Source organism: Diabrotica virgifera, chromosome 8 (assembly GCF_917563875.1).
Source record: "Diabrotica virgifera virgifera chromosome 8, PGI_DIABVI_V3a".
Classification (NCBI taxonomy): Eukaryota; Metazoa; Arthropoda; class Insecta; order Coleoptera; family Chrysomelidae; genus Diabrotica; species Diabrotica virgifera.
Window position 1 is genome coordinate 2813376 of NC_065450.1, and position 1153433 is coordinate 3966808.

At 32.5% G+C, this 1153433-nt stretch overlaps 21 protein-coding genes and 10 long non-coding RNA genes across 57 annotated transcripts; 14 read left to right on the forward strand and 17 right to left on the reverse strand.

The window, feature by feature from the left end:
• Positions 1-14934: 14934 nt before the first annotated feature.
• Positions 14935-17798, forward strand: LOC126889716 (uncharacterized). Its single transcript, XR_007700142.1, has 3 exons — positions 14935-15050; positions 15204-15503; positions 15826-17798. It is a non-coding gene; the product is annotated as an uncharacterized LOC126889716 (long non-coding RNA).
• Positions 17799-26034: 8236 nt separating this feature from the next.
• LOC126889397 (uncharacterized) lies at positions 26035-26562 on the forward strand. The gene has a single exon (XM_050657657.1). It carries the CDS (start codon positions 26035-26037, stop codon positions 26560-26562), a length of 528 nt encoding a protein of 175 aa, XP_050513614.1.
• Positions 26563-32528: 5966 nt separating this feature from the next.
• LOC126889727 (uncharacterized) lies at positions 32529-36792 on the reverse strand. The gene is made up of 3 exons (XR_007700146.1): positions 36299-36792; positions 36046-36240; positions 32529-32709 (listed from the first exon to the last, which is right to left on the reverse strand). It is a non-coding gene; the product is annotated as an uncharacterized LOC126889727 (long non-coding RNA).
• A 206-nt stretch (positions 36793-36998) lies between these two features.
• Positions 36999-41294, forward strand: LOC126889728 (uncharacterized). Its single transcript, XR_007700147.1, has 2 exons — positions 36999-40493; positions 41061-41294. It is a non-coding gene; the product is annotated as an uncharacterized LOC126889728 (long non-coding RNA).
• A 71397-nt stretch (positions 41295-112691) lies between these two features.
• Positions 112692-116107, reverse strand: LOC126889717 (uncharacterized). The gene is made up of 2 exons (XM_050658250.1): positions 115774-116107; positions 112692-115279 (listed from the first exon to the last, which is right to left on the reverse strand). The coding sequence occupies exons 1-2, from the start codon at positions 115781-115783 to the stop codon at positions 112794-112796; spliced, it is 2496 nt and encodes an 831-aa protein (XP_050514207.1). The 5' UTR covers positions 115784-116107; the 3' UTR covers positions 112692-112793.
• Positions 116108-116178: 71 nt separating this feature from the next.
• Positions 116179-748656, forward strand: LOC126889719 (uncharacterized). Of its 18 annotated transcripts, none has more exons than XM_050658254.1 (6): positions 682373-685569; positions 685657-686058; positions 696204-698090; positions 698178-698579; positions 699290-699461; positions 727723-733467. In XM_050658254.1, exon 6 carries the CDS (start codon positions 730542-730544, stop codon positions 731925-731927), a length of 1386 nt encoding a protein of 461 aa, XP_050514211.1. In that variant the 5' UTR covers positions 682373-685569; positions 685657-686058; positions 696204-698090; positions 698178-698579; positions 699290-699461; positions 727723-730541; the 3' UTR covers positions 731928-733467. The 18 variants fall into 18 exon arrangements, 15 of the variants coding, with proteins under 15 accessions (XP_050514223.1, XP_050514217.1, XP_050514214.1 ...); XM_050658256.1 differs by lacking the exon at positions 685657-686058 and adding an exon at positions 691598-691999 and having other exon boundaries at positions 682374-685569; XR_007700145.1 differs by lacking the exons at positions 682373-685569; positions 685657-686058; positions 699290-699461; positions 727723-733467 and adding exons at positions 691235-691510; positions 691598-691999; positions 705231-705402; positions 748259-748656.
• On the reverse strand, positions 285350-313601 carry LOC126889399 (uncharacterized). Its single transcript, XM_050657658.1, has 3 exons — positions 310745-313601; positions 286219-286710; positions 285350-285411 (listed from the first exon to the last, which is right to left on the reverse strand). Exons 1-3 carry the CDS (start codon positions 313599-313601, stop codon positions 285350-285352), a joined length of 3411 nt encoding a protein of 1136 aa, XP_050513615.1.
• Positions 324739-325974, reverse strand: LOC126889729 (uncharacterized). Its single transcript, XR_007700148.1, has 2 exons — positions 325240-325974; positions 324739-325183 (listed from the first exon to the last, which is right to left on the reverse strand). It is a non-coding gene; the product is annotated as an uncharacterized LOC126889729 (long non-coding RNA).
• On the reverse strand, positions 346927-348226 carry LOC126889732 (uncharacterized). Its single transcript, XR_007700151.1, has 2 exons — positions 347776-348226; positions 346927-347573 (listed from the first exon to the last, which is right to left on the reverse strand). It is a non-coding gene; the product is annotated as an uncharacterized LOC126889732 (long non-coding RNA).
• Positions 349830-352682, reverse strand: LOC126889725 (uncharacterized). The gene is made up of 2 exons (XM_050658281.1): positions 352305-352682; positions 349830-351892 (listed from the first exon to the last, which is right to left on the reverse strand). Exons 1-2 carry the CDS (start codon positions 352463-352465, stop codon positions 351682-351684), a joined length of 372 nt encoding a protein of 123 aa, XP_050514238.1. The 5' UTR covers positions 352466-352682; the 3' UTR covers positions 349830-351681.
• Positions 352732-358032, forward strand: LOC126889718 (uncharacterized). The gene is made up of 3 exons (XM_050658251.1): positions 352732-353257; positions 353319-353460; positions 355254-358032. Exons 1-3 carry the CDS (start codon positions 353062-353064, stop codon positions 356371-356373), a joined length of 1458 nt encoding a protein of 485 aa, XP_050514208.1. The 5' UTR covers positions 352732-353061; the 3' UTR covers positions 356374-358032.
• Positions 359812-362854, reverse strand: LOC126889721 (uncharacterized). Its single transcript, XM_050658268.1, has 4 exons — positions 362672-362854; positions 362299-362616; positions 362050-362231; positions 359812-360005 (listed from the first exon to the last, which is right to left on the reverse strand). The coding sequence occupies exons 2-4, from the start codon at positions 362613-362615 to the stop codon at positions 359857-359859; spliced, it is 648 nt and encodes a 215-aa protein (XP_050514225.1). The 5' UTR covers position 362616; positions 362672-362854; the 3' UTR covers positions 359812-359856.
• LOC126889401 (uncharacterized) lies at positions 371590-378295 on the forward strand. Its single transcript, XM_050657659.1, has 2 exons — positions 371590-374390; positions 378085-378295. The coding sequence occupies exons 1-2, from the start codon at positions 371590-371592 to the stop codon at positions 378293-378295; spliced, it is 3012 nt and encodes a 1003-aa protein (XP_050513616.1).
• On the reverse strand, positions 386556-387734 carry LOC126889731 (uncharacterized). The gene is made up of 2 exons (XR_007700150.1): positions 387538-387734; positions 386556-387335 (listed from the first exon to the last, which is right to left on the reverse strand). It is a non-coding gene; the product is annotated as an uncharacterized LOC126889731 (long non-coding RNA).
• LOC126889726 (uncharacterized) lies at positions 389587-392441 on the reverse strand. Its single transcript, XM_050658282.1, has 2 exons — positions 392062-392441; positions 389587-391649 (listed from the first exon to the last, which is right to left on the reverse strand). The coding sequence occupies exons 1-2, from the start codon at positions 392220-392222 to the stop codon at positions 391439-391441; spliced, it is 372 nt and encodes a 123-aa protein (XP_050514239.1). The 5' UTR covers positions 392223-392441; the 3' UTR covers positions 389587-391438.
• LOC126889402 (uncharacterized) lies at positions 424117-425379 on the reverse strand. Its single transcript, XM_050657660.1, has one exon. The coding sequence runs from the start codon at positions 425377-425379 to the stop codon at positions 424117-424119; it is 1263 nt and encodes a 420-aa protein (XP_050513617.1).
• On the forward strand, positions 428154-430118 carry LOC126889403 (uncharacterized). Its single transcript, XM_050657661.1, has 2 exons — positions 428154-429161; positions 429240-430118. Exons 1-2 carry the CDS (start codon positions 428154-428156, stop codon positions 430116-430118), a joined length of 1887 nt encoding a protein of 628 aa, XP_050513618.1.
• LOC126889720 (uncharacterized) lies at positions 435864-437268 on the forward strand. The gene has a single exon (XM_050658267.1). The coding sequence runs from the start codon at positions 435864-435866 to the stop codon at positions 436641-436643; it is 780 nt and encodes a 259-aa protein (XP_050514224.1). The 3' UTR covers positions 436644-437268.
• Positions 438268-439530, forward strand: LOC126889405 (uncharacterized). The gene has a single exon (XM_050657663.1). The coding sequence runs from the start codon at positions 438268-438270 to the stop codon at positions 439528-439530; it is 1263 nt and encodes a 420-aa protein (XP_050513620.1).
• Positions 461653-465857, reverse strand: LOC126889406 (zinc finger protein 816-like). The gene is made up of 5 exons (XM_050657664.1): positions 465707-465857; positions 464645-464815; positions 464175-464291; positions 463652-463822; positions 461653-461957 (listed from the first exon to the last, which is right to left on the reverse strand). Exons 1-5 carry the CDS (start codon positions 465855-465857, stop codon positions 461653-461655), a joined length of 915 nt encoding a protein of 304 aa, XP_050513621.1.
• Positions 483953-538535, reverse strand: LOC126889722 (fez family zinc finger protein 2-like). Of its 8 annotated transcripts, none has more exons than XM_050658273.1 (2): positions 496403-496585; positions 483953-484456 (listed from the first exon to the last, which is right to left on the reverse strand). In XM_050658273.1, exons 1-2 carry the CDS (start codon positions 496443-496445, stop codon positions 483984-483986), a joined length of 516 nt encoding a protein of 171 aa, XP_050514230.1. In that variant the 5' UTR covers positions 496446-496585; the 3' UTR covers positions 483953-483983. The 8 variants fall into 8 exon arrangements, with proteins under 8 accessions (XP_050514230.1, XP_050514229.1, XP_050514227.1 ...); XM_050658272.1 differs by lacking the exon at positions 496403-496585 and adding an exon at positions 486308-486492; XM_050658270.1 differs by lacking the exons at positions 483953-484456; positions 496403-496585 and adding exons at positions 494070-494573; positions 538351-538530.
• LOC126889723 (uncharacterized zinc finger protein CG2678-like) lies at positions 556130-568622 on the reverse strand. 2 transcript variants are annotated; one of them, XM_050658278.1, is made up of 2 exons: positions 568452-568622; positions 556130-556633 (listed from the first exon to the last, which is right to left on the reverse strand). In XM_050658278.1, exons 1-2 carry the CDS (start codon positions 568492-568494, stop codon positions 556161-556163), a joined length of 516 nt encoding a protein of 171 aa, XP_050514235.1. In that variant the 5' UTR covers positions 568495-568622; the 3' UTR covers positions 556130-556160. The 2 variants fall into 2 exon arrangements, with proteins under 2 accessions (XP_050514235.1, XP_050514234.1); XM_050658277.1 differs by lacking the exon at positions 568452-568622 and adding an exon at positions 558151-558334.
• LOC126889407 (uncharacterized) lies at positions 571716-585120 on the reverse strand. Its single transcript, XM_050657665.1, has 7 exons — positions 584880-585120; positions 581973-582272; positions 580966-581136; positions 578141-578518; positions 575400-575777; positions 571898-572289; positions 571716-571829 (listed from the first exon to the last, which is right to left on the reverse strand). Exons 1-7 carry the CDS (start codon positions 585118-585120, stop codon positions 571716-571718), a joined length of 1974 nt encoding a protein of 657 aa, XP_050513622.1.
• On the reverse strand, positions 586232-598741 carry LOC126889724 (uncharacterized zinc finger protein CG2678-like). 2 transcript variants are annotated; one of them, XM_050658280.1, is made up of 2 exons: positions 598557-598741; positions 586232-586735 (listed from the first exon to the last, which is right to left on the reverse strand). In XM_050658280.1, exons 1-2 carry the CDS (start codon positions 598597-598599, stop codon positions 586263-586265), a joined length of 516 nt encoding a protein of 171 aa, XP_050514237.1. In that variant the 5' UTR covers positions 598600-598741; the 3' UTR covers positions 586232-586262. The 2 variants fall into 2 exon arrangements, with proteins under 2 accessions (XP_050514237.1, XP_050514236.1); XM_050658279.1 differs by lacking the exon at positions 598557-598741 and adding an exon at positions 588253-588438.
• A 68837-nt stretch (positions 748657-817493) lies between the features above and the next one.
• On the forward strand, positions 817494-818186 carry LOC126889408 (uncharacterized). Its single transcript, XM_050657666.1, has one exon. It carries the CDS (start codon positions 817494-817496, stop codon positions 818184-818186), a length of 693 nt encoding a protein of 230 aa, XP_050513623.1.
• A 60033-nt stretch (positions 818187-878219) lies between these two features.
• Positions 878220-879647, forward strand: LOC126889733 (uncharacterized). Its single transcript, XR_007700152.1, has 2 exons — positions 878220-878685; positions 878837-879647. It is a non-coding gene; the product is annotated as an uncharacterized LOC126889733 (long non-coding RNA).
• A 14719-nt stretch (positions 879648-894366) lies between these two features.
• LOC126889730 (uncharacterized) lies at positions 894367-900853 on the forward strand. Its single transcript, XR_007700149.1, has 2 exons — positions 894367-899759; positions 899817-900853. It is a non-coding gene; the product is annotated as an uncharacterized LOC126889730 (long non-coding RNA).
• A 33887-nt stretch (positions 900854-934740) lies between these two features.
• Positions 934741-936303, reverse strand: LOC126889516 (uncharacterized). Its single transcript, XR_007700060.1, has 2 exons — positions 935806-936303; positions 934741-935745 (listed from the first exon to the last, which is right to left on the reverse strand). It is a non-coding gene; the product is annotated as an uncharacterized LOC126889516 (long non-coding RNA).
• Positions 936304-940366: 4063 nt separating this feature from the next.
• LOC126889879 (uncharacterized) lies at positions 940367-942089 on the forward strand. The gene is made up of 2 exons (XR_007700203.1): positions 940367-940997; positions 941055-942089. It is a non-coding gene; the product is annotated as an uncharacterized LOC126889879 (long non-coding RNA).
• Positions 942090-945985: 3896 nt separating this feature from the next.
• Positions 945986-1029552, forward strand: LOC126890436 (ras-related protein Rab-1A). Its single transcript, XM_050659368.1, has 7 exons — positions 945986-946214; positions 976832-976904; positions 992134-992181; positions 998858-998905; positions 1007802-1008029; positions 1017861-1018077; positions 1025896-1029552. The coding sequence occupies exons 1-6, from the start codon at positions 946201-946203 to the stop codon at positions 1018056-1018058; spliced, it is 609 nt and encodes a 202-aa protein (XP_050515325.1). The 5' UTR covers positions 945986-946200; the 3' UTR covers positions 1018059-1018077; positions 1025896-1029552.
• Positions 954394-957757, reverse strand: LOC126890437 (uncharacterized). The gene is made up of 2 exons (XM_050659369.1): positions 957528-957757; positions 954394-957234 (listed from the first exon to the last, which is right to left on the reverse strand). Exons 1-2 carry the CDS (start codon positions 957694-957696, stop codon positions 956834-956836), a joined length of 570 nt encoding a protein of 189 aa, XP_050515326.1. The 5' UTR covers positions 957697-957757; the 3' UTR covers positions 954394-956833.
• Positions 1029553-1153433: the final 123881 nt, after the last annotated feature.

Sequence of the window (1153433 nt, forward strand, 5' to 3'; positions counted from 1 at the left end):
TTCTGTCATGTGTCACATAATATTAATATATCTACGTCATACACGTCTTTGGTTTGTATTAATTGGTATATGCCAATAACGTATGACGTAGATACATTCCTGTCCAAGAAAACCTGGACACCTTAAAAATAGGTCATTTTTGATGACTCGAATCTCATAAACCTGTTGTCCGATTTTAGTGATTTTTTTAATAGATATGTTATAGCCTTATTCTCTAAGAATATGGATATAGTAATAGTGTTGCTGAACAAGTAAATGTCATTGTATACCGGGTGTAACAATAATACTGTGTTTTTTCCTGAAAGTTTGTAACACCCTATGGAATATTCTAGCATTTAAGAAATATTGAAATTAAAACTCAATTGTAGCCTTAGCCTTTCTTAACATTCTGCTTTTTGACTCACTCACTTATGTTGGATAATAAAAAAGTTAGTTACTTTGACAAGTAGCCACGTTCTTCATCAATATAGGGTGTTTCTAAATAAGTGCGACAAACTTAAAGGGGTAATTCTGCATGAAAAAATAATGACCGTTTAATTTATAAACATATGTCTGCAAATGCTTCGTTTCCGAGATACCGGATGTTCAATTTTTTCTTACACACTGACGATTTATTTATTGCTCTAAAACCGGTTGAGATATGCAAATGAAATTTGGTGGGTTTTAAGAGGCAGTCATTGCGCATTGTTTGGCTACAATTATGTATTTTATATTCACCATTGGCGTGCATACGGGTCATATTACCCGGTCATATTACCTGTATGCACGCCAATTGCGAATATAAAATTTTTAGTTGTATGTCAAAAAATGTGAAATAACTACCTCTTAAAACGTACCAAATTTCATTTGCACATCTCAACCGGTTTTAGAGCAGTAAATAAATCATTTGTTTGTAAGAAAAAATTCAACATCCGTATCTCGGAAACGACTCATTTGCGGATATATGTTTATATAAAGCAAACTATTTTTTCATGCAGAATTAACCCTTAAAGTTTGTCGCCCTTATTTAGAAACACCCTGTATTGATGAAGAACATGGCTAGTTGTCAAAGTACCTAACTTTTTTATTATCTAACATAAGTGAATGAGTCAAAAAGCAGAATGTTAGAAAAGTTAAGGCTACAATTGAGTTTTCATTTCAATATTTTTTAAATGCTGAATATTCCACAGGGTGTTACGAACTTTCAGGAAAAAACACAGTATTATTGTTACACCCGGTATACAATGACATTTACATGTTCAGCAACACTATTACTACATCATATTAGAGAATAAGGCTATAATATATTAAAAAAATCACTAAAATCGGACAACAGGTTTATGAGATTCGAGACATCAAAAATGACCCATTTTTAAGGTGTCCAGGTTTTTTTTCGCCAGGAGTGTATACTAATATTATGCGACACATGACAGTAGCTCGAAACAAATGACTGAATGAAAAGCCCTATGGATTGTCATGTGGATTGCATTGATAAGAATTGAAAATCATGGTGCAACGTATGTGACACTTAAATCGGCCCTATCTATAAGCTGAGCTGGGTTAAGCTGGAGCTTAAGATTTTTTGGTGCAACCCGGCATTAATATTTTTATTTTTCAGTACCGTAGCCTATTACTAGTACAGTTCATATTATTTTGCTTGTTCTTTTACTTATAATGTCTTTTCAATTCGTTTTTTTTAGTTTTTTGTTGTAGGTCTGGATCCCGCGTATGAAAAAAAGTTAATTAATAGCAAGCTGAAAATTTTTTAATAGTTTAAGGGTGTCTATATTCGTATAAACTTTGATATATGGGAACACTGGAACAGGGGCAGTTTTAATTGTTGAACAGGTTAAAAATTTGGAACGGTCAGACCACGAAAACGGCACTACTTTTGTCCGACAAAGTCTAACTCTTAGAACAGAGATTAAACTCTCATGCAAAAATCAGACTGCTATTTACCACCTGTCATAATTCCTGTCATTAGACATATTCTACATGTTCCACTCATTAAAACGTCCATTTGGTGATAAATTGCAGTCGGATTTTTGCATGAGAGTTTAATCTCTGTTCGGAGAGTTTAAGTCTGTTCTGTCGGACAAAATACATGTGCCGTTTTCGTGGTCTGACCGTTCCAAATTTTTAAACTGTTCCACAATTAAAACTTCCCCTGTTCCAGTATTCCCATATATCGAAGTTTGTCCAACTAGACACCCTTAAACTATTAACAAATTTTCAGCTTGCTATTAATCAACTTTTTTTCATACGCGGGATCCAGACTCCAGACCTATTGTCATCTGTACTTTTCCCTCCGAATGAAACAAATGGTATTTAATTTTAGCAATTAACTACAATAATAATTATTTATAATATCATTTTTATCAATATTAAACTGATGTTTGCTAACATTTTGAATTATACAGGGTGTCCCGAAAAGATTAGTCATAAATTATACCACCGATTCTGGGGTCAAAAATAGGTTGATTGAACCTCACTTACCTATATACAATAGTGCACACAAAAAAAGTTATAGCCCTTCGAAGTTACAAAATGAAAATCGATTTTTTTTCATATATCGAAAACTCTTAGAGATTTTTTATTGAAAATGGACATGTGGTATTCTTATGGCAGCAGCATCTTAAATAAAAATTAAAGTGAAATTTGTGCACCCCATAAAAATTTTATGGGGGTTTTGTTCCCTTAAACCCCCCCAAACTTTTGTGTACGTTCCAATTAAATTATTATTGTGGCACCATTAGTGAAACACATTGTTTTTAAAGCTTTTTTGCCTCCTAGTACTTTTTCGATGAGCCACTGTTTATCGAGATATTTTGAATATTTGTCGAATCCACCACATATTTGTATATGGTTAAGTATGATTATAAGACCTGTTAATAATCTGAAAACTTATTTATAATTTACATTTTTAGGTATATTTTGAAAAAGAAGCCACATCTCGATAAAAGTTAACTTACCAAAAAAAGACAAAGAGGCAAAAAAGTTTCAAAAACACTGTGTTTAACTAATGGTACCAAAATAATAGTTTAATTGGAACGTACACAAACATTTGGGGGGTTTAAAGGAACAAAACCCCCATAAAATTTTTATGTAAATATATTAAAAAATAAGCCGCATCTCGATAAAAACTGGCTTATCGAAAAAATACTAGGAGGCAAAAAAGTTTTAAAAACGTGATTAACTAATGGTACCACAATATTGAATTAATTGGAACGTACACAAAAGTTTGGGGGGGTTTAAGGGAACAAAACCCCCATAAAATTGTTATGGGTTGGACAAATTTCACTATAATTTTGTTTTAAGATATCCCTGCCATAAGAATGATATATGTCCATTTTCAATAAAAAATCTCTAATAGTTTTCGATATATTGAAAAAAATCGATTTTCATTTTGTAACTTCAAAGGGCTGTAACTTTTTTTATGAGCACATTTGTACTAAGGCAAGTTACGTTCAATTGAACTATTTTTGACCCCAGAATGTGTGGTATAATTTATGACCAATCTTTTCGGGACACCATGTATATTTTGTATCTTCTTAAGGTGCCTTCTCCATTACTGAAGGTTGGCATAACTACAGCAAATTGTTCTCTATCTTGAGCGATCCTTAGTATCTAATGTGTGTCCATGCCTGTCAAGTATCTCACGTTCTTCAGCCAGGAGCATTTTCTTCTTCCCGAACCTCTTCTTCATTCCACTTTCCCTTCCATTACGAGTCGTAAAAAGTTGTACCTTTCTCCTATGTAAAGTATTTCCTAGATAACTCATTTTTCTGTTTTTTACAATAATTAGGAATTCTCTCTCAGTCTCCATTCTTCTCAGCACCTCGTTGTTGGTCACGTGATCTGTCCAAGAGATCTTCAGCATCCTTCGAAAAACCAACATCTCAAAGGCTTCTATAAATATTAAATTATTTCTATAAATTTTCTTTTTCGAAATTTCTATAAATATGTGTGTGTGTTTAGATTTATGACCTTGGTTTGAACCAATTGGCCAGCTCAAATTTTTTTTTTTTTTTATTTTCATAGACACAATTTCCTAATTTTAACTGATATACATTATATTTTAATAATCACAAACATATATTACATACATTACATTAAAAATACATACTAATAAAACACTATTACTAAATACTTATACTAAACCACTAATTGATATTAATTTTTTTTTCTTTTTTTTTTTTCTTTCGCGCTAAGACCTAAACCCGATTCATCCTCGCGGAGGTTTAGGCCTTCTTTGTGATTTTTTTGTTTTTTTTTGTTTTTTTTTTTTTTTTTTTGTTTTTTTTTTTTGTTTTTTTTTATTTTGTTTTTTTTTATTGTTTTTTAATTTATTTTTTTTTATTATTTTTTTTTCTTTTTTTTTATATATATTTTTTTTTAATTTTTTATATATATATATTTTTTTTTAAATATCAATTTTCATATTTTTTAAGTGGTTATAAACAATTTTATACAAATTTATATTTCGTGTACATAAAATGGAATTTAAATTGGTGGGGAGAGTAACTCCTACTGTTTGTAGATTCTTATATAACTGTTGATTCAGCATCTGGAAGTTTGCGCAATCGAAAATCACATGCTCTAAAGTACCCAACTCCCCGCATGTGCAGTTTTGAGAAGTGGCCAACCCTAGTTTATTTTTGTGAACTGGATATAAACCATGTTTGTTCCTTGCTCTATTTAAGGTTTTAATGAAGTGCCGATTTGTAATGTCGTTAAACCACGGTTTTCTATAAATTTTTGGTTGGATATCATGAAATCGTACACCTTTAAGAGATATATCATATTCCAGTTGCCATTGCTCCATTTGTTTTTTCTTAAACCATTGTCGTAGATCAGTGACTGGCATTAATGGTTCTTCTATCGTTTCCCCTGTTGTAGTAGCATCCTTGGCAAGTCTATCCACTATTTCATTTCCGTTAATTCCATAATGAGCCTTAATCCAAACCAAAGAAATTTGTTTACCTGTATTCGTAAGTAGCTGGATTGTTTCTAAAAATTTTATAATTACTACTGATGAAGTGCTTGATAATTTAGTTTGTACTATTGTGTCTACCGAACTTTTGCTATCTGTTAATATAACAAACTTATTCTTGTGATGGATATTAATATACCTCAAAGCTTGAAGAATTGCGATGAGCTCAGCAGTATAACTAGACATTTGATTTGAAAGTTTAAATTTTTTGGATAGATTTTCATTTGAATGGTAAAAGGCGCATCCAGTTGACTCAGCGAATTTGGATCCATCTGTATAAATACAATCGGACTCCGGCCATCTTTTCAGAATTGTTTTCTCAACAAACGTATTTATGTTAAATTGATTAACGTGTGGTTCAATATTAAGATAATAATAAGGAATTTGTAGTTCTAATAGGTTATAATCACAATTATAAAAGGGAAGGATGTCATTTCTGTAAACCTCGCTATTAAATTGGATTAATAGCTGATAACTGCTTATTACTTTGGGATGAATTTTACGTCGCCAGAAGGGACTATCTATTTTTGAATTGAGGTTTTGTATTTTCTCAGATCTTTTCTGTGCTAGGAGTTTTTCTATAAATATAGAAATTGTTAGAGCTGTTTTGGGGTTTTAGCCAAATTTGGAAACCAAGATTATTTAATTAGTAAATAGGTACATTTCAACCTATTTATGTCCGTATTCAAATAGAACATTAGAGGCACTTCTATTCATTTATGTTGTACTTTGTATTACGAATTTTGAAAAAGTTAAATAAACTAAACGTTTTAATTATTATTATTAAGTCTTTATGCTTTAATCACATAATCGTGAAGTTATCTGGGGCCGCTCGGGGTCATTTGGCCTAGGGCCGTAAGTACCCTAAATCCGGCACTGAATAAACGGCATGCTATTTTAATGTCAAAATCACAGTTGAACTGAATTACTACAAAACTATTTGGATTGTTTCCTTTTCTTTTACGTTTTTGTTTAAAATATCTGTGCAAATATTGCCAATTTGTCATTATTTTTCTTGTATTAATATCCCTGCATCATTTTCAAGCATGACAAATCAGTATATGACCAGTTTCCTGGTCAAATGATTTTATTTCTTTTTTAATTACTTCAGTAGTATGTAAATCATAAATGTATTAACTAAAACATGTTTTAAACTAATTAAGTAGGTTGCCTAATTAGTAGAAATTTCGACAGGAAAATAAATTTATGATTTTAAACTTTCTTTTAAAATCTGCATAAATTAATTGTAAATCATTTGATAAAAGATAAACAGTTATTTTATATAAAATAAAAATTACATAGTTATTTAAAGTTGAAAATATTTAATTATGTACCACCTATTTCGCGACACCTATCGCAAAAAAGCTACAACATAGGAGGCTGGTTGACAGATAAAAAAATTGGACTATCTGGCAAAAGAATGAAGAAGAACAATTTATAATATTAATTATTACGGAAATTTAAGAAAAATTGCTTGTCCAATTTAACGACACCTATCACATAAAAGCTAAAACAAAGTGGTCGCACTACAACTTCAACCAACTCATCGAATACGATTTCCCATACACCAATATAGGGCTTTTCATCGATTGTCATTTGTTTCGAGCTTCTGTCATGTGTCACATAATATTAATATATCTACGCCATACGTCTTTGGTTTGTATCAATTGGTTATATCAATAACGTATGACGTAGATATATTATTATTATGTGACACATGACAGAAGCTCGAAACAAACGACTGTGAATGAAAAGCCCTATAGTATACGCACCTACTCGTAGACTACCTTATTTATATACACACACATAATATGTATTTGAGTTGATGTGTATATGAATATGGTCGTATACGAGTAGGTGCATATATTTGGTGTATGGGAAATCGTATTCGATGAATAGGGCTTTTCATTCACAGTCATTTGTTTCGAGCTTCTGTCATGTGACACTTAAGATTAATAGGGAGTTTTTGTACACACAAACTCGTAAACGTAACGCATCTTTTTGACATATACGCTTGCGCATTAATGGTTGAACTCCCGTATCGCGATACGTATTACCTAAGGTTACGGGCTGGTACGTTAGGTTCATACGCATCCCTATCGAGCCGAAAGTCACCGAATGCACACGAGGATCTTGCCCGATTACCTACCAAATGAACATGTCATCAGCGTACTACCCGTTTATAAACATTTTAAGGTTATATTGGTTATTGGTTTACTCTATTTGAGTAAAATTATTCTGTGTTTGTAATTGGAAATTGGAACTTCATAATAGATTTAAAATTTTATTGTTTTTAAGTTGTCTATTAATAAAGCAAAACAAACAAATCTTGTATTAATTTAAGAAATACAGTGATCACCACAATTAATAACTAGATAAACAAATGACCTAGTTTCAGTAAAATTTTCAAATAAATATTACCACACTAGTTACATTATACCTACTGGAATTCTAATGTAGGTATACAATAATTTACAACTAAAAAGTAGGTATAAACAAAAATAAAAAAAATTTAACCTAAGGAAAAATAATATTTTTATATTTAAATAGAAGCAATTAAAACCATACAATTTCATCATTCATTTATCTTTTTTTACATTTGTATATTAATTGTATATTGTGTGAACATTGTTTTATTTTTTTGAATGTCAACGGAATTTAAAAATGACTTTACGATTTGCTTTACGTTACGTTAAGGCAGTTACAAAAACTACCTATTTTAACATTCATCCTCTACGACACGTTAGTTGCTTTACGTACACGGAGATGCGTACGTTACGTAGCAACAAAAACTCCCTAATATATCTACGTCGTACGTTATTGGTATTACCAATCCAATTAGGGAGTTTTTGTTGCTACGTAACGTACGCATCTCCGTATACGTAAAGCAACTAACGTGTCGTAGAGGATGAATGTTAAAATAGGTAGTTTTTGTAACTCCCTTAACGTAACGTAAAGCAAATCGTAAAGTCATTTTTAAATTCCGTTGACATTAAAAAAATAAAACAATGTTCACACAATATACAATTAATATACAAATGTAAAAAAAGATAAATGAATGATGAAATTGTATGGTTTTAATTGGTTCTATTTAAATATAAATATATTATTTTTCCTTAGGTTAAATTTTTTTTATTTTTGTTTATATTCTTGTTCTCATGATCATTTTTCAGTGCGTCACAGTTTTTCGATTTCTCTCTAATGCATTAAGTTAGATGAGACAGAAAAAGCGGTAGCTCCGTGATTAAACACAAAAATAATGCAGCATTACAATGGTTATATACATAAGATGCCTATTCCTAACCTACGTTTGATTCGTTGATATTTAGAATGCGCGTTTTTTCTAGCCAATCAAATACACGTATTACGAACATTTGACGAAAACTTCGTCCATTTTGGCCATTTTTTAGAAGTGTCAAAGAGTCAAGTGACGGTTATTATTCAGGTCAGTATTTTGTGTACCTGTCATTTTGAAATTTCGAATTCGACTTCACTTGTGTTTCACGACGTCTTTGTGCATTATTTTGTGTTTTGGTTTAGAATTTAGTTCGTTAAAAGTTAGTCATTGACGTGAGGAGACTAGAGACATTCGAGATGTACCGAAGAGTGCTAAATATCTCATGAGTAGATAGAATAGCCAACGTTGAGGTAATGAGACTTACGCATAAGGAACGAGAACTAACAAATAAGAAGAAAACTGAGATATATGGGACATGTGATGAGAGATGTATATCTAATACTCCAGGTCATTATGCAAGAAAAAGATCCATAGTAAGGAGACATAACTCATGGCTGAAGGACCTTAGGAACTGGTTTGGATGTAATAACAATGAATTATTTAGAGCCGCTGTTTCAGAAATAAAGATCTCTCTGATGATTGCTAACTTTTGAAGCGGAGACAGCACCTAGAGAAGAAGATAAAAACACAGTTTATGGATAGTTTTGTGTCATTTTTTAATGTTTCCATATTTATAAATTTAATTAACAATATTGTTTACTTTTTAATTATATTCCCCTTTATAAAAAATACCTACATATTAACATATTGTGTAAAAATCAAATCTACTAAATTACTAATTCCACAAGCTTTTCACCTATGGCTAAGTACGATTGTGGCATCTGTCAGATTCGTCAATAATTATATGAAATAAGTCTCGACACAGCCAATACAGTATATGACGTCATAATTAATGACGCACTGAAAAATGATCATGAGAAAAAGAGTACCTACTTTTTAGTTGTAAATTATTGTACCTACATCAGAATTCCAGTATAATGTAAATAGTTTGGTAATATTTATTTGAAAATTTTACTGAAACTAGGTCATTTGTTTATCTAGTTATTAATTGTGGTGATCACTGTATTTCTTAAATTAATACAAGATCTGTTTGTTTTGCTTTATTAATAGACAACTTAAAAACAATAAAATTTTAAATATATTATGAAGTTCCAATTTCCAATTACAAACAGAATAATTTTACTCAAATAGACTAAACCAATATAACCTTAAAATGTTGATAATCGCTGATGAAATGTTCATTTGGTAGGTAATCGGGCAAGATCCTCGTGTGCATTCGGTGACTTTCGTCTCGATAGGGATGCGTTCTCACGTACGTATCAGAACGTTACTTTAGGTAATACGCATCGAGATAGGGGAGTTCAACCATTAATGCGCAAGCGTACATGTCAAAAAGATGCGTTACGTTTACGTATTTGTGTGCACAAAAACTCCCTATATTGATACAAACCGAAGACGTATGACGTAGATATATTAATATTATGTGACACATGACAGAAGCTCGAAACAAATGACAATCGATGAAAAGCCCTATTGTGTGAAGTTGTATTACGACCACTGTGTTTTAGCTCTCGTGCGATAGGTGTCGCTAAACTGGAGAATCAATTTTTCTCAAATTTTTTATTTATTAAAAATAACTGATAATCTTTTATAAAATTACTTTAAACTTGCTTTAATATTTTAAAACAAAACATTAATTAATATCATAAATTGTTCTTCTTCATTCTATTGCTAGATAGTCCAAGTTTTTTGAAGTTATTCTTCTTTAGGCGCGATTGAGAGTAAAATTTCATAAATCTGCGCGCATGCGCACACAGACAGTATGGCGTTTAGTTGCTAATCTTTCAATATAGGTATGTATGTATATATCAGAGCAAATAAGTCATTAAAAGAATATATTAGTGTTTTTAGTAAATGTATTATTTATTATAATTTTTGGATTTGTCTTTCTCTGCAGTAAGATAATAAAATATTATGTAGGTATAACCGTTGATTGAGGTATTGGTGGTGGTATAACCACCAATACCTCAATCAACGGTATAAGATTTTTATAATATGTCTGTTTGCCACGGTATTGTTAATTATATCTGAAACTTACGTGTCACTTAAAAGAAGCTCCGTGGCGTAGTTGGTAGAGCGGTGGGTCAGAGAACGGAAGGTAGCGGGTTCCAATCCTGGACGATTCATATATTTTTTATTTTTGGTTGTTTTAATAAAAAATTTTTGAAAGTGGTAGATAAGGAAGTTTTAGTTTAATATTTAAATGAAATACAAATAACCTGTTAAGTATATTTACTTCTTGAAATCGTATAATAGGGCTTTTCATCAATTGTCATTTGTTTCGAGCTTCTGTCATGTGTCACATAATATTAATATATCTACGCCATACGTCTTTGGTTTGTATCATTGTTATATACCAATAACGTATGACGTAGATATATTAATTATTATGTGACACATGACAGAAGCTCGAAACAAATGACTGTGAATGAAAAGCCCTATTCGCGATTGAAACGGAATATAGAGGACAGGTCGAATGCAAGAAAATGGCCGATATAAATGGTATAAACGTATAAACAAACATTCAATTCAGGAACAGAACAATACCGATTTGATTTAAAATATTTTAATGTATTCATAATGCTAAAATTTACTAAAAATTTCTGAATAGTGACCAAATTCCATTCAAATCAACAATTTTTTGGTTTGTTTATACCACTTATAGTAGTTTAAATTTATTCCATCAGAGGTCATATACTTTGTTTTTCATCGCGAATAGAAGAATAACTTCTTACGTGCGGCCTGCGGCTCTACGGCACCGAACAACGTGCCTTTCTCTAAAGGCCGCGTCTCACCATCAAATAATTTGATCAAACAGTTTGAGGAAACGAAAGTACGTCAAAGTGACGTCACAATTGCAGTTTTTTTGAAATTCTAAAAATCTGTGCTCTCACTATCAGTCTAGTTTGATCAAATTTTTTGTATTGAGTTGTCTAACTTGTTTGTACTTTATTTAAAATTAAAATTTTTCATTATTATCCACAATGAACACTCAGCATGTGACGTCACTAACTGTCACTTTCAGTTTGCTCAAACCAGTTTGATCAAATTATTTGATGGTGGGACGCGGTCTTTATGTTCCAAATACCTAATAAAACAATTTGACGTAAAATTACATTGAACGGTTGCAGCCGTTGTGTCCCATTAGACATAATATATTTGCCGGGTGGGACGGTGACGGTTCCTACCGTCATAGTTTTTTTAGTAAAGTCACTTAATTTTAAGCAGTTAAGTCATTTCTAAAAATTTGAGTTCAAAATATTCCATAGTATAATAGATAATCAAGTGCGTTGGTTTGGTCGAAAAAACGTTAGCTGGTGTCCGTCAACGTGTTAAAAATACACAATAATTATTATTCGTATGGGCATTTTGGTATTGCAATTTTTCCATTTAACTGTTTTAAATTTAATGAAACAACATATAAACTAATAAATAATTTATTAACAAATTATCCACCATAATATCTTAATTACTTAACGCTGCCAAAAAGACCAAAAGACATACGATGTATTGAAAACTTGTACTGGTATCAGAGAGCACAATTAAAAATAGATTTTTGAAGTTATACTTCTTTACCGGCGATAGAGTGTGATTTTTTATATGTTAAAACCTATCAGCCCGGCGCATGCGCATTATAACTTTGTTCTGATTGGATGTTCAAATGACATGTCAAAAATTATCCGATATGGCAGTTGCTGTGGTTTGGAGGTAAAGGTAAAAGTAAACAAATGTATAATATATTAGTTTTATTGTTGTGAGGACAGAAACAAAAAAGTTTATAATATTGTAGTGACTTTTAAATAGTTTTTACAAGCAACAGGTACGTAATAATTGTTAATGTATAATGGGTATAAACCTACCTATTTGATCTGCCAAAATACATAGTATGTAATAATTTTATTTATATAATTTGATTACCATCAAAATTTCTATCAATATTCACCTAATATATTGTTTTTTTACTCTATGTTTTGTTGTATTTTTTCAATTATAAATCATTTCAATTCAAAATTAAAATAATTTGATCAATTTTCAAAATATCAAAATATCACAAGTTTAATCCGTTTAGTTAGTCGATCTTCGTAAATAATGACACATAGTGTCCGTGGCTAAGCGGAGAAGGCGAATGAATTCCAATACCAACCGCTCTTATCAGCGCTGGTTCGAGTCCCAATAGAAACTTTCTTTTTTGTTTTTTTTTTTAATACATTTTATGATTGTAAGTATATTTATTATATAATTGTATTTTCAGAAAATACGTATTTAGTTAAAAAAAATTTCGACAATTAATGTTCAGACATCATTTGTGGCTTGTTTAATGTGTTTGTGTGTGTTTTATTCTTTTATTATTTTAATTTTTGGACTGTTCTAATAAAAATGTTTGAGAAGTAGTAAGTATAAATTAGTTTAATATTTAAACAAAATATAAATAAAAAGTATATTAATTTCGTTTAAATCATATAATAGAAGTATAACTTCTTACGTGAGTACAAAGTACACACACATTCTTTTTTTAATTAAAATTATATGTTAAATAAGTTTAAAATAAATAAATTTTATTTGCTACACTTATTTGAAAAATCAACACCGGTGCTACAACATCTATTTAAGCAAAGCCGGATCTGACCACTTGGATCGATAAAATGGCGCAAGGTCACAGAATCTGTCTGACAGCTAAACAATGAAATTTATTTATAGTATTTTTACTACAAAAGCGATATTACGTAGGTCAAAATTTTTGACGTAAGAGAACTGTCAAAACATTAGAATGTGACTTTTCTTATTGCCATGTTTATAATAAGTGCGAGCCGTGCAAGTTCGGCAAAGCGACCCCTATTTCTACGCTAAAATTCGCACTTTTAATTATATTGGCCAATTGTATTAGTCCTGGTTACTGGATAATTGTTAAGGCCATAGTCAAAAAAAAATAATAAGAAGAAAAAATAAGATTCAGGTTATGTTATGAAAACGTCAACAATTGTATGTAGTAAATAAAATTATATTAAAATGCAGTACTGCAAGCAAAATAAAATTAATTAAATTTACCTTTATATAATAATTGCATATCATATCAATATTGTGGAGCAATATATAATTTTTCTGCTTCATTGACAGAAGGTATGAAATATACGTCAATTTGACAATTTCAATTGACAATATGAATTATTTAAGATAGTTGCAATATTTCTCCGCGACTCACGCAAGGTCGTTTCTCGTTTCCCCTTCCAAGTACTTGCACACCGCGAATAAGTGCGTTCGCGGGAGCCTGTCGGCGACAAATTAGCAGCAAAACGCATGCGCACTTTAAAATGATATAAATAATATCGTTAATAGATAAATATACAAGGTATATTTACCTAGTATAATTTAATAATTAGTTATTAATATTAATTAAAAGTAAATATACCTTGTATATTTATCTGTTAACGGTATTATTTATATTAAGTCAGGTTAGAAATTGTCGGCGACAATTTGTCAACTGTACCCGCGAACGCACCTATTGAAGTGCACGTGAGTGCACCTTCGTCGGGTTGTTCGGTGACATTCGACATTCGGTGTCACCATAATCCCAATTCAAAATCACCAAACTTCTTGTAGAAAACTGGAGAAATACCAAAGTAATGCATATTTTTTGGTAAATAATGCCTATTAAATTCGAAGGAAACCAACTTAACAATTGCAAAATATAAGAAAACAATAATAAATAACTCATTTACGCCCGGTTTCATAATCAACTTAAAGTGAACATTAACTAAAGTCCACTTTAACGTTGACATTTACCCATATGAATTGCATTGACAAGGGTACCAACCTAAAACTTAATGTCCACTTTAACTGATTATGAAACCGGGCGTTAACATTTTTAACAACTGAAAACTGAAATTTTTATAAGGTTATGTGGTTATGTTTTATGTTTGGTTTGGGGTTTGGAATATACAAGTCTACTCACTGTTGCCAAATGAGAGAGAGAATTGAGAGAGTTACTTGTGACCTTGTGATTAATTGTTTGAATATATTCAATCAATAATTAGAAAATATTATTTTTCAAATTTTATAAAGTGTGTACATAAAGGATTTTACCATTTATGAATTTAATTTTCAGCTTTCTGAAAAAAAAAAATCGATAATAATAATTATTTTATTATAGTTTTGGAATGTATTCTTTATCGGAATATTTTAAATCTTGCAACAGCCTACATTTTCCTCCTAGTCTACGGGAGAGATTAAGGGCCGGTACTTTATGTCTCCGTTAACAGCCGGTTAGTTAACCGAGGTTTAATCGGGACAGAAATATATGCAAAACATAGACATAAACGCAATTATACTTATTATTATATTCATAAATAATTATAATAATAATTATAATTGCTTTTATTACAACGCAAGAGGCCCTATGGGGTACTTTTCTGTCCCGATTAAACCCCGGTTAGCTAACCGAGGTTTAACCGGGACATAAAGTACCGGCCCTAGATGTCCAGCAAACGACGGCACTGTTGCCAGATTCCTTTTAGCGGGAATTTTAAAATTTGGTTTTCAATTTGACAGTTCTGTTTTCTCAACTCAAAAATCTTAACCTTACTTTTACGAGTGGTTAGGATTATAATGTATTTTATTTACATATAAATATTGAAACAAATAATATTGTACTGTTTCATAATTTAAAACTCATTATGTTACAGTCTTTTCCAGTTGATAAAATTGCAAATCAAAAACTTTTAGGTAGGTAGCTGTAACTTCCACATTATTATTTATTTTTTAAGTATTAAGGTTGATGTTGAGTATTTGGTAATACTATAGATAATAGAGTAGATACAAAGTAAGCAATAAGTAGTATAACTGCCCATGTAATCACCTGTTATGTTGTTTTTGTAGATTTTACTGTGTGGATGGCACAGGAAGAAAACAAGAGTACTTACAAGAACATGAAACATCTTATTATGAATGTATGCGATCCTCAAAAAATTATTCTACAAAACAAGATCGAGAAAGAGCTTTAAAATCTAATCTAAAGGATCCTGCAAAATGTTTATTTCCTGTACTAGTCGAAGAATAATAGTATCTAAAAATATTGAAACTGATTGTTGTGGAGTAACATATTTTAAAACACATTATGACATGAGGATGATATAGAGTACTTACATATACCAAAACCAGAAGAGTTTTTTCAAAAATGTAAGTAAAATATTAAATATTTACACATATACAATATGTTGTTCTGAAGCTATTTCCTTGTGGCATTTTTACAATTAATTAATATATTTTGTATTTTGACAACAGCACCCGATTTGGGCATCGAAACGTTAATAAAATAATTTTTTTCAATTTAATTGTGGCTTATTTCCGATCTAAATAGTTAATATACAATATGTTTTAAAACAAAATTGTTACCACTAAACCACTTTTTAAATACTAATCATGAATATTTACAGTTTACAATCTTAAACTATCATAGTGTTTTTGATTCTCCTAATATACCTATATTTTACTTTTTTAGTGCACTTCAGACTGTTCAGGATAGCATAGGAAGTGAATTAAAAATAATTGATTTACTTACAAGAAAAGATATCACAAACATTAAACACCCTTGTGGCATTGATTTGAAAGATGGATATAGGTACAAACATGACGCAACCAGTGTTCATTTTTGGGTCGAATACTTACAGACTACGTCATGTCCAATATTATTTTACAAACAACAGGGCATACTAATGGATATTCATCCTGAATTTAACATTTATGATTTTTGTCTTATTTTCATGAATGCTGTGCCAAAATGAAATGTTAATTAAGTTTGGTAAATCTTTTATCGCAATAGATGGAACTCATGAACTCATTTCTTATGACTTTGAACTTACGACAGTATTAGTAAAAAATGAATTTAGGAATGGATTTCGTAATGCTTTCTTATTTTCAAATAGAAAAGATACCTACTTTTATTTACCAAGTTTTTTTTTAAATATATGTGTGTGATGGTGTTATATGTACAGTTGAGTGTTTTCATATCAGACATAACTGACACCTTTTACAATGCCTGCTCAAATGTAACGGGTTCTGTTCCTAATAGACTGTTTTAAGTGCCTGGCATAGGGCATGTCAAGTAAATCTTAATAAAATATCTGATTCTGAAAAAAATCTTATGTATAGAGATATATTAATGATGTTTTAGAGAGTATCAATAGCTTTTTGGGTAGAATTCTAAGTGATGCAGGTACATACAATTTTAGTAAGTATTTCCAGTAGAACTACTGCAATAACATCCAACAATGTATTGTTATAGGAAAGGTTGTGGAATTAATACCAATATCATAAAATGTCCATAAAATTTTGGACAAAGGAGTATCCATCAGTTGTTATCAGTTAAGCTTAAAACTTGGCACACATGGAGAGCTATACTATAATATATTATATTATATCTCATATCGTTATATATATCATAATATATATTATAGTTCCGTGTATGCAGGCTCACTCATTACTACAGTGAGCAATATGAGATATAACAATAATATATTATAGTATAGCTCTCTGTGCATGACCAGATTAACACATTCAGTGACCATCTTGAACAAACGCCACTTGGCTGGTACCACATATTTAAATCATTTATTTAGTTACACAGTACTACTGACACAACTTATGCGTCATCAGTAACTTTGGTAAAACCTTCGTGACGCTACCCATACGTCATGGTCACCGAAAATTTTAAAGCTTGTTGCCGAAGGGGGGCTATACTAAAATATATATTATATTTCGTATATTACCTTATGTATCCATAATAATTATATTTATATTATGGAGCCTGAAGACCAAAACAAACATTTTCAATTGGGTGGTTAATGTGTTACATATGTAATGTCATGATTTATGTATTTTTAGCACTAACACATTTGTAGGTAGCAAATCATATTTGTTAATATTATCTAATTTTAATTGTTTATTTTGAAATAAATCTTTTAATCAAAAAAGTGTTGTTTAGTTGTGTACACCCAGCAAATATCCTGATGTAATGCAGACGCCAATTGAATATGATGCCATAAAGATGTCTTTCTATGGTTAAAATTTCACAGCCTAAAGATGTCATTTATATAACTTCCTAGGACGTCACAAAATGCCCGCAATAAGAAAATAGAATTAATAACTCGCCTCGCTCCCAGGTAAAGTAAAGGTGCTGCGCCACTAAGAATGTTTTTTTTTCAATTTTTTTTTATTTTGTGGCTTTAGCGCTTAGCTATTTAGCCAGATACATGATGAGAATTAATATTAAAACTAATACAAATTAATACTAGTACATATTTTATTAACATTCTGAAAATTATATCCACTTAATACTAAAATAAAAAAGTGTCCATCTATACTATCCAACACATTTTCACTTTTGAAATCGTAAATCTCTATTGCCATTAAAAAATAATTTGTACTGTAAACAAGTACATAATATAAGTATATTTCTTGAGCTTCATTTTTTTTTCAAAAGACTGCACCACGAGTTTTAAATTATTATGACACACTACATAATATTTGATTCAATATTTACATGTAAATAAAAAATAAAATAATCCTAATCACTTGTAAAAGTAAGGTTATGGTTATATTAATATTTGAGAATAGAGAACTCTCTTCCAGCTTCCAACAGAACCAAAGTGGCATTAGGCTAATTTTAAAATTCCCGCTAAAGGGAAAAAAAGTAAATCTGGCAACAGTGCCGTCGTTTGCTGGACATTAAGGCCCGTATTTATAGTCGAGTCTCAAGACAGCGTCGATGCTCAAGATCGACCTTGAACCAAATTTCTGTTTTATAAAACGATCTCGAGACACGACGCTGTCTTGGGAAGTGTAAAATGACAGCCGAATCTCAAGTCATCGATCGACCTTCCTCAAGACCGCGATTCTAACCTAACTTTGTTTGTTATTGTTTGAATTTTGAATATTTTTAATTCAGTTCCAACATATATTTTTTGTTTTTCTAATTACAATAAAAATGTATGAAGAAGTAAAAGCATTTTTAGAGTTTATTGATAATATTGGAGAAGAAAATCGCCCGGGAAGTATACAAAAGCGATATATTCAAGATAAAAATATAATCTAAAATACAATGGAGTATTACAATATTGAAGTTCATCAGCGAATTAGCACATTAACTTAAACAACAAAGGTTTTATGCTACTTATAGGAATATAACCAGTTTTTATGAGGAAGCCCACTTTCCAAAAATGTACAGGTACTGTAAAGACATACAATATATGTTATTCGGGCTCTTATTATGTAAATGAATTTGTAGGTACTAGAAGAGAAATTACTGTTCAACTGAGAATTATGTATATTACTGTTCAACAACAAGTTTATCAAGTCATTCAATATTTGATCTAAGAGCATTAAGAGTGAAATGGAAAGAAGTGAAATTCCAGGATTATTAATAGGAATAGATGACAGTAGTGGGTATGCATGCAGACACTATCTACTTACCCCAGTATTACAGCCAGGTATTTATTGATAATTGCTAAATAAATAGTAGGTTATTTAATAGACATAAATATCTTTTTAGGTAATGATCAAGAAAATAAGATATTTTTACCATAGTACTCATGTGAGAACAAGAAATGTAGAAAAGCTATTTGGAACCTGGAAAAGAGAGTTTCCTTGTCTTCAACAAGGTCTACAAACCAAATTATATACATGTCTTGCAATAATATATGCTACAGCAGTACCTTACAATCTAGGTAAATAATGATCTGGTGGTAAATAGACATGTTAATGATGTGGAACAATCTCTAAATTTTTGGTGACATTTTTTTCAACAATATTTTGCATGAGAATACATTATTGAATACCTACTCTTATTGTGTTTGATTTTTTTGTCTATTATTTCTCAAAATGTTATCATGATCATTGTTCGACAACCCTTTTTGTTCGAGTTTTGGTCTCTTGAGGAATACAGCTCCATTCCAATCTATTTCAGGATTTGTTCTTGCAATTTTTTATTTTTAAAATATCAATGTCTTATTCTATTTGTTCCTTATATCTAATCTATAGTCTTTCTCTCGTTATATGTCCAGCTGACATTTGTGTGTTTATTTTGGAAAGTATTTCATATGCTTCCATCCTTCCTCTTAGACAGTGGTCCTATTTTGATGAAAGTATATGGATCGTGGTATGCCCTGTATAGTTCAAAATTTTATCTCCTCTGGTCTTCATATTTTAGATGCTATTTAGCCTGATTCTAGTGCTTTATCGTTGTTTCCAGTGCTTTATCAATTTATCATCATTTATTTTACCTACCTGTCTACTGCTACTCTACTATTGTACTTTCACCATATATTTTTGGAATATAAATATATAGTAACCTGTCTTTCTCTTGTTCAACTGGAATTTGTTTATTTATTCTGAGAATACATTATTGAATCTGTATTATGTTAGATATATTTTTTATTTTATTTCTTAATATGTTTTTTGTATATTTTATTTTAAAATAAATGAGTATGAGTTTCCCTCTTCTTAAATAAGTATTTATTTGACAAACCTTTCCTTACCAAATATAAAATTAATTACACATCTGGACCTCGGAGGTAAACTACACTATGTCATTTCGAGCAACTGTGTTTAGCATGTGTTTGCAACAAAGTTTAGAGCACTTAGGATGTTAATAAAAATCTGATATATCCCATAATTAGTTGAAAGACAATATGACTATATTTTAATGATAATATATAACCAATGTGTATAATCCAACTAATAAAAAAACACCATGTCGACATAGTGTAGATTACCTCCGAGGTCCAGGTGTGTAAACAGCAATACTGTGATGAGCACTCTAATAACCAGCAAAATAGCGCGAAACATGGAAAACATATGTTGTGAAATAAAAAGAGATGTAAAATTATCTATAGGAACCTATAAATTTACATTACATAGTTTGTCACCTTTAGATGTGTGGCAGGAGTATGACAACTGTCACAGAGGTCTAAAGGTGGGAAATTATGTAATGTAATGTAAATTTATAGGTTCCTATTGATAATTGTACACCTCTACTAGTTTCATCTCCTTTTATTTCACAACATACTATATGTTTCCATCTTTTATGTCATTTTGCCAGTTAATAGCACGCTCATCACTGTATACCATTATTTATGCAGATGACATAGTCCTCTTAACAAGAAAAAAAGCTGAAGTTGTTTAGAAACTTGAGAGTTGAAGCAAGAAAATTGCATGTCTATAAATGAAACAAAAATAAAATATTAAGTGTATTGAAATGTGTGGAGAGATGAAACAGAATAAATTTTTCACACTAAAAACAGGAACAAAGGCATACAAAATTGAAAATATCAACAAATTCAAGTATTTAGGAGTGGCAATAATTGATAAATGGGAAGAAGAAAAATAAATAGAAAAGATACTACTAAGAGTAAGCTAGTAAGCAGATCGATGGTATATGATTGAAGTCAAAAATGTATGTAGGACAACTATAATGCAAAAATGTATTATGAAGCAGTTATTTCAAGTGGCATTGTATGCTTGTGGCACTTGAAACAATGGGTGCGTTCGGACGACCATAGTGGCTGGCTGTAAGCAGAAATCGGCCGAGTGGTTGTATTCAGCCGTGATAGGGAAAGCTTAGTAAATCTCTCAGCGGCTGACTTCCAGCAGTGACGTCTGACAGCTACTGCTGGCTCAGCTGTCCGAACGCACCCAATGAATAAGAAAGATGAAATGAAAATAGACATAGTACTGGTAGGGGCTGGCGGTTCTGAGTTAGGACTGGCAAAAAATAATAGATATGGAAAGTCAGGTGGCTAGGTCAACATTACTTGAATGTAAGAGCGACATGTAAGAGATTATTTTTGGAGGAAAAAAAAAGAGAAAGACCATGAAAAGAGTTGTTCGAAGCAGTAAGGAGATTTGGATGATATAGAAGTGTAGAATTGGAGGAGGAGCGTTAATGTCCAGTAGAAATGGATAGGCTATATTTACTTTTCTGCTGTTATTTGGGTAAGATTGTTAATATTTTATATCAATATTGTTGTTGCTTGATAAAATTTCTTCTAATAATTTAATTTTATCTAACTCATTCAGACATATATTTATACATTTTAGAGTAGATGTCTTTAAAACAATATCACCAATAGTTATGAGTTGCAGTCCTGGGATGATTTTATTAAAATATAGTTAATTCGATTACATAAAATCAACAACTCAATAATATCCATCACAAAAAATTTATAGCATGTGATCTGTCTTTAAGAATTTAAACATTAAATAAATTTAATTTCAAACTTAAATTGAGGCTTATTCCCATGAAAATAGTAATTGCATTTTATCCAAGTACCACCTGTCATGGTTTCTTCTTTGTTGTTAGTCAGATGAAGAATATAAACATAGAAGAAAGCTTACACCATTAATAAAAAGGCAGGTAATACTAGGAAGTACCAGAGTTTTATTTGCTTTGCTTTCTCTCATAAGAAATAAATGATATCTCCCAGTGGTTTCTCTTAGAACTTTGAATATTTCATTAAACCCCATTACTCCCAACCAAGAATAAAGTAATATCACAGTATTCTGTTATACTGGGGTAATATCAAAGAATATATTTATACTTTCCTTTAATATGCAATCCTTTACCACAAAGAAAAGAAATCCTTTATCTCATAATGGAAACAAATTATGAGAGGTCATTAACCTTTGAAAAAATAGCATGTAAGATTTAGAAAAAATAAAAATGTAAACTTTCAATCAATAAAATAAATTTTATTTAACTGAAAACATTTTAATAATCTATTTTCAAAAAAACAAATTAAATATAAAAAATAAAAACATTGCAGATATTTCACTTGACGATTGACAGTTTTTAGTTGGTGTTCTATGTCAAAATTGCTTAAAATCCATAATTTTCCAGCCTCGAGATCAATCTTGGCCGAGATTAGCCGAAGACTCGTTTATAAAACAGAACGTGGTCTTGAGCTCGACGTTGCCGTAAGATCGTCTTGGCTGAGACCAATCTCGAGATCAGTCTTGAGTACCGACTATAAATACGGGGCTTAATCTCTCCCCTAGTCTACTGCGTAGCAGCCAGGAGTTTCTGCTAGCGCAGGAACCGCATAAAAACTAGAGTGAACGCCTAATAGGCCTATTCGCGCTTCATGCCCTGAACGTATCCTGAACGTACCCAGAGGGAGATCGCATGCGCATTAGGTTTTCGCAGTGTGCGTCTTGGAAGACGCGGATAAACACAGTATAGGTAATAGGTATTTAGTCCATTCCGAAGTTGTAGTTTTGTTTTGACATTTCCCTTCTGACTTAACCTATATGTGTATCATAAAATCTCATAAAATAATATAATATATACAGGCATATTATGCCTTTTTTGCCTTTAAAGTTACTTGTGAATTGTTTTATTTATTTACTGAATATAGAGAGACTTTTAAACTGTCCAAGGTTGTTCTAGCTTTGTTTTTTTAAAACTTGTGATGTTTGTTATAATGATAATAGGAGTCTTATTTAAATTGGTGCATTAAAAGGGATTTTGTAGATGGTCATTTGTTTGACCATCTACAAAGTATAAAAACCCTGATAGAGAAAGTACTGGAATACAATAAACCCCTAGTTCTAGTTTTTATCGATTTTCATAAAGCCTTTGATACAGTTGAACTTAGTAAAATATTACAGGCGCTTAAAGAATGCAGGCTAGATTATAGGTATACAAAATTATTACACAAAATATACTTACAGGCAACAACCACTGTCAAATTACATACTAACAGTAATCGCATAAAAATAGAACGGGGGGTTAGACAAGGAGACCCAATGTCACCTAAACTTTTTAATACGGTCTTAGAACATGCTTTCAAGAGTTTGGATTGGATGACAAAGGGAATAAAAATAGATGGAGAATACCTAAACAACTTACGTTTCGCCGATGATATAGTCATAGTAGCTGAGGATCTAGGTATGGCAAGAGAGATGGTACAAGAACTCGTTGTAGCTACAGAAAATGTTGGTTTAAATATAAACATCTCAAAAACAAAAATAATGACAAATTTGGTACCCAACCAGAACATCAGTATTGGTGGGAAGGAAATAGAACTCGTAGATAGATATAAATACCTGGGACATGAAATTACGATTGGCAGGGATAACCAGACTCATGAGCTGAAGAGAAGAATCGGTCTTGGGTGGGCAGCATTTGGAAAACTGAGAGAAACTTTTAAAAGTGAGTTACCCACATGTCTAAAGAGAAAGGTATTCGATCAGTGCGTCCTCCCAGTCTTGACGTACGGATCAGAAACACTTACCTTAACTAAAGCCTCGGCTACCAAACTAAGAGTCACGCAGAGAATGGAGCGGTCAATGTTAGGAATAACTCTGCGAGACAAAATCAGAAACGAAGAAATCAGGAGAAGAACAAAGGTGACTGACGTCATCGAGAGGATAGCCAGGTTGAAGTGGAGATGGGCAGGACACGTAGCCAGAATGACAGATGGGCGATGGACGAAGAGGTTATTGGAATGGAGGCCAAGAGAAGCGTCGGTCGACAGCCTACAAGATGGACTGACGACTTAAGAAAGGTAAATAAAAACTGGATGAGGGCAGCGCAGGATAGATGGGGTTGGAAACGAGGGGAGGAGGCCTATGTTCAGCAGTGGACTTTTGAGGCTGGATGATGATGATTAAAAGGGATTTATTATATTATTAGCAGTAATTCCAAATGCGAATATTAGAGCAGGGCATTTAGCACAAAATAAATCGATTTTTAAATACAGCACCTAGAGATTTGCAACTTTTTGTATTGTGTTTAGGATGGTGTCAGAAAAAAGGTATACTATAGAAAAATGGGTGGAAATAACCCCCGGTGCTCAAAAATCCTCCACACTCCAGAAGACAACATGCCTTAGCAGTGATCTTGGGCACCAGGTAGTGCATCCAGAAGGTGACGTGACCATAGACACGTTTCTAGACACGAAAAGTTTAAAGTCTCTAGGTGCTGTATTTAAAAGTCGATTTATTCCTATGTTTTTAGTGCTAATGGTCTATATGTTTCAACACTATATCATGCCCAAAACAAGCCATAATAATGTGTTTTGAAATATGTCATAGAAACCTCATTTGTGACATTATTTACTTTTAATATTATATGACTACTGCATATGCATCCAATTTTCTGTAATTCTTGACGTTTTCGTAATCGAATTTTATCTGCACATTCTTTTGGCACCATCCCTAATTCCTCTAATTTAATCTAATAGTCTTTTAATAGTCTGTTTAATGGATTAAAATTATTTGATATGTAATTTAGTATGTTTACAAATTATAAAAAAAAGGGTGCCTGATATAATTTTGTTTTGACTATAATTAATGAATAATTAAAAAATTACTTTTTTTATATATTAAATAGTTATTTATGTATCAAGGGCATTAAATATATGTTTATACCCTAAGGGCGACAAGCTTATAAATTACATAATTATGCACGTGGTGAATATAAAATTTTGTGTCATAGCGGTTCATTGCATCAGTTAAAGTTTTAATTTTATAATATAATAAATTAGAAGAAATACTGTATCGCAGCAGGTATTTAGTACCGTTGCTAGAAAAGTGATGTTGGTTAGCAATTTGGTATTAACATAAACAAAGTTTTTCTATGTGAAATTGTCAAAAAAGTCAGAATGCAAGAGAAATTCGATAATTCTGAAAAAAACCAATAAAGCGACTGAGAATCTATTACCAAATAAACGTATCTATGACAAGGAATACGCTAAATTTCAACCATGGATGACAGAAAATAATACTGAATGCGTAAATGAGACTGTACTACTGGCATACACTGTACAGGACGACCAAGAAAAACATTGAACAATAGCATAAGCAAGATTCTCAAAGAAAGAGGGAAGACATAGAGTGAGCTGAAGGAACTAGCTAGAGACAGAAAAGAGTGGTGTACATTTGTAGAAAAAAATTTAAGAGAGCTTGTACACCTCGACACCTTCGGGTATAAGAGGTTTTCGATTATGTATGTATGTATGCATGTTAATTATAGTCAGAACAAAATTATATCGGGCACCCCTTGTTTTTTATAATTGTTACCATACTAAATTACATATCCAATAATTTTAATCCATTATTAAACAGATCGGTGCAGATCGACATTATATTGGATCCTCTACTATAAATAAAAGATCCAAAGTACCAACAATACTGTCAGTAGTCTTAAAATATATTTATTAAAACATACCAACTGTAGAAAAATAATATAACTTATCAAATCTGTTTATTTAAAAAATACAGTTACTATTTATAATTATTATCAATATGATTTATACATAATCATTTGATTCTAATTTCACACTATCACTTTGGACGGTTATAGTATTTCTGGCATTTTTCGAATTTCACTTTTATCCAATTGCGGTTGCAACTCCAATAGAGAGTCATGTAACAGTTTTGTAACTTGATTTGTGGACGTCCGTGAGAGCGGTTGCAACTCCACTGGAGATTCCTGTGGCAGTTCTGTACTGGAAACTGTGTCGGAGAAATCCTAAAAAAATATTTTTGTTAGATTCCAAAGCCACAAGAATAATGGAAACATATAGCAAAGGAATTTGAAGCAAGATTGAACTTTCCCCATTGCTTCGGTGCCATTGACGGCAAATATGTGCAGAGTATTCCACCAAATGGGCAAGGTTCCTATTTTTATAACTATAAAGGATTTCATAGTATGGTTTTGATGGCAGTTGTAAATGCTAATTATGAGTTCATAATATACGAATTTGGTGTGAATGGGAGAATTTGTGATGGAGGTGTTATAGAGCAAACAATATTTTACAACAAATTAAAAGAAAATACATTACAAATTCCAGTCTTTGATCGCCTCAGTGGTTCAGATAAAATGCTTAGTGATGTGTTTATTGGTGTTGAAGCTTTTGCCTTAGCGCCACATTTCTTAAAACCGTTTAATCAAAGAGAATTAACAAATGAACGCAAAATATTCAATTACCGCCTGTCAAGGACAAGGCGAGTTGTAGAAAATGCCTTTGGTATTTTAGCTAACAGATTTCCAATTTTCCATACCACTATTAATTTAAATCTAAAAACTGTATATATCATTGTCATGACATATTGTGTACTCCATAACTTTTTGAGAAGTAAATATGCTTCAACCTATACTCCCATTGGAAGCTTAGACGATGACAATAGGAATGGTTTAAGAACAGAAGATTCTAATCTCATTGATATGCAGAGATAACATTATACAGAGAGCACGAAAAGGTTGGAATAAATTCATTTTCTCGATAATGGACGATTTTGGAAAAAAATCCCGAAACAGGTAAATTTTTATTTTTAAATTACGACTTTTTGGCATATATATCATACTAATGACGTCACCCATCTGGGCGTGGTGACGTCATCGATGATTTTTTTAAATAGGAATAGGGGTCGTGTGATAGCTCATTTGAAAGGTAATTTAATTCTCTATTCAGTAATATAAACATTTACGTAATTATTTATACAGGGTGTCCAAAAAAATGTTTTTTAATTAAATTTATTGACATTAAAAGAAGAATGCATGTGATTTATTTAGTCCAAAATACATTTTACTGCTCTCAGAAAACAGAAAAAAATGTTTATTTGAAAAATAATCATTGCTTTTCGCTTAAATTAAATGTTCAAACTGTCAAGAGAAAGGTGGGTGGCGGCTTTAATATTGAATTTAAGCAAAAAACAATATTTATTTATCAAATAAACATTATTTCCTGTTTTCTGATAGCAGTAAAATGTATTTTGAGTTAAATAAATTACACACATTCTTATTTTTATTCTTCTTTTATGTCAATAGATTTAATTAAAAATTTTTTTTTGGACACTCTGTATAAATAATTATGTTAATTTTTGTATTACTGAATAGAGAATTGAATTATCTTTTAAATGAGATATCACACGACCCCTATTCTTATTTAAAAAAATTATAGATGACGTCATCACGCCCAGATGAGTGAAGTCACTAGTATGATACATATGCCAAAAAGTCGCAATTTAAAAATAAAAATTGACTCGTTTCGGAATTTTTTTCAAAAATCGTCGGTTTTCGAGAAAATGAATTTATTCCAACCTTTACGTGCTCACTGTATAAGTATTTCCAGAGACGCCAAGCAAACTAAGGATAAACTTTTTTTATGGTATTTCAATAATGAAGGTAGTGTACCATGACAAAATAGCCATGGTGTAATTCATAATATAGTTTAATTATAGAATTTAATTCAAGTTCTAAATATTGTGAACGTAGATATAGTTTAATAAAGAAATTTTTTTAAATTAATCATGGTTTTTAATTGATAGAAACTTACAAAATACCTTTTCAGGTAGATATGATTATTCCACAAACGCAAATATGCAACAAATATGTGTGTCAAGTGTCAACAATAGAAATAGCAGGAAATTTCTTAGACAGTTAGAAATTCGATTAGCATCTTTTATTTCAACAAAAATTTGGCATCCATGCCCAAAATTCTGCTTAAATTTTTGTAGAGAATAGAAAGACTTCCGGAGTGGAAATTGAAACACCAACCAGTAGTAAATTAAGAAATGCAATTTTCTTTACACCTACAATAGTGGCTCAATCCCATATGAACATAATACTACATTAAATATGCCACAAGAAAACAGTGTCAGAACTTTGCAGAAATACATAAGTTGATTAATTATTATATTCTATTATTATAAGTATATAAATTTTTTTTGGCAGTAGTACCCCAATATTGGAAAATTAAATACTAAAATGGTAAAAGAAATTTATATGATTTAAAAGAATTCTATTTTAGAATGAACTAAAAATATAAAAATAAAATATTGCCTCTTTTAATTTTTCAATCATTAAAGTGTATGCTTCATTCTCTACTTTTCACCTTCCATAATGCATGCCAGCTCAAAAATTTGTACAACTCTTCAATTAAGAATAGCAATGCTTCTATATCACTCATTTCGACTGTCCACCTTGAAAACTTTTGCTGGACTGAACTTCTGACCACACTTCAAGTAAAACTTGGAGGCTTACATGTGATACCGTCTTGCTGCTCTTATGCTCTTACCTGCGCAAATGAGTCTCTGCAGACATGGTCTCAGGCAAAACGTAGTGTGTAGCCAGTGTATTATACTACAGACCTCAAGGCTCTGAGGATAGTCAGCATAATTTAGATTGCTCAGATTTCTGCATTATCATTATGAATGATATATGTACAACGTTATGCTGTCATGACATTTGCAAAAAAAATTGTTTGTATTGATGGTACCTATGGAACTAATCCATATAATTTTGAGTTAACCACTTTGATGGTTAGCGATGACTTTGGTGAAGGCGTTGCTGTGACATACATGATTTCGAATAGAATGAATACTACAATTTCTAAAATATTTTTTGACTGTATTAAAACCGCACTAGGTACCTAATAATATCACTACAGATATGTTTATGAGAGAGATAATGGCAACTTTGTATAACGGATGGACAACAGTGATGGGGCCTGTGTCTAATCGATTATTTTGTTCCTTGCACATTGATTGTGCCTGGAAAACTAATCTAGCAAAAATTTCTGTAGTTGAAAAAAGAATGGAAGTATGTATATAAGTGCTTGAAATTTATACAAAGTACTTTAGAAGTTAACAACTTTTAAAAAGATTTGTTGAATTTTCCAACTGGAGAATGATTCTGGTACTGTTAAATTTTATGAGTACCTGAGTAAAAATTATAGTTCGAATACTAAGTCTGGGTTCTACTGTTATAGAAAGGAATTACTAATAAATACAAATATGTACTTGGAGAGTATGCACAGTATTATTAAGTATGCATATCTAGAAGGAAAAAGGTGAAACAACTAGATAAAAGCATGCATAATTTGATACACTACACTCGAGATAAACAAGTGGAAAGACTAATTCAGATAACAAAAGGTTTGTTGTAATGTAAATATGTTTTGATTTAATTTTGTCAACATTTTTGTGGCTTTCAGGAAAAAGGACTGATTGATTGACTGCCATTAATTGTAGCCACAAATTATAAATTTGATACTGAAAGTGTGGAAGGAAATGATGAATTTAAAAAATGGATAATTAAAAATAAAACAAACTCAAAAATATGTACTGTTACAGAGAAACTGTTAATGTACTTGCCTTGATTACTACTACTACTCATGTACTTGCCTTGATTATTTTATTAAATTAAATTCAATCAAATCTTTAATTCAATCAAATATTTGCCAGCACATTCACTACCTTTGTATTACATGAGTCACACTAAATAATTAAGTTCCAAGCAGTGATATTTGGGAAGAACTGGAGTCTTCAGCACCTACGCACAAATCAAAAACCCAGGGATAGATAGAAATTACATAAGATACTATCTGCTCAGCACTGTAAGTAATTGCATTAGGTCAAAAATGCAACAGTGAAGATATTTTAATGACAGCCATTAATCAAATTAAAGCTGTGAAAGCCAACAAATTTCAGGTTGATCCAAATATGAGACTTGAGAAAATTCAGAAAGGGTGAAACAGGTGTCATTTTCTACCAAGAAAAAGACAGTGTCTACGTCTGGTAAACTATTAAGGAAGCCCAATATCGCAGAGTCCTCCAATTTGAATGAAGTATCCTCTAAATGGTATGTATTTGCATAATGCCTGTACCTATGTGTTGTGAGTACACAATTAAGTAATCAGCAAACTGCATGCCCATTTCTTGTTTAAGTTCACCATTATCTATAAATAGTTTTTCTCAGATTTTAAAACAACAAAACTAGAACAACTTGCAACAGAACAACTCCTCTATATTCAATAATTCAATGAAACAAGAATCAATTCAATTTCAATATACAACTCCTTGTATACAACCAAACAACAAAACACAAAACATAGGTTAGGTTAAATAAAACGGAAATGTCAAAACAAACTACAACTTCGGAATGGACTAAATACCTATTAACTGTGTTTAACCCATAGAGGTATATATTAACATAGAGGGAGTCTACCTTCCGCGCTTCCTGACGACAAGATCTCATGGACTGGTTTGCACAAGAATCTACAGGTCGAGCAAGTCTCGTAAATTTCACGATTGCGAGCCACGCTTCACGCAACCGTGTTTGCGTACTTGTGTTTCGAGTTGCGTGGTCGTGCGGAGTTATATTTACCAATTCGCGCAATCGTACTTGAGACGCTGTGTCGTCAGGTGAGGTGTTTGAAAATTTGTGTAACTTGATTGCTTGATTCTGTGGTGTGAAGGTGGTTAAACTTTTGTTTTATTTTTTTTTGTTTTGTTTGTTTTTGTTGTTGCGAATATATCGCAGAAAGTTTTTAGATGAAGTAATTGTATGATGAAGATAACACAGAAAATACAAGAGGGCAGCATACTTTGCAAAACAACTGCTACAATTTGAAATCAACAATTTGTTAAGTTGTTGTCTTGCAGGTAAAAAAAGTGACTTTTTAAAAAAATTATATCTTGGAAACTAAAAATTATTTTTATTTATAATTGAAACATGTAAAAGTATAGTACTCTCAAAAAAATTTCAGCCAAAAATATTCATTTTTGTAGAGTGGACTGCAATTTTTCGACAACAGCCCTTTTTTGCGGTGAGCAGCATAACAAGTCCAGTCTCATCTGAAATCAAAGTTTCTTGTAGTTTATACCTCTGGCTAGTGAATGAACAAAGGATTTTTTATTAGATGAGGTCATTTTTGTTTTATAAAAAAAACTACTTTAAAAATGAGAAAAATTGGGGTCAAAAATGTGTTTAAACTTATGTAAAATCTTCAAATTTCATTTTTTTTAATTCCTTCGTTCATATTCTAGCCAGAGGTATAAACTACAAGAAACTTTTTGATTTCAGATGAGACTGGACTTAGTTATGCTGCCAACGCAAAAAAACTTAAACTCTACAAAAATGAATATTTTTGGCTGAAACTTTTTTTGAGACTACCTTAAGTACTATACTTTTACATGTTCCAATTATAAATAAAAATAAATTTTAGTTTTCGAGATATAATTTTTTTAAAAAGTCACTTTTTTTACCCACAAGACCTATGTAACCCCTTAAAAAAATGTTTGGAAGAATATGTTTGATGGCCAAGATGCATACATATATTTAGAAGGAAAGTTCCTGATTTCTGTAGTATAATACATAATACTGAAGAGGAAGTAGCTCTAAGCGCCGGACTCCACTTGCGATTTGTAGTTGTGAAGATTGAACACATTCTTTCAAATAGAAGTCAATCCATGATTATTTAGTCACAAATGGATTGACTTGTATTTGAAACAATGTGTTCAATCTTCCTGATTACAAATCGCAAGTGGAGTGCGGCGGTAATAACACCAAAATATTCCATATAGGTCCATAGAAGGTACACAGACATTGAAAAATTCCTGGAATATCCCCGAAAACATGTTCCCTGAACATCCCAGGAAAATCCTGTGTCAGCATTTTAAACATTACCTGAATGTTTTATTGGAACATTCCATGAATGTCCACGAATGTTCTCTGGACATTCAAAATATATTTTGTAGACATTCCCTGGATATACCAGAAATACAGTGATGAGCGCTGTAATAACCGGCAAAATAGCACAAAAGATGTATTAAGTAGTGAGATAAAAAGACATGAAACTAGTCGAGCTGGGTAGCGATATTAACTTATACATTTAGATTGTATTGATTGTGTACCACCTTCAGACGTATCAGACGAGTTTGGAAACTACCACTGTCACAGTGACAGTTTTAGTTGACATACTCCTCCGATATGTGTAAAGGTGGGATCAATATAACGTAAATTTAAAGGTTAATTTCGCTAAATTTCCCAGCTCAACTAGTTTCATTTCTTTTTATCTCACAACTAAATATGTTGCCCATATTTTGCCGGTTATTAGGGCACTCATCACTGTACATTTTTGCTGATGTGACAATACCTCCTATCTGTTTTTTCATGAGTTTTGTATGAGAGATGGAAAAACATGTTTTAAGGTCACCTCCTGTGTTCATATGTAAGTTTTGACTTGTTTTGTAGTTCATAGATAGTTTAATTTACTACAAAACAAGTCAAAAAATATATGAAAACAGGAGGTGACCCTAAGACAAGTTTTTAGTCTCTCTTACAAAACTCATGAAAAAACAGATAGGATGTATTATTACATCACTGACGATATGTGGCCATACCAAATAATACATCCTTGATAAATATAAACATTTTTATTGAACAAAATCTTTTCATACATTTTTTAATGCAATTTACTGATATTCCTAAATATTTCAAAAAAATGTGTCACATTTGCTTTGTAAACCTTTCTTTTGCCTTTCGTAGCCACATATTCCGTTTCCTTCCTGGTTTTTTGTAGACCACTTCTCTCAGCTGATTCTAAAAAAAATAAAATAAATGGTAATTTTTCTATCCTTTACAATTAACAATCAGAAGAAATATTATTTACAGATAATGATATGCATAATAATAATAGGTTTGTTCTAGCATCAGTTTGAAACCATTAGCGAATAGTGGACCAGCGCGAGTAGAGGGGATCGCACTGGTGACTGCATTATGTTCTTTTACTGACCAACTGTTTGCTGATGGTTTTTGACTAGTTTGACTGTTTGCTAGAACAAACCTAATAATAATGAATATTTTGTATTTTGACAATGACATCTGATGTGGAAGTCAAAACATTAATAAAATTATTTTTTCAAGTTAACTTTCACATGCGCGTCTTAAAATTGTACTTTTAATACTTATATCATAAATAACTATTAAAACTATCTTAAGAGGAAACAGTATCGATCAACAGGTAGCGAAAATGTGTTCCAAGATTGCGGCTGTAATTTTGAATATTTTTTCAAGATATTTGGCACACATATTCGTAATATAATAAAGAATGGCGGTACAGAGCCCAATTTGAAAAATATATTAATATGTGGAAATTACTCTGTAATTAAATACAATATAAAAAAACGAGCTTGTACCGCCATTAAGAAGAACAAAAAAATACACTTTTTTCAAATACAACTTTTTTATCCGATTTTGTGTTATTTTGGAACTACTAAAATTTTTTATTTCATTAGCAGTTCCAAAATTACACAAAATCTAGGCATCGGATAAAAAAGTTTATTTGAAGAAAGTGTATTTTTTTGTTCTTCTTAATGGCGGTACAGGCTCGTTTTTTAAATATTGTATAATTACAGAGTAATTTCCACATATTAATATATTTTTCAAATTGGGCTCTGTACCGCCATTCTTTATTATTTTACGAATACGTGTGCCAAATGCCTCGAAAAAATATTCAAAATTACAGTGACAATCTTGGAACACGTTTTGACTACCTGTTTATCGCTACTGTATTACCTTAAAACATTGTAATTTGCTAAACCAGTATATTTTACTCTACTACTACTCTACTAGCTACCTCATTTTTCACTGTTTCTAAAGACTTGTTTACATGGGTAGAGTTTTGAGGAGAGTAGAGTAGTGGTAGTACTCTACCAAAAATGGCTTGATACCATTCACATGAGGAGAGTACAAGTATAGTACAGGGTGATCAGTTAAGGGTAGCGAGCGGCCATATCTCATAAGATATTGGTCGTATAGATTTGAGAAAGAAAAATCATGATAAAAGTCGCCAAGAGAAATTACTGGAAATTATTTTCGAGTTTGTCAAACGTCCGCTAGAGGGCATAACAACCAACACAAAGTAGAAAAATGGAATTTTTATAGAATTTTGTCTAATGAAAGTTTATCGATGATATCATTTTCATATTTACAGACCATTTCCCTACATTTTTTGTCTAAAACGTTTTGTTCTATCTATCAAAATAAAGCGGTGGGGGAAGTTCAATTGTTTTTTTAAACAAACCAAGATTTCTTCCGTTTCTTTTGACCGATTTTAGCAAACTTAGGCTCATATGAAAGAGCATAATTTGCACTACAAAACGCTTATTTGGTTTTGAATTTTTACGTTTGCTGTCGCCGCTAGATGGCGTTAACTGAAATGGTAGCAAATTTTTGAGTTTTTAAAAAAAAAACAAATGTAATGGTATATTAATTTTTATATATTTTAAAAGAGGATAAATTTCTCTATAATTTAATGAAAAGAATTTATTATCTACCTTTTTTTGAACCGTTGATATTGACCAAAATATAATTTTATTACATTAAAAAATGGCACGCCACTGTTTTTTATCAAAATAAAAATCAGTTTTGTAATCTCTTATTAGTTGCTAACAAAAAGAACCTCTTGACTTTTTTCGTTAGACAAACGGTTTTAGATTGAAAAAAAAGTAAATTAGTAATGTTTCGAGATATGGGCGCCCCATGTAAACATATCTTATTTTCTCAATCCAAAACCGTTTGTCTAACGAAAAAAAGTCAAGAGGTTCTTTTTGTTAGCAACTAATAAGAGATTACAAAACTGATTTTTATTTTGATAAAAAACAGTGGCGTGCCATTTTTTAATGTAATAAAATTATATTTTGGTCAATATCAACGGTTCAAAAAAAGGTAGATAATAAATTCTTTTCATTAAATTATAGAGAAACTTATCCTCTTTTAAAATATATAAAAATTAATATACCATTACATTTGTTTTTTTTTAAAACTCAAAAATTTGCTACCATTTCAGTTAACGCCATCTAGCTGCGACAGCAAACGTAAAAAATTCAAAACCAAATAAGCGTTTTGTAGTGCAAATTATGCTCTTTCATATGAGCCTAAGTTTGCTAAAATCGGTCAAAAGAAACGGAAGAAACCTTGGTTTGTTTAAAAAAACAATTGAACTTCCCCCACCGCTTTATTTTGATAGATAGAACAAAACGTTTTAGACAAAAAATGTAGGGAAATGGTCTGTAAATATGAAAATAATATCATCGATAAACTTTCATTAGACAAAATTCTATAAAAATTCCATTTTTCTACTTTGTGTTGGTTGTTATGCCCTCTAGCGGACGAAACTATGCCTCAAACTCGAAAATAATTTCCAGCAATTTCTCTTGGCGACTTTTATCATGATTTTTTTTTCTCAAATCTATACGACCAATATCTTATGAGATATGGATGCTCGCTACCCTTAACTGATCACCCTGTACTGATGCTAGTATAGTGAAACCGATTTTTGTATTTTTAAACACTCTTGATTATAAGTGCACCTTAAATTCTTAATTTTTTGCTTAAGCTCGTTTACTCCAAAGCCCCCTTTGCCATTCTTTCTACGATTTCATCCTCCGCAGCTTGCTGCAAACTTTTATTTCTGTAGTATACACTACCTAAATTCCATAAACACTGGTATTCGCCGTATTATAGCTCTACAAGTTTTAAAGTTTCATCTTCGGTGAACTTCATTTTCACTATTTACACAAAACACAATTCCAGCCAGAATGACAGCGCCCCCATGTACTCTCCTACCTACTCTATTCTGCCATAATTGAGCGTGTTCCATGGGTAGAGTGTGCAGCCGAGTAGACATTTTGGCAGTAGTGGTGGTCATAGAGTAGTTACTTTGCCATAGGTTGCTAGTCACTCTACTTTAACTCCAACTATACACTCTACCAGCTATTCTACTGTGCTGAGCATTTTTACAGGTAGAGTTACTCTACTCTATCAAGTACTTGCATCATTACTCTACCTGTGTAAACAAGCCTTAAATCTACTGAATGAAAATCTACTTAATCTTAATCTACTCTTAATGAAAAATGTCTAAAATCATTTACCCACCTAGTATTATTGTAGAATTTAAGACAGTCCAGTGCCTTATAAATAATTTCAATATGAATATTTTTCACTTTAATTCTCCTTTGATACCACTCCATTTTAGATTTTGGGGAACTTATTTCATTATGTTTATAGACCATATTTATTGAAGGAACCCAATCTGGAGATTGTTATTATCGATTAAGTCGGCTGATTTTCCTATAAGATTAAAATGTTAACATCTTCAAAAATCGTTACTGTTGTAATTGTAACTTACCAGATATAAAATGATTACAGCAGACAGGACAGGAAAATTTTCATTTCGCTAGTAAAACCTGTACATTGTATTGCATTTAACCATTGTTGTCTCTCAGATACCTTATTTAGTTCAGTTTAAAAGTGAACTTTATCTTGACTTTATCACAATTACTTTGCATTTCACACTTCAAAACACAACACAACACCAATGAAGCATATTATCTTTCTAAATTAATACTTCCAGAGAAAATGTTAAATTAATCTTTGTACAACACAAAATTACAAAGAAATACAACTAAAATTATCTAAAACTCATTAAGAACAGATAGAATAAGATTTATCTTTTACACCCAGTAGCCATATTGATTTAATTTTGAAAACGATTATATTTAAATTTGGTAAATATAACGCCGCACGACCACGCAACTCGAAACACAAGTACGCAAACACGGTTGCGTGAAGCGTGGCTCGCAATCGTGAAATTTACGAGACTTGCTCGACCTGTAGATTCTTGTCTGGTTTGCTGCATCTCTTTCTAACACATTGTATCGAAAACTTATGATGACATTCAGTGTGAATATAGGCACAGAAGAGGAGGACAACTGTAGCAGCTTTACTATGCGTAAGAGTGAAACAGCACTAATCCAAATAAAAAAGATGGTGTCGTCACTTCGCTCTGAATGACACTCTCTCTATGCTTATATAACTCTATGGTTTAACCGTGTCTCGTCTTGGAAGAGTGTTGCCATCGTATACGCTAAAAGCTGATTGGCTCCGCCATCTTTTGCTCAGATTTCCGGATTCATTTGGAAGGGGTAAACAGATGATCAGTTGTTTATTTTGGTTTTTATTTTTCGTTTACTCTGGTTTAACCTCACTTAACTAGATAGATCGAGAAATATTAAATTACTATTACTATTATTCAGGTTGAAAAATGCCTTCCTCTAAGGTAAAAGGTTGCGAAGTCGATTGGGGGGAAAAATAATGTGAAAATGAATTCTTTCCCAAAAGAATCTGAACGACGGAAAGTGTGGATTAAAAATATAGGGTTAAAACAAGATCCAAACAAATATGCTGTTGTTTGTGAAGTAAGTTCTTCAAGTAAAATTAATTGAGTATTTGCATTTGATGCATTCTCTTTATAATATTTATATCATTAAAAAATATTGTATTCAATTTTTGAATGTTTAGGAACACTACTTCTGACATGTGGAAAAAAGTTAGACAAGATGGCAGCAGAAAATTAAAATGCAATGCTGTACCAACAATATTTAGAGAAGAAAGCGAAAGTATTTAATTATTTATATTGGTTTTTTGTTTATTCACCAATTTAACACCTATAGATATTTGTATAACAAGAGAGCGAAGTGCACCTTTTCCTCCCAAGAATAAAGTTTACTAGTTTACTACAGTAATCATTCAAGGGAGGAAAAGGCACTTCTCCCATGTTATACATTTTTCCACCTCCCTCAAATAAGTCATTTTTTCATTTTTTAAATATTTATATAACTGTCGATTGAATACATGAATCATAATTGAATACAGGAATTTGTGTATTCAATCAACAATAGAAGTAACAAAATTTATTAGAGAACTAAAACTAACAATTAAGTACAGTATAACTATCAAATTATTAATGAGAAATTTTTAAATCAAAATAACAATTTACTGTTTTTACCATTTTGCAACATCTATAAATAAAATTTAAAATGTATGGATACTTACCTAATAGAAAATATAGTAATAGTATAGGGTGTCAATAAGTTATTTCATCTATGCTATGACATAGTATGACGTCAACATCACTTTTACTTTTACTCCCTAGGGATTAAAAGTACTTTGTTTCCCTAGGGAGAAAAAAATATGACTGCTCCCTACAATGAGGCCAGGAAATGTATACTTTGGATAGAGGTAGGTGGGAAAATCTGTTTTATTCAGTTATTGTGATTTGTTTCTTACAGACAATCGGTTTGTTCTAGCACGAGTTTCAAACGGTCTGAAACCATTAGCGAATAGTGGACCAGCGCGAGTAGAGGGGATAGCACTCGTAACTGTATTATGTTCTCTCACTGACCAACTGTTTGCTGACTAGTTCGACTGTTTGCTAGAACAAACCTATTATTCAAACAAAATGTCCTCTACGTCAGACTGATCAGAATTTTAAAAATGTGTCATATCAATCAAATCAAAAAATTTCAAAAATTGTTCCTGTAACCATTTTTAGTGAAAATAATAACAGTACTTATATTGGATCAGAGAGCCACCCAATTCATTGTTAAAGTATGATAAACTAAAAGTTAAACAATTAGGCATGCACTTCATATTATATTTGATGAAATATAACCCACTGGTACTCGTACAAACTTGACGGCAAGCAAATTCAACAAATTTTTCCTCATTTATTAGTTTTTCACTACCGTTAAGTTTGGAAACAAGCGCTGTTGCCAAATAAAAACATATACAGTCGGAAAAATGAAAGAATACCCATGAACGATCACATCAATCACATATTTTGTATTTGCTGTTTTTTTTTTCATAAATAATAAATGAGAGAGATAGATTATTAATAATCTGAATATGTGATTGATGTGATCGTTCATGGGTATTCTTTCATTTTTTCGACGGTATGTATTTACCACAGCAACTACAGGTGACACTGTTTCTCTTTGTCTTTAAGAGTGTGAAACAAAGATAACTACAGTGGGAAAAATAAAGAATACCCATGAACGATCACATCGATCACTTATTTTGTTTCCTATCTTTTTCTATAACAAACGTTTATTATTTATAGAAAAAGACAACAAACATAAATTAAGTGATTGATGTGATCGTTCATGGGTATTCTTTCATTTTTCCAACTGTATCTGTAATATACGCTGTTAATTAAAAAATCGTGAGAGCCAGTAGTGACAAGTCTGTAAACCTTCACTGGAAATTTGACATAAATGTCAAAGTGAATAATTTAAAATTGAAATTAAAAACATTAATCAGAAAAAATATTAGTTGGTCAAAGCTGTGGTATATATTTTTATCTTAAGTATACTTACGGTTTAAATACTGAATTAAGTTTTTTTAAAATTTTGTAATATCTAATTATAATTAGATATAAATCATCTAAGTGCCATCTACACGATAATTGTGAATGTATCTGAAGTAAGAAATTAATATTTCATTAAGAGAACGTTAAAACAGTTAGCAAAATTTTTAAAAAATCGATTACAATTTAATTACTTTTTTGCGTTGTAAATATTAAGCGATAAAATTAAATAATAAATTTAAAAATTACTGGTGAAAGTTGAATTAGTAATCCGCTAGGAGCGACACCAGCGAAGCTCAGAGCGTATAAGTGGGTGTGTTTGGACGACCATAGCGGCTGACTGTCAGCAGAAATCGGCTGAGTGGTTGTATCCAGCTGTGATAGGGAAAGCTTAGTAAATCTCTCAGCGGCTGACTTCCAGCGGTGACGTCTGACAGCTACTGCTGGCTCAGCTGTCCAGCCGCTGTGGTCATCCGAACGCACCCAGTGTCAGTCATGTTTTCCTATAGTATAGAAGGCTTAGATAGAAGGTTATGCAAGATTTTTGTTTGTTTATTTTTTCTTCTTCTTTTGTGGCCTTTGGAAGCTGTGCCCATTTAGCCAGCGACATTTCTTAAAATGAATGCCTAACTAAACCTACCATACAAGAAAACCTAAACGACCAATCAAGGATACGGAAGGGAAAGTAAAGTTATTTAAAAAATAAACTGTTGTTAAAATATAAACTAAATAAATAAAATATAAATTGAAAACAATAATTTGACATTATAAATGTAACCTCCAATATTATGACAGACGTCAGTTACTATGACATCATATATTATACTCGTCACTAATTCTAGCCAATGAAATGCTTGCTGTAATAGGAATGGCATATCAAAAAAATCTGACTATTCTCTATATATTTTTTCAAATTTAGAATATGGCAACAAGGGGAAAGTTATGTGCATTCCTCATTGTTTGACTTTTCCTATATCTTTAGTATCAGGTCATCGTACAATACAAATACTTCCTGCAATGATTGGAAGTAATGCAGAACAAGAATTGAATTTGGAATCGCCGAGAAAAAGGATTGGTGTACAAAATAAGAAAGTATATAAAGGACAACAAACATCTTCCATAAGCGATCAAAATTGTATAACTGAAATTCAGGAAATAGATTCTGCTCCACCTTTAGGTATAAAAAATATTTTGACATTTTTTTTTATTTAATACACAATTTAATTTACCATCTGATCATGAAGCTATAAGTAAATGGTGTGAATGTTGAACACATGAGGGAGAAGCTGCCATGTGGCAACTCTCCTGTATAATATATTTTATATTAGTTCACATAAATAGTTAATTTATTAAGTCTGTTGGCCATGCTTTCTTCAGTCACCTTTCAAATCCAGGAGGGGTATTTAGCAGTCTTGATTCGTTACTTGGATGATCCGTTGTCCATCAAGGAAGTTTCTTGTGATTATTCTAATTTCTTCCTCTACCAAGGATGTGGCAGAGTCATCTTGTATAGGGTTTTGTTCAAGTGTAAACACTTTTTTGCGCCAGTCCAGAGCTGTCTGCCAGCGCTGTCTTGAATAGAAAGGTGGTCTATTTTTCATGCCACTGGCATTCCAGTGAGACTGGCACCAGTTTCTGGATACATGTAAATGTTACTTTATTTTATGTAAATATTATTTTCATTCTAGAATCAAAGGGAGACTCTTTTAACAGGTAAATGACGCTATCATTCTTTTTGTTCTAGAAAAACTGTAAATAGTATTTAAGGCAACGATTGTGAATGAGTGAGAAGTGTAATAAAGCCACGACGAGTACTGTATTAGAGCGTACGATTTGGAGGTATTTTTGATTAGATAAATTTTGTAAAGTACAATATAAATTAGATTTGATAATGTGTAGTATTTCCTAATAAATTAAATACTATTAAGTGTTTATTGTTCTTGTAAGTTAGTGTGGTAAATAAATAATATGAAGTAAGTCTGTGTATTTAAATTAATATAAGTGTTCTTATTTAAAAATAAATAAAGTCAATTCAAAATAAATATTAATGCCTAAAAATCAAATTAGTAAAGTCGCTCACATGTCACTAGCAAAGAAACTTGTCAGCTTTTTGTTTCCGGTTGATTTGGACAGGTTAAGAATTTAAAGTGGTAACACTACATGTTAAATCAATCATTTTAAATTGTTTACAGTTTTACTTACAGCAGGAGATGTAACATACTTTTGTTTACCAGTATGCAAAAATTAAAAAATCTTTCATAGATATTGATTCACCACTCAAGAACTAACAAATTGTGAAGAGCACAAATATGCCTGTACTTCGTTATCTGTCCAGGGCCGATATCAATTGATTGTCACAATATTGTATAGGTATAGAATAATTCATTTTATTACAATTAACAGTTTTTAGGTTTCCATACTTCTAAAGGAAAAACTGACCCTTATAGGCTCGCTATATACTTATACTATGGCCAAAAAGCGGTAGTGAGAATAGAAGACATAACATCAGAAGAAATAGAAATGAAAAAAAAGGTGTTCGACAAGGGTGTATACTTTCACCAATATTATTTAATATATAGGTACTCGGAAGACATATTAAGTAAGACAATGGATGAAATAAACATAGGCATTAGAATTAATGGCATGATCATAAATAACCTGAGATACGCTGATGATACAGTTCTTTTAGCCGAATCACATGAAAACCTACAGATACTGCTTACTTAATAAAGTGACCGCAGTAAGTGGAGAATATGGACTATCACTTAACATAAGCTTTATTCCAGCAATGTTCCATTAATTTTATCTGTCTCTTCCACATTAACCAAGAAGAGGTGTTGAAATTTCTGATACATTTCCAGTGGATACATTACCAGCTATTCGTGATGAATAATGAGTAATACAGACTTAAAAATTCATACAGACTTAGCAGTCATTACTTAGCTTTTGATTAAAATTGACAAATCAAAACGCACAAGTGGTCTATTACTTTTCTGTCCAAAAAACGTTTATATGTTTTTTGTCATTTTGAATTAAACACCTATAAGTTCGTTTATGCTTTATGTTTCTAGCTTGATTCTATTTTTGAAGTTATTAGGTGCGATTGGGAAAAATGTGAGTTTTTTATAAAACTAACAGTATGCACTATTGTGCACACAGACAATATAAAGTTAGTTGCTAAATCTTTCAAGTTACGTATCGGTGGAAATAAAGTGTGAACAAAATATATTGGTGTTTTTAGTAAATATATGTTTTATAATTTTTTAATTTGTGCTATTCTTTTAATGAAATTTTTTGGAAAGTAGTAAGTATTAAAATTTAATTTAATATTTAAATAAATTACAAATAAACTGTTTGTTTTGAATCTATTTATTTCCTTGAAATAGTTGAAATCATATATACAGTAGACGCTCTCTTAACCGACCATGACGGGAGCTGCCTATAGGTCAGATAATCAAAAAGTTGTTTAAACCGAAAATCTTTAAAACCACCCTCAGAAAGACATTACATATGTAACTCTATTAAAAATATATATATTTTATGATCTATAAACAGAAAAGTAGTATGTACATATAATAGTCCGTCCGCTATAACTTTTCCCATGGGTCATGATTCATTTTTAAACAAATTAAGTCAAAATATAAAGTGAAACGAATGTCGATGTGTATATACATATGTAATTAACAATATCACTCACAAGACAAATTATGAAACTTGTATGACCTCTAATCTAAAAATAGTATCATCCAAACAGGTGTAGGGTGGGTCGGTTAAGAGGGCGTCTACTGTAAGTATAACTTACATACATAAAAGTACACACACTATTTTTTAATCCATGTTTAAACACTGGTTATGTCACTAGTATTAAAAGAGGCACCTAAACACATTTTGCAAATTATCACAAAAACTAATCTTGTAAGTAACAGACCAGTTTAGCTCCAGCATCCTCATCTGATCTTCACCCTTTTCTAGCAACAGTTTATGCCTGGGAGAATCCACGTGCAGAATAACTGATAAATGCTTATACTTTTCATTAACAATAACCATACTAACTCCTTCCACGCTATGTATTCTGCTTTACTATTTTGACCAGCTTCTTATCTTCCACACATCCTAACCTAAATGACTTAAACTCATACTCTCACCTTTTCTATAGAATTATCACAATACCGTTTTAGCTTTTTAAGAAGCAAATGATATTTTTACACAATCAGTGTGAAACCAATTATTGCAAGCTCCACTGCAGCCCATCCATAATGAGACCAGAATTTTGTTTACAATGATTTGGTTCAGATTCATTTAGTTTCTGTTATGAATTAACGTCTTTTTTCTCCGAATCAATATTGCACTATCTATAGGCACTTCAGACTTTCTCAAAACAAGCAGTTCTAATAAAAGAACATAACATTAATTTAATCAAAATATAATTTTGCATTTTTTCATTTTTTGCACTGTTTCTATATAACCTCAATCTTCTTTTTACAACTGACAGTTATGTAAAATTTATATTTTTGTGTGCGACTAGGGCAACCAGTGATCACTGAGGGCGGCCATATTTTGCTCTGGTTTCCGGGCTTGGCTACACTCTCTTCGGAGGGAAATATTCGACCTTATTGAACTACCAATTTTGTAATGCGCAGGCGTTCTTCCTCTAGGTCCTATTATTGAAATAGCAAAAAAACTGTGGCAGCACTGTATCGGCCGCACCCACCTCAAAACCAAAAGCCGAAAAGCCGGTATCTGTAGTCAGCGATGCCAACCCTACCGATTTTTCGGTAGATTTACCGATTTAGACAGCAATCTACCGATTTACCGATTTTCAACCTCATTTACCGATTTTTATTTTTTATTATTATACTACTTGTACTACTTCAATTTTTGTTTGTGTTCCTATAAAAAATATGTATGTTACATGCCGTATATGCTACATTTTTAACAACAAATTCAGCAATCTTACCTCGGAAAATCCCCTACCCACATCACGAATACACGTCCGTAAAATTAGCTGTGAGGGAAAGTACATAATACTATAATACCTACATACTTATTGCTATATGGGAATACCCTATTTATGTAGAGCAAAACCATTTAATTGGTCTTGGTCTTGGAAAAAATATAGTTATCTTTCGGTTTTATTCAAGCGGAGTGAAAATTAAATAAAATAAATCGAATCGGATCGAATCGAATGGGATCAAATCGAAACGAATTGAATCTAATCGAATATAATCGCATCGATAAGAAGTAAATATTTGCTTCTGTCGACACTCCGCAAGTGCCGTGTCCTTTTTTTCATAATTATTTTACTTTTTCTAACATAATTTTAACTGTTCTGTATCTTTTTTGTTAAACAAATTACATTTTTTTAAATATGCCGCCTTTTTTTTGAATTTTCCGATTTTTACCGATTTTTTTTGTATCAACCTACCGATTTCAGAAATTTTAGGTTGGCAACGCTGTCTGTAGTTGTTTAGTTGAATAATTAATGTGAAAACTAATAGGAAAGTACATAAATTCAATCAAATACTAATACTAGCTTAGTCAATAAGTGTATAGTGTGTGTGTTCACAAATGTTTCTGATGAAAGTAGTAGTAGTAGTAATACACTAATTCAAAATGGCACCATACCTCCAATAAAGGATAGTTCTTTACGAGATACAAAAACAGATATCACAGTTGAAAAAAGAGATACTAATAGTCCACAAGATAATGATGTCGATGTACTAGTAAGTTATTTTTAATTATTCATTGCCGCTTTATCCATTTTTCTTTTTCTTCTTTTTTCTCTTTATACCTAAGCAATTCTGCTTGTTCATTGGCGGATTGATACGTCTATGGAAGATGGTCACTCCGTCACTCCATCTTTTGCACAGTTGACTTGTACTTCTTCCACTGATTGGTGATTTATTTCTTGCTATTTTTTTTTATTTTATTTTATTTATTGACGGGATTACCCCATTAAAAGTTATACAGTTAACAATAATAAGTTTACGAGCTAAAAATGTACTAATAATACTTTAACAACATTATAATTAGATAACAAATATTAGAATAAGAATAGGTAGGTACTTGTAACCTTAGAACTAACAAAAAAATTAAATAAATACTCTATTTAAATTATTTTTAAACATATTCAGAGATGTATCAAAAATTTCAATGTGTTTGTCATTTATAAGTTTACAGTAACGATCTATAGGTGAATTTTGGCCATAACTTGTGCGATGTGTATCAAGTTGTGCGATGTGTTTTTCTAGTGTATTAAGTTTTAAACTGTTTTCTATTAATGAATAATCGTGATCTACAATAGTTTCACCTAATTTAAATGCACAGAACCTCAAAAATTTGTGTTGAATTTTTTCAACAGTCATACCGTTGATTGATAAATACGGAAAGATACGAAAGCCTATGCATTATTTTGTTGTCTTTAAAACCTGCCCATATAGTGGCACGCCTAGCTTAAATTTGTTGGAACTAGCCTTAGAGGGAAGTGTAAAATTCTCCCTACTCAAGGAACTACCAAGAACACGCGGTTATTTTACGTGGCCCGTATTCAAAATTTTAACGCAGCAGTCCCTATCATATTAATCTGTAATAATTTTTTTGAAGATATTCTTCTTTAGCGGCGAATCGATTGAGGGTAAAATTTGATTGATCCGCGCGCATGTGCACACCGACAGTATGGTATTAGTCGTTATACGGGCTCTGATTGGGTGTTGAAATTTTGAAATGATCTGTCAATAATTGTTCAATATGGAGGTTATCGGTAAACAAAAATATTGTATAATATTAGTTTTTATTGATGTGTGGACAGAAAATCAAAGGGTACCCCCCGTTAAGATAGGCAAAATGCTCACTCCCAGAATTCAATTTTATTAATTTTTTTACGTTCTATGCAACTAAAAAATGAGATAACGCAGATTTTTAGCTCGCCACCCCCCTTACCCCTCCCCCACAGCCAAAAACGTAGATTTTTAGATTTAATTTTTTTTTAGTTGGGTTTCAATTGATTTAAAAATTTCAAAAAATTCACAAGTGTAGCTGAGGCTTTTACAAAACATGTCCATTTTTTATGAACCCATAGGTCGAGTGTACATAACTTCAAATTTTTTTTTTTAACTTTTTTAAAACCTATAACTTTTTTTGGAGGGGGCTGCAGGTCCAATTTTTTTTTGCATTTTATGTATTTTATCAAAAGCCATCTCTCTGATTTTTTTCAGATTTTTCCGTCAGGTGCGCCATCTTGAAAAATCAAGAAAACTGTTTTTTTAGGGGGTTTTTGGGGATTTTCTCCATTTTATAGACTGCAACATAGATCAACTCGAGGTTTTGTTAATAGATTATGTATAATTTAAAATAACTAAATATATTAGGATATTCAAAAATTGGGCGAAACACTTTTAAACCCCCCAAAAACCATGCTTTTTTAAAGTTTTGTTAAGAATTTTTGCGGGTATAATTATATTTTTTGAGATCGATGGAGCCTGAATATTTTTTTTTTTATTTTTTTAAATTATATGTGATTAAAAAATAGGACTAATCACATTTTTAGCCCACCACCCCCTTCCTCTGCCCCACAAAAACGTCAATTTTTCTATTTTTTTTTTATTTAGTTAAGTTGCAATTAATTTAAAAATTTTATGAGGCTTTTACAAAACATATCTATTTTTTATAGACCCTTAGGTCGAGTGTACAATACATATTACATCAAAATTCCTTTTTCATTTTTTTAAAACGCATTTTTGACTTCCAATCGATATTTTTTTAAAACGTCTAATGAATTTACATCTCTCTCGCGGACGGCCGGTTCAATACGTGCTAGCGTTCATTTTTAATTGTTAAAAATATTAGTAATAAAATAATGACAAAAATTTCTTCAGGCTCCTGTGGGGGGGACTTTAAACTTTGAGTTGGTCACTTTATGACTTTCATAATAATAATTTTTAATCGAGTTATTAAGTCTTGAAAATAGCCATTTTCGCGTTTTTCAAATTATAAATTGCATGTAACTCGACAACAGTCAATTTTATAGAAAAATCAAAACAGACCTTTTTTGCTCAGGTTGATCCAGAGAATCTAAATCAAATTTGTCCTAAGTGAAAAAATTGATTTTTTGAATTCCTTTAAAAAATTGTTTAACAATTTTCCGACCACGGTACTGCCTGTCACCATGTAGATTTGTTATAAGGACCTGTTTTTGAATAAGTTTGTGGAAAAAAATGAATCGAAATAATTTACCTAATGGGGACAAGCATACAGCATGGACTATTTGCAATATGAGCCAAACGAAGATGGTTCTGAAAATATTAAACGATAGATACTGTTGTAGATGCGAGTTGCGCAAACGGCAACATAACCGTAGGCTGTTGTTTGCATGAAGCTGCCATAATATAATATTTATCGCATGGAAGATATTTTACAAAAATCATCAAGCCAGCAGAATATCTTACAAAACTCTTTGACAATACAGATGTTATACCTGTAATAGATGAAGACAGCGATGAAGACTTTAGAACTGAAGTGTAATACCAACGAATATACTCTCCGAATACTCTACGAGTATATACGGAGCTATATATTCTTTGGTTATACTTTCCTTATTCTTTTATGGTGTTTTACGTGGCAGTAAGCGTGAATCAAAATGACATTATAATAGGCAGAGCAGAGATATAGGTTATGTAGATGGTACAAGCCACAAGCACATGTTTGATGAAGAATTAGAATATGCATAATGGAAGGTAATATTAGGGTCCCTACTAAATACAAACTAACAAAGAACAAAATGTTTTGATTCACAAAACGACAAGAAGTAGGATATATTAAAATAATGTATTTTTCTTAAATTGATTATTCTGTTTTATTTTTGTTTTTGTATCCTACCCAAAAGATATCACAATGACATCTTTACTTTATATAAAAATATTGCAAAAATTTGAAATTATTTTGTTAAATATAGTTTACTTGAGGACAAACTGAGCAACAGATATACTGAGAAAAACAATTAAAACGAAAAAATGATGCTTTATTGGGCAGTTTGAGAGGGAGGAGGGCTAAAATTGGGCTAAGGCTTATTTTTAAACACATCAAACGTAAAAAAATGAAAAAATATTCAGGCTATATTGATCTCAAAAAATATTAGGCCTGGATCCCGCGTACCAAAAAAAGTTTATTAATAGCAAGCTGAAAATATCTGAATAGTTTAACAGTGACTAGTTGGACAAACTTTGATGTAGGTATGGAAACAGGGGAAGTTTTAATTGTGAAACGTAATTTTAATTGGGGAACGTGCCATCGTGACAAGTTGATGATTGTGAAAACAGGTTAGGTATTTTTAAGTTTATTCAATAGCAAATTTATTTATTTATTTTTTTATTTATTATTTTTATTTATTATTAGACGGGAAACCCCCATTACAAAAAAAAATAGTACATTTTTGATTAAAGGCTATATCAAAACTAATCTAAATAGCATCCTATTAAAAAAAGCTTAAAAGATACATATAGGTACAAATATATCACATACAGAATGAACAAAAAGTTATTTAAATAATAAATCCATTAGGTACATAAGTTATCACTAATAAACTGGCACATATGTAATAGCAATATAACATTAACATATTTCCAAAAGAGTTCTCTTAAATGACTGAAAAGAGTTATTAAACACATCCAATCTATCTTCTCTATTCATAAACTCTAGGGATCGATTCATGAATGAGTGTCTACCATAATTAGTTGCATGAAAGCCAATAAAAAATAAGTTATTTTGTCGAAGCATTCTCTGTGGAACAGCAAATTTGATTTGTGAAAGAATTTCTGAACATGATATATTTCCATTCAATAGTTTGAAAACAAAGCAAATATCAAACATGGTTCTTCTCTTCTCTAATGTATCCAGTTTAAGATACCTTAAAATATGAGAATAGTTGTGGTCAGGAATCATATTCAGATTGAACATATAATTATAATATCGTAGGAATTTATGTTGCACACTCTCCAGTAACGACTTATAGACATTATACTGAGGAGACCAGATAATTGACCCATATTCAAGCTGTGATCTGACCAACCCAACATATACTGTCTTCACTGCCTCCAAAGATAACCCTTTACAATTTCTTAGTGTAAAACCTAACATCCTGTTCGCTTTTACTGCTAGTTTATCTATATGATCACTAAAATTCAGTTTGGAGTCAAATAGTATACCCAAGTCTTTAGCTACCTCATTTATTTTAAGATTTTGCCCATTTATAGAATAGAATGATGGTATTCTATTTTTTTTCCTATGAAATGAAATCTGAAAGCATTTATCAATATTAAGGTCTAAGAGATTATGTTCACACCACTGAGAAAGACTATCCAAATCTTTTTGTAGTAAACTAATGTCAAGATCATTACGTATAGTTAAAAATAATTTGAGATCATCAGCAAACATGAGAAAGTCACAATACTTCAAGACCTTTTTGAGGTCATTAACCAACAGGTTAAATAACAAAGGAGAGCAGTGTCCCCCCTGAGGAACCCCTGAACATACCTCAATCACTCTAGATATAAAGTTACCGATTTTAACTACTAGCCTTCTATCGCACAAAAAACTACGCAACCATTCCACCAATCTATCAGAGAAACCTATATTTCTCAGCTTCTCAACCAATAACAAGTGATTGACCTTATCAAATGCCTTGGAGAAGTCAGTATACACAGCATCAACTTGATACCCCCTCTCCAAGGCATCCAACAACCTACCATGGTATAGAAGCAAGTTGGTCATTGTGGAATGACCTCCTCTAAAACCATGCTGTTCATCAATAATGATGTGTTTGCAATGCCAGTTCAAATAATTATACATGAGACTATCAAATAATTTTGGGATAGATGATTGTATGGATACACTACGATAGTTTTTTACATCATTTCTGGAGCCTGTTTTAAATATAGGCGAGATATAACTTTCTTTCCAGATATGGGGAAAAATTCCAGTAGATAGAGACAAATTAAACAGTTTACACAATGGCTGAGATAATGAATATTTGCACTGTTTTAAAACAAGATTTGGAATGCCATCAGCCCCAATCATTAGCTTATTAGGAAGAGTCCCTAACTTTTCGAAAACCTCAGATACACATATCACAGGACAATCTATGTTAATTTGGCTATAAAATTTTTCAGGAGACATTGCCTTTGCATTTGAGAAGACTGTAGAAAAGTGATTAGCAAATAAGTCAACAATTTGTTGACCATTGGTAGCAACTGAATTATTTAGAACCATGTTTTTCGGAATATTACTTGATGTTCTCCTACCACTAATGAATTTCCAAAAATTCTTTGGATTACTAATCAAATCCCTATTTACAGATGTCAGATAATTTTTGTGACACTCTTGACTCAATCGTTTACATTGTGCTCTCAACATACTAAATTCATGATAGTGCCTTTCACTATAAGACAGCTTATATTTTTTATGTTTACTCTTTTTTAGTGATATCATTTCTCTTAATTCCCTAGAGAAGAAAGAGGGATAGCTGGATGTTCTAAATTTTTTCTGTGGAATAAAACATTGAATACCAAAAGTTAAGATATTATAAAAATCTGACACAACAGTGTCAATATCATTATGTATAAATATATTGTCCCAGTTTACTGAAAATAAGTAATCATTTAGACCCTCATAATTGCCATTCTTAAAATCAAAATAAAATTCCTCTATTTTAAGTGAATCCAACATTTCATTTTTCCCTATTTTAAAATTACAGGTGTAAGAGGTATGGTGAATAGAGTCACAAAAAAGTGGATCTAAAGACTTACAACATTCCATTGAATTATCATTGGTAAAAAGAAGATCCAGAAATACATTTCTGCTATTTGGTGTATTAATCATTTGGAACATATTATAAAAACCATATGTTTGTGCTAGATAAAGAGCTGGAGAACCTGAAGAACAGTTTACTTTAACACCATTATTAGAATTTGACCACTGTACACTAGGCAGATTAAAATCACCCACTATGTAAAACTTGGTATCAGGATATGTAGCACAGATTTCTTCAACAGCCAGACAGTGGTCACTGTATTGATCCTCAGTTGATCCAGGTGGTATATATACACCGCCCACCACAAAACTTGTTCCAAAATATTTACATAATATAAACAACTGTTCGATGTGGCTTTCAGTTTTCTTAATAATTGAAGCTTGGATGTAACTTTTAACCAATACCAATATGCCGCCACCTCTGGTTTTTGATGTAACTTGCATGTTCCTGTCAGCACGAAAAACATTATAGCTACTAGCTCCACCAAGCTCCTCAGATAAGATGTCCTCGCTTAACCAGCTTTCTGTAATAACAAGGATATCATAACTTGAGCAACTCAGCATTAAATCCAACTCAGCTAATTTAGTGCGAAGTCCACCAACGTTTTGATAATACATTAGTAATGGGGTATTAGCTAGTTTTTTCTTTTATTATTCGAGCCATTATCTGAGCGGTTATCCCTTTTGACTACTTTCGGACACCCATTGATGTAACGAATTATATAACAACTATCGTCAACTCCATTGTTTTTATCATTAAGTTCAGTTAATGCTTTTTTAAATTGGTCTCTCTGTAGGGTAGTCTTATCTGAAGTGATTTTATAACCAGATTCCACCAATTTTTTCTTAGCTTTCAACGCTCTTTTCACAAAAAGTTGATCAGTACAGACAATTTTTAATGGCCTGCAGGATCCCGTCTTTTTTGCACCCAATCTAAGAACCTTTTCAACTTTGTCACGCCCATCTTCACCAATACTCATAATATCAAACACCTCTTGAACCACTTTCCTGTCATCCTCAATCCTTCCTGAGAGATCATCCTTATTTGACTCCGTTGCATTATAAATTATTAAATTTCTGGATCTAATTGTTCTTTCATGCACCTCGTTGATCACTTGTTCCGGATCCAATTCTGAAGAAACATGTTGACATTTTTTATTCTTAACCGCCTCCAGCTCCATTTTCATGACTTCCATTTCAGCTTTTAGCTCTCTAACTTGTTTCAAAATAGCTGGAGCATTCTTAAATGCTTCCCTACATGGCTTACAAAAAAACATCATAGATCTTTTTTGAATGACAACCGCCCTTAATTCAGATGCATTAAGCCCTGTACATGGCTCAGTTGGGTGCATTAGTACATGGCAGCTATCACAACACACAGATTTATTGCCCTCAGAAATAATTTCTTCACATGAATTGCAGGAATTAACCATGTTTTATCTGATCTAACCTCACTTTGTAATAAGTTCAAAAATAATTAGAAGTTTCCGGGAATTATATAACCTCAATACTTGTGGTAATACAAAATAGAAAACACTATGTAATTCAGACTTTTTAACTCAATTTTTTAACCGAAAAAAGTATTAAAACTTAAGAGCTAAAATTTTGTAAACATGTGGATTGACATAACCTTGATTAAAAAATTATATAAAATATCCCTAAAAACTCAGTTATTTCATATTATACCTACATTACCTATAAAAAACCTTGAATTAATCTATTTTGAAGTCTATATCATGGAGAAAATCCCTAAAAACCACGGAACAAACCAGTTTTGCGGATTTTTGAAGATGGCGCACCTTACGGAAAAAATCTGAAAAATGTCAGAAATATAGTTTTTAATAAAATATACAAAACACAAAAAAATAGACATAAATCCATCACCAAAAAAATATACGTATTAAAAAACAAAAAAAAAGAGGTTATAATATGTACTTACACTCAACCTTCGGGTCCATAAAAATATATGTTCTGTAAATATATGTTTTGTTCAAATTGGCTCTGGTTCTAATAAAACCGTTATAGGATGTGTATATATTCCACCAAGATCATCTCCGGAAAAATACCAACTTTTCAGTGACAATATTGACAGCCTCTCTGAAAAGTACCAATGCCCAATGCTCTTACTTGGAGATTTTAACTTGCCGAAGGCCTCATGGACATTTGACCAGTTCTGTTCTCATGCCATCTACTCTCCAGATACTTTGCACCAGGATGCCGAATCAATTGAGGTAATGTCAAACTTATGTGCTTTTCACAATTTGTACCAACTTAACAATGTTCCCAACCATTTGGGCAAAACCCAAACTGGTTTTTGGTTCGAATGCCCTTTCAGTAGTTGTGACTTTGGCAGATGATGCTCTGGTCCCCGAGGATAGTTACCATCCACCCCTGAATATAACATTAAGAATATCAGATAGTCGTACTAATTTAGTTAATGCAACCAAGGATGAATATTATTATGACTTCAAGTTAGCAGACTTTAATTTGTTAAATAGCTATCTTGGAGAGGTTAATTGGGACATGATATTATTAAAACATTCTATCAATGACATGCTTAATATTTTTTATGATGTTCTTTACACAGTTATACACATGGTAGTACCACAAAAGAAAGTGTCTCGAGGATACTTTCCAAGATGGTTCTCTCAAGAATTAAAAAATGTTATTATTTTAAAAAAGCAAGCACACAAAGCATTTAAAGAATCTGGGAGTAGGTATGATTATATTACTTTTTCAAGATTAAGATCACAATGTAAAGTCCTATCTAAAACTTGTTACAATGAATTTGTGTCCAGCTCGGAAAATGCTATTTTCAATGAGAGTAATGTGAAAAAATTCTGGTCCTATGTCAACTCACAACGAAAATCTAATTATTTACCATCTGAAATGTTTTACAACGAGGTGAGTTGCCAACTGGGGCCTAATCTTCCAGATCTATTTGCAGATTATTTTAAAACTGTTTACTCAACAAAAGTTTGTCAGGCGGTTGAATCTTTATCTTTTAATGATATCAGCATAAATGATCTTCAAATCAGTATTTCAACAATTTATGAAGAGATTTGTAATCTAAATACCAACAAGAGTCCAGGGCCAGATGGAATACCCCCCATTATTCTAAAATCATGTAGTTTCGTACTTTCTCGTCCTCTCTATATGATATTTAACTCTTCTTTAAAGTCTGGTTATTTTCCTGAGTTTTGGAAGACTAGCTTCTTGACCCCCATATACAAATCAGGAAATAAAGCTGATGTGTGCAATTATAGGCCAGTTTGCAATTTAAATGTAATTCCAAAACTATTTGAAAAAATAGTAACAAAATATCTTACATCAGTGTTATCATCAACAATAATACCCCAGCAGTATGGATTTCTAAATGGAAGGTCTACTGAGCTTAATTTACTAGTTTACAGTGAGTTTCTGTCAGGTGTCTTGGATGGTGGTGGTGAGGTACACAGTATATACACTGACTTTTCTAAGGCATTTGACAGGGTAAATCATACAATTTTATTGGATAAGCTGAGGACAGCAGGTTTGGGTGGTAGTTTGTTGAGCTGGATCGGCAGCTATTTGTCTGATAGATCTCAAATAGTAAAGGTCAAAGGCTTTAAATCTAAGGAGATAAAAGTACCTTCTGGTGTGCCTCAAGGGTCTCATTTGGGACCCTTGTTATTTAACTTCTTTATAAATGACATCCAGAGTTGCTTTCAATATTCCGAATTTCTATGTTTTGCTGATGACCTAAAATGCTTCAAAACTGTCTCTTCTACCACTGATTGTATCAACTTGCAGTCAGATTTGTCCAGACTTGTGGACTGGTGTGAAAGAAATTGCATGGATTTAAACCCAAAAAAATGCCTCACTGTGTATTTCTCTAAAAGGTGTATCCCCTTGGCTTTTCCCTATGAAATTTGTAACACAATCTTGATCAATATGTCAGCTACTAAGGATCTTGGAGTCTTATTTGACAATGCAGATTTCATATCGCAGAGATTGTTTCTAGAGCCCTTAAAATGGTTGGCTTTGTCAAGAGATCTACAAGAGATTTCACAAATCTCTCGGCAATCCGCCTATTGTATTGTTCATTGGTCAGACCCCTATTGGAGTATGCTTCTTCAGTCTGGAATCCCCTCTATACATGCCATGTACACAAATTAGAACAAGTGCAAAGAAGATTTTTCGGTATTTGGCCTTTAAGGCTGGTGTGGATCCCCCTGACAACTACCATTACAACTATGATTCACTTCACACGAGATTTTCTCTCCCTCCTCTCCAGATTGGCAGGCAATGTAGGGACTTACAGAATTTATACAAAGTTTTTAATGGTATTGCTGATTGCCCAGATCTACTGCACTGTATTGGTTTGGCAGTGCCGTCAAGGAATACTAGATTTCACCTCATGTTTCAACAACCTTTATGTAGAACTAATGTAAAGTTTAATAGTTTTAGTTCAAGGTCTGTAAGGACAGCCAATAACTTATCTCCGAACATTGATTTCAGTATAAGTTGAAGTCGCTTTGTGTGCTTTATTAAGGATTTAACGCTTGGGGAAGAACACTAATTTATAAATTTATAAGTATATTTATGGGTAGCTAGGTGATTTAGTGTTAAGTGTCCAAATAATATTTGTCAATTTATTACCTGTGATAATGTTACCATTTTGTGATTGTAATTAAGTATATTTACATATTTTTATAATTTATTTTGAGGTTTAATGTATATTTTAGCTCTTAAATTATTCTGTAATAATGGGTAAGGCCCGTAAATAAATAAATAAATAAATAAATAAAAGCCTCAGCTGTGCGTGTGAATTTTTTGTAATTTATAATTTAATAATTATTAACTATTCTAAATGGGAAATAAGCCACAATTTAACTAAAAAAAATGACCATTTAGAATAGTTAATTACAAAAATGCCACAAAGAAATAGCTTAAGAATAACATTCATAATTTAATTGCAAACCAACTTAAAAAAAAATCGAAAAATTTATATTTTTGGCTGTGGAGGAGGGGAATAGGGGTAGTGGGCTAAAATTGTGGCGAGTCCTAATTTTTTAAAATCATATAGAACGTAAAAAAAATAAAAAAATATTCAGGCTGTATTGACCACAAAAAATATAATTAGACCCGCAAAAATCCTTACAAAACTTTAAAAAAACATGGTTTTTGGGGGCTTTAAAAGTGTTTTGCCCAATTTTTGAATATCCTAATATACTCAGTTATTTTAAATTATACATAATCTATTAACAAAACCTTGAGTTGATCTATGCTGCAGTCTATAAAATGGAGAAAATCCCCAAAAACCCCCTGAAAAAACAGTTTTCTTGATTTTTCAAGATGGCGCAACTGACGGAAAAATCTGAAAAAAATCAGAGAGATAGCTTTTGATAAAATACACAAAATGCAAAAAAAAAATTGAACCTGCAGCCCCCTCCAAAAAAAAGTTATAGGTTTTAAAAAAGTTAAAAAAAAAATTGAGGTTATGTACACTTGACCTATGGGTCCATAAAAAATGGACGTGCTTTGTAAAAGCCTCAGCTACACTTGTGAATTTTTTGAAATTTTTAAATCAATTGAAACCCAACTAAAAAAAATTAAATCTAAAAATCTACGTTTTTGGCTGTGGGGGGAGGGGTAAGGGGGGTGGCGAGCTAAAAATCCGCGTTATCTCATTTTTTAGTTGCATAGAACGTAAAAAAATTAATAAAATTGAATTCTGGGAGTGAGGGCATTTTGCCTATCTTAACGGGGGGTACCCTTTATAATTATAGTGACTTTTTAAATAGTTCTGAAAAGCCGCAGGTACGTAATACTAAATGTTTCAGTTGGAAATACCTAATAGTTTCAATACCTATCTATTTGGAAAATGTAAACAAAATAATGTAGTTACCTATTAGTAGGCAATGCTTTAATTTACATAATCTCATTACGAACAAACTTTCTACAAATCTTCATCTCATATATCGTTTTCTTACTCTATATTTTGTTTTATTTTATTTCGACAAAAATCAAACTAATAATTTTATTAAATTCATATAAATTTATGGTGTAAACGTTTAGTTTGTGTATATTCCCACATGACGTATACGAGAGTTTGGTGCAGTTTGAAATGGCGTCAACTTTCGTACGGCGCGGTAGACGTGAAGTGGGTTCAAGCCCCAAGCAAGTTATTATTTTTTTATAGATTTTATGATTGTAAGTATATTATTATATAATTTTTGAAGATATTCTTCTTTTTTGAAAGTGGTAGATAAGAAAGTTAGTTTGATTTTTAAATAAAATAAGTACAAATAACCGTTTAAGTATATTTACTTCGTTTAAATTACCTATTATATAATAGAAGAATAACTTTTTACGTGCGTACAAAGTACACACACATTCTTTTTTTTGTTTTTGTTTCTGCAAAAATGTTGAAAATATAAATTGACTTTAGAGTTTTTTTCACTAATTTTGACCTCACAAGTAAATACTTTTCAAGTTATTTGCGAGTGAATATATTCATTTCTCAAAAAATAGTACGTTTTTAGACGGATTTTCGCAAATAATTTATAAAGGAAGTATTTCACAAAAAAAAAGATTCATAGCAAAAATACAGCTTATCAAAAAGTGAAAAAAATGTTTTATATAAATATGACATAATATGAAGTCGTAGACCCAGTAAAAGCAGAGTTGTAGCTAATAAAAAGTAGGTTTAAAAGTAGCTAATAAAAAATTAAGAAATTTTCGGGAAAAACTCATCATAACTTTAAGTTTAAAAACAGTTTTATTTTTTTTGAGTTTCTAGTATCAGAAGTAAACAAGTTGCGCACAAAATAAAGTTAATCCGTTTTTTTTGCAAAACAATCTAAAAATCACCTAATTAGCATCTCAAATGAAATTAATCAGTAGCACTTCATAAGTTACTTTACGTATGTATGCTTATATAGAGTATCTGTAAGTTTCATCGGGTCAAAGTGCTTATTTTTGAAAGGCTGTAGTTAAAAGGGCTTCAATGAGTCACTAATCACGAGTATATGCAAATTCAGAACAGTCATATCTTAACCAATTTTTGTATTACAGAAAAACAAAATATTCAGAAAAGTAAAACCTTTACACTTTGGGATATTTCGTATCACTGATAATTAGAAAGTTATTTAAAAAAGGCATTTTTTTTTCAAAATAAAAAAATACTGTATAAAACTAAATTTACGATGAAACTTACAGATCATATTATGTACAATACATAAGTAAAGTCACTTGAGAAGCGGTAAAAATAATTTGATTTTATTCGTCTTGAGGGGCCAAACGAAAAACACAAACAACTTTTTTTTAAATCGGGTTCTGTTGTGATTTATAGCAAATTTATAGCATCTCTTTCGAAATAAAAATTTTATGCAAGTTCCCTTTTAGAGGGTAATTGCAACTATATTTTTATTGAATATTTTTTATTATTCAAATACCTTACTAATTGGTAATAAAATTTGTTTTGGTAATAAATTAAAACACTTGTATTATAAAATATTTATATTTAAGGTGCATTTATTTTACATTTTCATAGTATTAAAATTATTATCATTACTTATCTACATATAATTACAGTTACATCTTCTGAATTTGAATTAATTTTTAGTGCACTTTGATAAATATGTAAATCGAATTATACTTCTATAAATCATCCAATTAACCTACAAAGATCAATAAAAGTACAGAATACTACAAAACAAAATAAAAATTGATAAAAGTAACAAAATGAACGAGGTAAACACACATTTAAAAACAAATTTGTTTTCGTTTTTTTATTGTGGTAAATGTAAATAAATGGATCTATTTTCGAAAGTTGACAATCGGACTGTCAAGTGTCAAAAAATCGAAAATCTGTGACTCGTGATTGGTCCAAATTCTCCCATAACACAAGTCCTGGAGAAACTGAAATCTCGCATGTAGAACACGTTAGAAGACATGTTCAATGTGCCTGCCAACATGGCGGATACGACGGATGGGGGTGGGGGTGCGCGAATATGTCAGCGCACATGTCGCGATTATATTTTGAATTGCGCTACTAGTTTTTTGTAATTTTCTCAGTAACTATTGATTACCGAATAAATATTTTTCTATTTTCGTTTCTACCAAACGATTCTCTATCGTTTTGTCAATGAGTTTTTGTTTAGAAGTGAATATTTCTATTAATGTCGGCTAGATATACGGTCAATATTTAATTAATTTTTAATTAATTAAGTTGTAATTACCGAAAATGAATTTAGGCTACCGATGAGTACCGTACGATTACCGAATGTTTAAAATTGGCAGTATTTCATTTTATTAATTTATGTCGGCTAAGTAAACGTTGATCGCTGAGCCGGAGTTGAACTTCGATTGTACAACCGGGCCTAAATAGCCAACTACTCGTAGACACACTGTAGTAATAGGCCATGATAAAGAAGAAGAGGCGTGACTTGGCACAATGAAGTTAGATATAGGTTAGAAGGTTAGAACATAGACAAGTGACAGTGTTCGTCGTTGTTTTTTCAGTTTTTTGTTTTGAGTCATAGTAAACATGCCCGCTAACTCTAATAAAAAACATGTAATCGTATTTATTCTCCTTCCATTTAGTCAGAGGCGCTGATGTCGGCATTGTGATTGGTGGAACATGACTTTTGACAAATCCTGCGCTATCTGTAATCTGTGTTCGTGTTCATTCGTTCGTTCGTTGTCGTTCACTTATTTTATATGGTCGGTTATGTGATGTGTTTGGTGTTTGTGTTTGTGTCACCATAAAAAGCTGATATTCAGTCGTGTTTTTTGATATTTTTGTTATTTCATATACGAGTAACTTTTTAAAGGTAAGTCTTTCTGATTGTAGGTACTGTTTATCCAACAGTTTTAAAATACACATTTTATTTCGCGTTTTGTTGTTAGGTCTAATGGCCGGTCAGCTGTTGTGTGCAGGCGGTTGAAAAATTCAACAAGTAAACATATATTTAATCGAAATTAAATACTCATATTTATATGTAAAATGTCACATTATTGTATAAATAAATAATTAAGAAACAAAAGTTGTTTGGGTTTTACCTTTATTGTCCACTTGAATAAAATAATATTAAATATTGGAAGTACCGTATAGAAGCTATGGTGTGCCTAGCGTGGAGGCCAGATAACGCTACCCTTCCTATCCAATCAACAGCAAGAACGTTTAAAATTTCACACCTATCATGTCGAAGCTACAGACCACTTATGTGGAGGCCAGATTTGTACTATCCTTCCAATTAACCAGGTGCTGAAATACGTGACATATTTTTTGAAGGGTAAGATCGCATTCTACCAAATCACACAACACTTTTTTCTATGATAGTAAAAGGTCAGAACTGTCCTGTACTGTGGTTTTGAGTTTTGATTGTGTAGAATGGTAGAATGCTAGAATGTTAAATTAGTTTGAGATAATCTAAAACACCCCTAAGAAAAAGTTAATTTTTAGTTACAGTTTGTAAAAGTGAAGTACCTTAGTATTGTTTTTTGTAGTTATTGTAGAAAAATTATTATAATTTATCTTTATTAATGTAAGAAAAATTTTCGAGTATGTTTGCTAATGTGTTATTTCTTATTCAGCCGGGTCCAGATTACATAACAAAACATGTTAATAACAAAGTTATACAACAAATTTGTTCTACAACTTTGTTATAATATAGCAAAGCATCCAGACTATATAACAAAGAACAAAACAACAAAATGCACATAACTTTTGCAGCATTTTAGCTGGATAGCTGGTAGGTTAGGCAGTATAAAAAAATAAAAATTGGTGACACTGCTATCTGAGCTGTTCAATATTTACAAAATGTAAATTTGGTTAGTAATGAGTCCTGTGGCTCAGCATCTTGCTTGGGAGAGAGACCTCTTTCGGTAAAATAGTGTGCCTCATTTTTATCTTTTAAAAATAAAAACATATTAAACAAAAGCCACTTTGTTTTATAATGAGCATCGGCTTCATCGCCACTTTTCCCTTTCTTCAATTCTAATTCTCGCTGAAATTGCCCAATCAGCATAATATGCATTTTTTTTAACTTCAGTTTTACCTGTTTTCACTTCTGCGGCTATTTCAGTCCATGCGTCGTGTTTTTTATTTCGGTTTTTAAAGTCCATAAATGTAGGGCCCCATAATACTCGTTGCTCATGAAATGGCTCAATTAAATGAGTAGTCAGTTCTCTTGATCATTCCATTGCGTAAAGAACTCCACGTGAATACAGCAATGAAAAATTACAAAAATCACTCAAGTATGAACAAGGTAATATGACCCCAATGGTTGCTGCTCATGAACTATGCCAGCCAGAGAAGAGAGAAATGTTTCAATAATGATGGCACAAAAAACGGCCACCCCACAAAATGGGTCTTTTTTGATGTCTTGGAATTTCCTAAACCTGTGGTCCGATTTAAGTGATTTTTTAATACATTGCCTTATTCTTTAACAAAATCGCTGTAATAATATTCTTGCTGGACAGGTAAACTATCATTATATACCGGGTGTACCAATCAAACTGTGTTTTATTCTCAAAGTTCACCACACCGTATGGAATATTCTAGCATTTTCAAAATACTGAAATTAAAACTCAACTATAGCCTCAGACATTCTGTTTTTTTATTCATTCGCATATGTTGGATAATAAAAAAGTTAGGTACTTTAACAACTAGCCATGCTCTTCATTAATACAGGGTGTTTCTAAATAAGTGCGACAAACTTTAAGGGGTAAATCTGCATGAAAAAATAATGGCTGTTTGCTTTATAAACACTTGTCCGCAAATGCTTCGTTTCCGAGATACTGGATGTTGAATTTTTTTCTTACAAACTGACGATTTATTTATTTCTCTAAAACCGGTTGAGATATGAAAATGAAATTTGGTAGGTTTTAAGAGACAGTTATTGCCCATTTTTGATATGCAATTAAGAATTTTATATTCTCCATTGGCGTGCATGCGGGTAATATTACCCGTCATATTATCACGCCAATGGAGAATATAAAATTCTTGATTGCATGTCAAAAAATGCGTAATAACTACCTCTTAAAACATATTAAATTTCATTTTCATATCTCAATCGGTTTTAGAGAAATAAATAAATCGTCAGTTTGTAAGAAAACAATAGGGATGTTCACAAAAAATTAAAAAGTCATTTCAAACATGTAAAACGATTAAGAAACACCCTAGGAATAATTGTCCAAAATTTCAATAAAATTGAAAAAGCCTTTCTATAAAAAATCTTTATTAGAAATCTAGCATTATTTTAAATTTCAAGAACGCTTCTCTATTGGCCTGACGTCACTAGTTGCATACCCCAAGCGCGCGCCATTCTCATAGTGTTACTGTTTACCTGTTTGACGTTTCAGGTCATTTTATTTTGTTCTCTTCTTGTTTTATCAGGGTTAAAGTGGAGTTTTATAGTGAATTTGTTTAGTTTAAAGTGGATAGACTGTTTGTAAGGACATATTTTGGGTTTTACAAAAATAAACAAATAAAATGGAAGAAGGTTTTCAGAAAGCCGATTCGTATAAACTACCGACTGTAGTGTAGATGTAACAATGGTGTATGATTTATTGCATCTTGTAAAAAAATAAATCTACCACAGCTTTACTGAGTGTATATTCCATAATATAATTTTCCATGTCTTCTTTAAGCTAAAAAAATAAATGCTTAATACTCCACAAAAAAAAAAAATAGAGAAAGTTGTATGCATGCATTGTACGCTTGCATATTGTATACATACATTAGCTGGTTATTACTTTACCTTGGTTAGGTGTATTAAAAATATTTTTATTCTTCTTCATGTGCCTTGTCCGTTGTGGACGTTGGCTATCATCATGGCAATTTTAATTTCATTTGAGGCGTTTCTGAATAACTCGATCGATTTTTGTCCAAATCATTGGCGTAAGTTTTTAAGTCATGAGTGTCTTTTCTTCCGGGTCCGCGTTTGCTCTCTATTTTACCTTGCGTTATCAGTTGGAGTATACGATATTTATCATGCCTCATGATATGACCGAAATATTTAAGATTTCGTTTCTTAATTGTAAAAGAGATTTCTTTTTGTTTTCCCATTCGACGCAATACCTGTACGTTGGTGTGGGTCGCCCAGGATATTTTGAGGATACGTGGGTACACCCACATCTCGAATGCCTCTAGCTTTTTCATTAATGTTTCCATTATTGTCCAGGCCTCTGCGCCATATAGCAAGACCGGAAATAATAACATTTTAGCAGCCGCATTTTTAGTGGGAGAGATATTATGTCGCAATGGGTGAAAATATTTCTCATGCATGTTGTTAAATGTTGCTATGTCTATGTCCTTTTCAACTCTAGATCTTATTTCGGTTGTTTCGTATTTCGAGTTGACAACTGTTCCAAGGTAAAAAATATTTTTGAACTTGGGTATTATACATTTTCATTTCAACCAATCTTTTCACTAAATTATTAATGATTTTAATATAATATAAAGTCATACCTACATCCACAATCCACATGTAGTTATTTCAAGGTTTACTTTTACTGTATGTATTATTAAAATCCCGTTTTTAGGAATATCCCAGTTTAAGGAATACAAATTTGAGGTCCCGAAACTTTTTCATTTACTCTTTAAGGGGGTAGGTGCAAAATCTTGGTCCAATGCTATTTAAATTCATTCATTTTTATCGAATCCTGAGAAAACTAATAAGTATTTTTGAAAAACGTAAATGCAGAAAGAACAATTACATTATTACCAAGGGCCGAAAGTCTCTGGAAAACTTCTATAATGTTTATTTTATTAAGTTAGTTCTTTAAGTTAGTTCTAGCTGCAACAAACCATTTCTTTTTCTGTTTTAAATTGGCTGAAACGGTAATAAAAATCTTGTCAGAACTGTTTTTTGATGTATTTACACACCCAGGAACAAAACACCACTTATTTGGCTTTATTTTTAATAATTAAATACGTAAAAAACTGCGCACATTCAAATACACTTCGTAAATAAGTATACAAAACTAGTCGTCGATCAAAGACGTTTCGACTGCTGACGTCACAGACCGTAGCCTCGCTGCAGGGTACCGTTTTTCTAGCCTCCAAGAAAATCAACATTATGAACTCATTTATCTTAAAAAATATACATTTTTAAACAGTTTTATGATTGTTACGTTTTTATATACCTTGTAATCTATTGAATTTAACTATATTTAAAAATTAGTGAACATCCCTATTCAACATCCAGTATCTCGGAAACGAAGCATTTGATATGTGTTTATAAAGCAACCGGCCATTATTTTTTCATGCAGATTTACCCCTTAAAGTTTGTCGTTCTTATTTAGAAAAACCCTGTATTTGTGAAGAACATGGCTAGTTGTTAAAGTACCTAACTTTTTTATTATCCAACATAAGTGAATGAATCAAAAAACAGAATGTTAAGAAAATCTGAGGCTATAGTTGAGTTTTAATTTCAGTATTTTATAAATGCTAGAATATTCCATAGGGTGTGGTGAACTTTGAGAATAAAACACAGTTTGATTGGTACACCCGGTACATAATGATAGTTTACCTGTCCAGCAAGAATATTACTACAGCGATTTTGTTAAAGAATAAGGCTATAACATATTAAAAAATTCACTTAAATCGAACAACAGGTTTAGGAAATTCAAGACATTAAAAATGACCAATTTTTTGGGGTGGCCGCTCTTTTTGCCGGTCAGTGTACAACACTGTGTTTTAAAACATTTTTATTTAAAATTCTGTAACAAGTAATGAAAATTTGTTATTTTTAACATGTTTTGTTACATAGTACGGACCCGGCTTTAGCTAAATGGTTATTTGAAAAAATTTTTATATGTATTTGCAAATGTAAGCGGCCCTGATATGGTTTAGAACCAGATTACATCACAGTTGTCAACAAATTGTGTTGGCGAATCGCCTCGTAGCAAAGCCATTAAAAAGACAGAGAAGAACTTTGATTTTAAAACCATTTGCCCTCTTTTGCGCTTTTTGTGTCCATTATTTACACTGTTATTTTGCTATTTACTTTTTAAAACTTACTTTTTTGATGTTTCGAAACTATTTTGTAAATGTAACTTATGTAATGTGATAATCCGCCTCGTTCTGGCTCTTCCTCATCGTCTGGAACTTATTAGTTTTCTGGTTATAACTAGTTTAGGCATTCAGTTTGCTACTATTCTGTTTATATGCCCCAATCATCTGATCCTTTGCAATTTAATGTGCCTGCTGATGGTAGGATCTTTGTACAAAGCCATTCATTAGTTGGTTCTTCTCTCCTACCCCTTTTCTGTCTTCCTTTCTCTGAATAAGCATCTCAATATTTTCCTCTCCCATTTTTCCAAAGTATCCTCTTCCTTCTTATTTAATGCCCCAGTCTCGTAGGCATACATCACATCTAGAAACATATTTTAAATTTATTTGTGCCTTTAAATTACCTAATTCTATTCCCACTCCATTTTGCTATTCCCATTTCTCTATTCCTTGTTTAATTACACACCTATACCCAGGTATATACACACCAAGACCGGTACTAGCAGTAATCAAAGTTAGAGGGGGCTCAGCAAAATATCGAAAAAATAAAAATATGCGATATTTTTAAATGTTTTATTGGTGTTTATTGTTAAATATAATACATTTAATAATAAATCATTTGAAAATATCACATATTTGTATTTTTTTAATATTTTGCTGAGCCCCCTCTAACTTTGATTACTGCTAGTACCGGTCTTGGCATACTTTGAATGCGGTTAAATTTTTTTTACTTCAATTTGTCATTGTGGTTTCAACGATATATTAGTTCTTTAATCAAAACAATTTCGTTAGTGACCTTTTCATTGGAAATTTCGATATCAGTTTTAAATGTTAATGTTTTTTCTCAAATCTAGTGCACTTCTTTTATTGTTTTTTTTTTTATTTTAGATTCTGAACAACAATAGCCAACAACCTGAGTGTAACCTTTGTGACGCTCAGTTTTAAAGTAATATGGTCAAGGTGTTCACAAACGTTGACATGCTGAAACTATCCAAAATGATGCAATGTTAGGTGTTTTAAGGAATTTGGTGCAAACTATATATACAGAAAATAGTAAACTACTAATACACATGCGTATGAATACAGGTGAGAAACATTTTAAATGCTAAGTATGTGCAAAACAGTTTGTAGTTAAAGGAACTTTAACACGAAATATTATACTTATTGATTCTTAAGAGAAAAATTGTAAATATGACGTTTGTTCCCATCAATTTAAACAAAAATTTAAAAAAACATTGTCGTACACATACTGAAAGAGAATCTTCAACTTGACAGACTGACATTTTATTTTGATGATAATAATTACATATAACCTACCGTCTACCACACATGTGACAGAATACAAAAAAAATCATTTTAAACTTAACTATTCTGCCCTCCTAAGCCAAAATGACGTAACTCATTTTGCCATATTTACGTAAAAGGCTTTTTAATAGGGTGTTTGTGTTTATACCGGTTCCATGACATCTCGTAACGCGACAGTTCGTAACCGGACAGTTGGTAACGGACAATTCGTAACAGCGACAGTTCGTAACGGCGACAGTTCGTAACGGACAATTCGTAACGTCCAAACTGAATTCTTCTGTTTATTGTTGTTAACGTGGAAACTACTGTTATTACAGTTATAAATGTAATTATGGTTATTAATTTAACGAATCAGTATCAGGATAAACATTTTTAAGGCATTTCATATTTCGTGTTTAAGAATATAATAAAAGTATTTAAACCAAGTATTAAAATATTACAAGCCATCCCTCTTATCAACTATAACCGTTGATTGAATGGCCCAAAGCTATTACCAATCACAAGGTTTATTATAATAACAGGTAATTATAATCTTTTCTTTACAAAATGTTTATTTAAAGAGTTTGGAATGTCTAAAGACCAAAGACGGTTGTCAGATTAAAGATTTCAGGAATTAAGTACTTCATTATACCTTTGTCTAGGCTTACGCAAATTTAAGGAACAATAAGAGGAGTAAACTTTTAAGAATATTGTTAAAAGTTTGTATGTATTTAAATATTTGTTTGTGTTTAAAGACTTTTAATATACACTAAAACACAAAATATAAAATGTGTTAAACATGTTTATCCCCGTACCGATTAGTTAAATTGATAAACATAATTTCAATTATAACTGTAATAACAGTTAGTTTCCACGTTAACGAAAATAAACAGAATAATTCAATTTGGACGTTACGAATTTGTATAGTTACGAACTGTCGCCGTTACGAACTGTCGCTGTTACGAATTGTCCGTTAAAAACTGTCCGGTTATGAACTGTCGCGTTACGAGGTGTCTGGTCACGGTTTATACCAATACGCATCAAATTTAGTAAGCGAAACAGACGTATCTCGAATGAAACCGCTTCAACAACGCGAGATATGTCTGTTTCGCTTAGTTAATTTGATGCGTGTTGGTATAAACACCCTATTAAAACCTTTTACGCAAATATGGCAAAATGAGTTACGTCATTTTGGCTTAGGAGGGCAGTATTGTCTACATTTAAATCGGTATCACTATCATCGCTATCGTTTAAATCTATAACTACCCTATTTAGAATGTTTTGGAACTGTAAGTATTTGTCTTCTAGTTTTTTGACATGCTCTATGACAGGGGTCACCAATTAGTTTTCCTGAGGGTCCGTTTCGAAAACCTATGACACTTCTGGGGTCCGGATTTATGCTGCCTGTGTCTGACTGTTCTGATTCGGTTTCTTTGTGGATTCTTGTCAAAAAAATATCCCCTATAAACAAATCAGTAGGGTGCCGGGCGAAATTTTTGGACAGAAATTGTTTAACGACGTTCTACACCTTCGGCAAAGAATTAAGGATTTGCATGAAATTTTAGTATGTTACAGTTTACTTCAAAAAGCCAAGACTTGATTTTTTAAAAATTGTTTTACTGTGCCGTTTAATTACTATTAAGGGTCAAAGTTAAGTTTTAACATGGACTCTTATGGGAATTCTTAAAAAGTTAATAACTTTTGACCCAAATTTACGATTTTTAATTATTTGTTCTTAAGTTAAAGATTTTTTTGTAAAGAATAACATATTAAAAAATGAGGATTGTTTACCGTACCATTTATTTTTAATTTATTTATTATAATTAATTCCGTAATTTCCGTAATTTATTTTTATAAAGTATTCAATACTGAAACATATGATTTGAGTATTCTGCTATAAATGCATTGCTACCAACTTTCGCTTGCATATAAGTTTCCCCCCTTTCCTCTGAGAGGCATACCCGGCAACGAAGGTGTAGAACGTCGTTAATATCTTTTTTAACAAATTCAAAACATAACCTTTTTTCCCGCGAAAATATGTTTTTAGCATTTTTGGGTCATCTTAAATAAAAAAAGATCTGTCATTTTATTAAAACTTTCCGTTTTCGAGTTTTCAAGCATCGCAAATGCATATTTTCGCATTTTTCAGATTTTAAACCGCTTATAACTCAAAAACTATCAACTTTTCAGAAATATGACAAGAGACTTCTATTGTTTATAATTACCCAAGAAACATAAAAATACATTTTTCAAGGCAAAAAAGTAATTTTGAACTTGCTTAAAAAATTGTTTCACCTGGCACCCTTCTGATTTGTTTAAAGGAGACATTTTTGAACAGGAATCCGCAAAGAAATCGAGTCAGAAACATTTTTCATACGAAAGTGGTCTCACATATGGACTAATATCGAAAGGAAAACTAATAATCTGACCTAACCTAACCTAACTTTTCCTGATACAATAAATAAAATATAAATCCATTGTGTATTGTTTGGTTGTTATTATCAGTATATTTTAAAAACAGCAGTATTGTAAATTGTTACTGAGAATATTTTAAAAATTAGGAATTTATATTTTGAATGCTAATGAAGTTGTGACACATCTTCAATTTTGTAGAAAGGAAACTCAGGAATTTAAAATAAATAATCATAGTACAACATGCTAATTAACATGTTATCTTTTCTACATTAGTTTCAATGCAAGGTGTTTGTTGAAAATTTATTAAATCCGAAAATTATTTTAGTTAAATGCACATCTGAAAAGTAGGTACTCCTACTTAACATATAGTAGAGAGGAAATGAATATAAAAAATGTACATGATTATTTCATTCATATGAGATTCTGACCAATAGAAAGCTACAGAAATAAAAAATAAAGTGATAATTTTTGATAATATCCCGTCGTCAAGTATATTATGTCAGATGCCTCTCGTTGCTACGAAAAAATACATTAAGTGACATTAATGACAATTAATGTTTTTTTTATTTATTTTACAAAATAGTCGCATTAACCTCCAAGGTTATTAGCGACATATACAGGGTGTTTGGTAAATAATGGGCCATATCTTAACCTCAGGTTCCTGAGGTTAAAATAGGCCGATTTAATCACTGCAGGAGTGAAGCTGTTTTTACTTTCACGGTGCCAGTAGATAGGTAACGCATAAATCGTTTAATTTTCAATATTTTTTTATTATTATTTTTTAATTATTTTAACTTCCAATCGTATAGTAAGAGTTTTGATCACGTGTTTAATTCTGTCCAATCAGATTATTATACTGGCAATACTCTACTGTAGAAAATTACCGCGATTATTTCATTCATAGGAGATTCTGACCAATAGAAAGCTACAGAAATCTAAATTAAATTGATTATTTTTTAATGATTTTAACTTCCAATCGTATATAAGATACGATGACACACATTGATACAGTTGTCATACTTCTCTGATACGTCTAATGGTAGGAAACTATGTTATTTTAGACGATTATAACGATCATTTCCATCTCCACTAGTTTCATCTCTTTTTGTTTTGCAATGTATTATGTTTTCCATCTTTTGAGCTATTTTGCCGGTTATTAGCGGGCTCATTACTGTATATAACCTTTCTAGTATCCATTTCCATAGTATTTGTTGTCATCATTTTATTCAGTCCAGTTCCGAGGCATCCTGACGATTCCATAACAAAATATTTTTCCGTGGTTGGGTTGTTAGCCCAACGCACAACCCTCCTCCTTTCTCATCTATTTAAGTATCTGGCAACCTCAAAAATACTAATTTGAATATGAGTTTTTAATTTTTTAAGCCTCGACAATGCGTAATGGGACCAGGCAATGACTGAATTGTTTTAGGGGGGCATTATTTATCGTTTAACTATTCTGTTTGATGTTTGTTAATTGTAATTTTATTCTTAATTTGTATTAGTTGTATAATGATAATTTTTCTTTGTCTTTGGGCATAATAGGAGCTTACTCCTCTGCTCTTATTTGTTTTATAATAATAATAATAATAATATTGCACAGTGCATTGATATATTATGAACTAAACATTTTAGGTGATGTTCCGATAAGTCGATCATCAAGATCGACGCTTCTTACAACATTGACCTGACTGCAGTAACCTTGCGACGGATTCTGGAACTACCGGTTTTAGAAGAGATCAATCTTATAGGCTGTGATAATATTTTGAAATACTTTTCTGAATTCTACAAAGAAGTTACAGAGAGTTGTAGGCGGAAGTGCATTAAACTGACTGTAGACTGTAGGAATAATTTTTTTATTTATTTTTATTACTAAGAATTTTTTATTTATTTTTTAATCATTATTATTATATTATTTTTGTCCTGTGGGAGTTTTTTGTCAGTTCTTCTATGAGGCGCGGCCCCCTGCGCCTTTTTCTTATTTTTGTTATTATTATTTTATCTCGAACAAAAAGTTAAAAATAATTTTTGTATTTATTTTTATTATTGAGAACATTTTTTAATTGTTATATTTTGTTATATGTTAATTTGTTTTATGTTTGTATTTGTCATATGTTTTTTAATTGTTATATGTTAATTTTTAATTTTTATACATAAAAAAAGTTTGATAAAAAGCGTAATTTTTTTCTGTTCCATATCTCTTCACAAGACGTTTGTTAACAAAATAAAATATGGATGGTAATATTAACAAAAAAGTAAGAATAGAATTCTGAAGATATGAAAAATAATGCAAAATTTAGAAGTAGATGTACCTAAGACAACAAAAAGAGTAACTAAAACAAATTAAGTAACACAGGTTATTTTACGGAATCAATGGAATTCTTATATAGAAAAATAAGAGAGATAAGATCGAGAAAGAGAAGATTGATAATGAAATGATATTAGAAAACTACCACATGGGGGTTGGAAATTTTTTATTATATTTTGACCGCAAAAGTTGGTAAAAACGTTCATTCTAAGCAAAAAATGTTTTATACATTTTTTTGATAAAATTAATAGTTTTCGATTTATTCGCTATCGAAAGTGTTAGTATTATATCGAAAAAATCAATGTTTTTAATTATTAGTTTTCTGCTAATAACTCCAAAAGTCTTGGTTTTATGAAAACAACCTTACTTAACAAAAAAGTACTATTTGAAAAAATAAACAAAACCGTGTTTCTTAATTTTCATTAAGACGAACAGTTATCGAGATATGCTTTATTATATGTTAGCTCTCCTTTGTCAAATGCTACATATTGTAGTTTCAAAGTCAAAAGACGGGAAAAATATGCATTTTTCGAGAATAACTTGTTAAAACTAATTTAAAGAAATTAAAAATATCTATCTCTAGAAATAAAAAAGAAGTCTCTAGCTCAAAAATTAAGTGACTTATAATAAAAAGAATGTCAGTCCCTATTTTTTTCAGCGCAAAAGTGGTCGGAAGCAACCCCGTAATCACCACCCTAATTAAAATTAGTCATTGACCTTATTTGTTCTTCTTTATTTATATATTATTAATAGGTTCGAGAAGTTTGACCGACATAGAATGATTCGTTTTAAAAAAAATGAAGTTAACAGCGATTAACGAATTTTTGTAGTTTGGAAAAAATGGCCTTTTCTTCCGAATAGAAAGATTAGCATCAGGGATGTGAAAAAATGTTAAAATATTAAATTGTAGCTAATTTAATTCCCAAGAATTTGATATAAAAAAATTTTTTCTATGACAAAAATTAAGTGAGCTATTGACAATTAAAACTTGTAATAGCAAGCAAAAACCACCTTTACCAACCCTTTCAAAGTCACCTCTTTTTGTGACTAAGGATTTTAATAAGATTTCATATTAATAGGCTTGTAGATCTTATAAAAACCTACAAAATTCTTTTATACCAAACTTTCTAAGATACAAAATAAAAAAGTTAGTTAAAAAATCAATATATATTTTTGAGAAAAAAAAAAGGAGAAATCCAATTGTAAGCATAATAATGTAAGTTAGCGGTGTTTTTAGTCATTGGCCTTATTCATTCTTCTTGATTTATGCATTATTAATAGATTCTAGAAGTTTGACTGGCTTAACATGATTAGTTTTTAAAAAACTGAAGTTAAAAGCGGATAAAGAATTTTTGTAGTTTTGTAAAAAATGCAATTTTCTTCAGAATAGATAGATTAGCATCAAAGATAAGAAAAATTGTTTAGATATGAAAGTGTAGGTTACTTAATTCTTAAGAAGTTGGCGTGAACAATTTTTTTCTACGACAAAAATTGAGTGAATAGTAAATGAGTATACTATAGAAGAACATTGATTTTTTCCATATAAAACTAACACTTTCGATAGCGAATAAATCGAAAACTATTAATTTTATCAAAAAAATATATACAGCATTTTTTGCTTAGAATAAATGTTTTTATCAACTTCTGCTGTCAAAATATAATAAAAAATTTCCAGCCCCGAGATGGGATGGCAACCACCCCCATAATAAAAGCGCCTTTCGGCATCATATAGATTTTGATCATTGGACCATCCACTACTTATCCTCAAATTTTCAAGCAAATCGATCCATTCTGTAAAAATTGCGGGGTGAAAAGCTTCGGTTCATGGACTATTAATTATTAATATATTTATACAAAATAAAAGTAATTGATAATAATCTTTGTGATATTTGCAATGAAACGGCGGACTTGGATCATATATTTTTTAATTGTAAGAAGTACACACATCAGTCGGACATTCTTATGAAAAATTTAAGAAGTTTAAACGTTTACGGTCCCTATAATGTTATCTATCTTTTGGCACTGAGTGATAAACGTATTTTTGATTTTATTTTGTTTTTCCTATATAACTGTAAAATTAAGTTATAGAATGACTAGATTAGGCTTGTAACCTTAAATGTCTTTCCTTTTGATTGCCTACATGCCTGCCTTACCGTGTGGGGTGGGTATATAGGTAATCAATAATTATTAAGAAAAAAGAAAAACCCTTGAATGAGAAAAGTGTGACCCTTGTCCTTATCCCAAAATTTTTATTAGGATTAATTTAGCAAAATTCACTTTGAATATAAAATATTTATTATATCTATTCTTAACAAAAAGGTCGGTCAGACTTAGATAACCTTAAATTAGATTAATAATTAGATAGTTTAGATAAGATATATTATGTTTATGTATGTACTATTTACTTTGTTTCTGGCCGCATGGTCTAATCCTAAAGCCAATAAAAAAAACCCTGTAGGTACTTATCCGTTTACAATGAAAATACTTTATTGTATAAACAACAGAAAATCATCGATACGTTTGAACGGTTTGGCCACTAACAAGAGCGGACTTGTGCAGTTTCATATGATTTTCAACATTAATGGACTTCATTTTCACAATTTTAGCAAAATCGAGTAAACTACACATACCGGCAAAATTAGTCGAACACCTTAAAAATGGGACATGTTTGATGTCTCCAATTTTCTAAACCAGAGTTCCGATTTGAGTGATTCTTTTAGTATGTTTATGTATGCCTTATTACTTCAGAATATCGATGTAATAATATTATTGCTAGACAGATAAATATCATTTTATACCGGGTGTACCAATCATACTGTGTTTTTTTCTTAAAGTTTGGAACACCCTGTGGAATATTCTAGCATATGTAAAATATTGAAATTAAAACTCGATTGTACAGTTAGGCTTTCTTAATATTATCCTTTTCGATTCATTTAATTATGTGGGACAATAAAAAAAATTATGTGCATTAGCAACTATCCATGTTTTTCGTCAATAAATCCTCATAGTAGGGGAGGAAAGTATGCTAAATTTGCAGTTATTCGAGCGTTATGGGGACCTATTGGATTGTGAAGAGTATGTGCTAAAACCAGAAAAAGGTTAAGTTAAGTTTTCCAAATAGTGGGGCACTTTTCATTTTTTAATTTAATTTTCAATTTGAAACAATCATTTTTTTTTCGATTATAGCGCGATCTATCCATAATTCGAAAAAATTTGTCAAATAAAAGTTGCTTATTTTTACGTAAAGAATCCAAATCTGCAATAAAAATTGGGGCTCCTATTTAAGATTTTAAATTAAATCCCCACCCCCACCTGCGTGGGGGCTCGTGTTTGGTGCCATTCGATAGATTTTTCAAAAATACTGAATACATGTATTTTGCAGTTTTTTGATCTGATGTTCATTTTTCGTCGATGTTGTACATAAAATTTGTAAAAAAACAGGCAAAAATAAATACTAAATATTACATACTTGATTCAAATGCACGTGCGCTCAGCGTTTGACATTAAAACCCCCCTCGAAGCTAGTTCAGCTGAAATCCACGGGAGGTCGTCATTGTGACATCGGTTAGTAATTTATTTATTTAATACATCTATTCAATTACTTTAGGCTTGTTTATTAAACTAAGCAGAGAATGATGGTAGGGGAGCCCAAGCGGGGATTTTTGCAGTTACTCAAGCGCGTCAGATTATCACATGGGGAGAAACCTTGTACCCTGTAAATGTACCTATACCATATATTGCTTCTTAACACCGGGGTATTCATTAAGGGGGGACCGAAAAAAATCTATTCTTAAAAAAACTCGAAATCGTCAGATTAAGATAAGGTAAATTAAGTACATGCAAAATAGCGTATATTTGAAAAATCTGACGATTGAAGCGGGGCGTAAGAAAATGGGTGAGTCACAAAGTTTCACAAAAAAAAAGCGAATATTTCGCGAAATAAACGCCAAATTGAAAAACTAAGAAATACGTGTTCAATATTTTTCAAAAATTTATCGAATAATACTAAACACGTCACTCCACGGAGAGGGGTGGGGGGTAAATTAAAAATTTGAAATACGATATTTCGCGAAATGAACATCAGATCGTAAAACTGCAAAATACACGTATTCAATATTTTTCAAAAATCTATCGAATGGCACCAAACACGACCCCCACGGAGGTGGGGTGGGGGGTTACTTTAAAATCTTAATAGGAGTCCCCAATTTTTATTGCAGATTTGGATTCTTGACGTAAAAATAAGCCACTTTTATTCGCAAGATTTTTTCCAATTATGGATAGATGGCGCTATAATCGGAAAAAACGATTGGTGGAAATGGATAATTAAATTAAAAAATGAAAAGTCCCCCACTTTATGGAAAACTTATCTTAACCTTTTTTGGGTTTAGCACCCACTCTTCGCAATCCAATAGGTCCCCATAATGCTCGAGTAACTGCAAATTTAGCATACTTTCCTCTCCTACCATGAGGATTTATTGATGAAAAACATGGCTAGTTGTTAAAGCCTATAACATTTTTATTTTCCAACATAAGCAAATAAATCACAAAAGAAAATGTTAAGAAAGCCTAAGACTATAATTGAGTTTTATTTTCAATATTTTATATATACTAGAATATTTCACAGGATGTTCCGAACTTTAAGAAAAAAACACAGTATGATTGTTACATCCAGTATAAAATGACATTTACCTGTCTAGCAACAATATTATAACACCGATATTCTTAAATAATAAGGCTATAACATACTAAAAGATTCACTCAAATCGGACAACAGGTTTAGGAAATTCGAGACATCAAACAGGTCCCATTTTTAAGGTGTTCGGCTAATTTTGCCGGTGTGTGTATATTAGCAAAAAACAGAGCCGTACATAGCTCTTGGATAATGCTAACAGTAACAGATGCCATCAAAAGTCTATTATTGAATATTTTGGACTTATGCATTTTTCATATTAGGCCCACGATATACAGAGACAAGTTTAATTTATCTTCATAAATATAGTGAAAAGGCAAGAGAGTATTTTAATAATTATGGTAGATAACTTAAAAAATAATAAAACTCATAAATTTTCTATGAGTAAAGATCTACAATAGTTCATTTATAATCTACATTTTATATTCAATAGGTATTTTTATTTTTTGTGTGGATCAATAAATAAATAATATAAACATAAATAAAAACTTATTGTATTAGCTGTTTACATAAATTGTATTTATAATTTATGTAAACAGCTGTTTTATTGTCTTCAAAGCTGGTTGTTATTATTTCTCACACATTGTTCCTCTGATTTATATCTCTAATCATTCTTCTTCTTCACGTGCCTTGTCCGTTGCGGACGTTGGATATCATCATAGCAATTTTAGTTTTGTTTGCGGCGTTTCTGAATAACTCGATCGATGTTAATCCAAACCAAAGCCATGAGTGTCTTCTTCTTCCGGGTCCGCGTTTGCTTTCTATTTTACCCTATATTATCAGTTGGGAGTATATGATATTTATAGTAGCATACCTATACCATTTTGTATTAAAATTAGGTATTATTGTACTTGATTGTCAACATCTTTATCGAAACTAGAAAAATATGTGTCCATACTTCTTTATTTAAAATTAGGAAAGAAACAGTATAATCGGAAAAAACAGAAGAGATTATGTTCGTATCTTGAGTGGTTAAACATCCTAGCCGGATTTACCACTAAGCCGCGGGGTTTTGTAAAAAAAAAACTTTTGATAAAAAAATTTTACTAGTTGAATTGAAATCAGTAAACAATTTTTCAAATAACAGAATAGCTATTCTACTACACACCATCCATCCAATGGCACTACAGCCCAAATCGAGCCTTGGCCTCCTTCAACAAGCTTCTCCAATCATTTCGATTTACCGCTGTTCTTTTCCATGAACGCGTATGTTGATTATAAGAGACTTATTAGGCCCAGTATCCCACGTAATACTTTTCTTTCAAACACATCTAAGTGCACGTTCAGAGTGGACGAGCAAAGAGCAAAAAGTGCACGTTCAGAGTGGACGAGCAAGCAAAAAGTGCACGTTCAGAGTGGACGAGCAAAGAAGCAAAGAAGTGCTAATAGCGGGTAGTTACTCTAGACGAGAGTTTAGTTCTTTTCCACTCGGCAGTATGGATAGGAGCGGTAGGATATTTGCTCTTTACTCTCACAGTAGTCCATGTAGTGAGACCGCTCCCGTCTGAAAAAATTTCCGATTCGGTCTCTTTGTGGATTCCTATTTAAAAATATTTTAAAATTTCCTTTAAACAAATCTGAAGGGTGCCGGGCGGAATTTTTGGGCAGAAATTGTTTAAACAATTTTTTTTAAACAAATACAAAAGATCACGTTTTTTGCTCTGGAACATATATTTTTAAGTTTTGTGGGTCATTCTAAACAACAAAGGCATCTTGTAAATGTTCTCAAAAATTGATAGTTTTCGAGTTATAGGCAATTTAAAATCTGAAAAATGCGAAAATACGCATTTTCGAGGCCTAAAAACTCATTTAAATTAGTATTTTTGAGGTTGCCAGATACTTAAACTAAAGTTTAAACATTGAGCTTCAAGACTCTGAAGAGTGATCGCGTCTAACCTTAATTTATACCGTTGTTTTTTAATTGTTAAATATGCGTGTTTATCCGATTTTTTTGCCGGTGCGGCGCGCTCTATTTCAAAAATCTCCTATTTTCCCCCGAAAATTATTTTTTCTAGATTTTTTGGGATTTTCTAAATAAAATAAGTTTCTTGACATTTTTCTCAAAAGTTAACAGTTTTAAAGTTATAAGCTATTTAAAATCCAAAAATGAGTTTTTTATTAACTTATAACTTTAAAACTATTAACTTTTGAGAAAAATGCCAAGAAACTTATTTTATTTAGAATGTCCCAAAAAATCTAGAAAAAATAATTTTCGGAGGAAATAGGAGATTTTTGAAATAGAGCGCGCCGCACCGGCAAAAAAATCGGATAAACACGCATATTTAACAATTAAAAAACAACAGTATAAATTAAGGTTAGACGCGATCACTCTTCAGAATCGAAGCTGAATGTTTAATCATCAATTTAAGTATCTGGCAACCTCAAAAATACTAATTGAAATATGAATTTTTAAGCCTTGAAAATGCGTATTTTCGCATTTTTCAGATTTTAAATCGCCTATAACTCGAACACTATTAATTTTTGGGAAAAATTACAAGACACCTTTTTTGTTTAGAATAACCCAAAAAACCTAAAAATATATGTTCCGGAGCAAAAAAACTTGATCTTTTGTATTTGTTTAAAAATAGTTATTTATGAAACAGTTCGTGAAGTATGCTTTTTGCGAACGCACGCGATATTTAGAGCACGAGCGACAGCGGATCGAGTGCTATACATCGCGTAAGTTCGCAAAAAGTACTTCACGCACAGTTTCATACAATATTTTATCTACTCTACCATAAACAAATAAAAAAACTGTAACTCTTCGTCACTGGAATTCATTTTTATTCTACAATTTTTAGAACTTTGACATTTAAAAATTCTAACTTCTTTCAAACCACAAAACTGTAAAAACTTTTGTCGTAATTTATTGCTCATTATGTCATCACCATGACAACGCCATAGTTAAGGATATTTGATTATATGAAAGTGTGTTAAAAACAGTGCGAAAAAGTAAGTCCCATTTAAAATACATTGTTACTTCACGCTCACTTTAAACACTTCACGCACTAGCTGTTATTTAGAATGACAGTTTTCACAAACTAAAAACTTACACATAATATAACATAGAGTAGATAAAATTGTTTAAACAATTTCTGCCCAAAAATTCCACCCGGTGCTCTTCAGATTTGTTTAAAGGGGACATTTTTGAATAGGAATTGACAAAGAAACCGAATCAAAAAATTTTTCAGACGGGAGCGGTCTCACAACATGAACCAAAGAGTGCGAGCGGAGTTCGCCGCTTTGCTCTTTGCTAGCACTCTGTGTACCTCCATTTCCCAGTATGAGTTTGATTTCTCCGCTTTGCTCTTTGCTCGTCCACTCTGAACGCGGCCTAATGCATTGGCAGATTTCTGTGTCATCACCCATGTTTCGCAGCCATTCTACTACACACGTGGTACGGTTCATGTACGGTAATATGTCGCCGTGTTGTGTAATTATATCCGAAACTTACATGTCAGTTCGTACGGCCTCGCTGGAGTAGTGGGAAATGCGTTAGCACTGAGATTGGAATGACGCGTTTCAATTCCTGGGCGATTCATATTTTTTTTATTTTTGGTTGTTTTAATCAAAAAATTTTTGAAAGTGGTAGATAAGAAAGTTAGTTTGATTTTTAAATAAAATACAAATAACCTTTTAAGTATATTTACTACGTTTAAATTACCTATTATATAATAGAAGAATATCTTCTTACGTGCGTACAAAGTACACACACACATTCTTTTTTAATAAAACAGATGTTAACAATTGTTTTTCTGCTAAAAAGGAATTTTAATTTTGGCTCTATCATATAAGGATTTAATGATTCCCTTTTTAACGTTGATGTTGTGATTTGATTTGTAATTGAGATATCTGTTGGTGTGTGTTGGTTTTCTATACACTTGAGTCTCATATCCAGTATCCTTCTTTGAGACTAAAACATCTCCCATTCTTATTGTGTGGTATCTCCGCAAACAGTTTCATACCTGAGATTTTCGGTCTCGCTGCAGTTAGGTCTCTGTGGATCTGATGTCTTGTTTTGCTGTTGTGATGCCCTCGATATTTATGCTCGCTACCGTCAGTGTTGGCTCTGAGAAGAACCGTTGTGGCTTGATGTTTGCCATCTGATTTGGTTTGGTTTGGTCCGGTGTTGGAAGTATTTGCCAGACGTTTCCAGAGGACGCCCTCAAGTTCGTAGAACTTTCGGAATCTTGGACCGCATTTGTTGCTACCTGTTGATCGCTACTGTATCACCTTAAGGCAAAAGTTGGTAGCAATGAGAGAATGCATGATAATAATTTATTAATTTCGGGAACAGTTTGTTGAGATGATTGAAAGGTAAGTTGTGCAAAATTGAGAGTTTTATAAAAAAATTGTATTAGTTACACATTTTAACCCCCTCTGTGGCGCAGTGGTAAGAGCCCCTACCTTTGAAACGAAAGGTCGGGAGTTCGAATCCTACCAGGGGCAGAAATTTTTCATTTACATATTATAAACTAATAAATGAAAAATAGTTTCTGTCCTTGTGGGATCGGTACTCACCGGAGGGACCGCAGACGTTCGGAAACAATTAGCGTCTCTTTGCAGAGACAATGACGTCGACTTTGCAAAGTAACAAGACACTTACTCAACACACACACTACACATTACTCACCTGACTTAGTGATAAGTTATACAATTACGTGGCTAAAGGTTCTAGTTCTAAACCAAAGCCAGAATCAGAGAAAAAAAAAGTTACACATTTTTAAATCATTTTTAAACAAAATTCATGTAAGTCTCACTTTCAGCCCACACCGTACTTATGCCCATACATTGTGTTTCTTTTTATTATAACTCTAAGATAGCTTAATTATTCTTCTTTCATGTTCAATTTATAAAATTTTATTTGATCGATCAGTTAAAGAATTACATTCAAATAACTCAACCGTGCACTTCGCCGTACGCTAGTTTACAGTGCGCCAAAGTTTGTGAGAAGGGTGACTTTAGCGTTATAAATAAAAAATTATAGAAGATACAGACTTAATTTTAGAAAGGTTTTTTAGATAGACTTTATAGAGGTTCTTTTAAGACTATATAAGGTTTTTTTTTGTAAAATTTTCTGAATTTTTTAACCCTTAACTTGGCGGTGTGTACTCCAGGATACGTTGTTTATTAAAATTAATTTCTCTATATATACGTAAAGTTGCCGCGAGATTTTAAACGCACCCTCTCCATAAAGTATTCGCCTAACCAATAAATTAATTTGAATGTCATACACAGAGATTTCCTCGTATCCCGAAATAACCAAAGTACGTGCCTCCTAGCGGCGGGATACGGGCAACAATACATTGGCTTATAGGGCAGTCCTTACAGTAGGGATCCTGGCCTATACAGAAAAATGCAGGCGGGTGTGGGGTAATACTGCACTTTGGTTGCATTGGTGGTGTATTGGCTAAACGTGCAGGGCAGGGTATGGTGCTGATAGAAAAGGCATTCAGGCATTAAATATCCAAACAAAATCTTTTCAGGCCATAATAATGAAAAGACCTTCTCCAAACGCAATAAAAACTTATACTGAAATGATGGCATCTCCTGAGGTAAAATGTTCCGGAAGTAAAATGAGCCACCATTCGGATCTCCGGGTGAGGACTATCTCAGGGGGAACACCATTGCAGGTTAGAAAAATCAGGATAGGGTCGTGGAATCTTGGTAGTCTTACAGGTAAGAGTCTGGAGTTAGTGGATGCGCTCAAACGAAGAAGAGTTCAAATTGCTTGTATTCAAGAAACTAGGTGGAAAGGACAAAGGGCGAAAGAACTAGGTGATGGATATAAATTGTGGTATGTAGGGAGTAGTAACACTAGAAATGGAGTTGGTATAATTGCTGATAGTGAAATGAAAGATGACGTAGTAGAAGTTGTAAGAACGAGTGATAGAATGATGTCAGTGAAATTTGTAATTGATAAAGAGATATTGAATGTTGTGTGTGTGTATGCTCCTCAAACAGGTCTGGGTGAGAATGAAAGAAGAGCTTTCTACGACCAATTAGGAGACGTACTGAGTGATATTCCAGCAGAGGAGAAAGTTATAATAGGAGGTGATTTCAATGCACATGTGGGCCAAGCCAAGATAGGATATGAAACAATACATGGGGGATTAGGCTTTGGAACTAGAAATGAAGCTGGAGATGACATGCTAGAATTAGCAACAGCATTGGATATGGCGATTGTTAACACATTCTTTAAAAAGAGAGAAACTCAACTTATTACCTACAAAAGTGGACATCAATCCCAAATAGACTACTTCATGATAAGGAAAGAAGACATACGTGAATGCAAGGACTGCAAGGTAATAGTTAGTGAGACAGTAAGCCAACAACATAAGCTGCTTGTTCTGGACATCGAAGTAAAAAGCGAAACTAAACAAAAATATCGGAGAGGACCACAAAAAATCAAGTGGTGGCTGCTGAAAGATGAGAAAGAAGGTCTATTCAAGAGAAGAATCGTAGAAAAAATATGTTGGAACATGAACGGAAGCCCTAATACAATTTGGAGAAAAATGGCCAGTAGTATTAGAGAGACTGCTAATGAAATACTTGGGAAAACGTCTGGAAAAAAGTTTGAGGATAAAGAGACTTGGTGGTGGTCAAACGAAGTACAAGGAAAAATAAAAGAGAAGAGAAAATTATATAAAAAGTGGCAAGAAACTAGATCCGCCACAGATCTTCAAAACTATATGGTGGCGAAAAAGGAAGCGAAAGTAGCAGTAGCAAAAGTCAAAGCAGAAGCGTATTCAAACCTATACGATCAACTTGATACCAGGGAAGGCGAAACAAAGATATATAAAATCGCCAAACAGAGAGCAAAGAAAGCGAAAGATTTTAATCAGATTAGATGTATCCGAGATGAAAATAATAAAATACTAGTTCACGAAAGGGATGTCAAAAAGAGATGGAGAAAGTACTTCGACAGCTTATTAAATGAAGAATTTGACAGACAGCCTGTAGAGTCAACGGAGACAGTAGCAGCAATGGCCACCAAAATAACCAACGAGGAAGTGGCTCAAGCGCTTCAAAAAATAAAGAAAGGAAAAGCGGTAGGACCAGATGATATTCCTGGTGTGGTATTATAATATCACCCTGTACAAAATATGTTTAAAACTCATTCAAAGTCATTAATCCATGTAGTATCTGTTCTTGTATCAATAACCGCAAGTAACATTGAATTGTCATGTTTTGTTATTATTTAAATGTGTATATAAACATTAACTCGGTGGAGAAAGATTATTGTACTGAGTATTTAATTAATGTAAGGTAGGTCGCTACTGATATATGTAAACAGATTGTTATGGTTAGTCATTGATGGAGTTGAGTGTAAATAATATAATGTATTTGAACTAAGAAGAGAGTTTTAATTAATTACGACCTAGAAGGCATAACAACACACCTATTTAATACATGGCTGATCCTGCAGACTAGAGGAGGTCTTCTGAAAGGAGCAGAGATGGTGGCGCCAGCGTGGAAACGGAGACGGCGAAGATGGACCAGGACGAAGATGCAGAGAACCCAGGGAACAAAGACAAAGTGATAAAATGTAAGTAAGAATGTCTATCTTTATTAAAAATGCTTCCCTCGTTTTTATATTTTTATTGAAAATTGAATATTTATCTTTGCTGATTTTTGAATAATTTATGAAGTATCGATTTTTTTTTAAGAATATCTATAAATTTTGAAATATGAAGTGATTTTTGAATTGAATATTTTTATAGAAGTTTATTATATATGCTATTCTTGAATTTTTATTGAATTTTGAATCTTTATTGAATTTATTTGAAAAATCTCTATCCGATTTCGATTTTTAGTACGGTTATTTTTGAATATTTTATGGAATATCGAATTTTTTCCAAAAATTTCTATCGAAGTTTGAGATATAAACTTATTTTGAATATTTTTATCTAACTTTTGCATATGCTATTTTTTTATTGAATTTTTGTCGAATATGTATACTATTATTGAATTTTTATTAGCCAGTTGTTTTTATTATTGATATTTATTGATTCTATAGATACATTTTAATCGATTTTGTGTTAAATTTTGTATGATATGAACCTGAATTAATATTTTTTGAGTGATAAATGATATTTTTTTAATGAATAATGATTAGTGATGACATACGTTGATAAACATTGCTATAAGCAAGAGATTTATTTTTAACGAACCGACCTGATGCGTCGAGATAAGGAATTTGGAGAAGAACTATATAGATAAGAAGAAGAACTAACAATAGTATTAGCTAAATATTATGAGACAACTTGAGACAATAAGAAACCCACTGCTCTTGTCCAATTGGGAAGGTACTAAGTGATTTATAGAAGCTTGAAAGCTTATTAGAGACCCACTCTGTGTTTTGAGAGTACCTATTTTATTCATGATTATTCGTGAATAAACAACGGCCTCAAAGCAAGGGATCGAGGTTGTGATATTTTTAGAAGAATTTGAACCGCATAAAATACCTATTTCGTGTTTTGAGTTAACTATACCACCTCTATGGTGCGTACAGATCAGGGCGAAAATTCGGGTTAATATTGGCGGAGAACTAAGACATCCGAGTGAAACCTCTTTTATTAAGGTAAAATGAAGGTATCGGAGCTAGTATATGAAGTGATGATTATGATGTTATATGAAATGATATATGAGATATATGATATATGATTGTTATATGAAAGATGTATATGAAGATGAATTATGTACACTGTAGAAGTGTTATTATGTGGATAAAATGAAGAAATATAGTTGTAGTACCAGACAAGAAGAAGAAGAAGAGAAAAAAGATAATTTTTTTAATAAAATATGTGGGAAAAATGAAAGAAGAAACATAAAAATGCCAAAATAAACAAGCAAAATTAAGAAGATACTAAGCAAATAAGTAGCTAATCATTGAATTTTTGTCTAAGAATTAAAGTTGTAATTTTTTTTCTAACGTAACGTAAATTATAAATAACTTATTTTTAAATGTAGATAATGAATTCAGGTTAAATTTTCGCGGAAAATGGAAGTGTTTGAATTAAGGATAGACAATATCTTAAATAGTGTTAGTAGATAGTAAGCAAAGGGACACAGAAAGTGAAATTTTTAGACATTCAGAAACATAGATTAAATCTTTATTATAGGTACAAGAGAGTTATTAGAAGTTTTTTTAGAGACACATATTAAAAGTTTTAGAGAGATTACATTTTTATTATAGGTACAATATTTTAAAGTTAGTAAGGCGTATATAAATAAATCAAAATAAGACTGAAATAATAAGATGAAATAGTAAAGTAACGTTAAATTCTTTTTTTATATACCATTTAATAGAAGTTTAGGTAATATTTAGCTTAGCTTAGGAAGTATTAAAGTCGAGATTTTATTACAAGTAGATTAGTTACGGCCTATAGGCACTAAAAGACTATTTAAAAGTAAGGATCAATTTCATTCACTTTGGACACTGTTTTGATGAAGTGAATTAGTGAACGAAAAAAAAAAGGACGAAAAGACACGACGTGAAAGTACGTGAACTAGTAATAGGTTATAAAATACCAGTTTAGTATAGGGAAAATATGAACTTTTGTGTAAAATAGGAAAAAGAATATACATGTTTAGGGAAAAATTGATTGATCTGAAATGTACCATGTTACAGTTAGTTAGCATAGTTAGGAAATTTAATTTTTCAAAATAGTATTAGGTAACCATAAACATTTTTGTAAAAGGGAAAGAGGAGCATCACATTTTAAAAATATGTAATTTTAACAAAACGGGGAGGTGTGGTATTATAATATCACCCTGTACAAAATATGTTTAAAACTCATTCAAAGTCATTAATCCATGTAGTATCTGTTCTTGTATCAATAACCGCAAGTAACATTGAAATGTCATGTTTTGTTATTATTTAAATGTGTATATAAACATTAACTCGGTGGAGAAAGATTATTGTACTGAGTATTTAATTAATGTAAGGTAGGTCGCTACTGATATATGTAAACAGATTGTTATGGTTAGTCATTGATGGAGTTGAGTGTAAATAATATAATGTATTTGAACTAAGAAGAGAGTTTTAATTAATTACGACCTAGAAGGCATAACAACACACCTATTTAATACACTGGGGAAGTATGGAGAGCATTGGGAGAGACAGGAACAAGGTGGCTAGCAGGTCTATTTAATAGAATTATGGAAATCGGACAAATGCCAGACGAATGGAGAAGCAGTATACTGGTACCTGTTTACAAAAACAAGGGAGATATTGTAACAAAAAATGTGGGGTACTTCTGTTTGAGTAACCGTTGGGAGAAATATCTAAACTCCAACAGAAGTAGGCAAAGAAGGGGAAGCAAATGTATTGGAATGAAGGGGCTTCTACGTTGGGAAGCAAATGTAACAAATACTACCTTAGCGTACAAGTAGTACTTGTAGGGGAATGTGAGATGAAAGAGTCAGATGGTAAACTATTGACAGAAACAGAAGTAGATGGATGAAACTGAACGTAGTTAAGCTAGCAGGGTATAGAAGAGAATGAGCCCCTTGATACTCAAGGATAGTTCGGCCAATTTTCGCGCCGTCAAAGACAGTAAATCTACAGAATATAGATGATGGATATAAAGGGAATATCAAGATGAACAAAGACTAGGAAATATAGAAAAATATCAATAAATCGTGGGCGCCAGTAGAGCGTAGACTATGGCTCTACCAGGTATCCTATACTGCTGCACTCGTACTAGTTAGTTGCTATGACAATAAAATTAGTAAACCTAGAAACATATGACAACCACTAGGTAATAAAAGAAATATTATACAACCCAATCAATAGTGTATTTAGCTTTTACTTATATGTACAAAAAATTCGTATATGTACCAACAAGGTATACCCTAAAATTAATAAAAAATATTTTACTAATAAAGTATGTACAATCTACAGTCTACAGCAGAGGTTCTCAATCTGTGGTACATGTACCACTGGTGGTACATATCATTATTGGCGGTGGTACACAAAACACAGAAAAAATTAAAATAGTAGTACTTAGTAAGTATTCATAATACAATTTAAAAGTATAGGTGGTACCAAAAATAATAAAAATAACTGTAGGTGGTACATCAGTCAAAAAGGTTGAGAATCGCTGGTCTACAGAGTAGTTTAAACAAAAGAGGAACAAAGTCCACCCCTAAAAATTGGTTTGAAATGTCAAATCCAATTTATGGTACAAAAATGAACCAACACACTACTCGAGGTAAAACTCTAACTTCATGTGCGGTTACAATAATAAAAAAAAACAAGTTAAATGGTCAATTACCCTGAGGGGGACAAAAGCCAAGGTTCATTAATTATAATATATAAAAAAAAATTACCAAATTTTCTCCGGATAGTTGAGCTCAATTACCTTTACACGTGAGAAAAGAAACAAAAGAAATTAATTTATTAGAAAAATGCAAATTTGAAGCCTTGAAGAGGAGGTATTATTTATTATTAAAAATTGAAAATATTTAAATTATTTCTTTTGTTTTTGTTTGAAAAAATTATGAATAACTTAGTGGAGTATAATGTAAACTTATTTAATTTTATATTTTTAATAGATATTGAATGTTCCAATTATTTAGAAAAAATTAATGTTCTTGAAAATAATAATAAAAAAAATACTTAATCACTGTCCAACACCAACTAACGTAAAGTCTTTTCCAAAGTTCCAAACAAAATAATGATAGTCCAAAAACCAACTCAAAAGACGATTCCAGCTCCTAGGCTACCCCGTGACTGCGCTAAAGTTTTTTTTTATTTCATCCCTGATGTTAGTGGGATGAATATTCCAGTGGTTCCAAGTGGCTAAAAGATACAAACCCATTGTTAATTTGGGTAATCAATCTTATGGAATTAGGAAATAAGTTGGAAGTTAAACTTCCAATAAAAACTGGTCAGGATCCATTAAAAGAAGTGTTGTTTTTTTTTTCTGTACCAAAAACATAGGTTCCACTTGACCTTGAATAACTTTATGGAATTTTATATAGAAACATGTGGATTTAGAGCTAGGAATGATATTAAAAATTGTATCTATAGATAGTTAGTCGAAATATATAATAAAGACAAGAAGAAATGAAAAGAATTTATGGAAATTATAAATTTTCCGGTCATCAATATGGCTTCCTATATGGATGAAGTAATAATACAACTTACCCGATAGCAATCATCCCAAATTTTTACCAAATTAATACTTTTCTTCTTCAACAAAACAAAACTTTCTCCTCCTTCAACTTAATTACGATAGCTTCCGTATAAAAAAATAACTAAAAGGTGATTCCTTTTTTTGTTCAAAAAGCCACCGACCACTTGGAACTTATTTATTTGGAGGTTCAGCTAACAGTGAAACCTTTTAAAATTTTGACAGTTCTTCTTGATACTTGCGACAGCGGCTACTCGTGGAACTAATGTCCAGTGTTGGCGGTGTTGCAAGATGGAAAAGTAGCATTTTATAAATATTAAATTATTGATTTTTAATTAAAATATTTTCATTAAGTAACGTTCCGTTACATTCCCCTCCAACTTGATGAAAAAAAAATTTTAGGTACAAAAAATTTTTTTTTTCTAAACTTAATATATCACTAACCATAGTGGTCTATTTCTTCATTACACATTGATTAACAAGATTAAGACAATTTTATCAAGAAAAAGTATGGACTTCTTCAGATTCCATAAGATGACTCAAAGTCATATTAAATGTCTGTATAAACCATTAGTGAAGAAACCAAAACATTGACTCGATTATAGTAATAAATTTATAGTGACAAATAAGTGTCGAATTGGGCACTAGGTCCAAAATTGAAATATCCATGGACATCAAATTTATGATGGCATATCCAAGGACGAACAACCAGGCAAAATGTGATCCAATTCGCACAATAAGGAACTAGTAGCTATACTAAAATAAAATCATAGTAATGATTGACTAAAGGAAATGAAGAATTGAACACTTAATCCAAAATTGAACTCACAATGGACACCAGATTTATAACAGCATATCCAGAGAAGAGCAACCAGGAAGATTTTTGGAACAATTCTCACTAATACCAAATAATACTAATATAACAAGGAAATAATTAACACAAAATAAGAGCAATCGGACGCTATCCAAAATCGGACTAACAATGGACACCAGATTCATAAAAGCATATCCAGAGAAGAACGATCAGGAAGATTTATGGACCAATTCTCATTAACACTATATAAAATAAATAACTTAGGTCTACCTAAACCTTATACCAAACTAATCTATTGGATATAGATATAGAATTTATGGTTTCGAACAAAAGGACAGCCATAGATCGATTCCATCCTTATATCGAGTTACCATAGCATCCATGAACCAAATCTAATAAACAAAAAAAAAATGAACAAAGTGTGAGGTAATGTATGTCACACTTATCCATACTAACCAACAGAGATGTAATCAATTAAACCGATAATAAGATAAATACCTAAAGTATATCAACTAAAGGAATTCGGTGACTAAATAAAATTGATTCGTGCTGGTATTCGCTAGTTATAGCATGTTGCTACAGCAGATGTATGCCAATAACCAGACACAATAATAAGTAAAAATAAAGTGGTGAACTAATATTCTGTTCTGTGATACCACTATCTGGGTAACAGAAAAATGTCGAGAACAAGCAAACAATTTTAAATAAAACTGTAGATTTATGATATGTTCTCACATATGTAGGATTATCTAGGAAATATACCTGAATCTAAACAACAACTTTTGCCTAAGGAAAGAAGTAACAATATAATGACAATAACAACTCATCTGTCTAAATACCCTAAATATGGAATCAAATGAACTTGCTAGGTATAGGGATAGTCAAAGCACAAACTCTATGAATAAGAGACATAATATAAACTAAATAAACTTCCCTATCAACCTGTAACAAGGTAACTGGAATAATTAGATAATTACACTAAAAATGGTTGTCATTATCCAACAAAAAAGGATCAATCATTTCATGATTGAACTTGGTTATGACGAATAAACATCTGTGTACTCTGCCATGAAAGACATAGATTACGAAATTTAATCGAACAGCACTGGCCACGTACCGAACAACAACTTCGAACCCACGTATTCACTAAATCCTAGTACACACAGACTAATTCTTAGAGTAAATAATATGGAAGACACAAGAATCCATACCTAAATCTAAATTACAACTAATTCCAGGTTCATACTGTATATTAATAAGGGTATAAATTATTGTGAAGTATTTAGGACATCCGTGACAACATAGATAAGGTAAACCAATAGCAAATTAAACTGTAACATCTTTCCAATATGGCAAATCCAATAACAGGATATAAAACAAATAGCAGATAATCAAATATCAAAAGGTAACACACAAGTCAAGATATAGTAGTGTACAACGTAGTCCCCTTTCAGATAAATATGAGTAGTTGTATGAGTCTACACTGCCAGATATATTATATAAACATATAAATCATCCTTCCTATCAAAAGTAGTGGATGTATATCAAAAAGAACAAAAAGAAATAAGTCTGAGTCCCTATTTATTTTATATTGCTGATGACAGGACTAGTACCTAGTAAGCTTATTAACTGATAGTAATTAAAATGCACAATTTATATTACAAAAAAATGATGAACTCACACATATGGTACTACATATCCAATAATTACCTAATAAATTGAAGTCTCCAAAAACTGCCAAAAGATAAAAATTAATCCATGTAACTAAAACCTATCTGGTGACAAAACAACATTAGATTAAAATAACAAACCGCAGTAAAAAACCGAGCTAAAGACAACAGAGGAAGATATTAGCTTAAACAACTCTGTTTAGCTAATTTTCATCTGAAGAGGAAGAACCAACCTCGTCCATGGTATTATCAGGCAGTAAATCCTTTATGTGAAACTGACCAATTCGTTTGTTCGTCGAATTGTCCTTTAATTCATACACTAAGGGAGATAATACCCTCACGACCGTGCACGGGATATATTTCTGACAAAACTTTGCAGAAATGGCATCACCCTTACTGGATTTTACAAAATTACGCTTTAAGACCCAATCACCAACAAAGAATCGCAAATCTCGTTTCCTTAAATTATACTGACTCTGATTCCTGAGGTAAGAAGTTTTTAACCTTTTCCTAATGTCAGCAAAAATGGGGGGTAACTGTTGGAGATCTTCCAGACGATGGAGATTCTCCGAAATCTGAGGAAGAGTAGTACGATTCTCAGAAATTAATCCGAAATAGTCACCAGACAATGGAACATTTCTTCCAAAATTAAGATAGGCTGGAGAACATTGGGTGACTTCATGAACAGAAGTACGAATGGCCTGAGCGACTGAATGAATATATTGATCCCAAGCTCTATGATCCATATAAGTATAAGACCTTAGTGCAGTTACGATACTGCGATTAACACGCTCAGTATGGTTTGCCTGCGGATGGTAGGCAGCATTATAAAAAATCTTTTGGACCTTGTATTTACTCAAGAGATCTTTAAAAGCTTTGGACACAAATTGTGGTCCATTATCACATGATACTATTTGAGGAACCCCAAATAGTAAGAAAACTTGTTCTTCTAAATATTTTAAAATGGCTGGAGTTGTGGCCTGACGAAGAGGAAAAACTAAGGGAAACTTAGTGAAATAATCCACAACTACCAAACAACATGTATTACCCTTATAGCTACGTGGATATGGTCCAATAAGATCTAATGATATCATTTGCCAAGGAAAATTAATGTTCCTGAAGGAACCCATGAGTCCAGCTTGAGGTAGGTTACTTGGCTTGCAGGTTGCACAAACTCTACATCTAGAGATGTATTTCTTGACCGAATTGCGCAGACCAGGCCAGTAATATAACTCAGCTATTTTACAAAAAGTTTTATAAAACCCGAAGTGACCTGATGTCACATCATCATGAAAATTTCTCAAGACTTCTTCCCTATTAGCTGTTGGAACTACTATTTTCCAGTCAGACATATTCGACAGTGACTCTATAGGACTGATAACATGTTTATATAGGACATTATTCTCTACTTTGAAATCAGGGTACTGACCAGGTTCTTGGGTAACTTTCTCCAACATATTCTGATACCATGTATCCGGAACTAAGGTGGATATGTCAAGAAGGTTGACATCAAACGTTCGAGACAATGCATCAGCTACTACAACACCATTAGCCTTGCGATGTACGATATTATAGTCAAACGCTGATAACTTACAAATCCAACGAGATAATCGTTGGGATGGATTACGCATAGAATGCAACCACAACAACGAACTATGATCAGTTATAAGTGTGCACTTACGACCTTCCAAATAATAACGGAATGCCTCCAAGCCATGAATGATGGCAAGCAGTTCACGTTCAGTAGTGGAGTAATTTTTCTGAGCCTTGTTCAGCTTCTTGCTTGTGTAAGCTATGGGGTGTTCTGAACCGTCTTTCATCTGAAAGAGTACACCACCTGAAGCTGTATTCGAACAATCAGTCATGAGGTAAAAATGTTCCTTGAAATCAGGAGAGGTCATGACTGGAGCACTGGTAAGGGCTTCTTTAATGCGATGGAAAGCATCATCAGCCTCAGGAGTCCAGGTAATAGTCTGGCCCTTTTTCCTATTCTTAAGAAGGTCAGTAAGAGGTGACAACAAAGTAGAGTAAGAAGGCACAAACCGGCGATAGTATCCACACATTCCCAAGATCCTACGTAACTGGGTGGTGGTTTTAGGTATGGGGAAGTCTTTAATAGCAGATACTTTATCCGGATTTGTCCTCAGACCTTGACTATCAACAACGTATCCTAGGAATTTTAAATTAGGACGACAAAAATTACATTTATCTAAATTCACCGTAAGATTAGCCTCTTTAAGGCGTGAAAATAGCTTGCCTAATATTTCAATATGTAAATCAAAATCAGGAGTAACAACTAAAATATCATCTAGATAATAGAAGACATATGGCTCAAGTTGTGGACCGATAACCAAGTCCATTAAACGACACATTGTCTGGGGAGCAGAAACAAGACCGAAAGGCATGGTAACAAATTGAAATAGCCCTTTCCCACTGACAGCAAAAGCGGTATACTTCTTACTCTCTTCACTCAAAGGAATTTGTAAGAAGGCCTTAGATAGATCAATGGAAGAGATGTATTTAGCATTCTGAAGTTTGCTTAAGATAACATCTATTCTGGGGATAGGATAAGCGTCCCTATTAGCAGTGATACTATTTAATTTCCGACCATCGAAACAAACTCTAAAGGATCCATCCTTCTTTTTTATGAGCCAAAGCGGACTGCAATAACAAGACTTGGACGGTTCGATAATATTTAAGGAGAGCATCGAATCAACCTCCTTTTCTAGATCTGCCTGCCATGCTTGAGGTATGGGATACTGATATTGTCGAAAAGGGGTTGAAGTATTCACTTCAATAGTATGAGACATTAGATGAGTACGGCCTAATTTATCGTTAGAAGAAATCGATGAAAATTTAGAAATGATATTCTCTAGTTGTTTTTGTTCCCTGACAGACAAACTAGAAAACTCACGAATAGCACTGAGGGTTGACAAATTGAATGATGATATAGAAACGGAAAAGTCAGAACAGTTCAATGTGCTGTTAAATGTATTTAAGAAATCCATGCCAAGAATTATGGAGTTTCGAACAGAAGGTATGATATAAAATGTAATTGTTTTCCGAATATTAGCAACTAAGATGTCTGTCTCAAATTTACCTGTAATTGACTGAACTGTACCATCTGCAGTAGACACTTGCAAAGAAGAAATAGGCATAATAGTAATATCAGTATTTTCTAGTAACTTTAATGAATAAGAACCTATTAAAGAAATATTTGAGCCACTATCTAATAGAGCTAAGCATGATTGTCCTAATATCTCAATTTCAAGATACGGTCGGTTATCATTGTGTTTTCTGACTAATAAAGAATTTATATCAAAACCTAAAGCATCTGCTTGGTTATCAAAATTATGGGGTAACAACACAGACATATTATCATTACTAACAAAACTAGAAACGGGTATAGACAAGGGAACTACTTCACTACTACACTTACCATTATGTTCAACACTATCAACTAAAGGAGTATTTATGGATGACCATCTATGATCACTTGAACCATGTGGACTTAATATATCACAATTAGAGCTTACTGTTTTGATTGATTTTGATCTGTGGTGCGTGCTGATCTTTTTGATGACACCCCTTTCCCTTTCCGACTGGGAGATGGGTTTGTGTTGCTTGACGTGCTTGGACTTGCAGATTCTGTTGATGCTGGGGTTTGGTTCCCTGATAGGGAAGTGGAAGGAGAAACGCTCAGGGGACGGACCTCCAACGTTCCGTTTCCCGAACATTTGAAACAGTTCCGTTTGAGGGTATTTTCTCGACCACAACCGTGGCAGAAAATACGATTTTGAGGGATCTCACACCCAAAAAACGTGTGACCCGGAAGATGACAATTCCAGCAGACAACAGAATTCAATGCCGAAACATTCCGTTCAGGACCCTTATTTTGCCATGAACGGGGCCTAAAAGAACTTGGCTGAGAGGAAGAAATAGGTGATTGTCGAGATGAGGAAGAAGGTGGAGAAGACCAAGATAACGTTTCCTCCAAACGTTTGCACTTTTCAGTGAGGTCTGTGATACTTTGAATGTCCATCAAAGCTAATTGCTTATGGTAAGAAGGTAACAGACATTTGAGAATGATTTTAATTTTGGCAGAGTCTGTTAGAGAAGTCTCAAGTCGACTACACATGCCCAAAATTGTGTTAATAAACATAGTCACAGGTTCATTTGGTTTCTGTTTATGGTTCTTTATTTCGTCTAAGAGGTCATCTTGAAAAGAATAAGGGAGAAAATCAGATTTTAATTTCTGAGCTAACTCAGACCAAGTGGAAAAACTATTACGATTATTCATATACCAAGTAAATGCAGGACCTGTAAATAATTCAGCAGAAGCTGCAAAAAGATCATCCTCACTCACACCTCTTGAAATACGGAGACACTCCACCCTTTCCAAAAATGTAATTACTTGATCGTAGTGACCTTGACCAGAAAATGAAATTCCCCACTTATGTATATGAATAGGTTTGGGGTGTAACAAAGGGTTAGCGGCTTGAACAGAAGAAATAGGAGTGGAGGTGGCTACAGGACTTACTCGAGAATCAAGTTCGCCTTCTAACCCGAGAATCCTAACAGACATAGAGCGCTTGTAAGTTTGTTGTTCCTCATCAGCACAAGTTAGTAAATGAACACGACCAGAGATATGGGCAAGACGTGAGATGTACCTAGAATACATGCTATCATGTACAGTCCCTCTAAACTCAGATATCTTTTTAGCAAGATCCTCAATTGTCTCGTTTATCCCTTGTTGTTGTTCAGGAAAAGGAATAGCTGCAGCAGAAATTTGTCGGAAACTTCTATTCCCTTGTTCTTGTTGAAGAGCACCTCGCAATAGTTTACGTTTCGCCTCGACCTTGGCAGATTCTTCAACTTCGACCTCCCTTATCCTCAACTCATAATCCACTTCTTTCACTAAGAGGTGATCTGCTTTAAAAGCACACATGATGAGAGGAAAAACAAACAATGAAACAATCAAAATCAAAAATGTGACCAGCAAAGTATATTTAAGTTTGTAAGGGTATCTATGAAGAAAATATTAGCAACACACCAACAGAATCAACAAATCTCACCAATAATTATAATCAGGTTATCAATATAAATGTGAGTAATGAAAATAATTTTCAGTTATGTTCAAAAATAGCTCTGAAAAAAAATATGTACCTATATATTTGGTCAACAATTAGTTGATCCTAAAAATATACCAATATTGTCTGAATGTATTCAAATGTATAGAATAATATATGTTTTAGTTATTTATTGTTAGGTTAAATATATATTATATAAACTCCTAATAAATTATAAACTCCAATATAGACTGCCAGCTGTACAACTATAAGCAAAAAATAGGGTATTTAAATATTTATCTAACAATACAGCAATATAAGAGTACCTGAAAAATAGTAATAACAAAATTAGGGATAAAATAAATCAACAACAAGATGTGAGGGAATACCAACAGAAAATAATACAGAAACTTAGATAAAAGAGAAAATATGACCTAAAGAAAATACTGTCTTTGACCTAAGATGGCACCACGTTGGGATACGTCACTGTAACAAAAAATGTGGGGTACTTCTGTTTGAGTAACCGTTGGGAGAAATATCTAAACTCCAACAGAAGTAGGCAAAGAAGGGGAAGCAAATGTATTGGAATGAAGGGGCTTCTACGTTGGGAAGCAAATGTAACAAATACTACCTTAGCGTACAAGTAGTACTTGTAGGGGAATGTGAGATGAAAGAGTCAGATGGTAAACTATTGACAGAAACAGAAGTAGATGGATGAAACTGAACGTAGTTAAGCTAGCAGGGTATAGAAGAGAATGAGCCCTTGATACTCAAGGATAGTTCGGCCAATTTTCGCGCCGTCAAAGACAGTAAATCTACAGAATATAGATGATGGATATAAAGGGAATATCAAGATGAACAAAGACTAGGAAATATAGAAAAATAACAATAAATCGTGGGCGCCAGTAGAGCGTAGACTATGGCTCTACCAGGTATCCTATACTGCTGCACTCGTACTAGTTAGTTGCTATGACAATAAAATTAGTAAACCTAGAAACATATGACAACCACTAGGTAATAAAAGAAATATTATACAACCCAATCAATAGTGTATTTAGCTTTTACTTATATGTACAAAAAATTCGTATATGTACCAACAAGGTATACCCTAAAATTAATAAAAAATATTTTACTAATAAAATATGTACAATCTACAGAGTAGTTTAAACAAAAGAGGAACAAAGTCCACCCCTAAAAATTGGTTTGAAATGTCAAATCCAATTTATGGTACAAAAATGAACCAACACACTACTCGAGGTAAAACTCTAACTTCATGTGCGGTTACAATAATAAAAAAAAACAAGTTAAATGGTCAATTACCCTGAGGGGGACAAAAGCCAAGGTTCATTAATTATAATATATAAAAAAAAATTACCAAATTTTCTCCGGATAGTTGAGCTCAATTACCTTTACACGTGAGAAAAGAAACAAAAGAAATTAATTTATTAGAAAAATGCAAATTTGAAGCCTTGAAGAGGAGGTATTATTTATTATTAAAAATTGAAAATATTTAAATTATTTCTTTTGTTTTTGTTTGAAAAAATTATGAATAACTTAGTGGAGTATAATGTAAACTTATTTAATTTTATATTTTTAATAGATATTGAATGTTCCAATTATTTAGAAAAAATTAATGTTCTTGAAAATAATAATAAAAAAAAATACTTAATCACTGTCCAACACCAACTAACGTAAAGTCTTTTCCAAAGTTCCAAACAAAATAATGATAGTCCAAAAACCAACTCAAAAGACGATTCCAGCTCCTAGGCTACCCCGTGACTGCGCTAAAGTTTTTTTTTATTTCATCCCTGATGTTAGTGGGATGAATATTCCAGTGGTTCCAAGTGGCTATGGGCCGGTTGTTCGAACGCTAATCAACAATGATCACTATCAAATATTTAATTACTGTCACAACTGTCAATGTCAACTTTGGTTGGGTTGCTGAAATCATAATTGATTATAATTATGAGGTTGGTTAATCAATTAACATAACAATTATTAACATAATTGATTAACTAATTTCATAGTTGTAATCAATAATTATGTTTTCAACAACCCAATCAAAGTTGACATTGACAGTTGTGACAGTAATTAAATATTTGATAATGATCATTTTTGATTAGCGTTCGAACAACCGGCCCTAAAAGATACAAACCCATTGTTAATTTGGGTAATCAATCTTATGGAATTAGGAAATAAGTTGGAAGTTAAACTTCCAATAAAAACTGGTCAGGATCCATTAAAAGAAGTGTTGTTTTTTTTTCTGTACCAAAAACATAGGTTCCACTTGACCTTGAATAACTTTATGGAATTTTATATAGAAACATGTGGATTTAGAGCTAGGAATGATATTAAAAATTGTATCTATAGATAGTTAGTCGAAATATATAATAAAGACAAGAAGAAATGAAAAGAATTTATGGAAATTATAAATTTTCCGGTCATCAATATGGCTTCCTATATGGATGAAGTAATAATACAACTTACCCGATAGCAATCATCCCAAATTTTTACCAAATTAATACTTTTCTTCTTCAACAAAACAAAACTTTCTCCTCCTTCAACTTAATTACGATAGCTTCCGTATAAAAAAATAACTAAAAGGTGATTCCTTTTTTTGTTCAAAAAGCCACCGACCACTTGGAACTTATTTATTTGGAGGTTCAGCCAAAAGAAGCGAAAGCACCTGTCGGCTCCTTTGATATTCAGGGGGGAGAAATATCGGTCGGAGAATGGTAGGGATACTACTTCACACTACACTAAGAAAAGTAATGAGGAATTCGTTCAAAACCGTAGGAAATTTGAGTTACACTGAGAAACAAAGTATTAATTAAAACTATAGTGTTTTTAAGTTGATCTATTTAATATGAATTGTATTTTTTTCTGTAAAATTTAATCTAACCCATATATCAATTTTGTACTGATGAGTAAAAAGGTCTTAAATAAAAAATATCGATTTTGACTAAGTTTTGTATCAAGGCGCAAAATGTCGCCTGTCAAAACTTTCAATGTGTTTTAAATGTATTTATTTTTTTTCGAATCCTCAGAAAACCAATAAATATTTTTGAAAAAATTTAATCAAAGATTACATTATTACTGATGGCCGAAAGTCCCTGAAAACTTCTGTTTTTATCAGTTACAGGGGTGAAAATAAAAGAGAAAATTTATTGTGATTTTTAATTGCAAATACAGTAGGAATAATGAAAGATTACTCTTGAATCAACATATAAAACACGTTGTATTTTCCTGTAACCGTGCCACAAAAAAATTGGCCAGAGCAAGAACATGTAATAATTATATAAACTACTGTTCTTTTAATAATGGTACTGGTTCATTACTTTCTGGAACATAGAAAATATTTGTTTAATAAGATCGCTCATGGGTAATCTTTCTAATTTCCGAATGTATTTTATTCAAAAGGAACTTTTTATTTATTCTAAGGGACTTTCGGCCCTCGGTAATAACGTGATCTTTCATTTTGCGTTTAAATTTTTAAAAAATCCTTAGAGTTTTCTCATGATTCGAAAAAATAATACATTTAAAATTTTGACAGGCGACATTTTGCGTATTTCCCCTTAAAAAAGCGATTTTTAGTGCTTAGTTGAATTTATAATAGTTTCAAAATAAACATGAAAATTTCTATCGAGCATTATTTTTTATCGATTTATGTAACGTACTAAAAATTTTAACTAAGCATCCATCGCGTTATATCAGTTTTTTAGAGTACAAAACTTAGTCAAAATCGATATTTTTGACCAAGGCTTTTTTACTTTTCAGTACAGAATTATACTTTCGGAATTTCTATCAACTTTCTCCTAGTTTGATGACTTTTCTGTTTCCTTTTGAGGAATTTCTTTGAATGTGAATATCTATTGACCTCCAATACCACGATATTTTCACTGCACGAGAAAACTCCAAATTTCCCGTTTAACCTGCATTCGCTCTAATTGTTACCCCCTCATACATGTCTTGCACCACTCTCACATATTCAGCCTGCACTCCTTTCCTACTTATAGGGCAGTCAATGAGAGCAAGAACAGGTTATTACCTCCGAATTCTATCCTACTGCATGGATTTTAATGAAATTTTAGGAATAGCCTGAAAATATCTCCTTATTCAAAGTATACCCTATGCCGATGTGTTTTTGTCTTTCCCACCGGGGACGGTTCCCACCCCTTTTTGGGGGTGGAAAATTTTTTGGTTAAATAACTACGGAAGTTGCTAGAAAACCCAATTCTAAGCAAAAACTGATCTAGAATTTTTTTTCGAAAACTCAATACTTTTTGAGTTATTCGTGGTTGAAAATTGGCCATTTTCATTGAAATACAACACCTTTTTGAACGGTTTTTTGCGAATACCTTAAAAACAGTGCGTCTAACTAAAAAAATTATATAAAACATTTTTGTAGCTCGTAAAATAACAAAGAAATTCGTTCCTTCTTCAATCTTCTAGTTATAACACAAAAAGAGATATGGTAGGTAAAATGAGTTTGTTTTTTTGGTGCATGCTCAAAGCAGTGTATTCAACTTGAAATAACAGAGAAACGGTCGATTTTATGTATATAATGCTACCAACACCTTTTATTGTGCTTGAAAAGTTCTTTGAAATAAGCAATATTAAATGTCGATTACATTCAAACTAAGCGAGATATGCTGCAAAAAATTGAAGACTAACGAATTGTAAGAAAAAAATTGAGAAGTATATTTAACCCCTCACCCACAAGAATTTAATTGCATCGTTTTCCTTCTACAATACATTTTACTACAGTGTCATTTTTATGTTCAAAAAGTTGAGCGGGTTTAAAATGAATGGTTTTTGAAAAAAAAAATAATATCAAAGTATAGAGCGCATATTTAAATTTTCTTAAAAATCTTCTTTTTCTCCATATAACTTAAAAATGATAAGAGATACTTTTATAAAAAATAAAATCAAAATGTTTATCTAGAAGAAACCTTCATTTTTGTATGGCATCTCTTATCATTTTCGAGTTACATGGAGAAAAAGGAAGATTTTTAAGAAAATTTAAAAATGCGCTCAATAATTTGATCTTATTTGTTTCAAAAACCATTCATTTTAAACCCGCCCAACTTTTTGAACAAAAACACTATAGTTAAATGTATTGTAGAAGGAAAACGATGCATTTAAATTCTTGTGGATGAGGGGTTAAATAAACTTCTCATTTTTTTCTTAAGATACGTTAGTCATCAAATTTTTTACAGTTTAACTAGCATAGTTTGAATGTAATCGACATTTAATATTGCTTATTTTAAAGGTCTTTTCAAGCACAATAAAAGTTATTGGAAGCATTATACACCTAAAATCGACCGTTTCTCTGTTATTTCAAGTTAAATACACTGATTTGAGCATGCACCAAGAAAACAAGTTTTTTTCACTTACCATATCTCTTTTTGTGTTATAACTAGAAGATTCATAAAGGAAAGAATCTCTTTGTTATTTTATGAGCTACAAAAATGTTTTATATAATTTTTTTTAGTTAGATGCATAGTTTTTATGGTATTCGCAAAAGACCGTTTGAAAAGGTGTTATGTTTCAATGAAAATGGTCAATTTTCAACCAGGAATAACTCAAAAAGTATTGAGTTTTCGAAAAAAAAATTATAGAAAATTTTTTGCATAAATTCAAAATGACTTAGTTCTAGCCCCTACACTTTCGTGTAGGTTTTGTTAGAACTCATCATAAATGTACAATAATGAAAACATATTATTTTGAATTGGGTGCTATAAAAAATAAGACAAATGGTCTGAACAAAATATAGCAAATGTTTACTGGAAATGACTACAATTGCAAACGAAATGAAACACTAAATAGTTTAATATGTTTTTATTCTTTATTAAATATCTGAGAAATCAAAGGAGGGGACGTCCTTATTGGTAAAATGGCGAAGGTAAAACCCCTCTAAACCTCGCCGAAGACGTAGTACATCCAGATAAAAATACAACTCTGATATAAATGTCTATAAATAACATTACTTAACATGACTTTAAAATTCAGACCTAACCTAAGTATGCATACATATTACTAATATTGCTAATCAAGTAAACTCTATAATAATGTTAAATTAACTAACGTTCTTGTAAAGCCTATACAACTATAATAAAAATTCAATACAGATACAGAAGACAAAATACTTGTGAGCTAAAAAAATGTTCAAATTTAATGATTACTCAATTTCTTTCTTTATTTGAAAATACTTCTGCTTTTCCATTTTTCGCTTCTTTGTAATTTTCTGAAATTTTTCCATAATTCCTTGAAACTCACTCGTAAATTTGATAAAATCTTGGTCGTCTAATTCGTCCACCTTTTCTACCTTCCCTCTGACAAACTCATTACTTTCCTCCTCATGCCTTGATTTGATAATTGAAGTTTCTCCAAACACCTTGCAGCATCATCTAAAACAGAATTAGTACCCACATGCTACTCATACATTCTTACCAAGTGCACATGCTTACACAAGGTATTCCTCACCAAATATTCATCACAACTGCACTGGTAACGGAGAATACAAATTTTACAAACTCTACAAAACAATGTCTAACACTCACTTTCACATACTTGTCTTAAACCTACATTATATAATTCATTCGGATCCACAAAGGATTTTACCTGAAACTGCCCATATACCTTCACATTCTTCTTAATCAGTTCTTCCATTTTGTATTTCATCGATTCTTACCGTTGCAAGAGTTGAAGAACTCCTTTATAGGATAATGCTACTCATTTAGCTACGTTAAATGGACCACATTTAAGCTGAAACATAAAACCAGAAAAGGGAAAATTTTAGATACAATATGTAAAAAACAAAACGGCACAAAACAAGAATTGGAAGGAACGGTTTAAAAAAATGTGTGAAAAATTTCTTAATAAATTGTAAAATCTCAAGCACCGTTGCAGAAAAAAGTAACAAAGTCCAGAAGATATTCAAAGGAATACAAACAATTCGCTCTCACATTATACTTTTTTGAAACCAAAGTTTAAAACTTTTGGAAAAAAATTATTTATTTTCCATCTAAACGTTGTTTGAAAAAAAAATGACTAGAACAATTATTATTTGTAAACCTGGATTAATCCAGACCTCTGTATTTAATGCTATCCAGTTAAAAGGTAAGACTATGTCAGAATAATTGGATAAAAATTGTGTTATATGCATTGATAAAGCTGCGCTTAAGTCAAATCTTTATTTTCATTAGGGTCATGATGAAACTGTAAAAACTGTGTGAAAATGATTCCAAGACATAGGGAAAGAAAAAAAATAAATGAATGAAAGTAAAGATGATTCAGATTTGATTACAGAACAGATTACAAAACAGAACAGAACAAATTTGATTCAGAAAAAAATAAGTCTTTAGTTGCATAAAACGTTGCCATTATTATGGCAAGAGGATTGTTTCAGAATTGAAAACAGCCAATTGCTTATTTTTTTAAATACAATCTTTGACGCCAACAACTTCACCAAATTATCAGAATCTGGGTTACATGTTGAAGGTCTTCTAACTGATTGATGATCAAATTTTATAAAGCTTTCCAGACCATTAAATGTCAATGCTCAAGCTTATTTACTTTTTTTGATACTCCACATTTACAAAAAGCAACTAGAAATATGAAAATAATAATAAATAAATGATAATATGAAAAAATACATCAATTTGATAAATTATTTAATATATTCAATTTCACCAACGTATGTCACCCAAATGAACATGAGTAAAACAAAAATAAAAAAACAAAAATCAGGACAAATACAAATGACAGAATAAATACAAATATATATAATGTAAATATTGAGGTTGTTGACGAATATATTTATATACCTGGGTCAAAAAATAATCAAAGCTAATAAAGAGTATCAGACAATTATTGAAGTACAAAGAAGAATCAGATTGGAGTGGGCAGCGTTTGGAAGGTTAAGATGGATACTAAAAAGCACAAAGATACAAGAGTACCTAAAAACCCGTGTAGGTATTTGACCAGTGCATCCTTCCTGTTCTGATGTATGGCCCCAGTATGGCTCAGAAACATGGACACTAACAAAATAGAAACTCGGAGAAAAATGGAAAGATCCATCTTGGGAATAAAACTGCAAGACAGAAAGTCAAACAAATGGAAAGAAAACAAAAGTAAAAAATGTAACTGAACATTTAACAGGGTTAAAGTGGAGATTTGCGGGCCACAATGCGAGACAGGAAGATAAAATATGGAATGCTGAAATACAAAACTTGAGACCGTGGACAGGAAAAAAGAGGAAGACCTCAGATGCGATGGAAGGACGATATTGAAAAAACTATAGGAACTCACTGGGAAAGCACAGCCATGGACAGACAGATATGGAAAGCTTTGGGGAAGGTCTATGTCCAAAGTTGGATAGAAATGGGCTAAAGAAGAAGAAGATACCCAAATGAATTTAAAAATGTTTTTAAAGGTTTGGACTACCACCTCAATTACATCAGCCAGATGTAGGTATTTTTGGGCAACTTGAAAATATGTAAAGAAAACATCGATATAACATCAAGATCTAAATTTTTGGATGGTGACAATAAAAGGTCTAAAAGTTCTTGGGCAGAGACCGGAAAGGGCAGGATTTATCAACTTAAAAGTGAGACGAATAAACTACGACCGTTTAGAAAATTTTTTCGGAAATTTAAGAAGCAGGAAACTCTGTAAACCTTACCGCAATTCAATGTGATGGAGCATTCAGCAAATTACTTTGTCTTAATTATTTACACCTGGAACATATGAATTGTGCAGATGACTTAGGGATTATATTAACCGGCTTAAATAATATCAAACATAATACTTTCCTACCTATAAATGTTACAAAAAATATAAATATCGCTATATCCAGATGCCAACTACAGGTACAGAAAGTGCCTTTATTTATTTATAGGAATATTTTATCAAAAAAGCTTTACAAATGCATGAGATGCAAGCGGCTGAAATTAAGAATGACAGTAATTTATTTACTAGACTGAAAGCATACAGTACCAAAAAAAAGTTGTTTTGCCAAATTCGTTGGCCTAGCAGCAAGAATGAGTAAATGAGGTATTCCTAAAAATTGTTTTAAAAATTTGAATCTTAAAGCAATATTAATACGTGCATAATAAAGAATTTGTAAATGAGTTATTCCTAAAAATTGTTTCAAAAAATTAAATCTTGATATAATTAATTCTCTTCCCTCTTAATTTAATTACTATTTTATTTGTGTATATTGAGTATATTATATGTTACTGAATATAATAAATAATATTAAAAAACCAACTATAGATAGACATACTAGATTTATTGTAGTATTGAACAAAGCTTGATATAAAAACTACAATAATATTAAATATTTAAACATGTGATAATATTTTTAATTTTCTATCTCCCCCCTTTTTTTTACTTTTTTTTTACTTTTTAAATCAGCGTTAAAATATTTTAAAGAATAAAATAATCTTACACGAATAAATAATTTTAATATATAAGTATATGGAAATGAATCACACGGATGTTTAAAAGGAACTTCTTTCATTACCCTAAAGTATGAGTGTGATATTCCACCTTTAGTTAATATATCTTCATATGAAGCACTAAAAATTATTTCTAACTTATAAATGTATTGGATAAAGTCCTTACTTGGAGTTCTCAGTCCCCCATAATCACATTTATCAGTACTGTATGCTTTAAAATGTGTCAATAATAAACTACTATCTAGTTCGTCAATTTCCCTTGAATATTTATTACATATATGACAAACATGAATATTGAGAGCCTTTTTAATTAAATAACCACATACATACTGAAAAGCATTTTGGGTTGTTAGATTTTCTGTTTTATAATCACAATCTGGAAGTGAAATAGCCTTCATTGGCGAATATTGTTGACTATTAGAAACTTTTTTTACATTTAAATCCATTAAACGTTTATCTAAATCATCTTTGCAATTCATTTTGTTAGAATTCATAAAATTTTGACAAAACAATTTTTTAAATGCCCTCTGAAATTGTATGGCAGTTGGATTGATGGAATTTCCGCCTTGTTGCCTTATACTTCCAAAATAATTTTCCACACAGTCTTGGTTAAGTCTTCTTGTTTTTAAATATTTAAAACCGCTAGATGATAAGTTATCCCAAAGTTTTTTAACACCATTAATTGTTACAATCCAACTATTTTTTGATCTAGAACGACATGTTACATCTTTTCCTGTTTTATCTAATATTTTCAGGTTATGTAGAAAATCTATCATGGAATTTAGGAAATTGATCTGAAATTCAGTTCCCTCAAATACATTTTTATATTTGTTAGGATTATTCGTATCAGTAGAATTTAAAATATCAAACAAATTATTAAATTTTTCAATAATCTCTACTGTTCCTGATGCCTCTAATGAAAGAATACCAAGAGCAATATATGTATTCATAGAACTTGCAACAGTGTTACTTAAAATTTGTGATGCTAGTTTTACTCGCATTTTCTCAAAAGATGTGGGGTATATATAATATGAGAGTATGTTAATTTTGGTGCGCACTTATAAAATTTTTTTTTATCGTCATGATAAAATGTTTCTATAAAGGACCAAGAAGTTTTTTTGTTATTAAAATGAAAGACATTATTAATTAAGTTATTTCTAGTGGCTTTACGTAAATGACATGGGTCAAATAAATAAACAATTTTTTGTCCATTGACATCAAATTCTGGGTTAGATGGAGAAATCCCAAGTAATTTACTCAATTTTATAAAATTCGATCCCATATCAGTAACAAGACAATTCACATATAAACCTGATTGAAATAGTTTAGAAATACATTCTTTTATAATAGGAAGAAGGTGATTTGCTTCAAAGGTAGTATTCACAAAGAAATATGCTAGTTGCTGTTTCCAATTTGAATACAAACCTCGAACCATTATCACAAGTACATTTTGTGCAACTATTGATTCCTTTTTCCCAGTTCCTATATCATATAAACCAACTATTTCATCACGACCTGCATCAAAAAATAAATTACTTTTAATTGACATTTCATCAATACAAATACTACAGTGCTTGTCCTGATCCAACATTGTGTTCACTTTTAATTTTAGGGCATCAAATATTTGTTCATTATTTAAACCAGGTTTACAGACCAAATTTTCAGTAATTTTTTGAAGACTTCGTTTTGAGGGCAAATACAATATTTTTTCCATAAAAGCATATGCTCTAGGACCCAAAAAATATAGTGTTAATGCAAATTGTTTATATTCATCAGAATACCTCCTACTTTTTGGAGGTTTACTTTTTAATAATGCTTGAGCTTTTACTATTTGTGCTAAAGGCTTGTTTAATAGTTTGTCACACATTTGATTAAATTTATTTAAATAAATGTTATCATTTTCCTTCTTCTTCTTGGATGATTTGCATTTCCTAATATTTTTTTGTAAAGTTTTTATTTTTATTCGTAATTTTACTTTCCTTGGTGAGCTACTAGATAATTTGGGGGGAGTTTGAGTTGAAACTGTGTGTGCTGGAGTATGGGGTCTGGTAGATACTTCGGTATTGACATCAACATCTGAAATAATAAAGTATATTTAATAACCAAATAAAGCTTGTCACACACAGGGTATGCATATATATAATATACTACATATATTATAGATTTATTCTCGCAGCATCCCCTGAATGTATCCTGAACTTACCCACGATATGTTCGGGAATGTTGCACGAATACATATATAATATAGTTTAGCTCCCCGTGCATGACAGGCTTAACACACACATTCAAAGCAGATATAGGTGTTCCATTTTATCTTTGCACAAATGTCATGATTCGTTTGCACATAAGTTAAACCAAAACATTAAGTGAAATGTATGTAGATATGTAATATCATTGATATGTACTGTCAATATAATAATTAAAGGGTTAGGTGTAACAACTGGTCAAAGACTACTTTTGTCGAAATTAAGTTTATGACATTGCTTGCCTTCAAAAATACCTTCGCACAGTTTGGAGCATAAAATGTACATGTAGTGTGTAAGAAATTCAATGTTAAACAACATGAACGGTTATTGACAAAATGAATGAACAAATGCACTGATATAAATGTCACTAAAAATGATAAACGTCAAAATTCATAGTAAACAAGGTATCAAAGACAAGGTATGCCATATTGTTTATCTTTGTTTAACTTATTGTGGTTTCTATGGACAAGCAGTTTAATTTTGCTACACTATTATAGTTTCTGTGAGTAAAATGGTGACCTAGTATAATAAGTAATTAGTGAATAATTTCATGCATGTGCAAAGATATAATTGAAGAACTATATGTTAAAGATACTATTGTTTGTTTTTTAACGAAGAGGAGTGAATCAAATTTACCACCCCGTAATGCTTGTTTCTAATTGGTCCAACCGCAGGCGACTTTACTCCACTGTTATTAAATTTTGACACTAATGACATTTATGAAATTTTGTTACTTATGTCATTTTATAGGTTAATTAAATATATCAGCGATTTTTTGTGTTTTCTGCATTATGCCTTTAATTTTTAGATTTTTAGTCTACTTTTATATAAAAACAGTTGTTTTTAGAACTCTTTAGCGATGTGTTAGTATAACATATTATGTATGGATTATCATCGAAAGCCGATATGATCAACGAAAAAAAAAAAGATGAAATTGGTGACTTTCCAGTAACTTTCTTGGGTGTGAATCTGTCTTTTTAGTTTACTCCTCTTGGTTAAAAAATCAACTATAGTAGAAGGAAACTAATATATCTTTAAAAGCATAGGAAGAACACGCATCTCCTGGCTGAGGAACCTTAGAGAATGGTTTAACTGTAGTTACAACTGTTCAGAGCAGCAGTCAACAAAGTGACCACAGCCATTATGATATCCAACCTCCGATAGGAGATGAAACTTTAAGAAGAATATGTTAAGGCTTATTAGTGATTTGTTGAACACGTAATAGAGTTGTAGGAGCAATAAATAAAATTACCTGTTACCACAGATTCTTCCATCAAAGTATCAGGTATACTGTGCATACTATGACTGGCATCAGTTTTTTTGGCAACTGGCTGCATAATATCTATTTCAGTTTTATCTAAAACCACAACATATGTATTACTCAATATGTAACCATAAGATACGTTCTTATAAAATACAAGTTGCAAAATGGTGTCTAAAGGTTGATAAAAGATTATTAAATTTCAAAATTCTAGATCCTGTTTATGTTATGATGAAAAACAACAAACAACTTATACAGTGATGAGCGTGCTAATAACCGGCAGAATAACGCAAAAGATGGAAAACATAATATGTACATTGCGAAGTAAATAGAGGTGAAATTAGTATGGGTGGAAATTATCAGTATAAACTTATAAATTAACATTACATTACATAGTTTCCCACCTTTAGTAGTCTGTGAGGGGAGTATTTTATAAAATTCTCCTGTCATAGTAACAGTAGTCATATTCCTTCTATATTTCTAAAGCTGGGAAACTATGTAATGTAATGTTAATTTATACATTTATATTGATAATTTCCACCTCTCTTTACTTCACAATGTATTATGTTTTCCATCTCTTGCATTATTCTGCAGGTTATTAGATCACTTCACTGTACATATGTATAAGCAGTACATATACAAGCAGATACAGTCAGAAAAATGAAAGAATACCCATGAACGAACATATAAAACACACTGTATTTTACTGTCACCGTGTCACAAAGAAAATTGTCCAGTGAAAGTACATGTAACAATAATTATTACAAGTACTTGCGCTGGTCAATTTTTTTTGACACAGTGACAGGAAAATACAGCGTGTTTTATATGACTGTTTATGGGTATTTTTTCATTTTTTCTACTGTACTTATTTTTATATGACTTTTATGAGGCACTGTAATTATTGTGAATAAATAAGCTGTACCTACCTTCAATCTGTGTTTCAAGTCTTATGATTTTTCTTAAGGGTTCATCTGCAGATTGTACATCTTGGTTGTATGGGAATATCGTAGGATGAGCTTGTATAAATAAATTTTTTCTTACGTTTCCCCCCTTCGATATAAAATGTGGTTGAAAGTGTTTCTCACACATTCTATAATTTTTGTGCAATTCATTGACATCCTTTGAAAGTAAATCTTCCCTAATTGCAGCTTTTAGCCATAATTCAGCTCTATAAAAAAATGTATTGAATTAAAATATTAATGTTCAGATAACTTTTGTAGCGCGTTTTAATATCAAATTTGATTTGTTTACCTGCTACGATCTCGTGGTATTGAAAAAAGACTTATTTGTTCCCCAGATCTAGTCTGGCATCCACGAACCACACAAGAAATTCCACCTTTGCGTGCAGCCATCACAATTATAGTTTATTTTAATAATTTTTAATATTAATATACTTTTTTCAACAATTATAAAATATTATGAAAACGCCAAACACGAAAATTTACACAAACAAATTGTCACTTGTCACAAACACATGTACAGCCGGTTCCTAAAAAAACTGATACGACTCTTAGTAAGATTTGATCATGTTGAGCAGTGTATTTGATTGATCTGACATTATATTTATTATGACATACAAATAATAAAATAAACAAACAACTGATTACATATTATGTTAATTCATAAATTGTACTAATTATTAAGGTCTAAATGTTTATATTATTTTAAACATATCTAAACTTTTATATTAGAATCTAACTATCTAAATGATAGTTTTTACATCAAATAGATCATATAATTATTGTAAACGTGGATTATACAACAAAACAAATTAATATTCAATTCAGCCCTGTAACTTATTAAAATAAATATTATAGAAGTTTTCAGGGACTTTCAGCCCTCGGTAATAATGTAGTCTTTCATTCTGAGTTTAAATTTTTCAAAAATATCTATTAGTTTTCTCAGGATTCGAAGAAAATGAATACAATTAAAATACATTGAGAATTTTGACATGAGTCACAATTTTGCATTAACTCAATGTAAAATTCTAAACTGTTAAATTCCAGCTTCCCTAATTATTTGACATCAAAAGACATTAGAAACTATTTGTAGAGGATTGAAATCTGTATTGAAAACAACTGTTAAAATTGGTCTACGTAATTAAACATATTCCAAAATTTTGTAAAAATGTAATACATTTCAGTTTTCAGCCCAAACTTAGGCCACACACAATGCAATAATGTTCACATTTTTGAACTGTCAATATTTTTATTTTATCATCTATTGTTTAAAAAAAACCCAGTTGATAAGATACTCTCAGTTGCGGAGAAAGTATTAATAATAAAGTCTAATAACCGTGGAACAGAATAAGCTATCTGACAAATTTTAAGATTTGGCAGTGACATTGACAGTATGTAAATATTAAGTATTTATCCTTCAAAATACACTGCTCAATTTTCTACAAAATACGCTTCAAGAGTCGTATCAGTTTTTTTTGGAACCAGGTGTACATATAGTATTTTTACTACAAAAACGTTATTACGTAGGTCAAAATTTTTGACGTAAGAGAACTGTCAAAACATTAGAATGTGACTTTTCATTATTGCCATGTTTATAATAATCATGGCAATAATGAAAAGTCACATTCTAATGTTTTGACAGTTCTCTTACGTCAAAAATTTTGACCTACGTAATAACGTTTTTGTAGTAAAAATACTATAGATAAACAGCCGTTACGCCTTGAATGCGAGCAACGATCAAACATCAAACATGGCGCATGGTCATGCGCAAAGAAATTTGGAGCCCGAAATATTCCACGCTTTCGCTTCTTATTGGATGGAGTATTCTTTGGTCTGGCACATAGGTCTGGCAACCCTGACCCTGGTTGGTAGTGTAGTTCTAGCGTTCTAGTTCTATAGTTGTTGTGTAGTATTTTCTGTGTAGTTTGTGATTTTTCCTATTGTGCATTTGTATATTTTATTTATTTATTTATATATATATATATTTACGATCAGTAAGAACATTTTACATAAATTCAATAAGCATATAGATTCGTGTAAAAAATGCCAAAGCTATCCAAAAAAAATCAAAAAAAAGTAGGCGTTCAACAAGACTCGTTACCGAGAAATGACAGAACTACTGACTGTACCTCAAATTCACATTCACATTCTGGTAATGGTGAAACTACTTATCATAGCGCAAATTCAAATTCTGTTGCTCTTGAAAGTAGTTCATCAAATGCCCAAATTCAAATTAGCACCATACCTCCAATAAATGATAATTCTTCGCCAAACAGCTCCTTTGATCAAACTGCACCTACAAGTTCAAGTTTACCTGAGGGAAGAGTACACTCCGAAAGAATTAATTTTCGTCCTAGAAGAGCCAGTTTGGTAACACTGAGACGTGAAAAAGTTACAGCTTTGAGGAAGACACATAAAAATATGAGAAAAAATAAAGCTGTAACAAGTTTTAAATCTTTTGCTCAAGCCGAAATTCAACATGTATCTCTTCCCAGCCAGGAGAATTTGAAATCTCGAGGATCAATTGTGAATTTGGTCACTAAAAGAAAAAACACAAATGAAGAATGTTCATCCCATGGCTCCGTTACAGAATCAGATATGGGTAACCAAGAAAAAAATAAAGAATTATCTATACAAATATTGGAAAACAAAGGTCTTGAGCATAATCAGATTGATTTGAATTTACGAATTAATTTGAAAAATTCACAAATACAATCAAAAGACGAAGACGATATTGAAAAATATGTTTCTTATTTAACAAAAAAAATTCAAGGAGCATTAAGAAATATATTAAAAACAAGGTTACATATGAAAGATGCAAACACAAATAGTATAGATTAAAATGAGTCTCTAGATATAATAGAAAGTTCTATTGATGAACCTGTTGCAAAATGTACAAAAACAAATCGTCACCTGAATGCAGAACTAGCTTAACTCACATTTAAGATATTTTACAGGAGAGCGATTTTAATGTTTCAATGTGTCATAATTTAAACAGTATTTGGTTAAATGGTGAAATTATCTCAGTATAGTATATTAGGAACCTTTTAAATGTGTTATTAGGAATGAGACGGATTAATGATAATTTTTTTATAAAAAGTGTGACTTAGGATACTACTGACTTATAAATTCTACTGCAGAACTATTGTAAGTGCGATGTTTGGTACATAAGCTACTTCTGCATTAATACATTTCAAGCTTAGAATAAATTTAAGATTAACATAGGATACAAATAAAAACAAAATCGGTAAAATTTAAAACTTTTTAATTTTTATTAAAGATTTACAACTCAAAATCAAAATACCAAAGAATACTATGAAATGGTCAAATTATTAAACTAACATATTAAATTAATCTTCGTCAGTTTCCTGTTCGGGAATGTTACTAGCTTGAAGATTAGTGAAAAAGTTATGGTATTCCGTAGGTATAACCTTGTTTTCACACAAAAATAATAAGTCTTTATATTTCGCGGCAGGAATTGGAACTGGTGAGCTTCTTAACATTCTAAGTTGATAGGTCTCTAATGAGTCTAACTTTTGGTGGCTCCTTTTCAATTCCAGAGTATTAATTTTTATAAAATCTTCTTCAAAACTATATTTAACGTTAAGTTGGTTTGGGCATTTTGGGTCAACCATAATAACTTTCAAATTATTAAATATGACTTTGCAACCAAGTTCAGTTTTATCCCAATTTTTTGTAGTTTTGGCTAACAGGTCCTTTAAATCGTAAAAGTCCGCCTGAGCCATTTCTTTAATTTTATAAGGTCGCACTTTACACGCAGTCCTTGCTAATGTGTACCACTGCTGTGGACTAAATATAGGGATTTTTTTTGCAGCTCTTTCGATAACCCCATGTACGGAGTCGCACTCATTTTGTGTATGTCCCTTTTCTAGAAAACTGTGAGTAATTTTAACACCATATTTGGCGGCACAATACATGTACAGACAATATATAAATCGATTGCGATTTTGTCCAGTGCAGTTGTCACTATAGAAACTGAATTCCTTAATTCCATTTCGTACCATTTCGTCAATGAAACTTAATATGCAACTACCGATTTCACAAGCACCCCTACATGCTAGCGATTCTGGCCACATGTAGCAGTATCCCTGTTTGTTAGCAGCATCGTACACAGTCAGATTGTAACATGCAAGCTTACGTCTATAGTAGAGGAGAGATACTTCAGCTTTAGGACATAACAATGTTTTTTGTAAGTCGTATATAGCCATGCAAAACGAATTATCAGTTTTAGCCCTCTCTTTATCTAGTTCTTTATTTGCTCTAGATAAGTCCTTGTTTTTAAGATGAGCTTCCATTGCAGAACGAAGTTCTTCCTTTTCTGACGGAGAAGAATTAGACAATTTGTTGCAAAAATCGCACTGGTCTTTTTTGGGAATGAAAAAACCCAAATTAAATTCATTGTTAAATACCTCTCTATATATAGCATAAGAAGCTATGGTATTTATATTGTTATCACTGCAATATGTTTTATATAAACGGTACATTTTGCTGATATTGAGGTCAGGTGGCAAATATTTTTTAGTGCTATTTTTTCTGCAATAATGGCTTTCAATCAAAGCAAATGACTTAATATGATGTCGTACTGAATCCTTAAAATGTTTTGGCAATCGAGAATTACATTGTACTTTACCTCGTAAATCTGCTTGTGGCGATATTGAATTTGAATGATGAGTTTTTTTAACTACTGTTTTGACGATTTGATGACTTATTCCCAGGGTATTTAAGAAAAATGTTTGACATACCTTGATTGTGTTGACTGGACAATTCTCTTGTGGAAAAGTATAAAAATACGACAGCTTTCTACGACTTTCACAAGTATCACCTTCTGGAAGCTCAACTGCATCCTTCTTTTTTCTGGGGTGTTTTGTAGGCTTCACAGTTAAGTTCCGCAAAACAAATTCTCTCTGATAATTAATATCTCCCAATTTCCAAAAATCTTGAAAAATCTGGACGCGATGTTTTTCCTGAAATTTCGTTTGACATTTAAGTCTGCATGTTGTGGGACATGGCGGTTTCATAATCCTTTCTGAAACCTGTTTAGACTTCCAATTTACATAGGCCTTGCCGGAGTTTCGTAATTTCTTTATTCTATTTCTCCTCCAATTATCTGGGTTTCTTTTTCGCTTACGAGACTTGGTGATATCTGGTATTTTTTCCTCAGACACTAGGGCATCCTGCTGGTCTAAATCAAAATCATTTGGATTAAAATCAACATCTGAGCTTCCATCTGTAGCATATGGGTCACTATTTTCATCAGTTTGATGTGAGATGGTCGGTAAAAGCTTACCGGTAGATGTGGATGGACGCGTAATATCATCTTGGTGCTGAAGGACCTGCTCTTGAAGGACACGTGTTGCAAAATTTACAACGCTAGGTGTAGGATTATGGGAATCTTTAGCTTCATCACGTTGCTGCAACCGTGGTTGTTCGATGGATGTTTGAAGATCTATGACGTTATCTAGAGGTGAACAATAACCCAAACAATTATTCGGAGATTGGCGATACTGCTCTGCTTCAGGTACTAGTAGGCTTATGGAGGTAGGTATTGGTAAGTCGTAATATTGATTATAATGTTGGGAAAACTGCTGTTCTATCGGTGTCTCGAGCTGGCAATACTGTTGTTCTTGGTGTACGGGAGAGTGTAGACATCTTAATTCACCTAGATCTCCGTAGTACTGCTGGTTAGTATACAATGTGGAAGGGCTTTCTACCGTAGCTATAGATATGGGACTACCTGCCGTATCATTACTTGATTCTCCAGAATTCTCATGTTGTGTTGGATTCATAGACATGGCCATTTTTACCATTAACGCACCTGCAACAAATTTACAATGAGCTTACAGTCAGCATAACAAGAACATATTAATTGCAGACATTTAAAATTAATTGATACAAATTAAAATACTCAGAAACCAGGACGTACGTTAAACCTTATTTCACTTGTTCAAATTTACAATTTTTGTCCCAATAATAATGTATCCCCAAACTGCCGTCTGTAGCAACGCATTGTTCAATATAAAGAATTATATATTATTTAATAACGAAATATGTATGTGTGGTTAGTAATTCTGCGATATTTTCTCAAATATATCATAAAATATTGTGAAATTCAACACGTGCCTAATAGTTATATACAATTTATAGCACGTGGCAGAATAAAAACACAGCCCTTTAATGCGTACCTACTTTCTACCAAAAGCATCTTAAAAACAAGATTCACAGTTTTATTAATTCACTTATTAGATAAAAATTAGATTCACTTAATAGATAAAAAACTACTAATAAAGCATATTTATTATTAAAACTTACCTCGTTTCATTATTGTTGTTAAAATTCACACTCACTGCAACTCTATTTGGCAAAAGAACAAACGTGAATATCCAACAAGACGATGGAAATGACTAACCGATAGCCGTTGAATTATCCTATGTAAATAGAAGATAACAAAAATAATGTTGGCGCGCATTGTTATTGAAAATGCAGAACAATCCTAACTGTATTTGTATTTACTTAGGATTATTCTGCATTGATAAAATAATGATTTGCTAGTTAGGATTATGATGTTCTATATAGAATTTCTATTAGTAAATTTAAAGTTATGAACTTAAGATTGTTCTGCATGAAAATATACGATATGTATTACCTTTATAAGGAATAAACGAAAAAAAAATTTTTTTTGAGTTAGGATAGTTCTGCATTCAAGTGACGAAATAATGAAGATAGACATCCCTCCCCCGATATAATCGATAGTTCATATGATGATGCTGATGACTTTAAAGTTTTCACACATTTAAAGAGGTCAAATAGAAAACATGAAGAATTATGCGGGTTTACTAGTAAGTTATTTTTAATTATTCATTGCTGCTTTATCCATTTTCTTTTTCTTCTTTTTTCTCTTTATACCTAAGCAATTCTGCTTGTTCATTAGCAGATTGATACGTCTATGGAAGATGGTCACTCCATCTTTTGCACAGTTGACTTGTACTTCTTCCACTGATTGGTGATTTATTTCTTGCTATTTTTTTTATTTTATTTTATTTATTGACGGGATTACCCCATTAAAAGTTATACAATTAACAATAATAAGTTTATGAGCTAAAAATGTACTAATAATACTTTAACAACATTATAATTAGATAACAAATATTAGAATAAGAATAGGTAGGTACTTGTAACCTTAGAACTAACAAAAAAATTAAATAAATACTCTATTTAAATTATTTTTAAACATATTCAGAGATATATCAAAAATTTCAATGTGTTTGTCATTTATAAGTTTACAGTAACGATCTATAGGTGAATTTTGGCCATAACTTGTGCGATGGAAAGGAATATAAAATGTTATAAAATCACCTCTTCGATTTCTAGTTTGTATATCAACATTAATACACTGTAATAGATCACAGCAATCTAAATTTCCATTTATTAAATTATACAAAAATACTAATCCTACTTGATTACATCTATTTTCTAGTGTATTAAGTTTTAAACTGTTTTCTATTAATGAATAATCGTGATCTACAATAGTTTCACCTAATTTAAATGCACAGAACCTCAAAAATTTGTGTTCAATTTTTTCAACAGTCATACCGTTGATTGATAAATACAGAAAGATACGAAAGCCTATGCATTATTTTGTTGTCTTTAAAACCTGCCCGTATAGTGGCACGTCTAGCTTAAATTTGTTGGAGCTAGCCTTAGAGGGAAGTGTAAAATTCTCCCTACTCAAGGAACTACCAAGAACACGCGGTTATTTTACGTAGCCAGTATTCAAAATTTTAACGCAGCAGTCCCTATCATATTAATTTGTAATAATTTTTTTGAAGATATTCTTCTTTAGCGGCGAATCGATTGAGGGTAAAATTTGATTGATCCCCGCGCATGTGCACACCGACAGTATGGTATTAGTCGTTATACAGGCTCTGATTGGGTGTTGAAATTTTGAAATGATCTGTCAATAATTGTTCAATATGGAGGTTATCGGTAAACAAAAATATTGTATAATATTAGTTTTTATTGATGTGTGGACAGAAATAAAATCAAATTTATAATTATAGTGACTTTTTAAATAGTTCTGAAAAGCCGCAGGTACGTAATTCTAAATGTTTCAGTTGGAAATACCTAATAGTTTCAATACCTATCTATTTGGAAAATGTAAACAAAATAATGTAGTTAGGTACCTATTAGTAGGCAATGCTTTAATTTACATAATCTGATTACGAACAAACTTTCTACAAATCTTTATCTCATATATCGTTTTCTTACTCTATATTTTGTTGTATTTTATTTCGACAAAAATCAAACTAATAATTTTATTAAATTCATATAAATTTATGGTGTAAACGTTTAGTTTGTGTATATTCCCACATGACGTATACGAGAGTTTGATGCAGTTTGAAATGGCGTCAACTTTCGTACGGCGCGGTAGACATGAAGTGGGTTCAAGCCCCAAGCAAGTTATTATTTTTTTATTTTTTTTTTATAGATTTTATTTATTATATAATTTTTGAAGATATTATTCTTCTTTTTTGAAAGTGGTAGATAAGAAAGTTAGTTTGATTTTTAAATAAAATAAGTACAAATAACCTTTTAAGTATATTTACTTCGTTTAAATTACCTATTATATAATAGAAGAATATCTTCTTACGTGCGTACAAAGTACACACACATTCTTTTTTTTGTTTTTGTTTCTGCAAAAATGTTGAAAATATAAATTGACTATAGAGTTTTTTTCACTAATTTTGACTTCACAAGTAAATACTTTTCAAGTTATTTGCGAGTGAATATATTCATTTCTCAAAAAATAGTACGTTTTAGACGGATTTTCGCAAATAACTTAAAAAGGAAGTATTTCACCAAAAAAAGATTCATAGCAAAAATAGAAAAAGTGAAAAAAATGTTTTATACAAATATGACATATGAAGTCATAGACCGAGTAAAAACAGAGTTGTAGCTAATGAAAAGTAGGTTCTTATTATTTATCAAATTGAAAATTGAATATTTCTACATAAAATAACCAAAAAATTAAGAAATTTTCGGGGAAAACTCATCATAACTTTTTAAAAAGTTTAAAAAGTTTTATTTTTTTTTTTTGAGTTTCTAGTATCAGAAGTAAACAAGTTGCGCACAAAATAAAGTTAATCCGTTTTTTTTGCAAAAAAAATCTAAAAATCACCTAATTAGCATCTCAAATGAAATTAATCAGTAGTGCTTCATAAGTTACTTTACGTATGTATGCTTATATAGAGTATCTGTAAGTTTCATCGGTTCAAAGTGCTTATTTTTGAAAGGCTGTAGTTAAAAGGGCTTCAATGAGTCACTAATCACGAGTATATGCAAATTCGGAACAGTCATATCTTAACCAATTTTTGTATTACAGAAAAACAAAATATTCAGAAAAGTAAAACCTTTACACTTTGGGATATTTCGTATCACTGATAATTAGAAAGTTATTTTAAAAAAGGCATTTTTCTTTTTCAAAATAAAAAAATACTGTAAAACTAAATTTACGATGAAACTTACAGATCATATTATAAACAATACATAAGTAAAGTCACTTGAGAAGCGGTAACAATAATTTCATTTTATTTGTCTTAAGGGGCCAAACGGAAAACACAAACAACTTTTTTTCTTTTTAAATCGGGTTCTGTTGTGATTTATAGCAAATTTATAAATAAAATAAAAATAAAAAATCTCTTTCGAAATAAAAATTTTATGCAAGTTCCCTTTTAGAGGGTGATTGCAACTATATTTTTATTGAATACTTTTTTCGATAAAATACTTACTTATTGTGTTATTTGCATAAAACCATCTAAAAACGTGTTTTTTTTTGTTAAAAAATGATTATATTCACTCGCAAATAACTCTAAAAGTATTAGATTAGTGAAAAAACTCAATAGAACAAAACTTGCTACAATTATAGTTCAGAGAAATAAGTAAAAAAAATATCATGTTGGTGACACAACCCCCTCCAGACCGAAACCAAAATTTTTGAGTAGTATGGACATCTATATTAATAACCTATATGTTTCCTGCAGCCGATTTTGATGATATACATAGTTATAAACAAATGAAGATCAAAAAACGGTAAATTTTCGCTTTTTTCGTATATAACCAAAAAGTTAAGCATTTTAAACAAATTTGAGAGTGAGAAACTCATAAATCGTATAAAAAACTTCAATATGGCGTCCGCTGAATATGTCTATCCTTATTGGTTGCTTAGAAAATTGCAAAATAATTCATAAATTTTGAGTTTTTATAAATATTCATAAGTTATGTAAAAATTAACTTAGAACCTTCTTATTACATGGAATGCTGGGACTTCTGTCGCTTAAATTATACACTATAGTTCATAACAATTGGTCAAATAGTTTAAAAGTTATTTAATTTGTTTATCCCAAATTAATTTTTTTTGCAACACTGTAAGTCAGAAAATGATGAAACTACAGTAATAGTTTGGATAGTTTATGAAAGAAGATGATTTATGCTAATAATTTAATTTAAAAAAAATGACAAAAAATAATTCTAAGTATCGCAAAATTATTTTGCAAGAACATGTCGATTTTTTGCTTATAAACAATTAGAATAACTTTTTAACCATTACCCGTAGAAAAATTATTTTTTCATATTTAGAATGACTGAATTTTTATACAAATTAAAAAAAAAGAAAAAATTGTCCTAGGACAATTAGGGATGAAGTTGCCCCCTCCCCTTTTTTAAGTCACAGCAGCTTTCTTTATAACAATTACGAAATCAGATCAGTCACATTTGAAAGAACATACTTCAGAGCTTTAATGTACCAGATATAAAAAATATATACTTACAAACAAATCTTACACAAAGCTTCAAAATGTGAGCCTTAAAATCGGCCGGTTTTGAAACTTGGGAGATGGATGAGAAGGGGGAAGGAACTATTAGCTGTATCTCTTGTTCTCGCGTATGGATTTCGACGTTTCTTTTTTAATTTGTATGTACTTTTTGCGTACAGTACGAGTATGCATTATTTAAATAAATTAATTGTTATATACACCATCAAATTTGTTTAAACAATTTTTTTTTAAATTTTTTTTATATTTTAAGTAATTTTAATCACAAAACATGAATATTTATGAATAATATAATAATACATAGTTTTTTATTAAACTTAGTAATAATTTAAAGGATGAAAAAACAAATTATCCCATTCAATTGTTTCTAAAAATAGTATTGGTCTATGAAAATCAGAAAATCTCAAATGAGATTTTGGTACACTATTTTTTGGTAAACATGCTATTAGATGAATGAAAAACTGAAGTTACAGAACCACCAAACAAGAGATAAACGTAATTGATTGGGGTTGGAAATTAAGCTTAAACCGTTAGTATCAATCCGATCAACAGATCTTCTTTATACACGGGCGCCCATATAAAAATTTTCAGGGGGGCAGACGTGAAGATGTTGCACATTATATTTTGTATACTTTGGATAACCATATATAGTTAATAGCACCCGAAAAGCTAGGGGGCCACGCCCCCCCCCCCTGCCCATGGCATATCTTTATACCAGATATTTTATTAAAATAAACTATCTGCTCTTGCAAAACTGGTTGCACCGAGTACTTGTTAGTACAGAGATATAAATAGTTTATGGACTTCGATAACCAAAACCTCTATCTTTCTCTATTATCTATTTTGGAGTTTCTTTTTTTAATCTGTATGTACTCTTTGCGTACGTTACGGATATGTTTTTTGTTAATAAAGTGGTTATTTAAATATCTATGTAAATTGTGTAAACAATTTTTGGAAATTCTTTTACGATATTTTTAGGATGACTTTGTTGGCAATCATAGGATTGGATCATATGCACTTGACTTTACAATAACTTGTAATAAATAGGTAACTGATAATTGTTACGTTTTTCATAAAAATACAAGTATTCCTAAATAAATCTCCTTTAATTTTATTTTAATAGTCTTGTTATAATACCAAAATGTATGAAATATCTTAATTTTTGCTTTTTTGCAATCTTAAAATTATAACTTTCAATCTTGTAAGATACAATTATTACAATGTTGTAGAAAATTTCTGAAAATAATTTTGTTCTTTTTATCCCCTCTCTAATTTTGTTACATTTCATTTTTCGTTTTCTAGTAGCATGTTTATCAAGAAATAAAACTTAGTTTATTTGAGATTTTTTATTTTCAATTCAATATTATAAGCCAATGTTAGATTTAGGAATAATTGAATAGGATTAGTATATAATAATTACGGGGCGTAACAAAAATACAGGTCATAAATTTAATCGCATATTCTGGGACCAAAAATACTTCGATTGAACCTAACTTACCTTAGTATAAATATGCACATAAAAAAAGTTACAGCCCTTTGAAGTTACAAAATGAAAATCGATTTTGTCCAATATATCGAAAATTCCGCGAGATTTTTTATTGAAAATAGACATGTGGTATTTTTATGGCAGGAGCATCGCACAAAAAAATTATAGTAAAATTTTGACACCCCATAAAAATTTTATGGGGTGTCTTTTTGTGTACGTTCAAACTTTTGTGTACGTTTCAATTAAATTATTTTTGTGGTACAATTAGTTAAACACAATGTTTTTAAAACTTTTTTGCCTCTCAGTACTTTTTCGAAAAGTCAGTTTTTATTGAGATATTTTGAATATTAGTCAAATCCACCACATATTTGTAAATATGGTTAAGTACGATTATGGAAACTTGGTAATCGTATGAAAATTTATTTATAATTTACATTTTTAGGCATATTTTGAACCATATTAAAAAAGAAGCCACATCTTGATAAAAGGTGCCTTATCGAAAAAATACTAAGAGACAAAAAAGTTTTAGAAACATTGTGTTTAACTAATGGCACCGCAATAATAGTTTAATTGGAACGTACACAAACATTTGGGGGGTGTAAAGTAATAAAACCCCCATAAAATTTTTATGTAAACATATTAAAAAAGAAGCCGCAACTCGATAAAAACTGCCTTATCGAAAAAATACTAAGAAGCAAAAAAGTTTTAAAACAGTGAGTTTAAGTAATGGTACCACAATAATAATTTAATTGGAACGTACACAAAAGTTTGGGGGGTTTAAGGGAACAAAACCCTCATAAAATTTTTATGGGATGCACAAATTTCACTATAGTTTTTCTTTAAGATCTTCCTGTCATAAGAATGATACATGTCCATTTTCAATAAAAAAATCTCTAATAGTTTTCGATATATTGGAAAAAATCGATTTTCACTTTGTAACTTCAAAGGGCTATAACTTTATTATGTGCACATTTGTATTAAGGTAAGTTAGGTCCAATCGATCTATTTTTGGTCCCAGAATATGTGATTTAATTTATGGCCTGTATTTTTGTTACTCCATGTATAACTAATATGTACATTTTACAATAAAAGTTACATCAAATATTATTTAAAAAATTGAAAAAAAAATTGTTTAAACAAATTTGATGGTGTATATAACAATTAATTTATTTAAATAACGTCTATTCGTAATGTACGTAAAAAGTACATACAAATTAAAAAAAGAAACAACGAAATAAATAATCGAGAACCAGAGATACAGTTAACAGCTCCTTCCCCCCTCTCATCGCTATCCCAAGTTTCAACGCCGGCCGATATTAAGGGCCACATTTTTAAACTTTGTGGACGATTTTCTTGAAATAAAATCTTTTGTATACTTGGTAAGTTAAAACTTTGAAGTATGATCTTTCAAATGCGGCTAATTTTATTTCTTAGTTGTTATAAACAAAGCTGCTGTGAATTAAAAAAAGAAGGGTGCTAACTTCGTCCCTAATTGTGCTAGGACAATTGTTTTTCTTTATAAATGTGTATAAAAATTCAGTCTTTCTAAATATGGAAAAATTATTTTTCTAGAGGTAACGGTTAAAAAGTTATTCTAATTGTTTATAAGCAAAAAATCGACATGTTCTTGCAAAATAATTTTACACTATTTAAAATTATTTTTTGTCATTTTTTTAAATCAAGTTAATAGCATAAATCTTCTTCTTTCATTAACTGTCAGAAGTATTACTATAACCTCATCTTTTTCTGACTTATAGTGTCGCAGAAAACATTAATTTGGGATAAACAAATTAAATAACTTTTAAACTATTTGACCAATTGCTTTGAAATTTAGAATGTAATTTAAGCACCAGAAGTCTCAGCAATCTGTGAAATAAGAAAGTTCTAGCTTAATTTTTACATAAGTTATGAACATTTATAAAATCTCAAAATTTATGATTTATTTTGCAATTTTCTAAGCAACAAATAAGGATATAGATATGCAGCGAACGCCATATTGAAGTTTTTTATATGATTTATTAGTTTCTTACTCTCAAATTCGTTTAAAATGCTTCACTTTTTAGTAATAGACGAAAAAAGCGAAAATTTAGCGTTTTTTGATCTTCATTTGTTTATAACTATGTATATCATCAAAATCGGCTGCAGGAAACATATAGGTTATTAATATAGATGTCCATACTACTCAAAAAATTTGGTTTCGGCATGGAGGGGGATGTGTCACGAGAAAAATCTTATTTCTCTGGACTATTAATCAGTTTATCCACTTGATAGATACTAGATAGTATTAGACATTGATATTATAGCTACCTAGCCTTATAGAAAGTGGATTTAGAAAGTCCACATCTACATTAGACAACCTAGTGGATATTGAATCTGTAATTCATGGGTCATTTGGATGTGATAAAGTATGTTTGGCTAATGGCTATCTTTTATTATATTTTATAACGCGTGCCATTTGGGGATTAGATATAAAAATTCTATTAAGTTGGTCAATTCCAGGAAATATAAAATTTATTAGTAATTTCCTATATAGACGAAACTTATTCGAATAGATAACGTTCTTTTAGACTCAAAAATCCAATTTAACGACATTCCTCGATGGTCTACTCGTTGCACTTTTCCTTATTGCCATCAATGACATCGCTAAATCACTTAACCCACTAGTCATTTAGAAATTAGAGAATTGGTCAAACACTACTGGCCTAGAATTTTCTCCCACTAAAACGAAAACAATAATCTTCAGTAAAACTCCAAAGAAGCACATTATACTACCAAAAATCTACCTAAAGAATTTCTTCTTCTACTTTTTCTTTTATATAGGCAGTACTGCCTGTTTTTTTTTTCAACGGTGCCTTTCATTCTGTACCTAAATTGTCATTCCATCTTTTCCTTGGGTGTCCTATACTTCTTTGGCCTAACGGTGACTTGTCCCTGGCTATCCTTACTAGATTCAGACATCCTGCTTATGTGTTGATTCCACTCTTCTTTTCTATTCTTTATCCAGGTATTTATATTGTCTACCCCACATATGCATCTGATTTCCTCACTTCTTACCCTGTCCCGTAGTCCTTTTAAAGCAATACTTTTTAAGATCTTCATTTTGTTGGTCTCCAGACGTCTTTGTATTTTGCTTGCATCTGGTCTTGTTTCGGCAGTGTAAGTCATAACTGGTCTAATAACTTCAGTCAAATGACTTAATATATTCGGTCCTTTGTTTCCACTCTAAGGTGTTTGTTTTTCCAAATTGTGTCGTTTAGGCATCCGGCCGTTTTACTGGCTTTAATTAATAGTCATTACCTCTTCTTCGATATTATTGTCGGCTGATAGATTAATTCCCAGGTATTTACTTTTATTGTCTAAGTCTAATTTGCATCTTATTGGTTCTTTGGATATTACTAAGCTTTTTGTTTTTGGGCTGATATTTTCATATCTATTTCTTTTGCTTTAATGTTGAATTCGTGCAGTAATCTTTGTAGGTCGTCTTCGCACTCTGCTACTAACACGGTGTCAACAGCGTAACAGAGTATTTTTATCTCTTTATCACCCATTTTTTACCCTCTTTTTTTCTTCGCTTGTTTTATTATTGCATCCAGCATTATGTTAAACAGTAGAGGGCTTAGTGAATCTCCTTGCTTGATTCCTGTGTTTGCTTTTATATGGGTTCTGTTATTATTCCATTGACTTTTATTTCTATTTTATTTCGTACATAAATTTTTTCTATCAGTTTTATAATATCCAGTGGTAAATTTTTGTCATATAGTAGGTGTAGCACATCTTTTAATTGTATTTTATCAAACGCTTTCTCTAGGTATATAAAACAGAAAAACTCTCGCTTGTTATATTCTAATTATTTCTCCGCTATTTGTCTTATCACAAAAACTGCATCGTTATGATCTTCCACTTCTAAATCCTTGTTGTTCAACCGATATATTTTTATGCACGCCATTATTTTCTTCATCAGTATTTTTGTTGTGAGTTTCAGTATAGTGCTCCGTAAATTTATCCCTCTATAATTACTGGGGTCTGTCCTATCACTTTTCTTAAGTAACGCTATCATCTGAGTGGTACTCCATTCTTCTGGAATTCTTCCTGTATTTATTATTTTACTTATCAGGATATTCAGTTCTTTGTGAAGTCTCTCTCCTCCGTATTTTAAAATTTCATTAGCTATTCCATCTTTCCCTGGTGCTTTTCGATTTTTCATCTGTTTTAAGCCGTTACTTATATTTTATCTTCCTCTTTAATTTGTGTTTGCTCATCCGATTCTAATCCTGGTTTTCCAGTTCTTCATGATTAGCTGTTTGATACAGTTTTCTAGGTAAGTTGTCCATGTATTTGTATCAATATGTTTTACTTCTATCAATTCCTTCATCTATGCTGTTTGACCTCTTATTATTTTTCACATTTTCTTTTGCATCCCGTATAAGTCATGCTCCATCTCTTTTGAAAATGCTTACCAATGTTCTGTTTTCTTCCTTCTTACTATTGAGTTTAACTCATTCCAAACTCTTTTATATTCTTCATATGTTTGTCTCGTTCTTTTGCATTTGTATTCTAGCTAGATTTTCTTTTTTTCTTGGCATTTTATTTTTATTTCTTCACAGATCCATGGGGTGTTCTCCTTTTCTTTCGTATATGTTTACTTATCTTACGTTCTCCAAGTGCGTCCGTTGCTGTTTGATATTGTCTCTAATCTTCCTCCAACTTTCTTCTATGTCTTCATCTGGTGTTATGTAGTTTTCGTTCAGTACTTTTTGCAGTCTTCTCTGGTATAGATCTCGTGTTGGCAAGTCTTGTAGCTGTTCTACCTTTATTCTTGTCTCACATTCAATAGGGTATTTTTTTCTGTTTTTTTGTAGATGTATTCTGATTTTTCCAAGTACTAGGTTGTGATCACTTCCGATATTAGCTGCACTTAAGCATCTTATGTCTAGTACTTGAGAATGATGGATGTTGCTGTTTGTCAATATATAATCAATATCGGATCTGTGTGAGCTTGTATTTTTGAATGTATATTTTTGTTGATCTTTGTGTCTGAAGAATGTATTGTTTATTCGAAATTCGTTCTGAGAGCAAAAGTTATTAAGTAGTTCCTAAAGAGTTTACAATAAATTATTCAGAATTGATTAACTTCTTGGGAATAAAACTGGATAATCGTCTATCTTGGTAAGACAATATACACTCACTCCGACTGTCAGCTCAAACGGGCTCAACTTAATGAAAAATATCTCTCATAAACAATGGGATGTCGACTGCCAAACTCTTATGACTGTTCACTGAAATTTGGGTTTCAACCTGAGATACAATACGCTAAAGTGTTACGTTTGACTTGTTCTCTTGTATGGAATGAAAGCATGGATAATAAAGGCCAGTTCCACTAACAAACTTGAAGTCTTTGAAATCAGGTGCCTGCACCGAATGCTTAAAATATCATGGACATACTTAGGGACATATTGCGAGGAGAACAATATACTTGTCGGCAACTGGAACTCGAAGGAAACATAGAGGGTAAGAGAGGTCTAGAAAAAGATGTTATGGCTGGGTAATATTCGCCAAATGATATTAATGAAATTATTCTTAATAGAATGATGTAATCGTGACTATCTAATATCTCACCTGAAAATACAATACACTGTGGACTCCTACGCAGAAATACACGGCACCTTTAAGAAGTAAATTTAATAACAAATAATTCAATAATTATACTATTTTCCCCCTAACTCTGAAAATATCGACCGCATGGAAAAACTTGGAAGAAATTGTAGGAAATCGCGATTGCAACAATTTAGGAGTCCTTGCCATTTTTCTCTCGAAGAGTTTAAAGTGGCCGAGCGGGTTACTAAGTAAATTTCATTTAAGTAAATACGGTTTCAATATCTCCAAACAAAATATACAATCATCAGAAGAGACTGTATTTAACGAAAATAACTACCTAATTTTTTATTGAGATTATGAGGCAAATAAGAAATGTACAATATCTAAATCGAAGATCGGTGTCGAAGCGAAGATCGGTGGAATATGCGCATTTTATCAATGAAATTCGATATTTTTAAGATATTCCAGAAGCGGCTATAGATAAAATGTTTTAACGACCTATTCATCATTCATAATTACTCAACATATATTAGTACAGTTAAAATAATTAAGACGACAACCGGACAACATTGATTTAATGAGTAAAATTTAGTTTTTTTTACTTTAATGACAAAAAAAGCAAGCCCATTAGCAGAGCCCAATTAAAAATTATTTTGCGCATCATATTTGAAACATTACTTGGTTGAAAAATCTCATTTTTGTTGGCAAAAAAATATATTAATTTGTTTGGACTAAATTACAGTTGTGCTTATCTTAAAAAGGATATGTTACTATCAACATTCACACAGTGTTGCCAAACTGAATTTTGTTATTTTGGGTGTAAATTTTTTCCACGGATCTCCGAGGGTACTATACAATATCTAAATTCACCCAGTGAGTATTTTTCTCGTTAAATAAATTTTTTATTAAATTATATTATTATGTATATATATATCCTTTAAATAACAGCTGACTTTTTAGATGAAAATGGGGTTGAAGTTTATTGGGTATCCAGCTGAATAAAACCAAGTGGTACTCTGTTTAATTTTATTCTTTTATTCAGCTGGATACCCAATAAACTTCAACCCCATTTTATATATATATATATATATATATATATATATATATATATATATATATATATATTTCATGTTATTAAAATTCAAACGGAGTTTATTTGTAAGTATACCGTATTTTATTAATTTTTACCATATTCTCTGGCTAACCCGGATTTTCGATAACCCGGATCGGCCGCAGTCCCGATTAATCCGAGTTATCGAGGTTCCACTGTACATGTTTATATCGTCGTTAGGTCCCCTCCACATATTAATCCAGCAGGCTCAGACCGTCACTAGATTTTATGTACACCATATAATATGTATGTATAAAGTCCTCACGTAAATATTTTATAAACCAGCGGCTTCAACTAGCCCAATGCGTATGGCATTATTTACGTTGGTTTGCGGATGTTCAACGGTTGCATCGGAAGGCAATAAACTTAGTTTATTTGAGATTTTTTTATTTTCAATTCAATGTTATATAAGCCAATGTTAGATTTGGGAATAATTGAATAGGATTAGTATAATAATTACAGGGTGTAACAAAAATACAGGTCATAAAGTTAATCGCATATTCTGGGACCAAAAATACCTTACCTCTACCTTAGTATAAATATGCACATAAAAAAGTTACAGCCCTTTGAAGTTACAAAATGAAAATCGATTTTGTCCAATATATCGAAAATTCCTAGAGATTTTTTATTGAGAATAGACATAATCTATCTATTCTGAAGAAAATTGCATTTTTTTTACAAAACTACAAAAATTCTTTATTCGCTTTTAACTTCAGTTTTTTAAAAACTAATGATTTTAAGCAGTCAAACTTCTAGAATCTATTAATAATGCATAAATCAAGAAGAATGAATAAGGCCAATGACTAAAAACACCGCTAACTTACATTATTATGCTTACAATTGGATTTCTCCTTTTTTTTTTCTCAAAAATATATATTGATTTTTTAACTGTAACTTTTTTATTTTGTAAGAAAGTTTGGTATAAAAGAATTTTGTAGGTTTTTATAAGATCTACAAGCCTATTAATATGAAATCTTATTAAAATCCTTAGTCACAAAAAGAGGTGACTTTGAAAGGGTTGGTAAAGGTGGTTTTTGCTTGCTATTACAAGTTTTATTTGTCAATAGCTCACTTAATTTTTGTCATAGAAAAAATTTTTTTGTATCAAATTCTTGGGAATTAAATTAGCTACAATTTAATATTTTAACATTTTTTCACATCTCTGATGCTAATCTTTCTATTCGGAAGAAAAGGCCATTTTTTCCAAACTACAAAAATTCGTTAATCGCTGTTAACTTCATTTTTTTTAAAACGAATCATTCTATGTCGGTCAAACTTCTCGAACCTATTAATAATATATAAATAAAGAAGAACAAATAAGGTCAATGACTAATTTTAATTAGGGTGGTGATTACGGGGTTGCTTCCGACCACTTTTGCGCTGAAAAAAATAGGGACTGACATTCTTTTTATTATAAGTCACTTAATTTTTGAGCTAGAGACTTCCTTTTTATTTCTAGAGATAGATATTTTTAATTTCTTTAAATTAGTTTTAACAAGTTATTCTCGAAAAATGCATATTTTTCCCGTCTTTTGACTTTGAAACTACAATATTTAGCATTTGACAAAGGAGAGCTAACATATAATAAAGCATATCTCGCATGGGCTCCCGCAGGATTTTTTTTCAGGGGGGGCAAAATAAAAAACTGTTGTATGTAATACTTATATTTTTAAAACGTTAAGAAAACAAAATATTGCAACTTCTTTTAGGAACAAATAACAAAACCACGAAAGCAACTCTTAAAAAATACAAAACAAAATATTATAATAAATGTTATTAATGCTAAAAGGTAATAAAAGTAATACCTAAAAGTAATACAAAATAGCATGCAATTTTATTCTTAACTAAAAACCAGTCTTCTGTTATTTTGACAAAATTCGTCTAGTATTTTAGTGGAAAAATTGGAAATATTTAATAGACGATTTCGATGGATACTCAACAATGCTAGCCCAACAAGTCTATCTTGTCCCATTGTAGCTCTTATCCACGTTTTAATCCTGCGTAAGGTGCTAAAACTCCGTTCAATTGTGCAGGTAGTACACGGCAAAGTAAGTAGAAGAATGCAGCTATCTTTGATAGCAGGAAAAAATTTACAGTGCTGAATAAGATCTTCAATGGTTATGTTCTCAGCTATTTGAGATTGAGATAAATACTCTCTCCAAATATTTAATTCGCTTTCCAAATTCTCAATGTTGTATAGATTTCCTACCTTAATTGCGAAAGATTTAACATCTAAAGATTTTATATTTTTTGGTAAAATATTAAACAAAGAGAAGGCGACTTCATGTTCTTTAGAAAATCTTGTTTTTAAGGCAAGAATCAGATGATCTAAATATGGTATAAATATAGATTTTCTAAAATAATCTTCTGCTGAATCAGATTCATAGTTAGATCTATGAATTTGTCGACCGCAAATTCGTGGTTTTCCCACTTCTATGTTGAGGGTCTCACAGATAGATAATGCATAGGAAAAAATGTCTGCAAAATTTGAATCAACCTCTGAGCGCTGTTTTTCACAAGTCCTGGTAATTAAATTTATGTGGTGATGAACATCTACAAAATTAATTGAAATACTTATTCTTATTCTTTTTGGAATCGGTAACTTCCTCGAGGGCGGTTGTTTTTCTTTTAAAGAATGTTCGAATGTCCATTTTTTTCTAAAGAATAAACCAGCAAAACTATAGTCATGCAGTTTAAGGAAAATGTTAATAAATCAAATTACCTGATAAGGATTGTGTTTGTATTAAATGATAGAAACCGGAAACCGCCCGTAAGGCTAACACGATAATAATAAAATAAAATACACTGCGAATCTCAACGCAAAGAAAATAAACAACGGCTGTGAACTCTGAGCGGCTTGACGAAAACAGGTAGAATGGTGGTGCGTGGCCGGATTATCTATCACCATCACCACCACCACCATGTCGATACATCAGTATCAGAGGGCACCAACTCAAAAAACATAGTTGTTCACAAATCAACTTCAACTTATTTTTTTTTGAGCAAATATTTTTAATCTGTTGTAAATGGTCCATTTGTTTTTCAAATAGAACACAATTTTTTAATTAGATGTTTATTTTATGGTTCTTTTAGATGATAATTTTTTACTAATTTTTTTTAAAGAATTCAGATTTTTTTTTGAGTTGGTGCACTATGAAACTATCGACACATGATTTTTTAACAGTTAGTGCATTTTGTATAGGGTATTTGTATGGAAATCAAATAAAATTATTTAAGTATTTTTTTTCTTATAAAATCACTATAGTTTCCTTGTTATGAAAAAATATAATAAAATCAAAATAATTCTGAATTGTCACTTCTTCAGCAGTGGCAGCTGTGGCAGAAGTTGGTAAGTTCTGGAAAACCTGGAGGTTTATTGGAGAGGATGGTTCTTCATAAGCCACGCTCGTTCTGATTTATCGAATATTTATGACATTATAATTTTCGTCAAAATAAGACTTCTTTTACATTATTTTGTGTGGCTGGTTTTTCTTAACTCTTAGAATTAGTATTTCGCTATATTTTATTTTGTCTCCGGCTTCATTTATATTAAAATTTTCACAATTTTTTGTAAATTTTTACTTTATACACTTCGGCAATTTCTTCTCTAGCGTACCAGGCCGTCCAGTTTTCTTTTTCTATTTTTCTTCTTCTTTTTGTATAGACATGGACATGAATATGTCTGTTTTTTCAATGTGCCTCTAGTAAGTTGTCGTTTTCCATCGTTTTCGTGGTCTTCCCACTGATCGTCTTCCTATTTGGGAACCGTCTCTCGCTGTCCTGACTACTATATTTGTTATCATTCTGCTTATGTGGTCATTCCATTCTATTCTTCTGTTTCTTACCCAGTTATTAATGTTATCCACCTTGCATCTCCGTCGTATATCTGTACTTCTAGCTCTGTCCTATAGAGTCTTATCATCGATTTTTCGAAGGGTTTTCATCTCCGCTATTTCGAGCAATCCTTTTGTCCTCTCTGTGTTGGGTCATGTTTCTGCCGCGTATGTCAGTATTGCTCTGATGACTGTTTTGCAAATTCTGCCTTTCATTTCTTCTCCGATATTTTTATTGGAAGTTTTCTTAACCAGGCTAATAATTATCGGTACCATTTGCGATAAAATATAGAGCTGGTTTCCTTTTAGGTATATTTTTTTCTTTTTCTACGAGGGCATGCATCGCATCACCCACATTTTGAGTATGTCCAACTACTAAGAATTTGTGGGTTATGCTTTTTATTGCTTTGACTAATGCTGACAAAACTATGCTAAGTTTTCACAGCAATATAAAACAAGCAAGCAATGAGTTTGTTTTTGTTTTGGACCAGGCAAGGATCGCAGTAAAATATGTGCTCATATTGACGTCCCATGGTTTTTTAGATACTGTCAAAGACACGTACTTATTTCATTAACGCTTGCGATACGTTCGTGCCACAAAAAACTATAGCAATGTTTGTGAGAAATATCAAATATAGTGAAGTTGTAACATGATAGGCGTATCATTTAAAAATAAAATCACCTGGATCTGCATTTCGTAGTTATAATACAACTTGCAGATGAAAGCAACAAACTACAGTACTGTCATCTTCCTTTGAATCGTTGATATCCAACTCCTTCTCTAACCAAATCTGATTTTTTCTCTGATACGTGCATTATACTTAAGTTGTTGTAATACTTTTTACAACACTGGGCTTTTTTGCCTGAAAAAAGGCAATATTAAATTCCCTGTTGAAAATCTTGGTGTAATAATGGAGTTTTACGGGAATTTTCAGTTCTCCTCTACATTTTCTTGGTAAAGTCTGTACATGGTGGCTAAGTTTAGAGATTTGTTTTTCCTTGCTCCGCAATATATAATGAGAGTCAATTACTGGAAAAGATTTGATGTGGGGCCTCACGAATTCTTTTTCATCATCTAGCACCCTTGGTCGCCCAGCATTTTTACTTTATCGCACTATATACGTAGCATAGTATAATAAATAAAGTTATAGGATCGTGCAAAAAAAATTTTTTCAGATTTCATTTTTTTTGACGTTTTGAGTCCCCCTGAGTCTAAAAAGCAAATAAAAAAAACATGTCGGAAGTATGTACGTACGTACGTACGTACGTATGTACGTACGTATGTCGCCACCGCCCAGCAAAAACTACTGGACCGATTTTGATGAAATTCGGTATGAGTAAGTTTAAGAGAATTTTGTCGAGAAACTAAGCTTTTAGAAAAAACCTCTCAAAGTGGGGCCGAAATAGGGGTGTTATTTAGGGCCCATTTTTGCAAATTTTGACTGAAATGAATGAAATTCAACTCAAAGTAAGCTCATCGATAGATAAATAAAACCGACCGAGTGGGCCGACCGCCCACCCGACATATTTCCCTATCTATCTAAAAACTTGTTTAAGATAAGTTTAATTTGAAAAAGTCGTTATATAGCCTAAAGATGGGGCTATAAGAAGGATGTTATCGTTTTTCAGAAAAAGTTACGGGATGCCTATATTTAAGGGGTCAAATTTTGACATAAATTTGAACTAGATTTTCTCAAAAATGGCTCCAAGGAATTTTTTTATTTTTTGATATATTTTTGATATCCTATCAGTAAATTGAATGACATTAGTCATATATCTTAACTCCCCATAGGAGGGGAGTTATGAATTTTTTATAAAAAAATATTCGAGTGCCCGTAACTTCCTTCTTAATAGAAACTAAAATTTGAAATTTTGCAGACATATATGGTACTTTATTATCTATTATCACAATAAATTTTACCAAAAATATGGCTTCCGGTTGAACCGGAAATGAATAAAAAATCTTAATTTTTTTAGATACGCCCTGTATATTTTAACTTATTTTGAAAGAATGCAAAATTACCTTTCCAATGACATAAAATTCATTGCTGTAGCTCAAAAACTCGAAAAGTTACGGTAAATAGAAATTTTGCTATAATCTTATGTGTGTCCTCTCTCACGCGTTCATAGTAGAGCATTATTGTAGGGCAGTCAATGAGGGTATTTGGCTCCGAATTCCATCCTACTACATTGATGTACTTGATATTTTCACAGTAAGTAGGGAATAGCTCAAGAAACAAAATCTACCCTATATACTATGGCGCTTTTATCTTGGGGCGGTTCCCACTTCTTCAAGGGGGTGGAAAATTTGTTGGTCAAAATAAGCACGGAAGTGGCTAAAGAACCTATTTCTAAGCAAAAACTGGTCTATACTTTTTTTTGAGAACTCAATACTTTTTGAGTTATGCGTAGTTGAAAATTGGCCAAAATACCTTAAAAACTATGCATCGAACTAAAAACACTATATAAAACATTTTTTAGGTTATAAATAATAAAGAGATTCGTTCCTTCGTAAATGTTCTATTTATAATACAAAAAGAGATAAGGTAGGTGAAAATAGTTTTTTTTTGGTGCATGATCAAATTGGTGTATTCAACTTGAAATAACAGAGGAACGGTAGGTTTTAGGTGTATAATGCTACCAACACCTTTTGTAGTGTTTGAAAAGGCCTTTAAAACGAGCACCGTTAAATGTCGGTTACTTACAAACTAAGCGAGATATGGTGCAAAAAATATATGACTAATGTACTTTAAGGAAAAATGAAAAGTATATACATTTAACTCCCCATCCACCATAATTTAAATGCATTGTTTTCCTTCTACAATACCTTTTAATATATATAGTGTTATTTCTACTTTCAAAAAGTTGAACGGGTTTAAAATGAATGGTTTTTGTAAAAAATGTGATCAAATTATAGAATGAATTTTTAAATTTTCTTAAAAATCTTCCTTTTTCTCCATGTAATTCGAAAATAAAAATATTTCACCCCTGAGAAGTGGTGGGAACTTCCCCCATAATAAAAGCGCCATAGTATATAGGATAGACTTTGAATTAGGAGATTGGGCTACTCCCAAAATTTCATTAAAATCCATGCAGTAGAATAGAATTTGGAGATAAAGTCGCGTTTACACGATGGCAATTGGCGAGACAATTGTCAGAAGACAACTGACTGGCATGAAATTATTGTCTTCGTGTAAACACTTCAGGCCAATTGCCTTGCCAACTGCCCTCACAATTGGCCCAAAATTCCCAGTGAGCCCCCACCACTCGAAATCTCAATTGTCGCGACAATTGGCGCCGTGTGAACGATGGAGGCCAGTAGTGCTGTCTTGTTTTTTGCCAGTTCCCTCTAGATGACGAGCAGTCGGCCATGTTTTAGCTGTCTACTGCCGTGGCAATAGTTGGCCCCGTGTAAACATCTTCTCTTTCAACTGGACTGGCCTCCGACAATCCGCAACCACGTGATGACAATTGTCCAATGACAATTGTCTCGCCAATTGCCATCGTGTAAACGCGATTTAATATCTTGTTCTTAATCTCGCGCATTGACTGGCGTAATCGAAATAGAATGAAATGCAAATATTGTAAACTATTAATTTCTCAGAAAAATGAACTAATTTGAAATGAAAGTATGACTACAATATTCTATTGATTTATGCAATAATCTACACATCTATAGTGTGTCCCCGAAATATGGCATCGAACATTTTCTCAAATGCAGGAATTAATGATGCGTAGAACCATAAAATACTTTTAAGTAGGTGTTTCTAAAATATCAAAATAACGAGTAACTTTGTTATTTTTATAGAATGCCAGTATCTAGTACGATAACGATAATAGATCGGTACGATAAAGTTCTCGGGCGGCCCTTCCGTCCAGCGTTTTTTTCCTCCTCGATTGTCATTCTGTGCAAACCCTAGATCTGTTTTTTCTTTAAATTGCTGTGCATGCTTTTTCATTAGTATCCTATTCGAAATGTTTAAAGTGTTCATAAAGAAAACTTAACATACTCTAATTTTTTCATTTCTCATCTCAAACTAATAAGCTATATTTTCGGTTCTATGACACCCTTCTTTTTTATATTGATATTTTGGCTTAACAGGCATTACATTGTTAACTGTAAAATCTCGCTGCCTATTTAAATCACCAAGACCCCAGTAGGTATTTAACAGTTCTTCTCTTTCTGTATCACTAAATTTTTCATTTCAATCAAACATTTAATTTAGCAACGGTCAGTGCAAGCAGCTTTCACAGATCTTTTTGAGTTAGTAGCTGACAACAGTTCTACCGATCAAGTTTCATTATGCACTAACTCAAAGTGATGCGGTATGAAACTACGCCATTGTAAAAAAATATTCGATTCTGCATGTAGACAAGTCAAAATTTTTACAATGGGGTTGGAATTTTAAGATGGTGTAATTTGAAACTGATAAATAAACATATTTTAACCATTTCCTAATATTTATCTCAATATTGAAAAATTTTGAGTTGGTGCAGTCTGATACTGATGTATCGATGTGATTGTGCTTGTGCTACGACGTTGCCGGTTGCATTCAAAAGGCGCGTAGGTTCGTAGGTATTCGACGTATTATATTTAATATCTTAGACCATGGTCTAAGTTTAATATAATATTATCTCCATAATTTTGTTTTTGGTTTATATACTTGTATAATATACCTTTTATGTCAACGTAAAGGTATTAACTTTTTAGGTTTGAGTACAGAAAAATATACAAAATAGTAAAATCTCAGGGGGGGCCACGGCCCCCCCTGGCCCCTCTCTGCGGGCGCCCATGGTAAAGGGTATTAACATTGATATGACCCAAGATAGAATTGTGTGGAGAAATGCAATTAGGGAAGCCGACCCCGCATAGGGATAAGGCAAAGAGAATGATGACACAGAGATTTCCACCAATGAGAGAGCGTTTTATGTAAGCGTGCTAAAAATGGCTTCCAAAGAAGGTGTTAGTTTGTGTGTCATTCGGAAAGTAAATTCATTTTTTAAATGTTTTCAGTTATTATATGAATTCGTAAACTATAATTCTAGATAATTAGGCCTGCAACAAACAATCGTATAAAATAATATTCAGGATTTGTTTATAAACAAACAGATAGGATCACTTTGAAAAGTAGTATCTCTGAAAATACATTGCCAGGTTAGCGGCAATTTAGATAGTATCCTTGAATATACATTGGCAGGTACTGATGAAAATTGAATGAGTATCTTTTTGGATACATCACCCGGTATACGGACAAATACTAACTGTTTCTTATTAGCTACTTTGCTAATTAGAGGATTAACAGAAAAGTGATAAAAACATTTGGTATATTATGTTTGTAATGATTTATCGTATATCTACTCCAAAAGCTTGTATGTATGTCCCATCTTGTACGTATGAATCATATATGTATGTCCCGTCAATATTTCTTGAAAGTATTAGTATAAAAAATGTTACAGTATGTTTTCATATTATCGAATTCTATTTTTTACGTATTAGGTATATACAGTGCGTTTATAAAGTAACGCATAAATTCATTAGATATTATCTAAATAAACATAGAAATTCCCGAAACAGATCGATTTTTATTTTTAAATTACGATTTTTTGGCATAATACTAGTGACATCATCCATCTGGGCGTGATGACATTATCGATGACACCGAAAAAGAAGATTCGTATTCACGTCATATATTCATAGAATATACCTGGAGAAGATGTCAGAAAAAATCTGTTCGGACACTTTCCAATTTTTACAACCAAAGGACGATGCCGAAACTGTTGCAAAGGACAAACAGCAATGAGTTGTACAAAATGTAGGGCGAGATTATGTTTGACGGAATCCCGTAATTGTTTTTAAGATTTTCGTAATAACTAAATTTTGTAATTTTTTATACATATAATTACTTTCTACTTTTATTTTTTGAGTGTTCCAAGTTTTATTTGAAGTTTTGAATTTAAGTTTTAAAAATAAATGTTTGATCATCATTGTAGTTTATTTATAATTTATAAATGTACATGATTATATATTAATTGATTCAATACTATGTGTATGGTTGAAACCCCTACACAAAAAGCCATGTATTCATAATTGAAGTAACACAAAATTCCACAAAATAAAATGACAACATTAAACAAATCTACAAATGTTTCGCTAAAAGTCTTGAAAATTCTAAAGACTTTTAGCGGAACAATTTATTGTAGATTTGTTTATTGTTTTCATTATATTTTGTGGAATTTTGATAATTTTGTTTTAATTCAATGACCCAATAATATTTAATATATTTTAACTACAAATATTTATCAAAAATGAATAACCATTTTCAATTTCGTTGCAAAACGAAAATACAGCCGAACCATATTCCAGTCCAATCAGAGAGTGCCGCAAGCACCTCTACCGGTTTCGAAACTTATTAGTCTCTCATCAGGAGGCACATATGCTGCTCTCCCTGATCCAACCAAAACAAACCCCAGCGTGCAGTCCCGAATTGCAACGAACGAAATGGCATAGATGCCCTAGCGGCAACTGCTAGCAAAAGACTAAGTTTTCACTCTAATGGCATATAACATATCCCACCAGAATGAAAACAATGGGAACCTTCTCTGGTTACACCTCCGAGGCTTCTACATCCGTATGGCTTGCAAATTGTAGAAGCCTCGGAGGTGTAACCAGAGAAGGTTCCCATTGTTTTCATTCTGGTGGGATATGTTATATGCCATTAGAGTGAAAACTTAGTCTTTTGCTAGCAGTTGCCGCTAGGGCATCTATGCCATTTCGTTCGTTGCAATTCGGGACTGCACGCTGGGGTTTGTTTTGGTTGGATCAGGGAGAGCAGCATATGTGCCTCCTGATGAGAGACTAATAAGTTTCGAAACCGGTAGAGGTGCTTGCGGCACTCTCTGATTGGACTGGAATATGGTTCGGCTGTATTTTCGTTTTGCAACGAAATTGAAAATGGTTATTCATTTTTGATTTACATTTACTCTGTGTGGAGTATGAAGGGAACCAGTCTCGTTGGAACTTTACCGCGCTGAGCAGATGTGACGTGAGTTGTAAATTGTAGAATTCCCTCATCTTCCTTAGTCTCAGCATCCGTATGGCTTGCAAATTGTAGAAGCCTCGGAGGTGTAACCAGAGAAGGTTCCCATTGTTTTCATTCTGGTGGGATATGTTATATGCCATTAGAGTGAAAACTTAGTCTTTTACAAATATTTATCTTGGCAATGTATCTTTCTAGATACGGAGGTATTTTTTTAATAACCTGGCAATGTATATCTATTGGGCATCAGTACTTGTTTTATAGTGTTCCTGGCAATGTGTCTTGCGAGGTACATTGTAATGTACGGTACGCCTAGTAGTGTATCTTATGGGATACAATGTCAATAAAATGTCAAAAAATTTAAAATAGAAAAAAAAACTGTAATTGACTCTGATAATGGAGCCCTCTAAAAATGACATCCAGTAAGCAAAAACATTTTTCTTACAGCGCACATAGGTTGATTTTAAATAATTAGCCGGCCAAAAGTCAAATTTCAAAAGTGACGTTAAAAATTCAAGACACGTCCTAGAGACACCTGATGGTTTGTCTTAACAAAAACTTGCTATCCCCACTCCAGAACTATTCACCGCGCACGTGTGCACGTGCGAATGCGCGCGCATGTAGCTGTTAGTGAATTTTTGTTCTCTTAGCTTAGTAGTCAACTTTTTAAAAATTGTGACATTTTGCAATATTCACCTTATTTTTCAAAGTGATTGTGATGGAATCGAATAATTTAGGTAAGAATGAATATTTCTTGAAATATTTTTAGAAAGTTTACTGTTATTTTATATTATTTTTAGAGAGTCAAAAACAAGCCATTTTATAGTGACATTTTTGTTTAATTTTTGTGTTTATAAGACATTTAGTTATATTATCGCCTCCGATCGAGCAATACTATTTATTTTATAGAATACTGCATATATTTGACTAATTAATGGCATACAGTTTAGCTGCGGATAGCTGCGGATGCCAGAAATACAGGAGTTTTAATTTTGCTATATATGATGACGTCACAAAAATAAAAGTACCTACATACTTGTTTTAAATATAATATTTGCGATTTTTTTTTGTTTTAACTACATTTGGTGACTGCTCTGGCCTAAAAATAGTACTCCGTAAATATCTCTGAGACCAAATGGAGCTAAAAGATTTTTCTAATCTAGAAGACAAACTAAATTATTTGGAAATTAACTTATTGAACTGTTATATCTGATAATTTAAACAATTTAAAACAAAGATTTCGAGATTTTAAAACGGCGATGATAGAGAAATGGTTAAAGACTCACGAAAAGATGCGGTATTTCTACAAGCAAATAAAGATCGGTTAAATGGAACATTTAAAACTTGTAAAAAACAAATAAATGGAACCAAGTCGGCTTCCTAAATTATTTGAGGACTCCAGTGAAAGGATGAAAAGAAGAAAAACAGAAGAAATACGTTATTTGCTTGATGGTGAAGCTATCGTTCATGAAGCACAGACATTAGAGACTCGTGAAAAAAGGAATGCAAAAGAGATCCCAGCTAGTGCAAGGAAATACATAGTTGCGTACAGGAAATTAAACTTCTTTTAACTTCTGACCAGCTATTAACAATTTTAAGAAGCAAGAAACGTGTACATAAAAGGATCAAACCACTGTCATTTTGTTCTGAAATGATTAAAATGCTTTTACCTACTGGGTGACCCCAAATACCTACTGATCCGATATGTCAGATACCGACTGAGGTATAAGTAAAAACCTGCATATTTTGTATTAATATTCAATTTTGATTTTTTCCGTGAAAAATACAAGTCAATTTTTAAAAAACAATATTTTTCTTTGATTTGTACCAGTTTTAGTAGAAATATGCTGTAAAATAATTTTGGCCGCGTAAATCCATTAAATCGACGTATGTGCAGCGGTTATAGGCGCGCTAAGTTAAGGGTTAATGGCCAAGTCAGTTTTTTTCAAAAATCTATATTTTCGGAGGTATTTAAAAAAACATCTATTTTCGCAGTTCATTTGTTTAATAAAAAATGAAGCACCCACTTCTCGAGTAGAACTTTTTGATATGTTGTTTATTAAACATTTCTTAATAAAATTACAAAAAGTTCTATCTTGTTTGATTTTTTCCGAAATGAAAATCTATATGCACTCCCCTACAACAAAATTAATTATTTCTCGTTCTACCAGATGTCGGTTTTGTAGACACTACGTCTGTATACGCTGTGTCTAGGTACACGCTAACGTGTACGCAAATAAAAAAGTTAGGTACACGCTTAAACGTCATCAAGTCAATGACGTCATTATTTAGCGTGCCCTTATGACTGGGTTTTTTGGTACACGCTAATTTGAGCCGCGTGTATGCTGTGGTATTAAGTATCTGTAATATCGCGAGTGTCAGAGTGTGGTTAGAATTTGCCTAATCGCATTATGTTTACACTTTAATATTGATTTGTAAAGAGTTTTTTTTTATTAACTATGGAGTGTGGACAACAGTATGAAAAAGAAAAGGGACAAAAATTCGAGATTAAGGGTAGCAGAAGTAATAAGATAAAATATACGGGGCGATTGATTAGTGTGATAAAGCTCAGTAGATCCGCTCTAGTAATAGATAACAATAAAGGTTAATAACAAAAATTGTATAAAACTTTGAGCTTCATATTACAAAATTAGTTAGAATGTTACAGGGCGTTCGATAACATAGTGGCAGACCAAACTTATGTTTTTTAAATGGAACACCCTATATTTTATTTTACGTTCGAAATCTTCTTAACTTCCATATCACAAAAATATAAAGGTTTATTATGTTATACAGGGTATTTACAAAGTTATAACCAATTTTCTATGAAAATCGTAACAAGTCCAACTCCCTGTATAAATAAAAATAAACACCACAGCAAAACTAAACACCAATATAAACTGGTATAATTAACTTAGGTATAAAAATTATTTCAACAGTATTTTGTATATATATCATGTTAACTAATATTGATTTTGCTAACCTGAATATATACTTTTATATACCTACCTACCTACACATTGTTTTATTACAATTAAGTTTGAAACATCTGAATAGTTTTGCTTTCCTTCCCCTTCCCTTAATAAAAATAGTTATAATAATAATAATAATAATAATAATGTTTATTAATTTCACAGTACAAGAATTAAATACATACATTTTAACTTTATATTCTACGTTTTACATTATTACATTCTACATTTTAACTTTACATGTTAATCCTGGAAAATAAAGAAACATTTACTCACTACCCGTTAAAACCTATTGGTCGAACACGGGGATAGTGTGTGACAATGTTTAGTTATTGAATATAGTATGTGTATACTAAATGCCAAGGTACAAACATTCTATTATCTTACATGTATTTATTTATTTTCTTTTATTTTTTTATATTATAAATAAAGGAACTGGGTAAATTTAACAAACCACTGTATTGCAAACATTCTTTTTTTTATCATTTTTTTTTATTTTTTTTAAATTTCATTCACTTGTTAAGTCAATCAAATAACTTATGTACAATATTACGATCAAGGTTCAATACATACTTTTTGAATATAGATTTTACCATACTTAATGAATTAAGAGTATTAAAATATATCTTGTATATGTTCGGCAAGTGATTAAATACTTTTGGAGCAAGATACATGGCAGATCTCTGTCCTATTGATTTTTTAATATTTCCCAATTGTACGTGTTGGTTGGTTTTAGTGCGAGTCTCATAGTGATGAGGTAATATATGCAGGATATGTTTATGGTTGTATGTGTATAATACCAGGGAATACATATAAACTTGCCTTGTATCCATTACGTTAGTATCACAGAATAATAAATGAGACGGGTATGTCATTTTTTTGTTAATTATTATTTTCAATATTTTTTTTGTAAGATGTCGACTTTCTTTAAATAAGTTTTTTGTACACCGCCCCACCCAAGTATTCCATATCTAATTCTAGATTCAACTAGTGCATAATATAATATTTTTAAATATTTTACATCTATTTTAGATTTGAGAAATTTGAACTTTGGAACCAAGGCTCTCAAACACTTTGTTATTTGATCTATGTGGGCATCCCACCTTAAATGAGAGTCGATTTTTACTCCAAGATATTTTATATTGTTACTTGATTTTATAATTATATTTCCTTTCGTGTTTTTAATTGTTATAGCACTATAAGAAGGTAGTGATACTTTGTAACTGCAAAACGGAACAAAAAAGGTTTTTTCATAATTAATTGTTAAACCTTTATAATTAAACCATTTTATTAGTTTGTGCATATCTACATTAATTTTATCCCTTAAATGTTCCCAATTGTCTGCGCTATATAAAATTGCAGTGTCATCGGCAAAACTGATTATCTTTCCCTCAGTATTAAGGTTATATAAATCGTTGACATGGATATTGAATAATAGTGGCCCTAATACTGTACCTTGAGGCACCCCGCATCTTACGTGAAGTTTTTTACTATTGATATTATTTATCCTAACAATTTGTTGTCTATTGTCCAAGTAAGATTTCAGTAGATTATAAGCAGTGCCGCGTATTCCACTATTTTCTAGTGCCTCTAGTAGTTTTGGATGGCTTACAGTATCGAAAGCTTTTGCGAGATCTAGAAACACACAAGCAGTAGGTTGGCTATTGTCAATTCGATTATATATTTCATTGGTGAGTTCTATAATTGCGTCGTTTGTTGAAAAACCTTCACGGAATCCAAACTGAGAAGACGATAATATGTTGTGCTTGCCAAGAAAAGATGTTAATCTGATTTTAAGACATTTTTCAAAGATTTTTGTTAAAGTAGTAATTAATGAAATTGGTCTGTAGTTTGACAAACTTAGTTTATCTCCTTTCTTGTGTATAGGAATTACTACCGTTTCTTTAAATTTGTCTGGGCATTCACCAGTTTTAAATATTAAATTTATTAGATCCATCAACGGTTTGGTGATTTGTTTATCTATAGTTCTTATTGTTTCTGTTCTAATGTTGTCAATACCGGGTGATTTGTTCGTTTTAAGTGTTTTAATAATTCCCTCAATTTCGCTTTCCGAGACCGGTCTTAAATACATAGAATGCATCACGTTGTTATATTTAGGGAGATACGATGTCGGTGGTATTATTTTTTTAGCATAAGATTCTCCAATTTCTGTAAAATAACGAGCAAAAGAATTAGAGATAGCTCCACCATCTGTTACAGTAGTTCCTTCTTGTGTAATTATTTTTGTAATATTTTTTTCAGTTTCTTTACCTGTCAAAGTTTTAACAATATTCCACAAGTTTTTGGAAACATTCTTGTTTTTTTCAATTTCATTTCTAAAGTAATTTTTCTTAGCATTTTTTATTAATATATTCAGGTGTTTTCTAAAATTTAAATACTCATTTTTTTTTGTTAACGTTGTCAAGATCTTTGACATGTTTACGATACAAAAGATTTTTTGTGTTTATGGATTTAACCAGTCCTGCAGTTATCCAACTTTGACGCTTCATTTCCCGTCTTTTGTGTTTTTTTATATAACTGTTTTTTTCTATAAGTTTATTTAGAATTTCACATAATAGATTGCATTTAATATTAACATTTTTAGAGGCATTATATTCGCACCAATCATAACTTTCTAAGTCTTTTTTTAGTTCTTTGTGATTGATTACGTATTGTTCTCTGACTAGTTTTTTATAACTATTTTTTAGGTTAAGTGGTAAACAAATAACAGTCGCTTTATCATCAGTAACGTAAGTTTCCACTACTGCTGACTTAGATTGTCCATGAATTCCCTGTGCTTTTAAAAAAATATGATCAATGCAACTTTTAGATTTTCCTTGTATTCTTGTATATTTGTTGACCATAGATTCAAATTGGTATTCATACATCAAGTTAAGATATTCGTAAGCATGTTCGTTATTTGTATCCTTAATATTAATATTAATGTCCCCGAGTAGTATATGATTCGTTACCCGTTCTTGTTTTTACTTTATCGTACTATATACCTAGTATAGTATAATAGATATTACTTTATCGTACTATATACGTAGTATAGTATAATAGATAAAGTTATAGGATCGTGCAAAAAATTTTTTTTCAGATTTCACTTTTTTTCGACGTTTTGAGTCCCCCTGAGTCTAAAAAGCAAATAAAAAAAACATGTCGGAAGTATGTACGTACGTACGTACGTACGTACGTACGTACGTATGTACGTACGTATGTCGCCACCGCCCAGCAAAAACTACTGGACCGATTTTGATGAAATTCGGTATGAGTAAGTTTAAGAGAATTTTGTCGAGAAACTAAGCTTTTAAAAAAAATCTCTCAAAGGCGGGCCGAAATAGGGGGGTTATTTAGGGCCCATTTTTGCAAATTTTGACAGAAATAAATGAAATTCAACTCAAAGTAAGCTCATCGATAGGTAAATACAAGTACGGAATTTGACATTTCCAAATTCAAAATGGCGGCCAACATGGCCGACCGCCCCCCCGACACATTTCCCTATCTATCTAAAAAGTTTTTGAAGATAAGTTTAATTTGAAAAAGTCGTTATATAGCCTAAAGATGGGGCTATAAGAAAGATGTTATCGTTTTTCAGAAAAAGTTACGGGTTGCCTATATTTAAGGGGTCAAATTTTGACATAAATTTGAACTAGATTTTCTCAAAAATGGCTCCAAGGAATTTTTTTATTTTTTTGATATATTTTTGACATCCTATCAGTAAATTGAATGACATTAGTCATATATCTTAACTCCCCATAGGAGGGGAGTTATGAATTTTTTATAAAAAAATATTCGAGTGCCCGTAACTTCCTTCTTAATAGAAACTAAAATTTGAAATTTTGCAGACATATGTGGTATTTTATTATCTATTATCACAATAAATTTTACCAAAAACATGGCTTCCGGTTGAACCGGAAATGAATAAAAAATCTTAATTTTTTTGATACGCCCTGTATATTTTAACACAGTTTGAAAGAATGCAAAATTACCTTTCCAATGACATAAAATTTATTGCTGTAGCTCAAAAACTCGAAAAGTTACGGTAAATAGAAATTTTGCTATAATCTTATGTGTGTCCTCTCTCACGCGTTCATAGCAGAGCATTATTGTAGAGCAGTCAATGAGGGTATTTGGCTCCGAATTCCATCCTACTACATTGATGTACTTGATATTTTCACAGTAAGTAGGGAATAGCTCAAGAAACAAAATCTACCCTATATACTATGGCGCTTTTATCTTGGGGCGGTTCCCACTTCTTCAAGGGGGTGGAAAATTTGTTGGTCAAAATAAGCACGGAAGTGGCTGAAGAACCTATTTCTAAGCAAAAAACTGGTCTATACTTTTTTTTGAGAACTCAATACTTTTTGAGTTATGCGTAGTTGAAAATTGGCCATTTTCATTGAAAAATGACACCTTTTCGGACGGATTTTTTGTGAATACCTTAAAAACTATGCATCGAACTAAAAACTCTATATAAAACATTTTTTAGATTTTAAATAATAAAGAGATTCGTTCCTTCGCAAATGTTCTATTTATAATACAAAAAGAGATATGGTAGGTGAAAATAGTTTGTTTTTTGGTGCATGCTCAAATTGGTGTATTCAACTTGAAATAACAGAGGAACGGTAGGTTTTAGGTGTATAATGCTACCAACACCTTTTGTAGTGTTTGAAAAGGCCTTTAAAACGAGCACCGTTAAATGTCGGTTACTTACAAACTAAGCGAGATATGGTGCAAAAAATATAATGACTAATGTACTTTAAGGAAAAATGAAAAGTATATACATTTAACTCCCCATCCACCATAATTTAAATGCATTGTTTTTCTTCTCAATACCTTTTAATATAGTGTTATTTCTACTTTCAAAAAGTTAAACGGGTTTAAAATGAATGGTTTTTTTTAAAAAATGTGATCAAATTATAGAATGAATTTTTAAATTTTCTTAAAAATCTTCCTTTTTCTCCATGTAATTCGAAAATAAAAATATTTCACCCCTGAGAAGTGGTGGGAACTTCCCCCATGATAAAAGCGCCATAGTATATAGGAGATTGGGCTACTCCCAAAATTTCATTAAAATCCATGCAGTAGGATAGAATTTGGAGATAATATCTTGTTCTTAATCTCGCGCATTGACTGGCGTAATCGAAATAGAATGAAATGCAAATATTGTAAACTATTAATTTCTCAGAAAAATGAACTAATTTGAAATGAAAGTATGACTATAATCTATTGATTTATGCAATAATCTACACATCTATAGTGTGTCCCCGAAATATGGCATCGAACATTTTCTCAAATGCAGGAATTAATGATGCGTAGAACCATAAAATACTTTTAAGTACAGTAGGTGTTTCTAAAATATCAAAATAACGAGTAACTTTGTTATTTTTATAGAATGCCAATATCTAGTACCATAACGATAATAGATCGGCACGATAAAGTTCTCGGGCGGCCCTTCCGTCCAGCGTTTTGTTGTTCTAAATATTGTTTTAAGTATTGAAGGAATTCTTCCACATCACCAGACGGTGAACGATAAAGACAAGTAACTAGGATTTTGTTATTATTTTCTAATTGAATAAGTAATTCGATTGCTTGAGAATGCCCAATCATTACCTTTTTATGCGAAAATGTAATGGTTTTCTTTATATATACTGCCACCCCGTCATTCCTATTGAAGTTTGAATCACTATACAAGAATATGTATTCATTATTATCGTAATATTGTACATCACATAGTTTAAAAGTTTCAGTTAGTACTATCAAATCAAAGTCTGAATTTAGTTGACTTAACACTGTGCTAAACTCATCAATATTTTTTGTTATGCTTCTAATATTTTGGTGAATAATTTTTAAGTTATTTTGATTATTTTCCGGTTTGATAAATTCACTCAGTTGCACTATTTCATTTATTTCGTGAGTATCAAAAAGCTCAAAATCTACATCTCTTATAAATTGATCCATTATAATGGATTACCAACTATTAAATATAATATAAGATAATAATATATAAAAAAAAATATTAAAATTAACAATATATAATCTATAGATACGATATTTAAAAAGTATATTTAAACAACGATAACAAAGGGCAAACCTGTTTTACAAATTACAATGTTATTACTAGCAGTAAGTACCTATATGTAATTATTTCCTGGACTGAGAAGAAGTTGAATTGTTTCGTATTCTTTGATCTTGAAGACGAGTATAAGGCTTAGTTATGTTTTTCGAAGTAGTTGGTGTCCCTTTTATGCCAGCCTTACCTTCTGGTTTAGAAATTTCTTTCCAAGTAGTTGTTTGTAATGGGTGTGTGAGCTCCACACCGTCGGTTGTTTCTGGTAATGGGGATGGCGGAGCACTGTTTGAACGTCTCTCGTTGTTTTCTTCCTCCTCTTCCGTTAAATCTTTTACTGTATAGGCTTTATTATTTATATACAGTCTACTGTTTTTTATATAGCAGTTTTCTTTATTTTGTTGTTTAGCCAAAAATAAGTGTTTTCTTAACGTTTTTGATTCCAATTGCTGTGTCTTAGTTAAAACTGGTGAGATGGAAACCTCTTTTCCTTTTAGTTTATAACAGTTTTGTAAGATTTCGCTCTTCATCCAGTAGTGTAGAAATTCTATTTTTAATGGTTTTTAATGGACTATTAGGTTTGTTTCCTAAGGTATAGTAATCTTTTATAGCTTTGTTCCAGCAGAATTTTGAACTGATTCAGAATCGTACTATCAGAATCGTATATCTACCGGTTGGAGTTCGATTTCCACTAATGAAAATATATGTGCACAGATCTCTTCCACTGTAAGTTTTTTTTTTAGTTATTTGTAGTCCAAAAACTAGAATACTATTTTTATTGTTATCTCGTTTTATCTGTTCTATTTCTTGTTTTAATTTCTGATTTTCTTGTTCAAGTTTGCTATTTCTCTTTTTTAGATCTGCTATCTCCATAAGTAATCTCGCTTCAGATGCTTCTATAGCATTCTTTATCTCTTTAGCATTCTTTAGTTTATAACAGTTTTGTAAGATTTCGCTCTTCATCCAGTAGTGTAGAAATTCTATTTTTAATGGTTTTTAATGGACTATTAGGTTTGTTTCCTAAGGTATAGTAATCTTTTATAGCTTTGTTCCAGCAGAATTTTGAACTGATTCAGAATCGTACTTTTCAGAATCGTATATCTACCGGTTGGAGTTCGATTTCCACTAATGAAAATATATGTGCACAGATCTCTTCCACTGTAAGTTTTTTTTTTAGTTATTTGTAGTCCAAAAACTAGAATACTATTTTTATTGTTATCTCGTTTTATCTGTTCTATTTCTTGTTTTAATTTCTGATTTTCTTGTTCAAGTTTGCTATTTCTCTTTTTTAGATCTGCTATCTCCATAAGTAATCTCGCTTCAGATGCTTCTATAGCATTCTTTATCTCTGTTCTGTTTATTTTTATCTCATTTAGTATATCTTGTACCGTTGCACTTTCTCCCATTATAATATTATTTATTTTATTAAATGTTTTTAGTGTATGGTCACCTTTATTGAAATTATTAGTAGTTAATGTTTTGGTTATAAAAATCGTTGTTTACTTTGTACAAGGTTATTGTGCTACTTACTGTTTTAATTATTAAACAATCAATGTTAAAATTTTTATATTTTTTAGAATTTCTGGATTTGTTTAATGCACATTTAATATATCTGCGATGATTTATTAAACTCAATCTCTTCAATGTAGTTATTAGTATCGCATTCAAAGATTCTTTAAATTAAAAGTAGCTTGTACATACCTCGTTTCAATATTTTTGGGAGAGAGCACTGTCACACATACTCGCTGTTCAACGGTCGAACACACTATGAAGTTTCTATCAAACAAACACTGAGGGCCGGTTGTTCGAACGCTAATCAACAATGATCATTATCAAATAATTAATTACTGTCAATGTCAATTGTTAAAACATAATTAATTACAATTCTGAGACTATAATCAATTAATATAACAATAATTATTAACATAATTAATAATAAATCTCATAATTGTAATTAATTATGTTTTCAGCGACCCAAACAAAGTTGACATTGACAGTTTTGGTGACAGTAATTAAATATTTAATAATGATCATTGTTGATTAGCGTTCGAACAACCGGCCCTAAACATATCAAAATAGTGTGTACCAAAATATAAAGTCACTGCACACGCTAAATAATGACGTCACTGGCTTGATGAAGTTTAATTCGCGTGTACCTAACTTTTTTATTTGCGTACACGTTAGCGTGTACTTAGACACAGCGGTCTGTATAAGGTGGCAAAACTACATTATGTAATCGTGCTTTTTTACTCCATTTTTTATCTGCCCAAATTTGTACAGTTCCGATATTTCTGCTTTTACCTACAAAGGTTGCACAGTGTTCCTAACGCTATAATCGGTTTTAAAATTTTTATTTTTTCTATTGATGTACGAAATTTCGTCGTTTTAAATTTTGTAAATTATTTGTATTTGTTAAATTGTTATTGATTTTGTGTCCTGGTATTTATTATTAATTTGTCGACATGATGGCCAGAACCAAAAAAGTGTCCAAAGGACGTTCTAGTCCTACGCAAGGATTGATGACCGGTAGTTCGGCCGTTAGGGCTAAAAAGAGAATGCAAAAACCTAGGATTAAGAGAGTCTCGTTGTAACGATCCGTTAACTTCTAATTATCTTTATAGTTATTTCATTTTTACTTTTAATAACGTTTTTATCGAATTATACTTAAAAACAATATCTAATTAATATATTATTTATTATATGTATATCTTTTCCAAATATTTCAATATTGGGAACTTTAACGTCCTAAGTTGGTAGTCCCCTGGCGGTGAAACTAAGAAATAATTTGACGTCTGGCTTTTGGCTAGCGGAAAAGGATTATTGGAACGCCATGCCCTTTTTTTTATTTCTCTATGGCCATGCCACGCCACAGCATAGTGTTTCGCTTCTTGTTGGGTACTGAGTAGTGGTAGTGTAGTTCTATAGTTGTTGAGTAGTAATTGTAGTATTTTCTGTGTATATTTTAATAATTAATGTGAATAGTAAGAACGTACATAAATTCAATAAGTGTGTAGATTCGTGTAAAATATTTAAAAAATGCCAAAGCTATCGAAAAAAAAAATAAAAAAAAAAGTAGAAATTCAAGAAGACTCGTTACAGAGAAATGACAGAACTACTGACTATACCTCAAATTCAAATTTTGTTTCTGTAAGTAGTTCATCTAATGCAAAAATGCAAAATACCTACAAGCTCAAGTATACCTCGGAGAAGAGTACACTCCGAAGATTTTAATTTTCGTCCTAGAAGAACCAGTTTGGTAACACTGAGACGTGAGAAAGTTACAGCTTTGAGGAAGACACATAAAAATATGAGAAAAAATAAAGCTGTAACAAGTTTTAAATCTTTTGCTCAATCCGAAATTCAACATGTATCTCTTCCCAGCCAGGAGAATTTGAAATCTCGACGATCAATTGTGAATTTGGTCACTAAAAGAAAAAACACAAATGAAGAATGTTCATCCCATGGCTCCGTTATGGAATCGGATATGGGTAACCAAGAAAAAAATAAAGAATTATCTATACAAATATTGGAAAACAAAGGTCTTGCAAAGAAATTGCCAAATTTAAGTGTTCAGGCTTCTAATGATGTCATGAAAGATGCAAACACAAATAGTGAAGATGAAAATCCGTCCCCAGATATAATAGATAGTTCCTATGATGATCCTGATGACTTTGATGTTTAAAACATGTTTAAAACGTTTGAAGAGGTCTATGCCAAAGAAGACCGATTATGTCGATTTACTAGTAAGTTATTTTTAATTATTCATTGCCGCTTTATCCATTTTATTTTTCTTCTTTTTTCTCTTTATACCTAAGCAATTCTGCTTGTTCATTGGCGGATTGATACGTCTATGGAAGATGGTCACTCCATCTTTTGCACAGTTGACTTGTACTTCTTCCACTGATTGGTGATTTATTTCTTGATATTTTTTTTATTTTATTTTATTTATTGACGGGATTACCCCATTAAAAGTTATACAATTAACAATAATAAGTTTACGAGCTAAAAATGTACTAATAATACTTTAACAACATTATAATTAGATAACAAATATTAGAATAAGAATAGGTAGGTACTTGTAACATTAGAACTAACAAAAAAATTAAATAAATACTCTATTTAAATTACAGTAGAACCCCGCAAATCTGAACCCCGCAAATCCGAACCAACGGAAAGTGAAAAATTTTTTAAAAATTCAAAATAAAAATTTAAAAACATGTTTATTATATGTACAGAGAACCAGAAAATTTAACAATGTAAAATTAATAGGAATTTGGACATGTGAAATTTATTAAAAATAAATACACGTAGTACATACTTATAAAAACTTAAACACAATCAATAAAGGAATGTGCATAATACACATTTCCCATGGTATAATATGAAGGAAAACATTGAAAAAGATAAGAAACATGAGAAACATAGTGTAATCAATATCCAGATTACAAATTAAATGAATCATTTACATAACGGAATTCCCATGTCCCGTGACTAAACAAAACTACTGCCGTTAGCGATTTAATATTTCAATGATCTAAATATTTTTCAGCTTTAGAATATTGGAGGCATAAACGTGCGGATAAAGTTTCATAAAGGGATCGGTGGCAGTTCAAATCTTTTAAAAATCATCTTCGTTAGCTTCTTAGGCTAACTTTCGGATAATCCGAACTTTTCAGAATCCGAACAGGCTGTCCCCCCAATTAGTTCGGATTTGCGGGGTTCTACTGTATTTTTAAACATATTCAGCGATATATCATAAATTTCAATGTGTTTGTCATTTATAAGATTACAGTAACGATCTATAGGTGAATTTTATTTTATTTTTTTTTATTTTTATTTTTTTTTTATTTTTATTATTAGACGGGAAACCCCCATTACAAAAAAAAATAGTACATTTTTGATTAAAGGCTATATCAAAACTAATCTAAATAGCATCCTATTAAAAAAAGCTTAAAAGATACATATAGGTACAAATATATCACATACAGAATGAACAAAAAGTTATTTAAATAATAAATCCATTAGGTACATAAGTTATCACTAATAAACTGGCACATATGTAATAGCAATATAACATTAACATATTTCCAAAAGAGTTCTCTTAAATGACTGAAAAGAGTTATTAAACACATCCAATCTATCTTCTCTATTCATAAACTCTAGGGATCGATTCATGAATGAGTGTCTACCATAATTTGTTGCATGAAAGCCAATAAAAAATAAGTTATTTTGTCGAAGCATTCTCTGTGGAACAGCAAATTTGATTTGTGAAAGAATTTCTGAACATGATATATTTCCATTCAATAGTTTGAAAACAAAGCAAATATCAAACATGGTTCTTCTCTTCTCTAATGTATCCAGATTAAGATACCTTAAAATATGAGAATAGTTGTGGTCAGGAATCATATTCAGATTGAACATATAATTATAATATCGTAGGAATTTATGTTGCACACTCTCCAGTAACGACTTATAGACATTATACTGAGGAGACCAGATAATTGACCCATATTCAAGCTGTGATCTGACCAACCCAACATATACTGTCTTCACTGCCTCCAAAGATAACCCTTTACAATTTCTTAGTGTAAAACCTAACATCCTGTTCGCTTTTACTGCTAGTTTATCTATATGATCACTAAAATTCAGTTTGGAGTCAAATAGTATACCCAAGTCTTTAGCTACCTCATTTATTTTAAGATTTTGCCCATTTATAGAATAGAATGATGGTATTCTATTTTTTTTCCTATGAAATGAAATCTGAAAGCATTTATCAATATTAAGGTCTAAGAGATTATGTTCACACCACTGAGAAAGACTATCCAAATCTTTTTGTAGTAAACTAATGTCAAGATCATTACGTATAGTTAAAAATAATTTGAGATCATCAGCAAACATGAGAAAGTCACAATACTTCAAGACCTTTTTGAGGTCATTAACAAACAGGTTAAATAACAAAGGAGAGCAGTGTCCCCCCTGAGGAACCCCTGAACATACCTCAATCACTCTAGATATAAAGTTACCGATTTTAACTACTAGCCTTCTATCGCACAAAAAACTACGCAACCATTCCACCAATCTATCAGAGAAACCTATATTTCTCAGCTTCTCAACCAATAACAAGTGATTGACCTTATCAAATGCCTTGGAGAAGTCAGTATACACAGCATCAACTTGATACCCCCTCTCCAAGGCATCCAACAACCTACCATGGTATAGAAGCAAGTTGGTCATTGTGGAATGACCTCCTCTAAAACCATGCTGTTCATCAATAATGATGTGTTTGCAATGCCAGTTCAAATAACTATACATGAGACTATCAAATAATTTTGGGATAGATGATTGTATGGATACACTACGATAGTTTTTTACATCATTTCTGGAGCCTGTTTTAAATATAGGCGAGATATAACTTTCTTTCCAGATATGGGGAAAAATTCCAGTAGATAGAGACAAATTAAACAGTTTACACAATGGCTGAGATAATGAATATTTGCACTGTTTTAAAACAAGATTTGGAATGCCATCAGCCCCAATCATTAGCTTATTAGGAAGAGTCCCTAACTTTTCGAAAACCTCAGATACACATATCACAGGACAATCTATGTTAATTTGGCTATAAAATTTTTCAGGAGACATTGCCTTTGCATTTGAGAAGACTGTAGAAAAGTGATTAGCAAATAAGTCAACAATTTGTTGACCATTGGTAGCAACTGAATTATTTAGAACCATGTTTTTCGGAATATTACTTGATGTTCTCCTACCACTAATGAATTTCCAAAAATTCTTTGGATTACTAATCAAATCCCTATTTACAGATGTCAGATAATTTTTGTGACACTCTTGACTCAATCGTTTACATTGTGCTCTCAACATACTAAATTCATGATAGTCCCTTTCACTATAAGACAGCTTATATTTTTTATGTTTACTCTTTTTTAGTGATATCAATTCTCTTAATTCCCTAGAGAAGAAAGAGGGATAGCTGGATGTTCTAAATTTTTTCTGTGGAATAAAACATTGAATACCAAAAGTTAAGATATTATAAAAATCTGACACAACAGTGTCAATATCATTATGTATAAATATATTGTCCCAGTTTACTGAAAATAAGTAATCATTTAGACCCTCATAATTGCCATTCTTAAAATCAAAATAAAATTCCTCTATTTTAAGTGAATCCAACATTTCATTTTTCCCTATTTTAAAATTACAGGTGTAAGAGGTATGGTGAATAGAGTCACAAAAAAGTGGATCTAAAGACTTACAACATTCCATTGAATTATCATTGGTAAAAAGAAGATCCAGAAATACATTTCTGCTATTTGGTGTATTAATCATTTGGAACATATTATAAAAACCATATGTTTGTGCTAGATAAAGAGCTGGAGAACCTGAAGAACAGTTTACTTTAACACCATTATTAGAATTTGACCACTGTACACTAGGCAGATTAAAATCACCCACTATGTAAAACTTGGTATCAGGATATGTAGCACAGATTTCTTCAGCAGCCAGACAGTGGTCACTGTATTGATCCTCAGTTGATCCAGGTGGTATATATACACCGCCCACCACAAAACTTGTTCCAAAATATTTACATAATATAAACAACTGTTCGATGTGGCTTTCAGTTTTCTTAATAATTGAAGCTTGGATGTAACTTTTAACCAATACCAATATGCCGCCACCTCTGGTTTTTGATGTAACTTGCATGTTCCTGTCAGCACGAAAAACATTATAGCTACTAGCTCCACCAAGCTCCTCAGATAAGATGTCCTCGCTTAACCAGCTTTCTGTAATAACAAGGATATCATAACTTGAGCAACTCAGCATTAAATCCAACTCAGCTAATTTAGTGCGAAGTCCACCAACGTTTTGATAATACATTAGTAATGGGGTATTAGCTAGTTTTTTCTTTTAATCTGTGGCCATAACTTGTGCGATGGAAAGGAATATAAAATGTTATAAAATCACCTCTTCGATTTCTAGTTTGTATATCAACATTAATACACTGTAATAGATCACAGCAATCTAAATTTCCATTTATTAAATTATACAAAAATACTAATCCTACTTGATTACATCTATTTTCAATATTTATTTATTTATTTATAGGGGCAAGCCCAATTCGGTAATACATTAATAAGATATTGATAATTACAGTGTTGAATATAAGAATAAAATGAGAGAGTACAAAATATTTAAAAAGACATGACAAAGTAAAATAATTACAAAACATTAATTACTAACAAATAACAGGATTATGACATTGCTAAATATTTAATTTGGTTAAAAGGTTCTTAAAAACATCAACAGAGTTACCTACCAAAAAGTAAAAGGTCACCTAGGGAGTTAGCAAGTCTTAGTGTTCTAGGAACAAAAGTAAAATATGAGTACAGTAGAGCGTCGATAATCCGAACTAATTGGTACAGGGGTAGTTTTCTCGCTTTCTCTAGGTATATAAAACAGAAAAACTCTCACTTGTTATATTCTAATTATTTCTCTGCTATTTGTCTTATCACAAAAACTGCATCGTTATGATCTTCCACTTCTAAATCCTTGTTGTTCAACCGATATGTTTTTATGCACGCCATTATTTTCTTCATCAGTATTTTTGTTGTGAGTTTCAGTGTAGTGCTCCGTAAATTTATCCCTCTATAATTACTGGGGTCTGTCCTATCACTTTTCTTAAATAACGCTATCATCTGAGTGGTACTCCATTCTTCTGGAATTCTTCCTGTATTTATTATTTTACTTATCAGGATATTCAGTTCTTTGTGAAGTCTCTCTCCTCCGTATTTTAAAAGTTCATTAGCTATTCCATCTTTCCCTGGTGCTTTTCGATTTTTCATCTGTTTTAAGCTGTTACTTATAATTTTATCTTCCTCTTTAATTTGTGTTTGCTCATCCGATTTTGTTTTCAAGTGGAATGTTTTCCTGGCGGTGCCTTTTGGTATGTTATACCTGGGTTAAGCAGAAAGCTTGAATTGAGTCGAAATTCATTTCGCTTATTCCCCGTTAGAGGGCGTTCTATCCATACTGCGATATAAATTATTTTAATTTATATCGACAATCTACGGTCGGAATGGTAAAAATCTGTCTTCCTTAGAGCCTCCTTGACAACAGGTAGACCTAGAAATAGTGCTATCGGGGGATGGAGGAAGACAGATTTTAATCAAAACGAAACCGTAGATTTTCTTATTTTGTTAATGCCATACTCTGCATAGAGTACAAAGACTCGTTTCATATGGGCTCTCTGAACCGCAAAGTGGAATGTTTTCCTGGCGGTGCCTTTTGGTATGTTATACCTGGGTTAAGCAGAAAGCTTGAATTGAGTCGAAATTCATTTCGCTTATTCCCCGTTAGAGGGCGTTCTATCCATACTGCGATATAAATTATTTTAATTTATATCGACAATCTACGGTCGGAATGGTAAAAATCTGTCTTCCTTAGAGCCTCCTTGACAAAAGGTAGACCTAGAAATAGTGCTATCGGGGGATGGAGGAAGACAGATTTTAATCAAAACGAAACCGTAGATTTTCTTATTTTGTTAATGCCATACTCTGCATAGAGTACAAAGACTCGTTTCATATGGGCTCTCTGAACCGCAAAGTGGAATGTTTTCCTGGCGGTGCCTTTTGGTATGTTATACCTGGGTTAAGCAGAAAGCTTGAATTGAGTCGAAATTCATTTCGCTTATTCCCCGTTAGAGGGCGTTCTATCCATACTGCGATATAAATTATTTTAATTTATATCGACAATCTACGGTCGGAATGGTAAAAATCTGTCTTCCTTAGAGCCTCCTTGACAAAAGGTAGACCTAGAAATAGTGCTATCGGGGGATGGAGGAAGACAGATTTTAATCAAAACGAAACCGTAGATTTTCTTATTTTGTTAATGCCATACTCTGCATAGAGTACAAAGACTCGTTTCATATGGGCTCTCTGAACCGCAAAGTGGAATGTTTTCCTGGCGAATGTTTTCCTGGCGGTGCCTTTTGGTATGTTATACCTGGGTTAAGCAGAAAGCTTGAATTGAGTCGAAATTCATTTCACAATATTTATTGTTTAAATTTACATGTAAATAAAATAATAATAATAATCCTAATCACTTGTAGAAGTAAGGTTAAGATTTTTGACTTCAGAAAACAGAACTGTCAAATTTAAAACCAAACTGCTATAAAATTTTAAAATTCCCGCTAAAAGGAATCTGGCAACATTGCCGTCGTTTGCTGGACATTTAAGTATCGTTCGCGGTAACGATCCCGTACTTGTCCAGGATTACTTCGCATGCGCACTTTAAAAATCGCATGCGCACTTTAAAAAAGAGAACGCTCTTTTTTAAAGTGCGCATGCGAAGTAGTCCTGGACAAGTACGGGATCGTTACCGCGAACGATACTATTATCTCTCCCAGATAACGCTACTCTTCCTATCCAATCAACAGCAAGAACGTTTAAAATTTCACACCTATCATGTCGAAGCTACAGACCACTTATGTGGAGGCCAGATTTGTACTATCCTTCCAATTAACCAGGTGCTGAAATACGTGACATATTTTTTGAAGGCTAAGATCGCATTCTACCAAATCACACAACACTTTTTTCTATGATAGTAAAAGGTCAGAACTGTCCTGTACTGTGGTTTTGAGTTTTGATTGTGTAGAATGGTAGAATGCTAGGATGTTAAATTAGTTTGAGATAATCTAAAACATCCCTAAGAAAAAGTTAATTTTTAGTTACAGTTCGTAAAAGTGAAGTACCATAGTATTGTTTTTTGTAGTTATTGTAGAAAAATTATAATTTATCTTTATTAATGTAAGAAAAATTTTCGAGTATGTTTGCTAATGTGTTAATTCTTATTAAGCCGGGTCCAGATTACATAACAAAACATGTTAATAACATGTACAACAAATTTGTTCTACAACTTTGTTATAATATAGCAAAGCATCCAGACTATATAACAAAGAACAAAACAACAAAATGCACATAACTTTTGCAGCATTTTAGCTGGATAGCTGGTAGGTTAGGCAGTATAAAAAAATAAAAACTGGTGAAACTGCTATCTGGGCTGTTAATATTTACAAAATGTAAATTTGGTTAGTAATGAGTCCTGTGTCTGTGGCTCAGCATCTTGCTTGGGAGAGAGACCTCTTTCGGTAGAATAGTGTGCCTCATTTTTATCTTTTAAAAATAAAAACATATTAAACAAAAGCCACTTTGTTTTATAATGAGCAATGAGCGTCGGCTTCATCGCCACTTTTCCCTTTCTTCCCTTACAAAAATCACTCAAGTATGAACAAGGCAATATGACCCCAATGGTTGCTGCTCGTGAACTATGCCAGCCAGAGAAGAGAGAAATGTTTCAATAATGATGGCACAAAAAACGGCCACCCCACAAAATGGGTCTTTTTTGATGTCTTGGAATTTCCTAAACCTGTGGTCCGATTTAAGTGATTTTTTAATACATTGCCTTATTCTTTAACAAAATCGCTGTAATAATATTCTTGCTGGACGGGTAAACTATCATTATATACCGGGTGTACCAATCAATATTGGTATCAATCAAAATACTGAAATTAAAACTCAACTATAGCCTCGGACATTCTGTTTTTTGATTCATTCGCATATGTTGGATAATAAAAAAGTTAGGTACTTTAACAACTGGCCATGCTCTTCATTAATACAGGGTGTTTCTAAATAAGTGCGACAAACTTTAAGGGGTAAATCTGCATGAAAAAATAATGGCCATTTGCTTTATAAACACATGTCTGCAAATGCTTCGTTTCCGAGATACTGGATGTTGAATTTTTTTCTTACAAATTGACGATTTATTTATTTCTCTAAAACCGGTTGAGATATGAAAATGAAATTTTATAGGTTTTAAGAGACAGTTATTGCCCATTTTTGATATGCAATTAAGAATTTTATATTCTCCATTGGCGTGCATGCGGGTAATATTACTCGTCATATTATCACTCCAATGGAGAATATAAAATTCTTGATTGCATGTCAAAAAATGCGTAATAACTACCTCTTAAAACATATTAAATTTCATTTTCATATCTCAATCGGTTTTAGAGAAATAAATAAATCGTCAGTTTGTAAGAAAAAAATTCAACATCCAGTATCTCGGAAACGAAGCATTTGATATGTGGTTATAAAGCAACCGGCCATTATTTTTTCATGCAGATTTACCCCTTAAAGTTTGTCGTTCTTATTTAGAAAAACCCTGTATTTGTGAAGAACATGGCTAGTTGTTAAAGTACCTAACTTTTTTATTATCCAACATAAGTGAATGAATCAAAAAACAGAATGTTAAGAAAATCTAAGGCTATAGTTGAGTTTTAATTTCAGTATTTTATAAATGCTAGAATATTCCATAGGGTGTGGTGAACTTTGAGAATAAAACACAGTTTGATTGGTACACCCGGTACATAATGATAGTTTACCTGTCCAGCAAGAATATTACTACAGCGATTTTGTTAAAGAATAAGGCTATAACATATTAAAAAATTCACTTAAATCGAACAACAGGTTTAGGAAATTCAAGACATTAAAAATGACCAATTTTTTGGGGTGGCCGCTCTTTTTGCCGGTCAGTGTACAACACTGTGTTTTAAAACATTTTTATTTAAAATTCTGTAACAAGTAATGAAAATTTGTTATTTTTAACATGTTTTGTTACATAGTACGGACCCGGCTTTAGCTAAATGGTTATTTGAAAAAATTTTTATATGTATTTGCAAATGTAAGCGGCCCTGATATGGTTTAGAACCAGATTACATCACAGTTGTCAACAAATTGTGTTGGCGAATCGCCTCGTAGCAAAGCCATTAAAAAGACAGAGAAGAACTTTGATTTTAAAACCATTTGCCCTCTTTTGCGCTTTTTGTGTCCATTATTTACACTGTTATTTTGCTATTTACTTTTTAAAACTTACTTTTTTGATGTTTCGAAACTATTTTGTAAATGTAACTTATGTAATGTGATAATCCACCTCGTTCTGGCTCTTCCTCATCGTCTGGAACTTGTTAGTTTTCTGGTTATAACTAGTTTAGGCATTCAGTTTGCTACTATTCTGTTTATATGCCCCAATCATCTGATCCTTTGCAATTTAATGTGCCTGCTGATGGTAGGATCTTTGTACAAAGCCATTCATTAGTTGGTTCTTCTCTCCTACCCCTTTTCTGTCTTCCTTTCTCTGAATAAGCATCTCAATATTTTCCTCTCCCATTTTTCCAAAGTATCCTCTTCCTTCTTATTTAATGCCCCAGTCTCGTAGGCATACATCACATCTAGAAACATATTTTAAATTTATTTGTGCCTTTAAATTACCTAATTCTATTCCCACTCCATTTTGCTATTCCCATTTCTCTATTCCTTGTTTAATTACACACCTATACCCAGGTATATACACACCAAGACCGGTACTAGCAGTAATCAAAGTTAGAGGGGGCTCAGCAAAATATCAAAAAAATAAAAATATGCGATATTTTTAAATGTTTTATTGGTGTTTATTGTTAAATATAATACATTTAATAATAAATCATTTGAAAATATCACATATTTGTATTTTTTTAATATTTTGCTGAGCCCCCTCTAACTTTGATTACTGCTAGTACCGGTCTTGGCATACTTTGAATGCGGTTAAATTTTTTTTACTTCAATTTGTCATTGTGGTTTCAACGATATATTAGTTCTTTAATCAAAACAATTTCGTTAGTGACCTTTTCATTGGAAATTTCGATATCAGTTTTAAATGTTAATGTTTTTTCTCAAATCTAGTGCACTTCTTTTATTGTTTTTTTTTATTTTAGATTCTGAACAACAATAGCCAACAACCTGAGTGTAACCTTTGTGACGCTCAGTTTTAAAGTAATATGGTCAAGGTGTTCACAAACGTTGACATGCTGAAACTATCCAAAATGATGCAATGTTAGGTGTTTTAAGGAATTTGGTGCAAACTATATATACAGAAAATAGTAAACTACTAATACACATGCGTATGAATACAGGTGAGAAACATTTTAAATGCTAAGTATGTGCAAAACAGTTTGTAGTTAAAGGAACTTTAACACGAAATATTATACTTATTGATTCTTAAGAGAAAAATTGTAAATATGACGTTTGTTCCCATCAATTTAAACAAAAATTTAAAAAAACATTGTCGTACACATACTGAAAGAGAATCTTCAACTTGACAGACTGACATTTTATTTTGATGATAATAATTACATATAACCTACCGTCTACCACACATGTGACAAAATACAAAAAAAAATAATTTTAAACTTAACTATTCTGCCCTCCTAAGCCAAAATGACGTAACTCATTTTGCCATATTTACGTAAAAGGCTTTTTAATAGGGTGTTTGTGTTTATACCGGTTCCATGACATCTCGTAACGCGACAGTTCGTAACCGGACAGTTGGTAACGGACAATTCGTAACAGCGACAGTTCGTAACGGCGACAGTTCGTAACTATACAAATTCGTAACGTCCAAACTGAATTCTTCTGTTTATTGTTGTTAACGTGGAAACTACTGTTATTACAGTTATAAATGTAATTATGGTTATTAATTTAACGAATCAGTATCAGGATAAACATTTTTAAGGCATTTCATATTTCGTGTTTAAGAATATAATAAAAGTATTTAAACCAAGTATTAAAATATTACAAGCCATCCCTCTTATCAACTATAACCGTTGATTGAATGGCCCAAAGCTATTACCAATCACAAGGTTTATTATAATAACAGGTAATTATAATCTTTTCTTTACAAAATGTTTATTTAAAGAGTTTGGAATGTCTAAAGACCAAAGACGGTTGTCAGATTAAAGATTTCAGGAATTAAGTACTTCATTATACCTTTGTCTAGGCTTACGCAAATTTAAGGAACAATAAGAGGAGTAAACTTTTAAGAATATTGTTGAAAGTTTGTATGTATTTAAATATTTGTTTGTGTTTAAAGACTTTTAATATACACTAAAACACAAAATATAAAATGTGTTAAACATGTTTATCCCCGTACCGATTAGTTAAATTGATAAACATAATTTCAATTATAACTGTAATAACAGTTAGTTTCCACGTTAACGAAAATAAACAGAATAATTCAATTTGGACGTTACGAATTTGTATAGTTACGAACTGTCGCCGTTACGAACTGTCGCTGTTACGAATTGTCCGCTAAAAACTGTCCGGTTACGAACTGTCGCGTTACGAGGTGTCTGGTCACGGTTTATACCAATACGCATCAAATTTAGTAAGCGAAACAGACGTATCTCGAATGAAACCGCTTCAATAACGCGAGATATGTCTGTTTCGCTTAGTTAATTTGATGCGTGTTGGTATAAACACCCTATTAAAACCTTTTACGCAAATATGGCAAAATGAGTTACGTCATTTTGGCTTAGGAGGGCAGTATTGTCTACATTTAAATCGGTATCACTATCATCGCTATCGTTTAAATCTATAACTACCCTATTTAGAATGTTTTGGAACTGTAAGTATTTGTCTTCTAGTTTTTTGACATGCTCTATGACAGGGGTCACCAATTAGTTTTCCTGAGGGTCCGTTTCGAAAACCTATGACACTTCTGGGGTCCGGATTTATGCTGCCTGTGTCTGACTGTTCTGATTCGGTTTCTTTGTGGATTCTTGTCAAAAAAATATCCCCTATAAACAAATCAGAAGGGTGCCGGGCGAAATTTTTGGACAGAAATTGTTTAACGACGTTCTACACCTTCGGCAAAGAATTAAGGATTTGCATGAAATTTTAGTATGTTACAGTTTACTTCAAAAAGCCAAGACTTGATTTTTTAAAAATTGTTTTACTGTGCCGTTTAATTACTATTAAGGGTCAAAGTTAAGTTTTAACATGGACTCTTATGGGAATTCTTAAAAAGTTAATAACTTTTGACCCAAATTTACGATTTTTAATTATTTGTTCTTAAGTTAAAGATTTTTTTGTAAAGAATAACATATTAAAAAATGAGGATTGTTTACCGTACCATTTATTTTTAATTTATTTATTATAATTAATTCCGTAATTTATTTTTATAAAGTATTCAATACTGAAACATATGATTTGAGTATTCTGCTATAAATGCATTGTTACCAACTTTCGCTTGCATATAAGTTTCCCCCCTTTCCTCTGAGAGGCATACCCGGCAACGAAGGTGTAGAACGTCGTTAATATCTTTTTTAACAAATTCAAAACATAACCTTTTTTTCCCGCGAAAATATGTTTTTAGCATTTTTGGGTCATCTTAAATAAAAAAAGATCTGTCATTTTATTAAAACTTTCCGTTTTCGAGTTTTCAAGCATCGCAAATGCATATTTTCGCATTTTTCAGATTTTAAACCGCTTATAACTCAAAAACTATCAACTTTTCAGAAATATGACAAGAGACTTCTATTGTTTATAATTACCCAAGAAACATAAAAATACATTTTTCAAGGCAAAAAAGTAATTTTGAACTTGCTTAAAAAATTGTTTCACCTGGCACCCTTCTGATTTGTTTAAAGGAGACATTTTTGAACAGGAATCCGCAAAGAAATCGAGTCAGAAACATTTTTCATACGAAAGTGGTCTCACACATGGACTAATATCGAAAGGAAAACTAATAATCTGACCTAACCTAACCTAACTTTTCCTGATACAATAAATAAAATATAAATCCATTGTGTATTGTTTGGTTGTTATTATCAGTATATTTTAAAAACAGCAGTATTGTAAATTGTTACTGAGAATATTTTAAAAATTAGGAATTTATATTTTGAATGCTAATGAAGTTGTGACACATATTCAATTTTGTAGAAAGGAAACTCAGGAATTTAAAATAAATAATCATAGTACAACATGCTAATTAACATGTTATCTTTTCTACATTAGTTTCAATGCAAGGTGTTTGTTGAAAATTTATTAAATCCGAAAATTATTTTAGTTAAATGCACATCTGAAAAGTAGGTACTCCTACTTAACATATAGTAGAGAGGAAATGAATATAAAAAATGTACATGATTATTTCATTCATATGAGATTCTGACCAATAGAAAGCTACAGAAATAAAAATAAAGTGATAATTTTTGATAATATCCCGTCGTCAAGTATATTATGTCAGATGCCTTTCGTTGCTACGAAAAAATACATTAAGTGACATTAATGACAATTAATGTTTTTTTTATTTATTTTACAAAATAGTCGCATTAACCTCCAAGGTTATTAGCGACATATACAGGGTGTTTGGTAAATAATGGGCCATATCTTAACCTCAGGTTCCTGAGGTTAAAATAGGCCGATTTAATCACTGCAGGAGTGAAGCTGTTTTTACTTTCACGGTGCCAGTAGATAGGTAACGCATAAATCGTTTAATTTTCAATATTTTTTTATTATTATTTTTTAATTATTTTAACTTCCAATCGTATAGTAAGAGTTTTGATCACGTGTTTAATTCTGTCCAATCAGATTATTATTATACTGGCAATACTCTACTGTAGAAAATTACCGCGATTATTTCATTCATAGGAGATTCTGACCAATAGAAAGCTACAGAAATCTAAATTAAATTGATTATTTTTTAATGATTTTAACTTCCAATCGTATATAAGATACGATGACACACATTGATACAGTTGTCATACTTCTCTGATACGTCTAATGGTAGGAAACTATGTTATTTTAGACTATTATAACGATCATTTCCATCTCCACTAGTTTCATCTCTTTTTGTTTTGCAATGTATTATGTTTTCCATCTTTTGAGCTATTTTGCCGGTTATTAGCGGGCTCATTACTGTATATAACCTTTCTAGTATCCATTTCCATAGTATTTGTTGTCATCATTTTATTCAGTCCAGTTCCGAGGCATCTTGACGATTCCATAACAAAATATTTTTCCGTGGTTGGGTTGTTAGCCCAACGCACAACCCTCCTCCTTTCTCATCTATTTAAGTATCTGGCAACCTCAAAAATACTAATTTGAATATGAGTTTTTAATTTTTTAAGCCTCGACAATGCGTAATGGGACCAGGCAATGACTGAATTGTTTTAGGTGGGCATTATTTATCGTTTAACTATTCTGTTTGATGTTTGTTAATTGTAATTTTATTCTTAATTTGTATTAGTTGTATAATGATAATTTTTCTTTGTCTTTGGGCATAATAGGAGCTTACTCCTCTGCTCTTATTTGTTTTATAATAATAATAATAATAATATTGCACAGTGCATTGATATATTATGAACTAAACATTTTAGGTGATGTTCCGATAAGTCGATCATCAAGATCGACGCTTCTTACAACATTGACCTGACTGCAGTAACTTTGCAACGGATTCTGGAACTACCGGTTTTAGAAGAGATCAATCTTATAGGCTGTGATAATATTTTGAAATACTTTTCTGAATTCTACAAAGAAGTTACAGAGAGTTGTAGGCGGAAGTGCATTAAACTGACTGTAGACTGTAGGAATAATTTTTTATTTATTTTTATTACTAAGAATTTTTTATTTATTTTTTAATCATTATTATTATATTATTTTTGTCCTGTGGGAGTTTTTTGTCAGTTCTTCTATGAGGCGCGGCCCCCTGCGCCTTTTTCTTATTTTTGTTATTATTATTTTATCTCGAACAAAAAGTTAAAAATAATTTTTGTATTTATTTTTATTATTGAGAACATTTTTTAATTGTTATATTTTGTTATATGTTAATTTGTTTTATGTTTGTATTTGTCATATTAGTCCTGTCGCCAGGGGGGGTACAACGGCCTCGTTAATTCAGATGGACTTACTCAAGTTTTTTTTATGTATTTTGACCCGTAGAACACGAATTTTTTGGGTAACAGTTGATCCGGATGTCGATAAGATTGTTATAGACCAAGAACTTGAGGAATCAAATAACAGCGATTTTTGGCAAAACAAAACAATATTTTGTATTTTTTGGGCCATTTTAAGTAAAAAATATTTCTACAAGTTTTTTCGTAGGATGCACAGTTTTCGAGATAAACGCGGTTGAACTTTAAAAAAATCGAAAAATTGCAATTTTTGAACCCGAATAACTTTTGATTAAAAAATAAAATAGCAAGTCTGCTTACCGCATTTGAAAGTTTAAGTCAAATTATATCGGTTTTGATTATTTGCATTGGTAAAAATTTATTTTTTTATTGTTTAACAAAGCTATAAACACGTAGGGTTTCCCGTGCTTTTACATGCGTTTTAACGCATGTAACGTAGAAATAGTCTTGATTGCACTAGTACCTATTCTACCTACTCGTTCGATTTTAAATGAGAAATCATAGAAACATCACTCACGCACTAGTTGTTTGTAGCTTTGTTTAACAATAACACAATAAATTTTTAGCAATGCAAATAATCAAAACCGACATAATTTGACTTGAACTTTCAAAGGCGCTAAGCAGAATTGCTATTTTATTTTTTAATCAAAAGTTATTCGGGTTTAAAAATTGCAGTTTTTCGATTTTTTGAAAGTTCAACCGCGTTTATCTCGAAAACTGTGCATCCTACTAAAAAACTTGTAGAAATATTTTTTGCTTAAAATGACCCAAAAAATACAAAATATTGTTTTGTTTTGCCAAAAATCGCTGTTATTTGATTCCTCAAGTTCTTGGTCTATAACAATCTTATCGACATCCGGATCAACTGTTACCCAAAAAATTCGTGTTCTACGGGTCAAAATACATAAAAAAAACTTGGGTAAGTCCATCTGAATTAAGGAGGCCGTTGTACCCCCCCTGGCGACAGGACTATATGTTTTTTAATTGTTATATGTTAATTTTTAATTTTTATACATAAAAAAAGTTTGATAAAAAGCGTAATTTTTTTCTGTTCCATATCTCTTCACAAGACGTTTGTTAACAAAATAAAATATGGATGGTAATATTAACAAAAAAGTAAGAATAGAATTCTGAAGATATGAAAAATAATGCAAAATTTAGAAGTAGATGTACCTAAGACAACAAAAAGAGTAACTAAAACAAATTAAGTAACACAGGTTATTTTACGGAATCCATGGAATTCTTATATAGAAAAATAAGAGAGATAAGATCGAGAAAGAGAAGATTGATAATGAAATGATATTAGAAAACTACCACATGGGGGTTGGAAATTTTTTATTATATTTTGACCGCAAAAGTTGGTAAAAACGTTCATTCTAAGCAAAAAATGTTTTATACATTTTTTTGATAAAATTAATAGTTTTCGATTTATTCGCTATCGAAAGTGTTAGTATTATATCGAAAAAATCAATGTTTTTAATTATTAGTTTTCTGCTAATATGTAACTCCAAAAGTCTTGGTTTTATGAAAACAACCTTACTTAACAAAAAAGTACTATTTGAAAAAATAATATTTGTTTCTTAATTTTCATTAAGACGAACAGTTATCGAGATATGCTTTATTATATGTTAGCTCTCCTTTGTCAAATGCTACATATTGTAGTTTCAAAGTCAAAAGACGGGAAAAATATGCATTTTTCGAGAATAACTTGTTAAAACTAATTTAAAGAAATTAAAAATATCTATCTCTAGAAATAAAAAGGAAGTCTCTAGCTCAAAAATTAAGTGACTTATAATAAAAAGAATGTCAGTCCCTATTTTTTTCAGCGCAAAAGTGGTCGGAAGCAACCCCGTAATCACCACCCTAATTAAAATTAGTCATTGACCTTATTTGTTCTTCTTTATTTATATATTATTAATAGGTTCGAGAAGTTTGACCGACATAAAATGATTCGTTTAAAAAAAAAATGAAGTTAACAGCGATTAACGAATTTCTGTAGTTTGGAAAAAATGGCCTTTTCTTCCGAATAGAAAGATTAGCATCAGAGATGTGAAAAAATGTTAAAATATTAAATTGTAGGTAATTTAATTCCCAAGAATTTGATACAAAAAAATTTTTTCTATGACAAAAATTAAGTGAGCTATTGACAAATAAAACTTGTAATAGCAAGCAAAAACCACCTTTACCAACCCTTTCAAAGTCACCTCTTTTTGTGACTAAGGATTTTAATAAGATTTCATATTAATAGGCTTGTAGATCTTATAAAAACCTACAAAATTCTTTTATACCAAACTTTCTTACAAAATAAAAAAGTTACAGTTAAAAAATCAATATATATTTTTGAGAAAAAAAAAAGGAGAAATCCAATTGTAAGCATAATAATGTAAGTTAGCGGTGTTTTTAGTCATTGGCCTTATTCATTCTTCTTGATTTATGCATTATTAATAGATTCTAGAAGTTTGACTGCTTAAAATGATTAGTTTTTAAAAAACTGAAGTTAAAAGCGAATAAAGAATTTTTGTAGTTTTGTAAAAAAAATGCAATTTTCTTCAGAATAGATAGATTAGCATCAAAGATAAGAAAAATTGTTTAAATATGAAAGTGTAGGTTAAGAACTTGGCGTGAACAATTTTTTTCTACGACAAAAATTGAGTGAATAGTAAATGAGTATACTATAGAAGAACATTGATTTTTTCCATATAAAACTAACACTTTCGATAGCGAATAAATCGAAAACTATTAATTTTATCAAAAAAATATATACAGCATTTTTTGCTTAGAATAAATGTTTTTATCAACTTTTGCTGTCAAAATATAATAAAAAATTTCCAGCCCCGAGATGGGATGGCAACCACCCCCATAATAAAAGCGCCTTTCGGCATCATATAGATTTTGATCATTGGACCATCCACTACTTATCCTCAAATTTTCAAGCAAATCGACCCATTCTGTAAAAATTGCGGGGTGAAAAGCTTCGGTTCCTGGACTATTAATTATTAATATATTTATACAAAATAAAAGTAATTGATAATAATCTTTGTGATATTTGCAATGAAACGGCGGACTTGGATCATATATTTTTAATTGTAAGAAGTACACACATCAGTCGGACATTCTTACGAAAAATTTAAGAAGTTTAAACGTTTACGGTCCCTATAATGTTATGTATCTTTTGGCACTGAGTGATTAACGTATTTTTGATTTTATTTTGTTTTTCCTATATAACTGTAAAATTAAGTTATATAATGACTAGATTAGGCTTGTAACCTTAAATGTCTTTACTTTTAATTGCCTACATGCCTGCCTTACCGTGTGGGGTGGGTATATAGGTAATCAATAATTATTAAGAAAAAAGAAAAACCCTTGAATGAGAAAAGTGTGACCCTTGTCCTTATCCCAAAATTTTTATTAGGATTAATTTAGCAAAATTCACTTTGAATATAAAATATTTATTATATCTATTCTTAACAAAAAGGTCGGTCAGACTTAGATAACCTTAAATTAGATTAATAATTAGATAGTTTAGATAAGATATATTATGTTTATGTATGTACTATTTACTTTGTTTCTGGCCGCATGGTCTAATCCTAAAGCCAATAAAAAAAACCCTGTAGGTACTTATCCGTTTACAATGAAAATACTTTATTGTATAAACAACAGAAAATCATCGATACGTTTGAACGGTTTGGCCACTAACAAGAGCGGACTTGTGCAGATTTCATATGATTTTCAACATTAATGGACTTCATTTTCACAATTTTAGCAAAATCGAGTAAACTACACACACCGGCAAAATTAGCCGAACACCTTAACAATGGGACATGTTTGATGTCTCGAATTTTCTAAACCAGTGTTCCGATTTGAGTGATTCTTTTAGTATGTTTATGTATGCCTTATTACTTCAGAATATCGATGTGATAATATTATTGCTAGACAGATAAATATCATTTTATACCGGGTGTACCAATCATACTGTGTTTTTTTCTTAAAGTTTGGAACACCCTGTGGAATATTCTAGCATATGTAAAATATTGAAATTAAAACTCGATTGTACAGTTAGGCTTTCTTAATATTATCCTTTTCGATTCATTTAATTATGTGGGACAATAAAAAAAATTATGTGCATTAGCAACTATCCATGTTTTTCGTCAATAAATCCTCATAGTAGGGGAGGAAAGTATGCTAAATTTGCAGTTATTCGAGCGTTATGGGGACCTATTGGATTGTGAAGAGTATGTGCTAAAACCAGAAAAAGGTACATAAAATTTGTAAAAAAACAGGCAAAAATAAATACTAAATATTACATACTTGATTCAAATGCACGTGCGCTCAGCGTTTGACATTAAAACCCCCCTCGAAGCTAGGTCAGCTGAAATCCACGGGAGGTCGTCATTGTGACATCGCTTTAATATATATCGCATAATACATCTATTGAATTACTTTAGGCTTGTTTATTAAACTAAGCAGATAATGATGGTAGGGGAGCCCAAGCGGGGATTTTTGCAGTTACTCGAGCGCGTCAGATTATCACATGGGGAGAAACCTTGTACCCTGTAAATGTACCTATACCATATATTGGTTCTTAACACCGGGGAATTCATTAAGGGGGGACCGAAAAAAATCTATTCTTAAAAAAACTCGAAATCGTTGATTAAGATAAGGTAAATTAAGTACATGCAAAATAGCGTATATTTGAAAAATCTGACGATTGGAGCGGGGCGTAAGAAAATGGATGAGTCACAACACAAAGTTTCACAAAAAAAAGCGAATATTTCGCGAAATAAACGCCAGATTGAAAAACTAAGAAATACGTGTTCAATATTTTTCAAAAATTTATCGAATAATACTAAACACGTCACTCCACGGAGAGGGGTGGGGGGTAAATTAAAAATTTGAAATACGATATTTCGCGAAATGAACATCAGATCGTAAAACTGCAAAATACACGTATTCAATATTTTTCAAAAATCTATCGAATGGCACCAAACACGACCCCCACGGAGGTGGGGTGGGGGGTTACTTTAAAATCTTAATAGGAGTCCCCAATTTTTATTGCAGATTTGGATTCTTGACGTAAAAATAAGCAACTTTTATTCGCAAGATTTTTTCCAATTATGGATAGATGGCGCTATAATCGGAAAAAACGATTGGTGGAAATGGATAATTAAATTAAAAAATGAAAAGTCCCCCACTTTATGGAAAACTTATCTTAACCTTTTTTGGGTTTAGCACCCACTCTTCGCAATCCAATAGGTCCCCATAATGCTCGAGTAACTGCAAATTTAGCATACTTTGCTCTCCTACCATGAGGATTTATTGATGAAAAACATGGCTAGTTGTTAAAGCCTATAACATTTTTAATTTCCAACATAAGCAAATAAATCAGAAAAGAAAATGTTAAGAAAGCCTAAGACTATAATTGAGTTTTATTTTCAATATTTTATATATACTAGAATATTTCACAGGATGTTCCGAACTTTAAGAAAAAAACACAGTATGATTGTTACATCCGGTATAAAATGACATTTACCTGTCTAGCAACAATATTATAACACCGATATTCTTAAATAATAAGGCTATAACATACTAAAAGATTCACTCAGATCGGACAACAGGTTTAGGAAATTCGAGACATCAAACAGGTCCCATTTTTAAGGTGTTCGGCTAATTTTGCCGGTGTGTGTATATTAGCAAAAAACAGAGCCGTACATAGCTCTTGGATAATGCTAACAGTAACAGATGCCATCAAAAGTCTATTATTGAATATTTTGGACTTATGCATTTTTCATATTAGGCCCACGATATACAGAGACAAGTTTAATTTATCTTCATAAATATAGTGAAAACGCAAGAGAGTATTTTAATAATTATGGTAGATAACTTGAAAAATAATAAAACTCATAAATTTTCTATGAGTAAAGATCTACAATAGTTCATTTATAATCTACATTTTATATTCAGTAGGTATTTTTATTTTTTGTGTGGATCAATAAATAAATAATATAAACATAAATAAAAACTTATTGTATTAGCTGTTTACATAAATTGTATTTATAATTTATGTAAACAGCTGTTTTATTGTCTTCAAAGCTGGTTGTTATTATTTCTCACACATTGTTCCTCTGATTTATATCTCTAATCATTCTTCTTCTTCACGTGCCTTGTCCGTTGCGGACGTTGGATATCATCATAGCAACTTTAGTTTTGTTTGCGGCGTTTCTGAATAACTCGATCGATGTTAATCCAAACCAAAGCCATGAGTGTCTTCTTCTTCCGGGTCCGCGTTTGCTTTCTATTTTACCCTATATTATCAGTTGGAGTATATGATATTTATAGTAGCATACCTATACCATTTTGTATTAAAATTAGGTATTATTGTACTTGATTGTCAACATCTTTATCGAAACTAGAAAAATATGTGTCCATACTTCTTTATTTAAAATTAGGAAAGAAACAGTATAATCGGAAAAAAACAGAAGAGATTATGTTCGTATCTTGAGTGGTTAAACATCCTAGCCGGATTTACCACTAGGCCGCGGGGTTTTGTAAAAAAAAAACTTTTGGTAAAAAAATTTTACTAGTTGAATTGAAATCAGTAAACAATTTTTCAAATAACAGAATAGCTATTCTACTACACACCATCCATCCAATGGCACTACAGCCCAAATCGAGCCTTGGCCTCCTTCAACAAGCTTCTCCAATCATTTCGATTTACCGCTGTTCTTTTCCATGAACGCGTATGTTGATTATAAGAGACTTATTAGGCCCAGTATCCCACGTAATACTTTTCTTTCAAACACATCTAAGTGCACGTTCAGAGTGGACGAGCAAAGAGCAAAAAGTGCACGTTCAGAGTGGACGAGCAAAGAAGCAAAGAAGTGCTAATAGCGGGTAGTTACTCTAGACGAGAGTTTAGTTCTTTTCCACTCGGCAGTATGGATAGGAGCGGTAGGATATTTGCTCTTTACTCTCACAGTAGTCCATGTAGTGAGACCGCTCCCGTCTGAAAAAAATTCCGATTCGGTCTCTTTGTGGATTCCTATTTAAAAATATTTTAAAATTTCCTTTAAACAAATCTGAAGGGTGCCGGGCGGAATTTTTGGGCAGAAATTGTTTAAACAATTTTTTTTAAACAAATACAAAAGATCACGTTTTTTGCTCTGGAACATATATTTTTAAGTTTTGTGGGTCATTCTAAACAACAAAGGCATCTTGTAAATGTTCTCAAAAATTGATAGTTTTCGAGTTATAGGCAATTTAAAATCTGAAAAATGCGAAAATACGCATTTTCGAGGCCTAAAAACTCATTTAAATTAGTATTTTTGAGGTTGCCAGATACTTAAACTAAAGTTTAAACATTGAGCTTCAAGACTCTGAAGAGTGATCGCGTCTAACCTTAATTTATACCGTTGTTTTTTAATTGTTAAATATGCGTGTTTATCCGATTTTTTTGCCGGTGCGGCGCGTTCTATTTCAAAAATCACCTATTTTCCTCCGAAAATTATTTTTTCTAGATTTTTTGGGATTTTCTAAATAAAATAAGTTTCTAGACATTTTTCTCAAAAGTTAACAGTTTTAAAGTTATAAGCGATTTAAAATCCAAAAATGAGTTTTTTATTAACTTTTGAGAAAAATGTCAAGAAACTTATTTTATTTAGAATGTCCCAAAAAATCTAGAAAAAATAATTTTCGGAGGAAATAGGAGATTTTTGAAATAGAGCGCGCCGCACCGGCAAAAAAATCGGATAAACACGCATATTTAACAATTAAAAAACAACAGTATAAATTAAGGTTAGACGCGATCACTCTTCAGAATCGAAGCTGAATGTTTAATCATCAATTTAAGTATCTGGCAACCTCAAAAATACTAATTGAAATATGAATTTTTAAGCCTCGAAAATGCGTATTTTCGCATTTTTCAGATTTTAAATCGCCTATAACTCGAACACTATTAATTTTTGGGAAAAATTACAAGACACCTTTTTTGTTTAGAATAACCCAAAAAACCTAAAAATATATAAAAAACTCTAACAAGAAGTAAAACCACTTCTATGTAAATTGGTATATTTATTAAAACTTAAAAATCCCAATGGATTGAATAAAAATGTCCAATTCAGAACGTTTTCAGACCTATCGGTCCATCATCAGTGAATGTGCATACTTGCTAAATAGCCCCAGAACCAAACAATGGTTGAATTTAAAATTCAATTTACATTATTTAAAAATAATATTAAACAGGCTAAACGCCGATGTTACAGGATATTGCCTATGGGAACATGGTGAAACCCTACCAAAACCTCAATCAACCATCTTAGGCCAACTTTGACTATAAAGTGAACTTAATAGAATATAAACTTTATAGTCAAAGTTGGCCTAAGATGGTTGATTGAGGTTTTGGTAGGGTTTCACCATGTTCCCATAGGCAATATCCTGTAACATCGGCGTTTAGCCTGTTTAATATTATTTTTAAATAATGTAAATTGAATTTTAAATTCAACCATTGTTTGGTTCTGGGGCTATTTAGCAAGTATGCACATTCACTGATGATGGACCGATAGGTCTGAAAACGTTCTGAATTGGACATTTTTATTCAATCCATTGGGATTTTTAAGTTTTAATAAATATACCAATTTACATAGAAGTGGTTTTACTTCTTGTTAGAGTTTTTTAACTATATGGTATACAGCCAACCTAGGGAACCTCCCTTTTAGTCTAAAAATATATGTTCCGGAGCAAAAAAACGTGATCTTTTGTATTTGTTTAAAAATAGTTATTTATGAAACAGTTCGTGAAGTATGCTTTTTGCGAACGCACGCGATATTTAGAGCACGAGCGACAGCGGAGCGAGTGCTATACATCGCGTAAGTTCGGAAAAAGTACTTCACGCACAGTTTCATACAATATTGTATCTACTCTACCATAAACAAATAAAAAAACTGTAACTCTTCGTCACTGGAATTCATTTCTATTCTACAATTTTTAGAACTTTGACATTTAAAAATTCTAACTTCTTTCAAACCACAAAACTGTAAAAACTTTTGTCGTAATTTATTGCTCATTATGTCATCACCATGACAACGCCATAGTTAAGGATATTTGATTATATGAAAGTGTGTTAAAAACAGTGCGAAAAAGTAAAGTCGACTTTACACTACATGATTTATCATGTGATTTGTCATATGATTTTTCCCATGACGAGCCGCATGACAATGCTTATGACAAAACGAGCCGTATAAACAATGCAAAATCATATGACAAATCACACAGTGTAAACATGTAAATTTCACTCCATGATCAAATCATATGACAAATCACATGATAAATCATGTAATGTAAAGTCGACTTAAGTCCCATTTAAAATACATTGTTACTTCCCGCTCACTTTAAACACTTCACGCACTGTTATTTAGAATGACAGTTTTCACAAACTAAAAACTTACACATAATATAACATAGAGTAGATAAAATTGTTTAAACAATTTCTGCCCAAAAATTCCACCCGGTGCTCTTCAGATTTGTTTAAAGGGGACATTTTTGAATAGGAATTGACAAAGAAACCGAATCAAAAATTTTTTCAGACGGGAGCGGTCTCACAACATGGACCAAAGAGTGCGAGCGGAGTTCGCCGCTTTGCTCTTTGTTAGCACTCTGTGTACCTCCATTTCCCAGTATGAGTTTGATTTCTCCGCTTTGCTCTTTGCTCTTTGCTCGTCCACTCTGAACGCGGCCTAATGCATTGGCAGATTTCTGTGTCACCACCCATGTTTCGCACCCATTCTACTACACACGTGGTACGGTATACGCTCTGAGCTTCGCTGGTGGCGCTCCTAGCGGATTACTAATTCAACTTTCACCGGTAATTTTTTAATTTATTATTTAATTGTTATCGCTTAACATTTACAACGCAAAAAATTAATTAAATCGTAATCGATTATTTTAAGATTTTGCTAATCAATTTGACGTTCTATTGATAAAATATGAATTTCTTACTTCGGATACTTTCACAATTATCGTGTAGATGGCGCTAAGATTTTTAGATTAAATTATAATTACATATTACGGAACATTAAAAAAACTTAAATTCGGTATTTAAAACGTAAGTATATTTAAGATAAAAATATATACCACAGCTTTGACCAACTAATATTTTTTATAATTAATGTTTTTAATTTTAATTTTAAATTAATCACTTTGACATTTATGTCAAATTTCCGGTAATCGTTTACAGACTTGCCACTACTGGCGCTCGCGAATTTGTAAATATCCCCTCTACGTAGGTTTTGGGATATGCATCCCGAGTATTGAATATAATTTCTCCTCAAGACTTCCTGGAGCTCTAAGCATAAGCAAAGCAGAAAGTATAGCAATACATCAAGCGGTGGAAGTCGCAACTACAAAACATCTAAAGAAAGCTATAATATTTTCTGATTCGCTCAATGCAATAACCAATATTAAAACATGTAACATATCTGCTTCAGCAGATATAAGGGCCCTAAAAACAAAGAAACTTATATCTTCAGCCAATGAGAATGGTACCAAAATTCTCCTTTCCTGGATACCTGGACACTCTAATATATTTGGTAACACCCAGGCTGACATACTGGCAAAAATAGGAAGAGACCTGAATGTACCCATGGAAGTACAACTGAATTCCCAGGATGCCCTATCAGTCATCAGAGGAAAAATTACAAAAGAGTACCAAGAAAAATGGAAATCTTTAGTCCAGAAGAAGACTTCGCAATACAAAACAATTCAAGACTTCTTTCCTACAAAACCTTGGTATTCAAATTTTCCATATAGAAATAGAAGACACACTACTACCATCATTAGAATGCGCACAGGCCAAAGATAATCCTTTTTGTGAATGTGGTCGTCTCGAGGATCTAAACCACATCTTTTTTGAATGCCCGATTAATGTGATTCCTAATTTTGATATATACACAAAATTTATTTCCATCAACTTCAAAACACCGCTCTCTATATACAATATTTTAAGTTCCTTAACGGAAGAATCAGTCAATGTAATTATGCGTTTTCTTGCAATTAACCAAATAAGCTTATAAACTGCAATGCGTTTTCTAGCAATTAACAAAATAAGCTTACAAATTGCAAGGCTCAACTGTTTATATGTATCCGTGTTATATTATGTTCTTATTTGTCATTTAATTTATGTTTTAATTTTTAATCATACTTAACCTGACCCAATTAATCGCATTTAATTATAATCATCACACCTCATCAAAAGCTTCCTTACAATAACATTCAGCGATTTTGGTATGGCTTAGAGCCAGACTACGTCAAGATCGCTTATAAATCGTGCTGGTAATCGCCTTGCAGCGAAACCAAAAACAAAAAAGAAGAAGAAGAAGAAGATCCCCTCTACGTACGTTTAATTCCAAACAACTTTTCATAATAGCAATTTTCAATATTGTGAAAAATAAAGCTACTTTACTCTTGAGTGAAATTCAAACTTTTTGACATACCTCGTATAATATTCAAAAAATTTGATATTTGATGGTTAAATCTTAGGTTTTGGACCATGCAGAGCTTTTTATAAAGAATAACTTTTTTTCGTAAAATTAATAATAAAAAAGTTTTCCGTATGGATACAACTTACAGGGACATACTGTATAACATGTAGCAGTCCGTACTTTTTTACTTACATAAAGATCATAAGCTACAAAATTCATCATAATCGCTAACACAACATAATTCTTCTTCAATAATTCCATCAGGACTACCAAGGAGTCTCGAATCTGTTAGCCATAAATTAAGACTATAATTTTGTCTTAGGTGCTCCATGGGCCTATGCATATTTTCTATGGATTCTGCCCAATGAATGGTTTTTATATACCTAATCAACATTGTATTCACCTGCAAAGAAAAAAAATCTTTTGAGGTTTATGTACAACAATTATCAAAATCTCATTGAAAAACAGAAGCAGAATAATAATTCGACCCCTGCATAGAATGACGTTGTAACTAACATTTTTGGCGATTTTTATTTACAGTGTTCTTCTGGTACAACTTTTTATGCTCTATCTGCCAATATTATCAGTGTGGTTATTGTTTTAAATTGAGTTAGGTGAGCTAACTAAATGACCATCAACGATTATAATCCAAGTATAAAAGTTTCCTGTTGTCCTGTAGTTTAGTTGAATTATAATCGTTGATGGTCATTTAGTTAGCTCACCTAACTCAATTTATAACAGTTATAACTGCATTTATAAGAAAAAATCCGAATGGTGTAATACCATAAATGTAAAAAATATTTGACTTATTTGTAGAACAACACAGTAACTGCAGTTGTTACAATTTTATTCGCCACGTAACTGTTGTTACAACTTTATTCGCTACTAAGTTCTGATAATTTTGTGCAGGTAGGTACTACATAATATGTGTCAGATAAGATCATCGTAAGTGCCCTTACAAGATTATTCTATGCACTTTATATTTATATCAAAAGCTGTAACTGCCATAATGCAAAAACCTATCCTCTTATTCTGAAAGAGTTTAACATTTATATAATTACTTCTTACACTGAAAAAATGTTACATGCAATTAACAAAATCAAAGAAATTGCTATCTTTTTTTCTGAAGAATATCATAAATGCTGGTTACCAAGGGTATTCATTGCAGGGGTCGAATTATCAGAACAACTTCTAGGATTTTTATTCTTGTTTCTCATTTACTAAGTACTTACTGTAATACACATATTTTAACTCACCTACAACAAGGCTTTTTAACAAACTATGTGGAGACCTGTTTCCTTTGCATATGAGACGATTTGTCCAAAAGTACTTGCTGTTAGATTTAACTTTTTTTCAAGATACCACTTTTAATGTGTAACCTGTCTATTAGTGGCTTCAGCGATGTCCCGTATTATTCGTCATCCATTTGATGCTATCCTATTAATCCTATCAGTAGACACCAAAAATCTCCATGGAATTTAATATTTCTTCAGTCACTGGGAAGTTATGACCTATCACAATCACAGCTTTTATTCTTCATATTGGCTAATATTTCCCCCCTAATGCCCATTAAGTAAATCAGAGTCAAATATCATCAATTTTTTACATGTTTCTTTAGTATAAACGTGTAGACTGTTCTGGTTCTACAGTGCGTCCATAAAGTAACGCATAAATTCATTATTTCGTAAACCGGCGACTTTAAAGAAAAATACCGAAATAGGTCGATTTTTATTTTTAATTTCCGATTTTTTGGCATATACATCATACTAGTGACGTCGTCCATCTGGGCGTGATGACGTAATAGTTGATTTTTTTTAAATGAGAATAGGGGTCATGTGATAGCTCATTTGAACGGGTATTCAATTCTCTATTCCCTAATATAAACATTAACATAAGTATTTATACAAGGTGTTCAAAAACACATTTTTTTAATTAAAATAATTGAAACAAAAAGAAGAATGTATGTAATTTATCTAATTCAAAATACGTTTTAATGTTGACAGAAAACAGGAAAAAAATTTATTTGACAAATAAATATTGTTTTTTGCTTAAATTCAATGTTAAAGCTGCCACCCACCTGCCTCTTGCCAGTTTGAACATTTCGTTCAAGCGAAAATCAATGTTTATTTGTCAAATAATTTTTTTCTGTTTACTGACAGTAGCAAAACGCATTTTGAATTAAATAAATTACATACATTCTTCTTTTTGTCTCGATTATTTTAATTAAAAAATATTTTTTTGACCACCCTGTATAAATAATTATATTAATGTTTACATTAGTGAATAGAGAATTGAATACCCTTTCAAATGAGCTATCACATGACCCCTATTCTCATTTAAAAAAATCATCGATTACGTCATCAGGCCCAGATGGATGACGTCACTACTATGATATATATGGCAAAAAATGAGAAATTAAAAATAAAAATCGACCTGTTTTGGGAGTTTTCTTTAAAGTCGCCGGTTTACGAAATAATGAATTTATGCGTTACTTTATGGACGCACTGTATATATTATATTAGAATGAATATTATGTATAAATAAACACTAAAAATAAAAATTTATTTGTTTTCCAAGCTAGGCTGTCATCTGTCAATAATAGGTAATTCTGCAAATTTATAAGTGGTCTAGTCCGATTAAGGAATTAAGCTTAAAAACGAATAATTTCACCAGAGTATGTGAAATGTCAAGTATATGAGTTGGGGCTCTCGATGAAGTGACTGTATACGAGTTGGAGCGTATATAACATGCGCGTGACGTTTGACAAGTTCAAGGTTTTAGGTGAATTGGACGGCGCCCACGAGCTCTCCAACATGCTGTCAAAATTTCAAAATTAAATCAATATGGCTACTGGGAGTAAAAGATAAATGTTATTCTCTCTGTTCTTAATGTGTTTTAGATAATTTTAGTTGTATTTCTTTGTAATTTTGTGTTGTACAAAGATTAATTTAAAATTTTCTCTGGAAGTATTAATTTAGAAAGATAATATGCTTCATTGGTGTTGTGTTTTGAAGTGTGAAATGCAAAGTAATTCTGATAAGTCAAGATAAAGTTCACTTTTAAACTGAACTAAATACGGTATCAGCTGAGAGACAACAATGGTTAAATGCAATACAATGTAAGGTTTTACTAGCGAAATGAAAATTCTCCTGTCCTGTCTGCTGTAATCATTTTATATCTGGTAAGTTACAATTACAACAGTAACGATTTTTGAAGATGTTAACATTTTAATCTTATAGGAAAACCAGCCGACTTAATCGATAATAACAATCCAGATTGCGTTCCTTCAATAAATATGGGCTATAAACACAATGAAATAAGTTCCCCAAAATCTAAAATGAAGTGGTATCAAAGGAGAATTAAAAGAAAAAATATTCATATTGAAATTATTTATAAGGCACTGGACTGTCTTAAATTCTACAAATACTAGGTGGGTAAATGATTTTAGACATTTTTCATTAATGGTTGTAGGTTACTGTTAGATTTATTTCTAGATTTAAGACTTGTTTACACAGGTAGAGTAATGATGCAAGTACTTGATAGAGTAGAGTAACTCTACATGTAAAAATGCTCAGCACAGTAGAATAGCTAGTAGAGTGTATAGTAGGAGTTAAAGTAGAGTGACTAGCAACATATGGCAAAGTAACAACTACTCTATGACCACCACCACTGCCAAAATGTCTACTCGGCTGCGCACTCTACCCATGGAACACACTCAATTATGGCAGAGTAGAGTAGGTAGGAGAGTACATGGGGGCGCTGTCATTCTGGCTGGAATTGTGTTTTGTGTAAATAGTGAAAATGAAGTTCACCAAAGATGAAACTTTAAAACTTGTAGAGCTATAATACGGCGAATACCAGTGTTTATGGAATTTAGGTAGTGTATACTACAGAAATAAAAGTATGCAGCAAGCTGCGGAGGATGAAATCGTCGAAAGAATGGCAAAGGGGGCTTTGGAGTAAACGAGCTCAAGCAAAAAATTAAGAATTTAAGGTGCACTTATAATCAAGAGTGTTTAAAAATACAAAAATCGGCTTCACTATACTAGCATCAGTACTATACTTGTACTCTCCTCATGTGAATGGTATCAAGCCATTTTTGGTAGAGTACTACTGCTATTCTACTCTCCTCAAAACTCTACCCATGTAAACAAGTCTTTAGAAACAGTGGAAAATGAGGTAGCTAGTAGAGTAGTAGTAGAGTAAAATATACTGGTTTAGCAAATTACAATGTTTTAAGGTGATACAGTAGCGATCAACAGGTAGCCAAAACGCGTTCCAAGATTGCCACTGTAATTTTGAATATTTTTTCGAGATATTTGGCACACGTATTCGTAATATAATAAAGAATGGCGGTACAGAGCCCAATTTGAAAAATATATTAATATGTGGAAATTACTCTGTAATTAAACAATATTTAAAAAACGAGCCTGTACCGCCATTAAGAAAAACAAAAAAATACACTTTCTTCAAATAAACTTTTTTATCCTATGCCTAGATTTTGTGTCATTTTGGAACTACTAATGAAATAAAAAATTTTAGTATTACGAATACGTGTGCCAAATATCTCGAAAAAATATTCAAAATTACAACCGCAATCTTAGAACACGTTTTCGCTACCTGTTGATCAATACTGTTTCCTCTTAAGATAGTTTTAATAGTTATTTATGATATAAGTATTAAAAGTACAATTTTAACCCTTAAGCTCCTAGCGTTACATATATGTAACGCAAAAACCGCTAAAATCTTAAGCCTTAAATTCGGGAAGAGATCCTAATTTTAACTAGATGATGATGCAAGACTTTCAAGGGACACCTGTTTACTAGTTTTCAGAAGTTGGTTCGAGGATTTGATCTAACCTTTTTATTTACTTGAGTGTTTTATGTGACGGTGTTTATTATTTATGATAAAAATGGATCTCAAGTTTGAGTAAGTTTATTTTTACTATTCTTTTGTTATTATATTTTGTTTAAAGTGTTTTCAATTGAGAATAAATTAATATCTTTTCTTATTGATAATATAAGTTTTTAGAAATTTTATCCTGGTTTTGTAAAAAATTCCTTTAATTTTTGGTGTTACATATATGTAACGCTAGGAACATATGGGAGCAAAAATCGGAACTTTTGGAATTGTAACGTATTGTTTGTTCCAGAAAAGGGTTTTGTCTTCAAGAGGCGCTGGAGATAATTGATGCCGTTGAAACTTTAGATGTTGATGCTATATATAGGTACTGAAACCCTAGAATTGAATGTGCTTACAGACGAGGAGTTTGGCGATGAGGAAGATAATGATTTTAACAGGCTGTCCGAGAGAATTCTAAGAGCACCTGTTGAACTTGTTTTACGAAAAATTGAAAGAGATTTTGAAAGATATGATGATATTGACGAGGCTCAGCCTTCCAGATCATCAGCAAAAGCTAAAATACTAGTGAAAGGAAAGTTGAAGTTGATCTTATGGACCAGAATGTAGCTAGATACCAAGTAGGAATTTGCTGTAAAAATGATGGTGGTGTCTATTTACATTGATGCTGGACATAACTATGGACATAATGGTCTATTTACATTGATGCTGGACATAATAGATCCTATGCCACAACTAGAATTTCGAATATATCTAGTAACATCGTATCTTACGAAATATGGTACCTAACCAGAAGATGCAGACAGGCCATCTTTGTCCAAAGTAGTCGTAGATATAAGTAAGATATGATAAGATTGATCATCTCCTGACCTACATTCCTGATAAGAAAAGGAGACGTTTTGCAGATGAATGCTGTAGTTCATATGTGCGTACCACGGGTTGCAAGTGCAATGTGGGAGTGTGCATCAAGTACAACATAGATTTTAATCTACAATAACTTAATTATGATTTTTCTTTTATCTAGTTTTGTATTTGTTTGTTATTTTGTTTATAATCGAAAATCTTTTAAATATGTTTGCTCCTATATCGTCCTAGCGTTACATATATGTCATGGCAATTTTCTAAAAAATCAAAAATAATTAAGAAAAAAAATGTATGTATTTTGTTTGAAAACCTTCTCCTGAATACATAAAAATCACAAAAAAATAAAATTTTCTAAATAAATTAATTCAGGATATTAAGGGTTAAGACACGCATGGTGAAAGTTAACTTGAAAAAATAATTTTATTAATGTTTTGACTTCCACATCAGATGTCATTGTCAAAATACAAAATATTCATTATTATTAGGTTTGTTCTAGCAAACAGTCAAACTAGTCAAAAACCGTCAGCAAACAGTTGGTCAGTGAGAGAACATAATACAGTCACCAGTGCTATCCCCTCTACTCACGCTGGTCCACTATTCGCTGATGGTTTCAAACTGTTTGAAACTGATGCTAGAACAAACCTATTATTATTATGCATATCATTATCTGTAACTAATATTTCTTCTGATTGTTAATTGTAAAGGATAGAAAAATTACCATTTTAATTTTTTTTTAGAATCAGCTGAGAGAAGTGGTGTACAAAAAAACTAGGAAGGGAATGGAATATGAGGCTACGAAAGGCAAAAGAAATGATTACAAAGCAAATATGACACATTTTTTTAAAAATATGTAGGAATATCAGTAAACTACATTAAAAATGTATGAAAAGATTTTGTGCAATAAAAATGTTTATATTTATCAAGGCTGTATTATTTGGTATGGCCACATATTGTCAGTGATGTAATAATACACCCTAACTGTTTTTTCACGATTTTTGTAAGAGAGACTAAAAACTTGTCTTAGGGTCACCTCCTGTTTTCATATGATATTTTTTGACTTGTTTTGTAGTACAAAACAAGTCAAAACTTACATATGAACACAGGAGGTGACCTTAAAACATGTTTTTCCATCTCTCCTACAAAACTCATGAAAAACAGATAGGATGTATTGTCACACCAGCAAGGATATACAGTGATGAGCGCCCTAATAACCGGCAAAATAGCGCAAAAGATGGGCAACATATTTAATTGTGAGATAAAAAGAAATGAAACTAGTCGAGCTGGGAAATTTAGCTAAATTAACCTTTAAATTTACGTTATATTGATTGTTTCCCACCTTTACACATATCAGAGGAGTATGTCAACTAAAACTGTGACAGTGGTAGTTTCCAAACTCATCTGATACATCTGAAGGTGGGACACAATCAATATAATCTAAAGGTATAAGTTAATATCGCTAAATTTCCCAGCTCGACTATTTTCATGTCTTTTTATCTCACTACTTAATACATCTTTTGTGCTATTTTGCCGGTTATTAGAGCGCTCATCACTGTATTTCTGGTATATCCAGGGAATGTCTAAAAATATATTTTGAATGTCCAAAGAACATTCGTGGACATTCATGGAATGTTCTAATAAGACATTCAGGTAATGTTTAAAATGCTGACACAGGATTTTCCTGGGATGTTCAGGGAACGTGTTTTTGGGGATATTCCAGGAATTTTTCAATGTCTGTGTACCTTCTATGGACATATATGGAATATTTTGGTGTTATTAGCGCCTCACTCCACTTGCGATTTGTAATCAGGAAGATTGAACACATTGTTTCAAATACAAGTCAATCCATTTGTGACTAAATAATCATGGATTGACTTCTATTTGAAAGAATGTGTTCAATCTTCACGACTACAAATCGCAAGTGGAGTCCGGCGCTTAGGGCTACTTCCTCTTCGATTATGTATTATACTACAGAAATCAGGAACTTTCCTTCTAAATATATGAGGTGTGACAATTAAGTAATAAGACTGATTCCATGAAAATCGTATATTTCAAAATTATTCTATAACTCTGCCATCCCCTTCAAAGTAGTCGCCTTGGGCAGCTATACAACGATTCCAGCGCGTTTTCCACGCTTCGTAACATTTCTGGAACGCTTCGAAAATGGGATGTCCGCGAGTACCCTCGTCACGGCCACGGCCGCTTGGATGTCCGTAATCGACTCAAAATGGGTTCCTTTGACCACCGATTTTGTTCTAGGGAACAGAAAATAGTCACAAGGTGACATATCGGGCGAATAAGGCGGCTGTTGCAACACGGCGATCCCTTTAGAGGCCAATTACTGGGACACGCTGAGGGCGGTGTGGCACGGCGCGTTGTCATGATGGAGGATCCAGTTGTGAGCAATGTCTGGGCGCACCCTGTTGACTCGTTTTCACAATCTTTCGCGTACTTGGCGATAGTAATCTTGATTAACGGCTGTTAAACGCCGATCTTTATGGATTAGGGCCCGCACACGTTGCGCATTTGCATCAGTCCGCACCTCGATTGGTCTCCCGCTCCGCCCCTCGTCTTCCACACTTTCACGCCCCTCCTGAAACTTTATGCCATCGAAATACCTGGGCACGACTAAGAGCACTATCACCATGCACTTTTACAATTTTAGCGTACGTTTCCGAAGCTGTTTCGCCCAATTTGGCGCAAAATTTTATCGCGACGCGTTGCTCTAGATTTCGTTTCTCCATTTTCGTGACGAGCACCACTAACACTTGTCTACTCAACACGAAACCGCAGGCGAACTAAACAAGCTCGAGCGATGGTCAATATATCAATCGAAAGGGCAAAGGATGCCGGGGAAGGGGATAGGAATTTGAACGTAGGTTTGCCACAAGCACGGCAATAAAATCAGTCTCATTACTTAATTGTCATACCTCGTATGTATGCATCTTGGCCATCAAACAAATTCTTCCAAACATTTTTTTAAGGGGTTACATAGGTCTTGTGGGTAAAAAAAGTGACTTTTTAAAAAAATTATATCTCGAAAACTAAAATTTATTTTTATTTATAATTGGAACATGTAAAAGTATAGTACTTAATAGTAGTAGTTGGTAGTAGTCTCAAAAAAAGTTTCATCCAAAAATATTCATTTTTGTAGAGTTTAAGTTTTTTTTGCGGTGGGCAGTATAACTAAGTCCAGTCTCATCTGAAATCAAAAAGTTTCTTGTAGTTTATACCTCTGGCTAGTAAATGAACGAAGGAATTAAAAAAATGAAATTTGAAGATTTTACATAAGTTTAAACACATTTTTGACCCCAATTTTTCTCATTTTTAAAGTAGTTTTTTTTTATAAAATAAAAATGACCTCATCTAATAAAAAATCCTTCGTTCATTCACTAGCCAGGGGTATAAACTACAAGAAACTATGATTTCAGATGAGACTGGACTTGTTATGCTGCTCACCGCAAAAAACGGCTGTTGTCGAAAAATTGTAGTCAACTCTACAAAAATGAATATTTTTGGCTGAAATTTTTTTGAGAATACTATACTTTTACATGTTCCAATTATAAATAAAAATAATTTTTAGTTTCCAAGATATAATTTTTTTAAAAAGTCACTTTTTTACCCGCAAGACCTATGTAACCCCTTAATAATTGCCTTTCCATGCTGTAGCAAACTTAACAAATTGTTGATTTCAAATTGTAACAGTTAAGTTTTACAAAGTATGCTGCCCTCTTGTATCTTCTGCGTTATCTTCATCATACTTCATCTAAAAACTTTCTGCGATATATATTCGTTTTGTTGCTAAAATTATTTCCTGATCCATGGGTTGAATAAGCGATGTTGTATTTTTTGGCAAAAAGATACAACTAAAGTTGCCATGTTTTGATCATAGAATATTTTCAGAGGGATGAGCAGGAGCGTTGTCTAATCAAAAAACATTTCACCTCTTCCGGCAGATTCTCAGTTTCTTCTCTTGAAATTTTTTCACTGCAGGTACGGTCGGAAAAAGATTGACGTGACCGTTCATGGGTATTCTTTCATTTTTCCGACTGTACAAATTCTTTAAAAGGTCAATTTTTTAAGATATCTGGGGTGAACCACTATGATGAAATTATTTATTTTTATAGCTCCACAATTATATACAAATCCTACCTCAAAATATTTGTAAGAATTTAAATTCTTGAATGCCTTCATTTGTTGACCTGTGTAAAAACTATTACTAAGCTCTAAATACAAAAAAAACTAGGTATGTCCATGTAAGTAACTATGTCCAAGTTGTTACCCTTGAAAAACTTTTTCTACTGTAGGTTAACTCGTACCCCTTGAGGGAAAATGGATCTATACAGGGTGAGGCAGATAAAGGGCCTATTAGAAATATCTCGAGAACTAAAGGTAAGAAAATCATGAAAATTGTTATACAGGGGATTTGAGGTATGAACTATTTAATGAAAATATTTTGGTCTCTGCTACTTCCGGTTATACCGGAAGTTGATTGTAACTTCGTTTTTTTTAATGGGACACCCTATATATTTTTACATTTTTGGATTCTCCTCGATTTCTTCTTTCTTTAAATATAAGGTTTTGTAATATTATACAGGGTAGGTTAAAAGATAATTACGTTTTCTTATTAATTTCGTAGCAATATTCACACCCTGTAGTCTTGTAATAGTTTGACATAATAAATTCTATTTATGTTCAAATGATTTTTAATATAGTCTTCTATTGTTAACAATTATTAGTATAGCTAAATTTTTCGTTTTTGTATACAGGGTTGGTCGAAACACAATGAGTATTTTCTGAGTTTTCTTAAATAGAACACCCTGTATTTTAGTATTGTAATGAAATGTTGTTTTATGGTACATTTTAATTACTTAAGCACTCCCTATACCTAACTGCTTTAATTTGTGAGTTGTTGGTGATTCAAGCAAAACATTAATTGCAACACAAAATATGTGAAATTGTATTAGGTTGGCCGTGAAAATATTCAATCACAAATAATTTTTTGGAAGTAAATACATATTAATCTAGACTGATACTTAAAATTGCCAATAATGGTTGAACTGTCAAAATACCATCGAAGTTAAGATTGTTGGTGCGATTAACAATTAAGCACAAATTAAAGCAGTTAGGTATAGGGAATGCTTAAGAAATAAAAAAGTACCATATAATATCATTTCATTACGATACTAAAATATAGGGTGTTCCATTTAAGAAAACTCAGAAAATACTCATTCCGAGTTTAGACCCACCCTGTATACTAAAATTAAAAATTTAGCTATACTAATAATTGCTAACAAAAGTAGACTATATTGAAAATCATTTGAATATAAATAGAGTTTATTATGTCAAACTACTACAATCCTACAGGGTGTGAATATTGCTACGAAATTAATAAGAAAACGTAATTATCTTTTAACCTACCCTGTATAATGTTACAAAACATTATATTTTAAGAAAGAAGAAATCGAGGAGAATCCAAAAATGTCAAAATATACAGGGTGTCCCATTTAAAAAAAACGAAGTTATAAGCAACTTCCGGTATAACCGGAAGTACCAAGTTGATGAAAATATTTTCATTAAAGAGATCAGTCTTCAAAACCCCATTATTCGAATTTTCATAATTCAGTTACCTTTAGTTCTCGAGATATTTCTAATAGGCCCTTTATCTGCCTCACCCTATATACCAACAGCTTTTGAAAATATTTACTTATGTTTATTTATTCACTGCTTACAACTAAATACAGTCGTTAAAGTACTTCTACAGCTAGAAGCTATACGAAGTCAACAGCAAAATGTTCGGAAAATACAACTATAAAAAACTATTATACAACGATTAAACTATTATATAAAAACAATTATATAAACCACTATTTTATAACAACAATAACTATTTTATAAAAAAAACTATTAAACGTAAAAAACTCAAGAAACTCAATGCGGTACAAATATAAATAATTTCAATGTTTGCCTCCCAGCTTTCAATTAGTGTCATAAACGTCAAAGTCTTGAAATGGCCTATTTTACAAAACGTTTTGACAAGAGTAGCAAAAGATTAACTGCTACAAACTTGAATGTGACTTGCAACATACAAATCTCTACAGGAGTATGCATTGAGTCTGAGAGACAACTTTGATTCCTATGAAAAAAGAGTCGTCTAAAAATGAAACCTATATTCTTTAAATAAAAAAACGCCCGAAAAGAAAAGCTCTCCCTGGCTAAGACAAAGAAGATAAATCCACTTAACCCCACTTTAATGGCAAAGAAAACTTAAAAGATTTAATGTTGTAATTGACACGCTTTATTCAGAATTGAATGAAAGGTCCGAAATTTATTTCAGTCTTAATGAAGAATTTGGATTTAAAACAACTTATCAATTTCTACGTTTAAAATTTTTCTATTTTGACTAAAAAGTTTCGAATCGACATAGATGGCGACTTTGGAGAAGAGTGTGTACAGTTCAAAGGCTTTGTTGAAGGTATATTTGATGAAGAAATATCTGAAAATCATTCAAGAAAAAAATATAAAAAAAATTTTTTAGGAAACGCTTTACTTTAGTTACCAGTGACTAAAATTAAAAATATTATAAAAAAATCAACTAAAAAGCAAGAAATAAAAAAAATTCCAACACATTCGTTAAAGAAAAGCGTGGGGCGAAAACCGTTTATTCGATGAAGATTTAAGTACCTGGGAACGTGGCTTTTTGAAGACTGGGCATCGGACAGGGAAGTAAAAGGTCGCATCAAGAAGGTACTGACCTGTTCAGAGTTCGATCTTCAACTGAGACTAAGGTTTACTAAGTGCTACGTATGGTCGGTGCTGCTATATGGCGTAGAGCGCTGGACATTCAAAACGAGGGATATAAACAGATTAGAAGCTTTCGAAATGTGGCTTTATCGCCATATATCCTAAAGATACCATGGACAGCAAAAGTCACAAATGTAGATGTCCTTAAAAGAATCAACCAAGAACGCCAACTTTTCGAATCAAGAAAAGGAAAACTGTATCAAGGTCGCACCATGCGAAATGAAAAATACCAGTTAAAAATTTAAGACAAGACAGCAATGGGACGCAAGAAAATGTCCTGGCTCCGTAACATAAGGCAATGGACAGGGCATAATTAACGACAATCAATCTCTGATACATTTTGTAAGAAACAGAGAGTTAATGAAGAATGCGATCGCTAACATCTAATTGTGGATTTGCATCTGAAGAAGATTTATTTCCCACTGATGTAGAGTCCAAGTTTTACTTCCATATTTAACAATTGGGCGAGTAATTAGCTGTATAGTCTTAATTTAGATTGTTTTGTTAGCAGCTTAGATCTTAATAATGATGATAGGAAGTATAATGATCTATTCCACGCAGCTATCCTTGCTAAGACCTCTTTTTATAATGTGATTGTCATCTGTGATTACCGTTCCTAGATATTTAAACTCTTTTACTACTTCGAAGTTGTGGTCATCAATAGTTATGTTCTGCCTACCTCTTGATCTTAGATTTTTGGTCACTAGCATGTATTTCGTGTTCTCTTCATTTGTTCGAAGGCCCAGACTACCTGTTTCTTCCTCGAGTTGTGAAAACACCTCTCTCACGTCTCTTGTAGAATGATCGACTGCACCTATATCATCAACAGAGGCCAACAAAATAAACAAAAATGTTGTTGCTAAGTAAAAAAATTCTTCTCATAATTTATTTAATCTGACTCAGTTATATTGGTAATTCAGATGTATATTATACATTTTAAAGTAGAAGAATTTAAAATGACATCGTCAATATTTATGAGTTGCGTTCCTGGGACGACTTTACTAAAAGATAGTTCATTCGATTACATGAAATCAATCCCAACTCAAGAATACCCGTCACAAAAATATCATAGCATGTGATCTGTCTTTAAAAAGACAACCAAATACAACGATGACAGTAAAATTCTCGCGTTAGAGATTCCATAGTAAATTACGAGGGAAAACCAGGAAAAAACCTCGTGATGCTATCCCGACAACGTAAGTATTTGGTCTTACATTTAATTTACTTTCAAAAAACTGATACCAAATTCTGACTTTAATATGTTTGTACTAACTTGAGCAGAGTATGGGTCACCTTGGCGTGGGAAAATTTCGTATCTCAATAGCACTCCAAGCCCCGCCCACCACAAAGCCACGCCCATCGACCAAAGCCACGCCCACCGACCAAGCCCGACACGAAGCCACGCCCACCACAAAGCCACGCCCACCGACCAAGCCCACCACAAAGCCAAGCCCACCGACCAATGGAAACAAAGCCACGCCCACCTACCAAAGGAAACAAAGCCACCGACCAATGAGAACTTAGTCCCGCCCCTCGACCAATGAGAACTTAGTCCCGCCCAGCAAGGACCAATGAGATGAGCACTTACCGAACAATGAGAACGTCACAAAGGTCTCATCTAGCCTGTCTCTTCTTCTTATAACACGGATGTAGTCAGAAAGCCAAATAAGACACTTATCCATCGGTCTACCCGATCCATGTAGCACCTATCTGCCATCTGCGCTGTTATTGGTTCGTTTATTACATGTAAGACATTAGCAAAAGAGCAGCAATCACAAAGACATTAGCAAAAGAGCATTGTAGCATGTCTCCGACCTGACTGATTATATATTGTTGGAAAGCGGAAGGAATATGTTAACATGAAAAACAAACGCAAAGACATTGCCAAAACGACACTATATCTTATCTTCGTGTCTATTGGTCCAATTCGTGTGAATATGGTCTCGTTGGGGAAAAAGAGGGGACAGTGAATATGTTACCATAAAAACAAAGATGTCAGCAATGCCAAAACAGCACTATATCTTCGTTGCTATTGATTTTAGCGCAACAGACATCGAAGGGAAGAAGAAACATGGCAACACTGCCAAAACGGTGATATATTAGTCCTATCACAGTTCTTCATCTTATCATGCCACCGGTCGGCTGCAACATGTAACTATGTCCAAACCATCTAGAAGAGCTATACCATTCTTACAGTACGACCATCAAACATCCTCGATCTCCCTCCAATCATACATTCCTACAATGAACATATACCATTCTTACGCTGTGGCCAAACCAGCAAACATCTCATGTACAAGTCTTTTCAGAAAAACGCGTATTATTTTTATGTAATTGACTGAATAGTTGCATACAATATTTTATCTACGGCAAGCCGGGTAATATTATTGTTTTTTACAGTTTGATATTAAAGATCTGCGATAAGAATATATGAGGGCCATAGACGGTTCTTTAATAGCCATCAGACAACAATTTCCCCTGATCATGTTTATAAAACATACGGAATGCACTGTATATACTAACCCAAGCTGACAACATACTTTGCAGATATGGATTACGATCAGCTTATAGGTTTATGTACAATTCCCTTCGTAAAGGTACATAGGCGTGCATCCGTGCGGGTTAAAAGTCGACCGTCCTTTTTATACTCCAAAAGGAGGACCATATTTAAAGGTATTATGTATCAGATATATTGAGAAAAAAATTATATACACTTAGAGTATACCTAGGTAGAAAAAAACTTTTGTTAATGTATAAAGACATATCTAACAGTATTGTCGTAAAGAAAAAGCATGTCGTAAAGGTCTTCACGTTAAAGCTAACATAGCTCCAAATTGCGTGCTGATTTTTTTCAAGGATAATCTGAAACAAAGGTTACTCGTGTTGATTTCCAAGGCACCCATGAGGTACAACACATACCTCGTTGGTGTTTTATCGTGGACACCATCCCCTAGAGGCCTACAACCACCAAATTTCCTCAGAGGAATCAAATGTGATGTTGATTCAATATATATTTGTGATAGCATAGAACAAGCGATTGTTGCCCCACCTTCTAGTAAGTAACGAGCAAAGCTGTAATGATGTTACAAAATCACAAAGTGGTTCATAGCCGAAAACTGTTTATTGTATTTTAAAAATACCGGAAATGGTTCAGCAGGTATCTTTTTATTAACATTATTTATAGTACATTTTTATAACGAATATCTTTTAGTGACCTTAACTGAACATCTTTTTAAACTAACTAAATCTATGTGGTTCAGCAGACATCTTTTTATGATCTGAATGCCATCTTTTATAATGAGCGGCTACACGAGCAACGGTTCTAGAGTTAACCAGAACGGCTCATTAATTTGCCAGTGGGCTATATCAGATATCTTTTAATGGTCTTAACTGAACATCTTTTAACGATTTTTTAATCATGTAGGACAAACGACAACTCACTACAGCTTTTTAGTAACCCACTTTTCAGTGTGACAGACGATCGGTTGTATCGCAGAGGAAAAAGCATCCACTGTTGACAAAACAAAAAGTAATCTATTAATATATAACTTACTAATTAAAAATGTTGATTGTGAGTGTTAAAAAGGTATAGTGTTAAAAAATAAAAAAGCTGAGTCTGGGCTATAGTTTAAATTTTAAGTTTTTTATAACCATAAGGTACGGATGTAAAATCTTCAAAAAATTTTCTTTTTGCTGAGTTTGGTCTATATTTTTTTTCAAGGGTTTTTGTGATAACACAATGATCCTGTGTCCTTTGTATTTGTTTAGTCACCACAGAAACAGGGTCAGACTTCATAAGTACCATCTTCTTAATGGTATCGAAATTAACTAATTTAGATGCCTCATAATTTAGACAAATACCTTTAACCTTACAACAAATTTTTTCTTCACCGTTAGGCAAAGTGTATTTATATGCGTAATTTTTAGGCCCTCCAGAAACAAACTCTGAAATATACCCCCCACCCAACTCATCAGTTAAGTCACCTATACACTCGCCTATTGGGAGATTAGGTAAGCCAGCCTTGGAAAGGTAAATACACGAATCTGTGTCGTAATATTTTGCCCGAGACCCAATAATCTCTAGATAAGAGTACAATTTGAGACGAGCCAGAGCCGTTACGTATGATGCCAGAACAACATTAACTGTTGACGACATTGAGTACGCCTCCTCCACATACTCCCACGTAACAACCAGTGTGTCCTCATTTACAGGGATCACCGTATTAACATGAATGGATGGATTAATCAACATAGCAAAAAATTCTCCAGACTTGTTTATTATGGATGTTTTAGGGAGGTTCTCTCGCTGAGCGAACTTACCCCAGAAAGAATTGAGCATAAGCTTAGCCAACGACCTCAGACCAGGGTTCTCCGTTATGTCGGAAAACTCCAGCCTGACATCCTCCCTCTGAAGAAACTCCTCGATGTACCGGCTCTTTTCCTCATCCGATACACATCCTCGCGGCCACCCTGAAGCTTGTTGTTTCACTTTGATAAATTTGTTCATCATATCGGAAAAAAGACCTTTCTGAGATTTCGATAACTGTAAAGTATCATAGGACCATATCTCATAGGTCTCAATTATTTTATAACCCTTTGATAAAGCTTTCACTACCTCCTCAATCACCCAAGTACCTGTTAGAGCCCGTTCATCATTCGAATGCTCACACTCTTCTTCCGCAAAGTCCTCTCCACACTTTCGGCATAAAACGAACATACATTTACTGTTCATCTTGGTAGGAAGAACAGGATGATAGAGGTTTGTAGGAGGAAGCACTTTACACTTTATTAATCCAGATAACTCAGTAATGTCTACAGCATTGCATTCCTGTCCAATATATATTTTCTTTGGATGTCCGATTGGGAACTTTCCGTACTTGCATACCCACGGATAAAGCGAACAAACATCAACGTATTTAATTTTTTCACCATCTTTACACTTGTAATACTCTACAGTATTGCCTGTACGCCCACCATATAAAGTATCTCTAGGATTCAAAGGTAAACTAGCCATAAGAGGATGCCCCTCGGTATACGACTTTATCTCGGCCGTCAGCATTTTACGGAATTGACATTCCCATATTTCAACCACCTCATATCCTATTGATCTGAGATGCTTAACTTTAGCAATTGTTTTATCATGACGATTTTCCATACAATCTGAAGGATCGTCATGAAGGGGTGCAGTTCTATCTGTAGGGTAACAAGTAGGACAACCGTGATAATAACAACCTTGGAATTCAAAGACGGTCTTTTCGTAAAGACCGTCCACCCTACAATTTCCAATAAGAGCTTCAAGTCCCCTGGCGGCATGCTGAATTTTAATACAGCGTTGCTTCTCTTCCCACAATAACCACTGCAAAGCGATTTTAGAGTGATTATCTTTAAAACGATAGCCACCTTTTGGAATAAGGCCTATTGGAATAAGGCCTATAGTGTCAGGCTGTAAGAAATTACGCCTGAATACCTTGTTGCAAGTCGATGCAACAGTTGTTGCCTCGAAAAACGGACAGACATTTGAAGTATCCATCAACTGTTTTCTGAAAGTGAGACAAGCCTTAGTCAAAATCTCAACATCACTAATACAATATTCAACAATTTCCTTTTGAAAATCAAAAACGTATCCCTCATCTACTCTTTCAGCGTGCCACGCGATCAGCTTGTCACGTGCATCATCTTTTAAATTATCGGGATCGTAAAATTTTAGATCAGGCATAGGTCCAACATAAGATTGATTTTCCTCTCTGTTAAACAGATGTGGAAAATATCCCTTTTTCAACTCTGTCAACCCAAAAGCTTTAGGTAGAGCAGACAGCGCCATTGGAAAGTAATTAAGACTATCGAGAAAACGAACGTTACCAACAGCCATTGACACTAGTTTCGTACCACGCATAATGAGATCAGGGGTTAAATCAGTCTTTGTTAAAATATAATTTAAAATAAATTGATGGTCGAAGCCTCCTCCATTGTGAGCTAACACGACAACATTCTTGAATTTTTTTCTAATTTGCAAAATATGATTCATAAAAAGACTTATTACGTCAAGACCCCTCAAAATCTTTTGGCGAAATCCACAAGATTGACAGAAAACTAATTTCATCTCAGGGAGACATTTGTAACAACGTTGATTAAATACACAGAGATTTGGTTCTTGAAGAAGCGAACCATCAGCCAATATCTTTTCCTGACTAGTTTCCAAATCATAAAATATAAATAGAAAATCTTTTGACGGTGGCCTACCAGAATCGGGCTGTATGTAACAAAGATGATCTGACGGACAATTTTTCTTACAAGTTTTACAGAAGACCTCACCACAGACATGACTTTTGGTGTAGATCTTGTAACAGGTCTTACACCTTTTGATTTTATCGCATACCGAACCAACATGAGCATTGAAACATGCCTTACCGTAGAAGTTTCGACCACATTGATCGCAGGGTATTTTCACGCAATCTTTGGAACAAGCTGGTGAACGACGACAAGCAAAACATGTACCACCACATCTGTGGTCGTTTTTGTTGTTAAACGGCTGGTGGCACTCCTCACAATAATAAATACAACAAAAAGCAGCTGTCAAAGAAGTGATCACGTTAAAGTGTCCTTCATGATACAAAAGATTTAACGCTGGACCATTAGTGTTACCACAGAACATAACGTCACGACCCTTGCTACCATAACTATACACCACAATTTTGTAATCTGTGAGGTGTCCCTGAAACTGTTGTAGCTCGGGTATTCCTGCCCCTCCGACAGGAATTGTTACGTTAGAGGCTTCAATCAGTTGATGGGCTCTTTGTCCTTGTTTTTTTCCAATATCTTGACGTACCTGCTTCCATTCTACATCCTTGTCTACGTGGGCTTTAGCTACAACCAAAGCTCGAGGAAGGCAAAGGTTATCATTGTTTTTGATTACAACAATACCTTTCCTACGGGCACACTCTTCGGTGAAAGAGTTATAGTTGTAACCACGACCTTTACCTGTAGGCAAACGCACCGTCGTAATACCAAGACAAAATGTTTCAGTATTGAGGCCTGCAGAATTTGACTGATAAATGGAACTAATCTTATTCCATATATCATCAACGGTCACTTCACAGGCAGGCTTGAACCTCATCCAACCCTGACCTCTGGCAAAGTCTTTCGAGCAAAAAGTGAAACCGACCTGATCGGTTGGTTCCAAACCTTCTGTTCCCTTAAGCACAATCCCCTCGATGGCCTTTTTTACCCATCCCACAGGTTCCTCACTCTGCGGCACATCCCTGATTTTAAATTCCAGAGTTCGTCCCTGGAGGCCAAATTTACGAATTTTCTTAAATGTATCTTTAGTGACTAAGAATTTGTTCATGTTTTCGTTATTAAAGGATGAAAAATTATTTAAAAAAAATACTGACCAAATCAAACAACACTAAGTAATAAAATAATAATAAATATTCAAAACCTAGAATGCAAAAATTTAGAACCCAAACTCGAAAATATGTATACAATTTTCAAAAATTAAAAATTTTCAAAGTTTACCACTCACCAGAGCACACATCTGAACACTAGGAATATCTGAAACAGAATGAAGAACATACCTTAATGCTGTCGCTCTAAGTCATCCTGGGGGTCTTCCAGGATGGTTGAGAGCTGTTTCTCTGACCCTGTCTTGGATCGGGTGTCGTAGCCCTTCTTTTCCTCGGACATCGTGAACGTAGGCTCTCACAGGAAGATGAGACACAATAGGTTATCCACACAGCCTTGTAAACGTACAAAGCGGGCTCCCAGACCTATATCTCCTTATATAGGAGAACCTACGATGTACAAGTATCGAGAAGGAAGAGAAACAAATATATAAATACACTATCTTGCACTCTGAAATGACAAGATAGTATAATAGACCTCCCTAAGTAGAGAAGATATATATATAGATTTGCACAAAAAAAGGAATAAACTTAAAAGGCAAGAAAGTATATATATATATAGATTTGCATACAAAGAAAAGATAAGTATATATAGATGTGCACTGATTTTACAAAGTCAATAAAATGTATATATAGATTTGCATACAAAGGAAAGTAAAGTCAGTAAAAGATATATATATAGATTTGCATACAAAGGTAAAGAAAGAAATATATGGATTTGCCTTTTCACTAAGTCAATAAGGTATATATATAGATTTGGGCAAATGCATAAAATCGCACCACAATCAAAGTCTTATAGCGCGTTGTCACCACAGTCAAGGTAAAGTAAATTCAACAGGGTGGTGATAAGAGATATTAGTTCATATATAAATTTATATGGGCATAAGATACATACACATTAGCATAGGCGGTGAGTGAGTATGACATGTGTCAGTATACATATAAATATGGATACCAACCTCAACCACGCGCAACAGTATATGATATGTATATAGATATAGGTAAGTTAAATATATATATATATAAACCTGAAAGTTAATGTGTTAGTATTAGTTATGGTTAAGTCCTGTGAAAGATGCAAAGGTTAAACAAAACAAGAATATTTAAAGATTAGTTATGTATAACGCCAGGTTAGTATGTATATTTATACGTAGCACACAAGCAAGCAAAAATAATGCATATATATATTAATACCTAGGAAAGAAGTAAAAGTTAGTTATTAATCTGAAAGTAAATGCAGAAATAATAATAATAGGTGCAAACAGGCAAGTATCAATGGTTAATAAGTATATAACACTAAGTTAGTACCTAAGGAACAAATATTAGTATAGTTATATGGTTATAATTCCCTGTAACAAAGGAACACACAAATGGAATATTAAATATTCAGAAATAATGTTGGCAAAGACCAACAGCAACAATTTAGCTTTAATAAAAGCTTATGTGTCTTCTTACACTCGGAAATACCGATAAGGTATATCTAAATATCTGAAAAAGAAAGCAGAAAGTCGGGTAGACGAAAGAAACAAAGATTTCCAAAGGTAAAGATACCAAAAGGTCTCTAGGTCTCTCTATGGTCGGTGAGAATCTGCTGACGAAGCAAGATTTCGCGTCGTTTTTATCCTATTCGACCGTAGCGTCGGTTTCGCAACGAGCCAATCATTCCTTGTGCGCTCGGCTCGGGGTGGAGCCTAAACAAGAGCGAAGCGTGATTGGCGCGTTGCTAGGATGAAAAATTCCCGTTTCACGATATCCCCCCCGCTTTGGAGACCTTTTGGTGATTTATTTATTCAAAACTTTTTGTTTTACAATTTAGTAAATATAGAAAAAAAAAGTTAGTACATTTATATGTTTCAAAATGTAAGTGTAGTATCTCGTCTTGACTGCATGTTGGGAACTAAGAACCTTTATTGGCCAGTCAAGACGGATATACAACCAAAGAAAATTTTGATTTTTATTGCGTTTTTCGGTGATGCTGGATTCATAACCCAATGTTCGATTTTCAGATCCACAAATATCTTATGCAGCGGCGACGTCTTCGTCGTTGGCTGCTGGCGGTTGTTGTGGTTCCTCGTCTCTTGGGGGTGGTGCTGGGCGAATGTCGTCCACATGTACTAATGGGTCGAAGCGTTCGCCTCTTTGGATTTCGTAAGTATGTTCTCCTGCGGCTCTGATGATCGAATGCGGTCCGGTCCAGGTCTCGCCGAAGTTATGAAAAATTCCCGTTTCACGATATCCCCCCCGCTTTGGAGACCTTTTGGTGATTTATTTATTCAAAACTTTTTGTTTTACAATTTAGTAAATATAGAAAAAAAAAGTTAGTACATTTATATGTTTCAAAATGTAAGTGTAGTATCTCGTCTTGACTGCATGTTGGGAACTAAGAACCTTTATTGGCCAGTCAAGACGGATATACAACCAAAGAAAATTTTGATTTTTATTGCGTTTTTCGGTGATGCTGGATTCATAACCCAATGTTCGATTTTCAGATCCACAAATATCTTATGCAGCGGCGACGTCTTCGTCGTTGGCTGCTGGCGGTTGTTGTGGTTCCTCGTCTCTTGGGGGTGGTGCTGGGCGAATGTCGTCCACATGTACTAATGGGTCGAAGCGTTCGCCTCTTTGGATTTCGTAAGTATGTTCTCCTGCGGCTCTGATGATCGAATGCGGTCCGGTCCAGGTCTCGCCGAAGTTCCCTCTGATGTGGTTTCTGACGAGTACTTGTTGGCCTGGAACGAATGCTGGGGGATGCCGTGCCTCTGGGTTGTCAGGAAAGAGATTTCTCGCATAGACAGTCTTCCTTTGGACTGCTCGTTGGACCCTCTGTTCTCTCGCCTCTCTTTGCCTGATTTCGAACCCAGATTCTTCGGACCGCCGTGGTTTGTAGCCCAGGAGAAGTTCTGCGGGTGTCTGCCCTGTCGAGTTGTTTGCTCTGGTTCTCAGCGTGAATATGATGTCTCCGACGTAGGTGTCCCATCGTGGATCCTCTGGCGACGTCACTCTGGCTCTGAGTCCCTTTTTGAGTTCTTGAACTCTTCGCTCGACAGGGTTTGCCCTCTGGTGATGGATGGGGCTCTTCTCGTGCTCGATGTTGTGTTTATGAAGAAATCTCTCCCACATATCGGCTCGGAATTGGATGGCGTTGTCGGTGATTATCGTATTTGGATGGCCCCATCGGTTACATATTTCGTCCCTCAGGAAGTCGATGCAGTCTCGACTCTTGGCTGCTGTGGTGCATCTATATTCCACCCATCCGCTGAGGCACTCTGTTGCTAATAGTATATATCTATTTTTCGTGCCTCTGGCTAGTGGATATGGACCTAGGATGTCGAACGACACTCGTTCCCATGGGTTCGTCGGCGGTCTTGATACTATTGGAGCTGCTGGCTGTTGTCGTGCAGATTTTGTCTTGGCACAGGTCAGACAGGACTTCACATATTTGACGACATCTTTTGTGAGAGTTGGCCAGTAGTAGAGGTCTCTTATGGCTCTAGCGGTTTCTTCTTGTCCCGGATGGTTAGCTTCCGCACTGTTATGGTATTCTTGCAGAACCTCTGCGCGGAAGCAACCAGGGACGTAGAGACGATGGCTACCGTTGCTGATGTAGTAGGTGGCGTTGTCTTCCACTCTGAATTCTTCTATTAGGCCTCTCTCGATGTCGTTCTGTGGTTCTCGTTCTGTGATTCTTCCCAGCAGCTCGATGAATCTCTGCATGCCGACGTGGGTCTGGTGACTTCTTCTTATCCTCGTTTGCAGAGGCATGTCGTTCAAATCGTCCAATATTGGGTGATCTGCACCAGGTTCGTCGTCATCCAGCAGACACAGTAAGGGGAAGTTGTCATCCTCTTCGGATGGTAGCTGTGGCCATGCAAGTCGTTCGACTTCTGCATCGGCGTCGTGGACTTCTTCGACTTCTTCCGTCTTAGGGTTACGAGACAAGTGGTCAGGCAGCTCGTTCTCTCGGCCAGGGATGTGTACCACATCGAAGTTGAATTCTTGTAGAAGGAGAGCCCATCTGGACAGCTTGGCTTTGTCAGACTTGTATCTGTCTAACCATAACAGGGCTCGGCTGTCCGTGTAGAGTGTAAACTTCTGGTCTTGCAGATAATGTTTGAACTTCTTGAGGGCCCAGATAACTGCAAGACACTCCTTCTCGTTGATGTGGTACTTCCTCTCTGCTGACTTCAGTTTGGTCGAGATGTAGGCCACTATTTGCCTGCTGTCGGTCTCCCCTTGAAATAGGACAGCACCCATACCAATGTCCGACGCATCCGTCTGAAGCTTGAAGGGTAGGCTGGCGTCTGGTCGTTTCAGCTCTAGTCTTCCTGAGATGGCGTTCTTAACTGAGTTGAACGCTGTCTCGGCTTCCTCATTCCATTTGAACCTCCTCTTTCCCGCTGTCAGGTCAGTCAGTGGAGTGATCATTTCAGCGAAGTTCGGAATGAAGTCGCGGAGCCAGTTTGCGGTTCCTATGAACCCTCTCAGTTGCTTCAGAGTTCTCGGGGTCGAGAAACCTTGGATTTTTTCTCGATGTCGGTCCATTGGTTGGGTGTTGACGGAAGTAATCTTATGGCCCAGATATTCCAGCTCTCCAGCGGCGAAACGGCACTTCTTAAGGGACACCCATAGGCCGTGTGTCCTCAGCCTCTCCAGAACAAGGTGAAGGTGTCTCTGATGGTCTTCCCAACTGTTGGAATAGATGATTATATCGTCCATGTACACCTTCACGAATTCGTCTACGTAACCAGCGAAGACGGTGGTAACTAGCTTCTGGAAGGCGGCAGGACCATTTTTCAACCCAAAGGGCATCACCGTGAACTCGTATTGTGAACCGTCTGGCAGGCTAAAGGCAGTTTTTGGTTTGGATTCTTCGTCCAACGGTATCTGCCAGAATCCACTCTTAAGATCAAGGATGGAGAAGATCTTAGATGTGCCAAGCTCCTTGATGCTGTCGTGGATCGGCGGTAGGTTCGAGACTTCATCTACGGTGATGCCATTTATTTTGCGGTAATCCACGCAAAACCTGGGGGTGCCATCCTTCTTGGTGACTATCACCACTGGGCTGTTGTATGGGCTCTTTGAGGGTCTTATAACCCCGGCAGAGAGCATGTCCTGGACCTCTTGGAACATGATGCGTTTCTTCTCTGGGGGGTATTTGAAGGGCCTCACATTTATAGGCCGGTCATCGGTCAACTCTATGTGCATTGATGTGGCTCTAGTAGTCGGTTGACGGACTTTGTCGTCGAAGACGTCTCTGTATTCTTCGACTGTGTGCTTAATCACATCGTAAGCAAAATCTGGGGCCTGGTCTGTCTTTAGCTGGACTTCATCTGATGTTGGCATTCTCGGTGGAGCTTCCCAAAATATGGTACTGCGGCTTTTGGTCCCTGCGTGCAGACATCTCCTGGGGATGTCTACTAGGACCTCTTCGGATTTCAGCCACGGCATACCTAGTACCATATCGTAGTTGAGATGTTCCATCACCTGACATCGAAGTGTGCTTGTAAAGTTGTCCGCGAAGCGGACCTGGACCTCGGCAGTTCCCAAACTCTTCGACGTGCGGCCATCGCACGCTAACCGGACTATGGTGGGTTTGTTCTGCATCTTCTTCGTCTCAATCAGGCCTCTACTGATGAAGTTGCTGGAAGCGCCAGTATCTATCAAGGCCTTGATTCTAACTGAGTTGATTTCGACTGAAATCATCGGAAGTTGATGCTTAACGTGTTTCGTCACCATAGGGTTGAGTTGGGGCTCCACTGGGGTCCTTAGTGGTCGCCCCCTTCGGCGTTTCCCTGGTTCTGGGTTGGAGTTTGGTTGTTGCCCCTCTGGCGTGAGGCTGACCTGTTAGCGTGACCATTGCCACGTTTACGCCAGTCATCTAGCGTCTCGGTCTTCACAGGTGCCTGGGAAGCACTGTTTCCCTCGCTCTGTTGCGGTTGACTACGATTATCTCGCTGTCTCCGTTGGCTTGAAGAAGACTGTTCTTGGCGTTTGCTTGACGACTGAATTTTGCTGGTGTCAGTCTCTAGTTCGTCTGCTGCCCTGCGTAGGTCTTCTTCGGTTCTAGGAGCGTTCACCCTCATGTGTAGCCTTAGTTCAGGGCGTAGTAGGTCTATGATGACTCTGCATCGTCGATCTTCTGGCGTATCGGGAGCGACTCTGTTAAACAGAGCCATTTTGTCGGATATCAACTGGCTCGCTGACTCGTTGTATCCTTGGTGGCGTCCGTACAACTTGGATAGGAGTTTTGTTATCTTTGACGGATGGCTGAAGTGGTCCACCAGCCTCGTAAAGAACGTCTGGTGGTCCAGTTTGGCTGTAGTGTGGTGTTCGGCCCAATCGGCCGCCTCTCCAGAAAGCCCATTCTCTATCATGTAGGCCGTCCAGTACCTCTCTTCGATACCTAAACCCATTAGGTATTCTATGGCCGTGCAGTGGAACTCTTCGGGGCTTTCGTATTCGCTACCCGCGAATCGTGTTAACGCTGGCCTCCATCTGGGTTGTTGTGGTGGCGGTACAGCTGGTTCGCTGACTTTCGTGGCTTGGTGGATAGCTAATGTCTTGATAGCATCCATCATATCTGCCAATTTGTCCTCCAGGCTGTTGAGTTTGGCAGTCAGCCTCGCTGACTGTCCAGGGTCGTTGATGGTCAACTTCGTTGACGATTCAGGGTTCTCAGTCCCCGTAAGTTGGGCGCCATGTCGCTCTAAGTCATCCTGGGGGTCTTCCAGGATGGTTGAGAGCTGTTTCTCTGACCCTGTCTTGGATCGGGTGTCGTAGCCCTTCTTTTCCTCGGACATCGTGAACGTAGGCTCTCACAGGAAGATGAGACACAATAGGTTATCCACACAGCCTTGTAAACGTACAAAGCGGGCTCCCAGACCTATATCTCCTTATATAGGAGAACCTACGATGTACAAGTATCGAGAAGGAAGAGAAACAAATATATAAATACACTATCTTGCACTCTGAAATGACAAGATAGTATAATAGACCTCCCTAAGTAGAGAAGATATATATATAGATTTGCACAAAAAAAGGAATAAACTTAAAAGGCAAGAAAGTATATATATATATATAGATTTGCATACAAAGAAAAGATAAGTATATATAGATGTGCACTGATTTTACAAAGTCAATAAAATGTATATATAGATTTGCATACAAAGGAAAGTAAAGTCAGTAAAAGATATATATATAGATTTGCATACAAAGGTAAAGAAAGAAATATATGGATTTGCCTTTTCACTAAGTCAATAAGGTATATATATAGATTTGGGCAAATGCATAAAATCGCACCACAATCAAAGTCTTATAGCGCGTTGTCACCACAGTCAAGGTAAAGTAAATTCAACAGGGTGGTGATAAGAGATATTAGTTCATATATAAATTTATATGGGCATAAGATACATACACATTAGCATAGGCGGTGAGTGAGTATGACATGTGTCAGTATACATATAAATATGGATACCAACCTCAACCACGCGCAACAGTATATGATATGTATATAGATATAGGTAAGTTAAATATATATATATATAAACCTGAAAGTTAATGTGTTAGTATTAGTTATGGTTAAGTCCTGTGAAAGATGCAAAGGTTAAACAAAACAAGAATATTTAAAGATTAGTTATGTATAACGCCAGGTTAGTATGTATATTTATACGTAGCACACAAGCAAGCAAAAATAATGCATATATATATTAATACCTAGGAAAGAAGTAAAAGTTAGTTATTAATCTGAAAGTAAATGCAGAAATAATAATAATAGGTGCAAACAGGCAAGTATCAATGGTTAATAAGTATATAACACTAAGTTAGTACCTAAGGAACAAATATTAGTATAGTTATATGGTTATAATTCCCTGTAACAAAGGAACACACAAATGGAATATTAAATATTCAGAAATAATGTTGGCAAAGACCAACAGCAACAATTTAGCTTTAATAAAAGCTTATGTGTCTTCTTACACTCGGAAATACCGATAAGGTATATCTAAATATCTGAAAAAGAAAGCAGAAAGTCGGGTAGACGAAAGAAACAAAGATTTCCAAAGGTAAAGATACCAAAAGGTCTCTAGGTCTCTCTATGGTCGGTGAGAATCTGCTGACGAAGCAAGATTTCGCGTCGTTTTTATCCTATTCGACCGTAGCGTCGGTTTCGCAACGAGCCAATCATTCCTTGTGCGCTCGGCTCGGGGTGGAGCCTAAACAAGAGCGAAGCGTGATTGGCGCGTTGCTAGGATGAAAAATTCCCGTTTCACGATAATGCCGGGTATTAAATATATGTTAGTCGGCCGGAAAACTGAACGGTATGATATTACACTCAAAAGGCCCCTGAAGTGTGTGAATTTGTGCTTGTTCTTCCATAAGAATCAATGTAAAAGTGCTACATTTAACACATTTATTGAACTTGGTTACATTTTTCCCTACTTATGCTACGAGAGATACATGAAAGTATCAGTACTACCAACATAATACCGATACAGCAAGTACTATAAACACTGTCTACCAACTTATATTAAATTGTATATGGAAACACTTAAAAATCTTGATTATTCCCCACCACTTTCATTACTAACTGCAGTACCTCAGAATTACAGAGGGGGGTACCTCAGACGTACAGAAGTCATCAGAGACATGCTAACATATAACTACACAGGGTACCTGAAACATTCAGATGCCATCAGAGACAAGCTAACAAAGGCTAGCACAGGGTAGCAGACGTCATCAGAGACACGCTAACAGATGACTACACAGGGTACCTGAGACATTGAGATGCCATCAGAGACACGCTAACATATAACTACACAGGGTACCTGAAACATTCAGAAGCCATCAGAGACGCGCTAACAGAGGCTAGCACAGGGTAACAGACGCTATCAGAGACACTTAGCACAGGGTAGCAGACGTCATCAGAGACACGCTAACAGAGGGTAACAGAAGGTAGCAGAGACATACAGACGTCATCAGAGACGTGCTAACAGAGGGTAACAGAAGGTAGCAGAGACATACAGACGTCATCAGAGACGCGCTAACAGAGGGTAACAGAAGGTAGCAGAACATACAGACGTCATCAGAGACGCGCTAACAGAAGGCATAAACGACCACAGAGGGGTATCAGAGACATACAGAAGTCATCACAGACACGCTTATAGAAGGCACAGACGACCACAGAGACGTACAGACATCATCAGAGACACGCTAACAGAAGACACATATGACTACACAGGGTACCTGAAACATTCAGATGCCATCAGAGACACGCTAACAGATGACTACACAGGGTACCTGAGACATTCAGATGCCATCAGAGACACGCTAACATATAACTACTCAGGGTACCTAAGACCTCATCAGAGACACGCTAACAGAAGGTTACAGAGGTATAAATACAAGCAGTTACAAATCGAGAAGTCATTTGTTAACATGTCTTCAAATAGAGCGGTTCAAGTAAACAAACTTGCGGCAATAGTGAGAGAAAAGTACAAAGCTCTTAGAAGAATGCAAGCAGATGAAAAAGAACTTCTACAGTCAACGTTTAAACCAATAACTACTCCTCTTAAAGAAATAACCAATTATATGAATAAAAATGTTCCTAAACCAGATCTCAACGAAGATGACTCACAAACTAATCAACCATCACAGACCAGTGACGACGAACCTCTACATATACAAACATCGTACAACCCTTATTTAGAAACATATACGCAAGATTTAGGGAATACTGACCAGATCTTTGGCCCCACGTTTAACTGGGAGACGGGTGAATGGGAGTTTGGAAATCACACCATTCAGTTCGGTAAAGATAGCATTAAAATGGATTCACACATTTTTAAAGCTACACCCGGCCTGTACGAACTGATTTTCTCGAAGGAACCTACACAATATACTCTAGCCGATCAAAAAATTTACAAAACTCTTCTAGACGAATCCGGAGTGCATAAAGATGACCGTGGACGTCTACGTCACCAATCTCGCACAACAAAATACGAAAAAATTATTAAGCCAATGTATCTAGGAAAAAGAAGAACACAGGTCTTACATGGCACCGCAAAAAATGTCGAACCCGACGCAGAAAATACATCAGACATACAACAACAGGATAAAAGAAGACATATATCACAGAAGGAACAAGATGCAAAGAACATGCAGATACAAGGTTCAAAGATACGTCACCAATCTCACACAACAAAATATGAAAAAAATATTAAGCCAATGTATCTAGGAAAAAGAAGAAGAAGAACACAGGTCTTACATGGCACCGCAAAAAATGTCGAACCCGACGCAAAAAATACATCAGACATACAACAACAGTGTAAAAGAAGATATATATCATAGAAGGGACAAGATGCAAAGGACATGCAGATAAAAGGTTCAAAGATAAACCGTGATGATGTTCCCTCCAGACCTCTTGAAACACGGGATCGTGATATAGCAAATAAGCAGGTACTTAACGAACTGCAAGAAATATGGTTTCAGTATAACAAATATGGTGATCCGAACATGCTTGTGAAAGGGCTTAAAATTCTTTCAAAAGCCGATGCTTTAACCGGAAAAGAAGCAGCTGAAATTATAGAAGAACTGAAGTACCTAGATATTATTGACTAATAACAGACACATACTTCAAGAAAACAAGAAATTTTAGAACAACCAAGAAAAACTTCAGAATTTAAGTTCATCTTAATAACAGATAACATATCCGACCTTCAAGAATGAATATACTTAAGTTCTGTGTTTTATACGTATTAATTTTTAACAAATAAAATATTATAGATTTTATTTAGCGTACCTTTTATTATATACATACCAGTTCATCGATTGCACACGTCACTACCTTTAAAAGGAGCGATGACATCACCTATCCTAACTGGCTTTAACAGCCTAAACTATAAAAAAAATATTAGAAGTCACAGGTGTTCATAGAGGATATTTGAGACATCAAGCATTCCCGGATAAATTTAATAAGATCATAAAACCTTTGTTTAAAAATAACTCAAACATGCGTCGAAGCCCCTGTGAAAATGTTCGGAAAACTAAGAAAAAACATAGTAAGAGTGATGAACGCTCTGACCGACAATTTAAACAGCGCACAAGCATAGATTACAAGACATCATCGTTTAACCATTATGCCGTTGGACCTATGGATAAAAATGTTAAAATAAATCGACTAGGGCATTTAGTTTTTAATTAAAAACTGTAATAATGTACTAGTATAAAATAAAAATAATAAAATGACTCATATTGTTTCTTATTTACTAACCCAATGCAGTACAAAGATTGTCAATATATTTTTAAAAATAAAAATAAGTTGGGTCGTACATAAAATAGAAAATGCAACACGATTATTATCACACTGTTAAAAAAAAATAAATGACAGCTACGCTTGATCGTATGTTGCTGAAAAGCAAAAGTACGGTAGAATGCGGCATAAAAAGATACTGAAATAAATCATAAAATTGTTCAGAAATATACGGACAGGTGTTGCATCATACATGCCTGAAAAAAAAACATGAAATAAAACATATTTATAAATCAAATTAGAAAATAAGAACTAAACGGTAAAATACTATTATCCTAATGCAGATAACAAGAAAAATGTGCTAAAAGAAGACGGAGTACCGCGCTAAATGTATCATAAAAAGTTACTATTCTTGAGTGTCCGGGAGTCGCGGAGTACCGCGCTAAATGTATCATAAAAAGTTACTATTCTTGAGTGTCCGGGAGTCGGCATACCACCGATTCGGGACCACATGGCGATTTTGGTGGCCCCCGTATCGGCATACCGATTCTGGCTCATGATGAGCTGGAATCCGCCTACCGCTTCTGGCTCATGATGAGCTGGAATCCGCCTACCGCTTCTGGCTCATGATGAGCTGGAATCCGCCTACCGCTTCTGGCTCATGATGAGCTGGAATCCGCCTACCGCTTCTGGCTCATGATGAGCTGGAATCTGGTGCATGAAAGTGACCACGTATCGGCATACCGATTCTGCGCCACATGGCGATTCTGGTGCATGAAAGTGGTCACGTATCGGCATACCGATTCTGGGCCATATGCGGATTCTAGACCATGAAAGTATTAGAACTAAATAGTAAAATATGATTATCTTAATGTAAAAACCTACCTCATTTATTTATGTAATAAGGAAATATTAAAAGATGAAAAAAGTACAGTAGAAATGAGTCATAAACAGCTATTATTTTAGGGATAAAACGTAAAATCAGTTAAAAATATTAGCGACAGATACATCCTATGATATATAAAAACAAGTAATAAAATTACTTATAAGAAATCACATTGAATATAAGAATAAAATCACCTATAGTACACACATTTTATTTTAAGAGAAGTATATATATATATATATATATATATATATATACAAGAATCATAAATACCTAGAAGACCTGCAAACAAGTTGGGAAGAGAGAGAATTAAAACCAGTATTACCCATAGATAAAAAGAAACATATGTATATCAGAAATATTTAACAAAATAGCAAACCAATAAATTCATAAAAAACCATATGTAAAATGAACAACAAAATCGCTTACCTTAATTGAATATTTTTCCAATGAACACTGCAACTATACTTTAGAAACTGTCAGATGTCGACTATGGTATATGCTCGTCTGTTTCAGCATTTATAGGCGAAATTCACGCAGCATGAACGTGATCAAATGTTTGAATGTGTTTTTACAAAAACAAGACCTTGTGGTTTTAAAAATATACGATAACATTTACACAAATAACAGTTGTGGGTATATATTATCAACCAACTCCATCCGGCCTTTTAGCATTGTGGCTTGTTATATCTTTAACGGATTTCTGCTGTTGCAAAAATAACGTCTACATTCTTTCTTATCAACCATACGCATCCGGCATGTTAACAAACAACTTAAAATATTTTTGTAAATATTTCAAATTATTCGATTTTTCGTAATTTTGTACAAATATTTGTATCTTTGGAACGGATAATCAGAAATCAATGTATGACCCATCAAATTAAAGGATTTTGAATGACGAATTACGTTGTGATGTCTGTTTTAACACAATGTTCTGTATAAGGCCTTTTTTGGTACCATATAAGTACATTTTGTGTCAATATAGTACATTGAGAATTTGTAGTTTTTTGTTGTTTTCAGCCATAAATAATGACCGTAACACACTTGGTCAGTGATTTTCTTAATATGTATGAAAAGACCTTTCTAATGATATATTGCACGGAGCACTTGGTGCAAAATTGAGCTACTTAGGATTTGCTAGAGATCGAACTGCGATAAGAGATTTTTCTATGCTAATGGCCTTGTTTTAACGTCAATAACAATAAATAAGCATTTAAAGTTCAACCAAGTTATCCCTTAGGCCGTTATGGCAATGCACCATGTATCTTTGGAACGGATAATCAGAAATCACTGTGTGACCCATCAAATTAAAGGATTTTGAATGATGAATTACGTTGTGATATCTGTTTTAACACCATGTCATGTATAACGCCTTTTTGACACATTATCGTTTATTATTAGCATTGTATGGTGAATCTCATCGTATGACACCTCAAATTACAGGATTTTGAACGACAAATTACGTTGTGATGTCGGTTTTAACAACATGTCACATATAACGCCTTTTTGACCCTCTATCTTATATTATTCGCATTATATGTCAAATCTTATCATGTAGCACCTCAAATTACAGGATTTAGAATGTCAAATTACGTTATGATGTTTGTTTTAACAACATGTCACGTATAACGCCTTTTTGGCGTTATATCTTATATTATTTGCCTGATATGTTGAATCTTATCATGTAGCACCTCAAATTACAGGATTTTGAATGTCAAATTACGTTATGATGTTTGTTTTAACAACATGTCACGTATAACGCCTTTTTGGCGTTATATCTTATATTATTTGCCTGATATGTTGAATCTTATCATGTAGCACCTCATATTACAGGATTTAGAATGTCAAATTACGTTATGATGTTTGTTTTAACAACATGTCACGTATAACGCCTTTTTGGCGTTATATCTTATATTATTTGCCTGATATGTTGAATCTTATCATGTAGCACCTCAAATTACAGGATTTAGAATGTCAAATTACGTTATAATGTTTGTTTTAACAACATGTCACGTATAACGCCTTTTTGGCGTTATATCTTATATTATTTGCCTGATATGTTGAATCTTATCATGTAGCACCTCAAATTACAGGATTTTGAATGACAAATTACGTTATGATGTCTGTTTTAACAACATGTTATGTATAAGGTCTCTTTGGCACTCTATCATATGCTTTATGTGATTATTTATAAATTGATTCTTATATTATGGATCAGTGTATTGTTGTATGCAAACAAGAATGGATGTGTTTTTACTATGTGTGCTACTGCTGCGTTGCATGGCAACAGCAGATACCTTTTCCTTTTTAAGGTTTTTTTAACCGCATAAGTGAGTGGATAAATGAAAAAAGTTTTATTTTTATCATTTCTTTATCTCTTCATTCATTTTATTATACCCCATATTTCTATTGGGCGATATCAAATAGGATTAATAACCATGACAGTTTCATGCATCTTTATGTATTGTCATTGTAAGCTACACCATCTATTATTTACAAGTACATTAAACGTGTAAGAAATAAGACAAGATATATTTTATATAAATTTATTATGGATATCTAAACATTACATTATAATTCATTAAGCCGTGATTAATACATTTGCTTTTTAAAAAAAGCCGTTCAGATTCTTCGTTGGAGCAGAACGCAGTGAATTCATTATTTTTCTTTATGTGATGTATAAGTTTGCATGCATATCCTCTTCTCCGATGATTAGGTAAAGTGTATACGTATTCTAATACTCTTGGTACATCATGTTGTCCAAGTGGATCAAAGTCACGTTTCGATAAGAGTACAAATGATGCTGGTACTCCGCTGACATAAAGGATGTAGCAGGTAACTTTTGTGTTTGTCATCCATTGATCAATAAGTATATCATCTACATTTAACTGCTTAATTTTTCTGACTGCGTTCGGACCTCTGAACAACTCAATTTTTTCCATCTTGCTTCATCGAATGATTGAATGATACTGATTTTTGCTTTATTCATTCTATCATGTATCTGTGAATTTTGAAGGAGTGGGGGAACGTCATAGTATTCTATCGTGTATCTGTGAATTTTCCATGAGTGGGGGAACGTCATAGTATTCTACACCGAAGGTTTATATATCATATAAACGTTGTATACATTATTATGTTCCGTTTACGGAAGTATTAGAGCTAATAATAAACATAAAAACTAGATGGCAAATGTAGTCTCCTATATATTGAATAGACGATTATTTAACTATAAAAGTAAAATACCAACCTACATAATATTACCCTCCTTGCCGTAGATAAAATACAGTATGCGAATCGCAATACCATTTTTTTTGTTTGGTGATTTTCATGATACTACCCAACTTTCCGTAGAAAAGACTTGTACGTGAGATGTTTGCTGGTTTGGCCACAGCGTAAGAATGGTATATGTTCATTGTAGGAATGTATGATTGGAGGGAGATCGAGGATGTTTGATGGTCGTACTGTAAGAATGGTATAGCTCTTCTAGATGGTTTGGACATAGTTACATGTTGCAGCCGACCGGTGGCATGATAAGATGAAGAACTGTGATAGGACTAATATATCACCGTTTTGGCAGTGTTGCCATGTTTCTTCTTCCCTTCGATGTCTGTTGCGCTAAAATCAATAGCAACGAAGATATAGTGCTGTTTTGGCATTGCTGACATCTTTGTTTTTATGGTAACATATTCACTGTCCCCTCTTTTTCCCCAACGAGACCATATTCACACGAATTGGACCAATAGACACGAAGATAAGATATAGTGTCGTTTTGGCAATGTCTTTGCGTTTGTTTTTCATGTTAACATATTCCTTCCGCTTTCCAACAATATATAATCAGTCAGGTCGGAGACATGCTACAATGCTCTTTTGCTAATGTCTTTGTGATTGCTGCTCTTTTGCTAATGTCTTACATGTAATAAACGAACCAATAACAGCGCAGATGGCAGATAGGTGCTACATGGATCGGGTAGACCGATGGATAAGTGTCTTATTTGGCTTTCTGACTACATCCGTGTTATAAGAAGAAGAGACAGGCTAGATGAGACCTTTGTGACGTTCTCATTGTTCGGTAAGTGCTCATCTCATTGGTCCTTGCTGGGCGGGACTAAGTTCTCATTGGTCGAGGGGCGGGACTAAGTTCTCATTGGTCGGTGGCTTTGTTTCCTTTGGTAGGTGGGCGTGGCTTTGTTTCCATTGGTCGGTGGGCTTGGCTTTGTGGTGGGCTTGGTCGGTGGGCGTGGCTTTGTGGTGGGCGTGGCTTCGTGTCGGGCTTGGTCGGTGGGCGTGGCTTTGGTCGATGGGCGTGGCTTTGTGGTGGGCGGGGCTTGGAGTGCTATTGAGATACGAAATTTTCCCACGCCAAGGTGACCCATACTCTGCTAACTTGATATGTTATTGACTTACTAATCGTGGTTTTTTCTTTCTATTGACTTCCTCTTTCAGTATGGTTAACCACATCCTACTGCATTCTACCGAGGAATTTGCGACACAATTGGTTTCATTTAGCATAATTAGAGCCGCTTCTTTGATTTTTCTCTTTTTACTATCTGGTTCTTTCAGGACTATACTTGAATCTCTCCATTGAACTCTATGTTCATTATCCCATGCGTGTTGACATATTTGAGATCTATGGAATTCTCTATTTTTAATATAAGACTGATGTTCACTTATTCTAACGTTTAATGGTCTTGATGTTTCACCGAAATAAAATTGTTCGCATTCACAAGGTATTTTATAAATGCAATTATTTGTTCTTTCTTGTTCATTGTTAGGTTTAGTTTTAGATAGAATAGATCTCAATGTGTTTGTTGTTTTGAATGTTGTTGAAATGTTGAATTTATTTCCTATTGTTTTAAGTTTCTCGGATAGTCCTTTTATATATGGTATTGATATTTTCCTTGTATTATTTCTTGTCAATGTTGTAGGATCCCGTTCTAAGTTGTTCTGTTCCATTCGATCCAATCTTGACAATTCCTTATTTATAAACGATAAAGGATAATCATTTTTGAAGATATTCTTCTCTAGCGGCGAATCGATTGAGGGTGAAATTGTACATAGATCTGCGCGCCTGCGCACACTGACAGTATGTAGTTCTGACAGTATGTAGTTCATTGCTAATCTTTCAAGATAGGTATGTATTGTTATATTTCTATTTGATATGAAAATTAAATTTTGATAATTATAAACAGGATTCAATTTAATATAAAATATTTTCAATTTTCTCAACCACGGGCATATAAATTTAAAACAACCTGTATACAACAAATTGTTATATTTAATTTTAAGAAGTGATTAGACGGAACTCGGGACAGTGCGCTTAAAATAAACAAAGTGAATGGCTACCATTATCGTTTTTCGCGGAAGGTCGATCATTAGCCTATGCTAAATAAAACTCAGTGAAATAGATGATAGTTCATTATCGTTTTTCGCGGAAGGTTTCGATCATTAGCCTATGCTAAATAAGACTCATTTGAAAGAGAGAATAGGTCATTAAAATTTGTAAATAGTTAGAAAGTATTTTAGAATGGGAATTAAATATTTTCTTTTGAAATCCATTAAGCATATTTAGAAAGATTAAAAATTGGTTTTGAGGAATATTACGAATGAGAGTTGGTGGTGGAAGATTGATTTGTGAATCTGGAAGGGATATTTAGAAAGTAGGGGAATGGATGACAAAGGGAGAGCAGAATGTTTTGAGCTGTCGAGAAGTGAAGTCGAGTAGTAGACGGTAGTGTACGGAGAGTGAGAAAGCCGGTAGTTCCGTGAGTGTGGAGTATCTATCGTGGAACGAGAAGTAGGCCAGGTCGAGAGTAAAAGAACCTCCTTGAGCCAAGAGTGTTCCGGTAGCTGATAGCAGTTTCGAAAAAGGTAGAACACAGCATCACGACCGAAGCAGGAACGAGAGCTATTCGAGCTAGTTTTTCAAAGGAGTACATTACTGGAAGCCAGGACGAGGTTTGATCGCAGCCAAGGATAGCAGGAACGGGTTTTGTGTGAGGACATTTTCAGTTCACCAGGAAAAGGTCAGTCTCATTTGTTTGGACATGAATGTATGGGTTTTTCGTATTAAATTCCACATAAAAAATTGAATAACATAATCAATAATATCAGAAAAGCTTCATCAAACTTAAATAGAGTTGTTCATAATAACTCCTAATAGTTAAATGTTAATAAAAACTTTCAATTGATTTACAAAAGGAAATAAGATTCCCATTTGTAAATGTTATGTTTAAGAATAATAAGAAATAGCAAATATTAAGCATTGATTGCCTTTTAAATAAAATAAAAAATATTTTGATTATAATTGTAACCCATATGTGTATTTTTTTTACTCTTTTCTTTTCTATCCCGATTAGGAACCATTAAGAAATACTAGAAGCCACGAAAGTAAGTAATTAATTTATAATTCGCCCTGAGATTGAAAACATATTGATATGTGATCTGGTTAATTAATTAGATTAGTATTAATACATTGATTAAATTAAGTGACATATAAGAATATTATCTCATATCAATAATCAAGAACACATCAGTATGTATTTGTAACCGTGCAAATAAGTCATTAAAAGAATATATTAGTGTTTTTAGGAAATGTATTATTTATTATAATTCTTGTGTTTTTGGATTTGTGTTTCTCTGTAGTAAAATAATAAGATATTATGTAAGCATAACATTTTTACACTATAATATGTCGCCGTGTTGTGTAATTATATCCGAAACTTACATGTCAGTTCGTACGGCCTCACTGGAGTAGTGGGAAATGCGTTAGCACTGAGATTGGAATGACGTGGTTTCAATTCCTGGGCGATTCATATTTTTTTTTATTTTTGGTTGTTTTAATAAAAAATTTTTGAAAGTGGTAGATAAGAAAGTTAGTTTGATTTTTAAATAAAATACAAATAACCTTTTAAGTATATTTACTACGTTTAAATTACCTATTATATAATAGAAGAATATCTTCTTACGTGCGTACAAAGTACACACACATTCTTTTTTAATAAAACAGATGTTAACAATTGTTTTTCTGCTAAAAAGGAATTTTAATTTTGGCTCTATCATATAAGGATTTAATGATTCCCTTTTTAACGTTGATGTTGTGATTTGATTTGTAATTGAGATATCTGTTGGTGTGTGTTGGTTTTCTATACACTTGAGTCTCATATCCAGTATCCTTCTTTGAGACTAAAACATCTCCCATTCTTATTGTGTGGTATCTCCGCAAACAGTTTCATACCTGAGATTTTCGGTCTCGCTGCAGTTAGGTCTCTGTGGATCTGATGTCTTGTTTTGCTGTTGTGATGCCCTCGATATTTATGCTCGCTACCGTCAGTGTTGGCTCTGAGAAGAACCGTTGTGGCTTGATGTTTGCCATCTGATTTGGTTTGGTTTGGTCCGGTGTTGGAAGGATTTGACAGACGTTTCCAGAGGACGCCCTCAAGTTCGTAGAACTTTCGGAATCTTGGACCGCATTTGTTGCTACCTGTTGATCGCTACTGTATCACCTTAAGGCAAAAGTTGGTAGCAATGAGAGAATGCATGATAATAATTTATTAATTTCGGGAACAGTTTGTTGAGATGATTGAAAGGTAAGTTGTGCAAAATTGAGAGTTTTATAAAAAAATTGTATTAGTTACACATTTTAACCCCCTCTGTGGCGCAGTGGTAAGAGCCCCTACCTTTGAAACGAAAGGTCGGGAGTTCGAATCCTACCAGGGGCAGAAATTTTTCATTTACATATTATAAACTAATAAATGAAAAATAGTTTCTGTCCTTGTGGGATCGGTACTCACCGGAGGGACCGCAGACGTTCGGAAACAATTAGCGTCTCTTTGCAAAGACAATGACGTCGACTTTGCAAAGTAACAAGACACTTACTCAACACACACACTACACATTACTCACCTGACTTAGTGATAAGTTATACAATTACGTGGCTAAAGGTTCTAGTTCTAAACCAAAGCCAGAATCAGAGAAAAAAAAAGTTACACATTTTTAAATCATTTTTAAACAAAATTCATGTAAGTCTCACTTTCAGCCCACACCGTACTTATGCCCATACATTGTGTTTCTTTTTATTATAACTCTAAGATAGCTTAATTATTCTTCTTTCATGTTCAATTTATAAAATTTTATTTGATCGATCAGTTAAAGAATTACATTCAAATAACTCAACCGTGCACTTCGCCGTACGCTAGTTTACAGTGCGCCAAAGTTTGTGAGAAGGGTGACTTTAGCGTTATAAATAAAAAATTATAGAAGATACAGATTTAATTTTAGAAAGGTTTTTTAGATAGACTTTATAGAGGTTCTTTTAAGACTTTATATAAGGTTTTTTTTTGTAAAATTTTCTGAATTTTTTAACCCTTAACTTGGCGGTGTGTACTCCAGGATACGTTGTTTATTAAAATTAATTTCTCTATATATACGTAAAGTTGCCGCGAGATTTTAAACGCACGCTCTCCATAAAGTATTCGCCTAACCAATAAATTAATTTGAATGTCATACACAGAGATTTCCTCGTATCCCGAAATAACCAAAGTACGTGCCTCCTAGCGGCGGGATACGGGCAACAATACATTGGCTTATAGGGCAGTCCTTACAGTAGGGATCCTGGCCTATTCAGAAAAATGCAGGCGAGTGTGGGGTAATACTGCACTTTGGTTGCATTGGTGGTATATTGGCTAAACGTGCAGGGCAGGGTATGGTGCTGATAGAAAAGGCATTCAGGCATCAAATATCCAAACAAAATCTTTTCAGGCCATAATAATGAAAAGACCTTCTCCAAACGCAATAAAAACTTATACTGAAATGATGGCATCTCCTGAGGTAAAATGTTCCGGAAGTAAAATGAGCCACCATTCGGATCTCCGGGTGAGGACTATCTCAGGGGGAACACCATTGCAGGTTAGAAAAATCAGGATAGGGTCGTGGAATCTTGGTAGCCTTACAGGTAAGAGTCTGGAGTTAGTGGATGCGCTCAAACGAAGAAGAGTTCAAATTGCTTGTATTCAAGAAACTAGGTGGAAAGGACAAAGGGCGAAAGAACTAGGTGATGGATATAAATTGTGGTATGTAGGGAGTAGTAACAATAGAAATGGAGTTGGTATAATTGCTGATAGTGAAATGAAAGATGACGTAGTAGAAGTTGTCAGAACGAGTGATAGAATGATGTCAGTGAAATTTGTAATTGATAAAGAGGTATTGAATGTTGTGTGTGTGTATGCTCCTCAAACAGGTCTGGGTGAGAATGAAAGAAGAGCTTTCTACGACCAATTAGGAGACGTACTGAGTGATATTCCAGCAGAGGAGAAAGTTATAATAGGAGGTGATTTCAATGCACATGTGGGCCAAGCCAAGATAGGATATGAAACAATACATGGGGGATTAGGCTTTGGAACTAGAAATGAAGCTGGAGATGACATGCTAGAATTAGCAACAGCATTGGATATGGCGATTGTTAACACATTCTTTAAAAAGAGAGAAACTCAACTTATTACCTACAAAAGTGGACATCAATCTCAAATAGACTACTTCATGATAAGGAAAGAAGACATACGTGAATGCAAGGACTGCAAGGTAATAGTTAGTGAGACAGTAAGCCAACAACATAAGCTGCTTGTTCTGGACATCGAAGTAAAAAGCGAAACTAAACAAAAATATCGGAGAGGACCACAAAAAATCAAGTGGTGGCTGCTGAAAGATGAGAAAGAAGGTTTATTCAAGAGAAGAATCGTAGAAAAAATATGTTGGAACATGAACGGAAGCCCTAATACAATTTGGAGAAAATGGCCAGTAGTATTAGAGAGACTGCTATTGAAATACTTGGAAAAACGTCTGGAAAAAAGTTTGAGGATAAAGAGACTTGGTGGTGGTCAAACGAAGTACAAGGAAAAATAAAAGAGAAGAGAAAATTATATAAAAAGTGGCAAGAAACTAGATCCGACACAGATCTTCAAAACTATATGGTGGCGAAAAAGGAAGCGAAAGTAGCAGTAGCAAAAGCCAAAGCAGAAGCGTATTCAAACCTATACGATCAACTTGATACCACGGAAGGCGAAACGAAGATATATAAAATCGCCAAACAGAGAGCAAGGAAAGCGAAAGATTTTAATCAGATTAGATGTATCCGAGATGAAAATAATAAAATACTAGTTCACGAAAGGGTTGTCAAAAAGAGATGGAGAAAGTACTTCGACAGCTTATTAAATGAAGAATTTGACAGACAGCCTGTAGAGTCAACGGAGACAGTAGCAGCAATGGCCACCAAAATAACCAACGAGGAAGTGGCTCAAGCGCTTCAAAAAATAAAGAAAGGAAAAGCGGTAGGACCAGATGATATTCCTGGGGAAGTATGGAGAGCATTGGGAGAGACAGGAACAAGGTGGCTAGCAGGTCTATTTAATAGAATTATGGAAATCGGACAAATGCCAGACGAATGGAGAAGCAGTATACTGGTACCTGTTTACAAAAACAAGGGAGATATACAACAATGTACAAACTACAGGGCTATAAAACTGCTTAGCCACACCATGAAAATATGGGAAAGAGTAATTGACAGACGGATACGTGAAGAGACCGAAATATCCGAGAATCAATTTGGCTTTATGCAGGGTAGATCAACAACAGATGCAATTTTCATTATAAGGCAGTTGATGGAAAAATAAAGGAGTAAAGAAACAAACGCTCATATGGTATTCATTGATCTTGAGAAAGCATATGATATAGAGTTCCTCGAGAGATTCTGTGGTGGGCACTCAATAAGAAAGGAGTCCCTGGTGAATATGTAAAGATTGTGAGGGATATGTATGAGGGAGTAACGACTAGATCTGCTGGTATATCAAGAATACAAAAAATCAGAAATACAAGAATATTGGAGATAATGGATGTAAAGCATACAATAATGGACGATATAAAAACAAAGCAACTAAGATGGTTTGGCCACGTACAACGTATGGAAGAAGACAGATTACCCAAGCAAGTGCTACGATGGGCACCAAAAGGACGGCGGAAGAGAGGAAGACCTAGGAAAAGCTGGATAGAAGGAATCCATAGGGAAATCGGAGAAAGAGGCTTGAACGAAGACATGTGCTACGATCGAGAGCAATGGCGATTGGGAATCGGAAGACGTCGTAGAACGTTATGAACCGATTATATATATATATATATATATATATATATAATAACAGGTATATAATATTTGCTGAACAGTTAGGAAACAAGGTTGAACTATTGGGGTAGCAGCAATCTCAAAGAAAACTCTTTATAATAGTTCCAAGCTTTCGAAAATGTTTATTTTCATCATCAGGGAAACTACAATCATAAATAGACAGTATTTAACAAATAGGCTAACTGAAATCAATAATAATTGTTATCTTTGTGTTACCAAAAATCCAGAACATTTCCCTGATGATGAAAATAAACATTTTCGAAAGCTTGGAACTATTATAAAGAGTTTTCTTTGAGATTGCTGCTACCCCAATAGTTCAACCTTGTTATATATATATATATATATATATATATATATAAAATTTTTTCTTAAATTTTGGTATTGTATCTTTGACGAAATGTTTTTTAGTCACGTAATGATCTTGAAAAAGGCAAGGATATTCCTGTCGAAACGTCGATTAAATGATATGACATAACATCATAGCCATCTCTTTTTCTTTGTGAACCTAAGCCCAAGAAACCCAAATTAAAATATATATATATATATATATATATATATATATATATATATATATATATATATATATATATATATATATATATATATATATATATATTGATGTGATCTTGATTATTGATATGAGATAATATTCTTATATGTCACTTAATTTAATCAATGTATTAATACTAATCCAATTAATTAACCAGATCACATATCAATATGTTTTCAATCTCAGGGCGAATTATAAATTAATTACTTACTTTCGTGGCTTCTAGTATTTCCTAATGGTTCCTAATCGGGATAGAAAAGAAAAGAGTAAAAATAATACACATATGGGTTACAATTATAATCAAAAAATATTTTTTTATTTTATTTAAAAGGCAATCAATGCTTAATATTTGCTATTTCTTATTATTCTTAAACATAACATTTGAAAATGGGAACCTTATTTCCTTTTGTAAATCAATTGAAAGTTTTTATTAACATTTAACTATTAGGAGTTATTATTAACAACTCTATTTAAGTTTGATGAAGCTTTTCTGATATTATTGATTATGTTATTCAATTTTTTATGTGGAATTTAATACGAAAAACCCATACATTCATATCCAAACAAATGAGACTGACCTTTTCCTGGTGAAACTGAAAATGTCCTCACACAAAACCCGTTCCTGCTATCCTTGGCTGCGATCAAACCTCGTCCTGGCTTCCAGTAATGTACTCCTTTGAAAAACTAGCTCGAATAGCTCTCGTCCCTGTTCGGTCGTGATGCTGTGTTCTACCTTTTTCGAAACTGCTATCAGCTACCGGAACACTCTTGGCTCAAGGAGGTTCTTTTACTCTCAGCCTGGCCTACTTCTCGTTCCACGATAGATACTCCACACTCACGGAACTACCGGCTTTCTCACTCTCCGTACACTACCGTCTACTACTCGACTTCACTTCTCGACAGCTCAAAACATTCTGATCTCACTTTGTCATTTATTCTCCTACTTTCTAAATATCCCTTCCAGATTCACAAATCAATCTTCCACCACCAACTCTCATTCGTAATATTCCTCAAAACCAATTTTTAATCTTTCTAAATATGCTTAATGGATTTCAAAAGAAAATATTTAATTCCCATTCTAACTTACTTTCTATTATTTACAAATTCTAATGACCTATTCTCTCTTTCAAATGAGTCTTATTCATCATAGGCTAATGATCGAAACCTTCCGCGAAAAACGATAATGAACTATCATCTATTTCACTGAGTTTTATTTAGCATAGGCTAATGATCGACCTTCCGCGAAACGATAATGGTAGCCATTCACTTTGTTTATTTTAAGCGCACTGTCCCGAGTTCCGTCTAGTCACTTCTTAAAATTAAATATAACAATTTGTTGTATACAGGGTGTTCTAAATTTATATGCCCGTGGTTGAGAAAATTGAAAATATTTTATATTAAATTGAATTTTGTTTATAATTATCAAAAATTTAATTTTCCTATCAAATAGAAATATAACAAATCCCCGCCTTGTATTCGATAAAATTTATCTGCATTTTTAAGTAAATTTTCTCGAGGCAAAACCAACTCCCTGTATATTTCCTTACTTTAATCTACGTCTTATACCCCTTCTTCTTGTATTACTCTCATTAGTCCCACCTGTAGAGTAATTGTTTCCTTATTTTCAGTGTCCTCATCCTGTGTTAGAGTGTCGGCTATTATGTTGTCTTTCCCTTTTTCCCATATTGATCTTCTGTCTTTTTCCTCAGATTTTTCACATACTTTTACCGTGTATTCTGCATCCTCGTTTTCATATGCCTCCTCTTCAAATGCCACTGTTTCGATCATATCTTTTCCGCTTTCATTTTTTTGCTTTATTTCTTCTCCTGAGCTCGTCTCTTCTTTTGAGGAATCCCAGGTTTCCTTTGTTTCTGATACTCTCAAATTTCCTTCTTCTGGGCTCAACTCTTCTTTTGAGGAGCCACAGGTTTCATTTTCTTTTGTCTTTTTCTGACTTTTTCTCCCTTTTCTTCTTTGTCCTTGCTTCGTTGCCAAATTCATTTCCACTGTTTGTTCTTTACCTGATTCGTCCGTATTTTGTTTCTCCTGTTCCTTGTCCTGTTCTTCTTCTTTTTCTTCTGTTAGATTCGTCGTATTATTTTTAAAATCTATCACTACATGTTTTTCTGCCAATTCGTCAACTCCTACTATCATGTCATGTGACATGTTTGGCATTATTACACATTGTAGTGCATACATCTTCTTACCCAGTCGTACCATTACTCGTATGCCTTCATTTATAGTTGCTAATGTCCGTTTGTTTGCGCCCACTAAATTTACCCTAGGTATTTTGTAAATTAAATTTGTTAAGTTAACTTCTTCTATTAATTTTCTGTTGACCAATGTTATTTCAGATCCAGTGTCTATCATAATTTTAATTGGTTTCTCGTTGATAAATCCATCCACAAATTTTAAATTAACTCCATTTTTCTTTTCGTTGTTTCTTGCCAATTTAATAAACTCCTTGGGGTTACAAAAAATTCCTGTTTGATTTTTGGTTTTTAGTGAGCGCCGTCGTGAAAAAACGCCGGTTGCTCATCGTTGTTTATATTTTCGTCATAATGTCTCTCTCCGTCATATTCATCTGTCTGGGTATTATTTACTTCTCTTCTATTTTCTCTTGGTCTGTCGGATCTGTTTCGGTTTTCTCGATATCCCTGTTCATTTTGTCTACCATTATTTCTGTTTTCTTGATTTGAGCGTGTGGTGTTTCTATTCTGGTATTCTCGATTTCTGTCCTCATTCCATTGCCTATTTCTTTGTTCATAATTTCCTCTTCCGTTGTCTCTATTTTCGTTTTCCCTTCTGGGATTAAAATCTCGTCTTGTATCGTCCCTCCTATTTTCATTTCTATCTCTGTACTCCTGTGTTTCTCGGGGCCTGTAATCTTCTCGCGACCTTCTTGATTTTCTTTCTCTTAAACGCAATTCTCTTATTTGTAGGAATTGGCATAAACTATCTATGTCTTTGTAGTTTTGCAATGTGATATGGTCTTCCAGCGTTTCTTCGAAATGTCTTGCAATCAGTTCGACTAATTGTTCCGATGAGTAATTATATTGTAAATGTTTTGCGTTATAGTAAATTTGTAATGCATATGTCCTTTCTGATATACCCATCCTATCATTGTATTTCCCATTTTGCAATTCCTTGTTAATTTCCAATTGTTGGACTTTTCCCCAGAAATAATTCAAAAATTTTTGTTCAAATTCTTGCCAACTGTCAAATTCTTCTTCTTTGCAATCGAACCATAGGCTTGCTTCATTTTTGAGATGGTTTCTGATAGTTTCTTTTGCTGTATCGAAATTTCCGATGTGTTGTATTTTCTTTTTCAGGCTATTTATGAACGGCACTGGGTGTAATCTTCTTACATCCCCGCCAAACCTTATCTTCACGTCATCTGTGCTATGTATAACCATTTCTCTTCTTTCTCCGACATTTTGTTGAGTATTGATTTGCGCAATCTTTCTTTCCACTTCTTCTATGTCTGCTTGAATAGCGTTTTGCAACTTGTTTTCCAAACTTTCCATTTCTTTTTTCTGGCAATTCGTTATCTCCTTTATTTTATTTTGAATTTTCATTTCTTGTTCTTTCATCTCGTTTTTCATTGTTGTCAAACATCCTTTTACTTCCTTTTCATACTTTCCTATGCGTTCCTCCATTTTCTTGTTGTTCTCTTCTATTGCTTGTTTTGTTTCCTTCTGATTTTCTTGCATTATTCTTTTTGTTTCATCTATTGCTTGTTTTGTTTCTCTTTGATTGTCATCTATTTTCTTTGATGTTTCTTCCTGATTTTTATCCATTGTTCGTTTTGCTTCATCCATTTTTTTTGACTGGAGTTGCATAAGTTGTAATATCTTATCTATTCCTGATAATTCTTGCTGTTCTGATGCCATGATTGTCGTGTCTAAAATCTCTTCTTGGTCTGAATGTTCTTTTTGTTTTTTGTTGTCTTTGCTTTGGCTTCTTGTCACAGACATTTGTTTTCAAAAAGTACTATCCCCGCCAAATATGAAATTTTACTAGTATGTTACCAAAACGACTTTTTCTCACCCAAATATTATAAATTGTCAATAAATATATCAAATGTAAATATCGTAAAAATAAAATATTAAATCAGTTATGTAAAATTTGTACCTAAAGAGATCTAAAATTTTATGTTGTCAAATGTAAGTATCTCACTTTTTACCACAGGCATATAAATTTTCAAATACCGGCTTTACTCTTTCTATCCTTCAAATTTGCCACTAGAAATACTTTACAATGCTTTCCACGTTGGACGACAGTTGATGTGATCTTGATTATTGATATGAGATAATATTCTTATATGTCACTTAATTTAATCAATGTATTAATACTAATCCAATTAATTAACCAGATCACATATCAATATGTTTTCAATCTCAGGGCGAATTATAAATTAATTACTTACTTTCGTGGCTTCTAGTATTTCCTAATGGTTCCTAATCGGGATAGAAAAGAAAAGAGTAAAAATAATACACATATGGGTTACAATTATAATCAAAAAATATTTTTTTATTTTATTTAAAAGGCAATCAATGCTTAATATTTGCTATTTCTTATTATTCTTAAACATAACATTTGAAAATGGGAACCTTATTTCCTTTTGTAAATCAATTGAAAGTTTTTATTAACATTTAACTATTAGGAGTTATTATTAACAACTCTATTTAAGTTTGATGAAGCTTTTCTGATATTATTGATTATGTTATTCAATTTTTTATGTGGAATTTAATACGAAAAACCCATACATTCATATCCAAACAAATGAGACTGACCTTTTCCTGGTGAAACTGAAAATGTCCTCACACAAAACCCGTTCCTGCTATCCTTGGCTGCGATCAAACCTCGTCCTGGCTTCCAGTAATGTACTCCTTTGAAAAACTAGCTCGAATAGCTCTCGTCCCTGTTCGGTCGTGATGCTGTGTTCTACCTTTTTCGAAACTGCTATCAGCTACCGGAACACTCTTGGCTCAAGGAGGTTCTTTTACTCTCAGCCTGGCCTACTTCTCGTTCCACGATAGATACTCCACACTCACGGAACTACCGGCTTTCTCACTCTCCGTACACTACCGTCTACTACTCGACTTCACTTCTCGACAGCTCAAAACATTCTGATCTCACTTTGTCATTTATTCTCCTACTTTCTAAATATCCCTTCCAGATTCACAAATCAATCTTCCACCACCAACTCTCATTCGTAATATTCCTCAAAACCAATTTTTAATCTTTCTAAATATGCTTAATGGATTTCAAAAGAAAATATTTAATTCCCATTCTAACTTACTTTCTATTATTTACAAATTCTAATGACCTATTCTCTCTTTCAAATGAGTCTTATTCATCATAGGCTAATGATCGAAACCTTCCGCGAAAAACGATAATGAACTATCATCTATTTCACTGAGTTTTATTTAGCATAGGCTAATGATCGACCTTCCGCGAAACGATAATGGTAGCCATTCACTTTGTTTATTTTAAGCGCACTGTCCCGAGTTCCGTCTAGTCACTTCTTAAAATTAAATATAACAATTTGTTGTATACAAGGTGTTCTAAATTTATATGCCCGTGGTTGAGAAAATTGAAAATATTTTATATTAAATTGAATTTTGTTTATAATTATCAAAAATTTAATTTTCCTATCAAATAGAAATATAACAAAATATATATATATATATATATATATGCTTTCTGTTGTTTCCGGGTTTGACTCCGCGTTGAATAATTTTGGTTTTGAGAAAAACCATTATTTTGACGACGTTTCGGCAAGATCTCACTTGCCATTGTCAAGTCAGGTAGTTCCGCTTCTCGCTGCTGCTTGAAGTAAACTGAATTTTTACTCACGATACCGTCGCTTATGTAGTTGATCCTGATGCTGCTTGCCCTGCGCGAACTCTGGCTCTTGTTATTGGTCCGGTGTAGGTTGCAGTCGTCGGCGGGATGTTACGCGTGGATGTTGCGGCCTGATTTATTTTGGTCTTTTTCTTCAATACCGTTTTCCAAGTTGTAGGAAGCCGTTGCGCATCATCTCTTTGGTTTAAGCCGTTGGGATTTCTTTCAATTTCTATCGATTCTCTGATTTCCCGTTTTCTTTTTACTTCGATGTTAGCTAACATCGTTGTTTGGTTCAGGTTTATTGTGTGTCCTGTATTTGCGACATGTTGAGCCAGGGATGACGTGGTTTCTCCCCTTTCGATAGCATTTCGGTGTTCTTCTCGTCTTACCTGGATTCTTCGGTTGGTCTGTCCAATGTACGACTTTCCACAATCCCCACACGGAATCTCGTATACACCTTGGCTTTCTAACGATATTTTGGTCTTTGGTGTTGGTTTAAATAGTTGAGATCTTTCTGTCCGTATTAAATATCGTTTCTATGTTGTGTTTTCTCAGCACTCTCCCTATTCTCTCCGTCGTACCCTTCACATATGGCAGAATGGTTTTGCCGATCGGCTTATTGTCTTCTGTAGGGTCCTTATCTCTTCTTCGAGCATTTTGAGCTTTTTCGATGTTGTATGCTGAGAAGCCGTTTTTTCTTAACGCTGTTTTCACGTTATGCATTTCTTCTTTTTGATGTTCTTGGTCTGTCAGTCTTTCGGATCTTGTAATCAAGGTTTTGATGACTGAATGCAATTGTGCAGGATGGTGGTGTGAAGCAGCATTTAGATATCTATCGGTATGTGTCGGTTTCCGATACACTGTATGGCCTATGTGTCCGTCTTGTTTCTTTATTATTAACACATCTAAGAATGGAATTTGTTCGTTTTCTTCCAGTTCCATGGTAAACTGAATTTTATGGTGGATATTGTTGATGTGTTCTAAAAAAGCCTTTAGTTTTTCTTCTCCGTGGGTCCAGATAATAAAAGTGTCATCCACGTATCTAAGCCACAGTTTGGGTTTGTATTCAGCTGTTTCTATTGCCCGCTGTTCTATTTCCTTCATAAACAAGTTCGCTATTACTGGTGACAGTGGAGAACCCATCGGTGCTCCCTCAATTTGTTTATATCTTTGTTCCTTATAGATGAAATAAGTGTTATTTAAACAGTGTTTGGTTAGGTTTAGTGTATCCGGTGATATTGGATACTTTTTGCTTATGATGTCCAGTGATTCATCTATAGGAACATTCGTGAAAAGTGAGACAACATCGAAGCTGACTAGCAAATGTCCCGGCTCAAGAGTCACACCTTTTATACGCTCGATGAAGTGGCTCGCGTTCTTGACGTAAGAATCCGCTTCTTCCGCGTATGGTTGCAGCTGTTGGGCCAGAAATTTCGCCAGCGGTTGTTATTATCCCATATATTATCCCATCCAATTATCTGGACCCACGGAGAAGAAAAACTAAAGGCTTTTTTAGAACACATCAACAATATCCACCATAAAATTCAGTTTACCATGGAACTGGAAGAAAACGAACAAATTCCATTCTTAGATGTGTTAATAATAAAGAAACAAGACGGACACATAGGCCATACAGTGTATCGGAAACCGACACATACCGATAGATATCTAAATGCTGCTTCACACCACCATCCTGCACAATTGCATTCAGTCATCAAAACCTTGATTACAAGATCCGAAAGACTGACAGACCAAGAACATCAAAATGAAGAAATGCATAACGTGAAAACAGCGTTAAGAAAAAACGGCTTCTCAGCATACAACATCGAAAAAGCTCAAAATGCTCGAAGAAGAGATAAGGACCCTACAGAAGACAATAAGCCTATCGGCAAAACCATTCTGCCATATGTGAAGGGTACGACAGAGAGAATAGGGAGAGTGCTGAGAAAACACAACATAGAAACGATATTTAATACGGACAGAAAGATCTCAACTATTTTACCAACACCAAAGACCAAAATATCGTTAGAAAGCCAAGGTGTATACGAGATTCCGTATGGGGATTGTGGAAAGTCGTACATTGGACAGACCAACCGAAAAATCCAGGTAAGACGAGAAGAACACCGAAATGCTATCGAAAGGGGAGAAACCACGTCATCCCTGGCTCAACATGTCGCAAATACAGGACACACAATAAACCTGAACCAAACAACGATGTTAGCTAACATCGAAGTAAAAAGAAAACGGGAAATCAGAGAATCGATAGAAATTGAAAGAAATCCCAACGGCTTAAACCAAAGAGATGATGCGCAACGGCTTCCTACAACTTGGAAAACGGTATTGAAGAAAAAGACCAAAATAAATCAGGCCGCAACATCCACGCGTAACATCCCGCCGACGACTGCAACCTACACCGGACCAATAACAAGAGCCAGAGTTCGCGCAGGGCAAGCAGCATCAGGATCAACTACATATGCGACGGTATCGTGAGTAAAAATTCAGTTTACTTCAAGCAGCAGCGAGAAGCGGAACTACCTGACTTGACAATGGCAAGTGAGATCTTGCCGAAACGTCGTCAAAATAATGGTTTTTCTCAAAACCAAAATTGTTCAACGCGGAGTCAAACCCGGAAAATAACAGAAAGCACATATAGCTCCCGCGGAAACTTCAAGTGTAACATATATATATATATATATATATATATATAAAAGGTAGTCCAAGTTTTTTGACTATAATAGTTTGGAAAAAATATATAAATACTTTTTTCTTTTTGGGTGTGGTAGTCAAAATAAAATAGGGCTGTGCTAAGGCGTACTATTTATTCTATTCCAAGCTTTCGGAGGCAATTTCCTCCTTTTTCAAGGTTCTACAAAGAAATTACTTGCTAAGTACTCAAAAAGAAATACAAAGTTTTAACTTACCAAGAATGCTAGATTAAGCAAAAAACCGACATACGTTGAAAACGAACTTATTAAATAAAACATTTAAAGTAGTTAAACAGTTAAAAAACACTGATTTTATAATTAAAAAATATGAAAACGACATGATGCATGTCGTCTTAAGTCTGGATCAAACCATTTCACGAACAGAAAGAGAGTCAAAAAGCGAGATTTACTGTTTAAATAAGTAGAAAGTTATGAAAAAACTTTTAAAAAGTATTAACTATGATAGGCAGTTGTAACGGATTGCAAATACTACCAACTGTAATACCAACTTAATTTGAGCGGGAAATTTGAAAAAAGTTTTTATTATTCATCAAAAAGAAAACAGTATTTAGTAAATATGTTAAGAAAAAATATACTGAATTAATAATCAACTTGATCAAATAAATAAGAAAATTAAAAGAGATTACTAAGATGCAGAATCAGACTAGTCGAAAGTCAATATATAGTTATAAATTTTACTAAGATTCTGGATCTCAGATCTCTTATTAAGATTGTTGTCATCACTCTTGCTGATATGTACCATCTCCAGGAACGTTCTTTTGAATTTATTACTTTCTCTGGCTAATATTTTAGCATTGTTGAAATCGATCTTATGGTCTAGATTGATTGTATGCTCTGCCAAAGCACACGTAGGTTTATTTAATCTACAGTCGCTTTTATGTGAGATTATTCGACTAGACAAGTTTCTTCCGGTTTCACCTATATATGATGCTGGACATTCAGTACATTCAATGCGGTAAACCACATCTTTGCATTCTAATGTAGTTAAAGGTTGTTTGATTTTACTGTATAACTGACGTATAGTTTTGATGTTTTTGTTAGCTATTTTGATGTTTTTAAATTCTTTGAAAATTTTACTAAGTTCAATAGTATAAACTGGTTAGTTTTGATGTAGTATCTTTGTTCACTAACTTACCTTTACACACAATTTTAGTTAGTATCGAGAAACACTGGGGTGACATATCATTGCACACGACTCTGAATCTAGTTAATCTCAAAAAACTCATTACTTTTGTTTTTGATTCTAATATTTTCATTTTTAACGACAGTTACTATAAACAAGTTTTTGGTACTCCAATGGGGTCCACCATCTCACCAATATTATGTAATTATGTCTTGGACGATTTGATTGAAGATTGTCTTCATCAAATTAATGTTGAAATACCATTCATAAAGAGATACATGGATGATTTGATCTTGGCACTACCTACAGACCTAATACAACCTACGTTAAATGTTTTCAACCAACAGAACCCGCATTTGCAGTTCACGTGCGAGGAAGAGGCGGAGAGATCCTTGCCCTTCCTTGACATGAGGTTGCACAGATGTGAAGGTAATGTGGTGAAAACACAATGGTATAGAAAACCAATATGTAGCAACAGATTCATAAGCTACCATTCGTACCATCCTCCTAGGATGAAAACTAATTTAGTCTTAGCAATGAAAGAACGTGTCAGAAGGTTGTCTCATCCTGACTATCTCCAACATGATTTAAACATTCTACGCAATATTTTTGTGGAAAACTCATATCCTCCAAGACTGATTAATAAATTGATTTGCAATGTTCCCTTTGTCAATAGGAACATTCTCACTGCTAGTACCATGTCACAACCAGGGCCTTTAGCTCAGAGTAACTCGGCGCAGACTAGTGTGTACTTTTATGCCCTTCCTTACATTCCGAAACTAACTATTGAACTTAGTAAAATTTTCAAGGAATTTAAAAACATCAAAATAGCTAACAAAAACATCAAAACTATACGTCAGTTATACAGTAAAATCAAACAACCTTTAACTACATTAGAATGCACAGATGTGGTTTACCGCATTGAATGTACTGAATGTCCAGCATCATATATAGGTGAAACCGGAAGAAACTTGTCTAGTCGAATAATCTCACATAAAAGCGACTGTCTACCTTTAATCTATTAAATAAACCTACGTGTGCTTTGGCAGAGCATACAATCAATCTAGACCATAAGATCGATTTCAACAATGCTAAAATATTAGCCAGAGAAAGTAATAAATTCAAAAGAACGTTCCTGGAGATGGTACATATCAGCAAGAGTGATGACAACAATCTTAATAAGAGATCTGAGATCCAGAATCTTAGTAAAATTTATAACTATATATTGACTTTCGACTAGTCTGATTCTGCATCTTAGTAATCTCTTTTAATTTTCTTATTTATTTGATCAAGTTGATTATTAATTCAGTATATTTTTTCTTAACATATTTACTAAATACTGTTTTCTTTTTGATGAATAATAAAAACTTTTTTCAAATTTCCCGCTCAAATTAAGTTGGTATTACAGTTGGTAGTATTTGCAATCCGTTACAACTGCCTATCATAGTTAATACTTTTTAAAAGTTTTTTCATAACTTTCTACTTATTTAAACAGTAAATCTCGCTTTTTGACTCTCTTTCTGTTCGTGAAATGGTTTGATCCAGACTTAAGACGACATGCATCATGTCGTTTTCATATTTTTTAATTATAAAATCAGTGTTTTTTAACTGTTTAACTACTTTAAATGTTTTATTTAATAAGTTCGTTTTCAACGTATGTCGGTTTTTTGCTTAATCTAGCATTCTTGGTAAGTTAAAACTTTGTATTTCTTTTTGAGTACTTAGCAAGTAATTTCTTTGTAGAACCTTGAAAAAGGAGGAAATTGCCTCCGAAAGCTTGGAATAAAATAAATAGTACGCCTTAGCACAGCCCTATTTTATTTTGACTACCACACCCAAAAAGAAAAAAAAGTATTTATATATATATATATATATATATATATATATATATATATATATATATATATATATGTTACACTTGAAGTTTCCGCGGGAGCTATATGTGCTTTCTGTTGTTTTCCGGGTTTGACTCCGCGTTGAATAATTTTGGTTTTGAGAAAAACCATTATTTTGACGACGTTTCGGCAAGATCTCACTTGCCATTGTCAAGTCAGGTAGTTCCGCCTCTCAGTAAACTGATCAGTGAAGTAAACTGATCAGTTTACTTCAAGCAGCAGCGAGAAGCGGAACTACCTGACTGGACAATGGCAAGTGAGATCTTGCCGAAACGTCGTCAAAATAATGGTTTTTCTCAAAACCAAAATTATTCAACGCGGAGTCAAACCCGGAAAACAACAGAAAGCATATATATATATATATATATATATATATATATATATATATATATATATATATATATATATATATATATAATTGTTAATATGTAATGACTGTTGGAATGTAATAAAAATTTTATTGGGGAATGCAGTCAATAAATATTTGGGCTATTCAGTGAAACACTTTGAACTTATTAGTCGAGCTTTCGAAAATTTTATTTTCTTTATCAAGACTATCTACAAATAAAAATGTTTAAATTTAGATAAAACTCAAAATAAAACTTAACTTACTGCTCGTGGTTACAAATTAATAATTATACAACTTATATAAAAACATGAAAATTTCTTAAAAGTAATATGTAAACGTAAAAATTTTGATAGTATGTCAATTCGACATCACTCAAAAAAATGTCGTTGGATTACTATAATAATTCGATAGGTTGGGAAATAATTACATATATATATATATATATATATATATATATATATATATATATATATATATATGAAAAACAAAAAAACAAAACATGTAAATCTTTGAAACACACTCAGTGATCAAAAGATCTAAGTTATTGGTTTACCGACCAAATGGTGGATGTGTGAATTGTTCGTAAGGGGATTTTTCCACATTCTCTAGTTCATTTGTTTGATATATATATATATATATATATATATATATATATATATATATATATATATATATATATATATATATATATTGATGCACGTTAAGTTGTGACTTCCGGTATACAGAAGAGGCTGTCCGACTTCCACCTTTTCTACTAGGAATTATTTTTTAAAAATTGTGTATTTGGTAAAAGGGGGGCTTATAAAATGGGTCTACCTATTGAGGGGAAAGGATTTACCAAAATAAATTTTGTATATATATACGTATATACCGAAGCGTACAGCATACGTTATGGCTTCCATATATAGGGTAGTTCAAGGCGCGTTGTCACTTCCAGCGGTGTTGTCATATTTTGGAAGTCACAACGACTCGTCTGCTAGATTTACCTCCTATTTTGAGCGTAATGTGTGATCTTTTGAAACTTTTACTGTGAATACAGTTGTCTGTGTTTTAAAGTTGTGTATTTAAATTAAAATATTGATATTCTTTTGATTATACAGGTTTACAAAAAAATACATTTCGGACTATTTGACGAAACCATATGACTAGGGGGGTTTTTGGGGTCGCTGGTTACGAATCCGGGGTTCGCTAACCTCTATCACGTCAGGTAAAGGTTATTTCAAGGACAAACCAAGATAAATCGACAGTCGCTCTGAAAAAGTATATTAGGAGGGTTTTGGGATCGCTTATAACGAATCCAGGATCCACTGACCTCTATCACGTCTAGCTGAAGGTCATTTCGAGGTCAAATCAAGATAAATCAACACAATCGCTGTGAAAAAGTATATTAGGGTGTTTTTGGGGTCCCTGATCACAAAACTGGGGCCCGTTGAGCTCAACCACGTCAGGTAAAGGCCATTTAAGGTCAAATCAATTTTGTTAACTCCTCCTGATTTGAACTTGAAATGACCTTTACATGACGTAGTAGAGCTCAACGGACCGCAGTTTTCATGATCAGCGACCGCAAAACTCCCTATACTTTCAAAACAATTGTGTCAATTTATGTTGATTTGACCTTAAAATGACGTTGAACTAGACGAGATAGAGGTCAGCGGACTCCGGATTCATCTTCAGCGACCCCAAGAACCCCCTAATATACTTTTTCAGAGCGACTGTCGATTTATCTTGATTTGACCTTGAAATGACCTTTACCTGACGCGATAGAGGTGAGCAGACCCCGGATTTGTGATCAGCCACTCCAAAAACCCCCTTGTCATATGGTTTCGTCAAATTGTCCGAAATTTAGTTTTTTTTGTAAACCTGTGTTATTTATGATAATATGATTGATATTTATTTTACAAAAATACTAATATATTATTATTGCTGTAAAATGGATTTATTGGAATTAATTAAAAAAGTGTTAATAGTAAGTCATTTATTTACGAAAATTATATCAAAAATGTTAATAAATAAATTTGAACTTATAGAAAATTTTAATATTTTAGATTTTATTACAGGCACCGTCCTTTTAATTTTTGATGTACCAATAATAATATGTAATAAAAAATTAAATGGCTAAACCCTCCAGGTGGGGATTACCCGCTAAAAAGCTATCTAGATCCATCTTTTTCGAGCAGATTTTTCCCAATCTGCTACTCGATACTATTGACTATGCTTCTCCATTTCTTTCTATCCTCTTTTGTTTTTCTGCTAGTCTCTAATTCCTGCCCTATATAAATCTTCCTTTAATTCCTGTAACCATTTATTCTAGTTCCTCCGCGTCTCCTTCTAACTCCTGGTCTCCATTGTAAAATTGAGTTTATAGTTGTTGCGCTACCTGCTCTCCATATATGCCCCAACAATCCAACTCTGTGCCCAAATCAGAAAATCTGGAATAATATCTACCCGGGTCGAAACATTTTTTTTTTAATATATGAAAATAGTTATTTATGAAACGGAGTGAGTGCTATACATCGCGTAAGTTCGCAAAAAGTACTTCACGCACAATTTCATACAATATTTTATCTACGATAAACAAATAAAAATACTGTAACTCTTCGTCACTGGAATTCATTTCTATTCTACAATTCTTAGAACTGTGACATATAAAAATTCTAATTTCTTTCAAACCACAAAACTGTCAAATTTTTTTTTGTAATTTATTGCTCATTATGTCATCACCTCTCTTGTGCTCTGCACAAGAGATCTAAGGTTAGAGCTAAGAATAAGGTTGGCTAGGTGCTACGTTTTCTCGGGTATATAGAAGAATTCTAAAAATATCATGGACAGAACACGTCACAAACAAAGAGGTTCTGAGAAAGGTGAATAAAGAAATGGAAGTCTTAAATACAATTAAAACCAGAAAATTGGAATATCTCGGACATATTACACGTGGAGAGAGATACAACTTGCTCCAACTCATTATGCAGGGAAAGATTCAAGGAAAAAGAAGCATAGGGAGACGCAGAATATCGTGGTTGCGCAACCTGAGAGAATGGTACGGATGTACATCAAACGAACTTTTCAGAGCAGCCGTCTCCAAGGTCCGAATAGCTATGATGATTGCCGACCTCCTTCGCGGAGATGGCACTTGAAGAAAAAGAAGATGTCATCACCATGAAACGCGAAAGTTAAGAAAGAATATTTAATTATATGAAAGTGTGTCAAAAACAGTGAGAAAAAGTAAATCCCATTTAAAATACATTGTTACTTCATGCTTACTTTAAAGCACTGCTATCTATAATGACAGTTTTCACAAACTAAAAATTTATCAATTATAATATGACATAGAGTAGATAAAAGTCATTTATTAATTATTAATTGATTATAGTCAGAAGAAAATTAGATCATGCACCCCTTGTTTTTTATAATTGTTAACATACTAAATTACATATCCAATAATTATTGTTATCCATTAAATAGATCGATGCAGATCGGCCTTATATCGGATCCTCTTCTATTAGTCCGTTCGCTGACGGTAAAATATTGCAAAACCCATAAATTTTAAAAAACCACTTAAGATTGACATGAAATTTGGCATACACATAGGTAACATATCAAAGAAGAAAATTGATATTGTGCCGATGTTTTCTTTTGCCAAGCAGACATTCCGTTAACATTTTTAGTCACAACATAATATCAATGTTAAAGTATTATTAGAGCAACGCGTTATGGTGTCACATTTCTTTTAATGACCGACACACAAAATATTTTAATGACGGATCCCACACTAGAACCAGATTTTTATTACCTACTGCTGATAAGGTAAAGAGTTATTAAATATCACTCGTTGTCATCTCTGTGTTAATTTGAAATAATAAAATATAAATATTGTAGTTTTGTATTCTAAAATATTTGGAAAAAATATCTATGTATTTTTTTTTTCATTTAGGTACACATCATTTTAAGGGATTGTCCGGAAGAGTACAGGCTCAATATATCGGCAAATTAATTTTGTTTTAAATACCGTCCGTATAGAGGAGGTGCTCGTTGGGGATAGGCGCAAAATCTTAGTCCAGTGCTAATTAAATGCATTAATTTTTTTCGAATTCTGAGAAAACTAATAAGTATTTTTGAAAAATTTAAACGCAGAATGGAAGCTTACATTATTACCGAGGGCAGAAAGTCCCTGAAAACTTATATAATGTTTATTTTAATAACTTATATACCTAATATATGTTTATTTTAATAAAGATAATGGGATGAAAAAACAAGAGAAAAGTTAGTGTGATTTTTAATTTCGAATATTTCATTCAAAAGAAACTTTTTTTTATTCTAAGGGACTTTCGGTCCCCCGTAATAATGTTATCTTTCATTCTGGGTGTATGTTTTAAAAAATATTTATTAGTTTTCTCAGGATTCGAAAAAAATAAATGTATTAAAATAGCATTGGACAGAGATTTTGCGCCTACCCCCTTAAGAGAGAGTTTACTGCATTTTATATTATTACTAGAATTTATTACTTTAAACTTTTTATCGCTCTTGATTCATTTTATCGTGTATTTAATTCCATTCAATTGTAATTGTACATTCAATTTTTTTGTAATTTTTACACGTTTTATTACTTTCGAAATAACAATAACTATAAAATCGATTTTTCAGCCTACTTGGGTCAAAAAAATACACAATTTTCGGAAATTTCGTTAAATGAGAACATTTACCTACATTTCTTGTATTTAAGCTTTTAATAAGATTTTTAAAAATAATTTAGATTATTTAATAGATACATTCACCGGCACGAAAAACGGGCACCCCAAAAAATGGGTCATTTTTGATGGCTCGTATCTCCTAAACCTATTCTCCGATTTAAGTATTTCTTTAATATGTTATAGCCTTATTCTTTAACTATATCGCTGTAATAATATTGTTTCTAGACAGGTAAATTATCATTGTATACTGGGCGTACCAATCAAACTGTTTTTTTTTTTCAATTTTCACAACACTCTGTGGAATATTCTAGCCTTTATACAATATTGAAATTAAAACCCAACTATAGCCCCAGGTTTTCTTAATGTTCTGTTTGTTATTCATTCGCTTATGTTGGATAATAAAAAAGTTAGGGACTTTAACAATTAAACATGTTCTTTATCAATACATGGTGTTTCTAAATAAGTGCGACAAACTTTAAGGGGTAATTCTGCATGAAAAAATAATGATCGTTTACTTGATAAAGCTATGTCCGCAAATGCTTGCAAATATAAAATTATTTTGCCACACGATCATTATTTTTTCATGCAGAAATTACCCCTTAAAATTTGTCGCACTTATATTTAGAAACACCTGTATCGATAAAGAACATGGCTAGTTGTTAAAGTCCTTAACTTTTTTATTATCCAACGTAAGCGAATGAATAAAAAAACAGAATGTTAATAAAACCTGGAGCTATAGTTAGGCTTTAATTTAAATATTTTATAAAGGCTAGAATATTCCACAGGGTGTTGTGAAAATTGAGAAAAAAACCCAGTTTGATTGGTACACCCGGTATACAATGAAAATTTACCTGTCTATCAACAATGTTATCATAGCTATATTGTTAAATAATAAGGCTGTAACATATTAAAAACATTACTTAAATCGGACCAAAGGTTTGGGAGATACGAGACATCAAAAATTACCCATTTTTTTAGGGTGCCCGTTTTTCGTGCCGGTGAGTGTAGATTAAATTAGAAGTTCATTGTAAAAAAGGAAGTAAACAAAAACACGAGAAAAATGAATTTATATAAGTAAATAGGTAAGTAAATATTATAGATTGAAATAAGTACAGAAAATATATAATTATAGAGATATATAATCACTTATTGTACTTAGTAAAGCAGATCTGCTTTACTAAGTACTTTAAAAGTAAAACTTTAAAAGTAAAGCAGATCTGCTATTATTCATGTTTAAAAACAAAAGGCACACAAAACACTAAGTACGATTAGGACCGCGAATCTACAACAGATAAATGTCTGGAAACCGTTACACAGGGTTGCCAAAAAACGGAAGTCACACCGAGCGGTGTGGTATACGGAAGACGCTACGCGTTGTGTACATAACCTGTATAGTAGCACGGGAGGGACACTAGCGCTGGTGATATACCGTCGAACTAAAATCTGATCTTATGAGTATGTTAGATACGATATGACTTCCAGCGAAATTTTTAATATAAGCCTTCTGATACCATCTAGTAGCCAAATTCGTAAAAATATAGGCAAAACGTTGTGACTTCCGAAATCGGAAGTCATAACGGTATATATGAAGTAACAACGTATTACGAGAATCTACTTTGGAAGTCACATGGATACATGTATCAATATATATATATATATATATATATATATATATATATATATATATATATATATATATATATATATATACACTGTGTCCGTAAAGTATGGAACAAATTCTTTTTTAGCTAAACAGAGCATTTTAAGAAATAATCCTGAAACACGTCGATTTTTGATTTTAATTTACCGTATTTTAAAATAATATTCTAATATACAGGGTGAATTACTTTCGAGTAATGACGTCACTGGCATTTTTTTTAAATGGAACACCCCCATTTTGTCTCAATTTTCGGATTACTCTAGCTGAGCTGATTCCAAAAATGTATCACATGTTGATTCAAATTGGTACAGGGTGGACAAAAATAGAATAGTTTTGTGTGTGCTCATAATATTAAATTTTAATTAATTTTTGATATTAAATTAAAATATTAAATTAAACAATATCAAAAATTAATTAAAATCAAAAATTAATTAAAATATCAAAAATACAATAAGTATTTTTGATAATATTGTTAATTTAACTAACGCGTTACTTTATGAACACACACAAAACTATTGTATTTTTGTCCACCCTGTACCAATTTGAATCAACATGTGATACATTTTTTTAATCAGCTCAGCTAGAGCAATCCGAAAATTGAGACAAAATGGGTGTGTTCCATTAAAAAAAATGACGGTGACGTCATTACTCGAAAGTAATTCACCCTGTATATTAGAATATTATTTTAAAATGCGATAAATTAAAATCAAAAATCGACGTGTTTCAGGATTATTTCTTAAAATGCTCTGTTTAGCTAAAAAAGAATTTGTTCCATACTTTACGGACACAGTGTATATGTATATATATATATATATATATATATATATACAGAGGTTGGATCGGTCAATTTAGTTGGCAATTAAATAAAGAAGTCAACTACTTCATTGATATATTGAAAACGTTTCGCTTTACAATTTCGAAAGCTTCATCAGTTCACTACAAATAATGAAGTCTATAAGTATAAATAACCTTAACAAAAGTGATATAATACTTACAAAGCAATTTGTAGTATGTTTAAGATGTTAAAACAAAAATTCTACAGATACTACTCATTCTATAACAACAGCTTAACGATACACTACGGAAAAATACACCATGTATTAATGTTCATTGGCTAGTTATTTAATTCGGTGATTTGAATCTCACTGAAGCCTTCATTTGTAGTTGATCACCGTTAGACGAATTAGCGGCAAATGAGATGTTATTTTTCCCTATGCCAAATCCACCCACTAGCCGACGACACGCATGTTTGTAAGATTTATGGCTCAAGCCCTTGAGTAAGAGGTAGAATATTGACTTAACTTATACAGGGGTGTTGGAGAATTTTTTTTTTGTTCGAAGGGTAGGATAATGTGGCAGAATTATTTGAAGCTTTAAATCTCGGAATATGGGTTGTGTTGATTTGTTTGTTATGTAAGATGGGATTTATTATGGCAGAATTATTTGATCTTTGCATCTCAGAATATGGGTTATGTGGGTTACAAAAAAAATTTCCGGTGGGCCTGGAAATAGATATGAAAAACCGACTACTTAGCAATATCGGAAGAAGACGTCAATGATTTGGCAATAGATAAGTAGGAATAAAAGGAACGGAATTTTAATTTGGGTTTTGTAATGTCGAAAAACGGAACAGCAGGGGCAGACATAAAAATGAAAAATATATTGGGACAACAGATCTTGCATCAGACAACTCTATAATGATCTGGAATAAGAACATCAAGGGAAAGAACCAAGAAAAATGTGATGTACCTAATAATTGTATGGCATATGCCTCCGAAATTTCGGTCATAAACAAATCATATATATATATATATATATATATATATATATATATATATATATATATATATATATATATATATATATATATATATATATATATATGTGAGTTAGTTAGAAGCAACCTACCTTGCTCGTTTCGGTACGAAACCGATCTGTGCCTCTACTTTGAGGCCACGAGATGTCACCTGGTATTTATTGAAAAATACCTACGGCGTCAAACAAGCAGGAAATAATCGCAACTTTCTACTTTTTAAAAAGTATGAAAATAATATGTAAAATATTATACGGGAAATAAATATTCTACCTTCGTCTGTGCTGCCATCTTGGGAACGTTTTCGCTGTCTACAGCTCATCAGCCAAGCTCTCAGAACAGACGAAGATGTAGAATATTTCCTCCGTATACCCGAGGCCGTAAGACAGCCATGCAGTCCTTATGGGACTAGCGCAATCTGAGTTAGTTAGAAGCAACCTACCTTGCTCGTTTCGGTACGAAACCGATCTGTGCCTCTACTTTGAGGCCACGAGATGTCACCTGGTAATTATTGAAAAATACCTACGGCGTCAAACAAGCAGGAAATAATCGCAACTTTCTACTTTTTAAAAAGTATGAAAATAATATGTAAAATTTTACACTTTCTACTTTTTAAAAAGTATGAAAATAATATGTAAAATTTTACATATTATTTTCATACTTTTTAAAAAGTAGAAAGTTGCGATTATTTCCTGCTTGTTTGACGCCGTAGGTATTTTTCAATAAATACCAGGTGACATCTCGTGGCCACAAAGTAGAGGCACAGATCGGTTTCGTACCGAAACGAGCAAGGTAGGTTGCTTCTAACTAACTCAGATTGCGCTAGTCCCATAAGGACTGCATGGCTGTCTTACGGCCTCGGGTATACGGAGGAAATATTCTACATCTTCGTCTGTTCTGAGAGCTTGGCTGATGAGCTGTAGACAGCGAAAACGTTCCCAAGATGGCAGCACAGACGAAGGTAGAATATTTATTTCCCGTATAATATTTTACATATATATATATATATATATAATATATATATATATATATATATATATATATATATATATATATATATATATATATATATATATATATATATATATATATATATATATATATATGTTCGGAAAGGCTTCCGCGGTTAATACAATGAAACTTAAAGCTAAAATCAATATCAATAAAAGAATTAATATTAAAAATAAACTCACCAGGCTTCCGGGTTGAACCGCGTCGTTGATTTCTAGGCCGAGCTTTCGACGTCCTCTCTGACGTCATCTTCAGGGCTTCCGGGGTCTCAGTCTCCTGAGGCTCCAGACACTACACTCACTACTCACTGCACTACTGTTGTTGTTGACGCTGGGGCGGGTATTTATACCGTGGACTGGCGTGACTGACGTGGCTGTCGATGACGTGGCGGAGTGGGAATTAGAATTGATTCTGGAATCAATTCTACAGACAAATAAATGGTGCCCCAATGGGCTCACCACTCTCTCCAGTAATTGCTAATATCTTTATGGAAGATTTCGAGACCCGAGCACTATCCACATCTACGCTCACACCCACATGTTGGCTACGATATGTTGACGATACATTCGTCATTTGGCCCCACGGCAGGGATGCTTTAGTGTCTTTTCAGACCCATCTGAATGGTATACATCCCAGTATCCAGTTCACGATGGAGATGGAGACTGACTCATCCTTACCGTTTCTCGACGTTCTTATTAAGAAGAACCAATCCCAAGGTTTTCATCACTCTGTTTATCGAAAACCCACCCATACCAACCGCTACTTGCACGGCAACTCTCATCATCCACCTTCTCAAATTAATTCAGTCATTAATACTCTTGTCTCCAGATCAATACGCCTTTCCGATGATGCAAGTAGATCTACTGAACTCTCTTCTTTAAAAGAAGCCCTCATCCAAAACGGTTACCACGAAAATCACATCGATAGGAGCATCCATAAACTTCAATCTCCAGCTCAATCCAAACCCAATGAGTCTGATTCTGATCATACGAAAGCTTTTCTTCCATATATCAGAGGTGTTACTGACAAAATCGACAGAATTCTTAAACCACGAGGAATAAAAACAATATTTACCCCCCAACAAAAACTTTCATCTCTTGTCCGATCCGTAAAAGACAACATTCCAAATGAACAACACGGAGTTTATGAAATTCCTTGTGCAGACTGCCCCCGATCTTACATAGGACAAACCAATCGTAGAATCCAAAATAGGATTTATGAACATTCCATATCTGTTCGCAATTCAGATTCAGTTTCAGCCCTAGGCCAACACCATCTTCATACAGGTCACAAAATTGACTTTAAACACTCCAGAACCATAGCCCCCATTCGCTTCTATAAACAAAGGATTATCCGAGAAGCTATAGAAATCGAAAACCGGCCAAATTGTCTCAATAAAAGAGATGATGGCATCCGTTTACCTTCGACTTGGAGACCCCTCCTAAAGAAAACATCGTCTGCTCCAATTCCCGCCGTCAAAAATCTTCGTGCCAATCCAAATCCCGCTCCGAATAGTCTTCGCGCTAATTCCCACTCCGCCACGTCATCGACAGCCACGTCAGTCACGCCAGTCCACGGTATAAATACCCGCCCCAGCGTCAACAACAACAGTAGTGCAGTGAGTAGTGAGTGTAGTGTCTGGAGCCTCAGGAGACTGAGACCCCGGAAGCCCTGAAGATGACGTCAGAGAGGACGTCGAAAGCTCGGCCTAGAAATCAACGACGCGGTTCAACCCGGAAGCCTGGTGAGTTTATTTTTAATATTAATTCTTTTATTGATATTGATTTTAGCTTTAAGTTTCATATATATATATATATATATATATATATATATATATATATATATATATATATATATATATATATATTGTTATATTTCTATTTGATATGAAAAATAAATTTTGATAATTATAAACAAAGTTCAATTTAATATAAAATATTTTCAATTTTCTCAACCACGGGCATATAAATTTAGAACAACCTGTATACAACAAATTGTTATATTTAATTTTAAGAAGTGATTAGAATAAGCGTACGAAACTCGGGCCAATGCGATTAGAATAAACAAAGTGACTGGTGCGTACCATTATCGTTTTTTCGCGGAAGGTTCGCTCATTAGCCTATGCTAAATAAAACTCAGTGAAAGAGATAATAGGTCATTAAATTTTGTAAAGAGTAGAAAGTAATTTTAGAATGGGAATTAAATATTTTCTTTTGAAATCCATTAAGCATATTTAGAAAGATTAAAAATTGGTTTTGAGGAATACTGCGAATGAGAGTTGGTGGTGGAAGATTGATTTGTGAATCTGGAAGGGATATTTAGAAAGTAGGTGGATGAATGAAAAAGTGAGATCAGAATGTTTTGAGCTGTCGAGAAGTGAAGTCGAGTAGTAGACGGTAGTGTACGGAGAGTGAGAAAGCCGGTGTAGTTCCGTGAGTGTGGAGTATCTATCGTGGAACGAGAGGCAGGCCAGGTCGAGAGTAAAAGAACCTCCTTGAGCCAAGAGTGTCCCGGTAGCTGATAGCAGTTTCGAAAAAGGTAGAACACAGCATCACGACAGAAGCAGGAACGAGAGCTATTCGAGCTAGTTTTTCAAAGGAGAACATTACTGGAAGCCAGGACGAGGTTTGATCGCAGCCAAGGATAGCAGGAAACGGGTCTTGTGTGAGGACATTCTCAGTTCACCAGGAAAAGGTCAGTCTCATTTGTTTGGACATGAATGTATGGGTTTTTCGTATTAAATTCCACATAAAAAATTGAATAACATAATCAATAATATCAGAAAAGCTTCATCAAACTTAAATAGAGTTGTTGCTAATAACTCCTAATAGTTAAATGTTAATAAAAACTTTCAATTGAAAACCAAAAGGAAATAAGATTCCCATTTGTAAATGTTATGTTTAAGAATAATAAGAAATAGCAAATATTAAGCATTGATTGCCTTTTAAATAAAATAAAAAATATTTTGATTATAATTGTAACCCATATGTGTGTATTGTTTTACTTTTTTCTTTTCTATCCCGATTAGGAACCATTAAGAAATATTTAGAAGCCACGAAAGTAAGTAATTAATTTATAATTCGCCCTGAGATTGAAAACATATTGATATGTGATCTGGTTAATTAATTAGATTAGTATTAATACATTGATTAAATTAAGTGACATGTAAGAATATTATCTCATATCAATAATCAAGATCACATCAACTGTCGTCCAACGTGGAAAGCATTGAAAAGTATTTCTGGTGGCAAATTTGAAGGATAGAAAGAGTAAAGCCGGTATTTGAAAATTTATATGCCTGTGGTAAAAAGTGAGATACTTACATTTGATAACATAAAATTTTAGATCTCTTTAGGTACAAATTTTACATAACTGATTTAATATTTTATTTTACGATATTTACATTTGATATATTTATTGACAATTTATAATATTTGGGTGAGAAAAAGTCGTCTTGGTAACATACTAGTAAAATTTCACATTTGGCGGGATAGTACTTCTTGAAAACAAATGTCTGTGACAAGAAGCCAAAGCAAAGACAACAAAAAACAAAAAGAACATTCAGATCAAGAGGAGAATTCAGACCAAGAAGATATTTTAAACACAACAATCATGGAAACAGGAAAAAAAGAATTGTCAGAATTAGAAAAGATATTACAACTTATGCAACTCCAGTCACAAAAAATGGATGAAGCAAAAAGGACAATGGATAAAAATCAGGAAGAAACATCAAAGAAAATGGATGAAACACAACAAAAATTGGATCAAAAAATGGATGAAACACAGAAAAAAATGGATGAAGCAAAAAGGACAATGGATGACAATCAAAGAGAAACGAAACAAGCCATGGAAGAAACATCAAAGAAAATGGATAAAGTGGATCAAAAAATGGATGAAACACAACAAAAAATGGATGAAACACAACAAAAAATGAAACAAGCAATAGAAGAGAACAACAAGAAAATGGAGGAACGCATAGAAAAGTATGAAGTGAAAATTAAAGATCACATGCAAGAACAAGAAATGAGAATGAAGGACCACATGAAAGAACAAGAAATGAAAATTCAAAATAAAATGAAGGAGTTAACTAATTGCCAGAAAAAAGAAATGGAAAGTATGGAAAACAAGTTTGAAAACGCAATTCAAGCAATCAGAGAAGAAATGGAAAGAAATATTGCGGAAATCAATATTCAACAAAATGTAGGAGAAAGAAGAGAAATGATTATACATAGCACAGATGACGTGAAGATAAGGTTTGGCGGGGATGTAAGAAGATTACACCCAGTGCCGTTCATAAATAGCCTGAAAAAGAAAATACAGCACATCGGAAATTTCGAAACAGCAAAAGAAACTATCAGAAACCATCTAAAATATGAAGCAAGCCTATGGTTCGATTGCAAAGAAGAAGAATTTGACAGTTGGCAACAATTTGAACAAAAATTTTTGAATTATTTCTGGGGAAAAGGCCAACAATTGGAAATTAACAAGGAATTGCAAAATGGGAAATACAATGATAGGATGGGTATATCAGCAAGGACATATGCATTACAAATTTACTATAACGCAAAACATTTACAATATAATTACTCATCGGAACAATTAGTCGAACTGATTGCAAGACATTTCGAAGAAACGCTGGAAGACCATATCACATTGCAAAACTACAAAGACATAGATAGTTTATGCCAATTCCTACAAATAAGAGAATTACGTTTAAGAGAAACAAAATCAAGAAGGTCGCGAGAAGATTACAGGCCCCGAGAAATACAGGATTACAGAGATAGAAATCAAAATAGGAGGGACTATACAAGACGAGATTTTAATCCCAGAAGGGAAAACGAAAATAGAGACAACGGAAGAGGAAATTATGAACAAAGAAATAGGAAATGGAATGAGGACAGAAATCGAGAATACCAGAATAGAAACACCACACGCGCAAATCAAGAAAACAGAAATAATGGTAGACAAAATGAACAGGGATATCGAGAAAACCGAAACAGATCCGACAGACCAAGAGAAAATAGAAGAGAGGTAAATAATACCCAGACAGAAGAATATGACGGAGAGAGACATTATGACGAAAATATAAACAACGATGAACAACCGGCGTTTTTTCACGACGGCGCTCACTAAAAACAAAAAATCAAACAGGAATCTTTTGTCAACCCAAGGAGTTTATTAAATTGGCAGGAAACAACGAAAAGAAAAATGGAGTTAATTTAAAATTTGTGGATGGATTTATCAACGAGAAACCAATTAAAATTATGATAGACACTGGATCTGAAATAACATTGGTCAACAGAAAACTAATAGAAGAAGTTAACTTAACAAATTTAATTTACAAAATACCTAGGGTAAATTTAGTGGGCGCAAACAAACGGACATTGGCAACTATAAATGAAGGCATACGAGTAATGGTACGACTGGGTAAGAAGATGTATGCACTACAATGTGTAATAATGCCAAACATGTCACATGACATGATAGTAGGAGTTGACGAATTGGCAGAAAAACATGTAGTGATAGATTTGAAAAATAATACGATGAATCTAACAGAAGAAAAAGAAGAAGAACAGGAAAAGGAACAGGAGAAACAAAATATGGACGAATCAGGTAAAGAACAAACAGTGGAAATGAATTTGGCAACGAAGCAAGGACAAAGAAGAAAAGGGAGAATAAGTCAGAAAAAGATAAAAGAAAATGAAACCTGTGGCTCCTCAAAAGAAGAGTTGAGCCCAGAAGAAGAAAAATTGAGAGTATCAAAAGCAAAAGAAAACTGGGATTCCTCAAAAGAAGAGATGAGCTCAGGAGAAGAAGAAATAAAGCTAACAAATGAAAGCGAAAAAGATATGATCGAAACAGTGGCATTTGAAGAGGAGGCATATGAAAACGAGGATTCAGAATGCACGGTAAAGGTATGTGAAGAATCTGAGGAAAAAAACAGAAAATTGATATGGGAAAAAGGGAAAGACAACATAATAGCCGACACTCTAACACAGGATGAGGACACTGAAAATAAGGAAACAATTACTCTACAGGTGGGACTAATTAGAGTAATACAAGAAGAAGGGGTATAAAACGTAGATTAAAGTAAGGAAATATACAGGAAGTTGGTTTTGCCTCGAGAAAATTTATTTAAAAATGCAGATAAATTTTATCGAATACAAGGCGGGGATTTGTTATATTTCTATTTGATATGAAAAATAAATTTTGATAATTATAAACAAAGTTCAATTTAATATAAAATATTTTCAATTTTCTCAACCACGGGCATATAAATTTAGAACAACCTGTATACAACAAATTGTTATATTTAATTTTAAGAAGTGATTAGAATAAGCGTACGAAACTCGGGACAATGCGATTAGAATAAACAAAGTGACTGGTGCGTACCATTATCGTTTTTTCGCGGAAGGTTCGCTCATTAGCCTATGCTAAATAAAACTCAGTGAAAGAGATAATAGGTCATTAAATTTTGTAAAGAGTAGAAAGTAATTTTAGAATGGGAATTAAATATTTTCTTTTGAAATCCATTAAGCATATTTAGAAAGATTAAAAATTGGTTTTGAGGAATACTGCGAATGAGAGTTGGTGGTGGAAGATTGATTTGTGAATCTGGAAGGGATATTTAGAAAGTAGGTGGATGAATGAAAAAGTGAGATCAGAATGTTTTGAGCTGTCGAGAAGTGAAGTCGAGTAGTAGACGGTAGTGTACGGAGAGTGAGAAAGCCGGTGTAGTTCCGTGAGTGTGGAGTATCTATCGTGGAACGAGAGGCAGGCCAGGTCGAGAGTAAAAGAACCTCCTTGAGCCAAGAGTGTCCCGGTAGCTGATAGCAGTTTCGAAAAAGGTAGAACACAGCATCACGACAGAAGCAGGAACGAGAGCTATTCGAGCTAGTTTTTCAAAGGAGAACATTACTGGAAGCCAGGACGAGGTTTGATCGCAGCCAAGGATAGCAGGAAACGGGTCTTGTGTGAGGACATTCTCAGTTCACCAGGAAAAGGTCAGTCTCATTTGTTTGGACATGAATGTATGGGTTTTTCGTATTAAATTCCACATAAAAAATTGAATAACATAATCAATAATATCAGAAAAGCTTCATCAAACTTAAATAGAGTTGTTGCTAATAACTCCTAATAGTTAAATGTTAATAAAAACTTTCAATTGAAAACCAAAAGGAAATAAGATTCCCATTTGTAAATGTTATGTTTAAGAATAATAAGAAATAGCAAATATTAAGCATTGATTGCCTTTTAAATAAAATAAAAAATATTTTGATTATAATTGTAACCCATATGTGTGTATTGTTTTACTTTTTTCTTTTCTATCCCGATTAGGAACCATTAAGAAATATTTAGAAGCCACGAAAGTAAGTAAGTAATTTATAATTCGCCCTGAGATTGAAAACATATTGATATGTGATCTGGTTAATTAATTAGATTAGTATTAATACATTGATTAAATTAAGTGACATATAAGAATATTATCTCATATCAATAATCAAGATCACATCAATATATATATATATATATATATATATATATATATATATATATATATATATATATATATATATATATATATAAATTTGTTAATTTTTGGGGAATTCAGTCAATATTTGGCGGGCTAATTAGTAAAACACTTTGAACTGTTGTCGAGCTTTCGAAAAATTTATTTTCTTTTTCAAGACAATCTAAAAATGAAGATATATAAATTTAGATAACATTAAAAAAAAAGAACTTACTGCTCGTGGTTACAAAATCATTGTACAACTTAAAAACATGAAGAAATTCTTAAAAAATATAAAAGTAAACGTAATAATTTTGAAATATGTCAAAACTAAATCACTCAAAAAAGATGTCGTTTGACTACTCTATTAATTCAAAAGGATGGGAAAGAAATTAACGAATAAAAAACAATGTATAAAAACGATAAAATTGTTACTTTATTACCTATTAATTTTTTATTATATATTTCTAATTTTATTTAATATGACAAAATGTTATTGTAGATGATACATATGTATATATATATATATATATATATATATATTTTTTTTTTTTTTTTTTTTGCAAAAAAAGCATTGGCAAAGTTTTTGCCGAAGCCCTGCATGCAGGCAACTTTTAATACAGCTCAAAAGATTGTGGAAAACTTCTCTTTTCGAGTCGTGTTTCTACTTCTTGGTCATCAGAGTAGATGGCACTTTTGTAGCTCGGCACCTGAGGTGCGAAATATTAAGACACATCATTGAACCGTCGGTGTACCAATTCGTACCTAGCCGAATACTGACGAGCGAGGCATCGCGAAACTAGTCTATTCTATTGGTACCCATTGATATACGGAGGATTTAACGATGTGATCTTACACCATTTATTTGGTATGTAAAATCTAGCATTGGCAAAGTTTTTGCCGAAGCCCTGCATGCAGGCAACCATATATATATATATATATATATATATATATATATATATATATATAGATATATATATATATATATATATATATATATATATATATATATATATATATATATATATATATATATATATAGTAACGACTAGTGTTAGGACAGGTGTGGGAGAGACTGATAAATTTCATGTGAAAGTAGGATTGCACCAAGGCTCTGTGCTTAGTCCGTATTTATTCTCATTAGTTTTGGACCAGATAACAGCGAAACTACAGGGTAACATTCCACGGTGCTTAATGTATGCTGATGATGTCGTGTTAGTAGGAAATAGTGAAAGAGACTTAGAACAAAAACTGGAACAGTGGAGACAAGCTCTGGAGGAAAAAGGTTTAAAACTTAGTAGGACAAAAACAGAGTATTTGGAATGTTCATTTAAAGATGGAGCTACTACAAATAAAATGGTATCTTTAGATGGTGAAATGATTGTGAAAAGCAATAGTTTTAAGTACCTAGGATCGGTATTACAGAGTAATGGAGAAATAGATGGAGATGCATGCAGTAGAATTAGGGCTGGATGGATGAAGTGGAAAGAAGCGAGTGGTGTGTTGTGTGACAGAAAAATTCCAATGAAGCTGAAGGGAAAATTCTATAAAACAGCCATAAGACCGGCTATGATGTACGGAACTGAATGTTGGGCAGTGAAAAAGAAAGAGGAACAACGAATGCATGTGGCGGAAATGAGAATGCTTAGATGGATGAGTAGAGTGACAAAGAAGGATAAAATTAGAAATGAGTATATTAGGGGAAGTCTAGGAGTGGCACCAATTGATGCCAAAATGAGAGAGCATAGGTTAAGATGGTTTGGTCATGTTCAACGTCGAGACGTTAATCACCCCATACGAAGAATAGCTGAAGTGCAGGTTCCTGGAAGGTGTAGGAGAGGAAGACCAAAGAAGACCTGGGGGAGGCGATAAGGCAGGACATGTTGGTAAAGGGTATTAACATTGATATGACCCAAGATAGAATTGTGTGGAGAAATGCAATTAGGGAAGCCGACCCCGCATAGGGATAAGGCAAAGAGAATGATGACACAGAGATTTCCACCAATGAGAGAGCGTTTTATGTAAGCGTGCTAAAAATGGCTTCCAAAGAAGGTGTTAGTTTGTGTCATTCGGAAAGTAAATTCATTTTTTAAATGTTTTCAGTTATTATGTGAATTCGTAAACTATAATTTTAGATAATTAGGCCTGCAACAAACAATCGTATAAAATAATATTCAGGATTTGTTTATAAACAAACAGATAGGATCACTTTGAAAAGTAGTATCTCTGAAAATACATTGCCAGGTTAGCGGCAATTTAGATAGTATCCTTGAATATACATTGGCAGGTACTGATGAAAATTGAATGAGTATCTTTTTGGATACATCACCCGGTATACGGACAAATACTAACTGTTTCTTATTAGCTACTTTGCTAATTAGAGGATTAACAGAAAAGTGATAAAAACATTTGGTATATTATGTTTGTAATGATTTATCGTATATCTACTCCAAAAGCTTGTATGTATGTCCCAGCTTGTACGTATGAATCATATATGTATGTCCCGTCAATATTTCTTGAAAGTATTAGTATAAAAAAATGTTACAGTATGTTTTCATATTATCGAATTATATTTTTTACGTATTAGGTATATACAGTGCGTTTATAAAGTAACGCATAAATTCATTAAATATTATCTAAATAAACATAGAAATTCCCGAAACAGATCGATTTTTATTTTTAAATTACGATTTTTTGGCATAATACTAGTGACATCATCCATCTGGGCGTGATGACATTATCGATGACACCGAAAAAGAAGATTCGTATTCACGTCATATATTCGTAGAATATACCTGGAGAAGATGTTAGAAAAAATCTGTTCGGACACTTTCCAATTTTTACAACCAAAGGACGATGCCGAAACTGTTGCAAAGGACAAACAGCAATGAGTTGTACAAAATGTAGGGCGAGATTATGTTTGACGGAATCCCGTAATTGTTTTTAAGATTTTCGTAATAACTAAATTTTGTAATTTTTTATACATATAATTACTTTCTACTTTTATTTTTTGAGTGTTCCAAGTTTTATTTGAAGTTTTGAATTTAAGTTTTAAAAATAAATGTTTGATCATCATTGTAGTTTATTTATAATTTATAAATGTACATGATTATATATTAATTGATTCAATACTATGTGTATGGTTGAAACCCCTACACAAAAAGCCATCTATTCATAATTGAAGTAACACAAAATTCCACAAAATAAAATGACAACATTAAAAAAATCTACAAATGTTTCGCTAAAAGTCTTGAAAATTCTAAAGACTTTTAGCGGAACAATTTATTGTAGATTTGTTTATTGTTTTCATTATATTTTGTGGAATTTTGATAATTTTGTTTTAATTCAATGACCCAATAATATTTAATATATTGGTCCAAACTACAAATATTTATCTTGGCAATGTATCTTTCTAGATACGGAGGTATTTTTTTAATAACCTGGAAATGTATATCTATTGGGCATCAGTACTTGTTTTATAGTGTTCCTCGCAATGTGTCTTGCGAGGTACATTGTAATGTACGGTACGCCTAGTAGTGTATCTTATGGGATACAATGTCAATAAAATGTCAAAAAATTTAAAATAGAAAAAAAACTGTAATTGACTCTGATAATGGAGCCCTCTAAAAATGACATCCAGTAAGCAAAAACATTTTTCTTACAGCGCACATAGGTTGATTTTAAATAATTAGCCGGCCAAAAGTCAAATTTCAAAAGTGACGTTAAAAATTCAAGACACGTCCTAGAGACACCTGATGGTTTGTCTTAACAAAAACTTGCTATCCCCACTCCAGAACTATTCACCGCGCACGTGTGCACGTGCGAATGAGCGCGCATGTAGCTGTTAGTGAATTTTTGTTCTCTTAGCTTAGTAGTCAACTTTTTAAAAATTGTGACATTTTGCAATATTCAACTTATATTTCAAAGTGATTGTGATGGAATCGAATAATTTAGGTAAGAATGAATATTTCTTGAAATATTTTTAGAAAGTTTACTGTTAGTTTATATTATTTTTAGAGAGTCAAAAACAAGCCATTTTATAGTGGCATTTTTGTTTAATTTTTGTGTTTATAAGACATTTAGTTATATTATCGCCTCCGATCGAGCAATACTATTTATTTTATAGCATACTGCATATATTTGACTAATTAATGGCATAAAGTTTAGCTGCGGATAGCTGCGGATGCCAGAAATACAGGGGTTTTAATTTTGCTATATATGATGACGTCACAAAAATAAAAGTACCTACATACTTGTTTTAAATATAATAATTGCGATTTTTTTTTGTTTTAACTACATTTGGTGACTGCTCTGGCCTAAAAATAGTACTCCGTAAATATCTCTGAGACCAAATGGAGCTAAAAGATTTTCCTAATCTAGAAGACAAACTAAATTATTTGGAAATTAACTTATTGAACTGTTATATCTGATAATTTAAACAGTTTAAAACAAAGATTTCGAGATTTTAAAACGGCGATGATAGAGAAATGGTTAAAGACTCACGAAAAGATGCGGTATTTCTACAAGCAAATAAAGATTGGTTAAATGGAACATTTAAAACTTGTAAAAAACAAATAAATGGAACCAAGTCGGCTTCCTAAATTATTTGAGGACTCCAGTGAAAGGATGAAAAGAAGAAAAACAGAAGAAATACGTTCTTTGCTTGATGGTGAAGCTATCGTTCATGAAGCACAGACATTAGAGACTCGTGAAAAAAGGAATGCAAAAGAGATCACAGCTAGTGCAAGGAAATGCATAGTTGCGTACAGGAAATTAAACTTCTTTTAACTTCTGACCAGCTATTAACAATTTTAAGAAGCAAGAAACGTGTACATAAAAGGATCAAACCGCACTGTCATTTTGTTCTGAAATGATTAAAATGCTTTTACCTACTGGGTGACCCCAAATACTGATCCGATATGTCAGATACCGACTGAGGTATAAGTAAAAACCTGCATATTTTGTATTAATATTCAATTTTGATTTTTTCCGTGAAAAATACAAGTCAATTTTTAAAAAACAATATTTTTCTTTGATTTGTATCAGTTTTAGTAGAAATATGCTGTAAAATAATTTTGGCCGCTTAAATCCATTAAATCGACGTATGTGCAGCGGTTATAGGCGCGCTAAGTTAAGGGTTAATGCCAAGTCAGTTTTTTTCAAAAATCTATATTTTCGGAGGTATTTAAAAAAACATCTATTTTCGCAGTTCATTTGTTTAATAAAAAATGAAGCACCCACTTCTCGAGTAGAACTTTTTGATATGTTGTTTATTAAACATTTCTTAATAAAATTACAAAAAGTTCTATCTTGTTTGATTTTTTCCGAAATGAAAATCTATATGCACTCCCCTACAACAAAATTAATTATTTCTCGTTCTACCAGATGTCGGTTTTGTAGACACTACGTCTGTATAAGGTGGCAAAACTACATTATGGAATCGTGCTTTTTTACTCCATTTTTTATCTGCCCAAATTTTTACAGTTCCGATATTTCTGCTTTTACCTACAAAGGTTGCACAGTGTTCCTAACGCTATAATCGGTTTTAAAATTTTTATTTTTTCTATTGATGTGCGAAATTTCGTCGTTTTAAATTTTGTAAATTATTTGTATTTGTTAAATTGTTATTGATTTTGTGTCCTGGTATTTATTATTAATTTGTCGACATGATGGCCAGAACCAAAAAAGTGTCCAAAGGACGTTCTAGTCCTACGCAAGGATTGATGACCGGTAGTTCGGCCGTTAGGGCTAAAAAGAGAATGCAAAAACCTAGGATTAAGAGATAATTATCTTTATAGTTATTTCATTTTTACTTTTAATAACGTTTTTATCGAATTATACTTAAAAACAATATCTAATTAATATATTATTTATTATATATGTATATCTTTTCCAAATATTTCAATATTGGGAACTTTAACGTCGTAAAGTTGGTAGTCCCCTGGCGGTGAAACTAAGAAATAATTTGACGTCTGGCTTTTGGCTAGCGGAAAAGGATTATTGGAACGCCATCTTTTTTTTTATTTCTCTATGGCCATGCCACGTGCCACGCCACAGCATAGTGTTTCGCTTCTTGTTGGGTACTTACTGACTGAGTAGTGGTAGTGTAGTTCTCGTAGTTCTATAGTTGTTGAGTAGTAATTGTAGTATTTTCTGTGTATATTTTAATAATGAATGTGAATAGTAAGAACGTACATAAATTCAATAAGTGTGTAGATTCGTGTAAAATAAATAAAAAATGCCAAAGCTATCGAAAAAAAAGTAGAAATTCAAGAAGACTCGTTACAGAGAAATGGCTTTTGGTGAAACTACTTATTATAGTGTAAATTCAAATTTTGTTTTTGTTGAAACTAGTTCATCTAATGCAAAATACCTACAAGCTCAAGTATACCTCGGAGAAGAGTACACTCCGAATCTCCGAAGATATTAATTTTCACTTGCGGCTAGAGAGAACCAAATACTTTGCTTCGGAGCTTCTAGACAATTGACAGTTCTCTGGATTTGGCGGGCAATTTGAAAAGCATATATGTATATATTTATATATTGTATACTTATACATATCATTGAGTTTAAGACACTATGAAAAACCTCACTTCGCTTAGTTGATTATCTATATAAATGAAATTCAAAGTATACTTATTAACCTAATTATATAGTATTGGCAATATTTTAAATAAAAAAAAATCGTTATGTATAATATACATACTTATAGCCAGGGAGGTAGTGTCAAATTTGACCGGAGCATTTTAGCATGGCTGGTTTCTTATTATTTAGGTAGGTGTTCCAAAGCTTATTAACAAATGATGTGTCAGCTGGCCCAAAACCGGGGATTTTAGTCAAGAAAAGATGAAACATGAAAGTTGATGGACCAACGCTACAGCTTAAATGTCAAATATTTATATACGTTACTCAGAACATTCAATAGACTTGCTTACTTGGCTCCTACGTTTCACTCAGGAGATCGGGGTTCAAATCCTGGCGCGGAAAATGTTTTTTGTTTTTTAAATTGACATTTTATTTTGAAAAATATTTATTTTTATAATACCACGTTTTTTTTTGCATTTTTGGTCATAATATTATGATTGATCTTAATAAGCAAATTTGTTGTACATGAACCCCTGAAGGTTCCTGAGTTGGTAAGACCAACAATCTAAGTGAAAAGGGAGATATTATTTGTTATTTTTTTTGGACAAACTGTTTTTTCTTAATTTTATATGTTGTAGAACCGAAAGATACAACCCTAAATTTTCACTTTTCTATCACCAACCCCCATGTTTTAATAGCAATCTAAATATTTCCCTATTCTCTATAATATATAAAAATGAATGTTTGTCTGTACCTATGTCCCTTATAGAATCGTAAACTATGCATTTGGTAGAAAAAAGTATGGGTACGCAATATTTTTTAGTATTTTTTGGCTTTCTGGTAATTTTAGGTATTAAACATATATTTAGTTTTAAGGCGGTACGAATCTTGCCGGGTCAGCTAGTTAATAATAAAAAAGTATTAATTCTTTTAACTCTATTAATTTTTATTAAGTACATATATATTATTAAGTATTAACTCCTTCCTGGGTTCATGTAAGTACAAAAACTTTGCTTGAGGTCATCCAGGTCATGACATACAGACAAAAATTCATTTTTATATGTTATAGAGAACAGGAAAATAATTAGATTGCTATTAAAAAAATGGGGGTTGGTGATAGAAAAGTGAAAAATTATTGTTGTATGTATCTTTTGGTTTTACATCACATAAAATTATGCAAAAAACAGTTTGTCTAAAAAGATAAAAAAATGTCGGGAGGGGGGTGGGGATGCCAACCCCCTTTTTCACTTAGATTGGTCGTACTAACTCAGAAAGCTTCAGGGGTTCATGTACAACAATTTTGCTTATTAAGGTCAATCATAATATTTATGATCAAATGTATATATGCTATTTCATAAGTTCTATGCATAATTCTATAAAAGACATACAGATTTTTTTATATTGTCTCGTATAAATAATAAAAACGTGGTATTATAAAAATAAATATTTTTCAAAATAAAATGTCAATTTAAAAAACAAAAAGAATTTTCCGCGCCAGGATTTGAACCCCGATCTCCTGAGTGAAAGGTAGGTGCCAAGTAATCAAGTCCATTAAATGTTCTGAGTAACGTATATAAATACTTGACATTTAAGCTGTAGCGTTGGTCCATCAACTTTCATGTTTCACCTTTTCTTGACTAAAATCCCCGGTTTTGGGCCAGCTGACACATCATTTGTTAATAAGCTTTGGAACACCTACCTAAATAATAAGAAACCAGCCATGCTAAAATGTTCCGGTCAAATTTGACACTACCTCCCTGGCTATTATAATTAATAGGATACCGATACCTATGTTATAGATTATATAGATTATAGGTTATAGTTATTGGGAACTTGCCATGTTACACCAATATTTTGAATTTCTCTAATAGAAAGTTTGTTTAAACATTAATTGTCCCTTTTAGGTTTTTTCTTATTAACTGAAAATAATCACTTTTGTTTAAGACAATTTTTATTTCTTTATTATTATTTTATTTTTTTTGTATCTTGTGGAATATTTCTATTTTCACTTGGTAGTAGGTGGTAATAATACAACTTTAATTCTAATGTGGAAATTATAACTTTCCTATGGTTAATTATTTTACAGAGAAATTAAAAATACTGGTTTAAAATTGTTGTAAAATTCAAAATATACTTATTAACCTAATTATACAGTACATATTAGCGTTTAACCATAGGAAAGTTATAAATTACAGTCAAATAATTAATCATATAAAAGTTATATCAGTTATATCGTTGATTGAAATACAATCAACGGTTATATTATTACCACATCAAAAAACAGTAGGTACCTACTACCAAAGAAAAACATAAATATTTCACATAATAAAAATATTCTTAAACTCTTAAACAAAAATTTTTGTTTTCAATTAATAAGAAAAAACATCAAAGGAAAATTATTTAGGGTTTAAACAAACCATCTATTAGAGAAATTCAAAATACGGGTGTAAAATTTCTAAGTCCCCAATAACTAACTGTAACTGTCAATTGTCTAGAAGCTCCGAAGCCAAAGTATTTGGTTTTCGCTAGCCGCAAGTTTAATTTTCGTCCTAGAAGAACCAGTTTGGTAACACTGAGACGTGAGAAAGTTACAGCTTTGAGGAAGACACATAAAAATATGAGAAAAAATAAAGCTGTAACAAGTTTTAAATCTTTTGCTCAATCCGAAATTCAACATGTACCTATCTCTTCCCAGACAGGAGAATTTGAAATCTCGACTATCAATTGTGAATTTGGTCACTAAAAGAAAAAACACAAATGAAGAATGTTCATCCCATGGCTCCGTTACGGAATCAGATATGGGTAACCAAGAAAAAAATAAAGAATTATCTATACAAATATTGAAAAACAAAGGTCTTGTGCATAACCAGATCGATTTGAATTTACGAATTAATTTGAGAAATTCACCCCAGATATAATAGAAAGTTCCTATGATGATCCTGATATTATGAAAGATGCAAACACAAATAGTGAAGATGAAAATCCGTCCCCAGATATAATAGATAGTTCGTATGATGATCCTGATTACTTTGACGTTTTCAAACACTTGAAGAGGTCTATGCCAAAACATGCCAAAGAAGACCGATTATGTCGATGTACTAGTAAGTTATTTTTAATTATTCATTGCCGCTTTATCCATTTTATTTTTCTTCTTTTCTCTCTTTATACCTAAGCAATTCTGCTTGTTCATTGGCGGATTGATACGTCTATGGAAGATGGTCACTCCATCTTTTGCACAGTTGACTTGTACTTCTTCCACTGATTGGTGATTTATTTCTTGCTATTTTTTTTATTTTATTTTATTTATTGACGGGATTACCCCATTAAAAGTTATACAATTAACAATAATAAGTTTACGAGCTAAAAATGTACTAATAATACTTTAACAACATTATAATTAGATAACAAATATTAGAATAAGAATAGGTAGGTACTTGTAACCTTAGAACTAACAAAAAAATTAAATAAATACTCTATTTAAATTATTTTTAAACATATTCAGCGATATATCATAAATTTCAATGTGTTTGTCATTTATAAGTTTACAGTAACGATCTATAGGTGAATTTTGGCCATAACTTGTGCAATGGAAAGGAATATAAAATTTTATAAAATCACCTCTTCGATTTCTAGTTTGTATATCAACATTAATACACTGTAATAGATCACAGCAATCTAAATTTCCATTTATTAAATTATACAAAAATACTAATCCTACTTGATTACATCTATTTTCAATATTTCTTTATTTATTTATAGGGGCAAGCCCAATTCGGTAATACATTAATAAGATATTGATAATTACAGTGTTGAATATATAAGAATAAAATGAGAGAGTACAAAACATTTAAAAAGACATGACAAAGTAAAATAATTACAAAACATTAATTACTAACAAATAACAAGATTATGACATTGCTAAATATTTAATTTGGTTAAATGGTTCTTAAAAACATCAACAGAGTTACCTACCAAAAAGTAAAAGGTCACCTAGGGAGTTAGCAAGTCTTAGTGTTCTAGGAACAAAAGTAAAATATGAGTACAGTAGAGCGTCGATAATCCGAACTAATTGGTACAGGGGTAGTTTTCTCGCTTTCTCTAGGTATATAAAACAGAAAAACTCTCACTTGTTATATTCTAATTATTTCTCTGCTATTTGTCTTATCACAAAAACTGCATCGTTATGATCTTCCACTTCTAAATCCTTGTTGTTCAACCGATATATTTTTATGCACGCCATTATTTTCTTCATCAGTATTTTTGTTGTGAGTTTCAGTGTAGTGCTCCGTAAATTTATCCCTCTATAATTACTGGGGTCTGTCCTATCACTTTTCTTAAATACCGCTATCATCTGAGTGGTACTCCATTCTTCTGGAATTCTTCCTGTATTTATTATTTTACTTATCAGGATATTCAGTTCTTTGTGAAGTCTCTCTCCTCCGTATTTTAAAAGTTCATTAGCTATTCCATCTTTCCCTGGTGCTTTTCGATTTTTCATCTGTTTTAAGCTGTTACTTATATTTTATCTTCCTCTTTAATTTGTGTTTGCTCATCCGATTTTGTTTTCAAGTGGAATGTTTTCCTGGCGGTGCCTTTTGGTATGTTATACCTGGGTTAAGCAGAAAGCTTGAATTGAGTCGAAATTCATTTCGCTTATTCCCCATTAGAGGGCGTTCTATCCATACTGCGATATAAATTATTTTAATTTATATCGACAATCTACGGTCGGAATGGTAAAAATCTGTCTTCCTTAGAGCCTCCTTGACAACAGGTAGACCTAGAAATAGTGCTATCGGGGGATGGAGGAAGACAGATTTTAATCAAAACGAAACCGTAGATTTTCTTATTTTGTTAATGCCATACTCTGCATAGAGTACAAAGACTCGTTTCATATGGGCTCTCTGAACCGCAAAGTGGAATGTTTTCCTGGCGGTGCCTTTTGGTATGTTATACCTGGGTTAAGCAGAAAGCTTGAATTGAGTCGAAATTCATTTCACAATATTTATTGTTTAAATTTACATGTAAATAAAATAATAATAATAATAATCCTAATCACTTGTAAAAGTAAGGTTAAGATTTTTGACTTCAGAAAACAAAACTGTCAAATTTAAAACCAAACTGCTATAAAATTTTAAAATTCCCGCTAAAAGGAATCTGGCAACATTGCCGTCGTTTGCTGGACATTTAAGTATCGTTCGCGGTAACGATCCCGTACTTGTCCAGGATTACTTCGCATGCGCACTTTAAAAATCGCATGCGCACTTTAAAAAAGAGAACGCTCTTTTTTAAAGTGCGCATGCGAAGTAGTCCTGGACAAGTACGGGATCGTTACCGCGAACGATACTATTATCTCTCCCAGATAACGCTACTCTTCCTATCCAATCAACAGCAAGAACGTTTAAAATTTCACACCTATCATGTCGAAGCTACAGACCACTTATGTGGAGGCCAGATTTGTACTATCCTTCCAATTAACCAGGTGCTGAAATACGTGACATATTTTTTGAAGGCTAAGATCGCATTCTACCAAATCACACAACACTTTTTTCTATGATAGTAAAAGGTCAGAACTGTCCTGTACTGTGGTTTTGAGTTTTGATTGTGTAGAATGGTAGAATGCTAGAATGTTAAATTAGTTTGAGATAATCTAAAACATCCCTAAGAAAAAGTTAATTTTTAGTTACAGTTCGTAAAAGTGAAGTACCTTAGTATTGTTTTTTGTAGTTATTGTAGAAAAATTATAATTTATCTTTATTAATGTAAGAAAAATTTTCGAGTATGTTTGCTAATGTGTTATTTCTTATTAAGCCGGGTCCAGATTACATAACAAAACATGTTAATAACATGTACAACAAATTTGTTCTACAACTTTGTTATAATATAGCAAAGCATCCAGACTATATAACAAAGAACAAAACAACAAAATGCACATAACTTTTGCAGCATTTTAGCTGGATAGCTGGTAGGTTAGGCAGTATAAAAAAATAAAAACTGGTGAAACTGCTATCTGGGCTGTTAATATTTACAAAATGTAAATTTGGTTAGTAATGAGTCCTGTGTCTGTGGCTCAGCATCTTGCTTGGGAGAGAGACCTCTTTCGGTAGAATAGTGTGCCTCATTTTTATCTTTTAAAAATAAAAACATATTAAACAAAAGCCACTTTGTTTTATAATGAGCAATGAGCGTCGGCTTCATCGCCACTTTTCCCTTTCTTCAATTCTAATTCTCGCTGAAATTGCCCAATCAGCATAATATGCATTTTTTTCAACTTCAGTTTTACCTGTTTTCACTTCTGCGGCTATTTCAGTCCATGCGTCGTGTTTTTTATTTCGGTTTTTAAAGTCCATAAATGTAGGGCCCCATAATACTCGTTGCTCATGAAATGGCTCAATTAAATGAGTAGTCAGTTCTCTTGATCATTCCATTGCGTAAAGAACTCCACGTGAATACAGCAATGAAAAATTACAAAAATCACTCAAGTATGAACAAGGCAATATGACCCCAATGGTTGCTGCTCGTGAACTATGCCAGCCAGAGAAGAGAGAAATGTTTCAATAATGATGGCACAAAAAACGGCCACCCCACAAAATGGGTCTTTTTTGATGTCTTGGAATTTCCTAAACCTGTGGTCCGATTTAAGTGATTTTTTAATACATTGCCTTATTCTTTAACAAAATCGCTGTAATAATATTCTTGCTGGACAGGTAAACTATCATTATATACCGGGTGTACCAATCAAACTGTGTTTTATTCTCAAAGTTCACCACACCCTATGGAATATTCTAGCATTTATAAAATACTGAAATTAAAACTCAACTATAGCCTCAGACATTCTGTTTTTTGATTCATTCGCATATGTTGGATAATAAAAAAGTTAGGTACTTTAACAACTGGCCATGCTCTTCATTAATACAGGGTGTTTCTAAATAAGTGCGACAAACTTTAAGGGGTAAATCTGCATGAAAAAATAATGGCCATTTGCTTTATAAACACATGTCCGCAAATGCTTCGTTTCCGAGATACTGGATGTTGAATTTTTTTCTTACAAACTGACGATTTATTTATTTCTCTAAAACCGGTTGAGATATGAAAATGAAATTTGGTAGGTTTTAAGAGACAGTTATTGCCCATTTTTGATATGCAATTAAGAATTTTATATTCTCCATTGGCGTGCATGCGGGTGATATTACCCGTCATATTATCACGCCAATGGAGAATATAAAATTCTTGATTGCATGTCAAAAAATGCATAATAACTACCTCTTAAAACATATTAAATTTCATTTTCATATCTCAATCGGCTTTAGAGAAATAAATAAATCGTCAGTTTGTAAGAAAAAAATTCAACATCCAGTATCTCGGAAACGAAGCATTTGATATGTGTTTATAAAGCAAACGGCCATTATTTTTTCATGCAGATTTACCCCTTAAAGTTTGTCGCACTTATTTAGAAACACCCTGTATTGGTGAAGAACATGGCTAGTTGTTAAAGTACCTAACTTTTTTATTATCCAACATAAGCAAATGAATCAAAAAACAGAATGTTAAGAAAATCTGAGGCTATAGTTGAGTTTTAATTTCAGTATTTTATAAATGCTAGAATATTCCATAGGGTGTGGTGAACTTTGAGAATAAAACACAGTTTGATTGGTACACCCGGTACATAATGATAGTTTACCTGTCCAGCAAGAATATTACTACAGCGATTTTGTTAAAGAATAAGGCTATAACATATTAAAAAATTCACTTAAATCGAACAACAGGTTTAGGAAATTCAAGACATTAAAAATGACCAATTTTTGTACAACACTGTGTTTTAAAACATTTTTATTTAAAATTCTGTAACTAGTAATGAAAATTTGTTATTTTTAACATGTTTTGTTACATAGTACGGACCCGGCTTTAGCTAAATGGTTATTTGAAAAAATTTTTATATGTATTTGCAAATGTAAGCAGCCCTGATATGGTTTAGAACCAGATTACATCACAGTTGTCAACAAATTGTGTTGGCGAATCGCCTCGTAGCAAAGCCATTAAAAAAACAGAGAAGAACTTTGATTTTAAAACCATTTGCCCTCTTTTGCGCTTTTTGTGTCCATTATTTACACTGTTATTTTGCTATTTACTTTTTAAAACTTACTTTTTTGATGTTTCGAAACTATTTTGTAAATGTAACTTATGTAATGTGATAATCCACCTCGTTCTGGCTCTTCCTCATCGTCTGGAACTTATTAGTTTTCTGGTTATAACTAGTTTAGGCATTCAGTTTGCTACTATTCTGTTTATATGCCCCAATCATCTGATCCTTTGCAATTTAATGTTCCTGCTGATGGTAGGATCTTTGTACAAAGCCATTCATTAGTTGGTTCTTCTCTCCTACCCCTTTTCTGTCTTCCTTTCTCTGAATAAGCATCTCAATATTTTCCTCTCCCATTTTTCCAAAGTATCCTCTTCCTTCTTATTTAATGCCCCAGTCTCGTAGGCATACATCACATCTAGAAACATATTTTAAATTTATTTGTGCCTTTAAATTACCTAATTCTATTCCCACTCCATTTTGTTATTCCCATTTCTCTATTCCTTGTTTAATTACACACCTATACCCATGTATATACACACCAAGACTGGTAATAGCAGTAATCAAAGTTAGAGGGGGCTCAGCAAAATATCGAAAAAATAAAAATATGCGATATTTTTAAATGTTTTATTGGTGTTTATTGTTAAATATAATACATTTAATAATAAATCATTTGAAAATATCACATATTTGTATTTTTTTAATATTTTGCTGAGCCCCCTCTAACTTTGATTACTGCTAGTACCGGTCTTGGCATACTTTGAATGCGGTTAAATTTTTTTTACTTCAATTTGTCATTGTGGTTTCAACGATATATTAGTTCTTTAATCAAAACAATTTCGTTAGTGACCTTTTCATTGGAAATTTCGATATCAGTTTTAAATGTTAATGTTTTTTCTCAAATCTAGTGCACTTCTTTTATTGTTTTTTTTTATTTTAGATTCTGAACAACAATAACCAACAACCTGAGTGTAACCTTTGTGACGCTCAGTTTTAAAGTAATATGGTCAACGTGTTCACAAACGTTGACATGCTGAAACTATCCAAAATGATGCAATGTTAGGTGTCTTAAGGAATTTGGTGCAAACTATATATACAGAAAATAGTAAACTACTAATACACATGCGTATGAATACAGGTGAGAAACCTTTTAAATGCTAAGTATGTGCAAAACAGTTTGTAGTTAAAGGAACTTTAACACGAAATATTATACTTATTGATTCTTAAGAGAAAAATTGTAAATATGACGTTTGTTCCCATCAATTTAAACAAAAATTTAAAAAAACATTGTCGTACACATACTGAAAGAGAATCTTCAACTTGACAGACTGACATTTTATTTTGATGATAATAATTACATATAACCTACCGTCTACCACACATGTGAAAAAATACAAAAAAAAATAATTTTAAACTTAACTATTCTGCCCTCCTAAGCCAAAATGACGTAACTCATTTTGCCATATTTACGTAAAAGGCTTTTTAATAGGGTGTTTGTGTTTATACCGGTTCCATGACATCTCGTAACGCGACAGTTCGTAACCAGACAGTTGGTAACGGACAATTCGTAACAGCGACAGTTCGTAACTATACAAATTCGTAACGGACAATTCGTAATGTCCAAATTGAATTCTTCTGTTTATTGTTGTTATTTTTTATTTTATTTTTATTTTATTTTATTAATCATACGGGAAAACCCCATTAAAAGTGTAATTATAAAGTCAATAATAATAATAACTAGCATCAACACAAAAAAGTAGTACACATAAGAAGATACAATGCAACAATACAAGCAATCACAATATACCTAAAATATAAGATGTAACAAATATATCTAACATACAATACTAAATTTAACATGGCGTATTAACAATAATGAAACAGGCATTTTTGCAATAATGAACATCATAAAGCCAGAGATCTCTTCAGTTGATCCAATGAAATATTGAAAACATCGACATTACTAGCATTCAATAATCCCATATACCTATCGACTGGGCTATGAAAACCATAGGACGTTCTGTGGTAAGAGACATTGAATGTTTTATGATAGCGAAGGGCTCGATTGGGAACATTAAAATCAATTTGGCGCAAGAGACTTGGACAATCAATTTGTGCGTTAATCAACTTATGCAGAAAGACCGCGCCAGAGATGTCACGACGTAATCTGAGAGGAAGTAGAGAGAGATGGGACTCTACAGTTGAGTAATCATGGTTAACTATAGTTAGATAAGATTTGAATGCGCAGTAACGTAAAAATTTATGTTGGATCCTCTCGACCGTATCGATATGGTTTTGATAGTAAGGGGACCAAACTACCGAACAGTACTCCAACAAGGATCTAACAATTGAGCAATAAACCAATCTCGTTGCTACCACAGAAAAACATTTACAATTTCTCATAACAAAACCTAGAAGCTTAGATGCCTTTACAGAAATAGAATTAATGTGTTCTATAAAAGAAAGTTTTTCATCCATAATGACACCTAAGTCTTTAATGGAAGAAACGCGATTGAGTTGTTGGTTACATATAGTATAACTCGTTTCAACCCTCCCAACCTTATGTGTAAAACTTATGAAAGAGCACTTATTGGTATTTAAATTAAGTCTATTTTGAACACACCAGGCATGTAAACAGTCTAAATCCTCCTGTAGCAAATCTTGGTCTCTAATTGTTTCTATAACTCTCCAGAATTTTAAATCATCAGCAAACATTAGACACTTACTATTACGAAAGCTGTCAGTTATATCATTAACAAAGATGTTAAAAAGGAGAGGTGAAGTATGACCACCCTGAGGAACTCCAGAACTTACTTTTATTTCATCGGAGAGATGACTACCAATCTTCACCCTTTGACTGCGACCCGTTAAGTAATTTTTTATCCACTCCACAAATCCAGCATGAAAACCAAACAAGACCAACTTACACAAAAGAACTTGATGATCCACACGATCAAAGGCCTTAGAGAAATCTGTGTATATTGCATCGATTTGCTTACCATCCTCGATCTGAGTTAGAAGGTCAGACTGATAGCATACCAAATTTGTCGCAGTGGACTTATTTTTGCAAAAACCATGTTGTGACTCAGATAGTAAATTTCGACAAGACCAAGAAAGCTGCTTAGCTACAAGGCAGTCAAACAGCTTAGGAATAGCAGATTGGATGCAGATACCACGGTAGTTTTCAACATTATCCTTCAGACCACTCTTAAATACAGGTACAATATAACTTTCCTTCCAGGCTATCGGAAACGTCGAAGTTTCCAACGATTTATTAAATAATAAAAATAATGGTACAACAATCGTACAAACACACTTTTTCAGCAGGAAATTTGGAACGCCATCAGGACCAGTAGTGAGCTTATTGGGAATCGAGCTAATACAATTAAAAATATCAGAAACAGAAATAGGATGTGTATGAATACTTACATTAGAGTTTTTAATTTCGGAAATTGTAGGCAATTGAGAGTGATTGTTGTTAGGTATGTACACTGTCTGAAAGAAATTCATAAACAACTTGGCTATATCAAGACCATTACAAGCTGTATGTTCCTGGTAAAATAAGGAATTAGGTAAATGATGACCTGACCTTTTGTCATTAACATACTTCCAAAAGGATTTAGGATTATTAATTAGGTCTGACTCAATCCCTCTAATATAGTTGTTAAAACATATTTCAGATAAACGTTTACATTCAGCTCGAAGACGTGAAAACTTCATATACTCAGTGTCAGAATGATTTTTAAGATAAAGAAGGTGCGCATACCTTTTTTCCCTTGTTAATTTTCTTAGCTCTGAGGAGAACCATTTAGGAAATGTAGATGTTCTATATTTTTTCAGAGGAATAAAGAGAGAAATCCCTGTTAAAAGGATATCATAGAAGAGACTCGTTGCATCATCAACCTTATTATCCAAACACCCATCCCAATTAATGAATGAAAGAAAGTTATTCAGTTCAAAATAATTACCGTTCCTAAAATCATAAAAAAAATCTTCATAAATCAATTTTGTAGTGTTAGTGTCATTTAAGTTGAGAGCTATGGAACATTCATACCCTACATGGTGTAAACTTGGATCAACAAGTGGATCTCCCGCCTTGATGATATTCAGTTCCCTAACGTTAGAAAAAACTAAATCTAAAAATACATTACGATTGTTAGGGACATTGTTATTTTGGAAGAATTTCAAATAACCAAAAGCTTGTGCTACATCCACAGCAGGATCTCCACCAGGACAATTCACCAACACACCATACTCATCATTATCCCATGCTGCATTAGGCAAGTTGTAATCACCAAATACGAACATACTATAAGATGAGTACTGCAAAACTAAGCTCTCAGCTGTTTGACAATGCCTAGAGTAAATTTCACGTGGAGACCCTGGGGGAATGTAAACGCCACCGATCACAAACTCTGTGTTATCGCACTGACATAATATGTATAATTGTTCAACACGAACTTCATCAACCGAAATACGCTTAGACTGAATTCTGTTATTAATAAAGATTATTACTCCACCACCACTCTGCTTTGCACTAGTCATTTGATTGCGATCACACCTGTAGATACTGAAACCCTTACAATTCACCTCACCATCAGCAATGCTAGCATCCAGATTGCTTTCGACCATAATAACAATGTCATAGGAACAGCATGAAATATTTTTAATAACATCTAACATTTTGCAACGTAGGCCACCAACATTTTGATAGTAGACCATTAATGGGAGAGAAGCTAGTTTTTTGGTTTAACTTCCAACACTACAGGAACCCCATTTCTATACCTAATAACTAAGTTTTCTTCACCCGCAGATTTTCTTTCTTCTAAATTCTTTTTGGCAGCCATATATGCATCTTGTTGCATCTTTGTGAGATCATTAGCTATTCTTATATTAGAGTTCCGCAGCTTATTTCCAGATTTCAAAGCAGTTTTCACTATATCAGGACTATTACATATTACCTTCAGTGGTCTCCCTTTTGCACTATTCTCCAACCTTTTACCAACACGTATTACTTTATTTACCGATTCCATATTGATCTCCAACTTAGTAAATAACTTATTGATTTCTGACTTATCATGTAGTATACGGTTATTAAGATTCTGAGAATCAGATTCTGGCACGTTGAATACCATCAGATTTTGTGACCTTATAATTCTTTGATTTGACTCATACAAAATAGTTTCAGTGGAAATGGCTGTCGGCGTTTTCTCCAACTTTTGCACCTTTTCTTTTAATGATCTAATTTCATCCTCCAAAGCAGTTATCTTCCTAACCATGATAGGTACACTCTTGAATGCAGAACGACACTGTTCACAGAAATGCATGAGTAATCTTTTTTGCAGGGTCACTGCTCTGGCTTCTGTTGCTGTTAATCCAGAGCAACTCTCTTGAAGATGTGTACGTACACGACAACTATCACAAGCTATGGATTGTTTCTCGTCATCACCAAGCTCCGAGGAGCACACATTACAAGATCCATTCATATTCATTAAATTTAACTAAACCAATAAAAATATTCAAATCTTATTAATAATTGTCGGCAAACTAATGTAGGCACGCCACTGGTAGAAAGTATAAACTGGACTGACCTTGAATTTAATTAAATTCCCTGGTAATTGCTTTTGAGCAAAAAAACACAAACAATAAAACCAATAATGCACTATTATCACCAATATCTTGATATGGAAATATTTATTTTCAACAAAACAACTACCAACAGTAAAAGTAAATTTTTCTTGATGGACAGATATACTTTTCAACAATTAATTCAAAATTTAAACCACTAAATTTACCAAAACTTGAAGCACACACATTATTGCTATCTTCTTGTTAGTTTTAACATGAAACGTTGTTAACGTGGAAACTACTGTTATTACAGTTATAAATGTAATTATGGTTATTAATTTAACGAATCAGTATCAGGATAAACATTTTTAAGGCATTTCAAATTTCGTGCTTAAGAATATAATAAAAGTATTTAAACCAAGTATTAAAGTATTACAAGCCATCCCTCTTATCAACTATAACCGTTGATTGAATGGCCCAAAGCTATTACCAATCACAAGGTTTATTATAATAACAGGTAATTATAATCTTTTCTTTACAAAATGTTTATTTAAAGAGTTTGGAATGTCTAAAGACCAAAGACGGTTGTCAGTTTAAAGATTTCAGGAATTAAGTACTTCATTATACCTTTGTCTAGGCTTACGCAAATTTAAGGAACAATAAGAGGAGTAAACTTTTAAGAATATTGTTAAAAGTTTGTATGTATTTAAATATTTGTTTGTGTTTAAAGACTTTTAATATACACTGAAACACAAAATATAAAATGTGTTAAACATGTTTATCCCCGTACTGATTAGTTAAATTGATAAACATAATTTCAATTATAACTGTAATAACAGTTAGTTTCCACGTTAACAAAAATAAACAGTTACGAATTGTCCGTTACGAATTTGTCTAGTTACGAACTGTCGCCGTTACGAACTGTCGCTGTTACGAATTGTCCGTTACCAACTGTCCGGTTACGAACTGTCGCGTTACGAGGTGTCTGGTCACAGTTTATACCAATACGCATCAAATTTAGTAAGCGAAACAGACGTATCTCGAATGAAACCGCTTCAACAACGCGAGATATGTCTGTTTCGCTTAGTAAATTTGATGCGTGTTGGTATACACACCCTATTAAAACCTTTTACGCAAATATGGCAAAATGAGTTACGTCATTTTGGCTTAGGAGGGCAGTATTGTCTACATTTAAATCGGTATCACTATCATCGCTATCGTTTAAATCTATAACTACCCTATTTAGAATGTTTTGGAACTGTAAGTATTTGTCTTCTAGTTTTTTGACATGCTCTATTACAGGGGTCACCAATTAGTTTTCCTGAGGGTCCGTTTCGAAAACCTATGACACTTCTGGGGTTCGGATTTATGCTGCCTGTGTCTGACTGTTCTGATTCGGTTTCTTTGTGGATTCTTGTCAAAAAAATATCCCCTATAAACAAATCAGAAGGGTGCCGGGCGAAATTTTTGGACAGAAATGGTTTAACGACGTTCTACACCTTCGGCAAAGAATTAAGGATTTGCATGAGATTTTAGTATGTTACAGTTTACTTCAAAAAGCCAAGACTTGATTTTTTAAAAATTGTTTTACTGTGCCGTTTAATTACTATTAAGGGTCAAAGTTAAGTTTTAACATGGACTCTTATGGGAATTCTTAAAAAGTTAATAACTTTTGACCCAAATTTACGATTTTTAATTATTTGTTCTTAAATTAAGGATTTTTTTGTAAGGAATAACATATTAAAAAATGAGGATTGTTTACCGTACCATTTATTTTTAATTTATTTATTATAATTAATTCCGTAATTTCCGTAATTTATTTTTATAAAGTATTCAATACTGAAACATATGATTTGAGTATTCTGCTATAAATGCATTGCTACCAACTTTCGCTTGCATATAAGTTTCCCCCCTTTCCTCTGAGAGGCATACCCGGCAACGAAGGTGTAGAACGTCGTTAATATCTTTTTTAACAAATTCAAAACATAACCTTTTTTCCCGCGAAAATATGTTTTTAGCATTTTTGGGTCATCTTAAATAAAAAAAGATCTGTCATTTTATTAAAACTTTCAGTTTTCGAGTTTTCAAGCATCGCAAATGCATATTTTCGCATTTTTCAGATTTTAAACCGCTTATAACTCAAAAACTATCAACTTTTCAGAAATATGACAAGAGACTTCTATTGTTTATAATTACCCAAGAAACATAAAAATACATTTTTCGAGGCAAAAAAGTAATTTTGAACTTGCTTAAAAAATTGTTTCACCTGGCACCCTTCTGATTTGTTTAAAGGAGACATTTTTGAACAGGAATCCGCAAAGAAATCGAGTCAGAAACATTTTTCATACAAAAGTGGTCTCAAGGCTGTATGACACTATACATTTTCTTGTATCATTTCTAATATCGTTTCTGATATGTCAAAAAAATGCATAGTGTCATACACAGATACAAGAAACGATATCAGAAACGATACAAGAATTTGTGTCAGGCACAGATTATTGTACAAGAACTGCGCCAATTTCTGCGCAAAGGGCAAAAACGTAAAACCTGCTGGTAAAACATCTAAAATGTCATAATTACTTACTCATAATGGCGGCTGAAATGAAAATGGGATAATGTATTGATGAATTTATTTGTTTTTTTGTAGGTATTATTTATAAATCTTTTATTGATACTTAATATACCGGTTGGTATGGACTACTGTTCTACTAATAACCATATATTTAGCTTCTAGTAAAGTTCAAACTATAAATTTAGGTTTCATGATGCATAATTTTTTAATAGACGAAAATACAATAGTTCCTAATTTGGATCAAACTGAAGACAATTCTAATGCAAATATTTTAGCACAAATATCAAAACAAAACAAAAACACAAATAATCAACCTCAGTCAACTTAAAATTCTGGTTAACATTAAAATGTTAATTATATAAAAGTTTATAAATTTTATAAAATATTTAAAATCAGCTGTGTCTGTAGATGCAGTACTACCATAACGTGACACAGGGTGACAAACAAAATTTCGACCAATCACGTGCCGAATTTCATACAATTTTCGATACAAGAACTTGCATAGTGTCATACAGGGCACAAATGTACGTACAAGAAATGATACAAGAAAATGTATACAAGAAACGATATCAGAAACGATATTAGAAATGATACAAGAAAATGCATAGTGTCATACAGCCATCACACATGGACTAATATCGAAAGGAAAACTAATAATCTGACCTAACCTAACCTAACTTTTCCTGATACAATAAATAAAATATAAATCCATTGTGTATTGTTTGGTTGTTATTATCAGTATATTTTAAAAACAGCAGTATTGTAAATTGTTACTGAGAATATTTTAAAAATTAGGAATTTATATTTTGAATGCTAATGAAGTTGTGACACATCTTCAATTTTGTAGAAAGGAAACTCAGGAATTTAAAATAAATAATCATAGTACAACATGCTAATTAACATGTTATCTTTTCTACATTAGTTTCAATGCAAGGTGTTTGTTGCAAATTTATTAAATCCGAAAATTATTTTAATTAAATGCACATCTGAAAAGTAGGTACTCCTACTTAACATATAGTAGAGAGGAAATGAATATAAAAAGAATGTGTGTGTACTTTGTACGCACGTAAGAAGTTATACTTCTACTACATAATATAATACTACATAATATAATATAATATATAAAAATTTTTGGTATTGTCTTAAAAATCACATAATATTATTATGTGATTTTTAAGACAATACCAAAAATTTTTAAAAATAAAAGAATAAAACGCACACAAACACATTGAAAAATGCCACAAAGAAAAAATGATTTCTGAACAATAATAATTGTTGGCAAAAATTTTAAATACGCATTTTCTGAAAAAAAAAATTATATAATAAATATACTTACAATCATAAAATGCATAAAAAATAAAAAAAATAAAAACTTGCATCGGGAATCGAACCCGTGAATTTCGGGGCGCTTTGATTCGTAATCGAAGCCTAGACTCACTCGTCCAATTCCACATTATTTGTCATGTGGAAAAATAGGGTAACTGAACGTTTTACTGTTTGACAGTTGTTTTGAATATAATTAAATTATGTAGTTTAAATTTTGTGGAAGAAAATATTAAAATATAACAAAACAGTAAGAAAACAATATATTAGATGAAGATTGGTAGAACTTTTGTTAGTAATCAAATTAAGTATGTAAATCAAAGCATTACATACCTACTACAGTGTGACCCATTTAGATTTTAAACACCTCTATAATATTTGAAGTTGTTAACCGATTTTAACCAATTTTTTTTTAATGTCATGTAATAAAAGGTCTATTGCGGGACAAAATATGAAATATTTAGTTAAATTTTCAGGGCATTCTACGATACTTTTTCTTCGTCGAAAATGGAGAATTTGTATTAGCGATTTTTCTATTAAAAAATTTTCTACGCCACTGGATTTAGAGTGGCTTCAAATAGCTATGACAAAAATTTCATTAAAATATATTTATTAATAACTAAGTTATGACAACTTAAAATTTTAAAACTCACTAAGCTACGAGTCAAAAAAGAACACCCTGTATCAACAGATAACCATAAAACTAATTATTTTTCAAATAATTTTAATAATAAACCACTACTAGACAAAAAAATGTTTAAAATAAATTTAAAATGAAATTTTTGTCATAACTATTTGAAGCCACTCTAAATCCACTGGCGTAGAAATTTTTTTAATAAAAAAATCGGTAATACAAATTCTCCATTTTCGACGAAGAAAAAGTATCTTGTTAATTATTAATATTAATAGATAAATAAATCTACTCCAAAAAATCATAATTTAAAAATAAAAATCGGACCTAATTTGGGATTTCTCTCTAAAATCCCCATTCTTGAGAAAATAAATGTACATATTTCAACCTTTCCTTATCCAAAATAGTCCAAAATCCAAAAATATAGGTATATGAAAACTATTTAAAAAGGCATTATAACTATTAACTAACTTTTGTTTGTTGTTTCTTTTCACACAAATTTTAAAACGCAACAACCATAAATAATCTAACTACAGCTGTACCACAGCCGCCATATTGAATAATTTTTGACATGTCATTTGAACATCCAATCAGAACAAATTTATAATGCGCATGCGCCGGGATCATAGGTTTTAACATATGAAAATTCACCCTCATATCGCCGGTAAAGAAGTATAACTTCAAAAATGTACATGATTATTTCATTCATACGAGATTCTGACCAATAGAAAGCTACAGAAATAAAAAATAAAGTGATAATTTTTGATAATATCCCGTCGTCAAGTATATTATGTCAGATGCCTTTCGTTGCTACGAAAAAATACATTAAGTGACATTAATGACAATTAATGTTTTTTTTATTTATTTTACAAAATAGTCGCATTAACCTCCAAGGTTATTAGCGACATATACAGGGTGTTTGGTAAATAATGGGCCATATCTTAACCTCAGGTTCCTGAGGTTAAAATAGGCCGATTTAATCACTGCAGGAGTGAAGCTGTTTTTACTTTCACGGTGCCAGTAGATAGGTAACGCATATATCGTTTAATTTTCAATATTTTTTTATTATTTTTTAATTATTTTAACTTCCAATCGTATAGTAAGAGTTTTGATCACGTGTTTAATTCTGTCCAATCAGATTATTATTATACTGGCAATACTCTACTGTAGAAAATTACCGCGATTATTTCATTCATAGGAGATTCTGACCAATAGAAAGCTACAGAAATCTAAATTAAATTGATTATTTTTTAATGATTTTAACTTCCAATCGTATATAAGATACGATGACACACATTGATACAGTTGTCATACTTCTCTGATACGTCTAATGGTAGGAAACTATGTTATTTTAGACGATTATAACGATCATTTCCATCTCCACTAGTTTCATCTCTTTTTGTTTTGCAATGTATTATGTTTTCCATCTTTTGAGCTATTTTGCCGGTTATTAGCGGGCTCATTACTGTATATAACCTTTTTAGTATCCATTTCCATAGTATTTGTTGTCATCATTTTATTCAGTCCAGTTCCGAGGCATCTTGACGATTCCATAACAAAATATTTTTCCGTGGTTGGGTTGTTAGCCCAACGCACAACCCTCCTCCTTTCTCATTTATTTAAGTATCTGGCAACCTCAAAAATACTAATTTGAATATGAGTTTTTAATTTTTTAAGCCTCGACAATGCGTAATGGGACCAGGCAATGACTGAATTGTTTTAGGGGGGCATTATTTATCGTTTAACTATTCTGTTTGATGTTTGTTAATTGTAATTTTATTCTTAATTTGTATTAGTTGTATAATGATAATTTTTCTGTGTCTTTGGGCATAATAGGAGCTTACTCCTCTGCTCTTATTTGTTTTATAATAATAATAATAATATTGCACAGTGCATTGATATATTATGAACTAAACATTTTAGGTGATGTTCCGATAAGTCGATCATCAAGATCGACGCTTCTTACAACATTGACCTGACTGCAGTAACTTTGCGACGGATTCTGGAACTACCGGTTTTAGAAGAGATCAATCTTATAGGCTGTGATAATATTTTGAAATACTTTTCTGAATTCTACAAAGAAGTTACAGAGAGTTGTAGGCGGAAGTGCATTAAACTGACTGTAGACTTTAAGATTTATTACAGTGAAGTTGATAGTTTAATCGAAAATTTTAAGAAGTTGCATACCGAACCAGTGAATGATAAAGGAGAAAGATTGTTAATCATACACACGAAGGAGTGGGAAAAGTGATATTTTAGGAATAATTTTTTATTTATTTTTATTACTAAGAATTTTTTATTTATTTTTTAATCATTATTATTATATTATTTTTGTCCTGTGGGAGTTTTTTGTCAGTTCTTCTATCAGGCGCAGCCCCCTGCGCCTTTTTCTTATTTTTGTTATTATTATTTTATCTCAAACAAAAAGTTAAAAATAATTTTTGTATTTATTTTTATTATTGAGAACATTTTTTAATTGTTATATTTTGTTATATGTTAATTTGTTTTATGTTTGTATTTGTCATATGTTTTTTAATTGTTATATGTTAATTTTTAATTTTTATACATAAAAAAAGTTTGATAAAAAGCGTATTTTTTTCTGTTCCATATCTCTTCACAAGACGTTTGTTAACAAAATAAAATATGGATGGTAATATTAACAAAAAAGTAAGAATAGAATTCTGAAGATATGAAAAATAATGCAAAATTTAGAAGTAGATGTACCTAAGACAACAAAAAGAGTAACTAAAACAAATTAAGTAACACAGGTTATTTTACGGAATCCATGGAATTCTTATATAGAAAAATAAGAGAGATAAGATCGAGAAAGAGAAGATTGATAATGAAATGATACTAGAAAACTACCACATGGGGGTTGGAAATTTTTTATTATATTTTGACCGCAAAAGTTGGTAAAAACGTTCATTCTAAGCAAAAAATGTTTTATACATTTTTTTGATAAAATTAATAGTTTTCGATTTATTCGCTATCGAAAGTGTTAGAATTATATCGAAAAAATCAATGTTTTTAATTATTAGTTTTCTGCTAATAACTCCAAAAGTCTTGGTTTTATGAAAACAACCTTACTTAACAAAAAAGTACTATTTGAAAAAATAAACAAAACCTTGTTTCTTAATTTTCATTAAGACGAACAGTTATCGAGATATGCTTTATTATATGTTAGCTCTCCTTTGTCAAATGCTAAATATTGTAGTTTCAAAGTCAAAAGACGGGAAAAATATGCATTTTTCGAGAATAACTTGTTAAAACTAATTTAAAGAAATTAAAAACATCTATCTCTAGAAATAAAAAAGAAGTCTAGCTCAAATATTAAGTGACCTATAATAAAAAGAATGTCAGTCCCTATTTTTTTCAACGCAAAAGTGGTAGGAAGCAACCCCGTAATCACCACCCTAATTAAAATTAGTCATTGACCTTATTTGTTCTTCTTTATTTATATATTATTAATAGGTTCGAGAAGTTTGACCGACATAAAATGATTCGTTTAAAAAAAAAATGAAGTTAACAGCGATTAACGAATTTTTGTAGTTTGGAAAAAATGGCCTTTTCTTCCGAATAGAAAGATTAGCATCAGAGATGTGAAAAAATGTTTAATATTAAATTGTAGCTAATTTAATTCCCAAGAATTTGATATAAAAAAATATTTTCTATGACAAAAATTAAGTGAGCTATTGAATTAAAACTTGTAATAGCAAGCAAAAACCACCTTTACCAACCCTTTCAAAGTCACCTCTTTTTGTGACTAAGGATTTTAATAAGATTTCATATTAATAGGCTTGTAGATATTATAAAAACCTACAAAATTCTTTTATACCAAACTTTCTAAGATACAAAATAAAAAAGTTACAGGTAAAAAATCAATATATATTTTTGAGAAAAAAAAAGGAGAAATCCAATTGAATGCATAATAATGTAAGTTAGCGGTGTTTTTAGTCATTGGCCTTATTCGTTCTTCTTGATTTATGCATTATTAATAGATTCTAGAAATTTGACTGGCTTAAAATGATTAGTTTTTAAAAAACTGAAGTTAAAGGCGAATAAAGAATTTTTGTAGTTTTGTAAAAAAATGCAATTTTCTTCAGAATAGATAGATTAGCATCAAAGATAAGAAAAATTGTTTAAATATGAAAGTGTAGGTTACTTAATTCTTAAGAACTTGGCGTGAACAATTTCTTTCTACGACAAAAATTGAGTGAATAGTAAATGAGTATACTATAGAAGAACATTGATTTTTTCCATATAAAACTAACACTTTCGATAGCGAATAAATCGAAAACTATTAATTTTATCAAAAAAATATATACAGCATTTTTTGCTTAGAATAAATGTTTTTATCAACTTTTGCTGTCAAAATATAATAAAAAATTTCCAGCCCCGAGATGGGATGGCAACCACCCCCATAATAAAAGCGCCTTTCGGCATCATATAGATTTTGATCATTGGACCATCCACTACTTATCCTCAAATTTTCAAGCAAATCGACCCATTCTGTAAAAATTGCGGGGTGAAAAGCTTCGGTTCCTGGACTATTAATTATTAATATATTTATACAAAATAAAAGTAATTGATAATAATCTTTGTGATATTTGCAATGAAACGGCGGACTTGGATCATATATTTTTAATTGTAAGAAGTACACACATCAGTCGGACATTCTTACGAAAAATTTAAGAAGTTTAAACGTTTACGGTCCCTATAATGTTATGTATCTTTTGGCACTGAGTGATTAACGTATTTTTGATTTTATTTTGTTTTTCCTATATAACTGTAAAATTAAGTTATATAATGACTAGATTAGGCTTGTAACCTTAAATGTCTTTCCTTTTGATTGCCTACATGCCTGCCTTACCGTGTGGGGTGGGTATAGGGGAAGGTGGTCTATAGTGGGACACTTTTGAACATTTCAGTCTTTCGGTTGCATCTCTTATTTTTATAAGGGTTTGAGTATATAAAATCACTGCTTTGAATATCCTCGATTATGTGTCAATTGGAATTTTAGATAAAGTTAATAGAAAGGACTGCATAATCATTGTCCCAGTATGAACCATTTGTCCCAGTATGGACCAATATTGGTTCATAGTGGGACTCCTATTGGTTTATATGGGGACACATATGGTTCATACTGGGACCATATAGTTGAAGCAGGAGATAAGTAGGTGTTGATGGGGAATCAATATTAAAAATATTAAGAAATTTATTTATATAAAAATTAAGATTACAGAAAGCATTTAAAACATTTTAAATGGAGAAAAATCAAACTGGAACTGTAGCTGATTTGCTGAACGTTCCGCTGAACCTATTGCGCTAGGTTTTGGTATAACCCTAACAATACTATCTTGTTCTATTGTGTCTATATCTTCTTTCTCGGGATAAGTAAATGTATTACCCAATGTTTTACGAAGGAACTAAATCACATATTCACCGTTAATAATATCTTCAACACATCCAGTATAATGACGAACAGTTTTTTTGGTAGGGTATTTCACAATAACAAAATCGCCAATATGAATATCTGGCTCTAAATCATTGTCCTCATCGTCACAAAGTGTGTTTAATTCCATGTCGTCGTCTGTTTCGGACTCTTCAGAGCTTGATTGGCGTTTGTACCTTTTGTTAGGTAATAAATCTACACTACATATGTTCTTATTTTTTTTAGTTTCTATTTTTTGTAATGCTCCAAACACTTGTTTTGTGACTTTCTGTTTCTTGTTTTCTTTTAACTGTTTCTTTTCTTGTCTTTGTCTATACTCTTCTTCTATTTTATCTTTTATAGGAGTGTCTGTAAGTACTAGTGATTGCCCCTTCTTTCTTTTGGTGGTATTTTTTCTAGGAGGTGCTTTTGGATGAGGCCTAATGACTTCAGGTGTTATTAATATTGATGCTCTAGAATGAGAAGGTCCAGCTACTGGAGGTAAATCAGAAGGTTCAAAATTGGCAGTATTAATTTCATTTGAATCAACTGATATCTTTTCTACGGGAACAATATGAACCTCAGTGGATGACTGGGGTGGAGTGTTTGCTTCGGTTGTTGTAGTATTTTGAGGTTCTGGATTTGGTAAAGCTGCAACTCCAGACGGTCGGTCTGTGACATAAGACATCATGAAATCTTGGTCTGTAAAAATGTTGGAATTCAGCGGACAAATTCCAGTTTTCTGGAAACCTTTTAAGATATTGGTTGGGGTAAAGGCTAAAGGAAATGCTTTACCAACAATTTCACTTATGTTATAAATTGTTAAAGGTGTACCCGGGTGATTAATCATCCATTCATCAGATGCTCTATTGTAGTATGACTTGAAGGGCCCATGGCAGGAAACATCCAAAGGCTGCAGCCGATGACTGCAGTGTGGTGGTATGGTCAATAATACTATGCCATTATCTTTTGCTTTCTTTAAAACATCAACTGCATAATGGCTTTCATGATTGTCCAATATAATTAATATCTTTTTAGCAGGAGAGCAGTTAGTATGTTTGATAATGTGATCCAAACATTCTGAAAATGTGTTCGCAGTCATCCAACCTGAAGGAAATGCGGAACCACCAGAACCAGGAGGAGCGTGTTGTAACATTTTTGGGATAAATTTTTTTCTTGGGAAAACCATAAATGGTGGAATAAAAGTACCATTTGCAGATATTACAGAACACATTGTTACTAAAAATACCTCGTTCTCCCGAACCCAGATAGCACGGCACGTCCCGAGGACGTCTGTTTCAGGTCCCACTTAAGTCCGAATGTCCGGGGACCTCAATCGGACGTCCCCAGGAATTAGAAATCCGGACGTTCCCAGGAAGTCCGTTTACGGACATCGCCAGGACGTCTGTTTCAGGTCCCACTTAGTCAGAATGTACTGGAACCTTAATCGGCAGTCCCCAGGAATTACAAATACAGACGTTCCCAGGAAGTACGATTACAGAGGTCCATAGGAATTACGAATCCAGACCAATTCAGGAAAAATGTCAGTTTACGAGCTGAATGGCTCCGTATCGTGTATAGAAAAATTGACCCAACCTTTTTTCTGGTTTTATTTAAAATGCCATAACGTTTTTAGGACTTCATTTAATTTTTTAATAATCCAGAAATTAATTAATTACATACCTCTCATCAATATTTTAGTTATTTTAATTTGTTTCGGTTGGATGGTTGCAGTGAATGCCTGTCAACGATCAACGAGGTGTTGGCGGTGGCGTGGGTGTTTGTGTTTTGTTATTGTGTTTCTTGTTTCTTCATTTCTTCTGTACTTCTGTTTGATTTCATAATTTCATCATTTGCTTTGATCACTTGATGGTATCAACTTGGCGATAATTAAATTGGATATTAATTATTATTAGCGTGAATTCTTGGTAAGTTTTTAAGTTATTTTTATACTTGGTTTTCTTTGCAAGATACTTACTGTTTTATCTGCTAGCTGAGCATATTTTTATTTCTATAGGTCTTGTTAGTTTTGTATGTTTTGGTTGAGCAAAATTTTATTTTTAAGTTTTCTTCCTTTTGTATGTTTTGGCCGTAATTAGATATTCATATCCTTGGAATCATTAGTGTGAATTCTTGGTAACTTTCTAAGGTTATTTTTATACTCCCTTTTTATTCGCAAGATATTTAATTTTTTATAGTTTTGTACATATAGCAATGTAAGTACAAGTACAATGCAAAAGAATTACATGCAGGCAAAAAGAAAGAACAATGCTACTTCTTTCTACTTCTTTACGTCTGAATAAAAGAAGTAGACCTGTTCCAGTCGTTAATTGTACGGAGAACGAAGACATCATTGTTGAGAGCCATGAAATATCCAATGTTTCTGAGAAACCGTCCAACAATGAGCTTCAGAATGTTCATTCAACTGACCAGCAGAGAACTGAAGATTCTGTAAAACCTAAAGATTTTTAGTGGATTGGGCTTTGCGTCACAAAATAACTCGTACAGCCATTAATGATTTATTGAAATACTTCACAAATTACTTTCCAGAACTTCCTACTGATGCAAGAACATTATTAAAAACGTGTAGAGAAATACAAAGAAAAACTGTCCCACCTGGAGAATATCATCACTTTAGTGTAAAGTCTTGTTTAGAAACGTTATACATTCAGAATATTAATTTATTGAAAGACAAAAATATTTTTAAACTTGTTATTAATATTGATGGTTTACCTTTAGCAAAAAGTAGTGGTAGTCAGGTGTACCCTATTCTGTGTAAGTTGAAAGGAACAACATTTGTAGAAATGATTGGTATTTATCATGGCTATGAGAAGCCAGCCTGCAGAGGCTAATATTTTTTTAGACATCTTTGTATCAAGCCTTATTTACCTTATAAATTATAAAACGGTATTGAAATAGATGGTCGAACATTTTCTATAAAAATTAATTCTATTGTTTGTGATGTACCAGCAAAAGTTTTTATTACATACACAAAGGGTCATTCTGGTGATGCTTCATGTAGCAAATGTATAATTATTGTGTACGTAAATTGTGTATGAAAATTATTAATTTTCAATTGGTATCTATTATAGGTAAAAGACATCAAAATTTGGCAGATCAAGCATATAATTTTATCAAAAGAGTAATGTCAACTATATTGGCAGACAGTCTTATTATTGAGTATAGTTGGCTGGGTCGAAAAGGAAAACGTAGCCTTGAGAGTACGATGGTGGGAAAGCTGTTTGCATGTGAGTATTATATCACAATAACTACCACTTAAAAAGATATTTTAAAAATATGTGCTTAGATGAACTCACATATTTAATTCATATTATAATCAAACACAACGCAACAATATTTGATTGTGCTTTTGTTTTTCAATAACTGTTAATTCTAATTTATAAAATTTATTTACAAATAGGAAACCTCTTATTTTCAGCAATATAATACTAGTATTTTCAGCAATATGTAGATTGGATAGCGTAGCAGGACGAACGGTTGGCCGCACATCACTTTGCCTTGATGAATGTGAGTTAAATCCCCAGCCCGTTGAAAGGAAAACAAAAAGGCTAACACGTCAGTTTAAAATTCATAAGGCTGATCAGCCTATGTGATGGAGCAGTACGACAAGTGATAAGGGCATGTGGCTCAGTGATACTCCCTCATAGATCCCTACCGGAAGGATATATAATCATATATTTTCAGCAATATAATATAGTAAACACTGACTAAAAATGTAATAAAACTGTAATGTAACAAGACAATCGATAGCCAGTAGTTATTTTGTATAAAAATTAATTATTTTAAATATATTTCTTATAGTGTTTATTTTTCAATTTTAGCTGCAGCTGACAAAAGTGGTATTTCGCCAAACAAAAAAACGGAGGAAGCGATTAGAAGTTATATGAAAAGGGGAAAGGAGAGGCTGACTGCGAAAGAAAATAAAAATATGAATTAACATGAATATTATTTATGAAATTTTAATAAAAATTTGTTTAAAATATATTTGTTTTTTTTTTCATTTTAAATGCAGATTTCATCTTTAAAAGTTTCAAGTAAATTCAGTATAAAACAATTTAATATTTCCTTTTTGACATTCTTTAAGAGCTTAGGCGCAAAATTTTGTGCCAATGCTTTTTAGATACATTCATTTTTTTTAATCCTGAAAAAGGATTTTTGTAAAATTTAAAAACTGAATGAAACATTACATTATTACTGAGGGCCGAAAGTTCCTGAAAACTTCTATAATGTTTATTTTAACAAGTTACAGGGGTAATAAACAGAAAATTTAGTGTGATTTTTAATATCAAATATCTCATTCAAAAGAAACTTTGTTTATTTTAAGGGACTTTCGGCCCTCGGTAATAATGTAATCTTTCATTCTGTGTTTAAATGTTTCAAAAATATTTATTAGTTTTATCAGGATTCGAAAAAAATGAATGCATTTAAAAAACATTGGTGCAAAATTTTGCGCTTACGCTGAAATTTTATAAAAACTTTCGGTAGGCAGTCCCAAGGAGGGTTTAGTCGGCCGTTCCAAGGAGGGTTTGGTTGGACGTCCCAAGGAGGTTTTGGTCAGACGTCCCTAGGAAGTCTTGCTCAGATGTCCTAAGGAGGGTTTGGTCGGATGTCCTGAGTACGGATGATTTTGTAACATCAGACGTCCTCGGTACGTCCCGCGGATGTCCCAGGACCTGAAACGTATGTCCTCTGGACGTACGAATGTCCTAGCGGTACGTCCCGGGTAAGTCCCAGGGATGTACTTGTGCTGTTTGGGAAGTGATTTTTCCGACTTGTTTGCAACCACTTTGCGCTAATATCTTTGGAGGCTTGTGAACAGTCGTAACTCCGGTCTCGTCTAAATTATAAATGTCACTTGCACAAAATTTATACTTTTGAAGCACACTCGTTAGATTTTTAAAAAACTCACTAACATTGTGTTTGTTAAAGCTTGTCGCACGAGACAAACTGGTAGCTTCCGGTGTGCGTAACTTCAACCGCGAATTACGATGTCGGAAATTTTTCATCCATCCAGTCCCAACAGCACCATTTAAATTCCAAGAGTCTGGTATAACGATTGAATTTGTGATGGCAAAAGAATAAGCCAAAATTCTAGTCTCTCTTTCAGTTAAACCGTAGCACATATAAGAGGCATCAAGTAAATATTGTGCCAACATAGCTTCTTGTGCTTCAGTAAATACGGATTTATACCCATGTTTTTGTGTAAAATCATACTTCTCTGTTTCATCACCTGAGAGAGCCTTATATTTTGAAACATGACGCTGCAAAGCCGATTTTGATATAGAGTTTATTGCTGCTGCTTCTCTTAAGGTTTTCTGACCGCTGATTACTTGTAGGACAGCTTTCTTTATCTGGTTTGCTCTTTCCAAGTGAAGTATCGCACTATCTTCATAATGATCTTGTAGCTTTCCCCTCGCCCACTTAGGCATTGTTAAAAAATCTGTAACAAAATTAAACAAGATATAAAAATTATCATCTTTAATTGTTTTTTATTCAATTTGGCAACATTGATATGTTTTAAATATACAAAAGTTAAAAATATTTAATTAGAAACCTACTTTTAAATAAAAATCATCAGAAAAATTAAAACTTACACTATTTACATGCGTCCCAGTATAGACCACTTTTTTAGATGTCCCAGTATGCACCACATAGGTATTTCCCAGTATGAACCATTCCACGAAAAATAAATTCTAACTGATTACTTAAAATTGGCAACACGAAAACAAATATTTACTAGCCGATCTACTCTCTCATATCATAACCTCAAAACATACTAAGTATGGTTTTAAAATATTAACTAATAAAAAAGTTATAAACGAAATTATTCGACTCTAAATGTAGAAATGACATATATTTACTTACCTTTTTATTGAAAATATTAAATATTTCTCTTATTATCGACCGGAAATCGCAAATTAATCACAAAACACAACGTGTCTGAACATATGACTCAACACAAGTGATTTGAGGTGTTCGACGCAATTTACAAGGTTGCCAGGTCATTTGTCCCACTATGAACCATGTCCCAGCATAGACCACTCTCCCCTATAGGTAATCAATAATTATTAAGAAAAAAGAAAAACCCTTGAATGAGAAAAGTGTGACCCTTGTCCTTATCCCAAAATTTTTATTAGGATTAATTTAGCAAAATTCACTTTGAATATAAAATATTTATTATATCTATTCTTAACAAAAAGGTCGGTCAGACTTAGATAACCTTAAATTAGATTAATAATTAGATAGTTTAGCTAAGATATATTATGTTTATGTATGTACTATTTACTTTGTTTCTGGCCGCATTATCTAATCCTAAAGCCAATAAAAAAAACCCTGTAGGTACTTATCCGTTTACAATGAAAATACTTTATTGTATACACAACAGAAAATCATCGATACGTTTGAACGGTTTGGCCACTAACAAGAGCGGACTTGTGCAGATTTCATATGATTTTCAACATTAATGGACTTATGCGAATTTCATTTTCACAATTTTAGCAAAATCGAGTAAACTATATTAGCAAAAAACAGAGCCGTACACAGCTCTTGGATAATGCTAACAGTAACAGATGCCATCAAAAGTCTATTATTGAATATTTTGGACTTATGCATTTTTCATATTAGGCCCACGATATACAGAGACAAGTTTAATTTATCTTCATAAATATAGTGAAAAGGCAAGAGAGTATTTTAATAATTATGGTAGATAACTTGAAAAATAATAAAGCTCATAAATTTTCTATGAGTAAAGATCTACAATAGTTCATTTATAATCTACATTTTATATTCAGTAGGTATTTTTATTTTTTGTGTGGATCAATAAATAAATAATATAAACATAAATAAAAAAACAAATATAAATAAAAACTTATTGTATACCCTATCCCACGAACATACGCCTGTTTTGGAGTACTTCGACAATGAATATTTTACTGTGCAAAATAAGAAGAACGAAAGTAAATTGCAAATTACATTGTTGTTTATTGGAATAATTATTAGAGCCATTTACTTTCGTACTTCTTATGTTGCACAGTAAAATATTCGTTGTCGAAGTAATCCAAGTCAGGCATATGTTCGTGGAATGGCCCATATTAGCTGTTTACATAAACTGTATTTATAATTTATGTAAACAGCTGTTTTATTGTTTTCAAAGCTGGTTGTTATTATTTCTCACACATGTTCCTCTTATTTATATCTCTAATCACTGTTCTTCTTCTTCATGTGCCTGGTCCGTTGCGGACGTTGGCTATCATCATAGCAATTTTAGTTTTGTTTGCGGCGTTTCTGAATAACTCGATCGATGTCAATCCAAACCAAAGCCATGAGTGTCTTCTTCTTCCGGGTCCGCGTTTGCTTTCTATTTTACCCTATATTATCAGTTGGAGTATATGATATTTATAGTAGCATACCTATACCATTTTGTATTAAAATTAGGTATTATTGTACTTGATTGTCAACATCTTTATCTAAACTAGAAAAATATGTGTCCATACTTCTTTATTTAAAATTAGAAAAGAAACAGTATAATCGGAAAAAACAGAAGAGATTATGTTCGTATCTTGAGTGGTTAAACATCCTAGCCGGATTTACCACTAGGCCGCGGGGTTTTGTAAAAAAAAACTTTTGGTAAAAAAATTTTACTAGTTGAATTGAAATCAGTAAACAATTTTTGAAATAACAGAATGGCTATTCTACTATACACCATCCATCCAATGGCACTACAGCCCAAATCGAGCCTTGGCCTCCTTCAACAAGCTTCTCCAATCATTTCGATTTACCGCTGTTCTTTTCCATGAACGCGTATGTTGATTATAAGAGACTTATTAGGCCCAGTATCCCACGTAATACTTTTCTTTCAAACACATCTAATGCATTGGCAGATTTCTGTGTCACCACCCATATTTCGCAGCCATTCTACTACACACGTGGTACGGTATTTTACAACGTTTTGACAAGACTAGCAAAAGATTAACTGCTACAAACTTGAATGTGACTTGCAACATACAAATCTCTACAGGAGTATGCATTGAGTCTGAGAGACAACTTTGATTCCTATGAAAAAAGAGTCGTCTAAAAATGAAACCTATATTCTTTAAATAAAAAAACGCCCGAAAAGAAAAGCTCTCCCTGGCTAAGACAAAGAAGATAAATCCACTTAACCCCACTTTAATGGCAAAGAAAACTTAAAAGATTTAATGTTGTAATTGACACGCTTTATTCAGAATTGAATGAAAGGTCCAAAGTTTATTTCAGTCTTAATGAAGAATTTGAATTTAAAACAACTTATCATCAATTTCTACGTTTAAAATTTTTCCATTTTGACTAAAAAGTTTCGAATCGACATAGATGGCGACTTTGGAGAAGAGTGTGTACAGTTCAAAGGCTTTGTTGAAGGTATATTTGATGAAGAAAGAGAACCTCATGACAACAAGATTACCAAGCCTCCGAGAAATACACTTTTGGAGTACATATCTGAAAATCATTTAAGAAAAAAGTAAAAAATAAAAAAATATAAAAAAAAATTTTTTAGGAAACGCTTTTCTTTAGTTACGAGTGACTAAAATTAAAAATATTATAAAAAAATCAACTAAAAAGCAAGAAATAAAAAAAAATTAAAGACACTCGTGGGAATGCCGACAGAAGTGAAAACTTCTTATAGTATATAAATAACGAGCTCAATGCTTTTACCCCATCCTAAAAGAAGTGCTATACCTATATCATATACGATATACGCGATGCGTATGCCCTATGCTATTTATGTATACATACACATAATTTATATATATGTACAAAATTTATTTCAGCGAAGTGATGACGGTCGCAAATTCAATACTTTTTGCCCATCCAAGAAGTGCACAACGTCCCTAAAAAATTTTTCAATTCAAAAATTTTTTTCGTCGAAGCGATAACGGTCGCTAATTTACTACTTTTCCCCATCCAAAAAGTGCACAACGTCCCTCAAGAAGTTTTCACATAAAATATTTATTTCGTCGAAGCGATGATGGTCGCTAATTTAATACTTTTTTACATTAACAAAGTGCATAACGTCCCTAAATAAGTGTCACTTCAAAAATGTATTTCGTCGAAGCGATGACGGTCGCTAATTTAATAATTTTTCCCCATCCAAAAAGTGCACAACGTCCCTCAAGAAGTTTTCACTTCAAAAATTTATTTCGTCGAAGCGATAAAGGTCGCTAATTTATATTTTTCCTCATCCAAAAAGTGCACAACGTCCCTCAAGAAGTTTTCACTTCAAAAATTGATTTCATCGAAGCGATGACGGTCGCTAATTTAATGCTTTTTCTATCGGAAAAGTGCACAACGTCCCTAAAGAAGTTTCACTTCAAATATTTATTTCGTCGAAGCGATGACAGTCCATAATTCAATACTCTTCCCAGATCCAAAAAGTGCACAACGTCCCTCAAGAAGTTTTCACTTCACGAATTTATTTCATCGAAGTGATTACGGTCGATAATTTAATACTTTTTTCCATCCAAAAAGAGCACAACGTTACTAAAGAAGTTTTTACTTCAAATGTTTATTTCGTCGAAGCGATGACGGTCGCTTATTTATTACTTTCTTCCCACCCAAATTTAATAATTTTTCCCCATCCAAAAAGTGCACAACGTCCCTAAAGAAGTTTTCACTTCAAAAATTTATTTCGCCGAAGCGATGACGGTCGCTAATTTAATAATTTTTCCCCATCCAAAAAGTGCACAACGACCCTCAAGAAGTTTCCACTTCAAAAATTTATTTCTTCGAAGCGATGACGGTCGCAATGACGATCGCCAATTTAATACTTTTTCCCATCCAAAAAGTGCACAACGTCCCTAAAGAAGTTTTCACTTCAATACATATACGTACAAAATTTATTTCGCCGAAGAGATGACGGTCGCGAAATAAATCCTTTTTCCCTCTCGAAAAATAGGTTTTACATTTATTTTAAATTTAAATATTTCTATACAATTTATGTATAGATACACATAATATAGATACGTACAAAATTTATTTCGTCGAAGAGATGACGGTCGCGAAATAAATCTTTTTTCCCCATCCTAAAATAGGTTTTACATTTTTTTTAAATTTAAATACTTCTATACAATTTATATATACATACAAATAATATATATAGCATAAGCGATGACGGTCGCAATGACGGTCGCGAATTCAATGCTTTTTCCCCTATCCAAAAATCGCACAACGTCCCTAAAGAAGTTTTCACTTCAAAAATTCAAACACATTCGTTAAAAAAAGCGTGGGGCGAAAACCGTTTATTCGATGAAGATGCGCCCCACGCTTTTCTTTAACGAATGTGTTTGAATTTTTTTTATTTCTTGCTTTTTAGTTGATTTTTTTATATTTTTAATTTTAGTCACTCGTAACTAAAGAAAAGCGTTTCCTAAAAAAAGTTTTTTACAATGAAGAAACTTGAAAGTTTTAGAGATTGTAGCTAGTTATATGAACTATACATAATTTCACTTTTTACGTTAATTGTTTACATTATGCTTCATAAATAAACAATAGAGATTAAATTTTTTTGCCGATTCCGACTAATTTTCATGTTTGTTAATCATGTTATTATATTTTATACATATATTTTAATAAACATGATATATTTTAATGTTTGAAAACTGTTAGACTAAAAAGTAAAAAATAAAAAAATATAAAAACCGTTTATTCGATGAAGATGCGCCCCACGCTTTTCTTTAACGAATGTGTTTGAATTTTTTTATTTCTTGCTTTTTAGTTGATTTTTTTATAATATTTTTAATTTTAGTCACTCGTAACTAAAGAAAAGCGTTTCCTAAAAATTTTTTTTTATATTTTTTTATTTTTTACTTTTTAGTCTAACAGTTTTCAAACATTAAAATATATCATGTTTATTAAAATATATGTATAAAATATAATAACATGATTAACAAACATGAAAATTAGTCGGAATCGGCAAAAAAATTTAATCTCTATTGTTTATTTATGAAGCATAATGTAAACAATTAACGTAAAAAGTGAAATTATGTATAGTTCATATAACTAGCTACAATCTCTAAAACTTTCAAGTTTCTTCATTGTAAAAAACTAGGGAATTTAAGCATTTTCCATTAAAATCGTGTTTTTTTATTTAAACAATTAATAAACATAAAATTTTTTTATTGACTACTCGTGTATTGTTCCTGCGAATGCATATGTCTGCTAATTTTCATTCATTTTCATTGAAGAAAAGGCAGTCAAATTAACGTCTAAATATTTGACACAAAGGATTGAACTAAAAGAAAAGTGCTTAATAATAAATTACATACATTCTTCTTTTTTGTCAAATAATTTAATTAAAAAATTATTTTTGGACACCCTGTACAAATAATTATATAAATTTTTATATTACTGAATAAAGAATTGAATGACCGTTCAAATGGGCTATCGCATGTCCCCTATTCTCATTTAAAAAAATCATCGATTACGTCATCGCGCCCAGATGGATGACGTCACTAGTATGACATATATGCCAAAATATCGTAATTTAAAGTCGCCTTTTTACGAAATAACGAATTTATTCCTTTCATTTGCATCGTACTGTATAAACAAATATATGAGTGTTCAAAATTTAAAACTTTATTGTTTATTTATGACGCATAACGTAAACAATTAACGTAAAAAGTGAAATTATGTATAGGTTAATACATTAGCTACAATCATTAGCTACAATCCGTAAAAGCTTCAAGTTTCTGCATTGTAAAAAACAAGTGAATTTAGGCCTTTTTCCATTAAAATCGTTTTTTTTATTTAAACAATTAATAAACATAAACAAACATTTTTTGTTGTCTATTCGTGTATTGTTCCCGTGAATGCATATGTCTGCAAATTTTCATTCATTTGCATGGAAGAAAAGGTAGTCAAATTAACATCCAAAGATTTGACGCAATCTATTGAACTAAATAAAAGCGTTTAAAAAAAGAAGAATGTGTGTAACTTATTAAATTTAAATTAAAATACCTTTTACTGCTGTCAGAAACCAGACAAAAATGTTTATATCACAAATAATCATTGCTTTTCGCGTAAATTAAATGTTAAAATTTCCAAGAGGTAGGTGGCTGGCGGAAGCTGACTTGAATATTTAATTTAATCGAAAAGCAATGTTTATTTCTAAAATACACATTTTTTTCTGTTTACGGGCAACTCTAAAATGTATTCTGAGTTAAATAAATTACATACATTCTTCTTTTTTGTCAAATAATTTAATTAATAAATTGTTTTTGGACACCCTGTACAAATAATTATATAAATTTTTATATTACTGAATAAAGAATTGAATGACCGTTCAAATGGGCTATCGCATGTCCCCTATTCTCATTTAAAAAATCATCGATTACGTCATCGCGCCCAGATGGATGACGTCACTAGTATGACATATAATATGCCAAAATATCGTAATTTAAAGTCGCCTTTTTACGAAATAACGAATGTATTCCTTTCATTTGCATCGTACTGTATAAACAAATATATGAGTGTTCAAAATTTAAAACTTTATTGTTTATTTATGACGCATAACGTAAACAATTAACGTAAAAAGTGAAATTATGTATAGGTTATATCATGAGCTACAATCCGTAAAAGCTTCAAGTTTCTGCATTGTAAAAAACAAGTGAATTTAGGCCTTTTTCCATTAAAATCGTTTTTTTTATTTAAACAATTAATAAACATAAACAAAAATTTTTTGTTGTCTATTCGTGTATTGTTCCCGCGAATGCATATGTCTGCAAATTTTCATTCATTTGCATGGAAGAAAAGGTAGTCAAATTAACATCCAAAGATTTGACGCAATCTATTGAACTAAATAAAAGCGTTTAAAAAAAGAAGAATGTGTGTAACTTATTAAATTTAAATTAAAATACATTTTACTGCTGTCAGAAACCAGACAAAAATGTTTATATCACAAATAATCATTGCTTTTCGCGTAAATTAAATGTTAAAATTTCCAAGAGGTAGGTGGCTGGCGGAAGCTAGCTTGAATATTTAATTTAATAGAAAAGCAATGTTTATTTCTGAAATACACATTTTTTTCTGTTTACTGGCAACTGTTAAATGTATTCTGAGTTAAATAAATTACATACATTCTTCTTTTTTGTCAAATAATTTAATTAAAAAATTGTTTTTGGACACCCTGTACAAATAATTATATAAAATTTTATATTACTGAATAAAGAATTGAATGACCTTTCAAATGAGCTATCGCATGTCCCCTATTCTCATTTAAAAAAATCATCGATTACGTCATCGCGCCCAGAAGGATGACGTCACTAGTATGACATATATGCCAAAATATCGTAATTTAAAAATAAAATCGACCTCTTTCGGGATTTTTCCTTAACCCTGGATTGCTACACTTATTTTCTAAACTCAATCTGCTACATCGAGGTACAGTGGTACCCCAAATAAAATCGACCTAAAATATTTATATATGTATGTTTTAAGAACTTATGACAAAAACAATCTTAAGATAACATGCTAAGAATTTATTTTGTATACAAAAATATTTTATTATATTATTATTCACAAGTTTATTTTCATATTTTCTACACCTACTACTGCAAATTGGTGTAACTTACAAACAAGGTTAGGGTACAAGTGTACCCCAGGTAGCATTCCAGGGTTCAAGTCGCCTTTTTACGAAATAACGAATTTATTCCTTTCACTTGCATCGTACTGTATAAACAAATATATGAGTGTTCAAAATTTAAAACTTTATTGTTTATTTATGACGCATAACGTAAACAATTAACGTAAAAAGTGAAATTATGTATAGGTTATATCATTAGCTACCATCCGTAAAAGTTTCAAGTTTCTACATTGTAAAAAACAAGAGAATTTAGGCCTTTTTCCATTAAAATCGTTTTTTTTTATTTAAACAATTAATAAACATAAACAAAAATTTTTTGTCTATTCGTGTATTGTCACCGCGAATGCATATGTCTGCAAATTTTCATTCATTTGCATGGAAGAAAAGGTAGTCAAATTAACATCCAAAGATTTGACGCAATCTATTGAACTAAATAAAAGCGTTTAAAAACAGTTAAGAACGTTATTTCCGAATATGGACACGGCTTTGCGCCTTCTACTAGGCATGATATTTAATGCATCTGGAGAAAGATCATTCAGCGTGTTGAAAAGAATCAAAAACTACTTGAGTAACTCGACTTCTAACGAAGATTCTAGATTGTCTAGTTCGGCCAGTTTTGTTTCAAATGCTGAGCTTTTTCAAGGCTTAGACTTTAAAAATTTTATTAAAGATTTTGCAGCGAAAATAACTAGAAAAGTGAGTTTTTAGAGTTTAGATATGATATTTATCGCCAACCGTCACTAAAGTCATTCATTATTGTACTCATTTGCGGCAGTAAAGTCACACTTTATTGCACTAAAAGAAGAATTTTACTTTACCTGCCGCGATTAATCAAATTAACTGAGATTGAATGTAAGCGAGATTCGAGAAAACACAACTGTCAAATTTTAAACCAACTGGCATTAGATATTTTAAAATTCCCACTAAAAGAAAATAAGTAAATCTGGCAACAGTGCGGTTGAGTGCTTGATAGGGCTTTTCATTCACAGTCATTTGTTTCGAGCTTCTGTCATGTGTCACATAATATTAGAGAGTTATCAAGTAACCCTAGGAGAATACGGTAACGCTATTTTACTGTATACTTTACATGTTATTTATAACGTTACCGTATTCTCATAGAGTTACTTGATAACTCTCTATTAATATAGCTACGACATACGTTATTGGTATTTACAATGATATAGGTAAACCAAAGACGTATGACGTAGATATATTAATATTATGTGACACATGACAGAAGCTCGAAACAAATGACAATCGATGAAAAGCCCTATTGGAGCGTCATAAAGTTAGCGAAACGGTTTTTTCAAAGTCTTTATTTTGACTTCTACCATAGCTCAAATAATTGCACCTCGTTTGCGGATAATTGCACCATTCAAAATTTCATTTGCGGAGTTTCCGTTTTCGAGATATATGCAAATCAAAAGTGGAGATTTCGGCGCAGCGCTAAAAATAAATGTCGATTTTCAGGGTATAAAATGCCGTAGTCTCTAAATAACCATATCACCTAATTGCACCTCGTTTGCGGATTATGAATAAACTGGTTTTAATTGAAAATTGTGAAAATTGAAAATGTTATAAAGGAAAAACTATTTTAATGTTGGTTGCCTATACTGTAGGGGCAAAGGAATGTCAGAATAATTTTCACTTTTGGTAAACCTAAACTGTAAGGCTAAAAGTAGTATGTACCATAGTCAAAATAACTCCTCCTGACTTTGAAAGGCAATCCCCAGGGCCTATTTTACCACTAGGCCCGTGAGGCCCCTGCCTCGGGCCCGCATTTTAACGGGGCCCGAAAAGATCACTAAAAGAATATTTCTATTGAAAAAAAAAAGAATGTGTGTGTACTTTGTACGCACGTAAGAAGATACTTCTATTATATGATTTAACCGAAATTAATATACTTTTTATTTATATTTTGTTTAAATATTAAACTAATTTATACTTACTACTTCTCAAACATTTTTATTAGAACAGTGCCAAAAATTAAAATAATAAAAGAATAAAACACACACAAACACATTAAACAAGCCACAAATGATTTCTGAACATTAATTGTCGAAAATTTTTTTAACTAAATACGTATTTTCTGAAAATAAAATTATATAATAAATATACTTACAATCATAAAATGTATAAAAAACAAGCTGAAAATGCGAGCATTGTCATAACGAAAACTTTGTATATTTACGTATTTTAATTCATAATATGGAAAATTTCTATTATGAAAAGTAGTTTAGAATTAATAATTATGTTTTAATGTGCCATTATATCATTCTAATTTAAATGTTATGAACTATAAAGGTAGTTTACTCTTGATCGAAATTCATATTTTTTATATACCTCGTATAAAATTAATAAAATTTTATACAAGGTGTCCCAAAAGTAGTGGAACGGTCGAATATTTCGCGAAATAAACATTGGATCGAAAAACTGAAAAATACTTGTTCAATCATTTTCAAAAATCTATCCAATGACAACAAACACCAACCTCCACTACACCCCCTGGAGGTGAGGTGGGGGGTAACTTTAAAATCTCAAATGGAAACCCCTAGATTTTCTTGCAGATTTGGATTCGTTACGTAAAAGTAAGCAAATTTTATTATTCAAGACATTTTTTCGAACTGTGGATAGATAGCGCTATAATTGGGAAAAACGATTTATCCTGATACCATGGGTAAATTATAGAAACAGTCTAATATCTCGAGAAATACACTTCCAAATAAGAAATAAAACAAATTTTTTTAATACTTTTCGAATAACACTAAACATGACCCTCCAACCCACCCCTTGGAAGTGGGGTGGGGGTTAACTTTAAAATATTAAATAGCTCAAAAACAAGCTGAAAATGCGAGCATTGTCATAACGAAAACTTTGTTGTTTAATTCATAATATGGAAAATTTCTATTATGAAAAGTAGTTTAGAATTAATAATTATGTTTTAATGTGCCATTATATCATTCTAATTTAAATGATATCCCCCACTTTTTATTACAGATTCGGATTTGTCATGAAAAACTAATGGTTGCTATTTAAGATTTTAAAGTTACCCCCCACCCCACCTCCAGGGGGTGTGTTGGAGGGTCATGTTTAGTGTTTATCGATAGGTTTTCGAAAAATATTAAAAACCTGTTTTTTGGTTTCTTATTTGGAAGTGTATTTCTCGAGATATTAGACTGTTTCTATAATTTACCCATGGTATCAGGATAAATCGTTTTTCCCAATTATAGCGCCATCTATCCACAGTTCGAAAAAATGTCTTGGATAAAAGTTGCTTACTTTTACGTAACGAATCCAAATCTGCAAGAAAAACTAGGGGTTTCCATTTAAAATTTTAAAGTTACCCCCCACCCCACCTCCAGGGGGTATAGTGGGAGTTGGTGTTTGGTGTCATTGGATAGATTTTTGAAAATGATTGAAACACATATTTTTCAGTTTTTCCATCCGATGTTTAGTTCGCGAAATATTCGACCGTTCCACTACTTTTGGGACAGCCTATTGACCCTAATATGATGGTTGCATCATAAATCTTAGAACATGAAGAGCTTTTTATGAAGAATAACTTTTATTTGTCAAATTAAAAATAAAAGAGTTATAAATAAAAATGTTCTTGGTATCCATAATTTGAGAAAAATCTTCAAATATTTTTTTCCATTAGAAGGATGTATGTACACAGACACAATACTGACTAGTGATTTTAGTCAATAATTGTGCCAATACGACAAAAAAATAATTTCTAAATAGTTAATAATTATTACTAAATAATTAGTAATTTTGCCAATTTCGGCAAAATTATCAAAAAACAAAAAAAATTACCTTCTACAATCACTAGCCAGTTGTGTCGAGTTTAGCGAACGACTAGAAATGGAACAGTCTCATAAAGGGGAGGCCGTATTTATACTCAGGGCTGCTTTATCCATTAGGAAATATAGGCAGCTGCCTAGGGCGGCAAATTGTGAGAGGGCGGCACAGGGGTTTGAAATTTTGATTGGGGGGGGGGGGGGCAAGCATTATATAATATACAATACATTATATTAAATGATGTAATGATGAAAACTGAAAGTATTTTTTGTAAATTTCAGTCATTTTCAGTTTCAGGGGAGGGGGCAACTGCCTCCCTTAACCCTATCAAATGACGTCCCTGGGGCGGCAAAAATACTGTACAAAAAATATTTGTATTTAAAAATTAAAATCGAATAACAAATATGTACAATATGTATATTCATCATTCATCCATCAATGAAATAGAAGTGGGCGTTCGTTTCTAAATAAAAGAAATTGCATTCATATCAAAAATAAAACAAACATAGCATTCTGTTATCTTAAACCTAACAATATTCATCCAAAAAAACGGAAGTCATAAATTTAGTGATTATTGGGCCGCCAGAAGCTCCGCAAAGACGGTGAATTGACTGATCACATCAATATTGCACATATTGCAGAAACTAAAGATTACCAGTAGGAAATCGAGTTAGAGTTGAGATTTTCAAACTGAATTATTACAAGGAGATAATATTCATGTCGTCGCACTGATATAATACTCCAGGCAGGGAAATAAGCAAGAAATAGACCATGTTCGGGACAATGAAATTAATATCAAGGTAGCTGACTACTTTTTAGTTATTGTGGACTTGACCTATAGGATGAAAACCATCATGTTTCTTGCCTAGAGTTCGTGTTTTTTAATTATTAACAATTTGGTGCAATAAACGCGATTTTTTCCATTTTTTGCACTCAATTAAAAAGCTAAATAGTTGACATAAAATTACAAAATTTATTTTTTTAGAACATTGAAAACCTTCAAAATGACGATTTTTGAAAGTCAAAAAGTTAATTTGTAGCTTCGTAAACTGCAAAATAACTGAGAATCGTTATTTATTAATAAGTTTTCCTAAAACTAACTTAGAACTGTAGTGTTTCGCTTTACTCAAAGTTGGGTATTGGGGTACATAACAAACTCCCAAAATTTGAGACCGATCCATTATAATTAGTTTAAAAGTTAGGTATTCTATTTGTTTATCTCAGAGGCCTTTGTTTTGCAATAACAAATGACAGAAAATAATGAAGATAGGACAATTCTGCGTATGCCAAATGAAAGTAGAAAAGTGATCCTATCAAAATGTATTAAGAAAAGATAATAAATTATCTAATATATTAAAAAATACTAGTTTATAAACATTTACAATAACTTTAAAAATTTTGTCCGTAGAAAACATCTTCTTACATAGGTATTCGGAAAGATGATATTTTACTCGAATTTTTAAAAATGTAGTTCAAATGATGATTAGTCATAGTAAGTGAAGGGGGAGCTTCTGCGTTGATTGCACTAAATTGTTAATAATTAAAAAACGAACGCGAACTCTAGGCAGGAAACATGTACGTTTTCATCCTATAGGTCAACAATTAAAATAGTTGTCAGCTACCTGGCGGGAGCCGAAAAATGCACGAGTTCAAAAACTAAAAAAGCAACTTAAAACTACTACCATTTTCTATATCTTGGGATCTACTCAATGAATTTTGATATTTCTTCTTTTAATTTGTATGTACTTTTGTGTAAATTACAAATATGCAATTTGTCTAGACATTTAATAATTAATAAACAGTCTAATTTTTTAAATAATTTTTGAAAAAATAATATTTTCTCAAAAATCCATTTTTGTAATGATACTATCATTATTAATCATAGAAAAAGTTAAGGTATATTTTAATGAATAAATTATGTTCAATAAATTATTATTTAATAAAAATAATTTATTTATTAAAATATATAGTATTTTTACTACAAAAACTTTATTACGTAGATCAAAATTTTTGACGTAAGAGAACTGTCAAAACATTAGAATGTGACTTTTCATTATTGCTATGTTTATTATAAACACGGCAATAATGAAAAGTCACATTCTAATGTTTTGACAGTTCTCTTACGTCAAAAATTTTGACCTACGTAATAACGTTTTTGTAGTAAAAATACTATACTTTAACTTTTTCTATGATCATTAATAGTATGATAGAATTGATTCAAAAAATGACATAACCCAGACATCCAAAGTGAAAGTTATCCTCGAACACCAAATTGTTCTATATCGTCCATATAATGTTCAGAAAAAAGGTACACTTTTTGAGCGTCGGGTTTGGTGGGGAGAGGGGGGAGAAGGAGAAGTCGGTAAATTCGTAGTTTTTTACGTTTTTCGTCAATATTTCTAAAACTATGGGGTTTAGCATGAACAACATTTTATACAAAAATGTTCTACAATAAATTTGAAATAAAAAATGTCCTATACATAATCCTTCTAAAATGAACCATTCCAAAGTTACGGAGGTAGTATAGTATAATTGGTCCAAAAAAGGCCTAACCTAGTCATCCAAAGTAAAAGTTTTCCTCCAACACCAAATTGTTCTATATGATCCACATATTGTTCAGTAAAAAGTTACACCATTTTGAGCGTCTGGTTTGGGGGGGAGATGGGGGAGAAGTCGGTAAATTAGTTATTTCTTTACGTTTTTCGTCAATATTTCTAAAACTATGTTTAAGCGTAAACAATGTTATATACAAAAACGTTCTACATATAATTTAAAACAAAAGTGGTCCTATCCTTAATTGTTATAAAATCAACGGTTCCAGAGTTACGGAGGGTGAAATGTGGAGGTTTTCGATACTTTTTATATTTTTTGAGCAATTGAAGATGATTTTGGGTGGTGAGGTTGACGTTTAATTCTTCAAGGGATTATCACTAACATACCATCGGCCACTGAAATAGCAAATCCTGTTAAAGAAAATTTATTTCAATCAGTTAAAATATTATAAATTGCTCAAAAAATATAAAAAGTATCGAAAACTTCCACTTTTCACCCTCCGTAACTGTGGAATCGTTGATTTTATAACAATTATGTATAGGACCTTTTTTGTTTTAAATTTAATGTAGAACATTTTTGTATAGAACATTAAAGCATATTTTTAGAAATATTGACGAAAAACATAAAAAAACTACTAATTTACCGATTTCTCCTCTATTTACCCTCCAAACGGGACGCCCAAAATGGTGTAACTTTTTACTGAATAATATCTGGACCATATAGAATATAGAACAATTTGGTGTTGGAGGAAAACTTTTACTTTTAATGTCTGGGTTAGGCCTTTTTTGGACCAATTATACTATACTACCTCCGTAACTTTGGAGCCGTTCATTTTAGACGGGTTATGCAGAGGACCTTTTTTGTTTCAAATTTAATGTAGAACATTTTTGTATAGAAGGTTGTTCATGCTAAACCGCATAGTTTTAGAAATATTGACGAAAAACTTAAAAAACTACGAATTTACCGATTTCTCCCCCTCTTCCCCCCAAACCCGACGCTCAAAATGGTGTGACTTTTTTCTGAACATTATGTAGACCATATTATAGAACAATTTGGTGCTGGAGGATAACTTTCACTTTGGATGTCTGGGTTTGGATCTAGTTATACCATATTGAATGCCTAATTTTTTCATACTTTATATTTTCGAGTGTGCTGAAAACGAAAATGAAGTTTATTTTGAATTTTATGTGGGGGAACATTGTCAAAATCACAATTTTAACCTAAAAATAAAAAAAAAATCACGTTTTTTGCGTTTACCTCGGTACAACTCTGTTCCGTTTTAATATTTTTTTCTGAAATTTTTACAGTATATTTCTTACCTTTCTTAAGAGAATGGTACTTCAAGCTTTCAGCCTTATTCTAATAAAAGTTATGAATTTTTTAAAGTGAAAGGTGCAGATATCTGAATTGCAAAGTTCAATCGCAAATATGATTAAGAAAATAGGTATTTGGAAAAAAATAATTTTTTCAAGAAATGTTTAAACAAAGTAGACCCTTTATTAATTAATACATTTATAATAAAATTGCATATATGTAATGTATGTAGAAATTACATACAAATTAAATTGTTAATAATTAAAAAAACGGACGTGAACTCTAGACAGGACACGGGTAGGTTTTCTTCCTATAGGTCTACAATAATTAAAAAAGTAGTCAGCTACCTGAATATTTCAGTTGTTATGAAAATGATGTAACAGTGTGAAATAGCTTCAGTGAAATAACAGTTAAAAAATAACGGCTACTGCTATCGCAACACATTCCTATCTTATACTAGTGCAAATTGCAAATTATACATATGTAATCATAATTTTTCATTTTTATGTAAAACATTCTGTGTTTATTTTCACTGGTCAAAAGTGAATTCATACCATACTGTGATCAGTGTGATTTTTGTTCTTCTCACTTGTGTAAAATATTATTTTTTATAAATTCTATGTACCTCATTTTAATACATTTCCAAACAATAAATTCCTTATTTAAGGGACCGTTCAAGTATTACGTAACGCAGGTTTGGAGGGGGGTCAAAAATCTTCAAAAATTGCGTTACGTAGGGGGGAGGGGGTCAAAAATCTTCAAAAATCGTGTTACATAATACTTGAACGCTCCCTAAATAAAAAATTCTGCTTGCATTTTTTTTTTCGCAAAAATGGTACATGTTTGAAGGGCGGCTACTAGAGAATTGCCTAGGGCGGCAATTGACCTAAACGCGGCCCTGTTTATACTGGTCTAAACCTTTTTAAAACTGTTAATAAATTATTGCTTTTAAAATATTTATACTCAAATTGTATTTTTGAACATCTTATTTATTTTATATAATAATTAAATTCACTATCAAATGTCATTGATGTTTTATTAATACTTAATTTAAAATTTAGTTTGACATTCACGAAGTGTCAAACTCAAATGTAAATAACCTATGCTTGGATGCTTGGCAAATCGAGATTTTTTTACCCCCTCCGTGGCTCAGTGGTAAGAGCGCCTGCCTTTGGATCGAAAAAATCCGAAAGGTTGTGGGTTCGAATCTCACCAGGGTCAGAAATTTTTCATTAATTATAAATTAATAAATGAATATAGTTTCTGTCCTTGTGGGATCGGTACTCACCGGAGGGACCGCAGACGTTCGGATACAATTAGCGTCTCTTTGCAAAGACAATGACGTCGACTTTGCAAAGTAACAAGACACTTACTCAACCACACACTACACATGACACAAGGTACCTAACTGTTCAAAATTACCGTACCTACCATGCCAATGGCCATTAGTTGTCGAGGCATTAGCTAAATAAAAAAAAAATCGAGATTTAAAAAAAGTAACCTACTTCCTAATCAACCATTTGAGCTGACATTTAGTGCGTCGGTAGGAGATAACCGGATTGTGACGTCACATTTTAGACTTTGAGGTCGATTATCTCGAAGACGGTTAGAGATATCGAAATGCCGTTTTTAGATTTGGATTCAGAAGGCAAAACTACATAAGAATCCATCGATGCACCTGCTTTAAGTATTGCAGGAGCCGCAACGCAATAACACACAGACTTTTGCAAATTTATAAACGAAAAGTTTTCGTTGAAAACAAAAAAGGAAATTTCTATTGGGACTCGAACCAGCACTGATAAGTGCGGTTGGCATTGGGGTTCATTTGCCTTCAAGATTCACCACGGACACTATGTGTCATTATTTACGAAGATCGGGATTAAACCTGTGATATTTTGATATTTTGAAAATACTTGATATTTTGAAATGATTATCAAATTATTTTAATTTTGAATTGAAATGATTTAGAATTGAAAAAATACAACAAAACATAGAGTAAGAAAACAATATATTAGGTGAATATTGATAGAGATTTTGATGGTAATCAAATTATATACATACCTAAAAGTATTACGACTATGTATTTTGGTAGGTTCAAATAGGTAGGTTTATACCCATGATACATTAACAATTATTACGTACCTGTTGCTTTTAAAAACTATTTAAAAGTCACTACAATATTATAAACTTTTTCGTTTCTGTCCTCACAACAATAAAACTAATATATTATACATTTTTTTACCTTTACCTCCAAACCACAGCTGTCCTACAGCTGCCATATTGGATAATTTTTGACATGTCATTTGAACATCCAATCATAACAAAGTTATAATGCGCATGCGCTCGGAACATAGGTTTTAACATATAAAAATTCACCCTCATCGCGCGTAAAGAAGTATAACTTCAAAACGAAATAAATTTTCAAAATTATTTCATTTTACGAACAGGAAATGATAAATAATAAATGATAACAAATTAGGTTAAAGTTATATTCATAAAACATAAAACCGTTTTTAAATAAATGCATAAATCATAAAACTGCAATAAAAGTAGGTAGATTGCCTTGTCGGTATCAAACACAATACAAATAAACACAATTTAGACACCACTCCGAAGTCCGAAGCAGTAACAAGAGGAGAAGAGGTAGGATTAGCAAGAGGTATAGGCACTAAGCAGCATTTTCAATCCAGCTGGATTTTTGCAAGATTGGCCTGAATCCAGCTGGATCCAGCAATATGTGGAATTAAAATAAAAACACGATTTTAATGTTTTTTTGTCTGTATGCTAAATTTCTAAACAACAGAAACATTAATTATTTAATTACTAAGGAAGTAAAAATCTTCTCTTGTAGGTAGATGGTATATGTACAGAGTGTCCCGAAAATATTGGTCATAAATTATACCACAGATTCTGGGGTCAAAAATAAGTTGATTGAACCTCACTTACTTATATACAATAGTGTACACAAAAAAAGTTACAGCCCTTTGAAGTTACAAAATGAAAATCGGTTTTTTTTCATATATCGAAAACTCAGAGATTTTTGATTGTAAATGGACATGTGACATTTTTATGGCAGCAACATCTTAAAAAAAATTTAAGTAAAATTTGTGCACCCCATAAAAATTTTATGGGGGTTTTGTAGCCCCCCCCCCCAAACTTTTGTGTACGTTCCAATTAAATTATTATTGTGGCACCATTAGTTAAACACATTATTTTTAAAACTTTTTTGCCTCTTAGTATTTTTACAATAAGCCAGTGTTTATCGAGATATTTTGAATATTTGTCGAATCCACCACATATTTGTATACGGTTAAGTACGATTTGTAGAGACCTGTTAATAATGTGAACATTTAGTTATAATTTACATTTTTAGGTATATTTTGAAAAAGAAGCAACATCTCGATAAAAGGTGACTTATGAAAAAAAGACTAAGAGGCAAAAGTTTTAAAAACACTGTGTTTAACTAATGGTACCACAAGAATAGTTTAATTGGAACGTACACAAACATTTGGGGGTTTAAAGGAACAAAATCCCCATAAAATTTTTACGTAAATATATTGAAAAAGAAGCCGCATCTCAATAAAAACTGGCTTATCGAAAAAATACTAAGAGGCAAAAAAGTTTTAAAAACGTTGTGATTAACTAATGGTACCACAATAATGAATTACTTGGAACGTACACAAAAGTTTGGGGGGGGGGGTTTAAAGGAACAAAATCCCCATAAATTTTTTATGGGGTGGAGAAATTTCACTATAATTTTGTTTTAAGATGTTCCTGCCATAAGAATGATACATGTCCATTTTCAATAAAAAATCTCTATACTTTTCGATATATTGAAAAAAATCGATTTTCATTTTGTAACTTCAAAGGGCTGTAACTTTTTTTATGAGCACATTTGTACTAAGGTAAGTTAGGTTCAATCGAACTATTTTTGACCCCAGAATGTGTGGTATAATTTATGACCAATCTTTTCGGGACACCCTGTATAATATATAATTTATTAAAATTTTCTAAAAAAGATAAAAGTTGGACTTAAAGTGGGTACATCACTAGTACAAAACAAACGTTTTCGGACTAATCAGTCCATCATCAGGTTAAAAACCTAAAATAAGTAAACCACTGTATAAAAAGGCAAAGTTGAAATTTTAAGTCCAACTTAAGGTCTTTTTAGATCTTTTTTAGAAAATTTTAATAAATTATATATTATATACCTACAAGAGAAGATTTTTACTTCCTTTGTGATTTTTTATTATGGTATACAGCCAATGATAGGAATTATTTCCTTTTTATTTTAATTAATTATTTAGTTTTTTGAAAGTGATACCTTAAAAACATAGGCCTTACCTACTAGTCCAGTCGGCAGGTTGTGGAAAAGGGGCGTCACGACGAAAAATTCCGAAGTTAATGAAATTTTAGGATGTTGTTTGTACATGTTTACTGATGTCAAATCCAAGTTTTCGACCTCGAGGAGGTTGTGGAAAATTTTTGACGGCCGAAAAACTTCGAAATTTTCAGACTTGTTTCAGTTTGTCGCTCTTAACTCTAAAACGGTCAATCCTACGTGAAAAGCTATCATATAGTAATTTAAAGACGGCACAATTTCCCGTCGATCAAAAAAAAGTCCGGAATCGGTCCAATAGATAAACTTTTACGGGCGATCAAAAAATGACAATTTTTTCTAATTTTGTTAAAATCTGGCATAACCTCATTTTCAAAGTGCTGTAGCTTTACAGCATCACTCCCAATTGCCTACCCCCTCCCTAAAAGTTGTAGAGCATCAACAAGAGAGTTCAAAAACCACAAAAATTTTAAAATTGGCCTAATTTTTGAAATTTTAGAACTTGTTTTTTTAAAATTGGCGTTTCTCGAAAATAGCTCCCATCTGGTTTTATGCTCTTTCCTGGGGCTTATTCAACCCTATAACTAGTGATGAGCGAGACTGGTCTTGGTCTTGCGGTCTTGGTCTTGGTCTTGCAGCCAGACCAAGACCAAGACCAAGACCGCCTTTTGGTTGCAAGACCAAGACCAAGACCAAGCTTGCAAGAACAAGACCAAGACCAAGACCGAACCTTGCAAGACTGCGCAAGACCAAGACCAACCTGCAAGACTCTTGCACTTTTTTGAGAAAAATTGGTTTTTTATTATTTACTTAACTTTATTTTTTTAGTTCAATAATATATACTGACATTGTAATAAACCTTAAACAATATCGAATTTTTAAAATACATAATATTTTGGTTATATTTTTAAGTCGTTTTGATTAAGTCAAACGGTTTGCATTTTCTCAACCTTCAAAGTGTCCAGAAGGCAAGTTTTCAAACGGTGACAGTTCAAGGACAATTGAAATTACTTGTAAGACAAAAAAATTTAATTATATATAGGGTATGTATGTGTTCCACCGTTGCTAAAGTCTACCCGTTATTAGCCGGCCGGAGAAGTTCGGAAGAAATAATACGATATTTCCTTCACCTGAGCTTTATTTTAAGAACTTTACTTTACTTATACAAAAAATACAACAACTGGAAAACGTGAACAACAAACATTTCTGTCTTGAAAAAAGAGATTGACTTTTGAGGTTATGATAGTCTTCTTCTTTTTTACATAATGCTTCACAGGTGATCCGCGGCGTGAAATCAATCCGAATTTGATTTTCTAACATTCTCCCACCTGAGAAACGGATCAACCATGAAACATTTCTCATTAAAACTAGAAAATAAATTTACAAATTACAAGTAACGAGCTGGCTTCTTAGTAACACGTCCACTACGCGTAACTTTCGCATCGGATACTCTGCTTTTAGATATCACTCCCGAACGCGTTTCATCTTGATGAACTTCAAATTGCTGAGACTGGTTGTCATCTAAGTTCTCAACATCAGGAAAATCTATGGAATCACCCTCACGTTCCAAGAGAAACAGTCGCTGCACTGGTCGTAGAAGTTCACCTCGCGACGTTTTGACTCTTACTAAACGTGTACTTCCATCTTTACCGGGTAAAAGTTCCATGACCCTTCCAATAGGCCACTCAATACGCTTAGCATTGTCGTTTTCTACTAAAACAATATCTCCCATCTTTACGCTCAAATTTATTCCTTTGTGATACCTAAATTTTAGTTGACCAAGATATTCTAGTCTAAACCTTGCACGTAATTGTTCGCGTAGACGTTGTGTGTTTCGAGCACTACGCGAGAGTGAAGTATTGTCTATCAAATCACAGTCTGGCATTTCACATCCCGCTAAGTCACGCAGAAACATGGCCGGAGACATAGCTATCAAATCGTTCGGGTCATTAGAAATGTAAGTTATTGGTCGAGAATTCACCACTGCCTCACAATCGCAAATTAATGTTAAAAGTTCTTCATAGTGAAGACTTGAGTGTCCCAATACTCGACGTAATAAGTTCTTTACTATACCAATAAGTCTTTCAAAAAACCCGCCCCACCACGACGCACTAGGGGGATTAAACTTCCATTTTATACGTTGCGTTGATGAATCCCGCGCGATTAAGTCCCAGTCTATATTAGCGAATGCATTTTCCGCACCGCGGAAATTCGTACCATTATCACTATAAAGTATTTTAGGCCGGCCCCGTCTAGCAACGAACCGACGTAGAACTTGCAAAAAGGCCATTGTAGAGAGCGACAAAGTAAGCTCCATATGCACCGCTCGATAAACTGCACATGTGAACAAGCATATCCACGCTTTTTCACCACTTTTGAGGTATAGTGGACCGGCAAAGTCAACACCTGTGATTTCGAAGGGGACAGCATCTCTTACTCTATCCTCTGGCAACGGAGGTGTTTGTACAACGTAGGGCTTAGAATCAATCCTTTTACAAATTGAACATTTTTTAATAACAGACTTAACAGTGCGTCGGCCACCTAGCAACCAATAATTTTCACGCAGCTGGGCTAATAAACTTTGGGTTCCTATATGACATAAACTTCTATGCTTATCCATAATGAGAGCATGAACAGCGCTATGCTTGGCAGGTAAGACAACTGGAAATCTATAATCTAAGGTATCTTCTCTATTGGCTATTCTTGATTTCAGACGTATTACCCCCCTTTTGTCATAAAATGGATTAAGACATTTTATCTTCTCATCGTTCAACCCTTTAAAACTTTCTTGTTGAATTATCTTGAAAATAAACTCTTCGCCTTTGCTCAATTCTTCTACAGTTAATTCACCTTTCATTTTTTGATCTGAATGCTTTAAATTGTAAGCTAGTCTGAAAATATATGCTATCATACGAATAGTTTTGGTAAATTTACTAAAGTAAGATAAGTGCCAAAAATCAACGGGATTTTCATTAACAAGGGTTGTTACCACTTTCTTCTTATATTCTTTAGCAATTTCTTCTTCATTTACCTCCAAAACTTGAGTCGGCCAATTTTCTTTGGGTTGGTATAACCATCTAGGTCCCTCCCACCATTTTGACTCAAAAAGTGTTTTAGGATCACAACCACGAGATGGTAGATCTGCCGGATTCAGCACACCTGGAAGATGGTGCCACTGATCTGTAGAACTTAATTCTCTTATTTCACGAACCCTATTCCAAACAAATGGACCCCACTCATCTTGCCTTTGAATCCAGGAAATGACAGTTGAAGAATCACTCCAAAAATATTTCTCATAACAATCTCCACTGAAGTTTTCTTCTACCTGACTATAAAGCCTAGCTGCAATAGTTGCACCCATTAACTCTAGACGTGGAATGGTTAGCTTTCTTAACGGCGCAACTCTGGACTTCGCAGCTAGCAGGTGTACTGAAACCTTGTCGCCTCTTTTAATTCTACAAAAAACCACAGCTGCATATGCAAGCTGACTAGCATCACAAAAGGTATGAATGCTAGTTTCTTCTGAAGCAGTTCCAAATGATATCCAACGAGGAATCTCAATGTTAAAGAGGTATGGTAACTCAGCAACCCAATGTTTAAACCTATCCGAGACTTCATCACTAACAGGATCATCCCAGGGTGTTTGTTTCTCCCATAACTGCTGTAACAACAATTTAGGTATCAAAGTGGTTGGAGCAGTAAAACCTATGGGATCAAATATTTTTTGTGCCATGGAAAGAAGTTTTCTTTTTGTCACAATGGAAAGATCTGGTTCCAAAGAATCGCTGTTAATTTTCAAAATGTCTCCTTTGGTGAACCACTTAAGACCCAGAACCATTACATAAAAATTATCACTGTCGGAGTTTCCAGAAAACTCCCACCCTCGTAAATCAAACTGCGCATCAGACATTGCAGAAACCGCTTCCCTAATAAAAGTGTTTAAACTCTCTCGGTTGGTCATGCTACAAATGCAATTATCTACGTAGAAGCTTTTGGCTAAACGCTCAATGGTTTCCTGTGAATATTTAGCATTAGGTAAAGAACAATTTTCGAGGCATTTCGACAGGTGGTAATCAATGGTAGCCCCAAGTAAGAACGGACTACAATTCACACCAAAGACTACTCTCTTGTGTCTTAATACAATTTCTTCACCGTTATCATTGAGCCATAAAAACTTTAAAAATTCGCTATCATTTTTATTGACACTTATTTGCAAAAAGGCCTTCTTAATATCAGAGACAACTCCAATTTCAAATTTACGAAATTTAAGAAGCAAAAGTGGAATACTTTCAATCAGATTTGGTCCCTTTTCAAGGCACTGATTAAGTGAAGGTTTATTTTTCTCTCTAGCTGAGGCGTCAAACACTGGCCTAACAGCGGTCGTAGATCCCTCCTTTAACACAGGTCGATGGGGTAAAAAATGTCCAGTGGTGGAGTCACTATTTGTTTTTTCTATTATTTTCAAATTTTCCCATTCCTGAAATACTTCATTATAACGAGAAAAGAGATTATCTCTTTTGAGCTTGGACACGACCGAATGTAAACGACGTTTTGCCACATTAAAATTAGCTGGTAATGACGGATGCCCTTCCAGCCAAGGAAGTCCAACCTCGTATCTGCCTTCTTGGTTTATGATTACAGTTTGTAAAAATAACTCCTTCGCTGCCAATGCCAATTGATCCTTGGACTTCTTCTCACTAGGCTCCTGAATCCCCAAAACATCCAACTCCCACAGTTCAGTAATGGATGGATTAACAAATAAACTTAAACAAGTCATATTAGCTTGTGACCCTGGGCTTGTATTTGCAGATTTCCCCATTATTGTCCATCCAAAGTATGTTTCAACAGCTACAAGTCCACTAGGTAATATATGACGCCTCCCTGTATAAAAAATATCAGCAACATTTAACCCCAATAAAAGTTCAATCGGACCACTACCTTCCGTATCAGATAATTCAATATTTAAAGACTTTAATTCCTGAGCCCATGGACCATAAATAGCTGAAGGTATTTCGTTGCAAATATACGACTGATCTAAAACTTCCATATTATAAGTGTAGTCTCCATGACTTGCTAAAACATCATAACAAAAGTGTGTACTATTTGATTCAGTACCTCCAAAAAGACAATGAACGATTTTTTCCCTTCGTTTGGCTTCCAAACCCAAAGCTACAGACTTCAAAAGATACGACCTCTGTGAACCACTGTCAATTAAGGCTCTCACAACACAAGTACCATTAGGACCCTTTAGATTAACTCGAACAGTTTGCATAAAAACATGAGTGTGAGTAAAATTACTTAAAGTTTGGTCCTTTGGAGTATTATCAACATTTTGTTTATCTGTCAGATCAGGAAATTTTCTGGTAGAAAGGTTAGGACACATAAGTGGAACATGGGATTTGCTGCATAAAATACATCTTAAACGTGTGCGACATTTCCTCGCCTGATGACCCCCCTTCAAACAAAAGAAACATGCCTTATGTTTAGACAAACAATTTTTCTTTTCTTCTAGATTCATTTTCTGTGCCTTAAAACAAGAAGTGCTCTCATGTGCTCCATCACAAAACAAACATTTGACAACATCTGTACTATTTAACAAACCAGCAGCAGTGTAAAATAAAGGTTCCCTCTTGACATTGCGTTTACGAACATGTTCGCTATCAGATTTTAAATTTAAGTTACTAAAATTCTGTGCTAAACCAAAACCATCGCTAGCTAAAGATATTTTTTGTTCATTTTCTACCTCAGATCTCAAAAAACTCATAAGGTTGACTAGTTTCAATTCCAAAGTTGTGTCTTTATTCATATTAGAATTCAAAGAAAGATTTGATCCTAAATTACGATCAGCCGAGCTTGCTGTATTGCAAAAACTAGATCTCTGCCAAATTCTCAAAATATCCTGTGGCAAACAGGATTCAATCAATGGATACAATATTGCGGCATATTTATCCGAGGTTATCCCTAAAGTATCTAAAGCTCTCAACTGTGTTTCAATGCTGTCATATAACAGAGATAATTCTAACTTTTGAGTAGCCATAGAGTTTTCTAAAACTAACTTAAGTAACTCTCTAACATAAATTTCTATCTGAAGATCCTCCCTGCCAAACCTAGCCTGCATGCACTCTATAATCTTTTGATAATTATCAGCTACCATAGGAAAACTTGTAACAAGTTGTCGAGCCCTACTGCCTTCAACAGTTGCTTGTATCAAATATTCTATTTTATCACATTTATCTATGAACGAATCATCATGAATCTTTTTGAACTGTGACCAAAAAGGTAGCCATCCCTTTATATTTCCATCATAACGCTTAAACTGAATAGAGGGCAACTTAAATCTACGCTTACCTTTTAATTCTTCTTCTGAACTTACTGAGTTACCAGAGTCATCAACCACTTTCACTTCATTACGAGCATTTACCAGCCTTTTAAATAACATGTGCAACTCTGTAAACCTCATTTTGTATCCATCGCAGTCTTCCATCTCAGCAAGAAGGTTCTCTTCAGTGGCTTCAACCAACATTTCACTATAAATCTCATTGTCTGCTACCTGTAGTTTAGTATACTTCAATTCAAAACACGTCCAATCTGTTTCAATTGCATCAAAATCGGGCTCACTTCTTTTAAACAAAGAGTACAAACGATTGCCTGCCTTTGTAAAACTTGTTCTCAGCACTTTTCTATGCTTCTTTTTTGCTTCAATCTCAGCCATTTTAAATCTTTAATTTGTTGCCCCTTGGCTGACTGTATTTCTCTCGACTTCACTAAACTGTTTTTTTTCTCGTAAATCAATAATTATGTACGTAAAATACCAACAAAAGTTCCAACAAACTCACGTGTCCTCTGTCATACGGTCGCCAAAAATGTTCCACCGTTGCTAAAGTCTACCCGTTATTAGCCGGCCGGAGAAGTTCGGAAGAAATAATACGATATTTCCTTCACCTGAGCTTTATTTTAAGAACTTTACTTTACCTATACAAAAAATACAACAACTGAAAACGTGAACAACAAACATTTCTGTCTTGAAAAAAAGAGATTGACTTTTGAGGTTATGATAGTCTTCTTCTTTTTTACATAATGCTTCACAGGTGATCCGCGGCGTGAAATCAATCCGAATTTGATTTTCTAACAGTATGTATACACCGTTCTTAGGCGTCAACGCCCTTCGGTAGGGATCTATGGAGGAGTATCACCAAGCCGGAAGCCCTTACCCTTCCCGTACCGCTCCTCCATAGGCCGATCAGACGCCAGTTTATTCCAGACCAAGCCGTAGACTCTATTGAGTTTTATACTACGGCGTTGGCCTTTTATAAATTTCATGACCTAGCTGAGGCTCGAACCAGCGACCGCAAATCGCAAATCCACTAAACTTGTCGATCGACTGAGCCCCAGCTAACTGGACCGTCAAGACCGAAAAAATGCAATTAAAACTGCTTTTATGTACCTACCAGTAGTTTTCGCTTTTTTGTCTAATAAAAATACTGACACTTATTTCAATTCTTTTCGCATAATGGAGGAAAAATGTAGGTCGTTAAATTTAAAATTAATACAAAAAATATCATAATAGATTTTGAAAAGGGATTCACAATGCTGTGAAAGCATTGTGCCCTGAATAAAAAATAACTGGTTGTCGATTGTAATGTGTCAAGCTTTATATCGCAAAATCCAAAGCTTAGGTTCAGTTTCTGAATATAATGACAAAAATTCCGATACTGGGAAATTTTTAAAATTATGTTTTGGATTAATTTTTTACAATCAACGAAAGTTGGAAGTTGAATTATTTGTGAAAATCCCGGATGACAAACGCGTAAAGAATTTTACTGATCTCATAGTTGAAAACTATTTGGAAGAATGTAGGTTTTCCCCAGAAAGGGCCAGTAGTACAAATAGTATGTGCCTCACTTGAAATGCATGCGAATCATTTCAGTATGTTTTAAATTCTAGTTTTTACTACCCACATCCGAATATTTTTAACTTTTTAAATGTCATAATGGGTATTCAATCCAAAAATATGTGATAATAAAAAGTGCGAATATCTCGTGCTACGAGAGCAATGTAGTTTAAATAAAATTAAAGAACTGCAAGATAACAAATTACAGAATTAAGCGTTTATAACTCCCCATTAGGCTTAGTTATTATGTTATAGTATTAGGTCTATAAATAGGTATGGTAAATATGTACGTATTTATTAAAAAAAAGTATGTTTTAGTTAGTTTATAAAAAAAGTTAATTATATTAAATAGAGTAAAAAAATATATGATTTTTGTGTTCTCTTAAAAAAAAATTAATTTCTTATGTTCTTAAATTTGACCCTCGTAGGATAAATACTACAGTGTTCGAGTGAAAGGAGCAGATCATTATCTGTGAAAACTATAAACTGTTAATTAGTCCAGTCGGCAAGTACTTTTAGCGACGAAAAATTCCGAAGTTAATGAAATTTTAGGGTGTTGTTTGTACATGTTTAGTGATGTCAAATCCAAGTTTTCGACCTCGAGGAGGTTGTGGAAAATTTTTGGCAGCCGAAAAACCTCGAAATTTTCGGACTTGTTTCAGTTTGTTGCTCATAACTCTAAAACGGTCAATCCTACGTGAATTGAAAAGTCCGGAATCGGTCCAATAGATAAACTTTTACGGGCGATCAAAAAATGACAATTTTTTCTAATTTTGTTAAAATCTGGCATATCAACGATGATCTGCATATGAAACACTCCTCTCTCGTAGGTGTTGACGAAGTTGAGGCCATGTTTTCTTCACTACACTACTAACAACTATATACTACTGTACACACACTACTATAATATACTATAATAATAACTATATAGTAACGAACGTTTTGGAAGGATATCATGTAAAAGTAGAAAACTTCGCACGATAAATACGACCCGATACTTTGGGAGGCTTCTACACAACTGGCTAAATATTTATATTTGTTTTTACTTCTGAAGGGACGAGGTCGAAAGGGAGGAGGGAAAAGGAAGGGTGAAGGGAGAAAGAAGGGAGGATTGACCCAACCAAATCATACTTTTGACGTATTTCCCGTTAGCTTTTATTGCTTTCACCTTAAAACTATTCAGTAAAAGGTCATTTGCCTACTGAAAGGATTAACCTATTGTTGCATAGAAAACAGTTTCAACTTATACCTGTAAAAGATAAGTGAACTTTTAGTCAGGGAATTCCTTTAAAATGTGTTCAATTTTTATAAACAATAGCCATTGATTCAAGTGTTTTTATTTTCTGGCAAATAAAATGAAAATTTCCAATCAAATTAGTTTTTTTTTCACATATACATTTTGGATATTTTTCCTCTTATTCAAAACAACACTAACTTTTACAACTATTTTATTTTAATTTTATTTTGCTTTTCGTCATAACATCAGTCAGATTTTAGTAGTATTTATTAAATAATATTGACAACCGTTATAAAATATACATGAATTTATTAAATAAATGCAATAAAAGTAAGGAGTTTGAAGTTTTAAATTAACTTGCAAATATGAATCGGGTTTTAGGGTCCTGCACTGAATGTGTTAACTCTGCGGTATAATATTTACGTGTATTTATATTTGTATATATTATCAATTCTATCAATAAACCGCAAAATGTAGGTGCAACCTTATTTTTTTAATCACTTTGTGTATCAAATACAAATTCAACTTAAATGTTTCATTAAGAATTGAAGAAAAAGTATTTAAGAAATTTTCAGCCTTCTTTCAGCTTTAAAGGCGCATTTTTCGCTCAAAGCAAGATATGTTGCATATTCATAACCTTCTATCTTTTACCGTAAGTTTGATAGAATAAAAGATTTTACATTAGGGAACCAGTTCAAAAAACATATTAAAAATTGGAACAACGGGATTATTTCTTAGTTGACCCATTTTTTTACGCTATTTGCACTGGCCTATACCTACAGATATTTTCTACTAAAGGATAATAAATCCTGACCGATGAAATATCCTGATAATATGGATACGGTAGATTTAAATACATATATCTTCAATAATCCTACATACATAGGTAAATCCTTATTACGTCCCTAGGTCGATACGGAATGGTATCAGAGACGATTGTGGGTTATAGGGTTGAATAAGCCCCAGGAAAGAGCATAAAACCAGGTGGGAGCTACTTTCGAGAAACGCCAATTTAAAAAAAAACAGGTTCTAAAATTTCAAAAATTAGGCCAATTTTAAAATTTTTGTGGTTTTTGAACTCTCTTGTTGATGCTCTACAACTTTTAGGGAGGGGGGTAGGCAATTGGGAGTGATGCTGTAAAGCTACAGCACTTTGAAAATGAGGTTATGCCAGATTTTAACAAAATTAGAAAAAATTGTCATTTTTTGATCGCCCGTAAAAGTTTATCTATTGGACCGATTCCGGACTTTTTTTTTGATCGACGGGAAATTGTGCCGTCTTTAAATTACTATATGATAGCTTTTCACGTAGGATTGACCGTTTTAGAGTTAAGAGCGACAAACTGAAACAAGTCTGAAAATTTCGAGGTTTTTCGGCCGTCAAAAATTTTCCACAACCTCCTCGAGGTCGAAAACTTGGATTTGACATCAGTAAACATGTACAAACAACATCCTAAAATTTCATTAACTTCGGAATTTTTCGTCGTGACGCCCCTTTTCCACAACCTGCCGACTGGACTAAATCCCTTTTCGTAAAATCCGTGAATTGAAGGTCTCCGACCATTGTGACACCTAAGCTCTTTTTCTTTAACATTTTATTAAAATACAGGGGCCATAAACAATAATCCAGACTCAAGACGTGGTCTGAAGGTAGGCGGCAGGTATCGACAGAATGCAAAACACAAGACATGACACAACCGAAGGCCGGCAATTGCAACATTGTTTAAAGGGTTGTAAATGCAGATTTTCCCTACTGATAAACATTACCGTTATAACAATATACTTTAATCTCTTGCATTTCTTAGACCCATTTACCCACAACAGTCTATATATAGCTTAGTTTTGAGCTTTTAAGAAGTAGTCGCAAATACGAGTAAACTCAAAAGTGAAAAAAGATGAGTGATCGGGAATTATCGCCATATATTAGTGATAGCGAAAGTTATGTTCAAAGTGAAAGTTCTGAAACCGAAACAGATGTTGCTCAGGATGTACCGTCCACTTCAAAAAGGGTGAAAAAGAAGCAGCTGCAATTTCGACAAACCATTGATTATAGTATTGGAGGGTATACTATACTCCAATACTATAATCAATGGTACTACCCAAAAATGACATTTAAAAAACCGTAGGTATATGTAGAAACAGAAATAAAATTATTCCTATGACAGTTCAACAGTTTCCAGTATAATAGATTTTCCGCCATATTTGTTTCTAATTGGAACTTAAAAGCTAAAAATAATAAAAATTTTTTGAGTTGATACTGGATTCTTCGGAAAATGATTTTTTTTAATTTTTCTATTTTCAGTTATTCTCTATTATGAACAGTTTCCGAAACATCGAGCTTTGTCACACTATACAGCCACTAGGGTGGGTCGAAAAACAATAATGTTTTATTTTTTAATCGCTATACCGCGGAAAACTTGCCTTTGGGGTATATAAGTATAATGCAAAGTAAAATAAAGTTATATATTGAACACCCAGCTAGCGCATCACACTTAAAATTTAGTTTTTTTCAAAAATCAAGACATTTTTCAATTATTTCTACAATCTTTAGCCAATAATATTTGAACGTGCTATAGTGAAAACTGTTTAGTTAATAGTTTAAAAAATAGGAAATACATTTGAAACAGACAATATCTTTTCATTTGCGGTAGCGCAAAATACTCAAAAATTGTTAAAATTCACATATTAGCACTTTAAAAGAAGGTGTGGTCTAGTACTAGTATGTTGTGTTGGGTGTTATTAGCACAATCCCTTTTTTGTTCTTTTACCTTACACTCCATTTAATTGGAATAGAATTATTATAGTGTGTTTAAAGTTATAATGGATATAAATAAAACAACTTATAACTTTAATAACATGTTTAATTGAAACAAAAGAGAAACCAAATTATAGCCAAACAATGTCAACAAATTAAATAAAATGTTGACTTTAGAAAGAGTCTTTTATTCAATATTTCTGAGTGGGTACGTTGAAGCTGCGATTGCTGTCAAACTTTGGAATCGAAGCTCTGGATGCTACGGCAGATCTTATGAAACCATCTCACTACTTAGCACCGACGAATTTTTTAGATGATTGAGTCACTAACTTGACGCAGCGTTCCACGGCTTGAGTATGACATGGAAATTTTCCAAAGTTCCAATCCTCGGGTGTTTCACCAGCGTGATTTTAGCCCAAACTTCATCATCAGAGACTCTCCTTAACAGTGATGGTGGTGTAATTTCAGTGGTGTTCCAATCAAATAATTCAGTAGAGTCAGTCGCATGAAAGGTGATTTTTGGAGGTCGAAAAACCCTAAGTGTTTCTGTTTCTGTAGCTAACATCCTTGCTTTGATTATTGTTTGGAATCCTAATTCTCTTATGTGTTTCCTTTCATCCACTGTCATCCTCAGTAGCAAATTTTCTGAGTGGGAGAAAATGCATTTCTTTAGATTACAGGATCAACTGCTTTAATCAAATTCTCGGTAGAAATCTGGTTGATTTGATAGTCTCAAAAACGTGTTCAGGTCCATCTATTATGTATTTACTGTACAGTCGGAAAAATGAAAGAATACCCATCAACGATCACATCCATCACTTATTTTCTATCTGCTGTCTTTTTCTATAACAAACGTTTGTTATATTTCTAGAAAAAGACAGCAAATACAAAATAAGTGATTGATGGGATTGTTCATGGGTATTCTTTCATTTTTTAGATTGTACTTACCATACAGGCATGTATGATTTAAAAATGAAGGATACTAATAATTTGTGTTCAACTGAAGACGTTTACACACTTACATACAGTCTCAAAACTCTGTTAGCTGTAGTCAACCATCGAGAGTGGGAAAGTGGACCTGGTTCTCGAAGAGATTGCAGTTGCCTGACTTTATCGCACAACTTATGTCTAGAAGATACTATTCATCTTTACTCAAAAGATTGCGATTAACTAGTCCTCCTAGTGGTTAGGAACGAGATGGTTTCATAAGATCTGCCGTAGCATCCAAAGCTTCGATGCCAAGGTTTGACAGCAAGCGCAGATTCAACGTACCCACTCAGAAATAATGAGTAAAAGACTCTTCCTAAAGTCAAAATTTCATTTAATTTGTTGACATTGTTTGGCTACAATTTGGTTTCTTTTTTGTTTCAATTAAACATGTTATTAAAATTATAAGTTGTTTTATTTATATCCTTTATAACTTTAAACACACTATAATAATTCTATTATAATTAAATGGGGTGTAAAATAAAAGAACAAAAAATGGATTGTGCTATTAACAACCAACATAACATACTAGACCACACCTTTTTTTAAGGTGCTAATATGTGAATTTTAAAATTTTTTGGGTATTTTGCGCCACCGCAAATTAAAAGATATTGTCTGTTTCAAATTTATTTCCTATTTTTTAAACTATTAACTAAACAGTTTTCACTATAGCACGTTCAAATATTATTGGCTAAAGATTGTAAGAATAATTGAAAAATGTCTTGATTTCTGAAAAAAAAAACTAAATTTTAAGTGTGATGCGCTAGCTGGGGGTTCAATATATAACTTTATTTTACTTTGCATTTTACTTATATACCCCAAAGGCAAGTTTTCCGCGGTATAGCGATTACAAAATGAAACATTATTGTTTTTCGACCCACCCTAACAGCCACCCTGTATATGCAGAATGTTTACTAAGTATGTGTACAAACTTTATAGGTTTTTTTTTAATGGCATGGACTTATGTCATTCAGCCAGTCACAACATGAGTATTAGCGTCATGTGTCATGTGTAGTGTATATGTTGAGTAAGTGTCTTATTACTTTGCAAAGTCGACGTCATTGTCTTTGCAAAGAGACGCTAATTGTATCCGAACGTCTGCGGTCCCTCCGGTGAGTACCGATCACACAAGGATAGAAACTATCTTCATCCACTAATTTATAATAAATGAAAAAATTCCTGACCCTGGTGAGATTCGAACTCACCACCATTCGGACTTTCCATCCAAATGTAGGCGCTCTTACCACTGCGCCACAGAGGGGTTACTTTATGGGTTAAACGTTCGTATGAATTGAAAATAATTTTTTTATAATTTTTTTTTAATGAGAAATCAGTGTTCACGTTCGATACATCATTTCAAAAGGAATTTTACATCTGGTTAAAATTGAAGGTTTTTTTTTAATTTTTTGTCCACATAAAAAACACAGTTTTGCTTTTGCCTTGTAAATAAATTTTTTTGCCAAATAAAATAAAATGTAACTAATAACTTTTTCTTTTTTTTTTCTTTTATATCATATGCTATTGAATGTATAAAAAGCAGGTTGTGTCTCAATTCAACTTAAAATTGAAATTTGAAAATAAACCTTTATATTTGAAACATACTTTTTAATGAAATAATTAGGTCATTAGGTGAATGTATAATGTTAAAATTGGTATCCGTTTGAAACTACATTCTACATTCTGTTAAAATTTTAAAGCAAAAAATATAGTTTCATTCTTCACATCTTTATTTATTTCAATGTACATTTTATTCGAAATTGTTTGGTTCAAATTATTACTACCAAAAAAGCAAGACCAGCAAGACTCTTGCAGCAAGACCAAGACCAAGAACAAGACCGGCTAGTGCAAGACCAAGACCAAGACTGCCTTTTAGCTGCAAGACCAAGGCCAAGACCAAGCTTGCAAGAACAAGACCAAGACCAAGACTAGCCTGGTCTTGGTCTTGTTCTTGTTTTGCTCATCACTACCTATAACCCACAATCGTCTCTGATACCATTCCGTATCGACCTAGGGACGTAATAAGGATTTACCTATGTATGTAGGATTATTGAAGATATATGTATTTAAATCTACCGTATCCATATTATCAGGATATTTCATCGGTCAGGATTTATTATCCTTTAGTAGAAAATATCTGTAGGTATAGGCCAGTGCAAATAGCGTAAAAAAATGGGTCAACTAAGAAATAATCCCGTTGTTCCAATTTTTAATATGTTTTTTGAACTGGTTCCCTAATGTAAAATCTTTTATTCTATCAAACTTACGGTAAAAGATAGAAGGTTATGAATATGCAACATATCTTGCTTTGAGCGAAAAATGCGCCTCTAAAGCTGAAAGAAGGCTGAAAATTTCTTAAATACTTTTTCTTCAATTCTTAGGCCCGGTCTTTTCACCTCCGAATAAATATTCTCTTATCTGGCAGTTAGCTATCTGGAGGATAAATATTTATTCGCCAGATAAAATGTACCCGTCTTTTCACGTCAATTTATGTTCCAGTTAGTTATCCGGTAGATAAGCTTAAAAGTAAGTTTGGATTCCGAACACACCTGACTTTTATGTTTATTGGTTGCGTTCATCAAACAGAGAGCTTGGAATCGGATTGGAAGCTCTTTTACTAGTGAACGGTGCGCTGAATTAATCGGATTGGAAGCGCTCGCCATTTTATTCAGCCTTAAATTTGTTATTGTGCTGTGATCGGTGGCTGTGATAGCTGAATCCCGCCAACTTTAAAATTAAGTTCAAAGTAAAATGGACAATTTAATTAAAATTGAATATAAATACAATAATTATTGTATGTAATTTATTGTAAATATTTGTAGTTGTTATTTTAGTATTATTAATATGTATCCTATATATAGTTATTATCTAAATTAAGTTAGAAATATTTGTGTTTTTTTATTTATATAGTTACTAGAAATATTAACACAATATCTGTATAGTAGGTACCTACCTCATTTATTTTCCAACAATCCAGTTTTTGATTGATTCACAAATCTTATAAAAATTGGTATTGATTGCATACCAACTATTTGTAATTAATATTTACCTACAATAAAATTAAATTTAATATAGGTAGGTAGGTACCTATACAATAATACTCAATATTAGTTATTTTCAATATTTATAATTTTTTATTCTTCTTCACCCACCGTTATATTATTAATTTCTTTATTTAGCATACCTACTCAATATTGCATTTATCCAGAACATTATTGCCTTCTATATTATAAAATTGTGTCAAACACAATGTTCGTTAATCGAATATTTTCTGTATCAAATTTTAATCCTCTAAATTTGCATTTTATTAGTTCAAACCTTTCTACAGCTGACCGAATCTTTAATTTATTATCAAAATTTTCTTGTTTTTGTAGTAAACGTTTATTATTCTGGTAAGATTTAATTAAGTTAATGAGGAGTATCTAGATATGCCGAATTTTGAATGAGATTTATATTCGCTGGTAAAATGGAATCTGCTCGAGTTAAATAGTTAATAGGCCTGGATCCTGCATACCAAAAGAAAGTTTATTAATAGCAAGCTAAAAATTTGTTATTAGCTTAATGGTGTCTAGTAGGACATACTTTGATGTTTTAATTTAAAACAAACACTGGAACGGGAAGTTTTAATTGTTGAACAGGTTACAGGTTTCGAACGTCAGACTACAAAAACGTCTCATGTATTGTGTCGGACAGAACTTCCAATTGATTTGCTACTCTTTCATTAGCATGCAAAATCAGACTGCTATTTACCACCAATATAATTCCTATCCTCTGACATGTTCTATGTGTCGGAATTATTAAAATGCCCAACATAGAGAGAGACATACTTTATTGATACAACGTACCAAAAGGCCATCAACCGAAGTCTTTCAGCCAACTGCCCAACATATTTTTTGGACAAAAATTTTTTCATATATTATATACAAAGTTTGCTATTGAATAAACTTAAAAACAACCTGCTAGTTTTCACAATCATAAACTTGTCAGGATGGCACGTTCCACAATTAAGGCTTCCCCTGTTCCAGTGTTTCTATACATCAAAGTGTGTCCAACTAGACACCGTTAAGCTATTAACAAATTTTCAGCTTGCTATTAATCAACTTTTTTTTGGTATGCGGGATCCAGGCCTAGGTACAAAATTTTTAAAAGTAGATGTTTTAAAAAAAATTTAATTATACAGTTTAAACAGCTTTTTCAAAACTATTTACAATCATATTATTTGTTGTCATTTCATGGAATTAGGCTTACCTACTCCAAATTTAATATAAGTACTATGAAAAAAGAACTAGAGGGAGAGAGAACTCTATTTTTTAATAAGATTCTTTGATCACAACCAACTAACTCTTGAGATAAACTGGGAATGCAGTAGACATCCCTTTATGATGCTCATTCAGAAGCACATTTCCAAGCAATCTTACATTACAAAGTTGTTGCTGGCATCCTATAAAGGGAAAAAAATAATTATTTTGCATGGCTACGTTATCTTGAAGCTGTATTCGATAAAAAATTCTTAAACGAGAAAGCTCACTTTAATACTTATCCAGGCAAGACATTTTACTTCCATATAAAAAACATGGCGTTTCGGGCCTATTGAGCCCCACTTGCTCGGATAAGGGTTAAAACAGTAAAAGAAAACGGAGCAGCATAAGGTACTGTTGGTTGGGAGCACTCTGAAGACCACCATGTGTTCGTTGTTCTCTGATAATACCATCAATACAGATAGAATTATTTCTATGAGTATGGCTATGTCAAACGAAATAAGGATTGAGAGACCTTTTAGATGCTCTCAGTGAAACAAATGCAATTTTAGAGCCACAACCAAATACTAGGAACGCTAAGGAAGAAATTCCTCTTATTAAAAAAAGAATGGAGGGACAATTCTTGTTAACAAATTCTGCTTAACAATGGAGCAGGAAGATATATGAAAGGTTGTGTTACAATACATTTAGTTTTTATCTAAGCATGAAAATAAATATTATGAACACATTTGTACTACATTTATTTTCAAACAAACCAGTTTTTTATTGATTCACAAAAAATTTTTATTGATTACGATTTACAATTAACCCATTCGCAGATACGACTATATATGCATGTACTTACAAAGGGAAATTACTGTCTGCATATGAAGATGTGTCCACAAATGTGTTAATACAATATTTACAATAAAATTATATTATAGAATATTTACAATAAAATTAAACTCAATATACACATTGATATTCAAGATTAGTTATTTCCAATTTTTTGTAATTCTATATTATTTGGGTGAAAATCTTATGTCCAGAGCTCTTTGGCAAACCAAACGTATCCCCAGCAACAAATTCTCTGGTTTACTTAGCATCCAAATCATAAACATTAATTTTTTTCCAATAGAATTATTCTGTTTTCAAATTGGTGGATATGACCAATACAATTAAATAGTTCCTGGAAATATAACAATATAATATACATGATGTTATTAATTTGTTATACAATTTTACCTGGAAAGTAGTTCTGGACATACGAAAATGTTCTCTAAATTGGATATTGAATTATGGTTTATATATATTTAATTTCATCTCATCCTTCTGGAATAATTTGAGGTAGGTACATCTGCTAAATGTATAACGGCATTTGCTAATTTCGTCCCCAAACAAAAATTCTTCAAGAATATCCATTTTAGTTTAGACACAGTTTCAGTTTTATTTAAAAACAAAACTGTCTAGGTTATAAATTATATAAACAAAGAATAAAAACATAAACAAATGGAACACAGAACACTCTCAATCGAATGTCAAACGTCAGTCGTTCACTAGTAAAAAAACTGTCAGCGTTTCAGCGCAAATTAATCGGATTGCACTCGGATTATTCTGGTGAACGCGACCATAATTTCAGCTTTAACTTAACCTAACATAATTAGATTCAAAGATGATTTTATCGATTTTATTTCCATTTTGGAAGAAGGAATGAAGGAAATGTAAGTAAATCAAAGAATTACAACTTAAAAAAATAAGTATACAAAGTCATAAGGTTTAGAAATACATTTCCATATTTTAATCAGACAACAATATTGTTTTATGAAAGAAAACATTGATTATGCTGAAATAGTTTACTGGAGAGCTTGAACAAGAGGTAAATCCATTTTAAATTAGAGGAAAACTGTTGATTTGTATGTAAAATAGAAGACAAAGACAAGTTTAAATAAAGACAAGCTAGCTAATGAAACAGATGCAGTGGTAATTTTGTTTACATAATTATATATGTACATATTATATGATTATTAATATTAGGTTGTTCTAGCAAACAGTCAAACTAGTCAGAAACCGTCAGCAATTAGTTGCTCAGTGAGAGAACATAATACAGTCACCAGTGCTATCCCCTATCTACTCGCGCTGGTCGACTATTCGCTGATGGTTTCAAACCGTTTGAAACTGATGCTAGAACAAACCTAATAACTGTTCAATGATGTAAAAATTTGTTAATGTGGGGAAAACTTTTATTTAAATTCAATACTATATTTCTGTAGTGGTATGGCAAAACTTGATGCTACGTCTGATTTTAGCCATAATGAGATTATTTGCTTGATGTGCTATTTAGTAACATTTCTTCAAGTTGGTATAGTTTGGTATGTGTATGATGAAGGTAAAACCCCCTTTGTCCCACATGTCCCCTTTTATTTTACAGTAGAACCCTAATTATCTGTGCTATGATTTTCTATTACTCAAGTTGCATTTTTGAGGTTTTATCAACATAGCGTCATTGTAAATCACTTAACGGAAACTCTATATGACGAAAGAGAGACTCATAATGAAAGATTTATTTTTTCTGTTATCTTTTTATGGTAGGTACATAATATTATAATATGTATGTGTGTACGTACTTATTATACATAAGAAATACATGTTCGGATTATCAGTGCCACCTTCGGTCCCGAGGAGCACGGATAATCTGGATTCTACTGTATTAGGTAGGCCAGAACTTGATATATTACTTGATTTCTTATGTTGATTACTTTTCGTTTTTGGGTTGACAAAACATGATTTAAACTTTCAAAATGCCCTCCTGAAAAATTAGGCTAGATGGACATATCAATCATTGTCAAAACGCTACAGATTTATAATCCATCCAACTGGTATATTGAATAGTAAACTAGGGATAAACCAACTATGTATATCAAAACACAATATTTTAAAGATTGGATAATTTACATGGTAAATTGAAGAATCCCAATAACAAGAATAAAACCTAATTTTAATATTTGTTAGTAGATATCTTTCACTTTTCTAAATAAAAAAAATTGGTTACAGATATGACAAACACCTAGAAGATGGAATCCTGTGTTCTCAAAGAAAAATCTAGTTCCAGAAATAAGCTACCAATAATAAACTAGAGAATGTATTACAAGAAAGAACAACGCTAATACTCAACATAGCTCAATTGCTTCAGATAGAAAAAGAGGAGGAAAGGGTAGAACACAAGCGTGCCAGAGAAAATTAAAGGGCAGAAGAGACACAAAAATTCATTGATTTATTAAATTTAATAATTAAATTATACAAAGGACAATTAAATAAAGAATAAAAAATTATACATGTATATATTAATGATCCTTATATTTCCCCATAAAGCTTGTTACTGACCAGGAGGTATACTATAATAGATATATTACATCTCATATTGCTCACTATAATAATGAGTGAGCCTGCATAAACGGAACCATAATATACATTAGGTATAGTTCCGTGTATGCAGCCTCACTCATTACTATAGTGAGTGATATGAGATATATTTTAGTATAGTTCCCCGTGCGTGACAAGCTTAACACAAAAATTTTTATAAGGTTATCAAACATCATAACTTCAGTAAATTCAATAATTTAGCTTATTCCTGGTCTATACTTAGCAATTCATTTTCAAAATTGTCTTCATTTTCATCTCTCTCTATGTTATAAATATATTGCTTCAGTGTAGGACAACTGAATCAATGTAATCGTTTTGTTTTCTGCTATATACAAAAAGGGATGTATTTGCGGACTCATTAAAAAAGTAACAACCCATTGCTATGATCTGAATTTAAACAGCAATAATACAGAATTACTTATATTTGGCACAAAAAAATATTAGTAAGAAGGTAGCTATTTAAAACATATCCGGGGAGTATTACGAAATTCTCAGAATATAAAATCAGTCTTCCTATATTCTATTTTTTTAGAATTTCATGATACACCCAGTATGTTTTGGATACTTAACAGCAGCTTTTTTTTCAAGGTAGGTATCATCTACTGTTTCTGAGAACCATGTGCATACATAATTCTAGTTACTACCTACATATATCAATACCTTTCATTTTGGAATCGTAAAATATTTGGCAATTCAAAGAAATGATGGGATAAGAAACTATTCTATTTTTATTTTTTACAACTTGTTTTCCTTTGTAAATGCATATAGTTGGGTAGGTATACAATAATACATACCTATTATAATTTTTTCAAATTATAACCCATCTTTAATTTAATATCTAATAACTCTGCTTAAAAAATTACAGTAGGTAGGTATGTATAAAAACAAAATAACATAAAATTTGTGATTGGGAATTTTTAGAAAGAACAAAATTTTACTTTTGCAATAAATTCAATCAGACCCTCAAGATTTTAGGTTATGTTTTTAGTTTCCTGGTAATCAGAAACCATGAAATATACGAAAATCAAAGTTTATCTGCCAGATAACTTCTTATTCGGTACTTTATTCGGCAGTTAAATATTTGATATTTAACGTCAATTTATCTGCCGGATAACTTTATTCCAGAGTGAAAAGACGCTACTTTTTTTATCTGTCAGATAAACTTCCCGTTAACTATTTATCCGGAGGTGAAAAGACCGGGCCTTAAACTCTTAAACAAAAATTTTTGTTTTCAATTAATAAGAAAAAACCTCAAAGGAAAATTTAGGGTTTAAACAAACCATCTATTAGAGAAATTCAAAATACGGGTGTAAAATTTCTAAGTCCCCTGTAGTAATTAGAGATTACCAGATTGTTACTAAAGAACTTTATTGAATAAGCATTGTTATAAACATTGTTATTGTTCTACATCGAACATCAATCATGCCCCCTCCCGTCCAAGGGCGATGCCATGCCCAGTGACAGCTGACAACCGTCCATAGACACTGTTGCCAGATGTCATCTTAACATTACAACATCTCCCTTTTTCCAAAAATATAGAAACTTATAAAACTAAAAATATAATACTTAATTTAAGTGCAATAGTCCTTCAGATAGGCAGGTTTTCTAATAGTTCGTCCAAACTTATTTGTAGGAGGAGATCCTGTTTCATTATTGCTAGGTTGAACAGTCTTAGTAATATTATTGTGAATGTTACTAACAGGCAAACTTGGCCTGGGTATACCTTCTAAAAGAGGAACATCACACTTAGGATTAACTACAACATCATTGTGCGATTTTCTTAACTGAAAAGTGTTTCTTCTCAAAAACCGACCATCAGACTTTTGTATTACATAAGACCTAGGAACCTGACAAGGTTGAACAATTTTGGCAGGCGACCACAACTTAGATCTACCGTCTTGAACTAAGACATTGTTGCCTGTTTCAAATTTTTTTCTAGAAATTGCAGTCTGATCATAACTTAGTTTAGAATTAGCTTTAGACGCTAGTATTTGCTTACTGACATTTGTACAAAGTTTAGGCTTTAGAAGCTTTGTGTTACATGGTAATTTATCGCGCAACACACGTGACATTAGCATTTGGGAAGGTGAATAATTCATACCCGTGATAGGTGTGTTACGATAAGCGAGTAAAGCCAAGTTTACATCTTCATTATTTTCAGCACATTTCTTCATCAGTCTCTTGGCTATACCCACTCCCTTTTCCGCTAACCCATTGGATTTAGGATACATTGGACTTGATGTTATTATATTTATCCCCCACTCCTTAGCAAATACCTTAAGCCTATAACTACTAAATGGCATATTGTCAGATATCATAACAGATGGTATTCCGAACAGTGAAAAAATTTCTTTTAAAACACTAATTACACTTTCTGAAGTTTTGTTTAGTAATTCCTTTATTTCTAGCCATCTGCTATAATAATCTACTAGGACTAAATAGTCTTTATTGCCAAATTGAAATAAATCAACCCCTACTTTATTGAAGGGCAGGTCTGGGACTTGATGGGGTATTAAAGGTTCCTTTGAATTTGATATGTTAAATTTTTCACAAATGGAACAACTTTGTACCACCTTAACAATATCATTACTCATGCCCGGCCAATATAGTACAGATCGTGCTCTATTTTTAGATTTGTTAATGCCATAATGGCCAGTGTGTATGATGTCTAGCATTTCCCTTCTTAAGCTTTTTGGGACTATTACTTTTAAACCTAAATAAAGAATACCATGTTGGACCGTAATGTTATCTCTTAGTTTATATAGGTTTTTAAGTTCATGACTCTCTATATTTGTATTATTTTTAGGAAAACCAACACTGTACCAGTCTAGAAATGTTTTAAGATTTTTGTCCTTGGCTGTTTCTAACTTTATTTGAGCTAAGCGATTATCACTAATGTGTGAGTCAACACTCATACAGTGGACTACTTCTAACAAGGTTTTATCTTCACAAGCTGTGTTTTTTAAAAAATTTCTTGAGAGAAAATCTGCCATAAACATTTTTGGCCCCGGAACATATTCAAAAGTCAAGTCATATTTTAATAATTTTAATAGCATTCTTTGCAACCTAGAACTTACCTTATTTATGTCCTTTTTTGCAATCGAAATTAGGGGCTTGTGATCAGTTTGTATAGTTACTTTATAACCATAAATGAATTGATGGTATTTTTCAACACCAGAACAAACTGCATACAACTCCTTTTCAATAGGAGCCCATCTTACCTGAGCATCTGTAAGACTTTTAGAATAAAAAGATACTGGTTGCCCCTCTTGTAAGAGGCAAGCACCCACCCCTTCTTTAGAACTGTCCGTTTGTAAAATTATGGGCTGGTCCTTGTTAAATATTTTTAAAGTAGGCGCTTTACTTAATTTATTTTTTAATTCTAGAAAAGCTTTGTCTTGCTTGTTACCCCAATTCCACATATTTTCTTTTTTAATAAGCTCTCGAAGAGGAGCTGTACTTTCAGTAAAATGTGGTATGAATTTGCTTAAATAATTGCACATTCCCAGAAAAGATTGCAAAGTTTTTATATTTTTGGGTGTTTCTAATTTTAATATACTTTCTACATGATCAGGATCACATTTAATCCCAAATTCAGAAATTATGACTCCTAAAAATTTTACTTGGTTTACCCTGTATTGCAATTTATTTTTATTAAATTTAACATTATGCTTTTTAGCTCTATCAATGACATTTTTAAAAATTATGTCATGTTCCTGTATACTATTTGCTGCAATTATTAGGTCATCAAAATAAATTTCAATCCCATTTATGTCCCCAAAAATATTAAAGTTCAAATTCTGCATTACCTCAGGGGCTGATGACAACCCGAAAGGCATTCGTAAATATCTGTAAACACCATGAGGTGTACTAAAGCAACACATTTTACTGCTATCTTCATCTAACACTACTTGAAGAAACCCATCCTTCATGTCCAGGACTGAAAAGTATTTTTTTCCTGCCAATCTACTAAAAATTTCCTCCGCAGAGGGTATTAAACACCTCTCCCTTATGATGCCCTGATTTAGATACTGTGGATCAAGGCATAACCTTAAACTACCATTAGGTTTCTCCACAATAACTAAATTATGGCACCACTCAATAGGTCCCTGCACTTTTTGTATAATGCTCTCCTTTTCTAATTTGTCAAGAGCCTTTTTTAATTTAGGTTTTATAGACTCGGGAATTCTTCTCTGAGGCTTAACTACTGGCTCTGTTCCTTCTTTTAACTTTATACTATAGCTACCTATGTTACCTAGTCCCTCAAATACTACTTTATCTTTAACAAAAAGGTTTTCTAGCTTTTCTTTGCTTGTGAATATGGTATCTACCTTTTTTATCAAGTTTAAACTAACACAATCCCTTAGGCCCAAAATAGGTACAGCGTTGTTTTGTTGAACTATAATGAATTTAATTTCTGTTTTCTTATCTTTAACATTACAGTCCAAAACTGCTGTCCCAAGAGGTCTTATTTTGTTGCCATCATACACTACTAGAACAGTATCAGTATCTACTAAAGTGGTTTTACTTTCATCAATTTTTAAAAAATATTTATGTGGCAAAATAGAAACCTCACTGCCGGTATCTAGCTTAAAAGGTATGTCAACATCATGCACACTTACCATCTCTATCCAGCATTTATCTTCATGTTTTTCTACAGAATCTACTTCTATACAGTCAATTTGTAAGTAGTCACCTATATCACTACCACTATCACTTTCCACTTCCCGAAGTTCATGCACTTTCCTCTGACTAAATTTGCAGACATTAGCAAAATGATTTTGCTTTTTGCACACAACACATATCTTCCCATAAGCTGGGCATTCTCTGGGCTTATGCATCCTGCCACAAAATTGACATTTCTTCTGTACTGCTACTGCTTGACTTTTATTTCTTAACTTGTTTTCTCTCCTGAAGTCCTTCTTCATTACTGCATCTATTGCTTTCTCATTATTAAGTGCTTTTAACTGTTTCTTACTCATTTCTGCAGCCCTGCAATATTCTACTGCTGTTTTTAAATCCAAATTTGGTGTTCTTAATAGTCTTTCTTGCAGCTCATTATTTTTAATTCCAATTACAATCTTGTCCTTCAACAGGCTGTTTTCAAGAGTACCAAAATTGCACGGCTTTACCAAAATTTTAATATCCGTGAGAAAATGTTCAAAGTCTTCATTATCACCTTGTAGCCTGTTGAAGAACTTGTATCTGTCATAAGTTTCATTTTTAACAGGAGCGCAGTGATTCTCAAAGGCTTGAATTACTTCTTTATATATTTTTTTCTTATCATCCTCTAGTTCGAAAGTTTCAAATACAACCTGCGCCTCCTCTCCCGCTATGTTTAAAAATATAGCTATTTTTGTCTCGTCATCTTTCTTTTCGTATCCCGATGCCTTCATGTAATACTTGAAACTATTATGGAACTGTTCAAAGTTTTTTGCTATGTCCTCATCGAATTTTAGGTTATTTGGTGGTTTAAAAGAAGCCATAATACCTTACTTATTTTCACTACTACTAGTTAGTTGCTAAAAATGTTCTTGTTCTTTTATTTTTCACGTGGCCTTTTTTCTTTAAAGCTTAACCTCAAAGTGGTTTTTATTTTTCTTTCCTGTGTTCACAAAAACACTATTCTTTCCTCTTTATGTTTCTGATGTTTTTCACCTGACACCATGTAGTAATTAGAGATTACCAGATTGTTAATAAAGAACTTTATTGAATAAGCATTGTTATAAACATTGTTATTGTTCTACATCGAACATCAATCATGCCCCCTCCCGTCCAAGGGCGATGCCATGCCCAGTGACAGCTGACAACCGTCCATAGACACTGTTGCCAGATGTCATCTTAACATTACAACAACTAACTGTAACTGTCAATTGTCTAGAAGCTCCGAAGCCAAAGTATTTGGTTTTCGCTAGCCGCAAGTTTAGTTTTCGCTTTCGCTTCGTTATCATAGCGGCATACGATAATATACGAGTTTAAACGACGTATGAATAAATAATTACGGCAACATTGCAAATATACGTGGGGAGAGATTAACGCCCGGTTTCATAATCAGTTAAAGTGGACTTTAAGTTTTAAGTTGGTACCCTTGTCAATGCAATTCATATGGGTAAATGTCAAGGTTAAAGTGAACTTTAGTTAATGTTCACTTTAAGTTGATTATGAAACCGGGCGTAAGCCCCGTATTCATAGTCGGTACTCAAGTATGAGTCGATGCTTAAGGTCGACCTTGAAAAAATTTGTGTACAAATTTGTATAAGAATTTGTTCAAGGTCGACCTTAAGCATCGACTCAGACTTGAGTACCGACTATGAATACGGGCCTAGGCTCGTATTCATAGTCGGTACTCAAGTCAGCGTCGATGCTTAAGGTCGACCTTGAACAAATTTGTGTTTCATAAACCGTACTCAACGTGAAATGCGGTCTTGAGGAGCCAAAAAATGACACTAATGACAGCTAAATCTCAAGTCGTCGATGGACCTACCTTAAGTACGGGTTTCTAACCTAACTTTGCTTGTTTATGTTTGAATCTTGATTGAATATTAATTTTTTCCAATTCAGTTCGACTTCCAATCCATATTTTTCGTTTTTCTAATTACAATAAAAAATGTATGAAGAAATTGAAGAATTTTTAGAGTTTATTGATTGTGTTGAAGAAGAAAATCCCCCGGAAAGTATACAAATTCGTGATAAAATTATATCTAAAATCCAATGGAGTTTTAATATTGAATTTCATCAGAGCATTAACTTAACAACAAAGATTGTATGCTACTTAGAGGAATATAACTAGTTTTTACGAGGTTGCCCATTTTCCTAATGTACAGGTTCTCCAAGGGAGATTATGTATTTTGTTTTCCAAGAATACAGTTATCAAGTTATGACATCTTAATAGTTGATCCAAGTGCATTAGCAGATCGAAGAGCTAAACTGGAAAGTAATTCTGTGTCTTTCTCTTGTTCTACACTCAACTGGAATTTGTTTATTTATTCTGTGAATATATTATTGAATCCTTGTATTATGTTATACATTCTTTTTAGTTTATTTCTCAATATGTATTTTTATATTTTATTTTAAAATAAATGAGTATGAGTTTCCCTCCTTTTAAATAAATGTTTATTTGACAAACCTTTTCTGACCAATTATAAAGTTAATTATGCATGTAAACAGCAATATGCAATATACTATTTATGCAGATGACATTGTCTTAATAAGAAAAAACTGAAGTTGGTTAGGAACTTGAGTGAAGCAAGAAAAATGCATGTCTATAAACAAAACCAGAACAAAATATTATATTGAAATGTGTGGAGAGATAAAATAGAATAAATTTGTCACACTAAAAACAGGAACAAACGCATACATAATTCTGGACCTCTGAGGTAAACTACACTATGTCATTTCGAGCAACTGTGTTTGCAACAAAGTTTAGAACACTTAGGATGTTAATAAAGATCTGATATATCCCATAATTGGTTGAAAGTCAATATGACCATATTTTAATGATAATATATTACCAATTTGTATAATCCAACTAATAAAATAAGTGGATTAAAGGAACTTGTTTAAAATAACACCATGTCGACATAGTGTAGTTTACCTCCGAGGTCCAGAATTGAAAATGCCAGTATTTGGCATTTCAATACAAGTATTTGGGAGTGACAATAATTGATAAATATAGAAGAAGGAAGAAGAAATAGAAAAGATACTTCTAAACGGAAGCATGGCTGAGGAATATCAGAGATTGAACTAACCTCAGCGTTGAATAGATATTTCATATTGCAAAAGATAGAGAACCGTTTAAAGAAGTGATTGCCAACCTTCGTTAGAACACAGCACAATAAGAAGAAAAGGAAGCAGAACAATAGTATAAGATTGAAGTCAATCTTATACCATTGTCAAGTATGTAGGGCAGCTATAATTCAAATATGTAGGTATATGAAACAGGCATTTGACCAGTGGCTTCGTATGATTGTAACAATTGGACAATAAATAAGAAAGCTGAAATGAAAGTAAAAAACTAGAAAAGAAAAGTATTGTAAGAAATTTTTAGTGGATTAAGGCACCAGAGTTTTATTTGCTCAGTAAGAAATAAAGGAGATCTCCCAGTGTTTTCTCTATGTACATACTTTGAATAATATTTCATTAGTACCCATTACTCCCCACCAAGAATAAAGTAATATCACAGTATTTTGTTATACTGGGGTAATATTTACAAATATATACTTTTGTGTTGTTATTTGGGTAAGATTGTTAATATTTTATATCAATATTGTTTTTGTTGCTTGGTACAAAATCCTTCTATTAATTTAAGTTTATCTGACTCATTCATATTGACAAAGGACGATTTTATTGAAAGATAGTTTATTCGATTACATAAAATCAAATTTAACTTAAGAATATCCGTCAGAAAAATCATAGCATGTGATTTGTCTTTAAAAATTTAAACATCAAATAAATTTAGTTTCAATCTTAAATTGTGACTTATTCCCACGGAAATTGTAAATAACATTTTATATTAAGTTCCAATGTCATGGTTTGTTCGTTAGTTCTTTGTTTTGTAGTTAAGTCTGATGAAGTATATAAACAGAAGAAAGCTGACACTATTATAGGTTTGTTCTAGCAAACAGTCAAACTAGTCAGAAACTGTCAACAAACAGTTGGTCAGTGAGAAAACATAATACAGTCACCAGTGCTATCCCCTCTACTCGCGCTGGTCCACTATTCGCTGATGGTTTCAAATCGTTTGAAACTGATGCTAGAACAAACCTAATAAAACGGTAGGTACATACTATGAAGCACCCAAGTTTTTCCTTCCTTTCAGTGAGAAATAAAGGGTATCTCCTAGTGTTTTCTCTATGTTCTTTGAATATTTGATTAGTACCCATTACTCCCCAACAAAAATAAAGTAATATCACACTATTTTGTCATTTTTAGTGGGGTAATATCAATATCCACAAATAGCATTCACATTTAGAATTTAAAACAGTTTCATGTTTTCAATATCATATATTTATATCTTGAATACCTACATTAACTCAAAAATAAAAATAGATACATATTATGTATATTTATATTAACATAAGTATAAACGGAACATTATTTACATGTAGGTACCTACATAAAACCATTGTTTTGTACAATAGATCCAAATGTACAATGCAATCATTTATCACAAACACAAATAATAATGAAAACTTGAAAACTGTAAGAGATTACGGATATACCGATTACCAATAATCTCTGAAATAATAGCACATTATTGAATTAGAAAAAATAAAAATGTTATCTTCCCACCCATATAATAAATTTTATTGATCTTGAGCATTTAAATAATTTATTTTTAAAAAACAAATTATGTAAATAAAAATATTGCAAAGATAATTGACTAATTGACAGAATCTGCGTTTTATTTGGTGTCCTATGTCAAATTTAACTAAAATTCCCTAGATTTCAATGCTTGAGCACAACCTTAGCCGAGAAAACCCGAAGTATCGTTTATGAAACAGAACGAAAACTTGAGTACGACGCTGCCGTAAGGTCGACTTGGCTGAGCACGGCCTCAAGTATGGCTTGAGTACCGACTATGAATACGGGGCTAAGCCCCGTATTCATAGTCGGTACTCAAGTACGAGTCGATGCTTAAGGTCGACCTTGAAAAAATTTGTGTACAAATTTGTATAAGAATTTGTTCAAGGTCGACCTTAAGCATCGACTCATACTTGAGTACCGACTATGGCCCGTATTCATAGTCGGTACTCAAGTCAGCGTCGATGCTTAAGGTCGACCTTGAACAAATTTGTGTTTCATAAGCCGTGTTCGTGCTGCATGCCCCGAGTATGCCCAGAGGGAGAACGCCTGCGCATTACGTTTTCGGAGGGCAATATTCGACCTTATTGAACGTCCAATTTTGTAATGCGCAGGCGTTCTCCCTCTGGGCATACTCGGGGCATGCAGCGCGAACACGGCTATAAACCGTACTCAACGTGAAATGCGGTCTTGAGGAGCCAAAAAATGACACTAATGACATCTAAATCTCAAGTCGTCGATGGACCTACCTTAAGTACGCGTTTCTAACCTAACTTTGTTTGTTTATGTTTGAATCTTGATTGAATATTAATTTTTTCCAATTCAGTTCGACTTCCAATCCATATTTTTCGTTTTTCTAATTACAATAAAAAATGTATGAAGAAATTGAAGAATTTTTAGAGTTTATTGATTGTGTTGAAGAAGAAAATCCCCCGGAAAGTATACAAATTCGTGATAAAATTATATCTAAAATCCAATGGAGTTTTAACATTGAATTTCATCAGAGCATTAACTTAACAACAAAGATTGTATGCTACTTAGAGGAATATAACTAGTTTTTACGAGGTTGCCCATTTTCCTAATGTACAGGTTCTCCAAGGGAGATTATGTATTTTGTTTTCCAAGAATACAGTTATCAAGTTATGACATCTTAATAGTTGATCCAAGTGCATTAGCAGATCGAAGAGCTAAACTGGAAAGTAATTCTGTGTCTTTCTCTCGTTCTACACTCAACTGGAATTTGTTTATTTATTCTGTGAATATATTATTGAATCCTTGTATTATGTTAGATACATTCTTTTTAGTTTATTTCTCAATATGTATTTTTATATTTTATTTTAAAATAAATGAGTATGAGTTTCCCTCCTTTTAAATAAATGTTTATTTGACAAACCTTTTCTGACCAATTATAAAGTTAATTATGCATGTAAACAGCAATATGCAATATACTATTTATGCAGATGACATTGTCTTAATAAGAAAAAACTGAAGTTGGTTAGGAACTTGAGTGAAGCAAGAAAAATGCATGTCTATAAACAAAACCAGAACAAAATATTATATTGAAATGTGTGGAGAGATAAAATAGAATAAATTTGTCACACTAAAAACAGGAACAAACGCATACATAATTCTGGACCTCTGAGGTAAACTACACTATGTCATTTCAAGCAACTGTGTTTGCAACAAAGTTTAGAACACTTAGGATGTTAATAAAGATCTGATATATCCCATAATTGGTTGAAAGTCAATATGACCATATTTTAATGATAATATATTACCAATTTGTATAATCCAACTAATAAAATAAGTGTAAAGGAACTTGTTTAAAATAACACCATGTCGACATAGTGTAGTTTACCTCCGAGGTCCAGAATTGAAAATGCCAGTATGTGGCATTTCAATACAAGTATTTGGGAGTGACAATAATTGATAAATATAGAAGAAGGAAGAAGAAATAGAAAAGATACTTCTAAACGGAAGCATGGCTGAGGAATATCAGAGATTGAACTAACCTCAGCGTTGAATAGATATTTCATATTGCAAAAGATAGAGAACCGTTTAAAGAAGTGATTGCCAACCTTCGTTAGAACACAGCACAATAAGAAGAAAAGGAAGCAGAACAATAGTATAAGATTGAAGTCAATCTTATACCATTGTCAAGTATGTAGGGCAGCTATAATTCAAATATGTAGGTATATGAAACAGGCATTTGACCGGTGGCTTCGTATGATTGTAACAATTGGACAATAAATAAGAAAGCTGAAATGAAAGTACACATCTAGAAAAGAAAAGTATTGTAAGAAATTTTTAGTGGATTAAGGCACCAGAGTTTTATTTGCTCAGTAAGAAATAAAGGAGATCTCCCAGTGTTTTCTCTATGTACATACTTTGAATAATATTTCATTAGTACCCATTACTCCCCACCAAGAATAAAGTAATATCACAGTATTTTGTTATACTGGGGTAATATTTATTTACAAATATATACTTTTGTGTTGTTATTTGGGTAAGATTGTTAATATTTTATATCAATATTGTTTTTGTTGATTGGTACAAAATCCTTCTAATAATTTAAGTTTATCTGACTCATTCATATTGACAAAGGACGATTTTATTGAAAGATAGTTTATTCGATTACATAAAATCAAATTTAACTTAAGAATATCTGTCAGAAAAATCATAGCATGTGATTTGTCTTTAAAAATTTAAACATCAAATAAATTTAGTTTCAATCTTAAATTGTGACTTATTCCCACGGAAATTGTAAATAACATTTTATATTAAGTTCCAATGTCATGGTTTGTTCGTTAGTTCTTTGTTTTGTAGTTAAGTCTGATGAAGTATATAAACAGAAGAAAGCTGACACTATTATAGGTTTGTTCTAGCAAACAGTCAAACTAGTCAGAAACTGTCAACAAACAGTTGGTCAGTGAGAAAACATAATACAGTCACCAGTGCTATCCCCTCTACTCGCACTGGTCCACTATTCGCTGATGGTTTCAAATCGTTTGAAACTGATGCTAGAACAAACCTAATAAAACGGTAGGTACATACTATGAAGCACCCAAGTTTTTCCTTCCTTTCAGTGAGAAATAAAGGGTATCTCCTAGTGTTTTCTCTATGTTCTTTGAATATTTGATTAGTACCCATTACTCCCCAACAAAAATAAAGTAATATCACACTATTTTGTCATTTTTAGTGGGGTAATATCAATATCCACAAATAGCATTGACATTTAGAATTTAAAACAGTTTCATGTTTTCAATATCATATATTTATATCTTGAATACCTACATTAACTCAAAAATAAAAATAGATACATATTATGTATATTTATATTAACATAAGTATAAACGGAACATTATTTACATGTAGGTACCTACATAAAACCATTGTTTTGTACAATAGATCCAAATGTACAATGCAATCATTTATCACAAACACAAATAATAATGAAAACTTGAAAACTGTAAGAGATTACGGATATACCGATTACCAATAATCTCTGAAATAATAGCACATTATTGAATTAGAAAAAATAAAAATGTTATCTTCCCACCCATATAATAAATTCTATTGATCTTGAGCATTTAAATAATTTATTTTTAAAAAACAAATTATGTAAATAAAAATATTGCAAAGATAATTGACTAATTGACAGAATCTGCATTTTATTTGGTGTCCTATGTCAAATTTAACTAAAATTCCCTAGATTTCAATGCTTGAGCACAACCTTAGCCGAGAAAACCCGAAGTATCGTTTATGAAACAGAACGAAAACTTGAGTACGACGCTGCCGTAAGGTCGACTTGGCTGAGCACGGCCTCAAGTATGGCTTGAGTACCGACCAGTGTTGCCAGATGAAAATTTTTCGTAACAGTAGAATAGGACACAAAAAAACAGGAGAAAACAGGAGATTTTAATAATTTCAAATAAAACAATAAAATGTAGTTAAATTGAACAAAATAACTATCTTATGACTATTTTTCAAGGCCATTAATTATGTAATTAATTATTTAATTAATTAAGCAGTAATTAATAGAAGTGAAGCAAGACAGTGACTAGTTTCTGACTGATTCGCATGCGCATGCGCAGTTCCGTTTTTAAGCGCTTGAAAACGGAACTGCGCATGCGAATCAGTCAGAAACCAGTGATGGACTGTCTCCATGAACAAAGTTTAAATTCAGGTTTCACAAATGTTTAAACTTATTGTCTGATAACGCTAGATAATCTCTCTAATTTAATACCAACATACCATATTCTAGTGGAAAATATAACAGAAGATTTGAGATTGAAAACAGAAGAACAGGAGAAGAAGTATGAAAACAGTAGATCTCCTGCTAAAACAGGAGATCTGGTAACACTGGTACCGACTATGAATACGGGGCTAAGCCCCGTATTCATAGTCGGTACTCAAGTCTGAGTCGATGCTTAAGGTCGACCTTGAAAAAATTTGTATACAAATTTGTATAAGAATTTGTTCAAGGTCGACCTTAAGCATCGACTCATACTTGAGTACGGACTATGAATACGGGCATAAGAATACGGGCCTTAATATCCAGCACGCAACCGCGCTGTTGCCAGATTTACATCTTTTCTTTTAGCGGGAATTTTAAAATTTCTAATGCGAGTTGGTTTAAATTTTGACAGTTGTTTTCTCGAATCCGAATCTTAACCTTACTTTTGTGATTATTTATTTCCAAATATGTAAATAAATTGAAACAAGTATTGTAGGTACTACAAAATGAAGCTCAAAAAATACACTTGTTTACAGTGCAAATGATTTTTAATGGCAATAGGGATTTAGGGTTTCATTTGCAGGAAAAACATGGGCAACCTACCCAGTTGGTAAAATTGCAATTCAAAAACTCTTTAGGTAAGTATGGGTAACTTCCGCATTATTATTTATTTTTTAAGTATTAAGGTTGATGTTGATATCAAAAAGTTAGATTTCAAAAGTAGTTTTACGTAGGTAGATACTAGATAGAGGCTATTCCACGAACATACGTCTGTTCCAGACCATCGCGACAACGAATATTTTAGTGTGCAACATAAGAAGTACGAAACTAAATTCCAAATTGCATTCTTGTTTATTGGAATAATTTTTAGAGCCATTTACTTTCCTACTTATGTTGCACATTAAAATATTCTTTGTCACGATGGTCTGGAACAGACGTATATTTGTGGAATGGCCCATACAAGTAAGCTATGAGTAGTATAACTTCCCATGTAATCACCTGTTATGTTTTTGTAGATTTTACTGTCTGGATGGCACAGGAAGAGACACAAAATAATATTCAGTACTGCAGTCACAGGAGTACATAGTAGAGATATAAGAAAAAGCTGTTCAACATCACCTGACACCATTTAGTTTTTAGAAAATGAAAAGTCTTTAGGTTGAATGCGATCTGCAGTATCTTGCATTGCTACATAATGAATGTGTTTATATATGGTATTTTTTATTGAATAATCTATACAGGAACAACTAAATGAATGTATAAATATATTGCAGACATTGCATTTAGTTTTTTAGAGCAGCAAGTTTTTTTGTGTTTCAACAAGGTATTCAGTTTTTTTTTTCTTTTAGTATATACACATTATTATCTTGTAAAATAGCAAGCTAATACAGTTCAGTATCTAGACGTTATGGAGCATTTAACAGGTTTACCTTTTTTAAGCTTTATAATCCTTTCGGCAGTTTTATTCCTTAAAAACAATAACAACTGATTTTCAATGGCCATATTATTGGTATTTTAATTCCATAATCCTTTCTATAACAATAGGTGCATTGTTGGAAGATATTACAGTAGTTCTGCTGGAAATACTTACCAAAATTGTATGTATCTGCATCATTTAGAATTTTACCCAAACACCTATTAATACTCTATCTGAATCTAACATGTATTGCAGCTCTTTTAATGTCTTGTATACATATAATTTTTTCAGAATCAGATATTTCATTAAGATTTACTTGCCATGCCCTGTCTATGTACCAGGGACATAACAGTCTATTAGTACACTCATGTATTTTTTCAAAAAAAGTTGATAAATAAAAGTATCTTTTGTATTTGAACATAAGAAAGCAATGGGAAATCCATACTATCATAAGAAATGAGCTCATGAGTTCCATCAATTGCGATAAGCGATTTACCAAACTTAATTAATATTTCTTTTTGCACAGCATTCATGGAAACACATAAGACAAAAATCATTATTGTTAAATTCGGGAGGATTATCAATAATTAGTATGCCCTGTTGTTTGTAAAATAATATTGGACATAACCCAGTCTGTAAGCATTCACTTACCCACAAATCAACACTGGTTGCACATCCATCTTTCAAATCAATGTCATAGGAGTGTTTAATGTTCGTGTTATCTTTTCTTGTAAGTAAATCAACTCTCAATAATATTTAAAAAATGGATTACTGGTAACATTTTTGTTTTAAATTATATTGTGTATATGTAAATATTTTACTTACATTTTTGAATATGCCCATAATGTGTTTTAAAATATGTTACTTGTATGTATTGTAATATTCCTGCACAACAATCAGTTTGAATATTTTTAGATATATTAGTATTTGATTAGTACACAAAATACAGAGATGTTCTCTCTTCTATCTTAAGAGCTGATTTAATCTCTACTTGTAGGTATCTGTAAAGTTTATCATTTTTCCCGTGAACAATTTCAACACTTCCGGTTCCTCAGCGTCTATATCCAAACCTGTTACGATGACGTAATCATATTTCTCTTCTTTCTCTAGGTAATCTAGTCTAGTAATTAATTCTCGAACTGTCTTGTTTGTATTAAATATCTTAATTATGTACTTATTTTTATTTTTATAATGAAAATTAATAAATCAACCATATGCGGCACAAGATACAAATGTTTTCAGAAATATATTTATAAGAATTTAATTACCTCTTTTGTATACGACATATACAGGGTGAGTCATGAGGAACTGTACATACTCCTACCTCGTATAGAGGCCCCTATGGGGAATAACAAATGACCATTAAAAAATGTCTGCTCCCATTGTTTAATAATATACAGGGCGAGTTTCGCATTTTGACAGAAATTTGTATTCGTCATAATTTTTGAACGGTCAGATCGATGTGTCTCTTATTTTGGTCAATCGTTACACTATTGCCACCTAATCAACTGATTTATTCAAACTAGAAAAAAATCAGATCCGGCTTTAAAAAAATTAGTTCGTTTGGGTCTTAGAAAAAATTTCACCCTGTATAAGCTTTTTGAAAACTCTAATACGAATTTTACAAATTACACAAATAGGGAATTAAAATAACATATTTATTTTTTTCCGCACACGATTGCTTAATTTTTTATAAAAAAATCAAATTTGATTATGAATTAAGTTTGGTAAAGTGAACCATAGATTTAACAAAATTAACTTTTATTGCCAAAATTAATTTTTTTGAACAAATATTTAATTTATGTTACCACCAATCAACTGATTTATTCAAACAAGAAAAAAATCAGGCCCGGGTTTAAAAAAAAAAGTTCGTTTTGGTCTTCACCCTTTGGTCAAAAAATTTCACCCTGTATACGCTTTTTGAAAACTCTAATATGATTTTTACAAATTAGACAAATAGGCAATTAAAATGGTATATTTATTTTTTCCCCACACGATTACTTAATTTTTTATAAAAAAAAAATCAAATTTGACTATGAATAATTAAAAGTTTGGTAAAGTGAACCATAGATTAAAAAAAATAACTTTTATTACAAAAATAAATTTTTTTTGAACAAATATTTAATTTATGTTATCACCCAATCAACTGATTTATTCAAACTAAAAAAAAATCAGGCCCGGATTTAAAAAATTAGTTTGTTTGGGTCTTAGAAAAAATTTCACCTTGTATACGTTTTTTGAAAACTCTAATATGAATTTTACAAATAAGACAAATAGGCAATTAAAATGGCTTATTTATTTTTTCCCCACACGATTACTTATTTTTTTATTAAAAAATCAAATTTGACTATGCATAAAAAGTTTGGCAAAGTTTTCGCATAGATTTAAAAAAATTAACTTTTTTTACAAAAATTAATTTACAAAAACAACGTTTTTCTTAAAATTAAAAGTTTTACCATTTTTCTTTTCTATAACACGTCTAGATCTCAAACTTTCCATAACACTTCTTTTGGACTCTATAGTTTAACATAGACGTGATCAAATTGATAAATTTTAAATTTTTCCACCTAATTTTTGCGATTTACAAGTTTGCAACTTTTACAAGAAGACTGAAAGTCTACAACAAATTTCATAGTCTTCACAATGGTAAGAGGTATGTGCTGTAAAAATTTCAGAAAAAAAATATTAAAATGAAACAGAGTTGTAGCGAGTTAAACCGTGAGTTCATTTTTTTTTTTCATTTTTAGGTTAAAATTCCGATTTTGACAAATTTGATTTTTTAATAAAAAATTAAGTAATCGTGTGGGGAAAAAATAAATATGCCATTTTAATTTCCTATTTGTCTTATTTTAAAATTCATATTAGAGTTTTCAAAAAGCGTATACACAGTGTGAAATTTTTTCTAAGACCAAAACGAAAAAATTTTTTAAATCCGGACCTGACTTTTCTCTAGTTTGAATAAATCAGTTGATTGGATGGTAACATAAATTACTTATTTGTGCAAAAAAAATAATTTTTGTAATAAAAGTTATTTTTTTTAAATCTATGGTTCACTTTACCAAACTTTTAATTCATAGTGAAATTTGATTTTTTATAAAAAATTAAGTAATCGTGTGCGGAAAAAAATAAATATGCCATTTTAATTGCCTATTTGTCTAAAATTCATATTAGAGTTTTCAAAAAGCGTATACAGGGTGAAATTTTTTCTAAGACCCAAACGGACTAATTTTTTTAAAGCCGGACCTGATTTTTTTCTAGTTTGAATAAATTAGTTGATTAGGTGGTAATAGTGTAACGATTGGCCAAAATAAGAGACACATCGATCTGACCGTTCAAAAATGATGACAAATACAAATTTCTGTCAAAATGCGAAACTCGCCCTGTATATTATTAAACAATGGGAGCAGACACTTTTTAATGGTCATTTGTTATTCCCCATAGGAGCCTCTATACGAGGTAGGAGTATGTACAGTTCCTCATGACTCACCCTGTATATATCTATAATAAGTAAAAACTATTTTTATAGCTAGGAATTACTTTATTGAACAGTCTTAAACCTGTTCATAAATTTTGTTACTATATTTTTTAACTCCGATTTTAACAATAATAACTTTTTAGTTTAGATTTAGGTCAAAGTGTGTAATGTCATGTTTTTTGTATTTTTGAACCCTAACACATTTGTAGGTAGCAAATAATATTTGTTATTCTTATCTTATTTTAATTATATTCATTTAAGTTTTGATTTAACAAATAAACCTATCAATCAAAAAACTGTTGTTTAGTTGTGTACACCCAAAAACTAGCTTGATGTAATACAGATGAATATGAAGTAAATACATGTCATAAAGACGTCTTTCTATGGTCAAAATTTCATCCTAAAGACGTCATTTATATGTCTTACGTCACAAAATTACCACAATAAAACGTTGTCACTAATTGCTCAATTTAATGTCATTCAAGTTAGATGTGATGTATTGATGGCAAATTGGTCATGAAACCTGACATCATATTTTGGTCATGTTTATGTCGCCTTTCAATTAAGACTAAAAAAACAAGTCACTTCACTCTGTTGGCTGGTCATTTAGAGGATTTGAAATACATGGATTACTGAATTTTAAAGAAAGATGCATTAAATATAATAAAAAAAGACAACTTATGACAATAAAAAATTAACATCAAAATTGTTAGTCTTTGTTCTGCTCATACTTAACATAATCGTCCTATTTGAAGTCCATATACTGTGTAATAAAACTTAAAGCCACTTTGTAGGCGTTTTTGACATTATCATAATCGTCTTTAATAGTAAAATGTATGTGTAACGCAATAGATGTAAAATTATTATTAACACATTTACGGACACGCTTAGCCTGTAGCCACATCTTATGGAGTAAATGACTTAAATGTGTTAAATAATTAAAACAAAAAATTATTTTAATTGCTTTGGCTTTCAATATAAACCAGAATAATACCACCATTAATTTTTAAGTATATTATGTAAGAAAATAGAATTTACCTAATAACTCACCTCGCCCCCAGGTAAAGTAAAGGTGCTACGTCACTGAAATGTTTTTTCATTTTTATTTATTTTGTTGCTTTAGCCAGCAGATACATGATGGAAATTATTCATACAATACATATTAATACTATTAAAACTAATACATATTAATATTCTAAATAATTATATAATTATTTACTACTAAAATGAAGAAAAATGTGTATCTATACCAACGAACTGTCAACACTGATGGAATCGCCATAAAACGAAGTTAATGGCGCCAGGATGAGATAGAAGATAATCAGGTAAAGGAGGGAAGATAATCGGACCGTGCTAGTCAGGTACGTTGTAGTTGTATCAAATTTTACCTGACAATTTTCTGTCTCTCTCATGTCTCTCTAGAAGTGCTAGAACCTCTCTCTTGTATGTTGGCGCCTACCTCGCTTCACTGTTGGAATGGGACGGAGCCATTCCATCAGTGTTGACAGTTCATTGATCTATACTACATTAATTGAGACACCATTTTCACTTTTCTTTTCGCAGGATCCTTGGGATTTTAAAGCTGTGTCTCTATCTTGTTTTGTACAATAATTATTGTTTGAGAATGGCATACATACATAATGAGATGCTTCATGTTTTTGTACTCCTGTGACTGCCGTACTGAATATTATTTTGTTTCTCTTCCTGTGCCATCCACACAGTAAAATCTACAAAAACAACAGATTATTACATGGGAAGTTACACCAGTCTATATTCCTTAGTTATAGGAGGAATTCCTCCTATACTGTGGTTATACTACTTATAGCTTACTTTTATCTAGTATCTACCTACATAAAACTACCTTTGATATCAACATCAACCTTAATAATTAAAAAATAAATAATAATGTGGAAGTTATTCCATACCTACCTAAAGAGTTTTTGAATTGAAATTTTACCAGCTGGGTAGGTTGCCCATGTTTTTCCTGCAAATGAAATCGTAAATCCCTATTGCCATTAATTTGCACTGTAAACAAGTATATCTTTTTGAGCTTAATTTTTGTAAGACTAACATAATTAAGCGTTTTAAATTATAACACAGTACATACAATACTTGTTTCAATTTATTTACATATTTGTAAATAAATAATCACAAAAGTAAGGTTAAGATTCGGATGTCAAATTTTAAACCAATTCGCATTAGAAATTTTAAAATTCCCGCTAAAAGAAAAGATGTAAATCTGGCAACAGCGCGGTTGCGTGCTGGGAGAGATTTAAATGTCCAGCAAACGACGGCACTGTTGCCAGATTTACCTTTTTCCTTTTAGCGGGAATTTTAAAATTAGTCTAATGCCACTTTGGTTTTAAAAGAGAGTTCTGTATTCTTAAATTTATAACCTTACTTTTACAAGTAATTAGGATTATTTTATTTACATGTAAATATTGAAACAAGTATTGTACTGTGTCATAATTTAAAACTCATGTTGCAGTATTTTGAAAAAAAAATGAAGCTCAAAAGAAATATACTTATACAGTACAAATTATTTTTTAATGAGAATGGAAATTTACGATTTCAAAGGTGAAAATGTGTTGGGATGGACACTTTTTTATTTTAGTATTAAGTGGTTACATAATTATTCAGAATATTAATAAAATTACTAGTAATTTGAATTAGTTTTAATATGTATTATAATAGTATTAATTCTCATCATGTATCTGGCTAAATAGCTAAGCGCTAAAGCCGCAAAATAAAAAAAATTGAAAAAAACATTCTTAGCGAGGGCAAGTTAATAAATTCTATTTTCTTATTGCAGTCATTTTGTGACAGCTTAAGAAGTTACATAAATGATGTCTTTAGGCTGTGCAATTGTAACTGTAGAAAGACATCTTTATGACTTGAATTTACATGATATAGGGCTTTTCACTCGGTCATTTGTTTCGAGCTTCTGTCATGTGTTGTCTAATATTAATATATCTATGTCATATGTTAATTGATATTGCCAATGATACAAACCAAAGACGTATGACGTAGATATATTAATATTATGTGACACTTGACCGAAGTTCGAAACAAACGACAATCGATGAAAAGCCCTATTCAATAGGGCATTTCATTCACAGTCATTTGTTTCGAGCTTCTGTCATGTGTCACATAATATTAATATATCTACGTCGTATGTTATTGGTATATACCAATGATACAAACCAAAGACGTATGACGTAGATACATTAATATTATGTGACTCATGACAGAAGCTCGAAACAAATGACAATCGATGAAAAGCCTTATTGGCGTCTGCATATCAGGATCCGGTAATACTATATTATTTATCTATGATCAGGATATTGCTGGGTGTACACAAGTAAACAACACTTTTTTGATTAAAAGGTTTATTTCATTAAATCAAAACTTACATGGATACAATTTAAATAAGATATTTTTTCTATTTAAGGCAATATAATATAAGATATATATTTTAGTATAACTCTCCTACATTAACAAGCTTTAACACATTCAGTGGCCATGACGTATGGGTAGCATCACGAAGGTTTTACGGAAGGTACTGACGACACATAAGTTATGTGAGTAGTACTGTGTAACTAAATAAATGATTTAAGTATGTGGTACCAGACAAGTGGAGCTTGTTCGAGATGGGCATAAAACATGTTAATCTGGTCATGCACAGAGACTTATATACCCTATTCCATGAACATACGCCTGTTTTGGATTACTTCGACAACGAATATTTTACTGTGTAAAATAAGAAGAACGAAAGTAAATTGCAAATTACATTGTTGTTTATTGGAATAATTATTAGCGCCATTTACTTTCGTACTTCTTATTTTGCACAGTAAAATATTCGTTGTCGAAGTTATCCAAAACAGGCGTATGTTCGTGGAATGGCCCATACTATAATATGTTATATCTCATATTGTTCACTATTGTAATGAGTGAGCCTGCATACACGAACTATAATATATTATTATGGTTCTGTGTATGCAGGCTCACTCATTACTACTGTAGTGAACAATATGAGATGTAATATTATGAGATATACCTATTATATATTATGGTATAGCTCTCCATGAGTGCCAAGTTTTAAACTTAACTGATAACAACTAATGGATACCCTTTTATCCAAAATTTTATGAAAATTTTGAATGGTCATATTGGTATTAATTCCACAACCCCTTCCTATAACAATAGACCCATTGTTGGATGTTATGGCAGTAGTTCTACTGGAAATACTTACTAAAATTGTATGTATCTGCATCACTTAGAAGTCTACCCAAAAAGCTATTAATACTCTCTAAACCATCATTAATACATCTTGTATACATAATAGGATTTTTTTCAGAATCAGATGTTTTATTAAGATTTACTTACCATGCCCTATCTATGTGCCAGGCACTTAACAGTCTATTAGGAGCAATACCCATTACATTTGACGAGGCATTGTAAAAGGTGTCGCTTATGCCTGATATGAAAACATTTGACTATACATATAATACCAACACAGACATGTATTTAAAAAAATTGGTAAATTAAAGTAGGTATCTTTTCTATTTGAAAATAAGAAAGCAGTACAAAATCCATTCCCAAATTCATCTTTTACTAATACAGTGGAACCCCGATAAGTCGGCCCCCGATAACCCGGAACTCCGGCTAACCCGGACCGATTTTTATCAGACAAACATTTCAACAATAAAAATGTATTGCTGTTACAAAATCTCGTGAACCTAATTCATTCATTTGGTGACGTCAATATACGAACGAAACGATTGATGAATCCGACATTACTGAAAATATCGGTGCAGATGGGACCCTGTCGCGCAATTCGCAGCAAATAAAATAGTCGTATGTTTTTGGCTTCATTTTATTTCGGTTATACATACGCATTTTCAAGGTTCACGAGGTTTTGTACCAACTCTATGTAATATAATATTTGAGAGATAATGGAACCGGATTGAACTACATATAACATCGTAAAAATGACTCATGGTACACCACATTCATTGTCGAAAACAACATGCACCTGTATTATCCTTTATTTTTTTGAAACTGTCTGTGTTAGCATTGTTTAGAAAAGACTATTAAAATTCTTTTTTTAACAATGTCTTAGTCATCACTTTTATTAAATAACATAACATCAGAGACGGTATTGTGTGTAGTAAATAAAAGTCGTATTATTGTTCGCTTTCGTTTTGTAATCGTTCGTAAATTTATTCAGATTTTGTGTTTGCGTGTCTTTTGTCTATAAGGGCAACAAAACGTAAAAATGTTGTAGTGACAATGGAAAAGAAACTAGAAGCATTAAGTAGAATTGATAAAGGTGAATCTTGCAGCATTATATTATGGTGTCGGTACATCTACAGTATCGGATTGGAAGAAAAATAGAACTAAAATCGAAGAATTTTTTTTTTCAAAATGATAACAAAAGACAGTTTAATCGGTGCAAAGCTAATAAAGCTAAGAATGAGACTTTTGACGACGCTTTGTATGTGTGGTTTTGTGTGGAATGCGAACGTGGTTTACCAGTGTCTGTGTGACAATTATAACGGAGTTTATCTGTAAGCATACCATATTTTATTAATTTTTACCATTTTCTCCGGCTAACCCGGATTTTCAATAACCCGGATCGGCCGCGGTCCCAATTAATCTGAGTTAACGGGGTTCCACTGTACTGTCAATAAGTTCAAAGTCATAGGAATTGAGCCCATGAGTTCCATCGATTGCGATAAAGGATTTATCAAACTTAATTAACATTTCCTTTTGGCACAGTATTAAGGAAAATAAGACAAAAATCATAAATGTTAAATTCAGAATGAATATCCATTAGTATGCCCTGTTGTTTGTAAAATAATATTGGACATGAGTCTGTAAGCATTCAACCCAAAAATAAACACCGGTTGCATCATCATTGTACATATACCCATCTTTCAAATCAATGCCATAAGAGAGTTTAATGTTTGTGATATCTTTTCTTGTAATTAAATCAATTCTTTTTAATTCGCCTCCTATGCTATCCTGAACAGTCTGAAGTTTACTAAAAAAGTAAAATATAGGTATAGGAGAATCAAACACACTAGTTTGAAATTGTAAACTGTTGTAAATATTCATGAGTAATATTTAAAAAGTGGTTTAGTGGTAACATTCTTGTTTTAAATTATATTGTGTATATCGACAGCGGAAAGGCAGGACCTCATAACTGAAAAATTTGTATAAAATGAGTTACTTCGGTTTTCGCTTTAGAATAAGTGTATTAGCACCTATTAAACAGCTTTTAGAGCTGGGAAAGCCTTTTGGAAGCCTTCCGGAAACTTTCCCAGCTGTAATCGCTGTTTAATAGCTGCTGATACACTTATTCTAAAGAGAAAACTGAAGTAACTTATGTTATAAAATTTTTTCAGTTACGAAGTCCTGCCTTTCCACCGTCGATATGCAAATATTTTACTTACATTTTTGAAGAAAGTCTCAAAATAAACGTTGAAGAGATATTTATCTGGTTTTGGTATTTATGTAAGTGCTCTATATCATCCTCATGCCCGTAATGTGTTTTAAAATTGTTTCTGTGCTTTTTAAAATTGTGCTCTTTCTCTATCTTGTTTTGTAAAATCATTTTTGAGGATCACATACATATACATTCATAATAAGATGTTTCATGTTCTTGTACTCTTGTTCTCCATACAGTGCAAATCTAAAAAAAAACAACATAACAGGTGATTAAATGGGCAGTTATACTACTTACAGCTTACTTTGTATCTAATCTGTTATCTAGTATTACTCTATTAGTATCTACCTACATAAAACTATCTTTGAAGTCTAAATTTTTGATATCAACATCAACCTTAATACTTAAAAAATAAATAATAATGTGGAAGTTACACGTACCTACCTAAAAGTTTTTGAATTGCAATTTTATCAACTGGAAAAGACTGTAGCATAATGAGTTTGAAATTATGACAGCACAATATTTATTGTTTCAATTTACATGTAAATAAAATAATAATAATCCTAAACACTTGTAAAAGTTAGGTTAAGATTTTTGACTTGAGAAAACAGAACTGTCAAATTTAAAACCAAACTGCTATTGGCGAGGAACCGCAAAGTGGGCGACGCCTGGTGGCAAATTTCAAAAGCATCAACTCTAGGAAAACATTGAGTTTGCCATTAATTTGTGTACAAATTTGTTGCTGTTTTATATTGTAATTAACAATGACTTCGACTTCAAAAAGTTATTGTAGTGTTCCTCAATGTTCATCCTATTGGAATTCACAAATTTCCTTACATAGGTTTCCGTTGGACGAGAATATGAGAAAACTTTGGCAAGGTGTTTTGCGAATCGACAAACCTATAACCAAGGGCATGACAGTGTGTAGTTTACATTTTACTGAAAACGATTACTTTCCAAGTAAGTGTTGATTAAAATATTATTTATATTTTAATATATTTAGACTTAATTTACTTTTTAGTAACACCTCAAACTAAATTGAAAAGACTGAAGAAAAATGCTGTTCCATCCGCTAAATTGCCCCAAAGGTCTCATGAAGTTATTTGTAGAAAACGTAAGGCTCCAAGGGAAAGAATTGATACAGAATCAAACAGTCCTATCATGTAAGTCAAGTGTAAATAGTACATAACATTAACATAATAAATTATTGATAACATAAACTAACCTCACATTTTGTTAATTTAATGCCTGGTTACACCAACTAATCTTTAGCTTTGCTTTAAGCTCAGCTTACGAAACATACGCGTTGTACCATTGAGTCTTAGAACAATTTTAAGCTTGCCATAATGGATTGTTTAGATAATAATTGAAAATTATGGTACAACGTAAGTGAGAGTTAAAGCGGCCCTATCTAAAAGCTGAGCTGGAGCTTAAGATTTGTTGGTGCAACCAGGCATAAGGTTTGTATTAAACATAGTATTTTTTTTAATAATTTTTAAGTGAGTCCAAAATTAAATAAATAATTAAAATGTAGTAGGTACAATGTATATCTTGCAAAATACACTGTGAGATTATCATGCATCAGATTTATTTGCTGGACTGTGTACATCAAGCACAGTAACATTAATGGCAAGCTTGATTTTTCGTTTTTTTATAAATAAATTGAGCAAACATATCAATGGCTTAATATGATAGCATTGTAAGAATTCCTTACATTAAAATATGATTATCGCAGATTCAAGTATTTGAAATATTGATAATTTCTACTTTATTAAAAAAAGGTAAAATCAAATCAGTAATTAGCATCAAGTTTTAATGAATGCATACAGATGAAACATAAATGAGTTGTCTTTAACACATAAGACATCTTAGTGGTATGGAATTTTGGCACTAATATTTTACCTGTTATTAAAATATCTCATAAGGATAGTATTGGCCCCTTACTGCTAAAACTACAAATGTTCAATTTTAGAGTTTCGAGAAAAATGCATTAACAAGCGAATACATTACATGCATTTAAATATGCAAGACAAATATTAAAACTGGGATAAAATTTTTGCTTTTCTAAAAGCTTTTTGCACTTTCAGTATTTTGCCATAAAATAGATATGGAATATTATACATTCGGATCAACTACTAACTCAAAATGTGATCATTTGCACATTCATGATTATAGCATGAATGGGACGGCATGTACTTTCGATAAGTATTTTCTATTGTTCTCTGATTAACCTTCATCAGACTGGCCGGGGTCTATTTTGTCCCCAAATCACAATTTTTGGCTGTTACTTTATAGATCTTAATTTTTAATCGGCACTCTTCTGTCTATCTGTAGTTTATATATTTTATTGATAAAAAATCATGCATACAAAAACATTTAACAGTTACGATTCGGTTAGAAACATTTAAAAGCGTCATATTGCAGACATATTCCGAGAGCTTGTGGATATTACTGAGCTCAGATAGAACAAAAAAATGCAAGGGAGCGGTGCCATTTGTATTGTAGAGGCAATAACAGAAAAACAAGTAAAATATGCGTAAAGTGTAATAATTTTGTATGCCTACAACCCGCGAAATCAGAGATAGTTTCTGTACATTGTACAAATAGTATGTAGTTGTTATTTAGTCCATTAGTATCACTCAGTAGAATATATTTTGTAGTAATGTGTATAATTTAGTCTAATAAATGTTCAATACTATAAAAATATAGTGTTATTGTTACAGTTTGTTTTTTCATATATATGCATAGTTCACGCATTATCAGAATGGGATCGGTTCAGACCCCAGCCCATCTTTTGTGTAATATTTTGAGGCCCATCCGATGAAGATTAACAATATGTCATTATTGAAGTAAAAGTACCTGTGCCATTACTTGAACGTTTTGAGAGTAAACAAATTGAATAAACACGTAATAAATAAATAATATTGTACTTCTCTAATTGTGCTTTAAATTTTAGATTAAATCAAGATCCTGTGCCTGCCAAGATAAGTGCTGCAAGTCACTATGATCCCGAGCCTGGCTGTAGTACTAGTCACTATGATCCCGAGCCTGGCTGTAGTACTAGTCACTATGATCCCGAGCCTGGCTGTAGTACTAGTCAATATGATCCTGAGTCTGGCTGTAGTGTTACAACTCCACAAAACATATTTAAATCTTACGACAAATCTACACAAACAGCAAGCTGCAAGGAGAAATCGAAATATGATTTGCTACCCTTTATCAATACAGATAAAAAAATGGTTGCTTTCACAGGTGTCAATATAGACACTTTTGAATTAATTTGTATGTGTGTCTTAAACACTGTAAGTGACAATGGTATTGTTGTAAAGAATTTGCAAGTGGAAGTTTTGCTAGTTTTAATGAAATTAAAATTAAATTTATCATTTATATGTATAAGTACTCTCTTAGACATACAACTTAATAATTGTAGAAAAATCTTTTACAGAATGGCACAAGTTCTCTCTTCTGCTTTAGAATGTGCCATATATTGGGCTACAAAAGAAGAAATAGTAGAAAATTTGCCAATTTGCTTTAATAAATTTAAAAATACACGAGTTATCCTTGATTGCACTGAAATACCAGTGCAAAAAAGCAAATCATTGCAATATCGCATTAAGACATATTCACACTATAAAAAGACACATACGATAAAAACCCTAATAGGTATAACTCCATCGGGGTTAATATCCTATTTGAGTCCTTGTTACGGAGGTAGGGCATCCGATAAACGTATATTTTTAAATGAAAAAGTTTTATTAAAATTAGACCCTAATGATGCAGTTATGGTGGACAAGGGATTTTTGATCGAAAAGGAGTGTCAAGAACATTTGGTCAAATTAATAAGACCTCCCTTCTTAAAAAAAAAACAGCAACTGTCTAAACAAGAATCAGTTCAGACAGCTGAAATTGCAAGGGCTAGGGTACATGTTGAACGTGCAATTCAGAGGATAAAGGTATTTAAAATTATGAAAGAACAAATTGGTACTTACCTTTTGCCATATTGTGATGACATTTTAAAAATAATTTGTGCCATTATAAACATCTCTAGCTCTATTTTAAGTAAAAATAAATTTTAATGTCTTTAATGTAATTGACTGTAATGTAATTCTTTTTTCTATGACCGTTCAATAATATCCTCATTATTCACTATTTTTGAATAGATAGTAACACCCATTACTTTACCCATGAGTAATAGTTCATTACTCACCGGCTCAAGTTAGGTTCAAGTGGTGAATGTCACGTTTAATATTAGTCTTATATAAACTGCAAATAAAATTATTTAACTTGTTTATTTATAACAATGATTATTGTAATTTATATCAATAATTAACTTCGAAAAACGTTTAAATAATTGTTAATTATAACACTGGGTCGGTATATTTTTTACTTTTATACCTTGTTTACTATTATGAATTTTGATGTTTATCATTTTCAATGATAGTGTAAAGGGATTTAAATAAGCATCCATAAAATAAGGGTATTTAATCCACTAGTAAATAATAGATCAGTTTAATTTTTAAAGTCTCAAATAACAATATTACAATAACAATCTTAGTCAATGTTTTGATTATACTTAACAGGGGCATTTAATATCTATGTAACTAGGCTGCATACCGAAAAACCGCAAAGTAGACAGAAAGTTGTTGTTAACAATTCACGGTTGTATTAAGTAAATAAGGAATCATAACAAACAAATAGACATTAGTTATACTTACGAAAAGCAGGAGAGAGAATATTGTAAGAGACTTTGGTATTGTTCAGGTGACGCAACTAACATCAGATACCAGCTCAGTACTAGTTACTGTTGTTACTTAGTGAATAAATAAATACATAAACGAGACATTAGCGTATTTGCTGTGTTTATTGGAATTTAAAACTGATATTGTGTCTATTGTATAAAGTTACATATTATATTATTATGTTATAAATAGTTAAATATAAATGTACATTATAACTTTATAAAATATGTCCACCAATAATAGCCATTTCCTATGTATTACAATGACAGTAGGTACAAATTTGTACCTATAATTTTTAGGAAATGAATATAACTTGAATTGACTATTTCTTATATTGTTTACAATACATAATTAAGACAGCATTTTTGTTAACAGTAAGCAACCAATTATCTGTATTGGTAAATAAAGTTTGTGTAAATTATAATTTTAATCTCGATAGTTGATAATTATATTTTAGTAAATAAAATAAAAAAAGGTCGTGGAAAAAGTATAGTATTCTACTTGCATGTAATGGCTATTTCTCACTCTGATTAATTAAGACACTTGCCTACTGCTCGTGTTGCAAACTTCATTAGTGTGAGTAATAGCCATCATTACATGCTCGTTGAATAATATAAGTTAATAATTTTAATGTACCTACTATAATAAATACTGTACCTACGTATTAAAATAGTGTATAGTTTTACATTTAATTTACATGTTATTTTAAAAGAATTGAATGGGTATGATGTAAGCCTAGTATGTTGTAAGCACCACAATGTTTTTGAGAAGTCGAAGAAAAAGTTTTAAAATTGTGATAATGGTGAGTAATACAATTTGTAATTTGTATTTACAAACTGTATGAAACCTTTAAAATGTATAAGTTTAGCATTGTTATAATTTTAAAACTTTTTTTTCTGTTTCTTTAAAACAAGTGATATGGTGCTTACATTATTCGGCGGATCCATTCAAATTTTCAAATGTATACCATGTTTGAAATAAATAATTTTTGACACAGCTCATTTTTTCTTACAAATTACTAATGAAATAGCTACTTACCTTTTACCATGATTGAGATTGAGAACACTTAGTTGTCTCTATTCCTATTTGGCTGTGAGCCCCGGGCATTAAATAATATGATGTCAACACATTGAATACTTGTGACATGTGGATGTACTGCTGAATGTTAAGAATAAGCTGGACCTGCAGAACTACAAAAGAAGATCCACGAGGAAAAAATTCCTATAGTTGGCTGTATACCATTTATTACAAAAAACAAAATCCTTTATAAAAGGTATATTTGTTAAAATCCCTATACAGGGCTACATCTAAGAACAGAACTAGTTTTCAATCGGTTGACCGATAATCATTAGTGTTTGCTCAGAATTCAACATGCTAACCACCAAAGTAAAAAATATTTGGGTAAAAACCCTTTACAAATAATCTGTCATAGGGATTTAGATAATTGATGTGAATTATATGTGAATGTTTAAAATATCCAATGTTTCATGCTCAAGGTACCATTGAGCCCAAATTTGACTTGTTCACATCATGACAAATTTGGACTCAATGGTACCTCGAGCATGAAACATTGGATATTTTAAACATCCATGTTTAAATTCACATCAATTATCTAAATCCCTATGACGGATTATTTGTAAAGAGTTTTTACCCAAATATTTTTTATTTTGGTGGTTAGCATGTTGAATTCTGAGCAGACACTGATGATGATCGGTCAACCGATTGAAAATTATTTCTTTAGCCCTGTATAGGAATTTTAACAAATATACCTTTTATAAAGGATTTTGTTTTTTTTTTACAAAAGAAGAAGTACTGAAAAGAATGAGCACACATCCTTATCTGGTCAATACTATCAAAATTAGAAAGACATCATATCTAGGACACATAATGCTCCATAGGGAATTTGAGCAGCTCCAGATATTAGAAGTCAAGATCAAAGTAAGAGGGGTATGGGAAGAAAGGAAAAATCTTGGCTATGAAACATCACAGATTGGACCCACACAACAGGAAATGACTTAATTGATCAAGCCCACAACAGAGAAAAATTTGCCATGGTGATCGATCGCCAACCTCAATAGAGAAAGCACTTAGGAGGAGGAAAAATATCTAATCCTATTTTAAACAAAAACAACTTTTAATATCAATGATTATGTATTTCCAAGTATTTTACAATTTTTTCAAAATAAACCTCTTTTAAAATTGTTAACATTTTTGTGACAAATTCTTCATCAAACTTTATTGGTAAGGTAAAAAATGATTTGTCATAGGAACAATAAATAAATAAATCACAATCTTTTATTCCTAAAATGCCCATTCCTAATTGTACCTGTGCATAATATTGATGTTTTTTATTTAATTGTAATTGACCATTGATAATTTTTATATAACTTAATTGTCTTACAATACTTAGTACTGATTTTGATTTTCCCAATATGGGGCATTTGATCTCTATTAGACGTGTTACTTTGTTATCTTCGTCTAACAAGGCATCAGGACTGAATCCGACCCATGGTACTTGAGGGTTAACAATGAAGCCTCCCTTTTTTGCTGCACAATCATGGACCTCATTATATAACTTTAAGGCATTCACTTCCTGCTCTGTTCCATACCTTGTATTTGCATTTCCCCTAAATGTGGAATAAAATATGGATTTTACTTTTTGTTCCCAGTTAGGATTACTATTGAAAGCATATGTGTATATCTGGTAGCAAATAGATCCTGTTATTCTACATCTTCTTTCATCTAACCATTTGCTACCACTTTGGCTTAAAGTGGCAAAGTATAATTCTTCGGCCTCTTCAATATTTAATACAACCTTACTTAATAAAAGTTACTATTGCAATCAACATCTTTACCCCTGACTATTGATTGACTGCACATTAAATTGTTTTTTATTATGTCGTAACTGAAAAAGTCATCCTTCCTTTTGCTATTTTTAATTTGATGCAGTGGGGAATTAGATTTGCAATCTAGAAATAAAAAGCGTGTAAATTAGACATCAAATACATTTTTAAAACTTAATGATGTGGACTTTAACGTATCGGATGAGTTTGGCAACTGTCTCTGTGATAGTGACAGTTTTAGTTGACATACTCCTCTGATACGTCTAAAGGTGGGAAACAATAAATAGAATGTAAGTATATAGATCACTAAACCTCACACCTTCACTAGTTTTATTTCTTTTTACCTCACAACTTAGTATGTTTTCCATCTTTTGCGTTATTTTGCCGGTTATTAGCATGCTCCTCACTGTATATACAGTAATGAGTGCCAAAATAAAGCAAAAGATGGAAAACAATACATTGTGAAATAAAATGAGATGAAACTAGTAGAGGTGGAAATTATCAATATAAATGTATAATTTAACATTACAGTAATAACAGATAATAAAATTAAAAATGTATCCATTCATATATTATAACACCCTGTAAATTTAGATAATAAGTAGGCTTAGATATTAACTTAAAATTGTTATTGTAATACCATACAAAAAAAAACAAATAGTCTGGCTAATTGGCTATGGCAAAGCCATTAATAATAAAAAAAACATTACAGTACATAGTTTTCCACCTTTAGATGTCTGTGACAGGAGTATTTTTATAAAATTCTCCTGTCACACTGACAGTTCTCATACTCCTCCAATATGTCTTAAGGTGGAAAACTATGTAATATAATGTTATTTTATATGTTTATTTATATCGACAATTTCTACCTCTACTAGTTTCATCTCTTTTTGCTTCACAATGTTTTCCATCTTTTGATAGAAATTCCAATATTCTTTTAGTCTCAAAAGCCATGCAACCAAAGAAACCATTATAAAACTACCCTGCTACAAAATATACTATGCAAACCCTCCTGATGGGCACCACATGCAAGATCAGCCATTATCAGCAAGTCATCTATTAAACATTTCATCCTACAATCTTGTATTTCCAATAAAATCCAAGGTATTATTATATTACTCTAAATGTTAGTGTGGATTAGATTGTAAATTTGCAATTAAATGAGTGCTATGCTGGAACAACGTTGTTCCAATAGTTTCATATGTGGGTTTTCTATACAACATCATCAAGTGCAAAATAATGTACTGCAGACTGTATATGAACTGCTAACTGCAAAAAGGGGACATCTGCATAAAAGCAAATTTTACAGGAGAAGGTAAAAACTAAATAATTATGTAACCAAATCTCTTAGAAACGGAAAACTTGGTATACATGTTCAATATAGCTTTATACATAATTATGTAAATAAGTTGTAAATAATTTTAATTATAATTGTATATTATTCACATTTTAATGTTGTGTAAAAGTCCCCTTTTTGCAGTTAACTTTAATAAAAATGAAAATTATTAGAAATAATTCAATTAGATCAACACTACTTGCCAGAAAACACCCTTATTTACCATTATCAACACGTAATATAAAGAAAGGAATAGAAAATAGTCCATAGTATTAATTATCAACTTGTTGAACAGTGGGCCATTCTGTTATTTCCCTCCAAAATGAGATATTGCTATCATCGATGAATCTGAGCATTTTTCTAATGTTTTCAACTGTGGATGACATTAATGGGTGAGTTTCAGAGTAAACTCACGTTGTGAAGGCAAAACTATCACTTCTTCGGTTATTTTTCATTATATTTCTCCTGTAAAAGTCCACTTTTTGCAGTTAGAGAAATTTTAGCCGCATTTTCAATATATTTAGAATAGACGCAGAAGTCTCCTTTTTGTTGAAAACAATGTGTTTACGTGTAAAGAACGCAAAAATAACAAAAAGTGATTTTATGAAAATTTGTTGGAAGTCCCCTTTTTGCAGTTAGCAGTTCATATTATGTGTTTTTACTCTATGCATCCTATAGTCTATCATATTACTCTTATAAAGATTCCTTTTTTCAAAATGGTCACTTATAATGTGATAATATGTATAACTTTTTTCAATTTGTGGACAAAATCTGATTTGGCATTCACATTGTTCCCGCATAGCATTGAAATAAATAAAACAAATTTAAACTTACATTCACTCAAAAGCTTAAAGTTCTTTCTACTGGTATCAAGATTGGAGATATTTGGAGAATACTGTTTCTTCCGTACAAAGTCGACCAGTCTCTCCCCTTGATAAGTTTCTTTTATCAGGGGCTTATTAACGCCCCAAGCTTGCTCCAGTTCAGTTGGGCTACAGAATTCTAATTTGCTCTTCCTGTATAAATATATAATAATAATATACAATCAATAATTCAATACCTATGATCAATAATAATATTTACCGATTTATGTAAATTAAAGTTGCCACCACATGTTTACAGCATCCTGATTCACCAGCCTTGCATGAACACTTACAGCTCCATGTTGTTAAATCTTCTTCACACGGAATTTTTATCGATATTTCATGAGGCAGAGTGTTTATGCTGGATGTTTGCACACATAATGCAACCACTTCCAGGGCATCTTGCTTTTTTAGTTTGCAAAATATTATGTGACCAGCATCAAAAACTGCCTCACCCTCAACCAAAGATCTCTGCCGGCCTTGCAACCACATAAATAACTGGGATAAAGTCAATTTTACTTCCCGTGCTTCAGACATACTGCAAAACAACAAACATTTAATCTTATTTTTATTCAGGTTTGTGAATCGCTTACCTTATATAAATTCGAACCACAAACAAATAAACTTTGAAGAACGTACTCCAACTTTCACTTTGGCAAAACACTCGTATAAATTGTTTTAATTTAACGTTTTAGACCTATGAGATCAAATGACAAAATGATTTGTTTTCCTAGATTTATCGTCCATCTTTGAAATGTTGAGCGCCCTCTGCTGGAATTTAATTTTGCGAATAAAATTTTAAAATTCCCGCTAAAAGGAATCTGGCAACATTGCCGTCGTTTGCTGGACATTTAATCTCTCCCTTGCGTGCTGGATATTTAATCTCTCCCATATACGTGCAGGGAGTAAAAAAAAGAAGAATTAAAGAAAGAAGAAGAGTAACTAGCAGTTACATGACGTATTTATATAACCTTATTGCCTTATAATCATAAGTTTGATTGGATTATTTCCTTGAATAACTATATTTTTATTATATTTTAATAAAAATGTTGCCGGTGCAATTTGTTCTATATTATGGAAAACTCGCGAAGAAACCATCTACGGTTAACGCGAGAGGAAAGCGGGTTCCTTCGAGATAGAAGTGACCCATTTGGTTTAACAGATATAAGGTTTATTGATATTTTTCGCTTAAGTAAAGAACTAGTTCGATTCCTTTTTGATGAGCTACAGGAACTTACGGAAGATATGGTGTAAGAGCATCACGAATTCATTATCAACAAAAAACACAGAATTCTTGTGGAATCAACAACAACGAACAATCCGCTTAGCGCTTGCGCTTGTGTACCACGTGAAAATGATCGACCAATCATTATCGAAAGCGAAACGAAACGCAAGCCAAAAGTTAATCGTAATCGGCTTCGTGATCTGCTTCTCCGGTTCTTCCCGAATGAGCTTACAGAATAGCAAACCGTCGGATAACGAACGTAATTGTTTCGCGTTGATCTTATTCGCGGTGTGCAAGTACTTGGAAGGGAAACGAGAAACGACCGTGCGCGAGTCGCGGAGCAATATTGCAACTATCTTAAATAATTCTGAAATTGTCAAATTGACGTATATTTAATACCTTCTGTCATTGAAGGAGAAAAATTATATATTGCTCCACAATATTGATATGATATGCAATTTTATATAAAGGTAAATTTAAATAATTATATTTTGCTTGCAGTACTGCATTTTAATAACTAATTTTATTTACTACATACAATTGTTTACGTTTAGATAGCATAACCTGAATCTTATTTTTTCTTCTTTTTATTTTTTTGGGCTATGGCCTTGACAATTATCCAGTAACCAGGACTAATATAATTGGCCAATATAATTAAAAGTGCGAACAAAGTTGCAGAGCGTAGAAATAGGGGTCGCTCATAGAGGTATATATTAACATAGAGTGAGCCTTCACTCCGCGCGTCCTGACGACAAGATCTCTTCGACTGGTTTGCGCTATCTCTTTCTAGCACATTGTACCGAGAAACTAAGATGACATTAAGGTGTGATAATAGGCACGGAAGAGGAGGCCAACTGTCGCAGATTAATATGCGTAAGAGTGAAACAGCACTAATCCAAAGAAAAAAGATGGTGTCGTCACTTCGCTTTGAATGACACTCTCTCTATGTCAATATATACCTCTATGGGGTCGCTTTGCCGAACTTGAATCGGTCCACAGGTACGATTAATTACAGGGACCCGATCCGTCAACTGTCAGTGTCAGTTAAATTCACACGTGGTATTTGTGACATTTGATAGACGTCAAGTTTTATTTTTGTTTGTAAAAATGGAATACATATTTATATTGCTTGTAGGTTATTATTATTTAATTTCTATAAAATGGTAATGTGTTGGGTACGCGAATGGTTATCATTGATATTGTAAGTACTAAAATATCTAAAATTGTAAATTTAGGGTATAATGACACCATATTTTTAGGAAATCTGCTGAAGGGCGTAAAACTACTCATTTTATGTTCCTGCTATTTTTATAAAGAAGATAAAGAAAATCTTCTCACCATATTTTCAAATAGGACTGGTGAAGATGCTGAAGAAATGCAGTAGTACTATCTTGTCTGTAAAATCCTTGATTTTGTGTAATTTATAAAATTGAAAGCAATATGATATGATTGTGTCTATAAAAAAATATATCACAGGTACAATAATAACGCATTATTGTCTTTTTTGATAACTATAAAATGCAGTTACAACGTTGTTCCAGCATAGTATTCTAGTATAGATTTCCATTTCAGCATATCAAGAACGATCACAATTTAGTGAAAGTGTACATGGAAATAACAACTACTGTATATTGAAATATTGTTTAATATTTAATATGCTAAGTAATATTCAGTTAGAATATTATCATGGATCATGGATGGGTGAAATATCAGTTTTAACAAAAAAAAAAAAAAGAATGTGTTGTATTTTGTACGCAAATAAGAAGTTATACTTCTATTATATGATTTCAATGAAATAAACATATTTTAAACAGTTTATTTGTATTTTATTTAAATATTAAACTAATTTTAATACTTATTTCTTACCAAATTTTTTTATTAAAATACCAAAAATTAAAAAAAAGTAAGGCAAAACAACAACATAAGACGTTCCTAAGCAGTCACCAACATATGTTATCCAAAATATAACAGCGGCCAACATTGCTTGACTATAGTTATGAATTATGACCACCGTGTAAGTCAGTGTGTTATGCCTGTAAAATTGATAAGAAAATGAATTATTTTGACAGATTTTACAAGTAATATTAATATTGTTTTTAATTTTCTTTTCATCATATTTTAATACTTATCATATTCCCGAAGAAGACAAATCCAAAGACCAAAAATTATCAAGAAATATATTTACTAAAAACACTGATATAAATATCTTTTTCACACTTTATTTGTATTGATATATACGTAACTTGAAAGATTTAGCAACTAACTTTATACTGTGCTCGAGTGCATGTACTTCATGCTGTCGTTTTTATAAAAATTCATTCTCAACATTTTCCCCAATCAACCTAAAGAAGTATGTATAACTTTAAATAAGATCAATAAAATTATTCATGACATTGATGCAATTACGTTTAAATTTGTTGCAGACGTACCTGGCTGCAGTAGAGGGACTATTGCAAATATTATGTATACATTGTTAATCGTTATGCATGAAACTTTGTTCATCCAGCTAATAAAAAATATACCATCACAACTTAAAAATAAATTATGTTCACCTATAGTTTAAAGCACTTTTACATATTATTGTGGATTGTACAGAAGTGACATACCAAAAACCAACATTATTGGCACATCAAAAACCAACTTATAGGTTTATAAACACATAAATAGTTTCAAAGGTTTGTTTGCTCCTAATTTTTACATCAGACAAAAATGTCCAGGATGGTGGTATTGTGCATCAAATGAGACCTGGTGATTTAATTCTTGCAGTTAAGGATAGTACCACAGTTTACTAAAGAACAAGTAACTTCTTGTATTGGGGCAGTGACCAGAGGAAGAATTCATGTAGAACAAGCAATCGGAAGAATTAAATGTTTTTCAATTCATGGTAATATTCTAACTTCGCTTTATTTTTCAAGTTTGTGCAGCACTTACAAATTTGCAGTACCTACCCTCTAATAGCAGAGGGGAATTAATGGTAGATGAATGAAATATCCTGGTAGTTATATTAGTGAATAATCACAATACTTTTTTTAATTAGGAGTACCTATATGAATAAAATATCTTTGTAGTTAAATTTGTAAATAATCACAATACATATTTTAAATTTTTTATTAATAAACTACTATATTGTGATTTTTAAAGACATACAAACACATAACAATATCAAAGATTAAAGTACAATAATAACCCTTCGACTACAAAACAAGATCCCCCTTAAATGCACCTTAATTAATTAAAAATTTCAGTTGAAGTGTTGAACCACAGTATTAACACAGAATACATTGGGTGATGTATTCTGTTAAATTTGTTATCCCTTATCTATGATACTGTGGTTTGACCAGGGTTTGACACATTCAAACTCCGTCGCCTCGCACATGCGCAGTTTACGGACATTTGACGGATCGGGTCCCTGTAATTAATCGTACCTCTTGAGTACCGACTATGAATAGGGAGAGACTAAATAAGCGTCAAAGCAGCTTTACATCAAGGCTATGCAAGTCTCATGCTATGCAAGTCCGTCTTGCATGGCATATCTCTTGCCTACCCTGACCTTTTTACATCGGAGCTATTTCTGTGCAATTTTAGATACCACTTTCATTGTTGCCAATAGAAGAAATATATCAAAATATTAACTTTAGATATTTCACTTAAAAACTTCAGTCCATAATTAAATATATTCAAATATAAACCACAAATTATTACATCCAATAAATACCATTTCAACTTACACAATAAGGTTGGGTTTTTTTCTAAACTATAAATTTTGTCATATTGGCAACATGAATTTTGACAGGACTTGCATCAAAATAGCATTAAAAATAGAACATGTTTTAATTTTTCGTCTAGCACAGGAATTGCATGGAAATAGCGCGTGGGCATGCGCAGTAGCGTGATCTGTCTTGCATGGCTCTTGCCTAGCATGAAAATAGCATAATGTAAAACTGTCTTCATAAAGTTAGCGAAACGGTTTTTTCAAAGTCGTTATTTTGACTTCTACCATAGCTCAAAAAATTGCACCTCGTTTGCGGATAATTGCACCATTCAAAATTTCATTTGCGGAGTTTCCGTTTTCGAGATATAAGCAAATCAAAAGTGGAGATTTCGGCGCAGCGCTAAAAATAAATGTCGATTTTCAGCGTATAAAATGCCGTAAAGTCACTAAATAACCATATCAAAAAATTGCACCTCGTTTGCGGAATATGAATAAACTGGTTTTAATTGAAAATTGTGAAAATTGAAAATGTTATAAAGGAAAAACGATTTTAATGTTGGTTGCCTATACTGTAGGGGCAAAGGAATGCCAGAATAATTTTCACTTTTGGTAAACCTAAACTGTAAGGCTAAAAGTAGTATGTACCATAGTCAAAATAACTCCTCCTGACTTAAAGGTAATCCCTCCTTTGAAATTTCATTTGGGGATTTTCCGTTTTCGAGATATAACCAAATAAAAAGTTGAGATTTCGAATAAATTTTCATTTTCTGGGTATAAAAAGCCGTAAAATTGATAAATAACCATATCACCTAATTGCTCCTCGTTTGCGGATTATAAATAAACTGGCTTTAATTGAAAATAATGAAAATTGAAAATTTTATAAAGAAAAACGATATTAACGTCGGTTGTGGTTGCCTACACTGTAGGGGCAATGCAAAGGAATTATTTTTCATAGTAGTGATGTTGATTATAGTTACTTTCGAGGATTCGTTACAAATCGTTACTTTTGTATAAAGTAATCATTTACAGTTACAGTATTCGTTACTTTGGATTACTATGATTACTTTTGTATTTGAGTACCGGTAATCATATCGAGAATCGTATTTCTCAGTAGGTAGATATTTTGTATAGGTATTTCGATATAACAACGACCTTCACCGATCTGTTTAAGGGATAAATCGTTACTTTTGTATAAAGTAATCATTTACAGTATTCGTTACTTTGATTACTATATGATTACTTTTGTTACTTTTGTATTCGAGTAGCGATAATCATATCGAGAATCGTATTTCTCAGTAGGAAGGTATTTTGTATAGGTATTCTGTCACACCCTTAAAACGCTTCATACCGATAACGATATTCCATAACACTCGTAAAATACCGGTCCCGTCCGTTACTCGCTAGGATACGATTGGTATTTTTTTTATAGAAAGTAATCAAGTGTACTGGTTGTAGATACAATAGTCGTTACCCGCTCTGATACGATTGGTACAAAGTAACAAAGTAATCAGAGTAATCAAAGTAACGATTTGCCTCTCTGTATAGTAATCGGTACTTTCGGTATTCGTAAGTAACGAGTACTTTGTAACGAATAGTTACTTTTTCAACATCACTATATACACCATGGCCAGAATCATTTTCACTTTCAACTTAACACATTTAATTTCTCCTGGTTTGAGGATTATGAATAAACCTGGTTTTAACTTAACTAAAAATCCGCTGTGTCTAGGTACACGCTAACGTGTACGCAAATAAAAAGTTGTCTATTCGGTTGACTTACAACGGTTAGGGATTAATAAAGAAACAAACGAATCGGCATGCGGGCTGCGGCAGGTCGATTGTAATATTTTAGGTATACCAGTTAAACGTAGATCTCGGGTGCGTAGAGGGTCAATATCTATTTAATTATTAAATTTTTAGTAATTTTTTGATTAAAATATAATAAACAAGATAACTTAAGGAAAAATAATAAGATGGATAATAAAATACAATGCACCCTTGTTAGAAATACCTTTCTTAGCAAAAACTTAATATGTACTAAATTAGAAGAGACTTCCTTGAATAAAAGAACAATTAGGATTCACCCGCAAGTAATATTTTAAATACGAAAAAATATGTAGATTAGTGCCGATTCGATATGCGGTCTAGAGCAGAGTAGCTAATTCGTTATGTGGTCTATCATCATCATCAGTAGCTCGACAACCCTTTTTGGGTCCTGGCTTATTCTAAGAATTTCCTCCATTCTGTTCTGTTCCTTGCTTTGTTCTTCCAGTGGGTAATCTCAAGTGTTTTCAGATCTTGTTCCATGTATCTAAGTTTGGGTCTTCCCTTTGACCTTCTCCCTACTGGTGTTTGCCTCATTATATGTTTTGGTGTTTCGGTCTCCAACATCCGTTCAACATGGCCTATCCAGCGCAGGCGTCCGATCTTTATGGATGTTATGACGTCAGATTCGTTGTATTCTGCGTATAGTTAAAAATTATATCTTCTGCACCATACGTCATTTTCTTTCACTTCCTTATACAGGGTGTCTGCGTAACTTGGAACCATATGGGAAACTTTTTTAATATCAATTTTACGAAAAAAGTCATTATTTATAAAATGCTCTGCATAGTCTAAAACCTAAGATGCAATCATCAGATATCAAATTTTGTCAACAGTATACGAGGTGTGTCAAAAACTATGAATTTCGCTCAAGAGCAAACTACCTTTATATTTCAAAATATCACAAAATTTTATTATGAAAAGTTATTTGTAATTAAAAACCATATTCAAATATGCAATAACAGCCTTCTACTTGAAAAAAAAATTATGAAATTTTCCTAAATTACCGATTCCGAACATCATTTTTATTTATTAGATATGTAATAACTCTTTTATTAATAATTTTAGGAAAAAAAGTATTCTTCATAAAAATCTGTGCATGGTCTAAACTTCAAGATGCAACCATCAGTTATCCAAGTTTGTTAATTTTATACGAGGTGTGTCAAATAATATGAATTTAGAAATAATTTAGAAATTCTTTCTTTCTTTGACACACCTCGTATAAAATTAACAAACTTGTTACTGATTGTTGCATCTTGAGGTTTAGACCATGCACAGATTTTTATGAAGAATAACTTTTTTCCTAAAATTATTAATAAAAGTGTTATTACATGTCTAATAAATAAAAATGATGTTCGGATTCGGTAATTTAGGAAAATTTCAGAATTTTTTTTTTCAAGTAGAAGGCTGTTATTGCATATTTGAATATAGTTTTTAATTACAAATAACTTTTCATAATAAATTTTTTTGATATTTTGAAATATAAAGGTACTTTGCTCTTGACCGAAATTCATATTTTTTGACATACCTCGTATACTGTTGACAAAATTTGATATCTGATGATTGCATCTTAGGTTTTAGACTGGGCAGAGCACTTTATAAAGAATGACTTTTTTTCGTAAAATTGATATTAAAAAAGTTTCCCATATGGTTTCAAGTTACGCAGACACCCTGTATATGTGTCTGAGGATTTTTCGTTCAAACGTACCTAATAAGTTCTCATCGCTTTTCGACAGTGTCCATGTCTCTGATCCATATATAAGGACCGGTTTTATCAGGGTTTTGTATATTTTGCATTTGGTTTTTCTCGTGATGTTGTTAGATCCTAGATGTTTAATTAGTCCATTATGTGATCTATCACAGAGTAGTTATTTCGATATGCGGCCACCACTAAATAATGTTAATGCATTTAGTAAATTTTGCATCTACTCGTATATACAGTAGGGTGCAAATGAAAGGAATAAATTTGTTATTTCGTAAACCGATGACATTAGGGAAAATCCCGAAAGAGGCCGATTTTTGTTTTTAAATTATATTTTGGCATACATATCATACTAGTGTCGTCATCCATCTGGGTGTGATGACGTAATCGATAATTTTTTTAAATGAGAATAGGGGGAATTTGGTGACATCGGCAGAACAAGTTTATGGCAAGTCCTACATGACATAGGATTCAAATTTAAAAAAGAGGATAACAGAAAAGCGCTTTGTGAAAGATGTTCTTGTCGAGTCATTATAAAATATGGCAGTGTCCGTGTTTAAAAGATATTTCTGCTTTATACATACGGCGAGCCATATGGTTTGTTTTTCGTTGTTTTAAGGTGAAGGGATGATGGGCGTGCTAGCCAGCCCACTTGAGATTGAAACCTATGATAAGAATGTATTGCTGTTTTAAGGAATGTGTAGATATTGGATATTATGTTTTTAAGTCAGTCGAGTTTGTAACATTCTTCGGATAACATCCAAATAAAAACTTTATTTTAAGCTACACTTGCGTATTTTTAATAGGGGTAATTTTCTGTAAACGAAAGTTATTTTCTTTAATTTGATTTCGAACCAGGGATCTTTGCGTGAAGTAACTCGTGGACATCCCTACGTAACATTTTGGCGACCGCGATAAGGACTTGGATATATACGGGTGTGCTTAAAAGTTAGTTTTTTCCGCTTATTTGAGTGTAAACTTTTTTCCGGCGAATAAATTCGTTTGTCGTGAGGCTCGGCCGAAGTTGTTACCCTTGTAAGCGAGAAATATGGCATTGGAATTAGAAACAAAACGCCGAACAGTGCTTCGTACTGCTTTTACGACAGCTGCTAATGTTTTGGACAATTTGTTATCTGAAACGGTGGACACTCGACCCTGGCAACGAATTAGTGTACAGTGGGAACTGTTACAAGTTAAGTACAATGAGCTGTGTGTCGTGGAAAGTGCGGTGTTTGAAGCTATGGTCGAAAAGGCTTCCGAGGCAGAATTAATCAGTGAGATGGAGGCAAAGGATAGATACAGCACACGCTACTATGAACTGAAGTACAAATGCGAAGACAGACCCAGTTTAGTAAGTTCAGAGTCATCAATAAAAGGTAAGCGCAGTTTTAAGTTACCTCCAATCGAATTCAAGAAATATTCTGGGGACTTGATAGATTGGCTTCCATTTTGGTCGCAGTTCAAAGTAGTGCATGATGATCCATCGATTGATTTAAACGACAAAATAGCTTATTTGAGACAAGCCACTGTAGACGGTAGTAAGGCCAGACGTTTAGTGGAGAGTTTTCCTGCAGTAGCCGATAATTACTCAAAAATTATAAAGAGTTTGAAGTCTAGGTTTGGCAGAGAGGATCTCCAGATTGAAGTATATATTAGGGAGCTCTTAAAGTTAATTTTGAGTCGAGTTTCTAGTAGTTCTTGTAATGTTTCTGCACTATATGATATGATAGAGAGTCAACTTCGTTCACTTGAGACCTTAGGCATAACTGCTGACAAATATGCGGCAATATTGTATCCCCTTATTGAGTCATGTTTACCGGAGGATATGATCAGACTATGGCATAGATCTTCACAGTTTTTAAGGCCTTCTGGTTCCGTATCCATGCACAATGTCGAAGAATATGCAGAAGTTTCAACTTTGGAGACAAGATTAAGTGGGCTAATGAGTTTTCTACAAAATGAAGTTCAAAATGAACAAAAAATTAATTTAGCAACGGAAGGTTTTGGTTTATCGACTGAAAATAAATGTAAATCTAATAACCTGGTTGAAAAGAAGAATATAAAATTACCAAAGCAAGGAACTGATCAGCCATCAGCGACCGCGGCTGGGTTGGTAAATTATGAGGTTGACAGGTGTATTTTTTGCGAAGGACAGCATGACAGTATCAATTGTTTTAAAGCACAAAAATTGTCTATGGAACAGAAACGACGAACATTGTCAGAGAAGAAAGCCTGTTTTCGATGTTTGAAGGTGCGACATTCTTCGAAGAACTGTAGAGCACGTTTGAATTGTATTTTGTGTTGTAAATCCCATGTTGTTTTGATGTGTCCTGATTTACCTGTTAACAAAATTGATACATCGACCTCAAGTATCAGCCGCTCGGAAGAAAATAGGACTGAGGATCAGACGCTTGCGAATTTGAATAATACACAGGTTTTTTTACAAACTCTGCGAGTAAACATAAGAAGTGCACATGGTACTAAACAAGTAAGGGCACTTATTGACACTGGATCGCAGAGAACATATATTTTACAGCGTACCGCACAAGAAATGGGTTTTTCTGCTAAAGGAACGGAAAATATCGTACATACGTTATTTGGCGGTAAAAGTACTTCTGAACAACGACATAAATTATACAAGGTAACTGCGAGTGAAGGAGCTTACTCTTGTTCATTTGATGCCTTAGATCAACCAAAAATTTGTGCAGATGTCTCTCCTGTTTATCACGGCCCTTGGGTTGAGGAACTTAGTGACATGAATATTTCGCTCAGCGATGTCGGACATATAGCACCAATTGAGGTTTTGTTAGGAGCTGATGTTGTAGGCAAATTGTATACAGGAAGGAAATATCAGTTACAGTGTGGTCTTGTAGCAGTTGAAACTTTGTTAGGTTGGACTCTTATGGGCAAGGTGCCGGCAGTTGCTTCTAATTTCAGCACATCTATGATGTCGATTGCGTTGTTTGTTGATAGTTCTTCTGTGGCGAAACTCTGGGAGCTTGATATTATTGGGATAACCGATCCTGTAGAAAAATTGACACGAGAGGTGGCGGCCAAGGAGGCTAAGAATTTTTTCTATGAGACTATCCGATGTGACAACGAAGGTAGGTATGAGGTTATGTTACCTTGGTTGAACAAGCATCCTTTAATTTCAGATAATTTAGTTGTCGCTAGAAGAAGGTTAGATACTACTTTAAATAAGTTGAAAAAGTCAAATTTGTTTGAATCGTATAATTTAATATTCAATGAGTGGTTGAACGAGGGTGTGATCGAAATAGTAAATAATCCCGAAGAGAATAATTGTGTGCACTATTTGCCTCACAGGCCCGTTATTAAAAATACTAGCGAAACCACGAAAATTAGGCCAGTCTTTGATGCATCATCTCATGAACAGGGTCGCCCTTCTTTGAACCAGTGTTTAGAGGTAGGGCCTAATCTTATTGAACTTATTCCTTCTGTGTTATTACGGTTCAGACAACAAAAAATAGGTGTTGTGTCGGATATTCGAAAGGCTTTTCTTCAAATTTCTGTACATTCGAAGGACAGAGATTTTTTGAGGTTCCTATGGGTAAACAATGAAGGAAAGGAATTTGTATTTCGACATAGGAGAGTTGTTTTTGGAGTCAACTGTAGTCCATTTCTTCTGGGTGCTACTATAGAATTTCATTTGATAAAGGCGCTGGAGAAGTGTTGTAATGATATGCCGTACTCTAAAAATACAATTGAAAGGCTTATGATTGGGTTCTATGTAGATAATTGTGTGACTAGTGTTACTGATGAGAATGAGTTGAGAAAGTTCGTATCAGAAGCAACTGCCATCATGGAGGAAGCTAAGATGGATTTGAGAGGGTGGGAGTCTTCTGGTAGTACAAAAACAGTTGTCCCTGTTCTTGGTCTTCTCTGGGACTCCTCAAGAGACACACTAAAAATCAATGGTGAAATTTTTCAGGGAGTGGTCGGAAAAGAACCCATAACTAAGAGACTGATGCTTTCTGTAGCTCAGAGTATATTTGACCCTATTGGTTTTACCTGTCCAGTATCTCTGTTCCCTAAACTGTTGCTGCAGAAACTTTGGGAAAAGCGCCTGGGATGGGATGCACCAGTCGAGAATGACATGGCTGAGGAATTTTGTCAATGGGTTACTCATCTTCCTGAACTGTCGAGTATTGAGATTCCACGTTGGATCCAGGCTGGGCCCATTGAAGCTGACCATTGGAGTTTGCACACCTTTTCAGATGCAAGTAAGAAAGCTTATGCAGCCGTAGTGTTTTTGAGAGTTCTTCGGAATGATGGTGTTTCGATTTTTCTTATAGCAGCTAAGAGTCGTGTGGCTCCTTTGAAGAAGATTTCTATACCTAGATTGGAACTGTTGGCAGCCACTATTGGTGCTAGACTTTATCAGTCAGTCAAAAGACAATTTTCTCAGCATGTTGAGTCTTATTTTTGGAGTGATTCCACTACGGTTCTTTCTTGGATTCAACGTAAGGATGACTGGTCTGTTTTTGTTTTTAATAGAGTTCAGGAGATTAGAAATTTAGCCAATGCTGAGTGTTGGAAATATGTGCCTGGTTCTCTCAACCCTGCCGATCTTCCATCAAGAGGCTGTGGTGTTCGGCAATTGTTCGAATCTCGATGGTGGGAGGGCCCGGAATGGTTGTACAGAAACGAAAATTATTGGCCCCAACAAAAAGTAGAGGTTGATGAAGAAGAAGTCGGCACTGAGAAAAAGAAAAAAGCCATTTCGTCACTATTGAATATGACGTCCGACGATTGGCACCTGCGTTACTTTTCTCAGTACACAAAACTGTTAAGAATGATGGCTTGGACGCTACGATTTTGTTACAATACGAGAAATTCAAATGGAAAACTTACAGGCGAATTGGTCGCGGAGGAAATCGACAAAGCCGAAATGTTTGTGTTGAAGTTAGTGCAGAAAGAAGCGTTCGGTTCAGATACGAAACGAATTTCCTCGCTAAACACGTTTGTCGATGAATTTGGACTTATACGTTTAAAAACTCGCGTTACCGAGAGAATTGACACGGAAGATTTTCGTCTGCCTATCTTACTTCCGGGTGAACATTTTATAGTGCGCAAGTTGATTTTGAGCTTACACAAAAACTCTTGTCACGTTGGTACACAGGGACTGCTTAGTTTGCTCCGCGAAAAATATTGGACTTTAGGGGGTAGACGGATTGTGCGGTCCATTTTAAAAGAATGTGGTGTGTGCAAGAGACAAGATGGGAAATCGTTCGAAGTACAAACGCCTTCATTGCCGGCCGATAGAGTTCGAGATGCTGCAGTGTTTGAGATTTCCGGGGTGGACTTAGCTGGGCCTCTTTACTTGAAATCGGGCGAGAAGGCATGGATTTGTTTGTTCACTTGTGCCGTTTATCGCGCAGTTCATCTGGAACTCGTTACCTCCTTGTCAACAAATGCATTTATTCAAGCTTTCCGTCGCTTTGTTGCCAGGCGTGGACGCCCGAGAACGGTTTATAGTGACAATGGAACGAATTTTACGGGACTTGAGAACGCGCTTAAGCAATTGGACTGGAACATGATCGCGGAATATAGTTCTACACAACGTATTAAGTGGCGTTTCAACCCCCCTACAGCTGCATGGTGGGGTGGATTTTGGGAGCGATTAATAGGTATTGTGAAAGGACTTTTGCGAAAAGTTTTGGGTCGAGCGTCTCTCAATTATGAAGACTTATTGACATTGTTGTGTGATTGTGAGAGTATAGTCAACTCGCGGCCATTGACGTATATTTCGGATGATCCTACTGAGTTAGCCGCGTTGACGCCAGGTATGTTTTTACGTGAGCAAGTCAGTTACGAGTTGCCGGATTGTGATTTCCTAGAGCAGAATTCTCTCGCACGCAAAATACGCCGTTTGCAAGAGTTGAGAAGTCATTTGCGAAAAAGATTTCGTGCTGAATATCTGGCTCAACTCAAAGCGGGAACGAAGAAGACGAAAGTGTCTAAAGTGTCTATCGGGGATGTCGTTTTAGTAGGCAACGAAAACATCAAGCGCCTTCAGTGGCCTTTAGGAAAAGTTATTGAACTTTTACCCGGTAGAGATAATCAGGTGCGATTAGTTCGTCTTGCGACGGCACAAGGCCAACTTCTGAGACCGTTGCAAAGGCTTTACCCAGTGGAAGTCGTGGAGGCAGTTACTGCTGGCGAGAATATCCAGGGTATTACCCTACGGGATGCGGCTCCAGAGACAGTGCCTCACGAGAACGGTTGTCAGCTCCAGGCTGAGGAAGAATCAAGTGAAATAAGTGCGGGAGTGACAAAAAGCAGAGCACCCGATTTAAATGAAAGATGTACGCGAAGTGGCCGGGTAGTTAAAACTCCTGTAAGATTCAAGTGACATTTTCTTGACTTGATTTTTTCATGACTCTGTTTGTTTTTGATATATTTTACTTTTCACTTTATTTGATATTTTATTGTAATTTTTCGTGACTCTCTGTATTTTTTGAGAAATTTTGTCAAATTCCCCAAGGTGGGAGAATGTCGAGTCATTATAAAATATGGCAGTGTCCGTGTTTAAAAGATATTTCTGCTTTATACATACGGCGAGCCATATGGTTTGTTTTTCGTTGTTTTAAGGTGAAGGGATGATGGGCGTACTAGCCAGCCCACTTGAGATTGAAACCTATGATAAGAATGTATTGCTGTTTTAAGGAATGTGTAGATATTGGATATTATGTTTTTAAGTCAGTCGAGTTTGTAACATTCTTCGGATAACATCCAAATAAAAACTTTATTTTAAGCTACACTTGCGTATTTTTAATAGGGGTAATTTTCTGTAAACGAAAGTTATTTTCTTTAATTTGATTTCGAACCAGGGATCTTTGCGTGAAGTAACTCGTGGACATCCCTACGTAACAGTTCTGTTGTACACAAGAGAATTGAGTTTCTGAGAAAATATAACAAATTTAAAGAAAAAGAGTAAACTTTTGTATATTTAGACGAAACATGGATATTTTCTAAGGGTGCTACCAAGAGAATATGGTAAGATGACAACATAAAATCGATCAAGCATACTAGTGGAGAAGGGAAGCGACATATAATTCTGCACGCGGGAGGGAAGACAGGATATATAAAAGGTGCTAATTTAATATTTTCGTCTACATAAAAAACAGTGACTATCATGACAATATGAACACGGAAATGTTTGTGAAATAGTTGCGTGAAAAACTTCTTCCCGGATTAAGTAAGCCCAGCGTAATTATTTTATACAATGCGCCTTACCATCCAGAAATACTAAACAAAAGTCCAGCAAATTCGTGGAATGTAGATAAAATTAAAGAATGGCTAACAAATGAACGCATATCTATTCCACAGCTTATATTAAAGTCTGAGTTGTTACGTTTGGCAAAAGAACATGCGAAACCAAAAATCTTTCTGGTGGTTCAAGTTATTGAAAGTTACGGGCATCAAGTTTTACATCTTCCACCACACCACTGCCAGTTTAATCCCATCGAAAATATATGGGGAACAGCAAAACAATATTACGACAACCATATTATGGTCCTAGTGGTTATACTGACGAAGCGGTTTGGGAAACTTGGCGAGAAGCACTTTCAACTGCAACTCCAGAAGTATGGCGGAACTATATATCCAAGTGCGAAAAATTAATTAAGGATTGGTGGATTCGTGAAAATAAAATTAACGAAATAAACCCAATCATAATAACAATTAACGGTGACCCCAGCGATGAAGATGATAGTGTGAACAATAAAGACTAAATCATTTTAGTAAAAAAAAATTGGTACGTATATTGACTTAATAATATTTAGGAGTTTACTTGAATATTTGATGTTTATATGATGCCCTGCTGTAGGATTTCCCGATTCTTTTCAAGCCGTGATCATTTTAGTAAGTGTGATTTGTTTGAAATTGGAACTATTTGTAGATATTGTAGTTACATACATATTATAATATTGTTTTTAATAATTTTTATTTACGGGGAAAATACCCCATTATACATAAAAACTATTAAATATACATAACTAACAAAGAAAACTTATTGACTATAGGCTGCATTGCGGCCGCTTTAATATATCACTTAAATTGATTGTGACTTTATATAAAACCATTTTAGAGATTAAATTAAAACATCAACAATACTGCAACGTTTAGCCTTCTACCTTTTATAAGAAGTTAGAATTTGTTTTATTTTTATTATATGGATATTCATGCAACAATTAAAATTAGGTATACTGATTTTTTGCTACGGGTAATGAACTGTTGTAAAGAATCATGAAATTATATCGTTTAGGCTTGTGAGGCTAAAATTTTAAATTATTTGATTTATATAAGAACATCCCCTCAAATAAAAAATGACTGCGAAAATGTGTAAATAGTCAAACTACAGCTGGCCAGTCAATTCGTTCATTTCTTTCTTAATCCGTGACCGGTGTAAGCCTACCGAATAGACAGTAACTTTTTTATTTGTGTACACGTTAGCGTGTACCTAGACACAGCGGATTTTTAGTTAAGTTAAAACCAGGTTTATTCATAATCCTCAAACCAGGAGAAATTAAATGTGTTAAGTTGAAAGTGAAAATGATTCTGGCCATGGTGTATATAGTGATGTTGAAAAAGTAACTATTCGTTACAAAGTACTCGTTACTTACGAATACCGAAAGTACCGATTACTATACAGAGAGCAAATCGTTACTTTGATTACTCTGATTACTTCGTTACTTTGTACCAATCGTATCAGAGCGGGTAACGACTATTGTATCTACAACCAGTACACTTGATTACTTTCTATAAAAAAAATACCAATCGTATCCTAGCGAGTAACGGACGGGACCGGTATTTTACGAGTGTTATGGAATATCGTTATCGGTATGAAGCGTTTTAAGGGTGTGACAGAATACCTATACAAAATACCTTCCTACTGAGAAATACGATTCTCGATATGATTACCGGTACTCAAATACAAAAGTAATCATAGTAATCCAAAGTAACGAATACTGTAACTGTAAATGATTACTTTATACAAAAGTAACGATTTGTAACGAATCCTCGAAAGTAACTATAATCAACATCACTACTATGAAAAATAATTCCTTTGCATTGCCCCTACAGTGTAGGCAACCACAACCGACGTTAATATCGTTTTTCTTTATAAAATTTTCAATTTTCATTATTTTCAATTAAAGCCAGTTTATTTATAATCCGCAAACGAGGAGCGATTAGGTGATATGGTTGTTTATCAATTTTACGGCTTTTTATACCCAGAAAATGAAAATTTATTCGAAATCTCAACTTTTTATTTGGTTATATCTCGAAAACGGAAAATCCCCAAATGAAATTTCAAAGGAGGGATTACCTTTAAGTCAGGAGGAGTTATTTTGACTATGGTACATACTACTTTTAGCCTTACAGTTTAGGTTTACCAAAAGTGAAAATTATTCTGCATTCCTTTGCCCCTACAGTATAGGCAACCAACATTAAAATCGTTTTTCCTTTATAACATTTTCAATTTTCACAATTTTCAATTAAAACCAGTTTATTTATATTCCGCAAACGAGGTGCAATTTTTTGATATGGTTATTTAGTGACTTTACGGCATTTTATACCCTGAAAATCGACATTTATTTTTAGCGCTGCGCCGAAATCTCCACTTTTGATTTGCTTATATCTCGAAAACGGAAACTCCGCAAATGAAATTTTGAATGGTGCAATTATCCGCAAACGAGGTGCAATTTTTTGAGCTATGGTAGAAGTCAAAATAACGACTTTGAAAAAACCGTTTCGCTAACTTTATGACGCTGATTAAGCATCCAGCACGCAACCGCGCTGTTGCCAGATTTACATCTTTTCTTTTAGCGGGAATTTTAAAATTTCTAATGAGAGTTGGTTTAAAATTTGACAGTTGTTTTCTCGAATCCGAATCTTAACCTTACTTTTGTGATTATTTATTTCCAAATATGTAAATAAATTGAAACAAGTATTGTAGGTACTTACTGTGTTATAATTTAAAACTCTTAATTATGTTAGTCTTTAAAAAAAATGAAGCTCAAAAAATACACTTGTTTACAGTGCAAATGATTTTTTAATGGCAATAGGGATTTAGGATTTCATTTGCAGGAAAAACATGGGCAACCTACCCAGTTGGTAAAATTGCAATTCAAAAACTCTTTAGGTAAGTATGGGTAACTTCCGCATTATTATTTATTTTTTAAGTATTAAGGTTGATGTTGATATGAAAAAGGTAGATTTCAAAAGTAGTTTTACGTAGGTAGATACTAGATAGAGGCTATTCCACGAACATACGTCTGTTCCAGACCATCGCGACAACGAATATTTTAGTGTGCAACATAAGAAGTACGAAACTAAATTGCAAATTGCATTCTTGTTTATTGGAATAATTTTTAGAGCCATTTACTTTCGTACTTATGTTGCACATTAAAATATTCTTTGTCACGATGGTCTGGAACAGACGTATATTTGTGGAATGGCCCATACAAGTAAGCTATGAGTAGTATAACTTCCCATGTAATCACCTGTTATGTTTTTGTAGATTTTACTGTCTGGATGGCACAGGAAGAGACACAAAATAATATTCAGTACTGCAGTCACAGGAGTACATAGTAGAGATATAAGAAAAAAGCTGTTCAACATCACCTCACACCGTTTAGTTTTTAGAAAATGAAAAGTCTTTAGGTTGAATGCGATCTGCAGTATCTTGCATTGCTACATAATGAATGTGTTTATATATGGTATTTTTTATTGAATAATCTATACAGGAACAACTAAATGAATGTATAAATATATTGCAGACATTGCATTTAGTTTTTTAGAGCAGCAAGTTTTTTTGTGTTTTAACAAGGTATTCAGTTTTTTTTTCTTTTAGTATATACACATTATTATCTTGTAAAATAGCAAGCTAATACAGTTCGGTATCTAGACGTTATGGAGCATTTAACAGGTTTACCTTTTTTAAGCTTTATAATCCTTTCGACAGTTTTATTCCTTAAAAACAATAACAACTGATTTTCAATGGCCATATTATTGGTATTTTAATTCCATAATCCTTTCTATAACAATAGGTGCATTGTTGGAAGATATTACAGTAGTTCTGCTGGAAATACTTACCAAAATTGTATGTATCTGCATCATTTAGAATTTTACCCAAACACCTATTAACCCTTAAACGCCCAAGGGTGGGTAAAAAATGTCCACCTAATGCGTATTCCCCTGTAACATATTTATTACGTGTTTAATTTTTTTTTTTTAATTATTTATTGTTAAAAAGACAGCCCATTATCGAATGTTAATTTGGTTCTACCAATATTTTTGAAAATAAAAGCAGCATCTTGAGTTAAATATGGATGGGCATAAAAAGTACACCCTTGGCAAAACTTGTTACTAAAGGTTTCTATATAATTTCTCGTTGGTAGGAAGATAATCCATATAATTATCAATGTATAATTACATAATCTACATAATTATCCGCCAATGAGGAGGCTGAAAGAAAGAATATGGAGAAAATCGACAAATCTGAATTACTGGTATGTTAATTTTGATGTACATTGTAATTTTGTTGTAAAGTTTGTAAATTGTTTATATTAATATTTTAGATGTTGTGTTTATTAAGCATAAGATTCTTAAGTTTAATCCATTTTCAACAACTCTCAATAAATATATTAGCTATTTTCGAGGTGGAAATTTTTTACCCACCCTTGGGCGTACATGGAACCTAAAAAAGGTTGGGCGTTTAAGGGTTAATACTCTATCTGAATCTAACATGTATTGCAGCTCGTTTAATGTCTTGTATACATAGAATTTTTTCAGAATCAGATATTTCATTAAGATTTACTTGCCATGCCCTGTCTATGTACCAGGGACATAACAGTCTATTAGTACACTCATGTATTTTTTCAAAAAAAGTTGATAAATAAAAGTATCTTTTGTATTTGAACATAAGAAAGCAATGGGAAATCCATACTATCATAAGTTCAAAGTCATAAGAAATGAGCTCATGAGTTCCATCAATTGCGATAAGCGATTTACCAACCTTAATTAATATTTCTTTTTGCACAGCATTCATGGAAACACATAAGACAAAAATCATTATTGTTAAATTCGGGAGGATTATCAATAATTAGTATGCCCTGTTGTTTGTAAAATAATATTGGACATAACCCAGTCTGTAAGCATTCACTTACCCACAAATCAACACTGGTTGCACATCCATCTTTCAAATCAATGTCATAGGAGTGTTTAATGTTCGTGTTATCTTTTCTTGTAAGTAAATCAACTCTCAATAATATTTAAAAAATGGATTACTGGTAACATTTTTGTTTTAAATTATATTGTGTATATGTAAATATTTTACTTACATTTTTGAAGATGCCCATAATGTGTTTTAAAATATGTTACTTGTATGTATTGTAATATTCCTGCACAACCATCAGTTTGAATATTTTTAGATATTAGTATTTGATTAGTACACAAAATGCAGAGATGTTCTCTCTTCTATCTTAAGAGCTGATTTAATCTCTACTTGTAGGTATCTGTAAAGTTTATCATTTTTCCCATGAACAATTTCAACACTTCCGGTTCCTCAGCGTCTATATCCAAACCTGTTACGATGACGTAATCATATTTCTCTTCTCTTTCTCTAGGTAATCTAGTCTAGTAATTAATTCTCGAACTGTCTTGTTTGTATTAAATATCTTAATTATGTACTTATTTTATTTTTATAATGAAAATTAATAAATCAACCATATGCGGCACAAGATACAAATGTTTTCGGAAATATATTTATAAGAATTTAATTACCTCTTTTGTATATGACATATACAGGGTGAGTCATGAGGAACTGTACATACTCCTACCTCGTATAGAGGCCCCTATGGGGAATAACAAATGACCATTAAAAAATGTCTGCTCCCATTGTTTAATAATATACAGGGCGAGTTTCGCATTTTGACAGAAATTTGTATTCGTCATAATTTTTGAACGGTCAGATCGATGTGTCTCTTATTTTGGTCAATCGTTACACTATTGCCACCTAATCAACTGATTTATTCAAACTAGAAAAAATCAGGTCCGGCTTTAAAAAAATTAGTTCGTTTAGGTCTTAGAAAAAATTTCACCCTGTATAAGCTTTTTGAAAACTCTAATACGAATTTTACAAATTACACAAATAGGGAATTAAAATAACATATTTATTTTTTTCCGCACACGATTGCTTAATTTTTTATAAAAAAATCAAATTTGATTATGAATTAAAAGTTTGGTAAAGTGAACCATAGATTTAACAAAATTAACTTTTATTACCAAAATTAATTTTTTTGAACAAATATTTAATTCATGTTACCACCAATCAACTGATTTATTCAAACAAGAAAAAAATCAGGCCCGGATTTAAAAAAAAGTTCGTTTTGGTCTTAGAAAAAATTTCACCCTGTATACGCTTTTTGAAAACTCTAATATGATTTTTACAAATTAGACAAATAAGCAATTAAAATGGCATATTTATTTTTTCCCCACACGATTACTTAATTTTTTATAAAAAAAAATCAAATTTGACTATGAATAATTAAAAGTTTGGTAAAGTGAACCATAGATTAAAAAAAATAACTTTTATTACAAAAATGAATTTTTTTTGAACAAATATTTAATTTATGTTATCACCCAATCAACTGATTTATTCAAACTAAAAAAAATCAGGCCCGGATTTAAAAAATTAGTTTGTTTGGGTCTTAGAAAAAATTTCACCTTGTATACGTTTTTTGAAAACTCTAATATGAATTTTACAAATAAGACAAATAGGCAATTAAAATGGCTTATTTATTTTTTCCCCACACGATTACTTATTTTTTTATTAAAAAATCAAATTTGACTATGCATAAAAAGTTTGGCAAAGTTTTTGCATAGATTTAAAAAAATTAACTTTTTTTACAAAAATTAATTTACAAAAACAACGTTTTTCTTAAAATTAAAAGTCTTACCATTTTTTTTTTCTATAACACGTCTAGATCTAAAACTTCCCATAACACTTCTTTTGGACTCTATAGTTTAACATAGACTTGATCAAATTGATAAATTTTAAATTTTTCCACCTAATTTTTGCGATTTACAAGTTTGCAACTTTTACAAGAAGAAGACTGTAGCGAAGTTGAAGAGTTGTAGCGAGTTAAACCGTGAGTTCATTTTTTTTTCATTTTTAGGTTAAAATTCTGATTTTGACAAATTTGATTTTTTAATAAAAAATTAAGTAATCGTGTGGGGAAAAAATAAATATGCCATTTTAATTTCCTATTTGTCTTAATTTAAAATTCATATTAGAGTTTTCAAAAAGCGTATACACAGTGTGAAATTTTTTCTAAGACCAAAACGAACAAATTTTTTAAATCCGGACCTGATTTTTCTCTAGTTTGAATAAATCAGTTGATTGGATGGTAACATAAATTACTTATTTGTGCAAAAAAAATAATTTTTGTAATAAGTTATTTTTTTTTAAATCTATGGTTCACTTTACCAAACTTTTAATTCATAGTGAAATTTGATTTTTTATAAAAAATTAAGTAATCGTGTGCGGAAAAAAATAAATATGCCATTTTAATTGCCTATTTGTCTAATTTGTAAAATTCATATTAGAGTTTTCAAAAAGCGTATACAGGGTGAAATTTTTTCTAAGACCCAAACGAACTAATTTTTTTAAAGCCGGACCTGATTTTTTTCTAGTTTGAATAAATTAGTTGATTAGGTGGTAATAGTGTAACGATTGGCCAAAATAAGAGACACATCGATCTGACCGTTCAAAAATTATGACGAATACAAATTTCTGTCAAAATGCGAAACTCGCCCTGTATATTATTAAACAATGGGAGCAGACACTTTTTAATGGTCATTTGTTATTCCCCATAGGAGCCTCTATACGAGGTAGGAGTATGTACAGTTCCTCATGACTCACCCTGTATATATAATAAGTAAAAACTATTTTTATAGCTAGGAATTACTTTATTGAACAGTCTTAAACCTGTTCATAAATTTTGTTACTATATGTTTTAACTCCGATTTTAACAATAGTAACTTTTTAGTTTAGATTTAGGTCAAAGTGTGTAATGTCATGTTTTATGTATTTTTGAACCCGAACACATTTGTAGGTAGCAAATAATATTTGTTATTCTTATCTTATTTTAATTATATTCATTTAAGTTTTGATTTAACAAATAAACCTATCAATCAAAAAACTGTTGTTTAGTTGTGTACACCCAAAAACTAGCTTGATGTAATACAGATGAATATGAAGTAAATACATGTGATAAAGACGTCTTTCTATGGTCAAAATTTCATCCTAAAGACGTCATTTATATGTCTTACGTCACAAAATTACCACAATAAAACGTTGTCACTAATTGCTCAATTTAATGTCATTCAAGTTAGATGTGATGTATTGATGGCAAATTGGTCATTAAACCTGACATATTTTGGTCATGTTTATGTCGCCTATCAATTAAGACTAAAAAAACAAGTCACTTCACTCTGTTTTCTGGTTATTTAGAGGATTTGAAATACATGGATTACTGAATTTTAAAGAAAGATGCATTAAATATAATAAATAAAGACAACTTATGACAATAAAACATTAACATCAAAATTGTTAGTCTTTGTTCTGCTCATACTTAACATAATCATCCTATTTGAAGTCCATATACTGTGTAATAAAACTTAAAGCCACTTTGTAGGCGTTTTTGACATTATCATAATTGTCTTTAATAGTAAAATGTATGTGTAACGCAATAGATGTAAAATTATTATTATTAACAGATTTACGGACACGCTTAGCCTGTAGCCACATCTTCTTATGGAGTAAATGACTTAAATGTGTTAAATAATTAAAACAAAAAATTATTTTAATTGCTTTGGCTTTCAATATAAACCAGAATAATACCACCATTAATTTTTAAGTATATTATGTAAGAAAATAGAATTTACCTAATAACTCACCTCGCCCCCAGGTAAAGTAAAGGTGCTACGTCACTGAAATGTTTTTTCATTTTTATTTATTTTGTTGCTTTAGCCAGCAGATACATGATGGAAATTATTCATACAATACATATTAATACTATTAAAACTAATACATATTAATATTCTAAATAATTATATACAGTAGAACCCCGTAAATCCGAACCCCGCGAATCCGAACCAACAGAAAGTGAAAAAAATTTAAAAATTCAAGACAAAAACTTAAAAACATGTTTATTATACAGAGTAAAGCCAGAAAATTGGACAATGTAGGTTTACTAGGACTTTGACATTTAAAATTTCTTAAAATAAATATTATACTTTAATATATAGGTTTATAAAGGTTAAACACAAACTTACTTTGGTTCTCTCGTAGTCAACTTGAGTCAAAAAATATTGTCCATACTCTTGCGAGAACGTTTGGCTACTCAAAATCACAATGAAAGCTTTGAACTACTAGTTAAGGCTAACTTTCGGATAATCCGAACTTTTCGGAATCCGAACAGGCTGTCCCCCCAATTAGTTCGGATTTGCGGGGTTCTACTGTAATTATTTACTACTAAAATGAAGAAAAATGTCTATCTATACCACATTAATTGAGACACCATTTTCACTTTTCTTTTCGCAGGATCCTTGGGATTTTAAAGCTGTGTCTCTATCTTGTTTTGTACAATAATTATTGTTTGACAATGGCATACATACATAATGAGATGCTTCATGTTTTTGTACTCCTGTGACTGCAGTACTGAATATTATTTTGTTTCTCTTCCTGTGCCATCCACACAGTAAAATCTACAAAAACAACAGATTATTACATGGGAAGTTACACCAGTCTATATTCCTTAGTTATAGGAGGAATTCCTCCTATACTGTGGTTATACTACTTATAGCTTACTTTTATCTAGTATCTACCTACATAAAACTATCTTTGATTTCAACATCAACCTTAATACTTAAAAAATAAATAATAATGTGGAAGTTATTCCATACCAACCTAAAGAGTTTTTGAATTGAAATTTTACCAAATGGGTAGGTTGCCCATGTTTTTCCTGCAAATGAAATCGTAAATCCCTATTGCCATTAATTTGCACTGTAAACAAGTATATCTTTTTGAGCTTAATTTTTGTAAGCATAATTAAGCGTTTTAAATTATAACACAGTACATACAATACTTGTTTCAATTTATTTACATATTTGTAAATAAATAATCACAAAAGTAAGGTTAAGATTCGGATGTCAAATTTTAAACCAATTCGCATTAGAAATTTTAAAATTCCCTCTAAAAGAAAAGATGTAAATCTGGCAACAGCGCGGTTGCGTGCTGGGAGAGATTTAAATGTCCAGCAAACGACGGCACTGTTGCCAGATTTACCTTTTTCCTTTTAGCGGGAATTTTAAAATTAGTCTAATGCCACTTTGGTTTTAAAAGAGAGTTCTGTATTCTTAAATTTATAACCTTACTTTTACAAGTAATTAGGATTATTTTATTTACATGTAAATATTGAAACAAGTATTGTACTGTGTCATAATTTAAAACTCATGTTGCAGTATTTTGAAAAAAAAATGAAGCTCAAAAGAAATATACTTATACAGTACAAATTATTTTTTAATGAGAATGGAAATTTACGATTTCAAAGGTGAAAATGTGTTGGGATGGACACTTTTTTATTTTAGTATTAAGTGGTTACATAATTATTCAGAATATTAATAAAATTACTAGTAATTTGAATTAGTTTTAATATGTATTATAATAGTATTAATTCTCATCATGTATCTGGCTAAATAGCTAAGCGCTAAAGCCGCAAAATAAAAAAAATTGAAAAAAACATTCTTAGCGAGGGCAAGTTAATAAATTCTATTTTCTTATTGCAGTCATTTTGTGACAGCTTAAGAAGTTACATAAATGATGTCTTTAGGCTGTGCAATTGTAACTGTAGAAAGACATCTTTATGACTTGAATTTACATGATATAGGGCTTTTCACTCGGTCATTTGTTTCGAGCTTCTGTCATGTGTTGTCTAATATTAATATATCTATGTCATATGTTAATTGATATTGCCAATGATACAAACCAAAGACGTATGACGTAGATATATTAATATTATGTGACACTTGACCGAAGTTCGAAACAAACGACAATCGATGAAAAGCCCTATTCAATAGGGCATTTCATTCACAGTCATTTGTTTCGAGCTTCTGTCATGTGTCACATAATATTAATATATCTACGTCGTATGTTATTGGTATATACCAATGATACAAACCAAAGACGTATGACGTAGATACATTAATATTATGTGACTCATGACAGAAGCTCGAAACAAATGACAATCGATGAAAAGCCTTATTGGCGTCTGCATATCAGGATCCGGTAATACTATATTATTTATCTATGATCAGGATATTGCTGGGTGTACACAAGTAAACAACACTTTTTTGATTAAAAGGTTTATTTCATTAAATCAAAACTTACATGGATACAATTTAAATAAGATATTTTTTCTATTTAAGGCAATATAATATAAGATATATATTTTAGTATAACTCTCCTACATTAACAAGCTTTAACACATTCAGTGGCCATGACGTATGGGTAGCATCACGAAGGTTTTACGGAAGGTACTGACGACACATAAGTTATGTGAGTAGTACTGTGTAACTAAATAAATGATTTAAGTATGTGGTACCAGACAAGTGGAGCTTGTTCGAGATGGGCATAAAACATGTTAATCTGGTCATGCACAGAGACTTATATACCCTATTCCATGAACATACGCCTGTTTTGGATTACTTCGACAACGAATATTTTACTGTGTAAAATAAGAAGAACGAAAGTAAATTGCAAATTACATTGTTGTTTATTGGAATAATTATTAGCGCCATTTACTTTCGTACTTCTTATTTTGCACAGTAAAATATTCGTTGTCGAAGTTATCCAAAACAGGCGTATGTTCGTGGAATGGCCCATACTATAATATGTTATATCTCATATTGTTCACTATTGTAATGAGTGAGCCTGCATACACGAACTATAATATATTATTATGGTTCTGTGTATGCAGGCTCACTCATTACTACTGTAGTGAACAATATGAGATGTAATATTATGAGATATACCTATTATATATTATGGTATAGCTCTCCATGAGTGCCAAGTTTTAAACTTAACTGATAACAACTAATGGATACCCTTTTATCCAAAATTTTATGAAAATTTTGAATGGTCATATTGGTATTAATTCCACAACCCCTTCCTATAACAATAGACCCATTGTTGGATGTTATGGCAGTAGTTCTACTGGAAATACTTACTAAAATTGTATGCATCTGCATCACTTAGAAGTCTACCCAAAAAGCTATTAATACTCTCTAAACCATCATTAATACATCTTGTATACATAATAGGATTTTTTTCAGAATCAGATATTTTATTAAGATTTACTTACCATGCCCTATCTATGTGCCAGGCACTTAACAGTCTATTAGGAGCAATACCCATTACATTTGACGAGGCATTGTAAAAGGTGTCGCTTATGCCTGATATGAAAACATTTGACTATACATATAATACCAACACAGACATGTATTTAAAAAAATTGGTAAATTAAAGTAGGTATCTTTTCTATTTGAAAATAAGAAAGCAGTACAAAATCCATTCCCAAATTCATCTTTTACTAATACAGTGGAACCCCGATAAGTCGGCCCCCGATAACCCGGAACTCCGGCTAACCCGGACCGATTTTTATCAGACAAACATTTCAACAATAAAAATGTATTGCTGTTACAAAATCTCGTGAACCTAATTCATTCATTTGGTGACGTCAATATACGAACGAAACGATTGATGAATCCGACATTACTGAAAATATCGGTGCAGATGGGACCCTGTCGCGCAATTCGCAGCAAATAAAATAGTCGTATGTTTTTGGCTTCATTTTATTTCGGTTATACATACGCATTTTCAAGGTTCACGAGGTTTTGTACCAACTCTATGTAATATAATATTTGAGAGATAATGGAACCGGATTGAACTACATATAACATCGTAAAAATGACTCATGGTACACCACATTCATTGTCGAAAACAACATGCACCTGTATTATCCTTTATTTTTTTGAAACTGTCTGTGTTAGCATTGTTTAGAAAAGACTATTAAAATTCTTTTTTTAACAATGTCTTAGTCATCACTTTTATTAAATAACATAACATCAGAGACGGTATTGTGTGTAGTAAATAAAAGTCGTATTATTGTTCGCTTTCGTTTTGTAATCGTTCGTAAATTTATTCAGATTTTGTGTTTGCGTGTCTTTTGTCTATAAGGGCAACAAAACGTAAAAATGTTGTAGTGACAATGGAAAAGAAACTAGAAGCATTAAGTAGAATTGATAAAGGTGAATCTTGCAGCATTATATTATGGTGTCGGTACATCTACAGTATCGGATTGGAAGAAAAATAGAACTAAAATCGAAGAATTTTTTTTTTCAAAATGATAACAAAAGACAGTTTAATCGGTGCAAAGCTAATAAAGCTAAGAATGAGACTTTTGACGACGCTTTGTATGTGTGGTTTTGTGTGGAATGCGAACGTGGTTTACCAGTGTCTGTGTGACAATTATAACGGAGTTTATCTGTAAGCATACCATATTTTATTAATTTTTACCATTTTCTCCGGCTAACCCGGATTTTCAATAACCCGGATCGGCCGCGGTCCCAATTAATCTGAGTTAACGGGGTTCCACTGTACTGTCAATAAGTTCAAAGTCATAGGAATTGAGCCCATGAGTTCCATCGATTGCGATAAAGGATTTATCAAACTTAATTAACATTTCCTTTTGGCACAGTATTAAGGAAAATAAGACAAAAATCATAAATGTTAAATTCAGAATGAATATCCATTAGTATGCCCTGTTGTTTGTAAAATAATATTGGACATGAGTCTGTAAGCATTCAACCCAAAAATAAACACCGGTTGCATCATCATTGTACATATACCCATCTTTCAAATCAATGCCATAAGAGAGTTTAATGTTTGTGATATCTTTTCTTGTAATTAAATCAATTCTTTTTAATTCGCCTCCTATGCTATCCTGAACAGTCTGAAGTTTACTAAAAAAGTAAAATATAGGTATAGGAGAATCAAACACACTAGTTTGAAATTGTAAACTGTTGTAAATATTCATGAGTAATATTTAAAAAGTGGTTTAGTGGTAACATTCTTGTTTTAAATTATATTGTGTATATCGACAGCGGAAAGGCAGGACCTCATAACTGAAAAATTTGTATAAAATGAGTTACTTCGGTTTTCGCTTTAGAATAAGTGTATTAGCACCTATTAAACAGCTTTTAGAGCTGGGAAAGCCTTTTGGAAGCCTTCCGGAAACTTTCCCAGCTGTAATCGCTGTTTAATAGCTGCTGATACACTTATTCTAAAGAGAAAACTGAAGTAACTTATGTTATAAAATTTTTTCAGTTACGAAGTCCTGCCTTTCCACCGTCGATATGCAAATATTTTACTTACATTTTTGAAGAAAGTCTCAAAATAAACGTTGAAGAGATATTTATCTGGTTTTGGTATTTATGTAAGTGCTCTATATCATCCTCATGCCTGTAATGTGTTTTAAAATTGTTTCTGTGCTTTTTAAAATTGTGCTCTTTCTCTATCTTGTTTTGTAAAATCATTTTTGAGGATCACATACATATACATTCATAATAAGATGTTTCATGTTCTTGTACTCTTGTTCTCCATACAGTGCAAATCTAAAAAAAAACAACATAACAGGTGATTAAATGGGCAGTTATACTACTTACAGCTTACTTTGTATCTAATCTGTTATCTAGTATTACTCTATTAGTATCTACCTACATAAAACTATCTTTGAAGTCTAAATTTTTGATATCAACATCAACCTTAATACTTAAAAAATAAATAATAATGTGGAAGTTACACGTACCTACCTAAAAGTTTTTGAATTGCAATTTTATCAACTGGAAAAGACTGTAGCATAATGAGTTTGAAATTATGACAGCACAATATTTATTGTTTCAATTTACATGTAAATAAAATAATAATAATCCTAAACACTTGTAAAAGTTAGGTTAATCTCTCCCCTATGAATACGACGGGGCCTAGTGTCTCACTTCACTCAAACCAAACTCAAGTACGATTGCGCCGTGCCTTTACTTTACAAGCCATGAAGGGAAAAAGGCAACGTCGCAATTGATGACGTCCGTAGTCTGACTTTCGCACTACCGCTTTCGAAACTATGATTTTAAAGTACAAATTCTGGTAAAATTTATAGTATTTTTTGAGTCGAACAAGAAAATATTATTAATTGGAAGTTTGTACAAAATAATATTAAAAGTAATTCCTTGTAAGTAACGTTTATTATACAAAAAAAAAAACCAATAACAAGAATATAAACGGGATTCATTTTTTTCGAATCCTAAGAAAACTAATAAGTATTTTTCAAAAATTTAAACGCAGAGTGAAAGATTACGTTAGGACCAAGGACCCAAAGTTCCTGAAAACTTCTATGTTTATTTTAATAAGTTACAGGGGTGAAAACCTAAGAAAATTTAGTGTGATTTTTAGTTTCAAATATGTCATTAAAAAAAACTTTTTATTCATTCTAAGGGACTTTTGGCCCTCGGTAATAAAGTAATCTTTTATTCTGCGTTTCAATTTTTCAAAAATACTTATTAGTTTTCTCAGAATTCGAAAAAAATGATTACCTTTAAAATACAGGCGTCAAAATTTTTCATTTTGTTCCTTTCCCCTTAAAGTTTGTCGAATTTATTTAGAAACACCCTGAATTGATAAAGAACAAATCTAGTTGTTAAACATAAGCAAATTAATCAAAAAAACAGAATGTTAAGAAAACCGGAGTGTATAGTTGGGTTTTAATTTCAGTATTTTTTAAATGCCCGGTACACCATAAAAATTTAACTGTTTACCAACAATATTATTACAGAGGTATTGTTAAAGAATTAGGCTATAAAATATTATAAAAATCACTTAAATCTGCCAACAGGTTTAGGAAATATGAGACATTAAAAATGACAAAATTTTTAAGTGGACGGATTTCTATATGCACGCAAGTTTATATAAAAATATATTATATTGAACTAAAATCATCTTAATAACATACCTTTTAATGTTCTTTATAATTTGGAGCACGAAATATTGTAAAATGTTTCAGTTTCTCTGTAAATACAGTGAAAATTATTTAAAAACAAATGAGAACTGGCAGAATTAGGGATTCCAATTAACTGTCAGTGGTGGCCGGTGGATGGCTAAACTGACATGGCCATAGACATAGCTAAGGGGGGTGGTCATCGCGTATCTAATGTTTACATTAAATATTGACAAATTTGTAAAGAATATCCTATTTGGTTTTGTTTTTTTGTCAATTGTGTAGCGAAATCTGTGAAATTGTGATAGCAAATTAAATATGAAGTGGTTTAATAATTGGATACGCCTATGGATGACAGTTTTGCCATCCAGCAGCCATATTATATCACGTGATTTGGAATGCCTAATTAATCGGTCTACCAATAGATGTTGCCAAGTTTCAACTTCATGCGAGGGTGCTGCCGCTTATTTGGAACTAGAGAAATTGGGATGAAAATATAAACCAATCATCCGTTAACCTATGTATGAACGTCGTTTGAAAGATTGTCGGATGTATTCATTTAATTAATAATTTATTTGTATTAATTAATTACATCAATAACAATATTAATTATAGAAAAATACGTTATCCCAATTACATCGGCCATTTTCATGCAACTGCACTGCCACCTATAGTCGATTGAGTTCGCGAATACTCGATCGAACTGTAGATTCTTGTCTATAAATACGGGCCACGGGCCTAACATAGACAGTTGAAGTTGAAGCGCTGGATTTGGCTTCATAGTGGAGGAAGGTCTCTTTTTTTTTAAATCAGTTATGGGGAAATAAAGTTCAATGGGAAGTGTAATAATGGTGTCCCAGGGGTTTGCAGAATCCATCCAGCGTGTTCGTGAGGAAAAACAGTAACCAATAAAGGAGATTCCGGTAAGTAAATATATTTTTTTGACATGTAAAGGTTAAGTTGGATATTACCCTATTTTTTCATTTAAAACATTCTTTCTTACTACTTTGGTTTCTCTTAATCATTCCACTATGTACAATATGTGTTCGGAGAAAGTTCTCATAGTCGCAATTTTTGGTTAGTAAAGTTTAAAGTCTGTCCACACCCAATATCTGATAAATTGTGAATAAAAAGAAAATCTAATGCTATGCTCATATCACACTGGAAATATAATTATCCTATAATATTTTATTCTAACTATCATATTCTGTATCCAAATTCTGCTTCAAGGTCAAACTCCTACCTTTTTACATTTGCTAATTGATGTTTTTTATTTCTGTTCATTCTAAAAACCTCTTCTTCATTACTTCTTCTGTTGTTTTTTTTACTCACACATGTTCGATTGGAAATTGAAACGAAGACTGGGAAATGTTTGTTTGAGCCATTTTTTTTAACTCCTTTATTCTGCAATCTATCAGTAATGACAATAAGCGTCTTTGCTGATAAATGATTATGACATGTACAGGATGCTCCATTAAGCACCCTGTTTTATAATGTAGCTATTGCTAACTTTATGGCATTACCTCTAATATTTCTTCTTCTTCTTCTACGGCACTACAGCCCAAATTGAGCCTTGGCCTCCTTTATTTTTTGCCTCCACCCTTGCCTGTCTGTGGCTGCTCTTCTCCATACACAGACTCCTAAAAGGGCTTGTGCGTTGCTGTTTACTGTGTCTTCCCAGCGCTTTCGTGGCTTCCCAACCAGTCTCTTTCCTTGCATTCTAGCATTCAGTGCTCGTTTTGGTAGCCTATCCTCTCCCATTCTTATCACATGTCCGGCCCATTGCAATCTTTGTAATCTAATGAAGTCTGACAGGGGCGATTCCTTATAAAGTTGATAAAGCTCGTTGTTGTATCGACTTCTGAAGATTCCGTTTTCCCTCACAGGTCCTAGTATTCTCCTAAGTACTTTCCTTTTGAATGTGTCGAGTTTGTTTTTGGATGTTTCTTTCAGCACCCAGACTTCACTGCCATAGCATGTTATTGGTCGAATTAAGGTTTTATAGATTCTCATCTTTTTATTTCGGTGGACACTTTTTGACCGAAATATATGGGTACATGTACAGGATGCTCCATTAAGCACCCTGTTTTATAATGTAGCTATTGCTAACTTTATGGCATTACCTCTAATATATACAATATGTTATTATTTACAAAGATATGTATATTACTAATTACTTAAACCTATTTATTAAGTCTCTTGGTTTGAATTTTTTAAATCTTCTTTCTTCATGTTCATGTAAGTCTTCAAACAACCGCTTGGCTAACTCGTTAGGATGTTCAGACACTCTTTCGCGATATGTTGCACTATATTCACTTATCACCTCTTATAATAATAATAATAATAATAATATTTATTTCGAAAATTGTACATAGATATATACAGAGACACATACATATACGCAGAGCGAAATATTCGTCAACATAAAAAAACAAAATTAAAATGATTCAATTATGTTTTGAATTTTTTTGTGTCACTTTTGGGTGATTATTTTTTACAGTACTGCAAAATTCCCCCCACGTAGAAAATCCTTGTGACGGTTAAAATCGAAACGACTTATTCCTACACCACTAGGCCAAAAAGATGGATCATATAAAATATATTTTTTCTTGAGAGGTGCTGTTACGACAAACGCTTTTAATCGATTTTCATCCGATGGTAATTCCTTCACTTGTACTATTTCGTTTTTAAACTCCACGTTATTTTTAATATACTTTTTAATCACCTCTTCAGTTGCGGCCCTTTTTACTCTATTTATGTAGAGCCATACTTTACGCTCCCCTCCTGAGAACTCCAATTCGTTATCATTGAAACTATTCCCCGTACCTATGTTTTTTCTTTGTCGTTTTCTTCTAACCACTGTTTGAAATTCTTCTCTAGTGTCTTCACGTTCTTCTGCGGATGTATCTTCGCTAACATTTTCCTTTTGTTCGCTATTTACCTTTTTTTGAGGTTCTTTCTTACCTTGTTCATGTTTCATTGGTGAAACGTTTGGTTTTCTTATATTTGATTGTACACTTCTTGGAGGCACTTGTCTGATAAAAGTTGGTACACTGCTGATAGGTGTAGTAGCCACTTCCGCGAAAGTTTGTTTACATTTGAGATTAGCATTTTCATGTTCCAATCTCCTAATCCTATCTAACAATAATTCGTTATTTAGGGCTAAAATTTTATTTTTATCCTTTACTTCATCGACCAGTTCCCTTAAATACTTGTTTTCAACTGCTAACACTAATTGTTTATCGTTTTTGTCGTCCGGTTTTTTCACCACTTGACAACATGTTATTTTAGTTTCATCCAAAAACTTGATTTCTGGACACCTTTTTGCGCAACTTTGGTGATAAATCGATAAACAATTTATACACACACATACTGAGCACTTTTTTGTATTACAACATTGCATATTGCCACTATTTTTATTATTTTTATCACCATCTTCCGACACACAATCATCGTCGGACGCCATTTTGCCAATTTTTTGCACTGTTGGAACTGCTAAGTCTCGTTGGATCACATAGTTGGGTACGTAGTATGGAGCATCAATAATCAGCCTTATCGTCTTGTTTTGGAACCTCTGTATTATATTTAGGTTGCTATTAGAAGCTGCTCCCCAGAGCTGGATACCGTAGGTCCAAATGGGCTTTATAATGGCTTTGTAGACCAGTAGTTTGTTTTCTAGAGACAACTTCGAGTTTCTGCCGATAATCCAATATAGACGGCTTAGCTTTAGTCCTAACTGTTGGCGTTTAGTGAAAATATTATTATGTTTGCGCCATGTTAGTCTTTTGTCTAGGTGGATTCCCAAGTATTTTACATCTTCAGCTTGAGGTAAATTGTTGTTGTTAAGTTGTACTGTTGGGCAAGTTTCTTTACGGAGTGTAAATGTTACATGTGTAGATTTTAGTTCATTAGCTTTCATGCGCCATTTCGACAGCCATTTTTGTATCTTGTTAAGGCAGATTTGAAGTTGTCTTGATGCCATCTTTGGGTCTTCGTGTGAAGAAAGAGCAGCTGTATCGTCGGCAAATGTGGCTATTGTAACCATCGGTATAGTAGGAAGATCACTTGTGTACAACAAATACAGGATAGGTCCGAGTACACTGCCCTGTGGTACCCCTGATTTTATGGCGTTCAGAGAAGAGTATTCTTGGTTTTGTCTGACAAGGAAGTGTCCATTGGTTAGGTATGATTTTAGTAACAGGAAGTGGGGATATGGAAGTAGCTTTTTAATTTTGTAGAAGAGTCCAATATGCCAAACTTTATCGAATGCTTGTGACATATCAATAAATGCAGCAGAACAATAACATTTTTGTTGGAAGTCATCGTTAATCTTGTTAACTATTCTATGTACTTGTTCGATAGTGCCATGTTTGTTTCGGAATCCAAATTGGTAGTCTGGAATTAAGTGCATCATTTCTGTTATCGACTTCAGCTTTTTGACGTATATTTTCTCGAAAATTTTAGAGATAGTTGGTAGCAAGCTAATAGGTCGATAAGACGTAACTTCTTCTAATTTTTTGCCTGGTTTAGGGATCATTATTATTTGTGCTACTTTCCAGATCTTTGGGTAGTACCCTAGTTTGAGGACGGCATTGAAGATATATGTTAGTAATTTAAAGCATTTGGGTGTTGATTCCTGAAGCACTTTTCCTGTGATAAGATCATATCCTGGTGCTTTTTTAATGTCAAGTTCATTCATTATTATATTTCTGGTTTCACTTACTAGAATTTTTTTTACAGGCAGGTCCATTTGGAAGGGCGCATTAAGTGTTTCGTCTATTTCTTTATCTTTTGAATGCTGCTCTGGATCGTATGGATGGAATACTTTTTTTAAGTGTTCAGTAAAGACTTCTGATTTTTCTTTGTCATTTCTTGCCCATTTATTTCCGTTTCTAATTGGAGGATTAAACTGTTGAGGTTGTTTAAGCTTTTTTGTAGCCCTCCATAGTGCGTAGTCTGAGGCTTCCGTTGGGGTTAGAGATTCTAAATAATTCTTAATGTTTTCATTTTTACTGTTCGATAATGTCTGTTTTAATTCTGTGGTAGCTCTGTTATATTTTCTTCTATTTTCTAGTGTTCTGTTTTTCATCCATTGTTTTCTCAGTTTTCTCTTAATATTTATTTTCTCTTTAATTGATTGGGGTAGTTCGTTTGCTTCTCCTTCTCGGTATATTATTGGAGTTGCGTTCCATGCAGCTTGTTGAATTTTTGTCGTTAGGTCTTCTGTCGCGACGTCTATATCATTTTCTGTTTTAAGTGGTATATTTAGTGATATTAGGTTATCTAAATTGTTTCTGTATTCATCCCAATTGGTTTTTTTATTATATAATGTAGGGGGCATTTCTTTTTTTAAGATCTTTGAATGTATTGTGATTATTATCGGGGAGTGATCGGAGGACAGGTCATCAGATGTGGTCACCTTGCATTTTTTAATATCTAGGCCTTTGATGGTTGCGAAGTCTAACAAGTCTGGAAGTTTGTTGATGTCTGATGGCCAGTAAGTAGGTTCATTAGTAGATAGGTATTTGAGGTTATTTGCATTCATTGCCTTTAATAGTTCTCGGCCTTTAGTGGTTGTTATACTATACGTGATCCCCAAACGGTATTTTTGGCATTGTAGTCTCCGCCGGCTAGAAATTTATTGCCCAATGTCTTGAAGTATTCTTCGTATTGTTCTTGTTTATTGTTGTGTTTGGGCGGGCAGTAAATTGCAGATATGGTTAGTGGACTGGAGTCATTTGTTATAGTTACGCTCGTGGCTTGTATGTGTTCTTTAGAAAAATTTTCTCTCTCGAAATGTTGAATATTATCCCGTATAATTACTGCGGTTCCTCCATGTGCCTTCTCGCTCGGATGTTTCGTAGTGTACACTTTGTATTTTGGTATACGGAAGTGGTGTTTTTCTGTACAGTGAGCTTCAGATATTAGCAGCATGTCAAGGTTTTCATTATTTATATATGACTTTACTTCATCAATATGTTGTTGAAGGCCATTAGCATTCCAGACCCCTATTTTAAACTTATATTGCGCTGCCATTATGCAATTTTATTAATGACTGTGGTTAGTAGAGCCATTTGGGAAAAATATTAAACCCTACTATGTAGAGTAGACCCTTCGACCACCTGGAAGGAGCTGATTCCAGCCACAGCCAAGTCAATCTGGGAGTAAGTCATTTTGGGGAACAAGTTTTTTGGGGGCATTCCAGTTCCTTTTCGTCCTGCCACCTGCTCCTACGGAGGGCATGAGGGTGCATTATCCTGATGCTCATTTTCGAGGATGCAACAGCAACCTGTTAGGAGTCGTTTGGGTTTGTTTGGGAACAATTAGTGTGGTGATAAGAGTAACTATGGTTCTTCATATTTCAGACATTTATTTGATGCACTATGTTTATTCATTTTTTTTTTCAGATTTAGTTTACCTTTGTTTTTTATATGACATATTTGTATATTAATATTTGGTTCCCAAACTTATTAGATTTTATATATTTAAATTTAAGAGGTAACAGTAGCGATCAACAGGTAGCGAAAACGCGTTCCAAGATTGCAGCTGTAATTTTGAATATTTTTTCGAGATATTTGGCACACGTATTTGTAATATAATAAAGAATGGCGGTACAGAGCCCAATTTGAAAAATATATTAATATGTGGAAATTACTCTGTAATTAAATGCAATATTATCGCCATTAAGAAGAACAAAAAAATACACTTCCTTCAAATAAACTTTTTTATCCGATGCCTAGATTTTGTGTCATTTTGGAACTACTAATGAAATAAAAAATTTTATGCCTAGATTTTGTGTCATTTTGGAACTACTAAAATTTTTTATTTCATTAGTAGTTCCAAAATGACACAAAATCTAGACATCGGATAAAAAAGTTTATTTGAAGAAAGTGTATTTTTTTTGTTCTTCTTAATGGCGGTACAGGCTCGTTTTTTTGAATATTGTATTTAATTACAGAGTAATTTCCACATATTAATATATTTTTCAAATTGGGCTCTGTACCGCTATTCTTTATTATATTACAAATACGTGTACCAAATATCTCGAAAAAATATTCAAGTGATTTTTTTAGTATATTATAGCTTTATTCTTTAACAATATCGCCATAATAATATTGTTGCTAGACAGGTAAATTGTCATTGTATACCGGGTGTAACAATCATACTGTGTTTATTCCTCAAAGTTCGAAACACACCGTGGAATGTTTTAGCATAGATAAAATATTGAAATTAAAACTCGATTGTAGCCTTAGGCTTTCTTAACATTTTCTTTTTTCATTTATTTGTTTATGTTGGATCATAAAAAAGTTAGGCACCTTAATAACTAACCATGTTCTTCATCAATACAGGGTGTTTCTAAATAAGTGCGACAAACCTTTAAGGGGCAATTCTGCATGAAAAAATAATGACAGCTTGCTTTATAAACGTATGACGGCAAATTCTTCGCTTTTGAGATACGGGATGTTGAATTTTTTCTTACAAACTGACGATTTATTTATTGCTCTAAAACCGGTTGAGATATGCAAATGAAATTTGGTAGGTGTTAAGAGGTAGTTATGGCGCATTTTTTGACATACAATTAAGAATTTTGTATTCACCATTGGCGTGCATATGGAATGTATCTAAAATGTTTGTACCCGTATGCACGCCAATGGTGAATATAGTTATTAATTGTATGTCAAAAAATCCACAATAACTGCATTTTAAAACCTACCAAATTTCATTTGCATATCTCTATTGGTATTAGAGCATCGTCAGTTTGTAAGAAAAATTTCAATATCCCGTATCTCGGAAACGAAGCATTTGCGGACATATGTTTATAAAGAAAACTGTCATTATTTTTTCATACAGAATTACCCCTTAAAGTTTGTCGCACTTATTTAGAAACAACCTGTATTTATGAAGAACATGGCTAGTTATTAACGTGCTTAACTTTTTTATTATCCAACATAAACAAATAAATCAAAAACGAAAATGTTAAGAGAGTCTAAGGCTACAATTGAGTTTGAATTTCAATATGTTATCTATGCTAAAACATTGCACAGGGTGTTCCGAACTTTTAGGAATAAACACATTATAATTGTTACACCCGGTATACAATGACAATTTACCGGTCTAGCAACAATATTATTATAGCGATATTGCTAAAGAATAAGGCTATAACATACTAAAAAAATCACTCAAATTGGACAACAGGTTTAGAAAATTCGAGACACCTAACTTGAATAACTCATCGGGTGACCCACTTTTTATGATCGCGAGTGTATATATTCCAATACTCCCACCTTTTGTTAAATTGTTCAACCCATAAACAAACCTTTTAAATAAAAAATATAGCAAATGTCCACTTTATTGCACTCTGATTGTCTATCTCTTACTTGTCCAGTGTCCAAAACGTAGTCAGTGGTGGAATGACGAGTTTCTATATCACCTGCATAATCTGAGTCACTGTATCGATGCATGTTAACTTCATTGTATTTGTAGTAACAATAACTCATGCCATAATTATAGTGGCTGATTACTCCCACCTCATGTGCAATATCAGGTCTTGACACTATGGCTGTTAAGTCAGCACTTAAATCTTCTGGTATACTTACAGGATTTACATTGTGTTGACCAAATCTATCTATTATTTGTTTTGTATACCTTGCTTGACTTAACATTGTACCAGCCTCTAAGTTTATTGTAATTTCTAGTCTGACAAAATAGTTTCCAACCGTCACAGTCACTTCAAAACATTCTTTTATCGAGCACAAAACTGTCTCTATTGCTAAATTTTTCTCAGAAAATAACAAACCATCATCAACGTAAATGATTAAGATCACTTTAATATTGTCTACATGTCCAGTATAATAAACACACTGATTAGCTGATGATTTTTGAAAACCGTAGTTAGCCAAAAACGAGTGGAATTTTCGATTCCAATAGCATAGTGATTGTTTTAAACCGTATGACTTTAACTTGCACATTAGTCCGGGTTCACACTTTAGCTCCTGAGGTGGTGGTGACATAAAAATGTCTTCGTCAAGATGTCCATATAAAAATGCAGTTTGTATATCGAACTGCATGTCTGGCTTTATTAGATTTTATATATTTAAGAAAGAACTAGAGATTTGACTTTTCATAAAAACTGCTTTTTATTTATTCAACAACGGGCATGCTAGGTCTAATATATACTCCTGAAATTATAAATTTACTTCCCATATACTCACAAGATACAAATAAATGTTCCACTGTGTCTTGAGTTACCCTGAGCCTTTGAGAACAAATTGATTTATTCACAAACACAAGAACACCACCACCACTGGCTTTCTGACTTGTGAGACTTGATCTATCCTGTCTATATAAACAAAAGTGTGTGCAGTTTAGTTCACTTTCCAAAATATCCATGTTTAAATTCGTTTCAACCAAAATTATAACATCATACATAGAACTATTCACAGCCAGCTTGAGATCATCTAACTTAGTACGTAATCCGCTAACCTTTTGGTAGTAAATAGCTAATGGGGGAGTGTTTAGTTTTCCTGTACAGTTTGTTTCTTAACACAAACTGATGGTAACCCCTTTATGAACTTGATTTAACTTCCCCGTTTGTTGACCTCTGTGATAATTCTTGCCGTGCAACTTTATAAGCATTTTGCTGCATTTGTGTGGAATCATATGATATCTTATATGGACAGGACTCTGTTTTTAACTTGTGCTTTAAACGCATTGCTTTGTGAACGATATCAGAGTCTTTACAAATAATTTTAAGTGGTCTCATTTTTTTGTCTTTCTTCTGTCCAACTCTTACAATTTTCATTATGAAGTCACTTACATCATTAAAACCCAATTTGTTGAATACTTCTTTCACTTTTTCCATATCATGATTAATTCGATCCTGTAATACTACTGCTGAAGACTCTGGTACATCATATGCCATTAAATTTTTTGACCTGATTGCTCTCTCATTTGCCTCATACAAAATCTGCTCACAGTTTAAGACTGGAGTTGATTTAAGCACTTCTATTTCCCTTTTTAAACTAGCAACCTCTTCCTGAAGCTCCTGCACTCTTTTTATTACCATAGGGGCTGATTTAAAAGCCTCTCGGCAGTCAACACACAAATACATCAAGTTTCTTTTTTGGAGAACTACAGCTCTATTTTCTGAGGTAGTTAAACCTGAACAGGCTTCAGATGAGTGGAAGACAATTCTGCAACAGTCGCAGAATACCTGAGATTGATTACCATCAATCTCATTTTTGCACTTATTACAAACTGGCATTGTTAACCTCACTTTTTAATTTTTTGATATATCTTCAAGAGTTGCACCCATATACAAATTTATTCTGATAAATTGCAAACACTAGATATTACTCACACAATATATGTTTAATAACTATTTAATATTGCATAAATACATGAAAATGCTGCAGATAAAAATGCTAACAACAATCTGTCATCATAACCTCCAATATGTCAACCTTCTCTGAATCCATGTTGGTATTCACCTATTTTTGTTCTCGTTTCTTTTTCTATTCTTTGTCTGATCAAATTAGTTAATATTTTGTACATTGTATTTAATAGCGTGATTCCCCTGTAGTTAGTGCATTTCGTCTTGTCGCCTTTTTTAGGGATTGGTGTTATCAGACCGCAATTCCAGACGTTCGGCATGCGTTCTTCTTCCCATATTCGTTCTATCAGCTTGTGGATTCTGTGGGCTAGTTCCTCTTCCCCTTTCTTGAAGAACTCATTTATAATGTCATCTGGTCCTGCTGCTTTCCTTGTCTTTAATCTGTTTATGGTCGCCAATACTTCGTTGTATGAGGGAGGATCTGATTGTTCTTCATTCCTATTTTCTGTTTTTTCTTCATTTTCTGTATTTCCAGCATCGTCTTTCTTTTTGAACAATTCTCTATAGTGTGTTTCCCATTCCTTTTTTCCAATATTTGCCGGTATCTTTTTCTTATTCTGTGCTTTTATGTGTTTATATAGTCTTGCATTATCGTTACTATTAGCTTCGAGATCCAGCAGTACGTCTTCAATCCATTTCTTCTTTTTAGTTCCGCAACATTTGTCTGATTCTTTCTTCTTCTCTTTATACTGTAGGAGATCTTCTTGTTTCCCTGTGGCCAACCACCTGTGTCTTGCTTTGTCCTTGTCTTTACTAGCTTGCTCGCATTCTTCATCATACCAATATTTTCTTTTATTGTCTTCCATTAGTCCTATCGTCTCCTCTGCTGTTGTTAAAATACTATCTTTTATGTCTTCCCATGTTTCATCTATGTCCAATGGTTTTAGGACTAGTAGTTTTTCTTCCAACTTAGTGCAGCATTTTCTGCTTGCATTATCTGTATTTAGTTTTGACCGATTCCACCTCTTTCTTTTCTTTCTGTCATTTTTGTCTTTAAGAATCTTCAATGTCATGTCGCCTATCACCAAAATGTGATCCGAATCAGTATTGGCTCTCCTGTAGGACCTCACATTCTGTACAATTGTTCTCCATTTTTTTGAGATTAGGATGTGGTCTATTTGGTTTCCGTCTGTTGTTCCAGGTATTAGCCACGTTACTTTGTGCTCTTTTTTGTGCTTGAATTGGGTGCTAGTAATAAAAGTATGGGTTGCTGCTGCTAGATTACATACTCTCCTGCCATTGTTATTCGTATTTTGATGGATCGTTTCTTTTCCTGCGATTTCTCTGTTCGTGTCTTCTTTCCCTATCTTTGCGTTGAAGTCTCCTAACAGGATTAGTATGTCGTTCTTTGGTATTTCTTCGTACAATTCTTCAAGTTTCTCATAGAATTCATTCTTTTCTTCTTCGGGAGCATTCTCTGTAGGGGCATATATATTAACAAATGTTAAATTTGCTTGTTTATTTTCCATTCTTATACATGAAATTCTTCCATCAACCGCTTTAAAGTTAATAATCTTGTCTCTTACGCTATTACTAACTAGAAAGGCGGTTCCATTGTGACCCTGTTTGCTTTCTCCTGCGTAGTACATTGTGTAGTTTCTTCTAGCGATCATCCCTTCTCCTGCCCACCTTATTTCTTGTAGCGCTAGTATTCCCATCTTATATCTTGTCATTTCTTTTGCCAACTCTTCCATTTTGCCTGGTCTTAGAAGTGTTTTGATATTCCACGTTCCTATTCTTATTTTTCTGTTTTTGTTTTTTATTTTGTTTTTTTTTTGTTTTGTTTTTGCGTATTTTCTTACAAAATATTTTCATGTCCGTATTCGTTGCCAACTCCGTTATACTGTCGCCGTCTTTTGTTATTAACATACTCTGGAAATATATATCCAAGCTCATACTTTTCACGAACAAACTTTAACTTCACATCTATGTGTTTTGTTCTTTGGTGGAACTCTGGATTTTTAATCAGTTTTATTGCACTCTGATTGTCTACATATAGAGTGGTAGGCAAACTTACATGTTCTTCAACATCTGATAAAAAGTTTTGAAGCCACACCAACTCTTTTGTTGCTTGTGATGCAGCTACAAACTCAGATTCGGTTGTTGATAAAGATACTGAGGTATGTCTCTTGCTTGTCCAGGTAATAGGACCATTTGCCATCTTAAACACGTAGCCAGTGGTGGAACGACGAGTTTCTTTATCACCTGCATAATCTGCGTCACTGTATCCATGCATGTTAACTTGATTGAATTTGTCATAACAAAAGCCATAATTTATTGTGCCTTTTAAGTACCTGATGATTCTTTTGACAGCATTCCATTGTGGTGCATTGTAATTGTTTGTATAACGGCTGACTACTCCCACCGCATGTGCAATGTCAGGTCTTGACACTACGGCTAAAAACATTAATGACCCTACAGCTTGTCTATATGGCATTTCATTTTCTAACATGCTCTTATTTGACTCATCTGTTAAGTCAGCACTTACATCTTCTGGTGTACTTACAGGATTTGCATTTTGTTGGCCAAATCTATCTATTATCTGTTTTGTATAACTTGATGTCTATTAAGCTAGAATGACCATTTCATAAGGGAGCCATGAGACACACCCCATATTTTTTTGCTATTTTATTGCTAATTTATTACGCAAATTAAAAATTTATTGCTTCATCCCCTTCAGAGAAACAGGTGGCCATTCCAGCTTAATATTAAGCTAGAATGGCCAACATTCATATATCCGGAACGAAAGTAGATAGAGAGTTGCTTCCGGTGGCCTATTTTATTGCTATAACCTTAGAATATAAAATAAATCAGGAAGGAGTACAATGCGAAATGACTACGAGCCAGGAAGGAGGTTGCAAATGGCGATCAGCTGTCAGATTTGCTTTCTATCTCCAGTGACGTACCTTTGAAAGAGGGAAGAAAAGAAATTCTTAACGATTTTATTACATCTTTGATGTTAAACAAACAGCTACAGATCAAGAGAAAATACGTATTAATATAATATTTTGTTGAAAAGTTAGTTAAATAACATTTTATTATACTAATAACTTCAGTTAATTGATTGCATATACAGGAGCTTTACCAGATGGTACGCCTATGCACACAGCTGATCCAATACACAAACACCTTCTACTTCGTTGACAAAAACTTATGAGTCATCCACAGACGTTCAAGATGGCCGGTTCCGCTAGAAATTTAAGGTGTTGTTGATATAGGAAAGAGTCCTTCCTGTTTTTTTATATTCTAAGGCTATAACAGGTGGCCATTCCAGCTTAATATTAAGCTAGAATAGCCAACACTCGTATTTCCGGAACGAAAGTAGATTAGGGTAGCGTCCGGCGGCATATTTTACTGCTTGCTTCAACCCCTTCAGAGAAACAGGTGGCCATTCCAGCTTAATATTAAGCTAGAATAGCCAACACTCATATTTCCGGAACGAAAGTAGATTAGGGTAGCGTCCGGCGGCATATTTTACTGCTAATTAATTGCTGAAAGATTGAGTATACAAGAATGTACAAACTCACCCCCTTCAACCTCTACCGTTATCATCATTCACCGGAATCCACAAAAAGTGAAAATAACCAGTTTAAAGACCTAAAACCAAGTACGTATTTTTTGATTATTAATTGCTACAAACAGGTCTAAGCCAAAAAAGAATGTTTTGCTTCCTCCCCTAACTATCCACAATGGCTACTGCGGTTTTTAATACTTAAGGCTACTTACAATACTCAACACTCCTATTTCAGGAAAGGAAGCAGATAGAGAGTCGCTTCTGGCGGCATATTTAATTTTTAATTAATTACTGAAAGATGGGGTATACCAGAATTTACAAACTCATCCCCTCCAACAACTACCGTTATCATCGTTCCACGGATTTCACAAAGAGTGAAAATAATCAGTTTAAAAACTTAAAACCAAGTGGGTATTTTTTTCTAATTAACTGCTGCAGGCCTACGCCAAAAACCAATTTTTTGCTTCTTCCCCTAACAAGAAACAATGGCTACTGCTGTTTAATTCTTAAGCTACAATACCCATCACTCCTATTTCAGGAACGAAAGCAGATATAGGGTCGTTTCCAGCAGCATATTTTATTGCTAATTAATTTCTGAAATATATGGTATACAATAATTTATCCCACGACGACGATCATCAGCTAGTATTAATGGGTGTTATCGGATACACTGGTGTAGGAGGAACCAGTTTGTCTGATTTTAATGAAAATAGAGGTGGTCACTACATAACCTATACCTATCGAAGAGGAAACACATCTTGGATGGGCTTCGATGATTTACTAGAAAAATCATTTTTCGTTAAAGAAACAAAAATATAGCGCCCAGATTATTAATGTACGTTAAAGATAAAATAAATTAAAATTAAATAAACAACACTTGCTTTAATTTTTTGGTACCTATGCTTAAATTCTTTCGCAGCTTATTATTAGCACGCATAAATGCAAAAATTGTGGTCAACTCTCTTAGTATATTCGTTTTTTAAGGACGTTGCATAATTTATTTTAAATGTACAGATTTTAGAGAATCTGCCAATATTACCATTTAGTAATTAAAAACGATATACAAAATCTGAGCATTGGGTCCCGTGCTACAGATATGTGATAATGGATATCGACAATTTAACATAGACTCTAAAGTATAAAAAACTCTACAAATCAATATTGAACTGTACAGATATCCTTAATGAGCATTTAAGAAAATTATAAATGAAATATGAGTGTTGGGTACTGTGGGTTTATTATAAAACTGCAGTAGCCATTCTTGCTCGTAAGGGGATGAAGCAAAAAATTCATTTTTGGCGTAGACCTGCAGCAATTAATTAGCAAAAATATGCACACTTGATTTAAATCTCTAAACTGGTTCTCTAATCTAATCTAATCTAATCTCTAAAAACTCTAATCTTTCTATTGAGCCATCTGGGTGTCTCTGGACTTTGAACACCCATTTTGAGTCTATAATATTTTTATTGTCAGTCTTAACCATAGTCCATGTTTCATTTTTCAATAGTGAATCAAACTCTTCATTTATGGCAATTTTCCATTTTTCTTTGTCACTACTTGACACTGCTTCTTCATATGTCTGTGGTATATCAACTTCAGTAAAATTTACCTCAAAATCATTTAATCTGGCTGGCAAACGTATATGTCTTTGTGGTCTCAAGTTGATATTATCATCATGTTGTAAAATTTCTGTTTCATTATTAACGTTTATTTGTTCTTCTTCTTGTCTCTCTTCAAGTTCATTTTCTTGTATTTCAAAAATTGTCACATCATCTTCTGCTGCTTCTTGATTACATTGTTTTTCTTTGCACTGTACATTTTCTCATTGAAAAACACATTTCTAGATATCACTATTTTCTGTGTTGTTGGGTTGAATAATCTATAATTTGTGGAGTTTTTGTCATATCCAACAAATATACCTTCTCACTCTTTGCATCCAGTTTCCTTCTTTTCTGGTCAGGAATATGTACCGGGTGTCCCAATAAGAATAGCGCTCGGCCATATCTCAGGAACCGTTTATAGTACAGCTTTGGGAAAAAAAATTATAACAAAAGTTGCCTTGAGAAAAGCCTGGAAATTATTTTCATAATTGTAAGTCCACCGCTAGAGGGCGTAATTGAATATCAAAAATTAAAAAATCGAAATTTTACAAAATTTGCCTAATGAAAGGGCACTGAAAATTCGATTATCGTATTCTTCATAAAATTCTGCGCATATTTTATTTCACAAGTTAAGTCTGTGCAAATAAGAGGTGGGGGTGAGTGGGAACCTTGTTATGAAAAAATCGCTGTAAGTCCGGTTCTGCTTAATCGATTTTTACAAACTTGGTCTTGTTGAAAACAGCTCTTTTTCGTCAATGTAATAGTTATAATTTGGAAACAGCCTATTACGTAATATACCGGCTAGGAGGCGCTATTTATTTTCTTTTTAAAAATCTGGTTTTCTTTGGAAAATATTAAATACAAGTATGTATTTTTTCCCCTGTATTACAAAATTAGACCAAATTAGCAACAGAATACCGAAAACCACATGTCTATACCTTTTTTCTATCTCGAGATATCTTAAGAAACGTGTAAATTTTAAACATAACTGTTGCTGTCATATAAGTGGAAATATGTAGAAGCAAGTAGTGTGCTATGGAAAAAGACAAAAAAACATTTTCCAGATGTCACCGTATACCGTATATAATAAATCAAAACAAAATATGAAAAACTCTACTACTGGGTGACGTCTTTGGGGATATTTCATTGCATATATTCTAGCCGCAACAGTTGCATTTCTTATGCATTTAAAGAATGTGGCTCTCATGTCAAATGCTTCTTAGTTTGTAAGAATCATCTTGAATTTCACTCTGTATAAATTTTATATAAACTTTAATAGAAACAAACCGCAACAAACCATCAATGAACAAATTTTTATGTTTTACTGATTTGACACATAATTTGACACATGATGACTTTTTGAAGTTAATACTTCTAATAGTTCTATTTTTTCCATAGCACACTACTTGTTTCCAGTTTGACTTCCTAACTTAGTTTACCGGTGACAATAACAGTTATGTATTTATCTTAGTTGGGAATAGGATAATTGATATTAAAATATAATGAAATAAAAATTAAAAATTTGTGTAGAAAATCTGACGTTTTTACATTTTCTACGATTCATCGAGAGAAAAGCAAATGCGCGGAGGCAACAATTCATAAAAAATTACATATTAACGTTATTTTTTTGTATTATTTTAAGTATTAAAATTAGTGTAATATTTAAATAAAAATAAAATTAAACTGTTTAAAATATATTTATTTCGTTAAAATCATAATAATAGAAGTATAACTCCTTAATCGCATACAAAGTGCACACACTCTTTTTTTTTGTTATGGTTTATTTTTATATTATATTTTTATTTGTCTTATTGTTGTTTTGATTCATTATATACGGTGACATCTGGACAATGTTCCTTTGTTTTTTTTATATATTTCCACTTATATGAAAGCAACAGTTATGTTTAAAATTTACACGTTTCTTAAGATATCTCGAGGTAGAAAAAAGGTATCGACATGCGGTTTTCTGTATTCTGTTGCTAATTTGGTCTAATTTTGTAATACAGGAAAAAAATACATACTTGTATTTAATATTTTCCAAAGAAAACTAGATTTCTAAAAAAAATAAATAGCGCCTTCTAGCCGGCATATTACGCAATAGGCTGTTTCCAAATTATAACTATTACTTACTTACTTAATCCAGAACTCGTGTACCTTTCGGTGTGAGTTGTTACGGAGTTAGGTTCTCCGTCGTTTTCTTCCACATTTCCTTCCATTTCCTTCTATCCATGGCCAATGCTTTTGTTTCCTCCCATTTGATTCCTCTTTTGTCGGCCGCTTCCCTCACTTCTTCCGTCCACGTCTTTCTTGGTCGTCCTCTCTTCTTTCTTCCCATATCTCTCGCTTCATATATCTGTTTTACTATTTTTTCTTCTCCTCTTCTCAGTATATGTCCGAGCCATCTAAGTTGTCCTTGTTCGATTGTTGTTGTAACTGGGTGTATGTTCAGATTTTGTCTAAAGGTTTAATTTCTAATTTTATCTTTCCTTGTTTTTCCCTCTATTGTTCTCAAAAATCTCATTTCTGTGCTTATTAGTCTATTATTTTGCCTTTTTGTTAATGCCCAAGATTCACAGGCATAGATTAGAGTGGGTTTCACAATCTTTTTTACTATTTCGGTTTTTATATTTTTAGGTATTTCTTTCTTTTTTAAAAAGTTACTCTTAATACTATTGTACAGCTTACCAGTCTTTCCAATTCTTTCATTTATCTCATCTTCTAATTTTCCATTCCGCTTATAATTACCCCCAAATACTTATATCTGTCTACCTGTTCAAGTTGCTTGCCATCTACTTCTATTTTGTGTTTTCCGTTTTGTCTTCCAATTATCATTGTTTTTGATTTTTCTTTGTTTATTTTCATGTTTCTGATTTTTACAAAGCGCGCCACAAAGGTGACACGCACGTGGTCTTCTGTCATTAGCATGAATTTTTCGATGCCTTTTTAATGAATAATGGGTGCTAAGGACTTTATTGCATATATCACAAGTTAAACTGTTGTCAACGAAATCGGCCCTATAGTTATCTTCTGCTGTAGATGTCGTTGGCTGCTGTTCAGCCCTATAGTTATCTTCTGCTCTATTAGCATGGATTTTTCGATGCCTTTTTAATGCATAATGGGTGCTAAGGACTTTATTGCATATATCACAAGTTCTGTTGTCAACGAAATCGGCCCTATAGTTATCTTCTGCTCTAGATGTTGTTGGCTGCTGTTCAGCCCTATAGTTATCTTCTGCTCTAGATGTCGTTGGCTGCTGTTCAGCCCTATAGTGATCTTCTGCTCTATTAGCATGAATTTTTCGATGCCTTTTTAATGCATAATGGGTGCTAAGGACTTTATTGCATATATCACAAGTTAAACTGTTGTCAACGAAATCGGCCCTATAGTTATCTTCTGCTCTAGATGTCGTTGGCTGCTGTTCAGCCCTATAGTTATCTTCTGCTCTATTAGCATGGATTTTTCGATGCCTTTTTAATGCATAATGGGTGCTAAGGACTTTATTGCATATATCACAAGTTCTATTGTCAACGATATCGGCCCTATAGTTATCTTCTGCTCTAGATGTTGTTGGCTGCTGTTCAGCCCTATAGTTATCTTCTGCTCTAGATGTCGTTGGCTGCTGTTCAGCCCTATAGTGATCTTCTGCTCTATTAGCATGAATTTTTCGATGCCTTTTTAATGCATAATGGGTGCTAAGGACTTTATTGCATATATCACAAGTTAAACTGTTGTCAACGAAATCGGCCCTATAGTTATCTTCTGCTCTAGATGTCGTTGGCTGCTGTTCAGCCCTATAGTTATCTTCTGCTCTATTAGCATGGATATTTCGATGCCTTTTTAATGCATAATGGGTGCTAAGGACTTTATTGCATATATCACAAGTTCTGTTGTCAACGAAATCGGCCCTATAGTTATCTTCTGCTCTAGATGTTGTTGGCTACTGTTCAGCCCCATAGTTATCTTCTGCTCTAGATGTCGTTGGCTGCTGTTCAGCCCTATAGTTATCTTCTGCTCTAGATGTTGTTGGCTGCTGTTCAGAATCTAAAATAAAAAAAAACAATAAAAGAAGTGCACTAGATTTGAGAAAAAAACATTAACATTTAAAACTGGGTAAAATTACCTCTTGGTTTTTAAAAATAAATACAATATTAAGAACACCATTTTAATCTGATTGTTTTTTCTTTCTGTTCTGTATGTATCAGAGTTAAAACACACCATCAAAAGATGTCATAGGATAAATATAAAATTTACTATCCTTACCAAATTTTAGAATGTATTTTGTTCATTATTTTCTGTATTTTATGTTTGTGTTAGTATTGTTGAAGGACATAAAGCTTTTTTTAAATAATCTCAACGACTAGTAGCTTGTACTGACGAATTGTGATATTTTATTTTACATATTATTACAGAGTCTTGAAAAAGGAATAAAACAATAATTCCGAAAGCTAGACAAAAAGTCAAAAGAGTGTTTTTCTTTAACATTGGCCATTTCCAGTGTCGGTATGATCAAGAAGCAATAAAATTTTTATTTGAAGCCATCTTCCAACAAAAAATCATATTACCATTGTACGTCGCTTCTCTCCTATATATTTAAGCAGTCGTAACCCAACCATTAGATCAACTTTATGGGAATTTTTCAAACGGACCAAACGGAAAATTTAAACCTCCTCTTCAAACAGTGTTGCGTGAATGCGAAATGTTAGGGCCGTAGTTGTATTTCCCTACTGTCTCTCCTTTCATGTTACTTACCTTTAACCGTTGCCTGTATTGTCTGTTTAAAAAAAAGTCGCTATGACGGGCACCTTAGCGTGAAGCGTGTGTCCATGTTATTCCTTGCTGTACAATCTTCAATAGTGTTTCCACTGGGAATGTTAGGAAATCGAGTGAATGTGCGTAATGGAAACTGACCGGCATAATCTATATATTATTTTACTGTATATATGTGTATATATTATTATGAAATGTAATTTTTTACGTATTAATAAATTGTCTGTCTAAATATGACTTGAACCTAAGGCAAAAAAAAATATTTTAATATCGTCTTCGTCTTTACATTGTATTTGTGAATTTCCCAAATTAATTCTTAAATTCAAAAGACCTTTGTTTTCCAATTGTAGAGATACTTCTTTAATTTGATGGTATGGACATTTTTCATTTGATCGTCGAGATTTCGAATTCTCCTGGCTGGGAAGAGATACATGTTGAATTTCGGATTGAACAAAAGATTCAAAACTTGTTATAGCTTTCTTTTTTCTGGATATATTATTTTTATGGCGTTTCCTAAAAGTTCTACCACGCCAATTAAAATCTTCAGAGTGTACTCTTCTCGCAGCTGTACTTGCTTGTAGGTACAGAAAATTCATTGTTCAGACTGTCGAGATTTCAAATTCTCCTGGCTGGGAAGAGACACAGAATATAAATAAACTGTTGCCACTTGCGTCTCAGTTTTCTTTTTTCTGTTATCATTTCTCTGATTTTTATTTTATTTAATTTACAATAAAATACAAGTTGTTAAAAGTTAAAAAGTTTGTCAGTTATATTTAAAATATACTTACATGGTCCCGGATTATAGATGACTGTGCCGGTGCTCGTATCCATTGAATTGAATGATGTAGCACTACTGGTGCCAGGAGGATTTATTATTATTTCATCAATCACCAGGTTACCTTCACAAGAGATAACAATTAACTGCTGATATTTATTAGACCAACTGTAGCGTCGCCCCTATTAGGTAATTTTTATTCCGATTCGTTTTTTGCACAAACTTACTAAAAAAGAGGTAAAAAGGTCAAAAATCCACAGGGTGCCGCGGTCGAAAAATTCTCTAAACAATTTTTTTTAATTCAAAAAATCAGGTTCTTCAATTCGTACAATTTTCTTAGATTCTTTGGGTCATTATAAATAAAAAAAGGTCAAAATATAAATAAACTGTTTCCACTTGCGTCTCAGTTTTCTTTTTTCTGTTATCATTTCTCTGATTTTTATTTTATTTAATTTACAATAAAATACAAGTTGTTAAAAGTTAAAAAGTTTGTCAGTTATATTTAAAATATACTTACATGGTCCAGAATTGTAAATAACGGTGCCGGTGTTAGAAGTATCCATGGAATTGTCGAAATGCCGTAACGGTGATATAGGGGTCTAGGACATTTCGGCGTCGCCGTTTCGGCGTGGCCATTTCGGCGTGGCCGTTTGGGCGTAGAGCCGTTTCGGCGTAGGCCGTTTCGGCGTCGGCCATTTCGGCGTCAGAGATTTTATTTTAGTTGACTAAATACCTACATTGGAGTCTATTAGTAAGACATTAGATTATACCTACGTTACTTTTTTAGAAATTTAAGAGGCTCTTGATTTATATCTATACCACACTAAAAAAATATATTAATTGTTATTTTTTCCAACTTTTGTAAATGTAAGCTATTTAATTGCACATAATTAATTAAAAAATTAATATATTATATATATTATATATTATACAGTACAATTTTCAAAGGAGGAAGACCTAACCCTTCGGTCCAAACCTAACTTTCGGGTATTATTTTACATCTTCTAAAATTAAAATGTCGAAAATTGTTCTCCTGACTCTACATTTTTTGTTAAAGAAAATTTCAGACTATCATACATTAACAACTATTTTTTTTCTCTCTCACTTTGCCAAAGTATCTGTCGCCGAATCAGCCGGCGCCGAATCGGCGGGCGCCGAATCGGCGGGCGCCGAACCGGCAGGCGCCGAAACGGCCTACGCCGAAACGGCCTACGCCGAAACGGCTCTACGCCCAAACGGCCACGCCGAAATGGCCACGCCGAAACGGCGACGCCGAAACGTCCCATTCCGGGTGATATAGTACTACTTGTGCCAGGCATTGGTGTTGGAGGCGACACCAGAGTAGTACTACTCCCAGGAGCATTTATAATCGTCTCATCAATCACCAGGTTACCTTCACAAGAGATAACAATTAACTGCTGATATTTATTAGACCAACTGTAGCGTCGCCCCCATTAGGTAATTTTTATTCCGATTCGTTTTTTGCACAAACTTACTAAAACAGAGGTAAAAAGGTCAAAAATCCACAAGGTGTCGCGATCGAAGAATTCTCTAAACAATTTTTTTTTAATTCACAAAATCAGTTCTTCCAGTTCGTACAATTTTTTTTAGATTCTTTGGGTCATTATAAATAAAAAAGGTCTCTTGTGATTTTTCTCTGAAATTGATCGTTGTCGAGTTATACGCGACTTAAAATTGGAAAATGAAGCAATAAAATTTTTATTTGAAGCCATCTTCCAACAAAAAATCATATTACCATTGTACGTCGCTTCTCTCCTGTATTTAAGCAGTCGTAACCCAACCATTAGATCAACTTTATGGGAATTTTTCAAACGGACCAAACGGAAAATTTAAACCTCCTCTTCAAACAGTGTTGCGTGAATGCGAAATGTTAGGGCCGTAGTTGTATTTTCCTACTGTCTCTCCTTTCATGTTACTTACCTTTAACCGTTGCCTGTATTGTCTGTTTAAAAAAAAAGTCGCTATGACGGGCACCTTAGCGTGAAGCGTGTGTCCATGTTATTCCTTGCTGTACAATCTTCAATAGTGTTTCCAATGGGAATGTTAGGAAATCCAGTGAATGTGCGTAATGGAAACTGACCGGCATAATCTATATATTATTTTACTGTATATATGTGTATATATTATTATAAAATGTAATTTTTTACGTATTAATAAATTGTCTGTCTAAATATGACTTGAACCTAAGCAAAAAAAAATCTTTTAATATCGTCTTCGTCTTTACATTGTATTTGTGAATTTCCCAAATTAATTCTTAAATTCAAAAGACCTTTGTTTTCCAATTGTAGAGATAATTCTTTAATTTGATGGGATGGACATTTTTCATTTGATCGTCGAGATTTCGAATTCTCCTGGCTGGGAAGAGATACATGTTGAATTTCGGATTGAACAAAAGATTCAAAACTTGTTATAGCTTTCTTTTTTCTGGATATATTATTTTTATGGCGTTTCCTAAAAGTTCTACCACGCCAATTAAAATCTTCAGAGTGTACTCTTCTCGCAGCTGTACTTGCTTGTACAGAAAATTCATTGTTCAGACTGTCGAGATTTCAAATTCTCCTGGCTGGGAAGAGACACAGAATATAAATAAACTGTTGCCACTTGCGTCTCAGTTTTCTTTTTTCTGTTATCATTTCTCTGATTTTTATTTTATTTAATTTATAATAAAATATAAGTTGTTAAAAGTTAAAAAGTTTGTCAGTTATATTTAAAATATACTTACATGGTCCAGCATTGTAGATAATGGTCCCATCCGTGGAATTGTCGGAAATACTCTTATTAGCATTTATAATAGTTTCGTCTATTACCATGTCACCTTCACAAGAGATAACAATTAACTGCTGATATTTATTAGACCAACTGTAGCGTCGCCCCCATTAGGTAATTTTTATTCCAATTCGTTTTTTGCACAAACTTACTAAAAAAGAGGTAAAAAGGTCAAAAATCCACAGGGTGCCGCGGTCGAAAAATTCTCTAAACAATTTTTTTTAATTCAAAAAATCAGGTTCTTTAATTCGTCCGTAGTTGTATTTTCCTACTGTCTCTCCTTTCATGTTACTTACCTTTAACCGTTGCCTGTATTGTCTGTTTAAAAAAAAAGTCGCTATGACGGGCACCTTAGCGTGAAGCGTGTGTCCATGTTATTCCTTGCTGTACAATCTTCAATAGTGTTTCCAATGGGAAGGTTAGGAAATCGAGTGAATGTGCGTAATGGAAACTGACCGGCATAATCTATGTAATATTTTACTGTATATATGTGTATATATTATTATAAAATGTAATTTTTTTTGTATTAATACCCATATCAAACTACTTTCAGAACGTCCAAACCAGACACGCACTCCTCCTGAGGCTTGTCTGGAAGCTACAGGCATATACCTCTTCAAACTTTTGAAAACCTCAAAATAATTTGCATCATCATACGAAGTTTCTATTATATCTGGGGACGAATTTTCATCTTCACTATTTGTGTTTGCATCTTTTATATCAGAATCATCATACGAACTATCTATTATATCTGGGGACGAATTTTCATCTGCACTATTTGTGTTAGCATCTTCCAAATCATTAGAAGCCCGAACACTTAAATTTGACAATTTCTTCTTCAATGATTCTTCAGGTGGTATATACATACTAGAGCTTCCATTATATTGTGGACTATTAGTATTTCTTGATTTTTCAACTGTGATACCTGTTTTTGTAACTGTTTCACACCTTCTTGTTTTTAATATATTTCTTAATGCCGGTTGAATTTTTTTTGTCAAATATGAAACATATTTTTCAAAATCGTCTTCATCTTTCGATTGCATTTGTGAATTTCTCAAATTAATCCGTAAATTCAAATTGATCTGATTATGCTCAAGACCTTTGTTTTCCAATATTTGTATAGATAATTCTTTATTTTTTTCTTGGTTACCCATATCTGATTCTGTAATGGAGCCATGGGATGAACATTCTTCATTTGTTTTTTTTTATCTTTTAGTGACCAAATTCACAATTGATCCTCGAGATTTCAAATTCTCCTGGCTGGGAAGAGATACATGTTGAATTTCGGATTGAGCAAAAGATTTAAAACTTGTTACAGCTTTATTTTTTCTCATATTTTTATGTGTCTTCCTCAAAGCTGTAACTTTTTCACGTCTCAGTGTTACCAAACTGGTTGAATTTTCACCATAACCAGAATTTGAATTTGAGGTATAATCAGTAGTTTCATCATTTCTCTGTAATGAGTCTTCTTGAATTTCTACTTTTTTTTATTTTTTTTGGATAGCTTTGGCATTTTTTACACGAATCGTTTACTTTGCTCGTAAATATATATAAATAAAATAAATAAATAAAATATACAAATGCACAATAAGAAAAATCACAAACTACACAGAAAATACTACACAACAACTATAGAACTAGAACTAGACTACCACTCAGGCACTCAGAGTTCAGAGATATGTAAAGAAAATAGATCAGGCTAGTCAGTACAGTTTTTTTGCTATTGGAATCAGTTAGTTCACTCTAGTTTTTATGCGGTTCCTGCGCTAGCAGAAACTCCTGGCTGCTGCGCAGTAGACTAGGAGGAAAATGTGCGCTGTTGCAAGATTTAAAATATTCCGATAAAGAATACATTCCAAAATTATAATAAAATAATTATTATTATCGATTTTTTTTCAGAAAGCTGAATCCGTAAATTCAAATTGATCTGATTATGCTCAAGACCTTTGTTTTCCAATATTTGTATAGATAATTCTTTATTTTTTTCTTGGTTACCCATATCTGATTCTGTAATGGAGCCATGGGATGAACATTCTTCATTTGTTTTTTTTTATCTTTTAGTGACCAAATTCACAATTGATCGTCGAGATTTCAAATTCTCCTGGCTGGGAAGAGATACATGTTGAATTTCGGATTGAGCAAAAGATTTAAAACTTGTTACAGCTTTATTTTTTCTCATATTTTTATGTGTCTTCCTCAAAGCTGTAACTTTTTCATGTCTCAGTGTTAAAAAACTGGTTCTTCTAGGACGAAAATTAAAATCTTCGGAGTGTACTCTTCTCCGAGGTAAACTTGAGCTTGTAGGTACAATTTGATCACAAGATTTGTTTAGCAAAGAATTATCCTTTATTGGAGGTATGGTGCTAATTTGAATTTGGGCATTAGATGAACTACTTTCAACAGAAACAAAATTTGAATTTGCGCTATAATAAGTAGTTTCACCAAAAGCAGAATTTGAATTTGAGGTATAGTCAGTAGTTCTGCCATTTCTCCCTAACGAGTCTTGTTGAATTTCTACTTTTTTTTGGATAGCTTTGGCATTTTTTAAATATTTTACAGGAATCTATACACTTATTGAATTTATGTACGTTCTTACTATTCAATTTTAATTATTAAAATATACAAATGCACAATAACACAAAAATCACAAACTACAAAGAAAATATACTACACAACAACTATAGAACTACACTACCACTACTATTTTCATGGGATGAACATTTTTCATTTGATCGTCGAGATTTCGAATTCTCCTGGCTGGGAAGAGATACATGTTGAATTTCGGATTGAACAAAAGATTCAAAACTTGTTATAGCTTTCTTTTTTCTGGACATATTATTTTTATGGCGTTTCCTAAAAGTTCTACCACGCCAATTCAAATTTTCAGAGTGTACTCTTCTCGCAGCTGTACTTGCTTGTAGATACAGAAAATTCATTGTTCAGACTGTCGAGATTTCAAGTTCTCCTGGCTGGGAAGAGACACAGACATGTTGAATTTCGGATTGAACAAAAGATTTAACACTTGTTATAGCTTTATTTTTTTTATGACGTGTCCTAAAAGATGCAACTTTTTCATGTCTCAGTAACGCATGCAACGGTGATATATTACTACTTGTGCCAGGCATTGGTGTTGGAGGCGACACCAGAGTAGTACTACTCCCAGGAGCATTTATAATTGTCTCATCAATCACCAGGTTACCTTCCCAAGAGATAACAATTAACTGCTGATATTTATTAGACCAACTGTAGCGTCGCCCCCATTAGGTAATTTTTATTCCGATTCGTTTTTTGCACAAACTTACTAAAAAAGAGGTAAAAAGGTCAAAAATCCACAGGGTGCCGCGATCGAAAAATTCTCTAAACAATTTTTTTTTAATTCAAAAAATCAGTTCTTCCAGTTCGTACAAATTTTTTTAGATTCTTTGAGTCATTATAAATAAAAAAGGTCTCTCGTGATTTTTCTCTGAAATTGATCGTTGTCGAGTTATACGCGACTTAACATTGGAAAAATGAAAAAATGGCCATTTTCCAGTGTCTGTATAATCAAGAAGCAATAAAATTTTTATTTGAAGCCATCTTCCAACAAAAAATCATATTACCATTGTACGTCGCTTCTCTCCTATATTTAAGCAGTCGTAACCCAACCATTAGATCAACTTTATGGGAATTTTTCAAACGGACCAAACGGAAAATTTAAACCTCCTCTTCAAACAGTGTTGCGTGAATGCGAAATGTTAGGGCCGTAGTTGTATTTTCCTACTGTCTCTCCTTTCATGTTACTTACCTTTAACCGTTGCCTGTATTGTCTGTTTAAAAAAAAGTCGCTATGACGGGCACCTTAGCGTGAAGCGTGTGTCCATGTTATTCCTTGCTGTACAATCTTCAATAGTGTTTCCAATGGGAAGGTTAGGAAATCGAGTGAATGTGCGTAATGGAAACTGACCGGCATAATCTATGTAATATTTTACTGTATATATGTGTATATATTATTATAAAATGTAATTTTTTTTTGTATTAATACCCATATCAAACTACTTTCAGAACGTCCAAACCAGACACGCACTCCTCCTGAGGCTTGTCTGGAAGCTACAGGCATATACCTCTTCAAACTTTTGAAAACCTCAAAATAATTTGCATCATCATACGAAGTTTCTATTATATCTGGGGACGAATTTTCATCTTCACTATTTGTGTTTGCATCTTTCATATCAGGATCATCATACGAACTATCTATTATATCTGGGGACGAATTTTCATCTGCACTATTTGTGTTAGCATCTTCCAAATCATTAGAAGCCCGAACACTTAAATTTGACAATTTCTTCTTCAATGATTCTTCAGGTGGTATATACATACTAGAGCTTCCATTATATTGTGGACTATTAGTATTTCTTGATTTTTCAACTGTGATACCTGTTTTTGTAACTGTTTCACACCTTCTTGTTTTTAATATATTTCTAAATGCCGGTTGAATTTTTTTTGTCAAATATGAAACATATTTTTCAAAATCGTCTTCATCTTTCGATTGCATTTGTGAATTTCTCAAATTAATCCGTAAATTCAAATTGATCTGATTATGCTCAAGACCTTTGTTTTCCAATATTTGTATAGATAATTCTTTATTTTTTTCTTGGTTACCCATATCTGATTCTGTAATGGAGCCATGGGATGAACATTCTTCATTTGTTTTTTTTATCTTTTAGTGACCAAATTCACAATTCATATTTTTATGTGTCTTCCTCAAAGCTGTAACTTTTTCACGTCTCAGTGTTACCAAACTGGTTGAATTTTCACCATAACCAGAATTTGAATTTGAGGTATAATCAGTAGTTTCATCATTTCTCTGTAATGAGTCTTCTTGAATTTCTACTTTTTTTTTATTTTTTTTGGATAGCTTTGGCATTTTTTACACGAATCGTTTACTTTGCTCGTAAATATATATAAATAAAATAAATAAATAAAATATACAAATGCACAATAAGAAAAATCACAAACTACACAGAAAATACTACACAACAACTATAGAACTAGAACTAGACTACCACTCAGGCACTCAGAGTAGTAGATGATCTAAACGGGTGTCACTACAGATATAGGGAATTCTGTGTGTTAGAGAGAGAGGTATGTGATGTCACAGCTGATATAGGAAAGTATGTGTGTTAGAGAGAGAAACATGGTATCTCTGCTGCTATTGGTCCGATTTAAACGTACGACGGCTCGTTGGAATGGGCGGGAGATAACGAATACAAAAAAACATGGCGGCATAGTGTCAAAAGGGCGCTTTCCGATGTGACGACGTCCGATGGGGCGCGTTCCGATGTGACGGCGTTCTAGCGCTGATCGATCGGTGCGCGATACCAGATGTGCGATCGGTACCTTAATTTTTCGCGGAACGCGAAGCAGATGCGCGGTCGGTACCTTTTTCGCGGATCTCGTAGATACGAAGCGCGCGGTAATTTTGGAATTTAAATAAAACAACAACATAATGCAATTTTTTTTTATTAAAAGAACTTAAAAGGAACACAGCGGCGCAGCGGTGCGCGATACCAGATGTGCGATCGGTACCTTAATTTTTCGCGGAACGCGAAGCAGATGCGCGGTCGGTACCTTAAGTTTTTCGCGGATCTCGTAGATACGAAGCGCGCGGCTGGTAATTTTGGAATTTAAATAAAATAAAAAAACATAATGCAATTTTTTATTAAAAGAACTAAAAAGGAACACAGCACGTCAACGCGTCACGTAAAAACGTCACATCAAAACGTCACGTAGGCTTGTGAAATGTCACGTGAAAACGTCACGTCAAAGCACGTCACGTAAAACGTCACGTCAAAGCACGTGAAAACGTCACGTCAAAGCACGTCACGTAAAACGTCACGTCAAAGCACGTCACGTAAAACGTCACGTCAAAGCACGTAAAAACGTCACGTCAAAACGTCACGTGGGCTCGTGAAATGTCGCGTAGGCCTTATTGTCATGGTTGAATCATCATGTAATATAAGACTTGATCAATAAATAAGGCGTTTAAATAAAAAACCCATAACTTTAAAAAATATTTATTTTGTACACAGAAAAATTACATTGGCATTATTTTATTGACAAACCAGTCACGCAGGCGATTCACATTTGTTTCTGCACATGAAAATAATCCAGCGGCATGACATGGGGGGTTTGCAGTAAAACCAAGATTTCCAGCAGCACGAGGCGTACCATCGAACTTGCAAACATCAATAATATGAGGAAAAATTCCAAAAACGTGGCGTTTCTTATCCAAATATTCTGCTTTTTGTTTCCCTCGAACGTAGATACAGTCAGCTGTATATAACAACTCGGTTTGCAGTATCTTATTTATTTCAGATAGTTCAACTTCTCCATCAGAGTACCGGATGCCTAGCAGATTCTTCTCCACGTATGATGCGGTCTTCTTATCCACATTACTTAGCGCATTGAATGGTTTCGGAGGCAAAAAGATGTAATGACTTCGTTTATAACCTATTTCAATGGAAAGTTCTTTAGGAACAAACCACCCATCCACAACGAATCCCTGAATATCTACGAATGCTATTCTCATGATGATTGCTCGTGTACTACTGACACCTCATGCATCTAATTTAGACTTTTTACAATTTCGGTGAGAGGGAAGTACTCCATTACACAGTCGTGAATAATAATACAATAGGCCTTGGTATTGTCGGGAAAACCGTTATTCGCTTCAATATCGAGTTTTACGTCAACGGTGGATGCTTTCATGCTTTCTTCTTGTTTCGAACAATCGATAACGAACAATGCACGATTCTTAAAAGCTGAGAAATCGAGTAGAGGTCGTTTTTGTTGGGAATGTATGTAGCTAGGATAAAATTCGGTATAGTTAAAATAGGCTTCATTGTAATCGGTTTTGCTAAAATCCAATTGCATTCTCTCGTTTGGCCAGTATTCTCCATTTAACGATAATCTAATACTTTGGATGTTGACATTGTCAAATAAAGTAGGATCAGCTGTAATCTTGTCGCGTTTGTTGGTTTGAAAGAAAACAATAACATAACGAGGTCTTTCAACTGATGTGCTAGTTTTAACAGCCCAAACTTCACGCCTGGCACCTCTCGTAATAGCAGGTAATTCATGTAATTCCCACTTTCTAAACGGAATAACTATAGGTTGATCTTGTTGAATAGATTTCATGAGTTCCAATTTAATATCATCATTGGGGAATATGTGCTTCACTCTAAGCTCAATATTGGTAATGTTAATCTTAGCGGTTGTAACAGTTGTAGTTTTGTCAGCGTTTTGTTTTTCTGTAATAACTATGCAATCGTTATCATTTCGAGCTCGAACTAGTCTTATTGTTTGACGACCACACGTAATCAATGGATAATCATTAAAAATGTTGAAAACATGCTTAAGAGGCATCTGTATGCTGAATGAATGATCTGCAGCGTTTAGAATTGGATCCTTAGGGTAATTCCATCCAGCCATAACCATATAATTAGAATCTTCTTGCGTATAACATGTCATGGCACGTACAGCACTTACGATGCCAGGATCCCGCACTGTTTCCATCTCCCTTGCGCTTTCGCTGTACGTACACGAATCGAAAAGGAAGGCACCCACATTATTTGCTAGTTTGACGCCACCATTTCCAGTTATTTCGAGTGATCCTTTAATGCATAACAAGGTTTCGCTCATTGCAAAAAACGAGTCAACTTGATTAATGCTAAATTCGACAATATCATTGCAGTTGAATGATTTGATGAATGGTGCATAAGTTCGGTATTCAGCCTTTCGAATCGATTCATCAAATATTGGCTTACGATAAATATCAAATATTGGAGGCATTGTGATGTTGTTTGAACGCGCTCTCTTTCCATACATTGTAGTCATTTTTTCAGTTTAAAACCCAACGTTTGTAAAAACAATTTGTTTGCGGACGTAAGATGTTGCTGCTTAGATGGTTGCACAACTAATGGTGTTCTGTAGGCAGATTGTTTAAGATATTGCTGCTGAGATGGTTGCACAACTAATGGCGTTCTCTGGGTAGATTGTTCTATTACTAATCCCATCTGCTTTTTGATCTAAGTTCCAGCACCAATGTGCTCTCTTCTCCTCTAAAGTTCACAGGTCGTCCTTCTTGATCGACAGCCAACACAGTGATATTGGTAATTTCACGCTGTGGCACAACAGGTAAATACAACAAATTGTGAGGGGTTTCGTCAATTGCGTACCCAGGATTTGATTGTATGACAAATTCGTAGAGCGTGTGAGCAGGTCTGTTACCGTCAAAGGCTCCGGTACTAATGTTGCATTCAAAGCGTATGCTAGATACTTTAATAATCCTAACAGGTAGATCTGAAGAATGTGTCTGTCTAGGATTTAGTATTACGGGAGAAAACCCTAATATTGTACCAAGACTGTCATTTGGTTGAAATGAAATTTTAAATTGACTGAAGATTTCGCACTGCAACGTATTGTGGTTAGGTTTTAGACTAAATATCATGTCAGGTTTAGATGTATTGGCAGCCCCCAATTTCTTTTGTATGTATTCCTCAATATCGATAATTTCATAACATCCATCGGGGAAATCAAAATGTTGCACTCGGTTATTGACATCGTAGTAATAAAACTTGCAATTTTCGATGTTTGGTATACTGTTGTAAGAATGGAAAAATCGAAGAGCTATTTCGTAATCTTTTTTCGGATCTAATACGATCGGTGTGGGAGGTTGAAACGAGAATATGTTATTCGTGCTGTTTACTCTCAACAACTGCGACATGATGACTGATTCAGGTCAAGAGATTAATAGGTTTATATACAGTAAAAAAACAAATTTATTCACATTTTTTTTATTTGTTCTAAAGCAAGTTTACATAAATGACAAGATGCTTGAGAACCGGGTGGGCCATCACAATGAGTCCTCCAATCAGGTCTGTTGTAATGCACGAAGCAGGGAAGTAGTATCTGCAGGTTAAATTCTTGTCGATATTCCCCAGGCAATTTATGCCATATATATAACAATTCTATAGGTTCTACAGTTCGTATAATATAATCTAGCGGTATTAATTTTAGTTCTTCTTCACTGAATCCTTCAAAACGTTTTTTGTGAAACATATGGTCCAGAAGCAGTTCCATGCCTTTAATATGCTCCATTATATAAAAACTTTAGGCATAAATGTCCACAAATGATTTGATTGTAGGTTTGATACTGATGGTTATTATAGAAAATTTTTGTATGTGTACCTAGATATTTAACAAGTTCTTTGGTCGGCTTCAAATTACCAAATGAATCGAAATACTCTACGTCGTTGTTTATCTTTCTATATGCTACCCAATGTGTTCCGCTGTGTGATGATGCATCTAGATTAACTATTGCGCATTCACGTTTTCGAGGACCGTGTCTAGGCAGAGTGTCATTCATGAAAACACCTCGAAAATGTGGGATTTTAAGTGTTTTCGCGTAATGCGCAATCTCTAAGTCGTACAGCGGACGATTGGGTAGCTTTATTGGAAGTTTTTTTTCAGATACAAACCGAATCCGCCTCTTGGTTTCTTACGCAAGTACAGACCTGAGCCGATGTGTTCCATCGCCTTATTATGGCGCATATCCTCTTCCAATTTCTTTTGGGCGTTCTTTGCGTCAACCACAGTCTTCGCCACCCCTGCTGCACCACCGGCTAAAGCCCCCAATGCAGAAAGACCTGCAAATAGGGGTATGAGGGGTAGGAAACCTCCAGATTTTAGTGGCAACACTCGTGGAAGATCAACTGTTTTTCGTCCACCAAGTTTTTTAATTACCGATTTTGCTATTCGTACAGCTGTCAAAGCAGTATCTCTTAACGATGCTCCTCTCTTCATGGACTTTGCAATTTTAGGTACCACATCCCGATTGAAAGAATAACGTCCCTTTCTTCCACGACGACGAGGACATCCCATTCCCAACTTTCTTTTCGTTTTCATTCCACCGGTTACAAGTAAAGCAGCACTTTTTTCGCCAAAGCTAGCGTCCTTAGACTTGAATCGCTCCCAAGCCCTATCTTCCAATTCTTTATCGGCCTTGTGACGTTCTTCGAGAGATGTATGATGCGAATAAGCGATATCGTGTTGTTTACAAGCTGCGTCTAAAGGATTAATTCCCGGATCTCCGCGTGCAGAATAATTGTAAAATGTCTTTTCCTAAATATGATGCTGTTAGTTTTAAAAATTATACTTATAAACAAACAACGCCATTTGTCATATATGCAGATTTTGAGTGCATGTTAGAAAAAGTTACAGACCTCCAAACATCCTGTTGTACTAAAAAATATCAAAAACATATTCCGTATAGTGCTGGATACTATGTAAAATGTAGCTATGATGAAAAGTTGTCTTTTTTTAAGAGTTATAGAGGCATTGACTGCATGGAGTGGTTTGCTAATGAATTACCAAATTTAGCTCAAAGTATTCATTCGAAAATTAAGAAAATTATACCAATGCAGGAAAACCCGAGTACCAGTAAAGCCACAAGGTGTCACATATGCGAAAAATGTTTTTCTCCTACAGATATCATTGTTAAAGACCACGACCATTTTACGGGGGAGTTCAGAAATTTCGCCCACCAAGCCTGTAATTTAAATTTCAAAAAATTGTTTGTCGTCCCAGTTATTTTTCACAATATGAGTGGCTACGACAGTCATTTTATAATTTCAGAGTTAAGCAAAAAAGGAGATATTAGTCTACTTCCAGTCAATAAAGAAAAATACATTTCATTTACACTTAACGATGCTGTTACTAATATAAAATTTCGATTTATTGATTCATTAAGATTTTTAGGAGCCTCTTTAGATGAATTGGTCTCAACATTAAATAAAAATGACTTTAAAATTTGCAAGCGAGAATTTAGCAGGTTAAGTGACGATGAATTTAAATTAATAACTAAAAAAGGGGTATTTTGCTATGATTTTATTGATTCTTGGGAAAAATTAAACATTACCGATTTACCTCCAATAGAGGCATTTTATAATAAGCTAAACGATACGAATCTTACAGATGAGAAGTATGCTCATGCTAAAATAGTTTGGGATACCTTTAACATTGAAAATTTAGGTCAATATTCAGATTTGTACTTAAAAACCGATATTGTGCTTTTAGCAGATGTTTTTGAAACTTTCCGCAAAAAATGTTTTATAACTTATGGGTTAGATCCAGCCTGGTACTACACAATGCCCGGTTATTCTTGGGATTGTATGTTGAAATACGTGGGGTGTAACCTCGAGTTATTGCGTGACGTTGACATGATACTATTTATGGAGAAAGCAATTCGTGGAGGAATTTCAGTATGTAGCGGTAGAATGTCGGAGGCCAATAATAAGTACATGTCTAATTATGACCCCGCACAGCCCTCAAAATACTTAATGTATTTTGATGTCAATAATTTATATGGGTGGGCTATGGGAGAACCCTTACCCTACGGAGGGTTCGAATGGATGGATGCCAAAGACATTGATGTTATGTCTGTACCTGATGACTCTCCCGTAGGGTACATGTTACAAGTTGACTTGGACTATCCTCGCCAATTACATGATCTGCACTCAGATTTTCCATTCGCTGCCGAACACCGCAAAGCTTTGGGTTCAAATCATACTAAACTAATGACAACACTTTATAATAAAAAAGAATATATCGTTCATTATAGAAATTTAAAACAAATGCTGGCTAATGGGTTAGTTTTAAAAAAGATTCATAAAATTTTGAAATTTAAGCAGTCTGCGTGGCTGCGACCCTACATAGAATTAAATACTCGACTTAGAGCTGCAGCTACGAACGATTTTGGAAGAAATTTATACAAATTGGCCAATAATAGTGTATTTGGAAAGACTATGGAGAATATAAGGAAACATAGAATAGTAAAACTAGTCAGATCATGGAATGGGCGATATGGTGCTAAAAATTTAATTTCTAGTGCCAGGTTTCATAGCAGAAAGATATTTAATGAAAATTTAGTAGCTATAGAACTGATTAAATCAGATCTAGTTTTTAATAAACCCTTATACATTGGCATGACTGTTTTAGATATATCAAAATTATGTATGTACCAATTTCATTACGACTATATGCTTCCAAAATTGGGCGCAGATAAATGTAATTTAATGTATATGGATACCGATAGCTTTATTTATGAACTGTACTGTCATGATGCATATGAGGAAGTAATAAAACAAGATCTATCAAAATTTGATACATCCGATTACGCTGTAGATAATATCTATAATATTCCTCGCGTAAATAAAAAAGTTTTAGGAGTAATGAAAGATGAAAATAAAGGAGAAATTATGACAAAATTTGTGGGATTACGATCAAAAATGTATACTTTTAAAGTTCAATCTGGTCGAATCACTAAAAAAGCAAAAGGGACTAAATATAATATAGTAAAAAATGTTATAAAATTCGATGATTATGTAAACTGTTTAAATGATTTTAAGGAACAAACTGCTACTCAACACTCCATTCGGTCATATAGCCATAACGTCTATAGTATAGAACAAACAAAAATTGCGCTAAGTCCTTATGACGATAAAAGATATTTAATTCCAAATAGTTTTAGAACCCTACCATTGGGACATTACAGTATTTTAGAATAGATTTTTTTTTGTAGATGAATGTTCCATCATTGACCGACCTGTCTATCAAAAAAATCTGTGAAACAACAGTATCAGCATCATATTTCATCGAGCAGTCCCCCTTACCGTGGACATTAACAAAAATAATATTAAAAAAATTTCCTTTATATAAATGGGAAACGATGATAAGCAGTGCTAAAAATGATCCTATTCCTTCATATAAAGGAATAGAATTTATTGCTTGCTCTAAACACATACCGTCACATTTAAGAAATGTCGTATTAGGAAAGTCAGATTGGGGGAGTATATTTGAAGATGAACACTCCAGTTATTGTGTATGGGCTAATGGATATTATCTTAAGCAGCATCGCCTAAACGTATGTAAATCATGTTTTTTTGCATTCAAAAATGCTCATGAGACCTTAAATAAATTTTTACTGGTGCGTTACGACCATACTCACGAAGTTTATGATGCTGATGATATCGTTGAATGCGTATATCAGCAACCATATTATTGGTGCAATAGTTGCTTTACTCAAGTTTTATTCGATTTAAAAGATTACGAGTCTTGCGTTAATGCATTACATGAAATGCCTAGAAATAACAGGTTTGATGATTCTGAACCAGAAGTCTGAAGTAGGCAGTAATATTGATTCTTTTTTAAGGAACAAACTGCTACTCAACACTCCATTCGGTCATATAGCCATAACGTCTATAGTATAGAACAAACAAAAATTGCGCTAAGTCCTTATGACGATAAAAGATATTTAATTCCAAATAGTTTTAGAACCCTACCATTGGGACATTACAGTATTTTAGAATAGATTTTTATTGCAGAAGAACGTTGAAATGTCTCACAGATGTGTTACACCAGACCTATGGACTCCCGCTAATCTGCAACAAATAGCAGCCAATAAAATTTATTGGGATGTAGTTGATGCTAATACAAAGACATTTACGCTTCCAAGTGGAGAGCAACATCCTCTCCCTCAAGATGTGATTGGTATTGAACGATGGTACAGCAAGCAAGGATGTACCGCGAATTTTAAGATTCCCAAGCAAATACGATTCAGTTTAAACGTAAATTGTATAAGAGAATTAAAACTACAAATTGTGAAGAACTGTGAAAAAGTGATGTCATGCGGGTGTCGAAGATGCGGGGCTCCCTATGGATTCCCCCCAATTTACAAAAAATAGCGAATACAATCCTAAGTAAATTGTCTAAGAGAATTAAAACTACAAATTGCAAATATTTAAAAATTGATTTTTGAGACGAATTATGTTCATAAGCTACTATCTCTCTTTTGTACTAAACGCATAACAATATCCACTTGCTATCTCTCTCTTTCTTGTATATATATTGTAAAATAGTGTGTAATATATATATTATGGTAAAATAAAAACTCTAAATTGGTATTTTTTTTTTATTTATTCAAATCATTAATTACCCTAATTTTATAAAAATAAATGAACTCCCTAAGAGCATTGTTTGTCATATCATCTGACATTATAGAACAAAAAGCATACAATATTTGCAAGGGGTTTAAACTATCTGCAGCATTTTTACAAAAATCTAAAACATTATAATAATATTCACAAAAGTTCAAATTTTCTAACAACTGCATACGAGGCGATAGCACACTAGTGTTAAGTTCAACAATTTGCTTCACTTCTTCTTCATCCATATAGTACTCCACACCATGCTTCTTAACAATAATGAATTTACAATCATCGTAAACTATCGGGGTAACAGTGCAGTATTCTTCGCATGGAAAAGTTGGGTGCATGAGGTCATCAGTTGATTGGAAAAAATCAATTAGTTGTTGTGTAATGATTGAAATAAAGGAATACCATTCGTATGCGCTGAGTGATATTCTGGTTGGTTTATATTGCTGAGATAAAATCACTGCAGGCGAAAATGATCTTGCAGGGCTTATACCACATTGTACTTCATAGCCCGATAACGTGTATTTTGTTGCAAGCAGGTAGAAAACTTCTGATTTGGCGGCAGCCTCATAATTTTCCAAAGCTCTATCTAATTCTTGATTATAGTCTTCGTTGCTAGGCATATCGATGCTAAATTCACAACCACCTGAGGAATACCCACTATCTTGAGAGCCACCTGAAGAATACCCACTATCTTGAGAGCTCATGTTCACTTGTACTGACATTGATACTGAAGCATGAGTTCTTTTATATTCCCCTACTCCTTGTGGTAAAAACAACCTCTTTGCAAAAAATGTATTGCTACGCGGCGGATTAAAAGATAGATCCTCCTAAACTACGTCATTAACGTTAATCCAGCTGTTATGTTTGCTGTCCATACCGAGCCATTTCACATACATCTTATTGCCTTTTCGTCTAAGTACTTTTTCAACCAAGTAAATGTCAGGGTTTAATGTTTTCTGTAATTCTTCTTCGTAAAACCCCCCGCTAATCGGTATACCGTGCATGTCTTCAAGCAAATACGTTATAGGATTTGTTATCTTAACTTTTACAATTTTAAATAATTCCGTCGTCCAATTGGGCGTGTAGGCCTTTTCAAATAAATGTTTTGTCTTTGAGACACGCACAATGTCACCAATTTTATATTTTCTTGGACCAGCAATTTTTAAATGACTATAACTCTTGTTTAAAATAGCTTTTTCGTTGGATTTGTTGACCTGAGATGGTTTGTATCCCGTTTTACTGTGCCTTGTATTGTTGTATTCCTCGGTAATTACAGGTAGAGCTTCTAACCATTTGTATGATCCATGTAAACTGAAATACTTGTACAACTTTGCTTTTAACGTTCTAATGACTCTTTCACAAATGGCGGCTTTTTTAATCGTGTAGGTGCTGTAATGATTAATTTCGTGTTTTTTCATTAAATTTTGAAATTTTCTGTTATAAAATTCTGTTCCCTGATCGGATTGGAGGTTCTTCGGAAGTCGTCGAGTATGGGCGAGAATATCCGAAAATGCTTGAGTAATTTCCTCGCCAGTCTTGGTCTTTAGAGGGCGTGTCCACACATATTTTGAAAAACAATCAATTACGACTAGTATTAGTTTAAAATTTTTATTTTGGTGTGCGTAAGGACGCATTTCGGCCAAATCCATTTGCCACAAGTCATCGATTCCTTTGATTATTGTTCGTCGACGAGGATAGATTTTTCGTGCTGGTTTATGCAATTCGTTCACCACCTGTTCCTTTTCTGTAGACATTTTCTTATTAACGACCAGCATCTACATCTACAACATGTGTGCGCAATAGATCAATATTACGTACTATATCCTGTAATGTTTGCTCCACTTGTTTTAACCTCTGTTCCATCTTCATATCGTGCATCGTATGGTTTGCAAGTGTTTCTGCAGCTTCTTTTATGCTTTTATCCGCATCCTTTTTTAGTGTATTCACATCATCTTTGATTATTTTTTTCAATTTTTGCTCGAGAAGTGGAACTGTGGTTTTATGAAGCTCTTCTCTTACTTGATTTAGTTCGATCGCTAAATGTGGAACTGTGGTTTTATGAATTTCTTTTTGTACTTCGTTTAGTCCGACGGCTAAATCCTGTATATCATTAGTTTTTTGTTGCAACAACTTATTTATATTGTTCTCCGTATCCTTTTTTAGTGTATTCATAGCATCTGCGATTATTTTTTGTAGCTTTTGCTCGAGCAGTGGAACTTCTTTTCTTACTTCGTTTAGTCCGATTGTTAAATCTTTTATATTAATGGATTTTTGATCTAATATCGCATCATGGGCTTTAATTATTGGAAAGTATACGCTACGCATCTCATTTATTAGATTATCAACGTATTTTTTCGTTGCAGCATCACTATATTCTGATGGGTCCTTAACATTACAAATTTTCACATTTTCGGCATTAATGTTTCCGGCAGGAGTATGTGGAAATGTAACTCGTACTGCCTTTTGGGTGATACTGTTACGAGAGTGATGACCGAATTTGTCGACACTCATAATGGAAATGATGCCATCATTCTCAGTTACTCTATTATATTGGCTTCTTTTAGTTCATTGATGATAGCCACGATTTCGTTGTCGTGAGATGTGTTGCCGGCGTCTTTCGAAGCCACCAAGAGTTTAAGACGATCAACTAACTCATTGACGTCATCCCAATAAATATACTCTAAGGGTGCAGCGTTGTATGTTAAACGAGAGTCATCCAACCCCGTTCCTTTGACCGTAGATGAAGATGCTGACCGAGCTGTTTTCGTTCTGTGGTCGAGTTCTTTTTGTGATCGAGTTGCATGCTTTTTCATTGTTGCATCAGATGGTTTGAATAGAGGTTTAATAATAGAATGATATTTTTCTCCGCTGGAACCTTTAAGGCGTCCTAAGGTATCCAGATGAATCTCTGTGTTAATCAGCAGTGTTTTATACTTTTGTAAATCCTCATCATTATACTGTTCTGGGTTTGGGTTGGCATAAAATAAAAGGTGATATAGGCCTGGCGTACCACTTAACCTACGTTCTTCAAAATCCCGTTCTCGAATTATTACTATGTCTCCATTGTCTTTGTCAAAGTTTATTCGACGTTTTCCCAATATCCAGCCACTAATACTATCGTAAAATGGACCATAGTTTTTATCGATTTTATCGTCTTTTATCAAATATTCTTTTATGTACTTGTGACTTATTGGAGGATAGTGGTCGATATATTCGTCTGTGGCGTCCATCGGAATCTCGTTAGAACCGGAGATTGGCTCTTGAATGTTTTCATCAGGTGCCTCGGGTGCATCAAGAAATACATCCTCATCCTCCTCCTTTTTCACCTCTTCTTTTTTAACATGTCCAAACTTGTTAGTGATAGTATGATGTAACGTTTTTGATGATTGAGCAATATCCTTGAGAGGCTTCGAGATTGGTTTAAAAAGTTTATTTAGTGACTCATCTTGCTCTGTTCTACCTAACTTCAATGCCAAATATTTTTTGCGAATTGATCTAGCCAATTCGGTAACTTTCTTCTTGCGAAGGGCAATGGCGACCGTATCATCTGGCATTTTGCTGGCGACTAAACAAACACCTTACAATTTTATATATTTATCAAATCCTTTGCGATATCGTCCATTGTTGAGAGCAAAATCTTTCATAATTACCACAGTACCATACCTATCTCTCCAACATTCTGAACACATTTTTTTAAATTCATCAAATGACATGTCTGGCGATACGTGTTCATCAAATATATGTTTCAAATTTATCTCGTCTTGCTTGAACAGCACAATCATGTTACAATTGTCTCTTATTAGCTGCTTAGGTATTTTTGAATATGTTTGGCATAAGTAAGCCGCATCGATATCTTTATGTCTGCACATGGAATAATACTCACGAATCTTGTGTTGGCCATCACATGCGACATCGTCAAATAAAAACACAGAGTTTGGTTGAGCTTTGTTGGGATCAATAATTTCTTCATTGTCTTTAAATGGAAAATACCCTACACCTTTGACTTGCGCTAATGCATCTCGCAATAGTTGGTATTTCGGTTGAAAGAGGGATTTTGAATAAACATAGACATTTTTAAACTTGACGCCATTTGGACTAAATAAAAGTGATAGCATGGCGTTAGTTTTTCCACATCCACTTGGACCACAAATAATGGCTCTGAATGAGTTTGGTAATAATTTTCCATGTTTACTGTTGGTTGCTTTCTGTACAATATCTAGATTATCAATTGGTAACGTCTGCTCTTGTTGAATGACTCTCATCGTGTGTTAAACATAGTAAAAATATGAACAATATATTACCAATGTCACCAAATGCATGACCATCAGTCCAATGTTGGTGTTCAAAGGGGAAGGTCTTTTGAACTCTCTAATTAATAAACTTCCAGTTGAGCTTCATATTCCTGGTTATCAGTATTGTGGACCTGGAACAAAACTAAAAAAACGTCTTGCACGCGGAGATCCGGGAATTAATCCTTTAGACGCAGCTTGTAAACAACACGATATCGCTTATTCGCATCATACATCTCTCGAAGAACGTCACAAGGCCGATAAAGAATTGGAAGATAGGGCTTGGGAGCGATTCAAGTCTAAGGACGCTAGCTTTGGCGAAAAAAGTGCTGCTTTACTTGTAACCGGTGGAATGAAAACGAAAAGAAAGTTGGGAATGGGATGTCCTCGTCGTCGTGGAAGAAAGGGACGTTATTCTTTCAATCGGGATGTGGTACCTAAAATTGCAAAGTCCATGAAGAGAGGAGCATCGTTAAGAGATACTGCTTTGACAGCTGTACGAATAGCAAAATCGGTAATTAAAAAACTTGGTGGACGAAAAACAGTTGATCTTCCACGAGTGTTGCCACTAAAATCTGGAGGTTTCCTACCCCTCATACCCCTATTTGCAGGTCTTTCTGCATTGGGGGCTTTAGCCGGTGGTGCAGCAGGGGTGGCGAAGACTGTGGTTGACGCAAAGAACGCCCAAAAGAAATTGGAAGAGGATATGCGCCATAATAAGGCGATGGAACACATCGGCTCAGGTCTGTACTTGCGTAAGAAACCAAGAGGCGGATTCGGTTTGTATCTGAAAAAAAACTTCCAATAAAGCTACCCAATCGTCCGCTGTACGACTTAGAGATTGCGCATTACGCGAAAACACTTAAAATCCCACATTTTCGAGGTGTTTTCATGAATGACACTCTGCCTAGACACGGTCCTCGAAAACGTGAATGCGCAATAGTTAATCTAGATGCATCATCACACAGCGGAACACATTGGGTAGCATATAGAAAGATAAACAACGACGTAGAGTATTTCGATTCATTTGGTAATTTGAAGCCGACCAAAGAACTTGTTAAATATCTAGGTACACATACAAAAATTTTCTATAATAACCATCAGTATCAAACCTACAATCAAATCATTTGTGGACATTTATGTCTAAAGTTTTTATATAATGGAGCATATTAAAGGCATGGAACTGCTTCTGGACCATATGTTTCACAAAAAACGTTTTGAAGGATTCAGTGAAGAAGAACTAAAATTAATACCGCTAGATTATATTATACGAACTGTAGAACCTATAGAATTGTTATATATATGGCATAAATTGCCTGGGGAATATCGACAAGAATTTAACCTGCAGATACTACTTCCCTGCTTCGTGCATTACAACAGACCTGATTGGAGGACTCATTGTGATGGCCCACCCGGTTCTCAAGCATCTTGTCATTTATGTAAACTTGCTTTAGAACAAATAAAAAAAATGTGAATAAATTTGTTTTTTTTACTGTATATAAACCTATTAATCTCTTGACCTGAATCAGTCATCATGTCGCAGTTGTTGAGAGTAAACAGCACGAATAACATATTCTCGTTTCAACCTCCCACACCGATCGTATTAGATCCGAAAAAAGATTACGAAATAGCTCTTCGATTTTTCCATTCTTACAACAGTATACCAAACATCGAAAATTGCAAGTTTTATTACTACGATGTCAATAACCGAGTGCAACATTTTGATTTCCCCGATGGATGTTATGAAATTATCGATATTGAGGAATACATACAAAAGAAATTGGGGGCTGCCAATACATCTAAACCTGACATGATATTTAGTCTAAAACCTAACCACAATACGTTGCAGTGCGAAATCTTCAGTCAATTTAAAATTTCATTTCAACCAAATGACAGTCTTGGTACAATATTAGGGTTTTCTCCCGTAATACTAAATCCTAGACAGACACATTCTTCAGATCTACCTGTTAGGATTATTAAAGTATCTAGCATACGCTTTGAATGCAACATTAGTACCGGAGCCTTTGACGGTAACAGACCTGCTCACACGCTCTACGAATTTGTCATACAATCAAATCCTGGGTACGCAATTGACGAAACCCCTCACAATTTGTTGTATTTACCTGTTGTGCCACAGCGTGAAATTACCAATATCACTGTGTTGGCTGTCGATCAAGAAGGACGACCTGTGAACTTTAGAGGAGAAGAGAGCACATTGGTGCTGGAACTTAGATCAAAAAGCAGATGGGATTAGTAATAGAACAATCTACCCAGAGAACGCCATTAGTTGTGCAACCATCTCAGCAGCAATATCTTAAACAATCTACCTACAGAACACCATTAGTTGTGCAACCATCTAAGCAGCAACATCTTACGTCCGCAAACAAATTGTTTTTACAAACGTTGGGTTTTAAACTGAAAAAATGACTACAATGTATGGAAAGAGAGCGCGTTCAAACAACATCACAATGCCTCCAATATTTGATATTTATCGTAAGCCAATATTTGATGAATCGATTCGAAAGGCTGAATACCGAACTTATGCACCATTCATCAAATCATTCAACTGCAATGATATTGTCGAATTTAGCATTAATCAAGTTGACTCGTTTTTTGCAATGAGCGAAACCTTGTTATGCATTAAAGGATCACTCGAAATAACTGGAAATGGTGGCGTCAAACTAGCAAATAATGTGGGTGCCTTCCTTTTCGATTCGTGTACGTACAGCGAAAGCGCAAGGGAGATGGAAACAGTGCGGGATCCTGGCATCGTAAGTGCTGTACGTGCCATGACATGTTATACGCAAGAAGATTCTAATTATATGGTTATGGCTGGATGGAATTACCCTAAGGATCCAATTCTAAACGCTGCAGATCATTCATTCAGCATACAGATGCCTCTTAAGCATGTTTTCAACATTTTTAATGATTATCCATTGATTACGTGTGGTCGTCAAACAATAAGACTAGTTCGAGCTCGAAATGATAACGATTGCATAGTTATTACAGAAAAACAAAACGCTGACAAAACTACAACTGTTACAACCGCTAAGATTAACATTACCAATATTGAGCTTAGAGTGAAGCACATATTCCCCAATGATGATATTAAATTGGAACTCATGAAATCTATTCAACAAGATCAACCTATAGTTATTCCGTTTAGAAAGTGGGAATTACATGAATTACCTGCTATTACGAGAGGTGCCAGGCGTGAAGTTTGGGCTGTTAAAACTAGCACATCAGTTGAAAGACCTCGTTATGTTATTGTTTTCTTTCAAACCAACAAACGCGACAAGATTACAGCTGATCCTACTTTATTTGACAATGTCAACATCCAAAGTATTAGATTATCGTTAAATGGAGAATACTGGCCAAACGAGAGAATGCAATTGGATTTTAGCAAAACCGATTACAATGAAGCCTATTTTAACTATACCGAATTTTATCCTAGCTACATACATTCCCAACAAAAACGACCTCTACTCGATTTCTCAGCTTTTAAGAATCGTGCATTGTTCGTTATCGATTGTTCGAAACAAGAAGAAAGCATGAAAGCATCCACCGTTGACGTAAAACTCGATATTGAAGCGAATAACGGTTTTCCCGACAATACCAAGGCCTATTGTATTATTATTCACGACTGTGTAATGGAGTACTTCCCTCTCACCGAAATTGTAAAAAGTCTAAATTAGATGCATGAAGTGTCAGTAGTACACGAGCAATCATCATGAGAATAGCATTCGTAGATATTCAGGGATTCGTTGTGGATGGGTGGTTTGTTCCTAAAGAACTTTCCATTGAAATAGGTTATAAACGAAGTCATTACATCTTTTTGCCTCCGAAACCATTCAATGCGCTAAGTAATGTGGATAAGAAGACCGCATCATACGTGGAGAAGAATCTGCTAGGCATCCGGTACTCTGATGGAGAAGTTGAACTATCTGAAATAAATAAGATACTGCAAACCGAGTTGTTATATACAGCTGACTGTATCTACGTTCGAGGGAAACAAAAAGCAGAATATTTGGATAAGAAACGCCACGTTTTTGGAATTTTTCCTCATATTATTGATGTTTGCAAGTTCGATGGTACGCCTCGTGCTGCTGGAAATCTTGGTTTTACTGCAAACCCCCCATGTCATGCCGCTGGATTATTTTCATGTGCAGAAACAAATGTGAATCGCCTGCGTGACTGGTTTGTCAATAAAATAATGCCAATGTAATTTTTCTGTGTACAAAATAAATATTTTTTAAAGTTATGGGTTTTTTATTTAAACGCCTTATTTATTGATCAAGTCTTATATTACATGATGATTCAACCATGACAATAAGGCCTACGCGACATTTCACGAGCCCACGTGACGTTTTGACGTGACGTTTTTACGTGCTTTGACGTGACGTTTTACGTGACGTGCTTTGACGTGACGTTTTACGTGACGTGCTTTGACGTGACGTTTTCACGTGCTTTGACGTGACGTTTTACGTGACGTGCTTTGACGTGACGTTTTCACGTGACATTTCACAAGCCTACGTGACGTTTTGATGTGACGTTTTTACGTGACGCGTTGACGTGCTGTGTTCCTTTTTAGTTCTTTTAATAAAAAATTGCATTATGTTTTTTTATTTTATTTAAATTCCAAAATTACCAGCCGCGCGCTTCGTATCTACGAGATCCGCGAAAAACTTAAGGTACCGACCGCGCATCTGCTTCGCGTTCCGCGAAAAATTAAGGTACCGATCGCACATCTGGTATCGCGCACCGCTGTGTTCCTTTTAAGTTCTTTTAATAAAAAAAATTGCATTATGTTGTTGTTTTATTTAAATTCCAAAATTACCGCGCGCTTCGTATCTACGAGATCCGCGAAAAAGGTACCGACCGCGCATCTGCTTCGCGTTCCGCGAAAAATTAAGGTACCGATCGCACATCTGGTATCGCGCACCGATCGATCAGCGCTAGAACGCCGTCACATCGGAACGCGCCCCATCGGACGTCGTCACATCGGAAAGCGCCCTTTTGACACTATGCCGCCATGTTTTTTTGTATTCGTTATCTCCCGCCCATTCCAACGAGCCGTCGTACGTTTAAATCGGACCAATAGCAGCAGAGATACCATGTTTCTCTCTCTAACACACATACTTTCCTATATCAGCTGTGACATCACATACCTCTCTCTCTAACACACAGAATTCCCTATATCTGTAGTGACACCCGTTTAGATCATCTACTCAGAGTTCAGAGATATGTAAAGAAAATAGATCAGGCTAGTCAGTACAGTTTTTTTGCTATTCGAATCAGTTAGTTCACTCTAGTTTTTATGCGGTTCTTGCGCTAGCAGAAACTCCTGGCTGCTGCGCAGTAGACTAGGAGGAAAATGTGCGCTGTTGCAAGATTTAAAATATTCCGATAAAGAATACATTCCAAAATTATAATAAAATAATTATTATTATCGATTTTTTTTCAGAAAGCTGAATCCGTAAATTCAAATTGATCTGATTATGCTCAAGACCTTTGTTTTCCAATATTTGTATAGATAATTCTTTATTTTTTTCTTGGTTACCCATATCTGATTCTGTAATGGAGCCATGGGATGAACATTCTTCATTTGTTTTTTTTTTATCTTTTAGTGACCAAATTCACAATTGATCGTCGAGATTTCAAATTCTCCTGGCTGGGAAGAGATACATGTTGAATTTCGGATTGAACAAAAGATTCAAAACTTGTTATAGCTTTCTTTTTTCTGGATATATTATTTTTATGGCGTTTCCTAAAAGTTCTACCACGCCAATTAAAATTTTCAGAGTGTACTCTTCTCGCAGCTGTACTTGCTTGTAGATACAGAAAATTCATTGTTCAGACTGTCGAGATTTCAAGTTCTCCTGGCTGGGAAGAGACACAGACATGTTGAATTTCGGATTGAACAAAAGATTTAACACTTGTTATAGCTTTATTTTTTTTATGACGTGTCCTAAAAGATGCAACTTTTTCATGTCTCAGTAACGCATGCAACGGTGATATATTACTACTTGTGCCAGGCATTGGTGTTGGAGGCGACACCAGAGTAGTACTACTCCCAGGAGCATTTATAATCGTCTCATCAATCACCAGGTTACCTTCACAAGAGATAACAATTAACTGCTGATATTTATTAGACCAACTGTAGCGTCGCCCCCATTAGGTAATTTTTATTCCGATTCGTTTTTTGCACAAACTTACTAAAACAGAGGTAAAAAGGTCAAAAATCCACAAGGTGTCGCGATCGAAGAATTCTCTAAACAATTTTTTTTTAATTCACAAAATCAGTTCTTCCAGTTCGTACAATTTTTTTTAGATTCTTTGGGTCATTATAAATAAAAAAGGTCTCTTGTGATTTTTCTCTGAAATTGATCGTTGTCGAGTTATACGCGACTTAAAATTGGAAAATGAAGCAATAAAATTTTTATTTGAAGCCATCTTCCAACAAAAAATCATATTACCATTGTACGTCGCTTCTCTCCTGTATTTAAGCAGTCGTAACCCAACCATTAGATCAACTTTATGGGAATTTTTCAAACGGACCAAACGGAAAATTTAAACCTCCTCTTCAAACAGTGTTGCGTGAATGCGAAATGTTAGGGCCGTAGTTGTATTTTCCTACTGTCTCTCCTTTCATGTTACTTACCTTTAACCGTTGCCTGTATTGTCTGTTTAAAAAAAAAGTCGCTATGACGGGCACCTTAGCGTGAAGCGTGTGTCCATGTTATTCCTTGCTGTACAATCTTCAATAGTGTTTCCAATGGGAATGTTAGGAAATCCAGTGAATGTGCGTAATGGAAACTGACCGGCATAATCTATATATTATTTTACTGTATATATGTGTATATATTATTATAAAATGTAATTTTTTACGTATTAATAAATTGTCTGTCTAAATATGACTTGAACCTAAGCAAAAAAAAATCTTTTAATATCGTCTTCGTCTTTACATTGTATTTGTGAATTTCCCAAATTAATTCTTAAATTCAAAAGACCTTTGTTTTCCAATTGTAGAGATAATTCTTTAATTTGATGGGATGGACATTTTTCATTTGATCGTCGAGATTTCGAATTCTCCTGGCTGGGAAGAGATACATGTTGAATTTCGGATTGAACAAAAGATTCAAAACTTGTTATAGCTTTCTTTTTTCTGGATATATTATTTTTATGGCGTTTCCTAAAAGTTCTACCACGCCAATTAAAATCTTCAGAGTGTACTCTTCTCGCAGCTGTACTTGCTTGTACAGAAAATTCATTGTTCAGACTGTCGAGATTTCAAATTCTCCTGGCTGGGAAGAGACACAGAATATAAATAAACTGTTGCCACTTGCGTCTCAGTTTTCTTTTTTCTGTTATCATTTCTCTGATTTTTATTTTATTTAATTTATAATAAAATATAAGTTGTTAAAAGTTAAAAAGTTTGTCAGTTATATTTAAAATATACTTACATGGTCCAGCATTGTAGATAATGGTCCCATCCGTGGAATTGTCGGAAATACTCTTATTAGCATTTATAATAGTTTCGTCTATTACCATGTCACCTTCACAAGAGATAACAATTAACTGCTGATATTTATTAGACCAACTGTAGCGTCGCCCCCATTAGGTAATTTTTATTCCAATTCGTTTTTTGCACAAACTTACTAAAAAAGAGGTAAAAAGGTCAAAAATCCACAGGGTGCCGCGGTCGAAAAATTCTCTAAACAATTTTTTTTAATTCAAAAAATCAGGTTCTTTAATTCGTACAATTTTTTTAGATTCTTTGGGTCATTATAAATAAAAAAGGTCAAAATATAAAGAAACTGTTGCCACTTGCGTCTCAGTTTTCTTTTTTCTGTTATCATTTCTCTGATTTTTATTTTATTTAATTTACAATAAAATACAAGTTGTTAAAAGTTAAAAAGTTTGTCAGTTATATTTAAAATATACTTACATGGTTCCGGATTATAGATGACTGTGCCGGTGCTCGTATCCATTGAATTGAATGATGTAGCACTACTGGTGCCAGGAGGATTTATTATTGTTTCATCAATCACCAGGTTACCTTCACAAGAGATAACAATTAACTGCTGATATTTATTAGACCAACTGTAGCGTCGCCCCCATTAGGTAATTTTTATTCCGATTCGTTTTTTGCACAAACTTACTAAAAAAGAGGTAAAAAGGTCAAAAATTCACAGGGTGCCGCGATCGAAAAATTCTCTAAACAATTTTTTTTTAATTCAAAAAATCAGTTCTTCCAGTTCGTACAAATTTTTTTAGATTCTTTGGGTCATTATAAATAAAAAAGGTCTCTTGTGATTTTTCTCTGAAATTGATCGTTGTCGAGTTATACGCGACTTAACATTGGAAAAATGAAAAAATGGCCATTTTCCAGTGTCTGTATAATCAAGAAGCAATAAAATTTTTATTTGAAGCCATCTTCCAACAAAAAATCATATTACCATTGTACGTCGCTTCTCTCCTATATTTAAGCAGTCGTAACCCAACCATTAGATCAACTTTATGGGAATTTTTCAAACGGACCAAACGGAAAATTTAAACCTCCTCTTCAAACAGTGTTGCGTGAATGCGAAATGTTAGGGCCGTAGTTGTATTTTCCTACTGTCTCTCCTTTCATGTTACTTACCTTTAACCGTTGCCTGTATTGTCTGTTTAAAAAAAAAGTCGCTATGACGGGCACCTTAGCGTGAAGCGTGTGTCCATGTTATTCCTTGCTGTACAATCTTCAATAGTGTTTCCAATGGGAAGGTTAGGAAATCGAGTGAATGTGCGTAATGGAAACTGACCGGCATAATCTATGTAATATTTTACTGTATATATGTGTATATATTATTATAAAATGTAATTTTTTTTGTATTAATACCCATATCAAACTACTTTCAGAACGTCCAAACCAGACACGCACTCCTCCTGAGGCTTGTCTGGAAGCTACAGGCATATACCTCTTCAAACTTTTGAAAACCTCAAAATAATTTGCATCATCATACGAAGTTTCTATTATATCTGGGGACGAATTTTCATCTTCACTATTTGTGTTTGCATCTTTTATATCAGAATCATCATACGAACTATCTATTATATCTGGGGACGAATTTTCATCTGCACTATTTGTGTTAGCATCTTCCAAATCATTAGAAGCCCGAACACTTAAATTTGACAATTTCTTCTTCAATGATTCTTCAGGTGGTATATACATACTAGAGCTTCCATTATATTGTGGACTATTAGTATTTCTTGATTTTTCAACTGTGATACCTGTTTTTGTAACTGTTTCACACCTTCTTGTTTTTAATATATTTCTTAATGCCGGTTGAATTTTTTTTGTCAAATATGAAACATATTTTTCAAAATCGTCTTCATCTTTCGATTGCATTTGTGAATTTCTCAAATTAATCCGTAAATTCAAATTGATCTGATTATGCTCAAGACCTTTGTTTTCCAATATTTGTATAGATAATTCTTTATTTTTTTCTTGGTTACCCATATCTGATTCTGTAATGGAGCCATGGGATGAACATTCTTCATTTGTTTTTTTTTATCTTTTAGTGACCAAATTCACAATTGATCCTCGAGATTTCAAATTCTCCTGGCTGGGAAGAGATACATGTTGAATTTCGGATTGAGCAAAAGATTTAAAACTTGTTACAGCTTTATTTTTTCTCATATTTTTATGTGTCTTCCTCAAAGCTGTAACTTTTTCACGTCTCAGTGTTACCAAACTGGTTGAATTTTCACCATAACCAGAATTTGAATTTGAGGTATAATCAGTAGTTTCATCATTTCTCTGTAATGAGTCTTCTTGAATTTCTACTTTTTTTTATTTTTTTTGGATAGCTTTGGCATTTTTTACACGAATCGTTTACTTTGCTCGTAAATATATATAAATAAAATAAATAAATAAAATATACAAATGCACAATAAGAAAAATCACAAACTACACAGAAAATACTACACAACAACTATAGAACTAGAACTAGACTACCACTCAGGCACTCAGAGTTCAGAGATATGTAAAGAAAATAGATCAGGCTAGTCAGTACAGTTTTTTTGCTATTGGAATCAGTTAGTTCACTCTAGTTTTTATGCGGTTCCTGCGCTAGCAGAAACTCCTGGCTGCTGCGCAGTAGACTAGGAGGAAAATGTGCGCTGTTGCAAGATTTAAAATATTCCGATAAAGAATACATTCCAAAATTATAATAAAATAATTATTATTATCGATTTTTTTTCAGAAAGCTGAATCCGTAAATTCAAATTGATCTGATTATGCTCAAGACCTTTGTTTTCCAATATTTGTATAGATAATTCTTTATTTTTTTCTTGGTTACCCATATCTGATTCTGTAATGGAGCCATGGGATGAACATTCTTCATTTGTTTTTTTTTATCTTTTAGTGACCAAATTCACAATTGATCGTCGAGATTTCAAATTCTCCTGGCTGGGAAGAGATACATGTTGAATTTCGGATTGAGCAAAAGATTTAAAACTTGTTACAGCTTTATTTTTTCTCATATTTTTATGTGTCTTCCTCAAAGCTGTAACTTTTTCATGTCTCAGTGTTAAAAAACTGGTTCTTCTAGGACGAAAATTAAAATCTTCGGAGTGTACTCTTCTCCGAGGTAAACTTGAGCTTGTAGGTACAATTTGATCACAAGATTTGTTTAGCAAAGAATTATCCTTTATTGGAGGTATGGTGCTAATTTGAATTTGGGCATTAGATGAACTACTTTCAACAGAAACAAAATTTGAATTTGCGCTATAATAAGTAGTTTCACCAAAAGCAGAATTTGAATTTGAGGTATAGTCAGTAGTTCTGCCATTTCTCCCTAACGAGTCTTGTTGAATTTCTACTTTTTTTTGGATAGCTTTGGCATTTTTTAAATATTTTACAGGAATCTATACACTTATTGAATTTATGTACGTTCTTACTATTCAATTTTAATTATTAAAATATACAAATGCACAATAACACAAAAATCACAAACTACAAAGAAAATATACTACACAACAACTATAGAACTACACTACCACTACTATTTTCATGGGATGAACATTTTTCATTTGATCGTCGAGATTTCGAATTCTCCTGGCTGGGAAGAGATACATGTTGAATTTCGGATTGAACAAAAGATTCAAAACTTGTTATAGCTTTCTTTTTTCTGGACATATTATTTTTATGGCGTTTCCTAAAAGTTCTACCACGCCAATTCAAATTTTCAGAGTGTACTCTTCTCGCAGCTGTACTTGCTTGTAGATACAGAAAATTCATTGTTCAGACTGTCGAGATTTCAAGTTCTCCTGGCTGGGAAGAGACACAGACATGTTGAATTTCGGATTGAACAAAAGATTTAACACTTGTTATAGCTTTATTTTTTTTATGACGTGTCCTAAAAGATGCAACTTTTTCATGTCTCAGTAACGCATGCAACGGTGATATATTACTACTTGTGCCAGGCATTGGTGTTGGAGGCGACACCAGAGTAGTACTACTCCCAGGAGCATTTATAATTGTCTCATCAATCACCAGGTTACCTTCCCAAGAGATAACAATTAACTGCTGATATTTATTAGACCAACTGTAGCGTCGCCCCCATTAGGTAATTTTTATTCCGATTCGTTTTTTGCACAAACTTACTAAAAAAGAGGTAAAAAGGTCAAAAATCCACAGGGTGCCGCGATCGAAAAATTCTCTAAACAATTTTTTTTTAATTCAAAAAATCAGTTCTTCCAGTTCGTACAAATTTTTTTAGATTCTTTGAGTCATTATAAATAAAAAAGGTCTCTCGTGATTTTTCTCTGAAATTGATCGTTGTCGAGTTATACGCGACTTAACATTGGAAAAATGAAAAAATGGCCATTTTCCAGTGTCTGTATAATCAAGAAGCAATAAAATTTTTATTTGAAGCCATCTTCCAACAAAAAATCATATTACCATTGTACGTCGCTTCTCTCCTATATTTAAGCAGTCGTAACCCAACCATTAGATCAACTTTATGGGAATTTTTCAAACGGACCAAACGGAAAATTTAAACCTCCTCTTCAAACAGTGTTGCGTGAATGCGAAATGTTAGGGCCGTAGTTGTATTTTCCTACTGTCTCTCCTTTCATGTTACTTACCTTTAACCGTTGCCTGTATTGTCTGTTTAAAAAAAAGTCGCTATGACGGGCACCTTAGCGTGAAGCGTGTGTCCATGTTATTCCTTGCTGTACAATCTTCAATAGTGTTTCCAATGGGAAGGTTAGGAAATCGAGTGAATGTGCGTAATGGAAACTGACCGGCATAATCTATGTAATATTTTACTGTATATATGTGTATATATTATTATAAAATGTAATTTTTTTTTGTATTAATACCCATATCAAACTACTTTCAGAACGTCCAAACCAGACACGCACTCCTCCTGAGGCTTGTCTGGAAGCTACAGGCATATACCTCTTCAAACTTTTGAAAACCTCAAAATAATTTGCATCATCATACGAAGTTTCTATTATATCTGGGGACGAATTTTCATCTTCACTATTTGTGTTTGCATCTTTCATATCAGGATCATCATACGAACTATCTATTATATCTGGGGACGAATTTTCATCTGCACTATTTGTGTTAGCATCTTCCAAATCATTAGAAGCCCGAACACTTAAATTTGACAATTTCTTCTTCAATGATTCTTCAGGTGGTATATACATACTAGAGCTTCCATTATATTGTGGACTATTAGTATTTCTTGATTTTTCAACTGTGATACCTGTTTTTGTAACTGTTTCACACCTTCTTGTTTTTAATATATTTCTAAATGCCGGTTGAATTTTTTTTGTCAAATATGAAACATATTTTTCAAAATCGTCTTCATCTTTCGATTGCATTTGTGAATTTCTCAAATTAATCCGTAAATTCAAATTGATCTGATTATGCTCAAGACCTTTGTTTTCCAATATTTGTATAGATAATTCTTTATTTTTTTCTTGGTTACCCATATCTGATTCTGTAATGGAGCCATGGGATGAACATTCTTCATTTGTTTTTTTTATCTTTTAGTGACCAAATTCACAATTCATATTTTTATGTGTCTTCCTCAAAGCTGTAACTTTTTCACGTCTCAGTGTTACCAAACTGGTTGAATTTTCACCATAACCAGAATTTGAATTTGAGGTATAATCAGTAGTTTCATCATTTCTCTGTAATGAGTCTTCTTGAATTTCTACTTTTTTTTTATTTTTTTTGGATAGCTTTGGCATTTTTTACACGAATCGTTTACTTTGCTCGTAAATATATATAAATAAAATAAATAAATAAAATATACAAATGCACAATAAGAAAAATCACAAACTACACAGAAAATACTACACAACAACTATAGAACTAGAACTAGACTACCACTCAGGCACTCAGAGTTCAGAGATATGTAAAGAAAATAGATCAGGCTAGTCAGTACAGTTTTTTTGCTATTCGAATCAGTTAGTTCACTCTAGTTTTTATGCGGTTCTTGCGCTAGCAGAAACTCCTGGCTGCTGCGCAGTAGACTAGGAGGAAAATGTGCGCTGTTGCAAGATTTAAAATATTCCGATAAAGAATACATTCCAAAATTATAATAAAATAATTATTATTATCGATTTTTTTTCAGAAAGCTGAATCCGTAAATTCAAATTGATCTGATTATGCTCAAGACCTTTGTTTTCCAATATTTGTATAGATAATTCTTTATTTTTTTCTTGGTTACCCATATCTGATTCTGTAATGGAGCCATGGGATGAACATTCTTCATTTGTTTTTTTTTTATCTTTTAGTGACCAAATTCACAATTGATCGTCGAGATTTCAAATTCTCCTGGCTGGGAAGAGATACATGTTGAATTTCGGATTGAACAAAAGATTCAAAACTTGTTATAGCTTTCTTTTTTCTGGATATATTATTTTTATGGCGTTTCCTAAAAGTTCTACCACGCCAATTAAAATTTTCAGAGTGTACTCTTCTCGCAGCTGTACTTGCTTGTAGATACAGAAAATTCATTGTTCAGACTGTCGAGATTTCAAGTTCTCCTGGCTGGGAAGAGACACAGACATGTTGAATTTCGGATTGAACAAAAGATTTAACACTTGTTATAGCTTTATTTTTTTTATGACGTGTCCTAAAAGATGCAACTTTTTCATGTCTCAGTAACGCATGCAACGGTGATATATTACTACTTGTGCCAGGCATTGGTGTTGGAGGCGACACCAGAGTAGTACTACTCCCAGGAGCATTTATAATTGTCTCATCAATCACCAGGTTACCTTCACAAGAGATAACAATTAACTGCTGATATTTATTAGACCAACTGTAGCGTCGCCCCCATTAGGTAATATTTATTCCGATTCGTTTTTTGCACAAACTTACTAAAAAAGAGGTAAAAAGGTCAAAAATCCACAGGGTGCCGCGATCGAAAAATTCTCTCAACAATTTTTTTTTAATTCAAAAAATCAGTTCTTCCAGTTCGTACAAATTTTTTTAGATTCTTCGGGTCATTATAAATAAAAAAGGTCTCTTGTGATTTTTCTCTGAAATTGATCGTTGTCCAGTTATACGCGACTTAACATTGGAAAAATGAAAAAATGGCCATTTTCCAGTGTCTGTATAATCAAGAAGCAATAAAATTTTTATTTGAAGCCATCTTCCAACAAAAAATCATATTACCATTGTACGTCGCTTCTCTCCTATATTTAAGCAGTCGTAACCCAACCATTAGATCAACTTTATGGGAATTTTTCAAACGGACCAAACGGAAAATTTAAACCTCCTCTTCAAACAGTGTTGCGTGAATGCGAAATGTTAGGGCCGTAGTTGTATTTTCCTACTGTCTCTCCTTTCATGTTACTTACCTTTAACCGTTGCCTGTATTGTCTGTTTAAAAAAAAAGTCGCTATGACGGGCACTTTAGCGTGAAGCGTGTGTCCATGTTATTCCTTGCTGTACAATCTTCAATAGTGTTTCCAATGGGAAGGTTAGGAAATCGAGTGAATGTGCGTAATCGAAACTGACCGGCATAATCTATGTAATATTTTACTGTATATATGTGTATATATTATTATAAAATGTAATTTTTTTTTGTATTAATACCCATATCAAACTACTTTCAGAACGTCCAAACCAGACACGCACTCCTCCTGAGGCTTGTCTGGAAGCTACAGGCATATACCTCTTCAAACTTTTGAAAACCTCAAAATAATTTGCATCATCATACGAAGTTTTTATTATATCTGGGGACGAATTTTCATCTTCACTATTTGTGTTTGCATCTTTCATATCAGGATCATCATACGAACTATCTATTATATCTGGGGACGAATTTTCATCTGCACTATTTGTGTTAGCATCTTCCAAATCATTAGAAGCCCGAACACTTAAATTTGACAATTTCTTCTTCAATGATTCTTCAGGTGGTATATACATACTAGAGCTTCCATTATATTGTGGACTATTAGTATTTCTTGATTTTTCAACTGTGATACCTGTTTTTGTAACTGTTTCACACCTTCTTGTTTTTAATATATTTCTTAATGCCGGTTGAATTTTTTTTGTCAAATATGAAACATATTTTTCAAAATCGTCTTCATCTTTCGATTGCATTTGTGAATTTCTCAAAGTAATCCGTAAATTCAAATTGATCTGATTATGCTCAAGACCTTTGTTTTCCAATATTTGTATAGATAATTCTTTATTTTTTTCTTGGTTACCCATATCTGATTCTGTAATGGAGCCATGGGATGAACATTCTTCATTTGTTTTTTTTTTATCTTTTAGTGACCAAATTCACAATTGATCCTCGAGATTTCAAATTCTCCTGGCTGGGAAGAGATACATGTTGAATTTCGGATTGAGCAAAAGATTTAAAACTTGTTACAGCTTTATTTTTTCTCATATTTTTATGTGTCTTCCTCAAAGCTGTAACTTTTTCACGTCTCAGTGTTACCAAACTGGTTGAATTTTCACCATAACCAGAATTTGAATTTGAGGTATAATCAGTAGTTTCATCATTTCTCTGTAATGAGTCTTCTTGAATTTCTACTTTTTTTTAATTTTTTTTGGATAGCTTTGGCATTTTTTACACGAATCGTTTACTTTGCTCGTAAATATATATAAATAAAATAAATAAATAAAATATACAAATGCACAATAAGAAAAATCACAAACTACACAGAAAATACTACACAACAACAACTATAGAACTAGAACTAGACTACCACTCAGGCACTCAGAGTTCAGAGATATGTAAAGAAAATAGATCAGGCTAGTCAGTACAGTTTTTTTGCTATTCGAATCAGTTAGTTCACTATAGTTTTTATGCGGTTCCTGCGCTAGCAGAAACTCCTGGCTGCTGCGCAGTAGACTAGGAGGAAAATGTGCGCTGTTGCAAGATTTAAAATATTCCGATAAAGAATACATTCCAAAATTATAATAAAATAATTATTATTATCGATTTTTTTTCAGAAAGCTGAATCCGTAAATTCAAATTGATCTGATTATGCTCAAGACCTTTGTTTTCCAATATTTGTATAGATAATTCTTTATTTTTTTCTTGGTTACCCATATCTGATTCTGTAATGGAGCCATGGGATGAACATTCTTCATCTGTTTTTTTTTTATCTTTTAGTGACCAAATTCACAATTGATCGTCGAGATTTCAAATTCTCCTGGCTGGGAAGAGATACATGTTGAATTTCGGATTGAGCAAAAGATTTAAAACTTGTTACAGCTTTATTTTTTCTCATATTTTTATGTGTCTTCCTCAAAGCTGTAACTTTTTCATGTCTCAGTGTTAAAAAACTGGTTCTTCTAGGACGAAAATTAAAATCTTCGGAGTGTACTCTTCTCCGAGGTAAACTTGAGCTTGTAGGTACAATTTGATCACAAGATTTGTTTAGCAAAGAATTATCCTTTATTGGAGGTATGGTGCTAATTTGAATTTGGGCATTAGATGAACTACTTTCAACAGAAACAAAATTTGAATTTGCGCTATAATAAGTAGTTTCACCAAAAGCAGAATTTGAATTTGAGGTATAGTCAGTAGTTCTGCCATTTCTCCCTAACGAGTCTTGTTGAATTTCTACTTTTTTTTTGGATAGCTTTGGCATTTTTTAAATATTTTACAGGAATCTATACACTTATTGAATTTATGTACGTTCTTACTATTCACATTAATTATTAAAATATACAAATGCACAATAACACAAAAATCACAAACTACAAAGAAAATATACTACACAACAACTATAGAACTACACTACCACTACTATTTTCATGGGATGAACATTTTTCATTTGATCGTCGAGATTTCGAATTCTCCTGGCTGGGAAGAGATACATGTTGAATTTCGGATTGAACAAAAGATTCAAAACTTGTTATAGCTTTCTTTTTTCTGGATATATTATTTTTATGGCGTTTCCTAAAAGTTCTACCACGCCAATTAAAATTTTCAGAGTGTAGTCTTCTCGCAGCTGTACTTGCTTGTAGATACAGAAAATTCATTGTTCAGACTGTCGAGATTTCAAGTTCTCCTGGCTGGGAAGAGACACAGACATGTTGAATTTCGGATTGAACAAAAGATTTAACACTTGTTATAGCTTTATTTTTTTTATGACGTGTCCTAAAAGATGCAACTTTTTCATGTCTCAGTAACGCATGCAACGGTGATATATTACTACTTGTGCCAGGCATTGGTGTTGGAGGCGACACCAGAGTAGTACTACTCCCAGGAGCATTTATAATTGTCTCATCAATCACCAGGTTACCTTCACAAGAGATAACAATTAACTGCTGATATTTATTAGACCAACTGTAGCGTCGCCCCCATTAGGTAATTTTTATTCCGATTCGTTTTTTGCACAAACTTACTAAAAAAGAGGTAAAAAGGTCAAAAATCCACAGGGTGCCGCGATCGAAAAATTCTCTAAACAATTTTTTTTTAATTCAAAAAATCAGTTCTTCCAGTTCGTACAAATTTTTTTAGATTCTTTGGGTCCATTATAAATAAAAAAGGTCTCTTGTGATTTTTCTCTGAAATTGATCGTTGTCGAGTTATACGCGACTTAACATTGGAAAAATGAAAAAATGGCCATTTTCCAGTGTCTGTATAATCAAGAAGCAATAAAATTTTTATTTGAAGCCATCTTCCAACAAAAAATCATATTACCATTGTACGTCGCTTCTCTCCTATATTTAAGCAGTCGTAACCCAACCATTAGATCAACTTTATGGGAATTTTTCAAACGGACCAAACGGAAAATTTAAACCTCCTCTTCAAACAGTGTTGCGTGAATGCGAAATGTTAGGGCCGTAGTTGTATTTTCCTACTGTCTCTCCTTTCATGTTACTTACCTTTAACCGTTGCCTGTATTGTCTGTTTAAAAAAAAAGTCGCTATGACGGGCACCTTAGCGTGAAGCGTGTGTCCATGTTATTCCTTGCTGTACAATCTTCAATAATGTTTCCAATGGGAAGGTTAGGAAATCGAGTGAATGTGCGTAATGGAAACTGACCGGCATAATCTATGTAATATTTTACTGTATATATGTGTATATATTATTATAAAATGTAATTTTTTTTTGTATTAATACCCATATCAAACTACTTTCAGAACGTCCAAACCAGACACGCACTCCTCCTGAGGCTTGTCTGGAAGCTACAGGCATATACCTCTTCAAACTTTTGAAAACCTCAAAATAATTTGCATCATCATACGAAGTTTCTATTATATCTGGGGACGAATTTTCATCTTCACTATTTGTGTTTGCATCTTTCATATCAGGATCATCATACGAACTATCTATTATATCTGGGGACGAATTTTCATCTGCACTATTTGTGTTAGCATCTTCCAAATCATTAGAAGCCCGAACACTTAAATTTGACAATTTCTTCTTCAATGATTCTTCAGGTGGTATATACATACTAGAGCTTCCATTATATTGTGGACTATTAGTATTTCTTGATTTTTCAACTGTGATACCTGTTTTTGTAACTGTTTCACACCTTCTTGTTTTTAATACATTTCTTAATGCCGGTTGAATTTTTTTTGTCAAATATGAAACATATTTTTCAAAATCGTCTTCACCTTTCGATTGCATTTGTGAATTTCTCAAAGTAATCCGTAAATTCAAATTGATCTGATTATGCTCAAGACCTTTGTTTTCCAATATTTGTATAGATAATTCTTTATTTTTTTCTTGGTTACCCATATCTGATTCTGTAATGGAGCCATGGGATGAACATTCTTCATTTGTTTTTTTTTATCTTTTAGTGACCAAATTCACAATTGATCCTCGAGATTTCAAATTCTCCTGGCTGGGAAGAGATACATGTTGAATTTCGGATTGAGCAAAAGATTTAAAACTTGTTACAGCTTTATTTTTTCTCATATTTTTATGTGTCTTCCTCAAAGCTGTAACTTTTTCACGTCTCAGTGTTACCAAACTGGTTCAATTTTCACCATAACCAGAATTTGAATTTGAGGTATAATCAGTAGTTTCATCATTTCTCTGTAATGAGTCTTCTTGAATTTCTACTTTTTTTTTATTTTTTTTGGATAGCTTTGGCATTTTTTACACGAATCGTTTACTTTGCTCGTAAATATATATAAATAAAATAAATAAATAAAATATACAAATGCACAATAAGAAAAATCACAAACTACACAGAAAATACTACACAACAACTATAGAACTAGAACTAGACTACCACTCAGGCACTCAGAGTTCAGAGATATGTAAAGAAAATAGATCAGGCTAGTCAGTACAGTTTTTTTGCTATTCGAATCAGTTAGTTCACTCTAGTTTTTATGCGGTTCCTGCGCTAGCAGAAACTCCTGGCTGCTGCGCAGTAGACTAGGAGGAAAATGTGCGCTGTTGCAAGATTTAAAATATTCCGATAAAGAATACATTCCAAAATTATAATAAAATAATTATTATTATCGATTTTTTTTCAGAAAGCTGAATCCGTAAATTCAAATTGATCTGATTATGCTCAAGACCTTTGTTTTCCAATATTTGTATAGATAATTCTTTATTTTTTTCTTGGTTACCCATATCTGATTCTGTAATGGAGCCATGGGATGAACATTCTTCATTTGTTTTTTTTTATCTTTTAGTGACCAAATTCACAATTGATCGTCGAGATTTCAAATTCTCCTGGCTGGGAAGAGATACATGTTGAATTTCGGATTGAGCAAAAGATTTAAAACTTGTTACAGCTTTATTTTTTCTCATATTTTTATGTGTCTTCCTCAAAGCTGTAACTTTTTCATGTCTCAGTGTTAAAAAACTGGTTCTTCTAGGACGAAAATTAAAATCTTCGGAGTGTACTCTTCTCCGAGGTAAACTTGAGCTTATAGGTACAATTTGATCACAAGATTTGTTTAGCAAAGAATTATCCTTTATTGGAGGTATGGTGCTAATTTGAATTTGGGCATTAGATGAACTACTTTCAACAGAAACAAAATTTGAATTTGCGCTATAATAAGTAGTTTCACCAAAAGCAGAATTTGAATTTGAGGTATAGTCAGTAGTTCTGCCATTTCTCCCTAACGAGTCTTGTTGAATTTCTACTTTTTTTGGATAGCTTTGGTATTTTTTAAATATTTTACAGGAATCTATACACTTATTGAATTTATGTACGTTCTTACTATTCACATTAATTATTAAAATATACAAATGCACAATAACACAAAAATCACAAACTACAAAGAAAATATACTACACAACAACTATAGAACTACACTACCACTACTATTTTCATGGGATGAACATTTTTCATTTGATCGTCGAGATTTCGAATTCTCCTGGCTGGGAAGAGATACATGTTGAATTTCGGATTGAACAAAAGATTCAAAACTTGTTATAGCTTTCTTTTTTCTGGATATATTATTTTTATGGCGTTTCCTAAAAGTTTTACCACGCCAATTAAAATTTTCAGAGTGTACTCTTCTCGCAGCTGTACTTGCTTGTAGATACAGAAAATTCATTGTTCAGACTGTCGAGATTTCAAGTTCTCCTGGCTGGGAAGAGACACAGACATGTTGAATTTCGGATTGAACAAAAGATTTAACACTTGTTATAGCTTTATTTTTTTTATGACGTGTCCTAAAAGATGCAACTTTTTCATGTCTCAGTAACGCATGCAACGGTGATATATTACTACTTGTGCCAGGCATTGGTGTTGGAGGCGACACCAGAGTAGTACTACTCTCAGGAGCATTTATAATTGTCTCATCAATCACCAGGTTACCTTCACAAGAGATAACAATTAACTGCTGATATTTATTAGACCAACTGTAGCGTCGCCCCCATTAGGTAATTTTTATTCCGATTCGTTTTTTGTACAAACTTACTAAAAAAGAGGTAAAAAGGTCAAAAATCCACAGGGTGCCGCGATCGAAAAATTCTCTAAACAATTTTTTTTTAATTCAAAAAATCAGTTCTTCCAGTTCGTACAAATTTTTTTAGATTCTTTGGGTCATTATAAATAAAAAAGGTCTCTTGTGATTTTTCTCTGAAATTGATCGTTGTCGAGTTATACGCGACTTAACATTGGAAAAATGAAAAAATGGCCATTTTCCAGTGTCTGTATAATCAAGAAGCAATAAAATTTTTATTTGAAGCCATCTTCCAACAAAAAATCATATTACCATTGTACGTCGCTTCTCTCCTATATTTAAGCAGTCGTAACCCAACCATTAGATCAACTTTATGGGAATTTTTCAAACGGACCAAACGGAAAATTTAAACCTCCTCTTCAAACAGTGTTGCGTGAATGCGAAATGTTAGGGCCGTAGTTGTATTTTCCTACTGTCTCTCCTTTCATGTTACTTACCTTTAACCGTTGCCTGTATTGTCTGTTTAAAAAAAAAGTCGCTATGACGGGCACCTTAGCGTGAAGCGTGTGTCCATGTTATTCCTTGCTGTACAATCTTCAATAGTGTTTCCAATGGGAAGGTTAGGAAATCGAGTGAATGTGCGTAATGGAAACTGACCGGCATAATCTATGTAATATTTTACTGTATATATGTGTATATATTATTATAAAATGTAATTTTTTTTTGTATTAATACCCATATCAAACTACTTTCAGAACGTCCAAAGCAGACACGCACTCCTCCTGAGGCTTGTCTGGAAGCTACAGGCATATACCTCTTCAAACTTTTGAAAACCTCAAAATAATTTGCATCATCATACGAAGTTTCTATTATATCTGGGGACGAATTTTCATCTTCACTATTTGTGTTTGCATCTTTCATATCAGGATCATCATACGAACTATCTATTATATCTGGGGACGAATTTTCATCTGCACTATTTGTGTTAGCATCTTCCAAATCATTAGAAGCCCGAACACTTAAATTTGACAATTTCTTCTTCAATGATTCTTCAGGTGGTATATACATACTAGAGCTTCCATTATATTGTGGACTATTAGTATTTCTTGATTTTTCAACTATGATACCTGTTTTTGTAACTGTTTCACACCTTCTTGTTTTTAATATATTTCTTAATGCCGGTTGAATTTTTTTTGTCAAATATGAAACATATTTTTCAAAATCGTCTCCATCTTTCGATTGCATTTGTGAATTTCTCAAATTAATCCGTAAATTCAAATTGATCTGATTATGCTCAAGACCTTTGTTTTCCAATATTTGTATAGATAATTCTTTATTTTTTTCTTGGTTACCCATATCTGATTCTGTAATGGAGCCATGGGATGAACATTCTTCATTTGTTTTTTTTTTTATCTTTTAGTGACCAAATTCACAATTGATCCTCGAGATTTCAAATTCTCCTGGCTGGGAAGAGATACATGTTGAATTTCGGATTGAGCAAAAGATTTAAAACTTGTTACAGCTTTATTTTTTCTCATATTTTTATGTGTCTTCCTCAAAGCTGTAACTTTTTCATGTCTCAGTGTTAAAAAACTGGTTCTTCTAGGACGAAAATTAAAATCTTCGGAGTGTACTCTTCTCCGAGGTAAACTTGAGCTTGTAGGTACAATTTGATCACAAGATTTGTTTAGCAAAGAATTATCCTTTATTGGAGGTATGGTGCTAATTTGAATTTGGGCATTAGATGAACTACTTTCAACAGAAACAAAATTTGAATTTGCGCTATAATAAGTAGTTTCACCAAAAGCAGAATTTGAATTTGAGGTATAGTCAGTAGTTCTGCCATTTCTCCCTAACGAGTCTTGTTGAATTTCTACTTTTTTTTGGATAGCTTTGGCATTTTTTAAATATTTTACAGGAATCTATACACTTATTGAATTTATGTACGTTCTTACTATTCACATTAATTATTACAATATACAAATGCACAATAACACAAAAATCACAAACTACAAAGAAAATATACTACACAACAACTATAGAACTACACTACCACTACTATTTTCATGGGATGAACATTTTTCATTTGATCGTCGAGATTTCGAATTCTCCTGGCTGGGAAGAGATACATGTTGAATTTCGGATTGAACAAAAGATTCAAAACTTGTTATAGCTTTCTTTTTTCTGGATATATTATTTTTATGGCGTTTCCTAAAAGTTCTACCACGCCAATTAAAATTTTCAGAGTGTACTCTTCTCGCAGCTGTACTTGCTTGTAGATACAGAAAATTCATTGTTCAGACTGTCGAGATTTCAAGTTCTCCTGGCTGGGAAGAGACACAGACATGTTGAATTTCGGATTGAACAAAAGATTTAACACTTGTTATAGCTTTATTTTTTTTATGACGTGTCCTAAAAGATGCAACTTTTTCATGTCTCAGTAACGCATGCAACGGTGATATATTACTACTTGTGCCAGGCATTGGTGTTGGAGGCGACACCAGAGTAGTACTACTCCCAGGAGCATTTATAATCGTCTCATCAATCACCAAGTTACCTTCACAAGAGATAACAATTAACTGCTGATATTTATTAGACCAACTGTAGCGTCGCCCCCATTAGGTAATTTTTATTCCGATTCGTTTTTTGCACAAACTTACTAAAAAAGAGGTAAAAAGGTCAAAAATCCACAGGGTGCCGCGGTCGAAAAATTCTCTAAACAATTTTTTTTAATTCAAAAAATCAGGTTCTTCAATTCGTACAATTTTTTTAGATTCTTTGGGTCATTATAAATAAAAAAAGGTCAAAATATAAATACACTGTTGCCACTTGCGTCTCAGTTTTTTCTGTTATCATTTCTCTAATTTTTGTTTTATTTAATTTACAATAAAATACAAGTTGTTGAAAGTTAAAAAGTTTGTCAGTTATATTTAAAATATACTTACATGGTCCAGAATTGTAAATAACGGTGCCGGTGGTAGAAGTATCCATGGAATTGTCGAAATGCCGTAACGGTGATATAGTACTACTTGTGCCAGGCATTGGTGTTGGAGGCGACACCAGAGTAGTACTACTCCCAGGAGCATTTATAATCGTCTCATCAATCACCAGGTTACCTTCACAAGACATAACAATTAACTGCTAATATTTATTAGACCAACTGTAGCGTCGCCCCCATTAGGTAATTTTTATTCCGATTCGTTTTTTGCACAAACTTACTAAAAAAGAGGTAAAAAGGTCAAAAATCCACAGGGTGCCGCGATCGAAAAATTCTCTAAACAATTTTTTTTTAATTCAAGAAATCAGTTCTTCCAGTTCGTACAAATTTTTTTAGATTCTTTGGTTCATTATAAATAAAAAAGGTCTCTTGTGATTTTTCTCTGAAATTGATCGTTGTCGAGTTATACGCGACTTAAAATTGGAAAAATGAAAAAATGGCCATTTTCCAGTGTCTGTATAATCAAGAAGCAATAAAATTTTTATTTGAAGCCATCTTCCAACAAAAAATCATATTACCATTGTACGTCGCTTCTCTCGTATATTTAAGCAGTCGTAGCCCAACCATTAGATCAACTTTATGGGAATTTTTCAAACGGACCAAACGGAAAATTTAAACCTCCTCTTCAAACAGTGTTGCGTGAATGCGAAATGTTAGGGCCGTAGTTGTATTTTCCTACTGTCTCTCCTTTCATGTTACTTACCTTTAACCGTTGCCTGTATTGTCTGTTTAAAAAAAAGTCGCTATGACGGGCACCTTAGCGTGAAGCGTGTGTCCATGTTATTCCTTGCTGTACAATCTTCAATAGTGTTTCCAATGGGAATGTTAGGAAATCGAGTCAATGTGGGTAATGGAAACTGACCGGCGTAATCTATATATTATTTTACTGTATATATGTGTATATATTATTATAAAATGTAATTTTTTACGTATTAATAAATTGTCTGTCTAAATATGACTTGAACCTAAGGCAAAAAAAAATCTTTTAATATCGTCTTCGTCTTTACATTGTATTTGTGAATTTCCCAAATTAATTCTTAAATTCAAAAGAACTTTGTTTTCCAATTGTAGAGATAATTCTTTAATTTGATGCGATGGACATTTTTCATTTGATCGTCGAGATTTCGAATTCTCCTGGCTGGGAAGAGATACATGTTGAATTTCGGATTGAACAAAAGATTCAAAACTTGTTATAGCTTTCTTTTTTCTGGATATATTATTTTTGTGGCGTTTCCTAAAAGTTCTACCACGCCAATTAAAATCTTCAGAGTGTACTCTTCTCGCAGCTGTACTTGCTTGTAGGTACAGAAAATTCATTGTTCAGACTGTTCCTTTAACTACAAACTGTTTTGCACATACTTAGCATTTAAAAGGTTTCTCACCTGTATTCATACGCATGTGTATTAGTAGTTTACTATTTTCTGTATACAGTTTGGAACAGATATCACACTTAAAACAAGTCTATTTATTATGACTTCTCATGTGTCTTGTTAAATGATACTTTGTATTAAACGCTTTAAGACAAACATCGCATTTTGGCATATTTCCAGCATGTCGACGTTTGTGGACATCTAGAGCATAATAGGTTGGAAACTGCGCGTCACAAAGGTGACACGCAAGTGGTATCTTATCATTTGTATGCGTTCTTTTATGCCTTTGTAATGACGTTTTAGAGCTGAGTACTCTACCGCAAATTTCGCATGTTCGATTTTCGTCGAAATTGGCCCTAAAGTTATCTGCTGCTGATGTCGTTGGCTTTTCAGCATCTAAAAAAAACAATAAAAGAAGTGCACTAGATTTGAGAAAAAAACATTAACATTTAATAAAACTGGGTAAAATTACCTCTTGGTTTTTAAAAATAAATACAATATTAAGAACATATAATTACATTTTAATCTGATTGTTTTTTCTTTCTGTTCTCTATGTATCAGAGTTAAAACACACCATCAAAAGATGTCATAGAATAAATATATAATTTACTATCCTTACCAAATTTTAGAATGACTAGTAAGTTGTACTGACGAATTGTGATATTTTATAAATATTTACATATTTCTTTTTATCTATATTACAGAGTCTTGAAAAAGGAATAAAACAATTCCCAAAAGCTAGACAAAAATTCAAAAGAGTGTTTTTCTTTAACATTGGCCATTTTCCAGTGTCGGTATAATCAAGAAGCAATAAAATTTTTATTTGAAGCCATCTTCCAACAAAAAATCATATTATCATTGAACGTCGCTTCTCTCCTATATTTAAGCAGTCGTAACCCAACCATTAGATCAACTTTATGGGAATTTTTCAAATGGACCAAACGGAAAATTTAAACCTCCTCTTCAAACAGTGTTGCGTGAATGCGAAATGTTAGGGCCGTAGTTGTATTTTCCTACTGTCTCTCCTTTCATGTTACTTACCTTTAACCGTTGCCTGTATTGTCTGTTTAAAAAAAAAGTCGCTATGACGGGCACCTTAGCGTGAAGCGTGTGTCCATGTTATTCCTTGCTGTACAATCTTCAATAGTGTTTCCAATGGGAAGGTTAGGAAATCGAGTGAATGTGCGTAATGGAAAGTGACGGGCATAATATATATATTGTTTTACTGTATAATATGTGTATATATTATTATACAATGTAATTTTTTTACGTATTAATAAATTGTCTGTCTAAATATGACTTGAACCTAAGGCAAAAAAAATCGTTTAATATCGTCTTTGTTTTTACATAGTATTTGTGAATTTCCCAAATTAATTCTTAAATTCAAAAGACCTTTGTTTTCCAATTGTAGAGATAATTCTTTTTTTTTGATGGGATGGACATTTTTCATTTGATCGTCGAGATTTCGAATTCTCCTGGCTGGGAAGAGATACATGTTGAATTTCGGATTGAACAAAAGATTCAAAACTTGTTATAGCTTTCTTTTTTCTGGATATATTATTTTTATGGCTTTTCCTAAAAGTTCTACCACGCCAATTAAAATCTTCAGAGTGTACTCTTCTCGCAGCTGTACTTGCTTGTAGGTACAGAAAATTCATTGTTCAGACTGTCGAGATTTCAAGTTCTCCTGGCTAGGAAGAGACACAGACATGTTGAATTTCTGATTGAACGAAAGATTTAACACTTGTTATAGCTTTATTTTTTTTATGGCGTGTCCTAAAAGATGCAACTTTTTCATGTCTCAGTGTTATCAAACTGGTTTTTCTAACACGCCAATTAAAATCTTTAGATTCTACTCTACTCGGAGCTGTACTTGCTTGTAGGTACAGAAAATTCATTGTTTTGACTGTCGAGATTTCAAATTCTCCTGGCTGGGAAGAGACACAGAATATAAATAAACTGTTGCCACTTGCGTCTCAGTTTTCTTTTTTCTGTTATCATTTCTCTGATTTTTATTTTATTTAATTTACAATAAAATACAAGTTGTTAAAAGTTAAAGAGTTTGTCAGTTATATTTAAAATATACTTACATGGTCCAGAATTGTAAATAACGGTGCCGGTGGTAGAAGAATCCGTGGAATTGTCGAAATGACGTAATGGTGATCTAGTACTACTCCTGCCAGGCACTGGTGTTGGAGGAGACATCTGATTAGTACTACTCACAGGAGCATTTGGGATAGTTTCGTCAATCACAAGGTTACCTTCACAGGAGATAACAATTAACTGCTGATATTTATTAGACCAACTGTAGCGTCGCCCCCATTAGGTAATTTTTATTCCGATTCGTTTTTTCGGAGTCGAAAAATTCTCTAAACAATTTTTTTTAATTCAAAAAATCAGGTTCTTCAATTCGTTCAATTTTTTTAGATTCTTTGGGTCATTATAAATAGAAAAGGTCAACATATAAATAAACTGTTGCCACTTGCGTCTCAGTTTTCTTTTTTCTGTTATCATTTCTCTGATTTTTATTTTGTTTAATTTACAATAAAATACAAGTTGTTAAAAGTTGTTAAAAGTTAAAAAGTTTGTCAGTTATATTTAAAATATACTTACACGGTCCAGCATTATAGATGCCTGTGCCGGTGTTCGAAGTATCCATTGAAGTACTTGGTGTTCGAGGCGACACCCGAGTACTACCATCTACAATTGTCTCATCTATCACCAGGTTACCTTCACAAGAGATAACAATTAACTGCTGATATTTATTAGACCAACTGTAGCGTCGCCCCCATTAGGTAATGTTTATTCCGATTCGTTTTTTCGGAGTCGAAAAATTCTCTAAACAATTTTTTTTAATTCAAAAAATCAGGTTCTTCAATTCGTACAGTTTTTTTTAGATTCGTTGGGTCATTATAAATAAAAAAGGTCAAAATATAAATAAACTGTTGCCACTTGCGTCTCAGTTTTCTTTTTTCTGTTATCATTTCTCTGATTTTTATTTTATTTAATTTACAATAAAATACAAGTTGTTAAAAGTTGTTAAAAGTTAAAAAGTTTGTCAGTTATATTTAAAATATACTTACATGGTCCAGCATTGTAAATCACGGTGCCGGTGTTCGAAGTATCCATTGACTTGTCGAAATGACGTAATGGTGATCTAGTACTACTCGTGCCAGGCACTGGTGTTGGAGGAGACATCTGAGTAGTACTACTCCCAGGAGCATTTATGATAGTTTCGTCAATCACAAGGTTACCTTCACAAGAGATTACAATTAACTGCTGATATTTATTAGACCAACTGTAGCGTCGCCCCCATTAGGTAATTTTTATTCCGATTCGTTTTTTTGCACAAACTTACTCAAAAAGAGGTAAAAAGGTCAAAAATCCACAGGGTGCCGCGGTCGAAAGATTCTCTTAAACATTTTTTTTTTAATTCAAAAAATCAGTTCTTCCAGTTCGTACAATTTTTTTAGATTCTTTGGGTTATTATAAATAAAAAAGGTCTCTTGTGATTTTTCTCTGAAATTGATCGTTGTCGAGTTATACGCGACTTAAAATTGGAAAAATGCAAAAATGGCCATTTTCCAGTGTCGGTATAATCAAGAAGCAATAAAATTTTTATTTGAAGACATCTTCCAACAAAAAATCATATTACCATTGTACGTCGCTTCTCTCCTATGTTTAAGCAGTCGTAACCCAACCATTAGATCAACTTTATGGGAATTTTTCAAATGGACCAAACGGAAAATTTAAACCTCCTCTTCAAACAGTGTTGCGTGAATGCGAAATGTTAGGGCCGTAGTTGTATTTTCCTACTGTCTCTCCTTTCATGTTACTTACCTTCAACCGTTGCCTGTGTTGTCTGTTTAAAAAAAAGTCGCTATGACGGGCACCTTAGCGTGAAGCGTGTGTCCATGTTATTCCTTGCTGTACAATCTTCAATAGTGTTTCCAATGGGAAGGTTAGGAAATCGAGTGAATGTGCGTAATGGAAACTGACCGGCATAATCTATATATTATTTTACTGTATATATGTGTATATATTATTATAAAATGTAATTTTTTACGTATTAATAAATTGTATGTCTAAATATGACTTGAACCTAAGGCAAAAAAAAAATCTTTTAATATCGTCTTCGTCTTTACATTGTATTTGTGAATTTCCCAAATTAATTCTTAAATTCAAATGGCCTTTGTTTTCCAATTGTAGAGACAATTCTTTATTTTGACGGGGTGGACATTTTTCATTTGATCGTTGAGATTTCGAATTATCCTGGCTTGGAAGAGACACAGACATGTTGAAGTTCGGATTAAACAAAAGATTTAAAACTTGTTATAGCTTTATTTTTTTATGGCGTTTCCTAAAAGATGCAACTTTTTCATGTCTCAGAGTTATCAAACTGGTTCTTCTAACACGCCAATTAAAATCTTCAGAGTGTACTCTTCTCGGAGCTGTACTTGCTTGTAGGTACAGAAAATTCATTGTTCAGACTGTTCCTTTAACTACAAACTGTTTTGCACATACTTAGCATTTAAAAGGTTTCTCACCTGTATTCATACGCATGTGTATTAGTAGTTTACTATTTTCTGTATACAGTTTGGAACAGATATCACACTTAAAACAAGTCTATTTATTATGACTTCTCATGTGTCTTGTTAAATGATACTTTGTATTAAACGCTTTAAGACAAACATCGCATTTTGGCATATTTCCAGCATGTCGACGTTTGTGGACATCTAGAGCATAATAGGTTGGAAACTGCGCGTCACAAAGGTGACACGCAAGTGGTATCTTATCATTTGTATGCGTTCTTTTATGCCTTTGTAATGACGTTTTAGAGCTGAGTACTCTACCGCAAATTTCGCATGTTCGATTTTCGTCGAAATTGGCCCTAAAGTTATCTGCTGCTGATGTCGTTGGCTTTTCAGCATCTAAAAAAAAACAATAAACGTCCGCACTCTAGCCGAAGTCGATCGAGGTTCATCAAGTACGAGAGTGTAAACGGCCACCTTGTCTAACTTTGCCTAACTTCGTTCTACTTCCATCATTACTCTACTTCCTACTCATTAAATGAGCGACAGCAACAATAAGTAGTTTGTATAAATGTGTTCTTGTTAAAACTAAGTTTTTGTGTGGAAATTTTTCGTTTTAATTAGTGATTTTGATATCAAAATATTGCTGGGATTGAGACCTGCAATATAATGCAATTTGTTTTCAATAGGTTGGCATTATAAGTGAAATAATTGAAATAAGTGATATTACTATTTCCCAAACCATAACAGTTACAAAAAGTGGTTCTTATAAACAAACTGGTTAATGATCAAGAAAAATTTAGTAAATATCATTAACCTTTAAGTACTTATTTATTACTTTTAATTTTATCTTTTGGAAGTGGCTACTGTTACGACCGACGTTCTTTGCAATACAATTATTTCATACATTTAATTATGGCAATGCATTGTTTAGAATGTGACAAAGACATCAGTGACTCCAAGGATGCACTGAGTTGTGATAGCTGTGAAAGGAGTTTACATCGAAAATGCACGGAACTCTCGGCTTCGGAACTGAGAGTCATGGACCTAAAGAACAGTCGTCAACTGAAGTATTTCTGTCAGCAATGTTTGGAGGGCATGGCAGCTGTACCTAAATTATACAAAATCGTCAGCGAGTTACGCCTAGAAGTGAAACATCTTCAGGAAAGTATTGAAGCCAAAAACACTTCTATACCACAATTAACTACTACACCGTCAATTTCGAATGATGAATCTATAATTAATGAAATTCAAGAGCGTAATGCTAGAGCTAGGAACATTATGATCTTTAATTTGCCAGAATCCCCAAATGACACTGCAACTGTGCGTTCAATCGTAAGTGAAGCCTCCAGTGATGAAATAAGTATTGTTAAGATAACCAGATTTGGCAAGAAAAATAAAAATGGACATCGTTCTGTAAAGGTGGAGCTCTCAAGACCCCAGGATGTATTTGATGTGTTAAAAAATAAATATAATGTAAGCCGTGATAGACATATTTTCATAAGTGCTGACCTCACGCGTCTTCAACAAAACATCTTAAATAAGTTAAAAACTGAATTGGCAGAAAGGAAATCTAAAGGTGAGAAAGATCTAGTTATAAGGTATATTAATGGTGAGCCTAAAATAACCAAATATAATCAGCAAAAAAACTCGAAATGATCATTCCACAAGTTTCCAATACACTGAAAATCTACTGTCATAATGTAGGAGGTTTAAGGACAAAATTATCTGATTTCTCTGCAGCAGTTAATTGTTCTTGCTTTGATATATTTGTCATTATTGAAAGTTGGTTGAACGATGATTTCCTAGATAAGGAACTTTATTTGGTTAATTATCAGATATTCAGATGTGATAGATCTAATCTTTCAAGTACTAAAAGTAGAGGTGGAGGGATTTTGATACTTATTCATAGAAAAATAAAAGCTTTTAGAATGAGCCTCATAAACAATTCAGTGGAGCAGTTATTTATATCTTGTTCTGTTTCAAATTTTAATTTTATCATTGGTGGCGTGTATATTCCTCCTAACAGTCCAAATAATTGCTATCTATCACATGTTGAAACGATTGAAGATTTGAGAATTCAGTATAATAAATGCAACTTTTATATTTTTGGTGATTTTAACTTGCCTAATATAACTTCCGATTTAAATAATATATCACCATCTCAGATGAATGAAAACATTTCTAGTGTAGCACAATGTTATGCTTTTCTTGATTTTAAACAGCATATTACTATTCCTAACTCTATTAATAAGTTTTTAGATCTACTATTTTCGAATGTGGATAGTATTCTAATTTCATCTGCAATAGATCCTATTTTTTCTGAATCTAGCCATCACAAACCATACTCCTTTGATTTACCTATATCGGGCATTACAAATAATTTACTGTGCCAAGAATTTTACTATGATTTCAGAAACGCTGATTATATTAGCTTACAGAATTATTTGGGACCTATCAATTGGCACAAGTATTTAAATTTAAATGACATAAATACTGCAGTACACAATTTCTATCATATTCTGAGTATGGCATTAAATCTTTTTGTGCCCAAAAAGAAAAGTAAGGTATCAACTTTCCCAAAGTGGTTCAATGCTGAGTTGAGAAATTTAATCATCAAAAAGAAAATAGCTCACAAAAATTACAAGAATACTGGCAATCGCTGTTATTACATAGAATTTTCAAAGTTACGTAGTCAATGTAATATTTTATCTAAAGAATGTTTTGTGAATTACAAAAAAGATCTTGAAAATAATTTTAATACCGATCCCAGGTCATTTTGGAGATTTTTTAGCCGAAAAAATAATCTATATGATGTTCCTAATAATATGTATCTAGCTGATAAAAAAGCTGTGAATGGTGATCAGATAAGTGAACTTTTTGCTGTTTACTTCTCTGAAGTTTATGTTTCTTCCCTGGATGTAAGTTATCATGACACATTTAATAATTATTCATCTATAAAGTGTGATTCTTTGACAGCGGAAGTTATTTTTGACGGTTTGTCAAAACTTTCTAATAATGTAACAGCTGGACCGGATGGTCTTCCCGATTTTTTCTTGAAAAACTGTGCTTACAGTCTAACTCAACCATTGTTTGTTCTATATAACTTATCATTGAAATTAGGCATTCTTCCTGATAAATGGAAAACTAGCCATTTAATTCCAATTTTTAAATCTGGCGAAAGAGAAAATATAGAAAATTACAGAGGTATATCTAAACAATCGACCATTCCTAAACTACTTGATAAGTTGATTTATAACCATATTAGTTTTACTTGTCAACAATTAATAAATAATTATCAACATGGCTTTATGCACAAGAAATCCACAACTACAAACTTACTATCTTATGAAACATCTATTATCAGAGATCTGGAAAGAAAATGTCAGGTAGATTGTGTATACACAGACTTTTCAAAAGCCTTTGATAGGATTGACCACTACTTACTGCTACATAAACTTAAGGCATATGGTTTCAGCGATCAGCTTTTAAAGTGGTTTGATAGCTATTTAATAGGTCGCACACAAAAAGTCAAACTGAGTTCATTTATGTCAGATGCAATACAAATAAAATCTGGAGTTCCACAAGGTGCTCATTGCTCGCCCCTTCTGTTCAATCTATTTATTAACGACATAGGTGAATGTTTTAATCACTCTAAGTACTTGCTATTTGCTGATGATTTGAAGATTTACAGATCTATCAAAGATCATGAAGATTGTAGTCTCCTTCAAAACGATCTCAATAATTTAGTTGAGTGGTGTAACAAAAACAGACTCTTTTTAAACATTAATAAATGTCATTTCATTAGCTTCCACAAAGTTGCAAAAAAATATCAATCATCATATGTCATCGACAGTAAAGCGCTCTCTTATGTTAAAGCAGTAAAGGATTTAGGAGTAATATTCGATGAAAACTTAACGTTTGTGGATCACATTAACTATGTGACAGCAAAGGCTTCAAAAGTACTGGGTTATATACTTCGCAGTTGTGCTGATCTTTCCCTTAATACAATAAAGGCTGTTTACTCATCATTGGTTATATCTATATTAGAATTCTCCTCTATTGTCTGGTCACCATTTTATAATGTTCATGTTGTTTGTCTCGAGAGAGTTCAAAATAAGTTTTTAAGATTTGCAGCATACAGATTGGGATATAATGTTACTGAACTAAACCACAACTATACCATCATCCGTAGTGATCTCAATTTGCACTCCTTAAAAGACCGTAGAATTATAAATGATATAGCTTTTATTTATAAACTATTAAATAGTGAAATCAATTGTCCTGATTTATTAAAATTAATAAACTTTAATATTCCAAACCATAATCTGAGAAATAATAACTTGTTCCATGTACCTCATCATTCAACAAACTATGGTCTTAACTCACCAATAGATAGAACTTTAAGTCGCCTGAATGATTTGGACATTGATTTATTCTCTTCTTCCAGTCGAGTATTTAAAAACCGACTAAAATCAATTTTTCCGGTCAGCACTTATGTTTAATATTTAATATTATATTTTCCGTGGATTTGTTAATTTTTGCCATGGATAATGCTTTTGTATTATGTAATGTGTTAATTTTTTATTGTCTGTAGTTAGTTGATTAATGTCAGTTTATATTATATTATTATGTATTGTCACTGCATAACGTGGATTGTGTGTATGTTAAATTTAGTTTTATTGTAATGTACTTACTACAGTTTTATGCTGTCACACTTTCATTTAATTCATTTAATTTTATTTTTAGTTTTTTACTGTTTTACTGGACTTTACTAATACTACTTTTACTTCTACTTATTGTTTATATATGTATATTTTTTTTTAAATTGGGGAAACCCGTAAATAAATAAATAAATAAATAAATAAATAAATAAATACTTCCGAAATCTGTCGGTCTGCCGCGTCCGAGTCAAAGGGATCTTTGTCGGTATCGCACCGCTTGAATGTGTTCCTCGCGAAGTAGAACGAGTGTGTAGAGGCACTGCGGACTTCGGTCAACTTTGGCGAAGTAACTTCGCCGAGAGTGTGGTACCCGTTTTACGCACAATAAAGTCATTATTTTGCATTTTCCTCATCGCTTCCTACATGTAAATAGTACATTCATGTAACTCGACATTTATTTGCATATTATGTAATTGTAGACTGTAGAAAAATACTTTTAATAGTTCTATCTGCCAAGAAATTTTGTTTTATCATTAAAAATATAAACTTAATAATCTCAAAAATGAATAACCATTTTCAATTTCGTTGCAAAACGAAAACACAGCCGAAACATATTCTAGTCCAATCAGAGAGTGCTGCAAGCACCCCTACCGGTTTCGAAACTTATTAGTCTCTCATCAGGAGGCACATTTGCTGCTCTCCCCGATCCAACCAAAACAAACCCCAGCATGCAGTCCCGGTCTGCAACGAACGAAATGGCATAGATGCCCTAGCGGCAACTGCTTGCAAAAAGACCTAAGTTTTCACTCTTCTTCTTCTTAAAGTTCCGCTCCTATCGGAGATTGGAAATCATTCTGGCAATTATAATTTTGTTGGTTACGCGCCGGAACAGTTCAATTGAGCTGCATCCAAACCATTCACGGAGATTGCGTAGCCACGAGATTTTACGTCTTCCTACGCTTCTTCTGCCTTTGAATTTGCCCTGCATTATATTCCTTAATAGTTCGTATTTTCCACCTCTCATGATGTGCCCCAAGTACTCCAACTTCCTGATTTTTATGGAATTTAAAACTTCGCATTGTTTTCCTAGTTGTTCGAGCACTTGTGCGTTTGTTTTACGATCTGTCCATGATATTTTCAGAATACGTCTATAACACCACATTTCGAATGCTTCCAGGTTTTTAATGTGGGATTGTTTTAGTGTCCATGCCTCAACCCCATACAAAAGGGTGGAGAAAATATAACAACGAAGCATTCTTATCCGGAGCGTTATATTGATATTGCGATTACAGAAAAGTTTCCTCATTCTGTTAAAAATGGATCGTGCAATTTCAATGCGGCATCTTATTTCTTTTGTCTGATCAGTATCTTCTGTGATCCATGCTCCAAGGTATTTGTACGAAGATATTTGCTCAATTTCTGTATTATCCAGTACTAGTCTAACTCTGATGTTTTGTGCTTTTGTAAATACCATGAACTTGGTTTTCTTCAAATTTATTTTGAGTCCATAATCGTTGCAATGTATATTTAGTTGTTGAGCAAGGTGTTGCAATTCTTCTAGTGTTCCCGCTAAAAGTACGGTATCGTCAGCATATCTTATATTATTAAGTGGCTCACCGTTTATTATTAGGCCCTCATTGACTTCGGCCAACGCTAATTCTGAGATGGCTTCACTATATAAATTAAATAACAATGGTGATAAAATACACCCTTGGCGCACCCCACGACGAATCTGGATATCCTCAGTCAGTTCATTTTCAACTTTCACTTTTGCTGTCTGATTCCAAGAGAGGTTACATATAATTCTAATGTCTCTACTGTCTATGTTTTTATTTACCAAAATTTCTTTAAGACGATTATGCTGCACTTTGTCAAATGCCTTCTCAAAATCAATGAAACAGGCATATACTTCCTGATTCATATCTAGGCATCTCTGCGAAAGAACACTTACTGCAAACAGTGCGTCCCGTGTTCCCAGACCTTTCCTAAATCCCATTTGTGTATCACTTATGCCTTCGTCTAATTTCTTATGTATTCTATTGTGAATCTCTTTTAAAAACAATTTCAAGACATGACTCATTAAGGCTATGGTGCGATGTTCATTGCACTCCTTTGCATTGGTTTTTTTGGGTAGCAGTATAAATGTCGATTGGAGCCATTCTTTAGGTATTATACCTGTTATATATATGGTGTTAAATAAATCCAAAAGAAGGTCAATATATAGTTTGAAGATTCAGTTTGAAATCCAAAAGAAGGTCAAGTTTTCACTCTAATGGCATATAAAACAACATAATGCTATTCTACACCCCACCAGAATGAAAACAATGGGAACCTTCTCTGGTTACACCTCCTGATGAGAGACTAATAAGTTTCGAAACCGGTAGGGGTGCTTGCAGCACTCTCTGATTGGACTAGAATATGTTTCGGCTGTGTTTTCGTTTTGCAACGAAATTGAAAATGGTTATTCATTTTTGATTTACATTTACTCTGTGTGGAGTATGAAGGGAACCATTCTCGTTGGAACTTTACCGCGCTGAGCAGATGGGACGTGAATTGTAAATTGTAGAATTCCCTCATCTTCCTTAGTCTCAGCATCCGTATGGCTTGCAAATTGTAGAAGCCTCGGAGGTGTAACCAGAGAAGGTTCCCATTGTTTTCATTCTGGTGGGGTGTAGAATAGCATTATGTTGTTTTATATGCCATTAGAGTGAAAACTTAGTCTTTTTTAATGATCTCTATTTTGTAGTTAATAAAAATTAATTTACTTATTCAACACTATACTTATAAAAATATGTAAAACTTTACCTAATTTACTAATAAGTATTGCTAATATAAATCCTGTACACTAGTCATGCATTTTACTTACTTGGTCGCAGCTCTCCATATTGTAGTAATTATTCTTCTTCTTGTAGTTTCATGGCCTCCATCTCTTAGGTACTTGGCCAGTCTTCGTCTTTGGACTGTAATTGGAAGGGAATCCTCTTTTCAAAGGGTCTGAATTTTTCCATATTCCCTTCTTTAAATTCATTGTGATATGATTTTCAAATAACTATTTTTATTTTATATTTTAATTTGAAATATTGTTAAAAATTGATTGATCTTTCTTAAGGTTTGGTCATTAATATTATGTAGGACATTTTGTATTGAAATGGGGGTTGGACTTCCTATATTAACAAGTTATATGTAATTATTATCATCAAAATAAAATGTCAGTCTGTCAAGTTGAAGATTCTCTTTCAGATGTGTACGACAATGTTTTTTTAAATTACATTTTTGTTTAAATTGACGGGAACAAACGTCACATTTAAAATTTTTCTCTTAAGAATCAATAAGCATATGTCGTGTTAAAGTTCCTTTAACTACAAACTGTTTTGCACATACTTAGCATTTAAAAGGTTTCTCACCTGTATTCATACGCATGTGTATTAGTAGTTTAATATTTTCTGTATATAATTTGGAACAGATATCACACTTAAAACAAGTCTATTTATTATGCGTTCTCATGTGTCTTTTTAATTGATAGTTTGCACCAAATTCCTTAAGACAAATATTGCATTTTGGAATAGTTCCAGCGTGTCGACGTTTGTGAACACCTAGAGCATAATCCGTTAAAAACTGAGCGTCACAAAGGTTACAGTCAAGTGGGGTTTTTTCACTAGTATGCGTTCTTTTATGCCTCTTTAAAGCATATTTTGAACTAAGCACTTTATAGATATCACATGTCACATTGTCATCGGAATCCATTCGAAGGTGGCCCCTAAAATTATTACGATCTTCTGCTTTTGATGTTGTTGGCTTTTGTTGTTCAGAATCTTCTTCTTTCTCATAATCCTTAGTGCCCTTCAGGGCGTCGGATGTCGGGTTCCGCCTTTTATCCACTTCTTCAAATTGCTTCTATTGGTGGCCAGGTTCTTCATATCTCTCATACTTCAAGTTGCCAAGTCCGTTTTCCCATCATCTGTTATTATATTTCCCAAATATTCAAAAGTAGATACGTGTTCTATTACTTTTTCCCTTACTATTATATTAGTATTCCTTTCTCTTTTCTCATCTTCATTTATTATCATAAGTTTGGTTTTGTTGAGATTCATTTCCATTTTTAATTTATGTATCTCTTTTTGCCAAATATCTATTAGATTCTGCATTTTCTCTACTGTGTCTGTGATTAAAACTATATCATCAGCTTGTATGTAGGAGATTTTGTATTGAAATGGAGGTTGGACTTCCTATATTAACAAGTTATATGTAATTATTATCATCAAAATAAAATGTCAGTCTGTCAAGTTGAAGATTCTCTTTCAGTATGTTGTTGTTTATTTGGGTTTATATGACTGCGGACACTAAATCCATTCGCCAATTTTACTATTTTTTATTTTATTAGTCATTTTTTCGTATCTTATCCTAAAACTAATACTGATATTAATCTCTAATAAACAATTCTACTAATAAATAATTATTTTTGTATATCTTTTTTAATAATTTTTTATATTATATTTTTTTATTTATTTTTTTTTTCTAAATGATGTTCTCAGAGTTTTACAGTAAAAACTGCAACATTCTTCTTTTCTTCTTTAGCCCTTTACTTCATTCGCTTTCAGTATGTGTACGACAATGTTTTTTTTTTAATTACATTTTTGTTTAAATTGACGGGAACAAACGTCACATTTAAAATTTTTCTCTTAATTATCAGTAAGCATATGTCGTGTTAAAGTTACTTTAACTACAACTACAGATAACACACTTAAATTTATTAAAATTACACACTTATTTATTATGAACTCTTTCCATGTGTCTTTTCAAATGGTAATTTGTACTAAATTGTTTTTCACAAATATCACATTTTGGAATGTTTCCCTCGTGTTGATGATTTTTATGGACACCTAGAGCATAGACCGTTAAAAACTGCGCGCCACAAATTTGACACGAACGTGATCTTTTGTCTTTAGCATGAATTTTTAGATGCCTTTTTAGTGCATAGTGTGTGCTAAGCACTTTCTTGCATATATCACACGTTCTGTTGGCCACGAAATCAGCCCTACAGTTATCGTCTGCTCTAGATGTCGTAGGCTGTTGTTCAGCCCTATGGTCATCTTCTGCTCTATTCCGGTGAATTTTTCTATGTCTTTTCAATGCGTAATGAGTACTAAGAACATTATTGCAGATTTCACAAGTTCTGTCGTCCACGAAATCGGCCCTGTTTACTTCTGCCCTGGATGTTGTTGCCTGATGTTCAGAATCTAAAATAAAAAAAAAACAATAAAAGAAGTGCACTAGATTTGAGAAAAAAACATTAACATTTAATAAAACTGGGTAAAATTACCTCTTGGTTTTTAAAAATAAATACAATATTAAGAACATATAATTACATTTTAATCTGATTGTTTTTTCTTTCTGTTCTCTATGTATCAGAGTTAAAACACACCATCAAAAGATGTCATAGAATAAATATATAATTTACTATCCTTACCAAATTTTAGAATGACTAGTAAGTTGTACTGACGAATTGTGATATTTTATAAATATTTACATATTTCTTTTTATCTATATTACAGAGTCTTGAAAAAGGAATAAAACAATTCCCAAAAGCTAGACAAAAAGTCAAAAGAGTGTTTTTCTTTAACATTGGCCATTTTCCAGTGTCGGTATAATCAAGAAGCAATAAAATTTTTATTTGAAGCCATCTTCCAACAAAAAATCATATTATCATTGAACGTCGCTTCTCTCCTATATTTAAGCAGTCGTAACCCAACCATTAGATCAACTTTATGGGAATTTTTCAAATGGACCAAACGGAAAATTTAAACCTCCTCTTCAAACAGTGTTGCGTGAATGCGAAATGTTAGGGCCGTAGTTGTATTTTCCTACTGTCTCTCCTTTCATGTTACTTACCTTTAACCGTTGCCTGTATTGTCTGTTTAAAAAAAAAGTCGCTATGACGGGCACCTTAGCGTGAAGCGTGTGTCCATGTTATTCCTTGCTGTACAATCTTCAATAGTGTTTCCAATGGGAAGGTTAGGAAATCGAGTGAATGTGCGTAATGGAAAGTGACGGGCATAATCTATATATTGTTTTACTGTATAATATGTGTATATATTATTATACAATGTAATTTTTTTACGTATTAATAAATTGTCTGTCTAAATATGACTTGAACCTAAGGCAAAAAAAATCGTTTAATATCGTCTTCGTCTTTACATTGTATTTGTGAATTTCCCAAATTAATTCTTAAATTCAAAAGACCTTTGTTTTCCAATTGTAGAGATAATTCTTTTTTTTGATGGGATGGACATTTTTCATTTGATCGTCGAGATTTCGAATTCTCCAGGCTGGGAAGAGATACATGTTGAATTTCGGATTGAACAAAAGATTCAAAACTTGTTATAGCTTTCTTTTTTCTGGATATATTATTTTTATGGCTTTTCCTAAAAGTTCTACCACGCCAATTAAAATCTTCAGAGTGTACTCTTCTCGCAGCTGTACTTGCTTGTAGGTACAGAAAATTCATTGTTCAGACTGTCGAGATTTCAAGTTCTCCTGGCTGGGAAGAGACACAGACATGTTGAATTTCTGATTGAACGAAAGATTTAACACTTGTTATAGCTTTATTTTTTTTATGGCGTGTCCTAAAAGATGCAACTTTTTCATGTCTCAGTGTTATCAAACTGGTTCTTCTAACACGCCAATTAAAATCTTCAGATTCTACTCTACTCGGAGCTGTACTTGCTTGTAGGTACAGAAAATTCATTGTTTTGACTGTCGAGATTTCAAATTCTCCTGGCTGGGAAGAGACACAGAATATAAATAAACTGTTGCCACTTGCGTCTCAGTTTTCTTTTTTCTGTTATCATTTCTCTGATTTTTATTTTATTTAATTTACAATAAAATGCAAGTTGTGAAAAGTTAAAGAGTTTGTCAGTTATATTTAAAATATACTTACATGGTCCAGAATTGTAAATAACGGTGCCGGTGGTAGAAGAATCCGTGGAATTGTCGAAATGACGTAATGGTGATCTAGTACTACTCGTGCCAGGCACTTATGTTGGAGGAGACATCTGAGTAGTACTACTCCCAGGAGCATTTATGATAGTCTCGTCAATGACAAGGTTACCTTCACAAGAGATAACAATTAACTGCTGATATTTATTAGACCAACTGTAGCGTCGCCCCCATTAGGTAATTTTTATTCCGATTCGTTTTTTCGGAGTCGAAAAATTCTCTAAACAATTTTTTTAATTCAAAAAATCAGGTTCTTCAATTCGTTCAATTTTTTTAGATTCTTTGGGTCATTATAAATAAAAAAGGTCAAAATATAAATAAACTGGTGCCACTTGCGTCTCAGTTTTCTTTTTTCTGTTATCATTTCTCTGATTTTTATTTTATTTAATTTACAATAAAATACAAGTTGTTAAAAGTTGTTAAAAGTTAAAAAGTTTGTCAGTTATATTTAAAATATACTTACATGGTCCAGCATTGTAAATCACGGTGCCGGTGTTCGAAGTATCCATTGACTTGTCGAAATGACGTAATGGTGATCTAGTACTACTCGTGCCAGGCACTGGTGTTGGAGGAGACATCTGAGTAGTACTACTCCCAGGAGCATTTATGATAGTCTCGTCAATGACAAGGTTACCTTCACAAGAGATAACAATTAACTGCTGATATTTATTAGACCAAGTGTAGCGTCGCCCCCATTAGGTAATTTTTATTCCGATTCGTTTTTTCGGAGTCGAAAAATTCTCTAAACAATTTTTTTTAATTCAAAAAATCAGGTTCTTCAATTCGTTCAATTTTTTTAGATTCTTTGGGTCATTATAAATAAAAAAGGTCAAAATATAAATAAACTGTTGCCACTTGCGTCTCAGTTTTCTTTTTTCTGTTATCATTTCTCTGATTTTTATTTTATTTAATTTACAATAAAATACAAGTTGTTAAAAGTTGTTAAAAGTTAAAAAGTTTGTCAGTTATATTTAAAATATACTTACATGGTCCAGCATTGTAAATCACGGTGCCGGTGTTCGAAGTATCCATTGACTTGTCGAAATGACGTAATGGTGATCTAGTACTACTCGTGCCAGGCACTGGTGTTGGAGGAGACATCTGAGTAGTACTACTCCCAGGAGCATTTATGATAGTCTCGTCAATGACAAGGTTACCTTCACAAGAGATAACAATTAACTGCTGATATTTATTAGACCAACTGTAGCGTCGCCCCCATTAGGTAATTTTTATTCCGATTCGTTTTTTCGGAGTCGAAAAATTCTCTAAACAATTTTTTTTAATTCAAGAAATCAGTTCTTCCAGTTCGTACAAATTTTTTTAGATTCTTTGGGTCATTATAAATAAAAAAGGTCTCTTGTGATTTTTCTCTGAAATTGATCGTTGTCGAGTTATACGCGACTTAAAATTGGAAAAATGAAAAAATGGCCATTTTCCAGTGTCTGTATAATCAAGAAGCAATAAAATTTTTATTTGAAGCCATCTTCCAACAAAAAATCGTATTACCATTGTTCGTCGCTTCTCTCCTATATTTAAGCAGTCGTAACCCAACCATTAGATCAACTTTATGGGAATTTTTCATAAGGACCAAACGGAAAATTTAAACCTCCTCTTCAAACAGTGTTGCGTGAATGCGAAATGTTAGGGCCGTAGTTGTATTTTCCTACTGTCTCTCCTTTCATGTTACTTACCTTTAACCGTTGCCTGTATTGTCTGTTTAAAAAAAAAGTCGCTATGACGGGCACCTTAGCGTGAAGCGTGTGTCCATGTTATTCCTTGCTGTACAATCTTCAATAGTGTTTCCAATGGGAAGGTTAGGAAATCGAGTGAATGTGCGTAATGGAAACTGACCGGCATAATCTATGTAATATTTTACTGTATATATGTGTATATATTATTATAAAATGTAATTTTTTTTGTATTAATACCCATATCAAACTACTTTCAGAACGTCCAAACCAGACACGCACTCCTCCTGAGGCTTGTCTGGAAGCTACAGGCATATACCTCTTCAAACTTTTGAAAACCTCAAAATAATTTGCATCATCATACGAAGTTTCTATTATATCTGGGGACGAATTTTCATCTGCACTATTTGTGTTAGCATCTTCCAAATCATTAGAAGCCCGAACAATTAAATTTGACAATTTCTTCTTCAATGATTCTTCAGGTGGTATATACATACTAGAGCTTCCATTATCTTGTGGACTATTAGTATTTCTTGATTTTTCAACTGCGATACCTGTTTTTGTAACTGTTTCACACCTTCTTGTTTTTAATATATTTCTTAATGCCGGTTGAATTTTTTTTGTCAAATATGAAACATATTTTTCAAAATCGTCTTCATCTTTCGATTGCATTTGTGAATTTCTCAAATTAATCCGTAAATTCAAATTGATCTGATTATGCTCAAGACCTTTGTTTTCCAATATTTGCATAGATAATTCTTTATTTTTTTCTTGGTTACCCATATCTGATTCTGTAATGGAGCCATGGGATGAACATTCTTCATTTGTTTTTTTTTTTATCTTTTAGTGACCAAATTCACAATTGATCGTCGAGATTTCAAATTCTCCTGGCTGGGAAGAGATACATGTTGAATTTCGGATTGAGCAAAAGATTTAAAACTTGTTACAGCTTTATTTTTTCTCATATTTTTATGTGTCTTCCTCAAAGCTGTAACTTTTTCATGTCTCAGTGTTAAAAAACTGGTTCTTCTAGGACGAAAATTAATACTTTCGGAGTGTACTCTTCTCCGAGGTAAACTTGAGCTTGTAGGTACAATTTGATCAAAAGATTTGTTTAGCAAAGAATTATTCTTTATTGGAGGTATGGTGCTAATTTGAATTTGGGCATTAGATAAACTACTTTCAACAGAAACAAAATTTGAATTTGCGCTATAATAAGTAGTTTCACCAAAAGCAGAATTTGAATTTGAGGTATAGTCAGTAGTTCTGCCATTTCTCCCTAACGAGTCTTCTTGAATTTCTACTTTTTTTTTCGATAGCTTTGGCATTTTTTAAATATTTTGCAGGAATCTATACACTTATTGAATTTATGTACGTTCTTACTATTCACATTAATTATTAAAATATACAAATGCACAATAACACAAAAATCACAAACTACAAAGAAAATATACTACACAACAACTATAGAACTACACTACCACTACTATTTTCATGGGATGAACATTTTTCATTTGATCGTCGAGAGTTCGAATTCTCCTGGCTGGGAAGAGATACATGTTGAATTTCGGATTGAACAAAAGATTCAAAACTTGTTAAAGCTTTCTTTTTTCTGGATATATTATTTTTATGGCGTTTCCTAAAAGTTCTACCACGCCAATTAAAATTTTCAGAGTGTACTCTTCTCGCAGCTGTACTTGCTTGTAGATACAGAAAATTCATTGTTCAGACTGTCGAGATTTCAAGTTCTCCTGGCTGGGAAGAGACACAGACATGTTGAATTTCGGATTGAACAAAAGATTTAACACCTGTTATAGCTTTATTTTTTTTATGGCGTGTCCTAAAAGATGCAACTTTTTCATGTCTCAGTGTTATCAAACTGGTTCTTCTAACACGCCAATTAAAATCTTCAGATTGTACTCTACTCGGAGCTGTACTTGCTTGTAGGTACAGAAAATTCATTGTTCAGACTGTCGAGATTTCAAATTCTCCTGGCTGGGAAGAGACACAGAATATAAATAAATTGTTGCCACTTGCGTCTCAGTTTTCTTTTTTCTGTTATCATTTCTCTGATTTTTATTTTATTTAATTTCCAATAAAATACAAGTTGTTAAAAGTTAAAAAGTTTGTCAGTTATATTGAAAATATACTTACATGGTCCAGAATTGTAAATAACGGTGCCGGTGTTAGAAGTATCCATGGAATTGTCGAAATGCCGTAACGGTGATATAGTACTACTTGTGCCAGGCATTGGTGTTGGAGGCGACACCAGAGTAGTACTACTCCCAGGAGCATTTATAATCGTCTCATCAATCACCAGGTTACCTTCACAAGAGATAACAATTAACTGCTGATATTTATTAGACCAACTGTAGCGTCGCCCCCATTAGGTAATTTTTATTCCGATTCGTTTTTTGCACAAACTTACTAAAAAAGAGGTAAAAAGGTCAAAAATCCACAGGGTGCCGCGATCGAAAAATTCTCTAAACAATTTTTTTTAATTCAAGAAATCAGTTCTTCCAGTTCGTACAAATTTTTTTAGATTCTTTGGGTCATTATAAATAAAAAAGGTCTCTTGTGATTTTTCTCTGAAATTGATCGTTGTCGAGTTATACGCGACTTAAAATTGGAAAAATGAAAAAATGGCCATTTTCCAGTGTCTGTATAATCAAGAAGCAATAAAATTTTTATTTGAAGCCATCTTCCAACAAAAAATCATATTACCATTGTTCGTCGCTTCTCTCCTATATTTAAGCAGTCGTAACCCAACCATTAGATCAACTTTATGGGAATTTTTCATAAGGACCAAACGGAAAATTTAAACCTCCTCTTCAAACAGTGTTGCGTGAATGCGAAATGTTAGGGCCGTAGTTGTATTTTCCTACTGTCTCTCCTTTCATGTTACTTACCTTTAACCGTTGCCTGTATTGTCTGTTTAAAAAAAAAGTCGCTATGACGGGCACCTTAGCGTGAAGCGTGTGTCCATGTTATTCCTTGCTGTACAATCTTCAATAGTGTTTCCAATGGGAAGGTTAGGAAATCGAGTGAATGTGCGTAATGGAAACTGACCGGCATAATCTATGTAATATTTTACGGTATATATGTGTATATATTATTATAAAATGTAATTTTTTTTGTATTAATACCCATATCAAACTACTTTCAGAACGTCCAAACCAGACACGCACTCCTCCTGAGGCTTGTCTGGAAGCTACAGGCATATACCTCTTCAAACTTTTGAAAACCTCAAAATAATTTGCATCATCATACGAAGTTTCTATTATATCTGGGGACGAATTTTCATCTGCACTATTTGTGTTAGCATCTTCCAAATCATTAGAAGCCCGAACAATTAAATTTGACAATTTCTTCTTCAATGATTCTTCAGGTGGTATATACATACTAGAGTTTCCATTATCTTGTGGACTATTAGTATTTCTTGATTTTTCAACTGCGATACCTGTTTTTGTAACTGTTTCACACCTTCTTGTTTTTAATATATTTCTTAATGCCGGTTGAATTTTTTTTGTCAAATATGAAACATATTTTTCAAAATCGTCTTCATCTTTCGATTGCATTTGTGAATTTCTCAAATTAATCCGTAAATTCAAATTGATCTGATTATGCTCAAGACCTTTGTTTTCCAATATTTGCATAGATAATTCTTTATTTTTTTCTTGGTTACCCATATCTGATTCTGTAATGGAGCCATGGGATGAACATTCTTCATTTGTTTTTTTTTTATCTTTTAGTGACCAAATTCACAATTGATCGTCGAGATTTCAAATTCTCCTGGCTGGGAAGAGATACATGTTGAATTTCGGATTGAGCAAAAGATTTAAAACTTGTTACAGCTTTATTTTTTCTCATATTTTTATGTGTCTTCCTCAAAGCTGTAACTTTTTCATGTCTCAGTGTTAAAAAACTGGTTCTTCTAGGACGAAAATTAAAATCTTCGGAGTGTACTCTTCTCCGAGGTAAACTTGAGCTTATAGGTACAATTTGATCACAAGATTTGTTTAGCAAAGAATTATCCTTTATTGGAGGTATGGTGCTAATTTGAATTTGGGCATTAGATGAACTACTTTCAACAGAAACAAAATTTGAATTTGCGCTATAATAAGTAGTTTCACCAAAAGCAGAATTTGAATTTGAGGTATAGTCAGTAGTTCTGCCATTTCTCCCTAACGAGTCTTCTTGAATTTCTACTTTTTTTTTCGATAGCTTTGGCATTTTTTAAATATTTTGCAGGAATCTATACACTTATTGAATTTATGTACGTTCTTACTATTCACATTAATTATTAAAATATACAAATGCACAATAACACAAAAATCACAAACTACAAAGAAAATATACTACACAACAACTATAGAACTACACTACCACTACTATTTTCATGGGATGAACATTTTTCATTTGATCGTCGAGAGTTCGAATTCTCCTGGCTGGGAAGAGATACATGTTGAATTTCGGATTGAACAAAAGATTCTGATAGAATGAACTACAGATAACACACTTAATTTTATTAAAATTACACACTTATTTATTATGAACTCTTTCCATGTGTCTTTTCAAATGGTAATTTGTACTAAATTGTTTTTCACAAATATCACATTTTGGAATGTTTCCCTCGTGTTGATGATTTTTATGGACACCTAGAGCATAGACCGTTAAAAACTGCGCGCCACAAATTTGACACGAACGTGATCTTTTGTCTTTAGCATGAATTTTTAGATGCCTTTTTAGTGCATAGTGTGTGCTAAGCACTTTCTTGCATATATCACACGTTCTGTTGGCCACGAAATCAGCCCTACAGTTATCGTCTGCTCTAGGTGTCGTAGGCTGTTGTTCAGCCCTATGGTCATCTTCTGCTCTATTCCGGTGAATTTTTCTATGTCTTTTCAATGCGTAATGAGTACTAAGAACTTTATTGCAGATTTCACAAGTTCTGTCGTCCACGAAATCGGCCCTGTTTACTTCTGCCCTGGATGTTGTTGCCTGATGTTCAGAATCTAAAATAAAAAAAAAACAATAAAAGAAGTGCACTAGATTTGAGAATAAAACATTAACATTTAAAACTGGGTAAAATTACCTCTTGGTTTTTAAAAATAAATACAATATTAAGAACACCATTTTAATCTGATTGTTTTTTCTTTCTGTTCTGTATGTATCAGAGTTAAAACACACCATCAAAAGATGTCATAGGATAAATATAAAATTTACTATCCTTACCAAATTTTAGAATGTATTTTGTTCATTATTTTCTGTATTTTATGTTTGTGTTAGTATTGTTGAAGGACATAAAGCTTTTTTTAAATAATCTCAACGACTAGTAGCTTGTACTGACGAATTGTGATATTTTATTTTACATATTATTACAGAGTCTTGAAAAAGGAATAAAACAATAATTCCGAAAGCTAGACAAAAAGTCAAAAGAGTGTTTTTCTTTAACATTGGCCATTTCCAGTGTCGGTATGATCAAGAAGCAATAAAATTTTTATTTGAAGCCATCTTCCAACAAAAAATCATATTACCATTGTACGTCGCTTCTCTCCTATATATTTAAGCAGTCGTAACCCAACCATTAGATCAACTTTATGGGAATTTTTCAAACGGACCAAACGGAAAATTTAAACCTCCTCTTCAAACAGTGTTGCGTGAATGCGAAATGTTAGGGCCGTAGTTGTATTTCCCTACTGTCTCTCCTTTCATGTTACTTACCTTTAACCGTTGCCTGTATTGTCTGTTTAAAAAAAAGTCGCTATGACGGGCACCTTAGCGTGAAGCGTGTGTCCATGTTATTCCTTGCTGTACAATCTTCAATAGTGTTTCCACTGGGAATGTTAGGAAATCGAGTGAATGTGCGTAATGGAAACTGACCGGCATAATCTATATATTATTTTACTGTATATGTATGTATACACCGTTCTTAGGCGTCAACGCCCTTCGGTAGGGATCTATGGAGGAGTATCACCAAGCCGGAAGCCCTTATCCCTTCCCGTACCGCTCCTCCATAGGCCGATCAGACGCCAGTTTATTCCAGACCAAGCCGTAGACTCTATTGAGTTTTATACTACGGCGTTGGCCTTTTATAAATTTCATGACCTAGCTGAGGCTCGAACCAGCGACCGCAAATCGCAAATCCACTAAACTTGTCGATCGACTGAGCCCCAGCTAACTGGACCGTCAAGACCGACATTTTTTTTTTTTTTTTTTTTTTTTTTTTTTTTTTTTTTTTTACTGTATATATGTGTATATATTATTATGAAATGTAATTTTTTACGTATTAATAAATTGTCTGTCTAAATATGACTTGAACCTAAGGCAAAAAAAAATATTTTAATATCGTCTTCGTCTTTACATTGTATTTGTGAATTTCCCAAATTAATTCTTAAATTCAAAAGACCTTTGTTTTCCAATTGTAGAGATACTTCTTTAATTTGATGGTATGGACATTTTTCATTTGATCGTCGAGATTTCGAATTCTCCTGGCTGGGAAGAGATACATGTTGAATTTCGGATTGAACAAAAGATTCAAAACTTGTTATAGCTTTCTTTTTTCTGGATATATTATTTTTATGGCGTTTCCTAAAAGTTCTACCACGCCAATTAAAATCTTCAGAGTGTATTCTTCTCGCAGCTGTACTTGCTTGTAGGTACAGAAAATTCATTGTTCAGACTGTCGAGATTTCAAATTCTCCTGGCTGGGAAGAGACACAGAATATAAATAAACTGTTGCCACTTGCGTCTCAGTTTTCTTTTTTCTGTTATCATTTCTCTGATTTTTATTTTATTTAATTTACAATAAAATACAAGTTGTTAAAAGTTAAAAAGTTTGTCAGTTATATTTAAAATATACTTACATGGTCCCGGATTATAGATGACTGTGCCGGTGCTCGTATCCATTGAATTGAATGATGTAGCACTACTGGTGCCAGGAGGATTTATTATTATTTCATCAATCACCAGGTTACCTTCACAAGAGATAACAATTAACTGCTGATATTTATTAGACCAACTGTAGCGTCGCCCCTATTAGGTAATTTTTATTCCGATTCGTTTTTTGCACAAACTTACTAAAAAAGAGGTAAAAAGGTCAAAAATCCACAGGGTGCCGCGGTCGAAAAATTCTCTAAACAATTTTTTTTAATTCAAAAAATCAGGTTCTTCAATTCGTACAATTTTCTTAGATTCTTTGGGTCATTATAAATAAAAAAAGGTCAAAATATAAATAAACTGTTTCCACTTGCGTCTCAGTTTTCTTTTTTCTGTTATCATTTCTCTGATTTTTATTTTATTTAATTTACAATAAAATACAAGTTGTTAAAAGTTAAAAAGTTTGTCAGTTATATTTAAAATATACTTACATGGTCCAGAATTGTAAATAACGGTGCCGGTGTTAGAAGTATCCATGGAATTGTCGAAATGCCGTAACGGTGATATAGTACTACTTGTGCCAGGCATTGGTGTTGGAGGCGACACCAGAGTAGTACTACTCCCAGGAGCATTTATAATCGTCTCATCAATCACCAGGTTACCTTCACAAGAGATAACAATTAACTGCTGATATTTATTAGACCAACTGTAGCGTCGCCCCCATTAGGTAATTTTTATTCCGATTCGTTTTTTGCACAAACTTACTAAAACAGAGGTAAAAAGGTCAAAAATCCACAAGGTGTCGCGATCGAAGAATTCTCTAAACAATTTTTTTTTAATTCACAAAATCAGTTCTTCCAGTTCGTACAATTTTTTTTAGATTCTTTGGGTCATTATAAATAAAAAAGGTCTCTTGTGATTTTTCTCTGAAATTGATCGTTGTCGAGTTATACGCGACTTAAAATTGGAAAATGAAGCAATAAAATTTTTATTTGAAGCCATCTTCCAACAAAAAATCATATTACCATTGTACGTCGCTTCTCTCCTGTATTTAAGCAGTCGTAACCCAACCATTAGATCAACTTTATGGGAATTTTTCAAACGGACCAAACGGAAAATTTAAACCTCCTCTTCAAACAGTGTTGCGTGAATGCGAAATGTTAGGGCCGTAGTTGTATTTTCCTACTGTCTCTCCTTTCATGTTACTTACCTTTAACCGTTGCCTGTATTGTCTGTTTAAAAAAAAAGTCGCTATGACGGGCACCTTAGCGTGAAGCGTGTGTCCATGTTATTCCTTGCTGTACAATCTTCAATAGTGTTTCCAATGGGAATGTTAGGAAATCCAGTGAATGTGCGTAATGGAAACTGACCGGCATAATCTATATATTATTTTACTGTGTATATGTGTATATATTATTATAAAATGTAATTTTTTACGTATTAATAAATTGTCTGTCTAAATATGACTTGAACCTAAGCAAAAAAAAATCTTTTAATATCGTCTTCGTCTTTACATTGTATTTGTGAATTTCCCAAATTAATTCTTAAATTCAAAAGACCTTTGTTTTCCAATTGTAGAGATAATTCTTTAATTTGATGGGATGGACATTTTTCATTTGATCGTCGAGATTTCGAATTCTCCTGGCTGGGAAGAGATACATGTTGAATTTCGGATTGAACAAAAGATTCAAAACTTGTTATAGCTTTCTTTTTTCTGGATATATTATTTTTATGGCGTTTCCTAAAAGTTCTACCACGCCAATTAAAATCTTCAGAGTGTACTCTTCTCGCAGCTGTACTTGCTTGTACAGAAAATTCATTGTTCAGACTGTCGAGATTTCAAATTCTCCTGGCTGGGAAGAGACACAGAATATAAATAAACTGTTGCCACTTGCGTCTCAGTTTTCTTTTTTCTGTTATCATTTCTCTGATTTTTATTTTATTTAATTTACAATAAAATGCAAGTTGTGAAAAGTTAAAGAGTTTGTCAGTTATATTTAAAATATACTTACATGGTCCAGAATTGTAAATAACGGTGCCGGTGGTAGAAGAATCCGTGGAATTGTCGAAATGACGTAATGGTGATCTAGTACTACTCGTGCCAGGCACTTATGTTGGAGGAGACATCTGAGTAGTACTACTCCCAGGAGCATTTATGATAGTCTCGTCAATGACAAGGTTACCTTCACAAGAGATAACAATTAACTGCTGATATTTATTAGACCAAGTGTAGCGTCGCCCCCATTAGGTAATTTTTATTCCGATTCGTTTTTTCGGAGTCGAAAAATTCTCTAAACAATTTTTTTTAATTCAAAAAATCAGGTTCTTCAATTCGTTCAATTTTTTTAGATTCTTTGGGTCATTATAAATAAAAAAGGTCAAAATATAAATAAACTGTTGCCACTTGCGTCTCAGTTTTCTTTTTTCTGTTATCATTTCTCTGATTTTTATTTTATTTAATTTACAATAAAATACAAGTTGTTAAAAGTTGTTAAAAGTTAAAAAGTTTGTCAGTTATATTTAAAATATACTTACATGGTCCAGCATTGTAAATCACGGTGCCGGTGTTCGAAGTATCCATTGACTTGTCGAAATGACGTAATGGTGATCTAGTACTACTCGTGCCAGGCACTGGTGTTGGAGGAGACATCTGAGTAGTACTACTCCCAGGAGCATTTATGATAGTCTCGTCAATGACAAGGTTACCTTCACAAGAGATAACAATTAACTGCTGATATTTATTAGACCAACTGTAGCGTCGCCCCCATTAGGTAATTTTTATTCCGATTCGTTTTTTCGGAGTCGAAAAATTCTCTAAACAATTTTTTTTAATTCAAGAAATCAGTTCTTCCAGTTCGTACAAATTTTTTTAGATTCTTTGGGTCATTATAAATAAAAAAGGTCTCTTGTGATTTTTCTCTGAAATTGATCGTTGTCGAGTTATACGCGACTTAAAATTGGAAAAATGAAAAAATGGCCATTTTCCAGTGTCTGTATAATCAAGAAGCAATAAAATTTTTATTTGAAGCCATCTTCCAACAAAAAATCGTATTACCATTGTTCGTCGCTTCTCTCCTATATTTAAGCAGTCGTAACCCAACCATTAGATCAACTTTATGGGAATTTTTCATAAGGACCAAACGGAAAATTTAAACCTCCTCTTCAAACAGTGTTGCGTGAATGCGAAATGTTAGGGCCGTAGTTGTATTTTCCTACTGTCTCTCCTTTCATGTTACTTACCTTTAACCGTTGCCTGTATTGTCTGTTTAAAAAAAAAGTCGCTATGACGGGCACCTTAGCGTGAAGCGTGTGTCCATGTTATTCCTTGCTGTACAATCTTCAATAGTGTTTCCAATGGGAAGGTTAGGAAATCGAGTGAATGTGCGTAATGGAAACTGACCGGCATAATCTATGTAATATTTTACTGTATATATGTGTATATATTATTATAAAATGTAATTTTTTTTGTATTAATACCCATATCAAACTACTTTCAGAACGTCCAAACCAGACACGCACTCCTCCTGAGGCTTGTCTGGAAGCTACAGGCATATACCTCTTCAAACTTTTGAAAACCTCAAAATAATTTGCATCATCATACGAAGTTTCTATTATATCTGGGGACGAATTTTCATCTGCACTATTTGTGTTAGCATCTTCCAAATCATTAGAAGCCCGAACAATTAAATTTGACAATTTCTTCTTCAATGATTCTTCAGGTGGTATATACATACTAGAGCTTCCATTATCTTGTGGACTATTAGTATTTCTTGATTTTTCAACTACGATACCTGTTTTTGTAACTGTTTCACACCTTCTTGTTTTTAATATATTTCTTAATGCCGGTTGAATTTTTTTTGTCAAATATGAAACATATTTTTCAAAATCGTCTTCATCTTTCGATTGCATTTGTGAATTTCTCAAATTAATCCGTAAATTCAAATTGATCTGATTATGCTCAAGACCTTTGTTTTCCAATATTTGCATAGATAATTCTTTATTTTTTTCTTGGTTACCCATATCTGATTCTGTAATGGAGCCATGGGATGAACATTCTTCATTTGTTTTTTTTTATCTTTTAGTGACCAAATTCACAATTGATCGTCGAGATTTCAAATTCTCCTGGCTGGGAAGAGATACATGTTGAATTTCGGATTGAGCAAAAGATTTAAAACTTGTTACAGCTTTATTTTTTCTCATATTTTTATGTGTCTTCCTCAAAGCTGTAACTTTTTCATGTCTCAGTGTTAAAAAACTGGTTCTTCTAGGACGAAAATTAATACTTTCGGAGTGTACTCTTCTCCGAGGTAAACTTGAGCTTGTAGGTACAATTTGATCAAAAGATTTGTTTAGCAAAGAATTATTCTTTATTGGAGGTATGGTGCTAATTTGAATTTGGGCATTAGATAAACTACTTTCAACAGAAACAAAATTTGAATTTGCGCTATAATAAGTAGTTTCACCAAAAGCAGAATTTGAATTTGAGGTATAGTCAGTAGTTCTGCCATTTCTCCCTAACGAGACTTCTTGAATTTCTACTTTTTTTTTTTTCGATAGCTTTGGCATTTTTTAAATATTTTGCAGGAATCTATACACTTATTGAATTTATGTGCGTTCTTACTATTCACATTAATTATTAAAATATACAAATGCACAATAACACAAAAATCACAAACTACAAAGAAAATATACTACACAACAACTATAGAACTACACTACCACTACTATTTTCATGGGATGAACATTTTTCATTTGATCGTCGAGAGTTCGAATTCTCCTGGCTGGGAAGAGATACATGTTGAATTTCGGATTGAACAAAAGATTCAAAACTTGTTAAAGCTTTCTTTTTTCTGGATATATTATTTTTATGGCGTTTCCTAAAAGTTCTACCACGCCAATTAAAATTTTCAGAGTGTACTCTTCTCGCAGCTGTACTTGCTTGTAGATACAGAAAATTCATTGTTCAGACTGTCGAGATTTCAAGTTCTCCTGGCTGGGAAGAGACACAGACATGTTGAATTTCGGATTGAACAAAAGATTTAACACCTGTTATAGCTTTATTTTTTTTATGGCGTGTCCTAAAAGATGCAACTTTTTCATGTCTCAGTGTTATCAAACTGGTTCTTCTAACACGCCAATTAAAATCTTCAGATTGTACTCTACTCGGAGCTGTACTTGCTTGTAGGTACAGAAAATTCATTGTTCAGACTGTCGAGATTTCAAATTCTCCTGGCTGGGAAGAGACACAGAATATAAATAAATTGTTGCCACTTGCGTCTCAGTTTTCTTTTTTCTGTTATCATTTCTCTGATTTTTATTTTATTTAATTTCCAATAAAATACAAGTTGTTAAAAGTTAAAAAGTTTGTCAGTTATATTGAAAATATACTTACATGGTCCAGAATTGTAAATAACGGTGCCGGTGTTAGAAGTATCCATGGAATTGTCGAAATGCCGTAACGGTGATATAGTACTACTTGTGCCAGGCATTGGTGTTGGAGGCGACACCAGAGTAGTACTACTCCCAGGAGCATTTATAATCGTCTCATCAATCACCAGGTTACCTTCACAAGAGATAACAATTAACTGCTGATATTTATTAGACCAACTGTAGCGTCGCCCCCATTAGGTAATTTTTATTCCGATTCGTTTTTTGCACAAACTTACTAAAAAAGAGGTAAAAAGGTCAAAAATCCACAGGGTGCCGCGATCGAAAAATTCTCTAAACAATTTTTTTTAATTCAAGAAATCAGTTCTTCCAGTTCGTACAAATTTTTTTAGATTCTTTGGGTCATTATAAATAAAAAAGGTCTCTTGTGATTTTTCTCTGAAATTGATCGTTGTCGAGTTATACGCGACTTAAAATTGGAAAAATGAAAAAATGGCCATTTTCCAGTGTCTGTATAATCAAGAAGCAATAAAATTTTTATTTGAAGCCATCTTCCAACAAAAAATCATATTACCATTGTTCGTCGCTTCTCTCCTATATTTAAGCAGTCGTAACCCAACCATTAGATCAACTTTATGGGAATTTTTCATAAGGACCAAACGGAAAATTTAAACCTCCTCTTCAAACAGTGTTGCGTGAATGCGAAATGTTAGGGCCGTAGTTGTATTTTCCTACTGTCTCTCCTTTCATGTTACTTACCTTTAACCGTTGCCTGTATTGTCTGTTTAAAAAAAAAGTCGCTATGACGGGCACCTTAGCGTGAAGCGTGTGTCCATGTTATTCCTTGCTGTACAATCTTCAATAGTGTTTCCAATGGGAAGGTTAGGAAATCGAGTGAATGTGCGTAATGGAAACTGACCGGCATAATCTATGTAATATTTTACGGTATATATGTGTATATATTATTATAAAATGTAATTTTTTTTGTATTAATACCCATATCAAACTACTTTCAGAACGTCCAAACCAGACACGCACTCCTCCTGAGGCTTGTCTGGAAGCTACAGGCATATACCTCTTCAAACTTTTGAAAACCTCAAAATAATTTGCATCATCATACGAAGTTTCTATTATATCTGGGGACGAATTTTCATCTGCACTATTTGTGTTAGCATCTTCCAAATCATTAGAAGCCCGAACAATTAAATTTGACAATTTCTTCTTCAATGATTCTTCAGGTGGTATATACATACTAGAGCTTCCATTATCTTGTGGACTATTAGTATTTCTTGATTTTTCAACTGCGATACCTGTTTTTGTAACTGTTTCACACCTTCTTGTTTTTAATATATTTCTTAATGCCGGTTGAATTTTTTTTGTCAAATATGAAACATATTTTTCAAAATCGTCTTCATCTTTCGATTGCATTTGTGAATTTCTCAAATTAATCCGTAAATTCAAATTGATCTGATTATGCTCAAGACCTTTGTTTTCCAATATTTGCATAGATAATTCTTTATTTTTTTCTTGGTTACCCATATCTGATTCTGTAATGGAGCCATGGGATGAACATTCTTCATTTGTTTTTTTTTTATCTTTTAGTGACCAAATTCACAATTGATCGTCGAGATTTCAAATTCTCCTGGCTGGGAAGAGATACATGTTGAATTTCGGATTGAGCAAAAGATTTAAAACTTGTTACAGCTTTATTTTTTCTCATATTTTTATGTGTCTTCCTCAAAGCTGTAACTTTTTCATGTCTCAGTGTTAAAAAACTGGTTCTTCTAGGACGAAAATTAAAATCTTCGGAGTGTACTCTTCTCCGAGGTAAACTTGAGCTTATAGGTACAATTTGATCACAAGATTTGTTTAGCAAAGAATTATCCTTTATTGGAGGTATGGTGCTAATTTGAATTTGGGCATTAGATGAACTACTTTCAACAGAAACAAAATTTGAATTTGCGCTATAATAAGTAGTTTCACCAAAAGCAGAATTTGAATTTGAGGTATAGTCAGTAGTTCTGCCATTTCTCCCTAACGAGTCTTCTTGAATTTCTACTTTTTTTTTCGATAGCTTTGGCATTTTTTAAATATTTTGCAGGAATCTATACACTTATTGAATTTATGTACGTTCTTACTATTCACATTAATTATTAAAATATACAAATGCACAATAACACAAAAATCACAAACTACAAAGAAAATATACTACACAACAACTATAGAACTACACTACCACTACTATTTTCATGGGATGAACATTTTTCATTTGATCGTCGAGAGTTCGAATTCTCCTGGCTGGGAAGAGATACATGTTGAATTTCGGATTGAACAAAAGATTCTGATAGAATGAACTACAGATAACACACTTAATTTTATTAAAATTACACACTTATTTATTATGAACTCTTTCCATGTGTCTTTTCAAATGGTAATTTGTACTAAATTGTTTTTCACAAATATCACATTTTGGAATGTTTCCCTCGTGTTGATGATTTTTATGGACACCTAGAGCATAGACCGTTAAAAACTGCGCGCCACAAATTTGACACGAACGTGATCTTTTGTCTTTAGCATGAATTTTTAGATGCCTTTTTAGTGCATAGTGTGTGCTAAGCACTTTCTTGCATATATCACACGTTCTGTTGGCCACGAAATCAGCCCTACAGTTATCGTCTGCTCTAGGTGTCGTAGGCTGTTGTTCAGCCCTATGGTCATCTTCTGCTCTATTCCGGTGAATTTTTCTATGTCTTTTCAATGCGTAATGAGTACTAAGAACTTTATTGCAGATTTCACAAGTTCTGTCGTCCACGAAATCGGCCCTGTTTACTTCTGCCCTGGATGTTGTTGCCTGATGTTCAGAATCTAAAATAAAAAAAAAAACAATAAAAGAAGTGCACTAGATTTGAGAATAAAACATTAACATTTAAAACTGGGTAAAATTACCTCTTGGTTTTTAAAAATAAATACAATATTAAGAACACCATTTTAATCTGATTGTTTTTTCTTTCTGTTCTGTATGTATCAGAGTTAAAACACACCATCAAAAGATGTCATAGGATAAATATAAAATTTACTATCCTTACCAAATTTTAGAATGTATTTTGTTCATTATTTTCTGTATTTTATGTTTGTGTTAGTATTGTTGAAGGACATAAAGCTTTTTTTAAATAATCTCAACGACTAGTAGCTTGTACTGACGAATTGTGATATTTTATTTTACATATTATTACAGAGTCTTGAAAAAGGAATAAAACAATAATTCCGAAAGCTAGACAAAAAGTCAAAAGAGTGTTTTTCTTTAACATTGGCCATTTCCAGTGTCGGTATGATCAAGAAGCAATAAAATTTTTATTTGAAGCCATCTTCCAACAAAAAATCATATTACCATTGTACGTCGCTTCTCTCCTATATATTTAAGCAGTCGTAACCCAACCATTAGATCAACTTTATGGGAATTTTTCAAACGGACCAAACGGAAAATTTAAACCTCCTCTTCAAACAGTGTTGCGTGAATGCGAAATGTTAGGGCCGTAGTTGTATTTCCCTACTGTCTCTCCTTTCATGTTACTTACCTTTAACCGTTGCCTGTATTGTCTGTTTAAAAAAAAGTCGCTATGACGGGCACCTTAGCGTGAAGCGTGTGTCCATGTTATTCCTTGCTGTACAATCTTCAATAGTGTTTCCACTGGGAATGTTAGGAAATCGAGTGAATGTGCGTAATGGAAACTGACCGGCATAATCTATATATTATTTTACTGTATATGTATGTATACACCGTTCTTAGGCGTCAACGCCCTTCGGTAGGGATCTATGGAGGAGTATCACCAAGCCGGAAGCCCTTATCCCTTCCCGTACCGCTCCTCCATAGGCCGATCAGACGCCAGTTTATTCCAGACCAAGCCGTAGACTCTATTGAGTTTTATACTACGGCGTTGGCCTTTTATAAATTTCATGACCTAGCTGAGGCTCGAACCAGCGACCGCAAATCGCAAATCCACTAAACTTGTCGATCGACTGAGCCCCAGCTAACTGGACCGTCAAGACCGACATTTTTTTTTTTTTTTTTTACTGTATATATGTGTATATATTATTATGAAATGTAATTTTTTACGTATTAATAAATTGTCTGTCTAAATATGACTTGAACCTAAGGCAAAAAAAAATATTTTAATATCGTCTTCGTCTTTACATTGTATTTGTGAATTTCCCAAATTAATTCTTAAATTCAAAAGACCTTTGTTTTCCAATTGTAGAGATACTTCTTTAATTTGATGGTATGGACATTTTTCATTTGATCGTCGAGATTTCGAATTCTCCTGGCTGGGAAGAGATACATGTTGAATTTCGGATTGAACAAAAGATTCAAAACTTGTTATAGCTTTCTTTTTTCTGGATATATTATTTTTATGGCGTTTCCTAAAAGTTCTACCACGCCAATTAAAATCTTCAGAGTGTATTCTTCTCGCAGCTGTACTTGCTTGTAGGTACAGAAAATTCATTGTTCAGACTGTCGAGATTTCAAATTCTCCTGGCTGGGAAGAGACACAGAATATAAATAAACTGTTGCCACTTGCGTCTCAGTTTTCTTTTTTCTGTTATCATTTCTCTGATTTTTATTTTATTTAATTTACAATAAAATACAAGTTGTTAAAAGTTAAAAAGTTTGTCAGTTATATTTAAAATATACTTACATGGTCCCGGATTATAGATGACTGTGCCGGTGCTCGTATCCATTGAATTGAATGATGTAGCACTACTGGTGCCAGGAGGATTTATTATTATTTCATCAATCACCAGGTTACCTTCACAAGAGATAACAATTAACTGCTGATATTTATTAGACCAACTGTAGCGTCGCCCCTATTAGGTAATTTTTATTCCGATTCGTTTTTTGCACAAACTTACTAAAAAAGAGGTAAAAAGGTCAAAAATCCACAGGGTGCCGCGGTCGAAAAATTCTCTAAACAATTTTTTTTAATTCAAAAAATCAGGTTCTTCAATTCGTACAATTTTCTTAGATTCTTTGGGTCATTATAAATAAAAAAAGGTCAAAATATAAATAAACTGTTTCCACTTGCGTCTCAGTTTTCTTTTTTCTGTTATCATTTCTCTGATTTTTATTTTATTTAATTTACAATAAAATACAAGTTGTTAAAAGTTAAAAAGTTTGTCAGTTATATTTAAAATATACTTACATGGTCCAGAATTGTAAATAACGGTGCCGGTGTTAGAAGTATCCATGGAATTGTCGAAATGCCGTAACGGTGATATAGTACTACTTGTGCCAGGCATTGGTGTTGGAGGCGACACCAGAGTAGTACTACTCCCAGGAGCATTTATAATCGTCTCATCAATCACCAGGTTACCTTCACAAGAGATAACAATTAACTGCTGATATTTATTAGACCAACTGTAGCGTCGCCCCCATTAGGTAATTTTTATTCCGATTCGTTTTTTGCACAAACTTACTAAAACAGAGGTAAAAAGGTCAAAAATCCACAAGGTGTCGCGATCGAAGAATTCTCTAAACAATTTTTTTTTAATTCACAAAATCAGTTCTTCCAGTTCGTACAATTTTTTTTAGATTCTTTGGGTCATTATAAATAAAAAAGGTCTCTTGTGATTTTTCTCTGAAATTGATCGTTGTCGAGTTATACGCGACTTAAAATTGGAAAATGAAGCAATAAAATTTTTATTTGAAGCCATCTTCCAACAAAAAATCATATTACCATTGTACGTCGCTTCTCTCCTGTATTTAAGCAGTCGTAACCCAACCATTAGATCAACTTTATGGGAATTTTTCAAACGGACCAAACGGAAAATTTAAACCTCCTCTTCAAACAGTGTTGCGTGAATGCGAAATGTTAGGGCCGTAGTTGTATTTTCCTACTGTCTCTCCTTTCATGTTACTTACCTTTAACCGTTGCCTGTATTGTCTGTTTAAAAAAAAAGTCGCTATGACGGGCACCTTAGCGTGAAGCGTGTGTCCATGTTATTCCTTGCTGTACAATCTTCAATAGTGTTTCCAATGGGAATGTTAGGAAATCCAGTGAATGTGCGTAATGGAAACTGACCGGCATAATCTATATATTATTTTACTGTGTATATGTGTATATATTATTATAAAATGTAATTTTTTACGTATTAATAAATTGTCTGTCTAAATATGACTTGAACCTAAGCAAAAAAAAATCTTTTAATATCGTCTTCGTCTTTACATTGTATTTGTGAATTTCCCAAATTAATTCTTAAATTCAAAAGACCTTTGTTTTCCAATTGTAGAGATAATTCTTTAATTTGATGGGATGGACATTTTTCATTTGATCGTCGAGATTTCGAATTCTCCTGGCTGGGAAGAGATACATGTTGAATTTCGGATTGAACAAAAGATTCAAAACTTGTTATAGCTTTCTTTTTTCTGGATATATTATTTTTATGGCGTTTCCTAAAAGTTCTACCACGCCAATTAAAATCTTCAGAGTGTACTCTTCTCGCAGCTGTACTTGCTTGTACAGAAAATTCATTGTTCAGACTGTCGAGATTTCAAATTCTCCTGGCTGGGAAGAGACACAGAATATAAATAAACTGTTGCCACTTGCGTCTCAGTTTTCTTTTTTCTGTTATCATTTCTCTGATTTTTATTTTATTTAATTTACAATAAAATGCAAGTTGTGAAAAGTTAAAGAGTTTGTCAGTTATATTTAAAATATACTTACATGGTCCAGAATTGTAAATAACGGTGCCGGTGGTAGAAGAATCCGTGGAATTGTCGAAATGACGTAATGGTGATCTAGTACTACTCGTGCCAGGCACTTATGTTGGAGGAGACATCTGAGTAGTACTACTCCCAGGAGCATTTATGATAGTCTCGTCAATGACAAGGTTACCTTCACAAGAGATAACAATTAACTGCTGATATTTATTAGACCAAGTGTAGCGTCGCCCCCATTAGGTAATTTTTATTCCGATTCGTTTTTTCGGAGTCGAAAAATTCTCTAAACAATTTTTTTTAATTCAAAAAATCAGGTTCTTCAATTCGTTCAATTTTTTTAGATTCTTTGGGTCATTATAAATAAAAAAGGTCAAAATATAAATAAACTGTTGCCACTTGCGTCTCAGTTTTCTTTTTTCTGTTATCATTTCTCTGATTTTTATTTTATTTAATTTACAATAAAATACAAGTTGTTAAAAGTTGTTAAAAGTTAAAAAGTTTGTCAGTTATATTTAAAATATACTTACATGGTCCAGCATTGTAAATCACGGTGCCGGTGTTCGAAGTATCCATTGACTTGTCGAAATGACGTAATGGTGATCTAGTACTACTCGTGCCAGGCACTGGTGTTGGAGGAGACATCTGAGTAGTACTACTCCCAGGAGCATTTATGATAGTCTCGTCAATGACAAGGTTACCTTCACAAGAGATAACAATTAACTGCTGATATTTATTAGACCAACTGTAGCGTCGCCCCCATTAGGTAATTTTTATTCCGATTCGTTTTTTCGGAGTCGAAAAATTCTCTAAACAATTTTTTTTAATTCAAGAAATCAGTTCTTCCAGTTCGTACAAATTTTTTTAGATTCTTTGGGTCATTATAAATAAAAAAGGTCTCTTGTGATTTTTCTCTGAAATTGATCGTTGTCGAGTTATACGCGACTTAAAATTGGAAAAATGAAAAAATGGCCATTTTCCAGTGTCTGTATAATCAAGAAGCAATAAAATTTTTATTTGAAGCCATCTTCCAACAAAAAATCGTATTACCATTGTTCGTCGCTTCTCTCCTATATTTAAGCAGTCGTAACCCAACCATTAGATCAACTTTATGGGAATTTTTCATAAGGACCAAACGGAAAATTTAAACCTCCTCTTCAAACAGTGTTGCGTGAATGCGAAATGTTAGGGCCGTAGTTGTATTTTCCTACTGTCTCTCCTTTCATGTTACTTACCTTTAACCGTTGCCTGTATTGTCTGTTTAAAAAAAAAGTCGCTATGACGGGCACCTTAGCGTGAAGCGTGTGTCCATGTTATTCCTTGCTGTACAATCTTCAATAGTGTTTCCAATGGGAAGGTTAGGAAATCGAGTGAATGTGCGTAATGGAAACTGACCGGCATAATCTATGTAATATTTTACTGTATATATGTGTATATATTATTATAAAATGTAATTTTTTTTGTATTAATACCCATATCAAACTACTTTCAGAACGTCCAAACCAGACACGCACTCCTCCTGAGGCTTGTCTGGAAGCTACAGGCATATACCTCTTCAAACTTTTGAAAACCTCAAAATAATTTGCATCATCATACGAAGTTTCTATTATATCTGGGGACGAATTTTCATCTGCACTATTTGTGTTAGCATCTTCCAAATCATTAGAAGCCCGAACAATTAAATTTGACAATTTCTTCTTCAATGATTCTTCAGGTGGTATATACATACTAGAGCTTCCATTATCTTGTGGACTATTAGTATTTCTTGATTTTTCAACTACGATACCTGTTTTTGTAACTGTTTCACACCTTCTTGTTTTTAATATATTTCTTAATGCCGGTTGAATTTTTTTTGTCAAATATGAAACATATTTTTCAAAATCGTCTTCATCTTTCGATTGCATTTGTGAATTTCTCAAATTAATCCGTAAATTCAAATTGATCTGATTATGCTCAAGACCTTTGTTTTCCAATATTTGCATAGATAATTCTTTATTTTTTTCTTGGTTACCCATATCTGATTCTGTAATGGAGCCATGGGATGAACATTCTTCATTTGTTTTTTTTTATCTTTTAGTGACCAAATTCACAATTGATCGTCGAGATTTCAAATTCTCCTGGCTGGGAAGAGATACATGTTGAATTTCGGATTGAGCAAAAGATTTAAAACTTGTTACAGCTTTATTTTTTCTCATATTTTTATGTGTCTTCCTCAAAGCTGTAACTTTTTCATGTCTCAGTGTTAAAAAACTGGTTCTTCTAGGACGAAAATTAATACTTTCGGAGTGTACTCTTCTCCGAGGTAAACTTGAGCTTGTAGGTACAATTTGATCAAAAGATTTGTTTAGCAAAGAATTATTCTTTATTGGAGGTATGGTGCTAATTTGAATTTGGGCATTAGATAAACTACTTTCAACAGAAACAAAATTTGAATTTGCGCTATAATAAGTAGTTTCACCAAAAGCAGAATTTGAATTTGAGGTATAGTCAGTAGTTCTGCCATTTCTCCCTAACGAGACTTCTTGAATTTCTACTTTTTTTTTTTCGATAGCTTTGGCATTTTTTAAATATTTTGCAGGAATCTATACACTTATTGAATTTATGTACGTTCTTACTATTCACATTAATTATTAAAATATACAAATGCACAATAACACAAAAATCACAAACTACAAAGAAAATATACTACACAACAACTATAGAACTACACTACCACTACTATTTTCATGGGATGAACATTTTTCATTTGATCGTCGAGAGTTCGAATTCTCCTGGCTGGGAAGAGATACATGTTGAATTTCGGATTGAACAAAAGATTCAAAACTTGTTAAAGCTTTCTTTTTTCTGGATATATTATTTTTATGGCGTTTCCTAAAAGTTCTACCACGCCAATTAAAATTTTCAGAGTGTACTCTTCTCGCAGCTGTACTTGCTTGTAGATACAGAAAATTCATTGTTCAGACTGTCGAGATTTCAAGTTCTCCTGGCTGGGAAGAGACACAGACATGTTGAATTTCGGATTGAACAAAAGATTTAACACCTGTTATAGCTTTATTTTTTTTATGGCGTGTCCTAAAAGATGCAACTTTTTCATGTCTCAGTGTTATCAAACTGGTTCTTCTAACACGCCAATTAAAATCTTCAGATTGTACTCTACTCGGAGCTGTACTTGCTTGTAGGTACAGAAAATTCATTGTTCAGACTGTCGAGATTTCAAATTCTCCTGGCTGGGAAGAGACACAGAATATAAATAAATTGTTGCCACTTGCGTCTCAGTTTTCTTTTTTCTGTTATCATTTCTCTGATTTTTATTTTATTTAATTTCCAATAAAATACAAGTTGTTAAAAGTTAAAAAGTTTGTCAGTTATATTGAAAATATACTTACATGGTCCAGAATTGTAAATAACGGTGCCGGTGTTAGAAGTATCCATGGAATTGTCGAAATGCCGTAACGGTGATATAGTACTACTTGTGCCAGGCATTGGTGTTGGAGGCGACACCAGAGTAGTACTACTCCCAGGAGCATTTATAATCGTCTCATCAATCACCAGGTTACCTTCACAAGAGATAACAATTAACTGCTGATATTTATTAGACCAACTGTAGCGTCGCCCCCATTAGGTAATTTTTATTCCGATTCGTTTTTTGCACAAACTTACTAAAAAAGAGGTAAAAAGGTCAAAAATCCACAGGGTGCCGCGATCGAAAAATTCTCTAAACAATTTTTTTTAATTCAAGAAATCAGTTCTTCCAGTTCGTACAAATTTTTTTAGATTCTTTGGGTCATTATAAATAAAAAAGGTCTCTTGTGATTTTTCTCTGAAATTGATCGTTGTCGAGTTATACGCGACTTAAAATTGGAAAAATGAAAAAATGGCCATTTTCCAGTGTCTGTATAATCAAGAAGCAATAAAATTTTTATTTGAAGCCATCTTCCAACAAAAAATCATATTACCATTGTTCGTCGCTTCTCTCCTATATTTAAGCAGTCGTAACCCAACCATTAGATCAACTTTATGGGAATTTTTCATAAGGACCAAACGGAAAATTTAAACCTCCTCTTCAAACAGTGTTGCGTGAATGCGAAATGTTAGGGCCGTAGTTGTATTTTCCTACTGTCTCTCCTTTCATGTTACTTACCTTTAACCGTTGCCTGTATTGTCTGTTTAAAAAAAAAGTCGCTATGACGGGCACCTTAGCGTGAAGCGTGTGTCCATGTTATTCCTTGCTGTACAATCTTCAATAGTGTTTCCAATGGGAAGGTTAGGAAATCGAGTGAATGTGCGTAATGGAAACTGACCGGCATAATCTATGTAATATTTTACTGTATATATGTGTATATATTATTATAAAATGTAATTTTTTTTGTATTAATACCCATATCAAACTACTTTCAGAACGTCCAAACCAGACACGCACTCCTCCTGAGGCTTGTCTGGAAGCTACAGGCATATACCTCTTCAAACTTTTGAAAACCTCAAAATAATTTGCATCATCATACGAAGTTTCTATTATATCTGGGGACGAATTTTCATCTGCACTATTTGTGTTAGCATCTTCCAAATCATTAGAAGCCCGAACAATTAAATTTGACAATTTCTTCTTCAATGATTCTTCAGGTGGTATATACATACTAGAGCTTCCATTATCTTGTGGACTATTAGTATTTCTTGATTTTTCAACTACGATACCTGTTTTTGTAACTGTTTCACACCTTCTTGTTTTTAATATATTTCTTAATGCTGGTTGAATTTTTTTTGTCAAATATGAAACATATTTTTCAAAATCGTCTTCATCTTTCGATTGCATTTGTGAATTTCTCAAATTAATCCGTAAATTCAAATTGATCTGATTATGCTCAAGACCTTTGTTTTCCAATATTTGCATAGATAATTCTTTATTTTTTTCTTGGTTACCCATATCTGATTCTGTAATGGAGCCATGGGATGAACATTCTTCATTTGTTTTTTTTTTATCTTTTAGTGACCAAATTCACAATTGATCGTCGAGATTTCAAATTCTCCTGGCTGGGAAGAGATACATGTTGAATTTCGGATTGAGCAAAAGATTTAAAACTTGTTACAGCTTTATTTTTTCTCATATTTTTATGTGTCTTCCTCAAAGCTGTAACTTTTTCATGTCTCAGTGTTAAAAAACTGGTTCTTCTAGGACGAAAATTAATACTTTCGGAGTGTACTCTTCTCCGAGGTAAACTTGAGCTTGTAGGTACAATTTGATCAAAAGATTTGTTTAGCAAAGAATTATTCTTTATTGGAGGTATGGTGCTAATTTGAATTTGGGCATTAGATAAACTACTTTCAACAGAAACAAAATTTGAATTTGCGCTATAATAAGTAGTTTCACCAAAAGCAGAATTTGAATTTGAGGTATAGTCAGTAGTTCTGCCATTTCTCCCTAACGAGTCTTCTTGAATTTCTACTTTTTTTTTCGATAGCTTTGGCATTTTTTAAATATTTTGCAGGAATCTATACACTTATTGAATTTATGTACGTTCTTACTATTCACATTAATTATTAAAATATACAAATGCACAATAACACAAAAATCACAAACTACAAAGAAAATATACTACACAACAACTATAGAACTACACTACCACTACTATTTTCATGGGATGAACATTTTTCATTTGATCGTCGAGAGTTCGAATTCTCCTGGCTGGGAAGAGATACATGTTGAATTTCGGATTGAACAAAAGATTCTGATAGAATGAACTACAGATAACACACTTAATTTTATTAAAATTACACACTTATTTATTATGAACTCTTTCCATGTGTCTTTTCAAATGGTAATTTGTACTAAATTGTTTTTCACAAATATCACATTTTGGAATGTTTCCCTCGTGTTGATGATTTTTATGGACACCTAGAGCATAGACCGTTAAAAACTGCGCGCCACAAATTTGACACGAACGTGATCTTTTGTCTTTAGCATGAATTTTTAGATGCCTTTTTAGTGCATAGTGTGTGCTAAGCACTTTCTTGCATATATCACACGTTCTGTTGGCCACGAAATCAGCCCTACAGTTATCGTCTGCTCTAGGTGTCGTAGGCTGTTGTTCAGCCCTATGGTCATCTTCTGCTCTATTCCGGTGAATTTTTCTATGTCTTTTCAATGCGTAATGAGTACTAAGAACTTTATTGCAGATTTCACAAGTTCTGTCGTCCACGAAATCGGCCCTGTTTACTTCTGCCCTGGATGTTGTTGCCTGATGTTCAGAATCTAAAATAAAAAAAAAACAATAAAAGAAGTGCACTAGATTTGAGAATAAAACATTAACATTTAAAACTGGGTAAAATTACCTCTTGGTTTTTAAAAATAAATACAATATTAAGAACACCATTTTAATCTGATTGTTTTTTCTTTCTGTTCTGTATGTATCAGAGTTAAAACACACCATCAAAAGATGTCATAGGATAAATATAAAATTTACTATCCTTACCAAATTTTAGAATGTATTTTGTTCATTATTTTCTGTATTTTATGTTTGTGTTAGTATTGTTGAAGGACATAAAGCTTTTTTTAAATAATCTCAACGACTAGTAGCTTGTACTGACGAATTGTGATATTTTATTTTACATATTATTACAGAGTCTTGAAAAAGGAATAAAACAATAATTCCGAAAGCTAGACAAAAAGTCAAAAGAGTGTTTTTCTTTAACATTGGCCATTTCCAGTGTCGGTATGATCAAGAAGCAATAAAATTTTTATTTGAAGCCATCTTCCAACAAAAAATCATATTACCATTGTACGTCGCTTCTCTCCTATATATTTAAGCAGTCGTAACCCAACCATTAGATCAACTTTATGGGAATTTTTCAAACGGACCAAACGGAAAATTTAAACCTCCTCTTCAAACAGTGTTGCGTGAATGCGAAATGTTAGGGCCGTAGTTGTATTTCCCTACTGTCTCTCCTTTCATGTTACTTACCTTTAACCGTTGCCTGTATTGTCTGTTAAAAAAAAAGTCGCTATGACGGGCACCTTAGCGTGAAGCGTGTGTCCATGTTATTCCTTGCTGTACAATCTTCAATAGTGTTTCCACTGGGAATGTTAGGAAATCGAGTGAATGTGCGTAATGGAAACTGACCGGCATAATCTATATATTATTTTACTGTATATATGTGTATATATTATTATGAAATGTAATTTTTTACGTATTAATAAATTGTCTGTCTAAATATGACTTGAACCTAAGGCAAAAAAAAATATTTTAATATCGTCTTCGTCTTTACATTGTATTTGTGAATTTCCCAAATTAATTCTTAAATTCAAAAGACATTTGTTTTCCAATTGTAGAGATACTTCTTTAATTTGATGGTATGGACATTTTTCATTTGATCGTCGAGATTTCGAATTCTCCTGGCTGGGAAGAGATACATGTTGAATTTCGGATTGAACAAAAGATTCAAAACTTGTTATAGCTTTCTTTTTTCTGGATATATTATTTTTATGGCGTTTCCTAAAAGTTCTACCACGCCAATTAAAATCTTCAGAGTGTACTCTTCTCGCAGCTGTACTTGCTTGTAGGTACAGAAAATTCATTGTTCAGACTGTCGAGATTTCAAATTCTCCTGGCTGGGAAGAGACACAGAATATAAATAAACTGTTGCCACTTGCGTCTCAGTTTTCTTTTTTCTGTTATCATTTCTCTGATTTTTATTTTATTTAATTTACAATAAAATACAAGTTGTTAAAAGTTAAAAAGTTTGTCAGTTATATTTAAAATATACTTACATGGTCCCGGATTATAGATGACTGTGCCGGTGCTCGTATCCATTGAATTGAATGATGTAGCACTACTGGTGCCAGGAGGATTTATTATTATTTCATCAATCACCAGGTTACCTTCACAAGAGATAACAATTAACTGCTGATATTTATTAGACCAACTGTAGCGTCGCCCCTATTAGGTAATTTTTATTCCGATTCGTTTTTTGCACAAACTTACTAAAAAAGAGGTAAAAAGGTCAAAAATCCACAGGGTGCCGCGGTCGAAAAATTCTCTAAACAATTTTTTTTAATTCAAAAAATCAGGTTCTTCAATTCGTACAATTTTCTTAGATTCTTTGGGTCATTATAAATAAAAAAAGGTCAAAATATAAATAAACTGTTTCCACTTGCGTCTCAGTTTTCTTTTTTCTGTTATCATTTCTCTGATTTTTATTTTATTTAATTTACAATAAAATACAAGTTGTTAAAAGTTAAAAAGTTTGTCAGTTATATTTAAAATATACTTACATGGTCCAGAATTGTAAATAACGGTGCCGGTGTTAGAAGTATCCATGGAATTGTCGAAATGCCGTAACGGTGATATAGTACTACTTGTGCCAGGCATTGGTGTTGGAGGCGACACCAGAGTAGTACTACTCCCAGGAGCATTTATAATCGTCTCATCAATCACCAGGTTACCTTCACAAGAGATAACAATTAACTGCTGATATTTATTAGACCAACTGTAGCGTCGCCCCCATTAGGTAATTTTTATTCCTATTCGTTTTTTGCACAAACTTACTAAAACAGAGGTAAAAAGGTCAAAAATCCACAAGGTGTCGCGATCGAAGAATTCTCTAAACAATTTTTTTTTAATTCACAAAATCAGTTCTTCCAGTTCGTACAATTTTTTTTAGATTCTTTGGGTCATTATAAATAAAAAAGGTCTCTTGTGATTTTTCTCTGAAATTGATCGTTGTCGAGTTATACGCGACTTAAAATTGGAAAATGAAGCAATAAAATTTTTATTTGAAGCCATCTTCCAACAAAAAATCATATTACCATTGTACGTCGCTTCTCTCCTGTATTTAAGCAGTCGTAACCCAACCATTAGATCAACTTTATGGGAATTTTTCAAACGGACCAAACGGAAAATTTAAACCTCCTCTTCAAACAGTGTTGCGTGAATGCGAAATGTTTGGGCCGTAGTTGTATTTTCCTACTGTCTCTCCTTTCATGTTACTTACCTTTAACCGTTGCCTGTATTGTCTGTTTAAAAAAAAAGTCGCTATGACGGGCACCTTAGCGTGAAGCGTGTGTCCATGTTATTCCTTGCTGTACAATCTTCAATAGTGTTTCCAATGGGAATGTTAGGAAATCCAGTGAATGTGCGTAATGGAAACTGACCGGCATAATCTATATATTATTTTACTGTATATATGTGTATATATTATTATAAAATGTAATTTTTTACGTATTAATAAATTGTCTGTCTAAATATGACTTGAACCTAAGCAAAAAAAAATCTTTTAATATCGTCTTCGTCTTTACATTGTATTTGTGAATTTCCCAAATTAATTCTTAAATTCAAAAGACCTTTGTTTTCCAATTGTAGAGATAATTCTTTAATTTGATGGGATGGACATTTTTCATTTGATCGTCGAGATTTCGAATTCTCCTGGCTGGGAAGAGATACATGTTGAATTTCGGATTGAACAAAAGATTCAAAACTTGTTATAGCTTTCTTTTTTCTGGATATATTATTTTTATGGCGTTTCCTAAAAGTTCTACCACGCCAATTAAAATCTTCAGAGTGTACTCTTCTCGCAGCTGTACTTGCTTGTACAGAAAATTCATTGTTCAGACTGTCGAGATTTCAAATTCTCCTGGCTGGGAAGAGACACAGAATATAAATAAACTGTTGCCACTTGCGTCTCAGTTTTCTTTTTTCTGTTATCATTTCTCTGATTTTTATTTTATTTAATTTATAATAAAATATAAGTTGTTAAAAGTTAAAAAGTTTGTCAGTTATATTTAAAATATACTTACATGGTCCAGCATTGTAGATAATGGTCCCATCCGTGGAATTGTCGGAAATACTCTTATTAGCATTTATAATAGTTTCGTCTATTACCATGTCACCTTCACAAGAGATAACAATTAACTGCTGATATTTATTAGACCAACTGTAGCGTCGCCCCCATTAGGTAATTTTTATTCCAATTCGTTTTTTGCACAAACTTACTAAAAAAGAGGTAAAAAGGTCAAAAATCCACAGGGTGCCGCGGTCGAAAAATTCTCTAAACAATTTTTTTTAATTCAAAAAATCAGGTTCTTTAATTCGTACAATTTTTTTAGATTCTTTGGGTCATTATAAATAAAAAAGGTCAAAATATAAAGAAACTGTTGCCACTTGCGTCTCAGTTTTCTTTTTTCTGTTATCATTTCTCTGATTTTTATTTTATTTAATTTACAATAAAATACAAGTTGTTAAAAGTTAAAAAGTTTGTCAGTTATATTTAAAATATACTTACATGGTTCCGGATTATAGATGACTGTGCCGGTGCTCGTATCCATTGAATTGAATGATGTAGCACTACTGGTGCCAGGAGGATTTATTATTGTTTCATCAATCACCAGGTTACCTTCACAAGAGATAACAATTAACTGCTGATATTTATTAGACCAACTGTAGCGTCGCCCCCATTAGGTAATTTTTATTCCGATTCGTTTTTTGCACAAACTTACTAAAAAAGAGGTAAAAAGGTCAAAAATTCACAGGGTGCCGCGATCGAAAAATTCTCTAAACAATTTTTTTTTAATTCAAAAAATCAGTTCTTCCAGTTCGTACAAATTTTTTTAGATTCTTTGGGTCATTATAAATAAAAAAGGTCTCTTGTGATTTTTCTCTGAAATTGATCGTTGTCGAGTTATACGCGACTTAACATTGGAAAAATGAAAAAATGGCCATTTTCCAGTGTCTGTATAATCAAGAAGCAATAAAATTTTTATTTGAAGCCATCTTCCAACAAAAAATCATATTACCATTGTACGTCGCTTCTCTCCTATATTTAAGCAGTCGTAACCCAACCATTAGATCAACTTTATGGGAATTTTTCAAACGGACCAAACGGAAAATTTAAACCTCCTCTTCAAACAGTGTTGCGTGAATGCGAAATGTTAGGGCCGTAGTTGTATTTTCCTACTGTCTCTCCTTTCATGTTACTTACCTTTAACCGTTGCCTGTATTGTCTGTTTAAAAAAAAAGTCGCTATGACGGGCACCTTAGCGTGAAGCGTGTGTCCATGTTATTCCTTGCTGTACAATCTTCAATAGTGTTTCCAATGGGAAGGTTAGGAAATCGAGTGAATGTGCGTAATGGAAACTGACCGGCATAATCTATGTAATATTTTACTGTATATATGTGTATATATTATTATAAAATGTAATTTTTTTTGTATTAATACCCATATCAAACTACTTTCAGAACGTCCAAACCAGACACGCACTCCTCCTGAGGCTTGTCTGGAAGCTACAGGCATATACCTCTTCAAACTTTTGAAAACCTCAAAATAATTTGCATCATCATACGAAGTTTCTATTATATCTGGGGACGAATTTTCATCTTCACTATTTGTGTTTGCATCTTTTATATCAGAATCATCATACGAACTATCTATTATATCTGGGGACGAATTTTCATCTGCACTATTTGTGTTAGCATCTTCCAAATCATTAGAAGCCCGAACACTTAAATTTGACAATTTCTTCTTCAATGATTCTTCAGGTGGTATATACATACTAGAGCTTCCATTATATTGTGGACTATTAGTATTTCTTGATTTTTCAACTGTGATACCTGTTTTTGTAACTGTTTCACACCTTCTTGTTTTTAATATATTTCTTAATGCCGGTTGAATTTTTTTTGTCAAATATGAAACATATTTTTCAAAATCGTCTTCATCTTTCGATTGCATTTGTGAATTTCTCAAATTAATCCGTAAATTCAAATTGATCTGATTATGCTCAAGACCTTTGTTTTCCAATATTTGTATAGATAATTCTTTATTTTTTTCTTGGTTACCCATATCTGATTCTGTAATGGAGCCATGGGATGAACATTCTTCATTTGTTTTTTTTTTATCTTTTAGTGACCAAATTCACAATTGATCCTCGAGATTTCAAATTCTCCTGGCTGGGAAGAGATACATGTTGAATTTCGGATTGAGCAAAAGATTTAAAACTTGTTACAGCTTTATTTTTTCTCATATTTTTATGTGTCTTCCTCAAAGCTGTAACTTTTTCACGTCTCAGTGTTACCAAACTGGTTGAATTTTCACCATAACCAGAATTTGAATTTGAGGTATAATCAGTAGTTTCATCATTTCTCTGTAATGAGTCTTCTTGAATTTCTACTTTTTTTTATTTTTTTTGGATAGCTTTGGCATTTTTTACACGAATCGTTTACTTTGCTCGTAAATATATATAAATAAAATAAATAAATAAAATATACAAATGCACAATAAGAAAAATCACAAACTACACAGAAAATACTACACAACAACTATAGAACTAGAACTAGACTACCACTCAGGCACTCAGAGTTCAGAGATATGTAAAGAAAATAGATCAGGCTAGTCAGTACAGTTTTTTTGCTATTGGAATCAGTTAGTTCACTCTAGTTTTTATGCGGTTCCTGCGCTAGCAGAAACTCCTGGCTGCTGCGCAGTAGACTAGGAGGAAAATGTGCGCTGTTGCAAGATTTAAAATATTCCGATAAAGAATACATTCCAAAATTATAATAAAATAATTATTATTATCGATTTTTTTTCAGAAAGCTGAATCCGTAAATTCAAATTGATCTGATTATGCTCAAGACCTTTGTTTTCCAATATTTGTATAGATAATTCTTTATTTTTTTCTTGGTTACCCATATCTGATTCTGTAATGGAGCCATGGGATGAACATTCTTCATTTGTTTTTTTTTATCTTTTAGTGACCAAATTCACAATTGATCGTCGAGATTTCAAATTCTCCTGGCTGGGAAGAGATACATGTTGAATTTCGGATTGAGCAAAAGATTTAAAACTTGTTACAGCTTTATTTTTTCTCATATTTTTATGTGTCTTCCTCAAAGCTGTAACTTTTTCATGTCTCAGTGTTAAAAAACTGGTTCTTCTAGGACGAAAATTAAAATCTTCGGAGTGTACTCTTCTCCGAGGTAAACTTGAGCTTGTAGGTACAATTTGATCACAAGATTTGTTTAGCAAAGAATTATCCTTTATTGGAGGTATGGTGCTAATTTGAATTTGGGCATTAGATGAACTACTTTCAACAGAAACAAAATTTGAATTTGCGCTATAATAAGTAGTTTCACCAAAAGCAGAATTTGAATTTGAGGTATAGTCAGTAGTTCTGCCATTTCTCCCTAACGAGTCTTGTTGAATTTCTACTTTTTTTTGGATAGCTTTGGCATTTTTTAAATATTTTACAGGAATCTATACACTTATTGAATTTATGTACGTTCTTACTATTCAATTTTAATTATTAAAATATACAAATGCACAATAACACAAAAATCACAAACTACAAAGAAAATATACTACACAACAACTATAGAACTACACTACCACTACTATTTTCATGGGATGAACATTTTTCATTTGATCGTCGAGATTTCGAATTCTCCTGGCTGGGAAGAGATACATGTTGAATTTCGGATTGAACAAAAGATTCAAAACTTGTTATAGCTTTCTTTTTTCTGGACATATTATTTTTATGGCGTTTCCTAAAAGTTCTACCACGCCAATTCAAATTTTCAGAGTGTACTCTTCTCGCAGCTGTACTTGCTTGTAGATACAGAAAATTCATTGTTCAGACTGTCGAGATTTCAAGTTCTCCTGGCTGGGAAGAGACACAGACATGTTGAATTTCGGATTGAACAAAAGATTTAACACTTGTTATAGCTTTATTTTTTTTATGACGTGTCCTAAAAGATGCAACTTTTTCATGTCTCAGTAACGCATGCAACGGTGATATATTACTACTTGTGCCAGGCATTGGTGTTGGAGGCGACACCAGAGTAGTACTACTCCCAGGAGCATTTATAATTGTCTCATCAATCACCAGGTTACCTTCCCAAGAGATAACAATTAACTGCTGATATTTATTAGACCAACTGTAGCGTCGCCCCCATTAGGTAATTTTTATTCCGATTCGTTTTTTGCACAAACTTACTAAAAAAGAGGTAAAAAGGTCAAAAATCCACAGGGTGCCGCGATCGAAAAATTCTCTAAACAATTTTTTTTTAATTCAAAAAATCAGTTCTTCCAGTTCGTACAAATTTTTTTAGATTCTTTGAGTCATTATAAATAAAAAAGGTCTCTCGTGATTTTTCTCTGAAATTGATCGTTGTCGAGTTATACGCGACTTAACATTGGAAAAATGAAAAAATGGCCATTTTCCAGTGTCTGTATAATCAAGAAGCAATAAAATTTTTATTTGAAGCCATCTTCCAACAAAAAATCATATTACCATTGTACGTCGCTTCTCTCCTATATTTAAGCAGTCGTAACCCAACCATTAGATCAACTTTATGGGAATTTTTCAAACGGACCAAACGGAAAATTTAAACCTCCTCTTTAAACAGTGTTGCGTGAATGCGAAATGTTAGGGCCGTAGTTGTATTTTCCTACTGTCTCTCCTTTCATGTTACTTACCTTTAACCGTTGCCTGTATTGTCTGTTTAAAAAAAAGTCGCTATGACGGGCACCTTAGCGTGAAGCGTGTGTCCATGTTATTCCTTGCTGTACAATCTTCAATAGTGTTTCCAATGGGAAGGTTAGGAAATCGAGTGAATGTGCGTAATGGAAACTGACCGGCATAATCTATGTAATATTTTACTGTATATATGTGTATATATTATTATAAAATGTAATTTTTTTTTGTATTAATACCCATATCAAACTACTTTCAGAACGTCCAAACCAGACACGCACTCCTCCTGAGGCTTGTCTGGAAGCTACAGGCATATACCTCTTCAAACTTTTGAAAACCTCAAAATAATTTGCATCATCATACGAAGTTTCTATTATATCTGGGGACGAATTTTCATCTTCACTATTTGTGTTTGCATCTTTCATATCAGGATCATCATACGAACTATCTATTATATCTAGGGACGAATTTTCATCTGCACTATTTGTGTTAGCATCTTCCAAATCATTAGAAGCCCGAACACTTAAATTTGACAATTTCTTCTTCAATGATTCTTCAGGTGGTATATACATACTAGAGCTTCCATTATATTGTGGACTATTAGTATTTCTTGATTTTTCAACTGTGATACCTGTTTTTGTAACTGTTTCACACCTTCTTGTTTTTAATATATTTCTAAATGCCGGTTGAATTTTTTTTGTCAAATATGAAACATATTTTTCAAAATCGTCTTCATCTTTCGATTGCATTTGTGAATTTCTCAAATTAATCCGTAAATTCAAATTGATCTGATTATGCTCAAGACCTTTGTTTTCCAATATTTGTATAGATAATTCTTTATTTTTTTCTTGGTTACCCATATCTGATTCTGTAATGGAGCCATGGGATGAACATTCTTCATTTGTTTTTTTTATCTTTTAGTGACCAAATTCACAATTCATATTTTTATGTGTCTTCCTCAAAGCTGTAACTTTTTCACGTCTCAGTGTTACCAAACTGGTTGAATTTTCACCATAACCAGAATTTGAATTTGAGGTATAATCAGTAGTTTCATCATTTCTCTGTAATGAGTCTTCTTGAATTTCTACTTTTTTTTTATTTTTTTTGGATAGCTTTGGCATTTTTTACACGAATCGTTTACTTTGCTCGTAAATATATATAAATAAAATAAATAAATAAAATATACAAATGCACAATAAGAAAAATCACAAACTACACAGAAAATACTACACAACAACTATAGAACTAGAACTAGACTACCACTCAGGCACTCAGAGTTCAGAGATATGTAAAGAAAATAGATCAGGCTAGTCAGTACAGTTTTTTTGCTATTCGAATCAGTTAGTTCACTCTAGTTTTTATGCGGTTCTTGCGCTAGCAGAAACTCCTGGCTGCTGCGCAGTAGACTAGGAGGAAAATGTGCGCTGTTGCAAGATTTAAAATATTCCGATAAAGAATACATTCCAAAATTATAATAAAATAATTATTATTATCGATTTTTTTTCAGAAAGCTGAATCCGTAAATTCAAATTGATCTGATTATGCTCAAGACCTTTGTTTTCCAATATTTGTATAGATAATTCTTTATTTTTTTCTTGGTTACCCATATCTGATTCTGTAATGGAGCCATGGGATGAACATTCTTCATTTGTTTTTTTTTTATCTTTTAGTGACCAAATTCACAATTGATCGTCGAGATTTCAAATTCTCCTGGCTGGGAAGAGATACATGTTGAATTTCGGATTGAACAAAAGATTCAAAACTTGTTATAGCTTTCTTTTTTCTGGATATATTATTTTTATGGCGTTTCCTAAAAGTTCTACCACGCCAATTAAAATTTTCAGAGTGTACTCTTCTCGCAGCTGTACTTGCTTGTAGATACAGAAAATTCATTGTTCAGACTGTCGAGATTTCAAGTTCTCCTGGCTGGGAAGAGACACAGACATGTTGAATTTCGGATTGAACAAAAGATTTAACACTTGTTATAGCTTTATTTTTTTTATGACGTGTCCTAAAAGATGCAACTTTTTCATGTCTCAGTAACGCATGCAACGGTGATATATTACTACTTGTGCCAGGCATTGGTGTTGGAGGCGACACCAGAGTAGTACTACTCCCAGGAGCATTTATAATTGTCTCATCAATCACCAGGTTACCTTCACAAGAGATAACAATTAACTGCTGATATTTATTAGACCAACTGTAGCGTCGCCCCCATTAGGTAATTTTTATTCCGATTCGTTTTTTGCACAAACTTACTAAAAAAGAGGTAAAAAGGTCAAAAATCCACAGGGTGCCGCGATCGAAAAATTCTCTCAACAATTTTTTTTTAATTCAAAAAATCAGTTCTTCCAGTTCGTACAAATTTTTTTAGATTCTTCGGGTCATTATAAATAAAAAAGGTCTCTTGTGATTTTTCTCTGAAATTGATCGTTGTCCAGTTATACGCGACTTAACATTGGAAAAATGAAAAAATGGCCATTTTCCAGTGTCTGTATAATCAAGAAGCAATAAAATTTTTATTTGAAGCCATCTTCCAACAAAAAATCATATTACCATTGTACGTCGCTTCTCTCCTATATTTAAGCAGTCGTAACCCAACCATTAGATCAACTTTATGGGAATTTTTCAAACGGACCAAACGGAAAATTTAAACCTCCTCTTCAAACAGTGTTGCGTGAATGCGAAATGTTAGGGCCGTAGTTGTATTTTCCTACTGTCTCTCCTTTCATGTTACTTACCTTTAACCGTTGCCTGTATTGTCTGTTTAAAAAAAAAGTCGCTATGACGGGCACTTTAGCGTGAAGCGTGTGTCCATGTTATTCCTTGCTGTACAATCTTCAATAGTGTTTCCAATGGGAAGGTTAGGAAATCGAGTGAATGTGCGTAATCGAAACTGACCGGCATAATCTATGTAATATTTTACTGTATATATGTGTATATATTATTATAAAATGTAATTTTTTTTTGTATTAATACCCATATCAAACTACTTTCAGAACGTCCAAACCAGACACGCACTCCTCCTGAGGCTTGTCTGGAAGCTACAGGCATATACCTCTTCAAACTTTTGAAAACCTCAAAATAATTTGCATCATCATACGAAGTTTTTATTATATCTGGGGACGAATTTTCATCTTCACTATTTGTGTTTGCATCTTTCATATCAGGATCATCATACGAACTATCTATTATATCTGGGGACGAATTTTCATCTGCACTATTTGTGTTAGCATCTTCCAAATCATTAGAAGCCCGAACACTTAAATTTGACAATTTCTTCTTCAATGATTCTTCAGGTGGTATATACATACTAGAGCTTCCATTATATTGTGGACTATTAGTATTTCTTGATTTTTCAACTGTGATACCTGTTTTTGTAACTGTTTCACACCTTCTTGTTTTTAATATATTTCTTAATGCCGGTTGAATTTTTTTTGTCAAATATGAAACATATTTTTCAAAATCGTCTTCATCTTTCGATTGCATTTGTGAATTTCTCAAAGTAATCCGTAAATTCAAATTGATCTGATTATGCTCAAGACCTTTGTTTTCCAATATTTGTATAGATAATTCTTTATTTTTTTCTTGGTTACCCATATCTGATTCTGTAATGGAGCCATGGGATGAACATTCTTCATTTGTTTTTTTTTTATCTTTTAGTGACCAAATTCACAATTGATCCTCGAGATTTCAAATTCTCCTGGCTGGGAAGAGATACATGTTGAATTTCGGATTGAGCAAAAGATTTAAAACTTGTTACAGCTTTATTTTTTCTCATATTTTTATGTGTCTTCCTCAAAGCTGTAACTTTTTCACGTCTCAGTGTTACCAAACTGGTTGAATTTTCACCATAACCAGAATTTGAATTTGAGGTATAATCAGTAGTTTCATCATTTCTCTGTAATGAGTCTTCTTGAATTTCTACTTTTTTTTTAATTTTTTTTGGATAGCTTTGGCATTTTTTACACGAATCGTTTACTTTGCTCGTAAATATATATAAATAAAATAAATAAATAAAATATACAAATGCACAATAAGAAAAATCACAAACTACACAGAAAATACTACACAACAACAACTATAGAACTAGAACTAGACTACCACTCAGGCACTCAGAGTTCAGAGATATGTAAAGAAAATAGATCAGGCTAGTCAGTACAGTTTTTTTGCTATTCGAATCAGTTAGTTCACTATAGTTTTTATGCGGTTCCTGCGCTAGCAGAAACTCCTGGCTGCTGCGCAGTAGACTAGGAGGAAAATGTGCGCTGTTGCAAGATTTAAAATATTCCGATAAAGAATACATTCCAAAATTATAATAAAATAATTATTATTATCGATTTTTTTTTCAGAAAGCTGAATCCGTAAATTCAAATTGATCTGATTATGCTCAAGACCTTTGTTTTCCAATATTTGTATAGATAATTCTTTATTTTTTTCTTGGTTACCCATATCTGATTCTGTAATGGAGCCATGGGATGAACATTCTTCATTTGTTTTTTTTTTATCTTTTAGTGACCAAATTCACAATTGATCGTCGAGATTTCAAATTCTCCTGGCTGGGAAGAGATACATGTTGAATTTCGGATTGAGCAAAAGATTTAAAACTTGTTACAGCTTTATTTTTTCTCATATTTTTATGTGTCTTCCTCAAAGCTGTAACTTTTTCATGTCTCAGTGTTAAAAAACTGGTTCTTCTAGGACGAAAATTAAAATCTTCGGAGTGTACTCTTCTCCGAGGTAAACTTGAGCTTGTAGGTACAATTTGATCACAAGATTTGTTTAGCAAAGAATTATCCTTTATTGGAGGTATGGTGCTAATTTGAATTTGGGCATTAGATGAACTACTTTCAACAGAAACAAAATTTGAATTTGCGCTATAATAAGTAGTTTCACCAAAAGCAGAATTTGAATTTGAGGTATAGTCAGTAGTTCTGCCATTTCTCCCTAACGAGTCTTGTTGAATTTCTACTTTTTTTTGGATAGCTTTGGCATTTTTTAAATATTTTACAGGAATCTATACACTTATTGAATTTATGTACGTTCTTACTATTCACATTAATTATTAAAATATACAAATGCACAATAACACAAAAATCACAAACTACAAAGAAAATATACTACACAACAACTATAGAACTACACTACCACTACTATTTTCATGGGATGAACATTTTTCATTTGATCGTCGAGATTTCGAATTCTCCTGGCTGGGAAGAGATACATGTTGAATTTCGGATTGAACAAAAGATTCAAAACTTGTTATAGCTTTCTTTTTTCTGGATATATTATTTTTATGGCGTTTCCTAAAAGTTCTACCACGCCCATTAAAATTTTCAGAGTGTACTCTTCTCGCAGCTGTACTTGCTTGTAGATACAGAAAATTCATTGTTCAGACTGTCGAGATTTCAAGTTCTCCTGGCTGGGAAGAGACACAGACATGTTGAATTTCGGATTGAACAAAAGATTTAACACTTGTTATAGCTTTATTTTTTTTATGACGTGTCCTAAAAGATGCAACTTTTTCATGTCTCAGTAACGCATGCAACGGTGATATATTACTACTTGTGCCAGGCATTGGTGTTGGAGGCGACACCAGAGTAGTACTACTCCCAGGAGCATTTATAATTGTCTCATCAATCACCAGGTTACCTTCACAAGAGATAACAATTAACTGCTGATATTTATTAGACCAACTGTAGCGTCGCCCCCATTAGGTAATTTTTATTCCGATTCGTTTTTTGCACAAACTTACTAAAAAAGAGGTAAAAAGGTCAAAAATCCACAGGGTGCCGCGATCGAAAAATTCTCTAAACAATTTTTTTTTAATTCAAAAAATCAGTTCTTCCAGTTCGTACAAATTTTTTTAGATTCTTTGGGTCCATTATAAATAAAAAAGGTCTCTTGTGATTTTTCTCTGAAATTGATCGTTGTCGAGTTATACGCGACTTAACATTGGAAAAATGAAAAAATGGCCATTTTCCAGTGTCTGTATAATCAAGAAGCAATAAAATTTTTATTTGAAGCCATCTTCCAACAAAAAATCATATTACCATTTTACGTCGCTTCTCTCCTATATTTAAGCAGTCGTAACCCAACCATTAGATCAACTTTATGGGAATTTTTCAAACGGACCAAACGGAAAATTTAAACCTCCTCTTCAAACAGTGTTGCGTGAATGCGAAATGTTAGGGCCGTAGTTGTATTTTCCTACTGTCTCTCCTTTCATGTTACTTACCTTTAACCGTTGCCTGTATTGTCTGTTTAAAAAAAAAAGTCGCTATGACGGGCACCTTAGCGTGAAGCGTGTGTCCATGTTATTCCTTGCTGTACAATCTTCAATAATGTTTCCAATGGGAAGGTTAGGAAATCGAGTGAATGTGCGTAATGGAAACTGACCGGCATAATCTATGTAATATTTTACTGTATATATGTGTATATATTATTATAAAATGTAATTTTTTTTTGTATTAATACCCATATCAAACTACTTTCAGAACGTCCAAACCAGACACGCACTCCTCCTGAGGCTTGTCTGGAAGCTACAGGCATATACCTCTTCAAACTTTTGAAAACCTCAAAATAATTTGCATCATCATACGAAGTTTCTATTATATCTGGGGACGAATTTTCATCTTCACTATTTGTGTTTGCATCTTTCATATCAGGATCATCATACGAACTATCTATTATATCTGGGGACGAATTTTCATCTGCACTATTTGTGTTAGCATCTTCCAAATCATTAGAAGCCCGAACACTTAAATTTGACAATTTCTTCTTCAATGATTCTTCAGGTGGTATATACATACTAGAGCTTCCATTATATTGTGGACTATTAGTATTTCTTGATTTTTCAACTGTGATACCTGTTTTTGTAACTGTTTCACACCTTCTTGTTTTTAATACATTTCTTAATGCCGGTTGAATTTTTTTTGTCAAATATGAAACATATTTTTCAAAATCGTCTTCATCTTTCGATTGCATTTGTGAATTTCTCAAAGTAATCCGTAAATTCAAATTGATCTGATTATGCTCAAGACCTTTGTTTTCCAATATTTGTATAGATAATTCTTTATTTTTTTCTTGGTTACCCATATCTGATTCTGTAATGGAGCCATGGGATGAACATTCTTCATTTGTTTTTTTTTATCTTTTAGTGACCAAATTCACAATTGATCCTCGAGATTTCAAATTCTCCTGGCTGGGAAGAGATACATGTTGAATTTCGGATTGAGCAAAAGATTTAAAACTTGTTACAGCTTTATTTTTTCTCATATTTTTATGTGTCTTCCTCAAAGCTGTAACTTTTTCACGTCTCAGTGTTACCAAACTGGTTGAATTTTCACCATAACCAGAATTTGAATTTGAGGTATAATCAGTAGTTTCATCATTTCTCTGTAATGAGTCTTCTTGAATTTCTACTTTTTTTTATTTTTTTTGGATAGCTTTGGCATTTTTTACACGAATCGTTTACTTTGCTCGTAAATATATATAAATAAAATAAATAAATAAAATATACAAATGCACAATAAGAAAAATCACAAACTACACAGAAAATACTACACAACAACTATAGAACTAGAACTAGACTACCACTCAGGCACTCAGAGTTCAGAGATATGTAAAGAAAATAGATCAGGCTAGTCAGTACAGTTTTTTTGCTATTGGAATCAGTTAGTTCACTCTAGTTTTTATGCGGTTCCTGCGCTAGCAGAAACTCCTGGCTGTTGCGCAGTAGACTAGGAGGAAAATGTGCGCTGTTGCAAGATTTAAAATATTCCGATAAAGAATACATTCCAAAATTATAATAAAATAATTATTATTATCGATTTTTTTTCAGAAAGCTGAATCCGTAAATTCAAATTGATCTGATTATGCTCAAGACCTTTGTTTTCCAATATTTGTATAGATAATTCTTTATTTTTTTCTTGGTTACCCATATCTGATTCTGTAATGGAGCCATGGGATGAACATTCTTCATTTGTTTTTTTTTATCTTTTAGTGACCAAATTCACAATTGATCGTCGAGATTTCAAATTCTCCTGGCTGGGAAGAGATACATGTTGAATTTCGGATTGAGCAAAAGATTTAAAACTTGTTACAGCTTTATTTTTTCTCATATTTTTATGTGTCTTCCTCAAAGCTGTAACTTTTTCATGTCTCAGTGTTAAAAAACTGGTTCTTCTAGGACGAAAATTAAAATCTTCGGAGTGTACTCTTCTCCGAGGTAAACTTGAGCTTGTAGGTACAATTTGATCACAAGATTTGTTTAGCAAAGAATTATCCTTTATTGGAGGTATGGTGCTAATTTGAATTTGGGCATTAGATGAACTACTTTCAACAGAAACAAAATTTGAATTTGCGCTATAATAAGTAGTTTCACCAAAAGCAGAATTTGAATTTGAGGTATAGTCAGTAGTTCTGCCATTTCTCCCTAACGAGTCTTGTTGAATTTCTACTTTTTTTGGATAGCTTTGGCATTTTTTAAATATTTTACAGGAATCTATACACTTATTGAATTTATGTACGTTCTTACTATTCAATTTTAATTATTAAAATATACAAATGCACAATAACACAAAAATCACAAACTACAAAGAAAATATACTACACAACAACTATAGAACTACACTACCACTACTATTTTCATGGGATGAACATTTTTCATTTGATCGTCGAGATTTCGAATTCTCCTGGCTGGGAAGAGATACATGTTGAATTTCGGATTGAACAAAAGATTCAAAACTTGTTATAGCTTTCTTTTTTCTGGACATATTATTTTTATGGCGTTTCCTAAAAGTTCTACCACGCCAATTCAAATTTTCAGAGTGTACTCTTCTCGCAGCTGTACTTGCTTGTAGATACAGAAAATTCATTGTTCAGACTGTCGAGATTTCAAGTTCTCCTGGCTGGGAAGAGACACAGACATGTTGAATTTCGGATTGAACAAAAGATTTAACACTTGTTATAGCTTTATTTTTTTTTATGACGTGTCCTAAAAGATGCAACTTTTTCATGTCTCAGTAACGCATGCAACGGTGATATATTACTACTTGTGCCAGGCATTGGTGTTGGAGGCGACACCAGAGTAGTACTACTCCCAGGAGCATTTATAATTGTCTCATCAATCACCAGGTTACCTTCCCAAGAGATAACAATTAACTGCTGATATTTATTAGACCAACTGTAGCGTCGCCCCCATTAGGTAATTTTTATTCCGATTCGTTTTTTGCACAAACTTACTAAAAAAGAGGTAAAAAGGTCAAAAATCCACAGGGTGCCGCGATCGAAAAATTCTCTAAACAATTTTTTTTTAATTCAAAAAATCAGTTCTTCCAGTTCGTACAAATTTTTTTAGATTCTTTGAGTCATTATAAATAAAAAAGGTCTCTCGTGATTTTTCTCTGAAATTGATCGTTGTCGAGTTATACGCGACTTAACATTGGAAAAATGAAAAAATGGCCATTTTCCAGTGTCTGTATAATCAAGAAGCAATAAAATTTTTATTTGAAGCCATCTTCCAACAAAAAATCATATTACCATTGTACGTCGCTTCTCTCCTATATTTAAGCAGTCGTAACCCAACCATTAGATCAACTTTATGGGAATTTTTCAAACGGACCAAACGGAAAATTTAAACCTCCTCTTCAAACAGTGTTGCGTGAATGCGAAATGTTAGGGCCGTAGTTGTATTTTCCTACTGTCTCTCCTTTCATGTTACTTACCTTTAACCGTTGCCTGTATTGTCTGTTTAAAAAAAAGTCGCTATGACGGGCACCTTAGCGTGAAGCGTGTGTCCATGTTATTCCTTGCTGTACAATCTTCAATAGTGTTTCCAATGGGAAGGTTAGGAAATCGAGTGAATGTGCGTAATGGAAACTGACCGGCATAATCTATGTAATATTTTACTGTATATATGTGTATATATTATTATAAAATGTAATTTTTTTTTGTATTAATACCCATATCAAACTACTTTCAGAACGTCCAAACCAGACACGCACTCCTCCTGAGGCTTGTCTGGAAGCTACAGGCATATACCTCTTCAAACTTTTGAAAACCTCAAAATAATTTGCATCATCATACGAAGTTTCTATTATATCTGGGGACGAATTTTCATCTTCACTATTTGTGTTTGCATCTTTCATATCAGGATCATCATACGAACTATCTATTATATCTGGGGACGAATTTTCATCTGCACTATTTGTGTTAGCATCTTCCAAATCATTAGAAGCCCGAACACTTAAATTTGACAATTTCTTCTTCAATGATTCTTCAGGTGGTATATACATACTAGAGCTTCCATTATATTGTGGACTATTAGTATTTCTTGATTTTTCAACTGTGATACCTGTTTTTGTAACTGTTTCACACCTTCTTGTTTTTAATATATTTCTAAATGCCGGTTGAATTTTTTTTGTCAAATATGAAACATATTTTTCAAAATCGTCTTCATCTTTCGATTGCATTTGTGAATTTCTCAAATTAATCCGTAAATTCAAATTGATCTGATTATGCTCAAGACCTTTGTTTTCCAATATTTGTATAGATAATTCTTTATTTTTTTCTTGGTTACCCATATCTGATTCTGTAATGGAGCCATGGGATGAACATTCTTCATTTGTTTTTTTTATCTTTTAGTGACCAAATTCACAATTCATATTTTTATGTGTCTTCCTCAAAGCTGTAACTTTTTCACGTCTCAGTGTTACCAAACTGGTTGAATTTTCACCATAACCAGAATTTGAATTTGAGGTATAATCAGTAGTTTCATCATTTCTCTGTAATGAGTCTTCTTGAATTTCTACTTTTTTTTTATTTTTTTTGGATAGCTTTGGCATTTTTTACACGAATCGTTTACTTTGCTCGTAAATATATATAAATAAAATAAATAAATAAAATATACAAATGCACAATAAGAAAAATCACAAACTACACAGAAAATACTACACAACAACTATAGAACTAGAACTAGACTACCACTCAGGCACTCAGAGTTCAGAGATATGTAAAGAAAATAGATCAGGCTAGTCAGTACAGTTTTTTTGCTATTCGAATCAGTTAGTTCACTCTAGTTTTTATGCGGTTCTTGCGCTAGCAGAAACTCCTGGCTGCTGCGCAGTAGACTAGGAGGAAAATGTGCGCTGTTGCAAGATTTAAAATATTCCGATAAAGAATACATTCCAAAATTATAATAAAATAATTATTATTATCGATTTTTTTTTCAGAAAGCTGAATCCGTAAATTCAAATTGATCTGATTATGCTCAAGACCTTTGTTTTCCAATATTTGTATAGATAATTCTTTATTTTTTTCTTGGTTACCCATATCTGATTCTGTAATGGAGCCATGGGATGAACATTCTTCATTTGTTTTTTTTTTATCTTTTAGTGACCAAATTCACAATTGATCGTCGAGATTTCAAATTCTCCTGGCTGGGAAGAGATACATGTTGAATTTCGGATTGAACAAAAGATTCAAAACTTGTTATAGCTTTCTTTTTTCTGGATATATTATTTTTATGGCGTTTCCTAAAAGTTCTACCACGCCAATTAAAATTTTCAGAGTGTACTCTTCTCGCAGCTGTACTTGCTTGTAGATACAGAAAATTCATTGTTCAGACTGTCGAGATTTCAAGTTCTCCTGGCTGGGAAGAGACACAGACATGTTGAATTTCGGATTGAACAAAAGATTTAACACTTGTTATAGCTTTATTTTTTTTATGACGTGTCCTAAAAGATGCAACTTTTTCATGTCTCAGTAACGCATGCAACGGTGATATATTACTACTTGTGCCAGGCATTGGTGTTGGAGGCGACACCAGAGTAGTACTACTCCCAGGAGCATTTATAATTGTCTCATCAATCACCAGGTTACCTTCACAAGAGATAACAATTAACTGCTGATATTTATTAGACCAACTGTAGCGTCGCCCCCATTAGGTAATTTTTATTCCGATTCGTTTTTTGCACAAACTTACTAAAAAAGAGGTAAAAAGGTCAAAAATCCACAGGGTGCCGCGATCGAAAAATTCTCTCAACAATTTTTTTTTAATTCAAAAAATCAGTTCTTCCAGTTCGTACAAATTTTTTTAGATTCTTCGGGTCATTATAAATAAAAAAGGTCTCTTGTGATTTTTCTCTGAAATTGATCGTTGTCCAGTTATACGCGACTTAACATTGGAAAAATGAAAAAATGGCCATTTTCCAGTGTCTGTATAATCAAGAAGCAATAAAATTTTTATTTGAAGCCATCTTCCAACAAAAAATCATATTACCATTGTACGTCGCTTCTCTCCTATATTTAAGCAGTCGTAACCCAACCATTAGATCAACTTTATGGGAATTTTTCAAACGGACCAAACGGAAAATTTAAACCTCCTCTTCAAACAGTGTTGCGTGAATGCGAAATGTTAGGGCCGTAGTTGTATTTTCCTACTGTCTCTCCTTTCATGTTACTTACCTTTAACCGTTGCCTGTATTGTCTGTTTAAAAAAAAAGTCGCTATGACGGGCACTTTAGCGTGAAGCGTGTGTCCATGTTATTCCTTGCTGTACAATCTTCAATAGTGTTTCCAATGGGAAGGTTAGGAAATCGAGTGAATGTGCGTAATCGAAACTGACCGGCATAATCTATGTAATATTTTACTGTATATATGTGTATATATTATTATAAAATGTAATTTTTTTTTGTATTAATACCCATATCAAACTACTTTCAGAACGTCCAAACCAGACACGCACTCCTCCTGAGGCTTGTCTGGAAGCTACAGGCATATACCTCTTCAAACTTTTGAAAACCTCAAAATAATTTGCATCATCATACGAAGTTTTTATTATATCTGGGGACGAATTTTCATCTTCACTATTTGTGTTTGCATCTTTCATATCAGGATCATCATACGAACTATCTATTATATCTGGGGACGAATTTTCATCTGCACTATTTGTGTTAGCATCTTCCAAATCATTAGAAGCCCGAACACTTAAATTTGACAATTTCTTCTTCAATGATTCTTCAGGTGGTATATACATACTAGAGCTTCCATTATATTGTGGACTATTAGTATTTCTTGATTTTTCAACTGTGATACCTGTTTTTGTAACTGTTTCACACCTTCTTGTTTTTAATATATTTCTTAATGCCGGTTGAATTTTTTTTGTCAAATATGAAACATATTTTTCAAAATCGTCTTCATCTTTCGATTGCATTTGTGAATTTCTCAAAGTAATCCGTAAATTCAAATTGATCTGATTATGCTCAAGACCTTTGTTTTCCAATATTTGTATAGATAATTCTTTATTTTTTTCTTGGTTACCCATATCTGATTCTGTAATGGAGCCATGGGATGAACATTCTTCATTTGTTTTTTTTTTATCTTTTAGTGACCAAATTCACAATTGATCCTCGAGATTTCAAATTCTCCTGGCTGGGAAGAGATACATGTTGAATTTCGGATTGAGCAAAAGATTTAAAACTTGTTACAGCTTTATTTTTTCTCATATTTTTATGTGTCTTCCTCAAAGCTGTAACTTTTTCACGTCTCAGTGTTACCAAACTGGTTGAATTTTCACCATAACCAGAATTTGAATTTGAGGTATAATCAGTAGTTTCATCATTTCTCTGTAATGAGTCTTCTTGAATTTCTACTTTTTTTTAATTTTTTTTGGATAGCTTTGGCATTTTTTACACGAATCGTTTACTTTGCTCGTAAATATATATAAATAAAATAAATAAATAAAATATACAAATGCACAATAAGAAAAATCACAAACTACACAGAAAATACTACACAACAACAACTATAGAACTAGAACTAGACTACCACTCAGGCACTCAGAGTTCAGAGATATGTAAAGAAAATAGATCAGGCTAGTCAGTACAGTTTTTTTGCTATTCGAATCAGTTAGTTCACTATAGTTTTTATGCGGTTCCTGCGCTAGCAGAAACTCCTGGCTGCTGCGCAGTAGACTAGGAGGAAAATGTGCGCTGTTGCAAGATTTAAAATATTCCGATAAAGAATACATTCCAAAATTATAATAAAATAATTATTATTATCGATTTTTTTTCAGAAAGCTGAATCCGTAAATTCAAATTGATCTGATTATGCTCAAGACCTTTGTTTTCCAATATTTGTATAGATAATTCTTTATTTTTTTCTTGGTTACCCATATCTGATTCTGTAATGGAGCCATGGGATGAACATTCTTCATTTGTTTTTTTTTTATCTTTTAGTGACCAAATTCACAATTGATCGTCGAGATTTCAAATTCTCCTGGCTGGGAAGAGATACATGTTGAATTTCGGATTGAGCAAAAGATTTAAAACTTGTTACAGCTTTATTTTTTCTCATATTTTTATGTGTCTTCCTCAAAGCTGTAACTTTTTCATGTCTCAGTGTTAAAAAACTGGTTCTTCTAGGACGAAAATTAAAATCTTCGGAGTGTACTCTTCTCCGAGGTAAACTTGAGCTTGTAGGTACAATTTGATCACAAGATTTGTTTAGCAAAGAATTATCCTTTATTGGAGGTATGGTGCTAATTTGAATTTGGGCATTAGATGAACTACTTTCAACAGAAACAAAATTTGAATTTGCGCTATAATAAGTAGTTTCACCAAAAGCAGAATTTGAATTTGAGGTATAGTCAGTAGTTCTGCCATTTCTCCCTAACGAGTCTTGTTGAATTTCTACTTTTTTTTTTTTTTTTTTTTTTTTTTTTTTTTTTTTTTTTTTTTTTTTTTTTGCAGTAATGTGTTGGAACCCAATCGATTCGGATGTACGGTAAAAATTGCTAACGACTATAGTGTTTCAAGTTTTTACGGTCGCCGTAGTTTGAGGATTACAAAAACAAATACGTACCTTTAAAATAAGTAAATTTTAGTGTATAAGTTATATTTTTAATAATAGTTTTAGTGTATAGTTTGAAAAAATAATAACAGTGGTTTGGTTTATGTGCATTTTTGTGAAGTAAGTGACAATGGAAAAAGAAAGTATCCCGCCAGATCGGGGTAAATCAAAAAGGAGTGAACAGGATGAGGAAATTATGGAGACGGAGATCAATGGAAAAAGAAATAAGGAAACCGAAGAGGAAAACGAGAGACTAAAAAGAAGAAAACTAATAGAAAATCCAAATAATGAGGCATCGGTAAGTATTGAAAAAAATGAAGAAAAAAATAAATATGCTGAGACAGACCAAGGACCTTATTTTGTATTTATACAAAACCTGGAGGGGAACATCGGGAGGCTGCACAAGGTAGGGACTGCTCGTTTGATTATTAATTCAGCTCCAGAAATTAAAAATAACATCATTAATATGACAGTCGTAGGAAAAAATAGGGTTAAGGTAGAGTTAAACTCTTCTAAAAGCGCAAACATTTTAGTCAATTCACAAATTTTGAAAGAAAAAAGATACGAGGCTTACATACCAACTTTTTTAACCCAACGTAAAGGTGTTATTAAGGAGGTTGACCTTGAGCTATCTGAAAAAGAACTAGCAAAAATTATTGAATCTCGATATGGAAATAATTTAGAAATTCTAAATGTAAAAAGAATGGTACGAAAGAAAGATAACGAATTGGTCCCAACTTCTACTATAATTGTGACATTCAGAGGTCAAATCGTTCCAAATCAGGTAATAATAGAAAAATTGATTTACAACGTTGAACTATATGTACCAAGAGTCATTCAATGCATCAAATGTATGAGATACGGACACGTAATGGACAACTGTAGAGGAACTCTGCGTTGCAGACACTGTGGAGAAAATCATGAAACGGATGTATGTGAAAAAACAAGTGAACCAATTTGTATTTTATGCGGAGGCGATCATTCAGCAACAGATCGTAAAAATTGCCCAGAATTCGATACCCAAAAAAAAAATAAAAAAGATTATGGTAACGGAAACCATACCATATAATGAAGCAAAAGAGAAAGTTGAAAAAAGTTATGCTAATGTAGTATTAGACCGAACTTCAAACGTAGGACATCGATTTACTTCCTACAAATCGCAATATAGATATAAAAATATCACATCTAATGCAGAATCGTCGGGATATTCCCAGCAACACAAATCAATTTTGGAAACTCCTAAAATAACATCTCACCCTGTATATGAAAAATATCCGAATATTCCAGAATCTAGTGAACAAAATTTTACACAATCTCAAAATAATATACACCAACAAAAGTCAAAAATAGAAGAGTTGTGCTCTATTATCTTAACCTCATTTAAAGAACTTTTAACAAATAAGAATTTACAATCCGCAGAGGATTCAATGTTAGTAGATACATTAATAAAAGAGTTAAACAAAACAATAAATAGGTAAATTCAATATCCTTCAGTATAATATAAGGTCATTAATACACAATAAAGGGTTACTAGAAAAATTTTTGTTTGATAATAATATACATTTGAGTATTTTAAGTGAAACTTGGTTGAAGAAACATTTGAGACCAAACTTCAATGGGTATCATTTGTTTCGTTCTGATCGCGAGGACGGTTTCGGTGGCGTTGGTATTCTTCTAAAGAAAAATATTGCTTTTAATAATACAAAGATTTTTAAGAGTATTGAAAATTTAATGACTGTTTCTCTAAGTGTTAAAGTAAGTAACTCATTTACGCTAAATGTTTATTCGATATATGCTAAACCGAAATTAAATATATCTGAAAGAAATTGGACATTGTTTTTTGAAAGCTTGGAAAAACCTTTTATTTTGGCGGGAGACTTTAATTGTCACCATCAAGTGTGGGGTTGTGATATTACTGATAGAGCAGGAATTAATTTACTTTCAGCAATTGAAAATTGCAACTTAGTTTTTCTTAATAACGGTGCAGAAACTCTCATTCCTACATTAAATCAAAAAAATAAATCGGCAATAGATATTTCTATTGTATCTCCTGATTTGGCTACATTGTGCAATTGGCAAACAAAAATAACTAGTTTAGGATCTAATCATTTTCCCATATTAATAGAAATTAAAAGTGATAATGATATTATAAACACAAATAAAAACAGATGGAATTTAAACAAGGCGAATTGGTCGCTTTTTTCTGAAAGTATTGAACAAGGTATTAATCAAAATAATATAAAAGGATATGACAAGTTTATAGCAGAAGTAAACAAAGCGGCAGGCAATTCAATACCCAAAAAGAAAAAAGTGATCAATTCGAAATTTAATAAACATTGGTGGAATGAAGAATGTGACATATTAATGAAAAATCAAAAAGATGCTCTTTTGCGATTTAAACAAAATTCAAATGCAGTAAATTATATTTGCCTACAAAGAGCAATGGCTCTATGTAAAAGACTAATAAAAAAGCGCAAAAAAGAATCTTGGAAGAATTTTTGTACTTCTATAAATAAAAATACTCCAATAACACAAATATGGACAGAGGTTAGAAAGTTAAAAAATATTTATAAAGAACCAGTCAGTAAAGTAGTAACAGGGGAGTGGACAACAATTTTTATAAACCAGGTCACGCCGCCATGGGTTGCAGAAGAAGAAGAAGCTTATCCTCGTCAAGTAGAAAACATCAATACAATTGAAATGGGCAGTCTACTAAAGAAATTTAGTCTAAAAGAGTTGCAGAACAGTATTAAAAAACACAAAAATACAGCTCCTGGTATGGACAACATTCATTATGTAATGTTATACAACCTTCCATTGTCCTGCAAAATTACTTTGTTGGAAATAATAAATAATATATGGGAAACTACGCAGTATCCAGAAGATTGGAAGAAGTACATTATGATTCCAATGTTGAAACCACAAAAAGATCCAAATTTAGCAGAATCCTACAGAGGTATATCACTGGCTTCCTGTGTTCTAAAAACATTCGAGCGAATGATCAAAACAAGAATGGAATATTGGCTAGAATCCAACCTCAAGCTACCAAAATATCAGTTTGGGTTTAGAAAAGCTCATTCCACAATAGAAAATATTACTCATTTAGTAGCTGACATTAATATTTCGTTCTCTTTAAATCGTTCCACTATAGCGTTATTTATGGATATAGAGGCAGCCTACAATAAAGTAAATCTTGAAATTCTACATCGACAAATGACACGAATTGGATTTAGTTATGAATTCTCTACAAAAATAATAAAATTATACCGGAATCGAATAATTAACTTTAAAGTAAACGAGGAAATTTTAGATACAAGAACAACAAGTCTGGGATTACCTCAGGGCAGCGTTTTAAGTCCTCTATTATACACAATCTACACTTTTGACCTAGAAAGGCTGTCAGACGAATTTAGGGACATTAAGATACTGGAGTATGCGGACGATATATGCATTTACATCGATAATTGTGATCTTGAATCTGGTTACAGTTCTTTAAACCAATTTTTTCTTCAATTTAACGAATGGTGTCATGAGAAAGGCTTAAATATTTCACTAAAAAAATCAAAATCATGTATATTCACACGAAAACGCGCAGTTCCCAACCAGATTGTACTACAAGAGCATAGCTTTCCCGTTACTTCTCACGTAACATACCTAGGAGTAACTATTGATAGAAAATTACTCTGGAAAGAACACATAGAAAGAATATTAAAAAAAGCCGAAAAAGGACTAAATATATTAAGGGCTGTAAGTTCTTACAGCTGGGGAGCCGATCCAGAAATGTCCCTGTTATTATATAGATCATTTATTAGATCAATTCTTGATTACGGAAGCTTTCTATACTCCCAAGCAGCCTCCAGTAACTTAAAAAAGATAGATAATTTAGTAAATAAATGCCTAAGATTGTCCATTGGAGCCTTTAAAAGTACACCAGTTTCAAATCTTTACGTGGAATGCTGCGAAATGCCTTTACAGTTAAGAAGAAAATATCTCTGTAATAAATTTTTGTGGAAAATTTTATCTAAAAATAGTAGTCTAGTTAGTAAACTTCACAACCTATTTATAATGGATTTGACTAATAAGTACTGGAAGAAAAAGGAATCACTTATTTTATGTGAATCATATAAAGACTGTTTAGAATATAAAGACACAATGTATAGAAACGAAATGTTACCAATATACCAAACAAACTTAACTGATGTGCCTGAGTTAGAAATACGATTTCTAAGAGATTATTCCATGTATCCGAATTCGTTGAGAAATATGATGTTTAATTCAGACATAGAAAATTATTTTAAAAATCATCATATCGTATTTACAGACGCATCTAAAAAAGACGATAAAACGTCTTGTGCATTTTGGGACCCTATAGAAAACTATTTCGAGGCAAAAAAACTTCCGAGTGAATTTTCAAGTTATTCAGCTGAGCAAATCGGTATATTAGAAGCCTTAAAATATATAAAAAATAGCTTATTTAGTAAGCAAAATTTTTTAATAATATCAGATTGTAAAAGTATTTTAGATAAACTTAAAAACATATCAACTAATTGTAATATTAATTATCTCTTACTAAATATTTTAGTTAATTTTAAAATCTTGCACGAAGAAGGAAAAATAGTTAAGTTTGTTTGGGTTAAAGCTCACTGTGGGATTATCCATAATGAAAAAGTAGACATGCTCGCCAAGGAAGCATTAGATTCTGATAATTTTGTGAAATATTCGTTCATTCCAGAAGACCTATATACTATTTCCAAAAATATAATTAGGCAGGAATGGATGGATATATATAGTCATTCCACCAAAGGACTTTTTTATAAAAGTATTCAGCCGAAAATTCCTACTAAACCATGGTTCTCTAATGGCATTGTAAAAAAAGATGTAATTAGAATTATTTGTAGAATCAGATTTAATCATTCACTAGCACCTTCACACTTATTTAAATTAAAAATGGTAAATTCCCCAAACTGCGAATGTGGAGAATATAGCACACTAGAACATATAATATTAAATTGTAATAAAAATAGAACGAAGATCAATATGTTTATGGAATTAATTATGAAAATGAAATTTTTAGTAAAACCAATCAATCTTTATGAATTAATAGTGTCTAACAATTTAGAAGTTTATAAGTTGTTATATCAACACATATGCAGTTTAAATATAAGAATTTGAAGTATTAGTTTATAAATAAAATGTATACCAAAATTGTACATAATTGGAAAAGATAGAAAAAAAAAGTAAACAAAAAATAAAAGAAAAAATCATTTTAATACAAAAAAAATATTGGTTAAAAAAAATAAAAAAAAAATAAAAAAAATAAGACAAAAAAAAGACCAAAAAATCAATAAACAAAAAAAAAGAATTATGAGCACAATAAAAAAAATATAATAATAAAATAATAAAAAAATATTTCAAAAAAAAACCAAAAAAAAAATCAATCACTGGGAGCGACACTGAACAATACGGGAGAAATATAACCATTGGATTCGGAACTAGATATGGAACTGGATAGTATTAGAAAACTGTGTACGAACATTAATATTATGTGATTTGCAAGTTTGCCAATTGTAGAATGTAGAATTTTTTACCATACTGATATTGTTTAAAAACATTAATATTATTGATATAAAATGTTAATAAATTTTATTTTTTGTTATAAGAATCAAAGGTAAATATGATTAGGCGAATGAAGCCTTAGGTTTCGCAGTCAATATCCCAACCACACACACACATACTTTTTTTTGGATAGCTTTGGCATTTTTTAAATATTTTACAGGAATCTATACACTTATTGAATTTATGTACGTTCTTACTATTCACATTAATTATTAAAATATACAAATGCACAATAACACAAAAATCACAAACTACAAAGAAAATATACTACACAACAACTATAGAACTACACTACCACTACTATTTTCATGGGATGAACATTTTTCATTTGATCGTCGAGATTTCGAATTCTCCTGGCTGGGAAGAGATACATGTTGAATTTCGGATTGAACAAAAGATTCAAAACTTGTTATAGCTTTCTTTTTTCTGGATATATTATTTTTATGGCGTTTCCTAAAAGTTCTACCACGCCCATTAAAATTTTCAGAGTGTACTCTTCTCGCAGCTGTACTTGCTTGTAGATACAGAAAATTCATTGTTCAGACTGTCGAGATTTCAAGTTCTCCTGGCTGGGAAGAGACACAGACATGTTGAATTTCGGATTGAACAAAAGACTTAACACTTGTTATAGCTTTATTTTTTTTATGGCGTGTCCTAAAAGATGCAACTTTTTCATGTCTCAGTAACGCATGCAACGGTGATATATTACTACTTGTGCCAGGCATTGGTGTTGGAGGCGACACCAGAGTAGTACTACTCCCAGGAGCATTTATAATCGTCTCATCAATCACCAAGTTACCTTCACAAGAGATAACAATTAACTGCTGATATTTATTAGACCAACTGTAGCGTCGCCCCCATTAGGTAATTTTTATTCCGATTCGTTTTTTGCACAAACTTACTAAAAAAGAGGTAAAAAGGTCAAAAATCCACAGGGTGCCGCGATCGAAAAATTCTCTAAACAATTTTTTTTAATTCAAGAAATCAGTTCTTCCAGTTCGTACAAATTTTTTTAGATTCTTTGGGTCATTATAAATAAAAAAGGTCTCTTGTGATTTTTCTCTGAAATTGATCGTTGTCGAGTTATACGCGACTTAAAATTGGAAAAATGAAAAAATGGCCATTTTCCAGTGTCTGTATAATCAAGAAGCAATAAAATTTTTATTTGAAGCCATCTTCCAACAAAAAATCATATTACCATTGTTCGTCGCTTCTCTCCTATATTTAAGCAGTCGTAACCCAACCATTAGATCAACTTTATGGGAATTTTTCATAAGGACCAAACGGAAAATTTAAACCTCCTCTTCAAACAGTGTTGCGTGAATGCGAAATGTTAGGGCCGTAGTTGTATTTTCCTACTGTCTCTCCTTTCATGTTACTTACCTTTAACCGTTGCCTGTATTGTCTGTTTAAAAAAAAAGTCGCTATGACGGGCACCTTAGCGTGAAGCGTGTGTCCATGTTATTCCTTGCTGTACAATCTTCAATAGTGTTTCCAATGGGAAGGTTAGGAAATCGAGTGAATGTGCGTAATGGAAACTGACCGGCATAATCTATGTAATATTTTACTGTATATATGTGTATATATTATTATAAAATGTAATTTTTTTTGTATTAATACCCATATCAAACTACTTTCAGAACGTCCAAACCAGACACGCACTCCTCCTGAGGCTTGTCTGGAAGCTACAGGCATATACCTCTTCAAACTTTTGAAAACCTCAAAATAATTTGCATCATCATACGAAGTTTCTATTATATCTGGGGACGAATTTTCATCTGCACTATTTGTGTTAGCATCTTCCAAATCATTAGAAGCCCGAACAATTAAATTTGACAATTTCTTCTTCAATGATTCTTCAGGTGGTATATACATACTAGAGCTTCCATTATCTTGTGGACTATTAGTATTTCTTGATTTTTCAACTGCGATACCTGTTTTTGTAACTGTTTCACACCTTCTTGTTTTTAATATATTTCTTAATGCCGGTTGAATTTTTTTTGTCAAATATGAAACATATTTTTCAAAATCGTCTTCATCTTTCGATTGCATTTGTGAATTTCTCAAATTAATCCGTAAATTCAAATTGATCTGATTATGCTCAAGACCTTTGTTTTCCAATATTTGCATAGATAATTCTTTATTTTTTTCTTGGTTACCCATATCTGATTCTGTAATGGAGCCATGGGATGAACATTCTTCATTTGTTTTTTTTTTATCTTTTAGTGACCAAATTCACAATTGATCGTCGAGATTTCAAATTCTCCTGGCTGGGAAGAGATACATGTTGAATTTCGGATTGAGCAAAAGATTTAAAACTTGTTACAGCTTTATTTTTTCTCATATTTTTATGTGTCTTCCTCAAAGCTGTAACTTTTTCATGTCTCAGTGTTAAAAAACTGGTTCTTCTAGGACGAAAATTAAAATCTTCGGAGTGTACTCTTCTCCGAGGTAAACTTGAGCTTATAGGTACAATTTGATCACAAGATTTGTTTAGCAAAGAATTATCCTTTATTGGAGGTATGGTGCTAATTTGAATTTGGGCATTAGATGAACTACTTTCAACAGAAACAAAATTTGAATTTGCGCTATAATAAGTAGTTTCACCAAAAGCAGAATTTGAATTTGAGGTATAGTCAGTAGTTCTGCCATTTCTCCCTAACGAGTCTTCTTGAATTTCTACTTTTTTTTTCGATAGCTTTGGCATTTTTTAAATATTTTGCAGGAATCTATACACTTATTGAATTTATGTACGTTCTTACTATTCACATTAATTATTAAAATATACAAATGCACAATAACACAAAAATCACAAACTACAAAGAAAATATACTACACAACAACTATAGAACTACACTACCACTACTATTTTCATGGGATGAACATTTTTCATTTGATCGTCGAGAGTTCGAATTCTCCTGGCTGGGAAGAGATACATGTTGAATTTCGGATTGAACAAAAGATTCTGATAGAATGAACTACAGATAACACACTTAATTTTATTAAAATTACACACTTATTTATTATGAACTCTTTACATGTGTCTTTTCAAATGGTAATTTGTACTAAATTGTTTTTCACAAATATCACATTTTGGAATGTTTCCCTCGTGTTGATGATTTTTATGGACACCTAGAGCATAGACCGTTAAAAACTGCGCGCCACAAATTTGACACGAACGTGATCTTTTGTCTTTAGCATGAATTTTTAGATGCCTTTTTAGTGCATAGTGTGTGCTAAGCACTTTCTTGCATATATCACACGTTCTGTTGGCCACGAAATCAGCCCTACAGTTATCGTCTGCTCTAGGTGTCGTAGGCTGTTGTTCAGCCCTATGGTCATCTTCTGCTCTATTCCGGTGAATTTTTCTATGTCTTTTCAATGCGTAATGAGTACTAAGAACTTTATTGCAGATTTCACAAGTTCTGTCGTCCACGAAATCGGCCCTGTTTACTTCTGCCCTGGATGTTGTTGCCTGATGTTCAGAATCTAAAATAAAAAAAAAAAACAATAAAAGAAGTGCACTAGATTTGAGAATAAAACATTAACATTTAAAACTGGGTAAAATTACCTCTTGGTTTTTAAAAATAAATACAATATTAAGAACACCATTTTAATCTGATTGTTTTTTCTTTCTGTTCTGTATGTATCAGAGTTAAAACACACCATCAAAAGATGTCATAGGATAAATATAAAATTTACTATCCTTACCAAATTTTAGAATGTATTTTGTTCATTATTTTCTGTATTTTATGTTTGTGTTAGTATTGTTGAAGGACATAAAGCTTTTTTTAAATAATCTCAACGACTAGTAGCTTGTACTGACGAATTGTGATATTTTATTTTACATATTATTACAGAGTCTTGAAAAAGGAATAAAACAATAATTCCGAAAGCTAGACAAAAAGTCAAAAGAGTGTTTTTCTTTAACATTGGCCATTTCCAGTGTCGGTATGATCAAGAAGCAATAAAATTTTTATTTGAAGCCATCTTCCAACAAAAAATCATATTACCATTGTACGTCGCTTCTCTCCTATATATTTAAGCAGTCGTAACCCAACCATTAGATCAACTTTATGGGAATTTTTCAAACGGACCAAACGGAAAATTTAAACCTCCTCTTCAAACAGTGTTGCGTGAATGCGAAATGTTAGGGCCGTAGTTGTATTTCCCTACTGTCTCTCCTTTCATGTTACTTACCTTTAACCGTTGCCTGTATTGTCTGTTTAAAAAAAAGTCGCTATGACGGGCACCTTAGCGTGAAGCGTGTGTCCATGTTATTCCTTGCTGTACAATCTTCAATAGTGTTTCCACTGGGAATGTTAGGAAATCGAGTGAATGTGCGTAATGGAAACTGACCGGCATAATCTATATATTATTTTACTGTATATATGTGTATATATTATTATGAAATGTAATTTTTTACGTATTAATAAATTGTCTGTCTAAATATGACTTGAACCTAAGGCAAAAAAAAATATTTTAATATCGTCTTCGTCTTTACATTGTATTTGTGAATTTCCCAAATTAATTCTTAAATTCAAAAGACCTTTGTTTTCCAATTGTAGAGATACTTCTTTAATTTGATGGTATGGACATTTTTCATTTGATCGTCGAGATTTCGAATTCTCCTGGCTGGGAAGAGATACATGTTGAATTTCGGATTGAACAAAAGATTCAAAACTTGTTATAGCTTTCTTTTTTCTGGATATATTATTTTTATGGCGTTTCCTAAAAGTTCTACCACGCCAATTAAAATCTTCAGAGTGTACTCTTCTCGCAGCTGTACTTGCTTGTAGGTACAGAAAATTCATTGTTCAGACTGTCGAGATTTCAAATTCTCCTGGCTGGGAAGAGACACAGAATATAAATAAACTGTTGCCACTTGCGTCTCAGTTTTCTTTTTTCTGTTATCATTTCTCTGATTTTTATTTTATTTAATTTACAATAAAATACAAGTTGTTAAAAGTTAAAAAGTTTGTCAGTTATATTTAAAATATACTTACATGGTCCCGGATTATAGATGACTGTGCCGGTGCTCGTATCCATTGAATTGAATGATGTAGCACTACTGGTGCCAGGAGGATTTATTATTATTTCATCAATCACCAGGTTACCTTCACAAGAGATAACAATTAACTGCTGATATTTATTAGACCAACTGTAGCGTCGCCCCTATTAGGTAATTTTTATTCCGATTCGTTTTTTGCACAAACTTACTAAAAAAGAGGTAAAAAGGTCAAAAATCCACAGGGTGCCGCGGTCGAAAAATTCTCTAAACAATTTTTTTTAATTCAAAAAATCAGGTTCTTCAATTCGTACAATTTTCTTAGATTCTTTGGGTCATTATAAATAAAAAAAGGTCAAAATATAAATAAACTGTTTCCACTTGCGTCTCAGTTTTCTTTTTTCTGTTATCATTTCTCTGATTTTTATTTTATTTAATTTACAATAAAATACAAGTTGTTAAAAGTTAAAAAGTTTGTCAGTTATATTTAAAATATACTTACATGGTCCAGAATTGTAAATAACGGTGCCGGTGTTAGAAGTATCCATGGAATTGTCGAAATGCCGTAACGGTGATATAGTACTACTTGTGCCAGGCATTGGTGTTGGAGGCGACACCAGAGTAGTACTACTCCCAGGAGCATTTATAATCGTCTCATCAATCACCAGGTTACCTTCACAAGAGATAACAATTAACTGCTGATATTTATTAGACCAACTGTAGCGTCGCCCCCATTAGGTAATTTTTATTCCGATTCGTTTTTTGCACAAACTTACTAAAACAGAGGTAAAAAGGTCAAAAATCCACAAGGTGTCGCGATCGAAGAATTCTCTAAACAATTTTTTTTTAATTCACAAAATCAGTTCTTCCAGTTCGTACAATTTTTTTTAGATTCTTTGGGTCATTATAAATAAAAAAGGTCTCTTGTGATTTTTCTCTGAAATTGATCGTTGTCGAGTTATACGCGACTTAAAATTGGAAAATGAAGCAATAAAATTTTTATTTGAAGCCATCTTCCAACAAAAAATCATATTACCATTGTACGTCGCTTCTCTCCTGTATTTAAGCAGTCGTAACCCAACCATTAGATCAACTTTATGGGAATTTTTCAAACGGACCAAACGGAAAATTTAAACCTCCTCTTCAAACAGTGTTGCGTGAATGCGAAATGTTAGGGCCGTAGTTGTATTTTCCTACTGTCTCTCCTTTCATGTTACTTACCTTTAACCGTTGCCTGTATTGTCTGTTTAAAAAAAAAGTCGCTATGACGGGCACCTTAGCGTGAAGCGTGTGTCCATGTTATTCCTTGCTGTACAATCTTCAATAGTGTTTCCAATGGGAATGTTAGGAAATCCAGTGAATGTGCGTAATGGAAACTGACCGGCATAATCTATATATTATTTTACTGTATATATGTGTATATATTATTATAAAATGTAATTTTTTACGTATTAATAAATTGTCTGTCTAAATATGACTTGAACCTAAGCAAAAAAAAATCTTTTAATATCGTCTTCGTCTTTACATTGTATTTGTGAATTTCCCAAATTAATTCTTAAATTCAAAAGACCTTTGTTTTCCAATTGTAGAGATAATTCTTTAATTTGATGGGATGGACATTTTTCATTTGATCGTCGAGATTTCGAATTCTCCTGGCTGGGAAGAGATACATGTTGAATTTCGGATTGAACAAAAGATTCAAAACTTGTTATAGCTTTCTTTTTTCTGGATATATTATTTTTATGGCGTTTCCTAAAAGTTCTACCACGCCAATTAAAATCTTCAGAGTGTACTCTTCTCGCAGCTGTACTTGCTTGTACAGAAAATTCATTGTTCAGACTGTCGAGATTTCAAATTCTCCTGGCTGGGAAGAGACACAGAATATAAATAAACTGTTGCCACTTGCGTCTCAGTTTTCTTTTTTCTGTTATCATTTCTCTGATTTTTATTTTATTTAATTTATAATAAAATATAAGTTGTTAAAAGTTAAAAAGTTTGTCAGTTATATTTAAAATATACTTACATGGTCCAGCATTGTAGATAATGGTCCCATCCGTGGAATTGTCGGAAATACTCTTATTAGCATTTATAATAGTTTCGTCTATTACCATGTCACCTTCACAAGAGATAACAATTAACTGCTGATATTTATTAGACCAACTGTAGCGTCGCCCCCATTAGGTAATTTTTATTCCAATTCGTTTTTTGCACAAACTTACTAAAAAAGAGGTAAAAAGGTCAAAAATCCACAGGGTGCCGCGGTCGAAAAATTCTCTAAACATTTTTTTTTAATTCAAAAAATCAGGTTCTTTAATTCGTACAATTTTTTTAGATTCTTTGGGTCATTATAAATAAAAAAGGTCAAAATATAAAGAAACTGTTGCCACTTGCGTCTCAGTTTTCTTTTTTCTGTTATCATTTCTCTGATTTTTATTTTATTTAATTTACAATAAAATACAAGTTGTTAAAAGTTAAAAAGTTTGTCAGTTACATTTAAAATATACTTACATGGTTCCGGATTATAGATGACTGTGCCGGTGCTCGTATCCATTGAATTGAATGATGTAGCACTACTGGTGCCAGGAGGATTTATTATTGTTTCATCAATCACCAGGTTACCTTCACAAGAGATAACAATTAACTGCTGATATTTATTAGACCAACTGTAGCGTCGCCCCCATTAGGTAATTTTTATTCCGATTCGTTTTTTGCACAAACTTACTAAAAAAGAGGTAAAAAGGTCAAAAATTCACAGGGTGCCGCGATCGAAAAATTCTCTAAACAATTTTTTTTTAATTCAAAAAATCAGTTCTTCCAGTTCGTACAAATTTTTTTAGATTCTTTGGGTCATTATAAATAAAAAAGGTCTCTTGTGATTTTTCTCTGAAATTGATCGTTGTCGAGTTATACGCGACTTAACATTGGAAAAATGAAAAAATGGCCATTTTCCAGTGTCTGTATAATCAAGAAGCAATAAAATTTTTATTTGAAGCCATCTTCCAACAAAAAATCATATTACCATTGTACGTCGCTTCTCTCCTATATTTAAGCAGTCGTAACCCAACCATTAGATCAACTTTATGGGAATTTTTCAAACGGACCAAACGGAAAATTTAAACCTCCTCTTCAAACAGTGTTGCGTGAATGCGAAATGTTAGGGCCGTAGTTGTATTTTCCTACTGTCTCTCCTTTCATGCTACTTACCTTTAACCGTTGCCTGTATTGTCTGTTTAAAAAAAAAGTCGCTATGACGGGCACCTTAGCGTGAAGCGTGTGTCCATGTTATTCCTTGCTGTACAATCTTCAATAGTGTTTCCAATGGGAAGGTTAGGAAATCGAGTGAATGTGCGTAATGGAAACTGACCGGCATAATCTATGTAATATTTTACTGTATATATGTGTATATATTATTATAAAATGTAATTTTTTTTGTATTAATACCCATATCAAACTACTTTCAGAACGTCCAAACCAGACACGCACTCCTCCTGAGGCTTGTCTGGAAGCTACAGGCATATACCTCTTCAAACTTTTGAAAACCTCAAAATAATTTGCATCATCATACGAAGTTTCTATTATATCTGGGGACGAATTTTCATCTTCACTATTTGTGTTTGCATCTTTTATATCAGAATCATCATACGAACTATCTATTATATCTGGGGACGAATTTTCATCTGCACTATTTGTGTTAGCATCTTCCAAATCATTAGAAGCCCGAACACTTAAATTTGACAATTTCTTCTTCAATGATTCTTCAGGTGGTATATACATACTAGAGCTTCCATTATATTGTGGACTATTAGTATTTCTTGATTTTTCAACTGTGATACCTGTTTTTGTAACTGTTTCACACCTTCTTGTTTTTAATATATTTCTTAATGCCGGTTGAATTTTTTTTGTCAAATATGAAACATATTTTTCAAAATCGTCTTCATCTTTCGATTGCATTTGTGAATTTCTCAAATTAATCCGTAAATTCAAATTGATCTGATTATGCTCAAGACCTTTGTTTTCCAATATTTGTATAGATAATTCTTTATTTTTTTCTTGGTTACCCATATCTGATTCTGTAATGCAGCCATGGGATGAACATTCTTCATTTGTTTTTTTTTATCTTTTAGTGACCAAATTCACAATTGATCCTCGAGATTTCAAATTCTCCTGGCTGGGAAGAGATACATGTTGAATTTCGGATTGAGCAAAAGATTTAAAACTTGTTACAGCTTTATTTTTTCTCATATTTTTATGTGTCTTCCTCAAAGCTGTAACTTTTTCACGTCTCAGTGTTACCAAACTGGTTGAATTTTCACCATAACCAGAATTTGAATTTGAGGTATAATCAGTAGTTTCATCATTTCTCTGTAATGAGTCTTCTTGAATTTCTACTTTTTTTTATTTTTTTTGGATAGCTTTGGCATTTTTTACACGAATCGTTTACTTTGCTCGTAAATATATATAAATAAAATAAATAAATAAAATATACAAATGCACAATAAGAAAAATCACAAACTACACAGAAAATACTACACAACAACTATAGAACTAGAACTAGACTACCACTCAGGCACTCAGAGTTCAGAGATATGTAAAGAAAATAGATCAGGCTAGTCAGTACAGTTTTTTTGCTATTGGAATCAGTTAGTTCACTCTAGTTTTTATGCGGTTCCTGCGCTAGCAGAAACTCCTGGCTGTTGCGCAGTAGACTAGGAGGAAAATGTGCGCTGTTGCAAGATTTAAAATATTCCGATAAAGAATACATTCCAAAATTATAATAAAATAATTATTATTATCGATTTTTTTTCAGAAAGCTGAATCCGTAAATTCAAATTGATCTGATTATGCTCAAGACCTTTGTTTTCCAATATTTGTATAGATAATTCTTTATTTTTTTCTTGGTTACCCATATCTGATTCTGTAATGGAGCCATGGGATGAACATTCTTCATTTGTTTTTTTTTATCTTTTAGTGACCAAATTCACAATTGATCGTCGAGATTTCAAATTCTCCTGGCTGGGAAGAGATACATGTTGAATTTCGGATTGAGCAAAAGATTTAAAACTTGTTACAGCTTTATTTTTTCTCATATTTTTATGTGTCTTCCTCAAAGCTGTAACTTTTTCATGTCTCAGTGTTAAAAAACTGGTTCTTCTAGGACGAAAATTAAAATCTTCGGAGTGTACTCTTCTCCGAGGTAAACTTGAGCTTGTAGGTACAATTTGATCACAAGATTTGTTTAGCAAAGAATTATCCTTTATTGGAGGTATGGTGCTAATTTGAATTTGGGCATTAGATGAACTACTTTCAACAGAAACAAAATTTGAATTTGCGCTATAATAAGTAGTTTCACCAAAAGCAGAATTTGAATTTGAGGTATAGTCAGTAGTTCTGCCATTTCTCCCTAACGAGTCTTGTTGAATTTCTACTTTTTTTTGGATAGCTTTGGCATTTTTTAAATATTTTACAGGAATCTATACACTTATTGAATTTATGTACGTTCTTACTATTCAATTTTAATTATTAAAATATACAAATGCACAATAACACAAAAATCACAAACTACAAAGAAAATATACTACACAACAACTATAGAACTACACTACCACTACTATTTTCATGGGATGAACATTTTTCATTTGATCGTCGAGATTTCGAATTCTCCTGGCTGGGAAGAGATACATGTTGAATTTCGGATTGAACAAAAGATTCAAAACTTGTTATAGCTTTCTTTTTTCTGGACATATTATTTTTATGGCGTTTCCTAAAAGTTCTACCACGCCAATTCAAATTTTCAGAGTGTACTCTTCTCGCAGCTGTACTTGCTTGTAGATACAGAAAATTCATTGTTCAGACTGTCGAGATTTCAAGTTCTCCTGGCTGGGAAGAGACACAGACATGTTGAATTTCGGATTGAACAAAGGATTTAACACTTGTTATAGCTTTATTTTTTTTATGACGTGTCCTAAAAGATGCAACTTTTTCATGTCTCAGTAACGCATGCAACGGTGATATATTACTACTTGTGCCAGGCATTGGTGTTGGAGGCGACACCAGAGTAGTACTACTCCCAGGAGCATTTATAATTGTCTCATCAATCACCAGGTTACCTTCCCAAGAGATAACAATTAACTGCTGATATTTATTAGACCAACTGTAGCGTCGCCCCCATTAGGTAATTTTTATTCCGATTCGTTTTTTGCACAAACTTACTAAAAAAGAGGTAAAAAGGTCAAAAATCCACAGGGTGCCGCGATCGAAAAATTCTCTAAACAATTTTTTTTTAATTCAAAAAATCAGTTCTTCCAGTTCGTACAAATTTTTTTAGATTCTTTGAGTCATTATAAATAAAAAAGGTCTCTCGTGATTTTTCTCTGAAATTGATCGTTGTCGAGTTATACGCGACTTAACATTGGAAAAATGAAAAAATGGCCATTTTCCAGTGTCTGTATAATCAAGAAGCAATAAAATTTTTATTTGAAGCCATCTTCCAACAAAAAATCATATTACCATTGTACGTCGCTTCTCTCCTATATTTAAGCAGTCGTAACCCAACCATTAGATCAACTTTATGGGAATTTTTCAAACGGACCAAACGGAAAATTTAAACCTCCTCTTCAAACAGTGTTGCGTGAATGCGAAATGTTAGGGCCGTAGTTGTATTTTCCTACTGTCTCTCCTTTCATGTTACTTACCTTTAACCGTTGCCTGTATTGTCTGTTTAAAAAAAAGTCGCTATGACGGGCACCTTAGCGTGAAGCGTGTGTCCATGTTATTCCTTGCTGTACAATCTTCAATAGTGTTTCCAATGGGAAGGTTAGGAAATCGAGTGAATGTGCGTAATGGAAACTGACCGGCATAATCTATGTAATATTTTACTGTATATATGTGTATATATTATTATAAAATGTAATTTTTTTTTGTATTAATACCCATATCAAACTACTTTCAGAACGTCCAAACCAGACACGCACTCCTCCTGAGGCTTGTCTGGAAGCTACAGGCATATACCTCTTCAAACTTTTGAAAACCTCAAAATAATTTGCATCATCATACGAAGTTTCTATTATATCTGGGGACGAATTTTCATCTTCACTATTTGTGTTTGCATCTTTCATATCAGGATCATCATACGAACTATCTATTATATCTGGGGACGAATTTTCATCTGCACTATTTGTGTTAGCATCTTCCAAATCATTAGAAGCCCGAACACTTAAATTTGACAATTTCTTCTTCAATGATTCTTCAGGTGGTATATACATACTAGAGCTTCCATTATATTGTGGACTATTAGTATTTCTTGATTTTTCAACTGTGATACCTGTTTTTGTAACTGTTTCACACCTTCTTGTTTTTAATATATTTCTAAATGCCGGTTGAATTTTTTTTGTCAAATATGAAACATATTTTTCAAAATCGTCTTCATCTTTCGATTGCATTTGTGAATTTCTCAAATTAATCCGTAAATTCAAATTGATCTGATTATGCTCAAGACCTTTGTTTTCCAATATTTGTATAGATAATTCTTTATTTTTTTCTTGGTTACCCATATCTGATTCTGTAATGGAGCCATGGGATGAACATTCTTCATTTGTTTTTTTTATCTTTTAGTGACCAAATTCACAATTCATATTTTTATGTGTCTTCCTCAAAGCTGTAACTTTTTCACGTCTCAGTGTTACCAAACTGGTTGAATTTTCACCATAACCAGAATTTGAATTTGAGGTATAATCAGTAGTTTCATCATTTCTCTGTAATGAGTCTTCTTGAATTTCTACTTTTTTTTTATTTTTTTTGGATAGCTTTGGCATTTTTTACACGAATCGTTTACTTTGCTCGTAAATATATATAAATAAAATAAATAAATAAAATATACAAATGCACAATAAGAAAAATCACAAACTACACAGAAAATACTACACAACAACTATAGAACTAGAACTAGACTACCACTCAGGCACTCAGAGTTCAGAGATATGTAAAGAAAATAGATCAGGCTAGTCAGTACAGTTTTTTTGCTATTCGAATCAGTTAGTTCACTCTAGTTTTTATGCGGTTCTTGCGCTAGCAGAAACTCCTGGCTGCTGCGCAGTAGACTAGGAGGAAAATGTGCGCTGTTGCAAGATTTAAAATATTCCGATAAAGAATACATTCCAAAATTATAATAAAATAATTATTATTATCGATTTTTTTTCAGAAAGCTGAATCCGTAAATTCAAATTGATCTGATTATGCTCAAGACCTTTGTTTTCCAATATTTGTATAGATAATTCTTTATTTTTTTCTTGGTTACCCATATCTGATTCTGTAATGGAGCCATGGGATGAACATTCTTCATTTGTTTTTTTTTTATCTTTTAGTGACCAAATTCACAATTGATCGTCGAGATTTCAAATTCTCCTGGCTGGGAAGAGATACATGTTGAATTTCGGATTGAACAAAAGATTCAAAACTTGTTATAGCTTTCTTTTTTCTGGATATATTATTTTTATGGCGTTTCCTAAAAGTTCTACCACGCCAGTTAAAATTTTCAGAGTGTACTCTTCTCGCAGCTGTACTTGCTTGTAGATACAGAAAATTCATTGTTCAGACTGTCGAGATTTCAAGTTCTCCTGGCTGGGAAGAGACACAGACATGTTGAATTTCGGATTGAACAAAAGATTTAACACTTGTTATAGCTTTATTTTTTTTATGACGTGTCCTAAAAGATGCAACTTTTTCATGTCTCAGTAACGCATGCAACGGTGATATATTACTACTTGTGCCAGGCATTGGTGTTGGAGGCGACACCAGAGTAGTACTACTCCCAGGAGCATTTATAATTGTCTCATCAATCACCAGGTTACCTTCACAAGAGATAACAATTAACTGCTGATATTTATTAGACCAACTGTAGCGTCGCCCCCATTAGGTAATTTTTATTCCGATTCGTTTTTTGCACAAACTTACTAAAAAAGAGGTAAAAAGGTCAAAAATCCACAGGGTGCCGCGATCGAAAAATTCTCTCAACAATTTTTTTTTAATTCAAAAAATCAGTTCTTCCAGTTCGTACAAATTTTTTTAGATTCTTCGGGTCATTATAAATAAAAAAGGTCTCTTGTGATTTTTCTCTGAAATTGATCGTTGTCCAGTTATACGCGACTTAACATTGGAAAAATGAAAAAATGGCCATTTTCCAGTGTCTGTATAATCAAGAAGCAATAAAATTTTTATTTGAAGCCATCTTCCAACAAAAAATCATATTACCATTGTACGTCGCTTCTCTCCTATATTTAAGCAGTCGTAACCCAACCATTAGATCAACTTTATGGGAATTTTTCAAACGGACCAAACGGAAAATTTAAACCTCCTCTTCAAACAGTGTTGCGTGAATGCGAAATGTTAGGGCCGTAGTTGTATTTTCCTACTGTCTCTCCTTTCATGTTACTTACCTTTAACCGTTGCCTGTATTGTCTGTTTAAAAAAAAAGTCGCTATGACGGGCACTTTAGCGTGAAGCGTGTGTCCATGTTATTCCTTGCTGTACAATCTTCAATAGTGTTTCCAATGGGAAGGTTAGGAAATCGAGTGAATGTGCGTAATCGAAACTGACCGGCATAATCTATGTAATATTTTACTGTATATATGTGTATATATTATTATAAAATGTAATTTTTTTTTGTATTAATACCCATATCAAACTACTTTCAGAACGTCCAAACCAGACACGCACTCCTCCTGAGGCTTGTCTGGAAGCTACAGGCATATACCTCTTCAAACTTTTGAAAACCTCAAAATAATTTGCATCATCATACGAAGTTTTTATTATATCTGGGGACGAATTTTCATCTTCACTATTTGTGTTTGCATCTTTCATATCAGGATCATCATACGAACTATCTATTATATCTGGGGACGAATTTTCATCTGCACTATTTGTGTTAGCATCTTCCAAATCATTAGAAGCCCGAACACTTAAATTTGACAATTTCTTCTTCAATGATTCTTCAGGTGGTATATACATACTAGAGCTTCCATTATATTGTGGACTATTAGTATTTCTTGATTTTTCAACTGTGATACCTGTTTTTGTAACTGTTTCACACCTTCTTGTTTTTAATATATTTCTTAATGCCGGTTGAATTTTTTTTGTCAAATATGAAACATATTTTTCAAAATCGTCTTCATCTTTCGATTGCATTTGTGAATTTCTCAAAGTAATCCGTAAATTCAAATTGATCTGATTATGCTCAAGACCTTTGTTTTCCAATATTTGTATAGATAATTCTTTATTTTTTTCTTGGTTACCCATATCTGATTCTGTAATGGAGCCATGGGATGAACATTCTTCATTTGTTTTTTTTTTATCTTTTAGTGACCAAATTCACAATTGATCCTCGAGATTTCAAATTCTCCTGGCTGGGAAGAGATACATGTTGAATTTCGGATTGAGCAAAAGATTTAAAACTTGTTACAGCTTTATTTTTTCTCATATTTTTATGTGTCTTCCTCAAAGCTGTAACTTTTTCACGTCTCAGTGTTACCAAACTGGTTGAATTTTCACCATAACCAGAATTTGAATTTGAGGTATAATCAGTAGTTTCATCATTTCTCTGTAATGAGTCTTCTTGAATTTCTACTTTTTTTTAATTTTTTTTGGATAGCTTTGGCATTTTTTACACGAATCGTTTACTTTGCTCGTAAATATATATAAATAAAATAAATAAATAAAATATACAAATGCACAATAAGAAAAATCACAAACTACACAGAAAATACTACACAACAACAACTATAGAACTAGAACTAGACTACCACTCAGGCACTCAGAGTTCAGAGATATGTAAAGAAAATAGATCAGGCTAGTCAGTACAGTTTTTTTGCTATTCGAATCAGTTAGTTCACTATAGTTTTTATGCGGTTCCTGCGCTAGCAGAAACTCCTGGCTGCTGCGCAGTAGACTAGGAGGAAAATGTGCGCTGTTGCAAGATTTAAAATATTCCGATAAAGAATACATTCCAAAATTATAATAAAATAATTATTATTATCGATTTTTTTTTCAGAAAGCTGAATCCGTAAATTCAAATTGATCTGATTATGCTCAAGACCTTTGTTTTCCAATATTTGTATAGATAATTCTTTATTTTTTTCTTGGTTACCCATATCTGATTCTGTAATGGAGCCATGGGATGAACATTCTTCATTTGTTTTTTTTTTTATCTTTTAGTGACCAAATTCACAATTGATCGTCGAGATTTCAAATTCTCCTGGCTGGGAAGAGATACATGTTGAATTTCGGATTGAGCAAAAGATTTAAAACTTGTTACAGCTTTATTTTTTCTCATATTTTTATGTGTCTTCCTCAAAGCTGTAACTTTTTCATGTCTCAGTGTTAAAAAACTGGTTCTTCTAGGACGAAAATTAAAATCTTCGGAGTGTACTCTTCTCCGAGGTAAACTTGAGCTTGTAGGTACAATTTGATCACAAGATTTGTTTAGCAAAGAATTATCCTTTATTGGAGGTATGGTGCTAATTTGAATTTGGGCATTAGATGAACTACTTTCAACAGAAACAAAATTTGAATTTGCGCTATAATAAGTAGTTTCACCAAAAGCAGAATTTGAATTTGAGGTATAGTCAGTAGTTCTGCCATTTCTCCCTAACGAGTCTTGTTGAATTTCTACTTTTTGTTGGATAGCTTTGGCATTTTTTAAATATTTTACAGGAATCTATACACTTATTGAATTTATGTACGTTCTTACTATTCACATTAATTATTAAAATATACAAATGCACAATAACACAAAAATCACAAACTACAAAGAAAATATACTACACAACAACTATAGAACTACACTACCACTACTATTTTCATGGGATGAACATTTTTCATTTGATCGTCGAGATTTCGAATTCTCCTGGCTGGGAAGAGATACATGTTGAATTTCGGATTGAACAAAAGATTCAAAACTTGTTATAGCTTTCTTTTTTCTGGATATATTATTTTTATGGCGTTTCCTAAAAGTTCTACCACGCCCATTAAAATTTTCAGAGTGTACTCTTCTCGCAGCTGTACTTGCTTGTAGATACAGAAAATTCATTGTTCAGACTGTCGAGATTTCAAGTTCTCCTGGCTGGGAAGAGACACAGACATGTTGAATTTCGGATTGAACAAAAGACTTAACACTTGTTATAGCTTTATTTTTTTTATGGCGTGTCCTAAAAGATGCAACTTTTTCATGTCTCAATGTTATCAAACTGGTTCTTCTAACACGCCAATTAAAATCTTCAGATTGTACTCTACTCGGAGCTGTACTTGCTTGTAGGTACAGAAAATTCATTGTTCAGACTGTCGAGATTTCAAATTCTCCTGGCTGGGAAGAGACACAGAATATAAATAAATTGTTGCCACTTGCGTCTCAGTTTTCTTTTTTCTGTTATCATTTCTCTGATTTTTATTTTATTTAATTTCCAATAAAATACAAGTTGTTAAAAGTTAAAAAGTTTGTCAGTTATATTGAAAATATACTTACATGGTCCAGAATTGTAAATAACGGTGCCGGTGTTAGAAGTATCCATGGAATTGTCGAAATGCCGTAACGGTGATATAGTACTACTTGTGCCAGGCATTGGTGTTGGAGGCGACACCAGAGTAGTACTACTCCCAGGAGCATTTATAATCGTCTCATCAATCACCAGGTTACCTTCACAAGAGATAACAATTAACTGCTGATATTTATTAGACCAACTGTAGCGTCGCCCCCATTAGGTAATTTTTATTCCGATTCGTTTTTTGCACAAACTTACTAAAAAAGAGGTAAAAAGGTCAAAAATCCACAGGGTGCCGCGATCGAAAAATTCTCTAAACAATTTTTTTTAATTCAAGAAATCAGTTCTTCCAGTTCGTACAAATTTTTTTAGATTCTTTGGGTCATTATATATAAAAAAGGTCTCTTGTGATTTTTCTCTGAAATTGATCGTTGTCGAGTTATACGCGACTTAAAATTGGAAAAATGAAAAAATGGCCATTTTCCAGTGTCTGTATAATCAAGAAGCAATAAAATTTTTATTTGAAGCCATCTTCCAACAAAAAATCATATTACCATTGTTCGTCGCTTCTCTCCTATATTTAAGCAGTCGTAACCCAACCATTAGATCAACTTTATGGGAATTTTTCATAAGGACCAAACGGAAAATTTAAACCTCCTCTTCAAACAGTGTTGCGTGAATGCGAAATGTTAGGGCCGTAGTTGTATTTTCCTACTGTCTCTCCTTTCATGTTACTTACCTTTAACCGTTGCCTGTATTGTCTGTTTAAAAAAAAAGTCGCTATGACGGGCACCTTAGCGTGAAGCGTGTGTCCATGTTATTCCTTGCTGTACAATCTTCAATAGTGTTTCCAATGGGAAGGTTAGGAAATCGAGTGAATGTGCGTAATGGAAACTGACCGGCATAATCTATGTAATATTTTACTGTATATATGTGTATATATTATTATAAAATGTAATTTTTTTTTGTATTAATACCCATATCAAACTACTTTCAGAACGTCCAAACCAGACACGCACTCCTCGTGAGGCTTGTCTGGAAGCTACAGGCATATACCTCTTCAAACTTTTGAAAACCTCAAAATAATTTGCATCATCATACGAAGTTTCTATTATATCTGGGGACGAATTTTCATCTGCACTATTTGTGTTAGCATCTTCCAAATCATTAGAAGCCCGAACACTTAAATTTGACAATTTCTTCTTCAATGATTCTTCAGGTGGTATATACATACTAGAGCTTCCATTATCTTGTGGACTATTAGTATTTCTTGATTTTTCAACTGTAATACCTGTTTTTGTAACTGTTTCACACCTTCTTGTTTTTAATATATTTCTTAATGCCGGTTGAATTTTTTTTTGTCAAATATGAAACATATTTTTCAAAATCGTCTTCATCTTTCGATTGCATTTGTGAATTTCTCAAATTAATCCGTAAATTCAAATTGATCTGATTATGCTCAAGACCTTTGTTTTCCAATATTTGCATAGATAATTCTTTATTTTTTTCTTGGTTACCCATATCTGATTCTGTAATGGAGCCATGGGATGAACATTCTTCATTTGTTTTTTTTTATCTTTTAGTGACCAAATTCACAATTGATCGTCGAGATTTCAAATTCTCCTGGCTGGGAAGAGATACATGTTGAATTTCGGATTGAGCAAAAGATTTAAAACTTGTTACAGCTTTATTTTTTCTCATATTTTTATGTGTCTTCCTCAAAGCTGTAACTTTTTCATGTCTCAGTGTTAAAAAACTGGTTCTTCTAGGACGAAAATTAATACTTTCGGAGTGTACTCTTCTCCGAGGTAAACTTGAGCTTATAGGTACAATTTGATCAAAAGATTTGTTTAGCAAAGAATTATTCTTTATTGGAGGTATGGTGCTAATTTGAATTTGGGCATTAGATAAACTACTTTCAACAGAAACAAAATTTGAATTTGCGCTATAATAAGTAGTTTCACCAAAAGCAGAATTTGAATTTGAGGTATAGTCAGTAGTTCTGCCATTTCTCCCTAACGAGTCTTCTTGAATTTCTACTTTTTTTTTTTCGATAGCTTTGGCATTTTTTAAATATTTTGCAGGAATCTATACACTTATTGAATTTATGTACGTTCTTACTATTCACATTAATTATTAAAATATACAAATGCACAATAACACAAAAATCACAAACTACAAAGAAAATATACTACACAACAACTATAGAACTACACTACCACTACTATTTTCATGGGATGAACATTTTTCATTTGATCGTCGAGAGTTCGAATTCTCCTGGCTGGGAAGAGATACATGTTGAATTTCGGATTGAACAAAAGATTCAAAACTTGTTAAAGCTTTCTTTTTTCTGGATATATTATTTTTATGGCGTTTCCTAAAAGTTCTACTACGCCAATTAAAATTTTCAGAGTGTACTCTTCTCGCAGCTGTACTTGCTTGTAGATACAGAAAATTCATTGTTCAGACTGTCGAGATTTCAAGTTCTCCTGGCTGGGAAGAGACACAGACATGTTGAATTTCGGATTGAACAAAAGATTTAACACCTGTTATAGCTTTATTTTTTTTATGGCGTGTCCTAAAAGATGCAACTTTTTCATGTCTCAGTGTTATCAAACTGGTTCTTCTAACACGCCAATTAAAATCTTCAGATTGTACTCTACTCGGAGCTGTACTTGCTTGTAGGTACAGAAAATTCATTGTTCAGACTGTCGAGATTTCAAATTCTCCTGGCTGGGAAGAGACACAGAATATAAATAAATTGTTGCCACTTGCGTCTCAGTTTTCTTTTTTCTGTTATCATTTCTCTGATTTTTATTTTATTTAATTTCCAATAAAATACAAGTTGTTAAAAGTTAAAAAGTTTGTCAGTTATATTGAAAATATACTTACATGGTCAAGAATTGTAAATAACGGTGCCGGTGTTAGAAGTATCCATGGAATTGTCGAAATGCCGTAACGGTGATATAGTACTACTTGTGCCAGGCATTGGTGTTGGAGGCGACACCAGAGTAGTACTACTCCCAGGAGCATTTATAATCGTCTCATCAATCACCAGGTTACCTTCACAAGAGATAACAATTAACTGCTGATATTTATTAGACCAACTGTAGCGTCGCCCCCATTAGGTAATTTTTATTCCGATTCGTTTTTTGCACAAACTTACTAAAAAAGAGGTAAAAAGGTCAAAAATCCACAGGGTGCCGCGATCGAAAAATTCTCTAAACAATTTTTTTTAATTCAAGAAATCAGTTCTTCCAGTTCGTACAAATTTTTTTAGATTCTTTGGGTCATTATAAATAAAAAAGGTCTCTTGTGATTTTTCTCTGAAATTGATCGTTGTCGAGTTATACGCGACTTAAAATTGGAAAAATGAAAAAATGGCCATTTTCCAGTGTCTGTATAATCAAGAAGCAATAAAATTTTTATTTGAAGCCATCTTCCAACAAAAAATCGTATTACCATTGTTCGTCGCTTCTCTCCTATATTTAAGCAGTCGTAACCCAACCATTAGATCAACTTTATGGGAATTTTTCATAAGGACCAAACGGAAAATTTAAACCTCCTCTTCAAACAGTGTTGCGTGAATGCGAAATGTTAGGGCCGTAGTTGTATTTTCCTACTGTCTCTCCTTTCATGTTACTTACCTTTAACCGTTGCCTGTATTGTCTGTTTAAAAAAAAAGTCGCTATGACGGGCACCTTAGCGTGAAGCGTGTGTCCATGTTATTCCTTGCTGTACAATCTTCAATAGTGTTTCCAATGGGAAGGTTAGGAAATCGAGTGAATGTGCGTAATGGAAACTGACCGGCATAATCTATGTAATATTTTACTGTATATATGTGTATATATTATTATAAAATGTAATTTTTTTTGTATTAATACCCATATCAAACTACTTTCAGAACGTCCAAACCAGACACGCACTCCTCCTGAGGCTTGTCTGGAAGCTACAGGCATATACCTCTTCAAACTTTTGAAAACCTCAAAATAATTTGCATCATCATACGAAGTTTCTATTATATCTGGGGACGAATTTTCATCTTCACTATTTGTGTTAGCATCTTCCAAATCATTAGAAGCCCGAACAATTAAATTTGACAATTTCTTCTTCAATGATTCTTCAGGTGGTATATACATACTAGAGCTTCCATTATCTTGTGGACTATTAGTATTTCTTGATTTTTCAACTGTAATACCTGTTTTTGTAACTGTTTCACACCTTCTTGTTTTTAATATATTTCTTAATGCCGGTTGAATTTTTTTTTGTCAAATATGAAACATATTTTTCAAAATCGTCTTCATCTTTCGATTGCATTTGTGAATTTCTCAAATTAATCCGTAAATTCAAATTGATCTGATTATGCTCAAGACCTTTGTTTTCCAATATTTGCATAGATAATTCTTTATTTTTTTCTTGGTTACCCATATCTGATTCTGTAATGGAGCCATGGGATGAACATTCTTCATTTGTTTTTTTTTTATCTTTTAGTGACCAAATTCACAATTGATCGTCGAGATTTCAAATTCTCCTGGCTGGGAAGAGATACATGTTGAATTTCGGATTGAGCAAAAGATTTAAAACTTGTTACAGCTTTATTTTTTCTCATATTTTTATGTGTCTTCCTCAAAGCTGTAACTTTTTCATGTCTCAGTGTTAAAAAACTGGTTCTTCTAGGACGAAAATTAATACTTTCGGAGTGTACTCTTCTCCGAGGTAAACTTGAGCTTATAGGTACAATTTGATCAAAAGATTTGTTTAGCAAAGAATTATTCTTTATTGGAGGTATGGTGCTAATTTGAATTTGGGCATTAGATAAACTACTTTCAACAGAAACAAAATTTGAATTTGCGCTATAATAAGTAGTTTCACCAAAAGCAGAATTTGAATTTGAGGTATAGTCAGTAGTTCTGCCATTTCTCCCTAACGAGTCTTCTTGAATTTCTACTTTTTTTTTCGATAGCTTTGGCATTTTTTAAATATTTTGCAGGAATCTATACACTTATTGAATTTATGTACGTTCTTACTATTCACATTAATTATTAAAATATACAAATGCACAATAACACAAAAATCACAAACTACAAAGAAAATATACTACACAACAACTATAGAACTACACTACCACTACTATTTTCATGGGATGAACATTTTTCATTTGATCGTCGAGAGTTCGAATTCTCCTGGCTGGGAAGAGATACATGTTGAATTTCGGATTGAACAAAAGATTCTGATAGAATGAACTACAGATAACACACTTAATTTTATTAAAATTACACACTTATTTATTATGAACTCTTTCCATGTGTCTTTTCAAATGGTAATTTGTACTAAATTGTTTTTCACAAATATCACATTTTGGAATGTTTCCCTCGTGTTGATGATTTTTATGGACACCTAGAGCATAGACCGTTAAAAACTGCGCGCCACAAATTTGACACGAACGTGATCTTTTGTCTTTAGCATGAATTTTTAGATGCCTTTTTAGTGCATAGTGTGTGCTAAGCACTTTCTTGCATATATCACACGTTCTGTTGGCCACGAAATCAGCCCTACAGTTATCGTCTGCTCTAGGTGTCGTAGGCTGTTGTTCAGCCCTATGGTCATCTTCTGCTCTATTCCGGTGAATTTTTCTATGTCTTTTCAATGCGTAATGAGTACTAAGAACTTTATTGCAGATTTCACAAGTTCTGTCGTCCACGAAATCGGCCCTGTTTACTTCTGCCCTGGATGTTGTTGCCTGATGTTCAGAATCTAAAATAAAAAAAAAAAACAATAAAAGAAGTGCACTAGATTTGAGAATAAAACATTAACATTTAAAACTGGGTAAAATTACCTCTTGGTTTTTAAAAATAAATACAATATTAAGAACACCATTTTAATCTGATTGTTTTTTCTTTCTGTTCTGTATGTATCAGAGTTAAAACACACCATCAAAAGATGTCATAGGATAAATATAAAATTTACTATCCTTACCAAATTTTAGAATGTATTTTGTTCATTATTTTCTGTATTTTATGTTTGTGTTAGTATTGTTGAAGGACATAAAGCTTTTTTTAAATAATCTCAACGACTAGTAGCTTGTACTGACGAATTGTGATATTTTATTTTACATATTATTACAGAGTCTTGAAAAAGGAATAAAACAATAATTCCGAAAGCTAGACAAAAAGTCAAAAGAGTGTTTTTCTTTAACATTGGCCATTTCCAGTGTCGGTATGATCAAGAAGCAATAAAATTTTTATTTGAAGCCATCTTCCAACAAAAAATCATATTACCATTGTACGTCGCTTCTCTCCTATATATTTAAGCAGTCGTAACCCAACCATTAGATCAACTTTATGGGAATTTTTCAAACGGACCAAACGGAAAATTTAAACCTCCTCTTCAAACAGTGTTGCGTGAATGCGAAATGTTAGGGCCGTAGTTGTATTTCCCTACTGTCTCTCCTTTCATGTTACTTACCTTTAACCGTTGCCTGTATTGTCTGTTTAAAAAAAAGTCGCTATGACGGGCACCTTAGCGTGAAGCGTGTGTCCATGTTATTCCTTGCTGTACAATCTTCAATAGTGTTTCCACTGGGAATGTTAGGAAATCGAGTGAATGTGCGTAATGGAAACTGACCGGCATAATCTATATATTATTTTACTGTATATATGTGTATATATTATTATGAAATGTAATTTTTTACGTATTAATAAATTGTCTGTCTAAATATGACTTGAACCTAAGGCAAAAAAAAATATTTTAATATCGTCTTCGTCTTTACATTGTATTTGTGAATTTCCCAAATTAATTCTTAAATTCAAAAGACCTTTGTTTTCCAATTGTAGAGATACTTCTTTAATTTGATGGTATGGACATTTTTCATTTGATCGTCGAGATTTCGAATTCTCCTGGCTGGGAAGAGATACATGTTGAATTTCGGATTGAACAAAAGATTCAAAACTTGTTATAGCTTTCTTTTTTCTGGATATATTATTTTTATGGCGTTTCCTAAAAGTTCTACCACGCCAATTAAAATCTTCAGAGTGTACTCTTCTCGCAGCTGTACTTGCTTGTAGGTACAGAAAATTCATTGTTCAGACTGTCGAGATTTCAAATTCTCCTGGCTGGGAAGAGACACAGAATATAAATAAACTGTTGCCACTTGCGTCTCAGTTTTCTTTTTTCTGTTATCATTTCTCTGATTTTTATTTTATTTAATTTACAATAAAATACAAGTTGTTAAAAGTTAAAAAGTTTGTCAGTTATATTTAAAATATACTTACATGGTCCCGGATTATAGATGACTGTGCCGGTGCTCGTATCCATTGAATTGAATGATGTAGCACTACTGGTGCCAGGAGGATTTATTATTATTTCATCAATCACCAGGTTACCTTCACAAGAGATAACAATTAACTGCTGATATTTATTAGACCAACTGTAGCGTCGCCCCTATTAGGTAATTTTTATTCCGATTCGTTTTTTGCACAAACTTACTAAAAAAGAGGTAAAAAGGTCAAAAATCCACAGGGTGCCGCGGTCGAAAAATTCTCTAAACAATTTTTTTTAATTCAAAAAATCAGGTTCTTCAATTCGTACAATTTTCTTAGATTCTTTGGGTCATTATAAATAAAAAAAGGTCAAAATATAAATAAACTGTTTCCACTTGCGTCTCAGTTTTCTTTTTTCTGTTATCATTTCTCTGATTTTTATTTTATTTAATTTACAATAAAATACAAGTTGTTAAAAGTTAAAAAGTTTGTCAGTTATATTTAAAATATACTTACATGGTCCAGAATTGTAAATAACGGTGCCGGTGTTAGAAGTATCCATGGAATTGTCGAAATGCCGTAACGGTGATATAGTACTACTTGTGCCAGGCATTGGTGTTGGAGGCGACACCAGAGTAGTACTACTCCCAGGAGCATTTATAATCGTCTCATCAATCACCAGGTTACCTTCACAAGAGATAACAATTAACTGCTGATATTTATTAGACCAACTGTAGCGTCGCCCCCATTAGGTAATTTTTATTCCGATTCGTTTTTTGCACAAACTTACTAAAACAGAGGTAAAAAGGTCAAAAATCCACAAGGTGTCGCGATCGAAGAATTCTCTAAACAATTTTTTTTTAATTCACAAAATCAGTTCTTCCAGTTCGTACAATTTTTTTTAGATTCTTTGGGTCATTATAAATAAAAAAGGTCTCTTGTGATTTTTCTCTGAAATTGATCGTTGTCGAGTTATACGCGACTTAAAATTGGAAAATGAAGCAATAAAATTTTTATTTGAAGCCATCTTCCAACAAAAAATCATATTACCATTGTACGTCGCTTCTCTCCTGTATTTAAGCAGTCGTAACCCAACCATTAGATCAACTTTATGGGAATTTTTCAAACGGACCAAACGGAAAATTTAAACCTCCTCTTCAAACAGTGTTGCGTGAATGCGAAATGTTAGGGCCGTAGTTGTATTTTCCTACTGTCTCTCCTGTCATGTTACTTACCTTTAACCGTTGCCTGTATTGTCTGTTTAAAAAAAAAGTCGCTATGACGGGCACCTTAGCGTGAAGCGTGTGTCCATGTTATTCCTTGCTGTACAATCTTCAATAGTGTTTCCAATGGGAATGTTAGGAAATCCAGTGAATGTGCGTAATGGAAACTGACCGGCATAATCTATATATTATTTTACTGTGTATATGTGTATATATTATTATAAAATGTAATTTTTTACGTATTAATAAATTGTCTGTCTAAATATGACTTGAACCTAAGCAAAAAAAAATCTTTTAATATCGCCTTCGTCTTTACATTGTATTTGTGAATTTCCCAAATTAATTCTTAAATTCAAAAGACCTTTGTTTTCCAATTGTAGAGATAATTCTTTAATTTGATGGGATGGACATTTTTCATTTGATCGTCGAGATTTCGAATTCTCCTGGCTGGGAAGAGATACATGTTGAATTTCGGATTGAACAAAAGATTCAAAACTTGTTATAGCTTTCTTTTTTCTGGATATATTATTTTTATGGCGTTTCCTAAAAGTTCTACCACGCCAATTAAAATCTTCAGAGTGTACTCTTCTCGCAGCTGTACTTGCTTGTACAGAAAATTCATTGTTCAGACTGTCGAGATTTCAAATTCTCCTGGCTGGGAAGAGACACAGAATATAAATAAACTGTTGCCACTTGCGTCTCAGTTTTCTTTTTTCTGTTATCATTTCTCTGATTTTTATTTTATTTAATTTACAATAAAATGCAAGTTGTGAAAAGTTAAAGAGTTTGTCAGTTATATTTAAAATATACTTACATGGTCCAGAATTGTAAATAACGGTGCCGGTGGTAGAAGAATCCGTGGAATTGTCGAAATGACGTAATGGTGATCTAGTACTACTCGTGCCAGGCACTTATGTTGGAGGAGACATCTGAGTAGTACTACTCCCAGGAGCATTTATGATAGTCTCGTCAATGACAAGGTTACCTTCACAAGAGATAACAATTAACTGCTGATATTTATTAGACCAAGTGTAGCGTCGCCCCCATTAGGTAATTTTTATTCCGATTCGTTTTTTCGGAGTCGAAAAATTCTCTAAACAATTTTTTTTAATTCAAAAAATCAGGTTCTTCAATTCGTTCAATTTTTTTAGATTCTTTGGGTCATTATAAATAAAAAAGGTCAAAATATAAATAAACTGTTGCCACTTGCGTCTCAGTTTTCTTTTTTCTGTTATCATTTCTCTGATTTTTATTTTATTTAATTTACAATAAAATACAAGTTGTTAAAAGTTGTTAAAAGTTAAAAAGTTTGTCAGTTATATTTAAAATATACTTACATGGTCCAGCATTGTAAATCACGGTGCCGGTGTTCGAAGTATCCATTGACTTGTCGAAATGACGTAATGGTGATCTAGTACTACTCGTGCCAGGCACTGGTGTTGGAGGAGACATCTGAGTAGTACTACTCCCAGGAGCATTTATGATAGTCTCGTCAATGACAAGGTTACCTTCACAAGAGATAACAATTAACTGCTGATATTTATTAGACCAAGTGTAGCGTCGCCCCCATTAGGTAATTTTTATTCCGATTCGTTTTTTCGGAGTCGAAAAATTCTCTAAACAATTTTTTTTTTATTCAAAAAATCAGGTTCTTCAATTCGTTCAATTTTTTTAGATTCTTTGGGTCATTATAAATAAAAAAGGTCAAAATATAAATAAACTGTTGCCACTTGCGTCTCAGTTTTCTTTTTTCTGTTATCATTTCTCTGATTTTTATTTTATTTAATTTACAATAAAATACAAGTTGTTAAAAGTTGTTAAAAGTTAAAAAGTTTGTCAGTTATATTTAAAATATACTTACATGGTCCAGCATTGTAAATCACGGTGCCGGTGTTCGAAGTATCCATTGACTTGTCGAAATGACGTAATGGTGATCTAGTACTACTCGTGCCAGGCACTGGTGTTGGAGGAGACATCTGAGTAGTACTACTCCCAGGAGCATTTATGATAGTCTCGTCAATGACAAGGTTACCTTCACAAGAGATAACAATTAACTGCTGATATTTATTAGACCAACTGTAGCGTCGCCCCCATTAGGTAATTTTTATTCCGATTCGTTTTTTCGGAGTCGAAAAATTCTCTAAACAATTTTTTTTAATTCAAGAAATCAGTTCTTCCAGTTCGTACAAATTTTTTTAGATTCTTTGGGTCATTATAAATAAAAAAGGTCTCTTGTGATTTTTCTCTGAAATTGATCGTTGTCGAGTTATACGCGACTTAAAATTGGAAAAATGAAAAAATGGCCATTTTCCAGTGTCTGTATAATCAAGAAGCAATAAAATTTTTATTTGAAGCCATCTTCCAACAAAAAATCGTATTACCATTGTTCGTCGCTTCTCTCCTATATTTAAGCAGTCGTAACCCAACCATTAGATCAACTTTATGGGAATTTTTCATAAGGACCAAACGGAAAATTTAAACCTCCTCTTCAAACAGTGTTGCGTGAATGCGAAATGTTAGGGCCGTAGTTGTATTTTCCTACTGTCTCTCCTTTCATGTTACTTACCTTTAACCGTTGCCTGTATTGTCTGTTTAAAAAAAAAGTCGCTATGACGGGCACCTTAGCGTGAAGCGTGTGTCCATGTTATTCCTTGCTGTACAATCTTCAATAGTGTTTCCAATGGGAAGGTTAGGAAATCGAGTGAATGTGCGTAATGGAAACTGACCGGCATAATCTATGTAATATTTTACTGTATATATGTGTATATATTATTATAAAATGTAATTTTTTTTGTATTAATACCCATATCAAACTACTTTCAGAACGTCCAAACCAGACACGCACTCCTCCTGAGGCTTGTCTGGAAGCTACAGGCATATACCTCTTCAAACTTTTGAAAACCTCAAAATAATTTGCATCATCATACGAAGTTTCTATTATATCTGGGGACGAATTTTCATCTGCACTATTTGTGTTAGCATCTTCCAAATCATTAGAAGCCCGAACAATTAAATTTGACAATTTCTTCTTCAATGATTCTTCAGGTGGTATATACATACTAGAGCTTCCATTATCTTGTGGACTATTAGTATTTCTTGATTTTTCAACTACGATACCTGTTTTTGTAACTGTTTCACACCTTCTTGTTTTTAATATATTTCTTAATGCCGGTTGAATTTTTTTTGTCAAATATGAAACATATTTTTCAAAATCGTCTTCATCTTTCGATTGCATTTGTGAATTTCTCAAATTAATCCGTAAATTCAAATTGATCTGATTATGCTCAAGACCTTTGTTTTCCAATATTTGCATAGATAATTCTTTATTTTTTTCTTGGTTACCCATATCTGATTCTGTAATGGAGCCATGGGATGAACATTCTTCATTTGTTTTTTTTTTATCTTTTAGTGACCAAATTCACAATTGATCGTCGAGATTTCAAATTCTCCTGGCTGGGAAGAGATACATGTTGAATTTCGGATTGAGCAAAAGATTTAAAACTTGTTACAGCTTTATTTTTTCTCATATTTTTATGTGTCTTCCTCAAAGCTGTAACTTTTTCATGTCTCAGTGTTAAAAAACTGGTTCTTCTAGGACGAAAATTAATACTTTCGGAGTGTACTCTTCTCCGAGGTAAACTTGAGCTTGTAGGTACAATTTGATCAAAAGATTTGTTTAGCAAAGAATTATTCTTTATTGGAGGTATGGTGCTAATTTGAATTTGGGCATTAGATAAACTACTTTCAACAGAAACAAAATTTGAATTTGCGCTATAATAAGTAGTTTCACCAAAAGCAGAATTTGAATTTGAGGTATAGTCAGTAGTTCTGCCATTTCTCCCTAACGAGTCTTCTTGAATTTCTACTTTTTTTTTTTCGATAGCTTTGGCATTTTTTAAATATTTTGCAGGAATCTATACACTTATTGAATTTATGTACGTTCTTACTATTCACATTAATTATTAAAATATACAAATGCACAATAACACAAAAATCACAAACTACAAAGAAAATATACTACACAACAACTATAGAACTACACTACCACTACTATTTTCATGGGATGAACATTTTTCATTTGATCGTCGAGAGTTCGAATTCTCCTGGCTGGGAAGAGATACATGTTGAATTTCGGATTGAACAAAAGATTCAAAACTTGTTAAAGCTTTCTTTTTTCTGGATATATTATTTTTATGGCGTTTCCTAAAAGTTCTACTACGCCAATTAAAATTTTCAGAGTGTACTCTTCTCGCAGCTGTACTTGCTTGTAGATACAGAAAATTCATTGTTCAGACTGTCGAGATTTCAAGTTCTCCTGGCTGGGAAGAGACACAGACATGTTGAATTTCGGATTGAACAAAAGATTTAACACCTGTTATAGCTTTATTTTTTTTATGGCGTGTCCTAAAAGATGCAACTTTTTCATGTCTCAGTGTTATCAAACTGGTTCTTCTAACACGCCAATTAAAATCTTCAGATTGTACTCTACTCGGAGCTGTACTTGCTTGTAGGTACAGAAAATTCATTGTTCAGACTGTCGAGATTTCAAATTCTCCTGGCTGGGAAGAGACACAGAATATAAATAAATTGTTGCCACTTGCGTCTCAGTTTTCTTTTTTCTGTTATCATTTCTCTGATTTTTATTTTATTTAATTTCCAATAAAATACAAGTTGTTAAAAGTTAAAAAGTTTGTCAGTTATATTGAAAATATACTTACATGGTCAAGAATTGTAAATAACGGTGCCGGTGTTAGTAGTATCCATGGAATTGTCGAAATGCCGTAACGGTGATATAGTACTACTTGTGCCAGGCATTGGTGTTGGAGGCGACACCAGAGTAGTACTACTCCCAGGAGCATTTATAATCGTCTCATCAATCACCAGGTTACCTTCACAAGAGATAACAATTAACTGCTGATATTTATTAGAGCAACTGTAGCGTCGCCCCCATTAGGTAATTTTTATTCCGATTCGTTTTTTGCACAAACTTACTAAAAAAGAGGTAAAAAGGTCAAAAATCCACAGGGTGCCGCGATCGAAAAATTCTCTAAACAATTTTTTTTAATTCAAGAAATCAGTTCTTCCAGTTCGTACAAATTTTTTTAGATTCTTTGGGTCATTATAAATAAAAAAGGTCTCTTGTGATTTTTCTCTGAAATTGATCGTTGTCGAGTTATACGCGACTTAAAATTGGAAAAATGAAAAAATGGCCATTTTCCAGTGTCTGTATAATCAAGAAGCAATAAAATTTTTATTTGAAGCCATCTTCCAACAAAAAATCGTATTACCATTGTTCGTCGCTTCTCTCCTATATTTAAGCAGTCGTAACCCAACCATTAGATCAACTTTATGGGAATTTTTCATAAGGACCAAACGGAAAATTTAAACCTCCTCTTCAAACAGTGTTGCGTGAATGCGAAATGTTAGGGCCGTAGTTGTATTTTCCTACTGTCTCTCCTTTCATGTTACTTACCTTTAACCGTTGCCTGTATTGTCTGTTTAAAAAAAAAGTCGCTATGACGGGCACCTTAGCGTGAAGCGTGTGTCCATGTTATTCCTTGCTGTACAATCTTCAATAGTGTTTCCAATGGGAAGGTTAGGAAATCGAGTGAATGTGCGTAATGGAAACTGACCGGCATAATCTATGTAATATTTTACTGTATATATGTGTATATATTATTATAAAATGTAATTTTTTTTTTATTAATACCCATATCAAACTACTTTCAGAACGTCCAAACCAGACACGCACTCCTCCTGAGGCTTGTCTGGAAGCTACAGGCATATACCTCTTCAAACTTTTGAAAACCTCAAAATAATTTGCATCATCATACGAAGTTTCTATTATATCTGGGGACGAATTTTCATCTGCACTATTTGTGTTAGCATCTTCCAAATCATTAGAAGCCCGAACAATTAAATTTGACAATTTCTTCTTCAATGATTCTTCAGGTGGTATATACATACTAGAGCTTCCATTATCTTGTGGACTATTAGTATTTCTTGATTTTTCAACTGCGATACCTGTTTTTGTAACTGTTTCACACCTTCTTGTTTTTAATATATTTCTTAATGCCGGTTGAATTTTTTTTGTCAAATATGAAACATATTTTTCAAAATCGTCTTCATCTTTCGATTGCATTTGTGAATTTCTCAAATTAATCCGTAAATTCAAATTGATCTGATTATGCTCAAGACCTTTGTTTTCCAATATTTGCATAGATAATTCTTTATTTTTTTCTTGGTTACCCATATCTGATTCTGTAATGGAGCCATGGGATGAACATTCTTCATTTGTTTTTTTTTTATCTTTTAGTGACCAAATTCACAATTGATCGTCGAGATTTCAAATTCTCCTGGCTGGGAAGAGATACATGTTGAATTTCGGATTGAGCAAAAGATTTAAAACTTGTTACAGCTTTATTTTTTCTCATATTTTTATGTGTCTTCCTCAAAGCTGTAACTTTTTCATGTCTCAGTGTTAAAAAACTGGTTCTTCTAGGACGAAAATTAATACTTTCGGAGTGTACTCTTCTCCGAGGTAAACTTGAGCTTGTAGGTACAATTTGATCAAAAGATTTGTTTAGCAAAGAATTATTCTTTATTGGAGGTATGGTGCTAATTTGAATTTGGGCATTAGATAAACTACTTTCAACAGAAACAAAATTTGAATTTGCGCTATAATAAGTAGTTTCACCAAAAGCAGAATTTGAATTTGAGGTATAGTCAGTAGTTCTGCCATTTCTCCCTAACGAGTCTTCTTGAATTTCTACTTTTTTTTTCGATAGCTTTGGCATTTTTTAAATATTTTGCAGGAATCTATACACTTATTGAATTTATGTACGTTCTTACTATTCACATTAATTATTAAAATATACAAATGCACAATAACACAAAAATCACAAACTACAAAGAAAATATACTACACAACAACTATAGAACTACACTACCACTACTATTTTCATGGGATGAACATTTTTCATTTGATCGTCGAGAGTTCGAATTCTCCTGGCTGGGAAGAGATACATGTTGAATTTCGGATTGAACAAAAGATTCTGATAGAATGAACTACAGATAACACACTTAATTTTATTAAAATTACACACTTATTTATTATGAACTCTTTCCATGTGTCTTTTCAAATGGTAATTTGTACTAAATTGTTTTTCACAAATATCACATTTTGGAATGTTTCCCTCGTGTTGATGATTTTTATGGACACCTAGAGCATAGACCGTTAAAAACTGCGCGCCACAAATTTGACACGAACGTGATCTTTTGTCTTTAGCATGAATTTTTAGATGCCTTTTTAGTGCATAGTGAGTGCTAAGCACTTTCTTGCATATATCACACGTTCTGTTGGCCACGAAATCAGCCCTACAGTTATCGTCTGCTCTAGGTGTCGTAGGCTGTTGTTCAGCCCTATGGTCATCTTCTGCTCTATTCCGGTGAATTTTTCTATGTCTTTTCAATGCGTAATGAGTACTAAGAACTTTATTGCAGATTTCACAAGTTCTGTCGTCCACGAAATCGGCCCTGTTTACTTCTGCCCTGGATGTTGTTGCCTGATGTTCAGAATCTAAAATAAAAAAAAACAATAAAAGAAGTGCACTAGATTTGAGAATAAAACATTAACATTTAAAACTGGGTAAAATTACCTCTTGGTTTTTAAAAATAAATACAATATTAAGAACACCATTTTAATCTGATTGTTTTTTCTTTCTGTTCTGTATGTATCAGAGTTAAAACACACCATCAAAAGATGTCATAGGATAAATATAAAATTTACTATCCTTACCAAATTTTAGAATGTATTTTGTTCATTATTTTCTGTATTTTATGTTTGTGTTAGTATTGTTGAAGGACATAAAGCTTTTTTTAAATAATCTCAACGACTAGTAGCTTGTACTGACGAATTGTGATATTTTATTTTACATATTATTACAGAGTCTTGAAAAAGGAATAAAACAATAATTCCGAAAGCTAGACAAAAAGTCAAAAGAGTGTTTTTCTTTAACATTGGCCATTTCCAGTGTCGGTATGATCAAGAAGCAATAAAATTTTTATTTGAAGCCATCTTCCAACAAAAAATCATATTACCATTGTACGTCGCTTCTCTCCTATATATTTAAGCAGTCGTAACCCAACCATTAGATCAACTTTATGGGAATTTTTCAAACGGACCAAACGGAAAATTTAAACCTCTCAAACAGTGTTGCGTGAATGCGAAATGTTAGGGCCGTAGTTGTATTTCCCTACTGTCTCTCCTTTCATGTTACTTACCTTTAACCGTTGCCTGTATTGTCTGTTTAAAAAAAAGTCGCTATGACGGGCACCTTAGCGTGAAGCGTGTGTCCATGTTATTCCTTGCTGTACAATCTTCAATAGTGTTTCCACTGGGAATGTTAGGAAATCGAGTGAATGTGCGTAATGGAAACTGACCGGCATAATCTATATATTATTTTACTGTATATATGTGTATATATTATTATGAAATGTAATTTTTTACGTATTAATAAATTGTCTGTCTAAATATGACTTGAACCTAAGGCAAAAAAAAAATATTTTAATATCGTCTTCGTCTTTACATTGTATTTGTGAATTTCCCAAATTAATTCTTAAATTCAAAAGACCTTTGTTTTCCAATTGTAGAGATACTTCTTTAATTTGATGGTATGGACATTTTTCATTTGATCGTCGAGATTTCGAATTCTCCTGGCTGGGAAGAGATACATGTTGAATTTCGGATTGAACAAAAGATTCAAAACTTGTTATAGCTTTCTTTTTTCTGGATATATTATTTTTATGGCGTTTCCTAAAAGTTCTACCACGCCAATTAAAATCTTCAGAGTGTACTCTTCTCGCAGCTGTACTTGCTTGTAGGTACAGAAAATTCATTGTTCAGACTGTCGAGATTTCAAATTCTCCTGGCTGGGAAGAGACACAGAATATAAATAAACTGTTGCCACTTGCGTCTCAGTTTTCTTTTTTCTGTTATCATTTCTCTGATTTTTATTTTATTTAATTTACAATAAAATACAAGTTGTTAAAAGTTAAAAAGTTTGTCAGTTATATTTAAAATATACTTACATGGTCCCGGATTATAGATGACTGTGCCGGTGCTCGTATCCATTGAATTGAATGATGTAGCACTACTGGTGCCAGGAGGATTTATTATTATTTCATCAATCACCAGGTTACCTTCACAAGAGATAACAATTAACTGCTGATATTTATTAGACCAACTGTAGCGTCGCCCCTATTAGGTAATTTTTATTCCCGATTCGTTTTTTTGCACAAACTTACTAAAAAAGAGGTAAAAAGGTCAAAAATCCACAGGGTGCCGCGGTCGAAAAATTCTCTAAACAATTTTTTTTAATTCAAAAAATCAGGTTCTTCAATTCGTACAATTTTCTTAGATTCTTTGGGTCATTATAAATAAAAAAAGGTCAAAATATAAATAAACTGTTTCCACTTGCGTCTCAGTTTTCTTTTTTCTGTTATCATTTCTCTGATTTTTATGTTATTTAATTTACAATAAAATACAAGTTGTTAAAAGTTAAAAAGGTTTGTCAGTTATATTTAAAATATACTTACATGGTCCAGAATTGTAAATAACGGTGCCGGTGTTAGAAGTATCCATGGAATTGTCGAAATGCCGTAACGGTGATATAGTACTACTTGTGCCAGGCATTGGTGTTGGAGGCGACACCAGAGTAGTACTACTCCCAGGAGCATTTATAATCGTCTCATCAATCACCAGGTTACCTTCACAAGAGATAACAATTAACTGCTGATATTTATTAGACCAACTGTAGCGTCGCCCCCATTAGGTAATTTTTATTCCGATTCGTTTTTTGCACAAACTTACTAAAACAGAGGTAAAAAGGTCAAAAATCCACAAGGTGTCGCGATCGAAGAATTCTCTAAACAATTTTTTTTTAATTCACAAAATCAGTTCTTCCAGTTCGTACAATTTTTTTTAGATTCTTTGGGTCATTATAAATAAAAAAGGTCTCTTGTGATTTTTCTCTGAAATTGATCGTTGTCGAGTTATACGCGACTTAAAATTGGAAAATGAAGCAATAAAATTTTTATTTGAAGCCATCTTCCAACAAAAAATCATATTACCATTGTACGTCGCTTCTCTCCTGTATTTAAGCAGTCGTAACCCAACCATTAGATCAACTTTATGGGAATTTTTCAAACGGACCAAACGGAAAATTTAAACCTCCTCTTCAAACAGTGTTGCGTGAATGCGAAATGTTAGGGCCGTAGTTGTATTTTCCTACTGTCTCTCCTTTCATGTTACTTACCTTTAACCGTTGCCTGTATTGTCTGTTTAAAAAAAAAGTCGCTATGACGGGCACCTTAGCGTGAAGCGTGTGTCCATGTTATTCCTTGCTGTACAATCTTCAATAGTGTTTCCAATGGGAATGTTAGGAAATCCAGTGAATGTGCGTAATGGAAACTGACCGGCATAATCTATATATTATTTTACTGTATATATGTGTATATATTATTATAAAATGTAATTTTTTACGTATTAATAAATTGTCTGTCTAAATATGACTTGAACCTAAGCAAAAAAAAATCTTTTAATATCGTCTTCGTCTTTACATTGTATTTGTGAATTTCCCAAATTAATTCTTAAATTCAAAAGACCTTTGTTTTCCAATTGTAGAGATAATTCTTTAATTTGATGGGATGGACATTTTTCATTTGATCGTCGAGATTTCGAATTCTCCTGGCTGGGAAGAGATACATGTTGAATTTCGGATTGAACAAAAGATTCAAAACTTGTTATAGCTTTCTTTTTTCTGGATATATTATTTTTATGGCGTTTCCTAAAAGTTCTACCACGCCAATTAAAATCTTCAGAGTGTACTCTTCTCGCAGCTGTACTTGCTTGTACAGAAAATTCATTGTTCAGACTGTCGAGATTTCAAATTCTCCTGGCTGGGAAGAGACACAGAATATAAATAAACTGTTGCCACTTGCGTCTCAGTTTTCTTTTTTCTGTTATCATTTCTCTGATTTTTATTTTATTTAATTTATAATAAAATATAAGTTGTTAAAAGTTAAAAAGTTTGTCAGTTATATTTAAAATATACTTACATGGTCCAGCATTGTAGATAATGGTCCCATCCGTGGAATTGTCGGAAATACTCTTATTAGCATTTATAATAGTTTCGTCTATTACCATGTCACCTTCACAAGAGATAACAATTAACTGCTGATATTTATTAGACCAACTGTAGCGTCGCCCCCATTAGGTAATTTTTATTCCAATTCGTTTTTTGCACAAACTTACTAAAAAAGAGGTAAAAAGGTCAAAAATCCACAGGGTGCCGCGGTCGAAAAATTCTCTAAACAATTTTTTTTAATTCAAAAAATCAGGTTCTTTAATTCGTACAATTTTTTTAGATTCTTTGGGTCATTATAAATAAAAAAGGTCAAAATATAAAGAAACTGTTGCCACTTGCGTCTCAGTTTTCTTTTTTCTGTTATCATTTCTCTGATTTTTATTTTATTTAATTTACAATAAAATACAAGTTGTTAAAAGTTAAAAAGTTTGTCAGTTACATTTAAAATATACTTACATGGTTCCGGATTATAGATGACTGTGCCGGTGCTCGTATCCATTGAATTGAATGATGTAGCACTACTGGTGCCAGGAGGATTTATTATTGTTTCATCAATCACCAGGTTACCTTCACAAGAGATAACAATTAACTGCTGATATTTATTAGACCAACTGTAGCGTCGCCCCCATTAGGTAATTTTTATTCCGATTCGTTTTTTGCACAAACTTACTAAAAAAGAGGTAAAAAGGTCAAAAATTCACAGGGTGCCGCGATCGAAAAATTCTCTAAACAATTTTTTTTTAATTCAAAAAATCAGTTCTTCCAGTTCGTACAAATTTTTTTAGATTCTTTGGGTCATTATAAATAAAAAAGGTCTCTTGTGATTTTTCTCTGAAATTGATCGTTGTCGAGTTATACGCGACTTAACATTGGAAAAATGAAAAAATGGCCATTTTCCAGTGTCTGTATAATCAAGAAGCAATAAAATTTTTATTTGAAGCCATCTTCCAACAAAAAATCATATTACCATTGTACGTCGCTTCTCTCCTATATTTAAGCAGTCGTAACCCAACCATTAGATCAACTTTATGGGAATTTTTCAAACGGACCAAACGGAAAATTTAAACCTCCTCTTCAAACAGTGTTGCGTGAATGCGAAATGTTAGGGCCGTAGTTGTATTTTCCTACTGTCTCTCCTTTCATGTTACTTACCTTTAACCGTTGCCTGTATTGTCTGTTTAAAAAAAAAGTCGCTATGACGGGCACCTTAGCGTGAAGCGTGTGTCCATGTTATTCCTTGCTGTACAATCTTCAATAGTGTTTCCAATGGGAAGGTTAGGAAATCGAGTGAATGTGCGTAATGGAAACTGACCGGCATAATCTATGTAATATTTTACTGTATATATGTGTATATATTATTATAAAATGTAATTTTTTTTGTATTAATACCCATATCAAACTACTTTCAGAACGTCCAAACCAGACACGCACTCCTCCTGAGGCTTGTCTGGAAGCTACAGGCATATACCTCTTCAAACTTTTGAAAACCTCAAAATAATTTGCATCATCATACGAAGTTTCTATTATATCTGGGGACGAATTTTCATCTTCACTATTTGTGTTTGCATCTTTTATATCAGAATCATCATACGAACTATCTATTATATCTGGGGACGAATTTTCATCTGCACTATTTGTGTTAGCATCTTCCAAATCATTAGAAGCCCGAACACTTAAATTTGACAATTTCTTCTTCAATGATTCTTCAGGTGGTATATACATACTAGAGCTTCCATTATATTGTGGACTATTAGTATTTCTTGATTTTTCAACTGTGATACCTGTTTTTGTAACTGTTTCACACCTTCTTGTTTTTAATATATTTCTTAATGCCGGTTGAATTTTTTTTGTCAAATATGAAACATATTTTTCAAAATCGTCTTCATCTTTCGATTGCATTTGTGAATTTCTCAAATTAATCCGTAAATTCAAATTGATCTGATTATGCTCAAGACCTTTGTTTTCCAATATTTGTATAGATAATTCTTTATTTTTTTCTTGGTTACCCATATCTGATTCTGTAATGGAGCCATGGGATGAACATTCTTCATTTGTTTTTTTTTATCTTTTAGTGACCAAATTCACAATTGATCCTCGAGATTTCAAATTCTCCTGGCTGGGAAGAGATACATGTTGAATTTCGGATTGAGCAAAAGATTTAAAACTTGTTACAGCTTTATTTTTTCTCATATTTTTATGTGTCTTCCTCAAAGCTGTAACTTTTTCACGTCTCAGTGTTACCAAACTGGTTGAATTTTCACCATAACCAGAATTTGAATTTGAGGTATAATCAGTAGTTTCATCATTTCTCTGTAATGAGTCTTCTTGAATTTCTACTTTTTTTTATTTTTTTTGGATAGCTTTGGCATTTTTTACACGAATCGTTTACTTTGCTCGTAAATATATATAAATAAAATAAATAAATAAAATATACAAATGCACAATAAGAAAAATCACAAACTACACAGAAAATACTACACAACAACTATAGAACTAGAACTAGACTACCACTCAGGCACTCAGAGTTCAGAGATATGTAAAGAAAATAGATCAGGCTAGTCAGTACAGTTTTTTTGCTATTGGAATCAGTTAGTTCACTCTAGTTTTTATGCGGTTCCTGCGCTAGCAGAAACTCCTGGCTGTTGCGCAGTAGACTAGGAGGAAAATGTGCGCTGTTGCAAGATTTAAAATATTCCGATAAAGAATACATTCCAAAATTATAATAAAATAATTATTATTATCGATTTTTTTTCAGAAAGCTGAATCCGTAAATTCAAATTGATCTGATTATGCTCAAGACCTTTGTTTTCCAATATTTGTATAGATAATTCTTTATTTTTTTCTTGGTTACCCATATCTGATTCTGTAATGGAGCCATGGGATGAACATTCTTCATTTGTTTTTTTTTATCTTTTAGTGACCAAATTCACAATTGATCGTCGAGATTTCAAATTCTCCTGGCTGGGAAGAGATACATGTTGAATTTCGGATTGAGCAAAAGATTTAAAACTTGTTACAGCTTTATTTTTTCTCATATTTTTATGTGTCTTCCTCAAAGCTGTAACTTTTTCATGTCTCAGTGTTAAAAAACTGGTTCTTCTAGGACGAAAATTAAAATCTTCGGAGTGTACTCTTCTCCGAGGTAAACTTGAGCTTGTAGGTACAATTTGATCACAAGATTTGTTTAGCAAAGAATTATCCTTTATTGGAGGTATGGTGCTAATTTGAATTTGGGCATTAGATGAACTACTTTCAACAGAAACAAAATTTGAATTTGCGCTATAATAAGTAGTTTCACCAAAAGCAGAATTTGAATTTGAGGTATAGTCAGTAGTTCTGCCATTTCTCCCTAACGAGTCTTGTTGAATTTCTACTTTTTTTTGGATAGCTTTGGCATTTTTTAAATATTTTACAGGAATCTATACACTTATTGAATTTATGTACGTTCTTACTATTCAATTTTAATTATTAAAATATACAAATGCACAATAACACAAAAATCACAAACTACAAAGAAAATATACTACACAACAACTATAGAACTACACTACCACTACTATTTTCATGGGATGAACATTTTTCATTTGATCGTCGAGATTTCGAATTCTCCTGGCTGGGAAGAGATACATGTTGAATTTCGGATTGAACAAAAGATTCAAAACTTGTTATAGCTTTCTTTTTTCTGGACATATTATTTTTATGGCGTTTCCTAAAAGTTCTACCACGCCAATTCAAATTTTCAGAGTGTACTCTTCTCGCAGCTGTACTTGCTTGTAGATACAGAAAATTCATTGTTCAGACTGTCGAGATTTCAAGTTCTCCTGGCTGGGAAGAGACACAGACATGTTGAATTTCGGATTGAACAAAAGATTTAACACTTGTTATAGCTTTATTTTTTTTATGACGTGTCCTAAAAGATGCAACTTTTTCATGTCTCAGTAACGCATGCAACGGTGATATATTACTACTTGTGCCAGGCATTGGTGTTGGAGGCGACACCAGAGTAGTACTACTCCCAGGAGCATTTATAATTGTCTCATCAATCACCAGGTTACCTTCCCAAGAGATAACAATTAACTGCTGATATTTATTAGACCAACTGTAGCGTCGCCCCCATTAGGTAATTTTTATTCCGATTCGTTTTTTGCACAAACTTACTAAAAAAGAGGTAAAAAGGTCAAAAATCCACAGGGTGCCGCGATCGAAAAATTCTCTAAACAATTTTTTTTTAATTCAAAAAATCAGTTCTTCCAGTTCGTACAAATTTTTTTAGATTCTTTGAGTCATTATAAATAAAAAAGGTCTCTCGTGATTTTTCTCTGAAATTGATCGTTGTCGAGTTATACGCGACTTAACATTGGAAAAATGAAAAAATGGCCATTTTCCAGTGTCTGTATAATCAAGAAGCAATAAAATTTTTATTTGAAGCCATCTTCCAACAAAAAATCATATTACCATTGTACGTCGCTTCTCTCCTATATTTAAGCAGTCGTAACCCAACCATTAGATCAACTTTATGGGAATTTTTCAAACGGACCAAACGGAAAATTTAAACCTCCTCTTCAAACAGTGTTGCGTGAATGCGAAATGTTAGGGCCGTAGTTGTATTTTCCTACTGTCTCTCCTTTCATGTTACTTACCTTTAACCGTTGCCTGTATTGTCTGTTTAAAAAAAAGTCGCTATGACGGGCACCTTAGCGTGAAGCGTGTGTCCATGTTATTCCTTGCTGTACAATCTTCAATAGTGTTTCCAATGGGAAGGTTAGGAAATCGAGTGAATGTGCGTAATGGAAACTGACCGGCATAATCTATGTAATATTTTACTGTATATATGTGTATATATTATTATAAAATGTAATTTTTTTTTGTATTAATACCCATATCAAACTACTTTCAGAACGTCCAAACCAGACACGCACTCCTCCTGAGGCTTGTCTGGAAGCTACAGGCATATACCTCTTCAAACTTTTGAAAACCTCAAAATAATTTGCATCATCATACGAAGTTTCTATTATATCTGGGGACGAATTTTCATCTTCACTATTTGTGTTTGCATCTTTCATATCAGGATCATCATACGAACTATCTATTATATCTGGGGACGAATTTTCATCTGCACTATTTGTGTTAGCATCTTCCAAATCATTAGAAGCCCGAACACTTAAATTTGACAATTTCTTCTTCAATGATTCTTCAGGTGGTGTATACATACTAGAGCTTCCATTATATTGTGGACTATTAGTATTTCTTGATTTTTCAACTGTGATACCTGTTTTTGTAACTGTTTCACACCTTCTTGTTTTTAATATATTTCTAAATGCCGGTTGAATTTTTTTTGTCAAATATGAAACATATTTTTCAAAATCGTCTTCATCTTTCGATTGCATTTGTGAATTTCTCAAATTAATCCGTAAATTCAAATTGATCTGATTATGCTCAAGACCTTTGTTTTCCAATATTTGTATAGATAATTCTTTATTTTTTTCTTGGTTACCCATATCTGATTCTGTAATGGAGCCATGGGATGAACATTCTTCATTTGTTTTTTTTATCTTTTAGTGACCAAATTCACAATTCATATTTTTATGTGTCTTCCTCAAAGCTGTAACTTTTTCACGTCTCAGTGTTACCAAACTGGTTGAATTTTCACCATAACCAGAATTTGAATTTGAGGTATAATCAGTAGTTTCATCATTTCTCTGTAATGAGTCTTCTTGAATTTCTACTTTTTTTTTATTTTTTTTGGATAGCTTTGGCATTTTTTACACGAATCGTTTACTTTGCTCGTAAATATATATAAATAAAATAAATAAATAAAATATACAAATGCACAATAAGAAAAATCACAAACTACACAGAAAATACTACACAACAACTATAGAACTAGAACTAGACTACCACTCAGGCACTCAGAGTTCAGAGATATGTAAAGAAAATAGATCAGGCTAGTCAGTACAGTTTTTTTGCTATTCGAATCAGTTAGTTCACTCTAGTTTTTATGCGGTTCTTGCGCTAGCAGAAACTCCTGGCTGCTGCGCAGTAGACTAGGAGGAAAATGTGCGCTGTTGCAAGATTTAAAATATTCCGATAAAGAATACATTCCAAAATTATAATAAAATAATTATTATTATCGATTTTTTTTTCAGAAAGCTGAATCCGTAAATTCAAATTGATCTGATTATGCTCAAGACCTTTGTTTTCCAATATTTGTATAGATAATTCTTTATTTTTTTCTTGGTTACCCATATCTGATTCTGTAATGGAGCCATGGGATGAACATTCTTCATTTGTTTTTTTTTTATCTTTTAGTGACCAAATTCACAATTGATCGTCGAGATTTCAAATTCTCCTGGCTGGGAAGAGATACATGTTGAATTTCGGATTGAACAAAAGATTCAAAACTTGTTATAGCTTTCTTTTTTCTGGATATATTATTTTTATGGCGTTTCCTAAAAGTTCTACCACGCCAATTAAAATTTTCAGAGTGTACTCTTCTCGCAGCTGTACTTGCTTGTAGATACAGAAAATTCATTGTTCAGACTGTCGAGATTTCAAGTTCTCCTGGCTGGGAAGAGACACAGACATGTTGAATTTCGGATTGAACAAAAGATTTAACACTTGTTATAGCTTTATTTTTTTTATGACGTGTCCTAAAAGATGCAACTTTTTCATGTCTCAGTAACGCATGCAACGGTGATATATTACTACTTGTGCCAGGCATTGGTGTTGGAGGCGACACCAGAGTAGTACTACTCCCAGGAGCATTTATAATTGTCTCATCAATCACCAGGTTACCTTCACAAGAGATAACAATTAACTGCTGATATTTATTAGACCAACTGTAGCGTCGCCCCCATTAGGTAATTTTTATTCCGATTCGTTTTTTGCACAAACTTACTAAAAAAGAGGTAAAAAGGTCAAAAATCCACAGGGTGCCGCGATCGAAAAATTCTCTCAACAATTTTTTTTTAATTCAAAAAATCAGTTCTTCCAGTTCGTACAAATTTTTTTAGATTCTTCGGGTCATTATAAATAAAAAAGGTCTCTTGTGATTTTTCTCTGAAATTGATCGTTGTCCAGTTATACGCGACTTAACATTGGAAAAATGAAAAAATGGCCATTTTCCAGTGTCTGTATAATCAAGAAGCAATAAAATTTTTATTTGAAGCCATCTTCCAACAAAAAATCATATTACCATTGTACGTCGCTTCTCTCCTATATTTAAGCAGTCGTAACCCAACCATTAGATCAACTTTATGGGAATTTTTCAAACGGACCAAACGGAAAATTTAAACCTCCTCTTCAAACAGTGTTGCGTGAATGCGAAATGTTAGGGCCGTAGTTGTATTTTCCTACTGTCTCTCCTTTCATGTTACTTACCTTTAACCGTTGCCTGTATTGTCTGTTTAAAAAAAAAGTCGCTATGACGGGCACTTTAGCGTGAAGCGTGTGTCCATGTTATTCCTTGCTGTACAATCTTCAATAGTGTTTCCAATGGGAAGGTTAGGAAATCGAGTGAATGTGCGTAATCGAAACTGACCGGCATAATCTATGTAATATTTTACTGTATATATGTGTATATATTATTATAAAATGTAATTTTTTTTTGTATTAATACCCATATCAAACTACTTTCAGAACGTCCAAACCAGACACGCACTCCTCCTGAGGCTTGTCTGGAAGCTACAGGCATATACCTCTTCAAACTTTTGAAAACCTCAAAATAATTTGCATCATCATACGAAGTTTTTATTATATCTGGGGACGAATTTTCATCTTCACTATTTGTGTTTGCATCTTTCATATCAGGATCATCATACGAACTATCTATTATATCTGGGGACGAATTTTCATCTGCACTATTTGTGTTAGCATCTTCCAAATCATTAGAAGCCCGAACACTTAAATTTGACAATTTCTTCTTCAATGATTCTTCAGGTGGTATATACATACTAGAGCTTCCATTATATTGTGGACTATTAGTATTTCTTGATTTTTCAACTGTGATACCTGTTTTTGTAACTGTTTCACACCTTCTTGTTTTTAATATATTTCTTAATGCCGGTTGAATTTTTTTTGTCAAATATGAAACATATTTTTCAAAATCGTCTTCATCTTTCGATTGCATTTGTGAATTTCTCAAAGTAATCCGTAAATTCAAATTGATCTGATTATGCTCAAGACCTTTGTTTTCCAATATTTGTATAGATAATTCTTTATTTTTTTCTTGGTTACCCATATCTGATTCTGTAATGGAGCCATGGGATGAACATTCTTCATTTGTTTTTTTTTTATCTTTTAGTGACCAAATTCACAATTGATCCTCGAGATTTCAAATTCTCCTGGCTGGGAAGAGATACATGTTGAATTTCGGATTGAGCAAAAGATTTAAAACTTGTTACAGCTTTATTTTTTCTCATATTTTTATGTGTCTTCCTCAAAGCTGTAACTTTTTCACGTCTCAGTGTTACCAAACTGGTTGAATTTTCACCATAACCAGAATTTGAATTTGAGGTATAATCAGTAGTTTCATCATTTCTCTGTAATGAGTCTTCTTGAATTTCTACTTTTTTTTAATTTTTTTTGGATAGCTTTGGCATTTTTTACACGAATCGTTTACTTTGCTCGTAAATATATATAAATAAAATAAATAAATAAAATATACAAATGCACAATAAGAAAAATCACAAACTACACAGAAAATACTACACAACAACAACTATAGAACTAGAACTAGACTACCACTCAGGCACTCAGAGTTCAGAGATATGTAAAGAAAATAGATCAGGCTAGTCAGTACAGTTTTTTTGCTATTCGAATCAGTTAGTTCACTATAGTTTTTATGCGGTTCCTGCGCTAGCAGAAACTCCTGGCTGCTGCGCAGTAGACTAGGAGGAAAATGTGCGCTGTTGCAAGATTTAAAATATTCCGATAAAGAATACATTCCAAAATTATAATAAAATAATTATTATTATCGATTTTTTTTCAGAAAGCTGAATCCGTAAATTCAAATTGATCTGATTATGCTCAAGACCTTTGTTTTCCAATATTTGTATAGATAATTCTTTATTTTTTTCTTGGTTACCCATATCTGATTCTGTAATGGAGCCATGGGATGAACATTCTTCATTTGTTTTTTTTTTATCTTTTAGTGACCAAATTCACAATTGATCGTCGAGATTTCAAATTCTCCTGGCTGGGAAGAGATACATGTTGAATTTCGGATTGAGCAAAAGATTTAAAACTTGTTACAGCTTTATTTTTTCTCATATTTTTATGTGTCTTCCTCAAAGCTGTAACTTTTTCATGTCTCAGTGTTAAAAAACTGGTTCTTCTAGGACGAAAATTAAAATCTTCGGAGTGTACTCTTCTCCGAGGTAAACTTGAGCTTGTAGGTACAATTTGATCACAAGATTTGTTTAGCAAAGAATTATCCTTTATTGGAGGTATGGTGCTAATTTGAATTTGGGCATTAGATGAACTACTTTCAACAGAAACAAAATTTGAATTTGCGCTATAATAAGTAGTTTCACCAAAAGCAGAATTTGAATTTGAGGTATAGTCAGTAGTTCTGCCATTTCTCCCTAACGAGTCTTGTTGAATTTCTACTTTTTTTGGATAGCTTTGGCATTTTTTAAATATTTTACAGGAATCTATACACTTATTGAATTTATGTACGTTCTTACTATTCACATTAATTATTAAAATATACAAATGCACAATAACACAAAAATCACAAACTACAAAGAAAATATACTACACAACAACTATAGAACTACACTACCACTACTATTTTCATGGGATGAACATTTTTCATTTGATCGTCGAGATTTCGAATTCTCCTGGCTGGGAAGAGATACATGTTGAATTTCGGATTGAACAAAAGATTCAAAACTTGTTATAGCTTTCTTTTTTCTGGATATATTATTTTTATGGCGTTTCCTAAAAGTTCTACCACGCCCATTAAAATTTTCAGAGTGTACTCTTCTCGCAGCTGTACTTGCTTGTAGATACAGAAAATTCATTGTTCAGACTGTCGAGATTTCAAGTTCTCCTGGCTGGGAAGAGACACAGACATGTTGAATTTCGGATTGAACAAAAGACTTAACACTTGTTATAGCTTTATTTTTTTTATGGCGTGTCCTAAAAGATGCAACTTTTTCATGTCTCAATGTTATCAAACTGGTTCTTCTAACACGCCAATTAAAATCTTCAGATTGTACTCTACTCGGAGCTGTACTTGCTTGTAGGTACAGAAAATTCATTGTTCAGACTGTCGAGATTTCAAATTCTCCTGGCTGGGAAGAGACACAGAATATAAATAAATTGTTGCCACTTGCGTCTCAGTTTTCTTTTTTCTGTTATCATTTCTCTGATTTTTATTTTATTTAATTTCCAATAAAATACAAGTTGTTAAAAGTTAAAAAGTTTGTCAGTTATATTGAAAATATACTTACATGGTCCAGAATTGTAAATAACGGTGCCGGTGTTAGAAGTATCCATGGAATTGTCGAAATGCCGTAACGGTGATATAGTACTACTTGTGCCAGGCATTGGTGTTGGAGGCGACACCAGAGTAGTACTACTCCCAGGAGCATTTATAATCGTCTCATCAATCACCAGGTTACCTTCACAAGAGATAACAATTAACTGCTGATATTTATTAGACCAACTGTAGCGTCGCCCCCATTAGGTAATTTTTATTCCGATTCGTTTTTTGCACAAACTTACTAAAAAAGAGGTAAAAAGGTCAAAAATCCACAGGGTGCCGCGATCGAAAAATTCTCTAAACAATTTTTTTTAATTCAAGAAATCAGTTCTTCCAGTTCGTACAAATTTTTTTAGATTCTTTGGGTCATTATAAATAAAAAAGGTCTCTTGTGATTTTTCTCTGAAATTGATCGTTGTCGAGTTATACGCGACTTAAAATTGGAAAAATGAAAAAATGGCCATTTTCCAGTGTCTGTATAATCAAGAAGCAATAAAATTTTTATTTGAAGCCATCTTCCAACAAAAAATCATATTACCATTGTACGTCGCTTCTCTCCTATATTTAAGCAGTCGTAACCCAACCATTAGATCAACTTTATGGGAATTTTTCATAAGGACCAAACGGAAAATTTAAACCTCCTCTTCAAACAGTGTTGCGTGAATGCGAAATGTTAGGGCCGTAGTTGTATTTTCCTACTGTCTCTCCTTTCATGTTACTTACCTTTAACCGTTGCCTGTATTGTCTGTTTAAAAAAAAAGTCGCTATGACGGGCACCTTAGCGTGAAGCGTGTGTCCATGTTATTCCTTGCTGTACAATCTTCAATAGTGTTTCCAATGGGAAGGTTAGGAAATCGAGTGAATGTGCGTAATGGAAACTGACCGGCATAATCTATGTAATATTTTACTGTATATATGTGTATATATTATTATAAAATGTAATTTTTTTTTGTATTAATACCCATATCAAACTACTTTCAGAACGTCCAAACCAGACACGCACTCCTCGTGAGGCTTGTCTGGAAGCTACAGGCATATACCTCTTCAAACTTTTGAAAACCTCAAAATAATTTGCATCATCATACGAAGTTTCTATTATATCTGGGGACGAATTTTCATCTGCACTATTTGTGTTAGCATCTTCCAAATCATTAGAAGCCCGAACACTTAAATTTGACAATTTCTTCTTCAATGATTCTTCAGGTGGTATATACATACTAGAGCTTCCATTATCTTGTGGACTATTAGTATTTCTTGATTTTTCAACTGTAATACCTGTTTTTGTAACTGTTTCACACCTTCTTGTTTTTAATATATTTCTTAATGCCGGTTGAATTTTTTTTTGTCAAATATGAAACATATTTTTCAAAATCGTCTTCATCTTTCGATTGCATTTGTGAATTTCTCAAATTAATCCGTAAATTCAAATTGATCTGATTATGCTCAAGACCTTTGTTTTCCAATATTTGCATAGATAATTCTTTATTTTTTTCTTGGTTACCCATATCTGATTCTGTAATGGAGCCATGGGATGAACATTCTTCATTTGTTTTTTTTTATCTTTTAGTGACCAAATTCACAATTGATCGTCGAGATTTCAAATTCTCCTGGCTGGGAAGAGATACATGTTGAATTTCGGATTGAGCAAAAGATTTAAAACTTGTTACAGCTTTATTTTTTCTCATATTTTTATGTGTCTTCCTCAAAGCTGTAACTTTTTCATGTCTCAGTGTTAAAAAACTGGTTCTTCTAGGACGAAAATTAATACTTTCGGAGTGTACTCTTCTCCGAGGTAAACTTGAGCTTATAGGTACAATTTGATCAAAAGATTTGTTTAGCAAAGAATTATTCTTTATTGGAGGTATGGTGCTAATTTGAATTTGGGCATTAGATAAACTACTTTCAACAGAAACAAAATTTGAATTTGCGCTATAATAAGTAGTTTCACCAAAAGCAGAATTTGAATTTGAGGTATAGTCAGTAGTTCTGCCATTTCTCCCTAACGAGTCTTCTTGAATTTCTACTTTTTTTTTTTCGATAGCTTTGGCATTTTTTAAATATTTTGCAGGAATCTATACACTTATTGAATTTATGTACGTTCTTACTATTCACATTAATTATTAAAATATACAAATGCACAATAACACAAAAATCACAAACTACAAAGAAAATATACTACACAACAACTATAGAACTACACTACCACTACTATTTTCATGGGATGAACATTTTTCATTTGATCGTCGAGAGTTCGAATTCTCCTGGCTGGGAAGAGATACATGTTGAATTTCGGATTGAACAAAAGATTCAAAACTTGTTAAAGCTTTCTTTTTTCTGGATATATTATTTTTATGGCGTTTCCTAAAAGTTCTACTACGCCAATTAAAATTTTCAGAGTGTACTCTTCTCGCAGCTGTACTTGCTTGTAGATACAGAAAATTCATTGTTCAGACTGTCGAGATTTCAAGTTCTCCTGGCTGGGAAGAGACACAGACATGTTGAATTTCGGATTGAACAAAAGATTTAACACCTGTTATAGCTTTATTTTTTTTATGGCGTGTCCTAAAAGATGCAACTTTTTCATGTCTCAGTGTTATCAAACTGGTTCTTCTAACACGCCAATTAAAATCTTCAGATTGTACTCTACTCGGAGCTGTACTTGCTTGTAGGTACAGAAAATTCATTGTTCAGACTGTCGAGATTTCAAATTCTCCTGGCTGGGAAGAGACACAGAATATAAATAAATTGTTGCCACTTGCGTCTCAGTTTTCTTTTTTCTGTTATCATTTCTCTGATTTTTATTTTATTTAATTTCCAATAAAATACAAGTTGTTAAAAGTTAAAAAGTTTGTCAGTTATATTGAAAATATACTTACATGGTCAAGAATTGTAAATAACGGTGCCGGTGTTAGAAGTATCCATGGAATTGTCGAAATGCCGTAACGGTGATATAGTACTACTTGTGCCAGGCATTGGTGTTGGAGGCGACACCAGAGTAGTACTACTCCCAGGAGCATTTATAATCGTCTCATCAATCACCAGGTTACCTTCACAAGAGATAACAATTAACTGCTGATATTTATTAGACCAACTGTAGCGTCGCCCCCATTAGGTAATTTTTATTCCGATTCGTTTTTTGCACAAACTTACTAAAAAAGAGGTAAAAAGGTCAAAAATCCACAGGGTGCCGCGATCGAAAAATTCTCTAAACAATTTTTTTTAATTCAAGAAATCAGTTCTTCCAGTTCGTACAAATTTTTTTAGATTCTTTGGGTCATTATAAATAAAAAAGGTCTCTTGTGATTTTTCTCTGAAATTGATCGTTGTCGAGTTATACGCGACTTAAAATTGGAAAAATGAAAAAATGGCCATTTTCCAGTGTCTGTATAATCAAGAAGCAATAAAATTTTTATTTGAAGCCATCTTCCAACAAAAAATCGTATTACCATTGTTCGTCGCTTCTCTCCTATATTTAAGCAGTCGTAACCCAACCATTAGATCAACTTTATGGGAATTTTTCATAAGGACCAAACGGAAAATTTAAACCTCCTCTTCAAACAGTGTTGCGTGAATGCGAAATGTTAGGGCCGTAGTTGTATTTTCCTACTGTCTCTCCTTTCATGTTACTTACCTTTAACCGTTGCCTGTATTGTCTGTTTAAAAAAAAAGTCGCTATGACGGGCACCTTAGCGTGAAGCGTGTGTCCATGTTATTCCTTGCTGTACAATCTTCAATAGTGTTTCCAATGGGAAGGTTAGGAAATCGAGTGAATGTGCGTAATGGAAACTGACCGGCATAATCTATGTAATATTTTACTGTATATATGTGTATATATTATTATAAAATGTAATTTTTTTTGTATTAATACCCATATCAAACTACTTTCAGAACGTCCAAACCAGACACGCACTCCTCCTGAGGCTTGTCTGGAAGCTACAGGCATATACCTCTTCAAACTTTTGAAAACCTCAAAATAATTTGCATCATCATACGAAGTTTCTATTATATCTGGGGACGAATTTTCATCTTCACTATTTGTGTTAGCATCTTCCAAATCATTAGAAGCCCGAACAATTAAATTTGACAATTTCTTCTTCAATGATTCTTCAGGTGGTATATACATACTAGAGCTTCCATTATCTTGTGGACTATTAGTATTTCTTGATTTTTCAACTGTAATACCTGTTTTTGTAACTGTTTCACACCTTCTTGTTTTTAATATATTTCTTAATGCCGGTTGAATTTTTTTTTGTCAAATATGAAACATATTTTTCAAAATCGTCTTCATCTTTCGATTGCATTTGTGAATTTCTCAAATTAATCCGTAAATTCAAATTGATCTGATTATGCTCAAGACCTTTGTTTTCCAATATTTGCATAGATAATTCTTTATTTTTTTCTTGGTTACCCATATCTGATTCTGTAATGGAGCCATGGGATGAACATTCTTCATTTGTTTTTTTTTTATCTTTTAGTGACCAAATTCACAATTGATCGTCGAGATTTCAAATTCTCCTGGCTGGGAAGAGATACATGTTGAATTTCGGATTGAGCAAAAGATTTAAAACTTGTTACAGCTTTATTTTTTCTCATATTTTTATGTGTCTTCCTCAAAGCTGTAACTTTTTCATGTCTCAGTGTTAAAAAACTGGTTCTTCTAGGACGAAAATTAATACTTTCGGAGTGTACTCTTCTCCGAGGTAAACTTGAGCTTATAGGTACAATTTGATCAAAAGATTTGTTTAGCAAAGAATTATTCTTTATTGGAGGTATGGTGCTAATTTGAATTTGGGCATTAGATAAACTACTTTCAACAGAAACAAAATTTGAATTTGCGCTATAATAAGTAGTTTCACCAAAAGCAGAATTTGAATTTGAGGTATAGTCAGTAGTTCTGCCATTTCTCCCTAACGAGTCTTCTTGAATTTCTACTTTTTTTTTCGATAGCTTTGGCATTTTTTAAATATTTTGCAGGAATCTATACACTTATTGAATTTATGTACGTTCTTACTATTCACATTAATTATTAAAATATACAAATGCACAATAACACAAAAATCACAAACTACAAAGAAAATATACTACACAACAACTATAGAACTACACTACCACTACTATTTTCATGGGATGAACATTTTTCATTTGATCGTCGAGAGTTCGAATTCTCCTGGCTGGGAAGAGATACATGTTGAATTTCGGATTGAACAAAAGATTCTGATAGAATGAACTACAGATAACACACTTAATTTTATTAAAATTACACACTTATTTATTATGAACTCTTTCCATGTGTCTTTTCAAATGGTAATTTGTACTAAATTGTTTTTCACAAATATCACATTTTGGAATGTTTCCCTCGTGTTGATGATTTTTATGGACACCTAGAGCATAGACCGTTAAAAACTGCGCGCCACAAATTTGACACGAACGTGATCTTTTGTCTTTAGCATGAATTTTTAGATGCCTTTTTAGTGCATAGTGTGTGCTAAGCACTTTCTTGCATATATCACACGTTCTGTTGGCCACGAAATCAGCCCTACAGTTATCGTCTGCTCTAGGTGTCGTAGGCTGTTGTTCAGCCCTATGGTCATCTTCTGCTCTATTCCGGTGAATTTTTCTATGTCTTTTCAATGCGTAATGAGTACTAAGAACTTTATTGCAGATTTCACAAGTTCTGTCGTCCACGAAATCGGCCCTGTTTACTTCTGCCCTGGATGTTGTTGCCTGATGTTCAGAATCTAAAATAAAAAAAAAAAACAATAAAAGAAGTGCACTAGATTTGAGAATAAAACATTAACATTTAAAACTGGGTAAAATTACCTCTTGGTTTTTAAAAATAAATACAATATTAAGAACACCATTTTAATCTGATTGTTTTTTCTTTCTGTTCTGTATGTATCAGAGTTAAAACACACCATCAAAAGATGTCATAGGATAAATATAAAATTTACTATCCTTACCAAATTTTAGAATGTATTTTGTTCATTATTTTCTGTATTTTATGTTTGTGTTAGTATTGTTGAAGGACATAAAGCTTTTTTTAAATAATCTCAACGACTAGTAGCTTGTACTGACGAATTGTGATATTTTATTTTACATATTATTACAGAGTCTTGAAAAAGGAATAAAACAATAATTCCGAAAGCTAGACAAAAAGTCAAAAGAGTGTTTTTCTTTAACATTGGCCATTTCCAGTGTCGGTATGATCAAGAAGCAATAAAATTTTTATTTGAAGCCATCTTCCAACAAAAAATCATATTACCATTGTACGTCGCTTCTCTCCTATATATTTAAGCAGTCGTAACCCAACCATTAGATCAACTTTATGGGAATTTTTCAAACGGACCAAACGGAAAATTTAAACCTCCTCTTCAAACAGTGTTGCGTGAATGCGAAATGTTAGGGCCGTAGTTGTATTTCCCTACTGTCTCTCCTTTCATGTTACTTACCTTTAACCGTTGCCTGTATTGTCTGTTTAAAAAAAAGTCGCTATGACGGGCACCTTAGCGTGAAGCGTGTGTCCATGTTATTCCTTGCTGTACAATCTTCAATAGTGTTTCCACTGGGAATGTTAGGAAATCGAGTGAATGTGCGTAATGGAAACTGACCGGCATAATCTATATATTATTTTACTGTATATATGTGTATATATTATTATGAAATGTAATTTTTTACGTATTAATAAATTGTCTGTCTAAATATGACTTGAACCTAAGGCAAAAAAAAATATTTTAATATCGTCTTCGTCTTTACATTGTATTTGTGAATTTCCCAAATTAATTCTTAAATTCAAAAGACCTTTGTTTTCCAATTGTAGAGATACTTCTTTAATTTGATGGTATGGACATTTTTCATTTGATCGTCGAGATTTCGAATTCTCCTGGCTGGGAAGAGATACATGTTGAATTTCGGATTGAACAAAAGATTCAAAACTTGTTATAGCTTTCTTTTTTCTGGATATATTATTTTTATGGCGTTTCCTAAAAGTTCTACCACGCCAATTAAAATCTTCAGAGTGTACTCTTCTCGCAGCTGTACTTGCTTGTAGGTACAGAAAATTCATTGTTCAGACTGTCGAGATTTCAAATTCTCCTGGCTGGGAAGAGACACAGAATATAAATAAACTGTTGCCACTTGCGTCTCAGTTTTCTTTTTTCTGTTATCATTTCTCTGATTTTTATTTTATTTAATTTACAATAAAATACAAGTTGTTAAAAGTTAAAAAGTTTGTCAGTTATATTTAAAATATACTTACATGGTCCCGGATTATAGATGACTGTGCCGGTGCTCGTATCCATTGAATTGAATGATGTAGCACTACTGGTGCCAGGAGGATTTATTATTATTTCATCAATCACCAGGTTACCTTCACAAGAGATAACAATTAACTGCTGATATTTATTAGACCAACTGTAGCGTCGCCCCTATTAGGTAATTTTTATTCCGATTCGTTTTTTGCACAAACTTACTAAAAAAGAGGTAAAAAGGTCAAAAATCCACAGGGTGCCGCGGTCGAAAAATTCTCTAAACAATTTTTTTTAATTCAAAAAATCAGGTTCTTCAATTCGTACAATTTTCTTAGATTCTTTGGGTCATTATAAATAAAAAAAGGTCAAAATATAAATAAACTGTTTCCACTTGCGTCTCAGTTTTCTTTTTTCTGTTATCATTTCTCTGATTTTTATTTTATTTAATTTACAATAAAATACAAGTTGTTAAAAGTTAAAAAGTTTGTCAGTTATATTTAAAATATACTTACATGGTCCAGAATTGTAAATAACGGTGCCGGTGTTAGAAGTATCCATGGAATTGTCGAAATGCCGTAACGGTGATATAGTACTACTTGTGCCAGGCATTGGTGTTGGAGGCGACACCAGAGTAGTACTACTCCCAGGAGCATTTATAATCGTCTCATCAATCACCAGGTTACCTTCACAAGAGATAACAATTAACTGCTGATATTTATTAGACCAACTGTAGCGTCGCCCCCATTAGGTAATTTTTATTCCGATTCGTTTTTTGCACAAACTTACTAAAACAGAGGTAAAAAGGTCAAAAATCCACAAGGTGTCGCGATCGAAGAATTCTCTAAACAATTTTTTTTTAATTCACAAAATCAGTTCTTCCAGTTCGTACAATTTTTTTTAGATTCTTTGGGTCATTATAAATAAAAAAGGTCTCTTGTGATTTTTCTCTGAAATTGATCGTTGTCGAGTTATACGCGACTTAAAATTGGAAAATGAAGCAATAAAATTTTTATTTGAAGCCATCTTCCAACAAAAAATCATATTACCATTGTACGTCGCTTCTCTCCTGTATTTAAGCAGTCGTAACCCAACCATTAGATCAACTTTATGGGAATTTTTCAAACGGACCAAACGGAAAATTTAAACCTCCTCTTCAAACAGTGTTGCGTGAATGCGAAATGTTAGGGCCGTAGTTGTATTTTCCTACTGTCTCTCCTGTCATGTTACTTACCTTTAACCGTTGCCTGTATTGTCTGTTTAAAAAAAAAGTCGCTATGACGGGCACCTTAGCGTGAAGCGTGTGTCCATGTTATTCCTTGCTGTACAATCTTCAATAGTGTTTCCAATGGGAATGTTAGGAAATCCAGTGAATGTGCGTAATGGAAACTGACCGGCATAATCTATATATTATTTTACTGTGTATATGTGTATATATTATTATAAAATGTAATTTTTTACGTATTAATAAATTGTCTGTCTAAATATGACTTGAACCTAAGCAAAAAAAAATCTTTTAATATCGTCTTCGTCTTTACATTGTATTTGTGAATTTCCCAAATTAATTCTTAAATTCAAAAGACCTTTGTTTTCCAATTGTAGAGATAATTCTTTAATTTGATGGGATGGACATTTTTCATTTGATCGTCGAGATTTCGAATTCTCCTGGCTGGGAAGAGATACATGTTGAATTTCGGATTGAACAAAAGATTCAAAACTTGTTATAGCTTTCTTTTTTCTGGATATATTATTTTTATGGCGTTTCCTAAAAGTTCTACCACGCCAATTAAAATCTTCAGAGTGTACTCTTCTCGCAGCTGTACTTGCTTGTACAGAAAATTCATTGTTCAGACTGTCGAGATTTCAAATTCTCCTGGCTGGGAAGAGACACAGAATATAAATAAACTGTTGCCACTTGCGTCTCAGTTTTCTTTTTTCTGTTATCATTTCTCTGATTTTTATTTTATTTAATTTACAATAAAATGCAAGTTGTGAAAAGTTAAAGAGTTTGTCAGTTATATTTAAAATATACTTACATGGTCCAGAATTGTAAATAACGGTGCCGGTGGTAGAAGAATCCGTGGAATTGTCGAAATGACGTAATGGTGATCTAGTACTACTCGTGCCAGGCACTTATGTTGGAGGAGACATCTGAGTAGTACTACTCCCAGGAGCATTTATGATAGTCTCGTCAATGACAAGGTTACCTTCACAAGAGATAACAATTAACTGCTGATATTTATTAGACCAAGTGTAGCGTCGCCCCCATTAGGTAATTTTTATTCCGATTCGTTTTTTCGGAGTCGAAAAATTCTCTAAACAATTTTTTTTAATTCAAAAAATCAGGTTCTTCAATTCGTTCAATTTTTTTAGATTCTTTGGGTCATTATAAATAAAAAAGGTCAAAATATAAATAAACTGTTGCCACTTGCGTCTCAGTTTTCTTTTTTCTGTTATCATTTCTCTGATTTTTATTTTATTTAATTTACAATAAAATACAAGTTGTTAAAAGTTGTTAAAAGTTAAAAAGTTTGTCAGTTATATTTAAAATATACTTACATGGTCCAGCATTGTAAATCACGGTGCCGGTGTTCGAAGTATCCATTGACTTGTCGAAATGACGTAATGGTGATCTAGTACTACTCGTGCCAGGCACTGGTGTTGGAGGAGACATCTGAGTAGTACTACTCCCAGGAGCATTTATGATAGTCTCGTCAATGACAAGGTTACCTTCACAAGAGATAACAATTAACTGCTGATATTTATTAGACCAAGTGTAGCGTCGCCCCCATTAGGTAATTTTTATTCCGATTCGTTTTTTCGGAGTCGAAAAATTCTCTAAACAATTTTTTTTTTATTCAAAAAATCAGGTTCTTCAATTCGTTCAATTTTTTTAGATTCTTTGGGTCATTATAAATAAAAAAGGTCAAAATATAAATAAACTGTTGCCACTTGCGTCTCAGTTTTCTTTTTTCTGTTATCATTTCTCTGATTTTTATTTTATTTAATTTACAATAAAATACAAGTTGTTAAAAGTTGTTAAAAGTTAAAAAGTTTGTCAGTTATATTTAAAATATACTTACATGGTCCAGCATTGTAAATCACGGTGCCGGTGTTCGAAGTATCCATTGACTTGTCGAAATGACGTAATGGTGATCTAGTACTACTCGTGCCAGGCACTGGTGTTGGAGGAGACATCTGAGTAGTACTACTCCCAGGAGCATTTATGATAGTCTCGTCAATGACAAGGTTACCTTCACAAGAGATAACAATTAACTGCTGATATTTATTAGACCAACTGTAGCGTCGCCCCCATTAGGTAATTTTTATTCCGATTCGTTTTTTCGGAGTCGAAAAATTCTCTAAACAATTTTTTTTAATTCAAGAAATCAGTTCTTCCAGTTCGTACAAATTTTTTTAGATTCTTTGGGTCATTATAAATAAAAAAGGTCTCTTGTGATTTTTCTCTGAAATTGATCGTTGTCGAGTTATACGCGACTTAAAATTGGAAAAATGAAAAAATGGCCATTTTCCAGTGTCTGTATAATCAAGAAGCAATAAAATTTTTATTTGAAGCCATCTTCCAACAAAAAATCGTATTACCATTGTTCGTCGCTTCTCTCCTATATTTAAGCAGTCGTAACCCAACCATTAGATCAACTTTATGGGAATTTTTCATAAGGACCAAACGGAAAATTTAAACCTCCTCTTCAAACAGTGTTGCGTGAATGCGAAATGTTAGGGCCGTAGTTGTATTTTCCTACTGTCTCTCCTTTCATGTTACTTACCTTTAACCGTTGCCTGTATTGTCTGTTTAAAAAAAAAGTCGCTATGACGGGCACCTTAGCGTGAAGCGTGTGTCCATGTTATTCCTTGCTGTACAATCTTCAATAGTGTTTCCAATGGGAAGGTTAGGAAATCGAGTGAATGTGCGTAATGGAAACTGACCGGCATAATCTATGTAATATTTTACTGTATATATGTGTATATATTATTATAAAATGTAATTTTTTTTGTATTAATACCCATATCAAACTACTTTCAGAACGTCCAAACCAGACACGCACTCCTCCTGAGGCTTGTCTGGAAGCTACAGGCATATACCTCTTCAAACTTTTGAAAACCTCAAAATAATTTGCATCATCATACGAAGTTTCTATTATATCTGGGGACGAATTTTCATCTGCACTATTTGTGTTAGCATCTTCCAAATCATTAGAAGCCCGAACAATTAAATTTGACAATTTCTTCTTCAATGATTCTTCAGGTGGTATATACATACTAGAGCTTCCATTATCTTGTGGACTATTAGTATTTCTTGATTTTTCAACTACGATACCTGTTTTTGTAACTGTTTCACACCTTCTTGTTTTTAATATATTTCTTAATGCCGGTTGAATTTTTTTTGTCAAATATGAAACATATTTTTCAAAATCGTCTTCATCTTTCGATTGCATTTGTGAATTTCTCAAATTAATCCGTAAATTCAAATTGATCTGATTATGCTCAAGACCTTTGTTTTCCAATATTTGCATAGATAATTCTTTATTTTTTTCTTGGTTACCCATATCTGATTCTGTAATGGAGCCATGGGATGAACATTCTTCATTTGTTTTTTTTTTATCTTTTAGTGACCAAATTCACAATTGATCGTCGAGATTTCAAATTCTCCTGGCTGGGAAGAGATACATGTTGAATTTCGGATTGAGCAAAAGATTTAAAACTTGTTACAGCTTTATTTTTTCTCATATTTTTATGTGTCTTCCTCAAAGCTGTAACTTTTTCATGTCTCAGTGTTAAAAAACTGGTTCTTCTAGGACGAAAATTAATACTTTCGGAGTGTACTCTTCTCCGAGGTAAACTTGAGCTTGTAGGTACAATTTGATCAAAAGATTTGTTTAGCAAAGAATTATTCTTTATTGGAGGTATGGTGCTAATTTGAATTTGGGCATTAGATAAACTACTTTCAACAGAAACAAAATTTGAATTTGCGCTATAATAAGTAGTTTCACCAAAAGCAGAATTTGAATTTGAGGTATAGTCAGTAGTTCTGCCATTTCTCCCTAACGAGTCTTCTTGAATTTCTACTTTTTTTTTTTCGATAGCTTTGGCATTTTTTAAATATTTTGCAGGAATCTATACACTTATTGAATTTATGTACGTTCTTACTATTCACATTAATTATTAAAATATACAAATGCACAATAACACAAAAATCACAAACTACAAAGAAAATATACTACACAACAACTATAGAACTACACTACCACTACTATTTTCATGGGATGAACATTTTTCATTTGATCGTCGAGAGTTCGAATTCTCCTGGCTGGGAAGAGATACATGTTGAATTTCGGATTGAACAAAAGATTCAAAACTTGTTAAAGCTTTCTTTTTTCTGGATATATTATTTTTATGGCGTTTCCTAAAAGTTCTACTACGCCAATTAAAATTTTCAGAGTGTACTCTTCTCGCAGCTGTACTTGCTTGTAGATACAGAAAATTCATTGTTCAGACTGTCGAGATTTCAAGTTCTCCTGGCTGGGAAGAGACACAGACATGTTGAATTTCGGATTGAACAAAAGATTTAACACCTGTTATAGCTTTATTTTTTTTATGGCGTGTCCTAAAAGATGCAACTTTTTCATGTCTCAGTGTTATCAAACTGGTTCTTCTAACACGCCAATTAAAATCTTCAGATTGTACTCTACTCGGAGCTGTACTTGCTTGTAGGTACAGAAAATTCATTGTTCAGACTGTCGAGATTTCAAATTCTCCTGGCTGGGAAGAGACACAGAATATAAATAAATTGTTGCCACTTGCGTCTCAGTTTTCTTTTTTCTGTTATCATTTCTCTGATTTTTATTTTATTTAATTTCCAATAAAATACAAGTTGTTAAAAGTTAAAAAGTTTGTCAGTTATATTGAAAATATACTTACATGGTCAAGAATTGTAAATAACGGTGCCGGTGTTAGTAGTATCCATGGAATTGTCGAAATGCCGTAACGGTGATATAGTACTACTTGTGCCAGGCATTGGTGTTGGAGGCGACACCAGAGTAGTACTACTCCCAGGAGCATTTATAATCGTCTCATCAATCACCAGGTTACCTTCACAAGAGATAACAATTAACTGCTGATATTTATTAGAGCAACTGTAGCGTCGCCCCCATTAGGTAATTTTTATTCCGATTCGTTTTTTGCACAAACTTACTAAAAAAGAGGTAAAAAGGTCAAAAATCCACAGGGTGCCGCGATCGAAAAATTCTCTAAACAATTTTTTTTAATTCAAGAAATCAGTTCTTCCAGTTCGTACAAATTTTTTTAGATTCTTTGGGTCATTATAAATAAAAAAGGTCTCTTGTGATTTTTCTCTGAAATTGATCGTTGTCGAGTTATACGCGACTTAAAATTGGAAAAATGAAAAAATGGCCATTTTCCAGTGTCTGTATAATCAAGAAGCAATAAAATTTTTATTTGAAGCCATCTTCCAACAAAAAATCGTATTACCATTGTTCGTCGCTTCTCTCCTATATTTAAGCAGTCGTAACCCAACCATTAGATCAACTTTATGGGAATTTTTCATAAGGACCAAACGGAAAATTTAAACCTCCTCTTCAAACAGTGTTGCGTGAATGCGAAATGTTAGGGCCGTAGTTGTATTTTCCTACTGTCTCTCCTTTCATGTTACTTACCTTTAACCGTTGCCTGTATTGTCTGTTTAAAAAAAAAGTCGCTATGACGGGCACCTTAGCGTGAAGCGTGTGTCCATGTTATTCCTTGCTGTACAATCTTCAATAGTGTTTCCAATGGGAAGGTTAGGAAATCGAGTGAATGTGCGTAATGGAAACTGACCGGCATAATCTATGTAATATTTTACTGTATATATGTGTATATATTATTATAAAATGTAATTTTTTTTTTATTAATACCCATATCAAACTACTTTCAGAACGTCCAAACCAGACACGCACTCCTCCTGAGGCTTGTCTGGAAGCTACAGGCATATACCTCTTCAAACTTTTGAAAACCTCAAAATAATTTGCATCATCATACGAAGTTTCTATTATATCTGGGGACGAATTTTCATCTGCACTATTTGTGTTAGCATCTTCCAAATCATTAGAAGCCCGAACAATTAAATTTGACAATTTCTTCTTCAATGATTCTTCAGGTGGTATATACATACTAGAGCTTCCATTATCTTGTGGACTATTAGTATTTCTTGATTTTTCAACTGCGATACCTGTTTTTGTAACTGTTTCACACCTTCTTGTTTTTAATATATTTCTTAATGCCGGTTGAATTTTTTTTGTCAAATATGAAACATATTTTTCAAAATCGTCTTCATCTTTCGATTGCATTTGTGAATTTCTCAAATTAATCCGTAAATTCAAATTGATCTGATTATGCTCAAGACCTTTGTTTTCCAATATTTGCATAGATAATTCTTTATTTTTTTCTTGGTTACCCATATCTGATTCTGTAATGGAGCCATGGGATGAACATTCTTCATTTGTTTTTTTTTTATCTTTTAGTGACCAAATTCACAATTGATCGTCGAGATTTCAAATTCTCCTGGCTGGGAAGAGATACATGTTGAATTTCGGATTGAGCAAAAGATTTAAAACTTGTTACAGCTTTATTTTTTCTCATATTTTTATGTGTCTTCCTCAAAGCTGTAACTTTTTCATGTCTCAGTGTTAAAAAACTGGTTCTTCTAGGACGAAAATTAATACTTTCGGAGTGTACTCTTCTCCGAGGTAAACTTGAGCTTGTAGGTACAATTTGATCAAAAGATTTGTTTAGCAAAGAATTATTCTTTATTGGAGGTATGGTGCTAATTTGAATTTGGGCATTAGATAAACTACTTTCAACAGAAACAAAATTTGAATTTGCGCTATAATAAGTAGTTTCACCAAAAGCAGAATTTGAATTTGAGGTATAGTCAGTAGTTCTGCCATTTCTCCCTAACGAGTCTTCTTGAATTTCTACTTTTTTTTTCGATAGCTTTGGCATTTTTTAAATATTTTGCAGGAATCTATACACTTATTGAATTTATGTACGTTCTTACTATTCACATTAATTATTAAAATATACAAATGCACAATAACACAAAAATCACAAACTACAAAGAAAATATACTACACAACAACTATAGAACTACACTACCACTACTATTTTCATGGGATGAACATTTTTCATTTGATCGTCGAGAGTTCGAATTCTCCTGGCTGGGAAGAGATACATGTTGAATTTCGGATTGAACAAAAGATTCTGATAGAATGAACTACAGATAACACACTTAATTTTATTAAAATTACACACTTATTTATTATGAACTCTTTCCATGTGTCTTTTCAAATGGTAATTTGTACTAAATTGTTTTTCACAAATATCACATTTTGGAATGTTTCCCTCGTGTTGATGATTTTTATGGACACCTAGAGCATAGACCGTTAAAAACTGCGCGCCACAAATTTGACACGAACGTGATCTTTTGTCTTTAGCATGAATTTTTAGATGCCTTTTTAGTGCATAGTGAGTGCTAAGCACTTTCTTGCATATATCACACGTTCTGTTGGCCACGAAATCAGCCCTACAGTTATCGTCTGCTCTAGGTGTCGTAGGCTGTTGTTCAGCCCTATGGTCATCTTCTGCTCTATTCCGGTGAATTTTTCTATGTCTTTTCAATGCGTAATGAGTACTAAGAACTTTATTGCAGATTTCACAAGTTCTGTCGTCCACGAAATCGGCCCTGTTTACTTCTGCCCTGGATGTTGTTGCCTGATGTTCAGAATCTAAAATAAAAAAAAACAATAAAAGAAGTGCACTAGATTTGAGAATAAAACATTAACATTTAAAACTGGGTAAAATTACCTCTTGGTTTTTAAAAATAAATACAATATTAAGAACACCATTTTAATCTGATTGTTTTTTCTTTCTGTTCTGTATGTATCAGAGTTAAAACACACCATCAAAAGATGTCATAGGATAAATATAAAATTTACTATCCTTACCAAATTTTAGAATGTATTTTGTTCATTATTTTCTGTATTTTATGTTTGTGTTAGTATTGTTGAAGGACATAAAGCTTTTTTTAAATAATCTCAACGACTAGTAGCTTGTACTGACGAATTGTGATATTTTATTTTACATATTATTACAGAGTCTTGAAAAAGGAATAAAACAATAATTCCGAAAGCTAGACAAAAAGTCAAAAGAGTGTTTTTCTTTAACATTGGCCATTTCCAGTGTCGGTATGATCAAGAAGCAATAAAATTTTTATTTGAAGCCATCTTCCAACAAAAAATCATATTACCATTGTACGTCGCTTCTCTCCTATATATTTAAGCAGTCGTAACCCAACCATTAGATCAACTTTATGGGAATTTTTCAAACGGACCAAACGGAAAATTTAAACCTCCTCTTCAAACAGTGTTGCGTGAATGCGAAATGTTAGGGCCGTAGTTGTATTTCCCTACTGTCTCTCCTTTCATGTTACTTACCTTTAACCGTTGCCTGTATTGTCTGTTTAAAAAAAAGTCGCTATGACGGGCACCTTAGCGTGAAGCGTGTGTCCATGTTATTCCTTGCTGTACAATCTTCAATAGTGTTTCCACTGGGAATGTTAGGAAATCGAGTGAATGTGCGTAATGGAAACTGACCGGCATAATCTATATATTATTTTACTGTATATATGTGTATATATTATTATGAAATGTAATTTTTTACGTATTAATAAATTGTCTGTCTAAATATGACTTGAACCTAAGGCAAAAAAAAATATTTTAATATCGTCTTCGTCTTTACATTGTATTTGTGAATTTCCCAAATTAATTCTTAAATTCAAAAGACCTTTGTTTTCCAATTGTAGAGATACTTCTTTAATTTGATGGTATGGACATTTTTCATTTGATCGTCGAGATTTCGAATTCTCCTGGCTGGGAAGAGATACATGTTGAATTTCGGATTGAACAAAAGATTCAAAACTTGTTATAGCTTTCTTTTTTCTGGATATATTATTTTTATGGCGTTTCCTAAAAGTTCTACCACGCCAATTAAAATCTTCAGAGTGTACTCTTCTCGCAGCTGTACTTGCTTGTAGGTACAGAAAATTCATTGTTCAGACTGTCGAGATTTCAAATTCTCCTGGCTGGGAAGAGACACAGAATATAAATAAACTGTTGCCACTTGCGTCTCAGTTTTCTTTTTTCTGTTATCATTTCTCTGATTTTTATTTTATTTAATTTACAATAAAATACAAGTTGTTAAAAGTTAAAAAGTTTGTCAGTTATATTTAAAATATACTTACATGGTCCCGGATTATAGATGACTGTGCCGGTGCTCGTATCCATTGAATTGAATGATGTAGCACTACTGGTGCCAGGAGGATTTATTATTATTTCATCAATCACCAGGTTACCTTCACAAGAGATAACAATTAACTGCTGATATTTATTAGACCAACTGTAGCGTCGCCCCTATTAGGTAATTTTTATTCCGATTCGTTTTTTGCACAAACTTACTAAAAAAGAGGTAAAAAGGTCAAAAATCCACAGGGTGCCGCGGTCGAAAAATTCTCTAAACAATTTTTTTTAATTCAAAAAATCAGGTTCTTCAATTCGTACAATTTTCTTAGATTCTTTGGGTCATTATAAATAAAAAAAGGTCAAAATATAAATAAACTGTTTCCACTTGCGTCTCAGTTTTCTTTTTTCTGTTATCATTTCTCTGATTTTTATTTTATTTAATTTACAATAAAATACAAGTTGTTAAAAGTTAAAAAGTTTGTCAGTTATATTTAAAATATACTTACATGGTCCAGAATTGTAAATAACGGTGCCGGTGTTAGAAGTATCCATGGAATTGTCGAAATGCCGTAACGGTGATATAGTACTACTTGTGCCAGGCATTGGTGTTGGAGGCGACACCAGAGTAGTACTACTCCCAGGAGCATTTATAATCGTCTCATCAATCACCAGGTTACCTTCACAAGAGATAACAATTAACTGCTGATATTTATTAGACCAACTGTAGCGTCGCCCCCATTAGGTAATTTTTATTCCGATTCGTTTTTTGCACAAACTTACTAAAACAGAGGTAAAAAGGTCAAAAATCCACAAGGTGTCGCGATCGAAGAATTCTCTAAACAATTTTTTTTTAATTCACAAAATCAGTTCTTCCAGTTCGTACAATTTTTTTTAGATTCTTTGGGTCATTATAAATAAAAAAGGTCTCTTGTGATTTTTCTCTGAAATTGATCGTTGTCGAGTTATACGCGACTTAAAATTGGAAAATGAAGCAATAAAATTTTTATTTGAAGCCATCTTCCAACAAAAAATCATATTACCATTGTACGTCGCTTCTCTCCTGTATTTAAGCAGTCGTAACCCAACCATTAGATCAACTTTATGGGAATTTTTCAAACGGACCAAACGGAAAATTTAAACCTCCTCTTCAAACAGTGTTGCGTGAATGCGAAATGTTAGGGCCGTAGTTGTATTTTCCTACTGTCTCTCCTTTCATGTTACTTACCTTTAACCGTTGCCTGTATTGTCTGTTTAAAAAAAAAGTCGCTATGACGGGCACCTTAGCGTGAAGCGTGTGTCCATGTTATTCCTTGCTGTACAATCTTCAATAGTGTTTCCAATGGGAATGTTAGGAAATCCAGTGAATGTGCGTAATGGAAACTGACCGGCATAATCTATATATTATTTTACTGTATATATGTGTATATATTATTATAAAATGTAATTTTTTACGTATTAATAAATTGTCTGTCTAAATATGACTTGAACCTAAGCAAAAAAAAATCTTTTAATATCGTCTTCGTCTTTACATTGTATTTGTGAATTTCCCAAATTAATTCTTAAATTCAAAAGACCTTTGTTTTCCAATTGTAGAGATAATTCTTTAATTTGATGGGATGGACATTTTTCATTTGATCGTCGAGATTTCGAATTCTCCTGGCTGGGAAGAGATACATGTTGAATTTCGGATTGAACAAAAGATTCAAAACTTGTTATAGCTTTCTTTTTTCTGGATATATTATTTTTATGGCGTTTCCTAAAAGTTCTACCACGCCAATTAAAATCTTCAGAGTGTACTCTTCTCGCAGCTGTACTTGCTTGTACAGAAAATTCATTGTTCAGACTGTCGAGATTTCAAATTCTCCTGGCTGGGAAGAGACACAGAATATAAATAAACTGTTGCCACTTGCGTCTCAGTTTTCTTTTTTCTGTTATCATTTCTCTGATTTTTATTTTATTTAATTTATAATAAAATATAAGTTGTTAAAAGTTAAAAAGTTTGTCAGTTATATTTAAAATATACTTACATGGTCCAGCATTGTAGATAATGGTCCCATCCGTGGAATTGTCGGAAATACTCTTATTAGCATTTATAATAGTTTCGTCTATTACCATGTCACCTTCACAAGAGATAACAATTAACTGCTGATATTTATTAGACCAACTGTAGCGTCGCCCCCATTAGGTAATTTTTATTCCAATTCGTTTTTTGCACAAACTTACTAAAAAAGAGGTAAAAAGGTCAAAAATCCACAGGGTGCCGCGGTCGAAAAATTCTCTAAACAATTTTTTTTAATTCAAAAAATCAGGTTCTTCAATTCGTACAATTTTTTTAGATTCTTTGGGTCATTATAAATAAAAAAGGTCAAAATATAAAGAAACTGTTGCCACTTGCGTCTCAGTTTTCTTTTTTCTGTTATCATTTCTCTGATTTTTATTTTATTTAATTTACAATAAAATACAAGTTGTTAAAAGTTAAAAAGTTTGTCAGTTACATTTAAAATATACTTACATGGTTCCGGATTATAGATGACTGTGCCGGTGCTCGTATCCATTGAATTGAATGATGTAGCACTACTGGTGCCAGGAGGATTTATTATTGTTTCATCAATCACCAGGTTACCTTCACAAGAGATAACAATTAACTGCTGATATTTATTAGACCAACTGTAGCGTCGCCCCCATTAGGTAATTTTTATTCCGATTCGTTTTTTGCACAAACTTACTAAAAAAGAGGTAAAAAGGTCAAAAATTCACAGGGTGCCGCGATCGAAAAATTCTCTAAACAATTTTTTTTTAATTCAAAAAATCAGTTCTTCCAGTTCGTACAAATTTTTTTAGATTCTTTGGGTCATTATAAATAAAAAAGGTCTCTTGTGATTTTTCTCTGAAATTGATCGTTGTCGAGTTATACGCGACTTAACATTGGAAAAATGAAAAAATGGCCATTTTCCAGTGTCTGTATAATCAAGAAGCAATAAAATTTTTATTTGAAGCCATCTTCCAACAAAAAATCATATTACCATTGTACGTCGCTTCTCTCCTATATTTAAGCAGTCGTAACCCAACCATTAGATCAACTTTATGGGAATTTTTCAAACGGACCAAACGGAAAATTTAAACCTCCTCTTCAAACAGTGTTGCGTGAATGCGAAATGTTAGGGCCGTAGTTGTATTTTCCTACTGTCTCTCCTTTCATGTTACTTACCTTTAACCGTTGCCTGTATTGTCTGTTTAAAAAAAAAGTCGCTATGACGGGCACCTTAGCGTGAAGCGTGTGTCCATGTTATTCCTTGCTGTACAATCTTCAATAGTGTTTCCAATGGGAAGGTTAGGAAATCGAGTGAATGTGCGTAATGGAAACTGACCGGCATAATCTATGTAATATTTTACTGTATATATGTGTATATATTATTATAAAATGTAATTTTTTTTGTATTAATACCCATATCAAACTACTTTCAGAACGTCCAAACCAGACACGCACTCCTCCTGAGGCTTGTCTGGAAGCTACAGGCATATACCTCTTCAAACTTTTGAAAACCTCAAAATAATTTGCATCATCATACGAAGTTTCTATTATATCTGGGGACGAATTTTCATCTTCACTATTTGTGTTTGCATCTTTTATATCAGAATCATCATACGAACTATCTATTATATCTGGGGACGAATTTTCATCTGCACTATTTGTGTTAGCATCTTCCAAATCATTAGAAGCCCGAACACTTAAATTTGACAATTTCTTCTTCAATGATTCTTCAGGTGGTATATACATACTAGAGCTTCCATTATATTGTGGACTATTAGTATTTCTTGATTTTTCAACTGTGATACCTGTTTTTGTAACTGTTTCACACCTTCTTGTTTTTAATATATTTCTTAATGCCGGTTGAATTTTTTTTGTCAAATATGAAACATATTTTTCAAAATCGTCTTCATCTTTCGATTGCATTTGTGAATTTCTCAAATTAATCCGTAAATTCAAATTGATCTGATTATGCTCAAGACCTTTGTTTTCCAATATTTGTATAGATAATTCTTTATTTTTTTCTTGGTTACCCATATCTGATTCTGTAATGGAGCCATGGGATGAACATTCTTCATTTGTTTTTTTTTTATCTTTTAGTGACCAAATTCACAATTGATCCTCGAGATTTCAAATTCTCCTGGCTGGGAAGAGATACATGTTGAATTTCGGATTGAGCAAAAGATTTAAAACTTGTTACAGCTTTATTTTTTCTCATATTTTTATGTGTCTCCCTCAAAGCTGTAACTTTTTCACGTCTCAGTGTTACCAAACTGGTTGAATTTTCACCATAACCAGAATTTGAATTTGAGGTATAATCAGTAGTTTCATCATTTCTCTGTAATGAGTCTTCTTGAATTTCTACTTTTTTTTATTTTTTTTGGATAGCTTTGGCATTTTTTACACGAATCGTTTACTTTGCTCGTAAATATATATAAATAAAATAAATAAATAAAATATACAAATGCACAATAAGAAAAATCACAAACTACACAGAAAATACTACACAACAACTATAGAACTAGAACTAGACTACCACTCAGGCACTCGAGAGTTCAGAGATATGTAAAGAAAATAGATCAGGCTAGTCAGTACAGTTTTTTTGCTATTGGAATCAGTTAGTTCACTCTAGTTTTTATGCGGTTCCTGCGCTAGCAGAAACTCCTGGCTGTTGCGCAGTAGACTAGGAGGAAAATGTGCGCTGTTGCAAGATTTAAAATATTCCGATAAAGAATACATTCCAAAATTATAATAAAATAATTATTATTATCGATTTTTTTTCAGAAAGCTGAATCCGTAAATTCAAATTGATCTGATTATGCTCAAGACCTTTGTTTTCCAATATTTGTATAGATAATTCTTTATTTTTTTCTTGGTTACCCATATCTGATTCTGTAATGGAGCCATGGGATGAACATTCTTCATTTGTTTTTTTTTATCTTTTAGTGACCAAATTCACAATTGATCGTCGAGATTTCAAATTCTCCTGGCTGGGAAGAGATACATGTTGAATTTCGGATTGAGCAAAAGATTTAAAACTTGTTACAGCTTTATTTTTTCTCATATTTTTATGTGTCTTCCTCAAAGCTGTAACTTTTTCATGTCTCAGTGTTAAAAAACTGGTTCTTCTAGGACGAAAATTAAAATCTTCGGAGTGTACTCTTCTCCGAGGTAAACTTGAGCTTGTAGGTACAATTTGATCACAAGATTTGTTTAGCAAAGAATTATCCTTTATTGGAGGTATGGTGCTAATTTGAATTTGGGCATTAGATGAACTACTTTCAACAGAAACAAAATTTGAATTTGCGCTATAATAAGTAGTTTCACCAAAAGCAGAATTTGAATTTGAGGTATAGTCAGTAGTTCTGCCATTTCTCCCTAACGAGTCTTGTTGAATTTCTACTTTTTTTTGGATAGCTTTGGCATTTTTTAAATATTTTACAGGAATCTATACACTTATTGAATTTATGTACGTTCTTACTATTCACATTAATTATTAAAATATACAAATGCACAATAACACAAAAATCACAAACTACAAAGAAAATATACTACACAACAACTATAGAACTACACTACCACTACTATTTTCATGGGATGAACATTTTTCATTTGATCGTCGAGATTTCGAATTCTCCTGGCTGGGAAGAGATACATGTTGAATTTCGGATTGAACAAAAGATTCAAAACTTGTTATAGCTTTCTTTTTTCTGGATATATTATTTTTATGGCGTTTCCTAAAAGTTCTACCACGCCCATTAAAATTTTCAGAGTGTACTCTTCTCGCAGCTGTACTTGCTTGTAGATACAGAAAATTCATTGTTCAGACTGTCGAGATTTCAAGTTCTCCTGGCTGGGAAGAGACACAGACATGTTGAATTTCGGATTGAACAAAAGACTTAACACTTGTTATAGCTTTATTTTTTTTATGGCGTGTCCTAAAAGATGCAACTTTTTCATGTCTCAATGTTATCAAACTGGTTCTTCTAACACGCCAATTAAAATCTTCAGATTGTACTCTACTCGGAGCTGTACTTGCTTGTAGGTACAGAAAATTCATTGTTCAGATTGTCGAGATTTCAAATTCTCCTGGCTGGGAAGAGACACAGAATATAAATAAATTGTTGCCACTTGCGTCTCAGTTTTCTTTTTTCTGTTATCATTTCTCTGATTTTTATTTTATTTAATTTCCAATAAAATACAAGTTGTTAAAAGTTAAAAAGTTTGTCAGTTATATTGAAAATATACTTACATGGTCCAGAATTGTAAATAACGGTGCCGGTGTTAGAAGTATCCATGGAATTGTCGAAATGCCGTAACGGTGATATAGTACTACTTGTGCCAGGCATTGGTGTTGGAGGCGACACCAGAGTAGTACTACTCCCAGGAGCATTTATAATCGTCTCATCAATCACCAGGTTACCTTCACAAGAGATAACAATTAACTGCTGATATTTATTAGACCAACTGTAGCGTCGCCCCCATTAGGTAATTTTTATTCCGATTCGTTTTTTGCACAAACTTACTAAAAAAGAGGTAAAAAGGTCAAAAATCCACAGGGTGCCGCGATCGAAAAATTCTCTAAACAATTTTTTTTAATTCAAGAAATCAGTTCTTCCAGTTCGTACAAATTTTTTTAGATTCTTTGGGTCATTATAAATAAAAAAGGTCTCTTGTGATTTTTCTCTGAAATTGATCGTTGTCGAGTTATACGCGACTTAAAATTGGAAAAATGAAAAAATGGCCATTTTCCAGTGTCTGTATAATCAAGAAGCAATAAAATTTTTATTTGAAGCCATCTTCCAACAAAAAATCATATTACCATTGTTCGTCGCTTCTCTCCTATATTTAAGCAGTCGTAACCCAACCATTAGATCAACTTTATGGGAATTTTTCATAAGGACCAAACGGAAAATTTAAACCTCCTCTTCAAACAGTGTTGCGTGAATGCGAAATGTTAGGGCCGTAGTTGTATTTTCCTACTGTCTCTCCTTTCATGTTACTTACCTTTAACCGTTGCCTGTATTGTCTGTTTAAAAAAAAAGTCGCTATGACGGGCACCTTAGCGTGAAGCGTGTGTCCATGTTATTCCTTGCTGTACAATCTTCAATAGTGTTTCCAATGGGAAGGTTAGGAAATCGAGTGAATGTGCGTAATGGAAACTGACCGGCATAATCTATGTAATATTTTACTGTATATATGTGTATATATTATTATAAAATGTAATTTTTTTTTGTATTAATACCCATATCAAACTACTTTCAGAACGTCCAAACCAGACACGCACTCCTCGTGAGGCTTGTCTGGAAGCTACAGGCATATACCTCTTCAAACTTTTGAAAACCTCAAAATAATTTGCATCATCATACGAAGTTTCTATTATATCTGGGGACGAATTTTCATCTGCACTATTTGTGTTAGCATCTTCCAAATCATTAGAAGCCCGAACACTTAAATTTGACAATTTCTTCTTCAATGATTCTTCAGGTGGTATATACATACTAGAGCTTCCATTATCTTGTGGACTATTAGTATTTCTTGATTTTTCAACTGTAATACCTGTTTTTGTAACTGTTTCACACCTTCTTGTTTTTAATATATTTCTTAATGCCGGTTGAATTTTTTTTTGTCAAATATGAAACATATTTTTCAAAATCGTCTTCATCTTTCGATTGCATTTGTGAATTTCTCAAATTAATCCGTAAATTCAAATTGATCTGATTATGCTCAAGACCTTTGTTTTCCAATATTTGCATAGATAATTCTTTATTTTTTTCTTGGTTACCCATATCTGATTCTGTAATGGAGCCATGGGATGAACATTCTTCATTTGTTTTTTTTTTATCTTTTAGTGACCAAATTCACAATTGATCGTCGAGATTTCAAATTCTCCTGGCTGGGAAGAGATACATGTTGAATTTCGGATTGAGCAAAAGATTTAAAACTTGTTACAGCTTTATTTTTTCTCATATTTTTATGTGTCTTCCTCAAAGCTGTAACTTTTTCATGTCTCAGTGTTAAAAAACTGGTTCTTCTAGGACGAAAATTAATACTTTCGGAGTGTACTCTTCTCCGAGGTAAACTTGAGCTTGTAGGTACAATTTGATCAAAAGATTTGTTTAGCAAAGAATTATTCTTTATTGGAGGTATGGTGCTAATTTGAATTTGGGCATTAGATAAACTACTTTCAACAGAAACAAAATTTGAATTTGCGCTATAATAAGTAGTTTCACCAAAAGCAGAATTTGAATTTGAGGTATAGTCAGTAGTTCTGCCATTTCTCCCTAACGAGTCTTCTTGAATTTCTACTTTTTTTTTCGATAGCTTTGGCATTTTTTAAATATTTTGCAGGAATCTATACACTTATTGAATTTATGTACGTTCTTACTATTCACATTAATTATTAAAATATACAAATGCACAATAACACAAAAATCACAAACTACAAAGAAAATATACTACACAACAACTATAGAACTACACTACCACTACTATTTTCATGGGATGAACATTTTTCATTTGATCGTCGAGAGTTCGAATTCTCCTGGCTGGGAAGAGATACATGTTGAATTTCGGATTGAACAAAAGATTCTGATAGAATGAACTACAGATAACACACTTAATTTTATTAAAATTACACACTTATTTATTATGAACTCTTTCCATGTGTCTTTTCAAATGGTAATTTGTACTAAATTGTTTTTCACAAATATCACATTTTGGAATGTTTCCCTCGTGTTGATGATTTTTATGGACACCTAGAGCATAGACCGTTAAAAACTGCGCGCCACAAATTTGACACGAACGTGATCTTTTGTCTTTAGCATGAATTTTTAGATGCCTTTTTAGTGCATAGTGTGTGCTAAGCACTTTCTTGCATATATCACACGTTCTGTTGGCCACGAAATCAGCCCTACAGTTATCGTCTGCTCTAGGTGTCGTAGGCTGTTGTTCAGCCCTATGGTCATCTTCTGCTCTATTCCGGTGAATTTTTCTATGTCTTTTCAATGCGTAATGAGTACTAAGAACTTTATTGCAGATTTCACAAGTTCTGTCGTCCACGAAATCGGCCCTGTTTACTTCTGCCCTGGATGTTGTTGCCTGATGTTCAGAATCTAAAATAAAAAAAAAAACAATAAAAGAAGTGCACTAGATTTGAGAATAAAAGATTAACATTTAAAACTGGGTAAAATTACCTCTTGGTTTTTAAAAATAAATACAATATTAAGAACACCATTTTAATCTGATTGTTTTTTCTTTCTGTTCTGTATGTATCAGAGTTAAAACACACCATCAAAAGATGTCATAGGATAAATATAAAATTTACTATCCTTACCAAATTTTAGAATGTATTTTGTTCATTATTTTCTGTATTTTATGTTTGTGTTAGTATTGTTGAAGGACATAAAGCTTTTTTTAAATAATCTCAACGACTAGTAGCTTGTACTGACGAATTGTGATATTTTATTTTACATATTATTACAGAGTCTTGAAAAAGGAATAAAACAATAATTCCGAAAGCTAGACAAAAAGTCAAAAGAGTGTTTTTCTTTAACATTGGCCATTTCCAGTGTCGGTATGATCAAGAAGCAATAAAATTTTTATTTGAAGCCATCTTCCAACAAAAAATCATATTACCATTGTTCGTCGCTTCTCTCCTATATTTAAGCAGTCGTAACCCAACCATTAGATCAACTTTATGGGAATTTTTCATAAGGACCAAACGGAAAATTTAAACCTCCTCTTCAAACAGTGTTGCGTGAATGCGAAATGTTAGGGCCGTAGTTGTATTTTCCTACTGTCTCTCCTTTCATGTTACTTACCTTTAACCGTTGCCTGTATTGTCTGTTTAAAAAAAAAGTCGCTATGACGGGCACCTTAGCGTGAAGCGTGTGTCCATGTTATTCCTTGCTGTACAATCTTCAATAGTGTTTCCAATGGGAAGGTTAGGAAATCGAGTGAATGTGCGTAATGGAAACTGACCGGCATAATCTATGTAATATTTTACTGTATATATGTGTATATATTATTATAAAATGTAATTTTTTTTTGTATTAATACCCATATCAAACTACTTTCAGAACGTCCAAACCAGACACGCACTCCTCGTGAGGCTTGTCTGGAAGCTACAGGCATATACCTCTTCAAACTTTTGAAAACCTCAAAATAATTTGCATCATCATACGAAGTTTCTATTATATCTGGGGACGAATTTTCATCTGCACTATTTGTGTTAGCATCTTCCAAATCATTAGAAGCCCGAACACTTAAATTTGACAATTTCTTCTTCAATGATTCTTCAGGTGGTATATACATACTAGAGCTTCCATTATCTTGTGGACTATAAGTATTTCTTGATTTTTCAACTGTAATACCTGTTTTTGTAACTGTTTCACACCTTCTTGTTTTTAATATATTTCTTAATGCCGGTTGAATTTTTTTTTGTCAAATATGAAACATATTTTTCAAAATCGTCTTCATCTTTCGATTGCATTTGTGAATTTCTCAAATTAATCCGTAAATTCAAATTGATCTGATTATGCTCAAGACCTTTGTTTTCCAATATTTGCATAGATAATTCTTTATTTTTTTCTTGGTTACCCATATCTGATTCTGTAATGGAGCCATGGGATGAACATTCTTCATTTGTTTTTTTTTATCTTTTAGTGACCAAATTCACAATTGATCGTCGAGATTTCAAATTCTCCTGGCTGGGAAGAGATACATGTTGAATTTCGGATTGAGCAAAAGATTTAAAACTTGTTACAGCTTTATTTTTTCTCATATTTTTATGTGTCTTCCTCAAAGCTGTAACTTTTTCATGTCTCAGTGTTAAAAAACTGGTTCTTCTAGGACGAAAATTAATACTTTCGGAGTGTACTCTTCTCCGAGGTAAACTTGAGCTTATAGGTACAATTTGATCAAAAGATTTGTTTAGCAAAGAATTATTCTTTATTGGAGGTATGGTGCTAATTTGAATTTGGGCATTAGATAAACTACTTTCAACAGAAACAAAATTTGAATTTGCGCTATAATAAGTAGTTTCACCAAAAGCAGAATTTGAATTTGAGGTATAGTCAGTAGTTCTGCCATTTCTCCCTAACGAGACTTCTTGAATTTCTACTTTTTTTTTCGATAGCTTTGGCATTTTTTAAATATTTTGCAGGAATCTATACACTTATTGAATTTATGTACGTTCTTACTATTCACATTAATTATTAAAATATACAAATGCACAATAACACAAAAATCACAAACTACAAAGAAAATATACTACACAACAACTATAGAACTACACTACCACTACTATTTTCATGGGATGAACATTTTTCATTTGATCGTCGAGATTTCGAATTCTCCTGGCTGGGAAGAGATACAGTAAGACATGTAATGGAAGAAGAACAAAAAATGTGGGATCATGGCAACATAATTGATGCGACTGTAGAGATACAACCGATAATTATTAACCTGCAAGACGACTCGGATTCCGAAGATGATCCTGTTTATTTTGAATTTGAATAGATTTGTAATTGTAATTTAGTTCAGTCATATAGTCGAAAAAAAAAAGTGAGTTACCTGGAAAGTTTTCCGGGAGTTTTAAAAATTGGTTATTTTGTGGATTTTATGCTCTTTTTGAATTTCAACTTTGCTACGTCGTATCTCCGCCGCTCGCGCCGCCATATTGAAAATGTGGCGACAAATAACAGTTTTTTTTGGGAATACATGCTTTCCGACGCATTTTACGAAAAAATCATTTATGTACAAAAGGAAACTAGAAAAAATGTCCTACTAAATTTCGGTCTGCGATATCTCGATCGATGCTTAGGACGAAGTCGTTCCTGGTGTATCGGGAACTGCAAAAACGAAGGAGATTGCCCTAAATTTGTAAATTAATAAATACATCATATGTGGATTAGGCCTACAGGGGAAACCACAATAAAAAAAACGCGCCGCTTACTCTACCTCCAGGTGGTGTGGAAATGAGTTTTTTTTTTCAAAACGTCAATTGAAATATATTTTGCAGCGCTCGTACGCCAAATACGATTAATTTTATGAAAAAATTAAAATTATGTAAATTATGGAAAATTTTTTCTAGTTTAATTTTTTACATAAATGTTTTTTCGTAAAATGCGTCAAAAAGAAGATACTCCCAAAACACTGTTATTAGGCGCCATTTTTTAAATATGGCGGCGGAGATACAAGGTAGCAAAGTTGAAATTCGAAAAAAGCATACCGAAATCCATTAAATTACCAATTTTCAAAACTCCCGGAAAACTTTCCAGGTAAAACAACCAAATGATTGGACTAATTTGTATAATTTAAAAATGGGTATTAATTAAATAAATGCATGTTTTACAAATTGCAAGTAACTTTTTATTTTTGAATTTACCTACGTAGTTACCGTTTAAAAATATATTTATTTAGTTTAAATAAATTTATTTATTTATTTATTGGTACACATCACAAACACCAGTAATAAACAAAAAAAAATGTTACAATGGTAATCACAGGTGATGGCAACTTACAAACTAACAAACAAAACAACAGACTAACAATAACAAAAGAAAAAAAAAAAATATATATATATATATATATATATATATATATATATATATAAAGTAGTTTGGTAATATTGACTGATACTATATATAATAGTTTTGTTTTGGGGTTGCAGTCACTTATTTTTTAGGGGCAGGATAAGTAAAACTCTTTGTTATTATCGAGCTTTCGCAAAATTTATTTGCTTTTTCAAGATAAGCTAAAATAAGTATATGATAAATACAATGAAATTAGAGATAAAGTACATTGTATATAAAAGCATAAAAAACTTACAACTTGAGGTTATTCCATAAAGTAAACATTTTTACAAAACATAATGTATATAAATTTCTATTTTATATAATCCAAATAACAATGTTCCAATTTGTAAAAAAAATATAAGGAAAGATCTGATTTAATTTAATTTTAAATTTGACTAATGCCAGAAAGACATTTCAAGTAATGTCAAAAAGAATACCAATATCTGTTTATTTGAAGTTGTTAAAAACTAGTATTAGATTATTCAATATTAGTATACTTTAAATTAGAGTAGGTATATCTAGATATATGAATTTTGCCAATTATTCTTTAGTTAATAAAAAATTAAAGTGGTGCCAAAATTTGAAAATTTAATTCATGAAATTTAGTCAAGGAATTTAGTGTTTTTTAATTAAAATAATATTATTTATCATAAGATAAAATTACATCTACAAAATAACATCTACAATTACATTTTATCTTATGATAAATAATATTATTTTAATTAAAAAACACTAAATTCCTTGACTAAATTTCATGAATTAAATTTTCAAATTTTGGCACCACTTTAATTTTTTATTAACTAAAGAATAATTGGCAAAATTCATATATCTAGATATACCTACTCTAATTTAAAGTATACTAATATTGAATAATCTAATACTAGTTTTTAACAACTTCAAATAAACAGATATTGGTATTCTTTTTGACATTACTTGAAATGTCTTTCTGGCATTAGTCAAATTTAAAATTAAATTAAATCAGATCTTTCCTTATATTTTTTTTACAAATTGGAACATTGTTATTTGGATTATATAAAATAGAAATTTATATACATTATGTTTTGTAAAAATGTTTACTTTATGGAATAACCTCAAGTTGTAAGTTTTTTATGCTTTTATATACAATGTACTTTATCTCTAATTTCATTGTATTTATCATATACTTATTTTAGCTTATCTTGAAAAAGCAAATAAATTTTGCGAAAGCTCGATAATAACAAAGAGTTTTACTTATCCTGCCCCTAAAAAATAAGTGACTGCAACCCCAAAACAAAACTATTATATATATATATATATATATATATATATATATATAACAAAATTGTTTTTCTTGGGTTTAGGTTCAAAGATTAGGTTTTAAATTTGGAACTAGATTTTATTTTCCATTTATATACAATCAACGTTTCGGCGGATATCTCTCACCTTTGTCAAGATTGATTCTAAAATTACAAATGAAAGACAATACATTATTTTAGAAAAATATTAAAAACTTACCAAACACGTAAAACGACACACTAACGACGATGAACAGACACAAATTAAAAATTGAGTGTTGATATCTCATTGCTTACTGTCTAAACATATTTTATAGTTAATTACAGGAGCGTATCTTTTATGTTGTGAAGGGATACAAAGTGGAAATATGTTATTTTAAGAATTTTTTATTGATGGTGTGATTTATTATTAATTAAATTAGATTAAAATAAATTCTATTTAGGTTATCCGTGTCTTTCCTATCGTTGATTGAATTTTTGTTTCTTTTTATTTCTATTGATTCGTAAATCTCTCTCTTCTTTTTGTTCTTCTCAGTTTTTAAAATTTTTGTGTTTTCGAAGTCAAATGTATGCTTCTTCCCATTCTCATGTTTTGTCAGTGCAGTGGTGTTGTTTTTGTCGTATTTGTGGGAACGAATTCTGGATTGAAGCAGTTGACTTGTTTGCCCAATGTAGACACCATCACAGTCTGTACAAGGTATCTCATAAACAACATGTGATTTTTTTAGTTTGGGAGTTTTGGTTTTGGTTTTTGGAGAGGAATCTGTCATAAGTCACTTAGATTTTAATGTACCATTCTTCTACCGGTACATTGATGACTGTGTATGTGCTGTCCCAACAAATAAAGTGAACGAAATTTTAGAAAATTTTAACAACTACCACCCAAAGCTAAAATTTACTATAGAGATTGAACAGCACAATAAAATAACTTTTCTGGATGTCACTTTACATCGTATTAATAACACAATCAAAACTATGTGGTTCACAAAAGAAACATGGTCTTCACGATATCTCAACTATAAATCTCACCATCCATTCTCCCAGAAGAAGTCGGTAATTATAGGTCTTGCTGATCGATCCATAAAGCTAACAGATCCAGAATATAGACCAACTGCAATAAAAAAAGCAAAAAATGCCCTCCTCAGTAATGCATATCCCGAACATCTAATCGAATCGGTATTTAAATCAAGAATAAACAAATTTTATAACAACACCAACAACAACAAAAGTAGTAGAACCAAGACTACATATACAACTCTTCCATATATAAAAGGTTTATCCGAACAACTGATGCATCTTCTAGCCCAACATAACATAACAGTGGCTCATAAATGAAACAACCTTTTAAATAAATCTGTATATGGGAAGCATACTATCCTAAGTCCAATTTTTCAGAAAAATACATTATTGCATAACCGGCATCGGAATACCCTATTTTATTCAGGGGAATACTATTCTAAGTCCAAACGCTTTTAAAAACTAAATTAAACAAGAAACTATGTATACTATGTCCAGTTTGCTTTAGAGGTATATAATCTTATCTGGACTTAAACTTATATTCCTCCAAATGAAATATTATAAATTGGATCCTAAGTCCATTATAGGATTATATGCTTCTCAATGAAAATACATCAAGTACATAATAAAATATGCACTTGTCGAGTGCATTTGCTTAAAACTTAATATTTTTTAATACTTTCAAATTAAATGCGTAGTATAATCTTTAACTTCACATCAAGTGGTGACTGTTTACATTATGTATTAATTTTATGGTTTACAGACTGCCCCAATTTATTGCGTTTACGAATTTTAGAAAAGGGATTTAATTTTTACTTGACTTATTAGATTGTACTAAGCAGTCCTTTAACGAAAAAGGGTGAATAAGGACAGTCAGGAGCATTCTGAATAATATTATAAATATATCTTTTATAAAGGATTTACTGTTTATTTTTTTTTAATATAATATTTAGTTTTTAACCTAGCAGCATACCAAACAGATTTAAGTCGAAAGCGTGTTATTAAGATTATTTGTATTCAATTCAGTTTAATTCGAACCAAACAATTTTAGACAAGGTATTTAGTGAGTATATGTACAGTGTTTTATCTCTTTAACAATGGCTTTTCGTAAAAGAACTTTTGAGGATCTTAGATTTATCGCTCTGTGATATACCTGCCTTTAAACACAGACCCCAGATTACGAAAGGGTAAGTCTTTATCACTAAATTATTATTTTTCAGTCAGTTGAGAAAATATAAATGAAATGTTTATTGCTTTTCTAAATGTTAGTAAAAACATCTATTTCTGATTTCATTGTAACAAAAATATCTATTGAAGGTGTAGATAAAGAAATCCTCCCACATCAAGAACTTGGCGATAGATGCGGCAAAGATGCAGTCGTCAAATCAGCTAGGGTTACAAAATAAAAGCACTATAAACAAAGTTTCTGGGTGTTTAGACGCTCAGTTTCTTATGGACGCCAGTTTCTTATGGACCTGGTCCGTAAGATAGGGGTGATACAATGGATCCGCCGTAGGAGGTCTAAGTGTCTGAAGGGCTCACAAGTGGGCACTGCCCCGATGTACCATAACATACCATACCATAAGTTCTGTGGTAAATGCCTTTGTAGTAAGATCTTTATTAAAGTGACAGCGATGATTCAATAAAGGATAAAGATTGTCAACCAGATTCAGACACTGATTCAGATGAAAGTGAAGGTAGATTTCTTGCATCTTTATCGGCATTGCCAGAAGGTGTACATCTAATGCTATACAAGACTGTTTAACGAATACAGTAGAAGAGACTATAAATCCCAATAATTCTCTGGTGACCAAGAGAAAAGTTGTCAATAAAACAAAAATAAAGCAGAGAGGAACGAAACGGACACGACATTTTCTTCACTGGAAGGCGAATCAGAGAAAGAGAAATTATGCCGATGGAAGGGCCTATGTTAGTGAGAAGGGTAGGAATGTTTCTTGCTAAAACTTAAAATTACCATGTGGAATATCTAGGCGCATGAAAAGTAGTTCAAAATTATCTGAAGCTCAAAGGGAAGATATTTTCAAAAAATATTGGAATGATACAGCAGACCATAACATCAAAAGGCACTTTATATTATCTTGTGTCCAAACGAAACCTACAGAACGACATAGGTTGCGCTCAGGAGATAAATCTTAGCTAAGATCAAATACTTTAATTTCTTCTTCTTCTTCAAGTGCCGTCTCCTAATCGGAGGTTGGATATCATCATCACTATCTTTACTCTATCCACCGCTGCTCTAAAGAGTTCTATAGAACTGCATCTAAACCAGTCCCTTAAATTCTTTAACCATGACACTCTCCTTCTTCCTATACTCCTTCCGCCTCTTATCTTTCCCTGTATTATCAGTCTTAGCATTTCATATCGCGGTCCCCTCATTACGTGTCCCAGATATTGTAACTTTCTTATTTTTATTGTGTTTATTATTTCGCATTCTTTACCCATTTCTCGCAGTACTTCCGTGTTCGTTTTCCTCTGTGTCCATGCTATTCTAAGCATTCTTCTGTAACACCACATTTCAAATGACTGTAGCTTATTTATGTGTTCTTGCTTTAATGTCCAGCTTTCAAGTCCATATTGTAGTATCGAGAACACGTAGCATCTCAAAGCTCTTGCTCTCAGTTCTAAGCTAAGGTCTTTGTTGCAGAGAACTGTTTTCATTTTTACAAACGCATTTCTTGCTATTTCTATCCTGGTCCTTATTTCTGTTGTTTGATCATTTTTCTCTGAAATCCAGATTCTGTAATTAACAATAAATGAACTTTAGTATGTAAAACTATGTTCTTAAACACGTTACGTATTTCACACCAAGTAATAAAGGGCTATGAAGCGCCAGATGTTGGGTGTCTCCCTGAGGGACCGAATCCCAAACGAAGAAATACGTCGTAGAACAAAAACAGCGGACGCCGTCGAAAGAATCGCGTCGCTTAAGTGGAATTGGGCAGGACACGTCGTCAGATTGTCAGACAATCGATGGACAAAACGTATTGTCGAGTGGAGGCCAAGAGAAGAAGCACTACGGAGCAGAGGACGACCACCAACCAGATGGGCTGACGATCTGAAACGTATTGTCGGCAACTGGATGCAAGCCGCACAAAACAGAGAACGATGGAAAGAGCTGAGGGAGACCTATGTCCAGCAGTGGACGCGTACGGGTTGATGATGATGAATAAAGACTGCTTTATCGCTAAAGCGACAGGATGGCGGCATGGTTTAACGGGATCTCAGGAGAACTCATGAGACAAATAATAAGACAAAACAATCAATTATTGATTCTGTAGTATCACAGAATCAAGAATGACGTGTAATTTTCAAACTGTGTGTTCATCATCCAGCCTTCTGCATCCAAAGTTGAACATAGGCCTCCCCTAATTTCTTCCAGTTTTGCCGATCTTAGGCTTCCTGCAACCAATTTCCAGCAATCCTCTTGACGTCGTCTGTCTATCGTGTCTATCTCCACACTGTAATTTTGTAGGTCCACCTCCCGTTCTTCATTCTGGCTACATGGCACGTCCAATTTCACTTCAGCCATGCTACTCACTCTATGACATCTGTGACGCCTGTCCTTCTGATTTCTTCGTTTCTGACCCTGTCTCTGAGAGTCAGTCCAAGTAGTGACCGTTCCATTCTTCTTTGGGGCACTCTAAGTTTGGTTGCTGTGGCCTGGGTTAAAGATAATGTTTCGGTGCCGTAAGTCATGGTTGTGTGTTAGTTGTATCTAAATAAAATAAATAAAGAAATATTGCCGAGTTTTTTACACAGATAACCAATTTATGAGGACTTAGTATACATGTATTATACATATAAGGAGTCTTATAATTTAGAGGTAATATATCCTAAGTCCATTATTTTATTATCTTTAAACCTTTATTATACTTTCATAATACTACAGTAAACTATATATAATACTATTTTTAAATACCGACAATGGTTCCCGCTAAAATTATTAGTTACTTATCATTTTTTGCAAAAACATAAAATGTAATGTTTAAGTGCTCCTCCTGTAAAATTATGAAAATGTGACTTAAGATAGTATGCTTCCCATGTACAGAAATATTTCACCAAACTTAAAACCAAAACTCCCAAACTCAAAAAATCACATGTTGTTTATGAGATACCTTGTACAGACTGTGATGGTGTCTACATTGGGCAAACAAGTCAACTGCTTCAATCCAGAATTCGTTCCCACAAATACGACAAAAACAACACCACTGCACTGACAAAACATGAGAATGGGAAGAAGCATACATTTGACTTCGAAAACACAAAAATTTTAAAAACTGAGAAGAACAAAAAGAAGAGAGAGATTTACGAATCAATAGAAATAAAAAGAAACAAACATTCAATCAACGATAGGAAAGACACGGATAACCTAAACAGAATTTATTTTAATCTAATTTAATTAATAATAAATCACACCATCAATAAAAAATTCTTAAAATAACATATTTCCACTTTGTATCCCTTCACAACATAAAATATACGCTCCTGTAATTAACTATAAAATATGTTTAGACAGTAAGCAATGAGATATCAACACTCAATTTTTAATTTGTGTCTGTTCATCGTCGTTAGTGTGTCGTTTTACGTGTTTGGTAAGTTTTTAATATTTTTCTAAAATAATGTATTGTCTTTCATTTGTAATTTTAGAATCAATCTTGACAAAGGTGAGAGATATCCGCCGAAACGTTGATTGTATATAAATGGAAAATAAAATCTAGTTCCAAATTTAAAACCTAATCTTTGAACCTAAACCCAAGAAAAACAATTTTGTTATATATACTTAGTATGGTTCAAGAACATCAATAAAACTATATATATATATATATATATATATATATATATATATATATATATATATATATATATACATATGATATAGATCTATATGTTATATAACTTCTAATTGCATCTGAAAATTATCCCAGCCCACCAGAAGTTTCTGAATATCTTTACAACTTGCATCGAAAAAATCCAGTTCTGGATGCTGGTCTAAAAATTCATTACAAACTCTGGGCATATTATTGATAGGAGATAAACTGTTCCATTCAAAAAAAGGTTTCCTATTTATAATTCTCAGCCTAATCTTTGGTATCTTAAAATGTACAAAATTCACCATTCCACAGCTTTTATACTTAAAATTATTTACAATATTATATTATGAACATCACAGACTGCCGATCCCTTCTAGCAGAGAGTCTTTCGACTTTGAAATACCTTAGCATTGAATAATATGAGATCATATAAGGGTACACTCTATATTTTCTGAAACAAAGATATCTTAAAAAACGCTTTTGAACCTTTTCAATTAAATCCATTTTAAAAGCTGTTGTTGGGGACCATATGACTGACGCATATTCTAGATTTGGTCTTACATTGGCATTGTAGAGCCTTATAATTGTGTCAATATCAAAGTCCCTAGAATTACGTATAATTAAACCTAATATTGTATATGCCTTATTTACAATACTATAAAGATGTTTATGAAAGCTCATGTTTGACTCAAAATTGACCCCCAGATCCCTAAATTCATTTTTCCTGTCTATAACTACACCATCTATATGATAATCTTCAATGATGAAATTTAATTTACGAGTAAATGTGACAACTGAACATTTGCTAATATTAAGTGACATCTTATTAATTCTAAACCAACCAGCCACATGACTTAGATCAGACTGTAACATATGACAGTCTTCATTACATGAGATTGTTCTAAAAAGTTTAAAGTCATCAGCATACAGTAGGCTGGTTGAAACAGTTACTGATGCTGGTAAATCGTTGATAAAAAGTAGGAATAGTAAAGGGCCTAAATTACTACCCTGTGGGACACCTGACATGGCATTAAACTGACCTGAAAATGTTCCTCCCGCCTTTACTATCTGTGATCTGTGAAGCAGGTAAGAGTTCATAAAGTTATATGCATTCTCAGAGAAACCATATTCAACCAACTTATTTAAGAGTATGCCATGGTCCACCCGATCAAAAGCTTTTGCGCAGTCTGTATATATGACATCTAGCTGTTTTTTATTGACTATTGCATTATACGCATGTTCTGAAAATAGGCAAAGATTAGTAACTGTAGATTTATCTGGGAGAAAACCATGTTGTGAAATTGTTATTGATTCTTTTACAAAATTATATATATTTAAATATAAAATATTTTCAAAAATTTTAGCGACTCCATTCAAGATACTAATTGGTCTATAATTACATATGTCACATTTTTTACCATTTTTATGTACAGGAGAGATCACAGCATTTTTTAAATAGCTAGGAAATCAATTTTGTTCAATTGCTAAATTAAATATAAAAACTAAAGGCTTAATTATAAACTCAGCACAACCTTTATAAATATAAGATGGTATCTCATCAGGTCCTGTGGACTTTTTTGGTTTTAATTTTTTAATGCTATTTAATATGTCAGAATCTACAACTCTAGGAAACTTAAAAAGCCCCCAGCTTTCTTTATTTGAACTATAATCAGTGTCATCAGTTTCTGCATATACAGACTGAAAAAACTGTGCAAAAGCGTTAGCTATATTCTGAGAACCCTCGTAGCTCTCGGTGCCAAATATCATCTTCATTTGTTAGGGATCATTTGTTAGGTTCTTTTCTATATTTTGTTTATATAATTTGTAATCATTTTTTGTTTGAAATTTTATATTTTTTTTTTAGTGTTAAATACATACTCAACTCTTCTGCATTTGCCTTACCTTTTTTAACTAAACAATGCAGACGATTTTTTAACCTAATATTTTTAACCAGATCAATGGAGAACCAAGACGGGAATTTTGCCACTGATCTATTCCAGATCCGGAATTTTGTTCGAATGAAATTTGTTCAAAGAAATTTATTCGACGGAAATTTATTCGAATATATATTGTTCGAACATAAAGTTATTCGAAAGAAAGTAGTTCTAAAGGAAATTTGTTCGAAAATAAATTATTCGAGGAATTCGTATCTAGGGAATGGTCTACGTGATTAATACTTAATGACTTAGGTAATCTCTAATATCACTATTGCAATTAGACAGGTAGAAATTTTATTTTATAAATAAATTATTCGAGGAATTCGTATCTAGGGAATGGTCTACGTGATTAATACTTAATGACTTAGGTAATCTCTAATATCACTATTGCAATTAGACAGGTAGAAATTTTATTTTATAAATAAATTATTCGAGGAATTCGTATCTAGGGAATGGTCTACGTGATTAATACTTAATGACTTAGGTAATCTCTAATATCCCTATTGCAATTAGACAGGTAGGAATTTTATTTTATTAATGACTTTTAGATTAATGACATTTGTGATTTAAAATGGCTGCGAAATTTTTTAAAAGTTCGAAAGGCAAAGATATGCTTAGTTTTCACGGATATTTATACGTACAGGACAAAAGTTGTGATACCAAAGTTTACTGGAAGTGTGCAAATTTTAAGAAGTTCTCTTGTAAAGGTCGAGCAATTCAAAGACGACCAGAAGAAGTGAAAGAAACTGGTGAACATAATCATGCTGGTGAAGCTGCCGTGATTACTGCGAAAGAGGCATACAGTAATATGAAGGAACATGCAGTTAGAACTCGAGACACACCTCACTACATTATTTCAAGTTCGTCTTGTCAACTACATTTTGCAGCAAGCTCCCAGCTACCTTCAATAGAAAGCATGAAAAGGACTATTCGAAACGTTAGATTAAAGAAGAATAGCGAACCAACGCTTCCAAAGACACGCGCCGAAATACAATTTCCGGATGAGTACCGAAAAACCGACAATGGAGAAGACTTCCTCTTATTTGATAGTGGTATGATTGACTTGAGAATTTTATTGTTTACAACACGACGAAATTTACAAATCCTAGTAAATTGCGAGCATTGGTACGCTGATGGCACGTTCAAAACTGTACCATTATTATTTGAGCAATTGTATACAATTCATGGAATAAATGAATGCGTAGCAATTCCATTGGTATATGCACTGTTGCCGAATAAAACTGAAGCCGTGTATCGTGAAATTTTAAATGTAGTAAGCGGCTAGAACCTCGAGTAAATCCAACTTCTTTTATGATTGACTTCGAACCTGCCATGATAAAAGCTATTGGAGCAGAGTTTCCACAAACCAGGTTACGTGGTTGTTTTTTCCACTTTTGTCAATGCATATATCGACGAATTCAAGAAGAGGGATTAAAACGGACATACGATAATAATATAGACTTTGCTCTAAAAATTAGGATGCTGTCGGCTTTGGCATTTGTTCCTTCAAGAGAAGTTATAAATTCTTTCGAAGCATTGATCGATAATGAAGAATTTTCCCCATTTCTATGTGGAACTGCTACGATTCTGTGTTAGATGGTCTTCCAAAGACCAATAATTCCATAGAGGGATGGCACCGTGGATTTCAGGGGCAAGTAGGAGCTGAACATCCAACAATTTGGAAATTGATCGAAGCAATAAAAAGGGAACAAGCTATAAATAATGTGCGAATCGAACAAATAGTGGCTGGTCACGGCATACATCAACAAAAGAAGAAATATAAAGACAGTGCAGCACGTCTGTTAAATGTAGTAAATGGTTTTGATGTAAGAGTTGACACTATAACCTATTTACGTGGAGTTGCCCATAATATTTCGTTGTAAGTACGATTGTATATTTTAATATATGTAATAACAGGATGTAATAACATATGTAAATAATAATAATTTTGAAAATATATATTTTTGCAATTCGAGTACCCACTTTAATTATAGCTATTAAAATTTCTTCAGTTCAAGTGCGCCCAAACTTTTCAACCCTTAAAAACGGTATCCGGAATTTTATTCGAATTAAATTTGTTCGAACAAATTTATATTCTAACAAATTTCTTTTCGAACAAATAACATTCGAACAAATTTCCGTCGAATAAATTTCTTCGAACAAATTACATTCGAACAATTTTCCGAGATTCAATTTATTCATTTTAACCTCAAATTTTGGTACTGATACATCCATAAAATCATACATCTTTGCATAGAAAAGACCCAAAGACCTGTCCACATCATCACATGTCAGTAGGTCAGACCAATCACATTGTCAAGTACCTTATATAACATCAAAAAATCACCTTTTGAGTAATCATATTTATAGTTTTTCATACAATGCTTTTCAGACTCTGATTTATCTATGATAGTGAAAGTAAGAGCAGGATGCTATTTGTCTTCAGCAATCAGTGGACTATCTGACCTAATAACATCTGATACTGTAAGTTTTGACAATAGATATCCAACAATCTATTCATATGATTATATACTCCATTACATTGCTACAAGTTGCCCATATTCAGAAACTGATGCAAAAGAATGTTTTTATCACAGTCATAATTATTATTTTCAAAACTTGGCAAGTTAAAATCCCCTATTATTAACATATTTGAATTTTGATTTAAGATAACATCTTCAAAGAGATTTAAAAATGTTTCATACTTATCTATACAACAGTTAGGTGTAAAATAAACAACAGACATATAAAATATGGTTCTTCTAAAATCTATCTTGACAATAATACATTCAATATCACAGCTTACTTCAATTATTTCATAAGGTATTTCTTTTTTGAGTGCCATCAGTACACCTCCGCCTCGATTCAAATCACGATCTCTTCTTACCACATTATATCTATCATCAAACAGCCCATTGTCATAAAATTCTGCATTCAACCAAGTCTCTGATAGTGCCATAACATCATAGTCTTCAGATAATATGCTTGTGTATAATGTATCAGTTTTTGTCCTTAGACCACGAACATTTTGATAATAAATACGCAGTTCCTTCTGTAGATTATAATTCTTTAATATGAGATTAGTACCTATACCTGAGGATCCTCCGGTGCTGTCGGCACCCTCTTCTTTACTAAAAACCGTGATACAATTGCCCCATTGGGCCATATCTCTTTTCGCCATGCTTTTTTGAAATTCTCTTGATTATAGTCACTTTCATTGATGCATAAATCTCTGGTCGTTTGGACTCATGTTTCTCGCAATTTAATTCGGGAAAATCATTTATAAGCAAATACTTCAAATCTTCAGGTCTCGTATTAGGTGCCAATCGAGACACATGAAGTGATACATACTTAGGAATTACTTGGATACCAATATCAACTTCATTTCTTCCAATAACGAATCTGCGGTTCCGTTGTTTATTTCTGGGTTTAACTGTTTCCCAGCCAACATTATCGTCGTTCGTTGATCCAAGCGCTTGTATTTCACGCATGACATTATTTTGGTGTGTCTGCAGAAGTGCCATCGTTACTACTGTAGGGTCGATCTTATTATTATTAGGATTTCTTGTTTGTTTTTGTTTTAAATTCGCTGCTGTCGCAGCCATCTTATTGTCATTCGTGTTTGAAGTTGACGGTTGAGATGTCATTTTGGTCAAACCTCCGTTTGCATTGTTACTAATAGCAGAAGATGAAAAATTACCATCAGTTTGACAATTAAATCTGTTCTGTGCTTGTGGTAGAGACGTATTGGTGGTTGCTTGCTGCAAGGTATTCTCCTTTTGACCTTGACTACTTTGCGTACCTGTACTTACTATTGATTTGCTTGGATTTTTTGTACCATTTTTTCCATTGGACAATACTTTGAGATCTTCTATTTTTTCTTCATAGCTTTTAATGAGCGCTTTTTGAACACTATTGGAATATTCCGTTTCTTCTAATAGCTGCTCCTTGAGCATAATTTCTTTTTTTAAGAAACTGCATCTCTAAATCAGAATCATTCGTCTTGAAGTCTGCATTCTTCAGGAATGAGGAGCATTTCACTTTACAGCCATCACATAACCAGAATAAATTGGTACTTTCCATTAAAACTTTTTGCCATGCATCTTTTAAAGACACACACATTAAATGAAACACATTTTTACATAATTTGCACACAACTGACTTAGAATTTACTATAAAGTTGTCGGAGCAAACTCGACACACGTTCATCGTCGGCCATCTTGAATGTCATAAATCATAAATGTTCTAATTATATCCTCTACGGCCCTGGTCTGTACCCAAATATACCTACATAATCCGATTTAACTTTTACAGGTCTATTGTATTCCTTCAGATACAAGGTGGGTTAGTCGAAAACATCTTAAACTGCCAGTTTTAGGTTGGATTCCGTTATTATATCATTTTACCTGTCCTCTCTGTATTTCAGCCCCAGCCCACTAGTGAGGGTCAAACTTGTACATGCTTGTACTGAGCTCTTAAGAATTTGCGAACAGACATAAATAATTATTTGTTTATGTTTGTACATGCAGAAAACATTCTAAAGTTTTAAAATACCGATAATATTTAATATGATATTGAAGTAGAGTCAATTATATTTATGGCAATGGTAAGAAATAATTAAAAAAAAAGTAAAAAATAAAAAATGTGAAAAAACATATTTTTAGGAAACGCTTTTCTTTAGTTACGAGTGACTAAAATTAAAAATATAAAAAAATCAACTAAAAAGCAAAAAATAAAAAAAAAATTAAAAAAATCTAACACATTCGTTAAAGAAAAGCGCGGAGCGAAAACCGTTTATTCGATGAAGACGCACCACGCTTTTCTTTAACGAATGTGTTAGATTTTTTCAATTTTTTTTTATTTTTTGCTTTTTAGTTGATTTTTTGAAGTTATACTTCTTTACCGGCGATGAGGGTGAATTTTTATATGGTAAAACCTAGCGACCGGGCGCATGCGCATTATAACTTTGTTCTGATTGGATGTTCAAATGACATGTCAAAAATTATCCAATATGGCAGCTGTAGGACAGCTGTGGTTTGGAGGTAAAGGTAAACAAATGTATAATATATTAGTTTTATTGTTGTGAGGACAGAAACAAAAAAGTTTATAATATTGTAGTGACTTTTAAATAGTTTTTAAAAGCAACAGGTACGTAATAATTGTTAATGTATCATCAGTATAAACCTACCTATTTGAACCTACCAAATACATAGTATGTAATACTTTTATTTATATAATTTGATTACCATCAAAATTTCTATCAATATTCACCTAATATATTGTTTTCTTACTCTATGTTTTGTTGTATTTTTTCAATTCTAAATCATTTCAATTCAAAATTAAAATAATTTGATTTAATTCAAAATATCACAAGTTTAATCCGTTTAGTTAGTCGATCTTCGTAAATAATGACACATAGTGTCCCTGGCGAAGCGTTGAAGGCGAATGAACCCCAATACCAACCGCGCTTATCAGCGCTGGTTCGAGTCCCAATAGAAACTTTTTTTTTGTTTTTTTTTTATACATTTTATGATTGTAAGTATATTTATTATATAATTTTATTTTCAGAAAATACGTATTTAGTTAAAAAAAATTTCGACAATTAATGTTCAGAAATCATTTGTGGTTTGTTTAATGTGTTTGTGTGTGTTTTATTCTTTTATTATTTTAATTTTTGGCACTGTTCTAATAAAAATGTTTGAGAAGTAGTAAGTATAAATTAGTTTAATATTTAAACAAAATATAAATAAAAAGTATATTAATTTCGTTTAAATCATATAATAGAAGTATAACTTCTTACGTGCGTACAAAGTACACACACATTCTTTTTTTTATATTTTTAATTTTAGTCACTCGTAACTAAAGGAAAGCTTTTCCTAAAAAATGTTTTTTCACATTTTTTTATTTTTTTGCTTTTTAGTCTTACACTTTTCAGACATTAAAATATATCGTCACGTTTATTAAAATAGGTATGTATAAAACATAATGATGTACTAACATGAAAGGTAGTCGGAATCGGCAAAAAATTTGAAACTTTATTGTTTATTTCTGAAGCATAACGTAAACAATTAACGTAAAAAGTGAAATTATGTATAGTTCATATCATTAGCTACAATCCGTAAAAGTTTCAAGTTTTTACATTGTAAAAAAAAGAGAATTTAAGCATTTTACATTAAAATCGTTTTTTTTTTATTTAAACAATTAATAAACATAAAAAAATAAATTTTTATTGACTATTCGTGTATTGTTCCCACGAATGCATATGCCTGCAAATTTTCATTCATTTGCATTGGAGAGAAGGCAGTCAAATTAACGTCAGAAGATTTGACGCAAACTATTGAACTAAATAAAAGCGTTTAAAAAGATTTTGTCCTATGTTTTATTAATTTCTACTATTTCAGCGAATATAGATATCTATTGAAAACATTAGGGCATAGAGCTTATGCAAAATTGCGAGTTCCTTTATAGTCTATAGCACATAGAGAAATAAAAACAGGAGAGAGGTTAAAGGATAGGTAATAACTGGCACAATCTTTCTGCGCAGGTAAGTAGCACATAGGGGCGCTGCTGTTTCTGAAACTAAAATTTACCCATGGCACAATTAGTATGGTACAGTTAGACCCAAACCCAGACATCCAAAGTGAAAGTTATCCTCCAACACCAAATTGTTCTATATGGTCCACATAATGTTCAGAAAAAATGTCACACAATTTTGAGCGTCGGGTTTGGGGGGGGGGGGGGGAGAAATCTGAAAATTCGTAGTTTTTTACGTTTTTCGTCAATATTTCTAAAACTAAGCGGTTTAGCATGAACAACCTTCTACACAAAATTGTCCTACATTAAATTTGAAATAAAAAAGGTCCTATACATAACCCTTCTACAATGAACGGTTCCAAAGTTACGGAGGTAGTATAGTATAATTTGTCCAAAAAAAGGCCTAACCCAGACATCCAAAGTAAAAGTTTTCCTTCAACACCAAATTGTTCCATATGGTCCACATTAGGGTGGGCCGAAAAAATATTTTTTTATCCGATCGAAACGGAGTAGGTTTTAAAAATTGAATTTGGGGTCCTAAAAGAAAACTGCAAAATATTTTTGCTGAAAAAAAATATCTTCAGTCTGCGCATTTGACTTAAAATTTCAGTTTTTTTGGTAAAAAGTAACTTTTTGGAAATAATTTTGTACACATTAAGAAATGAGATAGAATGACCGGGTAGCGTTATATATGTTTGTTAACACTAATAGAATAACCCCAAACAGTTTCATTTGTCTTATGCAACATCTTCAGTGTGCGCAAGAACCACCAATTTACGTAATTTTAAGGTTAAATACAATATTTTTATAACACTTACCTTTTCTAATATTTGAAGTCTAGTTGTTTTGAAAAGTCTACAGTCAGCTTTTTTTCTGTACATTTATCGACGAAAATATATCATTATTTATGGAATTCTTCGCTAGTTCATAATGAACTACCCAGGACTCACCACGAGGAGGTGGTTGCATGTCGAGTCTCACCCGTGCCCTCCCTTCCACCCAACCATGAGAGCACGTTGTTCTTTTTGCTTAGGCTTTGAACTCTTTCTTAGAGTCAAACTTAGGCCGTATTGCTCTGTTAAATAGTCTAGTTCTGATTATTTCATCCCTTTTCTTTTCATCGCACACTTGTAGTGCTGATCGTGTGACTTCTTTTACTGCTCTTTCGACAGCTTGAGTATGTGTCGGTAATTTTCCCAGCACACCTTCTGCAAGAATATCTGACACGCCGTCAACCAATATTCTGTTGAGGTCCTCTTCTGATAGATGCATGGTAACAGGGGGCTCAGTTGCATCCATAAACTGCCATTCAATTAAATCTACGTATTCTTTGGCAGAAAAATTTATTTTAGGAATTTCAAAAAGTCGAACTCTTTCACTGTCGTTTCTTCTGGCTTTTAATATTTGTCTGATCGTAAGCTGACGAATGTGTTCCCTGTCATCGGAGAGCATTGGCACAAGCATATTTTCGGGGTGTGCGAAGTATGCATTGTTTTAAATTCACTTATGAATCACTTTCTTTTGTTCGTGTGACATATATGATGAAAAGTCCAGCATTTTCCAAAGGTTGCTTGAACCATCCTTCAGTTTGTGATTGCATTTGATAAGCTTGGAGCATAAACTAAGGCAACATATTTGGTTAAATCTTACAACTGATCTGATGGTGAACTAGATGCAATGTACAATCGGAGTACGCGATTGGCAGGTGTCACCCACCGTGCATGATTCAACTTTCCAGGACTTCTATCCCCAAATTCTGGTGGTGATTCTCCTTTAGTAACTATTCTGCATATGTCGTATAAATATTTCTGATCCATACTCAAATCTACTTTGTTTAAATCTGGAAGCTGTCGAAAGAGCAGTAAAAGAAGTCACACGATCAGCACTACAAGTGTGCGATGAAAAGAAAAGGGATGAAATAATCAGAACTAGACTATTTGACAGAGCAATACGGCCTAAGTTTGACTCTAAGAAAGAGTTCAAAGCCTAAGCAAAAATAACAACGTGCTCTCATGGTTGGGTGGAAGGGAGGGCACGGGTGGGACTCGACATGCAACCACCTACTCGTGGTGAGTCCTGGGTAGTTCATTATGAACTAGCGAAGAGTTGCATAAATGATGATATATTTTCCTCGATAAATGTACAGAAAAAAGCTGACTGTAGACTTTTCAAAACAACTAGACTTCAAATATTAGAAAAGGTAAGTGGTATAAAAATATTGTATTTAACCTTAAAATCACGTAAATTGGTGGTTCTTGCGCACACTGAATATGTTGCATAAGACAAATGAAACTGTTTGGGGTTATTCTATTAGTGTTAACAAACATATATAACGCTACCCGGTCATTCTATCTCAATTCTTAATGTTTACAAAATTATTTCCAAAAAGTTACTTTTTACCAAAAAAACTGAAATTTTAAGTCAAATGCGCAGACTAAAGATATTTTTTTTTCAGCAAAAGTATTTTGCAGTTTTCTTTTAGGACCCCAAATGCAACTTTTAAAACCTACCCCGTTTCGATCGGATAAAAAAATATTTTTTCGACCCACCCTAGTCCACATTTATATTTCAGTAAAAAGTTACACCATTTTGAGCGTCCGGTTTGGGGGGGGGGAGATGGGGGAGAAATCGGTAAATTAGTAGTTTTTTTACGTTTTTCGTCAATATTTCTAAAACTATGCTTTAGCGTAAAGAATGTTCTATAGAAAAATGTTCTACTTAAAATTTAAAACAAAAAAGGTCCTATACATTATTGTTATAAAATCAACGGTTCCAGAGTTACGGAGGGTGAAAAGTGGAGGTTTTCGATACCTTTTATATTAACCGATTGATCCCCCCTCTCCCCCCAAAGCCGACGCTCAAAATGGTATGACTTTTTCTGAACATTATGTGGACCATATAGAACAATTTGGTGTTGGAGGATAACTTTCACTTTGGATGTCTGGGTTTTTGGTATTATAAATATTGCCCAAAAATATAAAAAGTATCGAAAACCTCGACTTTTCACCCTCCGTAACTCTGGAATCGTTGATTTTATAACAATTATGTATAGAACATTTTTTGTTTTAAATTTCATGTAGAAAGTTTTTTTTTATATAACATTGTTTACGCTAAAGCATAGTTTTAGAAATATTGACGAAAAACTTTAAAAAAACTACTAATTTACCGGCTTCTCTCCCATCTCCCTCCCAAACCGGACGCTCAAAATGGTGTGACTTTTTACTGAACAATATGTGGACCATATAGAACATTTTGGTGTTGGAGGAAAACTTTTACTTTGGATGTTTTGGTTAGGCCTTTTTTGGACCAGTTATACTATACTACCTCCGTAACTTGGGAACCATTCATTTTAGAAAGATTATGCATAGGGCCTTTTTTATTTCAAATTTAATGTAGAACGATTTTGTATAGAAGGTTGTTCATGCTAAACCGCATAGTTTTAGAAATATTGGCGAAAAACTTAAAAAACTACGAATTTACCGACTCCTCCCCCCTCTCCCCCCCAAAACCCACGCTCAAAATGGTGTGACTTTTTTCTGGACATAGTTTATACCATATAGAACAATTTGGTGTTGAAGGATAACTTTCACTTTGGATATCTGGGTTATGCCATCTTTTGGATCAATTATACTATTCGCGGTGTGCAAGTAGGTACTTGGAAGGGAAACGAGAAACGACCGTGCGCGAGTCGCGGAGAAATATTGCTACTATCTTAAATAATTCATATTGTCAATTGAAATTGTCAAATTGACGTATATTTCATAACTTCTGTCATTGAAGCAGAAAAATTATATATTGTCTCCACAATATTGATATGATATGCAATTATTATATAAAGGTAAATTTAATTAATTGCATTTTGCTTGCAGTACTGCATTTTAATAACTAATTTTATTTACTACATACAATTGTTTACGTTTTCATAACATAACCTAAATCTTATTTTTTCTTCTTATTATTTTTTTGGACTATAGCCTTGACAATTATCCAGTAACCAGGACTAATATAATTGGCCAATATAATTAAAAGTGCGAATAAAAGTACAGAGCGTAGAAATAGGGGTCGCTTTGCCGAACTTGCACGGTCCCAATACTAAATAAAGTATTTTGATTGTACCGTGAAGAAAATTTACATTTTTGACATTTGTGTTTTTAGGAAGCCATTTTGTACGCTAGAATTTGCAATTTGCATCATTGATAGATAATTTGGCGGTTTGTACTGAATTACTGAATATATTTTCTATTTTCATTACTGGATAATGCTGGAATTGCTGAAATTGAATATCGGTAGTTGCTTTACTTAGCATCTTAGTTGCTTTGTCTTTAAATTGTTAATTATTGTATGCTTTACATCCATCATCTCCAATACTGATTTTATGTATTGTTGATATACGAGCAGCTCTTCTCCAGAAGTCCATTTCAGTTGGATATTTATTTGGTGTTGACTCACTCCTCACATGAGACAAATGTGTATATGATATCTGCCTTACTTTTTTATCAATTTAAAATTCACAAATAAGTGCGCTCAGCATTAATTTTTGTGTGTTTATCTCATTTAAAGATATGATATTTTCGCACAATTTCAAAATGTGGCCACCATAACAGTTGCGCATTTGGTGTAAATTTGGTTTAAACATGGGTTGAGCCATAGCCACCTTTACTTTACAAGCCATGAAAAGAAAAAGGCAACGTCGCAATTGATGACGTCCGTAGTCTGACTTTCGGACTACCGCTTTCGAAACTACGATTTTAAAGTACAAATTCTGGTAAAATTTATAGTATTTTTTGAGTCAAACAAGAAAATATTATTAATTGGAAGTTTGTACAAAATAATATTAAAAGTAATTCCTTGTAAGTAACGTTTATTATACAAAAAAAAACCAATAACAAGAATATAAACGGGATTCATTTTTTTCGAATCCTAAGAAAACTAATAAGTATTTTTCAAAAATTTAAACGCAGAGTGAAAGATTACGTTAGGACCAAGGACCCAAAGTCCCTGAAAACTTCTATGTTTATTTTAATAAGTTACAGGGGTGAAAAACTAAGAAAATTTAGTGTGATTTTTAGTTTCAAATATGTCATTAATAGTATATTATTCAACGAGCATGTAATGATGACTATTACTCACGATGATGAAGTTTGCGACACGAGCCGTAGGCGAGTGTCGTAATTCATCAGAGTGAGTAATAGCCATTACATGCGAGTAGAATACTATACTTTTTCTACGACCTTTTTTTTATTTTAATTAGTAAAAAATTTAATTATCAACTACTCGAGATTTAAATTATAATAATTTACAAAAATACCTATATGCTACTTACCCCTAGTACGTGGCTGAATAATTGGTTGCCTACTATTACTAAATTCTTATTATTAATTGTAAAAATACAACTAAAAATAGTCAATATAAGTTCTATTCCTTTCCGAAAAATTATAAGCTTAAATTTGTACCTACATACTATCAGTGAATCTAATAAATAGGAAATGGCTGTTGTCGGTGGACGTATTTCATATATATAGTTATAATGTTTATTTACATTTAACTATACCTATATAATATAACAATATATAACTATACATAATATGTTATAACATATTTAACACAATATAACTTGAAAAACAAACACAATATTAGTTATAAATTCCAATTAACATAAACAAAATGCGCTAATGTCACTGTCACTAAATTAAATGATAAACGTCAAAATTTTTAGTAAACAAGATATAAACGTAAAAAAATATACTGACATTGTTACAGTTAAAATTCATTTAAAAATGTTTCGAAGTTAATTGTTGGTATAAATTACAATAATTATTGTATTAAATAAACATGTTTAAGTAATTTTATTTGCAGTTTATATACGATTAATATTAAAAGTGGCATGCGCCACTTGAATCTAACTTCAGCCCGTGAGTAACTTCAGCCCGTGAGTAATGAATTATTACTCACGGGTACAGTAATGGGTGCTATTATCTATGAAAAAATAGCGAATAATGAGCATCTTATTAAACGGTCGTAGAAAAAAAAACTTTTTATTCATTCTAAGAGATTTTTGGCCCTCGGTAATAAAGTAATCTTTTATTCTGCGTTTAAATTTTTCAAAAATACTTATTAGTTTTCTCAGAATTCGAAAAAAATGATTACCTTTAAAATACAGGCGTCAAAATTTTTCATTTTGTTCCTTTCCCCTTAAAGTATGTCGCACTTATTTAGAAACACCCTCAATTGATAAAGAACAAATCTAGTTGTTAAACATAAGCGAATTAATAAAAAAAAAACAGAATATTAAGAAAACCGGAGTCTATAGTTGGGTTTTAATTTCAGTATTTTTTAAATGCCCGGTACACCATAAAAATTTAACTATTTAGCAACAATATTATTACAGCGGCACAGCATAGAAAACGCAACAGCAGTGACACACTAGTAGGCGGGAAAAGTTCGCTCACTATTACTGCGCAGATCGTCGGCCATTTTGTGCGTAGTACCAGACAGTGTAGAGAATCGACAGTGTTGCCGATTTGTACATAATTATCAGATTTACTTAACTTTTATGACATTCATATTTTTTAACATAATTTTATACGAGCAGGGAAGCATGTTGCTCTTTAGGCACATACATATTTTAATCTTGTAACATCGACTTGTAGTCACAATATTTTATCAAAAGGTATAATGTAAGCCATATATTATGAAGTTACCACCTTCATTGGTGTGCTAGTTACAACTACTTTGCGGAATGCACTGAAGATGTTCTGTTCAGAACGAAAACGTTTTGCAATCCAAGTGGATGACTTTTAGAAGTTTTAAATAAACGATTTTATACCAAAATACAATTTGAAGTTTTTACTTTTGTATAGATAATTTTATACGTATGCCTGTGGGAATTATGTCAATAATTGGGACATAACACAAAATATTGACGATGAATGGCGATTTTATTGTTAATCTCTTGCATAAATTCCAGAAATTATTCAAAAAGAATCTCTTACGGGTAATAAAGCTAGTGCAATAACTGATACTGCAGCAATGCAGAAATAAAAAAAATCACGTTTTCTAGACATCGTTGTCTGTCGACGTTTAAATGCGACCGGTGAGCAAGCAAATATTAAATTAGTGTTAGCAAAAGTGAAGAAGTAAAAGAATGTTACTCCTTTCAAACAGACAAAAAATGTTAATGTAAACGAGGAAATATTATTTGAAAGCGTTCTCGATGTAGTTTTATTATAGTATAATATATTACATATAATTTGATTACAAGTATTTTTGAATTAACAAGTTGAATAATAGCTATTTGTATAACAAGGGAGGAAACAACTACTTTTCCTCCCGAGAATGAAGTTTACTGCCCGACGCGTAGCGGAGGGCAGTAATCATTCAAGGGAGGAAAAGGCACTTTACTCCCATGTTATACAAATGGTTTTTCCACCTTCCTCAAATAACAAGTAATTTTTTCATTTTTACTTAATTTATTTATGTAACTAACCAACAAAATTTATTAGAACTAAAACAAACAAGTAGGTACAATATAACTGTCAACTGTCAAATATAAGTCAAATTATTAATGTAAACATTGGTAAATCAAAATAACAATTTACTGTTTTTTACCATTCTGCAAAATACAGGGTGTTTTATAAATAAACGTTAAAATGTATAGATACTTACTTAATAGAAAATAGATATTGTACAGGGCGTCAATAAGTTATATTTCATGAATGAAATACTATGACGTCTCTTTTACTTTTCCTCCCTAGGGAGGAAAAGTACAACTTTGCTCCCTACAATCAGGTCCGGAAAAGTATACTTTCGGTAGAGGTAGGTGGAAAAATAACTTTTTTCTTAATGTATTTTTATTACCCTATCTACCGAGATAAAAAATTTTAACATAATTTTTGGCAAAATCTGACCATTTTAGCAGTGGCTTAATATAATTTCATTAAATGAAATCGGCAACACTGATGAACCAACACATCACATCACCACTGAGATGTACTACGCGAAAAATGGCGACCCTGTACTTTTCAACTTCAAAGGCGGCATCAGGGAGTGTCCTTGCTGGTTTCGTTTAATATGCTGTGACAGCGGTATTGTTAAAGAATTAGGCTATAACATATTATAAAAATCACTTAAATCTGCCAACAGGTTTAGGAAATATGAGACATTAAAAATGACAAAATTTTTAAGTGGACGGATTTCTATATGCACGCAAGTTTATATAAAAATATATTATATTGAACTAAAATCATCTTAATAACATACCTTTTAATGTTCTTTATAATTTGGAGCACGAAATATTGTAAAATATTTCAGTTTCTCTGTAAATAAAGTGAAAATTATTTAAAAACAAATGAGAACTGTCAGAATTAATCGGTCTACCACTAGATGTTGCCAAGTTTCAACTTCATGGCTTGTTAAGTAAAGGTGGCTATGGTTGAGCGCATTTGATTCTGCAATGTTGCCGTATTTAACAAAAATTATTTAAAAATATGGAAATATAGAATGTGTTAATTATAATTATCGGGTGTCCACTTATATTTTCCCCCATTTTAACTGCCTATACCTTCTAAACGGCTCAAGATAGAAATATGCGGTTTTCGCTGAAATGTTTTATCTTAGTAAAAGTTTGGTCTGAATGGATTGAATTTTTTATATCGCTCTCAAATACGAAAACAAAAATGGCGGATTTTTCAAAAAAAAAACGTTGACTTTTTTAATGGAACACCCAGTATATTTTTTTGAAAATTGAAAGAAAGGTCATTTGCCTATCCAGCGATATAAAGTTTTTCAAAATCGGTTATCAAATCACTGTGTAATTAATTTTTAAAATAGTTATGTTATTTAGGTATGTGATATCCACGTTGCACCTCTCATTTTAAAAATTAATTACTCAGTGATTTGACAACCGATTTTGAAAAACTTTATACCGCTGGATAGGTAAATGACCCTTCTTACAATTTTCAAAAAAATATACTGGGTGTTCCATTAAAAAAAGTCAACAACGTTTTTTTCAAAAATTCGCCATTTTTGTTTTCGTATTTGAAAGCGATATAAAAAATTCAATCCATTCAGACAAAACTTTTACTAAAATAAAACATTTCAGCGAAAACCGCATATTTCTATATTGAGCCGTTTAGAAGTTTTAGGCAGTTAAAATGGGGGAAAATATAAGTGAACACCCGGTATTTGGGTGTTTGTCTACTAGGTGAAAGGCTACCTTTAATTTAATCTAAAAAATTAGAAAAATACATTAGGGTTGGGTTTGGTCAGGTTATGTTTTAGTCACTTAAATAATATGTATTTGAAGGGTACTAAGTCACTTCAATTTTCAGTTTGTTATTAACTTGTTTATATAGGGCTTTTCATCGATTGTCATTTGTTTCGAGCTTCTGTCATGTCTCACATTATATTAATATATCTACATTATACGTCTTTGGTTTGTGTCATTGGATATATCAATAACGTATGGCGTAGATATATTAATATTGTGTGACACATGACAGAAGCTCGAAACAAATGACTGAATGAAAAGCCCTATTATTTTCGATTAGGTTAGGTTTGATCAGGTTATGTTTTAGTCATTTTAAAGGTAATATGCTGTTTAAATCTTCCGTTATTAGCTTTGGTCAGGTTATGTTTTGGTCACTAAAAAATATTTAGAACTTAAAAATTTGAATGACCAATTAACAAAACAAATCAATTTGACCTGTATCAGAAACTTGTTAATATAGGAAGTCCAACCCCCATTTCAATACAAAATCTCACATAATATTAATGACCAAACCTTAAGAAAGATCAATCAATTTTTAACAATATTTCAAATTAAAATATAAAATAAAAATAGTTATTTGAAAATCATATCACAATGAATTTAAAGAAGGGAATATGGAAAAATCCAGACCCTTTGAAAAGAGGATTCCCTTCCACTTAGTCTAAATACGAGGACTGGCCAAGTACCTAAGAGGTGGAGGCCATGAAAATACAAGAAGTAAATTATTATTTCACATTTTTCTACATTATTATTTCAAATATATTTTTTTTACATTTTCACTCCATAAAAAGTGGTTCTAGATATGGCAACAGTGTGAATGTATATTAAATTGTAGGGGAGTGCATTTAGATTTTCACTTCGGAAAAAATCAAACAAGATAAAACTTTTTGTAATTTCATTAAGAGATGTTTAATAAACAACATATCAAAAAGTTCTACTCGAGAGGTAGGTGCTTCATTTTTTATTAAACAAATGAACAGCGAAGTTAGATGTTTTTTTAAATAACTACAAAAATATAATTTTTAGAAAAAAACTGACTTGGCCATTGAAAAATTCAGAAAATTTTACAAAAAAACCTTATATAAAGATTTTTCTAAAATTAAATCTCTAGCTTCTGTAATTTTTTATTTATAACGCTAAAGTCACCCTTCTCACACACATTGGCGCTCTGTAAACTAGCGTTGGAAGAATTGCACGGTTGAGTTTTTTTAATGTAATTCTTTAACTAATGGATCAAAAGAAATTTTACAAATTGGACATGAAAGAAGATGAAATATGCTATCTTGTGGTTGTAATATAAAGAAATCAAATCTATGGACATAAGTACGGTGTGGGCGGAAAGTGAGCCTTACATGAATTTTGTTTAAAAATGATTTAAAAATGTGTAACTAATACAATTTTACTTATAAAACTCTCAAATTTGCACAACTTACCTCTCAATCATCTTACTAAGCGATGTTTTATTCAAAAAAAATCTCACAAATTTAATTTAAATAATACGATGTCTCAAAAAATGTAATTTTTGAAAACTTCGTAGTTTTAGAGAATTTCCACCAATTTAAGACGGTATTACTAAAGTTTGAATAAATCTAATAAAATTTTTTTGCCATTTTTTTAAAGCTTGGGACGTAATCTTTAAAAATCACTGAATTATTTTAGTTTAAAAATGAAATAAACAATTTCTTTTTGAGAAAACTAAGAAAGATAACAAAAATGTAATACAAAAACCGAAAATTACAATCTGAAAAAATGTATATACAGAGTGATCAAAACTTTTTTTCTGTAAAACTTACCTAAAATACATTTAATAATAAGCTTCAACAATAATAAATTTTCAACAAAAAAATTTTTTTTTAGCTCTTATACAGTATGTCTGCGTAACTTGGAACCTATTGATAACTTTTTTAATATCAGTTTTACAAAAAAAAGTTATTCTTTATAAAATACTCTGCATCGTATATAACATAAGATGCAACCATCAAATATCAAATTTTGTTAATTTTGTACGAGGTATGTCAAAAAATATGAATTTCACTCAAGAGTAAAGTACCTTTATATTTCACAATATCGAAAATTTTTATAAAGAAAAGTTGTTTGGAATTAAAAACTATGTTCCAATATGTAATTATATCCTTCTAATCGAAAATTTGTTTTTTTTTAAATAATCTTTCTAATACATTTTAATTTTTAATATTATTGTGAAAATTATTTGTTTATCTTTTTTTTTTAAGAATGAACTTCTATATTTGGTTGATTGGATTCTACTTGTTTTTCATTTAAATATCCGCCATTTTGAAATTTAAATTTTTAATCTTTAATTCAGATTCAACAACCTGTTAAAAATAAAGACAATAAATGTTTTAGAAAAATGTTCTTTTTTATGTTCTTTTTAGAAAATCCGCATTTTGGATCCGCCATTTTATAGTTAATAATGTTAACATTTAAGTTAGGTTTATCAAAGCTCTCAAAAATAAATATATGTAGAAATAAATACATTTTGTAAAGAAATTATGATTTTACAACTATTTTTTCAGTTATTCGCCATTTTGGATCTGCAATTTTATAATTTAAATTATCAAAATTTGATTCAGGTTCAGCAACCTCTCAAAAATATTCGCATATATGTAAACAAACACGTTTCATAAACAAAATCGGATTTTACAACTACTTTTTAAGAATTTTTAGGAAAAAATCCGCCATTTTGAATTTGCAAATTGTAATGACAGATCCGGGTTCAGCATAATCAAAACTAAAATAAAAACATTTTTTATGAAAATAAAATGTTGAATTTACCCATATTCTTAACATTATTTATACAAAACAATTGTTATTGTTTAAACAATTAATAAACAATTAGCGGCGAAATTTGTAAGTAGAACTTTTTACTTTAACATATTTATAAACTAACAAAAAAAGTTTTAGAAAAATATAACCTTGTTTGATTTTTTCCGAAACATTGTATCTTTTCGTTCTAATTGCACTCCCCTATTGCATATCTTAATCGGTGAGTTTACATCAAATTTTTTCAGTTGCTTTGAGCATCTTTTCGGATTTTTCTTTTAGTGGTCAAAATTCGCTGCTGTATGTTACAATGCTGTTATAGGATTGTGTTTAATAATGCCATAGCTTTCCTTCCTTATGTGCGCCTTTCTTGGATATTCTTGTCCAATGTTCCATCTTGTGTAATTTTAAGACCCAAGTATTTATATTCCTGACAGTGATTAATAGTTACTTAATTTTCCAACGGTAGATCTTGCTGTATACCTCCAACACATAATATATAGACACATCAAAATAATCTAGGGGACACCCATATTAATATCTTTTAAATCAATGTTAGCTGCAAATAGAAAAATAAATTTATGATTTTAATATTTTTTGTTGTTTTTTCGATTATTGTACCAACTTGGATGGTAATGCTGACAAGAATGGCTATAAAAAATAAAACAAAACTTGAGAATGCGTTTTTGTCTATAAGATAAGAACTCATATTTTTTGTTGGTACTTGATTTGCGATGTCTATTTGGATTTTTATTTAGTTTTGCAATTGCCAATAATGAAGAGACACCATTTAAATCGCTAACTGCAGTGGCGTGCTATCGGGATGCTTAGACCTGGCAGAAGTCAAAGAGATCATGTTGAGGCTCTCTACAAGAACAGTAATGTCATTAATTGTTTGTGGTTGAGGATTCATGAAACTGGTGACGTTGCTGAACATCATACAGGCCATACAAGGATAACCAACCAGATTATAGACAGTTTTCTTAGGTTGCAGGATATGGAAGATTTCACTATATAGTCCGTTCTTTAACGGTAAAATATTGCAAAACCTCTAAATTTTAAAGAACCGCTTGGATTGACATGAAATTTGGCATACACATAGCTAACAAGTCAAAGAAAAAAAGTGATATTGTGCCGATATGTGCTTTTACCCTGGGGGTGGTTTTCACCCCCTCTTGGGGATGAAAAAATATTCATCCAAAGAAAGTCAGGAAGTGGATAAACTGGCTAATTTTAAGTAACTTTTGCTCTATAGTTTTTTCATAAGTCAATACTTTTCGAGTTATTTGGCAGTGAATATGTTCATTTTTTCAGCAAAATAACCACGCTTTAAGACGGTTTTTCGCAAATAACTCAAATAGTAAGTATTTTGTCGAAAAAGCATTATTAGCAAAAATATAGCCTGTAAAAAATTTAAAAAAATGGTGTACATATCACGTCTCTACACCTAGTAGAAGCAGAGTTATAGCTAATGAAAACTAGGTTCATATTTGTCTCCAAATGGATTACTTTAACGTGAAATAACCAAAAATGAAGCACATTTCGGGGAAAACTCATTAAAACTTATTTTAAGTGTTTAAAAAAAATCTTCATTTTTTTATAAAAAAAAACTAGCATCAAAATTAAACAAGTTACGCTCAAAATAAAGTTACTCCCTATTGGGTTTGGTAAAAAAATCGAGACAATCACCCTCTAATTAGTATCTTAAATGAACTTAATTGTTACGACTTCACAAGTTTCTTGACTCGTGTATATATTGTTTATATGATCTGTAAGTTTCATCGGTTCAAAGTCCTTATTATTGAAAGGGCTGTAGTTATAAGGGGTTGAACGAGTCACTGATCACGAATGTATGCAAATTTAGAAACACCAAATCTCAATCAATTTTTATCTAACAGAAAAACAGAAAAATACATGATAATTAGAAAAGCAAATGTGACTTTTTTTGTTTTTCGAGATTTTTGGTATCTCTAACAATTTTTAAGTTATTTTGAAAAAGCATATTTCTCAAAATTTAAATTTTTAAAAATTTTGCTTTGAAACCAAATTTTTTCAAAAATATGCACTTTAAATCGATGAAACTTACAGATCATATAAACAAAACATAAGTAAAATAATTTGTGGAGCGGTAACGATTAATTTCATTTAAATTGCTAATTAGGGGGTGGTCTTCCCGATTTTTTTTGCAAAAACAAAAGGGACCCACTTTATTTTGAGCGTAACTTGCTTAAATTTAATGCTAAAAACTTTTTGTAAAAACAGAAATAAAGCTTTTTTAAACACTTTAAAAAAGTTGTAATGGGTTTTTCCCAAAAAGTGCTTAACTTTTTGGATCTTTCACGTCGAAATATTCTATTTGAAATTTGGTGAATATGAATCTATTTTTCATTGGCTATAACTCTGGTTCTACGAGATCCATAGACCTAACGTGTACACCATTTTTTTAATAAATTTTTTATAGGCTAATTTTTGCTAACAACATTTTTTTCGACAAAATACTTACTTTTTGAGTTATTTGCGAAAAAGCGTCTAAAAATGTGGTTATTTTGTTGAAAAATGAACATATTCACTCGCAAATAACTCGAAAAGTGTTGACTTGGCGAAAAAGCTTTATAGAACAAAACTTACTTAAAATTAGTCAGTTTACCCATTTCCGGACTTATTTTGGATATATATTTTTTCACCCCCAAGAGGTGGTGAAAGTCACCCCCAGGGCAAAAGCACACATCGGCACAATATCACTTTTTTTATTTGACATGTAAGCTATACGTATGCCAAATTTCATGTCAATCCAAGCGGTTCTTTAAAATTTAAAGCAAAAACCGTGAAAGAATGGACTAATAACTGCATCACAATTACAAATGAGGCTGCAAGAGACCCATCAACTGTTTTTAATTTGCCAAACTATTAGAAATAAACTGCATGAAGTAGGTTTAAATGCACGTAGACCTGTGAGAGTGCGTGTGTTATCCACAGGAAATCTACTTTGTTCACAGATGAGTCTCGATTTGGATTTGCACCAGATACGAGACTGACAAGAATTTGGAGACGATCTGGCAATGCTGAACGATTGGTCATCGTGCAGGAGGTTCATAGACAGCAAAGCAGCAGTATAATGATACGGGGTGGCATCTCTCTTTGTGGTGGAAGAAACAGTCTCATTTATCTGGAACGGTTTCTAAATGCAAGAGACTACCGCAATATTATTCTCGAACCTATTGTTATACCCTTTGCATAAGAAACTGGTTCCCAATTTCAATTAATGCATGACAATGCGCGTCCACATACTGCCAGGGTCTTGCAATCATTCCTCCAAGATAACGAAATTGAGGTTTTGTCATGGCCTGTACAATCGCCAGATTTAAACTCAATTGAGCATGTATGGGACATATTGGGCAGATGCATTTTACAACAAAATATTGCGTTCAAAACAAAACAGCAACTGTTTGAGGGCCTTTCAATGGAGTGGAGCAGAATACCGCAGAAAGACACTGACCTTCTGATCATGAGTTAGCCTAACAGATATAGGGCAGTAATCAACAACCGTGGAGGTCATACAGTGTATTAACTTAACCTACAGACTACTTTGTTAGGAGTTTAGGGGCAACAAATTCCTTTTTTTATTTATTTATGTTAGCATTTTTGACTTATGGAGGTTTGTCTTAATTTTTTAAAGAGCTATTGAGATAATTCTAAGAAAAAATGTTTATTTTATATTCGGGACACTTGTTTATAACTTATATTTTAAATATTTGAAATAAATTATTTAAAATACTTCTGTAATCTCGTATTTTGTTTTTGTCCCCTAGATTATTTTGACATGTGTATATTCCGTTTTGTTGGTATTCATTTCCAAACCCCAGTACAGGTACTCTTCTAAGATTTTGCGTGTCATATAATATTCAATATCGTTATAATCCAAGGCCGTAAGAATCTGATCATACGCAAAACATAAAGTGTATAGCATGTTATCATCAGTTTTATTTATAGACTTTTTAATTCATACCATTCAAGTTTAAATTATAGGTCTCTATGCATACCATATCTCTTTATTGATTTTCAGTTTCATTAAAAGAAAATTGATTTGTTTTTTTGTTCTAGGATTGGGAGTATAGACAGGCTGGACAAAGACAACAACTTTCAAAAGGATAATTACGAAGTACAGCAACATTGAAGATAACATTAATGTCATTAGGTATGTAAATAATTATTTTTACTTTAATCCACAGAGACATTGTAAGGTTTCAAACGTCACATCGTTATTTTTTATATACTTTTAAGCACTTTCAGTTATTTTTGGCCTTTATTTTCGGTTATGGTATTTAATTTTCGTTTACAATAATTTCCTTTCTTAATTTTCACTTTTATTCCTCCGTTTTTATATTTTCCTGTTTCTATCTCCTATTTCTATCTCCTATAAATGCTCTGACTAGTTTCTAAAGTCCCCTCGTATTCTACTCAGTGACTATATCTGCTTCGGCGCTGTCACATGGCGTTGAAAGCCCCACCAAAAAGAGAGGCTTCTTCTAGGATGAATACTCGACACAAATTCTTTTCCAATTCCTTCTCCATAGAGAAAATACAATATCCTAAGTTAGAAAATTATTTCGTGGCCAGGTCCTCTTGCCAGCCTGGGTAAGTAATAGAGAATATTTCTACTTTTTCTTCATACCAATAATTGCTAACATGAGCACCGAGACAATATTCTTCGTTTTATAAACTTTATTTCAGTTAGTTGGTATTGAGTTTTTTGTGAACTTTTTCTTCTTTAATAATTTTATAATAATAATTCTTGCTGTAATAATTTTTAATGAATTTTGTTAACATGAATCGTTCAGATGTAGATTAATTTTGTAAATATATTTTCACATATTAAAAATTGAACGATGCCAGTCTTAAAGTAGATTATTACTTTTTATGAACTGATAACACCAGAGGTTATTGTCGGTTCGTTTTTGGTTACATTTTTTCCTTTATTTATTAGTTGCAAAAGCAACATTTTAAGTTTTGACGACATCGGAGGATTTTGGGTCGGTGTGCGAGTCCTTGGGGAAAAAGGGACTTTCCACTTGCCGGGATTCCTCTGTTGTCGGACAAAAGACTGACCATATTAAGTCTACAGCGGCCGCCTGTTTTTGTTCTAGCCATTTGGGATCACTAAGAACCGTTCTCACTTCCCTTTATGGCAACCTCCGAAACCAAGGCGTGACATCAGCTAAAGACCACCCTAGGGTGCTGCAGCAGTCAAGGAAAAGCAGGCCGAGATCAAGACCATCACCTAAGAACAGACCAGGAGAAGTCGGCTGAACAACCGTCGACTAGAATCCACAATAGCGGGAACTCCTGGGAAAGTTCAGTTAAGTCCATAGTTTCTTTCTTGGCTTGAGCATCGATCCCTGATTCGCGGATTGTAATTTATAAGTTGTCAATTATTAATTTGGATATATGATGAATTATATAAGCAATAAGATGTAATTAAATACCTAATAGTTGAATAAAGAATATGTGTTGAAAACTTTTTGTTCCGTCAATAATTCCTAATTTCTTCATATTAATTAGTTTATGCCGAACAACACCCCTGAGGGGTTTCAGCTGAAGAAAGGTGAGCTAGCCGTTTCAACATAAAATAAGAAAAGTACTTTTTTGGTAGGTAGGTATATGACAAATATTTTGTGTTTTATGGACCTCGATAACTAAAATCTCTATGTTTATATATAACATACATTGTTTTCCCAAAAACATCCTGATTTTTTCAGATTTTTTTGATTAAAATACCCGTGTTGAGCTGCCCCCCCCCCCCACTTGCAAAAATCAAAAAACAAATAGCCCTGATTTATGAGCTATTTATGAGCTCTCATATTCCGCAAATTAAAAATTTTGAGCTCGTTCCACTGAGCAGGAATTTGATACTGTAGTGGGGGGGGCTGAGTCAGCCCCCCCCCACTACTTAAAAATAGGAATATTGAATCGGTTTTTGCGGCAGAATTACGAGCTATTTATGAGCTCTTGAGATTATATAGTTACGATTTTTGAGCTCATCCCCTTCACCCCCAAACAACCCTTTAATTGATTTAACTTAAGAAAAAATGCTGAGAAAACTTAAAGTATATCGTATTGTGGATATAATTTCTATAGCTTATATACTCTAAGAATAAACTATTAAATCACGTGCATTTCGATTATTGAGTTACAACCCCTTCGCAAGAAAACCACCCTAGTTTCCCGGCTTAAGAGAAAGTTGTACTTAAAATGCATTAAACTAATTATCTGGCGACTATATATCATTGAATAATTTATAAGCTTATAAATTACGCGCATTTAGATCAGTAAATTGCAATTTATTTTGTATAGTGCAGTCACTGAAGGTAAAAATCAACGATTACCTTTAATTTCGGTGAACCTTCATAGATTTTCACGAAAATTGGTCAGTGGTTAGAGGATACGTCAAGAAACAAAGGTGACATGGTACCACCTTGCTTAAAAGTTATTAAAGATCAAAGATTTTAATTATTAGTGACAAAAATGCATGTTATGAAGCGGTTTTTCGTAAATCACTGAAAAACTGTAAGTTTTTACAAAAAAGTTAATAGTAGTTTAATTCGTATAGCTTATATTCTAAGAATATACTCTTAAACCACGCGCCTTTCGATTATAGATCTACAACCCCCTCGCAAGAAAACCATCCCATATTCCCGGCTTAAGAGAGAGTTGTACTTAAAATAATTTAAATTAATTATTTGGCGACTACATATCGTTTAATAATTTATGAGCTCGCAAAATATACGCATCTCAATTATTTATTTGCCATTTTCTTTCTATAGTGCAGTCACTGAAGGTAAAAATCAACTATGACCTTCGATTTCGGTAAATATCCATTCATTTTCACGAATTAACAATAACAACTTGGGGTTTTAACCTGGGGTATTTGTCATCCCTTCTCGGGGGTGAAAATTACTTTATTAAAAATAACCCCACAAATCGAGAGAGGGACAAATTGTAAGCAAAATTTGTTATATAATGTGATTAAAATAAATCAATACTTTTTGAGTTATTAAAGATCAAATATTTTAATTTTTGTGAAAGAAAATGCATGCTTTAAAGCGATTTTTCATAAATAACTCAAAAACTGTAAGTTTTTACAAAAAAGTGTTCATCACTAAAATTGAAGCTAATAAAAAATATAATAAATTGCTTACTTGAAAAAACCTTTAATGTTAATTTAAAGTAAGTTATTGATAATTAAATGTATATTTTTTTCTGCGACTGTTCAAATCTAAGGATTCAAGCTTAAATAACGGGAAAGAGATGCATTTTATTTAGGTACTAAATACTTGTCAAAGTACTTAGAAATACCTATCAAAAATGAGCTCCAGAAAAAGTTGATAGCATCAAAATCCGCTCACCAATTTCCGTGAAAATGAATGGAGATTTACCGAAATCGAAGGTCATAGTTGATTTTTACCTTCAGTGTCTGCACTATAGAAATAAAATGGCAAATAAATAATTGAGATGCGTATATTTTGCGAGCTCATAAATTATTAAACGATATGTAGTCGCCAAATAATTAATTTAAATTATTTTAAGTACAACTCTCTCTTAAGCCGGGAATATGGGATGGTTTTCTTGCGAAGGGGTTGTAGATCTATAATCGAAAGGCGCGTGGTTTAAGAGTATATTCTTAGAATATAAGCTATACGAATTAAACTACTATTAACTTTTTTGTAAAAACTTACAGTTTTTCAGTGATTTACGAAAAACCGCTTCATAACATGCATTTTTTTCACTAATAATTAAAATCTTTGATCTTTAATAACTTAAAAAGTATTGACTTATTTTATTAACTTTATATAATAAATTTTGCTTTTAATTTGTTCTTTTATTGATTTGTGCAGTTATTTTTAATAAAATAATTTTCACCCCCGAAAAGGGGCGGTATCCACCCTCAGAGTAAAGGCGCAAGGTGGTACCATGTCACCTTTGTTTCTTGACGTATCCTCTAACCACTAACCAATTTTCGTGAAAATCGATGAAGGTTCACCGAAATTGAAGGTAATCGTTGATTTTTACCTTCAGTTACTGCACTATACAAAATAAATTGCAATTTACTGATCTAAATGCGCGTAATTTGGAAGCTTATAAATTATTCAATGATATATAGTCGCCAAATAATTAGTTTAATGCATTTTAAGTACAACTTTCTCTTAAGCCGGGAAAATAGGGTGGTTTTCTTGCGAAGGGGTTGTAGCTCAATAATCGAAATGCACGTGATTTAATAGTTTATTCTTAGAGTATATAAGCTATAGAAATTATATCCACAATACGATATATTTTAAGCTTTCTCAGCATTTTTTCTTAAGTTAAATCAATTAAAGGGTTGTTTGGGGGTGAAGGGGATGAGCTCAAAAATCGTAACTATATAATTTCAAGAGCTCATAAATAGCTCGTAATTCTGCCGCAAAAACCGATTCAATATTCCTATTTTTAAGTAGTGGGGGGGGCTGACTCAGCCCCCCCCCCTCCCCACTAAATATCAAATTCCTGCTCAGTGGAACGAGCTCAAAATTTTTAGTTTGCGGAATATGAGAGCTCATAAATCAGGGCTATTTGTTTTTTGATTTTTGCAAGTGGGGGGGGGGCAGCTCAACACGGGTGATTAAAATTGAGCTACGAAAATTTTTTTTAATTTCTCAAAAATTTTTTAGGTTATGTAGATCAGGGGTCACCAATTAGCGGACCGCGGTCCGTAGCCTTACCGTGAGCTAGTTTTGTGCGGACCGTCAATAAATTCAGAATATACCTAGTGTTTGGCAATTTTGAAAATGTTTGGCCATGAAATTGTGTACTATGTTTGGCTCAACTTATGTGTACAAAGCCGCTTTATCAAGAATATACTTTATTAAAAATCGGTAGAGATCTCACTTAACAGATGAATATCTCAACTCCCTAATGAGACTCAGTTGCACTAAACTCATTCCAAACTTCAGACAGGTTGTAGATAAAAAAATATCATTTTCCTCTATGATAATTTAATTTTGTAAAGAGTTATTGTTATACTTACTAATCATTAATTTGGAAATTAAGTAAGCTGTAATATAACATTTTCATGTGCATTTTTTTTATATTCATTTTCTCTCTACTACATGTTAAGTAGGAGTACTTTTCAGATGTGCATTTAATTAAAATAATTTTCATATTTAATAAGTTTGCAACAAACACCTTGCATTGAAACTAATTTAGAAAAGATGTTAATTAGCATTTTGTGCTATGATTATTTATTTTAAATTCCTCAGTTTCCTTTTTACAAAATTGAAAATGTCAAAAAACTTCATTAGCATTCAATATATAAATTCCTAATTTTTAAAATATTCTCAATAACAATTTACAATACTGCTGTTTTCAAAATATACTGATAATAACATCAAAACAATACACAATGAATTTATATTTTATTTATTGTACCAGGAAACTTACAGAAAAGTATACAGTAACCAAAAAACAATCAGATATTATTAGTTTTCCTTTTCATAATATTAGTCCATGTGTGAGGCCACTTTCGTATGAAAAATGTTTCTACTCGATTTCTTTGCGGATTCTTGTTCAAAAATGCCCCCTTTAAACAAATCAGAACGGTGCCGGGTGAAACAATTTTTTAAGCAAATTTAAAATTACTTTTTTGCCTCGAAAAATGTATTTTTAGGTTTCTTGGGTAATTATAAACAATAAAGGTCTCTTGTCATATTTCTGAAAAGTTCATAGTTTTCGAGTTATAATCGATTTAAAATCTGAAAAATGCGAAAATATGCATTTGTGATGCTTAAAATCTCTTAAGTTTTAATAAAATGACAGATCTTTTTTATTTAAGATGACCCAAAAATGCTAAAAACATATTTTCGCGGCAAAAAAGCTGATATTTTGAATTTGTTAAAAAAATATTAAACAATTTCTGCCCAAAAATTTCGCCCGGCACCCTTCTAATTTGTTTATAGGGGATATTTTTAACAAGAATCCACAAAGAAACCGAATCAGAACAGTCAGACACAGGCAGCATAAATCCGGACCGTCATAGGTTTTCGAAACGGACCCTGAGGGAAACTAATTGGTGACCCCTGATGTAGATCAGTGGTTCCCAACCTTTTTCCGACGATCGCCCCCTTAGACATGTTTCGTTAGTTATGAATACTACAATCGCCCCCCCTCTCAAATTAAATTGAAACAAATAAGGAATCAGTACAAATAGACAGTCCAAAATTTTTTTAACAATTTTTTTAATCAAATTGCAAAGATCAATATTTTTGGCCCGGACAATTTTTTTTAGGTTTTTTTGGACCATTCTAGACAAAAAAGGGCTCTTATAATTCTTCTTTAAAGTTGATCTTTTTCGAGTTATAAGCAATTTAAAATTTGAAAAACACGAAAATTGCCATTTTTAAGACTTAATAACTCGGTTAAAAATTATTATTATGAAAGTCAGAAAATGAATAAAGCAAAGTTTAAAGCCCCCACTACATGATCCTGAAGAAATCTGTGTCATTAATTTATTACTATGCTGTTATTTTTAATTAATAACAATGAGCGGTTAGATCGTATTGACGCGGCTGTAAATGTGAGTCCGAGTAAGATTCACAATTGGACTGCCGGAATGACATCTCTCTCGCACTCAGCATTGACGGCCGCATAACACGTGCATGGCGCTCATTATTATTATTTAAAAATAATAACTTAGTAATAAAATAATGACAAAAATTTCTTCAGGATCCTGTAGGGAGGTCTTTAAACTTTGATTTAGTCATTTTTGACTTTCAGAATAATAACTTTTAACCCAGTTGTTAAGCCTTAAAAATCGCCATTTTTCGTTTTTTTTTTCAATTTTAAATTGCTTATAACTCGAAAACAATCAACTTTGGAGAAAACTTTTTTGTCCAGAATAGTCCAAAAAAAACTAAAAAAAATTTCTCCGGGCCAAAAATATTGATTTTTACAATTTGATTAAAAAAAATTGTTAAAAAAAATTTGGACCACTTTTCACGTGGGCGACTTCTTGAACCTTATTCTGTTATGTCTCACGAATGTGATTATGGAAAAAAATCTTATGGGAATATTTTTTCCAACGAATCCACCGTTTTCGTCTTGTCTAAAAAGGTACGTATCCGTATTTATTTATTTTTATATTTCGTAAAATGATAAATGATTATATGTAATGGCTCCCTTGGGCCTGGTGTCTCTAACATAATTTCTTTATGTCTGGCTTAATGTTGGTTAATAGCAACCTCAAATCCCCTCTTTAAATTATGTCCAGCCTATTTCTTTGTTTGTTTTTCAATATGCATACAGAACTAAAACCTTTCTCCACTAAATTATATTGTGGGGAATGCTGATAATCGTAACTTGATTGCATTCCACAAAATTGGATACACTTCTTTTATCTGCGGTCAAAATATTTCATAGCAGCACTCCTGAAACAGACTTTCAATTTCAACATCCAAACCAATCAAGCTTTCTTGAAGATAATGACATGCCGTTGAAACTTCCACGCTAAAAAGATTGATAAACCAAGTTGGCACTTTCAGACTAGTCAAATCGTGGAATCGGGGCTGCAGATTTCTTTCAATATTTGAAGGTGGAGGCAATATGTTTGAAGATCCTCAGAATCACCATAACCACAAGAGGATTTCTTGTTGGGGAATTTGGCCAGATCTCTTCTCTGCATATTTTGTTCAAAAATAGATAGTTTGTCACTGAATACTCCGACTACTCCCTTCGCTTTGTCCATATTTAAGTTCATCCCTTGTAGTTGCAGGACAGTTAATTATTCGCATAGTACAGTTAAAATAATTACACTATAACTATTACGCAAAAGAAATTGAACTTTTTTTCTACTTTTAAGGACAAAAAAGCAAATTAATTAGCGAATCGAATTAAAAATTATTTTTCACATAAAATTTTAGTAGGGGAGGAAAGTATGCTAAATTTGCAGTTACTCGAGCGTTATGGAAAACTATTGGGTTGTGAAGAGTAGATCCTAAAACCAAAAAAAGTTTAGTTAAGTTTTTCATAAATGGGGGACTTTCCATTTTTTAATTTAATTTTTCATTTCCAACAACCGTTTTTCCGATTATAGCGCCATCTATCCATAATTCGAAAAAAATTCTCGAAAAAAAGATACTTATTTTTACGTAAGAAATCCAAATCTGCAATAAAAATATGAGGGCTCCAATTTAATACTTTAACGTAACTTCTCACCCCACCTCCATGGGGAGTCGTGTTTGGTGTTATTCGATAGATTTTTCAAAAATATTGAATACCTGCATTTTTCAGCTTTTCGATCTGATGTTCATTTCGCGAAATATTGCGAGGTTCGTATTTAAAATCTTAAATTTAGACCCACGCCTCTCCGTAGGGGGTCGTGTTTGGTATGATTCGATAGATTATTGAAAAATATTGAATACGTATTTTTTAGTTTTCCGATCTGACGTTTATTTCGCGAAATATTCGCTTTTTCTTTGTGAAACTTTGTGACTCACCCATTTCGTTACACCCCGCTCAAATCGTTAGATTTTTGAAATATACACTGTTTTGCATGTACTTAACTTACCTTATCTTAATCTGAAGATTTCGAGTTTTTCTAAGCGCCGGGCTCCACTTGCGATTTTCTAGTCGCGATTGAATATATTGTTTCAAATACAAGTCAATCCACGATTATTTAGTCGCAAATGGATTGACTTGTATTTGAAACAATGTGTTCAATATTCGCGACAAAAAAATCGCGCGACTACAAATCGCAAGTGGAGTCCGGCGCTTAGGATAGATTTTTTTTTCAGACCCTTCAACCCGGACCTTTTTCGTACCTTTTTCCTGAACGTACTCCCCTGTATGAAGAGCCAATATATTTATGGTAGAGGTACATTTACAGGTTACAGGGTTCCCCCTGTGATTTTCTGACGCGCTCGAGTAACTGAAAAATCCCCGCTTGGGTTCCCCTACCATTTGAAATATTATTTGGTTAAAACATCTCAGTTTTTTGGTAAATATATATTTTAATTTGTCTGGATTCAATTATGGTTCTGTCGATATCTGAGAAGACTTAGTATTTACACAATGTCGCCAAACTGAATTTTGTTATAATTGGTTTAAATTTTCTAGTCCATTTGCGAGGCGACTATACCTATCGAATTAAATTGTGTCATGATTCATAGCCCTCTGTACTAGACGAGATGCTTGTGTTATTATTACCAAATATTACCTGCACGGGTATACATATTCATTTTTTATTATCCTATGAATATCCGATCGGAAGTATGGTATTTTTTTTCTCAACTACCCATTTCTCGTTTCCCGGATTCTAAACGCCCCCTTATCGCCCCTTTCGCTCTGTCGCCCCCTGAAAATCTTAAATTGCCCACCGTTGGGAATCACTGATGTAGATAATTATTGGCTAACTGCGAAATAATTTTTTTTAGTGTATTTCTTCCACTCTTTTGAATGGCGAATATAGATTTGCCATTTTCTCGCCGGAAATTCCTCAAAATTCGAAAAAACTCATTTTTTAGTGCCCCCCCCCCTCATATTTTTAGCGTTTACTGAGTGATCCTTTGCTTTAAAAAATCCGAAAAAAAATTGAACGTACATTGTTTTGCCCAAAAGCATCCTGATATTTTCAGATTTTTTTGATTAAAATTGAGCCAAGGAAATTTTTTGAATTTTTCAAAAAAAAAATAGGTTAAGTATGTAAGTAATTTTTTGCAAATTTCGAAATAATTATATTTTCGTGTATTTTTTTTCGGTTTTTTGAATGGCGTGGTTAGATTTGCGATTTTCTCTGCGGAACTTCCTCACAATTCGAAAAATAAAAAAACACTTTTTTGGTGTCTCCCCTCCTCATTTTTGAGCCCATAAACTGCATATCAATAAATAACGATTTTTGCTCTTTTATTTGTTATTATTTCTACTGACATGATCAGGTTTGCCGTTTTCAAACCAAAACATGCTCAAAATACAACAAGAGTTTTTTTTTGATATTTTCTCCCATATTTTACGCACATAAGCTAATTTATACGTGACTCTTTCAATACTTTTTACACCAAAATATTTTGCTAAAACATCATTTTTTCAAATGAGTTAATTGATGACAAAAATCTGAAACTTTTATTTCATTTTTGAATAGGAAAACAGATGAAATACGATTATTTGATGATCCAGTTCGCAATTTACTTACTTACTTAGTCCTAAGCCTTTCTACCTTTAGGTGTAAGGCTGGTTCGTAATTCAAATAGACATAATATAACCAATACCTGCGGAATATCTCTAGAATGCTATGTATTAAATGGATGATTTAATAATCAACCACACTTCAGTTTATGTAAAAAAGCTTTTCAATGATGAACTTGCTTGGGTTTTTGATGGGACATATTTACGTCGTCAAAAATGTAAAAATAATTACCAAAACCAACATAACTATTATGAGAAAAGTAATGGATGATCCAGTTGGTATAAGAACTGGATCATCACTGGTATCATGAAGGTATTTGATATTTGCATCGTGGACAGAGGTTTTAGGGATGTGATACCCTACCTAAAAATCAAGGATTCAAGGTTCTTATGCCTACCTTAGAAGGAAAAAGGTCTAATTTAAGTGCGATTGAAGCAACTGAATCTTGCTTCGTCACAAAACTGATATGGGTTTTAGAGGCAATCCATAGCATCCTTAGCAAAAAATACAAGTTCTTTCACCAGCAATTGGACAATAGACTTATACCAAAAGCTGCTTCATATGCTAAGATTACATATTTCCTCAATAACACTTTTGGTAAATGCTTATAGTGATAAATATTATGATGGATTGCAAGAGATAATAATTCGAAGAAGTTTGGACTCGAAATCAAAGGAAAATACATTAGCATTAGAGGTTAAGACACAGAGATGGTTCAGGCGGTCCACTACTGCGGTAAAACTAACTGGTCAAGAAATTGATGATTTTCCGGAGATGGATGGAAGGGATCTAAAAGAATTTTTTTCGGCGACCTACCAGTTAGGTCAAGCCAGGTACGGAGATATTTTGCGCCATGCTTGTGACTGTGCCAACGGATTAGGAACTGTAGGGCGTAGGGTCCTGTTCTCACATTGCAGCAATCATTTATTATCTTATTAGCAATGCTAGGTATAAGTCAAAAATTATTAGACCAGCAAAAATTCTTTCAGACTTGTTTATCATACATATCAGATACTGACCCCGTAATAAACGAAGGCAAGCCGCACACCAAAGAAACATAAAACGTAAAACATGTTTCATGAAAATAAAACACTGCTAAACAAATCTCAAAGTCCTCCTACCAATGAAACGAGTATGATTCATGCTCAAGACACATTTTTATTTTCGGAGAGTTTCATAAATGGCCGGACGTATATTTGTTTAGCAGTGTTTTATTTCCATGAAACGTAATTTACGTTTCATGTTTCTTTGATGTGCGGCCTGCCTAAGATACATAGTGACGAAGACTCAAACTAGTATTTTAATGTAAATTAGAGCATATAGTTTACTAGGTTGTAATTTTGTAATTATATATTTCATTATTATTAAAAAAATGAAACAAAAAAGGTTCAATATGAAAATAAATATATATCTATTAACTTGATCCATAAATTATAATATGTAAATGATAATCACCACTCGAATAAAGGGGGGAGCAAAAATCGTTATTGTCACGTATTAATTTAATTAATGCGTGACAAATATCAAAAAAGAGCGTTTGTTGTATTTTGAGCATGTTTTGGTCTGAAAATGGCAAACCTGATCATATCAATAGACATAACATACAAAATATCAAAAATAGTTATTTATTGACATGCAGTTTATGTGCTAAAAATGTGAGGAGGGGGAGACATCAATACAGTTTTTTTTTTATTTTTAGAATCGTAGGGAAGTTCCAGAGAGAAAATGGCAAATCTAGCCGAGTCATTCAACAGAACGAAAGAAAAAATTTACGAAAATATAATTATTTCGAAGTTTGCCAAAAATTACTTACATACCTAAACTTTTACTAACTAACTTTTAACAACCTAAATTTTTTTTTAAAAATTCAAAAAATTTTCCTGGGCTCAATTTTTCCAAAAAATTATAGTAAAAATGTATAGATTATTGCATAAATCAATAGAATATTATAGTCATACTTTCATTTCAAATTAGTTTATTTTTCTGAGAAATTAATAGTTTACAATATTTGCATTTTATTCTATTTCGATTACGCCAGTCAATGCACGAGATTAAGAACAAGATATTATCTCCGAATTCAATCCTACTGCATGGATTTTAATGAAATTTTGGGAGTAGCCCAATCTCCTAATTCAAAGTATATCATATACAGGGTGAGGCAGATAACTTGCCTATTAGAAATATCTCGAGAACTAAAGGCAACAGAATCATGAAAATTGGAATACAGGGGTTTTGAAGGATGATCTATTAAATGAAAATATTTTCATCTCTTTGCAACTTCCGGTTATACCGGAAGTTAATTATAACTTCGTTTTTTTAAATGGGACACCCTGTATATTTTTACATTTTTGGATTCTCTTCGATGTCTTCTTTCTTAAAATATGAGGATTTGTAATGTTATACAGGGTATTTTAAAAGATAATTACGTTTTTTTATTAATTTCGTGGCAATCTCCACACCCTGTAGAATTTTAGTAGTTTGACAACTAAAACTCTACTTACGTTCAAATGATTTTTAATATAGTCTACTATTGTTAAGAATCATTATTATAGCTAAATTTTTAATTTTAGTATACAGGGTTGGTCGAAACTCGGAATGAGTATTTTCTGAGTTTTCTTTAATGGAAGACCCTGTATTTTAGTATTGTAATGAAATGATATTTTATGGTACTTTTTTATTTCTTAAGCATTCCCTATACCTAACTGCTTTAATTTGTGCTTAATTGTTAGTCGCACCAACAATCTTAATTACGTATGTATTTTGATAGCTAAACCATTATTGGTAATTTTAAGGATCAGTCTGGATTAATATATATTTATTTCTGAAAAATTATTTGTAATTGATTATTTTCACGGCCAACCTAATCAAATTTTACGTATTTTTTGTTGCAATTAATGTTTAGCTTTAATCACCAATAACTCACAAATTAAAGCAGTTAGGTATAGGGAATCCTTATAAAATAAAAAAGTACTATGAAATACCATTTCATTACAATACTAAAATACAGGGTGTTCTATTTAAGAAAATATTAATTCCGAGTTTCGACCAACCCTGTATACTAAAATTTCAAAATAAGCTATACTAATAATTCTTAACAATAATAGACTATATTAGAAATCACTTGAACGTAAGCAGAGTTTTTAATGTCAAACTATTACAATTCTACAGGGTGTGAATGTTGCTACGAAATTAATAAAAAAACGTAAATATCTTTTAAAATACCCTGTATAGTATTACAAAATTTCATATTTTAAGAAAGAAGATATTGAGGAGAATCCAAAAATGTAAAAATATACAGGGTGTCCCATTTAAAAAAACCAAGTTATAAGCAACTTCCGGTATAACCGGGAGTTGCAAAGAGATGAAAATATTTTCATTTAATAGATCATTCCTCAAAACCCCTTTATTCCAATTTTCATGATTCTGTTACCTTTAGTTCTCGAGATATTTCTAATAGGCCAGTTATCTGCCTCACCCTATATACTATGGCGCTTTTATCATGAGGAGGTTCCCACCACTTCTCAGGGGTGAAATATTTTTATTTTCGAATTACATGGGGAAAAGGAAGATTTTTAAGAAAATTTAAAAATTCATTCTATAATTTGATCACATTTTTTACAAAAACCATTCATTTTGAACCCGTTCAACTTTTTGAAAGTAGAAATAACACTATATTAAAAGGTATACAAAAGAAAAACAATGCATTTAAATTATGGTGGATGGGGAGTTAAATGTATATACTTTTTATTTTTCCTTAAAGTACATTAGTCATATATTTTTTTTGCACCATATCTCGCTTAGTTTGTATGTAACCGACATTTAACGGTGCTCGTTTTTATTATTATAGGGCAGTCAATGAGGGTATTTGGCTCCAAATTCCATCCTACTACATCGATGTACTTGATATTTTCACAGTAAGTAGGGAATAGCTCAAGAAACAAAATCTACCCTATATACTATGGCGCTTTTATCTTTGGGCAATTCCCACCCCTTCAAGATTGAGTTATTAAAATGAGAATTAAAATTTTGTGTTATAATAAATAAATTAATTTATTATAACAAAACAAAAGCAAGTTTGACATTTAATAATGAGTTAGTTCGATGGCTCTACTCGAGTTACTTGGGAACAAAAAAAGAATGAAGGAAATTGCTCCATGGGAAGCCGAGAAAATGCATTTTTTTAACGTATACCGGTTTTGAACTTTGAGGGTTACATTGTCTCCATAGACCAGGGCGCATCTGTAAAAATATTAGTACATTTGGACGTTAAGAGGTGACTCAAATTTTTTTGCGGAAATTGCTTCAAAATAAATCAAATAATAATATTTGAGTTATCCTCCCTCTCAAAAAGGTCCGGAACATTGTTTAAATAATCAAAATGTCAAAAAATTAACGAAAAATTCGATTTTTTTCTTGGTTTTTTAATTATAACTTTAAAAGTATTCATTTCCGAGAAAAGTTGTACTGACATAAAAGTTGCGTAATTAAATTTCCTACAATAAAGAATTGGTTAAAAATTTAAAAAATAGTTACCCTTATTGCAAAATAGCAATAATTGTGAAAAAAACATACAAAAACAAGTATTCGTATTTTACGTTTTTCAACCATTTATGCTACACTTAGGACCTTCATATTTCACCCTGAAAAACTTTATGATACAGTAAAACAATACTGTAAATTTCATTAAGATCGGTTCAATAGATTTTGCAAAATAAATTTTGCAATCGAGCTTTCGTAAAAAATATTCATTTTTTCAAAATGTTACAGGACTGAAAATAAAGCAGATAGCAAGTTGAAAATTTTTTTACGTATAGAAGTGTAATGTACCTTTCATTCGCAATTTTTCAAAATTAAAATCGATTAACACCACGTCGTCAGGAATTTTTTTAAATGAACATTAATTATTGGTGCTACGCGCAGGACAGCGGATAGTTTTCTCTGATTGGGCATTCCAATGACCTTTGATAATGATTGATACATTTTAATTTTTATTACATTTCGATATAAATAAATAAATTTGTTTATTGCAAAATAAAAACACATACTCTATCCTTTGAAATAACACTTTTATTAGCAAAAACTTTCTTTGTTCATATATTTTAACTTAAATAATAAAAGTTTATTATTTTTAAACATATGCAACTGTTTAAACAATATTTCACAAACAATAATAAAATTAGTTTGATTTTTGTGGAATTAAAATATTAAAATACAACAAAATATAGAGTAAGAAAATAATATATTAGATAAAGATTGGAAGAAATTTTGGTGGAAATCAACTTGTGTGAATCGAACACCGCTGTCCTGCGCGTAGCACCAAAAATTATTGTTTATTTCAAAAATTTCCTGACGCCGCGCCGTGGTAATTAATCGATTTTAATTTTGAAAACTGCAAATGAAAGGTACAGTACACTTCTATAAGCAAAAAAATGTTTAACTTGCTATCTGCTTTATTTTCAGTCCTGTAACATTTTGAAAAAATGAATTTTATTTTTGCGAAATCTGGATTGCAAAATCTATTAAACCGATCTTAAAGAAATTTACAGTATTGTTTTACTGTATCATAAAGTTTTTCTGGGTGAAATATGAAGGTCCTAAGTGTATCATAAATGGTTGAAAAACGTAAAATGCGAATACTTGTTTTTGTATGTTTTTTTCGCAATTATTGCTATTTTGCAACTAGGGTGACTATTTTTTAAATTTTTAACAAATTTTATATTGTAGGAAATTTAAATACGCAACTTTTACGTCAGTACAACTTTTCTCGGAAATGAATGCTTTTAAAGTTATAATCAAAAAACGAAGAAAAAAATCGAATTTTTCCTTCAATTTTTGACATTTTGATTATTTAAACAATGTTCCGGACCTTTTTGAGAGGGAGGATAACTCAAATATTAATATTTGATTTATTTTCAAGCAATTTCTACAAAAAAAATTGAGTCACCTCTCAACGTCCATCTCAAAACAGATCCGCCCTGGACTACCAACCTAATTTTTGATTTAAATTTTGCTATTTTTGGCAATTTTCACACGTATTATCGATAGTTTTTATTATAATAATATATGTTATGAGTATTTTAAGGATATGAAAATTGGTGTGGAGAAAGAGGAGTAAAATAAGAAGGTGATGGTTTGAAAATTATGATCCTATTGTTTATATATTTGCCGTAAATTCCGGTCAACTTTGACCGGTTGTATCTCAGGAACTACTCATCATAATTAAACACTTTTTCTTTTAGAAGAAGCTCCCTGTCGCTGTTTTTCGAATGCCGTTTTACAATTTAATTTAGTTTAATATTTCGCGAGATATTCTATTTGTTTATAGGCCAAAAAATTGTTTATAATTTTAAAATATTTCTGAGGCCGCTTAAATAGTCCAATTTCATTTCTGTAAAGTACATTAGATAGGTATAGTGTCTTTTTATGAAAAAATCGTAGTTATTCTTATGCATCATAATTATTGTCGTTATTATAGCGACCGTAAATTTTTAATTAACAATTCAATTGTTGCTAAACTGTTTATTTAATTTCCATCGGCTTCTGGAATTATAATCTATACAAAAAGGGCTTTTACATTACCAAGTTATTTAATTATTGATTAACAATTACTTATCTAAAATTTTAGTTGAAAATTAAAGATTTTGTTGGAAAAACCCGCTTTTTACGGGGAAAGTTTTCGTCGAAGTGAATCGGGAAAAACACGCCTCTATGCAGAATTTAATTGCGGTGAATTTTTATTTGAGTGTTTTTGGTGTAAAGTTAAAATCTTGGGGGGGGGCGGGAATTTTTGATTACATTTTAACCATGTAAATCGATGTAAAAAGTAATTCTAAGAAAAAAATGTTTTTTACATTTTCTTCGTAAAACTAATATTTTTCGAGTTATTCGCGCTTGAAAGTAACAGTTTTTCGATGAAAAAACCTTTTTAGAGGGTTTTTTGAGAATACCTCGAAAAATATGTATTTAATCAAAAAAACTGTAGATATCAAAATTGTAGCATTGAGTAACACAAACCAAATTTTTTTTCTGTAATATATTTACGAAGAATACAAACCGAGATACGGCATGTTAAAAGTTAGCTTTTTTCATCAAATGCATAATTTGAAATATTCAAAGTAAAATAACGGAAAAACTTTGCATTTTTTGAGGAAAACTTATTTAATCTTTTTCAAGTATACAATTAGGCCTTTCAAAAAAAAATAATAAAAAGTTTCTAGCCTAAAAATTAAGCAACTTATGATCAAAAAAAGGTCGGTACCTGCTTTTATCTATGAAAAAATCAGTGAAAACAACCCCCTAACTACCCACCTAATAATTGGTCTTCAACTTTCTGTAATTCCTTTTATATTTGTATTATCAATACACTCAAAAAGTTTTACCTATTTAAAAGGGCTAATTTTAGAAAAATTGGAGTTTAAAGAAAAATTATTTTTTTGGAATTTCCCATTATTCACCTTTTACTTCAAAATATCTCCGAAAATACTGGAGATACGAAAAAAATGATGGACCACTAAATTATAGCCTATTTAACAACTAAAATTCTTTTGTACATATATTTTCATTACAGTGAATAGTTAGCGAGATATAGCTGTTTAAAACCTTTGTTTACTAGCAAACACCCCCTTATTCGAGCCCTTTAAACCCACTCTAATTAAAAACTAAGGGATCTTACGGAATTTAGTTTACACAGTCTTATAACTCTTTAAAAATCCTACAAAGTCATTTTAGAAAAAAACTTTTTATCGCCAAAAATGAAGGAGCTATGTTTATAAAACGAATTTTTTTTTTTCGAAAAATTCGGATAGCCCCCTTATGGATAATTTTAAATGTATGTATAATACCACAGAACCGGTTCGTATACTGGAAAATGACTAAAAACTATTTGTATTTGTATTTTTACACATTTGTAAATTCGTATTTTTGTGTAAATAAATGTTTTTGTAATTCTTTAATTCTACTTTTTTTCTGTATAGATCTATTGAAATATCTACTTATAAAAACTGTAATGTTATTAACGGTGGTTTTAAGGGTTGAAATATTATTATATTATATCCTAAAGTATAAAACAATCATTATTTAACCAACCAAAACCAAATTTTACTCATATTAAAGTTTACAATGTTTTTATATAATTTTTGAAAATAAGGGGTAGTTTACACCCCTAAAAATAATCAACGCCCTTAAGCATGATATAGAATATGATGTATAGGGTGAGATGATCCGAATCCCAAATTTTTAAGTAAAGCGATGCAAGCCGAAATTATTCTTTTAGGATAAGTAAATTTTTTATATATTAGCTCCAACAAGGGTGGTTTTAAGGGTTGAAATATTATGATAGTATATCTTAAAGCATAAAACAATCATTATGTAACTAATAAGAACCAAATATTGACAATATTAAAGTTTAAAATGTTATTTTATAATTTTTTACAATTAGGGGTAGTTTTCACCCTTAAAAAACCAAAAGCGTACAACGGCTCAATATAGAAAATGAACTAGAGGGTGTAATGAGCCTATCCCAAATTTTTGTACAAATCGATGCTGGACGAAAAAATTGCGAGGTTTTGCCATTTTTTTAGCTTCATTTCCTCGACTAAAAGCGTTGAGATCTTCTCCGTCTTCTACTGGTTCTTGCGCGGCTTTCAATACAATTTCAGTGATAAATATCCCAATTTTTCCTGAATTGTTTTGGACATCAGTACCCTCGTCATCATCAGCAACTTTGATTTCTTCTTTGCCATTTTAAAGATTTTTTTCAATTTGAAACAGATTTGCGGTTAAAAAGCCTTCGTCGTTTTTTTTGTAGAAAAGGCCTTGTTTTTGTCAACATTTCCAACTACACAACAACTTTCCAACAATGCACGTATGAAGAAAAATTGATTCAAATTGTTCAGGTGATTGACAGTCGACCATGAGTGCTACGCACCTGACAAAAAAATTCCGTACAGCTCTTTGTTGGACACTTTGAAAGCACCTCCACCTGCACACCAATTTTATCAAGTGGGTAACATCAACTCGGAGGTAGACCTTTGGCTCAAGGTGTTCTGTGTTTTGCTGCGACGTGGCTCGCTCAAAGCAATTTTCAATGTAATTTTTCAAAGTTATATCATTAAAAGTTCGACAACAAGCTGTCAACAAGGCCCGAGAGTTATCGGAAACTATTGTTTTTGGAGATGGAATTTTTTGCCTTTTCCACACATGTAGCCAATATTGTATCGTTTCCATCGTCTGACTTTCCGACAACATTTGAAAAACAGATAAAGAAATTTTTTCAAAATTCACAACTATGGAGTATAAAAAAATGTGAGCCGATAACATTCCATCCCTCTTTATTTTCTCGACTACACTTCCTGTGGCATCGATGCATATCTCAGAAGAATTCTTGGCTGTCCTGATGTATTTTTTGTACGCATCGAACTGCATTGGAGTGCCGTAGATAACTCTGAAAGCCATCGATCCAGTTTCCAAAATACATCCAAGAAAAGGTGGTTTGAGGCTGATACTCTCAATGTTCCTCATTAGGTCTCTGGCGTCTCTTGATTTTTTTGTGATGATAAGTTCTCGTCAATATATTCCTTTTTGGCGCAGCGAAGAACACGCAATGGTGGTATGAAAGGTGGTATAGTGTCGCCTGGTCCCATATTTTCCCCAGCCATCCTCTTCCTCAGGTTGGAGCAGCCTTCGGAAGCTGCAAGTTTTCCTAGTTCTTTTCTATACTTTCCTTTTAGGGGCCGCGATACTTGTTCATGATCTACGCAAGATGTATTGCGAGTGAAAATTCGCATCGTGAGTTCTCCATCGTTGGGGTCATTGTCGGCATAACCAATGAAAGGGTTTCGGCAATTTTTTCCAACACAATGTCCCTCAATCTTGAGAAAATATTGACGACTCCCAGACATATATACCTCGACTCGTTTGTACACGTAACTACACGGCAGCCGGTGCTGTTTCCAAAACGCTGTGGAAATAACTGAAGCCCAAACATTAGGCTTTAATTTATTTTTGGTTCGCTGACCTTCGACTGTAATTGGTTTAATTTCGTTCCATTCTTCTTTGCTTAATATTAAATTCATCTCGTCCAATTTGCTTGTATCAGCCATAGGCGTAACCAGGGGGGTTTTGGGGGTTGTACCCCCCCCCCATTGGGATGTACTTTGAGCTCTATACACTTAACACCATAGCCTTCAGAGACCTCCAATAGTTGTAACCCCCCCTTTCAAGTAGTTGTAACCCCCCCTTAGGATCATCCTGGTTACGCATATGGTATCAGCCTTTCCTTCGAATGAATAATTACTCTCTACATCAGAATCTACATTTTCTTCTTCGCTATCGCTGTAATCCACATGGCTAACACAGTTTAATTTTACTCCCAATTTTTCTTTCACTTCCGAAAGAATGTTCCGCCTGTCCTCTTTCACCGCAATGTACCAATTATGAGCCGTCCATTTTCCTTCCGTTGCTTTGCTCATTTCTTTGTAAATGTTCGAGGTGTATGGAGGCCAATCTTTTCTATCGCGGCTTTGAAAGTGCTCATAGAATCGTTCTAGCACATCCAGTGCTAGTTGTTTTTCAACATTGCATTTACGCGGCATTTTGACGAATAGAAAATTTTTAATATTCTTTGTAGCAGTAAAAACAATGTATCTTTAATTATTCCGAAATAATCATGAAATTGTTTGGAAAAACTGCTGTCTCTACACTAACAACCAATTAATGCATGAAAAATTTTTGGATCACACCCAATGCAAGTTTTGTTTTAACATTGCATTTACGCAGCATTTTGGAAAATGAAAATCTTTCAATTTTGTTCGAGCAAACAAAATTCTTATTTAGGGATTTTAAAATTTTTCAGGAGAATTATGAAATAATTCGGAAATATTGTCGTCTTGAAAATTTCGTCCTTCAAAGTCTGGTATGAATTTGGAAAAAATGTCATACTAATCATTGCAATTACTAGGTATGCTTACATATGTATGCACATACCTGATATTTACATATTATGTACAGAATTTACATGTTCGTACAGTATTTACATATTCGTAGAGTATTTACATATTCCTACAAAGTTAAATACATACTACACATACGTTCTTCATTGGTTGCACATTTAAATCAACTGAGATGTTTGCATAGTAAATGAAGATTCCAGGTTTCAATATTTGAGATATTTATATATAATGATAATAGGTATCACAATATTTACTTTCTGCACGGGTTCCTGGACGGTTCAAATTTTCGGTCGTTTCCATACTTATACTGCTGCATTTGTTTTCTATAGTGCAGGAGCCAAAAGTATGCGCCACACCTGAAAAAGTAAAAAGATTTGAAAATCCACGAGGAAAAATTTCCTGTAGTTGGCTGTATACCATTACAAAAACATAAAATCCTTTATAAAAGGTATATTTATATTAAGATTTGGACCAATTACAAATTTTTCAAAAATGTAGATATCTTGCGAAATAATTTATGAATCTTCTGAATCTTTATTAGTCAGTTATTTTTTTAGTTTATTAGTTAGTTTATTATTAATTAGTCAGAAAACATGAAGTAATGTACATACAGTCCCTGGCCATATTATTATGACCACCTATGAATTTTTACAAAAATCAACTATTCCACTAGGTAAGTTTTGTTTAAAATATTATTTTTAAATTTAGTTTTGTTATGCAATGTTAATGTTATGCATTAACTATAATATATTTAATAATAAACAACAATAAAATATTTGAAAATATTACATATTTATATGTTTTTAATATTTTGTTGAACTTCTGACCTTAATCAGATGCAAAATATTTGGGAGCTTTTAAAACGAGAAATTTCCGATGAAAAGGTCACTAGCGAAATTGTTTTGATTAAAGAACTAATATTTCATTGAAACCACAATGACAAATTAAACAAAAAAAATTAACTGCATTCAAAAGTATGCCAAGACGGGTACTAGCGGTAATCAAAGCTAAAGGGGGCTCAGCAAAATATTTAAAAAATACAAATATGTGATATTTTCAAATAATTTATTGCTGTTTATTATTAAATGTATTATAGTTGATAATAAAAACCAATAAAACTTTTAAAAATATCACATATTTTTATTTTTTCAATATTTTGTTGAGCCCCCTTTAACTCTGTTTAGCGCTTGTATCCGTCTTGACATACTCTGAATGCAGCTAAATTTTTTTTGCGTTAATTTGCCATTGTGGTTTCAATGACATATTAGTTCTTCAATCAAAACAATTTTGTTAGTGACCTTTTCATCGGAAAATACTCGTTTTAAAAGCTTCCAAACATTTTCCATCTGATTAAGGTCAGAAGTTTAACAAAATATTAAAAAGTATATAAATATGTAATATTTTCAAATGCTTCATTGGTGTTTATTATTAAATATAATATAGTTAATGTATAACATTAACATTGCATCACAACATTTAATTTAAAAATCATATTTTAAACAAAACCTACCTAGTGGAATAGTTGATTTTTGTAAAAATTCATAGGTGGTCATAATAATATGGCCAGGGACTGTATAGTCCCAAACATTTAGAATATTTTTTCTTTAAATGATGAACTGAATTTTGTGACCAATGAAGGTTGCGGAATTGATTTTGTAGGCACGCATTAAATTGGCTGACATTTGATTTTGCGGACAAACTGAAAAAATTGTATAGTCACTATGAAAATGAATAAGGGTGAATTACTAATTGAAAAAAATCTCATGTCGCGATGCTTGGTTTTCCTTAAATTTTGCGAGTAAATGTCGAAAAATGGCATGTCATTGTTTGTGAGTACAGTACGGAATTATAAAAAAATAAAAATTCAATGTGTTTTAAAATTCGGTTTACTTCCATTCCTTCAAGTAGTAATAAATTATTGCATTAATAAAAGAGTAAAAATGGAGATAATAATGTTGAACTTAAAAACTTTTTCCTTTTATTAAACATCGCATGTCTGAAAATGATAATAAATGATAATAAAATAATATATCCCTGGATGAAAATTATGTATATTTATTGAATTATGTAGAAAAAATAGTAATGTGTTTTAAATATAAATAATACATGTGAATGTAATAATAAATGTATTTTGTTATTTTTTATTTGTTTTAATACAATAACAGAATTTAGTTTTTCAAGGTTTTGAAGTTGATTCAGTTACCTTAAATTTTATTGTAATTTTTTGTATTTTTACATATATCATGTTTAAAATCATTTCTCTTCCATCCATATTACAATAAAACTGTTTGCCCTTTTTCTACCGCCACCGTGTAGTGCAATGCTTCATGTGACTTCGAATGAGAAAAGGGACCTATGATAACAAAAGTGGAGTTGTTATCATAGGTCCCTTTTCTCATTCAAAGCTAAATATATACCAAACATATCACTAATGGCTCTTTACAACATATTACTGACCCTGGAGCAGAAGTGAGCAGAAATAGGCAGATAAGTAGTATATCTATGCCAGTTCTCCTCCAGTCCCGAAGGAATTTGAGGGAAAGTCAAGGGACATGTGTTTTGCCGGTTCTTACATATGGTGCAGAAACACTAACTCTGACAAAAAGAACAATAAATAAAATAAGAGTTACACAACGCGCTATGGAAAGATCAATGTTAGGTATTACCATCAGAGATAAAGTACCAAACCTAGAAATAAGAAGAAGAACAGGAGTCACGGAGGCAGTTGAAAGAATAGCCATGGCTAAATGGGCTTGGGCAGGACATGTTGCCAGCAGTGGCGGCTCGTGGCCTTGGAGACAGGGTCGGCAAGGTTTTTTTGTCTCCTCATATAGGTATGCCATCAAACTAAAAGGCTTAAGGGGTCGAAAGACTGATAGGTTTTGTACACACTTGAAATAAAGGAAAGAAGTGAAAGAAGTATATTAAAGTGTGTAAATGTATTTTAAATTTCCTTAGCTAAGCGCTTTCGACATAAAAGTCATCTTCAGAGCTAATGGTCAATATATAAAAAGTACCGGCTACTTAGGATTGTATTTGCTTGCATCGCATTAAGAAATTTGGAAGTCTGGTCATCTGTACAACTCCGGCTGATGAAAGTTATGTTTAAATTTTTAATTTTTCTTTAGTAAAACAATAAGAACAACCACTGAGACGATACATACATATAAAATTTTGTCATAGTACAGGTTTTACCCAACCATTTTTGAGTGATAAGAGAAGTCGCCAGCTCTTGTCACTCAAAAATGGTTGGGTAAAACCTGTACCATGACAACATTTTATATGTATGTATCGTCTCAGTGGTTGTTCTTATTGTTTTACTAAAGAAAAATTAAAAATTTAAACATAACTTTCATCAGCCGGAGTTGTACAGATGACCAGACTTCCAAATTTCTTAATGCGATGCAAGCAAATACAATCCTAAGTAGCCGGTACTTTTTATATATTGACCATTAGCTCTGAAGATGACTTTTATATCGAAAGCGCTTAGCTAAGGAAATTTAAAATACATTTACACACTTTAATATACTTCTTTCACTTCTTTTGTTGTTTTTTGTCTTTTTTTTTATTTGATGTATTTGACATTCTCTCTTGTTTCATGGTGTTTCGACCATACGTGTTGATTCTTTTGAGACAAGATAAATCCCGTTTATTTGAGGCAGAAATTGGTGGTAGTGGTGATAAGATAATTGATGAACAGTTTGTTATAATGAATTGCAGTACTTACTACATAGAATTATACATACATATTTTGTAACTTATCCCACTGTCTGAAAATATTTGGATTGGCATAATTTTTAAGTACCTAACTTGTTATAATAAATTTGGAAATTCTTTGGCGAAGATAACTGTTAAATTTTGAATCGTCAAAGAAGTCAAAAATTTGCAAATCTTCAAAATTCGAAAAACGAGTACTTATCTATTTGCATATATTAGTAGCTATCCAAAATTTCAAGATATACCTATTCGTTTTTCGATATATGTATCATGTTGTTGTCTTTTTTTGGAATGGTTCGGAAATATCAAGCGAATCCAAAATGTCACTGCGTATATATTGGAAACTACTATCATTACGAAAATCTCTGAGATTTTGCACCAGCTTTCGTATTCTATTTTTTGAATAAATAGTGTCAGTTGACTGATTTTGAACAATAATGAATATCTTGGACAAAATCTGTCTTAAAAATATTTAAAAGAATTTAAATATAAAAGAAAGTTCTCAAACCGATTGCTTCACGGATCGAGGTATCACCAATTTCAAAATCGTCGCCTTCGATAATAAAATCAAAAACTTCCAAAAGCTGTTCACGAAAAACTGCTACATATACTAAAACTATCAGAGATAATCTGCTTAGATAAAACTAACCGAGATTTAAAATTTCATCGCGTCTGACAAACTGTTCGCTTTTTTTCGAAACAAATTTGTTCTAAAGCAGTAATCCGTTTAGGTGAGCTAAACTGGCAAGAAAAGACGATATTCTTTATTTTTTTTACACGTATCATGCAAAACTAAATTCATTATATGCGCATAATAGTGAGTAAATAAAGCTTGTGATGCAATATGTAGTTTTAACTTTTGCCTGGAGACCATGCAATTCACCACACATCACAGCAACGCCGTCATAAGATTGCCCCAGTTTGCCCAACCAATTTATTTTTGATATCAAAAAATTTCTTTAAAACATCAAAAATATATTCTGCCTTATTGCTTTTACTCACGTTTCTAAAACCTAAAAACCTCTCATAAATATTACCACGTAACTACGTAACAACAATAATTGATAATTGTGAATGACATGATAATCAGAAGTTTCATCTACTTCCAGCGAAAAGCAAATGGTTTTCTAAATCTCAGATTCAATAACGTTATTCAAAATGTAACTATTTGATTATATGTATTAGTTCATTCTGTATTACGAATACACTTCGAATCAGAAAGTAAATATTTCTAAAACAATTTTATTATTTTCTCTATAATTACTTTGATTTTTAACAAATGCTACGATCCATCATGTCCACTAAATGATAATTCCTGACAACTTAAAAAAATTACAATATCAATTAAACGACGTAAAACGGCGTGATTATTTTTGACAATTTCTGCCGATGCGATCTGGCGATGCACTACCTACCGGCAGATTTAAATATGCCGTACCTGCCTACGGAGAGAATGTATGTTCGCTTGCTCATCGACTGGTTATTTCGTTGAGTTTTACGTGTAAATCGTCAACCGATGCGTTGGGTACGGCTAGCCAAAAGTCAGATAAATGGCTCGGATCATTCATTTTTTGAGAAATCTGTTATGCGCAGGGATCACTTAACGCTCGGATTGATCAAATCCTTTTAAAAACCATGAATACAATTTAGTCTGTATTATCTGACAGATTTTTTTTACTTCACAGATATATATATATATATATATATATATATATATATATATATATATATATATATATATATATATCCCGTTCACAGCGTAATACGCCTTTGGGTTCCCGTTCGCCAAGCCTGTCTATTCTGCCAGTCTTCTTCAGATAGATTTCTTGCTGACATTGCTTTTGAGATTCCTTGGATCCATGTTGTTGGTGGTCGTCCTCGTTTTCTTTTCTCTGGTGGTACCCATTCTAATATCTTTTTGGGTAGTCTTTCTTCCCCCATACGTCTAACATGTCCGTACCATATTAGTTGTTGTTTTTCGATGTCTTCTATAATTGATCTTTGTACTTTCATTTGTCTCCTGATGTCCTCATTTTTCACATGTTCTAATCTAGACTTTCCCGCTGCTCTCCTCCAAAAATCCATTTCAACTGCCAATAGGTTACCTTTAAGTTTTTGTGATAACTGCCACACTTCTGAGCCATAGACGATTACTGGTTTTAATATGGTATTATATATTCGTTTTTTCGTTTCCGGTCTTATATTTTTTTGCCATAATACTGAATTCAACGCACCTATAACTTGTTTTCCTTTGGTTATTCTGTCTTTTATGGCTTCATCACTTCGTCCTGTCTTTGTCAGTTTTATCCCCAAATATGTACATTGGTCACATTTCTTAATAGTTTCATCTTCTAAGTCGAGGTCATCTGGATTATTTTCTCCTCCTACGCAAAGATATTGTGTTTTTTGGACATTTACTTCGAGGCCCCATTTTTTGTACTCTTCCATTAGTTTTCTAGCCATATACTCCAGGTCTTCTTTGTCTTGGGCAATAACTACCTGGTCATCTGCATAGTGTAACGTATATAACGTTTCATCCCCAATAGATAGCCCCATCCCTTTACACTTCTTCTTCCAGTGCCTGAGTGCTTCATCGATATATATGTTGAACAGTATGGGAGACAAACAACAACCTTGCTTCAGTCCTTTTGTTACCTGAAAACCATTAGACACCTCTTTTCCTATTTTAACTTTTGCTATTGTGTTCTTATAAAGCTCTTTAATAGCATCGATTAGTGTAACGCTGATACTGGTTTTCTCCAATACTTTCCACAACTTCGCAACAGGCACGGTGTCATATGCTTTTGTTAAATCGACTAAGAGTAAATGCACTTCTCGAGATCTCAGTGTTCTTTTCTCAAGTATTTGGGATAAGCAGAAAATACTATCTATTGTGGATCGTCCTGCTCTGAATCCGTTTTGTTCTTCTGACTCAAAAGGGCGGTATTCTTCGCATATGCGTTCTTTTATAATTCTTCCATATAATCTGCTAAGCGTACTCGTAACAGTTACTTCACAGATACAAATATTAAAAAAATCTATCTATATAAATGTGTGGGTCGGCACTGCCGACCCTGACCGGCCGCCACTGGTTGCCAGACTGACGGATGACAGATGGACCAAAAAGATTCTGGAATGGCGACCAAGGCAGGAGGCATATCGAAGCAGAGGACGACCACCGACTAGATGGACGGATGATATCAAGCGCATCACCACAAATTGGATGCAAGAAGCTCAAGATAGAAATAGGTGGAAATTTTTACGGGAGGCCTACGTTCAGCAGTGGACAAATATAGGCTAGTTGATGATGAAACATGCCCCGCTAACTCTAATAAAAAACATGTAATCGTATTTATTTTCCTTCCATTTAGTCAGAGGCGCTGATGTCGGCATTGTGATTGGTGGAACATGACTTTTGACCAGTGATGTGGGAGGGAGTGGATAGGACCCGAGCAATCCTGCCTGTACTTACTAAATGGGACCACTCGCCAAGGCAACCAATATGGCGACGGGCAGGTCCGGATTCAAATTAATTCAATATGTATTTACGATTTTATTTGAGAATACGCATCGAGTTAGATTAATAAGTTATTTGAAATAAAAATAGTTTAATTTTTAGTACTTTTCAAGTACACTTTTAATAATAATAATAACATAATAATAAAATTTATTAAACTAAAATAAAGAATATGTGAAATATAAGTTTTGATCAATCCAAACCCCTAAGCATTTGACATATTCAGAGAAGGGTATCAGATGTTCATTTAGTTAAATATTGTCAGGTATACAATACGGCTTTAGTTTTTTCAAGGTTCATAACTAGTCTTGAATTTAAGAACCAGTTTTCTATTTCCGACTTCAAAGAGGTTTTTTAAGTTATACTTCTTTAGGTGCGATTGAGGGCATTTTTATTATGTCACGCACATGCTCACACATACAGTATGGAGTTAGTTGTTAAATCTTTCAAGTTATGTATGTATCAGCACAAATAAGATGTGAAAATAATATATTAGTGTGTTTAGTTATATTTATTATAATTTTTATGTCTTTGGATCTGTCTTCCTCGGGAGTAAGATAATAAGTAGGTATTATTAAAACATTTTTATATTTATACTTCACTTGATCTATTTGTCACCGTGATTTGTAATTATGTCCAAGAAATCATGTAGGTAAATAAAGCGATTATGGGTGATTGGTAGAGCATTCGACTACAGGTCGAGAGGTCCCGGATTTAAATCCGGAAGCATATTCCTTTTTTTTTTAATTGTTGGTATTGTTTTAATAGAAAATTTTTGAAAGTAGTAAGTATTAAAATTGGTTTAATATTTAAATAAAATACAACTAAACTGCTTAAAGTATATTTATTTCGCTGAAATCAGAATAATAGAAGATAACTTGTTAGTTGCGTACAAAGTAGGTACAAATACTTTTTTATTATTATTCATAAGCAAGGACGGAGGGGCAAGTCCCTATTATGCACACAAACAATGAAATTATATGATAAGTAACTTACTAGTAGATATAATAAAAAAAAAACAAAAAAAAGATACAATTCGGTTGAAATAAAAAACAATATTTCGACTGTTATAGAAAATGGTCCACTCTGACATGTTGGTAGAAGAGGCCGAGACAATGTTACCACTAAGGTTATTCCAGCTCTCGAAAAATCTATTTAGTGAAAAGTTCTGTCTTGATCTTGTAGAGAAGTTCTCTTTTTTAAATTTAAACTGGTGACCTCTGAGGCATTCATCTTGATTTATGGTAAACATTTGGTTGAGATTTCTGAAATTGAATTTTAATCTTTTAAATGTGATAATTAAGTCTCCACGTTGTCGGCAAAGTTCAAAAGAAGTTAGGTTGGTCATACTAAGTCTCTCTGCATAGGGGGGTCTTCTCAGTTCCAATGAAATTCAAGTGGTCTTTCTTTGAATGTTTTCCAACAAAGTTTTGTCTCGAACCAAATCAAGATACCACGTTCCACCAGCATATTCCAGAATCGGTCTTACCTAAAGAGTGTAAAGTTTACAGAATGACAGCATTGGAACTCTCGAAAAAGATACCTTAATATTTTCATTGTAGATTTTATATGAATTTATAGATAATAACATTTTTCTTTTTTATGACATGTTAGTATATTATGCAACGAGCATTTAATGATGGTCACTATGAAGCGAGTATGACGGATACGAAACGAGCCGCCCAGCGGCGACTTTCTTATAGCATACGAGCTTCATAATGATAACAATTAAATGCAAGTTGTATACACGATTTTTTCTATGATCATTCACAACAAAAAATATATTCAAATTTATTAATTTTGTAACGCAAAGAAATTAAGTAGTTGTATGGTTTAATTAATTATTTTGTTGATACATTTATATTTTCAATATTACAATTATTAAAATGAATTTGGAGGATAAATTTTTAATATCCCTACCGTCTTCAGACATTTTCTTAAAAAGATTTAATTTTTAAATTAGTCAGTTTGTTTACATATTAAGAACTGTCAAAGCGTATGTATTTCACTCGCCATTGGTCATTGCGCGTGTGCCACCTTCATCGCTAATGCCATATCGCGATTCTATTAGTTAAAAATCTGCAGCGTAATGAAAAGCTGTATCATAATGAAGCTCATTATGATACAGGTAGTGAACCTATATTAAAGTATGAGCATAGAAAAAATATGTTATAGACCAAATTGAACTTCCATATTAAGATATGCCCAGTACATCAACTGAATCTACAGAACCCATTTCACATATCGTCGCCTTAATACTATATCCTTAATACTATAACCTAAACCTAATTTTAATACTATAACTACCTAAACCACCATAAGTATCATAACTACCATATACTAATAAACATAAACCATACCATATACATAAACCACCTATAACTACCATAACTATAACCACCTAAACTTAATACTATAACTTGATAACTCGAAATTAGTAGTTTTGAGATAAACGGGTTTAAAGATTTTAAAGATATTTGTGCTGCTACCATGATGTTGGTAAATACGTGATTCATTCTGCAGCTCTAAAATACTGTTCCTTAACTTTTTGGCTACTGATCTATTTAGGAGTACGGTGCAAATTTGTTTTACAATATGGAAAATAACGAAAAATTAAAGTTATCAACTTTTAGCACTACCATAATGTTAACATTTGGTAATGTCGCATGCCGTGCCAAGTTGCATCTTAGTGAACTTTATAACAAAACTGATTTTTTAAGCTTTATTTTGGTAAAAATTAGCCCTCTGCCATGGGCGTTGCCAGATCTACTAACAATTCTCGCACTTCAATTTTTGCATTAACATGAACCGAATAAAGAGATAGCAATTAAGCGGTAAGCTCAATGGTTTCAGAAAAACACGTGCTACAACTAGATAACTCTAATTAGCTAGTTGTAGCATTCAGTGTACATATGTTGCATTAACGATTATTCCGATTAAACAATAACTTGATAACTTATCTTGTCAAGTTGTAGCACTGAATATTAGGGGCATTTGAGTTTTATCAACCTTCGTCAATCATAAATAAATAGTTATAACTCGCTTGGAGAGAGTTATCAAGTTTTTACGCAATATGGAGGCAGTCCTCTTGTATGGTGTCGAAGCATGGACATTAAAAATATCCACCATTAACCGTTTGGAGGCCTTTGAAATGTGGCTGCACAGACGTATTCTGAAAATACCATGGACGGCTATGCTGACAAATGTGGCAGTCCTTAAGAGAGCAAATGCTACCCGCGAGCTGCTTGATAACATCAAATATAGAAAGATGGCCTATTTTGGACACGTAGTAAGGGGAGACCGGTATAATATTCTTCAACTTATTATGATGGGTAAAATCGAAGGACGCAGAGGAATTGGTAGAAAGCAGGCCTCTTGGTTGAAGAATATCCGGGAGTGGACAGGAATAAAGAAAGCAGAACACCTATTTAGAATAGCTCGAGACAGAGACAGTTTCGCCATGTTAATCGCCAACGTCAAAGGGACTTGATAGGGCACGTTAAGAAGAAGAAGGAGGCAAATAAAATACATCTTGTGAACTAGTTATCTCAAAAACATCAATTTTGGAGTTATCAAGTTATGGTACTAAGGCGACGATATGAATATTGATGTTACACCAAGAAAACGGAAATTATAGTTGTTCCATTATATCTTTGCACAAACGTCATGATTCATTTGTAAACAATTTAAATCAAAACATTAAGTAAAACGTACGTCGATATGTAATATCATTGATATCTCTCAATGTAATGACAATTTATAAGTTAGAAAATATTTGTCTTAGTAGCGTAAAAATAAATACTTCCGGAAGTAATCAAATTAAAAGAGCAACAGTTAGTCGTTCTAACAATTATGTTTGAAAATAAAAACAATGACATCTACAAAAACTAAAAGTTTAAATAATATGAAAATCCAAATGAAACAATAAATCCAAATAAACCAAGAAATACAACAAATGCACTAATGTGACTGTCACTGAAAATGATAAACGTCTAAATTTATAGTAAACAATGTATCAACAACATGCCGTACCGTTTATTCTTGTTTACAACTCATTGTGGTTTCTATGGACAAGCGGCTTAATTTTGCTATACTAGTTTCTGTGAGTAAAAAAAGAGACCTAGTATAAAAAGTAATTCAAAGTATAATATAATAGAAAAACTATAATGGTACAATTAAATCGCAGCAGATTCATCAGTAGCCGAAGAAGAAGAAAATTTTCCTCGATATAAAAAACTGCTACGAAGAGAGAAAAAGCTAGCAGTCATGAAGAATATTCAGTCGGAACTTAGGAAACATAATTATTCAGAGGAAGAAGTTCTGGATATTATTTCAAAAATAGATGGACCAGAAGAAATTATTCTAAGGCAATAGAAAATGTAAAAATCAATCACTACCTCGATAATATTCGGAGCAATTTAAAGTCTTTGCTTTGACCCTACATTATTATTCACTTGCTGCATATAATTATGTAAGGACAGTTTTTTAAACTTACTTGTTGCACCCAAGAACATGGAACAGATGGTATCAAAGTATTGATGGTAAACCTGGCTTTACTGCAGTCTTTTAGAGCTTTGGAAACAAAAGCATTGTTAGATCCTGATAAATTATGCAGTTTAATTAGATGAAATTTCTATCCGACAACATGAGGAATGGGTTGCTGAAAGAGACAAATGCTATGGTTATATCGATATGGGAACAGGATCTCAAGAGGCCACTAACGCCTTTGTTTTCTTGCTGAACTGTATCAATGGCCATTTCACGGTTCCAGTTGGATATTTTTTAATAGAAGGAATTACAGGAGAGCAAAAAACAAAAGGTGTAGTCCAATAGTGCCTACACAAATCCCTTAACATTGACATAAAGGTAGTAAGTATAACTTGTAAAGGGCCGCCAAGTAAATTTCACAATGGCAGCTCATCTTGGCTGTAACCTAAACCATAATAATTTAAAAACGAGCTTCAAACATCCTTTAAATGGTGATGATGTACTGTTTTTGGATCCTTGCCATATCTCACACCTACTTCAATAGTGCCACAAGTGCAAAACACAATATTCTCGAGAAATGAGCAAGACGTTCTGTAGTAAATGCGTTATGCCCTGTAAATAATTTATTTTGAGAGTGACTGGCTTCAAAATTACAATTTAGGTAGTAAATTATACACTTATTGGCTGGATCTTATTACAATTTATTAAAAATAAAACGTTATTATTGTTTTGATAGTTATGGCGATATTGCATTGTGAAGAAAGTCATTTATAAAACAATACTTAGGAGATACGGCGGCAATATAATGAAAAAATCAATTGATTTTTGCAGTTGTGGCCGTATTGAATTATACCGGTTGTATTGTGGCAGTGTATATTATCGCCACATCTCTCTTGATTTTTGCAGTTGTGGCCGTATTGAACGTATTGAATTACATCGGTTGTATTGTGGCAGTGTATATTATCGTCACATCTCCCAGTTATGACCGTATTGCATTTTCAAAACCTCCAAAAACCCTACAGTGAAATACCGAAGTAACTTACTTTATACGTATCCAAAACAATATTTTAGTTCAGACTGTATTGCATTAGATGGGCCATTATATAGGCAATATTTTACAGACTTAACCCAAAATTCGAATTTTTTGCAGTTGTGGCACAATTGAACTAGGTGTGCGATATGTTAAAATTAGTTCGTATAATACCTTAGGAGGGATGTGTATCATGTTCGATGATAACAATGAAGTTATATTGTGGAATTACCTACAAGAGCTTATTTCGCAAATTTGCAAGAAAAAGAATCATTTCATCTTGCTAATAAATTAAGATCTCAGTATGTAGCTTTTTATAACCAAAAAAACAGTTCGTCTTGCTACTCATTTATTTAACTAAAGCGTTGCATCCGCTTTGGTCTTTTGTTCAAAGGAACTGCAGTTATAGCAATTAACGTAAATTGAAGCCACAGCTAGATTTGTTATGATAATGAATAATTTATTTGACGTCCTTAAATCTAGAAATTTGTTACAGTTTAGTTATAAAAGAAAGTATTCAAAATTATTCAGAAATAAGTAGTTTTCTATAGTCCACTGAAAAATACCTTAGTGTGTTAAAAACTAATGTTGGTGGTGCTCTTTTGTTAGACACTCTTCGTCACATACGATTTTGAGGTCTTAAAGTAGACATAAAAAGTTTACATCTTTTATACAAATCATTTGTAACTTCTGGCATATTAACTTATTTACCATTCTATAAGTTCTCCCAGGATCATATATAGCTATTTTTTGAAAGTATTAGATCACAAGGTGGCTTAATTATGACACGACAGCTCGCCAGTTCATTTCAGCTTACAAAAAGTTATTAGTTCATGTTGAACTAAGTGATAGCTTTAGAGGCAACTGCATATTATTACAAAGTGTCCATTTTAAAATGTAATCCCATCGTGCACATAAATAAATCTTCAAGAGATTTTAAAAATCTTATCGCAAGATCCAGCTTTTAATGAAGTAGGCATTATGATTGCATATATAGAGCAGGTCATTTTGTTCACTCATTGAAACTAAAAATAGTTTGTGCCGAATGTTCTAATGCATTAATTAGTACAAGAAAAAATCTATACTTTTTTTCATTTATAAACAAAAAAAAATGGTTTGGAATATCCCTCAACAGACCGGAACTGCGGACTTGACAATGGCAAACTTAAAATTGTGGCCTATTGCCAAATAAAATAGTAAATTGTATTGACCACAACAAATTATTTAGTGTCCACTAAATAATACTACTTTATTAATTAGAGGTCTCGTGGTGCGGGATTTGTCAGTCCTAGTCCTGCACATATAGAACATCCTAATATCAATATAGCGACTAGCTACAGCCTTTATTAGGAGCATTCTGTGATTATCTGAGAATTGTTGATCCATGCTATGACTAAGTAAATTTAAAAAGATGTCGTTGTTTATGTACCTCCGCAAAACGTTTGTAACTAACTCATCAGTATTCATACGAGTTGGAGAAGGGACCTCTTTTAAAATTTTCTCAGCCATAAAGCATATATCGATCACACTCTCAGATGGATATTGCAATCCTTTTTTATTTTTTTTATCAATAAATGAAAATAAAAAGTTGTTACGAGTGACACTTACTAAGGCACTTAAACATTCATTACAGACTATTCTTTTTTGTAAGTAAAACACAACATAACCAGCTATATATGTAATTATGCTTTTTGAATAAACAGAAAAAGGATTAATATAGCTGTGATCATGATCACTTATATCTACTGGCACGTCAGTAGTGCAACTACCACTCAACCTATAATCTCTGGAAGTGATATTAATGTGATCGGTGGGATTGCATTTTAAAATAGTTAAATCTTCCAAAGGAAAGCAGTTACCACTAAATTTATTTTTTAGTTCAACATGTACCAAAATTTTTTTATAAGCTGACTGAAAATGTCTAGCACTTGGGTTATTATTGTAACCGCCTTGTGCTCGAACTGAACTAAAAAATAATTCTATGTGGTCTTGTGATACCTTATAAAATGGTAAATACTTTAATGTAGAAGAAACAACTAACTGGTTAAAAAGAACTTTTATACTGGATATGCATACTTTTAATCCAAGAAATCCAGTAAAACAATCTGTATCTAACATTAAGAGGTCCTGACCTGGAGCTGCTTTTAACTCACTAATATATTTGTCTGCTTCATTTAAAAAATTGACAGTGTTATCATAATTATTTAAACTTAAAGGCTTTTTAAAGCCATGCTGCAACAAACTTCTGAAATTAAGTATATCAAACAATTTGTTCATGATTGTTACAAATCTAACAGTTGCTTCAACTCCAGAAAATTGTGACAAACCTAACTCTTTATTGCAAAAGTCTAAAGCTACTGCAACACTTTCGCTTAATACCTGAGTAGCCAGTGACACTTTCATTTTTTGTCTACGAAAATAAACATGTTGGGCCTTTAATTTATTGGCTAAATGAAAAGATTCACTCTGTTGAAGATGATGCAACTCCTTAAAATACCTCCAATCAATAAATCTATTCTTGTCATCTACAAAACTAGATTTATTACCTAAAGTGTTACGAATTAACTTAATCATATGACTAGGATCTAAAACTATAACTACATCCTTGTCTGTACAAGGATGTTTAAAAAAAGTTTGTAGGGATGAATGATTCAAATTACATCCTAATAGCTTAGCCATCGTAAGATTAACAGGAGCCCCATCAAAAGTAACACTTACAACATCTACACCTACTTCATGGCACTTTCGCAGACACTCCAGAACCAAACCTTTTTTCTGTTCTCCAGTGCAGCCAGCTATCAAAAAATATCCTACAGGCATTTTCCAGGCACCATTAATACAGTTAACCATAAATACAAGGACGTTTTTGGCTAACACCAGTTCCTGTACACCAGTACCTATGTCAACATACCCATAACATTTTTTGCCTGGAACCCATTCTTCCTGTTGCCGGATAGACATTTCATCAAATATTAGACCACATATTACTTTGTCATTACATGAGTTGACTTTCAGTCTTAAGGCGTCGAAAGATTCCTTCGTAAAACCAGGTTCACCATCAATGGCTGTATACCATCTACTTAGAGTTCTAGGATGAGGTAAACATGTATCAAATGTTCGTCTAACATATTTATACGCCGCAGGTGAGTAATAATGTAGTGTCAGAGCAAATGTCCGCAATTGCTCTGAATATTGCTTAGGTAGCGCTTTTTTTTCAACTTTTTTTAACTGCCTCAGAAGAACTTCTTTAGGTGCTCCTAATTTTTCAAGAAGATCCAATGTTTCTTCTTGAACCAACCTTGTTTTCTTGAGTTTCTCAATGACATTCTTCATGTTAGCTACTTGTTTCTCACTTCTTTGTAGTCTTCGACGAACATTCCTTAATCTTCGTTTTCGTTCACTACTAATTTTCTGCGAACGACCTAATTCTTTAGATATCTTCCACTTCCTAGAAGTTAACTCACATGATGTACTAGGAATATCTGGAGATACATTGGAAATTACGTTCCTTTCTGACATTATACTGATATTAGATAATATCCTCACTTTTGAATTCTCCTGCATTTGTAGCACCTAAAAGAAAAAAACAAACGCTAAATATCACAATATCAAAGAGATAATAATAAAATATGTAATATAGATTTACAAGAAATAAAAAAGCATACTGAATAAGTATTAAATAAACATAAAACCAATATATATGAATATGTAGTGAGGGACGTTTGAGTTTGCATAAATTCATTATCTCGAGAATGGGCAAATTTGAAGAAAAATCCTGACAGGTCGATTTTTATTTTTAAACTAGCTGACCCGGTGAACTTCGTTGCACCTTAGATAATGTGTCATAATTAGATAATGTGACATAATTTTAATTCTAGATCAATTGGTCGAACGCAATTGCTAGAGATCGATAACTCAAAATCAACTGCTCGAAAATGAATTGCTCGATATAAAAATTGATCGAAATACAAATTGTTCGAATAAAAAAGAAAATTATATGTCCAAATATTTATTCACAATAATGCAAAATTTGTAGGTATATAAGAGAGGTACATTTAATAGGTCAAATTATGTGATATTCCACGTATATAATCACAGATATTAATTTGTGGTTCATAATAATGGCCTCTCCGTCCAGGAGAGGCCCTGGACGTAGACGTATATCCTGGCTGGCCAATCTTAGGAAGTGGACTGGTCTAACGTCAACTGATCTATTTCGAGCTGCCGTAAATAGAATACGATGGCTCAATGTGGTCGCCAACATCTCCAGAAGATAGGCACTTTTAGAAGAAGAAGAATAATGGTTTATTAAACGCAATAACCTATCAACGCTATCTCTATATCTTCTATGACCATTTTGAGGTTGTTTGCCACTTATGTATACTCGTTCTCAGAGGCACCTTTCAGTGCATCACAGGTTTTCGATTTCTTTCTAACGCATTAAGTTGGAAGTGACAGAAAAAAGGTACGTTAGTTGATAGATGGCGCTATAATCGAACAAAAAATGATTTACGAATTATATATACGACTATAATCTGTACAATTTATAAGACTATACAAATCAAAGAATAAATGCAATAAACACAATTGATTTATTTTTATACCAAATTGCAAATTAAAGGGTTAAACTGCAATACCCTTTTCATATTTGGCTGATTACGATTGTGACAACTGTCACATTTAACTTAAATGTTGGATTATAATAAATGTTATAAATGTGTATTATCACGGACTTACCTTTTTTGCGGTAACTTGTTACATACTGAAAAATGCCTCTGAGAAGGACCACACTGTTCAATTTTTAGTTCATTTAAACTTTGTTCTTGTTCTAGAGCGGAAATAAATTTCTGCCGATATTTTTCTTATATTTCCAAAGCTCAAACATATTTAAGATTTATAATAAAGATGTTTTCAGCATAAATTAATATACGATTATATAGGTAGAATATCATATAATTTGTCCTATTATACTATCTTATGTCTATATTTTGTACTATTGTGAATAAATATTTTAGATATACAATTTTCTTTTTTATTCGAGCAATTGACTTCGAGTAAATGTGGCCTTTCGACAGTTGCTTTTCTCTAGAATAATTGTACAAACTCTAAAAAACGTAGGTGTTCTACAAAATATTTTATAGAAAAATTTTTTGATTAACAATAGCCTTTGATTTTATGCTTCTGTATTTTGGTAAAATTTTAAAAGCAATAAAAAAAGCAAACTGACGGACGGACCTATTGAGACAGAGAGCGAAGTGTTCTTGCGCCAGTTTTTTTGCGAAAAATTTAATTATTATAGCAGAGATACACGCCTTCACCAAAATTTTGATTATTATACCAGAGATGCGCCTCCACCAAAAGCATCCGCCAAAATTTTGATTATTATACCAGATACATGGTCCTTCGGCAAAATTTTGGAATATTTTTTGTACATTCAAAATAGTAATCGCAAAGTTAGAAACTTCATATTTTCACGGATGTTAGTACAATTTTCGCTCGTTCTCCTCGTGTGCTTAATGTCGTCTCTCGTGCTCTCGTGTTGTCCTACGGCCTCGTTTCGTTATCTCGGAAACTAATTGAGCTAGAGAGACGATTTATATACCGTTGGATACCGAATTCAGCATGAAGTCTAACTTCCAAATTTCATAAAAATCGCTCAAGTAGTTTCGGAGAAGTATGGCAACAAACACTGCGAAAGAGAATTTTATATATATATAGATATAAAATATTTAAATGGCTATTAAAAAATAACGGTTAAAGATAAAAAAGTGAAAATTTAGGATTGTATGTATATTTTGGTTCTACATCGTATAAAATTAAGAAAAAAGAGTTTGTTCAAAAAAATTTTAAAAAATTTCGGGGGGGCAAGCCCCCTTCTCACTTAGGTAGATCGTACCACTTCAGAAACCATCCCGGGTTGATGCACAACAACTTTGATTAAGGTCATTTTACGATCAAATGCATAGTTTGTGAGTCTATAGGGAACATACATACATACAAACATTCATTTTTATTTATATAGATGTAAAATATTTAAATGGCTATTAAAAAATAACGGTTAAAGATAAAAAAGTGAAAATTTAGGATTGTATGTATATTTTGGTTCTACATCGTATAAAATTAAGAAAAAAGAGTTTGTTCAAAAAAATTTTAAAAAATTTCGGGGGGGCAAGCCCCCTTCTCACTTAGGTAGATCGTACCACTTCAGAAACCATCCCGGGTTGATGCACAACAACTTTGATTAAGGTCATTTTACGATCAAATGCATAGTTTGTGAGTCTATAGGGAACATACATACATACAAACATTCATTTTTATTTATATAGATGTAAAATATTTAAATGGCTATTAAAAAATAACGGTTAAAGATAAAAAAGTGAAAATTTAGGATTGTATGTATATTTTGGTTCTACATCGTATAAAATTAAGAAAAAAGAGTTTGTTCAAAAAAATTTTAAAAAATTTCGGGGGGGCAAGCCCCCTTCTCACTTAGGTAGATCGTACCACTTCAGAAACCATCCCGGGTTGATGCACAACAACTTTGATTAAGGTCATTTTACGATCAAATGCATAGTTTGTGAGTCTATAGGGAACATACATACATACAAACATTCATTTTTATTTATATAGATGTAAAATATTTAAATGGCTATTAAAAAATAACGGTTAAAGATAAAAAAGTGAAAATTTAGGATTGTATGTATATTTTGGTTCTACATCGTATAAAATTAAGAAAAAAGAGTTTGTTCAAAAAAATTTTAAAAAATTTCGGGGGGGCAAGCCCCCTTCTCACTTAGGTAGATCGTACCACTTCAGAAACCATCCCGGGTTGATGCACAACAACTTTGATTAAGGTCATTTTACGATCAAATGCATAGTTTGTGAGTCTATAGGGAACATACATACATACAAACATTCATTTTTATTTATATAGATGTAAAATATTTAAATGGCTATTAAAAAATAACGGTTAAAGATAAAAAAGTGAAAATTTAGGATTGTATGTATATTTTGGTTCTACATCGTATAAAATTAAGAAAAAAGAGTTTGTTCAAAAAAATTTTAAAAAATTTCGGGGGGGCAAGCCCCCTTCTCACTTAGGTAGATCGTACCACTTCAGAAACCATCCCGGGTTGATGCACAACAACTTTGATTAAGGTCATTTTACGATCAAATGCATAGTTTGTGAGTCTATAGGGAACATACATACATACAAACATTCATTTTTATTTATATAGATGTAAAATATTTAAATGGCTATTAAAAAATAACGGTTAAAGATAAAAAAGTGAAAATTTAGGATTGTATGTATATTTTGGTTCTACATCGTATAAAATTAAGAAAAAAGAGTTTGTTCAAAAAAATTTTAAAAAATTTCGGGGGGGCAAGCCCCCTTCTCACTTAGGTAGATCGTACCACTTCAGAAACCATCCCGGGTTGATGCACAACAACTTTGATTAAGGTCATTTTACGATCAAATGCATAGTTTGTGAGTCTATAGGGAACATACATACATACAAACATTCATTTTTATTTATATAGATGTAAAATATTTAAATGGCTATTAAAAAATAACGGTTAAAGATAAAAAAGTGAAAATTTAGGATTGTATGTATATTTTGGTTCTACATCGTATAAAATTAAGAAAAAAGAGTTTGTTCAAAAAAATTTTAAAAAATTTCGGGGGGGCAAGCCCCCTTCTCACTTAGGTAGATCGTACCACTTCAGAAACCATCCCGGGTTGATGCACAACAACTTTGATTAAGGTCATTTTACGATCAAATGCATAGTTTGTGAGTCTATAGGGAACATACATACATACAAACATTCATTTTTATTTATATAGATGTAAAATATTTAAATGGCTATTAAAAAATAACGGTTAAAGATAAAAAAGTGAAAATTTAGGATTGTATGTATATTTTGGTTCTACATCGTATAAAATTAAGAAAAAAGAGTTTGTTCAAAAAAATTTTAAAAAATTTCGGGGGGGCAAGCCCCCTTCTCACTTAGGTAGATCGTACCACTTCAGAAACCATCCCGGGTTGATGCACAACAACTTTGATTAAGGTCATTTTACGATCAAATGCATAGTTTGTGAGTCTATAGGGAACATACATACATACAAACATTCATTTTTATTTATATAGATGTAAAATATTTAAATGGCTATTAAAAAATAACGGTTAAAGATAAAAAAGTGAAAATTTAGGATTGTATGTATATTTTGGTTCTACATCGTATAAAATTAAGAAAAAAGAGTTTGTTCAAAAAAATTTTAAAAAATTTCGGGGGGGCAAGCCCCCTTCTCACTTAGGTAGATCGTACCACTTCAGAAACCATCCCGGGTTGATGCACAACAACTTTGATTAAGGTCATTTTACGATCAAATGCATAGTTTGTGAGTCTATAGGGAACATACTATTATATATTTCGTGGGGCCAATTATTATAGAAGTTATTTTATTTTATTTATTTTTATTATTAATTATTTTATTTAATTTTATTTAATTATTTTATTTTTATTATAGAATTATTTTTATTTATTGATTTTAATTTAATTATAGAATTTTTTAAATATATACTGATTTAATAATTTTTGATTTTAATATTGATTTTGCCCGGCGCCATCTATTAATCACTTACCTTACTAGCTCAGTTATAAAGTGAATTCTGCATGAGATCTCCTATCTGTGGAGGTGTGAGAAAAGATTTCTGAAATATCAACTAAACAAACGACACAAAAATACAGCTATATGAAATGGTTGATAAATAACAAAAGACTGTCGAATATTGTACACGAATTTGGAAATATATTGAAAATAAAGGCTTTGTTATGCAACATCAAAAATACAAGGTAATTATACAATAATATAGATCAGATCAATATGATATCAACTTGAAATATTTGCTGATCTATCTAACGTTAAATTATTTATTTTAGGTTATCTAGTCGAAAGTCTGAAGGAAGAAATACGATGCAATGAATTTAACTATATAAAAAAATAAAAGTATTTGACAAAAATTAAGTCGAAGATAACCCAAAATTATCTTGAATATTCAAAATTTGTTATACTAAAGCTAGAAAATGAAAAAACATTGACTTTCGATCATGATCAATTAAAAATATAAACTGTTCAGTACAACCTTTCACGATGTAATATGAAGATACACCAAACTGCTATGAAGTCTCTTCGGATCCAAGAAGAAACCAACTGCTTCTCTTTCACTGGAACAATGTTCTAAACATGGTAGATACCCGCATCGGAATACTTTTTCACTTTTCTTATAAAGTTGAGGGTCATTTTTGAAAATTTTTTCTTCACCATGAAGATTATTTATACAGGTTAGTAGAATAAAAGTTTTTAATTTAAAATTTTTACGATTTACCGCATTTTTCTCAAAAAATTGCGGAGCTCCTTATAAACAGGTGTTGCTTGTTCAAAAGCCAGCAGAAGTCTCTCTAAAATGGATTCCTTTTGGCTTGGCGTCCCTTCACAGCCAATGGAAATTAATTATTAATAACAATCCTTGCTATGAAAATTTGAATTCACCAATCAAAAAATTCCAATAAATTTGACATTTCATCAAAATAATAATTTTGATGAAAATTTTGGAAATATGAACCCAAATTGTGATTCTATCCTAATCTTTGGGTATAATCTAATCTGGGATTTGAATAGATTAAACTTTCTAGTTCATTTTGATATAATTTTCTTCTTGCTAGGTGCCCTTATTAAAGTTCTATTAGGGTTCATTTCAACGTCCGACACTTCATTTTTAGTTTCTTTATCACTTACACTCACATATTAAAATTCAAATATTTACACAATTACTACATACAAAGGATTGAAATAACTTTCAATTTACACAAAATAAATCAGCAATTGAATATGCATAAGCCATTTCCTCAAAATATCATTCTTATACGTTAATTTGACCTATAGTTTCGACACTTGTCAAAGCTATGATTCTATTGAACTATTTTCCACATTTTTCTTTAAAATTTATACTAATACTATTAATATTGAACTAACTATTGTTCTCAAATTTTAGATTAATGTCTATTTCAACATAATTTCACAAATCTACCCATGCAGCTAAATGATGCAAGACGTATCACCTTAACGAAGTTCCTTTCGAAGTGACTTTTGGAAACATGGAACCTTTTGATGATTCTTACGAACAAATAAGGCTATTGTATGATACAAATAGAAGTAATTCTCTGGTAAAACTCAAAATTCAAATTATTATATATTCTATTTACTAATTTCTAATTTATATGTCATTGAAATATCATCTTTGATATAGGATTACCTATTTTGATTTCTTATGTAATTCTACCTTTATACACTTAAATAAAACCATCTTATAACTATTTAATTATTACTAAGTGCTCTCCTAACTTTAGTTCTTTTTATAATTCTCATTCTTCTCAACCTTCCAATCAACGATACCCCTCAAAAGTGGCAATAATAAAAAATTATCCATATACTTTGGGCTTTATTAAAATTACTAAATTATCTATTATTTTTAACTATTCTATGGTTTGAGTATCTTAAAAAATCATAATAACTATTTAAAATCATGACAATTGCCCTAAATGAAAAATTGATAATTTTTCTTAAGTAAAATTTAAATTTTTCATTTAAAATTTGAACTATTATATAAATTATATTTATTTAAAAAATTACTTATCCTATAAACTTTAATCTATCCTTGGTAATATTTATACAAATCATTTATTTTAAGAAAATATTTTCAAATGCAAATTAAAATAATGAAAAATACCATTTCACTCCCTTCTTGAGTAAATGATTTAAAGGAACTATGTTTTTTCTCAAATCAGGCACAAGCCTTTTAAAATAGTTGATCAAACCAAGAAAACCACGCAAATTTTTAATATTTTTAGGAGTAGGGTACTCCTTTATTCTTTCTACTCTCTCCTCGTCCATTGAAACTCCCAAATTATCTATTTTATATCCCAAAAATGTAACACTATCTTGAAAAAATTGGCATTTCTTTATATTTATTTTAAGACCCGCTAAATCTAATTCTCTTAATAATATTTCAATATGTTTTAGGTGTGAAAATTCGTCTTTTGAAAGTATAAGGATATCGTCTATATAATGAAGAATAAAATCATCATATTTATCTAAAATATTATGAAGAGCACGAACTAAAGCACTACATGAACTTTGCAAACCATAAGGCACAACACAAAATCTGTACAGAACACCATCTATCATGAAAGCTGTATAATCTCTGGATTCATGGGCTAAAGGAATTAACCAAAAACTATGTCTCAAATCTACTTTGCTATAATATTTTGCCCCCGTTATTCTCCCGAAAATAGTTTCCGTTGTAGCAGGTGCTTCGTATTGCGGTATGGTGTGATTATTTAAATTTCTTGCATCTAGACAAAGTCTTAATTCTCCACTGTTCTTTTTGACTACAACAATTGGATTTATTATTCTTGAATTACATTTTTCTATTATTCCATTTTCTAACATCTTTTCTACTTCTCTATTTACCTCACTTCGGTATCTATATGGTATCGGATATGTTTTCGGTCTAAAATCTTGGATATTTCTAACTTCTATTTTGTGAACATAATCACTAGCAAATCTATTTTCCTCATTTATGAGTCCTTCATACTTTAATAATATTTTCTTCACTTCTCCTATCCACTCTTTCTTACATATCACTTCCTCCTCCATTATATCCATACTACTTTTACACACCTCATCATCAACATCTTCATATAATACATTATTAATATCTATATAATCATTATTTATCAATTCATTGCCCTTTTCTGGACTTAATTCATTAAATATTTCATTATCCTCCATATACATTCTCCTCATATTCATCAATTCCTTGCCCTTTTCTGGACATAATTCTTCCTCAAATTTCACATACTCCTCCTCTACTTGTACCAAACCTTTCTCATAATTGATTACCATACCCATTTTGTCTAACATATCCGATCCAATCATAATATCATATTTCATCTTATCAATGACAATCAGTTGTAGAATATAATCTTTTTTAATTAATTTAATATGACCAACAATACTTTTATTAACATGTGTAATCGTTGTATTATTTGCACCTACTAAACTTAACTTAGGAATTTTAAAACATGAATCTTCTAAATTCAAATTTTTAATGACATTTTCACTAATTAAGGAAATCTCTGACCCTGTATCCAATAAAACTTTAAAATATTTACCACAAAATTGAACTTTAATAAAAATTAATCCCTTGAACTTTTTCGATACAACATTAGCTCCCATGTCCAAAAATTCCCTATGATGCTCGTACAGTTTGGTTGCTATATTGCCTAGCAGGTGCGATCTACAAAATTCTGTTCAAATGACTCCATTTGAACACCTGATGACGTTGATGGTTGATCAGAAATTTCACCATCCATGACTATATTATTTACACTAAATTGTGCCCTATTATCACTATTTCTACTATTTTGGTTGGAAGGCTGATTCGAACTCGAATTACCCATATCTCGTCTTGGTGATCGTCTGCTATCACCATTATTGTCATTATTATTGTAAAAATTATTATTACCATTAGAGTTATTTCTATCACCATTATTTCTATAATTATTATCTCTGTAATTATTATATCCCCTATTATTATTATTTTGGTTATAATTATTATAACCTCCACGTCCATTGTTATTTCTATTATTATTATAATTATAATTTGATCTATTATTTTGACTTCTGTTTTGATTGTTATAGTTATTGTTATTATTATTGTTATTTTTATTATTCCAAGTTTGATTATTGTTATTATTATTATCATATCTGTTGTCATTGTAATTATTACTATCAATAAAATTTTGAAAATTGCCATTATTATTATTTCTGCTTCTATAACTTTGAAAAGCTTTTTCCTTTTCAATAAGAAAATTGCAGAGCATGTTGAAGTCGGTAAAATGAAAATTTAGTCGGATATTCTCTATCTGACTTTCAAAATGGACTATTATGTGGTTCACCAGTTCCTTCTCTGTGAGTTTTCCATCCAGATACTGGGCAGCACTATATAATCTCATAGCATACAGATGCATGCTTGTTCTAGAGTTGGAGTTATATCTTCCTCCAAACAATTCTGCTCTCACAACTTGTTGTCTGGACTGTCCCCAGAAAAATTCCAAAAACTTCACTTTAAAACCATCAAAATCTTGGATCTCATTCTCCACATTCGTATACCAAATCAACGCTTCACCCTTCAGCTGATTTCTAATGACTTCACGAAATTCGTCGAAGTCATTGTATTGCAAATATTTGGTTGTGAGTATACGAATAAATGGTACTGGATGTTGAGATTTATAGTCCCCATTAAAATAAATTCTGTTCTCCGATGTTTCTATAGTATGGACTATTGTTCCTTTTGTTGTATTCCTAATCTTCTTCTCCATCTTTTCTATCTCTTGTTTAACTTCTTTTACTTCAAACTTTAATTTATTCTCCAATTGATCCTCCTTTTCCTTGGATGTTTTCTGATCTTTCTTGATTTGATTTATGTTTTCATCTACCATGATGAATCTTCTGTTCGTCCACTCTGCTTCCTTTTCTATATCTTCTTCTACTATATTTATTCTTTCTTTATGCTGTTGTATTTGTGTTTTAATCTCTTGATTTTCAACAGTTAATTTAGTTTCTAAATTTTCATGTTTATTCATGATCTCTCCGTACAACATTTTCACTTCTCCAATACTCTTATTTATTCTCTGTTCCATTTGTTCTTCTATTCTTTTAATGTTCTCTTCAAGTTTCTTTTCCAACCTCTGACTATTTTCTTCTGCTTTTCTGTTATTTTCTTCTAACTTGTCTTCCATCTTTTGACTATTTTCTTCTAATTTTTCTTCTACCCTTTGACTATTTTCTTCTAATTTTTGTTCTACTTTTTGACTATTTTCTACTAATTTTTCTTCTACCCTTTGACTATTTTCTACTAATTTTTGTTCTATTGATTTATTATTTTCTTCTGTTTTTCGACTATTTTCTTCTAATTTTTTCTCTAATGATTTACTATTTCCCTCTAATTTATTTCCCATTTTCTTGTTGTTTTCATCTAAGTGAATTAATTTTCTTTCTATTTTATTATTATTTTCTTCCATCTTTGTCAATATTAATTCCATGAATTTTTCAAGGTCAGACTTTTCTTGTTTCTGTTCCTCTTCTTCCTTTGTCGTCTTCGAAACAGATCTACGTCCATCTGCCATTTTGTATAATATCTCAGACTCAAAATTTTAATATTGATTATTTAATATGTGACTATTTTGCCCTATATTTATCTTATCGTTCCACGTTGGTTGCGCCAATTATTATATATTTCGTGGGGCCAATTATTATAGAAGTTATTTTATTTTATTTATTTATGTTTATTTATTTTTATTTATTATATTTTTTTAATTTTAATTTAATTATATTTTTTAAAATATATTTATTATAGAATTTATTTATTATAGAATTTTTTTAAATATATACTGATTTAATAATTGATTTTAATATTGATTTTGCCCGGCGCCATCTATTAATCACTTACCTTACTAGCTCAGTTATAAAGTGAATTCTGCATGAGATCTCCTATCTGTGGAGGTGTGAGAAAAGATTTCTGAAATATCAACTAAACAAACGACACAAAAATACAGCTATATGAATGTATATGAAATGGTTGATAAATAACAAAAGACTGTCGAATATTGTACACGAATTTGGAAATATATTGAAAATAAAGGCTTTGTTATGCAACATCAAAAATACAAGGTAATTATACAATAATATAGATCAGATCAATATGATATCAACTTGAAATATTTGCTGATCTATCTAACGTTAAATTATTTATTTTAGGTTATCTAGTCGAAAGTCTGAAGGAAGAAATACGATGCAATGAATTTAACTATATAAAAAAATAAAAGTATTTGACAAAAATTAAGTCGAAGATAACCCAAAATTATCTTGAATATTCAAAATTTGTTATACTAAAGCTAGAAAATGAAAAAACATTGACTTTCGATCATGATCAATTAAAAATATAAACTGTTCAGTACAACCTTTCACGATGTAATATGAAGATACACCAAACTGCTATGAAGTCTCTTCGGATCCAAGAAGAAACCAACTGCTTCTCTTTCACTGGAACAATGTTCTAAACATGGTAGATACCCGCATCGGAATACTTTTTCACTTTTCTTATAAAGTTGAGGGTCATTTTTGAAAATTTTTTCTTCACCATGAAGATTATTTATACAGGTTAGTAGAATAAAAGTTTTTAATTTAAAATTTTTACGATTTACCGCATTTTTCTCAAAAAATTGCGGAGCTCCTTATAAACAGGTGTTGCTTGTTCAAAAGCCAGCAGAAGTCTCTCTAAAATGGATTCCTTTTGGCTTGGCGTCCCTTCACAGCCAATGGAAATTAATTATTAATAACAATCCTTGCTATGAAAATTTGAATTCACCAATCAAAAAATTCCAATAAATTTGACATTTCATCAAAATAATAATTTTGATGTTGTTCTGAAGCTATTTCCTTGTGGCATTTTTATGATTAATTATTTATATGGGAAATAAGCCACAATTAAAATGAAAAAAATAATTTTATTAACGTTTCGACGCCCAAATCGGGTGCCGTTGTCAAAATACAAAATATTACTAAAATAAACTAAAGTGTTGTTGCTAAGCAAAAAAAATTCTTCTAATAATTTATTTAATCTCACTCATTTATATTGGCAATTCAGACATATATTATACATTTTAAAGTAGGAGACTTTAAAATGATATTGCCAATATTTATGAGTTGCGTTCCTGGGACGACTTACTGAAAGATAGTTCATTCGATTACATGAAATTAACCCCAACTCAAGAATATCCGTCATAAAAAATTATAGCATGTGATATGTCTTTAAAAAGACAACCAAATGCAACGACAGTAAAATTCTCGCGTTAGAGACTTCATAGTAAATCACAAGGGAAAACCAGGAAAAACCCTGTGATACTATCCCGACATCGTAAGTATTTGGTCTTACATTAATTTACTCTCAAAAAATAATACCAAATTCTGACTTGTAACATGTTTAAATTATAAATATTATTAATAATACTAGATATATAAGTAATACTAAAATATAAAATATGTACTAGCTCGATATTATTGACTTACTAATCTTGGTATTTTCTTTCTATTGACTTCCTCTTTCAGTATGGGTAACCACATCCTACTGCATTCTACCGAGGAATTTGCGACACAATTGGTTTCATTTAGCATAATTAGAGCCGCTTCTTTGATTTTTCTCTTTTTACTATCTGATTCTTTCAGAACTATACTTGAATCTCTCCACTGAACTCTATGTTCATTATCCCATGCGTGTTGACATATTTGAGATCTCTCAAATTCTCTATTTTTAATATAAGATTGATGTTCACTTATTCTAACGTCTAATGGTCTTGATGTCTCACCTAAATAAAATTGTTCGCATTCACAAGGTATTTTATAAATGCAATTTTTTGTTCTTTCTTGATCATTGTTAGGTTTAGTTTTAGATAGAATAGATCTCAATGTGTTTGTTGTTTTGAATGTTGTTGAAATGTTGAATTTATTTCCTATTGTTTTAAGTTTCTCGGATAGTCCTTTTATATATGGTATTGATATTTTCCTCGTATTATTTCTGGTGAATGTTGTAGGATCCCGTTCTAAGTTGTTCTGTTCCATTCGATCCAATCTTGACAATTCCTTATTTATAAACGATAAAGGATAATCATTTTTTAATAAAACAGATGTTAACAATTGTTTTTCTGCTAAAAAGGAATTTTCGTTAGAACAAGTAATTTTGGCTCTATCATATAAGGATTTAATGATTCCCTTTTTAACGTTGATGTTGTGATTTGACTTGTAATTGAGATATCTGTTGGTGTGTGTTGGTTTTCTATACACTTGAGTCTCATATCCAATATCCTTCTTTGAGATCAAAACATCGAGGAAAGGTAGGCTGTTATTGTATTCCTTTTCCATTGTAAATTTTATTGTCTCTTCTTGATCGTTTATAATATTCAGGAATGTATCCAACAAAAAAAAAAATGAAAGAGGAAGTCAATAGAAAGAAAATACCAAGATTAGTAAGTCAATAATATCGAGCTAGTACATATTTTATATTTTAGTATTACTTATATATCTAGTATTATTAATAATATTTATAATTTAAACATGTTACAAGTCAGAATTTGGTATTATTTTTTGAGAGTAAATTAATGTAAGACCAAATACTTACGATGTCGGGATAGTATCACAGGGTTTTTCCTGGTTTTCCCTTGTGATTTACTATGAAGTCTCTAACGCGAGAATTTTACTGTCGTTGCATTTGGTTGTCTTTTTAAAGACATATCACATGCTATAATTTTTTATGACGGATATTCTTGAGTTGGGGTTAATTTCATGTAATCGAATCATAGATATATAATACTCTAGATTGCGCCTTACGATCTTAAAATGGGTGACGGTTGCGACAGAGATAAATGAGCCTATTTGGTCGGTAGTCTCTTTCTAATTCAAGGGGAGTATCGACGACGTCACTATCCTACTCTGTCGTCGAGTATTTTAGATGGTTTGACAGTTCGAGCGGATGGCGACGAGAACTGGTCGTTTGTCTTCGGACGTGGATAATCCTGGTTCGAATCCCATACCAATCTTTACTTTTTTTATTTTTTATTTAATCAATATTGCGTTTATTAGATATTATTACATCTCTAAAGTAAATATATGCAAAGAAATATATAACAAATAAGAAAAACTGTGTAGGTACCTATAGATTTTTAAAAATATAAAAGCCAATGTTATTTTTTTTAATAAGTTAATTGTAGAATAGTATAAAGTAATTGTTAAAAATATTCGTAAAAAATTACCAATAATTAATATCAACATAATGTACCATCGATTTATTAATTGAATCGGTCATTTCAAAAACAACATGAGTCACATATTCCTAATTTTACAGAAGAGCACAGAAAACTAACTATATAGTCGAAAGATGGATGAAATGGATGACATCAAAATTCAGAGTTATTGTAGTTTTGTTCCTAATGTTTTTACTGGACTGGTATCGTTTTTGCACACAACTTTTATCTTAAAGGAGTCTATTCCTCTCAAAAAGTTAGTTTCTGAAAATTGTGGACTTTGCTGTTTTTGAAATGACCGATTCAATTATAAGTAATTAGACATTATTTTTATTTATGAAACTATTGTTACAATTTTTTAAAAAAGTAGAAGCAAAACAAACATTCACATCATTCGAATAAGGACGAATTTATATTAACGAATGACTTTTATTTTACTATGCAGTTCGCAAATTATGTATTCCAATATTAACTTACTATACATACATTTATTATCTGCTAGATTTACGTAGGTCCATTTTTCAGATGTAAAAATATCTAATAAACGCAATATTGATTAAATAAAAATAAAAAAAGTAAAGTTGCTATGGGATTCGAACCACGATTATCCACGTCCGAAGACCAAAGACCATTTCCCGTCACCACCCGCTCCAACTGTCAACACATATTACTCGATAAAGTGGGATATTCACGTCGTCGATATTCCCCTTAAATTAAAAAGAGACTACCGACCAAATAGGCTCATTTATCTCTGTCGCAATCGTCACCCATTTTAAGATCGCAGGGCGCAATCTAGAGTATTATATATCTATGAATCGAATGAACTATCTTTCAGTAAGTCGTCCCAGGAACGCAACTCATAAATATTGGCAATATCATTTTAAAGTCTCCTACTTTAAAATGTATAATATATGTCTGAATTGCCAATATAAATGAGTGAGATTAAATAAATTATTAGAAGAATTTTTTTTGCTTAGCAACAACACTTTAGTTTATTTTAGTAATATTTTGTATTTTGACAACGGCACCCGATTTGGGCGTCGAAACGTTAATAAAATTATTTTTTTCATTTTAATTGTGGCTTATTTCCCATATAAATAATTAATAATAATTTTGATGAAAATTTTGGAAATATGAACCCAAATTGTGATTCTATCCTAATCTTTGGGTATAATCTAATCTGGGATTTGAATAGATTAAACTTTCTAGTTCATTTTGATATAATTTTCTTCTTGCTAGGTGCCCTTATTAAAGTTCTATTAGGGTTCATTTCAACGTCCGACACTTCATTTTTAGTTTCTTTATCACTTACACTCACATATTAAAATTCAAATATTTACACAATTACTACATACAAAGGATTGAAATAACTTTCAATTTACACAAAATAAATCACCAATTGAATATGCATAAGCCATTTCCTCAAAATATCATTCTTATACGTTAATTTGACCTATAGTTTCGACACTTGTCAAAGCTATGATTCTATTGAACTATTTTCCACATTTTTCTTTAAAATTTATACTAATACTATTAATATTGAACTAACTATTGTTCTCAAATTTTAGATTAATGTCTATTTCAACATAATTTCACAAATCTACCCATGCAGCTAAATGATGCAAGACGTATCACCTTAACGAAGTTCCTTTCGAAGTGACTTTTGGAAACATGGAACCTTTTGATGATTCTTACGAACAAATAAGGCTATTGTATGATACAAATAGAAGTAATTCTCTGGTAAAACTCAAAATTCAAATTATTATATATTCTATTTACTAATTTCTAATTTATATGTCATTGAAATATCATCTTTGATATAGGATTACCTATTTTGATTTCTTATGTAATTCTACCTTTATACACTTAAATAAAACCATCTTATAACTATTTAATTATTACTAAGTGCTCTCCTAACTTTAGTTCTTTTTATAATTCTCATTCTTCTCAACCTTCCAATCAACGATACCCCTCAAAAGTGGCAATAATAAAAAATTATCCATATACTTTGGGCTTTATTAAAATTACTAAATTATCTATTATTTTTAACTATTCTATGGTTTGAGTATCTTAAAAAATCATAATAACTATTTAAAATCACGACAATACATACATACAAACATTCATTTTTATTTATATAGATGTAAAATATTTAAATGGCTATTAAAAAATAACGGTTAAAGATAAAAAAGTGAAAATTTAGGATTGTATGTATATTTTGGTTCTACATCGTATAAAATTAAGAAAAAAGAGTTTGTTCAAAAAAATTTTAAAAAATTTCGGGGGGGCAAGCCCCCTTCTCACTTAGGTAGATCGTACCACTTCAGAAACCATCCCGGGTTGATGCACAACAACTTTGATTAAGGTCATTTTACGATCAAATGCATAGTTTGTGAGTCTATAGGGAACATACATACATACAAACATTCATTTTTATTTATATAGATGTAAAATATTTAAATGGCTATTAAAAAATAACGGTTAAAGATAAAAAAGTGAAAATTTAGGATTGTATGTATATTTTGGTTCTACATCGTATAAAATTAAGAAAAAAGAGTTTGTTCAAAAAAATTTTAAAAAATTTCGGGGGGGCAAGCCCCCTTCTCACTTAGGTAGATCGTACCACTTCAGAAACCATCCCGGGTTGATGCACAACAACTTTGATTAAGGTCATTTTACGATCAAATGCATAGTTTGTGAGTCTATAGGGAACATACATACATACAAACATTCATTTTTATTTATATAGATGTAAAATATTTAAATGGCTATTAAAAAATAACGGTTAAAGATAAAAAAGTGAAAATTTAGGATTGTATGTATATTTTGGTTCTACATCGTATAAAATTAAGAAAAAAGAGTTTGTTCAAAAAAATTTTAAAAAATTTCGGGGGGGCAAGCCCCCTTCTCACTTAGGTAGATCGTACCACTTCAGAAACCATCCCGGGTTGATGCACAACAACTTTGATTAAGGTCATTTTACGATCAAATGCATAGTTTGTGAGTCTATAGGGAACATACTATTATATATTTCGTGGGGCCAATTATTATAGAAGTTATTTTATTTTATTTATTTTTATTATTAATTATTTTATTTAATTTTATTTAATTATTTTATTTTTATTATAGAATTATTTTTATTTATTGATTTTAATTTAATTATAGAATTTTTTAAATATATACTGATTTAATAATTTTTGATTTTAATATTGATTTTGCCCGGCGCCATCTATTAATCACTTACCTTACTAGCTCAGTTATAAAGTGAATTCTGCATGAGATCTCCTATCTGTGGAGGTGTGAGAAAAGATTTCTGAAATATCAACTAAACAAACGACACAAAAATACAGCTATATGAAATGGTTGATAAATAACAAAAGACTGTCGAATATTGTACACGAATTTGGAAATATATTGAAAATAAAGGCTTTGTTATGCAACATCAAAAATACAAGGTAATTATACAATAATATAGATCAGATCAATATGATATCAACTTGAAATATTTGCTGATCTATCTAACGTTAAATTATTTATTTTAGGTTATCTAGTCGAAAGTCTGAAGGAAGAAATACGATGCAATGAATTTAACTATATAAAAAAATAAAAGTATTTGACAAAAATTAAGTCGAAGATAACCCAAAATTATCTTGAATATTCAAAATTTGTTATACTAAAGCTAGAAAATGAAAAAACATTGACTTTCGATCATGATCAATTAAAAATATAAACTGTTCAGTACAACCTTTCACGATGTAATATGAAGATACACCAAACTGCTATGAAGTCTCTTCGGATCCAAGAAGAAACCAACTGCTTCTCTTTCACTGGAACAATGTTCTAAACATGGTAGATACCCGCATCGGAATACTTTTTCACTTTTCTTATAAAGTTGAGGGTCATTTTTGAAAATTTTTTCTTCACCATGAAGATTATTTATACAGGTTAGTAGAATAAAAGTTTTTAATTTAAAATTTTTACGATTTACCGCATTTTTCTCAAAAAATTGCGGAGCTCCTTATAAACAGGTGTTGCTTGTTCAAAAGCCAGCAGAAGTCTCTCTAAAATGGATTCCTTTTGGCTTGGCGTCCCTTCACAGCCAATGGAAATTAATTATTAATAACAATCCTTGCTATGAAAATTTGAATTCACCAATCAAAAAATTCCAATAAATTTGACATTTCATCAAAATAATAATTTTGATGAAAATTTTGGAAATATGAACCCAAATTGTGATTCTATCCTAATCTTTGGGTATAATCTAATCTGGGATTTGAATAGATTAAACTTTCTAGTTCATTTTGATATAATTTTCTTCTTGCTAGGTGCCCTTATTAAAGTTCTATTAGGGTTCATTTCAACGTCCGACACTTCATTTTTAGTTTCTTTATCACTTACACTCACATATTAAAATTCAAATATTTACACAATTACTACATACAAAGGATTGAAATAACTTTCAATTTACACAAAATAAATCAGCAATTGAATATGCATAAGCCATTTCCTCAAAATATCATTCTTATACGTTAATTTGACCTATAGTTTCGACACTTGTCAAAGCTATGATTCTATTGAACTATTTTCCACATTTTTCTTTAAAATTTATACTAATACTATTAATATTGAACTAACTATTGTTCTCAAATTTTAGATTAATGTCTATTTCAACATAATTTCACAAATCTACCCATGCAGCTAAATGATGCAAGACGTATCACCTTAACGAAGTTCCTTTCGAAGTGACTTTTGGAAACATGGAACCTTTTGATGATTCTTACGAACAAATAAGGCTATTGTATGATACAAATAGAAGTAATTCTCTGGTAAAACTCAAAATTCAAATTATTATATATTCTATTTACTAATTTCTAATTTATATGTCATTGAAATATCATCTTTGATATAGGATTACCTATTTTGATTTCTTATGTAATTCTACCTTTATACACTTAAATAAAACCATCTTATAACTATTTAATTATTACTAAGTGCTCTCCTAACTTTAGTTCTTTTTATAATTCTCATTCTTCTCAACCTTCCAATCAACGATACCCCTCAAAAGTGGCAATAATAAAAAATTATCCATATACTTTGGGCTTTATTAAAATTACTAAATTATCTATTATTTTTAACTATTCTATGGTTTGAGTATCTTAAAAAATCATAATAACTATTTAAAATCATGACAATTGCCCTAAATGAAAAATTGATAATTTTTCTTAAGTAAAATTTAAATTTTTCATTTAAAATTTGAACTATTATATAAATTATATTTATTTAAAAAATTACTTATCCTATAAACTTTAATCTATCCTTGGTAATATTTATACAAATCATTTATTTTAAGAAAATATTTTCAAATGCAAATTAAAATAATGAAAAATACCATTTCACTCCCTTCTTGAGTAAATGATTTAAAGGAACTATGTTTTTTCTCAAATCAGGCACAAGCCTTTTAAAATAGTTGATCAAACCAAGAAAACCACGCAAATTTTTAATATTTTTAGGAGTAGGGTACTCCTTTATTCTTTCTACTCTCTCCTCGTCCATTGAAACTCCCAAATTATCTATTTTATATCCCAAAAATGTAACACTATCTTGAAAAAATTGGCATTTCTTTATATTTATTTTAAGACCCGCTAAATCTAATTCTCTTAATAATATTTCAATATGTTTTAGGTGTGAAAATTCGTCTTTTGAAAGTATAAGGATATCGTCTATATAATGAAGAATAAAATCATCATATTTATCTAAAATATTATGAAGAGCACGAACTAAAGCACTACATGAACTTTGCAAACCATAAGGCACAACACAAAATCTGTACAGAACACCATCTATCATGAAAGCTGTATAATCTCTGGATTCATGGGCTAAAGGAATTAACCAAAAACTATGTCTCAAATCTACTTTGCTATAATATTTTGCCCCCGTTATTCTCCCGAAAATAGTTTCCGTTGTAGCAGGTGCTTCGTATTGCGGTATGGTGTGATTATTTAAATTTCTTGCATCTAGACAAAGTCTTAATTCTCCACTGTTCTTTTTGACTACAACAATTGGATTTATTATTCTTGAATTACATTTTTCTATTATTCCATTTTCTAACATCTTTTCTACTTCTCTATTTACCTCACTTCGGTATCTATATGGTATCGGATATGTTTTCGGTCTAAAATCTTGGATATTTCTAACTTCTATTTTGTGAACATAATCACTAGCAAATCTATTTTCCTCATTTATGAGTCCTTCATACTTTAATAATATTTTCTTCACTTCTCCTATCCACTCTTTCTTACATATCACTTCCTCCTCCATTATATCCATACTACTTTTACACACCTCATCATCAACATCTTCATATAATACATTATTAATATCTATATAATCATTATTTATCAATTCATTGCCCTTTTCTGGACTTAATTCATTAAATATTTCATTATCCTCCATATACATTCTCCTCATATTCATCAATTCCTTGCCCTTTTCTGGACATAATTCTTCCTCAAATTTCACATACTCCTCCTCTACTTGTACCAAACCTTTCTCATAATTGATTACCATACCCATTTTGTCTAACATATCCGATCCAATCATAATATCATATTTCATCTTATCAATGACAATCAGTTGTAGAATATAATCTTTTTTAATTAATTTAATATGACCAACAATACTTTTATTAACATGTGTAATCGTTGTATTATTTGCACCTACTAAACTTAACTTAGGAATTTTAAAACATGAATCTTCTAAATTCAAATTTTTAATGACATTTTCACTAATTAAGGAAATCTCTGACCCTGTATCCAATAAAACTTTAAAATATTTACCACAAAATTGAACTTTAATAAAAATTAATCCCTTGAACTTTTTCGATACAACATTAGCTCCCATGTCCAAAAATTCCCTATGATGCTCGTACAGTTTGGTTGCTATATTGCCTAGCAGGTGCGATCTACAAAATTCTGTTCAAATGACTCCATTTGAACACCTGATGACGTTGATGGTTGATCAGAAATTTCACCATCCATGACTATATTATTTACACTAAATTGTGCCCTATTATCACTATTTCTACTATTTTGGTTGGAAGGCTGATTCGAACTCGAATTACCCATATCTCGTCTTGGTGATCGTCTGCTATCACCATTATTGTCATTATTATTGTAAAAATTATTATTACCATTAGAGTTATTTCTATCACCATTATTTCTATAATTATTATCTCTGTAATTATTATATCCCCTATTATTATTATTTTGGTTATAATTATTATAACCTCCACGTCCATTGTTATTTCTATTATTATTATAATTATAATTTGATCTATTATTTTGACTTCTGTTTTGATTGTTATAGTTATTGTTATTATTATTGTTATTTTTATTATTCCAAGTTTGATTATTGTTATTATTATTATCATATCTGTTGTCATTGTAATTATTACTATCAATAAAATTTTGAAAATTGCCATTATTATTATTTCTGCTTCTATAACTTTGAAAAGCTTTTTCCTTTTCAATAAGAAAATTGCAGAGCATGTTGAAGTCGGTAAAATGAAAATTTAGTCGGATATTCTCTATCTGACTTTCAAAATGGACTATTATGTGGTTCACCAGTTCCTTCTCTGTGAGTTTTCCATCCAGATACTGGGCAGCACTATATAATCTCATAGCATACAGATGCATGCTTGTTCTAGAGTTGGAGTTATATCTTCCTCCAAACAATTCTGCTCTCACAACTTGTTGTCTGGACTGTCCCCAGAAAAATTCCAAAAACTTCACTTTAAAACCATCAAAATCTTGGATCTCATTCTCCACATTCGTATACCAAATCAACGCTTCACCCTTCAGCTGATTTCTAATGACTTCACGAAATTCGTCGAAGTCATTGTATTGCAAATATTTGGTTGTGAGTATACGAATAAATGGTACTGGATGTTGAGATTTATAGTCCCCATTAAAATAAATTCTGTTCTCCGATGTTTCTATAGTATGGACTATTGTTCCTTTTGTTGTATTCCTAATCTTCTTCTCCATCTTTTCTATCTCTTGTTTAACTTCTTTTACTTCAAACTTTAATTTATTCTCCAATTGATCCTCCTTTTCCTTGGATGTTTTCTGATCTTTCTTGATTTGATTTATGTTTTCATCTACCATGATGAATCTTCTGTTCGTCCACTCTGCTTCCTTTTCTATATCTTCTTCTACTATATTTATTCTTTCTTTATGCTGTTGTATTTGTGTTTTAATCTCTTGATTTTCAACAGTTAATTTAGTTTCTAAATTTTCATGTTTATTCATGATCTCTCCGTACAACATTTTCACTTCTCCAATACTCTTATTTATTCTCTGTTCCATTTGTTCTTCTATTCTTTTAATGTTCTCTTCAAGTTTCTTTTCCAACCTCTGACTATTTTCTTCTGCTTTTCTGTTATTTTCTTCTAACTTGTCTTCCATCTTTTGACTATTTTCTTCTAATTTTTCTTCTACCCTTTGACTATTTTCTTCTAATTTTTGTTCTACTTTTTGACTATTTTCTACTAATTTTTCTTCTACCCTTTGACTATTTTCTACTAATTTTTGTTCTATTGATTTATTATTTTCTTCTGTTTTTCGACTATTTTCTTCTAATTTTTTCTCTAATGATTTACTATTTCCCTCTAATTTATTTCCCATTTTCTTGTTGTTTTCATCTAAGTGAATTAATTTTCTTTCTATTTTATTATTATTTTCTTCCATCTTTGTCAATATTAATTCCATGAATTTTTCAAGGTCAGACTTTTCTTGTTTCTGTTCCTCTTCTTCCTTTGTCGTCTTCGAAACAGATCTACGTCCATCTGCCATTTTGTATAATATCTCAGACTCAAAATTTTAATATTGATTATTTAATATGTGACTATTTTGCCCTATATTTATCTTATCGTTCCACGTTGGTTGCGCCAATTATTATATATTTCGTGGGGCCAATTATTATAGAAGTTATTTTATTTTATTTATTTTTATTATTAATTATTTTATTTAATTTTATTTAATTATTTTATTTTTATTATAGAATTATTTTTATTTATTGATTTTAATTTAATTATAGAATTTTTTAAATATATACTGATTTAATAATTTTTGATTTTAATATTGATTTTGCCCGGCGCCATCTATTAATCACTTACCTTACTAGCTCAGTTATAAAGTGAATTCTGCATGAGATCTCCTATCTGTGGAGGTGTGAGAAAAGATTTCTGAAATATCAACTAAACAAACGACACAAAAATACAGCTATATGAATGTATATGAAATGGTTGATAAATAACAAAAGACTGTCGAATATTGTACACGAATTTGGAAATATATTGAAAATAAAGGCTTTGTTATGCAACATCAAAAATACAAGGTAATTATACAATAATATAGATCAGATCAATATGATATCAACTTGAAATATTTGCTGATCTATCTAACGTTAAATTATTTATTTTAGGTTATCTAGTCGAAAGTCTGAAGGAAGAAATACGATGCAATGAATTTAACTATATAAAAAAATAAAAGTATTTGACAAAAATTAAGTCGAAGATAACCCAAAATTATCTTGAATATTCAAAATTTGTTATACTAAAGCTAGAAAATGAAAAAACATTGACTTTCGATCATGATCAATTAAAAATATAAACTGTTCAGTACAACCTTTCACGATGTAATATGAAGATACACCAAACTGCTATGAAGTCTCTTCGGATCCAAGAAGAAACCAACTGCTTCTCTTTCACTGGAACAATGTTCTAAACATGGTAGATACCCGCATCGGAATACTTTTTCACTTTTCTTATAAAGTTGAGGGTCATTTTTGAAAATTTTTTCTTCACCATGAAGATTATTTATACAGGTTAGTAGAATAAAAGTTTTTAATTTAAAATTTTTACGATTTACCGCATTTTTCTCAAAAAATTGCGGAGCTCCTTATAAACAGGTGTTGCTTGTTCAAAAGCCAGCAGAAGTCTCTCTAAAATGGATTCCTTTTGGCTTGGCGTCCCTTCACAGCCAATGGAAATTAATTATTAATAACAATCCTTGCTATGAAAATTTGAATTCACCAATCAAAAAATTCCAATAAATTTGACATTTCATCAAAATAATAATTTTGATGAAAATTTTGGAAATATGAACCCAAATTGTGATTCTATCCTAATCTTTGGGTATAATCTAATCTGGGATTTGAATAGATTAAACTTTCTAGTTCATTTTGATATAATTTTCTTCTTGCTAGGTGCCCTTATTAAAGTTCTATTAGGGTTCATTTCAACGTCCGACACTTCATTTTTAGTTTCTTTATCACTTACACTCACATATTAAAATTCAAATATTTACACAATTACTACATACAAAGGATTGAAATAACTTTCAATTTACACAAAATAAATCAGCAATTGAATATGCATAAGCCATTTCCTCAAAATATCATTCTTATACGTTAATTTGACCTATAGTTTCGACACTTGTCAAAGCTATGATTCTATTGAACTATTTTCCACATTTTTCTTTAAAATTTATACTAATACTATTAATATTGAACTAACTATTGTTCTCAAATTTTAGATTAATGTCTATTTCAACATAATTTCACAAATCTACCCATGCAGCTAAATGATGCAAGACGTATCACCTTAACGAAGTTCCTTTCGAAGTGACTTTTGGAAACATGGAACCTTTTGATGATTCTTACGAACAAATAAGGCTATTGTATGATACAAATAGAAGTAATTCTCTGGTAAAACTCAAAATTCAAATTATTATATATTCTATTTACTAATTTCTAATTTATATGTCATTGAAATATCATCTTTGATATAGGATTACCTATTTTGATTTCTTATGTAATTCTACCTTTATACACTTAAATAAAACCATCTTATAACTATTTAATTATTACTAAGTGCTCTCCTAACTTTAGTTCTTTTTATAATTCTCATTCTTCTCAACCTTCCAATCAACGATACCCCTCAAAAGTGGCAATAATAAAAAATTATCCATATACTTTGGGCTTTATTAAAATTACTAAATTATCTATTATTTTTAACTATTCTATGGTTTGAGTATCTTAAAAAATCATAATAACTATTTAAAATCATGACAATACATACATACAAACATTCATTTTTATTTATATAGATGTAAAATATTTAAATGGCTATTAAAAAATAACGGTTAAAGATAAAAAAGTGAAAATTTAGGATTGTATGTATATTTTGGTTCTACATCGTATAAAATTAAGAAAAAAGAGTTTGTTCAAAAAAATTTTAAAAAATTTCGGGGGGGCAAGCCCCCTTCTCACTTAGGTAGATCGTACCACTTCAGAAACCATCCCGGGTTGATGCACAACAACTTTGATTAAGGTCATTTTACGATCAAATGCATAGTTTGTGAGTCTATAGGGAACATACATACATACAAACATTCATTTTTATTTATATAGATGTAAAATATTTAAATGGCTATTAAAAAATAACGGTTAAAGATAAAAAAGTGAAAATTTAGGATTGTATGTATATTTTGGTTCTACATCGTATAAAATTAAGAAAAAAGAGTTTGTTCAAAAAAATTTTAAAAAATTTCGGGGGGGCAAGCCCCCTTCTCACTTAGGTAGATCGTACCACTTCAGAAACCATCCCGGGTTGATGCACAACAACTTTGATTAAGGTCATTTTACGATCAAATGCATAGTTTGTGAGTCTATAGGGAACATACATACATACAAACATTCATTTTTATTTATATAGATGTAAAATATTTAAATGGCTATTAAAAAATAACGGTTAAAGATAAAAAAGTGAAAATTTAGGATTGTATGTATATTTTGGTTCTACATCGTATAAAATTAAGAAAAAAGAGTTTGTTCAAAAAAATTTTAAAAAATTTCGGGGGGGCAAGCCCCCTTCTCACTTAGGTAGATCGTACCACTTCAGAAACCATCCCGGGTTGATGCACAACAACTTTGATTAAGGTCATTTTACGATCAAATGCATAGTTTGTGAGTCTATAGGGAACATACATACATACAAACATTCATTTTTATTTATATAGATGTAAAATATTTAAATGGCTATTAAAAAATAACGGTTAAAGATAAAAAAGTGAAAATTTAGGATTGTATGTATATTTTGGTTCTACATCGTATAAAATTAAGAAAAAAGAGTTTGTTCAAAAAAATTTTAAAAAATTTCGGGGGGGCAAGCCCCCTTCTCACTTAGGTAGATCGTACCACTTCAGAAACCATCCCGGGTTGATGCACAACAACTTTGATTAAGGTCATTTTACGATCAAATGCATAGTTTGTGAGTCTATAGGGAACATACATACATACAAACATTCATTTTTATTTATATAGATGTAAAATATTTAAATGGCTATTAAAAAATAACGGTTAAAGATAAAAAAGTGAAAATTTAGGATTGTATGTATATTTTGGTTCTACATCGTATAAAATTAAGAAAAAAGAGTTTGTTCAAAAAAATTTTAAAAAATTTCGGGGGGGCAAGCCCCCTTCTCACTTAGGTAGATCGTACCACTTCAGAAACCATCCCGGGTTGATGCACAACAACTTTGATTAAGGTCATTTTACGATCAAATGCATAGTTTGTGAGTCTATAGGGAACATACATACATACAAACATTCATTTTTATTTATATAGATGTAAAATATTTAAATGGCTATTAAAAAATAACGGTTAAAGATAAAAAAGTGAAAATTTAGGATTGTATGTATATTTTGGTTCTACATCGTATAAAATTAAGAAAAAAGAGTTTGTTCAAAAAAATTTTAAAAAATTTCGGGGGGCAAGCCCCCTTCTCACTTAGGTAGATCGTACCACTTCAGAAACCATCCCGGGTTGATGCACAACAACTTTGATGAAGGTCATTTTACGATCAAATGCATAGTTTGTGAGTCTATAGGGAACATACATACATACAAACATTCATTTTTATTTATATAGATGTAAAATATTTAAATGGCTATTAAAAAATAACGGTTAAAGATAAAAAAGTGAAAATTTAGGATTGTATGTATATTTTGGTTCTACATCGTATAAAATTAAGAAAAAAGAGTTTGTTCAAAAAAATTTTAAAAAATTTCGGGGGGGCAAGCCCCCTTCTCACTTAGGTAGATCGTACCACTTCAGAAACCATCCCGGGTTGATGCACAACAACTTTGATTAAGGTCATTTTACGATCAAATGCATAGTTTGTGAGTCTATAGGGAACATACATACATACAAACATTCATTTTTATTTATATAGATGTAAAATATTTAAATGGCTATTAAAAAATAACGGTTAAAGATAAAAAAGTGAAAATTTAGGATTGTATGTATATTTTGGTTCTACATCGTATAAAATTAAGAAAAAAGAGTTTGTTCAAAAAAATTTTAAAAAATTTCGGGGGGGCAAGCCCCCTTCTCACTTAGGTAGATCGTACCACTTCAGAAACCATCCCGGGTTGATGCACAACAACTTTGATTAAGGTCATTTTACGATCAAATGCATAGTTTGTGAGTCTATAGGGAACATACATACATACAAACATTCATTTTTATTTATATAGATGTAAAATATTTAAATGGCTATTAAAAAATAACGGTTAAAGATAAAAAAGTGAAAATTTAGGATTGTATGTATATTTTGGTTCTACATCGTATAAAATTAAGAAAAAAGGGTTTGTTCAAAAAAATTTTAAAAAATTTCGGGGGGGCAAGCCCCCTTCTCACTTAGGTAGATCGTACCACTTCAGAAACCATCCCGGGTTGATGCACAACAACTTTGATTAAGGTCATTTTACGATCAAATGCATAGTTTGTGAGTCTATAGGGAACATACATGCATACAAACATTCATTTTTATTTATATAGATTAGGGCTTTTTGGCATATATATATATACTAGTGACGTCATCCATCGTGGATGACGGAATCGATGATTTTTTTAAATGGGAGTAGGGGTTGTGTGACAGCTCATTTGAAAGGCTATTTAATGCTCTATTCAGTAATATAAACAATAACCTAATTATTTATACAGGGGGCCAAAAAATTTTTTTGAATTAAATTAATTGAGACAAAAAGAAGAATGTATGTACTTATTTAATGCAAAATACATTTTACTGCTGTCAGAAAACAGAAAAAAATGTTAATTTCGAAAATAAACATTGCTTTTCTCTTAAATTAAATGTTCAAACTGGTAAGAGGCAGACAATTTAAGCGAAAAACAATATTTATGTATTAAATAAACATTTTTTTCCTGTTTTCGGACCACAGTAAAATGTATTTTGAATTAAATAAATTACATAGGTACATTTTTATTATCTCAATTAATTTAATTCAAAAACATTTTTTTTGCTACCGGGTATGAATAATTAATTAGGTTATTGTTTATATTACTGCATAGAGAATAAGATACCATTTCACATGAGCTATCATCACGTCCAGATGGATGACGTCACTAGTATTATATATAAGCCAAAAAGTCCTAAATTAAAAACAAAAATCGACCTGTCTGAGGATTTCTCTTCAAATTGGCCCATTTTCGAGATAATGAATTTATGCAAACTCAAACATCCTCACTGTATAATATTATAAATATAAAAAAATATAAATAAACAGTAATATACAGTCGGAAAAATGAAAGAATACCCATGAACGATCACATCAATCACTTATTTTGTATTTGCTGTCTTTTTCTATAAATAACAAACGTTTGTTATAGAAAAAGATTTTTTTTTCCTCTGATTCTGGCTTTGGTTTAGAACTAGAACCTTTAGCCACGTAATTTTATAACTTATTACTAAGTCAGGGGAGTAATGTGTAGTGTGTGTGTTGAGTAAGTGTCTTGTTACTTTGTAAAGTTGACGTCAAAAAAGATATTAAATACAAAATAAGTGATTGATGTGATCGTTCATGGGTATAGGACTTTTCATTCACAGTCATTTGTTTAGAGCCTCTGTCATGTGCCACATAGTCATAGCCATCGTCATACTTTATTGATCCTTTAAGACATTCAAAATAAATGTATAGGATATGTCAATACACAATTCAGTATATAAAAAAAACATCAATGTGTATAATACAATATTGACAGTGTAACAAAAATTGACAAAACATAAAATATATAAAAATAACATTCTTACAAGTAAAATATGAAGCTACTGCAGTTTGTCCTCCAGATATTCATTTATCGAATAATATGCTTCTGTTATGAGTAAATCTTTAACATTTTTTTTAAATTTAGTGGAGAGTGGTATTTCTTTCACAGCTTTTGGCAAATGGTTGTATAAGGTCAGACCCATATATCTGAAGCTATTTTGAAATTTGTATGTTCTGTGTTTAGGAACTCGTAAAGATTCAGCACTTCTTGTATTGTAATAGTGATTATCTGCATTTACTGGAAATGTATTTATTTCCTGTTTTACATAGAGTAAACATTTATAGATATATAGGCAGTAGAAAGTTAAAATTTGATGTTTAATAAGAATTGGTTTACAAGATTGTTGATAATCCAAATTAAAAATTTTACGGATAATTTTTTTTTGGGTAATGAACACTTTGGCACTATCTACTGAGTTCCCCCATAAAATTACATTATAGCACATGTGGCTGTAAGCAAGGCTATAATAAACGTTTATTAATACCGATATGGGTAGTGTGTTTTTAATTCTAGATGTAGCATAAAAAGCTTTATTCAATTTCATGTTCACTTAATTCACTTGCTCTGACCATTTCAGATTACAATCAATGAACACACCCAAAAACTTTGTAGACTGAGTGGAAGATAACATATTGTTTCTATCATGGATGGTTAAGTTATAGTCATTGGTAGATGAGTTGTATGAACGAAAATAAATAATTTCTGTCTTGTCAATGTTTAAAATGAGTCTGTTGGTATTACACCAGCATCTAAAGCAGTCAACAACAGTCTTCATTGCCATTAGTAATTCCTCGAGTGTACGTGCAGAGACTATTAACGAGGTATCGTCAGTGGACAATTCGACGTAGATCTCAGGATCGAATTGTTTTGTAATGCCCCTTTGTCCGCTTCTTCTCGATCGACGATGGTAAATAAATGTTTGAGTGTGGAGTAAAAATATGGTTTTATTGACAGCTACGTAATTACACTACAGATGATGTTCAGGTAACTTTCTACGATAGACTGCCTTTAATGACAGCTACTGATAATAATTACACTCGGCGTAACTTCTAACAACGACTTACGCACTTGTTAACGAGGTAACTATTTCAATTAGACTGCCACCCAAAATAATCCCTTTGGTTAATTTATAATCTCGTCAAAATATACAATTCATCAATAAGTTGCATGACAACCGAACTACGGACTTTGTATGTTGAAAGATTGCAACTACAGTTTAAAGGAAGCTATTGCAAAACTTATAAGGTTCAATTGGAAAATACATTATTTTGCAATTTACTAAGTTTGCAGGTTGAATGGACTCTAATTATTAAAATATTACTCGATGTTTCCCAATGTTTCAATTATACATGGTGAAACTATAAAAGTTTAGGAAGTTAGGAAAAAATGTGAGATTACAAATTAAGGGATTAATTTGAGATTGAACATATTGGCCACTTAAAAGAAAGAGACGACCAATAGAAAATGTTTAAACACATTATAATATAAAATAATAATAATATAACAATAATAACACTTATTCACTCGGTTTTTGAATTATTATCTCACCCGAGCAGTGCTACCTATAACTTGAATATTTAGAATTTATGATTCAGCTAATCTGTTTAATTCAAATCTAATCTATTTAAGTGAAACTGTTCCAGATGAAACTGTTTTAAAGTGTTAATTAAATTTGGTTGTGATGCTGTGTTTTTTCGAACTCTCATCGAGGAACTCATCTCCCCGAATAGCTACATTATGATTGGAAATGTTGATCGGCTTTTAAAAATATACTGCAAGTAGGTTCCTTGGGACCAACAACAAGACACCAATGCCATCTTTTACCAACAATGGAAGAGATGTGGCAAAATTGACTAATTTTCTCACTATATGCATACGTGCTGACATTTTCCTCCTTTTCACGTCTGCATTTGACCGTTTTAAAATGTTAAAAATACTAAATATATTATACGTATAACGAATAATTTTTTCCCACCTAATACATGCTCTATTATTTGTATTTTGTGCGTTGGGCTCTCTGACTATTGATTTTAACTGGTATATCAGGCTAGTTGTTTTTTTTTGTTTCTATTTCGAAGTGTTACTACTTTGCTAAAATATTCTATTTCAATTAAGCATTCTTCAGCAGTTTTAACATTACTAGGTTTAATTTTTATAATTTTATTTATAGATTCTGCTAACTTTTCAACTAATTTTATTTGAATCCTTCCTGGTTCATGTAAGTTAACAGCATATTCGCTTTTTCCTCGAATATTATAGCATTTATTAAAAAATGCATTTGAAATTATTGTATGTATTTGTTGTTCTGCCAATTTAGCCTTGTTAGTTTTATGTTTCTCAGTAAATGCAGTATTTTCAACTGTTACAATAGTTTTTCTCCGAAAAGTTTCAGAGTGCAAGACATTCTGCTGTGCACTACAACCTGTATTTAACTTTTCAAAATTTAACTTTTCCTCCATGCCATCACTGGACATGTGGACATTTACTTCTATCTCTTTCAAATCAGTTTCTTCGGTACTGTTTATATACATTTTTCCATCTTCTATATTATTATTAACTTGTTCTAACTGTATTACCTGATTCTTGGCATCTTTATTTTCAACAGCTCTCGAACATTCTGTAGTTTCTATACTTTTATTAAGCTCTTCTATTTGTTTTAAGTCCATTTTAATACTTTCTGTCTCTTGTACAACCATTCTAGTTTTATTTTGGTCTGTACCCTCGATATCAGAAATTTTTTGAACATCTTTATGGGATTGAATCATTAAATCATCAACCCTTTCATTTATTGTCTTGGGATTTTCTTCCTCAAGTATAAACGGTTTAGAATCCTTTCCCTCGGGTGTCTTTCTTCCCGAATCGAAATTAGTTTCTTCTGCAGTTTGGGTTGGCTCTAATTCCATGAAATCAAGCTCGACTACAGAAGTTTCTATTTTGCTATTAGCTGATTTTATTTCATTGGTATTTGTTTCAACCAATTTTAAATCCTTTTTAATACTTATAGTTTGCTCTATGGCTTTAGTTTTAGGTACTTCCGAATATCTAGGCATCTGTCGCCTACAGAACATACTGAGTACTTGTATCTGCGGGATGTGCTCTTGCTGTGCTACCCCTGACATTATCCAACCCAATTTAGTATTTTGGGCGAGCAAACCATTCTTCGTTCGATCTACTCCATCCAGTAATATCAAACTATATTCTTTGGCTCCTAATAGAATATCTATTGGACCTGTTTTATTAAAATTTGGATCAGCCAGGACTAAGTTCCTAGGGTTTCTTTCTTTTATTTGTATCTCCTTTTTCGGTAGATTTTTTGTTATTTTTTGTAGCACAAGTGCTTCGGTCTTCATCTCAAATTCATTTTTGAAATGCGCCTCTAAGTTTACTGTCACGCTCCATTTCGACGTCCTTTGGTCTTTATTGCCAATTCCAGATATCTGAGCGTGGACAGCCTTTCTTTTTATTCCGAGACTTGTAGCGGCCTGCTCCGTAATGAATGATGACTGCGAGCCTTGGTCAATCAATGCTCTCATCAATTGTGAGCTTCCTTTTGAGTCTCTTACTCGTACTAATGCTGTTGCAAATAGCACTTCTTCATTCTGATGACTTAAACAGCTCACAGTATTCTCTTGTCTCCTTGACGATCCGTCGTAACTGTTGTCATCTCTGATCCCACTAGAATGGGGTCTATTTTGTGGCCTTCTGTTTTCAGAATTAGTTCTGTTATCATACTGACCTTCTGACCCACTAGAATTGGGTCTATTTTGTGGCCTTCTGTTTTCAGAATTCCTTCTGTTATTATACTGACCTTCTGACCCACTAGAATTGGGTCTATTTTGTGGCCTTCTGTTTTCAGAATTTCTTCTGCTCTCATACTGACCTTCTGACCCACTAGTATTGGGTCTATTTTGTGGCCTTCTGTTTTCAGAATTTCTTCTGTTCTCATACTGACCATCTGACCCACTAGTATTGGGTCTATTTTCTTTTATTATCGACCGCACCCTTCTTTTCATCATATAAAATCTTTCTATTTCACCTTCTAGTGCATCCTGTTCATTTTCCAGAGTTATTTCCATTATTAAAGCATCTATTTTTTGTACCCCTTCTTTTAAATCCTCTTGTAAATTGTTTTCGTCGTCTTCCAATAAATTATGAAGTTTTCCCATTCTAATTTCAACTTCTCTAATTTTTCTCGAAGACTTGTATGGATTTTTAATAAACTCCTCTAAAGCCTTTTTCGTTTTTTCATATTTTTTCCGTACTTGTTCATAATAGTTAGATGTAAAATATTTATCATCTTTTGAAACTTTTTCTACAATTTCATTATTTTGTTCCGCAAGTCACTTCACAATGCTTAAACTGTCTGCAGCCTTATGTTTATATATTCTCTGGTACGCTTTTCTTTTTTCAGTTTTTTAATATTAGTCAAGATTTTTGCTATTTCCTGTCCGAGTTTTTCTTGTTCTGTATATAATCTCTGCATTTCGAATATGTATGTATTTATATAAATTTGACCTAAATTCAACTTTTAAATTCTCAGCAAAAAAAAAACCTTTCTCAACAAAGCAATGAACTCAACCTTGCTGACACCTCTAATTGTACAATTTAAAAACGTAATAATATCACTTGTAACCAGAGAAATAAATTTCTTTATATAAAAAATGCAAATACGATATACCTATTATGTGGAATTAAATAAACCCAAGAATGTATAAAAATAACTTGATTTATAAAATGTGTCAGTATGTCAGGATTTTATATATGTTTAGAAAATCAAATGTTTTAAAAATTTCAAATTATAAGAATCAAAATTACCAAATATACTTAATATCCAAATAATCAACTGTTAGATTTGAATTAGACAAAATATTGCCAGTAAATATTTTAAGTAAATAGATATACAGTATACAGAATCATCATCATTCTCTTTGCCTTATCCCTATGCGGGGTCGGCTTCCCTAATTGCATTTCTCCACACAATTCTATCTTGGGCCATATCAATGTTAATCCCCTTTACCAACATGTCCTGCCTTATCGTCTCCCCCCAGGTCTTCTTTGGTCTTCCTCTCCTACTCCTTCCAGGAATCTGCACTTCAGCTATTCTTCGTATTGGGTGGTTAACGTCTCGACGTTGAACATGACCAAACCATCTTAACCTATGCTCTCTCATTTTGGCATCAATTGGTGCCACACCTAGACTTCCCCTAATATACTCATTTCTAATTTTATCCTTCTTTGTCACTCCACTCATCCATCTAAGCATTCTCATTTCCGCCACATGCATTCGCTGTTCCTCTTTCTTTTTCACTGCCCAACATTCAGTTCCGTACATCATAGCTGGTCTTATGGCTGTTTTATAGAATTTTCCCTTCAGCTTCATTGGAATTTTTCTGTCACACAACACACCACTCGCTTCTTTCCACTTCATCCATCCAGCCCTAATTCTACTGCATGCATCTCCATCTATTTCTCCATTACTCTGTAATACCGATCCTAGGTACTTAAAACTATTGCTTTTTACAATCATTTCACCATCCAAAGATACCATTTTATTTGTAGTAGCTCCATCTTTAAATGAACATTCCAAATACTCTGTTTTTGTCCTACTAAGTTTTAAACCTTTTTCCTCCAGAGCTTGTCTCCACTGTTCCAGTTTTTGTTCTAAGTCTCTTTCACTATTTCCTACTAACACGACATCATCAGCATACATTAAGCACCATGGAATGTTACCCTGTATTTTCGCTGTTATCTGGTCCAAAACTAATGAGAATAAATACGGACTAAGCACAGAACCTTGATGCAATCCTACTTTCACATGAAATTTATCAGTCTCTCCCACACCTGTCCTAACACTAGTCGTTACTCCCTCATACATATCCCTCACAATCTTTACATATTCACCAGGGACTCCTTTCTTATTGAGTGCCCACCACAGAATCTCTCGAGGAACTCTATCATATGCTTTCTCAAGATCAATGAATACCATATGAGCGTTTGTTTCTTTACTCCTGTATTTTTCCATCAACTGCCTTATAGTGAAAATTGCATCTGTTGTTGATCTACCCTGCATAAAGCCAAATTGATTCTCGGATATTTCGGTCTCTTCACGTATCCGTCTATCAATTACTCTTTCCCATATTTTCATGGTGTGGCTAAGCAGTTTTATAGCCCTGTAGTTTGTACATTGTTGTATATCTCCCTTGTTTTTGTAAACAGGTACCAGTATACTGCTTCTCCATTCGTCTGGCATTTGTCCAACTTCCATAATTCTATTAAATAGACCTGCTAGCCACCTTGTTCCTGTCTCTCCCAATGCTCTCCATACTTCCCCAGGAATATCATCTGGTCCTACCGCTTTTCCTTTCTTTATTTTTTGAAGCGCTTGAGCCACTTCCTCATTGGTTATTTTGGTGACCATTGCTGCTACTGTCTCCGTTGACTCTACAGGCTGTCTGTCAAATTCTTCATTTAATAAGCTGTCAAAGTACTTTCTCCATCTCTTTTTGACATCCCTTTCGTGAACTAGTATTTTATTATTTTCATCTCGGATACATCTAATCTGATTAAAATCTTTTGCTTTCTTTGCTCTCTGTTTGGCTATTTTATATATCTTCGTTTCGCCTTCCCTGGTATCAAGTTGATCGTATAGGTTTGAATACGCTTCTGCTTTAGCTTTTGCTACTGCTACTTTCGCTTCCTTTTTGGCGACCATATAGTTTTGAAGATCTATGTCCGATCTGGTTTCTTGCCACTTTTTATATAATTTTCTCTTCTCTTTTATTTTTCCTTGTACTTCATTTGACCACCACCAAGTCTCTTTATCTTCAAACTTCTTTCCTGACGTTTTCCCAAGTATTTCAATAGCCGTCTCTCTAATAATATTGGCCATTTTTCTCCAAATTGTGTTAGGGCTTCCTTTCATGTTCCAACATATTTTTTCTACTATTCTTTCCCTGCATAGACCTTCCTTCTCATCTTTTAGCATCCACCACTTGATTTTTTGTGGTCCTCTCCGATATTTTTGTTTAGTTTCGCTTTTTACTTCGATGTCCAGAACAAGCAGCTTATGTTGTTGGCTTACTGCCTCACTAACTATTACCTTGCAGTCCTTGCATTCACGTATGTCTTCTTTCCTTATCATGAAGTAGTCTATTTGGGATTGATGTTGTCCACTTTTGTAGGTAATAAGTTGAGTTTCTCTCTTTTTAAAGAATGTGTTAACAATCGCCATATCCAATGCTGTTGCTAATTCTAGCATGTCATCTCCAGCTTCATTTCTAGTTCCAAAGCCTAATCCCCCATGTATTGTTTCATATCCTGTCTTGGCTTGGCCCACATGTGCATTGAAATCACCTCCTATTATAACTTTCTCCTCCGCTGGAATATCACTCAGTATGTCTCCCAATTGATCATAGAAAGCTCTTCTTTCATTCTCACCCAGACCTGTTTGAGGAGCATACACACACACAACATTCAATACCTCTTTATCAATTACAAATTTCACTGACATCATTCTATCACTCGTTCTTACAACTTCTACTACGTTATCTATACAGTATACAGAATAAATATTTCAATAAAAATTTGTAAAATTCGATGCTTAAGTTTCTTTAATAAATTTTTTACTTTATAAAAAAAAATGCACTGCCCTAAATGATAATAAATATTCAAAAACTTACAGTTTTATCCCGACTTTCACTTGTATGTCACCGGGTGGGCCTGGAATCTGCTGCGCTGCTTCTTTCTTAGAACTGCAACTGGAACTGGTGAGCTGGATCTCTGGATGCCGCTAGATTTTTCACCTCCAAACAGCTGGAACCGTAGACTTAAGGACTGCTACTCAGGTTCTCTGGTGCTCAAAGGTTCTCGAAGGCTTCTACTTCTAATTTCGGTGCCTTTATATTTTCTTTTCTCCACACTTCACAATTCGATCGTCGATCTTGTACGGAACTGGGGAACAGCTATTCAGGTCGCTAAGGGTCGTCTCCTTCGAAGCTCCAATCCAATTAACGCCCTTTTGATGTTGTTTTGTCGAAGGACCAATGGACAATTCGACGTAGATCTCAGGATCGAATTGTTTTGTAATGCCCCTTTGTCCGCTTCTTCTCGATCGACGATGGTAAATAAATGTTTGAGTGTGGAGTAAAAATATGGTTTTATTGACAGCTACGTAATTACACTACAGATGATGTTCAGGTAACTTTCTACGATAGACTGCCTTTAATGACAGCTACTGATAATAATTACACTCGGCGTAACTTCTAACAACGACTTACGCACTTGTTAAGGAGGTAACTATTTCAATTAGACTGCCACCCAAAATAATCCCTTTGGTTAATTTATAATCTCGTCAAAATATACAATTCATCAATAAGTTGCATGACAACCGAACTACGGACTTTGTATGTTGAAAGATTGCAACTACAGTTTAAAGGAAGCTATTGCAAAACTTATAAGGTTCAATTGGAAAATACATTATTTTGCAATTTACTAAGTTTGCAGGTTGAATGGACTCTAATTATTAAAATATTACTCGATGTTTCCCAATGTTTCAATTATACATGGTGAAACTATAAAAGTTTAGGAAGTTAGGAAAAAATGTGAGATTACAAATTAAGGGATTAATTTGAGATTGAACAGTCAGCAAACATTGATATTATAAGTGCCCTTATGTGATCTGGTAGATCGTTAATAAAAATTAGGAATAATAATGGTCCCAGCACGGATCCCTGTGGTACTCCTTTGTTTGTCGTGTATGGTTCTGAGCTTGATTCTTTAATTTTCATAACACTCTTCCTGTCACCTAAGAAATTTATTAAACCTTACAACAATAAAAACCTTACAATCAATAAATTTAAAGTAATTCTGAAAAAATATCTTCCGAGTTTTGCTTTTTACTCTGTTAGTGAATATTTTGATCATTTTAAAGCAGTATCATGCACATGAATATTACTCACTATGTTTTCCGATGTCTCATTTTGTGAATGTATTTATATGTAGAATGCAAGTAATTATTCCGTATTCCACACCATTCTAAAAGGCTAAAGGTAAGTTTAGATTGTATAAGTGCTTAATAAAGAATTCATAAATGAGTTATTCCTACAAAATATTATAAAAATTTGAACCTTGATAGGAGACCTCTTAATTTAATTAATTAGTATTTTATAATTTACTTAGTACATAATATACAAAATTATAAAAAGAATATCAAGAACCTAGTTGAAATCTGCCCGTACACACCTATTATCTATACAAACTTATTTGCCAATGAAAGCAAGTGAAATAGGTCTGGATCCCGCATATGAAAAAAAACATGATTAATAGCAAGCTGAAAATTTGATATATAGGAACACTGGAACAGGGAAGTTTTAATTTTGGAACAGGTTAAAAATTTGTAGCGGTCAGACCACGAAAATGTCACATGTATTTTGTCCAACAGAACTTCCAATTGATTTGTTACCCTTTCATTAAAATCTCATGCAAAAATCAGGCTGCTATTTATCACCAAATGGGAATTATAATGAGTGGAACACATAGAAGATGTCAAATGACAGGAATTATGATAGGTGATAAATCTCAGTCTGATTTTTGCATGAGAGTTTCATGAAAGGGTAACAAATCAATTGGAAGCCCTGTCGGACAAAATACATTTGACGTTTTCGTGATCTGACTGTTTCAAATTTTTAACCTGTTCCACAATTAAAATTTCCCCCGTTCCAGTGTTCCCATATATCAAAGTTTATCCGACTAGACACCCTTAAGCTATTAACAAATTTTCAGTTTGCTATTAATCAACTTTTTTTTCATACGCTTGATCCAGACCTAAAATGTATTACTGAAATTATTGTATGTTGTGTAATATTCAGGTTCAAGGTGTACCTATTTCAGAATATTACTTATATTATTTTAATTAATTACTTATTTATATAATTTATTAATATTTATAATAATTGTTACCTGAGATTCACCAATTGTAGGGATTGCATTTTCTCGCAAACGAATAGGATGAGCTAAGGAAGTCCTATCTACATGCATCTCTTCAAAATGTCTTATACATAATTTGCTACCTTTCCTGGGTTCCCAGTTCTCTTTATTTACGAACTGAATCCAGGCCTCTCTCCTTTTAACATCTTTAGGAAAACTACAACCATATAAACCAAGTTTAAAAAATTACCTGTTCTTTTTACATGCATTATCACTAAAATGGATAATGGGTCTATTGAATAAAAAGAAGTATTTGCTTTTACTTACAAGTATTTAAGTAATTACTTAATATTAATTGAATAAAATCATTTCTTTAATGCTTTATTTAATTACTATTAGGTAAATACTTAAATACGAGGAAGTAAAAGCAAATACTTATTTTTATTCAATAGACCCAATACCGCCCTGTACACTGTTTACGTTTACATACTAACCCATGTAAAGTGACTTTGGAGGAGAATTTTTTCTTATTTCCGGCATTATAATCACACAATGGGTATGCACACGACGGCATATTATTGTCACTACAAAATCACTGAAACACACAACAAAAATAAGTTCAAAATAATGTATAAAATAAATTCTTTAAATGCACAAATTCACCAAACAACACGACCTGTCAATAGTGTCAATAAGAAAGGTAACATGGCCGAACCGATCCCATATTATCGGCACATGTCACATCCTCTCCCTCCCACATCACTGCTTTTGACAAATCCTGCGCTATCTGTAATCTGTGTTCGTGTTCGTTCGTTCGTTGTCGTTCACTTATTTTATATGGTCGGTTATGTGATGTGTTTGGTGTTTGTGTTTGTGTCACCATAAAAAGCTGATACTCAGTCGTGTTTTTTGATATTTTTGTTATTTCATATACGAGTACCTTTTTAAAGGTAAGTTTTTCTGATTGTAGGTACTGTTTATCCAACAGTTTTAAAATACACATTTTATTTCGCGTTTTGTTGTTAGGTCTAATGGCCGGTCAGCTGTTGTGTGCAGGCGGTGGAAAAATTCAACAAGTAAACATATATTTAATCGAAATTAAATACTCATATTTATATGTAAAATGTCACATTATTGTATAAATAAATAATTAAGAAACAAAAGTTGTTTGGGTTTTACCTTTATTGTCCACTTGAATAAAATAATATTAAATATTGGAAGTACCGTATAGAAGCTATGGTGTGCCTAGCGTGGAGGCCAGATAACGCTACCCTTCCTATCCAATCAACAGCAAGAACGTTTAAAATTTCACACCTATCATGTCGAAGCTACAGACCACTTATGTGGAGGCCAGATTTGTACTATCCTTCCAATTAACCAGGTGCTGAAATACGTGACATATTTTTTGAAGGGTAAGATCGCATTCTACCAAATCACACAACACTTTTTTCTATGATAGTAAAAGGTCAGAACTGTCCTGTACTGTGGTTTTGAGTTTTGATTGTGTAGAATGGTAGAATGCTAGAATGTTAAATTAGTTTGAGATAATCTAAAACATCCCTAAAAGTTAATTTTTAGTTACAGTTCGTAAAAGTGAAGTACCTTAGTATTGTTTTTTGTAGTTATTGTAGAAAAATTATTATAATTTATCTTTATTCATGTAAGAAAAATTTTCGAGCATGTTTGCTAATGTGTTATTTCTTATTCAGCCGGGTCCAGATTACATAACAAAACATGTTAATAACAAAGTTGTACAACAAATTTGTTCTACAACTTTGTTATAATATAGCAAAGCATCCAGATTATATAACAAAGAACAAAACAACAAAATACACATAAGTTTTGCAGCATTTTAGCTGGATAGCTGGTAGGTTAGGCAGTATAAAAAAATAAAAATTGGTGAAACTGCTATCTGAGTTGTTCAATATTTACAAAATGTAAATTTGGTTAGTAATGAGTCCTGTGGCTCAGCATCTTGCTTGGGAGAGAGACCTCTTTCGGTAGAATAGTGTGCCTTATTTTTATCTTTTAAAAATAAAAACATATTAAACAAAAGCCACTTTGTTTTATAATGAGCACCGGCTTCATCGCCACTTTTCCCTTTCTTCAATTCTAATTCTCGCTGAAATTGCCCAATCAGCATAATATGCATTTTTTTCAACTTAAGTTTTACCTGTTTTCATTTCTGCGGCTATTTCAGTCCATGCGTCGTGTTTTTTATTTCGGTTTTTAAAGTCCATAAATGTAGGGCCCCATAATACTCGTTGCTCATGAAATGGCTCAATTAAATGAGTAGTCAGTTCTCTTGATCATTCCATTGCGTAAAGAACTCCACGTGAATACAGCAATGAAAAATTACAAAAATCACTCAAGTATGAACAAGGCAATATGACCCCAATGGTTGCTGCTCATGAACTATGCCAGCCAGAGAAGAGAGAAATGTTTCAATAATGATGGCACAAAAAACGGCCACCCCACAAAATGGGTCTTTTTTGATGTCTTGGAATTTCCTAAACCTGTGGTCCGATTTAAGTGATTTTTTAATACATTGCCTTATTCTTTAACAAAATCGCTGTAATAATATTCTTGCTGGACAGGTAAACTATCATTATATACCGGGTGTACCAATCAATATTGGTATCAATCAAAATACTGAAATTAAAACTCAACTATAGCCTCAGACATTCTGTTTTTTGATTCATTCGCATATGTTGGATAATAAAAATGTTAGGTACTTTAACAACTAGCCATGCTCTTCATTAATACAGGGTGTTTCTAAATAAGTGCGACAAAAATTAAGGGGTAAATCTGCATGAAAAAATAATGGCTGTTTGCTTTATAAACACTTGTCCGCAAATGCTTCGTTTCCGAGATACTGGATGTTGAATTTTTTTCTTACAAACTGACGATTTATTTATTTCTCTAAAACCGGTTGAGATATGAAAATGAAATTTGGTAGGTTTTAAGAGACAGTTATTGCCCATTTTTGATATGCAATTAAGAATTTTATATCCTCCATTGGCGTGCATGCGGGTAATATTACCCGTCATATTATCACGCCAATGGAGAATATAAAATTCTTGATTGCATGTCAAAAAATGCGTAATAACTACCTCTTAAAACATATTAAATTTCATTTTCATATCTCAATCGGTTTTAGAGAAATAAATAAATCGTCAGTTTGTAAGAAAAAAATTCAACATCCAGTATCTCGGAAACGAAGCATTTGATATGTGTTTATAAACCAAACAGCCATTATTTTTTCATGCAGATTTACCCCTTAAAGTTTGTCGCACTTATTTAGAAACACCCTGTATTGGTGAAGAACATGGCTAGTTGTTAAAATACCTAACTTTTTTATTATCCAACATAAGCGAATGAATCAAAAAACAGAATGTTAAGAAAATCTGAGGCTATAGTTGAGTTTTAATTTCAGTATTTTATAAATGCTGGAATATTCCATAGGGTGTGGTGAACTTTGAGAATAAAACACAGTTTGATTGGTACACCCGGTACATAATGATAGTTTACCTGTCCAGTAAGAATATTATTACAGCGATTTTGTTAAAGAATAAGGCTATAACATATTAAAAAAATCACTTAAATCGAACAACAGGTTTAGGAAATTCAAGACATTAAAAATGACCCATTTTTTGGGGTGGCCGCTCTTTTTGCCGGTCAGTGTACAACACTGTGTTTTAAAACATTTTTATTTAAAATTCTGTAACAAGTAATGAAAATTTGTTATTTTTAACATGTTTTGTTACATAGTACGGACCCGGCTTTAGCTAAATGGTTATTTGAAAAAAATTTTATATGTATTTGCAAATGTAAGCGGCCCTGATATGGTTTAGAACCAGATTACATCACAGTTGTCAACAAATTGTGTTGGCAAATCGCCTCGTAGCAAAGCCATTAAAAAACAGAGAGGAACTTTGATTTTAAAACCATTTGCCCTCTTTTGCGCTTTTTGTGTCCATTATTTACACTGTTATTTTGCTATTTACTTTTTAAAACTTACTTTTCTGATGTTTCGAAACTATTTTGTAAATGTAACTTATGTAATGTGGTAATCCACCTCGTTCTGGCTCTTCCTCTTCGTCTGGAACTTATTAGTTTTCTGGTGATAACTAGTTTAGGCATTCTGTTTGCTACTATTCTGTTTATATGCCCCAATCATCTGATCCTTTGCAATTTAATGTGCCTGCTGATGGTAGGATCTTTGTACAAAGCCATTCATTAGTTGGTTCTTCTCTCCTACCCCTTTTCTGTCTTCCTTTCTCTGAATAAGCATCTCAATATTTTCCTCTCCCATTTTTCCAAAGTATCCTCTTCCTACTTATTTAATGCCCCAGTCTCGTAGGCATACATCACATCTAGAAACATATTTTAAATTTATTTGTGTCTTTAAATTACCTAATTCTATTCCCACTCCATTTTGCTATTCCCATTTCTGTGTTCCTTGTTTAATTACACACCTACCCAGGTATATACACACCAAGACCGGTACTAGCAGTAATCAAAGTTAGAGGGGGCTCAGCAAAATATCGAAAAAATAAAAATATGTGATATTTTAAGGAACAATAAGAGGAGTAAACTTTTAAGAATATTGTTAAAAGTTTGTATGTATTTAAATATTTGTTTGTGTTTAAAGACTTTTAATATACACTGAAACACAAAATATAAAATGTGTTAAACATGTTTATCCCCGTACTGATTAGTTAAATTGATAAACATAATTTCAATTATAACTGTAATAACAGTTAGTTTCCACGTTAACAAAAATAAACAGAATAATTCAATTTGGACGTTACGAATTTGTGTAGTTACGAACTGTCGCCGTTACCAAGTGTCGCCGTTACGAACTGTCGCTGTTACGAATTGTCCGTTACCAACTGTCCGGTTACGAACTGTCGCGTTACGAGGTGTCTGGTCACGGTTTATACCAATACGCATCAAATTTAGTAAGCGAAACAGACGTATCTCGAATGAAACCGCTTCAACAACGCGAGATATGTCTGTTTCGCTTAGTAAATTTGATGCGTGTTGGTATAAACACCCTATTAAAACCTTTTACGCAAATATGGCAAAATGAGTTACGTCATTTTGGCTTAGGAGGGCAGTATTGTCTACATTTAAATCGGTATCACTATCATCGCTATCGTTTAAATCTATAACTACCCTATTTAGAATGTTTTGGAACTGTAAGTATTTTTCTTCTAGTTTTTTGAAATGCTCTATTACAGGGGTCACCAATTAGTTTTCCTGAGGGTCCGTTTCGAAAACCTATGACACTTCTGGGGTCCGGATTTATGCTGCCTGTGTCTGACTGTTCTGATTCGGTTTCTTTGTGGATTCTTGTCAAAAAAATATCCCCTATAAACAAATCAGAAGGGTGCCGGGCGAAATTTTTGGACAGAAATTGTTTAACGACGTTCTACACCTTCGGCAAAGAATTAAGGATTTGCATGAAATTTTAGTATGTTACAGTTTACTTCAAAAAGCCAAGACTTGATTTTTTAAAAATTTTTTTACTGTGCCGTTTAATTACTATTAAGGGTCAAAGTTAAGTTTTAACATGGACTCTTATGGGAATTCTTAAAAAGTTAATAACTTTTGACCCAAATTTACGATTTTTAATTATTTGTTCTTAAATTAAAGATTTTTTTGTAAGGAATAACATATTAAAAAATGAGGATTGTTTACCGTACCATTTATTTTTAATTTATTTATTATAATTAATTCCGTAATTTCCGTAATTTATTTTTATAAAGTATTCAATACTGAAACATATGATTTGAGTATTCTGCTATAAATGCATTGTTACCAACTTTCGCTTGCATATAAGTTTCCCCCCTTTCCTCTGAGAGGCATACCCGGCAACGAAGGTGTAGAACGTCGTTAATATCTTTTTTAACAAATTCAAAACATAACCTTTTTTCCCGCGAAAATATGTTTTTAGCATTTTTGGGTCATCTTAAATAAAAAAAGATCTGTCATTTTATTAAAACTTTCAGTTTTCGAGTTTTCAAGCATCGCAAATCGCATATTTTCGCATTTTTCAGATTTTAAACCGCTTATAACTCAAAAACTATCAACCTTTCAGAAATATGACAAGAGACTTCTATTGTTTATAATTACCCAAGAAACATAAAAAATACATTTTTCGAGGCAAAAAAGTAATTTTGAACTTGCTTAAAAAATTGTTTCACCTGGCACCCTTCTGATTTGTTTAAAGGAGACATTTTTGAACAGGAATCCGCAAAGAAATCGAGTCAGAAACATTTTTCATACGAAAGTGGTCTCACACATGGACTAATATCGAAAGGAAAACTAATAATCTGACCTAACCTAACGTAACTTTTCCTGATACAATAAATAAAATATAAATCCATTGTGTATTGTTTGGTTGTTATTATCAGTATATTTTAAAAACAGCAGTACCTATTGTAAATTGTTACTGAGAATATTTTAAAAATTAGGAATTTATATTTTGAATGCTAATGAAGTTGTGACACAGCTTCAATTTTGTAGAAAGGAAACTCAGGAATTTAAAATAAATAATCATAGTACAACATGCTAATTAACATGTTATCTTTTCTACATTAGTTTCAATGCAAGGTGTTTGTTGCAAATTTATTAAATCCGAAAATTATTTTAATTAAATGCACATCTGAAAAGTAGGTACTCCTACTTAACATATAGTAGAGAGGAAATGAATATAAAAAAATGCACATGATTATTTCATTCATATGAGATTCTGACCAATAGAAAGCTACAGAAATAAAAAATAAAGTGATAATTTTTGATAATATCCCGTCGTCAAGTATATTATGTCAGATGCCTTTCGTTGCTACGAAAAAATACATTAAGTGACATTAATGACAATTAATGTTTTTTTTATTTATTTTACAAAATAGTCGCATTAACCTCCAAGGTTATTAGCGACATATACAGGGTGTTTGGTAAAGAATGGGCCATATCTTAACCTCAGGTTCCTGAGGTTAAAATAGGCCGATTTAATCACTGCAGGAGTGAAGCTGTTTTTACTTTCACGGTGCCAGTAGATAGGTAACGCATAAATCGTTTAATTTTCAATATTTTTTTATTATTATTTTTTAATTATTTTAACTTCCAATCGTATAGGAAGAGTTTTGATCACGTGTTTAATTATGTCTAATCAGATTATTATTGTACTGGCAATACTCTACTGTAGAAAATTACCGCGATTATTTCATTCATAGGAGATTCTGACCAATAGAAAGCTACAGAAATCTAAATTAAATTGATTATGTTTTAATGATTTTACCTTCCAATCGTATAGTAAGATACGATGACACCCATTGATACAGTTGTCATACTTCTCTGATACGTCTAATGGTAGGAAACTATGTTATTTTAGACGATTATAACGATAATTTCCATCTCCACTAGTTTCATCTCTTTTTGTTTTGCAATGTATTATGTTTTCCATCTTTTGAGCTATTTTGCCGGTTATTAGCGCGCTCATTACTGTATATAACCTTTCTAGTATCCATTTCCATAGTATTTGTTGTCATCATTTTATTCAGTCCAGTTCCGAGGCATCTTGATGATTCCATAACAAAATATTTTTCCGTGGTTGGGTTGTTAGCCCAACGCACAACCCTCCTCCTTTCTCATCCATTTAAGTATCTGGCAACCTCAAAAATACTAATTTGAATATGAGTTTTTAATTTTTTAAGCCTCGACAATGCGTAATGGGACCAGGCAATGACTGAATTGTTTTAGGGGGGCATTATTTATCGTTTAACTATTCTGTTTGATGTTTGTTAATTGTAATTTTATTCTTAATTTGTATTAGTTGTATAATGATAATTTTTCTTTGTCTTTGGGCATAATAGGAGCTTACTCCTCTGCTCTTATTTGTTTTATAATAATAATAATAATAATATTGCACAGTGCATTGATATATTATGAACTAAACATTTTAGGTGATGTTCCGATAAGTCGATCATCAAGATCGACGCTTCTTACAACATTGACCTGACTGCAGTAACTTTGCAACGGATTCTGGAACTACCGGTTTTAGAAGACATCAATCTTATAGGCTGTGATAATATTTTGAAATACTTTTCTGAATTCTACAAAGAAGTTACAGAGAGTTGTAGGCGGAAGTGCATTAAACTGACTGTAGACTTTAAGATTTATTACAGTGAAGTTGATAATTTAATCGAAAATTTTAAGAAGTTGCATACCGAACCAGTGATTGATAAAGGAGAAAGATTGTTAATCATACACACGAAGGAGTGGGAAAAGTGATATTATTTATTTTAAATATATTTTGTTATAAAAGAATATCTCAAACCAAAAATTAGGAATAAATTTAAAGAAATTAAAAATATCTATCTCTAGAAATAAAAAAGAAGTCTCTAGCTCAAGAATTAAGTGACTTATAATAAAAAGAATGTCAATCCCTATTTTTTCCAGCGCAAAAGTGGTCGGAAGCAACCCCGTAATCACCACCCTAATTAAAATTAGTCATTGACCTTATTTGTTCTTCTTTATTTATATATTATTAATAGGTTCGAGAAGTTTGACCGACATAGAATGATTCGTTTAAAAAAAAATGAAGTTAACAGCGATTAACGAATTTTTGTAGTTTGAAAAAAATGGCCTTTTCTTCCGAATAGAAAGATTAGCATCAAAGATGTGAAAAAATGTTTAAATATTAAATTGTAGCTAATTTAATTTCCAAGAATTTGATATAAAAAAATTTTTTCTATGACAAAAATTAAGTGAGCTATTAACAATTAAAACTTGTAATAGCAAGCAAAAACCACCTTTACCAACCCTTTCAAAGTCACCTCTTTTTGTGACTAAGGATTTTAATAAGATTTCATATTAATAGGCTTGTAGATCTTATAAAAACCTATAAAATTCTTTTATACCAAACTTTCTAAGATACAAAATAAAAAAGTTACAGTTAAAAAATCAATATATATTTTTGAGAAAAAAAAAAAAGGAGAAATCCAATTGTAAGCATAATAATGTAAGTTAGCGGTGTTTTCAGTCATTGGCCTTATTCATTCTTCTTGATTTATGCATTATTAATAGATTCTAGAAGTTTGACTGGCTTAAAATGATAAGTTTTTAAAAAAACTGAAGTTAAAAGCGAATAAAGAATTTTTGTAGCTTTGTAAAAAAATGCAATTTTCTTCAGAATAGATAGATTAGCATCAAAGATAAGAAAAATTGTTTAAATATGAAAGTGTAGGTTACTTAATTCTTAAGAACTTGGCGTGAACAATTTTTTTCTACGACAAAAATTGAGTGAATAGTGAATGAGTATACTACAGAAGAACATTGATTTTTTCCATATAAAACTAACACTTTCGATAGCGAATAAATCGAAAACTATTAATTTTATCAAAAAAATATATACAGCATTTTTTGCTTAGAATAAATGTTTTTATCAATTTTTGCTGTCAAAATATAATAAAAAATTTCCAGCCCCGAGATGGGATGGCAACCACCCCCATAATAAAAGCGCCTTTCGGCATCATATAGATTTTGATCATTGGACCATCCACTACTTATCCTCAAATTTTCAAGCAAATTTCAAGCATTCTGTAAAAATTGCGGGGTGAAAAGCTTCGGTTCCTGGACTATTAATTATTAATATATTTATACAAAATAAAAGTAATTGATAATAATCTTTGTGATATTTGCAATGAAACGGCGGACTTGGATCATATATTTTTTAATTGTAAGAAGTACACACACCAGTCGGACATTCTTACGAAAAATTTAAGAAGTTTAAACGTTTACGGTCCCTATAATGTTATGTATCTTTTGGCACTGAGTGATAAACGTATTTTTGATTTTATTTTGTTTTTCCTATATAACTGTAAAATTAAGTTATAGAATGACTAGATTAGGCTTGTAACCTTAAATGTCTTTACTTTTGATTGCCTACATGCCTGCCTTAGCGTGTGGGGTGGGTATATAGGTAATCAATAATTATTAAGAAAAAAGAAAAACCCTTGAATGAGAAAAGTGTGACCCTTGTCCTTATCCCAAAATTTTTATTAGGATTAATTTAGCAAAATTCACTTTGAATATAAAATATTTATTATATCTATTCTTAACAAAAAGGTCGGTCAGACTTAGATAACCTTAAATTAGATTAATAATTAGATAGTTTAGATAAGATATATTATGTTTATGTATGTACTATTTACTTTGTTTCTGGCCGCAGGGTCTAATCCTAAAGCCAATAAAAAAAAAGAAAACCCTGTAGGTACTTATCCGTTTACAATGAAAATACTTTATTGTATACACAACAGAAAATCATCGATACGTTTGAACGGTTTGGCCACTAACAAGAGCGGACTTGTGCAGATTTCATTTTCACAATTTTAGCAAAATCGAGTAAACTATACCCTGAGTTCAATAGGATTGTCAGGGCAGCCATTTTGTAGTTCGTTAACACTCGGTGGTAAGCGGCTATATATTTATTTCTTTATTAGCACACAAATCCACTTCTCAATTATCATTTTTGCCGGTTACATCTGTTGGAAGTCCGAACTAGAGAAGGTAGACTCGCCTTGTTGCGAAATGTATTATTTAGTACCGCTTGCAACTTATCCGTGTCATTGAGGTATACCCTGAGTGCCAACAAAGAGACAGTCGGACACCGTTATTTCTTTTCGAAAGTAATACATATTCCTAATGCAATACGGCAACATTGTGAAAACTCACCCACAAATAACCCTTAAAATCAGGTAGATGGTTCGGCTGGTAGTATTTCATGAGCGTACCGTCGGGTAACATCATGGCATCAAAACCAACGTGCAGTACATCTGTTAATAAACAAAATAAAAAAAGGTGGTTATCTGTGAGAGAAAAGCAAATGATAAAATCGGTTTATGAGGGATTGCGTAGAAGATATCAAGATATGCTTAAAGAGGACGTCGCGGCATTGTGTGGAGATTTAACGAAAATATCGGCTCGTACGGTTTTCCGAATAATTAAAGGTAACAAACCTATCCAAAAACCAATCCATAATAAAGGACGTGCAAAAATTGTATTGGACGATAGTACGAAAAGTATAATCCGAAGAAAAGTTCATGGATTTTATTTGAGGAACGAACTGCCCACTTTAAAGGATATTCAACGAGAAGTTAATGCAGACGCAGATGATACTTTAAATAAAATATCCATGAGAGTATTACGAAGAACATTACATGAAATGGACTTTCGGTATGTGAAGAGAAGTCGGAAAAGTTTGTTGATCGAGAGAGACGAATTAGTGATATGGCGGAGAAAATATTTGCAAAAAATTCGTGATTTTAGACGACTTAATAAAAAAATTTATTATACGGACGAAACGTGGTTGAATGAGGGTCATACGAAATCGAAAGTATGGCAAGACTTGAATATTAAAAGTGCGCGACAGGCTTTCGTTGAGGGACTTTCAACCGGCTTAAAAGCACCTTCGGGCAAAGGAAGACGTCTCATTATAACGCACATTGGAAGTGATTCAGGTTTTTTACAAGGTGGTTTAAATGTGTTTACCTCAATCAAAACGAGCGATTATCATGAGGATATGAATTCGGATGTGTTTGAAAAGTGGTTTTCGTCTATACTGACTCTTGTAGATCCTGGTTCGGTAATTGTAATGGACAACGCACCTTATCACAGCCGTCGTGTGGAAAAAATACCGACTTCTGCATCTCGAAAGGCAGATATAATAGATTGGCTAAGAAGTAAAAATATAGATTTTGATGAATCCATGTTAAAGGTTCAATTACTTGATATAGTGCGGGAACATAAGAGTTCATACATCAGATTTGCAGTAGACGAAATGGCACGTGAGCATGACATCACCGTATTAAGAACTCCACCATATCATTGTGAATTGAATCCCATCGAGCTGATATGGGCAAAAATAAAAAATGAGGTAGCGCAAAAGAATACAACCTATAAATTAAAAGATGTCAAATTATTATTAGACCAAGCCATACAAAATATAACCGCTTCCAACTGGCAGTCATGCATTACACATACACAGAAAGAAGAAGATAAAATGTGGGACGTAGACACGCGTGTTGATGTTCTTATCGAGCCCATTATCATTACTCCAGGAGAAGACAGTAGTGAAAGTGAATTAACAATAGGAAGTGATTCAGAATAAAAATATTTATTTAAAATAATAACTAATAGGTACAGTTCTAGTGATTTTTTGTTGCTACATTCAGAGACTACCTGTGAGATCCTTCGTCCTACCTGGTTATAATTTTCTAAGTAGGAATGTACCTAATAACTTTATTATTATTATTATGGCAAGTTTGTTTTTTACGTACAATTGCAGTTTACATTAGGTTGATGGCTATTGTTATTTTCTGTAAAGCAGTTGATATTTATGTTTGAATATGGATTTTATTTAAAAAAAAAATAAATAATGTACATTTTACCTGCTAGAAGTCGATAACAAAGTGACTAAAGTTATTTTGAAACTATTACCTATTTACAAATTCATTCACATTTACTTAAAACTCTCTTATTAAATTTACTTAAAAAGTTCAAAAGGGAAAAACAAGGTTGTTTCGGGAATTCTATTATTTTCATTTTAATCGTATTTAACTGGAAATTCCCAGCTATTATATTTGTGTCCTTGGAAATTGATCAATTTGAATGCTATGTCGTGTTTAGTTTAAAACGCATATTATGACTAACGAGGGTTTTTCAAAAGATTAATCTGGTCATTCATCTACAGTTTGATGTCTTAATTGTGGAAAATTTTAAAAAAGCAGTGGAAGATATTCTATTGGGGAAATGCGAGGCGATACAATAGTTATTAGATATTCTTACTTTTATTACTAAAAGTTTCGTTTATATTTTTAAGTTATTTTCTTTCTTGTTTGTTATGAATTTAAGATATTTATAAATGATAGGTTTTGTTTATTACAAATTATTACGAACCAGAAGTATATTTGTAACATTTCATTATTATAGGGGAAGAAAGTTTTGGATTTAAAATATAATATAATTTAGCATTTGAGTAGTTGTAAAATAAACATGTACATATTTCTTAAACTCAAAAAAAAATAATATAAATGAATGAAAATATTATGTGTACATCTGGCTTACACAATTAATTGTTAAGACTTAATATTTTGAATATAATATTTTTACATAACATTTTAACAAAATATATTTAACATAAATTAACAATTTTACGCAAAAATATTTTATGTGCAAGTTCCCTATTATTTCCCTTATTTTAAAAATATACACGCCACCATTGAACTACACCCGTCTCTCATCTCAGACCCCTCGAGGGTCTATCATTTCTAAGCGATACCCTGACAATCCTATTGAAATCCGACTATATATTAGCAGAAAACAGAGCCGTACATAGATAGCTCTTGGATAATGCTAACAGTGACAGATGCCATCAAAAGTCTATTATTGAATATTTTGGACTTGTGCATTTTTCATATTAGGCCCACGATATACAGAGACAAGTTTAATTTATCTTCATAAATATAGTGAAAAGGCAAGAGAGTTTTTTAATAATTATGGTAGATAACTTGAAAAATAATAAAACTCATAAATTTTCTATGAGTAAAGATCTACAATAGTTCATTTATAATCTACATTTTATATTCAGTAGGTATTTTTATTTTTTGTGTGGATCAATAAATAAATAATATAAACATAAATAAAAAACAAATATTAATAAAAACTTATTGTATACCCTATTCCACGAACATACGCCTGTTTTGGATTACTTCGACAATGAATATTTTACTGTGCAAAATAAGAAGAACGAAAGTAAATTGCAAATTACATTGTTGTTTATTGGAATAATTATTAGAGCCATTTACTTTCGTACTTCTTATGTTGCACAGTAAAATATTGGTTGTCGAAGTAATCCAAGACAGGCATATGTTCGTGGAATGGCCCATATTAGCTGTTTACATAAACTGTATTTATATTATAATTATATATTTATATTCATATTATATTATAATTTATGTAAACAGCTGTTTTATTGTTTTCAAAACTGGTTGTTATTATTTCTCACACATGTTCCTCTTATTTATATCTCTAATCACTGTTCTTCTTCTTCACGTGCCTTGTCCATTGCGGACGTTGGCTATCATCATAGCAATTTTAGTTTTGTTTGCGGCGTTTCTGAATAACTCGATCGATGTTAATCCAAACCAAAGCCGTGAGTGTCTTCTTCTTCCGGGTCCGCGTTTGCTTTCTATTTTACCCTGTATTATCATTTGGAGTATATGATATTTATACTAGCATATACCATTTTGTATTAAAATTAGGTATCATTGTACTTGATTGTCAACATCTTTATCTAAACTAGAAAAATATGTGTCCATACTTCTTTATTTAAAATTAGGAAAGAAACAGTATAATCGGAAAAAAACAGAAGAGATTATGTTCGTATCTTGAGTGGTTAAACATCCTAGCCGGATTTACCACTAGGCCGCGGGGTTTTGTAAAAAAAAAACTTTTGGTAAAAAAATTTTACTAGTTGAATTGAAATCAGTAAACAATTTTTGAAATAACAGAATGGCTATTCTACTATACACCATCCATCCAATGGCACTACAGCCCAAATCCAGTGGCGTAGCTAGACTCACAGGGGCCCCCTATCAAAGTTTGTCGCGGGGCCCTTTTTTTCCACGACTGATATGGGATAGTGCTAAAAAAAATGTTCAACAAGAGCAGCAAAAACGCTTGTATTGGGACCGTGCAAGTTCGGCAAAGCGACCTCTATTTCTACGCTCTGTACTTTTATTCGCACTTTTAATTATATTGGCCAATTATATTAGTCCTGGTTGCTGGATAATTGTCAAGGCCATAGTCCAAAAAAATAATAAGAAGAAAAAATAAGATGCAGGTTATGTTATGCAAACGTAAACAATTGTATGTAGTAAATAAAATTAGTTATTAAAATGCAGTACTGCAAGCAAAATACAATTAATTAAATTTACCTTTATATAATAATTGCATATCATATCAATATTGTGGAGCAATATATATTTTTTCTGCTTCAATGACAGAAGGTATGAAATATACGTCAATTTGACAATTTCAATTGACAATATGAATTATTTAAGATAGTTGCAATATTTCTCCGCGACTCGCGCACGGTCGTTTCTCGTTTCCCTTCCAAGTACTTGCACACCGCGAATAGAATAGAATAGAAATATACTTTATTGTCACTGAAAATTTTACAATTTTATGGATAAAAAGCGCAGGTACAAAGAGTAGGAAAAAAACAACAAACACAGTTTACTGAAATTATCTACATAAATCTTCAATATTATTACAAATTAAAAGATAATGAAATACATTACAGGGTGTTTCATTAATAATTGGAAATATTTTAACTGTAGATTCCTGGGCTCAAAATATTAAGGTTTAACCCAAATCACCTACTCCGAAAATGCTTCCTAAGGAAGAGATGCGTCCTCTTTGGCTAGCGCAACGGTTATTTTATCGCATAATTTTTTTGTCTTTAACTTTTAAGAATTTTTGACACTGGATTATTAAATTGTGTGGTATTCTATTAGATACTAAAAGGTACTCTAAGTCAGTAGAATACACCGTTTTCTAGAAAAATCGATTTAAAAATTTTTCGTTTTTTGAATTTAAACAAAATTTGAAAAAAAATTTTTCAAAAAAAACGTGTATTTTGCCGACTGAAACCAAGAGTAATTTTTAATACTTTTTTTAATTAAAGACACCATAAAATAACCGCTGACCTACTCAAAACGGCCGCATATGACCGGTGCTAGAAATTCGAAATTGATAAAATAAACGTACCAGTTTTCGTTTTTTGTTTTCATAGTTTTTTTTTTAATTTTTCTCAAATTAAAAAAACACAAAATTTTCAAATCGACATTGTTCTAGAAAACGGTGTATCCTACCGACTTAAAGCAAGTGTACCTTTTATTACTAGAATACGTCACAATTTAATAATCCAGTGTTAAAAAGGCTTAAAAGCTAAAGATAAAAAAGTTATGTGATAAAATAACCATTAACCTACCCAAAACGGACGCCTATGATCGGTACTAGAAATTTGCAATTTATGGAGTCGATTTATCTCTGGAAGATAAATAGGATTACCACTTTTCATTTCTCTAAATAGAAGCGTTCTGGAGGTATTAAAAAAAACTAATTTACTATTAACTACTAGTTATTATTTAAAAAAACTAAGCCTTTTTCAAAGAGCTCTAGCTCGGACTAGGTAATTTGGGTTAAACCTTAATATTTTGAGCCCAGGAATCTACAGTTAAATTATTTTGAATTATTAATGAAACACCCTGTATATTGCAAAATTTAAATAAATTGCAAATTGCATAATACAACCTTAGGAACTATTAAGTTCTGCGTATAACACCCACATATAGATAATAATAATAAATCTAATAAACTCTAATAAACCAAAGTCGAAAAATAGATTTTAATTGAGACTCATTGTTTTAAAACAGATTCAGTTTTTTCAAGCCAAGGGTGAATGGGCATTGAAAATGAGCGTAAACAAAGAAGCTCTGCTATTTAACGGCGAGCGACCAGCAAATAGATATAATACCTACCCAGCAAACAGACCGACGTGTTAATTACGTGAATTTCTGGTACATTTGTCACCAATATACGTAAATTGCTTACGTGAATTTCACGTGAAAATTTGGTTGGAATGTCACATTGAAAATACGTCTTTAAATTACGTGAATAACTCGTCTTCAATAGACGTGTTATTCACCTTAAATACCAATAAAATGTTTCGGGAAATTCACGTTGCAAATACGTGTTGATCAACATATCTTTCGGTTCACGTAAATAATTCGACCTTAATTAACTTACTAATCATGTAATTATTATCCTCATATGACATAAATAAAACAAGCCTATAAAGTATTAACAATGTATTTATTTAGTAGAATTTAGAGACTTTAAAACATTTGTCTTGTATAATTATTATACAAGATAATGAACCAAAAATGCTACCGACCTAAAGACGCATTAAAAAATTTGCCAACACAAAACACAACACAGGTCACTTTTTATTTTGACGACACTTCAACCCTCGAGCAGTGAGGTAAACGTTAATAACACTCTTCTATGGTTAATACGAAAGGCATTATTATAAATAAACCCGCCTAAAATAAAACGAGGGAAATAAAGCTCTTCACGTTTCACTTTCACTTTTTGTTGTGAGGAGAAATGTGAGAAGCTGATATTAGAGAATTAGAGGTTATGCTCATCGATTATAAAAATCGATTATTTTTAAATTACAGTTAAACTATTCTACTTACTTTAAATTAGTATTACATATTTTCTTTTTGTTTTTAAATTTCTTCTGCTATTACCTAATTGGTCTTACTAAAAATCTATTTCAATACCAGAATAATATAAAAAAATAATCCTATCGAAACGTATCTATTATTCGATAAATCGATTAATTTAGTTTTCGAACCAACTATGTTAATCACGTATCGTGGTCACGTGATAGTATTTAAAGGAGGAGAAAGGCTTGGTAGTACGTCATCACCGCGCGCGATTTGAAAATTAGACTCGACATCATTTTAGCTGTGATATTTTTAAAGAAAAAAAAAATAGCAAAAATAGCTTCAAATCAAGGTTGGATTGAAATAGTTATGCTAAATGATTTTAAAAGCGAAATCATAAACTTTTTGTTTGAATATTGTATTATTTACATTACTTTACGTGGAATACATCTAATTTTTCGACGTCCATAAAATACAGGGAGTAAAATTCAAGCGATACGTATTTAACCAACACCGTTGTAAAATTTTGTTTTCAAAAATATTTCTCAAAATTTAACCAAAGGAAGTTATTTCTGTTTCGTGATTATTACGTGAAATAAACGTACCTTTGCGATGTAACCGACATTCACACCTATGATAAAAAACATGTACAATATTCGTCATTATGATTTTATATTATTCTAATGTCAAACATGTATAAAGGAATCAAAAATATATTGGTGAATGATTTGGCACTGAAATACGTTTTTTTCCCGTCATAAATCTCCGAGTTACGTATTCGTTGAAATTTGCCGTAAATTTAACGTAATTATCACGTAACTGGGCTCAAACCTGTTTGCTGGGTAAATACAATTTATAGATAAAGAACAGATTACACGAAAATATACGCAAACAATACACAGTACAATTTCGCATTATACAGTATACAATGTCTCACACAGCCAACGGTGAATAAACAATAAAAAGTAGCTTGAAAACAAAAAACTTCTGTTGTTATAGAACGGCGAGAGGCAGAAAATAGATAGGTACCTGTACATAAATATAGTTTATAATAGATAAAGAATCCATTACATGAAAATGTCGATATCCAAACAATTTCAAAAAATGTTTCAAAGCGGTTTAGTAGTGAAATAATTATTGTAGAATATTTTGTTCAATTTTCTGAATGGAATTGTGTTTCGACATGCCGCGCTGGGGCCCCTGAATGTCGGGGGCCCCGTATAATTGATACGGCTGATACGGCGGTAGCTACGCCTCTGCCCAAATCGAGCCTTGGCCTCCTTCAACAAGCTTCTCCAATCATTTCGATTTACCGCTGTTCTTTTCCATGAACGCGTATGTTGATTATAAGAGACTTATTAGGCCCAGTATCCCACGTAATACTTTTCTTTCAAACACATCTAAGTGCACGTTCAGAGTGGACGAGCAAAGAGCAAAGAAGTGCTAATAGCGGGTAGTTACGCTAGACGAGAGTTTAGTTCTTTTCCACTCGGCAGTATGGATAGGAGCGGTAGGATATTTGCTCTTTACTCTCACAGTAGTCCATGTAGTGAGACCGCTCCCGTCTGAAAAAATTTCCGATTCGGTCTCTTTGTGGATTCCTATTTAAAAATATTTTAAAATTTCCTTTAAACAAATCTGAAGGGTGCCGGGCGGAATTTTTGGGCAGAAATTGTTTAAACAATTTTTTTTAAACAAATACAAAAGATCACGTTTTTTGCTCTGGAACATATATTTTTAAGTTTTGTGGGTCATTCTAAACAACAAAGGCATCTTGTAAATGTTCTCAAAAATTGATAGTTTTCGAGTTATAGGCAATTTAAAATCTAAAAAATGCGAAAATACGCATTTTCGAGGCCTAAAAACCCATTTAAAAATTAGTATTTTTGAGGTTGCCAGATACTTAAACTAAAGTTTAAACATTGAGCTTCAAGACTCTGAAGAGTGATCGCGTCTAACCTTAATTTATACCGTTGTTTTTTAATTGTTAAATATGCGTGTTTATCCGATTTTTTTGCCGGTGCGGCGCGCTCTATTTCAAAAATCTCCTATTTTCCTCCGAAAATTATTTTTTCTATATTTTTTGGGATTTTCTAAATAAAATAAGTTTCTTCACATTTTTCTCAAAAGTTAACAGTTTTAAAGTTATAAGCGATTTAAAATCCAAAAATGAGTTTTTTATTAACTTCCCACATAACAATTTCATGTTCTTAGTAGATTCATAGAACATACTTTTCAGAAAAAGTATATACTGAGAATGTGCGTAATTATCATTGCGAATGTGCAGAGCAGATACTGAGTATATACTACATTACAGTACTTAAACGTTCTATGTATATACTTAGAATGTACTACCGCACTTCTTTTCAGTATATACCAAGAATGTTCTTTTTAGAACATTCCAAGGACGTGCTATAAACCTTCTATGTGTATACTTAGAACATACTACCGCACATCTTTTTAGTTTATACCAAGAAGGTACTTTTTAGAATATTCCAAGGAAGTGCTATAAACCTTCTATTTATGTACTAAGAACGTACTACCGCACATCTTTGTATGGGAAGAATATTATATTTTTAAGAATATTCTAAGAAAGTGCTATCAAGTGCTATATTGCTTAGAAGTATGTTTTCAGCATCACCTAATCTCATCTTAGGTTCTACTGGTTCTACCAAATATCTATTTACATATTTTAATTGCAAATGAGAATGTAGTTAGTACCTACATTCTACAATATTACTTAAAAAGTAAGTACATATTTATAAATTTTAGTTATTTATATAAATCATTATATAATATTTAGCTAAACTAAACTATGCATAATAAGTAACTAAAATTTATATTATATCTACTTACCTATTTAAGTAATATTGAGTTATCAAAATAGATTATATGTATTTTGAAGCACCGCAAACAAAATAAACAGATTATGTATGTTCTTTAGTCCTAGTACTACATCATTCGCCTTCATCCTTAACACGTGCTTAACACTGCATAGATCCATAGATGATACAAATAATGAAATAATGCCTGTTTTCTTTTTCATATTTTACGGTTTTTTCCTATCCCTGATCCATTCAGGTAAGAATAGAAATGGTCAATGATGGGGGAGGGGGGGGGGTTATGAATGTATTGTGGAATAACAAAATCGGTGGTCAGTGTTGCCAAACGGAGAGAAATTTCTCTTTTTGCGGGAATTTTCAACATAAAAGGTGATAAAGGGAAAAAGTTAACTCAAAAGGGAATTATTGTTCCAGTCCAAATTGTAAAATATTAAGAAAAAATCAAAATATTTGAAAATAATTCAACATATCTTCTCAGATTTTGTAAACAGGAGGGAAGTTTTTTTTATAAAAGTGGGAATTTTTAAGGTAAGTTGACGGAAAAAGCTTACTCGACGGTTGGCAACGCCAAAGCCTTTGGTTGCTTTGGTTGTGCAGTTTGGCACGTTTTGGTTCTGCGAAATGGCCTATTGAATTGAATGTACCTAAATTCAAATTCCAAGGATGTAAAAATACTAATGATTCATGATAAACTCGAAATGGTAAAGTCATTTCAATTATGAAAACGAATTTTTAATAGTATCTATGTAAACGTTAATACAATTAATGTTTAAACTTTTTTACCCTACAACAATTTTGAAATGAAATTCGTCCAATACTACTTACATACATAAATTTTATTAATTATGTATTCTAAAAAATAACGAAGTTGATAATCTATAAGGCTAATATTATACTTCCTATACATACAAATTATTTTTAAGATATTTTAAAAGTATCTACTTATAAGTATGTGTTAAGAATATTCGATAAAGGTATATTCTAAGAATAAACTTTTACGAATATTTCGAGATCCTACGTACACGAATATACTTAGTATATTCGGTACGAGAATATACTTTGAAGTATATGCAAAGAACATGAAATTTAGAATGTTTTTTAAGGTAGATGCTATGCTTGTACTACACATATACTAAAAAGAATATACTCCGACGAATGTTGGTAGTATATGCTTAGAACATGATGCGAACATCATTGTTATGTGGGTTATAACTTTAAAACTATTAACTTTTGAGAAAAATGTCAAGAAACTTATTTTATTTAGAATGTCCCAAAAAATCTAGAAAAAATAATTTTCGGAGGAAATAGGAGATTTTTGAAATAGAGCGCGCCGCACCGGCAAAAAAATCGGATAAACACGCATATTTAACAATTAAAAAACAACGGTATAAATTAAGGTTAGACGCGATCACTCTTCAGAATCGAAGCTGAATGTTTAATCATCAATTTAAGTATCTGGCAACCTCAAAAATACTAATTGAAATATGAATTTTTAAGCCTCGAAAATGCGTATTTTCGCATTTTTCAGATTTTAAATCGCCTATAACTCGAACACTATTAATTTTTGGGAAAAATTACAAGACACCTTTTTTGTTTAGAATAACCCAAAAGACCTAAACATATATGTTCCGGAGCAAAAAAACGTGATCTTTTGTATTTGTTTAAAAATAGTTATTTATGAAACAGTTCGTGAAGTATGCTTTTTGCGAACGCACGCGATATTTAGAGCACGAGCGACAGCGGGGCGAGTGCTATACATCGCGTAAGTTCGCAAAAAGTACTTCACGCACAGTTTCATACAATATTTTATCTACTCTACCATAAACAAATAAAAAAACTGTAACTCTTCGTCACTGGAATTCATTTCTATTCTACAATTTTTAGAACTTTAACATTTAAAAATTCTAACTTCTTTCAAACCACAAAACTGTAAAAACTTTTGTCGTAATTTATTGCTCATTATGTCATGACCATGACAACGCCAAAGTTAAGGATATTTGATTATATGAAAGTGTGTTAAAAACAGTGCGAAAAAGTAAGTCCCATTTAAAATACATTGTTACTTCACGCTCACTTTAAACACTTCACGCACTGTTATTTAGAATGACAGTTTTCACAAACTAAAAACTTACACATAATATAACATAGAGTAGATAAAATTGTTTAAACAATTTCTGCCCAAAAATTCCACCCGGTGCTCTTCAGATTTGTTTAAAGGGGACATTTTTGAATAGGAATTGACAAAGAAACCGAATCAAAAATTTTTTCAGACGGGAGCGGTCTCACAACATGGACCAAAGAGTGCGAGCGGAGAAATCAAACTTGTTTGGTTTCGCCGCTTTGCTCTTTGCTAGCACTCTGTGTACCTCCATTTCCCAGTATGAGTTTGATTTCTCCGCTTTGCTCTTTGCTCGTCCACTCTGAACGCGGCCTAATGCATTGGCAGATTTCTGTGTCACCACCCATGTTTCGCAGCCATTCTACTACACACGTGGTACGGTATTTTACAACGTTTTGACAAGAGTAGCAAAAGATTAACTGCTACAAACTTGAATGTGACTTGCAACATACAAATCTCTACAGGAGTATGCATTGAGTCTGAGAGACAACTTTGATTCCTATGAAAAAAGAGTCGTCTAAAAATGAAAGAATGAAACCTATATTCTTTAAATAAAAAAACGCCCGAAAAGAAAAGCTCTCCCTGGCTAAGACAAAGAAGATAAATCCACTTAACCCCACTTTAATGGCAAAGAAAACTTAAAAGATTTAATGTTGTAATTGACACGCTTTATTCAGAATTGAATGAAAGGTCCGAAATTTATTTCAGTCTTAATGAAGAATTTGGATTTAAAACAACTTATCAATTTCTACGTTTAAAATTTTTCTATTTTGACTAAAAAGTTTCGAATCGACATAGATGGCGACTTTGGAGAAGAGTGTGTACAGTTCAAAGGCTTTGTTGAAGGTATATTTGATGAAGAAAGAGAACCTCATAACAACAAGATTACCAAGCCTCCGAGAAATACACTTTTGGAGTACATATCTGAAAATCATTCAAGAAAAAAATAAAAAAATATAAAAAAATTTTTTTAGGAAACGCTTTTCTTTAGTTACGAGTGACTAAAATTAAAAATATAAAAAAATCAACTAAAAAGCAAGAAATAAAAAAAATTCAAACACATTCGTTAAAGAAAAGCGTGGGGCGAAAACCGTTTATTCGATGAAGATTTAAGTACCTGGGAACGTGGCTTTTTGAAGACTGGGCATCGGACAGGGAAGTAAAAGGTCGCATCAAGAAGGTACTGACCTGTTCAGAGTTCGATCTTCAACTGAGACTAAGGTTTACTAAGTGCTACGTATGGTCGGTGCTGCTATATGGCGTAGAGCGCTGGACATTCAAAACGAGGGATATAAACAGATTAGAAGCTTTCGAAATGTGGCTTTATCGCCATATCCTAAAGATACCATGGACAGCAAAAGTCACAAATGTAGATGTCCTTAAAAGAATCAACCAAGAACGCCAACTTTTCGAATCAAGAAAAGAAAAACTGTATCAAGGTCGCACCATGCGAAATGAAAAATACCAGTCAAAAATTTAAGGCAAGACAGCAATGGGACGCAAGAAAATGTCCTGGCTCCGAAACATAAGGCAATGGACAGGGATTAACGACAATCAATCTCTGATACATTTTGTAAGAAACAGAGAGTTAATGAAGAATGCGATCGCTAACATCTAATTGTGGATTTGCATCTGAAAAAGATTTATTTCCCACTGATGTAGAGTCCAAGTTTTACTTCCATATTTAACAATTGGGCGAGTAATTAGCTGTATAGTCTTAATTTAGATTGTTTTGTTAGCAGCTTAGATCTTAATAATGATGATAGGAAGTATAATGATCTATTCCACGCAGCTATCCTTGCTAAGACCTCTTTTTATAATGTGATTGTCATCTGTGATTACCGTTCCTAGATATTTAAACTCTTTTACTACTTCGAAGTTGTGGTCATCAATAGTTATGTTCTGCCTACCTCTTGATCTTAGATTTTTGGTCACTAGCATGTATTTCGTGTTCTCTTCATTTGTTCGAAGGCCCAGACTACCTGTTTCTTCCTCGAGTTGTGAAAACACCTCTCTCACGTCTCTTGTAGAATGATCGACTGCACCTATATCATCAACAGAGGCCAACAAAATAAACAAAAATGTTGTTGCTAAGTAAAAAAATTCTTCTCATAATTTATTTAATCTGGCTCATTTATATTGGTAATTCAGATGTATATTATACATTTTAAAGTAGAAGACTTTAAAATGACATCGTCAATATTTATGAGTTGCGTTCCTGGGACGACTTTACTAAAAGATAGTTCATTCGATTACATGAAATCAATCCCAACTCAAGAATACCCGTCACAAAAATATCATAGCATGTAATCTGTCTTTAAAAAGACAACCAAATACAACGATGACAGTAAAATTCTCGCGTTAGAGATTCCATAGTAAATTACGAGGGAAAACCAGGAAAAAACCTCGTGATACTATCCCGACAACGTAAGTATTTGGTCTTACATTTAATTTACTTTCAAAAAACTGATACCAAATTCTGACTTTAATATGTTTGTACTAACTTGATATGTTATTGACTTACTAATCGTGGTATTTTATTTCCAGAGATAAATCGATTCCATCAATTGCGAATTTATAGTACAGGTCATAATCGTCCGTTTTGGGTAGGGTAATCGTTATTTTATCGCATAATTTTTGTCTTTAAATTTTAAGCATTTTTCACTTTGGATTATTAAATTGTGAGGTATGCTAGTACTAAAAGGTACTCTTAAATTTAAGTCGCTAGGACACACTGTTTTCTAGAAAACTCGATTTGAAAATTTTTAGTTTCTTGAATTTGAAAAAAAAAATTTTAAAAATTTTCAATAAAAACTTTTACTACTAAACACCTTATAATTTAATAATGTAGTGTCAAAAATGCTTAAAAATTAAAGACAAAAAAGTTATGCGATAAAGTAACCGTTGCCCTACCCAAAACCGACGCATATGACTGATACTTGAAATTCGCAATTAATGAAATCAATTCACCTCTGGAATATAATTAAACGTACAAGTTTTCGTTTTTCTAAATCGTTTTTTTTTTAATTTTTTTTTGAAATTTAAGGAACGAAAAATTTTCAAATCGATTTTTCTAGAAAACGGTCTATCCGCTATCCTGTTGACTTAAAACAAAAGCACCTTTTAATACAAGAATAACTCACAATTTAATAATCCAGAGTTAGAAATGCTAAAAAGTTAAAGATAAAAAAGTTATGCAATAAAGTAACCATTGCCCTACCCAAAACGGACGCCTATGACCGGTACTAGAAATTTGCAATGGATGGAATCGATTTATCTCTGGAAGATAAATACGCATATCAATTTTTGTTTTTCTAAATAGAAGCGTTCCGGGGGTATTTAAGAAAAACTAATTACCAGACGCCATCTTCAAATAGCCCTAGCTCCCTTAGGAAGCGTTTTCGGACAAGTGAATTGGGTTAAATTGTCTTAAAATTATCTGGGGAATCTCCTGTATTCGTTTGTCGGTAGAGTTTCTGGACACGCTGTATAACCTTTCTCGTATCCATTTCCGTAGCATTTGTTGTCATCGTTTTATTCGGTTCAGTTCCGAGGCATCTTGACGATTTCGTAACAAAATATTTTTTACGTGGTTGGGTTGTTAGCCCAACGCACAACCCTCCTCCTTTCTCATCCTGGACTTGGGACCAGACAATGACCAGGGCCGCGCCGTCCACGTGTGCAATGTGTGCGGCGCACACAGGCGCCAGCAATTAAGGGGGCGCTATTAGAGTTGTTACATAAATTTTACGCCGGTAAACAAAACACTTACCCATTTACCGACCTTGCCACCCTGTATAACTCAACTTCAAAGGTAGGCACATTACGTATTGATTTATCCAATCTGCATAAACAAAAAAATCATGTAGGTACAGACATGCCGCCCAACAAGCCACCGGTCCAGCAGAATTTATGCTTTAAAGCCATTGTACAAAAATTTGGCAGCAATTTATGATGCTTTATTATGTGATATAACACATTCGGATAAATTTGATCTTGATTCAAAATATCAAGCCAGATGCTAAGAAGATAAAATGTCAACATTTACATTCATATGCTCAGTCCATATATTATGATATGGTATGAAGTTCTGATCAAAGTTAACTTCGTTATAGCAAAATTTTACAAGCAAAAACAATAAATATGCAGTTGGCCTTAAATGCTTTACAACAGTTAAAACAATTCTTGCTCGGGTTTAGTATATTATAGCTTTATTCTTCAAGAATATCGATGTAATAATATTATTGCTAAAGAGGTAAGTGTCATTGTATACCGGGACCGGGTGTAACAATGATAGTGTGTTTTTTCCTTAAAGTTTGGAACACCCTGTGAAATATTCTAGCATATATAAAATACTAAAATTAAAACTCAACTACAGCCTTAGGCTTTCTTAACATTTTGCTTTTTAATTCATTCGCTTATGTTGGACAATAAAAAAGTTAGGTACTTTAACAACTAGCAATATTATTCATCAATTCAGAGTGTTTCTAAATAAGTGCGACAAACTTTAAAGGGTAATTCTGCATGAAAAAATAATGACCGTTTGCTTTATAGACATATGTCCGCAAATGCTTTGTTTCCGAGATACGGGATGTTAAATTTTTACTTACAAACTGACGATTTATTTATTGCTCTAAAACTGGTTAAGATATGCAATGAAATTTGGTAGGTTTTAAGAAGTAGTTATTGCGCATTTTTTTACATACAATTAAGAATTTTATATTCACCATTGGCGTGCATACGAGTATAAACATTTTAGATACATCCCGTATGCACGCCAATGGTGAATATAAAATTCTTAATTGTATGTCAAAAAATGCGCAATAACTAGCTCTTAAAACCTACCAAATTTCATTAGCATATCTCAACCGGTTTTAGAGCAATAAATAAATCGTCAGTTTGTAAGAAAAAATTCAACATCCCGTATCTCGGAAACGAAAGATTTGTGGACATTTCGCACCATCAATACAAGACTATCACAACTCAAAAATTGCCATTTTTTGTTTTTTATGAATCTGTAATGGTAATGGGTAGCCTAACATAATGAAAGAGTATTATAACTCAAAATTTAATATAAGACATTATTAAACAATATTAATGTTAAGTTATAATACTCTTGCATTATGTTAGACTACCCATTACCATTACAGATTCATAAAAAACAAAAAAATGGTAATTTTTGGGTTGTGATAGTCTTGCATTGATGGTACGATTTGTTAATAAAGCAAACGGTCATTATTTTTTCATGCAGAATTACCCCTTAAAGTTTGTCGCACTTATTTAGAAACATCCTGTATTGATAAATAACATGGCCAGTTGTTAAAGCACTTTTTATTATACCACATAAGCGAATGAATCAAAAAGCAAAATGTTAAAAATATAAGGCTATAGTTGAGTTTTAATTTCAATATTTTATATACGCCAAAATATTCCACAGGGTGTTCCAAACTTTGAGGAAAAAAACACACTAGCATTGTCACATGGTATATAATGACACTTACCTGTTTAGCAATAATATTATTACAACGATATTCCTGAAGAATAAAGCTATAATACACTAAAAAAATCACTTAAATCGGACAACAGGTTTAGAAAATACCAGACATCAAAATTTCCCATTTTTAAGACGATGCGTTAATTTTGATGCTTAGTGTATCTTTATTTTTTTATGTTGTTACGCCAAAGATATATTTTTATTTAATTATTTTATCATACTTTATTATCCTGTTGAATGTGAGAGAACTCCTAATAGTTATTTTTGTTTGGTTATAATCAGTAGCGTACCTAGTATTTTCTTCTGGGGGGTGTTGGCTTGGGCACCGAAATTTTTTTGTATTGTTTGTGAAAGACAAATTACATTTTCCTACTATTCTTTATATATTTTACATATGCCGTAGAGGGGGTTTAACCCCCAAAAACACACCCCTGCGTGCGCCACTGGTTACAATAAATAATTGTTAATTTTGGGCGCCATTAAATGTTTTGCACACAGGCGCTACCACGTGCTGGCGCGGCACTGACAATGACTGAATTGTTTTAGGGGGCATTATTTATCGCTTAACTATTTTGTTTGATGTTTGTTAATTGTAACTTTATTCTTAATGTGTATTAGTTGTATAATGATAATGTTCTTTGTTCTTGGGGATAATAGGAGCTTGCTCCTCTGCTCTTATTTGTTTTATAATAATAATAATAATAATATTGCACAATGCATTGATATATTATGAACTAAACATTTTAGGTTATGTTCCAATAAGTCGATCATCAAGATCGACGCTTCTTACAACATTGACCTGACTGCAGTAACCTTGCGACGGATTCTGGAACTACCGGTTTTAGAAGACATCAATCTTATAGGCTGTGATAATATTTTGAAATACTTTTCTGAATTCTACAAAGAAGTTACAGAGAGTTGTAGGCGGAAGTGCATTAAACTGACTGTAGACTTTAAGATTTACTACAGTGAAGTTGATAGTTTAATCGAAAATTTTAAGAAGTTGCATACCGATCCAGTGATTGATAAAGGAGAAATATTGTTAATCATACACACGAAGGAGTGGGAAAAGTGATATTATTTATTTTAAATATATCTTGTTATAAAAGAATATCTCAAACCAAAAATTAGGAATAATTTTTTATTTATTTTTATTATTAAGAAGTTATATTTTTATTTTTATTGTTAAGAATTTTTTATTTTTTTTTAATTATGATTATTATATTATTTTTGTTATTATTATTTTTTTATCTCAAACAAAAAGTTAAAAATAATTTTTTTATTTATTTTTATTATTGAGAACATTTTGTAATTGTTATATTTTGTTATATGTTAATTTGTTTTATGTTTGTATTTGTTATATGTCTTTTTTTTATACATAAAAAAAGTTTGATAAAAAGCGTAATTTTTTTCTGTTCCATATCTCTTCACAAGACGTTTGCTAACAAAATAAAATATGGATGGTAATATAAAAAAAAATAAGAATAGAATTCTGAAGATATGAAAAATAATGCAAAATTTAGAAGTAGATGTAGCTAAGACAACAAAAAGAGTAACTAAAACAAATTAGCAACACAGGTTATTATACGGAATCCATGGAATTCTTATACAGGGTGTCCCAGACTAATTTAGCCACGCTATATCTCTTAAACGAATAGTGATTTTCGTATGGGACAAAAAGTGGTCTATTCTACTTGTAATACACTTTAATATGACGTAGAAAAAAATCATCCCCTAAATATTCATCCCTTAGTTACAACCCCTAACTTTAATTTTTTTAATAGCACCCTGTATATTTTTTTATAGTTTTGAATGTGGTCTTCTATCGTCTATTCAACAAATTTTTTGAAAACAAAATCGGTTCGTAAATAACCAAGAAAATATCAGTTTAGTTTTGTTAATTATGTGTTCCAAACTAATTTACCCAGGCTATATTTCTTAAACGAATAGAGATTTTCGAATGGGACAAAAACTGATCTATTATATTTGTAATACACTTTTATATGGCGTAGAAAAAAAAAGAATGTGTGTGTATTTTGTACGCACGTAAGAAGTTATACTTCTATTATATGATTTAAACGAAATTCATATACTTTTTATTTATATTTTGTTTAAATATTAAACTAATTTATACTTACTACTTCTCAAACATTTTTATTAGAACAGTGCCAAAAATTAAAATAATAAAAGAATAAAACACACAAACACATTAAACAAGCCACAAATGATGTCTGAACATTAATTGTCGAAAATTTTTTTAACTAAATACGTATTTTCTGAAAATACAATTATATAATAAATATACTTACGATCATAAAATGTATTAAAAAAAACAAAAAAGAAAGTTTCTATTGGGACTCGAACCAGCGCTGATAAGAGCGGTTGGTATTGGAATTCATTTGGCTTCTCCGCTTAGCCACGGACACTATGTGTCATTATTTACGAAGATCGACTAACTAAACGGATTAAACTTGTGATATTTTGATATTTTGAAAATTGATCAAATTATTATACATTATTATATACAGATTATATATAATTAATTTTGAATTGAAATGATTTAGAATTGAAAAAATACAACAAAACATAGAGTAAAAAAACAATATATTAGGTGAATATTGATAGAAATTTTGATGGTAATCAAATTATATAAATAAAAGTATTACATACTATGTATTTTGGCAGATCAAATAGGTAGGTTTATACTCATGATACATTAACAATTATTACGTACCTGTTGCTTTTAAAAACTATTTAAAAGTCACTACAATATTATAAACTTTTTTGTTTCTGTCCTCACAACAATAAAACTAATATATTATACATTTGTTTACCTTTACCTTTACCTCCAAACCACAGCTGCCATATTGGATAATTTTTGACATGTCATTTGAACATCCAATCAGAACAAAGTTATAATGCGCATGCGCCGGGCTGATAGGTTTTAACATATAAAAAAATCACCCTCTATCGCCGGTAAAGAAGTATAACTTCAAAAATTATCCCCTAAATATTCATCCCTTAGTTACAACCCCTAACTTTATTTTTTTTTAAATAGCATCCTGTAACTTAGGGATGAATATTTAGGGAATGAATTTTTTCTACGCCATATGAAAGTGTATTACAAATGGAATAGATCAGTTTTTGTCCCATTCAAAAATCTCTATTCGTTTAAGAAATATAGCGTGGGTAAATTAGTCTGGGACACACAATTAACAAAAATAAACTGATAGTTTCTTGGTTATTTACGAACCGATTTTATTTTCAAAAAATGTGTTGAATAGACGATAAAAGACCACATCCAAAACTATAAAAAAATGTACAGGGTGCTATTAAAAAAATTAAAGTTAGGGCTTGTAACTAAGGGATGAATATTTAGGGGATGATTTTTTGTATGCCATATTAAAGTGTATTACAAGTAGAATATATCACTTTTTGTCCCATTCGAAAATCTCTATTCGTTTAAGAGATATAGCGTGGCTAAATTAGTCTGGGACACCCTGTATAGAAAAATAAGAGAGAGAAGATCGAGAAAGAGAAGATTGATAATTAGGGGAGTGCATTTAGATTTTCACTTCGGAAAAAATCAAACAAGATAAAACTTTTTGTAATTTCATTAAGAAATGTTTAATAAACAACATATCAAAAAGTTCTACTCGAGAAGTGGGTGCTTCATTTTTTATTAAACAAATGAACAGCGAAGTTAGATGTTTTTTTAAATAACTCCGAAAATATAATTTCTAGAAAAAAACTGACTTGGCCATTGAAAAATTCAGAAAATTTTACAAAAAAAACCTTATATAAAGATTTTTCTAAAATTAAATCTCTAGCTTCTGTAATTTTTCATTTATAACGCTAAAGTCACCCTTTTCACACACATAGGCGCACTGTAAACTAGCGTTGGAAGAAGTGCACGCAAGTTGGAAGAAATTACACACCCACAGCACACAACAATGTTGATAATGCAAAGTTTACAAATCAGAAAGACAAAACCGCATTGAGGCTGTGATGACAAGCGCCAGGCACCAGTATAATATCACTGACTATTCATAAATTTGTTGATACTTTGTAAATCTGATCTTCGTGTATTGTAAGTATAACACTGTTACCATAAAAGTGATAAGTACCTGACAAATGACCTTTAAAAGCTATAACAATTTTTAGGTTACATTATTTTTATTAGAGAATTTGTTGTTTTTGTGAGGTAGAAATAGTTTTCCTATTGTTACAATTATTCTATAATTGTCTTAGCCCAAAAGATCTTAGCCCAAAGATAATCTATAAAGTCTAAAAAAAAATAATTAATGTAAAAAATATTTTATTTATATATCAGCATCCCTCAAAATTTGGCGCCCCCCAAGAGTTGGCGCCCCGGGCTGTCGCCCGGCTCGCTCGCCCCTTTATCCGGCGCTGACCAGAATAAATAGATTTTTAACTATACCACCTAGAGACTTGCTAGTTTTGCATTGTGTTCAGGATGATGTCAGGAAAAAAGTCTAGAATAGAAAAATGGGTGGAAATGCCGACTTAATAATTGCTTTTCTTAACATGCATCAAAAAGTGCATAAACATGTCAAAATAAGCATATTAAGGGCCAAGTCTTGTTACTCGCGGGGTCGCTGAACATGACTACGCTATCAAAACCTACCCCGGAGCACCTGGTGCCCAGGGTCACTGCTAGGGCACGTCATCTGGAGGTTCGAGGGCTAACGACCCTAAATTGATGCAATCACTTTACTTGGAGGTTTGTGGAGTCGCTGAATACGAATATGCGATCAGAACCGACCCCCGTAGCCCCTATTGCACAGTGGCACTGCTGTAGCACAAGTTCCGAGAGATTTTGGTACTAAATAAATGCAATCGGATTATATGGGGGTTTAGGTGCTGCTGAACACGAATACTCCATCAGAACCGACCCCCGGAGCATCTCATGCCCGTGGTCACTTCTAAGGCACGTCATCTTCTGGGGTTTTAAGGTTTTCGGCACTGAATGCATGCAAATAGATTAGGTAGGCGGTTTTTGGGGTCGCTGAATACGAATACGCCATCAGAACCGACCCCCGGTACACAATGCTAAGACATGTTATTTTCAGGAGTTTGGAGGGTTTTTGGGCATCAGGTGCAACGGGGGGTCGGTTCGTCGGTTTTGATGGCGTATTTTTGCTCAGCTACCCCAAAAACTCCCAATGGTAATCTGTTTGCATAAATTTAGTGCCGAAAATCCTCTAAACTCTAGATGACGTGCCTTAGCAGTGAACCTGGACACCAGGTGCCCCGATGGTCAGTTCTGATGGCTTTTTTACTGATGACTTTTTTACTGCTGGTGTCATCCTGAGCACAATGAAAAAAGTTTTAACTTTTACGTGCTGTATTTAAATATCGATTTATTTTTTCCTAAATGTCCTGGTCTATTTATCAGTAATCACCTTAGAGGATGGAAAAATTTTTAGGGTAAAAAATTTTTCCCTCCTCTAAGGTAATCACACCACCTGATTCATTTGTCAAGGTCATCAAGCCAAATGTTTACGCGAATTTGTAAATTATACACGTCGTGTGAGTGCCCTGTTTGTCATTGCAATCGCAAACTTTCCAAGTAGGCAAATAATTCTGTACTTGCGAAGTACACGAGTCGTTTGAGGCCAGCTTTACGTGCGTACAAAAGGTACGATTAATTACAGGGACCCGATCCACGGTTATTAGACTTTATTATTTAGTAATGTCTAGGAACCGTGGACCCGATCCGTCAAATGTCCGTAAACTGCGCATGTGAGAGGCGACGGAGTTTGAATGTGTCAAACCCTGGTCAACCACAGTATCACACATAAGGGATAACAAATTTTACAGAATACATCACCCAATGTATTCTGTGTTAATACTGTGACTGTGGTTCAACACTTCAACTGAAATTTTTAATTAATTAAGGTGCATTTAATGGGGATCCTCTCTTGTAGTTGAAGGTTTATTATTGTATTTTAATCTTTGATATTGTTATGTGTTTGTATGTCTTTAAAAATTGCAATATAGTAGTTTATTAATAAAAAATTTAAAATATGTATTGTGGTTATTCACTAATATAACTACATACCAGGATATTTCATTCATCACCATTTTAATTCGCCTCCGCTGTTAGAGGGTACTGCAAATTTGTAAGTGCTGCACAAACTTGAAAAATAAAGCGAAGTTAGAATATTTTCATGAATTGAAAAACATTTAATTCTTTTGATTGCTTGTTCTATACATGAATTCTTCCTCTGGTCACTGTGCTAATACAAGAAGTTACTTGTTCTTTAGTAAACTGTGGTATCGTTTTAAAAATGAAGTGATAAAAACTAACATCTGGTGGTAATACATTAGCTAATAAAAATCCCTTATCTGCAAGAATTAAATCACCAGGTCTCATTTGATGCACAATACCATCCTGGACATTTTTTTGTTTGATGTAAAAATCACTACAAAACGTTACTACTCCATTAGGAGCTACGGCAAACAAACCTTTGAAACTATTTGTGTTTATAAACCTATAAGTTGGTTTTTGATGTGCCATTATATAATGTTGGATTTTGGTATGTCACTTCTGTACAATCTACAATATCGACGGCGGAAAGACAGGACCTCGTTACTGAAAAATTTGTATAAAATGAGTTACTTTGGTTTTCGCTTTAGAATAAGTGTATCAGCACCTATTAAACAGCGGTTACAGCTGGGAAAATTTCCGGAAGGCTTTCCCAGCTGTAACTGCTACTTAATAGGAACTTGTTCTAAAGTGAAAACTGAAGTAACTCATTTTATACAACTGTTTCAGTTACGATGTCCTGCCTTTCCACCGTCGATATGTAAAAGTGCTGTAAACTAGTAGGTGGACATAATTTATTTTTAAGTTGTGATTTTGTGATGGTATATTTTTTATTAGCTGGATGAACAAAGTTTCATGCATAACGATTAACAATGTATACATAATATTTGCAATAGTCCCTCTACCATGAATAATTTTATTGATCTTATTTAAAGGTATACATACTTCTTTAGGCACGATTGGGGAAAATGTTGAGGATGAATTTTTATAAAAATGACAGTATGAAGTACATGCACACACGGACAGCAGTGGCGGCTCGTGGTCTTGGAGACAGGGTCAGCAAGGTTTTTTTTGTCTTCTCGTATAGGTATACCATCAAACTAAAAGGCTTAAATCATCATAGGAGATTTTGTTGTTTTTTGTTTTTTTTATTTGATGTACTTGGCATTCTCTCTTGTTTTATAGTGTTTCGACAATACGTGTTGATTCTTTTGAGACAAGATAAATCCCGTTTATTTGAGGCAGAAATTGGTGGTAATAAGAAAATTGATGAACAGTTTGTTGTAATGAATTGCAGTACTTACTACATATAGAATTATACCTACATATTTTGTAACTTATCTCACTTTCTGAAAATATTTGGATCGGCATAATTTTTAAGTACCTAACTTGTAATAATAAATATCTTGGAAATTCTTTGGCAAAGGGAACTTTTAAATTTTGAATCGTAAAAGAGGTCAAAAATTTGCAAATCTTCAAAATTCGAAAAACGACTATCTATAATATAATAGTAGGTATCCAAAATTTCAAGATATACCTATGGGCCATTCCACGAACATACGCCTGTTTTGGATTATTTCGACAACGAATATTTTACTGTGCAACATAAGAAGTACGAGAGTAAATGGCGCTAATAATTATTCCAATAAACAACAATGTAATTTGTAATTTACTTTCGTTCTTCTTATTTTGCACAGTAAAATATTCGTTGTCGAAGTAATCCAAAACAGGCGTATGTTCGTGGAATAGGGTACACTCGTTTTTCGAGATATGTATCATGTCAGTGTCTTTTTTGGGATGGTTCGGAAATATCAAGCGAATCCAAAACGTCACTGCGTATATATTGGAAACTACTATTATTACGGAAATATCTGAGATTTTGCAACAGCTTTCGTATTCTATTTTTGGAATTAATAATGTCAGTTGACTGATTTTGAACAACAATGAATATCTTGGCCAACTCTGTCTTAAAAATATTTAAAAGAATATTAAAAGAGTAATCATTTAATAAAGTTCTCAAACCGATTGCTTCACGGATCGAGGTATCGCCGCTTTCAAAATCGTCGCCTTCGATAATAAAATCAAAAACTTTCAAAAGCTGTTACGAAAATCTGCTACAGATACTAAAACTACTAGAGATAATCTGCTTAGATAAAACTAACCGAGATTTAAAATTTCATCGCTTCTGACAAACTGTTCGCTGTTTTTTCGAAACAATTTTGTTCTAAAGCAGTAACCCGTTTAGGTGAGCTAAACTGGCAAGAAAAGACGATATATTCTTTATTTTTTTACACGTATCATGCAAAAAGAAATTCATTATATGCGCATCATAGTTCATAGTGAGTAAATAAAGCTTGTGATGCAATAGTTTTAACTTTTACCTGGAGACCATTCAATTCACCACACATCACAGCAACGCCGTCATAAGATTGCCCCAGTTTGCCCTACCAATTTATTTTTGATATAAAAAAATTTTAATCTGTTCTTTAAAACACCAAAATATTACCACGTAACGCGTATCGAACAATATAAATTGTTAATTGTGAATGACATGATAATCAGAAGTTTCATCTACTTCTAGCGAAAAGCAAATGGTTTTCTAAATCTCAGATTCAATAACGTTATTCAAAATGTAACTATATTTGATTATATTATGTATTAATTCATTCTGTATTACGAATACACTTCGAATCAGAAAGTAAATATTTCTAAAACAATTTTATTAATTCTCTATAATTACTTTGATTTTTAACAAATGCTTCGATCCATCATGTCCACTAAATGATAATTCCTGACAACTTGAAAAAATTACAATATCAAACGACGTAAAACCGCGTGATTATTTTTGACAATTTCTGCCGATGCGATGCTCCAAATGAAACACCGACCGGCAGATTTAAATGTGCCGTACTTGGCCGCTTAAACCCAGTCGTCCCCAGTCCAATGCCCACGGAGAGAATGTATGTATGTTCGCTTTCGCTTGCTCATCGACTTATTTTGTTGAGTTTTACGTGTAAACCGTCAAGCGTTGGGTACGGCTAGCCGAAAAGTCGGATGAATGGCTCGGATCATTCATTTTTTGAGAAGTCGTGTTATGCGCAGGGATCACTTTTAATGTTCGGATTGATCAAATCCTTTTAAAAACCATGAATAAAATTTAGTCTGTATTATCTGACAGATTTTTTGCTTCACAGATACAAATATTAAAAAAACTTATATCTATAAATATATGGGTCGGCACTGCCGACCCTGACCGGCCGCCACTGACGGACAGTATAAAGTTAGTTGCTAAATCTTTCATGTTACGTAGATATCAATACAAATAAAAAATATGAAAAAAAATTTTTAAGAAAAGCTTTTCTTTAGTTACGAGTGACTAAAATTAAACATTATAAAAAAATCAACTAAAAAGCAAAAAATAAAAAAAATTGAAAAAAATCTAACACATTAGTCAAAGAAAAGCGTGGCGCGTCTTCATCGAATAAACGGTTTTCGCCCCACGCTTTTCTTTAACAAATGTGTTAGATTTTTTCAATTTTTTTTATTTTTTGCTTTTTAGTTGATTTTTTATAATATGTTTAATTTTAGTCACTCGTAACTAAAGAAAAGCGTTTCTTAAAAAAAATTTTTTCATATTTTTTATTTTTTACTTTTTAGTCTTACACTTTTGAAACAATAAAATATATCGCTATGTTTATTACAATATGTATAAAACATAATATGATGTACTAACATGAAAAGTAGTCGGAATCGGCAAAAAATTTGAAACTTTATTGTTTATTTATGAAGCATAACGTAAACAATTAACGTAAAAAGCAAAATTATGTATAGTTCATATCATTAGCTATAATCCGTAAATGTTTCAAGTTTTTACATTGTAAAAAACAAGCATTTTCCATTAAAAGCGTTTTTTTTATTTAAACAATTAATAAAAATAAAAAAACATTTTTTTATTGACTATTCGTGTATTGTTCCCACGAATTCATATGTCTGCAAATTTTCATTCATTTGCGTTGAAGAAAAGGCAGTCAAATTAACGTCTAAAGATTTGACGCAAACTATTGAACTAAATAAAAGCGTTTAATAAAATGTGAAAAAGATATATCAGTGTTTTTAGTAAATATATTTGTATTTCTTGATAATTTTTGGTCTTTGGATCTGTCTTCTTCGGGAATATGATAATAAGTATTAAAATATGATGAAAAGAAGATTAACAATAATCTTAATATTATTTGTAAAATCATGTCAAAATAATTACTTACTGTGACTTACACGGTTGTCATGATTGATAACTATAGTCAAGCAATGTTGGCCGCTGTTATATTTTGAATAGGTGATCACTTAGGAACGTCTTATGTTGTTGCTTTGACTTACTTTTTTTTAATTTTTGGTATTTTAATAAAATAATTTGGTAAGTAATAAGTATTAAAATTAGTTTAATATTTAAATAAAATACAAATAAACTGTTTAAAATATGTTTATTTCATTGAAATCATATAATACAAGTATAACTTCTTAGGTGCATACAAAATACAACACATTTTTTTGTTGTTCAAACTGTGATATTTCACCCATTCATGATCCATGATAATATTCTGACTGAATATTACTTAGCACATTAAATATTAAACAATATTTCAATATACAGTAGTTAGTATTCCCATGTACACTTTCACTAAATTATGATCGTTCTTGATATGCTGAAATGGAAATCTATATTTGACAAATTATCTAATTTTAGTTTCAGCTGAGTATTCTTTTATTCAAGAAAATACATTCCTGTGTCTTGTTGTGCACTACTTGATGTGATAGCACTTGAATGAGGTGATTCTGGTTGACTTTCAAGTGGTAATTAAGATGTAGAGGGTTTACATCTACAATCCATTAAATCCATTGAGTAAAACCAAAAAAACAGTGGTAAACATTTCTGAGATTTAATGCTCGTACTTGTAGTTTGCACACTAAAACAAAACAAGTAATATTTTAGTTATCAAAAAAGACAATAATACATTATTATTGTACCTGCGATACACATTTTTTTATAAAGACACAATCCTTGTTAGTCATATATTGCTTTCAATTTTATAAATTACACAAAATCAAGGATTTACACACAAGATAGTGCTACCGCATTTCTTCAGCATCTTCACCAGTCTTATTTGAAAATATGATGAGAAAAGATTTTCTTTATCTTCTTTATAAAAGTAGCAGGAACATAATAGAATGAGTAGTTTTACTCCGTTCTGCAGATTTCCTAAAATAATGGTATCATTATACCCTCAATTTAGAATTTTAGATGCTTTAGTATGTACTTACAATATCAATGATAACCATTCGGGTACCCAACACCATTAGACCAGGGCGCATCTGTAAAAATATTAGTACATTTGGACGTTGAGAGGTGACTCAAATTTTTTTGCAGAAATTGCTTGAAAATAAATCAAATAATAATATTTGAGTTATCCTCCCTCTCAAAAAGGTCCGGAACATTCTTTAAATAATCAAAATGTCAAAAAATTAAGGAAAAATTCGATTTTTTTCTTGGTTTTTTGATTATAACTTTAAAAGTATTCATTTCCTAGAAAAGCTGTACTGACATAAAAGTAGCATAATTAAATTTCCTACAATATACAATTGGTTAAAAATTTAAGAAATAGTCACCCTTGTTGCAAAATAGCAATAATTGTGAAAAAAACATACAAAAACAAGTATTCGCATTTTACGTTTTTCAACCATTTATGGTACACTTAGGACCTTCATATTTCACGCTGAAAAATTCTATGATACAGTAAAACAACACTGTAAATTTCATTAAGATCGGTTCAATAGATTTTGCAAATTAAATTTTGCAATCCAGCTTTCGTAAAAAAAAATCATTTTTTCAAAATGTTACAGGACTGAAAATAAAGCAGATAGCAAGTTGAAAATTTTTTGAAGTTATACTTCTTTACCGGCGATAGAGGGTAAATTTTTATATGGGAAAACCTAGCGACCGGGCGCATGCGCATTATAACTTTGTTCTGATTGGATGTTCAAATGACATGTCAAAAATTATTCAATATGGCGGCTGTGGCACAGCTGTACTTAGATTATTTATGGTTGTTGCGTTTTAAAATTTGTGTGAAAAGAAACAACAAACAAAAGTTAGTTAATAGTTATACTGCCTTTTTAAATAGTTTTCATATACCTATATTTTTGGACTTTTGGACTATTTTGGACAAGGAAAACTCATTCTAATTTGGTAAGTACCTACCTAGTTTTTATTATAATCATATTGTAATTATACATTTGGATTAGGTTGAAATAAATACATTTATTTTCTCAAGAATGCGGATTTTAGAGAGAAATCCCAAATTAGGTTCGATTTTTATTTTTAAATTATGATTTTTTGGCGTAGATTTATTTATCTAGTAGGTATGTAATGCTTTGATTTACATACTTAATTTGATTACCAACAAAAGTTCTACCAATCTTCATCTAATATATTGTTTTCTTACTGTTTTGTTATATTTTTATATTTTCTTCCACAAAATTTAAACTACATAATTTTCAAAATATTTGTCAAACAGTAAAACATTCAGTTACCATATTTTTCCACATGATAAACAATGTGCGATTGGACGAGTGAGTCTACGCTTCGATTACGAGTCAAAGCGGCACGAAATTCAAGGGTTCAATTCCCGATGCAAGTTTTATTTTTTTATTTTTTTTTATGCATATTATGATTGTAAGTATATTTGTTATATAATTTTTTTTCAGCAAATGCGTATTTAAAATTTTTGCCAACAATTATTATCGTCCAGAAATCATTTTTTCTTTGTGGCATTTTTCAATGTGTTTGTGTGCGTTTTATTCTTTTATTTTTTTAAATTTTTGGTATTGTCTTAAAAATCACATAATATGTATTAGAAGTATAACTTCTTACGTGCGTACAAAGTACACACACATTCTTGTTTGCATATAGAAGTGTACTGTACCTTTCATTTGCAATTTTGCAAAATTCAAATCGCTTAACACCACGGCGTCAGGAATTTTGTTAAATAAACATTAATTATTGGTGCTACGCGCAGGACAGCGGATAGGTTGCTCTGATTGGGCATTCCAATGACCTTTGATAATGATTGATACATTTTAATTTTTATGACATTTCGATATAAATAAATAAATTTGTTTATTGCAAAATAAAAACACATACTCTATCCTTTGAAATAACACTTTTATTAGCAAAAACTTTCTTTGTTCATATATTTTAACTTAAATAATAAAAGTTTATTATTTTTAAACATATGTAATTGTTTAAACAATATTTCACAAACAATAATAAAATAGTTTGATTTTTGTGGAGTTAAAAAATTAAAATACAACAAAATATAGAGTACGAAAATAATATATTAGATAAAGATTGGAAGAAATTTTGGTGGAAATCAACCTGTGTGAATCGAACACCGCTGTCCTCCGCGTAGCACCAAAAATTATTGTTTATTTCAAAAATTTTCTGACGCCGTGGTAATTAATCTATTTTAATTTTGAAAATTGCAAATGAAAGGTACAGTACACTTCTATAAGCAAAAAGAAACTCAACTTGCTATCTGCTTTATTTTCAGTCCTGTAACATTTTGAAAAAATGAATTTTTTTTGCGAAAGCTGTAAGTATTGCAAAATCTATTGGACCGATCTTAATGAAATTTACAGTATTGTTTTACTGTATCATAAGGTTTTGCTGTGTGAAATATGAAGGTCCTAAGTGTAGCAGAAATGGTTGAAAAACGTAAAATGCGAATACTTGTTTTTGTATGGTTTTTTCGCAATTATTGCTATTTTGCAACTAGGGTGACTATTTTTTAAATTTTTAACCAATTCTATATTGTAGTAAATTGAATTACGCAACTTTATGTCAGTACAACTTTTCTCGGAAATGAATACTTTTAAAGTTATAATCAAAAAACGAAGAAAAAAATCGAATTTTTCCTTCAATTCTTTCACATTTTGATTATTTAAACAATGTTCCCGACCTTTTTGAGAGGGAGGATAACTCAAATATTATTATTTGATATATTTTCAAGCAATTTCTGCAAAAAAATTTGAGTCACCTCTCAACGTCCATCTCAAAACAGATCCGCCCTGGACTACATTATCATTTTAAAGAAATTAAATAATAACGTACAAGCTCACGGTTCTTAGACATTACTAATAACCGTGGTACAAGCATTAACATTAAAGTCTAATAACCGTGGTACAAGCTATCAAATGTCACTGTCACAAATACCTTAACTGACACTGACAGTTGACGGATCGGGTCCCTGTAATTAATCCACAATTAATCGTACCTTGGTTTTCGTTGTTTCCTATGTGTAGAATTAGAATGTTAAATTTATTTGAGTTAATCTTAAACATCCCTAAGAAAAAATTTTTAGTTACAGTTCGTAAAAGTGAAGTAAGTACCTTAGTATTGTTTTTTGTAGTTATTGTAGAAAAATTATTATAATTTATCTTTATTAATGTAAGAAAAATTTTCGAGCATGTTTGCTAATGTGTTATTTCTTATTAAGCCGGTTCCAGATTACATAACAAAACATGTTAATAACAAAGTTATACAACAAATTTGTTCTACAACTTTGTTATGTAACTTTGTTATAATATAGCAAAGCATCCAGACTATATACCAAAAAACAAAACAGCAAAACATAACTTTTGCAGCATTTTAGCTGGATAGCTGGTAGGTTAGGCAGTATAAAAAAATAAAAATTGGTGAAACTGCTATCTGGGCTGTTCAGTATTTACAAAATGTAAATTAGGTTAGTAAGGAGTCCTGTGCCTGTGGCTCAGCATCTTGCTTGGGAGAGAGACCTCCTTCGGTAGAATAGCGTGCCAAAGCCACTTTGTTTTATAATGAGCATCAGCTTCATCGCCTCTTTTCTCTTTCTTCAATTCTCGCTGAAATTGCCCAATCAGCATAATATGCATTTTTTTCAACTTCACTTGTATCTGTTTTCACTTCTGTGGCTATTTCAGTCCATGCCTTAAATGAGTAGTCAGTTCTCTTGATCATTCCATTGCTTAAAGAACTCCACGTGAATACAGCCTACTCCTACTCCTGAAGTCTCCTACAAAGAATACTCCTACAGTGAATACTCCAATGGTTGCTGCTGGTGAACTATGCCAGCCAGAGAAGAGAGAAATGTTTCAATAATGGTGGCACAAAAAACGGCCACCCCACAAAATGGGCTATTTTTGATGTCTTGGAATTTCCTAAACCTGTGGTCCGATTTAAGTGATTTTTTAATATATTGCCTTATTCTTTAACAAAATCGCTGTAATAATATTCTTGCTGGACAGGTAAACTATCATTATATACCGGGTGTACCAATCAAACTGTGTTTTATTCCCAAAGTTCACCACACTATATGGAATATTCTAGCATTTATAAAATACTGAAATTAAAACTCAACTATAGCCTCAGTATTAGATTTTATATATTTAATTTAAGAAAGAACTAGAGATTTGACTTTTCATAAAACTGCTTTTTATTATTCAACAACTTCTACTTTCTTTTTTTATCAACAACAACCTACTTAAAAACATTTTAAATAACAACCTAAAGGGTGGTTTATATGAACATTACAAAAACATATTCCAATACTCTCACCTTTTTGTTAAGTTGTTCAACCCATAAGCAAACCTTTTAAATAAAAAAAAATATAACAAATGTCCACTTTATTGCACTCTGATTGTCTATCTCTTACTTGTCCAGTGTCCAAAACGTAGTCAGTGGTGGAACGACGAGTTTCTATATCACCTGCATAATCTGCGTCACTGTATCCATGCATGTTAACTTCATTGTATTTGTAGTAACAATAACTCATGCCATAATTATAGCGGCTGATTACTCCCACCGCATGTGCAATGTCAGGTCTTGACACTGTCAAGTCAGCACTTACATCTTCTGGTATACTTACAGGATTTGCATTTTGTTGACCAAATCTATCTATTATCTGTTTTGTATAACTTGCTTGACTTAACATTGTACCAGCCTCTAAGTTTCTTGTAATTTGTAGTCCGACTAAATAGTTCCCAACCGTCACGGTCACTTCAAAAGAGTCTTTTAACGTGCACAAAACTGTCTCTATTACTAACTTTTTCTCAGAAAATAACAAACCGTCATCAATGTAAATGATTAAGATCACTTTAATATTGTCTACATGTCCAGTATAAACACACTGATTTGCTGATGATTTTTGAAAACCGTAGTTAGCCAAAAACGAGTGGAATTTTCGATTCCAATAGCATACTGATTGTTTTATACCGTACGACTTTAACTTGCACACTAGTCCGGGTTCACACTTTAGCTCCTGAGGTGGTGACATAAAAATGTCTTCGTCAAGATGTCCATATAAAAATGCAGTTTGTATATCGAACTGCATGTCTGGCTTCTTAACCATAGTCCATGTTTCATTTTTCACTAGTGCTTCAAACTCTTCATTTATGGCAGTTTTCCATTTTTCTTTGTCATTACTTGACACTGCTTCTTCATATCTCTGTGGTATATTAATTTCAGTAAAATTTACCTCAAAATCATTTAATCTGGCTGGTAAACGTCTATTTCGTTGTGGTCTCAAGTTGGGTATATTGTCAATATCTTGTAAAACTTCTATTTCATTATTAACATTTATATGTTCTTCTTGTCTCTCTTCAAGTTCATTTTCTTGTATTTCAAAAATTGTCACATCATCTTCTGCTGCTATCTTGATCACATTGTCTTTCTTTGCACTGTACATTTTCTCATTGAAAAACACATTTCTAGATATCACTATTTTCTGTGTTGTTGGGTTGAATAATCTATAATTTGTGGAGTTTTTGTCATATCCAACAAATATAACCTTCTCACTCTTTGCATCTAGTTTCCTTCTTTTCTGGTCAGGAATATGTACATATGCATCACACCCAAACACTTTCATGTGGTCAAATACAGGTTTCTGCCCTGTCCACTGTTCATAAGCTGTAGAACCTGGTGTCTGTTTGCTTGTAATTCTGTTGCAAATGTAGATGGCAGTATTAACTGCCTCTGCCCATAGCCTCTTATCCACTCCAGATTGGTATAACATACATCGAACCATTTCTACAATCAATCTGTTATCTCGCTCAGATCTGCCATTTTGTTCTGGAGTGTATGGTGCTGTGGTTTCTGACTCTATACCTTCTTGTTCTAAGTACAATTTGAAAGCATTATTTGTATACTCAGTACCATTATTTGTATGCAGTTTTTCAACAGAATAGCCATACTTTGCCTTAATTTTTCTATTATATACTTTGAAACAATCTAGTACATCTGCTTTATGTCTAATAAAATATGCTACTCTATACCCGGTGTACTCATCTTTGAATGTTACAAAGTAACGTGCTCCTCGTACAGATTCAGTTTGCATAGGTCCACAAACATCACTGAATATTCTTTTTCCAGGAGGTAACTTAGTGTGTGGTCTCTCTTTAAAAGTCTTCTTATGTTGCTTTCCCATCAAACAACCTTCACACACAAAATCTTGTTTCTTTTCTGTAACACCTTTGATTAAGTTCATTTTTACCATTTCTTCTAAATATTTCTTATTAACATGTCCTAATCTTTCATGCCATATCTTCAAATCATCTACTGTAGTCACACATGCATTATATATTATTGTGCGAAACATCATTTTATATGTGTTGTTTCTATCCTTTATACCAACTGCTGCTAGATTCTCATTTTCATATTCTTTGGCTTCATTGTTAATATTAATTACACTCATACCTTTGTTTGTCAAAACACCTTCTGAAAATAAATTCTTTCTCAACTGTGGGATATATAGCACATCATTTATAGTGGATTTAAACCATTGTCCATTGATCAACTTCTCTATTTTAATAGTTCCCTTACCTTGTACTGGTAGTGTTTGATTATTGCCAAGTGATACCTGTGATGTAAAAGTTCTGTCAAGATTAAAAAAATATTCTTCCCTGTAACACATATGTGCTGATGCACCACTGTCCATAATCCAATCATCACTTGTATCCACTTTTTCTAGCTGTTTTTCTTCTATGTTGAATGCACTCTCATTATTAACATTATAATATGCGCTACTCGAAGAACCACCATGCTGATTTTCTGTAGAGTTGCCAGCTTGTGCTCTGTCATTCTTTTTATAACCTTTTCTGTAGTTACTAAAGCCACCTCTGCCTCGATTATGACTTCTATATGACCTGCTACTACTGTTTTCTTGTTCGTTCTTTTTCTCTCTGCAAAATTTGACAATGTGCCCCCGCTTTCTACATCCAAAACATATTACACCCCTTTCTTGACCTTTCTGATCATATTTTCCTTTGAATGACATTGTTGCCAGTGATTGTTCTTTCTCTTCATATGCAGTTAAGTTCATTTCTTCATCTAACAGTCTTGCGGTGAGGTTACCTATAGTTTGTTTAGCACTGTCTACGGACAACCATGCCTGTCTAACATTTCTATACTTTTGGGGCAATGTACTTAGTATTTTTGTCATAATAGCAATATCACTCACATCATCACTTGCTTCTTTAATTTGCTTAGCAAGATTCTGCACTTTTGCTATGTGTTGAGCGATAGTATCTAGGCTACTCATCTTATATTGATGAAACCGTTCATGCAACATCATTTTATTTGATTCTGATTTCTGCTCATAAATAGACTCAAGGGTCTCCATAATTTCTTTAGCAGTATTACAACTTTCAATTAAAGTAATCTGATTTAAACTCACTGCAGATGTTAAAGTGAACATAGCCTGGGCATCCTTTTTAAACCATGCCTGTAATTCGTCTCCTGTTACTTCTGGTTTGATTAACGAGCCATCAATAACTCCATATATACCTTTGGCCCTCAAGGCACATTTCAGTTGGAACTTCCACTGTTGAAAGTTAACTCCATTAAATTTACCAACTGTGGATATATCTATTTTGTCACACATTATTATTTTTTTTTTCAAATTTCCGGCGACACACGCCACTCTAGTTCTTTCTTTCACTGGGTCTAGTTCTTTCTTTCAAACCCTTATACTTCGGACACACCAGTAAAGTCTTTAAATATACTTTCTTGCTTTTTCGGACACACCGATACTTTAAACTAAATATACGCAGTAGTTAAGTATGATCTGGGGCCACATAACCTATTAGATTTTATATATTTAATTTAAGAAAGAACTAGAGATTTGACTTTTCATAAAAACTGCTTTTTATTTATTCAACAACTACTTTCTTTTTTTATCAACAACAACCTACTTAAAAACATTTTAAATAACAACCTAAAGGGTGGTTTATATGAACATTACAAAAACATATTCCAATACTGCATATATTTAGTTTAAAGTATCGGTGTGTCCGAAAAAGCAAGGAAGTATATTTAAAGACTTTGCTGGTGTGTCCGAAGTATAAGGGTTTGAAAGAAAGAACTAGACCCAGTGAAAGAAAGAACTAGAGTGGCGTGTGTCGCCGGAAATTTAAAGCAAAAGAAAAAAAAATAATGGGTGATAAAATAGATATATCCACAGTTGGTAAATTTGATGGAGTTAACTTTCAACAGTGGAAGTTCCAACTGAAATGTGCCTTAAGGGCCAAAGGTATATATGGAGTTATTGATGTCTCGTTAATCAAACCAGAAGTAGCAGGAGACGAATTACAGGCATGGTTTAAAAAGGATGCCCAGGCTATGTTCACTTTAACATCTGCAGTGAGTTTAAATCAGATTACTTTAATTGAAAGTTGTAATACTGCTAAAGAAATTATGGAGACCTTTGAGTCTATTTATGAGCAGAAATCAGAATCAAATAAAATGATGTTGCATGAACGGTTTCATCAATATAAGATGAGTAGCCTAGATACTATCGCTCAACACATAGCAAAAGTGCAGAATCTTGCTAAGCAAATTAAAGAAGCAGGTGATGATGTGAGTGATATTGCTATTATGACAAAAATACTGAGTACATTGCCCCAAAAGTACAGATATGTTATACAGGCATGGTTGTCCGTAGACAGTGCTAAACAAACTATAGGTAACCTTACCGCAAGACTGTTAGATGAAGAAATGAACTTAACTGCATATGAAGAGACAGAACAAGCACTGGCAACAATGTCATTCAAAGGAAAATATGATCAGAAAGGTCAAGAAAGGGGTGTAATATGTTTTGGATGTAGAAAGCGGGGGCACATTGTCAAATTTTGCAGAGAGAAAAAGAATGAACAAGAAAACAGTAGTAGCAGGTCATATAGAAGTCATAATCGAGGTAGAGGTGGCTTTAGTAACTACAGAAAAGGTTATAAAAAGAATGACAGAGCACAAGTTGGCAACTCTACAGAAAATCAGAATGGTGGTTCTTCGAGTAGCGCATATTATAATGTTAATAATGAGAGTGCATTCAACATAGAAGAAAAACAGCTAGAAAAAGTGGATACAAGTGATGATTGGATTATGGACAGTGGTGCATCAGCACATATGTGTTACAGGGAAGAATATTTTTTTAATATTGACAGAACTTTTACATCACAGGTATCACTTGGCAATAATCAAACACTACCAGTACAAGGTAAGGGAACTATTAAAATAGAGAAGTTGATCAATGGACAATGGTTTAAATCCACTATAAATGATGTGCTATATATCCCACAGTTGAGAAAGAATTTATTTTCAGAAGGTGTTTTGACAAACAAAGGTATGAGTGTAATTAAGATTAACAATGAAGCCAAAGTATATGAAAATGAGAATCTAGCAGCAGTTGGTATAAAGGATAAAAACAACACATATAAAATGATGTTTCGCACAATAATATATAATGCATGTGTGACTACAGTAGATGATTTAAAGATATGGCATGAAAGATTGGGACATGTTAATAAGAAATATTTAGAAGAAATGGTAAAAATGAACTTAATCAAAGGTGTTACAGAAAAGAAACAAGATTTTGTGTGTGAAGGTTGTTTGATGGGAAAGCAACATAAGAAGACTTTTAAAGAGAGACCACACACTAAGTTACCTCCTGGAAAAAGAATATTCAGTGATGTTTGTGGACCTATGCAAACTGAATCTGTACGAGGAGCACGTTACTTTGTAACATTCAAAGATGAGTACACCGGGTATAGAGTAGCATATTTTATTCGACATAAAGCAGATGTACTAGATTGTTTCAAAGTATATAATAGAAAAATTAAGGCAAAGTATGGCTATTCTGTTGAAAAACTGCATACAGATAATGGTACTGAGTATACAAATAATGCTTTCAAAGAGTATTTAGAACAAGAAGGTATAGAGTCAGAAACCACAGCACCATACACTCCAGAACAAAATGGCAGATCTGAGCGAGATAACAGATTGATTGTAGAAATGGTTCGATGTATGTTATACCAATCTGGAGTAGATAAGAGGCTATGGGCAGAGGCAGTTAATACTGCCATCTACATTTGCAACAGAATTACAAGCAAACAGACACCAGGTTCTACAGCTTATGAACAGTGGACAGGGCAGAAACCTGTATTTGACCACATGAAAGTGTTTTCGTGTGATGCATATGTACATATTCCTGACCAGAAAAGAAGGAAACTAGATGCAAAGAGTGAGAAGGTTATATTTGTTGGATATGACAAAAACTCCACAAATTATAGATTATTCAACCCAACAACACAGACAATAGTGATATCTAGAAATGTGTTTTTCAATGAGAAAATGTACAGTGCAAAGAAAGACAATGTCAAGATAGCAGCAGAAGATGATGTGACAATTTTTGAAATACAAGAAAATGAACTTGAAGAGAGACAAGAAGAACAAATAAACGTTAATAATGAAATAGAAGTTTTACAAGATGTTGACAATACAATACCCAACTTGAGACCACAACGAAATAGACGTTTACCAGCCAGATTAAATGATTTTGAGGTAAATTTTACTGAGATTGATATATCAGAGAGATATGAAGAAGCAGTGTCAAGTAGTGACAAAGAAAAATGGAAAACTGCCATAAATGAAGAGTTTGATACACTAGTGAAAAATGAAACATGGACTATGGTTAAGAAGCCAGACATACAGTTCGATATACAAACTGCATTTTTATATGGACATCTTGACGAAGACATTTTTATGTCACCACCTCAGGAGCTAAAGTGTGAACCCGGACTAGTGTGCAAGTTAAAGTCATTGTATGGTTTAAAACAATCACCACGGTGTTGGAATCGAAAATTCCACTCGTTCTTGGCTAACTACGGTTTTCAAAAATCAACAGCTGATCAGTGTGTTTATACTAGATATGTAGACAATATTAAAGTGATCTTAATCATTTACGTTGATGACGGTTTGTTATTTTCTGAGAAAAAGTTAGCAATAGAGACAGTTTTGTGCACGTTAAAAGACTCTTTTGAAGTGACCGTGACGGTTGGGAACTATTTAGTCGGACTAGAAATTACAAGAAACTTAGAGGCTGGTATAATGTTTAGTCAAGCAAGTTATACAAAACAGATTATAGATAGATTTGGTCAACAAAATGCCAATCCTGTAAGTACACCAGAAGATATAAGTGCTGAGTTAATAGGTGAGTCAAATAAGAGGACATTAGAAAATGAAATGTCATGTAGACAGGGAATAGGTTCATTAATGTTTTTAGACATAGTGTTAAGACCTGACATTGCACATGCGGTGGGAGTAATCAGCCGCTATAATTATGGCATGAGTTATTGTTACTACAAATACAATGAAGTTAACATGCATGGATATAGTGACGCAGATTATGCAGGTTATATAGAAACAATATTCTAGCATTTATAAAATACTGAAATTAAAACTCAACTATAGCCTCAGACATTCTGTTTTTTGATTCATTCGCTTATGTTGAATAATAAAAAAGTTAGATACTTTAACAACTAGCCATGTTCTTCATTAATACAGGCTGTTTCTAAATAAGTGTGACACGCTTTAAGGGGTAAATCTGCATGAAAAAATAATGGCTGTTTGCTTTATAAACACATGTCCGCAAATGCTTCGTTTCTGAGATTCTGGATGTTGAATTTTTTTCTTACAAACTGACGATTTATTATTTCTCTAAAACCGGTTGAGATATGAAAATGAAATTTGGTAGGTTTTAAGAGACAGTTATTTCCCATTTTTGACATGCAATTAAGAATTTTATATTCTCCATTGGCGTGCATACAGATAATATGACGGGTAATATTACCTGTATGCACGCCAATGGAGAATATAAAATTCTTAATTGCATGTCAAAAAGTGTGCAATAACTGTCTCTTAAAACCTACCAAATTTCATTTTCAAATCTCAACCAGTTTTAGAGAAATAAATACGCAGTTTGTAAGAAAAAAATTCAACATTCAGTATCACGGAAACGAAGCATTTGCGGACATGTGTTTATAAAGCAAATGGCCATTATATTTTCATGCAGATTTACTCCTTAAAATTTGTCGCACTTATTTAGAAACACCCTGTATTTATGAAGAACATGGCTAGTTGTTAAAGTACCTAACTTTTTTATTATCCAACATAAGCGAATGAATCAAAAAACAGAATGTCTGAGGCTATATTTGAGTTTTAATTTCAGTATTTTATAAATGCTAGAATATTCCATAGGGCATAGGGTGTGGTGAACTTTGAGAATAAAATACAGTTTGATTGGTACACCCGGTATATAATGATAGTTTACCTGTCCAGCAAGAATATTATTACAGCGATTTTGTTAAAGAATAAGGCTATAACATATTAAAAAATTCACTTTTATCGAACAACAGGTTTAGGAAATTCAAGACATCAAAAATGACCCATTTTTGGGGGTGGCTTTTTTTGTGCCTTTCAGTGTACAACACTGTGTTTTAAAACATTTTTATTTAAAATTCTGTAACAAGTAATGAAAATTTGTTATTTTTAACATGTTTTGTTACATAGTACGGACCCGGCTTTAGCTAAATGGTTATTTGAAAAAAATTTTATATGTATGTCTTTGCAAATGTAAGCGGCCCTGATATGGTTTAGAACCAGATTACATCACAGTTGTCAACAAATTGTGTTGGCAAATCGGCTTGTCGCTTGTAGCAAAGCCATTAAAAAAACTGAGAGGAACTTTGATTTTAAAACCATTTGCCCTCTTTTGCGCTTTTTGTGTCCATTATTTACACTGTTATTTTGCTATCTACTTTTTAAAACTTACTCTTTTGATGTTTCGAAATTATTATGTAAATGTAACTTATGTAATGTGATAATCCACTTTGTTCTGGTTCTTCCTCTTCGTCTGCGACTTTTTAGTTTTCTGGCGATAACTAGTTTAGGCATTCTGTATATAAGAATAAGGCTATAACACATTAAAAAATTGACATAAATCAAACAACAGGTTTAGGAAATTCAATACATCAAAAATTACCCATTTTTTGGGGTGGCCGCTTTTTGTGCCGGTCAGTGTACAACACTTTGTTTTAAAACATTTTTATTTAAAATTCTGTAACAAGTAATGAAACTTTGTTATTTTTAACATGTTTTGTTACATAGAATGGACCCGGCTTTAGCTAAATGGTTATTTGAAGAAAAATTATATATGTATTTGCCAACGTAAGTGCCCTGATATGGTTTAGAACCAGATTACATCACGGTCGCCAACAAATTGTGCTAGCGAATCGCTCTGTAGCAAAGCCATTAAAAAACAGTGAAGAACTTTGATTTGCAAAACTATTTGCCCTCTTTTGCGCTTTTCGTGTCAATTATTTACACTGATATTTTGCTATTTACTTTTTAAAACTTACTTTTTTGATGTTTCGAAACTATTTTGTAAATGTAACTTATGTAACGTGATAATCCACTTCATTCTGGCTCTTCCTCTTCGTCTGGGACTTATTAGTTTTCTGGTGATAACTAGTTTAGGCATTCTGTTTGCTACTATTCTTTTTATATGCCCCAATCATCTGATCCTTTGCTTTGCCGTTTAATGTACCTGCTGATGGTAGGATCTTTGCACGAAGCCATTCATTAGTTGGTTCTTCTCTCCTACCCGTTTTCTGTCTCCCTTTCTCTGAATAAGCATCTAAATATTTTCCTCTGCCATTTTTCCAGAGTATCCGCATCATATATATAGAAATGTATTTTAAATTGATTTGGGCTCTTAAATTACCTAATTCTATTCCCATTCCATTTTGCAATTCCCATTTCTCCAAGTTGAATAAGGTAGTGGATAAAGGATCTTCTTCTCTCAAGCCTTTCAACCATAAATTGATTTGAAATGTGACCATGCCAGGCAAGTTCACAGGTAGAGTTATTTAATGTAATTTTTACAAGTCTGATCAATTCTTTTGGTATACCCTAATGTTCATTTAGACCAGGGCGCATCTGTAAAAATATTAGTACATTTGGACGTTGAGAGGTGACTCAAATTTTTTTGCAGAAATTGCTTGAAAATAAGTCAAATAATAATATTTGAGTTATCCTCCCTCTCAAAAAGGTCCGGAACATTGTTTAAATAATTAAAATGTCAAAAAATGAAGGAAAATTTCGATTTTTTTCTTTGGTTTTTGTATATAACGTTAAAAGTATTCATTTCCGAGAAAAGTTGTACTGACATAAAACTTGCGTAATTAAATTTCCTACAATATAGAATTAGTGAATAATTTAAAAAGTCACCTTTGTTGCAAAGTAGCAATAATTGCGGAAATACCACACAAAAACAAGTATTCGAATTTTACGTTTTTTAACCATTTATGCTACACTTAGGACCTTCATATTTCACCCAGAAAAACTTTATGATACAGTAAAACAATACTGTAAATTTCATTAAGATCGATTCAATAGATTTTCCAAAATAAATTTTGCAATCCACTTTTCACAAAAAAAATTCATTTTTTCAAAATGTTACAGGACTGAAAATAAAGTAGATAGTAAGTTGAAATTTTTTTGCGTATAGAAGTGTACTGTGACTTTCATTTGCAATTTGCAAAATTAAAATCGATTAACTACCACTGCGTCAGAATTTTTTTTAAATAAACATTAATTATTTGGTGCTACGTGCAGGACAGCGGATAGTTTGCTCTGATTGGGCATTCCAATGACCTTTGATAATGATTGATACATTTTAATTTTTATTACATTTCGATATAAATAAATAAATTTGTTTATTGCAAAATAATAACACATACTCTATCTTTTGAAATAACACTTTTTTTAGCAAAAACTTTTTTGTTCATATATTTTAACTTCAGAGAATAAAAGTTTAATATTTTTGAACATATGCAATTGTTTAAACAATATTTCACAAATAATATAATTAGTTTGATTTTTGTGGAATTAAAATATTAAAATACAACAAAATATAGAGTAAAAAAATAATATATTAGATAAAGATTGGAAGAAATTTTGGTGGAAATCAACTTGTGTGAATCGAACACCGCTGTCCTGAGCGTAGCACCAAAAATTAATGTTTATTTAAAAAATTTCCTGACGGAGTGGTAATTAATCGATTTTAATTTTGAAAACTAAATGCAAGGTACAGTACACTTCTATAAGCAAAAAAAATTTAACTTGCTATCTGCTTTATTTTCAGTCCGGCAACATTTAAAAAAAGGAATTTTTTTGGGAAAGCTAAATGGCAAAATTTATTTTGCAAAATCTATTAAACCGATCTTAATCAAATTTACAGTGTTGTTTTACCATATCATGAAGTTTTTCTGGGTAAAATATGAATAAGTGTAGCGTAAATGGTTGAAAATTTATTTTTATTTTTATTTAATAAATAACTTACATGAAACATAAATCAAAACAATATACAACTACTGATGTAACAGTTTTTAGATTGGTATATCAACAGCATTCTAAGCCAAGGATTTTTTAGTAGAACATTCATTTTTATAAGCACTTTTAAACTACAAAACAAAATTACGATTTTCTCAATTTTTTTTTTTTAATATATTACCCTATATTTTATTTTTTTTTTTGAAATATTGCATTTATGATACTCTTTCATTTTTTTATAGCATCTCCTATACCTAAACTTATTAGTTTCCGAGATATTTTTAGTTTTCTTCATTTGCCGGGAATACATTCAATTCTTATAAATATAAATAACTTAACAAATAAGTATTATGTAATAATATAACAAATATTTTCATTCAATAAATAACTAACAAAAAAATAATAAACCATAACAAAATTTAATGAATGTACCAATTAATGTGATGTTAAGGATATAAGTCTAAAGTAAATGTTGAAAATGACCACTTTCAACGTCTATGCAATTTTGTAACTGGTATTCAAATGACCGAGCCACATTTCTAACATTTTTGTAAGTCAATATTATTAAAAGCTTCTTTTATTCTATTTTTCATATCATCAAGCGTTGTTGGATGCTTCTGGTATACAAGGTTTTTTATATAGCCCCACTTGAAAAAAATCAATTTTGGAAGAACTGGAGCACCGTCGTATAAAAACCTCAACCGTCAAAAAATGTGGACCAATCACATAATCTCTAACAATATCACCTTAAACATTTATAGATCACCTAGTTTGAGTGTTAACAAAGTAGGGATTTCTTGATGCATATTAATGAAATTTAATATGAAAATTATATTATTAATAACTGGTGGTCACAATCTGCAAGTAGGAATGTGTTACTAAAAACTTCTTGGCTTAGAATGCTGTTGATATAATAATCTAAAAACTATTAAATTAGTTGTATATTGTTTTGATTTATGTTTTGTGTGGGTTGTTTATTAAATAAAAATAATCTTGTAATTTTATTATACACAAGATACCTATTTTTTTTTTGTAGGAATTGTATGATTCTTGTATATTAGGGAAATATGATAATTCCTTAATATCACATTTATTGATACATTCATTGCATATTGCTATGGTTTATATTTTGTGTTAGTTATTTATTGAATAAAAATAATTTTGTTTAATTATCATTCAATACCAACTTATTTCTACTAGAAAAATTTAATGTATTCCCGAAAGTTGAAGAAAACTAAAAATATCTCCGAAAGTAATAAGTTTAGATATAGGGAATTCTATATAAAAATGAAAGAGTATAATAAATACAATATTTTTGAAAAATAAAATATAGGGTGATCCATTTAAAAAAATAGAGAAAATCGTAATTTGGTTTTGTAGTTCACCCTGTATACAAACATTCGTCAATGATTTCAATTGGACTTAATTTAAAAACTACAGTATATTGTTTATCTGACTACATAGCACAAATTATTTTCTATGAATTACTTCTTTATATACAGGGTGTTAATCTCATAGGGATTTCGAAATAAAAATGGTCATAACTTGTTCAATACTCTGTATAGTAATGCAAAACCCTATATTATATGAACAAGAATTATGAGGGGAATATCAATATGAAAAAATATATAAGGTGTCCCATTTAAAAAATTATATGTTTGATATACCACGCTGTTATTGATCACCCTGTAGAAATGGACATATTTTTCAAGCGTGGAGAATATCATTGCCTACATTTTTTCTAAATAACTTTTTTCGATATTCTATACCGTAATGGAATTATCGACCGATCCCGCACTAAAAACTCACCCTGTAGGTATACGAGTATACAGGGTGTCCCGAAAAGATTGGTTATAAATTATACCACAGATTATGGGGTCAAAAATAGGTTGATTGAACCTCACTCATACAATAGTGCACACAAAAAAAGTTACAGCCCTTTGAAATTACTAAATGAAAATCGATTTTTTTTTCATATATCGAAAACTCTCATTTTTTTGAAAAAGATTTTTTGTTGAAAATGGACATGTGGCATTTTTATGGCAGCAACGTCTTAACAAAATTTAAGTGAAATTTGTGCATCCCATAAAAATTTTATGGAGGTTTTGTTCCCTTAAACCCCCCCAAACTTTTGTGTACGTTCAAATTAAATTATTATTGTGGCACCATTAGTTAAACACAATGTTTTTAAAACTTTTTTGTCTCTTAGTACTTTTTCGATAAGCCAGTGTTTATCGTGATATTTTGAATATTTCTCGAATCCACCACATATTTGTATAATTTGGTTAAGTACGATTATAGAGACCTGTTAATAATCTGAAAATTTATTTATAATTTACATTTTTAGGTATATTTTGAAAAAGAAGCTACATTTCGATAAAAGGTGACTTATGAAAAAAAGACTAAGAGGCAAAAGTTTTAAAAATACTGTGCTTAACTAATGGTACCACAATAATAGTTTAATTGGAACGTACACAAACATTTGGGGGGTTTAAAGGAACAAAACCCCCATAAAATTTTTACGTAAAAATATTGAAAAAGAACTCGCATCTCGATAAAAACTGCCTTATCGAAAAAATACTAGGAGGCAAAAAAGTTTTAAAAACGTTGTGTTTAACTAATAGCACCACAATAATAAATTAATAATTAGAACGTACACAAAAGTTGGGGGGGGGGGGGTTTAAGGGAACAAAATCCCCATAAATTTTTTAGGGGGTGGACAAATTTCACTATAATTTTGTTTTAAGATGATCCTGTCATAAGAATGATACATGTCCGTTTTCAATAAAAAATCTCTAATAATTTTCGATATATTGAAAAAAATCAATTTTCATTGTGTAACTTCAAAGGGCTGTAACTTTTTTTATGAGCACATTTGTACAAAGGTAAGTTAGGTTCAATCGAACTATTTTTGACCCCAGAATGTGTGGTATAATTGATTACCAATCTTTTCGGGACACCCTGTATAATATGTAGAGTATAGAGTATATAATATAAAGGTATATGTGTCGCCTACCCGCACACTGAGGTCACGAGCCGCCACTGCTACTATCTTAAGTTTTGTGGAACTTTGTCATTTGTCTTCTCTGTTTTGTTTTTCTTTGGCTTTTTTATATATAGCAAAAAATTCGCTTTTTTGTACTAGTTCCTCCACTACTTTTTTTTATCTCTTTTCTTATATGTTTGTTCACTGTTTAGACATACAAATCTCTGTTTCTAAGTGATCTTCTCTTGCCATCACATTTTAACTCTTTTCCTAATGTTTTATTTAAGTTCTACATATTCTTGAGTATGGCGTTTGTTTTCAGGTAGTAGTTGTCTTTTTTCCTTCATTACTCAGTTGCTTCTTTTCGTTTCTTATTTTCTCTTCTTTAGTTCTTGTTTTCTTTGCTACTTGTGCTTTTGTTAACGTCCTCAATTTGGTCCTTTGTTATTTTCACTTTATTGATTTAAGTTACGTTTTTCATTCTCTAATGGCTATATTTTATTTTTTGTTTAGCAAAAGCAGACACGAAGAAAAATACCAGTTATCCTTGTAGAAAGTCCCACTCTGCATAATATCAATACAAGTAAGTTTATGTCTTTAAGTCTTAGACTCCGTACAGAAGAGAGCGCTTAACGTAGCGCTCTAACCTGATAAAACCTAATAAACGCGCGCTTGCATGTGTACGACACCATTTGTGCATTGGTAACTTGAAACGCGGCGTTAGACAAACGCGACGTCTAGCGCCCTCATGTTTTACGGGTCTTACAGCATTTTATTCTACTATAATTTGCTTTGTTTAATAGTCTACTTCTACTATATTTCGCACTCTTTAAGCAGGCCGTGCATTACAGTGTACTGTTCGTTACAACGAAATTTCGGGTTTATTCTAGGTATAGTATACAAGGACGGACTTATATACTGATACATTTTATCAAAATTACGGTAATCCCACAAAGTAAAAGAAAAATACATATAAGTAATACTTTTAGAGCATCATTAAATTGTAGGGTCCGAGAAGTTAGCTACAGATATAAGGAAATGAAGGCATGACAGTGTTGCCATGTGTTCTTAGAATAAATCGGATAAGAGCATGTGATATATTTTTATTCATTTATTGATTAAGATGGAAAACATTAACTATGTAGATAAAATAACGAGAAAAAATTTTCAATTTCTCTAATTATGGCGAAATACCAAGATTTTAGTATCAATAATAAAGTTAAAAAGTATAAAATAAGTAAAATTCTGCTGCTTTAAGATTTTACTATATACTTTATATAGTATTTATATTATACTATAGACTAGGTATATAGTTTATTATTATCTATATAAAAATACGATTTGTATACATAATAAAGTTAACAGTGAAAAACTTTCACGTGGTACAATAGTTGTAGGCATTTTAATGTATTTTAAAAAGGCACACAATAAAAACAAAAATTAAAATAATGTACTGACGAAGTGAACACTTTTTCAGTAACTAACAGCATATCAATATCCAGGTACATTCATTCCAAATAATAAATAAAATAATAAAAAGAGAAAGTCATAAAATTTATATCTGCGGAACATCTGTGCAATCTGGCAAACGCAAATTTAAACGTTCCGACTCTATTGCCAAATCTATCCAGTAATCTATCAGGGAAATTGCCACAAAAAAATTTCTAATAATAACTAACTGTAATTAATATCAAGACAAACAACAAATATTTATTCGTTCGTGTTCTACGTAAATTAAAAAATAGCAAAATCCATAAAATAATGTAAAAAAAGGTAGTTTTCAAAGCTTTCTCGGTATATTTCAAGCGTGCAACATATTATACATTGTATAATATGTTACGGTCAATGATGTAAATTGGACATTGACGTTAATGGCCGGGCATTGTCGTGAATGTCCATTTTCCTTGGTTATTAACGACAAAACGACAGTTGGGGCTAGCAAAACATCATCTGCAGTTGGACCATTTGGACTAGGAAACCGGAACGATCGGGGAGATACATTGGAAATTTTTGCGAAAGCAAATCAATTAGTAATAACGAACACCTGGTTTAAGTTACACCCAAGGAAACTGTACACCTGGAAATCTCCACAGGATTCAGTGGGAAGGATTGTGAGAAATCAGATTGATTACATACTAGTAAATAAGAGGTATAGGAACAGCTGTACATATGTCAAAACATACCCCGGGGCAGACATAAATTCTGATCATGTACCAGTTGTAGGTAATTTCAAAGTGAGAATGAAGAGGGTTACAAGTAAGTCGATCAAGAGGTATGACATTAGAAAACTGAAAGATCCCAATGTTCAACTGAGGGTGAGTGAAAACCTCAATACAAAGATGCTAAAATGCAGAAATGCAGGAACTGTAGGTGAAAGTCTAACCATAATACAAGAAACAGTGAGAGAAATAAAAGAACAACATCTGAAGAAAGATACAGAGAAACGGAAATCATGGATGACCGATGAAATACTCGAGCTTATGGATCAGAGAAAAAAGAACAAAGAAAATCTCAAAGAATATAAAAGAATACATACCATCGTCAGAAGAAAGATAAGAGAAGCAAAAGAGAAACAAAAAACAGAACAATGTCAAGAAATAGAGGAGTATCAGAGTCGATATGACAATTTCAATGTCCATCGAAAGGTGAAGGAAATAGCTAGAAAGTTCCGAAAACGCAGCAGCGGAAAAATAACAGATGATGAAGGCAATCTTGCCATAACCAAAGAAGATAAAAAGAAAGTATGGGAAGAATACTTGGGGAAACTTTTCCACGACATTAGAGCAGGAAAAGAACCCACCATTGAAGATAATTCAGGTCCCGAAATCCTACCAGAAGAAGTAACCATAGCCATCAGACAAATGAAGGATGGAAAGGCACCGGGACTTGATGAAATACCTGCAGAACTGCTAAAGCTATTAGATGGAGCACAAATAAAAATAATAACTGAAATATTTAATGACATATATAAGGCAGGAAAAATACCAGCAGAGTGGCTCAAATCTGAGTTTGTACTGTTGCCCAAAAAACCAGGAGCAAAAGTTTGTGAAGACTATAGGACCATAAGCCTAATGAGCCATCTTCTCAAGCTGTTTTTAAAAGTCATCCATAATAGAATTTACCGAAAATGCAAAGAACAAATTGCGCCCAATCAGTTTGGATTTGTGAACGCCGTTGGTACGAGGGAGGCTTTATTTAGTGTGCAGGTGTTGTTTCAGAAATGTAGAGATGTCAGCTGTGATGTTTTTGCAAGCCTGATTGACTACAAAAAGGATTTCGATAGAGTCCGACATGAACAAATGATGGAAGTGATGAAGAGGACAGGGATTGACGGAAGAGACCTGAAAATAATAACTAACCTGTATTGGAATCAATCAGCAGTGCTCCGAATAGATGGAGAATATACAGATCAGGTCAAAATCTTAAGGGGAGTGAGACAGGGATGCTTAATTTCACCGCTGATATTCAATCTGTACTCAGAGCACATTTTTGAAGAGACTCTAAAAGATATTGATGAAGGCATCTCAATAAATGGAGTCAAGCTCAGTAACCTGCGATATGCAGATGATACAATAGTGTTTTCCAATACCATAGAAGGGCTGCAAAACTTAATAAATAAAATAACTGAAACCAGTAGAACATATGGACTAGATATAAACACCAGCAAAACCAAGCTAATGATCATCAGCAAGCAAAACATAACTGGAGTAAATCTGTATGTGAACCAAATGAGAATTGAACGTGTCTCACAATACAACTATTTGGGCACTATAATCAATGAGTCGTGGGACAATACTCAAGAGATTAAATGTCGCATCGGAAAGGCAAAAAGTGCATTCTTGACTATGAGCTCTGTGTTCAAGAGCCATGACATCACTCTAAAAACAAAGATAAGGCTCCTTAAATGTTACGTGTACTCAGTGCTTTTATACGGAGTAGAAACGTGGACCTTGAAGGCGGAAACTCTATCGAAACTTCAAGCTTTTGAGCTGTGGCTGTACAGAAGGATCCTGAAAATACCATGGACAGACAAAGTCACCAATTTATTTTATTTAGCGTATGGCTTAAGTACATCACAGAATATTATTTAGATTTATGCATTATACAATGCATCACAAACAGATGTCCAGTTTTTTTTTATATATTCGATTGACCCTTCGGTTGCCATTATAAAGTCTATAGGGTCGCCTGTGTATGCTCTGCGTGGGCAGTCCTGAACAATGTGTCTGATCGTCTGTCTTGCAGCGCCGCAGTCACAAGAAGGCGAGGGAAGTTTACCCCATCTGTAGAGGGAGTCAGCGCATCTTCCACAGTTTGTTCGAATTCGATTAAGGGCTGTCCAAATCTTACGGGGACGCTCAAATTCGCCAGGTTTTTCTATGATGTCCGGTAGACTATGGTAATGCGGATCTGTCTTACTTTCCCAATCTTCTCTCCATCGGGTATTTAATTCAAAGTTGGATTGCTGCAGCGCTTGAGCAGATTGTAGAGGGGGTAACCTGGATCGGAGTCGGTTTCCAAGAATATCGGGGATGTCGTTGTGGACTAGAAGCTGGCGACTCTCCATTATTTTGTTGTATTCTTTAACCAATGCATGTTCGCGGCGTAGGTTGATTGGTGCTATATTTCTAAGGGTTGGTAGCCACATTGTAGGGGTGGGCTTAATTGTGCCCGTTATCATACGCATAGTACGGTTCAGTTGAGTGTCGACCAGGTGGGTATGCTTGCTATTTAGCCACACTGGTGCACAGTATTCTGCCACCGGATATATCAGGCCAAGAGCAGAGGATCTTAAAGTGGATGCTGTGGACCCCCATGTAGTGCCGCAGAGTTTCTGTATTATATTGTTGCGTGTTTTCAATTTTGCTGCTGTTTTCGTCAGGTGTTCTCTGAATGTGAGCGTTCTATCTAGAGTAACTCCAAGGTATTTTGGGTATTTATTGTGTTTCAACAGCTTGTTATTAAAATACACTCGCAATTCTCTGTTTGCCAGCTTGTTGTTGAGATGAAAAGCTGATACTTCCGTTTTTGTAGTACTTGGTTGTAGTCTCCATTTCTTAAGGTATTCGCTGAGGATGAATAGGTCATTCGTGAGAGTGATTTCTGCAGTTTCTAAAGATCGGTGGCTTGTTGCAAGGGTCCAGTCGTCAGCATATCCAAACTTCCGAGATTCGGTTTCAGGCATGTCAGCAATATAGAGGCTGAAAAGTAAGGGGACAAGGACAGAACCCTGTGGAAGGCCATTGTTTAGTTTCATCTGTCTACTCGTCTCCTTTCCCATTATAACCTGGAAGGCTCTGTTTGTCAGCATGTTGTCAATTAGGTTAATTATCTTTCTGCAGGGGATAATGCGGGCCAGTTTATATATTAATCCCTGTCTCCAAACAGTATCATATGCTGCTGTTAGATCTATGAATACTGTTGCTGTCTTTTGTTTCTTTTGAAAACTAGCTTCTATAAAAGTTGTTAATGACAGCACTTGGTCCGTACAGCTTCGATGAGGGCGGAATCCAGCTTGTTCAATGGGGACGTTTTCTAGAATCCTGTGACTAATTCTGTTGAGGAGAAGCTTTTCTAATAGTTTATATACCATGCTGAGTAGAGCTATGGGGCGGTAGTTTTCTGGCTTATCATTTGATTTGCCCGGTTTCGGAATTGCAATTATCTTTGTTCGCTTAAGAGAGAAAGGAATGTTACCCGACTGAAGTATATCATCAAAGAACATTGCCAGCCACTGTTTCGTGTATGCACCACTATGTATCAAGAACTCAGGATGGATACCATCAAACCCAGGTGCTTTACCTGATTTCATTTCTTTCAACGCATGTGTGATTTCAGAAATAAGTATTCTTGCTGAATATTCGGAGTTAGTTCTGTTCGTTTGTTTTAATGCCCGTAAGTCTCTTTTCACGTTGGTAGTATGTGTTCGATCTCGTGGAGCTCTGGATAGAGATACTATATGGGAGGCAACCTTGTTGGGAGACATTTTAGAGTCTCTGGATTCCAGCTGGTTAGCTCCTCCAATTTTCCGCAACAGGGACCATGCCTGCCGGCTTGATTTTTTGAAGTCAAGGTTTTCGACAGTTTTTATCCATTTTTGGCGTCTAGCTGTATCGATGTTGTGTAAAAGCTCGTCGGCTATTTCTCGGTCACCACTTTCGAGAAACTTCGCGTATAAGCCTTCACATGTTTCAGTCCATCCGGGCACATATTCTTTGCGATACCCCCTAGGGATGGTTTCCTTGGCAGCGCTTATTACTGCACCCACGAACCTCTCATAATGCTTGCTGGTTGGAGGGACCCAGCTCAAGGTCCGGTCTAGTTGTTCAGAGAACTTCTTCCAGTTTGCTTTTCTAAGATTCCACCTGGGTCGAGGATATGATCTAATTATTGGAATTGATATTCCGATGGTGATAAGCACAGGACGATGTTGAGTATGTGGGAAGTCTGCAAGGACACTTCTCGCAGTTGTTAGTGGTCTGTCATTAGTATCTTTTGAGACAAAACATAGGTCTGGGTTATATTCCTTTCTCCATGCAGCTGATTTAAAGGTTCCTCTGTCTTTGGCATCAAAAACTAGATATGTGTTTTGCTCTTCGGACCATTCTACTAGTGCCTCCCCATTTTCATCATTCGTGGTATACTTCCACATTTCGTGGTGGCTGTTGAAGTCGCCGATGTATATAGTAGGATGAGGATGAGTCTTTAGCACTTCTGGGTTCCATGTAGTGGCTGGAGGTTTGTATATGTTAACTACGGTTATCTCTCCAATTTTGGTGACCACTTCATGTATATTATTTTCATTGGAACCAGAAAGCAGGAAACCATTTTCTATATTGCAGCGAATGTAGGTTGCGACGCCGTAATGTTTATCATAAGTGGCTCCCAGTAAATCGTAGCCGGGTATCTTTCCCCTTAAATCAAGCTGGGCTTTGTCTTCAGTATGGGTCTCTTGTATGGCAACCAGGTCAATGTCGTTATCGTGTAGGATTTTTTACAACACTTGGCATTTTGCCTTGCTTATGCCCTCGATGTTAAGGTAACAGACTCGGATACACGGTCCGAGATCTCTAGTCAGTTGGTTCTGAGAAGAACCTTTATTTGTTCCCATCGTATGTTTACGTAAAGATAAGATTTCTGTTTGTGATCTGTGATGTTGGCAGGATTTTTTGTTTGTTTTCGTTCGTCTGCCGCCAAATTTTGCTAGTTTATTTAGCGTTACCCAGGGTGCACCACATGGAAGCGAACTAGCATTACACCCCTAAAGTCACCAATGAAGAAGTACTACGGAGGATGAACACAACCGCAGATTTAGTCAACATCGTGAAGGGCCGTAAGCTGCAGTACTTAGGGCATATAATGAGAAATCAAGGCAGATACGAGCTACTCCAGTGCATTTTACAAGGTAAAATTGAAGGAAAAAGGACCCCAGGACGAAGAAGAATATCCTGGCTTGCTAACCTGAGAGCATGGTATAGAAAGACCTCAACTCAACTATTCCGTATAGCAACTAACAAAGTCATCATAGCCAGAATGATCGCCAACGTTCGTAACGGACAGGCACCCTAAGAAGAAGAATTAACGACAATGCCCGGCCATTAACGACAATAACCTTAAATATTGGCCAATGTTGTAAAAACTTAACATAAAATTAGATTTTTCATCAATAACCGGTCAATAACGACAGTGGCCAGAAGCAAATGGCCAATGTTGATGAATCGATGCCTCAGAAGGCAATCGGTGTAAGTCAATAAGTGTTTAAAATGAAATACTAAGATATTTCTGAAAGTAGTTGCAGAAATATAAGAAGTAGTTATTAAAAACAAATAAAACATCTTTATTTATCATAATATGGGTAACATATTCATAAATACAAACAAGGAAATAATAATATTGTCATATACAGTATGGTGCAAATGAAAGGAATAAATTCGTTATTTCGTAAATCGGCGACTTTAAGGAAAAATCCCGAAACAGGTCGATTTTTATTTTTAAATTGTGATATTTTGGAATATATGGCATACTAGTGACGTCATCCATCTGGGTGTGATCGATGATTTTTTTAAATGACAATAGGTGTCGTGTGCTACCTGATTTGAAAGGTTATTCAATTCTCTATTCAGTAACATAAACATTTACATAATTAATTATAAAGGATGTCCAAAAAATTTATTTTAATTAAATTATTAAACAAAAAAAGAAGAATGTATATAATTTATTTAATTCAAAATACATTTTACTGCTGTCATGAATCAGAAAAAATGGTTATTTCACAAATAAACAATGGTTTCTCGCTTAAATTAATGTTTCAACTTCCAAGAAGCAGGTGGTTGGCGAGAGCTGGCTTGATCATTGAATTTCATTCTATAGTGCTTTGTTGTTTTTTTAGCACCCGGTGTTCTCAAAATATTTTTCGCTTCTTTAATTTCACTTATTCGGCTATTGTATTCGTCACAGTTTAAAAATGATTTATTGTCATCACGTTTTGACTTGACTAGCGAGTTTATATAATTATTAAAACGAGTGCGCACATCGTTGATATCCATAATAACACCTATTAAATAAATTTACGAGTAATTTCAGCATGAAAACAATACACAATACACACACACACATGAAGTAAACAATAGTAAACCAACACATAACCTATCTTTTGGTCAAAATTTCAACATTGACCGATTAACAACGGACATTGTCGACATTGGCCGGGCAATGATAGAAATGTTACCAAGAATTTAAAATTATCATCAATGTCCAGGCCATTGTTGACAATGACCAATTCAACCGGCCATTGTCGATATTGGCCGGCCAATAACGTTATTGGCCGGATTTACGTCATTGTCCGTAACATATACATTATAATCACATGGCACCACTGTCAAACTTAAATTCAACGTTCTGTGAAAATCTAATGTGGCTAACTTCTCGGACCCACCAACTTAATAATGTCCTACTTTTATATTAAAATATATATTTAACATAGTGGAAAAATACAAAAAAATAATTTTAAACTTAACTATTGTGTACATTTAAATCGTTATCACTATCATCGCTATCGTTTAAATCTATAACTACTCTATTTAGAATGTTTTGGAAGTGTAAGTATTTTTCTTCTAGTTTTTTGACATGCTCTATTAGTACATTTATTCAAGCAATTCACCTTGCAATTCTAAGGAAGCTCACATACCAAAACAATATCCGAACGATATATGTAACACGCAACATCCCATATAGTCCAGACTGTATCGTCGCCCCCGTTAGGTAAATTATTTCGATCCATTTCTTTTGCACCAACGTTTTTACTTAAAAAGAGGTCCTTAACAAATGCACAGGGTACCGGGAGGTGCGCGGTCGAAAAATTGTTTAAACAATTTTTTTATACATATTCAAATAATAAATTTTTTCACTTTGTACCAATTCTAGATTCTTTGGGACATTATGAGCAAAAAAGGTCTCTTATGATTTTTCTCTAAAATTAATTGTTGTCGAGTTATACGCAATTTAAAATTTGAAAAACGCGAAAATGGTTATTTTCAAGGCTTTAACTCTGTCTCTAAAATTATTATTATGAAAGTCAGAAAGTGACTAAATCAAAGTTTAAACCCCTCCCCCTACATGATCCTGAAGAAGTTTGTGTGATTAATTTTTTACTAAACTGTTATGTTTAATTATTAACAATAAGCGCTAACAGCGTATTGAGGCGGCCGTCAATGTGAGTGCGAGTAAAGCCTTGGTTTCCTCGCAAGCGGCACCGACAAACTGCGACCGTCACACTGCGATGAATGACGTCATATTACGGTGAAAAATTCAAGGTTCTCCACTGCGGCAATGAAATGTGCAAACTCAGCAAGCGGTGGCTTCCAACGCATCCTTCGAAACCACCGCTATTATTTTGCGTGGTACAGTTTTTTTTATGACGTCATTGAATTTTTCACCGTAATCTGACGTCATTCATCGCAGTGTTACGGTCGCAGTTTGTCGGTGCCACTTTCGAGGAAACCCAGGCTTAAGATGCACCATTGGACTGCCACTGCCGGAATGGTGCATCCCTTTCGCACTCACATTGACGGCCGCCTCAATACGCTGTTAGCGCGCATTGATAAGAAATAAAAATAACAGCTTAGTAATAAATTAATGACACAAATTTCTTCAGGATCATGTAGGGGGGCATTAAACTTTTATTTGGTCACTTTCTGACTTTCATAATAATAATTTTTAACCGAGATATAATGCCTTGAAAGTGGCCATTTTCGCATTTTTCCAATTTTAAGTCGCGTATAACTCGACAACGATCAATTTCAGAGAAAAATCAAAAAGACCTTTTTTATTTATAATGACCCAAAGAATCTAAAAAAAATGTACGAATTGGAAGAACTGATTTTTTGAATTTAAAAAAAAATTGTTTAGAGAATGTTCCGACCGTGGCACCTCCCGGTACCCTGTGGATTTGTTATAAGGACCTTTTTGAGCTTTTCTTTTGACCTCTTTTTGAGTAAGTTTGTGCAAAAAAACGAATCGGAATAAAAATTACCTAATGGGGGCGACGCTACAGTTGGTCTAATAAATATCAGCATTTAATTGTTATTTCTTGTGAAGGTGTTACGTCTATTGATGAAACTCTAATCGACGAAGGTACCACCACCAATCCACCACCATTAGGTGATTATCTGGGACGAAGTAAGTATATTTTAAATATAACTGACAAACTTTTTAACTTTTAACAACTTGTATTTTATTGTAAATTAAACAAGAATAAAAAACCGCTAAACGCCGTAAAAATGAGTGGCGCATAAAAGATTCCAGCTACAAAAGATCTGATATGAATGTTACGTGGCGCGAAAATGGATTTTCATTTGATGCAAAACAAAATTTTAGTTTTTTTTTAAAAGATTTTTCCATAATATTTGCTAAATTTGAAGTAAACGCTCCACAAAAGAGTAACTTTGATACAGTTTGAATTTTGAAACACTTTTGTGGCGCGTTTACTTCAAATTTAGCAAATATTATGGAAAAATCTTTTAAAATAAAACTAAAATTTTGTTTTGCATCAGATGAAAATCAGAATGATGAATTTTGTATCAGAAGTTTTTCAAAGTTATTTATAAATTAAATGTATGAAGTTGAATGCAATGTGCCTCTATTACACGTCAAGCTTTATAAATTGTCACCTTTGTTGCATTATCTCCCAAATGATCTAGTGTCCATCGAATGTACACTAGATTTTTTTTCTATTCGAAATAGATTGAAAAAAAAATATATTGAGATGGCCGGTAAATGAAGTCGAATTGCCCGTTGCCAGATCAAATTTAGCGTCGTAACCACTACAACTACATAAACCATTTGGGGAATAATCGTTAATTGGATTATACTTTTGTATCTTAATAACATCTAAACGGCTTAACCGATTTTGAACAGTAAACATGAGTTTGAAACGTATTGACCAGTAGTATCTGATGGATCTAAGGTCAAGTATGATAACTGAAGCTATTACAGGAATTATTAAGCTTTCGAAACCGTTATTCCCACAGCAAATATATTTTATCATATTTATGAAGCCTATAACCTAAAAATTCGAATTTTCCCGGATTTGAGGTATACATCGTTAGATTCGTCTTGAGTCCTTCTACAAACGCTACGCTAAGTTATTGGCGCAATTCGTACGTTGAAATGTTGAGTAATTGTCGAAAAACCAAAATTTTCAAAGTTTAGTTTTTCAGTTTTTCGGCTATACTGAGCCGTGTGTATGTCTGATCCTCTCGGGTTAGACACCATTTGAAAGCTTAAGTCAACACTATTGATTTGATGTATTTGCGGTTCTCCTGCCTCTTCGTGAACCGAATATATATACACCCAAAAAATATGCCGTTTTGTACCTACCGAGTCCTATGGGTGGTCAAAAGTCACAAACTACACCGGTTCTAAATCGGCCCTGACCCCCTCTTTAAACACAGAAAAAATATCAAATCGGTTTAACTTTCAAACACACATACATACATATCCACAAACATTTTCCCTTTTTTAAATAAAAATTGAGTCACATTTCTAAGCTCTATAACTTTTGAATGGTATAACCGATTTTCAAAATTAGACATGCGTTGGAAAGGTAATGATCAGTTCTATTAGAAGCCGCAAAGGTTGGACAAATTTTTAAACTTTGTGGGAGTTTTGGTGACGAGAACGAAAAACAGACCCTAAATAGGAAGGGCCGTAAAATCTACACCCTTGGACCAAAATCGATGGTTGACATATAAATGGGTAGTCCAAGTAATGAAGCTTGAAATAGGACAAAACCTCGAAATTTTTACAGAATGGATCGATTTGCTTGAAAATTTGAAAATAAGTAGTGGATAGTCGAAGGATCAAAATCTATATGATGCCGAAAGGCGCTTTTACCATGGGGGTGGTTGCCACCCCCTATTGGGGGTGGAAACTTTTAATTACATTTTGACCGCAAAACTTGGTAAAAACGTTCATTCTAAGCAAAACATGTTCTATGCATTTTTTTGATAAAATTAATAGTTTTCGATTTATTAGCTATCGAAAGTGTTAGTATTATATTGAAAAATCAATGTTTTTAATCAGTTTCTGCTAATAACTCCAAAAGTTTTCGTTTTATCAAAACAACCTTACTTAACAAAAATGTACTATTTGAAAAAATAAACAAAACCGTCTTTTTTAATTTTCTTTAAGACCAACAGTAATCAAGATATACTTTATTATATGTTAGCTCTCCTTTGTCAAATGTTAAATATTGTAGTTTCAAAGTCAAAAGACGGGAAAAATATGCATTTTTCGAGAATAACTTGTAAAACTAATTTAAAGAATTTAAAAATGTCTATCTCTAAAAATAAAAAATAAGTCTGTAGCTCAAAAATTAAGTGACATAATGAAAAGAATGTCAGTCCCTGTTTTTTTCAGCGCAAAAGTGGTCGGAAGCAACCCCGTAATCACCACCCTAATTAAAACTAGTCATTGACCTTATTTGGTCTTATTTATTTATGTATTAAAAATAAGTTCGAGAAGTTTGACCGACTTAGAATGATTCGTTTAAAAAAAAATGAAGTTAACAGCGATTAACGAATTTTTGTAGTTTGGAAAAAATGGCATTTTCTTCTGAATAGAAAGATTAGCATCAGAGATGTGAAAAAATGTTCAAAAATTAAATTGTAGCTAATTTAATTCCCAAGAATTTGGTGTAAAAAAATTTTTTCTATGACAAAAATTAAGTGAGCTATTGACAATTAAATCTTGTAATAGCATGCAAAAACCACCTTTACCAACCCTTTCAAAGTCATCTCTTTTCGTGACTAAGCATTTTAATAATATCTAATATTAATAGGCTTGTAGATCTTGTAAAAACCTACAAAATTCTTTTATACCAAACTTTCTAAGATACAAAATAAAAAAGTTACGGTTAAAAAATCTACATATTTTATTGAGAAAAAAAAAGGAGAAATCCAATTGTAACCATAATAATGCAAGTTAGCGGTGTTTTTAGGCGTTGGCCTTATTCATTCTTCTTTATTTGTGTATTATTAATAGATTCTAGAAGTTTTACTGGCTTAAAATGATTAGTTCTAAAAAGCTGAAGTTAAAAGCGAATAAAGAATTTTTTGTTTTGTAAAAAATGCCATTTTCTTCAGAATAGAAAGATTAGCATCAAAGATAAGAAGAAATGTTTAACCCGCCATTACACGCGCTATGAGGGAATACCTCACCATATTTGTTTATAACCAATAAAATCGTCTTAACTAATACGATACCCTTGAGCACCCAGGAATGCCTTTAGCATCGTTCATGAGAGGGTATGACAAAGTTATAGATTATTTCAGGCAGTCAGTGTGCTTTGTGATACTTGAAAGAAGTGACATCCCTCTTCAAGTGAGAGAATTCCTCACTGCGCGTGCAATCACGGTGAAATCACGTTTCTGTTATCTCAAAGAAACTTTTAGGTTTTTGGTTAATATTTGGGTAGGTTTAATTAAAATATTATTGTTTAGATTAGGTTAGGAACAGTGCCGCACCGAAGGGGGTGGGTTTGAGGGTTAAAATCCCTCCCAGAGCATATAGAAATATATATAAAAAGAAAGTAGGAAAATGTAACTTGTCTTTCACAAATAATACAAAAAACATTCGGTACCCAACCCCCCCCCCAGAGGAAAATTCTAGAGGCGCCACTGGATAAGAATCCATTTTTAAATTTACCTATTCTAATTGAGAAATAAGCCACAATTTAACTTTAAAAATTGATTTTATTGACGTTTCGAAATTCACCTCGGACGTCGTTATCAAAATACAAAATATTAATAGTGTAACAAAATATTACTTTTGACCGACCGTCGTATAACAGGTCCCATCTCCACGCAGGCATTCCACGACGATGTTTCTAGATATGACGCGATGTAGCGGGACGGAAAGACGAGCAATTCTAAGAACGTCTGGACGATAACTAGAGATGGGCAGAATTTTCGAGAAATAACGATGGGCTATAAATTGGAACTGTTTTTGTAAATGAGTTCAGTGTATAATATAAATTCGTCTGTACAGTTATATAAATAAAGTCGTATATAAATACGAAATCGCTCGTTTTATTACAATGGTGTCGGTGTTCGGTAAAATACAGTAAACTTAGTGCGATATAAATAAGTGAATTCGGAAAGACTTTAAAAGACTTTTGGACTTTATTCGTCGGGAATAGTTAAAGTGCGTTGATTGTTCGGTATTCGGAAAGACTTAAGACATTTTGAAAAGTACGTGTGTGCCGATCAAAGATGTTGCTACAAGAACTGACCATAAAACAGCTCCGTGAACAATTAGAAGAGTACGAATTAGACAGCAGTGGGTGCAAGATAGTCCTACAAGCACGACTCAAGGAAGTCCTCACGAAGAACGGAGATGACCCAGAGACGTTCCACTTCCAGTCAGCAGAACAAGTAATCTTATCGAAATTAAAAACTGTTTCTGAAACGATCGATGAAACTTCTAGAAAAAGCGACGAGAAATTTGAAAGTGTTTCTCAAGTAATTAAAGACGTTTGTAGACAGAACAACGAGAAATTTGAAAGTGTTTCTCAAAAGATCGATGAAACTTCTAGAAAAAGCGACTAGAAATTTGAAAGTGTTTCTCAAGTAATTAAAGACGTTTGTAGACAGAATGACGAGAAATTTGAAGAAGTTTCTAGAACATTCGATAAGATGCAGAAAAGTGTAGAGACCGTAGAAGAAAAGATCAAACAACTAGAGAGCATGATAACTGATACAAAAGTACAACCATCAGTTAATGCAGCAGCGTTAGATCCTGTAGTGAAAGATGAACTACCGAGAGACGAAACGTCGCATAATATGAGATTCAAATTACCACCATTCGATGGAAAGTCCTCTTGGTCCATATATCTTAGACAATTTGAAGCTATTGCGACCGCCAATCATTGGACCGAACAAGAAAAGGCTGTTTCCTTGACTGCTGCTTTGCGAGGTGATGCTGCAGATATATTAAGATCAATTCCTAAGGGTCAAGAAAATTGTTACCAGACCTTGTTCACTCGTCTAGAAAAACGCTATGGAGATGCCCATCTACAACAAGTATACAAAGCACAACTGCGAAGTAGAAGTCAACGAGCAAGTGAGAATCTGCAAGAATTTGAAGCAGATGTGGCTCGTGTGGTGCGGTTGGCTTATCCAGAGGTGCCAGACAGCGTTTTAGAAGAAATTGCAGTAGATACCTTCGTCAATGGGCTGAAAGATAATGAACTACAGAAAGCTTTACGACTAGCAAGGCCGAAAGTTTTAGATGAAGCACTTGCTATTGCATTGGAACACGAAACGGCTAGTCAAACTTCACGAGGCCATAGAGTAAGAACCATTGAAGAAAGTGACGAACACAACGATGAACGTCTGGAGGAAATGATACGGAGAGTATTAAGTAATCAGATGCCAAAGAGACGCGAGCCTAGATGTTGGAATTGTGGAGACGTAGGCCACATTCGTCGTAATTGTAAGATCGTACAGCCGTCGGAAAACTAGAGCGGGTCGACACCAAGGGGCAACTGCCGACCTCGAGAACTAGAGCCCCCATAGTAACTGTCAACCTTACGTCCTCCGGTGGAATCCACAACTTATACATCGAAGGTCGTATCAGTAATAGATGTAGATCATTTTTGGTGGATACAGGTGCAACGAGAACTATCGCACGTCCAGATGTAGTACGAGACCATAATAAATTATCACCTGCAACAGTAAAGCTTAGAACAGCGACTGGTGAGCTAATTAATACATATGGCGAGGCTAATATGTCAGTATCCATTGGCCAGACCACAGTTGAACATCAAGTATTAATTGCCGAGATCTCCGACGAATTCATATTGGGGATGGACGTACTAAGGAAAGTGGGGGCAATATTGGATGTTCAAAATGGAGTTCTCAAGATCAATGGTGAAGAGTTGCCCTTTCACGACGACAAAGAAGATGTCATCCGCTTACTTACTACATGCGACGTAACCATACCCGGTAATAGTGAGAAAATTCTGATGACCATGCTTGATGGACACTGCCGAAAGGGAAGTTTAAGGATGGTCGAAGATGTGGATAATGTCGAGTTCCTAACGGCGAAAACTTTGGTAAAAGTTCGAGATGTCATCCCTGTAAGAGTTATGAATTTAAGGGAAACTGCTATCAAGTTAAGTAGAGGAGCTTTGATCGGGCAGTGTGTTCCCGTGGCTTCAATTTGCTCTGTGAATACCAATGAGAAATCATCGAAGGCGAAGTATCCAAAGGAGCTTGTTGAGATGATCATTGAAAGATGCCAAGATCTTGATCATGAACGAACGGAAAAAGTGACGTCTATGCTGATAGAGTATCAAGATGTTTTTGCTATTGACACGAAGGATAAGGGCAAAACAAGCATAGTAACGCATAAAATAAATACCGGAGACGCTCAGCCAATCAGACAACGGCCTAGACGACTTCCATTTGCGAGAAGAGATGAAGCCGAAGAGATTATCAAGGATATGGACAAACAAGGGGTAATTGAACCATCGAACAGTCCATGGACATCACCAGTTGTTCTGGTAAAGAAGAAAGATGGTTCAACGCGTTTTTGTATCGACTACCGCCAGCTCAATGCGGTAACAAAAAAAGATAGTTATCCTTTGCCCAGAATAGACGATACATTGGATACTCTCTCCGGTTCTCGTTGGTTTTCCACACTCGATTTAAAAAGTGGATATTGGCAAGTAGACATGGAGCCAGCCGATCGGGAGAAAACCGCATTTTCGATAGGATCAGGGCGTTGGCAGTTTACGGCTATGCCGTTTGGTTTATGTAATGCCCCTGCCACATTTGAAAGATTAATGGAGGCAGTTTTAAGAGGTCTAACATGGAAAACATGCCTGGTTTACTTGGATGATGTAATTGTGGTTGGAAGGTCCTTTGATGAACATGCCAAGAATCTAATAGAAGTCTTTCAACGATTGAGGGCAGCGAACTTGAAGTTAAGTCCGAAGAAATGTCACATGTTTCGACGAGAAGTTAAGTATTTGGGACATATTGTATCGAGTAATGGTGTAACAGCTGATCCTGAAAAGATTGAAGCAATTAAAGATTGGCCAGTACCAAAAGATAAACATGAAATTAGAAGTTTCCTTGGCCTATCTACATATTACCGACGATTTGTCAAAGGATTTGCCAATATCTCCAAGCCCCTAACAAAGTTGACGGAGGAGGGCAAAGAATATACATGGAATGAGGAGTGTCAAAAAGCTTTCGAACAACTACAAAGGGCTCTGATCAGTGCACCGATATTAAGCTACCCGGGACAGGCAGGAAAATTTGTTTTGGATACCGATGCTAGCAACAGTGCCATAGGAGCTGTTCTCTCACAAATCCAGGATGGACAGGAAAAAGTCATCGCTTATTTCAGCAAAGTCCTGTCGAAACCAGAAAGAAACTATTGCGTTACCAGAAGAGAACTGCTGGGTGTAGTGAAGGCCTGCGAACATTTCCATAAATACTTGTACGGCAGAAAGTTCCTTCTTCGAACAGATCACGCTGCTCTAAAATGGCTCATACAATTCCGTAATCCAGAGGGCCAGATGGCAAGATGGTTATAACGACTGCAAGAATATGATTATGAGATAGAACACAGGGCCGGAAGAGTTCATTCAAATGCTGATGCCCTTTCGAGACGACCATGCAGTGCAAATTGTAATCACTGTGCCAAATTAGAGGAACGATTTTGCCCCGTGAGACGAACCACCGTAGTTAATGCGCAATGGCAGCCCCAACAGTTACAAAACGCCCAAGAAGATGATCCATGTATAAAAAGAGTATTGGATTGGATGCAGCAAGGTGAGAGACCTAGTTGGCAGAACATTAGTGCATGTAGTCCAGAAGTCAAGGCCTACTGGAGCCAATGGAATTGCCTGGTACTAAAAGATGATCTTCTGTACAGAACCTTTGAGAACGATGATGGTACAGAATCTAAGCTGCAGTTGATTGTACCTAAAAGTAAAGTGTCAGAAGTATTGCGTCAGTTGCATGACGGTACATCAGGTGGACACTTTGGTATTACGAAAGTGTCAGGTGGACACCTCTGCAAAAGGTTCGAGAACGGTTCTATTGGGTGAACTGTAAAGATGATGTAAGAAGATGGTGCCGGAAATGTGAACTGTGTGCATCCGGTAATGGTCCAGTTGGTAAAAAGAGAGCACCCATGAGACAGTACAATGTTGGAAGTCCTATGGAAAGAGTAGCAATCCACATTGCAGGTCCATTTCCAGAAACCGATGCTGGAAATAAATACATTCTGGTAGCCATGGACTATTTTACGAAATGGACCGAGGCCTATGCATTACCGAATCAAGAAGCTGCTACCGTTGCAGAGGTACTTGTTAAAGAATTCTTCAGCCGATTTGGTGTTCCCTTGGAGATCCACTCCGACCAAGGGCGAAACTTTGAGTCAGCTCTTTTCCAAAACGTTTGTAAATTGATTGGTGCCAATAAGACCAGAACAACACCCCTGCATCCTCAATCAGATGGAATGGTCGAGAGGATGAACCGAACGATGGGTAAACACTTGTCCAAAGTTGTATCTGAACATCAGCGAGATTGGGACCAACACATTCATTTATTCCTGATGGCCTACCGCTCGGCCGTGAATGAAACTACAGGTCAAACACCAACCTGCCTGATGTTGGGTCGTGAAGTTCGTTTGCTCTGCGACCTAGAGTTTGGCTGCAGACCTTCCGAGGAATATGTTGCAGGCGAAGAATACGTAGATCGCCTGAAGTTACGAATGAACAACATTCATGAACTTGCCCGACAACACATCCAGATAGCCAGTGACAGAATGAAAGATCAATATGATTCTCGCTGCAAGAATGAAAGCTTCGAAGTAGGTGATCTTGTCTGGCTTTATAATCCACAACGTCGTCGAGGCCTATGTCCTAAACTGCAAAGACAATGGGAAGGTCCGTATGAAGTTAAGAAGAAAATAAATGACGTAATATACAGAATTAAGAAGTTACCAAACGGTAAACCAAAAGTTATTCACATAAATCGTCTTGCACCATATGCTGGCTCAAATGAAACAGAGGAAGCCCGAGTCCTCCAACAGGAGATGAAAGATGCACCACAGCCAAGTTTTAAGGAATTTATGTCAAATTACGCAGAAAGAAAGAGTGCTAGATTCGGCGTGACCACAGAAGTTCAGCAAGATCTGTTTGGTGTTCCAGAAAACGTCTCTCTAGCCCACTGTGTTGCCAAAGACCTCGAGATGACTAAAGGAATCTCGTCCGTATTCAATAGAAAGTTCGGCCGCCTGGACGAGTTAAGGAATCAACAACCTAAAATTGGAAGAGTATTGCGATTGGAAGATGGTCCTCGATCTTTGCTGTATATGGTGACCAGGAAGTCTTATACGGACACGCCAAGCTACGAGAACATATGGCGTGCTCTAACTAATTTGAAGAAAATCGTGTGTAATTATGACATCAAAGATTTGGCTTTACCAAAAATAGGCCATGCAGTAGAAAATCTGGATTGGAAGATTGTGAGAAGCATGCTTGAAGTGATCTTCAGAGAAACTGGCGTACGAATTACTGTGTGTTGCATTAACCCGAAGATGTCATACCGTTCAAAGACAGTAGACTGTTACTTCTTTTCTAGGGGTGTATGCAGAGCTGGAGAATCCTGTAGGTTCCGCCATCCTGGACCATCTAGAGTTGCTGATCGGGACGCTCAGATCTTAAGAGGGGAGCAGTGTAACAAAATATTACTTTTGACCGACCGTCGTATAACAGGTCCCATCTCCACGCAGGCATTCCACGACGATGTTTCTAGATATGACGCGATGTAGCGGGACGGAAAGACGAGCAATTCTAAGAACGTCTGGACGATAACTAGAGATGGGCAGAATTTTCGAGAAATAACGATGGGCTATTAATTGGAACTGTTTATGTAAATGATTTCAATGTATAATATAAATTCGTCTGTACAGTTATATAAATAAAGTCGTATATAAATACGAAATCGCTCGTTTTATTACAATAGTTAATTACACAAATGCCACAAAGAAATAGCTTCAGAACAGTTGTTAATTTTAACTTGTATTTTTAGTAAAATGAATTCGCGTAAAGAACGACAATTACTTCAGTGGCTTCCTGAAATTGAAAATAAGGAAAACTTGCTTTTGATCTATATTATTTTTACTTTTGTTTTGTTAAATTAATAAAAAAAAATTGGTTTACGAGACCTTCTATAATATGTGAGTACAACCCATTTTACAGTTATACACGTTGACATTCATTCTTCCTCGAAATAAGTCGAAATGATGTAGGTGAGGGCGACGCTCATACGCGTGCAACCACGTCACAATAGAAGACGCGTGTAACGGCGGGTTAAACATGAAATTGTAGGTTATTTCATTCTTAAGAACTTGGTGTAAAAAATTTTTTTCTACGACAAAAATTGAGTGAATAGTAAATGAGTATACTATAGAAGAACATTGATTTTTTCCATACAAAACTAACACTTTCGATAGCGAATAAATCGAAAACTATTAGTTTTATCAAAAAATGTATACAACATTTTTTGCTTAGAATGAATGTTTTTATCAACTTTTGCTGCCAAAATATAATAAAAAATTTCCACCCCCGAGATGGGGTGGCAACCACCCCCATAATAAAAGCGCCTTTCGGCATCATATAGATTTTGATCCTTGGACTATCCACTACTTATTCTCAAATTTTCAAGCAAATCGATCCATTCTGTAAAAATTGCGGGGTGAAAAGCTTCGGTTCCTGGACTATTTCTGAACCTTAAGATGGGAGTTGGTCCAATTTTCAATTCAGTCAGATTTAGAAAATTGAAAATTTTGTGTATATATAGTGTCGCGCGTAGGGTGGTGTGGGTGTGCGCCACTGGCGAGAACTGCCGTTCTCTGGTAATGTTCAAAATTAGACATGCGTTGGAAAGGTAATGATCAGTACTGTTAGAAGCCGCAAAGGTCGGACTTAAATTTTCGAAGTTTTTGGGAGTTTTGGGGACCAGAACGAAAAACAGACCCTAAATAGGAAGGGCCGTAAAATCGACACCCTTGGACCAAAATGGATCGTTGACATATGAATGGGTGAGTCTTTTTCTGAACTTGAAGATGGGAGTTGGCAAAATTTTCAATTCAGTCAGATTTAGAAAATTGAAAATTTCGTGTATATAATAGTGTCGCGTGTAGGGGGGTGTATTTCTGCGCCACTGGCGCAAATCTGGTAATCTTTCCGATATAAAACTAACAGCTTCGATAACTAATAAATCGAAAACTATTAATTTTATCAAAAAAATGTATAATGAACATTTTTTGTTTATAATTAATATTTTTACCAGCATTTGCGGTCAAAATATAAAAAAAATTCCACCCTCGAGATGAGGTGGCAACCACCCCATGGTAAAAGCGTCTTTCGGTATCATATAGATTTTGATCCTTGGACTATCCACTACTTATTGTCAAATTTTTAAGCAAATCTATCCATTATGTAAAAATTGCGAAGAGAAAAATTTCAGTTCCTGGACTAATTATACTTTTGGAGCTCTATAACTTCTGAACGGCTTACCTGATGTTGATCACTAAACATGAATTTAAAACGTATTGACAAGTAGTATCTGATGCATCCAAGATCGAGTATGATAACTGAACGTATTACAGGAATTATTGAGCTTGAAAAACCGTTTTTTCCCATAAGAAATAGATTTGATCATACTTATGAAGCCTATAACTTAAAAATTCGAATTTTCCCAGATATAAGGTATACACCGTTAGACGCGTCCTGAGTCCTTCTACAAACGCTCAGTTATTGGCGCAATTCGTAGGTTGAAATTTTGAGTAATTGTCGAAAAACCAAAATTTTCAAAGTTTAATTTTTCAGTTTTTTGGCTATGGTGAGCAGTTCATATATCTCAGCTTGATCGCTTAGGCGCCATTTGAAAGCCTAACTCAACCCTATTGATTTGGTATATTTGCGGTTTTCCTGTCTTTCTTTGAACCTAAGATATATACGCCCAAAAAATATGCTTTTTGTATTTACCTAGTCCTCTAGCTAATTTACGGGTAGTCAGAAGTCAAAAATTAGACCGGTTCTGAATCGGCCCTCACACCCTCTTGAAACACAGGAAAAAAATTCAGATCGGTTTAACTTTTCCACATACATACATACAAACATACATATCCACAAACATTTTCCATTTTTTAAATAAAAATTGGGTCATATTTCTGAGCTCGATAACTTTTGAACGGTATAACCGATTTTCAAAATTAAACATGCGTTGGAAAGGTAATGATCTATGCTATCAGAAGCCGCAAAAGTCGGGCTTAAATTTTTGAAATTTTTGGGAGTTTTGGGGACGAGAACGAAAAACAGGCTTTAAATGGGAAGGGCCGCAAAATCCACACCCTTGGACCAAAATGGAGAAGTAACATATGGATGGACGAGTCTTTTCCTAAACTTTAAGATGGGATTTGGCCCAATTTTCAATACAGTCAGGTTTAGAAAATCGAAAATTTCGTGTATATATAGTGTCGCTTGTAGGGGTGTTGTGCGCCACTGGTGAGAACTGCCGTTCTCTGTGGATAAAATAAAAATCAGAGAAATGATAACAGAAAAAAGAAAACTGAGACGCAAATGGCAACAGTCTAGTCTAGAGCACAAGTTAATAAAACTAGATTAATGCCACACAACAATGAAGAGCCAACATAGGACTTTTCATTCACAGTCATTTGTTTCGAGCTTCTGTCATATGTTGTATAATCCGTGTATATTAATATTATACACGGATTATACGACATTTGACAGAAGCTCGAAACAAATGACAATCAATGAAAAGCCCTATTAGCGCGTCGTCAATATTACTTCGGGAGATAGTAGCACATCTTTTTTCGAAAGTTCTGCGAAACTTTGGCAACAGTGCGTCGGCATTATTTGACATAACTAAGATGAAGGCTGAATATTGTGCTAAGTAATAGAAAACAATTGTATTATAAGTAAATCAATATTTATAAAAAGACACCAAACTAAGTGAAAATTTTATTAAAAGCGTGTGTTTTGGTTTTTTTATTTATATTTAAAATTTAAATTTTAAACTATTGATGATATTTCTAGACAAAAAAATCCTCCTAAAGCTTTATATACTCGCATTAGAATTCGAAATATTTTTACCTAAAATATACTTACCTATAAGTAAAACTCCCAATTAACAATAATCTATGTTTTACTTTATCGTACTACGTACGTAGATAATACGTACGTAGTATAATAGATAAAGTTATATAATCGTGCAAAAATTTTTTTTCAGATTTCACTTTTTTTTGACGTTTTGAGACCCCCTGAGTCTAAAAAGCAAATAAAAAAAAACACATGTCGGAAGTATGTACGTACGTATGTCGCCACCACCCAGCAAAAACTACCGGATTTCGATTTCGATGAAATTCGGTATGAGTAAGTTTAAGAGAATTTTGTCGACAAACTAAGCTTTTAAAAAAAACCTCAAAGGGGGGCCGAAATAGGGGGGTTATCTAGGGCCCATTTTTGCAAATTTTGACCGAAACGAATGAAATTTAACTCAAAGTTAGCTCATTCATCGATAGGTAAATAGAAATACGGAATTTGACATTTCCAAATTCAAAATTGCGGCCAACATGGCCGACTGCTCACCCGACACATTTCCCTACCTATCTAAAAACTTGTTTAAGATAAGTTTAATTTGAAAAAGTCGTTATATAGCCTAAAGATGGGGCTATAAGAAGAATATTATCGTTTTTCAGAAAAAGTTATGGGTTGCCTATATTTAAGGGGTGAAAATTTTACATAACTTTGAACTAGATTTTCTCAAAAATTGCTCCAAGGAATTTGTTTATTTTTGATTTGCTATTGGTAAATTGAATGACATTAGTCAGATTTCTTAACTCCCCATAGGAGGGGAGTTATGAATTTTTTATAAAAAAATATTCGAGTGCCCGTAACTTCCTTTGTAATAGAAACTAAAATTTGAAATTTTGCAGACATATATGGTACTTTATTATCTATTATCACAATAAATTTTAGCCACAATATGACTTCCGGTTGAACCGGAAATTAAAAAAAAAGAATGTATGTGTACTTTACGCACGTAAGAAGATATTCTTCTATTATATAATAGGTAATTTAAACGAAGTAAATATACTTAAAAGGTTATTTGTACTTATTTTATTTAAAAATCAAACTAACGTTCTTATCTACCACTTTCAAAAAAGAAGAATATCTTCAAAAATTATATAATAATATACTTACAATCATAAAATCTATAAAAAAAAAATAAAAAAATAATAACTTGCTTGGGGCTTGAACCCACTTCACGTCTACCGCGCCGTACGAAAGTTGACGGTATTTCAAACTGCACCACATTCGCGTATACGTTATGTGGGAATATACACAAACTAAACGTTTACACCATAAATTTATATGAATTTAATAAAATTATTAGTTTGATTTTTGTCGAAATAAAATACAACAAAATATAGAGTAAGAAAACGATATATGAGATGAAGATTTGTAGAAAGTTTGTTCGTAATCAGATTATGTAAATTAAAGCATTGCCTACTAACAGTGGCGGCCCGTCAGGGTAGGCAGTGCCGACCCACATATTTATAGATATAGATTTTTTTAATATTTGTATCTGTGAAATAAAAAAAATCTATCAGATAATACAGACTAAATTTTATTCATGGTTTTTAAAAGGATTTGATCAATCCGAGCGTTAAGTGATCCCTGCGCATAACAGACTTCTCAAAAAATGAATGATCCGAGCCATTCATCTGACTTTTCGGCTTGCCGTCCCCAACTCCGTAGCTTGATGATTTACACGTAAAACTCAACAAAATAACAAGTCGATGAGCAAGCGAACATTACATTCTCTCCGTGGGCAATAGCAGATACGGCATGGCAGGTTAAGCGGCAGGTACGGCATATTTCGGTCTGCCGGTTGGTGTTTAATTTGGAAGCATGCATCGGCAGAAATTGTCAAAAATAATCACGCCGTTTTACGTCGTTTAATTGATATTGTAATTTTTTTAAGTTGTCAGGAATTATCATTTAGTGGACACGATGGATCGAAGCATTTGTTAAAAATCAAAATAATTATAGAGAATTAATAAAATTGTTTTAGAAATATGTACCTATGTATTTACTTTCTGATTCGAAGTGTATTCGTAATACAGAATGAACTAATACATATAATCAAATAGTTACATTTTGAATAACGTTGTTGAATCTGAGATTTAGAAAACCATTTGCTTTTCGCTGGAAGTAGATGAAACTTCTGATTATCATGTCATTCACAATTATCAATTATTGTTGTTCGACACGCGTTACGTAGTAATATTTATGAGAGGTTTTTAGGTTTTAGAGACGTGAGTAAAAGCAATAAGGCAGAATATATTTTTGGTGTTTTAAAGAACAGATTCAAATTTTTTTATATCAAAAATAAATTGGTAGGGCAAACTGGGGCAATCTTATGCTGGCGTTGCTGTGATAAGTGGTGAATTGAATGGTCTCCAGACAAAAGTTAAAACTATTGCATCACAAACTTTATTTACTCACTATTATGCGCATATAATGAATTTAGTTTTACATGATAAGTGTAAAAAAATAAAGAATATCGTCTTTTCTTGCCAGTTTAGCTCACCTAAACGGATTATTGCTTTAGAACAAATTTGTTTCGAAAAAAAGCGAACAGTTTGTCAGACGCGATGAAATTTTAAATCTCGGTTAGTTTTATCTAAGCAGATTATCTCGGGTAGTTTTAGTATCTGTAGCAGATTTTCGTGAACAGCTTTTGGAAGTTTTTGATTTTATTATCGAAGGCGATGATTTTGAAAGTGGCGATACCTCGATCCGTGAAGCAATCGGTTTGAGAACTTTATTAAATAATAATTACTCTTTTAATATTCTTTTAAATATTTTTAAGACAGATTTTGCTCAAAATATTCCTTGTTGTTCAAAATCAGTCAACTGACATTATTTATTTCAAAAATAGAATACGAAAGCTGGTGCAAAATCTCAGAGATTTTCGTAATGATAGTAGTTTCCAATATAAACGCAGTGACGTTTTGGATTCGCTTGATATTTCCGAACCATCCCAAAAAAGACAACGACATGATACATATCTCGAAAAACGAGTAAGTATATCTTGAAATTTTGGATACCTACTATTATATGCAAATAGATACTCGTTTTTCGAATTTTAAAGATTTGCAAATTTTTGACCTCTTTGACGATTCAAAATTTAAAAGTTACCTTCGACAAAGAATTTCCAAGATATTTATTATTACAAGTTAGGTACTTAAAAATTATGCCGATCCAAATATTTTCATAAAGTGGGATAAGTTACAAAATATGTATGTATAATTCTATGTAGTAAGTACTGCAATTCATTACAAAAAACTGTTCATCAATTTTCTTATTACCACCAATTTCTGCCTCAAATAAACGGGATTTACCTTGTCTCAAAAGAATCAACACATATTGTCGAAACACCATGAAACAAGAGAGAATGTCAAGTGCATCAAATAAAAAAAAGCAAAAAACAACAAAATCTCCTATGATGATTTAAGCCTTTTAGTTTGATGGTATACCTATATGAGGAGACAAAAAAAACCTTGCCGACCCTGTCTCCAAGGCCACGAGCCGCCACTGCCTACTAATAGGTAACTACATTATTTTGTTTACATTTTCCAAATAGATAGGTATTGAAACTATTAGGTATTTCCAACTGAAACATTTAGAATTACGTACCTGCGGCTTTTCAAAACTATTTAAAAAGTCACTACAATTATAAATTTGATTTTATTTCTGTCCACACATCAATAAAAACTAATATTATACAATATTTTTGTTTACCGATAACCTCCATATTGAACAATTATTGACAGATCATTTCAAAATTTCAACACCCAATCAGAGCCCGTATAACGACTAATACCATACTGTCGGTGTGCGCATGCGCGCGGATCAATCAAATTTTACCCTCAATCGATTCGCCGCTAAAGAAGAATATCTTCAAAAAAACTTAATTTTTTTAGACACGCCCTGTATATTTTTACATATTTTGAAAGAATGTAAAATTACCTTTACCATGACATAAAACTCGTTGCTGTAGCTCAAAAACTCGAAAAGTTACAGTAAATAGAAATTTTGCTATAATCTTGTATTCCATGTGGTGAGACCGCTCCCGTCTGGAAAAATTTCTGATTCGGTTTCTTTGTAGATTCCTATTCAAAAATGTCCCCTTTAAACAAATCTGAAGGGTGCCGGGCGGAATTTTTATGCAGAAATTGTTTAAACAATTTTTTTAAACAAATACAAAAGATCACTTTTTTTGCTCTAGAACATATATTTTTGTGTGTTGTGGGTCATTGTGAACAAGAAAGGTAACTTGTAAATTTTCTCAGAAATTGATAGTTTTCGAGTTATAGGCGATTTGAAATCTGAAAAATACGAAAATGCGCATTTTCGAGGCTTAAAAACTCATATTTAAATTAGTATTTTTGAGGTTGCCAGATACTTAAATTGAAGACTAAATATTCAGCTTCAAAATTCTGAAGAGTGATTGCGTCTAACTTTAATTTATACCGTTGTTTTTTAATTGTTAAATATGCGTGTTTATCCGATTTTTTTTGCCGGTGCGGCGCGCTCCTTTTCAATAATCTCCTATTTTCCTCCGAAAAATTATTTTTTCTAGATTCTTTGGGACATGCTAAATAAAATAAGTTTCTTGACATTTTTCTCAAAAGTTATAAGCGATTTAAAATCCGATAAAGCGTTTTTTTGTCATTTTTCGGATTTTAACTCGCTTATAACTTAAAAACTATTAACTTTTAAGAAAAATTGCAGGAAACTTATTTTATTTAGAATATCATAAAGAATCTAGAAAAAATATTTTTCGGAGGAAAATACGAGATTTTTGAAATGGAGCGCGCCGCATCGGCAAAAAAATCGGATAAACACGCATATTTAACAATTAAAAACAACAGTATAAATTAAAGTTAGTCGCGACCACACTTCAACATCTTGAAGCTGAATGTTCAGTCTTCAATCTAAGTATCTGGCAACCTCAAAAATACTAATTGATATATTAGTTTTTAATCCTCAAAAATGCCTATTTTCGCATTTTTCAGATGCCCAAAAATTCCGCCCGACACCCTTCAGATTTGTTTAAAGGGGACATTTTTGAATAGGAATCCACAAAGAAACCGAATCAGAAACTTTTTTCAGACGGGAGCGGTCTCACCACATGGAATATTGTGTGTCCTCTCTCACGCGATAGTAGCAGAGCATTATTTATAGTCTGGGCAGATTATCGGAGAATAGGCCATTTTTGGGAAAAGGTATTTACCAGCAATTTTATTGCTGGAATCAAAGGTTATGATTATATATATATTAATAATATAGGTATGCAAAGTCCTCAGATAGTGTGCTACTTTTTTTATAAACAAAATGGCGCACGAAAATCGTGTTTTTTTCAATTATTGCTCTATAACTCCGAAGATTTTAACTTTACAACAAAAACACTCAAATAAAAATTCACCGTGATTAAATTCTGCATAGAGACGTGTTTTTCCCGATCTGCTCCGACGAAAAACTTCCTCGGAAAATGCGGGTTTTCCCAACAAAATCTTTAATTTTCAAATAAAGTTTTAGATAAGTAATTATCTACCAATAATTAAATAATAAAAGCCTTCTTGGTTTAGATTATAGTTCCAGAAGCTGGTGAAAATTAAACGAATATTTTAGCAACAATTCAATTGTTAATTAATAATTTACGGTCGCAATAATAACCAAAATAATTATGATACACTGATCAAACTTTGAAGTCTTATAAAGATGAGATACCTATTTAACATTTTGTCGACAAAATATAAATTTTTTATTTTTTGCATAATCTTTAAATGTTAAAAAAAATAGTTGTAAACAAATTAACGTTCCTCAGAAAGTTTTTATTATATTATAATTTTAAAAAATAGCTAAAATGCGCATTTCAAATATCTTGAAAATGAATGCTTTAAAACTTTTTTGCAACCATTTGCAAAAAAGTTATGAAACAGCAAAGTAAACATACGATTACTACGGTGTTTATAATTTTTTTTAAACCTTTCAAAGCGTAAAAGTGAGTTTAAAGTACAAGCTAATTATTTACAAAAAATTTGAAGGCACTCGTGGGAGTGCCGATAGAAGTGAAAACTTCTTATAGTATATAAATTACGAGCTCAATGCTTTTTCCCCATCCAAAAAGAAGTGCTATACCTATACCATATACACGATGCGTATGCCCTATTCTATTGCATATGTGCATATATGTATACATACACATAATTTATCTACGTACAAAATTTATTTCAGCGAAGTGATGACGGTCGCAAATTGAATAATTTTTCCCCATCCAAAAAGTGCACAAGGTCCCTCAAGAAGTTTTCACTTCAAATATTTATTTCGTCAAAACGATGATGGTCGCGATGACGGTCGCTAATTTAATAATTTTTCTCAGCCAAAAAGTGCACAACGTCCCTAAAGAGGTTTTCACTTCAAAAATGTATTTCGTCGAAGCGATGATGGTCGCGATGACGGTCCCTAATTCAATACTTTTTCCCTATCCAAAAAGTGCACAACGTCCATAAAGAAATTTTCACTTAAAATATTTATTTCGTCGAAGCGATGAAGGTCGCTAATTTAATATTTTTTCCCATCCAAAAAGTATACAACGTCCCTCAAGAAGTTTTCACTTCAAATATTTATTTCGTCGAAGCGATGACAGTCGCTAATTTAATACATTTTCCCATACAAAAAGTGCACAACGCCCCTAAAGAAGTTCTCACTTCAAAAATTTATTTCGTCGAAGCGATGACGGTCCCTAATTCAATACTTTTTCCCCATACAAAAAGTGCACAACGTCCCTCAAGAAGTTTTCACTTCAAAAATTTATTTCATCGAAGCGATGACGGTTGCTGATTTAATACTTTTTTCCATCGAAAAAGTGCACAACGTCCCTAAAAAAGTTTCACTTCAAATATTTATTTCGTCGAAGCGATGACGGTCGCTAATTTATTACTTTTTCCCAGCCAAAAAGTGCACAACGTCCCTAAAGAAGTTTTCACTTCCAAAATTTATTTCATCAAAGCGATGACGGTCGCGATGACGGTGGCTAATTTAATACTTTTTTAAATCCAAAAAGAGCACAACGTCCCTAAAGAAGTTTTTACTTCAAATGTTTATTTCGTCGAAGCGATGACGGTCGATAATTTAATAACTTTTCTCCATACAAAAAGTACACAACGTCCTTCAAGAAGTTTTCACTTCAGAAATTTATTTCATCGAAGCGATGACGGTCGCTAATTTAATACTTTTTTCTATCCAAAACGAGCACAACGTCCCTAAAGAAGTTTTCATTTCAAATGTTTATTTCGTCGAAGCGATGACGGTCGCTAATTTATTATTTTTTCCCATCCATAAAGTGCACAGTGCACAACGTCCCTAAAGAAATTTTCTCTCCAAAAATTTATTTCGCCGAAGCGATGACGGTCGCTAATTCAATACTTCTTGCACATCTAAAAAGTGAACAACGTCCCCAAAAGAGGTTTTCACTTCAAAAATTTATTTCGTCGAAGCGATGACGGGCGCTAATTTAATACTTTTTCCCCATCCAAAAAGTGCACAACGACCTTCAAGAGGTTTTCACTTCAAAAATTTATTTCTTACAAGCAATGGCGGTCGCAATGACGGTCGTCAATTTAATACTTTTTCCCATCCAAAAAGTGCACAACGTCCCTAAAGAAGTTTTCACTTCAATACGTATATAGTGGAACCCCGATAAGTCGGCCCTGACAACCCGGAAGTCCGGCTAACCCGGACCAATTTTCATCGGACAAAACAGACATTTTGTCAATTTGACTTGAGTTTTTTACGAAGAAATAAACAATACTGTAATAATTGTACATAATTTAGATGTCCTGCGCATATGTATTTCATATTTTTGCAATTATAATGTGTATTTGTTTATTATTTAGATGTATTTGACTAATTTTTAACGTATTCTCCGGCTAACCCGGATTTTCGATAACCCGGATCGGCCGCGGTCCCGATTAATCCGACTTATCGAGGTTTCACTGTACGTACAAAATTTATTTCGCCGAAGATATGCCGGTCGCGATAACGGTCGCGAAATAAATCTTTTTTTCCCATGCAAAAATAGGTTTTACATTTATTTTAAATTTAAATAATTCTATATAATTTATGTATAGATACACATAATATAGATACGTACAAAATCTATTTCGCCGAAGAGATGACGGTCGTAATGACGGTCGCGAAATAAATCTTTTTTCCCCATCCTAAACTAGGTTTTATATTTATTTTAAATTTAAATACTTCTATACAATTTATATATACATACAAATAATATATAGCATAAGTGATGACGGTCGCAATAACGGATGCGATGACGGTCGCGAATTCAATGTTTTTCCCCTATCCAAAAATCGCACAACGTCCCTAAAGAAGTTTTCACTTCAAAAATCGATTATCAGTTTAATGGTTATATTTTAATTAAAAATTATAAATATATTTTTTTGTAATTTACACGCGCGAAAGTAGTCTAATACAGTACTGTAGCTAAAATTTTCGCTCGGAACGACGACCGGCCGCGCGACGTACACTTTTAATAAATAATGTATGCTGCGTGTCAGTCGCTTCGAAGGAACATTTTAGCTCCGAGTCTGTATCAGGCCTACTTTTGCGCTAAAAATTACAAAAAAAGTATTTTTAATCTTTAATTAAAATATTAAAATATTAAAATTGCACTAATTTTTGACATTCTTTGTGAGTAATTAGATTGTACCATAGACTCACTTTTAAGCTTTGAAACAATTAATACAAATTATAAACAACGGAGTAATCGTATATTTACTTTGCTGTTTCATAACTTTTTTGCAAATGGTTGGAAAATTTTTTAAAGCATTCATTTTAAAGACCTATGAAATACGCATTTTAAGTATTTTTTAAAATCAGAATATAATAAACAATTTCTGAGAAATGTTAATTTGTTTATATCAATATTTTTAAACATTTAAAGATTATGCAAAAAAATGAAAAATTTATAAACTAAAAGGGGAAGTTCCCTAGGTTGACTGTATACCATATAGTTAAAAAACTAACATGAAGTAAAACACTTCTATGTAATTGGTATATTTATTAATATTTAAAAAATCCCAATGGATTGAGTAAAATATGTCCAATTCAGAACGTTTTCAGACCTATCGGTCCATCATCAGTGAATCTACTATAAAATAAGTAATCCCACTATTGGTTAGATTACTTACGTGCATACTTGCTAAATAGCCCCAGAACCAAACAATGGTTGAATTTTTATTTCGATTTACATTATTTAAAAATAATATTAAACAGGCTAAACGCCGATGTTACATGATATAACCTAAGGGAACATGGTGAAACCCTACCAAAACTCAATCAACCATCTTAGGCCAAAGTTGACTATAAAGTGTCAAAATTGTGTTAGGAACTGTTTGAAGTGACATTGACAGTAGAGAAAAAGGTAGTCGATTTTCAATGTTTATTAACCAAAAGGTCATGACACAAAACAAATGATAAAGATTTTAATATCTGAAAATGTCTAACATTTTTAAATCTATTGATTTTTGAAAAGAAAATTGTGATATACAAAATTAATTTAGAATATATGATTATTTATGTTGACTGTATACTATAACATTAGATTGATCCAATTGATAGAAAGAAAGTATGAGCTGCTGTCAATAATGATAAAAAGATAAAAACGGATGATGGTGAGAGAAGAGAAAGAATGAATATTAGTTGGAATGTTATTGTACAAAATGAATAAATAGGTAGGCAAGGTATTTAAGTTTATATTGTATTGGTGGTTGTATATGTAAAAGGAAAATATTGTTATTTAAAAATAAATGGAAATTTTTTTCTAAATAATGGATTTGAGTTAGGATACAGTCAATAAACTTAATAGTGTGCAATATGTAAATGTAGAGGATGGTAATTATTATGAGATGTTTTATTTTATTTTAAAAAATTTTTTGAGAAAATTCTTGTGACAACGTGAGGCTATGTGAAGATAAAGAAATGTATGATTATAGCTGAGTCCAGTTGATACAAGAATGAAATTAATATTCAAAATGTACTAAATAAAATAAAACCAAAATAAGAAAAAAGAATATTGATATAATTTAATTGTAATAATAAAGGGTCTGAATATGAGAACTGAAATTAAGTAATGGAATGTTAGTTGGAGAGGTAAAAATTACTTGGAAAAAGTCAAAGACAAAAAGTAGAGGGCTGTGGTGTAAGGTAGAAAGACAAGAGTTTTAAGGGAAAGAGAGGGATAAAGAAAAGATGTGATATGGAATTTAAACTGAATGAAGTAATGAAATGAAAAAGAAGTGAGAAGATAGTAGGGTGAATTAATTAGGTGAAGGTTAATAGGGTTCATGTAGTTAGTAATGATTAGTTGTGTAAAGGAGTTTGGAAGCAGAGAAGGAAAGAGGATTTTTTTTTGAAAAATGGGAGGGGGGAGACTAAGTTAAAAAGAGAAAGAATAGGATAAAAAAGGAAAGTTGTAAGTAATAGGAATTATGAGAATAATTGACGGTGAATGGGGACAAAATTGCGGTTAGGGGATGTTTGTCTATTGACACAGTTGGGACTCTTCTTCAGGTCCTTGACAATCTCCAAATCTTCGTATAAGTCTAAACGGAGTGTATTTTTTTGTTGAATATTGTGTATCATCTGGACACCTTCAGGAATCTTAAGTTCATGTTTATTGACTTTTAAATGGTGTGAAAAGGCCGAAGTAGTATCTCTCTTGCTGTGTTCTGCAGATCGGGTAGAAAGGGATCTGTAAGTTCTGCCGATGTAGGTGGCATCACAATCTGAACAAGAGAGTCTGTATACCCCACTCCGGTTCATATAATGGATAGGATCTTTGGTATTAGTTAAAGTTTTGCTGAGAGTATTATTGACTTTGAAAGAGATTTTTATGTTGTCACAATACAGTGGTACCTCGACATACGAGGGTAATTCGTTCCGTAATCTTGCTCGTATGTCAAATTGCTCGTATGTCAAACCAATTTTCCTCACCGAAATTTACTGAAATGTTATTAATCCGTTCCAGTCCCAAAAAACCACCTTAGTTGCTTTTTTAAGTGTTTTTAAATAAGAAAAATGTTTTTACAAGAAGAAACATTTATTTATAAATAACAAAAAATACATACATATTCTGTAAAAACATAAAAAAGTGAGGTACTTACGGAACCGCTAATTTTCGTCAGTTGACTTCACTAATTTCGTCACACTATGCTCATTTTCATCTGCAGCTCGTTTAAAAAACTGTCCAAAGAGGTTTGTTTCTTCCTCCCTTTCATAAATCGCTCGTGCCTTCTCACAATATGATGCTTTCTGTTAAGGTTCCTCCTTGAAGTTGCTTCTCTATCATCCACACCATCAGTAGTTTCTCCATCTTTTCATGGAGAGAGGTGCGGAGCTTGGAAATTATTGTAACGCATAACGCATTATACCATTTATCACCTCCTTCAAGTTAGAAATAGGTAGTCAAAAAGAGGCATGAATTTTAATAAAAGCTTTTCCTCGTATCTCAAATTTTGCTCTCATCTCAAAGCAAAACATCGCTCGCTCGGCGGCTCTTATCTCAAAATACTCGTATATTAGGGCGCTCGTATATCGAGGTACCACTGTAATTGGAAATGATATGTTTGACTCTTTCAGATAATTTGGAGTTATTGAATGGTAAGGAGGCATAAATGGGAGTAGTTTCTCTACATCAGCCACAACTACTCCCATTTATGCCTCCTTACCATTCAAGAACTCCAAATTATCTGAAAGAGTCAAACATATCATTTCCAATTCTTGAGATCCTATCCATTATATGAACTGGAGTGGGGTATACAGACTCTCTTGTTCAGATTGTGATGCCACCTACATCGGCAGAACTTACAGATCCCTTTCTACCCGATCTGCAGAACACAGCAAGAGAGATACTACTTCGGCCTTTTCACACCATTTAAAAGTCAATAAACATGAACTTAAGATTCCTGAAGGTGTCCAGTTGATACACAATATTCAACAAAAAAATACACTCCGTTTAGACTTATACGAAGATTTGGAGATTTTCAAGGACCTGAAGAAGAGTCCCAACTGTGTCAATAGACAAACATCCCTTAACCGCAATTTTGTCCCCATTCAACGTCAATTATTCTCATAATTCCTATTACTTACAACTTTCCTTTTTTATCCTATTCTTTCTCTTTTTAACTTAGTCTCCCCCCTCCCATTTTTCAAAAAAAAATTCCTCTTTCCTTCTCTGCTTCCAAACTCCTTTACGCAACTAATCATTACTAACTACATGAACCCTATTAACCTTCACCTAATTAATTCACCCTACTATCTTCTCACTTCTTTTTCATTTCATTACTTCATTCAGTTTAAATTCCATATCCCATCTTTTCTTTATCCCTCTCTTTCCCTTAAAACTCTTGTCTTTCTACCTTACACCACAGCCCTCTACTTTATGTCTTTGACTTTTTCCAAGTAATTTTTACCTCTCCAACTAACATCCCATTACTTAATTTCAGTTCTCATATTCAGACCCTTTATTATTACAATTAAATTATATCAATATTCTTTTTTCTTATTTTGGTTTTATTTTATTTAGTACATTTTCAATATTAATTTCATTCTTGTATCAACTGGACTCAGCTATAATCATACATTTCTTTATCTTCAACTTCACATACGCTCACTTTGTCACAAGAATTTTCTCAAAAAAATTTTTAAAATAAAATAAAACATCTCATAATAATTACCATCCTCTACATTTACATATTTCACACTATTAAGTTTATTGACTGTATCCTAACTCAAATCCATTATTGAGAAAAAAATTTCCATTGATTTTTAAATAACAATATTTTCCTTTTACATATACAACCACAAATACAATATAAACTTGAATAACTTGCCTACCTATTTATTCATTTTGTACAATAACATTCCAACTAATACTCATTCTCTCTCTTCTCTCACCATCATCTGTTTTTATCTTTTTATCATTATTGACAGCAGCTCATACTTTCTTTCTATCAATTGGATCAATCTAATGTTATAGTATACAGTCAACATAAATAATCTTATATTCTAAATTAATTTTGTATATCACAATTTTCTTTTCAAAAATCAATAGATTTAAAAATGTTAGACATTTTCAGATATTAAAATCTTTATCATTTGTTTTGTGTCATGACCTTTTGGTTAATAAACATTGAAAATCGACTACCTTTTTCTCTACTGTCAATGTCACTTCAAACAGTTCCTAACACAATTTTGACACGTTATAGTCAACTTTGGCCTAAGATGGTTGATTGAGTTTTGGTAGGGTTTCACCATGTTCCCTTAGGTTATATCATGTAACATCGGCGTTTGGCCTGTTTAATATTATTTTTAAATAATGTAAATCGAATTAAAAATTCAACCATTGTTTGGTTCTGGGGCTATTTAGCAAGTATGCACGTAAGTAATCTAACCACACTTTTCTAGTTTTCAAAATTTCAACCATCTTTCAATTTTAATAGTGGGATTACTTATTTTATTGTAGATTCACTGATGATGGACCGATAGGTCTGAAAACGTTCTGAATTGGACATATTTTACTCAATCCATTGGGATTTTTTAAATTTTAATAAATATACCAATTACATAGAAGTGTTTTACTTCATGTTAGAGTTTTTTGAAAAATTTATATTTTGTCGACAAAATATTAAATAGGCATCACACCTTTATGATCTTTCTAAGTTTGATCAATGTCTCATGATTATTTTGGTTGTTATTGCGACTGTAAATTGTTAATTAACAATTGAATTGTTGCTAAAATATTCGTTTCATTTTCACCGGCTTCTGAATTTATAATCTATACCAAGAAAGCTTTTATTTCACCAAGCTATATAATTATTGATAAATAATTACTGGCCCAAATAATTTATTTGAAAATTCGAGATTTTGTTGGGAAAACCCACATTTTCCGAGGAAAATTTTCGTCGGAGCCAATCGGGAAAAACATGCCTCTATGTAGAATTAAATTGGGGTGAATTTTTATTTGAGTGTTTTTGGTGTAAAGTTAAAATCTTCGGAGTTATAGAGCAATAATTGAAAAAAATACGATTTGTCGGCGCCATTTTGTTTATAAAAAAAGTAGCACACTATCTGCGGACTTTGCATACCTATATTAATAATATATAGGATCTTATAATTTGATTCCAGCGATAAAATTGCTGGTAAATAACTTTTCCATGAATTTTGCTAATTAGCCCAGAGTATTAGTACAATCATTGCAGCTATTTAGCTCAGAAATTTTTTAATATAAACCGATTTACATGAAATTTTGGAATTAGGCTTATATTACCCTTAACTTCAAAAGTGATATTGACCTGAACTCCGTTTTTACCCTGGGGGTGGTTGCCACCCCCTTTTCGGTGGTGGAATTTTTTTTTTTCAAAGTAACCTCAGATATCGGTAGAAGACCTAATTTTAAGCAAAAAATTTTCAAAAACCCAATACTTTTCAAGTTATTGGCAATTGAAATTTCGGAATTTTCTCGAAGAGTTTTTTGCAAATATCTCAAAAAATATGCATTTTAACGATAATATTATACTGAACAAAATTGTAGCAGGTAAAAAAATGAACAAATTGGTTGTTTAAAGAGTGTTCTAAATGCAATATTAAGCGAGATATTGAAGATCAAAGCCGTTTTTTATTTTGTGTGAAATTTAATCGATGTATTCAATGCCATCTAGCGAAGAGCGAATAAATTTTATGCATGCTAATGAGAAAGGATTTTATAGTGCTTAACCTTTGTCTGTGGTGGAATGGGAGATCTACAGCACCTCATATTGGAGTGTGGACTGTACAGACAAAATATTAAAGTAATGTATGAAAAGTTAATTGATCTAAATTGTCCTTTACCTGTCAATTTAAACGAAATTCTTTCTTCGAGCACAAGGACTTAGTAAAAGGTTTGGAAAAAATATACTTAATATAGAGATTAAGATAACTTTTGCTGATATTAATCATTTTGAAAACAGGTTAAAAGATCTCCAAGCCAAATCAAAATCTATACTCAATTATTACACTTATGTCGAATTCAAACGTAGACAACAAGTTATTTATAATATACATTTTCATAAAATTAAAAAAACTAATATCAATAAGTTCAACAAGTTCAGATTAGATAGCTTTGACAGTATTGATTTCAGGGAGAGTTGGTTCAAGAACCTCACAGATATCGAATTTCCTTTAGAAGTTAAAAAGTTGTTGGCCTTAGGCCCAAAGTTCGCTTTGCTTCCTAATAAAAAAGACTTCAAAGTTTCCTCTTTGTTAGCAGATATTGAAAACATTCTAAGACCAATTGAGAATGTCGATAAGGACATTCTAAGGTCTAAATGCACCAATAAAATCACCAACTATCTTAACAAAGATGAAGCAGACCATTTCTTGAACAAATATTATGTCAAATGTAGAACTTTTTTGAAACATCACCCTGAGATCAGGATTGTCCAGAGCGATAAAGGCAATGTCACTGTAGCAATGTACACAAGGGATTATACACAAAAATGTGAAGATTTACTCACAGACACTAAATATTACAAAAAGTTAAATAATAACCCTGTGTGCACTTTGCAACAAAAGGCAAACAAATTAGTTTCTGATTTGGTGAAGGAAAATCAAATAAATGAATCTATTGGGAAAACTTTAAAAATTTATAATGCAATTGCTCCCAGATTTTATGCTTTGCCAAAAATTCATAAACCAGATCTGTCTATGAGACCAATAGTGTCCTCTATAGGTACACCTAATGGCCCCATAGCTGCTTTTCTTACAAAGATTCTCACAGAATCATACAATAACAATAATGCTTTTTACATTCAGGACTCTTTCGTTTTCAGCTCTTTTATTAATAATTTTCAATTACCTAATAATTATAAACTGGTTAGTTTTGATGTAGTATCTTTGTTCACTAACTTACCTTTACACACAATTTTAGTTAGTGTCGAGAAACACTGGGGTGACATATCATTGCACACGACTCTGAATCTAGTTAATCTCAAAAAACTCATTACTTTTGTTTTTGATTCTAATATTTTCATTTTTAACGACAGTTACTATAAACAAGTTTTTGGTACTCCAATGGGGTCCACCATCTCACCAATATTATGTAATTATGTCTTGGACGATTTGATTGAAGATTGTCTTCATCAAATTAATGTTGAAATACCATTCATAAAGAGATACATGGATGATTTGATCTTGGCACTACCTACAGACCTAATACAACCTACGTTAAATGTTTTCAACCAACAGAACCCGCATTTGCAGTTCACGTGCGAGGAAGAGGCGGAGAGATCCTTGCCCTTCCTTGACATGAGGTTGCACAGATGTGAAGGTAATGTGGTGAAAACACAATGGTATAGAAAACCAATATGTAGCAACAGATTCATAAGCTACCATTCGTACCATCCTCCTAGGATGAAAACTAATTTAGTCTTAGCAATGAAAGAACGTGTCAGAAGGTTGTCTCATCCTGACTATCTCCAACATGATTTAAACATTCTACGCAATATTTTTGTGGAAAACTCATATCCTCCAAGACTGATTAATAAATTGATTTGCAATGTTCCCTTTGTCAATAGGAACATTCTCACTGCTAGTACCATGTCACAACCAGGGCCTTTAGCTCAGAGTAACTCGGCGCAGACTAGTGTGTACTTTTATGCCCTTCCTTACATTCCGAAACTAACTATTGAACTTAGTAAAATTTTCAAGGAATTTAAAAACATCAAAATAGCTAACAAAAACATCAAAACTATACGTCAGTTATACAGTAAAATCAAACAACCTTTAACTACATTAGAATGCACAGATGTGGTTTACCGCATTGAATGTACTGAATGTCCAGCATCATATATAGGTGAAACCGGAAGAAACTTGTCTAGTCGAATAATCTCACATAAAAGCGACTGTAGATTAAATAAACCTACGTGTGCTTTGGCAGAGCATACAATCAATCTAGACCATAAGATCGATTTCAACAATGCTAAAATATTAGCCAGAGAAAGTAATAAATTCAAAAGAACGTTCCTGGAGATGGTACATATCAGCAAGAGTGATGACAACAATCTTAATAAGAGATCTGAGATCCAGAATCTTAGTAAAATTTATAACTATATATTGACTTTCGACTAGTCTGATTCTGCATCTTAGTAATCTCTTTTAATTTTCTTATTTATTTGATCAAGTTGATTATTAATTCAGTATATTTTTTCTTAACATATTTACTAAATACTGTTTTCTTTTTGATGAATAATAAAAACTTTTTTCAAATTTCCCGCTCAAATTAAGTTGGTATTACAGTTGGTAGTATTTGCAATCCGTTACAACTGCCTTTCATGGTTAATACTTTTTAAAAGTTTTTTCATAACTTTCTACTTATTTAAACAGTAAATCTCGCTTTTTGACTCTCTTTCTGTTCGTGAAATGGTTTGATCCAGACTTAAGACGACATGCATCATGTCGTTTTCATATTTTTTAATTATAAAATCAGTGTTTTTTAACTTTTTAACTACTTTAAATGTTTTATTTAATAAGTTCGTTTTCAACGTATGTCAGTTTTTTGCTTAATCTAGCATTCTTGGTAAGTTAAAACTTTGTATTTCTTTTTGAGTACTTAGCAAGTAATTTCTTTGTAGAACCTTGAAAAAGGAGGAAATTGCCTCCGAAAGCTTGGAATAGAATAAATAGTACGCCTTAGCACAGCCCTATTTTATTTTGACTACCACACCCAAAAAGAAAAAAGTATTTATTTATATATATATATATATATATATATATATATATATATATATATATATATATATATATATATATGAAACTTAAAGCTAAAATCAATATCAATAAAAGAATTAATATTAAAAATAAACTCACCAGGCTTCCGGGTTGAACCGCGTCGTTGATTTCTAGGCCGAGCTTTCGACGTCCTCTCTGACGTCATCTTCAGGGCTTTCGGGGTCTCAGTCTCCTGAGGCTCCAGACACTACACTCACTACTCACTGCACTACTGTTGTTGTTGACGCTGGGGCGGGTATTTATACCGTGGACTGGCGTGACTGACGTGGCTGTCGATGACGTGGCGGTCGATGACGTGGCGGAGTGGGAATTAGCGCGAAGACTATTTGGAGCGGGATTTGGATTGGCGCGAAGATTTTTGACGGCGGGAATTGGAGCAGACGATGTTTTCTTTAGGAGGGGTCTCCAAGTCGAAGGTAAACGGATGCCGTCATCTCTTTTATTGAGACAATTTGGCCGTTTTTCGATTTCTATAGCTTCTCGGATAATCCTTTGTTTATAGAAGCGAATGGGGGCTATGGTTCTGGAGTGTTCAACGTCAATTTTGTGACCTGTATGAAGATGGTGTTGGCCTAGGGCTGAAACTGAATCTGAATTGCGAACAGATATGGAATGTTCATAAATCCTATTTTGGATTCTACGATTGGTTTGTCCTATGTAAGATCGGGGGCAGTCTGCACAAGGAATTTCATAAACTCCGTGTTGTTCATTTGGAATGTTGTCTTTTACGGATCGGACAAGAGATGAAAGTTTTTGTTGGGGGGTCAAACCAATCGTAGAATCCAAAATAGGATTTATGAACATTCCATATCTGTTCGCAATTCAGATTCAGTTTCAGCCCTAGGCCAACACCATCTTCATACAGGTCACAAAATTGACTTTGAACACTCCAGAACCATAGCCCCCATTCGCTTCTATAAACAAAGGATTATCCGAGAAGCTATAGAAATCGAAAAACGGCCAAATTGTCTCAATAAAGGAGATGACGGCATCCGTTTACCTTCGACTTGGAGACCCCTCCTAAAGAAAACATCGTCTGCTCCAATTCCCGCCGTCAAAAATCTTCGCGCCAATCCAAATCCCGCTCCGAATAGTCTTCGCGCTAATTCCCACTCCGCCACGTCATCGACAGCCACGTCAGTCACGCCAGTCCACGGTATAAATACCCGCCCCAGCGTCAACAACAACAGTAGTGCAGTGAGTAGTGAGTGTAGTGTCTGGAGCCTCAGGAGACTGAGAACCCGGAAGTCCTGAAGATGACGTCAGAGAGGACGTCGAAAGTTCGGCCTAGAAATCAACGACGCGGTTCAACCCGGAAGCCTGGTGAGTTTATTTTTAATATTAATTCTTTTATTGATATTGATTTTAGCTTTAAGTTTCATTGTATTAACCGCGGAAGCCTTTCCGAACATATATATATATATATATATATATATATATATATATATATATATATATATATATATATATATATATATTGATACATGTATCCATGTAACTTCCAAAGTAGATTCTCGTAATACGTTGTCACTTCATATATACCGTTATGACTTCCGATTTCGGAAGTCACAACGTTTTGCCTAAATTTTTACGAATTTGGCTACTAGATGGTATTAGAAGGCTTATATCAAAAATTTCACTAGAAGTCACATCGTATCTAATATACTCATAAGATCAGATTTTAGTACGACGGTATATCATCAGCGCTAGTGTCGCTCCCGTACGAGAATACACGTGATATACACAACGCGTAGGGACTTCCGTATACCACACCGCTCGTTGTGACTTCCGTTATTTGGCAACGCTGTCTAAACGTTCCCAGACGCCAGACATGTAATTGTTATAGATTTGCGGTCGTAGTATTTTGTGCAGCTGTTATTTAAATATGAGTAATAGCAGATCTGCTTTACTTTTATAGTTAGCGTTAAATTAAATATATTATCTCTATAATTAGTATATTATACATGTACAAAATTCAAAGTGTCCATTAAATAATCTAAATTATTTTTTAAAAACCTTATTAAAAAATAAATTTAGGTAAATATTATTTTAATTTCACGAAATTGCCGAAAATCGTGTATAGGTATTTTGGACCTAGGCTGGAAAGTCAATTTTAGTGATTGTTACTTCGGAAGTAATAAAAGTATAAAAACACACAAAAAAATTGAAACAATGAATCAAAAGTGATAAATAGTTCTAATAAAGTAATAAATTCTAGTAATAATATGAAATACAGTAAACTCTCTCCTAACGGACACCTCCCTTTGCCGGGCACCTCCTCTATATGGACGGTTTTTCAAACAAAAATAATTCGGCGATATATGAACCTGTACCCTTCAACTGACAACTGACACTCAACACCGGACGTTGACAGTAAAAATGATGTGTAAATGCGGATCTTCTTCTTCTTATGCCGTCTTCTAACCAAGGTTGGCGATCACCTTTTTAAACGCTTCTCTGTCTTTTGCAAAGTGAAATATCTGTTCAACACTGAGGTTAGTCCAATCTCTGATATTCCTCAGCCAAGATTTCTTCTTTCTTCCCAAACCTTTTTCCCCTCTACTCTTCCTTGCATGATGACGTGTAGCAGAGAGTATTTATAGTTACGAAGTATGTGGCCCAGATACGATGTTTTTCTTATTTTGTGTTCATAAGCTTCCTGCCATGTCCAATTCTTCTTAACACTTCTTCGTTTGAGACTTCTGCAGTCCAAGGAATTTTCAGAATACGCCTATACAGCCACATCTCGAATGCCTCCAATTTTTTTACGGATTGTGCTTTTAGAGTCCAAGCTTCTACCCCATATAGTAGTTGCGACCAAACATAACATTCGACGAACCTCAATCTAATGTCCATACTCAATTTCTTATTTGTAAACATTAACTTGAATTTTATAAATCCTTTTTGAGCTATTTCTATTCTCACCTTTATTTCCTCATCTTGATCTAATTGTGAGTTTATAATTGCTCCTAGGTATTTATACCTCTCGACTCTTTCTATCGGTTTACCTCGAATGTCAGATGTATGTTGTCAACATGGTTTTTTGAGATCACCATTAATGTGGTTTTATTTATATTCATTGTTAGTCCCATCTTTTTGCTTTCTCTGTTAATGATATCTAGGAGAATTTGTAAATTGTCTATATTCTCTGCCATGATTGCGGTATCGTCTGCAAATCTTATGTTATTAATGATGCTCCCTCCAATCCTTACACCTTCAATTCTTTCCCATAGTGCCTCCTGAAATATTAGTTGGGAGTACACATTGAATAATTGTGGCGACAGCACCCATCCGTGCACGACAGCACGTATCCGCAAATGTGGATAGCAAATATAAAATGAAGAACTTTTTCCAAACATTTTACGATATAAAACTACATTTTTTATTATTTATTAAGCTCAATATTCCTTGTTGGCCTAGGAATAAAACGTTTACATTTCTGATTATATTTTATTTTAGTCTTATAAATTTTATATAATTCCAATTCAGTCCATTTATACAAACTTTCACCACCTACTTCCCTCTCCTTCAGTTCAATGCTAGTTGTTTCCATCTCTCAATGTTACTTTTCTTCAGGTCTTCGTACACACTGTCCTCCCATCTTTCTCTTGGCCTGCCTTTCCTTCTCTTTTGTTATGGTCTACGTAAGAGTACCATTTTGGCATTCTTTTACTTCTCATTCTTTCGATTTGCCCCAAATATTATTCTTTGTGCTTTGATCGTCATCGTTATCGTTGGCTCTTTATACAGTTCTTCCAATTCTTTATTGGTTCTTCTTCTCCACTGATCTATTTTCGCACCTCCATATTATATTGCTCTTAGCATTTTTCTCTTCAATCTTTCTAAAAGGTCTGTTTCTGACTTTTCAGCACCCATGTTTCGCATGCTTTGCGTATGATACTGTAGGTCATTTTTTATCGTTTCAAATTGATACATAGCCCGATCAAAGAATAATCTGACAAAAAAAAATAAAGGAAGGATGAAAATTTGGGAATAGGTAGTTGAAATTGTCTATTATTATATAAGAAAAAGTTGACTACTCTACACACCCTTCATTTTACAAAAATTGAGGGGAATACCCCTTCTCGGGGGTGAAAAATATAGAGTTATTTGCGAGTGAATATATTCATTTTTAACAACAAAAAACATGTTTTTAGACGGTTTTTCGCAAATAACTCAAAAAGTAAGTATTTTATCGAAGAAGATATTCTTAGTAAAATTATAGCTTATAAATAGTGAAAAGACTGGAGTACGCATGAAATCTGTATACCCAGTAGAAGCGGAGTTGTAACTAATGAAAAGTAGGTCCTTATTCGTCCAATTCCAAATCGAATATTTCAAAGTGAAATAACCAAAAAACGGAGCACTTTCCGGGGAAAACTTATTAAAAATTTTTTTAAAGTGTTTAAAAACAGGTTTATTTTTGTTTTTTTTTAACTTCTAACATTAAAAGTAAGTGAGTTACGCTCAAATCATTTTTGCTCCCTTTTATATTTTGGTAAAAACAATCGCGAAAATCACCCCCTAATTAGCATCCCAAATAAAATGAATCGTTACTGCTTCACAAGGTATTTTGTTTATGTATTCTTTATAATGATCTATAAGTTTTATTGGTTCAAACTGTTCAATTTTGAAAAAAATTGGTTTTAAAATAAAAATTTTTTTCTGATTTTGAAAAAATTCCTTTTTTTTTCAAAATAACTGAAAAATTATTAGTAATACCAAAAATCTCAAACAGTAATAAAATGTACGTTTTGCTTTTCTGATTATTTTGGATTTTTTGTTTTCCTGGTAGACAAAAATTGGTTATGCTAAGACTGTTCAAAATTTGCATACACTCGTGATTAGTGACTTGTTCAAGCCATTTTAACTAAAGCCATTTCAAATAGAAGCACTTTGAACCGATGAAACTTACAGATCATATAAAGAATACATAAGAAAAGTAAAGTGTGAAGCGGTAACGATTAAATTTATTTGAGATGCTAATTAGGGGGTGATTTTCGCGATCTTTATACCAAAAAATAAAAAGGGTTGAGCCCTTTTATTTGCGTAACAATATTTTGAGCGTAACTCACTTACTTTTAACGTTAAAAGTTCTTTTAAAAAACAAAAATAAACCTTTTTTTAAACACTTTAAAAAAGTTGTAATTAATTTTCCCTGAAAAGTGCTCCGTTTTTTGGTTATTTCACGTCGAAACATTTGATTTGAAATTTGACGAAGAAGGACCTACTCCTCATTAGCTACAACTCTGCTTCTACTGGGTCAACAGACTTCATGTGTACACCATTTGTTTCACTTTTTTAAAAGTTATATTTTTGCCAAGAATACATTTTTCGATAAAATACTTACTTTTTGAGTTATTTGCGAAAAACCGTTCATAAGCATAAAAATGAACATATCCACTTGCAAATAACTCTAAAAGTATTGACTTAGTGAAAAAACTCTATAGAACAAAAGTTGCTTAAAATTAGTTATTTTATCCAATTCCGGACTTATTTTGAATGTATATTTTCAACTCCAAGAAGGGTGTCTTCCCCTCAATTTTTGTAAAATGGAGGTGATGTAGAATTGTAAACATGTTCTTATATAATAATAGACAATTTCAACTACCTATTCCCAAATTTTCATCCCTAATTTATTTTTTGGAGGTTTTCGATCAGTTTTGTATTCCTTGATCGGGCTAACAGATCTTTTACACGAGTGATATTTGATATTAGGTATGAATACTGTTTACGCTATATTAATTATGTAATACAAATCTGTTCACAACTTTTAACTGTTAGCAACGCAAGCAAAATTTTAATGTGTATGTCGATCCATGAAAGAATTGCTGACCCCATTATTACTCTGATAATAAATACCTCGATAAATTTTTGTGTTTTGACTGAAATATGAATCTTAACTTAATTGTCGAATGAAGATATTTGGGTTCAATAGACGTCATTGTATTAATTTGTAGGTCTTAGCGTTTTGTACATATAATTAAAGTAACTGAAATAATTTTAGTTATTAAAAATTTTAAATTAACATATTCATTGTTGTTCTGAAGCTATTTCCTTGTGGCATTTTTATATTTGTCGTTCTGAAGCTATTTTCTTGTGGCATTTTTACAATTTTAACTATTTATAATGGGAAATAAGCCACAGTTATTAAAAAATGATTTTTATTAACGTTTCGACGCCCAAATCGGGTGCCGTTGTCAAAATACAAAATACTATTAACATAAACAAAAATGTTGTTGCTTAGTAAAAAAATTCTTTTAATAATTTATTTAATTTGACTCATTTATATCGGCAATTCAGATACATATGATACATTTTAAAGTAGAAGACTTTAAAATGATATTGCCAATATTTATGAGTTGCGTTCCTGGGACGACTTTACTGAAAGATAGTTCATTCGATTACATGAAATCAAACCCAACTCAAAAATATCCGTCACAAAAAAATCATAGCATGTGATCTGTCTTTAAAAAGACAACCACATGCAACGGTGACATTAAAATTCTCGCGTTAGAGATCTCATAGTAAATCACAAGGGAAAACCAGGAAAAACCTCGTGATACTATCCCATCGTAAGTATTTGGTCTTACATTTAAGTTACTCTCACAATTAATACCAAATTCTGACTTTACTATAATTTTGTTTAAATTATAAATAATATCAGTAATACATGGATATATAAGTAATACTAAAATATAAAGTATGTACTAACTCGGCTATTGACTTACTAATTGTGGTATTTTCTTTCTATTGACTTCCTCACCGACTTCTTCATCCTACTACATTCCACCGAGGAATTTGCGACACAGTTGTGTTTCGTTTAGCATAATTAGAGCCGCTTCTTTGATTTTTCTCTTTTTACTATCTGTTTCTTTCAGGACTATACTTGAATCTCTCCACTGAAATGTGAATGTTGTAAAAATATGTTATAAAAATAAAATATGTTCAGTTCATATGTTAAAATATGAGTTCAGTGGAGAGATTCAAGTATAGTTCTGAAAGAAACAGATAGTAAAAAGAGAAAAATCAAAGAAGCGGCTCTAATTATGCTAAACGAAACCAACTGTGTCGCAAATTCCTCGGTGGAATGCAGTAGGATGTGGATACCCATACTGAAAGAGGAAGTCAATAGAAAGAAAATACCACAATTAGTAAGTCAATAGTCGAGTTAGTACATACTTTATATTTTAGTATTACTTATATATCCATGTATTATTGATATTATTTATAATTTAAACAAAATTATAGTAAAGTCAGAATTTGGTATTAATTTTGAGAGTAAATTAAATGTAAAACCAAATACTTACGATGTCGGGATAGTATCACGAGGTTTTTTCCTGTTTTTTCCTCGTGATTTACTATGAGATCTCTAACGCAAGATTTTTAATGTCACCGTTGCATGTGGTTGTCTTTTTAAAGACAGATCACATGCTATGATTTTTTTGTGACGGATATTCTTGAGTTGGGGTTGATTTCATGTAATCGAATGAACTATCTTTCAGTAAAGTCGTCCCAGGAACGCAACTCATAAATATTGGCAATATCATTTTAAAGTCTTCTACTTTAAAATGTATCATATGTATCTGAATTGCCGATATAAATGAGTCAAATTAAGTAAATTATTAGAAGAATTTTTTTACTAAGCAACAACATTTTTGTTTATGTTTATAGTATTTTGTATTTTGACAACGGCACCCGATTTGGGCGTCGAAACGTTAATAAAAATCATTTTTTAATAATATTGTGGCTTATTTCCCATTATAAATAGTTAAAATTTATATTTGTCGTTGTCAAAATACAAAATATTACTCTAGTAAGACATTGTTACTCTAGTAATATTTATTTTGATGACACCCGACTTTTGCGTCGAAACGTTAATGAAATAATTTTTTTTAGTAAAATTGTGGCTTATTTCTCATTAAAAATAATTAATTATATCATATTTATTTTTCCCTTAAACGGACACCTGCCTTAAACGGACAGTTTATGCGGATCAACTATACTGTCCATCCAAGGGAGACTTCACTCTATAATAGAATAATTGTATCTAATTATTAAAAGTTTTTTGCTTTAAACGTGTGCAGAAATACATCATATTAACAAAGCTCGGAAAATAACCACTTAAAAATTCTAAAAATGTTTTAAACAAATTGTTACAATTGCTATTTTTGTGCCGTAAAAAATTTTTTGGATCACTGTTACTGTTAAAAAAACTAACACTGACACTGACTTTGGATCACTGACAAACTCCCTGAGCGTTTTTTGCAATTATAGGATTTGCAACATTTTGTTTTTTATTTGTTACTAAGCTCGATTTTCTTGGCCGGAGTGTATCTACCTTTATATTGTTCATAATATTTTATTATTCAATATTATATTATTAAATTTAAAATGTCGTTAGTAAACTCCAACAATAACCTGGAGCTAAAATAAAATCACTAAAAATATTTGTTAAAATTAATATTACCTAGCATCATTTTATTCATTATATTCATTTATTCTTCTTCTTCATCTTTTTGTGTAGACATAACTCTGTCTGTTTTTCAATGTGACTCCAGTTGTCATTCCATCGTTTTCGTGGTCTTCCCACTGATCGCCTTCCTATTGGGGAACCGTCTCTCGCCGTCCTTACTACTCTGTTTATTGTCATTCGGCTTTTGTGGCCATTCCACCATTTTACTCTTCTGTTTTTCACCCAGTTATTAATGTTGTCCACCTTGCATCTCTGTCGTATACGTATATCTGCACTTCTGGCTCTATCATATAGTGTCTTACCATCGATTTTTGGAAGTGTTTTCATCTCTGCTGTTTCTAGCATTCTTTTTGTCCTTTCTGTATCAGGTTGTTCCTGTCGCGTATGTCATTATTAGTCTGAGGACTCTTTTGTAAATTCTGCCTTCCATTTCTTTCCCGATATTTTTTTTTCTCCATATTGTGTCATTCAGGCAGCCTGCGGCTCTGTTTACTTTATTCACCTGAGCTTGTACTTCGGTTTCGAGCTTTCCGTAGATAGAGCTAGATAGTGTGATGCCTAGATATAAACTCTACGACTTGTGCTATTATCTGACCGTCCAGCTCAATTTACAACTAGATTTGTTGTTATAACCATGCATTTAGTCTTTTTGGGGAAATCAACATGTTAAATTTTCTAGCGGTTATATTAAATTGGTGCAGCATACGTTGTAAATCATCTTCACTTTGAGAGATTCGTCTGCATAGCAGATTATTTTAAGTTGTTTTTCTCCCATTTGGTATCTTTCTTTTGTCCTTACTTTTTTTTATTATTTCATTCATGATCAGGTTGAACAATAGAGAACAAGACAGGGAGTCTCCCTGTCTTATCACATTGCCAGCTTCAATTGGGTCAGTTAGTTCTTTATCTACTTTTACTCTGATCGTGTTGTTCTGATAGATATTTTCGATCGTTTTAATTATTCCTAGAGGTACCTCTCTTGCGTACAATAAATGGATAACGTCTTTTAATTTGACTCTGTCAAATTCCTTTTTAAAATCGACGAAACATAAGTATGCCGGCTTGTTGTATTCTACTGATTTCTCTTGAATCTGCCTCATTATAAATATAGCGTCGGTACATGATCTTCCCGACCTAAAACCTTGTTGTTCTTCTGCTAATCTTATAATTGTATTCAGTGTGTTTGTTATCACTTAGTGTTGTGTTTAATAAATTAATTCCTCTGTAATTCTCCGGGGGTCCGAATTACAGACTCATATTCATTCACAGAATTATGTTCATTAATAGCTGTAATTGACTAATGCATAGTTTTTATTATTGTAACAATTATTATTACAGTTAAACTATATAATATTAATGATATTTTATATATAGAATTAAGCCGTTTAACCAATTAACCAATTAAGCCAATTAACCAATTTCGATTTCCAATGCGAAAATGACATGTAATGAGAAATCAAGAACGTTACCGCCTTCTCCAACGGATTTTTCAAGGGAAGGTAAGTGGTAAAAGAGGACGTGGTAAAAGTGGTAAACTTTACGAACGTGGTATAACATGACTACCACTGAACTGTCCCGCGCTGCGGTAAACAAAGCCAAGATAGCCATGATGATCGCCAACATCCGGAACGGGTAGGCACTTTAAAAAGAAGACATTATTATTGGAACGCTAGATACCAATGAATTCCACTGCCAAGTGTGAGAGTCCAAGATAACAGATCACGCTCAAACTACGAGGTAAATTTGGCAGAAGAGACGTTGTGACTTCCAAAAACATGACAACATCGCTGGAAGTGACAACGCGACTTGAACTACCCTATTTACAGAAGCCACAACGTATTATGTCCGCTTCCGTAAATACCTATATATATACAACATTTATTATGGTAAATCCTTTCCCCTCAATATGTAGATCTATCGTAGCACCCCCCTCTTATCAAATATACAATTTTTAAAAAATAATCCCAAGTAGAAAAGGTGGAAGCCAGACAGCCTCTTCTGTATACCGGAAGTCACAACTTAACGTGCATCAATATATATATATATATATATATATATATATATATATATATATATATATATATATATATATATATTGTTATGCTCTACCTTTTCTATTTATTTAGATTAATTAGCAAATTCTTAATTTGATTGATTATCCAATTATTTTATTTATTGCCTATGTAAAGACATAACTAAATTCCAATTAGATTTTCCAATCAATTTTATTATCAGGGCTAATTTTGTATTTGATACAATACCTGTAATCTGTGGCTTCTAGTATTTCTAGTTGCTTACTTCTTCCAGGGTAGAAACAGGGAAATTGACAATACTCAAATTCATATAAATGTAATCTATTGTTTTTATCAAATGCCGTGTACATATGATTCAAAAATATTAAAATTTGACTTTGTTGCAACAATCTCTAACTTAATAAATTAAAACTCTAACTCTGATATCTCCTTGTTTTGACAAAATTATTTATTTAATTAATTTCTTATTTACTCATACTAAATTGAATGAATTTTACTTTTCTTCTTTTGAATTGATTTCTCAAATTTGAAATGACTAACTGCGTTACAAAAAAATTGTTCAATAAACAAGTAAACAAATATGGTCTTGATATAAATAACTTTTCTCCATTCAGACAAATGATTTGACTAACCCTTTATTCTTCACTCCCTCGTTTTCTGGATTGCGCTGTCCTTGATTCTCTCAACACGTACTCTCTGGTTGTTGCGAAAAAGTCCCACTCGTCAAAACTGCTTCCAAGAAAAACACACAGGACTTGCTCGAATATCTTGTGCACAAACGGATAATAATCAGCTACTCGTTCTAGACAAAACAAAGGAATCTCCCTCGGACCAGGAAAATTAACTCTTCAACCGGTCGACGATTTGGTTTCAACTTGACTCTGCTCGCAAAGGCTGATCACACCACTCTACACTGATTATACACTTTTAAAACACGACTGCCTTCTTCAGATGTCAATTACACAGTGCCTTTTCTCTCAAATCCATACTCTCATATTCATTATCCCTTCTCCCGATATTTTTCGTCCACTAAACAACAACCTCTCTCAAACCATTTATTTCTTAAGTAACCCAATATTCTTCCACATAACTTTTCCAATTTGTCAAATTTCAAGGAAAATCATAATTAGTTATTTTCTGCTTTCTACTTTTACAACTAAAAATAATACAGTTTGTATACCACATTAAAATACCTTCCCGGAATAATCTTAAAAACGTTATTGTCCCGTCAACACTCTCTCCACTTTCTAATCACCGAAATGTTTTGTTAATGCCCCGTCCATTTCGTCGAATAATTATCACTAATCGTTTTAATTTTTCCGAACCACTTGTTTAAAAGCAAAATTAAATTCTAAACAAATTTGGTCATATACAGGGTGATGAAAAACTATCATTTCATGGTCGTGGATATAAATTTAATTTTTTTTTTAATTTCTTTATAAAAAACTATTCTACAACAAATCCCCGCCTTTTGAATTCGATAAATTCTTTGCATCTGCAACCGATTTTCTCGAGGCAAAACAATTTTCCAGTATACCTATTTCATTATCCTACTTTATGTCCTATTTCCTATATATATATATATATATATATATATATATATATATATATATATATATATATATATATATATATATATATATATCCCGTTCACAGCGTAATACGCCTTTGGGTTCCCGTTCGCCAAGCCTGTCTATTCTGCCAGTCTTCTTCAGATAGATTTCTTGCTGACATTGCTTTTGAGATTCCTTGGATCCATGTTGTTGGTGGTCGTCCTCGTTTTCTTTTCTCTGGTGGTACCCATTCTAATATCTTTTTGGGTAGTCTTTCTTCCCCCATACGTCTAACATGTCCGTACCATATTAGTTGTTGTTTTTCGATGTCTTCTATAATTGATCTTTGTACTTTCATTTGTCTCCTGATGTCCTCATTTTTCACATGTTCTAATCTAGACTTTCCCGCTGCTCTCCTCCAAAAATCCATTTCAACTGCCAATAGGTTACCTTTAAGTTTTTGTGATAACTGCCACACTTCTGAGCCATAGACGATTACTGGTTTTAATATGGTATTATATATTCGTTTTTTCGTTTCCGGTCTTATATTTTTTTGCCATAATACTGAATTCAACGCACCTATAACTTGTTTTCCTTTGGTTATTCTGTCTTTTATGGCTTCATCACTTCGTCCTGTCTTTGTCAGTTTTACCCCCAAATATGTACATTGGTCACATTTCTTAATAGTTTCATCTTCTAAGTCGAGGTCATCTGGATTATTTTCTCCTCCTACGCAAAGATATTGTGTTTTTTGGACATTTACTTCGAGGCCCCATTTTTTGTACTCTTCCATTAGTTTTCTAGCCATATACTCCAGGTCTTCTTTGTCTTGGGCAATAACTACCTGGTCATCTGCATAGTGCAACGTATATAACGTTTCATCCCCAATAGATAGCCCCATCCCTTTACACTTCTTCTTCCAGTGCCTGAGTGCTTCATCGATATATATGTTGAACAGTATGGGAGACAAACAACAACCTTGCTTCAGTCCTTTTGTTACCTGAAAACCATTAGACACCTCTTTTCCTATTTTAACTTTTGCTATTATTGTGTTCTTATAAAGCTCCTATTTCCTGTGTCCTATTTCCTACCTTAAACTATTTACTATGTACCCTTCCTTCCTTTACTCATGATATTTGTACACATCGTAACAATTACATATTTTTCTGATCTTTTGACTTTCTTCTTCTATTTCCTTCATTCTCTTTTTCTTCCAAACGTCATGCGCCTGTTTTTGGGCAACTTTATGCTCTCCATTTCTGAATTTTTCATAGTGTTTTAAATTCAAATGCATCTCCTTTTCTTCTCTTTCTCTTTCTTTTGTTAATCTCATTTCTTCTTCTTCTGGGTTCGACTCTTCTTTTGAGGAATCCCATGTTTCATTTTCTCTTGTCACTTTCATTTTTTTTCTTCTTCTGGGCTCGACTCTTCTTCAGAGGAATCACAGGTTTCCTTTGCTTTTGTTACTCTCAAATTTTCTTCTTCGGGTCTCAACTCTTCTTTTGAGGAGTCCCAAGTTTCATTTTCTTTTGTCCCTTTCATTTTTTCTTCTTCTTCTTCTGGGATCGACTCTTCTTCAGAGGAATCACAGGTTTCCTTTGCTTTTGTTACTCTCAAATTTTCTTCTTTGGGTCTCAACTCTTCTTTTGAGGAGTTCTAAATTTCATTTTCTTTTATCTTCCTTTGCCCTCTTCTTCTCTTTCTCCTTTGTCCTTGTTTCGTCGCCACATTCATCTCCACTGTTGTGTTCTTTTTCTGAATCGTCCATTTTCCGTTTCTCATGTTCCTTGTCCTTTTTCAAATTTTCCGGTTCTTCTTCTTTTTCCTTTGTGAATTTCTTCCGGTTATTTTTGAAATCAAGTGCTACGTATTTTTCTGTCAATTCGTCCACTCCTACGATCATGTCATGCGACATATTATCTCTTACCCAATCGTACCTTTATTCGTATGCCTTCATTTATTGTTGCCAATGTCCGTTTATTTGCGCCCACTAAGTTCACTCTAGGTATTTTATAAATAAAATTTGTCAAATTAACTTCTTCTATTAATTTTCTGTTGACCAGTGTTATGTCCGAGCCAGTATCTATCAAAATTTTAATTGGTTTCTTGTTGATAAAACCATTCACAAATTTTAAATTTATTCCATTTCTTTTTTCATTGTTTCCTGACAGTTTTATAAATTCCTTCGGGTGACAAAAAATTCCTGTTTGGTTCTTTGTTTCTAGTGAGCGCCTTCGTGAAAAGACGCCGTTTGCTCCTCGTTGTTTATATTTTCGTCGTAGTGTCTCTCTTATCATATTCTTCTGTCTGGGTATTATTTACCTCTCTTCTATTTTTTCTTGGTCTGTCGGATCTGTTTCGGTTTTCTCGATATCCCTGTTCATTTTGTCTACCATTATTTCTGTTTTCTTGATTTGTGCGTGTGGTGTTTCTATTCTGGTTATCTCGATTTCTGTCCTCATTCCATTGCCTATTTCTTTGTTCATAATTTCCTCTTCCGTTGTCTCTATTTTCGTTTTCCCTCCTGGGATTAAATTCTCGTCTTGTATAGTCCCTCCTATTATTTTGTCTTCTATCTCTGTAATCCTGTGTTTCTCGGAGTCTGTAATTTTCTTGCGATCTTCTTGATTTTCTTTCTCTTTGACGTGATTCTCTTATTTGTAGAAATTGGCACAAACTATATATGTCTTTGTAATTTTGCAGTGTGATATGGTCTTCTAGCGTTTCTTCGAAATGTCTTGCAATCAGTTCGACTAATTGTTCTGACGAATAATTGTATTGTAAATGTTTTGCATTATTGTATATTTGTAATGCATATGTTTTTTCTGAGATACCCATCCGATCATTATATTTCCCATTTTGTAATTCTTTGTTGATTTCCATTTGTGGGACTTTTTCCCAGAAATAGTTTAAACATTTTTGTTCAAACTGTTGTTAATTGTCAGTTTCTTCTTCTTTGCTGTCAAACCACAGACCTGCCTCATACTTAAAATGGTTTCTGATCGTTTCTTTGGCTGTTTCAAAATTTCTAATGTGTTGTACTTTCTTTTTCAGGCTATTTATGAAAGGCAATGGGTGTAATCTTCTTACATCCCCGCCAAATCGTATTTTCACGTCATCTGTGCTATGTATAACCATTTCTCTTCTTTCTCGCGACATTTTGTTAAGTATTGATTTCCGCAATTTTTCTTTCGTTTTCTTTGATCTTTCTTTCTACTTCTTCTATATCTGCTTGAATAGCGTTTTCCAACTTGTTTTCCATATTTTCTAGTTCCTTTTTCTGGCAATTCGTTAACTCCTCCATTTTATTTTAAATTTTCCTTTCTTGTTCTTTCATGTGATCTTTCATTCTCATTTCTTGTTCTTTCAGGTGATCTTTAATTTTCATTTCTTGTTGTTCTATCTCGTTTTTCATTGTTGTCAAACATCCTTTTATTTCCTTTTCATACTTTTCTATGCGTTCCTCTATTTTCTTATTGTTCTCTTCTATTGCTTGTTTTGTTTCCTGTTGATTGTCATCCATTTTTTGTTGTGTTTCTTCCATGACTCGTTTTGCTTCTTCCTGATTTTTATCCATTTTATCCATTTTCTTTGATGTTTCTTCCTGATTTTTATCCATTGTCCTTTTTGCTTCATCTATTTTTTGTGATTGTATTTGCATCAGTTGTAATAATTTTTCTAAATCTGACAATTCCTTTTTTCCTGTTTCCATGATTGTTGTGTCTAAAATGTCTTCTTGATCTGAATGTTCTCCTTGTTCCAAATGTTCTTCTTTTTCTAAATTTTTTTCTTGTTTTTTGTTTTCTTTGCTTTTGTTTCTTGTCTCTGGCATTTCTTTTCAAGGAATACTATCCCCGCCAAATAGGAAACTTTAAAATACCCTATTTGTTGCAGACACGAAAATTTTCTCTTAACCAATGCAATATGAATATTTCAAAAACTCATCAAATGCAAATATCAAATAAAATATTAGAAATTGTACCTAAAGGAAATTTATAAGTCGTAATTCAAATATATCAATTTTGACCACTCAATATAGATTTTCAATCACCTGTTTTTTCTCTGTCTTCCCTTTCAAAGTTGCAACCAGAAATACTCTCTTAATTCACCATCAGTTGGGACGCCATTTGTTATGCTCTACCTTTTCTATTTATTTAGATTAATTAGCAAATTCTTAACTTGATTGATTATCCAATTATTTTATTTATTGCCTATGTAAAGACATAACTAAATTCCAATTAAATTTTCCAATCAATTTTATTATCAGGGCTAATTTTGTATTTGATACAATACCTGTAATCTGTGGCTTCTAGTATTTCTAGTTGCTTACTTCTTCCAGGATAGAAACAGGGAAATTGACAACACTCAAATTCATATAAATGTAATCTATTGTTTTTATCAAATGCCGTGTACATATGATTCAAAAATATTAAAATTTGACTTTGTTGCAACAATCTCTAACTTAATCAATTAAAACTCTAACTCTGATATCTCCTTGTTTTGACAAAATTATTTACTTAATTAATTTCTTATTTACTCATACTAAATTGAATGAATTTTACTTTTCTTCTTTTGAATTGATTTCTCAAATTTGAAATGACTAACTGCGTTACAAAAAAATTGTTCAATAAACAAGTAAACAAATATGGTCTTGATATAAATAACTTTTCTCCATTCAGACAAATGATTTGACTAACCCTTTATTCTTCACTCCCTCGTTTTCTGGATTGCGCTGTCCTTGATTCTCTCAACACGTACTCTCTGGTTGTTGCGAAAAAGTCCCACTCGTCAAAACTGCTTCCAAGAAAAACACACAGGACTTGCTCGAATATCTTGTGCACAAACGGATAATAATCAGCTACTCGTTCTAGACAAAACAAAGGAATCTCCCTCGGACCAGGAAAATTAACTCTTCAACCGGTCGACGATTTGGTTTCAACTTGACTCTGCTCGCAAAGGCTGATAACACCACTATACACTGATTATACACTTTTAAAACACGACTGCCTTCTTCAGATGTCAATTACACAGTGCCCCCCTCATCTATGACAGTGCCTTTTCTCTCAAATCCATACTCTCATATTCATTATCCCTTCTCCCGATATTTTTCGTCCACTGAACAACAACCTCTCTCAAACCATTTATTTCTTAAGAAACCCAATATTCTTCCACATAACTTTTCGTCAAATTTCAAGGAAAATCATGATTAGTTATTTTCTACTTTTTACTTTTACAACTAAAAATAATACAGTTTGTATACCACATTAAAATACCTTCCCAGAAGGATCTTAAAAACGTTATTGTCCCGTCAACGCTCTCTCCACTTTCTAATCACCGAAATGTTTTAAGGCCTTGTTTAAAAAAACCCAACCGCCGCGGTTCAAGTTACATAGAAACAAATGCAACCGCTCAACATCGTACATATCGAACCGCTAAACGTCGTCAAACCGCGGCGGGTGTATTCATTTTCCAATGACGCGTTTGCAAGGCGGTTTTAGACAGGATCGCCTTTTTAAGAATACACGCGCCGCCGGGGTACGAGATTCATCTACATAGCGATCGATAATATAGTTTCGATCGCCAGGTAAAATAAATACATTATTTTAAATGCGAGAATTCACGAATATGAAGAGTAAGATACTCTGTTCTAGGCGAGGATACCATCCTTTGGTCTCAGTAGTGAGCAAACCCTAACTTAAAGTAGTGATATCTCTGACAATTTTTATTCTACAGTAATGAAAAATAAAACAGATTATACATGAACAGATATAGGTAAACAGAATTTTTGTTAAAAAAACTACATTTTTGTACTGTATCATTTTTTTTTCGTATCTATTATTTTCGAGTTACATGGAGAAAAAGACAGATTTGTAAGAAAATAAAAATTATTCCGGAAAAACCTTGGTATAAGAATTTCACCCTCCCTCGCAAATACATATCCACCATCAGTAGAATTAGATTTGGACATGCATGTTATCCTGCACATTTATTTAAAATAAACATATTAGATTCGAATATTTGTCAAGAATGTGAGGTTAAAAGTGACTTGAACCACATATTTTTTGAATGCAAAAAGCATAAACACCTAACCAATCACCTAATTAAAAGAATTATAGACCAGAACATCCCACTCCCTGTAAATATTCTCTTTATTCTGTCACTGAATAAAAAGAAAATTTTTGACTGTTTGGTATCTTTCTTGTCGGATAGTAAAATATTATTGTAATTAGTTATAAGTATTTGTAAAATATGTTTAAAAAATATAAAAAAAAAAATAAAAAGAAAAAAAAAATAAAAAAAAAATAAAAACATGAAACAAAAAAAATGAATAAAAAAAATACTTAAAAAAAATAATAAAAAATTAAAGAAAAAAAAATCACTAAGAGGATTTAAACCTCCGCAGGGATGAACTGGGTTGACATCCTATCGTAGTGACAAAAAAAAAAAAAAAAGAATGCATTTATTTTAATATTAAGATTAAGTAATATTTTTATTTGTAAAATGTATACACTATGTCTTCTTCTTGATAAACATTAAGTAGTATAATATATTTATATTTATTAACATAGTATGTACATTAGCTGTAATGGGTAGGTAAATAAGAAGTAAAAAAAATTGTAATAATATTATAATAACCAAGTTTCACTAATTGGCAATATCTTTAATACATTTACTTTTGATTGAGACTGGCTGAATGACCATAGTCCAAGCCAAAAAAAAAAAAAAAAAAATGCGCTCTATAATTTGATCTTGTTTTTTCAAAAACCATATACTGCTTATGTGTTTATTTTGACCAAAAATTTTTCCATCCCCGAGAAGGGGTGGGAACCACCCCCAAGATAAATGCGGCATAGGATATAGGGTAGACTTTGTTTCTTGAGGTTCTTGAGTTCGAAGCCAAATTGAATATTTTTAATGCCTAATATCCTCATTGACTGCACTATTCAAAGATTATTATACAATGATTATACCTACAGTCGAACCCAATTTTTTGAAAAGAATACTTTTCATGTTCATTATCCTAAAAATTTAAATTATGTCCGGTTTACCAGGATCTCTGAGGTTATAAGTACTTTATGACTGTGTTAACAGCACGAATTTGATATTTCCCGACAACTGTAGGTCATAAAAAATAGGTACGTTTTAATTTATCTATAAATTTATATGGCTCAGCTACTTCGTGGGTGGCCATGTAAATAATTGTGGCCGTGTTTTTAACGATTATTTTTAGAAAAGAAAATATAAGTATTATTATGCTGTATATATTTTAATAAGAAACTATGTATAGATTCTATACATTTCAATAAACGCGTTTGACTGTATAAATATAAAAAGTTAACATACACGTTAACCTTAACGTTACAACGAGTTTCTCTTCGGGTGAAATCCCACCCCTCACTGTATTTTCACATGATGATAAACATTCTTTTAATAAAGCTAACAATTCGTCAAAATATGTTATACTCAACTCATGCGAAAATAGTTGAAAAACTTTGGAAGGTATTCTCTCCATTTGGAATAGATTGTCACAAAAGACCCCATAGTTAACCTATCGTTAATTAAAGGGTGCACCCACCATCTTCTTATTCGTCTTCGCCTTGCTTTGTATCGACGGTATAACAACCAAATACAAATGCTAACTCTTCTACCTCCATATTTGTACTGGATGCCGGCTCTGAAGCAAACGCGGAGCAACCGCTGTCATGTGTTCGATACAACCGTCGGTCGGCTAACCGCGGCGTCAAACGCTGGCAAACCGCCCCATGTAAACAAGCTGTAATGCCCCGTCCATTTCGTCGAATAATTATCACTACTCGTTTTAATTTCTCCGAACCACTTGTTTAAAAGCAAAATTAAATTCTAAACAAATTTGTTCATATACAGGGTGATGAAAAACTATCATGTCATGGTCGTTGATATAAATTTAATTTTTTTTTTAATTTCTTTATAAAAAAACTACCTATTCTACAACAATATATACAGGGTGTAACAAAAATACAGGTCATAAATTTAATGACATTCTGGGACCAAAAATAGTTCGATTGAACCTAACTTACCTTAGTACAAATGTGCACATAAAAAAGTTACAGCCCTTTGAAGTTACAAAATGAAAATCGATTTTTTCCAATATATCGAAAACTATTCGAGATTTTTTTATTGAAAATGGACGTGTGGTATTCTTATGGCAGTAGTATCTTAAGAAAAAATTATAATGAAATTTGGACACCCCTTAAAAATTTTATGGGGGTTTTCTTCCTTTAAACCCCCCCAAATTTTTGTGTACGTTCCCATTTAATTATTATTGTAGTACCATTAGTTAAACACAATATTTTAAAAACTTTTTTGCCTCCTAGTACTTTTTCGTAAATTTTTTTTAATTGACTTTTGTTGACCAGTTATAATTCATTTTTGTATCAATACTGGATAATTTCTATTTTAAATAATTTTGCGGTATTTGTCATATCCGTTTACATTAATTTGCATAATCATTTCATAGATTGTCCGTTTTTACAGTTTATTCTATTATTAAATTTTGCCTTTAATTCTTTGATATAATCAATTTTTTTTTAATATACGGTTATATTTTACTTTCGATTTTTATTTTTTCCATGAGTTTTTTCTGAGTATTGGTTTTGAATTTCTGCGATTGGATGACGTAAAACCCTGAGATAATGTAAGTGTAATTTTTAAAATGCTTACATATTATAGAAAATAAGTAGAATCAAAACAATATGTAGAAAAACAAGAAATACTGGATATTAGTGACTGTCGATATAAACAAACAACTAGTTTATTAGGGTTGCAGTCAGAAGGTTGGCCGGGATGTTAAAGAAACACTCTTTTGACTTTTTGTCTAGCTTTCGTAATTGTTTTATTCCTTTTTCAAGACTCTGTAATATAGATAAAAAGAAATATGTAAATATTTATAAAATATCACAATTTGTCAGTACAACTTACTAGTCGTTGAGATTATTTAAAAAAAGCTTTATGACCCTCAACCATACTAACACAAACATAAAATACAGAAAATAATGGACAAAATACATTCTAAAATTTGGTAAGGATAGTAAATTTTTATATTTACTCTATGACATCATTTGATAGTGTGTTTTAACTCTGATACATAGAGAACAGAAAGAAAAAACAATCAGATTAAAATGGTGTTCTTAATATTGTATTTATTTTTAAAAACCAAGAGGTAATTTTACCCAGTTTTAAATGTTAATGTTTTATTCTCAAATCTAGTGCACTTCTTTTATTGTTTTTTTTTTTTATTTTAGATTCTGAACATCAGGCAACAACATCCAGGGCAGAAGTAAACAGGGCCGATTTCGTGGACGACAGAACTTGTGAAATCTGCAATAAAGTTCTTAGTACTCATTACGCATTGAAAAGACATAGAAAAATTCACCGGAATAGAGCAGAAGATGACCATAGGGCTGAACAACAGCCTACGACACCTAGAGCAGACGATAACTGTAGGGCTGATTTCGTGGCCAACAGAACGTGTGATATATGCAAGAAAGTGCTTAGCACACACTATGCACTAAAAAGGCATCTAAAAATTCATGCTAAAGACAAAAGATCACGTTCGTGTCAAATTTGTGGCGCGCAGTTTTTAACGGTCTATGCTCTAGGTGTCCATAAAAATCATCAACACGAGGGAAACATTCCAAAATGTGATATTTGTGAAAAACAATTTAGTACAAATTACCATTTGAAAAGACACATGGAAAGAGTTCATAATAAATAAGTGTGTAATTTTAATAAAATTAAGTGTGTTATCTGTAGTTGTAGTTAAAGTAACTTTAACACGACATATGCTTACTGATAATTAAGAGAAAAATTTTAAATGTGACGTTTGTTCCCGTCAATTTAAACAAAAATGTAATTAAAAAAAAACATTGTCGTACACATACTGAAAGCGAATGAAGTAAAGGGCTAAAGAAGAAAAGAAGAATGTTGCAGTTTTTACTGTAAAACTCTGAGATCATTTAGAAAAAAAAAATAAATAAAAAAATATAATATAAAAAATTATTAAAAAAAAATATACAAAAATAATTATTTATTAGTAGAATTGTTTATTAGAGATTAATATCAGTATTAGTTTTAGGATAAGATACGAAAAAATGACTAATAAAATAAAAAATAGTAAAATTGGCGAATGGATTTAGTGTCCGCAGTCATATAAACCCAAATAAACAACAACATACTGAAAGAGAATCTTCAACTTGACAGACTGACATTTTATTTTGATGATAATAATTACATATAACTTGTTAATATAGGAAGTCCAACCCCCATTTCAATACAAAATCTCCTACATACAAGCTGATGATATAGTTTTAATCACAGACACAGTAGAGAAAATGCAGAATCTAATAGATATTTGGCAAAAAGAGATACATAAATTAAAAATGGAAATGAATCTCAACAAAACCAAACTTATGATAATAAATGAAGATGAGAAAAGAGAAAGGAATACTAATATAATAGTAAGGGAAAAAGTAATAGAACACGTATCTACTTTTGAATATTTGGGAAATATAATAACAGATGATGGGAAAACGGACTTGGCAACTTGAAGTATGAGAGATATGAAGAACCTGGCCACCAATAGAAGCAATTTGAAGAAGTGGATAAAAGGCGGAACCCGACATCCGACGCCCTGAAGGGCACTAAGGATTATGAGAAAGAAGAAGATTCTGAACAACAAAAGCCAACAACATCAAAAGCAGAAGATCGTAATAATTTTAGGGGCCACCTTCGAATGGATTCCGATGACAATGTGACATGTGATATCTATAAAGTGCTTAGTTCAAAATATGCTTTAAAGAGGCATAAAAGAACGCATACTAGTGAAAAAACCCCACTTGACTGTAACCTTTGTGACGCTCAGTTTTTAACGGATTATGCTCTAGGTGTTCACAAACGTCGACACGCTGGAACTATTCCAAAATGCAATATTTGTCTTAAGGAATTTGGTGCAAACTATCAATTAAAAAGACACATGAGAACGCATAATAAATAGACTTGTTTTAAGTGTGATATCTGTTCCAAATTATATACAGAAAATATTAAACTACTAATACACATGCGTATGAATACAGGTGAGAAACCTTTTAAATGCTAAGTATGTGCAAAACAGTTTGTAGTTAAAGGAACTTTAACACGACATATGCTTATTGATTCTTAAGAGAAAAATTTTAAATGTGACGTTTGTTCCCGTCAATTTAAACAAAAATGTAATTTAAAAAAACATTGTCGTACACATCTGAAAGAGAATCTTCAACTTGACAGACTGACATTTTATTTTGATGATAATAATTACATATAACTTGTTAATATAGGAAGTCCAACCCCCATTTCAATACAAAATGTCCTACATAATATTAATGACCAAACCTTAAGAAAGATCAATCAATTTTTAACAATATTTCAAATTAAAATATAAAATAAAAATAGTTATTTGAAAATCATATCACAATGAATTTAAAGAAGGGAATATGGAAAAATTCAGACCCTTTGAAAAGAGGATTCCCTTCCAATTACAGTCCAAAGACGAAGACTGGCCAAGTACCTAAGAGATGGAGGCCATGAAACTACAAGAAGAAGAATAATTACAATATGGAGAGCTGCGACCAAGTAAGTAAAATGCATGACTAGTGTACAGGATTTATATTAGCAATACTTATTAGTAAATTAGGTAAAGTTTTACATATTTTTATAAGTATAGTGTTGAATAAGTAAATTAATTTTTATTAACTACAAAATAGAGATCATTAAAAAAGACTAAGTTTTCACTCTAATGGCATATAAAACAACATAATGCTATTCTACACCCCACCAGAATGAAAACAATGGGAACCTTCTCTGGTTACACCTCCGAGGCTTCTACAATTTGCAAGCCATACGGATGCTGAGACTAAGGAAGATGAGGGAATTCTACAATTTACAATTCACGTCCCATCTGCTCAGCGCGGTAAAGTTCCAACGAGAATGGTTCCCTTCATACTCCACACAGAGTAAATGTAAATCAAAAATGAATAACCATTTTCAATTTCGTTGCAAAACGAAAACACAGCCGAAACATATTCTAGTCCAATCAGAGAGTGCTGCAAGCACCCCTACCGGTTTCGAAACTTATTAGTCTCTCATCAGGAGGTGTAACCAGAGAAGGTTCCCATTGTTTTCATTCTGGTGGGGTGTAGAATAGCATTATGTTGTTTTATATGCCATTAGAGTGAAAACTTAGGTCTTTTTGCAAGCAGTTGCCGCTAGGGCATCTATGCCATTTCGTTCGTTGCAGACCGGGACTGCATGCTGGGGTTTGTTTTGGTTGGATCGGGGAGAGCAGCAAATGTGCCTCCTGATGAGAGACTAATAAGTTTCGAAACCGGTAGGGGTGCTTGCAGCACTCTCTGATTGGACTAGAATATGTTTCGGCTGTGTTTTCGTTTTGCAACGAAATTGAAAATGGTTATTCATTTTTGAGATTATTAAGTTTATATTTTTAATGATAAAACAAAATTTCTTGGCAGATAGAACTATTAAAAGTATTTTTCTACAGTCTACAATTACATAATATGCAAATAAATGTCGAGTTACATGAATGTACTATTTACATGTAGGAAGCGATGAGGAAAATGCAAAATAATGACTTTATTGTGCGTAAAACGGGCACCACACTCTCGGCGAAGTTACTTCGCCAAAGTTGACCGAAGTCCGCAGTGCCTCTACACACTCGTTCTACTTCGCGAGGAACACATTCAAGCGGTGCGATACCGACAAAGATCCCTTTGACTCGGACGCGGCAGACCGACAGATTTCGGAAGTAGAACGAAGTTAGGCAAAGTTAGACAAGGTGGCCATCTACACTCTCGTACTTGTTGAACCTCGATCGACTTCGGCTAGAGTGCGGACGGCGTTTAAGATATATTTACGAGGAATCTGATGAAACAGCAAAAAGCAAAAGTTTAAATGGACAATTATTTTAATTTAATATGAGTCATGAAAGATAAAAATGAAAGGAATATTTTATTGAAAATAATTTCCACGGAAAATATGAGTTCCGAAATAACGGAGACTAAGATTTAGAATAAGATTTAGAGAATTTTTTTAAAAGGACAAAACAGAGAAACATCCTAAAGACGAAAAATTAAAAATATAACTATGGAAAAGAAATTAAATTTTATATACAAAGAGTATGATTATCCCACGTACAGAGGACTAATAAAATTTCCTCGTGAGAGAATGCATTTTTATACAATGATTTTGTGAAGAAAAGATTAAGAAATGAGGATGAACTGATGTAAGAAGAAAAATAAAGACAAAATAAGTTATAACGACGTAATGAAGTTTTATATATCACAAGAAAATCCCATTTGAGGAAGAAGACAAAAGAAGGTTGAACATTAAGACTTAAAAGTTATCGTAGAGAAGGATAAGTTAAAGAATATTTAACGACAAAACGATATTGGAAAAATCAAATATTTGAAGAAAATTTTGTACTGTAGGTACTATTTAAGAAGAATATTTTGTATTGCTTCAAGTAACATAATTATTAGTATAATATATAAAATAACTAATTAGTCTCATGAGCCACTCTCTCAAGCTACTTCTTAAGATAATTCTTAATAGAATCAAGCAGAAATGTGAAGAGACAATGGGAAACAAACAATTCGGTTTCAGAGAAGGATTGGGAACAAGGGAAGCTTTGTTCTCAATGTTAACATTACTTCAACGATCATGGGAAGTACAGAAACCAATTTACGTCTGCTTTATAGATTTTGAGAAGGCGTTTGATAGAGTTCAACATGATAGGTTGTTTGAATATCTAGAAATGATTGGAATAGACGATAAAGATCTGAGACTTTTACAACATCTATATTGGAATCAAGAAGCTTCTATTCTGGTAGACGGCAAAGAAACAGACAAAATTTGCATTCAAAGAGGTGTCAGACAGGGTTGTGTGTTATCCCCAACTTTGTTTAACGTATACTCAGAAATAATTTTTAATGAAGCCTTGGAAGGACAATGTGGAGTTCGAATCGGGGGAGAAACTATTAACAACATCAGATATGCAGACGACACCGCGATCATGGCTGAAAATATCGAAGATCTTCAATTCCTTATAGATCGAGTCACTAGAGAATGCTCCAATAACGGACTTAACATAAATGCAACAAAGACAAAGTTACTTGTGGTTAGTAAACAAGACGTCGGCCCTATGCAACTAATTGTCAATGATGAATCAATAACAAAAGTTAACCATTTTAAATACCTAGGATGTTGGATAAACGAGACACTAAATCCGGATGAAGAAATTAAAACTCGTATAGAAATTGCAAGAGGAGCATTTATGAAACTTAGATCTATTCTGAGCAACTCTCAGCTGAACTTACAACTAAGAATCAAGTTCCTAAAATGTTATGTGTATCCTGTATTACTATATGGATGTGAAACCTGGATCATGAAGGTTAACATGATGAACAAATTAGAAGCCTTTGAGATGTGGTCGTATCGTAGAATGCTCAGAATATCTTGGGTTCAACGCATTTCAAACAGAGAAGTCTTAAACAGAGTAGGTCAAGGCGAAGGTGACTTAATGAAGATGATAAAAAAGAGAAAACTTGAATATCTGGGGCATATAATGAGAGGTAGCATATACAGGATGCTGCAGTTAATACTCAATGGAAAGATCGACGGAAAAAGAGGAATTGGTCGAAAGAAATATTCATGGCTCCGAAACCTTCGTCAATGGACTGGCTTATCAGCAGATCAATTGTTACATGCCGCACAAGATCGAGAACGATATCGGCAAATTGTTATGGAAGCTACCCACGCCTAAAAATTTGGGCACGGTACTTAAAGAAGAAGAAGATAAAATAACTTTAAATTTCCATAATATAAATATTAGTCGGAGAGATAGAAGCGGATTTTGTGCGTGATAAGTGATATGGAAAAACTATACGGGGATATGTTGAATTAGTTGTGTACATGACTTTCACCAACGGCCGGAAACCACAGTTGGGGCCGAGGGTAGTTATAAGGGGTCAAAATCGCGGATTTTATTATTTTTTTTATGACGCTCATGATCGAGATAGTGCACCAAAATTTGGTAATAAGTAGGTCATGACGTAACTAAGTAAAACCTCTAGGGGCGGAACGCTGCGTGGCCGAAAAAGGGGTGGGGGTAGGGGTGAATATAAAAAATATAAAGGGTTTTTTGCGACGTTCGTGATTGAGATAGTGGACCAAAATTTGGAAATAAGCAGATCATGACATTACTAAGTAAAATCCCCAGGGCCGGAAACCAGAGTTAGGGATGAGTGTAGTTATAAGGGGTCAAAGTCGCCGTTTTTATTATTTTTTTTGTGACGCTCATGATCGAGAGAGTGCACTAAAATTTGGGAATAAGTAGGTCATGACGTAACTAAGTAAAATCTCCAGGGGTGGCACGCTGCGTGGCCGACAAAGGGGTGGGGCAGGGGTGAATAGAAAAAATATAAGAGGTTTTTTTGCGACGTTCGTGATTGAGGGAGTACACCAAAATTTGGGAATAAGTAGACCATGACATAACTAAGTAAAATGTTCAGAGCCGGAAACCAGAGTTGGGCATGAGGGTAGTTATAAGAGGTCAAAATCGCCGTTTTTATTATTTTTTTTGTGACGCTCATGACCAAAATTTGGGAATAAGTAGGTCATGAGGTAACTAAGTACAATCTCCAGGGGTGGAACGCTGCGTGGCCGATAAAGACGTGGGGGTAGGTGTGAATATAAAAAATATAAGATATTTTTTGCGACGTGCTAGATTGAGATAGTGCACCAAAATTTGGGAATTAGTAGACCATGACTTAGCTAAGTAAAAGCCCCAGAGCCGGAAACCAGAGTTGGGAATGAGGGTAGTTTTGAGGGGTCAAAGTCGCAGTGTGTATTATTTTTTTTGTGACCCGGCACAACATTTGTCCCCCACGCAGTGTTCCGCCCCTGGAGATTTTACTTAGTAATGTCATGATCTACTTATTCCCAAATTTTGGTGCACTATCTCGATCACGAACGGCAAAAAAAACCCCATATATTTTTATACTCACCCCTGCCTACCACCCTGCCTGAAGATTTTACTTAGTTATGTCATAACCTACTTACTCCCAAATTTTGGTGCACTATCTCCATCATGAGCACCACAAAAAAAAATAATAAAAACCGCGACTTTTACCCCTTATAACTACCCTCGCCCGCCACTCTGGTTTCCGCCTCTGGGGATATTACTTAGTTATGTCATGGTCTACTAATTCCCAAATTTTGGTGCACTATCTCAATCACGAACGTCGCAAAAAACCCCTTAAATTTTTTTATATTCACCCCTGCCCCACCCCTTTGTCAGCCACGCAGCGTTCCACTCCTAGAGATTTTACTTAGTTACGTCATGACCTACTTATTCCCAAATTTTGGCGCGATATCTCGATCATGAGCGTCACAATAAAAATAATAAAAAACGGAAATTTGACCCCTTATAACTACCTTCCTTTCCTACTCTGGTTTCCGGCTCTGGGGATTTTAATTATTTATATCATGGTCTACTTATACTCAAATTTTGGTGCACTATCTCAATCACGAACGTCGCAAAAAGCCGCTTATATTTTTTATATTCACCCCTACCTCCACCCCTTTGTCGGCCACGCAGCTTTGAGCCCCTACAGATTTTACTTAGGTACGTCATGACCTACTTATTCCCAAATTTTGGTGCACTCTCTCGATCATGAGCGTCACAAAAAAAATAATAAAAACGGCGACTTTGACCCCTTATAACTACACTCATCCCCAACTCTGGTTTCCGGCTCTGCCCCCCTACCCCCACCTCTTTGTCGGCCACGCAGCGTTCCGCCCCTAGAGGTTTTACTTAGTTACGTCATGACCTACTTATTCCCAAATTTTGGTTCACTATCTCGATCATGAGCGTCATAAAAAAAATAATAAAATCCGCGATTTTGACCCCTTATAACTACCCTCGGCCCCAACTCTGGTTTCCGGCCGTTGGTGAAAGTCATGTACACAACTAATTCAACATATCCCCGTATAGTTTTTCCATATTACTTATCACGCACAAAATCCGCTCCCAGCTCTTAGACTATATACATACTTATTTAATTCGAATGAGGTCATTTAAGACTGTATTAGTGTTTAGTGTCACTAAACACTAAGAAAACAAAATGTATGATTATCTCTAAGAACAAACAGCAATTTGGACGAATCAGTGTAAATAGTCAACAAATAGAAAGAGTAAAGACATATACCTACCTTGGTACGAACGTCAATGAAAATTGGGACCATTCTATAGATATCAAATGTAAGATAGAGAAAGCAAGATTTGCATTTCAAAAAATTGCAAAGTTGTTCAAATGTCATGATTTGTCGATACCCATAAAAGTCAGATTACTACGATGTTATATCTTCCCTATACTGTTGTACGGAGTTGAGTCGTGGACTCTCACAGACGCCACCTGCAAGAAAATTGAGGCTTTTGAGATGTGGCTTTATCGTCGAATCCTGAAGATATCTTATACCGACCACATTACTAATGAGGGTGTTTTGCTGAGAATGCAAAAAGAAAAAGAGCTGTTAATCAAAATAAAAACAGCCAAAATCGAATACCTCGGTCACATCATGAGGAACAGTGAAAGATATGGACTGCTGCAACTGGTATTACAGGGAAAAGTAGAGGGAAAGTGAGGACCAGGAAGGCGAAGGATTTCGTGGCTGAAAAATCTACGTACGTGGTTCAACACAACCACTACAAATCTTTTCAAAGCAGCAGTGTGCAAAGTACAGATTGCCATGATGGTCGCGAACATCCGAAACGGATAGGCACTACAAGAAGAAGAAGACTGTATTTTAATTGGAGAAATAGAGACTTCTTTTTGTGACGTAAAAGTGACTATTCGCGTGAAGAAACTGAACTTTTATTTAATTAGTGTCAAAAATTAAGATATAGCTATTTGTATAACAAGGGAGGAAAGTGCTACTTTTCCTCCCGAGAATGAAGTTTACTGCCCGACGCGTAGCGGAGGGTAGTAATCATTCAAGGGAGGAAAAGGCACTTTACTCCCAAGTTATACATATGAAGTTTACTGCCCGACGCGCAGAGGAGGGTAGTAATCATTCAAATGTTATACATATGGTTTTTCCACCTTCCTCAAATAACAAGTCATTTTTCATTTTTACTTAATTTATTTATGTAACTAACCAACAAAATTTATTAGAACTAAAACTAACAAGTAGGTACGCAATATAACTGTCAACTGTCAAATATAAGTCAAATTATTAATGTAAACATTGTTAAATCAAAATAACAATTTACTGTTTTTTACCATTCTGCAAAATACAGGGTGTTTTATAAATAAACGTTAAAATGTATAGAAACTTACGTAATAGAAAATAGATATTGTACAGGGCGTCAATAAGTAATATTTCATGAATGAAATACCCGGACGTCACTTTTACTTTTCCTCACTAGGGAGGAAAAATATTTTCCTCTCTAAGGAGGAAAAGTACAACTTTGCTCCCTACAATCAGGTCCGGAAAAGTGTACTTTCGGTAGAAGTAGGTGGAAAATAGCTATTTGTATAACAAGGGAGGAAAGTGCTACTTTTCCTCCCGAGAATGAAGTTTACTGCCCGACGCGTAGCGGAGGGCAGTAATCATTCAAGGGAGGAAAAGGCACTTTACTCCCATGTTATACATATGGTTTTTCCACCTTCCTCAAATAACTAGTCATTTTTTCATTTTTACTTAATTTATTTTATGTAACTAACCAATAAAATTTATTAGAACTAAAAGTAACAAGTAGGTACAATATAACTGTCAACTGTCAAACATAAGTCAAATTTAATGTAAACATTGTTAAATCAGAATAACAATTGTACTGTTTTTTACCATTCTTCAAAATACAGGGTGTTTTTAAATAAATGTTAAAATGTATAGATACTTACGTAATAGAAAATAGATATTGTACAGGGCGCCAATAAGTTATATTTCGTGAATGAATTACCATGACGTCACTTTTACTTTTCCTCCCTAGGGAGGAAAAATATATGCTCCCTACAATCAGGTCCGGAAAAGTGTACTTTCGGTAGCGGTAGTTATAAAACTATTTTTCCACCTACCTCTACCGAAAGTATACTTTTCCGGACCTGATTGTAGGGAGCAAAGTTGTACTTTTCCTCCCTAGGGAGGAAAAGTAAAAGTGACGTCATGGTATTTCATTCATGAAATATAACTTATTGACGCCCTGTACAATATCTATTTTCTATTAGGTAAGTATCTATACATTTTAACGTTTATTTAAAAACACACTGTATTTTGCAGAATGGTAAAAAACAGTAAATTGTTATTCTGATTTAACAATGTTTACATTAATAATTCGACTTATATTTGACAGTTGACAGTTATATTGTACCTACTTGTTAGTTTTAGTTCTAATAAATTTTGTTGGTTAGTTACATAAATAAATTAAGTAAAAATGAAAAAATGACTTGTTATTTGAGGAAGGTGGAAAAACCATATGTATAACATGGGAGTAAAGTGCCTTTTCCTCCCTTGAATGATTACTACCCTCCGCTACGCGTCGGGCAGTAAACTTCATTCTCGGGAGGAAAAGTAGCACTTTCCTCCCTGGTTATACAAATAGCTATTTCGCTATTGCAAATTTTTTTCCCGTTCGTAATTTTTATGTAAATATTTTATGGGTCCGCGGCCCGGAACCAGATGGAATACAGTGTTGCCAAATTTTGGCTGAGAAAAATGTCACTTTTGGCGGGCAATTCAAATTTCAGTAAGTCACTCAAGGACAGTATACTTTAAAAAATAATATTTTCATTTTCAGTATTTATGGAAGACGGAGGCTACTGATTGATAATTCCGTTCATCTTAGATGTGTTCAATTGTATGTAATTATTATATGTATAATATGCAAATATTTTTTTGTATGATTGTTTTTAGACTACAAATAACAGAGATATAATATAATACCATACATTAATTAAAGAATAGAATTGAAATTGATGTCTATAATTTTTTTTGTTGAAGTGTTCAAATGCCAAGGGCCAGGAAGGATGTAGTAAAACTGAAGAACAAAAAAAGGAACACATAATATGGTTTAATAGTAATAAGGTGTAAGGCGTACAGAAAAATGAAACGAAAGCTTAAGAGATAACCAAAACAATGATAATAAATAACAAGGAAGGCCTAAACAACAGAGAAATAAAGTGCAATCAAATAACATTAAAAAAAGTATCAACCTATGAATACCTAGGTAGGGAGTATAATAATTGACGACGGGAAAATAGACGCTGAAATAGCAAACGAAGGAAACAAATCGATATAAATATTTTATACCTTAAATAAACCCATACTAGGACATAAAGACATACAAATGGAAGTGAAAAGGAAGATGTATAATACAATAACAAGACGACAAGAACAGTAATAACCTATGCAAGTGAAAATTTTACAATACAGAAGAAACATGAGTCAAAAATAGAAGCAATGGAGATGAAACACTTAAGAATGATTGCAGGAAAATGAAAATGGGGTAGAATAAGAAATGAAGAAGAACAGAAATAGAGCCAATATTATATCACATCCAAAATAAACAACTGGAATGGTATGGACATATCATAAGAATGAAACCAGAAAGGATGGCCAGGAAAATTCTGGAAACACAACAAAAAGGAGAAGAGGACATCCCCGAAAGAATTGGAGGGATCAAATAGAGGATATAGTACATGTACGAGGGAAAACGAAAGAAGAATTGAAAAGCCTAGCCAAAAACAGAAAAGCGTAGAAAAATGGGTGAAAGAAACAACGGACCATAATCCGACACCGTAATAGGCATAAGGAAAAAAGACAAGAAGAATAGAGGTTCGTTCCAAGACGACACATTTGTACGATCCCTTGAACCGCCACGAAATCGATTGGACTGTTTTAATGCGCAGAATCGCCCTTGAACGGTTTTCTTTCGATCTCGAACCGATTACCGGTACGTAACCCTCTTGGAACGTATTGGTGTACCATTTCAAGTTTGAGTTGCGCCTGAGCCATTTTCAGTACGAGTACCACTGTACCACTAGTAGTTTGCTAGATGGTTAGAAATTAATATATCTAACATGTTCATTAAACATCACTTCAGCTTCAAAATCTTCCTCAGAATCGATATCTGACATTAAATCGTTGTCTTCTATGAAAAAAAAAATAAATAATACATATTTATAAGATTAATTTGAGAAAAAAAAAGAATTAATAATTATTTAAACGGAAATCAAGATTCACAGGTACCAATAGCGTAAATTGTGGATTATTCTATTATTGAATCATCAGCTGATCTCATAGCAGTGACCAGTAAAAATGAAAACAATCCTAACTGCGCAAGTCAGTACAAATAGTTTCTGCTTGAAGGCATGTATCAAAAGGACCGTTCAGTTACCGATTTCGAAGCGGTACATGGATCGCTTGGAACAACACGGTGTACGATACCAATCATCGTTCATGTTCGCTTGGAACGCATTTTTTATAATGCGCATGACGAGGGCAGTACGAAGGACGGTTTTCATGTCACTTGGAACGCGCCTTAGATAAACTGAATGAACATTCATGAAAAATTCTTGTTTTATGTAAATTCTATCTATAAAATTTACATTTATATTGAATTTAAATATATGGATTTGTTGATACTTTAAAAAAAAAAAGAAGTTTGATAAAGAAACAACAGTTCAGAATAATTATAATTATTTTATTTGTTCTTAAAAATATTACAAAACTAAAATAAAAATAAAATATACAAAACTACAACCACCCATTTAACATCAATATACCTTGGGCCGCCCTTTAATGGTAAATTAATTTACAAATGCTTGCATGTAAGAACAATGTAAAAATAGTATGGCAGAGGATCACCAGGAAATAATACGAAATTAAATAGCATTTCAACTTATTTTTGTAACTCCACGCAGAAAGCAAACATTTTGTTTTTTTTTAACTAAAACTTTGGTTTAATAGTAAAGTTTTTAGGAATAAAAATTAAGAGGGACACCTCTATCTGAACATAATCAGTTGCATTAATTTTGTGTATCTAATGAAACGCATCCTTTTAATACTTAAAAACTTAAGTAACATAAATTTTTTGGTGGTTTCGGTCTACCTGGGGTAAAAACTGAACATACTTTTTTATGAGAAAATGGTGGAGAGTCTAAATTTGGGATTTAATATTGAAACAATGAAAAAGTGAAGCTCAAAGTTTCAAAATTTTATGTCTATTTTGTATAACAAAGTATAATAATATGCCCTTAGACTACTCGTTAAATATGTCTTACACAAACAATATTGCAAATATCATCAAAAGCTAAACGAGTTAAAAATATTTAAAATACTAACATACAATACTGGAAGTATAACATTTAAAATGAAAATAAACCAATAATTTTATTGCATCTATAAGTATGAGTCCTATGATGGCCACATCTACACTAAATTTAAAATTAAGATGCAGTAGAAATAAACAAATCAAGACAAATTAAATGCTACTATTAGGAGCACTCCTGAATCATAACTTACAATGTATAAACTTTGGAAATCATGATTTGGGATTTACAATGTCTATACATTGTAAATTATGATTCGGGAGTGCTCATAGTAGCATTTAACGTGTCTTGGTTTGTTTATTTCTACTGCATCTTGAATTTAGTATAGTATATTTCTATAAATATTTAGGTAAATTTAAATACCAAAACAAAATATAATATGTTATTACCACTGAATGTAAAAAAGATTTAAGTACAGTGAAAACTATTAAAACTCTATTTTGTGAAAAGTTACTATTCACAAACTTTATTTAGCAATAATGTATCAAACCCGGTATTACCACATCTGCGAAAGACAGTACCTCCGTAGACTAGAGTAGGTTTGTGACTATGGCCACTAATGTAGACACAATGAAATTCCAGGCTAATGTATGTAAGTGTAAATAATATGAAATGGAGATTTATTATTTTTATAACAATACAATAATTTCGATGGTTAAACAGATTAGGTTAATCTTCATTGTACAGATCTATTTATTCTTATGAGATCTTTCCTTAGAACACTTAAAAAAGAAATGCACATTGTTTCTCACTGGCCCTGGGAATAAAAATTATGGTTACTATTGATTTGTACATCAAGTTACTTCAGGAAGGTAATATTTTATATTAACCATATACTTTGTTTCTATAAATGTTTAGATCAATTAAAAATGGTCTTCATTTGCCAATCTGTTAACATTTTTTTCAACTCATGTACTGAATGTACCATTAATTTCACATCTTCCCTAAAACAAAATCAATGTAAAATCAAAAATATTCCTTTCATGATTGCATTTATTTTTGGAACTTTACATACCTTATTATGTACTTACATTTAACAAGAGTAGAGACATGTTTACATTTTCCACTATTTTCTGCTTTACAAGAACATAACATTTGGCTAATGTTCATACCGTTTGTGAAAGATAGGGTTCCTTTAATTTCGTGGGGATTGGACCTTACTGAAGGAAAAACCATATATTTATTTTGATGGTATGCTCAGAACTTTCCTCTATTTTTCCAGCCAAAATAAGATGACCAGAGTTTAAAACTTGTTTTCCTAATAAAACTTCTTGAATTTTCAGTACCCAAGAACTTCAAATATCCCATGATACTACTTAACTTCATGACTAAAAAATAGAACCAAAACCAAATAGAAAATAGAACTTCAACAATTTTGAAAATTTTTTGCTCAATTAGAAATCCAATGAAATCAATTAATTTGTGGTCATCTGATTGAATACAACCAATAAAACCAACATTATACTGAAAACAGATCCCATGGGCTGTTTTCAGTAGTAATAACCCAAGGACATTGATAATTGTTCGAAAAAATTTTATAACAGATTTCGAAAGCTTGTTGCTTGGAAACAGACCGACGCCGTAGGCGGAGGTCTGTTGCCTGTAAGCAACAAGCTTGAGAAAGTTGTTAAACAATTTTTGAGCATTTATCAATGTTCGAGGGTTATTCGGATAGAAAATTTTTTGCTGGTTATGAAAAAAAAAATACAGAGCAGAAACAAATTATTTAAATGTGCAATTAACAAAGGAACAATTAGAAATTTACTGTAAACAGTATTCTTTGGTATGTTTGATTCGATAATTTCATTAATATTCTCATCAGTATTACAACCAAATCGTGACATTTTGAAATATTGAATATTTGAAATGTCAAAATCGAAATGAAACGAAATGTAGGTATCCCCCACATAACAATGATGTTCGCATCATGTTCTAAGCATGTACTACCAACATTCGTCGGAGTATATTCTTTTTAGTATATGTGTGGTACAAGCATAGCATCTACCTTAAAAAACATTCTAAATTTCATGTTCTTTACATATACTTCAAAGTATATTCGTGTACGTAGGATCTCGGAATATTCGTAAAAGTTTATTCTTAGAATATACCTTTATCGAATATTCTTAACACATACTTATAAGTACATGCTTAACACATACTTATAAGTAGATACTTTTAAAATATCTTAAAAATAATTTGTATGTATAGGAAGTACAATATTAGCCTTATAGATTATCAACTTCGTTATTTTTTAGAATACATAATTAATAAAATTTATGTATGTAGGTAGTATTGGACGAATTTCATTTCAAAATTGTTGTAGGGTAAAAAAGTTTAAACATTAATTGTATTAACGTTTACATAGATACTATTAAAAATTCGTTTTCATAATTGAAATGACTTTACCATTTCGAGTTTATCATGAATCATTAGTAGTATTTTTACATCCTTGGAATATGAATTTAGATACATTCAATAGGCCATTTCGCAGAACCAAAACGTGCCAAACTGCACAACCAAAGGCTTTGGCGTTGCCAACCGTCGAGTAAGCTTTTTCCGTCAACTTACCATAAAAATCCCCACTTTTATAAAAAAAAACTTCCCTCCTGTTTACAAAATCTGAGAAGATATGTTGAATTATTTTCAAATATTTTGATTTTATCTTAATATTTTACAATTTGGACTGGAACAATAATTCCCTTTTGAGTTAACTTTTTCCCTTTATCACCTTTTATGTTGAAAATTCCCGCAAAAAGGGAAATTTCTCTCCGTTTGGCAACACTGACCACCGATTTTGTTATTCCACAATACATTCATAACCCCCCCCCCCATCATATTCTGACCATTTCTATTCTTACCTGAATGAATCAAGGGATAGGAAAAAACCGTAAAATATGAAAAAGAAAACAGGCATTATTTCATTATTTGTATCATCTATGGATCTATGCAGTGTTAAGGATGAAATGAAGGCGAATGATGTAGTACATACTAGGACTAAAGAACATACATAATCTGTTTATTTTGTTTGCGGTGCTTCAAAATACATATAATCTATTTTGATAACTCAATATTACTTAAATAGGTAAGTACGTATAAGTATTATATAAATTTTAAGTTACTTATTATGCATAGTTTAGTTTAGCTAAATATTATATAATCATTTATATAAATAACTAAAATTTATAAATATGTACTTACTTTTTAAGTAATATTGTAGAATGTAGGTACTAACTACATTCTCATTTGCAATTAAAATATGTAAATAGATATTTGGTACATTAAATACATTAAAACATATTATATTCTACGTGCAATATCCATACATGATACAGTTAAGGCGCTACAAACTACGTTTTTGAAGTTACGTCACTAATGTTCTCAGCAAGCGACGTGTATTCTCGCAATTTTCAGATTTTAAATCCCTTGTAACTCGAAAACTGTTAACTTCTCAGAAAAATGAGAAGATATCTTTTTTGTTTAGAAGAAGCCAAAAAACCTAAAGAATTACAGGGCAAAATAGGAGATTGTTGAAATAGACCCTGCTGCATTGGCATTAAAATCGGATCGACGCGCATAATTAACAATTAAAAAACAACGGTCTAAATTGAAGTTAGACCCGATTACTACTCAGAATTTCAAAAATGAATGTTTAAACTTCACTTTAAGGACTTGCCAAAATTTAATAATATAAAAATTTAAATATGAGTTTTTACGCCTCGAAAATGTCTATCTTCGCATTTTTCAGATTTTAGTTCACCTCTAACTCGAAAACTATCAACTTTTGAAAAAAATGACAAGATATTTTTCTTGCTTAGAATGACCAAAAAAACAAGAAAAAATATTTTCCTGGACAAAAAATGGTAATCTTGTGAATTTGTTTAGAAACATTTTTTTTATTAATTTTTGCCCAAAAATTTCGCTGGCACTCTTCTGATTTATTTAAAGGGGACATTTTTGAATAGCAATCCGCAAAGAAACCAAATCAGAATTTTTTTTCAGACGGGAGCGGCCTCACAACATAGACTAATTACATATTATGTTTCTCCGTAACTAAATATTCCAGTTAGTAAGGAATTCATCGTATCTCACACTGACACTGAAAGATGGTAATAAAATTTTACGACCTCTTCCATTCACTGTCGACAAATCATGTAAAAGTGTATTACATTGCACAAATTTTGTTTATACACACACATAAACCTTTTAACACGTTGACGGACAGTGCGAATGCCTCAAATGTATAATCAAGTGTGATACTATATGAATTTTGCAAAGTAGAATAGGGAAATTGCTAAATTTGTTTTAGCGCTTATAGATTATGGAAACAATATGTTTTTTGTAAACATGTGGACGACGGGCATGGATGTATCATATTTTATATGCGCATCTGTAGATGTAATAATAGGATTTTGATTTTAAATTCCGCAAAATATGTTTAAGCAAGGCGAAAACCTCGCGTTTCTTGGGAAAAATATTCCCATGAGATCTTTTTGCGTAATCAGTTTCATGAGATACCTCAGAATAAGACAAAAAAGGTTATAATAAAGATATTAAAAATGACTTAACAGAAAAAAATACTGAAAACTATTTCACTAACACCAAAACTAGTTCGTCTCTGTCTTGCTAAGAGAACCGTCGATTTATTGCATTTCGATTTAATGTCCATGATTCAGTTCCATAGTAAAGCACACTGTGTACATAACATTTAATTAGCCTTATTTTGAGGGCCAATATCAGATCTTTGCTGCATAAAATCTTTTTCATTTTCACGAAGTTGGCACGTGCTTTTTCAATTCTCTCTCTTATTTCTGCAGTCTAATCGTTATTTTCTGTGATTATCGTTCCCAAGTAAGTATATTTTTTTACTCTCTCAGACTGCTGGCCGCCTACCGTTAATATTTCATTTATATTGTTGTTCTTGCTATTTTTCATAAATTTTGGTTTTTTGAGGTTAAGGGAGAGTCCGTATTCTCCATTACATATATCTTAATATTTTGTTCATTATTCTTTCTAAGTCTTCCAAGTTGTCTGATATTATGACTGTATCGTCGGTATACCTAATGTTGTTAATTAAATTTCCATTCACTTTTATGCCGACTGTCTCGTTTACCAAAGCTTCTTGTGTGATTTCTTCAGAATAAGAACTAAACAATAACGGCGACAGTATGTAACCTTGCCTGGCCCCTCTCCTTATCTCCATTTCTTCTGACACTTCTCCAAATTACACATTTGATCGTTGGCTGTAGTATAAATGGTATAGTTTATTACTAAAGTTATTATTATGGTATGGTTTATTACTAACGAGGAAGTTATAAATGCCTTAAATCAAATGAAAAATGGAAAATATAGAGACGACGGAATAACAAAAGAGATGATTAGAGATGGAGGTCAAACTACCTTGGAAGCAGTTAAAATCCTAATGAAGAAGTGCCTCTTTGATATTGCTATTCCAACCACTTGGCAAAATGCGCAGCTACTTCTACTACAAAATAAAGGAGGCAAACACAAACTCGAAAATTACAGACCAATAAGTCTGTTACCACATCCGTACAAACTGCTTACCACAATAATGACCAACAGACTATCAGATAAATTCGATAGTTACCAGCCTGTTGAACAAGCGGGATATCGCAAAGGTTATAGTACCGTAGAACACCTAGGTACTCCTACAGACAATAAGGACATTTCTCGAAAAGTGTAACGAATACAATGAACCTCTTCATTCAGCATTTGTTGATTACAATAGGGCATTCGATTCCATAGAACTCTGGGCCGTATTAGACGGAATGAATAACGCAAGGATTGATTCCAGATATAGAATATAGAATTATTTACTATTGAATTAGAAGATGCCTTATATCTTAGAAGAAAAAGTTAAATTGTCACTTAAATTTTTAAGTCATCTAAGATTTGCCGATGACATAATGCTCATAAGCAACAATACAGAAGAACTAATCTACATACTAAAGATGCTTAAACAGGAATCTGAGAAGAAAAGCGGTTTAAAAATAAATTTAAATAAAACAAAAGTGATGACAAATCAAAATATCAGAATCGACTTAGATGGAAGTCAGATCGAAAGTGTCGAAGAGTCACACGATCAAGCTAGGCAAACAGAATGAAACGGCAGAGATAACTAGAAGAATCCGAATTACTTGGGCAGCAGTTGCAAGACTCAGTGATGTGTTGAAAAACAAAAAGATACCAATAAACCTAGAAAAAAGGGTATTCAACAGTTGTATTCTACCAGTTATGACTGATGGAGTGGATACCGTGACACTTACAGGGTATCAGCCAATAGATTAAGAACACAGAGGGCCATCGAACGAGCTATGTTAGGAGTATCTCTGAGAGAACATATTTGGAATGGGACGTACGAAACAGGACGAAGGTGGAATATGTAACTGGAAGAATTGCGCAAATGAAATGGAACTGGATAGGACACGTGGCACGGCAAAACAACGAAAGGTGGACGAGAACATTGTACATTGGAGACCACGCGAACATAGTAGTAGCAGAGGAAGACCACAAAAACGATGGTTAGATGACTTCAAAGCAAAAGTGGGGAGAAAGTGGTACCAAAGAGCACAAAACAGAGAAGAGTGGAAAACTCATGGGAGGCCTTTGTCCAGAAGTGGATGCAAACAGGCTAAAGAAGAAGTTATTGTTTTCTTTAGGGACATTCACTTAACAAGCTACATGTTTTTATGGATTTGGCTGTCTCTAGAGGTGTATATTCTCGGGCTGAATACCGATAACCTTTTTCCAAGCACACAAACAATCCACATTGCTTTACTATATTTTTTGTTTTTGTTCTGTTAGTGTATCTTTGGTTGCCTATATAGATGTCATATAGGTGAACAAGGATTAGGATGAAGTTAGGCTAGGTCTGATCCGGGGAACCGGTACCGGGACAAGCGATGTAAGATGATCAAACTAAATAAAGATATCTTAATCAAGAGTACTTAATAGTCATTATTAAAGAACCCAACTAAACATGGTGGCAGCGGTGTTGAGTGCAGCACGTATATTTTAAGTATAAAACTATATTACCCATTAACCACTAGCACATGCCAAGAGTAGCAAAGCAAGGTTAAGGGGCAAGAAAATATTCTGCATTGTGGTCAATTGTCGTTGAAATCATACCCGACATAAAGTAACACTGAAAATGTCTACTAATACTACTCCTGATGCAAATACTCAAGGTATAGTAAGTCCAGCACCATTGAATGTTAACCCTCCAGATAAATTCAATTTTTTGGACCCAGCAATTTGGCCTGCATGGAGGAAGAGGCTGGAACGCTACATGTCGGTATCAGGGCAGCTCCAAAAGACAGAAAAACAAAAAATAGATATCCTAGTGTACCTTAAGGGAGAACAATCCGAAGATATTTTGATACAATTTCAAAAAATTCCAGATACTTACGAGGAAGTTCTAAATGTTTTTGACAAATATTTTATCCCTAGACGTAATATTATATATGAACGTTTCAAATTCAATTCTACAGTACAAAAACCAGGTGAAACCATTGACTTATTTATTACTAGCCTACATACCTTAGCAGAACATTGTAATTATGGGCAACTGAAGGAGGAATTGATCCGAGACCGTATCGTAGTAGGCATGCTGGACACAAAAACATCAGAAAGGTTACAGCTAAAAGAAACAGTTTTGATAGCAATTTCTGGCTTTTCTTCGTGTCTTATCAGATAAAACAATTGTTCCAGATATCGTTATCGCGTTTCCTTTTTTACTTCTTTATCGATGATTATTCTGCCGCGCCGTTTTCATTTTCTAATATTCCATACTCTTTCTCTTTCTGCTCTCAAAGAAACTGTTTATTAGATTTTTTTCTTTCTCATCTAATTTATACCGATCCAGATTAGCTCCATATAACAGTTCTAGTTCTACTTGCATCAGACTAATCAATACGTTTATTTAACATATTATTAAGTGTCAACACATTTTTTCTTTTGTCTTCGCTAATATTTATTTATTTCTGTTGTTTTTGTACATAGAAGAAATCAATATAGATGTAAGATTTTTAAAATTGATTGTTATTATTTCTTTTATATTGATCCTTTTTTTATTTTTAATATGAAGGTGAAAATATTTTTTAACCTATCCTGAATTAATTTCAAAAGTGGTTATTATTTATTTAGGTACTCTTACTCCATATCTATTTAAATATCGTCCAATTGGTTTCCTTTAAATTTAGTTCACCACAAATGCAAAAAGTAATGAACAATGAAAATTTTAAAGATAAAATAATGATTTCAATTAAAATCTTTAATAAACATAAGTGCGACAAAAGAGAAACACCATGGATGGTAGTTATTAGAAAAACTATTTGACAAAAGTAGACTATTTATGCTCCAATTCAAAATATAGTCAAATACAAAGCTTCAGAGATACATGAAAAAATACAAATAAAAAAGACAACTTTATTTACTTAAAAACATTAAAAAGCCAACTCGGGTTTAATCGAGACAAAAAGTACCGGCCCTAAATATATCAAAATCTAATACGGCCAAGGGGACTGACAATATTTCAAGAAAAGTAGTTAAATTAATTTCAGAAGGTCACGTTGATGCGTTATAAATAGACGTTATAGTAGGCTTATATCTGTATTATATTACCTACTAACTATAATACAATAACACGTTTTGTTGTACAAAGTAATTGATATGGCAACGCTGCTAGGATAAAGTTCTGTTTGACGCGATTCTAGCAGAAGGTACTGCTATCTATCGAACATAAATATTACCGATGTTGTAGATGGAGTCGCTTCATGGCGGCACAAATTCACAGCGGCAATTCAAGATATAATTCTTGTTTAACGAGATTTTTCATATGTTTAGGAAAAAATATTCAACATTTTATTGCAAATATTTTCCACTCTTACAGTTTTATATATGTTGTTATTAAAATTTTGTCCGATTTCTTACCGGTAGCTTTATTATAAGCCAAAACATATTATTTTTTCCTATTGTGGCAAAACTGTAAGATCAAAACTTTTCAAAAAATTCATAAGTATTTCTTAGGATTATATCTTTATGCTGTAAGAAAATTAACAAAATTGTATGTTTGGTTTTCCCGCTTTATACTTGGAAAAAAAGAGTATTTTTGAGTTTTTTCGAAAACGAAAACATGAAGTTCGCTCAAAATTTGTCAAAATACTTCTAGTAATCACATACACCTTCTCAAATTTTTTCAAAATTTTTGAACTTCAAATTTTTTTTTGGGGGGGTTCAGATCAACCTTAAATGATATTTTCAAATATATTGGATAAGTAGATACGAATTAAAATGGACCGATGCCAACGGAAAAGACGGTATTATTTTATCAGATTGTACACTTTACTACAAATTTATTTTAGAGTGTAGTGTGCTTAAAGTGTAATGAAAAGAATTAACGGATTCGATGGTTGGAAATTCATGTCTAACAATAAACAAAACTTTTGTTTTCAATCTTCCCACAAGATTTATTTAAAATATTTGTAAGTTGTTAGTTCTGAAAGCTGGCGTTATTCCTTTCTTTTTATGTGTTTGGCTACATATTTGTTGATATCTTACCTGTGATAGAGAAGAAGATAGGTACTGGGTTTTTCTATGATAATGGGAAGACTAATTTCAAGGCTTTTTTTATGCCGTTTTTGATTTTCGATTCTGTTAATTGTTTGTTCCTTGTACCCATTGTTTACTGCTACATATATATTTGTTGCATGATGCGTACAATTCTATAATTATATCTCGAAGTTATTTATGATATGGATATTTCTGTCAGTCTATGTAACATACAGTGGGTGATCAAATTATTAGAGCCACGTAGTAAAATTCAATGTTTTAGAGAAAGGGTATATCATTGAAGTGTATAATATATTAATGCGTTTGTTTCCATTTGACTGTCTTGTTGCACTTAATGAATGCAATAAATAATAGTCCGACAATAGTGGTAATGCGTGACTCAGATGCCTTTGTTTATCAGTGCTGCCCAGCTAGCTTGCAACTCGTGCTTTACACGAGAGCTTTACAGTTATAATAAACTCTGAGAGTTTCCATTGCTCTCCAGTGATATTCTGAGTCTTATACAATTTTTTGGGAATTTAGTAAACATTGCACGTTCATTACACTAGTGGTACATCTCACCAAGGAAAATAGTAGAAATAAAAACTTTATTATTTAACACTAAATCACTCCAACAGAAGCATACCATCCATTTCTAAAGTTTCAAAGGCAACGTGGACCGTATAAAGAAAAAATTTGCATACCATTATTAAACAAAAGTAAAATTTTCTGAGGTGGCTCTAATAGCCACCCTAATAGTTAGGATGGGATGATGAATTGTGTCAGTATTTTGTATTAGATAAAAAAAGTAGCAAGTTGCCCAAAGTATTGTTCTCTTCTTTTTGTTCTTTTCCTGATGCCTATTACAACGTTGGATAAATGGATGCCAAAGTCTAATATCTCAAAAGACCTGTTTTTGATTTACAATGATGATTCGGGCAACTTGCTATTTTTTTTATCTAATACAAAATACTGACACATTTCATCATCCCATCCTAACACAACATAAATAGGACTTTTCAACGCTTCTCATTTGTTTCGAGCTTGTTGATAGTTCTTATAATCATCCATGTATAATATTAATATACGACATTAGGAACAGAAGTTCTAAACAAATGAGAAGGGCTGAAAAATCCTATTGGCAGTCTACATAATATGTTACATACACTGACAGAAATACCCATGCCATAAATAACTTCAAGATAGAATTGTACATCATTCAACAAATAGCAGTAAACAATGGGTACTAAGGAACAAAAACATAATATAAAATCAAAGTTGTGATCAACACGGCTTTGTATAGTAGTAATTTGTTATTTAATGACAATTTGGATGTCCTACCAAGGAGCCAGTACATTTGTCTGAACTTGAGATCCAACTGCCTGCATTTCATTTGGAGGTGTTTGTTCCATGTTATCCTTTGGCTGATATGCAATCCAAATGATATTAACAATATAAAGAGGTTAATACAATAAAACAAAGGTTTAAGTATTTATTTTTTAAATTTTAATCCTTTATGTATTAGAATCTATAAAGTTTTGAACCAAAAGTATTAATTACACCAGGTGTTCTCAATCTGTGGTACATGTACCACTGGTGGTACATTCCATTAGGTGCGGTGGTACACAAAACGCGAAACCACAGCCAAAATCCAGCATATTTATAAGCATTTTGGTGGTACATGGCTCAAAAACATTGAAAACCACTGAATTACACTTTCATTTGCATGCCGTCAGCATTTGTTTATTTAAATGTACTATAAAAAACCCACCATACAGCTAATTCCTTTATTATTATTTTTATCCTTTAAAACAATTTGCTTATAATACATTTTTGCTAGTTGTGGAAGTTCTTTTAACGGAATGTGATATAACATACTTTAAATGATACTTAAAATCATTTCAAATGAAATACCAATATCATGTATGTACATATTTATAAATTTATTAACAAACTGCAATCCAAGAAAAATAATATATTATCAACATTAGCCATTTACAGTAAAACCTCCGTTAATCGAAATAATTGAGGGGGAGGCTGTTTCGGATAACAAGAATTTCGGTTAAAAATAACATTGTTTTTTGTATTCTCCTTTTATCAAATTACATAGTATTGGAGAGATAGAGCTACAAAACATCATTGTCGAAGGGAAACACAAAAGAAAATAGAAGATTCCTAAAAAAAAACACTCTAAACATGTTCAATTTCCTTAATTTTATTGCTGTTTAATTTACTTTTTATTGACAAAATTATTTAAACTGTCAAGACATTTTGGTTAACGGAATTTTTACTGTATTTGCCTTAAATGGCAACATTTTAAAACAAACAAACACACACACATATATTTGCACTAGATTTTCTCCTGGTTAAAAATGTACTGCCACAGCTTGTTCCATTAAATAACTGCAGGCTCAGTTGCCAGTATTTCAATGTTTTCTCTAAACAACTGCAATATTTGTAAAGCTGATATTATTTGAACAAAAGATTTCTTGAATTGCATCTCATTTCACATATCAATATGAAAAATCTCTTCAAAATATATACCAAATCTTTCAATAGTCCAAGTAATGAAGCTTAAAATAGGACAAAACCTCGCAATTTTTACAGAATGGATCCATCTTCTTGAAAATTTGAAAATAAGTAGTAGGTAGTCCAAGGATCAAAATCTATATCATGCCGAAAGGCGCTTTTACCATGGGGGTGGTTGCCACCCCATTTCGTGGTGGAAATTTTTTATTATATTTTGACCACAAAAGTGGGTAAAAACATCAATTCTAAGCAAAAAACGTTCTATACAGTTTTTTGATAAAATTAATAGTTTTCGATTTATTCGCTATTGAAAGTGTTAGTTTTATATCGAAAAATTCAATATTTTTAAAAGTTTTCTGCTAATAACTCCAAAACTTTTCGTTTTATCAAAACTTCACCTAACAAAAATGTACCTTTCGAAAGAATAAACAAAACCGTGTTTTCTAGTTTTCTTTAAGACCAATAGTAATCGAGCTATACTTTATTATATGTTAGCTCTTCTTCGTCAAATGCTAAATATTGTCGTTTCAATGTCAAAAGGCGGGAAAACTATGCATTTTTAGGGGATAACTTGTTTAAACTAATTTAAAGTATTTAAAAAAATCTATCTCCAGAAATAAAAAAAGTCTTAAGCTCAAAAATTAATTGACTTATAATGAAAAGAATGTCAGTTCCTATATTTTTCAGCGAAAAAATTATCGGAAGCAACCCCCTAATCACCACCCTAATTAAAATTAGTCATTGACCTTATTTGGTCTTCTTTATTTATGCATTATTAATAGGTTTTAGAAGTTTGACTGGCTTAGAATGATTAGTTTTAAAAAAATGGAGTTAAAAGCGAATAACGAATTTTTGTAATTTGGAAAAAATGGCCTTTTCTTCAGAATAGGAAGATTAGCATCAGAGCTACGAAAATATGTTTTAATATGAAATTGTGACTTATTTAATTCCCAAGAACCTGGTTTTCAAAAATTTTTACTGCGGCAAAAATTCAGTGAGCTATTAACAATTAAAACTTGTAATAGCATGCAAAAACCACCTTTACCAACCCTTTCAAGTAACCTCTTTTTTCAACTGAAGATTTTAAAAAGATTTATTATTAATAGGCTTATAGATCTTGTAAAAACCTACAAATATTTTTTACCAAACTTTCTTAGATTAAAAATAAAAAAGTTACGGTCAAAAAATCAATATATTTTTTTGAAAAAAAAAAAGGAGAAATCCAATTGGAAGCATAATAATGTAAGTTAGCGGTGTTATTAGTCAGCGGCTTTATTCAATATTCTTTATTTATGTATTATTAATAGATTCTAAAAGTATTATTGGCTTAGAATGATTATTTTTTTTAAAACTGGAGTTAAAAGCGAATAACAAATTTTTGTAGTTTTGTAAAAAATGCCATTTCCTTCGGAATAGAAAGATTAGCATCAGAGATACGAAAAAATGTTTAAATATGAAATTGTAGGTTATTTAACTCCCAAGAACTTGGTTTGAAAAAATTTTTTCTACGGCAAAAATTGAGTGAATCCTAAATGAGTATATTATCCAAAAACATTGATTTTTCGATATAAAACTAACATTTTCGATACCGAATAAATCGAAAACTGTTAATTTTATCAAAAAAATGTATAGAACATTTTTTGCTTAGAATTAATGTTTTTATCAACTTTTGCGGTCAAAATATAATAAAAAATTTCCAGCCCCAAGAAGGGGTGTCAACCACCCCCATAGTAAAAGCGCCTTTCGGCATCATATAGATTTTGATCCTTGGACTACCCACTACTTACTCTCAAATTTTCAAGCAAATCGATCCATTCTGTAAAAATTGCGAGGTGAAAAGCTTCGGTTCCTGGACTACAATAACAAGCAATATTTATAATGGAAGCACTTCAACTGCTGTAGTTGAGAACTGGATAGCAATACATTGTCCATAAATTCCCCATTTTATATACCCATAATATGCACAAGTATTTAACAACTCCTAAAATAGAGTATTTATTTCTAAATGTACTTCTATATTGCAGGATGATTATTATCGGTTATGTTCTATGTTGTTCTGTTCTTTAAATGACAAAATATTAATTAAAGTCAACGTTTTACTCTTTTCCATGATCTTATTTTAGTTTTTATCTACATTACAGGTAACAGCAGATTTTATACAGAATTTCAGCACATTTTAAAAGTTATTTTTATAATTTTTTACAAATTTACAAAAATATTTAATGTCAATTGTCAAAATAAAAGATTCCTTTATATGACATTGCTTGCACATGCGCAAATAGAGGAACGAATTGGACAAATTATAACGTCTTAAGTCCACTTTACATCAACAATAATTGGACAAGAAATTGACAACAATTTATTCAAGGTCAAATTTGAATTATACAAAACACAATTCTACATCCAATTTTGCCGTGAATAAAAAGAAAATAAAGAAATTTGACAAAATAAAACATATCCAATTGTTCTATTTCATCAAATTCCTTCATTTTCTTTTACAAACATACATTTTGTACTCGTCAAATTTGGCCTTGAATAACTTTGTCAATTTATTGTTCAATTTATTGTTGATGTAAAGTGGACATTATGTCCACTTTACATCAACAATAAATTGAAGAATAAATTGACAAAGTTATTCAAGGCCAAATTTGACGAGTACAAAATGTATGTTTGTAAAAGAAAATGAAGGAATTTGATGAAATAGAACAATTGGATATGTTTTATTTTGTCAAATTTCTTTATTTTCTTTTTATTCACGGCAAAATTGGATGTAGAATTGTGTTTTGTATAATTCAAATTTGACCTTGAATAACTTGTCGTCAATTTCTTGTCCAATTATTGTTGATGTAAAGTGGACTTCAAGTCCACTTTACATCAACAATAGGTCTGTTCCTTTGTTTTAAGTGTAACACTAGTTCTTGAAAAGTGTAAGAAAAGTGTAAAAGTGTTACACTTTCTTGTTTCTTTGTTTTGCTAGTGTTTACACTTTTTTTCACGATACACTCAACTTCTGTCGTAGAACGGGTACAACTCGTTTCTTTGAAACAGCTGTAGGAAAAAAAGTGTAACACTTTTCTACACCTACCTCCGAGACGGTGGTGGATATTACACTGGTCCTGCGCAGTATCATCCAACCGGAGCCAGCTGTTTAGCCGTTAAATGTGTTTGTTTACAAAAAAGATATATTTCTTTTTAGTTTAATTTAAACTAGATTTATAAATTGAAAACTAAAGTAGCTAAAAGTTTGAATTTAATTTTGCTTAACCTCCGAGTGGCACTTTCCTGTAATTTTAAAATTATCACTTTTCAGTGATTTTTTTAATATGCTTTTATGTACTTATGTTCAACAAAGCATTTCCTTTAATTACAATTAAGCCAAAACATCGCAAATCCTGGGTCCTGGACTACTAAAGGTATCCGCATATCAGCCATGGATATGCGTTCACTACTCTACATCAAGAAATTTACTTTCCAATGGCTCTGTCACTGAATATATCACCAAGTACAGGACAACCTATTTAAAACTTATAAAATCAGCTAAAAAATCGTAGTATCAAAATCGTCTGAGAAGCTCTAAAAGTGTTGCAAAAGAAACTTAGTCCATAATAAACGATCTTCGAAATAAAATTCATACAGCTTAAACATTTTTCCTTTCCGACCCTGGAAATCTAAATGACTTTGTTAATGTGAGTAAAAGTATAACATCAACTATTTTGTCACAAGATCCTTTTTCCTATCTCATTAATTCATTCTTTATAAGGCCAGTTGATCTGCCATCTGAACTGATCCAAACAATCAATAGTATCAAAAGCAAATAGTCTAAGAGCTAGTGAACCCTCCGACTAACGGTCGTCCTGTAAGGCTAGATATTTTTCTAGTGATAATTCATAGCACACCAAGGCTAAAAACCATGACCTGGCAGGCCTCAGCGGTGCACATGTATCTACCAGGTGAATTGAAAAGTACAAAATTAGGGGGTAAAATAAACTTTCTCCTGTAAGGTTTAAATTTAAGTATGTGTCTGAGTAAGTCATTTAGAAGAAATGTGTACAATGACAGGCGATTCTGAAGAGCATAAGACCTTGCCAGGTGAGGGGAAAGATTAGGGGTTTTTCCTAAAATTATTCTTTTTGCATCGAACAAATTTTTTTCAGGTTTTTTGAATCATTCCAAACAGAAAAGTTCTTTAGTGATTTTTCTCTTAAGTTAATAGTTTTTGTTATATAAGCGATTGAAGATTTTGAAAATTGCGAAATCTGCCATTTTTAACCCTAAATTGGACATTTATCTAAAAATTTCAAAGTTGCCAAGATAGGTAGAGATTCTTTAAACATTGATTGATAAAATCCCAAAGAGTTTTTTGCAATACAATATCGGAAACGCCTTTGTTTTTTAATTGCTAATCAAGCGGGCGTGACACTGTAGTGTAAGTGAGGACGTTTGAATTGGCATAAATTCATTATCTCAAGAATGGGCAAATTTCAAGAGAAATCCTCAGACAGGTCGATTTTTATTTTTAAATTACGACTTTTTGGCATATACAGGGTGTCCAGAAACTCTACCGACAAACAAAGACAGGAAATTCCTCAGATAATTTTAGGACAATTTAACCCAATTCACCTAGTCCGAAAATGCTTCCTAAGGAAGCTAGAGCTCTTTGAAGATGGCGTCATGTAATTAGTTTTTCTTAAATACCTCCAGAACGCTTCTATTTAGAAAAATGAAAATTGGTGTACATATTTACTTTTCAGAAATGAATCGATTCCATCCATTACGAATTTCAAGTACCGGTCATAGGCGTCCTTTTTGGGTAGGGCAACGGTTATTTTATCGCCTAACTTTTTTGTCTTTAATTTTTGAGCATTTTTGACTCTGAATTATTAAATTGTGAGGTATTCTAGTACTAAAAGGTACTCTTACTTTAAGTCGATAGGATACACCGTTTTCTAGAAAAATCAATTTGAAAATTTTTCGTTCTTTGAATTTTAAAAAAAATTATTTAGAAAGATAAAAACTGGTACATTTATTTATATTCCAGAGATTAATCGATTTCATTAATGGCGAATTTCTAGTTCCGGTCATAGGCGTCCGTTTTGGGTAGGTCAACAGTCATTTTATAGCATAACTTTATTATCTTTAATTTTTAAGTATTTTTGACACTAGATTATTCAATTATGAGATATTCGAGTACTAAAAGTTACTCTTGCTTTAAGTTGGTAAAATACATCGTTTTTTTTTTATTTTTTTCAACTTTTTTTTTCAAATTCCCAAAACCAAAAACTTTCAAATCGATTTTTCTAGAAAACGGTGTGTCCTACTGACTTAAAGTAAGAGTACCTTTTAGTACTAGAATACCTCACAATTTAATAATCCTGTATCAAAAATGCTTAAAAGTTAAAGACAAAAAAGTTATGCGATAAAATAACCGTTGCCCTACCCAAAACGGGCGCCTATGACCGGTACTAGAAATTCGCAATGGATGGAATCGACTCATTTCTGAAAAGTAAATATGTATACAAATTTTCGTTTTTCTAAATGGAAGCGTTCTGGAGGTATTTAAGAAAAACTAATTACATGGCGCCATCTTCAAAGAGCTCTAGCTCCCTTAGGAAGCATTTTCGGACTAGGTGAATTGGGTTAAATTGTCTTAAAATTATCTGAGGAATCTCCTGTCTTCGTTTGTCGGTAGAGTTTCTGGACACCCTGTATATAATACTAGTGACGTCATCCATATGAGCGTGATGATGTAATCGATGATTTTTTTAAATGAGGGTAGGGGTTGTGTGATAGCTCATTTGAAAGGTTATTTAATTCTCTATTCACTAATATAAACATTAACATAATTATTTATACAGGGTGTACAAAAAAATTTTTTTTATTAAATTAACTTTGATTAAATTTGACAAATAGAAGAAATTTTTTTTGTACACCCTGTATAAATAATTATGTTAATGTTTATATTAGTGAATAAAGAATTAAATAACCTTTCAAATGAGCTATCACACAACCCCTACTCTCATTTAAAAAAATCATCGATTACGTCATCACGCCCAGATGGATGACGTCACTAGTATTATATATATGCCAAAAAGTCCTAATTCAAAAATAAAAATCGACCTGTCTGAGGATTTCTCTTGAAATTTGCCCATTCTCGAGAGAATTAATTTATGCAAACTCAAACGTCCTCACTTATACTACAGTGACGCGTCCGCTTGATTAGCAGTTAAACAAACAAAGGGGTTTTCGATACTTTATTGCAAATAACTCTTCGGGATTTCATCAATCAATGTTTAAAGAATATCTACGCACCTTGGCAACATTGAAATTTTTAGATAAATGTCCACTTTAGGGTTAAAAATATCCGATTTCGCAATTTTCAATCGCTTATATAACAAAAACTATTAACTTAAGAGAAAAATCACTAAAGATCTTTTCTGTTTGGAATGATTCAAAAAACCTGAAAAAAATTTGTTCGATGCAAAAACTCGCTAATTAATGATTCTTTTGAGAAAGGTAAATTTCCAGAGTACCTAAAGACAGCTATCATTATTCCTCTTCATAAGAGTGGTGAAAAATCTAATTCCTGCAAGTATATACCTACTGCATTACTACCGGTACTCCAAAATTATTGAGAGACTCATAAAAGCATGACTTATGTCCTTTATTGTTGAAAACAACATTTTATTACAAAATCAGTTCGGCTTTTTAAATAATAAATGTACTGCTGATGCCATGTTTTCTGTACTACAGTCGGAAAAATGAAAGAATACCCATGAACGAACATATAAAACACGCTGTATTTTCCTGTCACCATCTCACAAAGAAAATTGCCCAGCGCAAGTACATGTAATAATAATTATTACATGTACTTGAGCTGGCCAATTTTTTATGTGACACGGTGACAGGAAAATACAGCGTGTTTTATATGTTCGTTCATGGGTATTCTTTCATTTTTCCTACTGTACATGAGGTTTATCAAGCACTGAGCAATAATCTTCACACTGCCACTGTTTTTTGTGACTATGCCAAAGCTTTTGATTGTGTAAATCATGAAATTTTGATAAAAAAAACTAAATTTCTATGGAATTCGAAGTATTTCTTTGAATTGGTTTCAATCTTACTTGGATAGTTGGAAACAACTAGTTAGAGCAAATAATACACACTCTAGTCTCAAAAATATTGTATGTGGGGTCCTCTACAAACCACAAGGTTCAGTATCAGGTCCTCTACTTTTCCTTACGTTTATTAATGACATCCCTAGTTTAAAAATTGATGGAAAAAATTTTCTTTTTGCTGATGATACCAGTATTACTTGGAGCAACTCAAATATTGCTACTATACCTTCTGATCTACTCACAATAAAAACCTGGTCCGATTCTAATTTACTTTTTTTTTAACATAAAACAGTAGCATTATCCTATACAGGAGCTCGTCAATATTTACCTCTTAACACATTCACAAACACAACTGCATATGAAGCCACTTACTCTATAAGATGTGTCTACATCTAAAGTGTGTCTGTGAATGTGTTAATAACAGCCAGATCAGTATCGCTGATTCTGTAAAGTTTCTTGGTATTTTTTTTAGATAGCAATCTTAAATGGTCCCTTCATATCGATGTGTGAAGTAAAAAACTATGCTCAGCTTGCTATGCAATAAGATCTGTTTTAAAGGAAATCAATTTAGCCACATCTAAAGTAACATATTTTTCTTTTTTTGAGTTGCATCTTCGACATGGTCTTTCTTTTTGGGGTTCTGGTTCAGCTGCCCAATTGCCCCAATCTGATGTTATTTTTAAATTACAAAAAATGGCAATAAGATAATATATGTTTGACCTCAAAAGAACAACAGATTCCAGAAGCTACTTTAAAGATTACAGAATTTTAACACTTGCTTCTTTATATATTTTAGAAACTGTTTGCTTAATTTATAAATATCTACAGTACCTAGAACCCCGAAAATCCGAACCCCGCTAATTCGAACCAACCGAAATCGAAAAAAATGTAAAAAATTAAGACAAATACTAAAAACATGTTTATTATACAGAGTAAAACCACTAAATTGAACAATGTAGCATTAATAGGACTTTTACATTGAAAATTTATTAAAAATTTATACCTACGCACTTTATATGTAGTGCTTATAAAGGTTAAATATCAAGTTACTTCGGTTCTCTTGCAATCAACTTGAGTCCAAAAATATTGTCCACACTCTTGCGAGAACATTTTGCGACTCTAAATCAAACAATGATAGCTTTGAATTATTAAAAAAGGCTAATTTTCGGATAATCCGAACAGGCTGTCCCCCCAATTAGTTCGGATTTGTGGGGTTCTACTGTATATGTCTTTCCAGAAAGACCTAATCATTACTATTCCACCAGAAATTCTATCTTTGACATCTATTTACCAATCTCATCCACTGAGTTAGTAAAGAAATCTATATTATATTCTGCAAAAAAACAATGTTCTCCAAGTTACGTAAAATGACAAAAGTCCATCTACATGAAAGACCATATGATTCAGTAGAATTTTTTATCTATATTTGGGTGTCATATGAAGCAGCTTAACTTAACTAATTTAAATTAAACTTATTAAGGTAGATTATACAATTTTTTTTAATGTAGTAATATTGTTTTTTGTACTATTGTTTTTTGTTTTACTTTTTGTGTTGGTTTGCTTAACTTAACTAATATAAATTACTTATTAAGGTAGATATTTTTTTTAATTTAGCAGTAGAATTGCTATTGTTCTTTTGTTTTACTTTTTTGTGTTGGTTATTGTTATTTTTTTTACTCTTTGTAAGCTTTGTCTATAAAATTGTACAATTTTCCATGACAATAAAGCATATTTCTATTCTGTTGTCTATTTGTTAAACCAAAGCATAAACTATTACAAAATATTAATATGATCAATTAAATATTATAGTTATTAGGGTACCAGGGGTATTATAAGGATAATAATGCTTGAGGTCAATGGTGTATATACTGAGGGCTTTTGGCCCAAAGGGATAAACGTTGACTGAAAGCGATATTATCTTTAATACCCGTGGTGCCTTCAACATTTAATGACCGACTAAATTATTCTTTATAGACAAAAAAATTGAAGGAATTTTGAATTAATTAGTTTTCAAATAAGTACATTTACCAGCAACAGTTGTAACGTAATTGTGTCAACTCGACAGTATTTAACTAGTTATTTGAATTTAATACCCTAGCTAGGGCGTTATTTTTCAATAGGGCGTTATTTTTCAAAATAAATATTGAAAAATAACGCCCTAGGGCATTATAATATAGTTGACTTCGAAATCATGTAATAATATTAATGTCCGACTGGTATATTATTTGACAAATAATGACATGATTTTGAAGTCAGTTTGATAAATAATGACATGATTTCGAAGTCAGTTAAGTATGATATAATGCCCTAGGCCCTAGGGTATTATTTTGAAAAATTACGCCCTAGGGTATTAAATTTAAATAACTAGTTAAATACTGTCAAGTTGACAAATAACAACCCAAGTAAAACTATGGTTACCACAATTATGTTACGACTATTGCTGGTAAATGTACTTATTTGAAAACTAATTAATTCAAAATTCCTTCAATTTTTTGCCTATAAAGAATAATTTAGTCGGACATTAAATGTTGAAGGCACCACGGGTATTAAAGATAATATCACTTTCAGTCAACTTATATCCCTCAGGCCAAAGGTCCTCAGTATATACACCATTGACCTCAAGTGTTATTATCCTTATAATACCCTTGGTACCTTAATAACTATAATCTCACAATCAGCCCATAGAAGGTGTCAAACAAATAAAATATTTGGGAATCATACTTGATAATTTATTAACATTTAAACGATTACTTTATTGATTACAGTTAATTTATTTAATGGAAATTAAGGTAATAATAATAATAATGTTTATTCAAAAATAATCAAATATAAAATCTTCCTGAGACTAAAAACATATTTAAGTGTATAATTAATAAGAATTAACATAGGAAGCCACAAGGAAATAAATCTGCACATAGCTATAGCCCAAAGTAACTCCTGTTATTTATCCAAATCTTTACTAGTCAAACACATTAGTTTTGAAGTTCCAGCAGTTTCTTCTTTTTATACCTTTTAAATATCTGGTGGTTGTTCCTAAAACAAAGACATAAATAAACATTCTACATTGTGTACCATAAAAAATCATACAAATGTGGAAAGTATCACAAGAATAAAGAAAAGTCTCAGATATAAAATTCACTATTAAAATAAAAATAGTAAATAATTATTTAAATCTGACACTTTTCTTATTGGAACTTCTTTCTGGTAACACCCTTAATCTCTGACTTTTACAATTTTTAAGACAAGAGATGATGAATAAAGAAAGGGAAAAGGACTCTGCAATATACAGTTACATTCTGCTTTCAATAATCTAGAAAAAAGATCAGAAAGATAATTCAAAGTCCGAAATCGTAAAAGTCAAAAAGAGATTAAGGATGTTACCAGAAAGGGGTTCCAATAAGAAAAGTTTCAGATTTAAATAATTATTTACTATTTTAATAGTGAATTTTGTATCTGGGACTTTTCTCTTTTCTTTAAGAGATATCGCTGAAGCATCCTAATAGTAGATAACTATTTTTGAAATTCCACTTAAATAGACAGTTTGATTTCGTTTTGATTCAAAGGTGTGCAGGCAGCTCCACTGGGGACGCCGTAAGGCAGAAACAGCTGTCTGGAGATTGTGTATCGCCTCTGGATCGAAAGGAAACATAAACTGTCTCTTCACTATCACAAGAGTATTTTAATATTTTCATTAACTAAGTAGTAAAAAAAAAGGACTAGTTGGTGCAGCGAATAGATAAAAATAGCTGTGAAAGAAAAGAAAGTACCATGGAGAGCTTATCTAGAAAATAACAGTTAATAAGCAAGGAAGCTTGTGAAAGAAAAAGTTAAAAAAGCTAAATTGGAACCGTGGGAGAGATTTGGAGAAAAGATGGAGCAAGACAGTAGTAGGACAAACCAAAAATTGTTCTAAAAAGGTCTGAAAAAATGAGAGGTAAATCAGGTAGTACTGTCGTGCAAATAAAAAAAAATAAAAATGGAGAAACACTGACCCAACCACAAGATATAGTTAATAGATGGAGTAAATATTTCAAAGAGTTGAGTAATGAAATAACATTGGAAGAATTAACGGAAGCCATTGCAAAAATGAAAAATGGTAAAGTGGCAGGAATAGATAATATCAAAACAGAATTGTTGACATATATGGGGGAATCTGCATTACACTACTAACACAAATTACTGATAGCAATTTGGAAACAGAAATGCATCCCAGAAGATTGGGCAACAGCAGTAATGGCTCTTCTGTTAAAGAAGGGAGGTAAAAAAGTAATGTTCAAATTATCGAGGTATTTTCATGCTAAGTGTACTGGCTAAGATTTATGAATGAACACTGGAGATGAGACTGAGAAAGAAAGTGGAACATCAACTAGACGATGCACAAAAAGGTTTCTGACCGGGCACAGTGTCCAAGATCATATCTTTACTATAAGACAAATAACAGAAAAATTCCTTAATTTTGATAAAGATGTGTGGTTCATAGACATGGAAAAAGCCTTTGACAAGGTACCCAGACATCAGGTCCGAGGACTAATTGATGCAAGTAAAATTTATGTACTGGAACATTGTGCAAGCATTAAATTGTGAATCGAACAAATTTGCTAATACACAAGGAGTAAGGCAAGGTGGAGTTTTAAGCTCACTGCTATTCATTATATTATATATATGAATGAACCAATAAAAAAATGCAGTAGAGTCCCGCAAATTAGATTTAGGTTACCATTGATTAAAAAGTATAACTCTGAGTGAATGTGTATTTGCAGATGACATTGCATTGATAGCAAGTTCAGAGAAATCTTTACAAAGCAACCTAAATTTATAGACGAGAGAACTTGCAGACAAAGGAATCAAAATAAATTTAGCAAAGACCAAAACTTTACTTATTTCCAAGACACTGAGAGAAATCCATATAAATCTAGACAGAAATTTAGTAGAACATATGGACGATTTTGAATATTTATAATACCTATACTAAAAATGCAAAAAGAGTTGAACAACAGAATTGCTAAAACACCACGATTATATCACTCCCTCACTACAGGTTTCATTAGCAAAAGAGAAATTAGTGAGAAGACAAAAGCGACAGTATATTATATACCTCCCTTCTCTGCTTTTTGGAAGTGAAACATGGCTGGCTTTCCTAATAATTAAGCTTGAATTATCACATCTTTATTATTATTGTAAACATTTAAAAACCTTATTAATTGAATTACATTAAACTTACCACTTATAAAATGTTTACTTTTCATATTTTAGTTCCGTTAGATCTGTTCTTCTTGTGGCTTTTATCCATTGTCCCCGGCTTTGTTTGGATAATTCATTTAAATGTATTGCATGGGGAGCCTTGGGAACAGTACAAAATAAGACTTTTCCCTGTCTGCCCTACTCCCACAATTTACAACAATACAAGTTACATGTATAATAAGCTTCTCAAGAAAGCCCTTGCTACTTGCAAACTGATAACTGCTATGGAATAATTCAGTTCTGTAGGCGATAAACTACTTTATATTTGATTTGCTATCACAATTTCGCTGCACAATCGACAATAAAAAATAAAATCAAACAGGATATTCTTTACAAATGTAAATATTAGGATTAGGTTATGTTATGTGCCCCCAGTTAGGCCATATTCGGAAGTTCCTTGTCCCTTTGCTTGATTGGCACACCGATGATTTTCGTTTGCCACTGTCCGCTGTCATGTCACTACACTCAAATGCCCATAGAATTTCTTACACCTACACTCAAAAGTGTAACACTAAAAAACAAAGGAACAGACCTAATAAATTGACAAAGTTATTCAAGGCCAAATTTGACGTGTTAAAGCACACTTTGACATCTAAGTTTGTTCGTTATAAACTTCACCTGAAGAAAAAGAAAATTGTTCTATTTTTTCATTTATTTTACGTGAATTCAGTGTCACCAACCTGTGTCCATTTGGCGGGAAGTGGAAGTAGAGCTTTTTGTTTATTATTATTTTTGTTGAGGTTGAGTCGAGTCTTTCATGTTCATGATCATGACAACCTAAAAATTTTGATTGGAAAATGCAAATAAGATAAGGGGGTGGGAAAATGGAAATTAGTGGCTTTTTTGCAGTTCTGTCTGTTAGTTTTGCGTTTTGCTCTGGCTGGGTCTCTTTTGTTTAAACAATTATGTAAGTAGGTATTATAAAAACGTTTTCAATTTTCTGTATTCTTTAGGAAACGAATTATTTATGCATATTATTACCTGTAAATAGTAGTACCTATTTCTTTTGATTTTTAATTGTAAAGAATAGAAAATTACCATTCATTTTAATTTTTTAGAATCAGCTGAAAGTGGTCTACAAAAAAACCAGGAAGGAAACGTATTATAGCCTTGTTGTGGCTATGAAAGGCAAAAGAAAGATACCTATAAAAGTGTATTGACTAGTTGGAAGAAACTCCACATTGTCGATGCATAATAAGATATTACTTTATAAACAAATATCAAGACCTAGGAATGAAACCTGGATAATATAGTCATCAAGAAGATAGCAGGAAGTCATGAGCAACAACAACTTCATAAGTATGAGAATATTGAGGAAATACACACTCCTCGATATCTACTACTGGACAAACTAGAAGATTGAAGAGGACAAAGCCTTTTGAACTAGTTTGAGTGATAGGTGATAGTGAAAAGCAGAGCGTAGTGCTTGTGTGCCTGTGTATGTTAGAATAGTGCACGATCTTGTTAGATTAGATAAGAGACGCTATTGGGTAAGCTCTTCATTTTAAGGAACAGTAGTAATTTAGGTTAAATTAAATTTGCTCATTGGTCAGTTATGACCAGATTGTAATTCTCTGATGTTTGGCAAAAAGGGCTTAAGTCAGAATTGCACATCAATAATGGTTTGATGATTTCTGGACCATAAAAAAAGTGTTGCAGACTTAAACTGTATGTACCAATAAAAAGAGCCGATTTTTCTGGTCCAGAAATCATCAAAACATTATCGATGTGCAATTCTGACTTAAGCCCTTTTTCCCAAACATCAGAGAATTGCAATGTACAATTCAATACAAATGAATCATCATCCTAGTGATGATTATGGAAAAAAATATATGACAAGATTTTGTGCAATAAAAATGTTTATATTTATCAAGGATGTATTATTTGGTATGGCCACATGGTATATCGTCGGTGATGTGACAATACCTCCTATCTGCTTTTTCATGAATTTTGTAGGAGACGAAAAACCATTTTTAGGGTCATCTCTGTTTTCACATGTAAATTTTGACATGTTTTGTAGTAAATAGATGATTGAATTTACTACAAAACATGTCAAAAAATATCATATGAAAACAGGAGGTGACTGTAAAAAAAGTTTTTAGTCTCTCTTACAAAACGGTTAACAGAGGTGACAGTTAATAGAGAGACAGATAATCGAGGTTCCACTGTATAGTGAAATTTGGACACCCGACACCCCATACAAATTTTATGGGGGTTTTGTTCGTTTAAACCCCCCCAAACTTTTGTGTAAGTTACAATTGAATTATTATTGTGGTACTATTAAACACAATGTTTTTAAAACTTTTTTGCCTCTTAGTACTTTTTTGAAGTCAGTTTTTATCGTGATATTTTGAATATTTGTCAAATCCACCACATATTTGTATATGGTTAAGTACGATTGTAGAGACTAATAATACGAAAATTTATTTATGATTTACATTTTTAGGTATATTTTGAACCATTTTAAAAAGAAGCCATATCTTGATAAAAAGAGCTTTATCGAAAAAATAGAAAGAGGTAAAAAAGTTTTAAAAACACAGTGTTTAACTAATAGTACCTCAGAAATAATTTAATTGGAACGTACCCAAAAGTTTGGGGGGGTTAAAGGGAACAAAACCCCCATAAAATTTTTATCATCATCATCATCATCATCATTGGCTCGACAGCCCTTTCTGTGTCTTGGCCTGTTCCAGGATTCTTCTCCACTTTGATCTGTTTCGTGCTTTTTTTCTCCAGTTTTTTATTTTTAAGGTTTTTATATCATTTTCTATTTGTTATAAATATCTCAGCTTCTGTCTTCCTCTTGTTCTTTTTCCTACTGGCATCTGTTTGAATATTTTGTTTGGTATTTCGCCTTCTTCCATTCTTTCTACATGTCCCATCCAACGCAGCCGTCCTATTTTAATGAATGTTATGATATCCGGATCCTGGTATATTTCGTATATTTCAAAGTTGTACCTTCTTCGCCAAATTCCATTTTCTTTTGTGCCCTTATATATGTGTCTCAAGATTTTTCTTTCAAAGGTGGCTAGCAATGTTTAATCTCTTTTAGTGAGTGTCCAGGTTTCTGAGCCGCATGTGAGTACCGGTCTTATTAGGGTTTTGTATATTTGGCATTTTGTTTTCCTTGCGACGTTGTCTGATCTTAGTTGCCGAATTAAGCCATGGTAACTTTTATTGGCAATAAATATTCGCCTCTTCACTTCCTCTGCTACGTTATTATCAGATGTGACTAGGGATCAAAGGAATGTAAAGTTTTTTACCCCCTCAATGTTGTATTCTCCTATTGTTATATTTTGTGGCTGCCTTATTTCTGTGTTTTTACTTACCTGCATATATTTTGTTTTGTTCTGGTTGATTTTAAGGCCACTATTTTGTGCAGCTCGTTCTATTTGATTGAATGCCTCTATCATTTCTCTTCTTGATCTTGCGATTATGTCAACATCATCTGCAAATGCTAGTATTTGCACGCTTTTATTAATTATTGTTCCTCGAGTATTGACTGTTGTGTCCCTCATTATTTTCTCGAGTACAATGTTGAACAAGATGCATGATAGAGCGTCTCCCTGGTGTAGTCCCTTTTTCACATCTATTGTTTCCGTTAGTTCGTTTTGTATCCGGATTTTACTTTCTACTTTTAGAGATTCTTTTATCAGTTCTATTAGTTGTGTTGGTATATTAAATTCTTTCATTGCTTTTATTAAGAATTCTCTGTTTATATTGTCATATGCGCTTTCGAAGTCTATGAAGAGATGATGTGTGTCGATGTTATGTTCACTTGTTTTTTCGAGGATCTGTCGCAGAACAAATATCTGGTCTATTGTTGACTTCTGTCTACAGAAGCAACTTTGGTACCTGCCAACTATTTTTTCAGAGTGTGGTCTAAGTCTTTCATAAATGACGTTGGACATTATTTTGAATGCTGCATTCAGCAGCGTGATTCCACGGTAGTTTCCACATTCTAACTGATTCCCTTTTTTATGTAATGGTACAATAATACCACTATTCCACTCCGCTGGTAGCTGTTTATTTGACCATATCTTTGTTATCAATACATGTATTGTTTTCTGTAGTGCGTCTCCTCCTTCCTTCAGTAATTCCGATGCTACTTGATCCGATCCCGGTGATTTATTGTTCTTTAATTTGTCTACTGCTGTTCTAATCTCGGCTATTGTTGGTGGACTCTTTTCTCTGTTGTCTGCTTGGTCTAATGGTATATCAGGGTTTGTCTCACTCCCATCTCCTTCAAGCTTTTCCGTAAAATGTTCTGTCCATCTTCTTAGTATCTCTTGCTGTTCTGTCAATATATTACCTTCCTTATCTCTACACATCGTCGTTCTTGGTTTGAAGTCTTTTCTGCTTTTGTTCAGTTTCTGATAAAATTTTCTTGTCTCTGTCGATCTACTTAGTTCTTGCAGTTCCTGAAGTTCTTTGTTCACATATTCTCTCTTTTTTCTTCGGTGAGTTTTCTTTTCTTCTTTGCGTAGTTGTTTATATTCTTCCTCTGCTTGTCGGGTTCTGTGCCCCTGTTGCATCAGTAAATATGCTCTGTTTTTTCTGTCTGTTATAATCTGACATTCTTCGTCAAACCAGTCATTCGTTCTTGTTCTTCTTTCTTTACCTTCTATGCCTAACACTTCTTTAGCTGTCTCTTTTATGACTTCTCTGCACTCTTCCCACTCCTTATTTGGGTTTTCATGTTTTGGTCTGTTTTCTAGTTTGATGCTTATCTTTTCTTTATACTCTTTATTTTTGTTTGTTTCTTTGAGTCCTTCTACCTTGTAACGTTCATGTTTAGAGCCTCTTTCCTTTTTGATGTTTGAAATTCTAGCCCACATGCCCTAATGGTACCACAATAATAATTTAATTGGAACGTACACAAAAGTTTGGGGGGGTTTAAGGGAACAAAACCCCCATAAAATTTTTATGGGGTGCACAAATTTCACTATAATTTTTCTTTACGATGTTACTGCAATAATATTGCTTCATGTCCATTTTCCATAAAAAATCTTTAATAGTTTTCGATATATTCGAAAAAATCAATTTTCATTTTGTATCTTCAAAGGGCTGTAACTTTTTTTGTGTGCATATTTGTACTAATGTAAGTTAGGTTCATTCAAATTATTTTTGGTCCCAGAATATGTGATTTAATTTACGACCAATCTTTTCGGGACACCCTGTATAATAAATGGGATTAGCTGGCTTAAAAATTCATAATCTACGTTCTGTAGAAAATATACAGTTTTGGTTTCTTTTTAACTAGATCTTAATATCTAACCAAGCATTTTAAGACCTTTTTATTAATTTTTCGATGATATATTCGTGTTTTTAGTTTGTTCAAAATATTCTATAGTTCGACCATTTTTAATTGAAGGCGACTCATCTACAAATTGAGCTGAGAACTATCGGCAACAATGTTAAATTTTAAAAGTAAATTTATACCGGGGGCATTTTTATTGGGTATGCCTTGCCAATGTGCATAAGGGAAAAAGGAAGATGATTTCATAAAATTTGCCTCGGTAACAATATACCTCCGGTCTATGGGTCATATTTACGAGCGACTAAGTTGAACAAATTCCTTGAACACTGTGAATCATTTGTAACCTTATCAATACTTCGCTGGTCTATATATTTACGTCCAAGGAAGGGTGAGAATCCAAGAAATATTTTACTCGTCAACAGGTGTCCTTATCTGCATAGACGTAGACATGGGGTGTTTTTTTCTTGTGACATGGGATCAAGCCACAATTTAAGTTTTAAATTAAACGTATTTGACATTTCAATTTCCAACTTGAAAATCACTATCAAAATACAAAACTTTAATAATTTAATCAAATTTTGTTTTTGATGCTTGGTAAAAAATTCTTCTCTAATAATTCATTTAATTTTATCTCACTCATTAATATTGACAATTTAGACATAATATATTATATGTACATTTTAAAGTAGATTTATTTAGTAAATCTTAATCTTCGATTCATTGTCTTCACTTTTGTTCGTATTCTCGTTTTTTTCTTTCGTTTACTTGATTAAAAAAACTCCACCATGTTTTTATTTTTAATAGGCGTGTAAATTGGAAATATTTTCTGATCTTTTTAAAACTTTGGAGCAAAAATTGCAGCGAGTTTGTTCTTAGTTCATTAAAATGAAACCAAACATTGCTTTTTCTTGGTGCCATTCGCCATTATTCTTTCACGTTTTAATATCTGCAAAATAATATTCACGCGGTTCCCAAAGATCAAGGATAGTAAATGAAACTCAATACTTATTATAAACACACATCATAATGATAATTTGAAGTGAAAACTGACCTTGAAATACTGTATAGATAGGTACTCTCTATTAATAAAATTTTACTTTATTTACTGTTTTACTTCGAAAATAAGCCATTCTTTAAGTTGAAAATTCAATTTATTTGACGTTTTGACTTCCACTTCGGAAATCGTTATCAAAATACAAAATATTAATAGGTACCTATCACTTTCAGAAGTGGAAGTCGAAACGTCAAATGAATTGTTTTTTCAACTTATATTGTGGCTTATTTTCCAAGTAAAATAGTGTATAATCATTAATATAACTAATATTGGATACAGTATGGTGCAAATGATTGGAATACATTCGTTCTTTCGTAAACCAGCGACATTCAGGACAAATCCTGAGGCAGGCCGACTTTTATTTTTGAATTATGATTTATATCGTACTAATGACGTCATCCATTTGAGCGTGATGACGTAATCGGTGAATATTTTAAATGAGAATGGGAGTCGTGTACTAGCTCATTTGAAGGGTTATTCAATTATCTATTCAGTAATATAAACATTGATATAATTACTCATACATTGTGTCTAAGAAAAATTATTTTTAATAAATTAATCGACGCAAAAAGAAGAATGTGTGTAATTTATTTAATTCAAAAAACATTCTAATGCTTTCAGAAAATAGAAAAATGTTGTTTATTTTACAAATAAACATTGTTTTTCGCTTAAATTAAATAATGTTTAAACTGTCAAGGGGCAGATGGGTGGCAGCTCGAACATTAAAATTAAGCGAAAAGCAATGTTTATTTATCAAAAACCATTTTTTTTCTGTCTTCTGACAGCAATAGAATGTATTTTAAATTAAATAAATTTCATGCATTCTTCTTTTTTGAGCCAATTTAATTCAAAAAAATTCTTGAACACCCTGTATAAATATTTATGTTAATGTTTATATTGCTGAATAGAGAATTGAATAACCTTTTAAGTAACTATCACACGACCCCTATTATCATTTAAAAAAATGATCGATCATGTCATCACGCCCAAATGGATGACGTCACTAGTACGATATATGTCTCAAAAATCATAATTTAAAAGTAAAAATCGACCTGTTTCAGGACTTTTCCTTAAAGTCGGTGGATTACGAAATAACTAATTTATTCCAAACATGCATCATACTTCATACTGTAAGTAATTGCATAAGATGCCACATAGAAATAGATTCAGAAGAATATTTACTTTATTTTGTTAGAAAACTAGAAAATACCTGTCAAAACATACATGATAATTTAATAATTACATAGATCTTAGATTTAACTTTTACGTAATTACTTACCTACCTGTTTATATAAATAATAAATAATTAAAATATTATTTTGGTACGCCACTGCAAAGCCGATAAGAGAACTATTGGTGACTCGTTTTAAGTGCGATGTTGCCAATGAAACACCTTCAATTAAAAATAGTTGAAGTATAGATGATTGTACACTATAATAGATAGCCCAACTAAATAAACACAAAAATTTTATTTTTGTTACAGCCTGTATATAAGTTTACCTATATATACAGTGCATTACGCACCTCCTTAAAAATTGGGCATAGATAGATAGATATTTATTCATTTAAATAGGTTACCCTAATATACAATCAATGTAGAGAATAGATATTACAAATCATTTACAAAAATCAAATATAACTAAGCAACATCAAATGAAATTAAAACAAACTTTAAATAAATTTACAACATATAATACCATACAATACCCACCCATAAAATTAACATAATAAAGTATTACATCACTTGTTTCTAATATACAGCTTAAGTTTAGTTTTAAAAGATTTTAGTGACATTGTATTTTTTAATTCACCTGGTAGAGCGTTAAACTCATTAAAACCCCTGAATACTAATGAATTCATCGTCATTCTATAATTTGTTTTTGCTATGTAAATATTCCCCATATTCCTTGTAGAATAACCATGCACATTTTTATTGTACACTATAAACTGCTTAAAGTAATCTGGAGCTACATTATTAAGTATTTTATAAGTTTTTTGATGTCTCGAATTTCCTAAACCTGTTGTCCCATCTAAGTGATTTTTTTATAATAATATAGCCTGAGGCTATAGGTTACTTCCTTATGCTTGTCATGCACGGGGAGCTATACTGTAATATATATTATATCACATCGCTCTCTATAGTAATGAGTGAGCGTGCACATACGGAACCATTAGTTCCCTGTCTGCAGGCTCACTCATTACTATAGAGAGCGATATGATATAATATACATATATTACAGTATAGCTCCCAGTGCATGACAAGCTTAAGGATGTAACCTATAGCCTAGGCTATATTATAAAAAAATCACTCAGATGGGACAACAGGTTTAGAAAATTCGAGACATCAAAAATGCCCTATTTTTAAGGTGGTGCGTTAATTTCTTGGAGAAGTGTATTGTAATTTAATGTAAATAATGTAATATCCAATAATTGTAATTTAATATAAGATGTAATATAAGTTCCTTAAAAATATATTTTTTATTTCCCACCATACATTCTCCACAGGTCTAAATATCGATGCTAGACGTCCACCGGAGGTCCTCTCACGACGTTAGATGGACGTTCGGCAGCAAGACATTGGACCAAACTGGGACGTCCTATGAAGGTCCAATTGACATTCACTGAACGTCCCCTCGGACGTCCATTGGACGTTTGGCAACGTGGCATTTGGACCAAAATAGGACGTCCTGTTAAGGTCCAATTTACGTCCCCTAGGACGTCCGATTAAGGTCCAATGTACGTCCCTTCGGACCTTAAGTGGACGTCCAACGGACATTCAGTAGCGCGACATTTGGACCAAAATAGGACGTTCCTTGGACGAAAACTAACCTCCCTAAAGTCCGTGAAGGACATCCTTGTGCTATTAGGGATGTATCTATGTAGGTATATAGTCTCTTTATTCTATTATATTCTACTCTATTTCAAACCTATTCTATATAAGTATCTACACATTACACCTATTATCATCATCATCATTAGGGTGGTTCAAGATCTTATGTGAAAAACTCAAGTTAAATGTAAAAGCCAAGGGACCTCCCAATTCTTTTCTAATTGATAAAAGAAGTAAGGAGCCAAAATATGAAAGCCATAAGCCACTTAGAAGGCAATGCTCAATACTGTTTAAATAATGAAAACGGGAATATTTTTATCGATTTTTGAAAAAATTACAAGACATGTTAGGACACAAAAACTTAATTTATTTGTTTATTTTACATTTTAACCCCTGTTTAAAATAAGTACATTTTATAGTGAAGACCATAATAAAAATGAACTCTTTAAATTTTGTCTTTGGAAATGGATGGTTTCTGTAGGCTTTCTAGAACGGCCTTCTTTGTTGGCTCAGTCGGGACTTGTTTTCGATTAGCCTCTACAATCTGCAGTAACAGGTGTTTTTCGTACTCATCATTTGTTATGAGTTTGTTAAAATCTTGACATAGTTTTACACCTCTTTATGCGCTGTCATTGACCACTTTGATTTTATTTACTGTATTTTTTGCCTCTTTAAACTCTGGGTCCTGTTTCCATTCACTTGGCTGCTTGTTTAAAAAACTTTGCATAATGTTTAGCTTAGTAAACAACAACATTGTTCCATTATTATCAAAATCTGCCAATTCACATTCATCACTTAGGAAATCGGCTTTTTTTTTAATCATCCTTGGCGGTGCCGGGACAGACATCTTATTCACTATGCTCACTTTGTTTTCAAGGCTCACTTTATTGGAAAAAAGTGAAAACCCGACCATTTCGTCAGATAGGTACCACAAATGTGACTGCAAGGCTTTTTTGATAGAGCTATATCTTCATCAATGACGCTGTATTTCCCTGCCTCTTTCCAACAAAGTTAGGTCGTTGAAAGCTGCATTGGCGCTGATTGGAGCCTCAACCCAATTTTTCACATACAAAAGTGCACCGAGACGGATAAATCTATCTTAAGTTTTCTTTCTCCTTGTTTGTGAGATGGTAAACTCCTTGACCTAGGAAAAGGTACAACTTTATATGCATAAATAAGCTTAGCCATCCACCGAGCCTAATGTATAGGCCCAGGTGCTCTCCAGTGAATTTTTTCTATTGGTTGTCCCAACACCAACAGCGTCTGTTCAATAAGTTCAAGGTAGTCATCTCGAGGCTGGTCTTTCTTACTAAGATGAGGTAGCAAGGACACGATGGCACTGTTTTTAACTCAGCTTCCCCAGGGAGAAAAATTAACGGTGTGTAATCTGATCGATCAACTGCATTCCATGATTCGTTCAACCTTTTAAATATGGGAATTTCAGGAGAGCTTGAAGGTCCCAAACATAATGCAAATAGTTTGCTCAAAATGATTTCCATTATGTGATGGCGGCAACCATAGAAGTTCTTTATTCAGCTTATTTTCAAGGAAAGTGCATGCACCACTCTTAATACCAGTATTGACGGCTGTTGTGTCAAAGCCCATACCAATGACTTTATCATCAAGATCCTATATTTTAAGAGTTTTAAGTACTGCATTTCCAGTGTTCAAACTGCTGAAAAATAGAGATCAACAGCTTTGTTAACTTCTGAATCCTGAAAAACAAACAAACAAACATTTTCTAAACTTGAGTATTTCACGGAAATTTATGAAAACTAAATGTTGTTGAGCACTGCCTTCCATATGTTCTAGGGTGTTAAGATTTGGCATAGATTATTATTTTATTAGATATAACAAAATGGGACGGTCCCTATGGGTCTCTTAAAAACACTTGAGTTTTTTGGACCACCCTAATCATCATTCTCTTTGCCTTATCCCTATGCAGTGTCGACTTCCCTAATTGCATTTCTCCACACAATTCTATCTTGGGTCATATCAATGTTAATCCCCTTTACCAACATGTCCTGCCTTATTGTCTTCTTTGGTCTTCCTCTCCTACTCCTTCCAGGAATCTGCACTTCAGCTATTCTTCGTATTGGGTGATTAACGTCTCGACGTTGAACATGACCAAACCATCTTAACCTATGCTCTCTCATTTTGGCATCAATTGGTACCACACCTAGACTTCCCCTAATATACTCATTTCTAATTTTATCCTTCTTTGTCACTCCACTCATCCATCTAAGCATTCTCATTTCCGCCACATGCATTCGTTGTTCCGCTTTCTTTTTCACTGCCCAACATTCAGTTCCGTGCATCATAGCCGGTCTTATGGCTGTTTTATAGAATTTTCCCTTCAGCTTCATTGGAATTTTTCTGTCACGCAACACACCACTCGCTTCTTTCCACTTCATCCATCCAGCCCTAATTCTACTGCATGCATCTCCATCTATTTCTCCATTACTCTGTAATACCGATCCTAGGTACCTACTTAAAACTATTGCTTTTCACAATCATTTCACCTATTATATTATATTTTACTTTATTCTATACCAGTGGTTCCCAACCTTTTTCGGCCTACCGCCCATTTTTCCAAATGCTTAACGCCCCCCTTAAAAAACTCTTCCATTCTTAAAATTAGTAACGCATTTTCATTCACAATTGTTTTACCTTTTTTGGGTCAAAGGCTACCTTAAATATGATTCGACGGCTTCTTAACTAATCCAAGCAACAACATATTTAAAAAAAAATGTTTTATTCAAAAATACAGTATTCATGTATTGATCAAACTTTAACTTAAATACATATCATAAAAAACAATATAATAATAATATAACATTTTTAATGAGAAGGCTGAGCTTGCTGTAATGATAGTAATCTGTCAATATTTGGTTCCATACTTGTCATCAGCAATCTTAAATCACCGCGCTCCACTATGGACAGTCTATTTATCTTCTTTGTTAATAAATTGCTGACTATGCTAAATCCTCTTTCGGCTAAATACGATGAAGAAAAGGCAATGAAAAACTTCTTTGATGCAGCCCATAAAGCTGGATATAATACTGAAATTTGACATTGCAGCCAAAATTCTTGATATCCATTTTTAAATTTCACTTTTAACTCTTCATTTGTTGACAATTCTATCAATTCCTCCTGTAGTGATAATTCTGCTGTTTCTAAACTGGCACCCAATCTGGAATAATCAGACCAAGGATATCCTGAAATCTTTTCCTAAAATCTTCTTGAAGTGCTTCCAAGTGCTGGCAATATACCAGAATGTCTTCATCATTTGTCTCCACAGAGGGAAGATTTCGAAACTGATGAAATTGTCTCCGACCCAAATTTTGCCTATACAAATTAAGTTTTGACACGAACGAGGAAATAGTTCCTTTTGCTTTGATCAAATTCAAATTATCACCTTGTAGCTGTAGGCTTGTTTCATTAGATTTATCGTATAAATCAGTTAAATAAGCAATATCGCTCTTAAATTTTAATAAATTGTCTCTCAAAGAATCATCTTTGCTTTCAAAAAACTCTAAAACTGAGTCAAAGAGATCATAAAATCTTTTTAGACAGGTACCCTTCGAAAGCCATCGAACTTCTGTGTGCAACAATAAACGATTAAAATTCTCGTCGTTTTCATCACACAATTTTCTAAACAATCTATCATTGAGAGCACTGCTTCTGATCTTGTTAACTGCAGTAATTACATATTGTAGTGAACAATGAAGGCGATCACTAAGACTTTTTGCAACTAAATGCTGTCTGTGAATTACACAATGCACGGCGAGTATATTTGGTACCGCTTTTTTCAAATATGCTATCAGTCCGCGGTGTCGTCCAACCATTGCCGGAGCACCATCTGTAGCAACAGTTATGACATTTTCCAGAGGTATACCTTTATCTGTAAAATAGTGTTCCAGAACATCAAATATCGATTTGCACTGCAACTTTCTGCAAATAACACACAGAAAATTCACCACCCTGCTTTAGCGAAACAATCTCGAATGATTAAGTTATGCCTGACCATGCCGCTGCGCGAAGGAGGAGCCAAAATTCACTTAAAGCAGAAAGGTTCTACTGGAAGTGGAATTATACTAACCAAACTGAAACGTTCGACTGCAACGTCGAAATTGTTGCAGTGTTGGACTGAGTGATAAATAAAAAATTGCACGGTGCATAACCAAAATGCATTTTGTGCATTTCGTTTATATTTTCGGATTCACCTTCTCTATTTCTGTGTGAGAAGCGAAAAGCAAAGTTGTTAGAAGCAAAGAAGCAATGAGTTACTTTAGGGGGGCGGCAGCTGTTCCTCAACGCCCCCCAAATTTTCCTTGGACCCAAAAAGCCCCCTTATCTCTCTTCAACGCCCACCGGTGGGCGGTACCGCCCCCATTGGGAACCACTGTTCTATACTACATATCTATTCTAATCTATCTATATATTTCATTTAATCTGTTACATTCTACTTTATTCTGTTTTAAATCAAATACTTTATTAGTAAGTATCTACATATATATTACATCTATTCTATTATATTCTACTCTATTCTATTTCAAGTTTATACTATACTATATATCTATTCTAATCTATCTCTCTATTTTATTTATTTTATTAATCTGTTCTATTCTATTCTGTTTCAAATCAAACATTTTACTCAAACAAAGAAACAAACGACATTCAAAAGCTTCTAATAAAAAAATCATTGCATTGGTACTACTGAAAATATTGACATTTTTACAACATTAGAGAGTTATCAAGTAAAATTTTATCCATCCGTTAAGGCTGTATGACACTATGCATTTTCTTGTATCATTTCTAATATCGTTTCTGATATGTCAAAAAAATGTATAGTGTCATACACAGATACAAGAAACGATATCAGAAACGATACAAGAATTTGTGTCAGGCACAGATTCTTGTACAATAACTGCGCCAATTTCTGCGCAAAGAGCAAAAACGTAAAACCTGCTGGTAAAACTTCTAAATGTCATAATGGCGGCTGAAAATGAGATCATATGATTTATGTCTTGATGAATTTATTTGTGTTTTGTAGGTATTATTTATAAATATTTTATTGATACTTAATATACCGTTTGGTATGGACTACTGTTCTACTAGTAACCATATATTTAGAATAACTTTGGGTTTCATATTGCATATTTTTTTAATAGCGGAAAATACAATAGTTCCAATTTGGATTAAACTGAAGATAATTATAATGCAAATATTTTAGCACAAATATCAAAACAAAATAAAAAACACAAATAATCAACAGTCAACGTAAAAATTCTAGTTATTATAACATTAAAATATTTGTTTTTAAAAGTTTATAAATTTTATAAAATCCTTAAAATCAGCTGTAGACGCAGTACTACCATTGTAACGTGACAGGGTGACAAACAAAATTTCGACCAATCACGTGCCGAATTTCATACAGTTTTCGATACAAGAACTTGCATAGTGTCTTACAGGGCACAAATGTACGCACAAGAAATGATACAAGAAAATGTATACAAGAAACGATATTAGAAATGATACAAGAAAATGCATAGTGTCATACAGCCTTAACTCCGAAAATTTTAACTTTAAACCAAAACACTCACATAAAAATTGACAGTAATTTAATTCTGCACATTGATAATTTATTCCAATTTCCTTCGACGGAAATTTTCTTCGGAAAATTCGGGTTTTCCAAACAAAATCTTTAATTTTCAACTAAAATTTGAGGGAAGTAATTATTTATCAATAATTAAATAATTTGGTGACAGTGACATAAATCTTTTTTGTTATGAGTGTCTTGAAGATATGAAAATTTGTATGTACAAAGAGGACCGGAATTAAAAGGTATCTAATGGTTCAAAGATTAAAATCCTGTTGTTTATAACTCTGTCGCAAATGCCGGTCAAATTTGACCGGTTATACCTGGAATCACTCCTCGCAATTCAATTTGTTTTTCTTCGAAAAGGACACAGAAGCCGTGCTCTTTTCAACAGCGTTAACTTAATTTAATTTAATCTAATATTTTCTGAGGGGTTCTATTTGTTTATAAGCCAAAAAATTGTTTCTTTATAACATTCCTGAGACCGCTCAAATGGTCCAATTTCAATCCTATAAGGTACGTTGAATAGGTATAGTGCTTTTTTATATGAAAATCATAGTTATTCTGGTGTATCATAATCTTTCTGGTTATTATTTCGACCGAAATTTTTTAATTAACATTTTAATTATTGCTAAACTATTGGTTAGATTGTCGCCGGTCTCCTGATATACAGAGAGGGGCTAAATTATGGAATAAATTCATTTTCTCTAAAATGGACGATTTTAGAGAAAAATCCCGAAACAGGTCGATTTTTATTTTTAAATTAAATTTCTTGGCATATATTTCAAACTAGTGACGTCATCCATCCGAGCGTGATGACGTAATTATTTTTTTAAATAGGAATATGGGTTCGTGTTGTAGCTCATTTACAAAGGCGTTCAATGCTCTATTCAGTATTATAAACATTAATATCATTATTTATACAGGGAGGCCAAAAAAAAATTTGAATTAAATTAATTGACGCAAGAAGAAGAATGCATGTAATTTATTTAACTCAAAATACATTCTATTGCTGTCAGAAAATAGAAAAAAATGTTTATTTTGCAAATAAACATTGCTTTTAGCTTAAATTAAAAGTTCAAACTGCCAATAGGTAGGAGGGAGGCTGTTTGTGATTTAATTTAAGCGAAAAGAAATGTTTATTTGTGAAATAAACCTTTTTTTCTATTTTCTGACAGCAGTACAATGTATTTTGAGTTAAATAAATTACATACATTCTTCTTTTTGCGCCAATTAATTTAATTCAAAAATTTTTTTGGCAACCCTGTATAAATACCTAATGATATTAATGTTTATATTACTGAATAGAGAATTAAACGCCCTTTCAAATGACCTACCACACGACCCCTATTCCCATTAACAAAATTATCGATTACGTCATCACGCTCAGATGGATGACGTCACTAGTATGAAATATATGCCAAAAAATTGTAATTTAAAAATAAAAATCGACTCTTTCTGGATTTTGCTCCAAAATCGTCCGTTTTAAAGAAATGAATTTATTCCATAATTTAGCCCCTCTGTATAATCTACTATAATAAATCTTTCATGTCTTCAATTATTTAATTATTGATAAATAATTAGGTACTTCCCTAAAATTTTAATTGAAAATGGCAGATTTTTTGGGAAAACTCGGATTTTCTGAGTAAAATTTTTGTTGAAGGAAATCGGAAAAAAAATAACTTTGTGCAGAACTAAATTACGGTGAATTTTTATTTGAGTGTTTTTGGCTCAAAGGAAAAATTATAGGAGTTACAGACCACTAATTGAAAAAAAAAAGAAGATTTAGGAGTGCTAATTTGTTTATAAATAAAATAACACACTTTCTGCGGACTTGTCATACCCCATATTACTAATATATGCAATCTTAAGATTCGATTTTAGCAATAAAATAGCTGGTAAATAATTTTTCCCAAAAATGGTATTTTTTCGATAATTTTCCCAGACTATCAACAAAATCCAAGAAACCGAAGCGCCAACCCAAATTCTGAGCAGTCTCAACATGATAAGGTTAATATCCCCAAGAATCGCTATACTCTCCGGCTGTCATGGCGGTGTCGAAATGAAATGGACCGAAAAAGTCGTGACGTAATTTTCACGCGGGAAATTTGACAATGATTCTATGCACAAATTATGGCTGTCCGTATTGTTACTGAACATAAGGGTCAAAATTAAATCCTATATTTTTCTTTGCGAGTTTTTAGGTTGACTAACTCAGATTTAACTATTGAAATATATTTATAATGAAAGTAAATAAGCTTATCTCATGTTTGCATGGATGGAATACAATAAAAAAGCTGCTTAAATTGAAATAAGAGTAAAATTAGTTGAATAGTGGAACGTATGTCGTATTTTTAGTTTGTCATTTGTCACAAAACAAACTGTTTACAAATGTAAATATACACAATATACAGGTGATACAGATTGGACGTGTCAAAAAATGTATAATAATTATATAATAATAAGTAATAAGCTAAAAAATAATTACAATTACATAATATAAAATATATAGTGTGTTAACATACACAACATAATCATAGTCAAAATACTTCCTTGTGGGGTGCCCATATCTATGTAGTATGGGCTGGATAGTATATCATTAATTTTCACTATTATTTTCCTGTTTTTAAGAAAAGACAAACCAATCATTGAGGGGACCTCTAATACCAAATTTTTTGCTTGCTAACGAATACCTGATCAACTGTATTGAATGCCTTACTCAAGTCAAACATCAAGGATACAACAAAATGACCCTCATCCATCCTATCACTAATAAATTGAGTACACTCTACCAAGCTAGTTTCAGTAGATGATCCTTGGTCCTTGACGAAAACCATGTTGATTATTACAGATCAGTTTGAAACTTGATAAGAATATTCCAACTCTACTACTTACAGTCTTTTCGATTATTTTAGAAAACAAGCTTAATAAAGATATAGGACGATAATTATTATCCACTAATAACACTATGTCGACATAGTGTAGTTTATCTAAATCAGCGGTTCTCAAACTTTTTGAGTCATGTACCACCAAATACTTTTTATTATTTTTAGTACCACCTAACTGAAATACCTATCTAGATAGGTAATGTAATTAACTATAATAGTAGTGCTTATTTTGACTGTTTTGCGTTTTGTGTACCACCTCAAATAATGAAATGTACCACCAGTGGTACATGTACCACAGATTGAGAACCGCTGATCTAAATCATTTTCTTAGAATTAAATTATATTCCTAGGCGCTATTCTCTTGTAATAGTTTCCCATTTTACATGCTAACTTTCAGTGACTACGTGCTGAAGCAACTGATTTTTTTATATCAAGTAGGCCCTAGGTTCACGTCAGCTAGGCTTGTGGCTATTTAACTTATTTAGAGTTCTGCTTATTATTAATCTGAATAATATTATTAATCCTCCATTACTCATATCATTATTCTTTTCTGGATATATTTAACTTTGCTGTATGCATTACAATCATACTATTACTACTTGTAAGTTCTATTTGGTGAAGGGTTGTTATTTGACCCAGGACTAAGTTGTACTCTCAGAGTTCACCCCGATGCGTTCTGACATTAGTTATGTCTGTTGCTATTAGAGTTTATATGTTTAATTTAAGAAAGAACTAGGATTTGACTTTAAAATAAAAACTTCTTTTATTATTCAACAACATTAATTTTTTACCTTATTTTACCTCATTTCTATCTTCTATATCTGTCAAATAAGAACCTAAAGCTTATTATGAACAACATTACAAAACATACAGTTGAGTCCGCGAGTCTTTACCCGTGCGTCATTAATACCTGAAGAGATAAAACACATACTTTTTATTTAGCATCATTCTCTTCCACACATGAAACTCATGACAAACCAGCTGCCGTTTGTTATTAAGTAACAACACATGTTATTTTTATGAACCATCTAGACTCAGTTCATTGAAAAGAGATAGGTACAAAAAAAGACGATTCGGTATGTTTTCATATTTTAAGCACAATTTGTTTGACGTTTCTGTTTTGTTTACTTTTGTGGCTGTCAGTCAGTTGAATTTTTTGCGGTTTTTGTCGAATTTTTGCGTTTTGAAGTTTCTTTATATTACACAAACAGTTGTTTTCACACCTAATTTTATATTGGGCTTTGAAATTTTAAGGTAAATAATTATATTTTGGCAATTAATATTTAAAACATACAAAGCTAACGTCATTCACACAGTAAAGAAATGATTGTGTTTAGATTTCCGTCAAAGTGAATAAAATAACAAAAATAAAATATTTTATTGAATTTTTTTATAAATTGTTTATTTATTTATAAATCAATAATAATAAAAGAATTTATTAAGCTACTTCAAATGTAGCTGTAATTCTGCACAAAAATTTTGAAGCAAAACTTACATTTGACATTCTATATATTTGATAAAGTCAAATTTTATAATAAAACCCGTAATCGGAACAGTAGCCACTTTCTGTCAGTTGTTGTTGCGTGAAATAGATTTCCGACTTATTTCGTATGCTTTAAATGATGACGCACGGGTAAAGACTCGCGGACTCAACTGTATTCCAATACTCCCACCTTTTTTTTTGTTTTCCAAGTTGTTCAACCCATAAACAATAAATAAATAAATAAACAAACCTTTTAAATAAAAAAAATATAACAAATGTCCACTTTATTGCACTCTGGTTGTCTATTATATAGAGTGGTAGGCAATCTTGCATTTTCAGATCTAATAGACAGTTTTGAAGCCACACCAATTCTTTTGTTGCTTGTTATGCAGCTACAAACTCAGATTCGGTTGTTGATAAAGATACTGAGATCTGTCTCTTGCTTGTCCAGTGTCCAAAACGTAGCCAGTGGTGGAACAATGAGTTTCTTTATCACCTGCACAATCTGCGTCACTGTAATTACGCATGGTAATTTAGTTGTATTTGCCATAACAAATACCATAATTTATTGTGCCTTTTAAGGCACAAAATTCCCAACTGTCATGATAACTCAAAACAGTCTTAACGCACACAAAGCTGTCTCTATTGCTAACTTTTTCTCATAAAATAACAAACCGTTGTCAAATAAAATATGCTACTCTATACTCGATGCTAAAATTCGTTTTCTGTGTTTCTTGTATTGGGACCAGATCAGTATCGTTATTCTTTAATAGTCTGTATAGAATTTGACATTTTGTTCTACTTATACTTTTTATTTTTATTTGGCAAACTCTTACATTGGGTCCTATTTCTTTTGTAATTTGTTGCTTGGAAAGTCCATTCATTAACTGTGTCATCTTTAATTATTCTAAAAAAAACTGCGATATACTTATGCCAGGAGATCTTTCGAAAGATTGTCTGGCGCCTCTTGTGCTAGTTCTTTAGTTTACCCTGGGTGTGCGTGTAGTATTACCTGTTTATGCGAACTAGCGTTACACCCCCCTTTAAATGTATAAAATTATGTATATAAAGGGTCACTATGAATAACAATCAATGTCAATTTTGGCCAAAATTAGGATATATGCTCCATGTTGTAGAGGTTGTCAGTTAGTTTCGAACTATAAACAGTAACAGCAAGAAAAGATTAAGGTTTGTGAGAAAATAGATATAAGCCACCGCCTCAATGTGACTTCAAACCTTAAAATCATGATTTTACAGAAACTATTAAAAATGACTATGATCGTTTTTCGTAGTGACCCTTCATGTGAATAAGATATAAATAGAAATATATATTTTAAACGATTTTTTTTACATTAATGACATAATCGTGATGTAAAACTTCTGTCAATATTGAAAAAATATTCTTCACTGTAACTTTATCCATTCCTAACAATCATCACTTGTATATTCCACTTTTTCTAGCTGTTTTCTCTATGTAGACTGCAGTCTTATTATTTACATTATATGCGCTGCTCGAAGAACCATCATGCCAATTTTCTTTAGAGTTGCCAGCTTGTGCTCTGCCATTCTTTCTGTAACCTTTTCTGTAGTTACTAAAACCACCTTACTAAACCCTACTCCTCTTTCACTTTGTCTCATTTCATTTCCCAAGTAGTATAGTGAGAATTTATTTTTATGAATTTCTCCCCGACTCTTCCATCTGATTTGTAGTGTTAATATTTCACCAATTTGTAAAATATATACAATTTTTAATTCTGTATGTAACATTATTTTATTGTCTATTAATATAATAAATGTTAGTTGTTGTCTGTAACATTCTAATGTTACATAGTTTATGTGAATAATGTTTGTACCATAATAAATATTTTAAATTTATATAGATATCAATATCTCGCATCAATCTTTTTTTATTAAATCATAATGAAAGTATTGTATGTTTTATCTTCTGCACAAACAATCAAACAACCTTGTTGAAATGAACAAAAACAACAAAAACGTTGTGGTTAGGTGTTAGGTTAAAAATATGCGTTTGCGTGTTCAAAATGTAGAAATGTACACAAATAAGAGTGAAATGTGACAAATGAAATGATAGGAATAGGAAAAACCCACAGAGAACACAAAAAGGAACGTGTCAAGTCCACAGAAATTTAATATTTCTATGAGTCCTATGGGTAAACCAAACAACAATCAACGACATACGTTTGACACGGTTTTTATTAACTTTTTAAATTGATATCCAGTAATATTTCCATAAAAGGAAAATATAGAATTAATTAAACATAAATATAGATCCTGAAAAAAAATACTACATCAGTTAAATACTTCAGAATAAGGCAGAATTTTGAAAAAACAATTTGTGATGGTCTTATGCCATATGGCAATAAGGGTCATAATTATAATGGAATGGAATCATAGCAGTGGGGGTGAAACGTCACACTTTTTCGGTCCATTGCGACTGTCGAAATGAATTAGAATCAGGGGCCTGTAAGAAGGAGTGGAAACGCAATGCATCGTTTGTGGGCTAAAGGGCTATTTATAAACTCACCGTCAACGTCGAACGGCAACAGCACCGTTAACGTCAAAAGATGGTCTTATGGGAAACTCATGCTTCCATTTATAAACTTCGTTCGCCGTTGACGTTGACGGTAGGAAGATTCATCTTTTTTGGCCGTTAACGGCACGATCACAGGACATGAACAATAAGCTGTAGCGTAGCATCATAAAAAATAAAAACTGACAAGGTTTGTCAAAACAAACTAAATAATTATTTGTTGTTTGTAAATACAGAAAACATTCTCAAGTTTTAAAATACCTCTAATATTTAATATGGTATTGGAGTACAGTCAATTATATTTATGGTAATGGTAAGAAATAATTTAAAAAAGATTTGTCCTATATTTTATTAATTTCTATTATTTCAGCGAATATAGAGATATCTACTGAAAACATTAGGGCATAGATCTTATGCAAAATTGCGAGTTCCTTTATAGTCTATAGCATAAAGTCCATAAAGATTACAAAAAAGCGCAAGGAAACAAAGATGCACCATGAGATGAAATTACCAAAAGAAACAGTTAGTGGTAGTAAGAATACAAAAAACGTTTTGGTAAAATTTCAATTTATTCATTGATTTTAGTGGATGTGATCCTGATCGTTTTAGAAAAGGAAAAAATAAGTTTCATGCTAGAATTGAGGCATCAGAAAGTAACTTACCCTCCTGCAATCAACAGACACTTTTTTACTGAGCACCCTGGATATAAGGACCTTTTTACAACATTCTTCCAAGTTTAGTGTCAGTCTATATATTTGTGGTTTATTAATTCTTATAATTGTTTTATAAGGGACATTTAAGGCTACAAAGATAATTTAAAAAATGAAGAAGGCAACAGAACATCTTCCACTGTCTCTTATGCACCTATTGAAATTATATTTGAGGATGAACCTATATATCAGACACATCACAAGATGTGCACACATTTATCTCCAGGAAAACCTAGTCTGTTAGTCATTTTCTTTTATGTTCAGTACTTAAAAGTGAGTTTTCATTTCTTACAGTATCAATTAGGGCATTACACTCAAATTTAATCACTGCTTCATAAAAAATGGTAAGTAGTCTTGTTTCTCAAACACTATCTTAAATAATACATTTTCTCAATATGTTCGTGCATGCTTGAAGGCATTGAATCCTGAAGGTGCTGCTGAGAGAGCGTTCAAGTATTATGTAACGTGATTTTAGACCCACCCTATGTAAAGCACTGTAATGGGTGTTTAACTATTACGTAACCCAATTTTTGACCTCCCGCATAATACTTGATACGTAATACTTGAACGGCCCTTGAGGCAAGGAAGCAGATATGTTCGCGTTTTTTCTTACATTGTTATTAATTTAGTTTGTTGTTTTAATGTTTTATAGATTACTTAGTTTGTTTATTAATAATAAATAAAACAATTCATTGTACTGCTGTCTTTTTATTTCTTTGCTTATGTTTTATGTAATAATAAAAGATCACAACAGGAAAGTTTACAAAATGATTGAAAATAATATTTTAAATAATAAATTTTTTTTAATATTTATAAATAATATATGAAGGGTATAGACATTGTATAACTAGACCAATTGTGTAAATAAACAATGGTATAGACAAAGAATGGCAATAGTCCATTTGGATTAATTTCGAACAAATTGAAAATTAAGATTTAACTTATAAAGTCAAAGTAATTATTATTATTCTTTAAATTTGACTTTATAATAAGTTAATAAATATTAAATTTAAATTTTCTCCAAATAAATTCAAATGAACTATTGCCATTCTTCTGTACCATTCATATAGGTATATATCGACAGTTAAATACTGAAACCTCGTATGTTACAATCTACAACTTTTCAGTAGAGTGAAAAACTTCTCTGTTTTGTACAGGCTTTTTCTTTCTCATTATTTATTATTTAATACTTTGAAAAAAAAAAATACCAAAACATACTTTTTTACAGAAGAGATAAAAACATGTACTAAACAACAAAGTTATTTCACTATCCTGAAAAGTTGTAGATTTTGAGGTTTCAGTATTTAACCGTTGATATAATAGACTCTAGTTTTTTATTGAGGTTACAGTCATTTATTTGTAAGGGGCAGGATCATAGAGATATATAATATTAACATAGAGTGAGCCTACCTTCCGCGCTTCCTGACGACAAGATCTCATGGACTGGTTTGTGGTATCTCTTTCTAACACATTGTATCGAGAAACTAAGATGACATTAAGTGTGAGTATAGGTACGGAAGGCGAGGACAACTGTCGCAGCTTTACTATGCGTAAGAGTGAAACCGCACTAATCCAAATAAAAAAGATGGTGTCGTCACTTCGCTCTGAATGACACTCTCTCTATGCTAATATATAACTCTATGGGCAGGATAAGAGAAACTCTTTGTTACTATCGAGTATAACTATAAATATAGAATAGGAAAATTATGTAAAGTAAATAAAAAGTAGCCAAAAATATACTGTGCAAATTTCAGAGCGTAGCCACGTAGCCTTACTAATGTAGCAAATTACCAAAAAAGCAATTTAACTCAAGAAAGGATCACTACTGGAGTAATGTTACCATTTGTGATAACAATGTCAGAAGACCTTGCTTCTCAGGGTGACTACTAACCCAGTCCTACCTGAGGAAGAGAAAGCCAAAATGTTGTGATATAAAGGAACTCGCATTTTATCACAATTTTCTCTTACAAAAGGCATATGCATTATATTATTAATATTGAAAGTAGCAATAAGAAACTACCTAAAATTTATTTGATATATTTATTTTTAAAATAATTGTGTACAGCATTGCCAGAAGAAAAATATATAATGTATGATTATACTATGATGTAATGTATAAATGATTCTGTTGATCCATGGTCTATTAATTCTCCATAAATCCATTTGGTTGATCTGAACAGTACATACCCTACATATTTTCAATTTCATGCATACAAAAATTATGTACACTACTAATTTCATCACAATATTGTTGATATTTATTTTAAAAATATTCTCTGTAGGTATATGATTCTTGTCAGATAAAAAATTCACATAAACTATAACAGAATATAGGACCCTTTTTGCAACAATCTTCCTCCAACTATTTCTAATAAACTTCAAAAATTTCTAATAATTTCTTTTCTCCATTTGGTTAAGCTGAACAGGGAACAGTACATGTTTTCATATTCATTTGCAGTTATCAACATTCTACATTCAACACTTGCAAGTTTCTAAAACTGCTAAAACCAATAATTGTTTTGGTTGCTCATCATCTCATCAAACCATTTCAAATTCCAAAAAATTAAAAATGTAAGGTTAGAGAGAAATAAGAAATATGACATGACATTACGGCTAACTGCAACGGCACCGTCAACGAAAGTTTATAAATGCACCTCAGAACGTCGACCGTCAAGGTCACCGTCGAACGGCAACGTTAACGTCAACGTCGAGTTTATAAATAGCCCTTAAACTTTTCAACCTCTAATTCAACTTTCAGCAATCGCCGCTAGAGGCGCAAGTGTTCAAATAGGTGCTACAAATACATTAGCTCTTATGGACTTATTTAATATGTAACTCATTTTATTTTTGTTTTTAGCGTAATTAGACATTAATTTATTGGTGGATTGTAGCTGAATATATTTTATGCCAAAAATAAATTATTTTAACCTTATAATATATCGACGTGTGGTAAAAAGTGTATTCTTTATATACCATTGTAGATGGAGATGTGACATCAAATTTAAATTTGTCATAGCGTTAATCGCTGTGTCTAGGTACACGCTAACGTGTACGCAAATAAAAAAGTTAGGTACACGCGAATTAAACTTCATCAAGCCAGTGACGTCATTATTTAGCGTGCTCAGTGACTTTATATTTTGGTACACGCTATTTTGATATGTTTAGTGTTTGTTGTTTCTTTGATAGAAAATATTTTTATTAAGGGAAGGGGAAGGGAAGCAAAGCTATTCAGATGTTTCAAACTTAATTGTAATAAAACAATATGTATATAAAAGTATATGGTAGGGGAGCAAAGTATGCTAAATGTGCAGTCACTCAAGCGCTTTGGAGACCTATTGGGTTGTGAAGAGTAGGTCCTAAAACCAAAAGAAGTTAAGTAACATTTTCCATTTTAGTGGGCGCTTGCCATTTTTTAATTTAATTTTCCATTTCCAACAATCGTTTTTTCCTATTATAACGCCATCTATGCATAATTCGAAAAAATGTTTCGAATAAAAGTTACTTATTTTTTCGTAAGGAATCCAAATCTGCAATAAAAAATGGGGGCTCCTATTTAAGATTTTAAAGTAACCCCCCACCCAACCTCCGTGGGGGGTCGGGTTTGGTGAGATTCGATAGATTTTTAAAAAATATTAAATAAGTGTTTTTTACAGTTTTTCGATCTGATGTTCATTTCGCGAAATATCGCGGGATTCGTATTTAAAATATTAAATTTACCCCCCACCCTTCACCCTGGGAAGTCGTGTTTGGTATCATTTGATAGATTTTTAAAAAATATTGAGCACATATTTTTTAGTTTTTCGATCTGTCATTCATTTCGCGAAATATTCGCTTTATTCTTGTGAAATTTTGGGACTCACCCATTTCCTTACGCCAGGATCAAATCGTCAGATTTTTGAAATATACTTTCTTTTGCATGTACTTAACTTACCTTATCTTAATCTGACAATTTCGAGTTTTTTTAAGGATAGATTTTTATTTTCGGGCCCCCTTAACGAACTTCCCTGTGTTAAGAGCCAATATATGGTAGAGGTACATCTGCAGGGTACCAGGTTTCTCCCCATATGATAATCTGAAGCGCTCGAGTAACTGCAAAAATCCCCGCTTGGGCTCCCCTACATTCAGGTTAGCAAAATAAATATTAGTTAACATGATATATACAAAATACTACTAAAATAATTTTTATACGTACATAAGTTAATTATACCAGTTTATATTGGTGTTTATTTTTGCTGTGGTGTTTATTTTTATTTATACAGCGAGTTGAACTTGTTACGATTTTCATAGAAAATTGGTTATAACTTTGTAAATACCCTGTATAACATAATAAACCTTTATATTTTTGTGATATGGAAGTTAAGAAGATTTCGAACATAAAATAAAATATAGGGTGTTCTATTTAAAAAACATAAGTTTGGTCTGCCACTATATTATCGAACGCCCTGTAACATTCTAACTAATTTTAGTAATTTTGTAAAATGAACCTCAAAGTTTGCTAAAATTTTTGTTACTAACTTTTATTGCTATCTACTATAGAGGATCTACTGAGCTTTATCACACTAATCAATCGCCCCGTATATTTTATCTTATTACTTCTGCTGCCCTTAATCACGAATTTTTGTCTCTTATCTTTTTCATACTGTTTTAGAATGTTGTTAAACTTATTAAAAGAACTCAGTAATTGTCCACACTCCATAGTTAATTTAAAAAAAAACACTTAACAAGTAAGAAATAAGGAAAGTCTTTACAAATCAATATTAAAGTGTAAACATAAGGCGATTAGACAAATTCTAACCACATTCTGACACTCGCGATACTTACAGATACTTAATACCACAGCATACACGCGGCTCAAATTAGCGTGTACCAAAAAACCCAGTCATAGTACACGCTAAATAATGACGTCACTGACTTGATGACGTTTAAGCGTGTACCTAACTTTTTTATTTGCGTACACGTTAGCGTGTACCTAGACACAGCGTACTTTAATATGTAGGACCATGCCCTGGAATCTTATATGAACAAACTGGGGAATTTCCCCCATCACTTTCACTACGGTCAGCTAATAAAGAGAAATGACAGCCTATCTCGCTCACGAAGACTTTAACCAATCATTTATGTTAACGCCATATCTGAATGTCACAAATAAAATAATCAAACGAGGCTTAACTCGGCAATGTCAATTCTGTCAAAAGTAATGACAATGAAAGTTAGTGGAAATAATTTTCCATTAGTTTACAGTTTTTATTGTATTATCTTTAACGATTTGTTCTTAGTAATTTCAATTTAAGTTGGTTCCTTATCCTTCGTTGATAAAGTGTAGTTTTGTTTTAGTTACGAAACGAAAGAAGTTTTGTGTTGTGTTAATAAAAAAACTGAACATGGTTTATTATTGTTGTGTACGGTTGTGTACAGATCATAGAAAAGTTAGAAAAATGCATAGATAGGTAAATAGTAATTAGTTTATAACTGTTTTATCTGAAACGAAACAACAAATAAATACACGTAGGTACCTATATTTACAAAAACATTGTCTAACTTTTTTTATATCCCTTTTCCTTACTAAATTTGACAGCAAAAATAACATATACATTTTGTAACTTGGGAATTCCGAATAAGTTATAAGTATTACTTAGATATTATTTAAATAAAATACTTTAACAAGCTTTGTAAGTTCTGGTATTTTATTTTAATAATATAGGTGAGATTATTTCTCGTAAAATAAGAAGATATTTTAATTAGTAACAAAAGGGCCCGCAAGAGGCGCTGAACGGATGAAATTAATGCTTGTCCATTTAAATTTCCCGCCAAATGGTGATTAGTTAACACTACGGTCGCATGTGGCGAAAGGAACCAAATTTTTACAGTGAGTTGCCTATCTATCCGGTAATACTATATTATTTATCTATGTGTAGGACAGCTTATTTTGAAGCGGAAATATTTTGTCACATTATCTAACTGCCACATTTATATACCAATGGTATTTCAACTGCAAATTAATTTTTGAATATCTTTGTAACTGATATCAAAAAGTTTGTTAGTTGAAAAAATTGACTTAACTGTACGTAATTGTTTTTAAAAAGTTTAAAAAGTTATTTAAATAATTTGAAGTTTATTGATCAATTTTTTTTAATTATTCTTTTTATCAAAATTTAAACTGCTTTTTCTTTTGAATACTTTATTTATCTATATTCTGAAAGCTTACCTATCAGATGTTTAAATTTAGTTAATAAAAATATATGTCTATAAACTACGCAGACGATAGTCTGACTTTCAAGATCGTCCTACTATTATCACTATAATTTTCAGGTTAAAATAAAAACCAATAATAGGCACAAATTTTATTTACACCGAAGGAAATAACATACAAACGAATAGGTTTAATCCACGAACGTTATAAATAACATAAAGACAAATATTTATAAAAAGTCTTTATCAACTTCATTAAGTTCCCTTTTGAATTTTTTATCGGAACGATAACTCGATATAAATCCCGGTACGAAGCAAGTTCTTTTAGTGTAAGCTTTCTTGGCACTCATATTTAAATAATATTAACCACCAAAACCAATAATCTTATATTAACTACGAATAATTAATTATTTTCGAAATTTTCACATTCACTCCAATGCAAAAGTAGCATCTATTTCTACGCCACCGCCGCCCTAGCGAGAAACCAAGCAAACAGGCAAAATTGTGTACAAAAATTTCAAGGTCGTCCTATCTCGATTCCTCTCCTCTGTGTAGGTCTCCATCCATAGTTATGAAATTTTATTTTGTATGTTAACAGGTGTTTTGTCTTTGTTTTCTTGGCTTGGTTTTGGTTTGGTTGAGTTTGAAGTTTTAGTTCCTCTCAGCATTACTTACCAGTACAGGTATGGCCAGTTTCTGTTACAATTATATCTGGTATCCCTAACAATTGTACATGCCTTGGAATATTCTGTTTTTCAAACCGAAAATACTGTTTGGCTTGTTCAGGTTTAAGGTATCGAAATTAAAGACAGGATGTATCATTTAAAACGAGATTTAGTATTAAGTACTCTATAGGTCTGTTCCTTTGTTTTTTAGTGTTACACTTTTGAGTGTAAGAAATTCTATGGACATTTGAGTGTAAATTACAGCGGATGTGACAGCGGCTCATGACAGCGGACAGTATTTATTGGTGATCGGTGTGCCAATCAAGCAAAGGGACAAGGAACTTCCGAATATGGCCTAACTGGGGGCACATAACATAACCTAATCCTAATATTTACATATGTAAAGAATATCCTGCTTGTTTTTATTTTTTACTGTCGATTGTGCAGCGAAATTGTGATAGCAAATCAAAGGACAACATAAAGTTTAGGGCAAGGGCCATTCAACAGCATGAATTTTGTGGACAGTGTTGCCATATGTGTTTATAATTTAGGCATATGAATTTAGACCTTGTTTAAAAAGTTTTTTTTTTATAATTTAGATGTTTATTTCATAGGTTAGTTTATTCATTTAAGTTAGTTTCTTTTTATTACTATTTAGTATTTTAGATATTTTATTAGTTACAGTTTAGAAATCTTCACATTGTTTAGTGTTTCTATTAACTATTGCCACTATTGATTTTTATATAATTTTAATGCTTTTAATATATTTTCTGATTTAGATCTAACATTTGTTTTCGATTTTTAAATTATATATTGTGTTCTATTCAATTTTGAATTTTAGATGTTACAGTAAGAAATATTTTACAACATGGCAACACTGTCAGTGTTTTTAGATTACCTCAAATGTCAACTACAAATTGGTTATGTTTGGTTGCCCTAAACCATAGATATATAATACTCTAGATTGCGCCCTGCGATCTTAAAATGGGTGACCGTTGCGACAGAGATAAATGAGCCTATTTGGTCGGTAGTCTCTTTTTAATTTAAGGGGAATATCGACGACGTGACTATCCCACTTTATCGAGTAATATGTGTTGACAGTTGGAGCGGGTGGTGACGAGAAATGGTCTTTGGTCTTCCGACATGGATAATCGTGGTTCGAATCCCATACCAACTTTACCTTTTTTTATTTTTATTTAATCAATATTGCGTTTATTAGATATTTTTACATCTGAAAAATGGACCTAAGTAAATCTAGCAGATAATAAATGTACGTATGTATAGTAAGTTAATATTGGAATACATAATTTGTGAACTGCATAGTAAAATAAGTCATTCGTTATTAATATAAATTCGTCCTTATTCGAATGATGTGAAGTGAACAATATTTGTTTTGCTTCTACTTTTTTAAAAAATTGTAACAATAGTTTCATAAATAAAAATAATGTCTAATTACTTATAATTGAATCGGTCATTTCAAAAACAGCAAAGTCCACAATTTTGAGAAACTAACTTTTTGAGAGGAATAGACTCCTTTAAGATAAACGTTGTGTGCAAAAACGACACCAGTCCAGTAAAAACATTAGGAACAAAACTACAATATAACTCTGAATTTTGATGTCATCCATTTCATCCATCTTTCGACTATATAGTTAAGTTTTCTTTGCTCTTCTGTAAAATTAGGAATATGTGACTCGTGTTGTTTTTGAAATGACCGATTCAATTAATAAATCGATGGTACATTATGTTGATATTAATTATTGGTAATTTTTTACGAATATTTTTAATTACTTTATACTATTCTACCATTAACTTATTAAAAAAAATAACATTGGCTTTTATATTTTTAAAAATCTATAGGTACCTACACAGTTTTTCTTATTTGTTATATATTTCTTTGCATATATTTATTTTAGAGATGTAATAATATCTAATAAACGCAATATTGATTAAATAAAAAATAAAAAAAGTAATGATTGGTATGGGATTCGAACCAGGATTATCCACGTCCGAAGACAAACGACCAGTTCTCGTCGCCATGCGCTCGAACTGTCAAACCATCTAAAATACTCGACGACAGAGTAGGATAGTGACGTCGTCGATACTCCCCTTGAATTAGAAAGAGACTACCGACCAAATAGGCTCATTTATCTCTGTCGCAACCGTCACCCATTTTAAGATCGTAAGGCGCAATCTAGAGTATTATAAATCTATGCCCTAAACTTGATGTTGTCCAAATCAAATATAAAGTAGTTTATCGCCTACAGACAGGGTTGCCAATTTAGTAGATTTTCTACTAGATCTAGTAGAATTTCTTGTGATTTAGTGGGAAAATTTTAAATCTAGTAGATTTTAGAATCTGGTAGAAAATATAGTAGATTTTAGTAGGTTTTGGTTGTAAGAAAGGAATCTTTTATTTTGACAAATGACAATGACATTACATATTTTTATTTTTGTAAAAAATTATAAAAATAACCTCTAAAATGTGCTAAAATTCTATTTTTGTTACCTGTAATATATATAAAAAGTAAAAAGATCATGAAAAAGAGTAAAACGTTGAATTTGATTAGTATTTTGTCATTTAAAGAGCAATATAACCCATAATACTCATCCTACAATATTATGGAAGTGCATTTAGAAAAAATACTCTATTTTAGGAGTTGTCAAATACTTTTGCATATTATGGATTATAGGCACATAAAATGAGGAATTTATGGACAATGTATTGTTAGGGAATATCCAGTTCTCAACTACCTATTAATGACACCATAGCAGAATCTTCGACAGCAGTTTAAGTGCTTTTTAATCAATCATAAATTGCTTCAATTGTTATTGAAAGAAGGTTTGGTATTTTAAAGAGATTTTTCGTATTAATATGTGAAATGAGATGCAATGCAACATACCTTTTGTTCCAATAATAGCAGCTTTACAAATATTGCAGTTGTTTAGAGAAAACATTGAAATATTGGCAACTGAGCCTGCGGTTATTAATTCGAACAAACTGTGGCAGTACCTTTATACATTTTTAACCAGGAGAAAGTCTAGTGCAACTTTTTGTGTAGTGTGTGTTTGTTTGTTTTAAAATGTTGCCATTTAAGGCAAATACAGTAAAACCTCCGTTAACCAAAACATCGTTTAACCGAAATGGCTGACAGTTTCAATAATTTTGTCAATATAAAGGAAATTAATCAAAAAGCAATAAAATCAAGGAAAATGAACATGTTTAGAGTGTTTTTTAAAGAATTCTTCTATTTTCTTTTGTGTTTCCCTTTGACAATGATGTTTTGTAGCTATATCTCTCCAATACTATGTAATTTGATAAAAGAAGAGTACAAAAACAATGTCATTTTTAACTGAAATTCTTGTTATCCAAAACAGCCTACCCCCAATTATTTTGGTTAACGGAGGTTTTACTGTAAATGGCTAATGTTGATAATATATTATTTTTCTTGGACTGCAGTTTGTTAATAAATTTATAAATACATAGGTACATGATATTGGTGTTTGATTTGAAGTATCATTTAAAGTATGTTATATCACATTCCGTTAAAAGAACTTCCACAGCTAGCAAAAATGTATGAATAAACAAATTGTTTTAAAGGACAAAAAAATAATAAGTAAAGGAATTGGATTTATGGTGTTTTTTTTATAGCACATTTAAATAAACAAATGCTGATTGCATGCAAATGAAAGTGTAATAATTTTGGTCTTAGTTCAAAACTTTATAGATTCTAATGCATAAAGTATTAAAATTTAAAAAATAAATACTTAAACCTTTGTTTTATTGTATTAACCTGTTTATATTGTTAATACCATTTATGTTATATATCTGTTGTATTAAACTAATACTTTTGAATCCAGCATTTTAACAAATTCTAAACTTTTCCACAATGTCTCGTCTCAAGAATGATATTTGTGCATTCAAATTAATTTACATTGCATCTTAAATACCTTAGATTGCATATCAACCAAAGGATAACATGCAACAAACACCTCCAAATGAAATGCAGGCAGTTGGATCTCAAGTTCAGACAGGAGCGTCATTTGAAATTTTGTTTGGGGGGGGCAAGCACTATATATACAATACATTATATATGATGTTATGATGAATATTGATGTATTTTCTGTAAATTTCAGTCATTTTCAGGGCCAGGGGGGGGCAAATGCCCCCCCCTGGACGCCCCTGAGTTCAGACAAATGTACTGGCTCGTTGGTAGGATATCCAAATTGTCATTAAATAACAAATTACTACTATACAAAGCCATGTTGAAATAAATTAGGATGTATGGTATCCATCTCTGGGATTGTGCTAAATTAACACACATCACAACCATACAGAGATTTCAATCAAAAGTCCTTAGACCAATTACTGGCGCACCCTGGTATGTCAGTAATCTCACAATGATCTGAATATTCCCTTCGTAATACATGAAATACAGCGTAAAGTGACCAACCATGAAAGTCGAACAAGAAACCAAGACAACGAACTGATCAAACATATCTACCAATGGACGAATACACAGAAGACTCAAGCGAACGTGGCTACAAGATTTAATAAAACAGTGAAATAAACCTATAAGACGAAGCATCATTGGATGCTCCTCCTTCCTTGCTTAAAATTTCATTCAAACTTACTTAAAACTTTTAAGAAATTGATTGTAAATAAAAGTTCATAAGGAGAAAAAAATATATGTTATTTTAATTCCGATATACCTACCTTTAAAGACATTACAAAAGACAGCAAACATACCATTGTAGGTTTAGAATTAGAGGAAATTGAAAATATTTTAAGTAGTTGAGTAAATGTTGTTTAAGTAAATGAATTTTGTATAAAATATACGATCACTGGCGGATCCAGGGAGGGTGTCATAGGGGTCATGACCCCCCCCATAATTGTAAACCCACGTATACTAGGGTTAGTAAGACTAAGTGACCTTGCCTCAGAGAAACGTAATTAAATCACCCTCAAAACCCATGACCCCCCCAAATAACATTTCTGGAACCGCCACTGTATACGATTTGATATTTTTTTGCCTAGAACTTATAATCAAGTATATTCAAATGGGAAATAAGCCACAATTTTGCCTAAAAATGATTTTATTAACGTTTCGACGCCCAAGTCGGGTGTCGTTGTCAAAATACAAAATAATACTAAATAAATAAAAATGTTGTTGCTTAGTAAAAAATTCTTCTAATAATTTATTTAATCTGACTCATTTATATCGGCAATTCAGACACGTATTATACATTTTAAAGCAGACGACTTTAAAATGATATTGCCAATATTGATGAGTTGCGTTCCTGGGACGACTTTACTAAAAGATAGTTCATTCGATTACATGAAATCAATCCCAACTCAAGAATATTAGGATTGTGTCTGAATTGCCGATATAAATGAGTCAGATTAAATAAATTATTAGAAGAATTTTTTACTAAGCAACAACATTTTTATTTATTTAGTATTATTTTGTATTTTGACAACGACACCCGACTTGGGCGTCGAAACGTTAATAAAATCATTTTTAGGCAAAATTGTGGCTTATTTCCCATTTGAATATACTTGATTATAAAAATGCCACAAGAAAATAGCTTTAGAACTTATAGTTGTCTTTTACATGTTTACATATGGATGCCTCAGAAGTCAAACGGTGTAAGTCACATTCTCCCTAAAAATGACTTATGTGATACAACACTTATAATATATTATTATTTCCTTGTTTGTATTTATGAATATGTTACCCATATTATAATAAATAGAGACACTTTATTTCATTTTAATAACTACTTATCCTTTCAGTTAAATACAACTTCTTTTTACCTATTTCTTCTTAGAGAGGATATTTTTGTGATATGTGCAATCAGATGAAATTGCCAATGCTTGCAGACTTGCAACATTTTATCAGTAGGGGTTTATTGAGAGTTAGAAATGAACTCTAATGCACTATTTTTACTGGAAATAAGCTATAATTTTATATTAAAATCAGTTTACAATTCAAAACGTTAAACTAACTTAATTTTGAAGTAAAATTTTTGATTTGTGTTAAGTACAAGAAAGTGACCTTAAAAAAATTAAATGTACAAAATGTATTAGAATTAAAAAAAGGGTAGTTCTTAATCAATGGTATTAGTTAAATCAACTTGTTGCTCTTGTTTTCACCACTTTCTCCTAGAGAGGATATACTTTTCTATAGAATAAGTATTTAACATTTTTTTAATTATTTTTTAGAAGTTTCAATTATGTTGTTTATGTGTGGTTTATGTAAATATAAAAATTATTATATTTTAAATAAACATGGTTTTTGTTGTTTTTAACATATAATAACCTGTCATCTGTCATTTCTTCTTCTTTTTAGCTGTCATCTGTCATTTCTTCTTCTTTTTTGGGCTGTCATCTGTCATTTCTTCTTCTTTTTTGGCTGTCAAGTGTCATTTTGTGAGCAAATAATTTAGTAGAATTATTGGTAGATTTTATCCTCCATCTAGTAGAATTTAGTAGATTTTATACCTAAATCTAGTAGAAAACGACGTTCGGTCGTTGGCAACCCTGCCTACAGAACTGAATTAGTCCATAGCAGTTATCAGTTTGCAAGTAGCAAGGGCTTTCTTGAGAAGCTTATACATGTAACTTGTATTGTTGTAAATTGTGGGAGTAGGGCAGACAGGGAAAAGTCTTATTTTGTACTGTTCCCAAGGCTCCCCATGCAATACATTTAAATGAATTATCCAAACAAAGCCGGGGACAATGGATAAAAGCCACAAGAAGAACAGATATAAGGGAACTAAAATTAAAATATGAAAAGTAAACCTTTTATAAGTGGTAAGTTTAATGTAATTCAATTAATAAGGATTTTAAATGTCTACAATAATAATAAAGATGTGATAATTCAAGCTTAATTATTAGGAGAGCCAGCCATGTTTCACTTCCATGAAGCAGAGAAGGGAGAGATATAATTTACTGTCGCTTTTGTCTTCTCACTAATTTCTCTTTTGCTAATGAAACCTGTAGTGAGGGAGTGATATAATCGTGATGTTTTAGCAATTCTGTTGTTCATTTTTTTTGCATTTTTTGTCTATTATAGTTTATAAATATTCAAAATCGTTCATATGTTCTACTAAATTTCCGTCTAGGTTTATATGGATTTCTCTCGGTGTCTTGGAAATAAGTAAAGTTTTGGTCTTTGCTAATTTTATTTTCATTCCTTTGTCTGCAAGTTCTCGCGTCTATAAATTTAGATTGCTTAAAGATTTCTCTGAACTTGGTATCAATGCAATGTCATCTGCAAATACACATTTACTCAGAGTTATACTTTTTAATCAATGGTAACCTAAATCTAATTTTTGGGACTCTACTGCATTTTTTTATTGGTTCATTCATATACAGTATGTCCCTGTAAGTTGTATCCATATGGAAAACTTTTTTATTATTAATTTTACGAAAAAAAGTTATTCTTTATAAAAAGCTCTGCATGGTCCAAAACCTAAGATATAACCATCAAATATCAAATTTTTTGAATATTATACGAGGTATGTCAAAAAGTTTGAATTTCACTCAAGAGTAAAGTAGCTTTATTTTTTACAATATTGAAAATTGCTATTATGAAAAGTTGTTTGGAATTAAAAACTGTGTTCTAGTATGCAATTACATCCTTCTAATTGAAAAAATTTTTTTTTGAAAAATTATGGATAACCAACATTATTTTCAGTTATTTTAATTCAGATAACTCTCTTATTATTAATTTTACGAAAAAAAGTGATTCTTAATAAAAAGTTCTGCATGGTCTAAAATCTAAAATACAACCATCTTTTGTCAAATTTTATATGAGGTATGTCAAAAAATATGAATTTCGCTCAAGAGTAAAATACGTTTATTTTTCACAATATCGAAAATTGTTATTATGAAAAGTTATTTAGAATTAAAAAGTATGTTTCAGTATAATAATTACATCCTTCTAATTGAAATATTCTGAACTATAAAGGTATTTTACTTTTGATCTAAATTCATCTTTTTTGACATACCTCGTATAAAATTGATAAAATAAGATTGTTGTATTTTAAGTTTTAGACCATCCATAACTTGTTATTAAGAATCACTTTTTTCGTAAAATTAATAATAAAAGAGTTCTCAGAATTGAAATAACTGAAAAAATAATGATAGTTATCCATAATTTCTCAAAAAATTTTTTTTTCAATTAGAAGGATGTAATTGCAAATTAGAATATAGTTTTTAATTCCAAACAACTTTTCATAATAGCAATTTCCAATATTACGAAAAATAAAGCTACTTTACTCTTGAGTGAAATTCGAACTTTTTGACATACCTCGTATAATATTCAAAAAATTAGATATTTGATGGTTAAATCTTAGGTTTTGGACCGTGCAGAGCTTTTTATAAAGAATAACTTTTTTTCGTAAAATTAATAATAAAAAAGTTTTCCATATGGATACAACTTACAGGGACATACTATACAGGGTGTTTCATTAATAATTGTCCATATAGTAACTGGAAAAACCTTAGCACAAAATACGAAGATTTAACCTAAAACACTTAAATAAAATGTGGTTCCTTACTGAGTTACAGGGTGTCTTATCTAAAAATTTAAAAATTATTTTTGCTCAGCATTTTAAAACTATACGACGTATTCTTTCCATACTTGGCAGGAAGTATAGCTACTATACAAGCTACTAAATTATGTTAAACAAACGTTTCTGGCTATTACCAGAGGCGTACAACGGGGGAAAATGAATGGTTGACCCTTTCCAAATTCTACGCCACTGGCGAAATTGCTATTTTAGTTCCATTTTTGGATTCTCCAATACTTTCTATGAAAATAATATACTCTTTATTCGTAACGATAAAGTCATTAGTTTTCGAGATCTTTGAAGTTGAAAATGAAACGACACGGTTATTTTAATCAGTGTATTGTATCGCTTCATTTTTAATTTCAAATATCTCGAAAACTAATCATTTTATCGTTACATATGAAGAGTAGATTATCTACATAAAAAGTATTCCAAAATAAAAAAATTACACTAAAATAGCAATTTCGTCAGTGGCGTAGAATTTGGGAAGGGTCAACCAGCCACGATCCCCTGTTGTACGCCTCTGGTAGTAGCTAGAAACGTTTATTTATCTTAATTTGGTAGGGTGTACAGTACCTACACTTTCTGCCAAGTATGATAAGAACACGCCAAATAGTTTTAAAGTACTGGGTACAAATAATTTTTAAATTTTAATCATATTAATCATATCATAAATTAATCAAAATAACTGTGCCGTTTCATATTTAACTTCAAATATCTCGAAAACTAATGACTTTATCGTTACCAATGAAGAGTATATTATTTACGTAGAAAGTATTGGGAAATCTAAAAATAGTACTAAAATAGTAATTCCTCCAGTGGCGTTGAAATTGAGAAGGGTCAACCATCCACCATCCCCTGTCGAACGCCTCTGGTAGTAGCTAGAATCGTTTGTTTATCATAATTTAGTAGGGTGTCTCGTAGTCGCACTTTCTGTTAAGTATGAAAATGATACGTCGAATAGTTTTAAAATGCTAAGCAAAAATAGTTTTAAAATTTTTAGATAAAACACCCTGTAACTCAGTAAGGAACCACATTTTATTTTACTGTTTTAGGTTAAATCTTCGTATTTTGTGCTAAGGTTTCTCCAGTTACTATATGGACAATTATTAATGAAACACCCTGTATATAATATAATGAATAGCAGTGAGCTTAAAACTCCACCTTGCCTTACTCCTTGTGTATTAGCAAATTTGTTTGATTCACAGTTTAATGCTCGCACAATGTTCCAGTACATACATTTTACTTGCATCAATTAGTTCTCCAACATCGAACAGTTCAAGCCCTTTCCAAATGTGATGTCCGGGTACCTTGTTAAAGGTTTGTTAAATGTAAAGTTAAAGGCTTTTTCCGTTGTCTTATAGTAAAGATATGATCTTGGACACTGTGCCCGGTCAGAAACCTTTTTGTGCATCGTCTAGTTGATGTTCCACTTTCTTTCTCAGTCTCATCTGCAGTGTTCATTCATAAATCTTAGCCAGTACACGCATGAAAATACCTCGATAATTTGAACATTACTTTTTTACCTCCCTTCTTTACCAGAAGAGCCATTACTGCTGTTGCCCAATCTTCTGGGATGCGTTTCTGTTTCCAAATTGTTATCAGTAATTTGTGTAAGTAGTGTAATGCAGATTCCCCCATATATTTCAACAATCGTGTTTTGATATTATCTATTCCTGCCACTTTACCATTTTTCATTTTTGCAATGGCTTCCGTTAATTCTTCCATTGTTATTTCATTACTCAACTCTTTGAAATATTTACTCCATCTATTAACTATATCAAAGAATAGATATCTCCCACGTATTCTTTGGGAGATATGTATTCTTTGACTATATCTTGTGGTTGGGTAAGTGTTTCTCCATTTTTATTTTTTTTATTTGCACGACAGTACTACCTGATTTCCTCTCATTTTTTCAGACCTTTATAGAACAATTTTTGGTTTGTCCTACTACTGTCTTGCTCCATCTTTTCTCCAAATCTCTCCCACTGTTCCAATTTAGCTTTTTTAACTTTTTCTTTCACAAGCTTCCTTGCTTATTAACTGTTATTTTCTAGATAAGCTCTCCATGGTACTTTCTTTTCTTTCACAGCTATTTTTATCTCTTCGCTCCACCAACTAGTCCTTTTTTTTTTGACTACTTTTATTCAATAAAAATATTAAAATACTCTTGTGATAGTGAAGAGACAGTTTATGTTTCCTTTCGATCCAGAGGCGATACACAATCTCCAGACAGCTGTTTCTGCCTTACGGCGTTCCCAGTGGAGCTGCCTGCACACCTCTGAATCAAAACGAAATCAAATTGTCTCAAAAATAATTATCTACTATTAGGATGCTTCAGCGATATCTCTTAAAGAAAAAAGTCCCAGATACAAAATTCACTATTAAAATAGTAAATAATTATTTAAATCTGAAACTTTTCTTATTGGAACCCCTTTCTGGTAACATCCTTAATCTCTTTTTGACTTTTACAATTTCGGACTTTGAATTATCTTTCTGATCTTCTTTCTAGATTAATTTTTTTTTTTTTTTTATTATCTCCCTTTATTGACAATCAGATATAAAACAAACATCTATAAGTCAATTTGTTGGTCTTACATTAAATTAAATTATTGTAAATGTGGTGACGTGGAGAGGTAAACATCCAGCGATGTTTCCTCAGTTACCTCTTAGGTCGGAGGGCCAGCTTCTTCTTAGTCTTCTATTGTGGACAGGTTGCAGTAGTGGATGAAGTAGTGGATTAGGATGGTCTTCTAGTTTGTTGTGGTGTTTTCTGTTGTTTTCTCGGATGACTTCGGTTACATATGGAATTTTTAGATCTGTGTGTAGAGTTTGGTTTGATACATACCATGGTGCATTAACTATTGCTCGAAGTATCTTGGATTGCGCTCTCTGGATAATCACAGTATTGGATTTGCTAGCACAGCCCCACAGTTCAATGCCATAAGTCCAGATTGGCTTTATCACTGCTTTATATATTAGCAATTTGTTTTCTATTGAAAGATGGGAATTTCTTCCAATGAGCCAGTAAAGTTCTTTGGTTTTTAGGTCAAGTTGCATTCTTTTCTTTGTTATATGGTGTTTCCAGTTGAGTTTATTGTCAAAGTGTAGCCCTAGATATTTGACTTGATTACTTTGTGGTATTTTTATTTGATTGATGGTTACTGGTGGGCAGGTTCCAGTCCGGAGAGTGAATGTTATATGGGATGATTTTGTTTCGTTTACCTTAAACTTCCACTTCTTCAGCCATATTTCAAGTGAGTTTAGATGCTCTTGGAGATTTTGTGTTGCTGCAATAGGATCGTCATGCTTGGCAAAAATAGCAGTGTCGTCTGCAAATGTCCCGATGGTTGTTTTATCATTTGTAGGCAAGTCATATGTATATAGTATGTACAATAATGGTCCTAGTATGCTCCCTTGTGGTACGCCAGAGTGAATAGGCTTGTATTCCGAGACTTCTTCATTAACTTTTACTTTAAACTGCCGTTCGTGTAGGTAGGCTCTCAGTAGGTTGTAGTAACTTGCTGGAAGAATTCTTTTTATTTTGCATAACAAGCCTGGATGCCAGACTTTGTCAAAAGCCTGACTGATGTCTATAAAGGCTGCTGTGCAGTACTGCTGATTTTCAAGTGACTGGTTAATGGCGTTGACTATGCGATGGCATTGTTGTATCGTTGAATGGCTTTGTCGAAATCCGAACTGATGATCTGGGATCCAATTTTGTGGATTTATTTCTGCATTTATTCTGTTTAGGATAAGTCTTTCAAGCAACTTGGAGATTGTTGGTAATAAGCTGATAGGCCTATATGATGAGACATCTAGAGGGTTTTTGCCAGGCTTTGGTATCATAATTATTTGTCCAATTTTGAGTGCTTTGGGCCAGTAGTCACATCTAAGTATTGCATTGAATATGTGCAGTAGTTTAACTATGCCCTTTTTGGGTATTTCTTTTAACATTTTTGCGGTTATCAGATCTTCGCCTGGTGCCTTCTTTGGGTTTAGGGTGGCAATTACGTCTCTAATTTCTTTTGGAGTAAATAGTTTTATTCGGTCCTGTATCTGTAGTGGTTCTTCTAATATTTGGTTCGCTTCTGGTACTTGGTCGTCATTTAGTGGAGTAAAAACTTCTGCTAGATACTCGGCAAATAGGTCAGCCTTTTCTTTATCACTTTTTGCCCATGGTCCTGGTGGTGTTGAATTTTTACGTATTGGAGGTAATGCTGTTATTGGCTTTCTCTTACTTTTTATGGGCTTCCATATAGAGTTGTCTTGTCTTGAAAGATTGGTGATATAATTCGTAAATGACTCATTTTTGACTTCTTGCAGCTTTGATTTTAATTTGTTGCTGATGCGATTGTATCTTGTTCTGCTGTCTGGTGTGTGTGTTCGTTGCCATGCAGATCTGGCCTTTCTTTTTTCAGCTACCAGTTTTTTTATTTCTAAAGGTATATTACTTATGTTTCTGTTGGGACTACTTTGTGGGGTAGCTGATTTAGCTGCATACTGTAGTATGTTTATAAATTTGTTATAGTCCTCTTCTATTTCTTCCGGTTTTTTCAGCCTCGTTGTTATTTCGATAGTATCGTGAATTATTTGTCGGTAAGTGTCCCAGTTTGTTTTATTGTTGTGCAGGTGGAGTTTTGGTTTTTTAGTGATAACTGTTGTACTTACCGTTGCTATTATTGGGCTATGGTCAGTAGTTAGGTCATAGCTTGGTGTTATATCTGTATAAGTTATACCGATACCGTTTGTTATGAAGAAGTCCAATAAATCTGGTTTTTTGTTGGGATCGGTCGGCCAGTATGTTGGTGTTCCCGTTGAGATAAATGAGTAATTCTTATTTTGTATAACATGTGCCAGTTCTCTGCCTTTTGTTGTTATAAGTCGTGACCCCCACAAGGTATGCTTGCTGTTGTAATCTCCCCCAGCAATGAATTTTGGTCCTAAAGTTTGGAAAAATTCTTCATAGTGTTCTCGTTTTAGATTATGGCGAGGAGGGCAGTACACAGCTGTTACGTTGACATTATATGGAAGTGCTTCAACGCTTACTGTCGTTGCTTGTATGTGTTCTTCTTTGTACTTCAGTAGTTCATGATGTTTAATATTTTCTTTGATGAGTATTGCTGTACCTCCGTGGGCTGTGCCGTCAGGATGCTCAGTATGATATAGTTTATATTTAGGTATGTTAAAATAAGTTCTGTTTGTGAAGTGTGTTTCACTAATTAAAAATATGTCAATTTTATTTATGTCTAGAAATATTTTCACTTCTTCTGTATGGCTTGGAAGGCCGTTGGCATTCCATTGGGCTATTCGAAGAAACTTAGCCATTTATTTCATTTTGTTCATAAGCATGGTAAGCATGTTGAGGACCATGCTATTTTGTTGGATTAGTTGGTTGAATAGATTCTTGAATTCTTCCAAAAACTTGTTTAACACAGTGGTTGTATCTTCTGTTTGGTTGCGTTTAGTTACTTCAGCATAGCTCATGCCCTGGGGCAGTGGATTGGATAGTTGTTGTGTGTTTCTTGTGTATATATCATTTGTGTAGATTGCTGATGGGTTTTGATGCTCTCCATTGTTTTTATTGCTTCCTTTGGTAAGTTTCTTATAGTGATCACATCCCTTGTAATTGGCTGGGTGGCCTCCATTGCATAACGCACATATGGCTGGCGTCTCCTTTGACTTTTTGCACGTGGTGGTATTGTGTGAGCCTCCGCATTTTACACAGACGTATGGTTTATTACAATATGATTTGGAATGTCCATATTGTTGGCATCTCATGCACTGTATTATACTGTTTTTTTGAGTTCGTGGAGGTTCTATGTGTACTACTCTGTTCTGTAGGCCTGTTATATTATAGACATCTTTGTTGTTTTGCGCGGGTTCTAAATCTACAAAGAAGAGATTAAGTGGTTCTTTGGTTTTTTGTTGTTTTACATTAACTATGTTTCTCACTTTGTGCCCTAACTGAGATAGCTCACTTTTTATGTCATCAGTATTGGTTGAGTGATGTAAGTATCTGATCACGATTCTGTAGGCTCGTTCTTCTTTTAGTTGGTACGTGTGATGGTATATATTTTTTTCCTTGAACTCCTTAACCAATTTTCGGTATATTTCTGGTGTTTCACAATTTATTTTGACAACGTTGTTTATTAAACTTTTTGTCTGGTATTCTTCTTTTTTGGCTATTTCCTCTAATTGCTTTGTCATCTCTTTGAAATCCTGTACCCCGTGTACAAATATTGGTGGAGGTTTTGGTATTTTGTTGGTTTCGACGTTTCCAATATTTTCTTCTGTTTCTTTCGACAGCGGTTGGAATCGGTTACCTGTTTCAATGTTACCTGTTTCTAGATTAATGAAAGCAGAATGTAACTGTATACTGCAGAGTCCTTTTCCCTTTCTTTATTCATCATCTCTTGTCTTATAAATTGTAAAAGTCAGAGATTAAGGATGTTACCAGAAAGAAGTTCCAATAAGAAATGTGTCAGATTTAAATAATTATTTACTATTTTTATTTTAATAGTGAATTTTATATCTGGGACTTTTCTTTATTCTTGTGATACTTTCCACATTTTTATGATTTTTTTATGGTACACAATGTAGAATTTTTATTTATGTCATTGTTTTAGGAACAACCACCAGATATTTAAAAGGTATAAAAAGAAGAAACTGCTGGAACTTCAAAACAAATGTGTTTGACTAGTAAAGATTTGGATAAATAACAGGAGTTACTTTGGGCTATAGCTACGTGCAGATTTATTTCCTTGTGGCTTCCTATGTTAATTCTTATTAATTATACACTTAAATATGTTTTTAGTCTCAGGAAGATTTTTTATTTGATTATTTTTGAATAAACATTATTATTATTATTATCTTAATTTCCATTAAATAAATTAACTGTAATCAATAAAGTAATCGTTTAAATGTTAATAAATTATCAAGTATGATTCCCAAATATTTTATTTGTTTGACACCTTCTATGGGCTGATTGTGAGATTATAGTTATTAAGGTACCAAGGGTATTATAAGGATAATAACACTTGAGGTCAATGGTGTATATACCGAAGGGCCTTTGGCCTGAGGGATATAAGTTGACTGAAAGCGATATTATCGTTAATACCCGTGGTGCCTTCAACATTTAATGTCCGACTAAATTATTCTTTATAGGCAAAAAATTGAAGGAATTTTGAATTAATTAGTTTTCCAAATAAGTACATTTACCAGCAATAGTCGTAACGTAATTGTGGTAACCATAGTTTTTTAACTAGTTATTTAAATTTAATTACCTAGGGCGTAATTTTTCAAAATAAGGGCCTAGGGCATTATATCATACTTAACTGACTTCGAAATCATGTCATTATTTATCAAACTGACTTCAAAATCATGTCATTATTTGTCAAATAATATACCAGTCGGACATTAATATTATTACACGATTTCGAAGTCAGTTATATTATAATGCCCTAGGGCGTTATTTTTCAATATTTATTTTGAAAAATACCGCCCTAGCTAGGGTATTAAATTCAAATAACTAGTTAAATAATGTCGAGTTGACACAATTACGTTACGACTGTTGCTGGTAAATGTACTTATTTGAAAACTAATTAATTCAAAATTCCTTAAATTTTTTTGCCTATACAGAATAATTTAGTCAGACATTTAGGGCCGGTTGTTCGAACGCTAATCAACAATGATCACTATCAAATATTTAATTACTGTCACAACTGTCAATGTCAACTTTGGTTGGGTTGCTGAAAACATAATTGATTATAATTAAGAGATTAGTTAATTAATTAACATAACAATTATTAACATAATTGATTAACTAATTTCATAATTGTAATCAATAATTATGTTTTCAGCAACCCAATCAAAGTTGACATTGAAGTTATGACAGTAATTAAATATTTGATAATGATCATTTTTGATTAGCGTTCGAACGACCGGCCCTAAATGTTGAAGGCACCACAGGTATTAAAAATAATATCGCTTTCAGTCAACGTTTATCCCTTTAGACCCGTTTAACCCTTAACACATTCGCGGACACGCTGTCATTTTATACACGTATTCTTATGGAGTAAATGACTTCATATGCAGTCATGACTGCGAATGTGTTAAGATTGCTATCTAAAAAAAATACCAAGAAACTTTACAGAATCAACGATACTGATCTGGCTGTAATTAACACATTCACAGACACACTTTAGATGTAGACACATCTTATGAAGTAAGTGGCTTCATATGCAGTTGTGTCTGTGAATGTGTTAAGAGGTAAAGATTGACGAGCTCCTGTATAGGATAATGCTACTGTTTTATGTTAAAAAAAGGTAAATTAGAATTGGACCAGGTTTTTATCGTGAGTAGATCAGAAGGTATAGTAGCAATATTTGAGTTGCTCCAAGTAATACTGGTATCATCAGCAAAAAGAAAATTTTTTCCATCAATTTTTAAACTAGGGATGTCATTAATAAACGTAAGGAAAAGTAGAGGACCTGATACTGAAACTTGTGGTTTGTAGAGGACCCCACATACAATATTTTGGAGACTAGAGTCTGTATTATTTGCTCTAACCAGTTGTTTCCAACTATCCAAGTAAGATTGAAACCAATTCAAAGAAATACTTCGAATTCCATTGAAATTTAGTTTTTTTTTATCAAAATTTCATGATTTACACAATCAAAAGCTTTGGCATAGTCACAAAAAACAGTGGCAGTGTGAAGATTATTGCTCAGTGCTTGATAAACCTCATGTAGTACAGAAAACATGGCATCAGCAGTACATTTATTATTTAAAAAGCCAAACTGATTTTGTAATAAAATGTTTTCAACAAGAAAGGACATAAGTCATGCTTTTATGAGTCTCTCAATAATTTTGGAGTACCAGCAGTAATGCAGTAGGTATATACTTGCAGGAATTAGATTTTTCACCACCCTTATGAAGAGGAATAATGATAGCTGTCTTTAGGTACTCTGGAAATTTACCTTTCTCAAAAGAATCATTAATTGGCGAGATGAGGACTCCCAACACATGTCCTGGGAGATTTAAGAAAATTTTTATCAGTACTATAGGAAGATTTCCTTTTGATACTATTGATTGTTTGGATCAGTTCAGATGGCAGATCAACTGGCCTTATAAAGAATGAATTAATGAGATAGGAAACCGGATCTTGTGACAAAATAGTTGATTTTATATTTTTACTCACATTAACAAAGTATTCATTTAGATTTCCAGGGTCTGAAAGGAAAAATGTTTAAGCTGGGTGAATTTTATTTCGAAGATCGTTTATTATGGACTAAGTTTCTTTTGCAACACTTTTAGAGCTTCTCAGACGATTTTGATAGTACGATTTTTTAGCTGATTTTATAAGTTTTAAATAGGTTTTCCTGTACTGGGTGATATATTCAGTGATAGAGCCATTGGAAAGTAAATTTCTTGATGTAGAGTAGTGAATGCATATTCATGGCTGATATGCGGATACCGGATACCTTTAGTAGTCCAGGGCCCAGGATTTGCGATGTTTTGGCTTAATTGTAATTAAAGGAAATGCTTTGTTGAACATAAGTACATAAAAGCATATTAAAAAAATCACTGAAAAGTGATAATTTTAAAATTACAGGAAAGTGCCACTCGGAGGTTAAGCAAAATTAAATTAAAACTTGTAGCTACTTTAGTTTTTTCAATTTATAAATCTAGTTTAAATTAAACTAAAAAGAAATATATCTTTTTTGTAAACAAACACATTTAACGGCTAAACAGCTGGCTCCGGTTGGATGATACTGCGCAGGACGAGTGTAATATCCACCACCGTCTCGGAGGTAGGTGTCGAAAAGTGTTACACTTTTTTTCCTACAGCTGTTTCAAAGAAACGAGTTGTACCCATTCTACGACAGAAGTTGAGTGTATCGTGAAAAAAAGTGTAAACACTAGCAAAACAAAGAAACAAGAAAGTGTAACACTTTTACACTTTTCAAGAACTAGTGTTACACTTAAAACAAAGGAACAGACCTAATATCATCGTCATTGGCCTTCAAGTAACATTGCCTGATCTCTTCCATATTTTTTAGAAAAATTTGAAATCCAAATTGTACAAAACAAGGCAAAATTACAAAATATGTATCTTGGGTGAAAGAAAACAAAAACAGAAAAAAATTTAAACAAATTTAATTATTTTGCTGTCAAATACGAAATTTGACTGACAGCTGCCAACTATTAACGTGAAGCAGAAATTCGACCACTTGATAACTCTAAAATTACGTTAAAACTTAAGGTGGATTTTCACAGATCCGATGTCCGACGGTACGATGATACGATAGAAATTTCAGAGAATTTCATTGGCTGAAAAGTGACAGTTGGGTTTTCGTACGAAATTAAAAAGTCATCGGAAGAAGTTAAAATTATTTTAACTTTTGCACGAAAATCGGATGAATTTTGACACTGTTGACATTCTATCTTGAACGTCTTGAACTTTAACCTTACTTTTGTGAAGTGTTTATGTTTTTGATATATTGAAATGGAACAACAAAATCGTAATTATAAATGGATGTTGTTCTGAAACTATTTTCTTGCGGCATTTTTGTAATTAACTATTTTTAATGAGAAATAAGCCACAATTTTAATAAAAAAAATGATTTTATTTTTTAGTAAAATTGTGGCTTATTTCCCATTAAAAACAGTTAATTATAAATGTATGTGATGGTACTTCTAACAATAACTCACATTTTTATCCTCTTCAAACAGATAATTTGACGAATCCATGATGATCCAAACAGGGTGCGTTCGGACGACCACAGCGGCTGGACAGCTGAGCCAGCAGTAGCTGTCAGACGTCACCGCTGGAAGCCAGCCGCTGACAGATTTACTAAGCTTTCCCTATCACGGCTGGATTCAACCACTCAGCCGATTTCTGCTGACAGCCAGCCGCTATGGTCGTCCGAACGCACCCATAAGAATAAAATCGAAATAAAACTATCTATCTGTTCCTGTTCAATATCCAACAGCAAACATTTGTATCAAATATCAATCCATGGAATAATCTGACATATTACACAAATGTCAAAAAATTTCGGATACGACAATCAAATATAATCGTACGAAAAAATTTCGTATTTCGTGTCTTCGGATATCGGATCTGTGAAAATTAGCCTTTAAGGTGGATTTTCACAGATCCGATGTCCGACGGTACGATGATACGATAGAAAATTCAGAGAATTTCATTGGCTGAAAAGTGACAGTTGGGTTTTCGTACGAAATTAAAAAGTCGTCGGAAGAAGTTAAAATTATTTTAAAGACCGCTTTACAGCTTGCAAGAAAACTTGCTGCAATATCTTGCATGCAAGACTTTCATGCAAGTCTATTGCATGGTCTTTTACAGCTTGCAACCCGGCTTGCATGCAATTTGAAAGTTTTACCCTTAACCTAACTTAGCTGTTTATTTAACTTTGGTAAATTTCGAAATGCCAAGACTATCAGATATAACCAAATATAAAAGGAAAAAGGCGGTAGCAGCAACTTTAAGTATTATTATTGCTGCAGCCAGCCTGTCACTAATTTAGAACGCCGAGATCGGAGATGGTGAGTAAGATCTTAGTTGAACAAGAAGAGTGGTAATAATGTATCTCCAACAGAATTTATCCAAGTAGATGATGAAAATGACTCTTAATTTTCTAGGAATGAATGTACATTTTAATAAACCCTTGGAAAAAATTGAACAATTACAAAGAAATCTATATTTCGAAATACTATTTCTGCGAAACACAAATTAATTATTATCCTAAGGTACTTAGCTAGAGGAGAGAGAGTTTCCGTAGCTTAATATACAATTTACAATAATTATAGAATCTCAGAAAGTGCCATTTCATTATTCATTCATTTCCATCGTTGATATATTTCACAAACAGAAAACAGCTGATCGGCATGTATTCGTGAATCCGTGTCGTCAATGACATTTGATATTGTGGAAAAATCAAATTCCCCTAGACTTGCATGAAAACTTGCAGAAAAAATGGCACCAAACCGATTATCGCGCAGTTGCAAGAAGTTGCATGCAATAATCAACTGACGACATACTGCGCATGCCTTTAGGCAACTTTCTTGCGTCTTGCAGGTAGAATTGCAAGCTGTAAAGCGCCCTTAACTTTTGCACGAAAATCGGATGAATTTTGACACTGTTGACATTCTATCTTGAACGTCTTGAACTTTAACCTTATTTTTGTGAAGTGTTTATGTTTTGAAATGGAACAAGGAACAACAAAATCGTAATTATAAATGGATGTTCTGAAACTATTTTCTTGTGGCATTTTTGTAATTAACTATTTTTAATGAGAAATAAGCCACAATTTTAATAAAAAAAAAATGATTTTATTTTTTAGTAAAATTGTGGCTTATTTCCCATTAAAAGCAGTTAATTATAAATGGATGTGATGGTACTTCTAACAATAACTCACATTTTTATTATCTTCAAACAGATAATTTGACGAATCCATGATGATCCAAACAATAATAAGAATAAAATCGAAATAAAACTATCTATCTGTTCCTGTTCAATATCCATGTATCAAATATCAATCCATGGAATAATCTGACACAAATGTCAAAAAATTTCGGATACGACAATCAAAATATAATCGTACGAAAAAATTTCGTATTTCGTGTCTTCGGATATCGGATCTGTGAAAATTAGCCTTTTTACCGTAAAAAAATAGCGTTTACGTGTCAAACTACATTCGCTCTCGCCATAGAGGTATATATTAACATAGAGGGAGCCTACCTTCCGCGCTTCCTGACGACAAGATCTCATGGACTGGTTTGCTGCATCTCTTTCTAACACATTGTATCGAAAATCTATGATGACATTCAGTGTGAATATAGGCACGGAAGAGGAGGACAACTGTAGTAGCTTTACTATGCGTAAGAGTGAAACAGCACTAATCCAAATAAAAAAGATGGTGTCGTCACTTCGCTCTGAATGACACTCTCTCTATGCTAATATATAACTCTATGGCTCTCGCGAGATAGGAAACGTACAACACAAAAATTCCTACCTCACACTATTAACTGCTAAAATCAACTTAATCTTTCATTAAAAAAAGAAGAATTATTAGAAATAGTGGGAGTGTCTACTAATCTCATAAAATTTTATACTCTAGGCCCCGTATTTATAGTCAGTACTCAAGACCGATCTCGAGATCTGTCTCAGCCAAGACGATCTTACATCGACGTCGTGCTCAAGACCACGTTCTGTTTTATAAACGAGTCTTCGGCTATTCTCGGTCAAGATTGATCTCGAGGCTGGAAAATTATGGATTTTAAGCGATTTTGACATAGAACACCAACTAAAAACGATATTCTGTCAATCGTCAAGTCAAATATATTTGCAATGTTTTTATAGATGTAATTTGTTTTTTGAAAATAAATTATTACAATGTTTTGAGTTAAATAAGTTTATTTTCTTTTTGGAAAATTTACATGTTTATTTTTCTAAATCAATAACATGCTATTTTTTCAAAGGTTAATGACCTCTCATAATTTCTTTTCATTAGGAGGTAAAGGATTTCTTTTCTTTGTGGTAAAGGATTGCATATTAAATGAAAGTATAAATATATTCTTTGATATTACCCCGGTATAACAGAATACTGTGATATTATTAAGTTGGATTTATAGTTTGACGTAGCGTAGACGTAGACGCAACGCAGACGGAAGAAACGGACTGGAAACGTAAGAAAATAGAGAGTTATTGCCACCGGCAAATAAAGGATCCTTTATTACAGGATACTTTAATAAAGGACAAATACAGGACGGGTCTAAAAGAGTGGTATTGCAAACGCAGTTAAGGATTCTTTTATTTTGACAAATGACATGAAATATTTTTGTAAATATAAAAATAACCTATAAAATTCCATTTGTTGATAAAAGTTAAAATAAGATAATTGAAAAGAGTAAAACGTTAAATTTAATTATTTTGTCATTTAAAGATGTTTAGACAGCAACTTATATCCCATAATACTCATCGTTCAATAATATGGAAGTGCAATTGGAAATACCTACTATTTTAGGAGTTTTTAAATACTTTTGGATTATGGGGAATTTCTGCAGAATATATTATTAGGGAATAGTGGATATCCAGTCCTCAACTACAACTACCTATGACACCATTGCAGAACATTCAGACAGAAGTTGTGTTTTATAATCAATCACAAACCCCTTCAAGAATTGTTATTGAAAGAACATTTGGTATTTTGAAGAGATTTCCCATTTTAACATATGTAATGAGATGCAAGTTACCTTTTTTTCAAAGAATAATATCAGCTTGTTCAGTTTTACATAATATTGCAGTAGATAATAGAGAAAACGTTGAAATACTGGCAAATGAGTGTGCTATTGATATTTATATAGAAGCTGTGGCAGTACATTTTCAACCAGGAGCTAATCTAATGCAACTTAATTGTGTGTGTGTGTTTGTTTAAAAATATTGTTCGACATTTAAAGTCTTAAACTAGGTAATTTTATTTTTATTGGACTGCAGTTTGTTAATAAACTTATAAATAAATATAAATATTATATTGGTGACTGATTTTAAGTATTTTATGATCATTAGCAGGTTTTAAATAATAAATTTATAAATATATACATGCTATTGGCGTTTGATCTTTTATCGTTTAAAATATATTCATTGTTCATTAAGATCCATTATGGCCCTCTCTTTTCACCTCTGGATAACTAGTTATCAGGAAGTTTATCTGACAAGATACTAATAGATATCTGGCAGAGAAAAACTTCCCGTTAACTAGTTATCCGGAGCCGAAAAGACAGATACTAAGGATACTGTTATATAAACTTCCCAATAATTAGTTATCTGGAAATGAAAAGACCTCTAATATCTAATCTGTCAAATAAACTTCCCATAGACAAAAATATAATAGAAGAATTAAGCTTTATGGTGGTTTTTTCTTAATTTTTTTGGCAGTGTTTAAATAAACAAACACTGATGGCATGAAATGGATCACGAATCACGAATAATTAGGTTCTAGGAGGAATGAAGAAAGAATTGGAGATTGTGTTTACCATTAAACGCATAAAACTGCAGTATCTGGGACACATATGAGAAATCAGCACCGTTACTCCCTGCTGCAGTACATATTGCAAGGTACAGTCAAAGGTAAGAGAAGACCCAGTAGACGGAGAATATCAATGGAACTGTTTCGAATTGCAGCTAGCAAGGTTATGATTGCTAATATGATTTCCAACATTTGAAACGGATAGGAACCAAACGAAGAAGATGGCATGAAAATGAAAGTGTATTAATACTTTTGATTAAAAACTTTATAGATTCTAATCTGTAAAATACCAAATTTTCAAAAATAAATAAGTACTTAAACCTTTGTTTTATTTTGTTAACCTAACCTGTTATATATATGTTGAATTGAACTCTATTTTGAATCTAGAATTTTAACAAATCCTAACCTTCTTTAAAATTTATTGAAATTACCTCTTACATCTATAATAAATATTTATTTCTATACAAAAATGTAAATTATATTGAGTTTAAATGAGTTAATGATAATCTATGTCTGAGCATTGTAATTAATAACACTTTTTATTTACATAATATTCCTTTTTACAACTTTTTGTAATCACTCAAGCTTCAATAAAATGTTCTTTTTTATATTCCTTTGGGTCAAAACATCAATAATCTATATCTGAGAATATTACTTAGAGTTCTTTTTAATAAATAAAACCCAACATACAACTTTAAGGATGAAAGTTAATCAAATATCAATCCCACAATAAAATTATCAATCAAAAGAAAGGACAAGATAAATTCAAAATACAAGTGAAGTTAGACTTTTCTTCACATTTTTGACACGTTATGTCAAAATAAAGGAACTTTTATTAAAAGAAGGGTGTCCTCGAATTTTCCTTAAATCCAGGCGGCCTGTATTTTATTAAAGGACAAAAATAAAAGACGCAATACTGCGCATGCTTATATGTCAAAATACAGGATCTTTTATTACAGGCCGACTAAAAAGACGTTGGCAATAACTCTCTAATAATATGCCAATTTATAATTCGACGTAGCGGAATTTTTGCGCATGAGTAGAAAGAATGACTTAATTCAACAACATAGCCTATGCCCTATAAATTATACATTATACGAACCGTAAACAAACTTTGTGTTTATTTATTTATACTATTATTTATTATAATATATAGGTATCCGTTTTGGTGTTACATGGATTAGGAAATACACGAAGGTATGCTCCTTAGTGCCGTGGTATTTCCAACTATTTTGTTTCATTTCCTACTCTTTAAAATATTATTGGATTTACCTATCGTATATGTGTGGATACCCCAGAATTAGACTAATAAATGTTTATCTATGTAATAAAGACTAATGTTTATCTGAAATATTGAAACTATACCATGATATATTTTTATTAAAATTAATACCTTAAGGCCCGGTCTTTTCACCTCCGAATAACTATTTATTGGGAAGTTTATCCGGCAGATTTCATGTAAATCTGTCAAATAAACCTCCGAATAATAGTTTAATAAATACTTTTATTCGAAGGTGAAAAGACCGGGCCTAATTGTAACAAATAATTAACAAAATTCAAATATGTTAAAAAACACCTTAACCTTACAAAATGGATGAGGGCGTGTCCACTTTGGGTGACAGAACAAAATTCTTGATTTTGATTGGCCAGACATAAGAAACGCACTGTAAAAGATGAAAGTTGGTCAACTCTTCCGTTACGCTACGTTTCTCTTACGTTCCGTCAGGCGCTTGCGTTCATTTATAAACAAGAGTACACAAAACTCGGTGTTGAACTTTTCCAGTGCGTCTACGTTACGTCTACGCCCCGTATGTAAGTACTCAAGACTGATCTCGAGACCGGTCACAGCCAAGACGATCTTACGGCAACGTCGAGCTCAAGACCACGTTCTGTTTTATAAACGAGTCTTCGGCTGATCTCGGCCAAGATTTATCTCGAGGCTGGAAAATTATGGATTTTAAGCAATTTTGACATAGAACACCAACTAAAAACTGTCAATCGTCAAGTTAAATATCTTTGAAATGTTTTTATATTTATTTTGTTTTTTGAAAATGGATTATTAAAATGTTTTCAGTTAAATAAAGTTTATTTTATTAGTGGATAGTTTACATTTTTATTTTTTCTAAATCTTACATGCTATTTGTTCAAAGGTTAATGACCTCTCATTTCTTTCCATTATGAGGTAAAGGATTTCTTTTCTTTGTGGTAAAGGATTGCATATTAAAGGAAAGTATAAATATATTCTTTGATATTACCCCAGTATATAACAGAATACTGTGATATTACTTTATTCTTCGTTGGAGATATCCTTTATTTCTTCTGAGAGAAAGCAAATAAAACTATGGTACTTCCTAGTATTACCTGCCTTTTTATTAATGGTGTAAGCTTTCTTGTATGTTTATATTCTTCATCTGACTTAAAACAAAGAAGAAACCATGACAGGTGGAACTTATATAAAATGCAATTACTATTTTCATGGGAATAAGCTGCAATTTAAGTTTGAAATTAAATTTATTTAATGTTTAAATTCTTAAAGACAGGTCACATGCTATAAATTTTGTGACGGATATTATTGAGTTAAAGTTGATTTTATGTAATCGAATTAACTATATTTTAATAAAATCGTCCCAGGAACGCAACTCATAAATATTGGCTATATTGCTTTAAAGTCATCTACTCTAAAATGTATAAATATATGTCTGAATTGTCAATATGAATGAGTCAGATAAAATTAAATTATTAGAAGAATTTTTATCAAGCAACAACAATATTGATATAAAATATTAACAATCTTACCCAAATAACAGCACAAAAGTAAATATAGCCTATCCATTTCTACTGGACATTAACGCTCCTCCTCCAATTCTACACTTCTATATCATCCAAATCTCCTTACTGCTTCTAACAAGTCTTTTCATGGTCTTTCTCTTTTTTTTTCCTCCAAAAATAATCTGTTACATGTCGCTCTTACATTCAAGTAATGTTGACCTAGCCACCTGACTTTCCATATCTATTATTTTTTGTCAGTCCTAACTCAGAACTGCCAGCCCCTACCAGTACTATGTCTATTTTCATTTCATCTTTCTTATTAATTGTTTCAAGTGCCACAAGCATACAATGCCACTTAAATAACTGCTTCATAATACATTTTTGCATTATAGTTGTCCTACATACGTTTTTGACTTCAATCATATACCATCGATCTGCTTACTAGCTTACTCTTAGTAGTATCTTTTCTATTTCTTTTTCTTCTTCCCATTTATCAATTATTGCCACTCCTAAATACTTGAATTGGTTGATATTTTCAATTTTGTATGCCTTTGTTCCTGTTTTTAGTGTGAAAAATTTATTCTACTTCATCTCTCCATACATTTCAATACACTTAATATTTTATTTTTGTTTCATTTATAGACATGCAATTTTCTTGCTTCACCTCTCAAGTTTCTAAACAACTTCAGCTTTTTTTCTTGTTAAGAGGACTATGTCATCTGCATAAATAATGGTATACAGTGATGAGCGTGCTATTAACTGGCAAAATGACACAAAAGATGGAAACATATAGTACGTTGTGAAATAAAAGGAGATGAAACTAGTAGAGGTGTACAATTATCAACCTACAAATTTACATTACATTACATAATTTCCCACCTTTAGACCTCTGCGACAGTTGTCATACTCCTCCCACACATCTAAAGGTGACAAACTATGTCATGTAAATTTATAGGTTTCTATAGATAATTTTACATCTCTTTTTATTTCACAACATATGTTTTCCATTTTTTGCGCTATTTTGCTGGTTATTAGAGTGCTGTTTACACGCCTGGACCTCGGAGGTAATCTACACTATGTCGACATGGTGTTTTTTTATTAGTTGGATTATACACATTGGTTATATATTATCATTAAAATATAGTCATATTGTCTTTTAACTAATTATGGGATATATCAGATTTTTATTAACATCCTAAGTGCTCTAAACTTTGTTGCAAACAAACGCTAAACACAGTTGCTCGAAATGACATAGTGTAGTTTACCTCTGAGGTCCAGATGTGTAATTAATTTTATATTTGGTAAGGAAAGGTTTGTCAAATAAATACTTATTTAAGAAGAGGGAAACTCATACTCATTTATTTTAAAATAAAATATAAAAAATACATATTAAGAAATAAAATAAAAAATAATATATCTAACATAATACAGATTCAATAATGTATTCTCAGAATAAATAAACAAATTCCAGTTGAACAAGAGAAAGACAGAAGGTATATTTATATTCCAAAAATATATGGTGAAAGTACAATAGTAGAGTAGCAGTAGACAGGTAGGTAAAATAAATGATGATAAATTGATAAAGCACTGGAAACAACGATAAAGCACTAATCAGGCTAAATAGCATCTAAAATATGAAGACCAGAGAAGATATAATTTTGAACTATACAGGGCATACCATGATTCATATACATTCATCAAAATAGGACCACGTTCTAAGAGGAAAGATGGAAGCATATGAAATATAATTTTGAACTATACAGGGCATACCACGATCCATATACATTCATCAAAATAGGACCACGTTCTAAGAGGAAGGATAGAAGCATGATCCATGATGTTCTAAGACCACGATCCATATGCATTCATCAAAATAGGACCACGTTCTAAGAGGAAGGATGGAAGCATATGAATTACTTTCCAAAATAAACACACAAATGTCAGCTGGACATATAACGAGAGAAAGACTATAGATTAGATATAAGGAACAAACAGAATAAGACATTGATATTTTAAAAATAAAAAATTGCAAGAACAAATCCTGAAATAGATTGGAATGGAGCTGTATTCCCCAAGAGACCAAAACTCAAACAAAAAGGGCTGTGGAACAATGATCATGATATTTTGAGAAATAATAGACAAAAAAATCAAACACAATAAGAGTAGGTATTCAATAATGTATTCTCATGCAAAATATTGTTGAAAAAAATGTCACCAAAAATTTAGAAATTGTTCCACATCATTAACATGTCTATTTACCACCAGATCATTATTTACCTATGACTTATAACCTTGTTGTTGAACAATAATACACATAATTTCTCTTCTAGTACCTACAAATTCATTTACATAAGAGCCTGAATAACATAATATATTGTATGTCTTTACAGTACCTGTACATTTTTGGAAAGCGGGGTCCTCATAAAAACTGGTTATATTCCTATAAGTAGCATAAAACCTTTATTGTTTAAGTTAATGCGCTGATTCGCTGATGAACTTCAATATTGTAATACTCCATTGTATTTTAGATTATATTTTTATCTTGAATATATCGCTTTTGTATACTTCCCGGGCGATTTTCTTCTCCAATATTATCAATAAACTCTAAAAATGCTTTTACTTCTTCATACATTTTTGTTGTAATTAGAAAAACAAAAAATATATGTTGGAACTGAATTTAAAATATTCAAAATTCAAACAATAACAAACAAAGTTAGGTTAGAATCGCGGTCTTGAGGAAGGTCGATCGATGACTTGAGATTCGCCTGTCATTTTACACTTCCCAAGACAACGTCGTGTCTCGAGATCGGTTTATAAAACACAAAGTTGGTTCAAGGTCGGTCTTGAGCATCGACGCTGTCTTGAGACTCGACTATAAATACGGGCCTACGTCTATGCTACGTCAAACTATAAATCCAACTTTACTTTATTCTTGGTTGGGAGTAATGGGTTTTAATGAAATATTCGAAGTACTCAAAACTCTGGTACATCCTAGTAATACTTGCCTTTTTATTAATGGTGTAAGCTTTCTTCTATGTTTATAGACTTCATCTGACTTAAAACAAAGAAGAAACCATGACAGGTGGAACTTATGTAAAATGCAATTTACTATTTTCATGGGAATAAGCAGAAATTTAAGTTTGAAATTAAATTTATTTAATGTTTAAATTCTTAAACTCAAATTCTTGAGTTAAAGTTGATTTTATGTAATTGAATTAACAATCTTTCAATAAAATCGTCCCATGAATGCAACTCATAAATATTAGCGATAATGTTTTAAAGTCATCTACTCTAAAATGTATAAATATATGTCTGAATTGTCAATATGAATGAGTCAGATAAAATTAAATTATTAGAAGAAGTTTCTATCAAGCGACAACAATATTGATATAAAATATTAACAATATTACCCAAATAACAGCACAAAAGTAAATATATCCGACCCATTTCTACTGGACATTAACGCTCCCCCTCCAATTCTACACTTCTATATCATCCAAATCTCCTTACTACTTCGAACAACTTTTTTCATGGTCTTTCTCTTTTTTTTCCTCCAAAAATAATGTCTTACATGTCGCTCTTACATTCAAGTAATGTTGACCTAGCCACCTGACTTTCCATATCTACCATTTTTTGCCAGTCCTAATTCTAGAACTAGAAGTCTACCCGAACTGCTAGCCCCTACCAGAACTAGATGTCTATGGGCCATTCCACGAACATATGCCTGTTTTGGATTACTTCGACAACAAATATTTTACTGTGCAACATAAGAAGTACGAAAGTAAATAGCGCTAATAATTATTCCAATAAACAACAATGTAATTTGCAATTTACTTTCGTTCTTCTTATTTTGCACAGTAAAATATTCGTTGCCGAAGTAATCCAAAACAGGTGTATGTTCGTGGAATAGGGTATATTTTCATTTCATCTTTCTTATTTATTGTTTTAAGTGTCACAAGCATAGAATGCCACTAGTCAAATGACTGCTTCATATCCATATTTGCATTATAGCTGTCCTACATACATTTTTGACTTCAATCATATACCATCAATCTGCTTTCTCTTAGTAGTATCTTTTCTATTTCTTTTTCTTCTTCCCATTTATCAATTATTGCCACTCCTAAATACTTGAATTGGCTGACATTTTCAATTTTGTATGCCTTTGTTCCTGTTTTTAGTGTGAAAAATTTATTCTATTTTATCTCTCCACACATTTCAATACACTTTATATTTTGATTTTGTTTCATTTATAGACATGCAATTTTCTTGCTTCACCTCGTCAAGTTTCTAAACAACTTCAGTTTTTTTTCTTGTTAAGAGGATTATGTCATCTGCATAAATAATAGTATACAGTGATGAGTGTGCTAATAACTAACTGGCAAAATGACGAAAGATGGAAAACGTCATATGTTGTGAAATAAAAGGAGGATGAAACCAGTAGAGGTATACAATTATCAATAGGAACCTATAAATTTACATTACATTACATAATTTCCCACCTTTAGATGTCTGTGACAGTTGTCATACTCCTCCAATACGTCTAAAGGTGGAAAACTATATAATGTTTCCTATCGATAATTTTACATCTCTTTTTATTTCACAACATATGTTTCCCATTTTTTGCGCTATTTTGCTGGTTATTAGAGTGCTCATCACAGTATTGCTGTTTACATGCCTGGACCTCGGAGGTAATCTACACTATGTCGACATGGTGTTTTTTTGAATAAGTTTCTTTAATCCACTTATTTTATTAGTTGAATTATACAAATTGGTTATATATTATCATTAAAATATAGTCATATTGTCTTTCAACTAATTATGGGATATATCAGACTTTTTTTAACATTTTAGGTGCTCTAAACTTTGTTGCAAACACACGCTAAACACAGTTCCGTGAAATGACATAGTGTAGTTTACCTCCGAGGTCCAGATGTGTAATTAATTTTATATTTTTTAAGGAAAGGTTTTTCAAATAAATACTTATTTAAAAAGAGGGAAACTCATACTCATTTATTTTAAAATAAAATATAAAAAATACATATTAAGAAATAAAATAAAAAATAATATATCTAACATAATACAGATTCAATAATGTATCATCAGAATAAATAAACAAATTCCAGTTGAATGTAGAACAAGAGAAAGACAGAAGATAACTATATATTTATATTCCAAAAATATATGGTGAAAATACAATAGTAGAGTACTTTTGACTTACACCACTTTTGCTCTCAGGGGCTCATTTATATCTATTGAATAACCTACTATTTATTTAGCAATTATCAATAAATACCTGGCTGTAATAGTGGGGTGAGAAGATAGTGTCTGCATGCATACCCACTGTCAATATATTCCTATTAATAATCCTGGATTCCAAGAGCTAAAATTCCATTTTAGCTCTTAATGCTCTTAGATCAAATATTGAATGACTTGATAACCTTGTTGAACAACAATATACATAATCTCTCTTCTAGTACCTACAATTATTAATTTACATAATAAGGGCCTAAATAACAAATATGTCTTTACAGTACCTGTACATTTGGAAAATGGGCAACCTCATAAAAACTGGTTATATTCCTATAAGTAGGTAGCATAAAATCTTTGTTGTTAATGCCTTGATGAACTTCAATATTGTAATACTCCATTGGATTTTAGATATAATTTTTATCACGAATTTGTATACTTTCCGGGCGATTTTCTTCTTCAATATAATCAATAAACTCTAAAAATTCTTCATACATTTTTTATTATTATTAGAAAAACAAAAAATATACATTGGAACTGAATTGCAAAAAATTATTATTCAAAATTCAAACCAAAACAAACAAAGTTAGGTTAGAAACGCAGTCTCGAGGTAGGTCGATCGAGGACTTGAGATTCGCCTGTCATTTTACACTTTCCAAGACAGCGCCGTGTCTCGAGATCGTTTTATAAAACACAAATTTGGTTCAAGGTCGGTCTTGAGCATCGACGCTGTCTTGAGACTCGACGGGCCTAGATTGCGTCCTCCGATTCCGATCTTAAAATGGGTGACGGTTGCGACTGTTGCGACCTGTGGACCATTCCAAATCACGTGATATAATATGGCCGGCAGTGGGCAGAAATTTAATAATATAGGGTTTACATCAGTTTTTGTAAAGAATATCCCGTTTGGTTTTGTTTTTTATTGTTAGTTGTGCACCGAAATTGTGGTAGCAAATAAATATAAACTAGTTTATCGCCTACATAACTGAATTATCCCATAGTAGTTATTGACACATACTGGTAACTAATATGGGATAATTCAGTTCTGTAGGCGATAAACCACTTCATATTTAATTTGTTATCACAATTTCGCAGATTTCCCTACACAATTAACATATAAAAACAACCAAACAGGATTTTCTTTACAAATTAATGTCGATGTAAGGTTAGATTTTGCCCACACCCGGCCATGTTTGACGTTTCATTGGAATGCCTAATTGGACAAATTAACAGGCGCGTTCTAAGGCCCGTATTCATAGTCGGTACTCAAGTCTGAGTCGATGCTTAAGGTCGACCTTGAACAAATTCTTATACAAATTTCTATACAAATTTTTTCAAGGTCGACCTTAAGCATCGACTCAGACTTGAGTACCGACTATGAATACGGGGCTTAGTGACATGAAAACCGTCCTTCGTACTGCCCTCGTCATGCGCATTATAAAAAATGCGTTCCAAGCGAACATGAACGATGATTCGTATCGTACACTGTGTTGTTCCAAGCGATCCATGTACCGCTTCGAAATCGGTAACTGAACGGCCCTTTTGATACATGCCTTCAAGCAGAAACCATTTGTACTGACTTGCGCAGTTAGGATTGTTTTCATTTTTACTGGTCACTGCTACGAGATCAGCTGATGATTCAATAATAGAATAATCCACAATTTACGCTATTAGTACCTGTGAATCTTGATTTCCGTTTAAATAATTATTAGAGAGTTATCAAGTAAAATTCTATCCATCCGTTATTTTGACACGTAAACGCTATTTTTTTACGGTATAAGTTTTAACGTATATGTAATTTTAGAGTTATCAAGTGGTCGAATTTCTGCTTCACGTTAATAGTTGGCAGCTGTCAGTCAAATTTCGTATTTGACAGCAAAATAATTAAATTTGTTTAAATTTTTTTCTGTTTTTGTTTTCTTTCACCCAAGATACATATTTTGTAATTTTGCCCCTGTCTTTAATTTCGATACCTTAAACCTGAACAAGCCTAAAGGGCTATTTATAAACTCACCGTCAACGTCGAACGGCAACAGCACCGTTAACGTCAAAAGATGGTCTTATGGGAAACTCATGCTTCCATTTATAAACTTCGTTCGCCGTTGACGTTGACGGTAGGAAGATTCATCTTTTTTGGCCGTTAACGGCACGATCACAGGACATGAACAATAAGCTGTAGCGTAGCATCATAAAAAATAAAAACTGACAAGGTTTGTCAAAACAAACTAAATAATTATTTGTTGTTTGTAAATACAGAAAACATTCTCAAGTTTTAAAATACCTCTAATATTTAATATGGTATTGGAGTACAGTCAATTATATTTATGGTAATGGTATGGTAAGAAATAATTTAAAAAAGGTTTGTCCTATATTTTATTAATTTCTATTATTTCAGCGAATATAGAGATATCTATTGAAAACATTAGGGCATAGATCTTATGCAAAATTGCGAGTTCCTTTATAGTCTATAGCATAAAGTCCATAAAGATTACAAAAGCGCAAGGAAACAAAGATGCACCATGAGATGAAATTACCAAAAGAAACAGTTAGTGGTAGTAAGAATACAAAAAACGTTTTGGTAAAATTTCAATTTATTCATTGATTTTAGTGGATGTGATCCTGATCGTTTTAGAAAAGGAAAAAATAAGTTTCATGCTAGAATTGAGGCATCAGAAAGTAACTTACCCTCCTGCAATCAACAGACACTTTTTTACTGAGCACCCTGGATATAAGGACCTTTTTACAACATTCTTCCAAGTTTAGTGTCAGTCTATATATTTGTGGTTTATTAATTCTTATAATTGTTTTATAAGGGACATTTAAGGCTACAAAGATAATTTAAAAAATGAAGAAGGCAGCAGAACATCTTCCACTGTCTCTTATGCACCTATTGAAATTATATTTGAGGATGAACCTATATATCAGACACATCACAAGATGTGCACACATTTATCTCCAGGAAAACCTAGTCTGTTAGTCATTTTCTTTTATGTTCAGTACTTAAAAGTGAGTTTTCATTTCTTACAGTATCAATTAGGGCATTACACTCAAATTTAATCACTGCTTCATAAAAAATGGTAAGTAGTCTTGTTTCTCAAACACTATCTTAAATAATACATTTTCTCAATATGTTCGTGCATGCTTGAAGGCATTGAATCCTGAAGGTGCTGCTGAGAGAGCGTTCAAGTATTATGTAACGTGATTTTAGACCCACCCTATGTAAAGCACTGTAATGGGTGTTTAACTAATACGTAACCCAATTTTTGACCTCCCGCATAATACTTGATACGTAATACTTGAACGACCCTTGAGGCAAGGAAGCAGATATGTTCGCGTTTTTTCTTACATTGTTATTAATTTAGTTTGTTGTTTTAATGTTTTATAGATTACTTAGTTTTTTTATTAATAATAAATAAAACAATTCATTGTACTGCTGTCTTTTTATTTCTTTGCTTATGTTTTATGTAATAATAAAAGATCACAACAGGAAAGTTTTACAAAATGATTGAAAATAATATTTTAAATAATAAATTTTTTTTAATATTTATAAATAATATATGAAGGGTATAGACATTGTATAACTAGACCAATTGTGTAAATAAACAATGGTATAGACAAAGAATGGCAATAGTCCATTTGGATTAATTTCGAACAAATTGAAAATTAAGATTTAACTTATAAAGTCAAAGTAATTATTATTATTCTTTAAATTTGACTTTATAATAAGTTAATAAATATTAAATTTAAATTTTCTCCAAATAAATTCAAATGAACTATTGCCATTCTTCTGTACCATTCATATTGGTATATATCGACAGTTAAATACTGAAACCTCATAAGTTACAATCTACAACTTTTCAGTAGAGTGAAAAACTTCTCTGTTTTGTACAGGCTTTTTCTTTCTCATTATTTATTATTTAATACTTTGAAAAAAAAATACCAAAACATACTTTTTTACAGAAGAGATAAAAACATGTACTAAACAACAAAGTTATTTCACTATCCTGAAAAGTTGTAGATTTTGAGGTTTCAGTATTTAACCGTTGATATAATAGACTCTAGTTTTTTATTGAGGTTACAGTCATTTATTTGTAAGGGGCAGGATCATAGAGATATATAATATTAACATAGAGTGAGCCTACCTTCCGCGCTTCCTGACGACAAGATCTCATGGACTGGTTTGTGGTATCTCTTTCTAACACATTGTATCGAGAAACTAAGATGACATTAAGTGTGAGTATAGGTACGGAAGGCGAGGACAACTGTCGCAGCTTTACTATGCGTAAGAGTGAAACCGCACTAATCCAAATAAAAAAGATGGTGTCGTCACTTCGCTCTGAATGACACTCTCTCTATGCTAATATATAACTCTGTGGGCAGGATAAGAGAAACTCTTTGTTACTATCGAGTATAACTATAAATATAGAATAGGAAAATTATGTAAAGTAAATAAAAAGTAGCCAAAAATATACTGTGCAAATTTCAGAGCGTAGCCATACTAATGTAGCAAATTACCAAAAAAGCAATTTAACTCGAGAAAGGATCACTACTGGAGTAATGTTACCATTTGTGATAACAATGTCAGAAGACCTTGCTTCTCAGGGTGACTACTAACCCAGTCCTACCTGAGGAAGAGAAAGCCAAAATGTGATATAAAGGAACTCGCATTTTATCACAATTTTCTCTTACAAAAGGCATATGCATTATATTATTAATATTGAAAGTAGCAATAAGAAACTACCTAAAATTTATTTGATATATTTATTTTTAAAATAATTGTGTACAGCATTGCCAGAAGAAAAATATATAATGTATGATTATACTATGATGTAATGTATAAATGATTCTGTTGATCCATGGTCTATTAATTCTCCATAAATCCATTTGGTTGATCCGAATAGTACATACCATACATATTTTCAATTTCATGCATACAAAAATTATGTACACTACTAATTTCATCACAATATTGTTGATATTTATTTTAAAAATATTCTCTGTAGGTATATGATTCTTGTCAGATAAAAAATTCACATAACTATCTCTAACAGAATATAGGACCCTTTTTGCAACAATCTTCCTCCAACTATTTCTAATAAACTTCAAAAATTTCTAATTTCTAATAATTTCTTTTCTCCATTTGGTTAAGCTGAACAGGGAACAGTACCTACATGTTTTCATATTCATTTGCAGTTATCAACATTCTACATTCAACACTTGCAAGTTTCTAATAAACTGCTAAAACCAATAATTAAAATGTTAATGTTTTGTTTTGGTTGCTCATCATCTCATCAAACCATTTCAAATTCCAAAAAATTAAAAATGTAAGGTTAGAGAGAAATAAGAAATATGACATGACATTACGGCTAACTGCAACGGCACCGTCAACGAAAGTTTATAAATGCACCTCAGAACGTCGACCGTCAAGGTCACCGTCGAACGGCAACGTTAACGTCAACGTCGAGTTTATAAATAGCCCTTTACAGTATTTTCGGTTTGAAAAACAGGATATTCCAAGGCATGTACAATTGTTAGGGATATCAGCTATAATTAGGTCTGTTCGTACAGACAAATTTCCAACCGGTTGGCAATTCCGCACTGCGCAGGTGTGATTGGAAACTGTAAGAAACTAGTTGCAAATTTTGATGCTCTGCGAACGGATTACAAATTTAATATCTTATGTTAGTTTTAAATCTTGTTTGAATAGTCCACAAGTAAATTGTTGAGAAAAAAGACCGAAAATGAGGAACGTATTTTGTTATTGCAATATAGAAAGAATAATAAAAATATACAAATTATACATTATTTTAAATAGGTATTTACTTACGTCCATGTTGTACTATTTATTTATTTATGTTCAAAAATACAAACTAAACAAAACAAAAAATACAGATTATAACCTTCAACTTCACTTGAAAATATTTATGGTTAGGGATTTGGATTTGATCTTGACGTATGTTTGATTCAACGAATTCAAACTGCGCAAGTCTCTGATTCAAAATAAGCAGACAATCTGCAAATTCTTCTGACTGTCACCAACTAATCCACAACTTCAAAATGTTCGCTCTGCGAACAGATGATTTTAAATCACTGACAGTTTCTTGTTGTTGTGCGAACGCTAATATTGAAACACGCATGCGTCATGCAGTTGCTGATAGTCAGTGATAGTTTCTGATTCCTGTACGAACAGACCTATTGTAACAGAAACTGGCCATACCTGTACTGGTAAGTAATGCTGAGAGGAACTAAAACTTTAAACTCAACCAAACCAAAACCAAGCCAAGAAAACAAAGACAAAACACCTGTTAACATACAAAATAAAATTTCATAACCCAACATATTTATTTATTACATGAACATGACAGAACTGAAATGGTCGAGTCACTCCGAGTCCTGCCGAATTGGTGCGATTCGCTGCTAACGTTACCGTATTTTAAGCCCGCTATCCGACCTACCGTAACGGAGTACGTTAACGTTAAAATCATTTCCGTTATTCAATATTCATACTGCGCATGCTCCATTGCTAAAATAACGTTACCGTATTCTCCTCGAGTTACTTGATAACTCTCTATTAATTCTTTTTTTTTTCAAATTAATCTTAAAAATATTTAAAGATAATTTATATTTTTTTATAGAAGACAACGATTTTATGTCAGATATCGATTCTGAGGAAGATTTTGAAGTTGAAGTGATGTTTAATGAACATGTTAGAAATATTAATTTATAACCATCTATCAAACTACTAGTGGGTCTGTGGTACTCGAACTGAAAATGGCTCAGGCGCAACTCGAACTTGAAATGGTACACAAGTCACAAATACGTTCCAAGAGGGTTACGTACCGGTAATCGGTTCGGGATCGAAAGAAAACCGTTCAAGGGCGATTCTGCGCATTAAAACAGTCCAATCGATTTCGTGGTGGTTCAAGGGATCGTACAAATGTGTCGTCTTGGAACGAACCTAACGTCTCCTGAAATGCTCTACATTTTGTCCTGTCCCAAATAATTTTAATTTCAACTCTAGTCTTCATATAAATCATATATAAATTTAAACTTAATTATTTATCAGTCGATACAAGTGCTGGAAGCACATTTAACTTTTGTTCAATACGGAACCTACCTACAATTTTATCCCTAGTCACAAAACCAACGCGAACAAAAATCTTTTCGGTCATTAAATTATACGTACTAAATGCGACTGTAAAATAACTTATTGTTATTTTTTACTAAATAAGCACGAAATTTGATAATAACGAAAAGTGTCTGTAAAGTAAATTTATTCAGAACTGATTATTAATATTCCTACAATTTGAATATCCCGCCTTTCAATCTGCCATTACCGATTGCGCTGCCACTTTGGCAATACGTCTAATACGTCAGTCAAATGAATCAAGTTGTTGGGATTGGGATTTAACAAATACGTCGTTCTAAATTTCTAAAACTGCATACAAAAAATCCTTAAAAAACTAGTGAAGATTACTAAAGTGCAATAGATACAAAAACAATATTTTTACGTATTCACCATAATAATATAAACGTAGAAAATGAATCCCGAGTAGTGAGTATTGATTTATCTTTCTTATTTCCTTACCTTACTTTGACAATGAAAGTAAGGTGTTTTAGTATTACTACTATACCAATACACTTAAGATTTTTTATATAAGTACACAGATATATACACATATCTTTATATAAACATATATATAATCCACTAAAAGAGATATAATGAACACTCATGACAATTTAACATGAAGGATTTTCTATCCGCCCACCATGTACTATGATTTTCAAGTGAATGTAGTCATGATATTGACACCTGATATGAATAACTTTGTAACTCTACAATGTTTTTCAACTATAGCTTAAATTATGACATCTAAAAAGAATAACCTTCATTTTAAACTTTTTTCATATCTTATAATAAAGTTATTTAACAGAATAACCTCATTGTAAGTGCAAATTTTGAATGACTTGGTGGACAAAACATTGTAACAAATGTAATATTAAAATTTTTTATTATTGATGAATATTTTTTATAACATTGTAGCATCTATATCATTTATGACCGAACTAACTTCTACTTATAAAAATAAGGTACCTGATGTTCACAGTGGATTACACGCTCAAGAAACATCGACAGCGTAAACTTCTAAATGCACGAAAGGTCATTAGATAGGTCTGCTAAGAAAAAACAATATTCAAAGAGAAAAAATTTTGGAAGGAAGAAACAAAGAGATCCAAGTGTTTGCAAAATGAATATCTTTTAGAAATAGTATCGCTGGCTAAGAGTATACTAGAAAAACTGGAAAATTAACGAAAATGTAAATGAAATTACCTATATGAAAATAAATTACTCAATTTATTAATCATTTTTGGGCAATAGCTGATCATGACAAACAGAGAGAATATTTATGTGGAAATATTCTCAGACAAGAGAGAAAGGTTGCAAAGTTAAAAGAGCCAAGGACAAACTGGACATATGAATATAATTTGCAATTAGCAGAACATCGACTTCAAGTTTGTAAGAAAACATTTTTGGACACTTTCAATATAACAGATATGTAATTAACTATGCTATTTTAACCTAATTGATAGTCAGGAAGGTGGAGGGTGTATACCTGGAGATATGGGTGGTCCCCATAAGAACCGAGCAAATGCTGTGGACAAAAATGCATAGGAAAGCCATACGATTTAAAAGAACGAAGTCAGAATGATATCTTGGACTTAAATCAATGTTAAAGAAAATACCGAATGGGGATTTTCACTCTTAACTCTTCCTAGCTGTAGTAAAAATGCCTTTTACAAAATTAGGCTTTTATTCACATAAAACTTGACAGTAGAATTAATTTGAATGACAAAACAATTATTCTATAAAATAAACAATGACAAAAGAATACTAAATTATACTACATTCACCCGGCCCTATTTTTGAACAAAATCTTGCAAATATCGTGGTTTATTTTTAGTTCTAGCTGATTTACGGCTAGATTGAAAATCTGAATTTTCCAATCTTGGTTCATGATTATCATCAGGTACTTGATTGGGTTCTTGAATAGATAAATTTTCTATGTCCTCTGGTATTGATTCAGTAGTGGAATTCTCTAGTGTATTATTTGGACTTTCATTTTCATCTTCATCATTATCTTGATTCAATAATTTCAGGTCACCTCTAGGAGCTAAATGCTTCGTCGATACTGTACTTTTCTTTCCGTTTGGATACTGTATTAAGGCGTAATCTGAATTGGCTTCTAAAAGATCAACCTCTTCAACTAAAGGATCAAACTTACTTTTTCGTACAAATTTTCTTAGTAATACTTTGTCTGAATCTTTAAGCCATGATGGAATAGAAGTTCCGCTAGTTGATCTTCGCTGATACGTAAACAAACGTTCATGAGGTGTACAATTGGTTGCTGTACACAGTAAACTTCTTATAGAGTGCAGAGCATCTGGTAGAACACTCTCCCATTTAGTGATGTCTAAATTTTTGGTTTTCAATGCTAGATTCACTGCTTTCCATATAATTCCATTGTATCTCTCGACTTGACCATTTCCTCCAGGGTTATATGGTGTTGTTCTACTTGAAGATATTCCTTTAGAGTGTAGATAATTAATAAATTCTTGTGAAGTAAAGCTAGTTCCCCTGTCAGAATGTATATATGCCGGCATTCCATATAAACAAAACATTTGATTCAAACATTCAATTACTATAATAATAATACTTTATTTGAAATAGGATAACCTAATATAAACATGCTAAAGTACATATAGTCAAAACAATACAAGTATTGATATAGTCCATAACATAATTTAAAAAGTAAAAAACTAAAACTAATTTAAAATGTCAATATCTAAAGCCACAAACATTTGATAATTTAAAATTTAAAAAGTAAAAAACTCAAACTAATTAAAATGTCAATATCGAAAGCCACAAACATTTGAATAAAATATTAATGCGATTAATGTAAGCACAATAAGTACACATATAAGGCAACACAAATACATTCAACACATCTTATTCTCTATAATATATTTTTTTAAACTGTACTTGAATGTATTAATGTTTCTACAAGTTCTTAAATCGAGAGGTAGTTCATTATATTCTTTAAACCCTTTGCAAATTAAAGAATTCATCATAAAGCTATTTTTAAACTCAACAATATGTAGATTATTTGTACCCCTTGTATTATAATCATGTACATCTCTCTGAAAAGAAACATATTTTTGAAAGTAAGATGGAGCCAACGAGTTCAATATTTTATACACAAAAACCATGGTTAGGTAATGCACTGTCTGACCAGGTTTTGTTTGAACAGAAGCTAAAGTAGTTTGTTCTGAATTTGGATGACTACAAGATGCTATATTATTTAATGCTGCATGATATGTATCAGACTGTTTTTGAGAATCTTCTAAAGATCTAGATTTAGATAATGCTTCGTCCAAAGATAAAGAACTAAACTCTAGTAATCTTTGACGTATATTAGATTGAACGAGACCATTAATAAAAGCATCACGAATATAGTCATTTTTATTTTCTTCTGAAGAAACTGCTTTAAAATTACAATTTTTAGCCAAAAGCTTTAACTGTTGAGCATACTGATCTATAGATTCGTTTATTTGTTGTTTTCTTGTAGCTAGAATATGTCTTGCGTAAATCTCATTTGTAGGTTTAATATACAATTCTTCCAAAATTTTGATAGCAGAAATGTATGTTTTTGCTTCGCTTATGTAATCATATACTGAATGTGAGACAAAATTGATTAAAAGCATGTACTTGTCTTTATCTTCTAGCGATTTTTCTGTAGATTTATTGCTTTCCAAAAAATTCTTAAATGTTTCGTACCAGTGTTTAAATTCTTTGGCGGCAGTTTGGGAGTTTGGATCAGCCTCTAGTTTATCAGGTCTAAAGTACTTCTCCATTGTATATTTGGTATATTTATGTGAATAAAATTGTAGTAAAAATGCCTTTTACAAAATTAGGCTTTATTCACATAAAACTTGACAGTAGAATTAATTTGAATGACAAAACAATTAATCAATAAAATAAACAATGACAAAAGAATACTAAATTATACTACACTAGCCTATATATTTTACAACTAATAATGTAGGTATATAAAAAACCATGACCAAACATTCCTTAGGAACGCTGATATACATCCACATAACACATGCCTAAAGGATAACATACATCAGCCTTTTTCCCACCTGGTAGTCGCACAACATGCTCCTAGCTACATTGGGATCAAATATTTTAATAAGTTCAGTGACATGTCAGTGACACATAAGATGCATTTTGACACTATTAAATGCTTGAAAAAAATCTAAAAACATTTCTAGTTAGCCATGCTTTTTACAGTATTGAAGAATTTTTAAATTTTTAATGTATTTCTTGTAATGTAATTTTTTTGAAGTTTAGTGTCTTTAGGCACGATTGGGGGTGAATTTTTATTATTCAGCGTGCATGCGCACACAGAAAGGATGGAGTTAAGTTGCTAAATCTTTCAAGTTATGTATATATCAGTGCAAAAAAAGGTGTGAAAGGAATGTATGCGTGTTTTTAATAAATATATTTATTATAATTTTTGTGTCTTGGATTTGTCTTCCCCGTGAGTAAGATAAGTAGTATTATTAAAACATTTTTATTTATACTTCACTTTGTCTGTTTGTTACCGTGAATTGTCATTATGTCCAAGAAACTGTATAGAGAGAGAGAGAGAGAGAGAGAGAGAGAGAGAGAGAGAGAGAGAGAGAGAGAGAGAGAATATATGTTTATTGTCTAAGAAAAAATCTTGTTGACAAACACTGTTTAAGAGTTTTAAATAAATAAATTAAATTAAAATATGACTAAATATAAAATATAACACATAACACATTTACATTATACAGGGTGTCCCGAAAAGATTGGTCATAAATTATACCACAGATTCTGGGGTCAAAAATAGGTTGATTGAACCTCACTTACCTATATACAATAGTGCACACAAAAAAAGTTACAGCCCTTTGAAGTTACAAAATGAAAATCTATTTTTTTTCATATATCGAAAACTCCTAGAGGTTTTTTATTGAAAATGGACATGAGGAATTTTTATCGCAGCAACATCTTAAAAAAAAATTATAGTGAAATTTGTGCACCCCATAAAAATTTTATGGGGGTTTTGTTCCCTTAAACCCCCCCAAACTTTTATGTACGTTCCAATTAAATTATTATTGTGGCACCATTAGTTAAACACAATATTTTTAAAACTTTCTTGCCTCTTAGTACTTTATTGATAAGCCAGTGTTTATTGAGATATTTTGAATATTTGTCGTATCCACCACATATTTGTATATGGTTAAGTATGATTATAGACACCTGTTAATAATTTGAAAATTTATTTATAACTTAAATTTTTTGGTATATTTTGAAAAAGAAGCCATATCTCGATAAAAGTTGACTTATCAAAAAAAGACTAAGAGGCAAAAAAGTTTTAAAAACACTGTGTTTAACTAATGGTACCACAATAATAGCTTAATTGGAACGTACACAAACATTTGGGGGGTTTAAAGGAACAAAACCCCCATAAATTTTTTATGTAAATATAGTAAAAAAGAAGCCGCATCTCGATAAAAACTGGCTTATTGAAAAAATACTAAGAGGCAAAAAAGTTTTAAAAACGTTGTGTTCAACTAATGGTACCACAATAATGAATTAATTGGAACGTACACAAAAGTTTGGGGGGTTTAAGGGAACAAAATCCCCATAAATTTTTTATGGGGTTGACAAATTTCACTATAATTTTGTTTTAAGGTGGTCCTGCCATAAGAATGATACATGCCTGTTTTCAATAAAAAATCTCTGAGAGTTTTCGATATATTGAAAAAAATCGATTTTTATTTTTTAACTTCGGAGGGCTGTAACTTTTTTTATGAGCACATTTGTACTAAGGTAAGTTAGGTTCAACCGAACTATTTTTGACCTTAGAATGTGTGGTATAATTTATGACCATTCTTTTCGGGACACCCTGTATAACAACTACAAAATATGTAGTATTGTCAAAAATAAAAAACAAACAAACTACAAGCTGTAAAACTATATCACAAACATTAATGACAAACAAATTGACAAAAAAAAAAAAAAATATACACAAGATCACAAATACATCAGCTCCAATGGTCCTCAAAAAATTCTGTCAGATCATAATAGGCCCTCTTAGCGAGCAGTCTATCTAATGAATTTCTAAACTTTCTAATAGTTTCCAAATTTTTTATTTCACTAGGTAGTTTATTAAAAATTTTGATGCCGTTAAAAATAAATGAGTCTTTGACTAGTGTGCTTCTAGGTATAATCAAAGCTAAATTGCTAGCAAATCGTCCAGATCGATTATTATTTTCATATAGATGTTTATTCTTAAAAATAATGCTTGCCGTTTCCAAAATGAAAAGAGATACAAGTGTAAGGATACTGTGTTTAATAAATAAAGGTTTACACGTTTCTCTAGAATTTACCTGGCACAACAGGCGTACTGCCTTTTTTTGAAGCAAAAACACACTACTGAAAAGCTCCTGACTACACGCTCCCCAAAACTGAATTGCGAATCTAAGATGTGACTCTACCAGTGCAAAGTACACAGTTCTTGCTTGGGCAAAACCAAGCTCCCTTCTAGTCAGCCGTATTGCATAGCATCCAGATGCAAGTTTTGAATTCAAGGCTTCAATATGCGATTTAAATTTAAGGTCAGGATCAATATTCAGGCCAAGAAACCTGACGGACAGCTGAGGTTCAAGTTCCAGATGTAATTCAGGCATAACATGTTTAAAACACAGAAGCTTGGTTTTAGAAGTGTTTAATGTCAAAAAGTTCGCTGTGCACCAATTTTCAATCATTAAGAGTTCCCTACCTACAGATTGGCGTAAGACATTCAAATCTTTAGCATGCCATATAAGAGTGGTATCATCTGCATAAAGGGTGAAATGAGCAGATACATCAAGGTAGGCTAAATCGTTTATATATACCAAAAACAGAACTGGTCCCAATACCGAGCCTTGGGGCACTCCCCAAGTTACATTCATCAAATCAGAGTCACAGTCTGCTCTAACAAACTGACTCCTACCCGACAAATATGACTCCATCCAACTCAGTGACTTATCTTTAATTCCGTAGTGTTTAAGCTTCTGCAGCAGCAAACCATGATTGACACAGTCAAAAGCCTTCGTTAAATCACAGAACACTGCCGCAACCATCTCGCCTAAATTAATATTATTGTAAGCTATCTCTAAAAAACTGAAAATCGCGTCGGTCGTGCCAGTGTTACCACGGAAACCAAACTGTTTCGGACTTAGTAGTTGGTTAACCTCTAAAAATTGTATTAATCTTGCTTTAACAATTTTCTCTATTATTTTTGCCAACGTAGGTATCAGAGAAATTGGCCTGTAATTGGAAGGGTTTATGTGATCTCCACCCTTGTGCAATGGAATTACAACATTTATCTTCAGGAAATCGGGAAATGTGCCAGCATTAAAACTATCATTAATTAAAATAGATAAAACATCCAAAGCAGAGTTTGGTAGATTATTGAAAACTCTTATAGAGATGTCATCATAACCCAAAGAGTTTTTGTTTCTGATTGATTTAAATATCTCTTTCAATTCCTCAACATTAGTATCATAAATTATGAAGGGACACATAACTTCTGTTTTCTTCAGATATGACAAAGGATCTGTACCATGTCTCAACTGTGCTGTTAAAGTTTCGGCTATGCTACAGTAAAATTCATTACAGTCATTTGGAAGTGGAGTGTGATGACTATTACCTGATCTGTGTTTACCCCTTAATTCATTTATTATAGACCAAGTTTCCCTAGTTACATTTGAGGAGTTTTCTATTCTATGCTTGTAGCAGTTTTCTTTTGCAGTTTTAATAAATTTCTGTATATCTTTTTATATTGATTATAATAGGTAACAAACCATTCATCTTGGTAATATTTGTTGATATAATGGAGCGATCTCATGGTTTTGCAGGAATTTTTAATGACATTTGTAATCCAAGGTTTTCTATTTTTAATTTTAATTTTTTGTTTAGGAAAAGACCTTTCAAAAAATTCACATATTGTATTATGAAATGATTTAAATGGCTCAGACGATTGTGATAGGAGAGAATACCAGTCAAGACTCTCGCACTTTAATCTAAATTTACCAAAGTTAGATTTACTATACAGGCGACCAATTTTAAATTTATTTACACTATCTTTACCTTTACTAAATTTCTTAATTTTGATAGAAGCAACAACTGCCTTATGGTCTGACAGATTGGGGTCAAATACAATACATTGAACATAATCCTTTTCAAAGTTAGAACAGAAATAATTTATTAGAGTTTGAGACAATTTAGTGACACGTGTTGCTTCATTAACATGCATTTTTAAATTAAAACAAGTGAGTAAGTTTTTTATTTTCTTTACTTCATTGCAATCATAGTTCAGAAAGTCAATATTAAAATCACCCGTCAGGATTATTTGACTAAACTTTGGAATCCTCAACAACAAGTTCTCCAGCCTTTCCAAAAAAATCTGGACATAAACAGAGAGCGTGTAGCATTATTGGTATAGCATTTGGCTAAAAATCGATAGGTCCTGGATTCAAATCCGGACCATACCTATTCTTTTTTTTTATTTTTGGAAAGTGGTATGCATTAAAATTAGTTTAATATTTCAATAAAATAAAAATAAACTGTTTAAAGTACATTTATTTTGTTGAAATCATATAATAGAAGTATAACTTCTTGCATGCGTACAAAGTACACACAAATTCTTTTTTTAATATAAAATTTTTAATGTACAATCAAAACCGTTTATAACGAACTTCAAGGGACTGGTGGTTTTTGTATGTTGTATCCAGTGTTCTCTGTAAGCGGTTATATATGTTATAACGAACAGGTTGCTATAAACAATATTACACAAAAATGTCTAACTTAATCTATACCGTAGAGTTGGGTGACTTGACTACAATTTGGACATTAATTCATTAATACCTGCCATACTGATAAATATATCACAAAACAAAAAATATAGTGTTATGCCACTTTTGGCAAAGAATAGAACCTCTCATAATTTTTTTTAAACACAAAAAAATTACAAAAAAAATAAAAACCGTGTTTTTCAAGTCACCCTACCTGTTGGGTGACTTGAAAATGTAAGCAAAAATCAGTGTAAATGACAAGTAAAGCTGTCATATAGGTGACTTGACATCCAATTTATTTTTTAAAAAAATCTGTTGCTATTGTAAAGGGTGAAATAAATTTAACTTTTAAAAAATCTGATACTATTGTACATGGTCAAATGAATTTTTGAGACCACTTAAAGCCTCCGCCAACGTCTATCTACGGTTACGAATATTTGTTAAGTCTTCTTCTAATTCTTCTTTGCTAAAGTCATGGTATTTTCTCTTGCCTAACACTCTCTTATACATATTAGGCCTTTTGTCAAGTCACCCAAAACCTGTAACAAAATATTTAAGAAACCGCTACTTAACCTCAAAAAATAAAATCTACAAAAATGAGGTTCAGAACCCCTTAAGAAGGCAATAAACTATTATAAAAAAAATAGTTCATGTAATTTGTTGATCAGGGCACCTGTCAATGACCTTAATTATATATCATATCAAAAATCGTGGTTTCCTTACCTTTTATTCGATATTTTTTAGGAGCCAAATAGAACAATTTTATGTACCACTTTTCCCCATTAGGTATTTCATCATTGTAGAATACTTTAGAAATGATTTTGAAGTTTAATCATTTACCTAATAGCTGGCAACAGCAGTTCCAAAAATAATTGCCTGCTGTGTCAAGTCACCCCAACAATTTCAAGTCACCCAATTCTACCGTACCTATAATATGTTATAACATATTATACATAATATTTAACATATGTTTTTATTGTACTTACGTAAATCTAAATATGTACATACATACAGTGCGACAAGCGAGTGGTGGCGGCTGACCTTCTCGTATTCTGCATTTGTCGCTGTGTATTTTCGCTCAAGGTCACGCGACAGCACTGGTTTGTCGGCTTGTACATTTATTGGAATGAGTACAGGTAGTCGATAAACAATACTCATAATATAACGCGATCTCAAAATCATATTATAAAAATGTAAGCATACATACACTATTTATTTTTAAAATAACCTAATAATGTAAACAAAATCTTACTTGTGATACATACTGTGGAGCTGCCTAAACTAATTAGTGTCTAATAAGTCTAAAGGACTTACAAGTGAACCCAGCCAGGATGTAATACCATCACAAAATCACAATAATAAATTAATAAAACCTTCCTTTTCATTTCATGGTAATATCGGTTCCTAGGAGAGATACTATAATATAACGCCCATTTTCATAACTTTACAGGAAAGCAATTTTAAACTTTTTTCAACAAAAAGTTTTATTGCTACAGCTGTTTATTGAGATGTGGAAACAATATTATACTAGAACATTGTCTCTATTCTCATTTAAATCATGCATTTGTTATTTATACATATTACATATTTATTATATTAATAATTGAATGGTGGGCTGCAACAATGTTGTAAGCGACAGAATTGAGATTATGCAGGAGATGAAAAAAACATATTGACAAGCTATTTATGAACATACAGATACCAACATTGCGGTACGAAAAACTCGGGGAATGCAAATTTTTTTTAGCCAGATTTAAAGATGCTCGCATTGGTCTTTGGATACACAATAATATTGCATTAAAACCTCACTTTGACCCAATATGTCGCTTACAACATTGTTGCAGCCCACCATTCAATTGTTTATTATATAGTGTGTAAAAAGGTCATAATTGAAAAAATTGGATGTTGTATCTTTCCGAGGTACAGATATGTATGTTGTAACCAATATGTCAACTGCTATTGTTCCAAGAAATATGTTCACATCAGGGTTGGGCTGATTAAAATCAAGTGATTAAAATCACGATTAAAATCATGATTTAAATCGCTTGATTTTTAAAATTAAAATCATGATTTAAATCAATGTTTTTCTTTTTTATTCAGAACCAGATAACAACATAATATAAAAGTTTTCTCAAAGATCAAAAGAAGTATCTGCTTTTAGCAAAAACAACAAAAAAGAAGTACATAATTCCAAATTCTTAAACTAAACGTAACACCTAAATTTTATTACTGTATATTTTCAGTCTATTCATTTTCGTTATACAATTTAAACAAAAACACGAGTTTTCCTTCTTTTTCTATGCCTAATCTGTTTCTAATATCCGAGTGTACAAGACCAAAAGAGCTAAATAGGCGTTCTACTGAAGCTGAAGAAGCAGTTGCACACAGGAACTGTTTTATTATTGGCAACTGTTTCAAGATTTCCGGCTCATCTTTTTGTGATAACCACCATTGTAGTCCGTTTACATTTTTTATTACTTCGTCCGAAAACATAACTTGCTTAAATGGAGCACTGCGGGCATTTAACTTTATTACTAAAGGTAACAGTCCAGTGTTTTCATATAACTCGTTAATTGTTTCTAAAGCTATATTCTTTTCTTCTGGTGTTAACTGGTATTTTGTTTTTTGTGGATTCAACATATACGCTATAAAATGATATGGCGTTAGTGCTTGCTTATATCGATTATTAAATTGTTGTGTTTTTTGTAATGGTAATTCCACAGATTCATCAAAGATATATTGTACATGTTTCCACTGCTCTACAGCATCTGCGATAGTAGCATTTTTCCTCTGCACAGTATCAAGAGTAACTGATATAGAATGATGTTTATTAAGAAAATATTTATTAATTATTAACAACGAATCACGTCCTTAAATTTTTTGCAATTATTTTGACTCACCCTGTATATACTATGATAATTAATATTAATTTATTTACCTGTATTCCTCTCTTGATAATTACAAACATCGTGGTGTGCTTTAAGTCTTTGGACTAACCCTTGAATATCTTTCCTGCACTTTCTACAAATAGCCCTACACCCCAATTTATTTGGATTTGTTGTCTTAATATAGAACTGCCATATTGGGTCCTCTTTTCTTCCACTCATTTTACTTTATTTTTATTTATATGTTTTCACTTCACTTAACTAACCTAACTAGCGAAATGCGTGAAATTGTTGGGCAACGTCAATTTATAGGTTGAGAAGGAAAACAAGCCTGGACAGGAATATTCTTGCAAAAAGCACAACAAACGCGTTCGTGTTCGTGCCTCGCCTCACTCGGCACTGTATAGCGAGTGTATAGGACAGAAGGAAAACAAATCGCGACAAGAATTTTCTCGCAAGAAGCGCGACAAATGCGTTGTCACAAGTTTTTGAGCCGCAAATTGTATTATAATTTTTAGACATACATTAAAATAATTAACAATAATTTCAAAGAATCAAAATGTTCAAATTTTATATTCAAATTTAAAAAATCAAATAAATCGTGATTTTTTTTAAAAAATCAATGGTTTTTGATTTTTTTTAATAAAAATCAGATTTTGTCCCACCCTGGTTCACATTAACCGATCTGTTCGTTATAAGCATTATAAATTCTTTTTTTATATGTCATTTTACGGGACCTACTATTTTGTTCGTTATATCTGATTGTACGTTATAGCCGGTGCCGTTGTAAACGATTTTGACTGTACTTACCTTTTAATGTGTGTATACATGTGTATAACATAATATTTTTTGTGATTAGTTGGATGAATTTGTGTAATGTTGTATACATTGTATAAATTTCAAGATGAATAAATTTTATCTAATTAAAACTAAAATTGAGCATAATAGCTACCAAATCCAGGAATAAAAAGATACAAGATTTATGGTAACTTGAAATTTCTCTAGCATATAATTGGGATTACTTCTGGAATTACTTCCCAGAACAACTTTAAAATATAAATATCGTGTTGCTTTGTGCTCTAGTAAAGGTATACCAGGTCAGAGCAACATTGCAGTTTTTATTTGAATCTTCCCACTCTCAACAAACACAATATTTGGATGAATTTTTTGATAGGGGTTAATTTTGTTTTTTTTTTAATAAAATATAATAGTATATTATTCAACGAGCATGTAATGATGACTATTACTCACGATGAAGAAGTTTGCGACACGAGCCATAGGCGAGTGTTGTAATTCATCAGAGTGAGTAATAGCCATTACATGCGAGTAGAATACTATACTTTTTCTACGACTTTTTTTTTAATTAGTAAAAAGATTAATTATCAACTAGTCGAGATTTAAATTATAATAATTTACAAAAATACCTAAATGCTATTTACCCCTAGTACGTGGCTGAATAATTGGTTCCCTACTATTACCAAATTCTTATTTATTGTAAAAATACAACTAGAAATAGTCATTAGGTTTGTACTAGCAAACAGTCAAAATAGTCAGAAATTGTCAGCAAACAGTTGGTCAGTGAGAGAACATAATACAGTCACCAGTGCTATCCCCTCTACTCGCGCTGGTCCACTATTCGCTGATGGTTTCAAACCGTTTGGAACTGATGCTAGAACAAACCTAATATAAGTTCTACTTAATCGTTTTCGAAAAATTATAAGCTTAAATTTGTACCTATTGTCAGTGAATCTAATAAATAGGAAATGGCTGTTGTCAGTGGACGTATTTCATATAAATGTAAATATACATTATAACTATATTATAGTTATAGTGTATATTTACATTTAACTATATACAGGATGAGGCAGATAAAGGGCCTATTAAGGCTGTTTGACACTATGCATTTTCTTGTATCATTTCTAATATCGTTTCTGATATCGTTTCTTGTATACATTTTCTTGTATCATTTCTTGTACGTACATTTGTGCCCTGTATGACACTATGCAAGTTCTTGTATCGAAAACTGTATGAAATTCGGCACGTGATTGGTCGAAATTTTGTTTGTCGCCCTGTCACGTTACATTGGTATGGTAGTACTGCGTTTACAGCTGATTTTAAGGATTTTATAAAATTTATAAACTTTTAAAAACAAATATTTTAATGTTATAATAACTAGAATTTTTACGTTGACTGTTGATTATTTGTGTTTTTTATTTTGTTTTGATATTTGTGCTAAAATATTTGCATTATAATTATCTTCAGTTTGATCCAAATTGGAACTATTGTATTTTCCTCTATTAAAAAATTATGCAATATGAAACCCAAAGTTATTCTAAATATATGGTTATTAGTAGAACAGTAGTCCATACCAAACGGTATATTAAGTATCAATAAAATATTTATAAATAATACCTACAAAACACAAATAAATTCATCAAGACATAAATCATATGACCTCATTTTCAGCCGCCATTATGACATTTAGAAGTTTTACCAGCAGGTTTTACGTTTTTGCTCTTTGCGCAGAAATTGGCGCAGTTATTGTACAAGAATCTGTGCCTGACACAAATTCTTGTATCGTTTCTGATATCGTTTCTTGTATCTGTGTATGACACTATTCGCGGTGTGCAAGTACTTGGAAGGGGAAACGAGAAACGACCCTGCGCGAGTCGCGGAGAAATATTGCAACTATCTTAAATAATTCATATTGTCAATTGAAATTGTCAAATTGACGTATATTTCATACCTTCTGTCAATGAAGCAGAAAAATTATATATTGCTCCACAATATTGATATGATATGCAATTATTATATAAAGGTAAATTTAATTAATTTTATTTTGCTTGCAGTACTGCATTTTAATAACTAATTTTATTTACTACATACAATTGTTGACGTTTTCATAACATAACCTGAATCTTATTTTTTCTTCTTATTATTTTTTTGGACTATGGCCTTGACAATTATCCAGTAACCAGGACTAATATAATTGGCCAATATAATTAAAAGTGCGAATTTTAGTATAGAGCGTAGAAATAGGGGTCGCTTTGCCGAACTTGCACGGTCCCAATACATTTTTTTGACATATCAGAAACGATATTAGAAATGATACAAGAAAATGCATAGTGTCATACAGCCTTTAGAAATATCTCGAAAACTAAAGCTAAGAGAATCTTGAAAATCGGAATACAGGGGTTTTGAGGTATGAACTATTTAATGAAAATATTTTCTTCTCTTTGCTACTTCCGGTTATACCGGAAGTTGATTATAACTTCGTTTTTTTAAATGAGACAACCTGTATATTTTTATTTTTTTGGATTCTCCTCGATTTCTTCTTTCTTAAAATATAAATTTTTGTAATATTATACAGGGTAGGTTCAAAGATAATTACGTTTTCTTATTATTTTCGTAGCAACATTAACACCCTGTAGGATTGTAGTAGATTCGCATAATAAACTCTATTAATGTTCAAATGATTTTTAATATAGTCTACTATTGTTAAGAGTTATTGGTATAGTTAAATTTTCATTTTAGTATACAGGGTTGGTCGAAACTCGGAATGAGTATTTTCTGAGTTTTCTTAAATGGAACACCCTGTATTTTAGTATTTTAATGAAATGCTATTTTAGGGTACTTTTTAATTTCGTAAGCATTTCCTATACCTAACTTCTTTAATGTGTGAGTTATTGGTGATTCAAGCCAAACATTAATTGCAACACAAAATAGGTGAAATTGTATTAGGTTTTCCGTGAAAATATTCAGTCACAAATAATTTTTTGAAAATAAACACATATTAATCTATACTGACACTTAAAATTGCCAATAGTGGTTCAGGTCTCAAAATACCATCGAAGTTAAGATTATTGGTGCGAATAACAATTAAGCACAAACTAAAGCAATTAGGTATAGGGAATGCTTAAGAAAGTAAAAAGTACCATGAAATATCATTTCATTACAATACTAAAATATAGGGTGTTCCATTTAAGAAAACTCAGAAAATACTCATTCCGAGTTTCGACCCACCCTGTATACTAAAATTAAAAATTTAGCTACACTAATAATTGTTAACAATAGTAGACTATATTAAAAATCCTTTGAACATAAATAGAGTTTATTATGTCAAACTACTAAAATCCTACAGGGTGTGAATATTGCTACGAAATTAATAAGAAGACGTAATTATCTTTTAACCTACCCTGTATAATGTTATAAAACCTTATATTTTAAGAAAGAAGAAATCGAGGAGAATCCAAAAATGTAAAAATATACAGGGTGTCCCATTTAAAAAAACGAAGTTATAAGCAACTTCCGGTATAACCGGAAGTACCAAATAGATGAAAATATTTTCATTAAATAGATCAGTCTTCAAAACCCCCTTATTCCAATTTTCATAATTCAGTTGTCTTTAGTTTTCGAGATATTTCTAATAGGCCCTTTATCTGCCTCACCCTATATAATGTAATAATATAACTATACATAATATTATGTTATAAATAACATATTTAACACAATATAACTTAAAAATAAACACAATATTAGTTATAAATTCCAATTGACTTAAACAAAATGTGCTAATGTCACTGTCACTAAAATAAATGATAAACATCAAAATTTTTAGTAAACAAGATATAGACGTAAAAAATATGTTATGTAAAAGAGACCTAAAATTGGCATTGAGGATCTGCTTACTTCGCTGCTACATGTTCTCGGTCTTGCTTTAGATTCAGATTCGTTTATTCATGTCAATAACACAAGTGTTTAACACATGTCAAATAAAATTACACAAAGATTTGGACGCAATACAAATTAAAAAGATGCACAATACGACTAAGAGTATTAATAAAAATACTAACATTAAAATCACATTAAATTTGATTACATTATCAATGGACATTGCTTAAAGTCATAAAATCCTAAAATTTAAATGTAAGAAATTCCTCATTACTATAAAAAACATTTTCTAACGAAATATCTTTAATTGTACTCCTAAATTGATTTAATGGAAGACACTTTAAACTATCTGGAAGTTTGTTGAAAAATTTAATAGCCCAGTATCCTGGCCCAGTTTGACACCTCGTCAATCTCCAGTAGGCTGGCACGAGATGGTGTTTATATCGGGTGTCATGTTGGTGTATGTTCTCATGGGTTTCAAAGTGCGCCCCTCCCCTCTTGATAAACATTAGGTTCTCAAGTATATATAGAGATGGAACAGTGAGAATTCTTAGGGACCTATATGCTTGCCTACCAAAGACTGTCAACATTTCTGCTGAATGACCTCAGACTAAAATGGCATAGGCTAGATGAGACTGAAAAATTGCATGGTACGCTGTTTTTAAGACTTTATGTGAAACATTAGATGCCAGATTCCTGAGTACAAACAGATTTTTTGCTAGCTTTTTACTTAGACTGTTGATATGTTCACCCCATTGAAGCTTGGGATCTAATAATACACCCAGAAATCTGACACTGCTCATACCATCATTTACATTCTGTGGGTCTCTGAGAGAAAAAACAACTCTGTTGGTTTTTGCTGCATTGAGCAGTAATCGGTTTACGCAAAACCATTCATTGGTCACTGACTGTGCAGACATAGAACCCTCAAGCGACTCCCCAAGTGTATCAGTTGTAAAAGACACTGTGGTGTCATCGGCGAAGAGTGTGTACTTTGCATTTGTGTTAATGCTCGTAAGGTCATTAATATAAATTAGAAAGAGAATGGGTCCCAGAACAGAGCCCTGGGGAACCCCAATATTAACAACACTCTTTCCCGATAACACCCCAGAGACCCTCACAACCTGTGTTCTGTTTTCTAAGTAAGATTGAACTATTACACTGTAAGGACAGAAGTTGTATTTTTTGAGTTTTTGCAAGAGCATTCCATGATCTACACAGTCAAATGCCTTGCTCAAGTCACAAAACAGAACAGTATTAAACTGCAACCTATGAAAGGAGTCTACAATATGTGAGACCAAGTCCAGTATGCCAAGTACTGTGGATTTGTCCTTTCTAAAACCGAACTGAGAGTCTGAGAAATAGTTATTATTTTCAAAAAATGTGGTTATTTGTACTGCCATAGCTTTTTCAACAATTTTAGAGATTATTGGAAGCAGCGAAACAGGTCTATAGTTTTCTGGATTCTTAACGTCCCCTTTTTTATAAATTGGTGTAACAATTGCTTTTTTAAGGACTGATGGAAATTTATTTTCTTTAAAGCATAGATTTATTAGTTTAGTGAGTGGGCTTATAATAATATTTTTAATCACTTTAATAAGGTTAACATTAAATTCATATATATCATGGCTATTTTTATTCTTTAAGCTGTTTATTATATCCCTCGTTTGATTAAAGGTAATTTCAAGAATTTCACCTCGCAATTTTTACAGAATAGATCGATTTGCTTGAAAATTTGGGAATAATTAGTGGATAGTCCAAGGATCAAAATCTATATGATGCCAAAAGCCGCTTTTACCATGGGGGTGGTTGCCACCCCATCTCAGGGGTGGAAATTTTTTATTATATTTTGACCGCAAAAGTTGATAAAAACATTCATTCTAAGCAAAAAATGTTCTATACATTTTTTTGGTAAAATTAATGGTTTTCGATTTATTCGCCTTCAAAGTGTTACAGTTTTATATCGAAAAAAATCAATGTTTTTCGATATACTCATTTACGATTCACTCAATTTTTGCCGTAGAAAAAATTTTTTTAAACCAAGTTCTTTAGAATAAAATAGCCTACAATTTCATATTTAAACATTTTTTCGAATCCCTGATGCTAATCTTTCTATTTTAAAGAAAATGGCATTTTTTACCAAACAACACAAACTCGTTATTCGCTTTTTACTCCAGTTTTTTTTTAAAGTAATCACTCTAAGCCAGTCAAACTTCTAGAATCTATTAATAATACATAAATCAAGAAGAATGAGTAAGGCCAATGACTACAAACATCGTTAACTTACATTATTATGCTTCCAATTGGATTTCTCCTTCTTTTTTTCAAAAAAATATATTGATTTTTTAACAGCAACTTTTTTATTTTTTATCTTAGAAAGTTTGGTAAAAAAGAATTTTATAGGTTTTTACAAGGTATATAAGGCTATTGATATTAAATCCTTTTAAAATCCTCAGTCGCAAAAAGAGGTGACTTTGAAAGGGTTGGTAAATGTGGTTTTTGCATGTTATTACAAGTTTTAATTGTCAATAGCTTACTCAATTTTTGCCGTAGAAAAAATTTTTGTAAACCAAGTTCTTGAGAATGAAATAAGCTACAATTTCATATTTTTTTCATGTCTCTGATGCTAACCTTTCTATTCTGAAGAAAATGGCATTTTTTACCAAACTACAAAAATTCGTTATTCGCTTTTTTAACTCCATTTTTTTAAAACTAATCATTCTAAGCCGGTCAAACTTCTAGAACTTATTAATAATATATAAATAAAGAAGACCAAATAAGTTCAATGACTAATTTTAATTAGGGTGGTGATTAGGGGGTTCTTTCCAATCACTTTTTCGTTGAAAAAATATTGACTGACATTCTTTTCATTATAAGCCACTTAATTTTTGAGCTAGAGACTTTTTTTTTATTTCTGGTGATAGATATTTTTAAATACTCAAATTAGTTTGAACAAGTTATACTCGAAAAATCCACAGTTTTCCCGCCTTTTGACTTTGAAACTATAATATTTAGCATTTGGCGACGAAGAGCTAACATAAAATAAAGTATAGCTCGATTACTTTTGGTCTTAAAGAAAATTTAAAAAAACGGTTTTGTTTATTTTTTCAAAAGGTACATTTTTGTTAAGAAAAGTTGTTTTGATAAAACGAAAACTTTTTGAGTTATTAGCAGAAAACTGATTAAAAACATTGATTTTTTCGATATAAAACTAACACTTTCGATAGCCAATAAATCGAAAACTATTAATTTTATCAAAAAAATGTATAGAACGTTTCTTGCTTAGAATGCATGTTTTTACCATCTTGTGGTCAAAATATAATGAAAAATTTCCACTCCCGAGATGGGGTGGCAACCACCCCCCATGGTAAAAGCGCCTTTCGGCCTTATATAGATTTTGAATCTTGGACTATCTACTACTTATTCTCGAATTTTCAAGCAAATCGATCCATTCTGTAAAAATTGCGAGGTTTTGTCCTATTTTAAGCTTCATTACTTGGACTAAAATGAAAAGGTGTTTGTATGATTGACATAATTAATTTTATTAATAAAGTCAATATTTAATTTTGGAATGTCTTTAACTATATTAGTGGCAATTTGGGAAAAATAATCATTGAACTGGTTTGGCGTGATCTTGTGATCTTCTAATGAAGACCCTGATTTTCCTCGATATTTGTTTATCATGTTCCACATGGTTTTCTGTGGATTTTTTGAATTTAATATTATTTGGTCATTTGACCTCACTTTGGCTTTCTTAATTTCATTTTTATATTGATTTCTGAATTGTTTAAGTATATGATGGTTATTATCATTTTTACGTTGCCTATAAAATTCTTCTAAAAATTTTAGATGTTCCCGCATTGCCTGTAGGTCATTTGTAAACCATGTGATTTTTTCAGATTGGTCTGATCTTACTCTATATTTTTTTTGTGGTGTCGAGTCCTGGACTGTGAATAAAATCGATCTAAATCACCTTGAGGCTTTCGAAATGTGGTGCTATAGAAGAATTTTAAAAGGTTCCTGGTTGGAGAAGATTCGAAACTCCACAATACTAGAACGTCTCAGCAAGACTACTGAGATCATAAAAAGCATCAAGCAGAGAAAGCTGGAGTAGTTCTGACATGTCATGAGAGGTCCCAAATATAGGTTGCTACAAAATATCATGCAAGGAAAAATAGCGGGCAAACGCAGTCCAGGACGAAGAAGAACCTCATGGTTGAAGAACTTGCGAGATTGGTATGGTGTTGATTAGTGATGTGAGTCGAGAATATTTCCAAGCGAATATTCGCGAACATTGGAAAGTTTCCGAGAATATTCGCCTATAAAAAATGGAAACATTCTCCTGACCGCGAATATTCCCGGAAACTTTCAATGGAAAATTCTCGAGAATATTTCCGAGAATTTTCAAGAATGTTTCCGAGAACTTTCCATAATATTTCCGACAACTTTTAAGAATATTTCCAAGAGCCTTTTGGACATAAGAGTCAGTGACGTAATTTGAATTTACATGGAAGTAGCGCTATTTAATTCACATGGCCGGCGAACCTATACCACTGCCAAGTGGAACATTGTTTTGATCATTACTTTCATTATTTTTATACTAAAATGCCTAAACTATCCTAAAATCGCAATAAAGATGCACTAGAGATAAACAGATAAAATTCTCTAAGAATGAACAGCACTTTGCAAGAATCAGTGTGGACGGTCAACAAATCGAAAGAATAAAAACATACACCTTACCTTGGTACGAACGTTAATGAAAATTGGGGCCATTCCATAGAAATCAAATGTAGGATAGAGAAAGCAAGATTTGCATTTCAAAAAATGGCAAAATTATTCAAATGTCATGATTTGTCGATACATATAAAAGTCAGATTACTTCGATGTTATATCTTTCCTATACTGTTGTACGGAGTTAAGTCGTGGACTCTCACAGACGCCACCTGCATGAAAATTGAGGCTTTTGAAATGTGGCTTTATCATCGAATCCTGAAGATATCTTATACCGACCACATTACTAATGAGGGTGTTTTGTTGAGAATGCAAAAAGAAAAAGAGCTGTTAATCAAAATAAAAACAGCCAAAATCGAATACCTCGGCCATATTATGAGGAACAGTGAAAGATATGGACTGCTGCAACTAATCTTGCAGGGAAAAGTAGAAGGAAAGCGAGGACCAGGAAGGCGAAGAATTTCCTGGCTGAAAAATCTACGTACGTGGTTCAACACAAAAACTACAAATCTTTTCAGAGCAGCATTGTGCAAAGTACAGATTGCCATGATGGTCGCCAACATCCGAAACGGATAGGCACTACAAGAAGAAGAAGAGATAAACAAACTAAGACACGTTGAATGTTAAGAGGAGTACTTCCGAATTATGATTTACAATGTATAAACTTTGCAAATCATGATTTGGGATTTACAATGTACATAAATATTGTAAATTATGATTTCCCAAATCATCAATTTCCCAACAATCTTCCAAATCATCAAAGCCCTCCTCGAACATTCAATGTGTCTTTGTTATAGTATATTATTTCATATTATTTCTAGTGAATTTTTATTGTGATTGTAGTATAGGTATAATGCATGGGAATATTTCAAAAGAAAAATAATAAATAAAAAGAAAAAAATCAAAACTACAATAAACTTAGATCATTAAAACTTCTTGTAAAAACTAGATGGGGTTCAATCCTTAATTGTATAAATAACATTATTGCATCTAAATTGCTTTACCGATACTTATGGTCATGGAGGGAGAAAATTTTAAAATTTCAGTGAATTTTAAACAGAACTGTCTGCATAAAAATAAATGATAAAGTTGCAAAAAGTAGCAGTTGTTCTAACACCAATTGTGAAATGGATTACACTAGGCTCGCTTTCAAGATGCATTAGAAATAAACAAACCAAGACACGTTAAATGTCACTAGGAGCCCAACCGAATCATAATTTACAATGTATATACATTGCAAATCCCAAATCATGATTTCCAAAGTTTATACATTGTAAATTATGATTCGGAAGTGCTCCTAGTAGCATTTAACGTATCTTGGTTTGTTTATTTCTACTGCATCTTGAAAGCGAACCTAGTGTAGGTACTTTATTGGAAGGCAATATGTTTAAAATACCCCAGGTTGACGAGGCATTTAAGGATACAAAAAATATTTTTACCTAGAATATTCCATTACTTTCAATCAGTAAGTCTGAGGAAAAAGAATGCTTATCTAAATTAGAAAAAAAATGGCAGTGAATCCTGTGCACTATGCTGCAAACTTACTTGATTCTTCTTTAACAGGACAAAGCCTGACTGGTGAAGAGAATATTAGCTATGCAGTGTATAGCTGCATTTTAATATTCTTTTTTAAATAAGATAATTTTTTTATTTTTAAATTATAATGATTAATAACAAATATTCAGAGTATTTTTTTAATTAATTTAAATAAATTTTTAGTATTTTTGGACATTTAATTTTTAACAGATTTTTTCTGTAGTTATACCACGTAATACCACAACAATAAGTAAAGCTAACTACTGATTTGTATAAGTTATTTCCATGTTTCCGAAAATTTCCAATATTCCCGGAAAGTTTCCGGAAACTTTCCGAGGTTTGAATCTTCCCGGAAATTTTACATCACTAGTGTTGATACAAGCATGCTATTTAGGGTGGCAGTGACTAAAATTAAGATAGCTATGATGGTAACCAATGTTCTGAAAGGACCTGGTACATGAAGAAGATATTCTTTGCTTCTTGGACTTTTCTTGTCATTCTGTCGGGTTGCATCCTCATCAAATGCCCATACCAGTTCCTTGGTCTCTTTGCTATTTTATTGTCGTTATTGGTTGGCCATTCTCCTAATAGTCTCGTTTCTTATTTTATCCCATTTTGTCTTTTTAACTATCCTTCTTAGGTGTCTCATATCCATTGCATTTATCCTTCTCTTATGATTTTGTCAGAATTATCCAGTTTTCACTTGAATAGAGCACGGCCAGTATCACTATTGTGTTATATATTTTTATCCTGGTCTCTCTTGTCCAGTGTTGGGGCTAATGCATAGTATAACTTTTTTTTTATTTATAATTGGCTTTGGCATAAACCAATTAGCCAGACTTATTTTTTATTTATAAAATATAAAAAGAGCATTTTTTTATGATCCAATATAAATAAATTGATTGTTCAAATTCTCACACCCTAGGATAAATGTTATTATGTTAGTAAAATGTGTGTGTTTCTGTTTAGTGCATTTTTTTATATGTATATTTTTTTATTTTTTTTAATTATATTTTTTGTATTTTTTAATGCTTTATTTATGTAGTCTTTTGTTTAGTTTTAATTCCTTTTTTTTTTCATTGTTTTTTTTTTGTTTTTTTATTTGTTTATCTTTATTTTTCTTTTTTAAACTTTTTTTATGTTAATTTTTTCGTGAACACACTTACAATAATATTTTGTATCGCAGAATTGCTTCCAATGGTGTTAGTTTTTACAATTTCATTTTGCAAAGAATTAAATGATTATACAATAGTACAACTTGTTTGATTTCTTTGCTCTATTTGTTATTTTCCAGTCTATTTGTTCGTCGTTAATAATAATTACACTTTCTAGGTCATAAGTTGCAACTATTTCTAGTTCTGAGTTTTTACATTTTATCTTTATTTCATTATCTTCCTTATCTTCTTTGCCATTAATTATCATTATTTTACTTTTTTTCTTATTTATTTCCATTTTTAGTTCTTCTATTTGTTCTACCCATATATCTATTAGTTATTGCATTTTATTCTTGGAATCTGTTATTAATACTATGCAGTCCTCATACATTAAAGACTCTATTGTTACCATAGTCCTGTCGCCAGGGGGGGGGGGGTACAGAGGGCCTCCTTTATTCAGATGGACTTACCCAAGTTTTTTATGTATTTTGACCCGCAGAACACGAATTTTTTGGGTAACAGTTGATCCGGATGTCGATAAGATTGTTATAAACAAAGAACTTGAGGAATCACATAACAGCGATTTCTCTCAAATCAAAACATTTTTTTGTATTTTTTGGATCATTCTAAGTAAAAAATGTTCTTACAATTTTTTTCGTAGGATGCATAGTTTTTGAAATGAATGCGGTTGAACTTTCAAAAAATCGAAAAATTGCAATTTTTGAACCCTAATAACTTTTGATTAAAAAATAAAATAGCAATTCTGCTTACCGCATTTAAAAGTTCAAGTCAAATTTTATCTGTTTTGATTATTTGCATTGCTAAAAATTTATTTTTTTATTGTTAAACAAAGCTATAAACACATAGTGTTTCCCGTGCCTAATACATGCGTTTTAATGCATTCTACGTATAGTAGAAATAGCCTCGCTTGCACTTGTACCTACTCTACATCCTCGTTCGATTTTAAATGGGAGATCATTGAAAACATCACTCAAGCACCATATGTTTATAGCTTTGTTTAAACAATAAAAAAATAAATTTTAACACTGCAAATAATCAAAACCGATATAATTTGACTTGAACTTTCAAATGCGGTAAGCAGAATTGCTATTTTATTTTGTAATCAAAAGTTATTCGGGTTCAAAAATTGCAATTTTTCGATTTTTTGAAAGTTCAACCGCGTTTATCTCGAAAACTATGCATCCTACGAAAAAACTTGTAAGAACATATTTTGTTTATAATGACACAAAAAATACAAAAAAATGTTTTGTTTTTCGAGAAATCGCTGTTATGTAATTCATCAGGTTCTTTGTTTATAACAATCTCTTCGATATCCGGATCAACTGTTACCCAAAAAATTCGTGTTCTACGGGTCAAAATACATAAAATACTTGGGTAAGTCCATCCGATTAAAGGAGGTCGTTGTACCCCCCTGGCGACAGGACTACCAGTTGTATTTATTTATTTATTTTCAACGGGCTGCTGCCCAGCAGGGATTAGTAGCTGCTCAGACCCGTCGATTAGTATTTCAAATTGTCCTTTTTGGCATACAATAATAATGTATACAGGGTTTCCCAATTTAGAGATATGACGTCATCGTTGATTTTCTTAAATGGCAACCCCATTATTTTGATCGGTGCCGCCCAAAATCCCGACAGCCAAAATCCCGACAGCCAAAATCCCGACAGCCAAAATCCCGACGGCCAAAACACCGACACGCCAGAATCCCGACAGGCCAAAATCCCGACATGTAAATTATTGTGTATTTTAAAAGAAAAAAATATTTAAACAATTCATTTTATGTATAATATAAAAGCTATACTTGCTGAAATGGAAGGTTGTAAGTGACATGATAATATCTATTATAATATGAAAGTAAACTTGAATTCAGGATTTGATTATACATATACAGGGTGTAACAAAAATACAGGTCATAAATTAAACCACATATTCTGGGACCAAAAATAGTTCGAACGAACCTAACTTACCTTAGTACAAATATGCATATAAAAAAAGTTACAGCCCTTTGAAGTTACAAAATAAAAATCGATTTTTTCGAATATATCAAAAACCGTTAGAGATTTTTTATTGAAAATAGATATGTGGCATTCTTATGGCAGGAGTATCTTAAATAAAAATTATAGTTAAATTTGTGCACCCCATAAAAATTTTAAGGGGGTTTTCTTCCCTTAAACCCCCCCAAACTTTTGTGTACGTTCCAATTAAATTATTATTGTGATACCATTACTTAAATTCAATATTTTTAAAAAATTTTTGGCTCTTGGTATTTTTTCGATAAGGCAGTTTTTATCGAGTTGCGGCCACTTTTTTAATATGTTTACATAAAGATTTTATGGGGGTGTTGTTCCTTTAAACCCCCCAAATGGTTGTGTCCGTTCCAATTAAACTATTACTGCGATACCATTAGTTAAACACAGTGTTTTTAAAACTTTTTTGCTTCTTTGTATTTTTTCTACAAGGCACCTTTTATCGAGATGTGGCTTCTTTTTTAATATGGTTCAATTTATACCTAAAAATGTAAATCATAAATAAATTTTCCTATTACTACTAAGTCTCCATCATCGTACTTAACCATATACAAATATGTGGTGGATTTGACAAATATTCAAAATATCTCGATAAAAACTGACTTTTCGAAAAAGTTCTAAGAGGCAACAAAGTTTTTAAAACAGTGTGTTTAACTAATGGTACTACAATAATAATTAAATTGGAACGTACACAAAAGTTTGGGAAGGTTTAAAGGAACAAAACCCCCATAAAATTTTTATGGGGTGTCTAAATTTCACTATAATTTTTTCTTAAGATACTAATGCCATAAGAATGCCACATGTCCATTTTCAATAAAAAATCTCTAATCGTTTTCGATATATTCGAAAAAATCGATTTTCATTTTGTAACTTCAAAAGGCTGTAACTTTTTTTATGTGCAAATTTGTACTAAGGTAAGTTAGGTTCAATCGAACTATTTTTGGTCCCAGAATATGTGATTAAATTTATGGCCTGTATTTTCGTTACACCCTGTATTATTGGACTATACAGGGTGTCCCGAAAAGAATGGTCATAAATTATACCAACATTCTGGGATCAAAAATAGTTTGATTGAACCTAACTTACCTTAGTACAAATGTGCTCATAAAAAAAGTTACAGCCCTTTGAAGTTACAAAATGAAAATCGATTGTTTTCAATATATCGAAAACTATTAGAGATTTTTTATTGAAAATGGACATGTATCATTCTTATGGCAGGAACATCTTAAAACAAAATTATAGTGAAATTTGTCCACCCCATAAAAAATTTATGGGGATTTTGTTCCCTTAAATCCCCCCAAACTTTTGTGTACGTTCCAATTAATTCATTATTGTGGCAGCATTAGTTAAACACAACGTTTTTAAAACTTTTTTGCCTCCTAGTATTTTTTCGATAAGCCAGTTTTTATCGAGATACGGCTTCTTTTTCAATATATTTACGTAAAAATTTTATGGGGGTTTTGTTCCTTTAAACCCCCCAAATGTTTGTGTACGTTCCAATTAAACTATTATTGTGGTACCATTAGTTAAACATAGTGTTTTTAAGACTTTTACCCCTTAGTCTTTTTTTTATAAGTCACCTTTTATCGAGATGTAGCTTCTTTTTGAAAATATACCTAAAAATGTAAATTATAAATAAATTCTCAGATTATTATTTTTTTTTATTTACATTAACGTGCTCGGCAACTATGGCCACTCGCACGGGACGATTACAAACAAGATTTCAAGAGGTATAATTAAAGAGCATTAACAAGTTATGTCATAAAAAAAATATTAACAGTTATTAACAGGTCTCTATAACCGTACTTAACCATATACAAATATGTGGTGGATTCGACAAATATTCAAAATATCTCGATAAACACTGACTTATCGAAAAAGTACTAAGAGGCAAAAAAGTTTTAGAAACATTGTGTTTAACTAATAGTGCCACAATAATAATTCAATTGGAACGTACACAAAAGTTTGGGGGTGGGTTTAAGGGAACAAAACCTCATAAAATTTTTATGGGGTGCACAAATTTCACTTTAACTTTTTTTAAGATGTTGCTGCCATAAAAATGCCACATGTCCATTTTCAATAAAAAATCTCTGAGAGTTTTCGATATATGAAAAAAAATCCATTTTAATTTTGTAGCTTCAAAGGGCTGTAACTTTTTTTGTGTGCACTATTGTATATAGGTAAGTGAGGTTCAATCAATCTATTTTTGACCCCAGAATCTGTGGTATAATTTATGACCAATCTTTTCGGGACACCCTGTATATTGGCAAAAAAAATAATTTAATTCATATACCCATGTTAGAAATTTTATTTAGAAAATTAGTTCATATTAAATGGTAAATGCTTTTGTTTAGTAACAAAAAAATAAAAAAACAGATGACCATAAACAAAAAACAAGAAATAAATGTAAAAAGAAACTTATCAAACCTGTCGGCATTGTGGCTGTCGGGATTTTGGGGTAGACCCCATTTTGATAGCTATTTTGATAGGTTGTGTAAAGTTATACATAGCAATAAAATTTCAAATTTTTATTCTCTACCACTTAAAAGATAATAAAAAATAACAAAGTTATAAAAAACAAGTAATCAAATAATAATTTAATTTAATTATTTCAATTATTAAGCAAATGCTCGCAATGTTGCCCTCAATCATTGTCAAATAGTCAATGGGCAACATTAGGAGCATTTGCTTAATTGAAATAATTAAATTCAATTATTATTTGATTACTTGTTTTTCATAACTTTGTTATTTTTTATTATCTTGTAAACGGCAGACAATAAAAATTTGATATTTTGCAGTTGGGGTATAACTATCACAACTACACAACCTATCAAAACAGCTATTAAAATGATAGTGTTGCCATTTAAGAAAATCTACGATGACGTCATATCTCTAAATTGGGACACCCTGTATACATTATTATTGTATGTCAAAAAGGACAATTTGAAATACTAATAGAGGGGTCTGAGCATTTTTCAAAAAAACAATTAGTATTTGAATTATTGAATTTATTCTAAATTACAAACATAACTTTGTTATTTTTTATTATCTTGTAAATGGTAGAGACTAAAAATTTAATATTGTGCAGTTATGTATAACTTTACACACCCTATCAAAATATCTATCAAAATGACAGTGTTGCCATTTAAGAAAATCAACGATGACGTCATATCTCTAAATTGGGAGACCCTGTATATATTATTATCGTATGTCAAAAAGGACAATTTAAAATACTAATCGACGGGTCTGAGCATTGTTCAAAAAAAACAATTATTAGTATTTGAGATATTGAATTTATTCCAAATTACAGACTCACTCTGTACGGAAAAAATATTATATGTATTATCGAAAAAAATATATCGATATAAGCAAACACAAAAAATCTCTGATATAACTTAATTAACGTATGTAATGCCAGTAGTGTCACACATTCATAAATGTCATTAGTGTCAAAATTTCAACACAGTGGAGTAAACTTGCCCGAGGTTGACCAATTACAAAAAAGCATTACGGCGCGGTAAATTTGAATTACTCCTCTTCGTTTAAAAACAGACCATAGATAGTGTAAACAAAACATCAAGCCTAGATTTACAATTTTTTATATCATCATTTTAAAGCACTGTTGTGATTTTTTTTATTTGCCGTATTTATCTCTTTAAGTGGAAAACATTGTATAAAAATTTTCTGAACTAAAATCATGAAAACAGATAATCAGTCTAAATTACTCAACATAAGTTTAAAAAAATCTTTATTCTCCTTGCTAAATATTCGTTTTTTTATGTTTGAGTCAAATTTTACCTTTTGAGCAGTTAATCAAATGTATGAGGATTGAATACAACAGAATCAAATATGTCAAGATTTGTAAAAATATTATATTCCTATTTAGCCTTATGGTTCAAACTCCCTCTAAGGGGAAAAGTGACTCATCCCAGATACCTACGGTATCAAAAGAATTGAGCTCTGGTGGGATTCTTTCTGTGTTATCAAGCCCTAGGTGACTTGGTATGCTGGAGTATCTCCCAAAAATTTTTGTACACATCTGGCCATCGTGAGTAGTACAGCTTTCTGCATGTAAGATGTTCATTTAGACCCAGCTTTTTTATGCTTTCGAGGAGGTTTTTCGGAATGACTCCAGGAGTAAACATAATAGTAGGTATCGTCTGGGTACTTTGCATTCTCCATTGTCTTCGTATTTGAATTTCCAGATCTCTGTACTTGATGACCTTTTCAGTAAATTTAGTACATAGATTATTGTTGTTACACATCAATTGGTTTTGTTTGTCCTGTTAATTTGCTAATTAGTACAAGATCTGGTATATTATGTGCCACTGTTTGATCTGTGAGTACAGTGCGGTCCAGTATAGCTTGTAGTTGTCATTCTCATACTCTCAGGGACGTATTGATAATATGGGAGATGGTACATTTGGAGAAGTCCCATCTTTTTAGCCATCTCTTGATGAAGGATCTTTCCTACTGAGCCATGTCGTTCCTTGTATTCAGTTGCAGCAAATACCTGGCAGCCCCGTGTAAGATGTTGGATGGTTTCTTGGGCTTGACATCAATATCAGCATTTGTCGTTTTGGACCTGAGGTTCTTTGACGATATATTTCAGGCAATTTTTGGTTGGTATAACTTGATCCTGAATGGCCAGTAATAAACCTTCTGTTTCAGGGAACATCTTTCCTGAGGTCAACAAATATTCCAACGCTGTATTGTCGACATAATCTTGGCTGACTTCATTGGGATGTCGCCCATGCAGAAGTTTATCCATCCAGGTGCGCATTTTTTCGTCCTTATTGAGGTGGTTTATGCGCATTTCTGGTTCCCTCAGTTTGATCAGTTTTGTGTCATCTACTGTCTGCATCTGAAAATAAGTTCTTAAATTAGCAATCTGTTTATCTAATTGCTCACCTATATCCATAAGTCCTCGTTCTTTTAAATAAATTATATTATCCAGATTTAGCCATAAGGCTCACACTCCCTCTAAGGGGAAAATTGACTCATCCCAGATACCTACGGTATCAAAAGGATTGAGCTTTGGTGGGACTCTTTCCATGTTATCGAGCCCTAGGTGACTTGGTATGCAGGTGTATCTCCCAAAGATTTTCGTACATTTCTGGTCGTCGCGAGTAGTACAGCTTTCTGTATGGTCTTATAAATATATTCTTAAAAATTATATTTATTATTATTATATTATTTATTACCTATTTTTTTTAGTGATTATTTATTCAAACTTCTGCTGATTGGAGATTCAGGAGTAGGAAAATCTTGTCTTCTACTGAGATTTGCAGTAAGTGTATATTTTCTAATTACAGTAAAACCTCGATTTAACGGACAAAAAATACGGTCAAATATAAAAAAATTAAAAACGTCCTGTTAATATTATACATACTTAACCTGTCACATACCAAGATACATTGAATACCAAAGGACTCTGTGTCCAAATACCGTGGACTCCAAACATCAACCTACAAGCTTTAGTTGTATGTTTTTGCCAAAACATACAACATTGCTTGTTCAACCCATGTATCAGGGAATAATTTTGGAAACCAAACAAATATCTCTCAGAAATTTTTTTGTTGAATTAATGGTTGTATTGCATAATGAAGAAGATGCAAGAGGGCAGTGTGTCTTGCAAAGGAAAAAAGTGTTTGATGGCCAAGATGCAGACATCGGTTTAGAAGGGCTGAGAATTTCTAATTTCTGTAGGATAATACATAATAATGCCGGAGAACGAGTAGGAAGCTGAGAAAGATGTTTTACAATGGTTAAAAGTAGATGAAGGTGACTCTGGGTCTAATATCATGACCTGAAAGTGAAATAGCAGATGAAGTAATGAACCTAAAAAATGAGGATGGAAGTGAAGATAGCAAAGAGGTCAAAACAAAACTACCAAAAATGAAGTTATCAGAGGTAAGATCGCATGTCGACGGTCTAATAACATTTATTAATTATTCGTCAGACAACGAACTTCAACTTTATTATACGCAATTTCGTAATTATAGAGATTTGATTATAAAAAAAGTGCAAACTTCAAAAGTGCAAACAAAACTTGATTCCTTTTTCAAAGCAGGATTACCGAAAGCAAGCGCGTATATATCAAACAACGTCACTTCACGACGAATATCCGAAGATAATTAAATAGAATTTTGTTTGTGTTTTATTTTTTATATTTATATCAAAATAAAGTGTATATATTAAAAAAAAAGGTTTTTGAAGTTATACTTCTTTAGGCACGAGGGTGAATTTTTACATTTCCTGGCGCATGCGCACACCGACAGTATGGTATTAGTTGCTACATCTTTTAAGTTATATAGCGCAAATAAGGTGTGCGTGAAAAGAATATATTATTAGTGTTTTTAGTAAATATGTTTATTATAATATATATGTTATGGACCATATGATTAATTGGTCATTTTTCATAATGCCCGGGCTATATAAAAAATGCCCAATACTGTCGGTCAATATAATAAATACTATTAAATTCATCACATTGACCGGGCATTATGTATAATGCTTGGCATCTACTAGACAGGATGATTAAAACTACTTTTATTTTTATTAAATATGAAATATATTTATTTTGATACAATCAAGTATGTAGTAAAAACTAAAATATTTCTTATATACTAATGAAAACAGTCTTGCAGTCTTCTGTGAAATGGCACATGAGTACATTTAATGAATAAGTATACATAAAAAATATAATACGTATTAACGGTAATTGAGGAAACCAAAAAAAGAATTCTGTGTTTTTATTTGCATTTTTTTCTAATGACCGAAATCGATGGTAACACACAAAGCGGCCAGTGAGAAATTAAATCGTTTTTCTTCTAAATCAAACTCAATTTTAAATAAAAATACACTTACCACCTTTGCGTGCTACATCATCGAAATTTATTTTGTATGAATGATTTACAATACATAACTATTTGTTGAAACATGTTCCACTATGGTGACACTTGGAGTTACATATTTTTTTTTCTTTACGACACTTACACTTATCAGATTTACACCCACCTTTACAACCGCACCTACTGTATCCTTGTCCCCCACAGTTAGAAGATTTTCTTACGCATTCTCTAAGAGATATCTCAGTGTCTGGAATCTCTTCTATGGAGATAAACTTTTATTTACAAACGGTAAACTGGTTTCTTGAATATAACTGATTTAGTATGCCATATTTTGTGCCTAGTTTGTAAAGCTTTTTTCAGTTATCTCTGTCACGATAGCTAGTAGATTTCTTTGATCACTACGAGCTCGGTCCACATCTGGCACTCGTATCCTAACTGTGTTACCTAGTTTAGCCGATGGATATTTGGAATTGGAAAATTGTAACATCTTCTCTGCTTGTTTTTTTAGATTCGTCAAAGCCAATTTTCTTTTCTTCCTTACATCGTTTATTCTAATATCTATATTGGAATCCAGATTTTCATTATTTTCTAAATTAACTACAATAGCCGTTTCTACCGCATGTGTTAAAAATTCTGGAACTTGACTAGATTCACGAGATGAATTTTGAACATGAGATGAACTTGATTCGGGCAACATTATTGAAGAGTCCACATTTATATTATTATTTTGTATTATATGCGGTTCTGTAGATAGCCCAGCCTCTTGATTTTTGAACAGGACCTCTAAGTCTTCCTCCGAATTAACATCAGTCAGAACTTCTTGGGGTAGAGAGCTTTTTAAACCAACTTTCAACTTTGTGCCGAACATGGCTTCATATGGACTACAACCTATACCAGTGTGATGAGCTCTATTTTTCATTAGTTGAACAAAACGTAAGCCTTCAGACCATTTGTTTGTATTGTTGTCTTCTAACCACGAACTAAGCATATTCTCTACGTCTTGATTGGCCCTTTCTATAGATCCTTACTCTGAGAATGCCTGGGTTTGCCATGTACCATTTTTAACTCGGGCCACATGCTACACAGCTCTTTGATAATATGGTTAGCGAATTCTCTGCCATTATCACTATGAAGCACACTCGGCGCCCCAAATACAGTGGAACCCCGATAAGTCGGCCTCCGATAACCCGGAAGTCCGGCTAACCCGGACCGATTTTCATTGGATCAAACAAACATTTTTTCACTTTGACTGAGTTTTTTACCAAGAAATAAACAATACTGTATACAACTGTACGTAATTTAGAAGTACTGTGCACTGAGCATACCTATGTATTTCATGTTTTTGCAATTGTTGTGTATATTTGTTTTATTTATATGTATTTTATTAATTTTTACCATATTCTCCGGCTAACCCGGTTTTTCGATAACCCGGATCGGCCGCGATCCCGATTAATCCGACTTATCGAGGTTCCACTGTATTGTGAAAATATCCAAAAGTACATGCGATACTTCTTCTGCTCTTTTACTTGTAAGAGGTCGAAGTTGGACAAATTTGGTAAGATGGTCTTGATAAACAAGCACAAATTTATAACAGCCATCGGCTTGTGACTGCATATCGATTAAATCGACTTGGCATCTTGAATTCATTTCCTTGCTCAATATTGGTTTCACCACCAAGCCTTTCTTTGGAACATTATGTTTTTTCTGACAGGTCATGCATAAATTTAAATAGATAACAATCATCTCCCTTGTAATATTTTTAAATTTAGAATGTACTTCCTTCTCCATTCGGTTTCTGCCACCATGCCCGATAGTAATATGAAGATCGCGCAATGTATCAAATATTTCTTCTGTATGGACGTAGTATTTAATTACGTTATCTTCTTTCACAGGAACAATCAATTTTTCTACTTCTCTAATCGTCATAACGTCGAATCTTCGTAAGCGCTGATAATCACTCGGCGTTTTATTTGTCTGTTTACTTTTAGAGTTTTTTACCTTCTGTATCATTTCCATGTAGGCTGTTTTTGTGAAAATTTGTGAATTTTGACTTTTTACTGAAACTAATTCAGTTAACCGATTGTTAAATCGATTTTTCATATCACTTAATGGTTCTTCTTTTTCCATAGTTCACTATGCAATACTTTATAAACAAAGAATTAACAAAGAAATGTCACAAACAAACCACTTGTCGTATATACCATTACTAGCATTCAACTGCAATATGAGTTATAAATAATGGCCGACGTGCTTCGGTGACTGTAACCTTGGATACAGCGCGTTGATTCGCTGCTGAAGATCGCATGATTTACTAAGAACGCCGATTTATCACATTGCCCGGTCATAGTATAGCATTTTTCATAATGACCAGACAATATGATAAATTGTAAAAAGTTATCAAATTGCCCGCTGAAGTTAGTCATTATTAATAATGACCGGGCATTATACATAATGGCTAACATAATCACTTTGTCCATAACATATATAATATATTTTATGTCTGTGGATTTGTCTTCCTCCTAAGAAGTATTATTGAAAATGTTTATTTTCAATTAATGTATCTGTCACCGTGATTGTAAATATGTCCGAGAAATGGTCGACTGAATACAAAAACGGTGGTAGCTGATCGGTAGAGCATTCGCCTAGGGATCGAGAGGTCCCCTGTGCAAATCCGGACAAAGTCATATTCTTTTTTTTTTAATTTTTGGTATTCTTTCTAAAATTAGTTTAATATTTAAATACAATAAAAAAAGAATGTGTGTGTACTTTGTACGCACGTAAGAAGATATTCTTCTATTATATAATAGGTAATTTAAACGAAGTAAATATACTTAAAAGGTTATTTGTACTTATTTTATTTAAAAATCAAACTAACTTTCTTATCTACCACTTTCAAAAAAGAAAAATATCTTCAAAAATTATATAATAATATACTTACAATCATAAAATGTATAAAAAAAATTAAAAAAATAATAACTTGCTTGGAGCTTGAACCCACTTCACGTGGGTTCAAGCAAATACAACAAAATATAGAGTAAGAAAACGATATATGAGATGAAGATTTGTAGAAAGTTTGTTCGTAATCAGATTATGTAAATTAAAGCATTGCCTACTAATAGGTAACTACATTATTTTGTTTACATTTTCCAAATAGATAGGTATTGAAACTATTAGGTATTTCCAACTGAAACATTTAGAATTACGTACCTGCTGCTTTTCAAAACTATTTAAAAAGTCACTATAATTATAAATTTGATTTTATTTCTGTCCACACATCAATAAAAACTAATATTATACAATATTGTTGTTTACCGATAACCTCCATATTGAACAATTATTGACAGATCATTTCAAAATTTCAACACCCAATCAGAGCCCGTATAACGACTAATACCATACTGTCGGTGTGCGCATGAGCGCGGATCAATCAAATTTTACCCTCAATCGATTCGCCGCTAAAGAAGAACATCTTCAAAAACTGTTTAAAGTAGATAGGTATATTGATTTCGTTGAAATCATAATAGAAGTTAGATTATATTATAATAGAAGTATAAGTACACACACATTCTTTTTTGATTTATTTTAAACCTATTCTTATACAACGGACTTTCGGCTTTAACGGTCCCCCCAATTAGTCCGTTATATCGAGGTTTTACTTATTTATCTTTTTATATTATTACTAGTAATTTTACCCATCGCCTTACTAGGCGAGCGGAAGATACCCCTAAAATGACCAGGTACTGACCACGGAGAGGTGAATGGCTAATTTAATTCATACTTTATATTTTTGAAGGTGCTGAAAACGAAAATAAGGTTTATATTGAATTTTATGTGGTGGAGCATTGTCAAAATCGCAATTTTAACCTAAAAATAAAAAAAAGAAATCACGTTTTTTGCGTTTACCTCGCTACAACTATGTTTAATTTTAATATTTTTTTCTGAAATTTTTACCGTATATAGCTCTAACATTTCTGAAGACAACGGTACCTGCTTCAAGCTTTAGTTCTTATTCTGATAAGCGAGGCCGCAGACTGCAGACTTTTTAGTCGGCCGATAGTATAGTTAGGTTCTTTAATCAGTACAGAGAGGTATGCAGGTGCGCACATTACACCGATTCAGTCTCGGCCGACAACTAACGCTAGGAGATAGGAACAGCCCAACCCAACTAAACTATCGGCCGACTAAAAAGTCTGTAGTCTGCGGCCTCGCTAAAGGTTATGAATTTTTCAAAGGAAAAGGTGCGGATTTGTGCATTGGGAAGTTTAATCGCAAAAGTTGAGTGAGGAAATTTAAAATTTAGCCTTTTAATCACATTTATGTTAAACGAGAGAGTACAAAGAAGTTTTCTGGAAAAATTTAGATCAAAATGTTTTATAGAAAAAAAAGTGCAACTTTTATTATCGACATTAGAAATCCCCAATATAACGGTTATTTTTCGAGATACTGACCATGGGTGGTGAATGGCTAATTGTGGTCTTAGATTATGTTTTTGACGGTGCTGAAAACGAAAATGAAATTTATTTTAAATTTTAGGTGGGGGAATATTGTCAAAATCGCAATTTTACCATAAAAATAAAAAATAAGTGAAATCACGTTTTTTGCGTTTAACTCACTACAAGTCTGGTCGATTTTAATATTTTTGTCTAAGGTTTGTACACTATATTATGTTGCTCACTTTTTTGAAGACAATGGTTTCTGCTTTAAGCTTTTAGTCTTATTCTAGTAAAAGTTATGAAGTTTTTAAAGTGCAAGGTGCAGATTCGTGAATTGCAAAGTTTAATCGCAAAAGTTAAGAAGCAGAATTTAAAATTTATCTTATTAATAACGTTTATGTTAAAACAGAGAGTACAAAGAAGTTTTCTGGAAAGTTTTAGTTACAATTGTGTAATAGAAAAAAAAATGGCGCAACTTTTAATATAGACGTTATACATCCCCAAAATAACGCTTATTTTTCTAGATACTGACCATAGGAGGTGAATGGCAAATTTTGGTCTTATTTTATGTTTTCGATGGTGCTGACAATGAAAAACAGGTTTATTTTGAATTTTATGTGACGGAACGTTGTCAAAATCGCAATTTGAACCTAAAAATGAAAAAAAAAGCGAAGTCACGAATTTTTACGTTTAACTCGCTACAACTCTGTTCCATTTTAATCTTTTTTTCTAAAATTTCTACGGCATATATTTTTTACCTTTGTGAAGACTATGAAAGTAACTAGTCTTTCAGTCTTTTTTTTTTATAAAAGTTATGAATTTAAAAAAATAAAAGGTGCAGATTCGTGAATTGCAGAGTTAAATCACAAAAATTAAGTGACAAAATTTAAAATTTATTTATTTGGTTACGTTTACCATAGAGTTCAAAGAAGTTTTATGGGAGTTTTAGGTCTAGATGTGTTATTGAAAAAATATGGTGCAACTTTTAATTTTAAGAAAAACGTGGTTTAACTTTTTTATTTTTAGGGCAAAATTGCGATTTTGACAATTTTCTTCCACCTAAAATTCAAAATAAACTTGATTTTCGTTTTCAGAACCATCAAAAACATAAAGTAAGACCAAAATTAGCCATTCATCACCAATGATCAGTGTTTCGAAAAATTAGCGTTATTTTGGGGATTTATAACGTAGATGTTAAACGTTGCACCATTTGTTTTCTATAAAACATTTTGATCCAAAACTTTCCAGAAAACTTCTTTGTACTCATGTTTTATTTTTGAATTTGATTTAAAATCTATATTTCAAATTTTGTCAGTCAAATTTTGCGATTAAACTTTGCAATTCACGAATCTGCACCTTGTACTTTAAAAGATTCATAACTTTTGCTAGAATAAGACTAAAAGCTTAATGTAGAAAACATTGTCTTCAAAAAAGTGAGCTATATAATATAGTGTACAAACTTTAGAAAAAAATATTAAAACGGACCAGAGTTGTAGCGAGCAAAACGCAAAAAAACGTGATTTATTTTTTTTTTATTTTTAGGGTACAATTCCAATTTTGACAATATTCCCCAACCTAAAATTTAAAATAAACTTCATTTTCGTTTTCATCACAGTCAAAAACATAATCTAAGAACAAAATTAGCCATTCCCCACCCATGGTCAGTATCTCGAAAAATAAGCGTTGTATTGGGGATTTCTAATTTCGACATTAAAAGTCGCACTATTTTTTTTTTATAAAACATTTTGATCTAAATTTTTCTAGAAATCTTCTTTGTACTCTCTCGTTTAACATAAATGTGATTAAAAGGCTAAATTTTAAATTTCCTCACTCAACTTTTGCGATTAAACTTCCCAATGCACAAATCCGCACCTTTTCCTTTCAAAAATGCATAACCTTTATCAGGATAAGAATAAAAGCTTGAAGCAGATACCGTTGTCTTCAGAAATGTTAGAGCTATATACTGTAAAAACTTCAGAAAAAAATATTAAAATCGAACATAGTTGCAGCGAGGTAAACGCAAAAAAACGCGATTTCATTTTTTTGTTTAGGATAAAATTGCGATTTTGACAATGTTCCCCACAAAAAATTCAAAATAAACTTCATTTTCGTTTTCAGCACCCTCGAAAATATAAAGTATGAATAAAATTAGCCATTCACCCCTCCGTGGTCAGTATCTCGAAAACTAAGCGCTTTTTTGAGGGTGTCCCCTTCGTGTATAAGACGGGGATCCAATAAATTGCCATCTACAGTCACTTCACCCAATTTTTTCAAAATATTTAGAATCAACAAACTTTCAAAAGAATTATTATTAAAAGATCAGAATCGAACAAGCCAGAAGCATCAAGAGGCTTCTCTGATGTCGAGACTTAAACCTTGAGTTAAAAATACGACTGCTGAAGTGCTATGTACTATCCTTATTATATTACGTGATGGAAGCGTGGACACTGAAGAAAATTGACATGAGCAGACTGTAGGCATTCGAGATGTGGATGTACCGAACAGTGCTGAAGATCTCGTGTGTAGATAGAATAACCAACATGAGGTGATGAGACGTATGCATATGGAAAGAGAAATACTAACATTAAGAGAAGAAAACTGAGATATATGGGACATATGATGAGAGGAGATAAATATCAAATACTTTATGTCATTATGCAAGGAAAAATCCAGGGAAAAAGATCCATAGGAAGGATATGTAACTCATGGCTGAAGAACCTTAAGGAATGGATTTGGATCTAATAACAACGAATTAATTACGGCTGCGGTCTCAAAAGTAAAAATCGCTCTGATGATTGCTAACCTTCGAAGCGGAGACGGCACCTAGAGAAGAAACCACAATCTCCAGGACACGAAGCCGAAAGACACTTGAAATATCGAAAAATTACTATCATTTTTTATATTCTCAAAACAGCTGATTTGTCATAAATATTAGATCATCTTTATCCTGGGCAATCATCACCTGATCGTCAGCAAAATGTGGTGTGAGTAGTGTTGAGTCGTCATTTAACTGTATCCCTATGAGAGAACATGATTTCTGCCATTTATTCAAGACATCATTTATACAGGGTGAGCCACGCTCAACGGGACGGAGCCTACCGGAGAAACGGCTAAAGATATTAAAAATTCCTTCCGTGGGAATACGTAAGTCAGTACTGGCTACAAATTAAAATTTGTGAAATATGTACAGGGTGTCCCAATTTGGCGTAATGATATAAAGTTATATATTTTTAAATGAACAACTTATATTTCACTTTAATTTTGAATTCTACTGAACAAAATAATGTTACTTTATTTAACATTCCCTATACCTATTTTTGAGAGGTTTCGATTTATTTGGGTTTTTCTGAAAATGTACTATTCGCGAAATTAATTAATTACACATTATCGCATGAATTTTAATTAACGTCTTTTTGTCAGTTATATGTCAACTATCCATGCTTTACATCAGAATAATTACCATTTGAAACTAATCTACAGAGTGTTCGCAATCTGAAGTGTCAGTGCTGTGCAATATTTTGTATAATTACTTTCTTAACTTAAATGGGACACCCTGTATTTTACTTTAATTTTGAATTCTAATCAAAAAAATAATATTACTTTATTAAACCATCCCTATACCTATCTTTGATAATTTTCGATTTATTTGCGTTTTTTTGAAAGTGCACTATTCTTGAAATTAATTAATTACACTTTATTTTACACTTTATTACATAAAGTTCTACTCTAACTTCAACAAAACACCCTGTATTTGAATGATGTAACAATTATTATAATCAAACTATTATAAAATTTTATATTATTATCTAGTATCTTCAGATCACTTTGCATTATGTTACCTGGAACATTAAATTATGTCGTTAATTACATAGCTCATTTTACATTATAAAGAATGCCATGAAAAAACAAAAGGTACCTAGCTGTCAAACTATTAACTGTATTGCTTTCAATTAATAGAAATGGCAGATTATTCAATTAAAGACCGAGTAAATATGATTTTAATACTGGGTGAATATGACCAAAACAGCATCAAGAGTTTATGCTGAGAGATTTCCCTTAAAACGTCATCCTCGTAAAGAAGTATTTGAAAGAGTCTTAACAAGGTTTCGTGAAACTGGCAGTGTTGTTTATACTAAACGAAAATTGATAAATCTCATAACTAAAGATGAAAATACCGAATTAGAAGTTATTCAATCAGTTATTGAAAATCTAAATACAAGTACAAGGACGATGGCCAGGGAGATTGAAGTAAGCCAAACTAGTATACGCAGAATTCTTAAAAAATATAAATATCACCCATACCATATTCAAATGCATCAGCGTTTGTATGGAACTGATTTTGAACGTAGGTTAGAGTTTTGTTTATGGTTTCTAGACAAAACGGGAGCAGATAACATTTTGTTGATAAAATTTTGTTCACTGATGAGTCTACTTTCCATAATAATGGACTCTTGATTCAACATAGCTTTCACTATTATAATACGGAAAATCAACATGAATATAGATGTATTGATCGACAAAACCGATGGTCCCTTAATATATCGTCGGCTTACTGCCAAAACCAACTAACTCCACTTTTGAAAGTTTTGAGGAATCGACGTTTAAACTTTAATTTGAAATGAAAAAATGTTTGAATTTAAAAATGATTTAGTGACTGAAAAATATTAAAGTAAATAACATTCTAAACGAAACATTTTGTTAAAATGTTATTAAAATGAAGTAAAAGTTAAAAAAAAGTACAAAAAACATTTTTTTTTTCGGCACTTGTCGGGTTTTGGCTGTACAAAATTAGTCAACTTCCAGGTAACATTGAACATCACTGTCCTCCATATCAGGCACTTGTCTTGTTTTGGCAGAACTAGAATAAAGTCTCTTCGTAGAAATCTTAAAAACTTTTGTCCATTTAAATGGCCATTAAAAAAATACGGTCGTATCACATGTTCTCCTATTATTTCACCATATATCGTCGGCTTACTGCCAAAACCAACTAACTCCACTTTTTGTCGATTCTGAGTTAAGTACGCCTTTGTACTTAATAATTATCAAAAAATGTACTGATGAAACCAGACACTTCAAAACAGATTTTAAATGTGGGAAACACAAGGGTCTCAAAACAACTAACTCCAATGATGACACTTTTATTCAGCCAATAACAGAGATGTGCAGTTGTCTGCACATCTCTGTTTAAATAAAATAGTATTTGATCATTAAATGATAAAATACTATTTTATTTAAACAGAGATGTGCATAGTGGATAGGTAGGGATAGAGAGTGGATAGGTAGGGGTGGTGATATATTAAAAGTTTGGTTTGCAACAGTTACTCCAGAAATGTTAAGAAAAGTAAAACAAAATTTTGAACAAAGAGTGAGGTTATGTATTGAAAAAAATGGACACCATTTTTAACATTTAATGTAAATTAATTTTTTCCAGTGTGTTTTGTTTAACTTTATGTAATAAAGTGTAATTAATTAATTTCAAGAATAGTGGAATGTCAAAAAAAAAGCAAATAAATCGAAAATTATCAAATATAGGTATAGGGATTGTTTAATAAAGTAATATTATTTTTTTTATTAGAATTCAAAATTAAAGTAAAATACAGGGTGTCCCATTTAAGTTAAGAAAGTAATTATACAAAATATTGTACAGCATTGACACTTCAGATTGCGAACACTCTGTAGATTAGTTTCAAATGGTAATTATTCTGATGTAAAGCATGGACAGTTGACATATAACTGACAAAAAGACGTTAATTAAAATTCATGCGATAATGTTTAATTAATTAATTTCGCGAATAGTACATTTTCAGAAAAACCCAAATAAATCGAAACCTGTCAAAAGTAGGTATAGGGAATGTTAAATAAAGTAACATTATTTTGTTCAGTAGAATTCAAAATTAAAGTGAAACACAGGTTGGTCCATTTAAAAATATATAACTTTATATCATTACGCCAAATTGGGACACCCTGTATATATTTCAAAAATTTTAATTTGTAGCTGGTACAGACCTACGTATTCCTACGGAAGGAATTTTTAATTTCTTTAGCCGTTTTCCCGGTAGGCTCCGTCCCGTTGAGCGTGGCTCACCCTGTATAGTTTTTAAACAGAGGAGGTGATAAGCTGCATCCCTGTCGTAGTCCCTTATTCACCATGAAGCTATCGGATAATCTGTTGTTGACTTTTATGTTTGCTTGAATGCTGTTATAAAACTTTTGCACTACTTTTAATAAAGTTATATTAATAGAGGATTTTTCCAGGACTTACAATAATTTACACAGTGGTACTGTATGATATGCCTTAGTTAGATCGACAAATAGTAGATGTATTTCTCTGTCTCTGCCTACTTTTTTTTCGTTGAGTTGGTTGAGCGTGAAGATATGGTCGATGCAGGATCTTCCTGCTGGGAATCCTGCTTGTTCGATTTCTTAAGGTGCATATTCATTTTCTATTAGAGCTTTTAAAGATTTTCCATATAATCTGCTAAATGTGCTGGTTACAATAATAGAGCAATAGTTCTTGCAGTCCTCCATACCCTTTTTGTGTCTTGGGGTTATCCATCCTGTTTTCCAATTTTCTGGTATGTTTTCTCCATTTGTGTAATCGTTGAAAATTAAGGATATTAATATAATCAATTTTGCAGTTCCATTTTTATAAGTTCCGCTGGGATTCCTTCTGGACCACATGCTTTTTTATTTGTTAGTGATTTTATCATTCTCTTAACGAATTCGTCATTTAATTCTACCTCTTGCCCATTTAAATTGTAATGCTTTGGTGATGTATTTATGTATTTCTGCCTATTTTCTTGAAGATGTTCTTTGTAGTGAGTTTTCCATTTCTTTGAATCAATAATTTGAAGGTTTGTATTATTTCTGTTATCATTTCTTAGATTTCCAATGAACCTGTGAGTTTCTGAGGATCTGCTTCCATCTAGGTGTCATTCCACTTAATTACTGCTTTGTTCTCAGGTATCATTCTGATTTTTTGATAACATTTTTTTATATTTGGTTAATTCTTCGCGGTGTTGGGTTTTATCATATGTGTTTTGCGATTTCAACCATTTATGATACTTCTGTTGTTTTTATTTGTTTCTGTTGTTCAAGTTCTTCGCTCCAGATTATGTTATTATTTTTCCTAGTATTTGATATCTGCTCCATACTTAATTCTTTACTGGGTGTTTCCTTAATCGCAAATATTATTTTGTCGTATAATGTATTGGTGCTACATGTCAGGTCAATTTGATCAAGTTTTTGATCAAATGACCGCTATTTTTTAACTCAAATATCTGGGAAAGTCTGTAAAAAGGTGTAAAAAGGCATTTAACCCTTTAACCGCTAGTTCAGGTTTACTGATGGCTATAAATATAACCGCTTTTACGTGCAAATGAACAGTAATTGATAGTCTACCGTCGACAATCGGCAACACTGGTGTCATAACATGATTGAATTTCCTAACCTAACATCGATGTATTTTGACACGTGCATGGCATTTTTATTACTGATGGGACCTTAAAATCCCAGTCAAAACTACTGTTGGGACCAAAAGTTCCACCTACTTATAATGGACAAATGAGAATTTTACGATTAATTATATATATCGCACCCTCAGTGTAAGACTGCATGCAGTAAGTCAAAATAAGTAAGTTTCGAGATAAAGACGATTTTGTTTATTTTCGTACTAATATCGGTGAAATAAGACACAAGTTTTAAGAAAAATTAACATTTTATCATGATTTTGCATGCTTTTCAGCCTATATTACATTAACGAAAAATAGAAATTAAAATAAAATAATATTAATGCAAAAAAATTAGGAATTTCAAAGTTACAACACTTTTGCACGGAAAAAATTGTTAATCACTACACATTTAGTATTAGAATTTCAAAGTTACAACAGTTTTGCACGGAAAAAATTGTAAAAAGTGTAGAGACATTTACTTTTACAGTAAAACCTGTGTTACCGGCCACCTGCCAACATCGGCCACCTGTACTAACGGCCAGTTTAAAAAATTCCCCAAACCAATTATGTACATCTAGACCACAAAAACTGGCAATACCGGCCACCTTTCTATATCGGCCAATAGTTCTTTCACTTTTCAAAAAAAAAAAAGTTCTTTCAAAAAAACCAACTTTTCCAATAGTTGAGTAAAAAATGTAAAAATATAAAAAAAAATATCTGTAATCCCATCAGGAAAAAACGACCTAGATTAGTCACTAGAGGCCAGGTCATATGTATAAATAATAAATAAATAAATATAAAAAAAAAAAAAAGTTCTTTCACTTTTAGTGGCCGTTGCTGACAGGTTTTACCGTAGTTGTTGTCCTCTTCTCGTACATCATCTTGTGCCAAAATATTTTTATAAAAACTATGGTGAGCTTCTGGTATCATACCCGAATGGCATAAGTATACCAAATCTTTCTTTTTGGAGATTTGAATTTTTGGCTATTCTTTGTCAAGTTTTCTGAGAATAGATATTTTTGACCTCTCAGTATTGTCAATACACAAGTTTTAAGATAACTGTTTTTCTTTCATGAGAAAAAATACTTTTTGGTCGTAAATAATTAGTCTTAATTTATGTGGTTTTAATCCAATCTAACAAATAAATGGTCAAACGACATCGCACACATCTTATGGAAAATAAATATAATATCACACAAAGGACATAAAATTTACATGAATAGATTGGTCTCATAAATCTTTGTTTATTGTCTCAGCCGTTAATGGATTACGTAGACGCGCTGTATATTAAAAGTAAACACCACAGAGATATAGATATTAAAATAAGAAATATCTTACGTCTTTCATTGTTTGTTATCGAATCCGTTGCAATGTTCCGTGCAAAACTGTTGTAACTCTGTTACATTAGAGTTACAACAATTTTGCACGGAACGTATGTTCAAAAACGCAAAATAGTTAAACTGTTGTTGTTGTAATATTTAGCCCATTAAGCATTTGAAAGTTACTAAAGTTTTACACGGGATAGATATGCATGTTTACAATCGAATTCCATGATTACTTCATTTTCATAAAATTTTGAGTTACATACTGCAGTCTTGCACTGAGGGTGTGATATAATGTGTCTAAATTAATCATTTTGATTATAAAACTGAATAGTTTCAGTCTCTTACATGTAAAAATAAATTCAGTGGCGAAAGGGTTAAGAGATAATTTGCCTACGAGGCATTAAAGTATATTTATTATTGTATTTTTTGTACACTAAACCCTTCTAATTTTTTTAGGATGATACCTACACAGAAAGCTATATTAGTACCATTGGCGTAGATTTTGTAAGTATATCAAATCTTTAATAATATTTTATTTTACAAAAATATATTTTTTTTGTACACGCCTACACTACTCCATTTGAGCACGTCCCATGCATATTCAAATGGGCCCATGTCTGGAGATATCGCAGGCCACTCTAACGCGCATACCTTCTGTCTCAAGATAGTCTTTAACTGTTTGAGTTCTATGTGGACGGGCGACATCATGTGAATTCGGCATTTTCCAAGCCCGGATAATATCATGGCCTACACTTTATTCTTAATAATCTTTTTGGATATTCTATTTCATAATGGAATTTAAAAAGAGAGAAACTCAACTTATTACCTACAAAAGTGGACAACATCAATCCCAAATAGACTACTTCATGATAAGGAAAGAAGACATACGTGAATGTAAGGACTGCAAGGTAATAGTTAGTGAGACAGTAAGAAAACAACATAAGCTGCTTGTTCTGGACATCGAAGTAAAAAGCGAAACTAAACAAAAATATCGGAGAGGACCACAAAAAATCAAGTGGTGGCTGCTGAAAGATGAGAAAGAAGGTCTATTCAGGAGAAGAATAGTAGAAAAAATATGTTGGAACATGAAAGGAAGCCCTAACACAATTTGGAGAAAAATGGCCAATATTATTAGAGAGACGGCTATTGAAATACTTGGGAAAACGTCAGGAAAGAAGTTTGAGGATAAAGAGACTTGGTGGTGGTCAAATGAAGGAAAAATAAAAGAGAAGAGAAAATTATATAAAAAGTGGCAAGAAACCAGATCGGACATAGATCTTCAAAACTATATGGTCGCCAAAAAGGAAGCGAAAGTAGCAGTAGCAAAAGCTAAAGCAGAAGCGTATTCAAACCTATACGATCAACTTGATACCAGGGAAGGCGAAACGAAGATATATAAAATAGCCAAACAGAGAGCAAAGAAAGCCAAAGATTTTAATCAGATTAGATGTATCCGAGATGAAAATAATAAAATACTAGTTCACGAAAAGGATGTCAAAAAGAGATGGAGAAAGTACTTTGACAGCTTATTAAATGAAGAATTTGACAGACATCCTGTAGAGTCAACGGGGACAGTAGCAGCAATGGTCACCAAAATAACCAACGAGGAAGTATGAAGAGCATTGGGAGAGACAGGAACAAGGTGGCTAGCAGGTCTATTTAATAGAATTATGGAAGTCGGACAAATGCCAGACGAATGGAGAAGCAGTATACTGGTACCTGTTTACAAAAACAAGGGCGATATACAACAATGTACAAACTATAGGGCTATAAAACTGCTTAACCACACCATGAAAATATGGGAAAGAGTAATTGACAGACGGATACGTGAAGAGACTGAAATATCCGAGAATCAATTTGGCTTTATGCAGGGTAGATCAACAACAGATGCAATTTTCATTATAAGGCAGTTGATGTAAAAATACAGGAGTAAAGAAATAAACGCTCATATGGTATTCATTGATCTTGAGAAAGCATATGATAGAGTTCCTCGAGAGATTCTGTGGTGGGCACTCAATAAGAAAGGAGTCCCTGGTGAATATGTAAAGATTGTGAGGGATATGTATGAGGGAGTAACGACTAGTGTTAGGACAGGTGTGGGAGAGACTGATAAATTTCATGTGAAAGTAGGATTGCACCAAGGCTCTGTGCTTAGTCCGTATTTATTGTCATTAGTTTTGGACCAGATAACAGCGAAACTACAGGGTAACATTCCATGGTGCTTAATGTATGCTGATGATGTCGTGTTAGTAGGAAATAGTGAAAGAGACTTAGAACAAAAACTGGAACAATGGAGACAAGTTCTGGAGAAAAAAGGTTTAAAACTTAGCAGGACAAAAACAGAGTATTTGGAATGTTCATTTAAAGATGGAGCTACTACAAATAAAATGGTATCTTTGGATGGTGAAATGATTGTGAAAAGCAATAGTTTTAAGTACCTAGGATCGGTATTACAGAGTAATGGAGAAATAGATGGAGATGCATGCAGTAGAATTAGGGCTGGATGGATGAAGTGGAAAGAAGCGAGTGGTGTGTTGTGTGACAGAAAAATTCCAATGAAGCTGAAGGGAAAATTCTATAAAACAGCCATAAGACCGGCTATGATGCATGGAACTGAATGTTGGGCAGTGAAAAAGAAAGAGGAACAACGAATGCATGTGGCGGAAATGAGAATGCTTAGATGGATGAGTGGAGTGACAAAGAAGGATAAAATTAGAAATGAGTATATTAGGGGAAGTCTAGGTGTGGCACCAACTGATGCCAAAATGAGAGAGCATAGGTTAAGATGGTTTGGTCATGTTCAACGCCGAGACGTTAATCACCCAATACGAAGAATAGCTGAAGTGCAGATTCCTGGAAGGAGTAGGAGAGGAAGACCAAAGAAGACCTGGGTGGAGGCGATAAGGCAGGACATGTTGGTAAAAGGGATTAACATTGATATGACCCAAGATAGAATTGTGTGGAGAAATGCAATTAGGGAAGCCGACCCCGCATAGGGATAAGGCAAAGAGAATAATGATGAATGGAATTATGTCCAAGAAATGGCAACAAGACGCAAAGAACCGTTTGTAGAGAGTGGCGAAAAATGGGGAAAGTCCTATGTCCAGCAGTGGACAGAAGACGTTAGATGATAATGATGATGATGAATGGAATTATGGACAAATGTCGCTCCAAATCTCACCCTGTATATGCCAAATAATTATTATAATTTAATAATAAAAAAACGACTTGGTTTGATATAGTCTCCAGAATAATAATCTCATATGACTTTTATTTTTATCTTGTCCATTTCTCAGTTCATCCTTCAATACATAACAGTGAGGACGTTTGAGTTTGCATGAATTCATTATCTCGAGAATGGGCAAATTTGAAGGGAAATCCTCAGACAGGTCGATTTTTAATTTTAAATTAGGACTTTTTGGCATATACACATCAGAAAAGTCTAGGGATATGTTTAGAAAGAGACTTAATTTCTCCTTTAGTTTTTTTGGATAAATTATAATCTTGTACTGATTAATATTATTTAATATTATTAGAAAGTTTTTTTTAATCTCGAAAAAAAAACGAGAATGTCTTTAAATGTAATTAAATGTATATTTATTATAATAAAATAAAATAATAATAAAAAATATTAAAAAAAAAATTTAAGAAACGCTTTTCTTTAGTTACCTGTGACTAAAATTATAAATATAAAAAAAAAACAACTAAAAAGCAAAAAATAAAAAATATTGAAAAAATCTAACACATTCGTCAAAGAAAAGCGTGGCGCGTCTTCATCGAATAAACGGTTAACGCACCACGCGTTTCTTTAATGAATGTGTTAGAATTTTTTCAATTTTTTTTATTGTGTTGCTTTTTAGTTGATTTTTTTATAATATTTTTAATTGTAGTCACTCGTAACTAAGGAAAAGCGTTTCTTAAAATTTTTTTTCATATTTTTTTTGTTTTTTACTTTTTAGTCTTAGATTTTTCAAACATTAAAATATATCGTCATGTGTATTAAAATATGTATAAAACATATGATGTACAAACATGAAAAGTAGTAGGAATCGGCAAAAAATTTATAGCTTTATTGTTTATTTATGAAGCATAACGTAAACAATTAAAAAAGTGAAATTATGTATAGTTCATATAATTAGCTACAATCTGTAAAAGTTTCAAGTTTCTTCATTCTAAAAAACAAGAGAATTTAAGCATTTTCCGTTAAAATCGTTGTTTTATTTAAACAATTAACAAACATAAAAAAAATTATTGACTATTCGTGTATTGTTCCCACGAATGCACATGTCGTGCAAATTTTTAGTCATTTGGATTGAAGAAAAGGCAGTCAAATTAACGTCCAAAGATGTGACCCAAACGATTAAAGAAAAGCGTTTAATGAATTAATACGACAAAACGAACTCAAATGTTAATTGTAGCACAAAACGTATCTACCGGTGGTTTTTCTAAGACTACGATAAAAACACGAATTTTTTTAATTCGAGTTTTGGTTGAAGTTTTGTTTTGTATCGTATTGAAATTTGACGCGAATAAGCGCCGATTTTGATATAAACAAATATATGAGCGTTCAAAATTTGAAACTTTATTGTTTATTTATGAAGCATTACGTAAACAATTAACGTAAAACGTGAAATTATGTACAGTTCCTATCATTAGCTACAATCCGTAAAAGTTTCAAGTTTCTACATGGTAAAAAACAAGAGAATTTAAGCATTTCCATTAAAATAGTTTTTTATTGACTATTCGTATATTGTTCCCGCGAATGCATGTCTGCAAATTTTTATTCATTTGCATTGAAGAAAAGGCAGTCAAATTAACTTCTAAAGATTTGACGCAAACTATTGAACTAAAGAAAAGCGTTTAATAAAAAATTAAAATAAAACTAGCCCAATCATTTGCATCACAGTTTTGATATTCCTGACACCACTCTAATCTTGCAGCGTGTTTGCCTCTGGAGTTAGGTGGACATCTCAATGGCCTCAGACTGTGGAGATTGTCTTCATGGAGGCGATTTCTTACAGTATCACGGTCTATGGTTACCTGGCGTGCCTGCTGCAAGTCACTAATCAATTCAGGTGCTGTCTCCATGATGAAAAATAATATTTTCAATACACTAACTACGAGTAAACCAGAACTTTATAGCACAACAAAATCAAAACTACGACAATATTTACTGCAGTATACAAATCATAGTTTTTTCCTCTACAATTGAAATCAAACGACTACATGAATTTGTTGTTATTAATTATAAAAATATCACTAGACTTTTTCAATGTGGTCCATTCTTTTACGGTTTTTGCTCTGAATTTTAAAGAACCGCTTGGATTGACATGAAATTTGGCATACGTATAGCTTACATGTCAAAGAAAAAAAGTGATATTGTGCCGATGTGTGCTTTTGCCCTGGAGGTGACTTTCACCCCCTTTTGGGGGTGAAAAAATTTATGTCCAAAATAAGTCTGGAAATGGGTAAACTGACTAATTTTAAGTAACTTTTGTTCTATAGAGCTTTTTCGCCAAGTCAACACTTTTCGAGTTATTTGCAAGTGAATATGTTCATTTTTCAACAAAATAACCACATGTTTAGACGGTTTTTCGCAAATAACTCAAAAAGTAAGTATTTTGTCGAAAAAAACGTTCTTCGCAAAAATATAGCCTATAAAAAAGTAAAAAAAATGGTGTACGCGTTAGGTCTCTGGATCTCGTAGAACCAGAGTTACAGCTAATGAAAAATATATTCATATTCACCAAATTTCAAATAGAATATTAATTTCGACGTGAAATATCCAAAAAATTAAGCACTTCTTGGGGAAAACCCATTATAACTTTTTTAAAGTGTTTAAAAAAAGCTTTATTCTGTTTTTACAAAAACTTTCTAGCATTAAATTTAAGCAAGTTACGCTCAAAATAAAGTCGGTCCCTTTTGTTTTTGCAAAAAAAAATCGGAAAGACCACCCCCTAATTAGCAACTTAAATGAAATTAATTGTTACCGCTCCACAAATTATTTTACTTATGTTGTGTTTATAATATGATCTGTAAGTTTCATCGATTCAAAGTGCTTATTTTTGAAAAAATTTGGTTTCAAAGTAAAATTTTTAAAAATTTAAATTTTGAAAAATATGCTTTTTTTCATAATAACTTAAAAATTGTTAGAGATACCAAAAATCTCGAAAAACAAAAAAAGTCAGATTTGTTTTTTTGAATATCATGTATTTTTTTGTTTTTCTGTTAGACACAAATTTATTAAGATTTGGTGTTTCTAAATTTGCATACATTCGTGATCAGTGACTCGTTCAACCCCTTTTAACTACAGCCCTTTCAATAAGGACTTTGAACCGATGAAACTTACAGATCATCTAAACAATATATACACGAGTCAAGAAACTTGTGAAGTCGTAACGAATAAGTTCAGTTAAGATACTAATTAGGGAGTGATTTTCTCGATTTTTTTACCAAAACCAAAAGGGACTAACTTTATTTTGAGCGTAACTTGTTTAATTTTGATGCTAGAAATTTTGTTTATAAAACAAAAATGATGCTTTTTTTAAACACTTTAAATAAGTTGTAATGAGTTTTGCCCGAAATGTGCTTCATTTTTGGTTATTTCACGTTAAAGTATTCCATTTGGAATTTAACGAATATGAACCTATTTTTCATTAGCTATAACTCTGCTTCTAGTAGGTGTAGAGACATGGTATATACACCATTTTTTTAAATTTTTTACAGGCTATATTTTTGCTAAGAATGTTTTTTCGACAAAATACTTACTATTTGCGTTATTTGCGAAAAACCGTCTAAAAGCGTGGTTATTTTGTTAAAAAATGAACATATTCACTGCCAAATAACTCGAAAAGTATTGACTTAGTGAAAAAACTCTATAGAACAAAAGTTACTTAAAATTAGCCAGTTTATCCATTTCCTGACTTTATTTGGACGAATATTTTTTCACCCCCAATAGGGGGTGAAAACCACCCCCAGGGCAAAAGCACATATCGGCACAATATCACTTTTTTTCTTTGACTTATTAGCTATGTGTATGCCAAATTTCATGTCAATCCAAGCGGTTCTTTAAAATTTAGAGGTTTTGCAATATTTTACCGTTAAAGAACGGACTAATGTGTGTATGTACATTTGCAATGGATCCTTATTTATGGTTAATTTTTTGAACGTTTTATTTTAGAAAATCAGGACAATCGATTTAGATGGAAAGACAATTAAATTGCAAATTGTAAGTATCCAAACTTGTATTATTTTTACCAAATTTTAGTACATTATTGTATCTTAAAAAAATAGTCTCCTGTAGGTGACCCTGGACCTAAGATAAGCCCATCGAAAGAGTCAAATGGCAAAAGAGTTGCTATAATGTCAACGTTTTGATAAAATAATCTTCAAAACCGAAAAAGATGGTAGTCCAGGGCGGATCTGTTTTGAGATGGACGTTGAGAGGTGACTCCAATTTTTTTGCAGATATTGCTTGAAATTGGCTCATATAATAATAATTGAGTTATCCTCCCACTCAAAAAGGTCCGGAACATTGTTTAAATAATCAAAATGTCAAAAAATGAAGGAAAAATTCGATTTTTTTCTTCGTTTTTTGATTATAACTTTAAAAGTATTCATTTCCGAGAAAAGTTGCACCGACATAAAAGTTGCGTAATTAAATTTTCTACAATATAAGATTAGTTAAAAAATTTTAAAATTGTTACCCTTGTTGCAAAATAGCAATAATTGCAAAAAAACATAAAAACAGAAAAACTTTGTGATGTGATAAAATACTACTGTAAATTTAGTTAAGATCGGTTTAACAGATTTTGCAAAATAAATTTTGCAATCCAGCTTTCGCAAAAAAAAATTAATTTTTTCAAAATGTTGCAGTACTGAAAATTTGTTAACTACCAAGGCGTCAGGATTTTTTTTTAAATAAACATTAATTTTTGGTGCTACGCGCAGGACAGCGGTGTTCGATTCACACAAGTTGATTTCCACCAAAATGTATTCCAATCTTTATCTAATATATTATTTTCTTACTCTATATTTTGTTGTATTTTAATATTTTAATTCCACAAAAATCAAACTAATTTTATTATTGTTTGTGAAATATAGTTTAAACTTTTAAACAATTGCATATGTTTAAAAATAATAAACTTTTATTCTCTAAGTTAAAATATATGAACAAAGAAAGTTTTTGCTAAAAAAGTGTTATTTCAAAGGAAGTATGTGTTTATATTTTGCAATAAACAAATTTATTTATATCGAAATGTAATAAAAATTAGAATATATCAATCATTATCAAAGGTCATTGGAATGCGAAATCAGAGCAAACTATCCGCTGTCCTGCGCGTAGCACCAATAATTAATGTTTATTTAAAAAAATTCCTGACGCCGTGGTAGTTAATCGATTTTAGTTTTGCGAATTGCAAATGAAAGGTACAGTACACTTCTATAAGCAAAAAAATGTTTAACTTACTATCTGCTTTATTTTCAGTCCTGTAACATTTTGAAAAAATGAATTTTTTTTGCGAAAGCTGGATTGCAAAATTTATTGTGCAAAATCTATTAAACCGATCTTAACGAAATTTACAGTATTGTTTTACTGTATCATAAAGTTTTTCTGGGTAAAATATAAAGATCCTAGGTGTAGCATAAATGGTTGAAATACGTAAAATTCGAATACTTGTTTTTGTATGGTTTTTTCGCAATTATTGCTATTTTGCAACAAGGGTGACTATTTTGTAAATTTTTAGATAATTCTATATTATAGGAAATTTAATTTCGCAACTTTTAAGTCAGCACAACTTTTGTCTAAAATGAATAGTTTTAAAGTTATAATCAAAAAACGAAGAAAAAAATTGAATTTTTCCTTCATTTTTTGACATTTTGATTATTTAAACAATGTTCCGGACCTTTTTGAGAGGGAGGATAACTCAAATATTATTATTTAAGTTATTTTCAAGCAATTTCTGCAAAAAAAATTGAGTCACCCCTCAACGTCCAAATGTGCTAATATTTTTACAGATGCGCCCTGGTCTATGGGTACAGTTTATTTTGTAAGTTAAGAAGAACGAAAAGAAAATTTACAAAATTATATGATTTTCAACAATTTGTCCAATTTTAACTAAACGATGAAAACACATGTAGAAACCGGCAAATGGAAGGGTTTTTAAATAACCCATTAAACGACCATTTGTAAATTAACATCCATCTAATCAGTATATGCGAAGATACAACTGTTTAAAAACAACTAGTTTTTCGAAAATCGCATTTTTTGCCATTTGTAAACTGATAGTACTTTTATCTGACACTCTTAAATTGCCTAAAAATGTACGTGAAGGTAAATCTATATGCGGGTGTTTCATTAAGAATGTCCAATCTCTGGGTTGTAGATTCGAGACCTCAAAATATTAAGATTGAACCCAAATCACTTAAATAAAATATGACTCCATACTGAGAGGGTGTTTGTTTTATTTTAAAAATCATAAACTATTTTTACCCAGTATGTACTTCAGCATTATTTGACGTATCCTTGTCACACTTGGCAGAAAGTGTGGCTACTACATTATATACCCTACTAAATTATGATAAATAAACGTTTCTAGCTACTACCCGAGGCGTACGACAGGCGATAGTGAATGGCGAATGGGTGATCCTTCCCAAATTCTGCATCACTGGGGAATTTTTATTTGAACGCAATTTTTTGATTCTTCAATACTTTCTATGTAAATAGAATATAAAATACACTAACCGGCACAAAAAACGGCCACCTAAAAAATTGATCATTTTTGATGTCTTGAATTTCCTAAACCTGTTGTTCGATTTAAGTGAATTTTTTAATATGTTATAGCCTTATTCTTTAACAAAATCGCTGTAGTAATATTCTTGTTGGACAGGTAAACTATCATTGTATACCGAGTGTACCAACTAAACTGTGTTTTATTCTTAAAGTTCACCACACCCTATGGAATATTCTAGCATTTATAAAATACTGAAATTCAAACTTAACTATAGCCTCAGGTTTTCTTAACAGTCTGTTTTTTGATTCATTCTCTTATGTTGGATAATAAAAAAGTTAAGTACTTTAACAACTAGCTATGTGCTTCATTAATACAGGGTGTTTCTAAATAAGTGCGACAAACTTTAAGGTGTAAGTCTGCATGAAAAAATAATGGCCGTTTGCTTTATAAACACATGTCCGCAAATGCTTTGTTTCCGAGATACTGGATGTTGAATTTTTTTCTTACAAACTGACGATTTATTTATTTCTCTAAAACCGGTTGAGATATGAAAATGAAATTTGGTAGGTTTTAAGAGACAGTTATTGCATATTTTGACATGAAATTAAGAATTTTATTTTCTCCATTGGCGCGCATACGGATAATATGACGGGTAATATTACAAGCATGCTCGCCAATGGAGAATATAAAATTCTTAATTGCATGTCAAAAAATGTGCAATAACTGTATCTTAAAACCTACCAAATTTCATTTTCATATCTCAACCAGTTTTAGAGAAATAAATAAATCGTCAGTTAGTAAGAAAAAAATTCAACATCCAGTATCTCGGAAACGAAGCATTTGCGGACATATGTTTATAAAGCAAACTGTCATTATGTTTTCATGCAGATTTACCCCTTAAAGTTTGTCGCATTTATTTAGAAACATCCTGTATTAATGAAGAACATGGCTAGTTGTTAAAGTACCCAACTTTTTTATTATCCAACATATGCGAATGAATCAAAAAACAGAATGTTAAGAAAACCTGATGCTATAGTTGAGTTTTGATTTCAGTATTTTATAAATGCTAGAATATTGCATTGGGTGTGGTGAACTTTGAGAATAAAACACAGTTTGGTTGGTACACCCGGTATATAATGATAGTTTACCAGTCCAGCTAGAATATTATTACAGCGATTTTGTTAAGGCTATGGGTACATAATTCGCAAATATTTTACGTGTATCCCTACTTTTTCTGTCTTTACACGGCAAATTACGTGTAGTAAAATTCACACTGGTATGGATATGTAAACATTACTAGAATGTCATTCTACTTGAAAATGTCATCATTAATTTAAAGAGATGGGTTTTGAATGTTCTTGGATAACTGTTATTTTTATAATTGGAAATTATTAATTCAGTTAATAAATGTGATAATTTTTTCACTAACTATGTATTCAGTGATTGTAATAATTTATTTGTACAACAAAGACTAATACTCAATCGAGAAAAGAGGAAAAATGGTAAAGTGATTTTTTAATAATGTATTGTTTTGGAACGCTTACAATTTTGAACATCTTTAACAACAAAATACTTGGATCACAGAATATATTATCCTGATGTATTCTCTGCTTGGATCTTCCACAAATAATACACAATAAATAACTTTTTATTAAGTGCAGGTCTTAAATCAATTATTTATCAAATACACTATATTTCAATAATATTTAATCAATAACTCAACATATTCCCAATGCAATGTCAAATATTTAAAATTGTCACTGATTGTCAGTGTCTGACTGACAATATATGCTGACAATATTATATTCGGCTGAGTGCGTTGTAAGACAAAGATAGATTTGGATAATATTACCACGGCATTGTGTTTATTTTTTTCGAATCCTGAAAAAACCAATAAATATTTTTGAAAAATTTAAAAGCAGAATGAAAGACTAAATTATTACCGAGGGCCGAAAGTCCCTTAGAATAAATAAAAAGTTTATTTTTAATGATATATTTGAAATTAAAAATCACACTAAATTTTCTCTTAGTTTTTCACCCCTGTAACTTATTAAAATAAACATTATGGAAGTTCTCAGGGACTTTCGGCCCTCGCTATTAACGTGATCTTTCATTCTGCGTTTAAATTTTTCAAAAATACTTATTAGTTTTCTCAGGATTTGAAAAAAATGAATCCCCATTTGAATAGCATTGCAGCCGAAAATACGTACCGATCCTCTTAAAGAGTAAGGCTATAATATATTAAAAAATCACTTAAATCGGACAACAGGTTTAGGAAATTCAAGACATCAAAAATTACCCATTTTGTGGAGTGGCCGTTTTTTGTGCCGGTCAGTTTATATAGATATAAAATCATTAGTTTTCTAGATATTTGAAGTTAGAAGAAGACTACTACGAAACATAAAGTATCTTTTTCACTTCTATCTTTACTCAGATTTGAGTACTAAGAACTCTTTCGAGCCGTTTTTTTCCTAGACGAATGAAATCGGAATGTGACTGTGTCTTCTTCTTTGGGTGCCGTCTTCTTAGCGAAGGTTGGCGATGACCTCTGCAAAGTCTTCTCTATTTTGGGCTTTTCTTATTAAACTTTGAAAGTCTAATCCTGTCCATTCTTTGATGTTGCGGATCCAGTGGTGGAAGGATTGGCCGCCCGAGGGGCGTTTCCAGGGAGCGCCAGTGACATTTTGTTCTTATAATATCACTTGCGTGGAGGCTCCTTCCGTGCTCCCCCTCATTTTGAACCGCATCCAGGAGACATTAGATGCAAAACTAATCCCACAACAAGCAGGTTTCAGACCAGGTAAATCATGCACAGGACAAGTGCTGAACCTAACAGAGCACATAGAGGAGGGATTTGAGCAGAGGGAGATAGTGGGAGTAGCCTTGATAGACCTCACAGCGGCCTACGATACGATAAACCACAGGACCTTGCTAACTAAGATCTATAACACTGTGCTTGACTATGACCTGGTAAATATCATTAGATCACTGTTGTGTAATAGACGCTTCTACGTTGTGCAAAATGGAAAGAAGAGCAGATGGAGAACCCAAAAAAATGGCCTACCTCAAGGAAGCGTTCTGGCGCCGTCCCTATTTAACATCTACACCAATGACCAACCAATGCACCCTCAGACTGAGAGTTTTGTGTACGCTGACGACCTTGGTATCGCCGTAAAGGGGAAAACACTCGCACAAGTAGAGTCGACAATGGAAGAGGCTTTAAACATGATGTCAACTTACTACAAACAAAACTCATTAAAGCCAAACCCTACTAAAACCCAAGTATGTGCATTCCACCTCAACAACCATCTGGCGCATGTAAAACTGAATGTTTCCTGGGAGGGACAACGCTTGGAACATACTGATAGGCCCAAATATCTTGGAGTGATACTAGACCGTTCATTAACGTATAAATTCCACTGTCAGAGCACAAGACAAAAGGTTTCTACGAGAAACAACCTTCTCCGGAAACTCGTAGGGAGCAAGTGGGGTGCAAACCCCCAGGTCTTAAAGACAACAGCTGAGGCCTTATGTTTCTCAACAGGGGAATATGCTTGTCCCGTCTGGGGTAGATCTAGACACGCCCAACAAGTCACCGCGGCGTTAAATGAAACATGTAGAATAATTACCGGTTGTATGAAGCCTACCCCTCTACCATTACTGTACCGGGCAGCTGGATTCGCATCACCAGACGACCGTAGATGCGCCTCACAATATGTGGAGAAGTTCAGGCAAACTTTCGATGAAAGGCACCAATTATACGGGTTTGATGAACCGCCAGGAATCAGCCGAATTAAATCAAGGAAAAGATTTATGAGAAATGTCAGCGTCGAACCACCCGAACTGTTCCCCCTACATCCAGAACGACCTAATGGAATGAACCTGGACTGGAGAACTTGGCGGACACTCAACCGAATACGCACAGGTGTTGCCCCTGTAAAACAGAACCTTATTAAATGGGGCATCAAGACAGATAACGACGCACATTGTGAGTGTGGGGAAATACAGAGCGTGGAGCATCTGAGAGTATGCAGACTTTGCCCAGCACAGTGTACCCTCGATGATTTATGGCTCGCAAATACAAAGGGTGTAGACGTAGCCCGATATTGGGCAGAAAAACTGTAGTCGGATCCAGACACGAAAAAGTAAAGTAAGTTTGATGTTGCGCAGCCAGGTCATTTGTCGTCTACCCGGACCGCGTCTTCTTTCTATTTTCCCTTCCATAATAAGTTGAAGGAAGTTATACCTGTCGTGTCTAAATATGTGTCCAAGATAAGATGTTTTACGTCTCTTGACAATTTCTGTGAGTTCACGTTCTCTACTCATACGCCTTAAAACTTCTTCATTTCTAACGCTGCCGGTCCATGGAATTTTCAGCATACGACGAAATACCCACATCTCAGAGCTCTCTAAACGTCGTAACGAGCTGACTGTTAACGTCCATGCTTCCACGCCGTGCAACAGTACACTATATACATAACACTTTATCATGCGGTATAGTAGGGACAGATCGAGATTGCGGGCAGTGAGTAACTGTCGCATCTTTAAGAAGGTGTTTCTTGCCTGTTCTATTCTACATTTAATCTCTTGTTCTTGGTCTAAGGTTTCGTGTATCCAACATCCTAGGTACTTAAACTTTTTCACTTGTTCAACGAGATTGTTGTTGACTAGGATGTTTACATTGTTTTAGTTTTTTTTTTACATTCACCTTGAGACCATATAGTTCTCCTTCTCGCACTACTTTGGTTAACAGAATTTGTAGTTCTTCTTCTCTGCCAGCAATCAGTACTGTATCATCGGCGTACCTGATGTTGTTCACAATTTTTCCATTGACTTTTATGCCTTCTTGTGCTTCATCTACAGCTCGTGCAAAAATTTCCTCTGAGTACAAGTTGAATAATAATGGTGACTGTGTAAAGGATTTAAATTAGCATCCAAAAAATAAGAACATTTAATCGGTTTAATTTTTAAAAGTCTAAGGGCCGGTTGTTCGAACGCTAATCAACAATGATCATTATCAAATAATTATTTACTGTCAGTGTCAACTTTGTTTGGGTTGTTAAAAAGTCTGTGGAGTCTATAATCAATTAATATAACAATAATTATTAACATAATTAATAATAAATCTCATAATTGTAATTAATTATGTTTTCAGCAACCCAAACAAAGTTGACATTGACAGTTTTGGTGACAGTAATTAAATATTTGATAATGATCATTGTTGATTAGCGTTCGAGCAACCGGCCCTTAAAGTAAATATTACAATTCAATGTTTTGATTATGTAAGTAGTTGGCATTGATTTATGTAAACTAGGCCAGGCCTAGTAAAAACTGCAAGCAAACAAAAATACTGTTAAAGTAAATCCTTCGTTAACCGAAATAATTGGGTGGGAGGCCGTTTCGGATAACAAGAATTTCGGTTAAATATAAAATTGTTTTTTGTATTCTTCTTGTATCAAATTATATATATTCTTTGTCAAAGTTGGTATTAAAAAAATACTATGAGGTGATTTCGTAATGCGTTTTGCGTTCTTTAGTTGTATGAAAGCAATGTTGACGGTGTGGACAAATTGACATCCAATTGTTTCCGTTTTGCGATAAAGATTAACTTTTATTGACGATATTATTTAAACTGTCAGCCGTTTCGGTCAAACGATGTTTCGGTTAAAAAGGTTTCGGTTAACGGAGGTTTTATTGTATTAATAATTCACGGTCGCTTTAGACAAATATGAAATCATAACAAACAAATAGGATAGATATGTATACGTGAAAAGGTTAGGGAGATTATTCAGAAACAAAGTTAGACGAGGTCCAGACGAGGTAACAACCATCCAACACGAACTAGTTACTGTCATTACGTAGTGAGTTAATAAATATATTCAAGTACATAGTGTGTCGAAGTTAAATCAACCCCATCACCGGTGGTTTTCAACCCTACACCACCATATGGCGATCCTGCCAGGATTCGTAAAGTCCTCTTCGTTTTCTTTTTTCGTCGTCTGTTGTCTTATAAATTGTAAAAGTCGCACATTAAGAATGTACCAGAAAGAAGTTCCAACAAGAAAAGTTTTCAGATTTAAATGATTATTTACCATTTTAATTTTTATTATAATGGTGAATTCTGTATCTGGGACTTTTCGCTTTTATTTAAGAGATGTCGCTGATTGCGTCCCAAAGTGAATTTTAAACGATCTTGAAAATTCCACATAAATAAGGCAGTTTGGTTTCGTTTTGTTTCAGAGGCATGCATGCAGCCTTATCGATGACGTCGTAAGACAGAAACAGCTGTTTGGAAATAGTACATCGCCTCTTAATCGAAACGAAACATACACTGTCTTTTTCACTGATATATAAATGTTTATGATTTTTGTTAATATTAGTGTATTATTTTAGTGGGATACAGCAGGTCAGGAAAGGTTTAGAACGATTACATCAAGTTATTACCGAGGAGCACATGGTATTATTGTAGTGTACGATTGCACAGACCAAGATTCATTCAATAACGTTAAACAGTGGCTCGAAGAAATCGACCGTTATGCGTGTGACAATGTAAACAAATTACTGGTAGGGAATAAAAGCGATTTGACAACTAAGAAAGTTGTCGACTTCACTACAGCCAAGGTAAGCATCACTTAATTTTTTTGAACATATTCAGCCCTATTTTTAGGCTATTGATTATGTTCAAAATAAGAAAGCTAAAAGCAACTACAACGTTAACGGGGTTTTATTGTTTCATATGGCCAATGGACCTCTAAGAGCCCGCGCAGACTGCAGACTTTTTAATCGGCCGATAGTTTAGTCGGCTTCTATCAGTACAGAGAGGTATGCATCGGTGAATCGGTGTAATGTGCGCATCTGCACACCTCTCTGTGCTGATTAAGAAGCCGACTAAACTATCAGCCAATTAAAAAGTCTGCAGTCTGCGCGGGCTCTAAATATGAAAAAACCGCGGAGTGCTAACAATTAAAAGGGTGTGTTTTTGAGATAGGGGTGAATTACTACCTAGATACAGGGTGAATGAGGGTGAGTTCTATGCACTTTTGGTACAAATACGTCTACAGAGAAATTGTTCCAGGTTAAATTTGCTATTGAAATATCACATTTTAAAGTCATAAATATTTTTTTACAAAAATATATTCAAAAAATGAAGCAACAAAAACACGAAAGAAATCAATTTTGTTTTTTGCCCCATAACTTTTTTCCACGGGGATATAGGCATTGCTTCACAGAAAACAAACTTCCATTCTTACTCTTTATAATGACGTTTGGTAGAAGTCTATAGGATTTATAGTTCCCGAAATAGGATTTTTCAAAGTTCGCCGCTCACAGCTTTTTTGGGCCATTTTCCCCATTGTTTCGCAAACTTTTTTCTACGCATTTCTAGGTCTGCTTCTTTTCATGAGCATTTTTCAGTGCGTCACAAATTATAGAAAAAAAAGGTAAGTCCGTGTTAATACACATTTATGACATTTATTCTAACATGACATTTTAGTTAAATCTGACAGTTGTCACATTTTATTTGCAATTTGGCATAAAAACAAATCAATTGTGTTTATTGCATTTATAAACTGGTATTTTCTTTGATTTGTATAGTTTTATAAATTGTACAGAGTATATTCGTAGATATATTATACAGTATGTCCCTGTAAGTTGTATCCATATAGAAAACTTTTTTATTATTAATTTTACGAAAAAAAGTTATTCTTCATAAAAAGCTTTGCATGGTCCAAAACCTAAGATTTAACCATCAAATATCAAATTTTTTGAATATAATACGAGGTATGTCAAAAAGTTTGAATTTCACTCAAGAGTAAAGTAGCTTTATTTTTCACAATATTGAAAATTGCTATTATGAAAAGTTGTTTGGAATTAAAAACTATATTCTAATATGCAATTCTTCTTCTTAAAGTTCGATCTCCTAGCGGAGGTTGGATATCATAATGGCTATGGTCACTTTGTTGGCTGCTGCTCTGAACAGTTGTAATGAACTACAGTTAAACCATTCTAAGGTTCCTCAGCCAGGAGATGCGTCTTCTCCCTATGCTTCTTCTTCCTTGGATCCTTCCTTGCATAATAACTCTCAGCAGCTCATATTTCTCTCCTCTGGTAATGTGACCCAAATATTCTAGTTTTCTTGTTATTATACTGTTCATAATTTCTAACTCCTTATTTAAACGTCGTAGCACTTCAACATTGGTAATCCTTTGAACCCACTGAATTTTCAACATTCTTCTCTAACACCACATTTCGAACGCTTCCATTTTTCTTATGTGTTGCCTTTTCAATGTCCAAGCTTCCATTCCGTATATAGAAAATATGTATATAGAAAATATGTAGCATCTTGGAGCCCTCAATCTGAGAAGCAACTGAAGGTCTTTGTTTGTAAGCAGTGTCTTCATTTTTATAAATGCTTGCCTTGCAGTTTCAATTCGGACTTTAATTTCTTTGCTTTGGTCATTTTTGTCAACAACCCAGGTTCCCAGATATTTGTAGGTCTTTACTTTTTCTATTTGGGTTTGCTCTAGTATTACCTTTCATTTCCATGTTGTGTTTTTGAGACAATCATAAATTTAGTTTTTTTCTTGTTTATTTTGAGTCCATATTGAATGCAATTATATCCTTCTAATTGAAAAATATTTTTTTTTAATTATGGATAACTAACGTTATTTTCAGTTATTTCAATTCTGATAACTCTTTTATTAATTTTACGAAAAAAAGTGATTATTAATAAAAAATTAAAAAATTATTAATTTTATACGAGGTATGTCAAAAAAGGTAAATTTGATCAAAAGTAAAGTACCTTTATATTTCAGAATATTTCAATTAGAAGGATGTAATTACATACTGAAACATTGTTTTTAATTCTAAATAACTTTTCATAATATCAATTTTCGATATTGTGAAAAATAAACGTATTTTACTCTTGAGCGAAATTCATATTTGTTGACATACCTCGTATAAAATTGATAAAATTTGACATAGGTTGGTTGTATTTTAGGTTTTAGACCATGCAGAATTTTTTATTAAGAATCACTTTTTTTTCGTAAAATTAATAATAAAAGATATCTGAATTGAAATAACTGAAAATAATGTTATCCATAATTTTTCAAAAAAAAAATAATTAGAAGGATGTAATTGCATACTAGGATATAGTTTTTAATCCCAAACAACTTTTCATAATAGCAATTTTCAATATTGTGAAAAATAAAGCTACTTTACTCTTGAGTGAAATTCAACCTTTTTGACATACCTCGTATAATATTCAAAAATTTGTTATTTGATGGTTAAATCTTAGGTTTTGAACCATGCAGAGCTTTTTATGAAGAATAACCTCTTTAAATGGTAGCACTCCGCGGTGTTCTCATATTTAGAGACCCATTGACCATATGAAACAATAAAACTCTGTTAACTTTAGACTCTGACCATATGAAACAATAAAACTCTTAGTTTCTTTCTAAGGTACATAATCAATAACCTATTTTGTAACTTTTAACAAATCGAATAGAAATGACCAAGTCGAATAAGGAACTTAATCGTAAAGCTAAAATTTAAAAAGCTTTAAAAATCTGATGCAGATATCCTAAAAATCTGGTGCAGATATCCTTAAAAAAATCTAATGCAGGTATTCTAAAAAAAATCTGATGCAGATGTCCTTAAAAAAATCTGATGCAGATACCCTAAAAAATCTGTTGCTGATATCCTAAAAGAATCTCATGCAGATATCCATAAAAATCTGATGGGGGTATCCAAAAAAAATCTCATGTATATATCCTAAATAAATCTGATGCAGATATCCTACAAGAATCTCATGCAGATATCTATAAAAATCTGATGCAGATATCCTAAAAAAATCTCATGAATGTATCATAAAAAAAATCTCATGCATGTATCATAAAAAAAATCTCATGCAGATATCCCGAAAAAATCTCATGCAGATATACTAAAAAATCTGATGCAGATATCCTAAAAGAACCTCATGCAGATATCCATAAAAATCTGATGCAGATATCCTAAAAAATCTCATGTATGTATCATAAAAAAAATCTCATGCAGATATCCCGAAAAAATCTCATGCAGATATCCTTAAAAATCTGATGCAGATATCCTAAAAAGATCTCATGCATGTATCCCTAAAAGAGTCTCATGCAGATATCCTTAAAAATCTGATGCAGATATCCTAAACAAATCTCATGCAGATATCCTAAGAAATCTCATGCAGATATCCTAAAAAATCTGATGCAGATATCCTAAAAAATCTCATGCAGATATCCTAAACAAATCTCATGCAGATATCCTAAAAAATCTCATGCAGATATCCTAAAAAATCTCATGCAGATATCCTAAAAAATCTGATGCAGATATCCTAAAAAATCTCGTGCAGATTTCCATAAAAATCTGATGCAGATATACTAAAAAAAATCCTGCATTAAGTGACTTAAATTAAAGTAAACTTAATGAATTCGGATCATTTGGTATCCAGATCATTTGCCAGACATTATCTGCAAATAAATGTACATTCGTAAAAATATACTAATCTGTAATTTTATACACTATGATTGTAAAGTCAGAGTAATATGTACACGTTTGGCAAACTTTTGGACAGAAGTTAACTATATTGACAGATGATTACTTACAAATATTATTGACCTATTTTAAATAAATACTTACCAAACCAAAAATACAATATAATATCAAAATAGCTTTTAAAAGAACTAAATTTATTCAAGTAAATACGACTGATTATTAAAATTTATAAACTCTACCGAACCTAACCCAGTTTCACTGTCGAAGTGACAGAAATTGGATCTGTCAGATTATAGTTGACCAGCACGATTACTCGAATAGTAGTTTATACAATCATTATCTCTAATGATGTTGAATGTTTTTTTAAGAATGACATTAGGGGCCGGTTGTTCGAACGCTAATCAACAATGATCACTATCAAATATTTAATTACTGTCACCAACTGTCAATGTCAACTTTGATTGGGTTGCTGAAAATATAATTGATTATAATTATGAGATTAGTTAATCAATTAACATAAAAATTATTAACATAATTGATTAACTAATTTCATAATTGTAATCCATAATTATGTTTTCAGCAACCCAAACAAAGTTGACATTGACAGTTGGTGACAGTAATTAAATATTTGATAATGATCATTTTTGATTAGCGTCCGAACAACCGGCCCTAAAAGTACAGAAATAGTCTAGTGTGAGTTTAAAATTTCTACTAAATTAAGGAGGGGGTATGGTTTGAAATCAACATATCAAGCACATTTTTGTGAATTTTTTTCGAAGCTATGGTAGAATTATTTTATTTTTAAATTAAATAAGCATATTAAGTACAATTCAAAGAATATGTTAGAAAAAAATTCAATCCAAAATATTGAAAAATAATCCATTGGTGACAAATTTTGACAGGCAGCTCACAAAAAAATGGATTTTGCGGTGGACATCAGAACTCGACACTCGATCATACGAAACAAAAAATTCAAAAAGATTTTATTAGCTTATGAGTTTCACGAGGTCACAACGTCGAGTTTTTTTTATTTCTAATGATTTTTTAATTTTTGGTATCACTCAGAAATCAAAAAAATTTTATTTTTGGTAAAAATTTTGTGAAAATCAACAGATTTATTATAGTTGAACAAAAAATAAGCAAAAAAAGAAAAATATCTCGACGTTGTTACCTCATGAAATGTCTAAAGAAAATCTGTGCAAAATATCAGGTAGATCGGCCTAGTAGTTTTTCAGTTACAATGTCCACCGCATTTGAAAAAGCAGTTTTGAGAAAAATGCGTTTAAAGTTTTGAAAACTGCATCTTCATCTTATTTGTCTGCCAAATCGTAAAGTGATGCACATTGGAATATATTTTTTGAATCGAAGAATAATCTACAAAAGAGAAGGCGAACAGTTGTTTAACGTTTCTCACTACGCTCAAGCGTGCTGGCGCGAAGTCGCGGCAAAGCGAGTTGAAGGTAGGGATATTCAACACCCTGTATCTCTGGTAATTTTACTCCGATTATTTTGAAATTTTCAGAGTGTATTCTTGAAAGTATGCACTTTTATTTGAAATAATAAAAAAAAATTAAATATTTCAAACCATACCCCCCCCCCCTTAATATGTTGAATACGTTGAACAAAATTGTATCGCCGTCTCACTCTGTCAATTATAAATATGTAACTGCGTATGTATTATAAATATGTGTAAGACATTTTAGGAATCAGCGATGTCCAATGGCCCGACTCAGGAAAGATGAAAATCAACAATAAAACAATATACTATTCAGGCAGTCAAGACGGTTCACACAGATATGGTGTCGGGATAATACTAAACAAACACATTGATAAAGCTGTAGTAAATTTCATTCCATACTCCAAGAGAATTATCCTCTTCAGTTAAATCAGAATAAACCCAAATTAAACATAATACAAGTTTATGCTCCGACTGCGGACAAACCAGAGAGCGATATTGAAACTTTCTACGAAGACCTAGACAATATTTTAAAATCCATTAAAACGCAGGATGTTACAATTATAATGGGAGATTTTAACGCAAAGGTTGGAGACGAAAAAGTAGAAGAATGTACAGGAGGATATGGTCTGGGCAACAGAAACGAAAGAGGTGACAGGCTTATCGAATTTTGCCAAAACAATAATTTTGTCATAACTAATACATTGTTTAAAATGCCAAAGAGAAGACTATATACCTGGAAGTCACCAGCATATCAAGAAGGGAGAATTGTAAGAAACCAAATAGATTATGTATTGATTAGACAAAGATACAAGAACGCAATTATATCTTCAAAAACCTATCCAGGTGCCGACATAGGATCAGATCAAAACCCAGTAGTGACCAAAATTAGGCTTAAAATGAAAATAATAAAACGCAGAACAACAGATGTAAAAATCGATACAAGTAAACTAAGAAACCCACTCATAAAACAACGCCTGACAGATGAAATTAATAACCGTTTAATGAACGTTAAAGAACAAATCCAGCAAAATACTGAAACAGAGACAAAATGGTTATTAATAAAGACAGAAATAGATAAATGTCAAAAAGAAATTCTTACACCAACCAGATACAAAAATAAACAGTGGATGACGGAGGAAATCTTAGATTTAATGGAAGAAAGACGTCAGCATAAAAACAAAGATAATCAGATGTACAAAAATGTGGATAAACAAATAAAATCCAAAATTAAGCAGGCTAAAGAACAATGGTTAAAAGAACAATGCGCAGAAATAGAACACCAGAAAAGACATGATAATTTTAACACACATAAAAAAATTAAGTAATTAACTCAGAACAACAGAAAAATAAAACCGGGAATACTAAAAGATACAGATGGGAAACTTGTGTTGAGTACTAACGAAAAATCAAAGAGAAGGACAGAATACATAAATGAATTGTTCAAAGACAATTGTACAGAGCAGATGGAAGTCGAAGTAGAAGATGATACGGTTTTGAAGGTATTAAAAGAAGAAATTAAATCGGCATTAAAAAACAGCAAAAATGGTAAAGCAGTAGGTCCAGACCAAATCCCAGTAGAAAGTTTAAAATGCATAAATGATGAAACCTTAGACATTATTGTAGACTTGTTTAACACAGTGTACAAAACAGGAAACATACCAAAACAATGGTTACTCTCAACCTTTTGTGCTATCCCTAAAAATACAAACGCTACAGATTGCAGTGAATACAGAACAATATCATTAATAAGTCACATTCTCAAATTATTCTTGAAAATAATACATGGTCGTATAAATAAAAAACTAGAAGAAGGAATAGATGATAGTCAGTTTGGGTTCAGAAACGGACTAGGAACCAGAGAGGCGTTATTTGCTTTTAATGTGTTAGCTCAAAGATGCATGGACATGAATGTGGATGTGCATGTTTGTTCGTTGATTTTGAGAAAGCTTTTGACAAAGTAAGACATGAAAAATTAGTCCACATTCTAAAGACAAAAAACATAGACAAAAGGGACGAATAATAACAAACCTTTACTGGAATCAAAGAGCACAAATTGTAATAGATAACGAACCCAGTCCAGAAATTGAAATCAGGAGAGGAGTTCGGCAGGGAGGTATTATGTCTCCATTACTCTTTACATTTTTGAAGAAGCATTGCTATCTCAAAGTGAAGGAATAATAATTAACGAAAGATCTATTAACAACATAAGATATGCAGATGACACCGTGATTATGGCAAGCTCTGCTGAACAACTCCAACTACTACTAAACAAAACAAACAATTTCTGTGAAGAATATGGACTAAAAATGAATATAAAAAAGACCAAATACATGATAATAACTAAGAAAACAAGCATACATTTGGGAAATGTACCGATAGAAAGGGTTGATAATTACAAATACCTAGGAACCTGGATTTCAGAGAAAAATGATCAAACAACAGAAATAAGGACCAGGATCGAAATAGCAAGAAATGCGTTTGTAAAAATGAAAACAGTTCTCTGCAACAAAGACCTTAGCTTAGAACTGAGAGTAAGAGCTTTGAGATGCTACGTGTTCTCGATACTACAATATGGACTTGAAAGCTGGACATTAAAGCAAGAACACATAAATAAGCTACAGTCATTTGAAATGTGGTGTTACAGAAGGATGCTTAGAATAGCATGGACACAGAGGAAAACGAACACGGAAGTACTGCGAGAAATGAGTAAAGAATGCGAAATAATAAACACAATAAAAATAAGAAAGTTACAATATCTGGGACACGTAATGAGGGGACCGCGATATGAAATGCTAAGACTGATAATACAGGTAAAGATAAGAGGCGGAAGGAGTATAGGAAGGAGAGTGTCATGGTTAAAGAATTTAAGAGACTGGTTTAGATGCAGTTCTATAGAACTCTTTAGAGCATCCAACCTCCGATTAGGAGACGGCACTTGAAGAAGAAGAACTGCGTATGTGGATAACGCTTTTGCTCAGTAGACAACACTTAATAATCTACACTCCTGGCCAAAAAAAACTGGACACCTTAAAAATTGGTCATTTTTAATGTCTCGGATCTCATAAACCTGTTGTCCGATGTTAGTGATTTTTTTAATATATTATAGCCTTATTCTCTAAGAATATGGATGTAGTAATAGTGTTGCTGAACATGTACATGTCATTGTATACTGGGTGTAACAATAATACTGTGTTTTTTCCTGAAAGGTCGTAACACCCTGTGGAATATTCTAGCATTTAAAAAAGATTGAAGTTAAAATTCAATTGTAGCCTTAGCCTTTCTTAACATTCTGCTTTTTGACTCATTCACTTATGTTGGGTAATAAAAAAGTTAGGTACTTTGACAACTAGCCATGTTCTTCATCAATACAGGGTGTTTCTAAATAAGTGCGACAAACTTTAAGGGTTAATTCTACATGAAAAAATAATGACAGTTTGCTTTATAAACATATGTCCGCAAATGCTTCGTTTCCGAGATACGGGATGTTGAATTTTTTCTTACAAACAGATGATTTATTCACTGCTCTAAAACCGGTTGAGATGTGTAAATGAAATTTGGTAGGTTTTAAGAGGTAGTTATTTCACATTTTTTGACATACAACTAAAAATTTTATATTCGCCATTGGCGTGCATACAGGTAATATGACCGGGTAATATGACCCGTATGCACGCCAATGGTGAATATAAAATACATAATTGTAGTCAAAAATGCGCAATGACTGCCTCTTAAAACCCACCAAATTTCATTTGCATATCTCAACCGGTTTTAGACCAATAAATAAATCGTCAGTGTGTAAGAAAAAATTGAACACCCGGTATTTCGGAAACGAAGCATTTGCAGAAATATGTTTATAAATCAAACGGTCATTATTTTTTCATGCAGAATTACCCCTTTAATTTTGTCGCACTTTTTTAGAAACACCCTATATTGATGAAGAACATGGTTACTTGTCAAAGTACCTAACTTTTTCATTATCCAACATAAGTGAATGGGTCAAAAAGCAGAATGTTAAGTGAGGCTAGGGCTACAACTGAGTTTTAATTTCAATATTTTTTAAATGCTAGAATATTCCACAGGGTGTTACGAACTTTCAGGAAAAAACACAGTATTATTGTTACACCCGGTATACAATGACATTTACATGTTCAACAACACTATTACTACATCCATATTCTTAGAGAATAAGGCTATAACATATTAAAAAAATCACTAAAATCGGACAACGGGTTTATGAGATTCGAGACATCAAAAATTACCCATTTTTAAGGTGTCCAGTTTTTTTGGCCAGGAGTGTATCTCTCGTTTGTTATTTATAAAAAAAGGCAGCAAATCCAAAATATGTGCTTGATATGATCGTTCATGGGTATTCTTTCATTTTTCCGACTGTGGGAGGTATTGTCACATCATCGACGAGCGACGTTTTAATTTTTTTTTTTTTTCGATTTGTTAAAATATCATTTTGTTTTTAGGAGTATGCCGACCAATTGGGTATACCATTTTTGGAAACCTCAGCTAAGAATGCAACCAATGTAGAACAGGCCTTTATGACTATGGCCGCTGAAATAAAAAATAGAGTAGGACCTCCATCTTCTGCGGTAGACCAAGGAAATAAGGTTAGGTTCGATCAAAGTCGCCCAGTCGAAACAACCAAATCCGGTTGCTGCTGAAAATATTTAGTTCTCTTTGGTAAGTTATTAATATTTTTCTTAACGTGCCCTATCAAGTCCGCTTGACTTTGGCGATTAACATGGCAAAACTGTCTCTGTGTCGAGCTATTCTAAATAGTTGCTCTGCTTTCTTTATGGCTATTCACTCCCTGATATTCTTCAAGCAAGAGGCCTGTTTTCTACCAATTCCTCTACATCCTTCGATTGTACTCATTATAATAAGTTGACGAATATTATACCGGGCTCCTTTACTACGTGCCCAAAATAGGCTATGGATGTATGTCTGTGGAGCCACATTTCACAGGGCTCCAAACGATTAATGGTGGATATTTTTAATATTCATGCTTCGACACTGTACAAGATAACTGACCAAATGTAACTTACTCATGCGCTTTCGAAGTTGAAGGTGCAAGTAATCATTAACAGAAGAATGACCTCATTTTTAAAAAGTTTGTGCGGGCTATCTCGATTTTACAGTGCCGGCAAAAAATCTTTACATTGTCAAATAAATCGCCAAATTTAAAGACAATTTGCATGCGTTCTGTCTGCGCTTGGAGGGGAGGGGGGATAGCTTTTTTTTTTTTTTTTTGGAGGTCGTCTGACATATGTCTCCGATGGCACTGCAGCCTCATGGGATTATTGTGCCAACCATCCTACCTTTTATGTCACCCAATCCACAAGCTTGGTTCCACGTACCAAATTGTACATCCCTAGCATGGGTTGGGTGGCATATTCTGCTGGACTTAATTTTGGGTGTCCATAAATAGCCTGCCTTTTGTGATCCAAAGCCTCACACTCGTACAGTACATGATATGCTGTTTCAGTTCCCCTATTTCACAGTCTGCAGTTAAGGTTCCCTTCGTACAGCCCAATTCTATTCAGGTGTCCTTTCAGGGCACAGTGACCCGTGAGAAGACCTGTAATTATGCGGAGCTGACTCCTATGTAATTTTATTAGTTCCTCAGCTCTCCGTTTTGAGGGTTCCCTTATTAAGGGCCTCCCGTGTCGCTGACCAGGTACGTTCCCCCAGTATTCTTTGTGTTTGTTTTTGACCCATTCCCTGACTTGTCCCCTAATTATTGTTTTAGGTACTCCTAGAGCAGGTTCTGGGCCAAAATATAAAGTTGATGAACCGTTCCTTGAGAGCTCCTACATTCTCTGTTTCACTAAAAATACCGGCTCCAGTGCCTTCATCGGTTTTTGATCCGTCTGTATACCAGATCGTTCCCCTGATTTTGCTACTGATGCTGTTCCATTCCCTTCGGTCATTGATTTATATTCCGAAGTTCCTATTAAATGTGTATTTTGGTACCATGTGGTCAGTGTATGTATCAGATATACTTACCCCACCATGGTTCCAAATCTGATTATGCCCAAGGTTCTCGTATTTATCCCTTGGTTTTCCTTGCAGCCTGTATGCTCCCATCATCGCTTCCCCTTTGATAAATATATCAAGAGGGGGTAGGTCTAACAGGGTTTCCAGTGCCGCCGTCGGTGTTGTTTTTATTGCTCCCGTTATTCCCAAGCATGCAAGTCTTTGTATCCTGCTTATCTTGTTTATAGCGGTTCTTTGCTGCATCTTTGTCCACCATACCAAGGATGCATATGTTATCATGGGTCTCACTATCGTTGTATATGTCCAGTACGCCATTTTCGGACAGAGTCCCCATGTTTTTCCATGTGTGCGTCTGGTCAGCATTAATGTCGCCTCCGCTCTTTTAATTACTCTTTCAAGCTGTCGGTTCCAGGTAAGTTCTGGGTCCAGTATAACCCCTAGATACTTTACCTCTTTAGACAGCTCCAATTGTTCACCATTAAGGATCAGAGGCCCTAAGTCCTCCAGCTTCCTTCTTCTGGTGAACGCAATTGTGACTGTTTTGGAAGGACTGACTCTCAGCCCTTCTTCCTCAGTCCATTTGGTGACAATATTAAGGGCCTGCTGCATACGTTCCCTTACTATGTTTTGGAATTTTCCCAGGGACTCAAGCAAATCGTCCATGACAAGGTTCCATATTAGCGGGGACAGAACACCTCCCTGCGGACACCCTCGTCGGACCTGGGCGATAATGCTCTCCCCCTTACTTACTGGGGATAGCTTACTTGCGACGGCAATTATCTGTAGTTTACGGACCACTTGGCTTATTTAGGGTATTCTGCGCGTTTGCACTGTAAACAGTTGGCTTTGTGCGGGAGTCAGTGTTAAACTTCGTCTAATTTACCGCGTAAAGTTTGAGATCGTCAATTAGAATTTGACGATCTCAAACTTTACGCGGTAAATGAGACGAAGTTTAACACTGATTACGCGCATAAATCCAACTGTTTACAGTGCAAACACGCAGAATACCCTAAATAAGCCAAGCGGTCCGTAAACTACAGATAATTGCCGTCGCAAGTAAGCTATCCCCCTCCCCTACCCTCCCCTCCAAGCGCAGACAGAACGCATGCAAATTGTCTTGAAATTTGGTGATTTATTTGACAATGTAAAGATTTTTTTGCCGGCACTGTACACTTTATCTCTTTATCTGGATCTAGTTGTTCAGTAATATGGCAACCAAGATATTAGTCCAGGGTAATAAGCTAGAAATAGACCATGTTCGGGACACTCAAAGATCCAGGTAGCCGACTTCTTTTTTAGTTATTGTAGACCTATAGGAAGAAAACCTATCTGTTTCCTGCCTAGAGTTCGCTTCCGTTTTTTAATTATTAATAATTTAGTGTAAAAATCGCGATTTTTTCGATTTTTTGAACCCCATTCAGAAGCTAAACGGTTGACATAAAACTACAAAATTTAATTTTTTAGAGCATTGAAAAACCTTCAAAATGCCGATTTTTGAAAGTTAAAAAATTAATTTGTTGCTACGCAAACTGCAAAATAATTGAAAATCGTTATTTGTTAATAACTTTTACTAAAACTACTTTAGAACTTTAGGGTTTTACACCCAAAGTTGTGTATTGGGGTACTTAACAAACTCTCAAAATTTGAGACAGATCCATTAATTAGTTTGAAAGTTATTCTATTTGTTTATCCCAGAGACTTTTATTTTGCAATAACATAAAACAGAAAATAATGAAGATAAGACAATTCTGCGTATGTCAAATGAAAGTAGAAAAGTGATACTATCAAAATGTACTAAAAAAAGATAAAAAAATTATCTAATATAGTCAAAAATACTAATGCCAAATTTTTGAAATTTTGTAGTTTATAAACATTTAGAACAACTTTAAAAATATTGTCCGCAGAAAAAATCATTGTACATATTCGAAAAGTTGGTATTTTACACGAATTTTTAAAAATGTTGTTCAGTTGGTGACTAGTCGTGGTAAGTGAAGGGGGAGCTGGGAGCCGACAAATGCACGAGCTCAAAAACTAAAAAAGGCAACTTAAAACTATTATCATTTTCTATATCTCGTTATCTACTGAATATATTTTGATCTTTCTTTTTTTATGTAATTTTTCTGTACATTACAAATATGTAATTTGTCTATTTGCAATTTGACATTTATTAATTAATGAAAAGTTTAATTTGTTTAAACAAATTTTGAAAAAATATTTTTCCCAAAAATCCATGTTTTTAATCAGACTATCATTATTAATCATACAAACAGTTAAGGTATACTTTAATAAATAAATTATCTTCAATAAATAATTATCTAAAAAAATAATTTATTTATTAAAGTGAACTTTAACTTTTTCTATGATCATTAATGATACTATGATTAAAAAAATATTTTTTCAAGAATTGTTTAAACAAATTAGACTGATTATTAATTAATAAATTTATAAACAAATTGCATATTTGTAATGTACGTAGAAATTACATACAAATTAAAAAAAGAAAGATGTTGATCCGGAGATACAGAAAATTGTATTAGTTTGAAATTGCTTTTTCGGTATTTTAACTCGGTAGATTCGTAGGTTCCCCCTAGTAACCGTTTGAACTACAATTTTGAAAAATCGTAGAGGGTGCTGTGAAGATACAATGTTTATTCAAATTGTTTAACAAAAAATACAAATCCCATTATGTAAAATGGCATCAATGAAATTCCTTATTATTAAAAAAAATTATTATTAAACTAAATTATTATAAACAAATTAGCTGTGAATTAAAAAAACACATTGTCCCTAAAGAACCCAGGCTAAATTTTTTTATTTGAAAATTCGTGTTAAATTACTAGCTTTTCGAATATATAAAAAGATTGTTCCTACGGACAATATTTGTAAAGTTATTCTAAATGTTTATAAACTACAAAATTTCAAAAATTTGGCATTAGCATTTTTCATTATATTGATTGATTTTTTATCTTTTTTCAATACATTTTGATACTATTACTCTTCTACTTTCATTTGGCATACTCAGAATTGCTCTATCTTCATTATTTTCTGTCTTATGTTATTGCAAAATAAAGGTCTCTATAAACAAATAGAATAACTCTTAAACTAATTAATGGATCGGTCTCAAATTTTAAAGGTTTGTTAAGTAACCCAATACCCAACTTTGGGTGAAACACTAAAGTTTTAAGGTAGTTTTAGTAATAGTTATAAAGAAATAACGATTTTCACTTATTTTGCAGTTTGCGTAGCAACAAATTAATTTTTTAACTTTCAAAAATCGCCATTTTGAAGGTTTTTCAAGGTTCTAAAAAATATAATTTCGTAATTCTATGTCAACTATTTAGCTTTTAAATGAGGTGCAAAAAATCGCGATTTTTGTACTAAATTGTTAATAATTAAAAAACAGACGCGAACTCTAGGTAGGAAACAGGTAGGTTTTCTTCCTATAGGTCTACAATAACTAAAAAAGTAGTCAGTTACCTGGATCTTTGAGTGTCCCGAGAAAATCCTTATTACCCTGGACTATATTTAAAACTATATACTCTTTGAATTATATGACCATCAACATATAACCGTGAATCTTGATGTGCCAAACGGCTAAACAGACCAAATTATCTTTCCATTGTGTCAATGGCATTTAAAAGGCATTGCAATCCATTCATGTCATCACTTAAAATAACTGTATCGTCGGCATATCTGATTGTATTTATCAGAATTCCATTAACTTTCACGCCCCATTCCAAATTATGCAGCGATTCTTTAAATATTCTATCTGAATATAAATTGAACAACAGTGGGAACAACCCTGTCTGACACCTCTTTGTTTGACGCCAGCATAATCTTTCTATGATTTGTATCGTAAAAACGTGAGTTTTTTCAATGAAAAATGCATAGTATCGATCGCTAATGACTTAGAAAGTATCAATTGGTGAATCTATCGACTTCCTTAATTATTTTGATTGAAAACATTTTCATCCCCTAGATGAGGTTGTTTTCACCCAAGGGCAAATGCCCGGTTCGGCTTCGGCATAGGGTAGATTTTGAAAGATGGTCAACCGAGCTTAAATCCAAATTTTCATTAAAATCGGTGTTGATTTTCAAAATTCCACGGTTTTACAGTTGTTTACCGCCCGTTTGTTTTTATAGTAGTAATTTTGATAAAAGCTGGTAATTATTTTGGTATGGTACCGATGGGCCTTATAGTCCATTCACTCACGGTAAAATATTGCAAAACCTCCGAATTTTAAAGAACCGTTGGATTTGAAACAAGAGCTTGGATTGACATGAAATTTGGTATAAGGATAGCTAACATGTCAAATAAAAAAGTGATATTGTGCCAATGTGTGTTTTTGCTCTACGGTTGAGTCCATCCCTTCTCGGGGGTGAAAATATATACCGTCAAAATACGTCCGGAAGTGGATAAACTGACTAATTCTAAGCAACTTTTGTTCAATAGAGTTTTTTCATCAAGTCAAGTTATTTGCAAGTGAATATCTTCATTTTTCAACAAAAAATAACACGTTTTTAGACGGTTTTTCGCAAATAACTCAAAAAGTAAGTATTTTATCGAAAAAATATTCTTAGCAAAAATATAGCTTTTAAAAAATTGAAAAAATGGTGTATGTGCGCAGTCTGTAGACCCAGTAGAAGCAGAGTTGTAGCTAATGAAAAGTAGGTACTTATTCGTCAAATTCCAAATCGAATATTTCAACTTGAAATAATCAAAAAATTAAGTACTTTTCATGGAAAACTCATCATAACTTGTTTAAATGTTTTAAAAAAGCATTATTCTTGTTTTAAAAAAATCTATCACTCAGAATAAAGTTGATCCCATTTTTTGGGTAAAAAAAACTGGTGAAAATAACCCCCTAATTAGCATCCCAAATGAAATTAATCCTTACCGCTTCACAAGCTACTTTACTTACAGTCGGGAAAATGAAAGAATACCCATGAAAGATCACATCAATCACTTATTTGCTGTCTTTTTCTATAAATAACAAACGTTTGTTATTGAAAAAGCCAGCAAATACAAAATAAGTGATTGATGTGATCGTTCATGGGTATTCTTTCATTTTTCCTACTGTATGTATTGTTTATATGCTCTGTAAGGTTTATCGGTATAAAGTGCTTATTTATAAAAGGGCTGTAGTAGAAAGGGCTTGAACAAGTCACTAATCACGAGTGTATGCAATTTTTTTATTTAGCTTAATGCCTCTACAACTAACGGTCATTGGCATGGTACAGTGGATTTTTCCAATCAGGTACCTAGTGTAGTGGGTAGTGTGTGTGTTGAGTAAATGTCTTGTTACTTAGCAAAGTCATCATTGTTTTTGCAAAGAGACGCTAATTGTATCCGAACGTCTGTGGTCCCTCCCGTGAGTACTGATACCACAACGATAGAAACTATTTTCATTTATTAATTTTTAATAAATGAAAAATTCTCTACCCAGTGTATGCCAATTTTAAACAGTCATATCTTCCAAAAACGCAAAAATCTGAAATATTCAGAAAATCAAAACCTATATTTTTTGCTCTTTAAGATTTTTGGTATCACTAATAATTTTTAAGTTATTTTGAAAAAAAAAAGACATTTTTTTTTCAAAATTTCAAAATATTTGTTTTACTTTATATCCCAATGTTTTGAAATATAAGCACTGTGAACCTGTGAAACTTACAGATCATATAAATAATATACTTATAAGTTTTTTCAAGACTTTCATAAATTTTCAATATTTGTGTGCCAAAAAAGAAATCAACATTATTTTAAGCTTTACTTGCTTTTTTTAACATTTTAAAAAATTTGTGATGAGTTTTCATCGAAAAGTGTTTCATTTTTTGGTAATTTACGTTAAAATATTTGATTTGGAATTTGTCGAATAAGAATCTAGTTTTCATTAGCTCTAGTTCTGCTTATACTGGGTCTACATACTTCATACATACACCATTTTTTTAAATAGTGTATACGCTATATTTTTTCTAAGAATATTTTTTCGATAAAATACTTAATTTTGGAGTTATTTGCGAAAAACCGTCTACAAAGGTGTTTTTTTTTTTGTTGAAAAATGAACATATTAACTCGCAAATAACTCGAAAAGTATTGATAGAACAAAAGTTACTTAGAATTAATCAGTTATTCATTATATTGAATGTATGTTTTTTCGCCCCGAAGGGGTGGCACTCATACCCAGGGCAAAATCACATATCGACACAATATCCCTTTTTTCTTTGGCATATTAGCTATGGAATATTAATGAGAAGTTGTTGCGAAATGTAAAAAAAAGAAAAATTATCTTTTTTACATTGTCATAATTTATTTTTGGAGTCACTACTTCCCAAAACAACATAAATATCTGTGAATTTGTTTTAAGTAAATGGTCGATATAAAGGGGCCTACTTCTTATGGCCGCCTAGGGCCCCATGATGCCTTAAACCGTCACTGTCATATGACAAATACTGGTTGTTTACTGGTCTATTAAAAAAACGTTTAATTTTATTTTGTTTCAGGTTGAAGGTGGTCACTCATGTCATCTCTTTTGTACGGTAGCAGCGCTACAGTTACTCTTATTCTAGTAATATCCGTCTGTATGTATAGTTATTTTAAAGTTTTTGATTTGATTTTCACTTTAGATTTTTTTTTCAAAAATATAGAAAACACCAATATCTCTTAGCCTAATCTTAACTCCCTTAGATAAATATGTAATTAACAAAAATATTTATAAAACCATTTTTACTAAACTATTAGTCCACAGTATATCGTTCCTTTTCAAAAATGATTACAAAAGTCTTAAAAATGGTTTTAATTGTTTCGTTTAAACGAGTCTACCACTTTATGAAAAATTTCAGAAAGATTATACGTTAAAATAAAATAAATTATTTTTGTCGGACAAAAAAGAGGGGCAAACACCCGCAAGATGTCACTCTAGCGCGGTACAGTTTTGTTAATTACAAAACTCATAATTTTCAATTGAAAGTATTGATAATTACTAAATATTGTGGATCTCTTGTCCGACAAATTTACAGCCTCGTTTCTTTAGTAGGACAACGGAAATATGTTAATTATGGTAGGTTATGGTTTGCGGTTACAAAAGTCATAATTTTAATTTTTTAACGTTCAAACTGTTCAAAAAGTAATTGTCCGACAAAAAAATTGTTCGACGCAAACTTATAACAAAAACAGTGACAGTCTACTTGTGTTTGTCGGTATAATCGCAAATTACCTACCTCTAGTATAGATGCTTAGTCTAGTAATTAGTCTGTTCCGCTCTGCGGAATTGAGTAAATGGAATTAATTAAAAATAAGTGTAAACTATGAACAATAATATATTTATTTGTGTCGATAAAAAGACGTGTTTTGCTCGAAAGGGTGTGTTGTTGACGCACCGCATCTATCCCGACGCCCGCTGGGGTGTGACTGCCGACGGGAGGTTGTAAATCGACCCGTGGTTATGTATCGACTGACGCTGTGGCTGAAAAAAACCACAAACGCTAATATGTTTGTACTTCTAACATCTGGCCAGAAAAGCGATAAATTACTACATCTGTAGTTTTAAGAAACGTCTTCGAATGCATTTCCATGCATTGACATGGAATCTGATAAGGTAATTAATTCATGGGGAATTCAGTTTGTTAAACTGAACACACCAAAAATATGGTTAGGGATACATTTCGTTTCGTAAAACTTCTTAGCATCTGGTTTGTATATTAAATGTGAATTTATATGACCGTTTTGAGAAATGATATTAAAAAATAAAATTAGCAAAAATAGTAATTAAAGCGTGTCGCCACAAGTCTATGTTTACATTCGGTTTCTATACATTTTCTGACGTTCTAGACGTCACTAGACATAAAACTAAACAGTGCAACAAGTAAAGGGTCCAGGGCTATGTTAGCTCAATTTATCTAGTACTGTGGCGGTTGCAGTAAAAAAAGTTTTGAAATTAATTTGTCGGACTGGCTATCTGATACCCAATTTTTGTCGGACATTGCTCTATTTGGATAAAGAACCCTCCAATCTATCACTTTCGTGTTCGAAATTTTATAATCGCAATCTGCATAATTGTTAATTATTAACATATTTACGTTGTTCGACTAAAGAAAGGAGGCTGCAAATTTGTCTGACAAGAGATCAACAATCTAGTAATTAATTATTAATAAACTAAAAGTGGGTAGTTCCCTGGGTTGGCTGTATACCATGTAGTTAAAAAACTCTAAACATGTAGTAAAACCACTTCTATATAAAAGGTATATGTACTAAAATTTTAAAAATCCCGATGGATTAAATAAACTAGGTTCATTCAGAACGTTTTCGGACCTGTCAGTCCATCATCAGTGAATTCATATATACTTGCGCTAACTAGTCCCAGAACCAAACAATGGTTGTACTTATAAATCAATCTACATTATAGTGTTATGTATTTGGAAAGGCTAAGCGCCGATGTTCTGATGGACTGATAGGTCCGAAAACGTTCTGAATGAACCTATTTTATTTAATTCATTGGGATTTTTAAAATTGTAGTAAATATACCTTTTACACAGAAGTGGTTTTATTTCATGTTTTTTGTCCGACGAAAATAATTTATTTTATTCTAACGCGTAATTTTTTGATTAAAATTAAAAATTATAGTTTTGCAATCTCAAAACAACCGCGCTAGAGCTACAGGTTTAAAAGGAAGTCATCAAAACCATTTTTAAGACTTTTGTAATCATTTTTGAAAAACGACGATATACTGTGGACTACATATATGAGATCATTAGAACGAGAAAGATATACTCATCGACTGTTAATTTTGTATTGTTTTTAGTATACCTTTCTCTGTTTTATAAATCCAGATCATGATAGATTGACGTTAGAAATTATTGTTCGCTTTTCAAACGTGTATTAGCAGAATTTTGGCAAATTAAATATAAAAATTCGAGATCCTTTATAAAAAGGTATATTTAAAATTCCCTAAGTAAGGGTTATATTAAGTAACAGAACGTTTTCGGATTAAAAAATCCACCATCAGTGTTACAAAAAAAAAATAGCATGCCTGAGGCACCGAAATGTTACGGGTAAAAACCCTTTAAATGTTGACAGTTGTTGTCTTATACTATGATGTTGCTAATATTCCTGGATATTACCCAGGGCAACACAGGACTCTTCCCACGTGGTTGAAATTTGAGAATTTCAATCACGAATTTGACACTTCCAAAATACGTAAAGTTTTCCACATCTTTAATCTGCATGTTGTGAATAGTAAATAGAGTGTCGTTCCTTGCATTGGTTCTCATGGACTTGATTTTACTAATATTAATTTTCAAATCTATTTTATTGGCTTCAGTGGAAAGTGAATTTTGAAAAAAAATCTGCTAAAAATAGTTTAAAAAATATTTTTTTTTAGTTGTGACACTATACAGATAAAATAACGAAAAATTTACGAAATAATATTTATCAAAAGTGGCTCTTGCAGTACAGAATATAATATCATTATTATTATCTAGTTAATAGACTCGTACTTTTTAACGATGTAACTTTAAAAACAATTAACAACGTTAAAAAAATACTGCAAAAAGGAAGATAAATAAGTGATAAATGTGTCACTTTTCTTGAGCACTACGCAGATTGTTTGGAATAAAGCTATCACGTATTATACTGTGTAAACTCCACAAACGACACTTTATACACATCTTAGATGAACAAATGCCTGGCACAAGTCGATATGTGACACTGTTTATGTTCGGTGCACCGTCAGTTTTGGTTAATCATTAGTGTCAGCTAACGAAAATACTTTAACTATAAACTTGACACTTTTTGAGATAAGATTTTGTAGTTTTATTAAACTGTTGGTGCAATAAAACCGTTTTTAAAATTTTTTGAGTTGTGACACTATTTGAGCGGAGGTGCGACATGTGGAAAATATTTACAATTATTTCATATATCACTTGTTCTATACAATAAAAAAACGTCATTTCTAACATGATTTTTAGTGATTTCTGTTGGTCCAAAACAATTTATTATATTATCCATATATACTTGTTATTTTTTATGTAATGATTTTTCTTATTCGCTACACATTAACGTCATTTTTTGTTTATATCAAATAAAAAGTAATATTGTAAGTAATATGTGATTGTAAATCTTGGTCAATAGGTTTTTTGTAAATTAAAGTTATTCTGAACTGGTTTTTGTCTCTTATTTAAATGTGTACAATCTTACAAATACTGTTTTCCCTGTATACGAGCCCTAACAACTATCCAGGGCTTCCCAAACTGTGCGTCGCGACGCCCTGGGGCATCGCGGCTTTGTTCCAGGGGCGTCGCGTGCAGCGGCGGTCGGCCAGGTGAAGTAGGTGAAGGCGATCTTCACCAAAAAATATAATTAAATTTAGACAAAAAAATATAAGTAGCATGATTATATCTAAATACTGAAATTAATTATAAACCTACTCTTTTTTAATTAATCCAAAAATTAAAAAAGAATTTCAATATGTAATCCAAAAATTAAAACTGTAGGACAGGTCTTTGACGGTTAGATCCTGACCTGTGTCATTTGACTTCTATGACTCGAGCAAAGTTAGATCGTTAGATGAAGACGTAGATGAAATTTCGTTTCACAGCTGCACAAGTATCAACGGTTGTCATGGCAACGTGACGTCATCATATCGGCACTGGTAGTACCCGGAGATTAGCAAGTGCAGATGAATTTAAAAATAAATCCGCCGTATTCACCTCGTAAAGTTTTATTTGGATACGTGCTATGATGGGCAGTATTCTTTTTTTTTTTTTCGGAAGATGGAAAACCGCAAATCAGTTCAGCTGGCTACAGGCTTTTTAGGAGATTTAAATGATTTTGATTTTACATTTTTAGCAACAGTTTTTAGCGGCATTTTTCATATAACAGATATTTTATATGACGTTCTTCAAAAAAAAAAACGTCCCTACTAGATATTCATTTTTGTTGTAAACTCGATAAAAAGGACTGTCAATTAATACGTGATAAAACAAGCGAATAATTTTTTAATTCTATTTTTGACAAAGCAAGCACAATGGCCGTCATTAATACTTTGAAAAGATCTAGGTGTGATGATGGTATGAGCACGAATGCAAATTCTACTCAATAGAGAGCATTAATTTTTTTATTTAATATATTGGTAGGGGAGTAAAGTATGCCAAATGTGCAGTCACTCGAGCGCTTTGGGGACCTATTGCGTTGTGAAGAGTAGGTCCTAAAACCAAAAAAAGTTAAGTAAAGTTTTCCATTTTAGTGGGCGCTTGCCATTTTTTAATTTAATTTTCCATTTCCAACAATCGTTTTTTCCGATTATAACGCCATCTATCCATAATTCGAAAAAATATTTCGAATAAAAGTTACTTATTTTTACGTAAGGAATCCAAATCTGCTATAAAAAATGAGGGCCCCTATTTAAGATTTTAAAGTAACCCCCCACCCCACGTCCTTAGGGGTTCGTGTTTGATGCCATTCGACAGATTTTTCAAAAATATTGAATAAGTGTATTTTACAGTTTATCGATATGATGTTCATTTCGCGAAATATTGCGGGATTCGTATTTAAAATATTAAATTTACCCCCACCCCTCTCCGTGGGAAGTCGTGTTTAGTATCATTCGATAGATTTTTAAAAAATATTGAGCACATATTTTTTAGTTTTTCGATCTGTCATTCATTTCGCGAAATATTCGCTTTTTTCTTGTGAAATTTTGGGACCCACCCATTTCCTTATGCCCGGCTCAAATCGTCAGATTTTTGGCATATACACTCTTTTGCATGTACTTAACTTACCTTATCTTAATCTGACAATTTCGAGTTTTTTTAAGGATAGATTTTTTTTCGGGCCCCCCTTAACGCACTCCCTTGTGTTAAGAGCCAATATATGGTAGAGGTATATCTGCAGGGTACCAGGTTTCTTCCCATATGATAATCTGACGCGCTCGAGTAACTGCAAAAATCCCCGCTTGGGCTCCCCTACCATATGATCATATTTTAATAAAAATGGATGTAGATTTTCAGGATTGTGATGAATTAAAATTCGTAACCTTAGCAGATACAACAAAGTTTGGGTCATACAGTTTGATCATTCCTTCCGACTTCCGACGCTTTTCAAAATTTATTTTGAGTTTTTGGCAAAATATTTACTAAAATTCAAAGACTTAAAAGAGAGCTCTGCCTTTTCTATGCTGACGGAAATTTAAAAAATGCTAATTTGCAAGAATTGGTTATAAAATTACAACCAACTAAAGACATTGTTACAATTCCATCGAATACCGTATCTGTAGAAAGAAGTTTTTCGTGCTCAAAAAGGCTAAAAACTTTTAGTTTGACTGTTATCGCACTCATAGAGAACTACATATTAAATAAACTTATGCACAAGCATCCTTTCTACGAGGATATCATTGATAGATTTGCTTCCATAAACGTCCGTTTATAAAAATTAATAAAGTCAGTTTTATTAATCTTTCTAATACACAGGTACGGCTTTTTTGCTTAAGTATCTCTTCATCCTCGTCTCTAATATAAGTGCCATAAAAAAGTTTTTAAGTTGTTAGGGCCCTAAACTCTAAATATTTTTTAAAGAATTTTTAATGAGATTTGAGCGCGTCATAGGTATAAGTATACCGAAATTTCTTTTGGGTCCGGCAGACTTTCCTCATCTTCACCACTTTTTTAGGCCACGAGCCGCCGCTGGTCGCGTGTCAGCACGCATTTTTATTCGATATTTTAAACTGATATATCGATGGGTTTTTGACAAAACATCGTAACCGACCAAACGCACATTTTAGAGGAGACAACTTTTTCTTTAAAATCTTTATAAATTATGTAACATACGATACTTTGTTAGACCTTGTCTGTGTAAATTTTAGTTGAAGCTTGTCGCGTAAGATAAACATACGATAGTTTCAAGGTATCAATCTATAAATAAATATTCATAAATAACGTAAATATCTTAACAGAAAAAATATTATTAATAATGAAAATCGACGAAGAAAAATAAAATTTAATACGTATATTAATCTGTGACACTGAACTAAATGATGTTCTATTCAGAAAAATCTGAACAATTTAATTCAAATGATACGACGACGTCCCAAAAATTGTAATTTTTGAAAACTTCATAGTTTTACAGAATGACTACCACTCTAAGAGGGTATTACTCAAGTTTGAACAGATATTACAACTCGATAGGTGTTCTTTAAAGCTTAAGATGTAATCTTTAAAATGCACTGAAATATTTTGCTTTAGACATGAAATAAACAAGTTCTTTTTGAGAAAATTAAGAAAGATAAAATAATTGTAAAACAATAACCCAAAAATATCAGTTAAAAAATGTTTATACAAAGTCATCAAAACCTTTTTCTGTACAACTTACCTAAAATACATTTAATAACAAGCTTAATCTTCGTAAGGCGGTGCTTAGATTCTTACGTAAACAACGGTGCGGGGTGCATTTGCACCCCGCATCCATCTGTATATCCATTGGTGCATCTGTATATCCATTTTTTTTATATGTGAACGTCGGGGAAATTAATTTGAAAGATAATTAGGACTTATTTATTCTTGTATGAAACATAATTTTACAAAAAAATTACTCATTTCTTCTTAAAAAAAATATTATCGTTGCAATACAAACACATGAAATTTTTCACAGAATAAGCAACACAAAGTTTTTACACACAACACAGTTATGCCGGGACTTTCGGTCTTTTTTCTCTGACATAAGTAACACCTACCTTGTCCCGTAGCTCTGTTAGCTCCAGGTGAAACATCAGAAACGTCCAATTCAGGATACGATATTTTCATCTTGCACCCTACAGTCATTTTTCCAAAAAATCACGTAAATGCAAAGAGTTTTAAATGCTGTAATGGGTGGAATACGTTTAGAATTGAATTTAATACGAATAAAAAAATGGACAAAAATCAAAAAAATTTATTAAAAAAGATAAGTGAGAAAAACGAGGTCTGGGGTGCACCTGCACCCCGCACCGCCTTACGAGGGTTAAAAAATTATAAATGTAATTTTTTTGAGCTTTTATACAGTATGTCTGCGTAACTTGGAACCTATTGATAACTTTTTATTGTCAGTTTAAAAAAAACTGTCAGATATTAAATTTTATTAGTTTCATACGAGGTATGTCAAAAAATATGAATCTTGTTCAAGAGTAAAGTAGCTTTATATTTCACAATATCGAAAATTGTTAATAAAAAAAGTTGTTTGGAATTAAAAACTATGTTTTAATATTCGTTCTATATTGAGTCCCCTACATTTGTTTCAGGTTTCAGTGAACTTACTACAAGTTGATATATTTTTGTTGCAAATATAATATTTATGATATTTGCACAAGAACCACTAAAAAACATAGGCAACATTACCAAATTAGTAAATTAGACTTCAAATTCTATTAAAAAGACAATAAACCATAAAAACAAGTATTAAAAACTTACCTACCGCATCTATTGAATAAGAGGGTCTATCAAAACTACCACTATTTTCGTTTTAAATTGTTCTACCGAAATAAAATTTGCACTGAGTTCTAACACATTTAAGATAACATAGTAATCCTAACGGTAATTTTGGTCATTTAATCTTATCGTAAGCGGCAAAATATGCAAACGTAACCCACAAGATTTATGGCGTTTACTATCATCTGTCGGTACTACCTTGCAGTTTACGATACCAAAGGCACAAAATGAGCTTGAAATGCGGTGGTTACGATAAAAATTAAATTCAATTTTAGACACTTAGGATGTTATTATGGGAAAAATAATTTTGAATCAGCTGTAAACTATCGTAAGGAACCATTTAAGATAAAAATCCCATTTTCGGAAAATTGATGCTTACGATGTTTTGTCAAAAACCCGTCGATATGACTAAAATAATATTAACTGTGTAGGCGTGTGTACGGTGGTGCCTGAGCGATGCCTGGACAGTATGGAGGACTACAAGCTCTCATCAAAACCAAGGCTCCAAGTGTAAAATGGACACATTTGTCATACATAGAGAGGCCTTAGCAGCAAAGAAATTACACCTGAATTAAGTAATAGCATTATTAAAGTGGTGAACTACACACGACCCGTGAAATCAAGATTTTCAAGAACTTTGTGAAGAAATGCCTTTAATTTATTAATATAACTCTCGTTGGCTGTCCAAAGGCAACGTACTCGGACATATATACGAATTAACACGTTGAACGCCGCGCGAATCATATACGATTCACGCTTATTTTACTTATAGGGCCGCGCGCATCACACTTGCTTCGCAGTGACTGCTATAGTGTATGGACCACAGCTAAGTCAGTCCAGAGAGCCGTAATAGTATATACATTGCGGCGTTCCACGTATTAAGAAATGAATTTTACACGTATCTACATACAGAATCGCATAATAAACTTTATTAATTCAGAGTTTATAATAAAATTAGCATACATCTGGACATATTTAAGAAATTAAATGATCTTAATAAGTCTTTGCAGGGAAACAATACTCATATCCTGCCATTGTCACATAAAATTACTAGGTTTCAGAAGAAGTTGCTCTTACTGAAGATAAAATTAGAATATCAAGAAATTGACTGTTTCCCTGCTTTACAAGGTATTCTACAAGAAAAATCGATATAATTTTTCGATATCGATAGTCCTCGATCCTTCTTTAAAAAATATGTTTTCTACCTACCTCTACCGAAAATATACTTTTCCGGACCTGATTGTAGGGAGCAAAGTTGTACTTTTCCTCCCTAGGGAGAAAAAGTAAAAGTGACGTCATGGTATGTAATTCATGAAATATAACTTATTGACGCCCTGTACAATAATATCTATTTTCTATTACGTAAGTATCTACACATTTTAACATATATTTAAAAACACCCTGTATGTTGCAGAATGGTACAAAACAGTAAATTGTTATTCTGATTTAACAATGTTTACATTAATAATTTGACCTATATTTGACAGTTGACAGTTATATTGTACCTACTTGTTAGTTTTAGTTCTAATAAATTTTGTTGGTTAGTTACATAAATAAATTAAGTAAAAATGAAAAAATGACTTGTTATTTGAGGAAGGTGGAAAAACCATATGTATAACATGGGAGTAAAGTGCCTTTTCCTCCCTTGAATGATTACTGCCCTCCGCTACGCGTCGGGCAGTAAACTTCATTCTCGGGAGGAAAAGTAGCACTTTCCTCCCTTGTTATACAAATACCTATTACGCAACACATGATTGAGCGAACACTTTGAGAAATATTTTCCCGGAGATCTGGAGCAATATGACTGGGTCAGAAACCTTTCCAGTCATCCACACAATCGACGCTTTCAACAGAGGAAGAAGTACAACTGACAGAATTGTCCTATGAATCTAGCCTAAAGCTTTTGGAGCTCAGTTTCTCATGAATATCGTGCCATCAATATTTCTGCATTAAAGGTTTTATTACCATTTGCGACTTCGTACCTGTGCGAAACGGTCTTTTCTGCAGTTGCAGTTGTAATTAAAAACAAGTAGTCCGTTCTTTAACGGTAAAATATTGCAAAACCTCTAAATTTTAAAGAACCGCTTGGATTGACATGAAATTTGGCATATATATAGCTGACAATTCAAAGAAAAAAAGTGATATTGTGCCGATGTGTGCTTTTGCCCTAGGGGTGAGTTTCACCCCCTTTTGGGGGTGAAAAATATATGTTCGAAATAAGTCCGGAAATGGATAAACTGGCTAATTTTAAGTAACTTTTGTTCTATAGAGTTTTTTCACTAAGTCAATACTTTTCGAGTTATTTGGCAGTGAATATGTTAATTTTTTCAACAAAATAACCACGCTTTTAGACGGTTTTTCGCAAATAACTCAAATAGTAAGTATTTTGTCGAAAAAACATTCTTATCAAAAATATAGCCTGTAAAAATTTTTTAAAAATGGTGTATATATCACGTCTCTACACCTAGTAGAAGCAGCGTTATAGCTTATATGTCAAAAACTATCAGTTTTGGAGAAAAGTCACTAAAGACTTTTCTGTTTGGAATGATCCAAAAAACCTAAAATAACTTTTTTCCATACAAAAAAAATAATTTTAGGAAAAAACAAAAAAAAAAGTTTAAAAAATTTTTGACCATCTTTTGGTCCTGGCAACATGCAAATTTGTTAAAAGGAGTCCTTTTTAAGTAAGATTGTGCAAAAAATCCGAATTAGAATATTTTCCCTAGCGGATGCGCAGTGGCTTTCTGGACTATTTAGGAAATACGAGACTTCAAAAATGACCAAATTTTTAAGTGGGCCGATTTCTATGCACGTAAGTTTATTTATTTCTAAAGTTCAGCTAGAATAGGGTTTTCGGGTTTTTTCATTTAACTATATATTTTTTTGTACTCTTGTTTACTATTATTTTTTTTCTCATTTACAATATACAATATTGTCCTAGTTATACGTTCTTTTTAATTTATCTTTAGCTTTAGTGGAATTATATATTAGCTTATTGTTCTCGTTAGTACCTTTGCCATCTACAGTTTTTCTTTTGGGGCACAATATTGATATTTCGATATTAAAGCAATTGTTCTTCTATTTACGATCCTGCACCTGTGCTTATACATCTCTAACTAATCCAAGATCTTTTCAAGATTTTTGGACACTTGGTTAACTCAATTGTTAAAACATTACTGTTATCTGTATATTATTTTATGTATTTAGTCGAGGCATTGAAGGATTGAAGTGTCGATTTTTTTGCAGTAAGACGGATTTTAATGCGGATTGGTGCGTTGGATTCGTGAGAATGTCAGGAAATTTTGTGAACTAATGTAATGAATAAGAAATCTCAAATTGCATTTGTGCATAAGAAAAATGCATTTCGGTAAATAGTGGGAAAAATTGACTCAATTTTCTTACTCGGAGGTTTTTGGGGTCGCTGAAAACGAATATGAGGTCGGCGAGAGTGTGCAAACTACCTGGTGCCTGCAGCGGGTGTAATAAACGTCTTCCTCTGGAGTATTATGGTAATTTGTTAAACAATTGGCCCAAACTTGTAACTCGGGAGTTTTTGGGGTCGCTGAAAATGAATATGAGGTAGGCGAGAGTGTGCAAAGTACCTGGTGCCTGCAGCGGGTGTAATAAACGTCTTCCTCTGGAGTATTATGGTAATTTATCATATAATTAGTTTAAACTTGTTACTCGGGGGTTTTTGGGGTAATCTATTTTCTTCGACGTAACTATAGTGATCGAAAAGGGTGGTATTTTTATTATAAATAAATATAAATTTTTAGTATTATAATATATTTATGGTTAATAAAGTTCATATACAAAATTTATCGTTTTATTTTCTTTATCATTATCATCTTTTTCTTCATTATTGCCTTCCTCTCTCGAGGTCAATGTAATATTTGTGCAATCAGAGCCTACACAAATAAAATGTTTGGAGGACCAGGTGGCTGAGTCATTCTAACTGAAATTAATACATTATTTAGTAATTCCCACTCCCAATCGGTTGGGTTCATGTTAGTCCTCTTCATGGGTGCGTTCAAGTATTACGTAACGCGGTTTTTGAAGATTTTGGACCCTCCCTCCTCCTCCCCTACGTAACGCATCTTAATGGGACGTTCACGTATTACGTAACGCAATTTTTGAAGATTTTTAACCCCCCCCCCCCCCAACCTGCGTTACGTAATACTTGAATGGTTCCCATGCAGCCAAATTTGTGTTTGTAAATATACCCTTTTTAAATGCCGGGTAAATGCATCAACACATGAAAGAATTTTTCCAATGACAATCTTTTTATTTCTGGCATAAGACCCCAAAGACGTTTATTACACCCGCTGCAGGCATCAGGTAATTTGCACACTCTCGACGACCTCATTCATTTTCAGCGACCCCAAAAACCCCCTATTAATGAATTTAAGCCAATTATATGATAAATTACCACAATACTCCAGAGGATGACGTTTATTACACCCGCTGCAGGCGTTTGTAGCGGGTGTAGTTTGCACACCAGGTAGTTTGCACACTCTCCGACCTCATATTCGTTTTCAGCGACCCCAAAAACCCCCGAGTAAGAAAATTGAGTCAATTTTTCCCACTATTTACCGAAATGCATTTTTGAAATGCATTTTTCTTATGCACAAATGCAATTTGAGATTTCTTATTCATTACATTAGTTCACAAAATTTCCTGACATTCTCACGAATCCACACACCAAACTGCATTAAAATCCGTCTTACTGCGCCAAAAATCGACAGTAAGGCCTTTTTTATGCTTCAATGCCTCGACTAAGTGAATATTGGATGAATAAAGAATATTATATTATTATTATATTATATTAATATTCTTTTTTTTACAACATCCAGTGCCGTGTCGTTAATGTCGGGTCGTTCTTATCGGTAAAGGTAAGAGTATATTTATATCTGGTGGAGGGTGGAGATATGCGATATCTAAATCTACATAAAAGTTTATAATAATTTAAAATATAATAATGGGTCATTCCATTTCAAATCACACAATTTTGGAGCAAAATAAAATTTGGACCTCCGATTTGTCTGAAAATTGGTATATAGCTTCTGCGGGACGTAAAAATAAGATATTTAAGGTCAAAAAATCTTCTTCTTCTTTTTTTCTCAAAATGTTATTTTATGCGATTTTACAGTGATTTGGTGTTTATTTATACAAATTTGCATTTTCTATCGTAAAGTATCAATGGAAAACATAATATTTTAATAGAAGGGACTCAAAAATGTCATTATATGGCATTATAACAAGTTACTTTGATTCAAAACAAGCTTTTGATCAAATTTTATAGTGTAGAAAACGTTAAAATACCGTTTTTTACATTTTTCTCCATTCCTAAAATACATCATAATCGATTTGGCTGAAAATTTGCCCACAGATACATGTAGACAAAACATAGGACTTTAAGTGGTGAGAAGGATTTGAATTATATTACAATACCAAAAAAGTTACATGCAATATTATAGTCAAAAATATAGGCGTCTACTGCAAGTACAATTAACTCGAAAATATCGATCTCACGACAAAAATTGTTAAAAAAAATTGTAATAATTGTAAAAAAGATTTATTTGGAACAATTTCAGTTCCTACCATTTTTGTCGAAAAGTTAAAAATGGCGGAGATATTGAGCAAAACAGGTTCTCCTTTAAAATCAAGATGGCGGCTAACGTAACGGAGGAATTAATTCGTGATTTTAAATTTAGGCTACTATTGACTCCCCCAAAGATCAGAAAAATAAAATTTTGGGGAGCTCGGCATTCAAGGTCAAATGCTATCCCGACTGGACTAATATAGATATACTTTTGAGTCTGATATTACTGCATGTAACTTTTTTGGTATTGTAATATAATTCAAATCCTTCTAACCACTTAAAGTCCTATATTTTGGCTATCTGTGGGCAAATTTTCAGCCAAATCGATGATGATGTATTTTGGGAATGGAGGAAAATGTAAAAAACGGTATTTTAACGTTTTTTACAGTATAAAATTTGATCAAACACTTGTTTTGATTTAAAATAACTTTTTATTAAAATATTATGTTATTCATTAATACTTTACGACAGAAAATGCAAATTTGTTTAAATAAACACCAAATCACTGTAAAATCGCATAAAATAACATTTTGAGAAATAAAGAAGATATTTTGACCTTAAATATCTTATTTTTACGGCCAATTTTCAGACAAATCGGAGATCCAAAATTTTTTGCCTGAGTGATTTGACATGGAATGTACCTAATATAAAACTTACTGATATAATAATTTAAGATGAAATGATCAAATATTGAAATATTTATTAGAGGTAGGGACTCCACAAAGAGTGGGAGCGAGATTTTGATAACTGTGAGATATAAGAGTGGATCATTGACAGTTCCTAAGTGGTCAATAAGCGTAACTAATCTGTGAGTCTTTCGAGGCCGGGGTAAGTTGTTCAAGGCTGATCCGGGTGCTGCCAAAAAGTTGTCTAAAAGATGGATTTTGATATGAAGAAATGAGTGGGATAAAACAAGATCAACGAAGAGGAGCAAGATGGAATTGCTGAAGTGTAAGAAACTTACTTTAGCAGCAGCGCAAGTGCTGTGAATTGAAGAGGAATCATCAAAATCTCTTCTTTAGACTTCTTGATGGCCAACTAGTAGGAACTGCTTGGTGATGGTATGACAGATATGTCAGAATGAATTGGTCGCCGCCGGGATCAGATGATGTCCGGAGCGATTCATGCGAACTATCGTTGAAAGGATGCAGGGAAGCAGCAGTTTACGAATAATAGATCCAGGGCCGCGCCGTCCACGTGTGCAATGTGTACGGCGCACACAGGCGCCAGCAATTAAGGGGCGCCACTAGAGTTGTTACGACCTGGCATATCTCAACTTCAAAGGTAAATTACGTATTGATTTATACAATCTTCATAAACAAGGAAAATCCTGTAAAAACATGCAGCCACTGGTTCAGCAGAAGTTATGCTTTAAAGCCATTGCACAAAATTTTTATAGAAATGTATGATGCTTTATGTGATATAACACATTCGGATAAATTTGATCTCAATTCAAAATATCAAGCTAGATTATTTAGGAGATAAAATATCAACATTTTCATTCATATGCTCAGTCCACATATAGGTATGTATGGTATGAAGTTCTGATGAAAGCAAAATCTTTGTTAGCAAAATTTTACAATCAAAAACAATGAATATGCAGCCTATACCCTATTCCACGAACATACGACTGTTGTGGATTATCTCGACAACGAATATTTTACTGTGAAAATTATGAAGAACGAAAGTAAATTGCAAAATACATTGTTGTTAATTGGAACAATTATTAGAGCCATTTACTTTCGCACTTCTTATGTTGCACACTAAAATATTCGTTGTCGCGATAATCCAAGACAGTCGTATATTCGTGGAATAGTTTATACCTTAATGCTTTAAAAGAGTTAAGGACAGAAAACTAATAGGTGTTTTTGAAAAATATAATCATAGAATGAAAGATTGCATTATTACCTAGGGCCGAAAGCCTCTGAAAACTTCTATAATGTTTATTTTATTAGGTTACAGGAGTAAAAAAATTTACTGTGATTTTTAATTTCAAATATATCAAACTTTTTGGTTATTCTAAGGGACTTTTCGCACTCGGTAATAATGTAATCTTTCACTTTGCGTTTAAATTTTTTAAAAATTCTTATTAGTTTTCTCAGAATTCGAAAAAAAATGAATTCATTTAAAACACATTGGAGCGAAATTTTGTGCCTACGCCCTTAAAACAATTCTTGCTCTCGTTTCGGATAGATAGCAAATTTAATGATGTTATTACTACAGCAAATGAAACTTCAGAGAGACTGGATGTGGAGCCCAGTTTTCAACCAGATCCACAGTTCGGCGTCGGAATAAAAGCAAACAGTTCGATTACGAACCTAAAGACGAAGAGATTTTGTATCCTAAAATGTCATACAAAGTTCATTTCTTTTATTGTGTTCTCAACTAAGCATTAATTTCAGTAAATGAAAGATTTTCCATATTGGAAAATGCTGTTGATTCTTTCAAATTTTTATACAATTTAAACGACAGTACAGAACATTCATAATTAAAAGTTTTGTGTAGAGATTTGTAAAAAGATGAGATTTAATGATCATCTAGATATAGGAGGAGAAGACGATTTAATTGAAGAAGTTTACAGCTTCAGCCTTTGTTATAAGAATTAAACAATGTTTGTAAAATTTTAAAATTTATATTTTTAAACGAATTTGCTGCAGTTTACCCAAATTTAGCAATAGCTCTTCGCATTCTGCTCACTCTGCCCATATCTGATGACACTGCTGAGTGATCTTTTTATAAACTGAAACTTAAAAAATTATTTGAGATCGACCATCAGTCAAGGGCGGTTGATAAATTTATCTACTATCTCTATAGAGTCGTCAGTATCAAATCAAATTGATATTCACCATATTATTATAAACAGATTTTTCGAAGATAGAAGTATTTCATGTTTTCCCACCTATATCTTTAGTTTTTTATGTTGTTATGTCAAAGATTTATTTTTATTTAATTATTTTAACTTACTTTATTTTCCCGTTGCATACATAAGAATTGTTAGTTATTTTATTTGGTTACGTGCTGGCGCGGCACTGAATAGATCCTGATGCAGACCAGGAGAATGGGGGATATATTTCTTCGTAGATTTTGTTAAAGGTAGCTTCGTAGATTTTGTTAAGCATTTAGCAGTATTTTTTAATGCGGTTAAAGTTGCCGTTTTCGTTACTTATCTCATTTTAAAATATTTACAAATAATACTTTCTACATGTTCAATTAGATACCTTTGAGCGTGACCAGACATATCGTAACGCGACAGTTCGTAACCACACTAATAGTAACGGAGTGTACTGAGCATTAAAAAAACGCGTTAAAGCGCCCCGCAGGGGCCCGCTTTAACGCGATTTTTGCTTCTTTTGTTTCTAATTTGATGGGGACATTTTGAATTACACAAGTACACATATAGGAAATGTAACTGCTTAATAGATTTTAATTTTTGTGTAGGTATGTACTTATAAATAATAAAAAAATATAAAAAAAAATTTTTAGGAAACGCTTTTCTTTAGTTACGAGGGACTAAAATTAAAAATATTATAAAAAAATCAACTAAAAAGCAAAAAATAATAAAAAATTCAAACCCATTCGTTAAAGAAAAGCGTGTGGAGAAAACCGTTTATTCGATGAAGATGCGCCCCACGCTTTTCTTTAACGAATGTGTTTGAATTTTTTTTTTATTTTTTGCTTTTTAGTTGATTTTTTTATAATATTTTTAATTTTAGTCCCTCGTAACTAAAGAAAAGCGTTTCCTAAAATTTTTTTTTTTATATTTTTTTATTTTTTACTTTTTAGTCTTACACTTTTTAAACATTAAAATATATCATCATGTTTATTAAAATATATGTATAAAACATAACATGATTAACAAACATGAAAATTAGTCGGAATCGGCAAAAATTTTTAATCTCTATTGTTTATTTATGAAGCATGACGTAAACAATTAACGTAAAAAGTAAAATAGTGAAATAATTATGTATAGTTCATATAACTAGCTACAATCTCTAAAGCACTCAAGTTTCTTCATTGCAAAAAACAATGGAATTTAAGCATTTTCCATTAAAATCGTGTTTTTTTATTTAAACAATTAATAAACATAAAAAAATGTTATTGACTATTCGTGTATTGTTCCTGCGAATGCATAAGTCTGCAAATTTTCATTCATTTTCATTGAAGAAAAGGCAGTCAAATTAACGTCTAAATATTTGACACAAACGATTGAACTAAAGAAAAGTGTTTAATAGATTACATACATTCTTCTTTTTTGTCAAATAATTTAATTAAAAAATTATTTTTGGACACCCTGTACAAATAATTATATAAATTTTTATATTACTGAATAAAGAATTGAATGACCTTTCAAATGAGCTATCGCATGTCCCCTATTCTCATTTAAAAAAATCATCGATTACGTCATCGCGCCCAGATGGATGACGTCGCTAGTATGACATATATGCCAAAATATCGTAATTTAAAAATAAAAATCGACCTCTTTCGGGATTTTTCCTTTAAAGTCGCCTTTTTACGAAATAACAAATAACGAATTTATTCCTTTCATTTGCATCGTACCGTATAAACAAATATATGAGTGTTCAAAATTTAAAACTTTATTGTTCATTTATGACGCATAACGTAAACAATTAACGTAAAAAGTGAAATTATGTATAGGTTATATCATTAGCTACAATCCGTAAAAGTTTCAAGTTTCTACATTGTAAAAAACAAGAGAATTTAGGCCTTTTTCCATTAAAATCGTTTTTTTTTATTTAAACAATTAAAAAACATAAACAAAAATTTTTTGTTGTCTATTCGTGTATTGTTTCCGCGAATGCATATGTCTGCAAATTTTCATTCATTTGCATGGAAGAAAAGGTAGTCAAATTAACATCCAAAGATTTGACGCAATCTATTGAACTAAATAAAAGCGTTTAAAAACAAAGAATACCTATTCCCCAAAAAATTTGAAAACAAAATTTATTGAAATACAGGGAACGCTGTTGTAAAGGTTCCTTGCTCATTTTACGACTCCTGTTACCTGCTTTCCAAAGCCCATGTTCAGTGGCGTAGCTGACAGGCCCGCAAGGCGCGGGGCCCCCGACGTCAGGAGGGGTCCCTTAAAGCCTTCAAGTACCTAAAAAGTTTTAAAATATGGTATGTACTATGTACTATACTATTATGACTTTGGATTCATCGCGTTTCCCAACACTTCTTTTTGTTTATTCTAAGGGACTGTCGACAGTCCGTAATAAGGTAATCTTTCATTCTGCGTTTAAATTTTTTAAAAATACTCATTAGTTTTCTCAGTATTCGAAAAAATGAATGCATTTAAAAAGCATTTGACCGAAATTTTGGCCAAGTATATTATACATTTTTGTAATCAGTATTTCAAAAGCTTTTAAATGCTTGTCACAAGATGTACTTTCCCATTTAAAAAAATCAAAAGTATGACTGTTACCTGAAAGGGATCGCGTAAAGTTCGAAACGTTGATGCTATAATATACTATGATTATTCTAAAAATCGACCTGTCCGAGCGTGTTTGTCGGATTAAGATACATGTATAATAGGTTTTCATGCCTATATTCCCAAAAAATCTAAGTATTAACACTAAACTGATGAAGAACAAATATTGTCCTTTACATATTTTAGTATTATATTGTTATTAGTTGTCGTTATGTTTATAATACGGGGGCCCACAAAAATTTTCGCGGGGTGGCCCCTCAATCTTCAGCTACGCCACTGCCCATGTTTCAACACTTGTAAAGACTAACCGCCAGGGCCTGCCAACACGTGATAACTCAAACAGTTGTATTTTTATATTATTAGCAAGATTCATAAATAAGATGTAGGTAAACTACAAAGTTGCAAATGTCATAAAAATGATCCCAATACAGTAAGCTCGATACTCATGTTTATAGAACCGTCATCATTCAGCCTGTACTTTTATAATATAAGTAGGTAATTCTTAAAAATTGAAATTAAATTCTAAATATAGACAATCAGGGCCGGACTGGATCATCAAAAAGGCGCCAACCCAAATTCTAAAAAAGGCGCCAACCTAATCTCTGAACTAAGGCGCCCGACCACTCCCCCCCCCTCCTAAACTTTTTTGAAATGCTAATGCATTGAATATTACTTGTAAATTTTTTAAGTTATATTAAGGTTCATTTATTTATTTAATATGCACTACAGGCCTTGCAGGCCTAGGGCTTTACAATTTTACAATTACAACTTTACAATTTTACAAATACACATGATAGTAGATATATTATAGTAATGTCTTATATTTAATTTTATTTAATTTCTATGTTAAAATTGCTGCACTATGGTTTTCCACTGTATCCTATTTTTCACATTCTCTTTCCAGTCTGTAATTTCCATCGATCCTATATCGTCCTGAAACTTTTCTTGTCATCTTTTTCTTGGGCTACCTCGTCTTCTTGTCCCAACTGGTCTACTTAGTAGTACCTTCTTTGGCATTCTTGGTCTATCCATTCTCTCGACATGACCTGCCCACCTGATTCTTTATGCCTTTTTGTATCTTGTTATACTTGGTTCGTTGTAAAGCATCCTTAATTCTTGATTCGTTCTTCTTTGCCAACCGTCTTCTGTATTTTTCCCCCGAAAATAGCTCTTCGTACCTTCCGTTCCCACCCCTCTATCATTTCTTCTTGTTTTGTTTAGCACCCATGTCTCACATCCGTAGGTGACTGTTGCTCTTATTACGGTTTTGTATATTCTGGTTTTCGTTTTTCTCGATAGGTACTTTGACTTTAATAATTTTTTTAAACTGTCGACCTTTCGGTTGCCTTTTAATATCCTGTGCTTTATTCATTTTGCTCGTTATATTAACTTTACTTTGGAATAAAACATTAAGATGCCACAAAAATATAGCTTCAGTTTCCCTTTGGTACCTACTCTCTGGAGACTCGAAAGAAATAATGTTTGAAAAGTGTGGATAATTTTTCAACTACTGCTACAGAATAATAAACTACTACTACTACTACTATCGGTTTACAGAGCCCTCCGACGCCTTCCGACTCCTAACCGCCATTCTTCTCTGTTTAATCACAGACCTGGACTTTCCTCTAGTTCTTTTTCAATTCTCTCCCTCCAGCTTCTTCTCGGCCTTCCTCTTTCCCTTCTCCCTTGTGATGTCCACGCCAAAATCTGTTTAAGGATCTTGTCATCTGGAATTTTCTGTAAATGGCCGCACCATTTTCGTAAGGTCTTCATCTTGTGGATACTTTTGTTTACACTTTTAAGTATGGTATTGTATATGATCTGTTTGTTCGCTTTAGACATTGTTTGGTCCCACAGAATGCCGTTCATCATGGATGACTTTTCTACCTTGTATGTTTCTGTCATTTATAGCAGCATCGAGTATCTCATCTTGAGTTATCTTCATGCCCAGATACTTGTATTCATCACAGTGTTTAATTTCTACCCCATCATCTAATGTAATGGACTGCTTTGTCCCTCCAATACACATGGCTTCAGTTTTCTTAATGTTGACTGCGAAGCCCCATTTGTTATATTCTTCTATTAGCTTCCACGTCATGTAACGCAAGTCGTCATGATCCTGAGCAATCAGAATTTGGTCATCAGCGAAACTTAAAGTATATAATCTGGTCTCGTCATTGAGAGGAATTCCCATGCCATTTTTCCACAGCTTGAGTGCTTGTTCCAGAGTTGTTATTCCACTCTGGCTCTCATGGCCTCATATTATAATATAAACAGCGGATATTGATATCTACAAAAGGCGCCCGAAGATCTTCGAGGGCGCCGCGCGTCTTTTCTAAACTATTAACATAAAACTCTGGGTGCCATTTTCGGGCTATATATGCTGGTCTTTGATTATCTGATACGAGATATACCTGATATGAGTTGTATTTTGTAACCACACTATTCTCAATTGATCTTTGGTTCAACGAATCTTTGTGTAAAGTTTAAAATAAAAAAATCAGCGTTTAAATTTTTAATGGAATATGAACAAAAGCAAAAGGCGCATCGGCCCGCGGGCCGGTGGGCCGGCGGCCCAGTCCGGGCCTGTAGACAATAGTGGTAAGGATAACAAGATACTATATATAGACACTAATTTCTTTTTAAGAAAATCTCGTCGTTCGATAAAAGATATCAACCCCACCGTTATCCAAGGTTTTTTTTATATTTTTTTATTTAAGCGTCTTATCTCCCTAGAGGTTTGTATGTAATTATTTAACTTATTTATAAATGTGTCATATTATGCAATTTGAGAATCTATGTTGTTGATATAAATTTCATTTTTTAAAAGCTGTGTTAGTTTTCCGATATTAAAGCTTTTAATTATGACTAGAGGTTTGGATGTAGAAAATTTTTGAGTTTCATTATATATAAAAACGGCTGGCGTAAAGTGATCAGTCATGTCAGTATAAAAAACGATAGTTAATACGGTTAATATTAATTTACTGTTTAAATAGTCTTATAACTACCCTCGTACCCCACTTTGGTTTCCATTTCTGGGGATTTTACTTAGTTATGTAATGGTCTACTTATTCCCAAATTTTGGTGCACTATCTCAATCACGAACGTCGCACAAAACCCCTTATATTTTTTATATTCACCCCTGCCCCACCTCTTTGTCGGCCACGCAGCGTGCCACACCTGGAGATTTTACTTAGTTACGTCATCACCTACATATTCCTAAATTGTTGTGCACTATCTCGATCATGAGGGTCACAAAAAAAATAATAAAAACCACGACTTTGACCCCTTATAACTACCCTCATCCCCCACTCTGGTTTCCGGCTCTGGGGATTTTACTTAGTTATGTCATGGACGTCATGGTCTACTTATTCCCAAATTTTGGTCCACTATCTCAATCACGCGAACGTCGCAAAAAACCCCTTATATTTTTTATACTCACCCCTACCCCCACCCCTTTGTCGGCCACGCAGCGTTCCGCCCCTAGAGATTTTACTTAGTTACGTCATGACCTACTTATTCCCAAATTTTGGTGCACTATCTCAATCGTGAGCGTCACAAAAAAATACGTCTAAAAGGTGACGACTTTTATACGTCGGTAAAATCACGTCTTTAATACTTTAAAAAAGTGACCTCTTTCAGATGTTTTAAAATAGGTAGCATAAAAAATAGGTAACACGAAACCTATAGGTCTACGTCCCATGTGTCGATGAAGATATACTACCGTTAGTTTGAGATCGCTTGTGCATTAGAAACAATCTAACATTGATTCTGCATGATTGTACCAGCCCTCGCATTATAGAATTTTCACTATTTATATAAGTATACCTACTTACTGTGTCAAAACTAAAAAACATACAAACTAATAAATAATTTATTAACAAATTACTCGATAACACATAATTAGTTCATTAACAGAAAATAAATATAACCTCAAACAGTTGTCAAGAAGAATACTGCATTAAACTAACTCACTGAGCAAAAACGAATACAAATCTCTTAATTAACACGTTTCTTCAACTAAATATCTAAATGAAAAGTCTTATTTTACCACACAAGACACAAACCACGTAAACAATAAATGAGACATTTCTTATGAAAATTATTTAACGAAATTGTTTGGAGTAATACAAACAAGCTCCTCCCAATTTTGTGACTTCAGACTTAAACTGTCTGAAATGAAAACGTTTTTTAAACGTTATTTTAACGTCATTAATCTTACGTATTTAAAATCACCTACAAAAGACGTCTATATGACGTAATTTTCAAACACGTGTATATATTCAACCAAAACTGACGTTTCCTCGACGTTATATGACGTCAGTTGGTTGCCTGGGTTATAACTACCCTCGACCCCCACTCTAGTTTCCGGCCGTTGGGGAAAGTCATGTACACAACTAATTCAACATATCCCCGTCTAGTTTTTCCATATTACTTATCACACACAAAATCCGCTTCTATCTCTCCGACTAAAATACTCCTCTGCTCCTCCTGTCGTGTTCAGTATGCTGCCTAGATAACTAACTCTTTCCACTGATTTTGGTTTCCTATTTGTATGCCCATTTTTCTCGGTGTGTTAATCTTCATTAATTCAGTTTTATTCATATTTTTATCGCCATAGGTACCCTCTTTTTTTCCTTCTTTGGCTAATTTCTCACTTTTTTCTGCATGTTCTATCTCTGTGCTGAAAGTAGGCATACATTATCTGCGTTGTCTGCGTGTTCAAGTTCAAGATCTTCTAATAATTGTTCAATGGTATTCCGGGGTTTTACCTATTACCGTTGCTGGTTTTTCTCTTAAGCCAGTGCCAGTTCATGACAATAATAAACAGAGTGGGAGACAGTATACAACTCTGCTTTACACCGCTGTTAATCTCGATTGGTTCTGTTAAATTTCTGTTTATTTCTAGTTTAAGAGACTTTATTATTATCAGAATAGGGATAGGATCATAGAGGTATATATTAACATAGAGGGAGCCTACCTTCCGCGCTTCCTGACGACAAGATCTCAGGGGACTGGTTTGCTGCATCTCCTTCTAACACATTGTATCGAGAATCTATAATGACATTCAGTGTGAATATAGGCACGGAAGAGGAGGATAACTGTAGCAGCTTTACTATGCGTAAGAGTGAAACAGCACTAATCCAAATAAAAAAGATGGTGTCGTCACTTCGCTCTGAATGACACTCTCTCTATGCTAATATTTAACTCTATGGATAGGATAGGTATAAAAAATAAAGCATCATATATTTTTGCTGCAGAGAACTAATATGTGGTGACATCTAGCGCCAAGGCAAAACACTTGGTCTTCGACTGTCGAACAGATGTGCGATCGGGCATGCGCTGTTCTCGTTGTCAATATGTCTAAATCTACCATGTTTATTATTAACCAATTGAAGTATTGAAGTCAAAATGTTATTTATTGTAAACAAAATGTAATGTCGAATCCGGAGTTTCCAAAATTTATTAATAGTATTCTATTCGATTTATTGTGCAGTGTATTTTACATATCAAAACATTTAAATAAAACTGTTTTAATTATTGTACCTATTTAAAGTTACCTAGATTTTGAAAATATTGGTGAGTTTTCTTTTCTATATTGCACTGTTTAGCATGTAGCATGAGAACTGAGTAGATTTTTGGTAAATTAAACATTTCGAGTGAATAAATATTTACATTATTTGTTTACTTCATTTTCCAAATCTGTTAAAAATACTTTAAAAAACATTTAGTATTTAGAGATCTTATATAGACCAGAAATGATATGAAGAAGTTTTTTCAATTAGCACTATTCTTCTTCTTTTTCAGCCTGTCTGCATCCACTCCTGGACAAAGGCCTCTCCATGAGTTCTCCACTCTTATCTGTTTTGTGCTATTTGGTGCCAGTTTCTGTAGCACCACATTTCAAGTCTCAAGTCAATGTAGCTTATTTATGTGTTCTTGCTTCAATGTCCAGCATTCAAGTCCATATTGCAGTATTGAAAATACGTAGCATCTCAGAGCACTTACTTTCAGTTCTAATCTACCTTCTTTATTGTAGAATATTGTTTGCATTTTGCATATCTTGCTATTTCTATCCTGCTCCTTATTTATCTTGTTTGATCATTATATTCTGAATTCCAGGTTCCCAGGTATTTGTACTTATCAACTTTTTCTATCCGTACCTTCCTTAGTTATTATTATATACTCCGTTGGGATAAAGTATGGAACCAAGCAAATATCTTTGAAACGAAAAGAACAATATTTATGAAACTTTGCATGCAAGTACAGTGACGCAAAATGCATCTGTTGCCATATTTTTTGTTACTACTCTACTTCCGGTTTCACCGGAAATACCCTTAACTTATTTAATTTAAATGGGACACCCTGTATATTTTTGCGGATTTTAAAATAACTTGTTATTTTTAATTCATACATACCAAATTTGGTAGAAAAATTTGTTTAAAATTGTCTGTAGATAATTTTTTGTATTAATACAATGTAGTAGGAAATAAACGAGTACCATCTATACTGTAGACTAAAATTGTTGTTTACATGCACTGCATGACTTATTTGAATTTAGTATAGTAGGTAAAACTGTTACTGAACTAATTGACAGAAATAAGTTGTATTAAAAATGGTTCATTTAAGTTAAAAAGATTGTATTGAAATATTAATGATAATCGGTTATGGTGAATTTTTATTTTTTGGAAGTGAATTTTCCAAATCGATGGATTGGATGTAGAGGATTCATAGTGGCCCACTCATTCTCTGGACCTCAACCCGTTAGATTTTTTTTCTTTGGGGTTATCTAAAATCACGTGTTTACGTTAGGCGACCAAGATGCTTGCAGGATTTGAGACAAAGAATAATTGATGAATGTGAACTAATACGTGGAGAAATCTTGCAAAAAGTGACTCACGAATTTTTTTATAGGCTTGCATGTTGTCAGGAGGTGAACAGCAAACATTTTTAACATTTGAAATTATTTTGTTTATTTTTAATATCATTGGTCTAACGTAAATAAATTAACCTATTTTTTAACTGTATAGAGATTTATTTCTTGTTTTAATAGTTTTTTCTTCCAAACTTGCTATGTATGAATTAAAAATAACAAGTTCTTTTAAAATCTGCAAAAATATACAGGGTGTCCCATTTAAAGTAAATAAGTTAAGGGTATTTCCGGTGAAACCGGAAGTGGAGTTGTAACAAAAAATATGGTATCAGATGCCTTTTGCGTCACTGTACTTGCATGCAAAGTTTCATAAATATTGTTCTTTTCGTTTCAAAGATATTTGCTTGGTTCCATACTTTATCCCAACTCTGTATATTTAGTGTTTTTTAGTCTATATTTTTCACTTTTTTTTGTTTAAAAATAGTTTCAGTTGTTCAACAGAGCTTGCTATAAATCATGGTGTCATCTGTAAATATATCTTATATCTTATATTGTTAATAGTTCTTCTGTTAATTATTATTCCTTCACTTTTTGATAGTAATCTTTCTTCAAAAATGTTCACTTATATTAAATTGTAATCAAGACATAAGACATCACTGCCTAAATCCTCTCCTAATTTCAATTATTGGACTGGGTTCGTTATCTATTACAATTTGTTCTTCTTGATTCCAGTAAAGGTTTGTTATTATTCGTAAGTCCCTTTTGTCAAATACTTTTTTACGTTTATATACAGTATCTTGCAAATGAAAGGAATAAATTCGATATTTCGTAAACTGGCGACATTAAGGAAAAATCCTGAAAGAGGTCGATTTTTATTTTCAAATTTTGATACTTTAGCATATTATATATCACACAAGTGACGTCATCTATCTGGGCATGATGACGTAATCGATGATATTTATAAATGAGAATAGGGGCTGTGTGCTAGCTCATTTGAAAGGTTATTCAATTCTCTATTTAGGGGAGCACATATAGATTTTCACTTCGGAAAAAATCAAACAAGATAGAACTTTTTGTAATTTCATTAAGAAGTGTTTAATAAACAACATATCAAAAAGTTCTACTCGAGAAGTGGGTGCTCATTTTTTATTAAACAAATGAACTACGCAATTAGATGTATTTTTAAATAACTCCAAAAATATAAATTTTAGAAAAAAACTGACTTGACCATTGAAAAATTCAGAAAATTTCACAAAAAAAAACCTTATATAAAGAATTTTCTAAAATTAAATCTGTATCTTCTATAATTTTTTATTTATAATGCTAAAGTCAGCCTTCTCACAAACATTGGCGCACTGTAAACTAACGTATGGCTAAGTCCACGGTTGAGTTATTTTAATGTAATTTTTTAACTAATGGATCAAATGAAACTTTACAAATTGAACATGAAAGAAGAATAATTAGACCATCTTATGGTTACAATAGAAAGAAATAAAATGTATGGGCATAAGTATGGTGTGGGCGGAAAGTGAACCTTTATTACATGAATTTTGTTTAAAAATGATTTAAAAATGTGTAACTAATACAATTTATCTTATAAAACTCTCAATTTTGCATAACTTACATTTCAAGCACCTTACTAAATGATGTTTCATTAAAAAAAATCTCAAAAATTTAATTCAAATAATATGACGTCGAATTTTTGAAATCTTCGTAGTTTTATAGAATTACCACCACTTTAAAACGGTATTACTCAAGTTTAAACAAATTTATTACAGTTTTATAAGTGCTTTTTTAAAGCTTAGGATGTAATCTTTAAAATTCACTAAATTATTTTACTTTAAAAATGAAGTAAACTATTTCTTTTTAAGAAAATTAAGAAAGATAACAAAAATGTAATACAAAAACCGAAAATTACCAGCTAAAAAAAAAAATGTTTATACAGAGTGATCAAAACTTTTTTCTGTAAAATTTACCTAAAATACATTTAATAATAAGCTTCAAAAATAATAAATGTTCCGCAAAAAAAATTTTTTTTATCTCTTATACAGTATGTCTGCGTAACTTGGAACCTATTGATAACTTTTTTATTATCAGTTTTACGAAAAAAAGTTATTCTTTATAAAATACTCTGCATCGTATATAATCTAAGATGTAATCATCAAATATCAAATTTAAATAATGTTATACGAGGTATGTCGAAAAATATGAATTTCACTCAAGAGTAAAGTACCTTTACATTTCACAATATCGAAAATTTTTATTAAGAAAAGTTGTTTGGAATTAAAAGATGTGTTTTAGTGTTCAATTACATCCTTCTAATTAAAATATTGTGAATAAGAAAGGCACTTAACTCTTAAGAAAAATTCACATTTTTTACATACCTCGTATAAAATTAAAAAGTTTGATATCTGATGGTTGTATCTTAGATTTTATGCCAAGGAGAGCATTTTATGAAGAATAACTTTTTTTTCGTAAAAGTGATAATAAAATAAACTGTGCGTCATAGAAAACGGGCACCCTAAAAAATGGGTCATTTTTGATTTCGCTTATCTCCTAAACCTGTTGTCCGATTTAAATGATTTTTTGAGTATGTTATAGCCCTATTCTTTGTCAATATCCCTGTAATAATATTTTTGCTAAACAGGGAAATTTTCATTGTATATACCAATCCCGGGTGTACGAATCAAACTGTGTTTTTTTCTCAAAGTTCGCAACACCCTGTGGAATATTCTAGCATTTATAAAATGCTGAAATTAAAACCCAACTATAGCCTCAGGTTTTCTTAACATTCTGTTTTTTGATTCATTCGCTTATGTTGGATAATACAAAAGTTATGTACTTTAACAACTAGGCATGCTCTTTATCAGTACAGGGTGTTTCTAAAGAAGTACGACAAACTTTAAGGGGTAATTCTGCATGAAAACATAATGACCGGTTGCTTTATAAACATATGTCCGCAAATGCTTCGTTCGGTTTTAATTTCAGTATTTTATAAATGCTAGAATATTCCACAGAGTGACGCGAACTTTGAGAAAAAATCACCCAGTGTACAATGGTAATTTACCTGTCTAGCAACAATATTATTACAGTGATATTGTTAAAGAATAAGGCTACAACATATTAAAAAATCACTTAAACCGACAACGGGTTTAGGAAATTCGAGACAACAAAACTGGCCCATTTTGTGCGTTTCTCTGACGCGCAGTATCTATATCTATAATCTGTTATCCAACGAAGTTAAGTTTATCGAGCACAGTGCCGGATTTAGGGTACTTGCGGCCCTAGGCCAAATTACCCCGAGCGACCCCCATAACTTCACGTCACATGAGGTTCTCTTTATTCATCAAATATCCTTCAACAAAGCCTTTGAACTGTAACACATTCTTCTCCAAAGTCATCATCATGTGGATTCGATACTTTTTAGCCAAAATAGAAGCTTTTTACCTGATTTCTTCATTGGAAATTGACGATAAGCTGTTTAAAAATCCAAATTCTTCATTAATACTGAAATAAACTTCTGACCTTGCATTCAATTCTGAATAAAGCCTGTCAATTACGTATAACATTCAATGCATTAATCTTTAAGTCTTCTTTGCCACTAAAGTGGGGTTCAGTGGATTCATCTTCTTTGTCTTTGCCAGGAAGAGCTTTTCTTTTCAGGCGTCTTTTTATTTCAAGAATATAGGTTTTATTTTTAGACAATTGTTGTCTCTCAGTCTCAATCCGTACTCCTTTAGAGATTTGTCTATGTTGCAAGTCATATTCAGTCTGTAGCGGTCTTTTGCAATGTTTTGCTACTTTTGTCAAAACGTTGTAAAATATAGTATCACATGTTTAGTAGAATAGCGGCCCCCTTTTGCTTGCGGCCCTAGGCCTCGGCCTTGTGGTAAATCCGGCACTGATCGAGCACGTGAGTTTCCTTCTGCCACCGATTTCATAAACCCCGCCGATGAGATATAGATGCATACCTACGGTTAAACTGCAAAACCTTGTAAGTCCATTTTTTGGTCCATTATTATTTTAATGTTCTGAAGCTATTTCCTTGTGGCATTTTTATAATTAAGTATTTTCTATGAGAAATAAGCCACAATGGAGTTCGGCCCTGATAAATAAGTAGAAACAGTTGTTTGTTTCGGCTCTTGATATTTTGTGTTTAATTACGAATATCGAAAGTGTTAATTTAAATTAAAGTGAACCAACAGCATTTAAGACTGTAAGTTTTAACATTATAATATTAGTCAAACCTAAAATCGCATCCTAAACTGGTTTAAATGGTTTTTCATATGGTTATATGTACCGGAAATAATCCAAAATTTATCAATAGTAAACAACAACCAGTATTGTTTTTTGCTGGCACAGAGAGGTATTACTTTTATGTGACTGCGTAAAAATAATTAATGGATATGTCTGCCGATGTTACTATACAGAACGTCTCTCCAATTAGTAAATCTTACAGCTCAGCAGCTTCTCAGCAGAATTTTTTTCCAACGAAAGAACAGGGAATAATATTTAGTGCAATAAATAATGCCCCCATTCAAGATTACTTGATTCCGTTAGGCACCTTAATAAATCCAAAAAATATTTTATTTTCTTCTCGTTTATCCAATAACAGAATATGTATGTACCTAAGTAGCAAACTCACCGTAGATAACTTTATGGAGAAATATGGTTCTATACAAGTACAAGGAGAAACCGTACGAGCTAGACGACTTATAACCCCAGCAGAAAGATTAGTATTATCCAGTGTCTGCCCGACCATCCCTCATGATGTTCTCATCCGAGAATTGAAAGAAATGGGCCTAAACCTCGTCTCCCCCATAACCTTTTTAAGAATCGGTGCTTCTTTACCTGAATACAACCACATAAAAAGCTTCAGAAGACAAGTATTTGTCAGCCCACATAGTATCATGATTCCAGATTCTATTTTAATAAATTACGAAAGCGTCACCTACAGAATTTTCATAGCTCAAGATAATCTTACATGCTACGCATGTAAGCAAACAGGCCATATATCAAGCAAATGCCCAAACACCAACAATACACTATCCCCCACTCAAGCCCAAAACTCAACTTCACAGAACCCTACTTCAACGCTAATCTCCCACTCCGCCACCGATAATGGTTCCCAGTCACATCAAGCTGAAGACGGTGATCCAAACAACATAAATATTCAAAAACCTTCTTCAATTTCTTCTACTCCTCAAACCCTACTGCCAACTTCTGAAGCGAGCAAAATAATTCCCACCGAAGAGAACATTCCCACTAAAAATCCATGTGAAAAAACCTCTGAAGTAATGGATCAACAAGCTTCACTCGGAATCATAGGAGAATCATCCAGTACATCTGTGAAAAGAAGTATTGACGAAACGTTATCCCCTCCCATCGAAAATCTGAATACTAATAATCCAACGTTTGCTCTCCCTCAAACACCACGTCAAACCAACATCCAAAAGCCCAAAAAACCTAAACGCACAGCACCTACTCCTGACGCACTTAAATTTTTCATGAATAAAAATTCCACAACACTTCCATTAAACTATGATCAGCTAATAATGCTAATTGAAAATACCCAAGGTAACAATTCACCTATAGAAATTATCCAGGAATACACAACCGATCTCCCCGGTTTAATAAACCTATTAACCATATCTTACCCATACCTATCAGACAAAACTACGAAACATCGCTTCACCCGACTTAAAAATAAATTGAATCACTATCTAGGTAAAGATATCACTGACAGTGAATTATCTTCCTCCGATGCCTAATTTTCAACTCTATATTACAGTGGAATATTGATGGACTGTTCCATCGTTTACCCATGCTTCAAATCATCCAATCAGAATACTGTCCAGAAATAATTTGCCTACAAGAAACTAACCTTAGTCCAAACACAAGTTACAATTCTAAGCAGTTCAATTGTTTTAGAAATGACAGAAAAAGTAATAGTAATTATTCTTCTGGTGGGGTTGCCACTTTGGTAAAAAAATCATACGTAGCAAGCCTATTTCCTGTAAAAACCAACCTCGAAGCAGTAGTAATAAAACTTTCAGCACCCTCTACACTCTACATTTGTAACATTTACCTACCATCAAGTACAATATTAACTTTTGACGATATAAATAACCTTATCGAACAAATTCCAACTCCTCGTATTATACTTGGTGACTTCAATGCTCACAATAGCATTTGGGGGTCTGTACGTACTGATACCAGAGGTAAATTACTGGAAAAGTTAATGTCTGACTTACAGCTTAACTTACTCAATGATGGGACTCCTACACGTTTTAATATTCAGACTGGAGATTCATCCGCAATTGATTTAAGTCTTTGTGACCCAGCGTTGTCACCTCAGCTCTTATGGGAAGTCTTATCACACACATATAGTAGCGACCATCATCCCATTTTTATAAGAAATCTCTCTAGGCAACAATCGCCTTATGAGTTTCTACCCAAATGGAAAACAGAGTCGGCAAACTGGACAGAATTTAAAAACTACATCGATAAAGCTATGCAGAACTTTATTGTAAAAAGTAACGTCAATAATACTCTAGATGACTTCAATAATATCATTATACAAAGTGCAGAACAGTTTATAGGTAAAACTAAAGCGCCAAAAAAGCATTTACCCGTACCATGGTGGAATCGTGACTGTAGCGAAGCAATCCGGGCAAGTAAAAAAGCTTTCAACAGGTACAAAAAACATAAAAATATAGAGAACAAAATAGAGTACAAAAGACTTAAGTCCAAAACTCAACTATTAATTAAACAGGCCAAAAAAGCCAGTTGGATGAAATATGTTTCCAATATAAACAGTTCTACGCCAATAAGTAAAGTTTGGAAAAAAATACGCAAAATTTCCGGTTTCCACCAATCACCCTCAATATCCAGCCTGAAAGTAAATAACCAAATCATTACATCACCAACAGAAATTTCCAATATATTGGCACTGAATTATAAAAAAAAATATCTTCCAATGAAATCTTCGACCCCACTTTTCTTGAAAACAAAATACAACTCGAAAATTATAATACATTTCCATACGAAATTAGCCACAATCCTCTAAATCTCCCGCTAACATTTCATGAACTAAATGACTCACTTATAAATTTGAAGGATTCTAGTCCTGGCCCAGATGATATACCATCTATTTTTCTGAAACAGCTTCCAAATTCAGCCATAATCGTAATGCTACAGATATTCAACATCATATGGCAGCAACACCAGTACCCCACACTTTGGACTAAGGCTATTGTGCTTCCATTTCTTAAACCTCAAAGTCCCCGTCTAGCTCCCGAGTCCTACAGGCCTATAAGCTTGACATGCTCTATGGGAAAATTACTAGAAAAAATTGTCAATGCACGGCTCACATGGACACTTGAAAAGTCAAATCTACTGATACCTGAACAAAATGGTTTTAGACAAAACCGATCAGGCATAGATAATATTCTAGACTTAGAAAGCGATATTCAGGAAACTCTAGCAATTCGACAACATTGTATAGCAATATTTTTTGATTTAAAGAAAGCATTCAACACGTGCTGGAGGTATGATATTTTGAAAAGACTGCACTCATGGAATATCCGAGGTAATTGTCTAGAATTTATTAAAAACTTTTTGCGGTACAGAACATTTCGAGTAAGGGTTCAAAATTCATATTCAGAAGAATATATTGAAGAAAATGGGACTCCTCAAGGATCAATAATTAGCCCAACACTATTCTTAATCGCTATAAATGATATAATTAAAAATTTGCAAAAACCTCTGAAAGCTCGCATTTATGCAGATGATTTAGTAGTTTTCATCAAAGGCAAAAACCCCTCTCTAATGTCGAAATCATTACAAAATTTTCTACACCAACTAGAAGAATGGTCCCATGGCACGGGATTTAAATTTTCGGTTTCCAAAATAGTGGGCATGGTATTCACCAATAAACACGCTTTCAGCACACCAATACTGAAATTTTATAACTCAACTATCATGTTTAAAACAGACGTAAAATTTATGGGAATGTGGTTGGATCAAAAACTGACTTGGAAAAAACATATAAATCAACTAGTCGCATCTTGCAATAAAAGATTAAATTTATTAAGAACATTATCTAACAGGGACTGGGGCTCTGATTATGATACCCTAATTAGCCTATATAAAGCCTTAATTAGATCTAAAATAGACTATGGCTCCATTGCGTACATATCTGCGTCCGAAACAACACTAAAACCCTTAGATAGTGTACACCATGCAGCATTAAGACTTTCCTCGGGAGCATTTAGATCGACGCCGGTAGAGAGTTTATATAGTGAAACCGGAGAACCTTCTTTATTCCACCGTCGCATTTATTTAACATTAACTCATGCAACTTCTATAGCTTCAAATCCAAACAGACCTCTTTTGATAATACATTCAATAATAAATATACGTCTCAAAATAGACATATTTCACACAAACCTTTCTATGAGAGAATTCGATTTTATCTAAGATATTTAGAAGTAAACTTTCCAGATATATTCCTAATAAATTTGGACCATGCATCCCCCTCCTTGGAAAACTGATACCCCCCAAATAAATTATAATCTTACTGCATTTAGTAAGCACTCAACAAATCCAGCTGTTTTTAAAAATAACCTTAATTCAATCATAGCCAAACATGGAGATAATTGCTACAAGATATACACAGATGCATCAAAATGTAATACAGGAGTAGGTGCTGCATATGTAACCCCTAACAACCAATATCATTTTAGACTTCCCAAATATTTCAGTATTTTTTCTGCTGAACTTTATGCAATACTCAAAGCCCTTGAACATGTCAACAAAAACAAAATACCAAAATGCTTGATCCTAAGTGATTCACTCGGTGCTTTACAAACTTTAAATCATGTGTATCCTAAAAACCCCCTAGAGAAAATGGTAAAATCTGAACTAGAAGAGGCTCAAGAAAATTCCAGACGCATTACCTTCATATGGATCCCATCTCATATTGGTATCGATGGAAACGAAGCAGCAGATCAGTGCGCCCGTAAAGTGTCGGAAAGTGTCGAAACAGAGGTAACGGAGTGTCGAAATCTCGCGAGTGACATAAAATCGTACTTTAGAAATCTAATCACGTGTAAATGGAACCAAGAATGGAAATATTCACAGACATCTTTAAGAACAATCAAGGATAATGTTTACCCGCGGCTATCGAGAATACGAGCCCGAAAACTTCAAACTGTTATCACACGTCTGCGTATAGGTCACACAAGATACACGCACTCTCACCTGTTTACAAGAGACGATCCCCCTAAATGTGAAATTTGTGACGAAATAAATAATGTAAAACATTTTTTAATTGACTGTCCACTTTTTGCAAATGAACGAATTAGATTCAATATTCCTAACAACATCAACAAACTTTTAGGCACAGATGGTTACTATGACAATATCGCAAACTATTTAAAATGTATAGGGCTATATTATAGAATCTAAATTACTGGAAGTTATACCTACACTGTATTCTTAATTTAAGATACATACTGTAATTATAGATAATAATATCGATAATTATTTAAAACTCATAGAATTATATTATAGATTGTAAGTTATTGGAACTGTACTCCTACACTGTATTCCCGCTAATCACCTCTTGGTGGATGCGGTAAATTTTCAATAAAAAAAAAAAAAAAAATAAGCCACAATTTTACTAAAAAAATGAATTTATTAACGTTTCGAAGCCCAAATCGGGTTTCGTTGTCAAAATACATAGAAAATACTTCATTATTATTTTTATACTTTGTTGGTTTATACTTTTACATGGTTTATACTTTTACATATCTTTTAAACTACGAAAACTTGTAAGTCAATATTTAAATTTAATGCTACTAGCTACATGTACAAAAACCTCATAAGTAAGATTTTAAGTTACAACACCTCGTAAGCTGCATTTTTATGAGACAAAACCTCGTAAGTTTAATGATAGTTTAAGATTTTAAGTAACAAAACCTCGTAAGTCGCTCTTTGACAAAACAGAAACAATATTACTGAATTTTACTTAATGGTAATGGAATCGTTACCTAAAAAGAACCCTACACACACAAAACGAGTAAATTGAATCTTACATAAAGAAGCCAACATGTTTTTCGTCTCTCCTCTAAAGTTACATAAAACTTACTTACGGGGTTTTGCAGTTTAACCGTCGATACCCTGTTTACAACATTTTTCTCTGTCGCACTGGAGGAACAGTTTTAGATTGTAGCGCAGTCTATGTATTACAGTGGAACCTCGATTATCCGTCTCTCTATTAACCGTCACCTCTGTTAACCGTCAGGGTCCATACCTGCAAAGTTATATTGACAACATACGTAAAAATTTAGTCATCAATTAATTTTGTTTGAGCATTGCGATGAGCCAAACGAAATTCGTTGAAATGTACACGCGTGCAGTTATACCACCACCGCATTTTTTATGTAAATAATTTTTGTTCTTATTCAGGGCTCTGGTTTAAATTTCAATTTAAATAGGTGATAAATGATACCGTGCTTTTAGAGTTCTATTTTTTGAATCGCAAGCCGAAAATAAAAATGTACAGCACAATATTTATTAGTCAATATCTGTGTGTCACCATAATTAAATTTGATTCAAATTCGGACATTGAATGTGTCACTTAGTCGTTTGATCAATTAAGTTTTGTTAATGTTCTGTTAACCGTCTTTTCGATTATCCGTCATACCCTTGGTCCGGTGCCCTGACGGATAATCGAGGTTCCACTGTATATGTCTATCGGTATACGTTATTTTACGAGCTAATTTCGGGACAACGGGTATTTTCCTAATATACCCCGTGGGTTGCATATACACAATAGTCTTGTCACACGTCCAACACAGAAATCTCTTCTTATTTAACTTAGCCAATCAGGGACAATCTGACACATGCATAGAATCCCCTGATCATTTCAAATTATAGCTAGACAATTTGCGATCTGAGTTGGAAGTGGAAGGAAGACAGGCTTAACTCACATGGGATAGTATAGATGGATAGTATAATTGGGACAGCAGTTCTGTACGGCAACGAAGGAATAACACAAAAGTTTGTTACAACCTGCATTATAACCTATTCACTGCTACACTATATGTTGTTTACGTTTGCCAGGAGCGGAGCCAATGGTAAATATTAAATTCTTAATTGAATGTCAAAACATGTGCAATAACTACAACCCCTTTTAAACCCCTCCCCCCCCTCAAAGTTCATTTGCATGTCTCAACTTAAAGCAATAAATAAATCGTCAGTTTGTAAAAAGAATTTTAACACCCTCTATCTCGGAAACGAAGCATTTGTGGACATTCGTTTATAAAGTAAACTGTGATTATTTTTTCATGTAGATTTACCCTTCAAAGTTTGCCATACTTATTTAAAAATAACCTGTATCGATAAAAAACATGGCTAGTTGTTAAAGTACCTACCTTTTTTATTATCCAACATAGGTGAATGAATAAAAAAACAGAATGTTGAGAAAACATGACGCTATAGTTCGTATCAGTTTTTATCGTAGATTTGGATTCCTTACGTAAAAGTAAGCAACTTTTATTTGGCACATTTTTTCGAATTGTGGATAGATCGCACTATAATCGGAAAACACGATTTATCGTGATACCATAGGTAAATTATAGAAACAGTCTAATATCTCGAGAAATACACATCGAAATACAAAATCAAAAAACACGTGTTTAATATTTTTCAAGAAAATATCAAATGACACCAAACACGGACCCCCATTCCCCACAATGGTGGTGGAGTGGGGGATACTCCACTCCCCACAATGTTTCAAATAAATATTACTTATTTTTTCATGAGGAATCCAAACCTGCAATAAAAAATATAGGTTCCTATTTAAGATTTTAAAGTTACCCCCCACCCCATATCCAGGAGTCAAGTGGAGACTCATGTTTGGTGTTATTCGATAGTTTTTTGAAAAATATTAAACACGTATTTTTGTGCATTTCTCGAGATGTTAGACCGTTTTTGTAATTTATCTATGGTATCACGATAAATAATTTTTTCCTATTATAGGGCCATCTATCCACAATTCCAAAAAATGTCTCGAATAAAAGTTGCTTACTTTTACGTAAGGAATCCAAATCTGCGATAAAAACTGGGGGTTTCCATTTAAGATTTTTAAATTACCCCCCACCCCACCACCCCGGGATGAAGTGGGGGTCCTGTTTGGTGTCATTCAATAGATTTTTAAAAATTATTGAACACGTATTTTTTAGTTTTCGATTAGATGTTCAATTCGCAAAATATTCGACCGTTCCACTGCTTTTGGGACACCCTGTATAATATAATAACATACAGTGCTATTCAGATAAAGTTTTTAAATACTTTAAATAATTTTTTTGATTTTTAGAAAAAATGCAAAAACACGTCAAATGATACTTGAAGGGGGAGACATTATGCTATACTTAAGCTTGTCGCGAAAGGCACCCTCTCACCCCCCGTATCGTCCCTTAATTTTTTTAATTACTTTTGTAATTTTATTTTTACATTAATTTTACATTTTGTACTGATTTCAAAAATGTGTAACACATGATGCTTAAAGTGATTAGTTTATGAGAAAAATAAATAAAAAAGCAAGAAAACTGGATTGAAAAAAATTATGTTAACATTTATGTTATATATACATTTATGTTCATAAATTATGAAACAATTATTACATACAAACATTTAGAATGAAAATTTCACTACCAAAAATTTTAACAATACTTATTCAAAATGAATTTTGAAATTTTGAATAATTATTGTTAAAATTTGTGGTAGTGAAATCTCATTATAAATGTTATAAAATTGTTAAAAAAATAATTTTTATTTAATCCAGTTTTTTTGCTTTTTTATTTATTTTTCTCATAAACTAATCACTTTAAGCATCAATGTTATACATTTTTGATATCAGTACAAAGAGGAGAATCCAAATATCAAATTAAAATAGCTGAAAGTAATTAAAAAAAAATTAAGGGATGATACGGGGGATGCCTTTCCCGGCAAGCTTAAGTCTCCCCCTTCAAGTATTATTTGACGTGGTTTTGCATTTTTTCTAAAAATCAGTAGTTCAAAAGTTATTTAAGGTTGATAGTTTTATCTGAAGAGCACTATACAGTGATGAGTGCGCTAATAACCAGTAGAATAACGCAAAAGATAGAAAACACATTAAGTTGTGAGATAAAAAGAAATGAAACTAGTGGAGGTGGGAGATTTAGTGATAAAAACCTATAAATTTACACTCTACTTATTGTTTCCCACCTTTAGAGTTATCGGACGAGTTTGGCAACTGCCACTGTGACAGTGACAGTTTTAGTTGACATACTCCTCTGATACGTCTAAAGGTGGGAAACAATTACCTAATTCAAATTCGAATTCTTTATTTTCTTTCTGACAAACATAGTTTGTATAGAATTAGTCATAAATATACATTGCTAAAAACTAAACACTAAACTAGACTAAACAAGACATAAAATGAAATGAATTTAAAAGCTAAATGAAATACAGCTAATATCTAAGATATAAAAAATTCTTCGACTGTATAAAACACTTTTTCACATAAAAATTGCTTAAGATTTCTCTTAAATAGGTACATTTAAAAAGTATGTAGTTAAATACATTTAAATAATCAAGTTTATAGGTTTTTATCGCTAAATCTCCCACGGCATCTAGTTTCATCTCTTTTCATCTCACAACTTAATGTTTTCCATCTTTTGCGTTATTTTGCCGGTTATTAGCGCGCTCATCACTATATACAGTTAGGAAAACATTAAGCTGTGACATAAAAAAAAATGAAACTAGTAAAGGTGGTAAATTTAGCGATAAAAACTTATAAACTTACATTCTATTTATTGTTTCCCACCTTTACGCGTATCAGAGAAGCATGTCAACTAAAACTGTCACTGTGGCAGTGGCAGTTGCCAACTCCTCAGGTACGTTTAAAGGTGGGAAACAATAGATAGAATGTAATAGGTTGATGTAATATGTAATATATTAAATGCCGTAATGGAAGGACCCCGCAACACTCCTTATGGAAAAGTGGTCCTGGTCAAATTTAACAAAAGTTTAGTCAATGATACTTATCGATGTGTAGATTAAAAAAAGAATGTGTGTGTACTTTGTACGCACGTAAGAAGTTATACTTCTATTATATGATTTCTTAAAAATAAATATACTTTAAACAGTTTGTTTTAATTTTTTTTTAAACACCAAACTAATTTTGTGCTTACCGCTTTCAAAAAAATAAAAAAAGTATAGGATTGCACTGGATTCGAACTCACGACCTTTCGATCTCTGGCCGAATTAGTCGAGGCATTGAAGCACAAAAAAAGGCCTTACTCTCGATTTTTGGCGCAGTAAGACGGATTTTAATGCAGTTTGGTGCGTTGGATTCGTGAGAATGTCAGGAAATTTTGTGAACTATTGTAATGAATAAGAAATCTGAAATTGCATTTGTGCATAAGAAAAATTCATTTCAAAAGTGCATTTTGAAATAGGCAATTATTATAAATTTGCAACCCGGTAAATAGTTGGGCAACATCCCGATTAATTATTTTAATTATTTTTAATTATTTTTAAGCATTTATAAGTCCATATAATAATAGTCTAAGATGTCAATAACCATTAATAATAAACAAAAAATATTTCCTTACGTGGGAATTGAACCAAGTACTAACGGGTCCGTAGCTAAATACACATACCGCTAATCTACGAAGACACTTGCTAGACAACGGCGATATTAGGTATAAACAAAACAAATTGGTAAGTAAAAATTGTAAAGAAAATTCATACATACTTAAATGTATTATAAAATTAATATATTCCTAAATTTTAGAAGAAACATTCGTAAATAGGTATTATTAATATCTATTAATGTTACTAAATGAAATATAAATATTTTGACGTTTCACAATTTGACAATTCACTTTTAACTGCAGTGCCTTAAAATTTTTAAAGCAGCGGTGCTTTAAAGTAGCATTTTTAACGCTCCTATGGAGTGCTATAAATTGCATTTTTAACACGTTTGTAGAAAAATATATTTAAAAACACTAATATATTCTTTCCACACCTTTTCTGGACTGATAAATACATAAATTAAAACATTTAGTAACGAACTCCATACTGCCTGTGTGCGCAGATTACTAAAATTTCACCCTCAATGAAATCGCGCCTAAAGAAGTATAACTTCAAAAAGGCAGTATAACTATTAACTAACCTTTGTTGTTTCTCTTCCCACAAATTTTAACACGCAACAACCATACATTACATAACCAAACCGTCAATCGTCCACACCACAGCTGTGCTACAGCTGCCATATTGGATAATTTTTGACATGTCATTTGAACATCCAATCAGAACAAAGTTATAATGCGCATGCGCCGGGATCATAGGTTTTAACATATAAAAATTCACCCTCATATCGCCCGTAAAGAAGTATATTCAAGTCCATGGGACCTGGGTCTGAATAACTACTATTCTCGAGCTACAGCCTTCTGAAGTTATTGGATTCGAGTGCTCGGTTTACGTTAAGTGCACTAATTCACGCTCAAGTGAACGAAAATATTTATTATTGGAAGAAGAGAGACACATTTTCTTCATGCATACTTGCGTGCTGTATATGAATTTGTGGTCAAAAATATATGCATCGTATTTAAGTCTTCAGAAAACCTCCGAAAAGTCCTCAGAAAACTAAAGTGCGATATAAAATGTGCTACTAGAGCGATACAAGGATTATCATCTTTTCATGAATTCTTCACAGTTATGCAATACCAGCAAAGATGCAGTCTCGCCTTATCTTTAGAATACATACTACTGAACAGTGGCGGATCTAGGGGGGAATGGGGTAATTCCATTTCCACCCTTATCATACTCCAGAATTAAAGAAAAAATTGTTCTTCATTTAACGAGAATGAATGAGATGGAGCCGTCAAAACACATTTATAAACCAAAGATCGGATGGTGTAAGGAAAAGACGTAGGCCCAGAGTACGATTTAAGGACCAGGTGTTAAGAGTACGAAATTGGAAAATCAAGGCGAAGGATAGGAAAGAATGGAAGCTGATTGTTGAACAGACCGAGGTCCACCAGGGGTTCTAGAGCCAATGATGATGAACTTTTTAATACAAAATATTTTCCAATAGAACGTGCTACAGCTGAAGATGCTCAACAATTATTAGAGAGGGTATTAATTCCCAATGTTGTACAAGTTAGGGTTGCGACTGATAATCTGATTAGAAGAAATGGTCAATGGAGAAGGCTTCATAATCATGATTTTGCCAACTTTCCTGTTTTCGACTTAGAATACCTAAAACACCTTACGATTGAGATATCAAATTAAACTGGCACCGTCTTACATACGTGATAAAATAACTAGAGACAATAACGAAGAGTTTCAAATTGATGAGAATATGGATGAACCGGGATTCATAAGAGTTCGAGTATTTTCTCGATTTCGGCAAGCCAAAAACACCAAATATTCATTTCTACACGGTTGATGAAGATAAGTCTGCAGAATAACCGATTAGCGGATACTGCTGTACCTGTCAATCTGGTGCGAGAACTGTGATACTTGTGTTCATATAACCAGTGTGTTATGGTTTTTAGGCTTTGCAAGACATCAACCCAATGCTAAGTATCCTGAGAGGTCGTTAGTTAACACGACATATGATGCATCTAACCGAAAGCAGCAAAATCTTAACGTAGAGATAGTCGAAGATGACTTAAACCCGATTTTTCCATAGACATTTGTAATTAATATTTGACGATACTGACTACCAGGTACTTTGTTTTTTCGTATTGATATCAAGTCCATGTTCTCTACTTGTCTTTTATCTGATATGCGGGACAAGTTTCATGTCAGCTACCTAATGTATTTTTTATGTTTCGACAACTTTTTCTTTAGTTCTGGACCGTATTACAGGGGGAATTCCCCCATTCCCCCATTCCCCCTCTAGATCCGCCACTGTTCAGTGGTATTCTAAAGATAAGGCGGAACTGCAGCTTTGCTGGTATTGCATAACTGTGAAGCATTCATGAAAACATGATAATTATTCTTATACCACTCTAGTAGCACATTTTATATCGCACTTCTTTAGTTTTCTGAGGACTTTTCGGAGGTTTCCTGAAGACTAAAATACGATGCTATTTTTGACCACGAATTCATATACAAGACGCAAGTATGCATGAAGAAAATGAGTCTCTCATCTTCCAATAATAAATATTTTCGTCCACTTGACCGTGAATTAGTGCACTTAACGTAAACCGAACACTCGAATCCAATAACTTCAGAAGACTGTAGCTCGAGAATAGTAGTTATTCAGACCCATGTCACATGGACTTTTTTAATCTACACATCGAGAAGTATCATTGACCAAACATTCGTTAAATTTGACCGGGACCACTTTTCCATAAGGAGTGTTGCGGTTGCGGGGTCCTTTCCCACCTCTACTAGTTTCATCTCGTTTTAATTCACAATGTATTATGTTTTCCATCTTTTGCGTTATTTTGCCGGGTAATAGCGCGCTCATCACTGTATATATACATTATCGCTTGAGCAATCACTTTCACTTCACTCCTAAGGGCAATTCCACGTATCTGTAAGATTCGATTCAACTGCCGTATTGACCTCAAGTCGCATCAATCATTTCGTGACAAGATAAAATACGGGAAGGTCTCTAACAACGTTCATTTTCTTTGCGGGTAGTTGCCAGATTGAGCGATTCATCACAACTTGGGGATGTCCTAATAATGATTTTCTAATAAGACCCTCGATCAAATGAGACGTCCCATATAATGAAAATGTTATATCCGTATCATCACCTTTGTACTTGTTCAAAAACATTGTCATATCGTCAAGGTAGAATCTAGTGATGAAAGTTAGGGATTTTTAATATTTTGAACCGTTTTCACACGTGTTAAAATTGTTCTTGACAGTGCACATATTTCCAAAAATATTCGTATACAGAGTGAGTTTTACATATGGAACGACTCAATTACTAGGGCGGTTCGATAAGTACTTATCCTTCAAAAAAACGAAAATTTTGGAAAATTGGCCATGTATTTTTGAACGAAGTGTCCTTTTAGCTTGATACACTTCTTGCCTGCAAAGGTAAAATAGTATATGTGAAAAAAATCGATTTTTGAATTTTCCGCCGAAACTGGATTATTTTTTCCGCTCTTTCTTATGCAATTTTTAGTTTATTTCTATCTCATTTAGTTTTCAAAATATGACACTGGTAAAACAGTATATTCCGCAAACTATACAAAGGCAGAAGAGTATACATCGTCTTACACTTCTTATCCTTGGTATTATGTTATTTCTATTTTTTGAAACTCTACTGGTAAAACAGGATATATGTGGAATATGCTTTTATACGGTAACATATTTCATAAAAACTGAGTCCCAATTCCAATGGTAAAATAGTATAACATTTCATATACTCTTACCATAGTATGACCAATGGGAATTTTTATCTCCTACGGTATATACGTATAAAGTCTTTTATACAGGGTGTTTCACTAATAATTGTCCATATAGTAACTGGAGAAACCTTAGCACAAAATACGAAGATTTAACCTAAAACACTTAAATAAAATGTGGTTCCTTACTGAGTTACAGGGTGTTTTATCTAAAAATTTAAAAACTATTTTTGCTCAGCATTTGAAAACTATTCGACGTATCCTTTTCATACTTGGCAGAAAGTATAGGTACTGTACAAACTACTAAATTACGTTAAACAAACGTTTCTGGCTATTACCAGAGGCGTACGACGGGAGAAAGTGAATGGTTGACCCTTTCCAAATTCTACACCACTGGCGGAATTGCTATTTTAGTTCAATTTTTGGATTCTCCAATACTGTCTATGAAAATAATATACTCTTCATTCGTAACGATAAAGTCATCAGTTTTCAAGATCTTTGAAGTTAAAAATGAAACGACACGGTTATTTTGATTAATGTATTGTGTCGCTTCATTTTTAATTTTAGTCCTGTCGCCAGTGGGGGTACAACGGCCTCCTTAATTCAGATGGACTTACCCAAGTTTTTTTTATGTATTTTGACCCTGAGAACACGAATTTTTTGGGTAACAGCCGATCCGGATGTCGATAAGACTGTTATAAACAAAGAACTTGAGGAATCACATAACAGCGATTTTTCGGAAAACAAAACATTTTTTTGTATTTTTTGGTTCATTCTAAGCAAAAAATGTTTTTACAAGTTTTTTCGTAGGATGCATAGTTTTCGAGATAAACGCGGTTGAACTTTCAAAAAATCGAAAAATTGCAATTTTTGAACCCGAATAACTTTTGATTGAAAAATAAAATAGCAATTCTGCTTACCGCAATTGAAAGTTCAAGTCAAATTCTATCGGTTTTGATTACTTTCATTGCTAAAAATTAATTTTTTTATTGTTAAACAAAGCTATAAACACATAGTGATTGAATGATGTTTTCAATGCATTTCTCATTTGAAATCCAACGAGTAGGCGCGCATACAGAGGATTTCTACGTAGATTACGGACATTAAAACGCATGCATTGGGCACGGGAAACACTGTATGTTTATGGCTTTGTATAACAAATAAGAACTTAATTTTTAGCATTGCAAATAATCAAAACCGATAGAATTTGATTTAAACTTTCAAATGCAGTAAGCAGAATTGCTATTTTATCTTTTAATCAAAAGTTATTCGGGTTCAAAAATGGCACTTTTTCGATTTTTTGAAAGTTCAACCGCGTTTATCTCAGAAACTGTGCATCCTACGAAAAAACTTGTAAGACCATTTTTTGCCGAGAATCACACAAAAAGATACAAAAAAATGTTTTGTTTTGCGAAAAATCGTTGTTATGTAATTCATCAAGTTCTTTGTTTATAACAATCTTATCGACATCCGGATCAACTGTTACCCAAAAAATTCGTGTTCTACGGGTGAAAATACATAAAAAAACTTAAGTAAGTCCATCTGAATTAAGGAGGCCGTTGTACCCCCCTGGCGACAGGACTATTTCAAATATCTCTAAAACTAATCATTTTATCGTTACGAATGAAGAGTATATTATTTACATAAAAAGTATTGGAAAATCAAAAAATTACACTAAAATAGCAATTTCGTCAGTTGCGTAGAATTTGGGAAGGGTCAACCAGCTACTATCCACTGTCTTACGCCTCTGGTAGTAGCTAGAAACGTTTATTTATCTTAATTTAATAGGGTGTACAGTGCTTACACTTTCTGCCAAGTTCGATAAGGATACGCGAAATAGTTTTAAAGGGACGGGGTCGAGTTCGCTCCCAATGGTAAGAATTTTACCTGAACTAAAAAAGGTAGAGTCCGAATTGGCTCCCATAGACAAAATTTATTTTACCTAAACATGTCGAAAATATCACCCAGCGTTGTCACTTCTTTCAAATTTTCTCTTTTTGTTAGAAACAGGTACCTTCCTAGAAATATCTATGGGAAAGGAGGAAGACCTACCCTTCGGTCCTAACTTAACTTTCGGCTATTAGAGTGTAGAACGCAAACCGGCCGATTTCAGGTAAGAGCGCAAAACGGTCGAGTGCATACCGGCCGACACCGATAATTTGTGTTAAAATTGCCACATATGCCAATGTTGAACTAAAACAAACTCTAAAAGTATTTGTCTAAAAGTATAATTTTCCTATAAAAAGTCTATATCACTATGTAAATTTCCTAAGCAGTATAAATATTACACGATTTGACAACAATGTCTAATGTTTCCGCGATTATATGAGAGCCTACCCGCATTCATGCGGGAGTCAATTCGTACCCTTCTAAAATATACCTGAACGAAGCGGAGCGAACTCGACTTCACCCTTTTAAAGTACTGGGTACAAATAATTTTTAAATTTTAATCATATGAATCATATCATAAATTAATCAAAATAACTGTGCCGTTTCATATTTAACTTCAAATATCTCGAAAACTAATAACTTTATCGTTACCAATGAAGAGTATATTATTTACGTAGAAATTATTGGAGAATCTAAAAATGGCACTAAAATAGTAATTCCTCCAGTGGCGTAGAATTTGAGAAGGGCCAACCATTCACTATCCCCTGTCGTACGCATCTGGTAGTAGCTAGAAACATTTGTTTATCATAATTTAGTAGGGTGTATAGTAGTCGCACTCTGTCAAGTATAAAAAGGATACGTCGAACAGTTTTAAAATGCTGAGCAAACATAGTTTTTAAATTTTTAGATAAAACACCCTGTAACTCAGTAAGGAACCACATTTTATTTAAGTGTTTTAGGGTAAATCTTCGTATTTTGTGCTAAGGTTTCTCCAGTTATTATATGGACAGTTATTAATGAAACACCCTGTATACTCTTTAGGTTTACTGGAAAAATGGTAAAACAGTATATGTCACTTTACCAGCACATTTGAAAAATCTACACCTATTTGCTGTTGTAATAATTATTATAATAACATACTTGTCTTATATTCCAAATTTCATTTGTCTTACTTTATAAATGACAAAACGGCACAGTAAAAGAACAAAAAGTCATTTATCTCAAAACTTACTTCTTTCACATATACTATTTTACCTTTGCAGGCAAGACTTGACCTAGCGATGATTCACCTTCTTTAACTCGTCTGAAAAATACCTTTTCTCGAGATATGCAAAGTAGGCTTCCGTGGTGGTGATGAACTCCTTATTTGACTTAAATTTCGGCCCTGCGAGTGACTTTTTCAATTTTGAAAACAAAAAGAAGTCATACAGGCCCAAATCTGGAGAATACGTTGGATGGAACAGCAGTTTGTAAGCCAATTCGATCAATTTAACCATGGCAATGACGGAGAAAAACGCAAAAGAGGGCATACTCATTAATGGTATGCTTATGAACAATATCAGATACGCAGATGACACCTTGTTAGTGACAGGATCAATTGAACATCTTCAAGCGTTATTGAACCGAATGGTGGCGTGCTGCGCGATATATGGACTCAAACTCAACGCAAGAAAAACAAAGTTTATGGTTATTAGTAAACAGGCAGCCGTAAATAATAATAACTATAACGTAAAAATCGTTAATGACTCAATGGAACGAGTAAGTAATCTTGTATATCTGGGTACTCATATTAATGAAAGCTGGAACCCTAGTACAGAAATAAAAAGTAGAATTGCCAAAGCAAGAACAAGTTTTATGAAATTTAAGAAAATCCTGTGCAGTCATGATCTAAATTTGGAACTTCGCATAAGAATGGTTCGATGTTATATTATTCCCAGTACTACTTTACGGGGTTGAAGCATGTACCCTGACAGAATCGCTTTTAAAAAACCTAGAAGCATTTGAGATGTGGGTCTACCGCCGTATTCTGAAGATCAGTTGGGTAGAAAGAGTCACAAACGAAAGGGTTTTGCAACGTTTGAATAAAAGTTTCGAAGTAGTGAACACGGTTAAAAGGCGCAAATTGGAATATTTTGGTCATATAATGCGTCATCCAAAAAAATATGACATAATTCACCTTGTCATGAAGGTAAAATAATGGGAAAAAGAAGTGTGGGCCGCCGTACAACTTATATATATATATATATATATATATATATATATATATATATATGTACATCCCGCTATCATTATGTCATCTTTTCATGTTGCAGTCATTTGGCATCACCAAGAAATACTATCATTTTCGAATTTTAATTCGTGTATGTTTGTTGAGCGCATTTTTTAACGCCCTGTATCGTTCTCAGTTTTCTAAAATTTTAATTTTAAAAATTTAAATTATATACAAAAATTTTTACACTTCATAACCATTTTGACTTCCACCACATAAAAATGTGTATTTCCCATCATTTTGCCGCTTTTCGACGTTGCCACGAGTTAAAAATACCGATCTTTTGAGGACAGGTAGAAAAGGTCTATTGTAAACTTAGAGGATGGAATATTTTGGTAAAATATTCCATCCTCTCAGATTATAAACTACATAAAAGGTAGGTTCTTTACCTGTTCAGCTGGATTACCAAGCAAGGGTCTAAATATTTTACGAGTTGAATTGTGTTTATTTGATTTCATCTGTTAAATTAAAATTTCTCATACCGACTTAAAATATTTGTTTGAAAAATTCATTTTATATTTTCGTTTAATTTACTTAGGGTTTTTGGTCAGAATTTTGAAGAAACGCTTGGTTTGACATAAAATTTGGGACACGTACCTATAGCTAATATGTTAAAGAAAAAAAGTGATATTGTGCCGATATGTGCTTTTGATCTGGAGGTGAGTTTCGTCGGTTATAGGGTATGAAAACAAATACGTTCAAATAAGTCCGGAATTGGATAAACTGACTAATTCTAAGCAACTTCTATTTTATAGCGTTTTTCACTAAGTCAATACTTTTAGAGATATTTGCGAGTGAATATGTTCATTTTTCAACAAAAAAAAAAACGTTTTTATACGGTTTTTCGCAAATAACTCAAAAAGTAGGTACTTTATTGAAAAAAAATTAGCAAATAGTAAATATAGCTTATAAAAAAGTGAAAAAATGGTATATGTGTCAGGTCTGTAGACCCAGTAGAAGCAGAGTTATTGCTAAGCTTTGTTTTAAAACCAAGAGGAGTAGGTAAACTAAATGGCAGATTCACACCCAAGAAAGTCACTAGAAATATCATCAGATAAATCTTCTTTTTTGGTTGATCATATCGGCCTTTGACGGTAATCTTGACTAAAAATCTAAAAATAAAAGGAAGAACGCAGAAAATACAAAAATTGCTGATAAAATAAATAAACTAACCTATGAAATGCCAATAGTGTCAAAATTTGATATGAGTAAAATTGCCTGAGGTTGTACCAATTACAAACAAGGTGTACGGCGCGGGAAATTTGAATGACTCCTCTTGTTTAAAAACAGACTATAGTGAAAAATAAGCTCTTATATCTCAAATTGCAAATCGAATATTTTAACGTGAAATAAAAAAAATGAAACACTTTTCTGGGAAAACTTATTACAACTTTCTTAAAGTGTTTAAGAAAACGTTTATTTTTATTTTTTTTTAAGTTTCCAGCAGCAAGAGTAAGCAGGTTACGCTCAAAATACAGTTGTTCCTTTTTTTTTTTGGTTAAAAATATTCTAAAAACTCCCTCTAATTAACAGCCCAAATGGAATTAATCGTTACCACTTCACAAGTAACTTTATGTATTGTTTGTGTTTGTAAGTTTCATCAGTTCAAAGTGCTTATTTGTGGAAAAATTTGGTTTTAAAGTAAATTTTTTTAAATCTTTAATTTTGAAAAAAAGACTTTTGTCAAAATAACTTAAAAATTATTAGTGATACCAAATATCTTAAAGAGTAAAAAATGTAGGTGTTGCTTTTTTAAATATTTGGAATTTTTTGATTTTCTGGAAGACAAAAATTGGTTAAGATATGGCTGTTCAAAATTTGCATATACATACTCGTGACTAGTGATTCGTTCGAGGCCTTTCAACAAAACTCCTTTCAAAAATAAGCATTTTGAACCAATGCAACTTACAGATCATATACAGGGTTTCCCCGAAAATAGTGCGTTCCTTAAAGGTATAGATAGAAAGCACAATGTAGAGCAAAAAAGTCTTATAATATTTTATTCTAAATTCAGCCGTTTGACCAAAAAACGAAAATACATTTTGATATGCAAATTGATACTCAATTAGTAAATAAACAAGGGGTCCCATTAGATTAAATTTCACAGTCACAGGTTCTTCTACGCCATGTTGCCAGGTCATATAAATTTATGAAAATAAAAATTTACTCTTATGGAGAACAACGTAATTTTTGTTGAAACGGTTAACTTTAGGAAAAAATGTTACAACACCTTTTTGTTCTAAATTGTGTATTATATCCACACCTTAAAGGAACGCACTATTTTCGGAGACACCCTGTATAAACATGCCATTTATCTAAAGTAACGTGTGAAGCGGTAACAATTAATTTTCATGACTTTCTTTTGCCAAAAAAAAGGGAACGATTTTATTTTCAGCGTAACTTGCTTACTTTTCACGCTAGAAACTGTTTTAAAAACACCAAAAAAAATTTTTTTTAAACACTTTAAAAGAGTTATGATGAGTGTTTCCCGAAAAGTGCTTTATTTTTTTGGTTATTTTACGTTGAAATATTCGATTTGGTATTTGACGAATAAGAACCTATTTTTCATTAGCTGCAACCCTGCTTCTACTGGGTCTACAGACCTTATACTGACACCTCTTTTTCATAAGCTATATTATTGCTAGGAATATTTTCTTCGATAAAATATGTACATACTTACTTTTTGAGTTATTTGCGAAAATCCGTCCAAAACGTGTTTTTCTATGAAAAATAAACATATTCACTCGCACATACCTCGAAAAGTATTGACCTAAAACTTTTATAGAACAAAATTTGCTTAGAATTAGAATTAGTCAGTTTATCCACTTCCGGACTTATTTTGCACGTATGTTTTTTCACCTCCAAGAAGGGGTGAAAGTCACATCCAGGACAAGAGAACATATCGGCATAATCTCACTTTTTTCTTTGGCATTTTAGCTACGTGTGTGCCAAATTTTATGTCAATCCAAGCGGTTCTTTAAAATCTGGAGGTTTTGCGATATTTTATCGTGAGTGAATGGAATAATAATTATTACAACGGCAATTATTGCCGTTGTCACTTTTAGATAAGAAGTCATTATCACAATGATATAGTCAGGTTAACTGAATTGTATAATTATTGTTTTTATCATTAAATGTGAAAACCTAGAATTATCCATGTCTGTCCGTCAATAAACACAACTCGTCTATTAGTAGGACAGAAAGAATGACAAATAAGGTGTCAAATGAAAGCCTATAACCAAAATATGATATTACATGTGAGAAGTTTGACCTCGGACTGCCTGTTCCACAGTTGCAACCGAAAGTACTGTTTTAAATTCGTCGAAATAGTACAAACTATTGGTCAACACGACTAAGAAAGACCAGAACAAATACATACTTCCGGTTTCATGCCTGTCTGTTCGTCCATATCTGTAGGTGAACAAAATTCATCCGTCATATCAGCTGACAAAAAGTTACACGAAGGGTTCAAATATCGACTGCCGGTTCAACTTCCGGTCACTTTTTGTGAAAAATTAGAACTTACGATGTCCAATTGCTTGTTACAATTTTTTTTATAAGTGTTCTACTCTATCTATTCTGACTTTTCATTAACTTACTTAGATCACATATAATTTAATACAGTTTTGATGTCAGGGTCTTCAAAATTTATGTGGTGAGTTCCGGTATGTGATGAATGAAAAACGACTCCATAAGCAGAAGAAAAAAGTGTTCTCAAGACCTAAGACAATACATCGACTCACAAGAGCGTTGTGACAGTAGCAAAAATTCGAGTTGGGGTTCTAATTACTTTCTCATGCGGCTTACTCTCCTGACTTGGCCCCCTCCGATTATTAAGTGTTCCCAAATCTGAAGAAATGATGGGCGAGTCACAAAGTTTCACAAAAAAGCGAATATTTCGCGAAATGAACGTCAGATCGAAAAACTAAAAAATGCGTGTTCAATATTTTTCAAAAGTCTATCGAATGATACCAAAAACGAACCCCCACGGAAAGGGGTGAGGAGTAAATTAAAAATTTTAAATACGAACCCTGCGATATTTCGCGAAATGAACATCAGAGTGCCAGTGTGTGCTTTTTTTCTGGGGATGAGTACCACCCCCTTCTCGAGTGTGAAAAAATATAGGTCCAAATAAGTCCGTAAGTGGATAAACTAATTAAATTCCTTGTAACTTTTGTTTTTAGATGGTTTTTCGCAAATAAATCAAAAAGTAAGTATTTGATCGAAAAACTATTCCTAGCAAATATAAAGCTTATAAAACAGTAAAAAAAATGATGTATGTATGAAGTCTGGACACACAATAAAAACAGAGTTGGAGCTAATCAAAAGTTGGTTCTTATTCGTCAAATTCCAAATCGACTAGTTCAACGTAAAATGTCCAAAAAATAACGCACTTTTCGGGGAAAACCCGCCACAAATTTTTTAAAGAGTTTAAAAAAAGTTTTATTTTTGTTATATAAAAAGTATCTATTCTATCACCATCAGCATCAAAAGTAGACCGGGCAGTATCGTCGCCCCCGCTAGCGAAATTATTCCGATTCGATTTTTTTGCACAAACTTACTCAAAAAGAGGTCCTTATAACATATCCAAAGGGTGCCGGGCGGTGCATTGGTCGAAAAATTGTTTAAAAAATTTTTTTGAAACAAATTCACAAAAACAATTTTTTCATTTCGAACAATTTTTTTTAGATAACTTGTGTCATTCTGGGCAAAAAAGGTGTCTTGCCATTTTTGTTTAAAATTGATTGTTGTCGAGTTATATGCGATTAAAAATTTGAAAAATGCGAAAATGGCCATTTTTAAGTCTTAATAACTCGATTAAAAGTTATTATTATGAAATTAAAAAGTGAGCAGATCAAGTTTCAAACCCTTGCTTCAAGGTCCTTAAGAGATTTTTGTCATTATTTTATTACAAAGCTGTTATTTTTAATTATTAATAATTAGCGCTATAGTCCCGGATTTATCGTCGCCCCTGTTAGTGAAATTATTCCGATTCGATTTTTTTGCACAAACTTACTCAAAAAGAGGTCCTTATAACATATTCACAAGGTGCCGTGGTCGAAAAATTGTTTAAACAATTTTTTAAACAAATCCACAAAAATAATTTTTTCACTTTGAACAATTTTTTTTTAGATAATTTTGGACATTCTGAACAAAAAAGGTCTCTTGTCAATTTTCTCTAAAATTGATTGTTGTCGAGTTATACGCGATTTAAAACCTGAAAAATGCGAAAATGGCCATATAACTCGACAAAAATCAATTTTAGAGAAAAATCTCAAGATACCTTTTTTGCTCAGAATAACCCAACTTATCTAAAAAATCGTTCGTAATGAAAAAATTATTTTTGTGAATTTGTTTAAAAAATTGTTTAAGGTGATACAGTAGCGATCAACAGGTAGCCAAAACGCGTTCCAAGATTGCGGCTGTAATTTTGAATATTTTTTCAAGATATTTGGCACACCTATCCGTAATATAATAAAGAATGGCGGTACAGAGCCCAATTTGAAAAATATATTGGGTAATATTTGAAAATTATTCTGTAATTAAATACAATATTAAAAAAACGAGCCTGTACCGCCATTAAGAAGAACAAAAAAATACACTTTCTTCAAATAAACTTTTTTATCCGATGCCTAGATTTTGTGTCATTTTGGAACTACTAAAATGTTTTATTTCATTAGTCCAAAACAAAATTTAAATTTTTTAATTCGACAAAATATTTCCACGCACAGGCTGTGGTCTGTATTAATTCGAGAACCAAGAGAGACAGCTCATTAACCGCCTTTCATTTTTTCTTAGAAAATAAACGATCTCTACACAAAGTACTTATAGGATAATACGCCGCCGTTATGAAATGATTGTAGGATGTTAAAATGACGAAGGATGTTTTACCCGGAAATCCGAATTTTATATACTTTTGTTATATTTAATACCCTAATAGCACACGACGTCCTTTGGACCTCCAAAATAGGTCAATTTTTGGTCCTAACGTCCATGGACCATAAACGGACGTCCTTTGGACGTCCGACGCTGGACGTACTTCGGGTGTACTAAATATGTACGTCCTTTGGACGTCCGGCGTTGGACGTCCGGCGTTGGACGTCCGGCGTTGGACGTCCTTCAGGTGGACTAAATATGTACGTCCTTTGGACGTCCGGCGTTGGACGTCCTTCGGGTGGACTAAATATGTACGTCCTTCGGACGTCCGGTGTTGGACGTCCTTCGGGTGGAATAAATATGAACGTCCTTTGGACGTCCGTACTCGGACGAAATACGGACCTTTTCCAATCGTCCATATTGGACATATTCTACCAATAAGGGGATTAAACAGCAAAATTATTTAATAAAATATTAACTTAATTATGTTAATAAAATAGTTTAAATGGAAAAGATTATAAATCATATTTAATTCAAAACTGTATATGTAGTTTAATATCTAATACATGTTTTTGTTTTTATGTAAAGTGTGAAAATCTGATCGGTAAATTATTCGTTATGTCCACTCTACATCAACAATAAATTGAACAAGAAATTGACTAAGTTATTCAAGGCCAAATTTGACGAGTACAAAATGTATGATTTGTAAAAGAAAATGAAGGAATTTGATGAAATAGAACAATTGGATATGTTTTATTTTGTCAAATTTCTTTATTTTCTGTTTATTCACGGCAAAATTGGAAGTAGAATTGTGTTTTGTATAAGCCAAATTTGACCTTGAATAACTTGTCGTCAATTTCTTGTTCAATTATTGTTGATGTAAAGTGGACTTTATAATGTTTTATTATTCCCGTTACCAAGATGATAGAAGTTTGGTGGTTAATTCTAATAAGCAAAAATATAATTTTTATCAATGTATCCTTACTACAGATGAATATTGAGAGCATCTTTTTGAAGTTGAGCGTACGTGTGCCCAAAATAGGTCCAGTTTTAGTCCTAATGCGGATGGACTATAAATGAACGTCCTTCGGACGTCCGACGTTGGACGTACTTACGTGTTGAATAAATATGAACGTCCTTTGGACGTCCATTGGACGTCCGTGCTCGGACGTCCGTTGGACATTGACATCGATCCGTGAGCGTCATCTGCAAAGAAGAAAATCACAAGCCAGGACAACCAATCCAAATAGTGAGTGTTTCAAACTTTTGTGTTGTGTTGTCAAAAGTTTATTTAATTATTTATGTTTTTCCTTACATACTTACATATTTTTTCAAGCTTTTTGGTATATTTTTCATATTTTTTACTATATTTCGATAAAAAAATTCTTCGCAGTTTTATCCTAATCAACATCATCATCATTCTATCCAAAAAGGCAAATCGCCAAAATCGCAATTTTATCATAATATGATATGTATATTTGCATTTTACCACATTTTTTCGATGTTTTGAATTGTGTATCTATCTATATTTTGTATATCACCCCTCCTCGGGGTGAAACTCACCCCCCAAATTCACATACTAATTTGTAAGTACACATACTTTGTAAGTATGGAATAAAGGTTGCTTAATATTAATCAGTTTATCGAAGTCCGGACTTATTTTGAACGTTTTTCACCCCAGAGAAAGAGTGAAACTCACCCCAGGACAATAGCACACATTGGCACAATATCACTTTTTTTCTTTGGCATGTTAGCTATGCGTATGCCAAATTTCATGTCAATCCTTTAAAATTTACAGCAAAAACCATCAAAGAATGTAGTAATACTTGTTTTCATGAAGTCGGTGATAGAGTTTGACAAATCTTTATGGTTGTTAAATATCTTTTAATTTGTGTATTCGATTTTTAAAGGTAGGTACTATATACGTCCATTTGGCACAATAAAAAATAACCTTCGACCGGTACATATTGCTTGTATCGATGCTCGGTGCATTGTTCAGTCATAAATTTTACCTGTCCCTATAGCGTCGGCCGTCGGGTCCTATTGTAAATTATTATAATAATAGTCCGTCTCGGTATTTTATTATTTCTGTCATAAGTATCTCTGTGGAAATGCAAATGCTGCTTGTAACATCCCAAAAACCAGCTCTACTATTAATTGTACTCGTATAAATAAGTGTATAATATGTACCTACCTACTTATTTATTGTATTCATTTATAGACCTGGATCCCGCGTAATAAAAAAAGTTGATTAACAGCAAGCTGAAAATTTGTTAATAGCTTCACGGTGTCTAGTCGGACAAACTTTGATGTACGGGAATACTGGAACCGGGGAAGTTTTAATTGTGGAACAGGTTAAAAACTTGGAACATCAGACTACCGAAAACGTTCCATGTATTTTGTCGGACAGAACTTCCAATTGATTTGTTACCATTTCATTAAACTCTTATGCAAAAATCTGACTGCGTACCAGTCTACTTTTATTCTCTTAATATTTTTACTTAAAAAAAGTGTACTACAATCATCTCGCTAAACTTAATATAACTGTTTTCGAGATAAACCCATTTTAAATCTGCGATATAACATAATTTTTTGCATAATATTGTAGTTAAATCCGAAAAATCAACTTAAAACCATAATAATAATTGTGCCAATTCTCATTTATGTCATTTATATTTTTGGAGATTTTATGGTTTATAAGTTATTTTTCGAGTTTAGCGAGACGAATGTAGTATATATTTTTTAAGTAATAATATTAAGAGAATAAAAGTTTTGATTCGAAAAGTATATGTAATGTAGAGTTCCCTCAGCGATGTGATATAATATTATTCCAGTATAGCTCCCCGTGCATGACAAGCTTATGGAGGTAGCCCATATAGCCTAGGCTATAATATTATTAAAAAAATCACTTAGATGGGACAATGGCTTTAGGAAATTCGAGACATCAAAAATGGCCCATTTTTAAGGTGGTGCGTTAATTTCTTGGAGAAATGTAATTATAATTTAATGTAAATAATCTAATATCCAATAATTGTAAATTAATATAAGATGTAATATAAGTTCCTTAAAAAATATATTTTTTATTTCCCACAATACATTCTCCACAGGTATAAATATCGTCTCTAGACGTCCACCGAACGTCCTCCCAGGACGTTAGATGGATGATCGGCAGCAATACATTGGACCAAACTGGGACGTCCTATGAAGGCCCAATTGACGTCCACCGAACGTCCCTTCGGACGTTAGGTGGACCTCCATTGGGCGTTTGGCAACGTGGAATTTGGACCAAAATTGGACGTCCTGTTAAGGTCCAATTCACGTCCCCTAAGACGTCCGATTAAGATCCAATTTACTCCGATTAAGGTCCAATTTACGTCCAATTAAGGTCCCATTTACGTCCGATTAAGGTCCAATTTACGTCCGATTAAAGTCCAATTTACGTCCGATTAAGGTTCAATTTACGTCCGATTAAGGTCCAATTTACGTCCGATTAAGGTTCAATTTACGTCCGATTAAGGTCCAATTTACGTCCGATTAGGGTCCAATTTACGTCCCCTAGGACGTCCGATTAAGGTCCAATTTACGTCCGATTAAGATCCAATATATGTCCCCTCGGACATTAGATGGACGTCCAATGGACGTTCGGTAGCGCGACATTTGGACCAAAATAGGACGTATAAAGGACGTTCCTCGGACGAAAACGGACGTCCAATGGACGTCCCTAAAGTCCGTGAAGGACGTCCATTGGACGTCCTTGTGCTATTAGGGTAGGTACCTACCTATAATTCTGGTGATTTTTTAAATCCTCTATTGTTAAGAGAATTTACACCTTTAGCCAAAGTTTTACGATTTTCTAACGGAAATTAACAAGTTATTTTAAATACGCACCAATTATCGATGTTGAAAGGAGTTTTTCAAGTTATAAAAATATTTTGTCTGATCAAAGAATATGTTTCCTCGTAAAGAATTTGGAAAAAACACAATTGTAGTGAATTATAATCGAAGATATATTTATAGTGATATTGTTGTTTTATTTTAAATAGGTAACTATTAGTAGCAGTTTTTGTAAAAACTGTAAATAAATTGCATATATAAAAAATGATTTTATTTGAAAAATAATAAATAAGATTACTAAATAAGACAGAAAATTTGTGGTTTCCCGAAATGCGCATTTTTTGAATTTTTGTGCATATCTTGCGCATATTTCGTAATTTTTTACCGCATATATATGCGAATATTTCATCAAAATTGATCGCATATAAATCCGCTCCCTAGTCATTGTATTCTGTGGCTGATTCCAATGATTTGAGCCGCCGTACGACACGTTGGGACCAATGGGAGTGAAGATACGTAACTAATACCTATCAAGAGGTTTACTCAAGCTTCTTTTCTGTACTTATACCTACCACTCGGTATAAGTACAAAAAAGAAGTTAATTATTTATATGGGAAATAAGCCACAATTAAAATGAAAAAAATAATTTTATTAACGTTTCGACGCCCAAATCGGGTGCCGTTGTCAAAATACAAAATATTACTTAAAAAAAGAAGTTTGTGTAAACTTTTGCACAACTGTGTAAATACTAAAGAAAAATCTAAAATATTAAAAAAAAATAGTGGAATCCGTTAATCTGTTCTCGAAAAAATTAGCTATGAAAATGAGCATAATTTTCTATATCCCTAACTTTTGACGAGCAGTTTAGCTTAAATGGGGAAAAGCGGTAAGCTTATACCAAACACCAGTAGGAGGCATTCAATTAATTGAGGAAAAAAATTAAATGGATAACAATATTCATTTCAGTTATAGAAAAGGCATTGCCCCGCTAGAATGGTTGAAATCACAAGTAACAATTAATAGTCCTACAAAAAAGACAGGCGCTTGAAAGTGATAAGACCATTGAACAATAAGCCTGCGAACTGCCTTTTAAACACATTCTTAAAAATAATCCATAACACAATTAAAAAAAGGTTTGTTAAGAAATTCTTTTATAGACTTCAGAAATTCAACAACTTCTCCTGATTATGTTTAAAAAACGTACGGAATGCACTAAATGAAAAAAAGAAGAAAAAGATTTATCATACCGTTATACTCTAATATATTCTTACGTTGAATATTTGATGCTTCCCTGTAGAGTATAAAACGGACAGTTGTGTTTTTCCCGTGAGCTGCCTTGTTTAGTCTTCTTTGTCGTTCTATTCGTTAAATCCTATCCTCTCAAGTCACAGCGTCAGAAAGCAGTGGGTATATGCAGTGAACGGGAGGGCCTATGTCGAGCAGTGAACGTTGGGGCCCTTTCGCGTTTATCATATGTAGAGAAGTCGCTTGTCAAAAACTGGACGTATGTAATCGTATTCTATTTGTTAAATACTCTCACCTAATATGTCATACCATGTGTGTTAATCCATTTTATTTCTACAATTTTAAAGTGTTATTACATGCCGTCATTTTCATTTGTCTACACCATCTTATTCTGCCAGTTAAATCCCATCATTTCAGACGCTGTACGTCACGATTGAACCAATAGAACCGTAGATACAAGACTAAGGCCCTTTTGACATGATGCTGTAATTGATTTTCATACGTCATTGTATTATATTAGTCAAATCCAGTTATTTTAGGTGCTGTACGCCACGATTGGACCAATAGGAGCGAAGATACGTAAATAAGGCCCTTTTGACATATTGCTGTATTTGATTTTTCTGTGTCATTGTATTCTGTTCATTAAACCCTACCATTTGAGCTGCTGTACGTCACAATTGGACCAGTAGGACTAGATATACATAACTAGGGCCCTTTTGACTTGTTGCTGTATTTGATTTTTCTGTGTCATTGTATTTTATTTGTCAAGTCCTATTATTTGAGATGCCGTACGTCACGATTGGTCTTATAGGACCGAAGATACGCGACTAAGGCCCTTTTGACATGAGGTTGTATTTGATTTTTCTCTCATTGTATTCTGTTTGTCAAATCCTATCATTTGAGGTGCTATACATCACGATTGGACCAACAGGACCGAAGATACATAACTAAGGCCCTTTTGACATATTGCTTGTTTGATTTTTCTGTGTCATTGTCTTCTATGATGTCTAAGGCATATCTCTGATATGCCCTATTTTTAAATTGGACTTCGTAAGTCCTAGGTTTTCACCCACAAGCTTTTATTTGACACCTCATTTGTCATTCTACCCGGTATAATGGCGGAGGAGTTATATTGGCGGTCGTACGGACCGACAGAAAGAGTACCCAGCTCAAATATCTCACCTTTAGTACCATCCTTGGATTATAAGCTTTCATTTGACACCTCATTTATTATTATAGCTGGTATAATGATAGAGGAGTTACATTCGCGGTCGGACGGACCCACCGACAGACCGCCTAGGTCAAATATCTCACCTTTAGTACCATCCTTGTATTACCAGCTTACATTTGACACCTTATTTGTCATTCTACCTGGTATAATGACGGAGAAGTTATATTCGCGGTCGTACGGACCGACAGAAAGATTGTCTAGGCCAAATATCTCACTTTTAGTACCATCCTTGGATTATAAGCTTTCATTTGACACCTTATTTATCATTTTACTTGGTATAAAGACGCAGAAGTTATAGTCGCGGTCGTACGGACCGGCGGAAAGACAGCTTAGGTCAAATCGCTCACCTGTAGTACCATCATTGGATTATCAGCTTTCATTTGACACCTCATTTGTCATTCTACTTGGTATAAAGACGCAGAAGTTATAGTCGCGGTCGTACGGACCGGCGGAAAGACAGCCTAGGTCAAATCGCTCACTTGTAGTACTATCATTGGATTATCAGCTTTCATTTGACACCTCATTTGTCATTCTACCTGGTATAACGACGGAGGGGTTATATGCGCGGTCGTACGGACCGACGGAAAGACAGCCTGGGTCAAATATCTCACCTTTAGTACCATCCTTGGAATATAAGCTTTCATTTGACACCTCATTTGTTATTCTACCTGGTATAATGACGGAGAAGTTATATTCGCGGTCGTACGGACCGACAGAAAGATTGCCTAGGCCAAATATCTCACCTTTAGTACCATCCTTGGATTATAAGCTTTTATTTGACACCTCATTTATCATTCTACCTGGTATAGTGATTGAGGAGTTACACTCGCGGTCGGACGGACCGACGGACAGACCATGTAGGTCAAATATCTCACCTTTAGTACCATCCTTGGAATATCAGCCTTCATTTGACACCTCATTTCTCATTCTACATGGTATAATGACGGAGGAGTTATATTCCCGGTCGTACGGACCGTCGGAAAGACAGCCTACGACAAATATCTCACCTTTATTACCATCCTTGGAATATAAGCTTTCATTTGACACCTCATTTGTCATTCTACCTGGTATAATGATGGAGGAGTTATATTGGCGGTCGGAGGGACCGGCGCACAGATCGCCTAAGTTAAATATCTCACCTTTAGTACCATCCTTGTATTATAAGCTTTCTTTTGACACCTCATTTGTCATTCTACCTGGTATAATGACGGAGGAGTTATATTCGCGGTCGGAGGGACCGACGGAAAGACAGCCTAGGTCAAATATCTCACCTTTAGTACCATCCTAGGATTATCAGCTTTCATTTGACACCTCATTTGTCATTCTACCTGGTATAATGACGGATAAGTTATATTCGCGGTCGGAGTGACCGAGTCACAGACCGCCTAAGTCAAATATCTCACCTTTAGTACCATCCTTGTATTATAAGCTTTCTTTTGACACCTCATTTGTCATTCTACCTGGTATAATGACGGAGGAGTTATATTTGCGGTCGGAGGGACCGACGGAAAGACAGCCTAGGTCAAATATCTCACCGTTAGTACCATCCTTGGATTATATGCTTTCATTTGACACCTCATTTGTCATTCTACCTGGTATAATGATGGAGGAGTTATATTCGCGGTCGTAAAGACCGACGGACAGACCGCCAAGGTCAAATATCTCACCTTTAGTACCATCCTTGGATTATCAGCTTTCATTTGATACCTCATTTGTCATTCTAGCTGGTATATTGACGGAGGAGTTGTGGTTACAGAGAGACGGACAGACGGACGTGGATAATACAAAGTTTTCACATTTTTTCAAAATTGGGTGAAAACAATAAAACATGATGCCAGACTGATTTCTTTATGAAAATAATATATACATTCTCAAATTGTCTATTTTTCGTTGTGAATAATATTGTATTCAACAGTGATGCCAAATTTCTGATGCCAAAATGATTGATAATGAAAGTGGGATATACGTTTTCATGTATATAACGGCAGCGACAAAACGGTAAAACACTGAACTAAATGTATATAATATTTTCACTGTACGATCATTTTGGACTCAAACATTTTATGGAATAAACTTATATAACTTAGTAAGAGGTAAACAAGGAAAGCTGATATATTAAAGTAACATCAAGGAATCAAATCTCTAACTACCGAGCTGATTAGACTTCTGGTAGCAAGTACAGGAATAAAGTTATTAAGGTAGTGTAAAGTGGCATCGATATACAGATGCCACTTTGCAAGACGATGCCAAATCGATGGTAAATGCATAATGTATCGATGCCAAATTGATAGTAGGATGTATATATATATATATATATATATATATATATATATATATATATATATATATATATATATATATGAAAGGAAACGGCGATTGCATTTTATTTCACTTCGACCACCACCGATATTCTACACGACGTGTTTCGAGCTCATGTCAAGCTCTCGTCAGGAACATCTAGGTGGATGGTCGAGGTGTAAGAAAATGCTTTTGGCCTTTCTGGTAATAATAAAATAACCAGACTTCAGTACACTTGGTACGACATCTATATGAATTAAATGAAAAGATTTCTCTGGTATACAGAAGAAATCTTTTCCGTAGCGGACGCGAAAATGTAAATTTCAAAGTCTTCATAAAAGACGATGAACGACAAAAGACACCTCTTTGTGTCACAGATTTGTCTACAAAGCCACGTTATTCGCTACACATTCGTCAATAACGGAGAAGAACCGTGATATGAAAGGAAACGGCGATTGCATTTTATTTCACTTCGACCACCACCGATATTCTACACGACGTGTTTCGAGCTCATGTCAAGCTCTCGTCAGGAACATCTAGGTGGATGGTCGAGGTGTAAGAAAATGCTTTCTGAAAGGCCAAAAGCATTTTCTTACACCTCGACCATCCACCTAGATGTTCCTGACGAGAGCTTGACATGAGCTCGAAACACGTCGTGTAGAATATCGGTGGTGGTCGAAGTGAAATAAAATGCAATCGCCGTTTCCTTTCATATCACGGTTCTTCTCCGTTATTGACGAATGTCTCCGTCTTCCAATCCTTTCTTAGACATGGCTTCTTCGACTTCATTTTTCCAAGATCTTCTAGGTCGTCCTCTTCTTCTCGTTCCTCTTGGGCTCCATTCTGCAACCTTGTTTATCCAAGTGTTTTCTGCTCTGCGTACGTGGCCGTACCATTTCAGTCTTCTCTCGTCTATATATTGCAGGGCATCTTTTTCCACTTGCATTCTTCTCGCTTAAAAACCTACGCCAATGGTTTGGGGAAACTAGCACTGAACTGTTTCGTGCGGCTATAAATAAGACAGTGATTGTTAATATGCTGGGAAACATGAGAGCCAACGATCGACAAGCTATCTCGGCACCTTAAGAAGAAGAATGACGGAGGTGTGAGATGGAGCATTGTCATGGTGGAAGAGTATTATTTTCTTCCTCAATTGGTGCTGTTTTTTCTGAAAGTCGACGTCGAATCAGGCCAATAATGCGGCATAGTAAAGCCTGGTGATCGTTTTGCCCTCTTCCATGAAGTAGATGTAGATCACACCTTGCGAATCCAGAAAATGGTGGCTATCACCTTTCTGGCCGATTGGACAGTCTTCGCCCTCCTCGGAGCACGTTCGTGGGGTGACGTCCACTATATCGTCTGTTCCTTGGTCTCTGGTGTATATCAGTGGAACCATATTTCTTCGACGATTATGAAACAACGTAGAAAATCTTTTGGATTACGCTTAAACAGTCTCAGACACTGCTCTGAAGTGGTCTCATGGTTGCGTTTATTGTTCGAAGTTAGAAAATGCGGCAGACATCGCGCCGACAGCTTTTTTATGTCCAATATTTCATGCAGGTTATAACCAACGAAATCTTTTGAAATGCCTACTGTCTCAGCTATCTCATGCACGTTCAGTCGGCGGTCTACCAATACGAGATCGTCGATTTCCTTCACATAATCCGCAGTGGAGAAGAGTCACCGTTTAGAAAATTCAAGCGCTTTTTGATTTCGCTGCGGTATTTCCCTTCTAAAAGCAAGAGTGGAATCACCGACTGATATAGCTTTTTTCATTTTTCTAAAATCACCAAAGACGCCCGCTTACACACGCGGTCAAAACAAAACTATGAGTCTATTTGGCTGATATAGTCGGTTCGCTAAACTCAGACACAACTGGCTAGTGATTTTAGTAGGTAATGTTTTTGTTTTTTGCCAATTTTGGCAAAATTACTAACTATTTAGTAATTATTAACTATTTCGTAATTATTTTTTTACCAAATTGGCAAAATTACTTGCTATAATCACTAGCCAGTTGTATCTGAGATTAGCGAACCGACTATATTTGGATATAAGCCGTCTACACAAGAAAGTATAACACTATAACTCTTACGACAGTAGCGCCATCGAGCAGAGAGGCTAACCCTCATCTCAAAATTTTATTAAATTGTAAGAAATGATTAATTTATATATTTATTGTACAATACGGAACTTGCACATAAAAATATTTTTGCATAAAATTGTTAATAATTTATGTTTAAAAATGTTATATTCAAAATATTAAGTCTTAACAATGAATGGTGTACGTACAACATCTGATCAAAGTTCCGCCCAAAATTTCCTTTTCAAACAACTTCAAAAGCGCGAGCTGGGGTCTGACGTCACCAACCACTGTTCTCGTTCGCCCGTTCGGTGAGCTATTGCATGGAATTCATTTTGCCGTTGCTAGTTATGCGTGTCGAATAACTGTGTTGTTTGCTCGGTGTTTATATTATTGTATTTAGTGGATAATATACTTTATCAAAATTGAAAACAAATCTGCCTAATATAAGTACTCTATAGTACCGGAATGCCAAAGCACAACTGTCAGAATATTCAACAAACTTTTTTTACTCTACTAGCAGAACCAAAAACGTCGATTAAAATGGCTAAAGGCAGGCTTGCGAGATAAAAAGGATATTTCACAAAGTAGCAAAGGTCTTTATTTCTGTAAGGATCTAGTATTTATCTAATTAGGTACCTAATAAGACATTTTATATTTCAAGAATAAATATTAGTTGTTGTTTCATAAAATGTGCCTACTTAAACTTGTTTATTGGTTAAAGTTGGAACAAGACATGGATAACTATATATAATTCAAGCTTAAAGGTGGTCCCAAAATTATTAAGTCAGGTGTTGTCCCGTACATATTTGATTGTCAACTAGATAGAAAACGAGCTTTTTCTCTGCCTGTGAGGGAAGCAGCCCTTAAAAGGCTTAAACGACAACTTCTTGAAGATACCGCTTCTACATCTAAGTCTGTTTTAGAGGGCAATGATGATAAGAGAGAGTGTGATCCTAATTTCACAAACTTAGTTCAATCAGGACTTGAATTAAACCCACCAGCTTTACCTCAAAAACGGTATCTCAATAAAGGTATTCAGTGTAAATTTCAAAGGAGTGTTACATTCGAGTTGTCACCATTGCAAATACATAATAAGGATGCAGAAACTTCACCTATAAAAGACTTGAAACATTATTTGAAGATACAAAAAGTGAATCAGGAAGTTCTGTATTTGAAGATAATATGACTATTGGTACGATGCAAGTGATTCTGTATCTTGTGATGAAGATGCGAAAGAAGAGGAAGCAAAACAATTTAAAGGTTTGTCTCTGAATTGTACAGTGTTGAAGTTTCAATACAGACCTAGATTGTATACGTTTCATTTTATACGTTTTAGTTAATGGAAATAAAACACAAACAATGCATCTATTTTTAACTCTAAAAAAGATAAGAACAGGATATACATTTATGTCTCTTGGAGATGATTTTGCCATAAGCGAAAGAAATGCTTCGAGAATATTTGCAAAATCTGTTCCATTAATTAGTAAATATTTTAAAATCTTGTATTTTTAATCTCCAAATTGGTTCAATTAAATTAAATTTACCATTAGCATTTCAATTATTAAAAACAAGTAAAATGTATTATACAATCCCCAGAATAACATAATCGCTTTGTTTTGAAAAACCGTCATGAGTAATAGTACTTATGCGTTTTAAACCGTTTAGAAAAGAAGCAATTTCTAAAGATTTATAAATTTCACTTTGAAACTATACAATTGATTGTAGAACTATACAAGAATACAAATTCTACTACCTGGTAATTTCCAATTAAATGCGATTAAACAATGTAATATACAATTCTCGTAATACTCTAATCGCGTTGTTTTCGACTCCTAGCCCGGTTGACCGTGGTCCGTGACGTCAGACCAATAGAAGCACGTTCAAGCGCCTCCTCAGAAATTTGAATTTCATAGCATGTTCAAAGCCTCGTAATAAACGTATTGGTTAAAAATATTTGTCTTTTTTGCATGTAAGCGTTTTAAGATCATGTTACCTTATGTTTTTTAATATAATTTTAATATTTAAAAATTTATGCAAGTTCCCTATTGGTATAAGGTGAAGGTCATGAAATGAAACACTCACACGCAGACACACACACATGTAGAATAATATGTCTAAATCCTCATTTTATACAGATTATGAAAATTCTTTTGTGCCATATCCAACTTAATTAAACGAGACATAGTCTTAGATCCGAATAGGAGGTCAAAATGTACCCATCTGCTTGCCGGATGAAACATTCTTTTTATTAAATTTCATACATAGAAAAATATTTCTAGCATGGGTTACCTATCAAAATCGTGTCATAGCTATCCTTAAAGTATGGTAGAATAATTTTATTTTTAAATTAAATAAGCATATTCAGTACAATTCATAGATTACCCAAGGAAAAATACTGAAAAATAAGCCAACGGTGGCAAATTTTTAGAAGACACCTCAAAATATAATGAATTTTGCGGTGGACATCAGAACGCATCATTGAATCATGGTAAACAAAAAATTCAAAAAGATTTTATTAGCTTTTGAGTTTCTCGAGGTAACGCTTTCAAGTTTTTTAGTTTTATCTAATTTTGACTTTTTGATACCACTCCGAAGTCAAAACAACGAATTTTTTTGTAAAAAAGGGTGAAAATTAACATATTTATTATTGTTAAACAAAAAATAAGCATACAACAAAAAATATCTCGACAGCGTTACCTCAAGGAATGTTTAAAGAAAATATATACAAAATTCCAGGTGGGTCGGTCAAGCAGTTGTTGAGTTACAATGTCTACAGCCTTTGAAAAAAAGAGTTTTGAGAAAAACGCGTTTAAAGTATTGCCAACTTTTAGTTTCAATTTCTTTTTTGTCTTTCAAATCGTAAAATGATGCACACCGAAATATCTTTTTGAATCGCAGAGTAATTTACAAACGAAAATAAAAACAGCTGTTGACCGTTTGTTCACTACGTTCAAGCGTGCTGGCGCGAACCTGCTGCAAATCGAGTCGAAGCTAGGGCTATTTAACACTATCTCCCTACCTAAGCAAGCAAGCAATTTGATTTAACCCGACCTGTGGGATTTGTTCACCCTCTCGAAGGAGTACATTCGGGTGTAACAAGTCATTGGGGCGAGGTGTTTTGACCCGAGTTATACAGGGATCACCCCACCTCGCTCCAATGCCCCAGGCCATCCCTTTCCCCCCCATAGCACGCTGATGCGCGATGGAGGCACAACTATCGTAGCCAAATGCTCTTCACAATGGAACCCTGGGTAATAAGATTCCACTGTGGTGTCCTAATCGAATGCAAAAAACTAGGCCCAGCGTGATGCGCTCTATGCCTTTATCTTCTTAATAACTTATCCGCGGTACTAAAAATTGCTTGCTTGGGCCCCGAGTCATCGTGCCGAGCCCCACTGAGCCCTGTTGGGCCCTGCTGGGCCCCGCCCGATGACTCGATGCTCTAATTTTTTTGTGTTTTTGGTTTTTTTAATTTTTTTGGGGGCTTTCGCCATTTTTTTATTTTATATGAATTTTTTTGGGGGCTTAAGGCCCTTCTAATTTTCTAATATTTGCTTACCTTGGAGGTGGTCGTGGTACTTGGACTTCGTGGGTAACGCTATCTTCGGCACTTGTTTCGAGCTACGAACACACTACTATCACTTATCACTTTTAGTTTATCCTATAATTTGTTGTTTCGGGCGTCTGTGCTTCCATCGGTGGAACTCGTCGTATCTTAGCGTCTCTCGCAGTATGTAATTTGGGTGATGTTCTAATTCTGCGAATTTGACCCTTGCCTTGTCTGTCATGGTTTCTGTGACTCTCACCTGTTGGAGTTCTCTGAACAGGAATCTTTCAGCTACATATCTTGGGACTCTGACGGCCTCCCTCAAGCTGTTGTTATGGACTGCTTGGATCTTCTTCTTGTGTGTATTACATACGTGTCCCCATGCGAGAGACGCATAAGTTAATACCGGTAGGATTATACTATTTATCAATCTTAACCTTGTTTTGAGTGTTAGTTTACTTTTTCTGCCTGTGAGTCCTCTTAGATTCGCTCTTGCTATGTTGGCCTTCTGGACTGTGGCTTCTACGTGTTTTTGGAAGGTTAATCCTTTATCCATAATGACTCCTAGGTATTTGGCTTCGTTTTTCCACTCGATGGGCCTGTTCTGCACCCTCAATTGTTCCTCTGGCTGCTGTCTCCCTTTCTTGTATAGAACCGCTTGTGTTTTCTCTGAATTTATGGCTATCTTCCATTTGATACACCATGCTTCAATTTCTTCTAGTGCAGTTTGTAGGTTGGTCACTGCTATATCTGCGTTTCTATGCTTGGCCGCTATTGCTGTATCGTCGGCGTAGAGGCTCATGAGGGTACCTGGTGTTCTAGGTACATCTGCGGTGTATATCGTGTACAGCAGGGGTGACAAGACCGCTCCCTGTGGTACTCCAGCCTCCGGGATTCCGAGTTCGGACAGGACTTGTCCTATCCGAATCCTGAACCTCCGGCCGCCCAAGTACGACGAGATTAGCCTCGTCATCGCTCCGCTGTACCCGTAATCCCGCATTTTGAATAGGAGCCCCTTGTGCCAGACTCTGTCGAATGCCTTGCTTACATATCTCCCTACCTCCCTACCTTCGACTCGTTTTATAGCAAGTTCGTGCCAACGCGCTTGAGCGTAGTGAGAAACGGTCAACAGCTGTTTTTATTTTCTTTTGTAAATTACTCCGCGATTTAAAAACATATTTCGGTGTGCATCACTTTACCATTCGACAGACAAAAAAGAAATTGAAAATAAAAGTTGACAATGCTTTAAAAGCGTTTTTCTCAATACTGCTTTTTTCAGGCTGTAGACATTGTAACTCAAAAACTACTTGACCAACTTACCTGGAATTTTGTATATATTTTCTTTAGATATTCCATGAGGCAATGCTGTCAAGATATCTTTGTTTTAAGTTTATTTTTTGTTTAACAATAATAAATATGTTGATTTTCACTGATGAGTTCTGATGCCCACCACAAAATTCATTATTGGCTTATTTTATCACCGTTGGCTTATTTTTTAGTATTTTTTCGTTAATTTTTTTCTTGAGTAATATATGAATTGTACTGATTATGCCTATTTAATTTAAAAATAAAATGATTCTACCATACTTAAAAAAAATGTGTTTGGAATATTGATTTCAACCCATTCGGCCCCCCTTAAGGATAGCTATGACACGATTTTGATAGGCAACCCATGCTAGAAATATTTGTCTATTTATGAAATTTAATAAAAAAAAAATAGAATGTGTGTGTACTTTGTACGCACGTAAGAAGTTATACTTCTACTACATATTATGTGATTTTTAAGACAATACCAAAAATTTAAAAAAATAAAAGAATAAAACGCACACAAACACATTGAAAAATGCCACAAAGAAAAAATTATTTCTGAACGATATTAATTGTTGGCAAAAATTTTAAATACGCATTTTCTGAAAAAAAATTATATAACAAATATACTTACAATCATAAAATGCATAAAAAAAATAAAAACTTGCGTCGGGAATCGAACCCGTGAACTTCGCGGCGCTTTGATTCGTAATCGAAGCCTAAACTCACTCGTCCAATTCCACATTATTTCTCATGTGGAAAAATAGGGTAACTGAACGTTTTACTGTTTGACAGTTGTTTTGAATATAATTAAATTATGTAGTTTAAATTTTGTGGAAGAAAATATTAAAATATAACAAAACAGTAAGAAAACAATATATTAGATGAAGATTGGTAGAACTTTTGTTGGTAATCAAATTAAGTATGTAAATCAAAGCATTACATACCTACTAGATAAATAAATCTACGCCAAAAAATCATAATTTAAAAATAAAAATCGGACCTAATTTGGGATTTCTCTCTAAAATCCCCATTCTTGAGAAAATAAATGTATGTATTCCAACCTAATCCAAATGTATAATTACAATATGATTATAATAAAAACTACTTACCAAATTAGAATGAGTTTTCCTTGTCCAAAATAGTCCAAAAGTCCAAAAATATAGGTATATGAAAACTATTTAAGAAGGCAGTATAACTATTAACTAACTTTGTTTCTTTTCCCACAAATTTCAAAACGCAACAACCATAAATAATCAAACTACGTACAGCTGTGCCACAGCCGCTATATTGAATAATTTTTGACATGTCACTTGAACATCCAATCAGAACAAAGTTATAATGCGCATGCGCCGGGATCATAGGTTTTAACGTATAAAAATTCACCCTCATATCGCCGGTAAAGAAGTATAACTTCAAAAATGTTTCATCCGGCAAGCAGATGGGTACATTTTGACCTCCTATTCGGATCTCGTACTAACAGTTTATTTAATTTTAAAAGCTTCATTGTAAAAAGGCTTGCGATCTTCAAAACCAATAAGGCACTAAGCACATATGACCGTTAAATTCCCCCCTTTGAATCGCTATCATGGCCTTAGAGAAACGCTAAAGCCAAGCGATTAGGGCTATGCTGGAAAACTCATAAATAAATTAGAAAACAGAGAATTGTCCAAAATTTTACTTTCACTTATTTGAGGAAGCTGAGGAAACGTGGAAAACGGAAGAACGGCCCCAGAGGCGTTTCTCTTGTCATAAAACGGGGTAAAAGTCTGTTTATACTCTTGAGAAAAAAAAATAGACTCACTCGGGGAATTGTAGTTTATGTTTAGTAATTTCTTGTTGTCTTCTTTAAACTACAACAACTAATGTCAAAAAATGTTGTCTATTATACAACTGCCAATTGACCGAAAACAGTTTTCCGAAAGACAATTTCCCGAAAGGCAATTCCCCGAAAGCAGTTCCCTGAATGGACAATTCCCCGAATGGACAATTGTCCGAATTGAATAGGCAATTGGCCCGAAAAGAGAATTGACCGAAAAATATATTTAAATAGTTATTGTTTTATATGTATTTCCTTTATAATAATACGTTAACTTACGTGCTTACGGTAAATTACTGCTTAGATTGTGTTTTACCTTACCATCTCTACCATCTCGTTAATTAATTTATTATTGTAATATACAGCGGGGTTGGCAAAAACCAAGGTTTTTTCGAAAAAACCAAAATAACGCAAGTTTATTGGTTTAAACCAGGTTTATTTGGTTCAAACCAGGTTTTTTTGATACAAAGTATAAGTCTAAAAACTTTAAAAATGAATAGATTATTTGATAAAATTAACTAATAAACAATGAAAAAAATGATTAAGACAACTTTTATTTTTATTTACACACACAAAACATTAATATAACAAAAAAACATCATCAAACGTTATAATTTTCAAAATAACTAAGTACAAAAGTACAAAAAATAGAAATTATTTATCTCAATTTTCTTCATTTGCGGCAGCTGTAGTAAAAACTTCAAATAAAAACACCAGTTTGGAGGCTCAGTAAAAAAAATAAAAATAAAAAACCAGATTTAAACTGATTTTTTTAAGAAAAAAACCAGTTGGTTTAAACCTTGCTTTAAACCAAGGTTTTAAGCATGTTGGTTTAAACCTGCCAACCCTGATATACAGTGTGGAAGGCAGTTATGGAATAAAATTATTTCTGTCCTTTGTTCAAAAAATTATAAAAAACACTGAGACCCGTCTATTTTTAAATAGAAATGTGCACTTTTTCAACATAAATTTAAATGTACAGGGTGATTCATGCAAGTCCAGCAGAGTACATAAACTTTATTTTTAATGGAATACCCTGTATATTTTTATATTTTTAAAAGCTGCTTGACAACCTGATTTCGACGAACTATATCAGGTAGGGTATATTATGAATAATACAGGATAAAATTTTGAAATTATAATGTATGGAAACCACTTATGGAATACAATTATTTGTGTCCTTATTTTAGACAATTATAAAAAATTCTGGGACACGTCAAATTTAAAATTCAAATGTGCGCTTTACTTACATAAATTTAAATATACAGGGTGATTCATGCAAGTACAGCATAGTCCATAATCTTTAGTTTTAATGTATCACCCTGTATATTTTTATCTTCATAGAAGCTACTTCACAACCTCATCTTAAAAAGGTGTACTTATTATATATGGTTTATTGTCTATTATGAATAATACAAGGTGAAATTTTGAAATTATTTATACAGGGTGATTGATTAGTGGGGTAAAGCTCAATATATCCGCTATAGTAATAGATAGCAATAAAAGTTAATAACAAAAATTGTAGACAACTTTGAGATTACTATTACAAAATTAGTTAGAATGTTACAGTGTGTTCGATAACCTAGTGGCAGATCAAACTTATGTTTTTTTAAATGGAATGCCCTGTATTTTATTTTATATTCGAAATCTGCTAAACTGCCCCATCACAAAAATATAAAGGTTTGTTATGTTATACAGGGTATGTACAAGGTTATAACCAATTTTATATGAAAATCGTAACAAGTTCAACATCCTGTATAAATAAAAATAAGCACAACAGAAATGGTTTATTGGTGCCATATTTTGTTATTAATTGTCAAAATTTTAAAAAATGATTGATGCTGCTAATTTGCTTTATATCAAATACAGGGTGAGTCAAAACGCAAGTACATCATTTTCTCAGGAATTTTAAATGGAACACCCTATATTTTATATCACTATTGAAAAGTACCATTACCGTACTTTAATTTTTATGTAATATTTCCTATGTCTAAATTTATTAGTTTTCGCGATATTTTCATTTTTCAGAGCAAATTATTAATTAGGTGTCTAAATTTTTCCAAATTTTAAGTAAGCCATGACTGAACCGTTTTTATGAAACGTAGCTTTATCTCCAAATAGTACATTATGCAAGAAATCTATCTGTTGATTGATTTAATTTAAGGCCCATTCACAAATAATATTCTCGTTTCAAAGTCTTCCTGAATTAATTCTTGGTGCATTTGAATGCGGTAAGGGTGCATTCCGTTTTTTGCAATAATTTTTTGCACAGAGTAATAAGTTTGTTCTTTTTATTTGGAAATATTTCGAATACTTGTATGTGGATCTTCAGTAACTGCCAGCAACACATCTATTTCGTTTTCCTCTGTTACAGTACTTTTTGTTCGTTCGTGTTTTGCATACCTAACTGAATCAGTGCGGTTAAGCCAGTCATTCAATCTTTCAAAAATTGCTTTTGTAGGTTGTCGTCTTCCAGGGAACCGCTCATGATAAATTCTTACTGATAATAATGCATTTTTGTTGCACTCCCCCAATATCCGGCCAGATTTACCATTTCTTCAACAGTAAAATTCATTTCAACTATTTAATAACACAACAACAGTTTTATCACGATGAACTGCCAGTTTTCGACCACTCAGTCATGGCTTACCTAAAATTTGGAAAAATTTAGACACATTAATAATTTGATCTGAAAGATGAAAATATCTCGAAAACTAATAAATTTAGACATAGGGAATGTTTCATAAAAATTAAAGCATGGTAATGGTACTTTTCAATAGTGATATAAAATATAGGGTGTTCCATTTAAAATTACTGAGAAATAATGTACTTGCGTTCTGACTCACCCTGTATTCGGTATAAAGAAAATTAGCAATATTAATCAGTTTTGAAAATTTTGACAATGAACAAAAAAATATGGCACCAATAAACCCTTTCTGTTGTGTTTATTTTTATTTATACAGGATGTTGAACTTGTTACGATTTTCATATAAAATTGGTTATAACTTTGTACATACCCTGTATAACATAACAAATATTTATATTTTTGTGATGGGGCAGTTAAGGAGATTTCGAATATAAAATAAAATATAGGGTGTTCCATTTTAAAAAAACATACGTTTAGTCTGCCACTCGGTTATCGAACACCCTGTAACATTTATACTAATTTTGTAATATGAATACCAAAGTTGTCTATAATTTTTGTTATTAACTTTTATTGCTATCTATTACTATAGCCGATCTATTGAGCTTTACCCCACAATCAATCACCCTGTAAGTACCGTCAAGACATTAATAAAAAATCCAATAGATTTATACTTAGTTTAGAAAATGTAGGTCTTTATTTAGCTAATTTAAAGATAAAACCATTGTTCAAAGTATGACAAATTATTAATTTCAAAATTTTATCTAGGTTTTTAATCTTGACCAAAATTATACATAGTTTTAAAATTTCACCTCGTATTACTCATAATAGGCCCTACATAATACACTTTATTGATGTGACGTTGTTTAGCAGATTCTAAAAACATAAAAATATACAGGGTGTTTTGACGTATTCTAGCGTTTTTTATACTTTTCTAAAATAAGGACAAACAATTTTATTCCATTTCTATTTTTTATAAGTGGTTTCCACACACTATAATTTCAAAATTTCACCATCTATTTTCATAATACACCATACATGATATGGTTCGATGAAATCAGGTTGTTAAGCAGCTTTTAAAAATATGAAAATATATAGGGTGTTCCATTAAAAATAAAGCTTATGGATAATACCAGACTTGCGTGAATCAATCTGTTCATTCAAATTTAGGTTTAAAAAGCGTATACAGGGTGTCCCAGACTAATTTACCCAGGCTATATCTCTTAAACGAATAGAGATTTTCGAATGGGACAAAACCTGATCTATTTCATTTTAAATACACTGTAATATGGCGTAGAAAAAATCATCCCCTAAATATTCATCCCTTAGTTACAACCCCTAACTTTAATTTTTTAAATAGCACCCTGTACATTTTTTATAGTTTTGGATGTGGTCTTCGATCGTCTATTCAACACATTTTTTTAAAAATAAAATCGGTTCGTAAATAATCAAGAAAATATCAGTTTATTTTTGTTAATTATGTGTCCCAGACTAATTTATCCAGGCTATATTTCTTAAACAAATAAAGATTTTCGAATGGGACAAAAACTAATCTATTCCATTTGTAATACACTTTAATATGGCGTAAAATCATCCCCTAGTTACAACCCCTAACTTTAATTTTTTTTAATAGCACACTGTAACTAAGGGATGAAAATGTAGGGGATGATTTTTTTTACACCATATTAAAGTGTATTACAAATAAAATAGATCAGTTTTTGCCCCATTCGAAAATCTTTATTCGCTTAAGAAATATAGCCTGGATAAATTAGTCTGGGACACATAATTAACAAAAATAAACTGATATTTTCTTGATTATTTAAGAACCGATTTTATTTTTAAAAAATGTGTTGAATAGACGATCGAATACCACATCCAAAACTATAAAAAAATGTACAGGGTGCTATTAAAAAAATTAAAGTTAGGGGTTGTAACTAAGAGATGAATATTTAGGGGATGATTTTTTTCTACGCCATATTACAGTGTATTACAAATGGAATAGATCAGTTTTTGTCCCATTCGAAAATCTCTATTCGTTTAAGAGATATAGCCTGGGTAAATTAGTCTGGGACACCCTGTATATTTATGTATGATGTAGATATGTATTTAAAAGTGGACGGGTCTTAGCGTGTTTAAAAATTTTTTTGAACAAGGACAAAAATAATTTTATTTCATAAGTGCCATCCATCCTGTACAGTGCTAGTCAAAAGTCCGTACCCCCCTCGTATCTTTTGAACGGTTATACCTATAATAGTGAAATTTGGAGGGAGGAAATAAACGGACGTAAGCTTCTTAGCTAGTCATGACAGGTGACGTAATTATGACAGATGACTTTACAGCGCCACTGTGACAGATAATTTTAAATGGGACTTTATGGCAAGTGATACCTCGTTTGAAACGTATTGAAAATACCTATTCAGTCATACTAATTTTGTTTGAGTGTAAGCTAATTTTGATGAATAAATGAAATAAATATAAAATTGTAGTTTCGCATTTAATTAATAAAAATTCAAAATTCCGCAAATGATTACTTGTCAAAAAGGTTGACGTTGACGTAAAAACTACTAGTGAATTGAAAAACGTCAACTGTTTTGACAAAAAAACCATAGGCGGATATTTGAATTTTTATTAATTAAATGCGAAACTACAATATTATATTTTTACTCATTTCGTCATTCCCCGTTAGAGGACAGTCTAACCACACTCTGCTGCAAATATTTTAATATATGCAGTTCTTCTTCGTTTCGTTATGATTCAATTCAGTCTACTTGCATAGCCTCTTTGCAGGGCTATGCAAAGGGGTAGACCCCAAACGTCTACCCCAAAAGGGGTAGACCCCGAAACACGGTGTCAGGGCATGGCAAGAGACTCGAATTGGATCAAAACGAAAACGATTATTTTCTTTTCTTAATATTATATTTATTTAATTTATTCACCAAAATCAAAATTAAATAAAACCCAAAAAAATAGTATGACTGAATAGGTATTTTGAATACCTTTCAAACGAAGTATCACTTGCCATAAGGTCCCATTTAAAATTTATCTTTTGAAATCCAGTCTTAACATGCTTTCCTTTTGTTCTTTCGTTCTTCGTATAGTTCCTGATTTTTGCTTGTATATCTCTTTCTACTTTTGTCATATCGTCGTTTATGAAGATCTTTTCTTTCATGTTCCTCAATTTATTTTTATTTTTCATCACATTAATTTTTTTTCTCTATTTTACTCAACCAAAGATGTTTTCTCTCCGAATTTTTTTGCGGTGTGTAATGTTACTTCAGTACCTATTTCTGTCCCGATAAAGTTTTCCAATTCTTCTTGTCCATTTTTTTTTGTGAGGCTTTGGACTACTACATTTTTTACTAGTTTTTCACTTTCTATTTTTCCACTCTTTCTTTCATGAAAGCGAGTTATTTTTTTAGTTGCTCCATTTCTTTCATAGCTTGTTCATTGACTTTCTTTAGATCTTGTATTTCTTTTTTGTATTCTTTTTTTTTCTTCTTTAATCTCCTTGATTTTATGACCTATATTAGGTTATGAATAGGTAAACAAGAGTTTTGATTATGTTAAATTTCCAAAGTCACAAACAAATTCTTGTACGACGATGCCAGATTAGTTAATTTTATCAAAATAAAAGTTCACTTATACGGAGAACAATGTAATTTTTTTGGAAACGGTTCACTTTAGAAAAAAATGTTATAGAAGTTATTTTCGCACTATTTTCGGGGACACCCTGTATACCTAACCTTATATACGTTTTATAGAAAAAGTTAGTTTTTTTAACAACTTCCAATTAAGTGTCAAATACGTTAAATAGAAATTAATTTTTTTTAATTGCGTCGTTATATTTTTAAAACGGAACTGCCAAAAAGGGGAAAAATTGACCGAACATTAACATCCCCAAAAAATGGAGAAAGTGACGCTGATGATAAAGACAAGGACAGTTTCAAAGAATTTCTACATAAAGAAGAGAGAACGAAAAGCCGCAATACAACTACGGACTCTTTCATGAATGGCTGTAACAGTTCAGATCAATAGTAGTGGGTCTAGCAGCGGGATGCGGGACGGGAAGAGCACGGAAAGAGTACGAAGACTGCGTGTTATTGTTGCAGGGCCGGCTTTTGATGCATTTCAATGGGCTATTTATTTTCATGGGTATTGTTTTCAGAGCAAATTATCTAATCTTGTAAAATCCGAATACGACATGTCACGCAGTCTGTCCGGGACAGTTTCGATATGTAAACATTTATTTATTTTTATTTAGTCTATGGCCTACATCACAGGATGGGTAATTATTTAGATTTATGCATTATACAGTGCATAACAGACAGATGTTCAGTTTTTTTATATATTCGATTGACCCTTCGGTTGACATTACAAAGTCTATAGGGTCGCCTGTGTATGCTCTGCGTGGGCAGTCCTGAAAAATGTGACTGATCGTCTGTCTTGCAGCGCCGCAGTCACAAGAAGGCGAGGGAAGTTTACCCCATCTGTAGAGGGAGTCGGCGCATCTTCCACAGTTTGTCCGATTGTTCGATTAAGGGCTGCCCAAATCTTACGGGGACGTTCAAAGTACCCCGCACAAACCTTATGGAAATTAGGTCCCAGTGGATTTAGTTCATACTTTGGGAAAATACTCTTTGAATCATTGTGATGAAAAGTTCTCATGGGCACAACTCAATCGTATGGAGGATTTTGAAGATATAGAGGCACAAACTCGGAAAATTATAAGATTTACTGGGTATTCCAATTCCCTGAGTTATTGGTTATCTGGCAACATGCACAAGTTTGGATCAAAGAAAAGTACTAGTAGTCTAGGATTTTTTCCTGGCTATCCAATGGCGACCTTTACTTTTACCTTGACCTTCAACGGACGTCATCTTCTAGAGTTTCAAGGGTTTTCGGCATTAAATTGATATAAATAGATTACTCATGGGTTTTTGATATCGCTAAACACGAATATGCCATCAGAATTGACCTCCGGAGAACGTGGTGGCCAGGGCCACTGTAAGGGACGTTATCTTCTAGAGTTTCGATGGTTTTCGGCATTTAATTGATGCAAATGAATTACTGGAGGGTTTTTTGAGGTCGCTAAACACGAATACGCCACCAGAACCGACTCCCGGAGCAGCTGGTTTTTAAAAGTCAATGTAAGGGGCTCCTGGAGTTTCGAGTGTCTTCAGTATGACATTAATGCAAACGGATTAGTTATAGGTTTTGGAGTTGCTGAACACGAATACGTGATCAGCACAGACACAGGAGCACCTGGTGCCTAAGACAGGTTATCTTCTGGAGTTTAGGAGGAATCAAATGGATGAATCAAATGGATTACTCTTAGGTTTTTGGGGTTGCTCAACATGCATACACTATCAGATCCGACCCATGAATCACATTGTGCCTACGGCACGTCATCTTCTGGAGTTTCGAGGGTTTTCGGCATTAAATTGATAAAAACCGATTACTCATTGCTTTTTGGGGTCGCTGAACACTAATACGCCATCAGATCTGACCCACGGAGCACCTGGTACCTAAGGTTATTGATGTTCTCGAGTTTCGAGAGTTTTCGGCATAAATTGATACGAATGGATTACTCATGGCAGCCCTAAAAACCTGTGAGTAATCAGTTTACATTAATTTAGTACCGAAAGCTCTCTAATCTCCAAAGCATGACGTGCCTTATTCACCAGGTACTCCGATGTCTGTTCTGACGGGGTATTCGTGTTCAGCAACTCCAAAAACCTATGAGTAATCCGTTTGGATCAATGTAGTACCGAAGACCCTCGAAACTCCAGGAGCCCCTTTCATTGACCTTGGAAACCAAGTGCTCCGGGAGTCGGTTCTGGTGGCATATTCGTGTTTAGCGACCTCAAAAAACCCTCCAGTAATTCATTTGCATCAATTACATGCCGAAAACCATCGAAACTCTAGAAGATGACGTCCCTTGTAGTGGGGCTGGCCCTAGCCACCACGTCCTCCGTAGGTCAATTTTGATGGCATATTCGTGTTTAGCCATCCCAAAAACCCATGAGTAATCTGTTTATATCAATTTAATGCTGAAAACCCTTGAAGCTCTAGACTCTAGAAGATGACGTCCGTTGAAGGTCAAGGTCAAAGTAAAGGTAGTCATTGGATAACCAGGAAAAAATCCTAGACTACTAGTACTTTTATTTAATCCAAACTTCTACATGTTGCCAGATAACCAGTAACTCAGGGAATTGGAATACCCGGTAAATCTTATAATTTTCCGAGTTTGTGCCTCTATATCTTGAAAATCCTCCATACGATCGAGATGTACCCATGAGAACTTTTTATCAGGATGCTACAGAGTATTTTCCCAAAGTATGAACTAAATCCAGTGGGACCTAATTTCCATAAGGTTTGTGCGGGGTACTTTGCCAGGTTTTTCTATGATGTCCGGTAGGCTATGGTAACGCGGATCTGTCTTACTTTCCCGGTATTCTCTCCATCGGGTATTTAAGTCAAAATTGGTTGCTCCAATTTGCATCACTCCAGTTTTCATGTTCTCTTGCAAAGGCAAGGCGAGCTCTGCGATGTTCTGTGGATAGTAGTAGAGATAAGTCTGACCTTCTGCATAATAAATTACCCTCTACAAGTTGTCGACAAACTGTTCATCTGCTTACATCCGAATTTCTTATTTCGCTCAGACGATTTGCCAGTTCAGTTGAAGTTAGATGCCGATTTCTCAAACATGATGAGACCAGAAATCGATCATCTCGTTCGGATGTTGTTCTTCTACGACTTGGTCCAGGTCTTCTTGTAAAGTTAACGGTGTCATTAAAACGCCGAACTGCTCTTTGAACCGCAGATCGACTAACGTCTAACATTTCAGGCATAATTGCATAATATTGGCAACGACAATCTTTAATTAAAGCCACCGCTCTTGCAGCATCTGTTAGAGACATTTAGGAAGGGTAATCAAATAAAAATATAACACGTTTTGAAAATAAAATCCCTACACTAGTATAGTTTTGAACTAAAAAGAACACTCAATAAATATATATTTGCTTATCAGAGACAATTTTTGAAATTTTTGAAAAAACCTGAAATACCAATTTGTTTTAAAAAACAAGTAATTGGACTTCGTAAGTCTTATGTTTTTACCCAGAGTAATCGAAAGTAGAACTGGAAGTCGATATTTGAACGCTTCGTGTAACTAGGCTATTGATTATGTACTATAGAAAGGAACTACAACGTTAACGGGGTTTTATTATTTTATATGGTCAATGAATCTCTCTATATGAAAAAACCGCCGAGTGCTACCATTTAAAGGGGTGCGTTTTTGAGAAATGGGTGAATTAGTCCCTGGGCACAGGTTACATTAGGGTGAGTTCTATGCACTTTTGGTACAAACACGTCTACATAAAAATTGTTCCTGGTTAAATTTCCTATCTAAATATAACTTTTTAAAGTCAAAGACACTTTTTTTACAAAAATTTATTCAAAAGAAAAAGCACAAAGAAACCCAAAAGAAAGAAATTTTGTTTTTTGTCCCATAACTTTTGTCCACGGGAATATAGGTATAGGCATTGATTTACAGAAAAAAAAACTTAAATATTTTCTCTTTACAATGATGTTCAGTAGAGGTCACTAGGATTTATAGTTTTTGAAATATGATTTTTCAAAGCTCGCCACTCACAGCAATTTTGGGCAATTTTCCTTGTTATTTCGCAAATATTGTTCTGTACCTTTTTTCTACGCAACGTTAGGCATATGCAATGGTACATGTAAGAGGAATAGAAATCAATTACCTTTAAAATGTTCTACTGTATAATGTTCTACGACTTCTTTTAAAGAGGTTATCTTTTTCAAGATTTTATACTTTTAACGAGTTTTTATATTTTTTACGATTATTTTTTAAACTTCCCATTATAACTTTTTTCTACATTTAGGTATATATTATATAATAAAAAAGAAAGCTTATTCTGTTTACTTTAAAATAGTGTATTATAAAAAATTCTAGGATTATTTTTGAATAAGATATGCTTTTTCAAAATGTAATAAGTACTTGCAACGATTTTTGATTTTAGGATTATTTTTTAAATTTCTCATTATGTGACATTTCAACTTTTTATGTGATTGTGTGTTATGATTAAATCTTATTTTTTATAGGTAATACTTTGGTTCCACTTGACTCGGCCGGGCAAACTTCAAAATATGGATTAATTCCAATATTTACTGTCAAACCTCCTGCACCACAAGCTTTGCTTGAAAAAATAGCATGTACATGTACCAAGGGATGTACAAAAAACGCGGTTATAGGAAGATAGGAATTAATTGTTCAATATTCTGCAAAGGTGCATGTGCATGGGTACTAATTGTGGGAACTCTAAGATAATTGAACGTCAGAGGAAGATATTGAAGCTAATGCTAACGAAGAGATGGACTTTGATTTTGAAAATTTTTTAAATGTCAACGTTTAAATAATTTTAACTAAAGTGATGTTTTCTAAGACTAATGTTTATGTAATTTTTGTAAAAGAAATAATTTTATATAATACAGGTTAAAAATATCAAAGAATCACTCGGTTTCCATTATTTAAATATAGATGTCACACCATTTTAAAGAACAGAAAGTAAGCCCTCCTTATTGAGCAATATATAGTATATTCATGTACAAGAAAAAAAAGTTATATTGAGAAATTTAAAAAATAATCCTAAAATCAAAAATCGTTGCAAGTACTGAATACATTTTGAAAAATAATATCTGATTCAAAAATATTCCTAGAATTTTTTGTAATACACCATTAAACAAAATTAGCTTTTTTTATTATATAATATAATATATACCTAAATGTAGAAGAAAAAAAGTTATAATGAGAAATTTCAAAAATAATCGTAAAAAATAATATTTTTTTTATTAGGTATTATTTAATATATAATATAATATTATGTTATATATACTATATTATATATATAAATATAATATAGTATATAATAAAATTGTTTTATTTTTATATTATATTATAAAAAATCGTTAAAAGTATAAAACCTTGAAAAACCATAATCTCTTTAAAAGAAAGTCTTACAACGTTGTACAGTAGACAATTTTAAAGGTATTTGATTTCTATTTCTATTACGTTTACCATTGCATATACCTAAAGTTACGTAGAAAAAAGTTACAGAACAATATTTGCAACATAACAAGCAAAATTACCCAAAATTGCTGTGAGTGGCGAACTTTGAAAAATCATATTTCGAAAACTATAAATCCTAATTACCTCTACTAAACAAAATTTTAAAGAAGAAATATGTAGGTTTTTTTTCTGTAAAGCAATGTCTATACCTATATCCTCGTGGACAAAAGTTATGAGACAAAAAACAAAATTTCTTTCTTTTGGGTTTCTTTGTGCTTTTTCTTTTGAATATATTTTTGTAAAAAAAAGTATCATTGACTTTAAAAAGTGATATTTAGATAGTAACTTTAACCAGGAACAATTTTTATGTAGGTATGTTTGTACTAAAAGTGCATAGAACTTACCCTAATGTAACCTGTGCCCAGGGACTAATTCACCCATTTCTCAAAAACGCACCCGTTTAAATGGTAGCACTCCGCGGTTTTTTCATATATAGATGTTCATTGACCATATGAAATAATAAAACCCCGTTAACGTTGTAGTTCCTTTTAGCTATCTTATTTTGAATATAATCAATAGCCTAAACTTTGCGTCGATTGATTTACGATTTTATTAATTTTGTTTAAACATTGTTTAAACAGAAATGAGTTCAAAACCGGAACTAAAGATTCAAACTCAACTTTTCAATACGCTTCGATTGATGTGCTATATGTACTATTTCTGCGACTATAATGGCAGTTCTGGTTGGAACTTTTTAACCGGAAATGATATAAAAACCAAAATTTTATATTTGTTCTCATCTTGCTATATAAGGGATGTCAAATGATATATCGTTTATACTATTTCGGTGACTTTAAAACAGTGCTTACGGTTGCAACTCTAAAACCGGAAGTCCGATGTCAAATTTCTCCCTTAGGTTATAAGCTTACATTCGACAACTCATTTGTCATTCTATCTGTATTAATAACGGAGGAGTTGTATTCGCGAACGAAAAGACAGACGGACAGACAGTCATGAAACCAGAAGTATATATTTGTTCTCGTCTTGCGAAGGCGCGTCGAATAATATATCACTTGTACTATTCCGGTGGCTTTAAAACAGTACTTCTGGTCGCATTTCTATAACCGGAAGTATTGTGTTAAATTTCTCACATTTAGTACCATCCTTGGATTATCAGCTTTCATTCGACACCTCAATTGTCATTCTACCTTGTATAATGACGGAGGACGTATATTCGCGGTCAGACGGACAGACAGCCTAGGTCAAATTTCTCACCTTTATTACCATCCTTGGATTATAAGCTTTCATTTGATAGCTCATTTGTTATTCTACCTGGTATAATGAAGTAGGAGTTATATTCGCGGCCAGACGGACAGACAGCCTAGGTCAAATTTCTCACATCCTTGAATAATCCTTGAATTATAAGCTTTCATTTGACACCTCATTTGTCATTGTATAATGACGGAGGAGTTGTGTTCACAGACAGACAGACGGACGTGCATAATTCAACGTTTTCACATTTTTTCAAACTGAGGTGAAAACAATATGAAAGCAGTATTAAATATATTTTATTTCTCGTGTACAAAGGTACGTCTAAATTTACATACGTAATTATACAACCGGTATTACTTTTCGATATCGTCAAAGGAGATATTCTTGAGCAAGGAGGCCTTTTTGTGCACACTTCCTATACAACTACATAATAATATTCCTTAGATTTCTACAAATATTTCAAAATCAAAAGTAGCCAAATCAATTCAGTCCTCCTCGAGTTGTAAAATAAAAAAATATAAAAAAATAAAAGTCAGAAAAGATGGAGAGTATCAGAAATAAATGGAGGGTGTCAGAAACAATTGAAAGGAGATACGATGAAATAGGAGGATGTAAAAAAAATTGAGTGCAGTAACTGTAGATGGCAATTCTCCATAAGTTCCTATCCTGGGTCATACCAACATCTGCTGTCACCCCTATTACTAAATATACACCCCAAAACTATTACTTCTTACAATCATTTCACCATCCAAAGATATAATTTTATTTGTAGTAACTCCATCTTTAAATGAACATTCCATATACATACTCTGTTTTTGTCCTACTAAATTTTAAACATTTTTTCCACAAGAGCTTGTCTCCACTGTTCCAGCTTTTGATTTAAGTCGCCTCCACTTTTTCCTACTAGCACTAAAAAATCCGCATACATTAAGCACCAGGGAAGGCTGTAGCTTCGCTGTTATCTGCCTTAGTGAAATCCTACTTTCACATGGAATTTGAATACTATATTTATGATGAGGCAAGTTCAAGAGAAATCGTTGGAATACAACAAACCGGCATATTTATGTTTCGTGGACCTTTAGAAAGCATTTGACAGGGTCACATTAAAGGACGTTATCCATTTGTTATACTCGAGAGAGGTACTTCTAGGAATAATTAAAACGATCGAAAACATCTACCACAACAACACAAAAAAAGTAAAAGTGGACGATGAATTAACTGACCCAATTGAAGCCGGCAATGGGATAAGACAGGGTAATTCCTTGAGTCCTTTATTGTTCAACCTGATTCATCATCATCATCATCAGCCCATAGTCGTCCACTGCTGAACATAGGCCTCCTCGAAAAACTTCCATTCAGATCTATCCTGCGCTGCTGCAATCCAGTTGGTACAAATCCTCTTTATGTCGTCAGTCCATCTTGTGGGTGGTCTTCCCGGGTTTCGTCTATCCGCTCTCGGTCTCCATTCCAAGATTTTTTTGGTCCACCTATCATCTCTCATTCTAGCGACGTGTCCTGCCCATTTCCATTTAATTTTGGCTATGTGTTTTATTATGTCTTCTACACCACTTCTTCTACGAATTTCTTCGTTTCTTACCCTATCTCTTAAAGTTATGCCCAACAATGATCTTTCCATTCTACGTTGCGTCACTTGTAGTTTTCTTGCAGATGTCCTTGTTAGGGTAAGTGTCTCTGCGCCATATATAAGAACAGGCAGGACACATTGATTAAAGGCTCTTCTTTTTAAGCTGATAGGTATTTCACCTTTAAAAATATCACGTAGTCTTCCATATGCTGCCCATCCCAGAGTTATTCTTCTTAGCAGCTCAGCAGTTTGATTGTCTCTGCTAATTTTTACCGTATGTCCAAGGTATATGTAGCTGTCAACAACTTCAATTTCGACGTCTTCTACCTTTAAAGGATGGCTCGGAACTAAATTCGTCATCATTTTGGTCTTTTGGTAATTAATATTTAGACCTACTTTACGTGCTGCATTGCGGAGTTCATTCAACATATCATTGGCAGTTTTTAGGTCATCTGAAATCAGAACAATATCATCTGCGAATCGTAGATGACTGAGCATCTCACCATCGATATTTATTCCTTTATTTTCCCATTCCAGTGATTTCAAAGCATGTTCAAGTACAGTAATGAACAACTTAGGCGACATAGTATCTCCCTGTCGAATACCTCTCCTGATATATATCTTATTGGTAGGACCGTGCAGATTTATAGTTATTGTAGCATTTCTGTATATATTTTCTATAATATTGGTGTACCTATGATCAATTCGACACTCTTCCAATGCCTTAAGTAGTGCGGGTAATTCGATAGTATCAAACGCTTTATGGAAGTCTATAAACGTTAGAACTAGAGGTCTATTATATTCAATTGATTTTTCAATCAAGACTTTGAGGCACTGTAGGTGGTCATTTGTACCGTAGTTGGGGCGAAAACCAGCCTGTTCTTTTGGTTGGTACAGCTCAAATTTTGCTTCCAATCGATTGGTTATTATTCTGGTGTACAGTTTGTATAAATGGTTGAGTAGAGAAATTGGCCTGTAATTCTCTAGGTTCATGTTGTCACCCTTCTTATGCATAAGAATTGTAATTGAGTTATTCCAAGCTATAGGAATTTTTTGACTATACAAGCAGAGATTGAAGAGGTCTTGTATTTTTTTCAGAAGAGAAGTTCCGCCAAGTTTTATAGCTTCTGTAACTATTCCATCATCTCCCGGAGCCTTGTTGTTTTTCATTTTTTGGAGTGCATATTGTATCTCATCTTGAGTAATTTCTGGAATATCCTCAGATCCCTGGTTTTGTACCGTGTGTCTATTTTCTGGATTTATGACATTGTTAACTTGGTTTGTGTATAATATAGTGTAGAACTCTTCGACTATTCCTAGTATTTTCTGTCTGTCTGTTGTTATCTCACCATTTTTATCCCTAAGCTGGAAAATTTCTTTTCTACTTGTCGTCATTTTTCGTCTCATTACCTTCATGCTCCGGTTTTGCTCTATAGTCTGTACTATTTTTTCATGTTTAAATTTCCTAATATCTCTTCTCACAGCTTTCGATATGTCTTTATTGAGTGCCCTAATGGTTTGTGGATCAATGTCCCTTTCACTTTTTAACTGCCTTCTTTCTGTTATTTTGTGTTGTGTTTCTAAAGTGATCTTTTCATCTCGTTTGGTCTTTGGGCAAAAACGTGCTTGTGCCAGTTTAAGTGTATCAACTATTTGTTTGTTCAACTCATCGACATCGTTTGATATTATGGTGTGATCAAGAGTGTTATTAATGTAGTCTCCAAATGCTGTTTCGTCTTGTGGGCGTGTCCAGTGAAAGTATTTCTTTTTTAATATATGGCTTCTATCTAAATGAGTTGGTATCTCAATGGTAGCTCTAACCATCCTATGGTCAGTGTTTGTCGAGAATCTATTAAGAACGGTCACATCTCTAAATATAAATTTTTTATCTGTAATAAAATAATCTATTTCGTTGCGGGTATTGCCGTCTGGGCTCCTCCATAATCAGGTTCAACCTGATTATGGAGGAAATAATAAAAGAAGTAAGAACTAAAAAAGGATACCAAATGGGAGAAAAACAACTTAAAATAATCTGCTATGCAGACGATGCAATACTACTCTCTCAAAGTGAAGACGATTTACAACGTTATGCTGCACCAATTTAGCATAACCGCCAGAAAATTTAACATGTTAATTTCCTCAAAAAAAAAACAAAGTGTACGGTTGTAACAGCAGATCGATAAGATGTAAATTGGAGCTGGAAGGTCAGATAATAGAACAAGCGATGGAGTTTAAATACCTAGGCATCACACTATCTAGCTACGGAAGGCTCGAAACAGAAGTGGAAGATCAAGTGAATAGAGCAAACAGAGCCGCAGGTTGCCTGAATGACACAATATAGAGAAATAAAAATCTCGGAAAAGAAATGAAAGGCAGAATTTACAAAACAGTCATCAGACGAATAATAACATAAGCGGCAGAAACACGACCCGATACAGAGAGGACAAAATGATTGCTCGAAACAGCGGAGATGAAAACCCTTCGAAAAATCGATGGTAAGATTATATGGGACAGAGCTAGAAGTACAGATATACGACGGAGATGCAAGGTGGATAACATTAATAACTGGGTAAGAAACAGAAGAATAGAATGAAATGACCACATAAGCCGAATGACAACAAATAGGGTAGTCAGGACATCGAGAGACGGTTCCCTAATAGGAAGACGATCATTGGGAAGACCACAAAAATGATGGAACGACAACTTACTGGAGGTACATTGAGAAAACAGACAGAGTCATGTCTATACAAAAAGAAGAAGAGGAAGAAGAAGACATAGAATTTATCGGTCTCTCCCACACCTGTCCTATCACTGGTTGTTACCCCCTCATACATATCTCTTACAATCTATAGTAGGAAAAATGAAAGAATACCCATGAACGAACATATAAAACACGCTGTATTTTCCTGTCACCGTGTCATACAAAAAATTGGCCAGCGCCAATGTACATGTAATAATTATTATTACATGAACTTGCGCTGGGCAATTTTCTTTGTGACACGGTGACATGAAAATACAGCGTGTTTTATATGTTCGTTCATGGGTATTCTTTCATTTTTCCGACTGTTTACATATTCACCGGGGACTCCTTTCTTATTGAGTACTCATCACAGAATCTCTCGAGGAACTCTATCATATGCTTTCTCAATATCAATGAATACCATATGAACGTTTGTTTCTTTATTTATATATTTTTCCATCAACTGCCTTATAATGAAAATTGCATCTGTGGTTGATTTGCCCTGCATAAAGCCAAGTTGTATATCGGATATTTCGGTTTCTTCACTTATCCGTCTATCAATTACTCTATCTCATATTCTCATGGTGTTACTTAGTAGTGTTATGGCTCTGTAGTTGATACATTGTTGTATATTTCCCTTGTTTTTGTAAACAGGTATTAATATAGTGCTCCTCCATTCGTCTGGCATTTGTCCAACTTCCATATCATACCAACTCATCTCACTTATTAATGATTCTTTTGAGAAAGGCAAATTTCCAGAGTGCCTAAAGACAGCCATCATTATTCCTCTTCATAAGGGTGGTGAAAAATCTAATACTTGCAATTATAGACCTATTTCACTGTTACCGGTACTCTCCAAAATTATTGAGAGACTCAAAAGCTCGACTTTGTCCTTTCTAGTTGAAAACAACATTTTATCACAAAATCAGTTCGGCTTTTTAAATAATAAATGTACCACTGATGCCATGTTTTCTGTACTACATGACGTTTACCAAGCACTCAACAATAATCTTCACACTGCCACCGTTTTTTGTGACTACGCCAAAGCTTTTGATTGTGTAAATCACGACATTTTGATAAAAAAACTAAATTTCTACGGAATTCGAGGTATTTCTTTGAATTGGTTCCAATCTTACTTGGATGATAGGAAACAATTCGTTAGAGCAAACGATACAGACTCTAGTCTCAAAAACATTGTATGTGGGGTACCTCAAGGTTCCTTACTGGGTCCTCTACTTTTCCTTATCTTTATTAATGACATCACTAGTTTAAAAATCGATGGAAAAATATTTCTTTTTGCTGATGATACCAGCATCACTTGGAGCAACTCTAATATTGCTACTCTTCATGCCACTATAACTTCTGATCTACTTATAATAAAAACCTGGTCGGACTCTAATTTGCTCTCGTTTAACGTAGATAAAACAGTGGCATTATCTTATAAAGGAGCTCTTCAACCCTTACCACTTAATAACAGCCAGATTAGTACCGTTGATTCTGTAAAATTTCTCGGAATTTTTTTAGACAGCAACCTTAAATGGTCCCTTCATATCGATTTGTTAAGGAATAAATTATCTTCAGCTCGCTATCCTATAAAATCTGTTTCGAAGGAACTCAATTTAGCATCTTCCAAAATGACATATTTTTCTTTGTTCGAGTCACATCTTCGATATGGTCTTCCTTTTTGGGGTTCTGGTACAGCTGCCCAATCCGATGTTATTTTCAAATTACAAAAAAGAGCAATACGATATATGTTTGGCCTCAGGAGAATAACATATTGCAGAAGCTACTTCAAAGATCACGGAATTTTAACTCTTCCTTCTTTATATATTTTAGAAACTGTTTGCTTAATTCGTAAACATTTACATGTCTTTCCAGCAAGACCGAATCATAACTACTTCACGAGAAATTCTACCTTTGACGTCACTTTACCGACCCCAACCTCTGAGTTAGTAAAGAAATCCATATTATATTCCGCAAAAAACTGTACAACCATCTCCCTCTACAACTTAAAGCTGCAACATCTTTCTCCAAATTCCGTAAAATGACAAAAGCCTACCTATCTGAAAGACCATATTATTCAGTAGAAGAATTTCTTAATCAATAACTAAGAAGTTACTGTAAGTACCCTTTGTACGAGTAGTATATTTTTTTATCTACGTTTGGGTGGCATATGCAGCAGCCTAACTTTTTGCCCGATTAGTTACTAAGGTAGACTATGCAATTTGCAATTTATTTAAAATTTTAAATTTTGCAATTAATTTTTTCTGTTTACTTCATTATTTTTTTTTGTGTTATATTGAAGATTTATGTAATTTTAGTAAATAATTGTATTGTTATAGTTTTGTGACTTTTCATAAGCTTTGTCGATAAAATTGTACAATTTTTCATGACAATAAAGCATATTTCTAATTCTAATTCTAATAATTCCATTAAATAAAGCTGTTAGCCACCCTGTTATTTTGATTTGACGTATAATTACTAAATATACAATCCAAAATGGTGAAGTGGACCCATTTCCATGCACGTAACTCTATTATTATAAAATTGAACGTATCAAATCACATCATCTATACGCAGAGAGCGTTTTGTCATTATCGCTCAACAATTCTGGCTTACACTGTATATTGCTTGGTAAAGAAACCATTATATAATTTCAGAGATGAAAGATCAAAGCAGTCAAAGTGAGCCGATGGTATGTCTTCCTAGTTCAAAGAATGGGGAAGGCTGCAGATTGTAAGGGGGAGTAGCAAACAGTATAGGCCTGGATTTCGCGTACCAAAAAAGCTGATTAATAGCAAGCTGAAAATTTGTTAATCGCTTAACGGTGTCTAGTCGGATAAACTTTGATGTACGGGAACACTGGAACAGGGGAAGTTTTAATTGTGGAACAGGTTACAGGTTTCGAACGTCAGACTACGAAAACATCACATGTATTTTGCCGGACAGAACTTCCAATTGATCTGTTACCCTTTCATTATAGACCAGGGCGGATCTGTGAAAAACGTCTATTTTTGGATGTGAGAGGTGGCATTCGGATTTTTGCAGAAAAAGTTAGGTGTCAACTTCAACAATTTTATTTTTTTATTTTGTGGGAAAGGTATTTCTTCTTGAACCAGATTGTGCATCAAAAACTTAATTGCAACATCATTATGTTTGCATCCAAACAACCAATGATATTAATCATTGGTTGTTTGGATGCAAACATAAGGATGTTGCAATTAAGTTTTTGATGCACAATCTGGTTCAAGAAGAAATACCTTTCCCACAAAATAATGCTTCTCTTTTATATTTGTCTCGTAGAAATTCTAAAATTAAACAAATCATCTGGGAGTTTTTAAAAAGGACTAAGAGGAAAATTTAACTTGCACTGAATGAGTCCGGTTGAATGTGTTTAGCAATAATTATTGTTTTTTTATGTTTATCCTTATTATGTAATATTGTCTCCCTGTGAAAGTTCATTAAGTAGATTTTGCAGGGAGGTAATAAGAATAGAATTGTATAAAAGTTTATATTGAAAAAATTAAAAAAAAACATTATACAAAAAAATATGTATAAAAAAAAAAATGTATAAAAAAAATTAAATAAAAAAAAAAAAAAAGAATAAAAAAAAAGTATAATAAATTATAAAAAAAATAAAAAAGAGAAAAAAAAAATTAAAAACACAAAGAGGGTGTAAACCTCCGCGGGGTTGATCCGGGTTGAAGCCTTATCGCTGTGTAAAAAAAACATATATTTATTAGCATTTAGTATTAGTATTTAGTATTAGCATGTAGTTTTTTTTTGTCGATTTAATTATTTGTAAATTAATTTAAGTTGGTTAGGGCCATGAATGAGGAGTATACCTACTGGTCAATTAAATGTTTCCACTTCTACATATGTATGTATGTATGTGCGTGCATAAGTATTATATGTGCGCACATGTACCTAATGTATTATGTAATGCAATGTATTATATTTGGAATATTGTAGCAAACAGTAATTTATTATCTATCGTGGCTGAATGGATCAAGTAATCCAAAGCCAATAAAGAAAAAAAAAAAAAACTTCAACAATAATAGTTCACTTATGCTCCTTCTCAAATATGCCTGGAACATTAATAAAAAAATTAAAATATTTAAAAATTTCGAAAAACATCGATTTTTTTCTACTTTCTTTGCTTATAACTTTAAAACGATTCATTTTGGAACAAAGTCGTAGGGAAATAAAATAAAGATAATTGAATTTTGTATGATAAACGACTGGTTAAAAATGTCTTAAATTATTACCCTTTCTGCAAAATAGCAATAAATACAAAATAAGGGGGCAAAATAAGCCTGTTTTTATTCAATGTTTTTCAACCACTTTGGTTTCACTTAGAACTTTCGTAATTCGTTTAGAAAATTCTTACAACATACTTAAATCGTTCACCAAATTTCATTAAAAGCGACCTGATAGATTTTGCAGAATAATTTTGCAATCTAAATTTTTTTAAAAAAGTTCAAATTTTGTAAAAATTTTCTGAAGAAAAAGTAGACCATTTAGAAATTTGCTACTTTTTTACATATAAAGAGGTTCTCTACCTATCTACTACACTTTACAGAATTAAAATCGGATTATTTAAGCGGCCTCAGCACTGTTTTAAAGTTATAAACAATGTTTTCGCTTAAAGTGAGGACGTTTGAGTTGGCATAAATTCATTTTCTTGAGAATAGGCATCTCTGGAGATAAATCTCGAAACAGGTCGATTTTTATTTTTAAATTCTACTTTTTTGGTATATATATCATACTAGTGACGTCATCCATCTGGGCGTGATGACGTAATCGATGATTTTTTTTAAATGAGAGTAGGTGCCGTGCTCAATCGAAAGGCGATTCAATTTTGTATCCACTAATATAAACATTAACATAAATATTTATGCAGGGTTTGAATTAAAAAAATTAATTAAATTAATTCCAATATTTAGATTACGTCATCACACCCAGATGGATGACGTCACTAGTATGATATTTATGTCAAAAAACTATAATTTAAAAATAAAAATCAATCTGTTTCAGGATTTATCTCCAGAGTCGCAATTCTCAAGAAAATGAATTTATTCCAACTCAAACGTCGTCACTGTATTTGTTTATAAGGCAAAAAAATTGTTTATAACTTTAAAACAGTGCTGAGGCCGCTTAAATAATCCGATTTCAATTCTGTAAAGTGTAATAGATAGGTAGGAAACCTCCTTAATATGTAAAAAATTAGCAAACTTCTAAATAGTCTACTTTTTGTTCAGAAAGTGTTTAAAAAATTTGAACTTTTAAAAAAAAAATTAGATTGCAAAATTATTATGCAAAATCTATTAACTCGCTTTTAATGAAATTTGGTGGACGGTTTAAGTATGTTGTAAGAATTGTCTAAGCGAATTATGAAGGCTCTAAGTGCAACCAAAGTAGTTGAAAAACCTTGAATAAAAACAGTTTTTTTTGCCCCCTTATTTTCTTTTTATTGCTATTTTGCAGAAAGTGTAATAATTTAAGACATTTGAAACCAGCCGTATATTATTCAAAATTTAATTATCTTTATTTTCTTTTCCTACGACTTTGTTCCAAAATAAATCGTTTTAAGGTTATAAGCAATGAAAGTAGAAAAAAGTCGATGTTTTTTGAAAATTTAAATATAGTGGAACCTGCTTAATTCGAACTTTTTTAATTCGAAATCTTCTTTAATTCGAATTTTTATTCTGGTCCCTAGCATTTGCTATATAAGTCATGGTAGAAAATCATGAATAATTCGAATTATATTTTGAATAATTCGAACTTTTCTACCATCTTCTCTGAATATCTTAGAATCTTTTGTCATTACCGAGAAGCTACATTCTAAAAAGCAGCTAAAAATTTCGGATTTCTTTGGAAAAAATTAAGGTCTGTCATTTTTTATAACTTGCAAATGTTTTAGTTGGTATTCTTGGTCGAATTTTGGTGGCCCTTATTTTTCGGTTGACATAATTCGGGCAAAAATACCAATTAAAACGTTTGCAAGCGATATAGCGAGGTAGGTATCCATTGTTTTTGTAGATATTTTTAATTCGAATTTTTGGATAAATCGAATTTTTTAACGGTCCCTTGAGATTCGAATTATCCAAGTTTTACTGTATTTTCATTTTTTTTATTAATGTTCCGGGCATATTTGAGAAGAAATCAATTATTATTACTGAAGGTGTCACCTAACTTTATCTGCAAAAATCCGAATGCCACCTCTCACATCCACCTCAAACAGATCCGCCCTGGTCTATTAAACTCTTATGCAAAAATCAGACTGCTATTTACCACCAATATAGAGTTCTGACGTTTGACATGTTCTACGTGTCGGATTTATTAAAGTGCCCAACATATTTGTCGGACAAACATTTTTTCATATATTATATTATAAGTAAAGTTTGGTATTGAATAAACTTAAAAACAACCTGCCAGTTTTCGCAATCATAAACTTGTAATTATGACACGTTCCTCAATAGTGGAGTCACTGAAGGTTTTCACCTCCGATTTCGTTGAACCTTCATCGATTTTCATGAAAATTGGTGAGTAGTTAGAAGATACCTCAAGGAACAAAGGTGACATGATGCCAACTTGCGCTTTTACCCTGTGGGTGGATGCCACCCCTTCTCGTGGGTGAATTTTTTTTATTAAAAATAATACCAGAAATTTATAGAGGGGCAACTTCAAAACAAAATTTGTTATATAAAGTTATTAACATAAATCAATACTTTTTGAGTTATTAAATATCAAAGATTTTATTTTTTCTTAAAAAAAATGCATGTTTAAAGTTGTTTTTCACGTATTACTCAAAAACTAGAAGTTTTTGTAAAAAAGCTATTATTACCAAAATTAAAGATAATAAAAAATTTAATACACTCCCTACTTAAAGAACTAAACTAATGTTATTTCAAAGTGAGTTATGGGTAATTGAATGTGTATTCTTTTCGACGAGTGCTCATATCTAAGTATTCAAGCTTACATAACGGGAAAACGATGCATTTTATAGAATATACTTACTTGTTAATCACTTGTCAAAGTAATTCGGAATACCTATCAATTGAGCTTAAGTAAAAGTTAATAGCATCAAATTTAAGCAAGTTATGATGAAAATAAGAGAACCCTTTCGATTTTTTAGGAAAAAGTGAAAAATAAAACATACGCCATTTCCACAAAAATTAAAATTTGTAGTAATCCTCACAAGAATTTCTTTAGGTTAACATAGTTAATGATTTCAACAATTTTCACCGGTTTAGAATGCATATTTAAAAAAAAAAGATATAATTTAAAAAAATCAGAATTTTTAAAATTATCGTACTTTTCATTTTCTTTTGATAATAACTCCAAAAATACTAAATATACGTAAAAAATTATATATAATTAAATTTTAGTTTTTTCTGTTCCAAATACTTTACCGATCTTTCTATTTCCGTTGAGTAAAACATAACCGAGATAGAAACGTTTAAAATTTCAATTTTGCTGCGAGAACCATTTAACCGGGGCCATTTAACCTTATATTTTTAAAAAACTAAGAGGTTTAAAAGACTATTTACGACGTTTTTTAATAGCACTTGGAATCAACTTTTAATTAGTTTTTAGGTGATCCTGATATCTTAAAAATTAACGGAGTTTGTACAAAAAAACAATAACATTTTTTGGAAAATTTTTTAAAAGATACACTTTGAAACATTTTTGGTGCATAAATTTTAATGCTATCAACTTGTTCGAGGGTTTATTTTATAGATATTTCTATGAACTGTGACAAATGTTTAATAAGTTTATGTTGTAAAATGCATCAGTTTCCCTGTATTTAAGCTTGAATACTTAGATTTGGGTACTCGACGAAAGAAATATACATTCAATTACCTATAACTCACTTTTAGTTAACATTAAGAGGTTTTTCCAGTTAGGAGTTTATTTGATTTTTTATTAGCCTCAATTTTGATAATATTAACTTTTTTGTAAAAACTTATAGTTTTTGAGTTATTTATGAAAAATCGGTTAAAAACATGCATTTAACTCACGAAAAATTAAAATTTTTGATCTATAATAACTCAAAAAGTTTTGACTTGATTTAATAACTTTATATAACAAATTTTGCTTATAATTTGTCCCTCTATCGAATTGTGGGGTTATTTTTAATAAAATAATTTTCACCCCCGAGGAGGGGTGGCATCCACCCCCAGGGTAAAAGCGCAAGTTAGCACCGTGTCACCTTTGTTCCTTGAGATATCCTCTAACCACTCACTAATTTTCATGCAAATCGATGGAGGTTCAACGAAATCGGAGGTAATAGCTCATATGCACCTTCAGTGACTGCACTACAATTAAAATCACGTTTTACAATTAAAACTTCCCCTGTTCCAGTGTTCCCATACATCAAAGTTTGTCCGACTAGACACCCTTAAGCTATTAACAAATTTTCAGCTTGCTATTAATAAACATTTTTTTAGTACGCGGGATCCAGGCCTAGTATAGTTGTCCCTTTTTCATGCAAAGAGCCTAAACCGTAATACAGTTAGAGCACAATCACTCTAATTGGTTTGGTTAACATTAATTTATTTCTCTGAAACAATAACAGGAACAAATATATTTTTAATTTGTTTATAAAATATGTATGTGTACACTTCTTTAAGAAATTAACGCGCCACCTTAATAATTGGTCATTTTTAAGTTCACGATTTTCCTAAACCTGTTGTCCGATTTAAAGTGATTTTTTTCTTCTTCTTGATGTGCCTATCCGTGACGAATGTTGGCGATCATCATGGCAATGTTCACTTTATCTGCAGCAACGCGGAAAAGCTGTACAGATGTTGTGTTGAACCAGGTTCTGAGGTTCTTTAACCAGGATGTTCTTCTTCTTCCTGGACCCCGCTTTCCAAATATTTTTCCTTGCAGTATGGCTTGTAGGAGGGCATATCTGGATTCATTTCGCATAATGTGTCCAAAGTATTCCAACTTTCGAGATTTGGTGGTGGTTAGTACTTCTCGGTTCTTCCCCTTTCTTCGAAGAACCTCCTCATTTGTGACCCGATCAGTCCATGGAATTTTAAGAATTCTCCGATATAGCCACATCTCAAATGCTTCCAATTTTTGGCACATATCCTCGTTCAAGGTCCATGCTTCAACACCATAAAAAAAGACAGAGAAGACGTAACATCTCAGCATTCTTACTTTTATGCCAAGAGAAAGGTTGTGGCTCTTTAAAAACGCCCCCATACGGTTGAAGATTGATCTAGGTTTTCCGATGCGCGCTCTTATTTCCTGGTTATTGGTCCATTCTTCATTTATTATGGTGCCGAGGTAGTTGTAGTGTCCCACTATTTCTACAGGGGTTTGGTTGATATAGAGTTGACCTTCTGTTATCTTTTTCTTGCTGACGATCATAAGCTTTGTTTTCTTTACGTTTATATTGAGTCCATATTGTTGACTGTAATACGTGATTTTGTCCATGAGGTTAGGTCTTCTAGGTTGTCTGCAAATACTATGATGTCATCTGCATACCTGATATTATTTAGCAATTTAGCCGGTACCCGTTTAGTAGAATACTTTTTCAGTTTCGTGCAAAGCTTCGATAAATATTCTTTCAGAGTAAAGATTGAAAATTAGGGGGGACAAAATGCAGTCTTGCCTCACTCCACGCAGCATGATTTTGACATTCATTGAGTTCACCGCCAACTCTGAGGTTTGCAGTCTGATTCCAGTAAAGGTTTCTAATTATTTTCAGATCTTGGTTGTTAATTCCTGCTTCTTTTAGTATTTGCATCATCTTGGCGTGTTGTACTCGATCAAACGCCTTCTCGTAATCAACCAGACATGCGTATACGTCGCAATTTACGTCTCTACATCTCTGGAATAAGACTTGTATTGAAAACAAAGCCTCTCTCGTACCAACAGCATTTATGAACCCGAACTGGTTGGGCGTAATTTGACTTTCACATAGCTTGCAAATTCTCGTATGGATTACCTTTAGGAACAATTTTAGATGACTCATTAGGCTTATCGTACGGTATTCTTCGTTCTTTTTGGCTCCTGGTTTTTTTGGAAGTGCAATAAACTCAGACTTCAGCCATTCTGTTGGTATTTGTCCAGAGTTGTATATGTTGTTGAATATATTTGTGATTATTGCTATTGATTTGTTGTCCATCAGTTTGAATAGTTCTGCTTGTATATTATCGGGACCTGCTGCTTTGCCATCCTTTAGCTGTGTTATGGCAGAATAAACTTCCTGCTGTAATTTCTTGGTCCATCATTTACCTCTTCTTCTAGCTCAAAAGTGTTATCTCTTTGGTCTTCAAATAGTTTTTCTAGATATTCTTCCGTCAGAATCAGTTTTCTAGATGTTTCCGTCAGAATCAGTTAGATTTCCTCTCTGTCTCCGTCTTAGTCTACCTGTGAGTTCTTTAACTTTCCTATGTACATTGTGACTATCGTACTTTGATTGTAGAATCTCAATTTTTTGGCATCTCTCCATTGCTTATTTTTCTTTCGCTTCTCTATTTTTTTTTACATTGCATTATTCTTTAACAATATCGCTGTAATAATATTGTTAGTAGACAGATAAATTGTCAGTGTATACCGGATGTACCAATCAAACTGTGATTAGGTTAGGTTTAGGAAATTCGAAACATCAAAAATGACCCATTTTCCATTTTTAAGATGGTGCGTTAAGTATATAATAATATAATAAGTATATAATAATAGTATATAAGGAAAGGGTAATGCAAGTTAATAGTAAAATCAATGTAGGAAGTATATATAGGCATGTCTCGCAACAAGGAACAAAAAAAAACAAAATATGTACTTATAAGATGGAATACAACCGTAGATACGTATTTCTGACTCATTTAATCGTCATCAGTATGGTCTAGCCAAGTTAGAATAGATCTATGTATGTTAACTTGGGAAAGGATCACCACAGGAAGAATGCAACCAACTTCAAACATCTCGAAAATTATGAAACGTGTTAAAATAACTTCTAGTCTTATATTATGTACTGTTTCAATTAATTTTTGTGATTTGACGTCTGCATAATATCCTACTAACATGTTTTTGGAGAGTAAAAATTATTTTATTTTATGGTTTTTGATAAAAAATGAAAAATAAAAAGTCATGGTATGTTTTTACAAAAAAATTACATTAAACAAAATAAACATAATTTTTAAAGGTCTTTTTTGTCGGTTATATTAATTATAAAATATTTAAAACACTAATCAGTAAAAATTAAAAAGATAAAAATTGAAAATTATGTAATTAATAGTTATTTATGATAAAAGTGTTAAAAGTACACGTTTAAGGCACGCATGTGAAAGGCACATGAGTGCCTTAAAAATGTACTTTTTAACACGTATATCATACGATATTTTTTCTACAAACGTCTTATATATCAACAATTATAATTTATTCATTCTCAATTACAGGACAATATCTACAAAAACTTTTACTTGAACTTGACTGACATTCCATTTTTATATTTTTCTTGACATTACATCAAAACTGCCTATACTGTCAATACGTAAATCATAACAACTATAGAATAACATCTTACTTTTATTGTTGTATATTCTAACAAATTTTAATAGTTTTTTTCTACAAACGTGTTAAAAATGCAATAATACAGTTTCAATTAAATTTTAAAAAACCTTTTAAACCACCTTTTTCAAATTGCGCAAGTTGTACTATTAAAATATAAGTATTTTGACGTGTCACAATTTAACAATTCACTTTTAACTGCAGTGCCTTAAAATTTTTAAAGCACTAGTGCTTTAAAGTAGCATTTTTACCGCTCCTATGGAGTGCTAAAAATTGAATTTTTAACACGCTTGTAGAAAAACTATTTTATTTTATGGTTTTTGATACAAAATTAAAAATAAATAGTCATGGTATGTTTTTACATAAAAATTACATTAAACAAAATAAACATAATTTTTAAAGGTCTTCTTTGTCGGTTATATTAATTATAAAATATTTAAAACACTAATCAGTAAAAATTATAAAGATAAAAATTGAAAAATATGTAATCAAAATTTATAACTGTATTTTGCAAACATATTTTAATTTTAGTAAATTGTCGTAAAAACTCTGTCATTCAGCTGGTCTTTAATTTTTGGAGGAGTAGCCATTTTGATTTTGAAATTTTACACGGTTCAGTGAATAAAGGTAGATGTGTATTTAAAGGTGCAAATGTTTTTATTCTATGAGGTAAGTGGGTCCAAACATCATGAACAGTGGCGTCAAGGGGGGGGGGGCGATTGACTAAATTTCTATGAAAAATAAATGAATAAATTAATGTTTTTATAATCTTTATATATAACTTGGTTTGAGAGGGGGACCGATCGCCCCCATCGCCCTCCCCTGGATCCGCCTCTGATCATGAATGATTCCATCTCTCTCTTTCCTATGGCGCTACAGCCCAAATCGGGTCCTGGCCTCCCCCAGCATCGGCCTCCAAGTATCTCTGTCTCTGGCTGCTCTCCTCCAGTTGTCCACCCTCAATATCTCTTTAGCATTTGTTCTCGCTTCGTCTATCCACATCTTCCTTGGTCCTCCTACTGGCCGATGTCCCACCATAGTTCCGCTAAGCGTTCTACTAAATGTTCTGTTGTTATCCATTCTTATACGGAGATCTGTACAGCGCAATCTTTGTATTTTTGCGTAATTTGCTATAGGCTATGACCATTTGGTGGTTGTTTGCCACTTATGTACTGTTCAGTTTTTTAGTTCATTTAAACTTTTTTCTTGTTTTAGAGCGGAAATAAATTTCCGCCGTTATTTTTCTTATTATTTCCAAAGTTCAAACATATTTTAGATTTGTAATAAATATATTTTCAGCATAAATTAATATGCGATTATATACGTGACATATCATATAATTTTCCTATTTAAAATATCTTTCTTATGTCTATATTTTGTACTATTGTGAATAAATATTTTAGATATACAATTTTCTTTTTTATTCGAGCAATTCACCGGTTACCCATAATTTTATATCCGGTATGATTTTTATACCTGCGTAATACGACCCTACGATAGTATTACAAAACAACTGTAAAACATGAAAATCTCTAGATATGGACTTTTTACCTCATGATCATGTTTTCAGCATTTAGCACTAATGTGAGATGGTGGAAAATGTGACTTTCAAAAATGTGCTTAATCCATCAAAAATAAGACTCAGCGCACTTTTAATCCGCCACCATCAAACATTTATTTTTTAATTCATACCTTAAAATTCTACATAATATTAATTAATTATGACAATAACAAAAAATAATATCGATCATTTATTACGTGCCATAGTGCAGGGGTCACCAATTAGCGGACCGCGGTCCGCATCCGGACCGTGAGCTAGTTTTGTGCGGACCGTCTATAAATTCAGAATATACCTAGTGTTTGGCAATTTTGAAAATGTCGATACATTTTTGGCATAGTAACGTAAGTCACCAAAAACGATTTTGTAGGTTTTTTCTTTTCATGCGTTTCTTTAGCAGGTATAATTAAAACAATTCTGGACATACGTTTTTAAAATAGTAAAAAAAAGGTTTAAAGTAATTTTAGGCTTACTACACTTTGGCAGTACCTTCTAAACAATAATAGCGTTAGTTTAATGGAAAATACATGATTTTCGCCAAAAATGTCACTTACGTTATTTTGCCAAAAATGTATCGATGTTTGGCTATGAAATTGTGTACTATGTTTGGCTCAACTTATGTATGCGAAGCCGCTATATGATCTTTATTAAAAATCGGTAGAGATCTCACTTAACAGATGAATATCTCAACTCCCTAATGAGACTCAGTTGCACTAAACTCACTCCAAACTTCAGACAGGTTGTACATAAACAAATGTCATTTTTCTCTCTGATAATTTAATTTTGTAAAGAGTTGTCCCTTATTGTTATACTTACTAATCATTAATTTTGAAATTAAGTAAGCTGTAATATTAAATTGTCATGTGCATTTTTTTATATTCATTTCCTCTCTACTATATGTTAAGTAGAAGTACTTTTCAGATCTGCATTTAATTAAAATAATTTTCAGATTTAATAAGTTTGCAACAAACACCTTGCATTTTGTACTAATATTTATTTTAAATTCCTCAGTTTCCTTTCTACAAAATTGAAGATGTCTAAAAACTTCATTAGCATTCAAAATATAAATTCATAATTTTTAAAATATTTTCAGTAACAATTTACAATACTGCTGTTTTCAAAATATACTGATAATAACATCAAAACAATACACAATGAATTTATATTTTATTTATTGTACCAGGAAAACTTACAGAAAAGTATACAGTAACCAAAAGACAATCAGATATTATTAGTTTTTCTTTCCATATTAGTCCACTTTCGTATGAAAAATGTTTCTGACTCGATTTCTTTGCGGATTCCTGTTCAAATATGTCCCCTTTAAACAAATCAGTAGGGTGCCGGGTGAAACATTTTTTTAAGCAAATTCAAAATTACTTTTGTGCCTCGAAAAATGTATTTTTAGGTTTCTTGGGTAATTATAAACAATAAAGGTCTCTTGTCATATTTCTGAAAAGTTGATAGTTATTTTATTATTACAGGGTATAGTCGTATTTCACGTTCATTTCCTGGCCTATTATTCTTTTTTCATTTTACGAAAATCAAAATATTTTTTATTAAATACATGAGATTCGTTTAAAATTATTTGAAAACATATTAGATCTGTTTTTATAACAAAATCCAATATAAAAATGTACCGCAGCTACACGAGAATTTCCATAAATCAAGGCATTCAGTGTTTTCCAATTTTCATCTCCTAACAATATACTCTCCAAGATACATTCTCACAAACAAGCCAATATTTGTTCTTGAACAAAAGAAAGCAAGACATTAAATATTCAATCTGACCCCTTGCATCGGCTTTTCTCTAGCTCTCAACTATATTATGTATCTGATGCCACAGTATATGCTGTTTGTTCCTTTTTTCCAGACAACTTTGTAAATATTAAACGAAATAAGGGCCTAGCTCTGGCTGGAGAGGCTCCAAAGTCAACTTTCCATGGCTATAATAAAATCCTCAAACCAGAGTCGGAGTTCATTAAAATATCACTTATAAAAAAATATTTTGCAATAATTTCGTATATATCTTCTTCTTCTTGTTTTTTTTTGTACTGCAGCCACTTGGCTTATTGTACATCTTCCATTCGTTTATGAAACCCATTCCAGAATTCTGGAACCCTGTACCAGCTTGTACAGGTCTAGTGGGTGGGTGCCATATAGATTTGGAGTCATTTCGATGTCTCCGAAAAGTGTTTGTCGCCTCCGATCCAATGCCTCACAGTCATGCAAAATATGCTTGACTGTTTCAGGTTCTCTGTTACAGAGTCTGCAGCTCAAGTCTCCATGAAACAGCCCCATTGTATGCAGGTGACCCTTAACTGACACATGTCCAGTGAGGAAACCTGTTATGACTCTGAGCTGATTCCTGCTTGTTTTCAGCAGTAACTCAGCTCTACTAGCACATGTCCGTCCGATATACATCTTGCCATGTGTTTGACCGGGTACACTCTCCCAGTGTGAGTTGTGTTGGCTTCGGATCCAGGCTTTTTTTCGTTCACGGACGGTGCTTTTTGGCACTCCCACGGCCGGCTCTGGACCCAGGTATTTTGTAGCTGATGCTCTCTTGGCAAGTGCATCAGCTCTTTCATTGCCGTATATGCCCCGATGACCTGGAACCCATACCAGTATAACACTGTTATGTTGTGCCAGTCTATCAAGTTCTTGTCGACATTCCCACACCAGCCTAGAGTTCACCTTAGGGCTTATAAGAGCCCCAATGGCTGCTTGGCTATCTGTGCATATGTTAACCCGCTGCAGTTCGAATGCCCTCAAGTTGTTTTCTCTTGCACACTGCAAGATTGCAAAGATCTCTGCCTGAAATATGGAGGTACATTCTCCCAGTGGAATAGAAATGTTGAAATTTCCACCACTACAGAATATTCCTGCGCCCGAACCGTCTGCAGTTTTAGACCCGTCCGTATACCAGGTACAACCCTGCAGTCTAGGTCGAGAGTTTCCTCTGTCCCATTCGTCTCGTGGGCAAATGTCCACTTGAAAAGGTACTTCAGGCATATATCTTAATGTCATATGGTCAGAAATCATCATCCATTCGGCATCATTAGTTTCATTCGTTATTTTACTATGTCCTGATTTAACTGGTACGTTGCTCAGGTTTTCTCGCTTTCTTCTTCTTGTAGTTCCTTCTCCTATCGGAGATTGTCTATCATCACAGCTATGCGTACCTTATTGGCGGCTGCTCTGAAAAGATCTACTTAGCTGTAGCTATATACAGGGTACGCCAAACCTCTGGTTTTCTTTAATTACGGCTAAATTATGGGATATACAAAAAAATGTTTTAAACAAAATTAATGTATATCGAAGCCGTCTATAATTTAAAATTATTTTCGATTATACAGGGTGAGTCAGAACGACGGTACGAACCAAAGTTGTGTTTTTTAAATAGAACACCTTATATATTAATTCATTTTTAAATATGTTTTTTAAAAATATTAAGAATTTATATAAGGTAGTATAGGCCTAAAGTTAACAATTTTCCAAATATTTACACTTTTATTGAGAAAAATGGTAATATTCAACGGGCTGTGGAGTAGGCTTTCAAGGTAATAAAAATTTAAATGCCATGTCAAAGTTTTTTTAGTATACTGTTATTTTAAAAAAAATTAACATATTTGACATATAGCCATAAAATCTACAGAGTGATCACTATTTGCCAATACACAATTTTCTCATTTTTTTTTTTAAATAGGACACCCTGTATATTAGTGTTGCCTTTTGTAGTGAATATTACAACCTTTCCTTTGGTATAAGGTTGTATGTACCTAGCATGTTTCGTTTTGTAGATATTTAAAAAAACTATAGATATTACGTTTTTGCGGATTTTTTATTAAAAAATTTTTTTGCAAAAAAAAATAATTATAATCTTATTTAGAAACATACATCAAAATATCAAATATGAAAACAAAAACGTAATTAAAGATTAAAATAAATCGTATACTAGTACAATTCAATTGAATTTAATAACTTAAAATTATTTTACAAAAAATATTTTAACATCATGCATAAATTAGTTACTAAATTAAATAAACAACCAAATTTGATATCTACCCTAGTAATTTTTCTACCACAGCAACTTTCCTGTACCAAATTAATTGTTGGTTATATTGTATTTACGAGTAAGATCTGTTATACTTTTAATTTACCTTTTAAATTTATGTACTTACATCTTGAGAACATAAAGTATGCTTTGAAACAAATGAATGTTAAATGTATTAGCCAAATTATTTATTAATATAAATAGTATTAACTGGTGTCACAAAAGCTGGTAATACTTTTATAGTTGAAATTTTTATGTTTCAACCGAATATTTGATGGATATTGTAACAAAATATTACTTTTGACCGACCGTCGTATAACAGGTCCCATCTCCACGCAGGCATTCCACGACGATGTTTCTTGATATGACGCGATGTAGCGGGACGGAAAGACGAGCAATTCTAAGAACGTCTGGACGATAACTAGAGATGGGCAGAATTTTCGAGAAATAACGATGGGCTATAAATTGGAACTGTTTTTGTAAATGAGTTCAGTGTATAATATAAATTCGTCTGTACAGTTATATAAATAAAGTCGTATATAAATACGAAATCGCTCGTTTTATTACAATATGATTAGAGTTCGGAATTAAAGCATAAAGAAACCCAAAAAAAGCGCTTAAAAAGCATAACGATTTTATGAAAAAAGGCATTTTATTATACAAAAAAAGCATGAAAATAAGCACATGACAAACCATTTTTTTAAGAAAATATATATATAAGAAAAAATATATATAATAGTTTCGGGGCCTATCACTCAAAACATTTTTGTAGATCAAAAAGCTTCCTTCGTAGTCCAGAGAAATAAGATTTTTCTCGTGACACATCCCCCTCCAGTCCAAAACTAAATTTTTTGAGTAGTATGGACATCTATATTAATAACCTTTATGTTTCCTGCAGCCGATTTTGATGATATACATAGTTATAAACAAATGAAGATCAAAAAACGGTAAATTTTCGCTTTTTTCGTCTATAACCAAAAAGTTAAGCATTTTAAACAAAATTGGGAGTAAGAAGCTCATAAATCGTCTAAAAATTTCAATATGGCGTTCGCTGAATATGTCTATCCTTATTTGTTGCTTATAAAATTGCAAAATAAGTCATAAATTTTGAGATTTTATAAATGTTCATAACTTATGTAAAAATTAAGTTGGAACCTTCTTATTACACAAATTGCTGAGACTTGTGGGGCTTAAGTTATATTTTAAATTTCAAAGCAATTGGTCAAATAGTTTAAAAGCTATTTAATTTATTTATCCCAAATTCATTTTTTTTTGCAACACTATAAGTCAGAAAATTATGAGGTTACAGTAAGACTTCTGACAGTTTATGGAAGAAGAAAATGTATACTATTGACTTAATTAAAAAAAAATGACAAAAAGTAATTTTAAACAGTATAAAATTATTTTGCAAAAACACGTCGATTTTTTGCTTACTTATAAACAATTAGAATAACTTTTTAACCGTTACCCGTAAAAAAATTATTTTCTCAGATTTGGAAAGAGTGAATTTTTATACACATTTAGAAAGAAAAACAATTGTCCTAGGACAATTAGGGACGAAGTTAGCCCCCCCTTTTTTAATTCACATGTTTTTGAAAAATAATTTTGCAGTATTTAGAATTATTTTTTGTCATTTTTATTTAATTAAATTAATAGTATAAATCTTCTTCTTTTATAAACTATCCAAAGTATTAGTGTAACTTCACCATTTTCTGACTTCTAGCGTTGCAAAAAAAAATTAATTTGGGATAAACAAATTAAATAACTTTTGAACTATTTGACCAATTGCTTTGAAATTTAAAATATTATTTAAGCACCACAAGTCTCAGCAATTCGTGTAATAAGAACGTTCTAAGTTAATTTTTACATAAGTCATGAATATTTAAAAAAACTAAAAATTTATGATCTATTTTGCAATTTTCTAAGCAACCAATAAGGATAGACATATTCAGCGAACGCCATATTGAAGTTTTTTATACGCTATATAAGATTCTTACTCTCTTTGTTTAAAATACTTAACTTTTTGGTTATAGACGAAAAAAGCGAAAATTTACGGTTTTTTTATCTTCATTTGTTTATAACTATGTATATCATCAAAATCGGCTGCAGGAAACATATAGGTTATTATTATAGATGTTAATACTACTCAAAAAATTTGGTTTCGGCCTGGAGGGGGTTGTGTCACCAACACGATATTTTTTTCCTTATTTCTCTGAACTATCAACGTCCACACTGGTTATCGGTGCATCATACTACATATTTATTATACTTTGCCACTACTGTCGGATCCATATTTATATCTTCAACGTATTATCCATTTAAAACTGAAAATATTTTCTTCATCTTTTGAAACCCTTCGTTTTTTGTTAATACATCTTTGACTTTTCTTAATACTATCTGAAAAAATTTTCCAGAGATCTTTTTTTTAATTGTTTATTTTTTGGATCGACTCAACTAATAACATTTGCTGTTTCTCCAAATATTTTATTGTTTATTGTTTCAAAATAATTTGAATTTGGATAAAACACTTTAAGATTTGATGCTGTTTTGTTCATATCTGGTTCAGCGTGGGAAAGCAGTAGAATAGTAGTAGAATACTATTTTGTTGGTGGGCACAGCCTCGGGAAGATAAAAATTTGTTAAAGCTTCAATTACGAATCTTGAAACTGTATTGTTATTTGTTGCTTCTCGTTCTTTTAAGCTCACTAAATAACTCTTCGTCAAGATTTCTTCGTTTTTACTTTTTTCTGGTTTCCTTGTAAACGCAATTAACATATTTTTTCGCAGAGTACTTTCATGCGGCACATGTCTTTGACAGTACTTTTCCAAAAATGATTTAAAACTTTTATTTTGAAATTTATTTAGTGGGAGATCAGAGTCCACCATTGCACTGCATAGATCAAAATTAAATTGCTGCTGTTCGCAAATGTAAAAATGATAATAGTATTTAAAAAAGCACCAAATAAGCACAAAAATTCAAAAAAGGCATAAAAATTAAGAAAAAAGCAAAAAGGCATAAAAAAAGTGGTGTCAAAATGACTTATTTTTGCATATTTCGTTCATATTTAAAAAGAGAATAGTCCTGCTTGTATTATTTTACAATAAGCATTATGCTTACAAATCCGGACTCTAGATATGATATTTGTTTTGGGTGAAACCATTAGGTAGAAATTATTACCAGCTTTTGTGACATGACTAAATAGATACTATGTATTTACTTCATAATATGCTTCTATAACGTTCATTTGTTTCAAAGCATATTTTATACGTTCTCAAGATGTAGGTAAATTAAAAAGTTATTAACTGATCTTACTCGTAAATACAATTTAACTAACAAAATTGGGTACAATAAAGTTACTAGGGTAGAAAAATTTCTAAGGTAGATTTTAAAATTAGTTGTTTAATTTAATAATTAATTTATCGTATTAATTACTTATTAGTATGGTAAAAGATTGTTAGTAACATAATTATTTTAAAGTTATTAAATTGATTTAAGTTGCACTTGCATACGTTTTTCATATTTTAATGTATGTTTCTAAAATCAGATAGTAATTTTTTTGCAAAATAATTTAATTAAAATTATCGCGGATATAAAATATCCTCGAAACTTAGAATCTATAGTTCTTTTTTAAATATTTACAAAACCAAACATGCTATGTACATACAACCTTATACCAAAAGAAAGATTGTAATATTTACTACAAAATGCAATACTAATATACAGGGTGTTCTATTAAAAAAAATGAGAAAATTTTGAATTTGCAAATAGTGATCACACTGTATATTTTATGGCTATAAGTAAAAGATATTAATTTATTTAAAAATGACACTATATTATAAAAACTTTGACCTACCACTTAAATTTTTGTTACCTTGGAAACATACTCCACAGCCCTAAAATATTACCATTTTTCTCAATAAAAATGTAAATATTTCGAAAATTATTAACTTAAGGCCTATAAGACCTTATACAAATTTTTCATATTTTTAAAAACTATATTCAAAAATGATTTAATATATAGGGTGATCGGTTTAAAAAAATACAACTTTGGTTAATACCGTCGTTCTGACTCACCCTGTATAATCGAAAATAATTTTAAAATAAACATCGTTCTAGCGGTTTCCGAGAAAATAACGTGATGCCAGACTTTTTCGCAACCCTGTATATTATACTCTTTATTGCTTGGATTAGCTTCGGTTTCACATTTCTACGGTTTAATATTTCTCAGATCTTTTTTAGCCTAATAAAATAAAAAAAGTCAAAATGTAAATTCGTACAGGTTAAAACAAATTTTATATCAAATTTTAGGTGGGTACAAAAGATATTTTCAAGAAAGTATCCAAATCATACAAGGGGATCATTGTTTAAATAATTAAAAAGGGGTCATTTTTGCAAAAAATATACTTTTTTAACTGCTGAGGTAATTCACTTATTAATGAAGGTCTATGAGATTTTTTTCTGCAAAGTTGAAGGGTAAATCTTTCACATAAGACTTACTAAATTAAATTCGACCCCCTATTTATTTAAATAATTGTATATAAATCTTTAAAAACAAATTTGCAAAAAAATATTTTTAGCGTTTTAAATAAGCACTATAAAATATCTTATTTTACGGTGTAAGTTGCGCTATGTTACCAGTATTAATTAAAAATAAATTGGTCGAAAAATATTTAATATTTTTTGAGATATTGAATTTGTTTATGTTACTATATTTTCAATTGCAAAAACGTGGTTGTTGCCAAAGAAATATTCACCTGCTTAAGATCCCATTATTTTTATTTTTATGTATATTTTCGATAAATGTATTGATAAATTCAAATTTCAATTAAACTGCCCCCTAAAATGGCATTTGAAAACTATTCAAATTTGTTTATAATTTGTTTTTTTTAATAACGTCGCGGGGATTGAGTATTTTGAAATGCCGTTTGGATAATTGGGTTCCTGGGAATTTTTTACTAATTAACAAAATTTTTTTGTCGTTTTTTCTTCTTCTTTTTTTTCTTGGAGTTATATTACTACGGGCCCTTTTAATGTAAAATTTTATTAAGAATGTCGAATCTCTGAGTTGTAGATTCTAGACCTAAAAATATTAAGATTTAACTAAAATCTCTTAAATAAAATGTGGCTACTTACTGAGTTACAGGGTGTTTTATTTAAAAATTTAAAAATTATTTTTACCAACTACTTTTAAACTATTTGACGTATCCTTATCATACTGGCAGAAAGTGTGGCTATTATACACCCTACTAAATTGTGATTAATAAACGTTTCTAGCTAGTGCCAGAGACGTACAACAGGGGATAGTGAATTATTGACCCTTCCCAAATTCTACGCCACTGAGTGAATTACTATTTTAACGTAATTTTTTGATTCTCCGATACTTTGTATGTAAATAGCTTTATTGGTATCGATAAAGTCATCAGTTTGAGAGATATTGGAAGTTTAAAATGAATGAATGAATGAATCAAAATAACTATGCTGTTTCATTTTTAACGTCCAATATCTCGAAAACTAATGACCTAATCGTTACCAGTAAAGAGTATATTATTTACATAGAAAGTATTAGAGAATCGAAAAATTTTGCTAAAATGGCAATCCCCTCAGTGGCGTAGAATTTGGGAACGGTCAATCATTAACTATTCCCTGTCGTACGCCTCTGGCAGTAGCTAGAAACTTTTATTTATCACAATTTAGTAGACTGTATAGTACCCACACTTTCTGCCAAGTATGATAAGGATACGTCAAATAGTTTGAAAGTACTTGGTAAAAATAATTTTTAAATTTTTAAATAGAACACCCTGTAACTCAGTAAGTAGCCACATTTTATTTAAGTGATTTTAGACCAATCTTAATATTTTTAGGTCTAGAATCTAAAACTTAGAGATTCGACATTCTTAATGAAACTTAACCCTAAAAGGGCCCGTAGTAATATAACTCCAAGAAAAAAAAAGAAGAGGAAAAAAGAAGAAAAAATTTTGGTAATTATTGAAAAATTCCCAGGAACCGAATTATCGAAACGGCATGTCAAAATATTTATGCCTTGCGATGTTATTAAAAAAACAAATTATAAACAAATTTGAATAATTTTCAAATGCCATTTTAGGGGGAAGTTTAATTAAAATTTGAATTTATCAATACATTTATAGAAAATATACATAAAAATAAAAATAATAAGATTTAATACGGGTGAATATTTCTTTGGCAACAACCGCGTTTTTGCATTTGAAAATAGAGTAACATTTAATAAACAAATTCAATATCTCAAAAAATATTAAATACTTTTCGACCAATTTTTTTTTGTTTAATATTGATAACATAGAGCAAATTCTCTTGTAAAATAATATATTTTATAGTGCTTATTTAAAACGCTAAAAATAATTTTTTGCACATTTGTTTTTAAAGTTTTATGTATAATTATTTAAATAAATAGGGGGTCAAATTTAATTTAGTAAATCTTATGTGAAAGATTTACCCTTCAGCTTTGCAGAAAACAATCCTATAGACTATAGACCTTCATTAGTAACTGAATAACCTCAGCAGTTAAAAAAGTAATTTTTTTTGCAAAAATGACCCCTTTTTAATTATTTAAATAATGATCCCCTTATATGATTTGGATACTTTCTTGAAAATATCTTTTGTACCCACCTAAACTTTGATATAAAATTTGTTTCAACCTGTACGAATTTACATTTTGATTTACATGTAGTGTAATTTTATTTTACTAGACTATTTACGTTGCGCACAATCAAATGGTTTTTTCAAGTCCACAAAACAGAGAAACATCTTACTGTTATGCACTAGGGCTTTTTTATTATTTTAATAGTGTTTGTAATATTCATTGGTAAATCTTCTAAGAAACGCTAAGTATTGTTATTCCTCTGTATTTTAGATTTCTTACTTCATAAAATAGTAATTTAAGTTTAATAGGACGGTTTTCGATTATGGCTAACACATAAAGTAAAGTGGTTAAGCGCAGAGTATTCAAACAAAAAATTCTTCCATTGTAAGACTGCAAAAACTCTAACACCTGTTTTAGCTCATAAACCTGATTACCCCCATAATTGTTATATAACCTATGACACGTCGAAAACTGTCCAGTTCCCTACTAAAACTTTGTATAGTTCACAAACACAAAACGCCACCCCCACCCCTTTCCCTACCCAATACTACCAACCCACCCCGAATGCAAATTAATCTTCTCCCGTCTGATGCATATGTGCGAGGTTGCCAAACTTTCGGTAAATATTATAAGCTCGTATTTTTGACCAATATCAATTGAAAGAAAACAATCTAAATAATACTACTCATCATCATCAGGGCTTTTCATTCCGGATGGAATGTTTGCCGCTCTTACTTAGAGCTCTCTTATTCCCTTATAGTCTGGGCTGATTATCGGAGAATAGGCCATTTTTGGGAAAAGTAATTTACCAGCAATTTTATTGCTGGAATCGAATTATAAGATCCTATATATTAATAATATAGGTATGCAAAGTCCTCAGATAGTGTGCTACTTTTTTTATAAACAAAATGGCGCCCGAAAATCGTGTTTTTTTCAATTATTGCTCTATAACTCCAAAGATTTTAACTTTACAACAAAAACACCCAAATAAAAATTCACCGTGATTAAATTCTGCATAGAGACGTGTTTTTCCAGATCTACTCCGACGAAAATTTTCCTCGGAAAATGCGGGTTTTCCCAACAAAATCTTTAATTGTCAAATAAAGTTTTAGATAAGTAATTATCTACCAATAATTAAATAATTTGGTGACTTAAAACCCTTCTTGGTTTAGATTATAGTTCCAGAAGCTGGTGAAAATTAAACGAATATTTTAGCAACAATTCAATTGTTAATTAATAATTTACGGTCGCAATAATAACCAAAATAATTATGATACACTGATCAAACTTTGAAATCTTATAAAGATGAGATGCCTATTTAACATTTTGTCGACAAAATATAAATTTTTTATTTTTTTGCATAATCTTTAAATGTTTAAAAAAAATAGTTATAAACAAATTAACGTTTCTCAGAAAGTTTTTATTATATTATAATTTTAAAAAATAGCTAAAATGCGCATTTCAAATATCTTGAAAATGAATGCTTTAAAACTTTTTTGCAACCATTTGCAAAAAAGTTGTGAAACAGCAAAGTAAACATACGATTACTACGGTGTTTATAATTTTTTTAAATTCTTTCAAAGCGTTGAAGTGAGGTTAAAGTACAAGCTAATTATTTACAAAAAAATATCGATTATCAGTTTAATGGTTATATTTTAATTAAAGATTATAAATATATTTTTTTGTAATTTACACGCGCGAAAGTAGACTAATACAGTACAGACGATCGGCCGCGCGACGTACACTTTTAATAAATAATGTATGCTGCGTGTCAGTCGCTTCGAGTGAACATTTTAGCTCCGACTCTGTATCAGGCCTACTTTTGCGCTAAAAATTACAAAAAATAACCACTGCACTAATTTTTGACATTCTTTGTGAGTAATTAGATTGTACCATAGACTCACTTTTAAGCTTTGAAACAATTAAAACAAATTATAAACAACGGAGAAATCGTATATTTACTTTGCTGTTTCATAACTTTTTTGCAAATGGTTGGAGATTTTTTTTAAAGCATTCATTTTCAAGACCTATGAAATACGTATTTAAGTATTTTTTAAAATTAGAATATAATAAACAATTTCTGAGAAATGTTAATTTGTTTATAACATTTTTTTAAACATTTAAAGATTATGCAAAAAAATGAAAAAATTATATTTTGTCGACAAAATATTAAATAAGCATCACACCTTTATAATCTTTCTAAGTTTGATCAATGTCTCATGATTATTTTGGTTGTTATTACGACTGTAAATTGTTAATTAACAATTGAATTGTTGCTAACATATTCGTTTCATTTTCACCGGCTTCTAAATTTATAATCTATACCAAGAAAGCTTTTATTTCACCAAGCTATATAATTATTGATAAATAATTACTGGCCCAAAAAATTTATTTGAAAATTCGAGATTTTGTTGGGAAAACCCACATTTTCCGAGGAAAATTTTCTTCGGAGCAAATCGTGAAAAACATGCCTCTATGTAGAATTAAACTGGGGTGAATTTTTATTTGAGTGTTTTTGGTGAAAAGTTAAAATCTTCGGAGTTATAGAGCAATAATTGAAAAAAATACGATTTGTCGGCGCCATTTTGTTTATAAAAAAGTAGCACACTATCTGCGGGCTTTGCATACCTATATTATTAATATATAGGATCTTATAATTCGATTCCAGCATTAAAATTGCTGGTAAATAACTTTTCCATGAATTTTGCTAATTAGGCCAGAGTATTATTGCATTCCACTTGTGTGTTGTCAAAGTTTGTTGTATGACTTGGCTTTCGTTACAATTTTCTTACTCAGTTCGATTGTGCATAGTTCCCTTCAGTTTCTCACTTCCAGAATCTCGATATCTGTCATGACCTGGCCCTCCCATCTCTCTTTGGGTCTTCCGCTTGGTCTTTTAATTTCTGGCTTCCATTTTTTCTTCTCTCTATGTGCCCTAGCCATCTCAGTATGCACTTTAATAAATCTAACTATATCTTCTTCCTTCATTATGTCTCTTAGTTCATGGTTCATTCTTCTTCTCATTTCTCCGTTGTCCATTCTTATCGGGCCCATAATCCGTCTGAGGATTTTCCTTTCGAATATTCTCAATTTTTCTTCATCTTTTTCCGCGAGGCACATTGTCTCAGCTGCGTACGTAACTACTGGTCTGATTGCAACTCTTTATATTTTCAGTTTTGTATGTCTGCATAAGTTCTTGTCCTTCATAAGCCTATGATATCTCCAGTATGTTTTGTTGCCTGCTAGCATTCGCTCCGTTACTTCTCCACTTCTCTTGTTTTGGTCATTCACTATTACTCCCAAATATTTAAATTGTGGGACTCTTTCAAATTGTAGTTTTCTATTTTGATTTCTCTCGTCCTGTTATCTTCTCTTCTAGAGCAGAGTAGATTTTGTTTTTCCTTCATTAATTTCTAGACCTCTTTTCCGTGCTTCTTTGGCCAGGATTGTTACTGCTTCTTTTAATCTTTCCTTGTTTCTTCCCATAAGAACTAAATCATCTGCATATGCAACTATTTGTGTTGAGGAATGGGCTATAGTTCCTTTAATTTTGCTGGCCTTGACTGTTCCTTCTACTGCTATGTTGAATAATTTGGTTGACAGGGAATCGCCTTGTCGTACTCCTATTTCTATTGTAATTGATTTTGCGCTACCTTCCTCTGTTGTTACTTTAGCTCGAGCTCCATCCATAGTCATTTTTGTTTAATCTGATTCACTTTGCTGGTATATCTTGATTATTCATATTAATACATATAATTTATTTCTTCCAATACAGTCAAAGGCTTGTCTGAAGTCTACGAAGAGGATGTGGAGTTCTATGTTGTGCTCGTGGCATTTTTCGAGTGTTTGTGTAATTATGTGAATTGCATCTGTAGTGGATCTGAATTCTTTGAATCCTTGCTGGTAGTCCCCAATTTTTTTCTCTGTGAATTGAGTGAGTCTACACGTGGTAAGTGGGTTGTGGTAAACCCACTTACCACGACTGGGAGTCATATGTTGTCCTAAGGCCATATCCATAGGATTTTATATCCGTCCTTTGGATTTTACTATGTTTTTAGACATATAAGACTTTTAGTCTATTTTTAAAAGGTTTTTACCTTTGTAATAATAATAATATTTATTCATCCTTTAAGACATACAATGTATAGGACATGTCATTAGTTTTACAAACAAACAAACAATAAAATTAATACATTTATAAATTTGACAAACACTTTAAGGTATGTAGATAGAATTGATAACATTTAGGTAATATTTATGTCCGAAACAAACTCTTCCACAGTATAATAACATTTGGTAAGCAATAAGTTTTTAATGGATTTCTTAAAGGAATATTTATTCATTGTTCTATATTTTTTTGGTAAAACGTTAAACAATCTAATGCTCATATACTTTACTGACATTTCAAATTTACTCGATCTATGACCAGGTACAAGCAAGTAGCCACCTCGCGTCGAATAATTGTGGAAACTAGAATTTCTGTCATACGTATGAATATTATCAACAGCATATAGTAACATTCTGAAGATATAAATACATGGAAAGCTTAAAATATTATTCTTAATAAATCTGGGCTTACAGCTCTCAAGAGGTCTAATTCCAAACATTTTTCGTATTATACGTTTTTGTGTTATAAATATTCTGTCACTGTTGACTGCATTCCCCCATAAAACTATGTTGTAACAAAGTCTACTATAAACAAGGCTATAGTATACATTTAACAGCGCAGAGATGGGCATAATATTTTTAATACGGGATAATGCATAGTACGACTTATTAAGGGACTTACTGAGCATGTCTATGTGAACTGACCATTTTAATTTTGAGTCGAGATGGATACCTAAAAATTTTGTATGATTTGAGGAATCCAGTAGTACATTGTTAAAACTTAGGTGTAGTACAGGATTTACAGAATTTAAGTTATTAAAATATATTACTTTTGTTTTGTCTACATTTAAAATTAGGTTATTAGATCGACACCAGTCATTAAATCGAACTAAAAAACTATTGCAAGTAGATGCCAATTTCTCATAGGTCTGTGCTGAGACTACAAGAGAAGTATCATCTGCAAATAACGTCAGATCCAAAACATCAAACTGGTTAGATGCATCGTTAATAAACAACAAAAAAATCAGGGGTCCTAATACAGAGCCCTGTGGAACTCCCAGATTAATAAAACGTTCCTCCGAAATAGCTTCATTGATTTTAACACAAATTATCCTATCTGATAGATAATTGATTAGCCAATCTAAAAATATGCCTCTAAAACCAATATTATACAGTTTATTGCTAACAAAACGGCTATCAAGACAATCAAAGGCACGGTTTAGATCAAAAAAGAGACCTGCCACATATTCACCTGCATCCAAAGATCTGTAGACCCTTTCACAAAATCTGCAGGCAGCAGACTGAGTGGATCTACCAGTACGGAAGCCATGTTGGCAATCACTTACAATTTTAAATCTACCCAAAAACTCAGACATACGGTTATACACAATTCTCTCAAATACTTTGGCAAGTACACACAATAAGGAAATAGGTCTATAATTTGAAATGTCTTCCGGATCGTCTTTTTTGTAAATAGGAATAACGATTGCTTTTTTTAGAATACTTGGAAAGACTCCTTTACCTATTGATAAATTTATCAAATATGCAATGTGGTTTATTATATCAGATGACATAGCCTTTAATACTCTTATCGAGATAGTCCAGTGCTTTTTTTATTTTTTAAATTATTGATCACATTCATTACCTCATTACCAACAACAGGTCTAAAGAAAAAACTTTGTATTTTTGGGTGGCTCACCATGTTCTTGTAACACTGATGATGCTCTTGTTACAGAGCGAAAACGTTTTGTTTCTATGTTTGTAGCCCTATAGGGGCTTTTTAAACTAATATACCTTTAACCAAGACAAAATTTTTTTTATTAAATTTTACTTGTCATTGATGGTATACAGCCAGCTACAGGAATTTTATTTTCCTTGTGGATTTTTTTTTTAATTTTTGTGTTTCAAAATGTCTTTAATTACCGACAATAAATATAAAAGACTAAGCGTAACATCAGAACTTAGACAAGGAGACCCCTTATCACCGTTGCTATTCAATTTGGCATTAAAATATGTAATAAGTAAAATATAATCTGAGCTGACAGGGGATTTGCGAATTGAGGATCAAAACTATTGTTGACCTTTGCTGATGGTATAGGTGCATTCGCTCATTTTATAAGAGACGCGAGAGAAGTGTTTTCACAAACCTAGGAAAAAACATGTAGTCTGTTCCTTCGAATAAATGAAAGAAGACGAAGTACATGCTAGCAACCTAAAATCCAAGACCAAGAATTAGGCAGAACATAACACAAACTTATAATGACCACAACAACTTCGAAGTAGTAAAAGAGTTTAAATGTCTAGGGCCGGTAATCACATATGACAACCACATATAAAAAGAGGTCTCAGCCAGCAAGGATAGCTGCGTGGAATAGAGCATTATACTCCCTATCATCATTATTAAGATCTAAACTGCTAAAATGACAATCTAAATTAAAGCTGTACATGCTAAATTATTCGCCCAATTGTTACATATGGAGGTGAAACATGGACTCTATATCAGCGGGACATACATAAGTTGATGATAGTTGAAAAGAAAGGCTGTCAGAATGATATTTGGCCCTCAAAGAAATGAACTGGCAGGAGAGTGGAGAAGGCCCCGCAAAGCTGAATTGGTGACTGTGTGTTGTACTGAAAACGTCGTCAGACAGAATATCAAAACTAAGATAAGGTGAGCAGGTTATGAGGTGAGATCAGAGAAAGACAGATTGTTAAAGACAGTGTTTTTGAGATACTGTAGATCAGTAGACCGTCCCAGAAAAAGACGGAAGGATGATGAAGAATTGAAGTATCCTGAAATAGTAAAGGCGGCTTGTAGAATTATGTGCATATTTGGAACAATGATGTGAACCATAGTCCTGTATCCCGCGTACCAAAAAAGTTAATTAACAGCAAGCTGAAAATTTGTTAATAGCTTAAGGGTGTCTAGTCGGACAAACTTTGATGGACAGTAACACTGGAACAGGGGAAGTTTTATTGTGGAACATGTTAAAATTTGGAACGTCAGACTACAAAAACGTTCTATGTATTTTGTCGGACAGAACTTCCAATTGATTTGTTACCCTTTCATTAAACTCTCATGCAAAAAGAGACTGCTATTTATCATCTGTCATAATTCCCGTCATTTGACATGTTCTACGTGTCGGATTAAAATGCCCAGTTGGTGATAAATACCAGTCTGATTTTTGCATGAGAGTTTAATGAAAGGGTAACAAATCAATTGGAAGTTCTGTCCGACAAAATACATGGAACGTTTTGAAGTCTGACGTTCCAAATTTTTAACCTGTTCCACAATTAAAACTTCACCTGTTCCAGTGTTCCCATACATCAAAGTTTGTCGGACTAGACACCCTTAAGCTATTAACAAATTTTCAGCTTGCTATTTATCAAATTTTTTTGGTACCGCGGATCCGGGCCTAACATTTTATTTCACTTTAAATTCGTTAACTCCAAACACCGAGAGAAAAATTTAATATATTTTTTACTATTTTTAAATAATTGTTTAATTGCAGCTCGCGAAAAGTTTCAAATTTTGAAAAATAGCTCAGATTATTAAGGAGATTGGCCAACATTGTATATTAACTAGTTTTGATGGGAAATAAGCCACAGTTTTACTAAGAAAATGATTTTATTAACGTTTCGACGCCCAACTTGGGTGTCGTTGTCAAAATACAAAAAATATTAATGAATTAAACAAAAATGTTGTTGCTTAGTAAAAAAAAATGTTCTCATAAGGGAGAGTTCAAGTATTACGTAACGCGATTTTGAAGATTTTTAACTCCCCCCCCCCCCACGTAACGCACTCCTATGGGAGTTTACCTATTGCGTAACGCAATTTTTGAAGATTTTTGACCCCCCCCCCCCAACCTGCGTTACGTAATACTTGAACGGTCCCTAATTTATTGAATCTTTATATCGGCAATTCAGACATATATTATACATTTTAAAGTAGAATACTATAAAAATGATATCGCCAATATTTATAAGTTGCGTTCCTGGGACGACTTTACTAAAAGATAGTTCATTTGATTACATGAAATCAATCCAAAATCAAGAATATCCGTCACAAAAAAATCATAGCATGTGATCTATCTTTAAAAAGACAATCAAATGCAACGATGACAGTAAAATTCTCGCGTTAGAGATTCCATAGTAAATCACGAGGGAAAACCAGGAAAAAACCTCGTGATACTATCCCGACATCGTAAGTATTAGGTCTTACTTTAGTTTACTCTCAAAACTAATACCAAATTCTGACCTTAATATGTACATATCGCCGCTTCGCAAGAACGTAGGCTTGAGTCAAAATTTGACGAAATTGACTTTTTAATGCAGGTCTACTAAAAATAAAAGTATCTATCGCGTGAATAAAGACCTATGACGTCAATAATAATAGTCGCTAAAAGACGGCACCAGTGTCTATATTTGTTTGGCGCGAAAGTAGTTAAATACTTAACATTTTCATATGAATACAGACCCAAGTTAGTTATGCCGCAGAATATGAAGCAACAACATTTTTGTTTAATTCATTAATATTTTTTGTATTTTGACAACGACATCCGATTTGGGCGTCGAAACGTTAATAAAATTATTTTTTTAGTAAAATTGTGGCTTATTTCCCATCAAAACTAGTTAATTGCAAAAATGCCACAAGAAAATAGCTTCAGAACAATATTAACATTGTATATCTTTACAAATTTTTTCTGCAATGTTTGGATGCAAATGTTTAGAGGTACAAAAAAGAGCATGTTTTTATTTTACTAAATTTGAGTAATTTGGCACCCCCGCTTTCACCACCATTAACTAATACAGAATTTCTCCGTTGCAGGTTGCCGGCGCCCGCGTCGCCGCAGTGTAGAGGGGTAGTCAGCTGGCACGACCGTCGCGACGTCAGGCATCTCCACCAGTCGACGTCAGGTCGTCTGAGTTTCGTTGACTTTTCGATCGAGCGTTTTCACGAAAAACTCTTTACCAACACACCAAACTCAATCGGAATTATTTCTCTTTCTTTAGCAATATTTGTGTTGTGTGACTGTGTTTTACAGTGTTGTGATGCGTTCGTTGGAATTTGCTTGTGTTATTGACATGTTGTAGCTGAAGCTAAGACCTAGTAAAGCGTGAAACATGATGGGTATTTTGGTTATTTTGGCTTCACTCAGTTTCACTTCCAGTCTGGGAGCTTGGCAGGAGAATGTTAGACCGAAGATGTATGTCCAATTAGGTAAGTGTTCCTTTTTCATTCTTAATAAGTATATTCTTTTTGTTCATAGACTATTTTTCAATCAACAACGCACAAATGTCATTACAATAGTAAAACTAGTTGTTTGTTGACTTGTTCTTATAAACCATGACAGAGATGGTGAAATACTACCATCAAGGTCTGATTATAATATTGGTTGATGCACCCTTTAAATAATTGATGGATTCGACCGTTAGTTGATGGAAGTTCATTTTATCTAACAATAAAACACTGAAAACGTTTATTTCTATACTTTCACAAAATTTATTACAACTATGTGACTACAGCTGTTTCGGCAGAGTGCCTTTCTCAAGTGATATAGTTTATACAACGTGTTTGCCTTTTTAAGTGTTTAACTGAAGAGATTGAGGAGTGGGGAGCTGTTTGTGTCGAGTTGGTCATTCAGAATAATATCTGTATTTTTCAATTTATTAATTTCCATAGATCCTAAAAAAGATAGCTTAAGGTCTTTATTTTGAATATGCAGAATTTGAAACTCTTCTTTGAAAGAATAATTATGATCTAGAAGGTGAAGTCAGTATGTAGAAGTGTCTGTTTTTCTATTGTTGAAAGCCCTTTTGTGTTCTGCTATCCGTTTGTCAAAGGTTCTGCCAGTTTAACCGATGTAAGTTTTCGGACAGTCACCACAAGTTAGTTTGTACAAACCACTCTGTAGTTGCTTTCTCTTTCGGCTTTTATTGTTCTTAATATATTTGCTTAAGTTTTTGTTAGTTCTGAAAGCTGGTGTTATTCCTTCCTTTTTTTGTATCTGGCTATTTTTATTGTATGTTTTGTTGTCTGCTCTCTCACATATACTGGCAAGATAACAACAAAAATAGCCAGATACATAAAAAAGAAAGGAATAACACCAGCTTTCAGAACTAATAACAACTTAAGTAAATATATTAAGAACAATAAGAGCCAAAAGAGAAAACAACTACAGAGTGGTGTTTACAAACTAACTTGTGGTGACTGTCCGAAAACTTACATCGGTCAAACTGGCAGAACCTTTGACAACCGGATAGCAGAACACAAAAGGGCTTTCAACAATAGAAAAACAGACACTTCTACATACGCACTTCACCTTCTAGATCATAATCATTCTTTCAATGAAGAGTTTCAAATTCTGCATATTCAAAATAAAGACCTTAAGCTTTCTTTTTTAGAATCTATGGAAATTAATAAATTGAAAAATACAGATATAATTCTGAATAACCAACTCGAAACAAACAGATCCCCACTCCTCAACGTCTTCAGTTAAAGACTTAAAAAGGCAAACCCATAGTAATCTAAATCACTTGAGAAAGGCACTCTGCCGAAACAGCTGTAGTCACATAGTTGTAATAAATTTTGTGGAAGTATAGAAAACAAACGTTTTCAGTGTTTTATTGTTGATGCACCCATTTGCACTACGCCAGTCAATAAGCAAAAAACCTAAAAACATGTTATACAGATAATTGACGGATTTAAAAGGTATTTGGAAGGTAGCTGATGACAATTACGTGAAGATGTGCAACTAATTTTCCTTTGTTTTCTTTTAAGCAATCATAAAAAGTGAACAAATAAGTTTATGCCTATAAAACGGTCATAGAGACGTTTTGTATAGAATCGGTTGTAGTTCGTTAAAAGTTATTTAATTTTGAGAGTTCCTAAATTAAAATAGATAAAGAATTGACCGAGATCATTTCAAAAAACCCTTATTTTTGCGTTAATTTATAAATGTTACTAACTTCGTTGTTTGCATAATAACCTTTAACATAACCACCCAAAATTATGGCAATTAATTAGTTATTAAAGTGTGCTAAATTTCAAACATCGACTAAACAGTTTATAAGTAATTTAATTTGTTTATGACAGAGAGCGATTGTGTACAATTTGCCTAACTAAACAGTTCATCCAGAGATATTTTGCAAATCGTAATCGATTGCTTGAAGCTTCATTTTTAAGGTATATTTAAAAAACTTCAACATTTTATTAAATTTGTTATTCAACTTTTGATATTTTTTATTCACACGCTTATAAAAAAGCTCAATGAAAAGCTGGTGAAAAAACAAACTTTACAAAAAAAAACAAATCTTTCTATTAGGCTATTGATTATGTTCAACATAAGAGAACTAAAAGGAACTACAACGTTAACAGGATTTTGTTGTCTCATATGGTCAATGGATCTCTATATTTGAAAAAAACCGCGAAGTGCTACCATTTAGATGGGTGCGTTTTTGAGAAAGGGGTGAATTAGTCCCTAGGCACAGGGTGAATTGGGGTGAGTTCTATGCACTTTTGGTACAAACAGGTTTACAAGAAAATTGTTGCAGGTTGAATTTTCTACCAAAATATCATATTTTAAGGTCAAAATTATTTTTTTATATAAAAAAACACGAAAGAAAGTAATTTTGTTTTTTGTCCCATAACTTTTTTCCACGGGGATATAGGTATACGCATTACTTCAGCGAAATATAACTTCCATCCTTCCCCTTTAAAATAAAGTTTAGTAAACGTCTCTAAGATATAGTCTTATAGTTTCCGAAATAAGATTTTTCAAAGTTCGCCGCTCACAGCATTTTTGGGCCATTTTCCCCATTATTTCGCAAACATTGTTCTGTAATTTTTTCTACCCATTTCTAGGTATGTGCAATGGTACATTCAGTAGAAAGAGAAGTCAATTACCTTTAAAATGGTATATTGTAAAGGTAGTATGGCTATTTTTAAGCAAGTTATGCCTTTTCAAGGTTTTATACTTTTAATGATTTTTGATATTTTTAATGTTTATTTTTTAAATTTGTCATGACTTTTTTTCTTGTATATTTAGGTATATACATTGTGGAACAAAAAAAATGTGTGTGTACTTTGTACGCACGTAAGAAGTTATACTTCTATTATAATATCAACGAAATAAATATACCTACTTAACAGTTACAATACAAAAAAATTAACAATAATTACCAAAAATGAACCAAAACTTAACAATGCCAAATATTAAAAAAAAAAAAGAAAAGAGTATGAATCGTCCGGGATTTGAACCCGCAATCTCGCGATTTTTTGATCTCTGGTCCAATGCTCTACCAACAAGGCCATCAAGCCGCATGCTACTTACCTTTCAGATATACATAATTATACATCACGGTGACAAGTGAAATATAAAAATAGATGTTTTATTATTTTACGCCCAAGGAAGACAAATCCAAAGACACAAAATTATAATAAAAAACCTTTTAAACCATCTTTTTCAAATTGCGCAAGTTGTATTATTAATATTAATGTTAATAAATGAAATATAAATATTTTGACGTTTCACAATTTGACAATTCACTTTTAACTGCAGTGCCTTAAAAATTTTAAAGCACTAGTGCCTTAAAGTAACATTTTTAACGCTCCTATGGAGTCCTAAAAATTGCATTTTTAACACGTTTGTAGAAAAATATATTTAAAAACACTAATATATTCTTTCCACACCTTTTCTGGATTGATACATACATAAATCAAAACATTTTGAAGTATAACTTCAAAAATATAATATGAAAACTATTTAAAAAGGCAGTATAACTATTAACTAACCTTTGTTGTTTCTCTTCCCACAAATTTTAAAACGCAACAACCATACATAACCAAACCGTCAACCGTCCAAACCACAGCTGCGCTACAGCTGCCATATTGGATAATTTTTGACATGTCATTTGAACATCCAATCAGAACAAAGTTATAATGCGCATGCGCCCGGATCGTAGGTTTTAACATATAAAAATTCACCCTCATATCGCGCGTAAAGCAGTATAACTTCAAAAAAGACTATTTCTTTACTTTAAAATGGTGTATTGAAAGAAATTATAGGACTATTTTTGAACAAGATATCCGTAGGATATCCAAGTTTATCCCTAATTTGAGAAAAATTTCAAATTTTTTTTTATTTTTTTTTCAATTAGAAGAATTAATTGTATATTATAACATAATTTTTAATTCCAAATATCTTTTTTTAATAAAACTTTTCGATATTGTGAAATATAAAGGTACTTTACTCTTGAGCGAAATTCATACTTTTTAACATACCTCGTACACTATTGATAAAATTTGATATCTGATGATTGGATCTTAGGTTTTAGACAATGGAGAGCATTTTATAAAGAATAATTTTTTTTTCGTAAAGTTAATAATAAAAAAGTTTTCCATATGGTTCCATCTTAGTGGGACCTATTGTATGTGTATATATCACATTTTGAAAAAGCATATCTTGTCCTAGTCTTAAAAGCAGAATTAGTCCGAGAATTTTTACAATACACCATTTTAAAGTAAAGATAATAAGCTTTCCTTTTTATTGTACAATATATATACCCAACTTTGAAAAACCATATCTTGCTTAAAAATAGTCATACAGCCTTCTACTAGAGACCATTTTAAAGATACATAACAACTTTTTTGAAGAAACTTACGGTTTTTGAGTTATTTATGAAAAACTGCTTTAAAACATGGATTTTTTTCAGGAAAAATCAAAACTTAAGATCTTTAATAACTCAAAAACTATTGATTTATTGGAATAACTTTATATAACAAATTTTACTTATAATTTGTCCCTCTATCGATTAGCGGTATTATTTTTAATAAAATAATTTCCACCCCCGAGAAGGGGTGGCATCCCCCCCCCAGGGTAAAAGCGCAAGTTGGCACCATGTCACCTTTGTTTCTTGAGGTATCCTCTACATACTTACCAATTTTCATGAAAATCGATGGAGGTTCAACGAAATCGGAGGTGAAAACCTTCATTGACTCCACTATATATGATAGGGCACATTTACAGTGTACAAGGTTTCTCCCTATGTGATAATCTGACGCGCTCGAGTAACTGCAAAAATCCTGGCTTGGGCTCCCCTACCATTATGTTAGGCATCCACGTATTATTTTGACTTTGTTCGTTTCCTCAAAGGGCCTACGCATTTGCCCAAATTTTCTCAATCTATCAGAGATTAAAAGCAACTACTTTGACTGTAATAAATGATAATTCGAATCCATTAGGTCTTCAATTAAACTAAAACTTTATCTAGAAACGCTATTCCCGTTTCCCACTTTTCCAGGATGAAAATAACGCCAGTTGTTTTTTGACTCATCGCACTTTCTCATCGAGTTTGAAAACCTTTTCGAAAAGTTGTGACTAGAAATCGCATTTAAAGCTCTATAATAGGGAACTTGCATAAAATTTTAAATTCGAAAAAAATGTTATAAATCACAACAGTTTAATTTAAAATAATTTAAAACATGTATCAAAGATAAAAAGTTTTGTTTGTCTTTCGTTTGGCCCCTAAAGACGATTAAAAATTCAAATTATACAAGCGAGCCCAAAACGCGTCGTGACGTCATCCGGTTGTATGTTTACATTCTGGTCAACAAGGTAAACAAAATT

What these genes read in the sequence shown, in the direction of transcription:
- LOC126889723 (XM_050658278.1), bottom strand. Translation starts at nt 568,494, where the DNA reads ATGGATACGAGCACCGGCACAGTCATCTATAATCCGGGACCAT. An exon ending in CATCTATAATCCGGGACCAT is followed by an intron (nt 556,634 to 568,451) that starts GTAAGTATATTT and finishes TTTTTATTTTAG; the next exon opens with ATTCTGAACATCAGGCAACA.
- LOC126889401 (XM_050657659.1), top strand. Translation starts at nt 371,590, where the DNA reads ATGGCATTGGAATTAGAAACAAAACGCCGAACAGTGCTTCGTACTGCT. An exon ending in GCTAAGATGGATTTGAGAGG is followed by an intron (nt 374,391 to 378,084) that starts GTGGGAGTCTTC and finishes TTATGGTCCTAG; the next exon opens with TGGTTATACTGACGAAGCGG.
- LOC126889405 (XM_050657663.1), top strand. Translation starts at nt 438,268, where the DNA reads ATGTATGGAAAGAGAGCGCGTTCAAACAACATCACAATGCCTCCAATA.
- LOC126889403 (XM_050657661.1), top strand. Translation starts at nt 428,154, where the DNA reads ATGAGTGGCTACGACAGTCATTTTATAATTTCAGAGTTAAGCAAAAAA. An exon ending in ATAATAAAAAAGAATATATC is followed by an intron (nt 429,162 to 429,239) that starts GTTCATTATAGA and finishes TTGAAATTTAAG; the next exon opens with CAGTCTGCGTGGCTGCGACC.
- LOC126889721 (XM_050658268.1), bottom strand. Translation starts at nt 362,615, where the DNA reads ATGTCTGAAGCACGGGAAGTAAAATTGACTTTATCCCAGTTATTTATG. An exon ending in ACTTTAATTTACATAAATCG is followed by an intron (nt 362,232 to 362,298) that starts GTAAATATTATT and finishes ATATTTATACAG; the next exon opens with GAAGAGCAAATTAGAATTCT. An exon ending in CTTTAAGCTTTTGAGTGAAT is followed by an intron (nt 360,006 to 362,049) that starts GTAAGTTTAAAT and finishes TTTTATTTCTAG; the next exon opens with ATTGCAAATCTAATTCCCCA.
- LOC126889724 (XM_050658280.1), bottom strand. Translation starts at nt 598,599, where the DNA reads ATGGATACGAGCACCGGCACAGTCATCTATAATCCGGGACCAT. An exon ending in CATCTATAATCCGGGACCAT is followed by an intron (nt 586,736 to 598,556) that starts GTAAGTATATTT and finishes TTTTTATTTTAG; the next exon opens with ATTCTGAACATCAGGCAACA.
- LOC126889725 (XM_050658281.1), bottom strand. Translation starts at nt 352,465, where the DNA reads ATGATTTTACAAAACAAGATAGAGAAAGAGCACAATTTTAAAAAGCAC. An exon ending in TTGAGACTTTCTTCAAAAAT is followed by an intron (nt 351,893 to 352,304) that starts GTAAGTAAAATA and finishes TTACTTTTTTAG; the next exon opens with TAAACTTCAGACTGTTCAGG.
- LOC126889722 (XM_050658273.1), bottom strand. Translation starts at nt 496,445, where the DNA reads ATGGATACGAGCACCGGCACAGTCATCTATAATCCGGGACCAT. An exon ending in CATCTATAATCCGGGACCAT is followed by an intron (nt 484,457 to 496,402) that starts GTAAGTATATTT and finishes TTTTTATTTTAG; the next exon opens with ATTCTGAACATCAGGCAACA.
- LOC126889719 (XM_050658266.1), top strand. Translation starts at nt 730,542, where the DNA reads ATGAGCGTACCGTCGGGTAACATCATGGCATCAAAACCAACGTGCAGT.
- LOC126889397 (XM_050657657.1), top strand. Translation starts at nt 26,035, where the DNA reads ATGGTTTTGATGGCAGTTGTAAATGCTAATTATGAGTTCATAATATAC.
- LOC126889399 (XM_050657658.1), bottom strand. Translation starts at nt 313,601, where the DNA reads ATGGCTGAGATTGAAGCAAAAAAGAAGCATAGAAAAGTGCTGAGAACA. An exon ending in GTTTTCTGGAAACTCCGACA is followed by an intron (nt 286,711 to 310,744) that starts GTGATAATTTTT and finishes ATTTTGTTACAG; the next exon opens with ATTTTTTAACAATGCCTAAG. An exon ending in ACGCACACCGGAAGCTACCA is followed by an intron (nt 285,412 to 286,218) that starts GTTTGTCTCGTG and finishes ATCCTTTTTCAG; the next exon opens with GATTAAAAAAAATGAATGTA.
- LOC126890436 (XM_050659368.1), top strand. An exon ending in GTCTTCTACTGAGATTTGCA is followed by an intron (nt 976,905 to 992,133) that starts GTAAGTGTATAT and finishes TAATTTTTTTAG; the next exon opens with GATGATACCTACACAGAAAG. An exon ending in TCGACTTCACTACAGCCAAG is followed by an intron (nt 1,008,030 to 1,017,860) that starts GTAAGCATCACT and finishes TTTTGTTTTTAG; the next exon opens with GAGTATGCCGACCAATTGGG.
- LOC126889402 (XM_050657660.1), bottom strand. Translation starts at nt 425,379, where the DNA reads ATGTATGGAAAGAGAGCGCGTTCAAACAACATCACAATGCCTCCAATA.
- LOC126890437 (XM_050659369.1), bottom strand. Translation starts at nt 957,696, where the DNA reads ATGAGTGGAAGAAAAGAGGACCCAATATGGCAGTTCTATATTAAGACA. An exon ending in TTATCAAGAGAGGAATACAG is followed by an intron (nt 957,235 to 957,527) that starts GTAAATAAATTA and finishes ATCATTTTATAG; the next exon opens with CGTATATGTTGAATCCACAA.
- LOC126889718 (XM_050658251.1), top strand. Translation starts at nt 353,062, where the DNA reads ATGACTTCGACTTCAAAAAGTTATTGTAGTGTTCCTCAATGTTCATCC. An exon ending in TGAAAACGATTACTTTCCAA is followed by an intron (nt 353,258 to 353,318) that starts GTAAGTGTTGAT and finishes TTTACTTTTTAG; the next exon opens with TAACACCTCAAACTAAATTG. An exon ending in GAATCAAACAGTCCTATCAT is followed by an intron (nt 353,461 to 355,253) that starts GTAAGTCAAGTG and finishes TTTAAATTTTAG; the next exon opens with ATTAAATCAAGATCCTGTGC.
- LOC126889406 (XM_050657664.1), bottom strand. Translation starts at nt 465,857, where the DNA reads ATGTCTGTGTCTCTTCCAAGCCAGGATAATTCGAAATCTCAACGATCA. An exon ending in GGGAAATTCACAAATACAAT is followed by an intron (nt 464,816 to 465,706) that starts GTAAAGACGAAG and finishes TCTCTTGTGAAG; the next exon opens with GTAACCTTGTGATTGACGAA. An exon ending in TATTTACAATTCTGGACCAT is followed by an intron (nt 461,958 to 463,651) that starts GTAAGTATATTT and finishes TGTTTTTTTTAG; the next exon opens with ATGCTGAAAAGCCAACGACA.
- LOC126889407 (XM_050657665.1), bottom strand. Translation starts at nt 585,120, where the DNA reads ATGTATATACCACCTGAAGAATCATTGAAGAAGAAATTGTCAAATTTA. An exon ending in CTGGTTTGGACGTTCTGAAA is followed by an intron (nt 581,137 to 581,972) that starts GTAGTTTGATAT and finishes TCTCTTGTGAAG; the next exon opens with GTAACCTGGTGATTGATGAG. An exon ending in CTGGTTTGGACGTTCTGAAA is followed by an intron (nt 575,778 to 578,140) that starts GTAGTTTGATAT and finishes TTACAAAAACAG; the next exon opens with GTATCACAGTTGAAAAATCA.
- LOC126889408 (XM_050657666.1), top strand. Translation starts at nt 817,494, where the DNA reads ATGAAAGAACGTGTCAGAAGGTTGTCTCATCCTGACTATCTCCAACAT.
- LOC126889720 (XM_050658267.1), top strand. Translation starts at nt 435,864, where the DNA reads ATGACCATCAGTCCAATGTTGGTGTTCAAAGGGGAAGGTCTTTTGAAC.
- LOC126889726 (XM_050658282.1), bottom strand. Translation starts at nt 392,222, where the DNA reads ATGATTTTACAAAACAAGATAGAGAAAGAGCACAATTTTAAAAAGCAC. An exon ending in TTGAGACTTTCTTCAAAAAT is followed by an intron (nt 391,650 to 392,061) that starts GTAAGTAAAATA and finishes TTACTTTTTTAG; the next exon opens with TAAACTTCAGACTGTTCAGG.